This window comes from Asterias amurensis, chromosome 2, assembly GCF_032118995.1.
Source record: "Asterias amurensis chromosome 2, ASM3211899v1".
In the NCBI taxonomy this organism is placed as follows: Eukaryota; Metazoa; Echinodermata; class Asteroidea; order Forcipulatida; family Asteriidae; genus Asterias; species Asterias amurensis.
The window spans coordinates 27,336,181-28,489,613 of record NC_092649.1 but is presented as its reverse complement, the minus strand read 5'-3'; the positions used below and the strand labels follow the sequence as shown (position 1 = coordinate 28,489,613).

The 1,153,433-nt window shown below is 38.5% G+C and overlaps 34 protein-coding genes and 17 long non-coding RNA genes across 90 annotated transcripts; 20 read left to right on the top strand and 31 right to left on the bottom strand.

Moving 5' to 3' along the window:
• Positions 1-15,115: 15,115 nt before the first annotated feature.
• On the bottom strand, positions 15,116-17,567 carry LOC139954325 (uncharacterized). The gene is made up of 2 exons (XR_011788092.1): positions 17,419-17,567; positions 15,116-16,706 (listed from the first exon to the last, which is right to left on the bottom strand). It is a non-coding gene; the product is annotated as an uncharacterized lncRNA (long non-coding RNA).
• Positions 17,568-51,591: 34,024 nt separating this feature from the next.
• LOC139952753 (somatostatin receptor type 4-like) lies at positions 51,592-52,915 on the top strand. The gene is made up of 2 exons (XM_071951980.1): positions 51,592-52,318; positions 52,536-52,915. Exons 1-2 carry the CDS (start codon positions 51,592-51,594, stop codon positions 52,913-52,915), a joined length of 1,107 nt encoding a protein of 368 aa, XP_071808081.1.
• Positions 52,916-65,297: 12,382 nt separating this feature from the next.
• Positions 65,298-70,804, top strand: LOC139952744 (neuropeptide Y receptor type 1-like). The gene is made up of 2 exons (XM_071951969.1): positions 65,298-66,021; positions 69,879-70,804. Exons 1-2 carry the CDS (start codon positions 65,298-65,300, stop codon positions 70,229-70,231), a joined length of 1,077 nt encoding a protein of 358 aa, XP_071808070.1. The 3' UTR covers positions 70,232-70,804.
• Positions 70,805-71,448: 644 nt separating this feature from the next.
• Positions 71,449-86,864, top strand: LOC139954577 (uncharacterized). Its single transcript, XM_071954441.1, has 16 exons — positions 71,449-71,864; positions 72,509-73,103; positions 73,739-73,882; positions 75,336-75,398; positions 75,903-76,012; positions 77,104-77,211; positions 77,735-77,828; positions 78,710-78,840; positions 81,135-81,221; positions 81,568-81,683; positions 81,789-81,867; positions 82,642-82,731; positions 82,965-83,069; positions 83,727-83,885; positions 84,397-84,458; positions 84,995-86,864. The coding sequence occupies exons 1-16, from the start codon at positions 71,808-71,810 to the stop codon at positions 85,062-85,064; spliced, it is 2,070 nt and encodes a 689-aa protein (XP_071810542.1). The 5' UTR covers positions 71,449-71,807; the 3' UTR covers positions 85,065-86,864.
• Positions 86,865-87,745: 881 nt separating this feature from the next.
• On the bottom strand, positions 87,746-110,425 carry LOC139954576 (dynamin-1-like protein). The gene is made up of 17 exons (XM_071954440.1): positions 110,232-110,425; positions 108,693-108,750; positions 107,354-107,443; positions 104,971-105,092; positions 103,512-103,598; positions 101,775-101,937; positions 101,285-101,365; positions 100,501-100,568; positions 99,021-99,125; positions 97,974-98,179; positions 97,676-97,796; positions 97,127-97,363; positions 94,496-94,675; positions 93,970-94,209; positions 93,323-93,383; positions 92,740-92,951; positions 87,746-92,278 (listed from the first exon to the last, which is right to left on the bottom strand). The coding sequence occupies exons 1-17, from the start codon at positions 110,331-110,333 to the stop codon at positions 92,222-92,224; spliced, it is 2,190 nt and encodes a 729-aa protein (XP_071810541.1). The 5' UTR covers positions 110,334-110,425; the 3' UTR covers positions 87,746-92,221.
• Positions 110,426-111,019: 594 nt separating this feature from the next.
• LOC139954158 (uncharacterized) lies at positions 111,020-122,857 on the bottom strand. The gene is made up of 6 exons (XM_071953854.1): positions 122,757-122,857; positions 119,424-120,240; positions 117,830-117,975; positions 117,019-117,096; positions 115,551-115,780; positions 111,020-112,384 (listed from the first exon to the last, which is right to left on the bottom strand). The coding sequence occupies exons 2-6, from the start codon at positions 120,217-120,219 to the stop codon at positions 112,321-112,323; spliced, it is 1,314 nt and encodes a 437-aa protein (XP_071809955.1). The 5' UTR covers positions 120,220-120,240; positions 122,757-122,857; the 3' UTR covers positions 111,020-112,320.
• A 400-nt stretch (positions 122,858-123,257) lies between these two features.
• On the top strand, positions 123,258-126,970 carry LOC139933883 (transmembrane protein 115-like). Its single transcript, XM_071928120.1, has 4 exons — positions 123,258-123,896; positions 124,647-124,784; positions 125,116-125,239; positions 126,329-126,970. Exons 1-4 carry the CDS (start codon positions 123,278-123,280, stop codon positions 126,546-126,548), a joined length of 1,101 nt encoding a protein of 366 aa, XP_071784221.1. The 5' UTR covers positions 123,258-123,277; the 3' UTR covers positions 126,549-126,970.
• A 3,189-nt stretch (positions 126,971-130,159) lies between these two features.
• Positions 130,160-141,138, bottom strand: LOC139954573 (inactive selenide, water dikinase-like protein). Its single transcript, XM_071954438.1, has 7 exons — positions 140,736-141,138; positions 139,183-139,286; positions 138,491-138,640; positions 137,767-137,879; positions 136,631-136,821; positions 135,586-135,798; positions 130,160-133,337 (listed from the first exon to the last, which is right to left on the bottom strand). Exons 1-7 carry the CDS (start codon positions 141,010-141,012, stop codon positions 133,171-133,173), a joined length of 1,215 nt encoding a protein of 404 aa, XP_071810539.1. The 5' UTR covers positions 141,013-141,138; the 3' UTR covers positions 130,160-133,170.
• Positions 141,139-142,479: 1,341 nt separating this feature from the next.
• LOC139954572 (inactive selenide, water dikinase-like protein) lies at positions 142,480-151,823 on the bottom strand. The gene is made up of 7 exons (XM_071954437.1): positions 151,460-151,823; positions 149,521-149,624; positions 149,072-149,221; positions 148,390-148,502; positions 147,208-147,398; positions 146,222-146,431; positions 142,480-145,407 (listed from the first exon to the last, which is right to left on the bottom strand). The coding sequence occupies exons 1-7, from the start codon at positions 151,656-151,658 to the stop codon at positions 145,241-145,243; spliced, it is 1,134 nt and encodes a 377-aa protein (XP_071810538.1). The 5' UTR covers positions 151,659-151,823; the 3' UTR covers positions 142,480-145,240.
• Positions 151,824-153,653: 1,830 nt separating this feature from the next.
• Positions 153,654-193,459, bottom strand: LOC139954571 (general transcription factor 3C polypeptide 1-like). Of its 2 annotated transcripts, none has more exons than XM_071954436.1 (35): positions 193,229-193,459; positions 190,986-191,101; positions 189,449-189,666; positions 188,472-188,629; positions 187,826-188,066; positions 187,109-187,312; positions 186,158-186,268; positions 185,390-185,465; positions 184,776-184,882; positions 184,539-184,660; positions 183,680-183,765; positions 182,560-182,672; positions 181,435-181,499; positions 180,537-180,621; positions 179,743-179,889; positions 178,878-179,045; positions 178,429-178,564; positions 177,003-177,751; positions 175,675-175,866; positions 174,482-174,656; positions 173,064-173,223; positions 172,464-172,624; positions 170,885-171,159; positions 169,437-169,541; positions 168,153-168,275; positions 166,859-166,959; positions 166,064-166,226; positions 164,898-165,029; positions 164,026-164,176; positions 163,137-163,216; positions 160,451-161,457; positions 159,335-159,524; positions 158,072-158,643; positions 156,349-156,541; positions 153,654-155,834 (listed from the first exon to the last, which is right to left on the bottom strand). In XM_071954436.1, exons 2-35 carry the CDS (start codon positions 191,038-191,040, stop codon positions 155,652-155,654), a joined length of 6,804 nt encoding a protein of 2,267 aa, XP_071810537.1. In that variant the 5' UTR covers positions 191,041-191,101; positions 193,229-193,459; the 3' UTR covers positions 153,654-155,651. The 2 variants fall into 2 exon arrangements, with proteins under 2 accessions (XP_071810537.1, XP_071810536.1); XM_071954435.1 differs by having other exon boundaries at positions 193,309-193,459.
• A 13,885-nt stretch (positions 193,460-207,344) lies between these two features.
• LOC139954569 (uncharacterized) lies at positions 207,345-210,358 on the bottom strand. The gene is made up of 2 exons (XM_071954434.1): positions 210,344-210,358; positions 207,345-209,277 (listed from the first exon to the last, which is right to left on the bottom strand). The coding sequence occupies exon 2, from the start codon at positions 208,695-208,697 to the stop codon at positions 207,573-207,575; it is 1,125 nt and encodes a 374-aa protein (XP_071810535.1). The 5' UTR covers positions 208,698-209,277; positions 210,344-210,358; the 3' UTR covers positions 207,345-207,572.
• A 13,876-nt stretch (positions 210,359-224,234) lies between these two features.
• LOC139954155 (uncharacterized) lies at positions 224,235-226,755 on the bottom strand. The gene is made up of 3 exons (XR_011788057.1): positions 226,615-226,755; positions 225,757-225,841; positions 224,235-225,387 (listed from the first exon to the last, which is right to left on the bottom strand). It is a non-coding gene; the product is annotated as an uncharacterized lncRNA (long non-coding RNA).
• Positions 226,756-227,151: 396 nt separating this feature from the next.
• On the bottom strand, positions 227,152-229,430 carry LOC139954156 (uncharacterized). Its single transcript, XR_011788058.1, has 3 exons — positions 229,293-229,430; positions 228,401-228,485; positions 227,152-228,034 (listed from the first exon to the last, which is right to left on the bottom strand). It is a non-coding gene; the product is annotated as an uncharacterized lncRNA (long non-coding RNA).
• A 1,178-nt stretch (positions 229,431-230,608) lies between these two features.
• LOC139954154 (uncharacterized) lies at positions 230,609-232,555 on the bottom strand. The gene is made up of 3 exons (XR_011788056.1): positions 232,415-232,555; positions 231,541-231,638; positions 230,609-231,176 (listed from the first exon to the last, which is right to left on the bottom strand). It is a non-coding gene; the product is annotated as an uncharacterized lncRNA (long non-coding RNA).
• An 807-nt stretch (positions 232,556-233,362) lies between these two features.
• On the bottom strand, positions 233,363-235,186 carry LOC139954343 (uncharacterized). The gene is made up of 3 exons (XR_011788095.1): positions 235,046-235,186; positions 234,145-234,229; positions 233,363-233,777 (listed from the first exon to the last, which is right to left on the bottom strand). It is a non-coding gene; the product is annotated as an uncharacterized lncRNA (long non-coding RNA).
• A 196-nt stretch (positions 235,187-235,382) lies between these two features.
• On the bottom strand, positions 235,383-237,853 carry LOC139954342 (uncharacterized). Its single transcript, XR_011788094.1, has 3 exons — positions 237,716-237,853; positions 236,824-236,919; positions 235,383-236,457 (listed from the first exon to the last, which is right to left on the bottom strand). It is a non-coding gene; the product is annotated as an uncharacterized lncRNA (long non-coding RNA).
• A 1,174-nt stretch (positions 237,854-239,027) lies between these two features.
• On the bottom strand, positions 239,028-240,981 carry LOC139954296 (uncharacterized). The gene is made up of 3 exons (XR_011788087.1): positions 240,839-240,981; positions 239,962-240,059; positions 239,028-239,597 (listed from the first exon to the last, which is right to left on the bottom strand). It is a non-coding gene; the product is annotated as an uncharacterized lncRNA (long non-coding RNA).
• Positions 240,982-241,517: 536 nt separating this feature from the next.
• LOC139954295 (uncharacterized) lies at positions 241,518-243,636 on the bottom strand. The gene is made up of 3 exons (XR_011788086.1): positions 243,501-243,636; positions 242,609-242,704; positions 241,518-242,244 (listed from the first exon to the last, which is right to left on the bottom strand). It is a non-coding gene; the product is annotated as an uncharacterized lncRNA (long non-coding RNA).
• A 313-nt stretch (positions 243,637-243,949) lies between these two features.
• On the bottom strand, positions 243,950-246,371 carry LOC139954425 (uncharacterized). Its single transcript, XR_011788113.1, has 3 exons — positions 246,231-246,371; positions 245,357-245,454; positions 243,950-244,992 (listed from the first exon to the last, which is right to left on the bottom strand). It is a non-coding gene; the product is annotated as an uncharacterized lncRNA (long non-coding RNA).
• An 833-nt stretch (positions 246,372-247,204) lies between these two features.
• On the bottom strand, positions 247,205-249,004 carry LOC139933968 (uncharacterized). The gene is made up of 3 exons (XR_011785663.1): positions 248,868-249,004; positions 247,965-248,049; positions 247,205-247,598 (listed from the first exon to the last, which is right to left on the bottom strand). It is a non-coding gene; the product is annotated as an uncharacterized lncRNA (long non-coding RNA).
• A 227-nt stretch (positions 249,005-249,231) lies between these two features.
• Positions 249,232-251,498, bottom strand: LOC139933835 (uncharacterized). Its single transcript, XR_011785628.1, has 3 exons — positions 251,357-251,498; positions 250,455-250,539; positions 249,232-250,088 (listed from the first exon to the last, which is right to left on the bottom strand). It is a non-coding gene; the product is annotated as an uncharacterized lncRNA (long non-coding RNA).
• Positions 251,499-252,321: 823 nt separating this feature from the next.
• On the bottom strand, positions 252,322-257,034 carry LOC139954339 (uncharacterized). Its single transcript, XR_011788093.1, has 5 exons — positions 256,738-257,034; positions 255,917-256,001; positions 255,240-255,552; positions 253,334-253,418; positions 252,322-252,967 (listed from the first exon to the last, which is right to left on the bottom strand). It is a non-coding gene; the product is annotated as an uncharacterized lncRNA (long non-coding RNA).
• Positions 257,035-257,313: 279 nt separating this feature from the next.
• Positions 257,314-267,874, top strand: LOC139954558 (uncharacterized). Of its 4 annotated transcripts, none has more exons than XM_071954418.1 (8): positions 257,315-257,736; positions 258,394-258,653; positions 259,021-259,084; positions 260,345-260,475; positions 260,878-260,996; positions 261,364-261,496; positions 263,772-263,845; positions 265,563-265,654. In XM_071954418.1, exons 1-7 carry the CDS (start codon positions 257,400-257,402, stop codon positions 263,814-263,816), a joined length of 1,089 nt encoding a protein of 362 aa, XP_071810519.1. In that variant the 5' UTR covers positions 257,315-257,399; the 3' UTR covers positions 263,817-263,845; positions 265,563-265,654. The 4 variants fall into 4 exon arrangements, with proteins under 4 accessions (XP_071810521.1, XP_071810519.1, XP_071810518.1 ...); XM_071954417.1 differs by lacking the exon at positions 263,772-263,845 and adding an exon at positions 267,060-267,874 and having other exon boundaries at positions 257,317-257,736; positions 265,563-265,659; XM_071954419.1 differs by lacking the exons at positions 257,315-257,736; positions 263,772-263,845 and adding exons at positions 257,876-258,017; positions 267,060-267,874 and having other exon boundaries at positions 265,563-265,659.
• Positions 267,875-268,053: 179 nt separating this feature from the next.
• On the bottom strand, positions 268,054-277,887 carry LOC139954556 (kelch domain-containing protein 10-like). 7 transcript variants are annotated; one of them, XM_071954414.1, is made up of 9 exons: positions 277,797-277,887; positions 277,310-277,450; positions 276,768-276,928; positions 275,930-276,014; positions 275,434-275,591; positions 274,222-274,503; positions 273,741-273,864; positions 272,783-272,934; positions 268,059-270,815 (listed from the first exon to the last, which is right to left on the bottom strand). In XM_071954414.1, exons 2-9 carry the CDS (start codon positions 277,404-277,406, stop codon positions 270,573-270,575), a joined length of 1,302 nt encoding a protein of 433 aa, XP_071810515.1. In that variant the 5' UTR covers positions 277,407-277,450; positions 277,797-277,887; the 3' UTR covers positions 268,059-270,572. The 7 variants fall into 7 exon arrangements, with proteins under 7 accessions (XP_071810516.1, XP_071810515.1, XP_071810512.1 ...); XM_071954411.1 differs by having other exon boundaries at positions 277,310-277,490; positions 277,797-277,852; XM_071954408.1 differs by having other exon boundaries at positions 277,310-277,522; positions 277,797-277,841.
• An 8,412-nt stretch (positions 277,888-286,299) lies between these two features.
• On the top strand, positions 286,300-294,016 carry LOC139954471 (uncharacterized). Its single transcript, XR_011788117.1, has 6 exons — positions 286,300-286,433; positions 287,509-287,625; positions 288,786-288,924; positions 290,021-290,137; positions 291,278-291,416; positions 292,508-294,016. It is a non-coding gene; the product is annotated as an uncharacterized lncRNA (long non-coding RNA).
• A 10,003-nt stretch (positions 294,017-304,019) lies between these two features.
• On the top strand, positions 304,020-315,377 carry LOC139933873 (uncharacterized). Its single transcript, XM_071928118.1, has 10 exons — positions 304,020-304,164; positions 304,323-304,459; positions 308,272-308,458; positions 308,908-309,058; positions 310,270-310,353; positions 311,272-311,399; positions 312,328-312,470; positions 312,855-313,020; positions 313,793-314,023; positions 315,217-315,377. The coding sequence occupies exons 2-10, from the start codon at positions 304,350-304,352 to the stop codon at positions 315,316-315,318; spliced, it is 1,302 nt and encodes a 433-aa protein (XP_071784219.1). The 5' UTR covers positions 304,020-304,164; positions 304,323-304,349; the 3' UTR covers positions 315,319-315,377.
• A 3,912-nt stretch (positions 315,378-319,289) lies between these two features.
• On the top strand, positions 319,290-357,331 carry LOC139954549 (ubiquitin-conjugating enzyme E2 H). The gene is made up of 7 exons (XM_071954396.1): positions 319,290-319,426; positions 329,677-329,753; positions 341,214-341,288; positions 347,848-347,887; positions 348,399-348,451; positions 349,638-349,766; positions 351,386-357,331. The coding sequence occupies exons 1-7, from the start codon at positions 319,374-319,376 to the stop codon at positions 351,502-351,504; spliced, it is 546 nt and encodes a 181-aa protein (XP_071810497.1). The 5' UTR covers positions 319,290-319,373; the 3' UTR covers positions 351,505-357,331.
• Positions 357,332-365,605: 8,274 nt separating this feature from the next.
• LOC139954555 (A disintegrin and metalloproteinase with thrombospondin motifs 9-like) lies at positions 365,606-556,409 on the bottom strand. 4 transcript variants are annotated; one of them, XM_071954405.1, is made up of 55 exons: positions 556,087-556,409; positions 554,553-554,935; positions 548,382-548,532; positions 521,424-521,456; positions 488,191-488,332; positions 487,381-487,564; positions 485,474-485,557; positions 484,778-484,902; positions 463,745-463,785; positions 462,198-462,303; positions 454,857-455,009; positions 453,593-453,643; positions 450,791-450,929; positions 445,408-445,515; positions 443,445-443,654; positions 440,965-441,082; positions 438,748-438,884; positions 437,539-437,656; positions 435,303-435,398; positions 434,440-434,606; positions 432,529-432,655; positions 428,907-429,030; positions 427,871-428,078; positions 426,614-426,778; positions 425,159-425,323; positions 424,422-424,586; positions 424,092-424,256; positions 423,264-423,428; positions 422,702-422,866; positions 422,409-422,573; positions 421,764-421,928; positions 420,435-420,599; positions 419,243-419,407; positions 418,383-418,547; positions 417,126-417,290; positions 416,411-416,575; positions 415,781-415,945; positions 414,859-415,338; positions 413,714-413,881; positions 413,119-413,346; positions 412,523-412,684; positions 407,323-407,499; positions 384,684-384,863; positions 383,970-384,149; positions 383,337-383,516; positions 381,772-381,939; positions 380,840-381,019; positions 379,645-379,833; positions 379,030-379,168; positions 378,107-378,293; positions 377,539-377,675; positions 373,343-373,539; positions 372,500-372,602; positions 371,682-371,712; positions 365,606-369,892 (listed from the first exon to the last, which is right to left on the bottom strand). In XM_071954405.1, the coding sequence occupies exons 1-53, from the start codon at positions 556,202-556,204 to the stop codon at positions 372,507-372,509; spliced, it is 8,481 nt and encodes a 2,826-aa protein (XP_071810506.1). In that variant the 5' UTR covers positions 556,205-556,409; the 3' UTR covers positions 365,606-369,892; positions 371,682-371,712; positions 372,500-372,506. The 4 variants fall into 4 exon arrangements, with proteins under 4 accessions (XP_071810506.1, XP_071810505.1, XP_071810507.1 ...); XM_071954404.1 differs by having other exon boundaries at positions 365,606-371,712; XM_071954406.1 differs by lacking the exon at positions 453,593-453,643 and having other exon boundaries at positions 365,606-371,712.
• Positions 556,410-558,348: 1,939 nt separating this feature from the next.
• LOC139954536 (centrosomal protein of 83 kDa-like) lies at positions 558,349-570,677 on the top strand. Of its 2 annotated transcripts, none has more exons than XM_071954383.1 (13): positions 558,349-558,426; positions 559,989-560,207; positions 560,716-560,866; positions 561,303-561,527; positions 561,839-561,962; positions 562,475-562,599; positions 563,771-564,017; positions 564,836-564,980; positions 565,114-565,263; positions 566,491-566,854; positions 567,685-567,785; positions 568,509-568,686; positions 569,206-570,677. In XM_071954383.1, the coding sequence occupies exons 2-13, from the start codon at positions 560,023-560,025 to the stop codon at positions 569,362-569,364; spliced, it is 2,154 nt and encodes a 717-aa protein (XP_071810484.1). In that variant the 5' UTR covers positions 558,349-558,426; positions 559,989-560,022; the 3' UTR covers positions 569,365-570,677. The 2 variants fall into 2 exon arrangements, with proteins under 2 accessions (XP_071810484.1, XP_071810483.1); XM_071954382.1 differs by having other exon boundaries at positions 558,362-558,426; positions 559,986-560,207.
• Positions 570,678-575,364: 4,687 nt separating this feature from the next.
• Positions 575,365-661,806, bottom strand: LOC139954535 (plexin A3-like). 2 transcript variants are annotated; one of them, XM_071954379.1, is made up of 32 exons: positions 661,515-661,806; positions 636,802-638,025; positions 636,161-636,355; positions 630,325-630,456; positions 613,023-613,135; positions 609,713-609,848; positions 607,657-607,834; positions 606,288-606,496; positions 604,735-604,860; positions 601,731-601,826; positions 600,659-600,755; positions 598,003-598,184; positions 595,796-595,938; positions 594,769-594,886; positions 594,081-594,226; positions 593,012-593,173; positions 592,326-592,428; positions 591,937-592,200; positions 591,077-591,223; positions 588,550-588,778; positions 587,521-587,675; positions 585,972-586,237; positions 585,114-585,231; positions 584,071-584,166; positions 583,312-583,468; positions 582,808-582,917; positions 582,569-582,650; positions 582,018-582,193; positions 581,201-581,370; positions 580,442-580,654; positions 579,861-580,014; positions 575,365-579,224 (listed from the first exon to the last, which is right to left on the bottom strand). In XM_071954379.1, the coding sequence occupies exons 2-32, from the start codon at positions 637,960-637,962 to the stop codon at positions 579,129-579,131; spliced, it is 5,730 nt and encodes a 1,909-aa protein (XP_071810480.1). In that variant the 5' UTR covers positions 637,963-638,025; positions 661,515-661,806; the 3' UTR covers positions 575,365-579,128. The 2 variants fall into 2 exon arrangements, with proteins under 2 accessions (XP_071810480.1, XP_071810482.1); XM_071954381.1 differs by lacking the exon at positions 661,515-661,806 and adding an exon at positions 641,525-641,756.
• A 2,189-nt stretch (positions 661,807-663,995) lies between these two features.
• Positions 663,996-668,132, top strand: LOC139954401 (uncharacterized). Its single transcript, XR_011788108.1, has 3 exons — positions 663,996-664,301; positions 664,888-664,966; positions 666,778-668,132. It is a non-coding gene; the product is annotated as an uncharacterized lncRNA (long non-coding RNA).
• Positions 668,133-669,133: 1,001 nt separating this feature from the next.
• On the top strand, positions 669,134-671,327 carry LOC139954376 (uncharacterized). The gene is made up of 2 exons (XR_011788105.1): positions 669,134-669,332; positions 670,184-671,327. It is a non-coding gene; the product is annotated as an uncharacterized lncRNA (long non-coding RNA).
• A 5,372-nt stretch (positions 671,328-676,699) lies between these two features.
• Positions 676,700-678,697, top strand: LOC139954412 (uncharacterized). The gene is made up of 2 exons (XR_011788112.1): positions 676,700-676,850; positions 677,546-678,697. It is a non-coding gene; the product is annotated as an uncharacterized lncRNA (long non-coding RNA).
• A 3,034-nt stretch (positions 678,698-681,731) lies between these two features.
• Positions 681,732-722,323, top strand: LOC139954534 (glutamate receptor-interacting protein 1-like). 2 transcript variants are annotated; one of them, XM_071954378.1, is made up of 19 exons: positions 681,732-681,957; positions 693,374-693,436; positions 693,839-693,910; positions 697,251-697,460; positions 697,958-698,120; positions 698,799-698,944; positions 701,611-701,758; positions 702,389-702,576; positions 706,989-707,147; positions 709,467-709,656; positions 710,356-710,495; positions 710,987-711,064; positions 711,669-711,738; positions 712,695-712,840; positions 713,117-713,261; positions 713,779-713,956; positions 715,638-715,742; positions 715,916-716,698; positions 716,902-722,323. In XM_071954378.1, the coding sequence occupies exons 1-19, from the start codon at positions 681,912-681,914 to the stop codon at positions 717,115-717,117; spliced, it is 3,246 nt and encodes a 1,081-aa protein (XP_071810479.1). In that variant the 5' UTR covers positions 681,732-681,911; the 3' UTR covers positions 717,118-722,323. The 2 variants fall into 2 exon arrangements, with proteins under 2 accessions (XP_071810479.1, XP_071810478.1); XM_071954377.1 differs by lacking the exon at positions 681,732-681,957 and adding an exon at positions 685,182-685,803.
• A 245-nt stretch (positions 722,324-722,568) lies between these two features.
• On the bottom strand, positions 722,569-737,974 carry LOC139954525 (ninjurin-1-like). 2 transcript variants are annotated; one of them, XM_071954366.1, is made up of 2 exons: positions 737,747-737,974; positions 722,569-730,899 (listed from the first exon to the last, which is right to left on the bottom strand). In XM_071954366.1, the coding sequence occupies exons 1-2, from the start codon at positions 737,846-737,848 to the stop codon at positions 730,555-730,557; spliced, it is 447 nt and encodes a 148-aa protein (XP_071810467.1). In that variant the 5' UTR covers positions 737,849-737,974; the 3' UTR covers positions 722,569-730,554. The 2 variants fall into 2 exon arrangements, with proteins under 2 accessions (XP_071810467.1, XP_071810468.1); XM_071954367.1 differs by lacking the exon at positions 737,747-737,974 and adding an exon at positions 735,472-735,753.
• A 5,235-nt stretch (positions 737,975-743,209) lies between these two features.
• LOC139954521 (uncharacterized) lies at positions 743,210-809,678 on the top strand. The gene is given in 20 exon segments (XM_071954363.1): positions 743,210-744,815; positions 754,026-754,201; positions 754,589-754,809; positions 755,706-755,863; positions 756,580-756,668; positions 767,898-768,108; positions 770,168-770,294; positions 773,666-774,003; positions 778,539-778,715; positions 792,024-792,212; positions 798,305-798,355; positions 798,357-798,448; positions 799,335-799,477; positions 799,480-799,502; positions 799,505-799,550; positions 799,553-799,572; positions 801,411-801,725; positions 802,433-804,934; positions 806,763-806,839; positions 808,443-809,678. Coding segments are annotated over 20 exon segments (6,795 nt in total). The 5' UTR covers positions 743,210-744,014; the 3' UTR covers positions 809,482-809,678.
• A 189-nt stretch (positions 809,679-809,867) lies between these two features.
• LOC139954520 (sodium-dependent organic anion transporter-like) lies at positions 809,868-823,404 on the bottom strand. The gene is made up of 3 exons (XM_071954362.1): positions 822,759-823,404; positions 821,018-821,222; positions 809,868-820,502 (listed from the first exon to the last, which is right to left on the bottom strand). The coding sequence occupies exons 1-3, from the start codon at positions 823,145-823,147 to the stop codon at positions 819,969-819,971; spliced, it is 1,128 nt and encodes a 375-aa protein (XP_071810463.1). The 5' UTR covers positions 823,148-823,404; the 3' UTR covers positions 809,868-819,968.
• A 1,404-nt stretch (positions 823,405-824,808) lies between these two features.
• LOC139954519 (kelch domain-containing protein 10-like) lies at positions 824,809-835,755 on the bottom strand. The gene is made up of 7 exons (XM_071954361.1): positions 835,566-835,755; positions 832,964-833,127; positions 831,938-832,183; positions 831,220-831,492; positions 830,565-830,679; positions 829,497-829,636; positions 824,809-829,331 (listed from the first exon to the last, which is right to left on the bottom strand). Exons 1-7 carry the CDS (start codon positions 835,753-835,755, stop codon positions 829,122-829,124), a joined length of 1,338 nt encoding a protein of 445 aa, XP_071810462.1. The 3' UTR covers positions 824,809-829,121.
• A 337-nt stretch (positions 835,756-836,092) lies between these two features.
• LOC139954146 (kelch domain-containing protein 10-like) lies at positions 836,093-842,352 on the bottom strand. Of its 3 annotated transcripts, none has more exons than XM_071953829.1 (8): positions 842,274-842,352; positions 841,313-841,458; positions 840,408-840,492; positions 840,052-840,206; positions 839,345-839,608; positions 838,429-838,543; positions 837,795-837,934; positions 836,093-837,454 (listed from the first exon to the last, which is right to left on the bottom strand). In XM_071953829.1, the coding sequence occupies exons 1-8, from the start codon at positions 842,350-842,352 to the stop codon at positions 837,236-837,238; spliced, it is 1,203 nt and encodes a 400-aa protein (XP_071809930.1). In that variant the 3' UTR covers positions 836,093-837,235. The 3 variants fall into 3 exon arrangements, with proteins under 3 accessions (XP_071809930.1, XP_071809931.1, XP_071809932.1); XM_071953830.1 differs by lacking the exon at positions 842,274-842,352 and adding an exon at positions 841,852-841,979; XM_071953831.1 differs by lacking the exon at positions 842,274-842,352 and adding an exon at positions 841,859-841,975.
• A 328-nt stretch (positions 842,353-842,680) lies between these two features.
• On the bottom strand, positions 842,681-856,403 carry LOC139954518 (N-acetylglucosamine-6-sulfatase-like). 6 transcript variants are annotated; one of them, XM_071954354.1, is made up of 14 exons: positions 856,275-856,403; positions 855,160-855,335; positions 854,047-854,106; positions 852,717-852,920; positions 852,100-852,165; positions 851,667-851,765; positions 851,074-851,244; positions 850,230-850,312; positions 849,709-849,827; positions 849,354-849,556; positions 848,727-848,840; positions 848,055-848,180; positions 847,469-847,579; positions 842,681-846,492 (listed from the first exon to the last, which is right to left on the bottom strand). In XM_071954354.1, exons 2-14 carry the CDS (start codon positions 855,283-855,285, stop codon positions 846,313-846,315), a joined length of 1,662 nt encoding a protein of 553 aa, XP_071810455.1. In that variant the 5' UTR covers positions 855,286-855,335; positions 856,275-856,403; the 3' UTR covers positions 842,681-846,312. The 6 variants fall into 6 exon arrangements, with proteins under 6 accessions (XP_071810455.1, XP_071810456.1, XP_071810458.1 ...); XM_071954355.1 differs by lacking the exon at positions 847,469-847,579 and adding an exon at positions 846,682-846,792; XM_071954357.1 differs by having other exon boundaries at positions 848,067-848,180.
• Positions 856,404-874,469: 18,066 nt separating this feature from the next.
• Positions 874,470-904,029, top strand: LOC139954514 (alpha-N-acetylgalactosaminide alpha-2,6-sialyltransferase 2-like). Of its 3 annotated transcripts, none has more exons than XM_071954348.1 (9): positions 874,470-875,265; positions 877,268-877,526; positions 880,238-880,330; positions 886,066-886,198; positions 893,485-893,662; positions 895,961-896,123; positions 897,956-898,073; positions 898,685-898,830; positions 899,765-904,029. In XM_071954348.1, the coding sequence occupies exons 2-9, from the start codon at positions 877,333-877,335 to the stop codon at positions 900,033-900,035; spliced, it is 1,296 nt and encodes a 431-aa protein (XP_071810449.1). In that variant the 5' UTR covers positions 874,470-875,265; positions 877,268-877,332; the 3' UTR covers positions 900,036-904,029. The 3 variants fall into 3 exon arrangements, with proteins under 3 accessions (XP_071810449.1, XP_071810448.1, XP_071810450.1); XM_071954347.1 differs by having other exon boundaries at positions 877,265-877,526; XM_071954349.1 differs by lacking the exon at positions 880,238-880,330 and having other exon boundaries at positions 877,265-877,526.
• Positions 904,030-904,889: 860 nt separating this feature from the next.
• On the top strand, positions 904,890-913,416 carry LOC139934030 (alpha-N-acetylgalactosaminide alpha-2,6-sialyltransferase 2-like). Its single transcript, XM_071928306.1, has 9 exons — positions 904,890-905,137; positions 905,651-905,695; positions 905,930-906,089; positions 906,519-906,699; positions 907,085-907,250; positions 907,559-907,676; positions 909,846-909,991; positions 910,642-913,002; positions 913,178-913,416. Exons 1-8 carry the CDS (start codon positions 905,046-905,048, stop codon positions 910,901-910,903), a joined length of 1,170 nt encoding a protein of 389 aa, XP_071784407.1. The 5' UTR covers positions 904,890-905,045; the 3' UTR covers positions 910,904-913,002; positions 913,178-913,416.
• A 5,735-nt stretch (positions 913,417-919,151) lies between these two features.
• On the top strand, positions 919,152-937,561 carry LOC139954513 (ras-related protein Rab-7a). Of its 2 annotated transcripts, none has more exons than XM_071954345.1 (5): positions 919,152-919,792; positions 928,605-928,686; positions 931,860-931,986; positions 932,329-932,547; positions 933,487-937,561. In XM_071954345.1, exons 2-5 carry the CDS (start codon positions 928,634-928,636, stop codon positions 933,703-933,705), a joined length of 618 nt encoding a protein of 205 aa, XP_071810446.1. In that variant the 5' UTR covers positions 919,152-919,792; positions 928,605-928,633; the 3' UTR covers positions 933,706-937,561. The 2 variants fall into 2 exon arrangements, with proteins under 2 accessions (XP_071810446.1, XP_071810447.1); XM_071954346.1 differs by lacking the exon at positions 919,152-919,792 and adding an exon at positions 919,949-920,079.
• A 616-nt stretch (positions 937,562-938,177) lies between these two features.
• On the top strand, positions 938,178-959,513 carry LOC139933839 (integrator complex subunit 13-like). The gene is made up of 15 exons (XM_071928058.1): positions 938,178-938,497; positions 941,654-941,917; positions 943,730-943,804; positions 944,812-945,017; positions 945,974-946,060; positions 946,870-947,089; positions 947,822-948,050; positions 948,608-948,651; positions 949,564-949,873; positions 950,205-950,281; positions 951,948-952,105; positions 953,209-953,442; positions 955,237-955,355; positions 956,503-956,647; positions 957,809-959,513. The coding sequence occupies exons 2-15, from the start codon at positions 941,690-941,692 to the stop codon at positions 957,843-957,845; spliced, it is 2,169 nt and encodes a 722-aa protein (XP_071784159.1). The 5' UTR covers positions 938,178-938,497; positions 941,654-941,689; the 3' UTR covers positions 957,846-959,513.
• A 518-nt stretch (positions 959,514-960,031) lies between these two features.
• LOC139954504 (reelin-like) lies at positions 960,032-1,117,124 on the top strand. 6 transcript variants are annotated; one of them, XM_071954323.1, is made up of 12 exons: positions 960,063-960,230; positions 963,408-963,489; positions 994,890-995,088; positions 1,013,912-1,013,947; positions 1,023,520-1,023,686; positions 1,050,404-1,050,588; positions 1,060,247-1,060,433; positions 1,080,409-1,080,581; positions 1,113,120-1,113,249; positions 1,113,786-1,114,019; positions 1,115,039-1,115,311; positions 1,115,949-1,117,124. In XM_071954323.1, exons 10-12 carry the CDS (start codon positions 1,113,907-1,113,909, stop codon positions 1,115,953-1,115,955), a joined length of 393 nt encoding a protein of 130 aa, XP_071810424.1. In that variant the 5' UTR covers positions 960,063-960,230; positions 963,408-963,489; positions 994,890-995,088; positions 1,013,912-1,013,947; positions 1,023,520-1,023,686; positions 1,050,404-1,050,588; positions 1,060,247-1,060,433; positions 1,080,409-1,080,581; positions 1,113,120-1,113,249; positions 1,113,786-1,113,906; the 3' UTR covers positions 1,115,956-1,117,124. The 6 variants fall into 6 exon arrangements, 5 of the variants coding, with proteins under 5 accessions (XP_071810424.1, XP_071810425.1, XP_071810428.1 ...); XM_071954324.1 differs by lacking the exons at positions 1,060,247-1,060,433; positions 1,080,409-1,080,581; XR_011788121.1 differs by lacking the exons at positions 1,013,912-1,013,947; positions 1,115,039-1,115,311; positions 1,115,949-1,117,124 and having other exon boundaries at positions 960,032-960,230; positions 1,113,786-1,113,917.
• Positions 968,130-987,377, bottom strand: LOC139954500 (uncharacterized). The gene is made up of 4 exons (XM_071954315.1): positions 987,107-987,377; positions 981,617-981,715; positions 971,464-979,026; positions 968,130-969,637 (listed from the first exon to the last, which is right to left on the bottom strand). Exons 3-4 carry the CDS (start codon positions 978,692-978,694, stop codon positions 969,138-969,140), a joined length of 7,731 nt encoding a protein of 2,576 aa, XP_071810416.1. The 5' UTR covers positions 978,695-979,026; positions 981,617-981,715; positions 987,107-987,377; the 3' UTR covers positions 968,130-969,137.
• LOC139954505 (uncharacterized) lies at positions 996,271-1,020,549 on the bottom strand. 4 transcript variants are annotated; one of them, XR_011788122.1, is made up of 8 exons: positions 1,020,320-1,020,549; positions 1,013,219-1,013,254; positions 1,012,026-1,012,094; positions 1,011,215-1,011,283; positions 1,008,383-1,008,562; positions 1,000,203-1,000,379; positions 998,194-999,437; positions 996,271-997,661 (listed from the first exon to the last, which is right to left on the bottom strand). XR_011788122.1 is itself a non-coding variant. In XM_071954328.1 (7 exons), exons 3-7 carry the CDS (start codon positions 1,012,057-1,012,059, stop codon positions 999,418-999,420), a joined length of 480 nt encoding a protein of 159 aa, XP_071810429.1. In that variant the 5' UTR covers positions 1,012,060-1,012,094; positions 1,013,219-1,013,254; positions 1,020,320-1,020,549; the 3' UTR covers positions 996,271-999,417. The 4 variants fall into 4 exon arrangements, 3 of the variants coding, with proteins under 3 accessions (XP_071810429.1, XP_071810430.1, XP_071810432.1); XM_071954328.1 differs by having other exon boundaries at positions 996,271-999,437; XM_071954329.1 differs by lacking the exon at positions 1,020,320-1,020,549 and adding an exon at positions 1,017,824-1,017,936 and having other exon boundaries at positions 996,271-999,437.
• Positions 1,024,362-1,054,002, bottom strand: LOC139954503 (uncharacterized). Of its 4 annotated transcripts, XM_071954322.1 has the most exons (10): positions 1,053,743-1,054,002; positions 1,052,023-1,052,082; positions 1,050,127-1,050,284; positions 1,045,088-1,045,156; positions 1,044,285-1,044,353; positions 1,041,401-1,041,580; positions 1,030,984-1,031,163; positions 1,029,987-1,030,166; positions 1,028,987-1,029,166; positions 1,024,362-1,028,232 (listed from the first exon to the last, which is right to left on the bottom strand). In XM_071954322.1, exons 4-10 carry the CDS (start codon positions 1,045,119-1,045,121, stop codon positions 1,028,213-1,028,215), a joined length of 843 nt encoding a protein of 280 aa, XP_071810423.1. In that variant the 5' UTR covers positions 1,045,122-1,045,156; positions 1,050,127-1,050,284; positions 1,052,023-1,052,082; positions 1,053,743-1,054,002; the 3' UTR covers positions 1,024,362-1,028,212. The 4 variants fall into 4 exon arrangements, with proteins under 4 accessions (XP_071810423.1, XP_071810420.1, XP_071810421.1 ...); XM_071954319.1 differs by lacking the exon at positions 1,050,127-1,050,284; XM_071954320.1 differs by lacking the exons at positions 1,050,127-1,050,284; positions 1,053,743-1,054,002 and having other exon boundaries at positions 1,052,023-1,052,257.
• Positions 1,061,101-1,077,799, bottom strand: LOC139954506 (uncharacterized). The gene is made up of 7 exons (XM_071954332.1): positions 1,077,665-1,077,799; positions 1,074,418-1,074,551; positions 1,073,341-1,073,376; positions 1,070,673-1,070,708; positions 1,069,608-1,069,676; positions 1,067,227-1,067,406; positions 1,061,101-1,066,542 (listed from the first exon to the last, which is right to left on the bottom strand). Exons 2-7 carry the CDS (start codon positions 1,074,542-1,074,544, stop codon positions 1,066,523-1,066,525), a joined length of 468 nt encoding a protein of 155 aa, XP_071810433.1. The 5' UTR covers positions 1,074,545-1,074,551; positions 1,077,665-1,077,799; the 3' UTR covers positions 1,061,101-1,066,522.
• LOC139954502 (NLR family CARD domain-containing protein 4-like) lies at positions 1,081,704-1,109,689 on the bottom strand. 2 transcript variants are annotated; one of them, XM_071954316.1, is made up of 6 exons: positions 1,109,485-1,109,689; positions 1,104,171-1,104,247; positions 1,095,728-1,095,873; positions 1,091,721-1,091,756; positions 1,090,654-1,090,764; positions 1,081,704-1,089,261 (listed from the first exon to the last, which is right to left on the bottom strand). In XM_071954316.1, exons 3-6 carry the CDS (start codon positions 1,095,864-1,095,866, stop codon positions 1,086,488-1,086,490), a joined length of 3,060 nt encoding a protein of 1,019 aa, XP_071810417.1. In that variant the 5' UTR covers positions 1,095,867-1,095,873; positions 1,104,171-1,104,247; positions 1,109,485-1,109,689; the 3' UTR covers positions 1,081,704-1,086,487. The 2 variants fall into 2 exon arrangements, with proteins under 2 accessions (XP_071810417.1, XP_071810418.1); XM_071954317.1 differs by lacking the exon at positions 1,109,485-1,109,689 and adding an exon at positions 1,107,191-1,108,841.
• A 25,056-nt stretch (positions 1,117,125-1,142,180) lies between the features above and the next one.
• On the top strand, positions 1,142,181-1,145,150 carry LOC139954300 (uncharacterized). Its single transcript, XR_011788088.1, has 3 exons — positions 1,142,181-1,142,415; positions 1,142,954-1,143,651; positions 1,144,016-1,145,150. It is a non-coding gene; the product is annotated as an uncharacterized lncRNA (long non-coding RNA).
• The last annotated feature ends 8,283 nt before the right edge of the window (positions 1,145,151-1,153,433 follow it).

Sequence of the window (1,153,433 nt, the reverse complement as noted above, 5' to 3'; positions counted from 1 at the left end):
GAAACGAACTCAACAAGCCTCCCTACGGGATTTTTGTGCACAGAGAAAATCCAAAGTACATTGGGTCATTTTGACCCCAAATCATTGCTCAATCTAAACAAGTTTACCACCATTGGATGGGCAATTTCAAGGGCTTTCCTCTCGTACAAAATTTAGTGCTATGGGGATTTTCAAAGCGACGCTAGAGGCCAGGGTGTAGAACCGACACACCCCATAAATTTAGGACATTTAACGCATGAAACACACGGCATGTGGTGATTATTGGAGAAAACAAATAAATGTGTTGAAAAAAAAGCCCGGACTTATAAAAACTTTCAGCTATGCTTTTGAATTATTCTGGAACTAAAAACGATAGAGAGACGCAGTTTGTACCTGCGTCATTCTGGCATGTCCCTTAATTCAAATTTCAAAGTTTTAGAGCGGCTTCCAGACTTCTTGATACCGAAAATTAACAGTTGGCGGCTGTGCTCCGAAACGAACTCAACAAGCCTCCCTACGGGATTTTTGTGCACAGAGAAAATCAAAAGTACATTGGGTCAATTTGACCCCAAATCATTGCTCAATCTAAACAAGTTTAGCACCATTGGATGGGCAATTTCAAGGGCTTTCCTCTCGTACAAAATTTAGTGCTATGGGGATTTTCAAAGCGACGCTAGAGGCCAGGGTGTAGACCCGACACACCCCATAAATTTAGGACATTTAACGCATGAAACACACGGCATGTGGTGATTATTGGAGAAAACAAATATATGTGTTGAAAAAAAAGCCCGGACTTATAAAAACTTTCAGCTATGCTTTTGAATTATTCTGGAACTAAAAACGATAGAGATACGCAGTTTGTACCTGCGTCATTCTGGCATGTCCCTTAATTCAAATTTCAAAGTTTTAGAGCGGCTTCCAGACTTCTCGATACCGAAAATTAAAAGTTGGCGGCTGTGCTCCGAAACGAACTCAACAAGCCTCCCTACGGGATTTTTGTGCACAGAGAAAATCCAAAGTACATTGGGTCATTTTGACCCCAAATCATTGCTCAATCTAAACAAGTTTACCACCATTGGATGGGCAATTTCAAGGGCTTTCCTCTCGTACAAAATTTAGTGCTATGGGGATTTTCAAAGCGACGCTAGAGGCCAGGGTGTAGACCCGACACACCCCATAAATTTAGGACATTTAACGCATGAAACACACGGCATGTGGTAATTGTTGGAGAAAACAAATATATGTGTTGAAAAAAAGCCCGGACTTATAAAAACTTTCAGCTATGCTTTTGAATTATTCTGGAACTAAAAACGATAGAGATACGCAGTTTGTACCTGGGTCATTCTGGCATGTCCCTTAATTCAAATTTCAGAGTTTTAGAGCGGCTTCCAGACTTCTCGATACCGAAAATTAAAAGTTGGCGGCTGTGCTCCGAAACGAACTCAACAAGCCTCCCTACGGGATTTTTGTGCACAGAGAAAATCCAAAGTACATTGGGTCATTTTGACCCCAAATCATTGCTCAATCTAAACAAGTTTACCACCATTGGATGGGCAATTTCAAGGGCTTTCCTCTCGTACAAAATTTAGTGCTATGGGGATTTTCAAAGCGACGCTAGAGGCCAGGGTGTAGAACCGACACACCCCATAAATTTAGGACATTTAACGCATGAAACACACGGCATGTGGTGATTATTGGAGAAAACAAATAAATGTGTTGAAAAAAAAGCCCGGACTTATAAAAACTTTCAGCTATGCTTTTGAATTATTCTGGAACTAAAAACGATAGAGAGACGCAGTTTGTACCTGCGTCATTCTGGCATGTCCCTTAATTCAAATTTCAAAGTTTTAGAGCGGCTTCCAGACTTCTTGATACCGAAAATTAACAGTTGGCGGCTGTGCTCCGAAACGAACTCAACAAGCCTCCCTACGGGATTTTTGTGCACAGAGAAAATCAAAAGTACATTGGGTCAATTTGACCCCAAATCATTGCTCAATCTAAACAAGTTTAGCACCATTGGATGGGCAATTTCAAGGGCTTTCCTCTCGTACAAAATTTAGTGCTATGGGGATTTTCAAAGCGACGCTAGAGGCCAGGGTGTAGACCCGACACACCCCATAAATTTAGGACATTTAACGCATGAAACACACGGCATGTGGTGATTATTGGAGAAAACAAATATATGTGTTGAAAAAAAAGCCCGGACTTATAAAAACTTTCAGCTATGCTTTTGAATTATTCTGGAACTAAAAACGATAGAGATACGCAGTTTGTACCTGCGTCATTCTGGCATGTCCCTTAATTCAAATTTCAAAGTTTTAGAGCGGCTTCCAGACTTCTCGATACCGAAAATTAAAAGTTGGCGGCTGTGCTCCGAAACGAACTCAACAAGCCTCCCTACGGGATTTTTGTGCACAGAGAAAATCCAAAGTACATTGGGTCATTTTGACCCCAAATCATTGCTCAATCTAAACAAGTTTACCACCATTGGATGGGCAATTGCAAGGGCTTTCCTCTCGTACAAAATTTAGTGCTATAGGGATTTTCAAAGCGACGCTAGAGGCCAGGGTGTAGACCCGACACACCCCATAAATTTAGGACATTTAACGCATGAAACACACGGCATGTGGTGATTATTGGAGAAAACAAATAAATGTGTTGAAAAAAAAGCCCGGACTTATAAAAACTTTCAGCTATGCTTTTGAATTATTCTGGAACTAAAAACGATAGAGAGACGCAGTTTGTACCTGCGTCATTCTGGCATGTCCCTTAATTCAAATTTCAAAGTTTTAGAGCGGCTTCCAGACTTCTCGATACCGAAAATTAAAAGTTGGCGGCTGTGCTCCGAAACGAACTCAACAAGCCTCCCTACGGGATTTTTGTGCACAGAGAAAATCCAAAGTACATTGGGTCATTTTGACCCCAAATCATTGCTCAATCTAAACAAGTTTACCACCATTGGATGGGCAATTTCAAGGGCTTTCCTCTCGTACAAAATTTAGTGCTATGGGGATTTTCAAAGCGACGCTAGAGGCCAGGGTGTAGACCCGACACACCCCATAAATTTAGGACATTTAACGCATGAAAGACACGGCATGTGGTGATTATTGGAGAAAACAAATATATGTGTTGAAAAAAAAGCCCGGACTTATAAAAACTTTCAGCTATGCTTTTGAATTATTCTGGAACTAAAAACGATAGAGAGACGCAGTTTGTAACTGCGTCATTCTGGCATGTCCCTTAATTCAAATTTCAAAGTTTTAGAGCGGCTTCCAGACTTCTTGATACCGAAAATTAAAAGTTGGCGGCTGTGCTCCGAAACGAACTCAACAAGCCTCCCTACGGGATTTTTGTGCACAGAGAAAAACCAAAGTACATTGGGTCAATTTGACCCCAAATCATTGCTCAATCTAAACAAGTTTAGCACCATTGGATGGGCAATTTCAAGGGCTTTCCTCTCGTACAAAATTTAGTGCTATGGGGATTTTCAAAGCGACGCTAGAGGCCAGGGTGTAGACCCGACACACCCCATAAATTTAGGACATTTAACGCATGAAACACACGGCATGTGGTGATTATTGGAGAAAACAAATATATGTGTTGAAAAAAAAGCCCGGACTTATAAAAACTTTCAGCTATGCTTTTGAATTATTCTGGAACTAAAAACGATAGAGATACGCAGTTTGTACCTGCGTCATTCTGGCATGTCCCTTAATTCAAATTTCAAAGTTTTAGAGCGGCTTCCAGACTTCTCGATACCGAAAATTAAAAGTTGGCGGCTGTGCTCCGAAACGAACTCAACAAGCCTCCCTACGGGATTTTTGTGCACAGAGAAAATCCAAAGTACATTGGGTCATTTTGACCCCAAATCATTGCTCAATCTAAACAAGTTTACCACCATTGGATGGGCAATTTCAAGGGCTTTCCTCTCGTACAAAATTTAGTGCTATGGGGATTTTCAAAGCGACGCTAGAGGCCAGGGTGTAGACCCGACACACCCCATAAATTTAGGACATTTAACGCATGAAACACACGGCATGTGGTGATTATTGGAGAAAACAAATATATGTGTTGAAAAAAAAGCCCGGACTTATAAAAACTTTCAGCTATGCTTTTGAATTATTCTGGAACTAAAAACGATAGAGATACGCAGTTTGTACCTGCGTCATTCTGGCATGTCCCTTAATTCAAATTTCAAAGTTTTAGAGCGGCTTCCAGACTTCTCGATACCGAAAATTAAAAGTTGGCGGCTGTGCTCCGAAACGAACTCAACAAGCCTCCCTACGGGATTTTTGTGCACAGAGAAAATCCAAAGTACATTGGGTCATTTTGACCCCAAATCATTGCTCAATCTAAACAAGTTTACCACCATTGGATGGGCAATTTCAAGGGCTTTCCTCTCGTACAAAATTTAGTGCTATGGGGATTTTCAAAGCGACGCTAGAGGCCAGGGTGCAGACCCGACACACCCCATAAATTTAGGACATTTAACGCATGAAACACACGGCATGTGGTGATTATTGGAGAAAACAAATATATGTGTTGAAAAAAAAGCCCGGACTTATAAAAACTTTCATCTATGCTTTTGAATTATTCTGGAACTAAAAACGATAGAGAGACGCAGTTTGTAACTGCGTCATTCTGGCATGTCCCTTAATTCAAATTTCAAAGTTTTAGAGCGGCTTCCAGACTTCTTGATACCGAAAATTAAAAGTTGGCGGCTGTGCTCCGAAACGAACTCAACAAGCCTCCCTACGGGATTTTTGTGCACAGAGAAAAACCAAAGTACATTGGGTCAATTTGACCCCAAATCATTGCTCAATCTAAACAAGTTTAGCACCATTGGATGGGCAATTTCAAGGGCTTTCCTCTCGTACAAAATTTAGTGCTATGGGGATTTTCAAAGCGACGCTAGAGGCCAGGGTGTAGACCCGACACACCCCATAAATTTAGGACATTTAACGCATGAAACACACGGCATGTGGTGATTATTGGAGAAAACAAATATATGTGTTGAAAAAAAAGCCCGGACTTATAAAAACTTTCAGCTATGCTTTTGAATTATTCTGGAACTAAAAACGATAGAGATACGCAGTTTGTACCTGCGTCATTCTGGCATGTCCCTTAATTCAAATTTCAAAGTTTTAGAGCGGCTTCCAGACTTCTCGATACCGAAAATTAAAAGTTGGCGGCTGTGCTCCGAAACGAACTCAACAAGCCTCCCTACGGGATTTTTGTGCACAGAGAAAATCCAAAGTACATTGGGTCATTTTGACCCCAAATCATTGCTCAATCTAAACAAGTTTACCACCATTGGATGGGCAATTTCAAGGGCTTTCCTCTCGTACAAAATTTAGTGCTATGGGGATTTTCAAAGCGACGCTAGAGGCCAGGGTGTAGACCCGACACACCCCATAAATTTAGGACATTTAACGCATGAAACACACGGCATGTGGTGATTACTGGAGAAAACAAATATATGTGTTGAAAAAAAAGCCCGGACTTATAAAAACTTTCATCTATGCTTTTGAATTATTCTGGAACTAAAAACGATAGAGAGACGCAGTTTGTAACTGCGTCATTCTGGCATGTCCCTTAATTCAAATTTCAAAGTTTTAGAGCGGCTTCCAGACTTCTTGATACCGAAAATTAAAAGTTGGCGGCTGTGCTCCGAAACGAACTCAACAAGCCTCCCTACAGGATTTTTGTGCACAGAGAAAAACCAAAGTACATTGGGTCAATTTGACCCCAAATCATTGCTCAATCTAAACAAGTTTAGCACCATTGGATGGGCAATTTCAAGGGCTTTCCTCTCGTACAAAATTTAGTGCTATGGGGATTTTCAAAGCGACGCTAGAGGCCAGGGTGTAGACCCGACACACCCCATAAATTTAGGACATTTAACGCATGAAACACACGGCATGTGGTGATTATTGGAGAAAACAAATATATGTGTTGAAAAAAAAGCCCGGACTTATAAAAACTTTCAGCTATGCTTTTGAATTATTCTGGAACTAAAAACGATAGAGATACGCAGTTTGTACCTGCGTCATTATGGCATGTCCCTTAATTCAAATTTCAAAGTTTTAGAGCGGCTTCCAGACTTCTCGATACCGAAAATTAAAAGTTGGCGGCTGTGCTCCGAAACGAACTCAACAAGCCTCCCTACGGGATTTTTGTGCACAGAGAAAATCCAAAGTACATTGGGTCATTTTGACCCCAAATCATTGCTCAATCTAAACAAGTTTACCACCATTGGATGGGCAATTTCAAGGGCTTTCCTCTCGTACAAAATTTAGTGCTATGGGGATTTTCAAAGCGACGCTAGAGGCCAGGGTGTAGACCCGACACACCCCATAAATTTAGGACATTTAACGCATGAAACACACGGCATGTGGTGATTACTGGAGAAAACAAATATATGTGTTGAAAAAAAAGCCCGGACTTATAAAAACTTTCATCTATGCTTTTGAATTATTCTGGAACTAAAAACGATAGAGAGACGCAGTTTGTAACTGCGTCATTCTGGCATGTCCCTTAATTCAAATTTCAAAGTTTTAGAGCGGCTTCCAGACTTCTTGATACCGAAAATTAAAAGTTGGCGGCTGTGCTCCGAAACGAACTCAACAAGCCTCCCTACAGGATTTTTGTGCACAGAGAAAAACCAAAGTACATTGGGTCAATTTGACCCCAAATCATTGCTCAATCTAAACAAGTTTAGCACCATTGGATGGGCAATTTCAAGGGCTTTCCTCTCGTACAAAATTTAGTGCTATGGGGATTTTCAAAGCGACGCTAGAGGCCAGGGTGTAGACCCGACACACCCCATAAATTTAGGACATTTAACGCATGAAACACACGGCATGTGGTGATTATTGGAGAAAACAAATATATGTGTTGAAAAAAAAGCCCGGACTTATAAAAACTTTCAGCTATGCTTTTGAATTATTCTGGAACTAAAAACGATAGAGATACGCAGTTTGTACCTGCGTCATTCTGGCATGTCCCTTAATTCAAATTTCAAAGTTTTAGAGCGGCTTCCAGACTTCTCGATACCGAAAATTAAAAGTTGGCGGCTGTGCTCCGAAACGAACTCAACAAGCCTCCCTACGGGATTTTTGTGCACAGAGAAAATCCAAAGTACAACGGGTCAATTTGACCCCAAATCATTGCTCAATCTAAACAAGTTTAGCACCATTGGATGGACAATTTCAAGGGCTTTCCTCTCGTACAAAATTTAGTGCTATGGGGATTTTCAAAGCGACGCTAGAGGCCAGGGTGTAGACCCGACACACCCCATAAATTTAGGACATTTAACGCATGAAACACACGGCATGTGGTGATTATTGGAGAAAACAAATATATGTGTTGAAAAAAAGCCCGGACTTATAAAAACTTTCAGCTATGCTTTTGAATTATTCTGGAACTAAAAACGATAGAGATACGCAGTTTGTACCTGCGTCATTCTGGCATGTCCCTTAATTCAAATTTCAAAGTTTTAGAGCGGCTTCCAGACTTCTCGATACCGAAAATTAAAAGTTGGCGGCTGTGCTCCGAAACGAAATCAACAAGCCTCCCTACGGGATTTTTGTGCACAGAGACAATCCAAAGTACAACTGGTCAATTTGACCCCAAATCATTGCTCAATCTAAACAAGTTTAGCACCATTGGATGGGCAATTTCAAGGGCTTTCCTCTCGTACAAAATTTAGTGCTATGGGGATTTTCAAAGCGACGCTAGAGGCCAGGGTGTAGACCCGACACACCCCATAAATTTAGGACATTTAACGCATGAAAGACACGGCATGTGGTGATTATTGGAGAAAACAAATATATGTGTTGAAAAAAAAGCCCGGACTTATAAAAACTTTCAGCTATGCTTTTGAATTATTCTGGAACTAAAAACGATAGAGATACGCAGTTTGTACCTGCGTCATTCTGGCATGTCCCTTAATTCAAATTTCAAAGTTTTAGAGCGACTTCCAGACTTCTCGATACCGAAAATTAAAAGTTGGCGGCTGTGCTCCGAAACGAACTCAACAAGCCTCCCTACGGGATTTTTGTGCACAGAGAAAATCCAAAGTACATTGGGTCATTTTGACCCCAAATCATTGCTCAATCTAAACAAGTTTACCACCATTGGATGGGCAATTTCAAGGGCTTTCCTCTCGTACAAAATTTAGTGCTATGGGGATTTTCAAAGCGACGCTAGAGGCCAGGGTGTAGACCCGACACACCCCATAAATTTAGGACATTTAACGCATGAAACACACGGCATGTGGTGATTATTGGAGAAAACAAATAAATGTGTTGAAAAAAAAGCCCGGACTTATAAAAACTTTCAGCTATGCTTTTGAATTATTCTGGAACTAAAAACGATAGAGAGACGCAGTTTGTACCTGCGTCATTCTGGCATGTCCCTTAATTCAAATTTCAAAGTTTTAGAGCGGCTTCCAGACTTCTTGATACCGAAAATTTAAAGTTGGCGGCTGTGCTCCGAAACGAACTCAACAAGCCTCCCTACGGGATTTTTGTGCACAGAGAAAAACCAAAGTACATTGGGTCAATTTGACCCCAAATCATTGCTCAATCTAAACAAGTTTAGCACCATTGGATGGGCAATTTCAAGGGCTTTCCTCTCGTACAAAATTTAGTGCTATGGGGATTTTCAAAGCGACGCTAGAGGCCAGGGAGTAGACCCGACACACCCCATAAATTTAGGACATTTAACGCATGAAACACACGGCATGTGGTGATTATTGGAGAAAACAAATATATGTGTTGAAAAAAAAGCCCGGACTTATAAAAACTTTCAGCTATGCTTTTGAATTATTCTGGAACTAAAAACGATAGAGAGACGCAGTTTGTAACTGCGTCATTCTGGCATGTCCCTTAATTCAAATTTCAAAGTTTTAGAGCGGCTTCCAGACTTCTTGATACCGAAAATTAAAAGTTGGCGGCTGTGCTCCGAAACGAACTCAACAAGCCTCCCTACGGGATTTTTGTGCACAGAGAAAAACCAAAGTACATTGGGTCAATTTGACCCCAAATCATTGCTCAATCTAAACAAGTTTAGCACCATTGGATGGGCAATTTCAAGGGCTTTCCTCTCGTACAAAATTTAGTGCTATGGGGATTTTCAAAGCGACGCTAGAGGCCAGGGTGTAGACCCGACACACCCCATAAATTTAGGACATTTAACGCATGAAACACACGGCATGTGGTGATTATTGGAGAAAACAAATATATGTGTTGAAAAAAAAGCCCGGACTTATAAAAACTTTCAGCTATGCTTTTGAATTATTCTGGAACTAAAAACGATAGAGATACGCAGTTTGTACCTGCGTCATTCTGGCATGTCCCTTAATTCAAATTTCAAAGTTTTAGAGCGGCTTCCAGACTTCTCGATACCGAAAATTAAAAGTTGGCGGCTGTGCTCCGAAACGAACTCAACAAGCCTCCCTACGGGATTTTTGTGCACAGAGAAAATCCAAAGTACATTGGGTCATTTTGACCCCAAATCATTGCTCAATCTAAACAAGTTTACCACCATTGGATGGGCAATTGCAAGGGCTTTCCTCTCGTACAAAATTTAGTGCTATAGGGATTTTCAAAGCGACGCTAGAGGCCAGGGTGTAGACCCGACACACCCCATAAATTTAGGACATTTAACGCATGAAACACACGGCATGTGGTGATTATTGGAGAAAACAAATAAATGTGTTGAAAAAAAAGCCCGGACTTATAAAAACTTTCAGCTATGCTTTTGAATTATTCTGGAACTAAAAACGATAGAGAGACGCAGTTTGTACCTGCGTCATTCTGGCATGTCCCTTAATTCAAATTTCAAAGTTTTAGAGCGGCTTCCAGACTTCTCGATACCGAAAATTAAAAGTTGGCGGCTGTGCTCCGAAACGAACTCAACAAGCCTCCCTACGGGATTTTTGTGCACAGAGAAAAACCAAAGTACATTGGGTCAATTTGACCCCAAATCATTGCTCAATCTAAACAAGTTTAGCACCATTGGATGGGCAATTTCAAGGGCTTTCCTCTCGTACAAAATTTAGTGCTATGGGGATTTTCAAAGCGACGCTAGAGGCCAGGGTGTAGACCCGACACACCCCATAAATTTAGGACATTTAACGCATGAAAGACACGGCATGTGGTGATTATTGGAGAAAACAAATATATGTGTTGAAAAAAAAGCCCGGACTTATAAAAACTTTCAGCTATGCTTTTGAGTTATTCTGGAACTAAAAACGATAGAGAGACGCAGTTTGTAACTGCGTCATTCTGGCATGTCCCTTAATTCAAATTTCAAAGTTTTAGAGCGGCTTCCAGACTTCTTGATACCGAAAATTAAAAGTTGGCGGCTGTGCTCCGAAACGAACTCAACAAGCCTCCCTACGGGATTTTTGTGCACAGAGAAAAACCAAAGTACATTGGGTCAATTTGACCCCAAATCATTGCTCAATCTAAACAAGTTTAGCACCATTGGATGGGCAATTTCAAGGGCTTTCCTCTCGTACAAAATTTAGTGCTATGGGGATTTTCAAAGCGACGCTAGAGGCCAGGGTGTAGACCCGACACACCCCATAAATTTAGGACATTTAACGCATGAAACACACGGCATGTGGTGATTATTGGAGAAAACAAATATATGTGTTGAAAAAAAAGCCCGGACTTATAAAAACTTTCAGCTATGCTTTTGAATTATTCTGGAACTAAAAACGATAGAGAGACGCAGTTTGTACCTGCGTCATTCTGGCATGTCCCTTAATTCAAATTTCAAAGTTTTAGAGCGGCTTCCAGACTTCTTGATACCGAAAATTAACAGTTGGCGGCTGTGCTCCGAAACGAACTCAACAAGCCTCCCTACGGGATTTTTGTGCACAGAGAAAATCAAAAGTACATTGGGTCAATTTGACCCCAAATCATTGCTCAATCTAAACAAGTTTAGCACCATTGGATGGGCAATTTCAAGGGCTTTCCTCTCGTACAAAATTTAGTGCTATGGGGATTTTCAAAGCGACGCTAGAGGCCAGGGTGTAGACCCGACACACCCCATAAATTTAGGACATTTAACGCATGAAACACACGGCATGTGGTGATTATTGGAGAAAACAAATATATGTGTTGAAAAAAAAGCCCGGACTTATAAAAACTTTCAGCTATGCTTTTGAATTATTCTGGAACTAAAAACGATAGAGATACGCAGTTTGTACCTGCGTCATTCTGGCATGTCCCTTAATTCAAATTTCAAAGTTTTAGAGCGGCTTCCAGACTTCTTGATACCGAAAATTAAAAGTTGGCGGCTGTGCTCCGAAACGAACTCAACAAGCCTCCCTACGGGATTTTTGTGCACAGAGAAAAACCAAAGTACATTGGGTCAATTTGACCCCAAATCATTGCTCAATCTAAACAAGTTTAGCACCATTGGATGGGCAATTTCAAGGGCTTTCCTCTCGTACAAAATTTAGTGCTATGGGGATTTTCAAAGCGACGCTAGAGGCCAGGGTGTAGACCCGACACACCCCATAAATTTAGGACATTTAACGCATGAAACACACGGCATGTGGTGATTATTGGAGAAAACAAATATATGTGTTGAAAAAAAAGCCCGGACTTATAAAAACTTTCAGCTATGCTTTTGAATTATTCTGGAACTAAAAACGATAGAGATACGCAGTTTGTACCTGCGTCATTCTGGCATGTCCCTTAATTCAAATTTCAAAGTTTTAGAGCGGCTTCCAGACTTCTCGATACCGAAAATTAAAAGTTGGCGGCTGTGCTCCGAAACGAACTCAACAAGCCTCCCTACGGGATTTTTGTGCACAGAGAAAATCCAAAGTACAACGGGTCAATTTGACCCCAAATCATTGCTCAATCTAAACAAGTTTAGCACCATTGGATGGACAATTTCAAGGGCTTTCCTCTCGTACAAAATTTAGTGCTATGGGGATTTTCAAAGCGACGCTAGAGGCCAGGGTGTAGACCCGACACACCCCATAAATTTAGGACATTTAACGCATGAAACACACGGCATGTGGTGATTATTGGAGAAAACAAATATATGTGTTGAAAAAAAAGCCCGGACTTATAAAAACTTTCAGCTATGCTTTTGAATTATTCTGGAACTAAAAACGATAGAGATACGCAGTTTGTACCTGCGTCATTCTGGCATGTCCCTTAATTCAAATTTCAAAGTTTTAGAGCGGCTTCCAGACTTCTCGATACCGAAAATTAAAAGTTGGCGGCTGTGCTCCGAAACGAACTCAACAAGCCTCCCTACGGGATTTTTGTGCACAGAGAAAATCCAAAGTACATTGGGTCATTTTGACCCCAAATCATTGCTCAATCTAAACAAGTTTACCACCATTGGATGGGCAATTTCAAGGGCTTTCCTCTCGTACAAAATTTAGTGCTATGGGGATTTTCAAAGCGACGCTAGAGGCCAGGGTGTAGAACCGACACACCCCATAAATTTAGGACATTTAACGCATGAAACACACGGCATGTGGTGATTATTGGAGAAAACAAATAAATGTGTTGAAAAAAAAGCCCGGACTTATAAAAACTTTCAGCTATGCTTTTGAATTATTCTGGAACTAAAAACGATAGAGAGACGCAGTTTGTACCTGCGTCATTCTGGCATGTCCCTTAATTCAAATTTCAAAGTTTTAGAGCGGCTTCCAGACTTCTTGATACCGAAAATTAAAAGTTGGCGGCTGTGCTCCGAAACGAACTCAACAAGCCTCCCTACGGGATTTTTGTGCACAGAGAAAAACCAAAGTACATTGGGTCAATTTGACCCCAAATCATTGCTCAATCTAAACAAGTTTAGCACCATTGGATGGGCAATTTCAAGGGCTTTCCTCTCGTACAAAATTTAGTGCTATGGGGATTTTCAAAGCGACGCTAGAGGCCAGGGTGTAGACCCGACACACCCCATAAATTTAGGACATTTAACGCATGAAACACACGGCATGTGGTGATTATTGGAGAAAACAAATATATGTGTTGAAAAAAAAGCCCGGACTTATAAAAACTTTCAGCTATGCTTTTGAATTATTCTGGAACTAAAAACGATAGAGAGACGCAGTTTGTACCTGCGTCATTCTGGCATGTCCCTTAATTCAAATTTCAAAGTTTTAGAGCGGCTTCCAGACTTCTTGATACCGAAAATTAAAAGTTGGCGGCTGTGCTCCGAAACGAACTCAACAAGCCTCCCTACGGGATTTTTGTGCACAGAGAAAATCCAAAGTACAACTGGTCAATTTGACCCCAAATCATTGCTCAATCTAAACAAGTTTAGCACCATTGGATGGACAATTTCAAGGGCTTTCCTCTCGTACAAAATTTAGTGCTATGGGGATTTTCAAAGCGACGCTAGAGGCCAGGGAGTAGACCCGACACACCCCATAAATTTAGGACATTTAACGCATGAAACACACGGCATGTGGTGATTATTGGAGAAAACAAATATGTGTGTTGAAAAAAAAGCCCGGACTGATAAAAACTTTCAGCTATGCTTTTGAATTATTCTGGAACTAAAAACGATAGAGAGACGCAGTTTGTACCTGCGTCATTCTGGCATGTCCCTTAATTCAAATTTCAAAGTTTTAGAGCGGCTTCCAGACTTCTTGATACCGAAAATTAAAAGTTGGCGGCTGTGCTCCGAAACGAACTCAACAAGCCTCCCTACGGGATTTTTGTGCACAGAGAAAATCCAAAGTACAACTGGTCAATTTGACCCCAAATCATTGCTCAATCTAAACAAGTTTAGCACCATTGGATGGACAATTTCAAGGGCTTTCCTCTCGTACAAAATTTAGTGCTATGGGGATTTTCAAAGCGACGCTAGAGGCCAGGGAGTAGACCCGACACACCCCATAAATTTAGGACATTTAACGCATGAAACACACGGCATGTGGTGATTTTTGGAGAAAACAAATATGTGTGTTGAAAAAAAAGCCCGGACTGATAAAAACTTTCAGCTATGCTTTTGAATTATTCTGGAACTAAAAACGATAGAGAGACGCAGTTTGTACCTGCGTCATTCTGGCATGTCCCTTAATTCAAATTTCAAAGTTTTAGAGCGGCTTCCAGACTTCTTGATACCGAAAATTAAAAGTTGGCGGCTGTGCTCCGAAACGAACTCAACAAGCCTCCCTACGGGATTTTTGTGCACAGAGACAATCCAAAGTACAACGGGTCAATTTGACCCCAAATCATTGCTCAATCTAAACAAGTTTAGCACCATTGGATGGGCAATTTCAAGGGCTTTCCTCTCGTACAAAATTTAGTGCTATGGGGATTTTCAAAGCGACGCTAGAGGCCAGGGTGTAGAACCGACACACCCCATAAATTTAGGACATTTAACGCATGAAACACACGGCATGTGGTGATTATTGGAGAAAACAAATAAATGTGTTGAAAAAAAAGCCCGGACTTATAAAAACTTTCAGCTATGCTTTTGAATTATTCTGGAACTAAAAACGATAGAGAGACGCAGTTTGTACCTGCGTCATTCTGGCATGTCCCTTAATTCAAATTTCAAAGTTTTAGAGCGGCTTCCAGACTTCTTGATACCGAAAATTAAAAGTTGGCGGCTGTGCTCCGAAACGAACTCAACAAGCCTCCCTACGGGATTTTTGTGCACAGAGAAAAACCAAAGTACATTGGGTCAATTTGACCCCAAATCATTGCTCAATCTAAACAAGTTTAGCACCATTGGATGGGCAATTTCAAGGGCTTTCCTCTCGTACAAAATTTAGTGCTATGGGGATTTTCAAAGCGACGCTACACTGTAAACATAAGTTAGTCATTTTGACTAATAAAAATTAGTCCTGCCCTACGTCTGAAATGACTAATAAAAGTTAGTCATACAAGCAGATGACTAACATTAATTAGTCAAATGTGACTGATTTTACTTAGTCATCTGACTGATATTACTTAGTCATCTGACTAGTATTACTTGGTCATCTGACTAAATCAAGAAACGTCTGAAATGACTTAAAGTTAGTCATCTGACTTTTGCAATTAGTCATTCAAAATAATGACTAATCACATTAGTCACACGACTAAGGCTGTATTTCATCTAAAAACAAAAGGATTGAAGCAAATTAAATCATAAACACATTGTCAAAATGATTTATTTCATCTAAACAGGGTTTAACAAGAGTATTAGAAAGAAAGTTTGAATACATTGCATCATCACACATTTTAACATGTGTGAGAAATATAAATATAAAACTCGAAAGAAAAAAATACAATTGAAGTTGCATTAACTTTATCACCGTATTACTTGTACTTTGGTTTGACAATATAAAAACATTGTATTTCAAAACACAATGACTAAAGACAGTCAAATAAAATAAAAAATTTGCAGACCAGTTTTCCTGGGTTTGTGTTTCTTAGTGCCAAGAAAATGTAGCAATTACATGTATACAGTTTTGTTCAGGAAAATAGAACACAATGCTACGACATGTATAATGATAAAATGAAAAACGTAATACATGGGCCTATGTCTCACATTGATGTAAATATAATGAGTCAGTGTAGCATGTTGCAAATAAATAGTTATTTTGTCAAGTGTTTTCCATATAAAAGGATTCAGGTACTTTTTCAAATTGTCCACAGATTTACATTAAACTTATAGGATTTGAAGATAATGGTAGCAGACAGCTTCCCTTCAAATGTTACTGACTGAGGTTCTATAGTCTTTGAGAAATGAGTAAAACAAGTCACAAAATAATGTTCGTATCAGGATGACGAAAATTATTTTAGCATGTAAAAACCCCATAAACCAGTTATGATACTATACCATAACCATAGCATAACTGGTTCATAGTTTTTACATGCTAAAACTAAGAAGAAAATTATTTGTTTTACTCATTTCTCAAATACATACAGCACCTCAGTATAAGTAAAATTTCAAGGGAAGCTTTCTACTATCATCATCTTCAAACTGTGTAAATTTAATGTAAATCTGTGGTCATTGTGTTTTGTGTTAGGAAAAAGACCATAGACCCTTTAATGACAAGGCAATAATAAACCTCACGATTAGCACTATTTTAAATTATTACAAATATATGTTGTACCATGGAGGAAAAACTTATGTTCCCTCCATGGTTGTACAGTACTTGTAAACAGAAAACCAGTAAGCCTAAGAGATGTATTGCCCGATTTAAGGTTGATTTGACTGTCAAATTTTTTTTTTAAGATAAAATCATTGACTTTTGGCATTTACAATTTGAATGTTGTTGCTCTTTCATCTAAACACTGGCAATGCATCTTTAATTTCTTTAAAAATACACTCAGCTACATCCAATGTTGTTGGTCACACTACTTGTCAAGATACTGGGTTTAGTCTCTTTTCTTAAGTAAAGTGAGTACTGAACGCTCGATATTTGTAATGGCATATGGTGTTTAAAAGAATAACTTGCTGGAAGAATGGTTGTGTCATAAAAACATGCCATGTAGACAGCAAAATGTTTTGAAGAATAGTTTTCAGAAAAATGTCAGTGTCCTAAAAACAGGCCTTGTCGCCGTCCATACAAAATGCTTTGAAGAATACTTTTCTGGCAAAAAGTTAGTGTCCTAAAAACAGGCCTTGAAATACAGCTTCCTCAGTAAGAAGAGTGGTGCAGTGGTCCCGTCGATACGAACTCTTTGCATTCCGAGAGGTCCGATCTTGTCTTCTTTAATGTGCGGTGCCCCATCTTCCTGTATGTCATTGAGAAAACCAAACATACTTTGAAATTGAGCTTTGTCAAAATGTGTGATATGTGATATTAATTAAACAAAAATGTTTTATGAGCGCAACAGTTTCACTCTCAATAGAAGAAAACGAATTTTACAAGATGCCCATTGACATGAGCTTAAAAAGTATGAAGGAGTAAATTAAAATAATTGCTTGCAAAAAAAATACATTGTCAACTCATCAAAGGGGGTCGTTTCTAACAACTCAACAGCTCTCCGATGATGTACATCATTCATATAGGGCCTACCAATCATGGAGTAAATACACAATAATTAAACGAGCACACTTGTCTTGGTCCCAAGTCGAGTTGTCTGACGGCTGAAAAACCGTCCGTCGAAGGTCGAAGGGTAACGGTCGAGTTGTCTCAACCGTCGAGTTGTCCGAACGGTCCCCAACCAAGGTGATAACTATCCGTATGGGGCCATCACTTTTTATCTCATCTTTACAAAATGGGATATCTCATTGAGGTTTAATTATAAATTTATTATTTCATATCGAAAGAAAAAGTGGTGGCGCCATACGGAAACTTTTCCGGTCAAGTTTTTCACCCATTGGTCCGACGGACGAGTTGTCCAAACACGGTTTAACTGAATAGAGATATGCCCAAACTCAATACTTCGCGACTTTTAAATAAAGCCTCAAATAATAAATTATTACAACAAAAACGGAACTAACCTTGCAGTTGATGGCATTTCTGAGGTCGTTGACTTTGTTTAGATGTTAGATGGCTTGGATGAATGCAAGATAGCAGTGGATTGTGTTGACTTTCTTGCGAACAATTACTCCATACAAAGCATAGAACAATCCGTTGAGGATGCACCGCTGGCCCGGATGTACACACAAAAACAATACGTGGCACATTTTCAATGGTACACATTTAATGCACATGCATACAGTACGCCAACCGCAAAGTACCAGTTGCGGTTACACAACCGTCTTAATTAGTCGTATGACTAGACGCGTTAGTCATTAATGTTACCGTCCAGACAATGTTTTTTGATATTTTCACCGATTTTAATAAAAAAAATAAACAAAAAGTAAATGATTGTCATTTTATGAATCTAATGGTTCACAACACGTATCACAAAAAATGTTACAGCCATTTTCGTGTGAAATTAAAGTTGCAAAACGAACTAAAAAATTTGTTTTTGTAGATGAGATCGAAACTCTGAGTAAATCAAAATCAAAACACAGCAAAAAATAATTTTGAGAGCACGTGAACTTGAAATAATCATGTTTTGCTCAAAACCAATGACTTATTTTTATTAGTCACAGACATCAGCCGTGACTAACCTAAATTGGTCATTACTGACTAGGCATTAGTCCTACGTTGATTTAATTAGTCATTGGGGCTTGACTAATGTAAATTAGTCGTTTTGACTAATTTACGGGCACCAATGACTAACTTATGTTTACAGTGTAGAGGCCAGGGTGTAGACCCGACACACCCCATAAATTTAGGACATTTAACGCATGAAACACACGGCATGTGGTGATTATTGGAGAAAACAAATATATGTGTTGAAAAAAAAGCCCGGACTTATAAAAACTTTCAGCTATGCTTTTGAATTATTCTGGAACTAAAAACGATAGAGATACGCAGTTTGTACCTGCGTCATTCTGGCATGTCCCTTAATTCAAATTTCAAAGTTTTAGAGCGGCTTCCAGACTTCTTGATACCGAAAATTAAAAGTTGGCGGCTGTGCTCCGAAACGAACTCAACAAGCCTCCCTACGGGATTTTTGTGCACAGAGAAAATCCAAAGTACAACTGGTCAATTTGACCCCAAATCATTGCTCAATCTAAACAAGTTTAGCACCATTGGATGGACAATTTCAAGGGCTTTCCTCTCGTACAAAATTTAGTGCTATGGGGATTTTCAAAGCGACGCTAGAGGCCAGGGAGTAGACCCGACACACCCCATAAATTTAGGACATTTAACGCATGAAACACACGGCATGTGGTGATTTTTGGAGAAAACAAATATGTGTGTTGAAAAAAAAGCCCGGACTTATAAAAACTTTCAGCTATGCTTTTGAATTATTCTGGAACTAAAAACGATAGAGAGACGCAGTTTGTACCTGCGTCATTCTGGCATGTCCCTTAATTCAAATTTCAAAGTTTTAGAGCGGCTTCCAGACTTCTTGATACCGAAAATTAAAAGTTGGCGGCTGTGCTCCGAAACGAACTCAACAAGCCTCCCTACGGGATTTTTGTGCACAGAGACAATCCAAAGTACAACGGGTCAATTTGACCCCAAATCATTGCTCAATCTAAACAAGTTTAGCACCATTGGATGGGCAATTTCAAGGGCTTTCCTCTCGTACAAAATTTAGTGCTATGGGGATTTTCAAAGCGACGCTAGAGGCCAGGGAGTAGACCCGACACACCCCATAAATTTAGGACATTTAACGCATGAAACACACGGCATGTGGTGATTATTGGAGAAAACAAATATATGTGTTGAAAAAAAAGCCCGGACTTATAAAAACTTTCAGCTATGCTTTTGAATTATTCTGGAACTAAAAACGATAGAGAGACGCAGTTTGTAACTGCGTCATTCTGGCATGTCCCTTAATTCAAATTTCAAAGTTTTAGAGCGGCTTCCAGACTTCTTGATACCGAAAATTAAAAGTTGGCGGCTGTGCTCCGAAACGAACTCAACAAGCCTCCCTACGGGATTTTTGTGCACAGAGAAAAACCAAAGTACATTGGGTCAATTTGACCCCAAATCATTGCTCAATCTAAACAAGTTTAGCACCATTGGATGGGCAATTTCAAGGGCTTTCCTCTCGTACAAAATTTAGTGCTATGGGGATTTTCAAAGCGACGCTAGAGGCCAGGGTGTAGACCCGACACACCCCATAAATTTAGGACATTTAACGCATGAAACACACGGCATGTGGTGATTATTGGAGAAAACAAATATATGTGTTGAAAAAAAAGCCCGGACTTATAAAAACTTTCAGCTATGCTTTTGAATTGTTCTGGAACTAAAAACGATAGAGATACGCAGTTTGTACCTGCGTCATTCTGGCATGTCCCTTAATTCAAATTTCAAAGTTTTAGAGCGGCTTCCAGACTTCTCGATACCGAAAATTAAAAGTTGGCGGCTGTGCTCCGAAACGAACTCAACAAGCCTCCCTACGGGATTTTTGTGCACAGAGAAAATCCAAAGTACATTGGGTCATTTTGACCCCAAATCATTGCTCAATCTAAACAAGTTTACCACCATTGGATGGGCAATTTCAAGGGCTTTCCTCTCGTACAAAATTTAGTGCTATAGGGATTTTCAAAGCGACGCTAGAGGCCAGGGTGTAGACCCGACACACCCCATAAATTTAGGACATTTAACGCATGAAACACACGGCATGTGGTGATTATTGGAGAAAACAAATAAATGTGTTGAAAAAAAAGCCCGGACTTATAAAAACTTTCAGCTATGCTTTTGAATTATTCTGGAACTAAAAACGATAGAGAGACGCAGTTTGTAACTGCGTCATTCTGGCATGTCCCTTAATTCAAATTTCAAAGTTTTAGAGCGGCTTCCAGACTTCTTGATACCGAAAATTAAAAGTTGGCGGCTGTGCTCCGAAACGAACTCAACAAGCCTCCCTACGGGATTTTTGTGCACAGAGAAAAACCAAAGTACATTGGGTCAATTTGACCCCAAATCATTGCTCAATCTAAACAAGTTTAGCACCATTGGATGGGCAATTTCAAGGGCTTTCCTCTCGTACAAAATTTAGTGCTATGGGGATTTTCAAAGCGACGCTAGAGGCCAGGGTGTAGACCCGACACACCCCATAAATTTAGGACATTTAACGCATGAAACACACGGCATGTGGTGATTATTGGAGAAAACAAATATATGTGTTGAAAAAAAAGCCCGGACTTATAAAAACTTTCAGCTATGCTTTTGAATTATTCTGGAACTAAAAACGATAGAGATACGCAGTTTGTACCTGCGTCATTCTGGCATGTCCCTTAATTCAAATTTCAAAGTTTTAGAGCGGCTTCCAGACTTCTCGATACCGAAAATTAAAAGTTGGCGGCTGTGCTCCGAAACGAACTCAACAAGCCTCCCTACGGGATTTTTGTGCACAGAGAAAATCCAAAGTACATTGGGTCATTTTGACCCCAAATCATTGCTCAATCTAAACAAGTTTAGCACCATTGGATGGGCAATTTCAAGGGCTTTCCTCTCGTACAAAATTTAGTGCTATGGGGGATTTTCAAAGCGACGCTAGAGGCCAGGGTGTAGACCCGACACACCCCATAAATTTAGGACATTTAACGCATGAAACACACGGCATGTGGTGATTATTGGAGAAAACAAATATGTGTGTTGAAAAAAAAGCCCGGACTTATAAAAACTTTCAGCTATGCTTTTGAATTATTCTGGAACTAAAAACGATAGAGAGACGCAGTTTGTACCTGCGTCATTCTGGCATGTCCCTTAATTCAAATTTCAAAGTTTTAGAGCGGCTTCCAGACTTCTCGATACCGAAAATTAAAAGTTGGCGGCTGTGCTCCGAAACGAACTCAACAAGCCTCCCTACGGGATTTTTGTGCACAGAGAAAATCCAAAGTACATTGGGTCATTTTGACCCCAAATCATTGCTCAATCTAAACAAGTTTAGCACCATTGGATGGGCAATTTCAAGGGCTTTCCTCTCGTACAAAATTTAGTGCTATGGGGATTTTCAAAGCGACGCTAGAGGCCAGGGTGTAGACCCGACACACCCCATAAATTTAGGACATTTAACGCATGAAACACACGGCATGTGGTGATTATTGGAGAAAACAAATATATGTGTTGAAAAAAAAGCCCGGACTTATAAAAACTTTCATCTATGCTTTTGAATTATTCTGGAACTAAAAACGATAGAGAGACGCAGTTTGTAACTGCGTCATTCTGGCATGTCCCTTAATTCAAATTTCAAAGTTTTAGAGCGGCTTCCAGACTTCTTGATACCGAAAATTAAAAGTTGGCGGCTGTGCTCCGAAACGAACTCAACAAGCCTCCCTACGGGATTTTTGTGCACAGAGAAAAACCAAAGTACATTGGGTCAATTTGACCCCAAATCATTGCTCAATCTAAACAAGTTTAGCACCATTGGATGGGCAATTTCAAGGGCTTTCCTCTCGTACAAAATTTAGTGCTATGGGGATTTTCAAAGCGACGCTAGAGGCCAGGGTGTAGACCCGACACACCCCATAAATTTAGGACATTTAACGCATGAAACACACGGCATGTGGTGATTATTGGAGAAAACAAATATATGTGTTGAAAAAAAAGCCCGGACTTATAAAAACTTTCAGCTATGCTTTTGAATTATTCTGGAACTAAAAACAATAGAGATACGCAGTTTGTACCTGCATCATTCTGGCATGTCCCTTAATTCAAATTTCAAAGTTTTAGAGCGGCTTCCAGACTTCTCGATACCGAAAATTAAAAGTTGGCGGCTGTGCTCCGAAACGAACTCAACAAGCCTCCCTACGGGATTTTTGTGCACAGAGAAAATCCAAAGTACATTGGGTCATTTTGACCCCAAATCATTGCTCAATCTAAACAAGTTTACCACCATTGAATGGGCAATTTCAAGGGCTTTCCTCTCGTACAAAATTTAGTGCTATGGGGATTTTCAAAGCGACGCTAGAGGCCAGGGTGTAGACCCGACACACCCCATAAATTTAGGACATTTAACGCATGAAACACACGGCATGTGGTGATTATTGGAGAAAACAATTATATGTGTTGAAAAAAAAGCCCGGACTTACAAAAACTTTCAGCTATGCTTTTGAATTATTCTGGAACTAAAAACGATAGAGAGACGCAGTTTGTACCTGCGTCATTCTGGCATGTCCCTTAATTCAAATTTCAAAGTTTTAGAGCGGCTTCCAGACTTCTCGATACCGAAAATTAAAAGTTGGCGGCTGTGCTCCGAAACGAACTCAACAAGCCTCCCTACGGGATTTTTGTGCACAGAGAAAATCCAAAGTACATTGGGTCATTTTGACCCCAAATCATTGCTCAATCTAAACAAGTTTACCACCATTGGATGGGCAATTTCAAGGGCTTTCCTCTCGTACAAAATTTAGTGCTATGGGGATTTTCAAAGCGACGCTAGAGGCCAGGGTGTAGACCCGACACACCCCATAAATTTAGGACATTTAACGCATGAAACACACGGCATGTGGTGATTATTGGAGAAAACAAATATATGTGTTGAACAAAAAGCCCGGACTTATAAAAACTTTCAGCTATGCTTTTGAATTATTCTGGAACTAAAAACGATAGAGATACGCAGTTTGTACCTGCGTCATTCTGGCATGTCCCTTAATTCAAATTTCAAAGTTTTAGAGCGGCTTCCAGACTTCTCGATACCGAAAATTAAAAGTTGGCGGCTGTGCTCCGAAACGAACTCAACAAGCCTCCCTACGGGATTTTTGTGCACAGAGAAAATCCAAAGTACATTGGGTCATTTTGACCCCAAATCATTGCTCAATCTAAACAAGTTTACCACCATTGGATGGGCAATTTCAAGGGCTTTCCTCTCGTACAAAATTTAGTGCTATGGGGATTTTCAAAGCGACGCTAGAGGCCAGGGTGTAGACCCGACACACCCCATAAATTTAGGACATTTAACGCATGAAACACACGGCATGTGGTGATTATTGGAGAAAACAAATAAATGTGTTGAAAAAAAAGCCCGGACTTATAAAAACTTTCAGCTATGCTTTTGAATTATTCTGGAACTAAAAACGATAGAGAGACGCAGTTTGTACCTGCGTCATTCTGGCATGTCCCTTATTTCAAATTTCAAAGTTTTAGAGCGGCTTCCAGACTTCTTGATACCGAAAATTAAAAGTTGGCGGCTGTGCTCCGAAACGAACTCAACAAGCCTCCCTACGGGATTTTTGTGCACAGAGAAAATCCAAACTACAACGGGTCAATTTGACCCCAAATCATTGCTCAATCTAAACAAGTTTAGCACCATTGGATGGACAATTTCAAGGGCTTTGCTCTCGTACAAAATTTAGTGCTATGGGGATTTTCAAAGCGACGCTAGAGGCCAGGGAGTAGACCCGACACACCCCATAAATTTAGGACATTTAACGCATGAAACACACGGCATGTGGTGATTATTGGAGAAAACAAATATATGTGTTGAAAAAAAAGCCCGGACTTATAAAAACTTTCAGCTATGCTTTTGAATTATTCTGGAACTAAAAACGATAGAGAGACGCAGTTTGTACCTGCGTCATTCTGGCATGTCCCTTAATTCAAATTTCAAAGTTTTAGAGCGGCTTCCAGACTTCTCGATACCGAAAATTAAAAGTTGGCGGCTGTGCTCCGAAACGAACTCAACAAGCCTCCCTACGGGATTTTTGTGCACAGAGAAAATCCAAAGTACATTGGGTCATTTTGACCCCAAATCATTGCTCAATCTAAACAAGTTTACCACCATTGGATGGGCAATTTCAAGGGCTTTCCTCTCGTACAAAATTTAGTGCTATGGGGATTTTCAAAGCGACGCTAGAGGCCAGGGTGTAGACCCGACACACCCCATAAATTTAGGACATTTAACGCATGAAACACACGGCATGTGGTGATTATTGGAGAAAACAAATATATGTGTTGAACAAAAAGCCCGGACTTATAAAAACTTTCAGCTATGCTTTTGAATTATTCTGGAACTAAAAACGATAGAGATACGCAGTTTGTACCTGCGTCATTCTGGCATGTCCCTTAATTCAAATTTCAAAGTTTTAGAGCGGCTTCCAGACTTCTCGATACCGAAAATTAAAAGTTGGCGGCTGTGCTCCGAAACGAACTCAACAAGCCTCCCTACGGGATTTTTGTGCACAGAGAAAATCCAAAGTACATTGGGTCATTTTGACCCCAAATCATTGCTCAATCTAAACAAGTTTAGCACCATTGGATGGGCAATTTCAAGGGCTTTCCTCTCGTACAAAATTTAGTGCTATGGGGATTTTCAAAGCGACGCTAGAGGCCAGGGTGTAGACCCGACACACCCCATAAATTTAGGACATTTAACGCATGAAACACACGGCATGTGGTGATTATTGGAGAAAACAAATAAATGTGTTGAAAAAAAAGCCCGGACTTATAAAAACTTTCAGCTATGCTTTTGAATTATTCTGGAACTAAAAACGATAGAGAGACGCAGTTTGTACCTGCGTCATTCTGGCATGTCCCTTAATTCAAATTTCAAAGTTTTAGAGCGGCTTCCAGACTTCTTGATACCGAAAATTAAAAGTTGGCGGCTGTGCTCCGAAACGAACTCAACAAGCCTCCCTACGGGATTTTTGTGCACAGAGAAAATCCAAACTACAACGGGTCAATTTGACCCCAAATCATTGCTCAATCTAAACAAGTTTAGCACCATTGGATGGACAATTTCAAGGGCTTTGCTCTCGTACAAAATTTAGTGCTATGGGGATTTTCAAAGCGACGCTAGAGGCCAGGGAGTAGACCCGACACACCCCATAAATTTAGGACATTTAACGCATGAAACACACGGCATGTGGTGATTATTGGAGAAAACAAATATATGTGTTGAAAAAAAAGCCCGGACTTATAAAAACTTTCAGCTATGCTTTTGAATTATTCTGGAACTAAAAACGATAGAGAGACGCAGTTTGTACCTGCGTCATTCTGGCATGTCCCTTAATTCAAATTTCAAAGTTTTAGAGCGGCTTCCAGACTTCTTGATACCGAAAATTAAAAGTTGGCGGCTGTGCTCCGAAACGAACTCAACAAGCCTCCCTACGGGATTTTTGTGCACAGAGAAAATCCAAAGTACATTGGGTCAATTTGACCCCAAATCATTGCTCAATCTAAACAAGTTTAGCACCATTGGATGGGCAATTTCAAGGGCTTTCCTCTCGTACAACATTTAGTGCTATGGGGATTTTAAAAGCGACGCTAGAGGCCAGGGTGTAGACCCGACACACCCCATAAATTTAGGACATTTAACGCATGAAACACACGGCATGTGGTGATTATTGGAGAAAACAAATATATGTGTTGAAAAAAAAGCCCGGACTTATAAAAACTTTCAGCTATGCTTTTGAATTATTCTGGAACTAAAAACGATAGAGAGACGCAGTTTGTACCTGCGTCATTCTGGCATGTCCCTTAATTCAAATTTCAAAGTTTTAGAGCGGCTTCCAGACTTCTTGATACCGAAAATTAAAAGTTGGCGGCTGTGCTCCGAAACGAACTCAACAAGCCTCCCTACGGGATTTTTGTGCACAGAGAAAATCCAAACTACAACGGGTCAATTTGACCCCAAATCATTGCTCAATCTAAACAAGTTTAGCACCATTGGATGGACAATTTCAAGGGCTTTGCTCTCGTACAAAATTTAGTGCTATGGGGATTTTCAAAGCGACGCTAGAGGCCAGGGAGTAGACCCGACACACCCCATAAATTTAGGACATTTAACGCATGAAACACACGGCATGTGGTGATTATTGGAGAAAACAAATATATGTGTTGAAAAAAAAGCCCGGACTTATAAAAACTTTCAGCTATGCTTTTGAATTATTCTGGAACTAAAAACGATAGAGAGACGCAGTTTGTACCTGCGTCATTCTGGCATGTCCCTTAATTCAAATTTCAAAGTTTTAGAGCGGCTTCCAGACTTCTTGATACCGAAAATTAAAAGTTGGCGGCTGTGCTCCGAAACGAACTCAACAAGCCTCCCTAGGGGATTTTTGTGCACAGAGAAAATCCAAAGTACATTGGGTCAATTTGACCCCAAATCATTGCTCAATCTAAACAAGTTTAGCACCATTGGATGGGCAATTTCAAGGGCTTTCCTCTCGTACAACATTTAGTGCTATGGGGATTTTAAAAGCGACGCTAGAGGCCAGGGTGTAGACCCGACACACCCCATAAATTTAGGACATTTAACGCATGAAACACACGGCATGTGGTGATTATTGGAGAAAACAAATATATGTGTTGAAAAAAAAGCCCGGACTTATAAAAACTTTCAGCTATGCTTTTGAATTATTCTGGAACTAAAAACGATAGAGAGACGCAGTTTGTACCTGCGTCATTCTGGCATGTCCCTTAATTCAAATTTCAAAGTTTTAGAGCGGCTTCCAGACTTCTTGATACCGAAAATTAAAAGTTGGCGGCTGTGCTCCGAAACGAACTCAACAAGCCTCCCTACGGGATTTTTGTGCACAGAGAAAATCCAAACTACAACGGGTCAATTTGACCCCAAATCATTGCTCAATCTAAACAAGTTTAGCACCATTGGATGGACAATTTCAAGGGCTTTGCTCTCGTACAAAATTTAGTGCTATGGGGATTTTCAAAGCGACGCTAGAGGCCAGGGAGTAGACCCGACACACCCCATAAATTTAGGACATTTAACGCATGAAACACACGGCATGTGGTGATTATTGGAGAAAACAAATATATGTGTTGAAAAAAAAGCCCGGACTTATAAAAACTTTCAGCTATGCTTTTGAATTATTCTGGAACTAAAAACGATAGAGAGACGCAGTTTGTACCTGCGTCATTCTGGCATGTCCCTTATTTCAAATTTCAAAGTTTTAGAGCGGCTTCCAGACTTCTTGATACCGAAAATTAAAAGTTGGCGGCTGTGCTCCGAAACGAACTCAACAAGCCTCCCTACGGGATTTTTGTGCACAGAGAAAATCCAAACTACAACGGGTCAATTTGACCCCAAATCATTGCTCAATCTAAACAAGTTTAGCACCATTGGATGGACAATTTCAAGGGCTTTGCTCTCGTACAAAATTTAGTGCTATGGGGATTTTCAAAGCGACGCTAGAGGCCAGGGAGTAGACCCGACACACCCCATAAATTTAGGACATTTAACGCATGAAACACACGGCATGTGGTGATTATTGGAGAAAACAAATATATGTGTTGAAAAAAAAGCCCGGACTTATAAAAACTTTCAGCTATGCTTTTGAATTATTCTGGAACTAAAAACGATAGAGAGACGCAGTTTGTACCTGCGTCATTCTGGCATGTCCCTTAATTCAAATTTCAAAGTTTTAGAGCGGCTTCCAGACTTCTCGATACCGAAAATTAAAAGTTGGCGGCTGTGCTCCGAAACGAACTCAACAAGCCTCCCTACGGGATTTTTGTGCACAGAGAAAATCCAAAGTACATTGGGTCATTTTGACCCCAAATCATTGCTCAATCTAAACAAGTTTACCACCATTGGATGGGCAATTTCAAGGGCTTTCCTCTCGTACAAAATTTAGTGCTATGGGGATTTTCAAAGCGACGCTAGAGGCCAGGGTGTAGACCCGACACACCCCATAAATTTAGGACATTTAACGCATGAAACACACGGCATGTGGTGATTATTGGAGAAAACAAATATATGTGTTGAACAAAAAGCCCGGACTTATAAAAACTTTCAGCTATGCTTTTGAATTATTCTGGAACTAAAAACGATAGAGATACGCAGTTTGTACCTGCGTCATTCTGGCATGTCCCTTAATTCAAATTTCAAAGTTTTAGAGCGGCTTCCAGACTTCTCGATACCGAAAATTAAAAGTTGGCGGCTGTGCTCCGAAACGAACTCAACAAGCCTCCCTACGGGATTTTTGTGCACAGAGAAAATCCAAAGTACATTGGGTCATTTTGACCCCAAATCATTGCTCAATCTAAACAAGTTTAGCACCATTGGATGGGCAATTTCAAGGGCTTTCCTCTCGTACAAAATTTAGTGCTATGGGGATTTTCAAAGCGACGCTAGAGGCCAGGGTGTAGACCCGACACACCCCATAAATTTAGGACATTTAACGCATGAAACACACGGCATGTGGTGATTATTGGAGAAAACAAATAAATGTGTTGAAAAAAAAGCCCGGACTTATAAAAACTTTCAGCTATGCTTTTGAATTATTCTGGAACTAAAAACGATAGAGAGACGCAGTTTGTACCTGCGTCATTCTGGCATGTCCCTTAATTCAAATTTCAAAGTTTTAGAGCGGCTTCCAGACTTCTTGATACCGAAAATTAAAAGTTGGCGGCTGTGCTCCGAAACGAACTCAACAAGCCTCCCTACGGGATTTTTGTGCACAGAGAAAATCCAAACTACAACGGGTCAATTTGACCCCAAATCATTGCTCAATCTAAACAAGTTTAGCACCATTGGATGGACAATTTCAAGGGCTTTGCTCTCGTACAAAATTTAGTGCTATGGGGATTTTCAAAGCGACGCTAGAGGCCAGGGAGTAGACCCGACACACCCCATAAATTTAGGACATTTAACGCATGAAACACACGGCATGTGGTGATTATTGGAGAAAACAAATATATGTGTTGAAAAAAAAGCCCGGACTTATAAAAACTTTCAGCTATGCTTTTGAATTATTCTGGAACTAAAAACGATAGAGAGACGCAGTTTGTACCTGCGTCATTCTGGCATGTCCCTTAATTCAAATTTCAAAGTTTTAGAGCGGCTTCCAGACTTCTTGATACCGAAAATTAAAAGTTGGCGGCTGTGCTCCGAAACGAACTCAACAAGCCTCCCTACGGGATTTTTGTGCACAGAGAAAATCCAAAGTACATTGGGTCAATTTGACCCCAAATCATTGCTCAATCTAAACAAGTTTAGCACCATTGGATGGGCAATTTCAAGGGCTTTCCTCTCGTACAACATTTAGTGCTATGGGGATTTTAAAAGCGACGCTAGAGGCCAGGGTGTAGACCCGACACACCCCATAAATTTAGGACATTTAACGCATGAAACACACGGCATGTGGTGATTATTGGAGAAAACAAATATATGTGTTGAAAAAAAAGCCCGGACTTATAAAAACTTTCAGCTATGCTTTTGAATTATTCTGGAACTAAAAACGATAGAGAGACGCAGTTTGTACCTGCGTCATTCTGGCATGTCCCTTAATTCAAATTTCAAAGTTTTAGAGCGGCTTCCAGACTTCTTGATACCGAAAATTAAAAGTTGGCGGCTGTGCTCCGAAACGAACTCAACAAGCCTCCCTACGGGATTTTTGTGCACAGAGAAAATCCAAACTACAACGGGTCAATTTGACCCCAAATCATTGCTCAATCTAAACAAGTTTAGCACCATTGGATGGACAATTTCAAGGGCTTTGCTCTCGTACAAAATTTAGTGCTATGGGGATTTTCAAAGCGACGCTAGAGGCCAGGGAGTAGACCCGACACACCCCATAAATTTAGGACATTTAACGCATGAAACACACGGCATGTGGTGATTATTGGAGAAAACAAATATATGTGTTGAAAAAAAAGCCCGGACTTATAAAAACTTTCAGCTATGCTTTTGAATTATTCTGGAACTAAAAACGATAGAGAGACGCAGTTTGTACCTGCGTCATTCTGGCATGTCCCTTAATTCAAATTTCAAAGTTTTAGAGCGGCTTCCAGACTTCTTGATACCGAAAATTAAAAGTTGGCGGCTGTGCTCCGAAACGAACTCAACAAGCCTCCCTAGGGGATTTTTGTGCACAGAGAAAATCCAAAGTACATTGGGTCAATTTGACCCCAAATCATTGCTCAATCTAAACAAGTTTAGCACCATTGGATGGGCAATTTCAAGGGCTTTCCTCTCGTACAACATTTAGTGCTATGGGGATTTTAAAAGCGACGCTAGAGGCCAGGGTGTAGACCCGACACACCCCATAAATTTAGGACATTTAACGCATGAAACACACGGCATGTGGTGATTATTGGAGAAAACAAATATATGTGTTGAAAAAAAAGCCCGGACTTATAAAAACTTTCAGCTATGCTTTTGAATTATTCTGGAACTAAAAACGATAGAGAGACGCAGTTTGTACCTGCGTCATTCTGGCATGTCCCTTAATTCAAATTTCAAAGTTTTAGAGCGGCTTCCAGACTTCTTGATACCGAAAATTAAAAGTTGGCGGCTGTGCTCCGAAACGAACTCAACAAGCCTCCCTACGGGATTTTTGTGCACAGAGAAAATCCAAACTACAACGGGTCAATTTGACCCCAAATCATTGCTCAATCTAAACAAGTTTAGCACCATTGGATGGACAATTTCAAGGGCTTTGCTCTCGTACAAAATTTAGTGCTATGGGGATTTTCAAAGCGACGCTAGAGGCCAGGGAGTAGACCCGACACACCCCATAAATTTAGGACATTTAACGCATGAAACACACGGCATGTGGTGATTATTGGAGAAAACAAATATATGTGTTGAAAAAAAAGCCCGGACTTATAAAAACTTTCAGCTATGCTTTTGAATTATTCTGGAACTAAAAACGATAGAGAGACGCAGTTTGTAACTGCGTCATTCTGGCATGTCCCTTAATTCAAATTTCAAAGTTTTAGAGCGGCTTCCAGACTTCTTGATACCGAAAATTAAAAGTTGGCGGCTGTGCTCCGAAACGAACTCAACAAGCCTCCCTACGGGATTTTTGTGCACAGAGAAAAACCAAAGTACATTGGGTCAATTTGACCCCAAATCATTGCTCAATCTAAACAAGTTTAGCACCATTGGATGGGCAATTTCAAGGGCTTTCCTCTCGTACAAAATTTAGTGCTATGGGGATTTTCAAAGCGACGCTAGAGGCCAGGGTGTAGACCCGACACACCCCATAAATTTAGGACATTTAACGCATGAAACACACGGCATGTGGTGATTATTGGAGAAAACAAATAAATGTGTTGAAAAAAAAGCCCGGACTTATAAAAACTTTCAGCTATGCTTTTGAATTATTCTGGAACTAAAAACGATAGAGATACGCAGTTTGTACCTGCGTCATTCTGGCATGTCCCTTAATTCAAATTTCAAAGTTTTAGAGCGGCTTCCAGACTTCTCGATACCGAAAATTAAAAGTTGGCGGCTGTGCTCCGAAACGAACTCAACAAGCCTCCCTACGGGATTTTTGTGCACAGAGAAAATCCAAAGTACATTGGGTCATTTTGACCCCAAATCATTGCTCAATCTAAACAAGTTTACCACCATTGGATGGGCAATTTCAAGGGCTTTCCTCTCGTACAAAATTTAGTGCTATGGGGATTTTCAAAGCGACGCTAGAGGCCAGGGTGTAGACCCGACACACCCCATAAATTTAGGACATTTAACGCATGAAACACACGGCATGTGGTGATTATTGGAGAAAACAAATAAATGTGTTGAAAAAAAAGCCCGGACTTATAAAAACTTTCAGCTATGCTTTTGAATTATTCTGGAACTAAAAACGATAGAGAGACGCAGTTTGTACCTGCGTCATTCTGGCATGTCCCTTAATTCAAATTTCAAAGTTTTAGAGCGGCTTCCAGACTTCTTGATACCGAAAATTAAAAGTTGGCGGCTGTGCTCCGAAACGAACTCAACAAGCCTCCCTACGGGATTTTTGTGCACAGAGAAAATCCAAAGTACATTGGGTCATTTTGACCCCAAATCATTGCTCAATCTAAACAAGTTTACCACCATTGGATGGGCAATTTCAAGGGCTTTCCTCTCGTACAAAATTTAGTGCTATGGGGATTTTCAAAGCGACGCTAGAGGCCAGGGTGTAGACCCGACACACCCCATAAATTTAGGACATTTAACGCATGAAACACACGGCATGTGGTGATTATTGGAGAAAACAAATAAATGTGTTGAAAAAAAAGCCCGGACTTATAAAAACTTTCAGCTATGCTTTTGAATTATTCTGGAACTAAAAACGATAGAGATACGCAGTTTGTACCTGCGTCATTCTGGCATGTCCCTTAATTCAAATTTCAAAGTTTTAGAGCGGCTTCCAGACTTCTCGATACCGAAAATTAAAAGTTGGCGGCTGTGCTCCGAAACGAACTCAACAAGCCTCCCTACGGGATTTTTGTGCACAGAGAAAATCCAAAGTACATTGGGTCATTTTGACCCCAAATCATTGCTCAATCTAAACAAGTTTACCACCATTGGATGGGCAATTTCAAGGGCTTTCCTCTCGTACAAAATTTAGTGCTATGGGGATTTTCAAAGCGACGCTAGAGGCCAGGGTGTAGACCCGACACACCCCATAAATTTAGGACATTTAACGCATGAAACACACGGCATGTGGTGATTATTGGAGAAAACAAATAAATGTGTTGAAAAAAAAGCCCGGACTTATCACAACTTTCAGCTATGCTTTTGAATTATTCTGGAACTAAAAACGATAGAGAGACGCAGTTTGTACCTGCGTCATTCTGGCATGTCCCTTAATTCAAATTTCAAAGTTTTAGAGCGGCTTCCAGACTTCTTGATACCGAAAATTAAAAGTTGGCGGCTGTGCTCCGAAACGAACTCAACAAGCCTCCCTACGGGATTTTTGTGCACAGAGAAAATCCAAACTACAACGGGTCAATTTGACCCCAAATCATTGCTCAATCTAAACAAGTTTAGCACCATTGGATGGACAATTTCAAGGGCTTTGCTCTCGTACAAAATTTAGTGCTATGGGGATTTTCAAAGCGACGCTAGAGGCCAGGGAGTAGACCCGACACACCCCATAAATTTAGGACATTTAACGCATGAAACACACGGCATGTGGTGATTATTGGAGAAAACAAATATATGTGTTGAAAAAAAAGCCCGGACTTATAAAAACTTTCAGCTATGCTTTTGAATTATTCTGGAACTAAAAACGATAGAGAGACGCAGTTTGTACCTGCGTCATTCTGGCATGTCCCTTAATTCAAATTTCAAAGTTTTAGAGCGGCTTCCAGACTTCTTGATACCGAAAATTAAAAGTTGGCGGCTGTGCTCCGAAACGAACTCAACAAGCCTCCCTACGGGATTTTTGTGCACAGAGAAAATCCAAAGTACATTGGGTCAATTTGACCCCAAATCATTGCTCAATCTAAACAAGTTTAGCACCATTGGATGGGCAATTTCAAGGGCTTTCCTCTCGTACAACATTTAGTGCTATGGGGATTTTAAAAGCGACGCTAGAGGCCAGGGTGTAGACCCGACACACCCCATAAATTTAGGACATTTAACGCATGAAACACACGGCATGTGGTGATTATTGGAGAAAACAAATATATGTGTTGAAAAAAAAGCCCGGACTTATAAAAACTTTCAGCTATGCTTTTGAATTATTCTGGAACTAAAAACGATAGAGAGACGCAGTTTGTACCTGCGTCATTCTGGCATGTCCCTTAATTCAAATTTCAAAGTTTTAGAGCGGCTTCCAGACTTCTTGATACCGAAAATTAAAAGTTGGCGGCTGTGCTCCGAAACGAACTCAACAAGCCTCCCTACGGGATTTTTGTGCACAGAGAAAATCCAAAGTACAACGGGTCAATTTGACCCCAAATCATTGCTCAATCTAAACAAGTTTAGCACCATTGGATGGACAATTTCAAGGGCTTTGCTCTCGTACAAAATTTAGTGCTATGGGGATTTTCAAAGCGACGCTAGAGGCCAGGGAGTAGACCCGACACACCCCATAAATTTAGGACATTTAACGCATGAAACACACGGCATGTGGTGATTATTGGAGAAAACAAATATATGTGTTGAAAAAAAAGCCCGGACTTATAAAAACTTTCAGCTATGCTTTTGAATTATTCTGGAACTAAAAACGATAGAGAGACGCAGTTTGTACCTGCGTCATTCTGGCATGTCCCTTAATTCAAATTTCAAAGTTTTAGAGCGGCTTCCAGACTTCTTGATACCGAAAATTAAAAGTTGGCGGCTGTGCTCCGAAACGAACTCAACAAGCCTCCCTAGGGGATTTTTGTGCACAGAGAAAATCCAAAGTACATTGGGTCAATTTGACCCCAAATCATTGCTCAATCTAAACAAGTTTAGCACCATTGGATGGGCAATTTCAAGGGCTTTCCTCTCGTACAACATTTAGTGCTATGGGGATTTTAAAAGCGACGCTAGAGGCCAGGGTGTAGACCCGACACACCCCATAAATTTAGGACATTTAACGCATGAAACACACGGCATGTGGTGATTATTGGAGAAAACAAATATATGTGTTGAAAAAAAAGCCCGGACTTATAAAAACTTTCAGCTATGCTTTTGAATTATTCTGGAACTAAAAACGATAGAGAGACGCAGTTTGTACCTGCGTCATTCTGGCATGTCCCTTAATTCAAATTTCAAAGTTTTAGAGCGGCTTCCAGACTTCTTGATACCGAAAATTAAAAGTTGGCGGCTGTGCTCCGAAACGAACTCAACAAGCCTCCCTACGGGATTTTTGTGCACAGAGAAAATCCAAACTACAACGGGTCAATTTGACCCCAAATCATTGCTCAATCTAAACAAGTTTAGCACCATTGGATGGACAATTTCAAGGGCTTTGCTCTCGTACAAAATTTAGTGCTATGGGGATTTTCAAAGCGACGCTAGAGGCCAGGGAGTAGACCCGACACACCCCATAAATTTAGGACATTTAACGCATGAAACACACGGCATGTGGTGATTATTGGAGAAAACAAATATATGTGTTGAAAAAAAAGCCCGGACTTATAAAAACTTTCAGCTATGCTTTTGAATTATTCTGGAACTAAAAACGATAGAGAGACGCAGTTTGTACCTGCGTCATTCTGGCATGTCCCTTAATTCAAATTTCAAAGTTTTAGAGCGGCTTCCAGACTTCTTGATACCGAAAATTAAAAGTTGGCGGCTGTGCTCCGAAACGAACTCAACAAGCCTCCCTAGGGGATTTTTGTGCACAGAGACAATCCAAAGTACAACGGGTCAATTTGACCCCAAATCATTGCTCAATCTAAACAAGTTTAGCACCATTGGATGGGCAATTTCAAGGGCTTTCCTCTCGTACAAAATTTAGTGCTATGGGGATTTTCAAAGCGACGCTAGAGGCCAGGGTGTAGACCCGACACACCCCATAAATTTAGGACATTTAACGCATGAAAGACACGGCATGTGGTGATTATTGGAGAAAACAAATATATGTGTTGAAAAAAAAGCCCGGACTTATAAAAACTTTCAGCTATGCTTTTGAATTATTCTGGAACTAAAAACGATAGAGAGACGCAGTTTGTAACTGCGTCATTCTGGCATGTCCCTTAATTCAAATTTCAAAGTTTTAGAGCGGCTTCCAGACTTCTCGATACCGAAAATTAAAAGTTGGCGGCTGTGCTCCGAAACGAACTCAACAAGCCTCCCTACGGGATTTTTGTGCACAGAGAAAATCCAAAGTACATTGGGTCATTTTGACCCCAAATCATTGCTCAATCTAAACAAGTTTACCACCATTGGATGGGCAATTTCAAGGGCTTTCCTCTCGTACAAAATTTAGTGCTATAGGGATTTTCAAAGCGACGCTAGAGGCCAGGGTGTAGACCCGACACACCCCATAAATTTAGGACATTTAACGCATGAAACACACGGCATGTGGTGATTATTGGAGAAAACAAATAAATGTGTTGAAAAAAAAGCCCGGACTTATAAAAACTTTCAGCTATGCTTTTGAATTATTCTGGAACTAAAAACGATAGAGAGACGCAGTTTGTACCTGCGTCATTCTGGCATGTCCCTTAATTCAAATTTCAAAGTTTTAGAGCGGCTTCCAGACTTCTTGATACCGAAAATTAAAAGTTGGCGGCTGTGCTCCGAAACGAACTCAACAAGCCTCCCTACGGGATTTTTGTGCACAGAGAAAATCCAAAGTACATTGGGTCAATTTGACCCCAAATCATTGCTCAATCTAAACAAGTTTAGCACCATTGGATGGGCAATTTCAAGGGCTTTCCTCTCGTACAAAATTTAGTGCTATGGGGATTTTCCAAGCGACGCTAGAGGCCAGGGTGTAGACCCGACACACCCCATAAATTTAGGACATTTAACGCATGAAACACACGGCATGTGGTGATTATTGGAGAAAACAAATATATGTGTTGAAAAAAAAGCCCGGACTTATAAAAACTTTCAGCTATGCTTTTGAATTATTCTGGAACTAAAAACGATAGAGAGACGCAGTTTGTACCTGCGTCATTCTGGCATGTCCCTTAATTCAAATTTCAAAGTTTTAGAGCGGCTTCCAGACTTCTCGATACCGAAAATTAAAAGTTGCCGGCTGTGCTCCGAAACGAACTCAACAAGCCTCCCTACGGGATTTTTGTGCACAGAGAAAATCCAAAGTACATTGGGTCATTTTGACCCCAAATCATTGCTCAATCTAAACAAGTTTACCACCATTGGATGGGCAATTTCAAGGGCTTTCCTCTCGTACAAAATTTAGTGCTATGGGGATTTTCAAAGCGACGCTAGAGGCCAGGGTGTAGACCCGACACACCCCATAAATTTAGGACATTTAACGCATGAAACACACGGCATGTGGTGATTATTGGAGAAAACAAATATATGTGTTGAAAAAAAAGCCCGGACTTATAAAAACTTTCAGCTATGCTTTTGAATTATTCTGGAACTAAAAACGATAGAGAGACGCAGTTTGTAACTGCGTCATTCTGGCATGTCCCTTAATTCAAATTTCAAAGTTTTAGAGCGGCTTCCAGACTTCTTGATACCGAAAATTAAAAGTTGGCGGCTGTGCTCCGAAACGAACTCAACAAGACTCCCTACGGGATTTTTGTGCACAGAGAAAAACCAAAGTACATTGGGTCAATTTGACCCCAAATCATTGCTCAATCTAAACAAGTTTAGCACCATTGGATGGGCAATTTCAAGGGCTTTCCTCTCGTACAAAATTTAGTGCTATGGGGATTTTCAAAGCGACGCTAGAGGCCAGGGTGTAGACCCGACACACCCCATAAATTTAGGACATTTAACGCATGAAACACACGGCATGTGGTGATTATTGGAGAAAACAAATATATGTGTTGAAAAAAAAGCCCGGACTTATAAAAACTTTCAGCTATGCTTTTGAATTATTCTGGAACTAAAAACGATAGAGATACGCAGTTTGTACCTGCGTCATTCTGGCATGTCCCTTAATTCAAATTTCAAAGTTTTAGAGCGGCTTCCAGACTTCTCGATACCGAAAATTAAAAGTTGGCGGCTGTGCTCCGAAACGAACTCAACAAGCCTCCCTACGGGATTTTTGTGCACAGAGAAAATCCAAAGTACATTGGGTCATTTTGACCCCAAATCATTGCTCAATCTAAACAAGTTTACCACCATTGGATGGGCAATTTCAAGGGCTTTCCTCTCGTACAAAATTTAGTGCTATGGGGATTTTCAAAGCGACGCTAGAGGCCAGGGTGTAGACCCGACACACCCCATAAATTTAGGACATTTAACGCATGAAACACACGGCATGTGGTGATTATTGGAGAAAACAAATATATGTGTTGAAAAAAAAGCCCGGACTTATAAAAACTTTCAGCTATGCTTTTGAATTATTCTGGAACTAAAAACGATAGAGAGACGCAGTTTGTACCTGCGTCATTCTGGCATGTCCCTTAATTCAAATTTCAAAGTTTTAGAGCGGCTTCCAGACTTCTCGATACCGAAAATTAAAAGTTGGCGGCTGTGCTCCGAAACGAACTCAACAAGCCTCCCTACGGGATTTTTGTGCACAGAGAAAATCCAAAGTACATTGGGTCATTTTGACCCCAAATCATTGCTCAATCTAAACAAGTTTACCACCATTGGATGGGCAATTTCAAGGGCTTTCCTCTCGTACAAAATTTAGTGCTATGGGGATTTTCAAAGCGACGCTAGAGGCCAGGGTGTAGACCCGACACACCCCATAAATTTAGGACATTTAACGCATGAAACACACGGCATGTGGTGATTATTGGAGAAAACAAATATATGTGTTGAAAAAAAAGCCCGGACTTATAAAAACTTTCAGCTATGCTTTTGAATTATTCTGGAACTAAAAACGATAGAGATACGCAGTTTGTACCTGCGTCATTCTGGCATGTCCCTTAATTCAAATTTCAAAGTTTTAGAGCGGCTTCCAGACTTCTCGATACCGAAAATTAAAAGTTAACGGCTGTGCTCCGAAACGAACTCAACAAGCCTCCCTACGGGATTTTTGTGCACAGAGAAAATCCAAAGTACATTGGGTCATTTTGACCCCAAATCATTGCTCAATCTAAACAAGTTTAGCACCATTGGATGGGTAATTTCAAGGGCTTTCCTCTCGTACAAAATTTAGTGCTATGGGGATTTTCAAAGCGACGCTAGAGGCCAGGGTGTAGACCCGACACACCCCATAAATTTAGGACATTTAACGCATGAAACACACGGCATGTGGTGATTATTGGAGAAAACAAATATATGTGTTGAAAAAAAAGCCCGGACTTATAAAAACTTTCAGCTATGCTTTTGAATTATTCTGGAACTAAAAACGATAGAGAGACGCAGTTTGTACCTGCGTCATTCTGGCATGTCCCTTAATTCAAATTTCAAAGTTTTAGAGCGGCTTCCAGACTTCTTGATACCGAAAATTATAAGTTGGCGGCTGTGCTCCGAAACGAACTCAACAAGCCTCCCTACGGGATTTTTGTGCACAGAGAAAATCCAAAGTACATTGGGTCAATTTGACCCCAAATCATTGCTCAATCTAAACAAGTTTAGCACCATTGGATGGGCAATTTCAAGGGCTTTCCTCTCGTACAACATTTAGTGCTATGGGGATTTTAAAAGCGACGCTAGAGGCCAGGGTGTAGACCCGACACACCCCATAAATTTAGGACATTTAACGCATGAAACACACGGCATGTGGTTATTATTGGAGAAAACAAATATATATGTGTTGAAAAAAAAGCCCGGACTTATAAAAACTTTCATCTATGCTTTTGAATTATTCTGGAACTAAAAACGATAGAGAGACGCAGTTTGTACCTGCGTCATTCTGGCATGTCCCTTAATTCAAATTTCAAAGTTTTAGAGCGGCTTCCAGACTTCTTGATACCGAAAATTAAAAGTTGGCGGCTGTGCTCCGAAACGAACTCAACAAGCCTCCCTACGGGATTTTTGTGCACAGAGACAATCCAAAGTACAACGGGTCAATTTGACCCCAAATCATTGCTCAATCTAAACAAGTTTAGCACCATTGGATGGGCAATTTCAAGGGCTTTCCTCTCGTACAAAATTTAGTGCTATGGGGATTTTCAAAGCGACGCTAGAGGCCAGGGTGTAGACCCGACACACCCCATAAATTTAGGACATTTAACGCATGAAAGACACGGCATGTGGTGATTATTGGAGAAAACAAATATATGTGTTGAAAAAAAAGCCCGGACTTATAAAAACTTTCAGCTATGCTTTTGAATTTTTCTGGAACTAAAAACGATAGAGAGACGCAGTTTGTAACTGCGTCATTCTGGCATGTCCCTTAAATCAAATTTCAAAGTTTTAGAGCGGCTTCCAGACTTCTTGATACCGAAAATTAAAAGTTGGCGGCTGTGCTCCGAAACGAACTCAACAAGCCTCCCTACGGGATTTTTGTGCACAGAGAAAATCCAAAGTACAACGGGTCAATTTGACCCCAAATCATTGCTCAATCTAAACAAGTTTAGCACCATTGGATGGACAATTTCAAGGGCTTTGCTCTCGTACAAAATTTAGTGCTATGGGGATTTTCAAAGCGACGCTAGAGGCCAGGGAGTAGACCCGACACACCCCATAAATTTAGGACATTTAACGCATGAAACACACGGCATGTGGTGATTATTGGAGAAAACAAATATATGTGTTGAAAAAAAAGCCCGGACTTGTAAAAACTTTCAGCTATGCTTTCTAATTATTCTGGAACTAAAAACGATAGAGAGACGCAGTTTGTACCTGCGTCATTCTGGCATGTCCCTTAATTCAAATTTCAAAGTTTTTGGCATGTCCCTTAATTCAAATTTCAAAGTTTTAGAGCGGCTTCCATACTTCTTGATACCGAAAATTAAAAGTTGGCGGCTGTGCTCCGAAACGAACTCAACAAGCCTCCCTACGGGATTTTTGTGCACAGAGAAAATCCAAAGTACAACGGGTCAATTTGACCCCAAATCATTGCTCAATCTAAACAAGTTTAGCACCATTGGATGGACAATTTCAAGGGCTTTCCTCTCGTACAAAATTTAGTGCTATGGGGATTTTCAAAGCGACGCTAGAGGCCAGGGAGTAGACCCGACACACCCCATAAATTTAGGACATTTAACGCATGAAACACACGGCATGTGGTGATTATTGGAGAAAACAAATATATGTGTTGAAAAAAAAGCCCGGACTTATAAAAACTTTCAGCTATGCTTTTGAATTATTCTGGAACTAAAAACGATAGAGAGACGCAGTTTGTACCTGCGTCATTCTGGCATGTCCCTTAATTCAAATTTCAAAGTTTTAGAGCGGCTTCCAGACTTCTTGATACCGAAAATTAAAAGTTGGCGGCTGTGCTCCGAAACGAACTCAACAAGCCTCCCTACGGGATTTTTGTGCACAGAGAAAATCCAAAGTACATTGGGTCAATTTGACCCCAAATCATTGCTCAATCTGAACAAGTTTAGCACCATTGGATGGACAATTTCAAGGGCTTTTCTCTCGTACAAAATGTAGTGCTATGGGGATTTTCAAAGCGACGCTAGAGGCCAGGGAGTAGACCCGACACACCCCATAAATTTAGGACATTTAACGCATGAAACACACGGCATGTGGTGATTATTGGAGAAAACAAATATATGTGTTGAAAAAAAAGCCCGGACTTATAAAAACTTTCAGCTATGCTTTTGAATTATTCTGGAACTAAAAACGATAGAGAGACGCAGTTTGTACCTGCGTCATTCTGGCATGTCCCTTAATTCAAATTTCAAAGTTTTAGAGCGGCTTCCAGACTTCTTGATACCGAAAATTAAAAGTTGGCGGCTGTGCTCCGAAACGAACTCAACAAGCCTCCCTACGGGATTTTTGTGCACAGAGAAAATCCAAAGTACATTGGGTCAATTTGACCCCAAATCATTGCTCAATCTAAACAAGTTTAGCACCATTGGATGGACAATTTCAAGGGCTTTCCTCTCGTACAAAATTTAGTGCTATGGGGATTTTCAAAGCGACGCTAGAGGCCAGGGAGTAGACCCGACACACCCCATAAATTTAGGACATTTAACGCATGAAACACACGGCATGTGGTGATTATTGGAGAAAACAAATATATGTGTTGAACAAAAAGCCCGGACTTATAAAAACTTTCAGCTATGCTTTTGAATTATTCTGGAACTAAAAACGATAGAGAGACGCAGTTTGTACCTGCGTCATTCTGGCATGTCCCTTAATTCAAATTTCAAAGTTTTAGAGCGGCTTCCAGACTTCTTGATACCGAAAATTAAAAGTTGGCGGCTGTGCTCCGAAACGAACTCAACAAGCCTCCCTAGGGGATTTTTGTGCACAGAGAAAATCCAAAGTACATTGGGTCAATTTGACCCCAAATCATTGCTCAATCTAAACAAGTTTAGCACCATTGGATGGACAATTTCAAGGGCTTTGCTCTCGTACAAAATTTAGTGCTATGGGGATTTTCAAAGCGACGCTAGAGGCCAGGGAGTAGACCCGACACACCCCATAAATTTAGGACATTTAACGCATGAAACACACGGCATGTGGTGATTATTGGAGAAAACAAATATATGTGTTGAAAAAAAAGCCCGGACTTATAAAAACTTTCAGCAATGCTTTCGAATTATTCTGGAACTAAAAACGATAGAGAGACGCAGTTTGTACCTGCGTCATTCTGGCATGTCCCTTAATTCAAATTTCAAAGTTTTAGAGCGGCTTCCAGACTTCTCGATACCGAAAATTAAAAGTTGGCGGCTGTGCTCCGAAACGAACTCAACAAGCCTCCCTACGGGATTTTTGTGCACAGAGAAAATCCAAAGTACATTGGGTCAATTTGACCCCAAATCATTGCTCAATCTAAACAAGTTTACCACCATTGGATGGGCAATTTCAAGGGCTTTCCTCTCGTACAAAATTTAGTGCTATGGGGATTTTCAAAGCGACGCTAGAGGCCAGGGTGTAGACCCGACACACCCCATAAATTTAGGACATTTAACGCATGAAACACACGGCATGTGGTGATTATTGGAGAAAACAAATATATGTGTTGAAAAAAAAGCCCGGACTTATAAAAACTTTCAGCTATGCTTTCGAATTATTCTGGAACTAAAAACGATAGAGAGACGCAGTTTGTACCTGCGTCATTCTGGCATGTCCCTTAATTCAAATTTCAAAGTTTTAGAGCGGCTTCCAGACTTCTCGATACCGAAAATTAAAAGTTGGCGGCTGTGCTCCGAAACGAACTCAACAAGCCTCCCTACGGGATTTTTGTGCACAGAGAAAATCCAAAGTACATTGGGTCATTTTGACCCCAAATCATTGCTCAATCTAAACAAGTTTACCACGATTGGATGGGCAATTTCAAGGGCTTTCCTCTCGTACAAAATTTAGTGCTATGGGGATTTTCAAATCGACGCTAGAGGCCAGGGTGTAGACCCGACACACCCCATAAATTTAGGACATTTAACGCATGAAAGACACGGCATGTGGTGATTATTGGAGAAAACAAACATAGGTGTTGAAAAAAAAGCCCGGACTTTTAAAAACTTTTAGCTATGCTTTTAAATTATTCTGGAACTAAAAACGATAGAGAGACGCAGTTTGTACCTGCGTCATTCTGGCATGTCCCTTAATTCAAATTTCAAAGTTTTAGAGCGGCTTCCATACTTCTTGATACCGAAAATTAAAAGTTGGCGGCTGTGCTCCGAAACGAACTCAACAAGCCTCCCTACGGGATTTTTGTGCACAGAGAAAATCCAAAGTACAACGGGTCAATTTGACCCCAAATCACTGCTCAATCTAAACAAGTTTAGCACCATTGGATGGACAATTTCAAGGGCTTTCCTCTCGTACAAAATTTAGTGCTATGGGGATTTTCAAAGCGACGCTAGAGGCCAGGGAGTAGACCCGACACACCCCATAAATGTAGGACATTTACGCATGAAACACACGGCATGTGGTGATTATTGGAGAAAACAAATATATGTGTTGAAAAAAAAGCCCGGACTTATAAAAACTTTCAGCTATGCTTTTGAATTATTCTGGAACTAAAAACGATAGAGAGACGCAGTTTGTACCTGCGTCATTCTGGCATGTCCCTTAATTCAAATTTCAAAGTATTAGAGCGGCTTCCATACTTCTTGATACCGAAAATTAAAAGTTGGCGGCTGTGCTCCGAAACGAACTCAACAAGCCTCCCTACGGGATTTTTGTGCACAGAGAAAATCCAAAGTACAACGGGTCAATTTGACCCCAAATCATTGCTCAATCTAAACAAGTTTAGCACCATTGGATGGGCAATTTCAAGGGCTTTCCTCTCGTACAAAATTTAGTGCTATGGGGATTTTCAAAGCGACGCTAGAGGCCAGGGAGTAGACCCGACACACCCCATAAATGTAGGACATTTAACGCATGAAACACACGGCATGTGGTGATTATTGGAGAAAACAAATATATGTGTTGAAAAAAAAGCCCGGACTTATAAAAACTTTCAGCTATGCTTTTGAATTATTCTGGAACTAAAAACGATAGAGAGACGCAGTTTGTACCTGCGTCATTCTGGCATGTCCCTTAATTCAAATTTCAAAGTTTTAGAGCGGCTTCCAGACTTCTTGATACCGAAAATTAAAAGTTGGCGGCTGTGCTCCGAAACGAACTCAACAAGCCTCCCTACGGGATTTTTGTGCACAGAGAAAATCCAAAGTACATTGGGTCAATTTGACCCCAAATCATTGCTCCATCTAAACAAGTTTACCACCATTGGATGGGCAATTTCAAGGGCTTTCCTCTCGTACAAAATTTAGTGCTATGGGGATTTTCAAAGCGACGCTAGAGGCCAGGGAGTAGACCCGACACACCCCATAAATTTAGGACATTTAACGCATGAAACACACGGCATGTGGTGATTATTGGAGAAAACAAATATATGTGTTGAAAAAAAAGCCCGGACTTATAAAAACTTTCAGCTATGCTTTTGAATTATTCTGGAACTAAAAACGATAGAGAGACGCAGTTTGTACCTGCGTCATTCTGGCATGTCCCTTAATTCAAATTTCAAAGTTTTAGAGCGGCTTCCAGACTTCTTGATACCGAAAATTAAAAGTTGGCGGCTGTGCTCCGAAACGAACTCAACAAGCCTCCCTACGGGATTTTTGTGCACAGAGAAAATCCAAAGTACATTGGGTCAATTTGACCCCAAATCATTGCTCAATCTAAACAAGTTTAGCACCATTGGATGGGCAATTTCAAGGGCTTTCCTCTCGTACAAAATTTAGTGCTATGGGGATTTTCAAAGCGACGCTAGAGGCCAGGGAGTAGACCCGACACACCCCATAAATTTAGGACATTTAACGCATGAAACACACGGCATGTTGTGATTATTGGAGAAAACAAATATATGTGTTGAAAAAAAAGCCCGGACTTATAAAAACTTTCAGCTATGCTTTTGAATTATTCTGGAACTAAAAACGATAGAGAGACGCAGTTTGTACCTGCGTCATTCTGGCATGTCCCTTAATTCAAATTTCAAAGTTTTAGAGCGGCTTCCAGACTTCTTGATACCGAAAATTAAAAGTTGGCGGCTGTGCTCCGAAACGAACTCAACAAGCCTCCCTACGGGATTTTTGTGCACAGAGAAAATCCAAAGTACATTGGGTCAATTTGACCCCAAATCATTGCTCAATCTAAACAAGTTTACCACCATTGGATGGGCAATTTCAAGGGCTTTCCTCTCGTACAAAATTTAGTGCTATGGGGATTTTCAAAGCGACGCTAGAGGCCAGGGAGTAGACCCGACACACCCCATAAATTTAGGACATTTAACGCATGAAACACACGGCATGTGGTGATTATTGGAGAAAACAAATATATGTGTTGAAAAAAAAGCCCGGACTTATAAAAACTTTCAGCTATGCTTTTGAATTATTCTGGAACTAAAAACGATAGAGAGACGCAGTTTGTACCTGCGTCATTCTGGCATGTCCCTTAATTCAAATTTCAAAGTTTTAGAGCGGCTTCCAGACTTCTTGATACCGAAAATTAAAAGTTGGCGGCTGTGCTCCGAAACGAACTCAACAAGCCTCCCTACGGGATTTTTGTGCACAGAGAAAATCCAAAGTACATTGGGTCAATTTGACCCCAAATCATTGCTCAATCTAAACAAGTTTACCACCATTGGATGGGCAATTTCAAGGGCTTTCCTCTCGTACAAAATTTAGTGCTATGGGGATTTTCAAAGCGACGCTAGAGGCCAGGGAGTAGACCCGACACACCCCATAAATTTAGGACATTTAACGCATGAAACACACGGCATGTGGTGATTATTGGAGAAAACAAATATATGTGTTGAAAAAAAAGCCCGGACTTATAAAAACTTTCAGCTATGCTTTTGAATTATTCTGGAACTAAAAACGATAGAGATACGCAGTTTGTAACTGCTTCATTCTGGCATGTCCCTTAATTCAAATTTCAAAGTTTTAGAGCGGCTTCCAGACTTCTTGATACCGAAAATTAAAAGTTGGCGGCTGTGCTCCGAAACGAACTCAACAAGCCTCCCTACGGGATTTTTGTGCACAGAGAAAATCCAAAGTACAACGGGTCAATTTGACCCCAAATCATTGCTCAATCTAAACAAGTTTAGCACCATTGGATGGACAATTTCAAGGGCTTTCCTCTCGTACGAAATTTAGTGCTATGGGGATTTTCAAAGCGACGCTAGAGGCCAGGGAGTAGACCCGACACACCCCATAAATTTAGGACATTTAAACATGAAACACACGGCATGTGGTGATTATTGGAGAAAACAAATATATGTGTTGAAAAAAAAGCCCGGACTTATAAAAACTTTCAGCTATGCTTTTGAATTATTCTGGAACTAAAAACGATAGAGAGACGCAGTTTGTACCTGCGTCATTCTGGCATGTCCCTTAATTCAAATTTCAAAGTTTTAGAGCGGCTTCCAGACTTCTTGATACCGAAAATTAAAAGTTGGCGGCTGTGCTCCGAAACGAACTCAACAAGCCTCCCTACGGGATTTTTGTGCACAGAGAAAATCCAAAGTACAACGGGTCAATTTGACCCCAAATCATTGCTCAATCTAAACAAGTTTAGCACCATTGGATGGGCAACTTCAAGGGCTTTCCCTAGTACAAAATTTAGTGCTATGGGGATTTTCAAAGCGACGCTAGAGGCCAGGGAGTAGACCCGACACACCCCATAAATTTAGGACATTTAATGCATGAAACACACGGCATGTGGTGATTATTGGAGAAAACAAATACATGTGTTGAAAAAAAAGCCCGGACTTATAAAAACTTTCAGCTATGCTTTTGAATTATTCTGGAACTAAAAACGATAGGGAGTTTTGTGCACAGAGCTGTCGGAGAGAAAAACAAAATGTACAACGGGTAATTTCGGTCCCAGTATCATGCTCAATCTTCAAAATTTTACCACCACAGGATTGCCATGTTCAAGGGCTTTCCTCTCGTACAAAACTTAATGCTCTGACGGCGGGGCCAGATGCGACGGCGTGAGCAGGCACCCATTAAAAATTGACGTACACTGTGCGTGTATACAACGTATACAAACACACGGCGCAGTCAGGAAACAACCAAAAATAATAGTCATTCAAAAACGTTTATACACAAGGCAGAAACAGAGCCAAATCTGACTGCACACAAAAAATGCTCATCAGAATAAGATAACCAGCTAAACTACCATACTATTTGAGAATAAAACCTATTTCTGCTTAGCTCATCCCTAAATCTCATTAGCACTCCCTGCCTGTTTTTTCTCAATCCTACAATCTGTACTGTTTTTATTGGGGGAAATCTTGAGCTCTCTCTGGTCTATGTTCATCTGAAATGTTGTCATCGACGTGCCCTTAATACCAAGAGTGTCTTTTCAGCCTAGGGGCGAGCTTGCGCAACTCAAGAACATGGATTTTATTAGCCTTGCTCAAGGCAGTCGAATTATTCACTCCGAAAAAAGACCGCCGCTGTATAAAAAACCACCCGTATTCACTGTGCATAACATCGCACGACACGATGCCCCCGTACACTATCCGCATGCGGAGGCGTCTGCATGCGGTTAGTGGTACGAGTGCGGATGACTTATGTGCACAGTGGTCGTACGATGTGACAGTGTGTATACGGGTGGGTCATGCGGTGTGATCGCACGCACCACGCACAGGGTATTCGGGTGGGTTTACAGCGGCGTCTTTTCGGAGCGAATAATGCGACTGCCTTGAGCAAGGCTAGGATTTTATAGAGTAAGTTACAAGTAAAGTATTTGGCTTAGACATGTTAGATGGCCGTCCAAGATTTGTCCTTCGTGTGGGAAAATTAACAACCACTTGGAACATATTAATTTTGGTTTTATATGTACACCGATGTAATGCACTGAATACATACTTTCCCGAGCTCTGGGTAAACAAAATCGCCGGAATATGACATGAATATTTCAATAATATATTAAATCATTTGGAATATTTTGAAAACTGCTTCGTTATTCAGCCTGTATTTCCAAAAATCAAATCTGCACGCACTCCGACTCGTATCATCAAATAAAGATAATAAAGCTGTGCTTAAGCCGCGTCCGCATTAGCGGCTTTGGCTACGGTGTGATCGTCCCATTGAGAACATCCAAGCCAACACCCATAGCAACAGCCGTAGCCTTAGCTGCAGTCGTCAATTTACCAAGGCCTCAGTCCAATACATTCAAGGTTTTGATGTCAAGTCACGATTCACCCTTTGGATTAACTTGTTTTCGTGAAAGTCGCACAGAGAGTGTTTATTTGAACATTGTGCGCGAGCTATTTTATTAAGCACGACTTTTGTGTTTTTGCAAACGTTTCACCCAACTCAAACATTGTGTCTAAAATGCTATGTAAACAAACAAGTGCTTCAAAAATCAAAGGTAGAATACTATAAAACTCCATTAAGTTTTAGTTACTGTGTTTAAATATCTCCTATGGAAAAGCACCGGGATACTTCTCATCTTGCCATCGTTTTGCTCACTATTATAGCGCTTTGATCTTGTCAAAAAGGTGCTTTGTTGTATTAATCAACGTCATCATTCAAAATACGTCCGGAAAAATATTCCAAAAGATTTATCAGCCACAAAGTGGACGACTGGAAATTAAGGGTCTATTCACCAGCCGCAATTGGCCCGTTCCACATGGGGGGGGGGGGGATCGTCATGTAAGATACAACGTGATGTCGTTAGCGTAATGGGTCTCCCCCTCGTGCTTAATTATGTAGTCTCCGAACAGCCCTTTTGGTGATTAGGAAAGGCCTATATAATTTACGAGACAATAGTATTGCAGTAAGTTAAAAGTGCAGATATTGCTCAAGGTAGGCTATTTACAGGCTTTAATATGCTTTCAATTCTGCTATTATATGTTATTTTCCTGCAACATCAGTCTTTTTTTGTAAAACATCATTAAAATAGTTCCAATATTGATAAACAACGTTATTGTGTACCCGGAAGAAGGGAGTATGCCATTCTTCCATCCAGGCACAATTGTTCTTCTAGTAACAGTAAGTGATGTGAGCAATAAAATATCTCGTTTTTAAGTTATAAACCAAAAAAAAAACTTACTGGGTAAAATTGAGAAAAAGAACAAAAAACAACCAAAACAACAACACATGCATGGTGTTGTTGTTAAATCTTTATAAAGCAAAATAAATTGGCGCATAGAACAAAGTCTCATGGCCAAAATTTCAAATGATGGTATAAAAAGAATCCAATTAATTAAACAGGTCAACTGTGGAAGGCGGATGTCAACTGTGGAAGGCGGATGTTAAAGTCACCTGGAAATAGAATTTCTTTTCTTTCAAACATAAGAGTATATGCTTACGAACAATACAACAATTTTTTTAGTAATTGTTTGTCACGATTTATATGTTTAAAAAATATATAAAGTTGTTTGGGGGCTGACTCCGCCTACCCCTTTTGTGACGTCAATCGAGGCAGACTTTGCCTGCAATGCGTATAGTAAACACACGTGCAAAGTACATGTACGTCCAAGTCGTGAGTTGGTTTATTTCAAAAAGTGTTATTCTGCATTCAGCAGCAATACACCTGGTCGGCATTGCCGGAAAAAAACAAAAACAAAAATTTTGAAACTTACAAACTCACGACTTTGCAATTGTACATGTACTTTGCAATTGTGTTTACTCTACGCATTACAGGCAAAGTCTGCCTCGATTGACGTCACGAACAGCACCCTCTCGGGTCGGGGTCTAATTTGTAAATAACATAATAACTGATTTTTTAAAACCTTAGTTAACTGTTTATTCACATTCCACTCATCAAAACACATATATTAGTGACAAAAGCTTTATTTTGAAAAAATACCACTTCCAGGTGACTTTAAAAAGTAAGCCATTTAATACCCCCGGCTGCTCCTGCCATGTTCATAATTAATGGATTTATATGTCCCTTTTGTTTCAAACACATGCTCAAGTGTATTAGTTTAAAAGTCCATTAGGAATGCCCTCAAAACCTCAACACTGTCGCTGAAGTGATGAACAAGGCCGATTAATAGACCGATCCATAGACATTAAATGTTTACATGTGATCACGTGACATAAGACGGGTACAGAAAAACAAAGCTACACAGTAAAGGCATGAGAAGACTCGTACCGATGGACCATCTTGTCTGTATTTTCGATAAGTTAAACTTTCAACTCAAAACATAGCCCTTTTTAATCAAGTTGAATGTTGATTAAATCACATTTTCTGTTTGATAAGTCCAGTATTCCGAGAGTATGGTTAAGACTTCGTAAATTACCGAGGTTTGAGCGAGCTCACGCGCCTTGGTTGTTGAATTGTGCACGGCGCGGCATGAAGTCGGGCTGTACCCTAGGGAGACCGCTCTGCTTCTAATCAAATAATGAGGGTGAAATAAGGAATTTGCAGCTTCTTCGGGAGGTTTTTATTGAAAATATTGACAGCAAAATCATTACAATGGGGGCAATGTAAAACAAAATTGTCCGTGCAAAACACAAGACATCGTTTGAACATTCTCGTAGAATCTCCTAGCTTGTGGATTGTTCAGCCACCGTAAAGTCTCACGGTACAAACTCCAGAATATTCTTCAGTGAATTCGAGAAAGAAAAGCTTCGATTGAACAAACAAACTCAACAATACTCATGTCTTTGTAACGCATGCTGATGCAGTACGTCGTGTGTGTTGATGTGTAATAACCATATCAGGTCACGTGACGTCATATTGTCGTGCCCCCCCCCCCCCCGGCCGTCAGCACTCGAGTTGATTCTTCCCTTGCTTTTCAACTGCCAATTTGAAAAACGGTTTGTTCCACACCATTTGGTGCAGGCTTGCTAAATGTCAGTATCTGTCTTTCGATGCACACAAGAACTGCTGACCACGGTGATGCAATAAAACGTGATGCCCACTATGTGTGCACCCCCACCCCTCCCCCCCCGTCACCTTGGTATAAGCCTTTAATGGACACATAACCCCCTAACGATTGTATGATAGGAAAATACATTATGATTTGTTCGCAATGAACAGGGGGTAGGTGTATAGATGCCATGTTTTAACGACGCTTTCAAATCAACTCATTGAAGTTGGCTGCCCGAAGCCTGCGGATATCGAAATAAGCTTCAATTAAAACGTCACGAAGTTGTTTTCTTGGTAAATGTCTTATCTTGGATTATTTAATCTCCACTTTGAAAGTTTCACTGTTTGCTTATTATCTTCGATTTTTAGGTCACCGTGAAGGAGATTCTCTCGCCCTACCAAGTTACATTGCAACGGCACTCAGCGACCTCCAAAAGAGACTGTTGAAACTCCCATTAACTGCTTCTACTTTGACCTCATAATGGAGGCTCTGATATCTTCTAATACCAGTAACACCAGCTTTGGAAATAGATCTCTGGAAATGAGCGAAGTGAAAACAGAGACTGGTGGCTGGGGAAGTTTCGCCCGAAGTGACTTTGTCATTGTTCTCTACAGCATCATCTGCGTGGTTGGAATCACTGGTAACTTCCTCGTTACGTTCGTACTCCTCCGCGTACCAACTCTGCGCTCGAACACCAGCGATTTCTTAATCCATCTCTCCCTCGTCGACTTCATAGTGTGCGTTCTGGTCATCCCAAATTTCCTGGTCGTGGTGGAAACTGCCCCCTCCCCGAACCCGGGGGTCTTCAGCGAGCTGTGGTGCCGATTTTTCAACGGCAAATTCCTGTTCTGGGTATGCGCCCTGACGTCAGTGTTCAGTCTGGTCACCGTTAACTTGGAACGGTTCGTTGCCATCGTCTACCCACTCAAGTACAAAGTGGTGTTCACCAGAAGAAACAAAATCCTCATGATCACCACTTGCTGGATTCTGGCCACTCTTTCTAAAACGTTTATACTGTTCCTGTACGACGAAGGGGAGAACGTCGGGTGTCGATTTTTGGGCTGGCCGAACCCAGAAGTCCAGGCGGTTGTGGGGTTGTATACTTTCATCGTCCAACTACCTGGCCCCTTCTTAGTGATGGTTTGGGCACAATGGCGAGTCATTTCAACATTAAAGAGACAGATGAAGGTTCTTAAAGGTCGGATGGGTAAGTTAAAATTTTTAGGAAGATCATGGTTTTTATACAGGGATAGAATGGAAATGTTGTTGTATTTTTTTTAAACTTCGAAATTATCTCAGACAAACTAGTGGTGCTCTATATTATGCGAGTTCCCCTAAAGTTTGTATACGAGAAGTATAGCTCTGTCGTCATTTTTTCTTGGATCATTAAACAACAAGATTATTATGTCCGTTCTCCTCTTCAGCTTCATCAACCGTCAACCCGGCCGATCAGCGTAAGATGTGGCAACTCCGAGCGTCTCAAACTCTCATCAGGACACTCCTGACCTTCGTCATCACCTTCGCCGTCTGCTGGGCTCCAATCCAGGTCATGTTTCTCGTCTACAACTTTGGTGTCTACGTGGACTTCTCGTCACCATTTCGCCACATCTCAGTCATGCTCTCCGTGTGTAACTCATGCGTGAACCCCATACTCTACACGCTGATGAACAAGCCATTTCGGAAGGGTATTCGTGAAGCGTTGTGCAAGAGAAGGAATTCAGTCAATGATGGCGGTGGAACGTCATCAAATCGACATCCGGGAACTATGACAATGGAAACTGCCATGACAACTAAGGATACCTAAAAGACATCTTTAAACTCCGGCTTCATTGACTTTGTAGTCGTCGAGTGCATCGGTGTGGTCTGCAGACGTATGTAGCCATTTGAAGCATCATTGTTATTGCCTCAAGCATGACTGTGGAGTTCAGGAACTGAAATGTGTTCAAGACTTGACTTGCAGTGAGACTACACAAATTATGGGTCCAACTTCACAATAACATGAAGCCTCTGGAAATACTTCAAGTTAAACAATGACCAATCAATGGCTCAACTGAACCCTTGGGCCAACGAAGCAATGCATTTAAATTATACAATCCTGGTATTGGGCAAAGAGTATCCCCAAATGTCCCCATATTTTAACACACAATACCCCTCTTGTACAGACAAATTAGAATACCCCTCTAAAACCCTTTAAAGAATTCATGAGATTCCAACCAAAATATTAAAACACAAAAGAGGGTACACCAAGCGTCATATCGAGCAAATGGTATCCAATGGCAAATTATCCAGTCAATTCATCGCCATGTCCTTGCTTTCGCAGTTGACTTGCTTTGACAATCTACAACAATAAGGCATTATCACGTTGCCCCCCCCCCCCCCCCAAAGAAAAAAAAAAAACCATTAACACAAGAAGACAATTTCATGGCTCTGCTTCAGAAGATGATTTCCGATCTCGAATTAAATCGCAATACAAGAACAGTAATTATTCAATTAATTGCGTCTTTTGAATAAATGAATCTATTATTAATATAAAACATCCTCAGGCGATTTTTGCATTTTCAGTATATCCGCTCCCTAATAGTGGCTCTCTTTTACATTATAAATCCGGCCGAACCTTTAGAAAATATACTTGTTTTCTATTGTAATTCTCCTTTCTCAAAACCTTTCTTCTATTTGTGTAATGTATCTTAAAGATTCCAGTGAGCTTATTCCAGCACCTCTTAATTTATAGTAGATTGAAATTGATTAGTATATCACACAGACAAACTGATGTGGGGTTATCCCAAGTTATTTATGAATTTTACGGAATTGTATTCATTTAGATTTTTTTTCATCTAATGTATTTGTTATTTGTATATGTAATTTTAATATCACCGGGGAGTCACATATATTGGTATCTTGATTTGTAATTTTTACAATAATAATAAAATTACAAAAATCAAGTTTAAAACATTTTACAATTTAATTTAAAAAGATTTGTTGTGTCACAGTGCAGAGAGAGTGCTCCACTGACCAAACAACACTCTTGTCTCTCATGAATGATATACGGAAGGAAAGTTGAAGAAATAAAAGTGTTCAAATGTGAAATAGAATACTCACGGGTTTAGCAATCTTTCGGCGAAATAGTAATAGTCCAACTCTTGTGATGCTGAGAGATGACCTGCAAAGTAGACATAAAGTAACTCAGTAAATATATCAGGAAAGCTTAGAGGAGAAAAGTTTGTAAAATCAAAGCTTAAAACATCAGAACCAGTACTCAATTTCATAAAGCCCGTACAAAAAACTTGCTAAGCACGGAATAGTTTTGCTTAACAGGAAAGGTTTACCAGCCCAAATTGCATTAAGTTTAACATTGTTGTGACTGGTGCCTCACTAAATTTTTCCTGGTTGTCGATCAGTATTTTCTGCTAAACAGCTTTACGAAAATGGGCCCAGGTGATTTGCGACTCTTATTTTTTCTTAAGCGCTTACAAAAAGGTCAGTAAATTACAAAAAGGTGACTTATATTATTTTCTTTCCGTTTGGAAGCTTTAGCAAAGACAGAATTGAGTTCGATTTCCGACACTCTACAGTGAATTTGAAAAAGAAACCTTCTAGATTCACCGAATATCTTGCGAGCTGGTTGAAGGCAGGGTTCGCTTCACTGACAATACTCGTAAATATAATCATTGGTAACTATATCCTCTGCTTACCAGTTTTCACGCTATTATGCCTTTTTCTTTGAATTGGGAAAAAATAATGATGCCAAAATCAACCGATGCCCTAATTATCTTCATTTGTTAATATTAAGTATGCAAACATGTATTAAACTTGATGGACATTGAAATGTTCACACCACACAACGATCTTCGATGACTTCAACTGGCCCCATTTGTTTTGAGTTTTTCCTGTTTTCACGGCAAACGAGAAAGTATGGTATTCGGTGAAGCCATACATGGAAGAAACATCTGCAGTGACTACAAGTGTTCTTTGAGACTCTGTGTATGACTGTATAGCCAGCAGTTGCCATCATTTTATTCAAAATATTTTTTTATAATAAATTTTTAAAATTACCATGGTAACTTGCAAAAAATAAAAAAAATTAAAAAATATAAAAAGAGTGAATAATTACTGGCTTCCAAATATGATTTTGATTTAGTTTTTTATATATTTTTTTCTTAATATTTATAATAAAGCGTATAAATAAACAGTGATAATTGAATCAACAAGCTGATGTTTAAATTTTAATATTAATAATAGTATTGATACGAGGGTTACAAAATAAAAATCTCCAAAAATATTAGAAAATGATATAAGGCACATGGCTTCTTTAAGCCTCGGTATTTTTTTCAAGAATGCTCAGCAATACATTCAGTCACATGATTTTGATAATCATGAATTGTGAATTGAAATAGCGGTTGATGAAATTTTTTCGTTGGGCAAATATTTTTATATGGCCTCAACATTATGACATATTTTTGTACCTTGTAGAAATGCCTAAAGTACCAAACTTTTTGCATTTTCAAGTGCAAATGACCAATGGAGCCTTAAGTGTTTCTAAGTTTTGGTCAAGGGAGAGGAGACTCTTAGCTTGGCAAATAAAACCACACAATTTTTATCTAGGGACTGTTTACATCGCGCACAGAGAGGTAAAAGATTTGCCACGATTTTAGGGACACCTCGAAAACAGGACCTCCTACGATACTGTGTTTTCCAAGATTCTCGAAACAAATTTGAATGGATTTTCAACAAAATCAAGCCATCTTGATGAATGAATGTAGTGGCTTCTTGTAAGTATAGCCCGCATATCCGTCACTCAGTGACACTCAAGACGCTTTAACATACAGTGTTTTCCTGCAAGGTGGGCCTTTTACATCATCAGGTATTGGTTAACAGGTCATGTGGCGCAATATGCTGAAATAGACAAAGACCTGATATTAACATCCAGTTTAAATTTTACGGAGATCCACTAGTTCAACCTGCACAACAATATACAGCATCGCCCTAGATACAATTATCTGTGGTAAACAAAATCAGTATGTTTTTCCAATGTAATGTCGATCTTAGATTATTTATTCTTCCTATACAAGAATGAGTACAGTTCTTACCCGTAATACGCAACATTCCAAATAAAATAAAAAACTTAATTTATCATTAAAAGTACAAAAAACCATGATTTTATAAATATTTAAAAAAAATCTGTTGCTAAACCAGACTAAGACTTGTCTAGGTTTATCTACAAATTAGAGGCACTTCGTGGACACTATTGATTCCTCAAAATAATTGTTACATAAACACTTACTAAAGTAACGAGTAATGGAGAGCTGTTAGCAGTATTAAACATTGTGTGAAACGGATCCCTCTGAAATAACGTAATTTCTCACTCAAATAATAAAAGACTTCAGCTGAAGCCTTTTAACAAGCATCTGAAAGCACGGAAAGTTGTGCAACAAGGCCGTTTGTTCTTAATTCATTCATCATTCTTGCAATTTCGATGACCAACTGAGCCAAAATTTCCAAAGGTTTGTTATTTTTTGATACACCAAGTGGGATATACTGGCCTTTGACAATTAACAGAAATGTATCCATTGCCTTTAAAGATTGATCTGAGCCAAGATCTGTCAGTTATCTTCAGTACTGTCGATATGAGTTAAAGGAACACGTTGCCTTGGATCGGACGAGTTGGTCAAAACAAAAGCGTTTGTAACCGTTTTTTATAAAATGCATATGGTTGGAAAGATGTTTTAAAAGTAGAATACAATGATCCACACAAGTTTGCCTCGAAATTGCGTGGTTTTCCTTCTACTGTGCGAACTAACATGGTCGGCCATTTATGGGAGTCAAAATTTTGACCCCCATAAATGGCCGACGTGTTAGTCGACGAGGTAAAAGGAAAACCACGCAATTTCGAGGCATGTTTGTGTGGATCATTGTATTCTACTTTTACAACATCTTTCTACCCATATGCATTTTATAAAAAACGGTTACAAACGCTTTTCAAAGACCAACTCGACCGATCCAAGGCAACGTGTTCCTTTAAGCACAAAGGCGTGAAATACAAAAGGCATGAAGGACAAATTAGAATACGAAAATGTGTAATTCGAAAACGGAAATGTGTAATTCGAATACGGAATTGTGTAATTCGAATACGGAATTGTTGTAATTCGAACACGATTTCTTAAAAAGCGGCTCCTTTTGTGCTGACTTGTATTGAATTGAGTCTTCAAGAAATCTGTCAAGATTGAATTTTAACCACGTGGGGAAAACTTAATTTCTTCTGAAATTAAATAACGTCGTGTTCTTTATTATACATCTCCCGTCACTGAAGGCTATTTCTATCTTCAGGTAACTTTGCCGATGCAAGTGTATTCCCTTCCGACCAACAATGCACAAAGGGAACATCGTTGATGTGCCATGTGAACTTGGACGAAATTACCTCTGGGTAATTTAGTTAATACCTCTGTGGGTAATTAAATTTATTTCCAAAGACAGTTGTCCTTGAATATTTCATTCGGTGCGGTTTGTTTACAACTGAATTAATGAGACTCTAACAAGGTTGTTCTAGAAAGAGGTTGATTGTTCGTGAGTATATACAACCTTTATATCAAGACAGTTTCATTACGCCAGCCATGGTCAGGGCAGCAAAATTAATTCAAAACTGAATTTAAAATTTCAGAATTTATCGAATTATGTATTGTGATGGTTGCGGTTAATTTCCTCTAACCTTTAGGGATCTGAATCTGAACTTTATTGTCGGTAAGGCATCCTATTGGAAACATCAAAGTCCCCACATTTTGGACACTGAAGAATTGTTCGGTTTAACCGCTAAACAGGAAAACCCCACGCAGTCAAGGCTCTAGTCCTGGGAGCGAACCGGGGTCCAATCAGAGGTGAAAAAGCAGTGACACAAACCACTGCCTAGCATATTGACCAACATGAAAGAAAACAAGTTCCTATAAGCAACAGTTCTTTGTTTAATCAAACTGTTACAAAACTTAGTGATATGACGATTTTCACAGCGATGCCAGCGGTCAGGAAGTGGACCCGCTACCCCTCAAAAATTGGGGCACTGGGCCCTTGACACACGGCGCGTGAATGAATGGACAAACAAAATATATTCAGTCCAAAATGGCCTGGACTTTAAGAACTTTCAGCAAAATTCTTAAATAATTCCGGAACTAAAAATGCTAGAGAGACGCATTTTGTGGCTGAGTCATTCTGGCATGTCTCTGCATTCTTATTTTAAAGTTGCAGGGCGGCTTGCAAACTTCTTGGTACCGAAAATGACAAATAGGCGATCATAACAAGCATTCCTTTGGGAATTTTGTGCACAGAGCTTTCGGACGCAAACATCAAAAGCTAACATGGCTAAATTCGACCCCAAATTATTGCTTTATCTATACAAGTTTGGCATCATTGGATTGCTATTTTTAAGGGCTTTCCTCTCGTACAAAAACTAAGTGCGTTGACGATTTTCACAGCGAGGCCAGCGGCCAGGAAGTGGACCCGCTACCCCTACAAAATTGGGGCATTTCAATTCAATTCAATTCAATTTATTATTCACATCGCGTTAAAAACATGAAAATTGCCTTCCAGTGTGCATCAAAGAAAAATAATTTAAAAGAAAATAAAGTATAAACATATAAACGGGACAAAATACATAGAGACAAAGATATTTACAACCATCCCAAAAAAATTACAGAGGAGATGACAACAAAAAACATACAAATCACAAAAGAGGAAAAAATAAAAAACTCAGGTACAAATGTTCAGTGATGCCATCCAGTAACCAGGAAAAGCAGAAAAAGTACAAAAGCAAATTCTTTTGAATTTGGAGTTGAATAGGTGGCAAGCATTAGGGAAGAATGACAATCTGAAACGCTTAGTGCGGGTGGGGGGGGGGGAGACAAATTCTTTCTGATCTGTTGACAACCACTGAAGAATCAAGTGGATGGGTATGATCTTGCATAACACAATGAAAATCCTTAATGTCCAGGCCAATCGTTTTGGAAGCAGCTCTTATGACACGTTCCAGTCGGTGGCTGTCTTTGGCTCTAAGATTACCATACCAGACACACATGCAGAATGAGATAGTGGACTGTAGTTTTTCCATTCAGTTCTAAATAATTAAGGTTACACCAGATAACAAAAATATCAACATCATTCGTACAAATCAAACTGAACAGTGATGACATGAAATATCACTGTGTCTGTAGTCAATAGAATAAAGTGAAAATAACACATGGGGACAACACACAACCTTGAGGAGCACCCGGTATTTGATCAGAAAATGAGTTCATAAAAAAAACTTTGAATACGATCAGTTAAAAAGATGTTGATCCACAATGAGATATTGGGATTAATTTCACAGTCGATAATTGAGGCTGAATAAGTACTAAATGCCGATGCCGATCACATTAAAGCTTGTACATGGGCCCCAGACACACGGCGCGTGGCGATGAATGGACAAACAAAATATATTCAATCAAAGATGGCCTGGACTTATAGAACTTTCAGCCAAACTCTTAAATAATTCTGAACTAAAATTGCTTGAGAGACGCAGTTTTAAGCTGAGTCATCCTGTCATATCCCTGCATTCGAATTTCAAAGTTTGAGGGCGGCTTCAAGACTTCATGATACAGAAAATGACAAGTAGGCGGATGTGCTTCGAAACGATCTCAACAACAAGCTTCCTTATCGGGATTTTGTGCACAGAGCCGTCGGAGAGAAAATCAAAAGCTGACACGGGTCAATTCAACCCCAATTTAATCATTGCTCATTATCAAGCTTAGTGTGGCACCATTGGATGGACATTTTCATGGGCTTTCCTCTCGTACAAAACTTAGTGCTATGACGATTTTCAAGGCGAGGCCAGCGGCCACGAAGTGGACTCGGCCCCTTCAAAAATTGGGGCATTTAATGCTACATATAATTATGTACATGTACGTAGGCCCCCTGACACACAATAATTGGACAAAAGAAATATATTCAATCAAAAATGGCCCTGACTTATAGAACTTTCAGACAAACTCTTAAATAATTCTGGAACTAAAAATGTAAATGTGATGCATGATGGGACTGCGCATTTTGAAACCAATGACAGTGCATGATACGTTTGCCCAATGTCAGCGCCTTTGGTTAGACTGGCCGCTGGGGCCGAGCGAAAACGAACGCACCCATTGTCTTATAGCTCACAATAGAGGGCGCGCTAGCTAGCTGACAGTGAGGTGGTTTTCTAGCTGAGCTGTCTCCTTAGGGAAACCTCTCGTGTATGCTGCATTGCTTTTTTATTTCACCGTAGCTTACACACATCACGTTACATGGCCTTATAACTTGAGGGTAACAATGCAAGGGGAAATTGACAAGCTTATACTAAAGGTTTTTATTAATTGTGTATCTCATGTAGTCAAAGCTCCTTTTTTTTAGACGAAACAAAATCGCCGGTTTAATAATCAGAACAAAACAGAATTGAGACGCACTTTTAGCATCGAGTTGACTCTCTACAGACACATTTGGTGCTCGGTTTGGAGGAATGGTGTCTCTTATTTGAAATATCAGGAACTATGTAGTGTATTTCTGGGGTTAGTTATGTATTTATACACTTAAACACATATTTCCTCTTATGAAGAGTAAAATAATATGTGTTTAAGCGTGGAAACATTAATTTTGAGGTACCGTCTGCAGCAGCATATCAAAAGTATTTCAATATTCGCATCCATAAATATTTAAATTTATTTAAATTGGAAGGCTATGATTTCCCAAAAAAATTATGGCTAAGTGATAATGGGATCCAGGAGTAGTATTTTCTAAGCTGGCCGTTAAAAACGGATGTAAAATGCACTGTTATAGTTCTATGTCGATAAATAGGATGAATTATTACTTCTGGAAGATGTAAAAAAAAAAAATCAAAATCTTATAGCACTAAAAGGAGGGCGTACAACTGGTTTTGATTCAATGTAAACACTTAACAATACATGGCCTTACTATATTCTTTTCTGACAATAATGGCAATGCAAAACCCTCGTATAATGCCTAAAAGGTGGCATGGGAATTACTCCTTCCCAAAAGGAAGGAAAACACATGCATATTGGTCCCTCCCCATTATCAAAAAAACGGGTCGCAGCACAGTTTTATTATTGACAAATGGTTCAAGTATTCCATCGCATTCACTGTAGACTTGATTCAAGTCCCGTTCTCGTGAGAGAGGTCCCTATAAATAAGCATATCCGCCGTCCAAAATGTAGCTAATGTGGTCCCGAGAAGGGAACAGGTTGGGGAATACAAAGCATCACAAAACAACAGTTTTCTGGGACCCGAATCAAGTCTACATCTTTTGGATCTACTAAAAAGTATTGAAATGTTCTCAGGAATTGTGGCGATATTGACTGTGATTCGCGTAAAGCATATATTCAATATCTTCATGGCGCTGTCATCTATTCTGATGGGACCCCGAATAACCAGTAGTGGCGCTGGCTTGGCCTATTAACACTTAAAGGCAGTGGACACTATTGGTAATTACTCAAAATAATTATTAGCATAAAACCTTACTTGGTGACGAGTAATGGGGAGAGGTTGACAGCAGTATAAAACATCGTGAGAAGCGGCTCCCTTTGAAGTGACATATAGTTTTCGAGAAAGAAATAATTTTCCACGAATTTGATTTACCATCTAAAAGCACACAACTTCATGTGACAATGGTGTGTTTTTTTCTTTCATTATTATCTAGCAACTTCGACGATTGAGCTCAAATTTTCACAGGTTTGTTATTAATTTATGAATTATGTTGAGATACACCAAATGAGAAGATTGGTCTTTGACAATTACCAATAGTGTCCAGTGTCTTTAATGCATCGGGCTTGGTATAAAGTCATGATGTTTTTAATGACGAGTCATGTCTAATTCTACCTGAAAGTGGTCACATGTAAGCATTGGTCGTGCAATCGTTCTATTGTTATAAAGAAATTAGCTTTATTTTACACCCTACGGTGTTAAATTTGGCGTTAATTTAAAACCCCGGATTTCGCAGCGATCTTCTCTGTATTCGATTTTTCCTGCAGTTTACTTTGCATGACAAATAATTAACGTAAATTCTTATAAAAGTCAGACATGACATCAGCGAGTCCCTGTCATTTCACATATCTATTTTCTAGCGTCCTATTTACAATAGCTATTAGTCATGCCATTGACTATTATTTGGACTAAAAACAGAAAACAAACCCTTGAAATGATTAAAATATTATATGAATTGGGTCAACTAATGCAGATCAACCTTCATGATGGCCCTTCCCTAGCCATCTGCCCTTTATTATACTCCCAATACTTTTTCGTATTGTGCCTTCTAATTACTTCCATTATCAGGTACGAGTTCTGAAAACAGTGTGCGCATTTAATTTTAAAGCTGTTTACACGTTTGATAATTACTCAAAACAAATATTAACTGAAAAACTGACTTGGTAACGAGCATTGTAGAGCTGTAGATAGTATAAAACATTGTGAGAAACGGCTCCCTCTGAAGTAGCATAGATTTTGATAAAGAGGTAATTTCTCACTAAAATAATAAAATACTTCTAGCTAGAAGTCTTTTATTCCCATCTGAAAGCACACAAATTCGTCCAACAAGTGTGTTTTTTCTCTCATCATTTTCTCGCAACTTCGAAGACCAATTGAGCTCAAATTTTCACAGGTTTGTTATTTTATGCCTATGCTGGGATACACTAAGATAGAAGACTGGTCTTTGACGATTACCAAAAGTGAACCTTCCCTTAAAAACCTCATTTCAAATTCACTTCGTTTAATACACAATATTGTCAGGTCCTTATAGATCTCACTGAACATCCAACTGAGAAAGAAAACTTCCTATCCTCACGTTCAAGACTGAAACTAAAACATCTCTTTCAAAAGTTGTTTCAACTTCTTTTTAATGCATATAGGTTCACAGACGTCAGTTTTTATGGCAAAGAGTGTCAAAAATTATGTGACAAACATGGCGCATGACAAGTCTCCATAGGGGTTTCAGCCTGATCCAACTTTGACCTTTCCTTCCGGTCTAAGCAGGAAGTTCAAACGGCTTATAAGTACAACCAAACTTAAAATATTTATGTAAACATGACATGTGGTTTCGTGTCTAAAACATGAAACATGTTTGTTCCACAAACCCAAACCCGTTTGTTTTTACGAACACACATGTCTAGTTATTACAATATCATTATACTATTACATTATGTAGTTGTATCCTTTGCAACCATGTATTAAAGCACCTTACATACACTTTGAAGGCAATGATTACGCATATTTTTGGCCTTTTAGCAGTAGCTTATGCGAGTGCAATTACTGATTTAATATCAACTCCTGTGATTTGAAGTCTACAAATAACAAATTTTGGAAGTATTATCTAACTGAGCCTAAAGACTTGGTCCACATATTAAGATGTGCGTGAATGGGTACACTGCTTTTGTAAGAAGAAAATTGTCGACTTATGTACCGTTAAATCAAGATAGCTTAGTATTGAAGCACAGTCAAATTTGCATCCTGTTTTCGTCTCTTTTGCAGGTAAGATCGTGCACGTGTCTATGAATTGAAGTCCGCGAGATCGTGCTAACGAGCCGTTGCAGCAAACCTCGCCGTTAGATCAGCCTTGTTCACGGTCGGATGTCCTGCTCTACCGCGCTAAGATTAGTCGAAGAGAACTCAAGGCGAATGAAAATTGTAACCCGTTGAACACAAAGTGATTTCCACACGAGATATCCTTCATATTAAAGTTTAGTTGAATAGAATCTTTGGTCGGTCTTGAATCGCAGGGAATTGAAACTTATTTGTGTTTGTCTTCAAGACGCTGAGGGCCGGTTGTAGTGTTTTTTGTGGAACTGAGACCTGAATTTTCAAACAGTCTTGTTTTGCCCTTGTGGCCTGTATTTACGACGGCATGTAAATCCTTGCGAATAAAACTACTTTTAGTGACTTAAGTTTTTCAGTAATTAAATTCTGCTCTGAAACTGAATGTTATTTGCCTTCAAGACGATGAGTGACGTACTCAGGGTTTTCTGTGGAACTGAGACCCAATTTTTTCAGAAACTCTTGTTTATCCTGGGGACTATTCTTTTCTTACAAGATCACCCCTTTTAGTTTCTACACAGTCCAAATGTTTCAATTAAATTTTGAAGCAGAGCGGGGTCGGTCGAAAAAATAATGGGCGCCTTTTTCTAAAGCAGACTAATTATGTCTAACAAAGTTAAGTTGTGGATATTAAAGACATGAGATCAGTCTAAGACCTTGTGATCAAATTTACCCCCAAAACACTTGTGGGTACTTTGTGTACCAGCGTAGGCTTGTAAATTGAGTTAACATTGCAGGTTTGACCTCAGCTGATCAAGGTGAAACACTGCATCTTCAAAGCAATCCTTAAAATGCGTGACAGGGCGCATGTCACTTCATTAAAAAACTACAAATTCATGCGCCAACGATTTTTGTTAAAAACACGTATTTAAAGGTTTTTTAAAACAACATAACGCGTGTCAGCTGAAATCCTTTCGGCAATACCCATGAGAATAATTATTTATATTGGTCTTTATTTGATTTAAATGATATTTGTAACTTTATTTATACCTGGACATGTCTGTATGAAGATTGTTTATAGGGAAACATTGGGACAAGGTTGGAAAATCGACCACTATCAGACGTCCGTCCATAATAAAACGGGCAAAATAAAATATCCGGGCAATAACATCGTAGGCAGCAATTCATCTTCAGTAGTTTACTTTGATTCGGAAACAAAAAAACACGAACACTTTTACCCAAGGTTGACGATATTGGCTGAAGTTTTCCCTCTGGTCTCGGATTACTGTATTTATTTAAGAAGAAGACTATGGGCAAATGCATCCGTAGCTATACTTCGATTCGGAAAAAAATGCTCGGCCATGTATGACGACATTGAATAAAGTTGTCCACTGTGCTTGGGCGATTTTAGTGAAGCATTATTTAATTATCCGTGACTATTGTAGGCAACGACGTCAGATGCACGGTGGGGTGACGTGCTTGGCAGACCCCTCCGTGCTGATGAAAAACCAAGTACCACTATCGGGACAATATTTCAGACTAAGACTTCATCGGGACAACACCTTGAAGAGTCAGGGGAAGGTGTGGTTCTGAATTGCGGTGCAGTCAATGAGTCAAGTGAAGATCAGTTTTGAGGAAGACAAGTTTGTGTCGAAATGGACATCCTTATGAACCAAACTACAAGGAATGGCTTAAGTTTTTCAGGAGTTGAGGATTATTCTGCTGTTGAGGTGGAAGAAGACAGGAATGAATGGGGCGACATCGCAAACAGTAACTTAGTCTTGGGGCTCTATGGTGTCATATGCGTGCTTGGAATCACTGGTAACCTTCTTGTTGCCTTTGTACTCCTCCGTGTGCCGTCTTTGAGGTCGAACACCAGTGATTTCATGGTGCACTTATCATTGGCTGACTTCATCGTGTGTGTGATGGTCATCCCGTTCAAGCTGGTTCAGACCACGGGAAAATATCCACCAAACCCGGGGTTCTTTGGCGAGCTCAGATGCCGTCTGTACGCCGGTCAATTTCTGTTCTGGGTCGGCACAGTTGTCTCTGTTTACAGCCTGGTCACGGTTAACTTGGAGCGGTTTGTTGCCATCGTCTACCCACTGAAGTACAAAGTGGTGTTCACCAGACGTGTGAAGTACTACATGATTGCGTCTTGTTGGATCGTTGGCGCGCTTTCTAAGGTGTTTCTCTTCCTGCTCTACGGGGAGGATGAGGTAGTTGGCTGTCACTTCTTGGGGTGGCCGAGCTCTGCGGTCCAGGCGGTGGTGGGATTGGCTAACTTCATGGTCGCTTTGTTCGGTCCATTTGTGTTGATGGTGTTGGTGCAATGGAAGGTGATTTCGACGTTGAAGAGGCAGGTGAAGATGTTGAAAAGTCATGGTAAGGGTGGGCATACAATTATGTTAATTTTTATTGTTCAGTGTCTTTTCCAAAACAGTGGGTCGTATGAATAAAAAGTAGAACTTACTTTTACTTGAAAATTTCAAGTATTTACTACCATCCATATGAATAAAATGAAGTAAAAACTGTTACTTAAAAGTATTTAGTAAAATGCTAAAAGTATCTACTTTTACCAAAAAGTAAATTCTTTTATTTTAGCACTTACCTACTTCCATATGAATAAAACGGAGAATATACTACAAAATGCAAGTAAATACTAGTGATTTTTCAAGGTAGCTCCAGAGCTACCTTGGGCACAGAAGTAAAAGGCTCGTCCGAAGAAATGACAGTGTTTATGAATGTTCCTCACAGGATAAATGTTTTAGTCCAAAGGAAAGACATCACTGAAATACTAAATAGACACATACACAGTGTTTCACAACAGAAACAATACACACAAACTCAAACTGCTTTTAATCAAACTTGTTTATAAATGCTGAGGATAAAATAAAACCGTTTGTAAAAAAAAACCGTTTTGTATTATTACAGTAAGCTTTTTAACAAGATATAAAGAATTTGTTCAACTCATAAATGAATGCCTCGATCATTAAGGCTTATTGTTCATAAAATCAGAAGAAGTAATTTTTTAAACAATTAAATGCATTTCAATAGAATGTTGTTCGTGTTATTATTAAAACTTTTAAGTTTAAGTTAAATAGCTATATGCTCATATCCAGCTCTCATCTTCTCTATACAGCGCTGCCATGCTCCACTCCAAGTTTCAAAAGCTTAAAAAACGTTTTTATTCTGTGTGTCCAGATTAGTCGTCTTCATCAAAATGTTGTCAGAATAAAAACCTCATGGCTGACTTGAAGATTTCTATGTTTCTGTTAAATCAAATGCTGCTTTGGCTGTGTGTGTGAGTGCGTACGTAGACGTGAATGGGAGTTGTAATACAAAAGAAACCTTTTGTTAAGAGCCATTCAGCCATGGTATATCAGAAGTATTTACTTCAAAGCATTAAGTGAATACTTTGCAGTAAAAGAATAGGTTTATTCATACGGAATTTAGAAGATGCTTTTACTAAATGCTTCTTGGAAGTTTATGCTTTTACTTTTTGCTAGTACTTGTCAGTAAATACTACTTTTTATTCATACGACCCAGTATTCTGCTCTTGCAAAATCTGTCTGGTCTGTTACAAATGTTGGATTACCGAGTGCAAGCCCGGCGGTCTTGTGGATTTTCCCCAAAGCCTGTCGCTCGCCAACAAACAAATTAACAAAGAACAGTAAACCTATGGAAATAAACTAATGCCTCCAGTATTTCACTTACAGAAAACTGTATTATCAATCGTACATGTACAGTATACACACATAACAGTACTGGGGTGCATGAAACCCCCATTACGAAAAAATGATAGACGGGCTCTTTTGTTATTGACTAACGCTATACCTCTGTGGTCGGGGCACCATACCAACGAAAAACAGCATGCTGCCATATTAGTCGATGATGTCATCGTCAGCCAATCACCGTGCAGGAAAACCATGCTGTCTAATTGTTGATTTTTTTCGTAATGGAGTTTTGGATTAACGGTGGAAATCGCTGCATCCTGACTGGACTAGGTACGATCCGGTCTCGCTTTTAACATTTTTGGAAAGAATATGAAATAATCTATCCATATATAACTAATTGGGGACTGTTGCTGACATTCATAACGGGAAAATTTGCCATATTTTGTGACTTGTTTTCTTCCTTTTTGAAGCCATTTTTAACGTACACATTTCTCTTTTTAAAATTTGAGTTGCACCGATTTTTGTTCATACAAAACGACAGATATGCTGTTCATTTCAATGTACTTCTACATTATTTCTGTCATTACTTTTCAGATAAGGCCGAAAAAGAATGAATTTAATTTCAGAATCCCTTTACACTAATTACATATTTATATTCAAACCGAGGTCACGCAAGAAAAATCACATCAACTCGTGCAGATAAATCACAAAGGAAACTTATTATATCGAGTGACCTGCGGGTAGACTTTATAGAAGATCGGAATAATGCGTACTTAAATAGAATTTGCGTCAATTAATTGGAAAAGTTTCCGTATGGCGCCACCACTTTTTCATTCGAAATAAAATAATATAGTATCTAATTTACCTGATTGATATATCCCTTTTTGTAAAAATGAGTGAAAAAGTGGTGGCGCCATACGGAAAGTTATCCAATTAATTTACTCACAGGTTTTAAACTGGTTTTGTCGGAGGTGACGAGGCTGCAAGACCGAAAATCAGCATTTTCCCAAGTTCTGCCCACTGGATTCTGTGGCACACACAGTAGTACTGGATACCCGTACCCTCTGGTAAACACGGGGTTTTCTTGGGCAAAAGTTGCCCGGCGTGACTTCGTCTCTTGTCTCGCATCAAAGTGCCTATCCGCAACGCCCTTTCCTCGTCTAATACCGCGACGGTGGAATTCGAAGGAAACAAAACCTCTCCTTTGTTCCCTTAAAATAACACAATGGGTAGCCGAAGGGCTCTGAGGCTCACGGCCCAACCTTACCTAAAAATGTCATCACATCACATTCCAAAGTTCCATGCAACATTGTACCTAACATAAATCACCGATTAATTCACATTGTGACAAATACTTCCAACTGGAATTTACATTACTCCATTTACATTCCAAAGTGACGGGGAACAAAAAAAATCACCTGTAAAATAACATTGTGACATAGGAATACCTCCAAGTACATCAGTGTCGGACTGAAACGCCCAAGCTGGAATTCGAACCAGTGGGGCCGATTTCACTAACGCTTTGCGATCATCGCAAACGCCGAAATCGATCGCTAAATCCAAAATTGATCGCTACTTAGCGATGAATTTTTGATAGCGATTCCACTAAAACTTTGCAATGAGAACACTCACCGCAAAGGTTCAGTAAGCGATGACAATCTTGCTCACTCGTTAGTGGTCGCAAAGTAAAAGTTCATGCAAACTTATGATACATTGCGCCATTCTGTGCTTAGTTAAAGCGTGTACGTCTTGACGTTTAGTAATAAATTGTCCGTGATTTAGAGTAAAATGAGTGGCGCTACATTATTTTAGTCGTGCGGTCTTTTACCTGGGAGACTCAGATTTCCTTTGACAACTATCAGCGACGCAACCGCAGCCGAGAGCTTATATCAGTTAAAAGGAGATACTATCTGGGTTCGATTATTTTAACCATGATCATTTTACTAAAAATGTGTAATGTAATGGCCTAGGCAAATTGACAGTGTGAAGCTTAGTATTGTGAGACAGATATGTCAGAATTTTCATTAACCCCACCGTTACAACACATTTACGAAAATTGTTTATTAAAAGCTAAAATTGTAATAGAGGCCATAGGCCTACAAATGCCTAAACTCTTTGTAAATGAATGCCTAGAATTTAAACATCGTCCACAATAGTTCGTATGCACCAACATGACAACGATTTACATATAAACTACACTTATGCCATTTCATTTCAAGCGACGACCGACGATTTTGTTTGACTACTTTAAGCCTCGTACAAAAACTTTATTTCCCTTTTAACGTCATCGCAATCGCGATGACTTTAGTGTAACGCAGAATTAGCGACATCGCAATTGCGATGGATTTGAGGTTTGCGATCTCATCGCAAGTGTGTTAGCGATGATCGCAAACATGGCGTTAGGGCCACTGTGAAAGACAGGGCAAGCCAACAACCTATGGGGTGTGTTTCTGTGAAGAAAGAGGAACATTGACTAATATTGATCAAGAGAACAAGTTTTTACATAACAACCGTTCAATTAAAATCTCAATAAACCCACTTTCTATTTCTCTATCGTAGGTCAACTTTCTCACAACCCGGCCGATCAGCGTAAGATGTGGCAGCTCCGAGCGTCTCAAACGCTCATCAGGACCCTCTTAATTTTCGTCATCACCTTCGCCGTCTGCTGGGCTCCAGTCCAGAGCATGTTTCTCGGCTACAACTTCGGTGGTCATTTGGACTTCTCGTCTCCTGCCTATCACTTTGGTATTATCCTCGCTGTGTGTAACTCGTGCATCAATCCGATCTGCTACATCTTGACGAACCAACCATTTCGAAAGGGAATCAGAGAGGCCTTTCGTAGGGGGAGCAATATGGCGCGAGTCGAGGACAGTAACACGGTGTCAGTAAGTCTCAGAACTGAGCCAAAGTAATTTCACAAATTATTGGACAGTATTAAACACGGTGTCAGAAAGTCTCAGAACTGAGCCAAATCGCACGGTGTCATTAGACTCAGAACTGACCTAAAGTATAAAGATAAAATATTTTTGGACAGTTGCACAGTGTCAGTAAGTCTCAGAACTGAACTAAAGTAAGTTCAAATAATTATTATTAGACAGTTGCACAGTGTCATTGGTCTCAGAACTGAGCCAAAATAAGTTCAAATATTATTTTAATTCATTTTTCATAACTTTTCACTCTTGACAGACTTTATTTCGTACATTTAGTTTCTCAAGTTGTTATACAGATTTGTGAGTGGCATAAATTGCGTTTAGCTAGGGACTATACGTTCAGTTTCCACCCCAAAAATATTGTTAAAAAGTAATGCTGATTAATTTATGGCTTCGTGGTTTCATGGACGTTTTAAAGGCCGATAATAACTATAAAGTTATTATCAAATCTTCTTTGACGTATGTATAGACTACACTGTAGGCCTATTCATTGGTTATAAGGGCAGGTGTTGATGTGCTTTAAATTACAAAGATTAAAACTCAATTTTGAGGGCAGTTGCCACGTGCCCCTTGGATGGGATGTATAGGCCTACGACTTTTATCTGCCATGTTGCCAATGTTTTGTGGCAGATTTCACAAAGAGATTAGATTGATCTTAACTCTGTGTAATTGCAATTGCTAAGCAAAGTGTGACGTCACAATAAAAATCACTGTTGCAAAACTTTATAGATCAATATTTTAGTTCTTACAAACCTAGCCCTTGCACAACGGAACACTTGCCCAAACGGTGGCAGGTTTATACCACGAGGAAGTTAACATTACACATAAAAATCATATTGCATTGTAGATTGATTCAAGCCTAATACATGAAAAGTAAGGGCACAACTTATAGAGTAGCCTTTGTATTCAAACCAACCGGCAAACAAGATACGAAACAAATGGACTGCAAAATTCGTCACAAAAAAAACACCGTCAGGTGTAGCGTTAATTGGGAATTATGAATAAGTTGAGTATTACGCGTCTTGTAGATATTTATATATATATTTATATTATGTTGGATAAACAGTGGTAGATTGCGTAACTTCTTAGCTTTGACCTTTTTCAGTTTCTTCAAGTTTTCGGACCTACACACAGATCCTCCGCCAACTAATAGTTAACTTTCTTGAAAGAGTGAGACACTGGTCGCTGGAGGGCGCTACTTAAAAAGATAAAAAGTGACAGTTGTTTCTACGTTCAGCATGCAACAAGTTGATTCTAAATTGATTACTTGGCAACGGGACGTCAATGTTCATTAATCATTCATATTTCTAGAGAAATCACACAAAAGGAAGTTTGATAAGACGTGGACATTGATTATCGCCATTAAATCGCTTGATAGAAAGTTATTTGTTTCCGTTGAAGCGTTTCATTCGGTCTCGGGAAGAGACCTTCTCACCGGCAGGAATGGCCGCCGTCAAATAGTGTGAGTTCACCCATGACTCGCGTAGGTGTCGCATGGCCGGTCTTCGTGCAAAGTCCGGGAGCTATATTTTATTAATATTAAACTTATCGTAGAAGTATGGCATCGGCAGTTTCGGCTAAAATTCACAGATGTGGTGGTGGATATGGTGTTGAGGTAGGTAAAGGGGAAAGGGGATATTGGGTCTTTTTATTTTGCTATTTTTTTATAACTAAAATTAATTTTGTTAAATTTTGTTTTTAAATTGGATTTAGTTTAGTTCAATCAAGCTTACATTACAGTTACACAAGTGCTGTTTTTTGTTTTGTTTTTTTTGTGAGTGTGTGACCGGGTTGGTTTGAGAAGTTGGCTGGTGGTTTGGGGTAAAAATCGCCACCATAACATTGCTTATTTTAAGACTGTATAACTGAAGAACAACTTCAACTTCATTGAACTTGACGACAAGATTGATAAAAATGAACAATAGTCTATAGGAAAATTGTTATTTGAAATGCATTTCTCCACTTCAAGCTTTTCATTTTTGGTACTAGCCTGTTCAGATAGTACAGATCTGAAGTTCAGACTTTTTGTTATTATTGTATTTTAAACTTGAGTCCGATCAGATATGTTATGAAAAGACAAGAGAAAGGGAATACCAACATACCGTGTTTGCAAACTCAATCTCTTGTAATCAGAATAAGTTTAGGCCAGAATTATTTATAAAACAAGAAATTTTGCATTTTTAAATACACCCTAAAACATGTACTCCGTCACTATACATCTTGAGTTTGGCTAAATTTAAAATGCCTTACAATTCACAGCAAACAAATCAAGACGAACATCATCTACGCAATCATCCTGCTACATCACCCTCCCAAAGAAACTTTCGCAAATCAAGTTTAAAATCACAAAAGGCTTCAAGAAGAATCCTAGACGGCCCCTCCATGCCAAGTGGTAGGGATCCGCCTTCATCATTCTCCACTGGACACGTAAGATACAACACCCCCGAAGAGAACCTTCCCACCATCCTTATCACAGCTGAAGATCTACACTTGAACTTCCCAACGAACGACATGTCAGCATCTCCGTCACCACCAAAGTCTCCACGACAGGAGGGGGTCGTATCTCCTGCTGCTCGTCCTAAGACGGCCTCATCAGGTCGGGCCTCGTCGGGCCGCTCATCACGGCGCGCTCACAGTGCCAAACAATCCAAGCGGCCTGCTTCCTCCAGGAGCCCTGGACGCTCAAAGGAAAGAGGAGGCCAAGGGGACAGAAAAGGGTCCCGTGAGAGGAGAGGAAAACCAATTCCTGCCTGGTCTGTTACTGAGTTACTCGATGATGACTCTACGACCATGGGTGGTTCAGAGACTCACAGCGAGTATGAGATGTCTTTGTCCTCAGTGCAAACCCCTACAGGTAAACACCAAGCAAACCAATCCTAAGAGACCTACATTCAATTTTCATATAATATCAAAATTATTGATAATCACAATTCCTCAGCAAAGTTTTTGTGGCAGTCAGAACATTCATGAGTCGGTTCTGAACTAAACAATATAAAAGTTAAAACAATTTTGTTAGTCGGTTGTTATTATATTTGTTGGCAATAAAACCAAGCATGCCTCATAAGTGAGCTTAAAATCACTGTGGTTTGCAAGCCTGAGGAAGTTCAGGTAAACAAGAATGCTTGCTTAAATGTGAACCAGAAACACAGAGACCCAATCGGCTCTGATCGGCTCTTTTCAGAGCCAACACTCACCCTAAGAGATTTAAGCATTGTTGTCCAAAATAAGTGTTCTAAGTGCTTTTACTTGCACTACCAGTCCTAGATGTGGGACCTACGACTTATGTCACATACATGCCATACAAAGGACAAAGCAATTATTGTATCAGAGTTTCTTGCTCTTAAAAGCACACAAGTTCCATAGTAGGGACCTGAACCCTCACTCGAATCTTGTATCCAACGCAGTACTTGAAATGTTAACTTACTATTTTACAAAATGTTAATAATATCTTTGACCCGATGAAAACTTAATTTATTGTAATCTATTCAGATGAGCAGATTGTGGAGGACTTGGAAGACTCATTCTCAGAGTCGGACAGTCTCCGTTCTGACGATCCAATCAGACGTCTTATTGAGGGACCACCTGTTGATGAAGCTGAGTATGACACAGATCTCGAGGAAGAATTTGCTCCAGGTAAATAGTAATGATAATAATAGTGGCTTCTATTGTACAAATCCATCACTCAGTGATGCATAAGGCGCTATAACATACAGTATTTTCCGGATGTGGGACTACATTTGAATAATGTAATGGTTTACAAGGTTCTGTAGTCCAATATGCTGCCAATGAACAGCAGGGCAAACCCCTTCTCTCTTCTCTTAGATTGTGAGCATGGTTACACCACAGCTCTTTTTACAGCCAACACAACTTACAACACATGTAAGGGAGGGAAAACCCACACCGTCAGGTAGGGACTGAACAAAACACCAATCCACATGCAAAGCTGCGATCTGAGGTGGGATTCAAGCTGGGTGGGACAGAGGTGAAAGGCAGAGACAGACACCACTGAGCCAATCTGACTGCCAAAATAAACCATCTATGATACAAAATATTATTAAAGATGGAGGGGATAATTCAAGTATGCTAAAAAAATAGTATGAGGCTGTCATTTAACACAACCATAGACTCAAGGAAGTACAAAATGACCACCTCTTAGCTGACATGAATGTTCATCATTTCTGTATAACAGGGGATCAAGGGTCAAAATTTGCATAAGTTTCTCCTTTCAAAATCACTTTCTCTTTGTGGACTCAGGAAAATACAATAATCAGCTCTTAGCTGTCATGAATATTCATCATTTCTATATAATGATGAGTCAAAGGTCAACACCAAGTTATCACTGAACACTTTCTCTTTGTGGACATAATTTGCACCTGCACTTTGTAACTGATGTAAAAACTCAATATCCTGTGAACTTGGCCAGCCATTGTAAAATTAAATGATGTTTCATCAAATTATAAATGTTTTTTCCCCAATCTTTTGATTTGTGCATAATTGACTTAATAACTGGTATGGTGTTATTAGTATGATTGGTGTTCAAACAAAAAAATAATTCACTCTTTTGAATGGCAGATTCACCTGCTTGTACTTTACTGTCAGAATACCAACCGGGACTAGTTATTAAAATAAATACTTTTATTTTTAATTGATCACAATCAAAGAAAAGCTTTTGTTGATGCAAACATTTTTCCAAAAATTATCAGAAAGGAATATCTCTGCGTGGTGTGAGGACGTTTAGTTTAAACGGTCTCTCATTATGGCATCAGAGCAGGAAAACTTTGACTTGCCAAGTTTTTTGGAGAAATACTTCACAACTTTCAGCTACTATGGTAGGACATAACAATCTGCCTTTGATTATTTGACATCTAATGTTCCCTGAAAATCACCCATATTCTAATATTGTTATTGGCATTAGCACTTGTACTATACAATGGATTGCTCGGACATTTTGTCCTCAATTTTGTAGAGTGAAGATCAGAGAAGTTTGGATGAAATCATCAAACATATGGAGGACACATTTTTAAGTATTAAGTATGTATGAACCCAAAAAATGCTTGATTTATCGATTGATTTTTCTATTTATCAGACAAAGAAATGACCTATGATTCTGCTGGAAAGAATATTTACTTGATGGAGTGTAAACAAGAAGGTAAACATAATCAACTGTTTAATTTGTTTTGTATATAATTGCATGTGGGTAAAAGAAAACAAATTTGGTTTTAACCGTAACTGACAATTACAAGTACTGACAGAGAGCTTTTCAAGTCTTGTGGTAAAAACAACACACAGGCTGCTCAATTGGAGTTCAATTGACGTTCTAGAGCAGATTGGCCATTTTCATTGATGGTTTTTGGTTGCTGTTCGCTTTCTTTTGAGGTGATGGTTTATGTTCCTCTTTGTTTATCATTTAATTTAATATTATTTTCATTAGTTCTTCTAGGTAAGTTTATTAATCTGATTTTTAGTCATCAAATGTTGAATCAGAGAATTAAAAATAACTTACAATCGTTCCGGAACTAGTTGTTTTTTATAACAGAATAAGATATTTAATTCCCTCCTATTATACATGGTTTTCTTCTGTTGGTTGGTGAAATAAAATATATTATCGAATGAAAAACAACTGAACTAATTTTGTTATCTTTGATGTTTCTAGGCGTAGAGCCGGCTTGTTATGTAGTGAGAAACCTCCATGAGACGACGTTTAGAATGAGACATCGTTACCTGAGCATGCGGACACTCATTCCACTCGCAAAGGCCTTTAGGGTATGTATGTTAATTAAATTATAATTGGAGCGGAGAGTGTTGCGATGCTTGCTGCTAATCTTTAGGATTGGAAGCCTCTAGCTACCAGGCTAGCTCAGTGGTCTAGTGAGTAAGACATCTGCTGTTTAGAATGGCAAAAGCCATAGGTTCGAATCCCACCAAAATAATATGCCTACGTGGATTTTTTTCCACTGGACTCAACAAAGGTCTGTTTATAGACATCAGTTTAGGCTAAAACACAAATTAGGCAAAGTTTGTCAATTTCGAAATAGTTTTTATAAGAAAGGGAGAAGGGGTTGAGTTTGGTTGTTTGATTTTCAATTTCTTCTCAACCATTTTTATATGTTGATGGAATGATGTGAATGATTAGCAACCCTGGTGGTGGCTGGTGCTGCATACTTCTAAGGAGTTGATATTGTTTGAGGAGGGCTTTAGGCTCTGATATGAGATGGGGATACTTGGTTCAAAGGCACAATGCCAATTGTAAAGCTACACTCATATTTGTTGAGACAAAATCATTGAGCTTTTATTTAGAAATGTATGATATTAGGTGGGGAGTCCTTCTCCAACTGGTTATATGACTATACATAAGTTAATGTATGGGAGTGCAGCATTTATGTAGTTAAAGGAACATGTTGCCTTGGATCGGTCGAGTTAGTCTTTGAAAAGCGTTTGTAACCGTCTGTTATAAAAAGCATGAGTAGAAAGATGTTGCAAAAGTAGAGTACAATGATCCACACAAACATGCCTCGAAATTGTACGATTTTCCTTTTACCTTGTCGTCTAACACGGTCGGCCATTTATGTGGGTCAAATTGTTGACTCCCATAAATGGCCGACCGTGTTAGTTCGCACAGTAAAGGGAAAACCACGCAATTACGAGGCAAATTTGTGTTGATCATTGTATTCTACTTTTAAAACATCTTTCCAACCATATGCATTTTATAAAAACGGTTACAAACGCTTTTTATAGACCAATTCATCCGATCCGAGGCAACGTATTCCTTTAAGAATTTTCTATTGTTCATTTCTTATTTGTCTGTCAGTGTATTTGTTTATGTGTTTGTTTGTTTGTTTGCATGCTTGTAACAGAGCAACACATGCACAGAAACACTTGATCTCCGAGACAACCAAATGGAAGGGGAAGGAGGTGCAATAATCGCTTACATGATGAGAGACAATTGCTACATTACTAAGCTGGTATGTACACCCAGAATTACATTGACGTTTAGGCACACACACAAATTATTTTTATATACGACACGGCAGAGGAAATTCTTTTTGCATTTTATTAGCAGTGATTGTAGATGATCGCTGTAGAGCTTGCGTGATGATCAACCTTGTGTGATCAACGATACACATAAAATGACAGACCAGACAAAATTTGAGCTGAATCTGCTGTCAGGAAAATATAGTAAAGAAATTGCATAATATTCAGCCTGTAAACATATTGTCCTTAATTTTACTTGTAGCAACTGAAATCAGCTGTTGCATTTTAAAGATTTTCAGATGTAGTTTTCGCGAATATTACTTCTTTTCAGAGGGAAATATTTCACAATAAAAGAAATTCTAGTATGAACTTCATAATCAGTAAGTTTCAGACTAAAACTAAAAGTGATATTTTTGTTATCCTTACCAATTGGTAATACCTTTAAGATTGATTGATTGATCAATTAACAAATTCATTATGTTATTGACGTGTTATTATTTTCACCCCCACCAGGATGTTTCCGAGAACCAGATTCGTTCCAAAGGGGCGTCTGGTTTTGGTTCCATGCTTGGAACAAATTACTCTCTCAAGTCACTCTGCCTCAGTGGTAAGAAGCCATTATTTTGTTCATTTACTTAATTTATTTACTTGTTTACTTATCACAACCTTTTTTCCAGAAAAATCACAACAGCACGGAACGTAAAAAACAGAAAAATATGTTTTCCAAAATACTTTTATTTATAAGCAGAAATTGATGAATTAATAGCATCAGGTATAAAGAATATTACACAGTTTTTTAAATGAACTATATCACAAGACAAGATTTACTTTGTGAGCAGAGCTTGGTTTGAACTCTCAGACCCATTTAAAGCGCCTTGACAGGATTTACTTGATGGGCACAATCTGCAGCCAACGATGCAAGAAACAACTGGCAAACCCTTTCTCTTATTGATGTTTAAGTACACCATTGCCCAACACACAGCAGACTACAGGCTTTATGCCTCATCGAGGCAAAAGACAAACCAATTAAGGACACACAGTCAAGGGTGTTGCTCAAGGATACAAGTGCCATGACAGCGACCCAAAACAATACTCTGACAACAGTAGAACTTGAGTCCAGTTACAGAAAAAATCAAATCTTGACATACAAAGTCACAAAAAAAATGTAGAAAGTCATTAAGTGGGATTTATTGCTTTGCATGGAGTGTGGTGGTACAATCAGGTGATGTTTTGGGCGGTTGTAAATCTCTTTTGATCAGTGTTGGTTTTGCGACGCACCGTTGGTTGACAGCTCAACGTTTCAATCAGTATGCTCTGATTGCTTTCAGGTAGAAAATCATATTTCTAATCCGTGGGGAAAGTGTGCATACAGTGTGAGTAACAGTAAAACTACCAAATACCCATAATGTCAATGACGTTCGACTGTTATCATTCAGGTAACTATTTCCTTGTGTATTATTTATTTGTTTGTTTTTGTTTTAAATGCAGCAAATCATCTATCAGACAAAGCTGCATCACTTTTGGCCGAAGGGCTGAAGAACAATTGTACATTGACCCACATTGACCTTAGTCATAATGACATGGGGGAGTTAGCTGGTATTCATCTCGGCTCAGCACTGGTGAGTAACTGTGTACCAATAAATAGAGTCCTCATGTGAGTGGCGACCGTGCTCAAAAAACGAGTCTGTAACCTCCTGTTTTACCGTATAAAATTACTATTGAGTTTGATACCTTTCCAGTGCAAGTTTGGTAACAATTTAAAACAACCAATGACCAAATATTTCAAATATTATATATTTCGATATTATATTATTTCAAATAACGGTCCGGTCCCAGAACTTCACCAATGGAGGCCATGGTCTTCATTGCCCCTGGTCTTGGCATTGATGCTCTTCAAAAGTTTCCCATTGACTTTAATATTTTCTAATGCCCTTTGCAAAATAAAAACGGTCTTGCCCTTTTAGCTTGTTCAGAGATGAAATTCCAGGGGTCTGTACAATTTTGTACAGAGAATACTTAAGGTCATTTAATTTATTCTGGTTGTGAAGCCAAGAACTCTCAGAAAAGCAAACTTAATCACTGTACTAGCCAATAACCCTATGGACAAAGGACATAGAAGGAAGTTTCAGTTTTAGATGTGGGAGGAAAACCCCCAGACAATTATTCCAGGGAAAACCCCCAAAAGTAAGTTGGGGACTGAAAACCCAATCCACTGAGTGCCCCAGTATGATTAAAACTGACCACCCGGTCATTCCTGAATTCAATTTGACCTTTTGACTGACACAAACATTCCTCTCCCTAGACCAATTTGTTGTTGACGTCCAATGACAACATGTTTCAAATTTCGCTCTGAAAGAGTATCAAATAAATTAATAATTTACACCATGTTAGCATAATATCTAAGTGTAAGTATTTTTTACATTACTTTTCAGAGTCTTTACCAAATGTATACAAACCCTTTTACATATTTCACTAATTCAGAAAAAAAAAGAAATCAGGGAAATATGTTTGCCATAATGTTGGCGGTTTAGTGTGTTGCATCTACTCATAATGAACAGAAGGTAGACTAATGTCTGTGCTACACTTAAACACAGATCTGATGCAACTCTTTGCCGTTGTATTTGAAGAGCTTTTACTGCTGTTTTGATATCAATATTTACATTACACTTGAGTCTGTCAATGGGCCCCCATGTCTGCTAATAGCTACTATTGATAACAGCTGTGTTGTGGGTTTAGCAGTAAAGTCAATAGTGTCTGGAGTTCCATTATGTGATGTAAAAGTTGCCTGCGACTAGAAGCTACGCACTCAGTGAACTGTTCACCAAAAATGTCTTTATTATGAAATTTGTGATTAATTGGTTTTTTTTCAGGTCAACATGGTTTATTGGGTGGATTTATATTCTTAGCACTGCAATTAGGCATGTTGTGACAGTAGGGTGAAATCATGCTGGTATTTTAACCCATTTGCCCAACACTGGTGGCAACCTAATTTCAAAATCTAATTTTTTATTTTTATTTTTTATTGGTATCAGCATGAAGGACACATTCTTCCTCTGTGGAAGGAGGTCCAACTGGTCTGATACTCTACAGACTTTGAAGAGGGTTTCAGCCCCAGGAGTAGGTGGCAACATGCCCCTGGTGGCAGTTGATTTGGGTTGTAGCCCAAATCAGTTAAGTGTATAGCCCTCACCTTGAAGTGGTTGTCTAGCGTTGTGATGATTTCATCATGGAGGTAGAATTCTACCTCTATGGTTACGTACATGTACATGTAGGTCATCTCTCATTAAATAAAGGGGCATATTTCAAAGGGCACCCAGGCAAGACCAGGGGCAGGCAAGCAAATTTCCCTGGAACTTTTAGGCCAGTATCAATCACCCTAAAAGTTTTCAGCCATAACCTATTTTGCTCTAATCTTTGTGTTTGAAAAAAAAAATACGAGCTTAGAAAATAAAAAACAATGCCTGAAGGAAGCTTACTCCAAGCGGTTTTACATGAATATAAAAAAAGTTAATTGCTAATCCGATTAGAAGTACACAGCAAACAAACATTGCCCTGAAATAGAATAATCAATAAAAGTCATTGAAAAGGTTTTACATTTGTGAATACGAAATAGCTGTACCATCACTTACAGTGCTCGTGTCATGACAAAATACAAAGTCCATTTGATGCATTAGTTCAGTGTTTTGAAGCATTTATTTTCATTCCATTTAGTATTCACTTTGGGGGTTTTGGTTGAAATAAGCCTGAAATAAAACATTAAACTTATGGCAGACAAACTAATCTTTTCTCAAAACTTCTGATAAATATTTTAATTGATTTGTTTGAGTAGCGAGTAAACTTATATGAATTTTGTTATATATTTGTTTTCTGTCAGTCTGTATTTTTGCAAGTTGTTTTTGTTTACCGATCTCAGATTGAAAACACCGCATTATTGTACTTGGATCTGAAGTGGAATGGAGTCAGAGGAAAGGGTATTATAGCTCTTGCTAATTCTTTCAAGGTAACTAAAATAGGGAGACTGCTACCATAGAGGTCGTAATGCTCTAGTCAACTTTTCTTTGTTCAGCCCCAAATTATAATGGTTGGCAATGAAAGTATTGCAGGTATGGTGTGCACAAAATTGCTCAGATTGAAAATATAATGTTTCACAGATTTATACAAACAATACATGGTTTAAATATGGTCATGGTGGAAAAATTCCTTGAAATATTTTTGCTTGTAATGCTACAGTTGTTGAGAAATTAGTAAAACAACTAGTTTTGATCTTGCGCGTCCAAAACCTATAGTGACTCCAGTAAATGATTGAGCTTAAACTTTTGCTTTAAAATTGTTTGTTTTTTCTCAAGGTGAACACTTCACTTGAAGTGCTAGATCTGTCTCAGAATGGTGTCTGTCTAGCAGGGTGTACAGCATTACAAACAGCACTAAAGGTCAACACGGGACTCAGGATACTAGACTTGAGGTCAGTAAAAATAAAGTTCCCAACAAAACAAAACTTTAAACTTATGTATATACAATTAAATATTTATGCTTGACGTTCATTATTTATGTTTTTTTCACAACACAGCTATAATCACATCAACACACCTGGAGTTAAGAAACTCGCACTCGGACTCAAGAAGAACACAACCCTGGAAGCTTTACTAGTAAGTAATACCCTTGACCTTTGACCTTGGTAAATAATGTACAAAAACAGCTCCATGACTTGCAAACACTTGCTGTAGTTCTCTCGATTGCGGATTTCTCCAAAGCAGTGCATTATTACATTTTTTAGTTGTGCTTGTGGAACTTGTGCTTATAATTTGGGATTCAAACTGAACAGGCAAGTTTTTTGGATGGTGTTTGCTCTAAAATGTAGAAGTTGTGGGTTCACATCCCACCCGAAGTTGGTCAATATTTGGCATTTATTTTGCACTTTTAAACATACATCAAAGCGTCTAGAAATATTTTTACTATTCCTGTCTATTGTTGGGCCTTTAGCATTTCCAAAACGATCTTAACTCCTTAGGAGTGTGCAGCACCAACGCTAAGTGGTGCACAGGTTGCTAACCATTCACACCCACAATCTTTACCCTAAGCTATTTATTTCTGGGTGAAGAGACGCAATGAAAGCTACTCGTCTTTCCCAAGAACACAAGTGTCTTGCATGAGAACACAAAGTTACAACTGGGATTCGAACCCACTCTCCAATGATCGTACTCGACCATCAGAACTTGATTTCGACACTCTAGACCACTTGACTATTACATAAGGTTCTTGTGGATTCTTTCTACAGGAGATTGGAGTACAGCTTAAAAAAAATTATTGGGAGGTATAGCTTTAAAAAATGTTTTCCCCCAAACCAGTGCTGGGTAACGTCTTAATGAATTCTTGTTTTCCTAAATCGGTAACAATTATCCCGATTTCTCTTCCTCTACTAGCTTGGCGGCAACCCCATGGGGGATGAAGGAGTTCTAGCCCTGATGAAAGCTTGCCCTTTCAGCACCAACCTCAAACTTCTAAGTCTACAGGTAATACGAGCTAATCCATTTATATGACAGACAAGTTCAACTAATAAGACCAAATGAAGATGGTGAAACAGAATCCAAGATTCATTTTTACCCTTGAAAACACTTTGCTTCTATCAATCATAAACACTGTGCAACCGATCTAGGAATCTTATTTACTGTATCAGTTGATCTGAAAATTGAATCAATTGATGTTCCCATAATTTTTTTTTATCGTCTCTTATCCTTTTGTGTAGGAAATCACCCTGACACTCGTCGTCCATCGGAAGATACAAGAAATAATTGAAGCTTGTAATTTATACGTCCTCTCTAGAGATTACAGTGGTCACAGGAGAACAGTGGTAAGCAATCAAAATAAAAGAAACTTGAATGAAAAAAAATTAAGTTGAGGATCTTAACTTATTGTAAACCAGGGGCCGATTTCACTCAGAGCTAAGATTGATCTTTACTGCATCTGATCGTAGTTGCCAAGTAAAGTGTGATGTCACAATACAAATCACTATGGTATTACTGACAATTTGTTTTGCGATGAATTTTGTTGCTTTGTGCAATCGGCCCCAGTTCACTTTAAGTTTTAAAAACTCTTTTTACTTTTTTCAAATTATTTTGACAATAAAACTCAGTTAAGATATCCATAACATATATATATTTTCCAATTGGCATTTACATTTACAAAACTGCAGGCATGTGGCTGTAACTTTGTATAAATCAATAACGAACTATATATAATCATCAGGAAAATGCAAACGCTAAATACTGAAGAGTTCTGACTGACCATGAAAAGTAATCCTGGGTGGATAATTCAGATATCCAAATATCTGGGGATAGCCTTTGCTTTTAGACCAAGCCTCCTCGCTATTGCATTATACTGTAGGTATCATAGGTATCATCAAATTTTGTTTCAGTTTTAAAACTTGTGACGTACATTGTATGTTATTGCAAAGCCTAATTTTCTCTGGTATTTTCCCCACTTTATTTTTTTTAATTTTTTTTTGCAGGCACCAAGTCATCTGGTTGCCATGGTAGATCGGTTCATTCTTGATCATCAAACCAAGATCTTGTATAATTGTTTCAGCATCGATGAGCAGAGTACGTGTTGTTTGTCTTCCAGTGATCTCAGGAAAGTCTTGATCAGATCTGGTCTAGACTTGAGCCTTGTAAGTTGAAGAGTTTGAATAATACATTGTATTCTTTCAATTCTATCCCATTGGTAACTAAGTTGAACTGATGGTAGGGGAAGGAAAGGTGGCTGCGCTCACATTGCTAAATCTTTTTGTGGGAAGGAAAGGTGGCTGCGCTCACATTGCTAAATCTTTTTGTGGGAACTTTTTTCAAATTTTATACAAGAGGGTACAGAGATAACACACAGATCTAGAGACTCAAACTGAAATGTTTTTTTATTGAAAAACGAGCCTATACATCTACATGTAATTACAGCGCAACAAAGACTATAAACTGATAGACCAACATGCTGAAGATTCTACGGGGACATTGACGTGGTAACACAAAGTTAATTGAGAAAAGATCATTAGGCCCTATTTCCTTTGTTTGGATTTGTTCTATTTTTGTGAGTTCTTGTTTAACTAAAGTCTTTAAACAGAAGATGCATGAAAGTGTGCTGGCTGTGTGTAAACTTGTTGCACTTTTTTTATGTGCATTTTTTCGCAGGAACAAATTGATTCTGCTCTTCAACAAGTAGGAGTTTTACAATCAGATAAAATACTCTACAGGTAAGAAGTGTTGAGAGACGGGTAAGAACGCTATCTCCCTATATTGAATTACTAGAATCCTTCATCACTCTTACAAATTCTAACAACACTAGGGCAAGTCAACACCCAAATGAGACAGACATGAGGAACAATGACAATACAAAATGCTGCAGACGAAAGATTTAAATTATTATGGTGATGTGCCTGATCCCATGAGTGGTTTAATATGGTGGTACATGTATGCCTGATCTTATGAGTAGTTCACTTGGATCCTTCCTAACTCTAACAAAATCCAAAACATGGTAAGTCAACACCCAAACTATGGGACTCTGATTATGGTTAGTAACTGATTCCATGTAAGCATGTAAACACCCAAACTATGGAACTCTGATTATGGTTAGTATCGGATTCCAAAGCATCACAGTTACTACACTAGTGGAGTCTTTAGTGTAGCAGAATCAAACAAAGCATGCAAAAAGATTTTAAGGAATAGCAACAGTTAGAATATACAAATGAAGAGAGAGTTTTCATTTCTATTATTTGCTTTTCTTCTTCAGGCCTTTACTTGATGGTCTGTCAGCTCTGAAGAAAAGTCCAAGACCATCATCAGCTGAGGGTACAAGCTAGCAGGACCAGCCACCTTCATCATCTCTTTGGTGAGAGTAGTAAAGCCCATCAAATAAAGCCCAGTTAAAGCCCAGTTTTGGGGCATGTGCACCCGCCCCTTTAAGTACGCCACTGCCCATAGCCGAGTTTCTCTTTCACGACCACTGCTTTTACCCAGGGATGGGATGATGCGTGTGAACATTCCTGAAAATGGCTTAAGGTAATTGGTTCACTTTATTCTAAACCCAGTACCTCCTAAAGTTACAATTGAGGACGTTTACATATTCTGTGCATCACCAGAAATACACAACTACATGCTTTGACAAAAAGTGGACTAATAAATCTGTCCTCCTTCAGTGACTGCTTAACTTCCTTCAAGAAAATATGAAAGCTCAAGGAGATATTGGAAAATCTGATAACCAGAGAAAGAACCTGAGAAATCACATGCCTGTTTAACATCAGCAAAGCATAAGGCATGCTAACTTGCTGGTGGTTATTGTAAGCAAATGAGTGACGCCAACACTTTCTGTCAAATCTTCTATCGTTTATGAAATACACCTATCTTATGCACACTTTTTGTCTATATTACAAATACAAGTCTGCTTAGCCAACTTTTTGGAATTTGGTCCTGGTCATAAAGGATGTATATTTATCAAAGTTTTACAAACTCAAAGTTATAAAAGTTCTTTAAAAGTTTATAATACTATGCAAGCATTCCAGGTTGTCTTCTAGTCTTATTTTCATTGACGCAAGCTAAAAGATTAAAATAGTTACTCTGCAAACTCAAAACATTTATGATTATATGTTTGGTTTGTGGTAACACCATGTGTGTGTCTACTTGCCAGGTAGAGTTTGTTCTTTAGGATTGTGATTATTATGCAAAGAGTTACAGGGTACTATCGGATTTAAGTAATCATTTTTGAACTAATCAAAATACAGCTCTCAATCTTTCCGACGCAAGAATTATATGAAGTTTTAAGAAAACAGTTGTATTTTTATACTTCAGATGCAGTAATTTCTTTAGGAATTCTTCTTTAAATCCATATTGTCTATGCAGACCTCACCATTGAGCGACCCTCTGGTGTTGTGTTCATTGTTTCTCTTGATTAAAAATATCATAAAAACACATTGACCTATAGCCTACTTGGTCAAAAGTGAATTCCTCAGCCTAAAAACTAATTACATTGTTGGTCATAAATATTGTTTTGTTTTGCCATGAAACTTTATCCTTGCATTTCTGAAAGACTATATTTTATTTTTCTTCATTTGTGAAATGTGTTTATTTTGCGTGTGTGTTTTTATTGTATAAATTGATTGCCGTTGTTGTGCCAAGACTGAAACCTTTAAAACATCCATCCATTCTAGATTTTTTTTGTGCAGTTTTATGTTTATTTACACTCTCCAGAAGAAGTTTTATGATTTAATTTTTGTTTAAAGAATTTGTTTTATATTATGCGCTCCACATTCCTGTATCAAATTTGTGTCAAAACTTTCAAAAAAATGTCCATATCCTGCCACCACTTTGTCTTGTTATGAAATAAATTAGTATCTAATTTACTAAATATTTCTCTTGGTAAAAATGAGTGAAAAAAATGCGGCAGGATATGGAAATCATTCTAAGCGTCCCATCATGCCACCTAAAGTCTAAGACAATGTCCAGGTCGCAGCACACCCTTACGCCAAAAGTTATTTATATATTTCTTACTTTTTAAAAAAGTTTGCAGTGATATTGTTGTTTCTTTAATAAATAAAATCACTTCAAGAAGGTGTGTATTAATGTGAATCCTAAATTATGCAATAAATCTAACTTCAATTTTAAAATATTGTGTATAATGTATGTTTGTTTTCCTTAATTAATAGTGGGAAGTATGTTTGACATGGTTTTGGGAATGTTTTGCCTTAGAGAGAGTTATTTAAAAATCTTCTTAAAGTTCCACAACATTACTAGGAAGAAAGCAGCCATGGTGTGGCGAGATTTCATGTACATGCATTTGTTAGAGAGATAATAATGCTGGGCCAAGTGTTTAAAGTTAATTAAAGTCCAAACTTAATGGTGTGATACAACATGGTGAAGGATAAGGGCACCCAATAGGTTCCTGTTTTCTAACACACTCGTACTCTCTTGTACAGAAGTACAACCTCTTATAAAGACACTGGACACTTTTGGTAATTGTCAAAGACCAGTATTCTCACTTGGTGTATCTCAACATATATAATGCATAAAATAACAAATCTGTAAAACCTGTACTACTCGAAGTTGCAAGAGAATAATGAAAGAGAAAACCCACTTGTTGCACAAATTTATGTGCTTTCAGATGCATAATAAATCTACAAAAGGCTTCAGGCCTATTATTAGAGAGAGAAATTACCTCTTCCTCAAAAACTACATTACTTAAGAGGGAGCTGTTCCTCTCAATATTTTATATCAACAGCTCTCCATTGCTCCTGACCAAGTCAGTTGTTATGTTTACAATAATTTTTAGGGGGGTTGTGTCAGGGAACACAACACACTGGGAGTGGGGAGGATACAGCATGACACGTATCAAGTACAAATAACGCGATTGATACAGTAAAACATGGAGGAAGGAAATACATGAAACAACTGTACTAGGTGACCCTTCTGAGTTCTATGTACATTTTAAATCCTCACCTCAAAAACCACCAAAATTGAGACCTTAAATTATGACAAATGAAGGGTCATGTTAATTCCGTACTTCTTTAATTAATCCGATTCTCAAAGTGGAAATCTTAAACATTTTTAATAATAAATTGATTTAATATCTTTGATCTATAGATACACTACGGCCACAATTTTAACAAACCTCAGGTCACATGACATAATAGTTACATCTAAAATTGATTTCACATCGTTTTAAAAGACCTTGCTGAGTAAGTTTCCATATTCATAATGGTAGAAATCGCAGTGAAACATCTTTTGTACAGAGCAGCCATTGTGTCTTCCATTCACTTTTAAGCCCTTTTTGAAACCATGGCTTCAGCTATGGATTCAGCTTCAGGCTCTGCCTCTCGTATGGAGCCCTGAGCACGTACGCAAAAAAAGTCTCAGCGCCAAGCTAGGTAGCCCAAGGAGAATCTGGAGCCAAAACTATGGTTTAAAAAAGGGCCATACTGAGGCCGTGTCCGAATTAGCGGCTACAGCTACGGCTACGGCTAGATTTACGCGTCATCACGCGTTGAGGTAATGGACGTCCTTAGCAACACCCTTAGCAACAGCCGTAGCCATAGCCGCAAACTCGGATTCGGCCTAAATATCCAAACCGATGCTGTATGGGGAAATAGTCTGGTGCCTTTTTCCGTGGCAGTATTCATATTTCCACTGCACTATTGCTTCACACTACTATGACATACTATCCTACAATAACTTCCCATTGCTTACATTTCTTATAGGCTTATTTCACTTTCTTAACAGAATCCTTAACATGTTTAACCAAAAGCAGTCTTCCAAACTTCATGAAATATGCTTTTTAGCTACAAGTGTTGAAACTATAAATGAGATTACAATACTAAACACATTCAAGGTTTTGTGGAGAAAATTCAGGTTTAAATGACCACAAATATATTGCAGGGCTTAAATCAATTAATGGCAAAATTTGTTCAAATTTTCTTTTTGGGTTAATTTTAAGTAATAATTGCACAATTTCTAGTCTTTGCATCATGGTGTAATCTTTGAATTTGGGACAACAAAATTACAGATGTTATTAATACTTTGAATCGTTAATCAGTTATTGGAATTCAGATTCAAGGCGACTAATAAAACACCCAATTGCTTCTTATACCTTGTGTGCTTGGATCTAGTGCTTTTTTTTAAATGAATGTGCAATGTTTTTCTGTGTAAATTTGTATATTTTATCTTAAGTTCACTTCTGTAGTTTGTAGTTTGTTATTAGCTGGGATCCATGGGAGATCAGCGAGTTTTTCTCACTGAATGGATTTCCCAGGATAAACAAGAAATAAATAAATAAATAAATACCCATTCCACCCAAACGCCCCAAAACCAAACAACTGGTTCTATGTGAGTCTTGAACACTGTTAAACTGATCACATGGCGGTCAAGCATACCACCATACCCATGGTCTTACGTGGCTGAGCTTCCGTAGCTAATCATAACATTAAGCAGATCTTATATACTGCTTATTCACAACCAGATGCATCTCAAAGCACTCACTGTTTTTGTGTAAAAGGTATGTGAAGGTATGTTCAAATTAAAAAACCCATCTTTTTAAATAGCACCATGTAAAGGTTTACAAGAAGCTGTGGCCAATTTGTAGACAATCATACCAGAAAAAAACGGGACCTCTTCTCTGAAGCGATAACTTAAAAGTGGGTTTGTACTACACAAAGGACCAAGTCCCTTTCGAATGACGAAGCATTACTGGGTTAACAAAACAATGAACATTTGTTAGGTGCTATTCCATCATGATCGTAGCGTAGAAAGAAATGAGCATAAAAAAGGCTAGTCTTTAGGACTTTACGAAAGAGGATAGAGTAACAGATTCCCTAATGGCATTAGGGAGATTGTTGCAAATCATTTGTCCAGCCACACTGAAAGCTTTTTTGACGCAGAACTTGATTTGCTAGGGGAACATACAAGAGAGTGATGTCAAGTGTGGACCGAAGATATCATGGAGGAATGAAATGTGACAGTTAAGTGGAAATATAACGAGGTGAAGTTTTGTTCAAGCATTTAAAAAGGGCAATTTTGTCTGGAGTCTGGTGCTCTTAACCGCTCGGACTCGACATGTCACATGCTTAGGCCATACTGCTGAGAACTACTTATGTTTAATGGTGTCTCTGCTGCAAACAGCCGCAGGCCGAGTCAACATTGCTGGATTCCAAAACAGATTAACAATGAGGATGTTGAGTTATTATTCACAGTTGAAGTGATCAAAAAGCAGGATCCATAAAGGATCACTGGCAAAAAATATCAACAATTTCAGTATTTCAAGAATAAATGATGACAAACTACAACCTATCATGAGCCAACTTGAATAAACAAATATAATTACACTGATAGGGTTCAAATGAAATTCATTGGAACGAAGTGTTAATTTATTCAAAGTGTCTCCTGAGTTGAAAGGACAAAGTTCACAGTTCACCTATAGGTGCTCTTAAACTATGCAAAGATTACATTCGGTATGATCAAAGCCACTTTTAAATGCGGATTTACCACTGTATACTTGCACTCATTTTCTTGTCTTTTTTTTATTTGCCTTCAATCACAATTATTTCTTAATCAATTTTAAGTTTAAATATTCCCACACCAATACACAGGAAAAAAAAGAGATATTGCATACCCATAAATTCACAGGTACAAATGTTATATATATATTTTTCAGTTTATGTACAAAATAGTATTTTTACCGGGGGGGGGGGGGGGGTCTGCCTTTCAATGTATCTAATAGCGGAACTACATGTATGCCAACAATTTACAACATTTCTCCAGAATCTGTCCCAGAAATTGTACAGCGTCAACGGAATATTTTGCAAAAAAATTGTCAAAAAAATATATCTTAAAGCTGACTCAAGACTTTGTAAGTTTCAATCAAACTCAAAATAGTTTGATTGAAATGTGTCGTCTACAGATAATTGTGAATAGGTGTATGTTTGGAGTCTGCCAACTGAAGTAATTTGTACACAAAATGTAGATTCCAAGGAGCTTTTGGGAACAATATCCTCAGTGCTAGAGAAGTAGATCTAAGAGCAGGTTATTTTATCTGGAGAAAATACTGGCTACTTTTGTTTCACCAGGAACAAGTAACAAAAAGCCGAGTTTAGATAAAAGTCTGAAGTTTCTCATTTCTGGTCCTTTTAGAGAATGACCGGCGCTCTGACGAATTGTTTGAAAACAGTTGTTGTCAAATAAATTGAGATAATAATATTTTATGGTGCGTTTTGGTAATTCACACTATAATACCATTCAAATGCAATACAAAAAAAATTGCGCACAAACGTTTGTACCATACAAAAACAAATATACAATAGGAAAATTAAAAAGCACATTCCAGTCACGGAAGAAAATCCAAGATTTAAATTAAGAAAAATTTTGTCAGAATCAACTTTGCTTGTTAGTCCAGACCGATCCCTCTGTAAGACTTACGAATTAGCCTACCACTTCCATGTGTATACAGGGTTTCAGACAATAAACGCCAAAAAATGAAAAAATTTCTGATAAGAATCATTTTAGACTCAATAAAAGCAAACTGGCCTCAACCCTATGCATTTCATGCTCATGAATAATAATTGTGACCTCACAATTATTTTGCATAAATTTGCATGAGGTATGACTTGGCTGAACAAATGTACATATTACAGGCAAAAGCAAGATTGGAGACCCGCACCCCCATTAAAGCAAAAAACTGCATTCTTTATTTCCTATGTCAATCTTTGATTTGGCTTTTCGGCCGCCATGTTTGCAATTTAAATAAACAAATAAATATCATATAATGGTCCATCAAAGGAAAGGTACGTTTTTTTTAAGATGCATAATTGTCCCATTAGTTGAATTATAAAAAAAAACAGTATTTCATGACTCAAAATGCAAAATACAACAAAATTCTTCCAATGTTCTTTAACTTTACAAAAATTATAACTGATTTGTTTGCTTTATATAAAAAATTCCCAAATAACATTTTTTTGACATGACGATATATTTTGACCACTCTTAAGATGAAGACAATTCTGTCAATCATGCCTCAAACATGGCCCAATCTTATAAAGTCTGTAAGCATAAAGAACTTGCTAATCACAGACAAATCTTGCTTAAAAAAACTTGTTACCAACCAAAATTCCATCAAGTTTAAACTGCTGCAACTAGTGCCAAACTTAATTTTTGATTAGCAATGAAACGCGCTCAGCAGCAATTTCTGCTTAACAGCTTTATGGGAATAAGCCATTTTGAGATATGGCGGACACACTGCTACAACACTATAAGGTTTGGGCAAATTACCAGAACCAAACAGTACACTCCTATCACGTCCACCATACTTTAAAAAGGTCAATGGGCACAGATTTGTAGATGAACACAACTTGAAGTATTGATTTTCTGATTCTGAAGCCCTATCACTAACCCATGAAGTACCCTCCCGTTTAGAATCTCCAAAGCACATGGTTATAGTTGCCCCCTACTATTTCCCCCACCTGGTAGCACAACACACACCTCACCACACGTGTGTTTCTCGAATCTCACTGATGATATGACTAGCTTTCTGCAGAGCCTACAAGACAGTGATTGAATAGAATAGAACACAACATTATTTAAAACCTCAATCGAAAAAAAATTTATGAGGTTTTTATTTGCCAATAATTACAAATATTTCTTATTTCTTAATTTTAAGTTTAAATAATCCCGCACTAATACACCGGAAAAAAAGGATATTGCATACCCATAAATACAAATGTTTTATACATTTCTTTTTTTCAGTTTATGTACAAAATGGTATTTTTAATGGGAGGCCTTTTGGTGTTTTTAAGAACAATTGCCAACAGCCCCTTTGCATAACGCTAAGCGCTGTAGGGATACCAAGGTCACACCCAAGGAGGTAAATCCATGTGGCACAGGAGAGGAGCATTGACAACTCTACTCTCATTATGGCCCTAACAGGGAATCGAACCTGGGCCACAGTGATTAGAGGCAAACACTTTACCTGCCTATGCCATGCTTTTCTTTAGGACTTACCTGCAGCATTTCTTGGGCATCTTTCCGTCTCTGTGACATATGTTCCGACTCCTTGAGAAGTGTTTCGATGGCGTCTTGTTTGTACAGTTTTCCGACAAGCTCACTCTGGAGGTTGTCTTGTACGTGGTTCACCAGGAAATGCATGATCGCCTTAGGAACACTGTCTTGAATATTTTTACGTACAATTAGGAAGTAGCTTTGAATAAGTCTCTCTGTAAAACAAAAAACAATAATCAATGAATACTTGTGAGACTCCACAGAAACAAGAAAATCGGAATGAGAGTTTTATCACCAAAAAAGTTTTCGTAAGAACTCCATGCAAGAAATTAAAGGTTTTATTTTTGTTTTTAACAATTAACATGTGTGTAAAGCAATGTGAACACAAATCCAAAGTAATATAACTTGTATGGAATTCAAACTCAAAACCTTTGGCTAAATACAGTTGGAATCCTATGTGAAGTATAGAAATCTTTCAAACATCAGAAACAAATTCTACTGATGTTAGCTAAAATGAACAGTATATTATTTGCGTTAAACCATATATTCATAATATCTTTAGAGCAATCTTGTAAAAATTACTTACTAATCACATCAACATCTCGCTGTTCCCGTGACGACAGTTTTCTGTTTAATGGAACATCAGGCTGCCGATAAAAATCAGATAAAAACTTCATCAGAAAATGGGTTTACATGTTTCCCCTAAAGATAAAACCTACTAATTAAAGACACAACTTATCGCTGTTTCTGTACAAAAGTAGCACTTTCATCACATACACTTAGTCTGAAAATTTCAAAACATTGTATCTCGCTTATACATGTATAGCCAGGATATATACACAAAACAAGCACAGGCAGAGACACAATGTTTTTGCAATATCGAGTCACAATACAAAGTACAAAAATACCACACTTGGGATGAAGAAATAATATAAATATGTCTTTAATTTCAACTCCATGTTATTAAACTTTTTAAGTTATTTATATACTTTTTATTTATTATTTATGCAGCCCCCTTCCTAAATGGAAAAAATTGTAGAACACAATAAAAACGAACAAAGCAGTTAATCAGACTACAATGACTATTTATGTTCAAAAAGGCTGTGTCATAACAGGCAGAAACAGCTATGGCTACGGCTAGATTTCTGCACCGTCAAGCATTGAAGTATTGAAGTTTCATCAATTCTTGACCCCGAAAAAATCTGAGAAATCTGAACAATATTTTCCACTTACTACATCAGGAAGAAGGTTCAACCCATGTGTTTTATGATCCACTTTGGGGCTCTGCATCTGAGGAGGTGTAGCAGCCACGCTGGAGGCCCCAGATGTACTCTCCCCACCTCCACTCTTGTGGGCGCTGGTCCCACTCCCACGTACCCAGGTGGGTACCCATGAGCCCACTGTGGATGCATTGGTCTCTCTTAGCTCCTTAGGAAGAGAGACCCCATCACTGGTTGCCATCTGAGACACAGCCTGGGGGAAGAAATAATAATAAGATTAATAAAGACTTGTAACAACTTTGGTTGATTTTGGCGCTATATAAATTATCTCTGATTGATTGATTGATTGATAATGCACACACTGGGTCTTCAAGGCGTAGTAACCCCCAAAAACAAAATCAAAGAAAAAACAGACACTTCAAAGTTTGTCCTTGAATACCTGTGACATAAGATAAGCTTTGAGAAAGGATTTGAATTTCGTTGGAAGAGGGCTCAATTGTTATGAATCCCATCAAACTTGAGTACATCCTCCCACTCACCTTTGTGACTTTGTTGACATGCTGGTCAGGAATTGCTGAGGAGACTGGGACCAGCTCATTTTTCTTTTTACTTTGTTCTCTTTCTTGATGTTCAACTAGAGCATTAACCAGACTAGCATCTGCAAAGTCTGGGTGCTTTGTGTTTATATATGCCAGCTCAATACCCACTAGATTTTCAACCTGTCAAATAATAATTGTGAAATGTTAGTGACCACACTTTGTTGAAATAAAACATGCAATATATTGTTAATTAAACATGAATTAACAAGTTTCAGATGTTTGACAACAAAAACATGGGTTGTATCACACAGCTTGTTCGTATATGATGTTTTAAATGATGTAAAGAACTGTTATACACTAGGCCTTTTTATATGTAACTTCCACTTAATTGGAAAATGCTTTTATTTTTAAAGACAAAATTGGAACATGAGGTTTCATAAAAGAGAAGAAATTACATAATATACAAATTAAAGACAACTGGTGATAAAAAACAAATGATTAAAGACAACTAGGCCTAATATACGATTTTAATAAACTAAAATAAGTTGAAAACAATACAGTTCAACTATCAACATCAAATATTAAGCACATTTTTAATGGGAGAAAAACAAATTTGTTCGTTTAAAATGGAGCTGAAAAGAAGGAAGTCATTATAGAAATGAAAGAGCAAATTTTCTCAATTCTTAACAAGACCAGAAAAAGGAAATAGAAAATCTATAATGCGGTCAAGAATTGTCAGGGAAAAGCCATTTTCTTGACATGGAAAGGAAGGTGAGATTAGATAGAAAAGAAGAACATTGCAGAATGCATTAATGAAAGTATTCAGTCTAATTCAGATTAATTTCAATAGCATCAAAATCAATCACAGTTTTGATGGGTGAATAGCAAACTTTATAATTTAAAATGAAGTTGAGATAAAGCAACCTGTACAATTCCTGATAGAGATGAAATGCAAAACTTATCTATTCTACACAAGACCAGACAAAATGCATTACAAATTCAAGAAAAAAGAATTGTTCATAAAAATGTACCTTTCACTAGATAAGTATTTTAAAGATGAAATGGAGAGGAAAGTTACAAGGTCAAAGAAAATTGCAGAATGCATAGACTAAAGAAATAAATTTTGGGTTTAAACCAATTTAAATTGTCAAAAAAATGATTCAGTTTAATTCAGTTGATGCTCAATAACATCAAATATTGATCACAGTTTTAATGGGAGTTGAAAACTTTTGGATTGCAGCTGAAATAAAGAAAAGGTACATATGATTATAGAAATAAAAACAAAATATTTTAATTCTTTATAAGACAAGAAAAAAAGACGATACAAAATTTAAAAATGTGTGTATTTTGTAAAGAGAAAATGGAAAGAAAAGTGAGCTTTGATAAGAGAGAGAAAAAGTAGAGAATTACAGAAAGTAAATATCATCAATATCTAGGTTTAACAAATATGTATTATTGTAAAATGTCTGTTCAACAATTGATTAGTATAGATTCTGAAATAAAGAAAAGGTACAGCAATGAAATAGCAAAATATATCGTTTCTTTACAAGACTAATAGGACTACAAAGACAATACAAGATCCCAATTCAAAAATGTGTGTATTTTGAAAGAAAATGCAAAGAAAAGTGGGCTTTGATAAGAGAGAGAAAAAGTAGAGAATTACAGAAAGTAAATATCATCAATATCCAGGTTTAACAAATATGTATTTTTGTAAAATGTCTGTTCAACAATTACAAGACTAATACGACTACAAAGACAATACAAGATCCCAATTCAAAAATGTGTGTATTTTGAAAGAAAATGCAAAGAAAAGTGGGCTTTGATAAGAGAGAGAAAAAGTAGAGAATACAGAAATTAAATATCATCAATATCCAGGTTTAACAAATATATGTATTGTTGTACAATGTCTGTTCAACAAATGATTAACAAAGGTGCTGAAATAAAGAATGGTACAGAAATGAAAAAGCAAAATGTACAAGAGCAGAAAAATCACAGAGCTGCCAACATTTGCATCTAACAATCAGGGAGCTATTTAGAATTACATTCAACAAAATAGGGAACAAGTTTCCAGAATCAGGGAGATTGTCAAATTTGTTCCTCAGATTATGGAAAGGCAATGCAAAGACAAGATTCAAGAAGTACAATTTATTAACAAGGGAGAGCTGAAACAATGAAAACGTACAAAAAAAATATGTGATATCAACATTTATCAATTCTTTACAATACCAGGTAATGTTCAATACAAAAAAAGCATAAAGAGATATTAACAATTAAACATTCCACAGGAGAAATAGTTATACACAAAATTTGCAATCATAGTTCACATGACAGAAATCAGACAGTACAATATTATGAAAATATAAACCAAATAATTGCAGACAGTTGTAAAAAGTTGCAATTATCAAATATTTACAAGAGCAGATAAATAGCAATACACAGATAAGAGTTAAGAAAGCAACAATTAAAAATTCCACAACAGAAATATAAAAATTAAAAATCTGTATATTCATTGTTAATATGACAGAAATCGCACAATACCAAAAAAAAGTGAACCAATTTGAAAAAAACAAACAGATTAAAATATTTGAAAGTTTACAAAATAATTGCAGACAGTTTTGGTTAAAAACTTACCATAGAATTTGTTGTTGGGAGGCGTTTCCGTAGCAACGTTGTCACAACATCAACGACGTGATCGTGCAGCTTGGGGAAGCGCATCAGTTCTTGTGTGCCGCAGTGTTGGATGATGCGTTGCATCTCTTCATGTACGAGTTCCACACAGCGAAGGCTTGGTTCCTCAAGGCGACGGATCTGTCGCTTGACAAGAAGCTCGAAGGAGACTTCCGGTACGAAGAGTGCGGGGCGTGGACCCTAGAAATCAAAAGCAATACGGAATTAGGAATTTTTATTTGACATTGTAGACTATGATCCATTTTTGTATAAATCTTTTCTGTAAAAAAACAAATCCCCCAGGTACAGTTCCTCCCTAAAAATCACCCCGCAATGTCTAAATGCTAAGCACATGAGAACTTTAATTCGATGTTCTAGACCACTCGACCACGTTGCAATACGATAATTAGGGTCACGATTGCATGCCAGCATAATCAGGGTCCAACTGTATAGAATTTCCATAAAGTGTTGGAGTGAGGTAGGATACCAGACAGCTGAAGGAAATAATCTTACCGTGGCATTTCTGATAGCTGTTAGGATGTCTATAGTTCTTAGCCCACCCAGTGGGTCGATACCGTCTAACGTTCGGCCGAACGTCTCATGAAAGATATAACAAATACGGGCTCCTCCACACCTAAAATCAAAAAGAAAATTATCATTTAAAAAAAAGCAAAAGTCATGGACTAATTAATTACATTTAATGGTACAGAAAGACTGATAAGGACATAAATCAATACTTTTTGGGTTACAATTTGTAAATAGTTTATCTCAAAACTTTCCTACGGCGTATTGTTACTCAAGCACTACTTACAATTCTGAAGTTTCAATATTCTTAGCTGTCCCCTCAATGGTTGCGCAATACCCAGCAGCAAACTTGGTGATAATCTGAAGGAGGGTTTGACTTTTGTCGTCTACTGGTTCACCAAAGGATGCTAGGAGTTGTTGGAATTGGGAGCTCATGACGTTGACTCTGGTCTTCAAATCTGGTAAACAGTCACGGATGTGGTGCATCAATAACTGCAAATGATCAACCCACACAAACAAATTAAATTGAAGGGTCATTTTGGTTTTGATTTTTTTTCAATTCAATTCAGTGAAACATTTATTTTGGTACTAAAAAAACAAAATCATTAGGACCAATTTATAGTAGTACAATACAAGCAAAGAGTAAACATGACCAATGTGAAAATACTGAAAAAATGGAACAATAAAAGACACGAATAGGAAGTCTGTTCAGGCAGTTGGTTAGTGAATATTTTCATCTCAACCCTCGATCGTCCTGGGTCGGCCCTCTCCTTACCAATATCTTACGATTATATAACAAATGCTTACCAACGCTTGCCAATGCCTTTCATAAATTCCCAACGCTCACACTTTACCAACGTTACCAATGCTTACATAAATTGACAGCGAATGACCGTCTTCACAACAGTCGCTGAAATTTAGAAAGTGGAACTGCTCAAATATTTCCTTTCGTTGGCATCATTGCTAGCATATTCGCCTTGTAAGAGCAGCATTAATTGACCGATCTTCATAAGGAGGTAGAGAATGACTTGTGACCGTACCATTACGAAGACACAGCGACTGCTGCAAAGTTTGAGCGATTGTTAAATATTTCCGTTCGTAAAAAGCACATTCAATAGCATATTCTCCAGTGTGAGAGTAGCATTTGTGACCAATGGCCCAAGTCTAGGCTTTAGCACACAACTAAACAAGTCCTTCATTATAGCATCCAATGTGATACACAAATACAAAAGTCATGGCCACCGGCATGCATCCAGGGAAAAATTGGTGTGCTGACACTCCATCCAGCATTATTTGGTAAACAACAAATTCTATCTTACATAGGCTCACTTACCCTATTGAGTGTCTTGGCAAGGTACTGTGTTCCATTACGATTGGCTAGTGCAGGGTATTTGCGTTGTAGATATGCAGCCTCATCCCTTACTGCATCTGTTATTACCTATAAACAACAAAGTACAAACACATTGAGTGAAGATATGTCCATCTTATCAAGTGTCAATCAGGGCCTAATTTCACAGAGCTGCAAAGAACATAAATAGGCAATGTTATAAAAAATACACATTGACACTATACACAAGATCAGGAAAAGTTACAAACGAAGAAATTCAACAAATATGACTTAAAAATTCCACAGCAGATAGAATGCAATACACTACAATATTATTAGCCATACACTAGCCTTGCTCAAGGCAGTCGCATTATTCGCTGCGAAAAGACGCAGCTGTAAAACCACCCGCCGTATACCCTGTGCATGGTGTGTGCGATCACACCGAATGACCCACCCGTATACACACTGTCACATCGCACGAATACTGTTCACACAAGTCATCACACTCGTACACCACTAACCGCATGCGGAGGCCGTCAGGCCGACAGCCTTGTCGTGTCTGTATCTTCCCGTTTTAATGTGTTGTATTGAAAAAATTCCAATAGTGGACGAAATTGGGGGGCTCTAGGATATGCTAGTATGCAGCTCATGAATATGTATATCGTTCGTCAGACCCATCAGACAACACAGGATGTGAGGCAAATGAATTATTCATTTTGACGTCCAATCACACACGCCTATCATGCTCGCTGAGCGTCCATGGTGGTGATGTGTGATGATGTAGACATGTCTCATCTTTCGCGGGCATTATGGTAATGAGCTGACCGTGGGAACTCTTCGCTTATTATAGTAATGAGGTCAGTGGCTTCAACACAGACCCTACAAGGCTGTCGGCCTGACGGCCTCCCTATGCGGATAGTGTATGGGGGCATCGTGTCGTGCGATGTTACGCACAGTGAATACGGGTGGGTTTTACGCACAGTGAATACGGGTGGGTTTTTATACAGCGGCAGTCTTTTTTCGGAGTGAATAATTCGACTGCCTTGAGCAAGGCTAGCAATACACTAGAAACTAAGTAAAATAAGCACACCAGTAATGACTTAAAACACAAGACAAGCTGTATATAATGTTTTAAAATGCACAAAATAGTTAATGGCCTGACGTTAAGACCCTAGCAGAGTCTTTCTCGGAGGCTAAAATTTGGCAACACAACAAACATGAACAGGTAACTGATAGTGTCACATACATGTAAGCAATAAAGTGGAATACATCAATAGAGAGAGAAAAAACAAAGGAGTAAACATTGAGGAGGGAGACGGGGGGGGGGGGGGGGGTTAGAGGGAATGGGCTGGCTTGACCACAAGAGGATGGAAACACCAAGGACAAAATAAAGGGTGGAAAGAGGGGAAAAAATAATTTAATTACTGTTTAGAATATAACATTTTGACTGGAAGCCTCACTTTGAGATACAACTTTACACACAAACCTTTTTCTGGTTAATATCCATCTGGCTTCTGTTAACAACTCCTACAATTCCAAGCTTGACCGGGATAACTGAAAGTAGACAACGTTATTTTGTTTAAAAACTAGGTATGCAGTCAGGGTTAAAAAAATACATTTTTAATCAGTGTGAAAGCTTTGATTTCTTCTTGAATCCACAAAGGCTTAAAGGAACACATTGCCTTGGATCGGACGAGTTGGTCTATAAAAAGCGTTTTGTAACCATTTGTTATAAAATGCATATGGTTGGAAAGATGTTTTAAAGTAGAATACAATGATCCACACATATTTGCCTCGAAATTGCGTGGTTTTCCTTTAATTTTGCGAACTAACACGGTCGGCCATTTATGGGAGTCAAAAATTTGACTCCCATAAATGGCCGACCGTATTTGTCGACGAGGTAAGAGGAAAACCACGCAAATTAGAGTGATACTTGTGTGGATCATTATATTCTACTTTTAAAGTATCTTTCTAATCATATGCATTTTATAACAAACGGTTACAAACGCTTTTCAAAGACCAACTCGACCGATCCAAGGCAACGTGTTCCTTTAAGTCACAGGCAGAGCTGCCAACATTTGCATATTGTCATCAGGGAGATATTTAGAGTTTACATTTAACATTACAGGGACAAAAAATGTCCATAATCATGGCAAAAGTCAAATTTGTTCACTAGCAGATGAAAAGTCTGGTTTAATATCAAGGAACTTTCTACATAATAAGGGAGAGTTGGCAAAGCTCGAGTAATATTTGATCATATCTACACGTACCTCTTCCGCAGAGTATATCAACAGCATCGGTTCCAGCATCCATAAGATCCAGTTTGGTGATCACGGCTAGAGTCCTTCTACCTGTAAAATAACGTTTAAAAACCTCATGAAGTGTTGCACGAGACACCTATTTTTGCAATTTGTTAAAAATTCAAGATTCAGAAAAGATGAGTTGAAACACCCGTTTTATCATTTTTACCCCTGTTAAGACCCAGAACTGTCTAGCATACATTGTATAGTAAACACCACTTCTCAACTTGCCCTGTGGACGCTTTAAAACTGTGCAATGCACTTCTTTATAACACTCATATTTCTTCCTTTTCAGCTGTAATTCTAAAAAGGTTTAAATTATTTTTAAGTGTGTGAATGTAACATTTCTAAACCATCTCATCTGATTCTAACCCATATTCTGTAAATTACGAAGCTTGAGTCCACCTCCCTAGACCGCTCGGCCAATGACACCCCACTATTTTTAAGACTGTAATATTACCGTCAGGGTCGACTTCCTTAGCCAGTTTGAGAGACTCTGATGTAGCCATGTCAGTGTTAGCTGCAGTCACAGCCAGTATGATAGAGTTGGGGTTACTGATGTAGTGAAGAATCATATCTCGGATCTGTAGCTCTATATCCTCAGGCTGGTCCCCCACTGCAACCTGGCATGTCAAAGGTCATAGGTTAGAGGATGTGTGGATGCCTGATTAAAAACCACTAGGCCCCAATTTCATGGCTCTGCTTACTGTAAGCAAAGAATCGGATTAGCAGGGAACTTTGGCTTGTGCACTTGCGTAATCTATGTTACTTAGCACTCTACGCTTACACAGCTAGTGCAGAAATGTCATGTAAGGGGAGAATGGTGATCATAAGTGCAGAATTCAGTGGTCAGCAGAGCCATGAAATTGGGCCCAGGTAAAGGCCATTTTCAAAACCACGGCTTTAACTGTGACTTGATTGCACTAAGTTAGTCGCTGTTAGTCGAGTTTGAAAATGATCAATCCATGATAACTCTTTCTGCCAATCACAATTAGCGCCATTTTTGTAGGGCCCAATTTTACATAAAGCCGTTAAGCAGAAAGATTTGCCAAGATCAATATTTCTGCTAAACAAACAACATACTACATGACAGTACATCGGCTGGTAACCGGTTCCTAATCATCAATATTTGTCTCTGCTAAGTAATATTTTGTGCAAATAACTTTAAATGAAGTTGGAAACTGTCACAATGCAATAGCAAATATATTTTGGAAGAATGACTCAAAGTCATCATCCCCAAAATCTTGGTAGCACCATTTTGGAAGTCAATGGTCAAGTTCCTTAGTTCAGTGTAGCGCATTTTAGGCAAAGCATCACATTACGAGCTCACAATAACTTGTACTGCAATATGATTCCAAACTGGTGAGCATGTCAGACAGTTGTAGTGTGTGATTTTGGTGAAAGGGGGGACTCCAGGTTAATCAAGCCCATTATCTTGTTACGTACCTGTATACTAGTAGTAGTAGACAGGGTTGTAGCTATAGACCAATTTCAGTGGTGGGCAATAAATCTATTTTTCTTCAGAATCCACGGAGGGCGAGCGGATCAACAACATTGTTTATGTTTAATTATGAGGCCATTATGGCTGAAGTGGGGCAAGGTTTCCAAACTGTTTGTCATGTTTGTGTTATGGGGCCATAAGTTTAATGGTATTTTTACTGTGTTCTTTCACTGTGACATTTGAGACTTATCATTAGCTGTGTCTCAGATCAATGCGCAGTGGACGATGTTTTGATATCAGTGCTGGGCGGCACAATGGTTTTTGCTCAGAGTGCTGGGCAAACATTGTGAGTCCTGAGCAGGCCCGTCCAGCACTGCCCTCTGTGGCTACAACACTGGTAGTAGACTGACTCTCAAGATTATAAATTCAAACAACTTATGCTCTTTTCGTTCTACTCTGCCTTTTCACACTATGATCGTTCCCCCCCCCCCCCCCCCCCCCCCCCCGGTCTATATGGGGATACCCCTGGGAAAGCAACCACTGCCCCGGATTAAGGGTAAGGGGTAAAACCCTTGGGTATTCTTGAAACGTGCAACCAGAACCTGATGGAATAGGGACGCAGTTAGAAAGTGCCCCTCCTAACTGTGGGGTTTTAAAAAAGTCCTAGGGCCTCCCCAGGGTTGTGTTCCATGGGGATAAGAGACACAGTGTGAAAAGGGCTTTGGTCAGTTCTCTTCCTTTAAAGTGAATAATTACCTTGGTAAGCCCTGGAAGATCAACCAGAGACAAATTCAAGACCTTGGGTGAGAAGATCTTCAGATTAATAGCATCGGCGGAAATTCCCTAAACGCAAAAAAAAAGGTAAATAAACATGGTAAGAATCTGAAGCCTGGAAGAAGATTTGTATGAGACAAGAATAATCAGGAAACACAAAGGGGACATGTAAAAGAGAATAGTGTATAAATTGTTGGATTTAAGGCTCAGCATGATGGAACTACCTAGATACATACATACTGTATACCAGTTGAACATTGCTGTAACAGTTTCGTTTGGAAGATGTGGTAACCATACACATGCAAACATTTAATGTTCATGGTTTTAATGTTTTCCATGGGAATAGATAGAGAGTGCTGAGCCCAATTGTCATTAGTAAATGTACTTTTTCGGCCTACTTGGCCGCCAGTGCAGTTAATAAGTAAACCATAATAATAATAATAATAATTAGCTTGAAGATCTGACGTCACACTTTGAGGCTCGTGAATAACGCCACAGACCTGCCTCCAACTAGCGTGTATTTTCACCTTTGACCTCATTCACTTCACATAGAGATACGCAGTCAAATTCTATTGCGGATGTGACAATAATTAACTGTTTGGGCATCTATGGAAAGCTCATGTCACTGTGCACGTTTATCCAATATCATTGTATCCAATGGAATCACTGGATCTGAGAAGCAGGGACCTGTCTTAATGGTTGTGGATAAAGACAGGGACCCGGTCTAAATTGTCATCTGTGTCTGCTGTGTCGTCCTCTACACAAGTCAGCTGTGGACATAGAGGGCTCACCCTTAACACTGTCTAGTAACACTGTCTAGTGTACATTGTCTTGTAAAAAAATCTATGAGCTGCAAATGTAGTAAACACCACTTCTCAACTAGCCCAGTGGGCTATTAAAAACTGTACAGTGTACTTATTTAAAAAAATCATATTTCTTCCTTTTCAAAAAAGTGTTTCTTTATTTTTAAATGTGTGTGAATGTAACATTTCTAAAAACCATCTCAATCCCTTAGGAGTAGGCAGCACCAGCATCCACATAAACACATTGGTTTCTGATCATTTACACCAACAATCTAAACCCTCACAGATGCACTCTCAGTTACTCCTGGGTGATGAATAGCAAATATAATTAATGGTTCCCATCACACCATGATTTCACATGAGGACTTAGTCAAAACTTCCGCTAGCCAAAGATATTGTTGTAGGTCCGGACCTCTAACAAAATATAGCAATGTTTGACAAGATTTTAAAAGGGACCCTGGACAGCACAAAATTTGTTGTTCTTTCACAAGAGGTACATTTTGTTCAATTTTAAAACCATATTAGCCTTTGCTAAATTGCTGTCCTGTGAAAAGGGCTTAAGTGTATTGCACATTGATTGACACAGTCACCACAAGGGGGATTCCAACCCACATTCTGATCGTGATTCTTAGAAATACCTTATTGGATCCGGCCATCCTGTCCGTCTCCTGCGCGATCTCATCTCGGATATTGTCAAAGTCTGTGTACACTTTGTTCTTGGTGTGTAGAAACTTCCCCCATTCATCTGCCTGAATCTCATCTGAGTAAACAACACACAAGAAAACTTTGATTACTTTATACACTCAGTGATAATAATAATAACATTAATAATACAGCATTTATAAGGGGCACTTTACTGAAAACATTCAAAGGCGCTGGTCTGGAATTTGTTGGGAAAGCAAGCATGAACAAGTGTGTTTTAAGTTTCTGCTGGAAGAGAGTGAGGTTGTGCATTTGTCTGAGGTCTTCCGGAAGGGAGTTACAAAGTCTTTATGCTTTGTTTGAAAAGGCCCTGTCCCTGTAACTGGCCAGGCGAATTCGAGGAACATGAAGCGTATTTCTGATAGATCTCAGGCAAGGTCTAAATGTACGGGGTATCAACAGATTCTGTACGTAGAGTTGAGCTGAACCATGACAACACTGCTCACAAATCTGCTTATCACATAAAAAGAAACAGCAGAATTAGGTAACTAACATGTACATGTACATGGTGTAACATACATTGGGGTGGGGTTGGTTTCTTTGCTAATTTGATTCTTGGCTAATACACATGTGTAGACCCTTCCCGTGAAATATGTAATTTGCACACCTCGCGTGTGCACTGACGCAGGCATGTACGCTTGGTTTTTAAAAGGGCAAGTGCACCAAGGCTTTCTCCTTGGTAAACAGATAACGGGCACGCTATGAGCCTGAGGAAGGTATAACTTTCTACCGGAGCATATCAAGAGCTCCAAGGCTATGACCAGGGGCATTAAGGCAATCACCTGCGTTGCCTCCGTGAAGTATCAGGCATGCTGACTGGCATGATGCATAATAATTTGTGCGTCTTCGGAGTTACCAACCAACATGAGCAATAGTGTTTGAACGCATATACAAAAAAATAACAATAGTAATAATCGTAAAGACTGTCATGCGCACATATCCACTAGGCCTTGGCGAATTATTCGAAAATCCGGTTAATGGCGAATAGGTTTTCCTATCCGTAACCGCGAATGCCTTTTTTTCTTAACTGGATATTCGCAATGGGCGCGAAAACCCATTTATAAACCGGATAGTTCTGTAATTACAACCAAGTAACCGGATATTCTTTAATATCCGAATATCCGCGGACGTCTCCGTGTTTTGTCTGAATCCTTATGAAACTTCTATTAAGACAGCATAAAACAGCATAAATTAAGTATTTAACTATGCTCACCTCCATGAAGAGTTAAAACAATGACATTTCTGACGTAATTTGTTCAAAGATTACAAAAGTTTTCCTTCACGTAGAGTCAATCACGATGAAAAGAAAAAGCAAATCTCCATCTTTAAATTAGATCCGGTTATTTTTATGAATGAACTGAAAAGCGCCCTCTAGCGGCGAAAAAACTATTCGAATATCCGGTTAATTTCGGATAGTTGGCCAGCGGTATCCGAATACCAAAATTTCACTATTCGCCCAGCACTAGTATCCACTCTGCTAGGTGTTCAAGGCGCACTAATAACAAAAAATTTAAAAAAAAAAAACGAAAACAGACACAACAATATTAGTCTTTGAAAACCTGTGACATAAGATAACTTTTTACAAGGGTTTTGAATTTTGAGGTACAAAGACAAGATTTAAGATTAAGTGGTAAAGAGTTCCAGATCATGCAAAAATGTAATAAGCATATTTCATGGGATTGGGTAAATGCAGCTTACCAGTTCTGTCAATGAAGTAACATTTATTTTTATGTCGTAAGTTCAAATGCCAACAAAAGCATGCTTCTTGGTAATGACAACTAGGGGTAAACAATTTACCTTACACAATAGGCCTACAATTTGTAACCATCATCAACTCAAAAGACGACAAAGTTTTGAGAGCAGTCACTAAAAGTAAAAATGATTTTTTGAGCCATGCAAGTTCAAACTTACCATTATGAACCTTTCCGAAATGAATCCCTTCAAGTACAAAGCAAAATGTTTGGAAAGAAATTACTTTAGTACTTCTGAGTGAAACTTGAACTTAGTCGGGCTCAAATATTTGTATTTTATTTTACATTTGTATTTTATTATAGTATATTTGATATTCCGCAATGAAACAATGCTAAAAGAACTCTCACTGAAGTATAATTGATATAATTTCAATGTTTTGTTGTTATTTTAACACCAGCAAAAGCTGGTTACTGAGATAAATATTTGTCCCACTACCAAGACTAGATTTTTCAGTCGATAAGTGGCCGATCATTTGATTATGGACAAGTGAAGAAGTGATCTACAAGGAATACAAGATAATGGGAAGCACAAACACAAAAACATCATATTGCAGAGCAATAATTTTACCTTCTCCGTCTAATCCTGTAGTCTTTCTATCTTGTGGATCAATGTGGATCATCTGTAGCACCAAGGGTCTTCTAGTCACTACCCCACTTCCTACAAGATGATGAGAAACAGATCAGAGATTAGATTAAACTAGATTAGATTTGATTTACTGCTATTATTTATATACAAGTATACAATAGAAATTACCTTGGCTCTCAAGATTAAACATACACACTACAGTGTACATGTACATGTATAATAGTACATAAAGAAATACATTAAGATTGTAAAAGTACAACCACCTTGGGCTTGAATTTAACAATGGACCTCAGGCTCGAGGCCAGTAATTTTAGTGTTGGGCCGGTAAACTTTTGAAAGGCAAAGTATACCATTGTTTTTCAGAACCATTTGATTGTTTTATTTAAACCTACATGTATCAGATATTATGAATGTGATGCTACATAGTTGTCCCTAAATAATCCCTAATACATTACTGTAATTCTCAGATGAAAATTTTAGTTAGGAATTATTTGATGAACAAGTAACAATAGGCCTATTGAGTGGGTGTATTCTAAAGTAACCAAAACGCTATTCCAGTCGCACAAATTAGTGGTTAATTATATTGATTGGTTTGTAAAAGAAATGGTCAGAAATACTGATATGCGATTGCAGTGTGAGCATCACACTCTTCTACAGACAGCTTTGACATCACTGACCACTTTTCCCATGACCTACATGTATGACAAAACAAATGATGTGTAAGGGAAACATGTGGGTTTAACAGAAACCAGAACACTCTTTGCTATGGATACAAGGACAAACACATCAAAAATAACAGCAATGTGATGTCATCAGCCTGACCTGACCTTGACTCTAGAGGGAGTCAGATACATTGGATAGCTCAGAATAGGAAATTGTGATTTCACCGTGTGACATTGACTGTAAATACACAGGTCAGGTGCTGTGTGATGATGTTTATTGAATATCAATTTATTATCGATATTTGGTGACTAAATTCAGAACACATAAAGATTTGAGTAAATTACAGATAATTAAAAAAACAAATGTAAATTCAAATTGTGCAGAGCTGCCAAAATTTGCAATTTGCAACCAGGGAGATGTTGTACAACAACCAAAGAGATTGTTAGTATCACTTTCAACTTCATAAAAAAGTTTTAAATCTGTTCATCAAAACATTGACAACATTAGTATTTTTTATATATTTTTTTCTGCAGAATAAGGGAAAGTTGGCAGCCCTTGTGTATTTTTCTTTTAAATTCAAAAATTCAACTATAAAATTTACTTTTGAAGTTTAAAATATACATTTCTCCCCTTAAAAATTTAAGAAAAACAACCTTACCCCTTGGCAAGAAGTCTCGTCCCACTAAGTTCTCAAGTACTGAACTCTTTCCACTGCTCTGTAAAACAAAATTTAAAAAAAAATCTTTTAGGTTTAAGGATTTCAATGTAGGATTAAGTTGTATTTTAACAGGAAAATCGTTAAGTCCATTGCACTCCACTTTCATCTTGTGATTATTTCTGACTTTCTGTATTTATTTGTGCCTTGCACTCTTTTTGTACTGTTCTTTTTTTTTATGTGTGTGTTTTTTTTTCTTCAGCATTTTGACTGAGCAATTTACATGTAGCTTCCCTTTTTATCATCTTTTTAATGAATAAAACTATCTTGACTGAAAGAATAAATGAATATTTTGCAACAAAATACACTGACTGTAAATACATCCAATTTGTTCCAAATTATTACAATCTTTTTATCATAATGGCAACAACCGCATGTTGTAAAATATAATCTGTTAACGTTATTCAAATGTCCTTTTTTAAACACTTTCTGTTTCAAGAACCCTTTCAGTCAATGAGAAATAAAATAAAAAATAATCCAAATAATATTATAATAGTGTTATTGTTAAGTTCAGACATGATTCTTTGTACTTCATCTGTTCATGAGCTTAAATACTGCTAGAACATGATGGAATGAACAAAACATTTTTAAGGACCAAGTCGACTATAGTAGTATATAGTTAGTTTAAAACAAAAATTAAAATGTTGGTTTGTTATGTGAACAAAGGAAAATAACACAATAAAAATTACTGTTAAATCGTGTTATTTTAATGTTAGTTATGCTCCGACCGCCACTTTTTCACTGGTTATTTATACAACACTAGTTTTTAGACTTAAAAAATAAAAATTAGTAGGACCACCAATCTTGATAATGGGTTATAAATAAAAACCCATCTATGAGGCAAGTGGTAGTGTGACTTGACGTATTTGTTTTACTCTTTAAGTTTGTATTGTCTTAATTAATAAAACCCAAAGAATATTTCATTCATTTCAAATGTCCAATTATTAATTGGAATGTTGAAATGAATGACAAAAATTACTTCCCTTTTTTTTACAAAAAATTACACAATATAGGCCTATTAATTATATTTTACTTATTCATTACTGGTAGAAAAAGGCCATTCATTTCAAATGTCCAATTATTAATTGGAATGTTAAAATGAATGAAAAAAATTACTTCCCTTTTTTTTTCAAGTTTTTTTTCTATCAGTCAGAATTACAAACAAACAAAATTCTTTACAAAAAAATTACACAATATATAGGCCTATTAATTATACTTCACTTATTCGTTACTGGTAGAAAAAGGCCACATTATAATAATGTTCAGCTAAGACAACAAAGATAAACTGTTAATAAGTTTCAAATTTTTAGAAAATAATTCTCAAACTTGGCCTTTCACGGAATTTCAGAAATTAAACTGACACTGACATTCCCCGCACTGACTGAGCGGAGCGAGCGAGCAGACGTTTTTCGTTTTTCGATATTATAAAATTGTGCACAAACTAGATTGCAACATTTTCCACGAAATTTCCTTAATGTTTACCTGCGCCCCAATCACCACAATTTGGGGTAACTGTATAGCATCGGATCCCACGGTGTTAAATACATCCTGAAGTTTATTTATAACTGGTATAAGGGCCTCCATCGCTGGAATTTCGGCGTAAAAATGAAGTTCAAATGCAGAAAGTTGCTTGCCTTTCACACCCTTGGCGAATGGCAAAAGTGGAGAAATAATTTTTTTTTCTTCAGAAGAAAGTCTGCTTCATTCACAGCCGTCCGTCCTTCAGAAACATAATAATGGACGTCAGGATACCAGTTTTGTTCCGCCTGTCATTAACTCAACAAGTGGCGGCGCCCTTCACAATTAACGGTGTGCTAAAAAAGAAAAAAGTAAACAAGATGCCAAACTTCATAAGATGAGGTATGAAGTTATAATAGGTTGAATATTTGCATAAGCATGGGTTTTATGTATTCGAAATGCATTTTATTCAATTGATTTTGAGCATACGGACCAAGACTGGAGCGGTTGCACACAATTTCCAGCGTTGAGTGGTAATATAAAGTCTATTCTCACAATTTTCATTCTTTCTTGCATCACAAATGCAGGCTCCGAGTCTGACAGAGTGACAAGTTGACGGTAGCCCCATGCATAAATTGGTCCAAGTGGACCGATTTTATGGGGCTAGCTAAAACGTAGTCTTGTTATATTAAAAACAGAACAAGATTTGTTTTATAGGATAATACCAAAGCAACACAGAACACGGAAATAAAATAAACCAAACATGAGATGATTGAAGGAATGTTTAATGTTTTTATTTTCAAAATGTCCTTTTGGATGTTTGTTTTTTTAATCAAACGTTTGATTTGGTACTGGATGTAATTGCAATTGCAATATTTTAATCCCAAGGGCAAAGAGCATTTTGTGCAACCTACACTATTCAAAGTGCTTTTGTATGACCCAACAGCTAACCACATGTACCATCTTTTTTTTTAATTTATAAAATCTGTTTAAATATCAGAAACAAATTGTGGTCCTTCCTAACACAATCAAATCCGGGTTTTACTTACACAAAAAAAAGACTAAACCGAATAAAAAGTACCTTGTCAAAAATGTTTGTGCACCATCCAAGAATCTTCTTTTGTCTTCTCGAAATACAAATGAAAGTAACTTTTTTAGTTAATGCAAAATAATTGGGGGAATATGGAAATTAAACTATTTATCTGATGTCAACACAAAATATCAAAATATAATTTATCTTTGATCTAAAATCTTTGCACCATTTTGACAAGTTGAAGGCATTTAAAAGGCATCTAGGTGTAAACTATTACAACATATTTCAAGAACTATTTGTAACTATTCTGGCCTATTCAAGGTTTTCCAGGCCCCAAATAGCTTTTGTTGTCAATGTCATGAATTGTCAACACTTATTATTGGAAAAATTTCGCTGGTTTTTAGGTTGTTCAATTTGGTAGTTTATTTTTTTGTAACCCTGATTTTGTATCTAGAAAGTTTAACAAACAAAATAATGTAATTTATCCCCAAGACACTTTAATTTAGTTAGAAAACTATCAACAACTTTTTCGTAAACATGAATACACTGTTTTTTCTCAACTCTCTTTGTAAAAAAGTACCTTTACTGGCCTTTTAGAATGGATGGAATTGACGTTCTTGATAAAATAACAGGACTGATTTTGTTTCTGTTTTCTTAATAAGTAGCACTATAATCAACTGAATGTTTCACAGATGAATTTTAGTGTACTTGATAATGTTGCCTGTATAAACCAGCATTACGTTGACAACAACCTAACGACGAACCTACCATTAAAGGGTATGTGTCATCATGATCACAGCAGGCATATGGCTGTATTGTACATGGAATTATAAACCATCACCATGCTACTGCACGCGTATGCGCGCTCTCTTAGGATAAGGAGGGCGTGTGCATGCATGCTGTACTGGGGGTGACATTTCTAAATTGCTTTGATCATGTCGACACAATTCCTTAAAGTTCACCTTAATAACCCACGGTTTAAAAGATTCTTTTTCTTCTCTTCCATGAGAATTTCCTTTATTGTGGTTTTGGGATCACTCTTCAGAATGGGTCACCGTCCATGAACTCGCATCGTCTGAGTCAATGTTTTAGACTTTTTCTGCACAGAGCATCAAATCTAGACTTCCAGCTGGGATTCATAAAACTGAAACAAATAAATGCAAAAAAAAAAAACTTAAAAGTAAACCATTGTTTTCCTGTAAGAGTAAACTCATTCCTGTCCTTTAGGTATCAATTAACACACCATCTGATAAAATCTGTGAACACTTCATCAAATTCAATTTAAGTTTTGGTAAAGGACAAATAAGCGTTTTTAAGAGAGGTTTGTGGAAGCACCGTGTGTACAACTCTTTTGAGTAGTGCTGGCTCTCATGGTTGGTTAGAGTGGTTGACAGCTCCTGGTTGATAGCTGAATTCACTGAATTCCGCCAGCGCACCCCCATACATAACACAGTGCATATAATACGTGTACAGCGTATGTACATACACATTACCATCTATATGGTACACGTACGGTACATGAGTATTTCTAAAGTAGCGCCTTGATGGTTCTGTAACTGCCAAAATTTAGGGCGGAGCTCATTATGCTAATGTTTACTAACAACCCGGTCTCATTGGTTGTTGGTTGACCTATAAACTCTCGCTGCGATGTCAATCACAATGTTCTGCAAGCACACGCACGTGCTCTCCTCCGACGTAAACAACAAGCCTTGTGGCTGCTGTGCAAAAAATTGCAATGGCGGCGGGCGCGAGGGAGAAATCCCTACCCTAAAACAAAGTTGTGTACTGTATATCAATGGTACGGTGTATAATTTGCAACAGTACATCGTGGCACAGCTGCAGCTAAGCTTTCAACAAAACAAAACAACCAGGTTTAATGCACCAATCATGAATTTAGAAATAAGAAGGGAGAAAATTAGACCATACATTGTGTGAAATGTGTTTGAGAAAGGTTCAAAAAGTATCAAGGTGTCATGGGTTTCCGGCAATGGCTACTTGGTTAAAATTCTTAGATGTTGGGCATACCCATCCCCTTGAAGCACAAACACTTAATAACATTACTGTTTTCCCCATTTCAGACCAGATGAGATAAGAAACCCAGCTGTTTATTTTGTCTAGACATATTATTCGTTACGTTTCTCGCGGTAAATCAAAGTTGGGGATCGAAAATAAATTATGTGTTGGTCGAAAACATACCAGACGGTAGAAGATGGCGTGTGGCTTAACAACAGCTACAAGTAAAGATCAATTTCATAAACTAACTCTTGCCATACTACTACACTACAACGTTACACTTATAGTAAAGCAGCTTCCCATTCAGGGACAAATCTACCAGCTACATTGTACTTATGATGCTAGTACTTATAATGAAGCACAAGACAACAGGGCCAAGGAACCCCTCCTCTCTTCGAAGTTGTTCGACACTGTACCGACTGAACGAGGCTTGTCCGGCTCACACCGGTGGCCCGTATACCGTCCGGCAGCGCATTCAGACCCATTATACATCATAGCGATTCCCACTCATGTCCATACAGCTAGCGTACAGCGTACACACACACACACAAGTCAATGGGAAACTACACAACCATACACAAGTCAATGGGAAACTACACAACCATACACAAGTCAATGGGAAACAACACAACCATACACAAGTCAATGGGAAACTACACAACCATACACAAGTCAATGGGAAACTACACAACCATACACATGTCAATGGGAAACTACACAACCATACACAAGTCAATGGGAAACTACACAACCATACACAAGTCAATGGACACTTTACAACCATACACAAGTTCATGGGAATTGACACAACCATACACAAGTCAATGGGAAACTACACAACCATACACATGTCAGAGACCTCTATGATGTGACACTTCACAACCATACACAATGAACGGGTAACACAACCATACACAAGTCAATGGGAAACTACACAACCATACACAAGTCAATGGAAAACTACACAACCATACACAAGTCAGTAGGACACTTTACAACCATACACATGTCAATTGGAAACTGCACAACCATACACATGTCAATGAGAAACTACACAACAATACACCAGTCAATGGGAAACTACACAACCATACACAAGTCAATGGGAATTGACACAACCATACACCAGTCAATGGGAAACTATACAACCATACATGTACACAAGTCAATGGGAAACTACACAACCATACACAAGTCAATGGGAAACTACACAACCATACACAAGTCAATGGGAAACTACACAACCATACACAAGTCAATTGGAAACTACACAACCATACACATGTCAATGGGAAACTACACAACCATACACATGTCAATTGGAAACTACACAACCATACACAAGTCAATGTGACACTTCACAACCATACACAAGTCAGTAGGACACTTTACAACCATACACATGTCAATGGGAAACTACACAACCATACACAAGTCAATGGGAAACTACACAACCATACACAAGTCAGTAGAACACTTTACAACCATACACATGTCAATGGGAAACTACACAACCATACACAAGTCAATGGGAAACTACACAACCATACACAAGTCAATGGGAAACTACACAACCATACACCAGTCAATGGGAAACTATACAACCATACACAAGTCAATGGGAAACTACACAACCATACACAAGTCAATGGGAATTATACACAACCATAAACAACTCAAATGAGACACTACACAACCACGCACACGGACGTGGCATGATTGCTAGCAGTAATACGTCCTTCTCAATCGCGCCTGTGATAGGCCAATGTTTAGAATGACATGCCCAGATCATGCACGCCCTTTTAGTCTACAGCGTGCAGACTGCCGAATTGTGCGGTGCCGGGCCGGGGCACACTACGCCTTGAGTCAAGGCTACTGGTTGACAACTCATGAAGATGATCAAAGCATACTGATCAAAGTTTTCAGTTGTCAACCACCGGGTTCTTTTCAGAACCAATTCACTACTCAAAAGAGATTAACACATGTTGCTACTGCGCAAACCAAACTTAGTTACTCCCACAGTGCAAAGTTCCAAATCCAACTTTCAGAAAAGTTTATATCTGATTAATTTGCTTTGGGGATAGATAGCACTTTGACTTGGTGCTTTCCTTGAGTTCTGTGGAAAAAAAGCATACTCGAGTGCTATTGGAACCAGCAACATTGGCCATTCTGTAGCAGATGTCTTACTACTAGGTCACTGAGATTTTCTTAAAGCTAGAAATAATTTTAATCATATGTAGTATGATTTTTTTTTAAGTCTACAAAATGTGAAAACTTGTGCAAACTTCTGAACCTACCTTCTCATGTTTTCATAAACATATGTGGCCAACCCCAGCACATCACTGGCAGCGTGATCAATCATGTTCTTAGTGAATGGTCGATAGGCCCAGTAGTTCTGATTACCCTGATAAACATTCTTGGAGTTTCGCTGAGGGGTGAAGCGTCCAAATATCTGACAGAGTTTGGAGAAGTTTGGAGGGGGTGCGTAAACTGTGTTTGACTGCTCCATGATGGTTGTATAGGCAACCTGGAAAAGATAATAACAACCTGTTAATTTTAGAACTGCTTATGAGCGATGATGTTAAACCTCTTGGGTTGAACCATAGAGTTATATATAAGAACTAGAGGGCGCACTGGCCTATATACGCACCCCGGCATGCGCGCAGGCGGCCATTTTCTAAGTTGACAAAACAGCCATCTCACAGCGTGTGTTTGTGCGACCATTTTGTAAGTTGAACAGCATCGCGTGAGCATTCAATAAAAAAAATTCAAACGTGTATTTCATATTCTGCGTACAGAATGGCACGCTTGTCATCTTGCGGTCCCGTCGCGCTTGTGCAAGCAGCATCACCAGTGCGCCCTCTAGTTCTTATATATAACTCTATGGGTCGAACAAATAAAAGTTGGCTGGAACAGGATTTGAACCAGGGACCTCTGGATGAATGTGCTGGTGCTCTACCAAATCGAGCCCAAATATTGACAGTTGCCTTATTTGTTGATAACTTTGTTCGGGATGCCAGTAAGAAGCCATTCAACCTGTTACTGCCGTACAGCCACAGATACACAGAAGTTTACTATGCAACCTGGGAAGCTGGAAATCATACACAAGCCTGTGCAGTATACAGGGAACAGATTGTTCAGACTTTTGGCTGAATTCAGACTTTTTATGTTGGCCTGGTGAAGACAATCAGAAAATTTTTGTTTTCCACAAAAACAGAAAACCTGCTCATTGGTCTACTTCTCTAGTGCTTTGGATACTGTTTCCAAAAGCTCCTTGGAATCTATAACCCCAGGGGTTATCAAACGGTAGAATTTGGCATCATTTCAACATACCTTTGAATCTGTATCCAAGTTTCAGACTTTTTCGTTAGTAATGACTCTCGCCCCCGAGTATAAAAGTACTGAACATTTCCCAAAGGCTAAAATGCCATTTTGCCTTCAAGAAAGACTCTTTAAGGGTTGAAACGTGTGGTCATTAACACTTTGATTGCATACCGACACAATACCAGGGCAGGAAATTTACACTGAACCACAGGCCCAGACCAGTAATATAAGCCTTATTTTTGTGCACTTAGCTACGTTCTATTTAAGAGGCAGTGCAATGAAGTTTAGCCCAGGTAGGGGACTGAAACCCAGTTTCCATGCAAGGCTCCACACACCGCGGCAGGATTTGAACCGCAATCCACAAAGGTAAAGTCAGGAGAGAAACCACTTGGCCAAAACTCGGATTATTTTCAAAGGGAGCTGAGGTGCTGGATTACTTACTGCGGTGTCAAAGACGTTGGTGAGGCAAATGTCATAGGTCTCCAGAACAGCACTGTCTCCTCGGCAGTCATGCACAACCTTGATCATGGAAAAAAAAGATGCAAAGAACAGAGGATATTTTTATTCTACAACAAAGCACCCAGATAAATTTTGGCAGTCAGTCAGACGGATGACATATTCCAGAAAACTAGCAAACCTAGACCAGCTGATTTTGGTAACTACAACCAATGTTTGTCACTCTTACTTGCACAATGGATTAAGCCCAAACTTTGATATGTTTGTTATTTTATGCACATGGTTTATCACACAATACATGAACACTGACTGCCCAGTTTGTTCGCTCCACCAATCACCAATCCTACATGTCTATGTAACAGGTATAAAGTAATACCCCAACAAAAATTATTTCCTTGCTTTCAATTTCCTTTTTAATGAGTACTCGTATCCTCGGGTGCCACCAATGGCGACCCCTCCGTCATTATTTTCTGCGTCAACTACGAACCAACATCATTGTAAATTCTCTTCGTCTTCTTTATACAGAATAAGCGTATGAACAGCAGTCAGTCAGTGTCCTCGTATCCCTCATTTTGGCCTCAAACATGTCAAAGTCTTGAGTGTCACATTATGTAGAGAATCCGGGTACGAGGAGCCACCTATGGCTGCTAAGACAGAAGTGGACCTATACCGACACTTCTTCATCAACAACACTACCATGTGCGTCTGATGTCTTGAATCCAGAAATCTACCCTTAAGCTACCATGTGGGTCTTATGTCTTGAATCCAGAAATTTAAAACCTATAGTTAACCTCACCTTGATGACACTGTCGCTCTCCAGTAGTTTCTTCAGTTTGCTGGTATGGAAATTCTTATTAGACCAGTTCATGACATCAAATATGTATGCTTGGGAATCATTCCCCATGAGAGCAATTTGAATGGTAGACAGGTACTCTGAAGATCCTGGTTAATATAAGAATTTAACAAATCAATCAAAAGTTTGTCATTTTCAAGTACTCTTCAAATTAAAGGTAGGGTTTCCAGACAGGTACCCCAGCAGAGTTGGCCGAACCGAATTCTGAATTTAAAGTACTTTTCATGTACTTACTGTACATGACTTATATTATAGTCATGTACAGGGATTTTGCCCAGGTTGAGTAATTCTGAAATGGTTAGGAGCGACTGGATGGGCTAGCAGTCAAAAGATCTACTGTTGCAGTCATTCTGAACGACTCGGGTGAGCCTTGAAATGGTTTCAGACGTCGATCTTGTCATGAGCAGATCGAGCCAATGTGGAACCAAAATTGATTGCGGTTGAACTACAGTACAGTCTCTCCTAATGTATTTAGTTTGGGGCGACTTTGGTGCACCTGTCTGAAACGGGTTAGATTGTTTTTTTTGATAAAGCTATCAAGAACGATACAAAAAAAGTCACAGTTTCAGCTAAAAATAATGCAGTTTTTACTTCGCAAATAAAAATTTAGAGAATGTCAAGAGCATCAAATCCATCCACAAATAGTGAGGTGACAGCAGGTACCAACAGCATGGTACCAGATCTGAAAAGTTTTGTACAGAGATTTCCATTTAATTGATAGGGCATAAAGTCCAGCTTACAGTCACTGGCCTTGTGGGAGTGAAAGTACCAGGGTGCAGTGTTTATCTTGCAATTACTTTACTGATAACAGCTGATAAGAGTCAGGATGAACTGTTGTCAATGCAAATTTGGTTGACCTGAATTACTTAACCTAATCCCTGGGAAATAACAACTTCCATGGTAATAGGGGTTTGGCCCAGGGATATTAGCATGTCCAGTGTTTATTTCACAGGAAAATACAGGTGGTTCAGACCCTAGCTCTATGTTCGTGGGGGGGGGGGGGGGGGGGTTGGGTTAAAACTTCCCAGGATTTTATTTCCTGGAAATTGGCTCTGTATTGTATTGTGAAAAAAGGCTCAATACTCCTGGGGCCCCACAGAGTTTCAAAAAGGTGGGTCAAAATAGCCACTTCACTTGTTTCTGACAGACTTACAATGGATGTTTTTTAACACCCGTAACAACTGTGGATTTTCCCCAAAAAATTGCTGGCAGCCGGTCTGCGGACATTTATACCCACCCAGACTTTCTAGTGTCATGCACCCTCTCTGTGATGCCACTGTGCAATGTACATAAGGCCTACACAAAGCAACACCAGATTCTAGAAAAATTGCCTTGTAAAATCCCTTTCTGGGGTTTTTGTGTAAACCCAGATTCCACCAACTAGAAAAAGAACTAAAATTACATGTAGGAAAAACCCTGAGAAATTACAAGCCTGCCGCTTTGAAAATTGTGATCTATTTTGATTCTGGTTATAAACTAAACGCTCTAGTTTTCACAAGCGTCACAATGATCAGTTATTATGTCAGTCTTTCCTTACCCTTGGTAGCTCTCTCAGTATCAAATGCAACGACATTTAATTGCCTTTCCCTTATGATCATATTGACGACATTAGCGACTTCCCAAGGTTTGCTGATGATGATGGCTCTGTCACCGAAAATGCCGACGTCAAACGCCGGTAACCGTCGTTGGATCTCAGCCTCAATGCACGTCACTTCGGGATGGCTATTGGAGTAGAGAAATCCCAGGGAGGTCAGGGTGAAAAAGCGAGGAAGACTCTGTACGAATGTTGCGAGAGTTTCAACCGAGTCTAAACCATCTAAGACTTCTCGGCTCGCGCCTTGATACAGATTATCCATAATGGCTTCCAATGAGATGCCATTCCAACTCTTGAGGCAGTTTCTCAGGTAATACACCGCTTCTCCGGTGTATGATCCGAGGATGTCTACACTTAATCCCTTTCTCTTCTTATCACTTTGAAAGTCAAAAAAGTTGGACGGGTCACGATAGTACGGGGCCGGGGGCAAGATCAATCCATTCTGCCGGCTGATTTTTGTCACCACCCAGTTGCAGTAGTGTCTGTGTGCGTCGCTGTCCGCATACTTGGCTTTCCTGATGCTAGTGACCACAGTGAAACCTGGCCGTAGGAAGTCTCTCATGGTTTGGACTGGCTGCAGATTTCCTCGGCGGATCTGGCCTTTGGTCACGATGCCACGACTGCAGTCAGATAAACTTACTACTGCCCATTTGTCTTCAACTTCAATAACTGTGGTGTGTACGCCTACACTGCCTTTTCCACCTCCTTGGGTAGAATTTCCTCCGTTGTAGTGAGCCATCTCAACAGCTGGTTACTAAACCTGCAAGACAAAATTATAGACGAAAAACAAAATGAATAAATAAATAAACTCTCGTTTGTTTCTGTAATTGTTACTCTTTTGGGCCATTCAGAATGTAAAAAAAAAAACTAAAAACCTAAACTCTGCTGATCAGAAACACCAGAGCTTGAGTCCATGCACTAGACCGCTCAGCCACTGCATCCACTTATTTTAGTATTTCATTGGTTTTATTGATTGTTAAATTCGTAGTTATTTTTATCGTTAGCCTAATGTTATTAATTTTGGGGGGAGGGGGGGGGGAATAATTTCCAAACCTCTCCTTGCAAGGATACTTTTTCTGAAAGTTACATCTGTCCTCAAATAGACCAAATCAACGGGTGGCCCATACCATCCATGCTAAGTAGCTTAAACCTAAATATGGTGTTAGAATAACAGAGAGCGCAGATGTTCTTGAGCTTGCTATATAACAGGAGGTTAGTTATTATATCCTAGGCTGGTTAAATCATCCTTTCTCTATGGTTAGAGGAACTCAAAGAGAGAGAGAGTGTGAGGGAAGAAGGGTTATTATAATAGGGGATTTGGAAAGCATGGTCCCATGGAGGTAATTGGGTGTGCATACCACAGGGCTGATTTATGGACCTGGGTGTACTGGACAAGGATGTGAGACAGAAACTTGATAACTTGATAATTGGGTTAACATGGTTAAGGTCAGATGGAGGCTGTGTATGGAAACTATAAGTGAAAACATAAATACTGGTAACAACAGCTGGATTCACAGCTTACACTTACTTACTTACTATTGATGGGAGAAATTGTTTAGGCTTCCGCCTTTGAGACCCCAATCTTATATCATATTTTTCGGCCAGTAGGCATCAAGCTCTTTGACATTGTCTTAGCATTAACTCTTTGCTATGATTCTCAAGTTTCGTCTAGAGTGGCCCCTCCTAGTGAATAATTTCTTGCTATCCACTTTTTCTAATCCCTTGACCAGCTTAAAGGTTTTGATAAGGTCACCTCTTAGTAGTCTTTGTTATAGTGTGTAGGCTAAAACTTAGAATAAGTCCAGGGCTTGTAGTCTTATTTATTTTGCTAGCACATTAAACACACCACATTCTTCAACTATGACCTCAGGGTCACCCAGTACTGACCACGCATAAACTCCCTGGTCAACCACACTGTTACTTAACCTTGTAATTTTGGTTGCATTTCTGTATGACAACATTTTCCACTCCCATGCCCAGAATCTCCACCCTGACCACAAAAGCTCACTCCATCGACCCAGTTACTGGTGCGCTGTACTCCTTTTTTCAAAATTTTGTCATTATCGGCGTACTATACTAGTTCTGACCATCTGACAATGTCATTATCGGTCGTAACTAGTAATAGTAAGATTGATAATGACAAATTTAGACAAAAAAAGAGTACTACGGTGCCCCAAACTGTGTCTAGGTACTACTCCACTCTACATACATTAGCTCCCAATGATGTTATATACAATTTGATTAAATTACTGCAATCTTACATCTGCGTAACATACATAGCCAAGATTAAGAGTTAAGATCCTCCTACTTGTGTTTCGCTGCCTCAATGCCTGAGCCCCTTCTTATCTCATTGACTCATTGTCCATCGAAGAAACTGTCAGAAATCTGTGTTCCTGTTCCCACACTTCAATTTTTCACATTCAAAGAACTAAACACAATTGTGGGGAGCGTGCCTTTTCTATCGCAGCACCAAGGATGTGGAATCATCTTTCTCAGAACATCAGACCATCCATGCAAATTTCAAAACCTACTGTTCTACTGTACGGCACTATGAGCAATGACTGTTGTAGTTGCGATAATGTGACCCTGCTCCCGACGGCGGAGAGGAGAGTTCCTCCTCCCGACAGCGGAGAGGAGGGTTACAATATCGCAACTACGACTGATGGATTAGCGACTTATAAATGTGACGATTGATTGATTGATTGATTCAAAAAGGTGCAGCCCCCCCCCACCCCACACTCTTATGTGGCTCCCCCCTTACTGGTGTGCCCCACCCCCCCCCCCCCCCCTCCCTCCATTGTGTGTCTCCCCACTGCCTACTCCTAGAACTATTTCGGTTTCGTCCGGCTATCCTCTCCCGTACGGGGGAGACGATAGCCGGACGAAACCGAAATAGTTCTAGGAGTACCCACTGCCCACCCCTTCGACATTGTGGGAAAAGTTTCCGTATGGCGCCACCACTTTTTCATTCGATATGAAACAATAATATAGTACCTAATTTACCTCAATGAGATATCCCTTTTTGTAAAAAAGAGTGAAAAAGTGGTGGCGCCATGCGGAAAGTTATCCTTTATTAATATTAGAGTCTTATTAACTCTTCTTAGAACTTCTAATAGAAAATTTGAAGAATTAGGTTAGTTTAGAGTTTAGGTTAGAGACTTTTTAGAGTCTACATGAAAATACGGAATATTGACCGAAATCTTAACAGGAAAAATAAATACGAAAACGTGCAGTTGTAATTACATCATTAGAAAATACACGAGTATGGAAATTTACCTGTTTTTACTCTTGATTCTTGGTGACTTTTTACTTTCGGAATTTTCCGCAAACTTGTTTGACAAGTACAGGCAGTACTGCATAGCAATGTTGTCGTGCGTGTCGTCTGCACACACACACGACAACGCATGCTTGAAGTATTAGGCTGGACTGGACCACTTTTTGCAGGTGGTTGGGGGTGGGAGGGTGGGTTTCCGGTTGCGATTAATAACAGTGATTTGTTTTGTTTACATTGTTTGTTGAGTTCCATTAACTTTTGTGGTGTTACTTTTACAAATCTTCTACACCTTTTTAAAACATACATGTTTCACATGTGTATAATAATTATTTTTACAGGATAAACATAATTATTTTTCCCAGCTACTAGTGTATTTGCCCGCCGGCGGCACACACCACGTGGACATTTTTAAAGAGTAATTTGCATAAAATTACCAAGCAGAAAGCGGAAGTAAAAAAGTTTTCATACTATAGAGGGCGCTATAACACTTTAACGGTGGTGGGCCAACATAAAAATCTCCAACATGGCGACTTCCACCACTGGACCGCCGATGAGCGGCCTTCAACAATTACCATCAATTTTCACGAAAAGTAGCGTTGTAATCAAAGCCATTTCTGTTCTAGTTTGTCTTCTGTACATCATCTCTTTCCTCGTGGGCACAAATAAATTTCTGGAGGCGCTTGCTGTCACCCCGGCTCTGATCTTTCCACCAAGTTTCCAGATATGGACGCTTTTCACACACTCTTTTGTGGAGGTTCACATTTGGTTTGTGTTGATTGACATACTTTTCATACTGATTGCTGGTAAATTGATCGAACCACTTTTTGGAGCTCTTGAAATGCTCATATTCTTTTGTGTGGTGAATACTGGAGCAGCCCTGTTGTCGTCCTTCGTGTATCTATTCATGTATTTGACAGTGTTTAACACGGAACTCTTGTTTGCCTCGCACATGCATGGCTTGGGTGGTTATGTTTCTGGAGTGGCCGTTGTGTTGAAACAGACCATGGGAGATGAGGACCTCGTTGGGAGGGGGATCATCAAGATCAAAATGAAGGATCTGCCGCTCTTGATTTTGATGATCTCGATTCTGCTTAGGATCGTTGGACTAATCCCTGGGACGTCTCTTTGTATGAGTGCGTCAGGTAAAACGATTCTTCATTTCCTTTGGATTGGAATGGAAGATAGGATCTCTCATCTGAGATTCCGCCCGATGATATTATTTTGTGAAATGTATCATTATAATATATATAGACAATACTGTGTAATCAATGAATCTGTAAAAATGCTAAATGCTCAGTTACTAAGTTAGTCGAACAAACATCCAATTCCAAAAAGACAAGGTGTCATCCAAAAACAGATTTTTATAAACACTACACTTTGAGTTTGACAACTTTAGGTGTTTTGTTGATATTTCTACAGTTGAGATCAAAGGAGGGAACACAATTATTAATTGGAAACAAAAACTGCTGAAAAATCTAACATAGCGCTCAATGAAGTAGCTGTGGTAATCTTAGTTCTTGGTCATGAACCTAGTTGGCTTAAAGACATTGGAGCAGGAGGGGATGGGGGTTGGGGGACTGATTATTGCAACTAGCAATCTAGCGGATTTCCTGAGTATTATAGGCTGTTTGGTTTGTAGGGGTGGTGCATATGTAGCAGGGGGCAGAGGGATTTGCTCTGAAAAGTATAGGCCCTATTGCTGCACTATACTAAGACACGCACAATGTTATTTTATATTCTGCTTAGAAAGGGGTGGGGATCTGTGGCACTCTCTGTTTTAAGGTGAATGCCTGTGGGATGTTGCAGCTAAATGTTTTAAACAAGCTTACCAGTAAGAGGAAAATTCACAATCAGTATCAATTTTGTATATTAACAATATTTGTTATTCTCAGGATTGTTGGTGAGCTGGGTCTACCTAAGGTTTTTCCAGAGGCAAAGCAGCGGCAAAGGAGACATGTCTGATACATTCCGCTTTGCAACTTTCTTTCCCGAGGCCGTACAGCCACCAGTCAATGTTGTGTCCAACACAGGTATGTAGGTCAAAATTATGCTTACCAGATTAAGGTTACCAACCAAACTACTATGTCACATGTACAATTTGTGACTGGTGTCTTGCTCATTAAATTGCAATCAGGGATTTTTTAAGCAGTATTTTCCGCTCAAGCGAGAAGCAGCTCTATGAAATTGGTCCCTGGGCATCTGGTTCCAAAATACCATGGCAACCAAGCTAATCAATCAGCTAAATTGTCTGTTTGTAATCTGGTGTGATCCAAGCATACTTTTATGACTTTGGGTGAAAGACACAAAGGTATTTTAAAACATACTGATTTGATAAATCAAAAATGATCTTGTTTTCAACAGTTTATAGTGTTCTTGTACGGATCAAAGTCTGCAAGAAGCAGATCCGTAAGTACGACGTTGGAGCTCCGTCTCCCATCAACATCAACTTGCCAGGCAGTGATCCAGCAGATGCAGAAAGACGAAGGTTGGTAGAAATACTTATACAATAATCAATTCGGAGGAAAGTGTCTCCGTACTTTCTCTGTAAAGTGGGCTTGTTGGTTTAAAGCACCACATGAGTTGGTAGAAACCGGGGATATGTATTTTGTAACTAATATTATAAGTTATCACACATGCGCGAGTGGAATACGGAAAAATATAGCGCTTCTGCGTCCCATATCCAACTCGTGGATATGGGACGCAGACGCGCTATATTTTCTGTATTTCCACGAGCGCGCGTGTGATAACGTATTTATCTTCAAGCAAACTTGGGGCGTGACATAGAACACACAAGACGCATGGTAGTGATATTAGCCGTGCAATATAGGTTTTTATAAGCACTCCATTCTGCCAATCTGATTGGAGGATTAGCGCGTACTTGAAGATAAAGAACTGTATTAGCAAATGCAAAAAAAATCAATAATGGCCTGATGTTTTGACCCTAGCAGAGTATTTCTCGAAGGCTAAATGACAACACAACAAACATAAACAGGTATACTGGTGTAACAGAAGTAGTCAAGTTGAAATAAAAGAGGGAGAGGCAGAAAGCATGCTGAAACACAGTGAAGAAGACATGGGGTGGGTGGGCTGTGGGTATAGGGAAGGTGCTGGTTTGACCACAAGGGGTTGGAAACACAAAGGAAAAAAGCAAAGGTGGGAAGAGGAAAAGGAATAAGTAGTTAGCTCAGTTGGTAGAGCACCTGGCAAGTAAGCCCAGAGGTCATAGGTTCAAATCCCACTGTAGTCAGTTTGTCTTTCCTCAACTCAAAAGTGATGTATAATTTACTACCGGTACTTGACTTCCATTGTGGTCAACTTCTCTACAACTATCTGTAATGATAAAAAGAAATAGCCGTTGCAAACTGCTTACCAACCCAAATAAATCTAGCTTAAAACTTCTACAGCATTGCTAATGAATTGCCAAGCAAATTCAAAAGCCTGTTTTGGCCATCCTGAAAGACTGGCTTATAATATTATCATGTTGGAATTTAAACAGCAGTTGACTTTGAGAAATGCGTCGTTGGGCTCTCTACCATTGGGCTTTCAATCGTTTTAATTTTCTTCAACTCCACAGACAAATTGCTCTAAAGGCACTGAACGAACGCCTGAGTGCCGTTGAGGAACAGACAGCCTGGCCGAGTATGGACGAACAAGCATCGACACCAGACGACTCAACGTCTCACTTACTCCCCGGAGAAGAAGACAAGGATTCGGAGAAAGATGCCAGAGGGGTCAGCAACAGCGAGAGCACACTGCTGACTATAAACGGCAGTGGGGAGATGCCACTGCCTTAAAATCAAATTAGTGTGCAGATTCTCAAGTAAGATCATTATCACAATAAGAAGGGCTGTTGAAACTTGGTGTATACTCAGTGTTAAACGTCTGGTGTTAGCATTGTTAACCCTCCTACTGTCTGAACTTTAAAAAAAAATTCACTCAGGTTTTGAGGGATAGATAAACTAAGCGAGTCTGCAATATGGTATCATGTGGTATTCGCATCTGTGTAATACACAGTCAACCCTGCTACTGTCTGACCATTCTATAACATTCACTGTGGTTTTGAGGGATATATAAGCTGTACAGGCTTGCAGTATGGTACCATGTGGTAAGATGCATCTCCACTGTACACATTATTTACATAGGTAGTTGTGTGCACACTTGTGCCACCAAACACATACAGCTCTGTATTACAAACGCTCTGTGGACATTCATTTGTTCTTGTGTAAATAATAAGATTCTTAAACATTGGTGAAAACACTGTGTGGACGTATGTAAGTCCATATAGTGTTTCAAGTCTCTACATGGTGTGGACGTCTTTGGTTGCGGGTCCACACTTGGTATGTAAAGCTTGCCAAACCTGTGCCAAGACTAGGAGGGTTAAGAGTAGATTTCCAAACTCGGTTTAAAAAAACACCCAACGTTAAGTTGAAGCGAAATGTTCGGTGTGCTGTAAATTTCTATTCCAGTTACAGAGGGTTATGAGAAACACATGTAGAGTTTTAGGCTTTACTGTTTGTTGTTATGTCCCCTCGTGTTTTGGGTGATGATTTGGTTGTTTTTTTGGGGGCCCCACAATAAAAACTCTTTGAACATTATTTTGCACGGTTTTATTTTTGGATACTAACAGTATACCCGCAGTACTTCCCAGTTCATGTTGTGAATAAAATGATGAGGACTTTCTGCTGTTCTCACATTCAAATTATTTTAACAAAAGTAAGGCTGGAAGAAGAAAAAAGTTAGTATGGCGTCTATACAGTGTAGTTTTGAAGATGGCAGAAGCACTTGAAGGGTTCACAAGCGAGATCAAAGTACTGCTGTTGCGTTGTGCAAATTTAAGTAACACAAAAAAATACTCCATATCGTCAGAAACAAGCCCCCCCCCCCCTCCAATAGTTAAACCTAAACTTCTTGTCTCGGACATTTTTGTATTGTGTACATTGTAAACAGGCATGCAACTTTACATCTGATCGGGACCCAATTTCATGGCTCTGCTTATGTAAGCGTACTTCACTGGTTAGCAGAGAATTTTTGCTTGTGCAAGTGCATATTTCTCGTTACTAGGCATTATTCGCTTACACAGCTAGCACAAACAATTTGGGTCTTGCACAGGTTAGGCAAAGAATGGTGACCGTAAGCAATGATTTCAGTGGTAAGCAGAGCCATGAAAATGAGCCCAGCTGAGTTTCTTGGTTATATGGTTTTTATGCTGTTAAAAATTATGCTGAAAAAAACATTGTACAAAGTCCTTTGCCTGGAAATATAGCCTTTCTTTTTTTCTGTTGACAAAGCTTCAGTTGCATGCCTTTGTACAGCTATGGTGTAAGGTATTTTTATGCTAAAGAATTAAGAAGTAAATAAAGTGTATAGACAAATCGTTATAGATTGATTGTAGTTGGCTCAATAACGCATTGTAAGTAGTCATTTTATCAAAGTATTTGGTATGGGAGATCAAAAAGGCTACTTCTGAGTGATGGAATATGCAGGAATTGTATATATCACTTCAGAACAGCCAAGCTTCTTAACCCGTTGAGTATGCAGGCCTGTATGCTTTGTTTTTGAAAGGGCAAGGGCACCAAGGCATTTTCCCCTTTGGTCAAGGGCACCTTATTAAGGAATGTTTACATTTCTACTGGAGCATTTCAAGGGCACCAAGGCAATGACTAAGGGGCATGGAGGCAATCGCCATCGTTGCCTCCGTGACGTTTCAGGCCCGAGTATGGGAGATCAAAATAGCCACTTCTATAGAGCTTCTACAATGTAATAGTGATTATCTGTAGGAATTATATATCACTGGCTGAAAGTCGGTGAAGAAATGGAAAAAGAAAAAGCGTTTTTGCTAGTTTTTAAGCTTGGTTTTTCGTAAAAATTATGTCAACAGGGATCATTTATTGTGTATAGGGTTAATTATTAAATTAAAAGTCACCAACATGACCAGATACTCTTGTTTCAATTGTTTTGGGGCTCACTTTTGTTTTTGTTTTACTCAGTGAGAAAGACTTTGGACTTGGGTGACATACGAGCGAGACTTGCAGTCTATTAAATTGCTTAATTACGTGTTTTTGTTGAATATTTGAAATAATTATTCAGGATCTCATCCATTTAGTGTATTATTAATAAAAACCTTATTTTAGATAAAAACATGTGACGCCATTAAACAGAATTGGTAAGGATTATAAAAACATTTATGTTGAATTTTAGTTCAAAAGCTTACTGATTATGAAGTTCATACTGGAACCTACAAGTAATAATAAATATAGACCTTTATGGAACACTTATCCGAAACCAAAGGAGCTCTTTAAATCAATTTCAAATGTCCATTTTGTTGAGCCTCTTAAAGTTTTACTTTGTGTATGTTTTATAAATTCCATGTTGTTAATTACTTCCGATCCCAATTAATATCATTGTTTACCAATGAAATAAAGAGAAAAACAGCAAGTCAAGTGTATGTGAAAGTGTTTTTGTTATTCAGAAAGTGGACTATAACAGTGTGTAGCTTTGAAAATAACTGCTCGTGATTCTCGACATGTCTCAAAAACGCTACCAACTTTTGAAATGAAATTGTTACATGCCAGTTAAAGCCATTGGACCCTTTCGGTTCAGAAAAAAAAAAAAATTCACAGATTTACAAATATCTTACAGGGTTTACAGAAGGCAATGGTGAAAAACTTCTCTTGAAATATTATTCCATGAAATGCTTTACTTTTTGAGAAAACAGCAAAACAATATAAATTCTCGTTAACGAGAATTACGGATTTACTTTAAACACATGTCATGACACGGCGAAACGCGCGAAAACAAGGGTGGGTTTTTCCCTTGTTTTCTCCGGACTCCGATGACCGATTGAGCCTAAATTTTCACAGGTTTGTTATTTGATATAGAAGTTGTGGTACACAAAGTGTGGGCCTTGGGCAACACTGTTTACCGAAAGGGTCCAATGGCTGCAACTACTATATAGGATTGTATCAAATAGTAAATTTAAAAAACAAATTATCAACTTATCAACGTGAACCCAATGCAGTAAAGAGGGGCCCATAAGCTGTAGCTTCAAGCATCAACACCAAAGTAAACCAAAGTAAAGTAAACTCTCATCTATATATAGCGCTATTCACAAAAACCGTCTCAATGCGCTTTACATTAGTGCCCTGCAGCCGATTTCACAAAACTTTACGCAACTGCGTAAGTCCACTTGCGCAATGTTTATGGCGCAACTTACGCCATAAACGTTGCGCAAGTGGACTTACGCAGTTGCGTAAAGTTTTGTGAAATCGGCCCCTGGTCATCGGGTAACTAACATCCCTTTAATCTTTCTCAGCTTTCAAATGCCTGTAGAGAAAGTGCTATATAAAAATAAATTATTATTATGTGGGTTGAAGTAACAAAATGACAATCAAAACCTACAAACAGATTTGTATTTATTTGTGATTTATTATGCAGCTTTTTTTTAGACATAATTAATTGTAGCCATACAATACAAAAATTAGCAATAAATTAAGGCAGTCATGCTGTTTATATTAATCCCAATTGGAACCTCGGTATCCTAATCTAAGAGTGTTCGACTTGTACAAGTCTATCCACCCACTCAGACCGGAGCAATGGGCTCCGGGTTCCTGAATAGGTTTCATGGAGAACACCCAGAGAAGCAAGGATACACTGGGTTCCAATCAACACCCAACTGGGTTCGTTGGAGGGCTACTTCACCCAGAAGCTGCTCAATTCTTCTGGGGGAAAAATGCATAAGAAATCAGTTGGATTGGGAGAAATAATAACCAGGCTGCCTCAAACATAAAATCAGCAATTTAATTTATTTATTTGTATTAATTTTTTTTAAAGCTGTTTTGTCCACCAGAACTTACAAAGAACAAGCAGACGATTTTAAAATGCAGATTAATTTTAACAAAAATTAGAAGAACATCGTTCATTGGTGGGGTTGGTTGGGGCAAAGAGATAATTTGCTTAAAAAGTTGGTGTTCAAAGCAAAAGAATTTGAAATAATTTGAAAGTAGCATTATACCTTTTTTAATGTTGGTGAATACCATTTGATGATGGCAAGGCACCAGAAAGTTTTTGAGGCAAGATCCAGTTCTGAACTGAAATGTTTTCATTTTTTTTTCTAAAGGAGGGGTTCAGTTTTGCAAAGAAGGGAGGGGGGTGTCCAAATCTGATGCCTTTTTTTTTTTACTTCTTAAAAGTTTCAATAAAATAGTTTTTACTTTACTCTTTAAATTTGTTTACATCTTATTTATACACATTGTCATTCCTTTAATTATTAATGGTACAAACCATTGCTTTGATAAAAATTAAACCCTAAGAATGATTTAACAATTTGCTTGCATGTCGTGATTGGGAGAAAGTTGAGTATGCAAAGAAGAGCATACTATACATGTACCTTTCTGAATTGGGTGCTAATCACCTTTAAGGTGTAGGGTCATAGATTGGTAAATACTCTAATTGGCAAAATCTAATGAACATAAAACTTACTTGGGTCGGTGCCCATACACAAATGCTACAACCAGAGATGTGGTTGGTACCCGTTGTCACCTTGCTAAGTGGATGGATGCGAAGGTCTTGTGAAAATACAGTGACAGTTTCTTTGCCGTTTTCTCAGCAAGCAGAAACTGTGTTCACGTGGCTTTTATTGTATTTTCATGATAAATTTGCCCATATACCACCATTTGACAAAAACCACCCTATGACCCTACCTTGATTGTGCATACTGCACAGTATGGGGAACCTGACACCGAGAATAGCACAACCAAGACTTCTCTTCAAAAGTCTTTTCTTTAAGTCTAATCAGAAAGAAACTGATTTTTGCTCTTGCATACAATATGACAACATTATAACATTGCATAGCACGGCTGAAAACAAGGTGGTCAAATACTGAATAAGATTGAATGTCCTAACTGACTGTAGCATAATTAACTTGTGACTTTGTCATTCAAACTCACTTATTGGAATAATGGGGTGTTCTAACTGGGACATTTGCAAAATACATTTGCATGTGTCGTTGAATTTCCTTCATACTTGTGCGCAGGTCCGATAGTTTGTTGTTTTTGTTAAGAAGAAAGACAGCTTTTCTCAAAGGGCTCCACAATAAGGGGATTGTGAACTTGTACGAAAACAACTCAAAGGGCTGCGAGGCAATGACCAGGGGCATGAAGCAATTGGCTTTGTTGCCTCTCCGATCATTAGGCTTGGTAGATGTAGGTGTTGTGATGGCCACATCAACTGTCCATACAAGATTGTTATAGCTCGGTAACAATTGTGAAGTTTTATTGTTCAAGGACGAATCACTTGATGTAACACAAAGACGCATGTTCAATGGCTGCACAGCGCGGAGGGTAACATGGGTTTTGTTACCGGCGTACATTACCTTGATTGTTCCCCACTGTTGGTCAATTTCCAGCACTGTGTACGAAACACCTGCGCGTTCCAGGGAACAGTGAAGAATTGTTTTTTATTTGAACAACTGTTCGTCTGCTTATTAAACAATGCATACTCCATCGTAATAATGTTTGATGATAACAACAGAACTTCGACCAGGTCATACCTGACGTGTTATATTGGACACTCCGTGCCCTAATAGAGGACCTAGACCACTCAACTACATCAACATGATCAGTAGAGATACAGAGTCTGAAACTTGGGAGCTTCCAAACATGATGAGGGATAAACACCTCTCTGGCACGATGTTGTGAACGGAATCTCGGTTGCGACCGCTAAATGACGATGATGGAAGTCACTCGATGTTATAAACCTTCACAAAGCACAAGAACTATGAATTTTGTACGTACTGTCTTGTGTCTTAATGATCTTCCGGTCAAGGGAACTCGGCAAATTCCCACAAAGGGATATAAACACCAACTTGCAACAGCCAATCTCTCTCATACAAATATTGGTTTAACGTCTTTGATATGAATTGTTGCCAAACTAAGAAGTTGTGATTCAGTAACTAGACGACAGTACTCATGCTAGTCTCGGTGAACTCAGTGATTTGCTTGATAGGATTCAAATCCACAACCTTGTGAATGCAAGTCCTGCAGTCTAACGACTGGATCACGATGTCCACACACATTATCCAATGAATACATTTAAGGTCTGCAGTAAATACTGACTATGGCAATTTTCCCGTGGTACATCTTTAAGCTTGCTATTCAGCTTACAACCAAGGCGGTTGAAGTTTGAAGGACTTCAGCACTGAAGAAATTTGGGATTCCAGTCCCCTAGGAGTCTTCTCTTTTTCATTTATATTCCATTAAATTTTAAACAGCAGCAAGTATACCATTCGTTACAACATCAGTGAACAGTTTGGTTTTATTAGAATCACATGATGAGTTACAGATCCTGTGAGTTACACCAATAACGGTGGTTGATTTTATAAATAGAGTGGGACCTTATTGAGTGTGAGGCGAGGGCAGACTATGGTATATGAGTAGTCACCTCAATGACGCGTGGCTTCTCGATGACGCGTGCCGTACGGTTACCATTCTCCACGATGCCTATGATCCATGCCGTGTTGCCTTGTTTCTCCATCTCACGACAGTAACTCGCTGCCTGCTCTCTGGGGAATGCTATCAGAAGCCCACCTATCGACACAAATAAACAACAACATAATTAGGCAAATATTATTTGGTTTTACCCATACACAGTGTAAAGCACTGTTTACTCTGTATTTTATCCACAGGCATATTACTCGGGTGGGATTTGGATCCACAACCTTTGCCATTCCAGAGCAGATGTCTTACCACTAGACCACCAAGATTTGCCCGGTAGCTAGAGACAATTCAAATCCAATTTATTTTAACATCTATTAAATAATTAGGCCTACATGTATTTCTTTTTGATTAGCTTTGGATTTCACACTTTGACTACCTATTTCAGTAAACTCAAGAGTTTTACAGTAAAAATGTTTCCAACCCTCCAGGTTGTTGGTCTAAAAAAAAACACTTAAATGACATTAAATGCACAATTCAACCCTCCTACTGTCTTACCGTTAAATATAGTTTTTAAGTGTGGTTTTAATTGAAAGATACACTATGCCTACCTCCAATATAATATATTGTAAACATATCAATAATGTAAGAAGTAAACATTCCTAGTCTCTGTCCATTCAATAACATCCACAAAACGGTTGTGAATGATGGATAAACAATGCCAGCCTGCAATATGAAACATAATATGAATAATACATAATACACGGTCAACTCTCCTACTAGATGTAGGATGTATCTGACTATTCAATTTTATCGACAACAAAAAATGGTTGTAAATGATAGACAACAATGTAAGTCTGCAACAAGACATCACATGGTGAATGAATCTAGATAGTACACAGTCAACCGAGCCTACGGTCTGACCATTCAATATCATATCAAAAATGGTTTAAAATGACAAACAATGAGTCTGCAATATAATTATGTGCACAGCTGTTCCACCATACACAACCCTACAGTTGAATGGTTTTAGTGGAATATGTTAACGAATATACATTGTGGGCAGGGTTAAAGCCATTGGACCCTTTCGGTAAACAGTATTGTCCAAGGCCCACACTTCGTGTATCAAAACTTCTATATCAAATAACAAACCTGTGAAAATTTGGGCTTAATCGGTCATCGGAGTCGGGAGAAAATAACGGGAAAACCACCCTTGTATCCGCGCGTTTCGCCGTGTCATGACATGTGTTTAAACTAAATCCGTAATTCTCGTTAACGAGAATTGATATTGTTTTACTGTTTTCTCAAAAAGTAAAGCATTTCATGAAATAATATTTCAAGAGAAGTATTTCACCACTACCTTCTGTAAACCCTGTAAGTTATTTGTAAATCTGTGAACTTTTTGGTTTTTCTGTACCGGAAGGGTCCAATGGCTTTAAATGAACGTTTTTCTAATTGAAAATGGTAATGTTGTTCATAACAAAATTAGCAATACAGTCATCAAACAATGTTTGACTCATGCCATCGCATTCATGATTACAAAAGAGCCACGGGTACAAAATCTAAACATATCAAACAGAAGGAAACATAAAATCTTATATTTGGCAATACAGTATACAATTGTTATCACCCTTTCATATGAAATGAGAAACATCTTGTAGTTTGTTCAGCTACTTCATTTTAAAAGTACAAACCATAAAACTTCAATTATAAACACAGTACGATCTTGCCTGCCAGAAAACATTCTGGAATTTCAGTTGAATTCTTTCATTTCAAAGTTCTGGTTGTCAAGCAAAAGATTTTCAAAAAAGCAAATTTAATCAATACTAGCCAACGAACCCAATGGTGAGAAAACAAGGAAGGAATTTTTTTAAACCCTTGCGAGTTACTCCAGGGAAAATCTATGCAATCAGGCAAAGAATCTGCACTTATGGAAGCAGGGAATTTGAGCATGTTTAACAGTTCAGCAGGGAACTTGTGCTAGTGCACCTGCGCAGTCCCTGTTTAATACGAGGCATCCTTTTCTTACACAGCTAGCGCTGAAATTTGGCGCTTTCCCTGTAAGCAAAGAATGGTAATCGCAAACACAGAATTCAGCAGTAAGTAGAGCCACAAAATTGGGCCCAGGTAGAGACTAAAAACCCACATAGTGCTCCCAGCTGGATTCGAACCAGGGTCAGAGGTGGAAGGCGGGAAAGATACCACTACACCAAACCGACTGACTGCTCACAGCCCTCGAACTTTGCTCTTAAAGGGGCACTTCTATGGGGAAATTGTAAGTTTGTAATGGAACCTTGCAGGAGAACCACAGCAAAAGCAAAATGTACCATGGGTTATTTTGAGGCCTGGCTTAGAGTTTCTCTTTTTGTGGTCTATGAAACCCTTGAAATTGCCAACTCACCTGAGGTTTCAGCAGAGTAACCCTGGAGGAGTTTAAACATTCCACTGCATCCCTTGGAGATGTATTGCATCTTGGCGATAATTGGCAGGTTGTGGATGGCAAAGTTCACCTCGTTCTGTTGGATCTTGGCTAGGTTCTCGGCATGGCCGAGAATACCGAAACCCGTCACGTCGGTAGCACCATGAGCTCCATACTGAGACATTAAGCTAGCAGCTGGACAAACGAGAAAGGGTCTATCATTATTGGGTGAAGCAGCTCAATTATATTTATATATTTATTGATGATTATGGGGACTTCTTTCATTTAAACAATGATTTTCAAAGGTGGCCAGCAATTATAAATTCATTAATATAAAAATAGAAAAAATTATACGAGACAATACGTGTACATGTACAAATATATTACACAGGATGTAATTATACAAAGATATTACACAGAATTGTACACAGAATGAAAAACCTCTCTTAGTTATAAATGTAGAGACACTGGAGGGAAGCCGGTCCTCTAATTAAAAAGGTCGAGCATTAGCCAAAATAAAGTCAAAAGCCAATGATGTCTAAATTATAAAATAATCTCTCCTACAGGTTTTAATATTTGAAACCCATACCACACAATATACAAATAGTAACAATAATAATGCACAGTCAAAGGTCACAAAAGATCAGCATACACGAGGCTGTGTGACTACATGCACACACAAGACTGACTGGCAATATACTATGTTTACAAATTATACGATCCAAATAGAGCCCTACAAATCACAATAACTTGGGAACAATGAGCTTTAAAAATAAAACAAAATTCACAGATAGATCAATGAACTTACCTCTAGATAAAGTGATTTTTGTCCCTACAAAATACATAGAATTACCGACCAAAGATACGGTGCTCTATTTATGCATGAAGTTATAATAGAAAAAAAGAATGATTCTATAGGTGATGAACCCAAAGTTAACCTTTCACTATGAATTTACAAATTGAACACTGAGGGCGCACTTCGGCTCACAGTTACACAGAATGTAAAAAAAAAATGAATTGTTCTTACCCACTCTGTTGAGTTTGGACATGTAATATTTGGCCTCTTGGTAACCTCTCTCTACATCTTCCTTTGTAACCACCGCGCTGATTCTCTTCCATTGCTCAGGGCTTGACAGCCACTGGTAGGCATTGACTGCCACTTGAGTTCCAAGGGGCTTGGTGAGGACTAAGACATCACCGACCACAGCATTGTCCGGGCTGACAAGAGATGCAAAAAATTTATCAACGATTTGTAAGTAGATGTAGATAGTTCACTAGATTTTCTCTGTTTTAAACTCTTAGTGTCTTTACATTCCCGTTTTTAGTTTTCCCTTTATTTGCTTTTGACAATTACTCCTAGTTTGTTTGTTGACGGGAGAGGAGGAAGTAATAACTTGATTCATCACTATAAGTCATGACTCAGACTGATATACAATTTCAAATTGATTGTCTGGTACATGTAGATGGAAGTAATGCAAACCTTACATTGGGACTAAAACAGTTTATATAAACTTAGTTTACACTCCAAAAAGAAGAAAATACATTGCTCGCACAAGTTTAAACAGCACCACCAAATACAGGAAGTTACAAAAGTTACAAATATTGCACAACACACATTACACAAAGATTTAAGAATAAAATCCACACACAAACCCAGTCAGGCCTTGTATAAGATTAAAATATACAGTTTGGTTTTACCAGTGTACACAAAATAAAAACATACAACAAGTAGTTAGTTGCCTGAGGTTAAATAATCATAATAGTAGCATATTAAAATAACAAATCAAATCAGTAAATTGCAGATCACAAATCCTTCACAATAATTATAATTAGCACATTATTGTCAAAAACAACAATAAATGTGCCAACACCTCATTTTGCAGTAATACTTAACAAAGCACTTGTAACTCAAATTTTGAGATCCAAGTCGTTGGTACTCGGCTGGTGGACTCAGTTCTCAGATATCCTGATACTTGGTATACAAACACTTGTATTTAAAATACTGCCTTAAATATTTTCTGCTAAGCAAAAATGAGCAGTACGTATACCACCAACAGATGTGTACCTGACACACATGGCTGGAAACCCTCTTCTGGTAAGCATAATTTTGCTGTGTTTAAAGCAGCGCAACAGGCCCAGGTGTTTCAACTGAGTAGAACTTACCACGTGATGTCGCTGGCTAAGCACACACTTGAGGCAACTCCTCCAATTGTACACCAGGGATTGATGACCGTTTGACCTCCTCTGACCTTCGTTTTACCCAGTAAAGCATTATCCTGAAATTCAAAGGTACAATAAATAGCTTGTAAGTCTTTGTTTCATCATAAAAATTACTTAATTTTAAACAGAAAGTTTACTTAATTATTCAATTAAACCAGTACCAACTAAAATAGTTCCAAAGGATTGTCAGCCTTGAGTCTAAAATTATTTGAGAGCAAAGAAGAGATTTGAGCCAGTTCTGTGAGTACCTAAAAACGTCCACAGAACACAGCATTTAACGGTCAACAGGTTAACAAAAGTGTCACGACCAGGGCCCAATTTCATGTAAGTAGCCATTTTGTGCTTACGGAGCGCCCCTTAGAAGAATTTCTATTTCATAAAGCTGTTTAGTGTAAGCAAGGGTAAATGCTGGCTAACCCACAGTAAGCACACAAGTAATTTTAAAACATCATAATGCAAATCCATGGTGATCGTGCAATCACGCCTAGAAATCATGGTGAAATATGTTTAACGCACATTTTTCTGCTACAGTAAGCACAAAAATTTGCTTATGAAATTTGGCCTAGCTCGAACCCACACTCTGTTTAGCTGAAACACCAGAGCTTGAGTCTGGTCTTATCTGCTCAATCACATTCTACAAACATGTTCTCTTTCCGTCCCATCTTACCCGGAATCCGCGGATCATCAGAGGCACGACTGCATCCCTTTCTTTGTCGGTGAACTTTTGCGGTATTCCCAACAGCATCAGCATATTGTCACAGTCCACAACACCCATGGCGTACAAGTCACTCAACACATTGGCACAGGCTATCTGGCCCTGGAATTTAAACATTACACAAAAATAACATGTTATTATCAAGTAGCAGTGACCACAAAGCAACCATAAAGCAAAGCCAAGAAGGAAACAAAAAGACAGAAAAATAAACAATTTAAAAATCTAATTTATGCATCTGTATTTTCTCTATCAGCCTAGGAATACTAGTACTACTGAAGATAGTGAGCCTAAGTAAGAGCTTTCAGACTATGAGCAAGTTTGATTAAGGACCAACTAATAAGTGGTTGATTTGTGATGCACCTACATTTAGTGCATGCGCACTTAAGTTTAAGTGCAAACAAGAAGCCATGAAAATGGCAAGGCTTGAATGAGTTCATACATATTAACGAGCGCCGGCACGTTAATCCGGAGGTCGTTGGTTCGAATCCCACTCACTCTAGTCAATTCTTTGTTCAACCCCAAAAATCATGTTATAAAAGCTTGACAAGAGTTCGACCAACTATCGTTTACTTTGGTCCAAGATGACATTGAAGTGGAAATAAAAAAGATGAAAGGCCCATCTCCATGGAAAATTATAATCATACCATAACATATGGGTCATCAACGAGTGGATAGAAAAAGTCTGTGGTTTCAACAAGGCAGTATCCGCCATGACGAAGAGGTGTGACACAACAGTCATTTCCGATACCTGAATAAAGATAATGTACATTAGTTAATATGGATCTGTTAATACTGTCACTAAATCACAAATACACAAGGACAAAAAAAAACAAAATATAGTTTTAATCCTAAAGGCTATATAAGGTCTCAACAGATCAAGAAATACATTTCCTTAAATCAGGCAAGGTTTGATGTAAAAAAAAATTGACTGGCCAGTCAATTTGACAATCATGCAGAATTGACATTCATGGATCAATGCCAATTCTGCACGATTGGTTTGCACCGGACAACAAATAAACCTTGTGTTGTGGAGAGCCCTGTGTGAAATAAATTGCACAAATTACATAGTTACATGTGCAAATCAATACGGTGCAAACACAGTTTGGTGGTCAAAATTGGCATAAGGTTACAGTTGTAAATAAACAACAAATCTATAAAAACTATTAAATTACATCCCTTACTTGGGGTCGCACTAAATACCGACAACTCACGACCCCTCACGACAACTCATGACAACAATTTTTAAATGCACTTTAACAGAACATTTGAACATAAGTCGACCGTTAAATATATGCACAAGAGTCGTATGCACCCAAATCACCTTCAAACTGTTGAAAAAAATGTATTTTTTACTGTGAAAAAAAGTGTTTTTTACCCCGAATATAGTAACAAACGGAAATATCCGCCAAGTTGTCTTTCGACGTACTTGGACGATTCCATTAAACCGCAGGGGTGATGCAATATGCAAGATGATTATTTACCATTTTATGTGCCTCTCATGGAGTTTTAAAAATATTATATTTAAACCTCCCCTTTTAACTTCGAATTCCAGAGTGGTGGCTTAAGGCCTGGTCCCACTGCAGCGATAACGAGAACGATAACAATCACGACGCAAAGAGAATGCGTTCTATTGGTTGAATTGCTCCACGCAGAATATGCACACGCTCATTCAACCAATAGAATGCGTTCTCTTGGGGTCATTATCGTTATCGTTCTCGTTATCGCTGCAGTGGGACCGGGCCTTTAGTTACTAACAAGAAAGAAAAAACAGCAGCTAAAACCAAAAAGAAAAAAATACAACTCAGCCCTCAGAAATTTCCCCTGCCCCCTGCATCGTCCAAGTACGTCGAACGACAACATGGCGAAAATTTCCCTTCATTACTAAATTAAGGGTAAAAAACACATTTTGTACAGTTAAAAATACAATTTTTTCAACAGTTTGAAGATGATTTAGATGCATATGACTCTTGTGCACATATTTAACGGTCGACTTATGTTCAAATGTTCTGTTAAAGTGCATTTAAAAATTGTTGTCGTGAGTTGTCGTGAGGGGTTGTGAGTTGTCGATATTTAGTGCGACCGCTTACTTGTTATTTATTAATTTGAAACAGTTAATTTAAAGATTTGTGTGTGTGTGCTTAATTAAATCAGTCAAATCAAACTCAAATCAAAGCAGATTAGGCAGAAATTAACTTACCAAACTGGGGTTGTGTTGCAGACGATTGTTGTTGTTGTTGTTGTTGTTGTTGTTGTTGTTGCATTAAAAAGTCTTCAACTTGTGTCCCATCAGCACCACCGGTCCCGTCTCCGGGGTTCACGGTTTCATTCACATGTAGTTCCTCCAGAAGTTTGAGCAAATCCTTCTGAGGAACTTTACAACCTCACCCTTTCAACTCGGTGAATTTGGTCAGACGGAAATCTTTGTCCAACCCGTGAGCTTCGGGATCAAAAGGCTGTTGCAATGGAGTAGCCATCGCGGACAGTTTTATCTTACCTTTTTACTTACTCTGTACACTTTATTCTCGTTTTTTAATTGAACAATTAGTCTAAATTGTGAGGTGCTTTCTGAGTTGTGTTGTGTGTGTGGAGCTCGAGCACGACATATCGTGCACGAAGTGTGAACCGTCTGCTAACCTCCCCCACAATGCATCATCCTAAAGGCTCTTTCACTTAAGGAAATAAATTAATGGCTTATTTTGACTAATTTTAATACACTTTGCGGGCAAGTTACATTCACATTAGTCCAAATCAATATGATATATTAATTTAAAAAACGTTTTGATAATATTTGATGCAAAACATTACGTTTTAATTTGTCTAAAAGTTTGAGAAACATTTAAATGAATAAATTGTTACTGTTTTAGGGAGTCGACGTACTAATTACTGGCAGCTGAAGAGCTTTACCCTGGGTGTGAGGTAAATGATGCAGAACCCCCTCATGGAAAATAGTATAATAAAAGGGGGCGGGGTTACATTATTGAAGACATTTTTACCCAACATTGTCACGGATGTTTATTGAGTGAGCCCACACAATCTGTCGCAAATGATTGATAGCACTATTGGTAGAAAACAAGATGAATGAAACAAGTTAAAGGGGCGGTGCCATGCATTAACAAGGCCATTGGGGAATAAAGTTGCGCTACTGGGGGAAGTAATAGTCAGCCTTTTCTTGGGCGGGGGGGGGGGGGGGGGGGCGGGGGCTGAACTGAACCATTTTTTGTGTAATTTGCTTAACCATGAGGAAAGGGGGAAGGGAAATGGGGGAAGGGACAGGTGTGAGGGCAACGGTTCGGGGGGGGGGGCACCTGCAGGACAAACAAAAATTGTTTCGTACCAAACTGCCACAAAAAGCAATGAGGAAAGGGGGAAGGGACAGGCGTGAGGGCAACGGTTCGGGGGGGGGGGGGGCACCTGCGGGACAAACAAAAATTGTTCCGTACCAAACTGCCACAAAAAGCAATATCAAATTTGAGTAAACAAGACCATTTTTTCATAATCTCTAATGGACAAGAGATTTCAAGAAATGCACAATTTTTAATTTTTAAATTAGCTATTTAGTTTTATTTGAAATGCATGAACTTACCCTAAAAACATGGACAAGAAATATGAAAAGCCTAAACTCTTCGAATTTTTTTCAAAAGAACTAAACTGGATGTTGGGTGGCTGAAGAAAATTCATGGAGGTGCGGAGAACCATACCTCAGGACAAGAAAATCTACTCCAGGAAGAACGAACATCTTTTGAGGAAAGGAGAATGCTCGGGGAGAAAATGATCTTAGTATTCTGCTATCGCATGAGTATTCATCCTTTGAGTATTCTCCTATCCTTTGAGTATTCTCCTATCCTTTGAGTATTCTCCTATCCTTTGAGTATTCTCCTATCCTTTAAATATTCTCCTATCCTTTGAGTATTCTCCTATCCTTTGAGTATTCTCCTATCCTTTAAATATTCTCCTATCCTTTGAGTATTCTCCTATCCTTTGAGTATTCTCCTATCCTTTGAGTATTCTCCTATCCTTTGAGTATTCTCCTATCCTTTGAGTATTCTCCTATCCTTTGAGTATTCTCCTATCCTTTGAGTATTCTCATAAGACAATACTCAGAGGATAGGAGAATACTCAGAAGATAGAAGAATACTCACAGACATTATAGCAGATCAAAGAGGATACTCAAGAATACTCACAGAGGATACTCAAGATATGAAAATATTCAAGAGGATACTTGGAACTCAAGAGAAGAATACTAATAGAAAATTGGAGAATACACCATGAGGACAGGAGCTCAAATACTCATTCAAATGTCAATTACTTGACTCATCAGTAATCACAGAAACTGTGAGGAAATAAATTGGAAATAAATCAAGTAAAATTTGTTGACATTAAAAATCTTTATACAAATTCAGAGCAGCACTAGTTGGCAATACTGAAAGTTGAATGAAAGTTGTATTTTTACTTGAGTTTACAAAAAGTGACATTATAATACTTTGGTTGCAAAACCTGAACATTTTTTTCTACAGCTAAAATGAAAGCACTCTTTAACCCAAGTTTCAATTCATGAATAATTCTTTAAACAACTTTAATGTAGAATACACTTGACAACTAATGACTGATGGAATTGCATCTAAACATTTCTTAATTTAGCGCATGATGATTTGACACTTAAAATACCTGCAAAATACCTAAGGGAAAAAAAGTAAAAAAGTGGACACAAAACCTGTTTGCCAAGTAAAATATTAACTGTACAGAAATAGCAAAGTTGTGAATATAAAAGTTAAAATGACAAGCATTTCATGCAATAATAACAGCATCATGCAGATGGGAATTCTTGGCGAAATGGCACTGAATATTTGTTGTGTCTGTAAAAATAAGAAAATAAACTTGTTTTTGTAGATAACTCATCAGTGGGTGCCTACATTACTACTGTTAACCTGTGTCCAATTTCATAGCGCTGCTTAACGGTACGCCAATTTTCATGCTTATTGTAGCAGAAAAAATTGCTAAGGTGCAAGTGTATTTCACAGGTTAGAAGAAAAATCAGGGGGTCATATTGCGGGTTCACCATGGATTTGCATTGTGACGTAATTAATTTTTGTGCATGCCGTTTTGTGTGCCTACGAATAGAAAATCGGCCGCTAAGTAGCTCCATGAAATTGGGCCCTCAAAACACATTTTCTGATAAATTCACAAAACCTTATGCTGATTGTATCTGAATGCTGAAGTATCTACAGCCATCATCGGCACCTGTTTTGAGGCTTTATGTCTTTCATTTCTTCTTTGTAATCAAAGTTTTTGGACAAATTTGTGAGTTGGACGTAGTCTCCATGTCATTGAAAGTTGCGAACCAAGAAATTCCCAGCTCATCATCAAACTTGACTGCCGGTGCCCCCTTATCAGTTTCCCAAGAACTTTAAGATTTTCCAATGTAAATGCCCATTGGAAGATGTAAATGGCCTTGCCCGCTCAAAAATGAAATTCCTGGCCCCGAGGATCAAATTTTATACAGAGTTAAAATGATCATAATTTTAACATAGTTACACATAGTTCTTGATGAATATGAATACAAAGAAATAACTGATTGCGTATTAAAATGAACAGTGGGCTCGATTTCAAATTAATCTTAAGATCAGCATTGCCAGGGTAGTTAATTAAATTGTGACATGCTTTGTTTAGCACTTAAGCACTCAAAGGCAGGGTCATACTTTGGCGATGACCTTGAAAACAAAAAAATTCTCCAAACGATTACTTGTTACTGATTACAAAATTTCACATGTTTATTTGTCATCTCGTAAACCATTACTGGCTAATAAAAATAGGGCAAAGTCGTAATTCATGTTTCATCATGGATTGAACTTTGAATATCATAGGTCTATCATAGGTCTACCGATTTGCCTTGTGCGTTGCATATTTTGAGAGGCAAGACTTAAACAGAATCTGAATGGCCTGTGGCTTTTGCATATATCAAGTGCTTTGGACCAAGAACATTCTCCAGAAGAGGGAACAATAACTCCATGAAAAAAGGGTGGATTGGCGGGGGAGATCTGTAGGAATTTTTCAGAGGAAGGTATCATCGCTGCTGCAGTCCAGATCAGGACAACAGGGGCCTAATTTTGAGGCTCTCTTTGCTTACTACGGAATTCTGCACTTACGTCCCATGGAAGTGTGTGCTTAACAGGGCTGTAAGCGCAGAATTTCGCGGTAAGCAGAGCAATGAAACCATTCCCTGATACAATGCCCTCCTTCAAATTCAAAGCTTCATATGTATTTGCTTCAAACAGATTTGTTTCATAAAAACATAAAACAATGTTTCTTGGACTTTTCAGACCTATAGCTTTCAACAGACTTTTGAGAAAGTTCAACTCTACGTAGATGGGCAATACCACACAAAAAGTCTTAACTACTCTCCTCTAAACAGTTTCAAATCTATCAGCAACCTGGCCATGATACATGTCTTAAAAGTAAAAATCTTCCCTCAAAAAGTCTGAATTCTGACCCCGAATGTTTCATTTACTTGTAGTTGAGTAAAACCATCTCACAGAATTGTTACTTGGAATCTACACATAAGTATCAAGCAGCAATAAAGATAAACTTTGTGTAGTGGAATAGTTACAAAGAGTGAAAGCGAGATATAACTTAAAGCAATTTATAAGTCCGGTGTTTCTGAATGATGAGCACGTCCTATAGACAGGATAAAAAAAGTTGTGAGACTTATGTGATGTTCGTGTTGACCTCAATGACACGGGGTTTATCAATGACGCGAGCTGTGCGGTTCCCTTTTTCCACGATACCGATGATCCAAGCGCTGGCTCCGAGTCTGTCCATTTCCTTGCAGTAACTGGCTGCTTGTTCTCTTGGAAACGCGATGAGAAGTCCTCCTGTGGACAAAATTAGAAGAGGTGTGATTGTTTGGAAGTTAAAAAAAAAAAAAATTGGATATTATTGGTTCCTCTTGATTTTGTACAACAATAAAGGAGATACCAAGAATTACATTCAACATTAGGGAAAAGGTTTTCATAATCAAATATTGGTTTATTTTCAGGGAACTTTCTGCAGAGTCAGGTAGAGTTGGCAGCTCTGAGCTCAGGATGTAACACTTTACAGGTTGATAGACTCTCTACATTACTTCAAAGAGATATGAAGACTACGTCATCAGTATGGGTCTAGTCTTTTTTCACTGTGATGGCAATGTTGGCTTCTGTCAAAATAATCCGAGGGCGCAAACAAACCTGAATTCACAGAATCATCGGATTGAAACACACCTTAAGGCTATGGTCAAGTGAGGTTTGTGCAGACACGGTGACAAAACTCTCATGAACTGTGGTGGTTCTGAGGAGAACAAATGGTTTAACAACTCAACGTTTCAATCAGTATGCTCTGGTTGACTTCAGGAGATTGTTGATCAGAGCAAACTGATCAAAATGTTGAGTTGTTAAACCACTGATTTTCTTCTTGAAACCATACAAGCACATTTGCAGGTTTAAGCAAAGTATAGTGTAAAATGTAAATAGTGGCTCTTCATAAAATAGTGACAATATGTCATTACAAGAAGCTTTCAATTGGACGTGGTATTCATAAATCCGAGTCCGCATACTAAGCACAGTGTAAAATGCAAATCTAAACCACAACTTTTGACATGGTGTGGCTTTTTGTGAAAGTGGTGACGAATTAACTACGTTGAAAATCACGTACCTGAAGTTTCAGGGGAGTAACCCTGTAGCAATTTAAATTCACTGTACCCTTTGGCGATATGCTGCATTCTGGCAATGACGGGAAGGTTATGGATGGCAAAACTGACTTCTTCTTTCTGGCACTTGGCAAGGTTCTCGGCATGGCCGAGAATACCGAAACCTGTGATGTCCGTGGCACCATGGGCGTTGTATGTGGCCATTAGGCTAGCGGCTGCAAGGTAAGCAACAACGAAACAAAGAGTTTGTTCAAAACATATAAGTTCTCATTCCCGTGCTTAATAGTAAACAAATAAACATAAAAGTAACCAATTAATATTGAATGTGAAATTGAGCTTGAGAGTTGTTTACAAATGTCAAATTTTCATTGTAGAGCCAAAAGTTAATCAATCCGTGACAGGATTTCTTCATAAAATTATAATACTGTGCATCGTGCGATTAAGTCCAGCCGCCGATTTCACAAATAGTTAGGACTCGTCTTATCTCGAGTTAGGACGATTAACTTGTCCTAACTTAGGATTAATCTTAAGGTCTGCATGCTAGAGTGCAGGGTTGGGACTCGCCTAAGTCATTTATAAGATTAATCCTAAGTTAGGAAGAGTTTTGTGAAATCGACAGCAGGACATCCTTTTAGCAACAGTTGAAGCAATAGCTGTAACCGGCAATTCAGTATCGATTTTATATAGCGCTGGGAATTGGCGCATCTAACATGTTTAACAGCATTACTCTAGTCACTGAGCCATTTACTTCATTCCTCAGACCATCTCAACTTCCTACCAAAGTCTGTGCTGCCAAGTATGTAGTGCACCAAGCAAAATAAATCACAACTATGCAATCCCGAATACAAATTTAAGAGGTTGAAGAAAAGCTTTGAACCCCCACCCCGATGAATTAGCCGCCAAAACTCGAGTCCAGTGACCTAGACCGCTTGGCCATGACATGCCAAATATCAACAACGAGTAAAAGTATTTGATAACAAGGATCACTTACATATTTTGTTGAGTTTACACATGTTATATACAGCCTCCTGGTAGGCCCTCTCCACATCTTCAGCTGTTATGAGAGCATTCAATTTCTTCTTCTTCTCCGGGATTGACAGCCATTGCCGGGCAGTGATTGCGATCTGGGTACCCAGAGGTTTGGTCAGTACGAGCACATCCCCAACCAAAGCATTGTCAGGACTGTAGATGAGAAGAACTCCAAAGAGTAAGACTTGGGAATAAAATGAATCGCAGGTGAAGGCAACTTATGTAACAAGCAGCTTTGAAGTTTATAGGTAGGGTAATAGATTGTTAAATTCTCTGAAAAACTAATAGCCATAACAACTTAGTAGGTAAGAAGCACTGCAGCTGTTGGTATTATTAACTCTTTTGAGACAGGATTCCATTCAAACTTAAGTTGGGGTGTCATTACAGACAAAAAGGTCTGAAACTGGGGTTAAAATTTGATGTCTATTGAAATGACGGCATTTCCAACTTTTGGTAGATTTCAAGGAGCTTTTGGGAACATTATCCTCAGCACTGGAGAAAGTGATAAAAAAGCAGGATTCATGTATCACTGTAGAAAACAACTACTTTTTCTCAAGGTAGACATAAACAAACCTGAATTCAGATTAAAGTCTTAAAGTTTCTCGTCCCTACTTCAAAGTTTGGATAATTTTCCCGCAAAAACAATCGAGTCTGAGAAATGATTCATGCATGAATCATTTCTAAGATTTCTGAGGGTTGCTGTCCGTTGGCAAACGCTGTGGCCAGAGATGCAGTTGGTAGCCGCTGTCACCTCGCTAATCTTGGATGGGTTCAATGTTCTTATGAAAATACCATTTCAGCTTTTTGTTGTTTTCTAAACAAGTAGGCCTAGACACTGTCTTATAAAACTTAACAATAATTATTGTATGGATAACGCATATTTATAGTTCAGCTGAAACTTTCACAGGTGACTTTTAATGTATGTTTCTTGATAATTTGCATAATTAATATACCAGCATTATGTTGACACAACCAATCTACGACCCTACTCTACATTTCTGTCTGAATTCTTTGTCTAGCATTTCACTCTTCCATAGGGGTACAATGTGGATGGTTTATAATCTCAAACACTCACATATAATGGTCAGAATATAGAATAAGAAGATATCTAGAAATAAAATAGGCTGATAACTATTCAACTCACCACACAATACTAGTCCCAGGGCACACACTTGTAGCAGTTCCCCCGATGGTGCACCAGGGATTGAGAACTGTTTGACCTCCCCTGACCTTGGTACCTGCCATGTTTGCCATATCCTGCAATGAGTAAAGTCAAGCATAAAGTGAATCGGACCAAAAAAGTAAGATTTCAAAATATGATGTTGTTTCTCTTATCGTAGCGGAGTCAACAGAGGCAGTTGATTGCCTTGATTTCCCTGGTCATTGCCTCAATAAACCCTGGTCACTGCCTCCATGCCCCATGTCAATGCCTAAATGCCCTCTAAGGTCACCATGCCCATGGTCTTTGCCTTAATGCCCAAGGTTGCCTTCATGCCCTTGATCATTGCCTCCATGCCCACATTATTTTTTTCTTTGTCCTCGGTCATTGCCTCCATGCCCCAGGTCATTGGCCTTGTTATTGTTTATGCCCTTGGTTATCGATATCGTCTTATTGCCCCTGGTCACCGCCTGTCCGCCTCAACGCCAATGTCATTTCCTCAATGCCCCTCACCACTGGTTATTTGGCCTTGGTGACACATGAATTGTTGAAATTGGGAAAGTAACTTTCCCTCATCAAGGTGCCCTAGCTACCAAAGTCAAACTGTCCTGCATAATAATGAAGCATCAGGCCTGTACTTTTAAGACTTTATTTAAAAAGTACTTACCCTAAAGCCTCGCATCATGAGAGGAATTATGATCTCACGCTCTTTGTCACTGAATCGCTGTGGAACGCCAAGCAACATCAACATGTTGTCACACTCAAGGACGCCCATGGCGTATATGTCACTAAGCACATTAGCACATGCTATTTGCCCCTATTATGGAACAATAAGTTGGTACAGAAAGCAATTAAACTTAACCTTTCTTTGATTATCACCATAAAGATCTCTACCAACTGCATTCTCGAAGGGATACACACCAACCCTCAGAAATTTAAGAAAGAATAATTTCTCGGATAAAAATGTTTTTAATCAAAACCATATTACTTCAAAGGGAATTCTTGCTCGGATTATATTAATATTATCAATAGTTTATACTACTAGTTACTACCTGTTAAAGTTTTTGTGAATTTCTTCTATAAAAATATTGGCACAAATCTTGAACTAGATCTCACCATAACATAAGGATCATCCACCAAAGGGTAAAAAAAGTCGGTGGTTTCAACGAGGCAAAGTCCGCCATGTGGGAGAGGTTTAACGCTGCAGTCACTGCCGATTCCTACATAGTAAACAAAAACCAGAGGAAGGTTGTAGTATAAATGTAAACTATAAAAAATACTATGCGATGAGATTGAGAAGTACATGTATCGTAGGAGGTCCTGTTTTCGAGGTGTCCCTAAAATCGTGGCAAATCTTTTACCTCTCTGTGCGCGATGTAAACAGTCCCAAGATAAAAATTGTGTGGTTTTATTTGCCAAGCAAAGAGTCTCCTCTCCCTTGACCAAAACTTAGAAACATGTAAGGCTCCATTGGATATTTGCACTTGTAAATGCAAAAAGTTTGGTATTTTAGGCATTTCTACAAGGTACAAAAATATGTCATAATGTTGAGGCCATATAAAAATATTTGCCCACCGAAAAAGTTTCATCAAACACTATTTCAATTCACAATTCATGATGATCAAATCATGTGACTGAATATTTTGCTGAGCATTCTGGAAAAAAAATACAGAGGCTTAAAGAAGCCATGTGCCTTATATCATTTTCTAATATTTGTTGAGTTTTTTTTTTAACCCTCCGATCAATATTATTATTTATATTAAAATTTAAACGATCAGCTTGTTGATTCAATTATCAATGTTTATTTATACACTTTATTATAAATTTTAAGAGAAAAAAAAGAGGAAAAAATAAATAAAAATCAGATTTGAAAGCCAATGATTATTAACACTTTTTATTAAATTATTTATTTTTGTTATTTTTTACAAATTACCATGGTAATTTTAAAATTTCACTAAAAGATATTTTGAATAAAACGAAGACAACTGCTGGCTATAGAGTCATACACAGAGTCTCAAAGAACACTTGTAGTCACTGTAGATGTTTCTTCCATTTATGGCTTCACCGGGAAACCATGCTTTCTTGTTTGCTGTGAAAACAGGAAAAACTAAAAACAAATGGGGCCAGTTGAAGTCATCAAAGATCAGTGTGTAGTGTGAATATTTCAATGTCCATCAAGTTTTAATATATGTTTGCATACTTCATATTAACAAAAGAAGGTAATTAGGGCATCGGTTGATATAAGGCATCATTATTTTTTTCCCAATTCAAAGAAAAAGGCATAATAGCGTGAAAACTGGTAAGGGGAGGATATATTCTGAAGAAAACTTTGAGTTGTGGGTTGGGTTGAAATTTTGAAAAGTAAATTCTAGTGAAAAGTTTTTCCTGTAACAAAATTAAATCAATCAACTAAAATTTGGTTACTGAAAAACATTACTTAAGTTTAACACTTTTTAACAAACTTTGAAAATATTTACCTTTATTTAAAAGTATTTTTTTATTACATATAAATTACAAGTTTTCCCGTTTATAATAGTAAACCATAATTATTAAGTTTGGCCCACTTCCTTTAAGTATTCAAATTAATCATAAATATGCAAATTAGCCCAAACTTATTAGGCTTGGTCAGTCAAACTGCAGCAAAAACTTGCCTAGCTTGGGTAATTGTCTTCAATCCATGCACTGTCGTGTTTTTGTATGATTTAAAGCCTCAGTGTTTAGTAACTTTTCAACAAAATGCAATGGTCTAAAAATATCTGTTTACTGTTTGTGAAAATGAAGCTGATGCAAATTGTTTTTTTGCAGCCACAGTGCAGTAGTAATATTTAACGTAAGAGACAACAATATTATGACCTTATAACAATAAATAAAATCCAAACAAGCGTTGATCATGTTGATGAACGGGGAAGACATGCGACTTCCCTGGTACAGTATGGCTCCCTAGCTTCCAGCATTAAACCTATATTAACTTGTGTATAAATTTAGATTTAGATAATCCCAGTTTCGAGACATTATCAGTTAATAATTCACAACTCCATGAAACTTAATAACTCACCAAACTCTGTTCTTTGCAGCATCATCTCTTCCGCTGACTTGCCTCCATCATCCTTAAACTCATCGAGAAGTTTAAGGAGATCTTTTTGAGGGACCTTCCACCCAACTCCTCTCGGATCTGTGAAAGTGTAGTTGGTTAGCTGGAAATCTTTGTCCAGCCCATGAGCAACTGGATCGAAAGGAGAACGTCGAGACCCCATTACAGCTGACAAATTTCACCGATTTTTATCAAAAATGTTATTCTATGTGGTACAAACTTGTTACCATGCCAACAGTATTCAAGAAGAACGAAATTTTAAGGTGTTTTTGGTGGAATAAAACGGCCACAAATTGCCACGCTAAGGTGTGGGAAAAGTTACCCCGGTAGCCAATGTACGTGGTAAAATGTACCACAATTCATCATTCTCTAGGCACGTTCGCTTATTCCGAAAAAAGTAATCAAGATTATTTTGAACTTTAAAAAAATAGCATATTTACACTAAATAACTTATACCAATTAAAATATTAGGTGAAGATAGTACATTTCATCTTGTCAAAAAATAACAGAATTATAATTTAACTGCATTTCAAACGTACGAATGTAGCACAAATTGTTACTAATTCGGGGAGTCATCTTGCTAATTGAATGTACCTGGGGAGTCGCACCCCATTACCCGCATGCATGAAGCTGGGAGATTTTAAAGCAAGCGAGAAACGAGACAATTGGCATTTGTATTATTCATTCCTTTTATTGGTGCTCGTGAAGACAAACTAGAGACGATTAAGACTAAATTTTGAATGGTTTTCAGACCAAGAATGCAAATTTTGTCCATGGTGACCATAGGTGTGACAAACAGTAAAGTTTAAATTTACTTTCACTGAGGTGCCCATTTTCCCTTTAATTTGCGTAGCAACATCTGCACCACTGAGCTGCTATATATAAGCACAAAAAATAATATGCTGAGCATGAAATTTCCACTATGATAAAATCAGGAATACCAACCAAATTTCCATTTGTTGCATTGCTATTGTTTGCCTCCTCCATGCTCATGTATTGAACGGCATTATGTGGATTTTTGGTAATCCTGTTTTTAATCCAGGCAGAAATTTCATGCTAAGCAAATTTTGTGCTTGGCAGTTCTATGAAATTTGGCCCGGGCACAATTTCATAAATCCACCGTTTAGCAGAAAATACTGCTACGTGATTGTTTTCCTTGCTCTAGGGTTTTGCTAAGCAAATGTCTGCAAGTAGCTCCATTGGTTCATAGTACTTGTTCTGCTAAGAAGTATTTTACTGTGCTTCACCCAGCAAGTTCACTGGGGAAATGCCCACAGACCGCTCTCTGGCAGTGAGTCGCCGGTTGGGAAAAAACCTCCGAAATATTCTCTCAAGGCTATAAAGAGCAAAAATTCCCAACGGCCCTACCAAAAGAAAAGAAATCTGAAGTGTACGTATCCAGGCCTGTACGTATCTGAAATATATCTGATCGATTTCAAGAGGCCTCGAGACTGTTTTGACTGGCTTATTGAGCGTTTTTGGATATATAGCATTTTTGCCATGCTATTACACTTAGCCTATATCATTAGCATTGAACTCATGCACCTGTCGGCCTATGTGCGCCCAACAACAGTTTTAACGGTGGCATTGAATAGCGCCCGCTATGGTCCAATTGTGGGTTAGTTTACTTAACGGTGTGTGTAAATAGCGCCCTCTTTCAATTGCTAGACACCATTCGGGAATTAAATAAAAATGGTTCTGAAATAAATCTGAGCCGAACTCTTCAATAACTCTGGACCTAAACATGCTAGAGAAATACAGTTTGTACCTAAGTCATCCTGGCATATCCCTGCATCTGAATTCAAAAGTTTAAGGGCGGCTTCGACACTTCTTCATATCCGAAATGATTAGTAAGCGGGGACGCTCCTAACCGTGGTCAACAGCCTCCCCAATTGGATTTTTGTGCTAAGAGCTTGTCAGAGAGAAAATCACAAAACGGGTCAAATCGACCCCAGACTATGCTCATTTTGAACAAGTTTGGCACCATCAGATGCCAAATTTCAATGGCTTTCTTCTTGTACTAATTGTAATACTCTGACAATTGTCTAGGCGGCCGCCAGCGGCCATTAAGTGGACATACTATACCCTTTGAAAATAACTTAACTTTTGCGCCGATTTTAAAGAAAAGTGCAATAAAATCAATGACATTGCTACAGGCTTTTAAAGATCAAGAAAGGAGTGGTTTATTTTAATAAAAGAAAATTCTTTGTATCATTTCTTCTTTTCTATGCACCAATTAATTCTAACTGAAATCTGTTATTCTAGTTAATCAACTTTTTGATCAATTTAAATACAACAATTACTAAAGTAAATGCACACTAGGGCGAGTCAAAAAGAAGTGGACTGGGATTTGGTGATGTTCTTCAAAACAAACAAAAATGACAAACAAAAGTTCAGTAAAGCACATTAACAAGCACTCTTTCCTGCTTGAAAAAAAAATTGAATGAAAGAAATTGATCATTAAGAGGAGTTATGTACTCATTTTGCTCCTTACTCAGATGATTAGATTCAGTCAAGTATTCATTAAATGGGCAAAACGTAGAGGGTTATCTGTAAAACAGGCATAACTTTTCTTAGAAATGATAAACTTGTTAATGTTTCATTCTTTTTATCAGATGCAAGAAAAAGCTTGTTTAATATTATGCATCACTGGGGTTTTGAGTGTCAGTTGTTGTTTTGTTGTTAAATCATAAATCTTGGTCAACTTCTTTTTGACTCACCCTGTACTGAAAGTAAAATCTATGAGAAACTGTCAACCTATATTGATAACCTCCACTTTTTATCAGACCTGGAATCTCATCTTTGAAAGAACAAGGTCGCTTTGATTTTGCAAAAGGTACTTCCAATCCATTGGAAAGTCTTTAAGTAAATGGAAAACTTTAGAATGGGCACAAAGGCCAAGACCAGGGGCAACGGAGGCCATGGCCTCAGTGCCCTGTAGCCTGTTTGTAATTCCAGGCATGTTGAAAAGTTTTTGTGTAAACTTAAAGGAACATCACAGAGTTGGTAAAATACAATTTTTAAGATCACAGATTTACATAAACTTAGTCTAATGATGATGTAGAAAACACTCCTTGAAATATATTTGCCTGAAACGTCATAATTGATGAGAAATAAATAATAACTAATTTCCCATTTGGAGTGTATTGCTCAGTAAGCATTATATTCATTTTTTTTTTAAATCAATGTCATGCACAAATTTCTTTCCGTCTTTCACTATTCTCTCGTGACCTTGATGAATGATCAATCTCAAAACTTCTACAGGTTTGTCAGTTTGTGTTTACTGTGGATTACATAGAATGTTTACACTGCCATCGAGTGTTAGCAAAAAACAAATCTGTAACGTTCCTTTCAACATGTTTTTGTTTATTAGTTTACATGTTCTTTAAAAACAAATGTATACCTTTGTTTTTTTAACCATTTAATTTTTTTTATCCTAAATTAATGTATATAAAACTAAACTGTGCACTTTTCAATTCAAAAGGGGGTAAAAAAACCTCAACAAAAAACTGGTGCGGTTAGGACAAATATAATTGGAATACACAACCTGGGAGTCATTTTATGCATGAACATTTCTGAGAAATATTTTCGAAACCCGGTTTCTAAAACCGGAATCGTTTCTCAAAATGTTATTCTATGTCTCAAAAACATAATCTTCAGTTGCAGTACTTCTTAAAGGCACTGGACACTATTGGTAATTCCTCAAAATAATCGTTAGCATAACAACTTACAATGTACTTCGTAATGAGAAATGGAGAGCTGTTGATAGCATAAAACATTGTGAGAAACGGCTCCCTATAAAGTAATGTTGTTTTTGAGAATGAAGTAATTTCTCAAGACTTCAGACCTGAAGCCTTTTATTCATCTTTTATCCAGGCCTGAAACCAGCTCAACTCCTTAGGAGTATGCAGCACCGGCAGCCACATCTACATACATTTCACTTATCGTTCACAACAGCAATCTCTATCCTCGCTGGGTCCCATTTACTCCTGGGTGGTGAGAAGCAATTATTGTGTCTCACACAAAAACACATGTTTCACGACGGGGACTGGTACCTTCACTCAGATGACTCGGCCGTCAGAGCTTGAGCAGAGTGTGATGCACTTGACCACTTGGCCACGACATGTTAGAGATTGATAGCTCAAGTAGAAGAATGTTACTCCTGAAAACCGTCCAATTTCAATCCTGATCCATTAAGCAGTGTTCCAATATTTATCAAACAGTCTAGGCTGGTGTGGTAGTGGAAGAAGGAAGTCTGGCGCCTTGACTTATTGTTGAATATGCCAGGCTGAGGCAGGTGGACACAGTGTCTGGTGATGAGTTGAAGTTCTGACATCATCTACGGGGTGCAAAAACAAACCCAGCAACATCAATTAACTGTCCGTAGAATTTAGATCCAAATGTTGTACACCTCCAACAAAATACAAGTTCCCATTTCCAAGCCCTGATGGTAGGCTTTACCCTGGTCCAGAGTTGAGTACCAATGGACTCCAGGTGGTGCACGCTCCCCCCTCCAAAAAAAAATTAAAACAAATAAATAAACAATAATAATAAATAATAGTAAGCCCTAGTGATTCTATTTCAGCAGAGTGTGGGTTCGAATCCTGGTCGTGACAGTTGTGTCCCTGAGCAAGACACTTAACTATACTGTGATTGATTTAGCCGATTAGCGCATTTGTTGCACAAGGCTGTATACTCCCCAGGGAGCTGAAATGGTTTAAGGAATGATTTAATGGCCAGTGACCAGCGTTTATAATGTTGGAGCGCCATGAGCGTCACTGTGTGACGGACCTGAGCGCGATATAAGAAGCCATTATTATTATTATTATTATTATTATTATTATTATTATTACCTTAAGAATTCTCTGGCAGTCTACTCGTCTCAAGATATCCTTGAAATTGTCCAAGATGGCGGATTCTTTGATGCCAGGTTTTTCCGTGACGAGAAGACAGATTCCTTTCATCATTCTGTTGAGCTCCTTTTGGTTGATCGTGCCGTCTTCCTTCCGCCATGGATACGGCTGGAATACCACTGGCTCGTAGACACTAAAACAAATTAGGGATGAACAAAAATCATTAGGAGTTTACCTACATTCAAAGAGAATTTCAAGGTTGTTCTTTGTTCCGAGTACACCTAAACAATGAAACTTGCTTTGTCAAAACCCCAAGTTTGGCCTTCTAAACTGTAAAATGAGAAGGTTTTGAAACAGGCCCTTGACCTACATGTATCTCACAAATTTTCTGAACACTTAAATAACATTTTAAACAAATATTGTTCTTTATATCTCATTATTAATTGTAGATATTATCAGTACAATTCTGTTATCCAAGACCTTTGTGTTGGATTTTCATACTGTCTTTTCTATTGTAACGTTTTTAACTACAGTATTGTGAATTATGTCGCAATTCAGTGGTATGCTGCTATGACATACTAAATAAACCTAACCATACCCAAAGCCTGACATACATTGTATTCATGTGTTTGAGATAAAGTTGCACCCGAAAGGAATCATAATGGCAGTTGGTGGCAATATTCGGTTTAAATAGTCCACTTTTGGAAATCTGTGAATGGACTACATGTATTTAGCAAGTCTCCTGCAGGGTTTGTGGGTAGCTTTTGTAGAGTCAAGTGAGGGCCCGAGGACACCCATACATCTTTTTGAATCAATGTGTTTAGCACCATGGTACCAGGGTTCGCTGATCTGGAGGTTGCTATACCAAACCTTGACTGAACCTATTGACATAGAAACTGTCTCAATTGTCTAAGAAATTCAAATTAAGATGGTTACTTTTGTCAAAGCAAGCCATTTTGCCAGATTTTATTCTAACGCTAACAAATTCAACTTGCGAGTTGCTCATGGTGAACAGGGCCCAATTTCATAAAGCAATGCAGAGCAAAATATGAGTTGAGCAACAGTCACGCCAACAAAAACCTTTATGGAATGCTAAGCAAGATGTTCATGTGCTTAGCCATTTTTGTGCTTAGAGGCTTTATAAAAGTGGGCCAGGGGTGGATTTCACCAAGAGTTATAAGACTAGTCTTATCTCGAGTTACGACGAGTTACTCTCGAGTTCGGACGAGTTACACTCCTAACTTAAGACAAGCCTAGAGTTTTTAATATCTCCTAGGACTAGTCCCAAGTTAGGACTAGCCTTAACTCTTTGTGAAATCGACCCCTAGTTACTTAAAAGTCCAGTCAACAGTGACCGTATTCCTGTGAATTCCTGAGCACGTATATAATGCAGCCCTGGAAACAACCCAAGGCACCCACAGCAGTTACCGTGGTGCCCTGTGCAAAGTTACAATACAAATTTACATTTTCCTCAAAGAAGTGCCCCTTACATGTACCAGATAATTGCTGTGACCCTTCAAGAGCAAATTTCAAGGCTTGATAATACTAACAAACCGAGTAAGCAGTACGCAATGTGCGTGGAAAAGCAGCCTCCCACCTTCGGCAGTAACACTCACATTTTTTTCCCATGCACACTGCGTGCTGCTTGCTTGATCCTCTTACATTATATATATCAGTCACCGATTACATTAACATTAACAGTCACCGATTGTGTCGTTCTTACCGGCTCTGAGCCTCAAATTGTTTCCTCTTTAATGCAGCACCACGTCCACTCTCGCTAGTCTTCTGCTCTAGGATGCCCTCAACAGCATCACCTCGTTCTCTCAATGAAACTTCAGAGCTCTCCACATCTCTTGTCGACTGCTCATCTGCAGCCATGTCAATAATGTCTGGGTGAACTTTGCCCTCTGACCTTTTAAGGAGGTCACCCTGTTTGGGAGAGACCTCCAACATGAGTTTCTTGTTTTTGTCAGCTTCTAAACCCTCTCCCCCAGTGCTGATTTCGGGGATACCTGAAGCGCTCGGTTCCTTAGTCAAGTCAACACATTGAAACGATTGAGTGTCGGAGCAAGACTCTGGCAATGGCTCCTCAGAAGAAACTGATCTTTGTGGCACGTTTGATTCTTCTTGGGTCAAATCTACCGTCTCTTGATCGATGTCAGGGCACAGCCTCTTCTCACTCGGTTCTGAATCAGTTGGTTCAGCACAAGAGATCAATCTTTGTGATCTGATGCACCATAGAGAGACATGCTCCATTGTCACCAGGCAAAGCTCATTAGCACCGACTTCAAATACCTGGGAGAAAACCCCAAAAAGATATTAGAATAAATAAAGTACACTCCATTTTGTTTTGGAGACGGCACGCTGACAAACTGTGAACTGTGATGTTTTAAACTTGTTTATTTTATTCAATTGTCTTTAACAAAGATTATTTTTTCAAAATTAAAATCTGCTAACTAAGTTTGAAATCTTTCCAGATTTTGAATGCCTTTTTGCACAGGTGGCTGCCCATATTTTTCTACCTAAACGCAAAGGGAAGGTCTAATATTGATAAAAACATCACGAAACAAGCCGCAAGAAAACTTACTGAACAAATAATTTATCAATTTCAAGGTGAACAAAGATAAACTGACTAGAATATGGCTCGAAAATTCCTGTAGCTATTGCTTATGCACAGTATTCATGCCATGGTGGACCTGAGATATGGTAATCTGGTCATATCCCGAGGTTTATACACTGTGCAGAATATCTTAATGGGGAGGGGGGGGGGAAACATCCTTATACTGTTGATCAACCAGGGAAATATATGGCAGTATTTGGTTGTATGACTCCTGACTGGCATCCCTCAAAAGAAAGAAATGACGAATCATGAGCGAGCTACATAGCTCAGTTGGAGAGCGCCAGCGCACGAAGTGGCGATTGCAGGTTCAAACCCTGATCTAAAGTTTGTCTTTGATCTCTTTTTAAATTGTTAACGAGTACATACCATTTGCTGCTTCAGTAGCAAGTCCATGCACCTCAACAGCGGAACCTCTGTGGTAGCACCTGCATTTACTTGGGCTACGATCCTTTTCAGCTTCGGAATAGTTAGACCGAGAAATCCAGCCTCATTGATCTTGTTGTACACCTTGATGATTGTCGAAATGGCTGGAGAACTGAGGCCCAACTCTGAACACCTAGAAGATATGCGATGAAATTGTAAGTCTATCAACTATTAAACACATATTGACTGGCATAATTCGGTAACTAGTGTACATCTATTCCCCTGAGGGACTTTGAGTGACCAGAAGAGGACCTAGATTTCCCGATGCCGAAAACCAAGAAATAGGCCCCTCTTCTGGTCACTCACAGGCCCGAGGTGGAATAGACGTACACTAGTTACCGAATTATGCCAGTCAATGTGTTTTATAACACAGCTCGGTCTTAAATGTGAAATAAGAACAGAAATCTGGAAAAGAAAGGAAGTTTTGTAGTTGCTGTTCCTGATTAAAGTCAAGAGAGGGCGCTGTAACCGGGCACTATTTTCAAAGACTAGTGCCCACTCGGGAACTAGTTCCCACAAAACACGCGCGCACGATCACTAGACTATATTATTCACCCCACGTGACCGTGTTTCAGCCAACCAGAATATAGAAAAAGCAAGAGGTGTGTTATAATAAATATAAGGTAACAAACTACCGGGGAAAACTGACTGGATAATATTTTTACAACTTTGGGCTTGAAAAATGAAAAGTCGACTAAAGCGGGATTTGAACCAATGACCTGCGGATTAACGTAGTGCCTGCCAGCCTACTCCAGCTCTATGTTGGCGATCTCCCTATTAGTTGGTATCTTAGTTCAGATATTTAATAGTTCAGATATTGACTAAAAGGGAGTCCGTCAGCATAAAGCTGAATCTATCTTTCCAGAGGTTCAAGTCCAGTCCAATTCAAACCCAAACTATTTTATTGCGTATACCCTATACCCTTATCTTCTATTGAAAATTAATCACAGGGTGTAAACAAATGGGGCTCATAAATCACTTAAATTTCTGGAAATCAATATTATTAAGTGATGTGAGATGCCCGTAGATAAAATGCTATATAAAGTTAGGATTCCTTACCTCTCTGTCAGTTTCTCCAAGCTGGCTTCTTGTTGATCCAAGTACTTGGCTTTTAGAAGCTCCTGGAGATACAAGGCTTGTGAACTCTCTTGAGATCTACAAGAAGTCTCCATCCCTGTATATTTCTTACAGGGTCTAATAAGATAATCCAACAGGCTAGAAACGAGGTTGGGTTGAGAGGAATGATCGCGGCTGGCTGTGGAGTCCGGGAAACTGGGTCTGAGTTTCAAGGTAAAAGTGCTGAGGACGATATTATCCTGGAGGTTGTGGATTCTTCCTTTGCCGCAGATTCCCGGAGCGTAGTGACCTTGGGCTATGAGCCACTTGGTAAAGGAACTCTGGGAGGCAGCTAGGCATTTGGCGGTAGGGTTCCTGGTGGCTGGTTTCTGCTGAGAGACTGAGGGGATCTTGAACTCACCGCCGTCTTGTGCGACATCGGTAGAGTCTTTTGGAGTCTGCTTGGATTCTACAGCTTCAGTAATATCGCCAGGTCTTGATTGAGTAGTACTCTTCCCTACCCCATCACTAAACCCTGCACTGTTGGTTGATATTTCTTTGCTAACGAAGTAGTTATGATCACTGCAAATCGTAAATTTATCGTCTAGTCCCGTTTGTGCAATCTCATTCTGTGCACCGCTAGCGAGTTCTTCAAGCATACCCATAACATTGCCTTCTATGCTTAGACTCAGAGGTTTAGCTTCCTCCAGGTTTGAGAGGCTTTCAACAGAATCCGCATTATTAACCTTCCCGTCACCGTCCTCGAATACAACCCCCAAGTCTGTGTATGTTGTTGTCGTCTCTCCACCTTGTACAGCGCCCTCTATAGTGCCGTCCTCATTCCCAACATCATCCTCATCTTCTTCATCTTCTGATTCCTCATCTGTGTCACTCTCCGAGTCTGAATCCACACCCTTCTTAAGAAGTCCCATCTGCTTCAGAGTTTCTGGGTCCAACAAGTTGCTGTCCACTACAGCCAGCCGCTTTGGGACGACAATCGTACATTTGATCTGCACATAGAAAGTATATGCATTAAGTAATAAATTACGTGGGAAATTAACTGGGTGAGTTCCACAAAACTTGGGGTAAAAAAAATGGAAAAAATGTCTAGAGCCAAATTTGAAACTGCAACCTCCGGATTAACAAGTCAGCACTTTACCAACTGAGCTATCAAGCCCTGATAATGGCAATCTCCTTGGGTGATAGCTGCCACAGGTTGAATGGCTTCTGTCTGGTGCTCTCCGAACAAAGATATTATTGACAAAGTAGGGATACTGGGAGGAGAAGGGCCCTACTTTTTTTCAGTTGATAGAACACAGCATGTTAATCCGGGAGTCATAGGTTTAAGTCACCCTGGTTAGTTTCCCTGGTTTAGTTTTAGTTTCAACCTAAAATTATTCACAAAAAATATACATTTTTACATCATTTAGAATTCTTGAAAATTCAATTCAACATTTCACACTCACATTCTCAATGACCGTATATAAAACATATATAGTGCAATAGTGCACACATTTTCATGAGTTATAAAATGGAATGTTCTATTCAACGAGGGGTCAAGTGATGTCACTAGTCATTCTTCCTCAAGTCAAGTCACAAGTCATTCTTCCTCAAGTCAAGTCACAAGTCATTCTTCCTCAAGTCAAGTCACAAGTCATTCTTCCTCAAGTCAAGTCACAAGTCATTCTTCCTCAAGCCAAGTCACAAGTCATTCTTCCTCAAGCCAAGTCACAAGTCATTCTTCCTCAAGTCAAGTCACAAGTCATTCTTCCTCAAGTCAAGTCACAAGTCATTCTTCCTCAAGTCAAGTCACAAGTCATTCTTCCTCCAGTCAAGTCACAAGTCATTCGTCCTCAAGTCAAGTCACAAGTCATTCTTCCTCAAGTCAAGTCACAAGTCATTCTTCCTCAAGTCAAGTCACAAGTCGTTCTTCCTCAAGCCAAGTCACAAGTCATTCTTCCTCAAGTCAAGTCACAAGTCATTCTTCCTCAAGTCAAGTCACAAGTCATTCTTCCTCAAGTCAAGTCACAAGTCATTCTTCCTCAAGCCAAGTCACAAGTCATTCTTCCTCAAGTCAAGTCACAAGTCATTCTTCCTCAAGTCAAGTCACAAGTCATTCTTCCTCAAGTCAAGTCACAAGTCGTTCTTCCTCAAGCCAAGTCACAAGTCATTCTTCCTCAAGTCAAGTCACAAGTCATTCTTCCTCAAGTCAAGTCACAAGTCATTCTTCCTCAAGTCAAGTCACAAGTCATTCTTCCTCAAGCCAAGTCACGAGTCATTCTTCCTCAAGTCAAGTCACAAGTCATTCTTCCTCAAGCCAAGTCACAAGTCATTCTTCCTCAAGTCAAGTCACAAGTCATTCTTCCTCAAGCCAGGTCACACGTCATTCTTTCTCAAGTCAAGTCACAAGTCATTCTTCCTCAAGCCAAGTCACAAGTCATCTCAAGTCAGGTCCAGTCAAGTCACAAGTCATTCTTCCTCAAATCAAGGACGAGCTAAAACATTTTGGAATTTTTGAAATGTATGGAGGTTTTTTTAGAAGTGAGGAAGGTTTTTTAGAAGGTAGGGAAACAGTTTCATATATCACATTAGAAATGTATATGACAAAAAAATTGCATTTGAACTATAATATATACTGTAATTTGACAACATTTCAAATAAATTAAGAAAGACTTGTGGTATTGCTTACCTTATCCTCAGCAAGAAGAATAAGTTGACATGCGCATGCTCCAGGACTGACAACAGGAAATTGAACACCTTCAGCCTCCTCTGAAACATTAATCCAAGTAAATAAAAAGAATCGCATTTCAATGAATCCTATCGCTTAGTTATAAATTAATTATCATTTATTTTTGTCCATACAAGAGAATAAGAACAGTAGCAAGTATAAAGTGCTTTACACACATGGGTAATAATATTCTAATATTATAATATTCCTTTCCCCCGATGCAAGTTGGACATCTATTAAATTGTTGCAGTACCTGCTTTTGAAACACAGGATTTGAACTGTCTCATGCTACCGAGCATTCTCAGTGGTCTAGTGGTAAGACACCTGCTTTAGAATGGCAAAGGTCGTGGGTTTTGAAAACCACCCGAGTAATATGCTTGTGGATTTTATTCACAGGAATCAGGGAAGTACGGAGTATACAGTGCTTAACACACATCGATGTATGGGTGAAACCAAATAAAATCAATTGTAACATACACAACTTTTTGCCCCTCGACAAAGAGATGCATGAAACGAGTTTTTATATTTACAGTGTGGTGCATTTTATGATTACCGTATCAATGCACTTTACATTAAGTGCCTTAGTCACTGGGCAAATAACATTATTTTACTCTTTTATGCTCCCTGGCATTCCAAAGGCTTTTTATATACACAATATCAACTTCTACCCTTGCAGGTACCTGTTTATACCCCTGGATAAGTAAAGCATCTTGCTCAAGGACAAAAGTGTATGACCAGAATTTGAACCGATGTCTTAACCCCAGAACTTGAACTTGATGATCTAAAACACTTAGACATGACAACCTACTCAATCAAAAATTCAGTCGATACTGTCAATTCTAAAATTTACCGGCTTGTTTGATCGCCTTCAGGCAAGTAAGAGCTTCATCGGGTACCTCCAGAGAGATTTCTGATCGGAAGTGTTTGATGTAGGTGTTAGAAAGCTGGTAGGACATTGGAACACTGGGTGCAATCCTCTTTTGTTTAATGGCACCTTCTCGCTGTGAAAATAACACGGATATTATAAAAAACATGAAAATGTAAAAATTGTTTTGGGTTTGACAAAAGAAATTGATAAGAGCAGGACTTGAGCCTGGGACTTGGACCTCTGGATTAACGTGCCGGCACCCTACCAACTGAGCTATCCCGCCATATTTTGGCAGTCTCCATATTTTGTTAATATCTGTGTTCAGGGGAGACAGTTAGAAGCCACTAAAATGTCCTCCTGATTAATTACTTGATACTTGAAATAAAAGGACACATCCCTAAAGGTGATCCCTATGCTGCCACTTCCCAATTTGTTTCATAAGTATGGGTGGGATCCCTGGCTGTTACGACAGACACAGGATGAATGGCTTCCGACTGGCACCCACATCAGTTTCCCTTGTGGCTACAGGATTGCTTAAGGAAAGGAGTATTTAAATCTTTACCCAGCATTTTGTTGCGTCGGTGCAACAAGATCGCATTTCATGTCACCTTTTTCGATGAAATTGAGTTAGAATATACAAAGATGCTTCATTTTTATATGAATAACCCGTAAAAGTTCGTTTAAAAAATCAAATCAAATTACATCATAATTTGTTTACGTGTTCCGAGCGATAAAGCCATATCTCATATGACCTTGTGGCACAGAGAATTATGAGGTAAGTCCCCAACAAATAACAAGGTCGTATTAATTTTATGCACTTAACAAGAACAACATTAAATAAAAGGTTGACTTACAGATCGAGAGATAACACCCTTTAAGCGACAGAACAGAAAAACATCATGAAGAATACTGGCATCATATTGCTCATACAACTTGTATGAAAGCTTCGCATCATAGTCACTGGCACTCTGGGACATCAAGGAACTCTGAAATCAAAAAGGAGTTGTACCACATCTAACAAGGAATTCACTAAGATCAGGGCCCAGTTTCATAAAGCACAGAACAGTATTACTCAGCAGAAACAGGTTACCAGCCAAAATTACATGAAGCTTACAATGTGACTGGTGCCCTATTCAATTTTTGCTTAGTAAAGAAGTTTGTCAAGCTGTATTTTCTGAATATTCATTTTGGGTTTTACCCATATACATGTACACCGATGTGTGTTAGCACTGTATCTCAGTACTTACCAGAGTTCTGTAAAAAAAATCCGGTGGGATTTGGGCCCACGACTCTTGCAATTCTAGCGCAGTGTCATATAAACTAGACCACTGAGATTGCCCGGTAACTGCTTAACAGCTTTCTGAAATTGTGCCCTAGGCTTGATTTCATAAAGAGATAAGATCATAGAGTTATATATAAGAACTAGAGGGCGCACGAGTGATGCTTCGCGCACAAACGCCACGGGACCGCAAGATGACAAGCGCGTCATTCTGCACGCGCCTTGAATATGAAATACACGTTTGAGGTTTTTTTTATTGAACGCTCACGCGATGCTGTTTGTTCAACTTACAAAATGGCCGCACAAACACACGCTGTGAGATAGCTGTTTTGTCAACTTAGAAAATGGCCGCCTGGGCGCATGCCGGGGCGCGTATATAGGCAAGTGCGCTCTCTAGTTCTTATATATAACTCTATGGATAAGATTGATCTTAAGAGTCGAGCAAAGTGTGATTTCACAATACAAATCACTATGGTGATGCTGACGACTCATCTAAAAGGCACGCACACATTTGTAATTACTAAAAAAATTGTAAAAAACCTTACTTGGTGACATGTAACAGAGAGCTGTTGATAGCATAACAAATTTGAGAAACAACCCCCTCCGAATATTGTTTGTTAAAGCGACTTGAGCATCACTGAGTGACGGATATGCGAGCTATATAAGAAGCCACTATTATTATTATTATTATTATTATTATTATTATTATTATGACTTGCTTAAAGATCAATGAATGCTCACCAGAACAATGGTGTGTAAAGCAAGTCTCTTTAGGTCTGCTTCATTCTCAACATTGAAGAAAATCTTATACGCCTTTTCAGTCCTTGCGATCGGTTCCACATGGTAGTTACTACGGAGACTGGTGATGTCATCAGGTAGGGTGCCCACCTGACCATCTCGATGTCTGAGGATTACAAATAAATTATGGTGAAAGGTGTTAAAACATGAATACAAATATATGAATATTCAGTTTCTACCCGATCTGATTTGGTGTGTTTTATAGCTACTTGGCTGCGTGTGGTAGGCAATTGACAATTTCATAACTATTTTAAAAATCAATAATAAATTCCACAGAAACACACAAATCTTGTTCTCATGACTGTGGGGATTTCCTGAGCTAACCGGAACCAAATTCAGATGGCCAATAAGCCAAAAAGATTCCTGAAAACACAAAAAAATAAATTACCGAAGATTTACACACGAGTGTATCTGCAAATTTTACTTGTAATAAATGATGTAACCGTATAACATCACGAATTTACACAATTTTATACACAATAATGATAACGATAATTAAAGAGCTTTTTTAAAGCGCCCTTAATATCCAAGGGTCCCGATGCGCTTTACAGGGATTAACAATTTTTAGCAAGTTAAGAAAAATACAGAACAATTTAAGATAAACAGATTAAGAATGCTTACAAATGTCCAATGACATTGATTAACAATTTAAGCAAGTTGGACATGCTTGTGCCCACAAGTTTACTTGTAAGTTACTGATTCTGTTTCTTGTTATAAAGACAGAGCGATCACACATACCTAAATTTTTCTTGAAGTTTATCGATAAGGTCTTCGTAGATTTTGGTGTAGAATTCTGGAGGGTGGGTGCCCATCATGGATGGAATACTGCTCATTAGATCCTGTGAGATACACATATGTGATATTTAGCCCTTATGTACATGTAAGTCTTCTCAACTTAACCCAGGTCAATTCCAGTTAAACCTAGCTACTACGGTCAACGCTCCTTCAAATTTGCTTCTCCTAGACTATGGAACTCTCTTCCCAACAATATCAAAGACTGCGCCACGCTAGAAACATTTAAATCTCATCTTAAAACCCATCTTTTCAATCAGAGAAGCGCTTAAAGACTTTATTTTGTAATATGCGCTGTATAAGAACTGTTTATTATTACTATTATTATTAGTTGAAAACCAGTTGGTTTAATATGGAAATTGAATAGAAACCAACAGATTAATTTAAACCTGGTTGAATACAGTTAAACTTAGTCCAAACCAGTTGGTTAATATGGAAAATGGATGAGTTAGGTTACTATCCAGTTGAACCGGTTGACCCCCAGTTAAATGGGTTCAACTGGAATTTGACCTGGGAGCCCTACGTAGGACTTTCCATCTGTGCTGATTTACACAGATACAGAGTCCTAGATATAAGGGTCGATTTCAACGATGGTCCATTTCTAGAGGTTCATAAATAACTTCTTACCAGCATGAAGCTACAAATCTCACTGCATTAACATTCTATGGCCACATGAATTTCTTGGTGATGGTTTTGGTCATTTAATATTCCTTATAAATCCATCATTTTCATGCCACGTAACACCATCATTTTCATGCAATGATAAACATTTCTGCAAACTTTTTCATTACTCAAACCTGAACTGCAAATCACTGCAGTACACACTCAATTTAAATGAAGATTACGCAACCATCAGGTGCTAACAAGATACTTGTATGTACAAAAGACATGTATGAGAGACTCCAAATCAATAGAAAACTTTAATGTGGAGAGCTGAATTAGTTCACAAAAACGATGGATTTACCTAAACAAATGTATGCTGCCATGGAGTGTCAATCCGGTGAGATTAGTAGCTTCTTACAGGTATGATTTAAATTATGGTGATAAAAAACCTTTTCCACACCAGATACGGACTCTCATATTCATAGGGTCATGTAGTATGCACTGGCAACGATATAAAACTAAGGTACCAAAACTTGAACCATATTCTGTTTCAAATTCTTACAGTGGGTAGGCTGTAACCAAACCCACAGACAAGATGCGGTGATCATGTAAGTTTTTGCGCATGAGTAGTAATTACCGTGTCTTCTGCGCATTCACCGAGACAGACAGCGAAGTTGGTTTTGAACTTGCCGCCCTTGAGGAGTCTGATGGAGCGTTTAGCGATAGCCTTCGCATCCTTGTTCCTCAAATCAACAGAGCTCTGTAAAAGATAAACAAATATTGACTAAAAAAACAGCTATCACAAAATACAACCAAACTAAGGGCACTGGACACGTTTGGTAATTAAGAAAGACCAGTATATTCTCACCTGGTGTAGCCCAACATAATGTACAAAAAAACAAGTCGGTCATTTGGTCATCGAAGTTGCAAGACAATATTGAAAGAAAAAACAGTAAAACACCATTGTTGCACAAATGTGTGTGCTTTCAGATGCCTTATAAAACGGCTTCAGGCCTGAAGTCTTTTATTATTTGATTGAGAAACTACCTCTTTCTCCAAAAAACTATCCGAGGGAGCTGTTTCTCACAATTTTGTATATTAACAATTATTTTGAGGTTTTACAAATAACGTCCAGAGGGGCTCCAAGGTCAAATTCAGTTTTGTGATGCACCCATTTTCCAATTGATAGACTCCTCATGAAAGTGGGGAAAAGAACTACAAGTCTCCAGCATCTCTTATTTTGCATCAGAGAAAGAATTTGTCTTTTAATTACAATAATTAAGTAGTTGTCCTAGCCAACTTTCTATACCTTCCGCCCAGGTAGTAGTTAAACAAGCAGTACAGTTCTTTTCAGAACACAGAGCTCTCCCGAATTCCAAAAATCTACTCTGCGGTAGTACAATATAAAACAAGACAGTCCTCTAAAAGAACATAATCTACCTGGTAAGTAGACACACCCATATGTATTAAAGGAACATTACAGAATTGGTTGTTGCTAACAAAACAGTTGCTGGCAGTGTAAGCACTGTATGTAATATATATTAACTGACAAACCTGTAGAAGTTTGAGATCGATAGGCCATCTAAGTCAGGAGAAAATAGTGAAAACCTGAATACACATTTTGCATGCTAATGATTCCAAAAACACTTAACTCCAAACGGGAAACTACTTTTTATTTATTTCTCATCAAATATGACATTTCAGGCAGAAATATTTCAAGAGATGTTTTCTACTATCATCATCATTAGACCAGGTAAGTTGTAAATCTGTGATCTTCAGGATTTATGTTCTTACCAATTCTGTAATGTTCCTTTCAGTTTTTTATTTTATGGTCTTTAATTATTGATGTAATTACCGAAGGTATACCCTAAATTTATGGAAAAAATAAGAAAGAATTCGTAAGAGTGGTTTTTATACTCACAGGCACTTTCTTAGAGAAGACGTGATGCACGGTTTCCCAGGTGATGACCGTCAGGTAATCTAACTTCTTCATCAGGATGGTTGAAGCAACTCTGCAGAGCAGAAGCTGAAAACAAAATTTGTGAAAACGACGGATTCATTTCAATTTCTTTAAAAGTAATATATCACCTTGTTTCTTCGTTATTTGTGGCGTGTCGTTGGAATGGCAAGTCATGGCTGAGCAGTATACTGCATAGGAGTCAAGCTCATAGGCTAATCGACAGAGAGTGAGTTCGATTCTCCATCATGCCTCTTGTGTTATTTCAGCAAGGCATTAAATCATTATTGCTTCTCTTAACTAGACCAACTTTAACCCAGGTGTATAAATGGGACCCTCGGAGGGCTGGGACCGTGTTGTGTTGCAATATATCCTTCACGCCCTTAGCGTCAATTTAAACAACTTTGGGGGTGGTATGCTCCCGAGAGAGTTGAGAAAGCTTGAGGAATGGTCTATGTGTGCCTAATGAACAGGGATAATGTTGTAAAGCACCTTAGTCATGGCGTCGTCACAGATCTTAAAATAAGAACCAAGCATTATCATAATAACCAACATGAGTTCAGTGAGTTAAGGGCAGTCAGATTGGATCAGTGGTTTCTCTCTATGCCTTTCACCTTTCTGGACCTCGGTTTGAGTACAGACCAGAGAATTGCATGTTGATTGCTATTTTCAGTCCCTACCCGACTGCGAGGGTTTAAGCCTCAGGGGTTTTTCAGTCAAATTTCTTCAATCAATCAAAGGTCATTTATAGAGTGCCAAAATCACCAGTTTGCTCTAAGGCGCTGAGGCACAGTTGAACAGTAAGTAAGCCTGTTGGAACAGGTGAGCTTTAAGGAGTGTCTTGAAAGAGCTGGCATTTCTGATCTGTATTGGAAGCTTATTCCAAATTTTAAGGCCAAATCTAAAGAATGATCTCTCTGCAAAAATTAGATAGCAAGTTTTTTTCTTCTTCTCTACAAATACTTGGTGTGATGTTTCCGTTTTTTTTTTGTTTTTTTTATGGTTTTTTTTAATGCAAGTCGCCTGACACACAAGGCCTGAAGGCCACTTCAAGGTGTGGGCTACAATTGTTTTTTTCCAGAGGCCATTGCCAGTTACTCTTAGGACTGAAACAGGGTTACCCCTTTCACAGTCCATACGAATGTAGGCTTGGGTATCTTCAATTCGAAGCCTAGCCGGTAGAGCAGAAAGCACTACCTCCCCAATTTTATGTAGCAAGTGTCACGACCGGGATCCGAACCCACACCCTGCTGATCAAACACCAGTGCTTGAATCCGGTGCTCTTAACCGCTCGGCCATAACACTGCCACAAGGATGCTTAACCAACTTTATGATTCAGATTGAGATTCACAGTGTGCTTGACTGCTAAGCCACGACACACCAGAATCATTGCATCCAAACCCAAACCTTACCAAACTATCCTCTTCTGGAGCCCAGTTGAATGTCGCCCTCGTTGTCAAGCCCACTGCTTTCTTCTGCTCAGTCTGCAGTCTCCTCTCTTTCTTCTTCTGTTGCTTTTCTTCTCTGGCCTTCACGCGCTCCTCCTGCCGTTTCCGTTTTGCTTTTTTCTCCTCTGACTCTTCCACGGGGACCCTCTTGCGCTTGCGACCTTTTCCACCGGCTGTTTCTGCTTTGTGCTCGTTTACATCAACTAGTTTGGTGTTCACAACAACATTTTCTTTTGCCCCTGTGAGGGAGGAGGGGGCATTGAAAATTATAAGTTTTTGAAATATTAATTTTGATATCAATTATTTAACCAAACCCAACCTTAATTTACGGTTTTAAAAGCTTTCAAATATTTTCATTGCCGCAGACACCCTCATTTTTGGGGAATTTGTTTTTTAAACTTTGTTTATCATCCTGAATGGCTGTTAAAGGCAATGGACACTATTGGTAATTGTCAAAGACTAGCCTTCACAGTTGGTGTATCTCAACTATGCATAAAATAACAAAGCTGTGAAAATTTGAGCTCAATCGGTCATCGAAGTTGCGAAATAATGAAAGAAAAACAACCCTTGCAACACAAAGTTGTGTGCATTTAGATGATTGATTTCGAGACCTCAAGTTCTAAACTTGAGGTCTCGAAATCAAACTCGTGGAAAATTACTTCTTTCTCGAAAACTATGGCACTTCAGAGGGCGCCGTTTCTCACAATGTTTTATACCATCAACCTCTCCCCATTACTCGTCACCAAGAAAGGTTTTATGCCAATAATTATTTTGAGTAATTACGTGTGAATGTTTATGTTAATATTCACCTAAATAATCTTGATCCTAAATGAAAATCTTATGGAACATATCCTCCTATACACTTGGCATATGTTTTTTTTAAGTGGAACTCTTTTTCGCGAAGCAAGACATTCTCAAGTTTGAACAGCAATATTTTTTGTTTATTAGGGGTTCAGGGTTTATTCTGTTGATTTGTTGGGCGTCGTGGCTCTCAAGCTCTAGTGTTTCTGTTCAACAGAGTGTGGGTTCGAATCCCGGTCATGACACTTGTGTCCTTGAGCAAGACACATAACCATAAGCTTCTCTCTACCCAGGGGTAAATGGGTACATGCGAGAGAAGATAAGATTCTTGGCAGATTTTAACATATTTGGCAGCATGGGCTGTATACTCCCCAGGGAGCTGAGATGGTTTAAGGAATGAATTAAGGCCCAAAGACCAGGCAGTAATGTGGAAGCCCTTAGGGATGCCTTCGGGTGTATAAAGTGCTATAAAAAACGACTATTGTTAATATTATTATTAGCCATAATGAGGTCAGCTGATAGACCCCCTTGCATACCACGTCATAAGCTCAAACACCGCAATGGAGTTCAAAGGAAGATTCGTAACTGGCTAACAGTTGAACATGGTGGGTACACACTAGCATGTTTCCCTTGTTGGTTCTCAGCGATGGCAGCCTATATGCAAGAGGCCGATAGACTGTGCAAGTCTCACGCTGACCTCAAACTTCTGAGACTTTGTTGGTCCCAACCATATTGTAGTTACCTGGCTTGACACTGAGCAGAACTGTTTTGCTTTGCAGTGGATGAAGCCTCTGGAGTCTCTGCAGCCGTTTGTTCTGTGGTTCCTCAAAGCGATTCACTAGGCCCCCCTTGACCATACGGTTTAGATCTAATGTGGAATGCGTCCAGTTCCTCTTAAGGTGACTATCGGTGGGAAAAAAACGTCAAGATAAGAAAATTTGCAGTGTCGAAAATAAGTAAAAACTAGATATGTGATTCTAATGTAACAAACACTGGGGGTTTCGGCCGTTGGACCAAAACATAGAAAATGAAAGAGATGGGGAGAGGGCGCTATTCAAGTCTACTGTTGAAAATTATTGACAGTGGTCGGCTGGTCAAATATTATCACAAGAGGGCACTAAAAAAGTTAACCGTTGTAAATGGCAGTCGTCGATTGCCACAAAATTGAAACGTCTCTAGTACAGGGTAATCATGATAGCACTAAAAAAAACGCATAGATCTCTTCTCGACATATAAAAATGGATAAGCCGTCCTGCGTATTTGTGAATTACCAGCTAAATGAATTGATGAAATTTGACCAAATACTTTTTTTTCAACATCTTCAAGACCACATTCCTCTTACCTATAGAAACTTGAATCCAATCCAGCAGCTCCCCGGCCATCCCCAGGTATCCGACCGTCGTCAATGACCTCATCTTTGTGACTGTCCAGTTTCCTTGGCAACGCTAACAGCCGCACTTTAAGGCTCAACTCACTAAGTGGTAAGTTCAGTCGTGATGTTCCTAAAAGCCACGGAAAAACAAAAGGCTCAAAACTTTAGATGTTTTTTGCTGCAGATTGTTCACCATATTGCGATGATACATGTATGTAGACCAAAATAATTCCACTACAGACTTTTCATCTTAGTTGCACCCGTACACCGATGTGTTTTATTTCTGTATACTTTCTGTACACCAATGTGTGTTATTTATGCGGTGTTTTCCCGCTTTCTGTGAACTAATCACAGGCATAATCCTCAGGTGGGATTCGAGCCCCACAACGTTTGCACTTCCAGAGCAGTGTCTTACCAACTAGACCACTGAGATTGCCCAGTACCTTAAAGGCAGTGGACACTATTGGTAATAAGTAACAGTTGGTGTATCTCAACATATGCATAAAATAACAAAACTGTGAAAATTTGAGCTCAATCGGTCATCGAAGTGGCGAGATAATAATGAAAGAAGAAAACACCCTTGTCGCACGAAGTTGTGTGCGTTTAGATGGTTGATTTCGAGACCTCAAGTTCTAAACTTGAGGTCTCGAAATCAAATTCGTGGAAAATTACTTCTTTCTCCAAAACTATGGCACTTCAGAGGGAGCTGTTTCTCACAATGTTTTATACCACCAACCTCTCCCCATTACTTGTCACCAAGAAAGGTTTTATGCTAATAATTATTTTGAGTAATTACCAATAGTGTCCACTGCCTTTAAGATTAAACAGAAGTGACATTTGCGTCGGGCATGTCAAGGGATAAAGAATATTAATTTTGGTTTTACCCTTACACCAATGTGTGTTAGCACTGTATACTCAGTGCTTTCACGCTTTCTGTGAATAATAAATAACACTTATAGTAGGAATTTGTAATGCGCCAAATCAATCTTTACATATGTTCAAGGCGCAGCAGAGACAATGTAAACACAACAATACATGTACATATCCAGTGAATGCTAAACAAACAATAGCAATAACACCATTTAAAAACAACAACAATGGGAAGAAATCAGAACCAGTTAGGGAAACCACGACCAGACCTGCAGCATTGAGCCAAAGAAAGTCCTGCCAAAGCCATTCTCTCCAAGACAAGAACGTGCAGGCCAAGCCGAGCGATACCGGACACACACAAGCAAATCACAAGCAACTTACTCAGAGTGTTAATTTTGGTTTTACCCTTACAGCGATGCATGTTACCAATAATTTGATTTAACATATATTCACTTTCCAGTAAAGTTTACAATGTTTATTATCAGTGTTTAGCAGCATTTCTGTTCAATCTTACTTACCAAGCGGCGTGTCTGAACAAATCACCTTCAGTTCAAACCAAAACTTCTCCACATCATGGAGTGTTCTGAAGTGATGTTTGTGGACGGGATAGGGTTTGTCAGAAACAGCGTTTCCACCTGGTTCACTGGATGAAGTGTCCACGATGGTGGCATTGCGACAGATGTAGGAAAACAACTGGGTAGAAACAAAGATCATATTGAACTTTAATAATAATAATAATAATAATAATAATATCAAAGTCTTTAAAGGGCACATCTTCCAAAAAGGTACTCAAGGCACTTTTATTATATACATTTTTTCAGAAAGATTATTGAAGTAATGAATTCTGAGACCCAATGTGTATAACCTAATATTAGGGATAACAAGGTGCTACAGCGCATTAGCAGCCACCGCCAGGTTACCGAGCGAACGCCTTTCACTTACCTCTTCGCTTTAACCCCTCTATTGTTTGACCTTTCAATATCATCTATTGATGGGGGGGTTTGGGTCATTTTCAAGCAAGTTTGCCACAAACAAGTCTAAAAGCCACTCTTGGTATGAGGCTCAACAAAGAAGAATAAATTGAAAGATGACAATAATTCAGGGGAGTTGAAGATAAGAATTGGTATTCCTCTTTGAACAGTCTAGATTGTAAGATGGAGGAAAACATGCACCAGGCAAGCAGTTCCAAAGAGATGCAGTACATGAAATAAAGCTGTTGGAACGGCTCTTTGTTCTCCATCTCAGCAAGCAAGAGTTTTACATCTATTCTACATCTCAGCCAGTGTCAGCAAGGCAAAAGTCTGCTTTCACGCTCAAACATTGTTGTAGGAAAAACCAGGTCGGACACACTGGTGACACATTTACCATGAAAATATCTGGAGAAGAGACAGAGGCTTGCTACAGACCTACGGTGGAAAAGAGGAATGCTGCCAACTTTTGGGTAGATAGCTCAGTTGAAACAGCTCTGGCTTGACAAAATCAAGTGAGAAAATTTGTCATTTCTCGTTTTCAATACACACAAGACTTGTACAGTCTGTAGTAAGTAACAGATATAAATCAGGTCGGGAATTTCGTCTTTGAGAGGGCAAGGCACTCCACTTGAAAATCTTTAAGAAAAAGTAGAAACTTTTGAAAGGGCACCAAGGCCAAGACCAGGGCAACAGAGGTCATGGCCTCTGGAGGTCTGTGTAATTTTAGGCCTGCAACTTACCATTTCTTTGCCCTCGTTTGGATGTGGGGTATAGATGGCCAGTCCCATCGATGCTAGACGATCAACCTCCCTCGTCAGGAAGGTGAGGTACCTCCGGCCCTCAAGGAGGCGACTGCGTATCTTGAGGGGTAAATCTTTGACCAACCACAGGGATTTTACAGGGTCGTTGAGGTAATCCGAGAGTTTGTCAATCTGCGCTGGGACAAAAATGAAAAAAACTAAGAACTCAAACAAAGACAAACATCCACAGGCTAGACTATGGGCTGTATCTCCAAACCTGGAAAGAATATCAACATGGTAATAAAAGTGGCTGAAATATAGAGCGCATATCCGTCACTCAGTGACACTCAAGGCACTTTAACATACAATACTTTCCTGCAAGGCATGTGGGACTTGCTTTAAGGACACAGGTGTCACGACTGAAACTCAAACCCACACTTGGTTTGAATTTGCTTCTCTTAACCGCTAGGCCAGAACAAACACCACAAAGAAGGCTGGGACACAATATTATATGATTTGCTTTGGCTCAGCAGACATGTTCTTATACAATCTTGACCTGCTACTTACCTATAAATGTGGAGTAGATTGGGAATATAGAGACTAAAGTAGTTTAATTGCAAAAATTGTCCTGCTGTCTAATGCCCTAGAAGTCCAACCCTTCCAGTCGCCATAAGTTAAGTAAAATGCATTTGCAAAAGTAGTAGTCCCGACTGATTACCAACCTTTTGCTCTGGTACTGTATAGGCCATACGTGTGAATGAAAAGGAAAATGAGCTTCGTTCCGACCCCCGTGGTCTCAGAGAACTCTGGGGTTTTTAAGTAATTGCTGGAGATAACGATTCAAAAAGTTCTCCACAAAAACGCCAGTCAAATTTTAGTAATTAGCGACCATTGCAAGTATTGCACTGTTTGGCACATGGCCATTCTGTAAGTTCAGAACGGGATGAGAAGATACAGTCTAGCCCCTATGTAGTAGTAGTAAATAAGCAGGACAATACTTTTCAGAAACAACTAGTTTCCTGAATTACAAAATTTACCCAGCGGCAGTAGAACAAAAAGCATGACGAACATGTAGTTATCTTTGTTTTTCATGAATCAGCTAACTATTGAGAGCTCAAACTTGCTAAGCATATTGTTTTGGTTTGATCCTATCACAGTTTTGTAATAAGCACTATGCAATGCACTATGCAATGCACTATGCAATGCACTATGCAATGCACTATGCAATTAGTGCTTTCTGAGTCCTGTGAAAAAAAAATCCCCTGGTATACAATAGGCGATATTTCCTTTGCATGAATACACTCACACATCAGTCGTTTAAGTCTTACCATATATCTCAATGGAACACACTTGCAAAATATGCCCACAGGCATCGACAGAACCACATCCCCCAGAACGCACCAGCCATATTTGATGTCCTGGTATCGAGGTAATGGCTTGACGAAACGTCGCCAGTCCATGACGTCGAGATACACATGGTGCTTTTCGGTGCGCGCAGAGTGGTCGAGGCTCGGAACTGGGGTGACTGGGGGATTTTGTCTGGGCTTAGGGTTTGTGGTGGCCTCTACGTTTGCTGTTTCGATGCGATCTGGGAGCTCCACAGAAATGAGGTTGTGTTTGTGAGTCGTGTTCAAGGGGGCATTAGTGCTTGTTGATTGATCGGATTCCGTCTCTGTTGGTACATTCCCCAGTTGGATTAACTCAAAGAGACTGAGCGCTGTTTGTGATTCCTGTTGTGAAGATGACGTGATCTTTCCCTGGTGTTTGTCCCTGGTAGTAGAACCATCCTCAGAGCATCCTTGAGACTGACTTGCAGGTGATCCAGAACCTTCATCTTCCAGCTTTACCATCTTCGTTATCATTCCATCAACCACACCATCAGAGCCTCTCTCTGATTGGTTAGTGATTTGAACTGGCTCTACTGGTTGGTTTGTAGGCTGACTAGTCAGGTTGTCTGTACCTTGTCGACTGATACTCTCCAGATACACTTCATCAAGCTCTGTTTTTACTGGTGTTAGTTGGTCTTCATCAAATTCCTGTTTGATGGTCATGACTTCACTTTGTTTGAATGGGGATTCTGAAAATGTAAACAACATATGTAAACCAAAAAGTTGTAAATGCAAATGTCAAAAGTTTGACACCTTATAATACATATGTTATACCATGCCCAATTATCAGCAGAAGTCAAGTGAAGTCACAAGTCAAATGGTTGCAAGTCAAGTCAAGTCAAGTCACATAATGTCCCAAAACAAACCCACTCCCATGATGTTGTGACCATGTTGTGACAAACTTAAAAGCATTCAAAAACCTTTTAAAAGAATACTTAATTCTATCCATAAATTATGCAGCTACCTGTCTGCATATCGGTGCAGATTTAACATTTGTCCCTTTGGCAAAATCACACAAAAACATTGGGATCGTTGGCAGCAGCATCGCCGAAGAAGACTTGCTTTTGCAATTGCATTGTCGTAAAATCAATTTAAGTCAATTCTCTACTGTCAAGTCGTTTTTGCACAAGTCAAGTCAAGTCAAAGTCGATATAATTGGCGACTTGAGCCTGACTCAAGTCCAAGTTAAATGTGCCCATACTTTAACACACTGTGTCCACCCCCACCCCTCACATACACTTCTCTTACGAATTTCTGAGATTCAAAGCACACAATAAATGCAAAGTTTGGTAGAATGAAATTAATGGAGACTGACATAGTTTGATTAATGATCTGGATCTATTAAAAGCAGACACTTTTTGTTTACCTGGCTGAGGAGTCTCAACAGCAGGCTCTTGATTCGCCATGCCATAGACAATGTACCACATGAATGTATGAAACACCTTCAGCTTCTCCATCTTTTGCAAGTGGCCATAGAAGCTCTTTTTCAGAACTAAGCGTCTCTGTCAAAAACGGAGAAAAAGTGGAAAAGAAAATGTTAATGTTATCTGTTTTATTTAAAATTTTGAGACCAATTAAGAACTCACTCTGCAGCAAAGAAGTCCCCTCGATCCATTAAAGTAAAATGACAAATTTCATACCTTCTATTCAGGTGGTATTTAATAAGCGGGACAGTTCTTTTTAGACTTGAAAAGTCTCCCGAATTCCCCCAAATCTACTCCGCAGCAGTAGAGATGTTTCTAGAATTCCAAACAATCTACACCACAGCAGTAGAATTTATAACTCTTATACAAACAGCTCCCTCTAGTGTCCTACCTCTTCATCCATTCCTTCCAGGTCTTCCTTCTCTTCACCCTCCAGTAAAGCATTGTGGCTAGAAGGTTCTGTTTCATCATCGCTAGGCTGCGTAAGAGTCTCAAACTGACTGATCCTCTTCCACGGCTTCGTCTTCTTCTTGCATTTCTTTCTTACTGCCGGCAGTTTCTTCAAGGGGTTTTTTAAAAAAAAGGAAGGTTTTAAAAACTACAATTCTGTTCGCCTTCTTGTCTTGTTCTTTTCTTTTCTGACTTTCAGACTTGTATAAAACATAAATACAGGGTACAGTTTTACCTTTTGTTGCCTTTTGTTACATTATCTCAACGTTTACAAAAGCCAATCCCATGAAATATGTTAATTACATTCACACAAGCATGCAGACCCTTTGGTTGGCAAATGCCATAGAGTTGTGCAAAAGGAAAATGACAATTGTCAACGCAGGGCTTGAAATTTAACACTAAACCACAGGCCTGCTATAGTTTAGTATCCGGCCAGTAAACTTACTGTGGTACAGGCCTGGTGGTCCTGTGTCTTGCATTTCAAACCAATACCTCAATGTGTAATAACTTTTTTGACAAAATTTGTAACTGTTTAGGTGATTATTATCTTTCAATGCTCTTTCAAGAGCGTGCACTTACAAATAAACACAGATGAAATAAATCTTGTCCGAGAGCCTGTGAACTCAAAATGATTCTTGTCTTGTGAAATAAGTTCCTGTGAAGCTTTCGAGCTACAAGCCCTCTTGTCTTATGGAATGTCCCCCAAACTTGGCCCTGGTGCTGGTTGTTGTAAGCACAGAAGTCTGTGGTTAACATAGTAGATAATTATGGACCCATATCTAAGATTTCAAGTAGACTAGACTTACCGCTTGCAACTTGACTTGTTTGCTCCCGATATGGTTTGTCACGGGAAAGTGATTGACATAGTTGATTATCCGGAACTTGACTTGTTGTACAATATGCAATACTCGGGGGTCGTCCTGTTTCACGTCAGTGTCTGTTATAAAGCTCACCTTGAAGACAAACAAAGTTAATTCAGAAAAGAATCTATTTACGCACCTCATGCAAGAGTAAAAAGCAAGTAAAAATTAAGGACGACAATTGAGACAGTATAAAATAAAGATGAGCATAGAGGCTGATTAAGGAAGTCAGAACTTGAAGAAATCAGCCGTAGAGATAAAAGAATAGACAGACAAGCATCAAAACATGTACAAATCAGCCCTAGAACAAGACAGATGGCCAAAGAAAGACAATTATGAACACATGAGAAAACCTAATCAATACTTTATGTAAACAACAACATGATAGAGATGTCTAAACAATCACATTGCAGACAATGAGGAGCAGCTTCAGGCAAGGAATTGATGGAACATCATGGAGAAAGGAACATTTACCCTTTTCAAACTGTCATCATGGGATGGAATTTTGGAAGAGAACATTCGTTCAAATACTCTATTTGTTCTACAAACATAATCATAAAAAACAACTTGAGCATATATTATTCAGCTAGCTCCACATCATGTTAACTCTTTCAGTGCCAAGGTCGTACATGTTCGATCTTTTTTATAGTGTTTTATTTTTTACGTTTTAAAATGATTAAACAATGTTAACACACTTTTGTCACATGACTCTTACAAATGCCGAACCACATGAGACTTACCGTTCTAGAGCTTTTTCCGTCATCTGACATGACCACTGTCGAGAAAGATTTACAAAGCCCTTCCTTCACAAGACGATCAATTATTCTGATTGAAAATATATTTTAAAAAAAGAATATTTCTTATAACATGAAGGTATGACATGGATTTTGAGCACTAGATGCTTGACAAACTGTTGGTTGTTTTTAGAATTTTCTCCATAAAACCTTAGCTGGGTCCAATTTCATGAAGCTGTTTAATCCTTTAGAGACCATAAAGGCCAGAAGTGGCTTGTATCAAAACACACAGAGAGGCCACAAACGGCCGCAAAGTTTGGCCTACTTCTGGGTACCATTAAGAAGTCAAAGTAGGGGTCATTCCGGGTATGAGGTTTTCCCAATGTAGTATGTTAACATAGTATCCCACTTTCATGGGATTGGCTAATTGTAAATGCTGAGATAATGCAACAAAAGGCAACAACAGGTAAAACTGTACCCTGTTTTCAAGGTTTTTAACAAGTCCGAAAGTCAAAAGAAAAAAAACACAAGACTACTAATTTTGGTTTTGTTATTTGTGATTGTCATTTTCACTGACAAAATTTGATTATGCCTATGATGATTATACAGAAGTAAATGGTCTCTGAAGAAGCAGAAAATATTGCTTAACAAAAATAAAGCATGATACCAACCAACAATTGTATACGCAACATGGTATTTTAGCTGATAATCTTATTCTGGTAAGCTAAATTTTGTTGTGCTTAGCTATGAAATTGGGACCTGTTTGTCAGCATAAGGACATAATATTCCCTTTTGGAAATTTGGGCCCACATAAAACATATAATTATCCCCAATTGTTCTAGGTTTCCTGCTCTGACCTCATTTGACCCAGAGCAATGACCTTTGATCTGCCAGGTGACCCTACCTTAGAACAGATTTTCTGTCACATTTCTCAGTCCTCCCCTCATCTGCCTCATCTAATCGAATTGTCTGCAAATAAAAAATTTAAAAAAATTACTTTCACAACACAATTTGAGCTCAATTGGTCGTCAAAGTTGCGATCTAATAATGAAGGAAAAAACACCCTTGTCACATGCTTGATTTTGAGGTCTCGAAATCAAGTTCGTAGAAAAATACTTCTTTCTCAAAAGCTACGTTACTCCAGAGGGAGCGGTTTCTCACAATGTTTTATACTATCAACAGCTCTCAATTACAAGTTACCAAGCGAGTTTTTATGCTAAACATTATTTTGAGTAATTACCAATAGTGTCCACTGCCTTTAAGCTTTTGAAAATGAGTCCATAGACTACCAAAAACATCTTCCGAGAAAAGGAACAAAGCAACAACAAGAACCTTACATTTACAATGGCTCCAGTTTAATGGCACTGGACATTATTGGTAATTACTCAAAATAATTGTTAACATAAAAACTTACTTGGTAATGAGCAATTTAAAAAAAAAAAAAAATTATGCAAGTCGCCTGAAACAAGGCTAAAAGCCACTGTAGGTTAAGGGCTACAAGGTAGAAAACATACACATGCAGAAACTCAGTGGAGCTGAAGGTAGGAATTGACATTCCTTTAAAAGATGGAAGATCATAAGATGAAGGGAAACATGCACCAGGCAAGGAGTTCCAAAGAGATGCAGTACGAGGGGGAAAGCTAATGGAGAGCTGTTGAGAAACGGCTCCCTTTGAAGTAACATAGTTGTTGAGAAAGAGGTAATTTCTCACTCAAATAACACAAGACTTCAGTTGAAGACTTTTATCATGCATCTAAAAGCACACAAAGTTGTGCAACAAGGGTGTTTGGTCTTTCATTATTCTCTTGCAACTTCGATGGCCAATTGAGTCAAAATTTTCACAGATTTGTTATTTTTTTGCATAAATATGTTGGGATACACCAAGTGAGAATACTGGTCTTTGACATACCCAAAGTTTCCAGTGCCTTCAACTACTTGGCAATATAAGCAGCAACGTGAACTCAGTGTGGTACAATGTAGCCATTCCTAAACACAAATAAAAAGTCCATCCACTTTGAAACAAACTTACCCTCAACATAGCGAATGGTCCTTCATGTACTTTTTGCTTCTTTATCATGTCAAGAATTTTCTCTCTACGCATTGTGTACCTCTCAGTCTGCAATGTCTTAGTAGGCGTTGGGTCTATGGTAAAGTCAAGAAACAAGACCATTTATATAACCCTATGACACACATGTTTACAAAACAGATACAGAGCCTTGACTTCTTGCAGGCAAGAAAGCATAAAATGGTATAGTTCATGGACATTGCACTGTCTGATTTTAATTAACTTTTGAGATGAAAGAAGGGGTGTATCTCAACATTTGTTATTTTCATAACTCTTGAATTTGATATGGAAAAATTACATCAAAAAATTAAAAATTTTCTATATGATCAGTGAGGTATCTCGCCCCCTGAAAATACCCTGGAAAGGGCATGGTGCCTACTCAATTTGTTCATCCGACATTCCCTGAAGCCAAGTATGAAAACCTTTGTTGTTTTTCCCTTTGTCAAGTCAGAGTTTCATTGTGGAAACGATATTCTCAAAGGAAAACTATTACTCAAGGAGCTCAAATAAAATTACCAAAATAATGTAGTGGGCACAGGAATTTGTTCAAAATACATCTGTCAAGTGGTTTTACATTTAATACATTTAACTTTTACATTGGTTGACTTAGCAGGATCCTTAAGTTTGGATGTAATGGTAAGGGTGGTTGATCGGTGGTGCAAGCAGCAGTAGAAATACAAGTGCCTCCAGGCTAACAAAAAGGGCCTGAAGAAAAGAGTGCTATACATATCAAAACGATTGGTGGCAATACAGCTCTGAGGACTTTGGACAGTGTTGCAAGCAAAAACACCTTCCACTGCTCAAAGGTTAGCAGTTACTCCTTCCCGGAAAGCCATCACAGATGGAGCAGTGAGGACAATCCCAAGGAGGGTGTTCCACATTGAGACAGTTCAGGGGGAAGAAGGAGAGTCTGTAAAGCTGGGTACGACTTGTGTTGAGTTGGAACTTGTTTGGGTGATAGGATCTTGTGCTGCTGGGAGGAATTGGTGTAACTAAGGTAAACTGCTAAATCCATGTTCACCTTAAGTCATGCATAATTTCGTTTTGAATTCAAATTAAAAAAAGGAATCGTTTTAATGTCTACCTGTAGGGTTTTGTTTTGAAGAAGATGGCATCGTATCCAGAACTTTACTCTCTGACACCTTCTCATCAATCTCTGTAGTCTGAAACCTTAGAAGTAGAAAATATTTGTGAGATTAAACAAAATACTACAAAGACGGAAGCCATTTTTGTCTCCTAAAAAAAGCCAGTAAAAAGAATAAAAACAAACTGATATTCTACATGTAGGAATATTTAATGTTTAACATTAAATGAAGGTAACTTGACTAAAAATTGATTGAAGTGTATGAAGACGCTGCTGGTCTATTTATTATGTTGGAAGTTTAGTGACCTAGAACGCAGAGCATCATGGGGTTCGAATCTCATCCCCGGAGTGCCCTCTTTTTCTTACTGAAGGACTCTGTCCACCGTGATGAGATATATTTTCATTATGTAATGTATAAAGCAACACTAATATTAGTGTTTGAAAACATAAAGTAATTAATGCCTGAACATCAAATAATAAACAACAAGAGAAACAGACTGTGTAGTTATAAATAAATTTTGAGTAAACAGCGAAAAACTAGAATAAGATTTGAACCTGTGACCTTCGTACTTAATACTTATTCTTGGTGCTGTACCAACTGAGCTTTTTAGCCACATGTTCGTGGTCTCCCTGCATTACTTAGTAGTTTTTCTTTCAATGTCCAATGTTTTTCTGTTACAAACTTCTGGTGACCTTGTTCAGAACTGAAGGGAACAAGAATTTAATAAAAAACGTACAAATTCTCCCAATTCACCCGTAGTCATCAGAAGAACAAGCCTCATTTTGAGCAGACATGCATCTGCAAAAACAAAGTTTGAAGGACAGAAACAGCGCCCTCAGTGGCCATACATATACTTACTTATTGACTCTCTGCCTGCCTTCATCAGTAAGGAAAGACGTGATTAAGTTGTTACCTCTCAAGGCTTTGTCTGTGAGGGTCCTCAGGCTCGTCTTATCCAAATTTAACATTCTTTTAATGTCCTAAAAACAAAGGAATCAATCAATCAATCAGAAATTATTCATATAGAGCCAAAATTAACAACAAAAATTCAAAGGGGCTAAATAATAGTGGCTTTTTGTAGCGAGACTGACTTACTTGTGTATGAATTCCTTGTGGACGATGCTGTAGATTATCAATCAGGTTGTAGACTTGAAACTGCATTGGGAGTTCAGCTACACGGACAGATGTTACCCCTGGATCGTCTGCTCAACAAACAAACAAAACAACAAATCTACAAACACCAAGTAATTAAAGTGAGACAAAACTAATTTTCAATTGTGAATTTTTTTACTATTTTTTATTATTTTTATTTTTATTTTGAGAGAGAACGCCTTCAACACAAGGCCACTGATAGGCACTTCAAGGTGAGGGCTACACTTAACCAATTTGGGCTATCGACCCAACGACCCAAATCAACTGTCACCAGGGGCATGTAGCCACCTACTCCTGGGAGCTGAACAGTCGGGTAGGATCATGTAGGCATGGGTAACATCCACTAGGAGCCTGGCTGGTCAGAGCAGAATGCACTACCTTTTTATGAAGCAATTAAGGTTTTAAGTGCACAATTGTTATGACCGGGTATTGAACCCACACTCTGGGTCCGGTGGCCTACAGCGATCAGCCACAACACACCAAAAGTGTACACTAGTTATTTTGACTATTACTATACAAATTAAACCATACAATGTGATAAACACAGAAATACTCACATGTGTCGTTTAGTTCATCTTCTACTGGTTCCTCTTTCTCAAAGGGGATCTTCTTCAGCAGTTTTAATGAGTCGACCTTCAGGGGAGGGGAAACAAAATAAGACATTAATTCAATTTAATTCACTAACTAAGAGAGGTTGGTGGAGAGGGGTTTGCGGTAACACCATGTGAATATCTCTATTTAGCAGTGTTGGTTATACTTCCATTCAATTCAATTCAATATTTTGTTAGTCATGTTAAAAAGTACATGGAAAAAGAAATTCTGGTGCGAAAAATTTACCTCGAAATATATCAAAAATACAAATAAAAATGCATATAAAAAAATTAATGGAAATTTCTGAACAAAGGTTTTCGACTGAACGCTCTTTTTGAATCATTTGAAGTTGAGAATGAGGATTTGTACTTTGTGTTCATGAAGACTGGGCGACTAGTGCGACTAGTGTCAAAGTCGCAACCATTGATTGCTTAGTCAAGTCTCAACTACTGTTTTTCAACTACAAGGTTAATCGTGCCGCAATGACTACAACAAAAATAGTCGCAACTATTCCACAAATAGTTGCAACTACCTGTTTGGTGAACCAATTATGTCACTCACGACACAATCAGACTTCAGTGACACAATCCATTCAGACAAATATTTATGATATTGCGCCTGCTACAAACAATATGCCACAATGCATCTTAAGTCAAAGTCGCAACTATTTGAGGTGCGACTAGTCGAGAAGTAAATTCCACTAATCGGTCAGGACTAGTATTAACTGCACGTACCTTGTTGAAGAGGTCACATTTGCCTTGAGCGTACACAATCTGGATCACCTTCATCTTCTGTAACATAAGGTACACCTTCTTAAAGGTTGGAGAGATGTCCTTCTTCGAGGCCTGCAGTTGATGGAGACAACAGTTGCATCCAAGGTGATAAAATCGAGCACGGTAATACTGATTTGGATTATGATTAGTTTGAATGCACTTTACATAAATACCCTGGGGTCAATTTCACAAAGAACTTAGGACTAGTCCTAACTTAGGATGAGTCCTAACTTAGGATGAGTCCTAACTTAGGATGAGTCCTAACTTAGGACTAGTCCTAACTTAGGATGAGTTCTTACTTAGGACTAGTCCAAGAGATATTAAAAACTTATGGCTAGTCCCTAGATAACGAGTAAGTCTTCCTAAGTTGAGATAAGACTAGTCTTAACTCTTTGTGAAGTCCACCCCTAGTCATACGGCCAATAACATTCCTTTTTTGTTGTCAGCTTCCTCGTGTTTAAACGGATGATATAACCACAGTAAAAAGGGTTTAAACATAGGCGTGACGCAGGACCTTATCGCGCTGTGTTATTTTACGCATAAGCATTCAATATGCCAGGATGGCCGGTACTCTATGCAAAATAAAAAACTATTAGTATGCGCAACACAATATTGACCCTTCGCGAAAGGGAGCCAAGATAATTGAAAATTTACTTGATTTGTTTTACATATTTTCCAATTTTATTACGCTTTTTAACAATGGAAAATAAAAGAGTAGTGACTCGGTCTTAAACCTCCGTTTAATACCTTGCAGGTTCGTGGGCATTTGATAAAGGCCGTCGCACGACCACAGTCCTGCCGGTTCTAACAGACGTTTAAGACCGAGTCACTATTCTTTTATTCCCTTATTAGAATTGAATTCAAGAAGATTTTACTGCCACTAATGCAGTCTCTTCAAGATCCTAAACTCACCCAAGATGAGAACTTCTTTCTCACCAAATCCTTAATGACCTGAACTTTGGCTGTCTTCTTGGGCCTGGTTTCCAGGAAGTCAGTGATGTGGCTCGCTAACATCGGGTAACGGCCCTTGGTGATGTACTTGGCCAAGGATGAGAAGCGATGAAGCATAAGCATGGTGAAATTCATTGTCCGTTTACTGGTCTCACACCAACAACTCTGGATGGAAAATATCACACAATTCAGTCTGTTATATCCAACTTGAATAATGTTATCATTAACGTTTTTTAAGTTTAACTTAATCACTGTAGCCTGCAAGCCTGAGAAAACCTGTAAACAACGGTGCTTGCTCTGTGAGCCAGTAACACCAGGGTTAACCCCTACTCTACCACGACAATTGTTCTGGGTTCTTTTACATGCACTTCCCATCCTAGTACAGGGGACCTACATCTTCAGCTTAATGACCCATCCAAAGGACAAAGCAATTATGGTAAAGATTTCTGCGCAAACTGGGACTCAAACCCACACTCTGCTGATCAGAAACACTAGAGCTTGAGTCCGTTGTTCTTAACCGCTTGGCCACCTCAGACAAGTCACCAGTTGTAGTTTATCCATTTTTCAATAGTTCAAATAATTACAATAAGTGGACTGGGTTCTTTTACAAGCATTACACAACTGTATCCAAAGGGAACAGCCTTAATGGTTAAGTGTCTATTATATAATCTCTCTCACCTGTTTATCAATGAAGTTGTTGTATTTAAGATCCTTGCCGTAGTGAAAAATGGTTACTGCACTGATGTTAAAGGCTTTGCCAAGCTCCACCTGACTAATGCCATGATGTCGCTGGCGTCCGATAAACTCCAGGAGGCAGTAGTTCAGGTCAGGTAGCTCCACAGATGGATCCCCAGTTGATCCCATTAACGTGGAGTGGCGGAGCTCAGGACTGGCTACTATGACAAGAGAATCACCCCATCTGAAGAAAAAAATACACAAATATACATTGTTTAAATCGATTGATTCCTTCACATAACATGTTAGCCCTTTTCACACTTATCTATTACCCACGGTTGCCCCCGGGAAATGATTGCTGATCTTTTCACAATACGATTGATTTACCCCCAGTCTCGCCCCCCCCCCTCCCAGTGTTTGAAACACATTCCTTCTATCCTGACAGGTATGATATTTGGTTCCCAAAAAGAGTTAGGAACATTTTATCAAGTACAAGGGATGACCTACATGTACACATGGTGCATGCTCTAGTAGACTTTTCAGGCTATTTAAACATTTTCAGCATTTTTTTTTAAAGGCAAAAAATAAAAGAAATCGGACCAGGAAGGATATCATGCCTGATCTGAACTGAAAGGACAGTGAATCTTACTTTTCTTGAATTTCTTCTAAGGTCATGACCTTGCTTCCATCGTGACCTCTGACCTCTTGACTGACATTGACCCTCTCTTTGAAGGTAGGGCACGATCCCTGTACGCCATCATTCTCTGCACTATTGACAATACAGACAGTGTAGTCCTTCCGTATAATCTGAATAGGTTTAGGGCAACGGGGGAGAAAAAAAGTTTGTACAACCTTAAGGACATTTGAATTCAAGACTCTAAATGCAGGAATAAATATTAATAACAATATTAATCATAGCATGCATTTATATAGCACTTATAACAAGGTTTCTAAACTTTGAAAGTACAATAATATTACATAATTTTAATTGAGATGAAAAAGTTTTATACTGTAACAAGCTTAGTTTTGAGTTTTGAGTTCAGTCCTAAATAAAAGAGCAGTGGTGCGGTCTTAAACTGCCATTCAACCCTTTAGCAAACATACCGCCCGGTTGCGCCCTGCATACCACTCGCACGCACAGAAGAAAAGGTTCCCTGGAACTATACACTAAAAATTGAAGCGTTCTAAAAATGCTCACTTGTGAAAATTGCATGCATTGAAAATCAAAGGATTCAGTTTTTGTGCACACAGTTAGACTTTTTGTGTGCAAATAATGACTTATCTGCCATCCCACACTATTTGTCAACCTGTCAGTTTACCCACTCAAAAATCAAAACAGTTTTTTAACAGAGTGTTGTTTAAGGGTAGTTCAAAGAAAAAATCAGCCCCTAGGCTGCTCCGAAGGTGATACCCAACAGCACACTGTACTGGTTCTCACTACGCTCTGAAAAATGGAGTCTTGGTGCAACACATTGTTATGCACACTAGCACTCAATTATCGCGATCCCCCGCTGGCTCCCTCCTCACTGGCTCCAGGCACATTACTATCGTCTTCGTCTTGCACCAAGACTACAGTTTTCAGAACGAGTTCTGTGTGATGGGGGTAATAAAACAACACATGCTCACCTCCTGATTAATCATAACAATCCCAGATCCTTCATCGACGTTAACATACTGGTGGTGGAATGTGGGCAACTCTCTCGGCTCTGGTAGACGATAGAACTCCACATCGCTGTTTGGAAAGATCCCACTCCATAGAAACTGCTTGGATTTGGGGTCCAGTGCCAAGGAGAACTTTGGGATCCGTTGCTGAAGCCGACACCATAAACAAGCTGGAGTGATCCCTGATTATTTGGTGATCAGAGTAAAAAATATTGATAATTCAAATTGTAAATTGTACTACAAAACCACTTGCGACCTTGGGCAATAGACCTTGGGCAATCAGTCACTTCATTACTTGCCACTTCGTACCTTAGGCACTCCATACCTCCGGGTCACTTTGTACCTTCTTACCTTCGTACTGTCAGACGAGTCACTTCATACCGTCAGCTAAGTCACTCCGTACTGTCAGCTGAGTCACTTCGTACTGTCAGCCGCGTCACTTCGTACTATCAGCCGCGTCACTTCTTACTGTCAGCTAAGTCACTTCGTACTGTCATCTAAGTCACTCCGTACTGTCAGCTAAGTCACTTCGTACTCTCAGCTAAGTCACTTCGTACGCAGCCGAGTCAATTCGTACTGTCAGCTGAGTCACTTCGTACTGTCATCTAAGTCACTTCATACTGTCAGCTAAGTCACTTCGTACTCTCAGCTAAGTCACTTCGTACGCAGCCGAGTCAATTCGTACTGTCAGCTGAGTCACTTCGTACTGTCATCTAAGTCACTTCATACTGTCATCTAAGTCACTTCGGACTCTCAGCTAAGTCACTCTGTGCTGTCATCTAAGTCACTTCGTACTCTCAGCTAAGTCACTCTGTGCTGTCAGCTAAGTCACTTTTTACTGTCGGCTAAGTCACTCTGTGCTGTCAGCTAAGTCACCTTTTACTGTCAGCCAAGTCACTTCGTACTGTCAGCTAAGCCACTTTGTACTGTCAGCTAAGTCACTTCGTACTCTCAGCTAAGTCACTCTGTGCTGTCAGCTAAGTCACCTTTTACTGTCAGCTGAGTCACTTCGTACTGTCAGCTAAGCCACTTTGTACTGTCAGCTAAGTCACTTCGTACTGTCAGCTAAGTCACTCTGTGCTGTCAGCTAAGTCACCTTTTACTGTCAGCCAAGTCACTTTGTACTGTCAGCTAAGCCACTTTGTACTGTCAGTCGAGTCACTTCAGGCCTGGGCCTGCCACCTGTTTGAAACCCCATACTGAAAGAGCAAATTTGAAAAACTGTTGACAGAGCCAAAACTGAAGCCCTGGTTTTGATAAGGCATAATAAAATTAAAAACATGTTAAGCATCCCCGCCCTTTTCCTTTTTAGGGGCCCCCTCCTTCTTGTTTTCATTATTTTTTTAATGAATAAAGGGTTACTTTTTAACGATCTCAGACGAAAAAAAACACTATATTGGAAGTAGCCCATTTTTTAATTAGATTGTGTCGGCCGACCATTTTTGGGAAACAAAAAGGCAGTCACTAAACAAGTTCATATTTGCCTCAGAGCTTAGATTACCTTCTAGTCCTTCCAGTGCTATTTCCTCCACACAAATATCATGAAGATAAGCCATCTCAACTGATGAGTCCCCACCTCATAGTCAATCACAAAAATCTGAGCTTCAATCACACACACTAAAAGGAAACAAAAAGGTTAATCAGATAATCAGATGATTCTTCAGTTGGAGGTTTAAGGCGGGTTTTGGGGGACTAAGAGGTTGTGCGAATTTGATGGATTCTAAAAAACTAAGTGACAAAATTGTTCACTTACAAAACATTTACATGTGATGTAAATCAAAGATATGAAAAATACTCCAAGAACTATATGAGACTCATTCCGCTATATCAATTTACAAATAGGCTCAAACGCGACACACTGTAATGGTCAAGATAAAACTAACAAATTACTTGAGAATAATTATGTTACCCACTCAACCCTTCTCAGTTCTACTACAACCCGCCATGCTCCGGCCACAAAAGTGATGCTGGCTCACACCTATAGACTTGATGACAAGACTAGCTCACACCATGAGGAAGTCGACCTCCATGCTCACATCTGTGCACACACAACCAACACACAGCGGCTGCAACACGCTGGTATACTGCATTACTGTCCCAACTGTAGACGCCCCAACTTAAACAATAAAGTTGGGATCAGTCCTAACTACAGTTGGGACGATTATCAAGTTGGGGCGGAACATCCCCCGATCTGATTGTGTATGTTAACACTCCTCAGCACTTAAATTAGTGAGTCCGGCACTTATGAGTTTTTTTCCAGAGCATCTACAAAAAATGAGTTTCAATGGAAAGCTTGTGTAATTTTATAATAACAAATTATTGCCATAGGTTCATTATTCAAAGTTGCTCGTTTAAACGTTGTTTTTTAGTGGGGAGGGTGTCAGTCATGTATTTGAATCCACTTTTTCCGAAGCACCTACACAAAATTAGTATCAATGGAAAGCTTGTCCTATTTTTAATTTGATAGTAAAAAAAATATGCCCGAGGTTCATTATTCACAAAGTTATGCTCGTTTAAACTGGTGAAGTACTCAATCAAGCGCACAGGCAAAATTGTCCTGCTTACCTGAGAAAAAAAAAAATCTAACTGAAGCACATTATCCCTGTTTTCGAAGACAAAGCACAGATTATTTGACAACAATAAGTAGAGTCATGAAATTGGGGGATGTCAGACAACTCGTCCGTTGGACAACTTGATGATGCTATTCAATTATTTACTAATGTGCAGTTTGAAGGAAAATTCGATGAGTGAACTTCTATTTTTCTAATCATTTTAGCGAGAGGGACTTTTATCACGGAAGCGGCCGTTCAGGTTTTTAACGCATAATCTGTATTCTTATTCGTTATAATTTCATACTACACAGCCTGAGTGGAGGAGTTGTCGATCCAAAGGAAAATGCGATTTTGCGAGCTTAGCCTAGGCATTTTTAGGCCCTCGGGTCAGAACGGAAACCAATGACCATGCATGACAATGACATGCAGCATCATAAGGTTTATTGCGAAAAGCAAAATATCAAGAGAGGGCGTTGTTGAACCCACACAAATATTACTTCTAGACACTATAAGGCTCCCCCTATAGTTTCTAGAAGTACACAAAGATATAGCAACACAACATACATCGCAGTCGTCGAGATGGTCGAACATGTCATTTTAATAGACCCATGAAAACTTTATAATACTAGAGGGCGCACTGGTGATGCTGGTTGCACAAACACGACGGGACCACAAGGAGACACACGCGCCATTTTGTACGAGCGTTTGAATATTAAGTACACATTGGCGAGTGTCAGTGTGTGTTGATAACGCTATGCGATGCTGTTTTATCAACTTACAAAATGGCTGCATGGGCACATGCCAGGCCGCATATAATGCCTTAGGTGCGTTTGCTCCGTCACAGCGCTCAATCAAACACGCAAAAATGGTAAACCGATGACCAATGTTTCTGGTTGGGGTCGCCAAAATGTACTCCAGTGCGCCCTCTAGTTCTTTATATAACTCTATGTTTTGACCCCTCTAGGAAACTATAAAGGCTCCCCTGTGAGCCTAGTATACAAATATTGACTGCTTCGAGCGCTATGGTTAAAACTATGACTGCCGAGGTGACCCCTGGAGCGTTCTATTTTCCCGAGGCGAAGCCGAGGGAAAATAGAATGCTCCGGGGATCACCGAGGGGTGTTATAATCTCTAGAAGTACCCTCTGCCTACCAACAATCAATTGCGGTTCTGAATCGCGATAAATGATCACCTTGCTTGGAATTTGGTTGGATCTCTACTGTAGTGTTTGTTGTAGTGAGCACAGCCCTCAGTCAGTGACAGTTTGCTTACCTTCCTTGCGATCAACAATAGTTTGGGATTCCCTCGTGTAGAGTTGGTAGGTAGTTTGTACCCACAGAAATGGCACAAGTTCTGCCAAAAAGTGAAGAAAATATGAACAATTTCAAAGTTCCAGACCTGAAGTTGCGCTGAGTGTTGTCGTTGACATGTGGACTGTGTTTTTAATTAATAATGCACCAACACAAAAATGAGGGCGCTATGCTGGTTTAACGGTGGAATTAATTTTTGCAGGTGAAAAATTAACGGTGGTGTTAAATACCGCCCTCTTACGTGTGGACATAAAGATAGACGTCATTAGACAAACAACACATGATGGATCATGTCAAAGGTCAATCTGTTACTTTCGTGCGCTGTATTGACAACCCGAAGCCTGATAGCACGGGGGTCGAAGGTCAATTGACGCGGCATTAAGCAAATGTAAGAGGGCGCTATTTAAACACACCGTTAAGTAAACTAACCCACGATTGGACCCTAGCGGGCGCTGTTCAAGGACACCGTTAATAGTTCCCCAAGGACAACGCTGGTTCCCTGTCATTTCACGGGTGTTACAATGGTAGGTCCAAATGAAACCAGTTGATAAACTTGCAGTACAGTAAGCTTTCAACTTCAGCTTTATGATTGGTCTGCTCTTAAGTGACGTTATGGTCACGGTCACCTACGTACATACTCTTTCGACCGTATGCCATGCGCTGACTCCTCCCATATAACGTATGTTATAAAGTTTGTATGTAAATCAATTGATGTGCAAAAATAACATAAACATGACATTTCTACCTCCATGGGATGGTACCGGTTGCACCATGGAGCTATAAAAAGTTTAAGTTATGTATGTGAACAATGAGGAAAACAGTGTGCAAGTAGTAAAATTGAGTAAGAATAAGTTTATTTATACAAAGTCCCAAGGCCAAATCCATGTGTGATATTGGACCCCCCTTTAAAAGCATTACCGCAGAAATTCCTTCACAACAAATAAAACACACTGAAAACATGTTAATTTAATAAACCTTTTTTTATTTAGATTAAGATTGACAAATCTTTCCAGCATTGACCTTTACATTATTTGTTTTTAAAGTGTACGAAACAATCCTTTAAAGGTTATAAAAACATTTACTTGGCATTTTGCAAGGTATGAACTATTAATTGCAGACAAAAGAAATAATGAGTAATAAATTACTGTTATGTCATTTGAGACAAGATATTACAGTCACCTGGAAGTGGTATTTTTTCAAAATAAAGCTTTTGTCACTATATGTGTTTTGATGAGTGGAATGTGAATAAACAGTTAATTAAGGTTTTTTAAAATCAGTTCTTATGTTATTTACAAATTTAAGAGTAGACCCCGACCCGAGAGGGCGCTGTTCGTGACGTCAATCGAGGCAGACTTTGCCTGTAATGCGTAGAGTAAACACAATTGCAAAGTACATGTGCGGACCAAGTCGTGAGTTTTTTGGGGTTTTTTTCCGGCAATGCCGAGCAGGTGTATTGCTGCTGAATGCAGAAAAACACTTTTTGAAATGTACCAACTCACGACTTGGACGTACATGTACTTTGCACGTGTGTTTACTATACGCATTGCAGGCAAAGTCTGCCTCGATTGACGTCACAATAGGGGTAGGCGGAGTCAGCCCCCCAAACAACTTTATATATTTTTTAAACATATAAATCGTGACAAACAATTACTAAAAAAATTGTTTTATTGTTCGTTGGCATATACTCTTATGTTTGTTTGAAAGAAAAAAGTTCTATTTCCAGGTGACTTTAAACTATTGGTGCCATTCCTTTTACAGCGATCAATCAATCAATCATTGTGCAAGTAGAGTGGAACCACTAGTCTATTGAACGTGTTCCTTTAAAGGCCGTGGACACTATTGGTTACTGTCAAAGACTAGCCTTCACAGTTGGTGTATCTCAACATGTGCATAAAATAACAAACCTGTGAAAATTTGAGCTCAATCAGTCATCGAAGTTGCGAGATAATGAAAGAAAAATAACCCTTGTCGCAAGAAGTTGTGTGCGTTTACATGGTTGATTTCGAGACCTCAAGTTCTAAATCTGAGGTCTCGAAATCAAATTCGTGGAAAATTACTTCTTTCTCCAAAACTATGGCACTTCAGAGGGAGCCGTTTCTCACAATGTTTTATACCAATAACCTCTCCCCATTACTCGTCACCAAGAAAGGTTTTATGCCAAAAATTATTTTGAGTAATTACCAATAGTGTCCACTGCCTTTAATATAAATTTCTCCTTATAATTTTTATACAAAAATATTATTTTTGTATAAAAAGCACAAAGATTTGGGGTTGAACAAAGAATTTGTTTACTTAAGTGGGACACGAATCAATGACCTCCAGGTTATGTGTCGCACTCTACCAACAGAGCTATCTAGGCCTATGCTGGAGGTTTCCCTATATTGTCCATTACTTTTTTTTTTTTTTGGGGGGGGGTACAACTGTTTACTGCAGTGTTGCCAGGGATCACACTTAAATTAAGACAGGGGATCACCTTTGAAGGGGATTCAACTTTTTATTTCAGATGTTTACATTATACGACACAAAGGCAGCTGACTGGGTCATTTTTGTTAATGATGTGAACAAAGAAATATTTAATAGAGTTGGACTCGAACCAATGACCTCCGGATTAACATGGCGGCAATCTACCAACTGAGCTGTCTAGCCCTATGTTGATGATCCCTTGGCTGCCCCATCCCAGGTATCATAATTTCGGTGTGATCCCTGGCTACACGACGGCAGTTAATGATTGCATGGCTTCTGACCAGCAACCCCTGAACAAAGATATTGACAAAATGGAGAAACAGCCAACAAAGGGTTACATCGCTCAGTTGGTAGAGCGCCGGCATGTTGTTAATCCCGAGGTCATTGGTTTGAGTCCCATCCTATCCCAGTAAATATTTCTTTGTTCAACCCCAAATCATTTAAACAATTTACCAAATCAGTTTCCCTTGTGGAGTGTATAGAGTAAAACTCACAAAGAGTCACTCTTTGTAGCATTCATTACATGTTTGAGTTTAGCCAAGGCCACCAGCCTTCTATCTTGCCATTGTCGTCTCTCCTGTAGTTGATCAAGTGGAAATCTTGCAGCACTTTCTGGAAAAATTTCGTCGCTTTTTTCTACCTTGAAGGTTGTAGATGGTCCAAATGATAAAGTGACTCTGTTGATAGTGGCACCGTGACGTTCCATGTAGTTGGCTGTACCTGAACGAGTTAAACATTTATCAGTGTCAGATTGTTAAACAGAAAGCCTTGATTTATTTAAAGACTTTTGCATATCTTGTTCACGAGGAGGGCCAAAAAGTATCTCTTAGGTTTTTGTTGTTGATAATTCTTACCCTCTGTGTTGAGATGAATTACTTTAAATGGTTCAAAAACACATACACTGTACCCCACATATTATGAGGAAAACACGCTAAATGAATATCAATAAGTGATGCTATTTAATTATTTACTGATGTGCAATTTGAAGGAAAATTTGATCAGTGAACTTCTATTTTTCTAATCGTTTTAGCGAGAGGGACTTTTATCACGGAAGTGGCCATTCGGGTTTTTAATGCATAATCTGTATTCTTATTCATCATTCATACTACACAGCCTGAGTGGAGGAGTTGTCGATGAATTTGCAAGCTGTGATAATGTCACTAGTGTGAAACAGAAATCAAGCGTGGTTTTGGTAATCAAAAACACAGCTAACACTGGATTAGAACAAGAAAACTAGACAGGGTGGGTCAGCACGGCCAAACTTCATGGATCTGAGCTTTGTCGAGCCCCATCAATAGTGCCACTATTGTCACTATTGATGGGGCTAAGGGTTGCCAAACTATGTGCTTTATTACAGTAACCATTCTCCACTTACTGTGCAAGCGCCACATTTCTGCGCTAGCTGTGTGAGCGAAGAATGCCTAGTAAACTGGTGGAGTACTCAAGCGCACAGGTAAAATTTCCCTGTTTACCCCGCCAAAAATATCTAACTGCAAGCCAGGCACATACATCTCTGCTTCCGAAAATAAAGCGCAGATAATTTGATAACGGTAAGCAGACTTAAAACAGAGTCATGAAATTGGGCCCTGATCGTTAACAGAAAGAACAAAAATTTCAATGTAATTTCAGTTACAACAAATTAGTTTCTAAAGACGTAGTGTGTACATACTGTAGTGACCTGTCTGCGTCAGATCCTCAACGACGTTCCAATCAGTTTCAATCAACTAGTTTAATAGTTGCGGTAACATAACCCTCCTCCTCACGAGTACATTATTGCATGTGATTGTAGTAACGTTACTGTTTACATCCCCCAATTTTTTATTAGTGTTTCCTTTGTATTTTTGACAGCGCACTTATTAATATAATAATATTATACATTTAAAAAAAAAAAAAAGTAAATAACTTATGCTGTTAGGCCCTCGGGTCAGAATGGAAACCAGTGACCATGCATGACAATGACTAGCCTTTTTCGAGGCTCATCTCATGAATAACGCCAGAGTGGCATCAAAAGCTGGCGTGTGTTTTAACCTTTGACCTCATTAATTCTACATAGAAATACGCAGTCAAATTCTATCAAGACAATGACATGCAGCATCATAAGGTTTATCCGAAAAGGAAAATATCAAGAGAGGGCGCAACACAACCAATGTTTCTGGTTGGGGGTCGCCAAAATACACTCCACTGCGCCCTCTAGCTAGCTAGTTCTATATAATATTTAATAGGGTGCATTCGATAAGCCTCCTTGCGCGACCTTGGCCTGTGGGTCAACCCCACAGTGAGCCATTGACAAGAGCTAATCAATTGATCTCACTTACCCTCCCAAGCCATAGTGAAGTGACGGCACCCCATGCACCTCGGATCACCCCGAAGTGACCCACTCCACAAGCAGGGCACTGGGCCCTGGGGCCTGACCCGGTTGAGTTGAGCCCTAACTGTCAAATCAAAGCTATTCGAACGAAGCGGGGCAGAGTTGACCCAGGGAAGCTAAACGAACGCACCCATATAACTCTGAGTTTTGACCCCTCTGCCTACCCACAAAACATTGCGGTTCTAAACCTTGGAAAAAATCTCTGCAGCAGCAGTGCTGGCTCATTTTGTAAGCAAAGTTGATTTGAATGACTGACACTGCACTGCGGAGTGCGGTGTTTGCTTACCTTCCTTGCCTTGGCAAGCGATCAATTCTAGTTTGGGATTCCCTCGGCGTAGAGTTGTAGTTTGTACCCACAGAAATGGCACAAGTTCTGCCAAAAAGTGAAGAAAATATGAACAAAAAAATTAATTCAAAGTTCCAGACCTGAAGTTGCGCTGAGTGTTGTCGTTGACATGTGGACTTTCGCTAAATGTGGACTGTTTTTAATTAATAATGCACCAACACAAAAATGAGGGCGCTATGCTGGTTTAACGGTGGAATTAATTTTTGCAGGTGAAAAATTAACGGTGGTGTTAAATACCGCCCTCTTACGTGTGGACATAAAGATATGACGTCAGTAGACCAACAACACACGATGGATCATGTCAAAGGTCAATCTGTTACTTATTGACAACCCGAAGCCTGATAGCACGGGGGTCGAAGGTCAATTGACGCGGCATTAAGCAAATGTAAGAGGGCGCTATTTTAACACACCGTTAAGTAAACTAACCCACGATTGGACCCTAGCGGGCGCTGTTCAAGGACACCGTTAATTGTTCAAGGACAACGCTGGTTCCCTGTCTTTTCACGGCTGTTACAATGGTAGGTCCAAATGAAACCAGTTGATAAACTTGCAGTACAGTAAGCTTTCAACTTCAGCTTTATGATTGGTCTGCTCTTAAGTGACGTTATGGTCACGGTCACCTACGTACATACTCTTTCGACCGTCTGCCATGCGCTGACTCCTCCTCCCATATAACGTATGTTATAAAGTTTGTATGTAAATCAATTGATGTGCAAAAATAACATAAACATGACATTTCTACCTCCATGGGATGGTACCGGTTGCACCATGGAGCTATAAAAAGTTTAAGTTATGTATGTGAACAATGAGGAAAACAGTGTGCAAGTAGTAAAATTGAGTAAGAATAAGTTTATTTACACAAAGTCCCAAGGCCAAATCCATGTGTGATATTGGACCCTCCTTTAAAAGCATTACCGCAGAAATTCCTTCACAACAAATAAAACACACTGAAAACATGTTAATTTAATAAACCTTTTTTTATTTAGATTAAGATTGACAAATCTTTCCAGCATTGACCTTTACATTATTTGTTTTTAAAGTGTACGAAACAATCCTTTAAAGGTTACAAAAACATTTACTTGGCATTTTGCAAGGTATGAACTATTAATTGCAGACAAAAGAAATATTGAGTAATAAATTACTGTTATGTCATTTGAGACAAGATATTAAAGTCACCTGGAAGTGGTATTTTTTCAAAATAAAGCTTTTGTCACTATATGTGTTTTGATGAGTGGAATGTGAATAAACAGTTAACTAAGGTTTTAAAAATCAGTTCTTATGTTGTTTACAAATTTAAGAGTAGACCCCGACCCGAGAGGGCGCTGTTCGTGACGTCAATCGAGGCAGACTTTGCCTGTAATGCGTATAGAGTAAACACAATTGCAAAGTACATGTGCGGACCAAGTCGTGAGTTTTTTTGTTTTTTTTTCCGGCAATGCCGAGCAGGTGTATTGCTGCTGAATGAAGAAAAACACTTTTTGAAATGTACCAACTCACGACTTGGACGTACATGTACTTTGCACGTGTGTTTACTATACGCATTGCAGGCAAAGTCTGCCTCGATTGACGTCACAATAGGGGTAGGCGGAGTCAGCCCCCCCCCCAAACAACTTTATATATTTTTTAAACATATAAATCGTGACAAACAATTACTAAAAAAATTGTTTTATTGTTAGTATGCATATACTCTTATGTTTGAAAGAAAAAAAATTCTATTTCCAGGTGACTTTAAACTATTGGTGCCATTCCTTTTACAGCGGTCAATCAATCGATCATTGTGCAAGTAGAGTGGAACCACTAGTCTATCGAACGTGTTCCTTTAAAGGCCGTGGACACTATTGGTTACTGTCAAAGACTAGCCTTCACAGTTGGTGTATCTCAACATGTGCATAAAATAACAAACCTGTGAAAATTTGAGCTCAATCAGTCATCGAAGTTGCGAGATAATAATGAAAGAAAAATAACCCTTGTCACACGAAGTTGTGTGCGTTTACATGGTTGATTTCGAGACCTCAAGTTCTAAATCTGAGGTCTCGAAATCAAATTCGTGGAAAATTACTTCTTTCCCCAAAACTATAGCACTTCAGAGGGAGCCGTTTCTCACAATGTTTTATACCAATAACCTCTCCCCATTACACGTCACCAAGAAAGGTTTTATGCCAAAAATTATTTTGAGTAATTACCAATAACGTCCACTACCTTTAATATAAATTTCTCCTGATAATTTTTATACAAAAATACTATTTTTGTATAAAAAGCACAAAGATTTGGGGTTGAACAAAGAAATTATTTACTTAAGTGGGACACGAATCAATGACCTCCAGGTTATGTGTAGCACTCTACCAACAGAGCTATCTAGGCCTATGCTGGAGGTTTCCCTATATTGTCCATTACTTTGTTGGGGGGGGGGTACAACTGTTTACTGCAGTGTTGCCAGGGATCACACTTAAATTAAGACAGGGGATAACCTTTGAAGGGGAGTCAACTTTTTATTTCAGATGTTTATGTAACGGCGTAAAAAGGCCCACTAATAGAAAATTCCCTGGTTCTAACGAAAAGTCGCAAATCTACTTAAAAACTGGGACGGAAAACAAAATCTTGCTCTTAAACAGTGATTTATTTACTTAACTCCAATAATAGTAACAGCCAAAAAAACAGAACTCAAAATTAATTTGCCAAGAAATAAAACAACACGTGACTGTGACTTTCTCAAACAAGATTAATTGGTTCTCAAAAAAAAATGCTTTAAGATCAAAAAAAGAAAACAAAACAACTTGAAAAAACACTTATGCAATAAAAAACCCTTGAAAGACTGATTCGAATTGGAGTAAAAACAACCCCAAAACAACGATAAAAAACCAACGAGAAAAACCGAAAACCCACACAGCACTAAACAGTGAATTGCTCTAAAAATACAGAATTAACATAGACCTGTAAAATACAAAAGAAGAGATACAAACAAGTGATTAAATATAGTTTACTGGGAAACAACTTAATTAACAGTTATACATACAGATATAAAATGCATTCAACCAATTAAGCCTTGTCGGCAGACAACACTTAATCCAGCCACAAGGAAATCCCAACCAAACATGTGGTGTTTACCTAATTACAAGAAACAAGAAAACTCTGTCAACTTAAACTGAACAATCTGTTACCAGGCAGAACTTAATACACTCTAGAGCCTCTTTTATCTGCACCCAACTCACATAAAGAAAAACATTAAAAAAACTTCTTTCCTATAAAACATAAAAGACTTTACTCTTATACTAAATAGCCTGGCACTTGCCTCTGATAGCAAAACAAAAAGGGTTACTTTAGTTATTACACATAACCAAAGGCTAGCTTAATGTCCAGCCTCAACTGACCATATAGCTCACTAATCTGCAGGGCATGGAAGTAATTAGCCCACCAGATGGATGGAATGTAAACAAGCCCACACAGGGTCTACTGGGGCTACATAGGAGTTTTTTTCCCACAGTGATCAATGAGTGCACAGATTTTATAAAACACAACAGTAGCTTTTAAAAACAATAATGGAAGTTTGATCACAACACTGTTGGCCAGTATTTTCAAACGAAACATCTGACAAATACAAAAAAATAAAATATAAATGATAACTCAATACACCTACATCAAAGAAGAAACAAATTAATGTGTGAATTTCACATCCAAACAATGGGGAAAAATAAGCAAAGACCAAAATACTAAAACTCAAACATAAACCAAACTAGCCATGATAATTTCTCCTGAACCATTTCATAATGAAAATCTACTACAGCAAATCTTAAAATTAAATAAGCTCCTCTGCAAACACTTTAAAATCCCCAAAAAGTTAGTTTCACCCCAGAAAGGAAAACTTAAAAGGTTGTGAATTGTTCATAAAACAATAAAAAAACAACACCTGAATTTTTGTGAAGTAATATTAGACATCATTAAAGATCCATTTTATACAATGCAAAAATAAGTAAATTCAATATAAAGACAAGAAACTCACCAGATTATTGAGCAGATTACACGGATGGGCAGGAGTGTCCAGAAAAGTACATGCTTTGTCTTAGCTGCCTAACTGCTCACTGACCTCATGGCTTTGGTCTACACCGCCAAGACAATGCTTTAGCCACAATTAAGTCAGGGCACAAATGTAAATAATAGTCTGGTGCAATCTCTACCAAAAAATAGCTTTAGGGCAAGGAAGTTATTCTGGGAATGTACTCTCATCAACAGGTGGAATTAATCAAGTTATACATGTAATGGCTCTGAAGCAAAAACTTTCGAAGTAACAATCCACCACTCTACAATCTCCCCAACTTTAAAATGTTGGCTCCTGACAACAATAAAAAAACAATTAAATACAAAAAGTAATTGCAGCGTTAAGGTCTGTGCGCAGTAATCTAAAGCCTGTACGCAGCCAATTATCTGCAGCGCTCGTTGCATGATATCGAATTCAAAATATCGTTTAACACAAGCAAGTAAGAGATAGCAAAGAAAAAAAACTGCTAACTGGATTGCGGGCAACTACAGTAGAAGCTTGTACAAATTTAAATGACGCCTTATTACAAAATCCATGGTGCTCTCACATGAAACATTGGCAATAAGTTTGCCAGCCTGTGCAATACGCTAATTAAAAAACAAGAAACAACAACTTTGGTTTGCTACAGCTAGCGCAGAACCCCACTTCCCTTGCAGCAGCACCATGAAATTCGCCCCTAATCACGGAACCTTAATGGTGGTCTAATCACTCTTCGAGGTCGCTGTATTGGTATACTCAGGAACCCATCAGTACCGGAAGATTCATCCTGGGCTGCAGTAGAAATCACTGTCCTGGTCCTGGTTCGCAGTCTTTGTCTTACTGGTGTTCTCAGGGACTGGGAGGGATAGAATGATCCATCGTCATCTGAAGTACAACTAAGAGGCTCAGAAGAAGAGACATATCTCTCCTTAAGTGAAGTAAGACCACGGTGCTTAGAAGAATATGAAGATCTCTCCTCATCTGAAGAAGACTCCTCGGATGTGGACTCGTCCGTGGTAGGCGAAGAAGATTCAGGGTCATCGGTTGTCATTGGAATGTCGACAAACTCAGGTGGGGGCTGGACAACATGGGGTATATCTTCTTGTAAGAAAACTGGCTCATCAAATTCAGGTGGGGGCGGGACGATATCAGACAGATCAGGAGGGGGAACAACTGGCTCGGTCGCATCGAATGGACACCTTATGATGAGGTTTCGGTGTACAGATTTCAGCTTGGTAGATCCAAACTTCCTCAAAACATACACTGGTACATTCAATTGACGTCTCACAATGATATAGGGGGTCTCCTCCCACTTGTCTTTCAGCTTGGCCTTTCCTCGTAGAGATTTGTTAGCGAGCAAGACAATATCACCCGGCTTGAAAGAACTCTCTTTGACTGTCCCATCATAGTTTTTCTTCTGTTTTTGACGGGCGGCTTCTGCTCTGGTGTTTACCTTCTGATAGGCTTGTAGGAGCTGATGTTGTAGCTGTTCGACGTAGACTGGGAGTTCAACACCATTACCATCATCATCTGGCGGAAGGTTAGTTCTCAACTGCATATCAACAGGAAGTTTGGGTTCCCTGTGGAACATGAGGAAGAAAGGTGAATACCCTGTTGATTCATGGGTAGTACTGTTGTATACATGGGTCATCGCCTCAGCATGCATCGCCCAGTTCCTCTTTTGCGTGTGCTCTAGAGTACCTAACATCGAAAGAAGCGTCCGGTTGTAGCGTTCCGTCATGCCGTTGCCCTGGGGGTGGTATGGCGTTGTCTTTGACTTTTGCACTCCCAAGAGATTGCACAGTTCCTTCACTACTTCGGATTCAAAACACCTCCCCTGGTCGGAATGGATACGTTCTGGAATTCCATAATTAATTATGAACTTCTGCCAGAGAGTCTTGGCCACGGTCGTTGCTTTCTGATCCCTCGTTGGGTATGCCTGTGCGTAACGCGTGAAATGGTCCGTTACCACAAGAAGGTGCTCACATCCGCCAGATGACCGCTCCAGACTTAAGAAGTCAATGCATACTAGTTGTAATGGCCGTGACGTTCGGATGCTGTGTAATCCAGCATATCTCTTACCATCAGGAGACTTCCGCAGAGTACATCGCTTACACTTTTCTATGTATGTCTTGACTTCAGTGTACATTCCAGGCCAGTAGAATCGCCTCTGGACCGACTGAAGAGTCTTGTGGAAACCTAGGTGGCCCATTTCATCATGTAGTCGTAACATCACTTGGGTATTCAATGCTTGAGGAAGGACAGGAACCCTTCTCTCTTGGTCATCTTCAACTCTGGTGTATACGAGTAGTCCATCTTGGACGTCAAGGTGGTCCCAGGAGCGAAGTAGTCTCTGGACAGGTTTTGATTCACGTTCGGACTGACGCCGTCTGGGCCTACTCTGTCTTGTGGTTTTGAGATGCATGATTCTAGCCAAAGTCACATCCTCCAGTTGGGCATTCTGAAGATTGATAACGTCACCATTACATTCTGTATCACAAGGCTCTTCAGGTTCCGAAAGGTCTTCTGTAGTGTTGACATGAATCTTGGCGATGTTTGAAGTGTCTGGACGGAGAGGAACAGTTTCTTTAGACTGAACTTGAACCATGGCAACTACATCTTTCGGTTCTCCCTGGTGTACCACCTTTCTTTGTTCTGTAGCATCAAGGACACGTGTCACCTCCTCTCGTGGAATTCTTGATAAAGCATCTGCATTAGCGTTGTTTTTCCCTGGCCGGTACAGAATATCAAGGTCAAATAGAGATAAGTCATTTATCCAACGTTGGCCATGAGCATCCAGTTTGGCACTCTTGAGCACATACGTCAAGGGATTGTTGTCGGTGACAACGGTGACCTTATTCCCGTATAGATACTCCCGAAGCTTAACAGTCACCGCCCAGTGGAGTGCTCGAAATTCCAACTTATGAGCCGGGTACTTTGACTCTGCTGAAGTAAGAGTGCGACTAGCATAAGCAATCGGCCTCTCTTTGCCATCTTGCATTTGCACCAACACAGCACCAAGGCCTCCACCCGATGCATCTGTCTGTACCACGAAAGGTTGTTGATAATCGGCGAATGCGAGGATAGGGGCTGTCGTCAATCGGTCGATCAATGCCTCAAATGCAGCTTGGCAAGCATCACTCCATACAAACGGCTCGTCTTTCACACCACGTTGGCCACCAATCAGACCAAACAAGGGCTTGGCCACCTGTGCATAGCGCTGAATAAACCTTCGGTAGTATCCTGTGAAGCCAAGGAAAGCACGGACGTCCTTTTTTGACTTGGGGGTAGGCCACTTCTTCACCGCTTCAACTTTTGCTGGGTCAGTGGATATTCCCTTTTCTGATATAACATGCCCAAGGTAGGAGACTTCAGTTTTGAAGAGGTGACACTTAGACGGCTTCAACTTTAGGTCGTGTTCTCTCAACCTTGCAAACACCTTCTCCAAGCGTAGCAAATGCTCCTCAATGGTTGAGCTGAAGACCACAATGTCATCCAGGTAGATTAATACTTGGGAGTAATTCATGTCACCTAAGACAATGCTCATCAGTCTCTGGAAAGTTGCTGGTGCATTCATCAAGCCAAAGGGCATGCGGGTGTACTCAAACAGGCCCATCGGGGTGGTGAATGCCGTTTTCTTACGATCCTGTTCCGCCATCTTGACCTGCAGATAACCTGATGTGAGGTCCAAACACGAAAAATATTTGGCCTTGCCAAGTGCATCAAGGGACTCGTCAATTCTGGGAAGGGGAAACGCATCTCTGATGGTCTTTGAGTTGAGCTGCCGGTAATCGACGCAGAGGCGAATACTTCCATCTTTCTTTCGAACAATCACGATCGGGGAAGCGAAGGGACTCTTACTTGGCTCAATGATGCCATTTGACTTCAACTCCTCGATGTGGGACCTCACCTCCTGGAATTGTGATGGGGGAATGCGTCGATATGGCAAACGGACTGGACTGGGGTCAACCAGGGGGATCTCATGCAAAAGAGTGGAAGTAGAGCCAACATCCATGGAATTGGTAGAGAATACATCCTTGTTCTGGATAAGGAGCTTCTGCACTGCTTTCCTTTCGGACGGAGACAAAGCTGCGCCGCTGAGATCGACTTCTGGCATTCCCTGTGCTTCATCAACAACCTGGTCGGAACTCACCACTTCTCCCCCGGAGCTAGAGGGTACTGGGCAAACTATCTGCATACAGGACAGGGTTGCAACCTTCATGTTTCTCCGTACTGTCACTACATGGTCGGAGGTGTTGAGAAGTTTAACTGGGACTCTGCCATCTTTGACTTCTACTAGTAAACGGCCAACTGCGAGATGTTTGTTGTCTCCGCCTTCGACCAAGGTAGTGATGTTCCGTCCATGAGTGGACCGTGGGGTTCGAGCTAGGATGGAGACTTCAGTCCCAGGCGGAATGTCTAGCGGGCGTCTCCCCATAAACCGTAAGTGACCAATTTCTCCATTTGGTCGAGCGAGATCGATACCATCCTGATTTACACACTGGAAAGCAGATAACCAAGTGTTGGAACTCTTCTTGGTTCTTGACATCAGGCCCCTACCATACTGATTGTGCAGAGTAGTGCGTACGGCAAGAATAGCATTCGTCCCAAGAAGGAGAGGGATTGAATGCCGGAAAGAGGTTGCTGGTACTACAAAGGTCGGAACATTTTTCACCATCTTTCCGAGCGCCTCGATGTTTAGAAGGATGTATCCTTGATGGGGAACACTCTGGCCGCCAGCACCAGTTATAGAAACATCTGCTGTCTTGATGGCTCGATGCCGAAGCTCCGGGTGACTCGATACAAACTCATCGGTAATAGTAGTTACTTGAGACCCTGTGTCAAGCAAAGCTCGACAACACCTTCCGAAGACTTTAATGACAGCAGTGTTGACTGGTCCGACCAGATATTCCTCTTCTCCTTGAGACTCCAGACTAGTATTCATTGCAACTACCCCCAGTTTACTGTTACTCATGGATCCAGTAGGGCTGTCCAAACTAGATATACCTGCCAATTGCCCATCATCGGCAGGTCTATCTAGTTTAACGGGTTCTGGTTTCGCCTCTCGACTTGTGGTTGCCGTCTCGACCTTCCGCATTGCCTCGCGTAATGACCAGTCTCACCGCAGTTGTAACACCTCCCTGCTGGCGTCGGAGCTAGGCCTGAGTTGGTTGGGCCCATCCAGGGTGCTTTCATGGATACGCGGCTCATCGCATCCTCGAGGTGTTGGACCCGCTGTCCCAAGGAGTGTTGACCCTGGAGAACATGGTCAATGGCCGTCATGTGTTGGTGCATCATCGAGGACAGCTCTCCAATCTGTTTGCCGAGATCATGGGATTTGCTTGTCGCTTGTGTAACGTCAGCAGCACTTACTGGCGTCTTCTGTTCTGTTGACTGTTGATTAAGTTGAAAAGTATGTCGTCTCATTGTCCTGGCTTGTCTAACCTCCTCAGCAACAATTCGAAGCTCTGACCTGAGCGCTTTGAATGACATCTTTCTCGGCTGCATCGGGGCGAGACGTTGTTTAATTCTGTCGTCGTGCAGGCCTGACATAAATTGAACAGTCAGCAGGGCATCCCTGTCCTCCATGAAATAGCACGGCCGGCCTTGCCGTTTGTGTACATCTTCTACCTTTCGAAGAAGAGCTTCCAAGGCTATTGCATATTCCGTCGCTGTCTCATCGGGCCGCTGCCTCCTGGCAAAGAAGACCGATATAGGCGTCGTCACTGCACAGCCGTCTCCGAATTCTTCCAGTAGCTCGCAGATGGCATCCTCTGCTGTGCTTGGGCCTCGACTCTCGAGGTTCAAAACCACGTCACGGGCGTCACCCTTGGTGTGACGCACAACTTCAGCAAATTTTGCTTGTTCCGGTTGTGGGCCCTTTACTTGCAGAAGATAGCGAATGTCCCTCACCCAATCCTCAATCCTGGGTCCATGTTTTGTAGAGCCACTGAACGGTTGGACGTCCCTGATCTGGTGGGATGTGTAAGTTGACGGTTGTGAGGGTACAGATAGTTGTGGAGGTGGTGATGGCGAGTCGAAATTCACTAGGCTGAAAGGATTCAGCGGGATGGGCTGGGTTGCTGCCATCTGGTGCGGTGTACTTGCAAAAGGTGCCAGTGGTGTAAAGAGGCTTGATGGACACGTTGGTGTATTGGTCATCCTGTACTTCTCGAGTTTTCCAACCGAAGAGCACTGTGTGGGTCTCGTTTTATCTCCCCAAAAAGAGTTTTTGAAAAAAAAAATTGTCCCAGCAAAGTAAATGGCTAAATTTCTAAGAAAAATAAACGTTCCCGGGTTTCGGCACCAAAAATAATGTAACGGCGTAAAAAGGCCCACTAATAGAAAATTCCCTGGTTCTAACGAAAAGTCGCAAATCTACTTAAAAACTGGGACGGAAAACAAAATCTTGCTCTTAAACAGTGATTTATTTACTTAACTCCAATAATAGTAACAGCCAAAAAAACAGAACTCAAAATTAATTTGCCAAGAAATAAAACAACACGTGACTGTGACTTTCTCAAACAAGATTAATTGGTTCTCAAAAAAAAATGCTTTAAGATCAAAAAAAGAAAACAAAACAACTTGAAAAAACACTTATGCAATAAAAAACCCTTGAAAGACTGATTCGAATTGGAGTAAAAACAACCCCAAAACAACGATAAAAAACCAACGAGAAAAACCGAAAACCCACACAGCACTAAACAGTGAATTGCTCTAAAAATACAGAATTAACATAGACCTGTAAAATACAAAAGAAGAGATACAAACAAGTGATTAAATATAGTTTACTGGGAAACAACTTAATTAACAGTTATGCATACAGATATAAAATGCATTCAACCAATTAAGCCTTGTCGGCAGACAACACTTAATCCAGCCACAAGGAAATCCCAACCAAACATGTGGTGTTTACCTAATTACAAGAAACAAGAAAACTCTGTCAACTTAAACTGAACAATCTGTTACCAGGCAGAACTTAATACACTCTAGAGCCTCTTTTATCTGCACCCAACTCACATAAAGAAAAACATTAAAAAAACTTCTTTCCTATAAAACATAAAAGACTTTACTCTTATACTAAATAGCCTGGCACTTGCCTCTGATAGCAAAACAAAAAGGGTTACTTTAGTTATTACACATAACCAAAGGCTAGCTTAATGTCCAGCCTCAACTGACCATATAGCTCACTAATCTGCAGGGCATGGAAGTAATTAGCCCACCAGATGGATGGAATGTAAACAAGCCCACACAGGGTCTACTGGGGCTACATAGGAGTTTTTTTCCCACAGTGATCAATGAGTGCACAGATTTTATAAAACACAACAGTAGCTTTTAAAAACAATAATGGAAGTTTGATCACAACACTGTTGGCCAGTATTTTCAAACGAAACATCTGACAAATACAAAAAAATAAAATATAAATGATAACTCAATACACCTACATCAAAGAAGAAACAAATTAATGTGTGAATTTCACATCCAAACAATGGGGAAAAATAAGCAAAGACCAAAATACTAAAACTCAAACATAAACCAAACTAGCCATGATAATTTCTCCTGAACCATTTCATAATGAAAATCTACTACAGCAAATCTTAAAATTAAATAAGCTCCTCTGCAAACACTTTAAAATCCCCAAAAAGTTAGTTTCACCCCAGAAAGGAAAACTTAAAAGGTTGTGAATTGTTCATAAAACAATAAAAAAACAACACCTGAATTTTTGTGAAGTAATATTAGACATCATTAAAGATCCATTTTATACAATGCAAAAATAAGTAAATTCAATATAAAGACAAGAAACTCACCAGATTATTGAGCAGATTACACGGATGGGCAGGAGTGTCCAGAAAAGTACATGCTTTGTCTTAGCTGCCTAACTGCTCACTGACCTCATGGCTTTGGTCTACACCGCCAAGACAATGCTTTAGCCACAATTAAGTCAGGGCACAAATGTAAATAATAGTCTGGTGCAATCTCTACCAAAAAATAGCTTTAGGGCAAGGAAGTTATTCTGGGAATGTACTCTCATCAACAGGTGGAATTAATCAAGTTATACATGTAATGGCTCTGAAGCAAAAACTTTCGAAGTAACAATCCACCACTCTACATTTACATTATACCACACAAAGGCAGCTGACTGGGTCATTTTTGTTAATGATGTGAACAAAGAAATATTTAATAGAGTTGGACTCGAACCAATGACCTCCGGATTAACATGCCGGCACTCTACCAACTGAGCTGTCTAGCCCTATGTTGATGATCCCTTGGCTGCTCCATCCCAGGTATCGTAATTTCAGTGTGATCCCTGGCTACACGACGGCAATTAATGATTGCATGGCTTCTGACCAGCAACCCCTGAACAAAGATATTGACAAAATGGAGAAACAGCCAACAAAGGGTTACATCGCTCAGTTGGTAGAGCGCCGGCATGTTGTTAATCCCGAGGTCATTGGTTTGAGTCCCATCCTATCCCAGTAAATATTTCTTTGTTCAACCCCAAATCATTTAAACAATTTACCAAATCAGTTTCCCTTGTGGAGTGTATAGAGTAAAACTCACAAAGAGTCACTCTTTGTAGCATTCATTACATGTTTGAGTTTAGCCAAGGCCACCAGCCTTCTATCTTGCCATTGTCGTCTCTCCTGTAGTTGATCAAGTGGAAATCTTGCAGCACTTTCTGGAAAAATTTCGTCGCTTTTTTCTACCTTGAAGGTTGTAGATGGTCCAAATGATAAAGTGACTCTGTTGATAGTGGCACCGTGACATTCCATGTAGTTGGCTGTACCTGAAAGAGTTAAACATTTATCAGTGTCAGATTGTTAAACAGAAAGCCTTGATTTATTTAAAGACTTTTGCATATCTTGTTCACGAGGAGGGCCAAAAAGTATCTCTTAGGTTTTTGTTGTTGATAATTCTTACCCTCTGCGTTGAGATGAATTACTTTAAATGGTTCAAAAACACATACACTGTACCCCACATATTATGAGGAAAACACGCTAAATGAATATCAATAAGTGATGCTATTTAATTATTTACTGATGTGCGATTTGAAGGAAAATTTGATCAGTGAACTTCTATTTTTCTAATCGTTTTAGCGAGAGGGACTTTTATCACGGAAGTGGCCATTCGGGTTTTTAATGCATAATCTGTATTCTTATTCGTCATTCATACTACACAGCCTGAGTGGATGAGTTTGAGTTGTCGATGAATTTGCAAGCTGTGATAATGTCACTAGTGTGAAATAGTAATCAAGCGTGGTTTTGGTAATCAAAAACACAGCTAACACTGGACTAGAACAAGAAAACTAGACAGGGTGGGTCAGCAGGGCCAAACTTCATGGATCTGAGCTTTGTCGAGCCCCATCAATAGTGCCACTATTGTCACTATTGATGGGGCTAAGGGTTGCCAAACTATGTGCTTTATTACAGTAACCATTCTCCACTTACTGTGCAAGCGCCACATTTCTGCGCTAGCTGTGTGAGCGAAGAATGCCTAGTAAACTGGTGGAGTACTCAAGCGCACAGGTAAAATTTCCCTGTTTACCCCGCCAAAAATATCTAACTGCAAGCCAGGCACATACATCTCTGCTTCCGAAAATAAAGCGCAGATAATTTGATAACGGTAAGCAGACTTAAAACAGAGTCATGAAATTGGGCCCTGATTGTTAACAGAAAGAACAAAAAATTCAATGTAATTTCAGTAACAACAAATTAGTTTCTAAAGACGTAGTGTGTACATACTGTAGTGACCTGTCTGCGTCAGATCCTCAACGACGTTCCAATCAGTTTCAATCAACTAGTTTAATAGTTGCGGTAACATAACCCTCCTCCTCACGAGTACATTATTGCATGTGATTGTAGTAACGTTACTGTTTACATCCCCCAATTTTTTATTAGTGTTTCCTTTGTATTTTTACATCGCACTTATTAATAAAATAATATTATACATTTAAAAAAAAAAAAAAAGTAAATAACTTATGATGTTAGGCCCTCGGGTCAGAATGGAAACCAGTGACCATGCATGACAATGACTAGCCTGAACATCTGACGTCATTTTTTGAGGCTCATCTCATGAATAACGCCATCAAAAGCTGGCGTGTGTTTTAACCTTTGACCTCATTAATTCTACATAGAAATACGCAGTCAAATTCTATCAAGACAATGACGTGCAGCATCATAAGGTTTATAGCGAAAAGGAAAATATCAAGAGAGGGCGCAACACAATAACCAATGTTTCTGGTTGGGGGTCTCCAAAGTACACTCCACTGCGCCCTCTAGCTAGTTCTATATAATAGGGTACGTTCGATAAACCTCCTTGGCCTGTGGGTCAACCCAGCAGTGAGCCATTGACAAGAGCTAATCAATTGATCTCACTCGCCCTCCCGGCCGTAGTGGAGTGATCAGTGATGGCATGCACCTCAGATCACCCCGAAGTGACCCACTCCACAAGCAGGGCACTGGGCTCTGGGGGCTGACCCGGTTGAGTTGAGCCCTACTGTCAAATCAAAGCTATTCGAACAGAGTTCGGGCAGAGTTGATCCAGGGAAGCTAAACGAACGCACCCATATAACTCTGAGTTTTGACCCCTCTGCCTACCCACAAAACATTGCAGTTCTAAACCTTGGAATAAATCTCTGCAGCAGCAGTGCTGGCTCATTTTGTAAGCAAAGTTGATTTGAATGACTGACACTCACACTGCACTGCGGTGTTTGCTTACCTTCCTCGGCAAGCGATCAATTCTAGTTTGGGATTCCCTCGGCGTAGAGTTGTAGTTTGTACCCACAGAAATGGCACAAGTTCTGCCAAAAAGTGAAGAAAATATGAATAATTTCAAAGTTCCAGACCTGAAGTTGCGCTGAGTGTTGTCGTTGACATGTGGACTGTTTTTAATTAATAATGCACCAACACAAAAATGGGGGCGCTATGCTGGTTTAACGGTGGAATTAATCTTTGCAGGTGAAAAATTAACGGTGGTGTTAAATACCGCCCTCTTACGTGTGGACATAAAGATATTACGTCATTAGACAAACAACACATGCTGGATCATGTCAAAGGTCAATCTGTTACTTTCGTGTGCTGTATTGACAACCCGAAGCCTGATAGCACGGGGGTCGAAGGTCAATTGACGCGGCATTAAGCAAATGTAAGAGGGCGCTATTTAAACACACCGTTAAGTAAACTAACCCACGATTGGACCCTAGCGGGCGCTGTTCAAGGACACCGTTAATTGTTCAAAGACAACGCTGGTTCCCTGTCTTTTCACGGCTGTTACAATGGTAGGTCCAAATGAAACCAGTTGATAAACTTGCAGTACAGTAAGCTTTCAACTTCAGCTTTATGATTGGTCTGCTCTTTAGTGACGTTGTGGTCACGGTCACCTACGTACAAACTCTTTCGACCGTATGCCATGCGCTGACTCATCCTCCCATACAGATAACGTATGTTATAAAGTTTGTATGTAAATCAATTGATGTGCAAAAATAACATAAACATGACATTTCTACCTCCATGGTACCGGTTGCACCATAATGGTGCTATAAAAAGTTTTACTAATGTGTGTGAAAAATGAAGAAAACAGTGTGCAAGTAGTAAAATTGAGTAAGAATAAGTTTATTTAAATCCATGTGTGATATTGGACCCTCCTTTAAAAGCATTACCGCAGAAGTTCCTTCACAAAAATTAAAACACACTGAAAACAGGTTAATTTAATAAACTTTTTTTTATTTAGATTAAGATTGACAAATCTTTCCAGCATTGACCTTTACATTATTTGTTTTTAAAGTGTACGAAACATTCCTTTAGAGGTTATAAAAACATTTACTTCGCATTTTGCAAGGTATGAACTACTAATTGCAGACAAAAGAAATAATGAGTAATAAATTACTGTTATGTCATTTGAGACAAGATATTAAACTATTGGTGCCACTCCTTTTACAGCGATCCATCAATCAATCATTGTGCAAGTAGAGTGCAACCACTAGTCTATTGCAGTGAACACCAAAAATTAATATTAATTTTCCAGTTGTTGATATCGTGGATTCCTTTGAGTACTTCTGTTGGGTGCAAACTTTAAACCAGCTCAAGTTTAAAGCCGGTTATGGTGAATAAAGGAAGTTGTTGCCTTGGATCGGTCGAGTTGGCCTTTGAAAAGCGTTTGTAACCGTTTGTTAAAAATGCATATAAATGGTTAGAAAGATATTTTAAAAGTAGAATATGATGACCCACACAAATATCACTCAAAATTGCAAGGTTTTCCTTTTACCTTGCAAACTAACACGGTCGGCCATTTAAGGGAGTCAAATTTGACTCCCATAAATGGCCGACCGTGTTGGTCGTCGAGGTAAAAGGAAAACCAAAGCATTTTGAGTGATACTTGTATGGGCCATCATATCCTACTTTTAAACTATCTTTCTAAACATATGCATTTGATAACAAACGGTTTCACACGCTTTTCCAAGGCCAACTCGACCGATCCAAGGCAAAGTGTTCATTGTGCTCAATAAACCATATTATTGACTTTTCACTTTTAGTGTTACAAACTCATTGTTTTTTTGGTTGTTTCGCAGTAAAGACCCAACATGTCATACTTCTAGTCACAGCTGAATTTCTTTAAATTAGGAACACGTTGCCTTGGATCAGACGAGTTGGTATAAAATATGAAAAGCGTTTGTTATGAAATGCATATGGTTAGAAAGATGTTTTAAATGTAGAATATAATGATCCACACAATTATCGCTCAAAATTGCACGGTTTTCATTTTACGTCGCGAACTAACACGGTCAGCCATTTATGGGAGTCAAATTTCGAGACATATTTGTGTAGATCATTGTATTCTACTTTTATAACATCTTTCTAACCATATCGATTTTATAACAAGCGGTTACAGAACGCTTTTCAAAGAACAACTCGACCGATCCAAGGCAACGTGTTCCTTTAAAGGTCGTGGACACTATTGGTTACTGTCAAAGACTAGCCTTCACAGTTGGTGTATCTCAACATGTGCATAAAATAACAGTGGAAATTTGAGCTCAATTGGTCATCGAAGTTGCGAGATAATAATGAAAGAAAAATAACCCTTGTCACACGAAGTTGTGTGCGTTTACATGGTTGATTTCGAGACCTCAAGTTCTAAATCTGAGGTCTCGAAATCAAATTCGTGGAAAATTACTCTTTCTCCAAAGCTATGGCACTTCAGAGGGAGCCGTTTCTCACAATGTTTTATACCAATAACCTCTCCCCATTACTCATCACCAAGAAAGGTTTTATGCCAAAAATTATTTTGAGTAATTACCAATAGTGTCCACTGCCTTTAATATAAATTTCTCCTTATAATTTTTATACAAAAATATTATTTTGGATAAAAAGCACAAAGATTTGGGGTTGAACAAAGAATTTGTTTACTTAAGTGGGACACGAATCAATGACCTCCAGGTTATGTGTCGCACTCTACCAACAGAGCTATCTAGGCCTATGCTGGAGGTTTCCCTATATTGTCCATTACTTTTTTTTTTTTTTTTTTGGGGGGGGTACAACTGTTTACTGCAGTGTTGCCAGGGATCACACTTAAATTAAGACAGGGGATCACCTTTGAAGGGGATTCAACTTTTTATTTCAGATGTTTACATTATACGACACAAAGGCAGCTGACTGGGTCATTTTTGTTAATGATGTGAACAAAGAAATATTTAATAGAGTTGGACTCGAACCAATGACCTCCGGATTAACATGCCGGCACTCTACCAACTGAGCTGTCTAGCCCTATGTTGATGATCCCTTGGCTGCCCCATCCCAGGTATTGTAATTTCAGTGTGATCCCTGGCTACACGACGGCAGTTAATGATTGCATGGCTTCTGACCAGCAACCCCTGAACAAAGATATTGACAAAATGGAGAAACAGCCAACAAAGGGTTACATAGCTCAGTTGGTAGAGCGCCGGCATGGTAATCCCGAGGTCATTGGTTTGAGTCCCATCCTATCCCAGTAAATATTTCTTTGTTCAACCCCAAATCATTTAAACAATTTACCAAATCGGTTTCCCTTGTGGAGTGTATAGAGTAAAATTCACAAAGAGTCACTCTTTGTAGCATTCGTTACATGTTTGAGTGTAGCCAGAGCCACCAGCCTTCTATCTTGCCATTGTCGTCTCTCCTGTAGTTGATCAAGTGGAAATCTTGCAGCACTCACTGGAAAAATTTCGTCGCTTTTTTCTACCTTGTAGGTTGTAGATGGTCCAAATGATGAAGTGACTCTGTTGATAGTGGCACCATGATGTTCCATGTAGTTGGCTGTACCTGAACGAGTTAAACATTTATCAGTGTCAGATTGTTAAACAGAAAGCCTTGATTTAATTTAAAGACTTTTGCATATCTTGTTCACGAGCAGGGCCAAAAAGTATCTCTTAGGTTTTTGTTGTTGATAATTCTTACCCTCTGTGTTGAGATGAATTACTTTAAATGGTTCAAAAACACATACACTGTACCCCACATATTATGAGGAAAACACGCTAAATGAATATCAATAAGTGATGCTATTTAATTATTTACTGATGTGCAATTTGAAGGAAAATTTGATCAGTGAACTTCTATTTTTCTAATCGTTTTAGCGAGAGGGACTTTTATCACGGAAGTGGCCATTCGGGTTTTTAATGCATAATCTGTATTCTTATTCATCATTCATACTACACAGCCTCAGTGGAGGAGTTGTCGATGAATTTGCAAGCTGTGTTAATGTCACTAGTGTGAAACAGTAATCAAGCGTGGTTTTGGTAATTAAAAACACAGCTAACACTGGATTAGAACAAGAAAACTAGACAGGGTGGGTCAGCACGGCCAAACTTCATGGATCTGAGCTTTGCCTAGCCCCATCAATAGTGCCCGCACTATTGTCATTATTGATGGGGCTAAGGGTTGCCAAACTATGTGCTTTATTACAGTAACCATTCTCCACTTACTGTGCAAGCGCCAAATTTCTGCGCTAGCTGTGTGAGCGAAGAATGCCTAGTAAACTGGGGTGGAGTACTCAAGCGCACGGGTAAAATTTCCCTGTTTACCCCGCCAAAAATATCTAACTGCAAGCCAGGCACATACATCTCTGCTTCCGAAAATAAAGCGCAGATAATTTGATAACGGTAAGCAGACTTAAAACAGAGTCATGAAATTGGGCCCTGATCGTTAACAGAAAGAACAAAAATTTCAATGTAATTTCAGTAACAACAAATTAGTTTCTAAAGACGTAGTGTGTACATACTGTAGTGACCTGTCTGCATCAGATCCTCAACGACGTTCAATGTAATTTCAGTAACAACAAATTAGTTTCTAAAGACGTAGTGTGTACATACTGTAGTGACCTGTCTGCATCAGATCCTCAACGACGTTCCAATCAGTTTCAATCAACTAGTTTAATAGTTGCGGTAACATAACCCTCCTCCTTACGAGTACATTATTGCATGTGATTGTAGTAACGTTACTGTTTACATCCCCCAATTTTTTATTAGTGTTTCCTTTGTATTTTTAACATCGCACTTATTAATATAATAATATTATACATTTAAAAAAAAAAAAAAGTAAATAACTTATGATGTTAGACCCTCGGTTCAGAATGGAAACCAGTGACCATGCATGACAATGACTAGCCTGAACATCTGACGTCATTTTTTGAGGCTCATCTCATGAATAACGCCAGAGTGGCATCAAAAGCTGGCGTGTGTTTTAACCTTTGACCTCATTAATTCTACATAGAAATATGCAGTCAAATTCTATCAAGACAATGACGTGCAGCATCATAAGGTTTATCGCGAAAAGGAAAATATCAAGAGAGGGCGCAACACAATAACCAATGTTTCTGGTTGGGGTCGCCAAAGTACACTCCACTGCGCCCTCTAGCTAGTTCTATATAATAGGGTGCGTTCGATAAACCTCCTTGGCCTGTGGGTCAACCCAGCAGTGAGCCATTGACAAGAGCTAATCGATTGATCTCACTCGCCCTCCCGGCCGTAGTGGAGTGATCAGTGACAACATGCACCTCAAATCACCCCGAAGTGACCCACTCCACAAGCAGGGCACTGGGCCCTGAGGGCTGACCCGGTTGAGTTAAGCCCTACTGTCAAATCAAAGCTATTCGAACAGAGTTCGGGCAGAGTTGATCCAGGGAAGCTAAACGAACGCACCCATATAACTCTGAGTTTTGACCCCTCTGCCTACCCACAAAACATTGCGGTTCTAAACCTTGGAATAAATCTCTGCAGCAGCAGTGCTGGCTCATTTTGTAAGCAAAGTTGATTTGAATGACTGACACTGCACTGCACTGCGGTGTTTGCTTACCTTCCTTGGCAAGCGATCAATTCTAGTTTGGGATTCCCTCGGCGTAGAGTTGTAGTTTGTACCCACAGAAATGGCACAAGTTCTGCCAAAAGTGAAGAAAATATGAACAATTTCAAAGTTCCAGACCTGAAGTTGCGCTGAGTGTTGTCGTTGACATGTGGACTGTTTTTAATTAATAATGCACCAACACAAAAATGGGGGCGCTATGCTGGTTTAACGGTGGAATTAATCTTTGCAGGTGAAAAATTAACGGTGGTGTTAAATACCGCCCTCTTGCGTGTGGACATAAAGATATTACGTCATTAGACCAACAACACATGCTGGATCATGTCAAAGGTCAATCTGTTACTTTCGTGTGCTGTATTGACAACCCGAAGCCTGATAGCACGGGGGTCGAAGGTCAATTGACGCGGCATTAAGCAAATGTAAGAGGGCGCTATTTAAACACACCGTTAAGTAAACTAACCCACGATTGGACCCTAGCGGGCGCTGTTCAAGGACACCGTTAATTGTTAAAGGACAACGCTGGTTCCCTGTCTTTTCACGGCTGTTACAATGGTAGGTCCAAATGAAACCCGTTGATAAACTTGCAGTACAGTAAGCTTTCAACTTCAGCTTTATGATTGGTCTGCTCTTAAGTGACGTTGTGGTCACGGTCACCTACGTACATACTCTTTCGACCGTCTGCCATGCGCTGACTCATCCTCCCATACATATAACGTATGTTATAAAGTTTGTATGTAAATCAATTGATGTGCAAAAATAACATAAACATGACATTTCTACCTCCATGGTACCGGTTGCACCATAATGGTGCTACAAAAAGTTTAACTTATGCGTGTGAACAATGAGGAAAACAGTGTGCAAGTAGTAAAATTGAGTTAGAATAAGTTTATTTAAATCCATGTGTGATATTGGACCCTCCTTTAAAAGCATTACCGCAGAAGTTCCTTCACAAAAATTAAAACACACTGAAAACAGGTTAATTTAATAAACTTGTTTTTATTTAGTTTAAGATTGACAAATCTTTCCAGCATTGACCTTTACATTATTTGTTTTTAAAGTGTACGAAACATTCCTTTAGAGGTTATAAAAACATTTACTTGGCATTTTGCAAGGTATGAACTATTAATTGCAGACAAAAGAAATAATGAGTAATAAATTACTGTTATGTCATTTGAGACAAGATATTAAACTATTGGTGCCATTCCTTTTACAGCGATCAATCAATCAATCAATCAATCATTGTGCAAGTAGAGTGCAACCACTAGTCTATTGCAGTGAACACCAAAAATTAATATTAATTTTCCAGTTGTTGATATCGTGGATTCCTTTGAGTACTTCTGTTGGGTGCAAACTTGAAACCAGCTCAAGTTTAAAGCCGGTTATGGTGAATAAAGGAAGTTGTTGCCTTGGATCGGTCGAGTTGGCCTTTGAAAAGCGTTTGCAACCGTTTGTTAAAAATGCATATAAATGGTTAGAAAGATATTTTAAAAGTAGAATATGATGACCCACACAAATATCACTCAAAAGTGCATGGTTTTCCTTTTACCTTGCAAACTAACACGGTCGGCCATTTAAGGGAGTCAAATTTGACTCCCATAAATGGCCGACCGTGTTGGTCGTCGAGGTAAAAGGAAAACCAAAGCATTTTGAGTGATACTTGTATGGGCCATCATATCCTACTTTTAAACTATCTTTCTAAACATATGCATTTGATAACAAACGGTTTCACACGCTTTTCCAAGGCCAACTCGACCGATCCAAGGCAAAGTGTTCATTGTGCTCAATAAACCATATTATTGACTTTTCACTTTTAGTGTTACAAACTCATTGTTTTTTTGGTTGTTTCGCAGTAAAGACCCAACATGTCATACTTCTAGTCACAGCTGAATTTCTTTAAATTAGGAACACGTTGCCTTGGATCAGACGAGTTGGTATAAAATATGAAAAGGGTTTGAAACCGTTTGTTATGAAATGCATATTATGGTTAGAAAGATGTTTTAAAAGTAGAATATAATGATCCACACAATTATCGCTCAAAATTGCACGGTTTTCATTTTACGTCGCGAACTAACACGGTCGGCCATTTATGGGAGTCAAATTTCGAGGCATATTTGTGTAGATCATTGTATTCTACTTTTATAACATCTTTCTAACCATATCGATTTTATAACAAGCGGTTACAGAACGCTTTTCAAAGAACAACTCGACCGATCCAAGGCAACGTGTTCCTTTAAAGGCCGTGGACACTATTGGTTACTGTCAAAGACTAGCCTTCACAGTTGGTGTATCTCAACATGTGCATAAAATAACAAACCTGTGAAAATTTGAGCTCAATCGGTCATCGAAGTTGCGAGATAATAATGAAAGAAAAATAACCCTTGTCACACGAAGTTGTGTGCGTTTACATGGTTGATTTCGAGACCTCAAGTTCTAAATCTGAAGTCTCGAAATCAAATTTGTGGAAAATTACTTCTTTCTCCAAAACTATAGCACTTCAGAGGGAGCCGTTTCTCACAATGTTTTATACCAATAACCTCTCCCCATTACACGTCACCAAGAAAGGTTTTATTCCAAAAAATTTTTTTAAGTAATTACCAATAACGTCCACTGCCTTTAATATAAATTTCTCCTTATAATTTTTATACAAAAATACTATTTTTGTATAAAAAGCACAAAGATTTGGGGTTGAACAAAGAATTTTTTTACTTAAGTGGGACACGAATCAACGACCTCCAGGTTATGTGTCGCACTCTACCAACAGAGCTATCTAGGCCTATGCTGGAGGTTTCCCTATATTGTCCATTACTTTGTTGGGGGGGGGGGGGGTACAACTGTTTACTGCAGTGTTGCCAGGGATCACACTTAAATTAAGACAGGGGATCACCTTTGAAGGGGATTCAACTTTTTATTTCAGATGTTTACATTATACCACACAAAGGCAGCTGACTGGGTCATTTTTGTTAATGATGTGAACAAAGAAATAATTAATAGAGTTGGACTCGAACCAATGACCTCCGGATTAACATGGCGGCACTCTACCAACTGAGCTGTCTAGCCCTATGTTGATGATCCCTTGGCTGCTCCATCCCAGGTATCGTAATTTCAGTGTGATCCCTGGCTACACGACGGCAATTAATGATTGCATGGCTTCTGACCAGCAACCCCTGAACAAAGATATTGACAAAATGGAGAAACAGCCAACAAAGGGTTACATCGCTCAGTTGGTAGAGCGCCGGCATGTTGTTAATCCCGAGGTCATTGGTTTGAGTCCCATCCTATCCCAGTAAATATTTCTTTGTTCAACCCCAAATCATTTAAACAATTTACCAAATCAGTTCCCCTTGTGGAGTGTATAGAGTAAAACTCACAAAGAGTCACTCTTTGTAGCATTCTTTACATGTTTGAGTGTAGCCAAAGCCACCAGCCTTCTAGCCATTGTTGTGTCTCCTGTCGTTGATCAAGTGGAAATCTTGCAGCACTTTCTGGAAAAATTGCGTCGTTTTTTTCTACTTTGAAGGTTGTAGATGGTCCAAATGATGAAGTGACTCTGTTGATAGTGGCACCGTGACGTTCCATGTAGTTGGCTGTACCTGAACGAGTTAAACATTTATCAGTGTCAGATTGTTAAACAGAAAGCCTTGATTTATTTAAAGACTTTTGCATATCTTGTTCACGAGGAGGGCCAAAAAGTATCTCTTAGGTTTTTGTTGTTGATAATTCTTACCCTCTGCGTTGAGATGAATTACTTTAAATGGTTCAAAAACACATACACTGTACCCCACATATTATGAGGAAAACACGCTAAATGAATATCAATAGGTGATGCTATTTTTTTTAAACAAGTAAATAACATCTGATGTCATTTTTCGAGGCTCATCTCATGAATAACGCCAGAGTGGCATCAAAAGCTGGCGTGATTTAACCTTTGACCTCATTAATTCCACATAGAAATATGCAGTCAAATTCTATCAAGACAATGACATGCAGCATCATAAGGTTTATCGCGAAAAGGAAAATATCAAGAGAGGGCGCAACACAGTAACCAATGTTTCTGGTTGGGGTCGCCAAAGTACACTCCACTGCGCCCTCTAGCTAGCTAGTTCTATATAATACTTAATAGGGTGCATTCGATAAGCCTCCTTGCGCGACCTTGGCCTGTGGGTCAACCCCACACAGTGAGCCATTGACAAGAGCTAATCCATTGATCTCACTCACCCTCCCGGCCGTAGTGGAGTGACGGCACCCCATGCACCTCAGATCACCCCGAAGTGACCCACTCCACAAGCAGGGCACTACTGGGCCCTGGGGGCTGACCCGGTTGAGTTGAGCCCTAGTAACTGTCAAATCAAAGCTATCGAACGTAGAGCGCGGGGCAGAGTTGACCCAGGGAAGCTAAACAAACGCACCCATATATAACTCTGAGTTTTGACCCGGACCCCTCTGCCTACCCACAAAACATTGCGGTTCTAAACCTTGGTATTTAATCTCTGCAGCAGCAGTGCTGGCTCATTTTGTAAGCAAAGTTGATTTGAATGACTGACACTGCACTGCGGTGTTTGCTTACCTTCCTTGGCAAGCGATCAATTCTAGTTTGGGATTCCCTCGGCATAGAGTTGTAGTTTGTACCCACAGAAATGGCACAATTTCTGCCAAAAAGTGTAGAAAATATGAACAAATTCAAAGTTCCAGACCTGAAGTTGCGCTGAGTGTTGTCGTTGACATGTGGACTGTGTTTTTAATTAATAATGCACCAACACAAAAATGAGGGCGCTATGCTGGTTTAACGGTGGAATTAATTTGTGCAGGTGAAAAATTAACGGTGGTGTTAAATACCGCCCTCTTACGTGTGGACATAAAGATATGACGTCATTAGACCAACAACACATGATGGATCAGGTCAAAGGTCAATCTGTTACTTTCGTGTGCTGTATTGACAACCCGAAGTCTGATAGCACGGGGGTCGAAGGTCAATTGACGCGGCATTAAGCAAATGTAAGAGGGCGCTATTTAAACACACCGTTAAGTAAACTAACCCACGATTGGACCCTAGCGGGCGCTGTTCAAGGACACCGTTAATTGTTCAAGGACAACGCTGATTCCTTGTCTTTTCACGGGTGTTACAATGGTAGGTCCAAATGAAACCAGTTGATAAACTTGCAGTACAGTAAGCTTTCAACTTCAGCTTTATGATTGGTCTGCTCTTAAGTGACGTTATGGTCACGGTCACCTACGTACATACTCTTTCGACCGTCTGCCATGCGCTGACTCCTCCTTCAATACATATAACGTATGTTATAAAGTTTGTATGTAAATCAATTGATGTGCAAAAATAACATAAACATGACATTTCTACCTCCATGGTACCGGTTGCACCATAATGGTGCTATAAAAAGTTTAAGTTATGTATGTGAACAATGAGGAAAACAGTGTGCAAGTAGTAAAATTGAGTAAGAATAAGTTTATTTATACAAAGTCCCAAGGCCAAATCCATGTGTGATATTGGACCCTCCTTTAAAAATAAAAGCATTACCGCAGAAGTTCCTTCACAAAAATTAAAACACACTGAAAACAGGTTAATTTAATAAACTTTTTTTTATTTAGATTAAGATTGACAAATCTTTCCAGCATTGACCTTTACATTATTTGTTTTTAAAGTGTATGAAACATTCCTTTTAGAGGTTATAAAAACATTTACTTGGCATTTTGCAAGGTAAAAACTACTAATAGTAGACAAGAAATAATAAGTAACTCCTGTTATGTCATTTGAGACAAGATATTAAACTATTGGTGCCATTCCTTTTACAGCGATCAATCAATCAATCATTGTGCAAGTAGAGTGCAACCACTAGTCTATTGCAGTGAACACCAAAAATCAATATTAATTTTCCAATTGTTTATATCGTGGATTCCTTTGAGTATTTTCTGTTGGGTGCAAACTTGAAACCAGCTGAAAATTTCCAATGAATAAACAATGTTTTATTTACAAATTGCTTCAGTGATTAACATTTGTTCTTATAAGTAAACACAACAATGTTCAATACAAAATATTAAAGTAGAAAGTTACAACGATAAAACTCCTGACAAGTAGCCTTGTGTGATTTATGTGGTTTTGCTTTGATTTGTCAATGAGTGAGTCCCAATAAGTTTGGCAAAACTGTTGTTGTTGAACGTCATGAGTTTTCTCTAAATTAAAACTAATGAACATTTATCAAAAAACTGTCACTTGTGTTTTTCTAGCACTTTTTTTAAGCAGTACCAAGACTAAAAAGTTGTTTAGTGTTGATGTTTGCTGCGAGGATGGAAAATTTGTTTTTAAAGTTTATTATCGTGTAATACAATTAAATTCAAACATCATTAGCAGTGATGGCTGATGAAAATCTTTTGAAAGTAGTGTACTGATCAAAACGTGCGTTTTCAACCATTGGTTTAGAACCAACATTACTCAAGAGATTTACAAATGGTGCTTCCATGAAAAGGTTCAAATCCTCCTGATGAGTTCTTGTCCCTGGTTAAAGAGGCATTGCCTGCAGAGTAAACAAATAAACAACAAAATGATTTAGAGGTTAATTTCTGATCAAGGAATCAATGAATACCTCTCATACTCTTTATTAATACAAGTATTATGGGTTTTTTTTTTTTTTAGAATTGGTAATTGAGCTTGAAACCACAACCTTAATCGATAGCCATTTTCTGTGTCCCCTTTTCCCCATTTAATGCTCTCTAAAGTAACCAGGCTTTTGTGAACTGAATTTTGGCCCCTTTCTCCTCTAGTTTGACTCATTGACAAACGATCCTACTGATAAAAGTAATTGTGTATTAAAATGCACAACACTTTCACAACTTCCAAAGGTTTTAACAATAAAATTGTTATAATTTGAAAAATCAATAATTACCTTTGCTGGTCTTGAACTTTTAATGAATCTTGGCTTCTTTGTCAACAGTTTCCCATCATGCAGAGTCCAGAGGTACCCTCACTGTCTGTGTAAATTGAAAAAAGGATATATTTTTTTTAGTAACATAATTATAAATGCAAAACAAGGAAAGCATGTTGACATAAAAATGAAAGTGACAAAAAGAGACTGAGTAATATTATGGACAGACATCTGAAATTTTAATTTGTATGACTAAAGATTGATATATTATACAATTGTAATATTTAAATTATAATTACTTTATATAGACAAGTTATGTGATATAAATAAACATTTTCAAATGAAAAGTAAAACAAAAATCATTCAAACAAAGGCAGTGGACACTATGGTCAATTACTCCAATTCCAAGTAATTGTTAGCATAAAAACCTACTAAAATACACAAGCATTGCAATGGAGAGCTGTTGATAATAGTTTAAAAACATTGTGTGTGTGAGTCCAGCAACTCTGTCTCAATATCTCTCAGCTCAGCTTTTTTTTTTTTGCTTCAGTAGCTAGACGAAAAAAAACTAATTCCTTTTCTAATCCACTACTGTACTACTTTAGTGGATTAGAAAAGGAATTCGTTTTTGTCAAGGAGTATTTCTGCTTAATTAATTAGCTTTGTGAAACTTGGCCCGATTCAGTAGGGGCTATTAATTAATAACATGAGCATGGGCCTGAGCATGCACTCCAAATATCTACTTGCCCTTTTTTCACGAAAAAGATGCAGCACAAAATAAGCCTGCCACTTGTTTGCCGTTATGAATTGTGATGAATGGATGACCATCCTATTTTAATTTTTATAAATTTTGTATATTTTTTTCATATCATAACTTACCCTCACATATCAAAAGCACATTGTCCTGTTTCCATAAGTCAACTATGAGCAAACTGACAGTTCTGAAAGCTGTCAAAACGAGCTATGTTCAAGGTTTTAGTCGCCTTAACCGAGCTAGGAATTAAATGGCGACCGCTCGAAAGTTTTGTCATTATGAATGTGACGTCATCGCTCGCGGGGGGGGGGGGGGGGCGTGGGGGGGGGGGTGGCGCGGTGGGGATGAAACTAGTACAACCGTAGAGGGAGGTATACAAGGGGACCGTTAAAAACAACTCTCCCCAAACCTGCAGCGTACGAAGCATGATGGGAGACTCGGCTGTCCAATGATGAGAGCGCTACTTTGGTTCAAATAAGATCCTTTCTAATATAATATAATAAATTGCTTGGGAATGTTCATTTGAAAGCTTGTCTAAAGAAGACTATAGTAGTCAAGAACATTTTATTTTCCCTTCTCGCTTGATGATACCAAAGTAAGAACCCTTTCAGTTAAAATAATGATAGAATAACCATTATAATTGTTAATCTACCCAAAAACCAATACCATAGAACAGTTTAACATGCCAAAAGTTCCATGACCAGACCTGACTTGATGGGGGTGTTTTTCCAAGTATTTTATGAGAATTCTTTTATCGGAAACTTTTTGTTTTGGTGGCAAAACATGAAAAACAAGGGCACTCACTGTTATTGGAACTTTTGGCAGGGGAAAATTATGTTTTACTTTGCACATCCTGCCTCAAAATTAATGGAGTCTTTTCCCAGCGATCCAAAGACAAAAACAAACATACAAAAATTGATCAAACATTGTTGAAAATTTCCAATGAATAAACAACATTTATTTACAATTTGCTTCAGTGGTTAATGTTTTTTCTTATAAGCAAACACAATAATGTTCAATACAAAATATTAGAGTAGAAAGTTACAAAGATAAAACTCCTGACAAGTAGCCTTGTATGATTTATGTGGTTTTGCTTTGATTTGTCAATGAGTGAGTTCCAATAAGTTTGCAAAACTGTTGTTGTTGAACGTCATGAGTTTTCTCTAAATTAAAACTAATGAACATTTATAAAAAAACTGTCACTTGTGTTTTTCTAGCACTTTTTTTAAGCAGTACCAAGACTAAAAAGTTGTTTAGTGTCGATGTTTGCTGCAAGGATGGAAAATTTGTTTTTAAAGTTTACTACTGTGTCATACAATTGAATTCAAACATCATTAGTATTGATGGCTGATGTTCCTTCTGATAGGTTCTTCAGGTGATGTGTGTGCATAGTGAAAATCTTTTGTGAGTAGTGTACTGATCAAAACGTGCGTTTTCAAGCATTGGTTTTGAACCAACATTACTCAAGAGATTTACAAATGGTGCTTCCATGAAAAGGTTCAAATCCTCCTGATGAGTTCTTGTCCCTGGTTAAAGAAGCATTGCCTGCAGAGTAAACAAATAAACAACAAAATGATTTAGAGGTTCATTTCTGATCAAGGAATCAATGAATACCTCTCATACTCTTGATAAATACAAGTATTATGTGTTTATTTCTTATGAATTGGTAATTGAGCTTGAAACTGCAACCTTAATCGTTAGCCATTTTCTGTGTCCCCTTTTCCCCATTTAATGCTCTCTAAAGTAACCAAGTCTTTGTGAATTGTATTTTGGCCCCCTTCTCCTCTAGTTTGACTCGTTGACAAACGATCCTACTGATAAAAGTAATTGTGTATTAAAATGTACAACACTTTCACAACTTCCAAAGGTTTTAACAATAAAATTGTTATAATTTGAAAAATCAATAATTACCTTTGCTGGTCTTGAACTTTTAATGAATCTTGGCTTCTTTGTCAACAGTTTCCCATCATGCAGAGTCCAGAGGTGCCCTCACTGTCTGAACAGTATATGATAAGTGTAAATTGAAAAAAAAACTATTTTTTTTAGTAATATAATTATAAATGCAAAACAAGGAAAGCATGTTGACATAAAAATGAAAGTGACAAAAAGAGACTAAGTGATATTATGGACAGACATCTGACATTTTAATTCGCATGACTAAAGATTGATATATTCTACAATTGTAACATTTAAATTATAATTACTTTGTATAGACAAGTTATGTGATATAAACATTTTCAAATGAAAAGTAAAATAAAAATCATTCAAACAAAGGCAGTGGACACTATGGTCAATTACTCTAAGTAATTGTTAGCATAAAAACTTACTAAAATACACAAGCATTGCAATGGAGAGCTGTTGATGATAGTTTAAAAACATTGTGTGTGTGAGCCCAGCAACTCTGTCTCAATATCTCTCAGCTCAGCTTTTTTTATAGCTTCAGTAGCTAGACTAAAATTAAAAAAAACCTAAATCCTTTTCTAATCCACTACACTACTGTACTACTTTAGTGGATTAGAAAAGGAATTAGTTTTTTGTCAAGGAGTATTTCTGCTTAATTAATTAGATTTGTGAAACTTGGCCCGATTCAGTAGGGGCTATTAATTAATAACATGAGCATGGGCGTGAGCATGCAATCCAAATATCTACCTGCCCCTTTTTTCACGAAAAAGATGCAGCACAAAATAAGCCTGCCACTTGTTTGCGTTGCCGTTATGAATTATGTCATATGATGAACGGACTTCATGACCATCCTATTTTAATTTTTATAAATTTTGTAAAATTTTTTCATATCATTACTTACCCTCATATATCAAAAGCACATTGTCCTGTTTCCATAAGTCAACTATGAGCAAACTGTCAGTTCTGAAAGCTGTCAAAACGAGCTATGTTTAAGTTTTTAGTCGCCTTAACCGAGGGATTAAATGGTGACCGCTCGAAAGTTTTGTCATTATGAATGTGACGTCGTCGCTCGGGGAGGGGGGGGGGGGGGGCGCGGAGGGGGATGAAACTAGTACAACCGTAGAGGGAGGTATGCAAGGGGACCGTTAAAAAAAAACTCGTGAGCACGATCGAAGATGCGGGGTGACCGCCGCCAAAACGAGGTTGTGTGATGATGACGTCATGATGTCCCTGGTTTACCGAACTGTAAGAGGGCGCTATTTATTGGGACCGTTAAATAAACTGAACACTCGGCTGTCAAATTACGAGAGCGCTACTTTGGTTCAAATAAGATCTTTTCTAATATAATAATATAATAAATTGCTGTGGAATGCTCATTTGAAAGCTTGTCTAAAGAAGACTATAGTAGTCAAGACCATTTTATTTTCCCTTCTCGCTTGATGATACCAAAGTAAGAACCCTTTCAGTTAAATGATTGAATAACCATTATAATTGTTAAAGGAACACGTTGCCTTGGATTGGACGAGTTGGTCAAAACAAAAGCGTTTGTAACCGTTTTTTATATAATGCATATGGTTGGAAAGATATTTTAAAAGTAGAATACAATGATCCACACCAGTTTGCCTCGAAATTGCTTGGTTTTCCTTCTACTGTGCGAACTAACACCGTCAGCCATTTATGGGAGTCAAAATTTTGACCCCCATAAATGGCCGGCGTGTTAGTCGACGAGGTAAAAGGAAAACCACGCAATTTCAAAGCATGTTTGTGTGGATCATTGTATTCTACTTTAACAACATCTTTCTACCCATATGCATTTTTATAAAAACGGTTACAAACGCTTTTCAAAGGCCAACTCGACCGATCCAAGGCAACGTTTTCCTTTAACTACCCAAAAACCGATACCATAGAACAGTTTTACATGCTCACAATTTCATGACCAGACCGGACTTGATGGGGGTGTTTTTCAAGTATTTTATGAGAATTCTTTTATCAGAAACTTTTTGTTTTGGTGGCAAAACATTCATGAGAAACAGGGGCACTCACTGTTATTGGAACTTTTGTCTAGGGAAAAATATGTTTTACTTTGGACATCCTGCCTCAAAATTAATGGAGTCTTTTCCCAGCGGTCCAAAGACAAAAACAAACATACAAAAATGGATCAAACTTTGTTGAAAATTTCCAATGAATAAACAATGTTTTATTAACAAATTGCTTCAGTGGTTAACATTTTTTCTTTAAAGCAAACACAATAATGTTCAATACAAAATATTAAAGTAGAAAGTTACAAAGATAAAACTCCTGACAAGTAGCCTTGTGTGATTTATGTGGTTTTGCTTTGATTTGTCAATGAGCGAGTCCCAACAGGTTTGGCAAAACAGTTGTTGTTGAACGTCATGAGTTTTCTCGAAATAAAAACTAATGAACATTTATAAAAAAACTGTCACTTGTGTTTTTCTAGCACTTTGTTAAGCAGTACCAAGACTAAAAAGTTGTTTAGTGTTGATGTTTGCTGCGAGGATGGAAAATTTGTTTATAAAGTTTATTATCGAGTAATACAATTAAATTCAAACATCATTAGCAGTGATGGCTGATGTTCCTTCTGATAGGTTCTTCAGGTGAAGTGTGTGCAAGGTGAAAATCTTTTGTGAGTAGTGTACTGATAAAAACGTGCGTTTTTAATCATTGGTTTTGAACCAACATTACTCAAGAGATTAACAAATGGTGCTTCCATGCAATGATGTAAATCCTCCTGATGAGTTCTTGTCCCTGGTTAAAGAAGCATTGCCTGCAGAGTAAACAAATAAACAACAAAATGATTTAGAGGTTAATTTCTGATCAAGGAATCAATGAATACCTCTCATACTCTTGATTTATAGAAGTTTTATGGGTTATTTTCTTGAGAATTGGTAATTGAGCTTGAAACCGCAACCTTATTCGATAGCCATTTTCTGTGTCCCCTTTTCCCCATTTAATGCTCTCTAAAGTAACCAAGTCTTTGTGAATTGTATTTTGGCCCCTTTCTCCTGTAGTTTGACTCATTGACAATCTATCCTACTGATAAATGTAATTGTGTATTAAAATGCACACCACTTTCACAACTTTCAAAGGTTTTAACAATTATTTTTATAATTTGAAAAATCAATAATTACCTTTGCTGGTCTTGAACTTGTAATGAATCTTGGCTTCTTTGTCAACAGTTTCCCATCATGCAGAATCCAGAGGTGTGCCCTCACTGTCTGAACAGTATCTGATTAGTGTAAATTGAAAAAGAACTGTTTTTTTAGTAATATAATTATAAATGCAAAACAAGGAAAGCATGTTGACATAAAAATGAAAGTGACAAAAAGAGACTGAGTGATATTATGGACAGGCATCTGAAATTTTAATTTGTATGACTACAGATTGATATATTACACAATTTTAATATTTAAATTATAATTACTTTATAATTATATAGACAAGTTATGTGATATAAACACTTTCAAATGAAAAGTTGAAAAAGCCACTTAAACAAAGGCAATTGACACTATGGCCAATTACTCTAAGTAATTGTTAGCATGAAAACTTACTAAAATACTAGGTAACAAGTATTGCAATGGAGAGCTGTTGATAATAGTTTAAAAAACATTGTGTGTGTGAGCCCAGCAACCCTGTCTAAATATCTCTCAGCTCAGCTTTTTGTTTTGCTTCAGTAGCTAGACTAAACAAAACTAATTCCTTTTCTAATCCACTACTGTACTACTTTAGTGGATTAGAAAAGGAATTAGTTTTTTTGTCAAGGAGTATTTCTGCTTTATTAATTAGCTTTGTGATATTTGGCCCGATTCAGTAGGGGCTATTAGTTATTAACATAAGAGCATGCACTCCAAATATCTACCTGCCCTTTTTTCACGAAAAAGATGCAACACAAAATAAGCCTGCCACTTGTTTGCGTTGCCGTTATGAATTATGATGAATGCACTTCATGACCATCCTATTTTAATTTTTATAAATTTTGTAAAATTTTTTCATATCATAACTTACCCTCATATATCAAAAGCACATTGTCCTGTTTCCATAAGTCAACTATGAGCAAACTGTCAGTTCTGAAAGCTGTCAAAACGAGCTATGTTCAAGGTTTTAGTCGCCTTAACCGAGGAATTAAATGGCGACCGCTCGAAAGTTTTGTCATCATGAATGTGACGTCATCGCTCGGGGCGGGTGGGGGGGGGGCGCGGAGAGGGGATGAAACTAGTACAACCGTAGAGGGAGGTATACAAGGGGACCGTTAAAAAAACTCTCCCCAAACTTGCAACATACAAAGCATGACGGGAGACAGGGGGTCGAGCGGGAAGCGAAAATCGTTAGCGCGATCGAAGATGCGGGTGACCGCCGCCAAAACGAGGTTGTTTGATGATGACGTCATGATGTCCCTGGTTTACCGAACTGTAAGAGGGCGCTATTTATTGGGACCGTTAAATAAACTGAACACTCGGCTGTCCAATGATGAGAGCGCTACTTTGGTTCAAATAAGATCCTTTCTAATATAATATAATAAATTGCTGTGGAATGCTCATTTGAAAGCTTGTCTAAAGAAGACTACAGTAGTCAAGAACATTTTATTTTCCCTTCTCGCTTGATGATACCAAAGTAAGAACCCTTTCAGTTAAAATAATGATTGAATAACCATTCTATTGTTAACTACCCAAAAACCGATACCATAAAACAGTTTTACATGCTCACAATTTCATTACCGGACCCGACTTGATGGGGGTGTTTTTTCAAGTATTTTATGAGAATTCTTTTATCAGAAACTTGTTTTGGTGGCAAAACATGAAAAACAAGGGCACTCACTGTTATTGGAACTTTTGCCAAGGGAAAATTATGTTCCACTTTGGACATCCTACCTAAAAATTAATGGAGTCTTTTCCCAGCAGTCCAAAGACAAAAACAAACATACAAAAATGGATCAAACATTGTTGAAAATTTCCAATGAATAAACAATGTTTTATTTACAATTTGCTTCAGTGGTTAACATTTTTTCTCATAAGCAAACATTTATCAAAAAACTGTCACTTGTGTTTTTCTAGCACCTTTTTTAAGCAGTACCAAGACTAAAACGTTGTTTAGTGTTGATGTTTGCTGCGAGGATGGAAAACTTGTTTGTATCATGTAATACAATTGAATTCAAACATCATTAGCAGTTATGGCTGATGTTCCTTCTGATAGGTTCTTCAGGTGACGTGCGGCAAGGTGAAAATCTTTTGTGAGTAGTGTACTGATCAAAACGTGCGTTTTCAATCATTGGTTTTGAACCAACATTACTCAAGAGATTTACAAATGGTGCTTCCATGAAAAGGTTCAAATCCTCCTGATGAGTTCTTGTCCCTGGTTAAAGAAGCATTGCCTGCAGAGTAAACAAATAAACAATAAAATGATTTAGAGGTTAATTTCTGATCAAGGAATCAATGAATACCTCTCATACTCTTGATTAATACAAGTATTATGTGTTTATTTCTTGAGAATTGGTAATTGAGCTTGAAACTGCAACCTTAATCGATAGCCATTTTCTGTGTCCCCTTTTCCCCATTTAATGCTCTCTAAGGTAACCAAGGTCTTTGTGAATTGAATTTTGGCCCCTTTCTCCTCTAGTTTGACTCATTGACAATCTATCCTACTGGTAAAAGTAATTGTGTATGAAAATGTACAACACTTTCACAACTTCCAAAGGTTTTAACAATAAAATTGTTATAATTTGAAAAATCAATAATTACCTTTGCTGGTCTTGAACTTTTAATGAATCTTGGCTTCTTTGTCAACAGTTTCCCATCATGCAGAGTCCAGAGGTACCCTCACTGTCTGTGTAAATTGAAAAAAAGATATATATTTTTTAGTAATACAATTATAAATGCAAAACAAGGAAAGCATGTTGACATAAAAATGAAAGTGACAAAAAGAGACTGAGTGATATTATGGACAGACATCTGAAATTTTAATTTGTATGACTAAAAGATATTATGGACAGACATCTGAAATTTTAATTTGTATGACTAAAGATTGATATATTATACAATTGTAATATTTAAATTATAATTACTTTATATAGACAAGTTATGTGATATAAATAAACATTTTCAAATGAAAAGTAAAACAAAAATCATTCAAACAAAGGCAGTGGACACTATGGTCAATTACTCCAATTCCAAGTAATTGTTAGCATAAAAACTTACTAAAATACACAAGCATTGCAATGGAGAGCTGTTGATAATAGTTTAAAAACATTGTGTGTGTGAGCCCAGCAACTCTGTCTCAATATCTCTCAGCTCAGCTTTTTTTTTGCTTCAGTAGCTAGACTAAAAAAAAACTAACTCCTTTTCTAATCCACTACTGTACTACTTTAGTGGATTAGAAAAGGAATTCGTTTTTGTCAAGGAGTATTTCTGCTTAATTAATTAGCTTTGTGAAACTTGGCCCGATTCAGTAGGGGCTATTAATTAATAACATGAGCATGGGCCTGAGCATGCACTCCAAATATCTACCTGCCCTTTTTTCACGAAAAAGATGCAGCACAAAATAAGCCTGCCACTTGTTTGCCGTTATGAATTGTGATGAATGGATGACCATCCTATTTTAATTTTTATAAATTTTGTATATTTTTTTCATATCATAACTTACCCTCATATATCAAAAGCACATTGTCCTGTTTCCACAAGTCAACTATAAGCAAACTGTCTGTTCTGAAAGCTGTCAAAACGAGCTAAGTTCAAGTTTTTAGTCGCCTTAACCGAGCTAAGAATTAAATGGCGACTGCTCGAAAGTTTTGTCATTATGAATGTGACGTCATCGCTCGCGGGGGGGGGGGGGGGGCGTGGGGGGCGCGGTGGGGATGAAACTAGTACAACCGTAGAGGGAGGTATACAAGGGGACCGTTAAAAACAACTCGCCCCAAACCTGCAGCGTACGAAGCATGATGGGAGACTCGGCTGTCCAATGATGAGAGCGCTACTTTGGTTCAAATAAGATCCTTTCTAATATAATATAATAAATTGCTTGGGAATGTTCATTTGAAAGCTTGTCTAAAGAAGACTATAGTAGTCAAGAACATTTTATTTTCCCTTCTCGCTTGATGATACCAAAGTAAGAACCCTTTCAGTTAAAATAATGATTGAATAACCATTATAATTGTTAATCTACCCAAAAACCAATACCATAGAACAGTTTAACATGCCAAAAGTTCCATGACCAGACCTGACTTGATGGGGGTGTTTTTCCAAGTATTTTATGAGAATTCTTTTATCGGAAACTTTTTGTTTTGGTGGCAAAACATGAAAAACAAGGGCACTCACTGTTATTGGAACTTTTGGCAGGGGAAAATTTTGTTTTACTTTGCACATCCTGCCTCAAAATTAATGGAGTCTTTTCCCAGCGATCCAAAGACAAAAACAAACATACAAAAATTGATCAAACATTGTTGAAAATTTCCAATGAATAAACAACATTTATTTACAATTTGCTTCAGTGGTTAATGTTTTTTCTTATAAGCAAACACAATAATGTTCAATACAAAATATTAGAGTAGAAAGTTACAAAGATAAAACTCCTGACAAGTAGCCTTGTATGATTTATGTGGTTTTGCTTTGATTTGTCAATGAGTGAGTTCCAATAAGTTTGCAAAACTGTTGTTGTTGAACGTCATGAGTTTTCTCTAAATTAAAACTAATGAACATTTATAAAAAAACTGTCACTTGTGTTTTTCTAGCACTTTTTTTAAGCAGTACCAAGACTAAAAAGTTGTTTAGTGTCGATGTTTGCTGCAAGGATGGAAAATTTGTTTTTAAAGTTTACTAATGTGTCATACAATTGAATTCAAACATCATTAGTATTGATGGCTGATGTTCCTTCTGATAGGTTCTTCAGGTGATGTGTGTGCATAGTGAAAATCTTTTGTGAGTAGTGTACTGATCAAAACGTGCGTTTTCAAGCATTGGTTTTGAACCAACATTACTCAAGAGATTTACAAATGGTGCTTCCATGAAAAGGTTCAAATCCTCCTGATGAGTTCTTGTCCCTGGTTAAAGAAGCATTGCCTGCAGAGTAAACAAATAAACAACAAAATGATTTAGAGGTTCATTTCTGATCAAGGAATCAATGAATACCTCTCATACTCTTGATAAATACAAGTATTATGTGTTTATTTCTTATGAATTGGTAATTGAGCTTGAAACTGCAACCTTAATCGTTAGCCATTTTCTGTGTCCCCTTTTCCCCATTTAATGCTCTCTAAAGTAACCAAGTCTTTGTGAATTGTATTTTGGCCCCCTTCTCCTCTAGTTTGACTCGTTGACAAACGATCCTACTGATAAAAGTAATTGTGTATTAAAATGTACAACACTTTCACAACTTCCAAAGGTTTTAACAATAAAATTGTTATAATTTGAAAAATCAATAATTACCTTTGCTGGTCTTGAACTTTTAATGAATCTTGGCTTCTTTGTCAACAGTTTCCCATCATGCAGAGTCCAGAGGTGCCCTCACTGTCTGAACAGTATCTGATAAGTGTAAATTGAAAAAAAAACTATTTTTTTTAGTAATATAATTATAAATGCAAAACAAGGAAAGCATGTTGACATAAAAATGAAAGTGACAAAAAGAGACTAAGTGATATTATGGACAGACATCTGACATTTTAATTCGCATGACTAAAGATTGATATATTCTACAATTGTAACATTTAAATTATAATTACTTTGTATAGACAAGTTATGTGATATAAACATTTTCAAATGAAAAGTAAAATAAAAATCATTCAAACAAAGGCAGTGGACACTATGGTCAATTACTCTAAGTAATTGTTAGCATAAAAACTTACTAAAATACACAAGCATTGCAATGGAGAGCTGTTGATGATAGTTTAAAAACATTGTGTGTGTGAGCCCAGCAACTCTGTCTCAATATCTCTCAGCTCAGCTTTTTTTATAGCTTCAGTAGCTAGACTAAAATTAAAAAAAACCTAAATCCTTTTCTAATCCACTACACTACTGTACTACTTTAGTGGATTAGAAAAGGAATTAGTTTTTTGTCAAGGAGTATTTCTGCTTAATTAATTAGCTTTGTGAAACTTGGCCCGATTCAGTAGGGGCTATTAATTAATAACATGAGCATGGGCGTGAGCATGCAATCCAAATATCTACCTGCCCCTTTTTTCACGAAAAAGATGCAGCACAAAATAAGCCTGCCACTTGTTTGCGTTGCCGTTATGAATTATGTCATATGATGAACGGACTTCATGACCATCCTATTTTAATTTTTATAAATTTTGTAAAATTTTTTCATATCATTACTTACCCTCATATATCAAAAGCACATTGTCCTGTTTCCATAAGTCAACTATGAGCAAACTGTCAGTTCTGAAAGCTGTCAAAACGAGCTATGTTTAAGTTTTTAGTCGCCTTAACCGAGGGATTAAATGGTGACCGCTCGAAAGTTTTGTCATTATGAATGTGACGTCGTCGCTCGGGGAGGGGGGGGGGGGGCGCGGAGGGGGATGAAACTAGTACAACCGTAGAGGGAGGTATGCAAGGGGACCGTTAAAAAAAAACTCGTGAGCACGATCGAAGATGCGGGGTGACCGCCGCCAAAACGAGGTTGTGTGATGATGACGTCATGATGTCCCTGGTTTACCGAACTGTAAGAGGGCGCTATTTATTGGGACCGTTAAATAAACTGAACACTCGGCTGTCAAATTACGAGAGCGCTACTTTGGTTCAAATAAGATCTTTTCTAATATAATAATATAATAAATTGCTGTGGAATGCTCATTTGAAAGCTTGTCTAAAGAAGACTATAGTAGTCAAGACCATTTTATTTTCCCTTCTCGCTTGATGATACCAAAGTAAGAACCCTTTCAGTTAAATGATTGAATAACCATTATAATTGTTAAAGGAACACGTTGCCTTGGATTGGACGAGTTGGTCAAAACAAAAGCGTTTGTAACCGTTTTTTATATAATGCATATGGTTGGAAAGATATTTTAAAAGTAGAATACAATGATCCACACCAGTTTGCCTCGAAATTGCTTGGTTTTCCTTCTACTGTGCGAACTAACACCGTCAGCCATTTATGGGAGTCAAAATTTTGACCCCCATAAATGGCCGGCGTGTTAGTCGACGAGGTAAAAGGAAAACCACGCAATTTCAAAGCATGTTTGTGTGGATCATTGTATTCTACTTTAACAACATCTTTCTACCCATATGCATTTTTATAAAAACGGTTACAAACGCTTTTCAAAGGCCAACTCGACCGATCCAAGGCAACGTTTTCCTTTAACTACCCAAAAACCGATACCATAGAACAGTTTTACATGCTCACAATTTCATGACCAGACCCGACTTGATGGGGGTGTTTTTCAAGTATTTTATGAGAATTCTTTTATCAGAAACTTTTTGTTTTGGTGGCAAAACATTCATGAGAAACAGGGGCACTCACTGTTATTGGAACTTTTGCCTAGGGAAAATTATGTTTTACTTTGGACATCCTGCCTCAAAATTAATGGAGTCTTTTCCCAGCGGTCCAAAGACAAAAACAAACATACAAAAATGGATCAAACTTTGTTGAAAATTTCCAATGAATAAACAATGTTTTATTAACAAATTGCTTCAGTGGTTAACATTTTTTCTTTAAAGCAAACACAATAATGTTCAATACAAAATATTAAAGTAGAAAGTTACAAAGATAAAACTCCTGACAAGTAGCCTTGTGTGATTTATGTGGTTTTGCTTTGATTTGTCAATGAGCGAGTCCCAACAGGTTTGGCAAAACAGTTGTTGTTGAACGTCATGAGTTTTCTCGAAATAAAAACTAATGAACATTTATAAAAAAACTGTCACTTGTGTTTTTCTAGCACTTTGTTAAGCAGTACCAAGACTAAAAAGTTGTTTAGTGTTGATGTTTGCTGCGAGGATGGAAAATTTGTTTTTAAAGTTTATTATCGAGTAATACAATTAAATTCAAACATCATTAGCAGTGATGGCTGATGTTCCTTCTGATAGGTTCTTCAGGTGAAGTGTGTGCAAGGTGAAAATCTTTTGTGAGTAGTGTACTGATAAAAACGTGCGTTTTCAATCATTGGTTTTGAACCAACATTACTCAAGAGATTAACAAATGGTGCTTCCATGCAAAGATGTAAATCCTCCTGATGAGTTCTTGTCCCTGGTTAAAGAAGCATTGCCTGCAGAGTAAACAAATAAACAACAAAATGATTTAGAGGTTAATTTCTGATCAAGGAATCAATGAATACCTCTCATACTCTTGATTTATAGAAGTTTTATGGGTTTTTTTCTTGAGAATTGGTAATTGAGCTTGAAACCGCAACCTTATTCGATAGCCATTTTCTGTGTCCCCTTTTCCCCATTTAATGCTCTCTAAAGTAACCAAGTCTTTGTGAATTGTATTTTGGCCCCTTTCTCCTGTAGTTTGACTCATTGACAATCTATCCTACTGATAAATGTAATTGTGTATTAAAATGCACACCACTTTCACAACTTTCAAAGGTTTTAACAATTATTTTTATAATTTGAAAAATCAATAATTACCTTTGCTGGTCTTGAACTTGTAATGAATCTTGGCTTCTTTGTCAACAGTTTCCCATCATGCAGAATCCAGAGGTGTGCCCTCACTGTCTGAACAGTATCTGATTAGTGTAAATTGAAAAAGAACTGTTTTTTTAGTAATATAATTATAAATGCAAAACAAGGAAAACATGTTGACATAAAAATGAAAGTGACAAAAAGAGACTGAGTGATATTATGGACAGGCATCTGAAATTTTAATTTGTATGACTAAAGATTGATATATTACACAATTTTAATATTTAAATTATAATTACTTTATAATTATATAGACAAGTTATGTGATATAAACACTTTCAAATGAAAAGTTGAAAAAGCCACTTAAACAAAGGCAATTGACACTATGGCCAATTACTCTAAGTAATTGTTAGCATGAAAACTTACTAAAATACTAGGTAACAAGTATTGCAATGGAGAGCTGTTGATAATAGTTTAAAAAACATTGTGTGTGTGAGCCCAGCAACCCTGTCTAAATATCTCTCAGCTCAGCTTTTTGTTTTGCTTCAGTAGCTAGACTAAACAAAACTAATTCCTTTTCTAATCCACTACTGTACTACTTTAGTGGATTAGAAAAGGAATTAGTTTTTTTGTCAAGGAGTATTTCTGCTTTATTAATTAGCTTTGTGAAACTTGGCCCGATTCAGTAGGGGCTATTAATTAATAACATGAGCATGGGCCTGAGCATGCACTCCAAATATCTACCTGCCCCTTTTTCACGAAAAAGATGCAGCACAAAATAAGCCTGCCACTTGTTTGCCGTTATGAATTGTGATGAATGGACTATGACCATCCTATTTTAATTTTTATAAATTTTGTATATTTTTTTCATATCATAACTTACCCTCATATATCAAAAGCACATTGTCCTGTTTCCATAAGTCAACTATGAGCAAACTGTCTGTTCTGAAAGCTGTCAAAACGAGCTAAGTTCAAGTTGTTAGTCGCCTTAACCGAGCTAGGAATTAAATGGCGACCGCTCAAAAGTTTTGTCATTATGAATGTGACGTCATCGCTCGCGGGGGCGGGGGGGGGGGGGGGGGGCGCGGTGGGGATGAAATTGCAACCGTAGAGGGAGGTATACAAGGGGACCGTTCAAAACAACTCTCCCCAAACCTGCAGCGTACGAAGCATGATGGGAGACTCGGCTGTCCAATGATGAGAGCGCTACTTTGGTTTAAATAAGATTTTTTTTAATATAATATAATAAATTGCTTGGGAATGTTCATTTGAAAGCTTGTCTAAAGAAGACTATAGTAGTCAAGAACATTTTATTTTCCCTTCTCGCTTGATGATACCAAAGTAAGAACCCTTTCAGTTAAAATAATGATTGAATAACCATTCTATTGTTAACTACCCCAAAACAAATACCATAGAACAGTTTAACATGCCAAAAGTTCCATGACCAGACCTGACTTGATGGGGGTGTTTTTCCAAGTATTTTATGAGAATTCTTTTATCGGAAACTTTTTGTTTTGGTGGCAAAACATGAAAAACAAGGGCACTCACTGTTATTGGAACTTTTGGCAGGGGAAAATTATGTTTTACTTTGCACATCCTGCCTCAAAATTAATGGAGTCTTTTCCCAGCGGTCCAAAGACAAAAACAAACATACAAAAATTGATCAAACATTGTTGAAAATTTCCAATGAATAAACAATGTTTATTTACAATTTGCTTCAGTGGTTAATATTTTTTCTTATAAGCAAACACAAAAATGTTCAATACAAAATATTAAAGTAGAAAGTTACAAAGATAAAACTCCTGACAAGTAGCCTTGTATGATTTATGTGGTTTTGCTTTGATTTGTCAATGAGTGAGTTCCAATAAGTTTGCAAAACTGTTGTTGTTGAACGTCATGAGTTTTCTCTAAATTAAAACTAATGAACATTTATAAAAAAAACTGTCACTTGTGTTTTTCTAGCACTTTGTTAAGCAGTACCAAGACTAAAAAGTTGTTTAGTGTTGATGTTTGCTGCGAGGATGGAAAATTTGTTTTTAAAGTTTACTATTGTGACATACAATTGAATTCAAACATCATTAGTATTGATGGCTGATGTTCCTTCTGATAGGTTCTTCAGGTGATGTGTGTGCATAGTGAAAATCTTTTGTGAGTAGTGTACTGATCAAAACAGGTGTTTTCAACCATTGGTTTAGAACCAACATTACTCAAGAGATTTATAAATGGTGCTTCCATGAAAAGGTTCAAATCCTCCTGATGAGTTCTTGTCCCTGGTTAAAGAAGCATTGCCTGCAGAGTAAAAAAATAAACAATAAAAGGATTTAGAGGTTAATTTCTGATCAAGGAATCAATGAATACCTCTCATACTCTTGATTAATACAAGTATTATGTGTTTATTTCTTGAGAATTGGTAATTGAGCTTGAAACTGCAACCTTAATCGATAGCCATTTTCTGTGTCCCCTTTTCCCCATTTAATGCTCTCTAAAGTAACCAAGTCTTTGTGAATTGTATTTTGGCCCCCTTCTCCTCTAGTTTGACTCATTGACAATCTATCCTACTGATAAAAGTAATTGTGTATTAAAATGCACACCACTTTCACAACTTCGAAAGGTTTTAACAATTATTGTTATAATTTGAAAAATCAATAATTACCTTTGCTGGTCTTGAACTTGTAATGAATCTTGGCTTCTTTGTCAACAGTTTCCCATCATGCAGAGTCCAGAGGTGCCTTCACTGTCTGAACAGTATCTGATAAGTGTAAATTGAAAAAAAACCTATTTTTTTTAGTAATATAATTATAAATGCAAAACAAGGAAAGCATGTTGACATAAAAATGAAAGTGACAAAAAGAGACTAAGTGATATTATGGACAGACATCTGACATTTTAATTCGCATGACTAAAGATTGATATATTCTACAATTGTAACATTTAAATTATAATTACTTTGTATAGACAAGTTATGTGATATAAACATTTTCAAATGAAAAGTAAAATAAAAATCATTCAAACAAAGGCAGTGGACACTATGGTCAATTACTCTAAGTAATTGTTAGCATAAAAACTTACTAAAATACACAAGCATTGCAATGGAGAGCTGTTGATGATAGTTTAAAAACATTGTGTGTGTGAGCCCAGCAACTCTGTCTCAATATCTCTCAGCTCAGCTTTTTTTATAGCTTCAGTAGCTAGACTAAAATTAAAAAAAACCTAAATCCTTTTCTAATCCACTACACTACTGTACTACTTTAGTGGATTAGAAAAGGAATTAGTTTTTTGTCAAGGAGTATTTCTGCTTAATTAATTAGCTTTGTGAAACTTGGCCCGATTTAGTAGGGGCTATTAATTAATAACATGAGCATGGGCGTGAGCATGCAATCCAAATATCTACCTGCCCTTTTTTTCACGAAAAAGATGCAGCACAAAATAAACCTGCCACTTGTTTGCGTTGCCGTTATGAATTATGTCATATGATGAACGGACTTCATGACCATCCTATTTTAATTTTTATAAATTTTGTATAATTTTTTCATATCATTACTTACCCTCATATATCAAAAGCACATTGTCCTGTTTCCATAAGTCAACTATGAGCAAACTGTCAGTCCTGAAAGCTGTCAAAACGAGCTATGTTCAAGTTTTTAGTCGCCTTAACCGAGGGATTAAATGGTGACCGCTCGAAAGTTTCGTCATTATGAATGTGACGTCATCGCTCGGGGGGGGGGGGGGGGGGCGGAGGGGATGAAACTAGTACAACCGTAGAGGGAGGTATACAAGGGGACCGTTAAAAAAAACTCGTGAGCACGATCGAAGATGCGGGGTGACCGCCGCCAAAACGAGGTTGTGTGATGATGACGTCATGATGTCCCTGGTTTACCGAACTGTAAGAGGGCGCTATTTATTGGGACCGTTAAATAAACTGAACACTCGCTCGGCTGTCAAATTACGAGAGCGCTACTTTGGTTCAAATAAGATTTTTTCTAATATAATATAATAAATTGCTGTGGAATGCTTATTTGAAAGCTTGTCTAAAAAAGACTATAGTAGTCAAGACCATTTTATTTTCCCTTCTCGCTTGATGATACCAAAGTAAGAACCCTTTCAGTTAAATGATTGAATAACCATTCTAATGTTAACTACCCAAAAACCGATACCATAGAACAGTTTTACATGCTCACAATTTCATGACCAGACCCGACTTGATGGGGGTGTTTTTCAAGTATTTTATGAGAATTCTTTTATCAGAAACTTTTTGTTTTGGTGGCAAAACATTCATGAGAAACAAGGGCACTCACTGTTATTGGAACTTTTGCCAAGGGAAAATTATGTTTTACTTTGGACATCCTGCCTCAAAATTAATGGAGTCTTTTCCCAGCGGTCCAAAGACAAAAACAAACGTACAAAAATGGATCAAACATTGTTGAAAATTTCCAATGAATAAACAATGTTTTATTTACAAATTGCTTCAGTGGTTAACATTTTTTCTTTAAAGCAAACACAAAAATGTTCAATACAAAATATTAAAGTAGAAAGTTACAAAGATAAAACTCCTGACAAGTAGCCTTGTGTGATTTATGTGGTTTTTCTTTGATTTGTCAATGAGCGAGTCCCAACAGGTTTGGCAAAACAGTTGTTGTTGAACGTCATGAGTTTTCTCGAAATTAAAACTAATGAACATTTATCAAAAAACTGTCACTTGTGTTTTTCTAGCACTTTTTTTAAGCAGTACCAAGACTAAAAAGTTGTTTAGTGTTGATGTTTGCTGCGAGGATGGAAAATTTGTTTTTAAAGTTATTATCGTGTAATACAATTAAATTCAAACATCATTAGCAGTGATGGCTGATGTTCCTTCTGATAGGTTCTTCAGGTGAAGTGTGTGCAAGGTGAAAATCTTTTGTGAGTAGTGTACTGATAAAAACGTGCGTTTTCAATCATTGGTTTTGAACCAACATTACTCAAGAGATTAACAAATGGTGCTTCCATGCAAAGATGTAAATCCTCCTGATGAGTTCTTGTCCCTGGTTAAAGAAGCATTGCCTGCAGAGTAAACAAATAAACAACAAAATGATTTAGAGGTTAATTTCTGATCAAGGAATCAATGAATACCTCTCATACTCTTGATTTATAGAAGTTTTATGGGTTATTTTCTTGAGAATTGGTAATTGAGCTTGAAACCGCAACCTTAATCGATAGCCATTTTCTGTGTCCCCTTTTCCCCATTTAATGCTCTCTAAAGTAACCAAGTCTTTGTGAATTGTATTTTGGCCCCTTTCTCCTGTAGTTTGACTCATTGACAATCTATCCTACTGATAAATGTAATTGTGTATTAAAATGCACACCACTTTCACAACTTTCAAAGGTTTTAACAATTATTTTTATAATTTGAAAAATCAATAATTACCTTTGCTGGTCTTGAACTTGTAATGAATCTTGGCTTCTTTGTCAACAGTTTCCCATCATGCAGAATCCAGAGGTGTGCCCTCACTGTCTGAACAGTATCTGATTAGTGTAAATTGAAAAAGAACTGTTTTTTTAGTAATATAATTATAAATGCAAAACAAGGAAAGCATGTTGACATAAAAATGAAAGTGACAAAAAGAGACTGAGTGATATTATGGACAGGCATCTGAAATTTTAATTTGTATGACTAAAGATTGATATATTACACAATTTTAATATTTAAATTATAATTACTTTATAATTATATAGACAAGTTATGTGATATAAACACTTTCAAATGAAAAGTTGAAAAAGCCACTTAAACAAAGGCAATTGACACTATGGCCAATTACTCTAAGTAATTGTTAGCATGAAAACTTACTAAAATACTAGGTAACAAGTATTGCAATGGAGAGCTGTTGATAATAGTTTAAAAAACATTGTGTGTGTGAGCCCAGCAACCCTGTCTAAATATCTCTCAGCTCAGCTTTTTGTTTTGCTTCAGTAGCTAGACTAAACAAAACTAATTCCTTTTCTAATCCACTACTGTACTACTTTAGTGGATTAGAAAAGGAATTAGTTTTTTTGTCAAGGAGTATTTCTGCTTTATTAATTAGCTTTGTGATATTTGGCCCGATTCAGTAGGGGCTATTAGTTATTAACATGAGAGCATGCACTCCAAATATCTACCTGCCCTTTTTTCACGAAAAAGATGCAACACAAAATAAGCCTGCCACTTGTTTGCGTTGCCGTTATGAATTATGATGAATGCACTTCATGACCATCCTATTTTAATTTTTATAAATTTTGTATAATTTTTTCATATCATAACTTACCCTCATATATCAAAAGCACATTGTCCTGTTTCCATAAGTCAACTATGAGCAAACTGTCAGTTCTGAAAGCTGTCAAAACGAGCTATGTTCAAGGTTTTAGTCGCCTTAACCGAGGAATTAAATGGCGACCGCTCGAAAGTTTTGTCATCATGAATGTGACGTCATCGCTCGGGGCGGGTGGGGGGGGGGGGCGCGGAGAGGGGATGAAACTAGTACAACCGTAGAGGGAGGTATACAAGGGGACCGTTAAAAAAACTCTCCCCAAACTTGCAACATACAAAGCATGACGGGAGACAGGGGGTCGAGCGGGAAGCGAAAATCGTTAGCGCGATCGAAGATGCGGGTGACCGCCGCCAAAACGAGGTTGTGTGATGATGACGTCATGATGTCCCTGGTTTACCGAACTGTAAGAGGGCGCTATTTATTGGGACCGTTAAATAAACTGAACACTCGGCTGTCCAATGATGAGAGCGCTACTTTGGTTCAAATAAGATCCTCTCTAATATAATATAATAAATTGCTGTGGAATGCTCATTTGAAAGCTTGTCTAAAGAAGACTACAGTAGTCAAGAACATTTTATTTTCACTTCTCGCTTGATGATACCAAAGTAAGAACCCTTTCAGTTAAAATAATGATTGAATAACCATTCTATTGTTAACTACCCAAAAACCGATACCATAAAACAGTTTTACATGCTCACAATTTCATTACCGGACCCGACTTGATGGGGGTGTTTTTTCAAGTATTTTATGAGAATTCTTTTATCAGAAACTTGTTGTTTTGGTGGCAAAACATGAAAAACAAGGGCACTCACTGTTATTGGAACTTTTGCCAAGGGAAAATTATGTTCCACTTTGGACATCCTACCTAAAAAATAATGGAGTCTTTTCCCAGCAGTCCAAAGACAAAAACAAACATACAAAAATGGATCAAACATTGTTGAAAATTTCCAATGAATAAACAATGTTTTATTTACAATTTGCTTCAGTGGTTAACATTTTTTCTCATAAGCAAACATTTATCAAAAAACTGTCACTTGTGTTTTTCTAGCACCTTTTTTAAGCAGTACCAAGACTAAAACATTGTTTAGTGTTGATGTTTGCTGCGAGGATGGAAAACTTGTTTGTATCATGTAATACAATTGAATTCAAACATCATAAGCAGTTATGGCTGATGTTCCTTCTGATAGGTTCTTCAGGTGACGTGCGGCAAGGTGAAAATCTTTTGTGAGTAGTGTACTGATCAAAACGTGCGTTTTCAACCATTGGTTTTGAACCAACATTACTCAAGAGATTTACAAATGGTGCTTCCATGAAAAGGTTCAAATCCTCCTGATGAGTTCTTGTCCCTGGTTAAAGAAGCATTGCCTGCAGAGTAAACAAATAAACAATAAAATGATTTAGAGGTTAATTTCTGATCAAGGAATCAATGAATACCTCTCATACTCTTGATTAATACAAGTATTATGTGTTTATTTCTTGAGAATTGGTAATTGAGCTTGAAACTGCAACCTTAATCGATAGCCATTTTGTGTGTCCCCTTTTCCCCATTTAATGCTCTCTAAGGTAACCAAGTCTTTGTGAATTGAATTTTGGCCCCTTTCTCCTCTAGTTTGACTCATTGACAATCTATCCTACTGGTAAAAGTAATTGTGTATGAAAATGTACAACACTTTCACAACTTCCAAAGGTTTTAACAATAAAATTTTTATAATTTGAAAAATCAATAATTACCTTTGCTGGTCTTGAACTTTTAATGAATCTTGGCTTCTTTGTCAACAGTTTCCCATCATGCAGAGTCCAGAGGTACCATCACTGTCTGTGTAAATTGAAAAAAAGATATATATTTTTTAGTAATACAATTATAAATGCAAAACAAGGAAAGCATGTTGACATAAAAATGAAAGTGACAAAAAGAGACTGAGTGATATTATGGACAGACATCTGAAATTTTAATTTGTATGACTAAAAGATATTATGGACAGACATCTGAAATTTTAATTTGTATGACTAAAGATTGATATATTATACAATTGTAATATTTAAATTATAATTACTTTATATAGACAAGTTATGTGATATAAATAAACATTTTCAAATGAAAAGTAAAACAAAAATCATTCAAACAAAGGCAGTGGACACTATGGTCAATTACTCCAATTCCAAGTAATTGTTAGCATAAAAACTTACTAAAATACACAAGCATTGCAATGGAGAGCTGTTGATAATAGTTTAAAAACATTGTGTGTGTGAGCCCAGCAACTCTGTCTCAATATCTCTCAGCTCAGCTTTTTTTTTTGCTTCAGTAGCTAGACTAAAAAAAAACTAATTCCTTTTCTAATCCACTACTGTACTACTTTAGTGGATTAGAAAAGGAATTCGTTTTTGTCAAGGAGTATTTCTGCTTAATTAATTAGCTTTGTGAAACTTGGCCCGATTCAGTAGGGGCTATTAATTAATAACATGAGCATGGGCCTGAGCATGCACTCCAAATATCTACCTGCCCTTTTTTCACGAAAAAGATGCAGCACAAAATAAGCCTGCCACTTGTTTGCCGTTATGAATTGTGATGAATGGATGACCATCCTATTTTTAATTTTTATAAATTTTGTATATTTTTTTCATATCATAACTTACCCTCATATATCAAAAGCACATTGTCCTGTTTCCACAAGTCAACTATGAGCAAACTGTCTGTTCTGAAAGCTGTCAAAACGAGCTAAGTTCAAGTTTTTAGTCGCCTTAACCGAGCTAAGAATTAAAAGGCGACTGCTCGAAAGTTTTGTCATTATGAATGTGACGTCATCGCTCGCGGGGGGGGGGGGGGGCGTGGGGGGCGCGGAGGGGATGAAACTAGTACAACCGTAGAGGGAGGTATACAAGGGGACCGTTAAAAACAACTCTCCCCAAACCTGCAGCGTACGAAGCATGATGGGAGACTCGGCTGTCCAATGATGAGAGCGCTACTTTGGTTCAAATAAGATCCTTTCTAATATAATATAATAAATTGCTTGGGAATGTTCATTTGAAAGCTTGTCTAAAGAAGACTATAGTAGTCAAGAACATTTTATTTTCCCTTCTCGCTTGATGATACCAAAGTAAGAACCCTTTCAGTTAAAATAATGATTGAATAACCATTCTATTGTTAACTACCCCAAAACCAATACCATAGAACAGTTTAACATGCCAAAAGTTCCATGACCAGACCTGACTTGATGGGGGTGTTTTTTCAAGTATTTTATGAGAATTCTTTTATCAGAAACTTGTTGTTTTGGTGGCAAAACATGAAAAACAAGGGCACTCACTGTTATTGGAACTTTTGCCAAGGGAAAATTATGTTTTACTTTGGACATCCTGCCTCAAAATTAATGGAGTCTTTTCCCAGCGGTCCAAAGACAAAAACAAACATACAAAAATGGATCAAACATTGTTGAAAATTTCCAATGAATAAACAATGTTTTATTTACAATTTGCTTCAGTGGTTAACATTTTTTCTCATAAGCAAACATTTATCAAAAAACTGTCACTTGTGTTTTTCTAGCACCTTTTTTAAGCAGTACCAAGACTAAAACGTTGTTTAGTGTTGATGTTTGCTGCGAGGATGGAAAACTTGTTTGTATCATGTAATACAATTGAATTCAAACATCATAAGCAGTTATGGCTGATGTTCCTTCTGATAGGTTCTTCAGGTGACGTGCGGCAAGGTGAAAATCTTTTGTGAGTAGTGTACTGATCAAAACGTGCGTTTTCAACCATTGGTTTTGAACCAACATTACTCAAGAGATTTACAAATGGTGCTTCCATGAAAAGGTTCAAATCCTCCTGATGAGTTCTTGTCCCTGGTTAAAGAAGCATTGCCTGCAGAGTAAACAAATAAACAATAAAATGATTTAGAGGTTAATTTCTGATCAAGGAATCAATGAATACCTCTCATACTCTTGATTAATACAAGTATTATGTGTTTATTTCTTGAGAATTGGTAATTGAGCTTGAAACTGCAACCTTAATCGATAGCCATTTTGTGTGTCCCCTTTTCCCCATTTAATGCTCTCTAAGGTAACCAAGTCTTTGTGAATTGAATTTTGGCCCCTTTCTCCTCTAGTTTGACTCATTGACAATCTATCCTACTGGTAAAAGTAATTGTGTATGAAAATGTACAACACTTTCACAACTTCCAAAGGTTTTAACAATAAAATTTTTATAATTTGAAAAATCAATAATTACCTTTGCTGGTCTTGAACTTTTAATGAATCTTGGCTTCTTTGTCAACAGTTTCCCATCATGCAGAGTCCAGAGGTACCATCACTGTCTGTGTAAATTGAAAAAAAGATATATATTTTTTAGTAATACAATTATAAATGCAAAACAAGGAAAGCATGTTGACATAAAAATGAAAGTGACAAAAAGAGACTGAGTGATATTATGGACAGACATCTGAAATTTTAATTTGTATGACTAAAAGATATTATGGACAGACATCTGAAATTTTAATTTGTATGACTAAAGATTGATATATTATACAATTGTAATATTTAAATTATAATTACTTTATATAGACAAGTTATGTGATATAAATAAACATTTTCAAATGAAAAGTAAAACAAAAATCATTCAAACAAAGGCAGTGGACACTATGGTCAATTACTCCAATTCCAAGTAATTGTTAGCATAAAAACTTACTAAAATACACAAGCATTGCAATGGAGAGCTGTTGATAATAGTTTAAAAACATTGTGTGTGTGAGCCCAGCAACTCTGTCTCAATATCTCTCAGCTCAGCTTTTTTTTTTGCTTCAGTAGCTAGACTAAAAAAAAACTAATTCCTTTTCTAATCCACTACTGTACTACTTTAGTGGATTAGAAAAGGAATTCGTTTTTGTCAAGGAGTATTTCTGCTTAATTAATTAGCTTTGTGAAACTTGGCCCGATTCAGTAGGGGCTATTAATTAATAACATGAGCATGGGCCTGAGCATGCACTCCAAATATCTACCTGCCCTTTTTTCACGAAAAAGATGCAGCACAAAATAAGCCTGCCACTTGTTTGCCGTTATGAATTGTGATGAATGGATGACCATCCTATTTTAATTTTTATAAATTTTGTATATTTTTTTCATATCATAACTTACCCTCATATATCAAAAGCACATTGTCCTGTTTCCACAAGTCAACTATGAGCAAACTGTCTGTTCTGAAAGCTGTCAAAACGAGCTAAGTTCAAGTTTTTAGTCGCCTTAACCGAGCTAAGAATTAAATGGCGACTGCTCGAAAGTTTTGTCATTATGAATGTGACGTCATCGCTCGCGGGGGGGGGGGGGGGGGCGTGGGGGGCGCGGTGGGGATGAAACTAGTACAACCGTAGAGGGAGGTATACAAGGGGACCGTTAAAAACAACTCTCCCCAAACCTGCAGCGTACGAAGCATGATGGGAGACTCGGCTGTCCAATGATGAGAGCGCTACTTTGGTTCAAATAAGATCCTTTCTAATATAATATAATAAATTGCTTGGGAATGTTCATTTGAAAGCTTGTCTAAAGAAGACTATAGTAGTCAAGAACATTTTATTTTCCCTTCTCGCTTGATGATACCAAAGTAAGAACCCTTTCAGTTAAAATAATGATTGAATAACCATTCTATTGTTAAAGGAACACGTTGCCTTGGATCGGTCGAGTTGGTCTTTGAAAAGCGTTCTATAACCGTTTGTTATAAAATCGGTATGGTTAGAAAGATGTTGTAAAAGTAGAATACAATGATCTACACAAATATGCCTCGAAATTGCGTGGTTTTCGTGTTACCTCGTCGACAAACACGGTCGGCCATTTATGGGGGTCAAAAACTTGACTCCCATAAATGGCCGACCGTGTTAGTCCGCGATGTAAAATGAAAACCGTACAATGTTGAGTGCTACTTGTGTGGATCATTGTATTCTACTTTTAAAACATCTTTCTAACCATATGCATTTCATAACAAACGGTTTCAAACGCTTTTCATAGACCAACTCGTCCGATCCAAGGCAACGTGTTCCTTTAACTACCCCAAAACCAATACCATAGAACAGTTTAACATGCCAAAAGTTCCATGACCAGACCTGACTTGATGGGGGTGTTTTTTCAAGTATTTTATGAGAATTCTTTTATCAGAAACTTGTTGTTTTGGTGGCAAAACATGAAAAACAAGGGCACTCACTGTTATTGGAACTTTTGCCAAGGGAAAATTATGTTTTACTTTGGACATCCTGCCTCAAAATTAATGGAGTCTTTTCCCAGCGGTCCAAAGACAAAAACAAACATACAAAAATGGATCAAACATTGTTGAAAATTTCCAATGAATAAACAATGTTTTATTTACAATTTGCTTCAGTGGTTAACATTTTTTCTCATAAGCAAACATTTATCAAAAAACTGTCACTTGTGTTTTTCTAGCACCTTTTTTAAGCAGTACCAAGACTAAAACGTTGTTTAGTGTTGATGTTTGCTGCGAGGATGGAAAACTTGTTTGTATCGTGTAATACAATTAAATTCAAACATCATTAGCAGTGATGGCTGATGTTCCTTCTGATAGGTTCTTCAGGTGAAGTGTGTGCAAGGTGAAAATCTTTTGTGAGTAGTGTACTGATCAAAACGTGCGTTTTCAACCATTGGTTTAGAACCAACATTACTCAAGAGATTAACAAATGGTGCTTCCATGAAAAGGTTCAAATCCTCCTGATGAGTTCTTGTACCTGGTTAAAGAAGCATTGCCTGCAGAGTAAACAAATAAACAACAAAATGATTTAGAGGTTAATTTCTGATCAAGGAACCAATGAATACCTCTCATACTCTTGATTAATAGAAGTATTATGTGTTTTTTTCTTGAGAATTGGTAATTGAGCTTGAAACCGCAACCTTAATCGATAGCCATTTTCTGTGTCCCCTTTTCCCCATTTAATGCTCTCTAAAGTAACCAAGTCTTTGTGAATTGTATTTTGGCCCCTTTCTCCTGTAGTTTGACTCATTGACAAACGATCCTACTGATAAAAGTAATTGTGTATGAAAATGTACAACACTTTCACAACTTCCAAAGGTTTTAACAATAAAATTTTTATAATTTGAAAAATCAATAATTACCTTTGCTGCTCTTGAACTTTTAATGAATCTTGGCTTCTTAGTCAACAGTTTCCCATCATGCAGAGTCCAGAGGTACCCTCACTGTCTGTGTAAATTGAAAAAAATATATATAATTTTTTTAGTAATATAATTATAAATGCAAAACAAGGAAAGCATGTTGACATAAAAATGAAAGTGACAAAAAGAGACTGAGTGATATTATGGACAGACATCTGAAATTTTAATTTGTATGACTAAAAGATATTATGGACAGACATCTGAAATTTTAATTTGTATGACTAAAGATTGATATATTATACAATTGTAATATTTAAATTATAATTACTTTATATAGACAAGTTATGTGATATAAATAAACATTTTCAAATGAAAAGTAAAACAAAAATCATTCAAACAAAGGCAGTGGACACTATGGTCAATTACTCCAATTCCAAGTAATTGTTAGCATAAAAACTTACTAAAATACACAAGCATTGCAATGGAGAGCTGTTGATAATAGTTTAAAAACATTGTGTGTGTGAGCCCAGCAACTCTGTCTCAATATCTCTCAGCTCAGCTTTTTTTTTTTGCTTCAGTAGCTAGACTAAAAAAAAACCAACTCCTTTTCTAATCCACTGCTGTACTACTTTAGTGGATTAGAAAAGGAATTAGTTTTTTGTCAAGGAGTATTTCTGCTTAATTAATTAGCTTTGTGAAACTCGGCCCGATTCAGTAGGGGCTATTAATTAATAACATGAGCATGGGCGTGAGCATGCAATCCAAATATCTACCTGCCCTTTTTTTCACGAAAAAGATGCAGCACAAAATAAGCCTGCCACTTGTTTGCGTTGCCGTTATGAATTGTCATATGATGAACGGACTTCATGACCATCCTATTTTATTTTTTATAAATTTTGTATAATTTTTTCATATCATTATTTACCCTCATATATCAAAAGCACATTGTCCTGTTTCCATAAGTCAACTATGAGCAAACTGTCAGTTCTGAAAGCTGTCAAAACGAGCTATGTTCAAGTTTTTAGTCGCCTTTTTAAACCGAGGGATTAAATGGTGACCGCTCGAAAGTTTTGTCATTATGAATGTGACGTCATCGCTCGGGGGGGTGGGGGGGGGCGCGGAGGGGATGAAACTAGTACAACCGTAGAGGGAGGTATACAAGGGGACCGTTAAAAAAAACTCGTGAGCACGATCGAAGATGCGGGGTGACCGCCGCCAAAACGAGGTTGTGTGATGATGACGTCATGATGTCCCTGGTTTACCGAACTGTAAGAGGGCGCTATTTATTGGGACCGTTAAATAACTGAACACTCGGCTGTCAAATTACGAGAGCGCTACTTTGGTTCAAATAAGATCTTTTCTAATATAATATAATAAATTGCTGTGGAATGCTTATTTGAAAGCTTGTCTAAAGAAGACTATAGTAGTCAAGACCATTTTATTTTCCCTTCTCGCTTGATGATACCAAAGTAAGAACCCTTTCAATTAAATGATTGAATAACCATTTTAATGTTAACTACCCAAAACCGATACCATAGAACAGTTTTACATGCTCACAATTTCATGACCAGACCCGACTTGATGGGGGTGTTTTTCAAGTATTTTATGAGAATTCTTTTATCAGAAACTTGTTGTTTTGGTGGCAAAACATGAAAAACAAGGGCACTCACTGTTATTGGAACTTTTGCCAAGGGAAAATTATGTTTTACTTTGGACATCCTGCCTCAAAATTAATGGAGTCTTTTCCCAGCGGTCCAAAGACAAAAACAAACATACAAAAATGGATCAAACATTGTTGAAAATTTCCAATGAATAAACAATGTTTTATTTACAATTTGCTTCAGTGGTTAACATTTTTTCTCATAAGCAAACATTTATCAAAAAACTGTCACTTGTGTTTTTCTAGCACCTTTTTAAGCAGTACCAAGACTAAAACGTTGTTTAGTGTTGATGTTTGCTGCGAGGATGGAAAACTTGTTTGTATCGTGTAATACAATTGAATTCAAACATCATTAGCAGTTATGGCTGATGTTCCTTCTGATAGGTTCTTCAGGTGACGAGCGGCAAGGTGAAAATCTTTTGTGAGTAGTGTACTGATCAAAACGTGCGTTTTCAAGCATTGGTTTTGAACCAACATTACTCAAGAGATTTACAAATGGTGCTTCCATGAAAAGGTTCAAATCCTCCTGATGAGTTCTTGTCCCTGGTTAAAGAAGCATTGCCTGCAGAGTAAACAAATAAACAACAAAATGATTTAGAGGTTAATTTCTGATCAAGGAATCAATGAATACCTCTCATACTCTTGATTTATAGAAGTTTTATGGGGTTTTTTCTTGAGAATTGGTAATTGAGCTTGAAACCGCAACCTTAATCGATAGCCATTTTCTGTGTCCCCTTTTCCCCATTTAATGCTCTCTAAAGTAACCAAGTCTTTGTGAATTGTATTTTGGCCCCTTTCTCCTGTAGTTTGACTCATTGACAATCTATCCTACTGATAAAAGTAATTGTGTATTAAAATGCACACCACTTTCACAACTTCCAAAGGTTTTAACAATTATTGTTATAATTTGAAAAATCAATAATTACCTTTGCTGGTCTTGAACTTGTAATGAATCTTGGCTTCTTTGTCAACAGTTTCCCATCATGCAGAGTCCAGAGGTGCCTTCACTGTCTGAAATTTTTTTTTTCGTAATATAATTATAAATGCAAAACAAGGAAAGCATGTTTTCATTAAAATGAAAGTGACAAAAAGAGACTGAGTGATATTATGGACAGACATCTGAAATTTTAATTTGTATGACTAAAGATTGATATATTATACAATTTTAATATTTAACTCATAATTACTTTATATAGACAAGTTATGTGATATAAACATTTTCAAATGAAAAGTAAAATAAAAATCACTCAAACAAAGGCAGTGGCCACTATGGTCAACTACTCCAAGTAATTGTTAGCATAAAAACTAATTAAAATACTAGGTAACAATCATTGCAATGGAGAGCTGTTGATGATAGTTTAAAAACATTGTGTGTGTGAGCCCAGCAACTCTGTCTCAATATCTCTCAGCTCAGCTTTTTTTTTTTTTGCTTCAGTAGCTAGACTAAAAAAACTAATTCCTTTTCTAATCCACTACTGTACTACTTTAGTGGATTAGAAAAGGAACTAGTTTTTTTTGTCAAGGAGTATTTCTGCTTAATTAATTAGCATTTGTGAAACTTGGCCCGATTCAGTAGGGGCTATTAATTAATAACATGAGCATGCACTCCAAATATCTACCTGCCCTTTTTTCACGAAAAAGATGCAGCACAAAATAAGCCTGCCACTTGTTTGCGTTGCCGATATGAATTATCCATCCTATTTTAATTTTTATAAATTTTGTATAATTTTTTCATATCATAACTTACCCTCATATATCAAAAGCACATTGTCCTGTTTCCATAAGTCAACTATGAGCAAACTGTCAGTTCTGAAAGCTGGCAAAACGAGCTAAGTTCAAGTTTTTAGTCGCCTTAACCGAGGAATTAAATGGCGACCGCTCGAAAGTTTTGTCATTATGAATGTGACGTCATCGCTTGGGGGATGGGGGCGCGGAGGGGATGAAACTAGTACAACCGTAGAGGGAGGTATACAAGGGGACCGTTAAAAAAAACTCTCCCCAAACCTGCAGCAATTCTCGAGATAATCAGTATCAGCAGCCCAGCCAGCAGCACACGCACATTGTCAACCTTCGGCCTAGGCCGCCTATTGACAGATAAAATGAGGTGTCATAGCTCTGTTGTTGATATTACTGTAAGCTTTGCCATTGGCATTAGCAGATTAACTAGGATTATAAAAACATGTCGACCGCTCGAAAGTTTTGTCATTATGAATGTGACGTCATCGTTTGGGTGGGGGCGGGGGACGTCATCGTTTGGGTGGGGGCGGGGCGCGGAGGGGATGAAACTAGTACAACCGTAGAGGGAGGTATACAAGGGGACCGTAAAAAAAAACTCTCCCCAAATCAGCAGCCCAGCCAGCAGCACACACATGGTCAACCTTCGGCCTAGGCCGCCTTTGGACAGATAAAATGAGGTGTCATAGCTCTGTTGTTGATATTACTGTAAGCTTTGCCATTGGCATTAGCAGATTAACTAGGATTATAAAAACATGTGATTGTCAGCACCGAGGTCAATGCATTATCAATGGATTTGGTAGTCATTATCAATATTATCATCACTCCCATCAACAAGATCGAACTCCTCTTGGCTTCAACAAGTCATTTTTGAACTGTCGTCATCATCGCCATTTGAACTTGTTGAGGTCATGTAGTACAGAGATGGCCGCTTCTTCAGGAACTGTTGACCGTCAGTGGTCAGACCAAATGTTTGAGGTTGTGACATGGTGTAATTCGTTTTATTCCAGAGGTAGGTAAATTGACCATTAGGATTAGTTGCGATGTTACGTAACCCTCCTCCCGACGGCCGTCGCAGGATGAAAAAGGAATTGAATTGAATTGAAATTGAATTGATCACTCACTGTACTACTACAATACAAGAACCCTTTGGATAGAAGATAAGGAAGAAAGATTTTAGATGTGGGAGGAATACTTCTTTCTAGTAACTATAGTATAGCTTGATAGTTTCTAGAAGTATGGGAGGAAAACTCCCACCCAGAGAATTATTCCATGGAAAACCCATGCAGTCGGGTAGGGACTAAAGACCAAATTCACATAGTGCCTCTGGTGTGAATCGAATCTGGGTCCTAAAGGTGGAAGGCACTTGAAGATTGCAAAGCCAACTCAAATCAAATATATCATCTTTGGGTTTTTTCTAAATTTGTCAATTTAATTTTACAAATTTCTTTAGGAACTTCTAATTTAATCCTGTTTTTGACACTTTTGGATGAAATAAGTTTGTTGGTGAATATGAGAAATAGGAAAATAATCTACTTGATGTACTATTTCCATTGAGGATCATCCAAAGTCGAAATGATGTAGTCCTAAAATCTCAATTTATTCATAAAGTAGATCTGTCATTCTTTGAAAACTAAAAAAACACTCTTTAAACTTTTTTTAAAAACAGACTCAAGTCGGAGTAAATGTAAGCCATTCTTTATCGAGAATCATCAAGTCGGCCACATCACCCCAACTGTTCTCAAACACCTTCAAGGTTATCCAGATGTCTTTGTCATTACGAAAGATGCGGCCTCAGATGCTGTGGAGAGAGTTTCTTTGTCTCCTTCATTGAAGACGTTTGAGGAGCGGACATCCAAGATGGCTGTACTTCTTCAAAATGTGAAAAAGTTGGACGTGTTTAGAACGCTGAGAGGATGGCGGGATGAGGTGAGTAATTTTTGTATTATAAAGTGCTAAATCTTCCAGCTTAAGTGCAGAGGTTCCTATATAGATAGCTCAGTTGGTAGAGTGCTGGCACATTAATCTGGAGGAAGTTGGTTCAAGACCCACTCTGGTAATTGGCATACAAGTTCATAATAGAGATAGTTGGTTCAAGTCCCACTCTGGTAATTTTGTCTGTGTTCAATCCCAAATCATTTACAAAATTTTACCCAGTCAGTTTCACTAGTTGTTTATTAAATTATAGTTTTAAAAAAAATGGGCATGTACAGTTTGTGAGTTTTAAAATTGGAAGAAATGCCACACAAAAAATTGAGCTCATATGATTGGTTTGTTCTCTCTCTACCATTCTCAGATGTATGCAGTGTCATCCTCATACCATGATGTAGCACTCATGGACATGGAACGTGCAGCTACTTGTGAGTAGGTTTTATAAATGACTTGCCCTGTAGAATTTCAAGGATCTTTTTCTCTCTGTAATTGTCAGCATTGGCAAACAAAGCCTGCAAAGCGACCTGTCCTTTATCATTCAGTACAGGCCTATTTGAGAAAAGATGTGTTTGTTTGTAGTGTAGACCTCAAGTTGATCCTGTGTAGTTTCTATCTGAAAGCCTCCTTGTTTTAAAGGTGGTAAGCATCCTTCTTTAAAATGATTTTGTCTGAAAAGAGTAAAGCCCTTTTCACACGACAAAGTCAAACTCCGGTGCCAGTTGTCTTGACCAAGGACGTTGGTCAAACTCAAACAGGACCTTTCACACGGCGCAGAAACCAACGTCCCATGTCTCAAAACATTTGTCTTTTGTGGTGCTAAAGGTCAACATTGAAAACTTGCTCTCTTGAAGGAGTCGCGCACACGCTCAAAGGTCTAACGTTTTCATATAACGGGGTCGAACATCTTGATTTTCTTGCACCATGTGTTTCTTCTTGCGCGCATGCGTGGTAGCTCCAGCCACACCAGGGTCCTTCGTTACGCAAGCAATTTCCATTCACACGGCACACACGGACGATCGTGGTATAATTTTCACAACGTTGTGTTTTTAAGACGGAGGTCTGGACCTTGGTCTTAAAAAGACCAGGGACCCTCGCCTATTTAAGCAGAGTTACCTTTCACACGATGTGGATTAAACAACGTTGTGTTCTTAAGACCAAGGACCCCCTGCTTATTTTGCTCGTGTGAAAAGGCCTTAAGTTGAAAGCATTTAGGAATCTCCAAAACTCACCAAGTGTCTGCTTGTGAATTCTGTGGGTGCAGTTGGGAGTACTTGCCACCTCATTAAAGCTGGGTTGGTTTGACTTTTCTTTATGAAAATACTTTTTTTAATTGTTGGTGCTGTTTTCATCTGAAACTTTCAAAGCTGACTTACAATATTTTTATTGACAACTTGGTCAGTAAATCATCATTATGTTGACAAAAACCAATCCATGACCATACCTTTAATCAAATAAACTGTTAATGCTCTTGCGCTGTGTCTGTGTGATACGTAATATCCTGTCACTTTTTGCTAAATTATAATTTCTCTTTTGCACTGATATTATGGATTTGTCTTAAATGAAAGGATTTTGATTTTGTTTTTGTTGTTGTTAGGGGGAGTAAGTGAATCATAATGTTGTGTCTCATTGTTTCCGAGAGTGTTTAATAATTACTTAACTTTCTAACTTTCTTCTGAATTCGTTAACAGGTCTGTTTGGAATTAAGCAATATGGAGTTCATATGAATGGATACTGCCACCATCCAACTAAAGGATTGTGTATGTGGGTTGGGAGACGCGCATCGACAAAGTCAACATTTCCGAACAGACTGGATAATGTGGTGAGCCCAAATGTACAGATCTAAGGGGGGGGGGGGGGGTGGTCAGTAACAGACTCTTGTGGAGAGGGGTTAGGTCCCCCTATTACACTTAAACCCTCTCAGATCTTCCCTTTGGACTGGGGCTTACACATGGAAAACTGAAGAAAAGGGCCAATATACCTTTTGAAATATTTGTAATAAACCACCAGGGAAACTGACTAGGTAAAGGTTCAAGATATTGTCAAAAATAAAGAGAGACCGCCAACACAGGGCTGGGTAGCTCAGTTGGTAGAGTGCCTGTACGGTAATCTGAAGGTCGTAGGTTATAGTCCAGCTCCAGTCATTTTGTCTTTGCTCAACCCATCTTTCAAATACAATTTGTTTTGTTAAATGAATTTGTATTCTATTTTTGTTTTATCCAAGGCAGCTGGTGGTCTGCCATCAGGGATGTCAATCAAAGAATGTCTTGTCAAAGAGTGCGCAGAAGAAGCGTCTATCCCAGAATGCATTGCAGTAAAAGCTGTACCCGCTGGTGCCGTGAGGTATTCTTTATAAAATAGAATAGGTACAGATTGCTGATATAAATGATAAGCGACTTTTGTAGCCTTTTTGTTGCCGGTGGTGCATACTCAAGACAGTAAAGCTGGTAAAAATAGCACAAGGGATGCTATGCGGTTATTTTTTGTGCACAATACAGCAGTATAATTCCTTGTACCAGACACTCGATCCATTTTTTTGTCATAACATGCTCAGAATTACATGAACAATAGGACATTACCTTGTATGTTTGCTGCCACCAAGTGTCCCAAAGTCCTATTTGACACGTTGTTATCTTTTTATAAGCATCAGTAGTAAGTTTTAAATGCGTTTGTCTGCACAACTCAATTTTTGTGTTTCTTTTTTTTCCAGCTACTTTTATGAGGACGAACGAGGTCTTTTTGATGAAACACAATTTGTTTATGACCTTGAACTTCCCGTGGACTTTGTGCCCGAAGTCAATGACGATGAGGTCTTAGAATTTTACCTATGGACGATAGAAGAGGTGAGGTTAACATTTTGTTTCATGTTGACCCCATTATTCCATCCAAATTCACCAGGCGTGATGTTTTACAAAGGCAATCACCTCCCTGACCCTGGTCATTCTTGCTAGGTTGTATCCCTGGCTACATGGCTTTGCAACCCAGATGGGATTAATCAATCATTCTGGTAGTTAACTTGAGATAGTTGTATCGTGGAGTGTCGTGGCTGAATGGATAAGAGCACCGAACTTAAGCTCTGGTGTTTCTGTTCAGCAGAGTGTGGGTTCAAGTCCTGGTCGTGTCACTTGTGTACCTGAGCAAGACACTTTAAAACTATGATTGATTTTCTTCACTGGGTACCACTGAGTGCAGAGATGGTTCCTGCTATGGATGTAGTGCTTTGGTTGCACAGACTGTTTACTCCCCAGGGAGCTGAGATGGTTTAAGGAATGAGTGTCTAGGGGTAATGGTGATGGCAGCGCAGGTGTGAAAAGTGCGATATAATAACCGATTATTATTATTATTTCATCTTATCATAGCATGCAAAAAAAGGATAATATTTTTATTTGTGCCGGTAACTCCTTGCAACGGGCTACGTCCCGTAGCCTAAGATCTCAAGCTCTTTCTTAGGATCCTTGCTGTTTCCAACAGCGCTGCCTTCTGCAACAGATCATTCTCACTTTTGTTCCTATTTCATCCATACGTTTCCCCAGTGCTTTAATAATGGTGCCGAGCGCTCCAACCACCACAAGTACTACTTCCACTTTCACCTGCCGAATCTTACGAAGTTCCCTGGCTAGGTATTGGTCATTTTGGATTTCTTCTTGTCCTTCTCCTTCGAAGCTACTAAATCTCCCTGCACGGCTATGTCTATAAGATGACAAATCTTCTTTGCGTTATCTATGCTCTATAACATGATCAATGTGAATGTTAAAGTCCCAGAGGATCTTGACCTGGTCGGTCTCTGTAACTTTCTCCAGAACATGGTCGTACCATTTTGCAGTCACTTGGACACCCCGTTTTTTACACAGATCCCAATGAATTACGTTGGCCAACTGGTCATGTCTATCTTTGTACTCCGTCTGGGCCATCTTACTGCACTCGCTGACAATATAAAAGATAGTCTCCTCCGCCTTGTTACACATCCTGCACATAGGAGAAACAGTAATCAAGCCCTCGGTTTCCTTCTTCAACTCTCCGCTCTTTAGCAAATTCCAGGACTTGTTGCAGGCCACTTCTTTAGTACACATTAAGAACCTACCATGAAGTGGTTTGTTCTGCCAATCTTGGTGTTTTTCTTCTTTCTTTTCCCTCTTGTACTCCTTCGGCCCGACTTTGCCCGCTTTCAAGTATTTATGTGCTACTTTCAACAAGTTCTCCTCAGTCCTCCTAATATGACAATGCAAACTCCTGCGCTCAATGTTGACATTGTCTGCCACACTCAACAACCCCCTACCTCCCTCTGACCTCGGAAGATAAAGCCTGCTCACATTTGCCCTCGGATGAAACATACCACTCATGGTCATCAGTTTTCACATCTAGCACTCGACTATACCTGAACTGTACCTCATCAATCGCCTTAACCATGTTCCCCTCGGTCAGTTTAGACATCAAACATTTCTTGACTCTTCTGATGTATTCTGCCCTCATCCTTACCTTTGACTCCTCATGAAGAACATTGTGTGATTCTAGTACATAAAGATACCGGTAACTCTCCTCTTCACCCAAAGCCCTCATCTGTGCACTATCTGGCAGAGCGATGCCTTCGGAATGTACCCTCTTTCCTCTCTTCTTTGTCATTGAAGCACATTTCTCTAGGCCAAATTGCATCCCTATGTCATCGCTGAAAATCCTGATGGTCTGCACCAAAGAGTCGATCTCCTCATTATTTGCAAACATTTTCAAATCAGCCATAAACAGTAGATGGTTTATCTTACATTCGTCCTTCATTTCGTAACCGGCACTTACCTTCCACAGAATCAGTGACAGGGGCATCAGTGCAAGAACAAACAGCAGCAGAGACAGAGAATCACCTTGGAAAATACCTCTTCTTTGTTTGCAGGAATATTGGTTCCCCATGTCTTCATGCTCTCACTGAGAAGTTGTTTTACTTCATCAGCCACTCTGACTATATTCACATATTCCATTATCCATGTGTGCGATACCATGTCATACACCTTCTTGTAGTCGATCCACGCTATATCGCCAAATTAGTCTTTCTGCTCCTGCAGTCCTTCAGTACTGCCTTTCGTCCTTCGTACCTCTTGACCGCTTCTTGCAATCTTTCTGCTCCTCCAGAAACAACTGTTGGTTGTCTACATGACGATACAGGTCCTCTGCTAACATACTGGTCAAGAGTTTATACATTACAGGTAAGCACGTGATTGGTCTACAGTTACTGGCAATGTCACCCATCTAGATATCCTTCATAATCAGAACTGTTCTGGCCTCACTCATCCAGCATGGGACCTTACCCTTTACTAGACAATCCTGCAGTTATAGGGCCATACGCTCATGCAAGCTACGGAAGTTCTTCAACCAGTGCCCATTCACTGGGTCTGGACCCGGCGCTTTCCATTTTGCACTTTCTTTACCTGTCTCTTTACCTTATCCATGTCAATCTGGAAACATTCCTGCTGTTGCACCCCTCTGAATTCATCTTTCACATCCGCTAGCCATTCCACTTGTCGGTTGTGCTGTACTGGTTTGTCCCAAATACCACCCCAGAAAGCTTTTGCCTCTGTTGGCCTTGGGCCTGCTTGAGCGCCGTTAGCCTTTCTGTCTAATTCCTTGAACAATTGATGCTGATTGGTGTTGACTAACTTGTTCTGGTGAAATTGCCTAACCTTTTCATTTTTGCAGCCTTAGCCTTAACACTTTCTCCTCCATTACCACACTTATCCCTTAACTTTGACCTTGTACTTTGCCAAAATTGCGTTCCTTGAGTCTGAACCTTTTATTAAGCCTTTAATCATTAGTTCTATTCTACTGAGATCTTTTCGCAAGTCCTTAATTTGACCCTCCAGCTGACGTTTCCACCATGGCGTATTGTTTTTGTGTTTTGATTGTGACGCCTTCACACCTAACTTTTCCCTACTACAACTGCCCCTACAAAAATAAGACGGTTAGTATCCAATAGATTACTCGTACTTACTGACCCAAGGACTTTACTTACCATGGCTGACATTTCTGCAAGCCTTTTCCTTGGGACCCGGTGCAAAGTTTGATCCCTTGGCCGCTTCCATCATCTCTTGAAGCCTGTCTTTAATCTGGGCCTCTTCCTCCTCTTCCATCAACTCAACACCACTCACTTCGCCGCCGATACCGTCCTCTTCCTGACTCAACCCTGGCTGTTCAACCTCATCATCAATACGCGAGCTAGCAGCAGCTGTCTCCTCTGGTACTTGGTAGTCACCAACTTCTCCGTTCTTTTCTCTTTCAGCTTGTACTATCCTCTTCATTTCCTCAATCTACACAGTTGTTAACCACTGGTTTCGTTTGATAGTACCTATCTGGTCTTCAAGACACTGCTCACTAGTCTCAAACATTCTTTTATCTTGCCATAGGCTTATCATTCTCCTTCTATATCCTCTCTTGTCCGGTTCACTCTTAATATAACATTCCGTCGCTAGTTTGTTATCATTCTTACTCCATTTTCTTCTTGCAATGCGAATCCTGTTGTGAGCAGTTTGTATACGATCTGGTAGTACCTGCTCAGGCATACCAACCAGATCGGGTGAAGGACTTCCTCTCTGGGAGTTAGTCGCTGATTCACCGTTGAGTATAAACTCATTAGCACTCATCATGAGCATCACAAATTAATGTGAGACAGTTATTTCAGGGAGAATAATTACTAAATAGTAAATAATAATATTATTATTATCAAAATTTATTACTAAAAATGTTATATTAAAACGTATTTTGAAAGAGGTATCGTCCGAGTTAGCCATGGCTGTAATCTCCCCAAACAAAATAAAGGCAGAAGAACATCTTGAAAAAAATTCACACGAAATGTTTCTCTTGTGGAAAAAATTGCATTAATACTCATAATTACTTCCATTTCATTCTCAATTCATTTGACTAACTCAGGTAAAGGCAAAGATAGCGACCAAGGAATTCAAACCAAACTGTGCCCTGATCATTTTGGATTTCCTCATACGCAAGGGTCATATTTCTGCAGATAACGGTAAGCCTCAAAATCCGCAATATCCCTTGTCACTAACCCCTGATAGGGATGTGATTGTTAGTATTAGGTTGTACCCTGGCACCGGTGTGTGTAAACACTGTAGACTCGGTACTTTGGAGTTCTGTAAACAAAATCACAGGCATAATACTCGGGTGAGATTCGAACCCACAACCTTTGTAAAGCAGATGTCTTACTATTAGAACACTGAGATTGCCCAGTAGCAAGCAAGAAGCAGCTCATATCCTATATCCTATCCTCGGTGGTCTAGTTGGTGAGACATCTACTCTAGATTGGCAAAGGTACGGGGTTCAAATCCCACCCAAGTAATATGCATGTGGGGTTATTTCACAGAACTTGGGGAAAAGTACTACAGAGTATACAGTTTGTACACACATCGGTGAAAGGATAAAACCAAATAATATTATCCCGATGCAAGTTTAACATCTATTAAATAGATAATAGGCCTTTTGGGGGAATAAAAAAAAAAAAGTTAAAAAGTTAATTATGTAAATAATGTGCTTGTAAGCTTAGTAAAGTAATGAGGGTATAATTTTAATGATATATTTTTATGGTGATAACTCTCTAGGATGGTTTTTAACTATTCTTCATTTTGACGTAGTCAGACATTAACAGATGTCAGAAAGAAAACACCTCTTTCTCAAACTTAGTTTTGTCATTTTTCTCATCAATCTTCTTAAGATTTGTAACTAAATGTTATAAAACTAAGTATATACAAATGAAACAAATTTGAACTTGAATTCATGTTGACTTTTTTTTATAAGAATGCCTATGTTTTGTCAGTTTTAATTTATTTTAGTAACCTATTACATTTTGACTGCAATAATTAATGCAAATATTTTGTTATCGAACTGCAGCAACAAAATCTTGACATGTATGACATTTTTACTGGTGGGTTGTGTCAAAAGTCACAATTTCTTGCCTGAAATAAAACGTTTATTTTTCCTTTCATTGCAACTGCAATGACAGTATGAAATGCAAATCAGCTACACCGCAAAAGCGATGGATTTTCAGTTTGTGATCCTCTTGCAAGTGTGACAACGATGATCACAATCTGGGATATAAGTGAAATTGGGCCCAGATATTCACCAGGAATTGTAAAGAGTCTTTCAAACTAGTTAGTCAATTTTGTATAAACCAAGGCGAACTGCCTGGGGGAAAAAAAATACTCTTGCTTTTGAGTACGTAGGGTTAATCAAGATATCACTGTGGTTAGTGGACCGAGTGCTTGTTTTCCCCAAGAAAATTGTGGCGGGGTTAAAGTTGTCACAGACACTCCTGGGATTTTATTTCTTGGAATTTGCTCGGTAGTGAGAAAAGGGCTGAAGTTATATCTGCTCGACTTTTAAAGTAATTGTCTGCAATACCTCTTGTCATTTCAGAACCAAATTATCTTCGGTTTCTGCAAGGGATCCATTCGGACGACCCAACAAAGCTGTTCCAGTAAAACTTCTCCTTTATGTGACTGGTCCTGCAGATTTTCAGTTCATGTTTTTGTGTGTACAAGATAGTCTCCAAACACTATTTTTATATTCTTTGTTTTAGGGGGGGGGGGGGTTTGACTGAAAACATGTAATATTTATGTTTTTTACTTGATATTTATATATTTAAAAGTTGCATCCCCTCAAGGTGATCCCCTGGCTGCCGCTTAGCATGTTGTATCGTAACTTGGGTGTGATCCCTGGCTATACAGCAGCTAGTGGTTATGAATATATGGCTTCTGACTGGAACCCCAGGACAAAAATATTGACTAGTAGGGAGACCGCCGTCATAGGGCTGGATAGCTCAGTTGGTAGAACGCTGGTATGTTAACCTAGAGGTCGTTGGTTCAAGTCCTGCTCCAGTCAATTTGTCTTCGTTCAAACCCAAAACTATTTAAATTTACTCAGTCAATTTCCCTTGTGGTTTATTACTTGTAATTTGTAAAGAAATTGTATACTATAAATTATATGAACAAGAATGGGAAATGTTCAACTCTTGGTTTGAGTTGTAACTGTTTTTGGCAAGATTGGACTTGATAAAATAGTAAAAGCTGTGGAAATATTGCAGCCATCTGTGGGCATTTTGGTGCCAGTAAATTTTGGTTGCCATGGGGTGATGAAAACCTTTCATTCTCCAAAGGAGCCCTCTAATTTCCTAGTGTTGTCGAATGTTCATCATTCCTTTGTCACATGTTCCCTTCATATAACTAGGTATTGTTGCATGACCTTATGAGGGGATGGCTATGCCTGTACTACCCATGCTTTAACAAACCAAGGTTTACAGACCTGCAGCCGATTTCACAAAACTTTACGCAACTGCGTAAGTCCACTTGCGCAACGTTTATGGCGCAACTTACGCCATAAACGTTGCGCAAGTGGACTTACGCAGTTGCGTAAAGTTTCTTGAAATCGGCCCCTGGAAGTACATGGAGGCCATGGCTTCTGTAGCACTGGTCTTGGCCTTGATGACCCTGCAGAAGTTTCCAACATATTTTTCCAGGGAAATGCGTATTTCTATCCATTTCTCTCTACTTCCTGCCAGAACTAAACGTTTTTGTAACAGCCCCATCCTATTTTTTACTAGAATTTAAAATTATTGATTCTGGTACTTTTCATTGTTTTTATATCCTTTTGGGTTCTGAAATTCTGACAAAAACCTTGCTGCCATTACTCATTTTAATCCGACCACGATTGTCTGCGCAACTTTCAGGATTTAGTTGCAAATATTTAAGATCAAAGTTCTACATCATAGTTGGTTAGGACACAGGACAGAATGCAAACCATACTCTCAGGTTAGTTTTTATTTTATTTTTATATATAAAATATATAGAAAAAGCTTGTCAGCTGCAGATGCAATTAATCTGTTGATTGCACATGTTAAATAATTAAAAAAATAAACCTTACATTGTTAAATGTGATTTGTACAGAAAATAAATTATTGATTGTTCAGAGAAATTGTTCATTGGCCTTTAGCTGCATATTTAAAAGAGTTCCGAGTACACAATGCTTAACACACATCGCTGCATGATTAATAATTAATATTCTTTGTCCCCGATGCAAAGTTAACATCTAGTTAAAAGCTAAGCAGCAAAAATTCAATTTTGTCAACTAATGGTACAAATTCGTTGAAGGTCCAATGTATTTGTTTGGTAATTGGAACCTACTGCTTGTTTCAATCCTATATAGTTGTAGATATATGCCATAAAACTAAACTTTCATTTTAAAAGGTGGTAGAATAATCTGCAATTGGAATACACATCTGAGAAAGTTATCGTTTGTCAAGCTTCTCAGATTAAAATTGTGATAATTTTTCCCTAACCGCACGCAGTACTTCTAAATGAAAAGTTTCTCAAAATGCAATATATTATGGCAAAGCCGCTGCATTCATAACATTTTAGACATGGGGAAATATTAATTCAAAATAATTCTTGCTTTAGATTAAGTTTTGCTGGTGGACTTTTGAACAGCTGAGTTTTTAAACATACCATTATTTACTTATGTTTTAAAATGAGACTATTTTTGAATTGATAAATTAAATAACCTATAAAGAAGCACAAAGTCAATCTGAGTATCAGCAGTCATGTTAATAACATTGAAGAAAACATCAACTTCGACATGATGAATTATTTATAATAATTCACACTGTAGAAGCAGGTTTGCTTGTAAAACGTTTAAAGCATAAGTGTTTAAAACATACCATTTTCTTACTCTGTGTTACAATGAGATTATTTCAATAATATCTCGACAAGCACAAAGTCAGTTTAAAGAAGGTATAAAGTTGAATTGTTCTGAGTATCTAATGTCATGTGTGACTTTGAAACTGAAGGGCATACCAACTTGGACAAGATGAAATATTCACTCATAATCAGTCATATTAAAGAAATAACTTAGCTTGGAAAGGTGTTGAAAGCAAACCATCATTTGCTTTGAATGAACAGACATGATAGTCTTTCCAAGTTAAAGGTTGAATTAAATGGGTAACCTTTCAAACAAAACGAAAGTTCAAGTTAAATCATTTTTAATAATTCAATAATTATTTGTCTCTTATGATTTATATTTCATAGAGTGGTTTTCAAAAGTTCGCATGTTGTATTTTTAGACAGAATTTTAGCATTTTTACAATTGCAACAAGCAAAAAGAGAATTGAAAATGGACACTTTTACTTTGAACGAATTTTGTAGTTTTCTGCAAAGCAAAGTCTGTCCTGAGCAAATATGCCATTTCATTGGCATTAAACCACTGAGAATATTTCTACTCTTTCTGGACAGGATGCCAGTCTATTTCAGGTTGATACCCATTTGTACTCCTGTACATTACAGAGCTTGATTCCTCTGCTCTAAACCGCTAGGTCGTGACACCTAATTTCAGTTTTCTATGGCACTGTTATTGAAGGCGCTGGACAATATTAGTAATTACTCAAGATAATTGTTAGCATAAACACGTTCTTAGTAATGAGCAATGAGAGCTGGTGATAGTCTTTTTTAGGCATCTGAAAGCACAAATTTGGATACAAAGTCTTTGACAATTACCAAAGTCAATTCAATAGTGTAATGTCAGGTTTCTAAATATCTGTTATAAGCCTATAAGTCATGAAGGTATGTCAGAACTTCATCTACTGCTATTTTTACACTTTTGAGAATATACTTAAAAGTCTTGATGAGATTTAAAACTTTCATTTCAGTTGGGTATGAAATTGATTATTTGGTAGTCTCCATAACAGATCCTTCTTTAAAATCAAACAAATAATAATGGAACACCATCAAAGCAATCTATCCACAAAATATCTACACTGCTCTTTGGTCAAAATAGATTTCAGATCGGGCTTCTACACAATAAAATATTTCCCAAAAAAGGTTGACCTGCCAGTCACAATATTCATATCAGGTTAAAATTGATCTGTAGAGACAAAGTGATTTATCTACATTTATCATGCCTCAGTTTGTCCAGCTGGCCAGATTGAACTCCCAGTTTAGAAAGTGTAGCAATGGTCTCATCGGTGACATCGGGCAAACATGACACAATCTTCCTTAGGGAAATATCAGCAAGAGGTGGAATGTCCAGCCATATGCGGAACACATTGTTGGTGCGTTTACGCTGGCGATAGTCTGGGTCGGTAATATCTGATATCAAACCACCAAAGATATACATGCACTTGATCTGTGAACAAAATAATAATAATGGCATTAAGCAAGAGTCCTTCTCAGGGTTTGCATAACTTTAGGGTTGACAGAGTCACAAATTTGTTTATTGTTTCTAACTGGCTATTTTGCTTCATTTCTCCCTTGTTCTGTGTGTTGCTTTTTCTAGGGAGATCAGTGTTTTTTTACACAGATGGGGTTGCACATGCATAAGTAATACTTATAAACAATAATACAAATCTTATTAATAATCTTTAGTGACTAGCCAGCGGGACTGGAGTTGTTTCACTAGTTTGTGTGTCACTCGTCCAATAGTACATATTATTATTTCGTATTCAATAGGGATACAAGTCGACGCTGAACCAGCCAACCGCACCACTTGATTATGTTCTTGACTAGTCCTTTGGTTTAGGGTTTGACCCCTCCCTCTGCCCGCCTCCCTCATTCATGTATAGGTTACCAACCATCTGCCAACCTGTCGGTCTTCACCTGTTAACTATCTACATAATAATAACTGTCTGAATTTATATAGCGCTTTATACACCCGAAAGGCGTTTCAAAGCGCTTAAACATACAGTATTTTATGCGAGGTATGGGACTGAGTTTGAATTATGAGATAGACTACTCCTTTCACCATGTAATGGTTTACAAGGTGCTGTGGCACAATATGCTGCCGATCCAGCCAGGAACACGGGCGAACCCCTTCTCTTTTCGATAAGTACACTGGGTTCTTTTACGTGCATTACACAATACATGGAACCAACGGCTTAGGGACACAAGTGTCACGACTGGGACTCGCACCCACACTCAGTGCTCTTAACCGCTTGGCCACAACACTTCCACATGACCATTTAGTTTATCTGCTAAAAACCAGGTCTGGATTTATTTGCAGGACACAGAGGCTATGGCTTCTGTTGCCCCTGATCTTGACCTTGGTACCCCTTAAAAGTTTCCCATTGACTTTAAGATTTCCCAATGGAAATTACCCCTTGCAACATGAAAATGGCCTTGCCCTTTCAAAGATGAAATTCTAGGCTTTGAAAAACTTCAACATAACTTTCTGGGCTCCATTTTCTCTAACCCTAAAGCCTGGGCCTTGATACATAGGGCAATATGTCCATGTGACTTTAAGTCAAGTGTCTGCAGTGAAAGGAACTATTACATACCACCAGAACTTTCTAACAATACCCAATAATATGACCATTCAAATGCGAATGTCTTTTCGTCTTTGAGATTAAACCAGGAACTGATAGCTTGAGCTCAATCCAAATATGTGTTATATACTTTTATTAGTTAATTCTGATTGTGAAGCCAATGGTTCTCAAAATATCGAACCTAATAACTATACTAGCCAAGTTCCCATGGAAAGATAACTAAAGAAAAGTTAAGTTTTAGATGTAGGAGGAAAAAAACAGAGAATTGTATTCCAGAGAAAGAATACCAAAATCACCCGATCAGGTAGGGACTGAAAACCCAATCCTTATAGTGCCCCAGGCAGAATTCGAACCAGGGTCTGAGGTGGGAAGTGGGAAAAGATACCACTACGACAGCCCAGCTGCTATGATTTATGATGAGCAAATGTTTGGTCAAAAAAGCAATGGATAATGGAAATCACGCTGGCAACACAGTGAATCTTATGCAAATCTACCAAATAGATGTCATTGCTTTTTGTGATGAAACCAAACCAGGGTTCTTTTTTATCTCACAGTGGGTGCGTTCGTTTAGCTTCCCTGGGTCTGCCCCTGGTGTGTTCGAATAGCTTTGACGTCATTCCAGGGGCTCACCCTGATCAGCCCCCAGTGCCCTGCTTTTGGAGTGAGTCACTTGGGGGTGACCCCAGGTGCATGACGTTACCACGAGAGGGCGAGTGTGATTGTTCGATTAGCTCTTGTCGGGGGCTCACCCAAGTGACCACCGCCGGGTCGACCCAGGGAAGCTAATCGAACGCACCCACTAATTGAATTTGAGCTAAAACAGTGAGCAAACCTTGGATGTTTCTGGTGTAATTGCAGCTGTGTGGAAGCATGTTGGAACGGGTAGTGCAGTAGGCAGTTTAAACCACTGTAAGCTCGGTAGCTCTAGTCTCCAAACATCGTCAAATATCACCTCGTCATTATGACCGCCACATATGTAGACCTCTACAGATTTAAAGAGAGTTTAAATCAAAACAAAGTTAAATTTGTGACACCTGTATTAAAGGGGACCCCATGTTGTTATGATCAAAGCACACAGGTATGTGGCTGTACGTGAAATAACAAACTCTTACCCAGTTACAGCATGCATGCATGGGCTCTCCATAGATGTGATACAGAGGGAGGGCACACATAGATTACGCGCGCGCACCTAGAAATAGATTACGCGCTGTTAGTAATAGCTATCAATTGCGCGTTCCGCGTGATAATATTGGCATACGCGCGCGCCCGACACGTGGAAGCCAGCCGGTTATAAACAGCTCCAGCTGGTCATTATCAGCCGTTTAAACACCCCCACATGACGCGCTCTCCACCAATAGGAGTATCGAAACTGTCTAGGGTATTTATGAATATAGCATAAAACATTGTGAGAAACAGCTCCCTCTGAAGTAACGTAGTTTTTGAGAAAGAAGTAATTTTCCACTAATTGGATTTCGAGACCTCAAGATTTTGCATCTAATAAAATCCAAAAATCAATTACCCAAAATCAAGCATCTAATAAACACACAACTTAGTGTGACAAGGGTGGGTTTTTTTTTCTTCCATTATTATCTCACAACTTTGACGACCAATTGCGTTCAAATTTTCCGAGGTTGGTTATTTTGTGCATAAATGTTGAGGTACACCGAGTGAGAAGACTGGTCTTTGACAATTACCAAAGGAGTCCAGTGTCTTTAAGCTTTGTAGGCTCCCTCAAAATTCCATTGAAATCTACAAAACCTTCAAGTACAGTGGAAAAGAAATTAACACACCATTCTTCCACTGGACACAACTATGGTGTTTCCTCGGAGCAGGATAAGCTCCTTTTGGGCAGGGTTTTGTTTTCTCAACAGTCCAACGATTCTCTTTATCTTTGTGTGGCTGAAATACCTGCAGCTTGGAGGAGAAAAGATACAAATACAAACTTTTAATGTTAGAGTGGTGCCTATAATAAGCATTCTGAAAACCATCTCAACTCTTTGGAACCACTTAAGTGCTTAGGTTGCAAATCATTCACATCAACAATCTCTACCGTCACAGGTAACCATTTAATCTTTGATGTTGAGAAGCATTAACGGTTTAGTGTCTCTCTCAAGGCCGAATTGTCATGACCAGGATTCGAACCACCCACACAAGAGCCACCCAGATTTTGAGTTATGTACGCCAGCAGACAGTTTGGCCAGGGTGCATCAAGTGGAAAGTGACATACTTGTTGAACATCGAGTTACAATATTTATGAAATAAATTACCTACCTCATCCAGATATTTTTTGTCCTTCATCGGTGCTTCTTTATTGTCGCTACTTCCGATGAGATACAGATTGCCATCGTGCCAAGCTAAACCGTGTCTGTACATGCCCTTTTTTGTATCGGATTCAGTGTCACTGCTAGTGGCCAACTGTGACCATGTCTTACTACCTGCATCCAGGCAGTAAACAGTTGAGTCGAACAAGGCACATCGACGGTTGGTTAATGGATTGTCAATCATCCGACAGCCTCCGTGGAAATACAACTTGTTATCATGCAGAACCATTGCCTGATGTTAGAAAAGAACAGAGACCTTTGTCAACATGCAAAGTATTAAAACAAGATGCAAAATTACCACATCAAGGAACTCAAATTGAAATCTTTCCTTAATGTTTAGTTTCTTTCAGTACGTATTTCCACAACTGCTCTTGATGAACAAAGCAAGATGACAGTGTAAGCATCATCAGAGGTCATTCAGTTGAGCGAGAGGATGTCTGCAGCCGACGCCTTCTCGGGAAACTCTGATGGTCGTCTTCCACGCATCCCGGTCCAGCATCAGCGTCCTAAGCTCAGATGTTTCCTGTTGTGTTGCGTCCTTCTTCAGCTGATCAACGAATGTAATTCTCCTCCTGCCCTTGCTCCTGATTCCATCAATGGGTTCCCAGAGAACTAGTGGGCTCACAGCTAGCTCTGGATGGCGGACACAGTGTCCAGCAAGCGTCATCCTTCTTTCCCTGATCTTAACAGTTACCCTTGGTAGGGCAGCGTAGAGCTGGGAGTTTGGCATATGGTCTTCCCAGTGCACATCAGGGCCATCCGTAGCATTCTTATATAGAAGCCGTCTAGTGCTCTTTCTTGATTTGCGGTCAGAGTCCATGTCTCGGCTCCATGCCTCCACCCCTCTGGTCATTGCGTTGGTGCACCTTTAACTAAATAATCCATTACAAATTTGCATTTCCCACCTGATGCAGGGCAAGAGACGGGCGATATCCATACACAATTCTGAATGAACGTGTATGGCTCAGCGGTTCCAGGGTTTGCTCCTCTTGAGATACCAAAGTAAGCTACCAAAGCGTGCTCCATGTCTCTATAATATAAGGAATGCAAATTTAAGCAGCAACCTCACCTGTCATTTTAAAAGCAAGTCACTGTTCAAATGTAACATGCATATGGTTTGTTGGGATTTTTTGTCGACAATGACCCTCTGAATGTTACTAACCTGTCCATACTTTCCAGGGGGACGTTCATCACCTGTGCACTCCATGATAGACCATGATTTCTCACTCAAGTTGAAGATGAACACATCTGCATTGGGATTCTTACCCCAAGGGTAACCAGTTCCGCCAAACAAAAGCATATTCTGGCCACAAAGGAGCACTGGATAGCAAAAAAAGAAAGTCAAGCTTGAGCAAACTTGTCAAACCATAAAAAAATAAGCCATCTGACTATACTTAATAATGTAACCAATCCTCAATGGTTGCAATCTACATGTGGTTACAACAGACCAACTTTAATTGTTCCTAAAATTCTGACAACTTTGGTTTGTAATAATGTCAAAATATTGAAAAGGGGAAGAAGGGAGTCTAGTAGTTGCAAAGTGGTCAACCATCATCAGTTTGCTAGCTTCACCTAGCAGATTTAAGGAAAATAAGGCCCAGCAAGAAGAGCAGGGCAACCTTTTTTTATTTTGAAGACCAACATTATATGCCACTCACTTGACATAGAAGCTGTCTCTGTTGGTTGCCTCCCAACAGTCTCTACTTTTTGCCATGTCTCGGTTGCAATATTGAAGCTCCACATCTAACAACATGAACCAGAAGTTTTCTGTTGAATGAATTTGTTCATTATGCCTATAATCCAGACAGGACAGGAGTTTTATTTTACAAACAAAACTAAGAAAAGAAAATGGGTCATCGGGGCCTTCAGGAAACTTAAAAGCCCTTCTCCTTTGTCTACAGAGCCTCTTCCTCCTCTGGATCTGGATAAATATTCTCAACGCTCTAATCAGAGCGAAACGAGAAGAGAAGATGATGAAGAAATTTGAGTTTAAGATAGTCGGAGGAAATGGTAAATGTATTGTATTTTGGCTGTTAACCTTTTTTTGCTAAGCAATAGTTTTCTGTGCTATAGCAAGTTTGTGTGCATTAAAGCTTTGTAAAATTGGGCCCTGCTGAGCAACAACCACCAGTAGGGTGGCTCCCTCTTCATACCCTGCCAAATACATCAGAATGCAACATAGTTGAAACCAAATGCAACAAAATGCAACAAGGGAATTTCTTGCTTTGTGCAGACATGTTGTTTTTAAGGTTATGACTGTGACCAAGGCCTTGTTTTGGATTAGCATTGTGACGTACCTCGCTTGCATAAATATTAAGAAAGGCGTATTGTTGCAATTAGAATGGTTAGGGTTCCCAATTGATTCTCCCTAGCTACTTCTAGAAACTATAACAGGGGAGCCTTACTGTTTCTAGAACGTAGAAGTACTCCCTAGCATGGGGCTACCTGGGTGATTTTTTTTTTTATGGGGGGTGGGGGTGGTATCAGTCAGCTTACCTCTTGAAATATTTCATTTACAACAACTTCATCTTCATCATCTGAATCTTCAGGATCCTTGGGGATGTGATATTCCGGGTGGTAGCCGCCATAAATGTAAAAGTTTATGCCATCTGTCGCACAGCAATGTCCACTTCTTGGGTACGGCTGATCTACTGACCCTGCAAGCAACAAGAGCGAATACAACCTAGCAGTAGGGGTAGGTCTAGCCCTGGTGTAGGACGTCAGTCAGTGCCTCCGTTGCCTGCTCCAACGGAGGAGTCCAACCTGGGCTAGGGTAGGTCTAATATGTTGTAGAGCATGCACAAAAATGATTGTGTTTACATTTCCCGTGCCCTAAACTTTGGTTTATAACCGAGTTGAATTGATCAATATATTATTTGGGTACTTTGTAAAATCTCCTAAATGAACATCTTCATAATCATATCGAATAAAAAAGTGGTGGCGCGCCATACGGTAACTTTTCCGGTAGGTCTAAATACTAAGTAAACGGAAACTTAAAGGGAAACTTAAAAAATACGATTAAACTTTGAAAAACATACTTGTACTGAATCTGCTTTTTGAGATAACAGCCTCCCCCACTTTTATCTCGTTGATGAGTGGACAAGCCGCCGAAAGCTGCTCCCCGTGATTAGCCATCGTCTCCCGATCTCTTCGTCGTCGTCGTCAAAGCTAGATGGACACTATTGGTAAATGTCAAAGACCAGTCTTCTCACTCAGTTGCTGTATCTCAACATATGCATAAAATAACAAACCTGTGAAAATTTGAGCTTGATTGGTCGTCGGAGTTGCGAGATAACTATTGTCACACGAAGTTGTGTGCTTTCAGATGCTTGATTTCGAGACCTCAAACTAACTCTAAACTCGAGGTCTCGAAATCAAATTCGTGGAAAATTACTTCTTTCTCGAAAACTAATCCACTTCAGAGGGAGCCGTTTCTTACAATGTTTTATACTACCAACCTCTCCCCATTACTCGTTACCAAGTTACAAGTAAGGTTTTATGCTAATAATTATTTTGAGTAATTACCAATAGTGTCCACTGCCTTCGTTCGTGGTTTAGCTTCATACGACGTCTGTTTTGTTATTATATCTCCTATGTTGGAGTACACCATTTATCTTATATACCGCCCTCTCTCATGAACTATGGACCTTGGAATGAACACCAAAGAGTTCTAAACAAATACAGTAGTCATTGTTTCCTTCCTTTGAGTCTTAATCGTTTTGAACCCAAAACAATGAGGAAGATAAATTTATTCTAGGAATTATACATTTTGATAAATTTGTTTTGCATATAGCTTCGTTTGTGCTTGAGATCGCTTAGCCCCGTTTCAGAAATTATTTTGCTATTGCATGGTTAGGCCATGGTTAGGCGGAGCACCCCATCCCGTTACCCCCACCCACCGTGAGCTTTAAAATTGAACAAATGAATTGTCTGATACATAAGCCGGGCATGGAGGTAGAAATAGGGGTAGTTATTTCCCTTCACCCAGTCTTGGTTCCAAGCCCATTGGTGTTGCGCGGTTACACACAACCAACGTTTATGCTTATAGACCTTTCTTTTGCAACGTCACAGCCCGAATTTTTGCCAACCCAGATTGGAAAACTATGGAAAGCCGTAAGTGCAAATTAAGAAAAGATCGCTATTTTTGGTAACAATGTAACCAAATTTGTTGATTTTGTTAAAAACAAAACAAATAATTATGAGAGGTATTTTATTTAATTGAATGTTTGCAGAAAATGCTGAATTTGGTTAAAACATTTGTTTTTAAGATTTAGTGTTTTTACTAACATTCGGCCGACCATGCCAACCAAGGCGGTTTGTTTATCAACAAAAGAGAGGTCTATTGGGGGCAGCGTTGGGGGACACCACTTATCTTATATACTGCCCTCTAGTGACAACTTAACGCGACTCTTCGTGTATAAGCAAATGGACTATGGGGGTCTGTGAAAATGTCATGAGTCACAAGGGGGAAGATCAACTTATTAGGTTTTATACATGGCTGAAAAGAACATACAAAAAACTTGATTTTAACATGTCTTACACAGTGGTGTGATGTTTGGTTCCGAAGTTTTGACCTTTTGAAAAATGCTATTATCTGTGCTGCTTGCAAGGTATATTCATACTCCACCTCAAATCTAACTCCTGAAAAAACTTCAGGCTATTTCTACTCGAGCCAATACTATAGGTATAACCTCTGAGTTATTCTAGTTGATGGTCAAGCCTGAAACACACTAAACCCTTTCATATATCCAGACCCTTCCTCAACGATTTAGTCTGAGCCGTCTAAAAAAATTGTGGTAACGTCTGTTTGGGAAATTTTGAGAGGCTGACCATCAACTTGAAGACCAGAAACATCTTGGTTATTCCATGGAGGTAGGAATACCTCCATGGGTATGTTCAGACAGCGTACTAAGTTAGACCCGAACCGGTTTAACTTCTACGAGCAGCAGGGGTGGTCGCAAAAGTAAAACCCCCTTGCGTTCAGACAGCACTGAGTTTAACCCGATACGGTTTATCTTTGGTTTTAAGAGGTCAAAGCAAACGCAACCCCGTAACTCTAACATCCTGTTTATTTGCCTGTTCATTGGTCACCGTGTGTTTACATAATGATTACGGAGGTCAATGGGTCGTCTGTTGTGAGTTAAACCGGATGTGGTTTTTTTTTATTCTGTCCACACACAGTGTTAAAAGATATACCCGAAGCGGTCTAAAGACGGTTTATCTTTTGTGGGTTAAACTCGATTCGGCATAACTATAGGTAATGAGATAACGGACAACCTTGCCTCCCACCACATAATACAGGAAAGAATTCAGAAGAATAGCCATGGTTAATGATGGCTCTTTCAATGTTAGTATAAAAGACTTAACCCATTTACTCAAATCCTTGCCAAAGCACAACAACGCTTTATTCACACACTGCCATTCCAACTTAAAAAAGCTTTTCAAAATCACTACCACGGACATTCGATTCTTCTGTATAATGTAAAGCTTCACGAAAATGCTAAGCAAGATTTTCCTGTGCTTAGTAGTTTTTTGGGGCCCAGAACACCGGTCACAAATTGTACATGAGACATGTGTGTTGGGAGTATTTCCCCTCCTCTTTATTGATACAACGTGTGAGCAAAGGGGTAAGGGTTTTGAGAAAATTGATACATCTCCCTTTTTCAGATCTGACTTATGCAAAAACAGAAATCCGCGATTCTATCAAAGAAATTGTTGATGAATCATTCAGATAACCTAAACACACTGTGGACAATTATTAACAGTGAGATCCGTGGTGAAACTATCTAGTTTGGTTCTAGAAAACAACAATCTGAAACAAATTGCTTAATAGTATGAAATTGACTGCTGTAAAAAATATTACTTTTGTAACCCAACTGAAGAACTAATTGACTCTAAAGACAAACATCGTAAACTGAAAGCAATTTATGAATCAAAGGCTATAGGTGTTGTTATTCGGTCGAGAGAAAAATGGACTGAGTTTGGTGAAACCAAAGCATTTGAAAAAATTTGGAGTGAAAAAAGTTGTTGTTGAAAAGTCACTTGAGGTGAAGGCTACGAAGTAACATACTAACATTTAAAGGGAATGAAGAAATCCCTTCCCATTCCTGGGATATTATTATTATTATTATTTATTAGAGGATTTCATAGAATCAGGGCCAAATTTCACAGAGCTGCTTAAGTAGACAATGTTGATTAATATATCTTTGTTGAAACAAAAATGAGCTGGACACTGGTCACAAATTGTACATGAGCGATGCATGTTAGGAGTACATCTTATACACTATCTTCTAGTGGCAGTTTATAACGTATAATGTCACTCGTTGTATTTATAAAGCATTACTTGGACTGAACATGACACAAAGAACTCTTAAACAAGTTAAGTAGTCGCATGAACTATGTCTCCTTCCTTCGACTCTTAATCGTTATGAACCAATAACAAGTAAGCATAATTACCATGCTTTCTGCTAGAGCAGCTCTATGAAATTGGGGCCAGTGTGTGGACAACTTCTCTAAAGCTGCTTGTTCAGAAACTATTCTTGTGTGGTTGGAGTGAGCCCCATCCAGCCTACACCCATCCCATCCTACACCACATTGTTGTGTTTAAAAATGAGCAAATGAATGTTTCTTACACTAAATTGCCCCAAGTCTTCCACTCAGCCCACTCCCCTTTATTTAAAAACATTCTCGCACAATGGATTGCAAGATTTTGTCCCAATTGTCCATTTTCGTGTTGTGCTCAAGCCTAGCCCTTGTATACGATATACAGCAAATTCAATTGCTCGTTATATATTACGCTATTACTTATTCACGTATAAGCATCGAAATCCCTAGATAATCAAGGTAACATGCGCAGTTGAAATGGGCATAGTGACCACACGCGAGTTTGTTATTCTCAAGATGGATACTCCAATCAGATTCACCGTCTGTGATTTCGACAGGTGTTAATATCCAATCAGATCCAATGATTGTCTTTTCCACAGGCGTGACACAGTTATTATTTTGCACTTGCTTCTCCATGTGGGCTCGCGTGGGCGGTTGTTGTTCTCAAGAGTTGGCTCCTCCAATCAGGTGATTTCAACGGGTGTAATTATCCAATCAGAATCACCGATTGTCTTCTCCACAGGTGTAATTATGCAAATGACACAGTTATTGGCACATGCTTCTCCATGTGGGCTCGTGTGGGCGCGTGTGGGCAGACGACAATTTGACACGCCACTTTTCAGTACGCGTGGACTGCATGAAGGATGGGCCCTACCTCTGGGCTCCTGGGCTGGATTTGGACGTCGCGTTTGCTTTTGGGTGAACTGTACCGAACAAAAGAAGTATTTTTTGCTGATAATGTGTTCATGAAACATTGACAATAAATTGTTGCAGCATTTGATAACCTTGGTTGAGTTTTGAAGGACACAGTCGACTAAGACCATTGCTGAGCATAGAGAAAGGATGGACAGAGAGAGTGGTGAGCAATTCTTTCACTTGCAAGAAAGACTTTTCTTCTTACAAAAATTGCAGATTGAAGAAAAAATCACTGTTGAGCCCTTCAGTACATATCGTGAGTTCCATGGAGTTAACTTTAACTCAGACTGCGAACTTTATAGAAGTGAACTAAAGACAATATTTAACTTCAATGTTGAGCATGCGAGTGTGGATAAAGAGTGCTCCAGTGATTGAACGCAGACTGATTGCAGTGTAAAAGATGCACGACCGAAGCCAAAAGCTCCTCTAACAACATCTTTATTAAAGTTTTGTGAACATTCATGCACAAAACCTCAATGCCTACTTTTGAAACTTAATCTTATTAAACCCCTTCAGGATGAACTAGAATTGTAGCACTGAGGATAGGGGTTGTATTTCAACTGTACTTTTCGTCAAGAAGCTGTAACCGGGCCTTGCTGACCGATATGGACCGAGTGAGAGGCGCACCCGGACCGCGGAGCTGCCGTATTCAAGTCAAGATTCAATGCAGAACATTTCCTGTGCTAACTATTGATAGACTTGTCTGGTGAGAGTTATCTATGGATTGTGTGGTATGGGGATGTGGCATTGGATATCGTTCAATGGACAAAGACAACAGTGTGAAAACGGTAAGCGAAGATCTAACCCATTTCTTGCAGGTTCCCACCCTTGTTTTACAGCCCCTGTCCACACCAGATAATGTGCGATGAACTTGTTGATGTTGTCCCACATTTTGTTGAGCTTTCAATGTGACTTCACTCTGTCTTGGTATGTCTTGTTTTGCATATTGGTCGAAGCCAATGATGCTTTTAATTAGAAGACAAGTCTTTCTGGAAATTTCTTGGGGTTGAAACTTCAAAGTCGTCAGTTGTCATGTTTAGTATACAATTGTCATGATTAATTTGTTTGAAAATCAAAATAAATATCTCTGGGAGGGAGTAAAATCCAAATAAGTTTAGTAACAGAGATTGGGTGAATCTTCCCCTATTTTTGTGAAAAACTTGTTGATGATTAATTACAACCCCTGCGTACTATAGTACTATAGTAGTGAGCATAACCTGAAATAAGATTATAAGAAGTCCTTAAACATTCGTTGTAGTAAGAAAAAATACAACAAACACAAACTTAGCAAAGTTGCAAGAAAGAATAAAATAAAAACAGTTGTTACAAAAGCAGTTTAACTTCCACCTAAACAAATCTGTTCATAGCCCTCGGTGGTTATGTACCCAAACTACTGCAATGAATAAGTTTTTGAGCGCTGCGTCAAAAGAAAAAAGATGAAAAAAAGGTAAAACAACAGGAAAGGAAAAAGATGAAACAACAAGAGCGGTATATTTTCTTTTCCATGATGAAACAGAGAGAGCAACCACTGAGAACGTCATTGATTCCTGAAGGTATGTATTAGTGGTAAGTGTAGGCCTAGAGTTAATAATAGTGTTGGCCTAGAGATAAGATTAACTCAATTTTCTAGCAGGTTTACTGCATATTGGTAGCTCCGCTGACGATTCTCCCTTCGATGTCTCGCTAATGATCAGGGGTCTGTGAGGTCAAGTGTTTCAAGGAAAGGTCAAGTACTTCAGGACAGGTAAAGTATTGGTAAGTGAGAAAGAAACTAACACTTTTTCTCCACAGCTGAATTCTAACCATTTTGTGCAGCTCTTACTTCCACAGGTTTCTAACCTCTTCCTTTTCAGCCAATAACCTTTTTCTTGTTTTTCACAGTATAACCGATTCTTCCTAATGCCGATGCTGTGACATGTGTTTGCACATTGGTGGCTAACTCATGGACACCATAGTTTTCTTCCCAAGTATGCAGGTGATGTTTTCCCATCTTAAAGCGACTGAACTTGCTTGTGCAGCAAAAGTGATGTCTACCGACAGGGACTGTGGTCTCACACAAGGTTTGGTAATGGACCAGGTTATGTAAGAGTTTCTGAAACTACTTAGTTAATTGAAAAACTACTCAAGACAACTACACAACATTTGGAAGATCATGAACATTTCAATAAATTCTATTTTATTGCCAAGTTTTAAAAAGGAAATTGTGTATCAATACAGTTACAATATTGTAACCTCTCAAACAACTGAACATTTTAGTTGTATCTGGTAGTTAAAAGTATTATCTCAATTGTCATTCGACAAGGCAAACAGGATTGGCTTTAATATCAATTGTTACCGGCATTGATTTTCGCTCCTGAAGGAGCACTTCAATTTTCCTCTGTTAAGGGGCACTTCTATGAGGAAAATGTAAATTTGTATTTGAACTTTGCAAAGGGCACCACAGCAAAAGTAAAGGCACCCCGGCAATTGTTGTGGTGGGGGTCATTTCAAGGCCTGTTGTTAGATTTATGTAGTTGAAGATAATACCTTAATCACTCTAGCTCTTCATGCAAATAGCCACAACTTTCCAAAGTGTGGTGGCCAAGAAGAGCACCAGACTCAAGCTCTGGTGTTTCTGATCAGCTGAGTGCGTGTCCTTTTTTAATAAGCAAGACACTTTTAAGTTCAAACCATTATTGCTGTGTCCTTCGGATAAGACGTAAAGCTGTTGGTCCCATGTGTTCTGTAATGCATGTAAAAGAGCCCCATGCATTAAAAGAGAAGGGTTGTCCCCCCTGGTATACTGGTTTGATTGACAGCATGTTGCACCACAGCACCCTGTAAACCTATTGTAAGTCATCTCATTTCAGGGTATCCAGGGTTGTGTGAGCGCCTTGACTGAAGCCTACATTCTACTGTGCAGTGCGTGGTGGCAACAACTGGAGCTGTTTGGAGCTGCATCTGTAGATCTGAAGGATGCTGGTGTGGAAAGTCAACAACAGTCAGCTTGGTTTAAGGTGAATGTTCAACATTTTTAAAATTTGAGAAGAAGTTCTTCCCGCATAACTTTTGGCAAATTATAAGCAACCTGCACCTTTGGCGATATATCCAGCAGTCTCAAGTAGTTCTACCATTTCCGATACCACAACAACATTGCTATTTTACAAATCAGACCAATGCACATCTTTTCATATTTTGAAGAAAGGTTCTTGTTCTTTAGTTTTGAAGATGTAGATATCACCATCAGTCAAAGATAGTTGCACCGTTTGCATGAAGCATTCAAAACCTAGTACCCTAAATCTTGAAACAATGTATTCAGCTCTTGCAATTAAATACAAATTAACAGAGTGTTATGGGCTTACTGCATGTGTCATTCCCTTCATTTCAGTGAAAACTATCCAGGGTTCTGTGAGTGCCTTGACTGGAGGCTACATTCTTAATGTGTGCCGCAGTGGTGACACAACCAGCGCTGCATTGGTGGAGTGGAGAATACAGATGCAGAAAGTCATCAGCAGTCAGCATGGTTTGAAAGAATTCAAAAGTTTATAATGAATTTTAGTTGAGGAGAAGTTCTTCCCACATAATCTTCCGCAAATTAGTTAAAGGCATTGGACACTATTGGTAATTGACAAAGACTAGTCTTCTCACTTGGTGTATCTCAAAATATGCATAAAATAACAAACCTGTGAAAATTTAAGCTCAATTGGTTGTCGAAGTTGCGAGATAATAACACAGAAAAAAAGCCCTTGTCAAACGAAGTTATGTGCTTTCAGATGATTGATTTCGAAACCTCAAACTCTAAATCTGAGGTCTCAAAATCAAATTCGATGAAAATTACTTCTTTCTCGAAAACTACATTAATTCAGAGGGAGCTGTTTCTCAAACGTTTTATACATCAACAGCTCCCCATTACTCGTTACCAAAAAAGGCATATATGCCAATAATTATTTCAAGTAATTAATTACCAATAGTGTCCACTGCCTTTTAACAGCTTGTCACCTTTGAAAAACTACATGGCCAGGAACTAAAAATAGTTATGAAGTATTGGTCCCATCCCAATCAACTTCCAAACCAACAAACATCAACATCTTAAAGAACTTGCCTTCAGAGTATACTATTTTGTGTTCCTGCAATATGAAGTAAAACCCTTGTTCCTGATGAAACAATCTTTATTTTCTGATCTTGCAATTTGTTGTCAAGATATAGTATGTCAGTGCCTCACTTCATGTCAAAAAATAGTTAACTGACTGCTGTTTCGGCCCTAGCAGAGTGTTTCTGGAATTTGAGAAAGGCTCAGCTTAAGGGTTGAAACATTAGGCCATTAACTACGTTTTGCATTTGTACCATAGGTTTTTGGGTGGTAAGCAGTTTGCAACACTTACTTCTTGGAACTTCCAAGTTGAAACAGAATTGTAAAAAAAGAAATGAAACTTTTAAATATTGATTATTCTGAATGGCCCCTGAGTTTGCAGTTAAGCACTATTTTAACTTTTTACGAGAAGTTCTTCCTGTAGGATCAACATATAATAAAAGTAGTTTTACCATTTCTGAATTGACAAGAACATTTGTGAAAACATGATGTATTAGTTCCCATCTCAACCAACAAACATTCACATCTCAAGGAACTTGTCTTAGGAGAACTGTTTTCTGCAACCCAAAGCAATTCCCATATTCCTTGTAATTTGTTGCAAGGATGTCTAGTAACAAAGTCTGTTTTTAACTTTATGTAGTCTTTGTCCTTTCAGTGAGAACCATCCAGGGTGCAGCGAGTGCCTTGACTGAAGGCTACTTTCTAGTGTGCAGTGGTGACTACAACAGAGTTGTTTGGAGCTACTTTGGTAGATATTGAGGATGCAGGTGTAGAAGTCAACAACAGACCTCATGGTAAAAGGCAATTCAGAGTAAACATTGTTTAAAGGAAAGGTACATGTTTGGTAGTTACTCAAAACAAATATGAACTTAAAAACTGACTTGGTAATGAGCATTGTAGAGCTGTTGATAAAACAGGGTGAGAAACGACCCCCTTTGAAGTAGCAGAGATTTTGAGAAAAACAGTAGTTTCCCACTAAAATAATAAAAGATTTCTATAGCCAGAAAGCTTTTATTCATATATCTGAAAGCACACAAATTCGTCCAACAAGGGTGGGTTTTTTTTTCTCATCATTTTCTCGCAACTTCAAGACCAATACTGAGCTCAAATTTTCACAGGCCTGTTTTTTAATGCTTATGTTGAGATACACTAAGTGAGAAGACTGGTCTTTGACAAATACCAAACGTGTTCAGTGCCTTTAAGAATTTCAATTTGTTATTTTTTGTTTTGAAAACACCCACCCACTCAAGATTAAAAATAACTTAATCTCAACTGAGCAAACTGTCCCTTTGAAGATCTAGATGTAATCAGTTAGTTCCATCTTAACCAACTTACCAACCAAACTTGAGGAGTACTTGTCTATTGAAACAAGGTTGACTTACTTCAGTAAAGGCAAAGCATTCCTTTTGTTTTTGGAATCATACGATTGTTTTAAATCCTATAAAAATGAAGGTGTTTTCGATGAAACGAACATCTGAAAATTTCAATTAAAAATGTAGTTGCGTTTTTTTAGATAACGCTGAAATCCAAAGCAATTATTTTTTTGCAGTAATAATAATACCCAGTGGGAATACACAATCTGAGAAACATTATACATTAAGGAGCAACATCTACTCCATCAGATCTTTAAGTGCTACCCCTCAACATTGTAAAAAAGATAATTTTTTTTACAACCTTTTGATTCCATATTGCTCCCATCTAAACCCCACAATACCAACTTCCCAACCAACAAACTTGCACGTCTCAAGAAACTTGTCCGAGGAGTTCTGTTTTCTGCAATCAAAAAGAATTCCCCCACTCCTTGCAATTTGTTGCAATGATTCAGTTACAGAGTCTGTTCCTCACTTGATGCCATCTTTTCCCTTTCAGTGTAAACCATCTGGAATGCAGTGAGTGCCTTGACTGAAGGCTACATTCTAGTGTGCAGTGGTGACTACAACTGGAGCTGTTTGGAGCTGCAACAAATGGTAGATCTGGAGGGTGAAGGTATATTTGTTTTGAAAACACCAACCAACCCAAGGTTAAAAACAAATTCAGCAGACTGCTCAAATTTACCTGGTACATTAAAGGACAGAGTATTGCCTCAAAAAAATCAGATATTTTAGATCATTGTTCTCCAAGTTATGGAATTTTCAATGGGTTTTCTAGGCTTTCAAACATGAAACTTCCAAGTTGAAATAGAAGAGGAATTTGTTGTCATGTTCCTCTCGGTTGTCTATAGACCAATCCTGTCGGGCAAGTGCTGGGCGCCGCGCGCCACTGCTGCGGTGTCTTTGCGCCTAATGTTGTGCACAAAGACATGATAAAATCTTTTTCCTTTTCCTTTTTATGGGAATTGAATGTCTTCCTCGACAATCTATACAAATTTCCCTGACATGGCTATATGATATAATGTAGACTACAAATCTTGTAGCCAGGAACTTAAAATAGTTATGAAGTATTAGTTCCCATCCCAACCCACTTCCAAACCAACAAACATCAACATCTTAAAGCACTTGCCTTCAGAGTATACTATTTTGTGTTCCTGCAATATGAAATAAAACCCTTGTTCCTGATGAAACAATCGTTATTTTCTGACCTTGCAATTTGTTGCCAAGATATAGTATGTCAGTGCCTCACTTCATGTCAAAAAATAGTTAATTGACTGCTGTTTCGGCCCTAGCAGAGTGTTTCTGGAATTTGAGAAAGGCTCAGCTTAAGGGTTGAAACATTAGGCCATTAACTACGTTTTGCATTTGTACCATAGGTTTTTGGGTGGTAAGCAGTTTTGAAACACCTAATACTTGGAACTTCTAAGTTGAAACAGAGTTGTAAAAAAAGGAAAGAAACTTTTAAATATTGATTATTCTGAATGGCCCCTAAGTTTGCAGTTAAGCATTATTTAAACTTTTTACGAGAAGTTCTTCCTATCGGATACGACATATATAATAAAAGTAGTTCTACCATTTCTGAATTGACAAGAACATTTGTGAAAACATGACATATTAATTCCCATCTAAACCAACAAACATTCACATCTCAAGGAACTTGTCTTAGGAGAACTGTTTTCTGCAACCCAAAGCAATTCCCATATTCCTTGTAATTTGTTGCAAGGATGTTTAGTAACAAAGTCTGTTTTTAACTTTATGTAGTCTTTGTCCTTTCAGTGAGAACCATCCAGGGTGCAGCGAGTGCCTTGACTGAAGGCTACCTTTTAGTGTGCAGTGGTGACTACAACAGAGTTGTTTGGAGCTACTTTGGTTGATCTTGAGGATGCAGGTGTAGAAGTCAACAACATACCTCATGGTAAAAGGCAATTCAGAGTAAACATTGTTTAAAGGAAAGGTACACGTTACGTAGTTACTCAAAACAAATATGAACTTAAAAACTGACTTGGTAATGAGCATTGGACAGCTGTTGATAAAACAGGGTGAGAAACGGCCCCCTCTGAAGTAGCAGAGATTTTGAGAAAAACAGTAGTTTCCCACTAAAATAATAAAAGATTTCTATAGCCAGAAGTCTTTTATTCATAATCTGAAAGCACACAAATTCGTCCAACAAGGGTGGGTTTTTTTCCCCATCATTTTCTCGCAACTTGATGACCAATATTGAGCTCAAAGTTTCACAGGCCTGTTTTTTAATGCTTATGTTGGGATACACTAAGTGAGAAGACTGGTCTTTGACGAGTACCAAACGTGTTCAGTGCCTTTAAGAATTTCAATTTGTTATTTTTTGTTTTGAAAACACCCACCCACTCGAGGTTAAAAATAACTTAATCTCAACTGAGCAAACTGTCCCTTTGAAGATCTAGATGTAATCAGTTAGTTCCATCTTAACCAACTTCCCAACCAACAAACAAACTTGCACATCTCAAGAAACTTGAGGAGTACTTGTTTATTGAAACAAGGTTGACTTACTTCAGTAAAGGCAAAGCATTCCTTTTGTTTTTGGAATCATACGATTGTTTTAAATGCTATAAAAAATGAAGGTGTTTTCGATGAAACGAACATGTGAAAATTTCAATTAAAAATGAAGTTGCATATTTTAGATAACGCTGAAATCCAGAGCAATCATTTTTTTGCAGTAATAATAATACCCAGTGGGAATACACAATCTGAGAAACATTATACATTAAAGAGCAACATCTACTCCATCAGATCTTTAAGTGCTACCCCTCAACATTGTGAAAAAGAGAATTTTTTTACAACCTTTTGATTTCATATTGCTCCCATCTAAACCCCACAATACCAACTTCCCAACCAACAAACTTGCACATCTCAAGAAACTTGTCTGAGGAGTTCTGTTTTCTGCAATCAAAAAGAATTCCCTCATTCCTTGCAATTTGTTGCAATGATTCAGTTACAGAGTCTGTTCCTCACTTGATGCCATCTTTCCCTCTCAGTTTAAAACATCTGGAATGCAGTGAGTGCCTTGACTGAAGGCTACATTCTAGTGTGCAGTGGTGACTACAACTGGAGCTGTTTGGAGCTGCATTAAGTGGTAGATCTGGAGGGTGAAGGTATTTTTGTTTTGAAAACACCAACCAACCCAAGGTTAAAAACAAATTCAACAGACTGCTAAAATTTACCTGGTACATTAAAGGAGAGAGTATTGCCTCAAAAGAATCAGTTATTTTAGATCAATGTTCTCCAAGTTATGGAATTTTCAATGGGTTTTCTAGGCTTTCAAACATGAAACTTCCAAGTTGAAACAGAAGAGGAATGTGTCATGTTCCTCTCGGTTGTCTATAGACCAATTCTGTCGGGCAAGTGCTGGGCGCCCCGCGCCACTGCTGCGTTGTCTTTGCGCCAAATGTTGTGCACAAAGACATGATAAAATCTTTTTCCTTTTCACTTTTTACGGGAATTGAATGTCTTCCTCGACAATCTATACAAATTTCCCTGACATGGCTACATGCCAAATCTTGTAGCCAGGAACCAAAAATAGTTATGTAGTATTAGTTCCCATCCCAACCCACTTTCAAACCAACAAACATCAACATCTTAAAGAACTTGCCTTCAGAGTATACTATTTTGTGTTCCTGCAATATGAAGTAAAACCCTTGTTCCTGATGAAACAATCGTTATTTTCTGACCTTGCAATTTGTTGCCAAGATATAGTATGTCAGTGCCTCACTTCATGTCAAAAAATAGTTAATTGACTGCTGTTTCGGCCCTAGCAGAGTGTTTCTGGAATTTGAGAAAGGCTCAGCTTAAGGGTTGAAACATTAGGACATTAACTACGTTTTGCATTTGTACCATAGGTTTTTGGGTGGTAAGCAGTTTGAAACACCTAATACTTGGAACTTCTAAGTTGAAACAGAGTTGTAAAAAAAGAAAAGAAACTTTTAAATATTGATTATTCTGAATGGCCCCTAAGTTTGCCGTTAAGCATTATTTAAACTTTTTACGAGAAGTTCTTCCTATCGGATAAGACATATAATCAAAGTAGTTCTACCATTTCTGAATTGACAAGAACATTTTGAAAACATGATGTATTAGTTCCCATCTCAACCAACAAACATTCACATCTCAAGGAACTTGTCTTAGGAGAACTGTGTTCTGCAACTCAAAGCAATTTCCATATTCCTTGTAATTTATTGCAAGGATGTCTAGTAACAAAGTCTGTTTTTAACTTTAAATAGTCTTTGTCCTTTCAGTGAGAACCATCCAGGGTGCAGCGAGTGCCTTGCCTGAAGGCTACTTTCTAGTGTGCAGTGGTGACTACAACAGAGTTGTTTGGAGCTACTTTATTAGATATTGAGGATGCAGGTGTAGAAGTCAACAACATACCTCATGGTAAAAGGCAATTCAGAGTAAACATTGTTTAAAGGAAAGGTACCAGCTGGTAGTTACTCAAAAAAAATATGAACTTAAAAACTGACTTGGTAACGAGCATTGGAGAGCTGTTGATAAAACAGGGTGAGAAACAGCCCCCTCTGAAGTAGCAGATATTTTGAGAAAAACAGTAGTTTCCCACTAAAATAATAAAAGATTTCTATAGCCAGAAGTCTTTTATTCATATATCTGAAAGCACACAAATTCGTCCAACAAGGTTTTTTTTCCCCCCATCATTTTCTCGCGACTTCGATGACCAATATTGAGCTCAAATTTTCACAGGCCTGTTTTTGAATGCTTATGTTGGGATACACTAAGTGAGAAGACTGGTCTTTGACGAGTACCAAACGTGTTCAGTGCCTTTAAGAATTTCAATTTGTTATTTTTTGTTTTGAAAACACCCACCCACTCGAGATTAAAAATAACTTAATCTCAACTTAGCAAACTGTCCCTTTGAAGATCTAGATGTAATCAGTTAGTTCCATCTTAACCAACTTCCCAACCAACAAACTTGCACATCTCAAGAAACTTGAGGAGTACTTGTCTATTGAAACAAGGTTGACTTACTTCAGTAAAGGCAAAGCATTCCCTTTGTTTTTGGAATCATACGATTGTTTTAAATGCTATAAAAAATGAAGGTGTTTTCGATGAAACGAACATCTGAAAATTTCAATTAAAAATGAAGTTGCATATTTTAGATAACGCTGAAATCCAGAGCAATCATTTTTTGGCAGTAATAATAATACCCAGTGGGAATACACAATCTGAGAAACATTATACATTAAAGAGCAACATCTACTCCATCAGATCTTTAAGTGCTACCCCTCAACATTGTGAAAAAGAGAATTTCTTTTCAACCTTTTGATTCCATATTGCTCCCATTTAACCCCACAATACCAACTTTCCAACCAACAAACTTGCACGTCTCAAGAAACTTGTCTGAGGAGTTCTGTTTTCTGCAATCAAAAAGAATTCCCCCATTCCTTGCAATTTGTTGCAATGATTCAGTTACAGAGTCTGTTCCTCACTTGATGCCATCTTTTCCCTTTCAGTGTAAACCATCTGGAATGCAGTGAGTGCCTTGACTGAAGGCTACATTCTAGTGTGCAGTGGTTACTACAACTGGAGCTGTTTGGAGCTGCAATAAATGGTAGATCTGGAGGGTGAAGGTATTTTTGTTTTGAAAACACCAACCAACCCAAGGTTAAAAACAAATTCAGCAGACTGCCAAAATTACCTGGTACATTAAAGGACAGAATATTGCCTCAAAAGAATCAGATATTTTAGATCAATGTTCTCCAAGTTATGGAATTTTCAATGGGTTTTCTAGGCTTTCAAACATGAAACTTCCAAGTTGAAACAGAAGAGGAATTTGGTGTCATGTTCCTCTCGGTTGTCTATAGACCAATCCTGTAGGGCAAGTGCTGGGCGCCGCGCGCCACTGCTGCGGTGTCTTTGCGCCTAATGTTGTGCACAAAGACATGATAAAATCTTTTTCCTTTTCCTTTTTATGGGAATTGAATGTCTTCCTCGACAATCTATACAAATTTCCCTGACATGGCTACATGTCACCAAGAAAGGTTTTATGCCAATAATTATTTTGAGTAATTACCAATAGTGTCCACTGCCTTTATAAGCAGCTCTATGAAATTGGGCCCAGGTCTTGCAATAAATGAAAGAGAAACAGTAACAGAGTCCGAGTCCCAATCTATGTAAAATTTATCTTTGTTCCTGAAAAGTGTAGGTTTAATATATGTCTTTTTAATACTTTGGAATTTGTGTGACCAGTTCTCACCTGGTGTATCCATGCATAAAATAACAAACCTGTGCACATTGTGGCTGAATTGGTCATCAAAGTTGCATGAACATAATTACAGTTGCAGTCAGTTTTGATGCTAACAATTTCTTTGAAATAATTTACCAATAGTGTCCAGTGCTTTTAAACAAATTGATGATATATTTTTCCCCTTCGGGTTTGGTTTTAAACATATCCGTTGGTATGCTCAAAATGTGTATTAATTAATGTCTGAAGATTTCTTTTAAAAAAATCAAAAAAATCAATGTTTTGTTGGTTCCTTTATTTATGTATATATTTCTGTCTTTACTTATTGGTTAATGTTTGTTTGTTTGTTAGTTTGTTTGCTTGTGGATTGACCTTACTTGGGTAATCATACCTGTATAATTGCATGAGTAGTTCTTGTCATCGAATTGCAGACAGTCATTAAAATGTTACATGAACTAAGACCATGGTCCAACTTCAAAGAGCTGCTTAATAAATAATTTACCAATAGTGTCCAGTGCTTTTAAACAAATTGATGATATGTTTTTCCCTTTCAGGTTTGGTTTTAAACATATCCGTTGGTATGCTCAAAATGTGTATTAATTAATGTCTGAAGATTTCTTTAAAAAAAATTAAAACAATCAATGTTTTGTTGGTTCCTTTATTTATGTATATATTTCTGTCTTTACTTATTGGTTAATGTTTGTTTGTTTGTTTGCTTGTGGATTGACCTTACTTGGGTAATCATATACCTGTATAATTGAGTAGTTCTTGTCATCGAATTGCAGACAGTCATTAAAATGTTACATGAACTAGGTACTTTTTCAAAATGTCCACAGATTTACAATAAACTTACAGGGTTTGAAGATAATGATAGTGGAAAGCTTCCCTTCGAATATTACTAACTAAGGTTGTGTAGTTTTTGAGAAATGAGTAAACAAGTCACAAAATCATTTTGGTCTCATGAGACCAAAATGATTTTAGCATGTAAAATCCCCTTAACCAGTTATGACAATATACCAAAACCATCATAACTGGTTAGTACGTTTTTACATGCTAAAACCATGGAGGAAGATGCTAAAACTGAGACGAAAATTATTACTTTTACTCATTTCTCAAAAACTACAGCACCTCGGTGATCTACTAGCCCTTGAGTCTTGTGTCCCTAAACAGCTCACGTGGGAAGCTAAACTGGGATGGTGCGTTGGTGGCGTCATTGGTCGACGGTGCAAGTGGCGAAGAGAAAAAATATTGGTGATGGGGAACAGATGGGGCATCGTTGAAGAAATAGTGGGGCACATAGACATCAACTTAGGTGGAGGTTGGGGTGGGGGCACTTGAGGTGAAGGCTACAAAAGTAACAAAGAAGAAATCCCTTCCCAATTCTGGGATATTATTATTTTTATTATTTATTGGACGGGCGGAGGTCAAGAATCAGGGCCCAATTTCACAGAGATGCTTAAGCAGACAATATCTTTGCTTAGAAGAAGTGAGCAGAAAATACTACTTGACAACTTAATTTCTCTGCTAAGCCAAAATGAGTAGGGCACCACTGTCGCAACAGTGTAAATTTTATGGAATGTTGTATGGTAACCTGTATTTGCCAAGCAAGATTATGAGCTTGCGCAGACTTTATGAATATTTGGGCCGCGGTAAGAGACTTATGTGCGCGTGCTGTGAGAGTAGACCACTCATCTGATATACCGCCCTCTGGCGGCAAGTTATAATCAATGCCACTCGTGTACTGAACATGCCTAATTATAAGGAGTTCATAAACAAGTCAAGTAGTCAATGTTTGAGATATAGAGCGGCAGCCCAGAGCACTTTGGTTGAAAGAACGAGGTACCAATATTTGAGTACAGGAACATTTAGTGGATAACCTGACATAGTCAGATATGGATGTCTGCCGGGGACCCCCCGCTGTGTGTAGCACGTGGACCCCCAACAAAGAGGCAAAATAATGGGCTGAATCAAACATTCTAGGTACCACATGAAATCAAGTGGAAATGGTCATTAACATCATGCTTAGTAAAAATATCAACCGCCAGACAAATTTTCTGCTGCATTAGGCCTGACAGACACCCCCTCCCCCAAATATTTAGACGGTGTACAAACCTATGGGTTGAAATTAACCAGTTGTCAAATTACCTCAGACTTACATGAAACTTTGTCTAACTGTTCCACTATGGCTAAAATGAACACAAACCAAAAATTAAATCCATACTCTATATCGTTTCCGAGATACAGCCTCTTAAAATATGCTAAAATCTCCCCCTTTTGGCGCTCCGCCCCCGAACGACCGCGCGTCGTGGTGGTATTCTTTTCAAACGTTAAAGGAACACGTTGCCTTGGATCGGTCGAGTTGGTCTTTGAAAAGCGTTTGTAACCGTTTTTTATAAAATGCATATGGGTAGGAAGATGTTGCAAAAGTAGAATACAATGATCCACACAAACATGCCTCGAAATTGCGTGGTTTTCCTTTTACCTCGTCGACTAACACGTTGGCCATTTATGGGGGTCAACATTTTGACTCCCATAAATGGCCGACCGTGTTAGTTCGCACAGTAGAAGGAAAACCACGCAATTTCGAGGCAAACTTGTGTGGATCATTGTATTCTACTTTTAAAACATCTTCCCAACCATATGCATTATATAAAAAACGGTTACAAACGCTTTTGTTTTGACCAACTCGTCCGATCCAAGGCAACGTGTTCCTTTAAGAGCCCGTAATTTAATAACGACACCAGCTGTGTGGCTGAAAATTGTATGCTATTAAAGTTGTGGCCATTGATTCATAATTTGGCTGCACTGGGCCTGACAGACACACCCACCCCCGGGGTAAAACATCGGAGGAACAACCTAAAACCAAGTTGAAATTACCAATAGTCCTAATGCACAATTCTTTGCTGACAATGTTTTGCTGCATTGGGCGCGGCCCGACAGACACCTATACCCTCCCCGGGTTAAACATCAAAGGAACCACCTGAAACCAAGTTGAAATGACCAATAACAATATTCTTAATACAAGTATTAATCACCAGACGAAAGTTTTGCTGCATTGGGTCCGGCAGACACCTCCCCTCCCCCGGGTTAAACATCAAAGGAACCAAGTGAAATTAAGTTGAAATGACCAATAACAACATTCTTAATACCATTATCAACTGGTTTCAGGTGGTTCCTCTGACGTTTAACCCAGGGGAGGGGAGTTGTCTGCCGGGCCCAATGCAGCAAAACTGTTGTCTGGCAGTTGATACTAAGAATATTGTTATTGGTCATTTCAACTTGGTTTCAGGTGGTTCCTTTGGTGTTTAACCCAGGGGGAGGGGAGTTGTCTGCCGGGCCCAATGCAGCAAACTTCCGTCTGGCAGTTGATACTTGTATTAAGAATACTGTATTGGTCACATTTCAACTTGGTTTCAGGTGGTTCCTCTGATGTTTAATCCGGGGGAAGGGAGGTGTCTGCCGGGCCCAATGCAGCAAAACTTTCGTCTGGTGATTGATACTGGTCAAAGAATAGTGTTATTGGTCATTACTTGGTTTCAGGTGGTTCCTTTGATGTTTAACCCGGGGAAGGGAGGTGTCTGCCGCGCAAAACATTTGTCCGGCGCCTGATGTAGGCCTATTGGTAATTTCAACTTGGTTTTAGGTCATTCCTCCGATGTTTAACCCCGGGGTGGAGGTGTCTGGTAGGCCCAATGCAGCCAAATTATGAATCAAGGGCCACAACTTAAATAGTATACACCTTTCAGCCGCACAGCTGGTGTCGTTATTAAATTACGGGCTTAACGTTTGAAAGAATACCACCACGACGCGCGGTGTCGGCCGGGGGCGGAGCTCCAAAAGGGGGAGATTTTAGCATATTTTAAGAGGCTGTATCTCAGAAACGACATGGAGTATGGATTTAATTTTTGGTTTGAGTTCATTTTAGCCATAGTGGAACAATTAGACAAAGTTTCATGTAAATCTGAGGTAATTTGACAACTGGTTAATTTCAACCCATAGGTTTGTACACTAAATATTTGGGGGAGGGGGTGTCTGGCAGGCCTAATGCAGCAGAAAAATTGTCTGGCGGTTGATTTCGTTTACTTAGTATCATGGTAAAGCCCATTTCCACTTGGTTTCATGTGGTACCTAGAATGTTTGATTCAGCCCATTATTTTGCCTCTTTGTTAGGGGTCCATGCGCCACATGCAGCGGGGGTCCCCGGCAGACATCCATATCTGATTATGTCAGGTTATCCACTAAACGTTCCTGTAGTCAAATATTGGTACCTCGTTCTTTTAACCAAAGTGCTCTGGGCTGCCGGTCTAATATATAACAGAACAGACGTATGAAGCTAAACCACGAACTACAACCATGCACGTTCTATGGTAACTGCCGCTGGTTCCCTGTTTTTCATTTGGTTTATGAACAATGTATGTGCTGTTGGAACCAGTGCTTGCTTAGTCTCTTGTCCGTGTCGTTTCCTCTTCATCAGTCAAGATGAGAATCATGAATATTTGTTACCTATACTAATTTATTCCGACGACCCGTGGCGTTTTCTCTTCAAGGCGGCTGCGGACGTAAAGAGCAGGGGGGGGGGGGGGGGAGACAGAGAGACGATTGCTAAAAACATCACCAAGATAATGGATTGGCATCAGTTTAGTTTCACTCAGTCAGCAAATTATCGAGGTATGTTATTATTATAAAATTATGGTAAGTTTCCATCTCAAATTAACCGTACGCAACTCAATGGGAAACTACACAACCATACACAAGTTAATGGGAAACTACACAATCATACACAAGTCAATAGGAAACTACACAACCATACACAAGTCAATGGGAAACTACACAACCATACACAAGTCAATGGGAAACTATACAACCATACACAAGTCAATGGGAAAGTACACAACCATACACAAGTCAATGGGAAATCACACCAGCGTACACAACTCAATGGGAACTACACAACCATACACAAGTCAATGGGAAACTACACAACCGTACACAAGTCATTGGGAAACTACACAACCATACACAAGTCAATGGGAAACTACACAACCATACACAAGACAATGGGAAAAAACACAACCATACACAAGTCAATGGGAAACTACACAACCATACACAAGTCAATGGGAAACTACACAACCGTACACAAGTCATTGGGAAACTACACAACCATACACAAGTCAATGGGAAACTACACAACCATACACAAGTCAATGGGAAAAAACACAACCATACACAAGTCAATGGGAAACTACCCAACCATACACAAGTCAATGGAAAACTACACAACCATACACAAGTCAATGGGGAACTACACAACCATACACAAGTCAATGGGAAACTACAAAACCATACACAAGTCAATGGGAAACTACACAACCATACACAAGTCAATGGGAAACTACACAACCATACACAAGTCAATGGGACACTTCACAACCATACACAAGTCAATGGGAAACTACACAACCATACACAAGTCAATAGGAAACTACACAACCATACACAATGCAATGGGAAACTACACAACCATACACAAGTCAATGGGAAACTACACAACCATACACAATGCAATGGGAAACTACACAACCATACACAATGCAATGGGAAACTACACAACCATACACAAGTCAATGGGAAACTACACAACCATACACAAGTCAATGGGGAACTACACAACCATACACAAGTCAATGGGAAACTACCCAACCATACACAAGTCAATAGAAAACTACACAACCATACACAAGTCAATGGGAAACTACACAACCATACACAAGTCAATGGGAAACTACACAACCATACACAAGTCAACGGGAAACTACACAACCATACACAAGTCAATGGGAAACTACACAACCATACACAAGTCAATGGGACACTTCACAACCATACACAAGTCAATGGGAAACTACACAACCATACACAAGTCAGTGGGAAACTACACAACCATACACAATGCAATGGGAAACTACACAACAATACACAAGTCAATGGGAAACTACACAACCATACACAAGTCAATGGGAAACTACACAACCATACACAAGTCAACAGGAAACTACACAACCATACACAAGTCAATGGGAAACTACACAACTATACACAAGTCAATGGGACACTTCACAACCATACACAAGTCAATGGGAAACTACACAACCATACACAAGTCAATGGGAAACTACACAACCATACACAAGTCAATGGGAAACTACACAACCATACACAAGTCAATGGGACACTACACAACCATACACAAGTCAATGGGAAACTACACAACCATACACAAGTCAATGGGAAACTACACAACCATACACAAGTCAATGGGAAACTACACAACCATACACAAGTCAACGGGAAACTACACAACCATACACAAGTCAATGGGAAACTACACAACCATACACAAGTCAATGGGACACTTCACAACCATACACAAGTCAATGGGAAACTACACAACCATACACAAGTCAGTGGGAAACTACACAACCATACACAATGCAATGGGAAACTACACAACCATACACAAGTCAATGGGAAACTACACAACCATACACAAGTCAATAGGAAACTACACAACCATACACAAGTCAACGGGAAACTACACAACCATACACAAGTCAATGGGAAACTACACAACCATACACAAGTCAATGGGACACTTCACAACCATACACAAGTCAATGGGAAACTACACAACCATACACAAGTCAGTGGGAAACTACACAACCATACACAATGCAATGGGAAACTACACAACCATACACAAGTCAATGGGAAACTACACAACCATACACAAGTCAATAGGAAACTACACAACAATACACAAGTCAATGGGAAACTACACAACCATACACAAGTCGATGGGAAACTACACAACCATACACAAGTCAACGGGAAACTACACAACCATACACAAGTCAATGGGAAACTACACAACCATACACAAGTCAATGGGACACTTCACAACCATACACAAGTCAATGGGAAACTACACAACCATACACAAGTCAGTGGGAAACTACACAACCATACACAATGCAATGGGAAACTACACAACAATACACAAGTCAATGGGAAACTACACAACCATACACAAGTCAATGGGAAACTACACAACCATACACAAGTCAACAGGAAACTACACAACCATACACAAGTCAATGGGAAACTACACAACTATACACAAGTCAATGGGACACTTCACAACCATACACAAGTCAATGGGAAACTACACAACCATACACAAGTCAATGGGAAACTACACAACCATACACAAGTCAATGGGAAACTACACAACCATACACAAGTCAATGGGACACTACACAACCATACACAAGTCAATGGGAAACTACACAACCATACACAAGTCAATTGGAAACTACACAACCATACACAAGTCAAAGGGAAACTACACAACCATACACAAGTCAATTGGAAACTACACAACCATACACAAGTCAATGGGAAACTACACAACCATACACAAGTCAAAGGGGAAACTACACAACCATACACAATGCAATGGGAACTACACAATTCATTTAAAAACCTGAATACATACATTCATAAAAAAGTAGGTTTGTATCATAAAATAGCTTAAAAAGAGAATTACAACTATAAACTTTGAGGCAAGTTTACAGACAATGTAAGCCGAAGGAAAGCTTTGGCATACCAACAATAATTTTCTAACAGTTGTTTTTGTCTTTATTCAAAATAAACACATGAAAAATGAATGTGTAGTCTTCTGACATGTACTTGTGTGTTACCCTGCCTTGAAACAAAACAAATATTTGCCACAGCCACTCATCTCATAATTTCTACATGATTTTATTAAATTCAACTAAGTATGTATTTCCTTTTTGTATTCTTTCATTGGCCTGTTCCATTGGATACAAACAGATGGGTGTTCAAGATAGAAGGCCAAGTTGCAGAGCAGATGATTTCATCCTTCCAACGCATCAAAGTTCAGCTTTCAATAATGGCTCAAGACAATTTTGTGTGGTATTATCGTTTCTATTTGTGGAAAAAGGGAACAGTTAAAGAAGCTTGGTTGTTTTTAAAGCAGTTTCTGTAGTATCATTTACATGAACCTTCATATATTAAAATAAAGTGCAATTTCTTCTTGATTATACAAGTTGGATATGGACAATGTTGTACTGCTATGTATTGTTGTAAAAACGAATTGTACAAATGCATACATTTTCTTCTCATGTTTAGATTAAAGTTCCATACTTTGATGATGTATGTATGTACTTTGAATTGTTGAAATAACCTTTGGTGGAAAAAAATGCGTCTAGGGTGATTGGTACCACTTTCACTTTTTTAAAACTTCTTTTAACAAATAAAACAACTCGTCATCAAAGATATGTCAGCAATATAGTATGGTTTTATAATCCTCGTTATAATCAAATTTCAACATTACAGAAATAATAATTAAAATGGCTGCAACCACAACTTTGAAGAGGGATTGTTTCTTTGCATCATTTTAACCTTTTGTACAACGTATTTCCAACTGCAAATTAACAATGTTTTTTATAAACAACAATGGAATAATACGGTATTTGCCTATCATTAAATACACAATAATCAACAAACTTTAAAAATGCACCACGTTATCTCGACCAACTATTGTTACAAAGGTTAATATTGCGCTAGGTAGAAAACGAGTTCTTAAAACTGTTGGTCTTGAGACATAGTTGTCGGACCCTGCCTGAGTGGTTCTGAAAAAATTGATGGTTAAAACTTATTAAACTGAGTCATAATGTAATCTTCCATGATTTCTTGCATGCTCTTATAGTGTCTGCTCCAATAATCCTGCTGGCCTTTTTGGGGATGCGCTGGAGTTTCTTACAATTTGCCTGGGAGAGTGAATTATACCAACAAATACAACAGAAACTTAAAGATAGATTGAAGATATTCAACATACACGATACATTCCTTACTGTCGAGATTATTATGGATCGGTAAGAATGTCAATGTCACGGTAAATAGTTGCGTGGTTTCAATGAAATTGCTTCACTGACAACTTTTCAAAAGTTTCCACTAGTCACAAACTTTCAAACCAATATTGATATAAACTCAATTTATTTATGGATTTAAGTTAGCCAGTAAAGTAAAATTTAATTCATGCCGTGTCATTTTTAATTTGTATACATTTACCTAAGACGACTCTTCGTACTGAAAAGCGCATCGAGCTGAAAATGCTTTTAAAACATTATCCAGTGTGGTGATTTAAAAGTTGAGTTGATTTATATTATTAAAAACAGGTAAGCCCTATCTATTTCCTTTCATCTATTACACCGAAGCCCTGCTTAAAGTCGCAATTGAGTTATTGCTTGACATGACAACACTTTGCTAGAGGTTAAACACTGTACAAACGGTTTTTAATTATCAGGAAAGAAAGAAACTAATTCAACGTAACAATAATTATTAACCAAAGCCTACATCTTATAAATATTCAAGTAAAAGTCACAATAATGACTTACATTTCATTTGAACTATAGCCCCCCTAATACAACTATCATGACTTGTTATCTATCATAGCAGTTTTTCGTAAATGAGATATACCGGTTCGTAATAATTATTACGATTAATGCTTACTCGGTAGTGATATTCCTGGTAATTATTATAACTTTGTGTTCCCGTATTCTCCTGTCTTTTCAAAGCCCCTACGTAATTAATTGTCAGTGCTAAAAAGTATTGGTATATTTTGAAATTGCTCGCGCCCGAACACTAAAACAAATTATTAAGATCTAAAAAGAACACAATTAGAAGGGCGTGGCCGGAACGGACCAAATATTAATAAATGACTTTGTGTCTCGGTTTCTGTTCACAGTATTTGGGCTTATTATTGTTGCTTTCTTCTGAAAAGAAAAAGGTTTTTAAAAAGGGGGAATTTATATAATTGTTTATGCTTGTTCGTGTTCTGTTTTAGCTCAATTATCTTTGATGGAATATATTTTTACAATAGCCAAGAGGTGACGAGAGACGAATAAGCCCCATTAGTTGTCAGGGTGCCACTATAGGCCAAAAGTCATGCGCAGGACAGGGTTATCATTCCATGCCCTCAAATTCTGTTTAATAATATTGTTTTGGGGTCATGCAATTAATTGTGTCGCTAGGGGCCTATAACAATTTATCACAACCTGGGTGCTAAAATGTAGGCTTTGAGGTTGGTCCTATTTGGCTTGGGAAGTGAAAAAGTGATCATACTTGCAGCGGTTTAGGAAAAAACACATTATTTGTCTGTGTTTTTTTTCGGGGTATGGCCTAATTAGCAAAAATTCCGAAAAGCTGACCTGCCAAAAATTGAAAAGAAACCAGATGTTTTATTAGTTGTACGAAAATATATTTGATTGGTTTTCAAGAGGTTCAGATACTTAAAATAGTTTTTAAAATAACTTTTGAATATTAATTAGCACAAGCATTGGTTGCGGCTATGAATCTATGAGCACCTTTTAGAGCTTTTTGGCGCCCTCCCGTGTTAACAAACTGAGATGCAAAACACTGGGTTGAACTTCTGCCTAAATGCATATTCATGAATATGCAAATCACACTGTTTATTTGGGAAATAGTGCGAACACAGGGTAAGAAAACCTCCATTCATGATCCAACCAGTAGACAGTTTACCCAAAGCAGTTACGTTACAAAATATGACGGGGTTGAACTTTAGATGGTTTAATACAGAAAATAGTATTGGCTCAAAAATAAACACAACATTACGACTGCAAGAGACTAATCACAACTTGCGCATGCGTATTTTAATCATAACCATCCGTGGTTTAGCTTCATACGTCGTGTTGGTTAAATGCCTCCAATGTTTCCTTCCCTTGCATAGAGTATGCTTCGAGTCTTGATGGTTCCCAGAATCATAACAATGTGGACGACAACCAGTCCCAACCACTCATAAGATCAGCGGTCCCAATCAAGGTATTATAGTTGGGATGGTTTTCAGCCTGGGGCATCGTAGAATAAGATAAGAAATACAACCCTCGGAAACTATTCTTAAAAGTTACATTACGGTTACCGATTGGTCAAAGTTATTGACGATCTCGAGTCTAGACCAATCACAGTACTCTTTATTCCAGCGGTTTGGGTGAGTCAAAACATTTAAAATGGCGGAGAAGCGGAAGATTTCTGCTGCTGGAAGCGGTGCAAAACGGATTAAAGCTCTGTTCTCCTCGTTCATACGGAAAGACCCAGTCAGTCCAGACAAAGAAAATAGGTGAGAAGGTTTATTTCCAGGCTAAAATTCCGCATTCGGCCCTCACTTTATTTCCGTTTATAGCTTAAAATCAATATTATTATTCTAACTAGCGTCATAAAATTACTCATCATACAGTATACACATGTATCATTCATTATTTATACATTATAATATTACAATTACATGTCATGTTATCATGGAGGTAGTCTACCTCCATGATGTTATCAACCATACCATCATGTCCACCCTCATTCATAGTTGTATCCTCGTCGTGTACCCTATATTCGATTCACGCACTGAAGAATTGAGATAGAATTTTAGTTTAATTAACAGAACCAAGAACAACTTTGAGCTTTATTTTTATTTGTCCGATGTCATAGCCCACCTGAGAGGAGAATTTCAAGCCCGTAGTCGTAGAATGCCATCGAAGCACAACGGAGGTCGTCGTATGCAAATGACCCAAATTTGTCGGCATACGTTTTGCGTCACATAAATTCACGCACTTGTTTTGAAACAGCAATACGGGGACCCTTTCTATGCCGCCTTTTCTTCTAAGCACTCGAGTCCCTGCAGCGGGGAAACTAGAAGGCCATAACTGCCAGTTATAACTATTTACCCTATCAATTGTTGGGGGTTCTACCAGGCTAATTAGCTGAACCCCCATCTTACACCCGGCCAGTCTGTGGTGGAGCTATCAACTTACAAAACTAAGTTATAAAACACAACACTGAAATGCTGTTTTTTCATAGTTCATTGTATTATAACAAATTATGAATAATAAATGAGCGTATTTGTTGGTAAATAAGGCTTCTGATGTTTTTGGGGTGTTTTTTTTAAATTAAATGAATGAGTCTAATATTATAAGAAACGGCATCCGACCTCTAAATTTCAAAACGAAATTATAATCTGGTAGTGCTAGATTGAGTTTCATTCTCCTTTCCTTTAGTAGTCACTAGATAGATCACTTGATGTGGTTGCTAGGGATTCTATGGTGTGATGGTGTGCCAGTATGGGGAAAAATTTAATAATTTTAAGTTGGGTTGTTCTAAAACCCCCACGACCCCCTCAACCATGACTTGTGTGCAATTTTTTGGCCGATCCAAGATTATTATCCCAATTGGGAACCTGCGTTTACCGCCCGAGTACGATTACGGCCAACTCATTACGTGATGATCAGGCAGACCCATTTCCGGTCAATCGCTCCCGTCCTGTGTACTACACCACAGAGAAAGGACAACGTTGCTCTATGCGGAGCTAGCTCGAGGACCCGACCGATGGCCCACATATGTTTTTGGGGTTCCCAATCGGTGTGCACGTGACGTGCGGAAGCGGAGAGTAAATACTCCCAATTCTCTGTGGCTGATGCAGATATAACCGCAGTCTCAGACTTAATATCAAGTCTAGTCGTGGAAGGAAGTTGTGTCGCGGATCACACACTGTGAGCTCTAAATCGGGGACTTACTCGGTCGTAAAGCAACATTTTTGTGAATTCGGAATTGGGACATTCTTCGAACACGGGGCGGACGTCGAGTGGTCCTGGATCGACGGGGTTTTAGAACAACCCTTTTAAGTGAAAATGAAGAAAAAAAACCTTTTTGAACTAACTGCAGACAGTAATAAATTCTGACAAATGTAATAAATAATATGTCTACATTAGAGAGAAAATATAACAGATTGGTTGATTACCTCTGAAACCAAACATTGCTGTTCTGAAATAAGGGAAAACATATTGTTTTGAAGTGAGTACTGTTTTGAAACGACAGTGAGTACCGAGCAGTTCTGGAAGATATTTTTTAGTTTAACTCAACAAAAAGGCAATACAAGCATCATGAATGCATGCGAGTGTGTGGGATAAGTTTTGGTTGTGTAGTACAAAGGAAACTTCAGTTATTGATGGTTAACAGTCATAAAACTTTCATTTATCTACGCCGATTTTAAAAACGTATAGCGTTAAGGATGCCCAAAATATTAGACCCTTATAAGGCTCATGGGGAGCCTTATAGTTTCTAGAAGTACTTGTTGAGCTGTTAATGGCTCTCTTTTAACAATGGTCTCATCACTGTGGGATGTTAAAAGAGAGCCATTAACAGCTCAACAAGGTAGGCTACTTGATAACTTGGTCGTTTTCGAAGTGGCACGGCGTTCTCATAATAGTCGGATCCCTTCAAATTAATTGTAGCAATTGGTCGTACCATTATTTATAAGTGATTGTTGGAACCTGCAAAAAAAATGGCGAAATAATTTTATATCAAATGTGCTGGGGCCGGATACGGAGTGGATTGGGAGTAGGAAGGGAAGACAAGAGATTTGATTAAATTTCAAGCGTTGTGTCTGCTTTGTTTTTGTTGACAGTATCTGTTATCAGGATCTGTTATAGGTCCTCAGGCTTTCACTTTGTACCTGGCCCCAGTTGGTGATCTTCTTCGTCAGCATGAGGTCAAGTTTCACCTGTATGCAGATGACATCAAAATCTATGTATAATTTGACCCCAAAATCCCCAATGATGCAGAATGTGGGCTGTTCAAGCTCTCGAAGCAACAAGCTTCAGCTAAATGAAGAGAAAACTGATTTTTTTTTCTTTGCCTCTTCAAGGTATAACTACAAACATCTTGCCCATCTGACTCTCACTATAAACAACAGCACACTCCACCCATCAACTTCCATCCGGAATCTTGGTGTTGTCTTTGACAGCACTATGTCAATGAGTGGTCATGTCACATCAGTCTGCAAATCAGCTACATGTAACTACCACCTCCGAAATATCAATAGAATCCGAAAGTACATCAACGCTGAAGCCTGTCACGCCACTGTTAGGGCACTTGTACTGTCCAGATTGGACTACTGTACCTCTTTGTTAAAGTGGACTCAAGCAATCTGATTTAAGCAAGTTACAAAAGATCCAAAACAGAGCATCCCGTGTCAACTTCTCCTACCCAAACCATGTCCCCACTGATCAAACAGCTGCACTGGCTCCCAGTAGAAGTGTATGTCTGTTACTACATTTCCAACTCATTAGAAACCAGGGCTACGAAGAGCAACTTACGTTCACAGGGCAACTTGCATATTCCTCGTACCACCAGAAAATCAGGAGACAGAGCTTTTTCAGTCGCAGGCCTAAGGATGTGGAATTCCCTTCCAAACTCAACCAAAAGTTCTAGCTCTGACCATGTTTAAAAGGTCTCTGAAAACATTCTTTTTCAATCAGTAATTCTCGCCTTGCTTGGCCTGCAGTTCTATTCAAACAGAGATCGGCTTTTCGTGTGACTTTCTTTGCTAAATGCAGCAGGCTTTGTCTAGTCATGGTTTTCCTCTTGGTTTTTGATTGCATTCCCTTTGTTGTTGTTTCCTGTCGCTCTCTGAGCGCTTTGTACATTAGGAAAAGGCACTATATAAATAGTATTATTATAAATGTTATTATTATTATTACTATTATTAACAGCCGCGAGTATAGTATTGAGTGAGAAATGTCTTTTGTTGAAACTGTTGTTGCTTGTAATTTGGCAGAAAATGTGCACAGTAAAAGAGTTTGATTGAAAAAATGTATTATGTGAGTGAACAACTAAAAAAAGTTAACATCTGAAGGTATTGCATGCTGAGTATGTTAAATCTGATTCTGTTGTGTTACGTTTCAACTTCAATTTTAAAGAATCAACGATAACAACTGTCTGTGTGACTGTGAGTGCGATATTGTTTATTTATTGAATTTTAATGATATTGTGATTTCTTTCAGTAAATTATCTAGACTCTCAATTCTGAAATCCTTTTTTACTAGAATATAAAATCAAATAAGTTAATAATGAGGTCTGTTTCTTACTTGTGAACAATTTCAGCACAGTTTCACTTGACAGTGAAAGAATTGAGCCTGCTGAGGAGGCAACCGTTCCTGACATCAGCAGTCCTCAGAGTTCAAATGATACCACAGATGGAGTTGTTCCATGTAAGCAAGAGACGCCACAAAGATGTTCTGTCAGACCCCTCGATGCTGAAGCTTTCTTTGACAGAGTTGAAACCTTCACAATATCCTTTTTTGACTTTGATTTGAACTGCTTCTAGCTATCTGGCAATCTCGGTGGTCTAGTTGGTAAGAAGACACTGCTCTTGAATTGCAAAGGTCGTAGGTTCAAGTCCCACCAAGGTAATATGCCTGTGATTTTGTTTACAGAACTCGGGGAAAGTACTAAGTATATAGTGCTAACAAACCTCAGTGTAAGGGTAAAACTAGTAATATTATATCCTTTTTGGTAAAATCGCCAAATTACTCTTGTAACTTCACAAAGCCTGTAATCTTAAGTAAGCACAAAAACTTGCTTCGCACATAAATAGTATTGCTTAGCAGACACAGGGTAATACATTCAACAGTGAACTGTTTGAAATGTCGAGACCACACCAGCTCTTCTCAGAGCTAGCACTCACAAAAAAGAGAACAACACAATTGGATCTTTATGAGCTTTCCTTAACTATCATAAGTCTCTGGATGGTTTGCCAAACCCAAAGACCTGTCTCCCTTGTACTGTGCCAGATATGGCTGGGAAAACAGTGACAAAGACTTCCTTAAATGTGTGAGCTGTAAAGAGATACTGTATGGAGGCCTACCAGGTGTATGGGAAACAGAGTCATGTAAGATAACATTGCATAAAAGCACTGGACATATTTGGTAATTGTTAAAGCTGAAATAATTGTGCATGAAATAACAAACCTGTGAAAATTTGAGCTCGATTGGTCATCGGAGTTGCGAGATAACTATGAAAGAAGAATAAAAACCTTGTCACACGAAGTTGTGTGCTTTTAGATGCTTGATTTCGAGACCTCAAATTCTAAACTTGAGGTCTTGAAATCAAATTCGTGGAAAATTACTTCAGAGGAAGCCGTTTCTCACAATGTTTTATACTATCAACTTCTCCCCATTAATCGTTACCAAGTGAGGTTTTATGCCCATAATTATTTTTGAGTAATTACCAATAGTGTCCACTGCCTTTAAGACCGCAGTTAAGTTTTTTTTACTGCCAGTGTTTATTTTTTTTAAATATTGTTGAATAAATAAACTATTAATAATAATTTACTGGACCGGGATTTTGTTACGAAATCAGAATCAAAATGAGAAGAAACTAGAATCAATATGAGAAATTTATCATCTAAACTGTTTTATTTGAACAAACACTATGAGATGATTCCTTTCTGTTTTATGGGTGATACTCGGCAGAAATGAAAGATGTTTGTGAGACTCAACTCAATATTTGACCATCAAATTTTTGAGGCAAAGATGTTGAACTGAAAAAAAAAAAACAGACCATCGGACTTGGTCTGTTTTGTGTTTACTGACCCGACACCAAAATCACTGGTCCTTGGCATGTGGTCCAGTGAAAAACTCTAGCCCTGACTAAGGTTTGCAGTAAACCTCTTATTTAAATAAATTCTCTATAGCCGTTGTCACACTGTGGTATCTCTTTTTATCCCAGTGGTCCACAATCTCGGGGAGGCTCTGGCTTACACAAAATAAACACATAGTATTGTGATTGTTATAATTTCATAAAGCTTTGTTTCTAGATTGTTTTTTACATCATGTTCTACTGAGAACTAAGGATAAAAATTAAACACAAGTTTGTTTAAAGATAGTATTTCTCAATGCAAAATATTTCTTATTGACTTTAGCACCAGTGCAGAATGAAAGCTTTAAGGTTTGAATATTTGAACTATTTTTCAGATTCTCACCAAACTTTATTTTGTGACGAGTTTGAAAAAAGTAAATGTAAGCGCTCTATGGATCTGTGAGTGTGTTTTTTTCCATTTAAAAACCTATTTGTAATTATAGATTATGTTGATTATTTCAGATAGTCTATCCTACAGTAAATTGAAAGAATCATTGCGGAGTTCCCACAGCAAGATCTGTCCATGGCCTGACAGCCCCTCACCAGGTATAAGAATTATACATAAACATTTTTTTTAGAAACATGGGACTTGTTTACCTATCCCACCATACCTGCCACTTTGCCAGTGTGATGTAAACAATGAACAGTCGAAGACAAATATTGTGTAAATAGACCCAGTAGTTTATTTTATAACTCGGCGAGGAGCAGATGAAAAGTTGTTACCAGGGAAAATCACTTCAACACAGTGGGAAGTAACGATGATGCACAGATGTTTACGGGAGTTTACGGGAGTTTACAGTGGCATACAGATAGAACAAAAGAAATCGGCAATGAAAATTAGCTGGAGTTTACTACGGAAAATACTGCAAACTTAACCAAACGAAACCAGGTACAGAAATCTTGGAAATACCGGCACCCCAGTACATGCGTATAGAAAGATGGGCCTGCCACACCCTAAACAAAATTCCTAAGATGCCAGCAGGCGATTGGCCGAGGTCACTGAACTTTGATTTTATGCAAAAAAGGATAAACTGATGAATGTAAGAGTAACGTTCAAAAAAGTAGTAAAAGTAAACACACATCAACGTTGGGAGATGACAGCCAGTACACTTGTACTCATGCTTAGTGATTTCTTACAAACTTGAGATTAATATCCAAGTTTTTTTTCCAGGTGGGATCATTTTATCCCTCAACTGTTACTTTTACAAGTAATAACACATTTGAAGGGGCACTAAGGCCAAAACCAAGGGCAGCGCAGGCCATAGACTCTGTGGCCTTTATGTAATTCCAGGCCTGCTATGTATATTTTATCTGAGTAATATACATATGAGGGACCTGTGCACACTTTCTGCCTGTCAAGGTTTGACTTTTTGTGGTCTTGTTTAGAAGTGATGTAAGTATGACATCACTAAATTATTCATGACGATTTTTCTCCCCCCCCCCCTTTCCCCCTTATAATAATAGAGTCATTTCAGAGTATTCCACTTGATGATATCAAAAGTTCCATCAAAGAATTCTACAGCAGGGTAGACAGTTTGCATCCACTTGGAGACAGGATACCAGACATTGACTGCAGTCCACTCCAGGACGATGTAAGACATCCTTTTTTTCAATTTGGAGCACGTTCAGGTGGCGACTAGACTTGATAAGACCGCCTAGACTAACCAGAAACCATAGAGCACACGGGAATGACTATACACAGATATTGAAACATGCACTGGAGCATGGTCGATATGGTCAATTCAAGAGCTACGTCACAGTTTCTGGTCAAGTCTAGTCACTCACTTAAAGTTGCTCTTGGTTGAAACACCTTGATATTTTAGCTTAAAAGCTGTGTCTAAATTGCTAAGCCAAATGTGCTGTCATAAGATACAAATCAATCGCAGTTGACAGCTCTTCTTGAGATGGATCTTGGTGTGTTGTGAAATCGAGCTCTGTTGCTGAAACCAAGTTTATAGGGAAGGTATATGTTTCGGAATCACTCTTAAAATTAATGGTAATAAAAACCGTTGGTAAGAAGCTTTACATCAGCACTTGTCAGTATAAAGAATGTTAAGAATCATTTCACTTCTACCAATAAGATGTTCATGGTGCTTGAACAAACAGAAACAATTGGTGGTGTTTTGTGGCCGAGGGGTTTAGTTCTCCGGACCCAAGCTCCAGTGTTGTCAGCAGCAGAGTGTGGGTTCAAATACCGGTCATGACGCCCTTGAGCAAGGCACTTGACCATAAGTTGGGAAGGTAGTGCATTCTGCTCTACCAGGCAGGCTTCTTGATGATGGTTTACATGACTACATCGTTACAGAGTATTACAGCTCCAGGAGTGACTGGGAACATTGATTTGGTTGACAACCCAAATCAGTTCAGTGTAGCTCCCACCTTAAAGTGGCCGTCCAGCGTTTTATTGTTATTTGTAAGGTAATCTCTCATTTAAAAAAATAAAAAAATAAAGGTTTTTGAATCAATAGTTGTATTGCAATTATTTTTGTTTTATTAATTTTGAGACTGTCTCTTTTGAAGGAGGAGTTTGACGTGGATCATGTCAAGAAGGTACTCCTACAAACGATTTCTGAAAGGGGGGATACAGCAGTCATCATTAGTGAAGAGGAAAAACCGGTGTGGCAGGCTGTGTGCTTGCTGGCTCTATTTGGCTGGAGAAAATGGTAATAATAATAACAATAGGAGTTGTGGCTTCTTATGTATCGCTTATACCTATCACTGATTCAGTACTGCAAGGTATTGTGGAGCTACATTGTTGAAGTATGGGATCAATACTGTACATAACACCATGTAATGGTTTACAAGGTCCTGCAGTGCTGGGTACTTTTAGTGGCATTTGACCGCTTGTTGACTTCATTTGATGATTTAAGTGTAAAGATCCTTATGTAGAAAAGATCTTTATGCATAGAGCGGGTACTTGCCTGTAGATCTTTTTCACAGAACTTTTGGAAAGTACAGTGTTTAATACATATCGGTGTAAGGGCAAACAAATAATTATATTATAAGTTTTAAATTAATATTATATTTGACACTTCTGTTTTTTACAGTCTTTCAGAGCAAACAGGTTGTCCAGTTTTAGTCTGTGAGTATTGCAGACGTCACGCCGGGCTCTGGAACTTTGCATCCTTCAAAGATGCCACTCAGCAGTCCAGATCGGTCACAGAGTCAAGTAGTCAGGACTCAACAGGAGAATCACAAAACAAGAGAATCAAGGCAAGAGACTGCAGGACTTGTGGGTTTGAATACTACCGAGCTAATTGTTGATTTTAGAGCAACTAAATTAAGTACACTACCAGTGGATAGATGGCAGGACTTGTATTTACAAGGTTGTGGATTTGAATCCTACCAGGCTAATTGCTGATTTCACAATGACTAGAATAAGTACACTACCAGTGGTAAGACTGCAGGACTTGCAATTAAAAGGTTGTGGGTTTGAATTTTACCCAGCTAATTGCTGATTTCACAATGACTAGAGTAAGTACACTACCAGTGGTTAGACTGCAGGACTTACAATTACAAGGTTGTGGATTCGAATCCTACCAACCTAATCAATGATTTCACAATGACTAGAATAATTGCACTACCAATGGTTAGAATGCAGGATTTTGTGGAAAATTACTTCTTTCTCAAAATTATGACACTTCAACGTTTTTGAAACCGTTTGACTGTTTTAATCCTATATAAATGTAGATATACACAATATAACTAACCTTGTGCAATTCTGGAGCAATTATGTTCATGCAGGAAGAATAATCTGTAATTAGCACAAACAATCTGAGAATTGTATTACTGTCAGTATCTTCCGCCTTGTTATCAAAAATAATTATGATCTATGAATTTTACGGCAGAATTTTGTTACAAGTTGTATACTTCCCCGAAGTTTTGTCTCCTTTAAACTTGGTTTAACCTGGACTAAATAAAAGCATAATTTTATATTTAAAAAATCTGAATATTTATTTAACGATGGCATTTTTTACATCAACAGGAAATTCAGCAGTCCTCCTTCAATCTTGCCCTGGAACATCGGTCTTGGTGCCCCTGGATTCAACCCTCTCCATTCCAGCCAATGAAAATACAGAGAATTTCAAACGAGCCAATGAGGGAAGAGGAAAAGCCAAAAGCCGAGCTCATGTGGCAGCAGCTGCTGTTCATCATGCTGAAGAAGAATTCCCCAGATACGTACGGAGCTCTTAAACCGGCTATAAATAAAGAAACAGTAAGTACTGTTGCTAGTTTATAACATTAAAGTTAAGCTTGAGCTTTAAAGGGAGGGTATACTTTTTCTAATTGCACCTAAAATAAATTACCCATGAAAATTTACTTGGTAAAGGGCACTGGAGAGCTGTTGATATATGAAACATGGTTAGAAACGGCCCCTTTGAAGTAATGTAGTTTTAGAGAAAGATGCAATTTTTCACCCACAAACTTGAATCTGAGAAAGGCTCTGGTCTTAGGCATCTGAAAGCACACAATCCGTTGCAAAGACGGTGTTTTTTAATTTTTATTTATTTATTTATTTATTTTAGTTCAAATTCAATGATCAATATTGAGACCAAATTTGCACAGGTTTGTTATTTTATGCATTTAATTAAAGATTACAGAGTGCTTCATTTACACCGTCTACCCAGGACAAGACAAGTTCATCAGCGAAAAAAATTAAATTAACTCAATATGATTTATTTTCTATATTCTCAATCAAAGTTTACTATCAAATATAGTTTTGGCGTGTCGTGGCCGAGTGGTCTAGTTCACTGGACCCAAGCTAAGGTGTAGTCAGCAGTAGAGTTCGGGTTTTGATACCAAGTCATGTCACCTTTCCCTTGAGCAAGACAATTAACTGTAATTACTTCTAATCACCCAGGGTTAAACGGGTACATGTGAGGGTGGAGATTGTTCTTTGATATTGATTTAGATTAGTGCGCTACATGGCAATACTGGATATATACTCCCCAGGGAGCTGAGATGGTTAAAGGAATGAAAAAAAATACTCCCCAGGGAGCTGAGATGGTTAAAGGAATAAACAAATAAATTACCCAGTGACCAGCGGTTATGTTTGAAGCGCAATGGTCATTCTTTGGAATTGCGCTATATAAGCACCATGTTATTACTTTAAAGACATTTAAACCATACTTGCTTTGTCCTTCGAATGGGATGTTTAGCCATAGTTTTCAGTGTGTTGTGTAATGCACGTAAAAAGAACCCAGTGCACTTGCCATTAAGCGAGGTGTTGGCCCAGTTTTTATGGTTATATTGGCTGCAGATTGCACCACAGCTTATTGTGAACCTCTACAATGTGCTATAGTGATGTGTCCCACAAATCAAACTAACAAGAAATAAATTGATTCAATTTCTGTGTTATTTAAAGTTCACCTAAAATTTGTTTTGTTTTTTGTTTGCTGTTACCTTCAGACTCCACCAAGTCAAACGTGGAAAGCCGTTCGACGAATTCTGAATGTTTGGCAGAGCAAGGAGACGACAGATGCTTCAAAACAAGACACCAAGTCAAGCTGAGGGCTGCAGCTAGTACTTATTATTCAGTGTTTTGTTGGGGGTGGGGGAGGGGGGGGGTTGGGAAATCTCCAAGATATTCACTCAACTTCTTCACCCACTTTCACTATATTTCTTACTCTTGAACTATATGTACCGCAGGATCCAAAGAAATTTGAGTCTGGGGTTGGGGAGGGGCATATGGTTTTTTTTCTGTATACATCTTGCGCAAATGCTTTACAGACTGCCATTTGGGTGATTACGTCATCATAAGAAATTGCACAAGGTTGATGTTACGACTTTTGCTTAGGGTGTTGGTAAGGACGTACTATACTTAAACGTATGATGAGGCAGAAATCTAGCTGTAGCCATAGCTGTAGCAGCCACCTGCACATAGCCTAAGAAAGCTTAGGACACTGTTCCTGTGGCAGACCAAAACCACCTATGTGGGCACCTCGTGCCAGGACTCTGGCCTGCACTGGAAGGAGCTGCGCACAGCAATGGGAGACCAACAGGTTTGGAGGGCCATCATCCGATGCTCCGCATCGACTGAATGAATAAAGAAACCTTACAAACCTTTTTTCTATGATTATAAGTGCATAGATAAAGCCAGCCTCAGCAACTGTACAGACAAAAATTTCAACCTTTTTAAGCCTAGCTTATAAATGTAAAGGTTGTGTTTGATACTGCAGACAAGTTAAGTTCATTGTTTCAGCAGCTATGGGGGGCCGTCTGTCAATTAATTGTTTGGCACTTTTAAGGCATGTTTTTACCATGGTTTATAGCAATTAGATGTAAACCATAGAAAGTGTTGCCAAATCCTTTCTATGGTTTACATACAAGTAGTATTTGTTGTGTGTAAGTTTATGGTTTACAAACCATGAACATGCAATAAACATTAATAAATCATGGTTCATAAACCATGGAAATTTACGCATCTTTAAAACATAGTTTTATAAACCAGAAAAATTGAAGCATCAAATTCATGGTTTACAAATCATGGTTTATAAACCATGAAAATTGGGACATCTTAAAAACATGGTTTATAAAGCATGAAAATTGAAGCATGAAAATCATGGTGTATAAACCATAAAAATAGAAACACGAAAATCATGGTTTAAACATTGTGGTTTATAAACCATAAAAATTGAGGCATTTAAAAAACATGGTTTATAAACCATGAAAATTTAAACATGAAAATCATGGTTTACAAATCATGGTTTATAAACCATAAAAATTAAAGCAATGGTGGTTCTTCTAAGCGGTTTCCAAGTTCATGGCTCTTTTCACTGTAGGCAAAAAAAAAAGTAGAAATAATCTGCCTTGAAAGCGTGTTTCAGGGTTAAAGTCACTGGACACGTTAAAGCCATTGGACCCTTTCGGTACAGAAAAAAAAAAAAAAGTTCACAGATTTACAAATAATTTACAGGGTTTATAGAAGGTAATGGTGTAAGACTTCTCTTGAAATATTAGTCCATGAAATGCTTTACTTTTTGAGAAAACGGTAAAACAATATAAATTCTCGTTAACGAGAATTACGGATTTGTTATAAACACATGTCATGACACGGCGAAACGCGCGAAAACAGGAGTGGGTTTTCCCGTTATTTTCTCCCGACTCCGATGTCCGATTGAGCCTAAATTTCCACAGGATTGTTATTTTATATATAAGTTGTGATACACGAAGTGTGGGACTTGGACAATACTGTTTACCGAAAGTGTACAATGGCTTTAAGTAATTGTCCAAGACCAGTGTACTCACTTTGTGTATCTTAACATATGCATCAAAAACAAACCTGTGATATAATTTGGGCTTATTTAGTCATCAAATTTGCAAAAGAATAATGAAAGAAAAAACACCTTGTAGCATTACATTTTGTGCTTTCTCAGATGCATAATAACAGGCTTCAGCTGGAGTCTTTTATTATTTGAGTGAGAAATTACATCTTTCTCAAAAATTACATTACTTCAGAGGGAGCCGTTTCTCACAATGTATTTCTCGTTACCAAGTAAAGTTTTATGCTAACAATTATTTGGGTTATTACCAATAGTGTCCAGTGCCTTATTAACAAGGAATTTGTGCAGGTGCATACACTACTTAAACAGCTAATAAAGGATGATCTCAAATATATAGATATAACAGTTTTCTGATAGCTGGAGTCCATAGGAAACTTTAAAAAAATATAACGAGTCTCTTACCTCGCGTTTAAACATGGTAAAAATGTTTTTTCTCCAGAATGCCCCAAGCCAAATTTCTGAAAAAGACGGGGTCAAACAAACCCGCGCGACAAAGGAATCATGACGTCAGTGGAGGCTATTTGATGTGGAAAATAGCGCCCTCAGTTTGCCAAACCTGGAGAACTGTGTTCAAACCCAATTATGAGAAAATCGTCACTGTCGTCAAGGGGTCATTTATAATAGATAAGCCGTTTTTGACTCTCGGCTGAAAAAGCCGCATTTTTGACTCAAGTTATTTATTGCTAAATGCAAATTTTGAGAGTAATATGGTTATTAACCGGTATCTAAGATGTCTATTTGGCCATAAAAAGTAAATATTGAAATATTGAGATAATCCTTTATTGGCTCTTTAATGTTACCATGATGTTACTAAGCAGAAATTTGGTGCTTATCCTGTAAGCAGATGATAGTGACCATAAGCGATGAATTCTGTGATAAGCAAAGCAATGAAATTTGCAATTCTGTTGGGAAAGTGACACACATGCCTATCAATTCTTTAAGATGGATTGTGATACACTCTTGCTTATTTTTTTTTTGCTATGAATTAATACCAACATTTTGTTTACCTGTAACAACTGACTCGTGGTCTGTGTTCATGGGTCACTAGGAGCTGTGATCCCAAGGAACAAAACTTGTCTGTTGTTTTATTTTGTAATAAAATTCTTCTTGCAAACATAATAATGTCAAGAGTGTTTGTTTTTTCTTCTCTCTTTTAATTGTTAAATTGTGTTTTATTATGTTGTTATAATACACTGAAAATAGAATAGTTAATACTAATAACAGAATTGGACAAAGACTTGGACAGCCCTTTGTTTAAGAAGTGGATTTTTGGCTGAACAATATTTCCTTAGTCAAAATTGCTCTTAAAAAATAAGTGCAGTCCCCCTTTTATGAGAGTTGAACAGCTGGTTTGTTTGCTTGTTTCTAGTTATCTCTCTGGATACGATTTATTCGTGCAATATACTGGGTGTCAAGAATACCAAAATAAAATCTTTGATATTGTATGTGTATAAGTATTTGCATTTAGGAAATATTTTTCACCCCTGTCGAAGTTCCATAGATCAGTCGATATTTGATTCGATAATATCAACTCAATTATTAGTAAATTCTGATTAAAAGGTACCCCTTTGTTATGCATTAATATAATTAATCTTAACTTTATTTATTTTATGAGTATTTTTTTTCTTGGGGGTGGGGGGCAAAAACAAAATCAAATTGAATTGCGCAATGCCCATTTATCTGGACAAAACATTCAACTTATTCTGTAGGAAATACAAGACATGTTTGCAAGAATTCCAACACATGACAAATTTATTTTCGCGAGAAACTAATTTTTCACGGTAAAGCCTCATGATTACGTAATGGTGTTTACGTACTCCAGCTGATGACCGGTGACCCCTTGTACATTTTATTGATGAGGTCACATCGCTTCGGTGGCCTTGAGTTATTGCGTCACTGTCACGTGAACGACTTCTGAATGTGGCCACCGAGGGAGGACCAATTTCCAACTAAAAACAACGAACAATTGTTATCAATATAATTTATACTTTCGAGCATAAACATTATTTTTGCTTATGACCAAATACAATAAGAGCAACGTAAGTTGAATAAATTGATAAAATATTGCTGGAAATTTATACAAATCAAGGTGTAAAATAGTGCAATAAATACAACGTACCTACTCAAAATGGTATCGTCCTGCATAGTTATTGTTTTGGTTCGGTTCGGGTAACTTCGGTTTGTGTGTGATATATTTCGCGTAAGCTCGAAGGGTGTAATCGTTTTGTACATGAACAGCTGGGTTTTTCAACCAAAATTTTACCCGAATAGAAAACCTCCAAAATGTCGTCACCACCACCGAATAAACGACGGATGGACACCGATGTAGTAAAGCTGTATCCTTTGAGTTTCTGGTGCTTTAAAATGTGATGTTAGAAAGGAAAGTACGCCAGTTTATTTGGGATATATTTTACATTTTTTCTGCTTGATACTGCATACTGCCATTGGGATTGTACAGTGAGTGTAAACTGCTGACGTACTGCAAATGGAAACACTAACATTTTGTCTAGAGCTCTTTTAACCATATTGATTTATGTGGGGTTTATTAATCGGTTGCTTTATTATTGGTAATGCCACATGCATTTGTACATTTTTTAATAGTCCCATAAAAAGTCATAAATATTGCCAATTACACTCAGTCATGGCTCCCTCCACTTACTTTTATACTTCTTCACAACTTGCCCTATTTATTATTTACACGCTTTTTTGTGGCTACGCCTACTCTACTCCTCTAGAACTATATGAGGTTCGTTCGGCTATCGTCTCCCATAACCCCATAGGAGTGCATGTCTCACAACACAAACGAGGGGGGTTTGGCCTTTCGATATGAACACGTAGAGCCTAATTTTGGCAAATTTGATTTAAAAAAAGAGATTTTACCTCATATCGTAATGCCAAAACCCCCTCGTTTGTGTTGGACTGATGTGAGACATGTACTCAAATGGGGATACGGGAGGTCTGATAGCCGAATGAACCTCAAAGTTCTACGCCGACTCTTCCAATCTCAATGTTTTGTTCATTGTCTCATTGAGCTTTGCGCGGGTCCAGAAGATCCGCTCTGCAAAATGTTTATTGCAAAAATCTATAAAATTTTATAGTTTTTTGGAATCCTTGCCTTTCGGTAAAATGGCTGCTTCTATTGGTAACCAATGGTATAAAAGAGAGGTTTCGCAAGCGTGCGGATACAGATAAGGATATGATAACCGTATCCGTTCACATCAGACGCGTGTTTAATTTTGTTTTGCAATATACTGTATGTGTCACTTAACATGCTTGAGGGTGCTCACATTCATCATGAGTGTTTTTCCGACAAGCATGACCAATAGTGGTGTTTTAAACACTTCATTTTCTCATCGTTTTGCTTGCAAATGACTAACAATGTCTATCTATATCAAGCACGATACCAATGAAAGCAATTCCTTGGGAAATGTTTTTGATCTGGGACAAAAAGACAACTTAAAGTCTGCAAAACAGTATCCATTTTTCTACGATGTGTATGAGCTCCCGTATCCGTTGTTAGCGTGTGTGCAAAATACGATAGTCGCGGATACGCATCACGTGAACACACAAAGTGTTGACGTTTCGGTATCTGTATGTGTATCCACACGCTTGCGAAACCTTTCTAATACTTACTAGGTTACAGGTATATGTGCATGTGCAAGCCGATGCCCAAGATAGCTAGAAGTACATGTTTTCATATATTCTTCGCCGTTGCATTAGTTATCGCGTAGCATACCACCTGATGCTCTGTGGGCGTAAGGCCAACAAGCAGAGGGAGTCAAGCATATCGCGACTATTTATGGGGCTGTGTGATGTAGAGATTTCAATAGTGCGTCAACGAGGGAGAGTTTAAATCTTGACACTTATTTGCTGAAAATAATGTTAAAATAGAGCTACCACGGTTTATGTAATGTTGATCAATTATTTTCAAAATAACAGCTCTTTGTTACAGTGTGACAACCAAGAGAGATTGTGGAGAAAAACAAAAAATGACATTAGCCTTTACCTAGGCGTTGCTTTTTAAAAGGTAACTTAACACTACAACAGAAGTACGTACGTAAGGTAAAACTTGGAGTCTTTGTCAGTTCTGCAGTGAACGTTTTGGAGTATGCGGAAGGCGAAAAATGCACACCGGCAAATATGCATACCCGTACATCTTCATTGTGTAATCTATTTGTTCCCAAAGTGGATGACTGTTTCCTATCATTTCTTCAACAATAAAATGCCACATGTACAAGAGAGCTTAATAAACAGCCCAAACCCTTCAACATAGAATGCATGGTTAATGGGATCAAGCATACAATGTACATGTACATGTCCCACCATGCTCATCACAGCCAAGCAGTTTGGGCATTGAATTAACATAATTGTGGTGGATCCTCAACAATTTTTTGATGTTGTTTTCATTTGAAGTTCATTTGGAATACATGTACAGGTCTACATTTAATGCACATTGGAAGCATAGCGTACAGTTGTTGTTGTTTTGGTACTTTTTAGTCATCAATAATTGAAAAAGTTGCCCCAGAAATGTTTGTCCAACATATCTCCAAAATACACAGTGGCCTTGTTCGTAGCCCTCAAATAATCAAAGACCACTTTAGACCATGTTGACATTAGATAGTCAGTGTTTTTACACCCCAAGAGAGTGAAGTTTTGAACCCAAATTGGGATTATGCTTATTACATTATGCTAAGTATTTTCCATCAACAAATGAGTTGATTTCCTGTTGCACCTGCTTATCAAACTGTATTCATTATACTGACCCACTACAAAATAGTCACGAACCGAATTACATATTTAAAATGCGTGTTTACCAAAGTTTGAGATGTGTGTGCATGTAACAAACAATAAGAACATGAAAACACATCTGTAAAATGAGTGCTTGTGGAGTGTACTTCATGGACAGTCGTGAACATTAGACTCCATGTCATAATTCCATGGATTTCTAATTTATTGGGGATCTCGCCATTGTACCAATGTAAGTGCAAACATTATTTCTTGCAAATTCTAGCCTGTTTTAATTAGATGGCAATGGTGCACAATTGTATAAATTTTGCGAGCATATTCTTATCTTGGCACTGTTAGCTACAATTTACAATGTTATGTTATGCCAAAAAATTAAAATGGAGAACAGCATTCTCGCTGCCATTGCTGTTGTCTATGCAGCACAAAATAGTGTGCCCTCGGTATGCCTTGGCTGTGCGGAAACCTGTTCGGTTACCATTGCTGTAATATGTGTATTTATTACAACGGGCACGTGGAATAGCGAAACACATGGTTACCACCATGTTACATGCGTGGTTGATATTTTGATGTGCAGTCTATCATGAGATTTTGATGAAGTGTTTTCCAAGGGTGCACTAGACACCAAACTGAACGACACAGCTACTAAGGCTGTATGAGAACTTTCATTTTCTGTTTTATAATTTTATGCCTGGAGTGCCAGGCTTTGCCAGGCTTTGCCAGGCTTATAACGTAAGCCTAACACGGCAACCATTTTAAAGCTACACGTTGCCCTACATGTACAGGCCTTAACCATGCTTTCGGCAGAATTGGGGCTTAAGGTTGGCTCAGTAGTTTCTTTTTCTGCATTTTACCTCTGTGGACCCTGGTTTGCATCCCACCTTAGACCCCATTGGGGTTTCCCTCCAGATCTAAAATCTTACCATTTTGGGGGGGTTTCCTTTACACCATCCTGCTTATTGATGCTTGTGCTGTTTGATATTTAATGGTGTATAAAATAACGGATAAAAGATGCCTGATATTTAAGCGGGACCAGGCTAATTAACATACAGGCTGCCTTAGTATGCTGTTGACTTCATAATGGGAGTCAAGACTCAAGACTGCATGTACTCTTCTGAAAAAATAAAATCTACTGATCTCAAAAGTGATCTCATAATTGCACTATGTAAGGTAGTGCTTTAATGGCAACCAGAACTCAACTCTATGGTGACTCATAATGTTAGTATTTGAATCACCATTATATTTGTGATTGCTGTGTTTTGACTAAGGTTCTAGGGAAAACAGACCACACTCCCTTGCATAGTGGGTGTACTGAACACAGTTGAACACGTTCTTAAATTTAAATAGAGTAGTAGCTCATAATGCTTAGACTCATTATTTAAACAGTTGTTTAATAAGCTTGGGGTATGTTACACTTTGGGGTGGGGAAAGGATTGGGTGAAAGCTAATTGGTTCGTGCTATTTTCCATTGCGCATCAAAAACACCAACAACAGTAACCATGCAAATATTAGTTTATCCAATGCATTTAATAGATGTTAATTTTACTTTGGGGATAAAGATAATTCGTTTTTACTCTTACACAGATGTGTATTAAAGCACTGTATACTCGAGTTCTGTGGAAACAAATCCACAAGCAAATCACTTGAATGGGATTCGAACCCAAGACCTTTGCATTGCTAGAGCAGATGTCTTACCAATAGACCACTGAACTAGCCTGGTGGCTAGAGGTATTTCAGACCCTATGTTTTAGCAGAGGGTACCGCAAGTATTTATGTTATTTTTGCATTAGAGATGAAGAATGTAATTTGTTTTACTATTCACTGATGTGTATAAAGCACATTCCTGACTTCTGTGATCAAAACCACTGGCAAATTATGTAGGACCTTTGCATTGCTATAGAGCAGATGTCTTGCCACTAGACTACAGCAATAGCCCGTTGATTTTTTTACCAGTACTTGTACATGTAGTTTGAATCCATTGTGTTAGCAGCAGGTATCACAATGTTTTATTATGTTAATTTTGCATCATCCAAAGCAGGGTGGTTTTGGGCCTTTATTGTTTTATTTAAAGGCAGTGGACACTATTGGTAATTGCTCAAAAAAATTATTAGCATAAAACCTTTCTTGGTGACGAGTAATGGGGAGAGGTTGATGGTATAAAACATTGTGAGAAACGGCTCCCTTTGAAGTGCCATAGTTTTCGAGAAAGAAGAGATTTTTCACGAATTTGATTTCGAGACCTCAGATTTAGAACTTGAGGTCTCGAAATCAACCATCTGAACGTACACAACTTCGTGTGACAAGGGTGTTTTTTTCTTTCAATATTGTGACGCAAGTTCGATGACAGATTGAGCTCAAATCTTCACAGGTTTGTTATTTTATGCATATGTTGAGATACACCAACTGTGAAGGCTAGTCTTTGACAATTACCAATAGTGTCCACTGCCTTTAATTTATAACATTATATTTGATTAATTTATTTATGTATTTTTTTATTGTGTTGGTGTATAGAGAAATCATGTTGCAGTTTCCACCATTTTGATTTAGAATACTACTTTTATTATCAGATGGCTACAAATAGTCATTATGATTTTGCCTGAGTTATAGTATCATAATAAAAATCAGACAAGATAAGACGTGTTTTCTTTCACCAGAATGATACATTTGTAATAGGGATGTTTAGTTTTTTAATCCTACTTAATTTGAGAAGAAAAAAAGATAACACACACAAAGACACTACAAGGTAATTTCTGCCAGCTGTCCGTCATGGTTATCTGATGTTTATTATGTCGGAGTTCAGGATAACACGTTAACAAGGCCGTTAACAAGGCCGTTAACAAGGCCGTTAGCAAGGCCCGTGTAGTGAGGTGACACTTTCCATTCACCAAAGTAATCTGCTTGAAGACCATTAACTAATAACAATGTTGCAATTATATCTTCTATATGAGATAGTTGTCTAGAAACAACCCATAATTGTGTTAGCAAGCTAAGGGGTTACCAAAACGTGGACATGCCATCATTTCAACATACCTCATCAAATTTAGATCCTTGTTTCAGAGCTTATTTCATTAATTATTTTGTTCAATGGCATTTCATTGAGAGGTTGGGAATTGTTTAGTTTATTACATTAGGATATTGTATAAAGTTCTGTAAAACTAAGTGATTTACAGTTCATGTTTGTTTATTATTAAAGCCCAGCCCCAGTCATGCAATGTCAGAAGAGGTTACATACATTTTACCGGTTGGCTATCGTTGCTTTTTCCATAAAATTTTATGAACATACTTTTACTTATAACTGTAAGTAACGATTAATAGTTTTCCCAAAAAAAATAATAGGCTAAGCTTTCACTTTAACATCTCAAAGTTAATTATAGTTCTTTCAAGCTATAATGTACATCTTCTGTTGTTTTTTGTGAAGAACTTCCTTCTAAAAGTGGTTAGCAAGGAAGCAAATTTCCTGAATCATCAAAGATAGGGACCCTGGTTCAATATGGAGCACTCAGCTACACATACTTTTTTTCACAGTGGTGGGGGCAAGCGTTGGTTAATTTATTTCCCAGTAAATGATTGTAGTGATACAAATATTTCAGCTTTATTTGTAGTGGGTTCGAATCCCCCACCCGAGTAATATGCCTTTGATTTCTTTTTCACAGAACTCAGGAAAGTACTGAGTTTACAGTGCTAACACACATCAGTGTATACGGGTAAAACCAAAATTAATGTTCTTTATCCCCGCTACAAATTTAACATCTTTTAAATCATTGCAGTACCCGCTGCTAAAACGTACAATTCAAACTGCCTCTAGCTACCAGGCAATCTGTGTGGTCTAGTTGGTATAAAGCCCGGTTCATAGTTCCTGCGAATGTGAATGCGAAGTGAATTTGACGTAAAAATGTGACGTCACAACCCTCCTTTTGCAGCGATATTCGCAAGTGAGTTGAGCAGAGGGCAACTGCTGCGAATTGTTCGTTGCGAATTTGTGACGTCAACATTCGCTTCGCATTCGCATTCGCAGGAAGTATGAACCGGTGTGGCGGTTTCAGTCTTCCGCCGTGTTCAGTTTTCCGGGTGACGTAGTCAGTCATATCAGCACGTTGTTCAAACGGTTTTAGCTTTCCGGCGTGTTCAGTTTTCTGGGTGACTTGTCAGATACCTCCGTGAGTACCGTGGCGAGTACTGTAGTTCTCTCAGCAGTGACCCCACATTGTTTATATTACGATTCTTTTCTGTGTAGTCACATAATATCTTGCCCCATCTTTACATGTATTCATGGGTACAACTTCAGGCAGGTCACACTCTGCTTGCATAAAAAACAACTCATACGATCCATGCGTTTGCCGCTAGTTGTACTCGACTCGTGGACGCCGCCATGACAGCTACCGGAGGGTAACAGATGACTCAATACGGCACTAAAAATGGACTACTTTCGCTTGCTGTGCGCAGGCATCGCATGACGTAATGCTACCGTATTTGGTCATTCGGAAAACTGAACACAGCGGAAAGTTGAAACCACCACACCGGGCTTAACACTGCTCTAGAATTATACAGGTTGTGTGTTCGAATCCCTACCGAGTAATATATTCCTGTGATTTTTTTCACAGAAATTGGGAAAGTACTGAGTATATAATGCTAACACACATCGATGTGCGTGGGTAAAACCAAAATTAATGCTTGTTATCCCCGATGCAAATTTAACATATTGAATATATTTGTAGTGTATAAAACTCGGAGTAGAGTAAGCATTTACTCCACCTGCATTTGTGTTGACAATCTCAATGACCTTGCCCTAGAATAATATCAATAAAAAACTCCTCATTGTGGCACACATGAGTGTCACCCAATAAGACTGGGCTGGTGCAATACACACCTTGTTCAATCCTATCCATCTGGATCATGTTCAAGAGCATAGCCAGAGGATTCCAATAGACTGTTGAGTCTCTAGTATAGGTAGCTGTTGGTGCAAAATGCCCCACAATAATTATCATGAGTTTATAGGCAAAGTGTACCATTGGGTATTTGGGGCCGTTTGATTGATTTAATCCTATATAAATGTAGATGTACATGTATAGACTGTGTTCACATGTTTATTAAAGAGCCACAAAGCCAGGACTTCCTGCAGGCGTGATTTGTACACAGCCTAATGGAAGAAATATAAAAATCTTATACTTTATGGAGATTGCACTGTCTAATTCCTATCAACTTTTGATATGATGAATGGGGGAACATCTCAAAACTTGTCCAGCTTTTACTTTCATAACTCTTGGATTTATGTGGAAATTATGACACAAAATGTCAACTTTCCCATAAGACCAGTGCATTATCTTGCCTGCCAGAATACCCAAAGAATGCACAAGGTCAAACTTATTGTAAACAAAGTTCACAGGGTCTATACAATCAAACTATTATGCATTAGTGGTTGCGTTTTTTTTTTAGATATTGCCAAAAATCCGGAGTGGTTATGTCCTTAGGAAGAATGATCCCAAAAAGGAAAACACAATCTCAGACTCAATTTTTCTAGAGCTTCCCAGATTGTACATGTACTGTAAACACAGCCTAATTCATAGAGCTGTTCAATGGCTGATTTTAACGTGCTTATAGCACTGCTAACCGTAAACATCTATCAAGTATCAGAAAGACTCTTCTAGGGTCAAAACATATATAAAACCATTACTGCTTTTTGTACTTTTGGTTGGTAAAATAGTTTGCAATCACAGCTATGTCTTTTTTCACTAAAATGCAAAATAGATTAATTAATTTATATTCATTACATAGGCCCCTATACAATTGTTCTGTCTTAATTGCATTTTCATAGGCAATTGAATGCTTTCGTGCATGATTAGAGTTTTATGAGTTCCAGATGATTCATGGCAGTTACTGTTATTAGTATCATTCGGATTTCAATATGCTGGGAGCATAAAGATGACGAGGATACTACAGTAGTCTGTGCTGATCTGGAAGTTGCAGTGCGAAAGCTTGCCCGGAACCGCCTGACATTAAGCAATGGATATACATATAGAAGATGTGACCTATGTTTACATTCAAACCGCCCTCTGTTGACAAAACACTGTATACTTTATGTTTCGCAGGGCAAAAATACGTGCAGTCATGGTAAGATCGCATACACTTTCTAGCTGGCTGCTAAAACATAAAGGTTTTGCCCGGCGGTATGTGCGAATTATGTTATGGTTTTCAAGTGACGTCAGAGGTCACATCGTGTATAGTCTTAGGAATTCAAATTGAGCATTCACTTGTGAACGAACAAGGCGTTGTATCAGACTTCATTCAGATATACTCGCTATGTCATTGTAAGTCTGGTTGATACTGTACAAACATAACACATGTTTTCAGAACTGGGATCTGGCTGGAGGTCGTTAGCAACAGGGTCAATGAGTCCCTTTTTCATAGTCCAATATTGATGAACCGTCCATTTTGTATTGACAAAATAGGAAGTTTGCCAACATAGGGCTAGATAGCTCACGTTTATCCAGAGATTGTTGGTTCATCTCCACACTAGTACATTTTTCTTTGTTCAACCCTAAATAGTTTGTAGACCTGTTACTAAGCTTTTTCTTGATTGATCTCTTGCATGTTTTTGCCGTACCACATAGTACTTGTCTATGACAATTAACCATGGTTGAGCAAAGTCATCTGAGGTCTCAGTCTGGGTCATGTTTTGGGTCTTGTTCTCGATCAGGAGGTATCGTTCTTTGTATCAGTCTCTATTATTGAGGTCTCTGCCTCAATTTTTGCTTGGATGCGATTTACATAGCCACTTAAATTTTGAGAGGTCTTGCTAAGTTCTTATCTTTCGTTGGTTTTTCAATGCCGGAGTAACAATCACCATATCAACACTAGCGTTATAATTCACTGCACATAAAATTGCGACTAATCAGGATTTTCATTTCCTTGCAAGTGGGACCAGTTAGATTTTCCATTCGCTGGTTTTACAATTTTTTTTCCGTCCATATTTTATTAAGGTTACCTTCCAATACTGACATTGTCGCATGTGGCTCGTAATTTGTAGGTTGCAATTAACAATAATGTTTAGAAATGGGAAGCAATACTATTACTAGTCAGCTAGACTCTAGTTGGACTGACTTTTGACTGTTCCTCAGGTAACTGGCATTTGGCCAGCGGACAGCTGTTTAGATATTGAAAGCAGTCATTTAGAGATACTTGATCAAAAACATGTCAGTGTCACAAACACCATCAGACCTAAATCAAATACCTTATAATAACGAGCCTACTGCATTATGATTTGTAGCCGTGCATTATGATTTGTACACTCAGTGTAGCCTTTGATTAAAAAAGTCTATGTGCATGAAAACTGCATGATATCACATGAGAGTGTATTGTGTATGTACTGTAATTACAAATGTGAATCGAGCACCAGGTACCCTTAATTTATGGAGACAATACTGCAGGGAACTCACAAAACCGATGCATTTTTCATTTACAGCATAACAATAACGTAGTGGCTTATAATAATATAGCGGCTACTAGCGCACATATCCGTCACTCAGTGACGCTCAAGGCGCTGTATCAGGAACACCGGGGCGAACTCGTTTACTTTTCGATAAGTGCACTGGGTGCTTTTGCGTACCTTACACAACATTGGTCCTATATTTAACCAACGGCTTTACTTCCCATCTGAAGGACAAAGCATCATGGTTAAGTGTCTTGCTTAAAGACACTGGTGTCACGACTGGGACTCGAACCCATACTCTGCTTATTAGAAACACCAGGGTTTGGATTTTTTTTTCTGATGGGGAATTATCAAGGTGGTTATTATTATACAAACTGTCAGTTATTTGGTTTCCTTGACTAAGCTTTCCTCCTTCAGAATCGAAAGTAAACATGAAGTAACAATACTCAAGGGACTCAACGAGTTAATGGTGAAGTTTTACGGGCCTAAAGGAAGTAAGTATAAAAAACTCAATTTGTAATCCAATCATTGTAGAAAAATGACTTTCAATATGCCTGTAAATTATTCACCTATTATTAGACGTTGAATTCTCAGTAGCCGATTTTTTGTGGAGGTGTAATTACTGACATGTTATGAGTGCATTCTTATTATGTGCAAACAAATACAGCACGCTTTGGTGTTTAAATAATTGCCGTTCACACTCGGCAATAAGAGATGTACCTGAGGATGATGAGGTTTTCATTATAGCTCGCTGCTTCCCTTATGAGAGGGTTTACGTTCGTGTGAAGTCATAGAGGCATGTGGATTTGGGGGGTGGGGGTGGGGAGGGGGAGTACTACAGGTAGTCCAGGATAATTTTTCACATACTCTCTGAACAAAACGAATGGAAATTACTTCACAGACAAACCAAGCGTGCCTGTAGTTTTGTAGGCATCATAATTGACGTGTGTGATAACATATGGATATCAACACAGCTGGTGTGATTATAGGTTAACATTCTCCACAATGAATGGGGCAGTAGAGAGGATCAAATCAATTTCACTCTAAATATGTCGCTGAATTGAAGTTTACTCATAATGTAGTCATTAGTCATTCAGTTCTGGGGCAGCATACATGTATTTAACTCACATGTTTAATATTTCTGGTATTCATTGAGGTGTTCATTTACATGGATGATCCTCAGTTCACTCACTGGCTAGCTTCCTCGGTCAAATTCTCCTTTTTAAAGCCTCTTACGCACTTTCCGGTGACAATTTTGGTTGAACTCATCAAACTTGAATTGCTGACTCTGGTGAGCTCTTGGGAAATGGCTGTTTGCTAGGAAACCCATAAGTGTGTGATGGGTTAAAGGCACAGGGCATGTGTGGTAGTTGTCAAAGACCAGTAATCTCACTTGGTGTATCCAACCACTCCATGATCCAACATACATAAAACAAATCTGTGAAATTTTGGGCTACATTGGTCACCGACTTTGCATGAAAATAATGAAAGAAAAAACAGCCTTTTTGCACAAATTTGTGTGCTTTTAGATGCCTGAGAAAGGCTTCAAGCCTTAAGTCTTTCATGATCCAACATACATAAAACAAATCTGTGAAATTTTGGGCTACATTGGTCACCGACTTTGCATGAAAATAATGAAAGAAAAAACAGCCTTTTTGCACAAATTTGTGTGCTTTTAGATGCCTGAGAAAGGCTTCAAGCCTTAAGTCTTTCTGAGAATCAAATATTTTGGTGAGAAATTACCTCTTTCTCAAAAACTTGAGAGTCATTTCATACAATGTTTTATACTATCAACAGCTCTCCCTCTTCTGTTACTAAGTTTTTATACTAATAAATATTTTGATTGTTTACCAAATGTGTCCAGTAGGCCTACCTTCTCTTGAAATATTATTCCATGAAATGCTTTACTTTTTGAGAAAACATTAAAACAATTATCAATTCTCGATATCGAGAATTACGGATTTATTTTAAACACATGTCATGACACAGCGAAATGTGCGAAAACAAGGGTTTTTCCGTTATTTTCTCCTGACTCCAATGACCGATTGAGCCTAAATTTTCACAGGTTTGTTATTTTATATATAAGTTGTGATACAGGAAGTGTGGGCCTTTGGACAATACTGTTTACCGAAAGTGTCCAATGGCTTTAAGTGAGATAACCCAGGGTTAGCCTCAATGGCTTTAAGTGAGATATTAGCCAGGGTTAGCCTACGGAGTGAGTGTGTTTTCCTCAGGAAAGTAAGGTGTGCCTAGTTCTACAGACCCAAGCTTTGGTGTTGTCAACAGCAGAGTGTGCTCTCAGTTCGAATCCCGGTTATAACAATGTGTCCTTGAGAAAGGCACTTAAACATTTGAGAAGGTATATTCTGCTCAACTAGCCATGCTCCTATCCTAGTGGAGGATACCCATGCCTAAATTCTTATTACGTGCCAATGGCCCAGTGTAAAATTCAAGCCCTGTACATACAAAAAAATTGCATGCAATAGTTTAAAAGCTTATAATATGATGTCAGGCCTGTATGCTTCGGTTTGAAAGGGCAAAGGCATCGAGGCATTTCTCCTTGGTAAAGGGCACCCTGTGAGGAAAATGTAAATTTCTGCTGGAGCATTTCAATGGGCACCAAGGTATTGACCTGAGATGTGGGGGTACTGTGCTGATCTTAAAATGCTGTACTTTCTAAACAATTCTCTGAAGATATCTTGTGAGGGTCAGTGTACCTTACTGTGAATCCTCCAGTGTCACTCCTTATTAAGAACCTTCCCCCAATGACAAGATGAAGACAGCAAGGTTGACCTTTACATCTACAAGTGGTGCATGAGGAAAAGATGTCAAGCCACGGTCAGTACTTGACACTAAAGTGACAGTGCACAACTCGAATGGCCGGCTTCTCAGAATTTTTATCGTCAGTGCAAAATCAGTTTAAGGGCAAATGATGCCTTTTTTTTAACCGTTCGATTGTTTTTGTAGATCTTGCAGGCCTGTAGTCTCTGTTTTTGAAAAGCCAAGGAGACCAACAAGGCATGTTCTCCTTGGTAAAGGGTACATGAGGAAAATGTAAATTTATAATGAAGCGTTTCATTTCAAGGGCACCTAGGCAATGACCAGGGGGTATGGAGTGGAGGAAATTGCCTTTATTTCCTTTGTGAAGTATCAGGCCTGATGATCTTCTATACAATAAAACATGATAAAACTTACATGTGAAAACTTCATTTCAAAAAGTTGGTTGAGTTTTGAGATATAACCGAAAATCTGGAATGAATAATGTCCACGCAAGAAAACAATCCTTAAGGAATATACAATCTGAGAAACATTGGTGACAGTAACGCTTCACAGATTCAAATTTTGGGGCATAACTGTCGTCTTTTTAGATTAGATATTATGTTTCTTTACTACCTGTCCGCATGAAAAATACTTTTTTTTATTTTATTCCATTGGTAAATGAAATATAGCCATTTTACTTCGAAGCGAAATGTTATTCAACAGTTTTTTTTTTACAGCGCTGTAGGCTCCTAACTAGTTAGTTTTTATTGCCATTGGTATTAATTTTAAAGTGATTACCAAACGTATGTATACCTACCCTTTCAATAAAACCACAATTTTATCTTGTCCCTTCAAAAATGATTTTAAGTGGATGGTGATCACACCCACAGTTACTGTGTGATAAGATTACTTGTGACTCAAGAATGGCATACCTGACTATATGATTTAATATCACCATGTTATGCCCTTCAACATTGTCATTCTTTCATGGCCATGTACAGTTATCAATAGAACTGGCTGATGTCTAATGACTGGTACTCCTACACATTTTACTTTATATTAAAATAATTCACATCCTGTCAACTCTTGGTGTTCCAAATTGTGTCGAGTTGTTTATTTTTTCTTCAAGAAGACACACTTTATGGTTATTGCCAGCCTGGGGCAATTTATTCTTTAGAGACCATAGCGGCCACAAGCGGCTTGTACCAAAAATGCCCATAGCGGCCATTTCAGGAGTCAAATTGCAACTCATATCTATGCTACAAAGCGTGTCTAAAACACACTACACTGTACACTATTACACAACATTTACTCTGAAAATAAAAGAATATTATGATTATCAATAATAATAACAAAGTCTTATAAAGTGCACATATCTACCAAAGGTGCTCAAGGTGGTTTATCCAAAAAAATAAAGATAAAACAAAAGGGAATGGAACCAGCATCATTCTGAATGTATGAACTAAATGCTGTTTAAAGAGACTTTTTGAATGAGTGAATAGTAGTTGAGGTTTTAATGTGAAGAGGTTGCTAGATTCCAGAGATGTGGTGCTGCAACGGGAAATGATCTGTCTCCTTAGGGTAGGATTAGATTTTACTTCTTGTTGACGATGTCATGTAAATTGGATCAATAGACTGGGTAGAAGTAGCACAGCAAGGCCCAGTTCCAAGGCAATTGGACTTAATGATCAAAATGGTGGCTTCTTATTTAGCACTCATATTGTTACTCATGGACACTCATGGCGATTCAACTTTCAGTATTTTCCTGCAAGATATTGTATTCCTTTACATATCACCAAGAAATGGTTTACAAGGTGCTGTGGTGCAATGAGCAGCCAATCAAACCAGGAACAACCTGGGCAACCCCTTTTCTTTTCGATAAGAGCACTGGGTTCTTTTAGGTGCATTCTAAAATACACAATGACTTCAATGGTAGAAGTCTGCAGCAGAATTTTAGCATTACTGAGTGAGGTAAGAGCAGACAAATCTGTGGTAAATATGGCCAAAAGTTGGGCTCAGTAAGTGATGACGCAAGGAGTTGGCAGTTGACATAAATCTGCTGTAAATTTTATCGCATGAGGTCGCTCTAAAAAAATATCGTTATCACTTCAGAGGGTAGGCCTATACGTGATAATTGTCTGAACAGTCTATGACCAGTGTTTCATTTGTCACTTGTTTTTAATTGATTCAAAAAGGGTTATAAATGTATTATACATTACAAAAATTCAAAATCTGGACAATGGTTTTCCACTTTGTCTTTGTCTTTACCTGTTCAGGGTATAAATGATTTGAAGGTGTCTTTATTGCCAATGTTAAAGCTGCAGAAAAAATATACCCACATTTTACATAACAATATTTTTCAGAGTGCCCTTACTCGGTTAAAAATATGGTGGATTCCAAAAGTAATTTTAAGGACGAAATCAACTAAATAATTATAATCATCGTATTGTTGTCATGGACTGCACTACTGGTTGACCATTGAGACGTTGAGTCCAGAAATTGTTGACAATCGAGTTGTTAGTATTCTGTCCCAGGTGTTCACCTGCTCACCGTCATCATGGCTTAATAATGTTATTGGATTGCGATCATTGCGTATACGTCTTCATTATGCTGAGTGGACATCAAATGACGTATAGTCTTGTAATGCAATTATGCCCTTTGCTTAAGGCTAAATCAAACCAATCTTACATGTTGACATTTTTTATACCAAGGTATTAATTCAAGCGCGACATATACATTTTTTTTGTGAGGATGCCATTCTTGTGTGCGCTTCTCCTGAGGGGGGTATTGAGTATTCTATGCAAATTGAACATATGCAGATCTACCTTTAGGACTATGTAAGTTATAAAGATTAATGCACACGTTTGACCGATGAAGCAATAATGTGTGATCAGAGATTGAGTAGAAAGGGACTATTATCAGTAAACTTTCAAACCTTCCAAGTATTGTCGTCTGCTTACTGAAAAACACAATTTCGTAACCAATGTTTGTATGATAGAGATTGGCTGTTTATATCCCCGTGTGTGAGTTTGCCAAGTTCACTTGACAGAAAGATCACTGCACCAAGGCCAAACTGCAATTAGTAGATTTAAGTATTCGAGTTAACAGAAAGCTTGGACACATATGTGCGTACGTTAGTGAACTTTGACCAATGTCTGAGATTCAGTTTTTTAGCATTAGTTTGGGGCGTTACTGTGCCAGTTGCTACAAACAAGTGTCATCATTGTAAGTTTAAGGAACACGCTGCCTTGGATTGAAAACAGTATGTTAAATGCATATGGTTAGAAAGATGTTGTAAAAGTATAAGGCAACGTGTTCCTTTTATTGCACTTACATTTTGATAGGCTTGTTTGGATAAAGGCGTCAAATTTTCTATCTGGCTAACAGTAACATTTTACAATTTCCATCCAAATTATGGAACTTTGAACGATGTCTGAGATTGTACTGAGCTTCTAATTTTAGCATTAGTGTGGAGAGCTATTGTGCCTTGCCCATTGCTACAGAAAAGTAAAATTACACTTACATTTTGATAAGCTTGTTTGGTTCAAGGCTTCAAATTACACTAACCAGGCGCGGATCCAGGGGGGGGGGCAGGGGGCATGTGCCCCCCGGGTAAAATAAAAAAAGAAAAGAAAAAAAAGGGCGAGAGGAAAAATGCCTAGAGCTTCATTTTTTATTTTTTTTGTATCAGGAGTATCACAAGGCCCCATCAATATTTTGTGGACAAACTTTTACTGCATTATTTGTATTACTTTTAAGTGATCAGATGAAGTTAAAAGGTCCAGAAATGTCTCTGCGAAGGCCTTAGATTGCACCAGAGAGCATCTACAACATAAATTTTTCCAGGGGCCCTTAAGCGGGCCCCGGACCCCACAGCGTCGCGCTTCGCAACTTCAGATTTGTTAATGCCTCTACCCTATAATTTCTTCTGGCTAGAACCCTGCTTGCAACATACGATTATCGGTCGGATCTGGGTTAGCTGGGGTCGATTTCACAAAGAGTTAGGACTAGTCCTAACTTAGGACTAGTCCTAGGAGATATACAAATTGCATGGAGAGTCCTAAGTTAGGACGAGTAACTGGTCCTAACTCGAGATAAGACTAGTCCTAACTCTTTGTGAAATCCACCCCTGGCCACTTATATTCATGGAATTTGCCGCCCATCAGATAACATAATATAAAGTTCATGTAGGTATTTCATCGCCCAGAATTTAATGTCAGCAGTAGGCCTATTATTAATAATCTTATAAGAAAAACGCTTGCCAACGATGTACAGCGTAAATTCAGTTTATTGTCAAGAAGAGGGAGTAGCATTTCACTGAAAGACTCAAGAGGTGTGTGTGATAAACCTTTCTAGGAGTCCCACGTTACTGTACATAAATTTTCCAGTAAAATTAGACGACTGATATTGATCAAAAGTGCTTAGAAAGTGTTTTCTTGAACCTCTGTATTTAGGCACACGGAGGCTTGATTTTTCGACAAAAAAAAACCAAAAGCTCAGAGCATCACGGGGGCTTCGCCCCCTGGACCCCCACCGGGGCTTCGTCCCTGGACCCCACTAGGGGCAGTATGGCCGGCCCCAGGACCCCACCCCTGAAATTTCTTTTACCAAAAACTAAGTATTATGACTACAAAGTTTTGCCCCCCGGTTAAAAAAATCCTGGATCCGCGCCTGCTTACATTTTGATGAAGCTTGTTTGGTTCAAGGCTTCAAATTTTCCTTCTGGTAGAAAATTTTGTAATATCCACCCGAATAATGAACTATGGCCATCATGTGAGATTGACTACTGAGCTTCAATTTTTTGCATGAGTTTTTGCAATTGCTTTGAAGCCATTGGACACTTTCGGTAACAGTATTGTCCAAAGGCCATGACTTCGTGTATCATAACAAACCTGTGCAAATTTAGGCTCAATCGGTCATCAGAGTCGGGAGAAAATAACGGGAAAAGCCACCCTTGTTTCCACGCGTTTCGCTGTATCATGTGTTTAAAATAATTTGTATTTCTCGATAGTTTTAATGTTTTCTCAAAAAGTAAAGCATTTCATGGAATAATATTTCAAGAGAAGTCTTTCACCATTACCTTCTGTAAACCCTGTAAGTTATTTGTAAATCTGTGAACTTTTTGGTTTTCTGTTCCGAAAGTGTACAATGGCTTATAAAAGTATTATTGTAGTTTAATTCTGATGAGGCTGGTTAAAGGCTTCAAATTTTCCTTGCGATTAAAATTATTGTCATTTCCACCCATATGAAAAACCTAGTACATCTCCTCCTTGATGCTGTAAATAAAGAAATTGAACCTGGGAGAATTAGAACAGATCCCCTTGAGGATGTTATGTCCTGGGCAGGCTTAATGAAGCATGCTGCCCAGTGCTGTCTAAATAGGGCTTGAAGGGGGGGGGGGGGGTCTTGTTGAGGGGTGAATTTGATGGATGGGATCTGCTAATTGCTTCTTGATCTGCATCACCTGCTCTTATTCTACTGTCTTTTGCTCAATAGAGGGGAGTAAGATCGATGACAAGATGAGCAGGTTACAGATAGGTGGCAGTGTAATTTTATATGCAGTTTGGCATTTTTTAATCTTGACCATTAAAGTGTACACAATGTAAAACTCGATATTGTTAAGCAAGTACACGAAGGAGAACCATCAAGGTACAGGGATTTATCAGAATTTATTATTGTTTTTACTTATTAAATACTTATCACAGTAGGGTCTACAGTAATATATTATGGATCTAGGTCCCCCCCCCCCCCCCCACCCCCTCCACTGTTTACAGAGAATAAACCACTGACTGATACAAATAGGTGTTTGGCGATCACTCTTAAATGAATGGCAATAAAGACTTTGGGTTAGAAGCCTACAACAGCGTTTGATAGTTTTAATATTAATCAACGCTTAAATAATAATAATGGTAACGCTTTGCAGATGGTGCATAATCTCCAATTATTATTCCTGCATGGATGACTCTTTGTGGATTTTTTGCCATATTTCAAAAACACGGTCAATTATATAGGATTGAAACAATCAAACGATTAAAAAAACCAAAGTTATACTTTTCCTTTAGGTGATAAGCGCAGGGAGTCAGTATGAATTTCGACTAATAATTCCTCTTTATTGTGTTTATATTTCAAAACATTCTTACTGTAACTACACCGTCTGGTTGATAATTAGTTTTAACATTTGCTCTCATGTAACCTTGTGCTGTTGGCATTTTTCCATCAATTATGTATTTTTAACAAGAATTGAGGTTATGGTCCCATGTGTCCTGTAACTTGCAGTTTCTGATGTAATTGAGATATACGTGATGGGATAGTGAAAGGTGGAAATGGCTTGCTTTCTTTGCAATCCAATAAAATTAATATCATTCTTCTGGACAAAACAAATATACATGTCAACTTAAATGTAATGTATACGTTTGGTTATCACTCTTAAAATGAATGGCAACGAAACCTTACTTGGTTAGAAGCATCAGCAGCTTTGGATAGAAAGCATTTTGATAACCATTTCACTTCAAAGAAATGTGGTTACAAAAGAAGACAGCAGTTTTTATTCCCCCAAAATTTAACAATTGGGCTTGCTCTTCTACAGCTAGGACATTTGGTTGAAATATGAATTGTCTCTTCTCATTCCAAACAAGAAGTTAGTTTATTTCCCAAGCTCAATGTTGTTTTACGCCAAATGATCTCTGGCCTCGCAAACAAAAATATTGGTAGGCCTACTCTTTTTCTAAAAAGGCATACCTTTGTTTTTTTGAACCGCTTGATTGTTTTAATCCTTTATAAATGTAGTTGTATACAATAAAATTCACCTGTTAAAATTTCTTTACAAAAGGTGGTCGCGTTTTGGAGATATCATCAAAACTCTGGACGAATAATATGTCCATGCAGTAAGAATAATCCCTAGTAGGAATACACAATCTGAGAAGCATAATTACCGCAATAACGCTTGTCCGAGTCAAATTTTGGGGCAAAAAAAAAACCCTGGTATTTTTTTACATAACCATATTACTTCAAAGTGAATTTGTTTCTCAAAATGGTTTACCATCGAAACCAGCTGTAGGCTTCTAACCAATAGTTTTTATTGCCATTCATTTTAAGTGTGATTATCAAACGTTTATCTTCCCTTTAAGACTGAATCGCTCAACTCTTCAAGTCCTTTTGCATGATTCAAGATGCAGTCATGCTCTGCTCTTTACATAATGTATCTCGCTATTTACAACGTACGAAAGACATCATCTCATAAGATGAGGCTGTCTGACTGTTAAAAATCGTTGTACGTTGAAGAGAGAAAAATAAAAAAATCTCTTTGTTGTAAGCGTTGCCATTTCAAGTAGCTGTTTCGACCTTTAGTATTACGTCATAATAGTGACACATTTGCGTCATGATGGTTGGAACTGCACATATAAACAGTAAAATCTGTCCTCTTTGGAAATTTACATGGTTGATTTGTACCGATGTTCAATATAGTCAACATTTGATCTAGTCAAGGCTTGAGTACAGCCAGCACTATGTGACAGGTTTAATGCACACATCATGCAGAAAAACGCACGTATAGGCCTAGCCGTAAACAGTATGGCCCAATTGAGATGTGGGGGGGGGGGGGGTAAATAGTCATCGTTCCTGGTATTGCGTATACAATCAGAAAACCGTATATTGTGATGGCATGCAGGTGACATGACAGAGGTAGAGGTTTAAAGGGAAGGTACATTTATATGTATTCACTCTTTAAATTATTGCCAGTAGCCTGTTTAGAAACCTACAGTAGCTTTCAATAGTGTAAAGCATTTTCAGAAACATTTCACTTCGGAATAATGTAGTTAAATGTAAAATGATATCAGCTTTTATTCTGGAGGAGTAATGCTTTTCAGATTGTGTATTCCTATAGGGAATCAAACGATTTTAGGAATTCTATTAAATCATTGCGGTACCCGCTGCCAAAACATAGGATTCGAACTGCCTCTAGCTGCCGGGCAACCTCGGTAGTCTAGCTGGTAAGACACTGCTCTAGAGCAAGGGTCGTGGGTTCGAATCCCACCCGAATAACATGCCTGTGATATTTTTTCACAGGACTCGGGAAAGTACTGAGTATACAGTGCTAACACACATCGGTGTAATGGTAAAAACCAAAATTAATTTAAGTAGGAATTAAAGTAGGAAATAAGAAACAGAATTTTGCATGCAGAAGATCCGTTGACTTACAAAAATCATATTATCAGTATCAATTGGGGTTGTAAGGGGTCACTTTAAAACATCAAAATGGAGGTTAGTTGCACTGCACAATTTCTCTTGCACTGGTAAACATATCTAGCCTGCAGAGTTTGCTATCCGGCTGTCTGAGTCTTTCAGATTCATACTGGGGGTCATTGTACTTTAGGAAACAAACATTAAACATTCACGTTTAGTTGTGATTGATCTTCTACTGTGGAAATGTAGCCATGTGGATCATGTGTAAAGTGGAAGGTGTAAATGTACAGTGCATGCCACAGGTAAGACACTACAACGTGTACATGGACGTCATGTTCTCTGTGTACAAGAGCATTAATGAATACTAATTTTCATATACACAGAAAAGGGAACAGACTATTTTGTCCTTGTGATTTCAGATTAGAGAATATGACACAATGTTATTTTTTTTTTATTAATTGTTTTGCCAAAAATGTCAATACATGCACACAAGTAAGAGAGGAAATAACATACAATTAAAATTGTATATAAGCGTGTCGTAGCCAAGGGGTCTGGAGCACGCGCAGGTACTGATTGCTGAGACATGGTGTGGGTTGGCTTCTGGTTTTGGCACTTGGGTAAGATACTGAACCATAATTGCTCCACATCACCCAGGAGCAAATGGGTACATGCCAGGGTAGAAATTGTCATTGTGATTTACTAGCATACATGTAAATGTGCCCATTTTGCTGCCAGTGCTGCATACTCCAGGAATTAGGATGGCTTTAGGAATGCATACAAGTCTGATGAATAGGCATGATAGGGGTAGTAATAGTGTACATGTAGTGCTAGTGCGCTTTGTGAGACCCTGATGGGTGTGACACAGTGATTAATAATAAAAGGCACATAAATTATAAATCAAAAATATTTCCAAGGACTTGTCCTTGTTCACTTCTGCACCAAGATTGACATACTCTACATGTATTTACTAACTTTCTCAAGTTGAAATTAGACATTTCTTTCTTTTTCTGCAGCTCCTTATGACGGCGGTGTATGGAAAGTACGAGTTGATCTACCTGATAAATATCCATTTAAATCTCCTTCAATTGGTGAGTAAGAATTTACAGAGTGCTTGATGCGTGTTTTGGTGGCCCTGACTAGAAATGAATTTGAGCTTCGATCATTGGTTCAAGCTTTTGCATGTTTGGTGCAGCAACAAATGCAGCAGTCTACGTCACTCTACTTAACGGTAGAGACGAATGACTAATTTGAAGATTCCTTATGCCGCCAGGCAATATTGCTAAGACTTTACACACAATAGCGCCCTCCAACGCCTACCCACAATGCCCCATGACATGCTTGCCACGAAGTCGTCCACTTTTCTCTTAGCCACAGTTGGGTGAGGACGTAAGTGTCCAACAGTTTACCCCTTTTCGAAACACCTTACCTTTATTGCTGAGATCTGAAATAAAGACTGAGATTGAAGTAGAGTTGTTGTTTAGTTGAAAATAAAGATCGATTAAATGGGTAGATTCAAGGAAATTTGGGAGGGCGCCGACTGTTGGAACTGGGGGTATGTCCATTTCCCCGGGACAGTCGGAGCTCTCGGAGGGCTGCGCCGGTGACACGCCGTCGCCGGGCTCGCAGCCCTTCTATCGGCCCCCACAGCCTCAGTCGGCTGTGTTGGCTGGGTAACCCACTGACCAAGGAGGGAGCCTTTCCGCCCCCCCCTCTTCGGTCAGCGTATATTGGTCCACCCAATCTAAGGTCAAGTGCCCCGGCAGGTCCAAGAAAACTAGTGCTGGGGTGGCGACCAAGAGAGGTTGGCCTAAAGGTAACTCCATTTGGAGCAAACCGCGCCCTCTCTCGAGCCTCAGGATCACTGCATCCCGGTCACCCAGGTTTCTTCCGAGAGGGCCTCAGATTCGACCCGGGACCGATCTTCGCACAAGAGACAGAAGACCAAGAAAGACCGTCACGCCTGACATTCACTGTCAAGCTCTGACGTGTCTACCTCTGGCTCCCAGAGGGGCAAGCGTCGCTGGGGTATCAAGTCGTTCCCTCGCAGGGCTGCGCCGGTGACACTTCGTCGCCTGGCTCGCAGCCCTTCAACCGGCCCCCATAGCCTCAGTCGGCTGCGTCAGCTGCATCAGCTGGCAGACCTCCTCATTGGTCAGTGTGCGTGAGTCTACCCAATCGAAGATTAAACGCCCCAGCAAGACAAAGAAGGCTGGTGCTGGGGCCATAACTAGGAGAAGTAGGGCTAGAGGTGGCTTAAATCCGGAGTGCACTGTGCCCTCTTTCGACCTGGCCTCGGCGTCGCAGCAGTCGGAGGGCATCCCTCTCTCCACACAGCTCGGCTTACCTGGCCATGCGGCATATTCCAGTCACAGGGCCCGCCCTGTCCTCGGGTTACCCATAAAAAAACGGGGGAAAAATATGTCAAGCTTTGGCAAGTTTTTTGTCTGGCTCCCACAGGGGTAGGCATCTCCGGGGTAAAGAGTCGTTATCCCTGGACGTTTGCATGACAGCTTTTCAGACCCTTGAGGCCTCAATTTTTTACCAGTGTGAGGTTCAGAGTTTTGCCCCACCGGGCCCGTACATCCAGCACGACCATTCCGGTCACGACTGGGTGCACTCTGTTCAGGGAGGCCTCCAGTGCACGGTGAGCCGGGCACCGGCCTCCCCTCACCATCCCGCACCTACCGCACACGATCTTACATGGGGTGGCGCGGGGCAGGATGGACTGTCACGCAATTGGGTACAAGGGCACCATCCCCGCCAGGGATCAGCCTGCACCCTTCGAGGTCCCTCGTTTCCGATCGTGTCTTGTTCAGCCGGACATGACTCGGGTAAGCTTGGGCGATATCGATTTGTTTTATTCACGATATATCGCCGACAATATATCGCGATATTCGATATAATCGCGATTAATGAAATTTGACATCATCAGTCTTCAAACTCCAAGTGAAAGTTGTAGAAGAGACAGTCATAGCTTAAGAGAGGTGTTCTAATGACCTATTCTTCTGCTTTTACTCCAAACCTATGGGGTGCAAGATGTCTCAGCTAGCAAATACATTGGGATATTTAATCGATATTGCGATATATCGCGATTATCATGATTATTGCGATATATGGCGATATATCGATATTTCGATCTAAACCAAATCCATCCGATATCGAAATCGTTTCCAAGTTAATATCGCGATATTCGATAATATCGTGGTATCGCCTAAGCTTAGACTCGGGTGCCGGGCCTTTTCGCCGGGAAATCTGAGGATCCTCCTGCTGAAGGACAATCATTCAACCAAAGGACAGGCCTGACTGCAGTAACCGTATCGAGGGCGACCATTTGGAATACTTACTCCAAGTGGGCGGAGACTTATTATTGATATTTTCAAAACCCAGTTCTGCCGAACTATGTGTCACCAAAAGTTGCCGTCGATAGGGGGACAGCTTTTTCCAAACTTCCCTTTGCAGACGAAGCCCAAGGGAAGATGGAAGAGGTACATGTAGTCAGGAAGATGGACTCAGAGTTACGCTTTGGCATTCCCACATTGTCCTTCCGACTCCTTCTATCCGAGTACCTGATGCTAGTGGTGTTGAGGACTCGGCGGTTCCGGCAACCATGATGGTAGCTGCCATCCATTGTCTAGACAATGGGCTTCGGCCCGAAGGGTGAACGTCTAAGACGCGCTATTCCTCCCATTCGCCGAGGCACGACAAGCATCTCGACGTGCTCCCTCGGGAAAATTCCTATTGCGGTTAATTTTCAGGAGTCCATGGAGTCTGAGGCTAAACACCTTAAGACCACGGACGAGATGAACCTGAGAAAACCACAGGCCTCCACGCCACAGGTGAAGAAGGTGGGGGTGATTGGGTAATGATTTTCAAATACCTCGCGGTTGGCTAATCGTGGTTCGGTCCAGGGAGGCGACGGCAGTGGCGTTCAAGATTACTTGGCACCTCACATCCGACCTGGGATTCTTGGTGAACGCCAAGAATTCGCACTCTATCCCCTCTCAAGTGCCCACCTTCATCAGTGTGGCCCTCAATTTTCAGAAGGGGCCGGATTCCTGGGCCGTATGGCCAGCATGGTGGATTTAATCGATTTAATTGATTTTTGCAGACGGAGGATGAGGCTTATTTAGCTTATTCTCCTCTCTTACATCCGGCCCAGCCGTCATTCGATCCACCCCCAGGTGCCTACCATGCCTTGGCTGATCCCCCACCTTTGTTGGTGGATGGCCAACTTCAAGCAGGGTCAAGTGTTCTATCAACCGATGCGTCTCTGTACGGCGTCTCTGTTTTTTAAATAGAATTCTTTATTTTAAATGTTTGCGTTGCCTGTAGAGCCCCTACTTGTGCATATTTCCCTACTGAACGCTATAAGATTTACACACAATAGCGACCCCTACTGATCAACCCACAATGCCCCATGGCATGAACACAACGCTATGCTCCTCTTTTTCTTAGTACAGTAAATGGTACACATCTCTTTCCGACGGCTTCATGGCTTCTAAACTTACAACCTTTTTGTAGTAAAATTTATGGTTAAAAAATGTTGTAGAGTTTCAGCCAGTTTATTCTTATGGCTAACAATTGCAAAGAAATAAATCTCTCCGTAAAAGGAGTACAATAAGGGAAGTACTGTCAACTTGCAGTTCTGTGCATCAGGAAGGAGACACTTATCCAGTCTTCAGTCATGCCCAGTGTATTCAACAGAACAGGCCACCACCAACAGAGGAGTTGTTTTTGCAAGGGTAATTCAAAAGTCCTCAAGTGACAGATCTAGCTCCAAAAAGACGAGTTGGCATGGCAAACACAACCCATTTCTGGGCCTGATTACACCCGCCATAAACAACTCCTCAACAATCGTTCCCTCCCGGCTCCAATGCATTTAACAAGGGGCTCGGGATGGGCTCCTGTCCCTGCAGACAGCTTGTGACACACTCGTTCAAATTCTTCATCAAGACCGAGAAGTCCCACCCACTCCCCTCTCCAGTCCCCGGCACCTTTCTGTGTGTTACTCCACTCCCAGAGGGGGCTGGCCTGCCCATCAGAGGACTATGTGTCAAAACAATGCGTGGCCGTTTTCCTCCTGGAAGTACAGTTCTGGTGCTGGCCTGGCTCAGATTATTTAACTTTATGGCTGGCACAGTGGACCTGGGGCCGATTACACAAAGCAATAAAATTAATTGCAAGACAAATTGTCAGTATTACCATAGCGATTTGCATTGTAATATCACACTTTACTTAGAACTACGATTAATTTGCAGTTACGCTCTATCTTAGCTCTTTGTGAAATTGGCCCCATGTGGATTTTTTTTAGACTAAGCATGAGGCTAGTTCAGCTTCATGTGTTCCCTTTCTGCCAGCCATGTTGCCCTGGCTAGTCCCCCACATTCATTAGTAGCTAGTCGAACCAACCTCATACAAGGTCATGCTTTCCATTGGCCTCGACTGACAGCGACCATTACAACCAATGTATTTCTTTTCTAAAATGCTAAAATCGACGGCTATACTCTCCCACTAGATGCCAGGGTATACAGCAGCCTTGACAATGTATTGTCGGTAACCCAAGCCGGCTCAGGGGAGCAGGCCCTAGGGGCTTCCTGGAACATTTCACCTTGTAGGCCTGGCCTGAACTTGGGGCTTTACCTCCTGTTCAGGCAACCTGTTGTGACATCCGAGTCATCCTAGGAGAAAAATTCTTAGAAGTTGGGAGGACAGTTCATCCCCCTCTGGGACAACCCAAGTCCTTGGGGATTGCACCAGCAGCACTAAGTTGTCATGGACAACCTGAGTCCTCAAGGGTTGGGGGGGGGGGGATTGCACCGGCGATAATAGTCGCTCTGGTAGCAATCCCCCAGCCACTGTCGGCTGCCGGAGCTGATGGACCCATTATTACTGAGCGAGGGACCCAACAGTCCCTTCTTCTCTGGTTTGTGTACATGGGTCTGCCCAACCCAAATGGAAACACAGGCAAAGAAATTGCTATACCCAAGAGAAAACTGTCAACCATACATGGCTCCTTTACCGAGCTCACCGTGGCCTGTCAAGGCCCTCCTTGGGCGCGTATACAGCCAGAGGGGTCACCCTTCCTTGGCTTAATGCACCTGGGCCCAATAACAAAGAGCTGCTTAAGCATAAAAGTAGCTTTGTAAGTTGGGAGGACAGGACATGTTGGAACCAGAGGAAACCTACATCCCTCCGGGACGTTCCAAGTCTTTTGGGGGATTGCAATGGCGGCACTACATCGCTCTTTTAGCAATCCCCCAGTCAGCTCCCCCAGCAACGTATGACTGTCAGAGCTGATGGCACCATTAACTGAGCTAGGGACCCTACAATCCCTCAATCTCCGGTTAGTGTACATAGCTTCGCCCAACCCAAAACGAACTGCCCCGGTAAGGTAAAGAAAGTGCTTGGTACTGGGGCTACATCCAAGAGAGGGCAGTTGGCAGGCCAAAGGTGGCTCTGTAATAGGCCTACATGGCTCATTTTGGCCGAGTAAGACCCTCCTTTGCGGCACATGCAGCCAGAGGAATTAGCCCACCATAGCTCAATGCATCTGGGCCCAATTTCATATAGCTGCTTAAGCATCAAAAGTAGCTGAGCACAACAAAATTATGCTTACTAGAATGAGGTTACTAGCCAAAATAGCATGTATGCTACCTCCCAGTTGCCCCTATTACGGCCATGGATGGATAACACCTGGCAATTTGGGTCTACATATACAGCTAGCTGTTATCCAGAGTCCTCCTCCAGTCTTTATGTTCAGAGTTGTGTGACTATCAGCCAGGGGACACTGCCACACTGTCTAGCTGTGTGCAATAATAATTAGAATAGTGGCTTCTTCATAGCGCGCATACCCGTCACTCAGTGATGCTTAAGGCGCTATCTGCATGGTATGTGGGACTACGTTTGAATTAACACCTTTACTCCTTTAACATAGCACCATGTTTACAAGGTGCTGGCGCAATATGCTGCCAATCCAGCCAGGAACACCTAGGGGAACCCCTTCTTTTTTCGATAAGTGCTCTTGGTTCTTTTACGTTCTTTACACAACACACAGGACCAACAGCTTTACGTCCCATCAGAAGGACAAAGCAATGGTTAGGTGTCTTGCTTTAGGACACAAGTGTCATGACTGGTACTCGATTCCACACTCTGCTGATCAGAAACACCAGAGTTTGAAACCGCTTGGCCATGACACTTCCAATAGTTATTTGTTTACTCACAGCCTTTCTCATTGCGAGTCTATGCAAATGTAGTATCGATCTACATGGTGACAGGTAAGTAGAGTAATGTATACTCCAAGCCCACAGTAGATTGGGCTGGGTCTACGAATAGTGCTTACCTGTAAAGCACCCCTCCCTCCTTTCCCACTATACTTTATTCTATGAGTGCTTACACATGAGAAAAATAGGACACTGATGGATGTAGTGCGCATGTCACAGGGCGTCAGGGATCACTCTTCAAGTAATTATTTATTCGGAGACCCTACACCCACTACTGTTGGGTGGGCCTTTTAGCATTGCTCTTACATATTGTTTAGGTCCTTGATTTTCTATTGAAAAAACTGTCATTCAAATTTCAAATTGAAGCTACATGTGAATTGAAGAAAAGTTTTCAAATGTTTGATCCGAAATTATTCTCTTAATGCAGGTTTTCTCAACAAAATCTACCATCCAAACATAGATGAAGCGTAAGTACTCCTCCTGCAAGGGATTGGTCTGTTTTCCTTTCTTTTTTCTTTTCAAAGTCGTCCCTCCCAACTAAAACAGCCCCAAGTCCTCCTTCATAGCATTCACAAAAGTTCAAACAATTTCCCAAATTTTATGATATGGTTAAGTTAACATATTATATACAAAGCCTTCTGAACTATTTCTATTTGACTGCACTTAACAACAATCTAGACAGTATTTGACTGCATTTAACAACAATCTAGACAGTATTTGACTGTGTTGGTACTCAATTGTGCTGTAATAAATAAGTATTGAGGAAACCCTTTAACAGCTGATCGTACGTATGAATTCCCAGTGCAGTGTGCACTTATCCAGAAACAAAGAGCAGCCTTACATTCATTTCAATCTTCATTTTAAAAGAAGGTTGCTTTAAACAATCTAGACCAAATACTCCTTGCTCCAATTGAATAACTGCACGTTTTTGATTAAAACCACACATCTCAGGAAATGTTGTTCTTTTCCTTTACACAGCTCAGGGACTGTATGCCTCGATGTAATCAATCAAACATGGTCAGCGTTATATGGTGAGTCATTTTTCTTCTTCTAGCAGCTCTCCCAGTTTCCAAAACAGCCCTTGTTTGTTTTCAGTGCTAACATGTTGGATTGAAACCCAGGCTTCACAAACCTCAGCTAAGCATTGCTTATCCTGGCAGATATATCGCTGGACAGAACTAATGTAGGTCACCATCCAATACTCCATGAATTGCCATTGTATAATTAGATACTAACCTCAAGTCCCTTGTGTAATTTACTAGGATACTTTGTTGATCTTACTAAATCCAAATCCATACGAGTGTATACGATAATTCAACATCCAAACTCTGATTATGGTGGCACACCAAGGCTTGGAACTACACAACACTTCATCTTCAGACATACTCTCAAAATCACCAACGTTATTTGTAGTTTGACATCACACTTTGCTTAGCAATTAACAAACAACTTATATATATTATATAGATAAGTATTAGCTCTTTGCGAAATTGAGCCCATACCTGCCATGTAAAGCATGATCAGTTTCTAGTGCAGTCCTCAGTCCAACACCTTACTCAAAACTCAAACTGTTGGACTCTGGTTATGGTGATATGCCTGATCCCATGTAAAGCAAGATCTATTTACTAGTGCAGTGTAAACTCATGAAAGTGGATTGTCAAGAAGCTACAAAATATGCACACTCTTCCCTGGACACTCTTCCCTGGAGAAATTGTTTATTTTGATAGTTGATTTTATTATTTGGTTATACCCTTACATCGATGTGTGTAAGCACTTTCTGAGTTCAGTGAAAAATCACAAGCATATTACTCAGGTGGGGTTCAAACCCAAGACATTTGCCAATCCAGCGCATCTATGTCTTACCAACTAGACCACCAAGATTGATTGGTAGCTAGAGGCAGTTCAAATAAAATATTTTAGCGATTTAATAGATGTTAACTTGGCATCGGGGATAAAGAATATTATTTGGTTTTACCCCTACACTGATGTGTGTAAGCACTGATAGGCCTACTCAGTACTTTCCCGAGTTCTGTAAAAAAAAAAGAGTAAATCATAGGCATATTACTCAGCAGGGATGCAGAGCCTCGACCTTTGTCAATCTAGAGCAAAAGGTGGAACCAAGTATTTTCAATTTGTCATTCCAAGGCAGGTAACTCTTAAAATCGCCGTTCTGCACCACTTTACCAACTTCAGTTATAACTGTTTTTATCTCTTTAGATTTATCCAACATTTTTGAGTCATTCCTACCCCAATTATTGGCGTACCCCAACCCGGGGGATCCCCTGAATGGAGATGCTGCAGCTATGTATCTGCATAAACCAGAAGAATACAAGAAAAAAATCAGGGGTAGGTGTTTAATCTGTTGGTTTTTGTCTTTCCTTTTTTATTGTCAAGGTTTGCTGTTACACCTTGTACACAAATCTAAACTCTCTGAGTTTTCGTGGTTCTGAAAGAATGGTTTGTGTAACAACTCGATATAACAACTCGATGTTACAGCAATATGGTTTTCTTCCAGCTTTCTCCTGCAAACCATCAGAGCATACTGATCGAAACAATGGGTTGTTACACCACTAACTCTTAAATAATTTGGGGAGGAACAAAACAAAATTACCAGAGCTGGATTTGAATCAACGATCTCAGGTTTGACATGCCGGCACTCTATCATCTGAGCTACATGTATCTAACCCTATGTTGGCGGCCTCCCTATGTTATCAATATCTTTGTTCGGAGGTGCCAGTGAGAAGCCACGCAACTGCTAGCTGCCATATAGCCTGGTATCATCACACCAAAGTGTACAACCTGGGAAGTGGAAGTCGGGGAATACCTCAAGCAGATGCTTCTTTTTGATATCGTATATCGAACACTAATTCTTTTCAGAACCACCACAACTCAAGAAAGCTTCATGTACTTGGTGTTACTGCAAACCTTACTCCACCATGCAAAGTTTCAAATCATACTAATGTACATGGTGTTACTACAACCCTCACTCTAGATTGTATCTTCACCATGTAAAGTTTCAAATCCTACTCATGTATATGGTAACAGCAAACTTACTAGGCTGTATCTCCATTCTGCAAAGTTTCAAATCCTACTCATGTACATGGTGTTACCACAAGCCTTACTAGATTGTATCTCTATTGTGCAAAGTTTCAAATCCTACTCATGTACATGGTAACAGCAAACTCACTAGGCTGTATCTCCATTGTGCAAAGTTTCAAATCCTACTCATGTACATTGTACTACTGCAATCCTCACTCTAGATTGAATCTTCACCATGCAAAGTTTCAAATCCTACTCTATACATGGCGTTACCACAAGCCTTACTAGATTGTATCTTCACCATGCAAAGTTTCAAATCTCATCTCATGTACATAGATTGTATCTTCACCATGCAAAGTTTTAAATCATACTCATGTACAAGGTGTTACTGTATTTCCACTGACCAAGATTGGGCCAAACACAAAAAAAATATTAAGACTTGACAAACCATTTTACAAGCTTAAAAAAAGCTGGTTGGGAGTTTACCAACCCTCATGTACCCCTCATTTATTGTGAGAAGAAGCATTTTATTTACTTGCCCAGCGGCCTAGTAAAGGAAGGGCTTTTACTCATCGCCACTGTTGTCACTCGCATTTGGCGACTGGGTGACCACTAATTTCTAACCATGGCAATCCTTACGTATCTCCACCATGCACAGTTTCAAATCCTTCCCACGTACATGGTGTTACATGGTGTTACAGCAAACTGTGCAAGATTATGAGCAAAGTTTGCTAAAAGGAAGTAACATTTGGTCAGGTTCCCTGTCTGAACACTGAGGTTGATATTTCTGCTAACATTTCATGCAAAGGGACCTGTCTATTTTGTTCTTAGTGCCTCAGTTTTGTAACAATTTAAGAAACCCAAGATATAACCTTTATAAACATCCATTGAGACTTGTCTTTATCTTGTCTTGATCTTCCATACAGAATACGTGCAGAAATACGCAACCGAAGAAGCGTTACGAGAACAAGACGCCCAGTCGTCATCTAGTGAAAGCTCCATGAGTGATTTCTCCGAAGATGAAACACAAGGCATGGAGCTATAGCATGTACTGTAACTCCGCTATTTTTTTATATTTTTAAACATAGTGTATTTATGTGGGAGCATTTTTTATACTGTTTGGAGGAAGGGTAGGTCTTCAGTTGACATCAACGTGTAGTGTGAAGAAACTACCAGAGCCCAACATTTTAAATTATTTATTGAAGTTCCCTAATCTATACCCTTCTTTAGTTTTTTTCCCAACTGTTTTTTCCTTCTTTGTCTTGGAATGGTAATCTCAGTGTGCCAAGTTCGATTGTGTCCAAGTCTTTGCCATTTTTTTGCAACAAGGAGAGTCAGAGTCTGATCCCACCCTGCATTATGATTTTAACTGCAGCACAGTTGCCCGCAGAAAGATTTCTTGCAGAACAGTTTACTGTAGAATGATTTCCTGCAGAAGGATTTACTGCAGAATAATTTCTGCAGAACAATTTTACTGCAAAATGATTTACTGCAGGATGATTTCTGAAGAATGATTTCTGCAGAACGATTTACTGCAGAATGATTTACTGCAGGGTATAACCATCACAATGAGAACTGCAATGTATTTCAATGGTTGTTATGGAAGGAATTTTGTATTCAAAACGCAAAGTATATCTATGCAGCATGGATGACTGGCCATGAAAGTTTTTCTGGTTACTCTTATTGATCAAGAGGTTTCCTTCTGGACCAAATGCCCTCTATCATTCGCCATACCCACAGAACGGTAAATCCAAAACATCTCCCGTTATTGCTGGTTTAAATTCTGTAAAACATCATTTCATAGACTCATTACTGTTGGCCTAGATTACTCATTTGACATAGTTTGGTATTCGCATGATTAAGATTGTCAAGTGCTGCTCTTTAATTTTGAAAGTTTGAAGTCAAGATTTCTTGAGAGTTGAAATCAATCAAGGAGTCTTATTTGTTTGTTAGTTTTAGAAATAGGTCAGGCCAAAAATGTACCGCAGTTTGAATGAAATTTTAGAATTTCAAGCAGTTTTGAGATCCAAGACCCATAGTGCTAGTATCCCATCCAAGATTTCTTATGGGAAAGTGTAAAATTGGGAAAATCTGAAATGGGAAATGGCACATTCTGGAAGAGTGCCCTGGGAAAAGGTTTCACATTGAAAATTTGGGATGATCTTTCATACTGGCTGATTGGATATGATTAGAATGTTTACACACAGTGAAAGAAAGTAGCAAAGTAAACCAAAAGAACTCCGCTCCATTCTAGCTTACTAATGCAACCTCAACTAATACCTAAATTATTGCCTCCCGACTCGACTTTTTAAATGTTCTTAATTTATTTTTAGTGTCATTCATTTATAATTTATGTATTTATCCAAATCATGCAAATAACACACTGAAATTATACAATTTTGTAATTTCTACTAATATTTGGAAGAGATAGCAAGCCTCAGACACAGTCACAAATTAATTATTTTTAATTATTTGTCTTCATTTTGGTGAGAAGAACTTGAAGGTTGGTTTCTTGTGCCCCTCCATGACATACCCCAGAAACATTAGCGGCTTTTGTGTTACCCTCAGAGGTTCGACTTGTCAGCCAAACCAGATTGATGATTTACGATCCTGGATACAAGTAATTATCAAAAGGTAAAATGTTGAATTTAAATCTGCTTTCTTCAGATGAAGTTGGTGGAAACTTGAACCATTCATTCACTTGCTGCTTTCGAAAAAACAATTTTAACTTAGCATCTTGCTTAGCACTTTGCATAGCATGGCAATGTCTATTTATTAAAATGTGAGAACAATTTGAAGATTTGTCACTGTTAATTGCAGTGAAATCTTGTCTTGTTCTGGAGAACTGGAATGAACATGTACAACTTTTCTCCCCAAATCATACTTTCAGGCCTGATACTTCACAGAGGCAATAAAGGCGATTTCCCTCATGCCCCCTGGCCATTGCTTTGGTGCCCTTGAAATGCTACAATAGAAGTTTACAATTTCCTCATAGGATGCCTTTTACCAAGCATAAAATGCCTTGGTGCCCATGACTTTTCATAAAATAAAAATACAGGCCTGTACTTTTGGCCTGATGCTTTTGAAACGCAACATTTGAATCGATCCCAACCTAATGTTAAAGCATCACTCAAACTTCCTGATAACAAGTTTGTAAAATAAACTTTCTGTACTCTCCAAATATACAGGAATGTGTTCCCAAAGCACAAATATATAATTGTAAAACAGAAACAGTATTTAAATTAATGTCAATGGAATCCCTTCCTTCCACCATTTACTAGTGTTAATATTTTTGTGTAAAAAAATAATATTAATCCAGTTTAAACTATTGTAAAAAAAAAAGTATATATATATACACTATATCAAAAAAAAAAAAAAAAAATGAATACACGATGAGTTTAGATGGTAGGATGTTGTTGGTTTTTGTTATGCAAGCTTGATTTGCCCACAGTGCTGAAAAAGGAATTTGACTTTGGTTCAGTGGAGGTGTGGGGTGTAGTTGAAGGTGCAGAAGAAAATATTGTCAAGATGCTGGGAAGGTAGTCTTGATTGGCGACGTTCATTTTGTTAACGTACTCGCCGATATCGCAACATGAATAACTGTCCGCAGTGTGAGTAACTGTAGAAGAGATATCTGTATCACACAAACATCTGGATAAAAACGAACCAGATTTAAGACTTGCCCAGTCTTTCTGAGATAGGCCCTGTCGGAAATGGCGACTGCGGCTACAGCTACGGTTAGATCAGCGCGTCTGCCAGTGTTAAAGTATAGGAAGATGCGCGCAATCTTGCCGTGGCTGTAGCTGAAGTCACCTTTTTCGAATACAAAAAAAGTGTTGCCAATCAAGACTACTGTGAAGGATATTTATGCTCCAGTTTCATAAAGCTGGTAATAAGAAACAAATATGCTTAGCACGGATAAGCAGGGAACCAGTTATTATGAGACAGGTACGCTGAATATCATTTTTAGCTATATTGGGCCCTGACGAGGCTTAGTCTAAGTGGCAGCTGGGACTGTGGTTGTTACTATAGGTGTTGCTAAGGGGCAGCCTATGCTTCAGTGCGAAGCCACAGCTGCTAATATCTGAATCAAGCAGTTTCTGCTTTGGCTGTGGCTGCCGGTTACGGCTGTTGGCTGCAATAACAAAGTTGTGGTATAGGATAAAATTTGTTCTTAACCGTACACTGTTGTGTATTAAGCACTGTATTCTCTAACTGTTCCCAAGTTTGGTAAAAATCCACAGGCAAGTCACTCAGGTGGAATTTTAATTCAGCAACCCAGCCACTGCTAAGGAATCAAGCGATTTGTGACACTCAAACATGGCACCTGGTGTTTAGTGTGTAAGGCGTATTAGCATACAGAGTCCGTGCCCCAGTGTTCGAACATTCTCAGAAGGCAACATTGAAGAATAAATGCCCAAATTTTTGTCACAGTTTTTTGCTTCTGGAAAAAATTGAATTATGTATCCTTTTAAAAAATGGATTGCAACTCTCATATTTTGATTTGGTTATTTTATTATTCAATGTTAACAAATTGAGGTACATGGTTTCCCAGGAAGACACATTATTACTGACCAGTCAGAATGTTTCAAGCAATTTGTTATTCTATTTGTTTAAACAAACAACACTCACTGCACCTTGTGATGGACAGTTTCTCTGTGCAAAATATAGAAGCTATGTTACTTGACAGAATGTTAGAATTTGATTTTATATACTCTTTCGGGCTCTTTGTACATGATTCAGTTTTTATTTATTTGTGGGTTACTTTTTGAAGTTTTTCTAGCTTAGAGTGCGAGCAAATTTAGTTTTATTATAAGAGAAAATACTTCATCAAGTCTCGGAGATGGTTGGAACCGTGGAGGTATTTTTCTAGGGTTGGGGAGGGAGATCTTGTAAGAAAAGATAATTTTACACTAATTCTTGTGTTATTTTTACTGTTTGCAGTGTCCAACCCAGAAAATGCTTTCATTTTTTCTTCTTTTCTGGAACATGTGATGTATTCGTATCCTTGACATGAAGAAGAGCAAAAATGCAAAAACAAAAAAAAACAGAGTGTGGAGGAAAGTATTATAAATAGTTCCATCCAAGATTAAAAGTGTGAAGCTGTTTGAAAAGAACAACTTGGTTTTACTATGTACGCAATTGTTTTTAAAAGTGGAAAGGTTTTTTGAAGTTGTCTTGTTCAAATTGTTACCATGAACTGAAACAACACATATCAGAGTTGGTTTATATATCAAAAAGGAAGAGGACAAGCAAGATTTAGTTCATGTGGGAGATTTTGTTTTTACTTTTCAAATTGCACCTATTTTCAGAGCGCAGAAGGGTGATAAGGTCAAACTTTAAGGTTTTGCTCTGGAACTTCAAGGTTGTGTTGTGGGACTTAAGTTCCGGGCATTTTAAGGTGTTGTGGCACCTCTTGATCTTAACTGGGACTTTTAATGTCCTATTTTGACACTTTAAGTCCTCCTTTTCAAAGTTAGGATCTCGTCTGGGACTTATGGTATTAACATTATTTTGTGTATGGTTCTGGTACTTTCAGGTCGTGTTCTTGGACATTTAGTTCTTGTTCCCAGACATTAAGGTCTTGGTATCGAACTTGAAAGTCTTTTCAAGTCTTAGACCGTGATGTATAAATCTTCAGTGGTTTGACTACATGTAAATCCTGGAAACTGCTGACTCTGACAAAAATAAGGTTTCCTATTAATGCGTATTTGAATTTGGACAAGCCTGCAATAAAATAAACGGTTTTTAAAAACATCTATGTTTTTATATTAAAAAAAGAAGATCAAATTGTTTCCTCTCCATGCCAAGGAGGGTAGGCCTACAGAGAGAAGGATGTTGATATTGTAGATAGATTAAATATGAATTAATAAGCTTTGTATTAAAATACCAAAGACGGTTTGATTGTTTCGTTGTTGTGGAAGACTGGTGATAATGCACACAGAAATGGTGAATGCGTAAGACCACCTGAATTACCCTGGGCCCAATTCCAAAAAGCCTGTAAGCACACAAACTTGCTTAGCACAGAAATATAGTGCTTAGCAGAAACTGATAAACGGCCCATAGTCCATGAAGTTATTATTAATGCGACTGGTGCCCCACCAATTCTTGCTTAGCATAGAAATTTGCTAGGCAATATTTTGTACTTTAAAGCTTTACGCCATTTGGCCCTGTTCACAGAAATGTTGCTTAAGGTAATGGAGGCCTTGCTGAATTTCATTAATTGTTAATTGTTGTGGTAAATTAAAGGGGTATTCAAGGTTTTCTTCATAGACAAATAAAATGTCAATTCCACATAGTTGTCATGACACAGTAACATGTTTAAAGAACAATGTTGTACTCCCAAAACGATCATTTTGCTCAGTGCAGTTTGTTGCCTCAAAGTTGCTGGTAAACATTGGTCTGTTTGACAAGGCCAGTGACACAAGGTCTAGTGTCACATGGACATAATAATTATTTTTGAAACCTGTTTCCTGACAGTTTAGACTTTGAACATAATGGTTACTGGTAATGAAGAAGAAATATGTATATTCAGGTTAAATCAATGTATGCTATAGTGACTGCCCAATTTCATGCTCAAAACACCAAAGAAGCTTTTAAGTATCTGGAAACAAAAAGTAAACCACAGGAAACAGGTAGCAGCTAGAATACCATTGTGGATGTATCATCTCTGTCTGGTATCTGGTTCAGTTGTGTTTTTTTTAAACTGAACATTTTTAAGCATAGTTTTCTGCTAAAAGCAGCGCTGAAATTGGGCAAGGTTGTCAGCAGAATGTAACCTTTGTTATGCCATGGAAGTCAGTAACGAATATGCACTGCATCGTGTGACATGAGTTCAAACCCATGTGTAATAAAAACAAAGTTTTGCCGTCTTTAAATGGTTCTTACATTGTCTTTTATTTTGTCGTCTGTGGAAGTTTAGGAGAGGGAGGGGAGGGTGGGGGGGCATAGTAGTGGGACGTTTTTGTTTTGTATATGTTATTATTTTTGAGGTACAACTGCATGGCGTACCCTCTGGTTTTGAGTAAACACTGCAGGGTTTACCTTATTATCCTGTATCTTTTGCTCAAAATAAAAATGGTAGCCTAATCCTTGCAGTTTCTACTCGAAATGGTAAGCCTTGCCGTTTGCTATCATAGGGCATTTACTGGCTCGGAAAAATTACCAATTACCAGATTGTTTTCTTCGGTGTTTTTTTTTTTTTTTTGGGGGGGGGGGGGGGGTGAAGTGTATCAAAGACTTCAAAAGTTAGATTGTTTCGTGAAAACAAATGTTTGAGAAAACTTCAACAATCAACTGTAAATATTAAGTCAAGAAACGAACAAAAATATAGATCCATTTACCTTTCATCGTTGCGCTAAATTATTTCACACTAAACAAACGTTACATGGTTTATGACCACTTATTATACAACGTAAGCGTTTATTTATCACTTAAATGTCTTAAACATAATAATTCTCGCATTTCGGTTCATTATCGCGAGATCTTGCGGGAGCCAGTTGCTTACCCAAGTGGACAGGCGGGAACAGGTGACTGGAACCAGCCGAAGCAACTGACAGGTACCCGATTACCTCTTAACACCAGATAGAGGTCTGGGTTCTCGACGGCTTGATGCCGTGACGCCATATTCAAAATGGCCACCAGTCATGCTTGTTTTGTGTCAACACCGTGGATATATATTTACGACGATTTGATGTGATTTATTGCTCGAATTGGTAAGCTTTACCGTATAGTTTATTTAAGTACATAATGTAGAATAGGAATATGCCTCGTGGAAGACTTGTAAACACCTATAATCGTCACAAAACTGGTCATTTCGTCGCATTTCTGTACCACCTTCATGTCTTAACGTAAACAACGGCAACCTGGAAGTAGCTGGGCCCACCGCTCATGCCAAAATCGACCGAATATTCGTCTTTTCAAAATCGCCTGAAGTGTTATTCAGAGGTATAATGGATTGCGAGGAGCAGAACAATCTTAGTTTGAGTCGTCTAACTTGGCAACCTTTTGAGATTTTTCGATAAAACGATGCCTCAAAATCAAGATTAAATTGAAAAATTTAGACCCATCCCATTGACCCAGCAACCTGTAACTAAGAGGTCGCTTCTGCACATTAAGGACTTCCTTTGGTTAAATTTCGAGGCAAATCGGAGAGAAAAAGTTTTCGAGGCTGAAAAAACGTCAAGTTATAGGCCTACACCTTGTCGTTTTTTCCAAAATCGGCTGATAATTTTTGTTTTCCATATCGCCTGAAATTTCACACACAGGTGTAAAAGGGAACGAGGATCACACAAACCTTGGTTTTAGTCGTCTACGTTGGCAACTTTTTGAGATATTGCCTAAATTCGGATATAACGACCGTTCAAAATCAAGATTAAAATGAAAAATTAAGACCCATCCCATTGTTCCAGCAACCTGTAACTTGGAGAATGTCTTCGGCCCATCCCATTATTCCAGCAACCTGTATTTTGTAGAATGTCTTCAACACATAAAGGACTTCCTTTGGTTAAATTTTGAGGCAAATTGCAGAAGAAAAACATTTTGAGGGTGAAAAAAGGGTTATAGGCCTACCCCTTGTCGTTTTTCCCAAAATAGGCCGGCAAAATTTCTTTTCCATTCCAAATCGCCTGCAATTTCATATACAGGTGTAATGGAGTGCTTCTAAAAAAAAAGTTAATTTGTATTGTGCAGAGCAAAACAAACATTAAAACCATACACGGCGAGTACCACCAAAAAACACTAGTTGGAATCAACGATGTTATTCCCGGCGTCATGATGATCCCAGCTAGGCTACTAGAGACCTGCCACTTACCCCGGCCACCCTCCCCAAGCAACGACCCCCATCAAAAAATGTCAGACAATAATTCACCACACCGCTTCCCCTATGAACTAGTTTTTTGTTATACATACAGCGTGTGCCTTGAATTCAAATATTTGTTTAAGTTCAACCAAAGAGTCCCCTATATGCCTATGTTTCCTGGTAAACGAATGCGCCATATTTGCAGCATTAGCCTTCCACTCTCACAGCACGTTTTGTTTATGTCAGAACCACCGAGTCCCCTGTCTACTATATCCGTATTAAAAATCGTATGTCTTCCAATCGCAAATTATTTATATAATTAATATATAAAACAGGATTTCTCTATGCCATAGTATTACGCGTAGGCCTACCCTGTTTCCCAATACACTAATCTTCTATACCCAGGCGTACAGCATGTGCCTTCAACTCAAAATATTGTTTAAGTCAGAACCTTAGAACCTTAGAGTCCCCCAAATGCCTATGTTACATGTTTCGTAAGTTAACTAATTTAATGGTAAACTACAGCGTGTGCATTCCACTTGAATTATTTTAAGTCTAAACCAAAGAGTCCCCTATACGCCTATGTTTCCTAAGATAAATAATGCTCTATACATACAGCGTGTGCCTTCAACTCAATTTATTTTAAGTCCAAACCAAAGAGTCCTTTATGCCTATGTTTCATGTAAACTAATGGTCCATACCTACAGCATGTGCCTTTCAGAGTTCCTTGTAAACCGTGTAAGTATAAAGCACCGACTTTCCCATACCATAGCATCTCGTGTAAAGAATTCCACTCGCAAAATATTCATAAGCGTGAAGTATAAAGCACTGACTTTCCCATACCATAGCATCCCGTGTAAAGAATTCCACTCGCAAAATATATACTAAGTATAAGTGCAAAGTATAAAGCACTGACTTTCCCATACCATAGCATCCCGTGTAAAGAATTCCACTCGCAAAATATTCACAAGTGCGAAGTATAAAGCACTGACTTTCCCATACCATAGCATCCCGTGTAAAGAATTCCTCTCGCAAAATATATACTAATATACTATAAGTATAAAGCACTGTATTTCCATGCCATAGTATCCTGTGTAAAGTATGAACCGAAGGTTTATCAAGTCCAAAGTGCGAGTTTTAATGGGGGGGACCCACCCAGGTGTCGTGGGAAGGTGTTGGTCTCCGAAGCGAAAGGTCCCCGGTTCGAACCCCGGTGGTGGCAGCGCCTCTCGATACGAGCCACGGAGGTGGCAGCTTGGTGAGTGGCCGACCGCGAAGTCTCGACTCACCGCTCAGTGGCACCCACCGCTCCCACTCGCTTAGAAAAGAAACTTAAAACTTAAAACTTAAAACGAACCTATGAACTTTTTTAATATGAATTTTTAAATTTGAATAAAAACAGTTTTTTTTAAAACGGCTAGAATCTCTCTAGAGCGGGATTCGATCTCGGGACCTTTCGGTCTAGAGTCCGGAGCCCTTCCACTGGGCCACTGGTCCTTCTTACTCATATTGCGTTCGAGTTTAATTTTAAACCTTCGTATGAACATTTTTAAATTAAAACTTAGTAAAAGAACACCAATGATTCGAACCCAGTACCTTGGGGTATGGAGTCGGGAGCCCTTCCACTGGGCCATCACTCCTCTTACAGATATTGCGTTCGAGTTTAATTTTAAACCTTCGTATGAACAATTTTAAATAAAAACTTAGTAAAAGAACACCCATGATTCGAACCCAGTACCTTTGGGTATGGAGTCGGGAGCCCTTCCACTGGGCCACCGCTCCTCTTACAGATGTTGCGTTCGAGTTTAATTTTAAACCTTCGTATGAACAATTTCAAATTAAAACTTAGAAAAAGAACACCCATGATTCGAACCCAGTACCTTTAGGTATGGAGTCGGGAGCCCTTCCACTGGGCCACCGCACCTCTTACAGATATTGCGTTCGAGTTTAATTTTAAACCTTCGTAGGAACAATTTTAAATTAAAACTTAGTAAAAAATAACAGCCATGATTCGAACGCAGTACCTTTCGGTATGGAGTCCGGAGCCCTTCCACTCGGCCACCACTCATCTTACTCAGTAAGCGTTCGAGTTTAATTATAAAGCTTATAATGAGCAACTTTAAATCAAAACGTATTATAGGGTATACCTTCCACTCGCAAATTATTAAGTATAAAGCAAGGGTTTCCCCATGCCATGTGGTAAAGCGTTAACCAATTTGTTTAAGCGTAGAAAAAGAACACCCGGGCTCGAACCCAGCACCTTTTCGTGTGGAGTCCGGAATCTTTCCACTAGGCCACAACTCCTTTTACTTGATATGCGTTCGAGATTAATTGTATACCTAGAATGAACAACTTTACATCAAAATGAATTAAAAGAACAGACATGATTCGAACCCGGGTACCTTCCGATGTAGGGTCGGGAGCACTTCCACTGGGCCAAACTACTCTTACTTAATTTGCGTCTGGGATTAATTATAAACATGAGAATGAACCACTTTAAATCAAAACTTAGTAAAAAAACACACAGATGATTCGAACTCGGTACCTTTGGGTGAAGGGTCACGAGCCCTTCCACTGGGCCACAACTACTCCTACTTAAATTTGCGTTCGAGTTTATTTATAGACCTTAGAATGAGCAACTTTAAATCAAAACGTATTTAAGCGTATGCCTCCCACTCGCAAACTATTAAGTATAAAGCAAGGTTTTCCCTATGCCAGAGGGTACCGCGGAAACCAATGGTCTTATGCGTAGAAAAAGAAATTACCCATGATTCGAACCCCGTAGCTTTTGGTTTGCAGTCCGGAGCCCTTCCACTGGGCCACAACTCCTTTTACTTGAATTGCGTTCGAGATTAGTTTAATACCTTAGAATAAACAACTTTACATCAAAAGGTAGTAAAAGAACACCAATGATTCGAACCCCGTACCTTTCGGTGTAGGGGCGGGAGCCCTTCCATCCGGCCACTACTACTCTTACTCAGGTTCTGTTCGAGTTTAATATAAACCATAAAATTACCAACTTTAAATCAAAACGTATAGTGTCGTATGCCTGCCACTAGCGAAGTATAAAGTGTAACGGAAGTATTTTCCTATGCCACACCTGTTTACTAATGGTCTGATGTGTAGAATAAAAACACCCGGGTTCGAACCCAGAACCTTTTGGTTCAGAGTCTGTCGCCCTTCCACTAAGCCACTACTCTTCTCACTCAGATGTCGTTCGAGTTTAATTATAAACCTTAGAATGAACAACATGAAATAAAAACGTATATAAATAGCGTGTGCCTTCCCTTCGCATGTTTTTTTTTATTACAAAGCAAGTATTTCCCTATGCTTTGGGGGTACTGTGTAGACCAATAATCTGGAGGGTAGAAAAAGATCACACCCGGGCTCGAACCCAGTACTCTTGGGTTCAGAATCCGAAGTCCTTCCATTCGGCCACTACTCTTCTCGATTGAAACTGTGTTCGAGTTTAATTTTAAACCTTAGAATTAACAACTTATTTAAAAAAAACAACTTATTTTAGCGTATTATTTCTTTCCACTTGCAAATTACTTAAGTGTGAAGAAGAGGTTTCCCTCTGCGATAGGGTACTACTAAATATAATGGCCTTAAATATGAAGAACACCCGGGCTCGAACCCAGTACCTTTGGATTCAGAATCCGAAACCCTTCCACTGGGCTACCGTTCCTCTGCCTAATTTGCATATTTATTTAATGTTGTATCTTAGAATGGAAACACCGACCTGAACAGTTCCCTGAAGATTAAAACCTTGGTTTGGGTCGTCTACCTTGTAACTTTGAGAATGTCTTCTACCATAAAGAACTTCCTTTATCAAGCTTACCCCCTTGTCATTTTTTCAAAATCGGCCGAATATTTTTGTCTTCCAAATCGCCTGAAATTTCACACTCAGGTGTAAAAGGGTGCGAGGATCACAAAAATCTTGGTTTTAGTCGTCTACGGTATTAATTTTTAGAGATATTGCCTAAATTTGGATATAACGACGGTTCAAAATCAAGATTAAAATGAAAAATTAAGACCCATCCCATTGTTCCAGCAACCTGTAACTTGGAGAATGTCTTCTGCGCATAAAGGACTTCCTTTGGTTAAATTTTGAGGCAAATCGGAGAGAAAAAGTTTTCGAGGCTGAAAAAACGTCAAGCTTACCTAACCCCCTTGTCGTTTTTTTCAAAATCGGCCGAATATTTTTGTCTTCCAAATCGCCTGAAATTTCACACTCAGGTGTAAAAGGGTGCGAGGATCACAAAAATCTTGGTTTTAGTCGTCTACGGTATTAATTTTTAGAGATATTGCCTAAATTTGGATATAACGACGGTTCAAAATCAAGATTAAAATGAAAAATTAAGACCCATCCCATTGTTCCAGCAACCTGTAACTTGGAGAATGTCTTCTGCGCATAAAGGACTTCCTTTGGTTAAATTTTGAGGCAAATCGGAGAGAAAAAGTTTTCGAGGCTGAAAAAACGTCAAGCTTACCCCCTTGTCGTTTTTTCAAAATCGGCCGAATATTTTTGTCTTCCAAATCGCCTGAAATTTCACACTCAGGTGTAAAAGGGTGCGAGGATCACAAAAATCTTGGTTTTAGTCGTCTACGGTATCAAGTTTTTGAGATATTGCCTAAATTCGGATATAACGACGGTTCAAAATCAAGATAAAAATGAAAAATTAAGACCCATCCCATTGATCCAGCATCCTGTAACTTGGAGAATGTCTTCTGCGCATAAAGGACTTCCTTTGGTTAAATTTTGAGGCAAATCGGAGAGAAAAAGTTTTCGGGGCTGAAAAAACGTCAAGCTTACCCCCTTGTCGTTTTTTCAAAATCGGCCGAATATTTTTGTCTTCCAAATCGCCTGAAATTTCACACTCAGGTGTAAAAGGGTGCGAGGATCACAAAAATCTTGGTTTTAGTCGTCTACGGTATCAAGTTTTTGAGATATTGCCTAAATTCGGATATAACGACGGTTCAAAATCAAGATAAAAATGAAAAATTAAGACCCATCCCATTGATCCAGCATCCTGTAACTTGGAGAATGTCTTCTGCGCATAAAGGACTTCCTTTGGTTAAATTTTGAGGCAAATCGGAGAGAAAAAGTTTTCGAGGCTGAAAAAACGTCAAGCTTACCCCCTTGTCGTTTTTTCAAAATCGGCCGAATATTTTTGTCTTCCAAATCGCCTGAAATTTCACACTCAGGTGTAAAAGGGTGCGAGGATCACAAAAATCTTGGTTTTAGTCGTCTACGGTATCAAGTTTTTGAGATATTGCCTAAATTTGGATATAACGACGGTTCAAAATCAAGATTAAAATGAAAAATTAAGACCCATCCCATTGTTCCAGCAACCTGTAACTTGGAGAATGTCTTCTGCGCATAAAGGACTTCCTTTGGTTAAATTTTGAGGCAAATCGGAGAGAAAAAGTTTTCGAGGCTGAAAAAACGTCAAGCTTACTACCCCCTTGTCGTTTTTTCAAAATCGGCCGAATATTTTTGTCTTCCAAATCGCCTGAAATTTCACACTCAGGTGTAAAAGGGTGCGAGGATCACAAAAATCTTGGTTTTAGTCGTCTACGGTATCAAGTTTTTGAGATATTGCCTAAATTCGGATATAACGACGGTTCAAAATCAAGATAAAAATGAAAAATTAAGACCCATCCCATTGATCCAGCATCCTGTAACTTGGAGAATGTCTTCTGCGCATAAAGGACTTCCTTTGGTTAAATTTTGAGGCAAATCGGAGAGAAAAAGTTTTCGGGGCTGAAAAAACGTCGTTTTTTCAAAATCGGCCGAATATTTTTGTCTTCCAAATCGCCTGAAATTTCACACTCAGGTGTAAAAGGGTGCGAGGATCACAAAAATCTTGGTTTTAGTCGTCTACGGTATCAAGTTTTTGAGATATTGCCTAAATTCGGATATAACGACGGTTCAAAATCAAGATAAAAATGAAAAATTAAGACCCATCCCATTGATCCAGCATCCTGTAACTTGGAGAATGTCTTCTGCGCATAAAGGACTTCCTTTGGTTAAATTTTGAGGCAAATCGGAGAGAAAAAGTTTTCGGGGCTGAAAAAAACGTCACAAAAATCTTGGTTTTAGTCGTCTACGGTATCAAGTTTTTGAGATATTGTCAAAGTTAGGATATAACGATAGCTCAAAATAAAGATTAAAATGAAAAAATGAGACCTATCCCCCTTGTTCCAGCAATCTGTAGCAAGATCGCGCAGTATTAACGAACAGAAACGCGAGATATTGATAAATAAAGCATTTTAATAAAATGGTGATTAAAGTACACAAATAACGCAACGGTGATACTGATTCAGAACTGTTGGTGCAGGCTTTTGGTTTATTTGCTTCGTTCTCTCTATTTATGAATAAGCCTAAATCTTGTATGTTTAATTAGTGGTATTATTTTACATCCAAGCACAAATGTTTAAAGACCTTATAACATTCACTTGGCGGCCATGAAACGGCCCTGTTTTGATAGCAAACTGCAAGGCTTACAATTTTGGATTAGAAATTGCAAGCTTACCTCTTTTTGATTTTCGATAAAAAACGGCAAGGCTTTAATTTAAACACAAGATCCAAAGATGTAAACCTTGCTGTTTTTACTTAAAATCTAAACAGATAAGCCAGCAGTTTTACCACAAAATAAATAAATAAACAAACACAGAAATATAAACACAAAAACCGCCCGTTATCCTTGCCCCAAAAATTCATCAGATGACAAATATTAAGTCCATGCAAGAATCTTTTGACGGCAAATCTTAAGTTACAACATGACGTTGTGATATCGAAGATATTTTACGTAAAACACTTGCTCAACATTGAGAGGATCCAAAACAACCGAAAAATAATATATATAAATAAAAAACAATAAAGCAGACAGCTTCAAACTTCTGTCCAGTATAAAATACATAATTGAATCAGTGATCTTTTTACAGTGTGTAGCAAAAACAATTACGTCTCTTATATATAAATAAATAATGTTCAATATTAACATTTATTTACATCCTATTGTAACAATCGCTTAAAAAATTACACCACCTCTAGATCACTCTTCGGCAATCTTGTAAGGAACATCCTTTCCTAAAGTTTTTATACATGCTTACAAAATGTAAAAACCACATGCTGACGTCTTGTCAACAAGACGACGCTTATGTGTTTCAGGTCTTTTTAAAAGTAGTAGTTACCAGTTAACTGAGCTACCAGTGTTGTCCAATCTCTTGCCTGCATGATTAAAATTGAATTTTTTTAAATTATATTATCCGTACTAGTACATATTCTAACTAACGAAACTGCTGAGGCCTCTAAGGTTAAAGTTCGAAAAGATGTTTAGCAGATAATACTGCTAAGAAAATCTCTGCTAAGCAAAATATTAGTGGGGCACAAGTTGCAGCAGTGTAAACTTTATGGATTTTTGGCTAGTAACCAAATTACGTTGAGCAAGATTTTTCTGTGCTTAGCAAATTTAAATGCTTACAGGCTTTAGATTGGACCCAGGTAGCAGCATCAGACTCACCAGGTATCAATGAGGATAGAACAAATTTACCTGATATGTCTGCTGCCACCTAGCGTTCCAGAGAGTCTAACAGTGAACATAATCACCTGGAGTGCGGTTTGGCGACCCCAACCAACTCAACAAGTCCGTTACCGGTTGGTCTGAACAGCATCGTTACCGTGCTCAACCGAACACGCGAAAACGCTCAACTGATGACCAATGTTTCTGGTCGAGGTCGCCAAACCGCACTCCTGATTGGTCCCATAGATATATAATAGAATAACTAGATCGACCGCACGTACATACGCGGGTTCTGGCATTGGGGCCGCCATTGCCTATCTCCCGTGTACATTTTCTGTGTGTTGCCGTCAGCACGTGACTTTTTGCCGTCAACACGTGACTTTTAGCGCGTCAAAGGCCTATCTAACGTGTTCATTTTCCGCGCGTCGCCATTCGAATGTGAATTTTTACCGCGTCCATGGCGAACAAAAACTTTTTCTACACAGGCAATGGTGCGTATGTACGCGCGGCCAATCTAGTTATTTTAATTCTATATCTATGATTGGTCCATACCCCTCTCTTAATATTTATGCATGAGTTACGTCACAATGCTAATCAAAACGAGGCGATGGGCGCAGCCACTGGAAGTGGTAGGGAACATACGCCCATAGCCTCATTTCGGGTAAGAATTACGACGTCATGCATGAATATTAAGAGACGCGTATTGTGCAAACAGGCAAGACTTACAAATTAGCAAATGCAAAGCACCAATAAAAAGCAAACTAACGAGACCACTTGTTTTGTGTCAAGACAACCTACCCCCCCCCCCAAAAAAAATAAAAAAATCAACAAGGTTAAAATGCATATCTTTATGTATTAAGCATTTACATTTGAAAGACAGGAAAAAAGGCAAACAACTAAGAAAGACATAAACAAGAAAGCACTTGCAAGTTTGGCAGTGAATTAGCAATTAGTACCAACTGCAAATAAAATATAGAACAATAATATGTAAAGCATTGTTGTCACCTAGATTTATAATAACAACAAGTACTACTACTAATACTAGGCATTTATTAGCACTTTTATATAAACATTGTACCAAAGGGCCTTATACTGTGACTAACTACCACTGTACATTGGGCCAAAAGCAATCCTGAAACTGTCTCAACTCCTTTGGAGCATGCAGCACCAGCAGCCACTTGGGCGCACAGGTTTGCTAATCGTTTACATCAACAATCTCTACCCACAAAGGTACCTATTTACTCATGGCTGTTGAGAAGCAATTATAGTTATGAGAGTTTTGCCCAGATCTTAAGAGTGACTTCCGGGATTCAAACCCACTTTCTGTTGACTCAACCACGAGAACCGAGTTGGATGCCCTATTCTTAAAAGATTTTACAGAATACTATAAACACCCTGTGCATGAATGAATTATTTAATACACAATCGAAGAATCTTTTAATTAATTAATTTCTGACTAATTATTACGGAAGTTTACATGATCTGGCTGGATGACATAAATCCATAAGGTCTATGGAGACATTTGGTGGCAGCATACTCCGTAACATAGATTGCGCAAAGATTGCCTATAATGTAATTACCTATCAGATATTTGCACCTTATACAGATTCTTTGACATGATTGTATACAGTTCATATTACAATTGTAGTATTTAAGATAGTGTCACAACAGCACAGCCTTTTGCAGAACAAAATAAAACATTTACAGACATGCAACTTTGTAATTGTATCCCGTGCCTGAAAATTGCAGAACAAAATAAAACATTTACAGACATGCAACTTTGTAATTGTATCCCGTGCCTAAAAATAAAAATAAAAAAGGCCAATAAGAGTTTTCTATGGCACTACTTGTATAGAAAATAGAGGTAATCAGTTGAAATGTTTCATGCTTGCTATTAGAAAACAACATTCAGTTGCAAGAGCCTATGAATACCAATTGCAAAGCTCAGCTATTTGGTTTGCAAACATTAACATGCAAGCCACGGTTAATATGAAAATGCATATTTAATGTGTTCATAACTTAATGAACACATTTTCTTGTTGAGAAAATGTATTTTATTTACAGGATATTTCTTTGTAATAAAAAGTACTGGTTTGCAGCATTTCTGTATGATGCAAAATAAGTATTTAGAAGACAAAATTACATAGCACAACTTATCAAAAGCCATTGGAAATACTGAAGGGTGTTTTCAGTCATTGTAAAAGGCTTTATAACAAAATATTGGACCAGGTAGTCAAAAGTTACTGGACCTCTTAAAAAGTCACCAAATATTGAACCTAGTAAGTCACATCGATTTTGACTTTCGCTACGAACAAAAATATCTGGAGCATAGTTAAATTTTACAAATAAATAAATCTTCACTGTGGGTATTTCAACTAAGTGTGTTAATACTTTTTAAGCCAACAGGCAGGTTTAACAACTAAAACTTGTATGCTGATTGGTTAAATAATGTTACTATGGCAATTTCATTCCACAGAGATGCCATGTTTATAATGACTAAGAAAAAAATTGGAATATTAAAGCCACTTTTGAGCAATGTATATAAGGACTTACACCAGTAATACTCCAATCCATTAGGCTTTAAGCATTCCAGAAACCATCTAACCTCCTTAGGGGTATGCAGCCCCACAAACATATTGGTTGTTTTAATTGTTAGTCATTCACATCAACAATAACTACCCTTGCTGGGTCATACTTTACTCCAGGGTGATGAGAAGTAATTATGGCCGAGTGTCTTTGCCCAAGGACACAATTGTCACGACCAAGATTCAAACCCACACTTTAATGACTTGGCCATCAGAGCTTGAGTCTTTTTCTCTAGACAGCTTGGCCACAACATGCTATGAACTAGTTTCACACTCTTCTTAATTCAACAACCTTGAAAGCATTTACACAATAAAATTTCTATTTTGTTAAAACCAATCGATATTCCCTGGTATAATATTTCAAAAGTACGAAAAGTTACACATTTTGCATGGTTATTGCTTTAAAAAAAGTTTGTACATTACTTGGTCCCTAACCAAGTTAAAAAGAAATAATATATTTCTTAAAACCGGTACAACACCTTAGAAATTATGTAGCCATCTTTGATACGCTGAGAGACCCTTAAGGAAAAAAGAAGAGAAAAGTAAAGGATTGACCGATGTTGGTCTTGACATGTGAGCCCTGTTAGATGCATGCTATTCATTAAATCCATGTCTAAATTGTTGGCTTTGGCCAGTGGCTACACCTAGAACACCAGAAAGTCCTATTCTTCAACATTGTTAATGCAGCCATAGCCAAAGTCGGTCAATTCAGACTTGGCTTACGATATTCGTCTAGGTACCTGAGGACTATTTAAACACTAATACATTATTCTGCCTAAAAAATGGAAAGATGGCAACTGGACATATGGGATCGGGAGTAGACATTGGTTACCAGAAACCAGCGGTCCCATTGGATGGAGTGGTGGGTGGAGTGAAACACTGGATTCAGATTGACCCCAGAAGAAAGGTATCAATATGTGGTGGGTGGTCTCCATTAAACTTTATCGCAAATACTTGGGATGCGTGCATTAACTGTTGAATGAGGTGCATGATACTAGCTAGACCAGCATGCACCTCATTCCACACCACACGCGCGTGTGTCAAGTATTTGCGATAAGGTATATATACGCAGATGGTCACAATGAAAGGATGTCATCATATGTTTTGAAGGGGCCACTGTACAAAAGGAGGTAAAAGTATGCAGGCTGGCACAGCATTGAGCAAGTTCGGGTGGCGACCATTTGTCAACCTCTGGTCAATGTCTATGCATTTAATACATCTTGGGTACCAGTCAAAATCAACCAATGGTCGACTATAGTGCTTCACTCGAACTTGCTTAAAATAACAATGCCAAAACATCTATCACATCAGCAAAAGGGGCACAGGATTACAATAGGATCATGTAGCCACTACATCATATTAGTCACATAATAATAAAAGGTGGACACAATTCTCAGGTGGTTAAAATCAGTTATTTGTTATTGGTTTACATAAAATATTCTGCATAGCACCATTTCATTGGGCCCTGGCCCACTTTCAAAAAGCTTATTAGTTGTGTCGGGCACCGGTCACAACAATGTAAAATTTACAGAATTTTGGACAGTAACCGGTTTCTACTATGCAAGATGTTTATGTTCTGAACAATTTTGTTCAATTAATGTAAACAACAAAGGTTAGTTATTGTTGTATAGAAGCAGCTAAACAGTTTCTACGTGGGGTGTCATGGCCGAGTGGATAAGAGCACCGAACTCAATCTCTGATGCTTCTGTTCAGCAGAGTGTGGGTTCGAATCCCTGTCGTGACACTTGTGTCCCTGAGCAAGACACTCTAATTGCTTCTCTCCACCCAGGTGTAAATAGGTACCTCTGAGGGCAGAGATGGTTCTTGTGATTGGTTAAGCTTAGTAGCGCATATTTTGCGCACAGGCTGTATACTCCCCAGGGAGCTGAGATGGTTTAAGGAATGATATAAGGCCCAGCGACCAGGGGTAATAATGTTGGAAGCGCTTTGAGACACCCCTCGAGCGTGAAAAGCACTGTATAAAAATGGTCTATTATTATTATTATTATTATTATTATTATTATTATTATTATTATTATTATTATTATTATTATTATTATTATTATTATTATTATTATTATTATTATTATTATTATTATTATTATTATTATTATTATTATTATTATTATTACAATCCAAGAGATTTCATCATTATTTCTATGTTAAATTCATTGTTCCCTGTTTAGGAGTTTCTCATCCTGTTAAGTTAACGTCAGCACCATGGTATTTTTTCTTTAAAAAACAAATAACAAAATCTGCCATAATTATTTTACATCTCAGAACAAAAATAAAGTTATGGAATATTTACAGACTCTTGGCTCCAATGTTACTGAAATTCCCTGCAGAGTGAAAAAGGAAGAAGAAAAAGAAAGAAGGGAAAAATCAATTAGTTATTGCTTGGTGACTTTCAAGTACTAGGGCCAATTTCATGAAGCTGTTTCATTTCACCCGGCTGCTTTTGTTAAATTATTACACTTGGCGATCCCGAACAAAGATATTGACAAAATAGGGAGAGTGGCAACATTAGGGCTGCATAGCTCTTGTTAGAGGGCAGGTACGTAAATCCAGAGGTCGTTTGGTACTAATCCTGCTCAAGTAATATTTCTTTGTGCAACCTCAAAATCATTAAAACAAATTCCTGGTCAGTTTCCCTTGTGGTTTATTGTTGTATAATAGTATACTAGATAACATTAGTAATAATAATAATAGTAATGATAATAATAAAAAATAATAAAAAATAATAATAATAATAGTGGCTTCTTATATAGCACGCATGTCTGTCACTCAGTGACGCTCAAGGCGCTTTAATATACAGTATTTTCCTGCAAGGTATGTGGGACTACGTTTGAATTATGACATCTACTACATAAAACCATGTAGTGGTATACAAGATGCTGCCAATCAAACTAGGAACACTGGGGTGAACCCCCTTCTTTTTTCGATACGTGCACTGGGTTCTTTTACGTGTGTTACACAACACACAGGACCATTGGCTTTATGTCCCATCCGAAGGGCAAAGTGATGGTTAACTGTCTTGCTTAAAGACACAAGTGCTACAACTGGGACTCGAACCCACTCTCTGCTGCTCAGAAACACCAGAGTTTCAATCCGAAGATGACTGCGTACCTGAGTGTCATGATAAATACGTGACTCTTAAAATGTCTCTCCTTCCGTCAGGAAAACACTCCCCACAGAACCCACCACATCGGCCGGCTACTCTCTGGTCCAACTAAAACAAGAAAAAGAACAAACATAAACATACCACTGTAAAAACTTATCGACAGGAATGAAAACCTCTCCATCAAAATCTTAACCACATATTAGCCATTTTGAGATATGGTGGACACAGCATTATGACACCATTGGATTTGGGTAAATCTGTCTTTTTACACCCAAACCAAACCAATGTATTCCTATAATGTCAACCATATCTCAAAAAAGCTAATTGTAAATAGAGTTGGCAAGTTTTGACCTGCAAGTTGGGGGCCATCATTCATTTGGTCAGTAATAAACCCTAGCAGTCTCTCTCTTTCTAGTAGACATAGGCAATTGACAAAGTACATGTAGACATCTGTTCCTCAAATTGTACCCAGCTTGAATCACTGGTACCGCTCCCCCCCCCCCCCCCCCCCCAGCACGTTTACTAAATCAGGCAGTGAGTTAATCCAACGGTTCTTTTCAGAACCACCCCAACTCATTTAGAGACAGTTTTCTTATTTCCACCATGCAAAGTTTCAAATCCTACAAATCAGGCAAAGTTTCAGACCGAGCAGTGGCAGGGTCAGTAAAAATCATCCGCATAAGATGAAATGCATTAGATCGGTTACAAAACACAATGTGAACTTAAAATGACCTTTGGGAAAATCCCAGTTGTGAAGAGGATAAAGTTGTCTATACCCTGACTGCAAATAAAACACCCCTGGATTTCCCGATAAAAACAGAGAAATCACATCCCTGATAAATACTCACATTATCTCTGGTTAGTCTCTTAGTTACAGCGTACCCTGATGTGTCCCAGTCTACCCCTGGAGCTAAGGCTAATCTGGTTCCAATCAGATTGATACGAAAACGACCCTGTGGACAGGCAGCTGAACTGTAGCAATCACCAGCCGAAGCATACGGGACAAAGTCACCATATCGGACATCCGCAAAGGTTGGGTCAGTTGCTGTCAGATTGAGAAATAGGGAGAAAAATTACCTTGTTTTTAAATGAAAAAAAAACCCACCAGAATTAGCTGTTGCAAAGAGCTTATCAACAACACCTGTGGTATAAATGCAAAACAAATTGTAATGGCTTTACGTTTCAACCCCAGCAGAGACTTTCTTGAAGGCTGATAAGCGGGTCGAAATGTTAGGCAATTATCTATTTCTTGGTGGACGAGATAACATTGAAATATCATCCATTATAAGCTTTACTTTTTGAGAAAACACTTAAACAATAAACAATTTTCGATAAAGAGATTAACAAATTTATTTTAAACACATGTCATGATTGTGACTGATTGTGAACCAATTTATTTTTCGGCCAATTTTTAAACACAGGCCATTTTGAGCCAGGATTTTTCGGGAAAAAAACTGCAAGGGGTTAAACTTGTTCTTTTGACTGATTTTGAATCATTTTTATTTTCGGCCAACTTTTAAAAAAGGGCCATTTTCAGCCAGGATTTTTTGTAAAAAAAAACAGCAAGGGGTTAAACTTGTTATTTTGACTAATTTTGAACCATTTTATTTTCCGGCCAAATTTTGAAAACGGGCCGTTTTGAGCCAGGATTTTTTGTTAAAAAAACTGCAAGGGGTTAGACTTGTTATTTTGACTGATTTTGAACCATTTTATTTTCCGGCCAATTTTTAAAAACAAGCCTTTTTGAGCCAGGATTTTTTGTTTAAAAAGTTGCAAGGGGTTAAACTTGTTCTTTTGACTGATTATGAACCATTTTATTTTTCGGCCAATCTTAAAAAACGGGCCATTTTGAGCCAGGATTTTTTGTTAAAAAACTTGCAAGGGGTTTAACTTGTTCTTTTGACTGATTTGAACCATTTTATTATTCGGCCAACTTTTAAAAACGGGCCTTTTTGAGCCAGAATTTTTTGTTTAAAAAGTTGCAAGGGGTTAAACTTGTTCTTTTGACTGATTTTAGACCCTTTTATTTTCCGGCAAATTTTTAAAAACGGGCCTTTTAAAGCCAAGATTTTTTGTTAAAAAAACTGCAAGGGGTTAAACTTGTTCTTTTGACTGATTATGAACCATTTTATTTTCCGACCAATTTAAAAAACGGGCCTTTTTTGAGCCAGGATGGTTCCGTTAAAAAAGTTGCAAGGGGTTAAACTTGTTCTTTTGACTGATTATGAGCCATTTTATTTTCCGACCAAGTTTTAAAAACTGGCCTTTTTGAGCCAGGATTGTTCCATTAAAAAAATTGCAAGGGGTTAAACTTGTTCTTTTGACTGAATTTGAACCATTTTATTTCAGGCCAAATTTTAAAAACGGGCCATTTTAAGCCAGGATTTGTTGTTAAAAAAACTGCAAGGGGTTAAACTTGTTCTTTTGACTGATTTTGAACCATTTTATTTTTTGGCTAATTTTTAAAAACGGGCCTTTTTGAGCCAGGATTTTTAGTTTAAAAAGTTGCAAGGGGTTAAACTTGTTCTTTTGACTGATTTTTTTTTCCGGCAAATTTTTTAAAACGGGCCATTTTAAGCCAGGATTTGTTGTTAAAAAAACTGCAAGGGGTTAAACTTGTTATTTTGACTGATTTTGAACCATTTTATTTTCCGGCCAAATTTTGAAAACGGGCCGTTTTGAGCCAGGATTTTTTGTTAAAAAAACTGCAAGGGGTTAAACTTGTTATTTTGACTGATTTTGAACCATTTTATTTTTCGGCCAATTTTTAAAAACGGGCCTTTTTGAGCCAGGATTTTTAGTTTAAAAAGTTGCAAGGGGTTAAACTTGTTCTTTTGACTGATTTCATTTACCGGCAAATTTTTTAAAACGGGCCATTTTAAGCCAGGATTTTTTGTTAAAAAAATTGCAAGGGGTTAAACTGGTTCTTTTGACTGAATTTGAACCATTTTATTTCTGGCCAAATTTTAAAAACGGGCCATTTTAAGCCAGGATTTGTTGTTAAAAAAACTGCAAGGGGTTAAACTTGTTATTTTGACTGATTTTGAACCATTTTATTTTCCGGCCAAATTTTGAAAAACGGGCCGTTTTGAGCCAGGATTTTTTGTTATAAAAACTGCAAGGGGTTAAACGTGTTATTTTGACTGATTTTGAACCATTTTATTTTTCGGCCAATTTTTAAAAATGGGCCTTTTAAAGCCAAGATTTTTTGTTAAAAAAACTGCAAGGGGTTAAACTTGTTATTTTGACTGATTATGAACCATTTTATTTTTCGGCCAATCTTAAAAAACGGGCCATTTTGAGCCAGGATTTTTTTTAAAAAAACTTGCAAGGGGTTAAACTTGTTCTTTTGACTGATTTGAACCATTTTATTATTCGGCCAATTTTTAAAAACAGGCCTTTTTGAGCCAGGATTTTTTGTTTAAAAAGTTGCAAGGGGTTAAACTTGTTCTTTTGACTGATTTTAGACCCTTTTATTTTCCGGCCAATTTTTAAAAACGGGCCTTTTTAAGCCAAGATTTTTTGTCAGAACAGGTTTAACCCCTTGCAGTTTTTTTAACAACAAATCCTGGCTTAAAATGGCCCGTGTTTAAAATTTGGCCTGAAATAAAATGGTTCAAATTCAGTCAAAAGAACAAGTTTAACCCCTTGCAACTTTTTTGATGGAACAATCCTGGCTGATTATGAACCATTTTATTTTCTGACCAATTTTAAAAAACGGGCCTTTTTTGAGCCAGGATGGTTCCGTTAAAAAAGTTGCAAGGGGTTAAACTTGTTCTTTTGACTGATTATGAACCATTTTATTTTTCGGCCAATTTTTAAAAACGGGCCTTTTTGAGCCAGGATTGTTCCGTTAAAAAAGTTGCAAGGGGTTAAACTTGATCTTTTGACTGAATTTGTACCATTTTATTGTCCCGCCATATTTAAAAACGGGCCTTTTTGAGCCAGGATTTCTTGTTTAAAAGTTGCAAGGGGTTAAACTTGTTATTTTGACTGATTTTGGACCATTTTATTTCCGGCCAAATTTTTAAAATGGGCCTTTTTGAGCCAGGAGTTTTTGTTAAAAAAACTGCAAGGGGTTAAACTTGTTCTTTCGACTGATTTTGAACCATTTTATTTTTCGGCCGATTTTTTAAAACAGGCCTTTTTAAGCCAGGATTTTTTGTTTAAAAAGTTGCAAGGGGTTAAACTTGTTCTTTTGACTGATTTAAGACCATTTTATTTTCCGGCCAATTTTTAAAAATGGCCCATTTTAAGCCAGAATTTTTTGTTAAAAAAACTGCAAGGGGTTACACTTGTTCTTTTGACTGATTTTGACCATTTTATTTTTCGGCCAATTTTTAAAAACGGGCCGCTTTGAGCCAGGATTTTTTGTTAACAAAACTGCAACTGGGTTAAACTTGTTCTTTTGACTGATTTAAGACCATTTTATTTTCCGGCCAATTTTTAAAAATGGCCCATTTTAAGCCAGAATTTTTTGTTAAAAAAACTGCAAGGGGTTAAACTTGTTCTTTTGACTGATTTTGACCATTTTATTTTTCGGCCAATTTTTAAAAACGGGCCGTTTTGAGCCAGGACTTTTTGTTAAAAAAACTGCAACTGGGTTAAACTTGTTCTTTTGACTGATTATGAACCATTTTGTATTCAGACCAAGTTTTAAAAACGGGCCTTTTTGAGCCAGGATTTCTTGTTTAAAAAGTTGCAAGGGGTTAAACTTGTTCTTTTGACTGTTCTTTTAAAGCCTTAATCCAACTGTCACCATCTTGTTCCCTACACGCTACAGCAACAACGAAGCCATCTCTCAATTAATAAAAACAGGGACCAGGCTATTATTTACTTTCCAACTTCACTTTTGGTTTGACATTGATTTGAATGGGTGTACAAAAAAGATGGCCACAAACTGACGCGGGTCTTTGAAAGTTACTCTAAACTTTACAACGATGTGTGTTCAGCTCTGTGAAAAAAATTACAGGCATATTTCTTGGGTGTAGTGGGATTTGAACCCGCAACTTAAGCAATTCTAGAGCAGGGTCTTAAAACTTACTGACTATCTCCATGTTAGTGACGTTGAATCTAAGCTTCCTGAAAGTCGTCAGTCCAGCTTCCCGGTGACCTTCGTCGGTGCATTCACAATTGTCATTACGATTGCCATTGTGTGGGCACTGGGTGGGGCGTAATAATCTGTAAAGACAACCAGTTAATCAAAAAAGGACTTGTTAATATTATTTTTAATAATTTAGATATGAGAAATGATTTCTGAAGCCCTACACCAAAATATGGCAAGTAAGTGCTTAGCCTTGTAACGTATTTAGCTTAGTAGCGTATATTTGTCACTCGGGCTGTATAATCCCCAGGAAGCTGAGATGGTTTGGAATGAACTAAGTAGCCCAGTGATCAGGGGTATTTATCTTGGGAGAGCTGTGTGACGCCCTTTGGGTGTAAAAAGTGCTATATAAAAATGTGTATTATTGTTATCATAAAAATGCTCTCATCTCTCAATGTCTAATGTGTTTCTTAACTGGTTTTCAGCTTATATTTATTCTATTAAGTTTAAAAAAACTACAATCTAATTGAAATACTGACAACATTAATAAGGAAAACAAGCTGCCCACCTCTTTGGGTATATCTCTGCAAAGTTCTCTGCCTCTCCTGACGACAGACTAATGAACTCCGTGGGAGTGCTGCTTCGCATTCCATGGCAGTAGACAGTCAACGGCCTCCCCTGCACTAGAATGGAATATTCCTTATCCTCACGCATGTTGTGCTGCATTTGAATTTCGTGGCAGCTTGTGGGCTGACCTGCGGATCGTTAGAAGAGGGGGGAATAAGTTTTACTACTTTATACTTGCAGTATCTAAGCTGACCTTAACCATCAAACTTCCATCAAAAGTGCGCCAGATTGAAAATTCTTACACAAATATTGACAAAATAGGGAGACCGTCAAAAAGAGGCTATAATAGATAGGACAGTTGGAAGAGCGCCCACACGCTAATCTTTGGTTCTTTGGTTCAAATCACGCTCTAGTCAATTATTGTTTGATCAACCTCAAAACCAAACTGTTTAACTTACTCCACAAAACACTATGCTCATCATATTTCAACCATGTATTTTACTTCAAATTTCAGAACAAAATTGTAGCAATTATCTTCTTTTTATTCCTTAACTTTTGTTTTACATTTTCTATTCCATTCCCTTCCTCACTACCTCTTAAAAAAAATGCACTCCCCGAGTGCTTTGAACAGACTGTACAAATATTGCGCATATTCAAACACTTCAGCCACTAGGGGAATCCCTAGAAAATAATAGCTGTTTGGGGATGAACAAAGAAAAATTTATCAGAGTAGGAGTTGAACCTGCCACTTATGGGTAAAAACACAGGTGCTCTAGTATATAAACCAGCGCGTAAACCCAGAGGCTTAAGCCTCGCTCTCAACTTTCCTTCCTCAACTCAACACTGGTTGATAATTACCCCGTCAGTTGTTAATTGTGTTACTTGATAAAATTATAAAACTAAAGACATGACTTCTCTTCTTACATGGTTGGTAGTTACAGATCTCTCTAGTCTCTGGTCTGATGGTGGGAGGTCCGCACATACTCCCCGGGTGACGCTTCCCAAGAAGGTCTCGACACTGAACCTTGCGTTCCTTGAAGCCACCCCCACACTTTTTAGAACACTGTTGAAAGACAAACAATGACATTATAAAAAATACACAAAGAAGCACTGATATTTCAAAGTAGTAAACTGCCAACAAACAAACAAAGTGTTCATCAAATTCATGTGCCAACTTCTGTAAAAAACTTACTACTGTGGCACGTTGATATAATCGCATATCATGGGGGGAAAAGTTGAACTGCTTTTTTTATTGTGAAACTTTTAGGAGGCAATTCAACTGTTCCATGGTAGATGTTTCTACACCAGGTTGTAGCCAAAATTCAGAGCCACTTTAGCACACAAATTAGCTAAGCGAAACAGACGTTACCAAAATACCATGTCACATGGTGTGTGATCTGTGAGTGATATTATGCTTATTGTTTGTTAGCAGAAAGTAAGCTTTCTGCTTAAGCAGCTCTATAAAATTGGTCCCACGTGCTTTGCAAAAACTATCAAGAAATTCCTGACATTATTTTTATCACAAGAGGGCGCCCTGACCTGACTCCACGGTCCTTTAACCCAGTGAACGTCCGCTGAGCACACACCAAGGAAACACTGCCTGGAGCTAAGTGGCTTAGTGGACCTATCACAGGAATCATCATCAGTTGGGATGGCCCAGCTATCTGGGCTCTGGGCCTGGCATGTAATGGATCGTGTCTGCTCGCCTGGACCACATTGGGCAGAACACTGATGAGGGGAGAGGGGGAGGAAGGGTTAAGGTCAAAAGGTCAAAACTGTTACAATTTCAAAACAATTAAAATCCATGTACAGTCAAATCTAGTTATAACATGGTTTCTGGGACTGACAAAATTACCTCTTTATAATAGGAACATTGTTATAAGAGGACAGCAAAACAAAGTATTGCAAAGCGTAAATGGGTTTAAGAACTTCAGAATGCACTCTTTACAAGCAGAACCTCTTCTTAAAGGCACTGGACACTAAAGCTAATAGATTAAGACCAGTTTTCTCACTAAGTGTATCTCAACATATGCATAAAATAACAAACCTGTGAAATTTTGAGCTCAATTGGTCGTCAAAGTTGCGAGATAACTATGAAAGAAACAACACCCTTGTCACACAAAGTTTTGTGCTTTTAGATGCTTGATTTTGAGACCTAAAAAACTAATTCTGAGGTCTCTAAATCAAATTTGTGGGAAATTACTTCTTTATCGAAAACTATGCCACTTCAGAGGGAGCCGTATTATACTATCAACCTCTCCCCATACTCGTAAGCAAGTAAGGTTTTATGGTAATAATTATTTTGAGTAATTACCAATAGTGTCCACTGCCTTTATAGTAGTGCTCTTTTGAACGAGAGCTGACTGTAAATACATCTCAAACATAAAAAAAAAAAGGTAAATGATCATTATGCCTTCAAATCCAGAATAAGAAACAAAAATAATGTCTGTATAGTCTAAGAACTTCCAAAGAAATCTTGAGTAAAATTCTTTCACGATCAGACATTTTTTATTAAGTTTCTTTTTAGTTCAAACATAGATGTCGGAAATAGTCTTCTTGCAAATCACACTCATATAATTCAAACGATGTACGTATTCTGGAGGTTGTTGGTTCAAATCCCACTCTTGTTCAAACCCCAATCAAATAGAACTTCTGGCAAACTTAGTGATCATTTGTTAAAAAGCAATACCATGCTTTTAAAATGACCTCTAGCCTATGACCCTATGAAACTGACCTCTTCCCAGGGTCCAGCAAGCCATGTCATACGTGGTGAATCACAGTTGTGAGTATTGCACTTTGTATTTTCTCTGGGTTTGCGGCGTGAGGCACACATGGCGTCATCCACAAGGCTTCCCTTGCTATCTATGCAGTCAACCTTGCGTAGCTTTCGACCCCCATTGCACGTACTGGAACACTGCGTATAAACACATGAAGTACCCATAGTCATCAATACATTCTTGACGTTAGATGACATTGTCTCTGAAGCCAAATCTACTGGGAGTCTACAACTACTGAGGAAAACATTTCTGCTGGGAAAAATTAACTGCCAACAGACGGCCCTTAAAGACTCGTCCCCGAGGAAAATGAACCACTTGAATTGAGCCAGTCATAGTACACTTGAAATAACACTTCAATAAATTATCATCAACTTTATCATCTATGGCTGTGCAAGAAGTGACAGGAGTTATTTTGTACTGTGATTCATGGTTGGAATGTTCAACAAACCACAAGGTTACGCCAGGTCAACTATTCTGATTATTATTTGGAGACAGATTGTAAGCATACACACACTTTGCTGAATGTCCCTGTGCTCATGATATTTGCCTTCTCACTTGGTGCCCCCTTGATGTCTCTTCAAATAATGGCTTCTAAACTTCACTGTGGATACATCTCCCCAATTGCCCTTACACCCCTTGCCCTTACCAAGAAGTTCCCATTCGATGATCCATGAGGCAACAGTGGCATTTGCCTTCAATTCCCTGCTTAACACCCCTTGAAATTCTCAAATAATATTTCACATGTCCCCTCAGAAAGGTATCATGAACTGAAGAAAACACCCCATCCCCTAAATGATCACTCCCCAATGTTTATAGTCTCATCTCATCTAGGGACACTTCACAAAATCTACTTGAGGGGGAAACAAGAAGAAGGAACGTCTTCCAATACCTGATTCCATCTGCCTTTCTTCCAGCGATAAGTCAGACATTTTTCTCGACTGCATTTTTTGGCCGTCTTTGGTTTGGTTCGGAGGCAGAGAGACTCCTCCATGACTTGGTCTTTCATCTTGCAGGCAGTTTCTCGGTAGCGCATACCCTTGCCACACGTCACTGAACACTGGGATGAGATTAAGATTGAAAAAAAAAAAAAGATGATCAAATCAATTTGCTGTGAGGGGTCTGAGGTTATTTTAAAAAGTCGAGATAATAATAATAGGGCTTCCGCAAGCCCTTCAAAGCGCCCCACTAATTATGAACCTCGTTCATCGGGCCACAAGCGTTTATGAAACTACCTAAACAAATGGGCGCACAGGTTACTAATCATTCACATCAATCAACATTCTCAGATACCCTTTTTCTCCAGGGTGTTGTGAAAAAGCTTGACATAAGCGCAGAATTCCCTGCTTCTGCAAGCGCAGATTCTTTGTTTACGGTTAAAGCAGAGCATAAAATTGGACCGTTTATTTGAACCCAAACTCTGGTGACTTGGCCCAATATCTTGACTATGCTTACCTCGGAATTCTGCACATACAGCCTATAGAACTATGTGGTTTACAGGGCGCCATAAGCGCAATATTCCGCGGTAAGCAGAGTCAAGATATTGGGCCCAGAACTTGAGTTTGAAGTAAAAAACTGATGACCAATATTTTGAGGGTTCATTTTACAACCAGCAGTACAGAGTTATGATAAACATTTCATCAGCCCTCAACATACAGACTACAATTTTATAGCTCTCCACCCTTTTCACTCAAAGTGTAAATAAATCTTTCCAAGCCTAACTGTGTTTATCAACTTAGATGCCAGACATTTAACTTCAAATATTTATAGTCCGTCAGAAAGTTGAACAGCCTAGCACTTCAGTTCTTGTTACAAACCTTGCAAAAATATGCGCTGCCTGTCATTGACCAGCTGACTGTAATTTGTACTTCAGTAAATTTACCAAAACATTTCGTCTCAGGACAAGGAAGAATGTGACTAGCCTGAATATCTGATGTCACCCTTTGAGAATCGTGAATTACGCCAGAGATCTGGGCCCAATTTCATGGCTTTGCTTACCGCCGAATTCTGCGCTTACGATCACGATTCCCTTGTTACGTGCAAGCGTCGAATTTCTGCGCTAGCCTTTTAAGCGTAGAATGCCTAGTAACGTGAAGTACGCATGCGCAGAAGCCCAAATTCGCCGCTAACCCGTGAAATACGCTTGCCTGCTTCCGTAATCGCCGATTCTGTGCTTACGGTAAGCAGAGCCATGAAATTGGGCCCTGTTGTTGAGCCGACAAACACCCTTGACCTTGCATCATTTCACATGGCAGTCATAGTTCTGGAGATTTGCAGTTAAATCCAACATACATGTTAGACATATTAAGCCATCACCTGTCCTTATCATTGTGGATAATGACAGGGGTCCAGTATAGAACATGACTTGATGAATTTCGCAGTTTCACCATCCTAATGTAACATTATCGCCAAAAGAGGGCGTTTTAAAAGAAGAGCAACACTGGCGAATATCCTTACCTCGCTCCAGCGTCCCACATCCCACTTTGGTGTTGGGCAGGCCATCTTCCGACATTCTCTCTGCATGGCTGGTGTCCCGCCTCTGTCTGCATCACATTCCTTATCTGGCCTCTCGTCACCAGACTCACCTTGACAAATGACTATTCTTGACTGTGAGCCGATACCACACGTCACTGAACACTGTTACATAACAAAAGAACAAGAAAGTTGATCTCACTATTGATAAATACTCAAATGTCATTTGTAATAAAACAAATGCATTAAAAAAAACGACATCTTGCTTTTTTAAGAAGAGAGGAAAATGGCATCGTTGCCACAGTAAGACTGTTGCAAGTCTTCTTTTTTTTTTTTTACCATTTGGACCCGTTAAGTGTGCATGTTTGAGTCATTCACTCATTAATGTACATTCAGGCATGCATGCTTTCGTTTTTGAAAGGGCAAGGGCACCAAGGCATTTTCACCTCAGTAAAAGGCACCCTATGAGGACATTTTTACTGAAGTTTTAATTTCAGGGGCACCAAGGAGGCAAACGCCTTAATTGCCTCTGTGAAGTATCAGGCTTGTATGTTCCGCATGAGATCCGCACGACATTTGCACGATCCATTAGACATGATCACTTTCACATTCGCTCACCTCATTCCATCCTTCAACATTCCATTTTGGTGCTAGGCAAGCCATCTGTCTACATTCTCTCCGTGTGTCTGGTTTCCCGTCTCCCTCTGCCTCGCATTCCTCATCTGGCCTCTCGACACCCGACTCATCATGGCAAGTAACTGTTCTTGTGTCTGAACCAATCCCACAAGTCACCGAACACTGTAGGAACAAGAAAGCAAAGCATTTATTGAAAGAGAATTGCAAAGAAGAAAATGAACTTTTGAACAATGGTTAAATAGGTATAATCTTTCTAATACACTAAACTATGAGGTTCAAAGCAAAGCAAGGCAAGTGTCTTCTATTGAAAATTATGATTAAACTTGTAAAAATAGCTGTCTATGAGAAAGCCATTTTGGCCATTTTGTTAATTTAACTATGAAATTAAAAGTGAGGCAAGTGTCTCATCAAACAAGATTTAATCTTCATGTAAAGCTAGTCATGAAGAAGCCATTTTGCTTTTTGGTACACTAAACTATCAGATTCAAGGCCAGGCTAGCTTTTAAAATAGACAGGTTGCTCCTACATCGTCATTTTGCTATTGGATTTTTTATAAAGCAGTCAAGATGATGCACAAAATAAACTCATAAAAAAGACACTAGACACCAGGCAATATTGTTTAAATTTTTAAACACTTTTTAAAACATAGCACCGCCTTCCAGACACCCAAACAAAATTTGAAACACATTTTCTAACCTCGCTCCAGTTGCCAATGGTCCACTCTGGTTTTGGACAATCTGCCTCAATACATTCTCTCTGAGTGTCAGGCATCCTGTCTTCCCCTGCCTCACAGTCCTCATTTGGCCTCTCCTCCCCAGACTCATCCTGACAAATTACCGACCGCGTCTCTACACCAACACCACAATTTACCGAGCACTATGAAAACAATAAAAGAATTTACATTACATTTACATTTCTAAAAAAGATTTAAAAGCTTCTTTTTCATACTTTTGTTTTAAGAAAAAAAAAACTCAAAACAACTTTTCTAACTCTATTAATACAATCCAAGCCAAAATGGTTGAGAACAATTCATATAAATCATAGCCTAATCTTTTTCTGCTACCCCTCAGAATAATTATATCTCAGGCCTGAAATTACACAGAGGCAAGACTAGTTCTAGGAGCTACTAAAATCTAAAGGGTAGTCCTAAGTTAGAAAGAGTTACTCGACTATCACCACGACCATTAACGACTTGTCCACAAGGCTAGCATTCCACTCTTTCATGACGCAAAAAGAAAACCCCACATCTACACAAAGGTTGGTCTATACCTAGACAAAGTAACAGACATGTTTCATGGCCCAAAGCCAAGTTCAGTGAGTGACCCAGTAAAAATAAAAAAATTCCAACATTCAAGCCCCCTGTCGCAATCAGATCTGGTTACTAATAATCCACATGAATCAGCCCCATGTGACAATACAACTACTTGATACTGCTAACCAGAACAACCACAGACTTACTGGCAACTTAAGCACTTTACAGCTTCCTTTATTTAATTATAAGTTCTATGGGTTAACAGTGTGGTAGAAAGTGTTGGGAGTGGTAGAGTTATTATCAAGGGATGTGGTACACACTTCTTAGAAACAAAAACACCAAGTCATCCGCAGAGTGTGGATGGGCTCTTTGTTGTTAAACATTGTGAATGAGAAAGCCTGCATGTAGTTACCACAAAGGTTTGCAGACTTACTTGGAAACGATGATTGTACAACTTATTTTTGTTGTTTACAAGTATTAACAAAACAGTATCACGTCATGAAATAATTAATGACGATGAAGTTTTATTTTCCTATTAAATCAAATATGCATATTAACTGCAGCCCAGTGGTAGACTGCAGGGCTAGCAATTAAAAGGTGTTGGGTTCAAATCCTACCAAGCTAACCACTGATTTTTACAATGACTACAATAAGTATTGTCATCTAGTTACTGAATCACAATTTCTTGATTTGTGTAATTCATAAATATATATGTAAAACCAATGCTTGTATGAGAGAGATTGGCTGTTTTGAAATTGGCTTTTATATCCCCTTGTGGAAGTTTACAAAGTTCCCTTGACAGGAAATATCATCTGAACAAAGAAAACAATCAAACAAAGCATAACGACAATGGGGCTGGATCTGCAAATTAGTCTTGCTCAACTTTTATAAATGTCAATCAGTAATGACGATATGTTGCAGATATACAGGGACCCCAACGAGGCTGTCAAAACATGCTGATCCACACATCTGCTAGACTGACCCAGTATAAATCAGGTAACTCCAGTATAAATGTTATTGAAATGGACTTGAGACCACCATATATTTCTCTTTTATCACCACAACAGGTTTTACGAGGTTGGACTTTTCACTGGGACTGTGTCATTACTTGCTACCTCGTGTAAATCATAGAAACAATTTATGACATATGTTCATACCCAAGGATGAACAAGTCAGGCAATTATTCTCCAAGGATGATAATGCTAGGTAAGATTTCTGGAGAAAGTAATTTCCTTCAGGATACCTGGTGTAAAATAGTTTTACTGAAACAAGAAAAGCTTGAGCTTAAGGGAGGAAAGAAATAATGTTTTTATAGGGTACATGACAAAGACAATTTAAGGAGATCAGATAAGTTCAAACACAATCCAAAAGAACGGAAATAACAATTATGTCATAAAATGCTGAATGATTGAGAACAGTTTTAAAAGGGACAATAGAAAAAGTTCACAGGGTACCATGAGGGAAAGAAACAGCAATGGTGTGGAACAGTTGTAAGAGAAGTCAGTCGGCAGAGAAAGAGTGTTTTTATTTGGAGCTGGTTTGGTCTTTGGAAGCCAGTTAGTGGGATAGCATTTTGGGGGTGTATGGGAGCCAGTATGGGAGCCAGTTCCTGACTAACTGACAACCAATTTTCACTACAAAATCAAGAAAGACTTGCATGCCCAGTATTTCAAAATGCAAAGCAACAAAAAAAGTTTTTGGAACATTAGGACTACTAAATTTACTTTGAACCACGAGGAAAAGAAATATATGCCTAAACAAGAAGATACACTTCTTGTGACAGCAGAAATTTTCTCACAGTGGGGAGGAGGGTGATATCATGATTGTGTTACAGGAAAACTCAACCCATGTCAGATGTCTCCTTCACGCTCATTACTCAACAGGATCAGTGTGGCTACAACTGGAGTACAGCACCTGGTCTGCTCGGATATGACTAGGGCTTGGGAGCTTAGAGTTAGGGCAGGGATAAAAGCCCTTCGGGCAGTTGGGATTGGTGTAAGGAGAACTCAGAACTTTTCATTCAGTTGTTTCATTGGGGGATTTGATGATTAATGTATATTTCTAAACAGTCTCAACATCAGCTGAAACTGAAACTATGGAATTGTTTTGTTTTCTTTCTCTCAGATGAATGTTAGTCTAAAACCCAACTAATAGCGAATTATATGGGATTTGAGGCACTGTTGGTGATGTATCAATGTATATTTACTTGCTAGGTATATCATATTCTTTTGAGAACTTGTCTTGTTACTTATTCTATTACCGTGGACTCGTGGAGTAAATATTTAGGAATTTAAGAGACTTCTCTACAGCCGTGGAATAGATAATCAGAATTCGAGAGACTTCTCATGTATGTAAGGAGCTGTCCTGCGAATTCTGAAAATCTTCTTCTCGTAGTAGTACAGTATGAAGTCTCCTGCATTCCGAAAACTCTACTCCGCAGTAGTAAATATATAACAAGACAAGTTCAAAGAAGATGATTATACCCATGGTGTTTCCGCAAACCAAATTAACAACAAATTCCTGCTGGTGCCATATATCTGTTGGAAACAGTGCCTTGTATTTTCCGCTCTCTTCAAATCATATTCAACATGTTGATCATCAAATTAAGAAAAGTGAAAACATTTCCGCGACATGTTTTTCTTTCAAAGTAGGGGAAAGCGTAATTTCTGATAAGTGACAATCCATCAGTTTCAATTGATAACAAAATAAATGAGTAATCCAAACTTCGCTTGAGATTATCAAGAGATTTTGTTGGCATTAGTTGAAGTTGAACTCTTGGAAGGTGTACGCTTGATAATCAATCTTAAAATTAATGCCAATAACAACTTTTGGTTAGAAGACTACGGCATTAGCAGCCTTTGAAAGCATAAAGCATGTTGAGAAACATTTCACTTCAAAGTAATGTAATGTGGTTATGTAAAAAGATATCAGTTTATATGCCACCCAAATTGGAATGTGAAAAGTGTTAATGACAGTAACATTTCTAAGATTGTGTATTCCTATTGGGGATCATTCTTCCTGCCTTCCCATAATTAGGCCTAGACATATTCGCTCCAGATTTTTGATGGTATCTCAAAAAACGTGTCCACCTTTTAAAAATGAAAATTCCACATGTAAGTTTCATTGTTTACATCTACATTTATATAGGATTAAAACAGTTGTGTGATTCCAAAACCCTAAGGTACACTTTGCCTTAAAAAAAAAACACTTTTCCAAACGGTTCTTACTGGGGGTTGATCAAGCAAGATGAACTAACATATTTCCTTGTAGGTCAATGGGAAAAAATAGGAGGGGGGTGTGTGGATCTTTATGGGTCAGAAGACGATGATTGATGACCAAATGGAATCACGCTGACCATCATTTAAACTCACCATTCCTGTCACTTCTGGTATGTGGGTATCACATCTGCTGCGAGGAAATAGCACAGTGCCAGATAGTGGAGGAACTGAGATCTACCACGGTGGGAAATATTTTCAAGCAACTAAATAACATGACCTATAAAAGGGTTTTGATATCAAGTTTTGTGCACATGTTCGCGAATGATATGAATCCTATACTCAGTGGAATGAAGATGTATATGTTATGTGATTTACCTGTAGAAGTTTCAGCTTCATTAGTCCTCAAGTTTTTGAGAAAAAATAAGGAAAACCACAGAGTGATGTTTTTCAGGAGAGTCACGTAAAATACCAATTCTAGTAAATTCGTTGTAAGTGCTAAGTTAATTTTACTCTTTTCTCAAAAAACTACAGCGCCTCAAAAAGTAATATTTTAAGGTAAGCTTTCTACCAAGCTTGTTACTATATTGTATTAAAACTGTGTAAGTTTAATGTAAATTTGTGGACATTGTGTTTTGTGTCCTACAAAAATGTTAGCACTGGTCATGCTTTGGTAGAGGAAGAAGCCCAGGGGCTTTCAAATACTACACATGTGCAAATAATTGACTGTTAACACAACAGTTATGTAGGCTTGTATGTAGAATTTGTACACCATGTGCTTTCTCTTTTTTATATTTTTTAGAACAGACTTCCTCGAATGCCAGACTCAAAATGTCATCATGAGTGCTATTGCTAACAAAGACAGGGTGTGGGGAACTGTGTCGCCAGGAAGGGGGGGGTGTTCATGTATTCATGGGTGTGCAGGCCTGCGTGATACTTTACGGAGGTACTGGAGGCAATTACCCCCATGCCCCCTTTTCATTGCCTTGGTGCCCTTGAAATACTCCACTGGAAAGTTTAATTTCCTCATAAAATAGGATGCCCTTTACCATTACCAAGGAGAAGATGCCTTGGTGCCCCTGTCCTTTCTAAAACGTAGCATACAGGCCTTGATGCGATTGTACAAATAATTCAGAAATCTTTAGAAACAGCTGCTACGTACAATCATTAGGTATAGCAAAATTTCACCTACCAAATAAGGTTACAAGCCAAACTACCATGTCATAAATACAATTTAAGACTGATAATAGTGATATCCTGCTCATTTCTGCCTAGCAGAAAACCCTTGTTAAGCAATACTCTCTGCTTAGAGAACTCTCCCGAATTCCGAAAAATCTACTCCGCCATAGTAGAATATAAAACAAGACAAATTCTCAAAAGAACATAATCTAACTGACAAGTTATACACACATGGTGTTATCGCAAACCAAATATCAATTATTATTATTATTATTATTACATAAGATTAGTTTCTACATTGATCTGACCTAACCTCTTCAAAACTATCTTGCAAATATTGGAACGGGCATAGAGCTGATTAAATAAGAACAAAAAGTAGCTAAGCAAAACAAAACGGTGCTTACAAGAATAAGGTAACCAACCAAAAAAGCTAGTCACATGCACAACATGTGACTGGTAGCCTGCTTACTTTTGCTTAAACAGCAACATTTTTTAAAAGCACTTAATTTCTGCTTAAGCTGTCTCAATCACCGTACCTGATTACAAAATATATCTAACTCAATACGTTTTCATTCAACAAGTGAAGAAGAAAACAATTCTGAGCAAAGATAAAACCACGATTGCCCTAGATACAAGAAGGTAGGAGTGGCGCCAACAATAATTGCCAGCCTGTAGGGGGAAGTATTAGTCCATCAAAAGTACCCTAAACACTTTGTAAGACAAAATCCTTAGCCAAATAAACACCATCTTGAGAGGTGAAGAGGGCCATGGTAGTATAGAGAAGGTCAGAAGGACCTGATCAGTTGAAACAATAAACAAGATTGCAGAATCCTTGTCAAGGGACGATGATGCCACGGTTTGTCCTCAAAGGGCACAAGGAATATTGACAAAGAGTTTGGGTACATAAGGGAACAAAAAGGGGGGGACACTGACAACAAGGGGAGCAAAGAGAAGGTGGAAAGCCCTTTCCAATTCCACTCAGTATCTCTTATTTATCCCATTGGAGTACAGCCCTTGGGAGGCCCAGAAGTTTTGTTACCCCAAGGTTACCCAGCACACTTCCACACTGTCCACTTCCTTAGGTCCCTATTCCAGGGGGTTCTGGTTGCAGTTAAAAATACCACAGGGTTTGTACTGCTTATCCCTAGGACCAAAGCAAAGGGAGATATTCCCCAGGGTATGTCCGTTTGCCAGGGTAGACCAGGGGTAAAGAGATCCAACATAAAAGGGCCAAAAGTGTGAAAGGGCCTGCTGTTACTCCCCTGGGTCGCCCTCCAGAGATTAGAGTGGTGTGGAAAGGGCCGATTCAGAAGAGATTTTAACAAAAGGGGCAAGATGACCTCACCTCACCTCCTTTTAAGAGACCCTGGACACTACTGGTAATTGTCAAAGACCAATCTTCTCACTTGATGTATCCCAACATATGCATAAAATAACAAACCTGTGAAAATTTGAGCTCAATTGGTCGTCAAAGTTGTGAGATAATAATGAAAGAAAAAAACACCTTGTCACACGAAGTTGTGTGCTTTTATTAAATATGCTTGATTTCGATACCTCAAATTCTAAATCTGAGGTCTCGAAATCAAATTCGCAGAAAATAACTTCTTTCTTGAAAACTACGTCACCTCAGAGGGAGCCGTGTCTCACAATGTTTTATACTATTCAACCTTTCCCCATTACTCGTTACCAAGTAAGGTTTTATGCTAATAATTATTTTGAGAAATGCCCCTCCTTTAATGTAATCCACAAGGACGTTTCACTTTACCTATAAAATAAACTGTACCCTTAAAGGCAGTGGACACTATTGGTAATTACTCAAAATAATTATTAGCATAAAACATTACTTGGTAACGAGTAATGGGGAGCTGTTGATAGTATGAAACATTGTGACAAACGGCTCCCTCTGGAGTGACATAGTTTTTTTTTGAGAAAGAATCATTCACAGGTTTGTTATTTTGTGCATATGCATATGTTGAGATATACCAAGTGAGAAGACTGGTCTTTGACAATTACCAAAAGTGTCCAGTGTCTTTAACCTTTATACACAATTAATAATTTTGGAAAGTGGTACCTTAGCCCCTTCTTAGGGTATATGTAACTTCTGACCCCTCTTACTTGGATAGGGGTACAATTTTAATATCCATAGTGTAGGGATAACCAGTGTACCCTGTTGAGGGGTATAGTGAGGGATACACAATTATTAATTTTGGAAAGGGGTACGTTGCCCCTTCTTTGGGTAGAGGTACCTTCTGACCGCCTCTTAATTGGATAGGGGTACAACTCTATCTCTTTAGGCCAGGGATAAATATTATACCCTATTTAGGGTAACCTACTCTTATCTAAGTGACAGGTAAACCCTCTACCGGCCATGGCTGCCCCTAAATCGCATATTGTTAACCCTCTCACCAACACGCACAATAAAATTAAAAAACGCCATCGGGACATAGGGTGGAGTCTCCCCTGTTTCCTGCAAAAGGGCCACGGTGAAACAACACAAGAAACAAAGCCAAAGCAGTTAACTCCACGCTTAAAGTGCAGTGTTAAAAAGTAACTGGTTTCAAATTTCATTTTCACAAAGAGCCACATTTCTTTAATTTAAATATGGATTAAATACAGGGAAGGGCCTACAGCTCAATAATTGCATTTTGTATTTCATGAAGAGCCACACATTCCCAAACAGGCCTGATACTTCATGTAGCCTGTTGCCTGTAACCAAGAGAAAATGCCTTAATGCCCTTGCCCTTTCAAAAAATGAAGCATACAGGCCTTTATATAATTTTTTTTACCCTTACATGTGTGTTAACCACTGTAGGCCTATAGGCTATTCAGTACTTCCCCCCAAGTTGTAGTTTCATGTTGGTGGTCTTCACCATTATCCATAAGGGACTGTCAATGAATACACTTAATAGCACCATAAGGGCCTGGTATACTTTATTCTGATACTTATTCAGCAGTTTGTTTGATGGAATAGGCACCGGGGAACTGTCTCAAGTGTGCACTCAGATTGGATAAGAGTTCCTGGTGCCCTTCTTTACAGAGCAGGATCACTAGTGAAGTATAAAAAGTCCTTGTGGAAAAAACTCAAAATGAAGGAAGACCTGAACTGGAAGCACTGTTAATAGACTTCCAACACAGATTAAGGACCTGCTTTAAGGCATCAGTGCTGAACAGATTTGCATGATTGTGCTAGATTACAACTCACAAAAGGTTTGCTATGTTTTGTTGACTAATGTTGGCCCACAGCCTTATAATTGCAAGAATGAGAAAATAGCCAAATACACTTTCTTCCTTTTTTCACATTTTTTTATGGCACTACAAAGAAAACTGAGGCAATCAGCTGAATCATTGTATGCCTGTTTGAACCAAGTGAATGGTCATGGCACAAGATCTAAGACAGCTCCAGTTTTACTGAAAAGTTTGTGGTCTACCACTGGGGGTTGGGGTGTAAATTGCAAATGGATCCCCCCCCCCAAAAAAAAAAAAAAAAACACGAGTCATGCCTAAAAGAAACGAAACATACTAATCAGGCTGTTTGCTTGGAGGGAAAGGGTGAGGGGGGGGGGGTGGTTAACATTATTTCCCGTTCCAGTTTTTCAATTCCATTCTAAAAAAAAAACCATAGCCACTGGGTTAGGTACAATGGATCTACACAACTATCTTGAAAACATTGCTCTGTAATTCACATACTTTCTCAAAAACTTGACAATTAAAAATATTGAAGCTGAAACTTCCATGGGAAAATTATAATTACACACATCTTCGTTCACAGTGAGTGGGGATGCATGTCTTGGCCAAAAACTTTATCTACAACAGGTATCAAAACCCTTTACCCTAGTTAGTCATAGGCTTCCATATCAGATGTAGACAGAGACCCTATCACAACAAAAAGAAAGAAGACGGGAAAAGAAAAGAAAAAGGGAACAACATTGTTTGAGGGTGGGTAATGCAGTCTAGCAGCATGTTAGAATTACAGATAAGTTACGGTTGCGATCCCACCAGAAGAATTCGTAGACAAATAATCTATGCCAAATCTCAAAGTGTCTCATTACTCATTGTGAGGTCACTGCACCACAATAAATTGAGCGCACAGCTGCATTTTACTGACCCAGTTTCGATGAAAGTTTTAACATGACTACAGAAACACGAGAAATTTTTTTTAACTAAATTTCAAAGCACATCTTCTGTCATTGTTTCCCACGTCTAATTGCTTTCATTTAAATAGGGCATATTCAGGAAAATATATTTAAACAAAAAAAAAGACAGAAGAAACTTTGATATTCTTTGTGAATTAACATAAAAAAGGCCTGGAATTTCATCTTTAAGAGGGCAAGGCCATTTTCATTTGACAGTGGGCACTTCCATAGAAAAATCTATGTCACCTGGAAATAGATTTTTTTTTTCTTTCAAACATAAGAGTATATGCTTACGAACAATAAAACAATTTTTTTAGTAATTGTTTGTCACGATTTATATGTTTAAAAAATATATAAAGTTGTTTGGGGGCTGACTCCGCCTACCCCTTTTGTGACGTCAATCGAGGCAGACTTTGCCTGCAATGCGTATAGTAAACACACATGCAAAGTACATGTACGTCCAAGTCGTGAGTTGGTACATTTCAAAAAGTGTTTTTCTGCATTCAGCAGCAATACACCTGGTCGGCATTGCCGGAAAAAAAGATTTTTGTTGTTGAAATGTACAAACTCACGACTTGGTCCGTACATGTACTTTGCAATTGTGTTTACTCTACGCATTACAGGCAAAGTCTGCCTCGATTGACGTCACGAACAGCGCCCTCTCGGGTCGGGGTCTACTCTTAAATTTGTAAATAACATAAGAACCGATTTTTTAAAACCTTAGTTAACTGTTTATTCACATTCCACTCATCAAAACACATATATTAGTGACAAAAGCTTTATTTTGAAAAAATACCACTTCCAGGTGACTTTAAGTTTATGGGAAACTTTTGAAGGGGCACTTAGACCAATAGCAGGGGCAACAGTTGTTCCCTTCAGCCATAGGCTCCAGCCAACTCCCCCCACCAATCAAACAAAACCCATTTCATTTTTTAAAAACCACTTTCTGGTTTGTTTCCAGGTCAGAGGGATTTCAAAATATTTTGACATGACTTCCGCTCTTCTTTCAACAATGGTAACAAGTTGAGACTTCAGTCCCAGCTTAATCTGTCTTCCTCTCATGCCTAGATGACCGAATAGACCATAACAAGACAACAGTCTGACAACTGCCAAATCCCTTTAAAGGCACTAGACCATTTGGTAATTGTCAAAATCCAGCATTCTTACTTGGTGTATCTCAACATAAAATTACAACTCTGTGACTCAATTGGTCATCAAGTTTGCAAGAGAACAATGAAAGAGAAAACTACTTTGTTGCACAAATTTGTGTGCTTTCAGATGGATAATAAAAGACTCAGCTGACGTTTTTAATTTTTTGAGTGAAAAAACGATGCTACTTTAGAGGGAGCCATTTCTCACAATGTTTAATAACATCAACAGCTCTCCATTACTTATTATCAAGTAATCTTTAATGCTTACAATTATTTTGAGAAGTTACCATTAGTGTCCAGTGCCTTTAAAGTTGAACCTTTACACAAGTGAACCCCTCAATATGGGTTATGAGATATTTGAACTCTCTGTGGACCCTGTACTCTGCCCAAGGGCTAAAAAAACCATGACAGGTCCCATAAGAATCAGCTGGTTGACTGCTCACTTCTCATCAGGTGTTACAAGCTCAGAGCAAATGCTGTTGAAAACAAGAATCCTTGGCTCCATGGGACGAAGCCAAGACCTTTGATAACATCTTTGAGGGGAATATAATGGGACAAGGTTCTTTCAATATTGACCAGAAAATGGCTGAAGAGAGACACATCACATCCAGCTGGAAAAGTGTGATTTATTCATTAAAAAAATAACAATTTTTTTATTTATTCGTTAAACTTCAAATGTTGACCAGCAATTTACCTGGACTGTTTTAAGAGGAATATCACCTTCCTGAATTCCCACCTTCAGCTCCCCTTCCTCCCAGTTATTTTTCACATTTTAATGTGTTTCCTCTTATAATAGAACTTCCTACAAAGAATGGTTGTTAGCCTTGTTTGGGGCAGACTTGCATAACTTTTTTACAAATATATTTTAAATCCAGACTTTTTTTCTAACACCAAACTGAAGGAGTGTTTCCCACGTACACATGCACCCCACGTGTACATCTTGCCACACAGCAAGATGCTCACAGCTTCCCTCCTGAGAGTAAGCAATGTAATAATCAACCCAGCTTGATACAACCATTGGATCCACATGGACTTTATGGATGCCCCGTACGCTGTCTGAGAATGCGGCTTGGCTGGCGGCAAACCATCTTCCATTGACCTTTTCACACTGGTGTGATAAAAAGGCTAGGCCAGGGGAAACACCAGGCTCGTCAATGCATAAAATATCATATCATTCACTCAAAATTTTATGATTTATTCGTAGTATAATGAAGTGCTTCTGTTTGATGCTTTTTGTAATAATAAAGCAGCATAAAGGTTGAGCTGAGTTGAAGCATAGAGCAGAGATGCAACTTTGTAATTGCAAAAAAAGGGAGATGGCAGATCACATTTCACTTTTGTGCAGTGTTTTTCAGTGTCTATGATGGCACTGTTTGAAAAGAAAATGAGTATTAGCTGATAAGCTGAAAAGTTGCATGCCTGATAGAGAAAGTATCGTTTTTCTATATGGTTGAAGGTGGTTGAGGTAAACAAAAAAAAAACAAAAAAATTTGTAGCCTTCAAATGGGTGTAGCAATCCTGTTTTTGTCTCTCGCTCAAAATCAACGAAACCAAAGTGAAACAAAAAGTCTGGCTCCCCAATCCTATTCAATCAGTATCCATAATTGTATACACACACACAGGGACTTATGGTATTTGACTATTAAGAAGTAGGTCAAATCTTTGATGGGTTTTTGAACCTTTTCAATATTGACATTTCTGATTTATCTGACTGCAAACAAAACTGGAAATCAGATTAAAGATTAGGAAAATAAGTAGTCTTTCCATACACTTCTCTTATTGAAATACCTTCAGAAAAACAATGTCCAAAATTCAGAATAAAAAAATGGTCCAACCAAGAAGTATGGGTACAGAGTTGCCAAAGAATTTAATTCTCAACTTATACAAGACATTTTTCCAGGCCCATGAAAAAGAGAAGGGGGTAACAGACATGAAAGGCTTGTTTGCCCTACAGCTTCTATCTCCAAACACAAAACACTTTGACGTAACAAAATCTTCACAACCTTTCGCTCATTCGACTTTTTGAAATCTAACAGCCTACAAATTACTTGGGTGACTTCCATTCATAAAGCGATGAATTCCGCCAGCGGAAGTCAACAATGATTACAGCAATCGTATTCACTGTCCTTGATTTCTTTTGGATGGAGTTGTTGACTTTTTGTTGTCTTTTTTTTCTTTGATGAATGACTGGCCAATTATCTTTCTTGCCCACAAAGATCTGTTGAATCTTTCTCAATGCCTCGCAACAGTCAAGAAGTGTTAAAAGATAAATTCCACAGTCTTGTAAGAATGAAACAGGAGCCAAGCCACACCATGAAAGAAGACAATAATCTGAAAGTGAATGTACTACTGCCTCGGAAAAATCCAAAGCTCAAATACAAACAGAAATTGGTTCCTCAACCTTAACAGCAACTTGTGAAGAACCAGCAATAAATAACACAACAAATTTAAGCTTACCACCCACTTTCTGCTGAGCAAGAATTGTCCTGAGTTTAAATTTCCTGAGCAGCTTAAAGAAATCATTTCTGACTTTCCCAAATTAAAAGCATGTAAAGTATGTATAGCTGTTTCTTCTTGGAATGAAGTTTTTGGAGACATCTTTGAATCCTATTTTGAAAGTTTCTGAAATAGTTTTGATACATAACATTTTTGATTGAAATACAAACAAAAACAAAAACAACAACAACAACAACAGCCTTTTCTCCACTGAAATGCAAAGTCTTTACATGACTTCCAAAATGTTGTCTTGCATTGGTGCTGTCCATATCAGACTTGCAACCTAATGCTTGGAAACAACAAAAGTTTCTCAGCACACAACATTTTGTAAAGTGTTTCCAGAAAGTCAACAAGCTCGACACCGCATTAAACAAATATTATTTTTACCGAATAGCTGGCTCTAAACCTAATCTTTAACTGAGGCTCAACAAGACTATCTATAAATAGACCATATATAGAAACCAACAACTGAAGGATCCCATTCACAGTAATGATTTGCCTGAACGCATACTGTACACTCCTTAATAGGACTATGCCTTACTGTGTTTTTATGGTTTACATGCCCCACTTGCCTACAAACCAGCACAGAACGAGACACCCCTGCGCATACTGAACTTTCTGCACTATTACTAAATTGAATAAACTCAATTTAATGCAAAGGGAGCAAAAAACAAATTTGAATGAGTGAAATTCCAAAGCTTACCTTGCAAGTTTGAAAAAGGGACCTACAAACCAGCAGGGTTCCATTCACCATCGGAACAAAACAAATCTCAGATTAAGTAAAAATGCCAGGAAGTTCTGAAGATCCAAAACAACAAATCCAACAATTCCATAATCCCATCAGGTTTTTGAGAACAAAAAAACAAACAAACCGCTGACCTAAATCTTGTATAGAAACATTGAACATCCAGTTGCAAATGAGACTCCCATACCAAAGAAAGCTCTGAAACAATACTGGCAAGAGCACAAACCAAACAGCCCAATATCATTCATTTTTGATCGACTAGTTGTGAAGGTTCAACATGGTTCAACACAGCATAGAATACCACAGAGATGTTGGTTTAACTTTTACTCATAACCCCATACATAAAGTTGTGAGTACCAAAAACAGCCATGCCCTTGTAAAACATACATGCAAGTGTCTGAATGTATATAAACAAAGTGTAATTAATACATGGGTAAAATACTAGAGGTTCAGACTGTATCAGTTCATTGCAGGCATCAAGGAATAGGTTGCTAGATGACTTTTCATTGGTTACTGGCAGTCAAACAAGGGTGGAGTTAAAGTATGAGCCTGGCCAATGACTAATTACTTGGTAATCTGATCTAAATACAGATTTGCATAGTTCAAAGGTCACCCATTTTAAATTTTAAAAAATTATGCAGTGTGGCTCCCCCATGAAGGGAGAGCCACACGTGCGAGGGGGAGTGAGCAGCACTGGATGAAACAGCCTGCAGTTCGACTGGCCAATCAGCCTGGATCACCTACAAACTGTGGTGCATTACAGGCTGTTCCATCAGCTGGGTACAGAGGGTAGCCCCAGGGACCTTGAGATGAAGTATTGCAAGCAAGTGGAGCAGTCCTATTCGCTCCAATTATCACGAATAACTCAAGGCAAGCTGGGCTGAACTCTCAACAACCCTGTGCCACCCCCCCTTTCATAAGTGTACGTTCACATGAATGCATTGAAATTGATAAAACAACGAGATTGAGAGTACACTATATACTTCTATTTACATCAATAATTTATCAGGAGAAAGTTAGATCATCGCCCCCTAAAACATATCTCCCTTTGGTCCTATCTATAAATACATTAATATATTTAAATTTATTCAAAAAGGGAGGTACTATTCTCATGAATATGCAGCATTGCAGCATAGAGCACCAAGGATACCTCTGTTCATTTAACCACAATTTATTACTATTTCCTACACAAATTACATTTCTCTAATTGGATTAAACCTCATGCATGTCCTTCCCTCCATGAACATATTATTTCTTACACTAACAATAACATTACCAAAAAAATGTACACATCAATAATTTAATAGACATGAAAAATTATATGTCACACAGAAAACATAAAAAGTTGTGTTCACATCTGCAGCATATAAACATGAATGTCAAAGTTGAGCGATTTAGACATTCGTCTAGACATGAGCCAGGCCTATTATTCCTATTGATAAAGTAGACACAGTTTAATGTGTTAAAGAGTTAAGGCTAAACATGTACAAGTCAATTATGTAAAAAATAAACACAGCCAAGGTTATCTATTATTAACAGCTACCAATTTAACCACATGACTGCACAAGTCTACAATTTTCCTAGGAAGTGTATTGTGCACATACAAAAGTACCGAGGGAAAAATACACATGCCAAACTATGAAAACTCAAAGGACAAAATTCTACTGAAAACAAGCTCACAGAAGAAAAAGCGTGAGAAATCAGTAAAAAAAAAAAAGTCCAGCAGTAACCAAGAATGAATCATCTCACAATTGAATAAAACGAACAAAGTCCTTTTTGTAAAATGGCCTTCCACGTTTTAAAAACAACAACCGACTTATTCCGAATCCTGAACAATATTTTATTGTCGCTTTAAAGGGTTTTGATACCTCCTGCAGATCAAGTTTTGGGACATTTGTGTTTTGTGTTGTACAAAACAACCCAACCCCTTTAAAGTCAATCAACTTTAAATAGATAAGAGCAAGCTTAATCACATTTTTTTTTAATATTAAAAATAAAAAGGTAACAGGTGAAATCAATAGGCTGAAGAGTTGTGAAGGCTCGCCACAAACTTAATTTTCTCTGTGTGACTTGCACATTTTTGGACAGGTGCCACAACAAACTGACACAGCAGTGCACTGCGTGTGTTGAAGATCCCAATGTACTGTACATATAGGGCCATGGTTATAATACATTGAAATATTAAGTGGGCAAGACAAACTGATGATGACTCTAAACAAGTCCCTGCTAAATGCTCTAAGGTCTAATAAACATCGCAAAGGTTTCTGAGAAAGTCCAACAGATTTTTCCAATTAGAAAACACCTGATTAATGTGAACAAATCTTCCACATTTGCCCAGATAAGTCAAGAAAATGTTCAGGTAATGTTCTTGGATAGGTGAAAAAAGCCGCCCCAAGAATTACCTGTTGCAAACTGCTTACCAACCGAAAAAGGACTTATGGCATAGGCTTAAATGCAAAAATACGTTAATGGCCTGACGTTTCGACCCTAGCAGAGTCTTTCTCGAAGGCTAACAATATTTTCTGTTTTAGAGGATTTACAGACTCTCAAATAATAGAGGATAAGCCCCACTCCCCAACACCCTTTCAGAATCAAGACAACTCAGTATAAACAAAAGTGGAGCAGCAGGCTTTGATCCAGGTCTACAAATAATGGCTGCACTTTCAATTTCCTTGAATGCAACATTTTAACAATTTAGTACATTAACGGGAAAGAGAAACCTTTCACCATAAAAATACCATTGAGGAGTTTCCCAAACCCCAAATACCTTTTTGCTCCATGCTTTGAAGGAGGGGGGTAGATACTCAGCTGGAAAGAACTTCAGAATGAGTTCTGTGTCAACCATTAAACTCCCATTAAACCACAAAACCACAAAAGACAGCACTGGCTACTGTGCAACTGGGCCCCAGGGCAATCCCTAATAATACCTGGTCTCTCATTAGGGATTAGGGGGTTATAATAGGGCTGATCTCCCCTTATACAATGTGGTCAATTCCAGGAGAATTCAGAGGAAATAAACACCACTACATAAGAAAGATTTAACATGTTTATAAAAAAGCAAGGGAGGGCCTTTTTTCTTTTTTATTCTTTTTCAAAATGGCCGCCCAACAACACACAATTTTTAAGAGTACTGCTGGGCTGTTTTACACTTTTTTTTGTTAAAAGAAAAAAAGGAGGCACCCTTTAAAAATAAAGTGGGTTGCGATGCTAAATATTTTATTTGGCCTAAATAGTTATTTGGCCTAAACCAAAATGGATATTGCCAGGTTTTTTTCAAATGACTGAAAATAATTGATTTCGTAAGCATCGCTCTTGGGAGAGTCTGATGTTCTGACCAGAGTTTTAGAGTTAAATGTCCCGACTCATGTTTTGTTTAGGAATGCAAGCATCAAATCTCAAAAAAAGGAATCACAAAAAAAATGTTTAGGAGGAAGGGAATTCTAAGGAGAATCGGAAACCTTTGACTGCTGGTACCAAGGCCTAATTTTTATTCAAGCCCATGAGAAGACTGACAAAGGGAAAGGGGAACTATTGTCAACGATTAATTGTCACTGATCGTTTGTCGCCTGTCAACAAATCATTTGTCAAATCAAGTCTTAAATTGAGGTAACTCCAGGGTACTAGACAACTTCTCCCAAAAAAAGAGATAGTCACCAAATGAACATGCCCCCCCCCCAACAAATCTACCTCCATGCACCAACACAGCAAAAATACCAAACAAACTAAAAACTCGGATTCTGGAAAGCTACAAAGATCTGTTCTAAGTCAAAAGGGGCCGTCAAGCCTGATACTTCAACTGCTGAAAGGGCAAGGCAGTTTTTCTTTGGTAAATATTTCTACTGGCACATTTGAGAGGGCATCTATAGGTCTTTATGAAACATCATTCCTGGACATTGATGGTATTAGTAATTGCTTTCAAGCTCTGGTAATTCTGGTCAGCAGAGTGTGGGTTCGAGTCCCAGTCTGGACACTTGCGTCTTCATTATTGCTTTGACCTTAGGATGGTACGTAAAGCGCAAGTTCCATGTGCTGTGTAATGAACATACAATAATCCAGTTACACTTAAGGGGGTTTGTGTTTCTGACAGTGGCTGCTGACTGCGTGAAAGGCTTTAACAACCTGTCTTTCAAAAATAACAATTAGAGTCACCTGCAGCTAAAGCTCTTTATAAAAACTAGTTATTATGCCCCTACTTAATTTTTTTTCACAAATAACATTTTATAGCTCCATGGTTGAATTAACTTGATGTCAAATTAAGTGTTGACTTTCTGAGAGACCCTGCTAACAAAGTAAGACATATTTAAAAAACTGATCTGAAGGGGGACACCAAAACCTTATTTCTCTCTTTGCAGCAAGTCTTAGTACATTTTCTCAGAGCTTTTGTTCTATTAATTTGTGTTTTTCAGCAACAAAACAGTAGAAACCCCAGGAGGCCAGAGTGACCTCAAAACCTCAAGACCTTCAACCAACCAGGCACCTCATCCATCCAAGGTGTTTATTTGTGAAATCTCCTGGGGGCAGTCTTAATATTTGTTAGCATGAGTCAAGATGTTGGAGGGGGGGGGGGGGAAGAGTGTACTGAAGAGTAAATCACCTTTCAAAGAACAGGTCAATGAATTGCTCAAATTAACTTGGCTGGAAATAGGTTAGGAATCCAGATAACCTGCGACCATACAAAATAAACTAAACGTCAGGAGTGTTTACAATAACGAGAACCCAGTATATATAGGTCAATACATCTCCCATGTTAATTATAACCAAGTAACTTCAACCTTCGAGTTTGACCCCCAAAATAAGGGATAAAAATACAACGACAACATCAACAACAAACGGTGGAAATTAAGAGGATAAATGTAACACCTAGGGACACTTAAACATTGCCATTCTATAGTTATCCTTTACATGAAAACTGACTGACAACCTTTTCCAATCCTTTCAAAACAATATATACTTCAATTGCGTCAATCTCACCAAACTTAATTCTACAGACTTCCTCAAAAGGATTAACTCTGGCGTACCAAAACTCGATTTCAATATATTTTTGTGAAAGAAATCTTCACACGTCCGTGATTGATGGTTTCTCCTGGTTATTGGTTTCTGGTTGTCCTACTTAATTTCCAAGCCAAAACTTTATATTTCAACAGGAGAAGCAATCACAACATATCCGTTACAAACTACTGCTGTGCTCAGCCTACTGCTACTATTACATTCCAGCATAAATCTTACTTCAATTACAAGGTATAAGGCAGCAAAGAAACAGTAAATATGCTGACAGCTTGTCAGTGAGGTACAAAGGTCAACCAGGATATGGTGGAATAGAATGTTGGAGGTAAAAAAACACACCATGGTTTGCTTCCAACTTCCAAAAAAAACACTTGAATATGTGACGAATGTTTTCACTTTGATATGTAAAACGAATTCATGAGAAATTTCATCAAATTTTACTTGGAAAGAGATGAAGGCATGGCACTAAAACAAAATTCTTTTTGCCAGGTTAAGAGTCACCAAGGTGAAAATTATCTGAGAGATGAAATGCAAAACTGGTTCTCAAATGTCCCGAGAGGTTTGGTTTATCTCTGACGTGTCCTCAATTTAAGGACAATGTGAAGAATGTGAAATCTGATATGTAAGTACACCATCTGCCAATGGTGTATAATCCATTTGCACATTCTATGCACATAGCAATGAATAAAATATAAATAAAAAAATGGATACTCAAGCTCTGGACGGAGAAGGGATAAACAAAAAAGATGAACATTATAAGAATGGTGTCTGGAAAAAACAATTTAAGGGATGGGGAAGACTTGATCAACAAATTTAAAAAAATTATTTCGTCTCAGGTCACATTTTAAAAACATGACTTTTGTTCACTCAAAACTTTCTTGTGAATATGATTTCAGGATGCCTGATTTCTCCATGACTGATTGACCTTTAACTTTCACAGGTTGTAATTACCAATGTTGCCTGCATGCGATAAAGATATTTTGCACAGGCCCACTCAAGAAAGAAGTTGATTTATTCTCAAAACCTACAGGTGCAAACTTATGAAATTCCTCATGACTCAACCATTCAAGCCCTCAAAGTTGCTTTTGTTCCTAAACGATAACAAAACAAAAAGCTATGAAACCTACTGAACAAATATTTTCATTAAATTGCAGAATTTTTGGACGGATCTGCTGATATTTCCCACAAGTTGTAACTCATAACGGATATGGGGGATCCAAGTAGGCTAGCTAACAGGATATTCAATTGGTAACCCAGTGAAGACAAGTTATCCAATCCATTTCAAAGAGTTTGCAACAAATTTATGCTGACCAGGGCCAAGGGGAGAGCGGGAAACTTTGCTAAGCGAGAATGGTTTTGCTTTACAGAAACAGGCTTACCAGTGCTAATATGCCATGTATATTACATAACATCTGTAGCGGGTCCACATGCTTAGCGACTTGAGTGGGATCTATTTGATGTCGGGCAAAGCTGAGACAAGTTTACCATGCAATTTGGCAGCTGGTGCATCTGTAAACTGTTCTTAGGAAATTAAAGTTGGAAACATTTGAAGTAGAGACACCAGCTTGATATTTGCTTAGCGGAACAGGTAACACCATCTCCATATAGATGCTCAAATACTCTTCATGTCTAAGCTCAGCACAGTAACTACAGAACTATATATCTGCTAAGTGCTTCTTGCGTTTCTTTTAGTTTGCACAAAAAATAATTTAAAGATTTATGGAGGTGGTCTTAGTATTTGACAAAGTTGGACGGATATTTGGTGTTGGGTTCTGACACATTGAGAGGTTCCAGAGTTTGGAACGTTCCCCAAACGAGCAGATAAATGGATGTGATTTCCTTAGAGTAAGGTCTGGTGAGGATTGATTAAATGATACGATAGGGGAACATGTGTCAAATGGAATTACAGTGCCCAACGACAGATGAAAAAAGTGCACATGAATAGAAACTAAAATTGGAAATAAAATTTAACTGACACTAATCCCTGTTTTGGTGAACAAATTACTTGTTACCAGAACTTCTAATTTGAGTGAGAAAAGCCAAATGCAAAATTAAAGCAAAGATTGATTCTGTTTAGTTTTATTATAGAATTATATGGGTTTTTCTCCAAAGGAAGACCTGGAAAGCACAGAATATGAAGCGCTTATCACATATCAGGTACAGTGTATGGTAAAAACGAAATTTTCAAATCAAAATCGTCAAAACTGCAGGGTGGGTATTGAATATGGAAGCACGCATTCCGCAAAAATGACAGGGTGTACAATATGCATATATAAAAAAAAGATGCGGGCGGGTAGCAAATAAAATAAAAAGCGTTTATATTGGTTAATAGAGACGGCATCATCGACCAAGAAAGTTATGTACACATGACAACAAATCCAAAGTAGTAAATATAGGCAAATGAATAAATAAATATATTAATAAATACAAATTGCCCCAGTCCAAGGCCTGCTTGGAGTATACCATTGACTTTTTGGGTATGTTTTACCAGAGAGTGTCATTTACAAGAAAAAATTGTACATTGGTGAGCGATTAAATGCCTATGGGAATGGAATTCAGCCATCTTTATTGTGAGTCACTGTTAAACGCACAACTTTGCATAATGCGTAAATACCGCGTGTGGTACGCAGGAGTTTACTTACTCGCCCGATTGGCTTGTGAACTACTTGGCTACATTAAAAAAAAAACACTCGCAAAACTCAAAGACAAAACCTAAGTGGCCTGTAAAGATGACGTACAACAAGAACTATCTTTAACAGAGAGCAGGTTGATAAGCAGTCTGCTTGATTATGCAAATTAATTATCATTGTAATTATGTATATCACTGTTATTTAGATACATTAATTAGTTGTTAATTAGATGTTAAGCTAACAAAGAGCACATTGGCACAAAGTCTTGTATGAGGTAGGCTATACCATGTCATATCAATTTAAAATACAACAAAAGTGAAGGTCAAAGAAAAATTAATAATGTAATGATTTCAAAGTAACAGGCAGACAATTTTTGCACAGATAACTGTACAGACAAAGATGAACAAATACACACCCTTCTGTCCTGACACTAAAACAACTGGCCTTAAAGGCCTGGGGTCCAGTGTAAAATTCAAGCCCCGACATGATAGATCATTTACAAATCAGTCAAACCTCCGACTGTGAAAAACTTCATCAGTCCAGGGAGAATTTCAATTCTCAATTCTGTCAAAATATATTTTGCTGATAGAAACTCCAGGGGTGAGAGTTCACCAAACAGCTCAGAAACACAGGCACCAAATTTAAGAGGGTATGTTGAAATTATAGCATTTCCACCTCTTGGTGACCCCTTGAGTTATCCATTTCAGGGAGCTTTTTGTAAAATAGCAATCTCAATGCTCAATGCTCGTTAAAGCGCTGTTTCCACTACAACCAAGCAAATTCCTGTGGAATTTGAAACACACTGCAAAACCAATGATTGTTTCACAATTGAAACAAACTTCTGTTGAAGAATTAAAACTCAGAAAGCTGACCCCAGTTTCATCTTGCTGAACCCCAGTCCAAGCTGGGGAAGCTATTACCGGAAAGTGTCTATTTCCAAGGAGTTTGCACCAGGGTTAGAAAAACAAGTTGTTATAGGTCAATCAAATCAGTTTTTATAGGTCAAACAAATCATCCCGGGAATTTCTGAAAATTGTTTCTCAAGCATAAAAGGGGCTAAAATAGTATCAAAGAACATGGTTTCTTTGAGTAGGAAAAACCAGCTCCTTTTCTTTCCCCTAAATCTGTATTCAGATAAAAGTCACCTCCCTGAAGTTTCTGATAAAAAAACCACAATAAAATAGGCCTGGAAAACAGAAGACGCTGTGAATCAGCAGAAGGCCAATGCCTTCAAAGGACCACCATCTTCCAAAAGAAATGGCAGCGCTAGTTTTGACAATCAAAGTCTTCCAGCAACAACGTCAAATTCCATCCACATCCAAGCAATTCCTGTCAAATTGTTTCCCGTTACTACAACAAAATGTGAACTCTTTTTTTCCTTACAAAGATTCAAGCACATCAAATGGTCTTTCACTCCTGAAGAGTCGTTAAGGATTGGGATAAATACAGCTTTCACTTTGCCGATAACTCTATTCACTTTTTTTTATTTTTTTCAAAACTGAATAAAATAAAACATCAGAATCTCCCTACCCCATTCCACGCTCTTGAGTTCCACCTGGCTCTAGTTGCACAGGGCCTGGTGCCACACATGCTGGTATCCACTGGTCTTGATAGGATGTTGCAGGAGGCATCTGCGAGGGTGCGACCACTCCGAAGTCGGCACAAGACAAGCCGAGACTTGCTGCCTCCACCACATGATGCTGAGCACTGAGTAGATAAAAGGACAGTGGTGTCAATTTGGATGTTGATGTGAGTATAGATATTAAAAACTAGAAGATTCTCAGTTTTGGTTTAGAGACAGAATTTAGAAACTTGTTTGAGAACTTTATGATAGTAAATATTGAAGGAACAACATTTGAAATAAACATGCTGCAACACATATTGAAGAGTTCTTCGATACTTTCGGGGGAAACAAACCCCTTGATTTCAAAAGATCCTTTCAAACTATGAGCATATTTTATCTGCTCGTTGCAGACAGTTTGTTGCGGGCGCAAAAAAATCGCAGGTCTAACGGAACACTGGTACCTAGGGCCTATGGAGTGCGACTGGTGCCTAGGGCCAAAGGAACACTGGTGCTTAGGGCCTAAGAAACAGTGGTACCTAGGACCTGCAGACCACTGGTGCCTAGAACTTGTGGACCAGTGAGTTGTGCCTTGGACAAGCGGAGCACGGGTGCCAAGGGAGCACTGGTGCCCAGGGAGCACTGGTGCCCAGGGAGCACGGGTGCCCAGGGAGCACTGGTGCCTTAGCTTAGATTGGTCCTACCACTGACCTTAGACTCGAAACTTCAATTATTTATAAAATATACATTACTTCTGACTATAACAATTTTCAAAAAAAGTTCAAAAATACACAAAGACAAAAAGGAAATCAAATTTTTTTTGGACAAGCTATTATGCTTTATTCCTTATTCGTTTAAATAATGATTTGTCACTTTTTTGGCCCCCTCTTTGGGCTGGGGTGTACACTGACTCGACCCCTTACCTCCTAAACCCTACCCATTTTCAGTTTTCATTAACCCTAGATCTACCCATGAAGGTTCACAGGAATTGACATGAGTTTTTTTCCCCTGGAGGTCTTATACCCACCATCGCATGACAGAGGCTGGAAATCCTGACAGGGGTAATTCAATCAGAAAACCCATCAGTCTACAGCAGACCTCCTCCATTCAGAATTCCTAACCCCTTAAGGTATGAGATAACATGCCGACTCAAGACTTCATATGTAGGATAATTTAATTGTCCAGGCACCTTTAGGGTACTGGGTTTGGAGAATAACTTGTATTGAGGGGCTGGCATTGAGGTCTTATAGCATTGTTCCCTCTCTCTTCCTTCATGTTTTGTAAACTGTGTATAGTAGCAGAGAACTGTGTCTAGAAGCAGAGACTGTACTAAATATGGCATTCAACTCCTACCACTACTTAAAGGCACTGGACACATTTGGAAATTGTCAAAGTCCAGTTTTCTCACTTGGTGTATCAACAACATCAACATACATCAAATAACAAATCTGTGAAAGTTTTGGCAGAAGAAGTTGCAAGAAAATAATGAAAGAACAGATGCCTAAAGAAAGGCTGCAGGCCTGAAGAGAGAACTAAAACTCTTTCTCAAAAACTATTTTACTTCAGAGCATGGAGGTAGAAATAGAATTAGTCATTTCTCACCATAATTTAAACTGTCAACAGCTTTCCAGTGGTCGCTACAAAGTAAGTTTTTATACAAATGTATTGTGAGTAATTACCAAACGTGTCCGGTGCCTTTAAAGGTAGGGTCATCGTACCCCAAAAGTAACTTGGTTTAATGTCTATGATTATGACTTACACAAATCAAGAAATTGTGATTCAGTAACTAGATGGCAATACTTATTCCAAGTCATTGTGAAATCAGTGGTTAGCTTGAGGGAGTCAAACCCAAAACCTTGTAATTGCAAGTCCTGAAGTCTAACCACTTGACCACAGTGACGTTCTATTGTCATCTTGCTTAACAAGTATAGTGTCTAGCTGGTAAGACACTGCTCTAGCACTGCACAGGTCGTGGGTTTTAATCATACCTGAGTAATAAACATGTGACTTTTTTTCACAGAGCTCGGGAAAGTACTACATTGCTCAAACATACGGTGTATATGGGTAAAACCAAATTAATTCAGTATGAATTTGATGTTCTTGATTAAAGACAGTGGACACTATTGGTAATTGTCAAAGAACAGTCTTCTCATGCACTTGGTGTATCTCAACATATGCATAAAAAAACAAACCTGTGAAAGTTTGAGCTCAATCGGTCATCGAAGTTGCGAGATAATAATGAAAGAAAAAACACCCTTGTCACACGAAGTTGTGTGCGTTTAGAAAGCTAAACGCTAAAGTCTCAAAATCAAATTCGTGGAAAATAACTTCTTTCTCAAAAACTGTGTCACTTTAGAAGGAGCCGTTTCTCACAATGTTTTATCCCACCAACCTCTCCCCATTACTTGTCACCAAGTAAGGTTTTATGCTGATAATTATTTTGAGAAATTACCAATAGTGTCCACTGCCTTTAAAGAAAACATTGACATAGGCTACCTATGAAAATATTCCCCTTCATAATACAGATCTTGTACAGTTCCCTTATTCCATTCTGCCTGTAGTGTCAATACAATCTGTCCCAGGACCATCCCCTATGGTTGATGTTACTGGATCTGAGACTGACAAGAAGGTAGCGAGAGCATACAGCTCATTGTGATTCAACTGGACAGGTTATTGATGAGGGTCAGCTATTGGACCTCCACCTATAGAGTGAATGGTGGGATAGATGTGATGATATTTGTGCAACCCCCTCTGTGTTTAGTATGTGACTGAAGGGTAGGGTTACTGATCAACGTAGCCCCTTAGGGTGACAGTCAGATCTAGGAGAGACTGATCACTTATCTTCAAGACATTTAAAGGGAATATTGTGGTACTTTATCTCAGATATCAAACTACTCAATTTTGTTTTACACCAAACACAATAAACATTCAGCTCTGTGTTGAAGTGACTGACTGTGTTGAGGTTCCTTTGTTGTGTACACTTAATGAGAATCCTTTTTTTCAACTCTGAGTGGATGTGTCTAGGTCCACATTGTTTCAGGTCTTGACATTATGTGGACCTCTTTTGTTCATAGGTAGCGTCAGAAGACCCACACACTAATTCATGGCCAAGCGGTCTTGTGCACCTGACCCCAATTCCGAGTGTGGGTACGGTTTTGATCATTGCATTGTCCTTAAACAAAAACTATTGGTTCATCCTTCGGATGGGACATAGAGCCATAGCTCCTGTGAATTGTATACTTGCAGTTAAGGAGTCAAGTACACTTGTTGTTACGAGAAGGGGGATTAGTCTCCCTGTTTCTGGCATGGTTGGGTGCAGATTGCGCCGCATCACCTTGAAAACCGGCACAAGGTGCTACAGAAATGGGTCTCAAAACTTTGCCAGTAGACAAAGCGCTACATGAAAACTGAGTATTATAATTGTTTACTATTTTCTAATTCTAAAATTCATATTTGTTAGTTTGTTTGCTCATTCATCTAAAACTTGATAATAAAAAAATAAAAAGAGCTTCTGCGGACATAAACATTTAAACAGTGATTTCAAGAAAGAATGAGGAATAAGCTGAAAAAAATCACTGAGAAGTTTGATGCCTGCATTCTACTGACCGTCAAACATTAGATTTATTTTAAAAATAAAAAAACCTTTGCACATATTTTTTGCCGGTGCAGTTTAATCAGTGAATTTATTCACCTTCAACTGTGGACACTATTTTGAATCATTTAGTTTCTTTAACAATGGGAATGGCGCTAACCCATAATTGCTTCTCTTAAAACCAATGTGTATAAATTGGAACCTGAGAAAGAGTTGTGTTGATTAACCCCTGGGTGCTAATATCAGCAGCTTGAGGTTTTATGCTCTCGAGGGAGTTGAAAAATCGTGAGGAATGGTCTAAGTACGCCTGATTACAGGGATGGGAAATGTTGTAAAGTGCTTTGCTCTAGCTACTAGAATGTGCGCAATAGAAGAACCGAGTACTAGTGTATATTTAATACTTCTACATTTCCTGTTAGTAAAACTGTTTCTGTGCAGCCGCCGATAAAAAAATGTGAATACCAACATTTTCTTAAACTACTCGTTAAAATGTTAGATTGATTCTTACAAATAGTATAGTAACACTGCAAGTATAATCTCAAACGTCTACAGTTTTTATTCATTTGTGGATTCAGATTTACATTGTGCAAGAAACTACTCCTACCACTAAAAAATCATTGCAAGATTTAAACTTTTTTTCACTGCAATCACAAAAACTGCTAAGTTTCTATGCATTTATCAAATTTGTTTGTCATTTTGCTTAGCCGGCAGATAAAATATAGGGAGTACCTACTCAACTGGTACAAGGCAGTTATCAAGGGATGTCAGTTGTCAGTTTTAAAAAGAATCACCTATCTTCCTGTTTAAGTAGAAGATAAATCAGTGAAAATCAAGGAAAATCACAAAAATTCTGAAAAAATAATTGATTGAGACGACTATTTAACCTGACAGCAGAACGTGTCTTCCTCTAACAAGAACAGCAAAAGTATACACATTTTTAATTTTGCATGGAGGGCCTTGACCCAATTTTATACCGCTGTAAAGAAGAAACTACTGCTTAGCAAATTTCATAGCTTAGCAAAGAGTGAGCGGGGCACCACTCACAACAATGTAAACTTTGCATCAATTTTTGATCAGTAACCCGTTTTTGCCAATGCCTAGGCTTTATTGTGGGCACAAGTGTCACACCACTACATAATTCTTTTTTTTAAATGAAGAAATAAATTCATTAAAGGAACATTACAGAATTAGTTTTTGCAAACGAAACAGTTGCTAGCAGAGTAAGCACATGTAATCCACCATATACATAAACTGACAAACCTGTTGAAGTTTGAGATCGATCGGCCATGTGGGTCACGAAGAAATAATGAACAAAACTGATTAAACATTTTGCACGACACTGAGTGATAAACTCCAAACGGGAAATTAGTATTATTTATGAAGTTTCTATGACATTTTACATGACGTTTATATGAGTAATATGACGTTTCAGACAGAATATTTAAAGAGATATTTTCAACTATCATCATCATTATACTTTGTAAGTTTTATGCAAATCTTTGATCTCAGATGAGTTTTTCTTACCAATTCTGTAATGTTCCTTTAACAAGAGAGAGAGAGAGAGTAATATTTCTTACCGTTCCCCAGTCGCCGAAGCTCCACCGTGGGCAGTGTATACCAGTATTGCAAACTTCTATGTTTTGTGGTCTCAATGCTTCGCTACATGTATCTGAATCTCCATTTTCATCTTGACAGAAGATGACCCGCTGGTGCAGACCGCTCCCACAGGTGGATGAACACTGTATACAGAAATAAAAGGGGAAGGTATACGTTTGGGAATCGCTCTTAGAGAATTAATGGCAATAAAAAACTATTGGTTAGAAGCTTACAGCAGCTTTCGATAGTATAAAGCATTTTGAAAAACATTTTCACTTCGAAGTAGTGCAGTCATGTCAAAATATCTCCAGACTTTGTGCCAAAATATTTGCATGTGAGATGATGCTTGTCAGATTGTGAAATAGTATATAGGGATAATTCTTCTGCGTTGACATTATTTGCTCAGTATTTTCGGGATGTCTCAAAAACACGACCACCTCTTGACATGAATTTTCAAAGAATCTCTTTGATGTAAACATCTACATTTATATAAAATTATAACAACAGAATGATTCCAAAACCCAAACATAGTTTGCCTTTAAGTGATACAATTAATTTTCTCCGTAGAAACACTCACCTTACTCCATGGTCCAGTCTTCCACTTTCCTCTGACTGTCCCAATCCCTCTGTCTCCTGACATCCCTGATGCATCAAACTGCTCTGATAAGCACTCCTGGTTGCTACACACTTCAGAGTCCTTGGGTCTGATCTTCACATCGCACTCCTCATCCTTCGCAATGGAGTTATCGCTGTTGACACAGGCTACGTAGCGTGAGGACTTGCCAGTTCCGCATGTTACAGAACACTGGAAGATTAAAACATTGAATGGTAAAAAAAACAAAAACAAAAAACGCTGGTAAAAAACTGCTGGGTGTTCAAGGCGCAGTAAACCAAAAACAAAACAAAGAAAACAGACACAACAAACTTAATCCTTGAAAACCTGTGACATAAGATAAGTTTTGAGAAGAGATTTGTATTTTGTGGTACAAAGACAAAATCTAAGATTAAAGTGGTAGAGAGTTCTAGATGTGTGGCGCAGCTGAAGAAAAAGAAACTGCTATCAAATAAAATAAACAATTAATTTGACCCCATAATGGATTTAGGAAAACTGATCAAACTGTCCAGGGCCCTATTTCACATAGCTGCTTCAAAATAAACAAAAATTCTCATACCTGATTCCATTGGCCGGTTCTCCAGTGAGGGCAGGGTTTACTCTGACATTGCTGAATGGCTGGAGGGCGGTGCTCGATGTCGCAATCTGTCTCCTCCGAGATGTAACCATAGCGATCTCTGCAACTTACATATCGCTCACGAGTTCCATAGCCGCATGTGGATGTGCACTAAGTGAACAAGATTAGATTATATTAGATCAGCTTTGGTTTATTGCTAGTCATATACAAGTTTACAAATATTGACTGCTTTGAGTGCTATGGTTACACAGACGCACAAATGATTGGGTTCAAGGTCTGGTAAAAAGACGTTTGGGTACTGCCCGCGCCATGTAATTGTTTTTACTACTGCATGGCAAACGACTATCACACGACCGCCAAGTTTCTAGTAAATTTAAGACATATCATGTGATAAGCTCTTAACCAATGAAAAGGCAAAATTTTTGTAAGGGGTGTTTTAATATACAATACAAATTGCTTTGGCTATCTTGCTTAAAAATACATGTTGTTTTTCTTCCCCCAAAAAAATATATCCAAATTGAGGCTGGAAGCAATGGCCCCTGACAGTCTACATGTATCACTGCTGTATCTGACAAACTCCAACAAGGGGATTATATACACAATCTCTCTTATACAAACATTTGTCTAATGTCTATGGTAATGAATTGCGCAAATCCAGACTTTGTGGATCAGTAACTAGATGACAATACTTATTCTAGTCAACAGTTAGCTTGTAGGATTCGAACCCACAACCTTATAATTGCAAGTCCTTGAAGGGTGTTGTGGCCGAGCGGATAAGAACATGAACTTAAGCTCTGGTGTTTCTGTTCAGCAGGGTGTGGGTTTAGGTCCCGGTCGTGACACTTGGGTCCCTGAGCAAGTTACTTAACTATAACTGCTTCTCTCAACCATGGGGTAAATGGGTATATGTGGGGGCAGAGATGGTTCTTAAGATTTATTCAGCTTAGTGCGCTATATATTTAGCAGTACAGGCTTTACATTCCCCAGGAAGCTGAGAGGGTTAAAGCAATGAATTAAATGGCCCAGTGACCAGGAGTACTAATGAAAGTGCTTTGAAACGCCCTTCAGGTGTGAAAAGTCCTATATCAAAACCAATTATTACTATTTTTATAGAACATAATTCTCACCTCAGTCCACATCCCCGTTCTCCATTGACTGCTGAATCTCATCCATGGTGTCTCCCTAAGAACCTCCATAGCGGTTACTGGTGATGACTTGGGCACCGGCTTCCGCTCAGACGGCCCTCTGATCGTCACGCTTGGCACATCCAGTAAAGCCGACCCTCTTTGGTTATAGGTCGGCCCGGGTTGGGGATTCTGCGATGACGAGGGCGTTGGTCTACGAAGCACACTTCGTGCGGATGATACCGGTGTGTTAATACGAGGTACCGTTGATGAGGTGGATTTGATTGGTGGGTACGTTGGTGGGAGGGTTGTGGGTGGATTGGTTTCCGGTTTGGTGGGAAATGGGCAGGTTGGCATTTGGCAGTTCTGCTCTTTGGGCGGCCGATCTTCTAGACTACACTCTGAGTCTGGTAGTGGGGTATCGTTAGTGTGACGACATTGAATACCTCGAAGTTGGTAGCCCTGACCGCAGGATACCGAGCACTGCAAGACAAAAAGAAACAGACAGGGCTCAAAATTAACACTAGACCACAGGCCAGTGATCTTATTAGGCCAGTAACATTTTGGCTTGTTCCAATAACAACTCAAATGTGAAACTGTGTAGATAATGTTCTCCTCATTTTGATTACAGTCTTGTAACAAATTTTCTGGTCCAGTAAAATTTTTGAGCAACAAGCCCTGCAGTCTTGTGGATATGTCCCCCAAATTCGAACCCTGATATAGTTTAGACATAATTGGATCTTGTGTACAAATAAAGCTATAAAATAAAGAAGTAATCATCAGAATTATCTTCCAACTCTTTGCCTCACCTTACAAACCCCTGCATTTTGCATCAACAATTTCTACCTCTACAAGAGACAACTTTACACCAATAACTAAATAAGATAAAACTTGACAAGAATCTGCTGAACAATAAAAAACTCACAGGTCCCCAATCACCATGTCTCCATAGAGGACAATCAGCCGGCGAACAAGGCTTGGACTGGGCTGGCATCAATGTCAGGTCACACTGGGCCAAGCTGACGATGCGGTTGTCTTGGTAACAGCTCACTCTACGCTGCACCTCTCCCTCTCCACAAGTCACTGAGCACTGAGTACAGAGAGTAGGATGAAAGAGAAATACTCAAAGTATTTGAGAAACAAGAACAGAGACAGGTCACAATGCGTGTTGTGGTCGATTGGTCTAGTTCATCGAACCCATGCTCTAGGCTGGTCAGCAGCAGAGTGTATGGGTTTGAATCCCAGTAATTCCACTTGTGCCCTTGAGCAAGGCACTTAACCATAATTGCTTCATTAAAAAAGAAGGGAAGGTAGTGCATCCTGCTCCACCAGCCAGGCTCATAGCGGACGATACCCATGCCTATCCTTACCAACAGTGAAGGGAGTATCACTGTTTCAGCCCAGGAGTAAGTGGCAACATGCCTTTTATGGCAGTTGATTTTGGTTGATAGCCCAAATCAGTTAAGTGTATAGCCCTCACCTTGAAGTGGCTGTCTGTGGCCTTTTGATATTAAACAATTTCTCATAATGTTTTTTCTTAATCCTTCAATCTTACCTCATCCCATGGCCCTACTCCCCAGGTTGGACACCCTATCACCTCACATGCCCTGACAGTCTCTGGCATGAGGGACAGGTCACACTGGGTGATATCCACATTCTGACCGGCAGATGAGCAACTGACTCTCCGCTGCATTTCCCCCTGGCCACACGTCACTGAACACTGAAAGCAGAGAACGACAAATAGGATTTAATGGATAGGTTACATTTAGGCAGACCAGCAACAATAGGACTTGACGGCACATTATTTTGAAGGTAGCAGGTTCAAGTCTTGCTCTCAAAATGTTTTCCTTGCTTAACCCAAGTTCTTGATTTTGCTGATAAAGACGCAACAACTTATAAAGCTGATAATATTCTGGAGGAAGCTCATAAATCGATCACAGATTGTCATACAGATTGGGCGTCAAACCAACAAAATAATTAAACTGCGAGAGTGTTTAGACTAAGGCATGTCTAGCAAGGGGCAGGAGTAGAGCCATCAGTAGGCAAAGACTGGTAAGTATGGACAAACAGTCCAGGGTGAAAGGCAGCAAAGAAACCACTAAGCTATTACGAAGGACAGAACTAAAGCCAACAAACAACTCAACGGACCAGAAAAGATAACTAGAGTGACTCAAACCTGGGGGGGGGGGGGGAATATAAATGACCAATACAATGTTTTTACTTGTGCTCTTCAAGAACAACAACAACTTCTTCATAAATTATGACCTCACCTGAGCCCATTCACCATGGAACCAATGAGCACAGTCCGTCACTTCACATGACCTCGTTGTCTCCGGCATCACGGATGTGTCGCAGCGACTAGCTTCGATTTCAATGTTGCCTAGGTAACAGTTGACCCCTCTTTGCCTCTGTCCTAGACCACACGTTACTGAGCACTGTATCAAAATCAAAATTTGACAGAATGAGCCAATTAAATATAATCTGATAAACAAAACCTTAATAGTTAAATAGTTAAACAATTATATTTCTATAAACATATTTTTTTTCTAGTAGCTATATTAAAGCACTTTACAACATTATTATCCCTGTTCATCAGGCACACATAGACCATTTCTCAATCTTTATCAGCTACTTGGGGAGCAAACAACCCCAAGCTGCTTAGTTTAGCACCAAGGGGTTAATCCAAAACAATACTGGCTCAGCCCTATCAGATTCCAACTTTTAAACCTGGGTTGAGATAAGCAATTAATGGCCAAGTAAGTGTCATGACTGGAATTGGAACCCACTTTGCGATGACTGAGCCATGTTGTCTAATTCCCATGATGCAGTAATTTCTCAAGCAACGGCACGTGTGAAGAAACAAGACTATTTAAAGGCAGTGAACACTATTGGTAATTGTAAAAGACTAGCCTTCACAGTTGGTGTATCTCAACATATGCATAAAATAACAAACCTGTGAAAATTTGAGCTCAATCGGTCATCAAAGTTCCGAGATAATAATGAAAGAAGAAAACACCCTTGTCACATGAAGTTGCGTGCGTTTAGATGGTTGATTTCGAGACCTCAAGTTCTAAACTTGAGGTCTCGAAATCAAATTCGTGGAAAATTACTTCTTTCTCCCAAACTATGGCACTTCAGAGGGAGCCGTTTCTCACAATGTTTTATACCACCAACCTGTCCCCATTACTTGTCACCCAGAAAGGTTTTATGCTAATAATTATTTTGAGTAATTACCATTAGTGTACACTGCCTTTAAAAAATCTATTCTCAATACAGAATGAGGGAATTCGAATTTGTCTAAGAGTATTAAAAAAACAAAGAAATTAATTAAGGACTTGCAACAGAAACATCAATTCGTAGGATTTGAAACTTTGCATGGTGTGAGTAAAATCAGGTGAGGTTTGCGGAAGCACAATGTGTATATCTCTGAGAGTAGTGTTGGCTTCCAAACCAACTGGTGATTGACAACTCAACGTTTCGATCAGAATACTCTTTATTGTCTTCAGGAGAAACATCAGTGTCCTCACCTCTCCCCAGTTATTTTCACGCCATACTGGGCAAACAGTCTTCCTGCATGCACTGACGGCACTCGGCTTTGATGTGACATCACACTGCTCATTAGATACAACCTCATTCCCTTGGTGACAGTGGATTGACCTTCGACGCTCCCCTTCACCGCAGGTTACAGAACACTGGGGGGAAAACAAAAAGAGAGGGTTGTTAAACTTACACCCGTTTTAGGCAGGCACAGAGTAGATCAGGAGCAATTAACTCTAGGTCGAACAAAACAAATTTTGGTTTCAGACAGGCAAATATAATATAACATCTACAGTGGCTCAGCTCATGAAAAGGTCAACGTCTGAAAGCAAGGCGCTAAAGGGTCAATCCGAACAACAACAGTCGATCTTACGATTTCTAGTGCGTCCAGTCGCTCCTAACTGTTTCAGATGTTTTTATGTACTTCATTCAGAATTGGGTACGGCGCGACTCTAGAGCACCTGTCTGAAACGGATGTTAGTGACAGCCATCCCCCTGTTACTAGAAGTCAAAACCCACTTATCAATGAGCTGCTTTTTGGACACTAGGTGGCAGCAGACTAAAGCCCGGTTCATACTTCATGCGAATGCGAATGCAAAGCGAATTTGACGTCACAACTCTCCTCTCGCAGCGATACTCGCAAGTGGGTTGAGTGCAACTCAACTCAGTGCGAATTTTGTTGCGAATTTGTGACGTCAACATTCCTATTGCATTCGCATTCGCAGGAAGTATGAACCGGGCTTAACTTTACTTCTTTTTTCTCTCATTTGGTTCTGAAAAGAAATTACTCAGGACACATTTCTGCTGACTACACCTACTTCTTCAAAAAAGGTCTTCCATAGTTTCTTACCGGTCCCCATTCTCCGTGTCTCCACAAGGTGCATTCAGGGAGGTCACAGGGCATGATGGTCTCGGGCATCAGGCTCAAATCACAGTCGAGGTAGTCCATCTTGCGGTTGCCTTGGTAACAGCTGATTTCTCTTTCCTTTTTTCCTAGACCACAACTAGCAGAACACTGAAGTAAAGACGGCAATAAAATATTTCTTATTGACACCTAATTTGTTGTCACCCTCGGCCACTGTCTGCCCAAGGTCTGCTATTGGTGATAACATCAGGGCCCAATTTTATAGCAGGATACAAGTCACAAATTGTACTTGTGACATGGTTGTTTTTCTGGTAACCTGATTCTAGTAACTGTAATTTTGTAACACTTAGCTAATTTTTGTGCTTTAAAAGCTCTATGAAATTGGGCCTTGATGGTGAATTGGGTCGATAGGCGGAAAAAAACAACTTATAATCATCTAAGAGACCAGGCCAGAAAAAAGTTTAGTGCACAAGTTAGAATACTTCAAGATATATTTGAGTGTATTCTACCATTTCAATGCAGTCAAACCTTAGATATGGTGACTGTTGTGCCAGCTGCTTATTAAGAGGGTTTCTAGACTTTGGCTGCTCGATTAAATCCTTGAGATGGCACTACTATAGACCTTTTTATTCCAACGTCAAAGCCCAAGAGTTCACCAACCAAACTTGGAAATTCATGGAAAGCCATAAATGCAAAGCAACAACCAGGGAGCCACGGTTTGTAACAATGTTTCATAAAAATTCAAAATAAGTGTTTAATTTGTTAGAAACAAAGCATCTAGTCATGGGATGTATTTTTTTAAATGGAAGTTTGCAGAAATTTTGAACTGAAATTTAATGGTTTGCTGACGTTCGGCCGTCCATGCCAACCAGCATGGAAAAGGGCCTATAAAGTTTGACACCTCAATTCGAATTAGACATGTCAAGCCATGTTACAAACGCATTGCTTTTTTGGGGTCTGCCTCCACGCGCTTTCCTGCTAGTTTATTCTTATTCTGTCTTTTATGCATTACAATGTAGTTCTGTAATTTTTGGAAATGTGTTAGTGGAAATAAATGTGATTTGAATTGAAATGCTTGGTTCAGAAGTATATGGCACTAATAGAAATTTGTAACAAAAATCGCTAACGTTTCAATTCTCATCCTTAATGGCTTTACAAATGTTGAGGTTCCTCTTACCGGTTCCCACTCTCCATGGCGCCATACCGGACACTCAGCCATCTCACATGATATCACTGTATCAGGCTTCCTGGATTGATCACACTGGTTCCCTTCAACCTCTCGGTTGCCTTGGTAACATCCAATGAATCTCTGCATCTCGCCTTGGCCACAACTTCCAGAACACTATCCAAAAATAAAATCAAGAAATAGATACTTTAAAGAAAGAAAAAAAAGTATTTAACCACTCTTCATTGTCCTATTGCTAGAAACCCTTCGCAAATACTCTATTAGGTTCAGAAACATCAGGCCATTAACTGTTGTTTGCCTTTCTTAAAGGGTCTATGTAACTTTTGTAGGACAAAAAACACGATGTCCACAGATTTACACTAAACTTACACAGTTTGAAGATAATGATAGTAGGAAGCTTCCCTGAAAATATTAAGTGCTGAGGTGCTGTAGTTTTTGGGAAATTAGTAAAACAATGTCATGAAAATAATTTTCGTCTCATGAGATGAAAATTATTTTAATCATTTACAAACGTATTTTCATGACATTTTTTTACTCATTTCTCAAAAACTACAGCACCTCAGTAGGAAATATTTGAAGGGAAGCTTTCCACTATCACTATCTTCAAACCCTGCAAGTTTAATGTAAATCTATGGACATTTTGAAAAAGTACCCAAATCATTTAAAAGGTCACAAACTTTGGTCAAAGATGTTGGTTAACTCATCCCCCGAAAAATATGTATCTATCAGACGATCATTGTATTGAAAAATTAACAGAACAGAACATGTCAGCGCAATAAGGTTCTTAGAATGTATTTCCTACGTATCCCCTCCTCGTTTTTTCAATATTTCTGTCTAAGCACGCTGTTGAGACTTCATGCTTATTGATTTGCATTCTTGTATTTGAATTAGAACTTGTTGTTATAATAATCTGTTTTTCATTAAAATTTTAAGATTTTCAGCCTTTTTGGCTGTGTTGGAATGTTTCCTAAACCAATTCAAATCTAATCAAAATGAATGTTTACACATAAACATATGCCAGCTTTGAAGCCGATACAAGTGAAAGCCTTGTGTGTACACCATAAACGCCTGATGTGTGTAACAGAATGGCATTCCAACAGCAGTGGGAACATTTTCATAGAAATAAGAACATCCAAAGTTATGGAACACCCATTAAGTTTCCTTTTCAGTTGGCCGCCATCATTGACGAGTTGTGCGACCGTGAATGAGTATCATTGACTGAGAGTTGCCTTGAGAGCAGTATTCCATTGTTTATCATTAAAGATGGTGGTCAATGACGCGCAATCCATCTATACAGACTTTGCCCTTTTCATATCTTACCGGCCCCCATTCTCCATGCTTCCACCGGCTGCATTCTGGGAGATCACATGGTACAACTCTATCGGGCATGACACTCAAGTCACAGTGTGTGATGTCCATTTTACGGTTGCCTTGGTAACAGCTAACTTCTCGTTGCCTCTCCCCTTGACCACAGCTTGCAGAACACTAAAAAACAATCTCTTAAATTAAGGAAATTTTCTGCTGTCTGCTTTTTAAGTTATAAAATATTCCTCAAATAGCTCAGCAACCCTTTGTTAAGTAAAAGTAGTTAAGTTAAAATAAATTGATTATTGCATTCCCTGATTCTGATTTAAAATATAAAACAAAAAGCCATTTTATTCGGTTGCCAGAGGTTCTATATGGACAGAGGTTTTATTGGCCAAGGGCCTTGTCACATGAGGCAATTTTTTAAGGCAATTTGGAGGCATTCAACTGCATTGCATGCAACTGGACAACTTTGGTGGCACATGAGAAACTTTTCAAACAGTGTCTTTTGATCCAAAGCAAAAAAATATGAACTTTCACCATATGAATATATATTTTCTCTTTGGAGATGGCACAGAACTGTTTGCCAGTAAAATTCCCTCGAGTGACATGGCTTTAACACTCTCGCAGGCTTTAAATAAATTTTGAGGTTCGTCTTACCGGTTCCCACTCTCCCTGGTGCCATACCGGACACTCGGCCATCTCACATGATATCACTGTATCAGGCTTCCTGGATTGGTCACACTGGTTCCCTTCAACCTCTCGGTTGCCTTGGTAACAGCCGATGAATCTCTGCCTCTCGCCTTGGCCACAACTTCCCGAACACTAACAAAGAGAAGAAAAATAATAAAAGGTCTAACTATTGGTTTCACAAATGCAAATGTGTGACGTCAAATACCGTTTCGCATTTGCATTCACAGGGAGTACATGTATGAACAGGGCTTTAGTCTCACCGGTCCCCAGTCACTATGCTTCCAGACGGTGCATTCTGCCATCTGACATGGTCTCGTAGAAGCTGGCGTCACGGCCACATCACACTCCCTATCATGAACGTTCTCAGTACCACGATGGCAGCTCACTTGACGCTGTTGGTTCCCTTCCCCGCAGGTTACTGAACACTGCAGAAACAATATGGCACCAATGGTAAATTATACAATCAGCTTGAAAGATTTCTTGCTGAGCAATTTGAATTTGTTGCAGAGCTTTTTTTCCTTTTATCTGTAACGCAAGTGTCTTGCTCGAGGACACAAGTGCCAAGATCAGAACCAAAACTGACAGTCTGACAACACCGGTACAGCTAGACCTCTTGATCATGCCATTCTAAAAGAAAATCATCGTTATGGACTGTGAAGGTGACAACAGCCCCATGAGCATTTGGCAACATGCCCCTGGTAGTAATTTTTTTGGGTCGATCACCCAAATCAATCGAGTGTAGCCCTCACCTTGGAGTGGCTGTCTGTGGCCTTGTGAAGTAGGGCAATCTCATTCGTTTGTATTTTTTTAAAAGCTGATTACCTGACTCCACTCTCCATGCTGCCAGCGTGCACATTCATCCAAAACGCACGGCAAAACCACATCTGGCTTCTGGTCCGAATTACAATGCCTGACGTCTACTTGGTGACTGCCTTGGTAGCAGCTAATACGTCTTCGTCTTTGGCCCTGGCCACACGTCACCGAACACTGGAAAGATTTTGCAAAATGTCAATGTCAAAAATCATCCCCAGCAAACTTTCGCTATATTTGGCACCAAGCTAAGCTTCAAATCAGCTACTTCAAAAGTGAGATCAACAATTGCTTTTTTAAAGACCTGCTTGAACGAAAATGTCAAGTTGTGAACTTTGCTGAATTCCACTTAAAATGTTTTCGATGAATAAGGAAATCGAGTCATATGATTATAAATAGGTTTCAATTGTGTAAAAAAAAAACCATTTTGTATGCCCTTATCCACAGCTTTTCTGCGAGATTTGCGAAAAGCCCCGTTACGTAATCACTCTCAAAACGTCATAAGTAGATAAAGCCGCTTTGTTGCAGCGTGGATGTATAACAAAGCAAACTCCCACAAATGATGTCAGCGGCATTGTCCTTTGACGCCTGCTCTCAACGGCAGAAGTGTTTTTAGTTTTTCAAAAAACCTTTAGGTAGGGGCCTGATTTTTTGATCGATAATTACGAAAAGTTCAGAAGTGTACACATATCAAAATTACATTAAAATGGTGAACAAGTGCATTATAAACAAGTAAAAATACCATTTCTGTTGAAAACATTCCGCTCAGGTAGCTGTTTAAGGGTATGATAAAAATTTACAAAAGGAGGGGGGGGGGTCTATATTGGAATGCCTTCTTACTGGTCCAGAATCTTCTGCACGCCATGATGTACACTCTCCAGCATCACAAAGTTCTGTTGTCTCTGGCTCGGTGAATTGGTTGCATTGGTCTGAATCAACGATGTAGTTACCAAGGTAACAGCTGACTAACCGCTGTCTCTCACCTTGGCCGCAAGAAACTGAACACTGTTCAAGAGAGAGCAATGATTTAAGTTAACATATTGCTGTGGAATTCGTTACCAAATATCAAAGAGAGAAGACCTTCAAAGGAATAACCAAGATATCAAAGCAAATGTTACAAAATCTCTCAAAAGATTTGGGGCAAACACTCTCAAGCGAAAATCTTCTTACCGAGCCCCACTCCCCCTGCTGCCAAAACGGGCATTCGGTGACCTCACATGACCTTGTAGTCTCCGGCATGAAACTCAGTCCACACTGGATACTGTCCACCTTTTGGTTCCCATGGAGACAGCTTACCAATCGCTGTACAGTTCCTTGACCACACGTTGCTGAGCACTGTTGTTGAAAACCCAAACAGAATGAGAATGTTACCTCTCTATACACTCTTCAAGATTGTTAAATTAGGAATTGTTTCAAGTAAAACATGTATTTGTATTTGGCTCAGAACAAATCGGCTTGAAACACGGATTTCAATTTTTTTAAACTACCGCTTAATATATTTTGTGGTATTTTGGAAATATCACCAGCTCACCAACAGATAGCTGCAGAAATGCAAACTTACTTAAATCATTCATGAATCTGTTGAAGACCTACTTAATTAATTGGTAGTGATTTTATTTGTTTTGGAGACATCCAAGCGCTTTGCATCCTATGGCAAAAGAGGCTCTATAATTGCCAGCTTTATTTAATAGATATTAAATTTGCATCGGGGGGATAACAAATATTCATTTTGGTGTTACCCATACACACCGATGTGTCACAGGCATGTTACTTGGGTAGGATTTGGACCCATGACCTTTGCAATTCTAGAGTAATATCAACTAGCTTATTATGATTCTAAAACCTCATGGTTGTTTGGCGAACATAGATCGTGAGTAAGAAAACCTATCCGTCTAAGTGTATCTCACCGGTCCCCATTCTCCCTGGTGCCAGACAGCGCACTCCTGCATTTGACAAGGCATGGCTTCTTCCAGCTTGCTGGACTGGTCACACTGAGATGAGTCCACCATCTGGGCACCACGATAACATCGGACTGACCTTTGAACCTTGCCGTCCCCGCAGGTCACTGAACACTGCAAGAGGAACACAAAACAATTAGGCATTGGGCACAAAAAGTAGCTAAACACTTGGCTCATGCACGTTGTATAACTGATATCTGTCTAATTTTTGCTCATCAGAGGATTGTTATAAGCTCAGCTAATTTGTTCACTCTTTAAATTAGGGGCAACAAAAACTCTGTCGGTTAGAAGTCTAGCAACTATTAAAGTATAAGGCATTTTGAGAATCATTTCACTTCAAAGTAATGTGGTTATTGAAAAAATATATCAGTTTTTATGCCCCAATATTTGAATCTGAGAAACGTTTCTGTCAGATGTTTCTCAGTTTGTGTCATCCAATTACAGATTATTCTTTCTGCAAGGACATAACCGGCTAGGATTTTCGGCAATATCTCCAAAACACTACCACCTTTTGAAATCATTTTTGTTCACAGGATAGTTTTATTGTATACGTCTACATTTATAGAGGATGAAAACAATAAAACGGTTCCAAAAACTTTAGCAAATCTGGTCAGAAAATGGTCGATCTACTTTAGCAATGCAACCCTCTTCTGAAGATGGTTTCACTTAAAACATTTCCTCCAACTGATAGAAAGCAAAGCATCCACTTAATCATGCTCTTAGCACCCAACACATCTGTCAAATTTACAGCCTTTTTTTATTAACGGTATTTATGTCGAAACAATTTGAAAAGGAGTTCATCTTGTGAGTCTCGTTCAGTCTCCCAAAGGAATAAGTGGAACCACAATTAAACATTATTAAAATTGCATTAACCGAAAGAGACCACCGTATAACCATCAATCTGATCTAATTCAATTGCGCAAAGAATGGTTAATGGCCTGACGCTTCGATCCTTGAAGAGTCTTTCTCAAACGCTAAAATAACAACACAACAGACCCACACCAAGAAGAATTCAACTGTCAGTAAATGCCACAGCTGCCAAGCTGCATCTTGAAATCAGGAAGATTTATATTATACAATCAGGAAGATACAAGCTGCATTCAACAATCAGGAAGATATTTAGAATTACTCTAACATAATAGTGGGGGGGTCCATAATCAGGAACATTTTCAAATTTGTTCATCAAAACAAGGAAAGATTGGTTTAGAAAGAGTTAGGCAGCTTTGAAATACAGTATCAACGAAGATAAATCGGTGAATGAAATGAAGTCAGCTGAATTTCAGTACATTTAGCATGAGGACTAATCCACTTTACTGAAGTGCCTGGATATTTAGAATACTTTTGAAATGGGCAGGTGAATATACAGAAGAGCTATGTATGACTTTTATATTGATTATAACTCACGTCACTCCAGGATTCAGCCTTCCACTGTGGACACTCCTCTGTGTTACACCTTTCTACAGTCTGCCTTGATGATCGGTCACAGTTATTGTCTGGTGTGTAGTAACCATTAGAATCCCTGCAGGATGCGCTACGTCGACGAGTGCCACCATTGCAGGATCTTGAACACTAAAAAGAAATAATATCACATAAAATAGTTGCCTAAATATTCATCATTTAAAGGGTGTGCATATTAGGCCTGGGCGAATTATTCGAATATCCGGTTAATGGCGAATAGGTTTTCCTATCCGTAACCGCGAATGCCTTTTTTTTCTTAACCGGATATCCGCATAGGGCGCGAATAGCTATTTATAAACCGGATAGTTCTGTAATTACAACCAAGTAACCGGATATTCTTTAATATCCGAATATCCGCGGACGTCTATTAAGACAGCATAAAACAGCATAAATTAAGTATTTAACTATGCTCACCTCCGTGAAGAGTCAAAACAATGACATTTCTGACGTAATTTGTTCAAAGATTACAAAAGTTTTCCTTCACGTAGAGTCATCCACGATCAAAAGAAAAAGCAAATCGCCATCTTTAAATTAGATCCGGTCATTTTTATGAATGAACCGAGTGACACTGTCTAAAACTAATATCAATCCGCCCAGAAGATCTCATTCACAAAGCGCCCTCTAGCGGCGAAAAAAACTATTCGAATATCCGGTTAATTTCGGATAGTTGGTCAGCGGTATCCGAATAACAAAATTTCACTATTCGCCCAGCACTAGTGCATATCTTTGGTAGGATCGAAAATATAAATGTTCACAGATTTACACGCAACTTGCATGGAAAAAAGATCGTCAAAGTGAAAATCTTCACATGAAATATTTGCTGGCTGAAATATTTAAGTTTCTTTGAGGGTTTACATTATAAATTTGCAATGTTTGTTTGTTCGGGTGTTGTATTGTTTCTGCAAGTATCACACACCTAATCCAAGCAATATTTGTTTGTTCGTTGGTTTGTTTGTTTTGTTTTGTATTGTTTGTTTCCCAAGGCTGAAACAGGGTTACCCCCTTAAAGTTTGTAAGGATGTAGGCCTGGGTATCATCCACAAGGAGCCTGGCTGATAGAGCAGATAGCACTACCTTCCCTTCTGTTTACAAAGCAATTATGGTTATGTGCCTTCACCGGTGTTCAACTCGTGCGAAATATACACTGCATTGACAAAAATGCTTTGCATTCGCAGAAAATAAATCTTTTACAAAGACACACACCTGAGACCAAGATGAGTACTCCCAGTGAGCCATCTCACATTCAATATGACACTCTACAACCTCAGCAGGTCTGGACTGGTCGCTGCAGTGGGCATCAACCACTACGATGGTACGGCGCATGGCGACAGTCTTTATGCATTGGACACGGCGGGTACGTCTCCCTGTACCACAGCTTGATGAACAGTCACTCTCAGCCGTTACTTGCCACCTGTTGAAAAAACAGAACAGGAACCAAGAAGTGTAAGTTAAGTCTGTCCTGAGCATAAAATGGTTCATCAGGCCGGTGTTCATACCCGATTTCCTTGTCATTAAATGACTGAGAATATTTCTGTTCCCCTAGATAGGATGCCAGTGTATTACAGGTTACTCCCAAGCTCTCGCCAGTACCAATTGTACCCCCTGGGTAGAGAGAAGCAATTATGATAAAGTGCATTTCAAGCGTCACAACTGATTGTGCCAGGATTCTAACTCACATTCTGTAAATTACAGAACTTGAGTCCAACTCCCTGGAACACTTGGCCAAGACACCAAAAACACTAAGAAGTGAAAACTAACAAAAACTCATAGGTTTCAAAGTTTCAGATGAGGAACAATTTATTCATTATGCTCCATGCCAAAACCAGGGCCCAATTCTATAGAGATGCTTAAGCAGGAAAAGGAGCTAAGCCCAACAAAATTATGCTTGTCAGAATAAAGTTACCAGCTAAACTACCATGTAACGTGTAAAATATCTGCTTAGCAGGAAAATATTAAGAAATATATTCTACTTAAGCAGCTCTATGCTCTAATTCTAGAAAATAAATTTGACTAGATTTGGTTTATTAAAATCTTTCTAAAAGAAATTGAGAAGATATAAGACAAACAGTTTTTGTGTGCATCATGTACTCTCTGCCTACAGCAGCCGAGTCCAGCTTTCTCCTGAAGATGATCAGAGCATACTGATCGAAATATTGAGATGTTACACAACCTTTCAGAGCCACCACACCAGAGATTTTCAAGTACGATAGGGGCAGTGTAAACCTCACCAGTCGCTTACCTCACTTCACAACCAGTGTTGCATTTAGCTGCGAGCGGCTCGGGTCTGTCGCTATGACAATAGCCCCTCTCTACCTCCACGCGATCGTTCTGTCTCAGACAGCGAAGTGGTCGGATCTTCTCACCTACAACAAAAACCATATGCAAGTGGGTCTTTTTTAGAGATAGTTAATCATTAATAATATTAATAATAATAATAGTAAACATTTCTATGGCGCTCTACAATGAACAGAACGCCTCCCAAGAAAAACAAAATAACATAAGTAGAAATCATAGCAAATGAAAACTACTAGTTGCGCTAAGTGGGAAATAAAAGCGATTTGAGAGACCGCTTGAAGACCGAAGTAGACACTGCTTCTCTGACGTCACAGGGCAGTTGGTTCCAAAGCTTAGGAGCTGCATTGAAGAATAAATTGTCTCCAGCCTTTTTGTAGGAGCGAGGAACAACCAAGCGTGTGACGTCAGAAGCACAGCGGAGCCTTCTACAGTCTTCAAAATGACTAGTATTGTAGAGGATGAAGTTTTCTGTGAGATATTTTGGTGCTTGACTATAGTCATGAAGACATTAACGGTATCAATGAAAGTATAAACTTTTGCATTATTGCAAAAAACTTGTTTTCAAACCAGTGGCATACCAAACAAGTCTTGGTATTTTGAAGGTCAGGCGACTTTATTTTCTGCCCTCCCTAACCCCCTTTCTTGAAGAATGGTCGAGTAACTCATCCTAACTCGAGATAAGACTAGTCTTAACTTTTTGTAAAATCCACCCTGGACTCTCTGCAGGCACGATTTGTACACAGCCCAACAGAAGTAAAATTTAAATCTTCCTCTTGTTTTTGAGATTGTACTGAATGGTAACTTCAATATGAAGAAACCGGGTATATCTCAAAACGTGTCTAGCTGTAAAAAATGTAAAACTTTCCAAAATGACCTGTGCAGTATCTGCCTGCCAGAAAGTCCCAGGAATGTTCAAGATAACTCTTTTTGTAAACTAAGGTTATAATGGTCTATACTATGCATGTATTATGAAACAATTTGGGAACAATTTTGGAGTGAGGAGGGTGGGGGAATAGGGAGAACTATCTTCCCCTGCCATGGCTCTTAATCCAAGGCCCCATTTCTCAAAGCACTAGATTTAACCTTAAGTTGACTTGTCAGTATTAGTGATTTATATTGTGACATCACTATTTGCTTATCAATTAAGATTGATACACACCTTAACATCAATCTTAGCTCTTTGCACCCTAGGCTCGATTTAGATTCAGCTTTACTGGAAATCAATCTTAATCACTAAGCATATTGTGATGTCACAATACAAATCACTGTGGCCCAATGTGTGATGTCACAATACAAATCACTATGCTAATCTTGAACAACTCAAGATGAATCTTAGCTTAGTGTGCAAACAAGCCCTGTATATCAATAAGTTCAAGGAACTTTTCACAGAGGTGAACCTGTCACAACTTGCCGGCACCTGATACCAGCACAAATCCGTACTAGGTTCGACAGACATGAGGAAAAAACACAAGGTACAGAGGTTTATACTTACCGGAAAGGAGTTAATGTACCCTAATCCAACCATGTTGCAGGAATAGACAACATGAATATCCAGTAAATACAAAATTCCATTAAGAGACATAGTGCAACGTAAGCTTCTGGCATGCGCCAAACAAAGTTGACAAAAGTGTGGTGGGGTGGGGTGGGGGAATAAACCAGGTCAGATAAAAACAACAAAGTGCACCAATCCAGACAATAAATAAGTGAGAGGATATTTCAGTGAAAATTTGGTTGTAGTTGGTACTTCGGGGTAAAAATAAAAAAAAAATTGGCACAGGAAAAAACAGCAATCAACTAAACCAATCTCAGAAAAGACCACATAAATCGAATGGTGCGCTGTTATACAGAAAGATTGAAAGAATAAGACAGGTGATGCTTATGCAGACAGTGTGGTTAAAAAATCAATGAAAGAGGGTGTGCGATACATCATGCAATAACACTCAACCAGTGATAGCACTGCAGCTGTCTCAACAACCACAAATTGTGATTTGCAAAAGAACATAGGAGGGGTGAACATGACACTTAACAAACAAGTGTAAGATGGAAAGGATAGGTAGATATTTGTGTCACTAATCATTAAGAGAATGACAAGGTAGTACATTAATAATGACCTCAATTCGCACCATCAGATTCAGTCTACAGGTGCTCGTTGTGTGTGAAAATCTTGGCATGAATTTATCATTCTCAGAAAAATCATTGCCTAAGAATATGCAAAGGAAGTTCTTTAAACTTTCAAAACAAAACTTTCATTTGCTGTGTTACATATTTTTCATTTCATTTTACACCCTTCAGTGAAAAGAAGCAACTTATGGCAAAGTAAGCATGTTGCTCAAGGGCACAAAGTCTAATGACCGGGATTCAAACTCACACCGAACTTTGACTTCAGTGACCTAGACCGCTCAGCCATGACACGCAACACTTCTTGCCTAATTGTGTATGGTCATTTTCCTTTCTCCTTAAATTAAATCAAAAAACAATAACAACAAATGCTTTCATATAACATCGAAAAAGTTTTCTAATAATTGTCTGTAATCCATAGGTCAAACACCTCAAAACCTGCTATTTTTCATGAAAAAAAGACAGATGTATAATTGCCTGTAAACAGGATGTCAAACTAATGTCTTAATCCATCTTCAACCTTTGCCGTAGTCAAATTGAAACGTTTGAGGTGAACCGAGGGGGGAGACACAAACTTTGAGATGTTTTGACTAAATTTTTGGTTTGATCGGTAAGCTCCCTTTTCCGAATAAAATCCTTGCGACCGGTGGTCGCGCCTAGTATTTGGTTGGAAATAAGAAACCACACATAACCTGTTTTTGTGTGATCCAGATGACCACAGGTCATAACAAGAACATCGCAGTTTCCCCTCGTGCGACTGATTTTAATGAGTCAAGAGAATGAAGGAAAAAACCTACTTTTTCTCACGCAACGGCGATGGAATTTTTTTTAAAGCTTGGGGGAATTCCTCAGTTGGTCACCATAAAATTGAACGCAACTTTCAGCAATCTGTTCCTCTCTATAATTTTCTGTGACTTTCTTTCTTTTCTTGAAAGAAAACTCAGCTGGGACTACTACTTAAGCAGATCTTTATTATCTTCACCCCCGCGGAGTGAGTTCTTAATTGGTCTCAACGTTTCGACTAGCTTGCTCTAGTCATCACCAGGAGAATGTGCAATTATTGCTAGCTAATGGTTTCAGTCAGGTTTTAAGCTAGCTTATTTGAACTTAAACTGTGGTAGTAATTGATGTCACAAAGTAGAGTCTTCCAGGAAATGCTGTTGTAGCCTAAAATGTTACACAAACTCTGAAGATGTAAGAACTTGTTGTTTATCATCGAAAACGGTTTAAGCCTTGGAATACTTTATCTACCTCTCAAAATCACAGTGGATGATACTGAATGGGCACGCTTGTTTGGGTGTAATTTTACCATCATGTTCATAGTTTAATGCCTTTTCTGATGACAAAAACTTAGAAATTTGAGACCATAAGATTTTTGAAATGATCTGTTTATGACAAAACAAACCAATTTGGCATTTGCGTTTTCAAATTGTGCAAAGCACACTTACCATGGCATATTTTGTTGCAGGGGGCCCATTCTCCGTACATGTCCCATATATACACGACATTGCCAACGATGGGTACGTTATATTCATATCGGATGTCTGGGGGCGTAACATTTCCAACCGACAACACCTGTTGAAAATAAATTAATTATGCAAATATTATTAAGGAGATTTAAATATCTATTTACAAAGTATTTACATTACAATATAATCGTTACAACTCTGCAATAAGTAATGATGGCAAAAATTACACATTAAAGATTCAAGATCATTGATGATCTGTGAAGGGTGGAGGGAAACTTCATCTTGGGTGGCCATCTTTATTGAGTTTCCAGCTCACACAAGGATAATGACAGTTCTTATATACCATCTAAAGGAACTTCAGACTACATTTTTCCTACCAACCTTCATTTGGTTACATTTGGGATGAACAGCAGAAAAACAAAATGGCCACTACGTGATAACAGTCTACAGACCTTTATCGCTGTGCGGCCATATTTGATTGGCTCCCTGCTCACACATTGATAATCATGGCTCTTCCTTTATCATTTAAAGGGACCAGACTATTTTCCCCCTTTCAGCATCAGCTTAGTTACATTGGGATGAATGGCAGAAAAGCAAAATGGCCGCATTATGATCAAAGTCTACAGGGTACATAAAGACAGACAGAGTTGCAAAAAAAACCTACAAAGATGCCGATGGTCAAAATATTTATCTCTTTTGAAACAGGAAACAAATATAAAGTGCTCAGGATAGAAGGAAAATCCATCCCGGCAAGGAACATTCCCTTTAAAAAATAACGTCCGATGAGCAACATCCCAGGAGAGATAAATCTAATATGAAATAGTTCCATACATTACTGAAAAAAATCCCGTCTACCGAGATCACTTACTACCCCAGTCCTGTCTCGGCAACTCCCGGCCAAGAGGGGTATAAAAAAGTATATAAAAAAAATTAAAAACTGGGGTCAGGATTATAGGACAGTCACTCTTCTGAACTTCCTTCCCGTTTTCATTTTCAAAATCCCCACTGGACTATTTCCCCCTGAGCTCTGGGTAAACTAAACTGATGTTTCTGATCCATGGCTCGGCTCAGATACAGTCAGATTGTGAGGTCTTATTTGCATTTGTCGATTTTGTGGATTGCGTTGCAGTGACCACACGTTTCATATTTCTAAATGACTTTCGTGACGGGAAATGTTGGGTAATACTTCCATCAGTAATAACATTTAGTTTATACACTTGGAGAGAATTTTGTACGGTCCTCAGGTGTTTTAACAAGCTTTGGCTAGCGGACCACTGCTAAAGGGTTTTGATACCTTTTGTAGATCAATTTTTTGCAATGACATGAATCCCTACTCACTGTGAATGAAGATGTACAATGTACGTGATATAATTTACATGTAAAAAGTTTCAGCTTCATTAGTAGTCAAGTTTTAGAGAAAAAGTATAAATCACAGAACAATGTTATCAGGAGAGTCGCAAAAAAAAAATATTTTTCATGGTAACATTATTTTTGAGACAATGTTTTACGAATTTCTCAAAAAATACAGCAGCTCAGTGAGTAATATTCTAAGGGAATCTTTCTACCATCATCATCTTCAAACCGTGTAAGCTTAATGCAAGTCATTCCAAAAGTACCCAAGCCCTTTAAAGGCAGTGGACACTATTGGTAATTGTCAAAGACTAGCCTTCACAGTTGGTGTATCTCAACTTCAGAGGGAGCCGTTTCTCACAATGTTTTATACCATCAACCTCTCCCCATTACTCGTATTCAATAAAGGTTTTATGCTAATAATTATTTTGAGTAATTACCAATAGTGTCCACTGCCTTTAAGGGCCAACGCTGCATCGAGCCTACTCACTTAGTGACCTTGGGTTGCAAATCAATCCTTTTTTTTTTTAGTATACTCACATAGATTGTTATGTTAAAAGTGATTTTTTCATGGCATGTGATCTTCTCGATAGAGTTGTTAGACCCACTGTACTCCAACATGATGTTACCGATCTTGACTTCTCGTTGAAACATACTGACCACAAAGTGACCGTTGAGTAGGTAGTCTCCGTTGCTGCCCCTTATCGCTGTGAATGCAACAAGAACAAATACTCATACTGGCACAATACGCACATACATGATGCGCTCATGCAAAATGAGTCGTTGATCAACCTAGGGCCCAATTTTAAAGCAATAAATACTGCTTAAAAAACTCTCCTCTCCAATAATGAGCAGAATACGAGCCACAAAGTGTACATGTGACATGGTATTTTGGCCGATAACCTTATTCTGGTAAGCATAATTTTGTTTTACTAAGCTTATTTTTGTGCTAAAGCAGCTCTATGAAATTGGGCCCAGGTCATTTAAAAAACCAATTAGACATTTGGAAAGAGCATATTCTATGCTTTAATCATGTTAGTAGGCTACTGTTAAAACACCATGTTGATACCACCTTAGGTTCAAAACTTGTAAAAGTAGAAAAACCAAAACCTGCGAGAGAATAATGCTGAGAAAAAGGAGGTTTAAATTTGAGTTGTTTATTAAAAATGCCATCGGCACATTTTCTTTCAATGATATTCTTAACCCTTTTTTATGTTAGTTATCAGGAAGGAAGTTGCCAATATTAAATGAGATATAGTTTGGCATTTAAACTTCTTTCAACCCACAGGCCTGCTTAGGCTTGTATATTTTTGACAAACGACTCATTTAGCTTGATTGCATAATACATTTACACACAGCATAAGTTATGAATGGAGTTTGCACTAACTACGCATGGTACTCACCCAGATAGTTGTCGTCTTCTGGAATACCCCGGTAGCTGTGTTGTTTTACATCTATCCTAGTGGACCCAGCTGGGATCTCTACAACTTTGTTATAACCTACAAAATAAAGCAGAAGTAACCAAACTCAAAGCAACAAAATAAAATCACAGCTACAGAAATAACAGGAGCTATAGCAAACAGAAATAATTAAATCAAGAAATAAGAAATATCCAGAGCTATAGCAAACAGAAATAACTAAACCCGAGCAATACTAAATAACCTGGGCTTTAGCAGACAAAATAAAAACCAAAACTTAAGCCATAAGTAATAACAGCAGCTACAGCAAACAGAATAACGACAGCTTGACAGCTTTACAACAACAACGAAAACAGAGTTAAAGCAAAAAGTTATAACTAATTACAGCAACAACAAAAAACACTTTAAAAAAATGATATCGTTGGTCCAAAGGGGTAGTTCCTATACCAACAGCACACAGACTACTATTCGTACATTTTATTTTGTCTACTTTATGTCTTAATAACATTTTACTTATGCATTGTAGTAACAATGAAAACAGCAGGACTGGGATAGAGGTTGAAAGGGGAGTTTTTTGGGGGTTTTTTTTGCGTAAGTTTTCCAGGACCCTAACCCTCCTTCCCACTCCTGCGCTTATAGATGGACTCACCATCATCCATAGTTTACATTTATTTTTTATTTAAGACGATACATTTATGAGCAAACCCCCTCCGCCTTAAAACAATCAAAAACCAATCGATCAACCGACAAAAAAATTGAAAAATAAGGGCACCCTAAAAAATTACATTTTAAAAACAGGAAACTAGATTTCTGATGGCACTTCCACAGGCGAACCATAAAAAGGTCTTTGATTACTGGAGACAGAATTTGAGTCTTCAGTATACATCGGCGTGGAAATAAGTAACATTAATACCCCACCTGTCAATTGTTATAATGCCTGGATTAAATCCTCTACCCCAAACAGGACAATATCGTCCGACTCTCAAATGACTGGCCGTTTTTTCTCTTGTCCTTGAGGGTGACTAAGTAACCCCATAATCAAAATCTGTCTTCCGACAGATTCACCCTGCTCAAAGCCAGGTCTGATACTTCACGAAGGCAACAAAGGCGATTGACTCTATGCCCTCTAGTCAGTGCCTTGGTCACCTTGAAATGCTCCAGTAAAAATTTTCCATTTCCTCAACCATTTGATTGTTTTAATCCTATACAAATGTAGATATTGTAAAACTAACCAATGAAAATTCACTTCAAAAGGGGGGGTCACATTTTTCAGATAACACTGAAATACACAATCTGAGAAACGTACGTGGATTCAAATTCAAGGGAATAAAACTGACACTTTTTCCCAAAACCACATCATTTTGAAGTGAAATGGTTAAAAGTGTGATTACCAAATATATACATGTAGCTTCCCATTAAAGTCAAGCTGTGAAGGTGTCACAACCAGCGTAAATATCCCCTCTGCAACGAGTATGGAAATCATTGCTAGTTTCCGTTCCTCTAACAACGGTCCCCCTCCAGTTGACCCTAGCCTAACCCCAAGACCATTCTGCTGTTTACTGGCATGAAAGAAAGTCACCACTGACCCAGAACTTGTTGAGAGGGGTCCTGGAAGCAGAGGCTTTGGCCTCAGTTGGTTCTCTCTCTGGAAGCACCTGTTTGTCAGATGTCGAGTTTAATCCCAGGGTCTGATTGGATACACTTTTTTTTTCTGAGATGTTGTTGTGGCAAAAAAGAAATAAGTCCCTGGGCATCGATGAAGTTTTCAGGAAGGAGATACAAACTAGTCCATGAGGGAGTGAAAAGTTCAACCAAGAAAGTGGATTTTATTTCATACAGAAAGAGGACAGTTTAAAGTCTCAGAATTACATTAATCTACTTATTTGTTCAAGAAACTTATTTCACATATTTGTCGTTACAACAGAATAAAAAAGACTTTCATTTTTTGTATAATCATAACTGTATGCTAATCTTGTTGAATATTTTGCGCTGCTATTTTCAGGTAAATGATCAGGAAGAGTTGTAGATTCTTTGTGTACATAGGAAATGTTGAGAAATTGTCATTTCAGTCCCAAACCTTTTCTTTGACCCCATTTTTTAGCAAAGTTGGTCAAATACTGCGGCCATTACCCTGAAGATTTTGGAAAAGACGCTTGCAGCCGCTATGGTTTCGAAAGCGTTGAGATGCAAGTCAAACTATGGAAGAGACAAGAACACTAACCATATTTTGCCTTGTTATAGCTGCCACTAACTCTCCGACATGAGCGATTATCACCTCCACAAACACCACAGTTGTCCTTGGTTGTCTGGGAGCCAAGAATATGATCACATCCAGCACCCTTATAGAGAAAAAGAACAAAATAATTAATCAATTGAATTTCACAACACTGCAAAGTCAATTTAAAATTGTTTTAATTTCTTTTCTTTCTTCTGTATGTGTGAAAACACTGATAAGTCAGTGCTTACCTAATCCTACAAAAAAAAGTGGGGGAAAACAACGGCCGTTAAAATATTTTTTGGGTTGTAATTCTTGGATCAATTTTTTTTTTTTCTAAATGGGCATTATTTGGTTATTTTCTTTATTTGTGTTGAGAAAAAATCTTTCTCAATTTTTTAAATTAAAAAAGTCTGAAAGTGCCATTCAGGTGGATTTCCGCACTTTACAGACATGCAATAATGGTGAAAAATTAGGAAATGGCCAAGAACAGAAGACTTTGTGCCACATTTTTTATTAATTTATATAATTTTGTTTCCAGTTTTTAACAGAATTGTTTTCTATAAGAAAAAGAGGAAATAAAATTAGCTGTTGCAAACTGCTTACCAACCAAAAAGAATTATGATATAATTTGTTTTTTAAATAGTTAATGGCCTGAAGTTTTGACCCTAGCAGAGTTTTTCTCAAAGGAGGAAATCCCATAAAAAGTTGCATGCCTGATTTGATCTCCTTTACTATAAGGACTTGTTTCCAGCGTACAATAAAGCTACTTCACAGGAGAATGGCATTTTCAACTTACACATAATGCTTTTTTTCCCTTGAGCTTACGTCTCAACATTTGGAGTCCAAAGCTACATTCAACGTTCATTAACCTTAGCTTCTATGGACTGCGAGGCATGCTGGATGCTCTACCAGACAGACAAGCTGGTTCTGGTCCACTGCTATTTCGCCCCAGTGCAGCATGTTCATGGATGTATCTTAAAGGATCACACATCCTTTTCTGCTTATTTGAAAGAGTGTGGCTACACACTGTCACTGAGGAGTTCAACAAACTGGAATTTCTTATATCTTTTTATTTTAAAAGGAGGGTACACCTTGTGTAAACTCTTGACAAATTTCTCATGACATACTCTCAATTGTATGCCAAATTTCATACAACTCTACCCTTCGCACCCCTCATCTCACACCCAACTAGTTGACAAAGACTCCACCTACCCAGCACTGTCCCTGTACACATATATCATCTGTGTCTTCACCACAAGGTGTTCCGTCGATGACTTTCTTGGCAAGCTTGTAAAATGCGATGCTCCCATCAACACGACAGAAGAGACTGCATCGTTCTTTTATCTGCACTGAGAAGGAAAAAGAAAAGCAACATTTCAAGAAATTAAAAAACTGAGATATTCAAATACTCTCTGTCGTATTTATCATCAATAATATTTATTCATGTATTCTTTTATTTACTTACACATTTTCCGTGCCATTTGATTAATTATTTTTTTATTGTAATTTATGATTTTAGTTTTTAAAAATGCACTGGATCTCAACAATTTTGGTATTAGTCCTTCTACTACTTATTGGAAAGTGCATAAATAAATTTGTTGGAAAAAAAAGTATTGAACTTTTGGTTTTTAAAATTTTTTATTTTTTTTCTTTTTTTTTGGGGGGGGGGGGTTTGTTTGTTGAGATGACCTCGTCAAAGGAACTCGGCAAACTCCCACAAGGGGATATAAATGTCAAGCTAGCAACAGACAATTTCTCTCATACAAACATTTGTTTTTGCGTCCATAGTTATGAATTGCACAAATCAAGAAAATGTGATTCAAACCCAATCTTTTAAATAAATCAAATCACAATTCGGTTACAGACTAAAAAATGTGAACTTCCATCGACAGACCAATCAACAACCTTGACTAAGGCATCCCTTTAAACACAGTGGCTGCAATGTAGGTCAGTGAGTCTACATAGCCTAGACACTCTGATGATGACAAAACATTATGTGCATGCGTCTCTTAATGTTAGCAACAGACACACAGGTCATTAATGGGACTCGGTAACACCCGAGGTACATTATTAGGGAGTCGACACTCACCATGAAACAGCCTCTCACCATGGTACTGATTTTCTCCCCCACTGCACCAAGGCTTTAAAACATCTACCCCCCATTAACACAAACATCCCTGTTGCAAAAAATGGCTCCCAAAATCATTGAAACAGCTAGTCTCTCAGAAACTTTTTCTGCACCAAGGCTTTGAAACAATTACACCCCCCCCCCCTTACACCCCTAGGAAACATCAACACTAACAAAAAAATAACAAACCTGTTATAACAAATTATGGTTGCAAAGAAGTGTGAGAAAACAACACTAAACTATATATAGCTGGAAATGATAGAGCTCTGTTATAGTAATTTGGCGCTTGACGAATGCAACTGTTAAATTTATCTGTTCTAGCCAGATTAATCAATTAGTGCAATTCCCCCCTCAGGACCTGTTCAATTCGTCTAGCCAGTAAATTACACCCCGCTGGAAATGCACATCAATTCCACACTGGAGAAAGAGAGACTGATACTTTGCCTACGCTCATGGACGTGGATTTGTTTTTTCTATGTCACTAGACATTAACTGGTTTGGCTATCAGAACGGCTGGCTGCAGATTTTTATTTTAGTCAGCCAATGTTTTTTTGTGCACTTTCAACTGAGAAATCTTACAATGATTCAATTCAATGAGAAAGATGAGAATTATATTGTCCTGGCATTGGCCTTGGTGCCACTTCAAAAGTTTCCCTAAAGGGTTTCCGGGTGAATTTTTAGCAAAACGAAAATGCCCTTGCCCTCTAAAGGATGGAATTCCAGGTCTGGAGAGAGGGAATGGGATTGTCTGATGACACTATGATAGTCGTCAACATTTGGAATAGACTTGCGTCCATGGACGCCTTCTCAAATTGCACAATATTGGGATGCCTTAATAGAAAAACTTTGGGTCACAGGTCTAGAATTTCATCTTTGAGAGGGCAAGGTCACTTTCATTTTGAAAAAGACACTTTCTTTGGAAAATCATATGAGAAGTCTTTGAGAAACCTTTGATGGGGCATCAAGGCTGTGGCCTCCATGAAATTCCAGGCCTGGTGTACAAACTTGGTTTTGGACTAAATATTCTATGCTCCATAAATTCTCCTTCTTAGCCCTTGTTTCTAACATTGCAAAATAAACTTTGGACTAAATATTCTATGCTCCATAAATTCTCCTTCTTAGCCCTTGTTTCTAACATTGCAAAATAAACTTCTGAGTGTCCCAAACAGCACAAAAGTACCAGCAGTTATGGTACATGTGAACATATATGAGGCATTGCATGGTGAGGTATATTATTTGGTTTGCGGTAACGCCATGTGTGTGCTCTATGTGAAGATGATACACAAAGAGTTGAGACTCACCACCTGTGTACTTAGCGACCCACCGTACGTCCCTGGGTACACCTTGAATGTTGAAGTTGTTTCCATTGAAGTCTGCACACTGCTGTTCCCTGAATGGAATGGAATTGACAGGACACGTCTAGCAGGAGGAAAAGTTAAAATTATGCGATATTAGAAATCTGGCAAAATTGGTTTCAGTTAATGCATCAAGTGTGTGTGTGTTTGTTTGTTATTTTGTTTTGTACTGATCGGGGCCCAATGTCATGGGTCTGCTTACCGTAAGCAAAGAATAAGCGATTACCGAAGCAGGGAAATCCGCGATTATGTCAAATGTATTTCCTGGGTTAGCAGGGAATTTTTTCTTGTGTGCTTATTCAACGTTATCATGTAATCTTTTGTTACACAGCAAGCGCAGAAATTTGGCGCTTGCATAGTAAGCAGAAAATGGTGAAGAGAGTTGAGAGGGGAGGGGAGGGGAAATGTTGGAAGACTGCAGGCCTGATACTTCACAGAGGTGATTGCCTCCATGCCCTTCGGTCATTGCCTTTGGGCCCAAAATGCTCCAGTAGAAATTTACAATTTACTCATAGGATGCCCTTTACCAAGGAGAAAATTTTGGTGCCCTTGCCCTTTCAAATACAAAGCCATTCTGGCTCAACCTAGGAACTCAACAATGTGGAATTTGAGGCATTGCATGGTTAAATATTTGGTTTGCAGTTACAACATGTGTGTGTCTACTTGCCAGGTAGATTTTGTTCTTTAGAGAACTGTCTTGCTTAATATTCTACTTTCACGGAGTAGGTTTTCGGAATCCGGAAGACTTCTTAGTTCTGAAAAGAACTGCCCTGCTTTTTAACTACTACCTGGGCAAAGGTAGAAACTGGCCGAGACTACTATTTAAGCTTATAAAGTTATTGTTATTTACTTCACCATTGTGGAATGAGTTCTTAATAAGCCACTTCGGAATGTCAGTGGCGCATGTCTGTTACTGCTGACAACGGACTTTGTCTATCTCCCGTAACCCTTTGACAAGGTCACGGGAGATAGACAAAGTCCGTTGTCAGCAGTAACAGACATGCGCAGCTGGAACTCTGAAGTGGCTTATAGGTCTTAATGTTTCCACTAGCTTGCTTTAGTCGTCCTCAGGAGACTCTACAATGACAACCATTTCCATTCATGGTTGTTAATCTGACAGATGGCTTTATGATTGCGGGTAGGTGACCCATATCTTAAAATCAAAGCCATACAACAGTGTGATTATGATTTCCTATTCAAAACCAAGTCCACATTGCAATATGTCAAGTATTATCAGATCAAGATTGATATTCTGTTTCTTATCAGTGAGCAAAATCAATGACAGAAGTCTTGATGATCACAGGTGGGGTACATCTATTCCTTATTCCCCATTCCTTATTCTCTCATCATGCAACGTGGTCCAGTGGTTAAACTGCAGGACTTTCAATCACAACGTTGTGGGCTTTGAATCCTACCAAGCTAACCGCTGATTTTACAACGACTAACAATAACTATTGTCGCCTAGTTACTAAATAGCGATTTGTGCAATTCATAATCGTAGACGTTAAACCAATGTTTTGTATGAGAAAGATTAGCCATTGCAAACTTGGTGTTATATCCCCCTTGTGGGAGTTTGCCAGGTTCCCTTGATGGGAAGATCATCTAAACAAACAACCTGAACCTGTCTCCCCTCATTCATCCCACCTTGGATCCTACGCCCAAGACAAACCCCCCCTCTACGCACCTGCTGCCACCATCTCACAACCTGTCACAAACCAACATGAAAGTCAATTTAACATGAGCTCAGGCCAGTAGGCTAAACTCTTCCATGATGTTTCAATCAAGTTGTTTATTGCCGAAAAAGGAGGGCAATAAAAAAAAGAAGGAAAACTGTCAGTAAAAGGTGTGTCAACTCGTTGGGGATCACAAGGCGGTAATGAAGGATTTCCCGGTAGGACTGTGCTCCTGAGTTTCTGGAGTGGTTATAATGTGACTTGCATGTGAGCAAGCGTTTCATTTTGTGTGTGACTTTTTGTTTCCCTTTGGATAATTTGGTTTTCCTTTTTGTTGGTTTTTGTCGGGGGAAGTTGACGAACATGGTGTGTTGTTTTAAGTGGCCCCAAAATGCAAAGGCTGGGTCATGCCCTTAAATAGCAAATGGGCGCAGCTGGGTTTTTTGGAGGATGCTGGTCAACATGTGGAAGTGTCGTAGCCGAGCAAGGTTAAGAGCACCGAATTCAAACTCTGGTTGTTCTGAGTGTTGGTTCGAGCCCAAATTGTGACGCAATTAACCTGAATGCGCCGTAGCATCTTGTAAAACCTTGTAAGGTGGTACTTAATTGGGTCTCAGAATTCATACCTTCAATAACCTACATGTATCTTTCTGTAAAAATGTATATACTAAGCACCTTGAGTACCTTGTTGGTAGAAACGTGTGCCACATGTATATAAGACTTCGATATCATTATTAATGAAAACTTGCTTACCCTGCTGTTACACGAGCGGAATCGAACCCTCCTCCCGATGCAGTATTTCCCTCCATTTTGTGGGGACGGTTCGGTACACTGGCGTACAGCTTGTTTAACACCGCCTCCACACGTCCTGGAACAGTCCCCATACCCCTCCCACTTGCCCCATCCACCATCTACGGGTTCAGTGGAGTGTGCTTGGCCGACGCACTTGCCTCGATCACACCACTGTGGGGGAAAAGAGATGAAGATATAATGATGTTTCTGGAGAATCCTGGTTGAACCCCTCACTCTCTGACCATGCAATACTGTGTGTCTCAAAAAAACCGATACACTTTTGAAATGTCTGCCAAATAATAAGTATATGATTCTGGGGGAAAAGGTTTATATGTATGGATAGGTTATGGACTCAACTTTTATATGACACCAACAAGTCTGAAAATAGTTCATGATTGGGTGAGCACTGCTCAATTTTGTAAAGGGTATGAAATAAGGCTGTGCAGGAATTAGCCGTCCAATTTGTGAGAGGTATTGTCCTTTGGAGATTACCAAAATTGAGGGTGATATGATAAATTCATGATCGATTTCGACCAGGTTGGGTTTGCTGAGTGACTTGTCATGGTTTAGTAAACCAATTTTGTACTATCTTATAGTACAGAGTCAACCCTACTACTGTCTGACCATTAAAGGTCATCCATTTTGGTTTTTAATGATAGATAAACTATCATGGTGAATGCATCTACAAAATACGCACTTTCGCAATTGTCTTTCTTTGCATAGTTGTGCCATCACACAAAACCAAGGCAGTTGAATGGTTTGAAATGATTGGTCAACTTGCTGGAAATGTTACCTAGAGTAGGAAGGCTAAACAGAAACATTTGGCAACAAAATTGTCATAGTAATTCCAAGGGTTAATAAAACTGAAGCCAAAGTGTAGCCAAAAATCAAATTATTGTAGTGTGACACAATATAATTGCAATGTATAATGCACTACACTTCATAATCCAACAAGTCACTAGTACCCACAATCCCTGCAACTTTTTACTACCAATGGGATTATAACTAGCATTTGTGACTCAATTTCAAGTCTAAATCCCGGGCCATGATCCGATATCATTTAATCGCGCTTGCTTTTCATCAGTTGGGTTGAAACATTCATAGAGTGTAAAGGTCTGTAATCACGAGGTAACCTGACCAGGGTTGTCTAACAACATTGTCTCCACGGCCCAATAATTCTCTGCTGATTGGAAACATACACTGCCTCCTATAGCACTGACATTTGTTTTGGAGTAATGTGCACTAACAAGGAGGGTAACTTCTCTCTATTCTGGTTCAAGAGTTAAAGGTGAGCGTGTGATGGATAACACTGCCGATTGTAGCTTTCTTAAAGATAATGAGTGCATTGTTTTGACTTCAGACAGTGTAGGGGATTTGCAAGTTGCTTAGCCTAGGAAATCGGGCTTAGCAGGAATGGGTTACCAAGAAAACACAATGTTCCGTGCATTGTTTGTGACTGGATCCTTAAAATGCTAATTAAATATTTATTATTTTGGTTTTACCCATATACACTGATGTGTGTTAGCACTGTATACTCAGAATTTTTCTGACCTCTGTGGAAAAAAAAAATTACAGGCATATTATTCGGGTGGGATTTGAACCCACAAACTTTGCCAATCTAGAGCAGATTATTATTTTGTTTTTGGTATACAGTGCTTACACACATAAGTGTGAGGGTAAAACCAAATAATACTCTTTATCCCCGATGCAAATTTAACATCTATTAAATGAAGCTGTTGATGAAAGTTTTTATTTTTAAAGATGTAAGAAGGGGCTTGTTTCACACCCAAAAAAACATACATATATATTTTGTTGTGTGTTTAAAAAAAATGTGGGGAGAGGAACATCAAAGACTGGAGGGTGTGGAAGGCAAGAAGAGTTGCGTTCCAAGAAAACAATGGTGGAAGGCCAATAATAAGATTACCTTGTTATTGCCGCATGGCGTACCATCAGCCCATGGCATGTGTTGGGTGCGGCAGCCACGGCGAGACCCTTGGAAGGACCCTGTACACCACAGTCTACTGCAGGTCCTCTGAAAAGAAAAACAACAACCATCAATAACTAATCAGTTATCAGATACAGACAGACTGGTCTGAGTTAGTTCTTTGGGGAGGGTTGAGAATCAATCAAAGGAAGGAAGTATTTGCTTTATGGGGGAAACAAAATCATTGTTAAGGAAAAGGGTGGGGGGAGATGATGCTTTTGTGGGGAGACTCTGTTTGCCTTTGCTCCATCAGGCCCATCTGTCAGACCACATCCCATAGGGAAAAGGTAACACACCCCTTACTAAAAGTTAACAACAGTTATATAATATTTTTATGAGTGTGATGAGAACGTGGTTCCCTCAACCATCTGTCTTCCCCTGCTGCCTCTATGTCTTCCCTCATCAGCATCATTGAGTTTGGGAATAAGATGTGTGGCGCCATCTTTAGTTACACGCGCGCACGTTTCCATTGTTTGACCCCAGTTATGGTGGCCAATGCAATGGGTCTATAAAACAATTAAAAACACCTCAATAAACAAACTCCATGCTTCAAAGTTGGTTTTCCCTGATGCAGAGCACACATACCTAGTAGGACACAACTTTGTTTTAAAATTTTCATCCTTCCAGGTTCATCCTTATTTGGGTCATCCTGGATTAGCAATATATTTTGATCATCATTACACCAAGGTGGTTACAATGGTGTGTTCTACATGAAGGACAAAGTGAAATCCCAACAATGGGTACAATCTGGGCATGGTCTAGAGGGCTCTATGCATTAATGACACACACATGGCCAACAGGTGGTATATTCTTCAATGGGACTTACCCAAGATGGCTGGGTTAGTCTTCAAGCTTTGTGTAGGGGGTTATTATTAAATTGAAGAATAAATTGTTTGCAAAAAAAAAAACGCAATTGGCATAATGGATATTATATTGTCATAATCCAGTGAGAATTGGGAAGGGGGGGGGGGGTGATCGCTGTCTGTCCCTGTTTCCCGATCAGTTACAGATGTGTAGTGTAGATGAGAGATAACCAGAGTGTTGAAAGTTGGGTTTTGGCGTTGATGATTATTAAATTGAAGAATAAAGTGTTTGCAAATGTGAGATAACCAATGTTGAAAGTTGGTTTTGATGCTTGATGGTGTATGCAGAGCATGTTTGTGTCTACTTGGTTAAACCCCCATGGTGGTCTCAGGCATCAACAGCCTTCCATGGATGTGACATCTCCAGTCTGGGGTTTAGAGCTTTTTATCCTTAACTTTTTGACTGGTGAGCAATTTGCAGTTAAGTCTTTTCTCTCAACTTTGTATCCACACTAAAACCTTGCCAGGCTTCGTGGGATCCAAAACCAACACGAGGAAGTTCAGTTTTTAGAGAAACAGAAAAACAAAGAAAAAGGGAACAGGCCTGGAATTACACTGAGGCCACGAAGGCCATGACCTCTGATATCCCTGCTTGGCCTTGGTGTTCCTTCAAAAGATTCCAATAGACTTTGATATTCCAATGGAAGTGTCCTTTGCAAAATGAAAATGGCCTTTCCTTCTCAAAGATGATATTCCTGGCCTGAAGAAATCTAATTTTTTTTCATTACACATCAAACCGTGCAGGTGCAAAGAACAGTATGGTGATTTTGTTTTCCCATTGGGAATTTGTTTAGCAGTTTTATTGTATTCTACAAATTGTACCCCGATTTGAAATTAAAGGTCATTTCCGGGGGTATTTATTGCTTAAATTGTTTCAAAACGGGTAGCAATTTACAATAACTCCCAAAACCCTTCGGGAACTATTAAGAAAGGTCTCCTGATGATAGCTTTGATTGGCATCGAATAAGCTGGAATGTATACAATCACTTTGAAGAGATTTAATATTGCTGTTTGATTGCTCAAAATATGAGAACCATAAAACATTCCTCAGTCTTGTCAAAAAATTCAGACAAAATTATCTGCAATATATTTTTATCATAACAGGTTTTTGGCTCAGTAAAAATGGAAGGGAAAAATTAAGCAACATTGAAGTTATTCCTCGCTTTTAATATCATCTTCTAATTAGAGGATTCTAACTGACCTCCACTACCAGGTACATTACCAAGTAATCAGAACATCATCAAGCATACAGTGAACAATTTCATAGAGCTTCTTAAGCAGACAACTTTGCTTACAAATATTTTGCTTCACAAAAATGAGCAGGATACCAGTCAGAGATGGTGCTTAAGATATTGTATTTGAGCTGGTAACCTTAATGTGGTTAAGCATAGTTTTGTTGTTTTTAAGCTACTTTTTGTGCTTAAGCAGCTCTATGAAATTGGTCTCAGAGTTTATCACACATCAATGTAACCTAAACTTTTCCTTAATACTAAAAAAAAAAGCCCCAATACTTTGCTGCTACTTATCAGAAGGAACCTTTTGAATTTTACCCTATCCATAAAGGAAACGGTTACAAGATTGCCGCTAAAAGGCAGAAAATCAAACTACTTGGGATGGAACTCTCAACATCACCCCCTTCACAGTCAGGGGGGGGGGGACTCTCATTCTTCAAGTATAACTGCACAATCATATCAATATGAACAGGTGTTTCCAGGCAAAGTAGAGTGTTGATTTAGTGACAGCTTCGTCGGCCATCGTTTATTTGTTTATATTTTTCCATCAACCAAAAAGTGATCTATTAAAAAAAAATCATAATAGAGCTGGATGAACTCAATAAACCCAATTTGACATTCTTCTCATATTTGGTTCTAATTTTGGGAACATATCAATGATTTATTGGAATGAAATCAATATTTTAACTGTTGCCGTGAGGAATAACCTACATCTGGTAATGTGACGTCTCAACTAGTTCTCATCCAGAATAACTTTAATGTTTGATCTTTTTGACTATTTCTCCGCCATTCCTACACATTTTGTGGGTCAGGGCTTTGTATCGGTCATTGGCCATCAAGTTACTTTGTATATTGTCTTTCAGTTTCCCGCGGCACTATATTATAAAATGAAAATCTTTGAAAGTAGAAAGCACTACCGCCCTAACTTTACAAAGCAATCATGGTTAAGTGTCTTGCTTAAGGACACAAGTGTCACGATCGGGACTCGAACCCACACTCTGATCAAGCACCAGAGCTTGAATCAGGTGCTCTTAACTGCTAGGCCATGATACGCTATTGTAGCAGCCGATATCCAAAGACCATTTTCCATTATTTACAGTTCGGATCATACGCATATTTCCAAAAATGATGAATTTACCTGGTAAGTCTGCTGCCAATTAGTGTCCCCAAATACATCCTGTTAGTATTTATGTTACTACCAGAAACATGTACCTTATATTGAATGCTATCCTGCATTGTGTGATTAAAGGCAAAAGTACCTTTTCTTTATGGAACCTTTCGATTGTTTTAATCCTATATAAATGTAGTTGTATCGCTAAATATAACCTGTAAAGATTTCACCTTTTATTTTTTAGATATCCCCGAAAATCCGGAGTTAATAACGCCCACACAGGAAGAACAATCTCTATAGGATCTTAAACATTTTGGGGGATCAAAAGAAATATCTTGTTCCATACCCACAGCACTTCCATGTGAAAAGTTTCTCAAAATGCATTATACTATCCAAAGCTGCTGTACTTCTTACCACGTAAATTTTCATAACCATTAATTTTCATTACTAATAGATACAGACCCTTTAAAGGAATTGGGTACTTTTTGTAACACATTAGCACAATGTCCACAGATTTACATTAAACTTACACCGTTTGAAGATAATGATAATAGAAAGCCTACCTTAAAATATTAGTTGCTGAGGTGCAGTAGTTTTTGAGATATTAGTAAAACAATGTCATAGAAATACGTTTTACATGCTAAAATAATTTTCGTTTCATGATCACTGAGATGAAAATTATTTTCATTACATTGTTTTACTCATTTCTCAAAAACTACAGCACCCCAGCAAGTAATATTTTCATGGAATCTTGCTTCCATCATTATCTTTAAGCTGTCAAATCTGCAGACATTGTGTTTTGTGTCCTACAAAAAGTACCCAGACCCTTTAAGAGACACTACCCCCTCCCTATGCTGTAAGAGCTTGATAGATGATACCTCATAGAATGATGAAGCACATGTAGATTGAAGGACTTGAAACTAAAGAGGGGGGGGGGGGCAGTTTGAGAGATTTCCCTCCCAGACTCCCGCTGGACTTTGAGGAGAGATAATGAGTGTATTGCTAGGGGTCAGAGTGAGGCGAGTTGCACTATTTTTGCAATTGCGTACTCTGAACCTTTGATACCCTGATAAAGGAGGTAGGCTTACCTCCATGCCCTTATGCAATCTTTGTTGGGTTCCCTAAATACCAAATGGAAAAAATTGTGCCAAGTCTCATTCCAGCAAAGGGTGCGGATTATTTTTCCTGCCAGCCTTGGTTTGGTAACACTGATTTATAAAGGAAGAGAGTTAAGGCTATGCAATCAGGTAGGGACTGTAAACCAAATCCTCATACAAGGCTCCTGTCTGAGGTTGGACTCAAACAGTGGTCCACAGAGGTGAAAGGCAGGGAAATAAACCACTAAGCCATCCTTATATGAAGGGGACACCACTTTGCTGGCAACATACATGTCAGATGTCTGTCGCTTAGTTAAGTGCAAGCCCCAGGCCACTTAACTCTTACCCCTGACTGACTCAAGTAGAAGGATTACGGGAAAATGAGTAACAAACGGAAGAAATTACAGGTATAATACGATGACAAACAAGGTCAGGCTTAGCGATGATGCTCATCTGATGGTCACTGTGAATGACCCTCCCCAGCTTTCGTTCACTTTGAACATCCACCTTGTACCAGGCAAAGAATTCCATGGAGGCCATGGCCTCTGTTGCCCCTCGGTCTTGGCCTTGGTGCCCCTTCAGATATTTCTTTTAGACTTTAAGATTTTCTAATGAAAGTGCCCTTTGCAAAACGAAAATGGCCGTGCCCTCTCAAAAAATGAATTCTTGGCCTGTTGTACTTCTTTCCCTCATTGTTTCATATTTGTATATGGGGCAGGAGTAAAGAGTTGTTTGCCCAAAGGGCAAAGGGTCATTTGCCAGAGGTTGAGGTGTGTGGTGGTGATCTGTCTGGATTGGGGTGGGGTGGTTGCAATCATGATCTGTCCCAAAACAAATAGTATTAATAAGTAAGAAAATACGGTTAGAAGAGGGCTTGGGAAGGAAGATGATGGAAGCAAAAATTCTTCAGGAAGAATTTAAATCCCTTGTAAATTATCGCTCAGCAAACAAGTATGCTCAGCAGGATTGTGTACTTACGCTTTTATGAAATTAGGCCTACGCCTTTAGAAAAATACATACCAAAATGGGGCACACGGTGGCTCCTTCTCCAAAGACCAGCTCACATTGCTTACTGATGTTGTACACCTCCCCTGGCTGGTATTTTGGCAAGATTTGTGCATCCCGTGGGGTATCCAGTAAACACTGGCCGTAACCCATGCTAAGGTTTAGGAGAAAAGGGGGGTGGGGGAAAGGGTTAAAAATTGTTAACTTCAAATTTTCTTACTTTTCGAGGGGTACGCTGTGGTAGTAGTAAACACAAACACAAGCCGTACTCACAAAAAGTTGGATTGCAAAATTGGGATTCTACTGTGTGTGCAGAATGCTTGTTTACTTTTAGATGGATGTTGGAACTGCATTGATTTCTTTCAAACTAGACACAAAAACGAGTTGAGTAGTACCCAACTTTCTCTGATTTTGTGGCGACAATTAAAAAATCGCAATGTGCAATTTAGGTCTTTCCAAATAATTTACTACAATTACAGTTTTCGAAAAAGTGTTGGTTTGTTAATTTCCCCTCCTTTATATTTACCCAAAATTATTTCAACAAGATTTATTAGACCACCGACCAAATAGTTAGGGGGAGAAAATTAAGTGCTTCCGGGGAAATAGGTTTGTGTAAACATTTCGTTTAACATTAAAGATTATTAAAATTGTTGTAAACAGTTACATCAAGAAATAAATTGTTAAGTCAAATTTATAAGTTCTACAGAAAACCATTGAAACCAAACAAATAACATAATGTAGTTCTAATAAATCCTTCAAAGAAACAGTCAATCAACTTAAAGCCATTATACACTTTCGGAACAGAAAAAAACATAGAGCTGACTAAGCACAAAGATAAGCTAAGCACAACAAAATTATGCTAACCAGAACAAGGTTACCAGCCACAATACCTAGTCACATGTATAATTTGTGACTGGTCTCCTGGTTATTATTACTCAGCAGACTGCTTCAGCAACACAATTTTACAAAGGTTTGAACACAATGTGGATTTTTCCTTTCTACCTTTGGTTACAGCTTTACTTCTCTCAAGAAAAGTTAAAGGCTCAAGGAGATTAAGGCCATGACCAAATTGGCGGCTATAGCTTTGGCTATGGCTACATTTCTGCAATAATCATGCATTGTAGTATCGAGCATCCTTAGCAACACCCTAGCAACAGTTCTAGCCACAGCTGTAGCCGCCGATTCAGATACGAGAAAACCAGGAAAAAACTTAAGATTGTTTTTGAGATTCTTCAAACAGCGGAAATTTATTACAGTTGAAGTATGAAACTGGAGGCCTCTACTCTTGGTTGTTAAGAACCAAGAAGGACTGACCATCCATCTACTTCAGGTCAACTGCAGGGTCAGTCACGTCCGCCTTGTCCCTCAAGCCCTTCAAACTTCCCCCATCAGCTGTTCTACTTGTAAACAGTCAACAGTTTTTTATTGGCACTCTTGAAAAAGAAAAAAAAACACGATTGCCTTACACCCCCTTCAGGGTACAATCATCTGGGCTTGGGTAACCCAGTAGTAGACAGTTTATTGCCTGTTTGTTCACCAAATTAGTTATAATTTTCTATCCCTTCCAGCTATTTATTCTGAATAATTGGACAATAAATTTGAGTTGGGATTGATGTTTATTTGGGGGTCATTTATTTGTGGAGAGGCACTTCCAGTAAGACAGCATTTGGATTTCTGAAGTGGTTGCAAAGCTTTTCAGGGGTGCATCCAGATCAACCAAGTAAGATGTATGTTTTCAAATTTGTTTAATGTTTAGTCGAAGCACAATGAATAAAAAGGAGATCTTCTGAATGTTTTCTACATGGTGTTTATCTTGGTTTGAAAAGCCCCAATCTGGACCATTCTATTTTTTTTCTTCTTCTTGATGTTTTTGCGAAATTATAAAAATACATCTATGGAGAAAATAAGATTAAAACATCTATGTACTATATATTTTAAAATCGGCTGAAATTTGCGCTTATCTGCACGCAATTCACAGGTATCTGTCCGATAAGCTAGCTAGTGCATGGGGAGAAATTTTGTTACTGTTAAAAGTATGAAATTGGGATGAGTACACCTTTCATAAGCTTATTTAATTTTGATAATTAAATTTGGGACGGGCGCAGGGAAGGGTGCGGAGACAGAGAGGGATTGGGGTTTCAAGTGAAAATTTAGTGTAGTGATAACCACCAGATTAATTGGATCTTTAAACAATTAACACAACAAATATTTCTTTCCAAAGTTCTAGGGGGAAACCAAATGGAATGACTGCAAATCATGTTCAAAGAGGATATGAACAGTCTGGTTTTGTGATACATGTAAAGGTGTCATAATTTAAACAAAGATTTGTTTTTCAAAATTGATGAATTCTTTTGATTTCTGTGTCAACATTTTTTCTTTGTATTTTGCAGATTTGGTTTTCTTCACAGATCAGAATGCTTAGGCTAGTTACATTTTTCCAAACTCTTTGATTTCAACAAGAACCTCATGGTGACAACTTGCCCTCACAATTTTGATTTATTTTAAAATGTAAAAAAATTACTTAAGTGTGTGAATTTAAACTGGGATTCCAACCTCAGACCTTTCAGTGAATGATAGTATTGGTGTGTCGTGGTCGAGCGATAAGAGCATTATATAAGAACCTAGTATTATTATTATTATTATATTATTCAATCCAAAAACAGTTTTCCTAAGACACAGATATTTGAATATACTGATTAGTACACCTTCAACACAACATCATTTCAACAAATCTTACTGTAATGATTATTAAACTTTATAAGTGAGAGAGCAGTTACAATGTTATCTCTTTTAAATAAAAGTTGAAACTTAAAGGACCTCTTTTTTATTCCTTTGCTATTTGGATCATACACATCAATTCGAATTTCTCTGCGGGTAAAATTAGAAGGAATAAAATATGCATGAATATATTAACTCTCATTCAAATTTGCACATGGAACAGATCATTTTCAAAGCATTTAATGACCTGCCTGTGACACTTTGTTAAAAATATGCAAAGACAAACACAGTACTTAGACTTTCAATTTGTCACAAAAAAAACTTGCAAAATTCATATTTTTCTCAAGAGTAGCTGGAATATACTCATAAAGTTTCTTTGTTGGTACATCAATTTTCAAGGCAAACAAACAACACAATCAATATATTTATAGTTTCAAACATGTAAGACGAATATGGATACCTGCGTGAATACAGGCACACCAAATACAGTCTACAACCAAGTAAACAAGTAGGCAAAGTGATAGCCTTGCTCAAGGCAGTCGCATTGATCGCTCCGAAAAGACGCCGCTGTAAACCCACCCGTATACCCTGTGCGTGGTGCGTGCGATCACACCGCATGACCCACCCGTATACACACTGTCACATCGTACGACTACTGTGCACACAAGCCATCCGCACTCGTACCACTAACCGCATGCGGAGGCTGTCAGGCCGACAGCCTTGTCGGGTCTGTAACTTCCAGGTTTAATGTGTTGTATTGAAAAATTTCCACTTGTGGAAAAAATTGGGGGGGCTCTAGGATATGCATGTATGCAGCTCATGAATATTAACAATCTTCACAGGATGGGAAGCAAATGAATTATTCATTTTGACGTCCAATCACGCACTTCCCTTATCACGACCTTTGGACCCTACCATGCTCGTGTGTGATGATGTAAACATGTCTCGTCTTTCGCTGGCATTATGGTAATGAGCTGACTCTGGGAACTCTTCGCTTATAATAGTAATGAGGTCAGTGGCTTCAACACAGACCCTACAAGGCTGTCGGCCTGACGGCCTCCGCAAGCGGATAGTGTACGGGGGCATCGTGTCGTGCGATGTTACGCACAGTGAATACGGGTGGGTTTTCATATAGCGGCGGTCTTTTTTCGGAGTGAATAATTCGACTGCCCTTAGCAAGGCTAGCAAAGTGACCATAAGTGACTAAGTACCCACATACCAAAGTGACCAGCGACCAAGTAGGAATACATCATTTGGGTTTGCAAGGAAAATAAGACAGAGTTCATATTCAACTTGTAATCGTTGTGTATTATGTCTTAAGAAATAAAATAAAAAACTAAATATTTAAATAATGTGAACTTACTCAAGGTATTCAGTGATTTGTGATTTACTGCAGCGAGACCACGTCCATGGGTTGATCTGATAGTTGAGTGTTGGCGCCATTACGCCGTAGTTACCAGACTGGTCCTTAGAAAGCTCCCTGCATTTTGTGTTGTCATCGTGAGGTAGATTAAAACTGCAGAATAATAAATTAAAAAAGCGGTTGGGAACAAGACAATCATTATTAACTCATATTAAAGAACACCTTTTTGAACTAAAAGTAATAATAATAGACAAAAATAAATAAATAACAACACCAGAAGTGCCACAATTTAGTTAAATGTCTTTCAGATTGTGTGGGAAAAGAAATTCTCACAATGTTATTAAATTTGTCCACAGAAATGGGAAGACTCATTCAACGCATTTCTACCTTTGTTTACATTCCTTGCTCAACGAAAAACTATCTGAAACGTGGAGGATCAGAACCAGGTCGGTATCCAAGAAGAACCGTTCTGTTAAAAGCTTACCAATAGACTTGATCAAGTCATCCCATGAATGCTTCATAAGGTTTATGTATATCATAACAGAGGTGTGGGGAAGGTTTGAAGGAAAGGATTTGAGAGGAGTCTACTTTAGTGTCAACAACACAAAATGCACCTTTAGAATGTCCTGTAGAACTTGCAGTGATCCAAGTTGCACCAAAACAAATCCAGTGCCAATTTTATGATTTATTGGGTCCATTTAAATGGATGAAAAGTAAATATTCCTAAGGAGTATTGGTCAGGGAATGGCTCATTTAATTGTGTCCCAAGTGAAAAGAAAAATGTATAGCTAAACAAAACTACACAAAGTGCGCTACACATCTATTCTTCAAATAATAAAGTATCAACAAGAGCTAGTTTGAACCATGGGTGGGGGTGTCTTTAATTCCTCACTGATTTAAAAGTAGACAAATAAGCAGATTGTTCAACTGCCAAGCCACATTTGTGGAACTGTTCAATTTCTGAATCCTCAAAGGAGCTATCACCTCTAAATTGGCAAATTGGTCGGACAAGGTTCTGCAACCTGAAAACAAGCTCCATGGATTATCAAATTATAGGGTGGCAGTAAGATCACTATCACAGCTGATGAACGAGCCAGCGAGAGAGGCTTTTCCAAATTACCCTCTCACTATTGAAGGGGGGGGGGGATTTGGCTGACTTCAAGAGGCGGAATTTGGTCAAATGCTACAATAATCTGAACCTACTCTACCTTGCACAACTTACTAGTTCATTAGAGGCACTTGGTAATTGTCAAAGACCAGTATTCTCACTTGGTGTATCCCAACATGAGAATCAAATAACAATTTGTGAAAATTTGGGCTCAACTGGTAATAAAGTTGCAAGAAAATAATGAAGAAAAAAACACTCTTGTTAGCACTTAGTTTGTGTGCTTTGAGATGCATAATAAAAGGCTTCAGGATGAAGTCTTTTAATGTTTGAGTGAGAAAATACCTCTTTCTCAAAAACTGTGTAATGTAAGAGGGAGCCATTTCTCACAATGTTTATTACTATCAACAGCTCTCCATTGCTTGTTACCAAGTTAGTTTTTATGCTTAGAATTACTTTGACTAATTACCAATAATGTCCAGTGCTGTTAAACCGATCAAATTCCTAAACCCCCTTTTGTCTAAAGTGTGCCAAACAAAGCCCTTTCATTGAAATGATTTCTCTGACTTTTCCAGTCAGCCACAAACATTTTTAAATTAGTTGAGTGGTTAAGCCTTGAAGGGAGAAGAACTAATTTAATTGTTTTGCTCATTGTGATTGAATTGTTTTTATTAAGCTGGTCATTCATTGTTTGAGGAGAATGTTATAATGAAGGATGTAAATAATAACCGGTACATGGTGTCAATGGGTCATTAAAGTGTCCCCATGGTACAGCCTCCCACTAACCCCAAACACTTAAAAGTTTGTTGTGAACGGGAATCGAACATGACCATGACAAAATGCCACCTTGTTCGTAATCAACTGTCAACACTGACTATTGCGCCTATGTCAGAATGAGTAAATGTTTTATTTGTGATATCAACTCAGGATTTAAAAATAGAGTACATGTTGATAAAGACACAGTTGTTTAGTCAAATTTTGAAGGTTACAGGAGTTTCAGGAGTTGTTTTCTACAAGAAAAAGTATGACCACCCAATGTAAGAATCAACTATTTTTTTGCTCACCCACAAGTTATTATTCTAAAAGGTTAGAATTTATATATATCAGTTTCTGATTATCCAAGTTTGATTATCCCCTCATTGAAGTTAATTGTCGGATCTACACCACTCTTATGCAACCAAAGCTGTTTGAAATTTAAGTTCTCATTTGCTGGCCACGAGCACATGAAACAAAGTGACAAAGTCCCAATTTCATGAAGCCTGTAAGCACACAAACTTGCTAAGCAAAGAAAAGTATTACTTAACAAAAACAGGCTACCAGCCAAAATTACATTAATTTTACATTGTTGTGACTGAAGCCTCACTCATTATTTGCTTAGCAAAAAAATTTGTCAAGCTGTATTTTCTGCAACAGCTTCATGGATGTAATCAGGTATTTCCATGAACAGCGCTATTAGTGTGACTTCAATGCTTCCTGAGACAGTGATACATCCTATGAACCTGATACAACAACCTCTTGACATCCAGATCCATGGATCCAACTCTGCTTAGTAATTACCTCTGCTAAGCATGTTCAATTCGGTTACCAGCTCCAGTGGTGTTCAGTGTAAATTTTGCTCTTTAGAAAACTGTCTTGCTTTATATTCTTCTACCTTGGAATACATTTTTGGAATTAGGCAGACTTCTCAGTTCTGAAAAGAACTGTCCTGCTTTTTAACTACTACCTGAGCAGAAGGTAGAAAATCGGTCAGGACTACTTCTTCAGCTCAATGGATCATTTATTAACTTCACTACTGCAGGGTGAGTTCTTAATTGGACGCGATAGTAGAATATATAGCAAGACAGTTCTCTAAAGAACATAATCTACCTGGCAAGAGATATACACATGGATTGCTACCAAAAACAAAATATATATTGATACCACACCGATGCCCGAAATCCCATATATAGCTGGTTCCCATGAGTGTTTGCTAAGCTTCGCTTCGCGCTTAGCGATTACAGGACACTGTCCCTCCAGGGAAAAAACAGACCTGAGATGACATCACTTGCCACCCAGCAGGTGACTTGCGGTAGTGTGGATTAACAAGTTGGAAAACAGCTTCTTGGTTAATTAGCAACGGAGGTGGGAGGGAGTTGGTGGGAGATGAGGTGTACACTTCTCTCAGGGTAAAGATGATGGCATTGAGTGATGATAAGGGGGAGAGACTGGTTTCTAGAGTTGTTCAAATGCGCAGAGTCTGGGACTTGACCGATGGTTAGAGACAGGTAGACTGGTGTCGTGTTTCTCCGAGTGCCTTGATCTAGAGTCTGAGAGTCTGGACTTGGGACGAAGACTGAGACAAATAGTCTGGTGCCACAGTCTACAACCATTGATTGGAACCTTGGAATAAGACCGATAAATATAAAAAAATAGACAGGTTCCGTTCAAACTAAGCATCATTAGAATGAGTCGTCAACCAAACCATTTATTGCAAGACCTTAAAGGCACTGGAAACTATTGGCAATAATTGTTAGTATATAAAGTTTGGTAAAGAGCAATGGAGAGCTCTGAAGTAACATGGCTTTTGAGAGAGAGGTAATTTCTCACTCAAATACTGAAAGACTTTAGGCCAGTAGTCTTTTATAAGGCATCTGAAAGCACACAAATTGTGCAACAAGGGTGTTTGTTCTTTCAATATTTCCTTGCAACTTTGATGACCAATCGTGTCTAATAACACTGGGTTTGTTATTTTATGTATATGTTGAGATACAGCAAGTGATAATACTGGTCTTTGACAATTACCAAAGGTGTACAGTGCCTTTAACACTTTTTTAATAGTGCAGGGAGTCTTGACAACTTCATTGTAAATGATCACACATCGACAGTGAGCTCATTTTGTACATTTTGCGAGACGCATCTCTATATCATTCATGTCAAAAAAGAGTCCATGGTGCTGTCAATTCAAAGGTCAAGTACCCAACATCGTCAGCATGGCTTAATACTTGAATGGATGGCTTCTGGTCTGTGACCCGACCATAAATAGAAGTTTAAATGGGACAGGCAGATGAAGAGGAAATAGGATTAACAAACTTCAACTAGAGAAAATTTGGACAAACAATACATCTGCTCACATCTTCATCTGTAGTTGTTTTTAGCTGGTGTTATGGTATGTTTGTCGTCTGTTTATAACTTTCTCTGGATACATGTTTGTGTACAACAACTTGATGTACAGTCAGAGACTTCTACAAGACAGTCAAAGAAATCATTTCCTTCAAACTTACTCAATTAAAGATACTATGGAAGTAAGCATTTTTTGTGTTTTCAGCAACTAAGTGTCAGGTGTCTGTAAATTTGTTTACTGCCAAAGTTGGAAAGCTCTCACCATAAAGTTGAGTAAATAACTAAAATAGTGGAGGGCAAACCGGTGTTTAAAAATTTACATTACATGTATGTTTCTTCTGCAATTATATCAATAAATCTTTTTTCCAGGTTCTGTTTCCAAACGTCACAGAAGAGGGAAGGAAATAACACCACTGTGATAAGTGATTCATTTGAACAGCGTTTTTGTGGATGAATCACTCAGATTGGGATTAACAACCGGCGAAGGGATCAAGTTTGATTAGCAACCTGGCTTGTGGATTAAGGGATAAATATAGAAGAAAAAACATGGAGGACAGTACTGATGATGTCATAAGGCATGGTGGGTGATGTTTAACGACTAAATGCCAAGTTAAGAGTAGATAACAAAAAGTATTTTAAGCTTGTCAAGAGCAAATATCCTGACAGATTGTAAGGATTAATAAGGATTTAGCAAAACCAATTTGTTTCTTGTCAGACCATGAGATGTATCTCAAGGTATATCAAAAGACTTGCAGGTTCTTTGCTAATAATTCTGTTAATCTTAAAGTGTACTTTAGCTGTTCAAGCTTGAAGCAACTGCCTAAACTGCTAAGGCCATAGATTTTTTTCGCAAACACCCATTGCGCAAGTGTTAACTGTTGAAGCGCTAACTGCTAGCAATCAAACTTGATCGCTAGCTAGACGAGCATGCAGCCTTCCCCAAATGCCTCATTCCATACTAAAGCATGCGTACCGTGTGTTTACGGTGAGGCCTTTAATGAGAGCAATCCACTGCACGTCAGATTTAACAGGATTATAAACAATCGCATATAGGCAACTTGCATACTTGGACTCCATCACTGAGGTCAAACAATGGAAACATGTAAGTGTGTACACACCATACACAACTCTCAGCCAATGATAGGTCTTCTGTTTAATAATAATAATAATAATAATAATAATAATAATAATAATAATAATAATAATAATAATAATAATAATAATAATAATAATAATAATAATAATAATAATAATAATAATAATAATAATAATAATAATAATAATAATAATAATAATAATAATAATAATAATAATAATAATAATAATAATAATAATAATAATAATAATAATAATAATAATAATAATAATAATAATAATAATAATAATAATAATAATAATAATAATAATAATAATAATAATAATAATAATAATAATAATAATAATAATAATAATAATAATAATAATAATAATAATAATAATAATAATAATAATAATAATAATAATAATAATAATAATAATAATAATAATAATAATAATAATAATAATAATAATAATAATAATAATAATAATAATAATAATAATAATAATAATAATAATAATAATAATAATAATAATAATAATAATAATAATAATAATAATAATAATAATAATAATAATAATAATAATAATAATAATAATAATAATAATAATAATAATAATAATAATAATAATAATAATAATAATAATAATAATAATAATAATAATAATAATAATAATAATAATAATAATAATAATAATAATAATAATAATAATAATAATAATAATAATAATAATAATAATAATAATAATAATAATAATAATAATAATAATAATAATAATAATAATAATAATAATAATAATAATAATAATAATAATAATAATAATAATAATAATAATAATAATAATAATAATAATAATAATAATAATAATAATAATAATAATAATAATAATAATAATAATAATAATAATAATAATAATAATAATAATAATAATAATAATAATAATAATAATAATAATAATAATAATAATAATAATAATAATAATAATAATAATAATAATAATAATAATAATAATAATAATAATAATAATAATAATAATAATAATAATAATAATAATAATAATAATAATAATAATAATAATAATAATAATAATAATAATAATAATAATAATAATAATAATAATAATAATAATAATAATAATAATAATAATAATAATAATAATAATAATAATAATAATAATAATAATAATAATAATAATAATAATAATAATAATAATAATAATAATAATAATAATAATAATAATAATAATAATAATAATAATCATAATAATAATAATAATAATCATAATAATAATAATGTACATTTATAGGGCGAAAAGAAAGTCATTATTATTAATGAAAAAACAAAACCGAAGAAAATTAATTAGTTAAAAGCAACTCCCATCAGATGAGTTTTTAACTGTTTCTTAAATGTTGATATGCTGGTGCATGACCTAATGGGTGGTGGTAAAGAGTTCCAGAGACGAGGGGCTGCTGTTTACCAAAGTAAGGGCGCTGTTTGAGCTGATGACTTCGTATAAAAGCAAGGCACCCACAAAGTTCCGTGCACACTAGAGAAAGTCAGAACCACAACAGGGGTGGTAACTTTTAGTGCCTTACCATATTCAAGGTGGTCTATAAAATGGTAACAGCTCTCTAAAAAAATTCTGTGTACAAATCTAAAAGCAAGACAATTTACTTTGATTTGTTACGGCAATCACAAAACAATGAATAGTTTTGGAACCTACACTTCTGTAGGTTCTTAAGAGAGGGACGGGAACCAGGGAGATGCAGGGGGACCGATTCGAGGGGTAAAAGAGTACCAGGTAGATTGAGAGGGGACCAGCTAGAGGAAAGAAGGGGACCAGGTATCCTCTGGACAAAATGCGTTCTAAATAAATACGGTTATTATAGGTAGAGGCAGGGGAAGTGGGGGAGGTATGAGAAGGTGAAGGGGACCAACTAGAGGGAGGCAAAGCCGTAAGAGGGAGGCAAAGCCAGCTAGAGGGAGGGATGGAGGTGGAGAGGGATACTGATTCATCAAGGTCACAATGTGATAATATTTTTATAAGAAAATACTTACACGTGGCCAAGCTCATGGGCCATTGTAAATGCAGCACTTAGTCCATTGTCTTGCACTATAGAGCAGCTATGGGCCGGATCACACATTGTGCCGAGCTCAGCCAAACCTAAAATAATCAAACAAAACATTCAGTTAAAGGGCCTAAATATTTAAGAAAGAAACTCAAATATCTCATTTTCCAAACATTTTGCCATTTTGAAATAATTTGATTGTGTTTGAAAGCATGTATTGGTTTTAAATTTTGACTTTATGCATTTTAAACTCAAAATTAATATCAGCTTTAGCTGGACAATGCAGGTTCATTAAAATTACAAATAAATTTTTCAACTGACATGTTACAAAATGGACAACTTTTTTATCTTCTTTGTGTACCAGCTTGTGGTGGGAAAAACAAACTCAGGACACAGGAACATTCTACCAACGAGGAGAATTTAACTCACAGTCTACATTAAGTCTGCCCCACAAAACCAACCAATTAAAAAACATTCATGGTCACCATATATTTTCACCAAGGTACCTTGAAAAGTATTCAAGCAAAAAACCACATCTCCCAATCTAAGCCAACAATAAAGCAAACTCAGTATGTCTACTAAAAATATCCATGCTGAACTTGGGTGTTATTTTAGGTCTTCAATAGAGGTCAATATAAGACAGACTCAAGATGCTATCAGTTGGCTAAGTATATTTATAGTAGAAGACAAAAGGGTTACGCTGGGCTTTCAAACGGGAACAAACATGATTTAGCAGATGACCCCAGTAACTGATACACCGACCTTTGACCTAGTCATTTCCCAAGTTGGGGCAGATGAAAGCGAGCCGCTAGCTCAATGACCCTTCCCCTAAAAATAAACACTTACTCAACCGACAACGGTCTTTTTGAGCAAACCCGTGGGAAGATGTTTTTTTGAAATGTTTTTTTGATGGATCTTTTCTGTCTTGTAAATAAAAAAAACTGCACAGTGGGGAGATTTCAACGACTTGTAGGAGATTGACCTGCTCATTCCCAACAGGCGCAGAAGCTGGCTTCCACTGCTAGCTAACAAGCCTCAAACCCCTACAAAACCATACATCAAACCAGGTCCAAACCACAAAATGTAACCAATGTACCAAGACCGCTCATAATAGAAAACCAGCTTGGAGTGCAAAAGAAAAGAACACTGTTGATAAAAGACTAAACCAGTTTGTCAAAATCCAGTTGAGACAAGACAGAACCGGTTCAGGGTGGTTTTGACAGGTCTGGGATTTGATTGTGGCCATACACACAGTTATCCAGTGTTGACATCACTGCTTGAGTTTGTTGTAGGGTAATTAAAGAAAACATGGTGGTAAACTATTCTAGTCTGGCAGGGTTCCCCTAATTGGCACCCAGGGAAACAGGCATTTAGATTGTGAGGTTTTTAGAGGAAAGCTGGTTTCCTCGGAAAATGGGTCCAGTGGCACAATTGAATGAAAATGGCTTAGAACAAAATAATCTCGCTCACAAGTTTTTTCATTTAATGAAGGAGCTTAAACGCATAATTTTTTTATTAAATTATTCTCCAACTTACCCAGAGTGTCACAGTCAGAAACAGATCGACAGATGTCTTCCCTGAAAGAAAGAAAAATAGAAAGAAAAGCTTTATTTATGCTTAAAGCCATTGGACCCTTTCGGTAAACAGTGTTGTCCAAGGCCCACGCTTTGTGTACCACACCTTCTATATCAAATAACAAACCTGTGAAAATTTAGGCTCAATCGGTCATCGGAGTCGGGAGAAAACAACGAACAAACCCATCATTGTTTCTGCGCGTTTCGCCGTGTCATGACATGTGTTTAAAATAAATCCGTAATTCTCGTTGACGAGAATTTATATTGTTTTGCTGTTTTCTCAAAAAGTAAAGCATTTCATGGAATAATATTTCAAGAGAAGTCTTTCACCACTGCCTTCTGTAAACCCTGTAAGTTATTTGTAAATCTGTGAACTTTAATTTTTTTTTTCTGAACCGAAAGGGTCCAATGGCTTTAACAGCCAACCCCTACTCAACGCAAAAAGGGTCATTCTCAGGGTAGACCAAGGTCCAAATTCATAAAAAAATATTGCTTAAACAACTTTATGCTAAGCAGAAATGGCTAGGAGACCAGTCACAAACTGTATACATGACGTAGCAGTTTGGCTGGTAACCTTATTCCGGTAAGCACAGCAATTTTGATGTGCTTAAGCAGCTCTTTGAAATTGGGCCCAGACTGGTACAGAACAAGTTTATTATGAGTAGGATCAACTGGTCATATCACCAGGGGCTATTGTTTTGACATTGTGGTTTGTTATAATTGGAAGGTAATTGATGAACTTTGCATGTAGTGTCTCAACAACCTGGAGGCCACTCTGGAAGCTTTCAACAGTGATAGACAGAATGTAGACATGTCTAGAAGGGACTACCAGTGGACCTGCTGTACCTGGATACACTTCCCCGATTTTGTGATTGATCTTGGTTTTTAAGTTTCTAATAAGTCAATGATGTCAAACATTATAAATTTTATCCTCACATCGATGTTAAGCAGTGTACACTCGGTGTTAGGCCCGATACTTCACAAAGGCAACAAAGGGGATTGCCTCCATGCACCCTGGTCGTTGTCTTGGTGCTCTTGAATTGCTCAAGGAAACATTTACAATTTCTTCATAGGGTATCCTATGTAAATCCATCCCAGGCATATTACTCAGGTGGTATTCGAACCCTGACCTTAGCAATTCTTGAGCAGTGTCTTACCAACTAGACCACCGGGATATTTACTGTCAATATAAACCCTTCTCAACCATGTCACATTTCTATAGAACTGCAGAAGCTATACCCATCAACGATATGATACATACATGTTGTGCTAGCGTAAGCTGTAAGCTGTTTAGTTTGTTTGTTAAAATGATCTCCCTATCAATGGAACTCTGCAAACTCCCACAAGGGGATATAAACACCAAGCTGACACAAGCCAATTTCTAATAAAGAAATTGTGAGTCAGCAACAAGAAGACAATACTTATTCTATTCATTAAAAACTTAATTTTTAACGACTAATGGAGACTTGTTGATAGTTTAAAACATTGTGAGAAACAGCTCCCTCTATAGCAACGTAGTTTTCAGGCGGAAGTAATTTTCCACGAATTTGATTTCAAGACCTCAGAATTAGATTTTGAGGTCTCGAATTCAAGCATCTGAAAGCACACAACTTCGTCTGACAAGGGTGTTTTTTCTTTCATTATTATCTCGCAACTTCGACGACCAATTGAGCTAAAATTTTCACAGGTTTGTTATTTTAAGCATTGATGAGATACACCAAGTGAGAAGACTGGTCTTTGACAATTACCAATAGTGTCCAGTGTCTTTAAGTCTCTCAAATATATTTTTATTGGAAAGGAAAACATAAATTTGTGCTAATAACAGTAGTGAACCACCCCATGAGGTGAAGGTTTTTAGATAAACATAACTCAGTCGGTGGTAAGGAAGGAATGGATTCTTCACAATACTCAACTATGTCTAGTTATATTGAATTAACAAGCAAGGTTATTACAACAAAGTAAACACAGCAACAGGTATGTTCTTTCTATAATGGTTTATCAAAACTTCACCGGATATACTGTTGGCTGTTCTGTCACTGGAAATGTTGAACTATGTAATTAGGTGTTCGGGCCAACAGCCCGGAACACCTCTTATTTTTGTTTTGTTTTTTATATAATATTTATTTTGGTTTTACCCTTACACCGATGTATGCAAGCACTGTATAGGCCTACTTGATATTTTCCGGAGTCCTGTGCAAAAAATCACAGGCATATTACTCGGGTGGGATTCTCACCCACAACCTCTGTAATTCTAGAGCAGTGTCTTACCAATCAGACCGAGATTGCCCGGTAGCTAGAGGCAGTTTGAATGCTTTGTTTTTAGCAACAGGTACCACAGCGATAAAACAGATGTAATTTTTGATAACAAGAATCAACAGAATAGGCCCTCTGTCTAGAAAGCTATAGAACAGAATTATGATGGACGGTCAATGTTATTCATAAATCTGTGAAGAAGAACAGACTTCCTAGCAGATTTCCTGAGCAACATTGAGTGGTGTGCCAGTTGCAACGGCGTTAAATTTAAAGAAGTTTGACTGGTAACCTGTTCCTGCTAAGCAAGCTTGGTAACCTGTTCCTGCTAAGCAAGCTTTATCTGTCCTTACCTTAGCAAATGTGTGTGCTTCATAAGGGCTTATTAAATTGTGCCCTGCACTGGTACACCACATAATCAACAACAATTCATGCAAGAGAACTAGCATAGGACGCTTATTGTTGGGCTGTTAAACTGACCTTCAAACCCTGTCAACATTCCTCTCAACCCATAACCCAAAATTAATACCCATTTTAATTTCTTTACGGTTAACAATTTATTGTCCTTCTAGGGGGACCAACAAAAGTTACTGTATGCCCAAACACTTATCATTCAATGCTGAATGGAAATTTATAAGACATTTGGGAGCGCAAAATGCTAAGCCCAATTATAGCATTCTTCTTCAGATCGGTACAGCACACATAAAATTGAACAAAATTGACCGAATGAATGGTACCGTTTCCCATGGCAAACATTATGCCAATTACAAGTTGGAGCCCATAAGTAACGATAAGTAACTGTGAATGAGACCTTCCACTGTAAATAAACAAGCTGGACAATCAAGACCAGAATCCAGCCATAAATCACAGTATATTGATATCAAACATATTTTGGAGGCAATTCAATGGTTGAACTCTTTAATGGCAGGTTACAATGAGCTTGTTTTGGGGAATTGCTTGCAAAATATCTATATAGTGGTGAGCAGAAATGAAAACGCATTTCCTTTCCTTGAGAATAGGGGCCTTTCTCAAACCACAGCTTGGGCTCCATCTCCGGCTTGTGCTCCGCGCGCTGCGAACGCATTGAACACACAGCTTGGCCATCAGGTCTGTACTTTTTGGAGCAGTGTGTATTGTGCACGCAGTGGTAATTCGAACGTCAGACTACGCATGGAGCCGGAGCCCAAGCCGAGGTTTGAGAAATGCCCAAGGTTCTGTTGTGTGAAAAGTTGAAGCACAAAAAGTTTGGCAAACAAGCACACTGACACTTTGAAGTTAATGTCAAGGTACCCAGACAGTATTTACACTTCTCACAGACACTGTATCAACACCCGAAATAGACTTGAATATAAAAAATAGGGGGGAAAAGTTTGAACTCTGACTGTCATAAAAAGCGTTCCAAGAGAAATGCTTAATTTTGAAACTTGATCCAGTATAAGAGGGTCATGAGAGGGTCTATGGTGTGACCTCTAAGGGGTACCTCATAGGGGTTGGTGCCTAGAGGTGCCTTCCAAATATACCCACCACCTACTGTTGACTCCTTTAGGAGAAAGGGGAAAAAAGTGATATGCCCATGTGAGTGCCACAGCTTATGCAACATCTGATTGATGGACAAGGTACTTGTAGTTTCATGTCAATTCAGATATCTCAAAAGACACTCATGACTGCTCAATGAGTGCTCAGACTCAGTAGAGTAAGTATATGTATATATAAATATATAATAAAAAATATTAAAAAGTCAGTTTAAAAAGTCAGTGATAAACTTCTCACCACAATACTCGGTTCTTATATAGCACTTTGTCTATAGACAGGACAGATAACAAATGTTAAGTTTCATTTCTGTCTTGAACCCCATATTGGGGGTGATTTGTCACACAACTCCCCAGTGTTCTCACTTGGTGAAAAAATTCTTGTTGCACAAATTTGTGTGCTTTCAGATGTCTGATATAAGGTAATAAGCAGCGCTTACCAGGGATCTATTATCACCCATTTACTCACACCTCACACATAGTTCTACACCTTGAGCAGAGGACCAACCCACAACATAACATTTACCTCTCACCTTGTCAATGGACTCTAGGGAACTAAAGAGTCTGTACTTATTCATGAACCTAGTACATTGATGACCAACCATGTCAATGCGGGAAATTAGGGCAAAACTCCAAAACTTATCTTGAGTTTTTAAAAATCTTCGAGATTGTACAAATAGTATTTGCTCACTAAAAACTTAAAAAGTATCATTTGCTACTATTGTTTCTGGGTGAACTAGAGAGTTTGTACTTATACAGCTCTTAATGTTGTATTACATGAACCTAGTATGTACAACCACGTCAATGTACGAAATTAGAGCAAAACTTCACAACTAACCTTCAGTTTTTACTTGCTCACTAAAAATCTAAAGTTTTTAAAACTTTAAGTTTTGTTTGCCAAGTCATGTTTCTCCAGATGACAACGCAACTGTGAAGAACCGAACATGATATCTTTCACTGCGTGGGCCGGTACAAAACTAACATTTCTAAAGCTAGTTTACTTTGAAATTACATCACTGAAAACTAATCTGAAGATGAATCTTAGTGGTTTGTGGGTGAAATTGACACACTTTTGATGATTTCTCAGAAACCAAAGGTAGAATTTGCAAGTTTCCAAAAGAAGTGCCCTTTGCATTACGAAAATGGCCTTGCCCTCTCAAAGATGGAAATCCCAGGCCTGATCACTCTTGATTCCTTTTTTCCTACAGAAATCTTACAGAATTGGTGTAAATTCAGCAGTAGCTTTTTTGTATTGACACTACACAGTGGACTGTGTCACCAACATGGCATTTCTGAATTCCGCTTTGCCAACTTTGTTCAGCCTAACTTCCCTCCGATTGCACCACTTTTCCACTCCATAAAACCCGAAGTTCAGGGGAACAAACGGACAAGTCAAACACCCAACCCCAGCATTCTAAATCACCAGTTGACTCCCAAGTAGTCCCTGGAGGTACCAGGCTTGGATGTGAATGAACTCAAACAAGTAGGTTATCAAGACCTCCAGGGCAAAGTAAAAGAAATATATATAAAAAAAATCATTGTCAGACTGTACGTTGATAAAAAGAAATGGTAAATTTCATCATGAGTTAAGTTAAAGTTCCAGAACAAAAGATCTCTTTGAGTTGGACTGAATTCCTTTGGATGATCTGATTGTTTGCAAAAGACATAAATATTGGCACCTAGGCCTTCAGATACAGAACCCCGATACAAACTGCCTTGGCACCCTTTGTAGTTATAACCTTTTAGATCTATCCCATTTCTTCAAGGTTCAATTAGTCCATTTTTAAACCTTGCATCAAGGATGACTGGTCCTTAAAAATGTAGCAGACTTTCAGGTATCGGCTGGGCTGAGCTTCATAAAATAGAAACACCTCATAGGTGATTTGGATGTGGTAATTATGGACTGTTGGTGCCTCCAATGCTCCAAAACAGTTGGGGGATGGGTGTCAGGTCTAAGGGCCGAATTTCTTGGAGCTGCTAACTGCAATGGTCAAAGACAAACTTGCCAAAAAAAACTAGCTATAAAGCAAATCAAAGTAAGCACACTGGCTAAGCTAACTAGGTAAGAAAACCAGCTAAAAGCAAACTAACTGTTAGCTACCAAAGCAAACCAGCTTTTAAGCAAACTAGCTAATGTAAAACAAACTAGGTAAAGAAAATATACACTGGAAACAAGTCACATTCATTGACGCATATTTGGGACAGTAACCCATTTTTGGTAAACAAGACTACTTCAGTGCCTATAGCAAATCTTTTAACCTCAATAGATGCATGGAATCGTTGTTCTTCAGATTTGTGAATTTGGACGAAAGAACATGAATTCAGGTAGGTGGTATCTAGGGTTGGAGGAATATCTAACAAAACAAAACAAAATTAACATTTAAGGGATTAGCTTACAGCAGATACTATTTAATCCATTTAATCCACTCTTCCAATATCACAGAACTCAGTGAACTCATGAAGACTAAATAGGTCATTCTGTTTCCAGGGAGATGGTAACACGTTTAGGTCAGTTACTTACCCTTGGGCTCCCCCCCCCCCCCTCCTGTTGCGAGCCCAGCCAGCCAATATTGACCTTTTTCCAGGACATTAATTTCTATTTTTATGAAGACATGCTTCCCTGCAGTGCCTAATCTACCGCTATGTGATCAGAGTGGGTTAGAAATTAAAGGAATTATTTCATTGTCGGGAGTTATGTTCAGAGAGTTTTGGAACCCGCAACACTGAAGATCCTGAGCATCCAATTTATGGTGTTTCTCCTTATTTCATGGTGTCTCTCTTTTCTAGGGGAATCTTAATTTCAAGATTCCATCTGTCTTCTTGTGTGTAGTCCTGTACCTTGATTATGATTAAGCACACAGAACTTTAAACAGTTTCTAACTCACAAAAACAAAAGCAGAGGTAGTTCTCTAATCAGCTGACAAGTTGCAAGTTGGCAGATCTTATCATAATTTTTAAGGTACTGCAACCCCACCCCAAATCCCTTCCATCACCCCTAAACTACTATCCTTGTAAAATGCAAGAAAAGGTGCAACTAGGGGACATCTGTAAAATTGCTAATACTTCCAACCTGAAAGACTTGCTTTATTATGGATGATCTTGGCAGACTTGATAGACCCCCCCCCCCCTTTTCTGGTCCCTTCAACCATAGAGAAAGGGCTCCATCCTTCAACCAGCCGTAACATCTCCTTATCACCCATAACCAGTTTTCCCGATATGTCTCAAACTTCTAACACGCCGAACAATGTAAAACCTCTACAGAGGACTATAACACACATGCAATATGATTCAATGATTATCTTTAGTGTCAGTGAAGGTTAGGGTACCCCCTGGGGGTCGAAGGTTAACATCTTCGATAAATTGACGTAATTTGAGGCTCCTCATACCAGAGTGTTTGATCCATATACCACGGGGTGAAATTATGACTCACTCAAAATCAAACATGGACCACTGAAACATAAACATAGAACTTGTTACAGAAACACACCACTTGTTAAATCCTCACCAGCAATTATTGGAGACTTTCTCATGAGTGGTTATATGAGAATGGGGTAGATAGCCCTGGAATTCCAGGGTCTCTTCAGGCCTAAAGCCTCCTACAGGCGAATGCGTTCAAGGCTGGTGCTAGTCTATGTGCAAAACCTTGCTCGTAGAGCATTTTTGCTGCATGATCAGTTAATGTACACTGTTTAAACTGGTCCCCTGTCGTTATCCAAAAGGTATTGGTTTTACAGAACCAGTGATTTCATTGGATACAATGATTTCATTAGATAAACGTGCAGTGACGTAACCTTCTAAACAAGTGTTTTGATTGGTCCAGTGTGATTTATGGCACCTGTACTTTCAGGCATCTGCATGATGCAGCAGCAATCATGCTTTATCTAGTATAAAATGTACGTAGCATTTGACTGCAAATCTCCCTATGAAATGAATGTAGGTGAAAAGTGATTATGGACCGGATTTGACCAAGGCTCGAGGCCAATCTCTGGCCTAAATCACAAGCCTCAAAGTTTGACAGCATACACTGTAACGCAATTCAGGTCTTTCAAGATTTACAAATATGGGGCATTATGATTATAAGCAGCTCTCTCTCTAATCAATGAACCTTCCCAACTGTACTGCTGCGCCAAAGACCCAACAAGTGTGTGCATTAGGTAAATTGCTGTTCTGGGTGCATTGTGACCAATTTGTCCAAGTGCGCCAATACGGGGTTTAGGAATAAATTAATTTTACAGTTAAACAAAAAATATGCACAGGCCTATACTTCACGGAGGCAACGAAGGTGACTGCCTCCATGCCCCCACCATATTGCCTTGGTGCCATTGAATGCTCCAGTAGAAATTTACAACTTTTTTCATCATAGGGTGCCCTTTACCAAGGAGAAAATGCCTTGGTGCCTTAGCCCTTTCAAAATGCCTGGATGCATAGTGCAAGCGCGCGTTCGTGTTTCACATGCCAAAGTATGAACATACTGAGGTACAGGTATGCATTTCATTGATAGACTCCAGTGCATGAAGGAGGTTTTAGAAAGTTAATTTATCGACCGCGTAAATCAATATTGATCCCAGAATCATCATCTTGTACGTGACTGCAATTCAATCATCTGTGCAAAAGATGTGTCTTTCAACAGACCAGAGCCAGCTGTGTGTAGCACCACAGAGTGAGAGAGAGAGAAAGAGTGAGTATGTGCCACGCCTGGTCTACTGCTGTTGCAATACTAGAATGCAGTTGCAGTCAGCCATAGCCAAATGAAATATGGTTAACATCTGGTGAAGTGATGGGGTAACAGAGGAGGAAACATGGATGTGAGAGAGTCTACAGGATTTGTATCCAGCTGCAGGTTTTTGCATTTGATATTACAGGAAAAATTGAACAACAAAACCATTGTATGATAGGGACAACAAAGGGAAGTTTAAATGGGAAGCCTAAGTCCTCGAGAGGGTTGTATTGAATGAGTTGGAGGAAGTTGCTTCAATATTGCAACAAAAAGAATCAGCAAATAACCTTGCATAAATCTACGGAGGCAACAGGGGAAACATCATTTAGATTTGCCTCATAGAGACCCTCTACTAAGGGAAAAATGCTTTGCCCTATTAGTACCAAGCCTGCCTCAATTTGGAAACAATTGGAGGATGCAGTACACTTCAGACATGTAGCAATGTCATACAAGGTTTGAACGGAACAGGCCTGCAATTTCATCCTTGAGAGGCCATTTTCATTTAGCAAAGGGCACTTCCATTGGAAAATCGTAAAGGGACACCAAGCCCAAGGCCAAGACCAGGGCAACAGAGGCCATGACCTCCACATAATTCCAGGCTTGTTGTCAAAAATATAAAAAAGAGGAAATTTCCAAGCAGACTTTGGATTGCGTCTTACAATTTTCAGAAACGACCAAGCCTGGAATTACCTGCGGCAACAGAAGCCATGGCCTCCGTTGACCTAGTTGTGGCCTTGTTGCAAATTTCAAACTTCCCCATAGATGTTAAGATTCTCCAATGGAAGTGCCCTTTTCAAAACGAAAATGGCCTTACCCTCTCCAAGATGAAATTCCAGGCCTGAACCAAGAACGAGGAAATCATCCCATCAGCTGAAAAGATACATGCCTGACATAATGAAACCTCCCTGGATCACTGCTAATCAAAAAAGCTTAAGAAATCCACAAATAAGTACCCCAGTCTAGCTCTCCAAATGGCTGAAGTTCAAAAGCTCACATCAAACCCAGATGTAAAATTACTCAGGGACAAATTCCATGGGACAATTTTTTTTTTTTCTGGTCTGGATCTTGAGAGTAGGTCATTTGGCAGTCAAACGGAAGTAATTACATTTCAATTGCGACCCCTTATAGGATTCTACATCCTTACTGGGAGCAGGAAGTATTTAGAATGATCGCTTCCCATTAAAGATAAAGTATACCTTTGGTTTTTTTAACCGTTCCGTTGTTTTAATCGAATAACAATGGGTTTAATTTAGGTGTTATTTGAAAGCTCTTCTACTCATCTGATTGAAGTTTTGACGTTGGGAAGGAAGTGCCTTGTTTTGGTATGAAGCGCCACAAATATTTCAACCCACTACAAATTCTGCCTCTCATCTGACTGTATTTCAAGCTTCAAAAAGTCCTTCAGTTCAGCTAGCAATTTGAAATCATACTCTGCAACCATTAAAGTCACACAAGCCAGAGGGACAAAATAACAAAACGCCCCTACAAACAGTATGGAGCCTATAAAGCATTCAAAACTTTGTCTATAAATATTTTAGTTTTAAAAGAATCCCCTCTCCTGAAATAAAGTCCAACATTCCTTTAGCAGCAATAAACCTTTCAAAATATATCATGCAAGGTTAACAACTAGTTTTCTTTTCAGGGATTTGTACCTTGACAGTTCCTACTTCAATAGGTAGAGAAGGAAAAAACCCTGAAAACATGTCCACCTGGTGACAGACGACATTCTTTTTATTGCTTCAAGATTCGGCCTGCAATAGGCTTTCCCATACCTGGTAGTCACTTACTGTTGGTCTTAAACTTAATGGTAGGGTCCTACTTTGTAAATATGTTGATTCCATTTTCAGTAGAAATTTTGATTCCCCTATTCCCTTACATCTCTTGACAGAACTAGGTACCAGGGGTCGATTTACAAAAATAGTACTAACTCAAGAATAGTCCTAGGACTTACTACAAACTTAAAGGCAGTGGACACTGTTGGTAATTACTGAAAATAATTATTAGCATAAAACTGTGTTTGGTAACGAGTAATGGGGAGAGGTTGATAGTATAAAACAATGTGAGAAACGGCTCCCTCTGAACTGACGTAGTTTTCGAGAAAAAAAGTAATTTTCCACGAATTTGATTTCGAGACCTCAAGTTTAGAATTTGAGGTCTCGAAATCAAGCATCTGAAAGCACACAACTTCGTGTGACAAGGGTGTTTTTTTTTATTTCATAGTTATCTCGCAACTCCGACAAACCAATCAAGCTCAAATTTTCACAGGGTTGTTATTTTATGCATATGTAAAGATACACCAATTGAGAAGACTGGTCTTTAACAATTACCAATAGTGTCCACTGTCTTAAAGGCTAGTTTTTAAGTTAGGATGCGTCTCGATAAGAACATGGTAAGACTGGTCATAACTTTTTGTGAAATCCAACCCTGGCCTACTACAGTAGTACAAGTCAAAACAACCAGTCCTTACTTCATATCTTAGAGCTAAACAAATCTATGTTTATATCTGGGTGCTCCCACGGGATGAGAGGAGGGGAAAGGTCATAGAGGTCACCAGGGGTCAGGTCAAGTTCCCTGATTGTACACAATACAAGAATAAGAAGCTTGAGAAACACTCCAAAGGATGCCTCAAGATGCAAACAAACATTACACCAAACCACATCAGAGCAAGGGGTCAAGTTTCCAAAGACTTTTTTCAAGTTGACCTTATAATTATTTTTTTGTTCAACAAATATGGTGTGTTCCCTTTTTTAATTGTCAAAGACCCGTAGTCTCACTTGGTGTACCCCAACATATGCATAAAATAACAATCTGTGAAAATTTGGACTCAATTGGTCATCGAAGTTGCAAGAGAGTGAGGAAAGAAAACAAAACCCTTGTAAAAACAGTTGCATAGAGTTTTGTGTTTTCAGATGCATAATAAAAGGCTTCATGCCTGAAGTCTTCCATATTTTGAGTGAGAAATTTTGTCTTTCTCAAAAACTATGTTACTTCAGAGGAAGCCATTTCTCACAATGTTTCATACTACCAATAGTGTCCAGTGCCTTTAACTATACAAACTTGACTCCATGTCCATTTTCAAACAGCATACTACACTAATACTAATGCCAAGTCTTTCCGCAAGCAAAAAAAAACAACGCAAATTTAATGATTGGACAAAAAGTTTCACTGCTGGTCAGTGAATTCATGTGAATGTTCTTCAGTTAACACTTTAAATACTGTACCCAGTTCCTAATATTACCACAAAAGGAAATCAGGGAACGATAACACAGGAAATATACTCAGGCACCCTTCAGTTTCTAAATCAGTTTAAAAAAAAATATATATCACTTAGCAGAGGGCAAGTCTAGATAGAGTAGAGGCTGGGAAGAATCACACAGGGATTATACTTCAGCACCTTCAAGTTCTTAAGTATTTTCTCAAAAAATATAACTTCAGCAGAGGGCAAGTCTAGATGGAGGCGAGACTGAAGTTTTCAAGCATGAAAGGGGGTCAGAGAGGAGGGTCAGAAGGTAAGTCCTTAGGGGTACAATGGTAATTGCTATGAACCCGTGAGACTACAAGAGAAAGTTATATTCACATTCATGGGAAAAAGGGAAACCGCTGAAGATTTACAGAATCAAGAACGAAGGGTAAATGACCATCCCTCTTTAGGGAAGGAATCCCGGCCTGATTGTTTTTAGGTCAGGTATGCTTTGGGACTTCAGTATTACATGCCATTTTTTTTTTAACGGCTCCATTTTGCCATAAGGTTTGTCAGTAAAAGTTCAACAGCTGCTGAAGCACAAAACGTAGCTATAAGCATAACAAAACTACGCCTACCAGAATAAGGTAACCAGCCAAACTACCTAGTCACAAGTACAATTTTTGACTGGTATCCCGCTAATTTCTGCTTAGCACAAAAATGTTAAGCAACATTTCTGCATAAAGACAGTGGACACTATTGGTAAATGTCAAAGACAATTCTTCACAGTTGGTGTATCTCAATATATGCATAAAATAACAAAGCTGTTAAAATTTGAGCTCAATCGGTCGTCGAAGTTGCGAGATAATAATGAAAGAAAAAAACACCCTTGTCACACGAAGTTGTGTGCTTTCTGATGCTTGATTTCTAGACCTCAAATTCTAAATTATGAGGTTTCGAAATAAAATTTGTGGAAAATTACTTCTTTCTCGAAAACTTCATTACTTCAGAGGGAGCCGTTTTTCACAATGTTTTATACTATCAACCTCTCCCCATTACTCGTAATCAAGTAAGGTTTTCTGCTTAGCACAAAAATGTTAAGCAACATTTCTGCATAAAGACAGTGGACACTATTGGTAAATGTCAAAGACAATTCTTCACAGTTGGTGTATCTCAATATATGCATAAAATAACAAAGCTGTTAAAATTTGAGCTCAATCGGTCGTCGAAGTTGCGAGATAATAATGAAAGAAAAAAACACCCTTGTCACACGAAGTTGTGTGCTTTCTGATGCTTGATTTCTAGACCTCAAATTCTAAATTATGAGGTTTCGAAATAAAATTTGTGGAAAATTACTTCTTTCTCGAAAACTTCATTACTTCAGAGGGAGCCGTTTTTCACAATGTTTTATACTATCAACCTCTCCCCATTACTCGTAATCAAGTAAGGTTTTATGATAATAATTATTTTGAGTAATTACCAATAGTGTCCACTGCCTTTAAGGCAGCCTTACAAAATAGGGCCCAGATGACAAGTCAAACTCTTTCCAAAATGCCCATGGATTAATAAAAGTGAACCGAACCACAGTGACTCAAAAGCATTTATTATAATTCAATCTTAAAATGGGAAAAGAATCCTAAACACGATAAAAACGGGTAGTGGGTGATTGGGAGGGTATTTTTATTGTCAGCTTGTCCAAGCATTTCAGCCTGGGTTGTAGCTCTGAAAAAGCACGTCAGAGAGTGTCCCTCACTTTGTAATGTTGAAAAATTGTACACAAATTGTTCTCTGTGATTCACTGATTTGATAATGACAGATGTTCACTTTAATCCGGCAATAATACTCAAGGCTAGTATTTCACGGTTTGATGAGCACAGTTGGTGGATGAAACTTGACCCTAAAAGCACTCCATCTTCAATCTTGAAAACTTGATAAATTAACGATGCTCGGGCAAAGCCTTCAATAAGGACCTCTGCTCCAGAGAAGCATTCCTTACACTACTCTAAAAATTAAGCTCCTTTCATGCAATGCTTTCTAACAATGCCTGAATCAGACTTTGGTTTCAACCACAAAATGTTTTCATGTGTTCCAACAACTTCAACTTGACCTTAAAGAACGATTTAATTGGAGATGTACTGAGAGCACAATCGGACAGAGATTTGTTGAACTGGATTATAATTGAAGGGCTTATTCTTATTTCTCTGAAGGCCTTCATGAAAGACGAGGAAGGAAAAAAAAACACTTTTCAAACTGTGACCGCAACTTTAGAACTAACAAACACAGAAATTCCTTAGCTCCTATTTTGGCAGTGAAGCCTGGCAGTAAACTATTGAACTTGAAGACTGTGAAGGTTTTAAACCATGAAAAACATTGCAGTAAAAGAAGACATTCATGTTAAAAAAATATAAGAATGTTTATTTTATATGCATGATTTGTTCAGCAAATGAGCCAAAGTATTAAGTTTTTGCCCCTCCCCCAACCCCCACAACACCACATATATGTATTAAGCTTCCTGTGTTAGTTTTACATCAATTTCCAGCTAAACTCTTTCAGGAAAAGTTTTCTACCATGACTATCTTAATACCATGTAGGTTATATGTGTAGATCTGTGAACAATATGCTCAACCTTGCCAAATTTTATGCACACCCTTTAAAGGCAAAGTATAACCATTTTTGGTTACGCTTGCTTGTTTGTTTGTTTGTTTGTTTGTTTGTTTGTTTGTTTGTTTGTTTGTTTTAATCCTATGTAGAAGTATTATGTTTTGATTTTTAGTGATGTTAATCAGACATAAAAAACTGAAGAGCGACACCATAAATATATGGTCTAGAATACTTATTATAAAATAACAAAGGTACATTGCTACTGAAATAAATTAAACCGCGAGAGCCGATAGATGTTGACGGCACCACGCCCAAGACCCGACTGCCCCGAATAATGGCAAGCTGATCTCTTAAGTTGAGAACAGTCATTGCTTACGTAAAAGTCGTTCAAATTGTCAGCCTAGGAAATCTGATGAGGCACAGTAAAAGAATTTAAGGAGTTTAAAATGCTTCACACAATGCACCACAACAGAAGTATAAAAGTAAAACTTATATCTGAAAATTTCATTTCAGAAGGTGGTCATGGTTTCAAAAATAATCCTTAGTAGGAATACAAAATCTGAGAAGCCTTCAGTAACACTACTCAGATTCAGAATTTGAGGCATTATTTTTTTTAATATTTTACATAACCCCATAACTTTGAAGTGAACTTTTTCTCAAAATGCTTTATACTGATAAATGCTGCTGTAGGCTTCTAACCAAGGTTTTTTTTCTTTTCTAGTTATTACCAAACCCACACCTTCCCTTTAAAGGAATACCCAGCTCCCTGGGATGACAGATCCCCTGGAATTTGAAACCAATGGTGAGACAATTTATGACCAGGCAAGACTGGAATGACTTCAGTTCATATCACAGGTTTTGTGTCTGCGTCTGGTACAAGCAAAAGTGAACTTCATCATGTATAGACTGTATTCAATAACCCCTTTGCTGCTATGAAAGTTGCCATCTTGTAGGGCAAACCGTTTTTGCGTCTAAACGCGTATATCAAAGAAACACGCAGCACATACCACCCAGGTTTAATTTCTACGGCACAAGCACGTGCACACACACACCGAACACACGCTTGCAGACGCCATGTTGTAGGGCAGATATGTGAACGGTGACGTCATACTCAATACGTATAGTATGGGTTTATAAAAGCTATCAAGTTTCTCTTCCTAATGGTACTACTTGGGATGTCAGAATGAAATTGAAGGTATACAGCAGTTTGGATTTTAGAATAGCACAACTGAGGTATAGTTTTGGCGAATTTAGAAAAATGCATGAAAACTTGTGATGTTCACCTACATGGACCATAGAGTAAGGACATGGACTCTCAATGTTTAAAGCACCAGTGTGTAAATTTCTTAACGATGCGTGATTTTTCATGACAACTTAACTGTGAAAATTGTACTGGTTGCTTAGTAGGTTTTGTTTGTCTTTTTTATTAAGAACCCAAGTTTTAGACTAAAATGATGTCATTTACTTTTCAAAGACAAAGCAAACAAAGAATGTTTAGCTCGAGTGGTGTTTCCATGTGCTGTAGACATCCGGAATTTCAATACATTATAGGGTTTGTCAAGTTTATATAGAAGTTTTTAAGTTTTTGAGTTGAAATTTTTGGGACTCTCCAAACTTGAATAACTCAAATCATAAAAACTTCACCTCCAACTGCAAACACAAAAACCTCAGCTCAAAACTCAAAGCAAGGAAACCCTGGACATAATCCACTACTAGAGTCCTTTTCAACATTGCTGCTGCACCATCACAGCTTTAAACATGGCCTTACTGGGCTCTTCTTTCCCTTGTTCTTGGTGATTCACACTTACTCAGCACCAATGAAGGCCATACATGGCAAAGGAAATACCCAAATAGGTTGGCCCCTGCAAGGTGTAAGAGGGGTGTCAGGGGTGCATGAAAGGGGCTAGGTGGGCGTAAAAAAAAAGGTTTGGTAGTGGGCGGGAGATTTTACTGATAATGGTAATCTTTTGAAGCATGTTAGCCTTATGTTGTGGGTACAGTGTGTTATGCCCGGATGTAATTCAGCTAGGATCATGTTGGTTGTTTAGCGGGTGGGTGTACAGAGAGTGTCAAGGGTGTACGATGCTGGGCAATTGGGGCGTTAGATCCCAACATATTGAAGAGCTAATGACAACAGTGTTGCAGAGTCCATGTCATACACAAGATGCTCTTTCTAACCAGCTCTCCTGCAAGTTCTGCTCAAAACAAATTCAGAGTGTTGACCAAACCCTCAACCTGTTTCCGCATTTTAGTAACTTTCCAGTACCCACACAAATAATACTTACTGAGGTGCTGTAGTTTTTGAGAAACAAGTAAAACAATTTCCAAAAAAATTACTTTACGTCTCAGTGAGACAAAAACTATTTTTAGCATGAACAATGATTTAAGCGACTCTCCTAAAACCATTGCTCTGAATGTATTTTCCTTTCTTTTCTTTTTTTAAACACTTGACGACTAATGAAGCTGAAACTTCTACAGGTAAATTAAATTACATACATCTTCATTCACAGTGAGTAAAAGGTATCAAAACCCTTTAAACTTCTCTGAGTGCCTTCTTTTTCAATATTTCATTCCTCATCCTTGTAGCCTCACCTCCGATTCACATCAACCCTGGTTGGATATTCTATATGTCATGGTTTAATCAGCAATAACTTATGACTGTCGGTTGATACCCAAATCGGAATGCCATATGGTCAACTCAGACGCGGAATGCTAGCAACATCTGTAGTTATGACTACTGTCTAATTCATCATTCTATCTCACCTATGGGGCTTGTACCAAGGGACTTCTCACTGGGCTCATTCACTTTGGAGGTAAGAATGTGGTCAGGGCCCAATTTTCTTACGCTGTTTAGCGAAGGGAATTGAATTGCTAAGCAAAAATGAGCAGGGTACCACCAGTCACAAGCACCGTTTATTTCTCGTAAGTTGACAATTTATCCATTTCTGCTACGCAGGAAATGTCGGTGCCTAGAAAACTTTCCATGTAAACAACATTTTAAGATTAAGCCTTCGGGTGGAGTTATCAAAAATTTAAGGATAGTCTTAAGTAACTCGCCCTAACTCAAAATAAACGCTTTGTGAAATCCACCCGGTCATGAACGCTATAAAGGAAAACTGCTTGTCCAGATTTGTGGATAAGCACGCAAAAATATTCAGTCATCAATCACAACAGTCACATAAGCTGTTTGGATTGTTGGATGGACAAGGGCTTATGCTAAGCATGTTATTCGGTTCTTAGCAAAGTTTTGGGCAAGAGAGAGAGTTTGAGAATCTGCGCAATTATCCTTCACTTTAATCCAAGTCATGCGCAAGCCATGACATCATCAACTTAGTTTATCTTTATACAATCATCCCCTAGGACGGGTAAAATACTTTCAGAATATTTATGATAAATATTTTACATAATGAGGCGTCAAGCTTACAACCCACATCCATGAAGTTTTAAAAAGATGAAATCAGATGGAAACAGGGAAGTGAAACATTTGCGATGTCGTAAGAAAATAACAATACAATTGGCTTTTATACGGCTTGCATATCCGCTACTCGTTGACACTCCTAGCTGCAACATACAGTATTTTCCTGCAAAGCATGTTGGACTACATTTGAAAAAATGTCCTTACTTAGAATTAATCTTGGGGCGAGTTAAGTTCCATAACCATAGGGAGCATTGAACCCATCCTAAGTCTAAGACGAGTTACTTGTCCTAACTCCAGCTAGAATTTAACCTAGCGTTTTTTTGTGAAAGCGGCTGCAGGACCTTATGACTGGGACTCCAACCCACATTCTACTGATCAGAATGATTGATACTGGCCATAATGATTGAAGTCTCCACCCTTCTCCTTGTGACACCAGATGTTGCGGATCATGGAGGAAGTTTAATGACAGAGGCAGGAAGATGGTCACAGGTGAATCAAAGCCTAATTAAAGCCTTCCTCGAGTTGGGAATTGATGCTCTAGGAAGCAGCAAGAGGGAAGAGGAACTGGAGACAGGAAAGAGGGGCTTAAGACTCTGGAGTTTACCCAGGGTTGGACTCTGTCTTTACTTCACTCTGTCTTTACTTCAGTGAACAATTCCCCTAGTATAGCAGAGCAATTCCGTTGCTACTCGAAAAATCATAATTTGCTACTCAATATTAGCATTCTGAGTGCACAAAACTTTCCAGTGAAAAATAGCAAAATTGCTGGACGAAATCATTCTCAGTTTTCTATACTGAAAGGTTAACTGACCTCAAATAACAGTCGTTGAGCGAGAAGACATACATTTGTTCCAATGCACACAGAGTGGAAGACATACCTGATACTTCACTGGGGCAATTGCCTCTACTACCCTGGTCGTTGCCTTAGTGCCCTTAAAATGCTTCAGTAGACATTTACAATTTCCTTATCATAGGGTGCCCTTTGCCAAGGAGAAAATGCCTATGGTGCCCTTGTCCTTTCAAAAATGAAGCATACAGACCTGAAACAAAATTCAGCACCGCTGCAAAACATAACACTGTGTTCTTCACCAACTTTTCACTTCAACAGTAGCAGTGTATTCCTTGATTCATGACTTCACCGGGTCAAGTTCATCGAAACCAAAATGTTGGCTGCGGTGATTTTGAGGTTTAACAGCATTCTACTGCACCCCAAGGACTGGTTGATTCCAATAGGATATGACACCTTATAAACCACTACAACATTACATTGTCTCTAAAGATCAAGTTCATCAAAGGGTACAACTCACTTATCACCAGAACCACAAATTCACAGGGGTGTTTGTAAGCTTCAATAAGCTTTCCAAAGAACTTTGCTTAGCAGAGACTGTCTACCAGAAGAAAAACAAAATCTGTGTAATGCATATAGATGAAGAAGCTTTCTTCAAACTCCTTAGCAGAGACCGGCTACCAGAACAAAATGTTGTGTAGTGCATACTACATAAATTAAAAACTTGCTCACTGCAAGTATTTGGTCAGCAGACAAATTTACTACTTAGCAGTTCTACGAGACTGAGGGGATTCCTTAAGTTCACCTTATCTGAGTGAAAATATCAACAGCTATGTCTCAAAATTATCCTCCAAACTAGACCAAAATTTTGGGGGAAAATGCAGTGTTCCAAGAAGTAATTTCGTACTGCGGCATTTCAAATATGTGACAAAGTAGTCAATTATGAACGATTTACGACACTTTTAAGAATTGATACTTCAGGGAAATAATGACATTACTCCACTGCCCCCCTCCCCCCCATGGGGTATACAAAAAGGGGTGCCATTTAATAAGAATGTTTTTTTTATTATGTTGTCCTGGATTGGTTTAACAATGTCTCCAAATCCTTGGTTCGAACCTTCTTGAAAGATGTAATACAAACACTAAATGCATGTCACGCCGGATGAAAACCCCTATTTTTATGCTCTGAATTTTGAGGTATGTGAGTAGGGTTTGGTTTTCCTCTTGAGATTTTTAGAGAATGTCTGGAGGTGGACACGAAGGCGTGCCAGGTTACAGAACTCCCAGTGTGGTATGAATAAATATTTCAGGAAACAGGTTTCTTAGCAGAGGGTTAAGAATGTTTCCATTTCCCTCATTCCCAATTTCTTTGAAAGATACAATTGAAAAGTTTACTTTTATCGGGAGTATTTTGATATATGCAAGAGTTGTTTATTTCTCATGAGATTTTAGAAAATGTTACAGTATTTCTGAGGGAGACTCAGGGGGGAGGGGACGCGCCAGGTTACAGATCTCTTGGTGTGATGAATGAAGATTTAAGACGGTAAATTTTTGAAATGATGTCCGCCGTTTCATCTCAGCTGTCAAAGAGCCAAATTATTCGCTTAGAGGAAAATTGGGGAAAGCCGCTGACACATTTACAAACGATGGTGCTTTCAATCTTTGAGTGCTATTTCCATAGACTTTGGAAGTACTTCAATTTGATGTATTTCCCTGGAGGATGTTGTCAATTTCATAATCAGTGACCGCTCAGATTGAAACGTTGTTTTTAAAATGTAACAAATCCTGTGCTTGTAACTTTTTTTAAACCTTGGCGTAGACTTTGGGATCCATTTGATGTTGGGAAGACCATGCAAATGTACACTGCTCCAAAAAATTTACGAAGAATTATGGTCAAGTGTCTTGCTTAAGGACACAAGTGTCAAAACCGGGACTTGAACCCACACTCTGCTGATCAAAAACACCAGAGCTTAAGTTGGTGTGCAGTGATAACTGAAGGACAAAAGAGCAAAGACCCGAACTTGAGTAAAGCGCGCTCGGGTAAAATGTGATAGACTGCTCAGCTAACAAACACTTTGCCTATTGTTACCTTCATGGTCTATCAGTAATCAGTCTACAATACAATGTGGTCCAGTGGTTAGACTGCAGGACGGACTTGCAATTTCAAGGTTGTGGGTTCGAATCCCCCACGCTTACCACTGATTTCACAATGACTACAATAAGTATTGTCATCTAGTTACTGAATCACAATTTTCTACAGTTGTGCAATTCATAATCATGGACATAAAAACCAATGGTTGTATGAGAGAGATTAGCTGTTGCCAGCTAAGCTTTATACCCCCTCGTGGGAGTTTGCCGAATTCCCTTGACGGGAATATCATCTAACCAAACAACAAACAAATAAGACCATTTCAAATCATTAAAAGAATCTCATCCGCAAAAAAACCCCAGAACTTTCACATCGTATCATCCACTAGTTTCTTGAGAATAAGAGAAAAGAAAGTTGACTTACTTTGTGATGAGTACAGCAGTGTCATAGTGGTGGGGGTGATCATCGTTCTTGTTATTCCTATCTTGTTGCCAGATACAAAAATTACGAAGACTTTGCGGGGCGTCAGAGGTGATGGATAAATCCGCCTTCAAAAAAAGATAAAAACCAAGTCAATGTCAGGCCTGATACTTTACGGAGGCAACGTAGGTGACTGCCTTTATGCCCTCTGGTCTTCGTGCCCTTGAAATGCTCCAGCAGAAATTCAAGGAGAAAATGCCTTGGTGCCCTTGCCCTTAGAAAAAAAGCACACAGGCCTGCAATGTTTTTGTAGGCGTTATCTACCAGCAATTTCAAATGTAGGGTCATAGATTTTGTTTTTGTGATTGTAATGCTGATTTGTTGGCAAAAAATATCAAGAAAGATACAATCAAAGTCACCTTTAAAAAATTAAACTGAATACAGTGTCTGAAAAAAACAGCAAAACAAACTGTCACAGTATTTTCACAAGAACATTGAAACCATCCATGTTTAGCACAGCTATAGCGGGTAACAACTGCATCTCTGGCTGAAGCCTTCGCGAATGGACACCAATCTAAGAAAAGACTCATGCATGAAACAATTCTCAGATTCAAATGTGTTTTTTAATGGGGGGGGGGGGGCAAAATAACCCAAACCATCTTTATTCTATTTGAAACTTTTGAAGCTAAATGTTCTTACCTCCTCCCTGTGAAGAACCAATAGTTTAACTAAGACTATGTTGATATCGTTTCCTATACTTGGATCTTTAAATATTTTATTTACCTGTAAAGAAAGGACAACAAATGACCAGTGAGTTGGATTACTTTAATCAAGATTAGGAACAAGTTACAATAGCTCTTTCCACACTGTATATTTTATCCACATGGAATACAGCTCTGGGGAGGCCCCAAACTTGTTTATCCTGCGGTTACTTCCACACACTTATACACTGTCCCCTATTTTACTGCTTACCGCAGGTGTGGCCATTGCCCAGGGTTACAAATTTGTACGTGCAGACACCGGCTGGCCGTTATTCCCCAGGATTACATTTACTCAATCCTCTCGTACCCATTTATACACCTGGCTTTAGAGAAGCATTAATGGATATGTGCCAGCCATGCTTCAGGACAAGAGCTTCATGACTAGGAATCAAACCCACACTGTAATGATTCAGCCATCAGAAGATGAGTCTGATGCATAGACTGCTTGGCCACGATAAGCCACAAAGAAACATTTGGCGAGCAAGTTTTGTTCCCATGAAATTCCTAAAACTTTTAACGAAACCAAAGTTGTGCCTTTCAACTTTCAATTACATACACACTTGCAGAGCTAATTTGGAGATTTTGAAGGTTAATTTAGGGGACCAAGTTATCTATCAGGTAATTTTTAGAAGAAAAGGAGAAATGTCTACAACCATCTTTCTACAAACCACCCTTCTCCGTGGACACCAATCAAAACTAAAAAACTGCTTTCTTATTTAACAGCAAACATTCTTTTATGATGTTATAATTGTTTTTCTAGACTAGGGGGTATATATCAGTCAATCAATCAATCAATCAATCAAACCACTTGTCTGCTTTCAAGTGTCAAGTTGCTGACCAAGTGCCACCCAAGTGACAGAAACAATACATTAGTGTGTAATGGCTGTCAACAAGGGGATCCCAAGAGGTAGACAAGATGTCAATCAGTGGATAACTGTCAGTCAAAGTCGACAGGACAATACCTCCATCTCCTCCCCCCCCCCCCTCAATGTAAACTCAGGTGACAACAGTAGAAGAAAGTGGGCTGGTCAATAGAAGGGGGGTCATCAAGTTTGTCTTTTCTGTTGATAGGTCAGGAATGATACCATGGCCACCATGGGGGATCTGGCTCTATTGTGTTGGCATGTACCTTGGGTACTAGCCCACTTTGTTGGGCTGTTATGGCTCTCTTTCGAGTATGATAAGACCAATGTTAAACAAGAGCCATTTCAACCCAACAAGGTGGGCTACTTGGGTAGGATTTGAAAACACTGAATGGAGCTTAAAATCAAACTCTGCCATTTCTTAAAAATTCTCCTGAACTACAAATAGTTTCAATGAAGAGAGAAATATAATAATGCATTTTTGGATCGCATCAATGGCTCTGACTAGATCATGAATGGCTGTGGCTAGATCATGAATGGCTGTGGCTACATGATTGCATCTGAATGTAGCAGCTATTGCAGGCACAGCCAAAGACAGAGAGAAAAATAACATAGCTTGCAACTACTACAAGACAATAGCCCCTTTCACACTACACTTCAATCCTGAGAGTCTCCATGTAAGGACAAATTTAATACAGAGATCTCCAGACAAACCCAAAACTGGATTGTATCGGGTAAAATTTAACCCTGCCCAGGACTAGGGTTAACCCAGCAATCTTGGTGTTAATAATGGAACATGATTCCAATTTCTCTGGGATAGATATTGTAGTGTGAAAAGAATCTTCGGGTCAGTTTTAATCTGCGTAAAAGTATTATTACACGGGTCGCCAATTACAAATACAACAAGGTAGGTAGTGTGAAAAGGGGAAAGGGGTTATTTTAACACTGAATTCTTCAAACAATGAAGATAGTCTTTACTTACCAAGGCAACAAGCGTGAGTAGATAATGTTCCAAGTTGGGGCCATGATGGTTGAACATTTTGTGGTCAGCGACAACCATCAACTCCACATGGCGCGTGAAAGAGATGAAGCGTTTGCTCCTGTGATGGGAAGTGTCTGTTTTTGATGTGTCGCTGCTACTGTTGTTTTCTTGTTGTCTGTTTATACTGTAAACACATTATTTTTAAATCAGGTTAACGTAGTGGTGTCTTGCCACGCCTTCCACCTCTCATGACCCCGATCCAAATCCCATTATGTGGATTGTTCTAGTTGGTATGACCATGACACTGCTCTAGAATGGCAAAGGTCGTGGGTTCCAATCCCACCCAAGTAATATGCTTGTGATTTTTTTCACAGAACTCATGTAAGTACTGAGTATACAGTGCTAACACACATCGGTGTATGTGGGTAAAAACACAAATTAATAATCTTGTTTTAATTTAATTTTATGGTGAACAAAGAAAACCTCACTAGAATGGGATTTGAACACTCCAGATTAACATGCCAAAGCTCTAATACAACTGAGTCATCTAGCTAAATACCTTTTTGTCAATGTGTTCAGGGGGGTACCTGTCGAAAGCCATTCAACCTGTAACTGTTTAACCAGAGTTTACCATTCAACCTGGAAAGCGGTAGTACAGGGATCACCTGAAGGAGATGCTACCTTTTCTTTCAAAAATCAATTAACAAACCACAAATTCAGGAAACCAGCCTGGTTAATAACTTGCTTTTTTTTTAACGAAAACAAATTCAAGCAAACAGCCATCAAGTTTCTTTGAAAATGTTCATTAACCTTTTGCTAATTCTTTGGTGCATTTGGTAGAGCTGTGATGCTAGGTTATTTTGGTTCCTCTTCCTTGAATGTCGCCTGCCATTACCCTGGTGATGCTTGTGCTGATGGTGAGAATGTGGCCCTGGTACGTCGTTGGTTGCGTCTGTAACAATGATAAAAGAAGCAAAACTCCATTAAAATGTAATCAAAAACCACTTCAGAGTAGGCTAGTTTAGACTACCTCAAACTTAAGTTCATTCAAGCTTGATTAAAGTTTCATAATTGAAGTGAAATCTAGTAAAACGAAGAGCCCTCCAGAGATCTCCACATTTTCAAGGTTGTGCCTAAAGTGCTACTTTTAAAGACCAAGTCTGCTAGCTATTTCTGGCATAAAAGAATGGAAATTTTTCACAGACACACTTTGCAGTGTGTGAATTGGCAACCTTTTACCTCACCTCAACAACCAAACATAGGAAATTGGCAAAAATGAAGGTCCTCTTTCCTCCAAATTGGAAGCAAGCTAGCCTAAATGGCATTTACACGTGTAACCCCATATTACACGTGTAACCCCATATTACATGTGTAACCCACACGTGTAACCCCATATTACAAATGTAACCCCATTGAGGATGATCAAATGATCCCTAAATGCAACTTAACTATCCCAATTGGAAGATACTTGCAGCCTAATGGGGGACTTTTAAACGGTCCTTTTTTTCCAGCAGTGCGCTTGCTCAGATCTATGCGCGCAATACTGATTATGCACGCACAAAAAAAAGGAGCCTTATGTCTGCTGCCGCCAGCGTCTCAAGAAGTCTCCTAATAGAACACATTCCAATTGGGAATCATTTGGTACAGTGGCACAATTTGGATACACTTCCACCCAGCTGGAATCCTTCCATGAAGATATATAATAGTCTTTTTTGTATTGGGAAAAACACCACCTTGGCTCATTTAAATTTTAAAAAAGAATAATTTCTTAAAGGATCTTTAGGGTGATAAAATATAGACAGCTGAATTATGAAAACTGAAGTGTCCCATATCCATTTTGATGATGACAACTGCATTAACTATTTCTAAATTAAGGTACCAACTGGTGATCATTTAGATGTGTATGACGGATGTTGCATCAGTTTCCGATCAGTTTCCGATACCTCTGCTCACAGCTTAGTGTAATAAAGTTGTGCCGATTTAAGAGTAGATCGTAATTGTAACAAATGGCCATAATGGTCAGGCTGTGGAGTCCTATGGCTGTGCAGGCAAGTTCACCAGACAGAAGTTCTGGTATTTTTGGCAGTGGAGTATGGTTTGAATCCCAATCTTGGCCTGATGTGTTTCCGTCAGCAAGGCATTCAATCAACCAGTATTGGACCTTTGGATTGAAGATAAAGCCATTGGTCCTATGTGTTGTGCGCATGTAAAAGCACCCGGAACACTCATCATGAAAGCGCAGGGGCTTGCCCCAGTGTTTCGGGCAAGAGCTTCTGTAGTGCCACAGAGCTTCTATAGTGGGTGCTTTGAAAGCTCACACGCTGCTTGTTTGTCTTTTGTTCCAGGGAAAATGCAAGCAGAGAGAAACTTTGGAAAATCAAAAATCATTTTAGAAGCTAAACTTATTGTTGTTATCTACATCACTGTCAATATCACTAGTGGACAATACCAATCCCAGCTATAGTTGGGACAGGTACCAACTACAGTTGGGACGATTCTATAGTAGGGTCAGAACACCATCATCTATTTGGAATAAACCCCCCTCAAGGTTGGACTTAGTATGACCCATAAACCTCCACAATACATGAATTCCTCCAAAAAAAAGCTACAAGAAAGCACTTTACCAACCTCGGAAAAACCGTTTATTCAATGACCTATATTTATTAAATGACAGGCAAGCTTTCTGGGTTATTAGAATAAACCACAGAATGGCATCTCGTGCCAATCTTTTGTGTGCGGAGTTTTATAAGTACGCGAAATAAGTTTGTTTTGCACGCCTGAAAAAATATCAATGGTAGCAGTTACAACTGATATCACATTACATTGAGAGGTGAAATGGAACTTTTCATCACAAATATAAAAAAAAATCATTTTTTTCCCCAGTATTTCTTTATTAAGTTTGATTCTTACTTTTTCAAGATAAGAGTAGCCTACAATAAACTTCATAGATGATGGAAATTATCAACAGATGAAAAAGCCATAAAAAGGGGTTGATGAGATAATTCAGCCCTGGTACTTGGTTATTTTCTTACTTAGTAAATGGCACCTCTATGGTGAAAATGAGAGTTTGTACTGGATCATTTCAATTGGTAACAAGGCCACAATTGAGCAAGGAAGCCTTTTACTCATATGCCCACTGGGACAGTTTTTTTCTTGGGACGCTCAGGTACCTTCCCTGCTAAGTACTTCTATAAGAAAGATGCAAACATTAACAACATTTCAAGAGGTGCCGAGTTAAAGACACAGAATGGATGTGATCCTTGCCTCTGCAAAGTATCAAATGGAAATATCTGGCGGAGGCTATATAATCATCAATATGGAAAGCAAGGGATGCGGAAGGTTTTAAACTAGTGAAGGACACCTTGACCCGTATTACAACTGATCTTAGTTTAATCTCTTATTTAATATACAGAGGGTTAGAGCATCAAGACTGTCAACATGCCAAGGTTTTTACAACTCTCTAAGCAAGGACTCATATTAAGGGTGGAATCCTTGATCAGTTTGACATGAGAAGAAATGAAAACCTGCTACTGATGTCACCTGGGCCCAGTTTCATGAACCCTGTCAGCACAAAACTCGCTCAGCGCAGCTTAAGTCTTGCCTAGCATAAACAGGTTACCAGCCAAAATTACATTAAGTATTGTTGTGGTTGGTGACCCACTCCACTTTTGCTTAGCATTTGCTAAAGCAGTATATTCTGCTTAACAATAACAGCTTCATGAAATTGGGCCCAAACTTGAAGCAAAGCACAGGTCTTGCTTAGCAGAAACAGGTCACCAGACCAAAGTCAAGCAAGTAAAGATAATTGCGCCCAGTGCCCCACTCATTGTCTGCTTAAATTTGCTAAGCAGTAATTTCTGCTTTACACCACAATGCACATCTACCATTTTAGCAATTTTGAGGAGTCAATTCCATGTATTTTCACTCCCAAAATAGTGGACAGGATACATGTAGGCGCATGTTAAGCGGCTGCATGTTGTGAAATCGGTCAATAGGCCTATTGCTTCTTTTTTTAAATGAATCTTTCTCAATTTGTTGGCATATTCCTTATAAACAAATTGCTTGCTGTGTTCCAGATGCAGGTTACAACACCCAAGGACCAGTCAAACTTCACACTAAGTCGTCTGGCTGGCTAGTTCAGTGTTGAAAGCATGAACTAGTAAAAACATTAATGGACTGGTAAAATGAGAAGCTAACTGGTCCTGCGCAGCTGGGTAGTCACTGAAAAAGTCAAGTACATAACCTGACTTGTTCATGATCATGCTGAATACTGCTTTGTCTTCTTTCAAATGAAATATTTCTTTTAAATTGGAAATTTCTGTATACCGCAATACTTTATCAGTGAAGAGAAAACTCTGAAAAGCTACGCTCATTTCATTGTGACTAAGCAAAGCGATGTCGCCCTATGCACGTTTGCACATCCATAATTAACTCTGAACCATTTCAACACTCCATGTTCTCCCTAAATATGACTTCAAGTCATGCAGAACAGCCTCCCAAAGTTTGATAATGTCAAGTTCAACTCTTTGTGGCAATTCACAAACACACACACAAAATCCTAGGTCCATAGGGTCATTACCAAATTCTATACAATACTTTTCAAAATTGGAACACAACATAAAACAGAAAGAGGGAACACATACCAGAACAGACAGGTTGGCGTACCTTTTCTTTAAAACTAGGTCATTTCACACGGAAGATCAAATTTATAGGTCGACAAATGTTTTCCTAAATACTTCATACCTGTCTAATTATAAAGAGACGCCGTGCTTTCAAATAAATTATATGCATCAGCCATCACCTTTATAACAGCATGGATTTATGGGATTGGGCTTCAATGAACAGATCTTAATACATGCGAACCGGAAAAACCAATTAATCATACTCAAAGTTGTTAAAAATTTACTGCAAAACAGGAGTTTCCGCTTCTGTGAGATTCGACAACTGTTGGCAAAACTCAAGGTGCTTTTATGACATCAAATCAAACACAATGACAAGACTAACCTCACACTAGGACCAATAATGACCATGTATCATTGTGGACAAAGCTATTCATTAAGAGGGGGATGACCTTACAATTCCGAATTGTAGATTAATTTGTTCAAGGACCGCAGCAGGAATTGATTGATTTCATACTGAAAAACTGAAACAACTGTCTGTGAACTAGACCCTCACCTCAAAAACGCAATAAATCTCACGACGAGACAGACGAAAGGGTGTCATCTTCTTGTTTGCCGGCCATGACTGAAAGGTATGCAGGTCATTTCCAATTGTGAAACAATTTATAAACTGACAAAGTCACAAATTGTCACAAAAAATACCAGTTGAATGAAGGGTATAGTACAAAGGAGAAACCATCTTTTGAGTTTTAGAGGCTGAAACTTTAAAAACAGTTTTAAAAAGCAGACAGTATTTTCAAACTGCAGAGATATCAGAAATCTCCCCAAAATAATTTTGAGATTAAAACAAACTCCCTTTCACCACCCAACACTAACAGCAATTCCATCTCAGCTGACCCTGATACAATCCATGGAAAAGAAAATTATTATTATTTGTTTTTATTTATTTTTTCGGGGAAGGGGGGGGGGGAATAGTTCAAGAGGGCAGTCTAGAACCCAACTTCATCAGATGTGCAATTTGACAATCATGTCAAAAATCCTGAAAGTGGCTTGCCAAACTGGGTTCCCCCACATTTGAGACTCAAATTCAAAATCTCACAGATGGTACAATTCAGGAAGTTACAGACTCAATGCATCACCAGAAAAAAAAGTACAGGTTTGCACAAAATGTAGACTATTAATATAATGTTACCCTCTTGCTGACTGCTTTCTGTTGCCAACAAAATTTAAGGGCTAAACAAAAAATTGAGAAAATACTGAGAAATTACACACCAGTTTGATATACATGTAGAGTTGCTTATAGCTTATAAATTTGCATAACAACTTCCTGCTAAGCAAATAAAACTAAGCAACACCAGTCATGGATGTGGCATGGTGTTTTGGCCGGTAACCTTGATTGGACTGTGCTACTTTTTGTGCTTATTATAGTTCTATGAAATTGGGCCCTGGACTTGATCCAAAAGCTTATAGTTCTGCTTGAGGATTAACTTTACTTCATTTACCTAAAAATCTTAACATTTTCTCTTGGTCATGAGGACTTAAGGTTGACGGAACAATACCCGATCCTTCGGACTAGATTCCATTTTCAGGATGATTAAGGATTCCATTTTCAGGATGATTAAGGATTCGATCTTAGATTGTGACAACCACAAGGTTTATGACACTTATTATTGATAATCCTCAGCACCGACAAATCAAATTATAAACTCACAATCTTCCCACTGGGCACACATTATTAATCATTACTGACAGACTTGCCATTTATCATACCCAATCTCCCCCCCCCCCTTGATAGCTGGACTTTGACCTCATTGATAAACCTTTGATCCTGAAGACACCTGTTGTGTAACTTAAAATCTGCAACATTCATTCTTCAAACACCACAAGGCCCTTATGGAATATCCACATTTGAGCAAAAAAAACTTTCCCTTCAGAAGGGGGCGAACCAAACAACATTAGGTATCAACCAACAAATTCCAGCAGATCCACTCCTTTAATAAGATGCAAAGGACACGTTTGGTAACTTGTCAAAGACATCTATTTCCACTTGTTGTATCCCAACATATGCAAAAAAAACTACAAGCCGGTGAAAATTTTGGCTCAATTGTTCAAAGAATTGGCAAGAAAATAATGAAAGGAAAAATATTTGGGTGAGAAATTACCTCTTTCTCGAAAACTACGTTACTTCGGAGGGAGCCATTTCTCACAGTGTTTTATAACATCAACAGCTCTTCATTGCTTGTTACCAAATAATTTTATGCTATTGCTAACAATTATTTTGAGTAATTACCAATAGTGTCCTGTGCCTTTAATAATTGGGTTAGTGATCATGGAGAGATCATTGAACTACATCACTGGGTTTGTTTTATGGCTCCAGTAAATCTCAACACAAGATTACCATTCACACCTTTAGTCCTGTAAATAAATTAAAAGCTCATCATAAAACACCTGTGTAAATTTAGTGTGTTTGTATTACGCCACACATAGGGTGAGGAGTGAGCTCTCTATTCCACTAGCTGGTAGACAAGAGAGACACAAAACCTGTGGTTAACAATGTTAGAGCTCTCCACCACATCACCCCCATACTCTATAAACTACCTGATTATGTACACTGGCTACCCAACAAACAAGCAGTGATTTTCAAATAAAAATAATCCTGCTCACAATCAAGGTACAACATGGTTCAGCTTCACTCTACATTACAAAATCTGGTTCAGCTTCACCCTACATACAACATCTGTGAAGGCCCTGTACAAACCTAAAAAGTTGCATAAATGGATAATAGAAGATAATTTGCCAAAAGCAAGAGGCCTACAAATTGGTTAAGCGGCTCACTGGGAAACAAGCCTTTGGACAAAAAAAGCTCAGTTATCGTCTCACCTTTGAAAAGCTTAGAGTCTTTTAGAATCAACTTAGCTAGAAAAACCCCCTTCAGAAATCTTCTGTCAATTTGCAACAAGGACTTTATCCTAACCAAATGTAACTGAAATAAAAAAAATCCAAGGGAGTTTTCTTTTTGAACAAGTGGTCTTAATCATAGCCACTGGGAAGTCTGGGTTTTAAATCCTACAAAAATACTTGTTTAGATTTGGATAAAATGCAATACATCCGCACCATAGATTGTACACATAAGGTTACTATGAGGTATTGAGGGAGACTGCCAGAAAGCAAATCCTAAAAAAACTATTAACTGTTTTCTCTACTGGGTTCTGATGTGATACCAGCGCGGATCGGTTTCCAATTACAAAACAGCATTTCCGGAGGGTTTGGGGCGCCTTTGAAGTAGAAAATGAGAAGGCCACAGGTTGTATTTTTTTAACATTAATTATTTGCTTTTGCAAGCAAGAGAGGGAAACTGTATGAGTAGAGCAGGAATGATGTATGGAAAGCACTTTACTGCTAAGTAGGGGGAAATGTAACAAGATACCAACTTGATTTGGGGTTGAAGAAAGACAAATTGACTACAGTGGGATTCAAACCAACGACCTCCGGATTAACGTGCCGGGGGTCTACAAACTGAGCTATCTAGTATGTTAAAAGTCTCCTAATTATGTCAATATCTTTGTTCGGGGTGCCAACATATTGTCGATCGTACCACGAACTGACCTAACTCGTTCAGTGTTTTAAAAAAAAAACGTGTTCGGAGAAAATCACGATTGAAGTTGCACTACTTTTCAAACTGCTCTTTCGGAGTCTGCTTACCAACTTTGTTGTATTATTTTATGACGAAAACAAGGCTGAATACTTTATTCATACAGAACTATCAATGTGTTTTCATCCTTAAAACTATTTTAATTAGTAATTAATTCCTAAACAGATAGGTCACTTTGTGAAAATGAAAATTTCATTTTTGCCTGCAGCGCGCTGTGTACAAACCAATGCGTAATAGAGACCTATCGAGATCGGTCACTTTGTGAAAATACTACGCTCCCCAGATAGGTCACAGATTTACATTAAACTTACATGGTTTGAAGATAATGATGGTAGAAGCTACCCTTAAAATATTACTTGCTGAGCTGCTGTAATTTTTGAGAAATGTAGCGAGAGAGAAAAAATGGTCTCAGGAGAAAATAATTAATTTAGCATGTACAATGTATTTACGCGACTCTTCTGAAAACATTGCTCTGTGGTTTTCTGCGCCTTTGATCATTTTGTATGTAAGGGGCGCAATATGAATTTTAAATATTATTATTATTACTATTATTATTATTATCTTCACTTTTTTTTCTCAAAAATTTGACATCCAATGAAGCTGTAACTTCTACAGGCAAATTATATTACATACATCTTCATTCACGATTCACAGCGAGTAGGGTTTCATGCCCTGGCAAACATTTTGATCTACAAAGGGTATCAAACCTCTTTAAACATCCTCCCTCCTTGGAACCTTCCAATAATTTATCCTCTGTTGGGGAGGGGAATAATTGTCTGCAATTGTCTGTTCGATCGGCACATAATGAAGAACAAGAGAAAACTGAACAAAGGAGGGTCAGTAGTGAAGAGAAAGACTCTAGTCACAACAAACATTTCCTTGACATATGGTATCACAGGTTAATGCAGTGGCAAACCCCAATAGACCGTTTTTACCATTTGAACTTTTGAGATGTGTCCTTCTCTTAAAAAGTAATAACTGTTCCATTACTTGATCGTTTCCATTCAACAGACAACTTGCTAACTTCTTCACTTTAAATAATGCTGATGCCCACTTTATAGTGGGCTTTCCTTTAATCCTTTGATGAACAAACTACTGTCAACAAAACCTTCTCAAGCCTTGTCTGACAGAATTTAAAGTCTGAGATGTTGTGCGAAGGGTGAGAGAAGCCCCCTATTAACAAACAGCAACAAAACAAGAGTTTCCTAAAGAACCGACTCTCGGAGCTTGATTAATGAAGCAAGCTTTAGTTGTCTACTTCAAGTGTCTGTTCTTTGAAGGACAAGCATCGTTTTGTCTTTCTGTGTAACTTTCTCACTCCCTTCCCTGCTTTTTGACAATCCCCAGGTTCTCTGCACACTGCTGTAAACAACTTTCTTATGAGTAACCCTCTCTTTATAAGGATCCCTTTTTGGCCAAAACTTTTTGACATTTTCCTATAACATTCCAACCAACTTTTCAGCCTATTATCACACAATCTATTGACCCCGTTTTTACTATTAAAGTTACCCCACGGATGTAAAATCGTCTCTTGAACCTCTGTACCAGGATTCAATAGGAACCGAGATCAGCAGGGGGTACGTGGTGGGGGAACAAAACGTTGTCTTTTTATTTGGGGAAAAGCCATACAAGTTTTTAAAAGAGGACAGGGTTAAAACAGGTCATACCTGGGCAAGGTTTTCTGGTTGTTCTGTTGTGATGCTAGGAAAGCATACAGCGTCTTGGGACTTTGGGAAGATTCAAACATTGATGATGATAAATGTTTGAAGTTATGGCTGATTGACAATCAACCAAGATTTCTATTCAAATCAATGGTTGGAGAGAAAAAAAAACAGGGAGAGAGAGGGCCTTATACAGACTTTTTCATGTTAACTCCACTGAAAACAAATTCCCAGGAAAGTTCCTGCAGAGTTTTAACCCAAAACCACCCCATTCTTGTTTTTAACGCAACTTTCATGGAAAGAATGAACACTCAGTATTACTAAAACTCAAAGTATCACTCAGCCCAACTCCCAAGCAGGGTTAACTATTTCCCCCAAACTGGCTATTTCCCCAGAAGTTTGCATGGGTTAACAAGTGTAAAAAGGTTAGCAAATATTTTCCAGGAAATTTGTCTAATGTGAAAGGGGCATCAGAAAAGAGATTTTTCAAGCATCAGTGATTAGTAAAAATGAAGGAGGTGGATTGGGAGAGTTAATGTGAAGCCTCTTTAATGAAAGTTCTCTTTAATGATACTAGGATTTAGCATAAAATGATTTACTCTCATGCCATTGTTTGACACTTGACTATGTGCTGTCGGCTAGTGATTGATTTCTGCAAAAGGAACGCACCAATTTATAAAGGTAATTTTTCTTGTAATTTGTTTCCTCCTCAATGCAAAATGACAGGAATGAATTCGATTTTGTGGACTAATGATTGATTTCTGTAAAAGGAATGCAGCTATTTATGAAATGAATTTGGTTTTTCATACACCGATTCCAGGCCATCCCTGGTCAGAGAAAAAGTTTGGAATTGAAATGTCATTTAGGTAAGCCTGAAGCACTGCCTACTCCAGAAATATTTCATTGATGTGAAAAGGGTGACTAAACTTTCATATCATATCAGCAACTTTGAGTAAACAACATAAACCGCAAGTTGTTGATCAAAAAATATCTGTCCATCAAACAATTTTTTTCAAACTACACAAGTGTGCAATTCCATCAGCAAGTACTTAATGACTTTTTAAAAAACCACACAATGAATACCAGATTCAATGAAGTTGCTCTAACACCGCAGTATGTTTATTGCTATTTCAGAGAGTATTTGCATGGAATCAAGGAATTCCTTTTTGTCGTCTGGAAACACCGACTTGTTTGTTGTCATTCTTCACTCTGACTCATTCCAGACCAGTCTCTAAACCCATTTTTTTCCTGAAAGCTCTAAGCTCTTGAACAAAGATTACAGAAAAACACATATCCAACCAAAATATGAGTGGGCAATCATAAATACCTTTGCCACCCAACACAATATTTGCCAAAATAAATAAAAACTAGAATTTATAGTAAAATAAATTACACAACATAAAATAATAAAAATATCACAATAAATAAACAAGACCTCCAAGTTGATCCCCAAAGTAGCTGAGGTCACACAAATAAAACTCAACCTTGATGATCATTTCAAAGGAAGCAGCGGTCAAATATAAGTACCGGGGTAAGGGCTTGACCAAGGACATACATAGCATAACTTTTTTGTTAAAATCCCCCCCCCTCCCATACAGTGATTGGTATACAGCACATCACATGGTAAGAAAGGAGCACGCTCGCACCAAAATCTACCTAGAGCCACATAGCAACTGCGTACATCCCATGGCAACTGATGTTCTATGCCCATAGCAACCAATTTACTTTACCTATAGCAACCAATGTTCAAAGCCCATAGCATACCCATAGCATACAATGTTCTAAGCCCATAGCATACAATGTTCTAAGCCCATAGCAACCAATGTACAATACCCATAGCAGGTGCAGCTTCAGAGTTCTACTTCATGCATGGACTACCCAGCCCAACCAGTTGGAAATAATTTTGACTGGTCCTCAAGTGTTTTAACTGACATTTGATCAGTGGACCAATGAGACCAGTAGACCCTTTTTAAATGTTGATATAAGACAACATAAAGGTGGGAGCCCACAACTTCAGGCATCTTCACAGGTGCTCTCATGATAAAGTCGCCCATTCAAAGCCTATTATAAATCATCCACCTCCCTAACCACTATTGTACCAGACTGTTACAATCCATGTCAAAACATCTCCTGGACCACCAAGAACCTGTCTCCAATAATAACAACAAAGAACACAGAGTAAACTTGCCATAAAACCCACAAACCAAGTTCCTGGTAGGTGGTGCATGCTACCATAGAGAAAGCTACCATAGAGAAAGGACTACATTGTGGCTTTGCTTTCTTTTGTTATACAGGTGACATAAATTGCTGCTGATAATATGTGTCAATATCTTCAGTGGTCACTTTGGTATTGGGATTGATACTGCAATAGCCAGAAGAAAAAGAAAGGTTTTTGTGTCTTTCATACAGAGCTGTCAAAGTCACAAATAGTGTGGTTAAAGATCAGCAACAAGTCGTTGTGTTAACTGTTTGTAAAACCATGGTTAACAAATGAAGATGGGCCACACCAAGTTGGTAAAATGACATCATTATTAAGGTGAAAACGAAATCAATCTTGTCAGTTCAGTTGAACCTCAAACGGCCTGCAGTTCCATGGAGGCAATGAAGGCCGTTGGCCTTTGCCTTGGTATTGGCCTTGTGAACCATATACATTCTTACTATCTAATGGAAGTAACCTTTCAACAAGGAAGGAGGGCTCACAACAGGAGATTATATATAGAGAATCTGCTGCCACTTGCTTTTTATTGTTTTTTTTTGTATTAAAGAACAGAGCTTGTAAATCTGACATCACACTTCAACAGGGCTTGCGAATTACGTCAGAGGTCTGCCTTGAGCATACGTCAATCCCTGTCCATAACCACCTTTGACCTCTAATTCAATTCACATGGAGATTCGCAGTCAAATCCTAAATACATGTATACACCTAAACAATGCAGGCTGCTGCATGTGCCGAATGTGCAGCTGCAAAAGACCACCTCCGACCAATCAAAATAGAGATATAGAAAGCTTACGTCATTCAAACCTCACTTTTGTTACACTTAATATGGACTGCATGCAGTATGATCGATCCTCCATGCTTATATAATGGGTTGCTGTTCTAACACAACTCTGAAACTTTCTCAAGACATATGCCTTGCAGGAGATCCCTTCAAACTTGTGAATGATGGACATCCCTCCCACAAGAACCACCAAATCTCCCAACAAGAAAGCTGGAAGCTAATGTTTAGACTGCAAGATGACTCATTTGTAGTGCTGCAGGCTATAAAGTCAGGGGGACATGTGCAGTAATGACATGAAAACAAATCCACCTATTAGTGAACAGGTCATCATTGTTTGAACATGGTGCATAAAAGGTGCGTTTGTGTTTTTGCACTGAGAGCTTTGGTTTTGAGGTAACCAGCTTTTTCAGACAGAGGTGAGGGGGTAGAGCAAAGTACTGGAGGGCTTTGTATTACAAAGGAACAAAAACCCACAAGCACTCCTTAAAAGTCAAATAAATCTCATATAATCAAACAATTCTACTGTAATTAAGCTTTCCTGACTACTGCTGGTAGTGGTACACCAAAGAAAAATACTACCAAGAAACACCAACAAGACATTGTCAATATGCCTTCGGCGCGGTGCGCAGCCATCACGTTTTTCTGTCACTCAAGAAAATAAAAAACCAAAGGTCTTTTCCAAACCGAGCTTCTGGCTTCATAGCTTGTCTTCAAGTTTGGACAGTACGCATTTTGCATACCATCAAGCAGGGTCCGGAGCGTGAAGCCTCGAATACGCCACAAATATTGCTTGAATGGAAAATAGCCTGCTCCCTTTATATTTCATGGGAATAAATATCAAGGTTGGTATGGGTTTCCAAGCACCATTAACCTACTTGACACCCCATACTGTAAGTCTATTTTCAACTGTCAAGCTTGAGCCTTAAGCCAGAGCCTTAAGCCAGAGCCTTAAGCCAGAGCCAAAAGCCAGAGCCAAAAGCTAGAGCCAAAAGCCAGAGCCTTAGGTGGACCAGTAAACCTGGTGGTCCAGTGAAAACCTGTTGGACCACTGAAAAACCTGGTGGGGCAGTTAAAAAAAACAAGGGGAACCTTTTCAAAAAACCTGGTGAGCCAGTGAAAATCCTGGTGGGCCAGTGAAAACCCTGGTGGGCCAGTGAAACCCTGGTAGACCAGTGAAAACCCTGGTGGACCAGTGAACTGAAAAACATGGTGGGCCAGTGAAAAATGTGCTGGGCCAGTGAAAACGTGGTGGGCCAGTGAAAACCCTGGTGGACCAGTGGGCCTGTGAAAAACATGGTGGACCAGTGAATTGACAAGCTTACTGCAAGCTTACTGCAAGGACTAGTCCTAACTTAGGACTAGTCCTAGGAGATATACAAATTGCATGAATAGTCCTAAGTTAGGATGAGTAACTGGTCCTAACTCAAGATAAGACTAGTCCTAACTCTTTGTGAAATCCACCCCTGGTCCCACTTTAGGTCACCCAGAAAAACTTTCCTGTAGGTCAGATTGAATATCTTTAGATTCCCTTCAATGAGTCTATACAGATGGACTTTTAAACCTCAAGTATGCCACATTAAAAAACTTAACTTAACATAAAGCAACACTTGGTGTTAATTGATGGTGCATGTCTACCACTGTGAAACCACAAGACACTATAGAAACAGACTTGTGAGTCATGAAAAATAGTAAACATTTTCTGTCCACAGAGCAAAACCTGTATGCTGGAATTATCAAAGGGACCTTATTATGGGACTCATGGCATCATCTGTTTACGAAAGAACCCACTAGGTCACAGGTTGATGGTCACAAAGTGCAAAATTATTAGTCAAGCAAACCACAGCTTCTGATAATAATAAATAAATTAAACATGTTTTCAAATATGTTTTATCAACTTGGACGGTGTTTCAGACTTAACTATTTCTGTGGAGGACTGAGGAAATTGACAAAATGTCTTGCAGGCCAGACCAGGATATTTGAAAACTGTTTTCTTGTGCATCCAGAAGACAAATTGAGCTTAAACTTTTACAGGTTTGTTATTTCACGTAGGCCCTAAATTTCATGGATACTGTTCTTTATGTTATTAATTAAGGAATAACAGAGTGAGGACCCGGTCTTCACTATATGGTAATGACCGGGTTGGTGGCTGGCCGCTCTTCGCAGACCAAGCCGGAGGCAAACACTAGTTGAACACAATGTGTGCTGGTTTAGGGACAATTTATTTGCTAGTTTCCAGAAAAGGTCTTTCTTTATATCACTTGTTAAAACATCCCCATGATCGGGTGTTGAATCTGTAAACTGTCCAAGGTATTAAATCAAAGTTCACAAGACTGAGTTAGCAATGTCTTCTGTTTATCATGGTTCATCCAACAAGTAACTTTAAGGTTTAATAGATGTTAAATTTGCATCGGGATAAAGAATAATTAATTTGGTTTTTACGCATTCACCGATAATAATAACCGATGTGTGTTAGCACTGTATAATCAGTACTTTCCCGAGTCCTGTGAAAAAAAATATCACAGGCATATTACTCAGGTTGGGTTTGAACCCACGACCCTTGCAATTCTAGAGTATACGGTATAGAGTATACAGTGCTAACACACATCTGTGTATGGGTAAAAACCAAATTAATAAACTAGTCAATTAGGTAAACTAGTCCACCCATGGTGTATCAAGGCTTACAACATGACATGTTGAGTGGTCAGAAACCAACTCATCTGAACAAATAATAATGAGGTACTGGTTCTTTGTCATCATCCACCAACCCCAGCCTAGTAGAGAGAAACAAAGACAAGCTTCAGAGAGAAATAATCAGGACAGGGTTTTATTCTATTTATTGAAAAACACTGACTCATCTAGTAAAACATGTACAGGGGTAAAGTCTCCTGTACATGTATGTGCTAGGGTAAATAAACTTTAAGTGACAAAACATTGCTTTTTTATCTTATCAAACCACAGTTTGGCAAATTAACTCAGCTTAGTGAAGTTTCTCAAAGTCATTAATACCTCTGGAATGTTTCACAAGTAACCCCCCTCCCCCACTTAACCCAACCCCACCCAACCCCTTCCACTGGCTTCCTGATCAAGAAATAGTATTTGATGAAATGATGGCTCTGAGAAGAGCAGGTTGGTTTAGAATTAAACAAATTTATGAAGTATTTTTATGAAATCTTCATCCGAATTAACTTCGCTCACCTCTCAATTAGGTGCACCATGTAAAAATTTGATTCCAAATCAAATATCTCAAACCAAAACCCAGAGAGCTTCTGATGTCGGATCCGCCTAAGCAAGTTTAGATTGTTACTTTAAAAACAAATGTTAAGGTCAAACCACTGAGGCTCAAATTTTCCCTCATTCCTGAAAGAGAGATCACCACAAGGGGAGACTACTTTAATGGGATCTGTCATTGGAGTTCCTTGTACCTCAATATTTCCCACCAACAGGCAGAAAATAGACCCAGAGAGGCCTAACAACAGCCCCCCTACTTCTTTCCAAACCAAAACAGTCCCAAATTCCTCCATAAACCCAGAGGATGTACCCGATTAGACTCCATATCCTTATCATCTGCCGGATTTATTCATTCAAAGAAAATGTTTGGGGAATTGTTCGTACTTAATAACTGATTTGCTTGTTAAAGTCGGAGGGTTTGACATGTTTGTCATAAAGGAAGGGCATCAGACATTTGGGGTAGAGTCTTCAGGTTTAGTTCAGGATCGGACGTTAGTGCAAGTCACCAGCCATCGCAGGATTTGATCATTTTTGTATAAAGGAATACAGCTTGATATAATTTTAGAGTGCCTATAGGGAATTCACTAACAGCAAAATAAACCATATTGACCTATTTCATTGGTTATTAAGTAGGATTTGAAAATTTGTAAACTGTTCATTGAAAACAGCCCCTTTTTTTTAGTGGAGCGGTTTTTGGGTTGTACTATGATGTAATGTAGTACCTTCCGAGTTCTACTGAAAAAAAGTTCCCATAGGCACCCAAGGTGAGATTCGAACCCAGGATCTTCCAGATTCTACACACGGGTTAAATTTCACAGCGCGCCACTGCTAACGATGGAGAAGGCCATCTAGAGCCCACGGAATATTGTCTTTTCAGAACAAAACCTCAGAAAGATGCACACCGTGATACATTGTTAGACCAGAGTATGCCTGGTGCCTACAGACCAGCTTGATTACTGTAATTCTAACTAGCCACAAAATTGTTGTCACTCTCAGTAGATACATTGCATTAAGCCATTTGTGAGTAAAATTTGTATAAAGTTTGGTACAATGACTTGCTAAGCCCAAGTTACCGTTTAAACTTGAATTCCCCAGACTATAGAGACAGTTACTGTGTCAAATGGTTCGGGGCAAGCTTTTGTACAGCGACCTCCAGATGAGCAAACTCTGATACCATTGTGTCGTACACATTAAATCAAAACTGTGCATGATTTTTTGCTGTGAACCATGTGACATAGGAACTGTCTCTATAGTAAAAGAATTAAAATTTAAGAGGTAACTTATCAAGCAAGTCATTGTACCAGACATATTGAAATCTAACTCCCAAATGGCTTATTCACGATCATCGTCGTTTCCAATCTGTCTTCACTAAATGACCGCACTGACCTAATCACATCATGTGCCAAATCCTGGAAATCTCTTGATCCACCCTGGAACTGAAGAGGATATTATTCCACCATTCGACCCACCTACCCGCTGTCTTGCAGTGACAATGAGTTTGGACTCATATCATTCTGACCTATTGACATGTGAGTCAATCACTCTCGCTGTTTAAAGGACGACACAAAACCCAAACGTTCACAGATTTACATTTAAAAGATACTAATGGTAGAAAGCTTCCCATAAAATATTACTAGCTGAGGTGATGTAATGTTTGAGAAATGAGTAAAACAATTTCAATTTCCTACTCAGTGAGACAAATATTATTTTAGCATGTGCAACAGACTAACTCATTTCTCCCCCAAAGAATGCTCTGTGATTTTCACCTTTATTCTCAAAAGCTTGGCGACTATGAAGCATAAACTTGTACAGGTAAATTGTATTAAGTACATCTCCATTCACTGAGTAGGGATTCATGTCATAGCGAAAAACTTGATATTCAAGAGTACCAAATCCTTTAAGGAATTCCATCTGGTCATGAAGCCCGTTAATGAGGGCTGATTAAAAAAAACGAGAAATGCAACACTTTTCCTGAGAGATGTGGTTTTCATATCCTCCTCTACTTATCACTGTCAAGAAATGCTGCAACATCAATTTACACAGGATAGGTGTGGACGGAGAGTAGTCAATATTAAATTGATAGAATTGTGGTTTATTAAATTATTGCTTAATTTGTTAATTGCTTAACGGTAACCCTTTTTGTGTTGAGGTAAATAAAGGTATGGTCATCAATTGCTTGTTGTCAACATAATGCTAAATTACAAGCAAAATTATCAAGAAATAAAAAAAGTCACTTGTGAATGTTCCAGTTAAGTGTTTTACATTGTAATTGAAAAAAAGAAAGAAAAAAAACAGCAAGAAACTATCATGGTATTTTCTCCAAGAACATCAATCCATTCACGTTGAGAGGGTGCCAACCACATTTATTACCAGAAGTACAATAATACTCCATTAAAGTACTGTCATCGTTGAGGAAATAACATTCAAACTCAAATCACAGTTGCTTTGTCTTGATTGCCACAACCAAAATGACCCAACATTAATGTGCACAAAAATCCCTAACCAAATAAATTTCATGAATTTGTGATAAACTCTGCAAGGGTCCAACTTAGGTCCAAGCAAGGGGCCGTTAACCATTTTTGCAAAATCCATTGTACCTTTTTCAAAGTAAAACATGACTACAGAATAACATGTATGATAAAATATTAATAGGTACGCCCTTTGTTTCGGGGTGAATCTTTGTCCTTCCTTTCTTGGTAAGTAGAAAACCAAAGGCAGGAATTAATCTACTTGTCCAACACTTCTGCTTTAAGTAAGAAAGGAAGAGTATGGCCTATAAATAGAGCTAATCAAATTATGACAACTAGCAGCTGGCAATGGATCAAACATTGCTGCATCTTATAAAACCCATCAGGCTGTGGTCTACCAGAGGGTTGGCTCGTGGTACAAACTACTTAATCAATTAAGGAAGTATCCATTATTGGATCGATTGGTGCAGAATTCGGACCTCCTTCAAAATAAACTTGGGAGTTTCTTTCAGGTGAAGCGTTAAACTTGCGGTCTGGTCGAGAAACAAAGTGAATGGGTACACTAACAGCGTAGACTGAGTCTACACAGAGGCCAAATAAAAAACTCTCTCAATACTTGAGAATTGTCAGATGTCCCTGTTGTAACAACTAATGTTTTTGATCAATCACTTCAGACAAGAGCTCACTGTTAAAATACCCATAGAGTTCTCTATGGAATAAATATGTTGATTCCCCCCTGCCCTAAAAGCCATTACCCCCCCCCCCCCCCCAATTTCAAAAACAAACAAAAAGCCACATGGAAAGGTTTGTGGTGACACCATGTAATGACTTACTATCTCTAAATGAGTTGGGGTGGTTCCTTAAAGACGGTGGACACTAAAGCTCAATCGGTCATCGAAGTTGCGAGATAATAATGAAAGAAAAAAACCTTGTCACACGAAGTTGTGTGCATTTAGATGGTTAATTTCGAGTCTCGAAATCAAATTCGTGGAAAATTACTTCTTTCTCGAAAACTATGGCACTTCAGAGGGAGCCGTTTCTCACAATGTTTTACACCATCAACCTCTCCCCTTTACTCGTCACCAAGAAAGGTTTTATGTCAATAATCATTTTGAGTAACTACCAATAGTGTCCACTGCCTTTAAAGAACTGTTGGTTTTCAAAACAAAAAGCCAGTACAGTTTCAGAAAAAATGTCAGTGCTCCTCTAAACCTCCAAGTCTGTGCTTACACATACAAAAGAATTCTTTGAAACATTTTCTAAACAGCTTTGTACTCTGTAAAACCAAAGTAGAAACTAGAGTTTTGGAGTAAAACTTGTACAATTGTCTTGATATGTAATCTACAAATAGGCCTGATTTGTTTGTCTTTGGTGTGTGTTTTTGGGGGGCAGTTTCAAATTGTTAAAGATTAGCTGTTTATTTGCTGTTTTTAGGCCATCTATTTGCTGTAAAAGTGACTTTTGTTGGAAAGACAAATTGCACTGTTTATTTTGTACACTGAGATGACATGAATAATATTATCCTTTGACAACCCACTGTGATCCAAGAGGCACATTAGATCTCCCCTCTGTTCAATTATTCAGTTTTTATCAATATAAATCCCTAACAAGCAATATGCAATTAATAACCAAAAAACAGAATGTTGTCATAAGTTAACAAATTATTGTCGATTATTGTCGACAAATCTAGGATTTTCTTTACTGCTCCCTCAAATTGGTCTTCAGCTGCTTTGATGAATAATGTACAGCATTGACAAATCAAATTAAGATGACAAAGTAAACCCCCCTTTAAAAAATTATATCTAAATGTCATGGTTTATGAGCAGAATTATCTTAATCTTAAAAAGAGGGGTTATAACGGGTGGCCAGTGGGTCCTTAATGGCCTGGGGGTGTGGTTTGGTGTTCGGTGTTCAAAACAGTGGGGACAGGATCAGGGTACCCGTTCTCTATGATTTACCCAAAGTTCTCTATGATTTACCCAAAGTCCCATCGGTTCCTCTGAACGCCTGGAGGAATAAATCCAGCTGGCTACAAACCTTGATAAAGGATCCTGATTTTATTTGAAATGACACATAGAAAAGGGACCCCACAGCTATCAAATTCACTCCTCCCTCAGGTTATTGAGCTGTACAAGATAATCTCCAAACAGCAGCCTGCCACCAGCATCGTATCAAGGCATCTAAAACCTCCGAGCTGATTCAAGGCTATAAATAGCCCCAGCGCTGGCCTATTTTGTCTGGGGAGGAAGAACTGTTCCAGCCCTTACTTTTCTCGGATGCAGCTCGTTTAAAGATAAACTACTTCAGTAAGAAAACAAGCCTTGCCTTGTGATCAAACAAGGTGCCCCACTAGCAAGTTATCAACAGGTAACAGGCCCCACTGGGTTAAGTGAGAAGGGATGGAGGTGGATGGGTGGAGGTTGACAGAATTTCAGGAGACAACATGTTGCCAGATTGTGCCTTGTTTTATTTATAATCTAGTTCAATAATCATCTATTTCCAAACCCATCCTTCAATAAATCTTTCCAAACAATGAAACTGAAAACAGGAGGCATAACCCATCACCCTGAAGCGAGAAATGAATAGGCAAACCAACAAACCAACATCTTGGTTTCTTTTCAGAACCAACACAACTCAGTCATCGACAGATATTTCCCACATACTATATGTATCTCCATGATGCAAAGTTACAAATCCTACTCATGTATGCCCTACTTGGTGTTACCCAAACCCCACTTGATTATTTATTATCTCCACCATGCAAAGTTTTGAATCCTACAAACCAACTATGAGTTGACCAAAGGTGACAAGAAAAGGAAATGTTCCAATAGTCTGGTCCAAATTTGCATAGAGTAGAGCTGCTAAAGCAAAACAAATAGCTTAACACAACAGAATTATGCTCACCAAGGAGGATACCAGCCAAAATACCACATGTACTAATTCTGACTGGTATCCAGCTTATTTCTGCTAAGCAGAATTTGTTAAGCAAAATTGTCTGCTTTGCACTCGGGCCTTGTTCATAACAGGGTGTCTGACCCAAGTAAAGGTGGCAACTGTCCTTACTCTATGCTGTGTGAAAGATCTTCAGCCACAAAACAACCTCTGGACACAGTTAAAAAAAGACAAGACTTGTTTATCATCACACAGCACAATGATAACAGTTGTCATTACAGTGCATAGTCAGAAGCAGATTACACACCAGGTCTCACTTATCTTTTCAGTCTTTGGACGGCTGTATTCACAGAGTGAAACCATCCCCACTCCGACAAGATTCTTTGTTGAAGGGAAAAAACCCTTCAAGTTTTAGCGTTTTGTGGAGACTTAAAATGGCGGCAAATCCCACCGGGGTCCTTTGAGCGTCCCTCTATACCGTTGATAATCTCTTCACTGACACAAAGAAACGGTTATAGGTTCCTGAGGAACTTTGTTAAGACGTTTGCGATTTCTTAAAGACCGGATGCAAGAACTGGATAGATGAAGAAAAACACGGCAAGCTGATCTCTAATCTGTCCTTGGGCAGGGGGGAGGCAAGTCTGTTTGTTGTTGGTTCCTTTATTGTCAAGATGAGTAAAAATAATTTCCAGTTAATCAAAAACAACACTCGGCGTTAGGATGTCAGAAAAACATGGGAAAACAAACTTTAAGCTGATGGAGGATATTTGTATCAACACAAATAGACCGTGTGTAATTATGGTGCAGCCTCATCAATTTAGCCCCCATTCAAACCAAGGTAGTCAAACCCATACCAGGGCACAACTTTATAGAGCAGCTTAAGCACTAAAAGTAGCTTAGCACAACAAAGTAAAGCACAGAATAATATTTTCCAGCCACCATGCCAACGCTGGGGTGTGTTCCACTCAAAGTTTTTGATCGTTGGAATGATTGAATCTGCACTTCATGATGCCAATATGTCAGCTTTTTTTTTTTTTTTTTTTTAACGTTGGTTTTTTGCTGTATAACAGTTACATTTGAATCCTCTTCTGAACACTATGACATTAACTAAGTTGTTATTTCAACTCTACCTGACTGTATTACCAAACACCGGAAACGCACAATAATAATGACAAGAAAATAAAATTGTCTGCTAATCGTGTCTGCTAACCACCAACACCTTAGAAGAGCGCCATGTAATAGTATGGAAATATTGACTACCTATGAGGGGCACAGTTTAAAATTATAGGCCCAAGGTGATGTCAGAACCATGACTATGCCCGGAGCGAAGCTGAGGGCATAGCTATTGTTTTGGCATCACCGAGGGCCTATCATTTTAACTGTACCCCTATTATTAGGCAGTCAATATTACTTTCATATACCAAATAAAGATTCTTCTAATCAACAACAGTGACTAAGGTAAAAAGTCTTCTGCGAAAGAAAGGTTGCGCCGCGTGACAAAGAACATGTACATTTGTTGTCTCCATAAAAAATCTCACGCCTGATATATATGTTTCTTTTGGACAAGGGGCTAGGGAGAGAGATCGACCAAGCAGGAAACGAACAACCACAGCATTCTCCCTTTAACATGACTGCAGCCAGTAAAGTGCACTGCACTTCCATGGATTCCCCACCCTGCTCCCGTGAGCATAGCATAAAGCAAGAATTACAGTATCACTATCAGTGTTGGACTGTGTCAGTGGTATAAGGCACCATGTCAGCATGGTATCAGCGCACCAAGCTTGGGTATCCAACTGCACCCTCCTCCAGGGCTTGGCCATGGGGGCTTGGCCTTAACACCTGTGTAAGCTTAGAACATCTGGGTAAGGAGATCTGCGATCTGTCACTGGCAATGGGTCTTTCAAAAAATGAGAACAGGATTGGAAATAAAACTTTCTTGCTTCACTCCAACACTCCTGCTTTTTAGCAAGATATCAACCGAGGATGGTTCACACTTTCAAAGGGGAAATAATCAAAAACTTTTAATGAAGAAACAATTTTATTCATTGAGCAAATGTGTTTCAAATGCGTATCCCTTTCTTTAAAAATACACCAAAAGAAGCTTCTTCATTTTGTTGCAGAAAATCCCAAAGTGCTTCTCTTAACCTGTGAATAATGCATTAAGAATAATGAAACGCCTACACTATATTTTAAAAGTTTGGAATTCTACATCAAAATCAGTTGCTAAAAATGAGTTATGTTCCCACATGCTAACATAAATCTGAAAACAATGACTGCAAACCATGCAGAAGCGCGACTGCTGAACACAGACAAGATATTCTTCTTTTTGAAACAAGCTGGCCAAGATACAACGGTTTTGCCTGAAGCTGACTTCCCACTTTATCAAGGTAATCAAACAAGTTTCCAAAGGCACACTTTTTGCCAAGCTTGGTCCTGATTTTCAAAATGAAGACAGTTAATCCCGATAATCCCTCTATTTTACACCACTTTGCTACATCCAGCACTCCCAATAAACAGTGGTCTGCATGCTGACCAAACGCGGGTTAAAATCACCCAAGGACCAGTCAAAGTTCTCGGCAAACAATTGATCTTGCTTGTTCAATATTAAAAAAATCATTCCTGGAATAAGAAATATGGAATAGTGGAAAAGCTGATGGACTGGTTAATTGCAGCTGACTGGTCCCGCTGGCTAGTCACTGAGAAAGTTCAGGGCATACCCTGTTACATCAACAATACAAAATGGGTATAAAAAAAGTCGCCCTTCTGTACGTGACGTAAGTGACGAAATTTGATCGTGACCTCTAAACCCGACTGATTTCATCGGGTGTAGAGTGCGGCCCATGTGGCCCTCTGGAAAAGGTTCACCGCCAAGTCTAATTTTGACATTTGTGTATTTGTTTAAGAGGTTGTTGTACAACAAACGCAACAGAGTATATTATATTGTGCAAAGTGCACTTGGGGGGTGTTTCTCACCATACACGAGGGTAGCAGCTTGAATGCAAGACTATATGCATCTTTTCTTTTTTTCACAAGTTTGTAAAAACACAACACAATGGGTATGAATGAAACAACATTTTGGTTGGTAACCTGTTTTTTACTTAAAGACATTGGACACTATTGGTAATTGTCAAAGACCATTCTTCTCACTTGGTGTATCTCAATATAAACATGAAAAAACAACCTGTGAAAATTTGAGCTCAATTGGTCGTCGGAGTTGCGAGATAACTATGAAAGAGAAAAATACACCCTTGTCACATGTCACACGAAAGTTGTGTGCTTTCAGAAGCTTGATTTCGAGACCTAAAATTCTAAACTTGTGGTCTCGAAATCAAATTCGTGGAAAATTACTCCTTTCTTGAAAACTACGTCACTTCAGAGGGAGCCGTTTCTCACAATGTTTTATACTATAAACCTCTCCCCATTACTCGTTACCAAGAAAGGTTTTATGCTGATTTTGAGTAATTACCAATAGTGTCCACTGCCTTTAAGCAATAGTTGAATGTGCTAAGCAGATTTCATCTATAGCAGGCACACCTGTGCAATGTTAGCTGCATGAAGACTGCAATTCAAGAAAATCTAGCTTATGATGGATTGGTGTTCATCTATCAATATTTGGCACCTTCCACAGAAGCCACAACCTCAACCCCATAGAGAGATCTTGACCTTGATGTGCCCTTAATATTAAAGGGGATGTTGCCTAAATGGTGACAGTGCGACTCAAAAAAGGTTTTTAACTCAGTCCGAATTTGTTCTTTTTATAAACTTCAACGTCGCGGAATGTAAGTCCAGGCTGGAAGGCATGGTAGAATTACACCAAAGCCAGTCAAGGTAACTTTCCGCGTGTTAGCTGAAGAAAAAGTCCAATGGGTACACGGCTTAAGATGACAAGATAGATAATGTAAAACTTAAAGGTGAAATACATATTCCACTTCTATTTACGGGATCTTTACATTCAAGTTAATTAAAAAATAGACACACTACCAGCAGTGTCAACTGTCTGTTTGTCTGGGATAAGAAGTCCGGTGCTTAATGTAAGGCAAGTGGAAACATTTACACCTGAAGGACATTATAGGGAGTCCCCAGGGAGTGGACAGGTTAAATTGGAGGAAACAGTCAGACTGCAGACATACAGGAAATATGGCTTTACATGTTACAGGTGTGCAGGGCCTATTAATAAAAAGTGCTACTCAAAGGGCCTAGCCAGCCCCCCCCCCCCCCCCCCCCCAACAACATCGACCATCACAATCACAACAGGAGAACTGCAGTGCAGGTCAACCTTTGGTCAAAGAGAAACCGATTGAGGATTAACTCATGTTTATTTATTTTAATATAAAAAACTCAAAATTATTATTGATATCTAACAGCAGATTATTGCCTGTGATAGATCCCTTTTTACTTAGTTAGGCAAGAAGTTTCTTCACAGTTTTCATCTCTGAAAGATGCTGTAACTCGCTTGCTCTCATTATTCCTATTTGCAACTCTGTTCATCAAATCAAACTTAAACTCGAGCCATATACCTATTTTCATCTTGAGGTTTCTGATCAATTACTTTGTTTCTTCTCTGGAATTTACTGCCTCATCACATTGTAACCATTGAGAAAATGTGCTTTAATGCTAGTATTTGTAGTATTATTCGTTATTAGTCCTCCAGAAAAACTCCACAGTAAATGGCCTTACATTTGTACCCTAGCCGGTGTCCTTCTTAAACTTGGCTAAAATTAGAAGGTAGGTGGGTCCTAGCTCTATGGTAGGAACTACCTCCATGATGGTAGGAACATAGAGAAAGGACAACTCTCTATGGTAGAAACAAACTGTTCAGGAACTTTGTCCTTCCATGGATGTAAATGTACATGTATGGCCACAGGGCAGAACAGACACAACCCTTTAAGCTTTTCTACCTGCACAGCTGATGACAGCTTGAGTTTCCTCTTGCATAAGGTTGGGCTGGGCCTATTAGCAAGGGATGCTTCGCAATTACTGACTGCGCCTTCATTGATTTGTTTTATCATGGCTCCACATGATGGAAGAGCAAAGGATATTGAGCAACATGCCTCCCAGATATATTCAAGGTAGCATGTTCAATATTGATGTAAGAGTGGTTAATAGATAGCATCCTACGTGTGCTGTCAAAATGTGACAGGCACAGTCTGTGAGGTTGATATAGAACAAGGCTAGCTGACTGGTGGTCTGGAGGGTTGAAAACCCACCCTGATAATAAAACAACAATACAAGGTATTTATACTGCGCTTTTTCCAAACATGTTTAAGGTGCATAACAAAGAAAAGGATTAATTAAAACAAGCTAGAACCAATCATAAATTTACTATTTTTTTCAGGAAAAAGATACGTTTTAAGTTTTTTTCTTAAAAGTAACAACACAAGAAGAATTATAAATATGGACATTAATTGGGAGATTGTTCCAAAGTTCAGCAGCTGAGTGTGAGAAGGCGTGTTTGACATACTCATGAGTGTTAAAGCCATTGGACACTTTCGGTAAACAGTATTGTCCAAAGGCCCACACTTCGTGTATCACAACTTATATATAAAATAACAAACCTGTGAAAATTTAGGAGTCGGGAGAAAATAAAGGGAAAACCCTACCTTGTTTTCGCACGTTTCGCCGTGTCATGACAATGTTTACTATAAATCCGTAATTCTCGTAGTCGAGAATTGATAATTGTTTTAATGTTTTCTCAAAAAGTAAAGTATTTCATGAAATAATATTTCAAGAGAAGTCTTTTACCATTACCTTCTGTAAACCCTGTAAGTTATTTGTAAACCTGTGAACTTTTTTTTCTGTTCCGAAAGTGTATAATGGCTTTAAGCCGGGTTTTATCTGAGTCATTGACGGTGACTTTGGCGAAGATGAAACAAATCAGACAACTAAAGTGGAGCAATGCCATTCAAACATTTACAAACATGTAGAAGAGTTTTGAACTGGATGCGTTTCTCCATGGGAAGCCAGTGTAGTTTAGCGAGTAAGGGAGATCCATGAGCTCTCCAACAGTTAACAGAGAGAACAAGTTTTGCAAGTCTGTATTGAACTCCGGTGGGGCATTTTAGGTTTGTTGTGGTGATTTCAAAAAAGTGGGAGTTACATTGTACAATAGTCTAGACGAGAAGTGACAGCGAACCACATGGTGACAAGTATCTCAATCAGTGTATTTTTGATTCCTTGCCTTCCATCAGTGAAGGAGTACCACTGATATTGACAGGCCTTGAAATATCCCGAAACACCCACACCAACACCCACAGCGATTGTCCTGGTGGCTTGTGCTTTCCAACACGAACTAACATTTTCCTCATAGAAGTGGCCCTAACTTAAGAAAAATTGCTGTGCCCCTTCAAGAACGAAAATCAAGGCTTGCAATGAGGTAGAGTTGTGGACAAGTCGTTAATTTTTAATAGCGTAAAACACGCAGTAGCTAGCTCTCCGAGACAAAAGACTGCACTCACGAGATCACATGCTCTCGCGCAAGGCTCCTAGCTTACCGACTGCTCTCCATTAAATGAGAACATAGTCGCGGGAGCAGTAGTCTGGAGGGGCCCAGCAGTCTCACAAGAACACTGCCAGTGTTGCGAGAATCGCAGAGTCAATAGGCCAACATGGAACAAATTTAAACCATCAAATTTAAACCATTGTAATTATCTTTAGGCAAGAATGACATCATTCCAAAGTCAGCGGCCTACAAAGAGATTATTGTAGACCCCTCCCATCAGGGGTTGCCCTTAACTTTTTTTTCAACTGGCCAGCAGGACCAGTTGGCTTGATTTTTCACTGGTCCGCCAGGTTTTTGACTGGTCCGTCAATTTTTTATGCTATTTTTTTTAAAACTAATAGTATTCTGTTGTATACCAACTGCTCGATTTTCGATCGTCGCTATTTCAAAATTCAACATGATTTGCAACGTCAACTTAACTGCACTGGAAGCCATACTTTATTTATGTGTACCAAGTTATTGTGTTCGTAAAGGATAATTAATTTGAGAGTATTTTTTCTTTAAAAATGTAATAACAATAGCGTTATTAAAATTAATTTAAAAACAGGTCAAATTATTTGTCAGAGCAAAATGATCTTTATTTAGGTATTTTTTTTTTAGTCCACGGTTTATTGTAAGCACTCATCATAAAAGTATTCCTAAGTAAGAAGAACTTTTTTATGAAGAAAAAAAAATAGTGTTTTTACTATAAAAACACCCCAAAAAACACTTTAAAACCGACTGTTAAAATATCATTAACTTTTTATGTACTGCCTTCAAATCTACTGTGGGGGAGGGTTACGTGCGATCGCTCAAGTTATTTTATCATGTATAAACATTGCCTATTATTGTAGTTTTAATAAGTATTCATAAACATAATACATCGTACCGAAGTTCCCAAAATCTTCCCACTTTCGTCCAGAAAAACCCCCAACAAAAAGTAGACATCAAAAAAGTCCATGAAGAAGCATACGAGTTTGACGGTATTTTTTTCAATTATGTGTATGGAATGGTCGGTGCCGGCGTCTGTTTTGTGAACAAAATTTTCATTTAAAAAACGTTTTTAAAAGCAGCAAAAACAACTGCGCCTTTGTTTAACACATGATTGCATTCTAGAACCCAAGTCTTTCTTGAAATCAACCCGCAAAAAAACCCAAACAACCGTGCATTATATGTGACCAATAAAACCATGGATAAACTAGATCGCCCACCAATCGCCCGCAAAAAAAAACAAGCCCCAAATAACAACAAAATTACCCAAAATCAGGACGGAAGAACTTTACTAAACACAATTAAATACTCCTTTTTGCTCATCCAGAGTATCCTAACTTGGTAATTTTTGTTGAATGAAGCCTCACCGTCTCGCTCGTTTTTCGTAAACACGCTAGACTCTTATTCCCACACGGAAATCTGCTCCGTTGACCGACCATGCTGCTGACAGAATGTGTTTTGCTTTGTGGTCTTCTGTCAAGGCGATTGAAGCTAGTTTTGTAAGCTATTGCGTACTTTCACCAATAGAGGGCGTCTATTCCCACGCTATCGAATATTCTGAAACGCCCTCTAGCGTTCAGTATTTCTTACACTTTCTGCCACACGTGAACTAATACGAAGACTATAAGCCTTTGCGTTGCATGATGGGATTTTGCGCTGTGTATGCGCGATCGTCGGAAGTTTGCCAGCGTTCAGCGGCACTTCGAGTAATTTTTATTATATTTTATCCAAACCTTGAGTGAATGTTTTTACATTTTATTCGAGCCTGAAAATAGTTTAAAAATTGTCATAGTTCTGTAGTACCGCTGCCGATATTTTTGACTGGTCAGCCGGACCAGTTGGCAAGGTGTTTCAGCTGGTCCGCCGCGATTTCTACTGGCATTTGGCCAACGGACCTGCGTTAAGGTCGAACCCTGCCCATGCCATTAAACAATTAGAGCAAACGTCAGCATTGTATCACATCCTTTGAAGGGAAACAACAACTGACACGATTGATTGACTGATTTAATGGGAGTCATCTCTCAGTGTGGATTCAAGCCCTTTCAAAGCTTGCAAGAAAGTTTCCAAGGGATTTTTCTTTTTGAAGGGAGGTAACATAGGTAGGTTAATCCCTTCTGGACAGTGCGCATTTGTCACTGTCGTCACATAGAGCCCTAGGGGTGCTGGGGGAGGGAGGGTGGGTTAAGTCAAATGAACATGAAAAAGGGACAGTTAGTCACTATATGTGACTCACTCAGTACTGCTATGCTGATGGTAAATAGATAGGGCTTGGACATTGGGTGTTGTGGTGGCCCAACTCGTACTTAATCAACTTTTGTTGTCATTTAATATATATTTTATTTGGACAATGGGGGTGATGGGAGAATCTGATCCTCCTCTACAGTTCAACTCAAGAAGCCTTATCACCGTTCTCCCTTAACAGTGGTCCGCTGGCAAAATGCCTGTTGATACACTTGAGAACCAGTCAGAATTGACTCCAAATAGTTGGCTGGCTAGTTCAGTGTTGAAAAGCATCCCTATTTCATTTGAAAGACTGACAACTGAAAAAGCCATTGGACTTGTGGAATGACAAGCTTACTGGCCCTGCTGGCACTCACTAAAAAAGTTAAGGGCAAACCCTGCTTTTAAACAAAATAACATATAAAATAAATATTTTGTCCACTTCAAATATACCTGGATTTAATTATCATATTCAATTACCCAGTTTGTGAAATGTTGTTTGAAATGCCGTTCTTGCGATGGTAATTTATTGGCCAGGAAGCTTATCAATTATTTTGTTTTCACTTAGCCTTCACATTAGATTAACGAAGGTTGCAGCTCTACCTTTGGGAGGGAGGGTGAAGGGATGGGTCGGAAGGGGCAAGAGGAGGAAAGATGAGCAATGGGTGGGTACACAAGGGAAGGGAAAGACAAGGGAAGAGGAAGGGAGAGGAACAGGGAGTGGTTGGATGCATAGATTAAACTCAATGCTGTCTTGAGAACTTTCTAATTTCTTGTAAAAATCAACCAAATCCACTGATGTTAAATTGCTCCAGATCATAAACAGAGCAGGGTTTTATGTACAACCATAAGAGAATTTTTTTTAAACGATATTTCAAAGCAGGTCTTTAATTTATGTTCAAAGGGGTTGGTAAATGTTCTCCTGGTGAAGGTATTTTCTCTAGTTGCAAATATAATTTATAGAGTGTACTGAGGACATCACATCGGAAAAGGGGGGGGGGGGGTGTCCACAAGGTATTGTCCACTGCTTTAGTGGAAAAAATCCTTGCCTGTCGTAAACCTCTTTTCAAATTCTAAACTGACATTGCCAAATCACTCAACTTGGGATTTACAGTAGTTCAGTTGTAATCCAGGAGTCTTTAATTCATCTAGCTATATCTTCCCACAGTTTGGCACACACAAACAAAATAACAGCCCCCATCACAAGAAAGGCAATGCTCAGAGAAATGAGACTGCGCACAGATCTCCACATGCCAATAATCACATTCATGTTTCAACAGTCAGTCATTCTGATTAGACCCAGTGGCATGTTACAAACCACTAAGTCCAGGCGACACATTCGCTCAATCATCAGCCAGACCCACACTGTGTGGCAGGGCCTTGTGGTAACCAGGTTGGCACCCAAACAACAAAGGCGGCACAAAAGGCATATATGAAGCCTGCAGGTGATAATGTCTCCCCCCCCAAAATATTAATAAAATAACAAATGAGAAAATCCAAGCAACTGATGGATAGTGGACATCAAGAAAATGTATCACTACTAAAAACAACGATCTCAGTCTCTAGTTTTTACCCTTGTCAGTTGACATGTTTTGTATTTAAATAAAAAATGTGTCAACTGTCAATGCAAATGGCAACTGGCTACTGGCAAGGTAAAAACGATCAGTAAAATCAAGATTGCTTTCTTTATCTGTGATCCTATCAATAGTGCTTGAGTCTCCAGAGTTGTGTGGTCCTAGCCAGCTATAGCCAGCTAGGTCATTGGAGCAAGTATAAGATAATATAAGGGTGGGTTGGGAAGATGGTTTAATGGATCAATATTGAACTGTTGGTTTATGGTTTAAAGGTAGGGTGATGGATTAATTTTTGTCAACTTAATACTGAATTAAAGGCAGACTTGTCAAGAAAGATACAATTAAAGTCACCCTGTGAAAAACCCTCTTCACGCCCCTGTGAAAAACCTTTTTCACACTATGTCTCTTACAGCCATGGAATACAGCCCTGGGTTACCACGGCGCACTTTCACACTGTCCCTGTTCCACGAGGTTCTCGTTGCACGTTACAAGATTACCCCAGTGTTTCACTGCTTTCCTCAACTTTTCGGAGCAGCGACAGACAGTGGGCAGACCAAAGGTACAGGGACAACAGTGTGAAGGCTGGCTTTAACTTATTAATGGTAATATTGAGTGTTGTTTTTGTCATCATAAATGATGACTAATAAAATGCCAGAAAGAGAAGAACAATTGTTTTTTGCAAAAGTGCAGGGAAACAAATATCAAAGCTTTTTCTAACACAGTCAGAGCATACTGATTTATTGAGATTTGAAGTTCTTACACCAGCATTTTTTTTTTTTTTTTTTACCAACACAAAATGATTCTGGCAATGAACAGTGAACGCACCTTTCTGGATAATCCTAAACAAGACCATGAAAAGCAGCAGAGCATAAAAAACCTAAACAAACAGGTCACACTTCACTGATTAACATGTGGAGGAAGTTGACTTTAGCACTTTTCTTTGTTTACCCAATACAAAACAAGACTAAAAGATCAAAATGTGGTTAACAAAATTTCTGAAAACCTACAGACCACAACTCTGACACTCCTCTTATCTACCCACAAAAAAATCAAATATATTTTTAAGATAGAGGAAGCATGCTCTGAAAGCTCAGTCAGCGCACTGTGAGTGTTACTTGCTTCATTAAGCTTACCAAAAACATAATGTTTCTTGTAGCATGCTGGGAAGAGGGAGAGGTTCAGTAGGTTAGAGTAAATCATTTTATGAGGGGAAAAATGTAAGGGGTATGTGAAACAAAGTACACAAGACCGACTCAATCAAACCATCAAATTAGGCTCGAAACCGAGATAATATTCAAATGGAAGCCTTCAACGTGTCTCAGATTTGACAAGTTAGCAACACTTGCAACTATTAGTATTACACTGATAAATGGAACCGGAACGATACCAATATTAACCAATCACTCGCTGGATAAACCTTTCACCTCTTGAATCAACCTAATTTATCACAACGGAAGTATTATATCAGATACAAACCAGCTGAATAAAGACTAGGGTTTTGATGTCTCTCAAACAATTGTTACACAGTGTCCTCTAAGGAAGAAAATAAGCCTGTGAGGCTCCAATGAGATGTGAACCCTGGACCTCCAAGGCCTTTTAACTTGTGACGCATACTGACCTCTTCAAATTTCTTAGATTAGACAAACAGGAGTCACTTATAATCCATGTGGGGGTTGACAGAATGTTAAGTCACTAAAAATACACAGAATCCTCTATGAAGAAAACTAACCCCACAGTGCCTCCATGCTCCTATGGAATTTGAACTGAAGCCTGGACCTCCTCATAGCTTGTGAAGCCTACTGACCTCTTTTAAACTCTCAGGTACAACATTACTTTGTCATAATCAATAGAAATATCTCATTACCGCCTTCCCCAAATGCAAAGTTAAATTGGGTAAAAACAAATCTTAGCCAACCACAACTCTCATTATCTCACCTGGGCCTAATTTCATAAAGCTGTTAAGCAAAAAATACTGCTTAACAAACTTTTTTGCTAAGCAAAAGCTAAGCAAAAACTGAATAGGGCACCAGTCCCATCAATGTAAACTTAATGTAGTTTTGGCTGGTAACCTGTTTCTGCAATACTTTCCTGTGCTTAGCATGCTTTAGTGCTTACAGGCTTTATGAAACTGGTATTGATGCAGAAACCCAAACCTGTTGAGTTTAAAAAGGTACTGCAAATATCACACAGAAAACAAAATGCTCTTGCTAGCCAACATGAAAGTTTTTTTCTTTGCAAATCTAAAATATAATTCTACTTACTTGAAGACGGTTTCTTGTCAGCCAGATCCTCATCTGCAAAATAAACAACAACAAAAAAAGGGTTTGTTATCAATGTTTTCAAGACTTGCAGAGTTTGGCATAAACTCACTAAATTTTTGTTATACATTCCCCTAAATATTTTCTAAATTTTGGCTTCAAAAAGAACATTTTCAACTCAAGTCACTCTAACAAAACTATTTTCTAAACCTGTTACTAGGTACTGGCCCAAAGTTTTTACTCTAAGCCTCTGAAAAACACACCTACTAGGTTCAAAACATCAGGACATTGACTTTTTTTATAATAGAGGTCATTTTTATTGTTGGGCAGTTTGGAACAGCTAATTTTTATCTTGCATTTCCAAAATGAAATCAATTATTACTGTGACCATGAATAATCATCACAACATCTGTCAAGGAAAAACAATTGTAAATGAAATGTTCATGATAGACAAACCATGAACCACAAGCAATCACAAATCAACTGCTATAAATTTCTCATCAACAGCGGGAAAATGTAAAAGGTTGATCATGGAATGAGTCAAATTGAACAGGGCGTCCCTGGCTATTATGATTTAATTGGGTGTCTGTAACATCAGACACAGCACCTCAGGCTTTGAACACCCTTGAGATGAGGTTACCACATGAAGGACGGTCAAGCTGCTTTAGACAAGGATAGTCAAGAAGTGGTGTGTGCTGAAGCTGCTGCATGAAAAACAGTCGAGAAAGACAATCAAGAGGCGTGTATTGAAACTGCTTAACTGCTACATGAACAAAAGAGAGTCAAGAAAGACAGCCAAGAGACGCCCTATAATTAAAGTCACCTGGAAATAGAATTTTTATTTTTTCAAACAAAAGAGTAGAATGTTTAGTAACAATTAAACTTTTTCTTTAGTAATTGTTAGTCACGATTTATATGTTTAAAAAACAGATAAAGTTGTTTGGGGGTTGACTCCGCCTACCCCTTTTGTTATGCCAATCGAGGCAGACTTTGCCTTGATGCGTAGAGTAAACACACGTGCAAAGTACATGCAAGTCCAAGTCGTGAGCTTGTACATTTCGAAAAAAAGGTTTTTCTTGCATTTTTCCGGCAATGCCGACCAAGTGTATTGCAGCTGAATGCAGCAGAACAACTACAGATGGGGTCTGTCTGCATGGCTGGTCAGACTCACAAGAGCAATAGTGCCTAGTGGTCTGGTCCGACGTCTTTTTCAGCGCTGTGCAGCATATTCTCTTCAAATATCCCGCCTCGATTGACGTCACGAACAGCGCCCTCTCGCGTCGGGGGCCTACTCTTAAATTTGTAAATAAGATAAGAACTACTTTTTTAGAACCTTAGTTAACTGTTTATTCACATTCCACTCATCAAAACACATATATTAGTGACAAAAGCTTTATTTTGACAAAATACCACTTCCAGGTGACTTTAAGGCTAATACGGAGACAGTCAATAGATGAGAAGTTCAAGGGGGTTTGGGGGTTACCCCCCCCCCCCCCCCACATCTAAAAATGAAACTTCCTCCCTTGCCTTCTCTCCATTGGGTTCTTGGCTCATATAGTGATTATGTTTGTATTTTTGAGAGTCCTTGGCTTCACCACCAGAACAAATGAAATGAAATGAAATGAAACACCGTCAACCTGACCAATTACACAATCCAAAAATCCACCCAACTGTATTAGGACAGTTCTAACCATAGTTGGGATGACTCTGAAGTTGGGACTGAACAAAACCACTGAGGGATAGCAGGACTCCTTCCGTACTCATTGCTCTACATTCCTACAAACACTGTACTCCCCACATGGGTCCACATACAGGGTGGGATCTAGAATTGAAAGACCCCCTTGGAGGGGGACTTTCTAGCAATTACTGGCCTTCAGCTCAAATTCCACCATATTGCTGGAGGGCAAATGGTAGTTAGTTTTATAAGGTAACTGGTGTAAACGGTCAGATGTCATCTCTAGATCTCCCACTGTTATTTGAATAGTCACAATTCCTAGTAGTATTTTAAAAAATCAATTTTAGGTGTATTGATAATATTCGTACACCTAAAATTGATTTTTAAAAACACTAAGATATAATATACCTAAAATTGATTTTTTTTTTTATACTAGGAATTGTAATAATTATATTGTTTTGTTTTCCTTTGCTATAAAGCCAAAGGGTCGCTCAGGTTGGTATAATATAATCTTGCCTTGCAGTCCCTGCCTAACTTTGACTTTTTTCCCTGGAAAAATACTCTGTGGTTTCCCTCCCATATCTAAATCTGAAACTTCCTTTATTGTCTTCTCTCAATTGAGTTATTGGCTAACTACAGTGATTAACAGTGATTAAGTTCGCTTTTCTAAATAAGAGCCCTTGGCTTCACAACCAGCAATAATAAACAAAATGAGGGCTATGAAATAATCTTTGTCAACCTCTCAGGAACTCTCAGACTTGATGCAAGAAATTGAGCAGAAGGGCAAAATGGTTACCCTGGCAACATTATATTGTACAATGTTCCACGGCAAATTTGAAAGCCTTGATACAGCATAGGACCTGTTGCACCCAAGATGTGTTAATGAACTTTAAGAAGTGCAGGGTCACCAGCGAAGCTATTTTGAAGACTAAAAGTCAACCATTGCATCCAGACAGCTGTGGTTACGTTGAAAGGTAATGAAACCGCTGATTCTCTCTTTAGGCTTCCGAATTTTAGTTCACAGGAATGGGGACACGTGATTTTATCCGACAAGCGAGCTGTATAACTGCGCACAATGGACCTATCCCAGTTAAAGTCTCTTAGCTTTACTGGTGAGTGAGTGTCAATGCACTTTGGGCAGCGCAAAGCCTAAACTGTCACTAGGGTTGCAGCAACTGTTGTCATTCAATCTCAATGACAATTTGCTAGAAGGAGACACGCATCCCAGTCATGCATCATCCTTTACAGCCAGAATATAAAGGATTCCTTTGTACTTTTTGCCACTTCCGTAGGATTAGTCTTTGTCACATCGGTGTTTAATTTCTAGGGTTTTTACCCATTAAAGACCAGGCTTAAATGAAAACGTCAAGTCGTGAACTTTGCTGAATTTCATTCAAAATGTTTTCGACCAATAAGGAAATCGAGTCATATGGCTATAAAAAGATTTTAATTGTGTAAAAAACAATCATTTCGGATACCCGTATCCAGCGCTTTTCTAAAAGATTCATGAAAACATCTGTTACGTCATCACCCATGTTACGTCCTAGTTGGGAGCTCCAATTTGTATAGCCACTTTTTTGCAGCCTGGGGGTATAACAAAGAAAACTCCCAGAGATTATGACAGAGCATTGTCATTTTGACGTGCGCCTGAACGGCAGAAGTGTATTTAGTTTTTCAAAACCTTGAGGTTGGGGCCTGTATTTTTAATTGATCATTACGAAAAATTCAGAAGTTGAAACAAATCAAAATTACATTTAAATGGTGAACAAACGCATTACAAACAAGTTAAAATAGCATTTCCATTGAAGACATTCGGCTCAAGTAGCTGTTTAATATTCTTTAGGGAGTACATTGACATTATGCATGATGGGGAGACTGGGGCAGTTACATACCGCTGTCAAACAGAAAGGGGCACACCTCAAAACTTGTTCAGCTGGTTTTTTATAACTCTTTTTAAAGACTGTCTCTCGAATATTATGACCAAACATTATTTAAATTATTAGTATGACCAGTATGTATCTTGCCTGTCAAAAAGGCCATGGAATGTACAAAGTCACTGTTTTTGTAAACTACATGCATTAACTGGATACTCTAGCTGGTAACATGTTTCTGGTCAGTAACAGCCTGATACTTCACAGAGGAAAGGAAGGCGATTGCCTCAATGCCCCCTGGTCATTGCCTTGGTGCTCTTGAAAGATAGTAGAAAGTATTTTTGTGTGAAATTTTATGTTTCTGGCAAGAACACTGTAGCTTCTATAATCAGACCCTGGGCATACTACCCACTCTCTCCTCAACCAGGTCTCTTCCTATCAGAGCTTGTTAGTTTACACCATGCCTTAGAGAGATCCAGCGGTGCCAAAGAGTCAAATGACGTCAATGCTGGAACTTACAGAATTAACGGTTCCTTCCCGTTGTAGTATCAGATTGTTGATGTTATTCCTGATATAATTTATCAGCGTTGGGGGTCTCCGTTATTTCATACCGATGTAGAGACTGATGGTTTCTCAACATTTGTCGCCCGCATTTCATAGATGCTTTGAGATCAACGGAGCGGTGGGTAAACACACACAGGTGACTAAGGTGGGGGTTGAACTTCAGTTGAACCAAGGAATGAAGACGGTATAGGCCTGTGGTTAACAGACTTTTACAATCATGAATGATCTAGTGCTCCTTTTTTATTTTGTAAAAATTTGTTGTATATAAATAAGAGGAATACTCACTTGCACAGCAAAATTACTTTAAATTAATTTCCATTTTATGTCCATGAAAGACAAACAATCCCTAAATATAAATACAATATATCTCAGAACTACTTCAAGTTTACACTCCGTCACATTCCATGCGCCTCCTCATTCAACCCAACTCTCGACACTCTTGGGGTGCAAGTCTTTTTCTTCAGCTGCGCCACGCATCTGGAACTCTCTACCACTTAATCTTAGATCTTGTCTAAGAACCACAAAAATTCAAATCTCTTCTCGAAACTATCTTATGTCACAGGTGTTCAAGGACTCATTTTGTTGTGTCTGTTTTTCTTTCATTTTTTGTCTTTTGGTTTTCTGCACCTTGAGAACCCAGCAGGGTAGATGTGTGCGCATAACAAGTCCCAATCTGAGAAACAATAAACGATAACGCTTCACAAATTAAAAATTTAGGGTATAAAAACTGATTATTTTGTTTACATAACCACATTACTTTGAAATGAAATGTTTCTCAAAATGATTTATACTATTGAAAGCAGCGGTAGGCTTTTAACCAAAAGTTTGTAATGCAATTAATTAAGGAGCGATTACCAATTATATACATAGGCTTCTAACCAAAAGCTTGTAATGCAACTAATTTTAGGAGTGATTACCAGTTATATACATGTACCTTCTCTTTAAACTCCCTACTCTTTGGATAATATATTTTGTTTCTTTATCAAATGCCATGTGTTCTTTCTTGCATTTGACGTGTTGACGTGCTGTACCATATTTGTGCTGTTTGCTGGGCTTTCGTGAGACTAGTGGATTATACCAAATGAGCCAACCAGTCTCATCCATCCCAAAAGTTAACAACAGCAAATAAAGAGGGCAGCTTGCAATAAGGTTTGCACCTTTAAACTACCCCCCTCCCCTAGATGATATGATGACTGAGTGTGCATAGGAATGGATAGGATTAGTGCGCATGCTGGTTTTGTCTGCAGTCGGGGAATGTAGTCCTTGGTCAAAATATCTAACAAATCAATTCTTGTATTTGTCACAGTCTATTACCTGACTCTTGAATTAGTCAATTCAACAGATTTCATAAGTTAGTGGCCAGACTTATCACTTGTTCTTGTACCAATTTTGAATGGTAAAACTGAGATTTTAAAAAGAGGAAATCGGCTGATCCGATAAATAAATTCAGCAAGTTTTGATGAGGGTTAGTCCATAGAGCCTCTACCTATTTCAGAGCCTAAAATTGCTTGAAACCAAACCGAAAAATTCATGTGGTAATTATTGTTCTCTTACACCAGAACTTTAATATACTTCAGGACACTATTCCCCCAATATCCAGCTGAGACCACACAATGCAATATGTTTCTAAGTTTCTACTTCTGAAGGAACTTTTACCCCATGGTTAACACGTTTTCAATGTTGACAATTGGCTTACTGTTTTTGAGAAACCAGATAAAGCAGTCTGTCTGGCCATGGTCTGGCGTATCTACAGATAGATCTTTAATCACATTTCATGGTAGATGGAATCCCAGCAGGTACAGCAACTCAATACATCCAGTAGGCGACCTGTAAATCTATCCACTCTTTACCCCCCTCCCTCACAACTGACTATCAATACCATTACACCTTCCTGTGCTAGAGCGGAAATATTAATGCATAAGACAAGCTCTACATGCCCCAAGCCCAACAAGTATGAACTTCGCTGAGGCATCTCAGGCGATTGCCTGGATGCCCCCTGATATTGCCGTGGTGCCCTTGAAATGCTCCAGTCCAAGAGAAATTTCCAACATTCCTCATTGGGAGCCTTTTACCAAGGAGAAAATGTCTTGGTATCTTTACCCTTTCAAAAACAAAGCATACTGGCCTGCAGTGCATTTCAGTCTTAGAGTGTGAGATTAACACAAAAAAATGCAGTTCCACAGAGGGGTATGAAACTCTGGATAATCAAAAGAGCCTTGTTCAAGGCAACCTATGCGTGACCCGAGTAGTATATTGCACCATGTGCCAAAAGTATCTTAAAAACCCTTTCCAATTTGATGAATTTAATGCATCATCAATGAACCCGATTCCAATCCAACACCGGTCTTAAGCGTGTGATTTAACCAATCCTGTTAAAGTTTTATCCAAATATTAACAATCATCAAATATTGAACAAGACTTTTTTATAAGGCAACTTACGACTGACCAAAGAAAATGCAAAGTCGTAAATTGTCCTGTCTGACAAACAAATTGTGTGTCCCCCCTTCAGTTTGATGAACTAAAGCATATTGCTGGTGTTCTGGTTGCATGCTTGGCCCATAATTCAGTTGATTTACGTTGAGCTATTAATAAAGATTATGATCTGACAGATTGCATGAGTCTGGGTTTTCTCCTGGTCCATTGGTTTCATGTGTGTGACATCCTCCCGCAAGTCGTACAAGGAATCTCCTTGGGTTAAGATTGTGGAAGAGTCTGATTATTCAAGTCCTTAAATTAATATACATGTAGGCTGTCGTACAAGGAATCTCCTTGGGTTAAGATTGTGGAAGAGTCTGATTATTCAAGTCCTTAAATTAATATACATGTAGGCTACACTTTTTCAAAGTACATCTTCATAAGCCCATTTGCATATGAGATTTGAATATTGTCTGGTACAATGATGCCTGCTTGGTCACAAGGAATTTACCACTTAAATTTGACTTCCTCAGACTATAGATACAGTTGCCATTTCTCATTATCTGGGACAAGCTTTTGCATAGTTACGTAGGAGACAGTGAACACCAATACACAACTCTTAGTAAATGTTAATGACTGGCACAATAGTATGCCTGACATCACGCGAGCAGAGCCCAATTAAAAAAAATATTATCAAAAATGCAGATTGTGATTGGACATTGAAATTAAATTTAGTTTTTACCTCTTCACTGATAAATTGCAACTGATGAGGAAGAAAATTGTTAATAGGCTTTTGACATCTTATTTTCCATAAATGAAATAGTATGATCTACACTAATTCAACACCATAATAATACCTGGTTCTTATATATAGCGCTTAATCACACCCAATGGACATACCAAAGCACTCAGTATTTTGTTCCTGCAACCAGGTATGTGCGAATATGTTTGGAGATTGAGGGTGGTAAGGAGGGGGCTGCAATTTTCTGGCTCAATTGTATACTAGTTGCTATCTTCCCAATGGCCTCAATCCTAAGTACCTTCAGATTTCTATTCTTCACCCTCCCTCTTGTCTTCCCAGAAACAAACATTCAATGTCTCTGATCCTATTAAGGTTTGTGTGTTCTTGCTCTCTGACATTATTACTGTCTTGAAGAACTTCTTATCAGAGACGTTTCAAGCATGTTTCAAGTGGCTCCCCCCAGCATGTGAACCAAATTTTCTGGGAGAGTTCACAGCACCGAAACTAACTTCTCCACACACACAGGAAGCCTGCAGATCAACACTGAACAAATTGGAGCACTGAGAGCAGATGACCTCAAGCTGTTTCCCAGGGTAGCCTTAATAAATCTGCAGTGCTTAGTCCTCTTCCCAAGCCACTCTAAAGAAATTTGTTCACTTGCTGTCCATGCAGTGAAAGAGTGTATGATCCCAGCAACAATTTGAGGAGTACTAGGTGAGGTGGATTTCACAAAGAGTTGAGACTAGTCTTTTATCTCAAGTTAGGACTACTCGTCCTAACTTAGGACTAGCTTTAAGTTTGGATTAAAGGAACACGTTGCCTTGGATCGGTCGAGTTGGTCTTTGAAAAGCGCTATGTAACCGTTTGTTATAAAATCGGTATGGTTAGAAAGATGATGTAAAAGTAGAATACAATGATCTACACAAATATGCCTCGAAATTGCGTGGTTTTCGTTTTACCTCGTCGACAAACACGGTTGGCCATTTATGGGGGTCAAAAATTTGACTCCCATAAATGGCCGACCGTGTTAGTTCGCGACGTAAAATGAAAACCGTGCAATTTTGAGTGATACTTGTGTGGATCATTATATTCTACATTTAAAACATCTTTCTAACCATATACATTTCATGACAAATGGTTTGAAAAGGCTTTTCATAGACCAACTCGTCCGATCCAAGGCAACATGTTCCTTTAACCCTAAAGAGTACTAGGACTAGTCCTAAGTTAGAACTATCATTTGAAAAATCAACCCTTGGGTCATTTAGCCGAAAAAAGGGAGAAATACATCGAGAGGAAAGCCCAAAGGAACGGAACTAAAGGTGGAAGGTGAAATTCCTCTGAAAACTACAAAGATCATGAACGCGGGGAAGGACAGCCATGGGCTGAATCAGCTGGTTGTTTGAGAAGGAGTGGCTTGTGAGAAAGACTAAATTAACAACTGATATAGTTGTCTGGACATGCGGTTTATAGTTGATGTACAGATTGTTTAGTAAAACCATAGAGCTATAAACGAGCTATAACAGAGCTATGGTCAATGGTCTTCCACTGAAGTAACCAATAGGAAACATTCCTGCTTGGCATGAGGGATTGCCAAGTATTATCAAACCATGGTCATGGCACAATGCACGTGGTAATAAACACTGCAGTACATTGGTATCTTGTAAACCTCCACAGTGGTATTAAACTTGCAATACATTACAAGGATACAGTTGCATGTGAAGAAAATCGGCCACAAAAACTAAAATTTACGTTTAAAGATACAATAATCTTTTTTTTTATACCAGAATCCCACTAAACATATGAATGAGAAAAGACTTAATTTACAATAATTTCCAAAATCCAGAGAACGTTCTCTTGTAGATATGTCTGTTTACAAAGAACAAAACATTACACAATATCAGGCATTGAACCTCGCTCTTGAAGGGGCACCTTCATGAGGCAAATGTAAATTTGTACAGGAACTTGCACAGGGCACCATGACAAAAGCACAGAGCACCACAGCAATTGCTATGGATGCATTGGATTATTTCAAAGCCTGAAACATAATCTGAAATATACTGATGATATTGATATAAACAGTGCAGCATGTTTCTCGTTGAGTTACCACCAACGATCACAGGAAATCAATCCACAATGATTTCCATATTCCATCCGTTAAATACTAAGAAATAATTGATCATACCATTACACTGAACACCTTGCCTAGATGCACATCAGCCAGTTCATGGACAGAGTATGTTGCGGCATATGGACTTCATTACAAGAAGCTTTGTTACTGAAATCTGAAACAATATGGCAAGGTAAAACTTTCAGGGTCTTATCACTCAAAAACTACCCTGATTGGGATGTAATAATACTATCCTGAATGGAGGCATTTTCTCCTATTTGAGGTATCATCGATACCCACTTGAGGGAAACTTCATCTACAGCAGTAGTATACCTACGTGTACATGTAGGTTTATACCTATCCCCTGATTGGAAGTATTTTCTCCAAATGAGGTGTCAATGGTTAGGAATTGATTAGAAAAGTAGGGTTTCAATCAAGTAGTGAAAGGTTCAAATAAGCATTTCAAAGACTTCCAATGAAAATTCATCCAGTGTGTGAAAGGGAATAAACATACTCTTCCCCTGGAAATATTTTCCCCTGGAAAAGTATGATGAATGAACATGGAGTTGCAGTGTGGTTGAAGTACCCCAGGAGTTTCCTGGGAATTGTGCGATAGTGTGAGTATGAAAAGTATGAAAACTTAAGAATGTCCTCTTAACTGTGCACTTAACTTGGTATAAAAAATAAAAAATAAATTAACTTTACACATAAGACTAATGGAGAGACAGGTTGATGGTGTATGCCAACTCCACTAGATAATTCACAAATTTAAAAAGCTACTTTAAAAAACAAATAACTCTAGAAGTTTGCTGATAAATTCTGACTCAATACGTTTCCACGTTCACCCTTAGGTGCACCTACCAGCTGTTCAGACAGGTTCAACTTAAAAAGCAAGGCAATAGTCTCGTAATTTGTCCCTTGATGTTTCACATTTCAGCGGTTACAACATTGCCTGCAGGCCAGTAACTTGTTATATCCCACACACCGGCTGTCCAACAGCTGAAGTTACAACACGCTTTATATTAGAAAACTTTATATATAGGCTACACTGTTTGATTTGTGTTATAGACATCTTTTGTGAATCCATCACGAACATTGGAAGTGACTTTTATGGATTGCCATTTCCTAAGCAGATTCTTTGTTGCATTTGCTTGATTTGTTGTTGTTTTTGTGCGCACTTTCCTGATAATGTATACCCACTTTGTAACCATTACATCATGGCAGCCATCTTTGTCTAGCTGTTTATGTATGGACACTGACTTGTTCTTTTAATTTCAGAAAAAGGGGCCAGTCTTCAACCCTGGTCAAAGCTCATTGGGCACCCTTAAATCCCCACTTCCGTCCCTCCTTACCCCCTTCTACATGAGGGTAAGGAGGGGGTAGAGGAGGAGGTAGACTACACCCCTCCCTACCCCTTTTACCATTTTGGTTGGTAAGGAGCTTGTAACAGATATTTCTTCTAAGAAGTCGTTTAAACTTCATCAACAACATATTCTCCACCCCTCCTTTACCCAGCCTCTTCCACCACTAAGGAGGGGTGTATCTCTAACCCCCTTCCCCACCCAAACACCGTAACAACTTCTCCATTCCCAGAAAGCAGGGTAAATTATCCCTTTCTCTACAACTTCCTGTATAAAGACACACAAAAATGTATAATGTGCAATCTAACCGAATTAGACGGTCTGTCTGTGTTTTTGTTTTGGGAGTCTTCTAACATGAGTCAGAGTTATCAAATGCATCAGAAACCACACTAGAGGAAGCGTACCAAATTCATGACAACAAAAACACATTTTTACAATTGGTGAAAAAAACTGTATCATGGCATGTTTTCTTTAGAACATGTCAGTCTACTAGGGAAGGGCTGAAGTTAATACGGGGAAAATGGTTATAATACAATCCCAGTGTCATAACATAAACATCAAGGCTGCATCACATCCATGGTTAACCCACATCATGGTTTTCCAAAAAATGTAATCAGTATGTTTGTCATTATGTTATTCCATTACATTGAAATGCAGTGCTTTCACATCCACAGAACATGTGCAGTGTACCATAAGAACACTAGTTGTATAATTTGCTCACTGCTGCGGTAAAAAAATGTCAAGTTTCGCTACAAAAAGCCAGGAAAAATTAATCCTGTAAAACGAGCTTGAATGCAAAGTTATTATTTGTGAAGCAGTTTCTGACAACTTGCACAATCTACATTTTGTCCCATTAATCACAATGCCTGACTTGGCGTAACGCATGGTTAATTGTGCATAACATTGACAGAGATGTACTATGCACACACATACACACCCAGCTTTTTATATTTGGTAAATTTCTTTCTCTCTGTGTGCACAGTGAAAAAAAATGCTTGAAAGGCAGAGTAATTAAGTATAAATAATATTTCCCCACATCTGACTTCACACTATCTTGTCCCCTACAGAACATCAGTTGTCTGTATAATGTACCTACCCATTCCAGAGAATACAAGAGTTGTAAAAAGGGCAAAAAGGTCAACATTATATTCTGCCGGCAAGTGTCTTTAAGACTAAAAAAAGTCTCAGGAACAGAGAGAAACGTGAAGCTTTTGGGTTTCTTTACACTAAGAAACAGTAGGTAGTCCCAATGAAATGCCAGGCTTGATCTCGGTGACCTTCGACCTCCCTCAGAGTCACACCAATGCTGTAGATAAAATGTAGGTCAAAGGTCACCAGACAGATGACACAACATTCGGAAGCCAAAACTGGGAGACATTGGGAAGAACCCATTGGGGGACTGTCTCTTTTGTGTCTTGGGAATCTATCCTCTTTAACAGAAAAAAAAGCAAGCTCATTTTTTGTCAAACTTAGTATGTTAATTTAAAGGAAAAAAATTACAGTAAGCATGACAGCTTATCAAAAAAAGTCCCTCACCACCTTTCAAATTCAACCCACCGTAAATATCACAGACATGCAACTTTCTAATTGTGAACACAGAGGAATGGCTGATCACACTTAACTTTTGTACAGTGTTTTTCAGTTTTTCTATGGTACTCAAAAATAAAAGAAAAAAAGGAAATTAGCTGTTCAGCTGAAAAGTAGCATGCTTGGTATCAGCAACCACACATGAATGAAGCCATAAGTGCAATCAATTTCAGAGCTATCAAAATCCTTGATTTGCGGTCGCCACACAATCTCAATGGATAGCACCCTCCAGACGCCAGACTAACAATCCTTGTCAATAGGTAGCCACTCGCGCCACTGCTTTACAGGATTCTCCAGATTCAGTTGCCAGACTCTACTGTTGGGCAAGTATTTCCAAAAATTTAAAGCCACAGTTAACCATTGATAACATTCAACCCTCAGGACAGCTCAAACCCAGAGTGTCTTAGGGTATTGCTTTAGTTCAGGGACTGAGAACTTAGGTGGGAGAGCCTTTGTTGAGGTTGCAGTTTTATCTTTTATTTTATGTCAACAAATTTCCTATTTTTATTATTTATTATTATTTTGTTGTCATGCAAGTTCACCAAAAACAAGGCTACAAGCCACTCTTAGCAAGGGGCTACAAGAAGACAAATTGTTAATTGTGAAAAATAACCCTGGAAAACATGCACCATGCAAGGAGTTCCAAAGAGATTATTTGAATGGCACGAGGAAATAGCTGCCCTATGATTGAGAGGTCTTTAAGTCAACAGTCTGTTAACATTAACTTCTCCATACTCATCTCAAAATGGAAACTTGAGAATAAACCTCTATCAATCACACCTTTTTGTAACCCATTAATAATATCCCATAAAATTAAGTAATTTACTTTGAATATCCATCCCACACAAAAAGTGAAGTGATGTCCTTTCAAACCAAAGGCATTCCTTTCTATGCTTCACGGGTTCCGACTCCATACACAAACTGACATTCAATATTTTGACAGACGCCAGGGTTTTTAGCCCCTAAAATAAATCCAGGCATAATCATTCCATAGAGGAGCGCACTTAGGAGTGCATCAGCTCAAGCGTGTCCAATCCAATGCTAGACTACGATACCAGTCTGGTATCAGCGGGGATTAACCTATACAAAACACTCAGCTTTATCACATCCGATTCAGCAAGTTTCAAAGCTACATGTATGGCTTGTGACCTGGCAACTGATATCATGAGTGGGATGCGGAGGGGGACTGTAGGCTTTGAATGACCTGGTTTAACCCCTGATCACTCTACGCGGGTTATAGCCTTGTATGTATTCAAACATTGTGTGGCGCATTCTAGGAAATAAGTTACGATAGGCATTAAAATGAGCATCACACCATCTTCATGCCATCACTTGTGTGAAGTTCCATGCCCTTAATCACAATTACTGATTCTCAATGTACCAATACGGGAACAGCTTATTTTCTTACCAGCCTCAGTTTGGATACAAGAGTTTTAATGAGGGAGGGTCAAGATGTCATATGGAAGAAAATATCAGGCAGGGTCTTCCTCTTCAACTAAACGAGTGGCCTACTAAGTGTTAGTGAGTTTAAGTTATATCCTTAATTGTTATAGGGTTACAGGGCCACGCTGTGTTTGATATTCAGCTTTTAAATATGAAATAACATCAAATCTTAAAAGGGAAAAAAATTAATTTCTCAAACTAATGAAAAAATAAATAAAAACGAAACCCGGCCAAAAAATGAAAGGATTCTTCTCTCTGATGGTACATATAAAAATCTCAGTTGGGCATGTTTAAAAAGAAATACCACACATATCCAATCATCAGTGTACCATAGACAGCAAGCATTCTCCACTGTGGTGTGGTTCAGATCAGGGTAATGTCAAACGTCAAAAGTGGGACGTGTCACTACAGATCTAGTAATGTGTGGAAAAGAGCAATAATCAAAATGGAATTCCATTACTCACTAACTATACATCTGTTTGGACATCAAACGTGAAGTAAATTTGCAGGGACAGGCCTTGAATTTTGCTCTTGAAGGGGCACATCAATTTTCCTCTGGTTAGGGGCACTTCTATGAGGAAAATGTAAATTTCTACTGGAAATTTGCAAAGGGCACCACAGCAAAAGCACAAGGCACCACGACAATCGATGTAGGTTAATTTGAGGACTCCTGAAGCCCTTTTCACACCACAGAGAACACTCCCATTAAACAAAAGCCCATGAAATTCCTGGAGATTTTTAACACCATCGCCGCACCACACTAAATTTCCTAGGAGAAAACGCACTCTCAATGTGCTATTACCAGGCTCTACCATCTATCCCTATGTTGGGGGTCTCCCTATTTTGTCAACATCTTTGTTCAGTGCAGCCAGGGATCACACCCAAGATTCTAATACAGCAGCAGGAGAGGGACCTAATGTCCAAATGTCCTAATTTGTTATAATTGATTAGTTAATTAACATAATTTACTTTCTAGGTTCTGTTCTACTTTCTACAAATTCAACACAAATTTCATTTTGAACAAATATTCAAACTATACACCAATAAACAGAGTTGGCAAACCAGTGACATGACAAAGTAACTGGTCCCGACTGCTAGTCCATCTATACGCATCTTTGATTCACTAAAGAACCGACAAATATATCATCAATTTCAGTCGCCAATCCGATTGGGTTGAGCAATTCAGTCCAATGCCACATCAAACACCAAGACACACACAATGACTAATTCATACACCACTACCCCATTATAATTCATTGGATGATGTACTCAGTCTTTATAAATTCTAGTGTACACTTAATACTTATTGTGTTTTTCCTGTGCGTTGACAATGAACACAGTCACTGACAATTCTGAAATCTCCCCTTCATGATCACCATACCTTGAATTTATTTTCGCTTTTAGGTTCATGACTCTCTAAATCACCTTAACCATAACAGTACATAAAGCCACCAAAAGACACACAGTCACCCTCTGTAGCACAAAATATCAAAAGTATCTTTACTAGACCACAATCTCGTACTATAACATGTTTTTTTACATCCAGAGAAATCGTGAAATAGTTCAGGAAAAAAAAATTTGTGTACAAAGTATCATGCTGTCAGCCACCAAGCAATGGTGTTGATGACAGCGTCGGAGAGGGTGATGCTACAGTATTGTAACAACTGTCAGAATTGGTTTGTTTTTTTTCCTCAATCTTTAGATCCAATTATTCAACTATTCATAGTGTTTTACTTTTCTCTTTTCTTCCATTCAATCATGCCATCAAATTATCAGTAGCAATGGCACAGCACAGGTTCATTTGGTCACTGGTATTGCCACATTCAATCTGTCTGGTGAAATTTGGAGGGAGGTCAAATTCCTTTTCTTTCATTTTAGTGGAGTGTGAGACTTCATTAGTTTACAATAACCCAGCTTCACCTGGATTAGGCTGACAACATACCACAAAATGGGCCTCATCAACCAACAACTGTTTGAACACAGGCGTCTTGCGACCTTCTTTACACTCCAGAGAACAACAAGACTGAACCAAGCCAACTGAAAAACAATAACCCTTTTGATGTCTTGCCGACTCCCTCTTTGATCTTTTCCATGTACCTGTAGTGAAATGGATACAGGGCAGATCCCCCTAGACGATGGCAAACAGACTTGCCTTACACAATCCCAGGTGAGGAATGGAAGGCTGTGTACATAGCATCAGCACCATCCAGTTATAACAATACTACATGTGTGGTCAGGAAGAGAAGGCAAAGAGGTTTTGCAGACAGATTTTATTGCTCTACGGGTTTTTTTCTGTTTACCCATAGGATCCTCATTTGCTGCTGTAGCCAGAAAAAGGGAGAAGAACAAAAATGTCTTCTGTGGTTGTTTTGCTCATAAAAGCATGGAAGAAAGAGATGATGCTACCTCCATGCTCTTGTAATATTCTATATTATATAGTGGTATCTTTCTATTTGTAAACAATTGGTTTTTTTTTTAAAGTTCACTTTTCTGGTTTTTGTTTTTCATGGTGGACTCAATATGCTTGTAACCCTAAAGCTGTTCGACTCACATGGGTCCAGATATAAGCTGGACAGATTAATAGTGTACTTATTTATGCCTGTTTTGTATAATTTGATTTCCTTCCCATTACAGTGTGTAATTCTCCCTCAGTCTGATGCCAACTCCCGACAGACCCATGATCCATACTTTAGATATACACGCCACAAGACATCTTGGCTTAGGAGTCATCCCAGGATGGGAGTTCCCAAATGTAAAGGAACCAAATTCTTCTGTAGGATTTGAAACTTTGCATGGTGGAAGTATAACCATAACATAGAGAGGTTTGTGGTAACACTATATGAATACCTCTTTTGAGTAGAGTTGGTTATGAAAAGAACCCGTGGTTAACGACTCAACGTTTTCATCAGTATACTCAGTATACTCCGATCATCTTCAAAATTCTTTTGAGTTAGAACTACAGTTGTGTGCTACTGCTAGAGAAAAAGTACAATTCCCCATGCACAAGCCATATAAAATGCTCCAGATTACACAGCAAGACGTTAACAATAAAGACAAACACCCAGTAGAAAATATTCCGAAAACCTCATTTCAATTCAGTGTGCTACAGCCAAACATCCACACATTTGGTTATCGGTTTTTAAAAATCCTGCGGAGAACCCTCACAGCGCCCGCTATAGCGACCAGAAGGGGTAAAAAAGGCGTAGCATTGGACATGGTTGCCAGCTGTCTGACAAAGCTCCTGCCTACCTTAGCATAAGAGTTATACACATCTAACCTAATACATGTAGGCCTAAGCATGTAGAGCAAGAAATAGTATTAAAGGAGCACGTTGCTTTGGATCGGACGAGTTGGTCTATTAAAAGCGTTTGTAACCGTTTGTTATGAAATGCATATGGTTAGAAAGATGTTTTAAAAGTAGAATATAATGATCCACACAAGTATCACTCAAAACTGCACAATTTTCCTTTTACGTCGCGAACTATCACGGTCGGCCATTTATGGGATTCAAAATTTTGACTCCCATAAATGGCTGACCGTGTTAGTCGACGAGGTAAAAAGAAAACCACGCAATTTCGAGGCATAATTGTGTAGAACATTGTATTCTACTTTTACAATATCTTTCTAACTAACCATATGCATTTTATAACAAACGCTACAGAACGCTTTTCAAAGACCAACTCGACCGATCCAAAGCAACGTGTTACTTTAAATGGATATAAAAAAACAACCTCGGAGCTTAGAAAACAGCACACAGTAAAGCAGTGGCTCGTCTCCCGCAAAACACAATCCCTATTAATCTGACTGTAAGTCTACATCTTGTCGTGTTACCACAAACACGCTTTGTGGGATGGACTATTGAGACCAAGAGCTTTTATCTTGTCCATGTCATTCTCTGAATCAGATACACTGCTTGAATCCTAGTATTCTATGGTCAAATTCTGGCCATGTATTAACCTTTAAGCCCATGTTATAATGTAGGGAATAGACAGTGAAATGTTGCTATGTTGAAGTATAGGCTTACAGTTTTAAAAAGAGAAGGTTATTACATCTGGTAATCACTCTTAAGATTAATGGCAATACAAACTTTTGGTTAGAAGCCTACAGCAGATTTTGGTAGTTTAAAGCATTTGAGAAATATTTCACTTCAAAGTAAAAATGTGGTTATATGTTAAAATATGTCTGTTTGGGGTTAAAATTCCCAGGTATTTCCTAGGGTTTGATTTCCTGGGACTTGGCTCTGTATGTGAACAGTGCCAAAAGACCATGCAAGTGCTATGCCTTTTTAAAGTCAGCTGGAAGTGGTATTTTGTCTAAGTAAAACGTTTTGTCACTAAAAAATGTGTTTTGATAAGTGGAATATGAATAAATAGTTAACTAAACTAAGGTTCTAAAAAATTAGTTTCCATTTTATTTACAAATTTAAAAGTAGGCCCGACCCGAGAGGGCCCTGTTCATGACGTCAACAGAGGCGCGATATTTGAAGAGAAAATTAGTAGTCTGGCCCTGTACACTACGTCTGAATACCTGATCGGTATGATGCCATGGAGCAGACTGCACGCACTGTATGGCTGCTGTGCAGCGGGCCACTCGGATTACCCAGCATGGTTAATCGCATGCAGTGCCAACACAAGATAGAGACGCTTGGTGCAAGCTAAAAACATGCCCTCAAAGTTAAAAAATACCCAATTTTGTTCACGTTGGGCAAATTCTCCTTTAGATTCGTCACGCCTTTCAGGTACCTTCTTCGACTTCCCACTAGCTGAAAAAAAATTGTTGGGATGGCGTCATGTTTTAGAAAAGAACTTTTCTCTTCATGTCAAAATGTGTGATGTATTCCGGATTCTCGAAGCACGACGGCTCGAAGTGTTTGCTGCACAGCGCTGGAAAATACGTCGGACCTGACCACTTTGCAAACTGACCCATCTTTAGTTGTTTTGCTGCATCCAGCAGCAATACACCTGGTCAACATTGACGGAAAAATGCAGGAAACAAACCTTTTTCGAAACGTACAAACTCACGACTAGGACTTTTATGTACTTGCACATACTTGTCTTCGATGTTCGATCGAGGTAAAGTCTGCCTCGATTGATGTCACAAAAGGGGTAGGAAGAGTCACCCCCCAAACAACTTTATTTATTTTTTAAACATAATTATGAATCGTTACAAACAATTACTCAAAAAATAATTTTATTGTTCACAAACATACTCTAATGTTTGAAGAAAAACAATTCTATATCCAGGTGACTTAAAGTATATTTGGGAATTTTTTAGTTTTGATCCCATGTACATTGCTCTAGTGTGTGAAGGCAACAAACTTCTGCACTTTAACCGGTCACAATATTCCAAAGCATGGTGAGACTTGCATGGTCTACAGGATGACATTCTAACAAAAGCATCTAGTAATTCTCACACTTTATAGTGAGATATAACAGGATTACAAATCTGAAAAATAAACAAATCTTTACAAGTCAAAGTCCACCATGCCGATTACAGTATGGACAAGGGTCAAACACCTACATTGACAAATTTCAAGGGGAGCATACCAGTACATCATTCATTATACCCTTGCCTTTTGATTATGGTAAATTTTAAAAGCAGCTCCTTCGTATAGAAAGTTTAATTTATATTTTCCAATTAACAGCAAATATGGACACAACATTTGAACAAATGTGAACACCCTTCAAGTAGCTCACGTACAAGGTGAACTTGACCCAATTTTATGGCTCTGCTTGCCGCTAAATTCTTCTCTTGCGATCACCATTCTTTGCTTTACATGGCAAGCACCAATTTTCTGCCCTAGTTGTGTCCACAAGCAAAGATTGCCGAGTAACGTGGAGTATGCTAGCACAAGCAAAAATTCCCTGCTAAACCTTTATAACATGCTTGACGTACACACGGAATTCCCAGCTTCTGTTAGGCCAATTCTTTGCTAATTGGTAAGCAGAGCCATGAAATTTTGCCCTGTCCCTTTAATAATGGATGTATTCAATAGCAATATGACAAGCAAATAAAATGATCAGAACAGCCTTAAAGACAAGATAAACCGTCACTCTACATACAATGTTATTTTTTATCACAGTCTACACATGAGTATCTCATATTAATCCTCTTCAACAAATAAACTTGGACAACTTTATGACATTTTAACCCGGTTCTTGTTGACTTAGTGGAACAGAGCTTTTTTTAATTTGCAGATAGGACATAATTTATGGTGCTTGAGATCAGAAAGGTAAAGCTGTTTAAAAATTACCATATTATTTTATGTCATAATTTTTGTATGGCAGATTACATATTAAAACCAGGCTATGCCGACTGTGCTCAATCACATATCAATATTATTAGTATCTTTCCAATGATTAGCTGGAATAAAAATGTGCAAACACTCATAAAGCTAGCAACCAGCTGGACTCAGTGTGCCTTCATGTAGGCCTTCGTGTGTGGGAGGCTCTGTACAGTAATAATACTGACAGCAGCTTAGTGATTATATTCAAGACACCAAAGGATTACAGAAACTATACAACAAATAAAGAAACACGTTGACAAATCTTGCATTAAATGTGAAAACTTTCCTGGTGTATCCCCTGAACATGTACTTCAATAACTTTATGTCAATCTCCAGGTATACTCAGCGAAAAGTAGAAAAAGCCGAAGACAAAAGCAGTTTTGTTTAAATCCAGACTAGTGCGTAGGATTAAAAGCTGAACACAAGGGATTAAATGTGGGATTATCCCAAGAAGATGTGCTATCCTTTGAGGTAGGGGGATGAGCAAAGCTGTTAAGACCACCCATAAAAAGTCTTCCATTTGGGCTTAAAGGTGAGTGGGATTAGGATTTGAAATAAGTCTAGGGGATGGCAGTGCATAGTTGTCAGATATCAAAATGTGGTCTGCACAGGTCACTGCCGTTCAGAGCTCTACATGGAGTGCCAAATAGTTTTGCGCATGCGCGAGATTTTCAGAAAGTTCAACATTAGAAAGTCTAACATTAGATGAATTATTCATAGCAGTGACCCCGCGATGACCCCGAAGCATTATCAATGGTTGAAAGGCTATGTTGTGTTTACGATTTTGACACAAGAGGGCGCTCTTCAACAATTTCGCATATGCGCAAAACTAACTGTCAGCGAGAAAGCACCGGTAAGATGTGTATTGAATGCATTGGTGAGAGGTAGGCAAGGAAGGAGTGCAGATAGGGAGGAAGTGGATGGGGTAGGGTGTGGACGGATAGGTTATGGTGTTGATAGGGTAGGGGTGTGAATAGGGTAGGGGTGTGGATAGGGTAGGGGTGTGAATAGGGTAGGGGTGTGGATAGGGTAGGGGTGTGGGTAGGGTGTGGATAGGGGAGTGTGTGGATAGGTAAGAGGTGTGGATAGGGTAGGGGTGTGGGTAGGTTGTGAGTTGGGGTGTAGATAGAGTAGAGGTGTGGATAAGGTAGGGGTGTGGATAAGGTAGGGGTGTGCATAAGGTATGGGTGTGGATATGGGAGGGCGTGGATAGGGGAGGAGTGTGGATAGGGGAGGAGTGTAGATAGGGGAGGGGTAAGGATAGGGTAGAGGTGTGGATAGGGAGGAAGTTGATAGGGGAGGGGTGTGGATAGAGAAATAAGTGGCTACAACACAGGTGTCCATGGGGAAGGTGTAGGCCTATGGAGTTAAAGGTTGGGGTTCCCTCGCACCTTGGGCCAGCTCTCTGAATGCCTATGAATGCCTCTTTTGTTTTGTATGTATGTAAGGGTTGTTGTCTTTTTATGTCACAACACAAATATGTACCCAGAATTGTCAGCATTGTTTGCACTCAAACAAACTTTCAAGGATACTTATTGTGCTCGACAAGTACAAATTTGTTTTACGAGTGTACGCAAACTTGAATAACGATCCTCATTCCATAACATTGCCTCGTAAAGTACAAGTTATAAAAAAAAACTAACAATTGCATTTCCTTTTTTCCAATCATTTGATTGCAGTCCTTGATCACACTAGATTGGACCTCTAGGTTTTACGGTTCACCTACTCAGGCGCTGCTTTGTGGTGGTGTAATGCCATAGAAGTACATCAACTCAAGCATGCAGCTGAGCAGAACACAATGTTCATACAGTGGAAGGATGTAACAGCTTTGATCGTTTTTTGAATATTATATATAAACTTGCAAGTTTATATAAGATTCAAAATCCCACCCATTGGGCACTGGCAAACCCCATCTACTCCAAGAGAATTCCCCTTTTAAAAGAAGAGTATATTGACACTAACTGACCCCCTCATGAGTAAGGGGATCAAGTTGGCTCAGTGGTTTCTTTCTCTGCCTTTTTACCACTGTGGACCTCGGTTCGAATCCCACTTCAGACCTGATCCTAGCAAATTAGTATTGGAGGTGGCGTATTTTCTGTAATAGAAATATACATTTTTCCAAACTGTTTTTTTGTGTGCACTTGTTCAAGACCTTTCTTACATGATTATCAGCAACAAAATATGAATTAATATTTCCTCCCTTCTATTTATTTGAGTATCAATTTAACTGGTCATGTTTCTCTTAACAAAAAGTTACCATGACTGACTTTGGTGTAATTCTACCGTGCATTCCCACCTGGACTTATATTCAACGTTGTTTGCATAGCATTTTACAGCGTGGTCGCGGTAGGTTTGCAGCGCGGAACTGTTCCCATTGGACTTTTCAGAGGCCCTGGAAAGTTACCGTGGCTATGCAGAAGTCTTCTAAAACCTCTTTCAGCCAGTTAGTTTTACATCACGGTCTTGGAAAGTTGACAGGGAGGTTAGCTTACCAAGCATCCCCATTAGATTTTATTTTGTTATTCTACAAAAAAAAGTTGTGGTACTTCAACAGCACAAAAAAGTCCAATGGGAACATGGCTTTAGCCCAAGCTATTATGTCCAGTATTCTGATACAGAATATTTAGGACTTAAAATCATTTATTATTTGGATATGTGTTTGATTTTAAAAAGACTGGAGGATGTTCAGGCCAAATAAAAAAAATAACAGTTGACCATCTGGATTTTTCCAAAAAGAGAAGGATGAGGGCCTTTCCCCCCCCCTTTTTTTTTTTCAAGATGGCCCCTAAGTATTTCAAATCAAACAGGCCACCAATTCTTCAGTTTGAACCAACCGCAAACTTGTTTTGTATCTATTTGTAACATGAGGACGCTGGACCCGAGTTAACAGGGTGAAATTGTTACACTAAAAAAAAATTGCTGTTAGGCATTCACTTATTTTGTTAATGCACCAGACTGTTACACACCTGAAAAAATTGATTTTTTTAAAAAATAGTTTTAAAAACGGATCCGGCCCTCAAAAAGGGTGCGAGCGGGGATGATCAACTGAATTTTTTGTTATTTGGCCTTACGGTTGCTTGCTATAGATAGCACAGGAAAGTTTCTGACAATCTTTTAATAAGTTGATGCAACCAGACTCTGGGTGTTCAGACTAATTTTGGAATTGCTCTATAAAGGCTTGGTATTCCCAACAAAGCACAGTCAACAAGGAGGAGCAGTGAAGTGCAACGAACCATGTCAAACAATATGCCATTGTCTCCACTGTCCATATAGGGGGTCATTGTAATTTTTATTGGGGTATCAGTTGAGCTCTAAAAGGCAGAGGAAGCCGGGAGTCCTCCTCTAACCATGGAGGAAGACTCTAACAAAGTTTTCTTTCTAATCAAAAACCAGGGTGTGAAATGAACAAATTTAATGAGTAGCCCCAGGCAAAAAAAAAGCTGTGTGCAAGCATTCAAGAGTCTGTAGGGGGCATGAGTAGTATTTATTTATATATTTCTGTAAGGCCAATTAAAAGAAGAAAAAAGTCCCCAAATTGACACAATTTGTAATATGTTCGCTACATCTCGGCACAAACTAAGCAAATTAAGTTCACCTATATTACTTGAAAACAAAAGATAACAACAAAAAAAGGTCCCCATCCTCATCTTTAAAAAACAACAATGTAACCAAAGATAACCACCAGCCTTGGCAAGCCACAATGCCCAGCTGACCCACCCTCCTCATCGCCCCCCCCCCCCACCACCACCCATCCACCAGCAACAATAAACACATCCCCATTACAAGAGCACTACATACTACCTTGAGAAGACCTGCAAACCCTTCATCAGTGTCTGTATAAACATGATAACACTAAGGTATGCCGCCAGTGACAAGGGTTCACCATAACCTTTATATTATTATCCTACATAGGAGAGCTAAGGCCAGGCCAACTTATGAAAATATACAAACAGGGAGGAATGAAGTGATGTTATATAATCTTTTATACAGCCATACTTTGAAAGATGAGAGGAGGTACAGAAGAGGTGTGTCCTGGCACTGTGGTCAAACCATACCACCCTAAACCACTTTCTCTGTGTGAACAAGGGTCAGGGTTAGTACTAGAACTGGTCCATGACCTTGCCCTGTGGTTGGACACTGCTACCGCCTGATCCTCTCTGAGTTTGACAGGCCAGTTCAAAGATGGAACTATATCAAATTTTTCATGCTTTGATGTCAAATACACGTGAGCAAAGTTTCATAATTTTATCCCACAGTGCACTCTAATTACACTTATCCACTGGGCTGTCAGGTTGAAAAACTTTCTTTTGAGTTTTCAGTGGACATGATATTTTACAAGTAAAAAATGAATCTAAGGCAATTATGATAAGATCAAAAAACAGAAAATTTAAATTGATCTAAGGTCAGAAATGTTAATATCGATCTTGTGTTTTACATTTTCTTGAGGCATCAACTGGTCCTTCAAATTAAAAAAATTGTTTGGTTGCAAAACATCAGTTGATGTTTTTTGAAAAACCCTCAAGATGTACATGACTTTTATGGATACCACATGGACTGCAAAGAGTAAGGGGGCCCTGTAGGCTAAGAATAGGCGTGATGGCCTTGGAATGTCTGCATCAAAATGCAATCAAGAAGTCTGGGTGCTGGTTCATTGTGAATCCTGAGGGCTTGTTTCAGAGTCAGCAAAAATTTTAGATGATTTCAGTACATTCATGTACCGGGTATGTTTTTAGGTTCATTTGTTTTCCCCCTAAACATGTGTTCATGATTTAACTAATTGCCTTGTGTGATCCAGTTATTGGCTTGTAGTTCTAAATAGGGACAGGGATGAAGTGGATCATGTATCAATAATATCATATTTCTAGCTATTTAGTGCAATTACATGGTTGAACAACTTCCGACTTGCACCCTACCCCAACCCCCATCCTAAGCAATTGATAAAATAGGGAGACCACCAATGTCGAATAAGTTACTTAGCTTGTAAAGAGCAGTGATCACGGGTTCAAGTCCCACTCAGTCCATTTTTCAGGGCCAACCAACATTGGAAAAATGGCACAGACATTTCCCAACCGAAAGAAGAAAAAAATGTGTGCATTCCAGCGTTTTATTAATATGAAGTTGAGGTTAATTTATGTGCCCTGGCAACAAAGAAAAAACACAGGAGTGTAGACTGTGATACACATTGCATTACCAGTGTACAATCCACTCCGCAGATTCCTGATCAATTTGCCTCCTGTGGTGCAGGAAGTTAGCAACTGGGACTCGGCATGGGGATTCGTACCAGGGTTAGTCCTGACTCAGCATTTGCACTACCTCTAAACGAGTAAAACTCCAATGGTTTTGTTTGGGTCAAGAAAATAACATTAGCCTGACTGTGGTGAAGAACCAACTGTGAAGTACATGAACAAAACAAGTATCACTTTTTACAACGGTGAATTTAAAAGCATTACAATCCTAATTATATTCTTCACATTTCTCTCTCAAATCTCTTCTCAAAACTTATCTTATGTCACAGGTGTTCTAGGACTAATTTAGTTGTGCCTGTTTTCTTTAGTTTTGTTTTTGGTTTTACTGTGCCTTGAACACCCAGCAGAGTGGATGCAAATGTATGCACATTTTCAAGTCTTCATTATTATTATTGTTGTTTGGTATCCTCTTAAATAAAATAGTCAGTCAAAAACTCTTTATATAACTATAATTTCTCCCAGTCCAGAGCCTTCCAATCCCCACACCAGAAGACAAAAGTCTTTTCCAAGGAAGTCCAGACTTTAACACCAAAATTCCATCTGATTGTGAGAAGATGGGCTTAATAAGAAAGAAGCTTGTTCTCTCACACACAGCTCAATCAAGAATGCCCAGTCATAATCCGAGCGAGTCCAGCATAATAAAGCAAGACCATGTCAAAAGTTAACAGCTCCCGTTTGCTTCATCAGATCCTCCAGAGGTACATGTACAACAGGAACTAGGCTCAACCGCAAACCCCTTTTGTAAAAAGATCTGACTCAGCCATGACAATAGAGGCAAACTTTAATCACCACAGAGGATTAAAGGATCCCGATTCATATGATAACCACATTTTTTGTGATCCCATCATTTTAAAGAAGATCTTGGACAACTCAAAAACGCAAAACGCTGGATCTCCCATTTAGCAAATTGGGTGGCTGACAATCAGTCATTTTCTTTCACAGCGTGCATCTGTGGGATTTTCGTTTCTACTGTCCAGTCCATAGTGAAAAGGAGACACAGACATAAGCCTGTCTTTCAAGGATCTGATGTTCAGTCATCCGCAGTGAGCACTTAACTTAAATCAGGGGTTAAATCTCTGCAAAGTTGTCCTTGCCATCAAAATGCCTCAAAAAGCTTACCGAGGGAAGATTTGCAACAAACTTATCTAGCTCAGCTGGTACTCAGAAGGCAGTTTAAAACTTTACTGTACTTGTTCTTGCTAGATGGTTACACAACTACCTACGCTCAATTTCATAGAAATGCACAATGAGCAGCTAAAGACAACAGAACTGTGCTTACTAAACATGTGGTTACTACAATTTCACATGTACCATCTATGACTGGCTTCCTGCTACATGTTGCTTAGCAGAAATTGTGTCCTAGATGCTTTCAAATAAAGTGTCTGCACTTTATGTGAAAGTTTAACTTTAAGCTCAATCGGTCATTGAAGTCACAAGAAATTAGTGAAGGAAAATCTGCTCACTGTTTTCAAACACTTTTTCAAGGTTTTCAATTTGATCTAGCAAGATCAAAAGAGTTTTACTCTATTCTGAATAACATTTCAAACATAACTATTTCAAGGGAAGTTTTTCCATCATGACCATCTTGAAATCACTTGCACAACTTAGGATCATAAACACAAACTTAGTGGTTAATTTTATTTCTTTACAATTGCACAACTTACCGGTTAGTCCACAACCAGAGTTTTTGTTGAAGTCCTGAAGAGCTGTGGTTGGATATACAATGTGAGGTCTTGTGCTTCCTTCTGACGATGGGAAATCATCCAGAGGCTCCACAAAATATTGGGTTCCTTCGGGCGTTTGGAAAAGTCCATACTGCAAAGAGAGGAAGTCGTGGTGAACAATAAGTTAGTAACGAACTCTGGATCTGTCTTGGCTTAATCGTTTTAAACGAAGCTCCCATAGAGTGATATAATGTCGCGAGCTCAAACAGCGCCCTCACTAATAATAATAATAATAATAATAATAATAATAATACCCAATTCTTATATAGCGCATTTCACAATAACTGTATCAATACGCTTTACATTAGTGCCCTGGTCATAGGGCCAATAACACCCCTTTTAATGTTTCTCAGCTCCCTTGGGAGTATACAACCTGGGCAACAGTTTATAACGCTCCAAAGGCTTTTTCATTCACAATATCAACCTCTACCCACGCAGGCACCCATTTACACCCCAGGTGAAGAGCAGCAACTATAGTAAAGTATCTTGCTCAAGGACACAAGTGTCGTGAACGGGTTTCGAACCCACACTCCGGTGACTTAGCACCAGAACTTGAACTCGATGCTCTTAACCACTCAGCCATGACACTCTACTAAGATCTAAGGAAGACGTGTCATTGGCTGAGAGTTGTGCATGGCATGAACACGCTATCAAGTACATGTATCACAATTAATCTGTACAAATTTTGCCAAAGGGCTTTAGCACTGAATTAAATTGACAACCTTCGGGATTGACTCTAAATTAATCCACAACCTTCAAGACTGATTCTGAATTAGATCAAGTATCATCCATTCACTTTATCCAAAACAAACGTCAAGAACAGTCAGTAATCATAATAATAAACGATCTTGAGGTAGTGAAAGAGCTCAAGCTCTCAAATGTCACGAGAAATTCCAGCGTTCTCCCTTAATTAACAGTGGTCCCCTGGCCAAATGCCATCTAACGCCTGAGGACCGGTCAAAACTCACTCCAAGTGGTCCGGCCGGCCAGTTTAGTGTTGACTGGCGTCCCATTTTCAATTAAACATTGACTAATGAAAAAGGTGAAGGACTAGTAGGCCTGATACTTCACAAAATGCTCTGAGTAAAAATTTACAATTTCTTCTTAGGGAGCCCTTTATCAAAGAGAAAATGCCTTAGTGCCAGTCCTGCTGGCTTGTCATTAAAAAAAGTTAAGGGCAAACCCTGAGAACACTTGCTCCATGGTATAAGGAGTATAGCTAAGGAGAGTCTCACTCATGACTCATCAACTGAAAGTGATAACTGCACACCTGTTGGTGTCAGACTGGGTTTCACCCCAGAAGGAGATAAGAGCAACTCTGGTTTGCTCTGTGTGCCCCTAATGCTCTGTTCAAACACATCAAAATCTCAAGGTTTGCTCTGGCTCCTGTGATAATAGGAGCCTAACCCCCTGAGTCACACTGGTATATTTTAACCCTTGAGGCATGTTCAAGCAAGTTAGATCCAGACCATTGATTAGCTATCTCACTCCTGGTTTTAAGGTTTTACTGATGGTCAGAAAACGAGAAGACTTGGGGTGCTCTGCACAATCAAGGAATAAACCAGGCGACGTTAAAAATATCCGTAAAAATAGTCACCATCAACATGGAGTAAGTTTGCCGTGAGATTGGATGATGCAGAGAAATATTGTGTTGCTATTTTTAAAAAAACATTCACCAAGTTGAGCGGAAATCAGAAATTGGTCGGCGGGTTTTCACAAGTCAGGTGTGAAACTGGGCCTCAGGTTAACCAGCCTGGAGCCTCTCTGGAGCTTTCACATTTTGGTTTCACTACAGGTGTTACAAAGGGCTGCCGAAAATGTATCCTAACTAACTACACCACTCCGTTGCCAACCCATCCCCCCCCCAAAAAAAAAAAAAAAGAAAAAAAGAAAACCTGCTCAACGATGAGGTCTAAGTTAATATTTTATCCACTTTTATGATGAATGCAACACACCAACATTTAATTTTTAACTCAAGGGTTTGATTGTACTTTCTTTTGTTTTCAAAACAAACTTTTGTCCGGGCATCATCGGAAATTTGACATAACTTTGTGACATTGTTGCGCATTTTGGGCAGAAGATAAACCGCCAAACACCTGCAACGTTGACATTCCTAAACCCACCTCAGAATGAGATACTTAAAGACAATGAACACTATTTGGTAATTACCCAAAATAATTGTTGGCATAAAAACTTACTTGGTAACAAGCAATGGGGAGCTCATGATAGTAAAAAAAACACAGCTGAAACGGCTCCCTCTGAAGTAACATTGTTTTTGAGAAAAAAGCTATGTTATCACTCAAATATTAAAAGACTACAGGCCTGAAGCCTTTAGTTTAGGCATCTAAAAGCACACAAATTTGTGCAGCAATTGCGTTTTTTCATTCATTGTTCTGTTGCAACTTCAATGACCAATTGAGTAAAAATGTTCACAGATTTGTTATTTTATGCATTCGTTCGGAAAAACCTAGTAAAAATACTGATCTCATTTGACAATTACCAATAGTGTTCAGTGCCTTTAACTAAACTTTTCAGTAACCCATACCTGGGTGGGTAAGTGTTCCCTGCACATTGACCAGAATTAGTCAATATTGACCTTAGGGAATAGTTGGTTACAAGAATGCTCACCACTTCCGGGGAGTAAATATAGGTCAAGAAACATCACATATTGATGAATTACATACACTTGTAATCTGTGTGTGTCCAATGCATTAGCACACCAAGTCAAAGAGGGATTTTTTATTTGAGAGAGATACAATGCTTCCAAGATGTGATTTGTTGCCCCCACTTAAACAGCCTGGTGGCATTCTTTGACAAATACAGGTTACCTTAGTGTTTGGCATACAGTATTTCAGCCAGAATTTTGCAAAAACAATTTAGCACAAAAAAAAGGTGTTTCGAAACTGTAAAAAAGAAATTCTTATACCACGGCTCATTCCCATGGCTCTGCTTACCGCCTAATTCTGCGCTTAGGACCACCATTCTCCTATTCTAGCTTAATACACAGCCAGAATGATCACAAAATGGAGTACGCTTGCGCAAAGGCAAAAGTTCCCTGCTTAGCTGTGAAATACTATAGTTGTAAGTGCGAAATTCCCTGCTTCCGTAAGTGTTGATTCTTTGCTTAATACGGTAAGCAAAACCATGAAATTGGCAAACAAACAAAACATGTTGGTGCATTGGGTTATCAATAACCACTAGCGATGTGTAGTACATAACATCACACTCTGCTTAGCAATTAAAATTGACTTAACAAACATCCTAAGATGAACCAGAATCCTAAGATGAACCAGAAGCTCTTCAAATGGAAATCAAGCCCAGGACTTTAACAGGTAATTTTGAAAGTAAATTGAAAGTTTATTTTTTGTGCGCATCTGGCACAACTTCCACTCATCTTGAGAAATGTTTCCCTTGGAGTGACCTTTTGAAATTTGACAAATACAAAGACGTTTCCTATCAACAACCAAATTGGGTACCAATTTCGCATTGCACACAGCAAGAGTAAGCATTTATTATGAATCAACTGAGATAACATGTGGCCAGCACTTGTGTTTTGAGTTTCAGTAGTAATGAACAAACTTGTAGAAATTGAAAAGGGTGAGAACACATGTTTGATTTGTAGACACTATGGTGGCAATTACTCAAGGTCAATGCTTAGCAGGTGGCTGAAGTAACTTGTAACAATTCTGGACAGAGATGACCTCTACAATACAGTCAGTTCTGAAGGTACACAAGTGGTACGGTTCGGTTCGTAGCAATCCATTCAGAGAGGCAATGCCGAGGTTACTCAAGTTACTCCGACCAAAGAAATAAAAAATGTGATTTTTAAGATTAATTTTCTCGGCCTGAAAGATCCAAGTTTCACAGCAAGCTTTTCATTCAAGAACTCAAACATTTCAAGCCATGTGGTAGTTTCCCACTGAAAAGCTTTTTTTGTATATATATGTGATGCCCAGTAGGCGTTACAAATGTTCTGCCAAATGTATTTTTAAGACGTATGACAAATTGTTCACTTTGCATTGTGATGACTCTAAAAATTTAGGTTTCAAAATGTATTCCAATTCTTTTTAATCTTAAACTAATTTTTTAAGTTCAAGTTCAAGCCCAAGTTTAAAATCAACCTTAGTGTAAACTTTACCTAAAGAATTTTATTAGAAGGGCCTATAGTTGTATCTTGTAGTTGTACAACATTGTCACTTATAATAAGGAATTTAATCCACTTCTTCTTTTCTATTAGATCAAACTCAAACACAGCATTCGTATAGGATACTCTTTGTATATTACAAACCAATTTCAATAATAATGAGGTTTTCGTATTTTGGTATCAATGAAATTTGATCTGAAATAATGGCCAGGTTACACGTGTAACACTGGTTTCCTACATACCTCGCCCACCTAACCAAGCACGTTTTTTTTTTTACGTTGAGCCGGAATACAAACACGATGCCACAACAGCCCCAGGGCTTGAAATAAAACAAGGTCATAGCAAGTTCAATCACAAAGCCACTCACAAAAGTCCATTACTCTACCAATTCCATGGAGGTGTGAAACTCCTGAATTACACATGGCCTTATGGCTTTATGCTGCCGACAAGTATTACGACTGAAATCGGAGGAAAAGTTTTGTCTCCATGTGAAAGATCGACTAGCTTGAGAATTGAATTGAGACTGAATGAATACCATCTTCTAGAGAGGATTTGAACTCCTTGACATATTCTTTGTAACTAGGTGTCTAATGGAAAGACAATATTATTTTATAATCTGAACCGAGACAGGAATCTCAATGATAAGGATCAGGAGTCCGGGAATGTCTACCTGTTATGACTTCATTAGATTGATGTTTAACTGGAAAACTTATTAGGGACTGTGATACATTTCAATTACACCATTTTACACTGACAAGCATGGTCTTCTCTCTCTGAGTGAGTAAGATCCTTTCAACACACAGTGCAAGGTTTTGATAAGGGCCAGAGTGAAATTACATTTCCAACAAAAGCTGTGACATCACACCTTCTGGGTTCATCACTCCCCAGTCCGAGGCATTTCTAAGGTGAACTTATGATTCATTGAATAAGGGGGAAGTTACACAAGTCCAGTGGACGAACTGAAGTAAGGATGAGACACTGAAAGGAAGTTTCTGGCTTTGATGACTGAGGGTATTTGGTTGTTGTCTGCTACTGTGTAGCTCCGGGCAGCTTGGGGACTGGGGTGAGCGAAAGGTTACTTATTACTACTGTACTGTCACTCTAGAGTCATTATTAATAGCATGGATTTGAACTTTGAAGGTCGTTTGATATTTTGTACATGAATGTGTTCGGAATCTACCTGAGGAAATGAACCTGTTTAAAGAACCATGGCTGATGTATTATTAGCTTTAAATCCTAATTCAGATACAAAAGGCAAAACACATTGCAAGTTGTATGACAGCATTCTCCCCACTTGCCAAATGCCAGCTAACACAACATAGGACCAGTCTCAAAGTGGTCCGGCTGGCTAGTTCAGTGTTGAAAAGCATCCCTATGTATGAATTAAGGAGGAAAAGTGCAGAAACTGGGGGTTCAGTGGAATGAAAAGCTAACTGGTCCTTCTGGCTAGTCCTGGAAAAAGTTATGGGCAAACCCTGTAAAATAGGTAACTTATAGTAATCTTTCAACAAGATTGAAGGTTGAACTCTTTCATACATTATTTGACAATAATTTAAGCAGAATGTCATACTAAAAAAAATAATACACAAATCCCCACAAACACCTCAAATCACAAAAAAGTGTTGATCTATGCATTTTGCAAAAGTATCCACTAATTTTAGACAAATAATTTAAATTAGAATGCCAAAATGCAAATAATATTGTTACTTTTGTATAAAAATGTAGAACAGTGGACTGAGTAATTACAGTAAATTCAGCAATTTAACTATTATTTATTACAACAGAAATTATAAGAGGTCTTCCTGACTGCCACTTGGGGGCTGTATGGCCCTAAATATAGCCCTATTTTGGTAAAATTTCAGGAAGATTAATGATAGTCAAAGTATAGTGAAAGGTTGATGGTTGGATACAACAATTTTAACCTTACTTTGTGGTTTTAAATTTGTTTTGCAAAAAAATCAACTTACCATTCCATCACAGAGACTGAACACCGCCGATGAAGACACTTGACCATTCACGGAACCTCTGTAGAAACAGTGTAACGGCGCCACAGTACCCGATTCCTCTGCCTCATCTTCATTGTCATCTCCCAAGAATTCCATGACGAAAGAAGGGGATAGAAAAGAATTATCCCTGGATAGATTGAGCTGGAACTGCTGATGAAAAGCCCCGAGTAAGAAGGTCGCTTGGGGCTCATCTTCGCCCTCAAGTCCATCCGAGTTCGATGGGGCGACACTTCGCTTTTGAAAATGGTGAGATTTGACATCCGAGGCTAATGGGAGTCCAGTATGACCATCCAAACGAACAGGTGTGACGATTTCGTACTCCGATATTCCTTCCAAGCGGTCTCCTTGTGAAATGAAACATCAACAAATAAGTGGCAACATTTATCTTTTTGAAGTGTTTAAAGACACCTGGCCACATCACAAAGGTGCTATTTTCAACCAGAAGTAAACAGTGGGTGAGTGTGGAAAATACCCTACAATCATGATGTACAACAACTACATCAGAGTTGCACTGCCATTTTGAGTTCAAAAACATGTTTTTCAATGAAATGGCTACTGTTTAGTGTTGTAAAACTAAAGAACCAACTAAGCAGGTGGGGGCATTCCCTGCACACAACCATCTAAAGTGTTTAAATATGAATAAAGGTGGATTTTAATTTGGTCAAAATAGGCCTCAATTATGTAAGATTTGTACAGGTTTCGGCTGGGTCCTGGATGTTAATAGGGATGGGGCAAATGAGTATTAATTCCAGATGGCTTCAGCTTAACAATCATACAGCTATTTGGTTGCAGCTGAATGAACTATTCAAGTAAAAGCAGCAGCCCACACCCCTCCCACAACTGATACACACTATGCCTTTTTTGTTGACTTTATTCCAAGAAACTACATGTATAGGCATGATGATCCCAGCTGATCACCTTTCATGTTTCAATTCGTTGACTTCATTAAAAGTATAGAAGTTTGATTCCACCCCCCCCCCCCCACCCCAAACAAACCCCTCTTTTACAACACTTCAGACACAAAAGTCCAGGAATATCTTATGAAATACTCCCAAGTCTGTTCACAACCGGGCAATAATAATACACGCAATTCAACAGAAATCGGAACCTACCGCAGGGATTTGATATGTTATGTAACCTATGAAACACTCAATGTATAAAGGCGTTCCTATCGTGGGGGCCATGTAAGATAAATCACCAGCTACTGTTGTTTAGATCAAAGTTTGGCTTATAATCAACCCTATAATCAATGCATGCACGATCAATGTTTATTTCTGACAGCCAAAGTACAAAAGTCGTCATGCAAGGTTTAATGCTTATTTATTGAATGAGAATTATCAATGGCCAGTCGAACTTCGAGGTCAAAAAGTTGTCTTCCAAGAAGTTTTAAAAAAAAAGTACCACAGTGTGCCGATGCACGATGTGCACAATAAATAATAGAACATAGTATTTCCCCACAAACTGTAATTACGGAGACAAATTCCTTATTCCTTACCATGAGATGTCAAGTGGAGTGATCTTAAGTTAAATCCTTGAGCAAGACGAACCGCTAATGCCAAGTAAAGCAAAACAATTGCGGCAAAGAGAGTTGTGTTTATATTCAACGAACACATGGTGGTGGAATCAGGGGCCCGGGCAATAAAGTTACTTCATCCGTGGAACATCAGGTGAAGAGAGAGGTGTGCAGGTTTGGATTGAAGAAACAAATGCCGGCCAGTTCCCAAGAAACGGTGGTTCTTTATTTCTTCTGGGTTTCAGAGTATTTCCAAACACGATCAGCTGGTTGAATTGGGCTGCGAGCCAATCCAGCGATCTGGAGCGTGGGCACTGTTCCAAGTCAATTGACTGACTGCAAACCGAATACCAATGCAAACTACATACGATGTATTTTGCGTGCTTGACTGGCTCTACACCGGTGACACACACAGTCGGTTCGATGATCGAGGCCCTGGGCGAAACACACTGTGTGTGCGCGCCACTACACTCGCATGTAGTGACCAATGAGCGTGTATACCACATGCGGTTAAATGTATACAAACCAATGCGGTCCAATTTTACGACGTATACAACACCCCTCCCCCCTCCCCCACAACAAGCAATCTTCATCCGGTGAAAAAAAACGTCAACAATAAACTATGGAGGTTAGAAATCAACACAGTGTAATTTTTTTTTTTTTTTTTAAGTGTAAATTCGTCCTATCGAGAGTAAAGTTGTACTAAATAAGCTTAGTTTTATATTTTACCGTTCACCAAATGGTAGCACCTGCGAACTAAATTATTGTCCGGTAACTTTCAAAACCGTATCGTCTAAAAATGGACCAACAGTATTGAACCTTAACTTTAAATAGTTTTCAGGTGCTTAAAAATTCAGACACACTAATCTTAACAGATAAATAATTTCCCTTGAAGATACGTTCCTGTCAAACGGTTCTTTCACCTGCCAAGATGAAAGACCAATAAAACTGCTGTGTTGTTGTTATACACTGCCTGACAGGGTGTCGGTTATAATCAACATATCAGAATGAAACAGTTAGTTATAATCGTCTTAACCTTATTTTCTATTCGTTGTGACATTAATTTAAGTCTAACTGTTGGTTAGTTCTTTGTCTTAGAATAACTACATAAATTGTTCTGACACCTCCTACAGGTTTGTTTCTTGACAACTTTTAATTGTTTAGTAAAGATTGTATATTTTACTCTCATTAGCATAGAGCAAGAAAGTTTACAAGTTAATGCCTAAAGTAAGGGTCATGCCTGTATAAAGTTTTTGTCGGCATATCAGCCTGATTGCCATCTATTAATAGCGCAGTGGATCAAAAAAGTTTGATCATCAGTACACATTCCGAGCGAACAGTACACATCAGCGTTATTAGGTCAAGAGAGGGCGCCATGCAAATATTGTTTCACACTGGACCACATAACAAGGAAGGCACTAAAAACTAACCTCTACAGCGGTTCGGAATTTTTCGTGTGCTTTCGGAACATTCCGGCACGGTTCGCGACGATCCCCCACGCAGCAGGTTTGGGGAGTTGTTACATAAGAGTGGACTAACCACTAAGACCTGGTTGTTAATGATTTCATGTCTAAAAGATGCAAGTACTGCTTCAGACCTCTTTATTCAAGTACATTTGTAGCAGCAGGTTTGGGGAGTTGTTACATAAGAGTGGACTAACCACTGGGACCTGGTTGTTTATACTAGGACCTGGTTGTTACGCTCGGGTATTCTCCGATGGGCCAAACCGCTGTGGAGTTTAGTATTTAGTGCCTTCCACATAACAAGGCCTGAATTTACTTGCGGCATCTAAAACCTCAAAGAAAGGACAACATAGCTACAATATTATTTCCATTGCATGATTTTGTCATTCTGTCCAATTTTCGTTGTTGGTGTATATGGGCTCTGCTCTCATACCTTTCATAGTTTTTGCAGAAAGTACAATAATAATTATAGTTTTCAAGGAAGAACCTGACAAGTTCTTGCTTCATCGCAATCTTTACTAAATTGTTTAAGGAATTAAAAGAATTGTTATAATCTTCTGCGAAATAACCCAGCTATTTTACACCCATTCACAAGCTGCTAAGATGTAAATAAAGTAAACAAACCCCCATGACATGAAAAACTCCACCCGTTTTTTTTTAACTGACTAATTGTGAACACTAGAGGTCGCACTCGCACTTTTCCTGGTAGCCTGATTTTGAGCCTATATCAGCCACCTTCGCGGTAGGGTACCAGCGGTCGACACAGAAATTTGTTCGTAGTCGGCAGTCCGCATGCGCAATTTACTGTTGTCAATCGAACGTTGAGACAAGGACATGAAGGAGATGAAAGATTAACGAGGTAAACAATGTCTTTTTTTGTCAAGTTGATTGCAATAATATCAGTGGAATTTAATTATCATGCATTAAGGTATTTATAATTTCTATTATTTCAGTAATACTGAAAGTAAATGGAACAAAAACAGATGGTTTTTCCGAGACACTGCGTTAACTGCTTAGGTTCGTATTTGTAGTGCCTTTTAAAAAAACACTGCTTATTAATTTTGCTACCCTCTCGGCTCGGTCCCCGACGGGCGCCAGGCCGGAGGGTTACGCAGCTTCCGTAATGTGTGAGGGCGAAATTGTTAAACACGTACAATTTCGCTAGCTAGTCAGCAGATTTTCTCCGTTTTTATCACTTTTGAAAATCATGACACAAATTCTACTTTTTCTAGGAACACGAACTTGATCCTCAACTCAACTCAATGTCTAATGAATCCTACCAATAACATATCACTCAAACACCATTGAGGAAATAATTTGAAGAAAAAGCACAAAAACTTACCAGATTACCGAGCGAAAGAGTAAAAAATGTCCCAGGTTGAAAATTCAAATCTTATGCATACATGCATAATGCTTGCACTATTACCTTTTTGATTAGTGAAATTGAACAACATCTTTTAAAAAATGCAATTTTCTGCTCGGTACTTACTGTTGTTTTTCTGCCGCATGTCATGATGTAGGCCTACAGAAGAGTAATACATACAGCAAAAACAAAGTTTAAAAAAAAACTATGTACAGTGTTGCTATCTTCAATTCAGGGCGACGCCATGGCATCACATATAGTGCGCACAAATCGTTCCAAAGATAAACAACGTTTGCGTGGAGGGGTGGAGAGGGCCTCAGACACGGGCAGTAAGGGGGGGAGGCCTGATGTGGTTAGGAAGGCTGCTGTGAAGGTTTAGCTGGAAGGGGAAGATTTTTTTTTTGTGTGTTTACTGTTTGCTCAATTGATAAATCTAAGTTCATTATGTAGATCTATCGATATTATGATTCATAAATACGGTATACCTCGGACAGTTTTGCTATTCCTATTGGTGGAGAGCGCGTCACGTGGGTGTGTATAAACCTTTGTTTATGACCGGTAAAAAGTGTTAATTCATGGGCGTGACACGCGACCTTGCACCTGTTATTATAATACAGTTTCTTCATTCCTATTGGTCGAGAGCAACGGCTGAAACAGTTGTGCCACACCACGCGATACGTGAGTTGCGCACAGCATTCCCTTATAAGGAGTTGTTTACCCGAGGGCGGCAGAGTGCTTTACCATTTCATAGCTGGAGGGGTGTTGTGTTGAAAGAAATCATTTAACAATTATAATTTTTGCATTTATTTTACTTTTTGACCCAAAAGTGATGATGTTTTTGACCAAAAAGGTATTTATGAATGGGAATCAAATTGTGTTGAATCGGTTTACAACTAGTGGTTTAAACCCGCTGAGGCCTGGTCCTTTATAATTTACCTCAACTTCGTCTCGGTAAAATTATCAAGAACCAGGCCTCGTTGGGATTAAACCACTAGTTGGAAACCTCTTCACCACACATTGATTCCCTTATTATAACAACACATTTTATGTTACAGCAGAAGACAGGGGTGACACAGTTTATATGTCATCACCATGACAACCCCAGGGACCAGTCTATTCCCAACCATGACCTCATCCGGTTTGGACGAGGCAGGGTTATCGCAGTCTATGCCAAAACTAGCCAATGAGGGTGCTCTGCAGAAGATGCTCACAGACGAGAGAATGCGCTGTGAAACGCACAAGACAAATTACCAAACATTAAAGGCTGAACATACAAAGTGAGTCACCCTCCCAATCAATGACAATATTGCAGATTTATTATATTACTGTAATTTGTTATGAAGTAGATCTGCACAGTAATACTTGTGATTATTTAACAAGTAATGGCAAGAATTTTCAAAATGAATGTCATCAACCAACCTGTCAATTTGTCTTTAAAGACACTGGACACTATTGGTAATTGTCAAAAACCAGTCTTCTCACTTGCTGTATCTCAACATATGCATAAAATAACAAACAGAACCTGTGATAATTTGAGCTCAATCGGTTGTCGAAGTTGCAAAATAATAATGAAAGAAAAAATACCCTTGTCACACGAAGTTGTGTGCTTTCAGATGCTTGATTTCGAGACCTCAAATTCTAAATCTGAGGTCTCAAAATCAAATTCGTGGAAATTTACTTCTGTCTCGAAAACTACGTTACTTCAGAGTAATCAGATTTTGTACGCCACATATATTTATGTACAAAAAAATTGATTGATGTTGTTTTTCTGTGGTGTTTTCCTAGACTTCAGGATGACTATCGTCGTCAGCAGCGAGATATCGAACAAACAAAGGAAGAAAGTGGCGCCATGGAGACTCGATTTCAGTCCCTTATGGCGAGGGCAAGCCGAGAACTGGCAGAGAAGATCACAGAACTGGAGGAACTTAAAACTCAGGTTCGACTGACGTTGACATTTAACCTTTCTATTGAATGTCATTTCTTTTACAGTTTCATTTGAACAGAATGCAGCAAACAAAAGCAGATTTTGAAACCTAAATTAGTGTAATTTAACTTAATGCAAAGTTTATGCATGCTTTTTAATGAAAGATTGAGCACTTGAAACCATTCAAAAATTCCTGTATGACGGTTTTAGATGGTGAAACAATGGGCTCAACAATCTACCAGATAGCTCTTTATTTACTGCATGGTGTGTTTGTTTAGAGATTTTTGTTTTCAATTTCTTTCCACCGTCTTATTCTTTAGGCTGGTGTATTTGCTTTAAAAAAAACTTAGATTATGACTGCTTTATACATTTTAGTTCCTAGAATTAAAGTTACGTCACCAATGACCAGTCATGACTATGCATGTCAACTCTTGCTGTTTCCTCTCAGGCCATAACCCCAGAGAAACTGGAAGTTATGAAGGTACAGATCGCCGAGAATCTGGAGGAACCTTTTCGGGAACGGTTCGGCAAATTGGATGAGGAGCTAGAGCACTACCGTAGTGAGTACAACAAGCTACGTTATGAACACTCATTTCTCAAATCGGAGTACGAGCATGAGACAGCAGAGCATAAACGCATCATGGAAGAGATGAAATTACAGTATGAGACCGAGGTCAGTGTTTACCCAGCTTTCATTTCAAATTCTTCTTTTTTCCATTGTTTATAGGGACGGTTTCATTGTTTTGCAATTTCATACATGTAAGCACAAAAACCTGCTAAGTACATGAAAATTGTGCTTAGCAAAAACAAATTACCAGCCAACATGGTCGCGACTGGTGCCCCACTAATTTTTGCTTAGCAAAGAAATTTGTTAAGCAGTAAGCTCTGCTAAACAGCTTTATGAAAATGGGCCAAAAAGTTACCACCAGGTTGTTTTTTTACGTAAAAGGGAACGTTGGTTTAAATTTATTGATTTCATGACAGATTGAAAATCTACACAAAGACAAGGAGGCCATAATTGCAAAGTTCAGTCAGGACAACAGCCATGATGGACAACGCGTCCGCACCCTGCAACGTGATAATGCGCAGCTTCACCTCAAGGTCAAAGGTAAGGCCTGATCAATGAGAATACAAACTGCCGAGGTTCAAAACACCCTCTTGCCTCTTGACTGCTAGTTGAGTCCAGCAATAGCCATTGTTCCCGTAAACTCATAACTGGATAAGTCAATTGTTTTAAAATCTGCATACTCATTAATAAAGTTACTCTGTTAATAGTTTTATGCTTTTCAATTTTAAATTTTCCCCTAATTTGTTGTGCAGCAAATATGAAGTTAAAAAGCTTCTGGTTCAAATATTTGTTGGTGGGGTCAAAGTTCTGAGTTACAAAACATTTTGTCTAGTGGATATATTGCAATTTGAATTTTGGAAGGCTTGGCTCATTAGGACTTGCAGTTTAAACAATACTTTTAAATGCTTGTATTTGCAAGATAGTTGTATCATTCAACAGGCCATCCAAATCACACAAAAAACACTAAAAATAAATGTCATGGTTATCATTTTTATACCATAAGAATTTGTTGTCAAGTTGATAAATACTACTGTTATTTTTTTTTATTGTAGGGCTGTTGAGTGAATTAGAGGAGATCAGAGCCCAGAGGGAACAGACAGGGTTACAATCTGACCACGTATCAAGATTGCAGACACGACAACTAACAGAACATGTAGCTACAATTAAGGCACTAGAGGTTAGTCTTGATTCAAGGGTGTGAGTGGAGAAAATATGCAAATCTTGAAAAAGGGGTTGGTTCGGTTTTTTGTGCAGTAAACGCTGGTTTTAATAACAAGGAATTTATGTACTGAACTGTCTACACTGTCAAAAAAGGAAATCTATAAATTTTGGCAGTTTCTTTTTTCTCTTCTTGGTACTTCATATCTCTTTCAGCTTTAGAGACAGATCTTTCAAAAACCAGAAGAATAACAAATCCTCATCCAGTCTGATATAAATACATACATGTACAGTATTCATATTTGGGTCAATTCATTTAGAACTCAGCGCATAAGATGTAGGACTGCTGCATTGGGTATCAATAAGGGAATCAATGTGTTGTGAAGAGGTTTTCAACTAGTGGTTTAATCCCAACGAGACCTGGATCTTGATACCTTTACCGAAACGAAGTTAAGGTAAATTATCAAGAACCAGGCCTCGGCGGGTTTAAACCACTAGTTGAAAACCGATTCAACACAATTTGATTCCCATTCATAAATACCTTTTTGGTCAAAAACATCAACCGTTTTTGGTCAAAAAGTAAAATAAATGCAAAAATTATAATTGTTAAATGATTTCTTTCAACACAACACTCCTCCAGCTATGAAATGGTAAAGCCCTCCGCCGCCCTTGGGTAAACAACTCCTTATAAGGGAATGCTGTGCGCGTCGTGCGTATCGCGTGATGTGGCACAACTGTTCCGGCCGTTGCTCTCGACCAATAGGAATGAAGAAACTGTCTTATAATCACGGGTGCAAGCTCGCGTGTCACGCCAATGTTTTAACACTTTTTTTACTGGTCATAAACAAAGGTTTATACACACCCACGTGACGTGCTCTCCACCAATAGGAATAGCAAAACTGTCTGAGGTATTTATGAATAATTGTTGCTATACTTCTTGAATATGCATAAAGAGTCAGATTCTCTGATGGAGTGCATTCCAGGTCTGGGAGAAAAGTGTGACTTGATGCAGGCTTGAGAAGCTTGACATAGTTTGATTTCTTGTGGTTTTCATGAATCTATGACTTTCATGGTGTAAACATTAAATAGCTCATTGCCTAAAAATTACATCTTTTTTATGTACAAAATATTTATGTTATTTTATAAATAGTTTTGACAACTCTATCAAAACAAACTGTGTATTTTTTTAGACGGAGAAAGAATCATTGAAACTGCATATTGAGCAGCTGGAGAAGGATCTGGTATCTACCATCGACGGGCAGAGGGCGCTGTCAACCAAGGCCCATGATGCCGAGAAACGGACCATGGAACTGAGAGGTCAGCTGGAGGAGGCACTCCACCAGCGGAAGATGGAGGTAACCGAGTTGAGGATGGAGATGGTCAGGAGTAAAGGAGAACTTGAAAGGGAGAGGGATGTTTTGGCCAACGAGTTGGAAGGTTAGTAGTTACGTTTGGTTAGCACACCTGTCAACTGTTGAAATTTAAATAGAATCAGCCAGATTTTTGTGATAACAGGCTGCTAAAAATCAGAGCATTCCTATTTTTGACAAGAGACAGCAATGAACAAGATAAAAAACGTTTGTCAAAGGAAGGTGCCATTTGCTTGCGACAGTAGAGATTTTCTTGGAGTAACCAATGATTTTTGTACATTTGTACTACATTATTTGTATGTATACGTAATAAGTATTACTTGCACAACTATCTGTCAACTCGCAAAAATGGTGTTCCTATTTCTGAGGGTTTCAATGTTTTCAGGTATGCTATAGGACCTTTTTCTGTGGCAATAAAGAAAATCTGTAATGCTTGAGTACTACGCACACGAAAGACCGAAAGCCTAGTGTCATCCAGCATTGTGTTTCGTAGCACATGTTCATGCATTTTCTAATGTTTGTGCATGACATGCACGTGCAAGAACTCCACCATGGCAAGCAATAAAATATTGAAACCATCTGATGAGGGTCTATGAATGAGTACGTTTTGGCCCTGGGCTTAGAGTAAATGACAAGCCACAGGTGTCTGTATGGGAGGAGCAGGGACATACCAAGAAGCTGGAAGATCAAGATCATGTTCCTTGTTTGTAGCACTGTCTGGTAAAAAGTTTTTGTGTGTACTCCCAGCTCCCAGCCGAGTATGACAAGTGTCCCTTTAGTTCTTTATTGGGTTAAATTATCTTTGTTTGCATTCCTTGTATACATGGTTATTTTTTCTACAGGAAAATTAGCATGAACTAATAAGAGTGTACTTACCTTCAACAGGCTGTCAGTCCAATCTTGAGGTATACAAGAAGTCGGCCGAGATGCAGACGTCGGCCATTGCTGAGAGAGAGAAAGAGGCAACACGTCGCATCCAGTCAGCTAGAGAGGAGGAATGGGAAAAGATTACTAAACTAGAACAACAAAAGTAAGTAATACCAACTACGACATGCTGAAAACACTTTACATTTTTCCAAATTGTAGATGTGTGTGTCATAACCTTGATTGCAAGATGAAATAGTTCTGTTGGCTGAGATTATTTTGTGTTATTTTATCTTCAGTTTGGATCTTGAGGCGAGAATCCATGAGTTTGACAAGCTGAAGATAGAGGAAGATTCCCAGAAGCACGCCGAAAAGGAAAGATGGGAGGAGCTTCTCAAATCAGCCAATCAGAGAAGAGATCAGGCGGAAAAGGATTTGCTTACACTCAGGTACAAGACGGAAAATGGAGATACCTTTTTGATTTGAGTATTAAACTAAACCCTCCTGATGGTTCTCATTGAACCCATTGTGTGTGGTAGGAGAGAACAGCAGTAGGCACAAGGGTGTTGATTAACTGGGCTCAATTTCGTAAAGACTTTAAGCACAACTTGCCAAGCACAGATAGTATTGCTCAGCAGACACAGGTTCCCAGCATAAACTACTTTAAGTTTGCATTGTTGTGGCTGGGACTAAGCCTGGGGCAATATTGCTTTTTTTTAATCCTCAATATACCATCAAAAAAATATTGCGATATTCGATGATATCGTAAACTATTTTTGAAGTCTAAAATTCTGACATTCGTAGGAAGGTAGAGAGCACTTTAAACCTGTAAAGAATTCAATGGAGGTATACATTTTTCGGTAGTACTTCCATCCATGGTGTGAAAACCTGGGCCTTTTAGTTAGTTACACACACATTTAAGTGTCTTTTAAAGTGCCTACTGTGCATGACTGTGGGCATATTTAATTAGATCCCGCCCATTTCATTCTAGTTAACCAATAAGCATCCATAATGCACGAGAGGTGACTGCATCATTCCCAAACGGTTCTCAATGGGTTGTGTTTTGTATAATATGATCCCAATGTGGTCTGCAATTGGCGGCATAATCTCCACCACACAGGGGAGGTAAATGATACAATTGTGTTACTTCTGTAGTGTCTGTGTGAGACCGCCTGAGTGCTAAAGTCTTTGATGATGTTATTTTTTGTTATTTTTTAAGAAACCGGTCAGTTTGGATCAATTTGGGAATCTTGTGGTCTGGTCTGGGATTTTATATTGTTGTTGCAAGATCGTCTCAATTAGGGAGGGCATCTGATACTTCATCAAAACCGTGATTTACCAAAATTTGATTAACAAAAAACCAAGACGATATCATAATCATCTAAAAAGTGGTATCGCGGTTTTCGATAATATCGTGGTATCGTCCACGCTAACTGGTGGCCAACTAAATTTGCTTTGCAAAGATATTTGTCATTTACAGCTTTATGAAATTGGGCCTTGAGCTCAATTTCACAAAGAGCTACGATTGATCTTGGCTGCAAATCAATCAGAGTCGCCAAGTTAAGTGTGATGTCACAATACAAATCACTATGGTATTACCATCAATTTATCTTTTGATAAATTTTGTTGCTTTCTGAAATCGGCCCCTGATCAGTTTGTTGTGCAACATCATACAGGGCTAAAATAGATCACCGTAACACCCTCGCTGAAGACCTAGACAAGCAACAATCCCAATGCAATGACCTCCAGCAACAACTCCAACAGACCACTATGGAGCTTCACAGCATACAAGCCATGGAACAAGAGCTGACCTCTGAGAATGACCGCCTTAAGACCACCACCAACATGCTGAGGGATGAAGTCAGGACGGCACGGCTTGAGACGGAGAGGTCTACCGAGATGTCAGTGGCAAGGCTGGAGCAACAGAGGGCCTCCTGGGGTGATGAGAGGGGGCAGCTGGAGAGGAGGGTGGAAGAGCTGGATGCGGAGATTAGGGCGGGGCATCAGAAGACAGAAGAAGTGGCACAGATACACCGAAAGGTAGCTTGATAACCCTGCTGTTTCAACTGTGGTTGTATTTTGGTTTATTGACCTTCTCTAGACATCTAAAGCCCAGTTCATAGTTCAAGCACCTTTTAAAGACACTGGACACCTTTGGTAATGTCAAAGACCAGTCTTCTCACTTGGTGTATCTCAACATATGAACAAACCTGTGACAATTTGAAACTAATAGGTTGTCGAAGTTGCGAGATAATAAGCATAGAAAAAACACCCTTGTCCCTCGAAGTTGTGTGCTTTCAGATGCTTGATTTCGGGACCTCAAAATCTTATTCTCAGGTCTTGAATATTACATACATTCGGGGAAACTATTTTAGTAGAAAATTACTTCTTTCTTGAAAACTACATAACCTCAGAGGGAGCCATTTCTCACAATGTTTTATACTACCAACAGCTCTCAATTGCTTGTTACCAAGTAAGTTTTTATGCTAACATTTTGAGTAATTACCAATAGCGTACAGTGCCTTTAACTTGAGCAAATTGTTCTTTGCTAAATTGGGACTTCATAATTGGCTTCAAATTTGCATGACGTACGAACAAGGCTTTATGAAGATTAAATAAACTTTCAAATTTGAAGTAAAGTTAAAATAAAAGGCATTATAGTTACTTTCATATTAATTTGACCTGAGAATTTTCATCAAACACTAACTTGAAATTTATAGCTTAATTTCAAATATGTATAAAAGGCATTTTTGCATTATATTTCAAAACGATGTGATTGCTTTACAGGGGTTTCTTGGAGACCATGGGATGTTATGAAGGATTTTTTGTGGTAACCCCTTCCTCGTTTTTTGTTTGTGTTTCTCCTGCAGAAAAAAAGGAAGTACCAAAAGGTGGTCGACAGGCTGACTGAAAAAGTACAATTATTACAGGCTAAGAAGGAAGAGTTGAAACTAGAGAAACAGGCGCTTAAGTAAGATAACACTCATCCATACCATTTTTCTCTGTTAATTTATTTCAAACAGAGTTACAGTTTCAGAAGTTTTTATATGAAACAGAATCTCCAAGTAGAGTTGTTCACTATTTAGTTTACTGTTGCCTTTTCGTTTACGTCCTTAAACACACAGACAGCTTTTACGTCTGGTTAGTAACTTCCAGTGGAGCCAATAGCAAGAAACGCAACAGCAACAGCATTGGTTGTGGCTAAGGCTAGAATATGGCAAGTGGAACCATTTGGAGCAGCCATAGCCAGAGATACTCAAGTCATTGTCTCAGTTATTGACCCATTTTACCTGACGTCATCAGCAGAAAAATCTTGAATGCGCCATACTGGTGGGCAATTTCACTGTGCGTTTTTATATTAACTATGTTGCGCTTTATGCAGTGAAAGTGTGCATTTTAGGCGACGCGGCGTTAATACACGTAAACCTAACTGCCCACCAACATGGTGAGCATGGCGTTGGTCGCCGCGTGTGATATGCGTGCAAGGGGTCAATTCATGTTCTTCCTTACTGTGAAACGAACACTTTCACTGAACCTGTTTAAATAACCTCCTAAAATAAGCTTCGCAATAGACAGGTTACCAGCCAAATTAGTACAATATAATGTATACTGTTTCTGACTGGTTCCCTACTATATATTTTGCTAAATACAATATATTTTGCTAAACACTTGAATTGTTTTGCTTCCTGAACAGAAATCAGATTCCTAAGCAGACTTATGCCAGGGCGGTTCAGCGATTGCGAGACCTCCAGCGACGCCACACAGAGTTCAGGAGCCTCCTAGCTGGTGCCAATGCCACTCTGCCCCTTATTGATGCCTCGGGCCCCATAGAGACATCTACTCCATTTCCACCCAAGATGGCCACTGACCAGGTAAAGAATTAATTAAAATGAATTTGGTAATTAGTCAAATATATGGATGTTTGAGTTGAGTTTGTTGAGATGGGCCGCATTTGGTACTTTTTAACTTTTATTGTTCCTGCATTTTTGTAAACATTTTTTTGTGTGTAGCATAAGTTATTTTTTAGATATTCTATATTCTAGAATTTTAATGTTTGTAAATAGCGCATTGATGCGCTCAAATGCGTATCATGATCAAATACTAATAACTCGTTCATTTTTCTTTTCATGAAAGAGACAACAGTGCATGTTGTCTATAGGCAACAGATAAAAGCCATTGTATATATTATGGGGTCAAATTTAGCTTCTGGACAATAAAAGAAAATAGAGTTTTGTCAGAAGACATCTGTAAAATGTAGTCGACATTGATATTGTTCAGACTTCTACAAATCACCACATGTCCTCCATGTCTGATGTCTAGGAAAATGTCTCTCTCTCCCCTTTTCAAGATGAACCAAAAGTCATAAGATTCTCATTTTATCCCCCTCGCAGACAAGACTTCATAATGAGGACTTATCGTACCTCCGTCGCCGTTTGGACGAGCTTGGGGACAACCAGAAGCTTCAGATGGACGCCTTGCTTGGGGAAGCCCCACTCAGCGCTCGGACTGACATCCTGTCCCCGCGGAGTGATGACGATAAAGAGAATTAAGACTAGAGTTAAGACTGTTAGATATTTAAAGACATAAACTCCAACATTATCATGCATCGAGTTTGAACAATTCAACAATGGAGTGTTCTTAGGATATGCCCGCTGCGTGCCTTAGGTGTTCATTCAATCTATGGAAAAAGAACTTGGTTTAATGTTGTGTGTGTGTGTGTGTTATCTTTGTGTAACCACTTTGAGGCAATTCATGCCGGCTGCCATTTTTTGCTGGATAGCAAATTTATGCTGTCCCATTGGTCTAGCCTAAACCCAAATTTCATCCAGCTGCTTACCAAACAATTTTACTCTTACAACACCTGGTAATGTGCGTTCTTCTGTGGGATGAGGCATGGTGTAAGCACAGAATTCTTTGGTAAGCAGCCCCATGACATTGGGCTCTGGTTAATTTTGCCATCAAGCATGTCACATGGTACTATCCACTGGTGTGCTCAGCAGACACGGAATGAACTCGGCATTCTCCATTTTCTATTGTTTCAATCATGTCAGAATAAAGGATTTATTTCACCTGCCCCTTTTTTACTTTTATATTTTTCTGAATGAAAAATGAATTTTAATTCCTGCTTTCTCAAATACAATGCCTTTAAAATAGAGCCTCGTACAGTGTTCAATGGATCAATTGACACACAGGCATTAAAAATACTCCTAGAGTAATTTATACGTAGCTTTAATTCAAAGTAAGATGTTGCGGTAGTACTGATAATTTGATCAAACTGATTTGGTCATGTTTGTTACACCCTCTGTTTTATCAAAATGCTTTTTATTACAGTGGATTATGTTGAAGATAATTGTTTTTCATTCATAATTGAGAGCCAAGAAAGAACAAAACAATAATGAATTTTCTCGCGTAAAGAGAACTTGTTTTGTTTAAGCAAAATTTATTTGAGGTAAAATCTACGAGTATTTGTATTTATTTATTTATTTTACATGTACAAAAAGTCCCTATTTTGACCAAATGGTCACATTTTAAATTTCTTTCAATTTTGTCAAAAAACATCAGGAATAAAACACAGTATTCAAGTTTCAAGTTTATAATGTTATTTTTTTTTAAGCATACAAACTTTCCATCAGTCAATTCAATGAACTTTCCAATAATATTCACTGCCCACAAAATGCTGCAGTTTGAGACATGAAATAGTTGTTGAGTCATTATGTTTATGTTGTGATTGTGTGTTTTTTATTAATATCCTGCAATATTTTGGTGTAAATTTTGTGTCTGGGTCAAATTTCATAAAGCTGTTTACTACTTAGCAAATTTGTATTTTGTAATGCATGTATAGCAGACAGAAACATTTGCATAAGCATAAGTATATTTCATAAGCGATCAAGAAGAATTGAGTGTGTGTGAATGCGCCTTCATAAAGCGCCTTCAGGTTATTCTTTTGATTTGCTTACAGTAAGCTGTGGTTATGAGGCACCGGCGACGTTACCATTTCACATACACCATCTGTAACTGGTTTCGTGCTTATTTTGCCTACTAGAAAACAGTTTTAAAAGCAACATTTGCTTAAAGGCAGTGGACACTATATTGGTAATTACTCAAAATAATTATTAGCATAAAACCTTTCTTGGTAACGAGTAATGGGGAGAGATTGATAGTATAATCCATTGTGAGAAACGGCTCCCTCTGAAGTAATGTAGTTTTTGATAAAAAAGTTATTTTCCACAAATTTGACCGAAATCAAGCATCTGAAAGCACACAACTTTGTGTGACAAGGGCATTTTTTTCTTTCATTATTATCTTGCACATTCAACGACCGATTGAGCTCACAAGTACATAGTGTCCAATGTCTTTAATCAGCTCTATGAATAGCCCCTGTGTAATTTGTAGATTTTAATAATTTGTAGGCTCATATATTCTTGTATACTAAGGCCAAGTAAAATAAGAAACAAATTTCTCATCCCATACCCGCCTCCTTTTTAACCACTGCCTCCTTTTCTTTTTTACTATTTTAGAAAAAGAAAAAAAAGCTTTAGTTCCTTGTTTTTTTTGCCTAAAGAATTTGTCTCTTTTGACTCTTTTTCACCTTTGCAATACAACAGCCGTTCATAGTATTCTAAAATTCTATAAAAAGCATGCATGGCATGTGATGAGCCAAGCAGATCATGATGTGAGTGTGAGCCTGGGGCCGATTTCACAAAGCAACAAAATTCATCGCAACACAAATTTTCAGTATCACCATAGTGATTGGTATTGTGACATCACACTTTACTAAGCAACTACGATTGATTTGCAGTTACGATCAATTTTAGTTCTTTGTGAAATCGGCCCCAGGGGCATGCCATGCCATGCATAAAAAGCATGCATGGCATGTGATGAGCCAAGCAGATCATGATGTGAGTGTGAGCCTCGAGTCATTTATTCTACCTTGTATCAATCGTGATACAAAATAATGTTCATAATAGAATTAATATTGCACATGTGCTTTTTGTAGAAATAATCCAGTCGCTAAAAAATTTGTTCACTTAAGCTTTGTATTATGTAGCATAGCTGTTTGTTAAGAAAATATAAAATGACTGGAAAGTGTGCCTAGTTTTCTGTGCATTTTGGTTTCCAGCACTTCGTTGGCAAGGTAGGCGAAGTACATGGTTCCACTACGGTCTTCTAAACCACTACGCCTTTACCGCCCAGGGACGCGCAGATGTATAGATCTTTGGCTAAACCAAGCTGAACACATATATTTTTTCACTGTTTCTGAATTTGAAACTTGCTTATCAAGTGGACTAAAATTAAACAAATTATTTGTTTTGTCATACATTGCATCACAGTATACTCAAACAGCACAATATCTGTAGCAAATATACCCTGGCTACCGATATTAAGCATGGTGGGGGTCTTGGAAAAAACAGCTAAAATTTGGGAAATAGTAAAAAGTAGCGCCCTGCCTCCTTTTTTTTATTAGTCTGGACAAGAAACACGATTCTTATTTTACTTGGCCTAAAGGAATTATATCTGTCCCCTGTATTGTACCGAGTGTGAAAGTATTTGTTATTTCACACCTTTGAACAATCTCCATGTTTTCAACTGGCATCACAGGACCATGCAAAAAGCATTGGCCTACCACAAAATTGATGACGAAGCCCAATGTGTACGGCATGGTGAAGTTTGTCTCTTGCTCAATTGTAGTTCTTTTTCTTAGTAAATGAGCGCCAATATCATTCCAACACAAACCTAGATTGTCTTTTATTTAACAAAATGTTGTATCATATTTGTCTTAGAAAATAAAGTTCCAACGAAAAGTCGTGAGAGTATTGACTTGCATTTGCAATTGTGTCATGAAATAAAAATTGTGAACATAAACGAACTCACCTGGGTGAATTTCTAATTTGTTTAAGCATTGAACTGGGAACAAAATAATTTTGCATAGTAAGGAATGGTTGCGATAACGTAACCCTCCGGCCTGGCGGCCGTCAGGAGGAGGGTTACGATATCGCAACTAAGTAGAGTTGAAACACTATGTGGACACACACTGATTCTTAAATTGTTTAAGAAAATGTTGGGTTTTTTGCACAGAAGAAGGCTATGTCCACAGAGGGTTTATTGTCTTTGTGTAAGGTATAGAGTCTACCTGCCAATGACTTTAATAGAACATGTGTTTTGACAAAGCGAGGACGGCCTCACCATCATAGTAAATGCAGAATTGTGGTAAACACTGCCATAGAAAAAGGCCACAAACAAGCTTTTGATGGGTTGGGGTTAGGGTTAGGATAGCTGAATCCTTCTGCTATCCTTGGCCACACAAGTGTGGCTATGGGTCGTTTTGGTGGGCAAAAAAATCAGTCAAAATGATATTTGACAACGAATGAAATATTTCAACTGACAACAACTTGAGAATTACGAAGTTGTTTACCCAAAACTTAGGTTTATGAATTGGAGGTACCTTTAATATGAAGAGTTAAATCAATATGTGAACATAGAAAACCATAAAAGGATCTCAATACTTTACATGGATTCCCTTTACATGACCATCCGATTTATGGACAGGAAGTGAGGTCAAGTCTTGTCACTATTAAGTATTCAGAATTTTCATATATGAATGTGTGTGAACAATTTTGAAAATATGTGAAAGTTTTATGTGTCAAAGTTTGATATCACTGAATACAAATATGCAAATTAGCTTTGGTTCTCGTTATATTAGTTGACATTATCAAACTTTGATTTTAAAAAGCGTAATAAAACTAAACTGAAACTGAAACTAATTGAAAGCCTCACCATGCTCACGTGAAAAAAACAAAAACATTTTTAACAAAGTAAAAACAAATACAGGGCCTGCACGTTTGGTCATTTTTTAATTTTTATTTTATTTTGTTTATGTTTGTATTTAAAATCTTCGGCCAGTTAAAACTTCTTGACCAGGAGAATTCCATGAAAGGCCAACCAGTTTAAAAACTGTCATCGACAAAAAGTGTCTTCCACAAGGGAAGCCCTGGTAATAATGTTCAATTAAAATTTGGATAAATACCTTTGAGTTGAGCTCTCAAAAATTGCCGACCAAGGAAACAGCCTTGGGTTCAATTCATCTTAAAACTTCTTGAGGTTTGGAAAAAGTATTATTTCCGTTGCTCTTGAGTAATCTGTCAGTGTCAGTTCCTCCCTTCGCCATGGAATTTTACCACATGTTAACAGACAAGCAAACAACACGGACTTTCCTCTCTGGCTCTGCGAGAAAATGTAAACAAGTGTAAATTAAAATTCACGTGTGCCGCGTCAGACTGGTCCCCTGTCTTTCAGCAAGGATAAAGACAGGTGTTAAATTTTAGAACCAGTGATTTCTTTGGATACAATGATTTCATTGGATAAACGTGCAGTGACGTAAGCTATCCATGTCTGTGTTTTGAGTGGTCCCCTGTCTTTCCGCAAGGATAAAAACAGGTGCTAAATTTTAGAACCAGCGATTTCTTTGGATGCAATGATTTCATTGGATAAACGTGCAGTGACGTAAGCTTTCCACAGCTGTGTTTTGAGATGAGGATGGAAAGCTTACTTTTGGTCGTCTGCTAAAATGCAGTATGTGTGTACAGTATGTATACATGTATACCTTGCAAGTAATGTTGTTCGAACCGGAACTACTTTTTTGTGCATTACGTCCGAAACTATTCGAGGATAAAACTGCAACGTTGAATAATTTAACAAACCCACACCGATACAAAAGTACCCATCTTTGAAAAAAATACTAACTGCCAACTCAATGTTTATCTCATTGTAAATTAATTGTTTATGTATTGTATGTGAACCTAATTTGTTGGGTCAAAAATGTGCTTTCGAAAAAGCAAGACATTCTGACACTAAAAATTAAGACTTGTAAAGACCATGAGGGACCAATTTCATAAATCCTGTAAACACTAAACTGCTTATATAAGCAGAAACACAAAAAGTCCTGAAAGTTTACGTTGTTTTGACTGGTGCCACAACCATTTTTCGCTAAGCATAGAATTTTGCTGAGCTGATGCTTTATGAATTGGGCCCAGAGCCCAATTTCATAGAGCTACTTAAGCACAAAAGGTAGCTTAGCACAACCAAATTATGCTTACCAGAATAAGCCTTACGGGCAAAATAACATTAAATGCGAACGATTTTTGACTGGTGTCATGCTAATTTATGCTTAGCAGAAACTTAAGCAATATTTGCCGCTTTAGGCATCTCTATGAAACTGCCTGGGCCCAATTTAACACAGCCTGTAAGCACAAAAAAATTGTTATCCGCCAAAAGTCCTGAAAGTTTATGAAATTTGAAATTTCATAAGCTGTTAAGCAGAAAATACTGATAAGCTTAAGTTTCTTTGCTAAGCAAAAAAATAGTGGGGCACCAGTTGGGTGTGCACGTGTAGTAACTGAGAGTTCATGTATCCATGCCTAGCCACAAGCAGACTATGATGAGACGACACAGTCCCTTTAATAAAACCAGGATGGTTTTGAAGGGAGGGGGTCTTAAATTTGGATATAAGCATCCAGGGAGATAATGTTGCAACAAGAAACAAAATCACAAAATAAGTTTAAATCTGAACGCTTTAATTCCAACAAGCATTAAAAACCAAACAAGCACTGCTTCAGATGAAGAGCATAAAAAATATATTCTGTCCAAATTATATGCAAATTTACAGCTTCAAAATTAAAATAATTAACAGCTTAAGAACAATTGGCTTCTAAAAGAAGATCTAAGGTAAGAAAACCACAGCTGAAAAAAACAATAAAACAAAACAAATTGGAAAAACACAACAAACGCTTCCAAAACCCACATTAAACATTCAGTAACTTGTGGTACTTAAAACGGTTTTAAACACTTTTTCAGTATTGTTTTTACCAAGTTATTGACTACGTGTAAGTACATTTATAATACACTTTGGCTTTACAAAGCATTGTCAGAAATAAATAGAGAATATTAACAGTGTGACTAAAATACAAAAGTACAAGATCGGAAGTAGCTGATCACAGATGTACATTATTTCATTGAATTACGATTAACTAAATATAAAAAGTACACCAAGTACTTGCAACAAAACAATTCCATTCAGAACAAACATCTGAAATAGTTGGTACAATATTCGTTTGAGGGAATACAGAAATGTTTAAGTTATTCATCACAAATTGTTACAAAATGGGTGCTACATCAATTTTTTTTGTTTATATCTTGCCTTGCAGGCCATTACTGTATTCAGTCATATTCAATTATTATTATTCTCAAAAGTTGAAGTAGAAATAACAGTAAGGGCGACTGTTAGCTTATTTTTATTTATTTTAATCCACCAACAATTCTTGTCATAAATTCAGTTTTAGATAATTTACAATTTTCAGGGGTGGCAGTCATTGCTGACACAAATGCCTGAGACTAGCAACAAAATATGAGGAGGTTTGTTGAAATAAAGTCCTTTCCATCTTTTGGTAGCGCTTACAGTCATAAATTCCACGAGGTAGGGAACAGTATCCCTAACTCAAGAGAAGTAGATCAAAGAGCAGGATTTTGTCAGAACTGAAGAAAAAACAGCCATATCCCCCACTAGGCAGGATACTGAATTAAGATAAAAGTCTGAAATTTCTCATCGCCTGCATTTCACAGATACATTACTTTTCTTGTTTGTTACACTTCTTTGTTTAATTCATTAAATACAACATGAATTTGCTCTTTGTTTTTTAATACATTTTTGTTTTTGATAAAAAAAAAAAAACCACAAGAATCAAGACTATGAAAGCAAGATATTAAAAAACCCAGAATCAGTTCAAAGCAAGTTTGCTGCACTTATTAAGGTCCCAAGAACAAAACAATTAAATTGAAGCTCTAACAAAGTCTTAAGCAATAAATGTAAGTACATACTTCTTAATATTCTCCCTCTTTGTTGAAATTATTGTTAAAAATAATGTTTGTACAAAACATTTCAAAAACAGATTTGTAAAAAATTACATTTGCATGCCAAGTTTATAAAAAACTCAAATTTCAGTAAGTACTGGAATTTGCTATAAAAAATGCATAGTAAGTAGAATGAAGAAATGTTACAATCAATCCGTAATATGGAATTTGCATAATTTATAATTCGCATTATACACTTATAGTTTCATTAATTGTATTTACATCATTAATTAAGAAGCATTTGTTTTGTTCATCGGTGATTTCAAAATATCTTACAAAACCCTTACAGGTATCAGCTGTAAAAAAAATTCTACCAATCATCACTCACTTAAACAAATGAAATATCATAAACTATAATAAGTACATCTCTCTATGAACAAACACAAAAGCAAATTGTGTACAAAAACATTTTATTTTTGTTTTCATGATTCTTTCAAATGAATAAAATGTTGTTCAGCATCCAGCTGTTTCACCCGAAAAAAATTGTGAGCGTCAGAAAAAAACAACTCTTGGTCAGATTTTCAAGCGAGTTGACTAACCATTTTAAACCTTTCAATTCAGGCAATAATTCACAATACAGTTTCCCCAGGAGAGGTTTTTTTGCAATGAAGTTTTTAGTTGTCTCAACCCCCCCCCCCCCCCCCACCCAACAATTGTTGTTTGTTTGGTCATGCAACGCAGCAAGGTTTTATTGTTGCTATTGCTGTTGTTGTTTTTTTTCAGTTGTGAGGCTGGTGACTATTTTTCACATCATGTCAGCCATTCATGCATTGTAGTTGACCACTTGGGACAAACTTGTATCTCCATTGGTAAACTGTAGAGAGAGCACTGTATTGTGAATCAGCCATATTGCACAGGGTTTGTTGGATGGCACAACTGTGCCAAGAACTAAATGTACATGATATCTATTTACATAATGATACTTAACCATGTGTCACAATATCACTGATATTTGAAGCTGTAACCAGCTATTTAGTATTCTGTTATTTTGAAAATATCAACAAGGTAGTGATAAACTTCATTTGTGCTATAAACTAAACTAATATAATATCAACGACTACAAACTCGAAAGAGTCCGAGGTTTAACTGCAACTTCCTAGGAGTAATCTGATAAGACCGAACGGACAATTCTCACACAACCTTTAATTTAGTTCGATTTATTAAGTATTTTTTAGGAAGTACACAATCTCTTAAGTCAAAGTTATTCTCAACAATTTTACTGTAATCTTCAGTGTCATGACAGAGTGGTCAAGTGCACCAGACTCAAGCTCTGGTGTTTCTAATCAGCAGAGTGTGGGTTCGAGACCTTTTTTCAACTCGTGTTCTTAAGCAAAACACTTAACCATTATTGCTTTGTGATTCGAATGGGATATAAAGCAATATAATCTGTATGTTTAGTAATGCACTTAAGAGAACCCAGTACGAGTATGGTGTACTGGGTTTTTGGTAAACCCTTATAAGGTGTTACATATATGGTGGATACCTGCACTATATAAGACTTCGACATTATTATATTAAGCATATAAGTCGCAGTACTCAAATCTCGGCAAAACAAGATTCAGACATTAATGTAAACGCTACAGCTTATATGCCGAAGGCTATGGTAGTCAAAATGTTGAGAATAATACTTTCGAAATTTGTATATGGTGTACTCCAAAAAGTATAATCATTCTCTGCCTAAATACCTATATTTGGCTATATTGGCGAGGGTATGATTAAATATTCTGCACTAAAAATTCACCGCTTAAAAAATATCATAAGAATATTTAGGGTCTGGAATAGAGTGTGGTACAAACAAAATAAATAAAGTTAAAATAAGATTACATACTGGATGGGCTAATTGCTCACACAAGTCTGCTAAACAAAACATTAAACTTAATTTTTTTCATTTTAATTTTTAACCAACAGTTTTTTAAGTTTTGGGATACTGGTGTGTTCTGTGAAAACAAATTTCCCGCTTTTGTGTGAAATAAACAAAGGAAAACAACCCAAAAAACTAACAAATCAAACAAAACATGGGAACTCCAATGAAAAACAAAACGAAAAACAATTAATAAACAAAACCAAACTTGAACTTTAGGGTTAACTTCGAGAACGGAACACTTGTTTGTTTTTACCTATTTTATCCAAATCAAACAAAACATGGGGACTCTAAAGAAACCAACATTTGAACAACAATGGGAAAAAAAAATTAACTTTAGGGTTAACTTCAACAACGGAACACTTTTTTTTTTTTTTTTTTACCTATTCCGTTTAGGGGTTTCTTCTTTTACACAAGTGGACAACAACGATATCGTACAGTTATCGCTATCAGTGAGGTACATCACTCAGCCGTGGTCTGTCTGATAGATTTTGCTGATTATTGTGGAAGTTGAAGATGCAATTAAACCTGGGACTCTTTCAATAATTGTCATGCCGAGTCGGCCATCAGACGGAAGATGTCCTCAAGACGATCGCCGAGGTTTAACTTCAGGGCGTCCTTGTCCTCATCGAGAGCTTGGAGGATCTGAGATTAAGATGAGATGAGATGAAGATGAGATGAGAAAGGTAATCAATAATAAGATTAGATTTAAATTAGATTATATTTATTTATTCATCATGTAAACATGAATAGTGTTTTCCAAGTCATAAACATTAAAAATAGAGACAATAAAAAAACAATCATAACAATACAATCAAGATGAAATGTACTTTGTAAAAGCACAAAATGTTCTAATTCTGAAAACAGGAACAAAACAACAGTTCAAAGGGGCAGGTTTTCGTAAATAAAAAGGCAAGTCTACAGACAGAACTCAGTTTTAAAGTTGAATTGTTTCCCTCCATCCTACAATCTAGACTCTTTTAAAAGGAATATTGATTCCTACCTACAGTTCCCTCAATTATTGTCATCTTAAATGTTTTCTTCTTGAAGACCCTCATCAAGAGTGCCTTAAGCCCGGTACATACTTCCTCCGAATGCGAATTGTGACGTCTCAAATTTGCATCAGTTGACTTGTGCTCAACTCCTGCGAATTATTTGCGGCGAAAAACAGCCATGTGACATTCAAATTCATATCAAATTCGCATTCCCAGGAAGTATGAACTGAGAAGTTTGGGGTGAACATGAATTTAAAAAAACTGATTTTCTTTTTTAAAAGCTCACCTCGCTCTTGTAGATGCATGCATAGCAGAAGTACAACTCATTGAGCGCATTAAGCGGCTGAAACTCATTCTGATACTTATTGGTGTGAGCAGCCAGCATGGCGCCCATGTCCTGATCACTCACAGCGGCCATATTGTTGATCTCCTTGTAGTAGCTGTCAATGAAATGTAATCACAAAGATTGTTTAGTCAGTATTTTCTCTTTCACTCAATTCAAGTTAGTTAAAGGCACTGGACACGTTTGGTAATTACTCAAAGTTTTCACCGCTTTGTTAATTTATGTAGATGTTGGGAAACATCAAGTGATAATATTGCATGGTCTTCTTACAGTCAATGATTTTACAATGGGAGACTTTTGAGATGCTGGGTGGCAGCAGACTTACCAGGTAAATTCATTGTTCTCAGTAATATGCATATGCTCAGAACTTTGTAAACAGAAAAACTGCTTAGCAAATTTTGTATACTTCTAGGCTTTATGAAATTGGGCCCACTATAACAGCTTTATGAAATTTGAAAGTAAGGGGAGGGAGGGGGGGGGAAACAACTTTATGAAATTGGGAGTAAGGGGAGGGAGGCTCTCACTTTGCTACCCATTCCTTGTAGGTTGGAATATCCTTAGCATACAGTAGCTTGTTAGATGGTGAGTCCTTGGTGAGTGTTTGTTCAGACACAGAGCAAGCGTCTATCAACGTCTGGCCAATGGTTGACAGGCAGGCATCTACTGTCCCGGACTTGTTTATGTCGAACAAGATGTCTGGGTTCTTGATGAGATTTACCCAGAATCGCAACTGAAGACTGAGGATAGAAATGAAGGAGGAAGAAACAATAATAATAACAAGTTCTTGTATAGCGCATTTCACAATAACCGTCTAAATGCAATTTACATTAGTGCTTGGTCATTTGGCCAATAACATTTCTTTAATCTTTCTCAGCTCCCTGGGGAGTACACAACATTGGCAACCGTAGCGCACCAAAGGCTTTTTCAGTCAAACAATATCAACCTCTACCCATGCATGTACCCATTTATAACCCCTGTGTAAAAAGAAGCAATTACAGTAAAGTATCTCGTTAAAGGACACAAGTGTCATGACCGGGACCCGAACCCACACTCCGATGACTTAACCTCCAAAACTTGAATTCGATGCTCTTAAAAAGAAGCAATTACAGTAAAGTATCTTGTTAAAGGACACAAGTGTCATGACCGGGACCCGAACTCTCACTCCGATGACTTAACCTCCAAAACTTGAATTCGATGCTCTTAACCATTCCGCCAAGCCCTCACACGCTATGCTGTGATAAAAGAGACAGAGAAAGAGAGAGAGTTGAAGAGGAGTGGTTTACCTATTGCTCTTCCATCCATGAACCACATCCGGATCAGTGATGCCTTGCAATCGTGCCTGATCATCCAAGAAGTCAAAGTAGTACTTGATGACCAGAGGGACCTCCGAGTCATACTTGTCGCACTTGAAGATGGTCTCCAGAAGGTTATCCACAAACTGCTGCAAGATTCCCTGTAAAACAAGATCAACCAAACCCAATTTGGAAAAATGGAATCAAAAAGTCCCAAAAACAAGATATCTAAAATCATAATCAAGGTCAATTATGTTACAGTCAAACCATGTTGAAATCTACTCTAACTTCAATCATAATTCGTGCATACAACCTCAATCTGCTCGTATTAGCGTCTCAGCCCTAACAGAATCCATTTTTCTAAGTAATATGGTTAAGTGCCTTGGTCAAGGATACAAGTGTCATGACCAGGATTTGAACCCTGAATAAAGGTCAATTATGAAGCTAACTTCATTTACGATTATCAGGAATCTCAATATTTAGAAAAGTTCTTTTCAGGAGCTGTTATTGGATAGGATTATCATTACATCTGAATTGTTTTCTCGGCATATCAACTAGTCTGCTCTCTATCAAGTAAGATTTAAAGCTTTGCATGGTGTATTCTTTGCTAATTCTGCGCTTACAATCACCATCAAGCGTCGAATTTCTGCGCTAGCTGTGTAAGCATAGAAGGCCTAGTAAGGTGAAGTACGCTTGCGCACAAGCCAAAGTTCCTGGCTAACCCAGGTCCCTGCTTCCGCAAGCAGCAACTCTGTGCCTAAGCAGAACTTGAGTTCACTACTCTGGACTGCTTTGGCAGACTGCTCACCTTTGTAGTGAGTAACCTCGGCAAGTAGATCTCGGCCATCATCTTCTGGTCCCGCTCTCCTTTCCTTAGACTTCCAGAGTCAACGTGTTTGACAAGATGCCACTGGTTTGATCCCCTCTCAGGGTCAATGATGGGAGATGCTGAGGTGGCTGGACTTGTCTGTAAAGTGCCTAGACCTAGAAACAAATTATTAAGTGTCAGTATTAAACGCACTGGACATGGGTAATTGACTGTGTGCCATGTAGATGCATTCATCACATGATATCATATTGCAGGCTGGTATAGTTTATACATCATTCAAAACCACAGTTGGTGATATTGAATGGTCAAACAGTAGGAGGGTTGACTGTGTGCTTTATTCATTCACCACACGGTATTATATTGCAGGCTGGTTTATCTATTATCAAAAAACCACAGTGGATGATACTGACTGGTCAGACAATGGAAGGTTTAATGTGTTTCTGTTGGACTATTATAGAAATATTTGATTTCAAAATTTAAAATCTCTGGTAATCAGTCACTGAATGAAAGGCCTAAGGAGACTGGCTTACCATATTTTCTTGCTGGTGAGTTTGGAAGAGACCCTCCATTGACCTGGGCTCTAACTAGGCGTAGCGTTGCACCATCAGGAACCTAGAAACAAAAACCAAGAATAAAAATTTTAAATCCTCATCAAAATCACAGTCCTACATTCTACTGCAATACTTGTAACCTCAAACAGTGAAGGGCTCTGATCACAATTACCTTCATATTTTGTTCCCAAAAACTTTACAATGAATGAGTTTCCTACCTGGTAGTGTGCTAGTGTGTTGACTCGTTTCCATTCACCATCGAGTCTACCGCGGACATCTTCATCCAGTAAAACCATACTACCAGACCCCTGGGGCTTGTCACTCCACTCTGTAAAGACAGACAAAGATAAAGACGCTCTCACAACTATGCCTGCTACAGTAATGTGATTGTGCAACAATAAATGAGCTAGTTTAGCATGCAGGGTTCTGCCCACACTAGGCGGTGCTGGAAAACCCCAGACAAATTACAGGCCTGTTAAAAGCTTCATTATTGACCAGGCCTGTATGCTTCATTTTTGAAAGGGCAAGGCACCAAGGCATCTTCTCCTTGGTTAAGGGCACCCTATGGGGAAATATCTACTGGTGCATTTCAAGGGCACCAAGGCAATGACCAAGGGGCATGGGGGCAATTGCCTTCAATGCCTCCGTGAAGTATCATGCCTGATTGCCTTTCCTCTTGTTTTCTTAAATATTTCATTGAGAGATGGTAAATAATTTCTCACCAAGATCAAGTTCATCTCGTGAGGGTCGTTTGGAGTAGGGATACGCTTTGTAGATAGCATCAAGAATCTTCTCTTTCGTCTGAGAGATGGTGTCACAGTTCAACACCTTCAACTGGATGGGTTCTGCAGTCACATCTAGACCAGCTGTGAATATGTTCTGGATGGGAATGGGTACAATAATAGTAAAGTGAGTGTTAGACATGGTTCTTTAATCAGGGCCAAATTTCATGGCTCTGCTTAGGGACGAATTCTGTGTTTACGATTACCATTTTCTGCTTACTGTGCAAGCGCCTAATTTCTGCGCTAGCTGTGTAAGCAAAGAATGCGTAGTATTGTGGAGTAACCATGGGCACAAGCAAACACTCCCTGGTGACCTGAGTACGCTTGACGTAAGCATGAAATTCCAAACTTCCATAAAAGCTGATTCTTTGCATCTGGTAAGCAGAACCATGAAATTGGATCTAGTTGAATGAACAGTTCAAATAAACTTGCTAATAGAAAATATCTTTTTTCAGTTGCACTGACTTGATGGAAACATTGACAAATCTGATTTAACTAACCTGGTTTAATAACCTCGGATTAATACCCTTAAAACTTGTTCGCAATGTTTTTTAAATACTTCTTTTTGCTTTAAAGGTTTTTAAATAACTATTTTTATTTTAACAAGTAATATCAATGAAGTGGAGCCAGTTTTTATAAATAATCCAAGCTCTTTCAAACTCTGGCTTACAAATTTAAAAACACAGTCTTCCTTCTTACCAGTGTCTTGAAGTCAATTTGTTGTCTTATAACTTTCATCTCACTCAGGCCATAGCGTGCCTCGCCGGTAATGGAGTCCACTGGACCTTTATCAACCTGAACATTTCAAGACACCATAAAGTAATAACGGTAAGAGCACTATTCATCAATAATATTGTGCATTTATCACATGCTTTTATTTATTACTACAACCTGGGCCCAATTTCATAAAGCTGTTGAGCAGGAAAAAAACTGCTTGACAAATTGATTTGCTTATCAATAATTGAGTGGGGCACCAGTCACAACAATGTAAACATAATGTAGTTTTGGGTGGTTTGGCAAGTTTCTGTAAAGCAATACTTTTCTGTGCTTAGCAAGTTGTTGTGGGTACGGGCTTTATGAAATTGGGTCCTGACAGTAATACACATTTCCCGCGGTTCGTAGTATAGCGGGAAATAATTGTCTTATAGGAATTCGAGTAATGCATTGTGCATATCAGGTGGGCATTATGTAATAGGGGTGAAGAGGGAGGTTTAAAAGGAGATTACAAAGGGTATTGTAGTCAGTCTAGCAAGCACTTTCACAGCGTACTTCTCGTTAAGTTTAATTACTATGGAATAAGTAAGGTAATTTATTTAAATGAATTTTGGCAGCCAAGGTGAGGTCCAACACCTTCACGGAGGGGGACTCCGAATGTCTTTGGGCACAGGTTTCCAGAGTAACTTCTCTGGTTTTTCCTGGAAGTCGTGTTCCCCCAATGATGTGTTTTAGTGCTCAGTGCAAAGTGCAAGGTGCAGAGTGCAACATGTGCAGAGTGCAAAGTGCAAAATGTGCAAAGTGCAAAGTGCAAAGTGCAAAGTGCAAAGAAGGTACAATGTCAGCTTAATGGTATGACGTAAAGTTAATATAATATAATAATACTTATGTTTTCTTATGTTTTCTTATATAATAAAAGAGTAGGCGTCGCTCCTTGTGCTTCGCTACCGCCACAACTGTGAATGGGGAAGAGTTATTATTGTGTGTTATGCAGTGAAGTGTAGATAAGACTGGGGTTTTTCTCTTACCTGTTGCTTGATAGCATAGAAGAGGTGGAATAAAGGCTTGCCCATGCTCTCTCTGAGTGAGTCATACATCAATAATGACAGCCAGTGAGAAACAAGCTTCTCAACAACTGCTTCACTCCTGCATCAATGAAAATTATAAGAGTAATTATAATAATGGGCATTTATAACGCACCTGAATCCATCTAAGACACTCATGGCGCAGTGACACATTTAAAGAAGGGAAGTTATGCAGTCCCCATTAGGTGACTCTTGAGGGAAGTTTGGAACAAAGCTAGTGATGGAGAGTGTTTAACACGATAGGACAAGTCCTTCCATAAAGAAGGGGCAGCAGAAATAAATGATCTTTCACCCCATGATATTTTGGCCAGGGGTTTCCTTAAAAGATGTTTGTTATTAGAGAATAGAATGGTGGTTGGAAAGAAGAGGTTGGAGTCCTTTTGAAAGATACAATGGAATAAAATAAGAAAATATTCAACTGCGTTCTCGGGTCGAAGATACATTTTCTGTGATTATATTCAATCATTAGCTACCCTAGTTCCCTTGAGTGATTTACTAGGATCCTTCCTCTCTCCAACAAAATCCAACACCATAAGTAAACACTATTGGACTACTCTGTTTATAGTGGTATGCCTAATCCCATGAAAAGCTTAATCAATTTTTAGTGCAGTCCTCAGTCCAACAGAATCAAACAAAGCAAGCAGTCTGATTTTAAAAGGTTCAGGGAGGTTGGAGGATACATTCAGCTAATCAATTAAACTCATTATCAAATTGGTATTTGATACTTGTAAACTTGGTTCCAGTGACCTAGACCGCTTGGCCACGAAACGCCAATGGTAAAAAAAGACTTGCAAGACATACCTCCTGAGTAGAAGCTGAGGGCAGCCCTGGTCGACATACTTCTGGATGTTCTCCTGCAGCAGAGACTTGATGGCCTCCATGAGGAAGTCCATGCGGTTGTGGAGAGCGATGACCAGCAAGGAGGCGATGTTGCTAAGATCCTTCAGACTCAGGGTCTTCTGGGCTTCTAGGGTGTGTAAGAAGATGGTCAGGAAGGTCTGGTTCCCGATCAGGTTGCCAAACTGGACCAAACCCTTCTGGAGGACATCGCGTTTGATTCCAGTGATCTGAAACATTTTACGAAAATGAAACGGCTGTAATAACAAAAATCTCTTCTCCTGAAGATGGCAGAGTAAATGTTAACACTCCTCCCAAATAGGAAGAAACTATAAATAAATAGCAAACTTGCGAGTAAATCTCTTTTGTGGGAGTGTTAGCTCTGAAAAGAGTCTCAACAATTCAAACAGTATACTATGCTCATCATCAGGAGAAGACAACCTGCAGAGGTGTAGGTCTACTGTTCAAAACGCCGAGACCACACCAGCTCGTTTCAGAGTCAACACTCCTCCCAAAAGAGATTCACACATTGCTGTTCCTACAAGTTTACCAGTAATAGTTACTTTCTCTAATCAAATTTTCATAGTTTTAAAATCAACTTTGTTTGGGGAAAACATTCTGCTGATAGAAATGGATATTGAATATGGAGGTTGATCTGTGTGTACACAAGGCTGTCCAAAATGTGAAGTACAAATACATTAATTCTTAAAGGCAGTGGACACTATTGGTAATTACTCAAAATAATTATTAGCATAAAACCTTTCTTGGTGACAGGTAATGGGGAGAGGTTGATGGTATTAAACATTGTGAGAAACAGCTCCCTCTGAAGTGCCATAGTTTTTGAGAAAGAAGTAATTTTCCACGAATTTGATTCCGAGATCTCAAGTTTAGAACTTGAGGTCTCTAAATCAACCATCTAAACGCACACAACTTCGTGTGACAAAGGTGTTTTTTTCTTTCATTATTATCTCGCAACTTCGATGACCGATTGAGCTCAAATTTTCACAAGTTTGTTATTTTATGCATATGTTGAGATACACTAACTGTGAAGGCTAGTCTTTGACAATTACCAAGAGTGTCCACTGCCTTTAAGATAAGATTTACATGCAATACAATGAGTGTACTGCTTTAGGGTCAAAACAATTACAAAATGAATGACTAAATAAATTACAAAATGAATGACTAAAAAATTATTCTTTTTTTTTTTCCTTTTTTTTATATTCTCACACAGCGTTCGTGAAGACAGATCCTCTGGTTATGTTTAATCTTTTGTTGATTTATTTGCTGGCCTTTAATCATTTCTTGCATGCCCTGGCTGGTCCAGATTTTGGTAATTTTGATTTCGTTTGTGCAAATTTAATTATTTTCCCAGTGTTTTAATACTGTAACTTTACTTATCAAACTTAAAGGATGTTTTAATGCTGCGCACCTTTGAAAATCATTATCACTGAAGGTTTCCCATGGTAAATAAGAAAAGAAAAAAAAACAAAAGAAAAAAAAATCCAGCACTTACATTCTCTTTACTGACTGGTATCTCCCGGAAGACCGGATGGTTAGGGTTCCAAGGGAAGAGGATTCTCGCAGCGTAGTCTCTGTAATCATGGAATGGGATTCCAGATCCCTCTACATCATTCACTGTTAAAACAGTTATCTGCAACTCAGCAAAGGCTGCAAATATGAAGATTGAAATCAAACTCTTGATAAACGCATACAAGATGGATGAAAAATATTCTTGACATAGTATCAGTACTTTACTTATTTAACCTTAAAGAAACCCAGCCCAATTTCATAGAGTTGCTTAAGCAGAAAACAAATATCCCGCAAAGTGCTGTTTGAAGCTTTGGTGTGAATAATAAGACACTAAATAAATAGTAAATATGCAAGTACAACTATGTATAAAATCTGTTTTGTGGGAGTGATGGCTCTGAAACAGCTGATGTGGTTTTGATGTTTTAAAAAGTATACTCTGCTTGTTTTTTAGGAGATACACTGCTAAGAAAAAAATGAGCAGGGTACCTGTCACAAACGGTCAAGTGACATGGTATTTTGGCTGGTAACCTTGTTCTGGTTAGCATAATTCTGTTGAGTGCCTTTTGCACTTAAGCAGCGCAATGAAATTTGGCACTGAAATCTCAGGACATCACTAACCAAGGTATTTGTGGTAATGACATCTGGGCTCAATTTCATCGAGCTGCGTAAATATTGCTTAATGCTTTTACGCTAAGTAGAAATTAATTTGTACTTGTGACATGGCAGTTTGGCAAATTATTACGATAAGCATAGTTTTGTTGTGCTTATCATCTTTTAATGCTTAAGTAGCTCTATCAAATTTAGCCATGGTATTTAAGCTCAATGGACCTTTACGCAAATACCCATTGCGCAAGCAAACTGTTGAATTAGGTGCATGCTGGTCTAGCTAGCGGTCAAACTTGATCGCTAAGACCAGCATGCACCTCATTCCATGCCTAACGTGTGAATACAGAGTATTTTCGATAAGGTATAAGAAAAGAGTTAATAAGAAATTCTGTTGCCCTGTACTGACCATCTTTGCATTCCTGTGCGACTCTCATCTCCATCTCGTCCCTCTGCACCTCCATCTTCTTGAAGCGTCTCTCGTTGGCGCTGATGCGACGACAGATGCAGACAATAAAGAGGATGATGATGATGAAGAAAGCTCCTCCACACACCGCCCCGATGATGATGTAGAGAGAAAGCTGCTGCGGGAGGTACCTCAGACGACCCACAGTCACATTCAGGTTGCCTTGTTCCACCTTGAATTATTATAATAATTGTGTGTGAGTGTACTGTGTATATGCAGTTTACACATGATATAATATAAACTGCGCCAATAAAGTATCTAAACACTTACAAATAGTCAGATTTATCGGAACCTGAATTAGTATGCCAAAGAATAATTATTCATTTTTATTCACCGTTAATTTCTGCAGATTTTGACACATCTTGTGTTGCGCTACGATGTTGTTTGGTGGATTTATGGACACTTGAGTGGCTTAAGGTCGAATTTCAAAAGTTGCAAAAGTCCCTATTCACCCCAATTCCAGAAGGGAACTCACACAAGCATCACACACAGACAAAATCAAGACAAAAGACACAAACTCGTTTCGTTTACTTGACCATGAAATTTATGGCCGTATCTTTAACTCTAAAACTGCTGATATCCTGTCCTCAATACTTGGTGTGTCCTCCATCACTGTCCTGAACGGCAAGGAGTCGTCTTCTCATACTCCCAACGAGACATCTGATCTGTCCCTGGTCAATCCCCTGCCATTTCCTGATCAGGGTGCGTCGCAATCCCTCGAGAGTGGTGTCAGGCTTGATGGACTTGTTCACTTTCTTCTGCTGCAGAAGTCACACTCGGGCGGCCACTCCTTGGCAGGTCGTCCACATTTCCCTGAGCTTGGTAGCCATTCCACCATTTTACTGACCGTCGCTGGTGGCGTTCCAACTTGATGAGCTGCAGCTCGAATCGACATACCGGCTTCTATCAAACCAACGATCCGTCCTCTTTCCTGTTTGGTCAGTTGAGCCATCTTTCCTGTTATCTTGAAACACCTTTCCCTGTCTTACCATAATCAGGGATTCTGGCTCTTAACCCATTTTGTTGTATGCCTCCCATCTTTGACCCCTTTGCTTGGTTACTGAAAATTATTGCTGATGTTCATCGCAACCGATTTATCCAAAACGCGACAAACAAATCATTTATAAAGGGCGGGCAAAAGAAACGCTGATCTTACTCGTCACAATACAACCATTTAGCTTGAATAGGGGCTTTTGCAACTTTTGAAATTCGACCTTAAGCCACTCAAGTACCCATAAATCCACCAAACAACATCGTAGCGCAACATAAGATGTGTCAAAATGTGCAGAAATTAACGGTGAATAGAAATGAATAATTATTTTTTGGCATACTATTTCAGGTTCCGATATATCTGACCATTTGTAAGTGTTTAGATACTTTATTGGCGCAGTTTATATAATAATATAACAACAGCATTTATAAAGTGCCATTATCAAAAAAATTGCTCAAAGGCGCTGTACATTAAAAAGGCAAAAAACACTAAACATTATAAAAGCAAAACAAAGCTAAAACCAAAGAAATTTATAAAACAAGGCAAAAACTGTAAAAGTACAAAAGGTACAATCATACTGTACACATCACAGCAAGAAATGCATTGATTAATCTATACACAAATAGCAGAAAGTCTAGTTATATAATGGAAGGCAGATATAGTTTTTCTATCATTCAAAACCACAGTTTGTGATATTGAATGGTCAGACAGTAGGAGGGTTGACTGCGTGCTGTATAGATGCATTCACCACATGATATCATATGGATGACTAGAATCATCTAACATAGCGCGTGCTTTAACATACAGTTTTTTCCTGCAAGGTTTGTGGAAATACCTTTAAATTGTGATACCTAATCCTTTTATAGCAAAATTGTAATGGTTTTCAAGGTGCTGTTGCGCAATATTTTGCCAAGAATATGCTATTATAGTTAAGAAAAGTTTAAAATGGGAGACAGGCTTACTAAGTGAAATCCATTATATTCTCTTTAACAAATATTTGCAATACCCCAAATTTATTAAATAACAACAACTAGTTTTATAAGTGCTTTATCTACAGGCCTTAAAAAAGCACTTATAATTATTCTTAAGACATGTTTTGTTTTGTTTTAGCTACGAGACCCATTTATGTAGCACCTTAATATCGTTCCCACTACGACTTTGCCCTGCTTATTGTTGGCCGCGATACAGCTACGCTTATTCTGTGCACGTTCAAAGTAAATGTGGGGAGAGACAGCAGCCTCCTGACCTTGGAGATCCCACCCCAACCAAACCACGCTCATGGAGATCCTTCCACATTCGGCCCACGATTGGCCTCGATTTGCCATGCTCTCAGCCTTTTTTTTCCATCAAAGTTGAAGTGGCGCCTATGTGTGACTGGGGTATTTATCAGAGGCCAGAATCATTACTGCCTGTGCACTGAACGCTCAACCACTGTCTGATTTTGATGGATTTTGAATGGTAATAGGTTTGGCAACTCACCCTGACATCATAGATCTCATCTCCTTGATCGTTGTCTGGAACAGGACACGTCAGGTTGTCTCCCTTCTGCGTTAATGATATGCATTCCATACTCCCAACAAACACTTTGACGTCCTTCTCTTGGTATGTTTCCTTCACATAGCGACCCTTAAAATGCAAGATGTAAAGATCATAACTATGTCAGACAATTACTAAGATGCTTTTCCTATTTGTCTGTCTGTTTGTTTGTTTGTTTGTTTGTTTGTTTGTTTGTTTGTTTGTTTGTTTGTTTGTTTGTTTGTTTGTTTGTTTGTTTGTTAAAATAGTAATAGTAACTTCAAGTTCTGGTGGTTAAGATACGGAGTGTGGGTTCAGACCCCGATCGTGACACTTGTGTCCTTCAGTAAGATACTTCACTAAATGGTACCTGCGAGGGTAGAGGTTGATATTGTGTATGAAAAAGCCTTTGGAGCGCTATGGTTGCCCAGGGTGTATACTACCCAGGGAGCTGAGAAAGATCAAAGGGATGTTATTGGCCCAAGGGGTCGATTTCACAAAGAGTTAGGACTCATCTTATCTCGAGTTAGGACGAGTAACTCGTCTTAACTTAGGATTAATCTTAAGGTCCGCATGCTACAGTGCAGGGTTGGGACTCGTCCTAAGTCCTAAGATTAGTCTTAAGTTAAGAAGGGTTTTGTGAAATCGACAGCAGGGCACAATTTTAAAGCACATTGAGCCGGTTATTGTCAAAAGCGCTATACAACAACTAGATATTAACTGTGGATTTTAAATTGGATTTATCTCCCACCACTAAAATTGGTCTAGCCACAACCCTGTTTAAAATAACGGACAACTTAAAATTTACAGAGATCTTTGTGTACCTGAATAGTGATCATCGTCCGTTCTCCGAACTGCACCTCTTTGATGGATCCCTCCTCCTCAAACCGGAAATACTCTGGATCTAAATAAACAGTCATCCTGTAATCCTCATTCTTCTTGTACGTCTCTACTCCATCTAAGATGAAGCCAAAGGTAACCACACCCAACTCAGGTGAGGACAGTCGCGAGTTGTTGCTTGGGGCGAGGAAATCACTTAAATCTGGCGTCTTGCAAGTCATTGACGTGTCTTGGACATCAAAACAGTTCTGTTTCACACAAAAATGATGACTTGTTCAGTGTAAGAATAACACCTTATGGACTGCTTAAGTAGAATGGTTCACAAAGTTTTGTTTTTGTTTGCACATGAAATAGCAGTATATTCTGTACTTACCAATGGTTTAACTGGTGGAAGATCTGGCCGAACATAAAACACCATCTGAGGCTCTTGAATCACATTCAAATGATCACCATTCACTTCCACTAATAATCCACCACTAATAAGGAAAAGACAAATTCTCCATTAGTACTCCACACTAAAAGCAACCCATAAAAGCCAAGTACCAGGATCTTTGGATAAAACAACTCCCTGATAGGGGGTTTTGATAGTTCTTAAAATATTAGTTGAATATAACAAGAGAAGATTACAGAATATAACAAGATGTTGAAAGCTACATAATGGGCCATTCATACTCAAGCAATATTGAACATTTCAGAAATGTCTTCTTCTGTAAGATTCCACCTTAAGAAAATATTTTCTCTATTAATACTGTACCAATAATAAGTAGCTTGATACTTTGCATAGCGAAAACATAACTAACAGAGATTAGGTTTGTAGAAACAACATGTGAACATCTCTTTTTGAGTAGTGTTGATTCTAAAAAGAACCAGTGGTTAACGATTAAACAGTTCAATCACTATGTGTCTTCACAATTCGTCTTCAGGAGAATGCTGGACTGTGTTGCTGGACGCTGCTGTATCAATATAGAACATTTCAAACATCTCTTGTTCTGTAAGATTTAACCTTTAGAAAATACTTTCTATATTAATACTCTGTCAATATTTTGGGGCTAAACTCACCTGAGTATAGTGGTCATCCGATTTACACTGTTTATTACAGGGTCGGCTGCGTATGAGAAGTTACTCTGACTCCTGACCTCACCGAGGTCATCAAAGGTCATCACAACCAAACCCGTAGTGCCTTCCTCAGACTGTGATGTTATGCAGCTAATCTGGGACACACTGCGTACAAAAAGATAAAACATGAACAACAATCTTTTCAAATACACCTTTTAAAGGAACACGTTGCCTTGGATCGGACGAGTTGGTCTATAAAAAAGCGTTTGTAACCGTTTGTTAAAAATGCATATGGTTAGAAAGATAATTCAAAAGTAGAATACAATGATCCACACAAGTTTGCCTCGAAATTGCGTGGTTTTCTTTTTACTGTGCGAACTAACACGGTCGGCCATTTATGGGAGTCAAAAATTTGACTCCCATAAATGGCCGACCGTGTTAGTCGACGAGGTAAAAGGAAAACCGTGCAATTTCGAGGCATGTTTGTGTGGATCATTGTATTCTACTTTTACAGCATCTTTCTACCCATATGCATATTATAACAAACGCTTTTCAAAGACCAACTCGACCGATCCAAGGCAACGTGTTCCTTTAAGTAGGATTTGAAACTTTGCATAGTGGAAGTATAACTTGGAGAGGTTTGCGGTAACATTTTGTGAATATCCCTTTTGAGTAGTGTTAGTTCTGATAAGAACCGACGGTTAACAACTCAACGCTTCGATGAGTCTATGCCTCTCTTAATATTTATGCATGAGGTACGTCACAATGCGAACTCAAAACGAGGCGATGGGCGCAGCCACTGCAAGTGATAGGGGACGAGCGCCCATAGCCTCATTTTGGGAAAGAATTATGCTGTCATGCATAAATATGAAGAGAGGTGTATGCCCTGATCGTCTTCAGGAGAATGCTGGACTGTGTTGCTGGATGCTGCTTAAATACTAGGCTTGGTGGTGTGTGGATAAGCTGGGCTAGGTCAATACAAGTTAAAAGACATATTCACATGGTGTTATCGCAAACCTCTCTTAGAAATACACCCTTTGTAGATTAGGGTATTGATGATGGGATGACTTACTTTGTGGGTCCATCGAGACTGCACGGCATGCCTGCTGCTATGATACTTTGCTGGCTTCCTGCGTTCAGGTCGGTTCCATACAACGTGATCCTGGTTCCTCCTGACTTGGGTCCATCGGCCGGTCTGAAGGAGGTTATTACCGGAACCTTTCCACAAAAGAGAAAAAACAGGAATTTGAGGTCAATTTATGCGATAAGATTACATACTAGCTGCAGATCCAAAGGAGAGGTAAAATCATTAAGTTTTTGGGCTTTGGTGTCTGTAGCAGATCGATGTAGGGTCTGTTTTACATTACCCACATTGAATAGAGCAAACTGAAACCCATTTGTCCCCTTCAAATAAGAGCAGTCTCGCACATACTATTGGGAACCTCTGGTTCAAACTTAGATTGTGTAAGGAAAAACTTTGACAAAAACCCTTGACATCCCATATTCTTCGAAAACATCATTGCCAAAATAAAGGATTCAGAAGGAACAGGGTGGTCGTCCCAAACAACGTTTACTTCACCCTACGTCAAGCACTCTAATCTTATTTGTCCCAACAATTAAGTGTGGAGTGACAAAGCAGAAGAGGATCTGGAAAGATTGATGTCGCTTGGGCAAAAATGCCCAGGGAGTCATGGTTTATGGAGCCCATCGGTTGAAAATGCGCAGAACTTGCTAAAATGATTTAAATAACGAATACTCACCACATATGTAAAGTTGTCTTTGGATTCGGCCTCTTCCGTTGTGGTATTGTTTTTGCCTAACATGACTTTTACACGTCCAGCTGTAACATTTGTACTTGCTTGGGTCAGGCAGACGATTCTGTTGCAGAAAGAAACAAAGATTTGAAATCCTGGGTCTAGGCCTGGGCGACTAGTGAAATTTACTACTCGACTAGTCGCGTTTCAAATAGTAGCGACTATGAAACTTGTCGCGAATAATGTTTAATTCCCAAGATGCATTGCGGCATAATGTTTGCCGCGGGCGCTAAAGTAACAATCATGCTGAAAGAACTGAAGAATTGTGACACTGATTATGTTGTCATGAATAGTCGTGAGCGAAACAATTGGTTCACCAAACAGGTAGTCATGAAATTTTTGTAGTAGCTACGACTATTTTTGTAGTAGTCGTGGCGGCATGACTTATAAGCAGTTTAGTTGTGACTCGACTAAGCAATCAATGGTCATGACTACAACACTAGTCGCACTAGATGCTCAAGCACATGGTTCCACTTTCACAGCTCTATTTACCACAGAATTCTGTGCTTGTGTTGCCCTGTAAAGCACATAATTCTACAAGAACATCGGCCTAATTCTACAAGAGCTTCTTCCATTTGTTATGATCAAAGATCATTTTCTTACGCTGCTCCATTTCTTTGGAATAGTCTTCCTCGGCATATTTGCCTGGCTAGTTCTGTTCACTGTCTGTTTTAAGTCTCTGCTAAAAACACACACATTTGAAGCTGCTTATTTGTAATCTGCTTACTTGTAATCTATCTTTCACTAAATGTCTATTTTATTGTTCTCTTTATGCACTTAGAGGCTTTAGCATTAGACGCTTTCCAAATGTCTATGTTGTTATTACTACTATTAATAATTCTGCAGAAAGCAGAGACTTGAAATTTGGCCTAGGTCACCTACAAGTTGTGTACTGAAAAACAAACAACTGTGACCAGCTTAAAATGGCAAGTTAAAAATATAACTAAATTCCCTAAATTATGACTGGACATACCTCTCCGCCTCGCTGTACTCTTTAACATCACATTTGATTCCGGCTACACTGATCTCTATTACATCATCTCTGCTCTTGCCCAAGTTGTAACCCAAGATAGTCAGGTTGGTGTTCCCTCGAATGTGACCACTTTGAGGATGAAACTAAAATAAAAAAAAGTGAAAAGAAAAAGAAAAAAAAGTTGATCTATTTATTTAGAAACGGACAGAACAGAATCAGTAATGAAAATACATCCCAAAGATGAAACAAAAACTTACCAGAGCCCAAAGCTCTGGTATGGTCAGTCACAACCTCTCAGGAACTCTCAATTTCTCAGTTCAGAAAGAACTTAAAAACTCACCTCTTCAACAATAGGCACTTTAGCAAAATCCTTGTTATTATTATCAAAACATTCAGGCTTTATAATTCAGGAACTTTGAAGGCAATGAGTTGTTCCAATGAAATAACGAGCTAATTACAATTATGCACGCCTACGAACACTATTGGCTGGCAAACGCCATAAAGTTGTTCACTAGGCAGACACACAAACGCGTGTACCTCACGCCCCGGACAAAAAGGCACTATTATATTTTAAGCATTAGTGTGGATTGCTTTTATGAACCTGTTCACAGTTGCCTATTTCTTAAGGCGTGTTGAAATAATGTAATACCACTGGAAACCACACATTTCTATTAAAAAACAATTTTTTTTAAACAGTTGACTTTTAATCACGGTGTCTTGTTTTTTATTGTGCTATATGATAGGTCTCATAATTCAAATGTAGTCCCAAATACCTGGCAGGAAAGTACTGCAAGTTAAAGTGCCTTGAGCGTCACTGAGTGACTGATATGCGTGCTATTTAAGAAGCCACTATTATTGTTATAATTAATCTGTAATGCGTAGTCAAGGAACCTGAAACAGTTGGCCACATCAATCCATTAAGGACATGTCACAGGGTTGATAATTCAAAAACAATGACGCTAAATGGAAGGAAATAACCTTGCTAGTCAGCGTGATTAATTTGACGCCTGTACAACAAATCCCGAGCTGTATTAATCCATGACAACACTAGGTTAGGGTCATGTGGAAGTCCTTAATTCCTCGAGAGATTTAGGGCTTTGTAACAGGAGATGCACGCAAGCTTAATATCCATGGAAAATTAGGCACAACTAACAGTGGCTTCATCAAACTCATCTGAGGAAGCAGTGGCTTCATCAAACTCATCTGAGGAAGCAGTGGCTTCATCAAACTCATCTGAGGAAGCAGTGGCTTCATCAAACTCATCTGAGGAAGCAGTGGCTTCATCAAACTCATCTGAGGAAGCAGTGGCTTCATCAAACTCATCTGAGGAAGCAGTGGCTTCATCAAACTCATCTTAGGATCAGCAAAGTGCCAAGGCAAAACAACTTAATCCATAATGTTTATATAGTTCGCTAGATCTTGAAAGCATCTTTTGAATCCTAACAGATTATTTTTTTAAAGAACCAATCTTCTCCAATTTTCAAAACAGAGTGGAATAACTGGAATAATATTCAAGGATTTTAATCATAACCCTGTCCTACAAATCCATCAACTGACAAAGAGGTGGTTATTAAAGTGAATCCTTGACAACAGTGAATATTTGTTTGACTGTCAATGTTGTTGGCCGATAGTATTGAACCATAAGACAGAAAAACAGACAAACCATCAGGGCCCCATTTCGTAGAGCTGCCTAAGCATAACTTGCTTAGCATAATATTTCTTCCTTGATAAAAACAGGATTACCAACCAAACTTCCACTTGATTTTCAGGATAAGCAAACAACAGCAGAACACCAGCAACAAGCAATATGCAACAAATAGAAATTTGGTTGGTAATCCTGTTTTTATCAGGGAAGAAATTTCATGCCAAGCAAATTTTTGTGCTTAGCAGCTCTATGAAATTGAGCCCAGGACATAGGTGTGTGACTCCATGGAACGCACAAATCGCACTTAAACCAGAAGTCTATGAAAGACAGATAGGTAGACAGACAGACTACCCAAAAACCTCCTGATCGAACGGTAGAATCAGGACGTAATTTTGTCCCATGTTGGCAAGTCATACTTTGACATCAGGGAACACACTTTGGAATTCTCACACTAACCATGGAGGTAGCAGAGCAGAGGTCTATGGACAGACAAACAAACAAATAAACCAACAAACAAACAAACAAACAAACAGACACCCCAACAGACAAACAAACAACCTACCGAGCTGACAGTAGGATCAGGACATAAACCGTCTTCCCCATTCAGCCATGTCTCCTGCTGGCCACACCTTGACTCCATGGAACACTCTCTGGTACTCTCACACCAACCACAATCAAACTTTCTATCCAGCATAAGGCATTTGCCACAGTTAGTTCTTGGCATTGCACACTTGTAGAGGGTAACTACAAGAAAAAAGAAGAGAAAAACTTGTTTTTATTTGTTTTAGGGTGTCATGGCTGAGTGGTTAAGAGCAACGAATTCAAGTTCTGGTGGTTAAGTCATCGGAGTGTGGGTTCCGGTCCTGGTAAGTCCTGACACTTGTCCTTGAGCAAGATACTTTGCTTCTCTTCACCTAGGGATATAAATTAGTACCTGTGAGGGTGGAGGGTAGAGGTTGTTATTGTGTATCAAAAAGTTTTGGGACCCCTATGGTTGCCCAGGTTGTAAACTCCCCAGGGAGCTAATAATAAATAATAATAATAAGACTTGTAATGCGCACATATCCACCCTGCTGGGTGTTCAAGGCGCAGTAAACCAAAACAAAACAAAACAAAACAAAAACACAACACAAAGAAAAACAGACACAACAAAATTAGTCATTGAAAACCTGTGACATAAGATAAGTTTTGAGAAGAGACTTGAATTTTGCGGTACAAAGACAAGATCGAAGATTAAGTGGTAGAGAGTTCCAGATGCGTGGCGCGGCTACAGAAAAAGACCTGTCACCCCATGAGTGTCGAGACTTGGGTTCAATGAGGAGAAGCATGGAACTTGATCGAAGATTCCTTGATGGAGTGTAAACTTGAAGCAGTTCAGAAATATAGTGGGGAGCCTTGCCATTTAGAGCTTTGTGGACAATGAGCATCAGCTTGAAGATGATTCGTTGAGAGATAGGGAGCCAGTGTAGTTGTTTCAGAACGGGGGTGATAGAACAGGATTTTCTAGACAGTGTCACAATGCGGGCAGCAGTATTTTGGAGCCGTTGAAGTCGGGAAATCTGGTTGTTAGGAAGACTGTAGAGAAGAGCATTGCCGTTGTCAAGACGAGAAGTAACAAATGCGTGAATGACCTTTTCAGTGGCACTTTTGTCCAAGTACTTGCGAATCTTACCTATATTCCTGATGTGATATGATGATAAACGAACAATGTTGTTGATGTGTGGCTGAAGTGTCATCGAGAAAGATTAAAGGAATGTTATTGGCCAGAAGACCCGGGCACAAATGTAAAGCGCTATAGAAGAACTTGTTATTAATAACATTTATTTTTTTGAGAATATTTGATGTTTTAAAACTGTTGAAGTTTTTACGCCCAAAATGTGAATGGGTGAGCTGAAGAAAGTAGTTGAAAAGAGTAATTAGAACTCAAAGGTACATTACCAACTCAAAAGAAAACAATAACGGAAAGACGCACACGCTTAAAAATAATTCAAAATTCAGGGTCTTGATGACCCAGGATCTATAGATATCCAGGGCCCAATTTCATGGCTCTGCTTACTGCGGAATTCTGCGCTTTAGATTACCATTCTCTGCTTACATGTAAGTCCCAAATTTCTCAGTAGCTGTGTAAGCCTAGTAACATAAGTACGTCTGCCAACAAGCCGAAATTCCCCGCTAATCCATGAAACACACTTTATGTAAGCACAGAATTCTCTGCTTCCGCAAGCGCCGATTCTTTGCTTAATACAGTAAGCACTGCAGCAGAGTCATGAAATTGGGCCCTTATCTCTTTTGTAACCATAACTCCAGTGAATGTGCGTTTTATTATCATGCCCCTTCCAGGAAATAAACTTGAACTTGACATAACAACTCTCAACTACTAAAAAACAAAATAAGTCAAACAGATTAATATTGTTCACTTCGCAGACCTGCATGCTGCAATGATTTTATAAAAATGTCACGATCCGTGATCAACCCCCAACAGGCACTTTTGTGGTCAATTAAAAACACCATGAGTCTTAAATACCAGACAGCCTGGCATCAGACTTTAAGGACATTTCATATTTCACAGAATTTTGACTCCAACATTGCTACTAGACTATTCACCATTTCCTCTTATAGGAATGGTAAGTTCTTTCCGCATCTGAAAAAAACATTATGAATAGCTCTTCCCTAAAGGAGTTCAACGATAGCTGAATGGGTAGGCACATTGAGCCTAAGCTTGAATGCTATCAGAGAGTGAGGTTATGGTCCCAAAGGTGGCACTTGTATCTCGTTGGCTCCCAGCCCCCTTTCATTGTTACTTTTCATTGAGTGGTCTGCACTTAAGTTTGAGTTTACAACATTAAGCGGGGGAAGGAGGGAATGGAGGGTATTTATTGTCACGTGGCAAAACAATTTTGGCCTGGATTTTAGTACACTCATCATTAAGAGAAGGGGTTTGCCCCAGTCGTTCTAGCACGGTTCGCTGCAGATTTTCCTATCTTGTAAACCGATACAAGATGCTATAAAAATGGATCTTATATTTCAAAATGGTGCTGGTACACCTGTTGTAGAATAACAAAGCTGATAAAAGAATGTTTTAACAACAAATTACTTATAGAGAATCTTTTTTCGGTGGTTGATAACACACAGTCAGGTGGTGTTAAAATAACAACTTAATTAGTTGATGTCATGATGTACAAACAAATTATTAATAGAGAATCTTGAAGGAGTCTTACCGTGTATGTCAGAAGGGTTGTCCAAGAGAAACTTTCCGTCATTCCATCTCATGCTGAACTTAGCCTTGATGAAGCTTTCAGTTGAAGTGTAATTGTACTGTGTAAATAAATAAAAAATCCATCAAACTGAAGTTGAAAAAAGGAAAAGACATATTTAGATAACATTTTACAAATAGAGATGTTTCAAGATCTTTGAAATACAATTCTGTACTTCTAACATTTGATATTAAACAATGATAATCCAGAGGGGAAAAACAACAAATTGTTAAATCAACCGATATTTGTTGTTTTTCATTGAAATGAAAATAACAAACTGAAATTAACAAATACTTGATCAACTTTCTTAGCTAAAGGATGAGCCAAGTAAATACAAAACGGCATTTTCTAAAATGAGCAACTAAGTGATGTCGCCACTATAACACAGCGTTGAGGACTCTAGTCTGAGACTTTTACTCAAGTTGCACTTGAGTCCCATTATAACGAGTCTTGGGACTTGTCTTGAAAGACTTGAGACTTGGGCAATGTGTGAATTGCCGGCTACAGCTTTGGCTACCACTGTCATTAAGGGTCTTGCTAAGGACATCACATACTTCAATGCATGATGATGCGGAAATCTAGCAAAAGCCGTAGCCGACAATTCAGAAACAAACTTGATGACAATGAACAATCGGAAGTAAACACTGCCTCAGGTTTCTTCTTTTTAGATACTTCTTGATTTTTTTTTAAAAAGAAAATGGTGCAATTGAATAACAATTAGTATTTTCTCCACGATCTGTTTATTGTGAAATATTTCTGTGTCTTTTGTTGTTGTATTTGTTTTAGTTCTCCACACTGCACTACTGTCACACACACACAATTACAAACATCTAAACTTACAAACCATTTCACAACAGTTGGTAAAACATCTGCTTTAGATTGACAAAGGTCGTGGGTTCGAAGCCCACCTGAGTAATATGCCTGTGATTTGTTCTTCTTCACAGAACTCAGGAAAGTATAGTGCTTACACATATCGGTGTAAGGATAAAACCGAATAAGACATTTTAGACTTGATGAGAACCCTGCTTTAAAGTACCTTCCTTGGAGAGCATATGATGGCGTTATCTCCCATCTTTGTGGCTGGCGTTGTGATCACTCTGTCCTCATACCTCAGGACGCACTCGTATCCATCCTGTAATAAACAGAATATGGTATCATCATCAGGTTAAAAACCTAGGCATTAGAAGTTTAAGGCATGGCGGGTTCGTTTCTTGGGCACGGCGTCTGGACGAGGAGAGCAGATGTCTTTAATGAGACAGAGAAGTACAGGGAGGTAAACATAATCTTTTAAGGCATGTGTGCTTGTTTTTTGAAAGGGCAAGGGCACTGAGGCATTTTCTCATTGATACAGCCTACAGGGCATCCTATGAGGAAAGGGCAAATTTTGACTGTAATATTTCAAAGACACCAAGGCAATGACCAAGGGGCATGGAGGCAATCGCCTTTGTTGCCTCCATAAAGTAGCAGGCCAGTCTTTAGGGCTTAATCGATGCACTTACACTTATGTAAACTTTAAAAAGAAACTTTGTTTTACCCCAAAGAAAAGACATCTTGAACAGATATTTTACTCAACATTGAAAAATACTTTTTTTGCTTTTCATAAAACATGACTTCTGTTCTTGAAAGCCAATTCAGTGGAAACAATTAACAAAGAGACACCAACTTCCATGAAGGTCATAGATTAATCGTGTAAAATTAAGACAAAAAAAATCTCTTTCCCCTCTTGGGTAGTGCGTGCAGTGCATACTATTCCGCAACTATTGTACATTTTGTAAACTTACTGATTTAAAAAATAAATAATAATATTTTCCTGATGTTTCGACCCTCGAAGGCTAAATTACAACACAACAAACATGAATAGGTATCTAAGTGTAACATAAGCAGTGAAGTGGAAGTAGTGGAAGTACGTGAATATACAGAGAGAGTCAGAAAGCAAACTGATTTTCTTCAGGGTTACTTTTCCACCAAAATAATCAGTGTGATTCACATGTTATTTATTCGCATAGCAGACACAAGTTTCGATTTTGACAAATCAAAGTAATTCTTATCGACATATCGTTGATCCTACCACAAACAGAAATGTATGACTTTTGTCAGTTAGGTCAGTTCGTGGTATGAGCAAGGATATACATCAACTTTCCAACTCATGTTTGAACAAAAACCGATCACCCGAACATTTTCAAGGATTTTAAACGACAAAGTTTAAAACACTTTTTTTTGGAAGCGTCAAGGTCACTCATGCGTGTGAAAATTGACACCAGCTGGAACGTAAATTTTAATGACTTCCTATTCACATGAAATTCCTTGCCCAAACACCAACGCCAGGAAGAAGAAAAAAAACTAAGCCACATTTCCTGACCATTGTCTGAATTAGCCGGAGTCATATTCCACGTTAGGAGTCATATTCCACGGTAACGTCAAAACAAAAACCCGATTTGAGAATGTTGTTTTGGTTATTCACTTGTAATAACTCTTAAGATAGCTAGAAGGTATTTAATCTCAAAAAATCGCTAGTATTTTCTCAACAAGTACAGGAAATGAACCTGCCTGAAATAGCTTAAAAAAATAAACACCGGAAAATAATGGTTGAAACAATATCAACACAACATTCCCTATTATATTACAATTACTTGGTGACTAATAATTTATAACATGTTGAAATATACAATGTTAAAAGAGTTAGAGATTACTGGTGGTTTGGGGGACCTTAAAATGTTGACCTTAACTACTATACACTGTGAGTAAGTCAGTTATTTATACACTGAGATGTCATTTTCAAGGTGGAGGGAATGAACAGTGGAGCTTTTTTTGTTTAATTCAGAAAATGTTAACAAATTTGGATGACCCATGCCACTCACCCCAAAGCAGGCAGGGAGAAACAAATCTTGTTTATTCAAATTTTATTAGTGGAGAAAAGAGGCACTTCTCGGCTAAGAGGAAAGAGGATTGATCCTGTATATTTGGTTTGCGGTAACACCATGTGTGTATCTACTTGCCAGGTAGAGTTGTTCTTAGGGAACTGTCTTGCTATATTCTACTGCCTATTTATAGGGGTTCAGTGGATCCACTGCAGGTCCACTGAACCCCTATAAATAAGCCCACTCTTCTCTTACCTCTTCAGTCTCCTGACGATGACTAGAGCAAGCTAGTCGAAATGTGGAGACCAATTACGAACTGACTCCGCGGCAGTACAGTTAATTACGATCCTATAAGCTAAAGTAGCAGTCCAATCTATTTTCTATACCATCCGCCCTGGTAATAGTTAAAAAGCAGGACAGTTCTTTTCAGAACTGAGAAGTCTCCCGAACCTCCGCTTATCTACTCCGCGGCAGTAGAATATAGCAAGACAGTTCCCTAAGAACAACTCTACCTGGCAAGTAGATACACACATGGTGTTACCGCAAACCAAATATACATTGATACCTCACCATGCAATGCCTCAAATCCTATATAGGATTGATCCTACACTAAGTTTCCCCCTGCAACCATGTATAAACATATATAAGTATTATTCGATGAGTAGTTCTCAATCAGATTCTTCAAACTTCCTCCATACATCTCCACTCATCATCCACAACACAACTAGCTCCTTGTCCCCTTGCCCATACTCGCTATGGTGATAGAGCCTTTTTTTTGTGCCATCTAAAAATTAACTCCCCCGAACTTAAACGGTCTAATGATGATGATGGTGATAGAGCCTTCTTTTTTTTGTGCCATCCAAAAATTAACTCCCCCGAACTTAAACGATCTATGATAGTAGCAAACGTCTCTTAAAATATTTCTATCTAAAATATTTGATGAGAAATAGATAAAACTAATGTCCTGTTGAGCGTTTTATTCAATATATTTTTTAATCGATGTTTTAATCAAAATGTGTATTCGATTTTTCACTATTTTCTCGAGACCCAAATGGGCGCTTGATCACAAACTTCTACAGGTTTGTCAATTTGTGTGTACGGTGGATTACATGAAATGCTTACGATGCCAGCAACTGTTTTGTTAGAATACAAAACAATTCTGTAATGTTCCTTTAAGCTTACCTCTACAGGAAGTCGAGCAGCAATGAGTCTAAACTCGCTGGTTTCACCTGCAGGGAGAAGAATTTCCACACCACTGCCAAGTTCAATTCTTGGGCAAAACTCCTTACCCGTAGTAGTAGTGTTTCCCTATAATTTCAAAAAAAAAAACAAACGGCAGAGTTTAAAGATACAAGGTCAGATTTGATGGCTGATTCAACCCGAAAAACTACAGATTTGAGAAAGTTTCAAACTTTCATACAGACAGTTATAAACTTTCAGGAAAAAATATGCCGATGATCATGAAAAGTGGTAGTCAACTTGTTGGGATCCCAAAATTTGTTAGGATCCAAAAATGTTTTCATGGTGTTCTTGGCATATGCAAAAGTTTTGTTTCTTGTCATTTTGAAACAGCATCATCTGCTACACAAATTTGAGGGGGGGGAATAAACTTCTGCAAAAAATCATACAACTCAACAACAACAAAAACACTAACTTATTGAATGATTTGGCAAAACTTTGTCTCTAACTAAAAGATGTTTCTTTTGGTTAAATGTTTGCTATTTTTAGAGAAATTAAGTCATATCCTCTTTAAATTGTGGGAAGCACCATTTCCTGTGAAATTTAAAACATCTGAATTTAATTTCACCTCTTTCTCTCATTGCTTTCAACTACAAGAGCTTGTTCCATTTTTTAGGAACACAGATTTCTCACGCTGCACCATTTCTTTGGAATAGTCTTGCTGTGCATATTCACCAGACTAGTAGTGCTTTACACTGTTTTAATTCATTTGTTTGGAGCTGCGTGTTTTATTGTTCTCTTTGTGAGCTAAGAGCCTTTTGCATTAGGCGCTTTACAAATGTCTTTATAATTATTATTCATATTATCTGTCACAGTTTAGTTATTCTAAAAATAATATTTAAAGTTTTTTCCTGATGAGTTTCAAGGTTGACACTGAACCTTTCAGGGGTTGGTGCTTCAACTTTTACAAACTTAGTAGAAATGCTGGATGCTATAGTCTAAGGAACTCAAAACTGAGCATCCACTAGCAATTGAACAAGGCATGGTACCAGACATCATTCAAATCTTACACACAAATGGCAGTTAGTATAAATTAAAACCTGACACAAGGCAAACATCCTTGTTATTAAAGTGATACAATCTACTTTTGTCAAGACCAAGATAAACACAGATTGTAGCAATGATTAAGCTTTGTTTACATAACTGGTCATCAATAATGTCATTGTTATCTTTTTACTATCCAGAACCCTCCTTATCTAGCCTTATCAGAATTACTTACAACAAAAATCATAAAGGAAAAACAATAATTGTTTTAAGATTGTATTGTCACAAAACATATATGAAGTTACTAAAAATTTAATATATTGCCAGCTGATCATTTTTAGCTTCTGTGACATTTAATCTCAAAATTACAGTTTCCAATTAAAGGTAAATTTTCCTCAATGGTCAAATTTCGAATCAATCTCAAAATCAACAACAACAAAAAAACGTCGGGCCATCAATTTGTTCTTAATTTTTTATTTCTATTTTTGTTTACCAAGTTATCATAAGCTTACCTCCCGATATCCAACCACACCAGTTGCGATACAGCTGCTGGAATCACCCATACATCGATTCTCATGGACACACCAGTTACACATGAACGCATTGTCTACACATTTGGTACAGCTATCAAACGCGCTGCAGTTGTACAGGTCAAAGGTTGTGTTGACGATGAGCATATCAGTCTCCGTGGATCGGATGGACAGCGGTATGGACAAAGAGCCTGGCAAATTAAACACAAAATTTGATTATAAAGGTACAATTAAGTGGTTTAGCTGGTTGGGGTCGGACAAAGTGGAGCAGACCGCAGTATTTTCAAAAGATCGTCTGTTCGAACCAAGTTTCACAATTTTCCAACACAGTCTTTTGTTATGAATGTCAATAATTGAATAATTTAAGTCCTTTATCAATCTAAACACAGGCCTTTTACTTCACAGAGGCAACAAAAGTGATTGCCTCCATGCCCCCTGGTTATTGCCTTGGTGCCCTTGAAATGCTCCAGTAGAAATTTACAGTTTCCTCATATGGTGGCCCCTTACTGAAGAGAAAATGCATTGGTGCCTTTGCCCTCTCAAAACAAAGCATGCAGGCCGGTAAAAATGCATCCCCTTAAGGCTTGGCTGCTCCTACCCAGGTTGTATTGTAAACTTGAGTGTGACTCCTGACCACACTGTAGTTATTTAAAGGCAGTGGACACTATTGGTAATTACTCAAAATAATTATTGGCATAAAACCTTTCTTGGTGACGAGTAATAGTCTTTCGTTATTATCACAAACTTCGATGACCGATTGAGCTCAAATTTTCACAGGTTTGTTATTTTATGCATATGTTGAGATACAACAACTGTGAAGGCTAGTCTTTGACACTTACCAATAGTGTTCACTGCCTTTTACAGCTGTATGGCTTCTGAATGGCACCCCCTGAACCAAGATATTGATAAAAAAAAGGGAGGCCGCCGACATAGGGCTAGATAGATAGCTTAGTTGATAGAGCGCTGGCACGTTAATCCGGAAGTCGTTGGTTCAAGTCAATTTTTTGTTGTTTAACCCCAATCTATTTGAATTTACATTTAGTATACAGAATCCTTCGAAGGTAGCATTTGCTTTACCAATTAAGGCTACAATATCTAAATAAAAATGCACTTAATAAACAAACAGGGTGTGGAAAAAAATAAGAAATTCAATCTTGGGAGGTTTGCAGCATAAACCAAAGTGTTGTTGCTCTAAGATACAGCACCTTGTTGTAGCAGCTGCTTTAAAATTACATAACAGTGTTTTGTTGTATATTAGCTCCTATGAGCTGTTTATGAATTTATCAGAAATTGTTGTTTTTGCTGCTGTTATTGTTATTGATGTTGTTGCTTCTAGATTGCATATCTGTACCTTGTTCAAACAGCTGTACATTGTTTGTATCAGGGGAGTGGCAGTAGACTGAGGAGTTCCCAATGGGTTCAGTCATACTGGCATCCAGGGACGTTGAGCCAAGATCTCCAAACACACACTCGTAGGAATAGTCTAAGCTGCTGTTGAGTTTGGGAAGACTTGTCACCAGGATCTCAAGCTGTGACAAAGAAATAAGGAGGTTCTTAAATAGCGCATTTCACATTAACTGGTTCAATGCGCTTTACATTAATTATTGACTTAGGGCCAACAACATCCCTTTAATTTTTCTCAGCTCACTTGGGAGTATATACAACCTGGGCAACCGTAGCGCTCCAGAGGCTTTTTCATGCACAATATCAACCTCTACCAGCATCACAGGTACCCATTTATACTCTCGGGTGAAGAGAAGCAACTAAAGTAAAGTATCTTGCTCAAGGACACAAAAGCCATGACCAGGATTCGAACCCCAATCCGATGACTTAACCACCAGAACTTGAATTCAATGTTCTTAACTACACGACCATGACACTCTACTGCATGTATTAGGCCTTGAAATAACAACGTCACTAACAGCTCAATTGGTGCCTTGTGCTTTTGCTTTTGAAAAGGTTCCAATACAAACCTACATTTTCCCCATACCAGAGGAAAATTGCTGTGCCCCTTCAAGAGCGAAGTTCAAGGCCTGATATAATAATGAGCATGGATGAGCACAAAACATTGTCCAATACAGTATTATTATTATTGTTAAAGTTAGATAAAAAAACATGATGGAGATGATAAACTCTGTTTGAACTCTACCTTCTTAACATCTATTCGTTTCCTTGTATTGTCAAAACATTGCGCATCTAAATAATTCTGTAAAACTTCCACAAAATGTCCATGCAAAGTTTAAACTCCATTTAGAGTTCATTATGGAGTTGGGGCAACTATTATGCCTTCAGCAACATCAATAAAAAGGTGTTTTTTTTACCTCTGGCATAGCAAGTAACCAAATTATATTTTAAAGAGAATTGTTTTTCTTCGAATTCAGCTTAACTTCTACAGTAGCAATCCTCTGGTAATTGGCACATGTACCAGCCACTTTTTAAAACCAAATGAGGTTATAGATACCCCCCCCCTTCAAAAAAATCTCCCAAATTACAAAACCTCTTTAAAGTTTAATCAACGATGGAGTATTATAAAGAACCGTAAAGCTCATCAAGATGACAGCAAACTGTTCATATGTAAAGAGAAAGTCTGCCGTCAGGAAATATTGGCTTAGTTTTTCCCTGTTGCATTACGGTTGGCTTGGCATGTGAGTTATAACACTATATTACCATATCAAGAGCCTTGTGCGCAAATTCCTGAGGAAATGAAATTTCTGCTAAGGTCGAGTCAGAATTGGGGGGGGGTATTTCGGCTCAGCTATGGCAGAGGCTGTTGCTAAGGGTGTTGCTATGGGGATCCTATATGCTTCAAAGCATGGAAACAAGGTGACCAAGCCACAGCCATAGCCCCAGCTGATGTTCGGGCACGGGCCTTTAACAGCTTAAATGCTTACAACTGGGCCAAACTGAGCAAAGAATTGGCACTTGCAAAAGCAGTATACTTTCTGTGCTTACATCAAGCGTATTTCATGGGTTAGCAGGCAAATTTGGCTTGTTTGCATTTTCCTTTCAGTTTGGGAAGCGAATGAGCACAAAAAATAACATTCAGAGTATATCTTGCTTGTCACTGGCTCCCTTTTAAATTTTGTTTCCCTCATAACTTGATGGTTTTATAATTGTATTCTCTGTACTATGAGTTGCTTTTGACCTATTCTGTATCTCTTTTGTGTTAAGCCCTTTGAGGCCTAGCATAAGGTGCTGTTTTATTCAATAGATGGAAATTTGCATCGGGAATAAAGAACATCAATTTTGTTTTGTTTTCTTTACCCATATACACCGATGTGTGTTAGCATTGTATACTCAGGGCTGACCCGAGCTCTGTGAAAAAATCACAGGCATATTACTTTGGTGGGATTCAAACCCACGACCTTTGCAATTCTAGAGCAGTGTCTTTTTGTTTTGGTTATTACCTTTGTTGGTGCAGAGTCACTGGGAATGCTGGGCGGAGTCACTGATTGGATCATGATGCATTGGGATTTCTCTCCTATCCAGTGATTGGTCATTGAAGAGGCACCAGGGCACTCTCCATCAAGACGCCTTGTGCATCTGAAAGAGAAAGTAACAAGTCAAGTATCACTCAAGTGTTTGGACATGGTTGGTAATTGCCCAGTATTCTCACTTGGTGTATCCCAAAATATGCATAAAATAACAAATCTGTAAAAATGTTGACTCAATTGGTCACTAAAGTTGCAAGGGAATAATGAAAGAAAAACACCACTTTTTGCACAAATTTGTGTGCTTTTAGATGCATAATAAAAGTGTTTTATTATTTGAGTGTTTTATTATTAGAGTGAGATTAGAAATTACCTTATCCTCAAAAACTACTGAACTTCAAAGGGAGCCGTTTCTCACAATGTTTTATACCATCAACAGCTCTCCTTCCTTGGTTACCCACTAACTTATTATGCTAACAACTCAATTTGGTTAGTTACCAATATAGTGCCTTTAAGTTTCAACTCATAAGTTAAAGTAGCTCTTTGAGACCATGGTGACCACAAGCCGCTTATACCCAAATGACCAGAGTGGCCGAAAACAGCCCCAAGATTTAACCTACTTCCATTCAACCATTAAGGTCAATGCAAAGGCCGTGCCCTGCAATTACAATTTCCCCTATTTTCCGAATGACACACACAGTAATGTCTTAAGCCAAACTAAAGTTCTATTTTACATAATTTGTAACTGGAAAAGAGCAAGTTAAACAATCAGGGACAGGTGGCTCTCGATGACTATACAAAAATGCATGAACCCCAAAGGATTCAAATTCCCAGAGGTTATTAAACAAAGCTTCTTTTACCCCTAGTGGATCTCTACTGTGTTTTGTCTGAGAACATTTTAAGTAATTTTCAATGGCTATAAATTTTGAATGTTCATTTGCCCCAAGTGCCCTTCCAAATGCACTGCTCCTGGAAACACTGTGCAGTGGTGCAGTGGCCATTCAATAATGAGGCCTGTTTGAAAAACCCCATTATAAGTTGGGTAAAAGTTTTTACGGTGGTCCAGTTTTCTAGTTCTGTGTTGAAAATATAAAATGTGGACTCATGAAAAGTGGAGTTACTGACAAAATTTAATCCAAACTGGTTCCACTGCCTAGTAAATGAAAAATGAATAGCAAACCCTGGTTTTGGAAATTATTAAATAAGGGGGAAGTTCATCTGAGTAACACATTGAAAAATAAAAGTACACAAGAACAAAGGAGGAGAAAATGCAAGTAAAGTATGGACGAATCTTGGAAACGAAGTGTTTTTTTTAATGTATCAAGAGTCGAAACTTCCTTCAAGAAAGTCTCCAGGATGCGAGCCAAATCACTTAATCATTGTAGACAATTGTAGACCTGAAACCATAACTGAAAATACACTTAGCTACTTATTAATATGGTCATTGTATTAGAACGTCAACAAAATACCATATCAGGTAACTAAATATGTTTCTGAAACCTGTAAAAACTAAGTATCAGCACTATTACACAATGCTTTCCATACAAAGAAAACATGTGCTGTGCCCTTATGCTCTCTCTCTCTTTTTTTTTATATCAATTACAATACAAAAGTGAAGTTTAACGTTTCTGTAACCAAATACAAAGAAGAAACTTTCATTAGCGGGAAGCATTCTACCATCTGTGCATCAGCACAATGGCTCTCACAGATTTCTGTCTACTGCAGTGCAATGTCATGGTGCGGACATTTTGTTTATTTTCCCACACAAATCAATATCAGCAAACTGAGGCATACAGACAGAATAATAGGAAGAGACATAATAATAGTCTGGTCCAGCGCCCGATTTTCATCGAGCACGACAAATAGCTAAGCATAACAAAACTATGCTAATGCTAAGTACAATTTGTGACAGGTAAACTGCTCATTTGTGATTAGCAGAAAACAATTAAGCAATATGTTCTTCTTTAAAAACAGGCCCAAGGCTCACCCTTCAACACTAGCATGACATAAATGTGTGTTGTCTAGTACAAAATGCTACAGGCTAGCAAAAACTACTTCTGAACTTGCCCTGAGGGCTACTAAAAACTGCGTGACCAACTTATTTATAATGCTCAATATTTCTTCCTTTTAAGATGTGAATAATCGATTTTTAAAAAATTAAAAGTGTTAAATACATTTGGAGTTTGTGAATGTAACTTAATTTAAGGTATGTTTATACTTCCTGTGAATGCGAATGAAATACAAATTTTTTATGTCACAGCCCTGTTTTCACAGGAGTTGAGCACACTTCAACATTGCAAATTCTTCGTTGCAAATTTGTGCCGTAAAAATTTGTATTGCATTTGCATTTGCAGGAAGCATGGAACAAGCTCCACACAATAAACTGGTTGCAATAATCAGAAGGATTGTTGAAAATGCACGCTTTAAATGTGTGCTACTAAAACTTCCTAGGGGCAAGTAAAACACACAACTATATGTACATGACTAGCCTGGTGTGCTACTTTACAAAAAGCTGAAAGCTTGAGCTGTGATCCCTTAAGGTACGACAATCTATAATCTCAACTGTTTTTGTATGAACAGCTGTGCCCAATTTCATAGGGGCTGCTTAAGCACACAAATTTGCTAATCACAACAAAATTATGTTTGCCAGAAAAAAATAACAGCCAAAATATCATATCCCATTTATCATGTGTGATTCAAGACCTGCTCATTTTTGCTTAGCAGGACGTTGTTTAGCAGTACATATATGTGTGCTGCGTTAAGGAGCTCTAATGAAATTAGGCCCAAGGAAGAATTAAACCACAAAATGTCATTGACTATTAAACTCTTTGAACTTGAAAAGCATGACAAAGTAAAAGTTTAAAAGGCCGATGCGAAAAGGACAAAAATAAGGGAAGACAAAATCAGAAGAACAAAACAACAACTAAATAATTCTAGAACATGACCCATGCGTTAAGTCCAGCGACTTGGCACACATGTAGGTCAGGAAAGGGGATTAGGCTCCCAACAAAATTCTGACTCAAGGAAACAAAATTAAATAAATAAATAAAAAACAAGAAACATGAATATTGTTTCATGATCTTGACCTAGGCTGTTCTTCCGTGTTTGGTCTTTCACTTTGGTTTGACCTAAAGGCAAAGTATACCTTTGGGAAATACTGCAGTAACACTTCTCAGAATCAAATTAATTTTGAGAGTGACTACTCAATCTTTACGCATCACATTTATTTGGCATTTAGTCTGAGTAGAGAGTGCTTTGTGGTTACGGCTAAATGTCAATGGCGTACCTTGTTAGCAATGGGCACCATCCACAGTGTGGGTCTCCAACGATCCCTCCAGCTGACAGGCATTCTTCACAGGTTGTCATTGTCTCACAGGTCTGTATGGGGACCTTGCTGATCTGCACACATTAAAAGGGAACACTGTTACTTTCAATTCATGTTTGTTTTTTAACATGTAAAGGCACACAACACCGTCCTTTAGTATTTGTTAAAGACCAGTATTCTCACTTGGTGTATCTCAACATTCGCACAAAATAACAAACCTGTGAAAATTTGGGCTCAATTGGACACCGAAGTTGCAAGAGACTAATGAAAGAAAAAAAGACCCTTGTCAGATGCGTAATAAATGGCTTCAGTCTTTTATTATTTGAATGAGAAATTACCTCCTTCTCAAAAACAATGTTACTCCAGACTACAGGGAGCTGTTTCTCACAATGTTTTATACTATGAACACCTCCCAACTGCTCATTCCCAAGTAAGTTTGTTTGCTAACAATTATTTGTTAGTAATTACCAATAGTGTCCAGTGCCTTTATAGGGAACCTTGCATTAAAAAAAGACTGCCCAAATAGAAAACATTTTTAAGACATCGGTTATTATAGATTGATGATAGATGGATACAAAAACATTAAGTAACCCCAGCGCTTTGACTTTGATGAAAGCAAATTACGAATGTTACCCTTAGCATTAAGCTACATTAAGAACACTAATGCAAAGCACGTACAAGTTCTGATAGTAATTTTGAACATGTAGTTCATGTCTCTCATAGGAATGCTGCCCTAACAAAAAACATGATAAATTAATAGACCGATCTATTAAAGTCTAACCCACTGCACACTTGAGTAACAACATATGAACACGTTGACCTGTGTGTGGCTTTCCAAAGCTTTGCAGCATGCTTTTATAATATTTGTATTCCCAAAATTTGAAATGTTATCAATGTTATGCTTAACAGGCCTGATGCTTTTGTTTTGTTTTTAAAGGTTAAGGGCACCAAGGCCTTTTCTTCTTGGTAAAGGTAACCTATATGTGGAAATTGTAAATATCTTTTGGGACATTTCAAGGGAAACGATGCATTTTCTCATTGGTAAAGGGCAAGTGGAAATTGTAAATTTCTCTTTGGACATTTCAAGGGCACCAGGGCATTTTCTCCTCTGTAAAGGGCATGTGAAAATTATAAATTTCTATTTCAAGGGGCATTAAGGCAATGACCAGCTGGGCAACTGCTTCAACTGCTCCGTTATACATCAGGCCTGCTTTAATTCAGTAAGTAGAAGTGCCGCCTTAAATGTTAGTTTTTGTGTGAGCAGGTCATGCGTACCACCTCATAAAAAATAAAAAATCCAATTTCACAAATGCGTTCTTTTTTTTTTAATCAGGCATTGATCACAACATGTAGTCTGATCAATCACTTGGTTTCAATCGGCACCATCAACTCTTTCATCAATGAACATGCTGGATTAACCAGGTTTCCCCGGTCCCCTGCAGGTGAGATAATAATCTGGCCGCAATCTGTGCTGATACAGATCAAAGCTTTGCTCGTCGGGTTGATACTTTGTAATAAATTGGGCCGGTGGTACTGACTTGGCAACTGTTACTGATTTGTCTGTTTCATTTTTACCTAGGAGGGACATGTCGTACATCACACATGATCCATATACACTGTCTTATAACATACTGAAAGGCATAAGCCTAAGCCGTCTTTTAACATACAGAAAGGCATAACTCTTAAGCTTTATTCACTTGCCTTTAGACAAGTCATATTTGTATCAAGGGGTTTGGGTACTTGTAGGACACAGATTTATTATTAAACTTACAAGGTAAATTATGTTACATACATTACATCTCCATTACAGGCAGTGGACACAATTGGTAATTACTCAACATAATTATTAGTATAAACCTTATTTGGTAACGAGTAATGGGGAGCTGTTTATAGTATAAAACACGGTGAGAAATGGCTCCCTCTGAAGTAACAAAGTTTTCAAGAAAAAAGTAAATTTTCAACGAATTTGATTTCGAGACCTCATATTTAGAATTTGAGGTCTCGAAATCAAGCATCTGAAAGCACACAACTTCGTGTGACAAGGGTGTTTTTCTTTCATTATTATCACCCAACTTCGATGACCGATTGAGATACACCAAGTGAGAAGACTGGTCTTTGACAATTACCAATAGTGTCCACTGTCTTGAACAGTGAGTTGGGATTTTATTTCATGGCCACAACTTGATCTACAAAAGGTACCCCAGGGTAAAGTTTAGCCGTTCTTTTGATCATACCACTGATTAATAAGATAGGAAGTGAACTTTGCATTTATCCAAGATCAAAATGTTTAACAACTTAAACCTCTGCCAAGACCTGTATCATGTTAAAGATGATACAGGTATGAGGTTGAGAACATTTCAAGAAAATCTGAATGTCAGTCCAAAGGTCGTGGAGCCCAAAATTTCCACTTGACCAGAACACATCTTTAATATTACCTGTGTAATGTATAGAAGTAAAAACAATGTTATTTATGTCTAACTAAAGTAGAGTGTCTACACGCTAAAGGTATATTTAAAAGAACCTGCATTTAGACCTGATGAACTTTAAAAACCTCACAGCATGTGTAATTGAACAGCTTGACTGAACTATTTTTCAGTGACTATTATATGGATCGCTTCAATGGGTTGATGATGCTTCTTGGAAACTAGAGAACCGTAATGACTCATTCAACGACAACAAAAAGTGATGTACTATCCCCCTCTTACCATCATCATCGGTCAAGTCATGAATGCCTGAAGACACTTCACCTCTTCTGAATCCCATTAGTTTAAAGGCACTGGACACTTTTGGTAATTGTCAAAGACCAGTCTTCTCACTTGGTGTATCCCCACAATATGTATAAAATAACAAAACTGTGAAAATTTGGGCTCAACTGGTCATCATAGTTGCAAGAGAAAAAATGAAAGAAAAAACACCCTTGTTGCATTACTTTGTGTGCTTTCAGATGCATAATAAAAGGTTTCAAATGAAGTCTTTTATTATTTGAGTGAGAAGTTACCTCTTTCTCAAAAACTATCTTTTTTCAGAGAAGGCCGTTTCTCATAATGTTTTATACTATCAACAGCTTTCCCTTGCTTGTTACTAAGTAAGTTTTTATGCTTAAAATTGTTTTGAGTAATTCAGTGTCCAGGGCCTTTAAGTAATGTCACAAGAGAACGCAGTGCTTTCACTGCATTATTTAAGTTCATCGTGCATAAATCGTTGTTTTTGAGTACCCTTCTGAGAGATCCTACTACGTGCGAGGACTATACACACTACTTTATCCTCACACTGACTTACAATAACATTCAAACGTTCGGAAAATATGTATGAAAATGAAACAGCAATAACAATTTATTCTTAAAATACTTTCCAAAGTACAAGTGTACATAAAGTACAAAATTACTACATTTGGGTGTGATCCATGGCTCAATAGCTACACGGCAGTTAAAAGGTGAATGGCTTCTGACCGGCACCCTGGTACGAAGATATTGATAAAATAGGGAGACCGCCAACATAGGGAAAGATAGCTCAGTTGGTGGAGCACCGTCACGTTGATATGATGGTCATTGGTTCGAGTCCAACTCTTGTCTGTTTTTCTTCGTTCAACCCCAAATCAAGAAGAGTATTACCAATTTCCCTAAAGCCGGTTTATACATGTAGTCGATCGCGCGATGGAAAACTTGACGCGCGATCCTAAAAAAACACATTTTATAGTCATCGCTGACTGTGTTTTTTTATGATCACGCATCAAGATTTCCATCGCGCGACCGACTATAAACCGACCTTTAGAATGTACCCTTTAATGCACACTACAAAAGCTCATGCAGGTTTTTGTGTTTTATTAATTATATTAAGGCTCGTTTGTAGTAGGCTGGGCGCTGATAATCAAGGAATGCTTTAGTGTCTTCAGTGAATAGTTACTGAAGCCTCAGCAATTACTACTGAACTGTGCTTTCTGTGGCTGCCGACAATGTTTTTAGACGTGTGACACTATTTAAACCAACCTTAAAGGCACTGTACACCTTTGGTAAACTGTCAAAGATCAGTATTCTCACTTGGTGTATCCCAACATATGCATTAAAAAAAAATCGGTAAAAACCATCCTTGTTGCACTTAATTTGTGTGCTTTCAGATGCATAATAAAAGGCTTCAGCTGAAGACTTGTATAATTTTAGTGAGAAATTACCTCTTTCTCAAAAACTACATTACTTTACAATATTTTATACTATCAACATCTCTCCATTGCTCGTTACCAAGTAAATTTTTATGCCAACAATTATTTTGAGTTATTATCAATAGTGTCCAGTGCCTTTAAAGCACACACCTGTACCATTTCTGGGTATTGATCTGTATAATCATACATAATACCAACAACTCATAATCAAAGTCACAAAACGAATCAGTAATCAGACTATCATCATAACAGCCATAAATTAAACAAGGCAACCGAAAAGTTGATACGCTAAGTGTTAATCAAACAAGGTTTACGGCCCTTGAGCAAACTAAACAAATCTGACAGTTCCGCTGAAAAACTCTCCTGGGAGCTGAAAGTTAAAGGCCTTGTACTGTCGCACACATTTCTTTCAAGCTCAGGACTGATACTTAACGAAGGCAACGAAGGCAGGTGCCTACGTGCCCCCTGGTCATTGCCTTGGTGCCCTTGAAATGATCCAGTAGAAATTAACAATTTCCTCATTTCCAAGGAGAAAATTCCTTGGTGCCCTTGCCCTTTCAAAAACGACGCTTCAAACTTTAGTGATCGTAACAAGCTTTCAAGGCCATCGACCAAATAGGGAAAAAGACAGAGTCTCAGAAGCTCTTCATTTCTATTTGTGAAACTTTGTTTATTTTATCCCAGGGTGACCGCAAGACCTTTCACCAAAAATGTTCACGATATAAGAAAAAGAGCTGAAAAAGCTTTGGCTAGTTCAATGTTCATTAGTTCATTTCCATCAGCCACAGTGGGTTTAAATTAATTGTGAATTGATGGGATGGAAGAAATTTATGAAGTTTAGATGAAAAATTTTTTATTGGGAAATAATCAAATTAAAAAGGTCATTAGCCATCTGATACAAATTGTCGACGCCTACTTCAAAGAATATCAATCAATGGGACGATCTGAAATTACATCATGTATTAAAGGAAATAAATATATTTTTTTCAGGACACTGGATCACGGGGGGAAACGGTAATCATGAATTAGGGAATCTGGAAAAACACTAATTACCGAAATATAATGAACGAGATGAAATTTAATATGTTATTTTATCTGTTTCTTTAAAGAGATAAGCTCTGAATGTTGTCTCTTTAACATGGAGCAAATGTGGAACAGATGGCAAACACCTTTCATGCTTTACGAAGCAAAACTATCCACTACCGAGAGACATATGTTGAGAATTATTCAAACGCTAATCCAAGCGTGAACTCAAACAAGAAACAAAAGCAGATCAATTAAATTTCTTTCCCCTTTCAGCACAGAAAATATTTCATGCAGTGGCATGCATCACTGCCAAGTTGGATGTTTTCTACGAAACTAGTAAAAATGGACAAAGTGATAAGTAACGATGTTTATTATTTGTAGCCCCCCAAGGCGCTTGAAATGATCTTCCCCTGGACAGTAAGCTCATTTAAATCATTCTATAACTGTATTAACTCACCAGGGAGACAGAAACCCAGCTGTTTGTTAAGTCCATATCAACCATCTAGATATCTCAATAACAATCATTTGATCAATAACTATACTTCTTGAGTTAGTGTACTCCAAGAAAAGTGAAGCAATTAATGGATTTCAGCAAAAACAATCGCCAAAATTAGGCTCAGTTGTTTGTTTTAAAAGTCCATATCAACTATATAACTATATTATCTAAACAACAACCATTTGATCAAGAACTACGATTCTTGAATTTTGTACTTAAGAGTCAGTTCAGGTAAATAGTTGACATACTTGCTCACGGTCAAAAAATGAATTTTTGTTATACTTTGTTGATGGAAGGGCCTTGGGGTGCAAGTAAACAAAATTGCATTTTCAATTCTATATATAGCCCGTTGCCATGGTTACGGCTCATTTTGTTTTTTGGCCATTTTAGGCCGATTTTGGGGTCTGAAAAACTGGTTTTTAGCTCATATTTACAACTACACCCAACCAAAATGCAACATTATTTCAAATAACCTTTTATATCACTACAAAGTATCATCCTTGGCCTTCCTTGAGGAAAAAATTTATTGCTTTAAATAACACCCTTGTGCTATTTTTGCATTATGCATTACAGTATGTTTTTAGAACTTGCAAAATCGACATTTTTACCCTATTTTTGGACCCCAAAATGTCAACTTGCCAGGGGTCTCAGAAAATTTTCCTTTCGGCTGTGATTAGGGCCAACAGTGGTCTTTCAATATCTGGTGTCAAAAACTTGGGCAATTGTATCCTGTTGTGACAGTACTGCCTCAAAACTAGACTTTTTTCCTCAAAACATGAAAAATGCCTTCTTAAGGGTCTTTTCACATAATATCGAAAAACGTGTCCACGGTAAAAAAAAAAAAGCATATTTTTCATTTTTGTGTGGATGGTAGGATGGTAGGGACTTGGGGTCCAAATAAACAACATTTACATTTCAAATCATAATATAACACGTTGCCATGGTAACAGTTCATGTGTGTTTAGGCCACTTGAGGCTGATCTTGGGGTATGAAAAACTTTTTTTTAAGTTAATATTTACAACTCCACCCCACCAAAAAACAAAATTATTTCATAAAACCTTTTACATCACTACAAAGTATCATCCTTGGCTTTACTTGAGACAAAAAAATATTGCTATAAATTTCACCCTTGTGCTATTTTTAGAACGTGCATAAGAGTATGTTTTTAGAACTTGCAAAATCAACATTTTTACCATATTTTTTGCCCTCAAAATTTCATTTTTTTCAGGGGTCTCAGAATATTTTCCTTTCGGTTTTAATCAGGGCCAAAATTTGTCTTTTTTATTTCTGGTAAGAAAAACTTGGCAAGTGTATCCTGATGTTAACAGTACTGTCTCAAAAATAGACTTTTTTCCTCAAACAGAAAAATGCATTTTGAATTGTTTTTTCTTCATATTGAACTTCTAACATTAAAAAGTAATAATTCTATCAATCTTGCAGCTTTTCCTTAGCACTTAGTGGATTACCCAACATTAATCAGGAACTGTTGATGACCTTAATTTTACAATTTGCCCGGCCCAGCCCCAATCATATTTCTTGACATTGCATAAAACAATGTTTTGTGAATAGCGCCTCTTTTTGTGAAAGTGTTCCCTTTCGGTTGTTATTGGTGTTTTCATGTCTTCTGGGTAGAAACACTGTGTTTATTGTATCCTGTTGTGACTGATCATGCCTTAAGTAAAGTAATTTTTCCAAAAACAATGCATGCTTGTTAAAAATCTGGCACTGTTTCCATGCCCTTTGAGTAATGAATACAAAGTTTTTATTTAAACATAATGGTATCCAACTAAACCATAACCAATGCTTTGCCACTGAGAGTTCTTGATTTGGCTACTTTACCTATTGTACAGGTATGATTCCCATTGCAAGTAGAGTGCGATGAGCATTCTTTACAAGTTCTCTTTAATACAGGGCCTACTCTCCTTGGTCCCTGCCTGCTACCAAATGTAAAACTTTTCTTAGAGATAGAGATCATAAACAATGTAGTTTCTGTGCTTGCGGCAGATGGTTTGGAGCATCCAATCATGTCCAACACAAACGTGGGAAATTAAAAAGCCCGCTTAAAAGTGTTGGAAAAGTTTGCCAAGATCTTATTAAAAACAATGATACTAACGATTTGCAAGATGAGCGTAAGAGATTATTTAAAAGAAACACGTTGCCTGGGATCGGTTAAGTTGGTCTTTGAAATGCGTTTGTAACGGTTTGTTTTAAAATGCATGGTTAGAAAGATGTTTTGAGTGATACTTGTGTTGATCATTATATTCTACTTTTAAAATATCTTTCTAATCATATGCATTTTTTAATAAACGTTTACAAACGCTTTTCAAATACCAACTCGACCGATCCAAGGCAACATGTTCCTTTAATGAAACAACATTGAAAGAAGTTGTAAAAACTTGCACCTGCTGAACATAAATAAGTAAGATGCATTAATTCATAATTATTATATATGTCTCTGAGAACGATCAACAAAAAACATTGAATTGTTTATCACGTTAAATAAACCAACTCTTTTATTGTTTGCAACAGTACAATTGAAAGGAACCCCACCATAGATGGGGGAACTGCTTACAGAAGGCCAAAGCAGGTGAATGGCCATTTAGCCCTTTAGTCCCTGCACCGCCCGAGTTTGCTGAAATCCAATTTCTCAAGAGTCTTGCAGTAAATTACTGGAATCATATATCAAATTTTAAAAGATAGCCATGGCTTAATGTGTATGCACAATTTTTTACCCTTTCGGTAATATTTTTATAAAAGTTCTCATGGGAACAATAAATGCCTCTCATTAAACGGCTACGGTAATTTTTATGGCGAATATTTTTGTGCACGGATAAAATGAACACAATAGCTTTTCAAGGCTTTTTTCTGGCTCAATGCTCATACTGATTAAATGCGAAGGCATTAATTTTTGACATAATCATAAATGATGAACAGTTTCCTGTTTACTAATGAGCGTTTTATTTTTCGTAAGAGCTAAATTATTTCATCATCATTAGCTTCGACAACTGTGAAGGGAGAATTAATAACGATCTATAACAACTAGATATATTAACAAATGCGTAGACCTACTAATGACTATCGAGTTTTCTTTTGATGTTCCTTTTTTTCTACAAACACAAGCTAGCGAGGTTTCCTTGTACCGCATACAGTGTATCGCTATAATGCGGCTGGGCGGTACAGCGGCTAAATGGTTAGATACTTTGGATACAGTACTTGCTCACTTTTAGAGCCTCTTTGTTCTGATTGAGATGAAAATGTTTAGTTTGGTAGCGGGCAGGGGACCAAGAAGACTGTTATAAGGCCATGTAAAGACAAGAACAGTAAAGCTTGCTCATCGCACTACTTCTCTTCTTGAAATGTGAATCATACCTGTACAACTAGGTAAAGTAGTTATGACAAAACAAGAACTCAGTGGCTTAAAGAGCATGGAAACAGTGCCATATTCTTTTAACAAGCATGCTCATTTTTGTTTTTTATCAATTCAAACTAAGGGATAACTTCAAAATGCATTTTTATTGTTTTTGGAAAAATTACCATTTTTGAGGCAGAAGTGTCACAACAGGATACAATAAACCAAAGTGTTTCTCCCCAGTAGACATGCAAACCATAATGATTGATAGCCCAATCAAAACAAAAAGGGAAATATTCTGAGAACCAATAAAACATTAAAGACAGTACAAACTTTCTTAATGTGCAAGGGGAATTAAAAAATGTGACTTTCAAAAAAGAGGCGCTGTTCACAAAACTGTTATTTTATTTTATGCAATGTCAAGAAACATGATTGGGCCAGGGCCGGAGTGGGGCAAACTATAAGATTTAGGTCATCAACAAGTCCTGATCCATGTTTGGTAATGCACTAAACCTACAAAGTGCTTATAAAAAGCTGCCAGATTGATGGAATTATAGCTAACTTCTTCATGTTATAAATTCAAAATGAAGCAAATATTTCAAAATGCATTTCTCTATGTTTTCGGGGAAAAGGGTCTATTTTTGAGACAGTTCTGTTACATCAGGATACAATTGCCCGAGTTTTTCTTACCAGAAATAAAAAGACAAATTATGGCCCTGATCAAAACCGAAAGGAAAATATTCTGAGACCCCTGAAAAAATTTAATTTTGAGGGCAAAAAATATGGTAAAAATGTTGATTTTGCAAGCTCTAAAAACATACTGTAATGCACGTTCTTAAAATAGCACAAGGGTGAAATTTATAGCAATATTTGTTTGTCTCAAGTAAAGCCAAGGATGATACTTTGTAGTGATGTAAAAGGTTTTATGAAATATTTTTGTTTTTTGGTGGGGTGGAGTTGTAAATATTAACTTAAAAAAACAGTTTTTCATTCCCCAATATCGGCCCAAAGTTGCCTAAACACAAATGAACTGTTACCATGGCAACGTGTTATATTATGATTTGAAATGTTTATGTTGTTTATTTGCACCCCAAGTCCCTGCCATCCACAAAGTATAAAAAAATATTCCTTTTCTTTTACCATGGACACGTATGTCGATATTATGTGAAAAGACCCTTAAAAAGGCATTTTTCATGTTTTGGGGAAAAAAGTCTAGTTTTGAGGCAGTACTGGCCCAACAGGATACAATTGCCCAAGTTTTTGACACCAGATAGGGAAAGACCAATGTTGGTCCTAATCACAGACGAAAGGAAAATTTTCTGAGACCCCTGGCAAGTTGACATTTTGGGGTCCAAAAATAGGGTAAAAATGTCGATTTTGCAAGTTCTAAAAACATACTGTAATGCATGATGCAAAAATAGCACAAGGGTGATATTTAAAGCAATAATTTTTTTTCTCAAGGAAGGCCAAGGATGATACTTTGTAGTAATATAAAAGGTTTTTTGAATTAATATTGCATTTTGGTGGGGTGGAGTTGTAAATATGAGCTAAAAACCAGTTTTTCAGACCCCAAAATCGACCTAAAATGGCAAAAAATTAAAATGCGCCGTAACCATGGCAACGGGGTTTATATAGAATTGAAAATGCAATTTTGTTTACTTGCACCCCAAGGCCCTTCCACCCACAAAGTATAAAAAAAATTCATTTTTTGACCGTGAGCAAGTATGTCAACTATTTACCTGAACTGACTCTTAAAGGCAGTGGACACTATTGGTAATTACTAAAAATAATTATTGGCATAAAACCTTACTTGGTGACGAGTAATGGGGAGAGGTTGATAGTAAAAAGCATTGTGAGAAACGGCTCCCTCTGAAGTAACATAGTTTTAGAGAAATACGTAATTTTCCACGAATTTGATTTCGAGACCTCAGATGATTTAGAACTTGAGGTCTTGAAATCAACCATCTAAACGCACACAACTTCGCGTGGCAAGGGTGTTTTTTTCTTTCATTATTATCTCGCAAGTTCGATGACCGATTGAGCTCAAATTTTCACAGGTTTGTTATTTTATGCTTATGTTTATACACCAACTGTGAAGGCTAGTCTTTGACAATTACCAATAGTGTCCACTGCCTTTAAAGGAATAGCGAATCAATAAATGGATAATAGAAGTGACTCCATGATAATCAGCAGAAAATACTGAAACAATGAAACTACAGGCCAAAAATTAACAATTTCCAAGATACATTCAAGCAATGCTGTAAGCCACAGCATGCTGACATCTTTTCCCAGACTATCAGTCAAATACTTCATCAAATACTTCATCAAATACAAATTTATCTATTGGTTTTTAGATTTAAAGTGTGTTTGAACAAACCTAATCTGTTGTAACGTGAACATAATTATGATTGGCTTTTATTTGACTAGAAGATAAAAACATGTGTTCAAGTGACACCTCACCTTCATGTACATATTTACACATAAATAAATTCTAAAAACAACTGCACCTGGTGAGTTCCAGGTTCACACCGTATAGTTGCGATAACATAACCCTCCTGCTGACGGCAGGAGGGTTATTTTATCGCAACTACACACCATAAAGAAAGTGATTTTTTATTATTCACTCTTTTTTCTTATGTAAAAAGGAAAACAGTTACAAGTCTACGACCTCAATTCAAAGTGGAGTAAAATGCCAAGTTCAATTCAAGTACAATTTCTGTCAAAGTCCAAAAATGTTTGATGATGTCACATTTTAAACAAATATGGTCTGTACACTTTTGTACAATAATTTTTAGTTCATTCCTGAATTTTGATTTTATTTAATCAAAGCAATATTGAATTTTATCTTTTACCTAACACAAAAATTCTTCTTCAAGATGTATTGACCCATTTGTTTTTAATGTCCAATTACGTCATGTTTCAAATTTCACTCCGAAAGAGCATAAAATAAAATGACATTATAGGGGTTAGAAGTTTTAAACTTTGTCTACAACTTAATGAGGACAATTGGAATATTATTTCTCTATTTCTTGCCACCCGTCTATAAATGACAAAATGGAACAATGCACGTACCGAGGTAACTTTAAAACCAACTTCTTATCTCCATAATTTTCCTGTGTTGATCCAACTCTGACACTGTTACATAACCTCATGTCCTTGGTCAACAACCATTTTTTACATTCTTGCCCTAGGAAAATTTTATGTCATAGGTACCTCTTGTGATAGTCAATTATTATCGTAAAAGTTTCCTATTCTTGTTCTCTCAAGGTTATTCATGGTTTTTATTTGACAGGCATAGTGTAAGCCAGAGGGATGTCTGGGTGACTTTTTGGACACCCTTTTTTTTTTTTAAACTGACACGTCATTTACTTAGTTTGTTAAGTGAACAATTTGGATAGGCTACCCAGTTTTTAAGTTTCCAGAAAATTTGGCTAAAACATTGGGGTTGGAGAGGGAACACTTAAATCATACTGTGTAGGCCAATACTTAGTGATTTTGGAACCATGGAAAAAACTTGCTCAGTAGATTAGAAACCCGAAAAACATTTACGGTTGATGACTTTTAGAATCTTTACTTGTACAGCATCACTTGTACTTCAATCAAATTCAAGATGTACAACCAATAGACACTCTGCAGGTCTGCAAATTTCAACTTGGAAGGGGCAAGGCCAATTTCATTCTTGCAAAATACACAACAAATCTTAAAATCTGTTAGAATAATCTGAAATGGAACCTGTGAATCAGTGGTCGTGGCCTCCTGTGGCCAGATGTCATTCCACGCCTGATTTATTGCAACTTCCATAAACCCCAATCCAATTCACTCCAATCACCCCAACAAATTTCCAATAACAAGAACAAAGACTTAATAAAGGACTTTAATAAAAAAGAATCTTTAATGTCTTTCCCATATTGGCACATGCCAAATATCAATTATTATTTTTTTTCTGAATTTCAATCTTGGGTATCAGCAACACAGCACTGGACACTGTGTGGACAGGTCCTTCTTAGCCTCCAATGCTTCCAACAGGTGTCATGTATAATAGATGACTACCAGGGCTGGGTATTGGGTAATAAGTTTCATAAGAGTGGGAAATACATTCTATGGTTATGGGACCAGAATAATGGAGGTATTCCCATGGACTGGAATTTCAAGGGCATTGTCAGTCACTCTCAGTCAGGCGACATTGTTCGGGCGCTGGTCTGTTATTATTATTTTGTTGATCAGTTCAAGAAGTACCCAGATGACTAAGAGATGTTACCACATATGTATGATAGCTATGCCAATTCAATAAAATAAATTCTGATATTTGTCCAGTGATGTTTCCAAGCCTTTTGAAATTCACTTTCTGAAGGTACAATAGAGAGATAAGGGTTTTGAGGCGTTGCATGGTGGCATCAATTAGGAGTTTGCTGTAACACCATGTCAAATCTAGTCCGCCGCATTAAAACAACAAGACAAGTCTTCAAAGAGCAAATCTAGAGCTAGCTTCCTGCATTGAGGGATCGAGACGATTGGACCCACCGTAGGATATCCTACCTGCAGGCGACATAATAATAATAACAATACACAGCAAAGTAGATGTACACACATGGTGTTACCGCAAGCGGAATATAGCCCTACATACAATATTGAAAGAATTTTCCACTTGCGAAATAAATTCAATTAAAGTTATACATTCCTGATGTATGATTTTCCAAAAGAAATCTTTAAAAAGAATGCTATTGTTATTATTTCTATACATTTCTACACTCTGCTTGGCTCCCCCAACTAAACAGAAAGCAACAGCGCCAGCAAACCTACATGGAATCCTAGCACCACAGACAATCTCAAACAATAACCTGATTATTGATCATTCTACGACATGTCATGACTATTTGATCCCTCTGACCTCATCAAACCATGGCCATTTTCCCACCTTCCCTGACCTCATTATGGTAAAAGTTTCCCATCATTTGAACGCCTAGCACTCCAGACACAATACACACTTAACTGTGCACTGTACAACAAATACCCATAGCCATGTACCTGTCTATTCACCTCTGTTAAAGCCAAATAAAAAAAACATGTTTAGTGTGCTTGCCTGCTTCCTTTTCAGAGGCCACTCCTTTTTTTTCCTTTTTTTTTGTTGGTAATGGTAGACCACTGGCTTGTTAATCCTGAGGTCATTAGTTGGAGTCCCACTCAAAATCAGTTTTTCTTTGTTCAATTCCAAAAATCATTTAAAAATGTACCCAGTCTGTTTACCTCATGGTCTATATTGATCAATGGGAAAAAAATATGCATTTTTTAAGGATCTCAGACGAAAACGAAGTTACTTTGAAAACAAGTCTTTAACAATGCGACCGCCAGCCATTTTGTTAGAGAAAAAAAAGGGGGCCCTCCTCCTTCCTTTTTACAAAAAAGCAAGACCCTAAACATATTTGTTTTTTATTTGGCCTAACAGGCTTTAATCAACAGGTGTTCCGCACCACTGGGATTCCTCAATACTCCCCCTCCAAGGTTCTCCAAGATTCCATTATTGTCCCTCTATTGATCCTCTACCTGAGAGCACAGAAACGATTTCCTTTATCCCCCTTTTTTAATATTAACTATGTTGAAGAAAAGGATTTAGCAATGGTAGCACTTATAGCTATGAGTCATCGTGGGAATTGAAAGGGTCTTTTTTACCAAAGGTGGACAAGTGGGCACTGAAAGGCAGAAAGTTACTGAATTATTGTTGAGCAATAATCAAACTGACACAAGTGTGAAGTACAACCATTTGGGTTGTTATTCCAAAGGGTGTGCATTTTCATTTAGTTGCAACAAACTTCTTGTTAATTGGCCAATAACTAATGAGCAAGTCAGAGCAAAGTTCCTGCTGTGGCTCCATACCTAAATATTATGTTCATTTTTTATTTGGACTAATTTATAAGGACTAATCAATTCTTGTTGTGTAATTTCCTCACAGATGCCCAACATTAGGGACCATCCAGAGTCATCAATGTCTAAACAGTTTAACCTTGTTGTGAATTAACTCCTGTCATTGCTGTGGTTTTAGGAAACCTTTGAATTTTGTTTCCCATAACCGCAGTACTTCAAAGTGAAATGTTTCTTAAAATGCATCCCAAGCTGCTGTATTTCTTACCTTGAAGTTTTTATTGATATTAATTTTCAGGGTAATTACCTAACATAAACAGACCCTTTAATAACTTGTTACAGTAACAATTCTAATTCCGCCCATTGAGGTGCATCTTACTTAAGAAAAACTAATATGCCTTAATAAAGACACTGGACACTATTGGTAATTGTCAAAGACCAGTCTTCTCACTTGTTGTATCTCAACATATATGCACTATAAAATAACAAACCTGTGAACATTTTAGCTCAATTGGTCGTCAAAGTTGGGAGATAATAATGAAAGAAAAAACACCCTTGCACATGAAGTTGTGTGCTTTCAGATGCTTGATTTCGAGACCTCAAATTCTAAATCTGAGGTCTCAATATCAAATTCGTGAAAAATTACTTCTTTCTCGAAAACTATTTTACTTCAGAGGGAGTCGTTTCTCACAGTGTTTTATACTATCAACCTCTCCCCAATACTCGTTCCCAAGTAAGGTTTTATGCTAATTACCAATAGTGTCCACTGCCTTTAACAGGAATGAAGTTCCAGGCCTGATCATTTATCATACAGTACAAATATGAAGGACTTGAAGTTGTATCTGAGTGGTCAGTCCCATAAGCCCTTTTCACACTACTCTATTCTCCGGGGCCAACCCCAGGGAGTGAAGGCGGCCCTTTCACACTTGGATCAGTTTACCCCCTGATCTACCCAGCAAATGGGCATACACCGGGGACTAGCCAACCCTGCTCTGGAGTAGGGGAAAGCGGTAAACCCCAGAATATTCTTGAAACATGCAACCGAACCCCATCGAATAGGGCGGGCGGGGAGAGTGTGAAAGTGCACTTGGGTAACCTTGGGGTAAAACAACTCCTGGGGCCTGCCCAGGGCTGTACTCCCTGGGGATAAGAGATACAATGTAAAAATTGCTATGGAGTATGATCATAGCGCTATGAGTGTATGTAGCGAAACAAACTGAAAAACTACACAGGAAAGTTCTGACATATTCATGTTTTTTTCCTCTAAACATTACGAAACGATGTCTTTAAAAAAAAACTTGCTATGTCTGCAAGGCACAAATCAAGACAAGACAATGTAGTCCTTCTGCTTTCCATTCTACCCTGTAGGGTTGTACATAAGAACTACAATCCAAACTTCCCTGTGCATGTTGGTGTTCTGAATATATTTGAGGCATCCCGCACCCTTTTTCCACCACACATAACCACAACTGTACACTAGAGTTCAAATACATAAACACAGGTCCACAACTAATACACACTATGGATCACTCAACAGCTTTACTGCAATATTCCTTGTTAGCATGATCAAGGCCACTTCCCTCGAAACTACCGGGATTATAAATCTGGCAGGTTTTATCAATAATGCGGCACCTGATGCTGATCAAATTTGTTACCGAAGGGGAATGGGTAATGTAAACACCGCGCCTGTTGCAACAAAAACAAGTTCTTAAGGATGCTGCAATGTGGCAAAGAATCCTGTCTGCTCTGCTCTATTTCTCGCTGCTCAAATCAATGAGTGAGATGACAAAAACATCTCATGCTAACAAAATTTTACTGTTGAAATCTGCATTCAGGAATATGATTTTACAAAAATGGGCAGAGGTGAGACCTGTTGAACTTCCAGGGTGTTACATTGTACAGGATTATAGATTCGCTCAAATACCTTAACTCGATTTGACTAGGTGGCTACTGGCCACCGCCACTTACAGGTCTTACCCAATTACACTTAATCCAAAAAGATAGATTAAAAATTGCCCTTTTTATCACAACCACAGATCAGGATCTTGTGTCGCCTTTACACCAGTGCTTGCTCCAGCTCTGATCCAACTTTTGATCACAGCAGTCACACAACAACACAAGCAAAAACCATGCCATTCCTAGCTTAACTGGAATTGACCACACTGTATGGAACTGACTGGCTTTACCCCCCAGGTCTGCCCACTGTCTGCCTACGCAAACGGGCATACCCTGAGGAATTGCAACCTCTGAAAACCCTGGGGTATTCTTAAAACATGCACCCGGAACCCCATGGAACAGGGACACAGTGTGTATTCCACGAGGGTACGAGAAACACAGTGTGAAAAGGGCTTATGAGGATTTCTGTTTAAGGAAACTCACCTTTCTCTCGGTCATGAAGTAGACAAAATTCTTGTTCTTGTCAAACATCAATCCGTTCTGGACGACGGGGCTACCTTCTACAACGGGAAGCTCTTCATAAAGCTGGGCTTCAGTCAATGATTGAACACGTAGCTGGAGAATACAAAGGAAATTAATTACTTACTTTCTCGTTTAGAAATGTGGCTTTAATTAAAAAATGTAACTGCTGATGAGGTGAGCTTGAGAAGTGAAGACATCATAGTGTGTAAACAACAGAATGATCACCCAGAAGGGATCTGTGTGTAAACTGCTAGCTGTTGAAATAATTTTATAAAATTTTAGTGCTTTACCGCTCAAGTGGGAAAAAAGAAGACAATCACTTCTGGTAGAAATCCAACCCAAAAATTATCGATAAGTGTACATGGGTTCTTTAACACGCATTACATAACGCACAGGACCTACAGCTTTTGAAGAATGAAGCAATGATGGTCAAGTATCTTGCTGAAGAACACAAATTTCAAGAAACCCCTGAGCTTGAGTCCAGTGCACTTGACTGCTCGGCCAAAACATGCCACAGAATAGATTACCCAAGATGCTAGACCATAAAGCTGGCCAGGCAGTGAGAGGCCAGCTCAATTTTTTAAATAATTAATAAATGGTGCTGTTGTCTAGATCTAAACAGCCTAAATAGAGTCTATTTGTTCACGAGTACTTGAATATGGCCAGGTAAACTGGGGCTATGAACATTAATGTTGTTAAATTTGCAATTTGCACTTGTTTAACCCAAACACCCATGGGTGTTAAAGCACTGCACACACAGTTACCCCCCCCCCCAATAAAATAAAAAAAACTACACGTAGTCTTGTGAGAACATGTTTCAATTTCTTTATTTCTCCATGATAATTCCCTTAAGAGTCAGTTCAGGTAAATAGTTGACATACTTGCTCACGATCAAAAATGATTTTTTTTTATACTTTGTGGGTTGAAGGGCCTTGGGGTGCAAGTAAACAAAATTGCATTTTCAATTCTATATTTAGCCCGTTGCCATGGTTACGGCTCATTTTGTTTTTTGGCCATTTTAGGCCGATTTTGGGGTCTGAAAAACTGGTTTTTAGCTCATATTTACAACTCCACCCAACCAAAATGCAACATTATTTCAAAAAACCTTTTATATCACTACAAAGTATCATCCTTGGCCTTCCTTGAGAAATTTTTTTATTGCTTTAAATAACACCCTTGTGCTATTTTTGCATTATGCATTACAGTATGTTTTTAGAACTTGCAAAATCAACATTTTTACCCTATTTTTGGACCCCAAAATGTCAACTTGCCAGGGGTCTCAGAAAGTTTCCCTTTCGGCTGTGATTAGGGCCAACAGTGGTCTTTCAATATCTGGTGTCAAAAACTTGGGCAATTGTATCCTGTTGTGACAGTACTGCCTCAAAACTAGACTTTTTTCCCCAAAACATGAAAAATGCCTTCTAAAGGGTCTTTTCACATAATATCGAAATACGTGTCCACGGTAAAAAAAAGAAGAATATTTTTCATTTTTTTGTGGATGGTAGGATGGTAGGGACTTGGGGTCCAAATAAACAACATTTACATTTCAAATCATAATATAACACGTTGCCATGGTAAAAATTCATGTGTGTTTAGGCCACTTTGGGCCGATATTGGGGAATGAAAAACTGTTTTTTTTAGTTAATATTTACAACTCCACCCCACCAAAAAACAAAATTATTTCATAAAACCTTTTACATCACTACAAAGTATCATCCTTGGCTTTACTTGAGACAAAAAATATTGCTATAAATTTCACCCTTGTGCTATTTTTAGAACGTGCATTAGAGTATGTTTTTAGAACTTGCAAAATCAACATTTTTACCATATTTTTTGCCCTCAAAATTTCATTTTTTTCAGGGGTCTCAGAATATTTTCCTTTCGATTTTGATCAGGGCCAAACGTTGTCTTTTTTATTTTTGGTAAGAAAAACTTGGCAAGTGTATCCTGATGTTAACAGTACTGTCTCAAAAATAGACTTTTTTCCTCAAACAGAAAAATGCATTTTGAATTGTTTTTTCTTTATATTGAATTTCTAACATTAAAAAGTTATAATTCTATCAATCTTGCAGCTTTTCCTTAGCACTAGTGGATTACCCAACATTGATCAGGAACTGTTGATGACCTTAATTTTACAATTTGCCCGGCCCAGCCCCAATCATATTTCTTGACATTGCATAAAACAATGTTTTGTGAATAGCGCCTCTTTTTGTGAAAGTGTTCCCTTTCGGTTGTTATTGGTGTTTTCATGTCTCTGGGTAGAAACACTGTGTTTATTGTATCCTGTTGTGACTGATCATGCCTTAAGTATAGTAATTTTTCCAAAAACAATGCATGCTTGTTAAAAATCTGGCACTGTTTCCATGCCCTTTGAGTAATGAATACAAAGTTTTTATTTAAACATAATGGTATCCAACCAAACCGAAACCAATGCTTTGCCACTGAGAGTTCTTGATTTGGCTACTTTACCTATTGTACAGGTATGATTCCCATTGCAAGTAGAGTGCGATGAGCATTCTTTACAAGTTGTCTTTAATACAGGGCCTACTCTCCTTGGTCCCTGCCTGCTACCAAATGTAAAACTTTTCTTAGAGATAGAGATCATAAACAATGTAGTTTCTGTGTTTGCGGCAGATGGTTTGGAGCATCCAATCATGTCCAACACAAACGTGGGAAATTAAAAAGCCCGCTTAAAAGTGTTGGAAAAGTTTGCCAAGATCTTATTAAAAACAATGATACTAACGATTTGCAAGATGAGCGTAAGAGATTATTTAAAAGGAACACGTTGCCTGGGATCGGTTAAGTTGGTCTTTGAAATGCGTTTGTAACGGTTTGTTTTAAAATGCATGGTTAGAAAGATGTTTTTGAGTGATACTTGTATGGATCATTATATTCTACTTTTAAAATATCTTTCTAATCATATGCATTTTTTAATAAACGTTTACAAACGCTTTTGAAATACCAACTCGACCGATCCAAGGCATTGTGTTCCTTAATAATGAAACAACATTGAAAGAAGTTGTAAAAACTTGCACCTGCTGAACATAAATAAGTAAGATGCATTTGCAGTGACAAAAGTCTATTCAGGCTAGTTTGATATTTTTTCCATTCACTATCTTACTAATTCATAATTATTATATATGTCTCTGAGAACGTTGAGTTGTTTATCACATTGAGTTGTTTATCACGTTAAATAAACCAACTCTTTTATTGTTTGCAACAGTACAATTGAAAGGAACCCCACCATAGATGGGGGAACTGCTTACAGAAGGCCAAAGCAGGTGAATGGCCATTTAGCCCTTTAGTCCCTGCACCGCCCGAGTTTGCTGAAATCCAATTTCTCAAGAGTCTTGCAGTAAATTACTGGAATCATAGTTCAAATTTTAAAAGATAGCCAAGGCTTAATGTGTATGCACAATTTTTTACCCTTTCGGTAATATTTGTATAAAAGTTCTCATGGGAACAATAAATGCCTCTCGTTAAACGGCTACGGTAATTTTTATGGCGAATACTTTTGTGCACGGATAAAATGAACACAATAGCTTTTCAAGGCTTTTGTCTGGCTCAATGCTCATACTGATTAAATGCGAAGGCGTTATTTTCGACAATATCATCATAAATGATGAACAGTTTCCTGTTTACTGATGAGCGTTTTATTTTTCGTAAGAGCTAAATTATTTCATCATCATTAGCTTTGACAAGTCAACTGTGAAGGGAGAATTAATAACGATCTATAACAACTAGATATATTAACAAATGCGTAGACCTACTAATGACTATCGAGTTTTCTTTTGATGTTCCTTTTTTTCTACAAACACAAGCTAGCGAGGTTTCCTCATACCGCATACAGTGTATCGCTATAATGCGGCTGGGCGGTACAGCGGCTAAATGGTTAGATACTTTGGATACAGTACTTGCTCACTTTTAGAGCCTCTTTGTTCTGATTGGGATGAAAATGTTTAGTTCGGTAGCGGGCAGGGGACCAAGAAGACTGATATAAGGCCATGTAAAGACAAGGACAGTAAAGATTGCTCACCGCACTACTTCTCTTCTTGCAATGTGAATCATACCTGTACAACTAGGTAAAGTAGTTATGACAAAACAAGAACTCAGTGGCTTAAAGAGCATGGAAACAGTGCCATATTCTTTTAACAAGCATGCTCGTTTTTGTTTTTTATCAATTCAAACTAAGGGATAACTTCAAAATGCATTTTTATTGTTTTTGGAAAAATTACCATTTTTGAGGCAGAAGTGTCACAACAGGATACAATAAACCAAAGTGTTTCTCCCCAGTAGACATGCAAACCATAATGATAGCCCAATCAAAGGGAAATATTCCGAGAACCAACAAAACATTAAAGACAGTACAAACTTTCTTGATGTGCAAGGGGAATTAAAAAATGTGACTTTCAAAAAAAAAGGCGCTGTTCGCAAAACTGTTATTTTATTTTATGCAATGTCAAGAAATATGATTGGGCCAGGGCCGGGGTGGGGCAAATTATAAGATTTAGGTCATCAACAAGTCCTGATCAATAAAAAGCTGCCAGATTGATGGAATTATAGCTAACTTTTTCATGTTATAAATTCAAAATGAAGCAAATATTTCAAAATGCATTTCTCTATGTTTTCGGGGAAAAGGGTCTATTTTTGAGACAGTTCTGTTACATCAGGATACAATTGCCCGAGTCTTTCTTACCAAAAATAAAAAAGACAAATTTTGGCCCTGATCAAAACCGAAAGGAAAATATTCTGAGACCCCTGAAAAAATGGAATTTTGAGGGCAAAAAATATGGTAAAAATGTTGATTTTGCAAGCTCTAAAAACATACTGTAATGCACGTTCTTAAAATAGCACAAGGGTGAAATTTATAGCAATATTTTTTGTCTCAAGTAAAGCCAAGGATGATACTTTGTAGTGATGTAAAAGGTTTTATGAAATATTTTTGTTTTTTGGTGGGGTGGAGTTGTAAACATTAACTTAAAAAAACAGTTTTTCATTCCCCAATATCAGCCCAAAGTGGCCTAAACACAAATGAACTGTTACCATGGCAACGTGTTATATTATGATTTGAAATGTTAATGTTGTTTATTTGCACCCCAAGTCCCTACCATCCACAAAGTATAAAAAAAAAATATTCCTTTTCTTTTACCATGGACACGTATGTCGATATTATGTGGAAAGACCCTTAAAAAGGCATTTTTCATGTTTTGGGGAAAAAAGTCTAGTTTTGAGGCAGTACTGGCCCAACAGGATACAATTGCCCAAGTTTTTGACACCAGATATGGAAAGACCAATGTTGGCCCTAATCACAGACGAAAGGAAAATTTTCTGAGACCCCTGGCAAGTTGACATTTTGGGGTCAAAAAATAGGGTAAAAATGTCGATTTTGCAAGTTCTAAAAACATACTGTAATGCATGGTGCAAAAATAGCACAAGGGTGATATTTAAAGCAATAATTTTTTTTCTCAAGGAAGGCCAAGGATGATACTTTGTAGTGATATAAAAGGTTTTTTGAATTAATATTGCATTTTGGTGGGGTGGAGTTGTAAATATGAGCTAAAAACCAGTTTTTCAGACCCCAAAATCGACCTAAAATGGCAAAAAAATAAAATGAGCCGTAACCATGGCAACGGGCTGTATATAGAATTGAAAATGCAATTTTGTTTACTTGCACCCCAAGGCCCTTCCACCCACAAAGTATAAAAAAAAATCATTTTTTGACCGTGAGCAACTATGTCAACTATTTACCTGAACTGACTCTTAAGAACTCTTCTTCCCTCTGCCGCCATTGTCTTACCTTCTTCAAGTGACCTAACTCATCACCAAGTAGGACCACTGTTGCCTCAAAGTGTGGTGTGACTGCAATGGCTGTGATGGCACTGCTGTGGGAATAGATTGCCATTGCTTCAATTGGGATTTTCAGTCCACCCAAAGGTGTGTTTGTATCCGACTGATGGCAGTAGTTCAGACCATCTCTGTCTGCTAAGGCAATCTTTGAAACAAACATTCAGAAATAAGTGTGAAACATTTTACAGTAAGCATATGCAGAATTTAACTGAACCAGAGAGCAATGAACTACAAAGAATCAAAACGAAGTATGAGATATGATTTTGCATTATTAAGCTCAAGCAAAAAAAATAATAACGCTTGATTAAGCCTGATTCATAAGCGAATGCGAAAGCGAATGCGATATGAACTTTGACTTCACAAAATTGCAACAAATAATTCACAACTGTTGAATTGTATTCAACTCCTGCAAAACATTCGCTGCACATTCGCATTCACAGAGGGTATGAACAGGGCTTAAGTAAGAAAAACCTTTTTCAAAATAAATGCATACATTAGCAACATGCAACATTGATCAATAGAAAAATGCATGAAAGTGAGCACAGTTTTGGTTCCTTTTTTTAGCATATATCATTTGAAATATATTCTTACCAAGCCAGGTGATTGAACACATGTTGATGATCCTAACCAGTCAATCTCCGTTGTATCAGTCCCTTGGTTGGCACAATCTTTCACTCTCTCCAGAAAGCGCTCATTAATCGTCTTGACTGGATACATACATACAACTGATCCAGATTCAGTTGTGTCTTTGGAGAATGTCACAAATAGAATGTCTTCATCTTGCGTAATGTTGTTTGAATGCAATCCAGTTCCTACTTTAGAGACGTACGCCGACTTCGCAAGATTGTAATTAACACCACCTGAATCTTTGCAAACCAGCGGAAGCTCAATGTACGAATCAAATGACACTGAAGTATCATCTTGGCATAAGCGGACAATTTTTGTGTAAAGTGGGGACCCAACTTCACGAAAGTTTTCAAGTTGTGTTGCAATAAAGTAGCTAAAATTTCCACTGGAAAACCCAAACATGTAATTGATGTCAAAAGTATTGCTAGCTGCTGTTTCATCTATGGTGTTCTCAGGTATCTGTATACCAGCCACGGGGTCAAACGTTGAACCTCCAGGAGAACTACTACTAAGAAGTCTTTTTGCGACTGTTGGCACACCTCTTAACCACATTGCACGCGATGCAGCACTGTACAGATAATTACCTATCCCGCTTGGTCCAGGAGCGATAAAAACAACATTAGAACCCTGCTCAGTGTTGGTAACCACTTCACGAGATGGCTGCTCAATGATACTCATATCATTCAAACGAAGTACCTTGCAGACACCCTGATAAACACTGCCACACACAATCAGCTGATTCCCTTTCTCATTGACGACTAAAGCTTTGTTGATGTTATTTGTAGGTGTTATAGCCACACTACAACTTCTTGGGGGTGGTGGGCATGCTTGATTATCGTTCTTAGGTCCTGTGATATTTTCCCCCTCTAACTGTAAATCACTTGAAAGTTTATACAATCTGTTCACAGCTCCCACAAAAAGTGTTTCTGTGGACTTGTCCAGAGCCATTCGTTGAAGGGGCACCAGGCCACCACCTGGGTCGAGGGTCACTTCAAATTGTTCGTAAGAAACTGCAGTAATTTGAGCAACAGCGACAAGTTGCAAGAGTAGGATCAGGCTGATGGATTCCATGGTTAGTAGATTACCTAGGCGGTAGCCTCTTGATATACATGCACCAGCAGCCATTCTGTCAATGATGGGGACCGTCAGTAGTCATGCGGAAGTATGCTTGGGGTCCTGTTGATAATTCTGAAACAAATCAAAAATATGAGACCGTATGAGTTCCTGGATTTTCCAAGTCACATGAGGGTTCGTTTACATTTTTAAATTTAGCATGTTGTACATAGCTTTGTGCATGCTGTTACTACTACAACTTCCCTGGAAGGGGACAAGGCCATTTAAATGTTGCAAAGGGCACTTTCACTTGAAAGAGTCTATGGGAAACTTTGGCAAGGGCATCAAGGCCAAGACCAGGGCAACAGGCTATGACCTGTAAAATTCCAAGTCTGCTTCAGACCTGAGCAAAATTGTTGGCAATCTCTTTATGTGGAGTAACAGCACAGGAACCTCAGGTGTGTTCTATTTTCCCAGACTCTGAACAGAACTCAAAGGTAAAACACAAGGTTTGGACTAACAACCAGGTAGTTTCCTTAATGGTCAAATCAATTTTCTGAAACAGGAGAAATCCTTACAAAAACTTGTCTAACAATATTGATGGAATCAGGCATCAAACAGTTTGATAATATTTTTTCTGAAGTCAGAAAATTCCAATGAAACGACTATTGCAGAAAATTGTTATACATGTACCAGCTCTTTAAAGGAACACGTTGCCTTGGATTGGACGAGTTGGTCTATAAAAAGCGTCTGTAACCCTTTTTTATAAAATGCATATGGTTGGAAAGATGTTTTAAAAGTAGAATACAATGATCCACACAAGTTTGCCTCGAAATTGCGTGGTTTTCCTTTTACTGTGCGAACTAACACGGTCGGCCATTTATGGGAGTCAAAATTTTGACTCCCATAAATGGCCGACGTGTTAGTCGACAAGGTAAAAGGAAAACCGTGCAATTTCGAGGCATGTTTGTGCAGATCATTGTATTTTACTTTTACAACATCTTTCCACCCATGTGCATTTTATAAAAAAACGGTTACAAACGGTTTTCAAAGACCAACTCAACTGATCCAAGGCAACGTGTTCCTTTAACAATTAATATCAAAGTGTACTAAGATACTGTTTGTAGGTTGGTGTAATTAACTGGCTGTCTCTCAAGCAGCGCACAAAATAAAAAAATAATATATGCAACTGTCTGCAGCGACAGAAGTCCCATCGCGTAGCCAAGTCCTTATTTAGTGTTTTCCACCCACAAAGTCATCCAACCATGCCGGATGCCTGACTGCATACTCTTGAATTAACGTGTTTAGTTTGTGTTCATGTACACTTGGTAATATTGGCTATCGTGAACAGAAATCTTTTGTAAGTTCCAAACCTCAAACATCAAACTTTAAACCCAGTCAGTTGAATCAGTCATACATGATCACATATGTAAATGTGGCACACCCACACAATCAATGCAAACATGACTCAGGTTCTGTTGTAGCTTTTGGTACAGTGCAGTTCTATGTGTTCTCACAATTGCATGAGAAAAAAAAATACAAAATTGAATGTGGAATATTAGGCACCTATAGTGTTGGACATGTTGTGTATTGAAAGTTTGAAGGGAATGTTAAAAATGTAGAGCTGAATGTGTCAACATGTTTAAACCAAGAAGGCAAGAACTGTAACATCTTAAATTGGTAAAATTACTAACGGGGACAGTCCTCGTTTCTCTTTCAGATACAAACCAATGGGGAGGTAGCTTACAAAACTAAGTCCAAAAAATGACAGTTTATAAAAAGAGGTCCTAGATTTACGGCATTAAAAAACTTATGTGGGTGTGTGAAATGTTTACAGTGTAAAACCTACTAGTACACATGTGTTAATGTGCACATCTTAAAAGCAGTAACAGCCAGAATTTACTAATTAGTAATAGATAAAGCACCTACAATGATACAAGTTAACTTTAATCATTGTACAGGTGTTTCATCGAATCAATTTCTTCCTTTTAAGGGTACATTAAGTGTCACTCATACACTATAAACTCGATGAAAAACCATTGATCAAAAACGAACAGTGCAACTGTGCGATGTTATTCTTGGTTGTTGTAACCATGGTTATCGAAAACCTGTAACAGGTGGTTACACGTCCAATGGCTTCCTCCATCAAGGACTTGCTGGGTTTGTTCCAAAATATTGTCAGTAAGACCAGCTTATCATCATTATTTTCCACAATTCCATTATTTGATATTGAAGAGGGATGCTTTTCATACCTAGCCAGCCGGACCACTTGGAGAGTATTGTGACTGGTCTTCAGGTGCTTCAACAAGAAATTGACCAGCGGACCAATGTAAAGCCCGGTTCATACTTCCTGCGAATGCGAATGCGATAGGAATTTTGACGAATTTGTGATGTCAAAATCCATATTCGCATTCGCAGGAAGTATGAACCGGGCTTCAATGGGAGAACGCAGCTTTACTAAAAACCTAATCATAGTGAATGGTAGTAAAACCTTTAGATGGTACTTTGGTTTTGTAACCATTAGTTCTAGGAGACCTGTAATAAGGTGGTTACACACCAATCACTTCCTTCCTGAGGGAAGGAACTCTCACTTCCCATCCACAACAATTTGTCAAACTTTTCTGGTCACATTTAAATCAAGTAAAAGATGCAGGGTGTTTCTCACATGGTTTCAATTGTTACACCATCATGTCGGTTTTAAGGCCGGTGTCCAGTCTGTTCAGGGTTGGCTTGCTTTATCCCTATGGCTCTCCTACACAGTATGATTAGTAAAGCAGTGTACAAATTAAAAGGATTGCAAAGTTGACTCTGCAAGCCCATTAATTGATATTTTAACTGATTCAACTAGCCACTGTCACTGGGAAACATTTGCAACACATTCTACATACATGTACTCATTCTAAATATGCCTTGCTTCAATTATAAGTGGATTCTCTATGATGATGCTACGATAGTATCATAGGCGTTTTATAAGCAGGACATTAATGCTTGACAACTTCACTTAACAGTGGCTAGGCGAAATCTGCTGGCTGGATATTTTGTTTTTTTGGAGTGGGTGGAAGGGGGGTGAGAGTGGGTTTTGGGTGGGGTCAAGTAACTGTCTGGGTAATGAAATATGCAACCAAGGTTATAACTGATGTTGGCAGGTTCCATTGGTGGCAGTGGCCACCCTGAGAAAATGCGCCCATAAAGTATGTTCTTCAACTCTTTTCATACTAATAAAAAAATCCTATATTGGACTGAAAAGCAGAAGCAGTCAAGCAATAGTCAAAATGAAAGTTGTTTTTAATGAAACAGACTTACATTCCAAAGAAATACAGGAAATCCTTAATGGGTTTTAAAACAAACAGATTTGCTTTTTACGATGGCCCTTTCATTGATAATAAGAAATACGTCGCTCAAATCCAAAGTTTTTTTAACGCAACCTCAGAACTTATGAAAGTAAATTACTTTACAATTTACATGTTTGTGTCACTGGTTAAAAAAAATAAAGATAAATGTTTCAATGCTCACTTCATATCAAAGACTACAATACATAAATCAACCAGGCCTAGAATATCACTAAGCATTATACATGGGAGTGGTGAAAAAACAGCTTTTCATACTGACATACAATCACTGAATTTCCACTTACAAGTTCGATGCCACTGTTGAGCTGGCGGTTTGAAAATATAGACAAACTTCCTGGTCCCTACCCCAAAAAAGCATCACCACTAGAACGAGACACTGCTATCAAACATATATCCAGTAGGCCACAATAACTATGATGAACAGAACATGAAAGATGGAGAGTGGAGAGCAGGATCCAAACTAAAAAGCCACACACATAGACAGCAGCAAGCTCTGACAAACTCCTACTGGATCAGTGAAAATCATCATCCTGTGTGCCGGCCAACGCACTGGTTCAATTGATTAACCCTCAACCAACTCCCCTGTGCTAAAAGTGGTATGACCTGCCGTCAACTATATGTCACAAACGACCAATCAACTACTACGTGAACGAATGCTCACTGCTCTTTCATTTCTAGACAAAAAAAGCAAAGTTCATTGTGATTTTTTTTCAGTCGAGGGGACCCAATGGGATGCGAAGATCTATCAAAACTATTTCCAGCTGGATGGCAAACACAATTGCTCAATCAAACACATCCGGAAGCTAGTGCAGTGGTTCTGAAAAGGCCCTGTTAACTTTGACTATTCTAGAAGAATGGTGGTTCCTGTGTGGTTTATAATACCACTCTTGAGAGGGGGGAGGGTCAACTTTTGGTCACTGGCCGCTATCTAAACAGTTTAGCCAAACCAAGTTCACCACAAAATCATAAATCAAGTTTTGTCAAGTAAAAACTTGTTATAAAACTTTTTCATCAGAATATGTGATAAATATCTTAATGAACAATATGAAACATTTGAAGAAAAGTGGTTTTACTTGTTTGTGAATTGTACCTAGAAACTGGAGCTGGATCAGCAAGGGCAAAAACAAAAATAAAAGCGTCCTGCCTTTTTTGATAAAAGGAAGGAGGAGGGCCTTTTTTTTTCTTTCTTTTTCTCCCTTTCAAAATGGCCTGCTGACACATTTTTAAAGAAAACTGGTAGGCCTACATAACAGTGAAGCCACATCATGCACTACAAAACAAATTTGTCAATTAATCTCAAGTATTGTTTGAAGCTTTGCATGGTGTGGGTTAATAGGAAGAAACTATAAATAAACAGTAAACTTGCGTGTACAACTATGTGTAAATCTCTTTTGTGGGACTGTTGGCTCTGAAAAGAGCGGTGTGGTCTCGTCGTTTCAAAAAGTATACTGTGCTCGTCTTCAGGAGAACTTAAGTCTTGTTCATGCACATGATACAAAATAGTTAAGACAGAACATTGTACAACTTCATTACATCGTACAACAACTGTATTACATCACACAACAGCAATGAAATTCCATCTTCACACATCTGTTTTAATCACCAATTACCGTAGAATTTTCAACCGTCACTTGGTAATTTGAAAGGCAATTAGATATTCTTATTAGGTTTAAGATGTATAACAATGTACAAGTCTGATAAGGTTCCTGGTTAATTTGATGTAATTCCTAATGTCCTATTCTTGGCGCATAAAGTAGCACTGCAGGGTGCCGGATGTTTAGTATCAAAACAAATGAGCGCCAGGCAGGACGTTGAACTATACTGGGGTAAAATATTGCAATTTGAAGAATGAATTTGGAAGCGATTATAATTAAAGATGATGTAGTTTTGTTGTAGGCCTTTCAGAGTTATCAAAGTGTTATCAATTGTTTTTCAACAATCTTTTTTACCCATCCACCATAACCAATTTTCAGTTTCAATATCGTGTTGGGTTTCAACTTTTTTCTTTCCCTTGTTTTAAAAATTGAAATTAACTTTTTCCAGTTTTTGTTTATATTTTTTTAAATTTTATTTTACCACCAATAATCCTGAATGGACCGGAAATGCTTTGATTTTGATAAATACAAATTTTCATGAAAATCGTGACAGAATGGCCTGAAACCAAGTTGGATTATGGGGTTTAGAGTCGATATGGGCAAAAGAAATCATTAACATAAAGACATTACAATGTTGTTTAAGATTGTTTGTGGGTTTTGAGGTGGGTCCTTGCTCAAAAACATGATTACCAAGTATTATATTTTAGTGTATTTCTTATATGTTTGCAGTATTCAGTTTGAGCTAATAAAGTCTCAAGGATTTTCCCCCAAAATGAGCCTTGGTTAGAGTATATCAAACTGTAAATAAAGAGACAACCTGTTTAGAAACCAACACTGTGTTTCTTTAATCATTGATTTGTTGTACCTTGCCTGACTGAAGTCGGCGGATCATGTTACAATCATTTACGGAGAAAACATGGATGTGGTCAAAGGAAACGCAATATCATTGTACTTTGCATCATCACACTATGTAACTTCATTGCAAAACTCCCCAACAAAACTCCCCAACCGCTTCCGTCTTCTCATTGTTAAACAACATTTTTTGATTACAGTAATTTTTCCAGAGTGCAGCAATAAGAGTCATGGAGGTCGGGTTGGTGTAATGGTGTCTTGCCTTGATTTCCACCTCCATCTCATTCACAGTGAATAGGGATTTGAGGCTAAAAACTTGATCTACAAAAAGTATCAAAACCCTTTTAAGGTACAAAGGGGAAGACCCAGGCATCAGAGGACAAGATCTCATCAGTGACCTTCAACAAATCTCCAGCTCAGCCCAATCAAAAAGGCGCCATTTATAAGCCCCATTAGCTCCCAATAGACAAAGCAAAATGTCAGCCAACTAGGATTTGTAGCAACTTGAAAACCTTGTTCCAATGGATTGAAGGATTTTAAAGAGACTTAGAGAGTAATTCACAATAGTTGAGGCATCTTTTTTTGACTGTTGTACAACGGCCTTCGTAAGTTTGGCCTTTCAATAAAGTTGTACTGGGGTGTGATTTGAAAGTAACTTCAGGCCCGATACTTCACCGCGGCAACGAAGGTAATTGCCTCCATGCCTGGGTGCTCTTGAAATTCTTCTATAGAAATGTATAATATCCTCTTAGGTTGCCCTTTACCAAGGAGAATGCTTGGTGCCCTTGCACTTTTAAAAACGAAGCACACAGGTCTGTAATTTACCTCTCATGAGTTGATCATACCTGAGAACTTCCCGCTCAACTGAGACGCCTAGTCACAGCGTGAAGGAAGGAACATGGTACACAACAAAATGGATTCAGTATTGACCAAATTGATTTCCGCAAGCAATCTCTGTAAGTAAATATTCAATTACTAGGATGAGGCTGTCTAGGTTTGCCTTTTCAACTCAACATTGTTGAATCAGGAACAGTTGGTATTACTAATCCTATGTGTGCACAGAGTCCTTGAACACATTCCATGGGTGTACTTCAAACAAACCTGACTAATGCATGGTCTAAATGCTGACACTATTCTAAATTTTAGAGAGCAATTTTATGGTTTGGTTCCAACAAAATTCCAGTTGATTTCAAAATCTGGCTCTATTCAGTCTGCTGTGTAGAGTGTTAACCAAAAACTTTGTACATAAAATACTAAATGAGATTTTAGAGAGAACCCATTTTCAGGCCTTGAATTACACAGAGGCTACGGTATTATGGCCTCTGGTTGCCCTGGTCGTGGACTTGGTGCCCCTTCACACGTTTCACATTTTCTTCAACATTTTCCAATGGAAGGGCCCTTAGCAAAATTAAAATGGCCTTTGCCCTCTCAAAGATGAATTCCAGGCCTACTGTGTACATTCTGTTTACATGGACCTTCATTTGAATCATTCCATCGCCATCTTACTTTATTACGGTAATAAAACCAACGACGAAACAATAGAAATCATACATTCATTGTAAGGCAAACAGACTGGGCCAACAAGCAACCTTCTTATTGAGGGTGCGACTGCCACATGTACACAATTTATGCCATGTGCATAAAATCTTTTTTACAACATCTATGAATTTAAAACACATTTGATATGAAGAATCCAAAAAGAATAGGTTATTTGATACTAAGCTTGGGGGATATCGATTTATTTTATTCACGATATATCGCCGACAATATATCGCGATATTCGATATAATCGCAATTAATGAAATTTGACATCATCAGTCTTCAAACTTCAAGTGAAAGTTGTAGAAGAGACAGTCATAGCTTAAGAGAGGTGTTCTAATGACCTATTCTTCTGGTTTTACTCCAAACCTATGGGATGTCTCAGCTAGCAAATACATCGCGATATTTAATCGATATTGCGATATATCGCGATTATCGTGATATATCGCGATATATCGATATTTCGATATTTCGATTAAAACCAAATTCATCCGATATTGAAATCGTTTCCAAATTAATATCGCGATATTCGATAATATCGTGATATCGCCCAAGCTTATTCAATACAACCTTTTCATTTAAGGAACATTGATTGGGTGGTAAAAATTTCCATATTTTTACAATCCATTCCCTACGCACATTAAATACCATCTAGTCACGCCTCAGCTATTACAGCAGGCTAAAGTTAACCAGTCAATGCGTAACATACCTAGCTGTTACGTTTTTTAAATCGTTCAAACCTGGGAAATTACTTAACCTTTACAGTGGATTGAGTGGGCTTATTGAGCAAGTACAGATGGTAGTTATAGTACACTATTCAACTCTACCCATTCACCAACCCCTCGCATCCGGTGAAAACACTTCTTCAGATACAAAAACGGCATCATCATTTTCCATTTAACGTCATAATAAAACACACATTCTTGAGTGGCAATTAAATTTTTAGTTTCAATCTAAAGTGATACCACAAAAGGTTTTTATTAACTCTTATCTTTGTTAACACTTGTTTCTTTTTAAATAACATTTTTTTTTATGAAGGACATGAGGATTTGATGCTCTAAATTATCTAGTAATGGTTGGAGGCCCAAATTTAATTGGGCTTTTGTGTCTTCAGACTGCACAAACCTTGATCTGTAATGCTGGCCTGTTCCAAAAGGGCGTGTACTTTTGAGGATTGGTACCAAGCAATGAAGTGAATAAAATCAATCAGAACTGCTCACCTAGAAAAGTCTATTCCACTTTGTATGACAAGAGGAAAGGACAATGATTCTTCTATTCCAGACTGTATAAAAAGTTGGGAATCACATTTTATGCAAAACAAATGAAATGCAATATTGCAGACTTTATTCCTGTGCACAAACGCATTGTAATAAACTACAAGGGACACGATTTTGGGTTGAGTAAAGAAAAATGACGAAAAGCGTGATTTGAACCAACGACCTCCAGATTAAGGTACCAGTGCTCTACCAACTAAGCAATCTATCCATTTAGCGTTCTCCCTAATTTTGTCAATATTTTTGTGGGTGGTCAGTAGGGGGGATTAATTCCCAAGAAAATGCCTAAGTTACTTGATGTCCGTGGAATTGTCTTGGTAGTGTGAAGAGGGCTAAAGAGGGAAATGCTACTTATGTATACATTTCAAGGGGCAACCAGGACAGCATCATAGAAGTACATGTACCAGGCTTCCACCTTCCCTTGCTTTCTTGATCAACGAGTTCTGACTGAAACTTTAGAAAGTATCACGGAACACAAAATCTGTCATGTTGTTGTTAGTTTAGGATATGATTGACGTGGCACCACACCAGCAGGTGAACAAACCCCCTCCATGAGAGATCAAGAGTTCCTGCCGTTCTTAACCTAATTTTCCAGCTTCCTTCCAATCTTTATATCTGACACATTGAAGCACATTTTGAACACAAGGCGGAAACAATGACTTCAAAGGTTTTCGTTTCCAGCAACCCACTTTTTCTTAACCCCCATTTTTTAAACCTAATTTTCCAGCTTCCCTTCCTTAAGTTTTTTGACACATTGTCAGCGCACAGTTCGAGAGCATGAACAATGACTTCACAGTTACATGTTTTTCCCTACGCTGCTCATGTCAAAATAAATTTACGACAAGGGGGCTGCGAACTTTTCACCATCTGGTCTCTCAAAATTTTGAAAAATAATTTTGAAAACAAATATTTATTTGGGAACTCAAACTGTACTTTGGATCGGATTTTCATGGGAATGCAGTTTACAGTAATGGATACAACCAGATATTTGAGAGGTGTCAACGCACCCAGGGAAAAAATGTGTATCGGACTGGACGTAGGGCAGACAGGTTAAATTATATAAATAGGAGCCTCCGGTCCAATTTCATTATGACATGTTTACAACAAAACAGTGTGGGAAACTTGAGCTGTACTCGGTATGTTCTGGTGCATGACGTTATGTGCACACACCTGTAAGACACTCACATACCGCATGTAAACTTATGTGGGTGTAACGCAGTTCAAGTTTCAACATGCTTTCCAAGGTTTCTTGTCTACCGTGTTTTTTTCCCCCTCTGTTTTACAATTCATCATGGGAAAAGAAAAACACTTCAGTACAAGTTGACAAACGATGTCATAACAATAGTATTGTTTATCAAGAACCTGGTAAAGAAACCAGGTTGCTATGGTGCCAGTGCCTGCAAAGGTCTTCCTGGGGCAAGTGTATCAATAAAAAAAGTGCAAGAACTTCAAGGAAACCTTTTTTTTTTTTTTTCTGTACATGGTCAAACTATGGATATTAATATTGCATCAGGTAAAAAGAATGTTATTTTGGTTTATCCTTATAATGATGTTTAGGTATACTTTACTATCCACGTCCTGTGGACAAAGTTTTACTTTACTTTTTGTTAGTACAAACACAATCTAACAAAATACAAGTTTGTATGGGCCTAATATGTAGATGCTCACTCAAGATTATATGAACTTCAAGCAAACTCTGCTTCCCTCCAAAAAATAAAATAACTCTACGATACTTCAAGTACAAAGTTGATACTGAAACTCTATGGCCTGAACCTGACCTCAGAGAAACAAACTTAATTTGATCATTTTGGTCCAATTTAAACCTAAAATTCCTCCGCAACTTTTTTCCTATCCACTAACCTTTCAAATATTTATTGTACATCACTTAATATGATGACAGATGTGGGCACGGCCATGCCTTCGGGGTCAAGGGTCAGTACGACCTTTATGAAGACAACCTGTTTCAATTTATTTCCCAACTAATAAAAAATCTCCACCCAAACTCCACTGTTTATTTTCAATTTTATGGGTGTTGATGTTTAGCGATACAAAGGATGTTCAGCATTAGACATGTTGGGTTTATTCCATCCAAGGGAAAGCAGCTGTGAGAAATCTTGAAAACTTTTTTACGACAGGGGTGGGAAAAAAAGCTCTCTGAAAATAGCTTGTTTTTCTTGCAAGGAAGTCAGACGTCTATTTATTTATCTTGCTCTGTTGTTTAGGGAGAGTTGTCATGTAGTTCAATCATGTTGAAGTTGTTGTGTTGGGGTGTTTTTTTTTCTTTTTTATGTATGTTTGGGGGTGTTTTTGTTTTTCTTTTTTAGGTATGTTGGGGGGTTTTCAGGCAGCACCTGCCGAGTAAGATCACTTTGTTACAAGTGATCCGTGTGGAAACCATGTGGAAACACATTTGTGTTATGTCACTATTTTATGTTACTGTTTCAACTGGTGTGCGTTACCTTGAGTTTCGCAGCCAGCTTTGTTATTACTTGAATGGCCTTGTGTGTAGAGTTGTGTACAGCATGTGCTCTATTGAACAATCAGAGATTGTTATGAAAACATAAACAGAAAAACAAAATGAAAATACTAACATCAAGTAAACATTTGTCATGAGTAAATTTCTGTTTTGAAATTTGATGTTCAATTTTGTTTTCAATGTTTCTTAACATTTAACAATCATTTTTTAATATTAATAACTTGAATTACATTTCGAAGTTAAGATCAACACAAATCAAAGTTTCAAATGTATTGATAAATTCTGGTGTAGAATATTTATATCCAATAATTTGGGGTTTGTTAAGCTAACATTTTATCAAGTCAAAGTTTTAATACATTTTAAAGTAACTAGTTTAATAGCTTTGAAATTAAGTTATTATTTATTTTCAAAGAAATATACGCTTAGCAGGCCTTGAACTTTGCTCTTAAAGGGGCACGGACTGCAATTTCCCTCTGATAAGGGACACTTCTATGAGGAACATGCACATTTGTACAGGGAACGAAAGCAAAAGCACAGGGCACCAAGACAATTACTTTGAGTGCCGTAGGTTATTTTGAGGCCTGATATAGGTCTTCACTGTACATCCTAGGCCTACATCCCCTTTAAAAGGTAAAGTGTAAAAAAAGGAAATTCCATGGTGTTGAAAGAAATTCTGTCTTTGTATCTATACAATGAGAGAGTGGAGTCCGATTGTCCGAAGATGACCTACAAATCTTCCTCTCTAACACCACACATTCCATCTCTTTGTATGAGGAGATGGTAATTTACCTTATCACTGACAACCGCCACAAAAGACTGTCTCAGGACCAAAGGCCATGGAAATAAGTGAAACTTTTCTTGGAACAGTCTTAGAAGAAAGTAAAACACCAAAAGCTCCTGAAGAAACTAAAAAGATGACAGTGCATACATTGTACAAGTACAACTTTCTAGTGATTTATAAAATCAAATGGTTTTAACCAATTTGAAAAAGTACACATGATACATGATGTGTAGTGTAGTGCACTTTAACACAAAGTACAAAATGTATTTTATTACAGTGTTCAATGTTGCTATAACAAACTGTTATGATTGACATTGACAACTGCAGTGATGTGATGATCAATCCATGTGCTGGACATTCATCAGCCTGTATCCTACCTAAAATAGTTTGAAACACATGAAGCTCCACAGAGGGTAATTCTATCCATGACTCAGTTACAATGCGTCTTGTCATTCAGTCATTTGCTGAATCACACCATGGAGGTACCTCCATGATCACACTGATTAAGATGTCAACGCAGGCCTGTATTGCTTTGCTTTTGAAAGGATAAGGGAAGGCACCAAGGCGTAAAGGGCATCCTATGAGAAAATTTTAAATTTCTACTGAGAGCATTTCAAGGGCACCAAGGCAATAACCAGGGGGCATGGAGGCAATGCGTGAAGTATCAAGCCTGTCAACGTATATGAAGGATGAATTTCCAACATATTTTAACTTAAATTTAATATGAACATAACACAAGTACGCATCCTGTATCAAAAATGTGACTATATGTAACCTAGCACTAATTAGGCTACATGTAGCTGAACTCGAGTGTCCCTGTCTAGTGTCTGTGGTGTGTGTATGATCCATCAATGTTTCAATCACTCTATCACATGTACACATGTTTATTTTAAAAGAGATTATGTAACAGTATAATTGAAGTACATTTTTTGCACAGTACATCGAGGCTCTTAATGTAATACACCTTTTCGTTTGTATGCACTTGAGCACAACACACGGCAAATTACGCTAACGAGTGACAGACAAAATTGTGTCTTTGGGCGCATGTCTACCAGGCCTAGAATTTCATCTTTAAAAGGGCAAGGCCATTTCACTTTGCACACGCCACTTCCTTTGGAAAATCTATAAAGTCAAAAGAAAACTTTTGAAAGGACACCAAGGCCAAGACCAAGACCTGCTATTCCAGGCCTATCCTACAATTTGTTGCTTAGACTAAAGGTTACCAGCCAAAATGTCCATGCTACTCCTACCAGTCCAACACTTCTTTTCCTTCAGGATTCTGCCTGACTGCCACCTGACAATGCACTATTCTTCAAGCTTTCAACGGTGACTTTATTTTTGCAACCACACACATTCCCCTGGTTTCCAACATCACTGCAGGAATGAACCATAGAAAAGGAATGGTGTCACTTCAATCTCCAAACCTCAATTGGTAAATTAAATGATGAAACACAAGAGGTGAGGCGAAGGGCCAAACTAATTCTACAACTGGAATCTATGGTCTTTTTTCTGCATACTTGGTCAATTTTTCTACTTTCTCTTTTATTTTATTACATTTACAATGTGTAACCACATAGAGGTGGTCTAACACTGAACTATAGAACATGCCAGGCCTGTATGTTTCATTTTTGAAAGGGCAGGGGCACCAAGGCATTTCTCCTTAGTAAAAAAGGGCACCCAATGAGGAAATTGCTAATTTCTACTGTAGAGCATTTCAAGAGCACGAAGGCATTGACCAGGGGGCATCCAGGCAAACGCCTGAGTTGCCTCTGTAAAGTACCAGGCCTGCCATGCTTTTGGCCAGCGGGAAATCCAATTCTCCTTTTGTCATCCTATTCAGATCTTGGACAACCTACTTGATATTCTGTCTACTACATACATGACTTAAAATGGTATTCTGATGCTCCTAATACGCATTTCCTTTTAATATCAACATTTTGCAGACAAACCCAATCATCGACTCAGTATTTCATACAGTGATGCACAGTATTTCACCTTCTTCACATTATACAAACATATAAAAATTAGCAGTGCATTGATACAATCTATGCACAATAACAGTGCATCACATAATGACTCAAAACCCCAACATATCAAATTATACTTATAAAATCAAACCACATTCCACCTGTCATACCAGCCTGTCAACCTGACTCTACAAATACACACCCAAAATGATAGAAACATCTAACGGCAACCAATTGACACTCATCAGATGTATCGTTAATGTGCACTACAAGTTTTAAGTTTTTGTGATGACAAAATAACTGCAAAATATTCAACCCAACTATCAAAAGTACCCACTGTTACAGAAAGCACACAACACATAGGCCTAGACTATTGAGATGGGTGCAGTGTGCAAAGCTTCCATACAGTTCGCAGTTTTTCTTCTCGTCTATACAAGTGGGTCTAAGGTCTCCTTAATCCTACTTGAGGCTGTAACAAGTGGAGACTCTTTAGAATGTTGCCGGTCTTTGTTTGCAAAATATCTGAATTGGGTGGTTACCTTGCGACATACCATTCCTCTGCGGTCAAAGAACCCATGATTTGAAGGAATTCAAAAGTATACCAAGTTTTTTTCCAAAGCTCTGCCATTAAGCTTCTGGATCCATTTGGAAACTCAGTGTAAAATGTAGGTTAATGTAGGCTTGCACTGCTTCCAAAATTTATTACAGAGCCTGAGCCGAGGTCCAGTTCTCAGATTACTTTAAGCTTTCCACTTTTCTTGATTGGTTGGGGCATGGTAGGGGGGGTACATAATCTGTAAAAAGTAAAAGCTTCCTTGTGAGGACATGGTAACATGATAATTAAAAACCAACGTGGAATGAGATACATTCTAAGCATAGAAAATACAGGGTTTCGACAATAGAAGTGTCACCTCCTTTCACAGACATTTTCAAAGACATATGAGATATTAATAAAAAGTGACAGGGCATTTAGCATCAGACCATTTACACAACCACCACCTCCCTGGGTATAGTTTGCAAACACAAGAATCCAACTTTTATTCCAAGCCCCTGTTTTTGTAAATTTCCCTTAATCAATACACATTAATCATGTGCACTTCTAGCCTATCTGCAGTGACAGTGCCACCCTGGCAAGGTCTAGACTCTATTCTAGCAAGACAGACAGGCGACCTCCCAGAAACTTCTAGGGTCATAGAGTGTGTATGATACCCCTCCCTGGGTTCGATGGGACCACTTGAGTGTGAATGGCTGTAATTTCTATGATTGATCAGGCACCAGAACTTGCTCTTTTTTCTCCCGGCAGAGTCAAAGGTCAGCCAAACCATGATATGCAGACTACAGAAGTCACGGTTTACAATATAATTAGGTTTCTCTGGGGAGACTGTCCTTATAATTATGTCACAACATTTTAAAGAAGTGACCCCTTAAAAGAACTAACACAAGTCACAAGTAGTACATGTACGTAGACAGACATAATACGCAAGTTTGCTATTTGGAAAAGGGAGATTTATACACCCTGCACTTCATGTAGTATAGAAGTTTAAATAATCATATTTTTACAGCATTACTCTGATATTTCTAGAGGAAACACAAAACATTTATTAATTTTGATTGTGTACTCTTTGAGCTCTGTAACACCTTGGGCGCGAGTGTTTGACATTAATTTACAAATAAAAATCTTTTCTGCACCAGGTATGTTCTTTTGGTAGCTCAGACCGACTACCCGTAAAATCAATGCTCTCATTCACAGAGTTCCATGAATTGAAATTGGGTTTAGCAGTGAAATTTTGCTTATACCTGTGCGTACTCCACGTTTCTAGGCATTCTTTGCTTACACAGTTAGCCAATAAGTTCGTCCCTTGCACAGTAAGTGGAGAACAGTGATCATAAGCGCAGACTTTTGGGGGTAAGCAGAGCCATGAAATGGGGCCCTGATCAGCTGAAATACTAGCTGCATGCCTGAACAAGGAAATCAGCCGATCAGCTGGGAAGTTGGATGCCTGATGAAAGAGGTAGCATGAATCAATATTGATCTCATCAAAATCAATCAAAATCAATTTCTCATTGACTTTAATTGCATGTTCAGGTGGGAACCGGATAGTGAAGGTCTATCCCAACATTGCTTGAAAAGGTTTTTATCCAAATTGGAAACGAAAAGACGAAGAACCTCAAGAACATCTGCAAAATAACAACATGGAATCACCCGCAAAGCAAAAGTGTATTGGTTGCTTTTAATTGGGGCAAAAAACCCTCTCCAATCTACTCTCTCAGAATATACTTTACAAGTCTCTACAAAATACAAAAGCTGTCCTGTGTCCATATAGTAATTTGAAAACTCGGGTAAGACCCTCCTACTACTGTCTGACCATTCAATATCATTAACTCTGGTTTTGAATGAGAGATAAACTATGCAAGTCTGCAATACGATATCTATCACAGCACACAGTCAACCCTCCTACTGTCTGACCATTCAATAAACTATGCCAGCCTATCATATACCATGGTAATTGCATTTAATACACAGACAGTACACAGTTACTTCTGCACACAGGGGTGCGTTTTCGCAGTCGTAGACAATTTTAACTGTTTACTTCAATGTCCAGTGATCAACCAAAACATTGAAATACAGCCACGAAAACGCACCCCAAATGTGCCACCATATGAAACCTGTGCAGTTGAATGGTTTCAAATGGTTTCTGTTGCAAGCAAATTACCGTAAAATATCACCAGAATATAGAAAGTGAAGGTTAACAGTCAGAAATCTTAACATTTTACGCATGGATAGCAGTGAAAAGGAAAGTTCTTATGTCAAGTTAGATGTAATAGATGCATGTTTATCTAGACACTTTTATCAATTCAATCTGGTAACTTAATCATGTTTTGCTTTCCCAATTATTTCATACTAGTTACAAGGGTCAATGACCAAGCTTAGCTGGTCCCTGGTAATTGATTGGGAACTTGTCAGTGTTTAAGAACCTACCCCCTCTGGTTCCAACCAAGGACATCCTAGAGTAGTACATCAAGCCAGATGACTGCCAACTAGTCCGACTAAACACTGTTTTAATAATTTGTACACGCCAATCAGAATAACTTTAACATGATAGATAAAATTTTGCCAGCCTGCAAAATCATTAGCATAAATGCATTGAATACACAGTTAGTCCTGTGACGCAGTTTTTGTAATTTGGTCGTGATCCATGGCTACACAGCAACAGGTTGTTGTAGCTTCTGACTGGCTCCACACACAAAAATATTAAGGAAACAGGGAGAGAAGACGCTAACATTAGGGCTAAATAGCTCAGTTGGTAGAGCGCCAACAGGTTTCTGGGAGTCGCAGATTCAAGTCATGCTGTAATCAATTTGTCTGTGTTCATCCCAAAATTTGAATCAATTTCATTCACTGAATGCTCTCATGAAAAAAAAAATATGTGAAAAGTTTGCCTCACTTGGTCATCGAAGTTGCAAGAAAATACTGATAGAAAAAATACCCTCGTTGCATAGAACTAGATGTGTTTTCTGATGACTGAGAGGCTTCATGCCGAAGCCTTTCTCAGGTTCAAATTTTTAGGATGAAAAACTACCCTTTTCTCAAAAAGGGTGTCATTCCTAACAATGTTTTGTAATATCAACAACTCTTCAAGTTCAAGGTGTTCTTTACCAAGTAAGTTTGTATGATCATTAATTTTAGGGGTAATTCACCACTGTATCCATTACAAAATCTGACCGCTAAAAAAATTGACAATTTACGACTTCAGGACTGAACTTGACCCAGACAGGAGACAAGGCGTTTCTGTCAATTATGCTGACCTGACATCTGGATTTTCGCTTCAAAACCCAGAGAGGGTTTTACTAACATCTGATTGAGAAATAAATCATCCACAGGGGGGGGGGGGTGGGGTGGTTGAGGAAAAGACAACCACTGTGATGCATTATAAATGAAAATGGTTAATTCTGTCAATTATGTTGGTTGAGGAAAAGACAATGTAGTGATACATGGTAAACGAAAATGGTAAATAATGTCAATTATCAAAATGAATATGTCAATTGTCAATTACGCTGACCCAACATCTGGATTTTAGCTTTAAAAAAGCTGATTTTGAAATAAATCATACACAAGGGGCAGACTTCCCCTTCCGAGGGGAGGGGGGTGTGGAAAAGACAACCATTGTGGTCCTTTATAAATGAAAATTGCAAATTTGACCAACAAGTTCGGTTTTTGAAAACTGTGCATGTGTTTAAATTAAAGCCATGATATAGGCTTACAAAACAAGACCTAAAACCCTCTGCCAGAAGATTTCTGAGAATTCTACAGCCCCCCTAAAAAGGTGATCCAGAGATTAAGCCTCATGATTGTTTGTATTCCTTGAGCAGGATGAAGGTCATAAGGTGGTCAACACCCACTTTGTAGTACCAGGGAGAGGTTCTCATTAGCAAAAAAAATCACCCAAGAGAAGGTCTCTTTGGTGCTTGGCACAACTTTCTCTCCAAATTATATCAGTTTCCGGAAGACATAAAGAGGTGCACACATGTAATTTACGACACCTGCCGCAGCAGGGGATAATGCATTAGTTGCTGTTAACCTTGGAACCTTTCCCTCCTTCAAGAAGCTAAAATTAACTTCACCTTGCCCCCTTCTGATCAACACATCTTCCTACAACCTGTTCGAAATCAGAAAGGTCCACATACGAAAACATAGTGCCTTCTTGTGTACCATCTGCCATGGCTTCTTGTAATAATGCTCACTAAATGGCTTTATTATGGTAGTTTTATAGTGTCTTGTATTTAAAAAAAAAAAAAAATTACGCTTTACAATTCCAAGTGTGTATTTGAATAGCCAAGTTTAACCCCCTATAGTAATTAGATTTTAGTACCCACAATTTTTGTCACATGGTTTTATGTATCAAGTTTTCCAATTCAATTAAATATTATTTATTCCAAACATTTTTTATTTCCTACCTGATTGCGTGGGTTTCCCAATTGTGGCATTTTCTTCCAGTATTTTGTTACCCTGAACAGTTCTTCTCTTTCATCTTTAATTTTTTAACATCGAATTTCCTGGCATTATACAAGCCCAATTAGATGTGATTTACCATCAGTACTTATTAATTGAAGGAAAAAAAGTAGAATTAAATTTGTATTCATCCTGTTATTGGTGCTTCTACTGGATGTGAAATCAAATCATAAGTTTATGGTTTTAAAACAAACAGTTGAGTAAAAAGTTTACATTTCATCAACTATTTAAAGTGGCCAACAGAATTCACCAAGAGCAACTGCATAGTATTTTTCAGCAAAATCAAGTTGAAACTTGTTCCAACAATGCACACAATCCTATAGACCCTTTTTCTAGACCCAAAAGTGACAGTCAATTTGTTGCGAGGACTCAGGGGAAATGACCGATTAGCCAATCAAAAAACCACAACCGCTGCCGATTTCTATTAGATTTTCAACTCAGAGGGAGCCCGGGCTGCATCAGAGCAAGCTTTGCTAAGGGGAGACTAAGAGCCACAATGCGTGGGTGACCCATTGGTATAACCTTCCCTTGCATTGGTTCCCACGGTCTAGCAGGTTACACTTCATTAAAGATGTGGTTACAGTTTTGGTTACTTTTTTTTTTTTTGACGATAGATAAATTTCATTGTGTTCAAATTCATGTAAAATGCCATTGCTGTTGGTGTAATAAATAAAGTCAGACCGAATCCTTGCTCGGTCAATAAAAAAAGAAATTTTCTTAATCACACTGGTCAAATAAAAACTATTTTGCTAATAAAATTAGTATTTACCAGTTGTGTCAGTACCTTTAATAACATCACAATACATCTATCACATTACATTCCTCAATTGTCAAACCTAACCTCGCTTAACCATTAGGGTTTCTATGAAAGGTACAAGGTACAAACTTCATAATTTACAGTTGGTGATAACATTTGGCTGTGAATTTGAGGGTGTTTGCAAACAATTCAACTCAAGAACACTATCAAGTGGTAACCTTCTGTTATCTTTTTTTTTTTTAACAGGTTCAGTTTTGAATTTTAACTGTCATACAGACTGGAGAAACAAAGTGCTTTCACAGCCACCAACTGACTGGTGGTGCCTCGTTCTGAGGATGATTAGTGTAGTGAAACTAGTCAACAAATTGGATATTATTGGCTGTGTTTCATAGAAAATTCATTTGCTGAGTTGATATTTTACCAGCCTGCTGATCTTCTTTCATAAAATAAATTTGGGGTTTTTTAAAGAGGAAGGGGAAATTGTTGTCTGTGTATTCACAGTTTTTGGTCCGCCAACATTTCTGTAATTTAAGCGTGATTAACCATGTCTTGATTTACATGGTTTTGCATGGAGGACATCGCCTCTGTTGTTCTTTGTTCTGGCCCTGGTGCCCTTTCAAAAATTTCCCATAGACTTTTAGATTTTCCAATGGAAGTGTAAAACTGAAAATGGCCTTGCCTTTTTCAAAAAAGGGCCTGATGCATCAGTTGCTACTCAAATGTTATCATTTGCTGCTCAATTGTAGTATTCAGTGTGCACAAAACATTGGGAACTCTATTCATTTTAATACAGTCTCTTCACTCGGTAAAAATTAACTGCCGATCGAAATTATCAAGTTTGTGGCGCCACTTCTACATTGTTTAATTGGTATTTTTTACATAATGCATGACGTTCTCAATGGAATGGACCATGATCGCACAAAGAACACCAACTATGGGCCACCTGTGACCTTGTACGCTTGGCAGCAATGATGAACAATGAAAGTACGCGCTTTTATTGAAAAACAAAATACTGTTATATGATCTTGTCTGGAATATTTTAGTGAGCACTGTATTTGAACAGAGGCCCATTGCAACACAATCTTTCAAAATTGGATTTTGAATTTCATTCATGACCAGGCACATAATGAAATGTAACACATTGTTAAAAAAAAAATACATTATGATGACATTTGAAGTCTTTACCAAAGAGCTAGGTTATAAAAAAAAATATAAAAAAACAAACTATTGACCACTAGTTGCTCAAGATGCGCTGCGCAATACAAAATGTACACAAAGAAAATTACTCCCAAAATGGTGGGCGCACATTGTGTGGAGGTGCATTTCATGTCATGCAAGGGGTCAAATGAAACTAAATTTGGTGTCATATGGTGCTCTGGCTTCGGCCCAATTTTTTTTGTTTTTTCAAGTGTTTATCTGAACTTAACATACAATGCAATAAAGGCTGGCTGTAATTGGAGAGAAATTTTTATTTTATTGTACATGCAGATTTCAAGCAACCAACCAGTCTGTATCTAGGCTTACACCACATGTAAAATCTGTTTGAAATGCATGCATAGGATATTACATAATCGTGTGTCTGTGACTATTATAAAATGTAATTGATTATCATTTACATACATTATACAATGTATACATTCAATAATTTAAAAAAGTAGGCTTGTTTACAAATAAGTTATTTTTTTGTGAACTTTGCAGAAACTGATATAAAAAGATAATGACATTAGGCCTAATTGATAAACTAGGTCTGTCATCCACTACATATTAAAAAATATCCAGCATTCAACCAGATAAACAACTGTACAAGATAAAATTATCTGTCTCACAAGGAAGTTGGCATGGGAGAAAATCATGAATGCAGATCAATTCCAATAACAAACCTAATGTCCATGCATACATTCTGCCAAACTAGCAACATGGCCTTTAATTTACAGTGCAGTCACCTTGATTACCATTGCTGTATATAGACTGTGTATAAGTCGGCACATTAAACATTGCCACATTGATTAAAGTGCACTATTTTGATCATTCACACAAAATGCAATGTACGCAGGAACCCTTGGAATGTTCCTTTTAAAATGATTGAATATGCACAAGATTAGCACGGTCTACTAGGCAGACAACTTAAATGACTTTGTAATGTGTTGGGAATTTATTTCAGAATACAAATTGCTAACGTACATTCATATCAAAAGTCTTTCCCATGCAGCTATAACTTAGGCTACTATCTTTGTGATGTACCAAGTGTGCCAACCTTACAAATGGTGGAAGGTGATTGTCATTACACCGATAAGGGACCCAACTATTTTGCCCTTCCATCCTCAGTTTGGTATTGATTTGAAAGAGAGAATTTGTGTCCATAAAGAGAAACATGGTACAACAAAGTCTACTACAATCCTATGGTAATTTCTCATAAAAATTGTTGTATCTTTAGGCTGTTTTGAGGGTAAAAATGTCCTGGTTTCAGTGAAAAATATACTTTGGCACAACAAAGTCTATAAATCCAATTGATGGTAACTTCTGCTAGAAACTGTCTTCAGGCTGTTTAAAGGGAGAAAAATTCCTGGGTTCCGTTAAAAGGGCCATTATTTCAGAACGCAGTTCATCATTTATCCACAGAACTTTACAAGTTTGTCAACTTGACTGTCATTACTAAGGCTAGTCAACTAACTACAACATTACAAAACACATGAATAAATTAGTATGAATGCCAAGCCCAGATGTATGTGTTTTAAATACTGATTCAAATAGGGTCAGCACTAACCATCCGGCTACACTATTTGAAAGTCAAAGAGCTAACATTACAAACGTTGAACAATCCACCTTGTACATCTGGAATGTAGTCAAACACTTTAGGACACTTTTGGTTCCCTAATATTGCACGACCTTTTAAGGCCCGGTCCCACTGCTGCGATAGCGAGATCGATAACGATAACGACACAAAGAGAACGCATTCCATTGGTTGAATGAGCATGTGCGTATTCTGTGTGGAGCAATTCAACCAATACAATGCGTTCTCTGTGTGTCGTGATCGTTATCGTTCTCGTTATCGCTGCAGTGTGACCCGGCCTTTAGTCTTTTTAGGCCACAATAATCGTGTTCCGAAAAAGTCCCAATTTTTGAACACAAACTACGTAACAGGAAAGACTTACACGGTCTAGTCTACAACAACGCTTCTAGCCTTAATACCACAGTACCTTATCTTTAATTGAGATGAGATGTTCAAGTTGTCGACAGATTTTATGATTAAAATGGCATATTCGCGGCCAGGCTGCTACGTTTTGTAATTGATTTCACAGCAAGCAAGAATTGTAGAATAATGGATAATTGAAGAATGCGGTTATTGAGTACACTGCATCTTTTTTCCAGTTCGAGATTTCTTTATAAGGAAAAGTGTTGTTCAAAATCCAAGATCAATGTTTTTCTTGAATTTTGTTAACTTTGTATTTACCGCCATGTACAAATCAATCTCTGGACAGTTTCACCAACTACATGTAGGTAAGGTGCACCATGGACAGGGGTAGTTGCGATAACATAACCCTCCTGCCGACGGCGTAGCAGGAGGGTTACGTTATCGCAACTAGGACAGGGAGGGGGAGGGGGTACTTTTCTGACTGCTATATTTTAGTCACTACCAAAACCTCATAACTTAAAACTGTTACCTATGGTTGAACCTAGTACAAACACTTTTTCAAAATGCTACTTTATAACAAGTTTTAAAATGTTAAGAATTGTCCAATCCATCCATGCTGTTGGTCAACTGTTCGAATTTTTGTCGGTCTCGAACTTGACTTGTCAAACTCAACTTCAAAAACGTCCGAACGGTCAAAACGTAATCACACATTCAACACAAACACACACCGTCAATCCAAATCCAAAGTTATTACGAAACGACAGCAATGAAGTAGAAATTATCAATAACAATAACATCAGTCATGCAGCCGTGCCCAAACACCGTGGTATGGTAAGGCGTAGTTGCGTATGGCCGGCCCAAACGGTTAAAACCCCCATAAGTTACTCACCTTACGTTGTGGAATGTCCCAACTCTGAAAACTATACTATGTCACGGCTATTTTCGAGTATTTCCGATTTCGTTTCACCATAATCACCCACAAACACTGGCCCGCTGTTTGTACGTTTTCACTCTCAGAAGATTCTCGCCTTCAACTCCACACTAATACTCGTCAACTTTTATGAAAATTACGGAATTCAACAAGAAACTGTGTTTATGTTTTGAACACTGGCGACGAGTCCTTCAGGTTTGTGTGTGTGTCCGCCGTGTGTGTACTCTGTGTATGATTCATGCATACATGCTGTGTGTGAGCGCGGCTGGCCGGCCCTGCAAAAAAAAAGTGGTCAAACGTGTGTGTTGTTGCAAAATAACGTCTGCTAACTCGCTTCGTGGAAAAGTTTCAGTCGAAAAAATTAGTGGTGTCATAACAAGCGCCCTCTATGTCACAAGTGCACCAGAACCACCTGTTGTGTTGTGTTGTGTACGGTGTTGTGATTAATTACTCAATGGGTGTGGCGATTATGCCAAATAATTAATACAAACGATTTGACTGGTGACCAAAAGGCCACGGTATGTAAATAATCCATACATCAATAGGGGTTAATTTTAATGCAAGTAGAAGTGAAAATATAAGTAAATAAGTGGTGTGTGACATGTTTTTTTCTGTTGGTGCCGTGCATAAGTGGGCGTTTTTTAAAAGAAGTTCTGTAATCTACCAGGGAGACTATCAAGTTTTGAATTTATTTTGCCTCAAAATTTTGTTCAAGAGAATAGTTTTCTGAAATTATCAACAGTTTCTTTTGGTAATCACTCTAAATTATTTCAATAAAAACCTAACTGTTAGAAGCATTTAGCAGCTTCCAAAAGTATAAAACATTTTTCGAAGTAATGGGGTTACGTAAAAATTAATTAGTTGTTATGCCCCTGAAATCTGATATTGATAACCAATTGTTTTTCTTCTTCAGATATTACAATATTGTTCGGATTATTCTTCCTGCGTGGACCGGACATGACCGCTCCGGAAATTTCGGGGATATCTAAAAAATGAGTTAATTTTATTGTATCCTATATCTACATTCATAGGATTAAATCAATCGAACGGTTCACACTAACGCTAAAGTTTGTGCTTTGTCGGCCACTGGGGCTGGATGTATCTTCTTTAGTATTACTGTTGTTATAATACATTTGACCCGTACATAAATTTGGCAAGGAGGTATTATGGGTATGATGGTTTGCAAGTAGGAAATCGGACGTGAAGCAAACTTTGTTAAATAATTATTTACTTTATGCAGATCTTTGCTCCCAAATTTGTCAATTCTCGCGCCTAATGATTTGCATAAAGCGGATAAAAATTATTCTATACAGTTTTACTTCACGCCCGATTTCGGCAAACTACTCTGTTAATGTAAAAGAGTGAAGAACCACTCTTTAAAGAGCCATGTGAGGGACAATTCTTTTTCGAGTGATCTTCCACTCCTTTAGATTGAAGTTTGTATCTTTTTGAGTGATTTTTCACTCTGTCCTGGAGAAACCGTCTTAAAGAGCTTTTTTAGAGGGACAACTCGAAATGTAAAGAGTGGTGTTTTTCACCCTTTTACATTTAGAGAGTACTTGCACGTACCGAAAATACACCTTGGGCCAATGTCGGTACAAGTTAAATTACGTTCAAACAGTCATGTATGGAAACATATGCATCCAGCCCCGGCGGCACAAGTACAAATAGGCTTACTAAAGAAGCTATAAAGACAGGTGGAAAAACTCAAAAGACAATTGAGTGATGATAATAATAGGGAGCCGTTTAGCTGCACATTCCGCGAGAACGTGATCGTGAACGTCAGAACATTGTGTCGTTAAAACGTGATGTTACTATTTTCACGTCAGGAACGTACGTGCGAATGAAGCAAATTGTTTTTTGTTAATAAGTCAGAGTTTATTGAGCGCATAACCCTCTTTAAAGTTGAGCTGTTTTCAAGTTTGCACCCAACAGAAAAACTCAAAGGAATCCACGGCATCAACAATTGGAAAGTAACATGATTGTTTGTGTTGCTGCAATAGACTAAGTGGTTGCAGTCAACAAGTGCACAAAGATTGATTGATTGTTAGATTACCGTAAATGAAGGAATGGTTATGTTAATATTATTGTCTCAAATGACATAACAGTAATTCATTACTTGTTATTACTTTCTTGTATCTACAATAAATAGTTCATACCTTGCCAAATGCCAAGTGAATGTTTTTATAACCTCTAAAGGAATGTTTCATACTTTAAAAAACAAATTACATATTTCATGGGAAGGGTCTATTAACGGTGTCCTTAAACAGCGCCCGCTAGGGTCTAATTGTGGGTTAGTTTACTTAACGGTGTGTTTAAATAGCGCCCTCTTACATTTGCTTAATGCCGCGTCAATTGACCTTCGACCCCGTGCTATCAGGCTTCGGGTTGTCAATACAGCACACGAAAGTAACAGATTGACCTTTGACATGATCCCTCATGCGTGTTGTTGGTCTAATGACGTCATATCTTTATGTCCACACGTAAGAGGGCGGTATTTAACACCACCGTTAATTTTTCACCGGCAAAAATTAATTCCACCGTTAAACCAGCATAGCGCCCTCATTTTTGTGTTGGTGCATTATTAATTAAAAACACAGTCCAGATGTCAACGACAACACTCAGCGCAACTTCAGGTCTGTAACTTTGAATTTGTTCATATTTTCTACACTTTTTGGCAGAAATTGTGCCATTTCTGTGGGTACAAACTACAACTCTACGCCGAGGGAATCCCAAACTAGGAAGGTAAGCAAACACCGCAGTGCAGTGTCACTGTCAGTCATTCAAATCAACTTTGCTTACAAAATGATAATGAGCCAGCACTGCTGCTGCAGAGATTTATTCCAAGGTTTAGAGCAAGTTAGCGTAGATGTATCCGCCAGGATATTTTGCTGACTGAACCAATGGAGATGGAGAACCGCAATGTTTTGTGGGTAGGCAGAGGGGTCAAAACTCAGAGTTATATGGGTGCGTTCGTTTAGCTTCCCTGGGTCAACTCTGCCCCGCTACGTTCGAATAGCTTTGATTTGACAGTAGGGCTCAACTCAACCGGGTCAGCCCCCAGGGCCCAGTGCCCTGCTTGTGGAGTGGGTCACTTCGGGGTGATCTGAGGTGCATGGTGTGCCGTCACTTCACTATGGCTTGGGAGGGTGAGTGAGATCAATCGATTACACGAAAGTAGCAGATTAACCTTTGACATGGGGGGGGGGGAGAGGGTGTAATACTAGTTTACTAAAAACATCATCCACATGTCAACGGCGACTCAGCTCAACTTCAGTTCTGATTCTGGAACTTGGAATTTGATGATCATTATTTTCTTCACTGTTTGCAGAACTTGTGCCATTTTTCAGTGGGTACAAACTATCATCTATCTAGGGAATCTCAAAGAAAGTGGAATCAGAAAAAGGAAGGTAAGCAAATAGCAAACACACCATACAATACCCTGGTGTCATGTGTTTTCAGTAGGATAACAGGAAAAATTTTCACAATCAAAAACTAATTTTTTTTCTCTTTTTATAACAATAACCATTTCACTTCATAGTGTGTTGAAATTTTTAAAGTTTTGTTTTTACGTTGTGAGAAACAGTCCGCCATTAACAGTGCTTATGCATGCACGACATTGGAGCAACGACTCATATGTTTTCACACCTTTCATTGGTTGGTATTTTATTGAATATTCAGAAGCTAGTATGGCGTGCAAAATAAATCAAAAATATTATTCAATTACTACTTAACAAATTTAATTACATTTTTGTCCTAAGGCATTATGGCTACTATATTAGAATCCAGAGATATCATAAGGCATGAAAGTAAAACACCGCACCCCCCCTTGCACTCACACTTCATAACAATCCTTTTTCCCCCATTTCAGACCAGTAATGTTTGGTTTCAGGAGATAAGAAACCAATCTATGATATTTTCTCTTTAATGTAGACTTAATATTTATTACGCTTATCAGAATTTATTACAGTATGCAGTAAATCAACAACAAAAAATTGTTGTCATTTTCACTTTGTTTTGAACTTTCGAGGTTGGATGATGTTTCTTTGACTCATTTGAATGTTGGCATAATAGTGCATTAGTGATTAGTACCAAAAATCAATCATTTTATAAATGTTTGAGCATAACAAACGACAGTAAACTTTATTCTCAGCATGATTAAGCCTGATGAAAATACAGACCGTGAGTAAACTGCATAGCTTCTGTCACCCGTGTAGCTTGCACAATTTCGCGGTAAACGGGAATCAAAGTTGGGGACCGAAAACGTATGAGGGTCGATAACGTATGACGCTACGATACATTAACCATAGAGTAAGGACACTTACTCTTATGGCATCTATGCATTAACATACATGTATATAGACTCTGCTGCACACCTTGTGACCTTCTCACTACCCGTAGCGTCATACGTTATCGACCCTCATATGTTTTCGAACCCCAACTTTGATTCCCGTTTACCGTGACATTGTGCAAGCTGCATCGGTGGCAGAAGCTATGCAGTTTACTCACGGCCTGTATTTTATTTTCGTCAGGCTTAATCATGCTATTGCTGAGAATAAAGTTTCCTGTCGTTGGTTATGTTCAAACATTTATAAAATGATTGATTTTTGGTACAAATCACTAATGCATTATTATGCCAACATTCAAATGAGTCAAAGAAATATCATGATCATCCAACCTCGAAAGTTCAACACAAAATTGCTATCTGCTAGATTGAGTTTCATTCTGCTTTAAGTCACTAGATGGATCACGTGAGGTGGTTACTATTTGGGATTCTATGGTGTGCCGATATGGGGAAAAAATTAAAATATTTTAAGTGAAAATGACAACAACAAAAATTGTTGATTAACTGCATACTGTATAATGCGCTTTCCAGGTAGATATTTCACGGGTAAGCAGGTTAATTTTGCCTGTGCGCTTGTCCACCAGTTTACTAGGCATTCTTCGGTCACACAGCTAGTGAAGAAATTTTTCTTCTAATTGCACATTAGTAAAAAATTAAATAGCATCACAGTTATTGGTACTAATTTAGCATATTTTCCTCATAATATGTGTGGTAAGTGTTTTTGGACCATTTAAAGTAATTCATCTCAACGTCGAGGGTAAGAATTATGAAAAAACACAAGACATACTTTTTTGTCCTCCTTGTGAAAAAGATATGCAAAAGTCTTTAAAAAATCAAGGCTTTCTGTTTTACAATCTAAATGTTTAACTCGTTCAGGTACAGCCAACAACATGAAACGTCACGGTGCCACTGTCAACAGAGTCACTTGAACCATCTCCAACCTTCAAGGTAGAAAAAGCGATGCAATTTTTGCAGAAAGTGCTGCAAGATTTCCACTTGATCAACTACACAGGAGAGACGACAATGGCAAGATAGAAGGCTGGTGGCCTTGGCTAAACTCAAACACGTAATGAATGCTATAAAGAGTGACTTTTTGTGAGTTCTACTCTATACACTCCACAAGGGAAACTGATTTGATAAATTGTTTAAATGATTTGGGGTTGAACAAAGAAATATTTACTGGGATAGGATGACCTTCGGATTAATGTGCCGGCGCTCTACCAACCCTATGTTGGCTGTTTCTCTATTAATATGTCAATATCTTTGTTCGAGGGTTGCCGGTCAGAAGCCATGCAACCATTAACTGCCGTTTTGTAGCCAGGGATCACACCAAATTTACGTATCTGGGAAGGGGCAGCCAGAGGATCGTCAACATAGGGCTAAAAAGGTCAGTTTGTAGAGCGCCGGGACGTTTATCTGGAGGTCGTTGGTTTGAGTCTAAGTCTAGTCAACTTTTCTCAAATCATTTACAAAATTTGAAAGTTGAATCCCCTTCAAAGGTGATCTCCTGGCTGCCACTTCCCAGGTTGTATCTTAGTTTGGGTGTGATCCTTGGCTACACTGCAGTAAACGGTTGTACCCCTCCCCCCCCCCCACCCAACAAAGATATGGATAAAATAGAGAAACTGTCAGCATAGGCCTAGATAGCTCTGTTGGTAGAGTGCCGACACGTTAACCTGGAGGTCGTTGGTGCGCTTCCCAGTTTAGTAAATTTGTCTTTGTTCAACCCCAAATCTTTGTGATTTGTATACAAAAGTATAAACAAATTTAGCTGTGACTCGAAGTATGACATGTTGGTTCTTTACTGCAAAACAACCAAAGAAACAATGAGTTTGTAAAACTAAAAATGAAAAGTCAATAAGGTTTATTGAGCACAATGAAGTTAACTGTTTTAAACCATAACCCGCTTTAACTTTGGGTTTCACGTTTGCACCCAACAGAAGTACTCAAAGGAATCCACGGTATCAACAATTGGAAAAGTATTATTGATTGTTGGTGTTACTGCAAGAGACAAGTGGTTGCACTCTACAAATGCACAATGATTGATTGACTGAACACTGTATCGTTATTTCTTTTATCTGCAATTAATAGTGCATACCTTGCCAAATGCCAAGTAAATGTTTTTATAACCTCTAAAAAAACTAATGTAAAGGTAATTACCGTAAATGCTGAAAAGATTTGTCAATCTTAGTCTAAATAAAAAACAACTTTATTAAATTTACCGATTTACAGTGTCTTTTAATTTTTTGAAGGAAGTTCATTCTGCGTTAATGCTTTTAATGAGGGTCCAATATCACGTGGATTTAGGACTTTGTTTGAATAAACTTATTATTTCTCAATTTTACTACTTGCAGTGTTTTCCTCTTTGTTCACAAGCACAACTTAAATTCATGGGCACACGCTCGTCTGAAAAGACCAGCCATGGTGGAGGCCTTGTATGACATGTATCATGTATGAGGACCTCCATGCAATGCAATGCACAAGATTATTAGTATTGGCTGGAAAAACTGATAAGTCTAGACTGATTTTAGTCCAGCAGCTCTATGAGATTGACATGGCCCTCTGTGTATGTGTGGTTGATTGTCATTAGCCTTCGAGAAGACTGCTAAGTGCTAGTGCAACCGGTACCATATGGTCGGAGGAAGAAATGTCATGTTAATTTTATTTTTCAATTTTGCCTATCAATTGCATTGATTTACATACAAACTTTATAACATGCGTTATTTTTTATGGGAGGGGGAGTCAGATGCGCATGGCAGACGGTCGAAAGCGTTTACGTAGAGGTGACCGTGACAGGAGAAGCAGACATATCATAAAGCAGAAGTTGAAAGCTTACAAAACGACGCGCGCGGTACTGAAAGTTTATCCACTGGTTTCATATGGATCTACCATTGTAACACCCGTAAACAGACCAGGGAACCAGCGTTGTGCTTGAACAAATTAACGGTGTCCTTGAACAGCGCCCGCTAGGGTCCAATCGTGGGTTAGTTTACTTAACGGTGTGTTTAAATAGCGCCCTCTTACATTTGCTTAATGCCGCGTCAATTGACCTTCGACCCGCGCTATCATGCTTCGGGTTGTCGATACAGCGCATGAAAGTAACAGATTGACCTTTGACATGAGCAGTCACGTGTTGTTGGTCTAATGACGTCATACCTTTATGTCCACACGTAAGAGGGCGGTATTTAACACCGCCGTTAATTTTTCACCTGCAAATTTGTTTACCACCGTTAAACCAGCATAGCGCCCTCATTTTTGTATTGGTGCATTATTAATTAAAAACACAGTCCACATATCAGCATTTTAAAGACCATTTGAATTTGTTCATATTTTCTTCACTTTTTGGCAGAACTTGTGCAATTTCTGTGGGTACAAACTACAACTCTACGCCGAGGGAATCCCAAACTAGAATTGATCGCTTGCCAAGGAAGGTAAGCAAACACTGTCACCGTCGACTCGGTCAGTGCAGCAGTGTCAGTCAATGATCATTCAAATCAACTTTGCTCTGAAAATGAGTCAACACTGCCATGCTGCTGCAGAGATTTATTCTCAAGGTTACGAACCGCAATGCATTGTGGGTAGGCAGAGGGGTCAAAACACAGAGTTATATAGGGTGCGTTCGTTTAGCTCCCCTGGGTCTACCCCGGTGCGTGGTGGGTTTTTTTCCAAGACGAACGTGGTTAATTATCTGCACACCTTCGTCCTGGATTTTAAAAAAACGCCACACGTCGGGGTCGACCCTGGGAAGCTAAACGAACGCACCCATTGGTTTAGCTTCCCTGGGTTAACTCTGCCCCGGTACATTCGAATAGCTTTGACCATGTTGACAGGACTCAACGGGGTCAGCCCCCAGTGCGCTGCTTGTGGAGTGCGAGTGGGTCACTTCGGGGTGTACTGAGCCAGGTGCATGCCGTCACTACGGCCAGGAGGGCGAGTGTGATTGTTCGATTAGCTCTATTGATGGGGAAGTCCCTCTTATTAAAACGATTAGAAAAATAGAAGTTCACTGAACAAATATTCCTTCAAATTGCACATTTAGTAAATAATTAAATAGCATCAGTTATTGATATTAATTTAGCATGTTTTCCACAAAATATGTGGGGTAGAGTGTTCGTGTTTTGGGCCCATTTGAAGTAATTCATCTCAATGTCGAGGGTAAGAATTCTCAACAACAAAAACACAAGACATACTTTTTGGCCCTCCTCGTGAACAAGATATGCAAAAGTCTTAAACAAAATCAAGGCTTTCTTTCTGACACTTATAAAATGTTTAACTCGTTCAGGTACAGCCAACTACATGGAACGTCACGGTGCCACTATCAACAGAGTCACTTCATCATTTGGAACTTCTCCAACTTTCAAGGTAGAAAAAAGCGATGCAACGTTTGCAGAAAGTGCTGCAAGATTTCCACTTGATCAACGACAATGGCAAGATAGAAGGCTGGTGGCCTTGGCTAAACTCAAACGTGACTCTTTGAGACTTGTACCCTATATTCCAGAAGGGAAACCGACTGGGTAAATTGTTTAAAGCTATTGGACACTCTCGGAACAGAAAAAAAAAATTAAAGTTCACAGATTTACAAATAACTTACAGGGTTTCGGAAGGTAAAAGTGAAAGACTTCTCTTGAAATGTTATTCCATGAAATGATTTACTTTTTGAGAAAACATTAAAACAATATCAATTCTCGATACCGAGACTTAAGGATTTATTTTAAACACATGTCATGACACCGCCAACGTGTGTAAACAAGGGTGGGTTTTCCCGCTATTTTCTCCTGACTCTGATGACTGATTGAGCCTAAATTTTCACAGGTTTGTTATTTTATGTATAAGTTGTGATACACGAAGTGTGGGCCTTGGACAATACTGTTTACTGAAAGTGTCAAATGGCTTTAAATGTTTTGGGGTTAAACAAAGAAATATTTACTGGGATGGGATGGGACTCAAACCAACGACCTCCGGATTAACGTGCCATCGTTTTAACAACTGAGCTATCTAACCCTATGTTGGCTGTTTCTTTATTTTGTCAATATCTTTGTTTGGTGGTTGCTGGTCAGAAGCCATGCAACCATTAACTGCCGTTGTGTTGCCAGGGATCACACTGAAATTACGATACTTGGGAAGGGGCAGCCAGGGGATCGTCAACTTAGGCTAGATAGCTCAGTTGGTAGAGCGCCGGCATGTTAATCCAGAGGTCGTTGGTTCGATTCCCACTCTAGTAAATATTTCTTTGTTCACCCCAAATCATTTACAAAATTGACCCAGTCAGCTTCCTTTGTGGTGTATAATGTAAACGCCTGAAATAAAAAGTTAGTTGAATCCCCTTCAAAGGTGATCCCTTGGCTGCCGTTTCCCAAGTTGTACGGTGTCTTAATTTAAGTGTGATCCCTGACTACACTGCAGTAAACAGTTGTAACCCCCCCCCCCAACAAAGTAATGGACAAAATAGGCAGCATAGGCCTAGATAGCTCTGTTGGTATAGTGCGACAAGTTAACCTGGAGGTCGTTGGTTCATGCCCCACTTAAGTAAATTTTATTTTTTCAACCCCAATTCTTTGTGGTTTTATACAAAAATATAAAGAAATTTTGCTGTGACTCAAAGTATAACATGTTGGTTCTTTACTGCGATCAACCAAAAAAACAATGATAAGGTTTATTAAATGAAGTTAACTGTTTAAAACCATAACCCGCTTTAACTTGAGCTGGTTTCAAGTTTGCACCCAACAGAAGTACTCGAAGGAATCCACGGTATCAACAATTGGAAAAGTAATGTTGATTGTTGGTGTTACTGCAAGAGAATAGTGGTTGCACTTGCACTCTACAAATGCACAATGATTGATTGACTGATCGCTATATCGTTATTTCTTTTATCTGCAACTAATAGTTCACACCTTGCCAAATGCCAAGTAAATGTTTTTATAACCTCTAATGTTTTGTACACTTTAAAAAAAACTAATGTAAAGGTAACAGCTGAAAAGATTTGTCAATCTTATTCTAAATAAAAAACAAGTTTATTAAATTTACCTGTTTTCAGTGTGTTTTAATTTTTTGAAGGAAGTTCATTCTGCGTTAATGCTTTTAATGAGGGTCCAATATCACATGCTTTTAATGAGGGTCCAATATCACATGCTTTTAATGAGGGTCCAATATCACATGGATTTAGGACTTTGTTTGAATAAACTTTCGTATTTTTACTACTTGCAGTGTTTTCCTCTTTGTTCACAAGCACAACTTAAATTCATGGGCACACGCTCGTATGAAAAGACCAGCCATGGTGGAGGCCTTGTATGACATGTATCATGTTTGAGGACCTCCATGCAAATGCAATGCACAAGCTAGTATTGGCAGGAAAAACTGATAAGTGTAGACTGATTTTAGTCCAGCAGCTCTATGAGATTGACATGGCCCTCTGTGTATGTGTGGTTGATTGTCATTAGCCTTCGAGAAGACTGCTAAGTGCTAGTGCAACCGGTACCATATGGTCGGAGGAAGAAATGTCATGTTAATTTTATTTTTCAATTTTGTTTATCAATTGCATTGATTTACGTACAAACTTTATAACATGCGTTATTTTTTATGGGAGGGGGAGTCATATGCGCATGGCAGACGGTCGAAAGCGTTTACGTAGAGGTGACCGTGACAAGAGAAGCAGACAAATCATAAAGCAGAAGTTGAAAGCTTACAAAACGACGCGCGCGGTACTGAAAGTTTATCCACTGGTTTCATTTGGACCTACCATTGTAACACCCGTGAAAAGACAGGGAACCAGCGTTGTGCTTGAACAAATTAACGGTGTCCTTGAACAGCGCCCGCTAGGGTCCAATCGTGGGTTAGTTTACTTAACGGTGTGTTTAAATAGCGCCCTCTTACATTTGCTTAATGCTGCGTCAATTGACCTTCGACCCGCGCTATCATGCTTCGGGTTGTCGATACAGCGCAAGAAAGTAACAGATTGACCTTTGAAATGAGCAGTCACGTGTTGTTGGTCTAATGACGTCATACCTTTATGTCCACACGTAAGAGGGCGGTATTTAACACCACCGTTAATTTTTCACCTGCAAATTTGTTTACCACCGTTAAACCAGCATAGCGCCCTCATTTTTGTGTTGGTGCATTATTAATTAAAAACACAGTCCACATGTCAGCATTTTAAAGACCATTTGAATTTGTTCATATTTTCTTCACTTTTTGGCAGAACTTGTGCAATTTCTGTGGGTACAAACTATAACTCTACGCCGAGGGAATCCCAAACTAGAATTGATCGCTTGCCAAGGAAGGTAAGCAAACACTGTCACCGTCGACTCGGTCAGTGCAGCAGTGTCAGTCAATGATCATTCAAATCAACTTTGCTCTGAAAATGAGTCAACATTGCCATGCTGCTGCAGATTTATTCTCAAGGTTACGAATCGCAATGCATTGTGGGTAGGCAGAGGGGTCAAAACACAGAGTTATATAGGGTGCGTTCGTTTAGCTCCCCTGAGTCTACCCTGGTGCGTGGTGGTTTTTTTTCCAAGACGAACGTGGTTAATTATCTGCACACCTTCGTCCTGGATTTTAAAAAACGCCACACGTCGGGGTCGACCCTGGGAAGCTAAACGAACGCACCCATTGGTTTAGCTTTCCTGGGTTAACTCTGCCCCGGTACATTCGAATAGCTTTGACCATGTTGACAGGACTCAACGGGGTCAGCCCCCAGTGCCCTGCTTGTGGAGTGCGAGTGGGTAACTTCGGGGTGTACTGAGCCAGGTGCATGCCGTCACTACGGCCAGGAGGGCGAGTGTGATTGTTCGATTAGCTCTATTGATGGGGAAGTCCCTCTTATTAAAACGATTAGAAAAATAGAAGTTCACTGAACAAATATTCCTTCAAATTGCACATTTAGTAAAAAATTAAATAGCATATTAATTTAGCATGTTTTCCACAAAATATGTGGGGTAGAGTGTTCGTGTTTTTGGCCCATTTGAAGTAATTCATCTCAATGTCGAGGGTAAGAATTCTCAACAACAAAAACACAAGACATCCTTTTTGGCCCTCCTCGTGAACAAGATATGCAAAAGTCTTTTAAAAAATCAAGGCTTTCGTTTGAACAATCTGACACTGATAAAATGTTTAACTCGTTCAGGTACAGCCAACTGCACATGCTACATGGAACATCATGGTGCCACTATCAACAAAGTCACTTCATCATTTGGAACTTCTCCAACTTTCAAGGTAGAAAAAAGCGATGCAACTTTTGCAGAAAGTGCTGCAAGATTTCCACTTGATCAACGACAATGGCAAGATAGAAGGCTGGTGGCCTTGGCTAAACTCAAACGTGACTCTTTGAGACTTGTACCCTATACTCCAGAAGGGAAACCGACTGGGTAAATTGTTTAAAGCTATTGGACACTCTCGGAACAGAAAAAAATTTAAGTTCACAGATACAAATAACTTACAGTGTTTCGGAAGGTAAAAGTGAAAGACTTCTCTTGAAATATTATTCCATGAAATTATTTACTTTTTGAGAAAACATTAAAACAATTCTCGATACCGATTTATTTTAAACACATGTCATGACACCGAAAACGTGTGTAAAGGGTGGGTTTTCCCGTTATTTTCTCCCGACTCTGATGACCGATTGAGCCTAAATTTTCACAGGTTTGCTATTTTATGTATCAGTTGTGATACACGAAGTGTGGGCCTTGGACAATACTGTTAACCGAAAGTGTCCAATGGCTTTAAATGTTTTGGGGTTAAACAAAGAAATATTTACTGGGATAGGATGGGACTCAAACCAATGACCACTGGATTAACGTGCCGACAGTCTAACAACTGAGCTATCTAACCCTATGTTGGCTGTTTCTTCATTTTGTCAATATCTTTGTTTGGTGGTTGCTGGTCAGAAGCCATGCAACCATTAACTGCTGTTGTGTTGCCAGGGATCACACTGAAATTACGATACTTGGGAAGGGGCAGCCAGGGGATCGTCAACTTAGGCTAGATAGCTCAGTTGGTAGAGCGCCGGCATGTTAATCCAGAGGTCGTTGGTTCGATTCCCACTCTAGTAAATATTTCTTTGTTCACCCCAAATCATTTACAAAATTGACCCAGTCAGCTTCCTTTGTGGTGTATAATGTAAACGCCTGAAATAAAAAGTTAGTTGAATCCCCTTCAAAGGTGATCCCTTGGCTGCTGTTTCCCAAGTTGTACGGTGTCTTAATTTAAGTGTGATCCCTGACTACACTGCAGTAAACAGCTGTAACCCCCCCCCCCCCCCCCAACAAAGTAATGGACAAAATAGGCAGCATAGGCCTAGATAGCTCTGTTGGTATAGTGCGACAAGTTAACCTGGAGGTCGTTGGTTCATGCCCCACTTAAGTAAATTTTATTTTTTCAACCCCAATTCTTTGTGGTTTTATACAAAAATATAAAGAAATTTTGCTGTGACTCAAAGTATAACATGTTGGTTCTTTACTGCGATCAACCAAAAAAACAATGATAAGGTTTATTAAATGAAGTTAACTGTTTAAAACCATAACCCGCTTTAACTTGAGCTGGTTTCAAGTTTGCACCCAACGGAAGTACTCAAAGGAATCCACGGTATCAACAATTGGAAAAGTAATGTTGATTGTTGGTGTTACTGCAAGAGAATAGTGGTTGCACTTGCACTCTACAAATGCACAATGATTGATTGACTGATCGCTATATCGTTATTTTTTTTATCTGCAACTAATAGTTCACACCTTGCCAAATGCCAAGTAAATGTTTTTATAACCTCTAAAGGAATGTTTTGTACACTTTAAAAAAAAACTAATGTAAAGGTAATAGCTGAAAAGATTTGTCAATCTTATTCTAAATAAAAAACAAGTTTATTAAATTTACCTGTTTTCAGTGTGTTTTAATTTTTTGAAGGAAGTTCATTCTGCGTTAATGCTTTTAATGAGGGTCCAATATCACATGCTTTTAATGAGGGTCCAATATCACATGGATTTAGGACTTTGTTTGAATAAACTTTCTCATTTTTACTACTTGCAGTGTTTTCCTCTTTGTTCACAAACATGGGCACACGCTCGTCTGAAAAGACCAGCCATGGTGGAGGTCTTGTATGACATGTATCATGTATGAGGACCTCCATGCAATGCAATGCACAAGATTATTAGTATTGGCTGGAAAAACTGATATTATCAGCAGCTCTATGAGATTGACATGGCCCTCTGTATCAATTGCATTGATTTACAAACAAACTTTATAACATGCGTTATTTTTTATGGGAGGGGGAGTCATATGCGCATGGCAGACGGTCGAAAGCGTTTACGTAGAGGTGACCGTGACAGGAGAAGCAGACAAATCATAAAACAGAAGTTGAAAGCTTACAAAACGACGCGCGCGGTACTGAAAGTCTATCCACTGGTTTCATTTGGACCTACCATTGTAACACCCGTGAAAAGACAGGGAACCAGCGTTGTGCTTGAACAAATTAACGGTGTCCTTGAACAGCGCCCGCTAGGGTCCAATCGTGGGTTAGTTTACTTAACGGTGTGTTTAAATAGCGCCCTCTTACATTTGCTTAATGCCGCGTACATTGACCTTCGACCCCGCGCTATCATGCTTCGGGTTGTCGATACAGCGCACGAAAGTAACATATTGACCTTTGACATGAGCAGTCACGTGTTGTTGGTCTAATGACGTCATACCTTTATGTCCACACGTAAGAGGGCGGTATTTAACACCGCCGTTAATTTTTCACCTGCAATTTTTTTTACCACCGTTAAACCAGCATAGCGCCCTCATTTTTGTGTTGGTGCATTATTAATTAAAAACACAGTCCACATGTCAGCATGTTAAAGACCATTTGAATTGTTCATATTTTCTTCACTTTTTGGCAGAACTTGTGCCATTTCTGTGGGTACAAATTACAACTCTACGCCGAGGAAATCCCAATCTAGAATTGATCGCTTGCCACAAGGAAGGTAAGCAAACACCGTCACCGTCGACTCGGTCAGTGCAGTGTGTCAGTCAACTCAATGAGTCATTCAAATCAACTTTGCTCACTAAAAAATGAGTCGGCGCTGCTGCAGAGATTTCATCTCAAGATTTAGAACCGCAATGCATTGTGGGTAGGCAGAGGGGTCAAAACACAGAGTTATATGGGTGTGTTCTAGCTTCCCTGGGTCAACTCTGCCCTGGTACGTTCGAATAGCTTTGACCATGTTGACAGGACTCAACCGGGTCAGCCCCCAGTGCCCTGCTTGTGGAGTGGGTCACTTCGGGGTGTACTGAGCCAGGTGCATGCCGTCACTACGGCCAGGAGGGCGAGTGTGATTGTTCGATTAGCTCTATTGATGGGGAAGTCCCTCTTATTAAAACGATTAGAAAAATAGAAGTTCACTGAACAAATATTCTTTCAAATTGCATATATTAGTAAATAATTAAATAGCATCAGTTATTGATATTAATTTAGCATGTTTTCCTCAAAATATGTGGGGTACATTGTTCGTGTATTGGGCCCATTTAAAGTAATTCATCTCAACGTCGAGGGTAAGAATTATCAACAACAAAAACACAAGACATACTTTTTGGCCCTCCTCGTGAACAAGATATGCAAAAGTCTTAAACAAAATCAAGGCTTTCTTTCTGACACTGATAAAATGTTTAACTCGTTCAGGTACAGCCAACTACATGGACCGTCACGGTGCCACTATCAACAGAGTCACTTCATCATTTGGAACTTCTCCAACTTTCAAGGTAGAAAAAAGCGATGCAACGTTTGCAGAAAGTGCTGCAAGATTTCCACTTGATCAACGACAATGGCAAGATAGAAGGCTGGTGGCCTTGGCTAAACTCAAACGTGACTCTTTGAGACTTGTACCCTATACTCCAGAAGGGAAACCGACTGGGTAAATTGTTTAAAGCTATTGGACACTTTCGGAACACAAAAAAGAAATTAAAGTTCACAGATTTACAAATAACTTACAGGGTTTCGGAAGGTAAAAGTGAAAGACTTCTCTTGAAATGTTATTCCATGAAATGATTTACTTTTTGAGAAAACATTAAAACAATATCAATTCTCGATACCGAGATTTAAGGATTTATTTTAAACACATGTCATGACACCGCCAACGTGTGTAAACAAGGGTGGGTTTTCCCGCTATTTTCTCCCGACTCTGATGACTGATTGAGCCTAAATTTTCACAGGTTTGTTATTTTATGTATAAGTTGTGATACACGAAGTGTGGGCCCTGGACAATACTGTTTACTGAAAGTGTCCAATGGCTTTAAATGTTTTGGGGTTAAACAAAGAAATATTTACTGGGATAGGATGGGACTCAAACCAATGACCTCCGGATTAACGTGCCGACGTTTTAACAACTGAGCTATCTAACCCTATGTTGGCTGTTTCTTTATTTTGTCAATATCTTTGTTTGGTGGTTGCTGGTCAGAAGCCATGCAATCATTGACTGCCGTTGTGTTGCCAGGGATAACATCGAAATTACGATACCTGGGAAGGGGCAGCCAGGGGATCGTCAACATGGGGCTAGATAGCTCAGTTGGTAGAGTGCCGGCATGTTAATCCAGATATCGTTGGTTCGATTCCCACTCTAGTAAACATTTCTTTGTTCATTTGTTCACCCCAAATCATTTACAAAATTGACCCAGTCAGCTTCCTTTGTGGTGTATAATGTAAACGCCTGAAATAAAAAGTTAGTTGAATCCCCTTCAAAGGTGATTCTTTGGCTGCCGTTTCCCAGGTTGTACGGTGTCTTAATTTGGGTGTGATCCCTGACTACACTATAGTAAACAGTTGTAACCCCCCCCCCCAACAAAGTAATGGACAAAATAGGCAGTATAGGCCTAGATAGCTCTGTTGGTATAGTGCGACAAGTTAACCTGGAGGTCGTTGGTTCATGCCCCACTTAAGTAAATTTTATTTTTTCAACCCCAATTCTTTGTGGTTTTATACAAAAATATAAAGAAATTTTGCTGTGACTTAAAGTATGACATGTTGGTTCTTTACTGCGAAACAACCCAAAAAACAATGATAAGGTTTATTAAATGAAGTTAACTGTTTAAAACCATAACCCGCTTTAACTTGAGCTGGTTTCAAGTTTGCACCCAAAAGAAGTACTCGAAGGAATCCACGGTATCAACAATTGGAAAAGTAATATTTATTGTTGATGTTACTGCAAGAGACAAGTGGTTGCACTCTACAAATGCACAATGATTGATTGATTGATTGATCGCTGTAAAAGGAATGGCACCAATAGTTTAATATCTTGTCTCAAATGACATAACATTAATTTATTATTTGATATTTATTTTATCTGAAATAAATAGTTCATACCTTGCCATGTAATTGTTTTTTATCCTCTAAAGGAATGTTTTATACACTTTAAAAAACTTATGTAAATGTCAATGTTTGAAAGATTTGTAATTCTTGTTCTAAATAAAAAAAATTAAAAAAATTAAAAAATGTCCAATGTGTTAATTTGTTTGAAGGAAATTAATTTAATTCTGCTTAATGCTTTTAATGAGGGTCCGATATCACATGGATTAATGACTTTCTTTTAATAATTGTTTTTCTCATTTTTACTGCTTGCACACTATTTGTCTTCTTTGTTCCCAAACATAGCTTAATTTCATGAGTACACTCTAGTCTAAAAAAGGGACACAAAGAAAAACTTGAATCAATTACACCAGCCATGAGGTAGGACCTCCATGCAAAAGATAAAGGCAGGACAAACTGACATTATTCTGAGACTGATTTTAGTGCAGCTCTAGAGATTGGCATGGTCCTCTGTTCATGTGTGGTTTGCTGTCATTAGCCTTCGAGAAAGACTGCTAGTGCAACCGGTACCATGGATGTAGAAATGTCACGTTATTGTGTTATTTTTGCACATCACTATTTGATTGACGCACAAACTTTATGAACACGCGTTGGGCATGCATGCAGCCCGCGGCCAATCATAAAGCATAACATTGGAAGCTCGGACAGAGGCCAGGGTTAAAGACCTGGACACGATTGGTAATTGTCAAAGACCAGTCTCCTCACTTGGTGTATCTCAACACATGCATAAAATAACAAACCTGTGAAAGTTTGAGCTCAATCGGTCGTCGAAGTTGCGAGATAATACTAGTGAAAGAAAAAAACAACATCCTTGTCACGTAAAGTTGTGTGCTTTCAGATGCTTGTTTTCTAGACCTCAGATTCTAATCTGAGGTCTCGAAATTACTTCCTTTACGAAAACTTCATTACTTCAGAGGGCGCCGATCTCACAATGTTTGATACTACCAACCTCTCCCCATTACTCATTACCAAGTAAGGTTTTATGCTAACAATTATTTTAAGTAATTACCCGTAGTGCCCAGTGCCTTTAAGCCAAGGCGCTGGGGACTTTGGCCGTTGACCAATGTAAATAATTCATATACCATACATGGGGTGAGTTTTAGTGAAAGTGAAAATATAAGTGTAAGTTTGTTTTTATTGATATCTCAGAAATTTGTTAACTTTATTGTATCCTATAACCTACATTCATGTAGGATTAAAGCAATCGAACGGTTCACAAAACCAACGGTAAACTTGCCTTTAAATTTGAAATAATTTAATTTGGAAAAATTACATGCATAGATGCCCTGCTGAGTGGAATGGAAGCCCTTTACAGTAGTTTAGTAAAGTTGTCAACAATGCGCTCGCAGTGTGTCAACAAGTGTTATTCTTCATTATTTCCCCCCCCCCCCCCTTAATCAACCCTTTTTGTCAGGCGGTATCAACAATGAAGCACAGAAGGCGTAAAGGAGAGATATTTATTCCATCGCTTTTCATTAGTACCAATTTATCTTAGACGTTTTGTGTATATGTCTTGAGCGGAGCCACTCTGTTCTTTGTGGCCCCCGGAGCTGGATGTTCGTCAAGTTCAATCTGTAGTATTACTTTTGCTGTAAAACATTTGACCGGTAACATAAATTTAGCAAGGAGGTTTTTTGGGTACGTAAAGTTGAAGAGTCATGGGTGGAAATCGGACGTGAAGATGAAGCAAACCTTTTAAAATAATGATTAACTTCATACAGATCTTTGCTCCAAAATTTGCTAATTCTCGAATGATTTGCATAAAGCGATTGACTATTGTGTAAGTTTTCCTTCACGCCCGATTTCGGCAAACTACTTGCACGTACCCAAAATATCCCCTTGCTCCAATGTCGGTACGAGTTAAATACGTTAAAACATGTATTATGGAAACTTAAGATACATCCAGCCCGGGGGGGGGGGGGGGGGCACAAAGTAAATAAAGCGCAAAAAAATGACAATATTGAGTAACATTGTGTCTTGTTTAAAGGCTGTCAATATTGAGGGCCGGGGGCCCGAATGACCCCGGGCCTGGGAGGCGTGAGCCTGTCCAATAAAACCGAAGTCACAGTTAAGTTCAAGGAAAAGATTCTTAGGAAGTAACTTTTTACCAGGTTTATGAAAGGTTCACCGACCCCCCCCCCCCCCCCATACAAAGAAAAAAACAACAACATCAAATACCCCAATAAAATAATTGTAATTTTTGTTTATATACAAAATATATATATAAATACATGCCTAAATAAATAAACAAAAGGCATTTGAAAGTTAAAATCTTATTGAAAAAAACGGTAAACAAACAGTTTAGGGTCATTTACAAGCGGTTGGCGCTCGATAAGGGGACATGGTGTGGTGTGCACCCCTCCCTACCACCCACAACACCCCTGTCGGCGGCGGAGCCATGACAATATAATTTTGCCTTGGTTGTTCACCACTAAACTTACATAGCGCCCTCTTTTGACAAAGCACCACCAGGCGCAGCAGACGACTTCCGGTGTAGGCGCTCAAAACTGGCATGTCAAAAGTGTTTAGCTACGAACTCCACACACAAGAAGTGAGTGTTGACACATTCTGGAACTAGTAGAAGTTCTTTAAAAAAAATACTTGAAAAGAGATTCTAAAGCTTGATAGATAGTGAGCGGTCTACGAAGCTAACATTAGCTGGCAACAACGAGCTGGGAAGAAAGCCATGCCGGGGTGGAGACCGTCTTGTCTTCGTTCGTCGTCAACCGACGGTAAGAACTTTTTGGTTATTTTTAGAATTGAACTTGCCCCTTAAAAAACCCTTTACTATTCTATTTTCCTACAATACAGTGCACACTCGTCAAAACATATAATCATACAAAACAGTTCTCCACTTTTTCTTAATGGTGGCGTAGACCTGATAGTGTTGATGCTATGTATATAGCTACTGAGAAGAAATCTCAGTCATTTGTGATGGGGTTAGAATTATTTTGATACTTAGGGGAATTATTAATTATTCAATTGAAAAACAAAAGACCACCTAACTTGTCAGGTCATTAGTTTACTGATATTGGCCTGGGGCTAGAATCACTGGCCTCGGGAGGTTCAATGTCAAATTCGAGCCCTGTTTATGGATGATGTAATTCAAAGCATTGCTGGTTCAAGTATTCAGTTACTTGGACTAAATCAAATCCGATGGAGGTAGAACAAGACAAGATGAGGAAAAGTTTCCGTATGGCGCCACCACTTTTTCACTAATTTTTACAAAAAGGGATATCTTTCTTTTTGAGGTAAATAAGATAATATATTATTTCATATCCAATGAAAAAGTGGTGGCGTCATACGAAAACTTTTCCCAAGATGACAGGGACAAGTTAAGGACCCCGAACGAAATTGCTATTTAAGTATGAATATTTAGGTGTTTATAGTTTTCAGTACACAACAATGACCAAATATAAAATCCAATACCCCAAAATATTGAAGGTCCCAACAGTCACCCTATTAACATTATAGTTTGCTATAGGTTACAACAGTCGTGTACTTTTCGACAAAACAAAAATGTTCAAGAGTCAAGAATGAAAAGGGATTTTAGGAAACTAAATGCACTTGAAGTGAAACAATTCTTTATAACTATAAAAAAAAAAGGTATTTGATAGAACCTTCTACCTCTACCTCCATTCCCTTCCACCACAGGGCTCACCCTTAACACTAACAGTGCAACACACTAGCCCAGGCCTGATACTTCACGGAGGCAGCGGAGGCAATTGCCTCCATGCCCCCCGGTCATTGCCTTAGTCCCCTAACTAATTTAAATGTGTATTTATAAGCCACTGCTCATTTTGCCCTGTGGTCTACTAAAAACCTTGCAACCTACTTATTTAAATTGCTCAATTTGTCTTTCTACTTCAATGGTAAATTTTAAAAAGTGTGGCAATGAATTTTGAGTTCATGAATGTAATTTTATGACTATGTCTTTTTTTGCCAAATACATTGAAAATCAGAGCTATTATAGATAACTTTATTAATTATTAGGGCAAATAAAATGCACAGTCTACTAGCCCGGTGTGCTACAAATACCAACAACTTAAGAGCAAGGATTGCTGCCCCAACCTTAAAAAAATATCAAACCGACATATTTTGTATGAAACACAAGTAAACTGATTGTGCATGTGTCATTGGATGAGCAGTGAGACTTTCTCTATGGGATAAGGCATACCACCATTTCTATCAGAGTCTGACACTGACAGTTTTTGTGTTGAGTTTCCATTGAGGGTGAGGAAGGAAGGATTCTAGTAAACAAATCAAAGGAGTGAAGCAGTTCTATGTCTTTTCTTTCAAAATGTTGGCAAATCTACTGTGTAAAAACCTTGCATATGTGTATTTTTGAATTTCCGTGATCCTTTGATCTGTAATGTCCATGTAATCTAGCTCTCTGACAAGACATGATGGATAATCCAGATTATCAAAATGTAGCCTGCATCTTGTACGTACATCCTGTTTACCCGTTCAATACATGTAACAATTGCATTCTAGTTGTTACACTCCACACATGTTTATAAGAAGTGTATTTTGACCCAATATTCTAAACAGCTGCTGCTATAAATACAACGTAGCCTGATACTTTGTTCTTGTAAAAAAGCGCGTCAGTTTTCTTTTGTAGAGTGCTGCAGTTCACAGTGTAGACCCTCTATTTATGAATAGATTTGTTCTTCAAAAAAACATCATAAACGGCATTAAGGCAATGACCAGGGGTATGGAGGTGACTGCCTCTGTTGCCTCCATGAAGTTAAAGTACAATAAATGGCAGGCCTGTATGCTTCATTTTTAAAAGGATAAAGGGCACCAAGACATGTTCTCCTTAGTAAAGGGCACCATATTGACCCATTTCACCTGACGTCATCATCAGAAAAATCTTGAATGCGCCATACTGGTGGGCAATTTCACTGTGCGCTTTTATATAACTCTATTCTGTGCGTTATGCAGTGAAGTGCACATTTTAGGCGATGCGGCGTTAATACACGTAAACCTAACTGCCCACCAACATGGTGAGCGTGGCATCAGTCGTCGCGTGTGACGCGCGTGCAAGGGGTCAACATGCGGAAATTGTAAATTTATACTTTTAAAAGAGCATATTCAAGGGCACCAAGGCAATGACCAGGGGGCATGGAGGCAATCACCTTCGTTGCCTCTTTGAAGTATCCGGCCTGAAGTACAAGAAGTATCGAACAACTTAAAAATGAATTTGTGTTAGCACTGCGAAGTTGCAAGTCATTGTTGAGCAGTCTAGTGTACACCAATTTTAAGTTCTTTTGGCTGAGTCATTTTAATGTGGGTTTGAATTTCTTGTCCTGGGAATTTTGTCCTTGAGCAAGACACTTATCTTTGCTCCTTGGCATTTATCCCAATTTATGGGCTCTGCTGAGTTAGAAAGTCTAGTTGAACTTTAATTATATTGAAAAGACCTCATCCTCCTCTTTTTGATAATAAACAAGATGTAGGTTTGTTTATTTTGATTGACAAGACCTGTTTTTCAAAGAGATCCTAAGTTTTATTTTAATGTAATCTCTTGAAAATGAGAACTAACAAAATGCACGTATGATTTGAGGCATTGCACGGTGAGGTATCAATATATATTTTTTTTAACAAAATGCAAGATACAATTTAAAAAAAAATATGAATTTTGGCAACCCTTGGATTGCATCCCAGATAATCACAAAGTCAATGGGTGTAATCCAGATTAGTAATTGAGGATTTAAAGTGTGGTGGGGGGGGGGGGGCTGTCAGTTGTCCCATGTAGAGATTAGGGATTAGGTGATGATGGAAGAATTTCTAGATTTTCTTGGGGGAGTCTTTAAGGAGGATTTAAGCCAATCCATTCATATGTAGATTTTGTGTAGAGAGTCAATAGGGTTTTGGGGTCTAGGGGTGTGTGTATTCAATTCAATGGTGTAATGTAAAGAAGTCAAGGAATTCATTCTACCAGCATGGGCTGAGATTTCTTGCAACTGCTGATTGTAGTTCTTGGCTTTTGGAAACTTGTGCACTTTGTAAGGTGTTTTTGCTCAAAGGAAATTTAAATAGCTGCATGGTAAATCTGATGTTAAGTTTCACACACTGTAAGGAGCTGTGATGGCAACAGTGAAGTGAAGCAAGTCTTTTATTTCTGAAGCAATTCTGTGAAGTGAAGTACTGCTAGTTTGGAGATTTTTGGCATGTATTGCTACAACTTGCATATTCCTGAAAGACAATGTGTCAACACTCAAACAGAGTTTTAGTTTTCATGGCAGGAATTTTTCTCATCATTGTGAACAAAACATGATCGCTTTTGTTTTGTGCTGGATAAAATCATAAATTATCGGCCATTGTTGTTCAGTGTTACTGTCAACTGGAGGCACCTTTGCAATGGATTTTTCAGCTAATTGATTTGTCATCAAGGATCCTGGATTTTACACTCTGGAATTTTGTCGTATCTGTATACGTTGTTGGATGTTGGTGTATATGAATGGGTCATAAACAAAGCAAGACCACTAAGAAACAAGAGGCGCGTGAGCTGGACAGTCTCCACTATGCTGCCTCGTTGGATTTCGTGGAACAATTTTGGGAACATCAACTTCGAGGTAGGATGTGAAAAGTTGGAGCTGTGTATTTATACTGAAGTGATTCACCTAAGATGCTAATTTTGACCATTGTTTACAAACTGTTACGTAATTTTTAAAAAAAATTTCTTCTGGATGTATATATGCGGTAACCCTTCTTCACAGAAGAAAGAAATTCAGTGGTTTTGGAGTTAATTAAGGGCGGAGAAATTGGTGGCGACGTGCGGAAAATTATCCCAGGCATGATTTTTTCCATAGTCTATTTTTTTTCGATTTGTTTTGCCCCGAGAAAAATCAGGAAAATTGTAATTAAAATGGCCTGAAAAGTTTGTTCATGCCTACACCATGTGTACATGTAGGTCAGCCCCTATACTTGATAACATTTTCCTACTTTTTTCCAAGGACCAAATATCTTGCCTTTAATTAACACGATCTCCATTTTTTTCTCTTGTTATTACCAAAACATTTAGGTGAACAAGATATTACTTTTGGAAAAATTTAAATATCCCACTGCCACGTATTTAAATATTTTTGAAATGGATGTTGGACTTTTCTTCCCTCTTTTTAATGTTCCTCTTGAGGTAGTGGTAGCTAAAATGCAATTAATAATATACTGTATATTGAGATTCGGACAACAGCACAAGACAGGAGAGAATTGGGAAAAGCTTGTGTCTGCCTGCTGTGCAGCCGACTGATGATAATAATTTTAAAAAGAAAATTCAAGTAAGCATTTCATTGCGTGACCAGAACTCTTGCATTTAGGAACTGAAATGGTGTTTAGCGAGTAATATTGAATTGTAGACCACCATAGACAAAAAAATGTTTTTTCCCCCATCATTTCCAACACTTATGATTAAGTTAAAACTACATCATTTCTCTCAGTATACATTATTTCAACCTGGCTGGACACACAATTCTATGGGAAAACAAACCATTCGTTAGTCCTCATTTCGAGTTGAACCTTTTATTTTTGTTTGATATAAAATACACTTTTCATTCAACACCCTAGAAGAATCGATTCCACAAAACATGTTAGTAGATGATTCAAAAAAGAAACCAACCACAAATGATGTTTTCCTAACCTTTCTTTTTCCGGTAGACAAAAGGAAGTGTTTTGGTTAGATTCTGGAGACTCCCACTTCTGTTTTGTGATCTAACAATGACTCTACCTTACACACTTTCTGAACAGAACCAACTGCAGTTTGGCCTTGAATTCTGTGATTCTGTTATGATTTTGGAAAGCCATCAAGAGATAGTGTGTCCTATTTTCCTGAAACACAAAGATGGTTTCGCAAACAGTTTATTGTTTTAACACCGTTGTTTTGGTTCGAATCCAAACAGAGGAGAAACCTGATTTCTAATGACGCTTTTGAAAGTGGAAGCTCATTTTGAATTTTGATCTCTTTCAATCTTTGTAATGAATGTGAACAGGCACTTGAAGCTCTGTTACTTTTGAAAGAACAAATTTGTTGAATTTGAGATTGAAAGATTAACCACATGATGTCATATAAAGCACAGAGGAAAAGTTTCCGTTTCATTCGATATGAAATAATATAGTATCTAATTTACCTCAATGAGATATCCCTTTTTGTAAAAATGAGTAAAACTGAAAAAGTGGTGGCGCCATACGGAAAGTTATCCAGCACAGAAGCTTGTTGTGTAGGCAATGGACTGGCAAGTTCTATCCGTAATGCAAGAAAGCTGAGTATTTTTCACCAAAGGCTGTTGACAAAATTGTTTAGATCTACATAAATCTTATCACTTGTCAAAATGAAAGATGATGCAATAAATTCTTCTGGAAATTCCTTATCTGGAGGTATACTGTGCTTAGTACATTGGCGTACTTAGCTGCACATTGTTAACAAAATACACAAAGCTCTCTAAATATTTGGCTACACCGTACACTGTACACAATATTGTACAACAATGTACAATTTGTATACCAGGCCTGCCGTCGATTTCACCAAACTCTTCCTCACTTAGGATTAATCTTAGGACTTAGGACGAGTAAAGTTCCGTATCCTAATACGTAGGACGCATAGAACCCATCCTAAGTTAGGACGGGTTACTCATCCTAACTCGAGATAGGATTAATCCTAGCGTTTCGTGAAATCGGCTGCAGTACTACAATTTGTGTACCAGGCCTGGAGTGGAATTAGTAAACATCACAGATAGCCTCTGTTGCTCTTGTCTTGGCCTTGGTGCCCCTTCAGAAGTCTCACATACTTTTAGATCTTCAAATGGAAGTGCCCTTTGCAAAAAGAAAACGGCCTTGCCCTCTCGAAGATGAAATTCCAGGCTAAAACTTTCACACACTTCCACAAAATGCCACAGCCCTTCCTGGTATACATTAGATGTGATACATACTGATTTGAAATTGTCCGTACTGCATTACCCTCTCAATAAATCATCTGAAATGCTTTCATTTTCACCTTCCAATTGTAATGGCACCTTGATGTAAAACCTCCCTGGTTTAGGCCAAACACTAGGGCCATTTAATGTTATTATCCCCATCCATAGGGGGGGGGGTGCGTGACCCTAAGATTTGACCTAATGAGGTCAAATGCTTGCCCTCTGTCCTGGTGATTGATGTGGATCCATTTAACAAGGGTCCATTCTCCATTTAAAAGTACAAGCAGGTCCTCTAGCTATGGTACAATCATGGAGGTCTACCTCCATGGACAATCTATGAACACACACTGTGACACTTACGATTTTTCCCATGGGATGGTGGGGGTTGGGATGGGGTGGGTACTCCATGGTATAATCATGGAGGAAGAAAACTTCCGCCAACCTCTATGGTGTAATGGTGTGTTTCTGTGAAATACTGTACATAACTTATTTAGGAAATACATTAGGCCTGATTCTTCATGGAGGCAACGAAGGGGATTGCTTCCATGCTCCCTGGTTAATGCCTTTGTACCCTTGAAATGCTCCAGTAGAAGTTTACAATTTCCTTATAGGGGGCCCTCTACCAAGGAGAAAATGCCTTGGTGCCCTCGCTAAGCTTGGGCGATATCACGATATTATCGAATATTGCGATATTAATTGAGAAACGATTTCGATATCGAATGGATTTGGTTTTAATCGAAATATCGATATATCGCGATATATCGCGATATCGATTAAATATCGCAATATCGCGATGTATTTGCTAGCTGAGACATCTTGCACCCCATAGGTTTGGAGTAAAACCAGAAGAATAGAACACCTCTCTTATGCTATGACTGTCTCTTCTACAACTTTCACTTGGAGTTTGAAGACTGATGATGTCAAATTTAATTAATCGCGATTATATCGAATATCGTGATATATTGTCGGCGATATATCGTGAATAAAATAAATCGATATCGCCCAAGCTTAGCCCTCGCCCTTTCAAAAACAAAGCATACAGGCCTGGGATGGGTATTTGGTTGTGTTTCTGTGGGGGTTCCAGGGGCAAAGTTAGTATACAAAATTCCACTATGTGTGAAAAGAAACAACCTCTAGACTGTCCAAGGTCCCTCGTGAAATCTTCTCAAATTTGTTGTTCTTTATTAGACTGTTTAAAAATTGCTATCCTTTCACACGAGATGCATTTTTGAATTAAGCAAAGGACCCCTGCTAAATTGCTGTGGTGTGAAAGGGTCTAAATTGCTAAACCAGTGTATGGTAAGCAATGCATATTCCCAGGGCTTTGTAGATTCCTGTGGAAAATAATCCACAGGCAGTTAGTGTGGTACTAGTCACTATTATAACACCCCTTGCAAGTATTTTGCCTGCTCATTGGTTTAGAGGGCGTCACATGACATGTCTTAGTTTTGCTAGCCGACGGTCGTGTGATAGTGCGTCGGTTTGCCATGCGCTAGTCCGAAGACTAGCACACGGCGCCGTGCGCTAGTCCGACAGACTAGCACACGGCGTGCAGTACCCAGACGTCCGTTGCGTGTACGAGGATGATAAATTAATAGTCTGTAACCATTTCGGATTGCACGACACTACATGCAACACAGTAAGTAAAAGTGTTTGCAATCTGTATTCGCGTCGTCCCTGGATTGTAGCATTCAGGTCTGTAACTTAATAATAATAGTACAGTATTTAGAAATGTTTGGGGTGTTATAAAACAAATATTGACTGCTTTTACTCGTGCAATGGTTAAAAACTATGACTCCCTCGGTGATCCCCGGAGCGTTCTATTTTCCCGAGGCTTCGCCTCGGGAAACGTCTCGGGAAAATAGAACGCTCCGGGGATCACCTCGGGAGTCACAGTTTTAACCATAGCACTCGAAGCAGTCAATATTTGTATACTAGCCTTGAAATGTACTTTATTTTGTATCCTGTGAAATAGTGTTCTTATGTAGGCCTACAGTTTCCAGTGAACAGTTTCACTTTTGTAGCATATCAATGCTATACAAATATCAGTTTCTACTCAAAATCGATTCACGATTTGGTTCTCACTATTGCATTCTGTTCAGTGTGCACAAAATAAGTCTAAATGTTGTGCGATGCAAAATTGCTGGACGAAATAGTTCCCTGTGTACCATTAACACTTTTAACTGTTACCTTGAAAAAAATACTTCTTTAAGAAAAGAGTGTGAATGGGGTACACTGGTTGACCCTAAAGGCTTTTCAGAGTGGTGTTTGAAGCTTGAATGAGAGGTCACAGTGGAAGGAAAGAAATTGTAAAGATTGGAATAAGTGCCCGGGTTCCCTTCTTAACACAAATCCTTTTATTCTCTGTTCGGGCATTGGGGAAACCATTTGTGGTGAATCTAGAGTGGGTATTGTGAACGATCCCAGAAATGGGTTCAGTGGGAAATTGTGCTCTCTTTAGCTCATCACAAGTGACTGTATTAGACTCGCTTTTTCATACGGTTAATTTGGTGGAAATTTTCCAGAATTTACTTCCAGAACCATTTACGACGATTAAGATTATTTAGTGGCATATCAACTTTTATCACATCAAGGCCTAATTTTATGGCTCTGCTTAGCATCGATTTTTGTGCTTACGATCACCATTCTTTGCTTACAGGGCAAGCGCAAATTTTGTGCGCTGGCTGTGTAAGCGAAGAATGCCTAGTTATAAGGAGTACGTATGCGCACAAGCCAAAATTGTGACATACATGACATAAGCGCAGAACTCCCTGCTTTCATAGGTGGTGATTCAGAGCCATGAAATTGGCCCTTCACATAATAATGATTATTATTCACTACACTGAGGCCCTTGTTTTATAGAACTGCTTAGCTCAAAAATGCTGCTTACCAATGTTTGATGGGTCACCAGTAATATGACCTGAAGTAACGCAAAAGGCTGCATGGTCATTTTCCCTTAATTAATGATGTACAGCATCCATCCAGGTGAAGTAATAGAAAGTTTCCTGTACAGTCCCTGTCATAACTTATTATGGTAGCGATCCTGTCAACTTTTTAGCCCCTTGAGAGGCTTGAGAATGTTCCAAAAAAATCCAAGGGGGTGCTGACGAATTGGGGGGGGGGGGATGATTCAATGAGAAAAATAACTGCAATAAGTTTCAGAAATGAATGCATAAATTATACACTGTAACCAATGTGAAATGATGTGGTTGAAGATGAGGGGGAGGGGGTACTTAGTGGATAGGAAAAACATTTTGAAGAAATCCCCAAAATGTGTCATTGATGTTCACCTTTTACTTTTGGTTCTACGCACCCACTTAAAATTTCATTGAAATCTCCTGAAGTTGGTCTTGAGACTGTCTGATATTTCTTGTCTGGTAGGCGGCCATTTTGGAAAGTGCAGTCATTGCAAGTGAGTCCTGTTATTGGAGAGAAAGTGTTTCTTTAGGGTTGAAAAATGAATTATTTAAGAAGTTTTAGAATGGGAGTTGGTGTCTTGGAGTCCAATAAGATGACTCTATGTTTTTCTCGTTCGAGGAGTGATAGCAAATCTGGTAAGTCAGAATGAAGTGTAATTGGGATTGTAAATCAGGATACAGAGATCTGGAAAAGGTGTCACTTCTTGTACATGTACACTAGGATAATTTTGCTATACATAGGCCTACTAGAGGCTTAGTAAATCTTGTACATCAGATACAGATGTAACCGGCAACATATCACTTACCATACACACTGTGGCTGTTTTTTCTTATAATTCTTCAGTTTGTACAGATTATTTTAGATACATGTGGTTTTTCTAACTTTGTCCATCTGGATTTAATGCTAGTGGCATGATTTCAGACATCTTGAGACGTCGTCTCGCTTTTGTCATTTTTTTTCACCAAAATGAAGCGATTGTTGTCCATATGATTCACTCAATAAGCAGCAGACTGAAGACCATTTGATATCAATATTTAAATTTTACACACTTTTATTTCATTTCCATAGTGTGGATAGTGAAAATGGAAAAAAGTGAACATTTCCTGTTTACATACATGTGCATCATTGTTCATTGTTGTTTAGAAAAAATGTTCTAGCATACTTCTCATTGATTTTTAGGATGGTACATTTGTACATTTTATGTCATAAATATTTTGTCTAATTTATTCCAATGAAAGGAGTAGCCTGTTGGTTAATGTACATCTAGGCCTGGAATTACAAGTACATGTAGCTAACCGAGGCCATGCCCTCTGTCGCCCTGGACTGTTGCCCTGGTCTTGGCCTTGGTGCCCACTTAACAAAAGTTACTCATAGACTTTAATCAAGATTTTCCAAAGCAAATGCCCTTTTCAAAATGAAAATGGCGTCTCCCTCTTCAAGATGAAGTTCCAGGCCGATACATTTACATTAATCAACAAACTGAGACGGGAAAGACTGACTCCCCGGCCTCCATTGTACTCCAATTGAGGGAATTACTTGATGTAATTGCTAATAATGGAGATACAATGGATGATCTTCCATGTAGTGTAGATTACTATGATTACATGTAGAGGCTTATCACTCTACTCAATACACAACTTGCTGAGTGACTCAGTCCGTAGTCCGTTCTGATCTCTCTGCTAATCCCACTTGTGACTCGCCTCCCACATGGCTCCTAGCCAATTTGTATTGTTTAGACATTTCACAGACTTGTGTACCATGATCTTCAACTTTGGCCAAGTTTGCCCAAGTACCATTTGTAAAATGGTGGCCGATGTTGCCTGGTACCTAACACATGCTTTTAATAATGATAGTAAATAATATTGTATTCTTATAGTGCACTTTATCACATCCCTATAGGGTATATCAAAGCGCTCAGAATTGTTTTTTTTTTCTGCAAGGTATGTGGAGCTCTGTTTTGTATGAGACCTATCTATATATCTGTGTAACACCATAAATACCATGTATGGTTCAAAAGGTGCTGGGCCATTGGAAGATTGGGTGCACTTGGTTCTTTTATGTGTGTTACCCAATCCAACATGTCCAACGGGGTACATCACTGTCTTGCTTTTTTTTAAATGTGATAACTTGCTTTTGATTAGGCTTTAGTCGACAATTGGCCATTGTTAAAATTTGGCATGTTCCTGGGCGATTAATCCTGAACTACAATCCCAAAACCATGATAATAAAAACATGCAAAGCTGTTTACCAGGGAAATATGAGTGTGCACAGAATGAGTATCTAAAAAGATTTGTTTTTTCTCTCTTTTTATTACATGTAGATGACGATGACAGGACCAGCAAAAGTGGCAGCCAGAGTGGCCAGCCACAATCAGGCATTCCAGGTACGTTCAAGGTTAAACCGGTTTTAAAACAAGACATTTTAGACATGGTAGAGCCAGAGGAACAACATTTTATGGAGATTTTTGTGTTCATGGTTGGCACCCGAACAAAGATATTGACAAAATCGGGAGACCTCTAACATGCTGTTGGCATGGTTGGGCCAGATAGCTCAGTTGGTAGAGCACCGGGACGTTAACCTGGAGGTCATTGGTTCAAATCCCGGTCCAAATCCATCAACTTTTCCACTAATCTATAAGGTTTAAATATTAATACAGAAGCAACCACAGTAAGAACCACTTCGGAAGAATCAACTGTTCCTAGGGTGTTTTCAGTGGGTCCACTTTGCCAGGAGACCACTGTTAATGGTCAGTGCTGATTACCAAGTTTGGTTTGATCTTTTTCAGATGAGCTGAGAGCCTACACAATTGTGGAGCTGGAGAAAAGACCAGGAGTTGGGTTTGGGCTGACGGTGTCAGGTAAACAAATGGTTTAAAACCCAAGAAAACTAACATTGCATGTGTTTCTTTGAGTGAGTTTCAGCAAACTACAGGTTCAGTGGCTCGGGTGACATAGGTTAAGTGGTCTTGAGATGAAATTCGCTTGTAGGTGTACATTCACCCAGGATTTGTTGGTTATTTCCCTGTGCAGTGCGCATCTAGGCGATCAGGTCTGGAATTTCTTTCTTTAAGAGGGCAAGGCATTTTCCTTTTGCAGTGGCCACATTGCCAAATTGTTAAAGCCTAGGAATCTTTTGAAGGGGCACCAAGGCCAAGTCCAGGGCGACAGAGGCTATGATCTCTATGGCCTCTGTTTCATTCCAGACCTGGACGATATCTTTGTTGGTTTGGTAGGCATCGTCTTTAAATTGACCCCCAAAAATGGCAGGCTAATGGGCAGATTCTAACCACATGTAACATCAGTTCAAGCCGTCTCTCTATAAACAAAATTATGTAAAGTCACATTGCACAATGTGGTTTGACTTTCTCTATTACCATATCACTGTTTCTTGATCTATCCCTGCCAACAGAAATCAGTCTCAAGAAGCGTCCCTTCTGGACATTTGCCTCAAAATCTCCCTTATTCTAAGTTCAGGGCCTGAATGCTTACTGTTCAGGAAACCAACTTCCTGTCACTCTCTGATAAATCTGATATATCTTTTGTTAGTTTGAATCCAGAGAGTGAGCTCATTAGTTCCGGTTGGGTTACAATATTTCCTGTTTGAAATATCGTGAATTGTGGAGAAAGTAATAGCCAAATCACCCTGAACTCAATTCTCACTACGTTCTGAAAAATGTAGCCAAACGGGCTTAAACAGTGTGCAAATGGAGTGGACACAGTAGCAACTTTTTACTGTCTGTTTACGAACCTCAGGGACGGGCTCGGACGGGTTTGATCGGGATGGTGCTTCAGAACTTTGAGCCTGATCAACACTTTTGGGCGACCATCCCGTCCTGTATTTAATAGACAAGGTTAGAGTTACCTAAAATGAGAAGGACATACTGCAACAGAATTTTCGTACTTGAATCATACTTTGGACATGCTAGACGTGGTGTGGTCGGACATCATGTGCGCACAGACCAAGTCTGTTTGTAGCACGGCGTTCATCCTGTTTACAGGCAAACCAAACTCATCATACAGATATAAAAGCAACTGTGGTCACATAGACATTTCTGCCCACTGTTCCAGGCAGACCAAGCCTTTACAATTTGCCTAGGCTGGGTATTGACGTGTTGAAATCAAGTTTGGCGTGACCCAGCCTTTGCAAAGGGAGGTCATGTCAGAAAAGTTTAGTTGGGGATGCATAACCCAAAATGGTTTCATTATTGGTCATTTCTTTGAGTGTTGCAGTTATGCTGGGATGGCAAACATGGTCCAATTTCATGAAGCCTGTAGACACAAACATTTGCTAAGCACAGAATAGTATCGCTTAGCAGAAACAGTTTGCATTGTTGTGGCTGGTGCTCCACTCAATTTATAGTATAACATTTCCAGTTTAGGTTTCATAAGAGAAAAAACACACTACAAAAACAGAAGTGAACCACAGACTGATGTGAATTTTTGACATAATATTGATTTTCAATAGAAAAATGGTTTATATGAAAAAACACCATCGAAATAGATACTAATTCCACTTATGGTTTCAACAGAAAAAAACAACCAACCACGTTATGAAAAACAAATAAACTACAGAATGATATACATTAAAAATAATTTAGATAGATGGAATTTAACCGTCGTCTACCTTTTATGTACGCACACACGCCCACTCACACCTACCCTAATTGCTTTAGGAAAAGGAAAAGTCACATTTCCTTTGCGATTGATACAAATGTTGGATATTTATAGTGACTACATGTAGTATTTATAGGAAGTTGCATGTGAACCACGTTGACTGACGTGACTAACGTGGGTATGTATCCATATGTAAAGAATGAGCTCAGAAGGCAAACAGGTTATAATGTACATGGAAAGGTCACGTGGGGTCACGTGGTAACCATTACGGGTACTTTTTCAAATCTTTGGCTGTATCAGAATTAGTGGCTACGACTGTTGCTAAGGATGTCCTAATACTGTAATGCATGATGAAACCAGCCGTAGCCGCAGCTGTAGCCACCAATTATGACATAGCCTTAAGCCGGTGCATTCTTCCTGCGAATACGCATGTGAATGTGAAGCAAATTTCGACGTTACATGTTTGGTTTTGCAGCAAATATTTCGCAGGAGTTTAGCACAACTTCCCTAATTTTTGTTTTGCAAATTTGTGATGTCAAATTTGTATCGCATTCGCATCTGCAGTAAGTTTATGACGGCTTAAGCCAAGTTTGGGAAAAAGCCCCTGGTCCTTGCTCTATGTGCAGAACTATCTGGTTAGTAGTAGTCAGGCCTCATTCATTACATCATTGTCTTGTTTTAATGTCTCTTGGGGATCCTCCAAGAGTTATTTCTTGTTGATAACCTTTGAGTGTGTTGATTGATTGTTTATGTTTTCATGTGTTCTGTTATCACCACAAGAAGGCCACTGCATGGACTACAGAGATTAAAATTATGATGTAAATGTCAGTTTATACTTAGGTGTGTCTCATGAAACTGTTACAGTGGGTAAGGATTAGGGCCAGCGTCCTGCTTGTGTAAAGGGCAATCAATTAGGGAATGTCGGAGGGAATATTCGTCATATGGCAATGAGGCAATGACCAAGGCCCAGTTTCATAGAACTGCCCAGGCAAATCAAACGGCCTGAAGCAGAAACAAAAATTGCTTATCAGAATAAGGTTACCGGCCAAAATACCATGTCACATGTATGATCTGTGATCGGTATCCTGTTGATTTATTTGATGTAGCACAGAAGGTTGTCAAGCAATATCTTCTGTTTGAGCAAGCTCTATGAAATGGTGCGTAGCCATTTGTTTTCTACTTGGCGAAATTTAGCAGGGAATTAGCACTATATGGCATTTTGGCTGGTGATCGGTTTCTTCCAAGCAGAATTGTACCCTTTCAGGAATTAATTATTAAGAGTTGGGGTTCAGGAGCCTGATAGCTCATGTGATTTAAACATTAAAATCTAGACTTTACATTTTACACAATTATGTTCCCAACCAAGCCAAGAAAGAAAAAATTACGCTAAAAAGAAAAATCCAATCGAAAATATTTTCAGCAAATTACTTACCGACTAAAATGACCTGTGCTGTGGTAGTAAAAGTGGTAGACCTACATGTACATGTAATAGCTAACATGACAAACAAAAATATTTAAGAGAGGTCCCCAAATATATGAAGAAGCACCTTCAGTTTCTCTCTCTGTTTTTTATCCTATGAACAGGTGGTGTTGACAAAGATGGCCGCCCGCGGGCAACAAATATGCGCACTGGGGGTGTGGCCCAACGTAGTGACCTCTTACAGATGGGTGACCTCATCACGGCGGTCAGCGGTATCAAGACGGCAAAGCTCAAACACGAAGACGTTATCAATCTCTTAAAGAATGCCGGGGACCGAGTGTCATTGGAGATAGAATATGAAATCCCCCCAACAGGTGTGTTGTAAGAAAGGACAAATTCTACAGAAATATCCCAAAAAGTTTACCCCAAAGTGGAAACCAATGGGGGTTTAAATAACATATTTTTAAATAAGATATTGCCCAATTCACGAAGCCGGACAGCCACTTTACGGTAAGGGCTACACTTAACTGATTTGGGCTATCAACTGCCACCAGGGGCATGTTGCTACCTACTCCTGGGGCTGAAACAGGGTTACCCCCTTCTTTGTCCATGGAGATGTAGGTTGTAGGAGTCAGGTTGGTAGAGCAGAATACACTTCCTATTTATTGCTAATGTGAATGATTAGTTACCTGTGATCCAATTTGGCTGCGGGTGCTGCAAACTTCCAAGGAGTTGAGATTGTTTAAGAATGCTGAAGGCCCAATGAACAGGAGAAATCACAGAACTCTGCAGCATGCAGCACCACAAACTACAATGTCATTGGGCACACTTTTTCCTGTATGACAAAACTTTTTTAATTTTTTTTTTATAGTCCAAGACAATGGTGTCACAGTCACTTCCAAGAATGTGGAGATACGATTGGCTAAGGAGGACGGTAGCTATGGTTTCACGATAAGAGGTGGAGTCAATCCCAATCCTAGTAAGACACGCCCTTTGACGATCACTCACATCAGGTCTGGAGGGCCGGCCGACAGGTAAGGGAATTTGTGGAAAATGGTTATGTCAGGAAAATAATAAGATGTTTCGTCGATGTCAAGTGTATGATGTCACAAGAGAAGTGTCCCCGGATCTCTTTTTGTGTACATAATATTTCATCTTTTGTCACATAGCCAGTGTCCCTGCATAGTATGTCCACACAGGTTGGGTAACCTCATCCTCTTTGGGCTTCACCTTACTTGGGTTCCCAAAGCACAAAGCTTGCTAGCTTGAAGCTCAGTGTGACGATAGCAGTGCAATGCAAACTTGACTCTTCTTACAGATATTTGCACTAAGCTTAAGAGCACTGTGGTCAAGTGGTTAGACTGCAGGACTTGCAGTCACAAGGTTGTGGGTTCGAACCCCCCAGCTAACTGCTAATTTCACAATGACTTGAATAAATATTGTCGTACCGACATCTAGTTACTGAATCACAATTTCATGATTTGTGCAATTCATAATCATAGACATTAAACCAATGTTTGTTTGAGAGAGATTGGCTGTTGCCAGCTTGGCTTTTATCCCCCTGTGGGAGTTTGCTGAGTTCCCTTGATGGGAAGATCGTTTTAAAAAACAAACAAACAAACAAAACCTGAGAACTACTTTTACAAGAGCTACTGACAGTTTTGAGATATTTATTGATGCATTTCGGACTTAACTTGTCTTTCTTTCCCAAGGGACGGCACATTGAAGGTAGGAGACAGGATCCTGTCAGTAGATGGAATCAACCTCTCCAACTTGACTCACATGGAGGCCTTGAATACCATCAAACAGAGCAGCACTGATGCCACGTTCCGTGTGGACTACGATGTCTCCATTATGGGTGAGTTTTCATGTCAAGAGAGGGCACTGTTCATCATGGACCGTTAGAGCCGTCAATACACAGCTGTATGGACCAAAAACCTTATCGCAATTACTTCTAATTATCAATATGATTTGGTTTCTCACGAATTCTACAATGTTGGTAAATATTTACTAATTGATTGTTATTTGAAAGATCTTCTCATTTATTTGACGAGCAATCAAACTCAGTTTCGAGAAGTGCCTGGTTTTTGGTATAGAGTGTCACATCCTCATTCCTCATTGACGTTTTACCACATTTCAAATAAAACAGTTCACTCTCATTATTTATGACTTTTTAATGGATGAATTATTTATTCTTTGTTACTAATCAAACTATCCTTCTATATAACAAAGCACCCTGGACTCCTGCTTAAAAAGGTACTTCACCTCAACTTATTGCCACATTAATTGATGTTATTGTTTCTGTTGAGTATTGTTTAAAGGAACACGTTGCCTTGGATCGGTCGAGTTGGTCTTTGATAAGCGTTTGTAACCGTTTGTTATAAAATGCATATGGTTAGAAAAATGTTTTAAAAGTAGAATGCAATGATCCACACACATTTGCCTCGAAATTGCGTGGTCGGCCATTTATGGGAGTAAAAAATTTGACTCCCATAAATGGCCGACCATGTTTGTCAACGAGGTAAAAGGAAAACCACGCAATTTCGAGTGATACTTGTGTGGATCATTATATTCTATTTTAAATATCTTTCTTATCATATGCATTTTATAAAAAACGGTTACAAACGCTTTTCAAAGACCAACTCGACCAATCCAAGGCAACGTGTTCGTTTAATTGTTCTCATTTTTGTGATGGTACACATTAAAATAATTACCGCAAAAACTTACCTGGGGAGATACACTGCAGCTGTTGATAATAAAAACTATTTTGAGAAAGGATTCCCTTCGAAGATATATGGTTTGGATAACTTTTTACCATTTGAATCTGGGAATCTTTTCTCAGATTTCTGAGGGTTGGTGTCCATTCACAAATGTTGGGGCCAGAGATGCGGTTTGTACCCACTAATCGTGGATGGATTCAACGTTCTTGAGAAAATACCACGATAGTGTTTTGTTTTCTCAGCAAATGGACACTACATGCATCTCAAAACTGTCACATGCGACTGTTATTGTATCTTGCTCTAGATAATTGCCTATCATTTCAATCAAGATGACAAAAACAAATCTATGACCATACCTTTTAATGAAAAAACAACAACAAAAACAACGAGTCAAAGGGGATCTTTCCTTATCCCATGCATTCCCCCAGAAGTTCACACTTTTTCTTCCTCACTGCATGTTCTTGTTGTTAGCTCTTGAGAAATAAAATGACCCGTGATGTACATGTATAGACCTTGGGCCCATTTTCATAAAGCCTGTCAGCACAAAAACTTGCTTAGCACATAAAATGTTCCTACGTTTTTTCAAGAACTAAGTAGCAAGTAGAATTTTACGAATGACAAATTCACAGGAACCCCACTCATTCTTGGATTATCCCCCGAGTTTCACATCTCCAAAGATGTGTCAGTAATTCGGATTTCCGCAAGTGCGCCATTTGCCAAGTCGGCGTTTCATCAATGACATTCTGACTTATCCCACCAGTGTGTCATAAATGGAGGTCAAAGGTCTTTCTGGTCTTTAAGTCATCACTTCTAATTAGCATCTCTTTCATTTGAAGTGTGAATAACTTCCAATCAAAAACTTCATTCGTTCACTGGATCCATTCCGAAAGAACTGTGAGGTATCATGATGGCCTTTTCCCTTGTGCAAGGGCCAAGTTTCATAGGCCCTCTAAGCACAAAAACTTGCTAAGCACAGAAAAGTGTTGCTTAACAGAAACTGGTTACCAGCCAAAATTACATCTGGTTTACAATGTTGTGATTGGTGCCCCACTCAATTTTCACTAAGCAATAACATTTGTCAAGCAGTTTTTTCTGCTTAACAGCTTTATGAAACTGGACCCAGTCCACTTTGGTTCAGTTCCAAAGGTTGCTGCTGGCGATCATGCTTTTACGTAAACACCCCAAGCCTTTAAAACTGTCTCCCTCATAAAATTCGTTCTGCAGAGTCACTGACACTTTTCAAGATACATCTAAGAACTGACTGATGAGGACCATGTGCCTCTCCCATTATTTGTGCATTTATTTATTTGCTTCGCTTAATGTACTGTTTTTTTGTAAAGCGCTGTAGTACCCAGTGTAAGAGTGCTCTGTAATTGCCCATTATTATTATTATTAACTATCTGTTAGAATGTTGTGGGCCAATGACAACTTACAAATGTATGTCATGCATGTTAATCTTCATTTTGTTCTTTATTACACATCTATATTATAAACAAATTATGTATTACTACTTGCACGACACTTGCATATATACCTTTTTAACTGAAAGTTGTGTGGTGCTATCAAAAGTTTCACACTTGACTTTAGCCCATATCATACTTCACACGAAACCAATGCGAAGCGAGTTATGTTATTGGAAACAATACCTAATGCACTGTTTTCCAATTGTGGCATCAAGATTTGCTTCGCTTTCACAATTCGCATGAATTAGAACTGGTCTTTACTCCCAATGTGTATTACATCATTGCTATCCAACATCTCGTTCTGATGAAGTTTCTTGCCTTTTCTTTAATCCAACCCACAGAAGCCGTAAGAAATGCCACCGGTCCATTACTGATTGAAGTTGCCAAGACCCCTGGTGCCAGTCTAGGAGTGACTCTAAGCGCTGTGAGCAAAGGGTCTAAATCAGTTGTTGTCATCGACGCAGTCAAGCCAGCTAGTATTGCAGACAGGTTGGAACATTATTTTTCATCAAAATAGCCTTGCTGGGGTCGCTTTCACAAAGAGTTAGGCTAACTGAGGACTAGTCGTGAGGGTGTTGTGTCCGAGCGGATAAGAGCACCGAACTCGAGCTCTGGTGCTTCTCTTCAGCAGAGTGTGAGTTCGAATCCCGGTCGTGACACTTGTGTCCTTGAGCAAGATACTTAACTATAATTGCTTCTCTCCACCCAGGGGTAAATGGGTACCTGTGAGGGCAGAGATGGTTCTTGTGATTGATTTAGCCGAGTAGCGCATATTAATGTTGCACAGGCTGCATACTCCCCACCAGGGAGCTGAGATGGTTTAAGGAGTTATTATAGTTTTATTATTATTATTATTATTATTATTATTATTATTATTAGTCCTAGGAGATATTAAAAACCTAAGGCTAGTTTTAAGTTAGGATGAGTTACTCGAGATAAGACAAGTCTTAACTCTTTGTGAAATCCACTCAGGCCTGATACTTCACGGAGGCAACAAAGGCGATTGCTTCCATGCCCAGTGGTCATTACCTTGGTGTCCTTGAAATGCTACAGAGTCAACTATTCAAGCCTGCTTGAAGATAATACTAATTATTTGGCTTCCGTTTATTGCTCTGACAGATGTGGCGCCCTCAATGTCGGCGATGAGATCTTGTCTATCGACAGCGCCAAGACTAGCCACATGTCGGTACCCGAAGCCATGCAGCTCCTTGCCACAGCCTCAGATCAAATCAAACTGGAGATACTACCAGTCAGTCACATGACCCCCATGCTGACGTACCCAACAGCCCAGAACAGGAATCAGCAAGGTAAGCATCGGAAGGACTTGCGGAACTCTATGCTTTTTTGGTTACTTACCTCAGGGGAAGTTGGGTTCACTAAACACAAGATGCTTTTGTAGAGAGAAGCAGGTGGAGTAGTCTTGATCCAAGACGTTGTATCGCTTGCACTGCGATCAAACACTAGAGGGTGCTGTTATAAAAGCCTGATTTAACGATTACCGTATTTTCCTGCGGATAAGACGCGTCTTATCTGACTTTTTAGACCCCAAAAACATCGATGCGTCTTATCTTTCGGTGCGCCTTGTCTGCTGACGATTGATTTTTTTTTATGATCACTGCGTGAAATAAAAAATACCTTCATGTCCAGTTCAAATCAACGATCTTTGTGTGAAGAATCCTTACTCAATAATGCGGTCGAACAAGGCAATTCAGACACTGTGACCGTATTTTCGTTCGAACAATGCCGCAATCCCCCAGACGGTCCAACTATTCCAACAATGCTGCAACGTGTTTATACCCCATGACCGTGCTTTCATTCCATTAATGCCGCAATTTCGGTCCAACACACGTCGGCAGTGTACAAACGTTTTTCTGTGTGGCCGGGTATTCGTTCCGAAAACGATTGACAGTCAATAACTTCATACAAACGTCATTCACCCAACCGCTATTGTGTGGTAAACTTTGAGGGTTTATTTTATTCTATTGCTTCAAAACTTCGGGTAGGAACGGTTGTTAAAATCATGGTTGCCCTTGCATGAAACTTGCCTGTAAAATCAACGATGTCCAAGTTCAGACTCGAAAATCTCTCAAAACGACACAGAAAATTAGCCCCAAAACGCAACCGTTCCGAGGTCTGTAAATTTAATCACGCAACACAAAAGCAGATATCACGCCTATAGTCGTTGTTACTGTGAGTGTGACAATAAATACAAGAAACATTGAACGCTAGAGGGCGTTTTGGAACATTGTATAATAGCGTGAGGTTAAACGCTCTCTATTGGTAAAAAATACGTGAACCAGCAATAAACGCATTGAGACAAGACTCGACGTGTGGGCTAGACTGCGCCCCTGTCTTTATCCGGAAGGTCCCTGCCGCTAGATCCAGTGATTCCCTTTGGATACAATGAACGTGCAGTGATATAGATGCCCAATAGTCACTGCTCTCAAGTCCGCAATGGAATTTGACTGCATACGTTCAGGCTATGTCTGGGCATGCTTGGGATCCGCACAGTCACGTGGGAATTTTGGCGCATTTCCAGGCAGCGCAAATGCGACGGCTTAGCGCAACCCGTCGGCGAACATCGTTCAATACGGTGCCCACATGGTCTCCAACATCTGTTGTGCAATCTCGAGATTGAGCAGCGCAATCCACTGTGTACATGTGCATATTAATGTGCATGCAGCGACATCCCGGCCGGAGGATACATTACTACACCCACACGCTACGTCCGTCTGTCGTTGCAATGTATCTGTATCAGCAAGGATCCTCGTAGTTTGTGGGGACGTCGGATGGATGTGTCCAGGGAGGCATTGTGTTCATGTTGCAAATAAAATTAACTTAGACAGTGCGTGGACCATGGTTTCTGCCCGCTGATTGGGCCGAACTTTATGTTATTTACAATATACAGCGTTGGCTGATTGGATAAAGGTCGGTATACGTAGGTTCTCAAAGGCAACAAATTACGTCTTTGTGTCAATGTACCGACAACGGGTGGCGCCAGGTGTTCTTTTGTTTGCGGTTAAACGTGCGCCTTGTGCGGCGGTGCGCCTTGTCTGCTGACGTTTGAATTTTTTTTGGTCATTTTAGCGTCCTGCGCCTTGTCCGCCGAGCGTCTTATCCGCAGGAAAATACGGTATCACCATTTAAGAGCGTCTTGAATCAAGATTAGATGAGAGAATGGAATTCCTAAGAGAGGTTTGCAGTAACACCATGTGAATATCTCTTTTTGAGTAGTGTTGGTTCTTAAAAGATCCGGAGGTTAACAACTCAATCTTTGAATCAGTATGCTCGTCTTCAGGAAAGTTTGGGAGAACTCAAAAAAGATATTCACATGGTGTTACAACAAACCTCTCTTATAGACCCATTGCACAACCCGCAGTGCACTTGCACGAGCGTCTCTTTGGGGTCAAAACATGCACAAAAGGATGGTACGCTTGGCTGTGCGTAAAGCAAGTGCGCTGCACATTGTGCAATGGGTTTAAACTTCCACCATGCAAAGTTTTCAAATCCTACTGCGGATAGAATAGTAACCTACATGTATAATAACTCTGTAGTCATTATGGTATGGTTCCTTGACACAGTAATAATCATAACTCTAATTTTCATTTGATAAAGGTGAACAGACTATTCCTTCAAGCTTTACAGTCCTTTTGAAAATGCAACTTTTGTGTTGGCTTTAGCACAGTTTGCAAATTGCGTGCCTTTGGGCTTCAAAGAGGTGGGCTCAATTTTCATAGAGATGCTTAGTGACAGATTTGTGCTTACTGAATGAAATTGAATGACATAACAATATGAATCAATGGTGAACGCTGAAGATGGTTGCCTATTTTTCCTGCTAACCTGTAAAATACGCTATGCTTAAAGACGCTGGACACTATTGGTAATTGTCAAAGACCAGTCTCCTCACTTGATGTATCTCAACATATGCATAAAATAATAAACCTGTGAAAATTTGAGTACAATTGGTCGTCGAAGTTGTGAGATAATGATGAAAGAAAAAACACCCTTGTCACACGAAGTTGTGTGCTTTCAGATGCTTGATTTCGAGACCTCAAACTCTAAATCTGAGGTCTCGAAATCAAATTTGTTGAAAAATTACTTCTTTCTTGAAAACTACATTACTTCAGAGGGAGCCGTTTCTCACAATGTTTTATACTACCAATAGCTCCCCATTAATCGTTTCAAAGTAAAGTTTTCTGCTAATAATTATTTTGAGTAAGTACCAATAGTGTCCACTGCCTTTAACATGTGTTTAAGCCAATCTTGTCGCTACATTTAGCCAGAAAGTTTGCTTACTGTTAAGCAGCTCTATGAAATTGGGCCCAGGGCAGAGTCTTTGGTATTGGGAGACGAAGCTGGAGCCAATGTTTTAAAAAAGGGGCTCTATGTTTGGTTACACTTTGTTGCTTTGGGGAATTGTTACAGGATCACGCTGTGATGAAGGTCTGTTCATCCTTGTTAAGCTAATGCTGGAGTAAAATTGTTTGTTAGGCCGTGTCCGAATTGGCGACTTCGGCTACAGCTACGGCTAGGGCGCGCGCGTCTGCCATTCTTCAACACTGACAGACGTGCTGATCTAGCCGTAGCTGTAGCCAAAGTCGCCAATTCGGACACGGCCTTAGTTTGCTCTGTCTATCCGCTTGTGTTTCACTCGTTCACTGTGTTTGTCCCATTATCTATCAATGTGTTTGTCACACTGTACTGTTATGTGTCTGTCACACTACCTACTCTTGTATTTGTCACACTATCTGCTACTGTATTTGTTACACTTCACTGTGTTTTTCACAATATCAACCACTGTGTGTGTTACACTTTCACTGCATGATCACACTGTACTGTTGTGTTTGTCACACCAACTACATGTCCCACTGTATTTGTTACACTATCTACTGCTGTGTTTGTTACACTTTCCACCACTGTGTTTGTCACACCGTCTACATGTACCACTGTATGTGTTACACTATCTACACTGTGTTTGTTACCTTTTTACTGTGTTTGTCAAAATATCCACCACTGTGTTTGTCACAAACTGCATGTCCAACTGTATTTGTTACACTAAATACTGCTGTGTTTGTTACACTTTCACTGTGGTTGTCACACTATCCACCACTGTGTTTGTCACACCATCTACATTGTACATGTACCACTGTATTTTGTTACACTATCTACTACTGTGTTTGTCACACTTTCACTGTGTTGTCACATTATCTATCACTGTATTTGTCTCACTGTACTGTTGTGTCTGTCACACCACCTACTACTGTATTTGTTACACTATCTACCACTGTGTCTGTCACACTGTGTCTGTCACATTATCTATCACTGTGTCTGTCACATTATCTATCACTGTGTCTGTCACATTATCTATCAGTGTCTGTCGCATTATCTTTCACTGTTTTTGTCACTCTGTACAGATGTGTCTGTCACATTACTACGGTGTTTGTTACACCATGTACCCAGCAGGGTGGATATGTGCGCATTACAAGTCTTATTATTATTGTTATTATTACTGTTTGTCGCTGTTTGTCACAAGTATCTACCACTGTGTGTTTCAAACTATCTACTTCTGTGTCAATCACACTTAATTCCTCCAATCCTGTTCATACCAACAATCATATGAGCCATTTTACATCCATCCACCAACTACCAAAGATGAATAATACTTCTGAGCTAATGTGAAACCCAAACTGCACCCACTCCCCCTTCTCCTCCCAATCAGTGGCCAATACGTCTCGCTCCGTCACCCCAGTCAGCCAGTTGAATAACTCCAGCTACAACAGTCTGAGTAGATCCCAAGGGATGCTGCACAACTCCAGACAGCAGACGACGGCGCTTAACAGGAAGCTGAAAGGAAAGAATCTCAAGAGCTCTTCTACACGTAAGGGATCTAATCCAAAATGGCCGCCCATCATAACCTTTTTTCCTCACTGAGAATGCCTAAATTTGCAGTCACTTAACAAGGTTTAGAGAAACTAAAATGAAATGAAAGAAACTCAAGACATCCTGTGGCCTTTTTTGAATTCATGGCTTTGGCTTTGGATTCGACTTCCATCTTCTCGTCTGAAGCCCTGAGCATGTACGCAAAGCACGCCCTATTGTCAAAACATCCCCATGGCTAAGCTAGTCTGAGGGGAATCTGGAGCTGAAGCCGTGTTTTTAAAAAAGGGCCTGTGTGAGGGATCAATCTAAATTGACTGCCCATCAGAATTTATACTAGGCTGAAAAATCCTAAATTTGCAGTCACTTAGCAAGGTTTTTTAAAAGAGTTTTGCCCTCGTCTGAAATGAAGTGAATGAAATTCAAGACCTGCTCTGGACCTTTTTAACACAACAGCTTAGACTTTGCAATGGCTTAGGCACAGTCCGGCTGTTTGAAGTCAAAGGCCTAAGCCAAAGGCCTGAGCTGAAAGCCCAAGCCGTTGTTTGAAAAAGGGCCTACATTTATAAGAGATTTTTGCTGTTTGAAACCACACTTCATCTTTTTTTCCTGTGTCTAGTTAGCCTTGCTCAAGACAGTCGAATTATTCACTCCGAAAAAAATAGCGCCGCTGTATAAAAAACCCACCCGTATTCACTGTGCGTAACATCGCACGACACGATGCCCCCGTACACTGTCCGCATGCGTCGGCCGTCAGGCCGACAGCCTTGTCGGGTCTGTGTTGAAGCCACTGACCTCATTACTATAATAAGCGAAGAGTTCCCACGGTCAGCTCATTACCATATTGCCCGCGAAAGACGAGACATGTTTACATCACACACCACCACCACGGACGCTCAGCGAGCATGATAGGGTCCAAAGGTCGTGAAGGGAAGTGCGTGATTGGACGTCAAAATGAATAATTCATTTGCCTCGCATCCTGTGTTGTCTGATAGGTCTGACGAAAGATATACATATTCATGGGCTGCATACTAGCATATCCGAGAGCCCCCCATTTTTTTCCACTAGTGGAATTTTTTTTAATGAAACACATTAAACCCGACAAGGCTGTCGGCCAGACGGCCTCCGCATGTGGTTAGTGGAACGAGTGCGGATGACTTGTGTGCACAGTAGTCGTACGATGTGACAGTGTGTATACGGGTGGGTCATGCGGTGTGATCGCACACATCACGCACAGGGTATACGGGTGGGTTTACAGCGGCGTCTTTTCGGAGCGAATAATGCGACTGCCTTGAGCAAGGCTAGTGTCTAGTTGACATTTTTAAATTTTGATCTAGAAAAATAGAAAGAAAATTTCTTTTGCTCTTTATAATCTACTGAAACTTATTCCTGTAATGTCTAATACATAGCTGCTGTGCTGTGATGTGTAACCTATGACCTTTCATTCATTTGACTTGCCTTAATAAACTACTTAATATCCACATAATATGCTGGAAAATATAATTTTGCTAACGCTTTGCAACTCAAATATCAAAATGGCATACTTATGGTTTCATTTAGTTGTGAAATATTTATAATTCATTTTTATTTAAATCAAAACTTGCCAAACATTGGAAAGTATATCAAAGGACAATGTTGATATAAATTCTTAAGATATGGACCGGTGCAAAAGCTTGGGGACCATTGATAAGGCACGGAAAATCCTGGTTCATACTTCCTGCGATTGTAATTCACATTAGGTGACTTGTGCTCAACTCCTGTGAACAGTCGCTGTGAACACAGCCATGTGACGTCAAAATCTTAGGAACTATGAACCGGCTCAACGGTTCCAGCTGGCTAGTCTTTGAGGTTTTGTTATTTTCACAGGTTTTTTTTTTTATGTGGTTGTTCACACAAAACATGAATACTCTCTGCTACGCATTTGTCAGCTCTACCAATCCTGTTTAATACTATTCATTAGTTTGAGAAACCCATGAGCAAGAATACCAGGGCTCAATTTCATACAGCAGATTTTGCGCTTTCTTTTTGATTTCCATTTCATAGCGCTGCCAAACATAACCACACAAAAAGGTATCCTGACTTTCTGGTGATTATTATATGAAAATGAATGATGTAACAACACAAATCAATGGTGGATGCGCAATCTGGCTGCCCATTTTTCTTGATTCTATGAAATAAACTTATGCTTAAGCAAATTTTTCTGCTACAGTTAGCACAATTTTTTTTTTTTTTTTTACTGTTAAGCAGCACTATGGAATTGGTCCCTGGGATGTCGGGAACACTAAAAAGTATTTATATATGTTCTGTCGTGAATGTTTAGTTTCCTTAGCCTCAACGATTAATGGTATGGGCACGACGGCTCAGGTCTGCCGCTCCGACACGGTGGAGGTGACGCTATACTCGCGAAGCTGTGACTTTGGTTTTAATCTTCAAGGAGGCGTCTTCACCACGGAAATCTTGGGATCACCGGCTGTTATTGGATTCATCGAGCCGGGTGGAAAAGCAGACAAGTAAGAATCATTAAAGGCAGTGGGGTCGATTTCACAAAGCAATAAAATCCATCTTAAGACAAATTGTCAGTATTGCCATAGTGATTTGTATTGTGACATCACACTTTATTGAGCAATTACGATTGATTTGCAGTTAAGATCAATGTTTGGTTATTGTCAAAGACCAGTATTTTCACTTGGTGCATCCCAAAAAATACATACAATAATAAACTTGGGGAAATAAAATTATATGAAAAGTCACATGCCTTTTCTTCTTGGGAGATTGCCCTGTACTGGTTACCTGCAACTTGCCTCATGATGTGGCCTAGTCTTGGTGTTGAGTTGGTAGAACATCTATGGTAATACCATTGGACCTACATGTACATGATGTACATGCACATACACTCAATGCTACACATATCGCAACTTTTCAACCGATAGAGGGTTTGAGTCTGGTTTGGTGATCTTTAAGTTTTTAAACAGCGCCTGTTATCATTCGATAGTAATGTACGACAGTTGAGTTATTTGCATAACAACCTTTTGCACCAAGACTACATTAGATGTGGCCCTAATTCTTGATACCAAAGTTTGTTTCTCTTATTTGTCAAATGTCTTTGTAAATTTTTCCAGATGAAATATGAGGTTTGTGAAGTGCAGACTTAACTGGGTGCAATTTATATAAATTGAAGTTGCTAAATGTCAATTTTCTCTGTATCCCAGGTGTGGCATTATGCAAGCAGGAGATCGAATCTTGACCATCAATAATCGATATACGGATGAAGTGACGTTAGAAGAAGCCAACCAGCTATTGAGGGAAAGTGGGCAACAGTGTACGCTCCTCCTAGAGTTCGATGTTGCAGGTGAGGTATTATTCATTACCAAAAAATTATCGATATAAAAAAAAATGACTTAAAGGCAAAGTTTACCCTAGTGTTTGGGACTGTTCAATGGTGTTAATCCTATATAAATGTAGATGTATACAATAAAATTAACATGTGAAAAGTTAATTTCAAAAGGTGGATGTTTTTTTGAGATAGCGTCAAAAAAAATGGAGGGACTATTATGTCCATGTAGGAAGAATAATCCCTACCTTTTTTTGCCCTTATTTTTCAATGCCATAGAAAACAAAATGATTACAAATATTTGTTTTCTAGGTAGTAACTTCTTTTTCTTTGTGGGGGGGGGGGTGCAATATTCAAGTTGTATGCCTTATATTATAGTCTGGCACCCTGTGTTGTATGACGATAATCAGTATGAATGCTTGGTATTTGCATTAGGGAACTAGACAAAATGCGGTGCCATAGTTAAGGTAAAATATATTGATGTTTGATTCTTGATTATTTTATTGCAGAGTCTGTGGTTCCCAGCAGTGGTGTGTTTAGCGTCAAACTTCCAATAGCGGACCAAGGGTTGGGAATTACCCTCAGTGGTTAGTACATCTAAGCAAAAACTTGTCTCTGTGGCTTGGTAGCTTGGGCTCCAGCTTTTATGCCGCGTCTGCATGTTTGAAGCCCTAGGCTCAAATTCATTGAGCTGCTGAAAGCACGAAAAGTAGCTAAGCACAACAAAATTATGCTTACCAGAGTAAGGTTACCTGCCAAAATACCATGTCACATGTACAATCTGTGGCTGGTTTCCTGCTTATTTTCCCTTAGTAACAAATTTGTAAGCACTATTTCCTGCTTAAACAGTTCTATAAGGGTGCTGTACTGAAGGTAAAAAATTTCAAAATAACAAAGAGCCTAAACTAGGATCCAATTTCATAGAGCTGCTTAGGTATAAAAAGCAGCTAAGCACAGCAACATTATGCTTACTGGATTAAGGTGACCAGCCAAAATACCATGTAACATGTACCGTTTGTGACTGGTATTCTGCACAATTTTGCTAAGCAGAAAACTGTTACCCAATACTTCTTGCTTGAGCTACTCAATGAAGTTGGGCACAGAGTCGAAGCTGTGATTGCAGTCTGCCTTCATGATGTTTTCATAATATAAAATATATGAAATTAGATTGTTTAATTAAATATTTTTCAGCCCCTAAGAATCGTAAGCCAGGAGATGCTCTTCTTATTTCGGACGTCAAGAAAGGGAGCGTTGCTCACAGGTAAACCAAAAAGTTCCTCAGTCATCCTTTCTTCTCCGCTACACATCTTTCCTCTTTGTCTTCCTAGTTATATATTATTAGCTGCATATTCATGTGTGCCTGATGAATATTCATTTTGTATAGACCTGGTACCCTGGAGCCTGGCGACCATCTTCTTGCCATTGTTTTAAAGCCTCATTAAAAAAAGTGTTTAAATCTCAGTATTGACTGAAGCTATCTTTCTATTGACTGCTTTGCCATGTATATCATCATTTGCTCTCTTTTTTTTATATCTGTCATCATATTTTCATTTCAGTTACTTAAGTGTTGTTGTTGTTTGTAAGTTGTTTTGTTTTTATTTGTACGTCCTCTGTTTGTCCGTTATCTTGTCTCTGTCTGTCCACAGGCGGATTACTACAAGCCTCTGCTTACCAAATCGGCCTCCATACTGTTCCTTTTCTTTGACGATATAAACCATAAACTACTCTGTTCACTATTACACTGTACATACATTCTGTAATGCTGTGTTTTTGACAGTACAGAAGTAAATGTGAATTGAATTGAATTGAATTGATGATATAGATATATGCTCCTTTTGCACTCCTTGTCTTCCCAGCTAATTACCTATTCAGTTATCCCTTTTCAATATTCATAATTGCCAGCTCAAGTTTAGTCATCTTTTTCTTTAACCCAATTACAAAAAAACAATTACAAAAAACCTTTTTTTCGTATTTCTTCTGAATAACTCAGGCTTGTTTTTCCATTTTGATTATTGTACATGTGTGGGTTATTGTTTGTATTTAGGGCCTTGAGCACTTTCATGTACGGTATTTATAGGTTTTCATTACTAATATTATTATTATTATTATTATTTTGTTTACTATTTGTATTTATCTTTAGAAATTATTCCTGTGCTCTCCTTGTTTACTCAGCCGAATTAATGATTCATGTATGATGAATATTTATTTGTTGTACAGAACCGGTACCCTGGAGCCTGGTGACCATCTTCTTGCCATTGATGATATCCATCTTGAGACGTTCTCAGTGGAAGAGGCGGCGCATATCTTAAGACAGGCCGATGACATCATCAAGCTCAGGGTTAAAAAGGATGAGACTTATTCAGGTAGAAGGCTCTTGCAGGAACTAGCTGTTTTTTGCTGTTTCCACAATAAGGAGAAAAAATAAGTGATGCGATCGAGCAAAATGAGTTGTTTGTCGACACATTTGAAAAGAGCACAATCTATGCTTTAATATTGTTAAAACTCTATGTTGATTCAAAAGTTGTGCCAGTAGATGTACTAAGAAATGCGACAGGATAAAACCAGGGAAAAGGGGTTTAGTTGACCACAGATATGAGAAATCTCATACATTTTTTCCGTGTCCGTTTTTATTTTCACAGAAGATCCAGAAATCAGCGGAGCAATCTCGTTCACCGTGGAGCTAATCCGCCATGGCGGACCCCTCGGTATAACCATCTCTGGGACCGAGGAATCGTTTGATCCGATCGTCATCTCTGGTCTGACAAACGGGGGACTGGCTGAAAGGTAGGTTATTGGCTTGGATGACTAGTGCATAAAGCGCTCACCTCTCACAACGCTGTGGCCCTGGTTCGATTCCCGGCTAGGGCCACATGTTAGTAGAGTTGTGTGTTGGTTTCTCTCCTATGCCACAGGTTTTTTTCTCAATGCTCTACTCTAAAGTCTTTCTAACAACTAGATTTCCCGTCTTCAAAGCCTCAAAAACACTGCATTGTGTTACTGTCTAGAAAATCCTGAAACATCTTTACTGGCTCCCTATCTCTCAACTGATCATCTTCAAGCTGATGCCCATTGTCCACAAAGTACTTAATGGCAAGGCTCCCCACTATATCTCTGAACTACATCAAGTTTACACTCCGTCAAGGAAACTTTGATCTAATACCATGCTTGTCCTCAATGAACCCAAGTCTTGACACTTGTGGGGTGACAGGTCTTGAACACCCAGCAGGGTGGATATGTGCCGTTAAAAGTGTTGATTATTGTTATTACTATTGTTATGTGTTATTTTTGTTATGTGTAACAGGACAGGAGCGTTGCATATGGGAGACCGAATCCTTGCCATCAGCGGAACCAGTCTGAGAGGGAAGACTCTCTCCCAAGCAATCCGACTCTTACAGAACGCTGGTAATATTGTCACCTTGAAGATCAGCAAACAAGAAAAACTACCCGCAATCAAATCTTCTGAAGCAGCTGTTACTGAGGTAGGTAGCTTCTGATAGGTTTAGGGTATTTTCTTGTAAGAATCGAGTGATGCTTGAGGCATGCCAGTTTTGCGCAGAAGCTGCATGTACTGAGGGTAATATGTGACTTAAACTCCACCTATATGTCGTTGCCTTTGGAATAACTTCTCTCAATTTGTGCATATAGGCCCTACCAACTGCTTTGCAATGGCGCTCACATTGGCTGAACCTGTGCCTCTCTGCCCTCTGAGCGTTGAGCACGGTGCACCATGCCACAAAATGCATGTTTCAGCTATCCAGTAGCAGAATTTTGGTGTTTACCGCGACGGACTTGTCTGACTTGTACTTGTGAACTATTGCCTAAAAGGTTGTGTCAACCATCTCTACCCCTAAATCTTGTTTACCGAAAATGCAGCTAACAAACATCACCTCAGACCAATCAAAACTCAGATATAGAAAGCTTACGTCACTGAATGTTTATCCAATAAAATCAATGTATTCAATTGCTGGTTCTGTAACTAAAACCAATACCTGTCTTTATCTTTGCTTTATCCTTACCTATATTGTGTGGCTTGTTGGTAAACTTTTTTGAAGTCTAAAAACTTTATCCCTTGTGCATATGGGTTGGGGATCTTAAATATTATTGATACCAACATTATTGATGTTTGTGTGATTGATATTTATACTTTTCTTGTCTTTCTTAATCACATTGACTGTTATGAATTAATTTATTACTGATCACATATCGATTTACTGTTTGTATCTGTATTGAAATATTTGGGTCTATGATCTTAAATATTTTTGATAACCCTTGTTGATATTTGTGTGATTGATATTTGTGCCTTGCTTGTCTTTCTTTATCACATTGACTGGTATGAATGAATTTTTTATTGATTACATCTTGATTAACTAATTGTATCTGATTGAAATATTTTAACTAGGATCTTAAATGTTTGTGATACCAACATTATTGATATTTGTGTGATTTAACAATGCTTTGTCTTTCTTTGTCCCAGTGGCTGTTATGAATGCAATTTATTACTGATCACATATCGATTAACTGTAGGCCTATGTATCTGTTTTCAAATATTTTGGTCGTATTTACTACCACAGTTGTCATTATGATTGTGGTTTTAAAACCATTCATCAATGGTCATTCTTTGACTGTTGCTTGTACAATGTTTTTTTTTATAAATATTTGACTAATATTTGATACCATTATTATTGTTGTGCTTTTAAAAATGTTCTTTCATTGTTGTGGTGGTTGTCAGGGTTACAAATTTAAATCAATGATCACATATCAATGATTGCTTTCATATCCATGTTTGAATTGTTTTCACTCGTATTCCATACCACAATTATCATTATTTTTTTATTATTATTTTTTTTTTCTTGATTGGGTAGTCTACTGGTAAGCCATCTGCTCTAGTTATGCAAAGGTTGTGGGTTCGAATCCAACCAAAGTGATTTCCCTAGGGAAAGTATTGAGTATAACAGTGCTTAATAAACATTGGTTTAAAAACCAAATTATAATCTTCTTGCTTTGTTTCTTTGGTTGCAGTAAATACCAACAACCACTGATCGCATATCAATTTTCTATGTAATAGATTCTTTGTCAAGGCGCCTTTGAACATACTTATAAATACCGGCGCTATAAAAGAAATTTTGATTGATTGATTTTGATTGATTATTGCTTGAACAGGTCAATGATGCCGTTGTCATGACAGCAAATGGTATACATCATTTCCATCCTGTCAATAGTAAGAACCCAACTGCTCATAGTACGCCCATCAGTGCCGTCGGGCAGGTAGGTTCACGCATCTAACTTCACTACTCATGTTTAACTTGTTCAAGACCATATTTATATATTGTATATATTTGTATAATCTTTTTGAACTGTGCATCAAAATATTTGTGTTATTTAGTTTCAACAACATGCTTTTCCATTTTAAAATGCGTGTTTAACTTCCTGTACTGCAGGGTTCTGCAGACTCATGGGAAGGTTCTGGTATGGATACCGGTTATCACAGCACCCAGACACGCAACTCACGCTCCAACTCCCCCGCCATGCATCCACACCACAACCGACGGGCGAACCCTTCCCCGGGACGGAGGCCGCCCCGTCAGCGCCGCGTCCGCTCCTCCTCCCAGTCAACATCGCCGAACGATAACAGTGAAGACGAAGTGGATGACAGGTACAACTCAACAACTCAACGTTACGGCGGTTACAGCGACCCGTTAAGCTCCGACCAAGAGGATGGATACCGGTACAACCACCTCACCAAACCCCCATCGCGCCGATCCTCCCTGACACGCAACCAAGACTACCTCAGGAACATAGACTCCGGTATTGCCAACCTCAGCCCTGAGTCGAACTTGATCAGTCCAACAACAAGCTACCCACAGAGTACCGTGTCTGGTTACCAACACAGCATGGGTACCAGCTACCCACGGAGTCCTGAAACGTCGTCGCGCAGCGGGAACAATCAGTACAAATCTTACAGCATGCCGGCGGGATCACATATGAACACATCGGAGGCGTACCATCTGTCCTCCATGGAAGCGGAGATTAATGAGTTACTGGCACCGCCGGTGTCTGCGGAGCTCCACCGTGTGACCCTGTACAAGGACAGTGATGTGGAAGACTTTGGGTTTAGCGTCTCGGATGGCGTTTACGAGCGGGGCGTGTTTGTTAATACTATTAGGCCAGGAGGACCCGCAGCACGAAGTACCAATGTCAAACCATTTGATAGAATTTTACAGGTTAGTACCTGTGTCTTTGATTGTCACAAATTGTAAATCAGGTTTTTGTTTTTGTTCTGCGCTACCTTGTAGTTTTTATATTGTGCTAGAGTCTGAGTCAAAGATGCTGTGATAGTAAAGGTTTAACAATGATCAAATGTAGCATTTGAACTGGCCTCTCTCTCTTTCTATACTTTTTAAATTTTTGGTGTTTTTATTTATAGATAAACCAAACAAGAACACGAGATTTTGACTGCTGCATGGTGGTACCCTTGATAGCGGAATCTGGTAACCAGCTTGAGCTTGGACTCAGTCGAACTCCTCTCACCAACGGAAATCACCTACGACCCCCAGCCGGTATGGAAAACCAATGGATGGGGCAAGATAATGGGGCAATGCAGCAGGGTCCTCAGGAAAACAGCAAGCAACACAGCATGTAAAACATGTCCTAAACTAAGCCTGGGCAACTAGTAAAATTTACTACTCCACTAGTCGCGCCTAAAATAGTTGTGACTTCCGACACTAGTCGGGACTTCCTTTTAACTCCTAAGATGCAATGTGGCATATTGTTTGCTGCAGGCATAATATAGCAACATTCGTGCTGAAAAGATTGAAGCACTGATGTCTGGTTGTGTTTCATAAGTGAATTATGTTGTCGTCGATATCAATGTTGGTTCATCAAGCAGTTAGTCCCGACTATTTTTGTAGTAGTCGTGGCAGCACGATTTATCAAGTAGTTGAATAACGGTAGTCGTGACTCGACTAAGCAATCAACAGTCGCGACTTCGACATGAGTCACATTAGTGGCCCAGGCTTAGCCCTAACTCCTTGAAGTGGAATGGACAGTAGAGGGCGCAATTCAGTATCCACCATAGTTTTTGCTGTATTATGTTTAATAATGATGGACTTGTTTAAGAAAATGTCTTTTCATGTATAAAAGTTAATGGTTTAATGATGCTGTAGGATTGAATACAAAACCATCATGTGAGGATTGGAATTTTGGTTTCTCTGGTCTGGCCAAAAGCTGTGGAGAGCTTTCAGATAATTTTTGGTTGAATAAAGACAAATTTACTGGGGCAGGATTTGAACCTGCGACCTCCGTACTAACATGCTGGCGCTTTTGAGCCATTTTGTTAGCCGTTCAGAAGTTCAGGACCAGAGAAATGTGACTAAATCCTCCTTGGCTTGTATTTAAGTCCTGCCATAAAAAAATAAAATAAATCATGATTAAATGTAATCGTCATGTCTTTTTTTTCGAAACCTTTTGTAATTATGTAAAACAATTTTTTTGTACAGTAAACATAAAGAAATTGTAATAAGTTTCATTGTATTTTGTAAAGACTTCATAACTTAATTTTTGTTATTTAATAACAGTCTCAGTATTTTGTTTAGTCTTTCACTGGTTTTATGTGAAGTGTTGTTTATTGAATGTCATGATGTAGTAGACTTGTCCTTTATGCATCGATCAATTACAACTGCAAATGTGCAGCCGAATGTCGGACACATTTTGGCAGTTGGTAGCTGGCTGCATTTGCGTATTTTGGAAGTTGCGGCACGAGTGCTCTCTCCTTTAGGGGGCATAGGCGTAGACATAGACGCACGTCTGCCACAAAATAAGGCTGGGTTTAAATCAAGCGACTACAGCTATGGCTAGTGCTGTTTTCTACTTGTTCTTGGATTGTCTATGTTCTATTTGTAGTGGAAAACATTTAGTAAGGCTTCGTTCGAATCAAGCAGCTTCAGTTATTTCTGTTGGCAGTAGCACCAACAGTGAGCAGGTTCGAATGTGCCCATGGTAAACTAAAGGATGACAGTTTTGACTCTAATCTAGGCTGGTCGACCCTTGGTTGGCTACTGTGGTCCACCAATTGGTACCAGCCTCAGGACCATGGTTTCTCCTGTGGTCTCGCTAGCCTGCTCCATTCTAACATGTGTAAGGCGCAAAAGGGAAACAGTGACACTATAGCGAAAAGGCGGAATGGAATCCTCAGACTTTCAAATGAGTCCTATGAGTGAATGCGTCACTGCGCATGTACGATGCTGGTGAGTGGTAAATCACGGATCGACTAAATATTCCCACTCGAGTTTGCTCCTGGCTGAAGAATAGGCCATGTCAGTGATGAAGCCGTAGCCACTGCTGAATCCACAATGTTCATGGCCTAAAACTCACATCAAGCATGCACCATAAAATGTGAAGAGCGCCATCTTGTGACCTATTCCTTCATAATTAATTTTTGTGGAATTGAAAGACTTGTCTTTCCTGAAATTTCAAAGATGGCAACTTTATTTTTTGATCGACATTTAAGACTGATTTTACATAACATTTCAGTGCAATATTATGTTGTTGGTAAACTTTATATTTATCAGGTTGCATATCAATTAATCAGGGTGTAATTAAGAGTCTTGTTTTATTGCTTGAGAAAGTTTCCCTACACAGTCAAGGAAATGTGTGACAAAATCAGCATTGTTGAGCTTTGTGTTAGTCTTTGAGTCAAGGAGCAATGTTAGTCTAAGCTAGTGTACTCTAGGCCCTATAGGTTTTTTACCAAGTACCGTCACGTAGCAGTTATTTACAAGAGTCTCAGTAAATATTAAGGACTTGATTTCAAGTCTAGCTTTGTGTTTGGGTGCAACATAAAACATCTAATGGTTGGCAATTCTCTGGTCAATGGTTATTTTCATTTTAATGGGCACCAAGGCAATGACTTTTGTAAATCTTGACAACAGGAGACTTTTGGAGATATGCTAGGTGTGGGCAGTCTCCATTGTTATGGAAATGTGCGCTTGCTCAGAATGATTGAAAGTTACCTTGTCTGTCTGCTGCCACCTACGTTTGGGATGTTTCTATTTATTGGCTTCTTGTTATAGAATGTTGTGGCCGAACGCATTGAACCCTAGTTCTGGCGGCCAAGTCAAAGGTATGGGTTCAAATCCCTGTCACAGGAATTGTGTCCTTGGGCAAGCCATTTAACTGCAATTGCTTTGTTCTCATCTTCTGGCAGTAAATGTGTGAGAAGTTATTGATGTAAAATGACTATCAACACACATGCCCATTTGGTTTCCGGTGCTGCATACTCCTAAGGAGTCAAGATAGTTTTTAGGAAAGCTTAGGGCCTCTGAACAGAGGGAGTAATATTGTAAGGCACTTGGAGGGTCTTGAAAAAGTACATATGTAATAAATACAAAATACTTTTATAAAGTTTTCCACGAAACTGATCACTTTTCTGTCCAAACTGAACAAAAGAGAAAGCTTTTGGATATTTTTACCATGGAGTTTAATTAAGTTACAAAACAAACAGAAAGCAGTGGATATCTAATCTAAAAACTTTGCTAGTCATCCCCAATTGTTTTGTTTCTGGTTAACCAGTGATGAGCAACTTTATTTCCTCATGAATCCTGAATCTGTGACGCTTATTCTTGATATTTTCATTACACTACATGTTTTTTATATTGAGTTGTTCAACAAATATTGTGCTTAACTGTATCCTACTGAAAGCACGGTTTCATTTTCTCTTTTCTGTGAACATGATATATGCATATACACTGCACTTAGGGAAGTTAATTGTCAGCTGTTTTTCGCAAATAATCATGCGAGTTTATTCGCAACCATCATATCAACTATACATCATCCTATATTTAAGGTTACCCCCGGCCCCCCCCCCAAAAAAAACCCCCAAAAAAACAACCAAAAAACAACCCAAGACAAGAAGATAAAGTATCAAATAGTTTCTGCATTATACTTTAAGTTGTCCAAACAAAGGTTGCATTTAAGTCAAAATATCTTTGACAATTCAAAATCGTTCATTATTTATATATTTATTTATTTATTTATTTGTGCACCTCCAAGCACAAATTTGAAGCAGTTCAGTTAGCTGAACTGTTACCATGCTTGGAATTAAACCACCCACGAAGATGAGACTAATGTGTTTGCCTGACAGTGAAACTGTTGAGCCTTACTTTTTCCCATCATGGCATTGTCATTGCCTTGAATCAGATATTAAGCCACAAGATGTTGTTTTAATGCAGCTCGCTGGTGCATGTAATGACTGTGCATTGGATTGTGAAACTTTACAAATTAAAAACCTCTTGAACCAAGACTAAGGATTTACATAGTAGTAGGCTAGTAGTGGCTGGTATTCATGTAGGTGGAGGCCACTATGTGGTGTGGATTGAGTGGTTACCAGCTAAATGTCAGTCACCATTGGCAAATTAAGAATTTGCATATTAGTAGACTGACCACCAAGTTCAAGGTCATGTTGTATATTGAAGGAATCGGATCAGGGTTATGCCAAAAGCACTAAAGGCACTGGACACCTTTGGTAATTGTCAAAGACCAGTCTTCTCACTTGGTGTATCTCAACTTATGCATAAAATTAACAAACCTGTGGAAATTTGAGCTCAATTGGTTTTCAAAATTGCGAAAGAATAATGTTGAAAAAACACCCTTGTCGCACAAGTTTTGTGCTTTCAGATGCCTAGAATTCGAGATCTCAGCAGAGGTCTCGAATTTACTTACTTCGAATTACTTCCTTCTCAAAAACTATGTTACTTCAGAGGGAGCCGTTTCTCACAATGTTTTTAACCAAGTTAGTGTTATGCTAACAATTATTTTGAGTAATTACCAATAGTGTCCAGTGCCTTTAACCGATGGTATCTGAACTCTGTTTTTCCTAATGATTGGTTGCTCGATATGTAAACAATAAAGGAGGATATGAAACTGTGCATGGTGGAAAACGAACTAGAACTAAAGGTTTTGTGGTCACTCTGTGTACAAAATCTCATGGGTTATGGTTTTAAACGGAAAACATTGGTAGATAACCGGTAGAGTAACATTTCATTACTTTCATCAATTTGCATCAAGTAGCTTTTAGATTTCAGTGATAAATGTAATGCAAAGTTCATGTGGCATGGCCCTGCTGTAATAGGTTTGACCCCCCCCCCACAAGGGAAAACAAAACAATCCCCCAAACAAGAACCCACACATTGTGAATTAGAAATTCTATGAAAATATTTTCTCAATAAGCAGGCCATTAAGTACTCAAACTTCCTGAGGTTTTGCCAGATTACTACTCCATATGCTATCCAACAATAGTGTATAACTTGTGAGCATTTCCCCTGTTGTGCATAGTTAATGTCCAGTAAGAGCCATTGTTGATATGCTGTACCAATAAAAAATAGTATTTTTTTTTGTAAAACTGATAAATTGTAAATGAAATGATGTAACATATGATAATATCCAACAAGTAATTTATATTTCTCTGGTGCTATTAATTTTGTTCACTTAATACAGACAAGAAGTTAAACATGGGGTTTCAGTTGATATGTAGCAAATAGATTTTTGGAAAATGAGTGCAAGTTGAACCTGTGCAAATTTGTTTATAATTTGATGGGTTATGAATTGCACAATATTGTTACTATTTGAGGTTTTGTTTTGTCTCAAAATCAGCGTGTTTTTGTCTCAACATTAGCACGGGGTTATACAAATAGTGTTACAGCACCTGTGTCATGTTGTAAATACTTGTAAAATTTATTTGTGATTATTATTTTGATCTAATTTATTTTGTTATACCAAATCAGATGCATGGATATGTAAAACAAACAAAAAATACCATAGAGGGAATAAATGTACCATCAATATACTTCAAATTTCATGTGTATTCTTTTGATTTTTGAAACATTAAAAATTATAGACACATATTCTTATCGACCCCCCGGAACTCCCCCGGGAGACTGCTACATTAGGGCTACATAGCTCAGTTAGTATAGCCCTGGCACATTATAATCCGGAGGTCACAGTTTAAGTCCCGCTGTAGTAAACTTTTCTTTGTTCAACACCAAAATATCAGGAAATTAGACAGAACAAACTATTCTTTTGTTTCAAATTGTTATTTTATAATTTATTCAAGCAATTTCTATTTAATCTGACAACCATAAATACCTTTAAAAACATCTCAATTGAAATAACAATGATAACTTTTCTATCAAATTGATATTAAAATAAATAAAATATACAATTAATCTTTGAAAAGTAAACGGGCAAGCCTTCAAGTTATCTGTACTGTGAGAATGCTCGGACGTGACTAAAATGACAGTTTAATAATTTAGCATCGAACAGCTATCCAAATGATTCAACACTACTTTCAACACACTGTGTCAAATCATATATAAAAACAAATAAACAAACAAACGGTACATAAAAAGCAGATGGCACAAGGGTGTGAGTCATCTACAATTGTTGAAAAACAATTAAACTCCAAATCAATAAAATATTACACATTTTTTATGACCTTTAGCATGGAAACAAACAAACAGCCTGCTTGCTCCTCGTGTGAACGCTTATCTCTTTATCTATATTCAAGTATTAAATCAATGCAAAAAGTGTGTACTCTTTCATAAATAAGTTAATAAAAGTAACTAAAAGAGTGTTAGAGGAACAATTCAATGGCAGTTCTAAGATTGTTTTTAAAGTGCATGTCCATAGACAATCTATGGAGTTTTGTTCTCCCAAATTCATACAACGCTGGGGGAAGAAATGTCGCCACGATATTGTACACCACTGAAAATGAGGTTGTCATTTTCGGTTCTTATTGATTTGTGTGTTAAGTGAAACCAAGATGATTGTTATCTAATAAATATTCTACAACTTAGCAAGCCACAAATAATCCATATTATGTACATTTAATTACATGCACTACTGATATTGTAGACTAGGGGCGTAGCAAAGGCATTTTTTTGGCGGAGGATGCATGGTATAAAGTTTGCCACCTCACCAATATTCTCCATTATTTGAAGACCGACTATTGTGCCGATAAAGCAGAACCCCACTGTATTCAATACTGTTGAAAGCAACAAACCCTTTTTCTTTTATACAAATAAGCGCGCATGAAGGAAAAACAATGATTTGGTCAACAAACAAAGACATACGGTTTCATCTGCATGATTTAACATTAATCATTTGGCAACCAAGGCTTGAAAGTCTGACAACTTCTGGAGAGTGGTTGCCCCTGGTTGTTCGCCCCCCCCCCCCCCCATTGTAAATCAGTAATAACTAGTCTTAAAAACTCTCATGTCACAAATACCACATCATACATGAACTTCACTTAAAATCAATTTTTCCATGCACATAAAAATACAAGTATTACAGAAATTTAGAGACCAAAATAATGACATGTACGAATCACATCATATGATTTACTGAGTAGTTAATGCTAACAACGTCAATCAATGGCACAACATTCAAAAATTTATTTTACAACGGCAAGTTTTAATATTTAAAAAATACATTTTTTTTTCATTAGCTGGAAGGATTGCAAAGCGTGGCTGGCTGGCTGGCTGTGTGGGTTGGTGGTCTAAGATTAATACTGTGTAAATTGTTACTAAAAAGGAACTAAATTCTAAAAAAATAAAACCTGAAGAACGCAGTGTGAACAATTTCTCTTCTGCGGGACTTTTTTGTTGGATCATCATTCTCTTGGTTCTATTTGTACATTCTTTAGTACAACCGTATTACTTTCCTCTCGTTTGATAAGCCATTTGCATGTTAGATTTGAATATTGTCTGGTACAATGACATGCTTGATCATAAGTCACCACTTAAATTTGACTATCAATACAGTTGCTATGTCACCTGATTAGGAGCAAGCTTTTCGGGAACGTAAAAGACCGTGATTAACCTTACGTTACAGTTCTGAATGGATGTGTCTATATGGCATAAATGGTACCAGTGGAGATTGTTAATGTATGCAAGGGCTTGCCCCAAACCACAGGCCGAACCATTTGACACAACAACTGTCTCAATAGTCCAATAGCCGGAGAATTCAAATGTAAGCAATACATAGTGACCAAGCAAGTCATTGTACCATTCTACCAGACATTATTCGAATCTAACAAGCAAACGGATTATAAGCCAATGTTGTCCAAACCGAGGCTGGGAGGGAGAACCAGTCTGGCCCCTAATGAATATGAGATGGATGAACATTGCTTGACAAAGGGGATAGACCATGGTGGTAGCACACTAATGATCTAAATTAAAATTGTACAGCTCTGGATTGAAGACAGATTTGATACAAATTTCAATAAATAAACAGACACCAGTTTTGTTGTAAGCATTGTACATGTATACTAACCCCATGTTTGAGTTACTGTCTTCGGCTATGGCTGAAATATCTATGGCTGTAATGGCAAAAGCCGTAGCTGTTTGTTTTGAGCTTAGCTTTGTGTACCAATGATGTAACTTTTAGTAAAAAGAGAAAAAAGATAAAACCTCGTTTCCGCAAGATAACGTCACTTTAAGATGTAAAATAAATACTCTAAATTCCACATCGTTGGCTTTGTTTACATTATCTCTAAATTCTTCCTAATTTTGGACGCAAAAAAAAGAACTTCTTTCAAAAAGAAGCACATTCATTTCAGTTTTCAATCTTTGGTCTCTAATTATAAAAATCCTTCGTTTGGGTGAAAAAAGGGGAAATTTCCACTAGTACTATATAAAATATACTGATTTTACAAAATCTGCTTTAGCTGCTGAATACACATTAAGATACTTTATTCTAGCAAGTAAAGGCCTCAATTTCAGACTGCATAAATAATTTTATAAGTTTCCTGTCCGTGCAAGAAAACTGTGAATGATTCAGAATTCTCCTCTAAATTTGTCTTTGTTCACACAGTCAGTTTCCCAGTATACTTAACTTACAGTTCACACCAACAATGGTAATTTTGGTCAATTTCTAAATTTGAAAATATGGAATTACACTATTATTTACCATCTCTAGCTTGGGTCAACTCATAAAGTATCTTGTCCTTTATTTACACCTATTTCCTTATCGTTATACAAAAAATAGTGGAATGCCTGACGTTTCGACCCTAGTAGAGTCTTTCTCGAAGGTTCAAGAAAGACTCTGCTAGGGTGGAAACATCAGGCCTCCACAAATTGCATTTAAACCATAGGTCCTTTTGGTTAGTTTGTGTTTGCAACAGCTTATTCTATTTTCTCATGTACAATACAACTTAACATTTCACAATACCCATGACCGTTTATAATCACATCTGTTGCATGCACTTCTCATTTAGGTTTCTATTTCTAAAAATATGACTACATGTATATCCGTGATCATGCCTCCACTAGATAACACCCTCCATGCTTCAAAACTTCATTCTTATCTAAAAATGACTATAAATATTGCACAAAATCATATTTGAACTTCACTATCATTTTCGTCTTGGCAGTCCATACACGCATGCAACTTACAATTTCATGAACTTTCTACGTACAGTGTAGTGCATGCATCGCATCTTTACAAATAATGTTCACAGTACTGGTGTTGTTAGCTTTTTGATGACGTTAATAGCAATGCAAATATTTAACTTTCTTTGGTACTCTTGTTCAGTATACTAAATAAATAAAACTCTCAACAACTATCGTGGTTGAAACATTGGGCGATTAATTTTTACTGCGCCACTCTGTTTCTTGTGTCAGGTCACACCAGTTATGGTAGCAGTTTTTTTGAGGCCAGCCATAAAAACAAATTAGTGACAGATTTTTTACAGTCAGTAGGTCAGGTTATCCGGTGCCTATTGCAATATGGTTTTTGACTTATGATGGCTGTATAACTAGGTCGTTAAGTTGGTGAGGAGAATTTAGTTAAAACTATTATCAAGGAAATTGTGTAGCGTGTGTGACAACCTAAACACTCAGTCAGTAAACAAGACTTGTAAACTCATGACAGCACAAATCTTGTTTTCAGTTCTTCCCACTTCCTTATTTAGTATTCCATGATGCTACCCAGCCCTTGTTGAATCTGTACTATTCAATACACCATTGCGTACGAATGAAGCCACTTGGCTACGGCTATGCCTGTTAACTACAGCAACAGGGCTTTTCAGCAATCTGCATATAGCCACAGCCGAAGCAGTTACATGTACAGTCTACTCGCGTTATAACAAGATCCCTGGGACTGGTCAAACCACCTCTTATAGAGAGGAACATTGTTATAAGAGGACAGCAAAACAAAGAAACCTACAGCAGAAATGAGATTCTGTACTTTAGAGTGTACTCTTTATAAGCAGAACCTCTTGTTAACAGTGCTTTTTATTACAAGAGCCAACTGTAGTTCAGACCTAAGCCTTAATTCTCCACTCTAATAATTTGGTCAAACCGAACCCACCCCCGTATTTCCTGTGCTGATAGTGGGTGTCAGGCAAATTTCATTGAGTAATTTTCTTTGTCCCGTGACATAACCCAGCAAGTGCCATCCTTATACCCCCATTGATTGGTGCAGGTGGCAAGGGTAGTAGTTGGTAGCACGAGTGTGTGAGGATATGACACATTGAATAACATGTCCCTTAACATTGGTTGCCTAGTGGGTCACACGGTGTCATCACGCCCCCCTGAGACTAACAGCACCGCGTGACCTTTATGAACTTCTGATACCAGCGTGTTGCGATCAAAAGTAGTTCAGAAAGTAACGGTTCAACTTCAAAACAAGCCGATCCCCCCAAAAGTGGATAATTGCTGTTTGTGATTAGAAGAAAAGAATGGTTCGGATAAGTGTGCTTGTCTATATGGGAAATGGCAGTGTGTTATTCAACTGAGGTTTTCCTCATGTTTAATTTGAGCCACGTTTTAAAAAAACCTTCTCTTTTTTTGGTTTCTTTGCATTCACTTCCACTTTGTGAGTTCTCAACTTCCAATTAGGTTTAGGACTTTGGATACGTTACTTCTCCAAGTAATATTTTTACCTTCAATGAAATCTAAACCTTGCCTGTAAACATTCTATTAATATCAAGGGCATTGCTAGATCCAGTGAAGCAGTACCTTCATTAAAGGCAGTGGACACTATAGGTAATTGTCAAAGACCAGTCTTCTCACTTGTTGTATCTCAACATATGCATAAAATAACAAACCTGTGAAAATTTGAGCTCAATCGGTCATCGAACTTCCAAGATAATAATGAAAGATCTAAACTTGAGGTCTCGAAATCAAATTCGTGGAAAATTTCTTCTCTCTCGAAAACTATGGCACTTCAGAGGGAGCCATTTCTCACAACGTTTTATACCATCAACCTCTCCCCATTACTGGTCACCAAGAAAGGTTTTATGCTTAAAATTATTTTGAGAATAGTGTCCACTGCCTTTAAATGAACAAAATGTTGATAAACATAAATCAGACTGAAAATATTATTTAAAAAAGTGTTTTAGTTTCAAACGTTATCATGTACAAATACATAGTGTTTGTTGAGTTGTTTGTATTTGGATCCATCCTAATACTGTCAGATTGGCATAATTAGGCTACAGAACTGTTGTTAGAAAACCATTGCTTGTAACTCCAAAACTCTAGTCACACATATCTCAGTACATATTACAAATACAAGAAAAATCATGTAAAAAATATAATATAGGTGTATTAAATACTACATAATAATTACATAGACTCAATAAATAACTTTCTAAAATTATTTAACAAATTGAATAAAATTTATCGATTACACACTAAAACAGACAGATTTTTTTGAAAACAACTTCAATGTATAAGTACTACGTAATTCTGATATGGTCCGAGGATAACTTTCTCTCAAGGCCCAAACTATAAAAATCAAATCCAAAAATCAACCAAGCTAGATCAACAATATGGAAAAGTATTTAAAGCTACAGTCAGAGTACCCAAGTAGGACTGGAGACAGATTAATTAAGGTCACAGATGAACAGGGTCCACTATTAGTTAATCTTGGGTACCAGACCATCCAGGGGCCTTTAACGTTGGGCTGGACGGAAGGATATACATGTAAGCAAGGGATGGAATGGACAAAACAAGCTTTCCTTTGTGTCTGTGTGGTATTTTTTTTCATCTGCAAGGATTTTACACAAGTACTTAGTAGTACAAAGCACTTCCAAAATAGTAAACATTTGAGCTAGCTTAAAGGATTTAGGCTTACTAATACACTGCCTACATATGTGAAAATCAGATTTTGTTCCATCAGATTTTGTTCCATGTTGCATCAGTGTTTCTTTCAATACACAAGTATGCAACTGTTCAGCGGATTTCCTCTTTTTCTTTTCAAAACAGTGCCATAGAAATCTTTAAAACACTGTACACAAGTAAAGTGTGATCGGTCATTTCCTTTTGGTTTTTTTGTCTAAGGCATGAAGAGTTCTCATCGGACAGACCAAGCTATTTTCTGGCCCTTAGAAAAAACAATAAAACACTCTCTGAGATCTGCCCCTTTTAGATAGATATGTGGATTTGTCCAATTTAGGATATCAATGAATATGAGTCCCCAAGCTCTACAGAGATTTACCATGGAGTTTTCTGTGGATGGACCAGTGTGCACTATGCCCAATTTCATAGAGGTGCTTAAGCAACAAATATTGCATGGCAATTATCTGTTTCAGCAGAAACGATAAGGATACCAGTCACAATGTACATTTGAAATGGTTGTTTGGCTGGTAAACCTCATCCTGGTAAGCAACATTTGATTGTGCTTAGCTACTTTTTTCCGAAGGCCTTTGCTCTATGGCTTTCCTTTAGTGTCCTTACTCTATGCTCTATGCTCTGCAGAGATTCACCAACAAAGCAAGGCAGTATCCAAGGCAGGGTGTATATAAACCTTGGTTGGAGCTTTAAACTGATGAATGAACAACACAAGTCACACCCCACTGAATTCAATTAAGAGTGCTGGACAATAACTGCACTACTTAACTGTTATTTTTAAAAACCCTGATACTCTTTCCATAAAAAAAAATAATTCTATCCCATCATCAAAGGACTTGTTGATTCCCAGAATTATGTATTCAATCACCCATGACCGATTCAGTGCAATGCCCTGGTTGGAGGACCCTGGTTCTTCATGGGTCAGTGAGTCTCCCTTTCTGGTCAGTTTACCCATCTGGACAACACCCTTAACAGACAACAGTATGTCTAGGTATGCAAAGCTTTCCCCCACAGCCTCTCAAGGAGAACAGTGTGACTTGATGTCAACCATCCACATATGCCACACCTTATTGTTGAAGGTGCTTTACAAAGATGAATAGATTCTATCAAATTAAACTACAGAGCAGGGATTATGCACATGCCATTTACTAACCAAGGAACCAAACTGGCTGTGAAATAACACGCTTTTCAATCAATTACGACATGCATTTCTGATCATTGTCATAGAGTTTAAGTGATGTCCGCGCATTAAGGAATTGCCTACTGAAAAAAACACCCTCAAGCACAGTGGCAACATGAACATGGTGCTGGGAGGTGTAATGCACTTTTAGCCTTGCTGCATCTAGATGGTAAAATACCATACCAGCCTAATTATGTACAGAGGACATAGGTCTGAACCTCTGACAAAAATAGCATGTTGAAGAAAATTTCACTAGGGACTTGGACAGTCCTTTCACACAAAGTGCAATTTATAAAAAGTTACGACAATGCTAAAATAAAGCAAGAGACCCCAGTTAAATTGCTCTCATGTGAAAAGGGCCTATGAAAAGGGTGAATGAGTAAACATATCATCGTGCATATTCATACCAGGTTGTAGAATAACAAGCAAAGAAATCAAACCATTCACTGGTTTTGTTTATATTGATTTTGATGGATTCAACAGTACACAGTTGGTTGAGGAAGGCAAATTCTTGGCTTGGGGTTAAAGTGTAAAGGTTTGAGTATTAAGTTGTCATGTCGAGTTGAGCTGGATATAAAAGAGATTCTCTGACCAACTGCCAAGGGAGATAGGGTTACATAGGTGCCCTAATTTCATAATGACTACACAGAAGTCACTGTGTCATTAACTGAAGCCAAATCTAATAATTGATAACCCTGTAAAACAAAAATACCCGTGCCTTATAACCTGCCACTCTGATGGACTTCCTGCCACGATTGCCTTCCTCTACAGATCAGCTCTGAAGGCCGAACGCCGCGATGAAAATATTGATGACCACGATGGTGAACACCAACCCCGTGGTCCAGTTGTTGATGCGGTCCAGACGCCGTTGACGGTAGACATCGCTGAGATTGTCGCGCCCGAGGAAGAGAAGGAAGACACCGGTGATGAGCTGCAGCGTGATGGAGATAACGATGAGGGCGGTGACGAAGCGGAAGAATCGAAACTCTTCGCCCACGCTGACAAGGCTCTTGAGTTGGGAGGCATTGGCCATAAGCAAGGCGACAGCAAGAAATCCCTCACATACAGTCTTCTTTGTTGCATATATGTTGTAGTCTATAGCACGTGGAGCAGGATTCTAGGAAAAATATAAAGAAATAAATCTGATGTTATACCTCCCAGGGAATGATTTGGCATCGCAAAATAAATACACTGAACTTTTACTTTGTTGTGCACACTGAATGCTAATAATACCGAGTAGCAAATGGTGATTTTGAGTACCAGCTTTATATACATTTTGTAGAGCATTTTGCTCTGCTGTAAAGGGAAATCTTCGCTGCCTCATGTAAAAGGTGTTTAAACAGAGGCTTTCCAAAAAGCCTGGGCTTAGGACAGTTTGATCAATACATGTTAATGCTAAAAATTAAAGTTTTAGTAATTAAAAATGGTGTCCAGTGCCTTTTCAGGACAAATATTATCAGTTAAGTTTGTTTTCTTATGCCTTTTCGACCGGATCGATCTGTTTATCCAAGTGTTTTATTTCAAGTAACATTTGTGGTTTTTCCAGGCTAAGGTTTCAACCATACTCCTCTCATCACCTTCTGCACAAATTTTCTTTTGAATTTTAACTTCATTGAGGCAGGAACTTGTGGTTTCTTTTCAAGCCTGTCTTTCCAAACCAGCATGCTCTGAGAATCTTCAGGAATTTGTTTTCTTTCTTAGTCTTTGTTATGGCAGGAACTTGTGGTTCAATTGGCAGGGCCTATAAGTCAGCTCCGACCAGAATACTCCCACAATGATCAGAATTTTGTCCGCCACTAAGTCAGTGGGGGAAGTGATTCTACAAAATGACAGTCCTGACAAAAGGCAATGCCTTGGATTGAATGTTCAACAGGATTTGGTTTATCACAGGGTCTGATTACAATTACGCTACCTTCCTGCTTCCGTAACCAGCTATCTTGGCTTAAAGACTGTTAACTTTTTTTAAAGGGCAGGTAAAAAAACTTTATTGTTTCCTCTGTTGTCATTCCTGCGTGAAGAACTAAGCATTGACAAGTTAAATCTAAATGATTCATTTTTAAATCTAGAAATGGATTGGTCCAAGCTGCAGTCCGTTTGATCCCTCCAAGTTGGAGTGTACCAGATTTATGTTTTACTTTAGAGTCCATTCAGGTTGGGCTTTGGGGATCATTTGGGACCTTGTCTTGTTTAGGTTTTTAAATTCTTGTCCTTGCCTCCTGTTTTTATGATGTTTTATGGGTGTTGTTTTTGCAACATTTTTGGATTTGCTTATATTAACTGTTGTGTGATTTTAGTAGCGTTTCAGCGCAATCTCCTTCCCAAGGGTCTGTTTGTACGCATCTTAAGAGGAAAGTTTGTCTACTTTTGTATAACCATGACAGCCCCTATCCAACTTGCAAAACAACCGTTCAGTACCAACTTTGATGCACAAAGAGAACATGTGATTAAGTTAACCAAAGCAAACGTAGAGGTCAACCCATAATTATTGTACCAGTAACTTGGCAGATATGTCATAAAGAACTAGCGTCAAAGTTAACAATTCAAAGACCTTCCTATTGGCTGGTATACAGGTTGGGGATCAATTATTTATATTAACTTTTTCAAATCAAGTCATGCAGCAAGTGTCAAGCTCTGGTGTTTCTGATCAGCAGAGTGTGGGTTCAAGAGTCGAGACACTTAGCCAATAGTGCTTCGTCCTTTGGCTGGGACGTAAAGCCATTGTGTAATGCACGTAAAGATCCCAGTGACACTTATCACTAAGAGACTAAGAGAAGGGGTTCGCCTGGTGTTCCTGGCAGAGGCTGCTGAATGCGCCGTAACACTACATAAATGGGTCTCAGAATTCATAATTTCAATATCCTATCTTTCTGAAAAAAGTGTATACTAAGCGCCTTGAGTACCTTATTGGTAGATACCTGCGCTTTATAAGACTTAAATATCTTAATATTATTAACTGTCAACACTACAAGCTATTAACAAGTCTCTATGGCTGTACTTGAGACGGTTCATGCCAACTTTACTTTTAGTTTCGGCAACTTGCCAGGTGGTATTTAGTGCCTTTTTACTTATTCCCAAGTAGGCAAAGTTCACTATAATAAAAAAAATGATTCATTCATCTATGGTGTTCGGAGAAGGCCATTTTGGTGATTATTTTTAGAGAGAGGCGGGTCCTTGGTGAAGCCCCTGGAGGTTCCTGACTGAATAATGTGTTTGTACCTCATCAAGAAACTTTACCCTCAAACTTTCTACTTTCATGCCCCCTCGACATTGCCTTGGTGCCTTTGAAATGATCCAGTGAAAATTTATGATTTCATCATAGGGTGCCCTCCACAAGGAGAAAATACATTGGTGCCTTTGCCCAGATGCATTATTTGAAATTGCAAAAACCAATCTGCTCATTTTGAAGGATTAACCTTTTTGAAACATTTGATAAAATGTTCACTAAGTCAAAACTATTGCCCTTACAACTAAGCATCTAGCCATTGCTTCGACATTCCACTCGAAGGAAAAATAACATTAACATAAAATCTGGGCGGAATTATTCCGAGAGCCAACTGTCGTATCCACTGCACGTCAGACTAAAAAACATGATTAGTAGAGATATATGAATAAATGCATCAATATATTTTTCTGAAGAACGCAGTCTGGCATTTGCAGTGACATCTCTACATCCAGATTATGTGGCCAATAAAAGCAGGATATTAGCAATTCATACAGCAGCAACTGCACATGTGTCAAGGAGTTAGAATAAATGAGATGTATTTGGTATTCGACTGATTATTTTTCTTGGCGTTGGTGATATTAACTCTAGGTTGCTTTCAAGGAGAATATTCTAAGTGGAAATTTCAGACAGAAATCAAGATGTTTGTCAATGTTTTGAAATCAATGAGTATCGAGGGATAGCATTGATAATTGCCACCAGTATCCACACTTTGTGTGACTCAACATAAACATGACATAAACCTGAACAAATTTAATCTCCTTAACTTGTGAATTTAAAACGGACAATTTCCAATTTGACCATTTTAATATCATGTACCTAAGTTATGTGCAAATCTATGAATCTTCTTTAAATTTTCAATTTGACCAATGTTGCATACACCCTTTTAAAACTCTCTTTGAATCTGAAAACATCAAATCTACACCTTATGGTAATTGTTTACTTGTTTACTGTTAAACTTTGAAAGAGCACTGTAAACAATTACTACTTAATTCTTGATGAACCAGACATTCTGAGAAAAGCCAAGATCCAACTCTCCATGCATTTTGTCGATTGTGAAACTGGTAATGATAGTTTATGCAAATTGTTTTTGTTATACTCTGAAATTCTAGGCTGGACTTTAATTTTCTTCTCATAAAAATGACCAACAAATAAATGTGCATTATTGCTGCACAAGCTTGTTAAAGTTATCTGACAAAGACAAACAGTCATAGACTAGAACAACTCTACTACAAAAAGCTTTTAGGAGAGACAGTGTTATTAATGGATAGAAAATCATTTTAAAGCAAGTGTTGAATTTTTGTCGCACCATTTGGAAATAATTCTCAACATGGAGAGGTCAAATCTGGCACTTGCCAATACCACAGTGATTTGCTTAGCATACTGTGGGAAGAACAAATAGCGCTGAAGTCCGTGATTATGATGAAACAAAATTCTTGCTGGAAATAAATATTGCATAGGGGAGTAGTAACAAACTTTGAAACGCAGTGAAATTACTTTAATTCCCTCCATATGGCAAATGTTTGAGCTTTGCTCTGGCGCATTTATTTTGAAGAATTTGAAGATATAAAATAACACAAAATGGGTTTATATATAATTTCAGTCATTGTGCGGATTGTTTTAAATAAATGAAATAAAATAAAACAACAGAGCTCTGCACTCTGTTCAACAAGTATGGCAATTCACACAATTCACTTTGTTAATAGAAAAACAAACATCAGATTTTAAAAATTAGCTTGCTTCAATCCAGGGAAAACATTATGAAGGTACTTTCTATTAGAATCCTTTCTTGTTTAGTGAAATAAAAACCCAAAAGAGTAAAAATTGGGCTCAACATCTTAATTAATACCAAACAATATTCCAATACCTTTCTTTTTAATCTCATCAGAATTCCCTTAAAAGCTAGTTGCTTTATTTGAAGCCTTCCAACAAAATGCATGTTTTTATTTATTTATTTGGCCTACTTGCTTTTCAATAACACTGTTTTACTCATTTCAGGTGAAGCCCATGTTTATTTTTTAAAGTAAATTAAGACTGACGGCATCTTGATTAAAAATGTGTTCATGTTTATTAATTTTGTGCATTATATAAAATAAACAATTATTGTTAATAGAACTCTGAATCCTTTTCAACCAATATTGCTTATAAATCTCACCTGAATATTATTATTATAAACGTGAATTATCAATTATGACATTGATGAATAACACAACTACCATATAACACCTGCTGAATTTTAACTATAACAAACTCATAATTCTAATAATTCATGCACCATCAATGTAATATCAAGATCAAGCACAGTCTGATTTATGAATATTAATACAATTTCTAGCCATTGTGCTGGATATTATTTAAATAAGCGCTGTGCAAAAATAAAATATGCTGTCATTTAGCTACACGCAGGCAAGAATGCAAAGCAAAAAAAAAAAAAGGATCAATGTAAGATGAGTTAAGTCCTTTTACTACCTCCATCAGCATCACTTGTGTAGCCATCTGAAGATACCAGCCTTGAAATCACAGTGTAATCATCAGCTAGCTTAGACTGTTTCAGCTCACTGTGAATCCATCGTTCTCATAATAATCATAGTCCTTAAGGAACCCCCAAAATACTGGGAGCTAGTAGAAGCTCGGGATGATCCTTATATGCATATCATTTATGCATCAAGAAGTAAAGTCTTAATTGCAAACCAAAATGTGCTTCCAGTGTGCGCTGTCGAGTGTCAAGCACACGCAGTAGAATTTCCACTGGTGTCGGGACAAAGGTTGAAGGCATATGAATGAGGGTTGGTCCAATATGCTTTGTGTCTTCATTTACTGCTATTTACTATAGTCCCAGCCCCCCCGGCTGCAGCTACCATTTACCGCGTGTGGACCCTATGGGTGGGTGTGTCTTAGTGCAGCCCGCTGGTTCGCAAGTGAATAATTTGGATGGCTAATCAGATTATCTGGCATGAAATTGTACATTTTGTATTTGATTTAATGGAGGAAAGTATGTCATGCGTATGAATTGGCCTCACGTAAACAATAATAAATTATGTTTATTTTACACACAACAAATATTTGTTTTCTTTATTTACACAGTACATTTTGTTTTCTGTGTACTGTAAATGAAATTAATTTACATGTATGATGAAAACAATAATTGCAATTAGTATTAAAAATGATACATAAATATATAAATAGTATTTGATTACAAAAACACAGATTGTTTTTGTATTGAGGTATGTGACATACAACCCTGCACAGTGAATGGAACGATCCAAATTAAACTCATTACCCATTGGTACTGAGTCCGATGTGAATAATTATGGATTGGTAGATCGGGACCTTTTTACAAAAGACAAAAAAAACCTTGGTATTGATTTTGTTGGTATAAATTTAGACTGGGACAGAGAGAATGGCTGGCAACACAAATAATGAATCTGAATCAATATACTGTGTAAAAAAAAAAAAAAAGAGAACACAAAATGTAGAAACTTTACAGCGACAGCGGGTGACTTGACCCTGAAGAAGTTTGTGGTCAATTCGTTAAGTACACAGTTATTAGCAAATTGATCCGATCATTCAGTTCTGTTAGGTTTGATTGATTGACTGTTCAACTAGACGGGACCTGGTCATGAGAGCTGGGCCCAATTTGTTAGTACCAAAAACTTGCTAAGCACATATAAAAGTATTGCTTAGCTGAACCAGTTACCAGCCACAATTACATTAAGTTGACACTTTTATGACTGGTGCCCCACTCAATTTTTGCAAAGCAAGGAAATTTGGCCAGCAGTATTTTCTGCTTAACAACTTTATGAAATTGGACTCGGGTCTCCGCTGTGTTTTCCCCCAATGATGCATTGGATACATTATGCATTCTTACTAATTGCTCTGACTAGAGTGATGTAGCGACATCAATGTTTAATGCTGATGTGATAAATGTTATGCATGCATTTAATGCGCATTATGATGGTGCGGCAATCTTGGTTTTTTTTCCCTGTTCAAATCAATGAAACCAAACTGAGGCAAGTGGGGCAATTAGTCTGGCCCCGTTGGACTAATTGGAACCAGTATTCAGTATGCTTATTGCACTCCAGGGAAAATTACAAATGTCCACTTTGCTTTTAAGGGAAGTTTCATCGTTGCATTTTTAAGAATGAACAATTATTTCTGTATTAAACCATGTTATTAAAATTACAATCCAATAGGCCAACATGTAAATAGACATTTGTAACCAGGGTTCTCTCCAGCATTTTTCAAAGCTGTGGGTCATTGTGGACCATAAATTTTTCCCATGCCAGGCTGGCAGTGACAATGTACATAACTTTTTGAAAGGCACAGTCGTTTGGTTACTGTCAAAGACCAGTTTTCTCAACTGGTAAATCCCAACATATGCATAAAATAACAAACCTGTGAACATTTGGACTCAATAGGTCATTGAAATTCCAAGAGAAAAGAAAAATACCCTTGTTGCCTTACTTTATGTGCTTTCAGATTCCTAAAAAAAGGCTCCAGGTGAAGTCTCTTATTATTTGAGTTAGAAATTACCTCTTTCTCAAAAACTATGTTACCTATGTAGGAGCCATTTCTCACAAACAATGTTTTCTACTATCAATAGCTCTCCATTGCTCGTTACCAAGTAAGTTTTTATGCTAATAATTATTTCGAGTAATTATCAAAAGTGTCCAGTGCCTTTACAAATAAATTCTAAAATGAAATTATTCTCGGGCAGCTACAAAGTGATGTTTGCGATGCTTACCGATGGGACGGGAGTAGTTGGTACACTTGTGCAGTTTTCCATCTCCTGTTGTACAGGTTCATAGTTTCTGCGCACACTGCCTGGATGAACGATCATCGACATAGATCTTCCGCTGTTGATGAATGATCTTGACTGAGGACAAGGACGACTGGTCGAAGGTAGAGAATCAGTGAACGTTATGTTCGGAGTACCAGATGGATGGTTGGCGCTGATGATGAAAGGATTTTGTTCAGCATCGTTGAGTAGGTTGGCAGTGCTGCTGTTGTTGCCGCTGTCCCTAGCACTTCTCAGATCATCGCTGCTTGACAACGTCTGAATCAATTTTGCACTGTCTGATTCAACACTTGTCTGTGGAACCTGTGTAAAAAAAAAATATGTAAATAAGATATACTAACAAAAAAATTGTATGCAAAAAAATATGCCATCACAACAAACATGCAATCACAAAAACATTCTCAGCAACGTAACGTGTGCATAAATAAAGAAAAGAGAGAACACAGAAGAATGCAACTTTGATTTGCAACGAAGGTGTTTAAAGTGAAACTCAATACAACTAGATATGTAGACAACTTTCCAAAAGTACAAACAACCCCAAAAACTTCAAAACACTTCTGATAATATTTGAAATGTCAAGTTTATATTTGACACTTCTTTCAATAATGTTTATTATCACACTGAATTTCATTGAAGAAATCTGAAACCACTTAACTCCATTTTAGTAATGAGTGCCCTAATAAAGAATGGTGAGGAAAACGACCAAGCAGGTAGTAATATCACAATGACTGTAGAGGAGATGTTTTAAACTGTGGCTCTGCTGTGATCAACTTGAATTGTATCGCCTTGCACAGGCCAGTTTCCAGTTTCCAATAATCCCACTTTAGACATTCAGTAGGTAAATGCAGTCTTGTCAAACGCATCCCACGCACGCTGTTTGTCCTGATGAGCACAGTCTTGTCTCAAGGCTCTGGTTGTTATTCGTCTTGTGGTAACTTATCCTCGAGCCAAAGGTATTGGCGAACAAATGGCATCAATACTAAGCATATCATGTCGATGGTTTGATCCCAACCAAAACACACTCCTATCAGAGTTAAATCCGATTGTAAGGTGGTCGGAAATTTCGTTTAGAATAATTTCTACGACAACAGAGAGTGCAATTAAAGTATCTTTATAACCATTGAATGATAATAGGAGAATAACTCAATAAATTTGTTACTATTAATAACGGAGTGGATTATGGATATTACTGATGATGCTCAGCATGCTATAGCCGTCTGGTTTTCATAACAGATACATGGCATGGCAATCTCTCTGTAATTTAAGAAACCAACTGTCATTAGGTGTTGAGTTGATATATCTTGTTACTGGAGAGCCAGCAAGGGGATGAAGTATTATTATCCGCATCTCATCAAGATGGAGGCAGTTTTGTTTTCTTCGACAAACAAGCTGCTCTTTCATTTGGATGTAAATTAGGCAAACAGACATTGATGTGGTTTGAAGGATTCTCTTGCTGGCTGATCGCATATTAGGATCAAGTGTAAGGATGTGGGACAAGTGCAGGATGCATGCAGATTGCTGGACGAAAATTAAAACAAGATTGAAAGCACATTGCCCTCACTTGGATATTCATTAGGGAGTGAAATAAGGAGAGTAGCTGAATCACAAACCATGTAGCTTGTAATTAAAGAAGAGTTTTTAAATCTAAAACTCCAATGGGTTCACATCATTATTAATAAAATCATAATTTAAAATTAGGTTGCTGGTAACAATGCACACGCACCATTAGACTGTGTCATCTCTATGTTTCACACAGTTTTTAATGCAATTTGTTTGAAATATTTGAGAGTACATTTTAGTATGTTTTGTGTATACAAAAATACTGTAAGTGTTTACTTATCTAATGTTCTTTATACTCAATATCAAATTTCAATTCATTGCATTTACTCAGTATCCAGCTGCTCTATTAATTATCAGCAGCCATCAAACAATTTTTTTTATTCATAAGTGAGGGTTATCACCCCAACCCCCCCCTTCAAAAAAAGAATTTGCGGTACAAATTATGAATACGCACTCTCACGATATCATTAGCATCCATTGAGTCAATTTCAGCACTAAGACAAGAGTACAAACAATAAGTTGAGAGTGCTCTTAGCTAGTCAAACTTGCTTCTCATGTGTTTGTCTGACCGGCTAGTATCAATTCTGTGGAAATTTTGACTCAATTAGTCATCAAAGTTGCAAGAGAATAATGAAAGAAAAAACACCCATAAATGCTTTTAGATGCGTCAGCTGAAGTCTTTAATATTTGAGTGAGAAACTACCTCTTTCTCAAAGCTGCACACTCAGAGAGAGCCGTTTCTCACAATATTTTATACTATCAACAGCTCTCCTTTGCACATTACTAAGTTTTATGCTAAAAATTGTTATGAGTAATTACCAATAGTGTCCAGTGCCTTAAAGTCACACAGGCTTGTCAAAATTTATATGTGGGGAAGTCAAATGTATGGCTGACTATTCCTACATTATTTGAAAGCTTATGTTAATTTTTATCACAGGCCATACAATGTTTGTCCCCTGGCTCGCTGATGAACTGAGCGAGGTCACTGAAGGTGATCAAAATACAAATTGATGATTGAAGCAAACTGCAACCTGATAAGAATGCATTGTTCAAACAACTGCATGAATGATGATTCCAGCTGCCAATCCAAATTGAGGAGTTTTGATGTACATATTACATAGAGGTCAAGGAAACAGCTCAGACTTGACACAGCATTTTTTTCAGTATTAGTCTGCTATGGCAAAATGTTTACAGTAAGGAAGGGATATTGGTCAAAAATGGACGAGGCGATCATTTATATTAAAAGCAGGTAAACCTCCATGCTCAATGCTAGCAAAACTGTATTGGCAAGGGCAGGAAACCCAGCCACTGCATGGTTCTCTGCCTGGTTAGTCTGTTCTACCTCCATCCTTAGATTGAAAGGGGAGGGGGTTGCGATACTGCTCTAACTCAATGGCTGTTAGACTACTATCATTTTCAGGGTTAAAGACTCTTGAGTAAAAGTAAACAACAACGCCAAAACAACCATAGAGTCTGCAGTTAACTACATGGCATGCATGGTGAGCAATGACAAGAACCCTGTGTGGTACAGCCAAAAACTCCATCTATTTTGACAAAAAAAATCCATAGATTGTTCTTTCAAATAGATGAACCATTTTTTTTTTACATTCTCATCAATTGATAATGTACTGAAAAGAATGTAAACATGCAAATAGAATGGGATCCCTAAACTATTCTGGTTTGTATTTTATGTTGCACAAGTGTTCCAGCCGGTGCTCTCGACCAATAGGAATGAAGAAGCTCGCGACGCGTGTCACGCCCATTTATTTTTGCAATAGCCTTCAGCACTTCTTTCTCTATCAACTAAATTTTGCTTTTGTATTTACTTCACATCTCTATTAACTTTTGCTTCTCTTGTGTTTTCATCTCTAAGCGCTAGGGACTTCTCTGTGATTGTGATATATGCGCTCTACAAAAATGGTTCATTATTATTATTATTATGTATGAAGACTTTTAACGGGTGTTATATCATCAGTTCAAACACCCCCAAAGGATGCCCTCTCGACCAATCAGAATGGATAAACTGTCTTAGGTATTTATGAATGGCCATCCAAACTTACTGTATCCAAGTTCTAGTCAGGAGAGTAAATGTTAAAAACTTTTAAAGACCAATGATGTGATTAAATTTAGTATCTAATGTTTGCAGCCAAAGTCTTATTTCTCGCTCAATAATAAGAGTAGAGCAGAGTTGGTTGACCTTTACAACAATGAATGTAACCCACGCAAGTAATATCATTGTGCATGTTTCTTTTAATGATTCAGCTCATTTTGGTTGGCAATTGACATTTATTAAAAAGATAAACAAAGTTTTAGTGGACAGTTTTCTCTTTTCATGTATATTTCAGACAGAAATATTTTAAACATTCACACAGTTCTTACAAACTGTGCTGGCATCATGTTTACAAAATGTAAACGTTTTTAAAAATCATTAAAAGATGACCCACGGTTTAATTTTGGATAGAATAAACTCCATTGATTCTCTTGACTGAAAGACACGATGACCAAGAACTGCCCGATTATTGAAGTTGCAATAATTGTAACCCTTCAGTCTGCATCCGTCAAGATACGATTATAGAGTAGAGGGTTACGGTTACCTAGTTGCGATAACAAAACCCTCCTCCCGGCATCGCAACTAACATGACTAACGGTTACCGTAGACAAAATAAGACTGCATTCTTGAGTTTCAACAAAACATGCTAAAAAAAATTAATGTTAATAAACCAGGCTATTTATGCTTCTATAAATTAATTCCTGTTGCTTGGTTTGAAATCTAATAGTTATTATAATATTTTATTTATATTTTATTGTGCAGTTCAGCAACCAGGCAAAGGCAAAAGGCATGGTCGTGCCAGTCAGACTATTTCTACCTCCATCATCCATCGTCAGACCTTCCATGGTCAGGACAGGGGGGGTCATTTTTTATACTCTCAATGCCCAATGCCTTTTTGGCAATAATGCTAAATAAATATGGGGACAATGTCTAGTTTATTAGTATATTTGGTAGTCAAATTGTGGCATGACACATTTAGAAACGACATGCAAAAGAGCCAAGTGCAACCATGGAGCATGGACTCTGATTTAAATACCACTGTTTACTAATTCACCTTTTTGTCAATAAAATTAACCAATCAATTAACACAAGCGCCCTCAAGTTTCGGCGGAAAAACAACATTGTAAAGAGCTCAATTGACTTTGACAAGTTTATTTACAAAGCAGATTCGGACGCGAGATGCACGACATCGTAAAAAATGTCAGTTCTGACATCGACACATCTGTAAATGCAAAGGGAAAAATAAAACTTCCATTCGAAGTGATCCATAAAATTTACATTGAAGTACATTTAAACCACATATAATTACCCAATATTATTCGCAGTGATTCCTTCTTTTTCGTAGCTCTGAACGACGTGTGCAGAGAATTGCAGTAAATTTTGTATATAACTTGCCATACAAAATACATTAGTCTCACAGGGACCAGTCAAATGTATATTTTTTATAATGCACCTGCTGGGTACCAGTTGGATAGATGAGCACATCACACGCGCGCAGACGATAAAAACGCAGTAAATTATATTTTGCGGTGACCTGAGTGAAAAATAGATCCAAAAGCGTTTTGTGTAAATAATAAAAGGTATTTATTCTGCATTTCAAGATACATTTGTTGAACAAATATTAATTTTCTAAAAGAATATGCAAACATTAGCAAACATTTCACTCTCTGAACTGATATTTACACACACAAAGTGTCTGTTCTAAAAAACAATATCCCTCCGCTAATATGAAAAGCAGTCAGAAAAAACGCGAGCGAGATTGTGTGTATTTTTTACAACACCGATATCGGTTGGAAACATGGAGTAACAACGACGTGCTGGCAGCTGAGGAGGAAAATAATTTGTTCTCAGCGCTTAAACTACGTCTTTTAGGCGTGTTTTGAGGACAGAAGGCTTGTATATATTTTAGTTAGTACTTCAGCAGTCGTTTCTGTGGGTTGGTGAGTCAAAGTTTTTGTAAAACCCGGAAGTTTAATGGAATAATTTTAGTCGACTAAATACGTAGCCCACTACAACAACAGTCATCTGCTCACCACACTGGATGCGTACAAAAAATAATGGAGTGCATTATGTGACGTGCACAAGAATCGTGGAGTTAGCCATGGCAGGAATGGAAGGAGTACGGTGATTTGGAGTACAGAATAATTGATAAGTATCCTTATCGTTTGAAACGATAGTTCACAGAATTGTTCTCTGTGCCGGTGTAAACATTTGAGTTTTTTGAAATGAACATTTGTTCCATTCGTTTCTCAATATGGATACCGTTAACGAATGCACGGGTGTGCTGACATGCTGGACGTGTCGACCTCAAAAGCCGAGTTGCTCTTGCGCAAACGGCTTGTGCTGTTGCTATATGTATGAACTACATGGACAAGTTCTGTTGAACAAGGTTGTAAACTTGCATCCAGGGAGCAAATTATTGCTGTAGTCTGTTTGACTTTGTGTGGTCATCAGACAAGGGGTTCTGTCCATTACCAGCAGAGATTTTATGCTCTTTCAGAAACTAGACTTGATTCTGGTTTTCTACTCTGCAACTGCATCCATAACTTAACTGTTAATACATTTTGTATGTCCTGAAATAAGTGTGATAAGTCGCCCTTCATTATGAGTGACAGAGAGAAAAGAGGAGAAACCGCTTTACAGGGTGGTGTAGTGAAGAGACAGGTTATTTCCAATGGTATAGCCTCACCCGGTGAGCGAGCAAAACATAGCTCAAGGGGTCCATCACCAGTTGAACCTGTCGAAGCTGAAGGTTTTGTTCATCGCACTGTACTACACATAAATGGTGAGACTCACCCTGCTAGTGCTTCAGTACACAAGTCCCGCGCTAGTGTTAATCTGTCCACCATCAATGGCCAGTGTAAAGTTGTTGATGGTGACCAAAACGAAGAATCCAAGAATCCGCGCCCTCAGTCAAGTCACAGTAGCTCAGTCCTCCCGAAAGAAGAATTTAGGATAAATGCCACCCCCAAAGATGCCCCACCTACAGACTCGCAAGCCCCACCAAGAACAAACGACAAAGACACAACTGAAGAAATGGATGCACATGATTTAAGCCACATGAAACGACAAAAATCAGTTACTATCTGTGAACCGGATGAAGTTGTAAAAAATGAGACCCTTTTTCGGATTGAGAAAGTCGAAAATGATTTGAATAAGGAAAATTTTCAAACTGTCCCCATTGGAATTACAAGTGAAACTGCAGACGTCACTGCTATTGCTAAGCAGGGAGAGGAGGAGGCATTAGATGTGACAGAAGTGGAGAAGGATGATAAGGCTATAGATAAATCACCTGATGGACGCTTCATGAAATATGACATCGAAGTTGGTAGAGGTTCATTCAAGACAGTCTACAAGGGGCTTGACACAGAAACCGGTGTAGCAGTTGCATGGTGTGAATTACAGGTGAGAATATTAACTAGTGTTGTCAGTAGTTTTGTCCCTCAGACCCAGTGAACAACCCTTATTACTAAAGAGAATTGAGGATTAGTATTTATACTTGATGATAAAGGAAAGGGAGAACTATTTTTAAAACTAAAAACAGTCTTCACTTACTCAACTTTATTTATATTTTGTTTGTTAGAATTATTAAAATCATTCCAATTGGTCAAAGGTTTTACCTCATGGATCGATGCAATTTCTCTTCTACATAAATTGTATAAAGGCAGTAAAATCATGATTATCATAAAACCTTTCTTGATTACGAGTAATGGGTAGAGGTTGACAGTAGAAAACAGTGTGAGAAACGGCTCACTCTGAAGTGACGTAGTTTTTGAGAAAGAAGTAATTTTCCATGAACTTGATTTCGAGACCACAGATTTAGAATTTGAGGTCTTGAAATCAAGCATCTGAAAGCACACAACTTCGTGTGACCATGGTGCGGCAAGGGTGTTTTTTCTTTCATTATGTTCTCGCAACTTCGACAACCGATTGAGCTCAAATTTTCACAGGTTTGTTATTTTATGCATATGTTGAGATGCACCAACTGTGAAGACTAGTCTTTGACACTAACCAATAGTGTCCACTGCTTTTAAGAGTAAGACATCAAATCAAATGTTTCACCAGACACTGCACATATTGCATGACACACAAACATGTCTACGCCTACGTTTACAGAGTCAAGGCTTATTATTTTAATGTTATTGTCAACTACTGTATTGTTTATTTATTAAATGTAAAACAACATCAACACTGGTCAGCATATCACACACATGGGCACAGTTACATTAGAAATATTATTTTTTTCAACAAAAACAAACTTTACATGCAATGTGATTTGAGTCAGATTTTGACTTTGATATGGAAAGTTGTTTGTATTATTGAATACTGTTGGGCATTCTCTTTGCAAATGATTTAAACTAGGGCCAGGTTCATACCTTACGCAAGTCATGAAAGCGGTGTGAATTTATTTGCATCACATTTAGAAAACAGCTGGTACTTGATTGTTTCCGTCACATAACTAGCTTTTCATTTACTTTTGTGTGAAGTGTGAATTAGGCAAGTAATTCAAATGAGCAATTTTACATCACATAGGCCTGTCCCAGTCTCTCTACATACCTTCCACCAGTACAAATCTTCAATTGTATAAAATGTAGAGTTGGACTGCAAAGCTTTTTAAAGTCTAAATGTTTACCTTATTTCAAAGGAATTCCCTTCAGTGTAGCCCATTTTGCATTTGCGGAGGCCAGCCCAATAACAGCCCAAACTAAATGGAACAATCAAGGTGACATTCCTGTGCGCTACATTGGTAGTGAGCAAATCATCTTGAAAAACACACCCTTTGGTGGAGGGTTTGTACAAGGATAGTTGTCTTAACCCATGCAGAGAAAATTTAAGCCAGGTCACAAGTTTTCCAATTGGATTGTGTCCCATATTAAGCAGACTAATATGCATTGAAAGGTTCTAGCCAAGCAAAGAATTCCAAAATAGTTTTGCCTGATTTTAATTTTTTTGGGGGACTGTCACCCACAAACTCACCCACATACCATAGCAACATCAACCATTGGACAACCAAATTGTTAGATGTGTAGTTAGGTGACCCAAACTGTTACTTTTTTTAAAGACAAAGCATGAGACGATTGCATGTCTGTTTGTTGTTATCAAGTGTGTGTCCAAACTCCAAAATTATCAACAGTAAACATGATTCAAGAACAAAGATTTACCAAATAAACAAATGTATTTTGAGAAACACTATTTTTTTCAAACAGATATCATTTGGTATTTTGTCAAGACAGCTGAAATAGTCACAGTTTTTTAATCAAGAGTGATGAATCCACCCATATTATTCTTATTCACATCGGGTACCAACCGCATTGTTGACCGCATTAAAATGGACACCAAAAATATTTGTAAAAATCGCTTCCACGTGATCTATTCAAATTTGTCTACATACTTTATTGGTTTCTAATCAATGGGCTATTCAGGCACAATAATTTTGCATATACATGCATTTCCATCTTTGAAAGAAGTACTGAAGTAGGCTTCCTGATAAAAAATCACTGAAAATAATAATTTAGTTTTATGATGAGGCTTCAACAATATATTTCAGTATAATTCATGAATGATTATGAGTGATAACCCCATACTTTCAATGTTAATAAAAAAATCACTTAGCATTTTTCAACTACAATTTTATATTAATTGTATCAATGGTCTTACATTCATTTTCAAAGACTATTAATAAGAGGCTTTCACACTAGCTTATTGTGAAAAAAAAATCAATCCAAGGTGATGTTGATTAAAAAGTCTGATTTTCAAACAATTTCAGTTTCAGAAAATTGGTAATCTGCAGATCCACATACCTGTGAATTTCTAAACCTCATTCCCAGCCTAGTTTTTAAACATATGTGCCATGTACATGTAGTTGTCTGATTGGTCATGCAATCAACCAACAGTGTCCGTTCAGGTGAAGCAGACATAAAGTCTTTTTTATCCTGTGGAGCTGGTCTGGATGACTGACCTATGAAATAACAGTGAAGCACCATGCCTAATAACATGTTGTTTTTCCTAGGTTGTCAGTTTTTTTCAAAACAAACAATAAATATGAGGGTACATTAATGATGTAACATTTATATGAAGTCAAACAAAGTACTTATTGTTATGTAGTTGGTGGGAATGGACATAAACAACTTTAATTTTGTAAAATGGATTCAAACAAATTGTTACTGTAACAGATTTGAACAGATTCGCTTTCACTTAAAATTGCCAATTTGGTATTGTGCAATCAAAACTCACCACCAACAAACAGTTTCTCTAAGTTAAATCATTTGAACAAAATTAGGCCTAAGTAAATCAAAATTCACCCCAAATATATCACCATTTCAGGCAAATTTCAAATGGTTTAAATGCCCCCCCCCAAAAAAAAAAAAACATTCCCACCTTGTTTTCTTTCAGTAATACCCAAGGATGATGCTAATGCAGCTTGTTGTGTTGAGAGATTACACAGTGTTATATAATATCCACTGTTTGGGAGTGGCTTTGGTCAGGATCTACAAAGGTTAATACATTAGAAAAAAGACCTTCACATTCTTTGTAAAACTGCTTGGTGTAAAAACACCACTCTGTGCATTGCTAAAGATTGGACCATGGTTAGAATTTTTGTGGGAAAATCCACAAGACTCAACTGCAGGGCTGTATCAAAATCTTTTACTGCACCAGAATAATTTTGTTTATGAATCAAAATGAGAAGGATGGTTCTACACATTTTAATAAAGCTTTATGTAGTTGAACAATCACTGAGAGAAGATTAATCAGACTTAAAGTCAACATTTGAACATAAATTCTTTCTCAAGATAAAAGACAATACAGAGCAAGGAATTAATCAATCATTTCAAAAACAGAATTCAGTCTGACTTATTAAATGGCGAGTTCATTGGCTCAATGCTACACTGGTCTGTGCTCCAGTGTAGCATACTCTTGTCTTTTCATTTTCTGATTTGCATTTTTTAATGATTTTTTTTCATTATATTCCAAGAAAACACCTTGTTTATCTCAGTTTAGAATCTGCTTGTTTAAGTTTACAAGTGCCACTATATAGTAAATTTACTAATTAGTTACAGCAGACCTTCGTTTTTGAGGAGTGGGATCGCGCTCGCGCTCCTGGGGCTGTTTTCAGGTGCGCGACCGACAGCGCTCCTCGATCATTACGGTGTATTTTATTTATAACACAAAAGCAGATTTCACGCCAGCCGTTGTTACTTTGCGTGCGACAATAAATAAAAGAAACATTGAACGCTAGAGGTCGCTTTGGAACGATGCACTAGCGTGGTATTAAACGCCCTCTGTTGGTAAAATCTACGCGAACCAGCAATAAACGCATTGAGACAAGACTCGACGTGTCACGTGGGAGTTTTAGCGCATTTCCAGGCGGCGCAAATGCGAGGGCGAAGCACATACCGTCGGTGTACGTAGCTCAATCAACATCTGTTGGCAATCTCAAGATTGTGTATTTTCTAATGCTTTATATCAAATGTGAAAACATTTTAGAAAAAAGGAAACATTAAACATAAAACCTTAAAATCGTGTGGTATTTTTTCACACGGGAGTGGGATCGGGGTTGTTTTATTTTATTTTGTCTGTAAATTTTATTTGTGTACGTCCGGTCCGAGTCCGATCCGACCTGACCATTTTAGTAATCATAAACTGAGTATGCTAGTCAAACAAATTGAGCTCCTGGACAATCTAAGAAGAGTGATTTTTTAGGAGCTCAAATTGAGCTCCTGAGTATTCTCAGGAGAGCGATTAAAAGAGCTCCTTCTATTTCTATAAACGAAGGTCTGTTACAGTAGTTACATTTTCACGCAACCCAACATCTTTTATGGGGGTGAGTTCAAACAAATTTCTATGTTTTCAATTGTCAAGCTTTCAGTTTGAAAGGTTAGTTTATTACTGACCCTGAAGTTGGATTGGGGATTAATCCTTCTACTTTGTGCATGTTTTTTACAAAATTTCACAATACCCCTTACATTTATTTGTGCAACAATTACAAAGATGTACACGCTTTCCACAAACTTGTTGTAAAACATTTGCAAGTGAAACCCTTAGTTTTCATTCACATTTACATTGAGGAGCGTGTACCATGCAAATAATATGGAAGAGGACAATAACAAATGAAGATTTCCGTGCACTCTTCAAATCAGGTACATACATGTAGCCCTATGGTCTGTCTTTGATGATGTCTGAACCAGGTATATTTAGAAAGTAACTGGCATATGATTCATAATGAATGTTAATTGTTTACCTGTGATGTTACACATGTACATTATTTTTCTAAAATTAGATAATTGATAGGAGATACAACTCGGATGTAGTCTGTCGATTTTCATGCCACACTGTAGTCACAATCGGAATGTGGATCGATTGGATAGCGTTAGAAATCCACAGATGTCCTGTGCGTAGTTTTTTTGTTTTGTTGTGGTTACCTGCAATATTACATTAGTCCCAATGAACACCTTGACTGAGGTCACATGGTTCCCAGATGACTCACAGGCAGGCAGCCCCTTCTCATTTGCATAAGGTCATAGATTGACCTGTCTGGCAGCTGACAATTACGATTGGACTGTAAAATTACAATGCTGATGTACATATGTCTTCAGAAATAGTGGCCAGTTGTCCCATGATGCTAGCTATCTTGGTGGCGTCTGACGACCTAATCAGCCATAGTATTTGACAGGATGCTGACATCAATCATAAACAGTTCATTTGTTTGTAAAGTACAAGGAACAATTACTACAAATGCTTAGACGCTTAAACTACTCATTTGACATTGCATTTTGAAAGTTTGTCATTGATAATGAGTATTCACAACTATGTATTTTGTATGAGTTTTGTTATAAAGAAAAATTACAACTCATGGGACTTGCATGTAGGTTGTTGTGATAGCCAATGATCATTGTGAAATAATACCCGTGGGTTAAAATATCTTTTATAGGTTGTTAATTTGGTGATGCATTCATGCGATAATTTCCCATTCAATACAACCTGAAAGGGCCAACCCTCCATTGACTTACATGTACCACAATTCTGAACCAGAAGCCATCGTTTCTTGCAACACTGTGACTATAGTGGCTTCATGCATTAATCTATCCCTGTGGTGCACTTCCTGTGAAAAATATGGAGAAAACCACAAAAAACATTCCTTTGAACTTTGACTGTTGAAAGAAATTTGAACGTTTTGTAGTTGTCAGGCCATACAGTCACATTATTTGGCATTGATCTAATTTTCTGATGTGAAAAGGGTGATAAAAAAAAAGTTAGTCAAATTTATAGTGTAGTCAGGCCTTGATTTTTGTTTTGGTTCTAACCATGGAGGAATAACAGTATCCAACATATCTGACAACTTGTTCCAGATTTTAATTATTGCTGTTTTAGTTTTTAAATAAAGGAACATAACAGAATTGGTAAGAAACAAAAATCGTGAAGATCACAGATTTACATAAAACTTAAATGGTCTAATGATGATGATAGTAGAAAACATCCCTTGAAATATTTCTGTCTGAAATGTCTCATTTGATGAGAAATAAATAATGTAACTTTGGTTTGGAGTTAATCGCTCAGTGAGCGTTTTATTCATTTTCATTTTTGGCACCGATGCAATGCAAAATTATGTTTTTCACTATTCTCTCGTGAACCAGATGGCCGATCGATCTCAAACTTCTACAGGTTTGTCAGTTTATGTATATGTTGGATTACATAAAGTGCTTACACTGCCAGCAACTGTTTTGTTAGCAAAAACCAATTATGTAATGTTCCTTTAAGTGAATAATTCACTGTGAATTATACTTTCAATATAAAGTGCAAAATAATGCATCATATAATAATGAAACATTTTTCATTATTTCTACAGTCCAAATTTATCTAATTATTGACAGCTTCCTATGACTGATACAATAATATTCACAGAGGAATATCTTTTTTGAGCTGTGGTCTGGGGCCGGGAAATGTGAACTCCCACATGATCCCAAAATGAGTCCCCATGATGCTATCTTAGGATATAGTTCCAGCCTGGTGCACTCCCAAAAATAGTTGAAGGCTATTAAAATAACTGAGGTAATAAAGTTTACGTGCAGGTATCATGATGATTATTAATCCGTGTAATAAAACATAATAAATAAATACACTACAAAATAAACACGTTTCGTTTTAAAATGAGCACAGTTTTCCTTTGCTTGTGAGAATTTGTAAAGATGAAATAAACTTTAAAGTGAAGACGGATGCTTAAGAGGAGCAATATGGAGGCAAGTTCCTTGGTTCCCCTTGAAAGGTTCAAATAGATTTTTAAAGTAACCTTATAAAGGTGCCCTTTACAACGGAGGAAATGCTTTGTGCCCTTTCAAGAAAGGAGTATCGGGCATGTGATGTGAGTGGCAGGCCTGTATACTTTGTTTTGAAATGGTAAGGGCACCAAGGCATTTTCTCCCTGGTGGTAAAGGGCACCTTATGAGGAAATTGTAAATTATTACTGTAAAATTTCATGGGCACCAAGCCAATGGAGGCAATCGCCGTTGTTGCCTCTGTGAAGTATCAGGCCTGGAGTGGCCCTTTAATATAAAACATTGGGTTTGTTTGCTGGATTTATTATGTGCACTTAACATGCCTATCATCTCCTCAATTTACTTGACTACATTTGAAAGCAGATGTAGGATCTGTCACCATCCTGAGTGGGACTGACATGTATGTAGTAATAGTATGTACAATGCATACGTTTGTGTGCATGTAGGAGAGAAAATACCACTGGCAATTAATCAGACAGAAGATCAGCATTTAGATAAACACGAAAAGGAGGAGAATCTAGCGAAATATCTTTTTTTGTACGCCTCTTTTGGATTTAAAGAGAGTGGGCAAAACATGTTTCAGTGATGAAAAACTATGTTACTAGAGTGTAAGAAGAGGGGCATATTTTGTATCATTCTGTATCCACTTTGATATTTAAGCGTTAAGTCTGTCTTCCTTAAATGGCAGATTTTTTGGGGGGTATGTTCCAGTTACCATGCACTGCGTTGCAATTCTGTTGTACACGGTTAGATGTTTGACATGGATCACTAAAATGGTGCCATGTTACGTCAAATTCCTCTTTTGGAGTCTTGATGGTGTTTAACATCTCACCCAAAATGCGCACACAAGCAATTAAGAAGGAATGAAGTATGCCATGAGATTCATTGCGGTGGTATTTAAAATTGTCACTCATCTGGTCAGAACCCCTGGCTGTCCAGTCAGTGTGTGTGTTACGCTAGAGTAAGCGTCCTAGGTATGAATCACAGCGGGGCGGAATTATTGAAACACCATGCAGCTCATCTTTAGAAAATGCAGTAGAATTTAGCCGAATGACAATGCCGCTGACTAACAGCATTGGAAGCGAGGCGACCATTTATGTGTTGTTTTAATATCTGACAAGAGACTTCTGTGTTGTTTTGCCATTTGGCAATGTTTCTTTATGTATAGGCCTACCTACTGCCATCTATTTACATGCTTGGATTAAGTTATGTATATAAAAATGTTGCATTCTTTTCTGTGTGCTGTTCCTGATGCAGCTGGTAACATTGCCTTTGTTTTAGAGTTAAATGGTCCAATCGAAAAACAATTTGCTTCAAAATAATAAATCTTCAAAGTTGTTTGTATCTAGAGCAAGATTGTTTAAGGCTTTACGCATTCTCTAATGATCCTTGAAAGATCAATAATGTCGATTAAAGTCAGTATGATAAAGAAGAGTTGAAAGAATGATAAACATCCATAAAAAAGTCTCCAATGTTATCACTGAGTTTCATGCGCACAAAGTACTGATAATTTGTGGTCTTAAGTAGTATTTTACTGATTAGATTAGTGGAATGGAAGTAGGAGATGGAATTTAATAATGTTCATGTCTGTAGACTGTGGAGGTTATGCGTATGAATCCATTTACGCAGTGTGTTTGGTTTCAGTCATGTGTGATCCCCCTGACTTGCCGGTGTATAGTTTGCTGGAAGCAATGCATTATGTTTGTAGGCCAAAGGAAGACAATTTTGATATTAATAAAAAGCTGCTGAGCAAATTTTGTTTATTCAACCCTAATGTAGAATTTATTAAAGTTGTGAATATATGCGAGAAGGAAATTATTACGTTTTTATTTCTATTGTTCATTAAGAGACCAAGTAAATGTCTCACAAACATAAGTGTATATTTAAAATATTTTTAAGTGAATAAAAAGTTGATCGTGCCTCTATGTTTTCCACACCTCAGCTGCATTTTGTGTTGCAAAAATGAATCGGCATGCAAACAAAGAAACAAACAAACACACAATTGAGACCTTACCAGTAAATGTGGGTGTTGGCAGAAGACGTCAATAAAACCAAAGAATAAGTTGCAATGCATTTCAATACTTTAATAATTTTAAGGTTTTAAGTTTCTCAAAAAGAAAGAAGATAATGAATGCAATTGCCTTCATGCACCCTGGTCATTAACTCTGTGCCCTTGTAATGCTCCAGTAGAAATTTTCAGTTTCCTCATAGGGTGCCCTTTACAAATGATAAATTGCCTTGGTGCCTTTGCCCTTTCAAAAATGAACGAACAGGCTTGGACTGGCACGACAACTGAGTATTTTAGCTAAACTTTTATTTTTTATTTTTTTTATTTTATTCTCAGGATCGCAAGTTGAATAAAATGGAGAGGATGCGTTTCAAGGAAGAAGCAGAGATGCTGAAAGGTCTTAGCCATCCCAACATTGTCAGCTTCTTTGATTACTGGGAGGTACTGGGACCACGCGGCCGGAAGCACATCGTTCTGGTCACTGAGCTCATGACATCTGGAACTCTCAAAACGTGAGTATAAATAGTATAGTTCTTATCACACCCCTACTAGGGACGTGTCAAAACGCTCAGTATCGGGTATGTGGAGCTACGTTTTTAAAGTATGAGACCTTCAACACCGGCTCTATGCTGCCGATCAGACCAGAAACGCTAGGGCGAGCGAGCCCCTTCTCTTTTCGATAAGTGCACTGGGTTCTTTTACGTGTACTACACAACACACAGGACCAGCGGCTCTATGTCCCATCCAAAGGATGCCGCAACTATGGTTTTGTCTTTGTTAAGGACACAAGTGACTGGAACTCGAACCCGCACTCAGACACACAAGAGTTTGGGTACGGTGTTCTTGTCCCACTGTGAGTAGTTCTTCAAGTTAAACAGGATTTCTCTTTTCTTTCTCAGGTATTTGAAGCGATTTAGCGGCGTCCGAATCAAAGTCCTTCGCAGTTGGTGCAAGCAGATTCTGAAAGGTCTCCATTTCTTACACACCCGCTCCCCGCCCGTCATCCACAGAGATCTCAAGTGCGACAATATTTTTATCACAGGAACATCGGGCTCCGTCAAGATTGGAGACCTGGGCCTTGCGACCCTAAAGAAGAGCTCATTTGCCAAGAGTGTGATAGGTACGTGGCTAATTCGTAAAAGTTCTCACGTTAAATTGCTGCATTTATCTTGACTTGTTAGGGGAATAATTGTCTAAAAGAACATAATTATCCAAATTTGTTGATCTGTCCTCGCTGTTATTCTCGCTTACAAAGGAAAATTTAGCTTCATGGATTCCCAAAGCATCGCCACATTCGTCAAGAGAGTTTCTCTAGTACATATCATGGTGGAAATGACCCATACATTTGTTTCATGATAATGCAATTTCTGTTAATAAAGAGTATCTCCGTTAAATTTAGTGGTTTCTTTATCGATAAATGTTTGAATTCTTTTGTAACGAAAAACAATCTTTTCTTTGACCCAGAAATCTGTTTTCAGATCAAAATCAAAAACACCTTGTTTACCTTTTCAGACTTTTTGAATATTTTTCCCACCACAGCAAGATTTTATTTTGATTACAAAAAAAAACAAAAACATATTTTAAAAGACGTGCTTTTTTCATAATACTGTAGTGTTTTTTTGTTTGGTTGTCAGATAGTTTCCCGCCTATGTGGTGAGTATGTGTTTGGATCCCAATCTGTTGTTACATTTCAATCATCACTTCAGTATATTTGTTCTTTTGCTATTATTTGTGGCCTTTTTCCCCAGGTATTTTTGCAAGGTTTTCCTCTAGTCTCAAGGTAGGCTTTCTGCTGGTGATTCTGTCTTTAAAAACAAATCAGGCGATATTTACTGGATGGTACTAACCAAAAAACAACAAAACTATGTTTGACTTTCAGCGCTCCTTCCCCCATCACCCAAGAGACAACCCAACTAAATCTGAGTTCCCCTCTGCCGATGGCTCTTTTTCTCCTTGCAGGCTTTCAGCAGGTTCTACTCCCCATCTCAAAGCATTCGACCCTGTTTGTATTTTAAGGTACCCCAGAGTTCATGGCGCCCGAAATGTACGAGGAGCACTACGACGAATCCGTGGACGTGTACGCGTTTGGCATGTGCATGCTGGAGATGGCGACCTCGGAGTATCCCTACATGGAGTGTACAAATGCTGCGCAGATCTATCGGAGAGTGACCACAGTAAGTTTACTGCCTTTTTATTCTGAAGAACTTGTTAACTATTTCTTGTACTAATTGGAAGAGTTGATTGTTCTGTGTGAAAGATTGATCTGTTCTGATTTTGTTTCAAGCAAAGTTATAATTGTGTGTTTTGAATATTTCTTTTGGGGAAATTTTTACATGAAATGTTAACATTCTTGCATTGCAGTGTCTAAAATAAAGAGACACTTGTATGAATGTATAGATTTTCTTTCTTTAAGTGCGTAATGGAAAGTGCTCCATTGCAACGAATTGACCAGAAGCAATCTCACCTTTAAATACATCTTCCTTGAAAGGATTAAAATGTTCTACATATTTAAAACGATGTTTGCCTATTTGAGAACATTTCTGAATGTGAGGAAACTGTGAAACATACATTGTAAATATTCCAAAATTTTTAGTTGAAGGATTTTAAATATGCCGTTTATCAATTTTGGTTGTAAACATTGTACCATATACAGTGTACATTAGTCTCCTGTGTTTAACCACTAACCACATGTTCCCCGCTGAACAAAATATCAACATAATATGTTTCTTGATTCCTGCTTCTGAGAAGTGTTTACTCGAAGGCTGAGTATTTTATTGACTTACACTTCTTTTTTTCCTCCCGGAGAATCCTGTCTGTAGACAGTAGCAAACAATTGCATCTTATGTTTCATTCAGTACACATTTTAATTAGCTTGTTATGTTGGAAACAGGGCGTGCGACCAGCGAGCTTTGAGAAAGTGACTGACCCCAAAATTAAGGAGATAATTGACCGGAGTACAAGAAGAAACAAAGAGGAAAGGTAGGATGTGATTCCTGTTTTTAAAAGTCAGCTTTATATTTCTGTGATGATTTATATTTTTATGACAATTTAAATTTTGAAGAAAGTTTGTCTTATTTATTGTTTGTATTGAATCAAATTTGTCTTCCCAGAATAATATGGTATTGTATGAATATCATTTTGGTTGATTTTTCTTTCTGTTGCAAAATTTGTCCATTACTTTTTCTACTAATTCATGATCAGCTTTATATTTCTATCATGATCTTAACACAATTTTATATAATAAAAAAAAAGGTTTCACTTATATTTTTTTGTTTTAAAACAAATTTGTATTAGATGGGATTGTCTGAATTTCAGTTTTTGTTTATTTTTCTTTCTATGGTAGTTTTTAGGTTTAGTATATTCAATATCTGTTCCTCTTGGTAAGCGGATTTTGTATTATTATTATGAATACAACTTAATCGGAATAATAGGCGGATTATTGCTGCTTATATCCCTTAGGACATCAGGCCTTCAAAAGCTGTCTGATTAAACACTGTTGACACATACTCATGACTCATGTACAAGGAATGTGTCAATGGAGTTGTCTTAATATTCCCAGTAATCAATACAATAAATATCTCTTGATTATCCGGTGTTAAAATACCCTGGTTGAAACCCCCCCCCAAAAAAAACCCAACAACATACTGTTTAATGCTATTGATTAATGTTACCAGTCTAGGCATTGCACCATTACTTTGCATAAACCATCTGGCTCTCGAGGCGTTATATATTATTTCTAGTAGTTGTTATTTTAACACTCATCCACTATTGCGAAAAGTAACCCGAGGTTGCATTAAGATTCAGGGCAACGCATCGACAAGAAACTTAGAGAACGATCCCAGAATGTTTTCTCTGTGTGACGCCGTATATAAGAATATCATCAAGTCATTTAATGTAAAGCTTTTTCGCCACCCCCTCTTGGAAACTCCATCTGACTTATGCATGTGACATCAGCTGTTTCATGTTTCGTTCTCTCGTGATTCAAAGCAAGACGGTCATAACTAGACTATTTTTTATCTGTTTGCTGATCAGTGTGTATGTAACCCTTTACCACGTCTCAAAGCCTTGCTCTCCCCAAAGTGAACTCTCCATGCCGGAATCCAACCTGCACATGAATGACTAATAATATTCAGTGACATTTTCCCGTTGTCTCTTGAGACTCTCCGCATATCTTGAGATGACATGGGGCAGTATGTTCTTCACTTTTTCTCGCCTGCGCATGTGTTAATGAGACACTCACAGGTGATTAGCATGTGATGGGCTACTCAGGTGGTTTTCCCTGACTAGTTAACCAACACTGTTGTGAGATTTCTTAATAAGCATTGATTATGAAGTGTTATTTCTTTGGTGCTTTTTTCAATGTATCAACATTAGACCTGATACTCGCGGAGGCAATGAAGGCGATTGCCTCCTTGTCAGTACTGCTCTATGTGGATGGTCATTGCCTTGGTGCCCTTGAAATTCTTCTGTAGAAATTTAAAACTTCCTCATTTAGGGGTACCAAGGAGAAAATGCCTTGGTGCCCTTGCCCTTTCTAAATGAAGCATACAGGCCGGCAGTCCATGTCTGATTCCCGTCTTAGATAACGATGATGAATACTATTCTATATTGGCATCGGACTGTTTTCTCTTCTCACCTATTTGCATAGAAAAAATCTCTTCCTGTCGCAGCTTGGTGACAATTATTCGCCTTGAGGAAGTGCGAGATGTTTTCCCCATGATTGAGAAATTAATTTTGTTATTTCTCTATAAAATGTACAGTTATGATTTGTAGAATGTACATTGAAGTAAGTGTAGTTGTAGTAAGGCAGGCCTTAAAATAACCCACATCAATTGCTGTTGTGCCCTGTGCTTAAGCTGTGGTGCCCCCTGCAAGGTTCCAGTACATATTACACTTTCCCCATAGAACTTCCCCCTACCAGAGGAAAATAGCTGTGCCCCTTTAAGAGAGAACTTTAAGGCCTGGTAATGAGGAACTTTCCCTAAAACGGCTCGTCAACAAAAACTTAAACATCAATCAACCATTGTGTAGCCAAAGAATTAATAAGGGCAGGGAAGGGTTGTGATAAAGAACATACCCAGATTAGATAAACAATTCCTTACTTACCCTTTAAAAATGTGGCGATCGTTAAATTTAAAATTATGCAGGGACTTGCAGACGCAGATGTTTGAAGTGCAAGTCTGGCACCGCATTCTGAGCAAGGGTGTTAGTATCACTTAACATGTTTATATTCACAGACAGCGATATCGTGCAGTTAAGTTACTTAACGGTTTCTTAACGAGTATTTGGAGCACACACACATAACGCACACACACCCACAATACGTCATATTATCAGACCCGATTTCCTCTCAATAATTTATTTAGGAATCATATTGCTATTTTTTTTATATATAAATACCCTCCCTGGTTGGAAGTTGCATCAATAATTTATTCCAATCTCACTTTGATGGGGAATTATTACACATTTCATTTTGACCTTTACTGAAAGTACAAGGGCGTGGGTAAAATGCATTAATGCAATGCCACAACCACTTCTTAATGCAACATTAAATTTTACAAGTTTTACTTAATTTTCAACAGTGAAAGATAAAGGTGTAGGATATCACTGGCATTTACTGGAGAAAACTTTGGAAAATTATAAGTTTAATCTATCTGATGAGAGATACTGAGCTGTACATAATATCCAATGATTTGATCACTGCCCAGCGAACAAAATCAACATGAAAACAAAATTTGAGCCAATTGTGCCCAAATTTTCACAGGTCGGTTATTCTATGCATGATGGTACTTTTACCAAGTGAGGATACTGTTCTTTGACAATTACCAAACGTTTCAGTGGCTTTAAGCTACTCTTTGACATTACACTAAACGTGCATTCACAAACATACATGTACTAAATATTTGGTTGCATATATGTACACACACAGTGCATTAAATAAAATTTATCATGAAACCCTAGCTAATCACAAGCAATGCAGTACATTCTCAATATCATAAGAATTAATTGTTTACATACAAAATATAGCTTGATACTTCAGGTACACGACCCTGATCGGAATAACAAAACTTAACAAACTTTTTGAAGAATTTTTTACCATTTTTGTTAATTTTATAAAATTGTTTTGACTCACTGATTCCCTGTGCTACTGAGGAACACAATATTTCCTGTTTTTACTCGACGATAATTAAATCATCCAAAGGGTAGAGACTCTCTCCATTCCTTTCTGAGGGGGGGGGGGTGTCCAAATGTTTACATTTTCAGTTGTTGTGTCTAGACGCTTCGTTTGTATCTTATTGCATTAATCATAAGTGAAGTTTATTTATTTTCCAGAAGGCAATATTTTTTGTTTTTATATTAATACTGATTCAGCAGTTAAAGTGAATGATTTGTGTATGGTGCCAAATTTGTGCATGACCATTTATCCCCAAATGTCACCGTTAGAATTTAAGCTTCATAATGACATTACAGCCATTTTTGTGTGTGTACCATGATTGGATAGATTTAACGGTGGTTGTGTATAGACTCTAATGTAACAGAAACAAGAAAGTCTCATAGTCGCAGCAAGCCCGGAGGAGGGACTGTTGCATTCAGATGCACGTCTATCCAGGGTCTGTGGGGGTATGCTGCAAATGTCAAGATGACACAGTGGGTACTTGTTGCTCGGGATGAGCAGCTCTGAGACAAACATGGGTAGTTTTTTCGTTAAAGGCACTGGACATGTACGGTAATTGTCAAAGACCAGTTTTCTCACATGTTGTATCCCAACATATGCATTAAATAACAAACCTGTGAAAATTTGGATTCAATTGGTCGACAAAGTTTCAAGAAAATAATGAACAATTAAACACCCTTGTTGCATCAATGTGTGTGCTTTTAGATGCGTAATAAAAGGCTTCAGGTTAAGTCTTTTATTAAAAAAAATAAAAAAACTTCAGAGTGAGTCATTTCTCACAATATTTTATAGTATCAGCAGCTCTTCATTGTTATTATCAAAGAAAGTTTTAAGCCAACAATTATTTTGTGAAATTATTTGTACAAATACATGTAGTGTCCAGTGCCTTTAACACTAAAATTGGATCTAGAATAGACGAGAAAAAAAAGAGAATTTTGTGTGTGCGTACTGAGAAGAAATAAAAAAAGCACAACCAGTGTGATGTTAGTTTTGCTTCAATATTTACTGAGATGTTTCTGAAATCTCAGGATCAGCAGCCCTGAGATGAACATGGGTTGTTTTAGTTGAAGCTAAAATTGGATCTAGATAGACGAGAAGAAGAAAAGAAAAAAAGAACATATTGAAAAGAAATCAAATTCACTCAGTAGACAAAATCACATCCAAACAGCTGCATCTAAAAAAAAATTAAAATATTTGTGTAACGCAAACCCTTGGAACACTTACGTGAACAAATAATTTTGTTACAAATTCTTTAAACAAAGCCTGTCGGGTTGTTGGAGAAACTCCTGTGATGTCGGTATTACTTCAATATTTATTGAGATGATTCTGAACCCTCCTGGGTATAATACATGGAAGTGTAAATGTACCAAACCACTTGAAGATTTGTGGAAAGCTCTGCCCCTAAACTTAGCATAACTGCAGACATAATTGCTTTTCATTCTTGAATACTCGGCTATTTAGAAAACAGTTCCCTTAATATAATCTCATGTATGGGATTTGAGACATTGCATGGTGAGGTATCAAACATTAGTTTGTGGTAATACCATTTGTGTGTCTACTTGCAAGGTAGATTTGTTCTTCAGAGAACTGTCTAGCTATTACATTCTACTAGTAATCCAAAAATCTACTCCACAGTAGTAGAATATATAGCAAGACAGATCTCTAAAGAACAAAAACTACCTGGCAAATAGAAACACACATGGTGTGATTGCAAACCAAATAAATATATTCTTATTACTGTTTATTAGAACAGTGGCAAACTTTCTTCACATACGATACGCTTGTAAAGTTGTATGTATAAATTATTCTTATGAAAAGGTTACATTCATGACATAAATCTGTCTGAATTTGTAACTGACGTGGACATGGGTCCGTTGCCATTCCGCACACATCAAGTTGTATGGATTTTGGCCCATCGTCCCAAGTATTGACCCACGTCATGAATAGCTTGGCACAGACTGTCTGCAGACCATTCAATTTGGCTCTCACGCCGTGGGCTGGCTACCGATCCACCGACTTAGAAAGATACATATCACATTAGGATTGCTGGGTATCGAGTTAGGTCATCCTGAAGTTGCATTTCTTTATAATAATATTACATGTTTGTTTGGAGAGAACCACGACGTTGCACTTTTAAAAATAACCAGCAAAACATCCAAATGTCATGTTTGAAAAAAAAATTAGCTGTTGTTTTCATGTAACTTAAAGCAGCTACCCACAAGGTGTCAAATTGCTGTCAAATACTGTGGTGGGTGGCTAAGTACATAAACAAGGTTGATTTAATATTTTTAATCAGTCAACATGATATCGAAGAGGATGACCTTTTTAAATAATGCCTTTCTTTTGATGTGGACTTGAGTATTCCCTTCCAGGCATGAATGGAACGTTTCAAGTTAAAGGAACGTTACAGAATTGGTTAGAAACAATAATCTTGATCTACATAAAACTTACATGGTTTAATGATAATGATTTGAAAGCATCCCTTAAAATATTTGATGAGAAATAAATAATCGCTTTATTCATTTTTGTTCTTGCATGGATGTCATGCAAAATGTGTAATCGGTTTTTCACTATTTTCTTGTGACTCAGATGGGCGATCGATCTCAAACTTCTACAGATTTGTTTAGAAAATTAGGTATACATGTACATGTATACTGTTTTGTGGATTTAATAACATAAAGTGCTTACACTGCCAACAACTGTTATAATAGCGTAAACTAATTCTGTAGTTCTGCCAAGCTCAGTGGATCCAACCGCAATAATACAATGTGGTTCTCACAGAGGCTGTACTGTTTACTCTCACCACCCTCGAATGCCACTGCATCCATGGGTATTCTTCTCTTTAACCAGACCCTACACTGGGAGGCTGCTCCTTGATGACGCACGCTTCACATTTTACTCGGACATCGGCTGAAACAAGTTTTGTTCCAACCAACATTCGTGAGAGACTATAGGGGTGAGATTCGGTCGTTGCTCCGAGGGTGGTGTTTGGTTAAGACACACATAGAGATGATAAGAAGTCGTAACATGCTCGCTAAGGCCCCTCGTGAGAAAGCGCAGAGTTAGCCGCCCTTATCGTACCAGGGATTAATGTTGCTGACGGTAGTTACATATTTGTCACAGCTTGGGGCTTTTTGGCTCGGCGTTAATGCTTCTCAGATAATGTGATAAATAATCCCAGCGATGATCCCTAAATACCATTAAAACACAGAGGGGAGTGGGGGGGGGGCACTGAGATTCGTATGTAGCGGAGATGCAGTATGCCATCAAATTAACTTATTGATGATCCTATATGCGTAGAGTCCTGGACACATTTTACTTTGACTTTCCCCTGTCATCGTTGATGATATTGTTTTTGAGTTGCCAGGGTAATCATTTTCAATTGGCTTGTCTGACTGGCAGTTTAACCTTGACCATGTAATGCAGTATTGTCACCTTACCAACTAGAAGTCTTCCACTGGTCTGCACACAGTGAGTGGCCATTTGAAAAATGTTGTGGCCCAAAATTGAATAATGAATCTGAATGTGTTCGAGTTTTCTGAGAAAAATTGTATTCTGATTAATGATCCCTCTTTGTGCCTGTATTATTTGAAATCATATGCAGTAGGGTTTTGTTTTAAAAAATAAAATAAATAAATCCTTTTACTGTTTGCCATATCTTTTTGCCATATCTTTTTGCCATATCTTTTTGTTTAAATTGAATAACGATCAGATTGCATTTGAGTTCCGAGTAAAATTGTGTTAAGATTAAATCCCACTTTGTATTGGTGTTATTTGAAATCATATAGACATGGGGTTTTGTTTAAAAAATATTTTTAAAAAATCCCTAGTAGATTTGTCATACCTTTTTGAGGAAGATGTTTAAATGTTACCCCACATGAAATGTTTCAACTTATTATTCTTTCATCAACAAGTTGGGATTCCCCAAAAAGAACCATGTAGTTCCTCTGAGGGTTCCCAAATATTGATTGTGAAGGCAAATATTTTTGGTTTCACTCTCTGTTTAAAGGCAAAATCAAATTCAAAATTTTAGTGGAAAACTACTTTTTTTTTCTTGAAAACTACTTTACTTCAGAGGGAGCCGTTTCTCACAATGTTTTATACTATCAACAGCTCTGCCTCTCCATTGCTTGTTACCAAGTAAGCTTTTCTGCTAACAATTATTTTGAGTAATTACCAATGGTGTTCAGTGCCTTTAAAGGCATTAGACATGTTTGGTAATTTCAGTACTCTCACTGGGTGTATCAGTACATGTGCATAGAATAACAAACCTGTGAAAATTTGGACTCGATTGGTCACTGAAGTTGGAAGAGAATAATGAAAAGAAGAAAAAAAAACCACCCTTGTTCCACATTTTTGTGTGTTTTCAGATGCATAATAAAAGGCTTCAGCTGAAGTCTTTTATTATTTGAGTGAGAAATTCCCTCTTTCCTTTCTCTTAGTTAAGAGGGAGCCGTTTCTCACAATGTAATATACTATAAACAGCTCCCCATTCCTTCTTTACCAAGTCAGTTTTGAAGCTAGCAGTTGTTTTAATAATTACCAAACATGTCCAGTTCCTTTAATTTATAAGGGTACAGGTCGTTAAGAAACAGAAGCCTAAAGGTTATCACTAAGGTGAGGTTATAGTTAAATAAGGGCTGTTCCTAGACAGTTTCCTATGGTTAATATAACTCCCCTTTCTCTCAAAATAGACCTTGCTGTATGGTGTGCCCCATTTTGTTTTTGGTCACATTCAATCTATTGTAACCAAACCGAGACTGAAAGGTACTATAGTAGTCTGGTACCATGGAAACTAGATCTGTCATTGTGTTCAGATAGGGTACGTGACAAACATCCTCACTGTCTGGAGTCCAAGGCAATGGATTTGTTGTATTCACCTGTGAAGTAATTCTGCTCAAGACGTTCAGCCTTGGATCTGTCAAATTATATTTTTTGTCCAATTCTATTGCTCGTGGTGCTTTTAATACAGACCCTAATGAGTTCAATCTGCTTTATTATGCACGTGAAGCAGGCGCAGATGATGCTTTTAAAATTGAACATTATTTCTAAACAATACTGACGGCCTATGACAAAAACCAATGATTAAACTTCATCTCTATGTAATTTCTCAATACGAAATGACAATGCCGGAGTTGCTATTCATTAAGGACTGTATGCCATGCTTTTAGATTTTCCAAATTGGGGAAAACGTGATAAATGGCACAGTGCACACACAAGAAGCTGTAAACATGTACGTAGTAAATCATAATCCAACACTGGTCATGAGAGGAAATTATAAATAAATAGTAAGCTTTTGGGTACAACCATATATGTGTATTTCTCTTGTGTGCAAGTGTTGGCTCTGAAGAGAGCTGGGCCCAATTTCATAGAGCTGCTTAGCACAAAAATTTGCTTAGCATGAATTTTCTTCTTTGATAAAAACAGGATTACCAAACAAATTCCCATTTGTTGCATATTGCTTGTTACAGGTATTCAACTGATGTTTGCTTATCCTGAAAATCACGTGGAAATTTGGTTGGTAATCTTGTTTTTATCAAGGAAGAAATTTCATGCTAAGCAAATTGTTGTGCTTAGCAGCTCTATGAAATTGGGCCCTGGTGTGGTTTCGATGTTTCCAACAGTATACATGTTGTACTCTGCTCATCTTCTTTATAGTTAGTTTTTCTCCTAATCGTGAATACTGTACGATCCAAGGATTTGCGATGCTGATTTAATCAAAAACATTGTAAAAAGGGTTAGGCGGAAAGTTGGAATTCAGATGAAATATGATTGTTGGTCATGTTTGAATTTGGATTAAAATTCAACAACGCCCCTTTAAGCTAAGCTCATAATAAAACTACTCGCTGTAAATATTTATAGACTTCGTTGGGATTACTGTGCTCTTGGAATGTTGAGCTTTATAGTACTCTACTATTTGGTTTTATTTGTGTTAGTCTTAGGAATCTGAATGGATATAAATGTACACCATTGGTGTTGAAAGTCTCTCTTTTTTCTAATATTGAAAATGTCAAAGTCTGTTTTTGAAACAACCCAAACGTGTTCATGCCAAGCATAATTCGCAATATATATTTCATTATATTATGATCATGTGTGTATTGGTAAAAAAAAAAATTATTTTGCTTTTTAAATTCATTTCCTCAGATTTAAAGCAAAGTATGTTTTCCTTGAAGAGTGTTATGCATCACATTACAATGCTGAAACTTATTGTTTAATAACATTTTCCTTTGAAAATCTGATTAGTCTGTGGTTTTCCAAGTTACCTTCCCCCACCAAAAAACCCCAAACTTAACTGGTGACCAAAATGTGATGGACTCTCAATATGGCTCTGTGCTTAAACATACAATCCTTCTACTTAAACATACAATCCTTCTTAACTTCTATTTTTTTTCTTTTTCTTTTGAGTGGAGCTCTAAGACTACGTTTATTCATCACCAGTGAAAACAAAGTACAAACATCTTCAATTGAACATTAACACATACTGTTAGATCAATACATTAAGGATACAAGAGGCTAGTTAAAAGACAATGAACAAAGGTGATATTACTTATCAAACAACAAGGACATCAAAACATGATAAAAACCAAAATTTTGCAAGGAAAATGTTAAACTTTAAACGAACGTAAAGGACAGTAACTGGAAGATGAAATTTGATTTACTGGACAAGTTTTTACCTTCTTATCTGTTTCACTAACTTTGCCGTTCTTAATAAAATATGCAACAGAGGTATTAATTCAAATATTGACATTGCAAAATTTGTTCAAATATTTTCTTTAAGTCTTTCATTGAAGTCATTGAAATGAGATTATTTCACTGAGATACAATATTCATTGTTGAATAAAATATTATAGCAATTAATTATCTGTATACCGTAATTATGTTAATTGACAAAAGTACAGCGTGCCCTTTGTGAATACGAAGTAGTATCCATGAAAATGAAAATACTGTAAAATGAAATATGGTATTAAGGTATTCAAGGTACATGCACTATTACCTTCTAGTTATTTCAACCTTCAGTTTTCAATACAAAGCACACAATCCCACCGCCCAGGGGAAATTTCATCAAATCCAGTAATTTGCATATTGATGGCTATAATTATTGAAAATAGTTGTTGTGTCATGGATTTGGTGTGTTTTTATCGACCTTGTTTCAATTTGGGCAATTGAAATAAGAGATGTTGATTTGGGTGTCTTCCAAATACTTGGGCAGTATTGAAGACTGTTTTCTGTAGGATCTGTTATAGGAAAAAGTCTTTTAGATTGAAGCAAATGATTGTTCTTCTAGTACGTTGTCTTTAATTTGAGGAAATTATACGGGAACCACACTAGATAGATGCATTTCAGTTTATAGGCAGGTAGAATATTCATTAGGAATGGACACCAATCAACAAAATGTCACGCATTTCATTAAATTATGCATTTTCAGGTAATGGATGTGTTTAGCACGATATTCGGTGAAACCGACCCCTAAGGTTAGGGGATTGTGAGTTATTAGGGACTGAGTTGGGGGGGGGGGGGGGGGGGTTCGGTGGGGTTTATGTAAATTGGATTGTTGTTTAAAATCTGTCAGTGTGTCGTCGAGTGGTCAAGCATACTAGCTCAAGTTGTGGTGTTTCTGAATCAGCAGGGTGTTGGTTCGAGTCCCAGTCTTGACACTTGTGTCCTTATATGCAGGACATATAATTTATACTGATTTGTTCTACACATGGGATGTAAAGCTTTAGGCCCAGTGCATTGCTGCTAGGGGAATGGGCTTGCCCACTGTGTTTCTCAGTGTGCTTCAGCACCTTGTAAATCCTTCAAAGGTGGTACATACATTGGTTTTATAATTCAAAAACTTCAAATGCCTTTCCTGTTTCTCTTCGCTCAAATACCTTGAGTCCGTTATTGGCTGATACTACGCTATATAAGGCTCCGGTGAACACTCTTCAGGCAACAGTTTTAACTTTAAAAAACTTTACAATTGCATTTCTAACTTCTTGTTCTTCTTCATATGACTTCCCTAATGTTGTTGTTATTTTTGTTGACAATAGGTACAGCATCCAGAACCTTCTGAAGCACGAGTTCTTTGAGGATACAGGATTCCGAGTGGAGCTGGTGGAGGATACAAACACAGACAACATCCAGCTGCAGCTGAGGGTAGAAGACCCCAAGAAGCGACGAGACAAGCACAAAGACAACGAGGCACTTCAGTTTGCCTTCTACCTGCAGAAAGATGAACCCGAGAAAGTGGCTGCAGAAATGGTGAGAAAGAAACTGGTTTGAATAGACCCTTCACACACAAAATACGTGAATTGCACATTGCGTCCGCGCATTTACACTAGGTCTGGAAGTACTCTGGAAATACGCTGGAAGGTGCGGAATTTCAATTTATCAACTTCATTTTAAAGTGCAATTATTACTTAATTCCGGGGCCAATTTCACGAAGAGCAAAGATTGATCGTAACTGCAAATCAATCATAGTTTCTAAGTAAATTGTGATGTCACAATACAAGTCACTATACATGCTGACAATTTGCTTTGCGATGAATTAAATTACTTTTTGAAATCAGCCCTTGGTTGATATTGTTACATGTATGCAAGTTTACTAAACGCTGGGCTTTGGACTTTTGGCTCGTGTTTTATTTCCTTAACTGCAGCTATCAAAGCCAACTGAGTTATAAAAGAGAAAGACAAAAAGTCAAAGATATGTCGTTGCTTTTTGGAAATTTGCCATTAGGAAAGGATCAACATTTGCAAGAGTTTTATGTTTGAATGGTTTTATAGGGTACTTTTGAATAAAGAGTCTTAAATTTCTAGCGAGTTGTCTTGCCATGTTTTTAACAATCCTATGCCCTAAAGGGACTCCATTCTACCCGCAGAATAATATGAGACAGCCGTCCATGACAAATATTGGAATAAAAGGTTTGCCACACATGGTTTCATTCTGTTGCTTTCATTGGCCACATTTCTATGGATGGCAGTGATAGTTCAAGCGAGAAGTTACAACACTTTCCTATTTAGTTAAGACTTATTGATGAAGTAGTACAGTACATGTTGGTGATTTGCGTTACAATAGAAAGTTAAGACTCATTACACAGGCCTGTATACTTCGGTTTTGAAAGAGCAAGGGCACCAAGGCATTTTCTCCTAAGTAAAGCCACCCTATGAAGAAATTGGAAATTTCCTCTGAAGCATTCAAGGGCACGAATGCATTGACCAGGGGCCATGGAGGTTCGTTGCCTCGGTGAAGTATCAGGCCTGATGCCATGACTTTAGTTTTTTTGTGAAACTGATAATAACTGTTGAATTAATTTTCCCGAGCATGTGGAACAAAATTGAACAATTGTATTTATACTTCTGTTTGGGTCAGTTGCACATCATTGGAGAAATTCCATCAATTGTTAACAACAGAAAATGGAATCACTTGATGAAGTTACTGCCATAGAAATTCAACCATTCAGATATATGGTGACTTGAACACAGTGGGCTAAAAAAAAAAGTTTTACCTTACCGATTTGGTTCAGGAGTTTCCTTCTGTACATAATCCAAAAAAACTTCAACATTTTTTGTTTGTACAAGAAAATTGTACTCGGTCAACTCTGAAAAAAAAAAAAAAAAAATTGCTAGTAGGCCATCTGACAAAGGTGTTTGACTAAGGTCAGCATTTTGTAAGCAGTGCAACAATATTAAGAAAATAAACCCACCGGCATGAACGATTTTGTTGTTGTGTGATCAAGTTTGTCTTTGGTTTGGGAGTGACCCAGGTCATGTTTTTATTAGTATGTGATTCTAAGTTGGCCTGCGAACATGTTTTCCCTGTTATTAGCATTGTTGTATGGTAAATGGAATTACCTACATGTAGCACTTTTGTTGTCACATCCAGTGATTTAGTTCTACTGTTAAAAAAAGCTACATTCAACAGGCATGATATTCTTCCTACCAGCTTTACTTAAGTCTGTTTCTAATTGTTTGCACTTCAGAAAAATCTGAATTATTTTTATTAAGAAGTCTATTACAGCCTAAACCATGTTTATAATCAATATAATTGTCCTACCTTTTCTCCAAGGACCATTTTTCATGCCTGATCCAAATAAAAGTATGGTTTACTGTACTTTGCAATTGGATTTGCCCTTAAACATAAGTAACAATGCAGGAATATCTGTCTGTTTTACAGTTGGTGAGAAGGGAAATACTGTTGTCATAGGCTTTATGATGGCCATCAAAATGTAAATTACAGTGATCCATCATGAGGGTTTTACCATACCAGTTGCATGTTGACAATAACAGCCCCATCTGCCCTTCCTTTCTTGTTTAAATACAGGTTCGCTCTGGCTTCCTGAATGAAGAGGACCTTAGAGTGGTCACCAAGATCATAAGAGACCGCATTGCCGCCGTGAAGAAGAACAGAGATCAGCGCGAAAAACAGGAGAAACAGAAAGAGAGTGAAGGTCAGCTTATAATTCATTCCATCCCAATTTAGCCGCCAATTTCTGTTAGGCTTTTTTAATGAGGTCGTTAAAAAATCAGAATCAATGTGTTGTCTTTTTCATTTTTTCTTCTGTTTTGTTCCTCCAATCTTATGAAATGAAATAGTCAAACAGTTTGTTTGTTTGTTTGTTTGTTTGTTTGTTTGTTTTCCATCATGTGAGGTCATAATTCATTCCATTCGAATTAAGCCGCTGATTTCTGTTTGGCTCTTTAAGGAGGTCGTTAAAAAAAAAACAGAATTAATGTGTTGTCACTTTTGATTTCTCTTCTGTTTTGGTCCTCCATTCATATAAACCCAAAATAATTAAGCAGCTTTTTTTGTTAGTTTGTCTGTTTTCCCCTCATGTGACCCGTTTGTTTGAAATTTGAATGACCACCGTCTGGTCATATTGCATACATGTGTGTGTGAACTGGATCTGTAGACAGTATTTCAGGGTTAACACACAGTCAGCACTAAGCCTCTGTGAGAAAAACTAATTAAGCATAATATAGTATCGGTAGACTCTTTTCATGCGTTTGTGTGCGGCTTTGTGGTAATAATCTCACTCCTTGTTTGCGTTTCTCATATTTAGCTACAAAACATTGTAAGCGGAAACACCAATGGTGTTACAATGAAATATTGGTGATGAAGTAGGTACACCCCCCCCCCTCTTTACATAACAGAGGGACAAGATTCACACTGGGATACACATAGCTCTGTATGGTCATGTCTAAACATTGTGGTTGTGAATGACCTTGTACACATATGCTTAAAATGTGACAAGTCTCTAAACACCCCCTTTGAATGTAATGTTGGTAGGTTTAATGCAGATGTATTATGTTCATGAGGCACTCACAGGTGTGCACATAGCACCTCGCCATTTCAGAAATGTTTGATTTCGTCTGGCATTCAGTGAGAGTGATGCAGGACTTGTGTGGTGCTTGCTTATATTGGCACAAAAATTCCACGCTTATAACCATTGAACTATATAGACTGTAATGTATGGAATTCGGTTTCCATGTAACTTTGTTTTATTGAACCCAGGCGATTTTGTACACAAATAAAAGTTGTGAGGCCCCTGTGACCTTTCAACTTTGGGGTCAAGTTGAAGAATGCATAAGTCCCTGAATACGAAATGAGCACAAGGTTGTGAACAATCCCGTCACAAGGTAACTTTTTTTTCTGATGACTTGCGCAGAAACACAGTGTAAATCATATTTTATCTGGCATGGGTGACCCCCAGATCAAATATTGATTTGATAACACTTAGCAGAGTGCACAGTTTTTTTTAGTGTATGTTAAAGATCTAGGAATATAACGTGTAAAAGCCCTTAAGAAATCTACTTTGCAGACATATTGAGATGTATCTAGACACAAAGGAGCACATTATAATGAGAAAAGCAGGAGGCAGGGGAATTAAAGATGCATGGGATTCAACCTTACCCTTTCCCCCCTACCTCCTTCCTCAAAACTTATCAGCGTTCAAACAAATTTCTCTTTTGGTTGTTACTAAATTATGAGATTAATTATTCGTTTAGTGTTGGAGCAGACAGGGGAGTTTCATGTTTGAGCCGGCAAGGCCATTTTCATTTTGAAAATCTTAAAGTCTATCTGAAACATTTGAAAGGGGCACCAAGGCAAAGACCAGGGCAACGGAGGCCGTGGCCTCTGTGAAATTTGAGGCCTGTTGGTACTCGATTGTTTCCTAAAAGAGATATATTTATTTGGTTTCGTTGCTCAGTACAGTTTACCAATGGGAGTGCAGTACTGAAAAATCAGTGTTTTACCAGATATCCTTCTTGTTGTTCTGTCTCGTTTCCTTGATAAAACAAAACACATTCTTGCAGCTTATACTAATAGAGATCTGTAATTAAAAAGTCATGTCGTGGAATTCCACAGTTTATGCTTGGGATTGAATGTTTCATCTTGTCTAAATATTTGACAGGTGATGTCTCAAGGTTTGCTTACGACTGTGCTATCTTTCTTATATGCGGTAGACTTCAGTGAAAAAAAAAGCTGGCCATGGAATCAGTTCAGGCATGATGGTTTACAATCTGTAGGATCCAATAATGATTGCCTGGTTCTTGTACTGCCGTTGCGTATGATACATGATGATGTGTATGTTGGCGGGTGAAGCGTAAGAGAGATAAGGGGGGCCAGTCTCGGGGTCAAGGCAGGCCTGATACTTCACACTGAGGAAACGGAGGCCATTGCGCACATGCTCCCTGGTTATTGCCTTGGTGCCCTTGAAATGCTCCAGTAGAAATTTACAATATCCTCATAGGGTGCCCATGACCAAGGTTAAAACAAACCTTGGTGCCCTTGCCCTTTCAAAAACAAAGCAAAAACGAGGCATGATAACCATGCCACCAGACAGATTCAATTATAAATCATCAATACCAGCCTTCATCATACGAGTGCATTGTCACAGAATATGATCACAAGGTAGAATTTTGACTATTCCATTATACAAGGCAAAGCCATGTGAAATGGAAAATCCAGCAAAATATGTATTTAAAATAACCCTGAAACCTTTTCTTTTTCATTGTTAATGTTTTCTGTTTTCTGTTAATGTTGCGCATAGAGGCTCCTGCATTATGCGCCATAAAAATGTATCGTAATATTATTATAAAAAAAGTATCCAAACCCTTTAAAACCCATTATTAATCATTAAGGCATCATTTAGTGTGTTTATCACATTTTTCATGATGAGCACCCATTGTGTGTTCATTTCATGAGGAGTGTTTTAAAGCATTGACCTTGGTGGAGAGCAGGCTGCAGACAGAGAAAAACATGAGATGACTCTGGAGGCGTCTGTTCTCTCTGTATCCATCCACACAATGTACATGCATGTTAATCAACACTGGCGTTATTGCCATATTAACCATTAAAAGCATCGTGTAGGGACCAAAGCTGTGTATTAGGTCTGGTAAAGGGGCATTCATTCTGAAATTGTTGTTTCTCCAGCTGGAAGTAGTTGCTGAATAAAAGTTAATGAGTGAAATCTTCATTGATAAAGCAGGCTTTGAATTAACCCACGGTGCCCACAGCAATTGCTGTGGTGCCCTGTGTATATGCTGTGGTGCTCTTTGCAAATATTCCTCGTGGAAGTGTTCCTTACCAGAGGAAAATTGCTTTTTGAGCGAAGTTCAAGGCCTGGATGAAAGTGTTTAAATACAACTGATTGCAGTGCTGTTTTAAAAGGAGTTGTTTTTCATTGAGATGTCATTGTTTTGCATTGAGATGTCATTGTTTTTCATTGAGACGTCATTGTTTTTCATTGAGATGTCATTGTTTTTCATTGAGATGTCATTGTTTTTCATTGAGATGTTTGAATGTTTTGCTTTGTAGCTGAAGGTTCCTCCAACATTACCACACAAGACAGTGGTCTTGGTTCATCGGCACCATCGGATACTTCAAGCAAGCCACAGAGTGTTCGTTCTATCCCTGTATCATCAAACTCACAGCAGCAACAGCAGCAGCAGTCCACACAGCAGCAGCAGGCTCAGGCACCTCAGCCGTCCTCGCAACAGCAGGTAGCATCAGGTGTTTCGTCAACCACTTCTGGGCAGCAGGGTCAATTCCAACAGCAGCCTCCTGCACAACAGCAGCAGCAGCAACAGCAAATAACTCAAAATCAACAGCAACAACTCCTACAGCAACAGGGACAGTATCCCGTTGCAACCCAGGTAAAAAAACAACAACTCTAAATCAATTAATAATAATAACTAGTTCTTATGTAGCGCGTTTCACAATAACGTCTCAATGCACTTTACATTAGTGCCCTGGTCATTAGGACTGGTCTGTAGGCCAATAACATTCCTTTAATCTGTCTCAGCTCCTTGTGGAGTATACAGCCCAGAGCTGCTGTATGGCGCTAATGGCTTTTCATACACAATATCAAGCTCTACTCACACAGGTACCCATTTATACTACCGGGTGCAGAGAAGCAATTATAGTAAAGCATTTTGCTCAAGGACCTGCGTGCCATGACAAGGGTTCGAACCCACACTGATGACTTAACCACCAGATCTTGAATTCAATGCTAATGCTCTTAACCACTAGGCCATGACACCCTACAATTCACACTTATCCCCAGCCGGAAATCACTTCTTCTGGGGAGATGTCTTGTCATGTAGAGAAGGACATTACTTTTGCCTATTTTTATAAATTGTTGTCAGACATGTGTAAATTGAGCTTGTTCTACAACTTGACTGCCATCCTGTTCTAGGCAAGTGCTATGGTCAAATCATGGCATGAGGAAATGCCACAGTTTATAGCAAGTCGGTGGATAATTCTAAATATCTGTTATCTAGTAATTTAAGGTGATCCCTCTGCTGCCACTTCCCATGTCGTGTTGTAAACCTGTGTGTGATACGGCAGTTACAGGTTGTATGGTTTCTGGCTGTCACCCATGAACAAAGATATTGACAAAATGGGGAGACTGCCAACATAGGGCTAGCTAGCTCAGTTGGTAGAGCCGGCACGTCAAGGCAGAACTCAAAATAAACTAGGGAAGCTTTTTACTTCCTAATACATATGCATAAATGGACAGTACCAAAGTTTTACTTGTTAGTACAGGAATGATTTTAAAAAAATGCTTTTTGATGTAACAAAGCCCAATTCATAATTGCTACGAATGCTTCGTGCAAAGTGAATGTGTGTGTGTCACAAGTGAAAAACAGTGAAAAACAAATGATGCCCAGTAGATTGAGGCAGCTCAAATCCTATATTTTAGCAGCGGGGACTGCAATGATTTAATGGATGGACTTTATACTTTATGATGCCAGGAACCTCTATTGAGACCTTGACCTCATCAGACCACAAGCCCCCATAGTGTCTATGGTCTTCACTAATGTGTCTTCATGTCACCCGCCACTGTTGCTCACTAAATTGACATGTGTTTAGTCATCGGTTTCTTCGGCCAATTGAGATACTCTAAATCCTCAGCAATGAAAAAAAAAAGTCTGAAATCTTAATTCCCTCCAAAAGGACCATCCCGTATACTTGGGCCCTACAAATTGGACCATCCCGTATACTTGGACCCTAAAAATTGGCTGTGACACAAACACTTGTTTGACTATTTTATTAAAGGGACAGGAGTGAACTTGATCCAAGCTAGGCTGCTTACTGGTCATCTCTTGTCATCTGTTTCATTAAGAATAGATACAAGATTTCCTGCTGTCCTTGATCGTTTTTAACAGTTCATGAAGAGGTAGTTCGTGGATAAATCATCCATCATAGATGAGGTCCCTAAATAGATGCTTTTAGCATGGCTGTTGATTGATGTATGGGTATTTCAGGATTTTTTCCTCTTTTGGGCATGGGTCCAGACCTTGGGACACATTTAGCAGTTGCAAGGTTAAGTCTCTGTCTAGTGAGCCAAGTGATATATTGAAACAAACTCAAGTTTGGGTTTATTAATTGATGTTACATTCTGAAGATTTGTTGGACCGGAGGTGCAAATCTTCCTCCTTTTTTTGTTGGACCACAAAAGGATCTCTTAAGCCTGGGATTGAGACTCTGGGCCTATATTGAGTATGGGTTTATTTCCTTTACTTCCTGATGGCAATGCTGAACGGATTTAGCCAATTTAGCAGTGTGTTTACTCGTTGGCGCTCACCCTTGAACCCGTGGTGACATGGTTCCCTTTCAACATTTGCCTTTTAAACGTCTGAATTAAATGATGGGCATGTCACAGAGATTAGTCTCAATTTCCAATCTTGGCAAGAGGGGTTTTGGGGGACTCGGAGGCTGGTCGTGTGTAAGGCTACTCAGGAAATGGAGTTGAATGGGAGTGCTGCTCTCTACTTAGTCTACATTGAATGCCCCCTGGTGGTTAGCCAAGTGCCCATTGTTCATGGGAAGGGGGTGGGGGAGCTGAGACTTGTCATTTAGTGGCAGGAAGTAAGCAGAATCTGTCTAGGTCCTGCGCATATTATTGTGTGATGAGTGAGGACCGAGAGCATCTGTGTGTGACTTATTATTCAGCAGCCAATCATACGTGCGGCAATTGCATCATTGAGTATTTCGCGGCAGACTTTGTTGTCTCAATGAATCATGGACAAAGGTGTAATTGTTCCTTTGTCAGGGGGTAAATTTCATGAAGTTGCTAAGCGCAATCACTTATACTAAGCAGGATCAGATTCTACTCAGCAGATTCTGACCCTGCTCATTAGAATCTGAGTGGTGGTTGTACTCGCAAGTTTACTATTTATAATTGCTTGTTATTATCCACACCATGCAAAGCTTCACACGCCACTCATCAATCCTGACTGTCAATGATTTGGTGGAAATGTTTGTCCCCTGATTAACAACATTTTGTTGGTCTTCTGCTGATAATAGTTTGCTTCAATAAATAGTCAGTTGCGGAGTTACAATTTTGCCCCCAAATATGGTCAAACAAGTCTCAAATGAATGGCATGATGCAGGAAGTTAATCATACTATATAAAAAGATTTTTGCAATTTGTGTCATTCCTTCCAAGCCTCCTCCAAGTCTACACAAACCCACCCGAGAATTCTCCTTGTGAGAAGCTCAGGCCTGTATGCGTCCTTTTTGAGAAGGCAAGGGCACCAAGGCATTTTGGAAATTGTAAATTTACACTGAGAGCAATTCAAGGGCACCAAGGCAATGAGCAAAGGGCATGGAGGCAACCGCCTTCAGTGCCTCTATGAAGTATCAGGCCTGAATGCCAGCATTCACTGACAGTACTGCAAGTGTAACTGATATACAACGAGGAGAACTTTCAGATATTTATCGGAATTCAGACTTTTTCCATACATGTCTACCCAGTGAACAAAACCTAAACCCAGCTATTTTGTTTTACTCAGATCAAAAACAAATCAAACCCTCCCTTCTCTACTGCTCTGGCTATGTGTTCCTTGAAGCACCTTGTAATTTATCATTCCAGGGGTCGATTTCACAGAACTCAGGAACTTCTTACTCCTAACTTAGGACTAGTCCTAGGCAATGCTTAGAGATAGGACTAGTCGTAACTAAGACCGGTAACTGGTTAGTAACTGGTCATAACTTAAATTAGTCTTGTCTCTTTGTGGAAATCGGCCCCAGGGGCATCCAAAGGTGCAGTTACCATCATTTCACCTATGCCTAAAATTTTTATCGTAAAGCCTGGTTCATGCTTCCAGTTAACTTGAATGCAAAGCAAAATTTGGTGATGCATTAATTGGTATGCGCTGGTTTTCCAATTGTGGCATCAGAAAAATTTGTTTGCACTAAGCATTCGCAGGAAGTACACGTAAGAACCGAGCTGAACTTTTTGTCGGCAATGACTTTTGCTCCTTGATTCAGCAATGTCTGTTGCATGTTTTTAAAGTCCAAGAGAAAATCCAGGATAGTTGTACTAATTTACAATGTAGGCTACCCAACAAATACCTAATACAGCTGTGCCTTTTAACTTGACATAACATGGTATACATTTGTTGATATGCATATATGAAAAACGTTGAAGAGATTAAGTATTTGGTTCTATTTTTGGTTCCAACTAATCAGTGGATCCAACAGATTAGTAAAAAGTTCCATGGACTTTCGCATATATTTTTGCAAGCGCTTGTCCATCTGTTGAATGTTTGACAGGCATAACTTGCTGTCACAAATAAGGGACGTGACCCAATTAGATCTGTTTGTGTGTTATTTATAATAGATGAAATCACAGCACGGCACATAAAGTTTCTGGTTAACAGTTGTGTTTGGGTAACTTTAAAGGCACTGGACACCTCAAAAGACCAGTCTTCTCTCTTGGTGTATCCCAACATATATGCATAAAATAACAAACCTTTTCAAATTTAGGCTCAATTGGTCAATCTTGCAAGACAATAGTGAAAGAAAAAACACCATTGTTGCACACATTTGTGTTCTTTCAGATGCGTAATGAAAAGCGTCAGGCCTCTTTCTCAAAATATTCTTACTTCAGAGGGGCTATTTCTCACAGTGTTATACTATCAACAGCTCTCCCATTGCTCGATACCAAATAAGTTTTATATGCTAAAAATTGTTTGAGTAATTACCAAAAGTGTCCAGATGTAGATTAGTAGATTACACAAAACTCTACCTTACTTAGGATCAATCTTAGGACTTAAGGCGTATTAAGTTCCATAACCGTAGACATTAGGACTCTTGAACCCATCCTAACTCGAGATAGGATTTCTCCTAACATTAAGTGAAAGTCGGCTGCAATGCCTTTTAAAATGTTTTGTTTTCCTCAGTATGCACAGGTGCCTGCCCAACAGAGTTTCAATCAGCAGCAGTTTCAGCAGCCCCAGCAGTTCCCTTCCGGACAGACCCCTCAATATCAACAGCAGCAGCCGTCACAGCAACAACAGCAAGCACCAACACCGCAGCAACAGCAACAGCAGCAGTTTCAGATACAGCCCCAGGGCCAGGTAAGCATGCTTTCTTTCTGTTGTTAGTGTTGTGGTTTGTAATAAGACGAAGTATTCTTCATTTCATAGACTGATACGATTATCTGTAGTGGTGAGTCTTTCTTTTCTTTCCTAAGTTTTTCTCTCTTGTGTTGATTTTACTTTTAGATTCTTGTACACTAAATACGCAGTGTTTTGTTTTTAGTTCTGTGGTACATGAAGAGCACAATGAATAAATGATGAATTTTAGTTTGTAGGTGCTTTGACACCAGTCGGATCAAAGAGTTTGCTGAATGTAAGGAATTTTTAACTTAGACCTTCACGCAATTTAAAAAATGAAAAAATAGAGTTATATAGAGCAAAAGTATAATGTTGTTTTTTTTTCACGAGAATTTCTCTTGAAGTTCTTGGCTCGGTGTACTGGATGATACATGCATATAAACATGTGTGCATGAATGAAGGGATATCTTTTAAGCCTTCCATCACCCATTATCACGCAATGCTTTAATTAGGATCAGTAAACGCCCAAAAGTATGACCAATAAGTGTAGCTTAGGACTCGCAATCAAAAAGGCCTTTGGGTGAAGTAACTGCACATTGCGAAGCGGCGGGTCAGTGGGAAGAAACAGTACTGGTTCCCCCTCCACCATGTTCCTCATGGAACCATCACGCTCGACTTTGTGCCCTGCTCAGGTGAGTATATGAATCAACTGTTTTCACTGCATTCGTACACGTAAGACGATCTGCTCAGTACCCCCTTTCTGTCTAAAGTTATTAGAAGGGGGTGTTCCAGCACGCCTCCAAAGCATTCATGAACAAGTTTTTCTTGCGGAAAAATTTACGCATCGGGGACATGGTAGGTGACTCATGCAGTGTTCGCAGATTTCAGGGTTCACTTTTTTACCTACATGTAAGTGACAGGATTGCTTGTCTGGGAAGGAATTGTACATTGTCACCCTGGAGGTCATGTGCATCGTAGGGTTTTGGAGCTTCAGTGGTCTAGGTTACATGCATGTCCCAAATATGTACTGTATTTATATATTGTGAGTTGTCTAAATAGCTTAACAGGCAGTGATTTTGTTCAGCACACTATTGAGTTGCAAATCCTAATTTTTGAGGAGCAATTTAAACATTTTGTGTAACATTTTGCTCTGCTATACGAAGGAAATTTTCACTGCTTAATATTCAACGCATGAATGCCTATTAGTATGGTATGCAAGTGACAATGGTTATTTGAATACAAAGGTATGTAGGATGGGCTCTTTAAAAAAACTTCCATGGTATGGATACAGTGTTATACTCAACCATGAAATAGGTCACCATAATGCCTTATGTTTGTTGTCTTTTCTTGACGCCATATACATAAAATTCCTTACTCTTTACGGTCAACACACTCAATGTTATCCTTTTAAAGCAAAAAGGGTGTGAAGTTTTCAGCCGCCCGCCCTGACATCCACTTTACAAAAAGTGTGATGCTGTTTACATTGCACAAATGACATTCACTGCTTTGATATTTCAGCATACAATTAGAAAGTTGCATGTCTGGATTGTGTTCTCTCTTAACAATGTAGGCTGTCAAATATCGTACCAACAGCTCACATGTTGTGGATTGATGACTTCAAATTTGTTATTATCACCAGCAATTGAATTCAAATTCAAATCAAACATTTATTTCATACTCCTCTTCTCAAGATATAACGTCACTAAAATATAACATAGAGGATTGAGGGAAAATAGTTAATATATATAAACCAAAATATTTTAATTGAAATATTTGTGGCTATTCTCTCTCCTGGATTTTCTCATCAGATTCTGGTTGCATTTTTCACATGTGTGTAATTTCCCCCAAAAATATATATATCCTCAGACTTTGTGTCCTTCGCAGGTTGTCCGTAGAATTAATAGCTATCCACCTCCGCAGAGCCTGCCGCTGCCCTCCAGTGGACTGTACAGCCCGCCGCTCAAGTCGTACCAACAACTTTGGCAGGCATGTCTCTGTCCTTACCCGTGACTCTCTTTAGGGGGCCAGCCTTGCCCCGTTTTACACCCCCCGTTTAGGCTCAGCACCATTGACTAGGTACCGCCCCGTGTGTCGTCTGTGGAGGCAGCTTATCGTGACATGCGTGTATGGTGAAATTATCGTTACGTGACATGTGTGTATGCCAAAATGGCAACGCAACATTTCTAGGTGTTATTATTTGTCAATGTAAATGACATCTACTGTATGGCAAAATATTATAACTGACAGATGTGTTTTGAAAAAAAGTCACGTATAATGCTAATTTTACAAATGGCGTATGCACGTCTATTAAAATGATCTCACAACAAAATCGCACGCAATTTGTCGCACTACGCGCTCTCCGTTTTTTCCTTCTATGGCTTTATTGCATACACGGTTGGATGCTGTCTCTGAAATCTTTGAATATTAAACGCTTACTATCGGAAACCAACAATCTGAACAGATTTAGTCATTGTTTTTGTGAAAGTATAAGTCAAATTAAATCTTTAAACTGAATTTTGTGAGCGTTACGATGTGACATTAAAAATACAAACTAATTTTCATCTAAGGATGTTTTGAGGATGCCTGTCCTTGAGATTCTTCAATATTTATGAGAGTTTACAAATAAAAAACACTCAGACAAGAACAAAAAAGCAGCTGGTCCTTCAACGAACATTTCCTCATTCAAGTGCTTGCAAAAAACAGATGCTTTAGCTTCCGATCTTGTACAGTGTTCTGAACGTTAATTTGCATTTGATTGAAAATATCCTACTTCATATAACCTTGAACTGCCGCACTAGATGCAGCCATGGTACTGTCTATTTTTATCTCTATCAAGTACTTTGACCCCAATTCGCCATGGTCAGCATAAAATTCTGTTTGGCCACATAAAGTTTCCCTTTTTTATTTTTATAAAAATACCATTAAGGCTTAAAATGTGGACAAAGAAAAGCATTTTTTCTGGCTTGGAAATTTCTACGCACAGCTGAGTTGTACCACAGCTAATCAACCGTAAAAAAAAAAAAAAAAAAACATAAAAAAAATTGAAGAAGACAGAAGTTGCTCATGAAAACCATTGTGTGTATTGCACAAAAGAATCTGCGCTCAGTTATCGCAAACAAACATAATTACTCTAAAGCATGCTCCGGTGCGGCCTAGGAAATGGTGCTGGTCCAGTGGTAGTGTTTACAATTAACCCAAATTACTCACCTCTGAATTAACCCACTCTCTAGGATGTTTTAATATCTGGGTAGACCTAGACAGTCATTACCAGGACTAACCTTGGGAGCCGTAAACAGACAGTGAGTCATGTTCAAACAAAAGGCAAAATGTTCCGTTCTCAATCTCCATGGCAACGCCCAGCAGCGATGTTACTGCATTGTTTAATAATGTTGGGTACGTTGTGCACATTGGTGCTTCACACGGAGGGAACGAGGGCGATTGCCTCTATGCCCCAAGATCATTGCCTTGGTGCCCTTGAAATGCTCCACTAAAAATTTACAATTTCCTCACATTTGTTTGGTGCCCTTTACCAAGGAGAAAACGCCTTGGTGCCCTTGCCCTTTCAAACACAAAGCATACAGGCCTGACATTGTACCATGTTGTTTTTGTAAGCTTTGTGTTTACCTTTGCCAAATGAGTATACTATACTTTTTTTTTATTACAACTCAATTATTTAGGGGGTTTAAAGTTGATCGTTCTGAGCTGTTTTTAGTCAGTTGTTTTGACTAGTTTATTTGGGGTAATTGTGGACAGTGACACAATTTTTTGTTTATAAGATCCGTTTAAAGGCAAAAGCAAGCCATCATTGTACAAACAGTGGATTCCAAGATTTTTAAAGCATTTTTACGTAAAGGTGTCTCAAGGTGTTGTTCATGATTCATTAGGGGGAAAAACCTCTCCCATTCCTGTCGTCAATTTGTCTTTAATTATTCATGTAGAAACTGAATCTTTATACAAAGACTAACCAGAGTTCAATCCATACCAATGTGTCAAAAGTCCTTTTCATGTTCAGATCGATCACGGACATCAGACAACTTTCACTTAAATGTCCCAAAACCCATGTCATTCAATAAGTCCTCTGCATGCCACAATCGATCTCGGACATCAAATAATGTTACTTTAATGTCCCCAAACCCATGTCATTCATGTCAGACGACCATCTACATTAGCGTGACTCATCTTCTGTCAGGACAATGAGTCTGCTGTTTTCTTCTCTCTCATTCTTTCCTCACCCGTACACCAGTGTCTTGTCAGTATAATTCCTTGTCATTATTGTATACTTTGAGAGCCATTGTTTCGTTTGCTCACATTTTTAGGCAGCAATGATGTGTAGGGCTTTCATCAGATGACTCACTAGGACACCTGTCTTAGATCACAATTATTGACATCTTCAATCATTGTTTTAGAGAGATGTCGTTAGTGGTAACTAGGGCTCTGTTTAGTGAGGAGGTGGTGGGGGTGTGTGGGAGTGGAAGGCAAGTGTCGTACTGATGTAGAAGGCAAACTTTTATTACATTTTTCAGAATACAAATTATTAACATAACTTAGTAGTAACTGGGGCTCTGCTTCATGTGTTGTGTAATGCATTTCAAAGAACCCAATGCACTTATCTTAAAGAGAAGGGGTTAACCTAAGTGTTCCAGGGGTCGATTTCACAAAGAGTTAGGACTAGTCCTAACTTAGGACTAGTCCTAGGAGATATACAAATTGCATGGATAGTCCTAAGTTAGGACGAGTAACTGGTCCTAACTCGAGATAAGACTAGTCCTAACTCTTTTTGAAATCCACTCCTGGCCTGGCCTGGCCTGATTGGTAGCATATTGCATCACAGCACCTTGTAAACCATTACATGGTGCTATTAAAGACACTGGACACCTTTGGTAATTGTCAAAGACCAGTCTTCTCACTTGGTGTATCTCAACAAAATTTGAGCTCATTTGGTCGTCGAAGTTGCGAGATATAATAACAGAAAAACACCCTTGTCACCCTAATGATCAATAGTGTCAACTACCTTTAAGGAATAGGTTTCATACTTCAAAATCATAGCTCCACATACATTACTTTAAAAAAAATACTAAGCACTCTGATATGCCCCTAGGTGTGTGATAAAGCGCTGTATAAGAACCAAGTAGTATTATGATTATTAGTGGAGTAGGGGATCCTCTGGGGAGTGGGAGGCATTTGTAGGGGGTTTGCTAATGTAGTACTCAAACTTGTTTATATTTATTAATATGAGTTATTAATCAAATAGGCAGGCATGTGATTCTTCCTTCGTGTGCAAAAATTTGATTCTTAAAAAATAATAAAATAGTCTTGCCCTTGGAAAATTTAGGCTTAAATCGCTTAGAAAAATTTGAATGGAACCTACATCGTGTGTACTGGATAAAGTGTTCTTATTTTATTGTCCAAAGACCAAATCCTGCCTGACTACATGTAAGTACACTTTAATAAAGCAGCCTTTTAGTGTTTGTACACATTGAGACTAATGACATTTGAAAAGTAGGTCTCAAAAATGCACAAAGTCAGAACAAGAAGTGCGGTCTGACGGGTGGCTTTCAGTCCAAATCAACGGGAACTATGTTATTGGGTCAATAGGTATGTTGTCAACAAGTGATTCTGCAAGTGAACTAAATAATTTGGGATTTAGACCTATATGAATAATATATTGCACAGTCATGCTGGCTTATTATTCTAAGTTATGCTGACGGCACAAGCGGCAATGAGTGTTGCAGACACTCCAAGTCTGGGCTGTCACAAGATGAAATTAAAAAGAAAAAGGAAAGAATTTCACAAAGTGATTGAGAAATGTCTCTCCCCCCCCCCCCCCAATGATGATAAAGAATATTTTAGGGGCTCTCACGCCCCCATCGCTGATTGTAGGGGTACTCAAATTTGCAATTCATGGTGCCTATTCGCCAGGGCAGGACAATGTGTAATAATTATTTTTTTAAATGCCTTACCTTGGGCTCCTTGTTACATGGGTTGACACATAGATTAGGCTTGGACCTTCCCCAACTCCACCTTTTTTGTCTGATGTCTTTCGCAGGTAACTCAAGGGAGTAGACATTTTGTTGTTGATGTTCTTTTAGTATCCATGAAAGACAGAATCTAGTGCATCAATTATGAAAATGCAAATCAAGAGATAATTGAAATGAAGCATGTGGGCTGGTTGGAAATCTTAATAGACTTGGCACGTCTTGTGCAAAGACGAGCATTGGAACTCATTAGAGTAGTGAATTTATTTCCTTCACGCTTTAAAGCAATGTATGTGGGACTTAAGGGGTCCTTAAATGTTTAATACGTGCAAGACTTACACATTTTTGCAAGACTTGCACGGTTCATAGAACACTGAAATTGTTAGGAAAAAAGAAAACGAGTCACAGAACAACAAAAAACAATGATTGTTTGAAATTGTTTGACTGGCTCATAAGTGTAAACTGTTTTGAAACACTCCTGAGAGGTTTACATCAGAGTTTCAAAATCACTCCTGAGTTTCACTGGTTATTTTTGGGGCTGTGTTAGCATTGTCTCTTACTTACGCAAAAGCTTGCCCCTAATCATTTGACAAAGCAACTGTCTGGATAGTCTGAGGAATTAAAATTTAAGTGGTTACTTGTACTTGGGGGCTGTATATAGAAGGGGCCTTTATTATAATATTTTTTACCTTAAATTATGTCATTTAAAAAGTCTTGGGGGTTTTCCAACTCTGTTGTGCTTAGAAATGAATTGAAAATCAAGCGCCATAAGCGCCTGCATTGGCGGATACCGGCACTATACAAGACTTTGATTATTATTATTATTACTATTAACCCAATGTCTGCACAGCCTTTGACGATGCATTCCATTCCCACACCTTGTTTATTGTTTTTGAAATCCAGGCCTGAAGACAAGTATGAATCTAATTGGTGGGGTGCGTTGATTGATTAAACAGTAATGACCTCCCCCGTTTTTTGGGGGCAGAATTTTTTTAGATATTATAACAGTGGCTTATTATATAATGTGCATATCTGTCATTCAGTGACGCTCAAGGCACTTTAACATTCAGTATTTCCTGCAAGGTATGTGGGACTATGTTTGAGTTATGAATCCTAATCCTAAGCACCATGTAATGGTTTACAAGGTGTTGTGGCGCAATATGCTGTCAATCCAGCTAGGAACACCGAGGCGAACCCCTCTTCTTTTTCGATAAGTGTATAAGTTCTTTTACGTTTGTTACAAAACACACGAGACCAACAGCTTTATGCCCCATCAGAAGGACGAAGCAATGGTTAAGTTACTTACTTAAGGAAACAAGTGTCACGACTTGGACTTGAACCCACACTCTGCTGATCAGAAACACCAGAGTTTGAATTTGGTGCTCTTAACTGCTCGGCCACTACACTTCTAAAATATTTTTTTTTTTTCGGAATGGAAGGATGACCTGGTTTTAAGGGGTCTAGGTGTAAGGGGAAGGAGTTGGAGCAGGTTGATACCCTCTCCTGTGACTCAGCTCCCTAGGCTAATTGCATCAAATTGACAATAATTCACAGTTGGCTCATCTGTCAAATCTCTTAACATCTCTCTCCAGTCCTTTTACCTGGTTGTGACCACCCCTACCCCCCTCTCTCCAGTAAACCATATGTGAGATTTTGGATAATGTCTGGTACAATGACTTGCTTAGTCACAATGTAACACTTACATTTGAATTCCTCAGACTATACAGACAGTTGCTACGTCAAAGGGTTCGGGGCAAGCTTTTGTGTAGCAACCTCCAGATGAGCAAAACTTGGTTCCATGCCAAACACATTCATTCAGAATGTGCATGGGTATTCACCATCTCTCATGTAACTACGCAAAAGCTTGCCCCTAATCATGTGACATAGCAACTGTCTGAGATAGTCTGTCTCATGTAACTACGCAAAAGCTTGCCCCTAATCATGTGACATAGCAACTGTCTGAGATAGTCTGTCTCATGTAACTACGCAAAAGCTTGCCCCTAATCATGTGACATAGCAACTGTCTGAGATAGTCTCATGAATTCAAATTTAAGTGGTTACTTGTGATCAAGCACGTCATTGTACCGGACAATGTTAAAATCTAACTTGCAGATGGCTCATTCGATGTCGAATTTAATGTCGAGTTATACTCTTTCCTGTCTATGGTAAAATTAATGTTCACTCATTCCCCATACATGTAGCTACATTTTTTCAGTTACCTCTTGCACATATTCAGGCGTGTATACTTCATTTTTGAAAGGGCAAGGACATGAGGAAATTGTAAATTTCTACTGGAGAGTTTTAAGGGCACCAAGGCAGCAATGGCCGAGGTCAGCCTATGAAGCAATTGAAAATTTCTACAGAAGCATTTCAAGGGCACCAAGGAAATGGCTTAAGGGCATGGAGGCAATTGACTTACAGCTCACCTTTCAGTTGGTGTTTTGAGTGTTGCAGGACAAAAAACCGACCTCATAACACTACTGCGATGCACCCTCCTTCCCCCCAATCCCTCGTGGATTACAATAAATTTCTGACTCATTGTGTAGTAGTTGAACGTTCCCCCCTGGTTCCGCTGCGCCCAAAGCCCAAACCTCAATGCGGTGGAAAATCAGCAAGTTCACACAAACATTCCTGTCCGGATTTGTGTGAGTTGCAAATTGACCGTTGCTCATTAAGATGTCAGACAGGAATGTTTCATCATTCCATCCTGGCTGGCCAGTGGCATAATGAAAAGTCTGGATGTGGGAGATTAAAGGGTTTAGATATTTTTTGTAGCACAAAACACAATGTCCACAGACTTACATAAAACTTATACTGCTTAGAGATAAAGATGGTGCAAAGCTTCCCTTATAATATTACTTGCTAAAGCGCCGTAGTTTTTGAGAAAATAGTTAAACAATGTCACAGAATACTTTTCGTAGCAGTGAGACAAAAATTCCTTTAGCATTTACAAACGTATTTACCAGTATTGGTATTTAATACCAGTACTGTTAAATACGTTTGCTCTTGATTTAAAGCAGAAATATCCCAAATACCTCTCTCTCTCTCTTTTGAAAAAACCTATTACAGTTTTATGCATTGTTGAGTTTATCAGCATTGCATTTTTACAATTTTGGTTTGGGGGAGGGATAACTTTGACAATTTATGGTGACAATTGGTGTAGAAATTTTCTGAATTGCATTGCCATGTTTATCAAATGTACACCACATACTTCAGTACAAATACTTTGAGGATTCTTTAAAAAATATTAAAATATTTCAGAAAATTTTCCAAATTTAGATAACACAAACAGTTTTATTTAGTTCAATGCTTTTTTATGTGGAGGAAAGAAATTTTGCGGAAAGAAAGAAAATATTTATAAGATCAAGTACCAATCCAGCACTGTTTTTACAACATACTAGTGTTAGTGCTCAATTCGTTTGAAGATTTATCCAATTGTAAGATGATAACAAATATGGCAGTAGATCATAGAGTAGTTAGTTTAGCTGGGTGAAGCAGTGATCGTCGTCTTGATTTGAAATTTTTTCATCAACGAGTCTTGTCTAGACCGAAAGCGACTCTTTAACCATGGAGTTGTCAAGTCATTGAGAGATAGATTACCGACACACATTCTGTGACTGTTGTACGTAGTTTTTTCCTCCTTCTCTTCCGCTCTGTGGCATCTGCTGTACCACTCATCTTCTGGATTCTCACATTCCCAAAATCATCTGCTGTCCCCTCTGAGACATTCACCACACATATATGTCACTGCATAACGTGCAAGAATCGTGACAAAAACGAAAAAGAAAAAGAAAAAACGCACTACGCTGCGAAGGTCTGATCACCTTAAAAGGCAGTCATAAGAGTGGGACTTTGTCACTGAAACAGTGACCTATGACCTACTCGCCAAGGACCAATCATGGCCGAGAATGTAGTTTTTGTTTGTTCACCTTGCTGTTTCCTGCTGACGAATCAACTTAGTTGACTGCAATCACAGGGCCATGGTACATTCCCTTGCTGGAAAGAGTGAAACGTGTTCCTGAGGGATTGATTTGACGACCTACATTCAAATGTGTTATAGTTTCGAAGGGGGCCTTCACTCAATGTACATTGCCAATGTGAGATTATTTGTCCTTATCTTTGCATTAGTATTGTTTTTCTGTGCAACATCACCTCAGTTGATTTAGGGGTCCCTTCCTACAATCACAGAGCTGTGGTACATTCCCTTGGCGGAAAAAAAAGTAACACCCCCATGTACCTTTGGACAACCAATATTCAAACATTAAGAATGAGTTATAGTTTCGGGGGCCTTAACTTAATTTTCATTGCCAATAAGGGTTTATTTGTCCTACTCTTTTCATTAGTGCTGTTTTTCTATGCAATATCACTCCAGGAAGAATGGGCGGAAAGGTGGGGAGGATGAAGGCAGGGGAGGAGTTCAAGAAGGGGGGGGGCATAATTGTAGGACATCCTCAGTCATAAATCAATCAATCATGTCATGGCTGAGGGAGGTCCTCCATTAACACAGACCCACTGCCATAGTAGTTTCCAGACCCCTGTAAGCTTGTTAGCACAAAAACTTGCTAAACACAGAAAAGCATTGCTCAAGAGACACTGGTTACCAGCCAAAATTACATTGTTGTGACTGGTGCCCCACTCAATTTTTTCCTAAGCAAATTTTGTCTGCTTATCAGCTTTATGAAATTAGAGCACCGTCATGTTAATAAGGAGGTCACATGTTCAAGTCCTGCTTCACTCAATTGTTCTTTGTTTGACCCCCAATATCTAGTTCAAATAGACAATATACACTGTAAGTCAATGGAAATGTAGCAACAACTGTCACCTAACATATATTTTAATAAAAAACTTTACAAGCCAACTCAAAATTTGTTGGGGTAATAATTGAAAAGTAAAGTTGAAGAAGCACACAGTATAGTGCAAGTGGCTTTTTATCCACGAACTTTGAACTATACCCTTCTTAGTAAAGCGTGGTAGGAAATCAATGAGAGATCTTAAAGTTGATGTCATACTTTCAGGGTTTTGTTGCAAGCTTATTTGATTCTTTAGACACTTCTTAAATAATAGTTTCTTAAATAATAGTTTGTAGCCTTAGCCCTGGCCATGTGTTATTTCAAAATACATATTTCCCACATGATGTAAATTGGCCATCTTTACAGGCAATTTGGAACACACAGCCATGCGTTTGCGCGAGAACGGCGTGCAGCACGTGCACATTTCACAAAACTCGTTGCCTGATTGGCTAGTAAACAGCGAGGATTGGTTAACAAACTAAACGTTTTATGGGCCTGTGAGCCAAAATGCAAGATGGCGTCTATTGGAACTCATCCATTGTGTATAATTTTGAAACTGTCTGGTGCACTTATGTGGTATTTAAAGGTCTGGACTTCTTCCCTGGTGCCCTACACAGGCAAGTCGGGGGGGGGGGGGGAGTAAGTTAAAGAGAACAGCTTGATAACCTCTGCACAACAAAACCAACCTGGGAAAATTTAATTTTGTGGTTTTGCATTCTTGTGGACTGAGAGCATGTCTGTGCCTTATTGATCATGTCTGGTAGTGCTTTAGGCTTTCCTTCTGAATTATTTGAGTAGTTTGGAGCTTGGTCACATGAAGGTCTTTACTCTCTTGCTCTGGAATGCCTTTGTGCACTGGTGGGTACTGTAAATGTTGGTATAGATCGTCTTTGTCTTACTTGTTCTGTCAAAGCATCAAACTGTGAAAGGTGTCCAAGGTGGGGAAGCAAAAACAATGGACACTATTGGCAATTAGTCGAAAGTGATTGTTAGCATAAAAACTTACTTGAAAATGAGCAATGGAGAGTTGTTGTGAGAAATAGCTCCCACTGTAGTAACATAGTTTTGGGCAGAGAGGTAATTTCTCACTAAAATCATAAAAAACTTCAGGACTAAAGCCTTTTATAAGGCATCTGAAAGCACACAAATTTGTGCAAAATTTGTGTTTTTCCTTTCAACTCCTGCAACTTCAATGACCAATTGAGTCAAAATTGTCCCAGACTTAATATTTTATGCATCTGTTGGGATACGACAACTTGGAATACTGATCTTTGACAATTACCAAAGGTGTCCATTGCCTTTAAACAGAGGGTTTCTTTTTATGCACTGATTTTATTTATTAACTCCAAACTTTAATCCATTAATTATACCATTCTTTGTTTTGTTCGTGTGGTTACAAAATGTACAAAATGTGCTTATGTTTCGGCAACTACTGTTGTGTAACGTGAAACGCTACAGGGGCGCTGAGGTCACTACTCACACAGAACAGCTATCCACCAATGATTTACCTTTTTTGACCCAGTGAGGGCGCTTTTTGACCCCAGTGAGGGCGCTCTTTGAGCATGTGTCAACACATGCAAGGGGTCTATAGAAATGTTAATCTGCAGACAGTCAAATATGACTTGCGTATTGGACCTTAACAATAGCATTACTCTGATGTTTTGTTTTTATTTCTATGAATAGTACTTTAATCATTTCATATTTGTAGTAAAAATTATTTGTAGGTGTATTTTAAATTACGATCTGTTTCACATCCCTTCTCAGTAACTTTTCACATTTAACTTACATGCGTTTCATCTCGTTTCAAATAATTGTACTGATTTAACTTCTATTCACAATCATCCAGGTTTTTAATCATGTGTCTCAAAGTTCCTTTGAAATTCTCTTTGCATGACATCTCTTCTAAAAAATAAACTTGGTTAATGGTTATTAAACAGTTTGTCAAAGATGTTTATCGTAAAATACACATTAGAAAGTGCGCAAGCGTTTCTTTTATGAACCGAGCACTTCGCAATACAGTGAGACCTCTATGTTTTGTGCAGGAGAGGCCATTTTCACAGTGAAACATGGGGGAAAGTTTGCAGCGCCCACAAACATTTAAGTTTTTTTGTTTTTTTAACAAGCATTAAGAGAAGATTTGTCAAGTGGGTAATACTCGACGGAAGTGAAAGATTCATGTATTTATCAGTTTTAATTAAAGAGCGATGTTTTAATATTCAAAGTCAGAAGACCCCTCATTGGGCCTGCTGTCTAGTGTAAAATTCGAGTCCTGTTTAAGTACATTTGTAGTTTGCAAAGCAGCAAACCCGCATTTGTCTATATGTTTATGGCAAAAGTTTTTTTCTGAGACTGGTGAATGTTTTTCACACTCATTTCAGCCATTTAAAAGTCCCCAAACTGCCCATGTGGTGTTGCGGTGCGAGTTTTATTAGTTATCGTCAAGCGATATAGTGAAAATGGCCTTTCCGAGGTATGCCACTCTATTGGGAATCTCCTGTGTTTCATTATGTTCATTTTTTTAGTTAAACAAATTTATATTGACAGTTGTTTGTTATTGTTTACAGCAGCAGGCAAATGGACAGTACCAACAGTTTCAGATCCCTGCAGGTTATCAACAACAGCCGCAGCAACAACAACCCCCTTCCCAACAACAACAGCAACAACAACAACAACAGACAGCTCAACTGCAGCAGCAGCAGCAAACATCTCAAGTCCAAGATGGCCAGCCACAGTCCGCAGCTGAAGTGCCCAAGGTAAGAAGAGAGTTGATTGCTAATATTGCAGAATGTATGATTTGAGGCATTGCATGGGGAGGTAAATATTTGGTTTGCGGTAACACCATGTCTGTATGTCTACTTGCTAGGCTATATTCTACTTCCGCGAAGTAGATTGTTCCAGATTTTTCGGGAGAGTTCTCAGTTTTGAAAAGAACTGTCCTGCTTTTTAACTACTACCTGGGCGGAAGGTAGAAAATCAGAGGGGACTGCTTTAGCTATTGGATCGTTATTAACTGCACTGCCGCAGAGTGAGTTCTTAATTGGTCTCAACGTTTTGACTAGCTTGCTCAAGTCATCGTCAGAATGTTTCCGTACCCGTTGCCAAAATATAGGATGCCAAGTGCCTCTATAGCTACCGGGCAATCTCGGAGGTCAAGTTGCTAAATGTGCAAAGGTCATCAGGGCCGGAATATCACGGCAGCCACGACGGCCATTGCCGTCGTTGTCCTTCAAGTGGCCGTGATGCCCCTTAAAAATAACCATGTCATTACGGCCTAGTTTGCCGTGCCCTTTTCCCCCATGGCCGTAGTGCCCCTTTCACCTTTTAAATCCAAGATCCGTTTTCTTGTTTTGTAAATATAGCTAGTTTGAAAGTTCTTTGGCCTCCGTGCCCTTGACAAATTTTCTGTTTGGCCTTGATGCCCTTAAAATTTGCACCTATCGAAGGCCAAAGTGGCCTTGCCCTAAAAACTACGAAGTTCCAGGCCTGGGTCATGGGCTCAAACCCCACCCGAGTAATATGCCTGTGATTTTGTTCACGGATCTTGGGAAAGTACTGAGTATACAGTGCTAACCAGGGGTGAAATTTTTTCGCCTTTTGGCAGAATTCCGTCTTTCTGACTTTGAAAATCAATCATTTGTTTTCAGTTCGTACTTTTTAAGATTTCCGCCTTTGGCAAATCGACTTTTGAAGAGGTGGGCGAGTCATATCTTTTTTTTTACTAGTCCGTTGTGCCAGTTAAAAAATTGTTCTTTGTAACAATAAATGAGTGGTACGGTGATAAATTCCCCAAAAGAGAACGTTTCAAAGTTCGTAAAATGGTTTGACAAGTCTTGATTTGCACGGAAACAGAATGATTATCATGAAATCCATTTGATATGATAAGGAACAGTGAAATTAACCTCGTTCAGAAGATTGCAAGTCCCTGAGGAATTAAAAATGTCAGCTGTCAATGCTGTACTGGCAAAGAAATAGATTGACTCTGTGAGAATCCGTCTCACTATGTTATCGGCATGCCGCCAGTTTAGTGAAATATTTTTTTTTTTTTTTTACTGAGAAGTAGTTCACAAAAGTAGGTTAGATGCTTGAGGGATGTTAGCTTGATATTAAAAAAAAAGGGCATTCATAGTATTGCCACAGTCAGTCCTGGTATTCAGATATAAATTCGTATAAAGCAGAATGCTCAACCAAGACTTAATTTGAGAGATTCTAATCATACAAATCCACGGAGCAAACAAAAGAGTTTGTTTAGCTGCAAAAACAGGAATGAGAAAGTTATTGCCTAACATTTTTCTGTTAAGCAGAAAGGAACAGGATACCGGTCAAACTGTCATACGGTAGTTTTGAAGGGGTAAAGTTTTACATGTATGTGATCCGATCCCTCTCCCCATGTTACATACTTTGGATGACCGTAAAAAAAGGGGCAATTGCCTCCATGCCCCCTGGTCATTGACATTGCCTTTGTGCTCCTGAAATGCTCCAGTAGAAACTTACAATTTCCTCATGGGGTGCCCTTTACCAAGGAGAAAATGCCTTGGTGCCCTTGCCCTTTTAAAAACGAAGCATACACGCCTTTGTATTGTTGTATACCCATTTGCATGTGCGATGGAAAAGTGAAGAAACAGAAGAAGAATTTATTTATGACTAGACATACAATATATTAAAAGTTAAATTTGCAAAGAAACGAAACAGACAGCCTGAACGTAACATCATGTGTCTTCCGGAGGCTTCATCTCAAGACCAATTTCCCCCCCAAAACTTTCAGAACTTTTTTTTATTTTATTTTAAATCACGCCCTGTTGCGTTGTCAAGCATGTCCTTCTCAGCAGTTAATTTTTGGATAAGGCCATGGTTAAAATCATAAATCAAACCAGAAATACAGTTCTCTGAGATTGGTGATAACAGGTCGATTTATGGCCTCTGACAGCTAAGTTGGTCTTCCCAGGAAATGTTGTTACTTTATGGCTATAAAAATAAGTTGTCTACAATAATTATGACCAGTTTTTTCAAAGTGCTTTTCACACCCAAATGGCATTTCACAGCGTTTCAAACATTATTACCCCTGGTCACGAGACCTTAAATCATTCCTTAGACCGTCTCAGCTCCTTAAAGAGAATGGGTATGAAGTTTAGGACACACTTAGGGTTTTTGGATTATTTTGTTTTCATTTAAACAAATAATGCGGATTGAAAGAGTGAACAAAATTCTTTTTATCAAACATTGTTTATTGGATTGGGTGTTTAAAGGGAGTTAATACTTATGATAATTACTCCAAAAAATGAATGACCCTTAAAACCTATTAACATTTTAGGAAACAACTCCCTTCAAAGGATTAAAACAAAAAATTCAATCTGAGAAACGTTTCCCAAATTGCCTATTCCAATTTCGAATTAATATTCCTGCCAGGACATAACCACTCCAGATTCACTTTTTTTAAATGAAATGTTAGTGTTGTATATCTACATTTATATAGGATTAAAACAATTGAGCAGCTCAAAAAACCCAAAGTATGCTTATGCCTTTAAAGGATTTGGGTACTTATTTTAGCACAAAACACGATGTCCACAGATTACATTAAACTTACAGTTTTACAGCATTTTAAGAAAATGATAGTAGAAAGCTTACCTTAAAATGTTACTAGCTGACGGGCTGTAGTTTTTGAGAAATGAGTACACAATGTCACAAAAATACCTTTTACATGCTGAAATATTTTTCATCTTCAGAGACAAAAAATTATTTTTGTGACTTGTTTACTCATTTCTCAAAAACTACAACACCTCAGCTAGTAGTATTTTAAGGGAAACTTTCTACCATCGTTATTTCCAAACTGTGGACATTGTGTTTTGTGACCCTTTAAATACGCTGCAATAGAACTGTGTTACTACTACAACGATGTTCACAGCACACCGTTCCCCCCTCCCTCAAACAATAATATTATTTTTTTGTTTGCAGCGACTGTGAAAAAAGAAAAAAAAGGAAGCCCATGACTAATTCCATTAGTTTGCGATGGGAAAAAAGCAAAAAATCAAAATGTGTTTTCTTGTCTGACTGTGTTAAAATAACCAGGTTACCTGCCGCCGGGCCGTTCGTGCCCCAGTTGTTGAGGAGGGAAGGAACTTAATTGAAGCCAGGGATCCACACCTAATTTGAACCAAATTGAAAAATAGGATGCACTGGCTCTTCGTGGGGTCCGCCGGGCACGTGTGTTTCCCCCCCCCTGTCTGGAAGGTGTTTTTTTCCCCTCAACTTCCATGTCAAACAAAGTCAAATCTATTATCTGTTTACAATAACAGTGTTCACCGAATGGCTCACAAACAACTTAATTAAACCAACTTTACTCTGAATCAATGATGTATGTTTTGACAGTTATAAAGGGTTCTGGGTACATTTTGTATGACACAAAACACCATATCCACAGATTTACATTAAAATTACATGGTTCGAAGATAATGGGGGTAGAAAGCTTTCCTTAAAGTGTTACTTGCTGAGGTGCTGTGGGAAATGAGTCAAACAATTTCACAAAGTACTCAGGAGATGAAAATTATTCTAGCAAGTATTTACGCGACTCTTTCGAAAACATTGCTCTGAAACTTCTTAGGTAAATTACATTACATTCATCTTCATTCTACAAATGGTATAAAAACCTTTTAAAGTGAAAGTGCATTAAAGGGAAATTGATACAAAGTTCATTGTTGTTGATATGCGACCTGTAAATGTGGTAATTCCAGGAAAAATTACAGTCAACCCCCGACTTCCTTCCCTTGCAACAAAGGTCAACTTCATTGATGTCAATCAATATCCATTTAGTACCCACTCAACATGAAAGTCAGATAAACTAGAGCTGTGTCTGGCTATGGCTGTTGCTAAGGTTGTTGCTAGGCAAACAAATGAGGGGGCACCAGTCGCAACAATGTAAAGTTTATGGAATGCTGGCTGGTTACCTGTTTCTTCTAAGGAAGTTTTGTTTGTGCTTAGCAAACTTTTGTGCCCAGGGGTCGATTTCACAAAGAGTTAGGACTAGCCCTAACTTAGGACTAGTCCTAGGAGATATACAAATTGCATGGATAGTCCTAAGTTAGGATGAGTAACTGGTCCTAACTCAAGATAAGACTAGTCCTAACACTTTGTGAAATCCACCCCTGGCCCTACACAAAACACACCTGGTTTGGCTATGATTTGCTTAACTCATAAGACAGGAACCAATCAAAGACTGACTTAGGAAGACAGTTGATCCTCTCTTGTCATTGGGTTTATATAGATTTGGTGTCAAGTGTAAAGTTGCCTTATTATGTGATAAAAAGATCTAATTTAAATCCAAATGAGGCGTTCTATGCCAGTGTGCGCCTTCCTCCTTTACATTCATTAACTAATCAACAGTTTAGGTCAAGACTCGGTGACAATCGTCAGCTGCAGGCGATCGTGTTATAGAATGACAAACATTCACCGTGGTGGCACTCTAGTTATCACCTGCAAGCGTTCACATCAATGTGCTATTGCTCATATCCGTCAGTCCGATCTGGCAAGATGTGGCTGCCTGCCTGCCGGAAGAAAAAAGTTATCTGATAATGGTGCATAAAATCTAGAAAACAGCACATTAAAGTGTATTATGAATAGTTAGTGCCTTCTCTTTTTCATATTTTGCTGTTTTCGTTTGGTTTGTAAAATGTTTTGAAGTGAGAAAAACAAACCATCAAAACTACTGGGGTTTTTGTTTCAAGTAAATGAATGCTAAAGAAGGAAAAGGTTTACAAAAGGCACAGCTGAAATCTAATGACCAGCTAAAAAAAAAAAAATGATTTTTAACAATTTTGCAAGGAGTTATTAAGGCACGCAGTAATTTACCAATAAATCCAAAGTTGTTCAAACACAAATGATGTATCATTGCTTGTAAAGATAACCAACTTCACAGTGCAATGTCAAGTGAGAGCTGTGTATCCATTGTCCTTGTGAACAATGGCCCGTGTTGTTTTTTTTCCTTTCCAAAAATGCATGTTTGTGGCAGGACATGTCATACCTTAAATCAACTATAGTACATTTTAGGTTATTGACCGGGGCACTGACTGCAGGTTTTTTTTCATATCACATTCCATGTTATTTTGTCTTTCCGTTTGAGTCACTGCTCTCTATAATCCTGTTACTGCCTTCTGCTTGTTCTGCGTTTTAGTTTAAATCATGAAAAGTAAAGAACCCTATACAATACCCCCCCCCCCCCAGAAAAAAAGAAGACAAAAAAAGAAGACAGGCCTGCAATTTATGAGGGCAAGGCCATTTTCATTTTTTAAAGGGTACTTCCAATTGGAAAAATCTTTAAGTCTATGGAAACTGTTGAAGGTTCCCAAGGTCAAGACCAGGGCTCAAGAGCTGCTTTAGCAGGAAATATTGCTTAACAATTTTCTGCCAAGCAAAAATGAGCTGCATACCAGTAACAAATTGTACACAAGACCTGGTAGTTTGGCTGGGATTGTGCTTGGCTGCTTTTTGTGCTTAAGAAGCTCCATGAAATTGGGCCCTGAGAGTAACAGAGGCTATGGCGTTCTGTGTAACTCCTTGCCAGAACTTGGTTAAGGGCCATGTCACTTGAGGCAGTTTACTGCCAACCAGTTTCAGGCAATCTCCAAGCAGTTTCAGGCAATCTCCAAGAAGAACAAACATCCACATGTTTATTTGAATTGTATTTACTTGGGACAGAAACATGGTGCTAGAAAATTGTACAACCGAAGTGTTCCTTTTTGCATGCAATGCAGTTAGTTGCCTCCAAGTTGCCTTAACAAATTTCCCTGTGTGACAGGGCCTTTGTATTCCTCATCAAATCTTACTTAATGTTAACATTTGCCTTTGTTTCCAACAGACTGACAACCAGTACATTGGCAAAGATTCCCCGTCTACCGAAAGACGAGATTACAGGGAGCTCGACGACATCAATGTCAGCTTCAACTATCACAGTCCCCGGTGGATCAACCTCTAACTTAGCTCTGACAGACACAGAGGACAAGTACGTACATGGGGTTGAACAAAGAAAAAGTTAATCAAGGACCTGAACATACGACCTCTGGATTAATGTACAGGTGTCTTAGGGAAATCAATCTGTCTCCCGGAGATTCTGTCCCCCATGCGGGAAGTTCCTATGGGCTGAAGGAGGATGATTCAAAAGAGGGCCGCTATCAGTAGAAGTTTTACACTGTATAACCGTTATGGGCAGACAGAATCTGGGGGGGGGGGGGGGGGGGGGTTACATAACATTAATCCAAATTCCATACAGTTTTTATCAGAAGAACTAAAGGTTTTTGTTGAAATTGTTTTCATTTGATTTTCAACATGAACGTCAATGTAGTTTTGGATAAAAGGAGGGCCTTTCCTGATAACCAGGGAAGGGACCAACGTGTCTGGCCCTTAGAATTTTTTTTCTGACCATCACACAATTCCAACTTCTTGAAGTAATCTTTTACCGCCCCAATGGAGCAAGTTCGAGTGTGCACCATGGTTAACTAAAGGGTTACCATTTTGACTCGTACCCAGGCTGGTCGTCCGGTGGTTGACTACTGTGGTCGACCATTTGGAACCAGCCTCGGGACGGAGGTTTCTTATGTGGTCCTGATAACCTGTTCCATGCTAGACAAGTGTAAAACGCAGAAGGGAAGCAGTGACACTACAGCGAAAATGCAGAAGGCAATGTGGGCTGTTCCCAATGGCTGACTAGACTTTCAAACAAGTCGTTTGAGTGAGTGTGTCTCACTATGCATGTATGATGCTGCTTGGTGGTCAATCACAGGTCGACTAAATGTTCATACTCGAGCTTGCTCTTAGGTTTGGCCTTTTCAAACAAAATATTGTAGAATACATCTTTGATGATTCTGTTTTTTGGTTTTTCTAATCAACAGCACGAAACGGGCTGGCAGCGGCTACGAGAAAGCGGAGCGGAAAGAGAAGAGTGAGAAAGATAGGAAGGCCAGGCTGAAAAGTATCAAGAAGAAGCATGAACGACCTCCAAAGCTCAACTTCATCTCGGTGGATGAGGACTACATCGTGAGTGCTCCTTTGAGACGTATAGAAGGGCGAGAGGGTACAGTTCCAGTTCAGTGTGGACAACGACAATCCGATGACATTGTGGAAGGACTGGTATGTGAACAACACTAAATAATAACGTTACTAAACAATAATAGTGGCTTCTTATATGTCGCGCATATCCGCCACTCTGTGACTCTCAAGGCGCTTTAATATACAGTCGACTCCGTTATTACGAGCTCGCATGTTACGAGGTTTCCGGTTGATACGAGGTTTTTTGCCGGTCCCGACTGGCCCCATGCGTGTTTCAATGCATTAAAATACTGATTATACGAGGCACGGTAGTAGCGAGAACACGGTTATAACGAGGTAATTTGGAGACCCATTACGAGCAAAACATTGTTTAAAACCCTTCTATAACGAGAACAATTCAAAAACCAACAAAGGAAATACCTGTACAGCTGGTAAAGTCGATATTTGTGGCTTTTAAGACATACAATAGAGGTGTTAAGTGGACGCTACCGCTAGCAACACTAATCCGAAATCGGGAGTCACGAGTCAGCAAGCAAGGTTGTTAATTCCAAACTCCGGACAATGGTGGGATTAGGAGGTTTGCATGGTTCAAACATTGGAGAAATCTTAAGAAAAGATACTGATCCACTGAGTTTATAAGCGCATTATAAATTTTCAGAAGAAAAAAAAACACCCGCAACTTACAATCAAAACTAGTTGCGTGATCAATATTATTGAATGCAAAAGCAAGATTTTACCTGGTATCCCACATTGGCAATGAACCATCTAACATGACACAGTGTTTACCAATGAAAATCAAGACTCTATTTTGTGTTGCTGCGACGAGTGTATTGCACATGCACACACATGCACAGAACAGCACGATCTTCCCTGGTATCTCGCGTTAGCAATGAACCTTCTATTAGTACACTAGTGGTTTTATTTTATTGACTGAAAATTTTCACAGCGTGTGCAATATGCATTGCAGCAGTAAGATTTCCCCAGGTATCTCGCAGCAGCAATGAACCATCCAGCGTTAAACAGGTGGTTACCAATGAAAACCAAGACTCTATTTATTGCATTGGCAATAAACTGCCGGCGACCAAAGTTTTGTAAGAGAAACTTCCCAAAACATGAACGCAAGTTAGAATCTTACCCTTTTTATCAATCTTGTAAAATGTAAATTGATTTTAAAATTGAATTTAAAACTAAACCAACTTAGTTAAAACAGTTTTATAATCCCCGCGTTGTGCTTGTTTGTGCAGTACATCGCACATACTACTCTATGCACACAGTAGTATAGTCAATTGCAGCTCTGCCATGCATCTGTGTACACACGTGCGGCCATTATGTCATGTACATGTATATGCAAGTACACGTGTTGTGTGCATGCACAATGATGACGTATGTATCTATATTTAGCGCGCTGCGTTTAAGACGAGATTCGGATAATACGAGGAAAATGGGCCAGTCCGGCGGACCTCGTTATAACGGGAGTCGACTGTACAGTATTTTCCTGCAATAAATGTGTGTGGGACTTCTGTTTTTGTTTTACTCATTTCTAAACTAGAGTGTTTGCTTGTTATGATAAAGTTCTTTTAAACACAAATACACCATAAACAACTTAATTTTGACTTTTCTCAGAGCTTTATTCCTCCATTCCTCATGTATAAGAAAGCTGAAAGGAAAGTGTGTGTTTTGACCAATAGTTATAAAAACCGAACTCAGAGTACAATTTCAGTTCAGTATCGAAAGACTTCTTGTACAGATTGTTTTTTAATCAAGTGTCGAGTATGGACTTACATGTCATCACAATGGTGTTCGAGTATGCTTGAGTAGTACACTGGTAAAATTACTTCTTTAAGTTGAGGCTCAAGTGAAAGATGAAAAGGTTATTTCGATTGTAGATAATTCAATTTTGAATACTGTTTTGTTTTCAGCTTACGAAGGACCTGATGCCAGCACAATACACCGGGATCTTCATCGAGCAGCTTGAGAAGATATGCACTGAGGCCAAGAAGAGCGGTCCAATGACAGCCACACCCGTCACAACATCCTCAGAAATGGCACCTGTTGATAGACCGCCAGCATCCTCTAGCCCCAAAGTAGCTGATACCACCACTGCGGTGAGCAGTGCAGCACCAGAGATGGCTCCTTCTGCAGCTGAGGTGGTTAGTCTTGTGGCTACACCGGCATCTGAATCGACCGTGTCAGAGTCCACTGTAATGAGTGACGACAGTATTAGCCCGCCCCAGGTATTTCAAAGCGACAATTGTTTTTAATTTATAATAAATATTAATAATATAATAATTAACACTTAATTCTCTAAGCGCTTTACAATAAAGGAGTACGCTAATTAATCTACATCAATATAAAGCATTGGAGGACAAATAAGGTATAAGGAAAGAAATAAAGGTGTGTCTTTAAGTCTCTCTTTAAAAAAACACCATTGAACCACGAAGGGAGATTTGCAGTAACATTATGTGAATATATCTTTTGAATGACTCAATGTTTTAATCAGTATGCTATGATAGTCTTCAGGAGAATGCTGGACTCTGCTGGTTGCTGCTTAATAAAAAATAATAAAACATTCTTGTAAAGTGCATTCTGCTATGGCCAGACCCCAATGCTTAAGTACTAGGCTTGGTGGTGCACGAAGGCGGAAGCTAGATAAGCTGGGCTTAAGTCGGTGAAGCATGCAGGCTTAAGTTGGACTAAGACCTACACTGAAACCCACATGGAGTGGGCAGTGAGTGTGTGCTCACTCAATGATAACTGAATCGTTAACCACCAGTTCTTTTTAGAACCAACCCTACTCAAAAGAGATATTCACATGGTGTTACCCAAACCTCTCTTAGTTATGCCTCCACCATGCAAAGTTTCAAATCCAATTTAACCCACTAGTTGCTCTGCTTTAATCGATTGTTCATCAATTTGGTTTCTACTTCTTTTCTTTGTTCAGGTCACGGGGAGTAAAGTACCGGAAAGTTTCAGCAACAGCACCCTTGTCGACAGTCAAGGACGTCCGGTGTCTCCAAAGAAAGAGCAACCAGAAGCACCCAAAGTATCTGACGCAAACGCAAACCTGGTCCATGCACTACAAAGCCCTCCAGAAAACAGCAATCAGATCCCTGCCGTACAACAGCAAGTCCCAGGGGTGGATAAACTTGAAGCTGGTACAAGTGAGGTATCTACTAAAGCAACAAGCAATGGGAGCGTACATGCACCCCGGACCTATGCTGAGGCGGCAGCAGTGAGGATGGTAGAGCAGCAGAAGGTCTTACAACAGGCAAATAGAAGCCAAGTTTCCCCAGGAACAGCAGGGGAGATGAATCCAGTGTCACTGAGCAATCCCATTACTGCAGTGCCCCAGGGGAACATCCTGGCCCCACAGCCCATCTACCCTATGCACATGATGCACCAACAAGGAGCACCCATCCAGCAGGTGATGGGACCTGGAGGTGGTATCCAAGTTTATCCCCTTCAAGCACCATCAGAAGGCCAACAGCAGATGCCTGTTATGAACCAACCCTATCAAGTACAGATGGAAGGAGGACAAACTGTCTGGGTTCAGGGGTTGATGCCAATGGCAATGCCTCAGGGGCAAGCAGTGCAGGCCCAGATCCAAGCAAGCCTCATGCAGCACCACCAGAACCAACAGATGCAGCAGCTTCAAGGTCAACTACACCATCAGAATGCCTATGGTACAGCCCCTAACAGTGTTGGGCAGCTAGTTGGTCAGGGAGGACCAGTGCCTCAGATGATGCGGCAGACATCTCAGACTCAACAACATCTGCAACAGCAAGGTCAACAACAATATCAACAACAGCAGTTTCAACAACAACAACAACAACAACAACAACAGCAGCCTCTTCCTCAACAGTTTCAACAACAACAGTTTCAACAAAAACCACAGCCGCAGCCACCCCAGCAGCAGTCTGGAACTGTGCCACAAACTACTGCAGCTCCAAACACACCGGTTGTTAAACAGCAAGGCCTTGGGAGTTCAGCTTCACTTGCAGATCTCCAAGCCAAGTTGAAGCAACTTACCAATAAACCACAGCCAAAGTCTGCTTTCACACCAACCCCGAGTCAACAGGCTTCGCAGGCAGTGACACCAGTCCATTCACAGCCGTCAACACCAGCCATGCAGCCTTATCCTGCAGGGCAGCAGGTGATAAACCAACAGCAAGGAGTCTCACAGTCCCAGCTGCAGGCAACCTACCAGCAGTCCCCACCACCACAAGCGCCTGCATCTCATGTGCCTACACAGTTTGTGTCACAGCAAGAGCAGCACACTCTAGTCACTCACTCCTTCTCAGCCCCAATACTTACCCCTAGTGTGAACAATTCCACCAATATACCACATCAAGTCCCTCATTCTGCTCATTCAAGTGTTTCTCAAGGGCTTCTCCCAAGCAGTATCGCAGATGCACCCATGGTTACAGAGGGCTCTCGGCATGGTACAACATCACAAGCTGCATCTAGAAAGTCTTCGGCCTCCTCAAATCCCGAAATGATATCTTCTCCTTACCCTGTAGGAACTGCTGATCAGTCTGGAGAAAGTGTCAAAGCAGCTGAGAAAATCAACACCGAGCCAGTTAAGACCATTTCCAGATTCCAGGTGCAGAACGTCGCCGAAGATCCGCTAAAGGAAATTCTGTCAAGGACGGACAATGAAACAGTCACGCAACCTGCGTCAACGGCAAATGTCAATGCAAGTAGAAATGGAGAAAGCAGAGAAAGTAGGGCACACTCAGTGCCAGATGTTAGTGCAGGTGTAGGTGCACTCAATGATGTGAGTGCGTCAAGTCGAAAGTCTTCCATAGATGTTGATGCAACTGTTCCCATGACGAGAGAGCCTGTGGTTATTAAAGGACGCTTTACTGTGACACCGTCAGTGGGTGTTGACGTTGGCAGTGATAAAGCCAAACCTAAAGCTGACAGTAGTACCTCCAGTGCAACGCCAGCTCTCAAGGATCCAGTTAAAACGGACACACATGCTCCAGTCGATGGAGCAAGCAAAGTAGAGTCAGTGACAGGTCGATTCCAAGTGACCACTATTAAAGACAATGTCGCTGCTAAGGCCGAGCAAGCGGGCCCACCTGAGAAGGAAAGCGTTGCACCCACCACAAATGAGTCACAATCCAAACCAGTCCAAGCTGCTATATCCAGCCCCCAAACAGTAACCGACCAAACGTCTAGACAGCCAGAAGTAAGTGCGTCAGCAACCTACCCTCAAACCCACCCAGCTCTGGAGCGCAAGGCGTCCGGCGACAGAGGTACACCAGATAGCATAGCGTCTGACATTGGCCCTTCACAGCGGATGGCACCAGAGAACCCATCAGGCTATCCGATGTACCCTTCACCAGCGAATGCCATGCAGAATGAAGGTTATTACAATCCAGTTGCTACGCAATTCTACACCCACTACCCGCCCGAGAGGTTATCGCCCGGGATGCAGGTAAGAGGTTTAAAAAAAAAATAATAATAATAATTATATTATGCAATGCTGGCAGAAATAATTGTTTCTTGTTTCAATTCCAATTTTTCTAAAGAGGTTCCATTTGAAAGTGTGAATTAAAGGAATATTACATACTTTATTTTTGCTATAAAACAGTTGCTGGCTGTGTAAGCACTTTATGTCATCCACCTTATACATATAGAGACAAATCTGTAGAAGTTTGAGATCGATCGGTCATGAACAAATATATAGAGAAAAACAGATTACACATTTTGCATGATATTAGTTTTTTCCTGTTTTTAACTGAACAAATTGCTCACTGAGTGATAAACTCCAAGAGGGAAATTAGTTATTATTTATTTCTCAGCAAATACTTCAAGTGATTTTTCTACTATCGTCACTAATAGATCGCTTCAGTCTTGAATCTGTGATCTTTGACAAGATTTGTTTCTTACCAATTCTGTAATGTTCCTTTAAACTCTACGTACTATTGAAAATCTCTTGACTGTTCATGGTTTGTTTACTTAAAAATGTCACAGCAGCATACTGCTGAATTGCGACATCATTTACAATTGTTAAAAACATAATAAAAAATACATTATGAATGGCTAAAACAAAGGGATAAAAGAAATGGTCTACGACATCCGGCAAGTTTATTCTTCACTGTGCTTGTTAACTTTGCATTGAAATCTGTGTATAAAAAGTTTTCTGATTCAGATTATGGACATAAGCCATTTTGAGATGGTGGACAGTGCACAATACTATAAATGTAACACTGTAAGGTTTGAGTAAATCTGTCTTTATACACCCAAACCACACAGTGCACTCCTACAGTGGCCACCATATCTCAAAAGGGTATTATTGCTGTATGATGATAAAATCACACATGTTGACCCAGTTCATTTGACCTCATAACCTCAATCAATCATGGTTGTGCCGGTTTGGGAGCCAGTTCCCCTGTGTGTTGTACTGTGTAGTCCACATTTCAGGTTAAGCATGCAGCTTTACGTCTTGGAATGTATTTAACAAGTCTGTAAAATGAGGACTTCTCTTTTTAATCCCATTGTTTGGACTTAATTTTTATTTTGATTGGCCACATTTTGTGCACATGAAAGCGAGCACGCCCTCTGTCAAACTCACCTACTTGTAGACCCTTTTGAATTAAGCTGGTTTGCAATGGGTAGACGTACTATTTGACTCTCATAATAAGGCTGAACCATGGGTAAGCCTGGATGACTAGTGGAACGAGTGTCAAAGCTGCGGCAGTTGATTGCTTAGTCGTGTCGCAACTACTTTTTTCAACTACTTGGTTAGTCATGCCACCACGACTACTACAAAAATAGTCACGACTGACTTGTGTGGTCGACCAATTGTGTCACTCATGACTATTCACGACAACATAATTTATTTACAAAATGCGATCAGACATCAGTGACACAGTCCTTCAATCCTTTCAGCGTGAATTTTACTTTATTGCACCTGCAGCAATAAATATGCCACAATGCATCTTGAGTATTCAAAATAGTTGCGACTAGTGTCAAAGTTGCGACTATTTGAGGCGTAACTAGTTGTGTATTATATTCCACTAGTCACCAAGGCTTAGTAGACAGTAGCCACATTTGACATGGAAAGGGTCTGTTTAATTGTCTATCAACTGTGCTCGTTGTTTTAATTTTTGATTTCTTGGCATTGTCAATCAACTGCAGGATGAAGGCCTCGGCATGACATTCCCTAATGCTTGTCGGTACCATATGGCTATCCGTAATAATCATATTTAAAATTAAGTAACTAAAAAACAAAACCTTTTCTTTTATTTCATACTTCATAGAACCAACTGTTTGGACCAATGAGCTTCAACTTTGGGGATTCAGACGATAGGCCAGAACTGAAGGAAATGCTCCAAAGGTAGAAGACAAACTATTTCTTTGTTGCTTCTTTTTTTTTCCAGTGAAGTAACAACCGCATGAAAGATAATAAATTTCAGTCATGACATTTATATTTTTGACTGATTTTGTGTTTCTGGCTATGGTTTTGACTGTTGGCTACAAGTAAAACGTTGGAGAAAATTACTCTTCAATGTTCCCTTAAGAGGGGGTTCAAGTGACTTCATGCTGTTTATGAAGTCGAACACATTTTGCCCCCTCTGTGGTAGTTTTAACAAATGCATTTATATGGACTCTAAACTGTTGCATTTTTTTCAATTTCTTGTGGTAACCCATTTCTATATTTGTGTATTTCATATTGATAATGTTGTGCAAATTGTGTTGTTATCTGATGATTTAAACATGACAATTTCAGTGCATTGTATTTTGAATGTATTGTATTTTGAATGTATTGTGTTTTGAATGTATTGTGTTTTGAATGTATTGTATTTTGAATCTATTGCATTTTGATTGTATTTCTTGATGTATTTATTGCTGTAATTTGATGCTATATTTTGATGCTGTATTTTGATGTTGTTTTATCATAATATATGCCTGCATATTTCATTTTTAGAAAACAAGGAGGCACTTTGTATACATATTGAAATTTTCATTATATCATTGCATTGATCATTTGAAATGTATCACCTGAAAAGTACAAACCAAGGGGGAGACCAAGGTCCTCTACACTTGGTTCTTATTTTGTGTTGATGTAGAGGGTCTGTAAATCCTCATCTATGGGTTTGGGCTTCATCCTCTAGACCAAGGGGATGCCTAGCAGCCCAGTTGTTGATTTGTTATATTTGTGTCAATTTAGAGAGTATGTATATTCTCTGAAATGTAACGCCCTGAAGTGCGAGGGGCTTTATCCTCTAGACAAAGGGGAGACTTAGTCCCACCACCCGTGTCCATTACTCCACTACCCTATTCATGTACTCCACTTCCCTAGTTCTTTACTCCACTACCCAATCTTTACTCCACTACCCAAGTCCTTTACTCCACTACACTGGTCCTTTACTCCACTACCCTATCCTTTACTCCACTACCCTAATCCTTTACTCCACTACCCTGGTCCTTTTCTCCACCACAACAGCCCTTTAGTCATTGTGGTGTAGAGAGGGGGAGACTTTGGCCCACCACCCTAGTCCTTTACTCAATGGTATGTAGAGGGACTGAGGTTCAGGGGGTTTTGTCCTCTAGACCAAGGGAACACCCATTTAGTCAAATTGTGTATTTGTCATAATGTGCAGTTAATTTATAGAGTCTGTTAGACCACGGAAACTTAACATTTATGTGGTCTCCATCCTCTAGGCCTGTTATGGGAGACCCATGCACCCAATGTATTTGTTTTATGTATGGTTATGTAAATGTAGATAGTCTTTGCAGGATTAATTGGCAGTATCATGTAGTCTAGGCCTAACTTATTAATTGGGTTGTGGGTTCTGTTAATTATCCAATAAAGTACAAAAAGGCGTAATTCTCCATGAATATTACTAAGTGCTACTAGATAAAACACCATGTGACTTCATTTCGTTTGTCTCTAATGCCCAACCTTTCTTTTTGTTTCCTTCCATTTTCTTGAAAAGACATAAGGATGAACAGTCCCAGCTTTTACAGAAACAACAGGAGGAGTTGAAGCAGTTCCAGAGACCAGCTCAGTTTGTCCTGCCACAGCCGTTCATGTACCCACAGTTCTACCCATTCCAAGGTGGGCTCGCCCTACCCCAAGGCTACTCCATGCAGGCAGCGTTTGCAATGCAGCAGGACCCAGGTTTGTACAACACACCAGGACCCTGGAATCAAAGCATGGTTCCCCTGCATCAAATACCAGGAGGCGGTCCCAGCATTGTGACGACCACAAGTACGCCCGTCTTCACCAGTGGCTCAACAGTCGGGCACGTCATGAATGCACCCAAAATGTACTTACGAAAAAGTTCTATCCCCACATTCGCCATACCGGCAGGATTTGGAAGGCTAGGAGGAAGTTCCGCCATTGCTCCTCAGAGTAGCTCTACCACGGCTGCAGCGCCCATGCCACCACCGCCAGTTCGCCTGAACAAGAGCGAGAGCTTCACGGAGTCTCACAGTAACGGGCTTCCAGATACTGCGCTTGCAGCTTCTTCTATCAGGCAGCGAGCAACGACTCTTCCCATAACAAACCTTGAGGTCAACCATGCAGCCGATCAGCAAGTAGAGTCCACTGCTGAAGTGACTCCACTCGCCACTCCAGCAAACATCGAGCAGGAGGCAGGGAACAAAGGCGTCTTTTCACCAACACCCTCTGAGGGTAGTGTGTCTGATAACAACGAACAGGTGCTTACCCCAGATGGAGAGGAACCCAAATGGGTGGAAAGTGGCCCTATAGCTAGGCGACCCCAAGACCCCAAAGAGGCTTCACCGACAACAGGCGAATCATCCTCTAAGAAGGTTGTGTTTACAGAAGATCAATTCAAACTGGCTGAGATAGGAAAAGCCCCAGTCAGAACCACCACCACTGAGGCTGAGAAGAAGGTCAGCCTTAACGAGTTGCGCAAGAATCAAGTGCGGCAGGATCTTCAGAGTAACACTGCTTCAGGGGCGGGAGTGAAGGTCGCCGGTCAGCAAGAGACGCCAAAAGGTCAATAGGTCACCTGTTTATTATTGCTATTACCAGTAATTTGTAGAAATGAAATAATATCCGTAGTCTAACCATTCTGGTTTTGTGGGATAGTTGTAACTCTGGTCCCGATTACATAGAGGTGTTTAAAGGAACACGTTGCCTTGGATCGGACGAGTTGGTCAAAACAAAAGCGTTTGTAACCGTTTTTTATAAAATGCATATGGTTGGAAAGATGTTTTAAAAGTAGAATACAATGATCCACACAAGTTTGCCTCGAAATTGCGTGGTTTTCCTTCTACTGTGCGAACTAACATGGTCGGCCATTTATGGGAGTCAAAATTTTGACCCCCATAAATGGCCGACGTGTTAGTCGACGAGGTAAAAGGAAAACCACGCAATTTTGAGGCATGTTTGTGTGGATCATTGTATTCTACTTTTACAACATCTTTCTACCCATGTGCATTTTATAACAAACGGTTACAAACGCTTTTCAAAGACCAACTCGACCGATCCAAGGCAACGTGTTCCTTTAAGCACAAAAAGTAACAGAGCACAAAATAATGCCTACTGGAGTAATGTTAACAGCCAGTCCCATCTCACATTGGCAATTTGTGATTGGTATCCTGCTTATTTGTGCTAAGTAGAAAATATTCAAGCAATATGTTCTGCTTTAAACAGCTCTATGGAATTGGGCCATGGTGTGTTCACATTCGTTGATCGTTCAACTATGAAAACAAAAAAGCTGAAGTAAAACCCAATAATTACCTATGCCTCATCTGAATTTTAAGAACAGCCAATGTTCTGTTTCCAACCCATTCGCATAGCCGTCATTAGAGAATGGATCACTGCTAAGCATGGATCACTGTATCAGTGTATCTGGCATATCAATTAAACAGTAGATGTCTTTGTGATTTCCCAATCAAAGTAAAATACCAAAATTCCTACAGATTTTGGAAAACAGTAGATGGGATCCTACTCTTGCAAGATTGCTGAAAATCTTTGCAAATTGGTGTTAAAGTCGGAGGCATTTTGAGAAAACTGATTGTGAAATGAATTTCAACCGAAGATTCACATTTGTTCCCAATGTCATGGAGCTGCTTAACCAGAAACTAGCGCTTGACAATTTTCTTCTGAGCAATATTAAGCAGACTACCAGTCAACATGCTGGGAGCATGTTCTGGTAGGCATAAGTTTGTTGTGCTTAGCTGGGTTTTTTCTGCTTAAGCAGCTCTCTGAAATTGAGCCACGAAGGGATGATCATTAGAGATTTGAATGTGCATTCAGTGGCAGAGGAAACATCAAAATGTCATAGCACCTCATTACCTATGTGTACTAAACAAGAAATTGATTTACCAGAAGAAAAAAGGGCAAGGGTACAGTTCCAAATATTTGGATGCTGTCAATCCTGTGACACTCATACAATTTCTGCACATGTGAAACACACTAAACCTTAACTACTATCCCCATCACTTCAACCGTGTATCAAGTACTTACAGTCACTTTCTCCCACCACTCACTGGCCGTGTACTAGCGTAAATTAAAAAACAAAAAAAAAAGCACCAGGACCCGGTTTGTATAGAGCTCAGCTGTGAAACTCAATTTTTTGCTTAGCTCTTTCAAATCCTACTAAGCGAAAATGTGATGGAACAATGATGCTTATTGCTTCGGACTGGTTCCTCACCAATAGTTGCTTGATGATTTGAGAGGAGATGATTTGACGACTAAGCATTGTTTCTTGGCTCTGTAAGATATGGGCCCACTAATGTAAGTAACTTAACACCATTCCAGTTGTGTGCACTTTGTAAAGGGACCCTATTATTGTACAATATAGGCACCACCCGAGTAAACTGTATTATACATAATCTTGTGTAAAGGTGGTCGCGACTCTTAATAAATAAATCTGAGTGTATAAAATATTGGTAAACGATTTTTCGCCTATTTTTAAGAAAAACAAACAAAAAAGAAGTCGTTTTAATACTGAGGAGTGACATTGTTGAAAATAGTGTCGCTGCAGTTTGGTTCTATTATGTGTGTGATTGGGCTTGACTTTATTAACACATGTAGGTTAGTTGCTTGCCAACATATTTATCTGCCAATGTTGACCTAAAAAGTTAAATAAGATACATATATGAGAATGTCTGGTTCAACACAATGTAATACACTTATTCCACTTTCAGCTGTATTACAGTTGAAAATCAGTTCCGACTGTCAATGTGATCTTTCTTCTGTGTGAAGATCATTCACCATAATTCAAAGTAGAATCATTTCAACTCGGGTGTCTATGTGGCATTGGCTCGATTTGTGGGTTTAGTCTGAAATACGTTCAAAGCTAAATATCTTTTGTAGAAAAATTTGTCACTTTTAGTTCACTTGCTGCTCACCCTGGTTGTTGTTAAACTGAAATTGTGAGGGGGGAGGGGTATGTAACTCAAGGGAGTGATTACATAATGTACCCTGCCTACTCTAGCCACTCCATGAGGGTTATTTCGTCAGCAGCAGAGTCAGTTGTTTATTTTCATCTTTCAAAGAGTGTTTACTCCATTGGATAATTAGTAATCTGGTAAACTATCTTCTGAGAATTGCGAATTTGGTATGAGAGAGTCAGGGAACAAAACTGGTTCACACTTGGCGCATACACCATGCCCGATATGACGCAGAAAGTATCCTCCATAATGTTCCTATACTTTAACGCACAGATTCTCTTCCAAGCCTGTGTGCTTTGATTTTGAAAGGGCTAGCACCATGGCATTTTCTCCTTGGTAAAGGGCACCCTGCGAGGACATTACAAATTTCTACTGGAGCATTTCAAGGGCACCAAGGCAATGACCGGGGGTCATGGAGGCAATTGCCTTCAGTGCCTTTGTGAAGTAGAATTCTTAAGATTCCAAACACACAATGGATACACAAAGGAAGGGGGGTCCACCATAACCTTATACTGTTATATCAAGCAACAAATGATGATGCAGAATGTACAAGCGAAACAATTTTTGTGTGCGTCACAATTAGGACACAGACCACAGACTATCCACTGTGTTTGCACAACAAAACTTTGCGTCACTTTCGCGTGAAGTGTGAATTTGTATTAGCTCTGTACTGGATCTCGGTTTCTTTGAAGAGTAATATCTGAAATGTCTGCAGCAGCTGACATGGCTCACTGGGGCTCAATTCCACAGAGCTGCTTAAGCACGAAAAGTAGCGGACCAGACCAGACCAGTAACTTACCAGAATAAGGTTACCAACCAAACTACCATGTCACATGTAAAGTTTGTGACTGGTAACCTGCTTTTTTCTGCTTAGCAGGAGGATGCTTAGCATAATTATGTGCTTTAGCAGCTTTTTTTAATTGGGCCCTGATGATTAAAACAAAAAAATTCAAACAACATTCACTTTCTCATGGTTCAAGTTCAGCTCAAATCATCAAGGATTTGGGTGTAAAATCGCACAAGTTTACCCAGAGTTGTTACACTTAAATTACATCAAGGAGTGGTGAAAGCTTCATGAAGTAAAAACTTTACATTTCAGTTAGCCCCTAACGCTAGCATTAATATAGGGTAGTTCTTATATAAAACTTGGCTAGAAGATTTGCTTCCTTGTTGTGTCAGGTACATGTATTGTGTAAAACCGTTTGTATACAAAGGTAATAAGCATTTTTTGAAGTCTGTAAACTGAAGTAGTGCGAAGTAAAATGGGTTTTAACTATTGTACTTATCTCGCCCCTCCCCTGTATGTAAATATGATCAGCCTAATATGGTGTGAATGGCTACCTAATATGCAAATTTTTGTAGCACTTTTGCCCGATACAGTCTAGCCATTGCCTTTCCATGTGCTGCTATTGAGCATTTTTGCTAGAATGCATCCAGTAAGAGGTGAAGCTTTTTGCTGTTGTAAATATTAACTGTATTATTTAACATGGAAATATTAAAAATGTGCCTGCTTTAATTGTAAGGGTTACGTTTGAGTCAAAGTGAAAATTTAAAAGGAAAAAACCTCTCCTCGGCACTCCAAAAAGAAATTAATAATAATAACCACAGTAACAACTGTACAAGTCCAGTTAAGTGTTCATTTGTTTGTGATTGAATATGTCTACTGTACATTCATTTATATTTTGTTTAATAATCTTCATGAAACCCAGTGATAAACTCGAAGTGTCAGATTACGATAGGGGTACAGCAAACACTGAAACATGGACAGTCCTCTCTGTCATTTGATAGGGTTAATATTTCGTACAATATATCATAGCATGTCGTGGGCGAGCGATCTATCGCATCAATATCAAGTTCTGATGAGTGTGGGTTCGAATCCCAATTTTGGCTGATACTTTTTTGGGGCATGATACATAAGACTACTTCTCATCACCAAGGAGTAAATGGGTACCTGCTAGGTTGATCGTGAATGATAAGTAGGTGGTTTCAGGAGTGAAATATATTAAGCGGGGTAAGGTTAGTGTAAAGGCACTTTGACACATTGTTTACCTGCACCTGATAAATGCCTATAATTATAAAGACACCACAGTTTCAGCAGAGTGCTTTGCCTTAAGATCGCACTGGAGACCCCTAAAATAAAAGCACAGCAGACCAGTGGTATGATGTCACGCACACTAGTCTGTTAGGTGATTAAGAATGTATAATTACCTAACCAAGCTACCACATCTGCTGTCTGAAGGTCAGCATAATTTGTAATGATTACTCAGAGACAGTTAACTATTTCACTCAGAAGGTATCATAGAAACAAAAATCAACATGCATCATACATAATCCAAAAGAATCACAATAGACCGTATCGAACATGACGTCATCATCCAAATACCTGCCCTACAACATGGCGTCTGTAAGCGTGAGTGCGTGTGCCTGAAGTAGAAATCAAACCGGGAGCACCGCATGCTGCTTTGATGTACGTGTTTAGACGTACATAGGGCCTGCCCTACAACGTGGCCACTTTCATAGTAACAAAGTGGTTATTCAATACATTATATAGCAACACGTTATTCCTTTCACTTAATCCTGTTTGTGTTCAGTCATTTTTTTGAAAACTAATCACAGATCCATCTGCTTTCCATGCAAAATGAAAAGTGTTTTTTGGGGGGATGTTAAATTGTTTGTCAACATTTGTTTTTGAATATTGACTTGTGTATCCATCCAGAAATTGAACAATCGCTTACTGTGTATCCTCGTCTGCCTTAGTGATTATTCCAACAAGGGACGGGTTTTATTTTATCATTATAAATCCGCTTAGCAACTTAATGTTAACAGAAAACTGTAAGAAACAAAAAGAATTGTACTAATTTACGAATCAAGTTTAAGCCAAACCAAAAGTAATCACTAACTGTACTTATTTTAATTATACCTGAACAGTTATTTTTGATTTTATCCCAACATTAAAAAGCTTGTAACTTGAAAGGGGAAAACAAATTGATAATGATTTTGGTCGAAGAGGGTTAAAACCAAAGTTATGTGTCTTTGGTGAGCAAGGATTTGTTGGATGATCAGAATTACTTGATCGAAGGGGGTGCTTGATCGAAGAGGCTTCATTTGCAATCCTTGGGTTTTATGTCAACACAAACAGCTGTATGGCTATTATGTTAACAACTGTATTACTATTCTTCCATAAAAATATTTTTATGACTTTATTACACAATGTTATGTAATTACTTGTTCATATAAAACCCATATCACCATTTTCGTTTTGCGAAACTACCCTTATTTCTGATTGTTGAAGAAGAAAAATTGAGTTAGTAATAAAATATTTGTGGTTTATGGCAGCTGGTTTTAACTCTTCAGTATAAAAAGCTTAGCATAGTTGAACAATCCCCTGTGTTTGTCCAGATACTGTGTACTTATATAGTTGAGTAGCGAATCCCGCTAAGTGTTTAAAGCCATGCTAAGCATGAATCTGCCTTTGAGCTGCTGTAGAATCCAACCATTGACTGTGTTGGAATTCAGAAAGTTGTAAAGCAGTTTAATATTGCTTAAATTTCCCCTTGGTGGGAGAATTCATCTGCTGATGTTTATTACTCCAATAAAAAACACCCCCCTCCCCATGACATAACATGTTTGTAGTCTCTTACCTACCTTCAGATTTCTCGAGAACTTGTGTAATTAAAGTGTCAATATTAATCCAGCTCAACTCCTTTTGGCCTTATACATTGTATCACACATAGCATAAGTACTAATGTTAAAAGACATCTAATGAGATGGGATTATTAATAATGGTTCTGTTATATGGGCCGCATATTGTCACTTTACTGGACTATTTTATACATTGTTCTTGCACTAAAAACCTTGTTTAAAGGTAGTCTGATACTAGTAAAGCACACTCCTGTTTATTGTGTAAGTTTTACTCATTTTTGTTGTTGAAACTTTTACCATGGTGTGGTCAAGTTTGGGCTATCTCCTGCGGCACAAACCTGTATGAAGCCAGATTGAAATATACCTGGCTATGACTATGCTAATAGCAATCTCTGCTTCACTGCATATTCGTGTGGTCATCCAGCTGCAGTCGAAGCTGCTAATTCCGAAATAGCCAGAGTCTGTACCATATTTAGCTATTGGCTTCATCGGAATATCGTTGTGTATGCAAGCTGCTAATTCCGAAATAGCCAGAGTCTGTACCATATTTAGCTATTGGCTTCATCGGAATATCGTTGTGTATGCAGTGGTCTAGCCATTAGCTGTAGCCATTGTAAATACTGACATTATTGACATGTCCTTATTGGCTACGGCTTTTGCTAATGGTGTTACTATGGGCACTTGTGATGATCCATCCATAGCTGCTATGGTCTATCCTTACTAAGAACCTTTTTTAATCCACGGCTTTGGATTTGGCTGCAGGCTCCGTTCTCTCGTCTGAAGCTCTGAGCACGTACACAAAGCACATGAATTGTCGAAACGACCGTGGGGCCAAGCTAGCCTGAGCCGAATTTGGAGCCAAAGCCATGGTTTTGAAAAGGGCCAAGTGTCGATTTCACAAAGAGTTAGGACTCGTCTCGAGTTAATCTTAAGGTCTGCATGCTACAGTGCAGGGTTGGGACTCGTCCCAAGTCCTAAGATTAGTCTTAAGTTAGGAAGAGTTCTGTGAAATCAACAGCTGAGGCTTGAAATAATACAGCAAATAGTCTGGTGCTTGGTGTTCATTATGAAGTAGCATTGATGCTGACAGGGAACTTGACCAAGATGGCAATTGTATGATAAGAGTTCATTATTGACCAGCAGAGATTGGGGGATGCCATTATTACTAACCCTCCAAGGTTATGGCTGGATTTACAATAAGCATATACAGTTTGGCTGTGGCTATTGGCTTCAATGTCAATATGTAAATACAGGCAGGCATCTAGCCACATCCACAACAGAGTGTCTTTTGGCTGTTGACTCATGTAAATGCTTAAAAGGGCAAAGTATACCTTTGGTTTTTGGAACCGTTCAATTGTTTAAATCCTACATAAATGTAACTTTATATAATAAAATCTAGCATGTGAAAATTGCATTTCAAAAGGTTGCTTTTTTGAGATATTGCCGAAAATCCGGAGCGAATTTGTCCACCCTGAAGAAAAACTACCCCACACAGGCTGACAGGAATACATAATCTGAGAAGTGTTACTGCAGTAATGCTTCTCAGGTTCAAATTTTGGGGCATAAAAACTGATATCATTTCACATAACCACGTTACTTTGAAGTTTTTCAAAATGTTTTACACTATACACTGCAGGCTTCCAACCAAATGTTGTTATTGACATTAATTTTAAAAGTGATTACCAAACAAACCTACGAGAAAAACATAATTTCTCTATCAAATGTTAAAAGACTTCAGGCTTGAAGTGGTTTATTAGGTATTTGTGCACCAAGGGTGTTTTTTTTTCTTTCTTCACTATTCTCCTGCAACTTCGATGACCAATTGAGTCCAAATGTTCACAGATTGATGAATATGTTGGGATTACACCAAATGAGAATACTGGTCTTTGACAATTACCAAAGGTGTCCAGTGCCTTTAAATGGCAATCTAGTTGTAGCCACAGCCTTGACCCTAGAGTGAAGTTGTGTATACATGCAACAGGCTGAATTGTATATGTTAGTGGTGTTCCTTATAATTAATTCTCACCATGAGATCTGCTTGATCTTTTAATTTCATTCATTTTAAATTTGGTCGTTAATACTTGGTGTGATTATAAATGAGAAGTTTCATAACGCAGGAGGGTTACAGTGAAGGGTTGATGTAGGTTTCAAATTGGTTGGAAGTTGTTATTTAGAAGAGAAAAAAGAAAACTTTTCAGCATTGATTTGGTGAATAATTGCTGGCAATCTGCTTCATAAGAAAACAAATTAGTTTTGGTTCAAATTCAATAATGCTTTGCTTAATGGATATGTTTGATTTGAATAATGAAAGGTTTGGTTGAGAGAAAAAAGTTTAATTCCTCTTGAAGAGAAAAAATCATCAATTCTTCTGTTTGCGAGAAACACTCCACTGTACACAAAGTCACTCCATTCCATAATCAAGGATAAGAGTTTATTATTTTTTTAGTGTTTAAGTTTGCGTTTTTTGCACGTTTTACGTATTAACAAAACAAATTTCATACTGGCTGCACATCAGAACGAGAACACAGTTGAGATGATCTTTCGTTTTTTCCATTCTGTTTTTACAGTTTTAAAATTTTATTTTGACTTTCTGACAAAGGTACACGTTTGCTTACATTTCTGCACTGTTCCGCAGAGTGAGGGGCAAGCTCTACCAACCTCATATTAGGTTGTATCCAATTTGTCGGTAACACCTACTGCTACGGCTGTTGCTTAGGGTGTTGTTAAGTAAATACTGTACTTCAAATGCATGATGATCAGAAATTAAGTCATAGCCATGGCCGTCAATTTGGACCAAAACTTGCTGCTAAGCACAGATTGTATTGCTTAGCAGAAACAAGTTACCAGCCATAATTTACTTTATGTTTGCATTATTGTTGCTGGTGCCCCACTCAATTTTTTACTTAGCAAAGAAAATTGTCAAGCAGTATTTTCTGCTTTAACAGCTTTATGAAATTTTCAAGCATGAGGTTCAAGGACAGATAGTCTGGTACCTTTGTACAAAATGATCCTTACACCAATCATTGTCAAAGTGTAATTGGGCAACCTGACCAAGAGGAAAACATCTTGGTTATGGCTGGTCTAAATTTAGAGCTGTGTGCGAAATGAATAAATGTTCCATTAATAATTAGTAATGGTCCATCTGATTGGCTACTTTTTGTATGTAAGCAGTTCTATGAAATTGAGCCCAGAACGACTGTTGGTTTTGTCAGTAGTAGAGTTTCATAAAGTTGCTAAGAAAATTTGATGTGAACATTTTGTCGCTTAAGTAGAAATATTCAGGGAACACAGTCACAACCCTGGTCACAGTCAACAGAAATTGTTTGGTGGAATTGTGGCTGGCAGGTTCCGTCAGCCTAAACTGGGAAGTATCAAATCTCATAATCGCCCACTGGAATGAATTTGGTTGTATTTCTCATTTTGTATCTGACACTATGAAAGTTGCACAACATTTGGTTTTTATTTTAAAGCTGTAACAATCGACCTCATTTCTTGTATTATTTTAAAGTTGTTACAAACATCGAATTGCACTTTTCTCTTTTCTTTTTGGTTAAATATCCTATGATATATAGCAGCCTTACTCCACGTTAACCCTTTTTTTTGTTACTAATAAGTTATTATGTACTTGTATATTGCAATATATTGATAAATTTGTTAATGGTTATATGATAATTGTAAAAAAAGTAATAATATTAATTGGTATTGGTGCCCAGAAAGAGCAAACAAAACATGTCAATCTGATACTACGTATTAATAATTAATAAGTTTTTAAAAATCATTAAAAAAAAAACTCATTCGTGTGTTATGCTCTGTGCATAACAAACCATCTACTTGAAATAAGTTGTCTACAATGCGACCGAGAGAAGAGTTGATTGTAAATCGCTGTTCTTTCCCGACACATCTTGGTCAATTTGCATACTGGTAAAAACAAAATGCATGTGTTGGGTTCTATGTTATAATAAGCCAAAACCGACAGGTTAAAACAGTGCACAAGTCAAATATAAAACAGCTGTCTCAGCTATACAACACGTGGTGTGTGCTGTTTGTCTTATTTGTATGGTGTTAATACAGAATTGGCCCTCATTACACGATTAATAAACGTGGCGTCATATATAGCGCGCATATCCGTCACTCAGTGACGCTCAAGGCGCTTTAACATGCAGTATTTTCCTGCAAGGTATGTGGGACTATGTTTGAATTATGAGACCTTAACCTTTTTACAATAGCACTATGTAATGGTTTACACAGTGCTGTGGCGCAATATGCTGACAATCGAACCAGGGTGAACCCCCTTCTCTTTTCAAAAGCCGTGGTGCCCTGTGCAGGCATTTGCTGTGGTGGCCTCCGCAAGGCATAAGTGCCCCTTATCAGAGTAAAATTGCTGTGCCCCTTTGAGAGCTAAGCTCAAGGCCTGACACCCCCTTTACCCCAGCAATGTTCACTGGGTTCTATTTGTGAAATGTTTCTTTCCCTCTACTGCTCATTGTCTGCAGATTCAAATTAGCCATTACCACAGCTGCCCAATCGGGTGCCCCTTGCTCAGATACCACAGCACCATTTCCAGTTAACTCGGGTAAGTCGAGCTCGGCTCTGGGCATCCTCCCGACTGCCTCGGAGTTCGTCTTATGTAGTAAATAATAAAAAAGCACTACCAGCACTCCGTAGAGTTCGATGACCGGAGTATTTAAGGCGAGGCCGGCCGAGACTTCCTCCTTTTTGTCGAAATTATGAAACGCCGTTCCGATGATGACCAGAGCAAGCGGGACGTTATGCAGTAATACCTCCACACCGATTGTACGGCGTTTTCGTATGCTCTGACGGAACAGCCAGGCGAGCAAGTTGGCCAAGCCCCACCCCATAAGGGGCAGTAGGAGTGTTAACAGGACCATGTTGAAGGTTATCTCAGACATGTGGCTGGCGTTGGCTATAATTTGCATAATGCAGTTGAGGTTGAAACTCAGCAAACCAATCACCATACAGATCTGTAATGACATCATGAAGTTCATTTGAATATTGTTTCATTAAATGCTTATAGGCCATTCGTTCTAAACTGTATCTTCTAAACCCGTTCCAACCCCAATTTGTCTAAGAGAACTCTGCGGTTTTTAACAAAAGTAATTCACACCGTATGGCCTCTTATATTGCTGCATGACTTCATATTTGAAGGTAGAGGAGTAAGGACTCTCCCATATCCCCCACCAGTCCATGGTAACTCAACACCAAAGTATTTGGACTTGTAATAGATGTTAAATTTGCGTCGGGGGGGATAAAGAATATTCATTTTGTTTTTATACCCTTACACCCCCTAATTTCCTTATAGGGTGCCTTCACAAGGAGAAAATGCCTTGGTGCCCTTGTCTTTTCAAAAAACAAAGCATACAGGCCTGAGCTTTGCTAAATGACATAAATGTCACTTACAATTCAAACATGTTTCTTTTCAACTTGGTCACAATAAAATATAAAAAAACATTACAGCATTGCTGCTTTTTGTACATACCATTTTAAGAACTTTTGCGATCTTCTTCATTTTGAGGTTGATGAAGTATCCGATGATAGGTGGCACCACATGGAGAAATAATGAAGACGCCATGGGCCACAGAGCAACGTGTAATGTTTTATGTGTCCAGCTCCTTGAGTAGATATGAACCATAGCTGGTGTGAATCCGACTGACACTGCACTGCAGACTACTGTCAAGCAAAGACTGTGAAGAAATAAACATGAAATAGAAATTTCAAACAAAAGAATTTTTTTTGAAGAAGAATTACATTTCTGTGTGGATATTACCTCCACATAAAAATGTACAATTGAATTTGTTTACCTTCCACATGGTCCCACATCAAATATAGACTGACCATCGATTTGACAAAAATTTCCCCAACTTTAATTAAAAGATTCAACATAGGACGAGTTAAGTTCCGTATCTATATACAATAGGACAAATTGAACCCATCCTAAGTTAGGACTCAAAAGTCACTTGTCTTAACGAATCCTGGGGCCTTTCTCAAACCACGGCTTGGGCTCCGGCTCAGGCTTAGGCTCCGCGTGCTGTGCACGCAGCTTGCATTTAACCTGCATTGTGGAGCAGCGCGTATTGCACGGATATCAGCACGCGGAGCCTGAGCCGGAGCCCAAGCCGTGGTTTGAGAAAGGCCCCTAGCCTGGAATCAGACACAGTCCACATAGGCCGTGGCCTTCGTTGCCCCTGGTCTTGGCCCTTCAGAAAGTTTCCCTTTGACTGTAAGATCTTGCAATGGAAGTGCTCTTTGCAAAATGAAAATGGCCTTGCCCTTCTTTCAACATGTTCAGAGATAAAATTCCAGGGGTCCTAACTTAAGGCTAATACTAAAGTTAGGATGAGTAATTCGTCTTAACTCAAGATAAGAAATCCACCCCAGGCCTGATAGACGGGTCTACTTTGCCGTTATTTGAATAAATAAGGTTTGAACTAGGACAAGAAAGTTTGTTAATTTCACCTGGAATTGTTTGATATATGCGCAAATACCGCATGCATTGAGTTTTTTTGTTGGTGTGTTGGTTGTCTGTGGACAAGTAATGATGTAGTGTGACGCGATCATGTAGGTACTCTTTGAGTTGCTCTGCCCTTGGTATATCAGACATGGGGAACAGTATGGAAACATAATTGGTGTATAGTTGCCCTATATGTGTGGAGGTTCTTCCACACACATTAGTGCATTCTTAAAAATTGTTTAATGTAATTTTGTATATGGTATTTTTTGTGTTAATGCGCCCACGACGGGCTAGTGTTGGAGAGAGTGCAATATAAATTCAACAAATTATTATTGTTATTGGCCACGTGCATGTACAGCCTTAACTTCATGCTTCATTGGATTTATAAGTCTATGCATCTGATTGGATGAAAGCGTTATGCTTCTATTCACTGCTGTCCCCAGTTCAAGGCTCTACATACAAATGGCTGACCGTGTTAGGGGCGAATAATTGAAAGTACTAGTGCTCGGGTTCCAACAGATGTTTTAATAGGGCAGGACATAAACGCCAAAATGACCTAATGAAACCTACTGGAAAATGTTTGGTATACCGGTCCCAAGTACCATTAAATGGCCACTGCCGGACATTTTCAGTGGTGGGGTGTGCCTGCCAGACACGCCCAAATGGCCCCGCCCCTGTATTGAGCTAGATCAGCCTTTGACTAAACCTGATGCTCTATTTAAAAAAACAAGAAGAAACAAAATTGATCCTCTTTATATTTTTGACCTACCTTAAGCAGACGTCACCGTCTATGTAGTACGTCACCATACTAGTCAAAGCACTCCCTGGACACGAGGCAATAAGAGCCAGTCCAATACTGGATGAAGCTGGAAGGGCCACTACATGGCTGACTAGATAAGTCAATGCTGGGTAGATCAGGAACTGGGATAAACACCCGGCTAGCGTCCCGCCGAGGGTGTTCCATTGTCGTTTGAGATCAATGGGATCCAGAGTGCACCCCATAGCTAGGTTGATGGTGAGAGTTGTCAGGAACATAAGAATAGTGTCGGAGATGTACACATTAAAACCTATGTTGCCGCTTTCATATTGGTTTGTCGTATTTGGCAAACCTGTTGTTGTCACATCATCCATTGTAAGATATTGGGTGACCATGTCCATTTGTAGTACAAGTTGTAATTCACCCAAAGTAGTGCGCAGTGTTTGCTTTGTACAAGCTGTTATAGTAACGCAAACATTTCATTCTACAGTTAAATATGATTCCTGCATGTTTACACACGTAGTATTGATTTTGTATGGATATTTCTGTCTACTGCGATGGGCATGAGAGCAAAATTGTCATAAGCTGTCAAACTAGCAAAAGCTACTTAACAAATAATAACAATAATAATAAACAAATGGGCCTGCCCATCTGTTAACTTCACACGTAGCCTAAAAAACACTGACTAGTGGTAAAGTCACCATATAGTACCCAGAATGTATCAAACAACTGTGCCAGAGATAATTGTTATTGGCAACTACCAGGTACCAGTATTTATCGGTTAAATTTCTACCCCGCAGCACACAGTGGAAGCCTAAATTGTATTTCATGTTGGATTTCTTTCTAATTAAGCTAACTACCAGCAACATGAACAATAAAATAATAAAAATGAGTGGCATGAATAATAAAAGTTTATGTCTCAGTAGTTCTATGATGTACTAATAATATCCAGCCATTGTTTGAAACCTACCGAAGTGAACCTTTCCTCTTTTGCATCACTTCTTTCCAAATTCTACCCTTGCATAACGCAAAACACTACACGGACGCTGAGCTCACGTGCACATTTTTAACGCACATACATTGTAGTCCAATCCTCAACTAATACCCAATACCACAATAACAGACTTACACCAGTGTAATTCCTGAGCTGGTGTAGAGCGAACCTCATTGCATTAAAGGTACTGGACACCTTTGGTAATTGTCAAAGGCCAGTATTCTCACGTGGACTCAATTGGTCATCGAAGTTGCAAGAGAATGATGAAAGAAGAAAAAACACCCTTGTTGCAGAAATTAAATTTTGGCCAACCATGAAATATTTTTGTTGGTGTGTTGGTTGTCTTTTGACAAATAATAGTATAGTCTGATGCGATCATGTAGGTACTCTTTGAGTTGCTCTGCCCTTGGTATATCAGACATGGGGAACAGTATGGAAACATAATTGGGGTATAGTTGCCCTATATGTGTGGAGGTTCTTCCACACACATTAGTGCATTCTTAAAAATTGTTTTATGTAATTTTTTATATGACATTTTTACTGTTCTAATAATATCCAGCCATTGTTTGAAACCTATCGAAGTGAACCTTTCCTCTTTTGCATCACTTCTTTCCAAATTCTACCCTTGCATAACGCAAAACTCTACACGGACGCTGAGCTCACGTGCACGTTTTTAACGCACATACATTGTAGAACAGCTATCGCTATCGTCCAATCATTTGCCTTCTGTGACCCCAGTTACATTCCTCAACTAATACCCAATACCACAATAACGGACTTACACCAGTGTAATTCCTGAGCTGGTGTAGAGCAAACATAATTGCAAAGGTACTGGATACCTTTGGTAATTGTCAAAGGCCAGTATTCTTACTTGGACTCAATTGGTCATCGAAGTTGCAAGAGAATGATGAAAGAAAAAAAACACCCTTGTTGCAAAAATAAAATTTTGGCCAACCATGAAATTAGGAGGGGATCAGGCAAAGAAAGTGCCACCAAAGTGCCACCGCTGCAAATATATTCAGGACACCCATGAAGTTAACAACAGAACACTAAAACCAACTTCACAAATAAAGTATTCTTTGTGTTTTATTTCCAGAACAAAAAACAAAAATGCCAAAGTGGCAAGAAATAATACCAGTGCTAATCTTTTTAGCAAGTCTGTATACAGTCAAGAGACACAAACAATGACTAAAATATGCGCAACTAATTTGCTACTTTAATAGATTTTAAATTTGCATCAGGGATAAAGAATATTAATTTTTGGTTTTTTACCCATATACACCAATGTATGTAGCACTGTATACTCAGTACTTTCCCGAGTCCTGTGAAAAAAATCACAGACATTTTTTCTCGGGTGGGATTGGAACCAACGACCTTTGCAATTCTAGAGCAGTGTCAGACCAATTTGCTACTGTTACACATGTACGCACAGATTCAAACTCGGTTCTAAAAGAGTCAGTCCTGCAGAAAATAAAAATAAAAATCGCTGCATGGGTGGAAATTCAACCAACTTGGTCCAGGACGTCACTAACTGATACTCACTGAAAAAGTATCGTAATGAGATAACTTGACACAGGGCACGCTTTTCTTCTTGATTTCATTTTGGTTGTCGACTGTCTGTAGTAAGCTGGAAATCGAACCAAGAATAGACATACACAAAGCTAGCGGGCAATATAGCGTGCTGCCCATGGTAGCTAGGCTGAGAAATAAAATGCGAAGGTCTTGGAACTACCAACTTGAGCATTCTTGAGCAAAGTGTCTTGATTTAACGCAAGACCACACAGCGTGGCCTGGTGACAAGAGGCTAATTTGACTCCTGTATTGAGCAGCAAACAACTTATTTTATTTAATAGTTGCATCTGAGAAAAAACCCATACATTGTTACATACAAGTGTTAACATACAAGTGTTATTATTTTCCAAAAGCAATTAAAAAAAAAAATAGTTTTCTTAGGGGAGGGGGGGGGGGGGTCAGAAGGAATGAGTCCCATTATGATTCATGTCATATCAAGCTAATCCAGCGTAAGTTGTGAACAGCTACCAGGCAGATAATAGCTTCATGTAAAGTGAATTTGCTTTTATAAAACAACACATTTGTTTGCACTCGTGCTTTCTTGCTAGCCTGTAAAATAGGCTTATAGAAGCGCAGAATTATTCAATACCGTAAGTATGCATTGATTTTTGGCTTACAGTAAGCAGTTCCTTGAAAAAGGGCTCTGCAATAACTTTAACCTAAGATAGGATGGATGGTATACCCACAAAATATTGTAGGCTGATACAATTCACAATACAAATACCCCCCCCCCCCCCCTCAAATGCGCTGTTTCGATACAGGGCTTCAAAGATGGCCGACAACAGCCTAAGCCAGCACTGTGTGTTTTGAAAAACCTAAAGTAACCATCTATTTCTAAAGCTGTGTCTGAGTTAGTGGCTGTGGCTGCAGCTGAGGCATAACATGAACAAGTGTTGAAGCATAGGATGCCCATAGCAACACCCCCTTAGCAACAGCTGTAGCCATAGCCACTGATCTAGCTATGCCTAAAATGTGAACTGGATATCAGACTATAGACTGTCTATTCAAAATTGCTGAGAGAATCCGGTGCCAGACATGACATTGGGTGCGTTCGTTTAGCTTCCCTGGGTCTACCCCGGTGTGTGGCGGGTTTTTTTCCAGGACGAACGTGGGTAATTGTATGCACACGTTCGTCCTGGAAAAAAATAACGCCACACACAGGGGTTGACCCGGGGGAGCTAAACGAACGCACCCACTGTGTAAAGACAATAGACACACTGTGACTATACACAGTAGCACCAGGCCAGATACTTCACGGAGGCAATGAAGGCGATTGCCTCAATGCCCCCTGGTCTGACGCTGCCTTGGTGCCCTTGAAATGCTCCAATAGAAATTGACAATTTCCTCAAAGGGTGCCCTCTACCAAGGAGAAAATGCCTTGGTGCCCTTGCCCATTCAAAAACGAAGCATACAGGCCTGCATTACTATTGACACAAATTAAGTAAAAACACACTATCCGACTAAATATTTTGAATCTTACCACCTCGTACATATTAATCATACTTGCGATTGATAATGTATATAATTTGTACAGCATTTCTATAAAAACCTGATATTGTTTGATTTATGGAGCAACTTGCAGAGAGACAATGTTAATATGGACATTAAATTTGAGATTGTAAAACGAAGGATCGAAAATATTTGCTTGCCATTTTAGTCTGGCACTTTCGATACAGATAAACAAAATATCACTGACTCTCAACTATTGAGGAGACATTGTACTAAGAAACACTATGCTAGCTTCAAATAAGGCTCAAACTTAAATTTGAGTGACTTTGTTCTCCTGACGATGACTAGAGCAAGCTAAAAATGTGCTTTAAAAGTGATCCTATAAGATAAAGTAGTAGTCCCAGCCACCCAGGGAGTAGTTAAAAGCGAGAACTGAGAAGTCTCCTGATAAATCGGAAAAATCCACTCCTGGGTAGAATATATAGCAAGACAGTTCTTTAAAGTACAAACTCAAGTACATGTAGATACACATATGGTGTTACCGCAAACCAAATATATATTGATACCTCACCATGCAATGCCTAAAATCATATATTTGTTCTTGTTTTTCACAATAAACTGCAAGTTTCATGTTCCACTGAATGTGAAAAGATTAAACTTTTCTATGAAATCAAATCCTCCTTTAAATTATTAATATACAAAACTCTTAAAGACAAAAATACCCATAGCAATTTGTTTTAGATACAATTTAAATGGTTATATAATACAAATTAATTGTTTCAATTAATATTGAAGAAGAAAAAGAAGAGAAGCTTGTTTTTTAGAATCCATTTTTGCCAACCAAGCCAAGGACAAACAGAAACATAACATGCTGCTGGATTGTAATGGGTCCGGAATTTTGTGTTTCACAAATGTCCAAACCATTTCTTGATAACACAATTTGACCATGCAATGGTTTCAAAGGTCACCAACATGCCATCAAGTTCAGATGCTGAACTTCTTTCTTCAATTAAAATCACAAACGCATCCACTCAAATGCGTCTAGTTGAATTAAAGTTATTTATATGCACTGGACACCTTTGGTAGTTGTTGAAGAGTGCAGTATTCTCACTTGGTGTATCCCTTTGGGTGTGAAAAGCGCTACATAAAAACGGGTTATTATTATTATTAAATTTGTGAAAGTGTTCATCGAAGTTACAAGTGAATAATGAGAAAACAAACCACACTGGTTGCACAAATTTGTGTGCTTTCTTCAGATGCATAGTAAATGATTTCAGGCCTGAGCAGACAGATGATAAGATTAATGTTTCATGTTAACAAAACAAAATGTTGGCGCGTCATTTTCATTTATTTCCTCTCCTTAGTACATTGAATAATTACTTATCTCACTGCAAAGATGAATTATAATCATATTGAACGTACTGTAATTGGAATTACTTATTATTTGTGACCTTGTGGATAAAGAAAGGGGACCAGAGTGTATAATAATCATAAAGTTATATAAGAACTAGAGGGTGCACTGGTGATGCCGCATGCCAGATGGCACCAACATGACAGGACCGCAAGGAGATATGTGCGCCACTTTGTAAGATGAATGTTGTACGCCGTTGAAAATGAAGTAGGCCTACACATCGGTGTGTGTGTGTGTATGATAACGCTGTGCGATGTTTTTGGGGTGTTTCCAACTTACAAAATGGTCGAATGCTGGGCCGCCTAACTAGGCCTGTGCGCCCTGTAGTTCTTATATAGCTCTATGGTCATAATCAAGAGAGGGCGCTGTACTGAAAAGTTGCAGATCTGTTGTGATTTCTATACTCACTAAACCCTTCTTTTTAATCTGCAACTTGAGTTCATAACCCCTGTCCCTTCTTCTACTCTCATTACCGATGTATTTTGACCATGTCATTTGATCACTCAAGCCTGAAGCACACATTCTCACAATACAGAAAGCTATTGTTAAGTCGCCATTGGGGCTCAAGCAGGGCCAGGCGTAGTGCACTGTTGACTAAAGTTGCCATTGGAAGTCTCGCAGAGCAAAGTGCACAGTTGACTTAAGTCGCCATTTGTGCTGAAACAGTTTTGAACTATTTCTGTGTTTTTTATTAATATTCCCTTCTTTGAAACCTAGTGATGATTTCTTCATCCCGAATTTTTCCCGCAATTGCCTACTGTTGGACTCGCATGTCTTGCTTCATGTAAAACATGTATGACTCAGTTACTGTGCAAATTGCAATTTTCTTAATTTTGCCTATAAATCCTTCCAGTGATCGAAATCTATACTTTGAAAATCTGCTGAAAATCTGTTTTCCTGCTGTGGCTTTGGCTTGGTTGTGTGATTTCTAAATCCAAGATTGTTGTTGCTAAGCCGCTCTTGCGAGAAGGTGTCCTGGTATACCCAACTCAAGGAGTTCTCGTTGCGGCATAGAATGAAGGTCTGGGATGAGAGACAGAGTTTTCTCCCAACACATCTTGAGGAGACTTGGTATCTTGAGCCATATTCTGATCAGGGAGTCGGATCTCTCGTCCCCTGTGGGGCTGACGACACCACCGTGGTAGTAAAGGCATCCGGACTGGATAGGAGGGAGGGGAAAATTAAATGAATATTCACAGAACTCTACAACAAATTAAATTAAAAACAGCACAAACAGCTGAAGTTACGGCTATGGCTGCCTCACTGTATCTACTGCAACATATAGCAGTGCAGCCATAAGCCATAACCTCCATTATCGGCTTACCGGTGTGATGGCAGACGAATGGAAGTACACAGGTTTGGGTAATCTGATGTCAAGTTGTGTCCACTGTAACGTGTCTAGATTAATCCTCCAGATGTCATCAAAGATTTTCTTGCCTCCGTAACCACCGGTTATGTAGCCCTCTGTTGAAAGTCAAGACATAAACATATGATAATAACACTAATATTATTTGATCTTATATAGCTTTTTATCACACCCCTAGGGGCATATCAAAGCCCTCAGTATTTTTTCCTGCAAGGTATATGGAGCCCTGTTTTGAAGTACGAGACCTATTCCTTTGAAGCACCATGAATGGTTAACAAGGTGCTGTGGGGCAATATGCTGCCAATCAAATCGGGAACACCGGGGCGAACACCTTCTCTTTACGATAAGTGCACTGGGTTCTTTTACATGCATTACACGACACAGGACCTATGGCTCTATGTCCCATCCTAGGTCCCAGCAACAATGGTTATGCGTTTTGTTAAGGACACAAGTGTCACGACTGGAACTCGAACCCACACTATGCTGATCAGAAACACCAGAGCTTGTGTCAGGTATTCTTACACGCTCGACCTAGACATGCCAGAAAACAGAAATACCACACCGACTGTAAACACTCTAACTAAGTCTGAGACAAGAATCCAAATTTCAGGAGGAATGTTGAAATGATTGCCTTTCTACCTTTTGGTAAACCCTTGGGGTTTAGGTTTCACAGAGCTTTTTGTAATAGTGTCCTAAGCACTAGAGAAGTAGACTGGGCACCAGTCTAAACAATGTAAACTTTATGTTGTTTGGTTGTGACCTATTTCTGCTTAGCAAATACATACTGTGCTAAGCATTTAAAAAAATGTTTAACAGGCTTTATGAAACTGTGCCCTGGGGTTGATTTCACAAAGAACTTAGGACTAATCTTAACTTAGGACTAGTCCTTGGAGATATTAAAAACTTAAGGGTAGTCCTATACTAGGACGAGTAACTCGCTACTCGTCCTAACTCAAGACTAGTCAGAACTCTTTGGACATCCACCCCTGGGTATTCAAATGGACTCCTTCCACTGTATCGTCTTACCATTATTTAACTGAGCACAGCCGTGACAGCGTCTGCTTTCTGGGTAGCCATGTTGGGGGTCTTCAATCGAAACCATAAGTTGCCATTCTCTTGTCTCCAAGTCAAACACATGAATCTGTTTGGAGAGTCAGGAGTTAGTGCATATTTCTACTCGGGGTGTATTTGAAAATATTGCTGTACACTTTTCTGCAGCCGACTTTATTAACCTGGGACTGACAAGTTAATTTAAAGTTTCAGCTTTACATGACAGTAGTTATGTTACAACCTTTTTGTTAATTCGTGAGGAGTTTCAGATTTTAGCACACAATAAAAGTAGTTCCGGCCGGCTGTCCCCAAAACTACTGATAATAATAGTAACAATAATAATAGTGGCTTTTAATATATCATGCATTCTGTCACTTAGTGACGCTCAAGGCACTTCGCTTGAATAATGAGACCTACTCCTTGTTACTCAGCACCATGTAATGGTTTGCAAAGGTGCTGTGGCGCAATATGCTGCCAATCAAACCAGGAACACAGGGGTGAACCCTTTCACTTTTCGATAAGTGCACTGAGTTCTTTAATGTGTGTTACACAACACACGGGACCAGTGGCTTTACGTCCCATTCAAAGTACTGTGATAATACTATAGTTAGGTTATGGTCACTTGACTTACTTTATCCAATGGGTACGCTTGTACTGAAGTGCCCCCACCTATGATATATAACCTCTTCCCATTGGTCAGGATTTCATGTCGGTATCTAGGCATCGGGACTTGACCTATTGACCCCATGTTGTTACTTGTGACCTTCTCCGTCAGGCATTCCTCCCAGCTGAAGAGTCTGTCCCAGTCGCCCGTTTTTAGATGACAGCGGTGGACATCGGAATTGTAGTCCCATCCCGTCGTGCCGCCGTAGACGTATAAGTGTTCATCTATCACAACCATGGCCTATTGAAAATAAATAATATATTATGTACATATTGAGTATAAATTAATGTGTAAATATCATTCAAAAGGCTAAATCGTCTTTACCTGCAACTGAGAAGCCGTATTACAAACATATCCTACTCTTGGTAACTTTTTCCAAGAGTAGTGCAGTAGTTCCAAGGGTAAGGGGCACGCTATGAGGAATATAGGAATATAGGAACTTTGCAAAGGACACCGCAACAAAAGCACAGGGCACCATAGCAATTGCTGTATGTATATGTACTGTGTAGAAACAATTTACAGGCTTGCCATACTTGCATAGTTTATTCACCACTCAAAACCACAGCGTATGATATCAAATGAATGGTCAGACAGTAGAAAGGTTTTAAGCAAGGTTTACCTTTCCTTTGGATGTTAAAAACAAGTAGGACAATAATTTTGTGACAAGCTTAAAATAGTCTGGCACCTGTCCGTATCCTGGAACTGGTTCCATGACGCTTTCTTGTGACATGATCGACCTCCATTTTTTAGTCTTTAAGTTCAGGAACCAGACATCATTGCTGGTGGTCGGGCCAAATGGGAAACCGGTGCCGCCGAATATCATGATGTGGTTACTGCAGAGTACCATTGACATGGACGCCAGCTGCATCGGCATGCGTCCCCTTGTCTGTAACCTGGACCACATGTTGGTATCAAAGTTATATCTCCATATCTGAAAGAAGAAAAAAATTGGAATGGTGGAAATGTTGTGGACACTTTGTTTGTAAAAATAGAATGTGTAAGACTTATACAAGTATTTAACTGTTTGAAGCAGTTAATTAAAAATTAACCACTTTTGTTTATTTAAAATTATAAAAACTTGATTGAACTGCTACTGGATCTATGTTAGGGCACAAGCTTTTGTTTTTTAACACTGCAGTTCCTCAGATCATGCTCACAAGTTTCGTGTGTTTAAACAGCGTAAAATGAACCACGTCTTCCCAAATTATCCAAGTATGAGACTTGTACAGGTTAGTCTATTATGCAATGTTTAGTATTTGGCAGTGTTGTAGTCAAATCGATTTGGTCAAGCCCGAGTCCATGTCTCGAAACACTTGGGTCAAGACCAAGTCCCAGTTTTTAGTCATTTGAGTTGAGTCCGAGTCACCTAGTCTAGATCACTTTGGTCAAGTCCGAGTCACTGAGTCCGAGTCTCCCCCTAGGGTCAACAAGTCAGAGTCCAAGTCTTGAGTCACTAGGGTTGAGTCAGAGTCTCGAATCACTAAGGTCGAATCTGAGTCAGAGTCTTAAGTCACATGGGTCCAAGTCATTTGTATTTAGCAGATCGACTGGCATTGTTACCATCTCAGGTATCCATTTTTATCCCTGGGTGAAGAGAAGCAATTGTTGCTCTTGAATGGACCACAAGTGTCATTTACATGTCAACTTCTATATAATTATGCCTTTTTCATGCCCCATTAAAGAGAGAATGTTCTTAACAAAAGTTTCTTACTTCCTGAAAAAGAGGAAAAAGCATTTCTTCATTTCGACCAAAGTAGTCCTGCAGCGTTTCCAGATCAGGGTTGTAGCCTCCAAAAATATAGAGATTATTTTCATCTGCTACTGCTGCATGGCCACTACGTGCGCAGGGTTTATATGGTTTTCTCCAATCTAAAACTGAATGGCAAAACAAATTGTACAACACCAAAACCAAAATGCATATTTTCATCAATCTTTTACTCGGCAGAACAATCAGATTTAACTTACTCAACAAGATTTATTTTTTTAGTTTACAGGGAAAAGAACAAACATGTTCTTTATGAAAGTTTCTTGCTTCCTGAAAGAGAGGAAAAAAGCATTTTAGTTCACCAGGAGCCATTAAGCAAACATGATAATGACACAGTTAGCTCTTAAGGAGAAATTACATCATTTATAACTGCTGGGGCCGGTTTCACAAAGATCTAAGATTGATCGTAACTGCAAATCAATCGTAGTTGCTAAGTAAAGTGTGATGTCACAATACAAATCACTGTAGTAATACTGAAAATTTGCCTTGCGATGAACTTTATTGCTTTGTGAAATTGGCCTCAGTATTTTTTTTCGAGAAACAGTTGAATGGTTGGGTAGGATTTAAATTGAAATTGACCTGGGCCCAATTTAATGGCTCTGCTTACCGCCAAATTCTGCGCTTACGATCACGTTTCCCGCTTACTTGCAAGCACCACATTTCTGGCTAGCCTTGTAAGCTTAACTGCCTAGTAACAGGGAGTACCCATGCGCAGAAGCCAAAATTCGCTGCTAACCCGTGAAATACGCTTCCCAGAAGCAGAACTTCAGAAGCTGCTTATGATAAGCAGAGCCATGAAATTGGGCCCTTCTCACATTTGTCAGTCAGGGCTTGGAATTTATACTAGATTATTTCAGTATTAGGCAGTAAACTCATGATGATTGGACAAGTCTGACAGTCTTGGGTTTTCAACTTATTATACCTCACTAAGTATCTTGAACAAAACAAAAAAATAAGTTCAAATGTTGATTTTCCGTCTGATAAAAATCTTTTAATAAGAAAAATTGTAAAAAAATCATCTTTCCAGTTTTCCCCCCATTTTGATTTGTTGTCTTGTAAAACAAGTTTTGGTCTAGTAAAACTTTTGACCTTCAAGTCCTGCAGTCATTTGTACTTTCAGAATCAATATATTAAGTAGTTTTATTCTTATAAGTTGCACATTAATTTCTATTAAGACTGAGGACTGCTTTATTATTTAAATAGGATCAGACATCCTACTAAGTGCACAACAATCATCCAATTCAATTCAATTCAATTACAAAATCTTTATCCTTTTTACAGGCAATCACATTAGTTGGCCAGCTCCATATGAAAACAATAACCCTAATATTCTCCTGAAAGGTTGCAGACCATCCGAGGATTACCACAACTATGTGGCATACCATTAAAAATGAGCAACCAACAGTTTTTGTGATGAGTCATCATGTGATGGATTTCAGTAGAAAAAGAAACTACTGGAACAATGAATGAGTAAAGTAGCATACACCTTACAGAACATTCCCATGCCATAGTGATTGAGTGCGACAACAATTACAATACATCACGGGTAAAATTGCACAACACAATTCTTGGGAAATGATGAAAAGGACATTGCACAATGACAAGAAATTTACTTTGGTTCATTTTCACTATAGTGGTGCTTTGCGACTCCTAGAACTATGAGGTTCGTTCCTCTATCGTCTCCGTAATAATACTAAAGGAGATGATAGCGGAACGAACCTTACAGTTCTAGAAGAGTGCTTTGCTTGCTACCCCAAAAAAGACACTAACGCCTCCCCCTAAGTAAAAATTTTATTGACAATATTAATTATCTACCTCCATCCATGATTGATATAAATAACATCATTTGATTTAGATAGGTTACCTTTATTTATCATGTTAAATGTAATAAAATAGGTCTACAAAATTGGAATTGTTATCAACGCTGTACTACTGTAGCAATAACGTGTTTCAGTTGGTGTTGCATCTATCTATTTCTACCTCCACAATCCATGGTTATGATTGCACGTGATGGGGGAAATCCCAACTCCCGTCCCCTCGACTCCCCGATTCCGAAAAACCCCCCAATTTGAATAATTTTAAAAGGATAACTTTCCGTATGGCGCCACCACTTTTTCACTCATTTTTACAAAAAGTGATATCTCATTGAGGTAAATTAGATACTAAATTATTTCATATCGAGTGAAAAAGTGGTGGCGCCATACGGAAACTTTTCCTTTTAAAAAGTTGGGATTTCCGTTCAACCGTGCATGCTATAGCGTATAGCGCTAGCTTCCTTGAGAGTTTCTGTTATTTGTGGCTCGTGCGCGGGGGCGGATGTGTACACGTATTCACGGGAATTCGTGTACAAATCCTCCCATAAAAACGTTTCGATCAAATCAAAGGTTATGAATGAACCCCGCACTCTGTGTCAGCATCGCGCCCGTGCGGAATATAGGGCGCCGACCGCATTTCTCCGTATGTAACGTACGTTAACAACTAACTAAAGACCAAACATACCTATCAACTGAAGCTCATCATACAATTACAAACTCACTTAAAACATTACCTATTTTGTGATGTTTTCTTGGTGAGATACCAACAAATTTTCCTATATTAATATCTTCACGTTTTGGTTGAGGAGTTTCATCACGTTCAACTTGAAAAGGGTACATCTTTCCCGACAAAAACGTCGTTGGAGTAGCCATTCTTCTCAATTTCCACCATAAAACTTGATTAGTCGTCGTCTTGTTAATCATCCACCATAGAGGGCGCTGTTTAAATGGTCCACTAATTTTTGAAAACACACCTTGCTTTTATTCTCTCATAAAATAGGATAGGTACAGTGCAAAGTGCACATTGAGTAATATCATGGAGGTGGTAATACTTAAAAGTCCACAGCTTTTTTTATTAAAAGGAAAATTAACCATTCACTCTTGAATTTTGATTTTTTTGTGTTCAATTTTGGGTTCAATATTAGGGGTTTCCTTAGTCTCGATGGAAAGAGTTAATAATAACCAAGATTTCATTCAGATATAAATAAGTTTACTTCAACATAATTATTCTCATTCATTTCAAAAAGTTTATTTTCTCCACTTGAAGGCAAAGTTCACAAAATGTTTTAATCCTTAATAATGTTGACGTTTTAAATTATCAGGTGAACACTTCATTTCCAAAGGTGGATGCATTGGGATGTTGCGGGAAATCCGGAGCAAATAATGTCCACGCAGGAAGATTAACTGCTATTAGGAATCATACACAATCTAAGAAACAATACTGACCTCTGATTAAAATGCTCGGGCAGAAAACTGCTATCTAGCTATGTATTAAACCACAATACTTCTCAAAAAGGATTGTATTGTCATAAGCTACTGTTTTCTTTTTACATGTAACAGTTCTTATTGGTTAACAATGATGACCTAAACGTATACCTTCTCTTCAAAAGCCAATGTATTATGTTAACATTAAAGGAACACGTTGCCTTAGATCGGTCAAGTTGGTCTTTGAAAAGCGTTTGTAACCGTTTGTTATAAAATGCATATGGTTTGAAAGATATATTAAAAGTAGAATATATGATCCACACAAGTATCTTTCGAAATTGCATGGTTTTCCTTTTATCTCGTCGACAAACACGGTCGGCCATTTATGGGAGTCAATAAATGGCCTACCGTGTTAGTTCGCAAAGTAAAAGGAAACCACGCAATTTCGAGGCAAATGTGTGTGGATCATTGTATTCTACTTTTAAAACATCTTTCTAACCATATGCATTTTGTAACAAACGGTTGTGAACGCGTTTTAAAGACCAACTCGTCCGATCCAAGGCAAAGTGTTCCTTTAAGGCCATGTGTCCAAATGAGCAGCTATGCTATGCGTTACTATAGTAAACCAAACATATCTCTTCCCTTTAACAATACATATTTAATATATACATTTGAATGTACATTATTACAAAAGTATGGCAGTACACAGAACAGAGCTGTTTGTATGTGTGTGATTGGGGGGGGGGTGCAAAGCTGTTGCTTCACTTGATTTCTTTTATGATAATGCATCATCTAACCCATGGCTTAGAAATCACTAGGCGGCCATCTTATCTGTCTCCAGATGAAATGAGTGGAACCACACTGAGGCTTACAGGGTGAATAGTCTGGCACCTCTTTAGTTTAATGGCAACGTTTGAACCCTAGAGTCACGACACCAACAACAACAACACTCCGCTAAAGATAGTCACATTCGATTCCATCACTCAATGTGCTTCAATCTGTCCAAGACGCTCCTAGGTATCCCAAGCTCTTGCAATTTGGCAATATTCTCAGAGTTCAGTTTGGGTAACAATGACACAACTTTCCTTAGTGCCATGTCGAGGAGTGGCGGGATAGTCAACCAGATTCTGTAGAGTCCATTAGTTCTGTTTCTATCCTCCAAACAGGTTACACCACCGAAGATGTACATGCACTTTGACTGGTTTGAAATCAAAATGAAAAATAAAAAATAGCAGTTTATAAGGAGCATTGTGGGTTTGATTCCTGGTCATGACACTTGTGCCCTTGAGCAAACCACTTGACCATAATTACGTTGTAAAAAGTTGAGAACACTTGACCATAATTACTTTGTAAAAAGTTGAGAAGGTAGCGTATTCTGCTCTACCAACCAGGCTCCTATTGTGGATGATACCCAAAGGTAACCCTTTTCAACCACAGGAGTAGGTGGCAAGGTGTCCCTAGTGATAGTTGATTTGGGTTGTGGCCCAAACCAGTTTAGTGTAGCCCTCACCTTAACAACTATTAGATATTATACTTACTGGGGTTATTGCGGCTGTATGAAAGTAAGCAGGAACCGGCATTAATGCTGGTATCTTGCTCCATTGCAAAGAGGGTAGTTCTAACTTCCAAACATCTCCAAACACCTTTCTGTGGTTGTGACCTCCACAAATGTAAACCTCTGTAAATGTTAAGAAGTCAAAATTAGTCAGTATTAGTTCACAAGATCATGTAAACTTTGATACGTGTAAATGAGCAGTAAGCAGACAAGCTTATAACATCAAGCTTAAATACAGACGTTTTCTGCTTACTGTTTAGCAGTTTCTATGTGTGCCAACTGATCAGATTACCACAGTCACTATTTCTGGTTACAGTAGAGCAACTCATAGCACAGTTTCTATTTCTGCTTAAAGATCAACCATTAGCAGAGATTTTATTTCTGCTTACAGAGCAGTCCTTGTCAGACTTTTAATTTCTGCTTTTTCTGCAAAATTGCCGTTTTTTAATAAATGTTGCCCAACAAATTTTCAAAAATAAAATTTAGATAGTCTTATTTTCATTTCATCAGTGCTCATGGTAATTTACCAGCTTTTTGTACAATGGAAAATATTTGTAATTTAAATACAACTTTTGCACCATAAAATAAAGTAAACAAGAGTTTTTCTTGGCGCTCACCATTCTTCCACTGTACACAACTGTGGTACTTTCTCCTTAATGGAAAGCGATCAACCAAGAACGGTTTTGTCATCTCCGTACTCCACAAATTGGTCTCCAAACTGTAAACATGAATCTAGGATAAAGTGAATAGAAGGTCATGGTATTTCATAAAAGAAATTCCTTCCACGTGGTCAAACTTGCAAGTAAGTCATTGCTTTGCGCCGCTACAAAGTAATTTGTTTTTTACAATGAGGCAACTTATGTTCAACACATTTGGAGCTTTTTAAGTGGCCAAACTTGCAATTACTTTCTGGCTTTGAATGACAGACAAACAAGCAAAATAAACAAAGAAGGAAAAGTTAAAAAAGAAAAGAAAATAGCAATCGCTTTGTTTTTAAAATTTACTTGGGTCAATTCACAGACATCACAACACTGGCTTCACAGAACAATTTATCAATTAATTAAAAACTCTTCAGGTTTGGCAATGTAATTGGTGGTTTTGACATGGCTTGACCTTGTTGTCTAATACATTTGATTAACAAATACATTTCATTAACATGAGCTCGTGGAAACTAGTTCAGATGCATAGTACTTTTGTTGGAGTAATAGATACATACCAAGAGCAGAGTCTTAGGCTGTGTCATAATTGATAGTATTAGTTGGCTGGCATGTTGACAAGTCAAATATGTCAACACTGCTGATGCTGCAAATGGTCATAGGCATAGCTGAAATTGTTTGATTTCAGCCTTTCACTCTAGCTAGTCTCAATAGTGTGCAAGACTTAAGATTTATAAATGACTAACCGTTGAAGGCCTAGAACTGAGCCTTGGGGTGCCTTATCACACCTAATAAGCCCCCAACTTGTTAGGTGGATACGCTGCTGTAAAAGTAATATTTTATTTTAGAAAGAGAAAAATGTCAATATGAACGTTACCTTGTCTTGATATTTTAATGAATGCAATTCTGTCCAGCTGCTTCCAATAACGTATAATTTGTTGTTGTGCCATGCCAAGCCATGTCTATACATGCCCCTAGAGGGCGCTTCAGGGTCATCCTGAGTGGTCTGGTCTGACAGGAGAGACCAAGTCTGGCTCCTGGCATCCAGACAGTGAACATCAGAATCAAACAAGTAGTCATCACTGGAGATCTGCCGGCAACCTCCATAGAGGTACAAACAACCATGTCTTAAAACCATTGCCTGCCGAGAGAACGAAAGTCACTCTAACATCAGGATTTTAAAAACCCTTACCCACTGTCCACAAACATTTGTCAGTAAGATTACTGACTTTTATGAAATGTGCACAGTAGAACAAATTTGTCTGTGCAATTGCCCACATCATGTCATATTCAAAAACACAAGACGTGTACGGCCATCAGTTTTTTGGCTCGATGCTTAAATCACTGGCTTCTGGTCCAGTGCTAATTTCGAGCCCTTCACATGTAATCATATTGCAGGCTGGCAGAGTTTATCTATCTTATCATAGCAGATAATACTGAACAGTCAACCAGTAAATCTTGAACTTGTGGATCTTGAAACTATGAGAAACATAACTGCCTAGAGTAATAATTTCCTTGAAAAAGACTGCACTCTGGTTCTGAAGAACAGTCAGTGGATAGACTAAAAAGTGACCCCAAACAGACCTGCCCATATTTTCCTGGAGGGCGTTGACCCTTGCACGCCAAGGTGGACCATGTTTTGTCTTTCAACTTGAAGGCTATAACATCGGAGTTACTCGTCTCACCCCACGGGTAGCTGGTTCCACCGAACATAAAAAGTGTTTGGCCATGTAGTAGCACTGCAGTGTACAGATGGGTAGAAGAGACATTGCAAACATTATTACCAGTAGATCAAATTTGAACTCTTTGGAACAGCGTCCTACAACTTCGACAAGCAGATTCCTGTTGTCAATCTATAACACATCTCAAAACCTATCTATTTCGGAAATCATAGCTTTGGGCTTTTGGTTGTCTTTGAGTATTATGCTTTGACGTCTTACTTGACATGGAAGCTGCTTCCCAGGGTGCTTCTCCGAATGTCCTCACTTCATGCCACGTTTCCGTGTAAAGATTAAAACACAACATCTGAAAAGAAAATATTGGGCAAAACATTTTCAAGTGTATGAATGACTTTTAACTAATTGCCTATTTTGACCTGTGAGGGCAGAGATGGTGCTTGTGATTGATTTAGCCGACTAGCGCATGTTTGTTGCACAGGCTGTATGCTCCACAGGGAGCTAAGATGGTTTAAGGTTTGATTTAAGACCCAGTGACCATGGGCAATATTTTTGGAAGCATGAGACACCCTTTGGGCTGTGTTAAAGCGCTGTATAAAAATTGATTATTATTATTACTATTATTAATGATTTATTAGTGAACTTTAACAAGTTCAATTCATTGTTTAAATCACACATGTACACAACAAGATGTCTTTCAACTAGGACAATGAAAAGCCCTATCAAGTACATTTAATATTAAGTAATGTTTATTCTGTTTCTATGCCTGTGTACTTTAAACTTCAACCAGAGTAGATCTGAAGGGCCAGTTTTTCAATCACTTAAAAATATCTGAGCAGTCAAGCACAAGTAAAGTATACCTAGAAATATCAAGAAACCATAGTACCGTTTCTTCTTTTTTAAAGGAAAAGAAATTTCCGATAAACTTAAAACATGAACTTTTCTTTGCTAAATTTCAAAAGATAATTAGGCCTAACATAGATGGAAATTTGCATCTGGGATATGATGGGTAAAGAATATTAGCTTGGGTTTTACCCATGACCGATGGGTGTTACTGTTAGCATAGTAGCTCTGCATACTCAGTAGAGGCCTACTTTCCCCGAGCTCTGTGAAAAAAAAACTACCATTGGCGTTGTTGTTCAAAAATTTAAAAACTTTTATAGGCCTACCTCCCTGAATACTTCATTACAAAGAGTAATTTCCTTGTAGACTGGTTGAGTTAGAGTTGTTACAAACTCGGGATGGTAGCCACCGAAAACAAACATGTTGGTTCCATCTGTTGCACAACAATGTCCACTCCTGGCAAAAGGCTCAGCTACACAATTCAAAGAAAGAAAAAGTCACATTGCAAATGAAATTGTTGACAATTTGTACAAAATAATTGTACATTACAAGCAACACCAGCAACATTGATTGGCTTGATCAATTATTAATCATTTGTTTGTTTATTTTTCTAAAGTGTTGTTGATGTTCCTCCAATTCATAGTTGCAAATTAATCATTTTTAATGAATTAATTTTGTCCCAATAAATATTAAATAAATAATAGCAATCTTGTAAGTTGTATTTATAATTCGCCTTTGGAATTTTAAACGAATACGCCCTGACTAACTACTCCAGACCAGAGAGAAGCAAAACAAGAACCAACACTGACACTGTACAACTAGAACAATAACAACACAACACCAACAGATTAAACAGTACACTCACTGCTTACTCAGATTTCAGATCAGAACAACAACAACAACAAACAACCATTCAATCTTCAAAGTTCAACTTCAACATCATCGTCTGATCTAGCCCCACATAATATATCGGTCCAATCCACTCCGTATCCTTGATACTCCACTCTCCGTATCAAGGATACGGAGTGGATTGGACCGATTTTTATGGGGCTACATCTGATCTAGCCCCATAAATCGGTCCAATCCACTCCGTATCCTTGATACTCCACTCCGTATCAAGGATAGTGGATACGGACGGAGTGGATTGGACCGATTTATGGGGCTACATCTGTCTGATCGTGAGCAGGGAAAAACAAAACGGCCAAACTAAGGAACAAATCGAGCTCACACTTTCACACTTTCGTTGTTCAATTCCGTTCAATTTGTAAATCAGATATATTTCCTTACCATTGGAATCAGATCTTGATTTGTTGGGCTTGATACAAACAAACTGCCCGACATCCATCCTATCTGTGGGGGCTGCCATCTTGGAAAGTTTATCATTAACACATTTTGCAGCTTCCCCATCACTGCTCGTCATTGGTCAATGAAAATAACTTTGATAGAATCGAACCAATCACAGTATGTTTCACTGAAGTAGTTAGGCAAGCAGTATTTACGGCACGTTCGCCACATTTTAGTGTCGTCTGCTAACTTTCTTCACAACTCTTAGCAAACGAGCTCATGTTGTACCAGAAAGGAGTTTGGAAAATAAAAGTAATATCTTTTTTTTTCTTCATAAAAACACATCACAAAATACAAGTATGTATGGAAATGAAGAAGCACACACATTTATTATTTTTTTACATTTACTCTTTTAACAAATGGCACTTGCCTTTATTTGTTTCTGCCCATTATTACTCTTTGAGAGATCCATAAGCTTTACTGACTTGACTTCACAAACTTATCATTTTAAAAACAAATATATAATTCCTTTTCCCCATTTTCTGTATATCAAAAACCTTTTATACATAACCAGCATATAAAAAAAAACCACAGGCACAAAAGCTGCCCCAAACAAAATAATTACAATAATACTTTTCTATTATTATCTTTATAATTTGTTTATGATCAATAACAGCGTTAACGGTTGCTTTTCTTAATTTGCTACCAATAACTGTCCATCTCAGAATTGCACTTCTCTCAAACTACTGAAAATTGAAATAAAACATAGGCTGTTGCTATGGTTACCAGCAAAAATGTAATTTCACACGTAGGCGCCTATCATTTGTGACATCCTACTTCCTTTTGCTAAGCAGAACATTGTCAGTTTAAGCAACTCTATGAAAATGGGTCCTGGGCCCAATTTCATAATGCTGTTAACATTTCTTTGCTGAGCCAAAATTGAGTGGGGTACTTGTTGCAATAATTTAAACTTGGTGGAATTTTGGCTGATGGTACCTAAGTTTCTGCTAAGCAAGATTTCTGTGCTTAACTGGGCCCTGAGTCCGATTTCATAAAGCCTAAAAGCACAAAAAAACGTTTGCTTAGGAAAAAGGGTTACCAGCCTGAAAACCATACGGCTTCCATTGCTGCGACTGGTACCCCAGTCATTTCTTGCCTCGCTAATAAATTTGCTAAGCAGAATTTCTGCTTAATAGCTTTATGAAAATGGGCAGCATGTTGAGTCACGCGAATACGGATTTGTTAGAATTTCCTAAGGCTAATACAGCCGTAGCCACTTGTTCTGATATATTTGTTTGAATATGCTATCGTAAATATCTTCTACTGACCTAGGTACAATGGTGATAAGCCATTGAATAATGCTAAATTAAATTTAAAACAAAATATAAAAACAAAAGCTTGTGTACTAGAAATCGTTAATAATTGTAGGCTCCAAAAGCTGAAATTTTTATATACATGTAGTCAGAACAAGGCCTGAAATACGTCTAAAAGTATCATAGTTTTCTTAATACAACTTGCTAAGAATCAATATTAGTAACTGAATATAAAGTAAAATATAAATGTAAAACTCATTAAATATTTCTTACATTTTTTTAAATTCCCCAAATCAATTATTAAAAAGACACAGAGGGGACTGTGGTTTGATTGATTATGCATGCCAAGTCTCACATAAAGCATAGTTTGTTTTTATTTTTAGTTTATTCGTTAAATGAATGTTCTTTTATTAACAAAACAACCAAAACAGGCATACCTTGTAGAAAAGAAGAAAAAAATAGGTGCTTTGAGATACCTTCAAAATTTATTAAAGGGAAGGTACAAGTTTGGTAATTACTCAAAACAAATAAAGAACTTAAAATCTAACTTGGTAACAAGCATTGGAGAGCTGTTGGTAGTACAAAACATTGTGGGAAACGGCTCCCTCTGAAGTAGTATAGATTTTGAGAAAGAGGTAATTTCTCACTAAAATAATAAAAGACTTCTAGCCAGAAGTCTTTTATTCCTATCTGAAAGCACACAAACTTGCCCAACAAGGGTGTTTTTTTCTCTCATCATTTTCTCGCAACTTTGATGACCAATTTAACTCAAATTTTCACAGGCTTGTTATTTTATGCTTATGTTGGGATACACCAAGTGAGAAGACTGGTCTTTGACAATTACCAAACAGGTACCTTCCCTTTAAGCACAACATAAGAACTGCCTATTTTCATTTATTAAGCAGAGCCATGAAGTTGCAGCCTGAACTTCTGTAAGCATTTTCACTTAGGTTTTTGTAGAACTAGAATGCTCTTCGTTTAAACAAAGTCAGACAAACTTCAGTAAAGGAAAATAGCAGCATATTTAATACACCCTTGTATAACTCATTGCATAGACAATAGTAATGGCTCTGATTTAAAACTTTTACCCAAGATACAATGCTTTTTATATTTTTTTCATATAAATATCTTAGATGAATATATTAGAAGAAATAAAATAGTACAGGTGATCCCCCCCCCAAAAAAAAATGTCAAATCCCCCATTTGTTTTCAGTTCAAAGAATCAAAAAACCATTTGGACACATTAGGCAAACAAAAGTTTTGATTACAATCTTCAAATATTTGACACAAAGAGCCAAAAAGTAAACTCAAAATTCGTTTTAAGTGCCTGCCAATAAAAACAAAAATACAAACAGAAACATGAAATTTTTCGAGCTCTGAACACCTAAAAAATGTTGAATTTTGTTTTGACCCATCCTTTTCTTTGAAGACAATTTAAATTAACCAATAAAATGATGACATGTCTTTGTCAAAAAGTATTAAATTATTTGATATTTTCCTGGAAGAAATTTTTTTGGGTCTGCTTCAACTTTCACAAATAACCTGACCTACGTCTTGGTTAGGGTTATCAATAACACAAATACTTTTTGTTCATTTTAGAGTGACCAACAGACTTAGCTCAATTATATAACCTAATTTCATAAAGCCTGTAGAAAGAAAAAAAAATTAGCAAGAAAACAAATTGGTTGGCAGTTGAACTATAACAAGATTAAGATTGTAGTGATTGGTATTCAAATAATTTTTTTACTGCAGGAAACACTGTTTAAAAGCCTCAGGAGGATAACATTAATTTTGGCATTTTGGAAAATCTAGACTCGGTGGGTTAAAAAAGCTCAACAAACAAAAAATACGAAGCAAATATAAGTTACCAGTTACAACAACACAAGGTTTAGGTTGTTGTGATTGGTATTCAAACCAGGAAATAGTTTTTAACAGCTTCAGGAAGATAAGATAAATTTTGACATTTTGCGAAATCTAGACTCAGTGGAAACAAATCTCAGTTAAACAAAGTACGAAGCAAATAAGTTACCTTTGAAATAACACAATATTTAGGTTATTGTGATTGGTATTCAAATATTTTTATTTACTGTAGCAAATAAATTTTCTGTTAAACAGCTTCAAGAGAGCATTTTTGAAACCTAGACTCAGTGGGTTTAAAAAGCTCAGCATTGAAACAATCTGTGCAAAGCAAACATGTCATAACTCTGGTACCTGACAAATTTTTGCTTAGGGAATATATTTTTGGGTAAAACAGCTTTTTGAGTCTTAGATGAGTTTTGAGGTTTAGTGAGGTTTAGCCTCAGTGATATTTTTCAATCGTAGGATTATTAATTTCTCAAGTAAACAAAACAGCTTTCTGATGGCGTCCAAAACATACAAACCTATTACACTAACAATGTACCGATTTACTTCATAAGCAAATGTCAGACTGTACTTTTTTGGTGATGTAACCCACAACTTGTGGGCGGGGGAGTACAGCAGCCGATTCCAAGAAATGCTAGGATTAATCCTATATATCACGTTAGGACGAGTAACTCATCCTAACTTAGGATAGGTTCAATGTGGCCGTAGTATTTATGAATGGAACTTAACTCGTCCTAAAATTAATCCTAAGTTAGGTGAAATAGACGGCTAGTAATTAAGTTAATATGAGCCAATTATATAAAGTACATTTTTTTCTTGACCTCTGACCTTCCAAGGTGCCTGCTGTACGCTCGCCGACCTCTAAACTACCCCTTCTGGGGCGGGGCATCATCAGGGGGGAGTAGTTTACGACAGTTGCTGCCCTTGCACAGTTGCAAGAGGATAAGGCGTTTGTGCATATCTGCTAGCTTAGTTGGTGGTATAGATTTGATTGTGTTTGTTAACTGATGTGGATCCTTAACTAGATCGTAGTACTCCTGGAACGACTGTTGGGGAAGAATATCATTATTATTATTATTATTATTATTAAGCAGGATTTGAAACTTTGCATGGTGGAAACACGATATAGAAAGGTTTGCGATAACACCATGTAATGATAATCTCTTAATGAGTTGGGTTGGTCTGAAAACCGTAACATTTTTTAAAATAACAATATTACTAAGATAGTGTTATACCTCATGGTCGCTGAATTCACAGTACACATAGTCGGTCTTAATGTTCATGCTTCGTAAACAGCCATATGTGTTGTTCCGACAATCCTCACAAACGCAGTTTGGTGAGCATTGCTGTATTGTTCCATCATAAATACACAATGAAATAAACAAAGTTGTCAACAAAGTACAAATAAGGAAAGACTGCTCGCACTTTCTCATGATGGGAGACATTTTTTTCTACACCTTGAGTAGGAATTTGAACAGGTTCATGATGAAAGTTTCCGTTTAACAAATGAAGCTCTTTCTGGAATCCTTCAATATGTGTCAATCTGTTGGTCTCTGGTAAGATTGGTAGCAAAACTTGCAAAGGCTAGATTTAATCTTTTGAGAAGTAGCGGCAGGGGTAATGCCCCACACTTTTTTCTTCGCCCCTCTCTCAACACACTGAAAACGAGTATTCAACAGAATACTTGGTTTGAATGCTGTTTGCCCAATTGTTTCAATATCTTCTTTTGTTTTAAAACAAACTACACTACCTTTGATCTGTATTTTCATCTCTCTTACCACTAACAGTTTTGATACATCAGACTTTTTTATCGGACTAATATTTGATTACCCCCCTAAAAAACATGTCTTTACCCCTCTATAATTGCTCCTTATTCCACCAGATTGTAAAGTTTTTTTTTTTTTGTTTTTTTTTGTTTTTTTGGGGGGGGGGGCCTGTTATTTAGTTCCCAAATCAAGATGGTTCAATGTCCACCACATGAAAAAATGTAAGCAGAACAGAAATGCCAAACAATATAAATACCTCGCTGTCACTAATTTCACAGTACATGGTGCTGATGCCTGGGCTAATGGAGCGTACACATGAATATGTGTTATTCTTACTGTCCTCACAGACGCAGTCTGGCACGCAGTTCTGATGGATTGAAGCAAAGCGCAACAAGCAGCAGCACAGCCATGGATACATGAATTGAAAACAGAAATATGAATCAAATGAGAGCAAGAAAATCAAATCAGTAAAGAAAGTTAAAGGGACACATTGCCTTGCATCGGGCGAGTTGATCTATGAAAAGCATTTGAAACCCTTTTGTTATGAAATGTACATTTGTTAGAAAGATTAAAAAAAAAAAAAATAGAATATAATGCCTCGAAATTGCATGGTTTTCCTCATTCGCTTCAACTAACACTGCACGCCAATTTGTTGAGTCAATATTTTAATGCATTTTTTTAAAAGCATGTAAAGTTTGAAAATTGTTTGTAGAAGTGTGGATAATGGGTGTGAAGTTCAACTGAAATCATGGCTTTTTAGTATACAGTGAATATTAAGGTATAAAAAGCGATGTTAATGGCAATAGACAAAGCAGCTTAGCCTGTTTATGAGATATACATACAGAGACACTTACTGCACAGAAGTTTGTATTTTTACAACCGAAATCACCGTTTGGTAACCACTCCCCTTCGTGTTCAACCAGAAAATCCCTAGCGGGCAGTACCGGTATTTTACTCCGACATTCCCCCTGTCAGAGTGTTGGAGAAACGTAAGATTTTTCTTGCATAGTTTTGTTTTTGCTAAGTAGCCATCCAGGCTATTAATAAACTACTAGATTTACTTTGCTCCTAGTAAGTTTAAGCAGCCCTGATTTTAAACATGTATAGTCATATATGTATCACTCTGATGCATTACTGGTAGCAACCACAACCAGTATAATAGGCAATTAAAATTACACTCAAACACTCACAAAAAAATTAACACATTTAAAAATATACTTTTCACACAGCATTTTATACAACTAGGTTGCACAGATTTAAGTAGCCCACAGAGCAAGTTGAGAGGTGGTGTTTACTGGCCCCTATCAGTTTTTACTAGACAACTGGGTTTTTCTCCCTTGGGAAAAATCAAACACTTTTGATGTCTGGCTTTGCTCTGTGGCCATAATAGGTTAATGTGGCTGGCTGCCAAAGGCGCCCTTCGCAATTCAGCTCTTGCAAGTTTAAAGGATGAGTAGCCTCTCAAATTATTATTACTAATCAAACACTCAACAACAACAACAAATATCAAATACCGTGAGAAATTCCGTTTTAGGACAACCAGGATAACCATTTGGATAATATTCTCCGCTGTGTTCGATGAGAGTATCACGATTTGTCAGCTCGACTACATTAGTCGTGTTCGGGATCTGTAAAGGAGAACAGTTTATCAAACTTTTTATCATTTCTTCTTCTTCTAAAGTGGCTGATATGACGGTTGAGATAATGGCGTGTCGCAGCCTAGCGGTTGAAAGCAATCAAGCTCTGGTGTCTCTGATCAGCAGAGTGTGGGTTCAAGTCACAGTGCTGAAACCTGTGTTCTTAAGCATCACACTTAACCATGATGCTTCGTCCTTCGGACATTACATAGGGCGTTGGTCACGTGTGTTGTGTAACGCATGTGTAACCCAGTGCACTTATTGAAGAAGAGAAGGGGTTTGTCACGATGTTCCTTGTTTGATTGGCAGCTTAATGCGGCACAGCACCCTATGTAAAACGAGTCTATAGATCTTATAACTCAAACGTAGGCCCACATACCTTGCAGGAAATACTGTTTGTTAAAGTGTTAGCGTCACTAAGTGACAGATATGCGCACTATATAAGAAGCCGCTATTATTAACACTCTAATTATTATCTACAGACAAGACTTTATCAATACTCACCAAAATAGGTACCAGTGAAAGCCCATCAACATCTTCAGGGGCTGGGTCACCAGCTAACTGTATGATCGTTGGCATGATATCAATGTTAAGCGCAGGGCTGTCGGTAACAGAGCCTGGTTTGATATTAGGACCACGAATGAGAAGAGGTACTCTGATGTCAAACTCATACAGTTGGCGTTTGTCCATTGGAAGCGAGAACTGACCTGAAACGTATGGAGAACAAGGTTATAAAACAGCAGGAAAATAATTGCAGGCTCCATAAAGAGCAGTGTGATCCAACCTTGCAAATCCGTTGTGAAAACACACACATCAGCAACTCTTTCAAGTTGGGCGACTCTTTTGTATTAATTCTCACCTAGGTGATATCCATTATCCGATGAGAAGATGATGTAGGTTGAATCTATGATCTTCTGAGTCGTCAGTGTTGCTACAATACTCTTCACCATGTCATCCACAGAGAGAAGTGTCCTCCATCTTACAATTACAAAAAGAATATACTCTTAAAAAACACATTTGAGTCTATGAATAAAAACCGAAATAAAGAGTTGCGTCCCCCTTAAGTTGATCCCTCAATTTCAATTCAATCCAACAGCATTTATTTCCATTTCACATTTCCGTTTTAAAACAGAATTCACTATTATATAATAGTAGGAATAGGGCAGAGTTAGTGAAATGGAGGCAATTTCGGTAAGCGTTTGCCCGATTTTGGGAATGCAAAACAGGACAAGACAGACAAACCTTCAAAGGACTAAGCCACTCTCTAGAAAATATGGATGGCCACTTTTTCAAGGATTTGCACAGCAAGGTATTTTCTTTTAGCGACACCAGACATTATCTTTGTTACATGTCAATTTTAAAGGTAAATATTCAACTAACCTTTTTCTGAAGGCATCATCAAGTGTACTGATAGAGATTTTAGACATTGGGTTGGGTGCATGTCTAATCAGCCAATGTTTGTCCTGGGGGATAATCAAACTTATATTTAAAATTAGTTAATGCAGTTTGACTATCAGGGCCTAATTTCATAAAGCTGTTAACCGGCAAATTTGTGTGCTTACTGTAGCAGAAAAATTTGCATAACCATTAACATATTTCACCACGATTTCTCAAGTAATCAGAAAAATTCTTGACGCGCATGCATGTTCACCATGGAATAGCAGTGTGCTAACCATGGGTTAGCGAGCTTTTACCCTTGCTTATATGGTAAACAGCTTTGTGAAATAGAAATCCTACTAAGGGACGCTCGGTAAGCACAAAATGGCTGCTTAATTATGTTTTATGAAATTGGGCCCTAGTGTGATATTTGACAATAGGAAAATCTTACGTAGTCCCATGGATGGCTAACTTCTGGTTTGGGTCTATAAATAACCTCACTGATTTTATGCGAATCAAATCAGAAATCAGACAGCCATAGCAAGGTCATTTACAAACAACTGAAACAATCTTGCTTAGCAGAATAGGGTTACCAGCTAAAATTAGCATAAACTATTGTAGTATTGTTGGTACTCAGTACTTGAGTTCCATATTTGTTTCTCTTCTATGACAAGTTCAAGCTGAGAACCACAACTGCATAACGCTTCTCCGATTCAAATTTTCTACACCTTTTCTTTGGCAGTGAAGTAATAGTTTGCATAATAGTTGTCAGTTTTATTTTGATTATTACTTGATATCATTAATAACTACATAGTTTAGTTTAACTATTTTCTTTGTCTATTCTGACCTTTCCAGCAACATTAAAAGTTGGTCCTCTCGGGGCGGAATTTTTTGTGAAGTTCTGTTCATATTGAGGAGCGGAGTCGAAAGGGGCGTGGGCGGCCGGTGTGGACACCATAGCAAAGAAGGGCGGGGTCGTCTCACTCTGCTTCTTCAAAAACTCATTTGAACGCCTGTTCTGTTGAAACAATCAAGGAAGCATTTACACAAAATGTTTTTGATGATTTGAGGTTGAACAAAGACAAAGTTACTAGAGCAGGGGTGAATTTCACAAAGAGTTGAGACTAGTCTTGTCTTTAGGACAAGTTACACATCCTAACTTAGGACTAGCCTTAAGTTTTTAATAACTCTTAAAGAGTCCTAGGACTAGTCCTAGGTTAGGACTATCTTTGTGAAATCGACCCCTTGATTTGAACCAACGACCTCCAGATTAACGTGCCGGCACTCTACCAACTGAGCTATCTAGCCCCCATGTTGGTGTTCTCCCTATTTTGTCAAGATATGTTTCAGTTCAACTTGAAAATTATAATTTCCTCTGGGAATCTGAAGAAAAATGTGAAAAATATTTTTATCTGAGACTGCGATGAGATAGAAACTTACAATGAGATCTGTCAAGTAGTCCTTGGTGTAATCGTCACCGTGTTCTTCAGCTTTACCGTTCACTGACAGAGTGTAGTTGTAATACACAGAGTTCTTCACCTAGTCGGCAAAAAAGAGAAACAAATGTACTTGAAAAAGAAAAACTATTATCACCTAACCTTTAATAATAATAATAATAATACAAAATAATCGCTTATTTACACCCGAGAGTTGTCTCTAAGCGCGTCCAACATTAATACCCCTGGTCACAGGGCCATTTAATTCATTCATTAAACCATCCCGGCATCCTGGGGAGTATACAGCCTGTGCTGCCAAATATGTAGAGCACTGAGCTAAATCAATCAGCTAATAATAAGACTAAAAATTAGGTCAACTAATAACAAGACTAAAAATGTGGAAATAAGAATACAAATTAAATTTAATGCCTACTCACCAGGCCATTCCACTCATCCCAGCCGGGCGGTACATGTGCAACTCCCCCAACTTTAGTGACTCCGTACTACAAATCAATAAAAACATGAAAAACAGGAATCAGAAAGTAACAGCTTCTTAGATTTGTGAGGGTCTCCAGTCACAAATGCTTTGGCAAGATCCAGTTGGTACCTGCTGTCACCTCACTAAAAGTGGATGGACTTGACATTCTTGTAAAAATACCGTGACAGTTTGTTGATTATTATTATTTTTTGTATATAGGGCATTTCACAATAAATTGTATCAATGCGCTTTACATTAGTCCCCTGGTCATTGGGCCAATAACATCTCTCTTAATTTTTCTCACCTCCCAATAGGGAGTATACAGCCCCAAGCTGCCGATGGCTTTCTCATTCACAATATCAACCCCTACCCTCGCAGGTACTCATTTATACCCCTGGGTGAAGAGAAGCAATTATAGTAAAGTATCTTGCTCAAGGACACAAGTGTCACGACTTGAACCCACACTCCGGTAACTTAGCATCAGAACTTGAATTCGGAATTTGAATTGTTAACCACTCAACCGCGACACTCTAACTCTAAAGTTCCTTGAGGTATGATGTTACCTTATCAACTTACCTGATTGAGATATTTCCCTGCGAAGAATGTTGAATATCCCATAGCTTTAAGGTACGTTGCAATGGTCTTCTTTTCTGGACCATCCTGCCACGCCTTGCTGTTACAGTTGCCAGATATGGAGTTATTCACTGCGTTGTGGTTGTGAACGTAGTTCCCTGTTAGAATACTGGATCGACTCGGACAACACAAAGGGCTGGTTGTAAACTGTAGAGAAAGGATTAGCATGGAAATGAGTGTTTAAAGCCTTGCTCTGTACAACGTTAAACGGTGCAGAATAGAATGTAATGAAAGGATACATCTCTTTAGCCAAGGTCACAACTGCAAGTTTTGCCACAGCAAAAAATACCAATAATATATGATTTATAAAATTCGATCAAATTTGTAAAAATCACTGAAAAATTGTTAAGTTGCCACTCCCCCCCCCCCCCAAAGGTGTTAAGGTCTTTTTTTTAAGACAAAATCTGTGCCTATCCGGTTATCACACTTTTGTGCAACTCAAGGCCGCCTATAGACCATGTTTGGAAACAATAAGAAGGCCTACACAGCTCAGAGGACATTAGGTCTGGCACCTTTTAATGAAGTGCAAAATTATACTACGATTGTACACAAGAAAACAACCGAAGATGTCTCCAGAATGATACAAGACAGATATGTTGGTCATTAACGATTATGCATGCCTGTTAGTATTACAGACACTGGACACTAATGGTAATTGTCAAAGACCAGTCTTCTCACTTGGTGTATCTCAACATATGCATAACATAACAAACCTGTGAAAATTTGAGCTCAATTGGTCGTCGAAGTTGCGAGATAATAATGAAAGAAAAAACACCCTTGTCACACGATGTTGTGTGCGTTTAGATGGTTGATTTCAGACCCCAAATTCTAAATCTAAGGTCTCGAAATCAAATTCGTTGAAATTTACTTCTTTCTAAAAAACTATGTCACTTCAGAGGGAGCTGTTTCTCACATTGTTTTATACAAATCAACCTCTCCCAATTACTTGTCACCAAGTAAGGTTTTATGCTAATAATTATTTTGAGTAACTACCAACTTATGACCTAACTGCCTTTAAGTCATAAGTTATCCGATGAGTTGAAGAAAAAAACATTGTAAAAACTTACAAAGGTTGAAAACACTGGAACAACATATAGGGCATGGAGGCCATGGCCTATGATGCCCCAGTCTTTGACTTGGTGCCCCTTCAAAACTTTCCCATAGCCTATAAAACTACATGTATATAGTGGAAATGCCCCCAGCAAAATGAAAACGGCCTTGCCCTTTCAAAGACAAAAATCCAGGCCTGAGCTGATTAGGCCTATAGACTCACCATGTTGTTAAATGTCATTCCTTGCTTGCCAATGAGACTGACTGTATTCACCAGCGGGGTCTGAAAAAAAAAATTAAGAATGAAACTTTGAAATCTTTCTCAAACTGCACTAGTAATAATTAAAATCAATCACTTAGTAACCAAGCAAGTCCCTTTTGAACGAGGTCGTCACAAATCTTGATCTGTCACTGTCTAAGATTGTTCAATGATGTTATCAAAGGACCCTCAAAAGCAGAGTGTGGGTTCGAATCCCCAGCCGTGACACTTTTGTCCTTAAGCAAGACCCTTAACCATTGCTTCGTCCTTCGGATGGGATGTTAAGCCGTTGGTCCCATGTGTTATGTAACGCATGTAAAAGAACCCAGTGCACTTATCGAAAAGAGAAGGGGTTCGCCCCGGTGTTCCTGGTTCGATCGGCAGTAAATTGCGCCACAGCACCTTGTAAAACATTACATGGTGCTATCAGAATTAGGTCTCATAATTCAAACGTAGTCAGTCCCACAATCTGGCAGGAAATACTGTATGTTACAGCGCCAGGAGCATCACTGGGTGACGGATATGTGCACTTTATAAGAAGCCACAATTATTATTATTATAAAAGGGGCTCTTACTGTGACCAGTTAAGGCCTGAAGACACCTGTGTGGATTAGATGACGAAGAAACCTCAGTTTAAAGATGTGTTAGAAAAAAAACAAATTAGGGAAAACTACTGCAATTTGGTAGGAGCTGAAAAGCTTTATGTATGACTCTATTCCAGGATCCAAACTAGGGTTTGTAGATGTAAAAGGCAGAAGAAATCTATCGGCAGAGTTGCCAACATTTGCATCTTACAATTGGGAAGATTTTGCTCAACAATCAGCTGCGAAGATGTTTAGAATTACATTCAACATTATATAAGGAAAAAGTTTCCATAGTCAGGGAAATTTTCAAATTTGTTCATCAAAACATTGGACATATTATTGTTTACAGGAAACTCTCTGCAGAATCAGGGAGAGTTGGCTCTGCATAGCCAACCTGAATTTAATGTTTCATGACAGTAAATGTTTCAAAAAAATCTTCTCAGAGTTTTGGTGGGTGTGGAGGGGGGGGGTAGGGAGTTGAAGGTTAACATACCATTCCACCCATTGTTACGTCTTGATCGTCCGTCAGGATAAATACGATATTAGGTTTCTTTCCAGTCAATCCACAAACTAACGTCAGAAGAGAAACCCAGATGAGTGCACGCTGAATGAAACCCATGATGTAGCAATTAGGTTCGTTGAAAGCTCTCAGTTGAAAACCAACAATACCTGAGGATGATGAATCACAAGTTTTTACTTTATAAATAATAATAATAATAATAATAGTCGATTGAGGAAGGAAGAGGTACAACCAGTGTTCCCATTTATAAGTTAATAAGAATAACCTTTTCACTCATTTTTACAAAATGGGATGTCTAATTGAAGGTAAACTAGATACTATATTATTTCATATCAAATGAAAAAGTAGTGGCGCCCTACGGAAACTGTTAATATTAGTGAAATGAAAATGAGGAAAATTGACCAACCAAACTCTTTCCCATTGTTTTTTTTTTAAGTCAAATCATAGAAGTTGTGCCATTGGATTAGAGGACGGAAACAAATCCAGCTGCACACATCTATTGTTTCTTACCCAATCTTAGCCCCATAAATTGGTCAAATCCACACAGATAGGAGTAAATCGAACCATGGAGGTATGGATCCTGAGTAACCAATATATGGGGCTACAAACATCTGTAATTTATTCTGTGCTTGTCTGCGTGTGTGTGTGCATGGCTTGCTACCTCCCTAGATCCGTGTGACCATGGAGGCTCCATGGTGTGACTGTGTGGCGAGTTTAACAAAGCTGTTATTACGTAACAAGATGACCTTGCTTTTAAAATAAAACATGGACGACGAGTTCCTTCCTCATGATTAAAACAGTAGGGATGAACAACAACAAGACCAAACGTACCTGGGAAAACTGCTCACTTAAATGACACAAATGTACAATTATTAATTATGTTGACATGATGGTTGAGAGTTAAATTAAATGTTCGTCGTGTCGATTTGTTACAAAACTTGTTTCGAACTTCCACAACCGACAACAAAATGAACAAGGGATGCAAAAAATCGCCATTTTCTAATCCATCGCAAGAGCAAAAGCTTGCATGTTTGAATGGATCTCTGAAGAATTTCAAGTCATTTAATTCACTAATTGATTCCACATACCTGTGTACTGTGATTTGAGCTGAGCCTACCTCCACTTTCTTATAATAGCCTACTAGTTTTACTAGTTTTACTCTTGTGTGTAAACATGGAGGAAGAAAACAACTGCAATGGTGCCGCCGTCGCGTGCTGTGTAGATCAGACTATAAAATCGATCGAGCGCGAGTCTACGCCTCCCCTGCTTGTGCTAGACGGACTGCACAAGTCTACGTCTGCGGTGCTAGACTGGTCAGGTGACTTTGTCATGTGACAAAGCGCGTGAGCTATTATAGCAGGGCATGAAAAGTTTTTCAGAATTCAGATGTCAAATTTAAACTTGCTTGTATCATGGAGGAATAAATTATCCTCCATGCTTGTATGTTATGAATGTTCTCATTTTGCTTCCGCATGAAGAACATGACCCACGAATCATGGCGAATGGGTGGTTTAATTTCCCCCAAAGTTTAAATCTGAGAATCGTTTCTGTTCACACGTTTCTCATGTGTTTTCCAACGCAATATTCTGCTTATCATGCATGCGGCTCCGGATTGCATGCTCCCACCATATTTTGAATGAAGTTCATCAATCGAACGGATAAATAAAATACTTTAATTATGCCATCATGCCGTGAAAAAAATATATAATTAAACACTTTAATTATGCCATCATGCCGTGAAAAAATATATATAATCAGCCTTTTGAAAACTGACTCTTGAGATTTACCATGGCGGAAGGAAAAGCTAGATGTTTACCTTTTTTCTTTTTTTTTTCAGTGTCCTTTTCGAAACCACGGCTTCGGCTTTGGATTCGGCTCAGGCTAGCTTGGCCCCGCGGTTGTTGCTTTGCATACGCGATCAGGGCTTCAGGCTAGAGGACGGAGCCTGAAGCCGAATCCAAAGCCGAAGCCGTAAATTCGAAAAGGGCCTATATGAAACAGTATTAGGCCGTGTCCGAAACGACGACTGCGGCTACAGCTACGGCTAGATCGCGCGCGTCTGCCTATTCTTTAACACTGGTAGACGCGCTGATCTAGACGTAGCTGTAGCCGAAGTCGTCGTTTCGGACACGGCCATAATTTCAAGCAAATGTTAGAGGGCGCTATTTAAACACACCGTTAAGTAAACTAACCCACAGTCAGACCATAGCGGGCGCTGTTCAAGGGCACCGTTAAATAATATACACGCCACACACAGCAGGCGCTTGTGTGACACTGTTGGGCCCTATAATGGCATGAATGGAACCAGTGAATAACCCGAAAGTAATATTTCATTAGTTTTTAATGTACAATTTTATTATGGTGGATTTAAAGCTGTTAAAGTTTCAAGTCTATTACAAAAGCAATTTAAAATTTGAATGGGAAAATATCTTGTTAAATCCTTTATCTACGGTTAAATCCCCACCCCCCTAAAAAAAACCAAGAAAAAATCGGACTGAAAGCATAGCATTTTGTTCCTGTCGTCAACCTGTTCGCTGCAGTGATGAGATTATCGTCTGCTAATGGCCCCTTTAAATTAGGTTAATTAACCCGTTACAAGTTTCGACCAATCAAATTCAACAGATATACTCATAACTTCTTTCAGAAAACCGCATTAAAATAGGGCAACGGGACTCATTAATGTCACATTATACGTTGAAAATGGTTTATCAAGTATTTTGTATTAATGTTTTAAGTAACTACTAATAAATAAGTGCACAAATTTTACTTTAAGTTTCAGGAAGATGTTTTTTTGGAACGCGGATGAATATCACTACAGTACTTTTTATCTTTTCTTTTAAACTTTTCCCTACGCCACCAGCGCAGACAACATCGAGGATGCCACATTTGACCAAACTTTCTTGGCGCCTACGTCATAAACTAGCCGGATTTCAAAGAGGAAAGACTCGTACGAGTTTTGGTCCAACCAATACTTAATTAACAGTTTAGAAACGCATTGTGTACTTTGAAATGTCTTCTGGAATTCTGTTATTCAACTCGGCACAATGGGAAACTTTCATTTTTGTGACTCGAGAATGATAAAGCTACCGAAAATGATAAAGTTTCGATGGAGCATCTCTTACACGCTGAAAGGCACCGGCATCACCACGGACAAGACTGCCGTGACTGTGTGTGGAGGAGACCCGCAGCGCACCGACGTCCGCGGTTCATCCCCCGTATCTCGCATGGCATGTCACAAACTCATTTAACTTGTGTGCCGATAAAACTCTTTTGTACTGATAACACTCTTGACTTTGTGTGAACTGAACATGGCATCTTTGTCCTATGACTGAGACGGTTGGAGGCCGCAAAGAGCCCGCCCTGAAGAGGTCGTCAATCATGCCAATTAATTCGTGAGTAAAATATCTAAAATATATTTTTGTAGAATTAAAAAGTTTTGTCTTTGCTAAACCGCGCAGTGCAAACATTGTTGCCGGGCGCTGCTTTTACTTTCCACAGTTCATTCAGCCCTTGAGCACTGTTGAGCTCACCCGACCCAGCAACAACATTCCTAATAGTCCTAGAAAACAATTTTAAAACATGGACGACATATTAAAATTATACACTACACATAACAAATAAAATAACGAACATTCGTTGGTCAATTAAATGGGCCTATAAATGTAATTGAGTTATAAATAGTCAACACATTCACTGTCCCCCTTCAACAATGAACTCGAAAAATATGTAATTTGCTTTTCCTTGCGTGTTTAACTTGTGAAAAGAAAACATACCTTTCAAGACTGAAAGTTTAGTTCACAAAATGTGCCAGTTACAAATACAAAACTACAAGTCATGCAAGTCCTAATAACTTGCTTGAGCAATGCAAGTCCTAATAACTTGCTTGAGCAATATTTCGGACACATGCAGTTTTCTGCCTGCTTAAATGCACTTACCGGCCACCTGTTCGCATTTTCTTACCTTTGGTAGTTATGTAATGTATGTAGTGAATTTCCCAAACATATCAAAGAGCTTGGAATGTGCTTTGCCTTTGCAAAACTCAACTTAAGGTAAATAGGTTGACCTATTGCCTGCTATTGTGATCTTCTTGGCTTTGTGTTGGGCCCAGATCTAATCTTCTGACAATAGGTATTGGATTAAAATCTTGGTATGAAAGGCTGTCAATTGGCAATGTGAAGTGTCACTGTGGAGCAAAATTTCCTATTGAATAGAAAAGTATCATTTCATGGCCTGTTATTGTCAATACCCCTGAGATTAGGTGGGGGGGGGGGTGGATGTTTTAAGATAACTGGAACACTAAACATACTATAGGATCAAGACATTGGAGCAAGGCTTACAGCTAGCTTCATGGCAATATTATTATAATGCATCAGCGTATTTTCATGTTTTACAATTACTTTTACTTTATGAGTATATTACTGTTTTGTTCAAGGGGTTTATTGAGTAGGATTGAATATCAAATGACATTTAAAAATAATGTATAAAAATGAGAGCAATTTGTGATGATTTGACTGCCAGAAAGACCACAATTGAAAATTCAACAATAAAAACTTTAATGGAGTTCAGCAGGACCGTTACTTTACATAGGCCAACATAGAAACAATCTCACTGAATACTTGGGGATATTATCTTTTGGTCTGATAAGTTATTTAAAGTTGTGGCTTTTTTCTTCATAATAATGAACTCATTGGATGTCCACAGCTCAAATCTTAAGTGTTTGTCCACTACTGTGATTAAGGCATTCATTTTAGAGAAAATTACTTCTGTTGTGTATTATTCAAAGCACAGATATGGGTTGATGTCTGTTGTATAGATTTTTAACTCTTTGTTTCATTGAGTAGCACTGTTGCTTAAAAGTGGAAAACTAACACGGATGGAATAATATACACAACAAATCTTTTTATTGTGAGGCTTGCTCCAAGATCTTCTTCTATTCATCCTGCTCAACAGAAGCTTCTATCTCCTTTGTTTATGTGCTTCAAACGTGGACTCTTCTTCAGACAAGTTTAGCTTTATGTGTCAACTTCTTCGTCAGCATCTGAGATCTATTTCATCTATAGGCTGTTCTTCTTCAAATCATTGTCTCACTTGTTCCTCCTCGTCTTCATAATTAGGTATGTCATTTATACGGTGGATTGATTCTACTTGAGAAAACAAATCTGGCGGGTTAGCATCTTCTTTCAGCATCTGAGATCACCATGACACCATATCATCTCCAAACAATGTTTAGCAGATATATCAAACTCACCAATTGAATGGCAGATTCTTCTTCAGACCACAAGTTCTATGTGGCATTCTCATTAAATTCTCTGCATCAACTGATGTCTCTTTCATTCCTTCTCCTTTTAGTGTCCGTTGCATATAGAATAAACTCCTGGGTGCCTATAAGTAGCACTGATTTATTACAAAGAGTTCCTCTGTTGCTTAAAAATGGACAACTAAATAGGATGGAATATACACAACAAATCTTCACTGTGAGGTTTTCTCCATGATCTCCATCATCCATGATCTTAGTCTATTCATCCTGCTCAACAGTAGCTTGTACCTCATTCGATGGCGTGCTTCAAGTGTCAACACACCATTCACTTGGTGGCCTCTTTCTTCAGACAAGTTTAAGATTTAGTGTTAACTTCTTCTTCAGCGTCTGAGATCAAAATCATCTGTAGGCTAATCTTCTTCAAAACAATTGTGGGGACCACCCCCTTAGATAAAATTGACTAAAGATGATGCTAAACTGACCTATGTGATATGAACTTTTGGTTAAAGTGTTACAAAAATCCACATACCTGAAAAAGGATGAAACAGCCACTTTATAATAGTCTCACTTGTTCCTCCTCATCTTCAAAATTAGAATATGTCATTTATTTGGTGGATTGATACTATTTGAGAAAACAAGACCGATGAGTATTATCTTCTTTCATCATCTGAGATCTCCAGTAAAACGTATTTTCAGTACCTTGCATCTCCAAGCATTGCTTATTGCAAAACTCCAGTGCACTAATTGAATGGCAGATTCTTCTATATTGCGCTCTCATGAAATATCTCATCACTTATTTTAAGATATGCTCTTCAGCAACTGATGTTTCCCGTTCAATTCTTCTCTTTAAGTAAGTAGCACTGATTTGTTAGAAAGAGTTCTGTTGCTTAAACATGTCTCCTAAAAAAGATGGAATATTCACAACAAATCTTCTTCATTGTGAGGCTTTCTCCAAGATCTTCTTCTATTCATCCTGCTCAACAGAAGCTCCCATCTCCTGCGATTGTGTTCCTCAAGCGTCAACAAACCATTACTTGGCAGACTCTTCTTCAGTCAACTTGAAGTTTCATGTGTTAACTTCTTCTTCAGCATCTGAGATCTATTTCATCTATAGGCAATCTTCTTCAAATCAATGTCTCACTTATTCCTCTTCATCTTTAAAAATAGGTATATGTCATTTATATACGGTGGATTGATTCTACTTGAGAAAACAAGACTGATTAGTTTATTCGTCTTTCAGCATCTGAGATCTCCATCAAAAATTGATCTTCAGTAACCTGGTTTCTCCAAGCATTGTTAAGCGTATAACTCAAACACACCAATTGCATGGCAGATTCTACTACAGACAACATGTTCTCTTTGTGGCATTCTCCTGAAAAATCTCTGCATCAGCAAATCACGCCTCCTTCAGTTGCATAGAGATTAAACTCCTTGGTGCATATTGGTTCCTCTGTTGCTAAAAAATGGGAAATTAAAAAGGATGGAATATTCACAACAAACTTTCTTCATTGTGAGGCTCTGTCCAACATTTTCTATTCCTCCTGCTCAACAGTAGCTCCCATCCCCTTTGCTTACATGCTTCAAACTTCAAAAAGCTATTCACTTGGCAGACTCTTCTTCAGACAAGTTGAACCTTCATGTGTCAAACTTCTTCATCAGCAGCTGAGATTTGTTTCTTCTGCAACTCGAGTTTCTTTGGTCCCTTCTCATCTCACATTCTTCTGCTTTGTTTGTGAAGAGACTTGTCTTCAAATCAATTTAGCTTCCTTTTTAGCATATTATTTCTGCAATGTGACAATCTGTGCCAAAAGAGCCAAATCAGGATGTCTTAAAAATTATGTGATCTTGAAAAGGTCTTTACTGAAAAGGTCTTTACTTTTACATGGGAACAAAGGGATGTTGTGTATGAAGAACAAAAAACATTGGCAATTAAAAAGTTAACCAATAAGTTATACAAATTAATGATGTTTGTCGCACAAACATTTCATGACATTTATCAAAAACACATTTTTTCAACAATACTAATTAAAAACAGAAGCTATCTCTACATTTGTGTTGGACAGTTGCATGTCATTTAAGGAGTAAAACACATTAATTTCATTTTTATGGTCCTTTTGTGACAGAAATTTTGGAGCAAATAAGTTTCAAAGCTCATATTGGGTTTGAAGGTAAAACAATGACTCGTTTTTTGATGCTGGCCATGAAATGATCTTCTCAAAAATGTTTGAAGACACTGTTAAGAATTTTGTGCTTTGTTTCTCTCTGAACGCGTTAGCTTCAAAGTTGAAATTTCTAATTGATAATGGAATTAAGCTTCATGCAGTGGATGAAGAACTTTCAATTGTTTTATGCACTTTGGGCGATTTCTTACTGCCCCCCCCCCTCCTCACACCCAAGAAATAAAGTTTATTAAAATATGATTTTTGTGTTTGTCTTATTTATTACTTTAACACAAAATTGTGAATTTAAACTTGTTTTCTATTCAGGGCACCTTTTATCACTGTCTAAATCAGTCATGTGGTAATTAATTTCAATATTAAAAATTAATAAACACAAATTGTTTTGAAAAAAATTGTAAACCAGGTGAAGTCTTGCCTGTGCTGACAGTGAAATGTCGGTGATCAAAGTTGTGTACAACAAGGGGACTTTTATTTTATATAAATGTACAGGACAATTAGTTTGAATTTTCAGACTAATTGTCAAATATATTGTTATTCTTTTTTTTCTGTAATTTATAAGTCCTTCGTAATAGGAACAATGGTAATACAGTTTTTGATTAAAATATGAATGGTGTAAATCTGTTTGACAGTTGAATCCTGGTTTGAGGGATGTGTCTCACTTAAAAGAATGTTAACAAAACTTAATATACAAATTTTAAATCAGATAAATTGCCACATGTTTTGAGAGTTAAAGGTTTATAGGGCTTCTGTGGTGTATGTAGAGTGTGCTTGAATCAGAACAAAATAACATTTGTAAATCAGGTAAAGTTCTGCCTGTGTTGACAGTTAAATGTTGGCTTAAGGTCTGCTTGTAACTATTAACAAGGAAATGAAATCCAATGTCAAGGGAATAGTCAAATGGATAATATTTGAGCAGCAAAGTAAAACATTTGTAAACCCGGTATATAAAGTCACATTTTGCCTGACAATGAAAGGTCAAAAGATGAAAAGGCTTCTCTGCAAGAAGATTTAGGAATTGATATAGGAATTGAATTAAAGAATGTTTTAACCAGGAGAGTCCATGTTGATTGTAATTATGGAGCAAGTGATGCCTGTTTATGGATCGATGAAACATTGGAACAGTGCAGGGAAAAGTAGGGTAAAATTGGAATACTGGTACCGTTTTACATTTTTAAATTACGGGGTTGACATTCAAGTGTTGATTACTGTCTTATGTGTAATTGCACAGCATAAAATGATATTCAGTATCCATACAATGTGAATCAGGTAAAGTCCCACCTGTGTCAGCAATGAAATGTTGAATTAAAGGGCCTCCGCTGAGGTGTGCAGGTTATTGTAAGAATAAAACAAATGAACAGATTATATATAAACACAAGTCCCATACAAGAGTATTTTCCTCTTGTGTGGAAGTGAACCCTCACACTATATAAGAAAGTCCTCTAAGTTTGTGAGATCCCGAACACAATGAAGATTAAATGGGAGGTGCATGGTACACCATGCCACGTACCGAGCACCAAATGAGAAAATAGTATCTAGTCTCAGGGAGAAGTAAAATAAAACAAAACACTGTAAATCAGGTAAATTCCAACCTGTGCTAATAAGAGCTAAATGTTGGCTGAAAAACTTTGGTGATTTTAAGGAGTAGAAAATGGTAAAACTAGGTAAAGTCACACCCCTATCAGGAATGGAATGTTGATTTCAAGAGCTTGTGTGGGCAGGTTATTGTAGAAGTAAAATATCAAATTCCCATGCAATGGTTTTCTGAAATCCAAACAAGTTAAAAATGTTGTAAATCGGGTGAGGTTTGACCTGTGTTGACAGTAAAATGTTGATGAACTGCATAATCATGCATTATAAAGATGATAGGAACAGCATTTTAAAGACATAATTAGTGGTGTTAAATTATTAGTAATATATTGGCAATTGAAAATGGATTACAAAAGGACAAACTTAAATACTTTATATAATAGACCTAATCATATTATGAAGGGTATTGTACATCTGGTGTTAAGTTGGGCCATGCTGATGCAGACAACAATAAACAGTTAGACCATGGGGGAAGTAAAGCATTCTGATGACTAACTTAACATGTATGTTTTGAGAATGTTAATTCGTTCCAATCCTTATGCTTCTATCTTGGGTCCAATTATATGGCTCTGCTTACCACAGAATTCTGTGGTAAGTTTGTCATGCACACGCCTGGTCTCACAGGAATCACGGCACTGCGGCGCACAATCTCTATTGCGTGATTTAATACACACGCACACATTTGCGCAGCAGTCAAATGACGGGAAAGTGATGGCGCCCTCTGTTGCCCAGTGTTGTTAAGTAAATGAAACGTTCAACTCCATATGCACGCTGATGAGACTTGGTCAGGATTTTCCGGTCAACACAGATTTATCTCTTGAATGCAAGAAACTTCATGATCATCTGGACTTGAATTTCAGGTAAGACTAGTATAGGCCTAAGTGTAAGTTAATTGTTAAGTTCTAACAACTGACCTGGTCGGACTGGGTCAACTCTTTTCTCTCAACAGGTTCTTTTATTGGATGCAAGACGTTCTTGTTGTCATCTGGACATAACTGGTAAGATATAAGGTGAGGGTACTAACATCTGACCTGGTGGGACTTGGTCAACTCTTCTTTTTTTCTCAATACAGATTCATTTCTCGGATGAAAGACATTCTTGTTGTCATCTGGACTGAACTGGTAAGATATAAGGTGAGGGTACTAACATCTGACCTGGTGGGACTTGGTCAACTCTTTTCTCTCAATACAGATCCATTTCTTAGTTGCGGAAGACATTCTTGTTGTCATCTGGACTTAACTGGTAAGATATAAGGAGAGGATTCTTACACCTGACTTGGCGGGACTTTGGTCAACCCTTTTTTTTTCTTTTCTCAATACAGATTCATTTCTCGCATGCAAGACATTCTTGTTGTCATCTGGACTTAACTAGTAAGATATAAGGTGAGGGTACTAACATCTGACCTGGTGGGACTTGGTCAACCCTTTTTTTTTTCTCAATACAGATTCTTAGTTGTGGAAGACATTCTTGTTGTCATCTGGACTGAACTGGTAAGATATAAGGTGAGGCTACTAACATCTGACCCGGTGCGACTTGGTCAACTCTTCTTTTTTTCTCAATACAGATTCTTAGTTGTGGAAGACATTCTTGTTGTCATCTGGACTTAACTGGTAAGATATAAGGTGAGGGTACTAACATCTGACCTGGTGGGACTTGGTCAACTCTTTTCTCTCAATACAGATCCATTTCTTAGTTGCGGAAGACATTCTTGTTGTCATCTGGACTTAACTGGTAAGATATAAGGAGAGGGTTCTTACACCTGACTTGGCGGGACTTTGGTCAACCCTTTTTTTTCTTTTCTCAATACAGATTCATTTCTCGCATGCAAGACATTCTTGTTGTCATCTGGACTTAACTAGTAAGATATAAGGTGAGGGTACTAACATCTGACCTGGTGGGACTTGGTCAACTCTTCTTTTTTTCTCAATACAGATTCTTAGTTGTGGAAGACATTCTTGTTGTCATCTGGACTGAACTGGTAAGATATAAGAAAAGCTTAGGTACTAACATCTGACCTGGTGGGACTTGGTCAACTCTTTCTCTCAATACAGATTCATTTCTTGGATGCAAGACATTCTTGTTGTCACCTGGTCTTAATTTGAGGTAAGATGTAAGTTAAAAGCTACTAACATCTGATCTGGTGGGACAGATTTGTTTTCGCTGATGCAAGATGCTTCTAGACTTTTTTGAGGCAAAACTAAAGTGGAGACTGGTGCCAACATTGGGCTAGAACTCAGCTGGTAGAGGGCCGGCACGTTAATCCACTGTCCAAATCCCACTTTGGAAGTTTTGTCTTTGTTCAACCCCAAATCATTAAAAGATGAAGTGCTAATATTTTCAGTCTTTTTCTCTCACTGCAGCTTCATCTCTAGGATCTCGGGGGCCGGACAGTCCTCCCCTATTTGTTTTTTCTATAGGTGAGAAGAAGGATAGGGTACTAACACATGGCCTTGCGAGGGTTCCCCCACCCTCTTCTTTTCCAGCAGATCAATGTCTTTGTGACCAAGACACTTCTTCATCTTTTTGACTTCATTTGATGTAATTTGAAGTAGCAGATGGTATAACGTCTGACCTGGAAAGGTTCAGGTATTTTCTTTTTTCCACAGTAGATTCAATGAGCACAACTTCAAAGAGAAGAGCACCCTCAGAAGAGGATGATGCAAGGCCTGGCTTGGTCAAGTCTCTTTGGAGGCTGAACTGAAGTGGCCCCAAAACAGAGGAGTCAGGAGATGGCAACTTCTTTGCTGCAAGATGGTAGTTAAAGGTCGGTTTATCAAACTTGAACAAAATTTTGGCACAAACTACTACTTCCACAGTAGTTTTTTTTTATATAAATGTTTTTGAAATCAAACTGACAAATTGTAGGAAACTTCCAATACATTTTTGCATAATTCACATATTGTTGTTACACTTTCATGAGATGACATGTGCGTCAAAATTCCTCAACATTTTGCAAATCGTAAAAGTTATACAAATTCTGAATAGTTTTGTAAAATCAATAGATTGTCATGTTGCTTTAACAGGTGACAAATCATGATTCCCCACTTTAGTACATCCTTTGAAATAAATAGTGCTGGCATAAATGAGAGTCTTTGAAAATGTTCTGGGGAAGTATTGATGTCAAAGATGCCTAAAAAATCATATGGTTTCGTCAAATCTGCACACAGACTTTAAACAGCAGTATAGACTAATCTTAACTCACAGGGAGTGCCCCCAGGAAGAGCCCCAAGGAAGAGCCCAAAGACGAGCCCCAAGGAAGAGCCACCAAGTGCCCCTAGGAAGAGCTCCCAGAAAGTGCTCTCTGGTTGTGCTCCCAAGAAGAGTCCCCAGGAAGTGCCCCAAAGAAGTGCCCCCAGGAACCACCTCAAGTAGTTCCCTCAAGAAGTGAACTCGGGCCTGAACTGGTAAGAGGTATCGCACTGTCTACACAGCTTGAGTTTGGGTGGAAAGTCCAGGTGACTGCCAGACTTGTAGACCAGAATTCTTTGCACAATTATCAAATTGGTTATAAACATTATTCCATTTTATAAATGTACATGCTAATGTTTTCTATGCTTACAGATTTTCTCATAACGCTTGGGCAAGTATTACTTCGATACACAACAGAATTGAAAGTTAGCACACCACACTAAAAAAAAACCTTGATGGTTCTGTTTCAGTTTGTTTAAACAAATAAATCAAATTGTATGAAACGGGGGAAAAAAGATTTATGTTCCTAAAAAGGTTATAAGGATAGATAATTATGTTTGGAAAACATTTTTGCATAATTCACATACTGTTACCAATTTTATAAAGTGACAGGTGTGTCAACCAGGTGTTACAAAATCAGGTTTTTAACTCTTAACATTTTCAACAGGTTTTAGGACCTGTACGCAAACATTGTTATGCTAATGATGCAAAAAGGATGTACCAGTATGTAAAATAATACATCTGCAAAGACGTTTTAAACAGTAGTAGACAGATGCCCTTTCTCTCTTCACTAACCCGCAGGAACTCCCACAGGAAGTGCCCCAAGAAAGAGCAAGCAGGAATCGCACCGAGGAACTGCCGCCAGGAAAAGCCAGTGGAAGAGCCCACAGGAAGAGCCCACAGGAAGTATCCCCAGGTGAGAATATTATGTAAAACTATGAAAACCCCCCAAAAGGAACTTCCCCCATATTGCAAAGAGCCAAGCAGGAAGAGCCGAAATGAAGGACTTCCAAACATCATTTCTCGAAGAATATTCACATCTGAATCTCAGAAAGTAAGGATGAGTTTATTTCATCCATGCAAATAAAGCTGTTCAAATAAAGTTGTGTTATGTTGGTGCCAAATTTATTGCAACTTAGGGAAAGAAAACATAATAAAAAAAGGCCTTTTTGCTTTATATATCTCAGATACTTTGTGTTGATCAATGTTTTCTTGTCTGTTACAACACTGGCTTTATAAGTCACCTTTATAATAATAGAGGAGTGTGTTGTTGAAGGCAGTGGACACTATGGTAATTTTCAAAGACTAGCCTTCACAGTTGGTGTATCTCAACATATGCATAAAATAACAAACCTATGAAAATTTGAGCTCAATCTGTCATCAAAATTGCGAGATGATAATGAAAGAAAAATCCACCCTTGTCACACGAATTTGTGTGCATTCAGATTGTTGATTTCGAGACCTCAAGTTCTAAATCTGAGGTTTTGAAATTTCGTGGAAAAATACGTCTTTCTCAAAAACTATGGCACTTCAGAGGGAGCCGTTTCTCACAATGTTTATACCATCAACCTCTCCCCATTACTCGTAACCAAGGAAGGTTTTAAGCTAATAATTATTTTGAGTAATTACCAATAGTGTCTACTGCCTTTAAGGGTGTGGAAAATAAAACCTCTTGTGTTTTGGTGGTGAGTGAGGGGTAGGCATTGCTGCCACTGGCAATTACAGCCCATCATCCATTTAATTGAAGTGTAGTTTGTTGAAAATTTTATTAGTTTCTCTGTTGTTGTTTGTAATTAGGAAATCGGAGGATATGTGACAAGGTTTTGCATATTCAGGGCTGAATGTGACTTTAGATGCTGTTATGATGCTTAGTCAACTGAAGAAGAGGTAAGACGGCACAAATTCTCAACAACTAATTCGCAGCAGTTCAACTTTGCTCAACTCACTTGCGAATATCACTCCGAAAGGAGGGTTGTGACGTCAAATTTACGTCAAATTCGCTTCACATTTGCATGAAGTATGAACCAGGCTTATAAGTTTAGGGGGGGGGGGCAAGTGTGCCTCATGTCACCTTTGATTATTTATATAGCTGCAATCAAAATAAGCTTGATATAAATGAGCATAAAGTCTATCACACTGACGTCAGTTTTGTTGTATTCACCAGAAGAAAAGAAAAACAAAATTATTTGATAACATTTTCACAGGTTATAAAATCTTGCTAAGAGTACACTTCCACAAAAGATTTATGTTTTCGCCCTTCAATTATATGTAATGTCATTTCCAAAAACTCTGAGCATACCCCCCCCCCCCCATTATGTGTCTTCTTTTCACCCATTGAATTGATTCATATAAAGTTGAAATTTGTTGTCAACATAATGCTGATTTATAGCCACAATTAAAAAGAAAGATACATTTAAAGTCACATTATGTAAGTTTCAGCTGAATAAAGAGCTACATGCAGAGACACCAGCAAAAAATGTGCAGGTACTTTCCAGAGAAGGTCATATAATCCAAGTTTTGCAAGATGACAATGATACAAAATAATGAACTGTAGTTAAAAAAAAAGCATCTGCAAAGAAACTTTATACAGCAACAGACAAATGCCTTTTCTTTGTATCCCTCAGGAATGCCTACAGGAAGAGCTCCACGAGGAACCCTCAGAAATGCCCCAAGGAAGAGCCCCCCGCGCCCCCCCCCCCAGCAGAAACTCAAGGTGAGCTTCATGTGTTTTCCCTTTAAAAATAGGGTCCCACTTTGATGTCTATACTCTCTCTCCCATTACTTGTTTTCATATGAAACATCTGAAAAAAGTGTGAAAAAGTACATTCGTCTCTGTATTAAGTGGAGAAAAACTTTCAAGAACATTGAAACTTTGGGAACAAAATGGTGTAGCGATGAGTTCTTAAACAGCCATTAAAACCGGCAGGGTCATGGACGTGCGATCAATCACATGGCCACGACACTGCAAGGTTTTAAACATCAGTTTAAGAACAAGTCACTTTTCTTTTATTCCCATTCATAACTGTCCTTGAGCTACGTCATGTGTGCACTTTTCAACAGTTTTCGTGTGTGCAGCTAGGCTTGGTGCAAGACATTTCCGGTCAAACTCCATCTGGTTATTATCAATCGTTTAAACACCCCCACTTGACACATTCTCCACCAATAGGAATAGCGAAACTGTCTGAGGTATTAATGAATAAAACATTAAAGCTTAACCAAATGTAGCGTGTAAATTATTTTAAATATTGAAAGACAAGATTTAAATTGAGATGGGGGGGGGGGGGGCAAACATCAATTAGGGATGGGACTTAGTTATGCTTTTGTTGTTACTTATCGTGGCAAAGGCTCACTAGTGAAAACTTGTGGCTTTACCAGGTGAGTTTAAACTTTCAAATAAAAAACTATGTCAGAGAAAATATAAACTAATTTATACTATTTCCACAGATTAGTTTTAATATAGGTTTTCTCGATCAAATTCGGCAAATGAGCAGTCAATTTTATATTCATGCGTTTGAATTAAAACTGTTTTGCCTCTCCAGTTGTTACTGCATTTCAAATTCAGAATTCGGAAGTTCAATTTCGTTTTGAGTCGAGTCAAACTCGGCACCCACAACCTCGGCACCTTGAGTTTGTATGGTGCTGACAATCTTGGTGCCGTGTGGGTGCCGAGTGTGCAAGGTGCCGAGTTTGCAAGGTGCCGACTTTGCAGGTGCTGACTTTGCGAGGTGCCGAAGTGTCCGGTATTCTTTAAACCTTTGATAATGACCTGTAAAAAGTGTTGAAACATGGGCGTGACACGCGAGCTTGCACATGTGCTTATAAGACAGTCTCTTCATTCTTATTGGTCGAGAGCAATGCAGCCATGACAATTGTGCCACATCACGCGATACGCGCGACGCGCACAGCAATCTCCTTATAAGGAGTTGTTTACCCGAGGGCCTTACCATTTCATAGCTGGATGGGTGTTGTGTTGAAAGAAATCATTGAATAACGGTAATATTTGCACTTGTTTTACTTTTTGATAAAAAGTGTTGATGCTTTTTGACCAATAAGGTATTCATGAATGGAAATCAAAGTGTGTTGAACCGGTTTTCAACTAGTGGTTTAAACCCACTGAGGCCTGGTTCTTGATAGTTTACCTCAACAAAATTATCAAGAACCAGACTCGGCGGGTTTAAACCACTAGTTGAAAACCTCTTCACCACACTTTGATTCCTTTATTATAGACCCCTTTAATAACAGCAAAAACAGTGCCTCACTGAGATAAAAGTAAGACTTCATTGGCCTAACTAAACAATTTTGGAACAAGTCAAAAAAGCTGTTTTTCTGTTACAATTATTAATAATTTTTGGCAAATGTTACAAGAAAACAACATAAACAGGCATAATGGATTTGAGGCATTGCATGGTAAGGTATCAATATTTACTTGGTTTGCGGTAACACCATGTGTGTATCTACTTTTCCTCGGTAGTAGAATATAAAACTGGACAAGTTCTAAAAAGAACAAGAATCTTCCTTGAAAGTTGATACAGGATTTTCATGTGGCTGAAAAAAGAAAAAGTATGTCTTCATACTGTCAGCAAGCTTGTGAACATTTTTTTCATAGCTATTTATACACGTACAAACATCTTTCCAGCCTTGTAGACTATTAAAGAAAACGGTGGGAAATAAACCACAATGGTGCAACGCTAGGATTAATCCCATCTCGAGTTAGGACGGGTCACAGGAGACCCGTCCTAACTAGGATGGGTTCAATGTGTCCTAACGTAAGGATACAAATTTTAACTTGTTTTAAGTCCTAGGATTAATCCTAGGTTAGGGTGAGTTTGGTGAAATTGACGGCTGAACTTGTCTGGGCATGTGTTTATAGAGGTCTAATGCTAAAATTACTTGCCTTTTTGGCATGCAGTTCTGGTATAGATAACACCGTTATACACAAATAATATTTACTATGATGGAAGTTAAATTTTATTAAAAGTTTTTTTAGAACTGAAGGTTGACAATTGACCAATATTAAGGATTGGTCTCCCAAATGAGTGGCTAAAAGCTTGGCGGAAGCAGTCATCACTTTGCCACAATTTATCTTTGCAAAACTTATCAACCCACTTCCGCCTACAGTCCACCTTTGGGAGATTAAGTTGAATGCTCTTGGTTGTGGAATAAATATATTTTTTATTAATTTTCGCCATGATAGGCCTACTTCAAAAACAAAATTAGATATATGTATTGGGGTTGCAAGACCAATCATCAGGTTTGCAGCAGATAGAAAAGCATTTGGCCAACACAAGTTCTCATTTTTCCTACAGGGTGTTTAGTTTTCGTATTCAGGTAGATCCCATTTAGTTCTTTACATGTAGCTAGATTGTCATATACACTGTAATGAAATATAAAATAAAAGTAAGTGAAGTAAGCGACAGAAAATGCCAATTAATGATCCCAGAACAAATGAATTTATTTCTCCAAAGTGCAATGTTCCGGGGGTCAAATTTCTCCATGTTCCTTTTCACAGGAGTTAAATATTGGATGATGTAGTAAATAACTAAAAACTTAGATAATAAACTTAGATAAATATGTCAATTACTGGGTAATTAACCGATTCAAATAATCTTAGACAAAAGCTGCATGGGCATGTAAAGAACTATCTTAGATGTAATAGCTATTGGGAAATTTCGATCATTATTTATTTACAAAACTATAATTGGATAGTGTGGTACTAATATTGGTCCTTTGCTACTTTTGGGACAAAGTCAGGATGGGGTTTCCAGTGTTCCACATCCATAAAAGGTAAACTAATCATACATAAGGAAATGAATAATTAACTGCATAACTTTTACTAATGAACCAAATAATTCTAAATAGTGGTCATGTTAAGAAGTCACTTGGAAAAAAAAAAAAAAAAGTTTTTGTGTATACTTTTAAATAAATAAACTACCAAAATAGCATTTACTGTGAAGAAAGTAGCCACCAGGGGCCCGATTTAGTTCAAAAAGCTGTTAAAGAACTGCTTGAACGAAAATGTCACTTAAAATGTTTTCAAAGAATTAGGAAATTGAGTCATATGATTATAAATAGATTTCAATTGTGTAATTTTTATTTTATTTCGAATACCCTTTTTAAATATCCAGAGCTTTTTTGAGAGATTTGCGAAAAGCTCCGTTACTATCACTCTCAAAACGTCATATAGTTGGAGCTCCAATTTGTAAAACCACTTTTTTGCAGCGTGGAGGTGTAACAAAGAAAACTCCCACAAATGAAGTCAGCGGCATTGTCCTTTGACGCGCGCCGTCAACGTCAAAAGTGTTTTTAGTTTTTCAAAACCTTTAGGTTGGGGTCTGAAATTTTAATTGATAATTACGAAAAATTCAGAAGTTTACACATATCAAAATTACATTAAAATGGTGAACAAGTGCATTATAATCAAGTTAAAATACCGTTTCCGTTAAAAACATTCCGTTCAGGTAGCTGTTTAAGCAGAAATACTGCTTAGAAAATTTCTTCGCAAAATCAGGGATGGGGAAAAAGTCACACCTGGTTCTGGTAAGCAATACTTGTCGCTCGCTCAGTTTTTGTGCCTCACAGTCTTTATGAAATTGGGCCCAGGGCATAATAATTGCTGGACAAATTTTTTTACTAAGCAAAATTTGAAGGGGCACCAGTCATAAAATGTTAACTTAATGTAATTTTGGCTGGTAAATTGTTTCTTTTAAGCAACACTTTTCTGTGCGTATCAAGTTTTTGTGCTTACAGGCTTCAAGTGCCCAATTTCATGAAGCTGTTAACTTTTTTTTATAGCACCAGAAAACAGTGATGAGCAAATTTCCATGTTGAGCAAAAATTGAGTGTGCCACCAGTCACAATAATGTAGGCTTCATCTAGTTTTCGCTGATATCTAGTTCTGCTAAGCAATATTTTTCTATTCTTATCAAGTTTTTGTGTTTGCATGATGTGGGAGCTGAGTGGATTATTATGATTCTTTCATTAGGACAAAATCACACTGCCAGTAGAGGGCGGGCTTCATAATGACCGTTATTGAACCACTAGATTGTGTGTACACTTTACTGTGTCTAGCTGGGCTGCTCTGTATATCATGATCAGTGTATGGTGTTACAACATCACATTAACATCACATCTGTGTTTTGGTCTGCAAAAGGAAGCAAAATCGACAAAACGCATCCAAAGAGATTAGCAGTTAAACAACATTGTGATATATCTTCATCGCTGATAAAAGTGTACACTAAGTCAACACACAGTAATCAATTATTTATGTTCATGTTATTGAAAACAACCGATCGATGGATTCATTTGCCTGGACCATCAAGGATCAAGCATCTAATCCGTAGATTATAGATAGAGCAAGCAGCAGATGGTTGAAGGGTCAATGGGCGGCCGCCTAAACCCTAACGTAAACCTTTCGTCCACGATCCATAAATTTGGATGTAAAGACTTTTGAGAAGAAGAACTAGTGCTTGTACATGTTAGCAAAACTTGCAGAAAAGGGAGGCCATGATTGATTTAACAGTCAGCTGTGTGTGAATTCTACTTCCAAGACCATGGTGTGACTTCAGAATTTCTTCAGAATCAGACAATGTCGTATGGCAAGGACAAGATCAAGAAAGTAAAATAGCAAACGTTGCTCATTCCTCGAGTCTGCAGCAGGTACACAAGTTCTGCCTAGGCTCGTCAAAATGTCTAGTTGGTGGTAACTTGTATTTGGCCAACATCTATGATGATCAATGGTCTAACTTGCATTTTTTTATATTTTTAAACTTCCCTTCAAAATCTCCTCATCAAGGGGATGGCCTATCCCATGGTTGCAAGGAATATTGCCGTTTCTGTTTTTCACCAACAAAAGGAAGTGAATTGGTGGTAAGTAAAGTAGCACTAGTAAGCATGGACCTACAAAATGTTATTCCACATTAAATAAAGTTACGTTTACAAATAGGCTACGAACACTTTCAATTTTAGTTGAACTGTATTTTTTTTTAACTCGCATTTGGATTGGTCTTGTAAAGATTATAATTTAAATTGCCGACTTCTTCATCTTTAAAAAGGTCAGTCTCTGACTGAGTCTGACTTACTCCTAGAACTATACGGTTTCATTCTGCTATCGTCTCTCGCTTCAGTTCAAAATTGTGATCTAAAACACAATAAACTGGTTTTCAGTCACTACTGATGACAAGGCCTGGGCGACTTATATAGTGAAATTTGCTAGTCGCGCCTCAAATAGTCCCGACTACGACACTAGTCGCAACTAATTTTTAATTATCAGGATGCATTGAGGCAATGTTTGCTGCAGTCGCAATATAACAGTAAAAAATTCAAGCTGAAAGGATTGTGTTACTGATATATATGATTAAATGTGTTTAGGGGTTAGAGTGGATAGTCGTACTAAAGTTGGTCTAAGTCCACTTAGACCGGTTCGGGTTCAACTTTTGTGCGTGTGAACGCAAATAAAGTTAGACCGGATCGGGTTTAAACCCCAAAATTTAAACCGTCCAGCGAGGCGGTCTAAGTCTAAACCGGTTCGGGTTTATCTTTTAACACTGCGTGTGGACAGAATGACATCCGGTTTTAACTCACACAACAGACGACCCATTGTTGTGTGGTTCAATGCACACGCCCGGGACCCAGAGTGCTTGTATACGGTTTCTGTTGCCTCTGATGCTGAAAAGCACCAAGTATTTATATTACTTTCTTGCCGCTTACCGAGTTGGCAAAATTATATTTTCCAAGCTTTTTTTGTTGAGTGTCCTACAATAAATTGAAACTGTTTTCCATGCGTATACTACGAGCGCAGCAAAGAAGCATATTTTGTAATGCTTCTCACATGTAGAGCGCTGCCATCCCATAGTGATCACTCTCTGATATCCCATAGTTACCATCATCGATCCCGTGGATGTGCCTTTCTATTGCCGTCACCGTTACTAGCGTGCTGTACTTTCAATCTAGGAGAATGAACTGCAGTGGGCGCGAGGCTGTGTGTAGGGGACATTCCCCTACGCCAGCAATATTACCACGTTGTTGGGCATTTGGGAAAATACTGCAAAGTACATGTATTCACGTAACTTGCACGTGTGTAGTTGTGTTTATGAACGAATCGGAATAAAAATCGCGACACCAGCTTTTGAGAGATCGCAACTTCCAATCGATTGAAATACAAACTAAAAGTATTTATTAAATTGGAAACAGTGGTATAAAACAAAACACAAAAATGAAACGTGTTCTGTTTCATGGAATATGGACAATATTTTGGTGAGTTTTCTCGGCGGTTTGTATCAATATTTTGTTTGTTTAAAAAAATAATTTCGAGTCGTGTTCATGTTTGTTTTAAGTGCCCATATCCTCCCAACGGTAAAACTGTTACCGTGTTCGATTGAGCCATTTGTATCCAATAATTATGCCCTGTCTGATCATCCAGGGCATGGGGCACTCAGTATCTCGGCATACTCGGTGCGTGAATCTGATGAATAAAACTGGATGTTAGAGCAACGGGGTCGCGTCTACTTTGACCTCTTAAAACCGAAGATAAACCGGATCGGGTTTAACTCTGTGCTGTCTGAACGCAATGGGTTTTTATTTTTTTGACCACCCCCCGCTGCTCGTAAAGTTAGACCGGTTCGGGTCTAAGTTAGTACGCTGTCTGAACATACCCTATGTCTAGTATGCAAATCCAATACATGCCCAGCTGGCAGGGTTGAGCACAATGTTTGCAGTCTCTAGGGAAACCACCAAACACCGGAAGGCGTATTGGAGCTTTGATCATTGAAGTTGTCATTCATATATGGCTGGTCTATGTAAAAAACACACTACAATGGTGTAGGTGAGCTATGAACATTCAAATTGCCCTTTATGTTTCCTTTGCCAGTAGGTTACTCCACTGACTCTATAAAAACACATCAACTCAAAGTGTTCCTGTTCCAGAATGATGTTACTATGAAACGCACCATCCATGTGGCTCCTAGGAGGACTAGGACCCTTCTGGCAAGTTTCCAAATGCAACATCTACTACGTTCCCGGAAGCTTCGGATACTTCTGATTTGCCTGGTAGTCGGAACCAGTCTCATGTATTTCAGAGGCATGTCTACCACTGGTGCCACAGTGAAACCAGGGTCAAGTAAAGCCGCATGGTAAGCACTAACAGCCCAGCAGCACCATTTTTTTCCCCTTCTAAGTTTTGCCTAAGTTTGTGATGTTTGCTAAGGTCTATTTGTACAGTGTTACTGTTGTCTCATTTCGGGAGTAAATTAAACCTATCTCCATGTGTTTTAAGACTCTCTCTCTAACAAAATATCACAGTAAACCAACACCCAAACTGTTGTTGGATGTTGATTATAGTGGTACGCCTGATCCCAGGAGTTATATGCTAAGATCATTCCTCACACTAGCAAACACCCACACTGTTGGACTCCGATGACTGTGATATGGTATTCCTGATCCCATGGAAAGCATATTTTTATCAGTTTAGGCCACAGTCCTCGGTCCATAATCAAACAAAACATGGACGTTTTTTTTTTAAGGTCTGGCGATGGGAAAGAGTATCATTGCTTACATTTCGATATGCAAAATCGTTTTTTTAACTGCAATCATGTTTTAGTAACCATTTTTTAAAGAATTGAATTAAACTGGATAACAACATTCCAGATGCCTGCGCACATATTTGCGAATGATTTCACAATATTGCATACGTATAGTGTGCCCAATGCAATGTGGTCAGGACCACCTAAATGTCTTTGATGTTTTTTAATTGAATTGTAATTTCACTGTTTAGACCAATGTGTGAAGTTTGGCTCTGAGGAGTGGTAAGAGCTCTCTTCAATGAATACAGTGTGCAATGATTGATATAGTGCATGACATAATGGTACCAGCAGGCATTGCCCATTTTAGGGTTCCTTGTTTTACAAGACCATTCAAATGAGAAAAAAACTGTTACAAAGTTTGACTATGATAAACTGTTTTATGTTTGAACAAAGGCTGAGAGAAGATATTACCTCATCGTAGTATAAGTACTTTGCTGGTTAACAGAATTGAAAGAATTTATCAGACTTAAAGTCAGATTAATTTATGTGGGATTTTAAACTTTGCATGGTGGAAGTATAAGCGAGAGAGGTTTGCGGTAACACCATGTTGAAATCTCTTTTTGAGTAGTGTTGGTTCTGAAAAGAACCGGTAATTAATTACTCATCGTTTCGGTCAGTATGCTCTTATTATCTTCAGGAGAACAAACTTTTAGAACCAACACTACTCAACACTGTTTCTTTTCAGAACCAACACTACTTTAAACAAGGATTTCCACATGGTGATACTGCAAACCTCTCTCAACAACATTAGTTTGTTGAACAGTGAGATATTATTATTTTAAAACACACATTACTGCTAGTCTTGTCAGATCTTCAGTTAAATACTGGCCAGATGCTAAAATCACTGGCTGCTTTGAAAGACACTGGATACCTTTGGCAATTTCAAAGATCAGTCTTCTCACTTGGTGTATCTCAACATATATGCACAAAATAACAAACCTGTGAAAATTTGAACTCAGTTGGTCAAAGAAGCTGCGAGATAATGGAAGAAATAATAATAATAATAACACAGCATTTGTAAAGGCGCGCTAAATCTGGTGAAAAACCATTCAAAGGCACCGGTCACGATGGAAAGAGGGAAAATTCTCAAGTGTTGGGGAAAGCAAGTGTGAACAGGTGTGTCAAGTTGATGCTGAAAGATGGAGATGTCATGGATTTCCCTGAGGTTTTCAGGGAGTGAACACCCTTGTCACACGAAGTTGTGTGCTTTCAGATACTTGATTTCGGAAGATCAAAATCTAATTTTGAGGTCTCAAAATCAAATTTGTGAAAAAATAACTTCATTCTCGCAAAACTAGGTTACGTCAGAGGGAGCCGTTTCTCACAATGTTTTGTACTATCAACTTCTCCCTATCAACTTCTCCCTATCTACTATCAACATTGGTTGTTACCAATAAGTTTTTATGCTAACAATTATTTTGAGTGATTACCAATAGTGTCCACTGCCTTTAAGCACAAAAAGTAGCTAAGAATAAGGCTAGTAGCGAAAATGTTCATCACATGAACAAATGGTGACTGGTATCATGCTTATTTTTGCTTAGCAGAAAGTTGGAGGTAAAGCAACATTTTTTTTTACTAAATGAAAAGCAGTTCTATAAAATTGCTCCCTGATTGATAGATTTTCATTGCACATAAAAAAATGTTCAGTTCTGTTGAAATTTACTCTGAACGGTAGCCCTAAGGCCAGTGATTTTAGCCTCGGGCCAGTAAAACTGAGGACTGGACAAGTCTGGTCATCTTGTGTTCTTTAACTGACTAAAAAAATACCTCACTGCAATCAACAAAAAATTTGGTTCAAATTGGTTGAGTCTCGTAAATATCTTTTAATTGTGTTGAGTATCGAAGCATACTTAAATATTTTAAAAGACAAATGAGATATGTCTTAGTGATTGTGCAGATATGCAGTACATTTTTAGCTATGTGGAAACTACTTCCTCAATAAATTCTTGTAAAGTAGAACTGTTATTCCTCTCGCTGGTAAATACCTCTCGATGGTAAATGACACCCTCGGCTTCGCCTCGGGTGCCTTTTCCCCTCGTGTGTACAAAACGCCATGGATCCCGTCACAGCGTGTAACAATTGTTAAATGTCAACCTACAATTGTTCAAGCCATACAGCTGAGTTTTCCCCCCTAAATTGGAACCCTGCTTTGTGGAAAAGGTTTTGATAATGGATGTACACATTTGTGGTGCATGAAATACAATGCTTAACTGTCTAATGTACGTTTCTCATCATTGTGTGCTGGTGTGTTATATTTTAAGTTCTCCACAGGACCCATCTAGCGAGATGCCTCCCTCTTGCTCAAAAATAACATTCCTTCATTCTCCTGAGAACGTCACCAAAGCAGTTACTGAGTATGCAAGTTAGATTAAAACATTTTGTTGTGTGCCATTCATGTACAAAACATGTCCATGTACATATGATTTGTTAGACATTTATTTCAAAGAAAAATTGGTTCATCGTTTGTTCTTTTTAAAACACATGATAAGCACCCATTCATTTGGATCATGACTTCATTAGCTAAGGATACTAGGTCAAACTTTTGGCTAATTTGACACAAAGCCAAAATTCAGATAGAATTAGCTATTTTTATAGATTTGAAACAGTTTTATGCTGTCATTTACAAAATCCAGCAATGATAAGTGGTAGCTTATTAAAAACTAGAATTGAATTATTGTCAGGATCCTGACGGTACAGCTTGTTTGTGCATGATTGTATCAATGTCTGTGGTGTTAGCATGATTGTTTTTTTATGGTCTGGCAAAATTCCGAATAAAAAATTGTTTCCGCAAAAAATGGGGCATGTAACCTTAAGTAGGATTTGAAACTTGCACTTCTATGCTTGCAACATAAATGACATGTACATTGATATCACAGTTCTTAATAACCAACACCCAAAAGTTCATCAAGGGTCACATTTGACTTCCAGATGGTTCTTGGGTGATAAATGGTTAACCTTTTTTGCTTCGCTTAGTTTAGAGACCCTTGCATTTATAACCATTTAGTTTCATCTAGTTTTGTTTTGTTACATTAAACTTACACGATTTGAAGATCATGGTAGTGGAAAGCTTCCCTTAAAATATAACTCTCCTGAAAACATTGCTCTGTGATTTTCACCTTTTTTTCTTCTCAAAAACATGAAGATTAATGAAGCTGAAACTTCTTGAATATTACACACATGTACATGACATGTACATCTTCATTCATAGTTAGTAGGGATTCATGTCATGACCAAAAACAAGTACCAAAGGTATCAAAACCCTTTAAAGGTCGGCTCTAAAACACTCTGAAATGTTTAGCTTTTACATTCTTTCAGTCAGCGTTCAGGTGATAATAACTGTTTTTGACTTTGTGCTGAAAAAGTTGCTAAGCAGTGTATTTTGGAAACAATTTTAAAATGTAAACTTTTTATAACCAAATCTATGATGTTTACTCAGCCATTGAAAGGTTATCAGTAAAATATTAAGAGCACCTTAGAGCCGCCCTGCACTTGAACTATAGGACCCTTTCACTACATGTATTGTATGCCTGTGAAGTTAGTCTCGAGTTCAAGGTGTTGTTTGCCCTTTAGTGGTCATAGTACAAACCTGATACTTCAACTCTAACCAAACGATGGGACTCTAAATCTACCAAAACATTTGAATGGGCAAGAAGGTAATGTGCAGGGATGGAAACCATTTCCTCAAATGCCTCTGTGTAGTATCAGGCTCCAATTTCATGAAGCCTATTTCAAAAGCACAAAAACTTGATAAGTAAAGAGAAGAATGTTGCTTAGCCGAAGCAGGTTACCAGCCAAGTATATATAAATGAATATTTTCTATTAATTTTTGTTCTTCTAAAACTAAGACTGGCTTGATAAGACTGGACAAGCCTGATAGTGTACATGTAGGCATTTACACAGAGATGCTGCACACACAGTCCGATATACCTACTAATATAAATTCTTTATAAATACTCTCTAAACTCTTCGCTCATTTTAAATCATGTGAATTGAAAGAGCTTGGTGGTGGTGTCACATTAATGTAGTTCAGGTCATTGCTTCATTTATCACCACCCATTTAATTGGTATAGGATTTGAGGCATTGCATGGTGAGGTATACATTTAATATACATTTAATTAGCTTGTGCATATTTTGACTTTGAAGTTCACTCGGGTGTTATGTGCTTTTAAAACCCTTCTACTGTCTGACCATTTAATATCATCCACTGTGGGTTTTGAGGATAAAAACTATGCCAGCCTGCCAGTTTTATGATATCATGTGGTAAATGCATCTGGTACACTGTCAACCCATGTACTGTCTGGCCATTCAGTACCACCATGCTGTTTTGAATGGTAGATAAACTGCCAATGTCAAATCCAATTATGTAGATTAAATTGTAAAGTCCTTGACAAACGGGACAACATACAAGTCTCTAACCTCGTGTAAACCTTAAAGTTCAATTTTTGTCAAAATCCAAAAATGTTCGATGACGTGACATTTTAAATGGTCAGTATGTTTTTGTGTAGAGAATTTCAGTATTACAGTTCATATTCCTGAATTCTTATGATATTAAACAAAACAGCATTGAATTTGAGCAAATTACTGGGTATGGTCAGATGTGGGGTTAAACTAGCCCTTAATCCGAGCTCCGTGGGTGTCCAAAAGATAAACATGACTTAGTCCAAAATTGGCTTGTGTTCACACAGTGAGTTTATTCCTGTCAAGCGGACTAAACTAGCCCACGAGGTTGATTATTTGGTCATGCATCGGCGGCCCTTACCATTGCTGGTTCCGGTTCGTTACATTGCGCATGCATTTTCCACAGGGTTTCGATCCGTTATCCCCTCTACAAACCTCTGGGTCATCATGTATTCCATCAATAAAATACGGCAAATCACTTCAGATATCCTTTGGCCCAGCACAAACGCAATTCTATTTGTGCTCGCTGTTTCCGATTCACACTGCCCTCGATCATGAAAAAAACATAATTACATGCCACTTTCTTCAAAGCAAAACCCGTTCATATCATAAGATAGCGTTTGCGCACAGCAAGGCTACCTGTGGAAGAACGTGAAGAAGAAAAAAGTGCTACTAAAAATGAGAACTTGTTTTCTTGCGGCGTTCGTTCGGTGTAGGGGAACACAGAGGCCCCAGCACTTATGGGGACTTAAAGGGAAGGCAGCGGAGAGACGTAAGAGACAGATTATTTGTTGTACACGCTGTACCTGTTGTCGATTCGTACACGTGGATGACTTCACCTTTTTTCACCAGGGGCAACAGAGGCAACGGCTAATATGGCATCCATTTAATTCCAGGCCTGCATTAGTGTTTTTAAACTAATTAATTGCTTAGTTTGTAATCCACTAATTTGTTAGTTGTTTCGCCTTTGTTAATTGCTCACGCATTCATTAATTGCTCACGCTTTCGTTAAATGTATAAACTGTTTAATGCTTATTCTACACATTTTCATTTTTTGTATCAACACAACTACATGTACATTTCAAGTTCATGAGAACACATGTACCGGGTGTCTCAAAAAAAACTATACACTTTTGAAATGGCTGCGGAATAAAAAATAAACGATTCTGGGGAAAAAGGTTTTTGTTTATGGATAGCTTATGGTCTCAACTTTCACATGACACCATAAAGTCTGAAAATAATTCATGATTGTGTGAGCAATGCTCACTTTTGTGAAGGGTTGAAAATAAGGCTGCGCAGGAATTAGCCTTCCCTTTGTGAGAGGTAAGTCCTTTGTAGCTTACACAATTCAATCCAAGATTTCTGCTACTTCAGGTCAATGGGTAACCTGAAGAATAAGTAGCCAACATCTTTGACATTCCTGTTTTCAAAAACCGTATTATTGAACAATCTTTGTACATAATCCCCATCTGATTATTGAGAAAAACCAATGAAATGTTCAACTCATCTTACAATAACTGAAATGCAGGATGAAGGTTTTTATTCAAAGTCACAGATGTTAAAAAACAAACACAGTTTGTAACATGGAAATTGCTACTTGTACCATCACACCATCGCGACTCACATGAAGACACCACTGAGTCTACCAGGGAAAGTTACAATGCTACAAGAACAAAAATGCATTTCCTATTCACTTATGAATATAAAACAAAAATGGTTTAATAAACCATAAACTTCACTCAGCAAACCAAAACTGATCGATTTGAGCATGGTTTGAGCACGCTCAATTTTGTAAGCTCTCAAGTTGGAAGGCTAATTCCTGCGCAGCTTTATTTTAAACACTTCACAAAAGTGAGCAGTGCTCACCCAGCCATGAATTATTTTCAGAATTTTTGGTGTCATATGAAAGTTGAGACCATAAGCTGTCCATAAACAAAAAACTTTTTCCCCCAGAATCGTTTATTTTTTATTCGGCAGCCATTTCAAAAGTGTATTAGGTTTTTTTGAGGCACCCGGTATTAGTGCATCATTTGCCCCTTTTTTGTTGTTCAAATCAATCTTCTCATGACGTGACCAATAAATATTATCCACTGTGGCTTTGATTGGTAAATAAACTACTCCAGCGTGCAATATGACAGTACACAGTCAACCCTTCTACTGTCTGACCATTCACTATCATCCAACTGTGGGTTGAATGATAGATAATGTGGTGAATGCATTTATACACGGTGCATGTACATGTGGTCAACCCTCCTACTGACTGACCATTTAACATCATCCTGCAATATGATTGTGCTGTGCATAACACAGTGCCGGTCAACCCTTCTACTGTCTGACCATTCACTACAATCCACTGTGCTTTTGAATGAAAGTAAACCAGCCTGCAATATGATAATGTGGCAACTGCATCTTACACAGTTAACCTTATCCACTCCATCTATCTACTGCAATGTGCACAGTTAACTTATGGATAATGTCAACAACAGTAGGAGGGTTGAAACGTATAATTTGACTATGGATAAGAAATGGCAAACCACGGACAGACAGTAACATTGTGTCACATAAATGTGTTCCTTCTGAGTGGCCAATCCCTACTGACGCAAACTACTTTTTTTCACAAAATTCTATGCTCAAAGAGCTTTCAACCTCAATATGGAACGCCTAACCAGTTCATGTTCACCAGTTCACTAAGCTGACACTGTTTCATTTTTGAACCTGTAATTTTGTAACAAGTTGTTTGATGTGGTTAATTTCATGGCTTAATTTTTGTATTGAGTGTAGAGGCTCCTCCTCAATTATGCGCTAAAATGTTTTGTACTATTGTTAAGGCCGGTTCATATTTCCTGCAAATAGGAAACGAATTTTGGCATCACAGGGCCGTTTTCACAATGGACCCTTCCCATGAAATATGCTAATTACATTCACGCATGCGTACAGACCCTGTTGGTTGGCAAACGCCATAGAGTTGTGCACTGAGCAGACGGGCGATCGCGTCTGCGTCACGCAGCCATTAGTCGTGTACAAAACAGCGCCATGTTCCCTCATTTTGCCAACCAAAACGTAGGTGCGCACGCGCTATGTGCAATTTACATATTTCATGGGAAGGGTCTATTGAGCACAAGTCAACTGATGCGAACTTTTTGTTGTGAAATAGTGACGTCAACATTCAAATCACATTCACGGGAAGTATTCACCAGGCTTTAGTTTTATTGCATGCGATGTTTTACTGCAGTCTTTTTTCTTGTTTATTGTAAGGACTCAAAAGCACAAGAAGAACTCATCTAGGCACAAGAGTAAATTGTGATCCCAACACAGCTCCATAGACTCCACCTGGAAGTGAAGCAAACATCCTAGATACAGGATGGATGCTTGATCTTCTTATGGGAAGGGGGTAAAGAAGGCAGCTTACATCAGAGCCTTCAAACCCCCTCTGAACTGGGAGAGGGGGAGGGGGGTATATATCCCAGGAGTCTATGACGCAGTGTTGGGTCTCGTGTCCGCAAGGTCACGGATTCTCCCTCTACATGTAGTAGCTCTTCCTGTTGATTAAGACTGGAGTTTCAGTCGAAAATTACAGCTATTGAAAAAAATCCTGCAGTTTTGATCAAAATATGTTTAATATATTGAATGAATATTTAGTGAAAAGAATAATTTTCATATTTGTTGTTGCTTGTGAATCTGATCATACAGGTCTTGGGGAATAAAAGACTTGCTGCAAATTATCCATGGTGAGGATCTCTCCAATACTGCCAACTTCCTAACCTTCAAAGGGGCCAGAAAGGGAGAGATGACCTTTAGGAAAAATCCTAATTTTTTGCCATCAGTAAGATTTTGGTGTCTTTGTTTCTTTACTTTTCTTGAACGATTAATGTTGTTTTGGGGATCAAAATGGCTCAGTGGTCTCTTTCTCTGCCGTTCACCGTATGTATACCCTGCCGTCGATTTCACAAAACTCTTCCTAACTTAAGATTAATCTTAGGACTTAGGACGAGTCCCAACCCTGCACTGTAGCATGCAGACCTTAAGATTAATCCTAAGTTAGGACGAGTTACTCGTCCTAACTCGAGATAAGATGAGTCATAACTCTTTGTGAAATCGACGGCAGGTTCAAATCCTACCTTGGATCAGAGCCTTGCATGTGGACTGGGTTTTCAATCCCTACCTGATCGTATAGGTTTTCCCCCATTTGGGGGTTTCCTCCTACATCTAAAAAAATTAGCATTTCTTCTCATTTCTTATCACCATCCTGCTATTGGCATTTGCGCTTTTTGATGTTTCATGAAATAAATATATAAATAAATAAATAAATAAATAAATAAATAAATAAATAAATAAATAAATAAATAAATAAATAAATAAATAAATAAATAAATAAATAAATAAATAAATAAATAAATAAATAAATAAATAAATAAATAAATAAATAAATAAATAAATAAATAAATAAATAAATAAATAAATAAATAAATAAATAAATAAATAAATAAATAAATAATTAAATAAATAAATAAATAAATAAATAAATAAATAAATAAATAAATAAATAAATAAATAAATAAATAAATAAATAAATAAATAAATAAATAAATAAATAAATAAATAAATAAATAAATAAATAAATAAATAAATAAATAAATAAATAAATAAATAAATAAATTTTATTGAGGACGTGTGACATAGCTACATCGAGCTCCGGGAAATTGACAGAAATTTCACCTTCTGCGTTTTTGTGGAAGCCTTTTCTACTAGCAAGTGTCTCTCAAGTTGTACATAGAACACTTTCATTGAGGTAAGAGAGATTAAAACCAACCTTTTAGGGCCTTTTGGCCCTAAAAACTCTCTCAAATCAACGGCGGTGCCGCTTGGCCGCCATGTTTTCTGCCATGGGTCTTAACAGACCAAACACCGTGAGGTTCAACACCCACCATCTTTCGAAAGGTGTCACACCCCGAGACGTCTACAAAGCTGTCAATCACGAGTTGGATTCAACATCAACAATAGTATGCATTGCTGAACTGGAACGTAACTGGTACAACGTCACCTTTGACAATGAGCAGGATTGTGAGACTATAGCATCGCAAGGCCTGCTATTACATAATGCCCTCGTCCAGTGTGAAAGAGCTAACATTCGCAACTCTGTGATCGCGTACATCAAGGCACCATACGAAATTCCGGACAATGCCATTACATCGCTCCTGTCTCGGTATGGAACTGTCGCCAACATCCGACGTCAATATCACGGTTTTGACGACAACATTGAAACCGGTGTGAGAAGCTGCCTCGTCAAGAGCCTCAAGAAACCAATACCGAGTTTTCTCAAATTCAGCGGCTTTACTTTGCCAGTTCGATACAGGGGGCAACAGAAAACCTGCAAAATCTGTGAAGAAACAGGCCATCTAGCGAGAGACTGTCCGGCAAGAAACCGATGTTTTGTATGTGGAAGCTACGACCATAGGGCGGCTTGGCACGACAAATACGACAACAGCGAACAAGATGAAATCCGTGACGACAATCCGGCAAATGAACATAAAGAAAATGAAGAGGATACTACTGGAGAGAAAGAAGATAATGAGCCCCAAAACACAGAACCGCCAGCTGAAGATGAAACACACAGCTCCAAAGCAAAGAAAGGAGAAGAAAAGAAAGGTATGGATCAAACAGAGAACACAGAACAGCACCCACCAAAAGAAGCCGCCTCTAAACCTAAGCTATCATTCAAAGAAGTAGTTGCAGGAACAACCAGCAAGAAAACTCCTACAAAACCACAAGGATTTTGGGACGAAGCTATGAACAGCCAAGCAGTTAGAAAGTTGTCGCGGAAAAGGAAATCCACTGAAGCTTCAACAGCATCATCTAAAGTAGCTCGTGATGAGTCAACACCAACAGATATGGAAACTTTGGCAGCCGAAAACCCAGTTGATGAGACACCAGAGAACATGCACGACCAGGAACATACGGATGAAAGACCCGACGATACATATTCGGAAGGATCGATCGACGAGGATAGTGGAAGACTCGTTGATCCAGATTATCACAGTGAAGACCCAGAAGATCTAGGCGGAGAATTCACTCTCTACACACGCGGGGGAGTCCGTCGACGAAGGAAAAAGCGAACATCATGGGAAAGGAAATCAACAACGAATAACTCTCAACAAACAACAAGTAAAACCAGTGACACTGATCAACCGGGTCCATCAAGCTACCCAACTACCAACAAGCCTAGTAAGAACAACGAAAGCCAACCCAAACAACGAGTTCAACAAAGCCAGAAAGGGAGAGGAAGAGGGAAGCCAAAGTAACTTTTACCTTCATTGTGGCTGGTGAGATGAAGACATTAATGTACAACATCATCATTGGTATGTTCATATTGTCTATTGCCTCCATAAATGTTAATGGCTTGAGGAATAACCTAAAACGTAATGTGATCTTTGAATTTTTATGTCGTAACAAGTTTAGCCTAATTTTTCTTCAAGAAACTCACAGTGAAGAAAATGACGAACCCGTTTGGAGTAAAGAGTGGCAAGGAAATATGCATTTTAGTCATGGCAATCGCCAATCCAGGGGGGTTGCTATTCTCACTTCAGAAAAATCTGGTCTCTGCATTGATAATATTTCTAGGGATAAGGAAGGGAGATGGATAAAGGGTCAAACTAAATGGAACAATCTTGACATTCCAGTTGCCTCTGTTTATGCTCCAAACAATTCGTACGATAGGGCTTATTTTTTTGATGACATGTCTGATTGGATAATTAGCGATTCTTCTATTATTGGTGGAGATTTCAATTGTAATATTGATAATGTAAAAATCAAAGATGGCAGTAAAACTATTCTTAAAAATGTCATTAACGAGAAAGATTTATGTGACGTCTGGCGCACTATTCATCCTGATAAAGCAGGATACACACATTACCACAAAGCTAGTAAGCAGTCGACTAGAATTGACTATTTGTTTTTATCGTCCAATCTTCTGAGTAATGTTTTAGACGTGCGTGTTAATCCACATGGTAATTCTGATCACTCTATAGTTTGTATGAAATTACATGATCCCGGTAATGTGCATGGCCAAGGAAGGTGGATATGTAATAATAGTCTTTTAAATGACAATGATTGTAAATATCGTATAGAAACCTTTTTACAATTCTGGACTTCTCAAAAATACAACTACAAGTCTCTGTTGGATTGGTGGGAAAGTGGTAAATTCAGAATAAAAGAAATTCTCCAAGATTACGGCAAAGAAAAAGCGCACCTTCAAAAACAAAAAATTAATGATCTTAAGAAAAAATACAACAGGCTCTTGGAGAATCCAGACTCCAGTGCTGATGCCATTAAAGACATTGAAGCTCAAATAAAAACCTACGAAATTGAAGAATGGTCCAAGGCTAAAATTAGAGTTCGGAATACCATTAAAGAGGAAGGTGAAAAAGCCTCTAAATTCTTTCTGAATCTTGAAAAACAGCAAGTCCAGAATAGTAAAATTGATAGGTTGGTTAATGCCGAAGGGAAATTTATCGATCAACCTCACTCTATGCTTGATCATGCTAATGATTTTTACTCTGACTTGTATAAAGAGGAAGACATCTCTGATGATCATTTAAATGATATTATCTCTAAAATAAGTAGAAAACAAATTCCTCATGATATTCATTGTAATCTTGAAAAAGCAATTACGGCTGATGAAGTCAAGTTAGCGCTATTTCAAATGAACAAAAATAAGTCTCCTGGCTTAGACGGGCTTACGGTTGAGTTTTATCAGACATTTTGGAACACAATCGCTTCTGATGTCTTAAAAGTCTATAATTGCTGTTTCAAGAATGGTATTTTATGTAGATCAATGAACTCTGCGTTAATTAGACTTATTTATAAAAACAGAGGTGAAAGAACTGATTTAAAAAATTGGCGTCCTATCAGCTTGCTCACTGTCGATTATAAGATCCTATCCAAGGTCATCACTAATAGAATGAAGCTTATTATGCCCCTTCTTGTAGGTGAAGAACAAACTTGTGGAGTTGTAGGAAGAAATATTCATGATAATCTTATGGTTCTGCGTGATACCATTGACTATGTAGAATTAGATAATTCGGAGGCTGCTCTCATAAGTATAGATCAAGAGAAGGCGTTTGACAGAATTAGCTGGAAATATTTGTTCACTGTTTTGACAAAAATGGGAATTCCTTCGAATTTAATTAAATGGATTAAATTATTGTACAGCAATCCCAATTGTAACATTATTGTAAATAATTTTATTGGTTCACCAGTTAAGGTTTCTCGAGGGATTAGGCAAGGATGTCCTTTATCCCCTCTCCTTTATTCTATCTGTGCGGAAGGGTTAGCGAGTTTGGCTAGAACTGATTGTGATTTAAAAGGCATTGTTACGCCGGGAGGTGAAAGTAGTATTAGATTAATTCAACACGCTGATGACATCACTTTCTTTGTTGGTGACAACAAGGAGTTCGTTACTATTGATAACATACTTAGTACCTATTGTAAGGGAAGCGGGTCTAAACTCAACGTAGACAAGTCCAAAGGCATGTGGCTTGGGAAATGGACGGGTAGAGTCGACAAACCTTGTAACTTCCAATGGTGTGATAAACTTAAAATCCTTGGGATCATATTTGGGAATGATGTCGTACCAAATGACAACTGGGGTCCGAGAATTACAAAAATCCGTAGTACTTTAGATAAATGGTCTAAACGTAATCTCACCTATCATGGCAAGTCTGTTATTGTAAATATTTTGATTGGGCCATGTATTAATTACCTTGGCAGCGTGTTAACCTGTCCCGAGGAAACCGTGAAAAAGATGAATAGTATGATCTGGAATTTCTTCTGGGATGGTAAAATCGAAAAAATTAAGAGGGCCACCATCATTGGTCCAAAAGACTCGGGTGGAATGGGTCTTGTTGACATTAAATGCAAATTAATGAGCCTCAAATTAAACTGGCTAGCTCGCTACCCCTTATCTCAAGGGAAATGGAAATATTTTTTTGACTATTGGATTAATAAAGCTAGCGCCAATGATCACTTGGGATGGTATATATTTGCCAATCAGAAAAAAGCTTTGAAAACCACGTCCTTTTATATTGATGTGATCAATGCCTTTGATAAAGCAGGAGGTATTATGGATTGTAAACATTCTAGTGTCTTAGAAACAAGAGAAATGCCTTTGTGGAATAATGTTAGCGTCACCAAGGACAACGTCACTTTTGGTAGTACCTTGCTTAAATCTTTTGGTATTAACAGGATAAAACATATTGTGAAACAGGGTAAACTGATCTCTTTTAAAGAAATTGCTGAAATGTGTGCATTACGTAATATTAATGCCGGTAGAATGCTAGGTCGCCTTAAGCATCATGTGGATTACAACCTAGTTGAAGAAAAAAGAGAAGGTCCAGCTACTCCTTTATGTAATTGGTTAGTCATCAAAGATTATAACGGAGAGGAGTCTGCTCCGATGTATTTAACTAAAGCCAAGACCAACTACGGCAACCTGATTAGGAAAAAAAGTGTCGTTCCTAGAGTTCAACCAATTTGGCAAAATATATTCAGTATTAGTCAAGATCTTGATTGGTCTGCGATATGGATCAGCGATTTTAAGAACTACTTAATGGATCCTGATGATAAACAATTCATGTACAAACTTAGACACAGAATTTTACCTACTAAAGATGTTTTGCTAAAAATTGGTATTGTTAGAGAAGAATATTGCCCGCTCTGTAATGTAGAAAGAGAAACTCATGAGCATATTTTCATTTACTGTTCTCACACATTGGATGCTTGGATTTTTGTAGAAAGATTGCTTAGCAAATATTCAGGTAACAAACATTTTTATTTAAACGACTCTAACAGAATTCTTGGATGTGCTCTAAAACCGGTTCAGGCCGTCGTTGTTGCTAAATTGCTTAGGCTGATCTGGAATATTCGATGCAAAAAGGTGTTTAATAGTTATTCAAGACCAGCAGAAATCGACATCATCTCACAGTTAAAGTTATCTTTGAAATATTTTCTTCGAATGGAAAAGAACAGGTTAAAACCAGAATCATTCGAAAATTGCTATACTAGGAACAATGCTTTGTGTTTCACCACTAAGGACGAAGTCAGTTTTAATTACTAATTGCCTGTTTTACCAAGGGCCAAGTTATTTCCTTTGTCCCATATGTATCATGTTTTTCTAATTTTTGTTTTTTGTTGTTGTCAGTATTGTTTTTTCCCGAACCACGTGATTCCCGAGTCACGCTAAATTGTAGATATTTGTATATATAATAGAGGTATTCATTTAACTATTTAATTATTTTGTTTTATTGTTAATATTATGATTATTTTCTGAGCTTCTGTTACTTACTGTGCCTGTTATATATTAGGAGTATTTACTGGAGTGTCTTTTGATAGTGTGTTTATTTGATGTATGCCTTTGCTGATGAATGTTGAATAAACGGAGTAATATAACTCCACATCAAGAGAAAAAAAAAAAAAATAAATAAATAAATAAATAAATAAATAAATAAATAAATAAATAAATAAATAAATAAATAAATAAATAAATAAATAAATAAATAAATAAAATAAATTAATATGTGTTTCTTGTAATGAAACCAAGAAACAATTGAAAGTACTGTACACTGTAACACCCCAAGGCCAGATACTTGTGTAGAGTCGGAGAAGATGTTGCAGAAATCTCAGTTTAAGATGTGGGAGGGAAAACACTGCATTCAAGCAGGGACTGAAAACCCAATGGCTCCAGTCTGAGGTGGGATTCGAACTGGAGTCCACAGAGGTGAAAGGCAAAGAAGGAACTCCTATAGGCTGAAGTCTTGTGTGAATTCTAACTTCCAGGATCAAGTTGGTCTCAACCATATTGAAAATGGCCCATTGTTTTGACCCTAGCAGAGTCTTTCTCAAAGTACTTGATGGCTATAAAAATGATATCATATTGTTGGATATGTAACATTTAGCCCAGAATTATATGTAAGTAAAACAAGAAATTACTTTACAATAAGTATCCACAACCCAAGTTTGAATTTTCTTTCAATGTTAAATTTGACAAATTATTTGTATTTATTTAGGACTTGTTTTTACCTTCACTTAAATCTTGTTAATTTTAATTCCTTGCAGAAATGTCCGACGTCCCTTCAGTTAAAAATGGCCAATGACAGCTGGACGGCACTCATGTATCATCCGGAAATCCATATGCTAATGAACAGCCAACTTCTCAACCAATCAGAACACAGTAGACTATTGCCATACTACATGCCGTTTGGGTACAAAACAAAATCCAGGTTCCGCTATAAAGGTAAATAATTTAGCACTTCTGCTGAAGACAATCATAGCATACCGATCGAAACGTTGCGTGGTCAACGGCTGGTTCTTTTCAGAACCAACACCACTCAAAAGATTCAATCAGACATTTGTTTCTTATTGACATCCTCAATGACAGTAAATACAATTTGTATTTATAAGGACAATTTGAAACAGTAGTTTTTAACAGAACCAATATAACATGTTTACAGTAAGTAAGCTTAAAATTTACTTTACTTGAAGGTGACTGTAAAGAAAAACACTTTATATTCAGTCAATATGTAGGAAAAAACGGTGAAGCATAGCTTTTGTACCTTAAAACTAGACATTACTTCAAAACAACATCTGAAGGACTAAGACAGAACAAGAAAATAAGGAGTGGGACTCTGTGCAATGTAATGATTGGCTTAACAAATTATATAATAAAGTAAAATAAAATAAAAAACTCTCACATAGAGCTACCGCAAACCTCAACTAATTTACTCCCACCATTTCAAATCCTACTTTAATGTAGGACTCTGAACAATTAAATAGTTGTTAAGTGTATTGCACAAAAGTTTTTTTAAATTGGGTGATGGGTGGGTAGAGTCTTTTTCTAAATATTTGTTTGGCAAAGATTAAATCTACTGAACTTACCTGATGTCATCATCACAATAATCTTGGTTGCACCATTTTGGGAGTTAATGTCTTTGTGCGATATACAGTGTAGTGTGCATTTAAAGGCAGAAAGTGCAAAAGTTGCATGTGAAGGGTATCAAACACATTGGTGTAAAACACAAGTGTCAAAGGTGTCAATCAAATTTAATTTCATTTGTTTGATTAAGCTACGTGCATAGAATGCACAGATAAGAAATGCAAATTGACCGCTCTTTTAAATTATGTCTGACGCCTTGGACCGGGCACCACTGGGTCACTAGGTGTTAGGGAGGTTCAAAATTTTGCAAAATTATCATTTTTAGCCTGGTCATGGGGGTTCTAGTATTGTTTAATTAAATGTATCTAATTAGTTTGTACACCCGCGTAATCACAAACCATTGCGCTCAAAGGTTTTTGGAAAATAAAAATTACAAACACCTTGTGTGTCTTTCAGCTCATAGAGCCTACTTTGTGAATGTGATATGCGCCATAAAAGAATGTTTCATTATGACAGCATATGCTGCAATATGGATTTATATCCCATAGAAACCGTCTTAAAATGTTTCTGTATGTTCTGGCGCCTTGAGTACCTTATTGGTACGTATGTGCACTGTATGTTATTATTACAAAACAAAGGATGCTTCAAAACTGAACTTAAGTGTAGGTCGCAAGCCCAAGGAAACCTGCAAACAAGGATGCTAAATAACTGCTTGCTTCGTGACCCTGAAACAACGGAGTTAACCCTAACCCTACACAATGTATATAGGACTCTTCCCCTGTATGTACACAGATAAAATAGAGTCCTAAATATAATATAGGGCCGTTTCTGGGGCGGAAAATTGTCAAAGCTTCATAACTTACATCTTACCTGCAAGAGGCCAATAATCTCAACAAATTCATTTTCTATGGCAGAATACATTTTTCTGCGGTGGAATTTAGTCGTCATATATTCCTCACAAATCTGTAATGTACGCGTACGCATGGCAGCAGACAACACTGTAAGGATACGATCAAATTGGGAATTTTGTTAACGTTGGGAGCTGCATTATTTCACGAAAACGACGGATTTGTGAGGAATTTATAACGACCCAAACCCACCACAGAAAAATGTGTGCTGCCATTGAATGTGAATCTGTTGAAATTATTGGCTTCTTGCATGTAAGATTTGAGTTATGAAGCTCTGAAAATATTCCGCCCCAGAAATGGACCCTGATATCCAGGAGGTCACTGTAGTATAATATGAAAAAGTATGGCCACCATGGCTAGGGTTAACCCCTACTCTTCCATGATAAGTGTTATGGGTACTTTTATGTGCACCAATTCTAGAACACAGGACGTATGGCTTAATGCCCCATCCGAAGGACAAAGCAATTGAGCTAAAGTATCTTGCTCAAGGGTATTAGTGTCATGGCTAAGACTCAAACCCACCATGGAAGTAGAACCCACATTCTGCTGATCTGAAACATCAGAGCTTGAGTCCAGTGCTCTAAACCACTTGGCAGGACACGCCCCAAATTAAGTTGGTTTATTATCGTTGTGATAACTGGACAGTGCTCTATCACTCAGAAACTTAAGCTTTTTTATTTGTGAATTATCAACCCCCCCCCCTCCATTTTAATAAATCTTCATTTGAAACATTTTTCTACTCTCGTTACAGATGTTTTCGCTGTCCTAAAACTTTTTCCTGCGAGGGACTCAATATTTAATTTTACAGGCAAGCAACGTCCGCAGTGCATTTCCTGTGCTGTTGTCGGCAATGGGGGAATTCTAAACGGCTCTCGAAAAGGCTCAGAAATTGATATGCATCATATGGTATTCAGGTAAAGTAGGAAGTTTATTGCATCATTCTTTGAACTTGGCAAAATGCTTTAGATTGGAAACAGTACGTGCAATTAACAATAGACTGTGCAAGTCTCGCGCAGATTTGAACTTCCGGGACCATTGTGGTCCCAACCTTATGGAGTTTTACAATGGGGAGATTTTGTTTCGTCCATTACTTTAGTTAATATAGTTTATGACCATAAAAATAACATATGTTGTTAAAAATGTAATACTAATTAACAACATATGTAAAAGTGAAAATAAAGTCAACATAATAACAAAGAAAAACCGATATTTAAACTTGACCTTAGGTCAGGTTACTTGTAAAAAATTAAGAATTTGTGCCCATCTCCGATCACGAAACTTACGCAGACGCTTGTTTTGGCCGCGCGGGGTGGAAAGCCTTTTCATTGGTCACTTAGGCGTCGGCTTCCTCTTTAAAATGCGTCACGCGTTTGTCTAACGCTCTTGCGACCATCGTGCGTCCGCATATAAACCAGCTTTCAGTAGTTTCACATTCGGGCGTAGATTTACAAAAGGGGTTTCAAAACATTTAAGATCAAACAAACATCCTTGTCCCAGAGTTTTACTTTTGTCTATACATAGACTTTAACCGATAATTGTATATTTGTTTAAAAAGCTAAAACTAATTTAAACAAGCTCTAATGGGTATTTTTGTTGTTCAGATTCGGCATTAAGAAAAAGTTAAAGCAAAGATTTGATTCATAAAAAAATTAAGTTATTCAGTTGTCGTGTTTTCTCGCTCCGGTGCGCGCGAGACTTGCACAGTCTATACAGTCTGTCATCTGCAGTTTATTCAGTAGAGACCTGCTGTGTCTTGGGGGGGGGGGGAGGGGGGCAAGTTTTAGTCCTCGTCAGAATGTTATCTTTGAGGAGGACAACGGCATTTTCACTTTGCAAAGGGCACTCAACAAAAAACCTTTTACAATTAAAAGACTGGGAATTTTTTTAAGGGACACCAAGGCGAAGACCAGGGGCAATCAAGGCCATGTCCTTTGTGTAACTCTAGGCCTGCCTCACACAGTCTGCACCATATGATCCAGATGTATAAGTTTGTTCATGGTTTACGAAGGAGTAGTGTACTTTTACTGTACAGGGATGCATTAATAACTCTCAAATACAAGTAACTTTTGGTCACCCTAAACTGCATTCTGTTCATAGAGTTATATATAAGAACTAGAGCGCGCATCGGCCTATATACGCATTTTCTAAGTTGACAAAACAGCTATCTCACAGCGTGTGTTTGTGTGGCCATTTTGTAAGTTGAACAAACAGCATTGCGTGAGCGTTCAATAAAAAAAACCTCAAACGTGTATTTCATATTCAACGCGCGTGCAGAATGACGCACTTGTCATCTTGCGGTCCCGTGGCATTTGTGCACGAAGCATCACTCGTGCGCCCTCTTGTTCTTGTATAACTCTATGATTCTGTTGGACATGTCACATGATCAAAGAGATTGAAAGGGTTGTCAATTTCCAGCTCAGGTCTTTTGTGAGCTGTCTTATTAGAGTGCATGTGTAGAGTGGATCAGCTGGAGGCCTTATTTAAGAGATGGTTCCTGTGATTGACTTAGTCAAGTAGTGCTTGTTTGTTGCACAAGGCTGTATATTGCCCAGGGAGCTGAGATGGTTTAAGAAATGACTTAAGGCCCAGTGACAAGGGGTAAAAGTGTGAAGCGCTTTGGGATCATCCCTGGGAATGAGGTTGTTTCGGTTTCTTCTCCTAGACTACATTGCGATTGTATTTGTAATTGTATCCCAACACTGCCAGACGTTCTTCAGCTCATATGTAGTGTACAATTTTGTTTCAGGGTAAACAAAGCAATACGAAAAGGTCATGAACTTGATGTGGGCAATAGGACGACACATTATTTCTTCTTTGATCGTTCGTTACGGGAAACATCGGAGAGTGATGTTCCAAATGACCAGGTGAGTGAATAAGTCAGTTCAGTAGATAGACAAAACCTGGGCCCAATATCAGGGTTTCAGCTCTGCTTAACGCTGAATTCTGCATTTATGATTACCATTTTCAAATTACTGTAGAATGCCTAATCAAAAGTTCCGTGCTAACCTGTGAAATTACTTGAAAAAAATTTGTTGTTTTATGAACCAATTGGTAATTTTAGTGTTTTTCTTGCCTGCACACAATGTACTTAATTTTGCTTTCATGGCAGATTACCAGCGTCTATAAAAGTTAAAATTAGGACTTGTGCGTAAGCGCTTGCCTCCCGCCAAGGTGACCCTGGTTCGATTCCCGGCCAAGGCCAAATCGAGTTGAGTTGTGTGATGGTTCTCAGCTGTGCCACGAGGGTTTTTCAGACTATCCGGTTTTTCTCCCTCAGAAAATATCAAACGCTTCTGATCTTGGCTGTGCTCCGTATTAATAATGGGTTGAGGTGGCTGGCAGTCAAAGGTGCCCTTGCATGCCTATACTTCTTGAAAACGTTTTAATTAACTTAGTTAATATTATTAAAAAATTTAATATTATTAAAAAATAATAGTTGTAGAGTCTAATTAAATTTTATGTTTTTTTACTCCAGGGTATGATAAAAGTCTTTGTACCGTGTAGGGATAATGATTACAAGTACATTCGCAATGTAGTCCAGAAGAAAGAACCAAAGATAAAAGCCGACCCTGAAGATGTGAGAATCCTACACCCAGACTTCATCAGATATACACATAAAGTGTGAGTCGCCTCTCGGTACAATTGGGAACTTTGCATTGTGACAGTACACTCTTCAAGCCTTGTGTATTTATGTTGAATATACTCCTTGATGTAAATCAAATCAAACAAGCAAATGGCCTAGGTCAACAGCTTGTCCCAACACCATCCAAAAAATTACAAAGAATTATGGATATTTTGTATGGAATGTAAGCACTATGAGGAAATTTACGCATTCACACAGTGTTTTTTGCAGTGTTGAAAAATGTGTTTGTTCTTTGAAGAGCACAGAACAAAGGAATGTCCACTCACTGCATGGAGCAGAGCTGGTTGTGTGTACATGTATGTGTACGTGTGTACATTTGTGTACATGTTGGCCATTAGGAGTATGAGTTGACCTATTTCCTCCTATAGTTATATTGTACACAAAGCTGTTGGAGAGTAAAAACACAATTCCTTGAGTGGGCATAGCTCCCTCGATATTGGGCTCGATTTCACTTATGAGACATCACACTTCACTTGGCAATTAAGAATGATTCTCGCAAAGATCAATCTTAGCTCTCTGTGTTGTCAACTCCCTGACAAGCTTAATACTGTTGGACGCTCCCCTCAGTGCCTTTCCATAAAAAAAATTCATTGTGATAAATAAAGCAAGGATGCAGGGGAAGCAGGCTGCACATAGCGAGTCAAGCACCTCTTCATTGCATGCTAGGCTTTGTGAGTGATTTTGTTATCATCACGCGCCACCAGGTTGCATGCTGTTACAAAGTACAGTGGCAAAATAATCATTGTTTTTGTAATAGTTCTTATATTAGGACAAACGGTGTTCCTGAATTTGAATATTTACTTCTCCATGCAAACTCCCACTGTTTTCCTCTACCTAAGTGCCAAGTTGGGAACCCTTCACTCACTATAGATGGCGCTATAACATTATGATGTTTTTGTTAACTTTTGACAGCTGGGTGAACAGTCCAATGGGATCCTTCCGTCCCACCACAGGAACCATCATGCTTTCCACAGCTCTCCATTCCGGCTGTGATAAGGTCAGCATCTACGGGATGGGCTACAATGACAACTTTACCTTGTACTATTACGACCAAAAATTCCGCCACTTCAAAATGGACAAGGTTAGCCACGACACGAAAAGTGAGTTGAAGATATTGAAAGGCCTAGATAGAATTGGCGCCATAGACTGGTACAAGCGTGGAATCTACAGCTACTTCCATTAAAAGTGTGTATGTTAATTTATTGTTTTAAATTAAATTGTTTATTTGAAAACAGTCCTATACAGAATTGGTGCTGTGGGTACGTTTTTGCAGCCAAAAGCAATAACTGTTTGGGTTGAACTTGCTATTGGTTGATCATTGGCCTTTGATCAAAACTATAGACCTTATGCACATGACGTCATTTCAATACGGCGCCCCCGCATTGAGGTCAAAAGAAGGTTGCTCATTGGCCAATCTATGTGCGTTTCGATTGTTTCGTCACCGTTTGACCTCAAAGATGGCGGCTGGATGACGTCAATGCATAAGGTCTATTTTTGGTAACGATTGCAAAACCACACCCCTGAAATACTCGAGGGGTAAACCCATAGCTGCCTAACTGTGGGACTTCCTGTAGTAAGCAGTTACATCTACCTCGGGGGGAAATTTGTTGATGAACAATAAGTTGGCCTCTTTCTATACACTGTCTTTACTAGTCAGGCATGCAACTTTTTAGCTGGTCAGCCAATTTCCTCATTTTTATTTCTTAGCTATGCCTTTAGCGCACATACCTTCCACAGATAATGCCAATTACTCTGCATACTGATTGCCCTCCGTGGCCTCCATGTAATTCCATGCCTCAACGATATTTTGTCCTGTGACCAGTCAGGCAGAAATGGGTTTACTGGACTGGTTGTATTTTAAGTAGTTCAAGAAGTTGTTTTTTATGCACAGAATATAAACCATCAGATCATTAATTAATACAGTTTAAGAATATAAACCACCAAATCATTAATTAATACAGTTTTTTTAATAAGCAGTCCTATTTGTCGGAAGGTGGTCACGTGACCATGTCTACCTGGTATTACACGTCTGATAAAGACATATAAGACCAGTTGGTTATAGTGGAATTGGCCCTCGTAGCCATATAAACCACCAGACCATTAATTAGTACAGTTTAAGCCGTCCTGTTTGTTGGAAGGTGGTCACGTGACCATGTCTACCTGGTATTAAACGGCTGTTAAAGATATAATAGCTGGAGCTGTTAAGACCAGTTGGTTTTAGTGGAACTGGCCCTCGTAGCCATATAAACCACCAGATCATTAATTAGCACAGTTTAAGCCGCCCTGTTTGTTGGAAGGTGGTCACGTGACCATGTCTACCTGGTATTAAACGGCTGTTAAAGATATAATAGCTGGAGCTGTTAAGACCAGTTGGTTATAGCGCAATTGGCCCTCGTAGCCATACTGTCTTTGAATGCAAGCTTACACGGGTATTAAAGCGAAACGCAATCACAACATAGTTCTTAATGGAGAGACTTATACTGCACGTGCATTTGCACAATCATTGAGTGTCACATTCAGTTTGACCTTAGGACAGAAATTGAAAGCTATATAAAAAAAATTGAAGTGTAATTACAGTTGTTCCTTCATTTGTACACAGTTAAACAGAAAAGAGCATTCATGACTGGGAATGAAAGATTAGTGACTTGGTCCTAATTTTTTTATAATTAGCCATGGTTTTGGCATCACCGAGGGCCTATAATTTTAACTGTGCCCCAATTATTAAGCAGTCAATATTTCTTTTATAAAGTGATTAAAGATTTTTCTAATCAACAACACTGACTACAACGGTGAAAGGTCGTCTGCGAACTATGGGCACTATGCCCCGGGCATAGTCATCTATGACTTCATCTTGATAGAAAAAGGGGTCATAGCTATTTCCATGACTCCATTTTTAACCAATCAGATTAGAGGATTCTTTATATGATGGGGCTTATAATAAAGACTATTACATGGTGCGCGCGGTACCAAGATGTCTTTTACCCACCTCGAACCCAATCAGTTGTGCATCTGTGTTGTGATGCTCTAACAAACGTTATGTGTACGAGGATGATAAATAGTCTGTTACATAACAAATATTGACTGCTTTTACTTGTGCTATGGTTAAAACTCTTGCACCGGAGATCACCTCGGGAGTAGTAGTTTTAACCACAACACTCAAAGCAGTAAATATTTGTATAAAAGAGGCTGAAGACTTTGCTTGCTGCTATATTTGTGGAGTAACTTATGCGTCATGCAGAAGAACTTTATGTCATCAGTAAAAAAAATTATAATCTGTAAATATTTAATAACAATTATACAATGTTATTTCTGTGTCATGTTCAACTGAATGCCAAATATCACATTATTTATTTGTTTCTTGAAGTCTTGCATTTACAAATCAACTCATAATTTATTGTGAATCATTGTCTGTATGTGGTAAATTGTTGTTGTTTTTTGAAAAGTTGTAAATTTCATAGTATATAAATAATTCTTGTTCTAGTATTGATGTTAATTTCAATGTTTGAAACTTGTATAGTGTGATTGGTTATGTGTACTTGAAATATTTTGAAACAGTTATAGTCTATTAGGATATGAATTGTGATATTTTTGTTGTACAACAAGTTCCATTGTGGTCACATCATAACACACAGCTTTTCTATCAAGTCCCATATTCATCAAATAGACTTAAAAGGAACATTACAGAATTGGTTTTGGTACCTGTGGAAGTTTGGGATCGATCAGCCTTCTGGGCCACTAGAAATAAGTGAAAAACAGATTACACATTTTGTTTTACATCAACACACAGACACTCACTGAGCGTTAAACTCTAAATGGTAAATTAGTTTGATTTATTTCTTACAAATATGACATTTCAAGGGATGTTGAGTACTTTCATCATCATTAGACCGTGTAAGTTTTATGTAAAGCTGTGATCTTAGACAAATTTTGTTATTACCAATTCTGTAATGTTCCTTTAAAGGATGGGTCAACAATTTGGTTCATACTGATAATCTTATGACCTTAAAATCTTATTTAGTGGGTAGCACTTGCAGCTGTTGATAATTATGCAAATACTTTGATATAATGCATTAGCGATTTCCTTTGTTTCCTTTTTCCCCCTTTTGTTATCCCTTAGTGTCTTCATTGTTACATCCAAATTCCAAACAACAAAAGTTCACCGGATTGTTTTATCATGTTACAATGACAAGTTGCTGTTGTTGTTGTCGTCGTTGTTGATTCGTTAACTTCCAACTGTGGCTATTTTGTCAATAAGTATCAAAACAGTTATTTGGTAGTGTGCTGGCGATTCCATTTTAAGGGTGCTGTAATTGTTTCAACTTGAAACAAAAACATGTAATTCAAATTTTATGATGGTGTGTTGGTGAGTCCATTTTTTAAAATATTGTTTTACAGGGGCTTTTTTTTTGGGGGGGGGGGGTGTTGATTGTGATGTTATGCAGGTTGGTTATTATTGCACAAATTGACAGCAGATATTCATAATTGTAATTATTTGATTGAAGCAAAACATAATGTTTTTCTCCATTGACGAAAATGATTGTAATGAATGGTGCATTGTGGACGAGTTGTCTAGAGCAAAACAAACTCAAATTTTGATGGTTGAGTTGACTTATCAGAGTGTGTGTTCGAATCCAGGTCCTGACACTTTTTTTTTCATTAGAGCGGAATAAGCAGCGGCATTTTTCAAGATTGACGTTAGATTACTCATTTGATTGTGTGCTATATTATATAAGATTTCACTAACATCACAATGTTGGAAGGCCACTTCAAGGTGAGGGCTACACTTCACTGATTTGGGCTGTAGACCCAAATCAACTCTCACTCCGAGCCCCTGCCACCTACTCCAGGGGCAGAAACAGGGTTTACCACCTCCACAGTTCAAGGATGAAGGCATGTGCATCAGCCACTACGTCCAAGCTGGTAGAGCAGAATGCACCACCTCCCTTGTGCTATTTACGAAGTAATTAGCACAAGTGTCATGAATGGGATTTGAACCCACACTACTTCTAAGGACACCAGAGCTTTGTTCTGGTGAACTGGACCACTCTGCCACAACATACCACCTTTAAAAGGACTTTAAAAAAAAAATCTAACATTGAGCATATTGTTGCTCAATAGAATTGATCATGTTTTTTTTATCAGGGGCTGAATAAATCGATCTATTGTTGGTACAGTGATGAACTGTTTCCCCGATTACTTGTATTTGTTGGAAATGCAACACTGTGATAAGATTTTTTGTGAGTGAAAATAATCTACACTCTGTCTGGTTGTGGTAGTTCTACACAAAACTGGTTGTGTTATTTTACAACTCGAGGTTTCGATCAGTATGCTCTGATCATCTTTAGGAGATGGTAAAACTGTAACTATTCAGGCTGTATGTCTGAAACAGTCTCCTCTGTTGAAGACTACTCATGTCTTGGCCCAGGGGTTGTGAGAAGAGAAGAAGTTTGTACACAGTTCGCCATACGGGGGGCAGAATCTCCTGCCACTTGCACCTGCAGTCAAACTCGCGGTCTTTCTTTTGAATGCGTTTTAATGCTTCTTAATGCGTTTCTGCCTGCCAAGTCTAATTGCAAGGAAAGTAGAAAATATCTGTGTCTGCTACTGCATTGATATCCGCTGATCCGATGGACTTAAATCCAACTACATTCCCTTCTTTTTCGATTATGGTCGGCTCTGGGTCATCAAGACAGTTTGAAAGTGATGCCTTCATAGTACGAAAGCTATTACAGTGTGCTCAAAATGCCCTCAAACTGGTCCTGTGTCAGACAATCATGCCTCGCCTAGTTTGATTTGGACATTTTAAAACACCCTGATGAACAAATCAAACAAGCTTGGTAAACCTTGGTAAATAGGACAACACCAGTGACAAGATTGATCCTTCGCAATTCCTTCGTTTATTCGAAGTATAAAAAAACCGCCACGGGCTCTTTAGTTTCCATTCCCGCCCTACATTGTTATAATATTGTGGTGCATATAATTTTTATTTAGATTATATGCAAACATTACCTGATGGACTTTATACCCACCAAAACATGGCTGCGAGTGTACAGGTTGGCGACATGCACTTTCAAGCATGATTCATAGAATGCACGCAGTAGGCTACAATATTTTATATATTTCATAATGGTTATATTGACGAACTAATCTTGAAATTTGGGTCTTTGGAAACGGTTTTCTTGACAAGTTCCCCATGACGACTTCAAAGTGTGTTGAAGGAGTCTTCGTCATTGTATTGTGCGTTACACTTGCAGTTGTTTATTATGGCCCACGGTTGAATGCATGGTAAGTTCAATCATAGTATAGGCCTATGTTGAGCATCCCCAGTTCGAAACTGGCAGTGTTGGTCGTCAGTCATATTTTGCTTAAAATTGGCCGGGAAAACTCGGAGCATTTTAGAGTTGTATCTCATCTCCGGGCGAATGAGTACTTCAATGGTTCAAATTGGGGGAGTCTTGCTCGGATACAACTACAAAACTTTTACCTTCTAGACTTGTATATACATGTTCCAACATACCCGAATGATTGAATCCTACAAACTGAAAAAATATATATTTGGCGCTATCTTTCCTGGGATTGTTCTGCTCGTTAAGTCCCGCGCGTCACCGTCCCTCGCCCCGCCCCCCACGCCACCGCCAACCCACCGTTTCTTTATTGCGTGAATTCTTTAGAGGATTACTTCTGTAGGCCTACATGATGAAGTACTACTGGTAACATTAGGGATCGATACTCTCTGTCACTTACGGTACAACAGTGATCATTTAGAACATTCTCCTAAAATGTTTTGTTTTTACGCAGGAGATTGAGCAGATTGAATGACCACAATATCCAGCTGTTAAAAAGGTAAACTAAAATAGTTTCGGTTAAAGCAAGACTTCTTGAATAATAGTCCAGTATACGGAAGCTTGAAGTGAACAACCCCACCCCCCGCCGTTCATGATTCTCGATCCACCACATACAGGTTATATAGTCCGATTTGCTGTATCTGGTTCTCGAAAATAAGGCTGTGGTCTCTATAGGAATCCGTATAGTACACTGCAAAATTTCAATAACCTTTGTTTCTACTGTTTATTTCAGCACACCTTCCACACCACCTCAGTTGTTCTCCAAATCCAGTGGAGTCACTAGAACGACAAGGGGGGACTATTTAACTATACTTATACCGAATGAAGACCCGGGAAATCTCAAGCTACTTCGTGACCACACCTTCAGAACAAATCCAGCTTTCAGAACATCGGTTTGTGTAGTTAACTCGCGTTGTTCTGTTGTTAGGCACTGGACACGATGATTTCAAGATCAGTTTTGTATCCCAATATGGATTATATACGACAATAACAACTCTGTGAAAAATGTGCTCAATTTTGGTCATCGGAGTTGCAAGAAAGGAAAAATACCCGATGCACAAATTGGTGTGCTTTCAGATGCTTAAGAAAGGCTTCAGGCCTAAAGCCCTTTAAAGATTAACATATTTTAGTGATTCTCATGATGTTTTGTATTATCAACAGCTTTCCGTTGCTCGTTTACCATGTAAGTGTTTATGCTATTTGAGTAACTATTACGAAACGTGTCCAGTGTCTACAAATTCAAATGAATGTTAATTGGCTCCAAGTATCATTAGTCTAATACTTTGACAAAGAAATAAGTGAAGTTATTACCCCTTTTTCAGACATGCCCGTTATCCCTTCAGCTGAAGATGAAAGATGCCGATTGGACATTAGCGGGAAAATATCACCCGGAGATTCAGATGCTAATGAGTGAAGAACTTGTGGACCAGTCAGAGTACAGAAGACTCCAAAGGTTTTCGATCCCGTATGGCCTCAAGATGAGACCATCCCTTTCCTATGACGGTAAAGGGTGCTTCACGTTTGTTGTTTCTATAAGGCCGCTCAATTGGGAACTGTGGCAGTTCAATTGGAGGCTGTTAACTGTGGGGGTCCATCATAAAGGGCGGTGGCCCAATATTCACTGTACCAACAACTATATAGTGAACACAAATATTTTTGAGAAAATAGAATTAGCTGTTGCAAACAACTTACCAACCAAATGGACCGAGAGTATAAATGCAAAAAATAGTTAATGGCCTGACGTTTCGACCCTGGCAGAGTCTTTCTCGAAGGCTAAAAGAGAAAGACTCTGCTAGGGTCGAAACGTCAGGCCATTAACTATTTTTTGCAAATATTTATAATGAAATACCATTTTGATCCCTTCCATTTTTCCGCGTGGGTGTTGCAGATTTGGCTCGAATCTTAAGTTTGTTTCCCGCCCCCGAATCCATTTTTGAGTTTCCGGACGGTGAGTTCCGCCCGTCGTGCATTCGCTGCGCAGTAGTCGGAAATGGAGGGATCTTAAACGGCTCGGCAAGAGGCAGGGAAATCGATGACCATCATATGGTTTTCAGGTAAGCAGAGACATCAAATCCTCTCTGTATGAAGAAACTATACAGAAATATAGTAAACTTGCGGGTGTGTAAATCATCTCTTTTGCGGGAGTGTTTGCTTTGAGCCGGTTTGATCTCGACATTTGGAAGCGTATACTCTGCACGTCTTCATGAGCAAATTATTTGATGTTGAATAATGCCTCTCTGATGGACAGTAATTCTGACAAACTGCCGAACAGCATTTAGCTGGCTTTTTTATGTTGAAAATCAATACAAATTGTTCACGTTGATTGAATGATTATAATAACGAGTGCACATTATTTTGATAGGTTGAACAATGCCATTCGTAGAGGCCACGAAGTTGATGTTGGGAATCGAACCACCCACTACTTCTTCTACGACAGGTCTTTACAAAACATGGACAAGAGAGATGTTCCAACAGATAAAGTAGGTTTTGTAGGAAAGACTTTTTAATTTTCTACAAAATGAGTGAAAATATCTAGTAAATTTACGGATTCTTCACAAAATGGTCGCGGGAGGTGGCAGCCGTAATCCTTCAAAAACGTCAAAAGAGTAGTTTCAAAATTAAGGTCATTTTGAGTATGATTATTAACAACAATGTATTGTTGATGTTGTGTAGTTGTTCGTTCTCGCCCTCGTTGTTGATGTTATGTACTACTGTTGCTGCTACTGCTGAATTGTTGTGTATTCTCGTTCTCGTGCTGCTCCTACTGCTAAGCTGTTTGTGCTGTTGTTGTTGTGGTGCGGGTGTTTGGGTTTGTTTTTGTCAGTATTTTTTAGAGTAGGATAGTGACCATTGGCACAATTTCGTCTACATCTCCAAAATTTGCACTGGCCTCGGAGATGACGGGCGGGAGCTGAGGATAGCCTTTAGTCAAGGCGCATGCGGCACCCCCAGATATCAAGCACGACCCCAGACATCATGCACGAATAAAGACTATATGCAGCGTGACATCTGGGGGTGCCGCCGCCGCGTGAAGCTAAAGCCAAAGATACACAAATTGACCCTCCATAAAAAAGTCACGGTGCTTGACTAAAGCATGGAGGAAGAATTCCTCCATGACTTTAGTATAAAGCATGGTGTATACCTATTGTGTCTTCATTGTGTTCTTGGATGGGAGTCTCAGGAAATCTTTATAGGGGATTTCAGGCGGGTAGGCCTGTCTTCTGTACGATAAGAAAACAAGTGTGTTACAAGTAGTGTTTGATCATTTGGGGAAACCCTCCGCCACTGTCGGCTATTAGCTGCCTCCATGGTATAGCTATTTGGCGTGTCGTGGCCTAGCGGTTAAGAGCACTGGATTCGAACTCTGGTGTTTCTGATCATCAGCAGAGTGTGGGTTCGAGAGTCTTGACACCCGTGTATTTAAAGCAACACACTTTAAGGATGATTCGTCCTTGGATGGATGGGACGTAAAGCTGTTGGTCCCGTGTGTTGTGTATAACGCACGTGTAATAACCAGTGCACTGGCAAAGGAAAGTGTTTGCCCAGTGTCAGATGCAATTGTGTCCGCCATGCAATACTGTCCGCTCCGGACACTTTTGCATATGCAATCATTTCCGGGGCTATGCAAAAAGGCGTCTGGCGGACATGTACATGTATGTGCGCGCGACTGGCTACCTCCAGGCGCGAGCGTGCATGCACTGAAGTGACGACGTATAAATATAATATGGAGCATGAATATTCACGTATTTTATGATTGCAGCTAATACCCAACGGCCGAACATTTCCCATGTCATTAATGACATGTACTTTAGCTTGTAAAAAATTGCGTACGTTTAATTTACTGCAAGGACGGTTTTGCACGGGGCGGACACAATTGCATATGCAAATGTGCCTTGGCGGACACAATTGCATTATGCAGCAGCGTCCGGGCGGACACGATTGCATATGCAAAACGTTCCGGCGGACATTATTGCATATGCAATAATGTCCTCCGCATGGTATGTAATGCATATAGAGGACATAATTGCCGGCGACACCGGTGCCCCTGGTTTGATTGGCGGCATATTGCGCCACAGCACACACTATAAACCATTTAAAGCCATTGGACCCTTTCGGTAAACAGTGTTGTCCAAGGCCCACACTTTGTGTACCACAACTTTTATATCAAATTAATAACAAACCTGTGAAAATTTAGGCTCAATCGGTCATCGGAGTCGGGAGAAAACAACGGAAAACTCCACCCTTGTTTCCACGCGTTTAGCCGTTTCATGACATGTGTTAAAAATAAATCCGTAATTCTCGTTAACGAGAATTTATATTGTTTTGCTGTTTTCTCAAAAAGTAAAGCATTTCATTGACAAATATTTCAAGAGAAGTCTTTCACCATTGCCTTCTGTAAACCCTGTAAGTTATTTGTAAATCTGTGAACTTTTTTTTTTCTGAACCGAAAGGGTCCAATGGCTTTAAATTGTGCTTTGTAAAAGAAAATACATGAATAGGACTCATAGTTCAAACGTAGTTCCACATATCTTGCAGGAAAATAGTAGTTAAAGCACCTTGTGAGCGTCAATGAGTGACGGATTGTGTTTTATAGTAAGAAGCCCCTTCACTATCCATGACTTTTCCCCTTTTCTTATTTTGATACAAAGGGGATTAAGTACGTATTCATACCGTGTCGTCATAACGACTACGTGTACATCAAAAGAGTTGTGAATGGCTGGGAACCCAAGATACATGCCAGTGCAACAGACGTGCGGATCTTACATCCAGATTTCATCAGATACGTCCAAAGAATGTAAGAACCATGCTCTTTGCTCTAGGACTCTGGACACAATGCGGATGGATACAATGGTTGAAAAAATAGCGTGTAGTCCACGTCGGACACAATGCGTTATTAACACAATAGCTGGAGGATCGCCTCTAAATTACGTTCATTGTGTGCATGAATTCCAGTAACTCTAGAAGAATGTGTCTGCACAAAATAATACGGAATTAAATGTTCTTCTTCTTTTTAAAATCATTAACAGTGTGGGAACTTTTGGAAGTATAAAATTCAGAGGATGTCGATCTTTACTTTGACCTGGGTGGGAACGCTCGCCATTGGTTCTGTTAGTCAGGGCATGGGGAAAGCGGCCATCTTGGATTTTATAGTGACTTTGGAAAACAAGATTTGACTGTGCAGATCGATCGGGAAACTACCATGAAAGTACCGAGTATACAGTGCTAACATACATCTTAGTTTAGAGGTATAAAACCCAAATGAATATTCTATCCCCGATGCAACTTATCAGAGACTCGATGAGCATTAAATTCCCGTTTGAAGACATGCCCAATTCGCAAAACTTTGGAAATTACACTTATATACAAGCCGCTTACGGTCACACTCTCTAAGTTTGACTCGTGTCGGTGAAACAACACTTTACTCTGCTTTTCACATTATATTAGTTGGATGGGGAATTCTGAGTTATCGAGCTTCTACCGTCCGAGCACCGGCGCCCTGATGCTGTTCACTGCATTGCACGCAGGCTGTGACAGAGTACAAGTCTTCGGTATGGGTTATCAGCTGATGTACTCGGTTTACTACTACGATGCGGACTACCAACGGCCTCACGTAGCTACGTCTGTGCACGATCTAGCGAAGGAGATCGAGTTGATGGACGCCTTAAATGATGCTGGGATTATCGACTGGTATCAGAGACGTACATGAGGCAATACATCATTGATGTCCAGACTTTTAAGTAAATCAAATAATACAAGTAAATAATTATCTGCGTCACTTCTCCACTCCACGGCCCCCACACAAAACTGAAAAACTAACAAAAGAAAACCCCACACATCGTTGGTGTTTGCATGGAGGAAGGAAGGGTGCCCCACAAAGTATATTACGTGCCTGTGTATTTTTTTTGTCAAAAAAGCAAGTATTTTGATACCACAATATTGTGCAAAACATTGATCACCACCGACCTGCAGGGTCAGCAGACAGGGGGACACTAGCCTCAAAATACTGGTCCAATCCACCCATCCTTGGCCCTCGCACCTTTGATACAAAATTATTTCATTTTTTGTTTTTGTTTGGTTTTTTTTTTAAGGAGAAAAAACGATCCGCAACGATCTGCATCATGAAACCTACTGATCTAATGCTTCTGAAGTTGTAGATAGCCCTACGCCTTGATTTAGAAAAGGGGGGAAATCACACGTTTTGGGTAAAAATCAAATGATTTTTGAGAGGGAACTTTCTCAAAAGCGGAAGAATGCTATATCAAAGGTGATGGGGCCAAAGGACCAGTTTAGGGGGCTAGGGAAAAACAAGACATTCACGGCAGGTATCTCCAATAAAATTTGTGTTTTCCCTCCTGACTCGGCATTCATCCATAATCAAGACAGCGTAACTCTGCTTTATTCAAATACACACAAGAATGTTCACTCATTCAGGCTTATTCGATTGAAAACTATTTTTTTTGTCACCAAAGCGAAATCAAAATGGCCGGTGTCAAATGCAATTGTGTCCGCCATGCAATACTGTCCGCTCCGGACACTTTTGCATATGCAATCGTGACCGGGGCTATGCAAAAATCATCCGGCGGACATGTACATGGATGACTGCACATTGAATCAATGTATATGCAGTATGCATATTCATGTATTGCAGCGAATACCCAACGGCCGAATATTTCCCATGTCATTCGCAACATGCACTTAGATTGTAGAAAAAATGGCGAACGTGTTTCGTCGACCAAGGGCGTTTAATGTACTGCATGCAAGGACGGTTTTGCACGGGCGGAAACAACTGCATATGCAAATGTATCCGGCCGGACACAATTGCATTTTGCAACAGCGTCCGGGCGGACACGATTGCATATGCAAAACCGTCCGGCGAACGTTATTGCATATGCAATAATGTCCCCCGGATAGTATTGCATAGGGGACATAATTGCATGCGACACCGGCGGTCTGTTGTATTGATCACTGCACTTAAGAATAACTGTAACAAAATTACGGTCAAAAAAAAAAAAATCCCATTGACGGCAGTGGCAATTTCATAGTGCAGACAAATAAAATACTGCCTGGCGTGCCTAGTTTTATCCGCAAACCTCGAAGTGTGACGTCAGATGTTCAGGCTTTGCGTGCTCTTTCATTCTGGGGGGGGGGGAATAAAAAAAATCCTGGATCGATCCGCCCCTGATGTTGAATATTCAACAAAACCATTACAAACGGGCCCTGCATGCCTAGTGGCTTGCAAGCCAATACAATTGGTCAACGGGGGTAATACTATAATAATTCAGTGTAGCCTATAATGCGAGCATAAAGTGTGCGCAATAAGTAAATTTTACGCTTTGATCATCACCGTGTAAACTTTTTGTGTCATCAATCGAATCAATATTTACTTCTTCCTACTAAAACTAGAAAGACAAATAGATCAGCTCTTAACTACGATAACAACAACAACAGATTTTCAGAAAATGTTTAATGATTGCAAATGGACGGTCTTTTTCTATTGCGACACTACTTTTGTAGTGGCGTCGTCAGAGAAAAGTTTGTCAATAACGTAATCACGCAAAATCTCACGTGAAAGTAGCTTACGATGACGTCGGGTTCGCTCGCTGGTGCACGCTAGCCCCGTCGATGTTTAACAGTGCGCTAGTGTAGTACCAGCTGAATGAAATGGTCCCGTGACCTGTATTCCTTTTTAACGTATGCAGTATTTATTCCGACTAAACATCAGCAGAGGAGGCGTGGAAAGAAGAGAAAAGTGTGCAATTATCAAAGAAAAGTGGTTGATATTAAACAATTCTTGGTAATTATAAGGTAGGCATGGTTTTCATTGGCTTTATTCATGACTGTGACAATCAGACAACCTTATTTAGATTGTTTGTAAGTCATTTTAGCGTAGTCGGAAGTGGGTATGTTACGTATGGATCATTCAGTGTTGTGTTGTAGGTGGTGTCACGGGTATTCGGTGTCACACTCATTCCTCATACAGACAAAGTGTGACGGACAATGCAGTGTCACGGTGCCGTCTGGTCCGAGGGGGAGAATGGGCTTGGTGCTGGCATGGAGGTAGAATTGGTGCTGGGTACAAACTCTTCCCTCACGTGAGTCACATGCCCACTTCATCTATCTATTCTATTTCTAATCTAACTGACTAAGTCTAAACACTGTTTCTGTCGAATATCGAATGTCGGACAACTCGTCCATCGGACAACTCGTCACTTCGGACAACTCGACGGTTCAGACAACTCGACGGTTCGGACAACTCAACTTTTTGAGACAGCTTGACGGTTAGTTGCAATAACGTAACCCTCCTCCCGACGGCCGCCCAGGCCGGAGGGTTACGAGTCTGTTTCGAGCGGAAACGGTTGATCTGGTCCAACACGTACAATTTTGACAGCTAGTCACCAGATTTGCCCCATTTTTACCACTTTCAAAAATCATGACACAAATTCTGAGGGTACGAACTTAATCCGCAATGTCTAATGCAGCCTGCCATAATCCTCAAAACAAAACACCATTGAGGAAATATTTCGAAGAAAAATGGACAAAAACTTACCAGAACCGGAGCGAAATTCACAGGTTCAAATGTCGAACCTGCGTGGGGCGGAGCTTCGGCTCTACGTGTGTGACGTGTAGTTCAACAGTACATGTACCTGTACATGTTCACATACATACTTGGTGTACAGTACTGTACGTACAATCATGTACAGTGCATTATTACCGCATGTACATGTGTGCACAGTTGCCGGGCTACACAATGCACCCTACGCATTGCCACAAACTACACGTTTTGTTTTGAGTATTATGGCAGGTTGCATTAGACATTGCGGATTAAGTTCGTACCCTCAGAATTTGTGTCATGATTTTTGAAAGTGGTAAAAATGGGGCAAATCTGGTGACTAGCTGTCAAAATTGTACGTGTTGGACCAGATCAACCGTTTCCGCTCAAAACAGACTCGTAACCCTCCGGCCTGGCGGGCGTCGGGAGGAGGGTTACGTTATCGCAACTACTTGACGGTTGGCCAAGACAAGTCGACGGTTGAGCGGTTGACCTCCGTAACTGTGTCATGTTTACACAAATTTTCCTGTATTATTAATCCTGCGATTCTATAGTTTATCACTGTATTTATAAAATTTATCTTTTATTAATCACAAGAAAATGTGGTGGTGTCCCAGTGAAGCCATACGTTGAAGAAACATCTGTTCAACTATGTCCCCAGGACACTTTGTGTATAATAATGACTAAAAATGACTCCCCCTCCTGCCCCGTGCTGAGCCACCAACAGTCACGGCCAACCCTCCTCCCGACTAGGTCATCCGTCACCTTGTCTTGGTCCCAAATCGAGTTGTCTGATGGTTGAATAAATCATCCGTGGAGTTGTCCGAACCGTCGAGTTGTCTGAACCGTTGAGTTGTTCGCACGGACGAGTTGTCCGACGGACGAGTTGTCTGGTCTCCTTTCTGTCGGTCCTACAGACCAGAGTACAGTGAGTAGCCCACCTTGTCCTTGTTGAGCTGTAATTTACTAAGTAGGCCTAAGTGTAAATCATCAATGGCTCTTTTTTTTAACATCTTTAAAAAAATTAACATCGCAACGGTCTCATCACAGTCGCAATCTGCATACATTAAATTACAGCCCACCTTCAATACATGCATAATAAAAGTAAAAACGCCAAGTTAATGGTCGCTATGCGTGGTACAAGTTTGATTGCAAATTTCTTACAATTAGAAAAGTCCTATACTCCCAACATACTTCATTTTATTCCTTACATTTATGGAATTTGAAACATGACAGGGCTTACCAAATGATGATGGATGACTTTTGTGCAGAATTGCCTGTCCAAAAAAGGCGTGTACAAAAATTACATTAACGTGCCTGGAGTCAGGACATTTCATACCTTTGCCACTTTTGTACCCTGGACACTTCATACTTCATACTTTTTCAAGGTACGAAGTGACGAAGTGACTTTGGACACTTCGTACCTTGGACACTCATACCTTCTTTACAAGACACTTTGTACCTTCTCACGAGACACTTCCTACCTTGGTACTTCATTTGGATTTCTGCATCGCTTATGACTATTTTGTGCTTTGTGACAGGATGATTATGAAGTAAAAGCAAATCAAACCAATTATTACTATTTTGTTGGGACCAAGGAGCCATTTTGACGATTGCATGATTGTTTGCATTTAAAATATCTGTAAAAGATATGGGTGGAAGATGATGTCTGTGGCGGTAATTGACCTCCATTCTTATTCAATATATTAAATTCACATTAAAAAGGACAGAAAGGACATTCACATAAGAATTCAAACACAAATTTTAATTGTTAAATATTATTAATAAATACCTTGGACGGTTTCAAGTCTCTGATTGGTCAAAACCCGGTCACGTGTGAGAGTGTTAACGGTGGTATAAAGACCGGCTTTGGAAAATAGCGAAAAAGTGGCCACTAAATCAGCATACATTGTGTAAACCTTGCGCGTTGCACTGTTATCGCACGCTTATTTATATCCTGGTTAGTTTCATTGCAACTTCGCGCACTTACGCGTACACGCGCTGAAAATGTATCAATTTTGAGTGCGCGCCTGTAACATGTGCGCGCGTATAAACTGACGCCGAGCTCATGCGCGCGTTTTAATGCACAAGGAACAGCTATCGTCCAATCATTTGCCTCCTTTGACCCCAGTGAAGGCGCTGAACAGATCATTATTTAAAAGAGTCACTGGTCTCAAAGATCAGTAATGTGGTTAACGCACTAAAGAGATGGGAACGATCAAAAGTTCAAATATGGCCCCTGAACATGTCTGGAAGTACCGCCGAGAGAAAAGTCACAAAATTTTGACAATTTTAGCCATTTAATTCGCTAAAAAAGGTATTTATTAATGGGAATAACAGTGTTCGTACCCGGTCTTCACTGCGTGGTAATGACCTTGGTTCAAGGTTTTAGCCAGGATTTGGTAAAAGGGTGTCCAAATTTGCTGGAAATTTTAAAACTGGGTGTCCAAATTGTTCACCTACAATAAATTTACATGTAAATGACAGATGAAACAGGGTGTCCAAATTAAAAACAGGGTGTCCAAAAGACACCCAGACACCCCTCTGGCTAACACTATGCCTTGGTTGGTGGCTGGCTCGGTCCGTTAACAGCGCCAGCCACCAAACCCGGTCATTACCACGCAGTGAAGACCGGGTACTCGCACTGTTATTCCCTAATTAATTTGTATCTCAACGAACATTACCTTATTGAGGAGCCCACATTTTTATAAATGTACAAAGTGACTCAGCTGATGGTCACTTCATACCCAACCAAGAGTACGAAGTGACCAATTTGGTTACGGTACGAAGTGTCCCGAAGTTACGGAGTGTCCAGGGTACGAAGTGGCTAAGGTACGAAGTGTCTGACATCCACGATTCTTTGCCTGTTGATCATGAGAAGTCGGGGCCCGTGCCTGGGGTTTCCGTTTAAAAAAAAATTCACGATAATTCGTCATGTATCGGACAATATATCGCCAGTAAAAATTTTCGCTATCGTCCAGGGTTAGTATGAATCTGAAACTGTAAAACCAAGTTTACCAGTAGCTAAAACAAGGATAAGATTATGAAACAGGTTTTAACAATTTTGTATGGCCTCTTTTGTGGATTTTAAATGTATTAATGGAGGTGATGATTGTAAGTGGTGGTACCAACTACCAACCCAAGTGAGTTGAAAGCCAGATGAGGGCAAGTAGTTTGACCTGTATTTTCTGTGTGTCCGACCATAATCCGACATTTCCCGACAAAGTGGTGATTTCTGGCCAAGGGAATGTCCCCTAAAGCTTCGCACTCACGAGTGGCCACGGCAACACTCAGTTCGTAAATAATAAAGTTAGCATAATAACCATGGGATCGAGGTGATGGATTTATTAACATCTTTCTAATGGCAGCGCTTTAAGAAACATTAGGCTGACGTCATATATATTCACACAGCACATAAACATTTCAAGAACGGCACTGCCTAAAGAGAGACCATCATGTCTAGATGTGAAGACGTAGATACAAAGTGTATGGGTTAAGGCCTAAGTGGGTTGCGCTCAAACAAATCTTGAATTACCTGTCAGATTATTAGAAATTCTTTGGAAAAGACGCAAAGGTGGTTTTAAAATAACGTATCCTGGAATATTGTACAGTCTTTGAAAAAAAGAATATTTTGATGATTTCAAAACCAACATCCATATCGGCATTGTTGTTTTCAACATCCTAATCAATCAATCAATCAATCAATCAAACGTAATTTGTATAGCGCCTAAATCAAAAGTTTGCTCAAAGGCGCTGAGGCACAGAAGAAATAAAAAGTCATTGATGGTAGGCCTCCTGAAACAAGTGGGCTTTCAGAAGTGCCTTGAATGTGTTGAGTGATGTTGTGTGTTGAGCTACGTCTGTGCACGATCTAGCGAAGGAGATCGAGTTGATGGACGCCTTAAATGATGCTGGGATTATCGACTGGTATCAGAGACGTACATGAGGCAATACATCATTGATGTCCAGACTTTTAAGTAAATCAAATAATACAAGTAAATAATTATCTGCGTCACTTCTCCACTCCACGGCCCCCACACAAAACTGAAAAACTAACAAAAGAAAACCCCACACATCGTTGGTGTTTGCATGGAGGAAGGAAGGGTGCCCCACAAAGTATATTACGTGCCTGTGTATTTTTTTTGTCAAAAAAGCAAGTATTTTGATACCACAATATTGTGCAAAACATTGATCACCACCGACCTGCAGGGTCAGCAGACAGGGGGACACTAGCCTCAAAATACTGGTCCAATCCACCCATCCTTGGCCCTCGCACCTTTGATACAAAATTATTTCATTTTTTGTTTTTGTTTGGTTTTTTTTTTAAGGAGAAAAAACGATCCGCAACGATCTGCATCATGAAACCTACTGATCTAATGCTTCTGAAGTTGTAGATAGCCCTACGCCTTGATTTAGAAAAGGGGGGAAATCACACGTTTTGGGTAAAAATCAAATGATTTTTGAGAGGGAACTTTCTCAAAAGCGGAAGAATGCTATATCAAAGGTGATGGGGCCAAAGGACCAGTTTAGGGGGCTAGGGAAAAACAAGACATTCACGGCAGGTATCTCCAATAAAATTTGTGTTTTCCCTCCTGACTCGGCATTCATCCATAATCAAGACAGCGTAACTCTGCTTTATTCAAATACACACAAGAATGTTCACTCATTCAGGCTTATTCGATTGAAAACTATTTTTTTTGTCACCAAAGCGAAATCAAAATGGCCGGTGTCAAATGCAATTGTGTCCGCCATGCAATACTGTCCGCTCCGGACACTTTTGCATATGCAATCGTGACCGGGGCTATGCAAAAATCATCCGGCGGACATGTACATGGATGACTGCACATTGAATCAATGTATATGCAGTATGCATATTCATGTATTGCAGCGAATACCCAACGGCCGAATATTTCCCATGTCATTCGCAACATGCACTTAGATTGTAGAAAAAATGGCGAACGTGTTTCGTCGACCAAGGGCGTTTAATGTACTGCATGCAAGGACGGTTTTGCACGGGCGGAAACAACTGCATATGCAAATGTATCCGGCCGGACACAATTGCATTTTGCAACAGCGTCCGGGCGGACACGATTGCATATGCAAAACCGTCCGGCGAACGTTATTGCATATGCAATAATGTCCCCCGGATAGTATTGCATAGGGGACATAATTGCATGCGACACCGGCGGTCTGTTGTATTGATCACTGCACTTAAGAATAACTGTAACAAAATTACGGTCAAAAAAAAAAAAATCCCATTGACGGCAGTGGCAATTTCATAGTGCAGACAAATAAAATACTGCCTGGCGTGCCTAGTTTTATCCGCAAACCTCGAAGTGTGACGTCAGATGTTCAGGCTTTGCGTGCTCTTTCATTCTGGGGGGGGGGGAATAAAAAAAATCCTGGATCGATCCGCCCCTGATGTTGAATATTCAACAAAACCATTACAAACGGGCCCTGCATGCCTAGTGGCTTGCAAGCCAATACAATTGGTCAACGGGGGTAATACTATAATAATTCAGTGTAGCCTATAATGCGAGCATAAAGTGTGCGCAATAAGTAAATTTTACGCTTTGATCATCACCGTGTAAACTTTTTGTGTCATCAATCGAATCAATATTTACTTCTTCCTACTAAAACTAGAAAGACAAATAGATCAGCTCTTAACTACGATAACAACAACAACAGATTTTCAGAAAATGTTTAATGATTGCAAATGGACGGTCTTTTTCTATTGCGACACTACTTTTGTAGTGGCGTCGTCAGAGAAAAGTTTGTCAATAACGTAATCACGCAAAATCTCACGTGAAAGTAGCTTACGATGACGTCGGGTTCGCTCGCTGGTGCACGCTAGCCCCGTCGATGTTTAACAGTGCGCTAGTGTAGTACCAGCTGAATGAAATGGTCCCGTGACCTGTATTCCTTTTTAACGTATGCAGTATTTATTCCGACTAAACATCAGCAGAGGAGGCGTGGAAAGAAGAGAAAAGTGTGCAATTATCAAAGAAAAGTGGTTGATATTAAACAATTCTTGGTAATTATAAGGTAGGCATGGTTTTCATTGGCTTTATTCATGACTGTGACAATCAGACAACCTTATTTAGATTGTTTGTAAGTCATTTTAGCGTAGTCGGAAGTGGGTATGTTACGTATGGATCATTCAGTGTTGTGTTGTAGGTGGTGTCACGGGTATTCGGTGTCACACTCATTCCTCATACAGACAAAGTGTGACGGACAATGCAGTGTCACGGTGCCGTCTGGTCCGAGGGGGAGAATGGGCTTGGTGCTGGCATGGAGGTAGAATTGGTGCTGGGTACAAACTCTTCCCTCACGTGAGTCACATGCCCACTTCATCTATCTATTCTATTTCTAATCTAACTGACTAAGTCTAAACACTGTTTCTGTCGAATATCGAATGTCGGACAACTCGTCCATCGGACAACTCGTCACTTCGGACAACTCGACGGTTCAGACAACTCGACGGTTCGGACAACTCAACTTTTTGAGACAGCTTGACGGTTAGTTGCAATAACGTAACCCTCCTCCCGACGGCCGCCCAGGCCGGAGGGTTACGAGTCTGTTTCGAGCGGAAACGGTTGATCTGGTCCAACACGTACAATTTTGACAGCTAGTCACCAGATTTGCCCCATTTTTACCACTTTCAAAAATCATGACACAAATTCTGAGGGTACGAACTTAATCCGCAATGTCTAATGCAGCCTGCCATAATCCTCAAAACAAAACACCATTGAGGAAATATTTCGAAGAAAAATGGACAAAAACTTACCAGAACCGGAGCGAAATTCACAGGTTCAAATGTCGAACCTGCGTGGGGCGGAGCTTCGGCTCTACGTGTGTGACGTGTAGTTCAACAGTACATGTACCTGTACATGTTCACATACATACTTGGTGTACAGTACTGTACGTACAATCATGTACAGTGCATTATTACCGCATGTACATGTGTGCACAGTTGCCGGGCTACACAATGCACCCTACGCATTGCCACAAACTACACGTTTTGTTTTGAGTATTATGGCAGGTTGCATTAGACATTGCGGATTAAGTTCGTACCCTCAGAATTTGTGTCATGATTTTTGAAAGTGGTAAAAATGGGGCAAATCTGGTGACTAGCTGTCAAAATTGTACGTGTTGGACCAGATCAACCGTTTCCGCTCAAAACAGACTCGTAACCCTCCGGCCTGGCGGGCGTCGGGAGGAGGGTTACGTTATCGCAACTACTTGACGGTTGGCCAAGACAAGTCGACGGTTGAGCGGTTGACCTCCGTAACTGTGTCATGTTTACACAAATTTTCCTGTATTATTAATCCTGCGATTCTATAGTTTATCACTGTATTTATAAAATTTATCTTTTATTAATCACAAGAAAATGTGGTGGTGTCCCAGTGAAGCCATACGTTGAAGAAACATCTGTTCAACTATGTCCCCAGGACACTTTGTGTATAATAATGACTAAAAATGACTCCCCCTCCTGCCCCGTGCTGAGCCACCAACAGTCACGGCCAACCCTCCTCCCGACTAGGTCATCCGTCACCTTGTCTTGGTCCCAAATCGAGTTGTCTGATGGTTGAATAAATCATCCGTGGAGTTGTCCGAACCGTCGAGTTGTCTGAACCGTTGAGTTGTTCGCACGGACGAGTTGTCCGACGGACGAGTTGTCTGGTCTCCTTTCTGTCGGTCCTACAGACCAGAGTACAGTGAGTAGCCCACCTTGTCCTTGTTGAGCTGTAATTTACTAAGTAGGCCTAAGTGTAAATCATCAATGGCTCTTTTTTTTAACATCTTTAAAAAAATTAACATCGCAACGGTCTCATCACAGTCGCAATCTGCATACATTAAATTACAGCCCACCTTCAATACATGCATAATAAAAGTAAAAACGCCAAGTTAATGGTCGCTATGCGTGGTACAAGTTTGATTGCAAATTTCTTACAATTAGAAAAGTCCTATACTCCCAACATACTTCATTTTATTCCTTACATTTATGGAATTTGAAACATGACAGGGCTTACCAAATGATGATGGATGACTTTTGTGCAGAATTGCCTGTCCAAAAAAGGCGTGTACAAAAATTACATTAACGTGCCTGGAGTCAGGACATTTCATACCTTTGCCACTTTTGTACCCTGGACACTTCATACTTCATACTTTTTCAAGGTACGAAGTGACGAAGTGACTTTGGACACTTCGTACCTTGGACACTCATACCTTCTTTACAAGACACTTTGTACCTTCTCACGAGACACTTCCTACCTTGGTACTTCATTTGGATTTCTGCATCGCTTATGACTATTTTGTGCTTTGTGACAGGATGATTATGAAGTAAAAGCAAATCAAACCAATTATTACTATTTTGTTGGGACCAAGGAGCCATTTTGACGATTGCATGATTGTTTGCATTTAAAATATCTGTAAAAGATATGGGTGGAAGATGATGTCTGTGGCGGTAATTGACCTCCATTCTTATTCAATATATTAAATTCACATTAAAAAGGACAGAAAGGACATTCACATAAGAATTCAAACACAAATTTTAATTGTTAAATATTATTAATAAATACCTTGGACGGTTTCAAGTCTCTGATTGGTCAAAACCCGGTCACGTGTGAGAGTGTTAACGGTGGTATAAAGACCGGCTTTGGAAAATAGCGAAAAAGTGGCCACTAAATCAGCATACATTGTGTAAACCTTGCGCGTTGCACTGTTATCGCACGCTTATTTATATCCTGGTTAGTTTCATTGCAACTTCGCGCACTTACGCGTACACGCGCTGAAAATGTATCAATTTTGAGTGCGCGCCTGTAACATGTGCGCGCGTATAAACTGACGCCGAGCTCATGCGCGCGTTTTAATGCACAAGGAACAGCTATCGTCCAATCATTTGCCTCCTTTGACCCCAGTGAAGGCGCTGAACAGATCATTATTTAAAAGAGTCACTGGTCTCAAAGATCAGTAATGTGGTTAACGCACTAAAGAGATGGGAACGATCAAAAGTTCAAATATGGCCCCTGAACATGTCTGGAAGTACCGCCGAGAGAAAAGTCACAAAATTTTGACAATTTTAGCCATTTAATTCGCTAAAAAAGGTATTTATTAATGGGAATAACAGTGTTCGTACCCGGTCTTCACTGCGTGGTAATGACCTTGGTTCAAGGTTTTAGCCAGGATTTGGTAAAAGGGTGTCCAAATTTGCTGGAAATTTTAAAACTGGGTGTCCAAATTGTTCACCTACAATAAATTTACATGTAAATGACAGATGAAACAGGGTGTCCAAATTAAAAACAGGGTGTCCAAAAGACACCCAGACACCCCTCTGGCTAACACTATGCCTTGGTTGGTGGCTGGCTCGGTCCGTTAACAGCGCCAGCCACCAAACCCGGTCATTACCACGCAGTGAAGACCGGGTACTCGCACTGTTATTCCCTAATTAATTTGTATCTCAACGAACATTACCTTATTGAGGAGCCCACATTTTTATAAATGTACAAAGTGACTCAGCTGATGGTCACTTCATACCCAACCAAGAGTACGAAGTGACCAATTTGGTTACGGTACGAAGTGTCCCGAAGTTACGGAGTGTCCAGGGTACGAAGTGGCTAAGGTACGAAGTGTCTGACATCCACGATTCTTTGCCTGTTGATCATGAGAAGTCGGGGCCCGTGCCTGGGGTTTCCGTTTAAAAAAAAATTCACGATAATTCGTCATGTATCGGACAATATATCGCCAGTAAAAATTTTCGCTATCGTCCAGGGTTAGTATGAATCTGAAACTGTAAAACCAAGTTTACCAGTAGCTAAAACAAGGATAAGATTATGAAACAGGTTTTAACAATTTTGTATGGCCTCTTTTGTGGATTTTAAATGTATTAATGGAGGTGATGATTGTAAGTGGTGGTACCAACTACCAACCCAAGTGAGTTGAAAGCCAGATGAGGGCAAGTAGTTTGACCTGTATTTTCTGTGTGTCCGACCATAATCCGACATTTCCCGACAAAGTGGTGATTTCTGGCCAAGGGAATGTCCCCTAAAGCTTCGCACTCACGAGTGGCCACGGCAACACTCAGTTCGTAAATAATAAAGTTAGCATAATAACCATGGGATCGAGGTGATGGATTTATTAACATCTTTCTAATGGCAGCGCTTTAAGAAACATTAGGCTGACGTCATATATATTCACACAGCACATAAACATTTCAAGAACGGCACTGCCTAAAGAGAGACCATCATGTCTAGATGTGAAGACGTAGATACAAAGTGTATGGGTTAAGGCCTAAGTGGGTTGCGCTCAAACAAATCTTGAATTACCTGTCAGATTATTAGAAATTCTTTGGAAAAGACGCAAAGGTGGTTTTAAAATAACGTATCCTGGAATATTGTACAGTCTTTGAAAAAAAGAATATTTTGATGATTTCAAAACCAACATCCATATCGGCATTGTTGTTTTCAACATCCTAATCAATCAATCAATCAATCAATCAAACGTAATTTGTATAGCGCCTAAATCAAAAGTTTGCTCAAAGGCGCTGAGGCACAGAAGAAATAAAAAGTCATTGATGGTAGGCCTCCTGAAACAAGTGGGCTTTCAGAAGTGCCTTGAATGTGTTGAGTGATGTTGTGTCCCTGATGTGATTGGGAAGTTTATTCCAGAGTTTGGGTCCATATACCGAGAAGGCTCTATCGACAAAAGTGATGTGACTTGTTCTTGGAACTACATAGTATGGTGAACAGGAGCTGTTTGACCGAAGGAGTCTCCGTTCAGCACCAACTTGCAGAATGTCTATGATGTAATGAGGGACTTGTTGATGTAAGGCCTTGAACATGAGAACGATGACCTTGAAGTCGATCCTTTGTTGGATTGGGAGCCAGTGAAGTGTGATGAGTTCCGGGGTGATAGAGTCGAACTTGCGTTTCTTTGTGATGAGTCTGGCAGCTGTTCGTTGCACGTTATTTAGCCTCCTTTTGAGTTTTTGGTTGATTCCAATTAGAAGACTGTTGCAATAATCGTCCAGGCTTAATAACGCGTGATGTTTTTTTGAACAAATCCAGGCGTAGGGCTATCTACAACTGCAGAAGCATTTGATCGGTAGTTTCATGATGCAGATCGTTGCAGATCAATCTTTTTTATTTAAAGGCAAAAGAATTTGATATCAAATGTACTGGGGCCAAGGATATGGAGTGGATTGGAAGAATTTATGGGGCTATCCTTTTAAAATATGTAAACTTGTCAAGTAAATCAATTTGAAATAAATCAATTCTTAGTGTTGGTGTTTCTGATCAGCAGAATGTACATGAAGTTAGCATTCATGTACACTTCAAAACTGAAACTTTCCATAGTAGGCCTAATGTGTACATTGTTGTAGCAGACATGTTTGATTTTTATAACTCAACTTGCCTCATCACATGTATACATACATGTATGTTGTAAGTGGCATTTTGAGTTTGCTGCTGCACCAAGAATTGTAACACATTGACTGTCACCATTCCAGTACATTGGTGTAGATTTGAGTACATTAGCAAACAGTACATGCACCATTTTGCTGACACAGCTAGTGCTTAAAGCATGTAAAGGAGGCACGTGGTGACTGGAGCAGTTAAAGTCTGAAACTTTCCTAATACTAAATGTCCATAACAAAAGTTGTCAGAAATGTGTGCATGAAAATTGTCCCCATTGTAATACATTGAACTTGTTTTTTTTTCATAGCTACTTTTAGATCAAGCTTTGTCCAGATACATGCAAATGAGGACACAAACAACCTTCTACCCCCTTCCCTACCACCAAAAAACCCTCACTGAACACACAAACAAACAAACAAACAGACTAAAGTTTGTTTATTCAATTCAATTCAATTCAAAAATGGTTTATTAAAACATGTATCGCAGTTAAAAACTGAATTGCACATGTAGAAGTTAACAAAGAAAAGGACATCAAATAAGAAATTATTATTATACACATTGAACTCTACAGGATGGGAAAAATAGAACCCCAAAACCAGTGATGCATAGTGATACACAAAAACACATGTACAGTATACTGTAGTGTACTGTACCATAAGTGATGCCAAGGTCGAATCATCCCATTGTCATGATTGTGGGGACCTGTACATGATTGTACATCAACTGTATATCAATGTTACGTTTAGCCCTATATAGGACTCTTTCTCTGTACACAGGAACAGAGTCCTAACTATTGAGGCCCTTTTCTGGGGCGGAAAAATTTCACAGCTTCATAACTTAAATCTTACCTGCAACAAGCCACTAATTTCAACAGATTCACATTCCATGGCGGCATACATTTTTCTGCGGTGGGTTTTGGTCCTCATATTTTCCTCACAAATCCATCATTTTCGGGAAATAATGCAGCTTCCAACGCTAAAAAATTCCTGTTTCAATCGTTTTCTCACAGTGTTGTCTGTTGTCGTGCGTACGCGTAGACATTCGCGTGCAAGGCGCATGATGCAAGCTCAGACGCATGAAAAATTCTTGGTCACTGTATCTTGACTGCACAGCGTTAACAACACAATTCAAAATTTGCGCGTCGTGCGTCTTGCGCACACACAGCAGACTGTGAGAGTACGAACAAAAATGGGAATTCCTTAACATTGGGAGCTGCATTAATTCATGAAAATGACGGATTTGTGAAGAATATATGACGATCAAAACCCACCGCAGAAAAATATATGCTACCATTGAATGTGAATCTGTTGAAATTAGTGCTTTCTTGCAGGTAAGATTTGAGTTATGAAGCTGTAAAAATTTTCCGCCCCAGAAATGTACCCTGATGTCCAGGACGTCACTGTAGTACAAAACGAAAGTGTAAGGCCGCCAGGGCTATGTTACGTTGTACATTTACGTTCTTGACACACATGTACACTGATGTGCAGATTATGTTAGCTTTACCATTGATCTGACTCCAAACACTGCAACAACAGTAATTAATAGTTGTGATCTTTTTCCCACTTGGTTGTTTGTGTAACCGTACATTACTGCAGTTCAAAGTACTCAATTTAATTCTTACCAATATGTATGGCAGGAAGCAGTTATGAGGACAGTACCCTTTGCAGTTGCTATTGCTATTTATCAAAGTGATGAAACTCACGTTTTATTTACAGTAAAACTGTAAATAAAATTTAAAAAACCAGTTGATCGTCTCCGCCCGCATCCTGTTTGGGGGCCACATCTTTTTTTACTAATTTGTATTTTGTGATTTTTGTAAAAAAATATTAAAAAAAATCCATCTCTTCAAAAGAACTGGCCCAGGTGCTTTTCCCAAATCTAACGTGATGCTTTCGAACACGTGTAACAGTCTGTTTCATAAAACAATAAAAGTGGTAGGCAACCAGCAAACCTTTTTAGTGTAATCCGACCCTGTTAATGTGTTAACACAGGTCCTCATGCAACAAATTATAAAATAAGTTTGCGACGGGTTCAAACTGAAGAATAGGTGGCCTGTTTGATTTTAAATACTAAGGGGCCATTTAGAAAAATCTGGATGATCAACTGGTATTTTTTTTTACTTTGGCCTTACATGTTGAACACAACTTTTTGTCTATTTGACTGGTTTAAAGTGTTTGAGAAATTTCGATATTTATTCACAGTACAAAATTGATTGATATTGAAGTGTATAATCACAGGGCGACTATGATACATGTATTGTATAATGTACATTTACATGCCTGATACTTCACAGAGGCAATGAAGGCACTTGCCCTGATGCCCCTGGTTCATTCACATGGTGTCCTTTGAGATAGTCTAGTCAAAATGTAAAATTCCATCTTAGCCGTGGTGTCCTTAACCTTTTCCCAAAGGGCCTTGCCCTTACAGAAATGAAGTATCAGGCCTGCATTATACAGGGTTTGTCCTGAACTTTTTGAGTTACTGGCTAGGACGACCAGGTTAGCTTGGCATTTTACTAGTCCATCACATTCTTCAATGTTCCACATTTCAATAGGGTAACCCTTTTCAAACTGATTTAGCCAGTTCGATCTCTCAGAGTGAATCTTGACTGGTCATCAGGTGCTTTATCTGGCATTACACAAGCAGACCACAGTAATGGGAGAACGCTGATCTCTTACATTGTAGTATGTCCTCCTTTTTAACCAATTTATGTTTGTCTTAAAATTGTTGTTTGTTTTATTCTGGAAGAGCCCTGACTATTATTCTTTAAATCTGTCATTCTTGTTCAACGAAAGAATCTTTTAACAATATGCTTTCTAAAGCATCAAGGTTAACATGTGACTGCCTGGCTTGTATGTATTGTCATGTGGAGGTACTTCATGTTGAATGCATTCAGAAGTCATTGTGTATCTGATGTCAAGGTTTAGGGAAACGCTTCATCAAACATGTTGACACATGCACCCTGTTGACTCTGGGTATGTTCAGACAGCGTACTAAGTTAGACTCGAACCGGTTTAACTTTCGAGGTGGTTGTATTGTAGAAAGTTGTTCCTCTTGCGTTCAGACAGCACTAGTTAAACCCATTGCGGTTCATCTTTGGTTTTAAGAGGTTAAAGCAAACGCGACCCTGTTACTCTAACATCCCGTTTATTGTCCTATTCATTGGTCACTGTGTGTTTACGTAATGATACGGAGGTCAATGGGTTGTCTGTTGTGAGTTAAACCGGATGTTTTTATTTTAGGTCGGATTCAACATTCGAGAAAGCTGTATCTGAAAACCTAGTTTCCATTGATTATAGTTTTAAGAACATGCGTTTATGGAGAAAAATGGTTTTGTATGGCGAATCTGCAGCAGTGCAGTGTGCAAAGGTCTTTTGTTCAACAACTCAGCATTCAGAAACTCACATATTTTAACTGTACCCTCTTCTTTTTTGTCCGTTCAGGTTGAAGGAATTCTTCTAAAAAGAACAAAATGACTTCAAGGAAGAAGGTTCTATTGAAGGTCATTATCCTAGGAGACAGCGGGTAAGAAGACGACACGATCAATTTATTATACTAATATCGGTTGGATATATAAGTGCATTGTTGCAGAATATAATTACAAGGTATTAATCTGGACTGGCAGTGAAGTGGAATTCAGAGTAATTCATATAATATTTTGTGGCAATGCGTGAGCATTTGTTCATTCAATTTTTGTTTTATATGACTCACATAATGTTTTTGCCATTTTAAATTTTTTCTAATGAATACAAGTTGGACACGTACACTTTTCCACCCCACACTGTGACAATAAGTCATTTGCAAGTTAGATTTGAATAATGTACAATGACTTGCTTCTAAGTCACAATGTACCACTTACATTTGAATTATTCATGACCCATTGACCTCTGTCACCCTTACGAAAACACATGGTGACCAATACATAGGACAAGTATCTCTGAATTAACCGAATGTTAGAGTAAGAGGGTCGCGTCTGATTTGACCTCTTAAAACAAGATAACTGTATCTGGTTTAAAGCCATTGGACCCTTTTGGTAAACAGTATTGTTCAAGGCTCACACTCCATGTATCACAACTTCTATATAAAATAACAAACCTGTGAAAATTTAGGCTCAATCGGTCATCGGAGTCTGGAGAAAATAACAAGCAAACCCACCCTTGTATCCACGCGTTTCGCCGTGTCATGACATGTGTTTAAAATAAATCCGTAATTCTCGCTAACGAGAATTGATATTGTTTTACTGTTTTCTCAAAAAGTAAAGCATTTCATGGAATAATATTTCAAGAGAAGTCTTTCACCACTACCTTCTGTAAACCCTGTTAGTTATTTGTAAATCTGTGAACTTTTATTTTTTTGTCTGTACCGAAAGGGTCCAATGGCTTTAACTCGTAGCTGTCTGAACGCAAGGGGAACAAATTTTTCCCACCACCCCGTAAAATCAGTTTAGGTCTACCTCCATGGTCTTAGTATGCTGTCTGAATATACATGTTCCCATAGAGGAGCGGCCTCCTTCTCGTGTCTCTACAGTATCAAAATACACTGTATTCTGAGTTTCAAATGTAAAAATATTGTTTATCCATGTATTGCAAGTATATCAGTATTCAAAGTCACTAACTGCACTTACTCCAAGGTAGTTTGATCCCTGTCTCTATGGTTTTGGAAAATTTTTTGGATTTTGCACTCAGTTGCACAAACATGTAGTATGGTGTGTAAAGCAGCATGTTTTTTTTTTTAAAGATAGTATCAGTTGATCAGAAGGCAGTGTGAAAACACCAACACCTGAAACGACACGTACGTCTGACAATCTTGCTTTATGCGCATCTAGAAACTGAATCTGAGTGTATCAAGCCTGGTGTTGATTCTTTTATTGGACTAACATTTGTTCAGTATGAGATTTCCCTAATGTAGGGGGAAAACGCATCAATTGTTACAATGATGGAATGAATTGAGGTTATGTATTTGTGAAAATTACCGATATACATTATGTCACAAAAGAACACTTGGGGTGTTTGTGTGAGGGAAATAGAAGTACAAATCAGCCAACCAATTTTATGCTAACTGACTGATTTTTCCTTTAGCAGCTGATTATGAAAATTTAAACTGATTTAAACATTTGGTCTCCTGTCGTTGATGAAGTGATGCTTATTCCACGACAATCTCATTCACATTTACAGTGATCTGAGCATTAAATATCTGCTTGATTGCGATGGTTCTGTCGCGGCGCAAACAAAACTTGGGTCGATCTGAGGGCGGCTGTAGGCAATATCAGCAAAGAAATCATTTGAAGTAGGGTACTCAGTTTGAACCACCAGCAACTGTTTAAAAGGAAGGCATTCAACTGAAGATAAGAATTGTTTCTATTATAAACAGTGTTGACACATCTTGACTTTTTGTGATTGTGGTCATGTAACACACAATTCTGCGGCAATAGTATTCAAATTATAATTCCATTCAATTTTTTCAATTCAAAGTACATTTATTTTCATACTCTCATAAAAGAATAACAACAGTTACATGTATTACGGAGTAAAGCAAAACATATCTTTAAGTAACGAGCGGAACAATTAAACATTTTCAAACAAGGCAAAGCCGTGTGAATTGAACAGTTCATCTTTCAACCAACTTAAAATTGTATGGTTTTTGAATTATGTTGTTATAAGCACACAGTACCAGATTGCACATCATGTACCCCTGGCACTCATGAGGGTGCTTTGTACTGCTTTGTTTAACGGCAGTGGACACTATTGGTAATTACTCAAAATAATTATCATCTTTAAACCTTTCTTGATTACGAGTAATGGGGAGAGGTTGATAGTATAAAACATTGTGAGAAACAGCTCCCTCTACAGTGACATAGTTTTCGAGAATGAAGTAATTTTCCACGAATTTGATTTCGAGACCTCAAGTTTAGAATTTGAGGTCTCGAAATCAAGCATCAGAAAGCAACCAACTTCGTGTGACAAGGGTTTTTCTTCTTTCATTTTTATCTCGCAACTTCGACGACCGATTGAGCTGAAAATTTCACAGGTTTGTTATTTTATGCATACATGTGTATGTTGAGATACACCAACTGTGAAGACTAGTCTTTGACAATTACCAATAGTGTCCACTGTCTTTAACGCACAGTGACAGAACTGCATGGTGAATACAGAGTTTGCCTGTAACTTTTTTAGTAACTAGCCAGCCAGGACCAGTTATAGCTTTCATTTGTAACTACTTAAAATGAAATCCAGTGATTTTTAGTCAGCCGGATCACTTTGATTGAATTTTGATTGGTTCTCATGTTTTTTTTCAAGGATTTATGTACTTTTTGTATTACAAAACACAATGTCCCCGGATTTACATTAAACTTACACCGTTTGAAGATAATAATTAAAAAAAGCTCACCTTAAAATATTACTCGCTGAGGGACTGTAGTTTTTGAGAAATGAGAAAAACAACAATTATTATTATTATTTAAAACAATGTCACAAAAATAATTTTTGTCCTAGTTTTAGCTTGTAATACTGGGTATATGATATTTAATTAAATAAATAATTTTCATCTCACTGTTTTTGTGTGACTTTCAAGAACTTCTCTTTAAAAGTATCTTCAGGCCTACAGAACATTCCAATGTACTTTTGAGGATTCCTTAGTTTTATTAATAGAAAGACATTATACTATTTACAATAACAACTGTATGCTGTGATTGTTTTTAGTGTTGGCAAAACTTCGCTTATGAACCAGTATGTCAACAAGAAGTTTAGCAACCAGTACAAGGCCACTATTGGTGCAGACTTCCTCACAAAAGAAGTCATGGTAGAGGATAGACTCGTCACAATGCAGGTAAGTTGAATCGGGTCAAAGGTCATATATGCTAATCCTAAAGGCCGGTTTATAGTTGGTTGCGCGATGGTCGGGCGATGGAAATCTTGACGTGCGATCACAGAAGACACAGTTTTTGTGCCTCAGCGAGGTAAACTGTGTCGCGCGTCAAGATTTCCATCACACGACCATCGTGGGACCGACTATAAACTGGCCTTAACGCTCCCCAATCTATCAAAATCCTATTCAAGAAAATAGTGTGGCTGTAGGATATGCAAGGAATGAGAAATTGAAGACATTTAGATGGATCTCCGCACATCTTTACTCAAATCTTGCACTCTATTTTTTTGGTGCCCCTTCCAGATATGGGACACAGCCGGCCAGGAAAGATTCCAGAGCCTTGGTGTCGCGTTTTACCGTGGCGCTGACTGCTGCGTACTGGTCTTTGATGTAACCAATCAGAACTCCTTCAAGTCGCTGGACAGCTGGCGTGACGAGTTCTTGATCCAGGCCAGTCCAAGGGATCCTGAGAATTTCCCTTTTGTTGTACTAGGCAACAAGATTGACATGGAGAGTAGACAAGTAAGTGTTCTTATAAGAATATTAAAATGATAGTAACACTCGGTGCACGAGTGTTGCATTTCTGGGGGCACAACTGTGAACAGGACTGTGTACATATGTGCACCACGCAGATGCATACCATATGGTATCATTTTGCAGGCTGGCATAGTTGATCTATCATTCCAAAACCACAGTGGATGATACTTATAATATAATGGTCGGGCAGTAGAAGGGTTAACCCTGTAGTGCAAAAGCGGTAGCTAGCGACCACCCCAAGCATGTCAAATTTGACTTATATAAGCTGTCATAACTTAAAAACTACAACCTCCAAATATACTGTTGAGCTTTTGATTGGTGTGATGTCCACAGGGGTGGGGGGGGTTATAGAATTTTTTTTGAGAAAAATATGGTTGGAAATGTTCTTTTCTTGATTTTTAAATAATTTATCTGTACACCAAAGGGTTAACGCTCTCAATATTAAATTCTGTTGACATGAACAACAGCTGGTGCCCAGCCGTCGATTTCACAAAACTCTTCCTAACTTAAGACTAATCTTAGGACTTAGGACGAGTCCCAACCCTGCACTGTAGCATGCAGACCTTAAGATTAATCCTAAGTTAAGACGAGTTACTCGTCCTAACTCGAGATAAGACGAGTCCTAACTCTTTGTGCAATTGACGGTAGGACGGTTGACCACTCATGTGTGAAGCACACATTCTCACACTACAGAAAAGCTTGCTTTCAAAGGTTGAAACTCAATCTTTCTGGTGTGTTGTGGCCAAGAGGTCTAGTTCACCAGACCAAAGCTCTGGTGTTGTCAGCAGCAGAGTGTGGGTTTGAATCCCGGTCATGACACTTGTGCCTTGAGCAAGGCACTTCACCATAATTGCTTCCTTAATACCTGGGGAGGTAGCTGGGCCCCAAAGGGTTATAATTAAATCGTCACTTCTTTCCTCTCAGGTTTCAACCAAACGGGCACAGAACTGGTGCAGCAGCAAGAACAGCATCCCTTACTTCGAGACGAGCGCCAAGGAATCCATTAACGTCGAGCAGGCCTTCCAGACAATAGCCAAGAACGCCCTCGCACAAGAACCCGAGACAGACATGTACAATGATTTCCCCAGTCAGATAAAACTCACCGACGACAACAAACAGGATAAGTCGGGCTGCTCGTGTTGAGGCTCTTAGAAAGTACCCCCCCCCCCCTTTCTAGATTCCGCAGAGCACCCTTTGCACCTAGGCTCTTGCACAGGTGTTAGGGTGGTGTATAATTGACTCATCCGGGGACTTGGAGAGGCTTTGGCTTTTTTTTTAATGGAAAGACCTAACATCTGGTGTGGAATTCCAAATTTCGAAGTCTGCCACATTGGTCCAGGTACTTAAGTTGATATCATGATTTTAGAATCTTTAACCCAAACTCTGTAATCAGTTTTCCCAAATATACAAAATGCTCCCCTCAAAAGTGACTTGACACCAAAATGTCTGTACTTGAATGGTATTGGTGCCTGGCCTCATGCTTAGATGGAGAGGGGGGGGGGGCGTTCGGGTGTTTAGAACCACTCAATCCATCAAATGAAGGGTTTTTCGGTTGTTTGGGTTAAATGAAAAACAAAACAAAAAACGAGACAATAAGAATGCATGTGCCATTTGAATTGTTGTGATAAAGCTCTTGCCATGATATAAACTTTTGCCTGGACGACATTCTTCTGTCAAAAAAAAAATGAAAAAAATGAAAGAAGGACAGGACTAAATTGCAAAGCCTTTGACTTTCCCTGTTTGTGACTCTGTGATTTTTCTTTTTTGTACTCTGCATTGAACCAGACTCAAAATCTGTAAATTTTAACCCTTTAAAGGGTGAATGATTTTAAATTCTTTGCGCTTGCTGCACCATTGAGCGAGACCTAGGACTCCAAACCAACCCCAATAGAAACAATCTTACCCCAACTAGCGGTTATCAATGCAACGAGCCATCACACCTGTGGAGTAAGGTAACGAGGTAGTGCAAAATCAAGCAACCTGTTACTAGGGGTAAATGGGATAACCGCATTCTTCCCTGGAAAACTCCAGGATTACACAAGATAGAACCCAACTCAACAGCTATCGCATATCTTGTACAATTAATTACATGCGATAGCTCAGTGCATGGCCACAAATTTATCAGAGGGTGACTTTTTCAAATGTGGACTCCAATCTGGTTCTGGCTCACACAATCTCTCCCTGGAGATTTCCCATTTGTGACTGAAGGAAATTCTCTTTGCTTATAAGCGAATTCTCAAGACTAAGCTCACAGATTTAGGCCATTTTGAGGGGGCCTCAGTGCCCCTGCTAGGTGCCTCTATGCCCCTGCAAGGTGCCTCTTTGCTCTGCAAGTTGCTTCCATTGCCCTGCAAGGTGCCTCTATGCCCTTGCAAGGTGCCTTCAGCATGCCCCTTGGTCATTACCTTGGGGCCCGTCCAAATGTACCAAGGACTGCCGAGCCCTTCACAACAACTGCATATCAGTCATGTAGTCTGCCCACAAAAAAAGAGCCCAGAACGGGCGATTGGAAGAGGCTCAAGGTTTTACAATCCAAGGTATCGGTCATTGGTGCATCAAACATATCGCCTCAATCTTCAAATGAATGTTTTTCCATTTTAAAACCATGCTGACTATGGTTTGTGTTCACCAATTGTAAATCAGTCACAGCAGTGTACAAATATTGACGGCTAAAAAGAAAATGTAGCATTTTGAACGTTGTATTTGATTTGTGTTTATTCCCTCCCCCATTGACTGTTTAGTTTTGTCCTGGACAGCATACGTTGGCATAGATCAGTGTTGTAGGTTTTCAGGAATGAGTTTAGTGTCGGTCCTGCTATCAAACTTCCGGGTCGTGATTGAAAACTGAAGGTAAATATTTGCACATTTATCAAAATCATTGTTAAAAGATTATTGCTATGTGTGTGTGTGTTTTTATTATCAAAAAGACACCTCCGTTCCTGTGGCAGTAGCAGATGTTTTTTTTTTTTCATTTAAATTTTTTATTTAAGAGATAAGAACCATTCAATTAGAAGTTGTAATTTACCTTTTACATAAAGTAGACATGATTTACAATATGGGAATTACCAATTTGTACATAACATGTTAAATCCATGTAAAACGATAAGAACGGCCCTGTATTAACTTTGCGCGTGCCAACAACTAAAAGTGAAACTGTCTGCGCTGGTTGAGTTTTTAAAATTTCTAATGCCATATGCATTCATGATGTTTATGTCAGGTAGGTATTGAAATCTCTATTATTTGTGTAGCTACTCGTAACTTATAATTCAGTTTATGTTCCACTAGTGTAAAAGATATGTTAAAATAATTAGGCAATGCACTTAAAAGTGAACTACTAAAAACAAACTGTTTACATTGTAGAAATGCTTCAGCAACTATGTGTGTGGTCTAATTGGCAAAATATTACCTGGGACCCAACAAAACCAAGCTGATGGCCAAACAAATATTTGAGTTTTATTTCTTGAAACTGCATGTAAACTCCCTTTTAATTTTGTCCCATGCTGTATCGGTCTTCAATTAGTCACCATAATCCTAATGTAATTAAGTAACTGACTTTCTGTGTACTATTATTGCTTATCATATATTTGCTTAATGTTAAATAGTTTTGATTTATTTGGCAACAAGGCAGCGAGGGAATTACACATTTTTAAGTTTTAAATATGGGACCTCAAGAAATGTTATAAATAAATATGTCGGAATCTTGTATAGCGCACATATCCACCCATAAATCTATAGCAAAAATACACCCTTTTAAGACAGGATTTTGAAGTTTATGAGTTATGCGACCCATGCATAACTATGTAGCACCTTGAAGTGTCTACAAGGTGCTGCGGATCGTTCAGCAGCCATTGCCAAAAGCACCTCGGCAAACCCCCATCTCTCAGGGGTAAGTGCAACCGGGTTCTTTTACTTGCATTACACCGAGCAGGGGAACTTCAGCTTCATGTCCCATCAAATTTAGAAGGGCGAAGAAGGACGAGCTTTGAGTACAGTGTCCTTACCTGCTATGTACTTGACTTGAACATCTATCAATTTTGGATTAAAAAAACAACAGAAAAACAAAAAGTCTAACAAAACTTGTCTAAAGACCATTTTGCTAGTTAATGCAACAAACATGATGTTTATGATGTCTGATGGTTCCATTGTTTTGATGATTTCCGTGTACAGGGAAGAAAAGGAAGAGAAAAAACAGAAAAAGATCCGAGCATGTGAATAAAAAGTTGTTACCAAACTTTGGGCTTTTTCCAAACTCGGCTCCTGGGGTCGATTTAAAATGAGCTAGGATTAGTCCTAACTTAGGACTAAAGACTATTCTTATCTCTTTGTGAAACCTAAAGGCTCAAACCGTCGATTTCACCAAACTCTTCCTGACTTAGGCTTAACCTGTGGACGTGAGGCTAGTTACATTGAACCCATCCTTTAGAACAAACTACTTGTCCTGACTCGAGATAGGATTAATCCCAGGGTTTCATGAAGTTGGCTGCTGGCTTCATTGAAGCACACTGGAAAATACCAACTTCTACACAATTGGTGAAAGAGCCCAAGCAGAAGCTCAAGCCCAAGATTAGGTTTTGAGAAGGCACCATGACTGTTTTAGAAACGACTCGTCAAAAGTGTCAAGTTTTAAATCCTTCAGGATGATCTCAATAAACCCAGGAGGACTTGATAAAATACTATACGTGTGGCTGCCTTGATCTATTAACATTTCCACTCTGGATCTACCCCTGTAATTAACATTATGGTTTTTAATCATTTTGCTTCTGTTTTAAAGAAAAGATTTTCATCAGTATTTCCAGCCGTCTCAGAATAATAAGATCTTGTAAATTATGCTGTCTGATAAAATTGAAGGAAATTACAATGTTATCAGAAGTCTCTGTGTTGAGTTTCATTACAGAATGATACTTTTGGTTACTTGTGAGAGTATTTGTGTATGTTATGAGATAAATATCAATTAATTGTAAGAAACCATGGGGAGTAAATAAACTTGGTGATTCTTAAATTTGAAGATTGTGCCTGGTTTATTTCGTAGAGGGTCTCTTTTATTTTTCTGGTGCCAGACTACTTTTTCCTTCCAGCCACCAGTAAGTTTAGGTCGTATGTGGCCACCGGCACGGTGCCACTATGACTGTTAAATCAGGGTTTCTTTACAAAGGAGCTAGGTCCAAACTGAACACATGACGGCTCAGAATACTAGTTATGGCTGCAGCCACTAGTTCGGAGATGGCCACACATTGGGATGAATTACCGTTAAGCATTACAGAATGCAGTTAGAAACGGTAACAGATAAGCATTACTGTATGTATAATTTGTATTTTGGGCCGCAAATCAAAGGGGGGCATTTTTTACCCTAAGATGGAGCTGCTGTTTTTGTTTAACAACTTGATAAAATTGAGGTGTATGGGTTAAATACTTCAAATTAAACCAATCAAAGTGAGCATGGTACTTTAATAGGTGTAAAACGTACTATCAGCCCAAAACATTTCATTTTGTAATAAAGTCTCAAGAAGGGCAATAATGTCTGGGTTTTAGAAGACACAAGAGGGCGGCATTTTAATTCGACTCTAGCTACACACTTGGTGGCGCCCTTGTAACTTGCGTTCAGTGCTCCCGTTTTCGTTTGTGTACATTTTCTGTGAGTAATGTGGCAACTTTCACGGGATTATATTCTGGTTTTTCCTTGTGAATTTTAAGAACAGATCTCGGAGGTTCCTTCGGGTGCGTCATTGTATGTGAAGACACCAACAACTAGAGTTTCTGGTTGTGAAACGACTGAAGGAAGGAGGTTCTTAACTAATCTACTAGTACTACCGTCATTTGTTGAGGAGAGAGTTGATGAGGAGAGAGTACTACAGTCAGCATGGTCAGTGTGGTGTGGGAGTGAATTGTGTATCCCATTCTCAGTCTATGCAGTCAGTCAGCCGACAGTTTACGAACCGTAAGTATCCTTCTGTTTTGCATGTCCTGTGGTTTATGACAGATGAGGAGAGTACACAGTTACAGTATGCTGTCAGTGTCAGGATTATAAATAAATATTCGGATAACCATCCGTATGGATGGCACTATATGGGTATGGCGCCACCACCTTTTAAAAATTTCACCCATTTTTACAAAAAGGGATAAATTCGCCCCTCAGATTTCATAAATCACACGTTTTCGAAATCCAAAACAGCTTCGATTCCCATTTACCGAAAGACTGTGCAAGTTCCACCTGTGACAGATGCTCTGCAGTTTACTCACGTCATGCACAGTCTGTATTTTGCAGACTTCATCATATGCTGAGAATAAAGTTTCTTGTTGTTGTGTCCTCCCCTAACCAGTTTTCACGCTATTATGCCTTTTTCTTTGAATTGGGGAAAAAATAATGATGCCTTATATCAACTGATGCCCTTCGTTAATATGAAGTATGCAAACATATATTAAAACTTGATGGACATTGAAATGTTCACACTACACACCGATCTTCGATGACTTCAAATGGCCCCATTTGTTTTGAATTTTTCCTGTTTTCACGGCAAACAAGAAAGCATGGTTTCCCGGTGAAGCCATACATGGAAGAAACATCTACAGTGACTACAAGTGTTCTTTGAGACTCTGTGTATGACTCTATAGCCAGCAGTTGTCTTCGTTTTATTAAAAATATTTTTTAATGAAATTTTAAAATTACCATGGTAATTTGCAAAAAATAACAAAAATAAATAATTTAATAAAAAGTGTGAATAATCATTGGCTTTCAAATCTGATTTTTACTTATTTTTTTCTGTTTGTTCTCTCTTAAAATTTATAATAAAGCAGATATAAGCAATTATAATTGAATCAACAAGCTGATCGTTTAAATTTTAATATTAATAATAATATTGATATGAGGGTTAAAAAAAAAATCTCCAAAAATATTAGAAAATGATATAAGGCACATGGCGTCTTTAAGCCTCTGTATTTTTTTCCCAGAATGCTCAGCAAAATATTCAGTCACATGATTTGATCATCATGAATTTTGAATTGAAATAGTGTTTGATGAAACTTTTGGTGTGCAAATATTTTTGATATGGCCTCAACATTATGACATATTTTTGTACCTTGTAGAAATGCCTAAAATATCAAACTTTTTGCATTTACTAGTGCAAATATCCAGTGGAGCCTTTTCTGTTTCTAAGTTTTGGTCACGGGAGAGGAGACTCTTTGCTTGGCAAATAAAACCACATAATTTGTATCTAGGGACTGTTTACATCGCGCACAGAGAGGTAAAAGATTTGCCACGATTTAAGGGACACCTCGAAAACAGGACCTCCTACGATACTAGTAGTAGGTCACTTATGCTCAAACAATGGAAAAGTTTCCGTATGGCGCCACCACTTTCTCATTCGATATGAAATAATATAGTAATAGTATCTAATTTACCTCAATGAGATATCCCTTTTTGTAAAAATGAGTGAAAAAGTGGTGGCACCATACGGAAAGTTATCCAAAAACATATATAGCAGAACGTTATTTTGTGACAAACAGCATGCATGCACAAAGTTATCCTGTAATTTTTGCACTGTCAGTATGCGGAGCCTGATGCAATTTATATGCAGAGTGCAATTTAAAAACTGGGAGTAGGTTTAAGCTTTTTAAAACCACCCTCCAGTTCGAGCATCTAAATGGTGGATTAGCGCGTACTGGAAGATAAAGCTTCATACAAAGTGAAGTGTCACATTCACTCACAAAGGATTTTTTCAAAAAGGGAAAGAAAGCTCGAACTCCATATAATTGTTATAACGCCCCCTCCCAGGATTATTTCAAAAAGGGAAAGAAAGCACGATATCTATAGAGCGGCTAAAAATAGTATGCACATGCACATTTCGGGCACAACCATCCCCAGTTTAGCTTAATTTGTCTTGATGCATACATGGCTCCAAATTCCAATGAAGTTTCGTACGATCATGCCTGGTAAATTTCTCAAGAAGAGTGAAATTTTCACCTGAAAAAATCAGAACCAATGTCCAAATTGAGTGTGTTTGTTGTGCATTAAAACCTCCCTACAATTGGTGCCTTTTTGAAATAAGTTGATACACCATTTGAAACCATTCAAGTGAATGGTTTTGAATGGTACAGCACACAGTTGATTCCCAAAATGGTTTGAATGGTGGTGCAGCTGGTACAGAATCCTATGAGGATTTGTGTAAGTGGTGCATCAAGGATCCCACTCTATGACTTTGAATTGAGTGATACCAGGCGGTGTGTGGTTGATCGATCTGCCCCTGGCTACGAGGTTACCATACACTACAAAATGTATGTCATAGACACTACCTGAATGGTTTGAGTGGTAGTACAGCTTATCATCAACACTGCTAAAATGGTACTGCATGTGTGTCAAACAGGATGTAAACGTTAGGTTTTGAATGTCGTATCTGAGTAGGAGGGTGTTAATGCTTGTATTAAAGCGTACTGTTGGGATTTGCACAGACATCTGCAGATAAAGTGCACGATTTGAGATTGAGCTCCTCTACCTTGGGAACTAGTTTGTCAACTTCCAATACCTTGGGGTTTTTATATATCTGTCTACCCGTCAAACTCTGCTTTATTTTTCATGATAACACAAAATAGGAAGAGTTACACTTTACATTTAAGTTTAAGTGGGAACAGAGCTGCCAACTCCCCTAATTCCATAGAAAGTTCCATGAAAATGAACCAATCTTTCCATGTTATTATGAGCAAATTTGACAATCTCCATGATTATGGAAAGCAGATTCAAGTCCCCATCCCCTCCGATAAATATTTCCTTTAAACCCATTAATATTTTTCAAATAATCAGTTTCTCTTGTGGTTTATTATTTGAATCTTCTCACAAGCCTTATACTTTATAGAGGCAACACCGTGATTGCCTCTGTGCCCCTTGGTCATTGCCTTGGTGCCCTTGAAATCCCCAGTTGAAATTTGCAATTTCCTCATAACAATTTCCTCATAGAGTACCCTTTACCAAGGAGAAAATGCCTTAATTCCCTTGCCCTTTCAAAAATGAAACATACATGTACAGGCCTGTTCTTACTTTTACCCTTGAAACGGCCTTGCATTCTATAATCGTACTAATAATTCCATTTTGTTTTTTCAACAGTTGTTTCAACCTCTGAAGATTTCGACACCATCAACTATGTCCTTCCCTGCTTCTCACAAAACCGTCTACGTCCTGGACCATGGGCCATTTTTTGCAGAGTCATGTGAACACCCAGTTGAATTTGATGTAGTTGCTCTGAGCAAGACTCGGTCTACAGGTTTCATACCCTTGGCGCCGTTCTGTAAGTCGTTGTGGACGTGTAGCATCGAGTCCGTTCTGGAGTACTGCAGGGTTGTATTTGACATCTTCCCGAAGGGAAAGTTGGTAAGAGCATAAGGGTTTCTAACAGATTTTTATGTGCCAAAATAAAGGGTTTCTAACAAATGTTAATTTTCAAAAGGGTTTCTAATAGATGTTTTCTACCAGAGGAAACAATATGAACTTCTTTTGTTAAATTTGCATCTGGGATACACTGATGTTTGTTAGCACTGTATACTCGGTACTTATATGAACCTCCTTGTTCCATCAACCCGCACAACCCGCACAAACTTTCTGAAAGGCTACTTCTTCCCAGACACCATCCGCCTTAACGGGACCACCGAGATTGCCCGGTAGCTAGCTGCAGTTCAAATCCTAAGTTATAGCAGCGGGTACTGCAATGATATACTTGTTGAATTTGCATTGGGGATGAAGAATATTAATTTTGGGTTTTACCCGTACACCAATAGCTACCGGACAATCTCAGTGGTCTAGTTGGTAAGACACTGACTCTAGAAGTGTGAAGGTCATGGGTAGTGCTGGGCGAATAGTGAAATTTTGTTATTCGGATACCGCTGGCCAACTATCCAAAATTAACCGGATATTCGTGGTTACGGATAGGAAAACCTATTCGCCATTAACCGGATATTTGAATGGGGTTTAAATCCCACTCGAGTTATTTGCCTGCGATTTTATTCACAGAAAGTATTTAGTATGCAGTGTTAATGCTTCCTTTTAAAAGGCTTTATCTTCAAGTACGCGCTAATCCTCCAATCAGATTTTCAGAATGGAGTGGCGATACTTTACACATATTGACTGGCAAGGAGGTAACAAATAAGAACAGAAAAAGGAGTTTTGTAGTTGTTGTTCACGGTTAGGGTTCAAGTCAAGAGAGGGCGCTGTTACCATGGGCACTATTTGCAAAGACTAGTTCCCGCTCTGGTACTATTCCCGCAAAACAGGCGTGCGCGTTCACGAGCCTATATTAGTTCATCCCACGTGACCGTGTTTTAGCCAACCAGAATACAGAACGAGCAAGAGGTGTGTTTTAAAAACCTATATTGCATGGCTAATATCACTACCTGCATCTTGTGTGTTTTATGTCACTTGCCAAGTTTGCTTGAAGATAAATACGTTATCCCACGCGCTCGTGGAAATACGGAAAAATATAGCGCGTCTGCGCGTCTGCGTCCCATATCCAACTCGGCCTTCGGCCTCGTTGGTAATGGGACGCAGAAGCGCTATATTTTTCCATATTCCACTCGCGCTTGTGTGATAACTTATATTATACTTAAAGCATAACATTACATTGTACATTACATATTCGGAGATTCCCGCAGGGCATCTACTCTGCCTTCTTTTGCAAGCAATTAATTTGTTGTTTTCCCTGTGCATCCACTACCCGGTTTAGGGGTCAGGTGTACCCGGCTTGTACTTCTTGTGACTGATTTGCCCAAGCATTCAGTACCTGGCACAAACTAAAGAAAGTTGGTTTTCAGACTGTGGTAGTAACTAAAAAATGGTGTCTTGCTTGGTAATGTTTTTATTGGAGACTGAGTATAAACATCGGTGTAAGGATAAAACCAAAATTAATAATGTTAACCCTTAAAATTACATTTGACACTGTTCAGTTTCTTAGCATCATTTTGTCACTGTACACAATTCATGTTACTTTGTGGTGGTCGGTCAACTCGCTGGAAAATGTTACAAGTAGGAGGGGTTTAAAGACATTTTGTTGTATTTTGATGTTTCAGACAACGGCGCCTTTGAATGGTACTATTTCAGATGCTGTGCGCCTTATAAATTTTATGTTATTACTGGAGGGCGTTACAAGAGTAGGAGGGTTCAAAGAAGTTTTGTTGTAATTTAATGTTTCAGATCAGTGTTTTGGCGAGTGACACACAGGCAAGGCCTCTCAATACATGGAACCAAGAGGACCAGAATATTTCTCAGGTAAGTCTGTTTGGGACATAGAGTTATGTATAAGAACTAGAGCGAGCACTGGCCTATATACGCGCCCCGGTAAACGAGCAGGCGGCCATTTTCTAAGTTGACAAAACAGCTATCTCACAGCGTGTGTTTGTGCGGCCATTTTGTAAGTTGAACAAACAGCATCGCGTGAGCGTTCAATAAAAAAAACCTCAAACATGTATTTCATATTCAACGCGCGTGCAGAATGACGCGCTTGTCATCTTGCGGTCCCGTGGCGTTTGTGCACGAAGCATCACTCGTGCGCCCTCTAGTTCTTATATATAACTCTATGGTTTGGGATGTGATTATAAGAGCACCAAACTCAAACTCTAGGGCCCATTGTTATGGCTCTGCTTTTACAGTTTAAAAGCAAGATGCGACGAAAACTATTTTGTGACTTGCTTCACTTATTTCTCTAAAACTACAGCACCTCAGTAAGTAATATTTGAAGGGAAGCTTTCAACTATCATTATCTTCGAACTGTGTAAGTTTAAAGACACTGGACACTATTGGTAATTGTTACAGGCCAGTCTTCTCACTTGGTGTATATCAACATATGCATAAAATAACAAACCAGTGAAAATTTGAGCGTGATTGGTGGTCAGAGTTGCGAGATAACTATGAAAGAAAAAAACACCCTTGTCACAGGAATTGTGTGCTTTCAGCTGCTTGATTTCGAGACCTTCAAATTCTAAACTTGAGGTCTCAAAATCAAATTTGTGGAAAATTACTTCTTTCTCGAAAACTAAGTCACTTCAGAGGGAGCTGTTTCTCACAATGTTTTATACTATCAACCTCTCCCCATTACTCGTAATCAAGAAAGGTTTTATGATAATAATTATTTTGAGGAATTACCAATAGTGTCCACTGCCTTCAATTGATGTCTGACAAGTGTAAGAGCACAGATTTGCCAAAAAGTATGGTTTTTGTAATGAGTTTGCTGTTTGTGAAATTGCTGACGTTGTCTTATGATGATGATCTTCCCGTAGCTGATGGTGTCCCTAGCAGGTTTACCTCCCCTCCGTGGCCCTAAGAGCAACGATGCCAGCATCCTCAACGGTCTATCGTCTGCTGTGGAGGTGATGACTGCAGGAACTGATCTGCAGCTGCAGACTCAAGCGGCGCTGAACGAAGAGGAAGGAGGCGAGAAGGTACTCAACAGAGGTCACATCATCTGTATCACCTCGGTTAAAAGGTAATTGTCCCGGTCGTGTCCTTAAAGGGTCTGGGTACTTTTTGTAGGCCACAAAACACAATGTCCACATTCTAAATTAAACTTACACAGTTTTAAATAAGGGGATAAAAGGGTAGTAACAAGTTCTTAAATGGCCGTTTAAAACCGGCAGGGTCGTGGCCCTGCGCTAAAAGCCTGAGTCTTAAATGCTAAAATTATTTAAACCTAAAAAAGCGATTTGACCTACATTTTACGCTCTTCTGTTGCATCGTATTACAATGCCCTTTTTGGGCCTGTGGCACGTAGTGAAAATGCAAACTGCAGTTGTTGAGATACAGGCCCCGTCCTGTAGTAATGAATAATTTGTAATTTTAAAGGCATGGACACTATGATAACTACTCAAAATAATTGTTTACACAAAAACTTACTTGGTAACGAGCAATGGAGAGCTGTTGATAGTATACATCGTGAGAAAGGGCCCCCTCTGAAGTAACAGTTTTTGAGAAAAAAGGAGTAATTTTTCACGTAAATATTTGAATTGAATGTGAGACCTCAGCTGAGGTCCCGAAATCAAGCATCTGAAAGCACACAACTTTATAAAACAAGGGTGTTTTTTCTTCCATTATTCTCTCGCAATTTCGACGTCCAATTGAGTTTAAATTTTCTCAGGTTTGTTATTTTATGCGCATGTTGAGATACACCAACATGACCAAGTGAGAAGAGTGGTCTTTGACAATAACCAAAGGTGTCCAGTGCCTTTGAGATGTGTTGTTTTCATGAAAATGGTGACAATATGAGCACGGAGCACAGCTAGAGATAAAAAAAAATTGATTTTTCGGGAAGTGTTCATTAATTGGTGCCATGACCAGGCGGAAAAGGGGGGCAAGGGAACCAATCACTTGTAAGCTACTCCACATTCTGCTTTGGTTGGTAACCTACTGCTGTATCCATGTATGTTTTGCATTTGTTCTTTACAGTGAATCTCACGGTGATATGTTGATAGAGTGTGTTCGGGATACTATTGCACAACAGAATAAATTGCTGCTGTCAGGAGATAATGAAAAGTAAGTTTATAGACCTTATGAACATGACATAAGTTCAGTAGGGCGCCCTCAAGGAGGTTGTTCATTTGCCAATCCTGTGTGCGCTGCGCATACAAATCTGTGCGTTTCGATTGTTTCATCACCGTTTTACCTCAAGGTGCTGTAGTGCAATATACATGTACAGATAGTCAAACCAGGTACACAAGGGGACAAATTCGCTTTGTTTACGATTAGTGCACTGGGTTCTTTTACATGTATTACACAACACACTGGACCTATGGCTTTACGTCCCACCCAAAGGACGATGCAAAAATTGTCAAGAACTCGATAAGGCCAAATAAATTTAAAAAAACAGTTGATCGTCCCCGCCCCCATCCTTTTTTGGGGCCGCATCCTTTTTTTTTACTTTTTACTATTTTTTGATTTTTGTATAAAAAAAAAAATCCATCTTTTCAAAAGGACTGGCCTAGGAGCTTTTCCCGAATCTAACTTGTTGCTCTCGAACACTTGTAACCGTCTGTTTCATAAAACAATATTAGTGAATGCCTACCAGCAAATCTTTTTAGTGTTATCCGACCCTGTTAGTGTTAGTGTTAACACAGGTCCTCATGCAGCTAATAGGTATAAATAAGTTTGCGGTTGATTCAAACTGAAGAATTGGTGGCCTGTTTGATTTGAAATACTTAGCAGCCATCTTGAAAAAAAAAAATGTAAACAGTAAATAGAACGGCCCTCATCCTCCTCTTTTTTGAAAAATCCAACTGGTATTTTTTGTTATTTGGCCTAAGTACTATTTGTTAACTCTATGAACTGTTTTCATCCTCCCGCAGCCTCATACCTATCACCAACTGTCAACTGACTCTCATAAACGTCCTCCCCACGAATAAAGAAGGAGCAGTCAAGGACAGACCCCCCACAGTGCTATCATCGCACCTCACTGCTGAGATACACTCTGCCAAAGCTGGACGGCACCTCGCTAATAAACTCTCTCAGCTGGTACAGAAACACTACGACTTGGCTATTACCACAGTAACCGGCATTCCAATGAAGGTAAAGATGTCACATACAATGCTGGGGGCCATTGCCGCCTACTCTTGGGTTTGAAACACAGTTAGCCCTTTTACAGTCCATACAGATGTAGGCTTGGGTATCATCCATCTTTACCTGGTTGGTAAAGCAGAAAGCACTACACCTCCCCAACTTTTATAAAGTAATCATGGTTTATTGTCTTGCTTAAGGATAACAGTGTCACAACAGGGAGTCGATTGCACCCAAACTCTGCTAATTAAACGCCAGGGCTTGAGTTTGGTGCTTTTAACCGCTAGGCCATGACACTCCACATGTCCTTGCCTATCTCAATTGGGTGCTCTTTGTAGGACACAAAACACAATGTCCAACGATTTGCACGGTCTAATGATGATAGTAGAAAACATCCCTTGAAATATTTCTGTCTGAAATGTCATATTTGATGGGAAGCAAATAAAACCAATTTCCCGTTTTTTGAGTTTATCACTCAGAGAGCATTTTATTTTTAACTGATGCCTTTTTTTCTACTTGTGACCAATCGTTCTCAAACTTCTACGGGTGTCGGTTCATGGATATGGTGGATTACATAAAGTGCTTACAATGCCAGCAACTGTTTTGTTAGCAAAAACCAATCCTGTAATGTTCCTTTAACTTTGCTTTTCTGCGAGTCCTTGGCTTCACAACCACATAAAACAGATGAGATAAAATAAAATGATAGCTGTGTGTTATTATTATTTCTAAAAATTCTTATTCCAGGAGGAGCAAAATGCTATGAGTTCGGCAAATTATGACGTGGAGCTACTCCACCTTAAGGAAGCGCATTTTGACTTACGCAAACTGGAATCCGTCATGACCAATCAGCCGGAGCCAGAGCCTTCAAACACCATGGTGATCTCAACCAAAGGGCCTGTTGCCACAGTAACAAAGTCGCCAGAGAGTAACAATATCTTGTTGAAGTGGTGTCAACCACGCTCCAGCTCAGTAGGTGAGGCTTTTTTTCCTGGGTTTTATTTTTATTTGTTTTATTTCATGTGTTGTGGCTGAGCAATTAGCCGTTCTAGACAGGCGCTCCAGAGGCGTCTTGGACAAATTTCTGAATTAAGTACATGAAAAGTTTGACGTCTATAAAAGTAAGGAGTGACTGGACGTGCTAAAAGTGGAAGGATCAATTGTTGCAGTCGTTCAGATCGACTAGAGTCGCTCCTCATTGTTTCTGGTGCACCTGTCTGAAACGAGTGTAAGTGTACTGCACTCTCAAGCTGGGGCATTTCCAATAAATAACACCCTGTTCCGTTGGCTGTCCCCCACAGCCATGATTACTGACACCCGGATGTGAACTTCGAAATGCATGTACTGGTAATGTTCATGCTTTGGTATACAGAACTCAGAAGTTGCACACCTTTGCTTGCGTTGATCTTTCGTACTATCCTTTGGTTCCTTGATTTTTAAATTCTACACTAAACGAGGGCGACCTTCTTAGCACCCTTTCTTCTTGAATACGCAAATCACATTGATTCTTTGTTTGATTTTTCTCTTTTCCAGAATTGCTTCATTGCGGAGGAGCTTACAGAGTTTCACCTGTTGGGGTATGTTCAATTTGGTTTTGTTTTGAACAGAAGAACAAAGAGGTTTTCTTTTCATGTGAAAGAGAGAAGAAAAGCCTGTTCTTAGTAAACAGATTTTGTTACAGTTTACTGGAAATTTTCTGTGGTTAAGATTTTGAGTTAAATTATTTGAGCAATGTGCTGTAGATAAACTCCTTTTGGTATTTTCCTTGTGTTAAACTTCACTGATATTTCCTTCTGAATCTCTATGGATAAACTTGGATATAATTTTTTTTGGAATAACTTCCTGTGGTTTTCCGAGGTTTTCCAACTTCCTTGGGTAATGTCCCTTTGATATTTCACTTGTTAAATTCCTTTTTCTCCAGAAGACGATTAGAGCATACTGATTAAAATTCGAGTTGAAACCATTGGTTCTTTTCGGAACCACCCGAACTCATTAAGAGATAGTCATTACATGGTGTTACCGCAAACCTTTCCATATCGTATTTCCACCATGCAAAGTTTCAAATCCTACCTTAAATGTTTCGGTGGTAAATCCCTAGATAACTTAATTTGATACTTTAATACTTTCCATGGTAGCTTCCTTTTGGTTACTTCCCTGTGTATATTTGTTTGAGAACTTCCCTTTGTAACTTCTTTGCAAATTTCCCTGCGTAACTTCCCTGCTTAACTTCCCCTCATAACTTCAACAGTGTGTGCTTGGGCAATGAGTATTTGTGAAAAATCTATAATGCCTGTACATAATGGCTATAATGCCTTTTACAATAGGTCAACAGCCGGCAGTCTATGTGCTTGACAAACTTCCTGGTCTAGCTAGCGATCAAGTTTGATCGCTAGCTAGACTAGCATGCACCTCATTCAACAGTTAGTGCTTGTGTCATGGGTTTTTGCAAAAAAGGTCTACATCTAAAATGCCTGTACATAATGCTTTAGGTTAACAGCCGACACTCTGTCTGCCTGACCAACTTCCTCCTGAACGGACGTCAGGTGATGTTAGAGCAACCCCGTAAGGTTGGCAGCAAGGTCATCTCCCACATGTTGGCCAGCCACGGAGGGGAGATCTTCCTCCACTGCTTAGCAACCTCTAGGTCCAGCCTTGAGGACCCACCGTCCATCAGCGAGGGGTGCGGCGGCCGGGTGACCGATTATCGGATTACAGATTTCGGGGAGTTTATGAGGGAGAATCGGTTGGCGCCGTGCCAACCAACACCAGAAACGGAAGAAGAAGCTCCGATTGAAAGAGGTCAGTATGAAAACTTCTTAATAATAATAATAATAATAATAATAATAATAACAATTCTTGAGTCATAAGTGCTTTTACACTCCTGCTATGGTTAAAACTCTGACTCCCTCAGTGATCCCCGCACGATTCTATTTTCCCTGCTCTGGGGATATTGCTTTATTCATTTCTCAAAAACTACAGCACCTCAGCAAGTAATATTTTAAGGGAAACCATGTACTATCATTATCTTCAAACTGTGTAAGCTTTATGTAAATCTGTGGACAAAGTGTTTTGTCACAAAAATACCCAAATCCTTTAATCAATGCTTTTGGGGATTGACTTTTGCCCATAGCCAAGTCCCAGCTGGAGCGGATGACGAGACTTTGGCCAATGGTGATCAGTAACACTATCATCTTTAACATGCCATCGGTAAGTCACACATTGAAGGAAACTCTCTATATTTTTACCAAAATTAAAATGTAAATAGTAATAGATGTTAAATTTGCATTGGGGATAAAGAATATTTATTTTGGTTTTACCTATCTACACATTGTTGTATATGGGTAAAACCAAAAAAAGGTATTCTTCATCCCCCAATGTAAATTTAACATTTTTTTAATTGTGGCAGTACTCGCTGCTTAAACATTGGGTTCGAACTGCCTCTAGCTAACGGGCAATCTAGTTGGTAAGACACTGGTCTAGAATGGCAAAGGGTGGGTTTGAATCCCACCTGAGTAATTTGTCTGTGAATTTAATTACAGAACTCGGGAGAAAGTACTGAGTATACTGTGCTGACACACATCAGTGTGTATGGGTAAAATGAAACTGAATTTTAAAATTAGTAGATAAAGGGAATATAAACCTTTGATATTTGGAACCCACTTTTTGGTGCAATCCTATATAGTAGTTGATACGTATACCATAAATAGCCTATGAAAATTCCATTTTGTTTGTTTGAAATTGCGGATCAATGAACCGATCCGGCCTATCAATCAAACTGTGCGCGTTCACCCACTTGACCAATCACAGCAATGATTGTGGTCGGACAAACTCGGTCATGCGTGCGCGTATATTTGGCACGCGCGGCAGAATCGTGCAGAATGTCATTGGGAGTGTTCATACACGTGTCTTGCTCACGTGCGCGGTGGGTGGAGCTTAGTGGAAAGCCGGAACGGTGCATAACTAGACGACAGTACTTATTCTAGTCATTGTGAAGTTAGTGATTAGCTTGGTAGGATTCTAACCTAACCCTATGATTGCAAGTCCAGCAGTCGAACCACTTGACCACAAGTAAAGGTGATAGCATTTGTGAGATATTGCTGAAAATCTTGAGCAGTTATGTCCACACAGGAAGAATAATCTGCAATGGGAATACACAATCTGAGAACTGTTACTCCAGTGACGCCTCTCAGATTAAATTTTGGGTGCATACAAATTAAAATCTTTTACCTAACCACATAATACTTCAAAGTAAAAAATGAATGTTTCTTACATTGTTGTCACATCATGTAACACCAATAGCTCCCTCTTGTACATAGTTACTTCCTGGTTATTTATTTATTATTTACTTTAAAGTCGTTGGACCCTTTCGGTAAAAAAAAGAAAAAAAAAGTTAACAGATTTACAAATAACTTATAGGGTTTATAGAAGGTAGTGGTGAAAGACTTCTCTTAAAATATTATTCCATGAAATGCTTTAATTTTTGAGAAAACAGTAAAACAATATCAATTCTCGACAGCGAGAATTACGGATTTATTTTAAACACATGTTATGGCACGGCAAAACGCGCGGATACAAGGGTGGGTTTCCCGTTATTTACTCCCGACTCCGATGACCGATTGAACCTAAATTTTCACAGGTTTGTTATTTGAAATATAAGTTGTGATACACAAAGTGTGGGCCTTGGACAATACTGTTTACCGAAAGGGTTCGATGGCTTTAACAACATATAAATTTTGTATGCTCATATTTTATGTGCTTTTGATTTTGTTACCTTTCTATGTACTGTTAAAATCTCAACTATTTTCCAAAATGAGTATGGAATAAACGTCACATTGAATTGAAGTAATGGTTGCATCTTTCCTATATTTACTAGCATTTAGACCCCTTGCCTACCCTCATCACTAAATCGGTCTTGACAGACGATGAGGTATTAGAGTGTAAGAAAGCTGTCTATCACGTGGTTGGCATGGAAACCAGGAATGAACCACTTCCAGTGCCTACTATGGGGTCAAGGGGCAAAGGTCCGAAGAGGTGAGTCAGTTTTGGCTTCTTCAAGAATATTAGTATCAATGATAACAACCAGTTCTAATATAGCGCTTTTTACACCCGAAAGGTGTCTCAAAGCACTCCCCACAGTGTTACTCCTGGTCACTGTGCCATTAATTCATTCCTTTAAAACCATCTCAGCTCCCTGGGGACCGCTACTAGGCTCAATCAATCACAAGAACCATCTCTGCCCTCACAGGTACCAATTTACCCTTTGGTGGAGAGAAGTAATTGTAATAAAGTGCCTTGCTCAGGGACACAAGTGTCACTAAGGGCTTTAGTTTTACACTTAACCGCAGGCTTGAGGCCAGGTAGTTTTAGTGTCGGGCCAGTAATGGTGGCATGGTTGGCGTGTGCGTTAAGCGCTCGCCTCTCACCAAGGTGACCCCGGTTTGATTCGCGGACGGGGCCATATGTGAGTTGAGTTGTGCGTTGGTTCTCTGCTGTGCCACGAGGGTTTTCCAGAACATCCGGTTTTCCTCCCTCGGGAAAAATCAAACACTTTCGGTCTTGGCTGTGCTCCGTGGTCATAATGGGTTGATGTGGCTGGCAGCCAAAGGTGCCTTGCATGCCTGCTTCTCGAACACGTTGTAGCCACGTCCTTCGCAATTCAGCTCTTAGCTGCGAGTAAGGATGATTAGCGCCCCCAAATTATTATAATTAATTATTATAAACTAATGAATGAACAAGTAAGACGGTCTTGTTGTATAATTTCAGTTAAATAAGAATACCATCTGTGCAATATCATGTTGAAGATGCCTTGAACATCTGTTTAGATTGATTTGGCGCATGCAAAACAAATACCTAGTGTTATTTATTATTCATAAATACCCCAAACAGTTTCGCTATTCCTATTGGTGGAGAGCTCGTCACGTCGGGTGTGTTTAAACGGTTGATAAAAACCAGCTGGAGCTGTTTAAGACTGGCTGGTTTCCGCGTGTACGACGCGCCAGTCTCATGTACGCCAATTTTATTACGCGGAACACAATTCATAGCTAATAGTAACAGCGCCTAATCTATTTCTAAACACACGTACACACATTATTAAAAGAAAGGTTGATGTTTAAAAAAAATATATTTGTCTACAGAGAGGAGCAGTACAGACAGATGTGGTCTGAGCTAGAGACGCTTGTCCGAGCGCACAGTGCCACGTCACCAGCCCACGAGAAAGTCTTACAGTGCATTCTGGACTGCCGTAAACCACCCGGTGACGAAGCTGGAAAGACCTCAACAAAGAGGGCAGCAGAGCGGGTTACTGTCAAGGTGGAAAAGACCGACCCTGACGCTATGGAAACGCAACCTTTGTGGCCGGAAAACGATAGGTAGTTGGAGAAACGTTTTTTTTATTTATTTCAACGGTTGTAGACAGTTGTAGTTCTTAGCATTTTTGCAGGCATGATATTCTTCCTACTCAAGTCTGATTTCATATTTCTTTTTTCCGTTAGAAAAACCAACAAAATTGGCTCGTTCAAAACCAGAAAAATTGTTATTAAATTCAGATCTATTGACCTTTATCATGCTGTCTCCATCTTGGTCATGTTCCTTGTATCAAATTTCAATTCAATTCAATTCAATTCAAGGTATTTTATTCAAATATTTGTAGCCAAAGGCTAAATTACAATTGAATTTACAAGGTAAAAATCAACAAGATTACATACATTAAAGGGAAATATACAAAACATTAAACCCACATAAAAATTAAATAAGAAAAAAGGAGATTGGCAATAGCAAAAGTGGCATGGAATAAATAACGCCTATCAAAAAAAACCAAATTGTGCAGAAAAGAAACACAAAGTAACACTAATGAATGCTAATATAATCATTTTGAAAACAGGAACCAGACTATTTTGTTCTTCCTGCCTCGGTTTGATTACATTGATATCAATGGGAAAAATTCAAGATTGCTGCACCATGATAAAGGTCTATTGAAGCCTATTCCATATGTACATGTGGGTCAACTCTCGTACTCTTAAGGAACAAATATCCTGCCTGCAGGAAGGCTGTGCTTCATGTTTCACATGTTACTCTATGTAAGAATGACTGTTGGGGATCAGAATGGCTTTACCTGCCCTGCATTTTACCACCTTAAGCCAAATGCAAATTCTATGCCAGTTTAAACATCACAAATTCGCAGTGAACAATTCAGACAACTTCGTCAAGTTCGTTTTACACAAAGCATTCGTAGTAAGTATGAACCAGGCTTTTGACCCCAGTTATGATCTCACTCCTTGAAAGTTGTGCAAGCATACAGGTCTTCCGGTTAAAGGAAAGGCAGTGGACACTCTTGGTAATTACTCAAAATAATTGGTAGCATAACAACTGACTTGTTTACGAGCAATGGAGAGCTGTTGATAGTATAAAAACATCGTGAGAAACATCGTGCTCCCTCTGAAGTAACATAGTTTTTGAAAAAAGAAGTAATTTCTCACTAAAATATTTGAATTGAATTCGAGACCTCAGCTGTGGTCTCGAATCCAAGGCATCTGAAAGCACAAATCTTGTGGCACAAGTGTGTTTTTTCTTGCATTATTCTCACACAACTTTGACAACCAATTGAGTTGAAATTTTCTCAGGTTTGTTATTTTATGCGTATGTTGAGATACACCAAGTGAGAAGACTGGTCTTTGACAATTACCAAATGTGTCGAGTACCTTTAAAGTAGTTACTGAAGGGTTCTTCGCACAGTGGTCGGTGCCGGAAAACCCGCCCGGCACTACTACCACTGGAATAATTTCCTCTGTTTCCAACCACCGCGCAATTTCCAAATTACACTTGCAATCTCCTTTTGAAACAAAATGTAAAATTGGGTATTTACCAGCAAAAATGGTATCCGAAGCCATTCATTTTGAGCACTTCTTTGATTTGAGTCTATTTATATGATCTACGATGTAATTGATTCGTCTCGCAATGGTTTCCGGGGAAACATTTTTCCAACAACAAAGAAATCCTGGGCAGTCCTAAGATGTAACATCTTGTGGAATCACCTTGCTTCATCTCTACACAAAGAGTTCGACATTTGAGTCTTGAATTTTTAAGGAATATCCTTTTTAATACAACCTCGCCCCTGAAAGCTAGTTCACGACATGTTCTCTGACGCAAATCGTCTGATTTTACAGGAGTGGCGGTCCAGACATCAAAACAGAGATGCACAAAGAGAACATCCGAGGCGTCTTAGATCAACCTCCGATCAAGAAACAGAAGATGTATATTGGAGATCTTATCGGGAAACCAAAAGGTCAGTGAACTCAAGAATTATATTTGCATGTGTTTAAAGGAACACTACAGAAATGTTTTTGCTAACAAAACAGTTACTGGTAGTGTAAGTACTTCATGTAGTCCATCATATACATAAACTGACAAACCTGTAGAAGTTCTGAGATCGAATGGCCATCTGGGTCACGAGAACATAGTAAAAAAAACGATTACTCATTTTGCATAACATCGATTCAAAATAAAAATGAATTAACTGCTCACTGAAACTCTGGTTCATACTTGCTGCAAATGCGAATGCACAGGCGTTACGAATTTTGACGTCACAAATTCGCAATGAATAATTCTCAACAGTTGACTTGTGCTCAACTCTTGCGAAACATTCGCTGCGGCAGCAGCACTGTGATGTCAAAATTCGCTTTGCATTCGCAGAAGTATGATCCGGGCTTTAGACGTGGACACCTGAGGACATGGACCTGTGTTTTGTTTCTATTTTAAGCAAAGACACTTTGTTTTTGCTGTTGTTCAATCAATTTTTATTCAGCAATTAAAACACACAATACACAAAAACCCAGGTCATGTATGCAGTGTGGGGCGGACAAAACATAAATACACTCAAGACATAACACCGAAGGATAAAGCAAATGAGCAACAAATACATCTTTCAGTTTAAGAATTTTTGTCCATGAACATGGTGAATGTTTGGTTATGAATATGAATATTTATATATATTTTGCTTGCGGTAACACCATGTTTGTGTCTACTTGCCAGGTAGATTTGTTCTTTAGAGAACTGTCATGCTATATATTGTAATACTGCGTAGAGTAGATTTTTCAGATTTTTTGTGAGACTTCTCAGTTCTAGAAAGAACTGTCCTGCTTTTTAACTACTACTTGGGCGGAAGGTATAGATAAGCGCCTGGGACTACTACTTAACTGCACTACCACGGAGTCAGTTCTTGGATTGGTCTCAATGTTTGGACAAGCTTGCTCTGGTCATCATCAGCAGACTGAAGAGATATTAGAGAAATGAGCCTATTTAGAGGGGTTCAGAGGTTTTTTTTAACGCTAGACCTTTGGTTTGTTGGCACAGGGCTATTGCTATTATTATTATTAATATTTTTACTGAGCATGGATTTAATTGTTCTTTTTAATTTTTTTTTATTGATCCAGCCGGGCCACAGTCGTTGCTATCGCTATGGAGCGGTCGAATCAACACCATTCATTCTAAGCGGCACTCGGAGTTCGCTGGGAGGTCAGAATCATCAGGCAAGGTCGCTGCTCTTTACCCTAACCTCATGAAAGAAGAAAAAGAGAGGTGAGTTCTTGAAGCTTTTATTTTTATTGGTTGATTAAAAAACATTCAAACTTGGCAGCCAGAGGCTGAATTGCGTTTAAAATTACAGAGCATAAGAAAATATATATACTATTACAGAAAAAGAGAAAAAATTACAGAAAAAACATAAAGGGCAGACACTATTGGTAATTACTCAAAATAATTATCAGCATAAAACCTCACTTGGTAGGGAGTAATGGGCAGAGGTTGATGGTATAAAACATTGTGAGAAACGGCTCCCTCTGAAGTGACGTAGTTTTCGAGAAAGAAGTAAGTTTCAACGAAATTGATTTCGAGACCTCAGATTTAGAATTTGAGGTCTCAAAATCAAGCATCTGAAAGCACACAATTTCGTGTGACAAGGGTGTTTTTTCTTTAATTATTATCTCCAAAAAATAGTTAATGGCCTGACGTTTCGACCCTAGCAGAGTCTTTCTTGAAGGCTCTAATTATTATCTCGCAACACCGACAACCAATTGAGCTCAAATTTCACAGGTTTGTTATTTTATGCATATGTTGAGATACACTAAGTGAGAAGACTGGTCTTTGACAATTACCAATAGTGTCCTGTGTCTGTAAGAAAGACTAAAATACAAAAATACTGTCCACTGGGAAGGGATAACATACCTCTTGCTGCATAAACTCTGATAAGTGCTTCCTAAAATTTAGTATTTTTAGAACTGTTCACACCAGGACAGTAAGGCCGTGTCCGAAACAGCGGCTTTGGCTACAGCTGCGGCTAGATCACTGGCAGATACGCGCGATCTAGCCGTATCTGTAGCCGTAGTCGCTGTTCCAGACGAGGCCTAAACCATTTGTGAGTTTGAATAATGTCTGGTACAATGACTTTCACTTACTAAGTCATAAGTTACCGGTTGAATTTGAATTCCTCAGACTTTACAGACAGTTGTTCTGTGAAATGGTTCGGGGCTTGGCGTAATCAAGGAATTACCTGCTTCAGTAAGCGTCGATTCTTTGCTTACGGTGAGCAGAGCCATGAAATTGGGCCCTGTCTGGTTGTAATTGAATCAGTGAAATGTGCACAGGCCTTGGGTGTTTTGAAGAAAAAAAATGTATCGACCGAGATCGTGTAGCTTCCAAGCTCGTCTTACAGACAGTCGACTTTGTCGTTAATGATTTCAGCACAAATGGAGAAGTTAAGAAGGAGAGGACATCATGACACGGAACATCCTCGAAGACTGAACCCTGAAGACTGGTTTTTATTTAACGTGAAGGGAGAGACTTAACTCAACATGTCCAACTTGACAGATTTAGGGTATTGTTTTATTTTATACTTCTGGTTATGAAACGAAGGATGCCTCATAAGTAAACTTAAAACTCTCTAGCCTGCAAGCCTGAGGAAACAAGGGTGCTTACTTTGTGTACCAGAAGCACCAGGGGCCAATTTCCTTGAGCTGCTTAAGCACAAATTGTGCTTAAGCTCGAAAATAGCATGCTTATTTCACACTACCCTGAACATCTGAGGTCAAACTTCGAGGCTCATGAATAACGCCAGAGACTGGCCTCCAGCTGTCGTGTATCTTCAACTTTCACCTACATTGACTTCACATACATTGACTTCGCAGTCAAATTTTACACCAACATTACATGCAAGTACATGCACGCAAGTATTTGCACGTGCATGTACGTTATTGTGTTTTGTATCAATAATACACACGTGGACACAGCATGCAGATGACCAAAAGTAAGCTTTCCATATCTGTGTTTTGATTGGTCCGAGGTGATTGCACCAACATCACCCTAACCAATCAAAACACAGCTATGAAAAGCTCATGTCACTGCCTGTTAACTGGCCAAAATTTCATGCCATTTTCATTGCTTGTGACTGGCATTTAGCTGTTGTTTATGTCACGGTCAGGTGTTCATAAAATAATAGTTTGGTAAGTTCAACCATGTAGGTAGTGTAAGCTTGGAGCAAGTTCGAGGGTGCACATTTTAGTCGACTACTGACCAGCATTGAAACTCAAACGACTGGTTTGGAAGCCCAGTCACTTTCGCTATAGTGTCACTGGTTCCCCTTTGCACTTGACACATGTAAGCATGGAACAAGCCATTGGGACCACGGAAGAAACCATGCTCATGGGGCTGGTTCAAAATGTAGTCAACCAATGATTGACCAGCCTGGGGTTCGAGTGCAAATGGTCAACCTTTAGTTAACCGTGGTGCACACTCGAAGTTGCTCTAGGATTTGATGGACGCCATTTTTCAGTCCAAAGGTAGCACAAAGCTATGTACAGTCCAGTCTGGCACCCTGTATGCGTACATTGGACCAAAGAATGTCTTCTGTAAGGTCTCACAACTCTCCCAATACACAGCCTCCCTCTTTGTTCAAACATTGAACCATATGGGTAGTTAAACCATGTGGTTAGTCAACCTGTCTGGTTTAGGTCAATGGTATGGTACTGCATCCAACAAACTTGTAGTCTGGATTATTTGTGTTGTTAAAGGTTAAGCAATGAACCCTCACATAGTTTAAAAATAATAATAATAATAAGCGCCTTTTAATTTTCGAATTGATACAAAGCGCTAAATACGGTTATTAATTCTCATAACAAATATGTTTATGTAAAGTCTTAAAATACTAGTGAAGGGTGTCAGATTTATAACATTTTTGATAAACTGTGAATATGTAAATAAACTTCTTGTATTCCTTGCAATTTTAGTACATAGTTTTTGTTAGAATTTGGACCTGTCTGAATACATATTCAATGGCACCAATGCCGGAGCCCAAAAACAGACCTTAAGCTGAAGCCATGGCTTAAAAAAGGACCTAATCAGGTTAAAGGAACATTTTGCAGTTCATGGAACCCAAAACCAGTTGCCACCTGACCCCGAGCGTCCCCAAAACCCCTCCCATTCCCCCCCCCCAAAAAAAAAAAAGAATAATTAAAAAATAAATAAATAACTAACAAATAAATAAAATAAAATAAAAAATATGTACAAAATGTAAAAAAAGAAAAGGAAAAAGAGACATCGTAACTCTGCAACTTGGCCTTATTATTACACACTATTGTTATCGCTAAATTACAACAAAAAATGCACAAAGTGTTCCGTCTGAGCATTAAAATTTAGAAATAATTGAATTGTTTTTTCTGATCCTGGACCCAATAACCAGTTTGGATGCACAGACATTGTTTATCAAATGGCTTTAATTGAGCCTTCCTTTTTCTTCACCCACTGCTTGCCCCCCCCCCCCCCCCACAGGTTGAAAAACTATGGAAAGCCATAAATGCAGACCAAAACCAGATTGGTTGTAGCAAAGAGCATGGAGGTAGCTCAAACGTTAATTTTGTTTACTCAAGTTGAAAGTTTGCAGATAATCAGATAATATTGGATTTGGTTAAAAACCAGTGCGGTTTGTTTATTAAAAGAGACGTTGGGGGGGGGGGGGGCGGGGCGACACGATGAAATAAATAACTGGAGGTTTAGCGCCCTCTGTTGTCGAGAATAAACATAAACCGCGTGTTTGGAATTTTGCAAAAGTGACGACTGCGGACGGTCAGAGGGGAGGAGATGGAACTCAAAAATGTCGGGAAAAACAAAGGTAAGCGAACATTAAACTTTAGAAAGTACAGTATATTAATAGGAAATGTACGTGCATGCTGTTGATAATATATAAACTGGTGAATTTGTGCTGTTTTTGACTGAAGACTGGCCGTGAACTTGGTTGTTGTGTGAGCATGGAGTTAGCTGTGTGTGAGTGTCACTCGGTTCGGTACAGACCACGCCTCCATTCGTTGCGACTTGCGTACGCGACCGGGTCCAGACCTCCAGGCGTGTAAGGTTGAAACAATTTTTAACCACATATTTTCATATCATTACCTGGTGGAGGAAGCTGAAACTTCTTTCGTATTTATTTCTTGTACATGTATGTCGCAATGTTTAAGTCAACTCAGCTCTGCTGTTTTTTCCCTGCACAAAGTAGCTGTGGCTGTGACCATGCTGTGACTGTGTGTTTGGCTATCAATCATGTAGGTATGTGACAAAAAAATGAAAAGTTAATGGATTTCAATGAAACTGAAACTGCTGGAAAGCTCTTGAAGAGACCTTTCAAATGACACCAAGATCATCTTTCTCAGACCAGTAATAAGAAAGTTATTTATTTTTTTTGTGTCGCCTAATTAGCCTAATTAGCGTCCAATGGACTTCCATTGAAAACAACACAAAAGTGAATCGGACTTTGTGACCGAAATGATGTGAATAAAAGATCTACCAGAAATGTTGTTGTTTTCTTATTTCTTGTTCAGTTTTCATGAATTTGGTATCAATGGAAAGCTTAGAATAGGCTTAATAACATTAAACAGTAATAATTAAATCATCAGTTGAAAACCCACCCACCCAACTGCCTGTCAGCCTACAAACTTATCCACCCACCAACTGCCAGAAAGACCCACCCGGCGTTCCCACCGCCCACCTCACTACCCACCATTGCATCAGGATCAAACTTAACTTACAAGTTGTTTTATACTTAGTTATGAAAGCCTTACTCTGCTATTTGGTATTTTTGTTCCATGTAATTTTTCTTCATTTTCTTTTAAATATAATCTATTCTGACTGAGTATTAAAAAAAAAAAAAAAAATTGTTTTTAATTTAAATTATTTAAATTTATTCGTTTATTAATTTCTTTAAATTTATTAATTATTATTAATATTACTGTTATTATTGACAGGGGTGGGGGGGACCTCCTAGTTACAATTAAATACGATTAAAAACACTTAAAAAAAACAGCTGACTTTGTTAACAGTCAGATATTGACTTTCATCCAATCAGGAAGAGGCATTACTGTCATGTGACCACAAAATGGCCGCCCACTACATTTTCCATGTGTATTGTTAGTTTTAAAGTCAATTTAATATCTACAAACATCGTACTTTTGAACAAGGATTCTGACAAAATATTAACAGTTTTCAAATAAAGACATATTCAAGAAACCATGGATCAAGTAAGATGGTGTAAAAACATCAATATAATTGTTAAAAATAGTACCATTCTCGGCCGATTTTTTACCTTTGTGACATGAATTTAATGTTGCGATTGATTTTTTTTTTTTTTTTTTTACGGCTCAAAAAAAAATATGAATGCAACCACAAATTGCTTTTAAACTTCACATTTCAACTCAAAATTACTCACTAAACATCAATTTCAAGGTGGCAAGAGTTAGTTTTTGCTCCTTCAATGAAAAAAAATACGACTTTGTTGACTACTTGACTGCCGTTTTGTACAAAATATTTCAGTCCCACTGAAAGTGCAACGACCCAAGATTCACATACTTTCTGAGCAAATCGATTTGTTTTCCATAATCATTGAGATGTGCTCTACGTCATAATAACTTGTGTACTTTTCTAAAAATAACTTATACGTCATTAAAAGGGTGATTGTTAGGGCACCTTTTTGCCAATGTGATCCGCGCAAGCCCGAATTTGTGCACGGACGTAAACATTGAAAACGAGGCTCTGTACACTTTCATGATTGCTGTGCGTGTGTTTTGTCACATACCTACATCATGTTTTTTGTCAAGCTAATTTTTCTGCCTAGGCACAGGCAATACACATCAGGACCTCACAAACTTAGCACCCTAAAAACATTTCACTTTGCAAACTCGACACCACTCAAACTCGGCACCCTGCATACATGGCACTTCGCAAATTTAGCACCCTGCAAACTTGGCACTTTGCAAATATGCAGCACCCTGCAAACTTGGCACTTTGCAAACGCAGCACCCTGCAAACTTGGCACTTTGCAAATATGCAGCACCCTGCAAACTTGGCACTTTGCAAATATGCAGCACCCTGCAAACTTGGCACTTTGCAAATATGCAGCACCCTGCAAACTTGGCACTTTGCAAACGCAGCACCCTGGAAAAGCACTTTGCAAACTCGACACCTTGCAAACTTACCCCTTTGAAAACTCGGCACCCTGCGAAAGCACTTTGCAAACTCGGCACCTTGCAAAACTTGCCCCTTGGGCCTTTGAAAACTCGGCACCCTGCAAAAGCACTTTGCAAACTTGTCACCCTGCAAACTACGCACTCTGCAAACATGGGCCTGGCACACGCTCGACACCCGAAATGTGGACCCTATACAAACTCGGTACCGGCCTATTTTTGACTAACAAACTCTGCACCAAGCAATCAGTACTGTTCGCTGGAAGTGCTGAGTGTTGTTTAATTAGAGATACAAACTGGTTTAAACCTTGTTAGTAGCTCTGTAAACGCTTTTAATGGCAATAACCCACTAGTTAGAGTAGCCAATAAGTCTTTGTAACCGCTTCTTCCTTTTCAGAAAATTCTTTGGGAGATTTTGTTTCCCTTTCCATCAAGGTGAAATGCAGTGACATTTTTTGATGAATCTTCAGTTTTTGAAGATAATTGTTTGGTTGAAGCATGGAGGAAGGAAGAGAATGAGTTTGAACGACTGCCAAACCGCATAGTAACAAAAGAAAACCCTGACAAAGCTCTTGTCTGACCAGTGGGAAAAGATATGAGATCTCCTGCAGGACGGCCGATTAACGAGTGCGATTAGGTCTATTTGTTAATATTTTTAGTAATTCCCTTTAAACTTGATTTTGCTGCTAAATTTTAAGCATTTTTCATTAATTGTATTTCTGCTGTATTTCATAACAACTTTGGTATTAAACGGAAATATTAAGCTCTCCATCCTTTTTTTAATTTTCATAATAGGCCTTTATTTTCATAGTATTTTGACTGTCTAATAATAACAGATGCTGAAGACTCTACCAAGGAAGCTTTGAAACCACTTACAGGGTACAGGGAGAGTTGGACATGTTCAAGAAACAGGAAGAGGTAAGCACTCTAGTCTTATCATGATTATTTATTTCATGAACACAGGCCTGTTTGCTTTGTTTTTAGGAAAAGATTATACTTGTGTAAAGGAGGCAAAGTCTTCGGCTTATTTTGATCAAGAAGAGGGTGTGGTCATCATGGGTGGGGTGTGATCTAAGATGGATTCAACTAAAGAATCACTGACTGTCTGTCACATTTTGCTGGAAGACCAGAAAATGTTGTAAAGGCACATTTAGATACTTGAGTAATTGGTCTTAATATTGTATAAGATTGTAAAGTTTGAGTATGATTATTTGTGGATCATTGTATTCTACTTTTAAAACATCTTTCCAACCATATGCATTTTATAAAAAACGGTTACAAACGCTTTTGTTTTGACCAACTCGTTCGATCCAAGGCAACGTGTTCCTTTAAAGTTGTTGTTGATGGAAAAGGGATAATTTAAGGTAAAAATTAAGATATAAAATCCTCAAACTTTAAGGGCTTCACTTTTTTTTTTTTCTTTTTTTTTTTTTTTAATTTTGTTTTGTGTATAAATACATGCGGGCTAGTGAAAAATCTGCGGGCGATCGAGAATTTTGGTTGACTCGCCCGCAGGGCAATTGAAAAAAAAAGTTAAGGGAAACCCCTGGCAACCAAAATGGTTTTAACAGGAATTAAATAAATTACGCAGTGGTCATTTTTATAATGTTCATGCATCATGAGCATCCAAATTTGCAGCAGCGCCATATGTTCATCATTATATATAAATTGATGTTGAGTAAAAGCCTGACTTCCAATAAGGTTTATAGCGAATAGCAAAATATCAAGAGAGGGCGCTGTTGAACCTACACCATTGTACAAAGATATAGGCAATGCGTGCGCACGTCGTGCATGACAACATACACCGCGGTAGAAAATGCCCTATCTGTCTACCCATAGTTAAATTAGAGCATGTAACACCACAATCGCATTCCAAACTGCATCATGGCAATGCAGTAGTAGGTCTAGCTTATGAGTACCAGGAATGCTTTATTTACTTGTCATTGTCCCATCATACTCTGGGTTACTTTCTTTGTGTTCTTCATGACGATCTTTGGATGGAGGTCTACCTCCATTGTCGAAAGGATTTGCCTGATCCGCATGTTTTGCTGGTTGTTTATAACACATGGATATACAGACTGGATCCTTATGCTGCGTCATAGTAAACAATGCTATAAACAAAGCAGCAGTCTACTTGCAACGTTGCGCGGCAATGTCACAAAGATTTGACAGGACTTTGCAACGGCTGGAAACACGTTTATGCTGGTCTTTTACGGCTTTTGGTTTTTATAATAATTTTTCACTGATTAAGTGATATTTTGATGATTTTTTTTACAGCAACCATCTAAAAAAACATTATTTATGATTCTACACCACTTAATTGCGTAAACGGTGAGCCGCTGTGCTCCTTTAATGTGCCATATAAACTGCCGCGCTGTTCAGAATCTTATATTGTAGCCCAATATGGGTATATATTGGACCTCAACCAACTCATATTTCCCAAATGACCACAGCTAGGTCTTTTCACGGCCGACCAGGTTGGTGTCTTTATTGAGTCATCCACAGTGTTTAGAAATTTTAATTTTTAAACGTTCATAGTGGGGGGGGGGGGCAGTAACATGAGTCTGCCTCAGTGCCCCCCCCCCCCTCACCATACACTGGTTTCGCATCTAAAGGGTATTTTGAATAAATACAAACCATGATCAAATTTTATTTGTGGGGTCTTTGAATGCTTTTCCCTGGACCTTTATTTGTAGTTCTCTATTTTTGTCTTAAGTGTACCATCAAAGAAAAAATAATTTGACTATGTCTTTGCTTAGTACTCAAAATATAATTTTCGGTTTACCAAGCGAGGGCTTCTTTTCTTTTGCAAAGTCTTGAATGTTTGGCCAACCAGTGGTTGGCTAAAGTGTAGCTGCTGCTTTCATTGCAAAGTACAAAAATAAATCTTTAACTGTGCTATATGAGCAACAAGGACTCCCTTTTTGATGATACTAAACCCACCAGTATTTGTGCAAAGTTCAATAATTAATACAAGAAATGCTATCACAATTAATTACCCTTATCACTAACAAATCTGTAACTGTGCTATCTGAGCAAAAAGGACACCATTTTTAGTGGTACTAAACCCACCAGTATTTGTGCCTTTAGTTTTAACTGCAGTTGCTAATAATTTGGTACAATCAGTAATTGACATCACTGATGCTTAAGTAGTCTGATTTGCATGAAAACCAACGTCTTGAATTAAGACTACTTTTTTAGAGGAGGCAAAGTCGAGGCTTATTATGGTCAAGAAGAGGGCGTGGTCCACATGTGTGGGGTGATGGATTCATCTAACTAAAGAATCACTGACTGCCTGTCACATTCATGCTGGAAGACCAGAAAATGTTGGAAAATGCTGGTTAGGCACATTTAGATACTTGAGTAATTTGTTATGATATCGTAAGCAAGGTTGTAGGCATTTTGCACTCCCTAGATGTTGTTGATATGATAAAACATTTATGATTATATCGTTGAAATCTCAATGATTTAATATAACAGAAAACTACAAAGTATACAATGCTATTAAAATAATCTTTAAAATACCAATAGTTACAAATTATTAAAATTTCTGAAAATATTAAGTTGGGGTGCTTGAGTCTTAAAACCTATAACATCATATCTCATGCTTTTAAAAAATAAACAAATATCATGTATTTATGGCATGAATAAACAGAAAACAAACAATTTAAAGATATATTGTTATGAATAAACATTTTATTACGAATAAACATTTTATTACGAATAAACATTTTATTACAAATGAACAGTTGATTCTGATACCATGTACATTTGATTCTGAATAAACATTTGATTCCGAATAAACATTTTATTACAAATAAACATTTGATTACGAATAAACATTTTATTACAACTAAACTTTTGATTACGAATAAACATCTTAGGCTATTAAGAATAAACGATTTATTCTACCCCAAATGATTTATGTTATATGCAAACTGTTTAATCATGGTGCGTCAATTCAAGTTGATCTGATTTTTAGATACTTTGATTTCAAGGTAAAGTTCAAATGCAAGGAGTTTGGGTTTATATTACTTAGTTTGATTTCAGGTGACAAGTTCAAATGACTTGATCAAGGTGACTCTAAGTAAATCAAGTATATTAATTTTGGTTTTTACCCATACACCGATGTCAAGTATACAATTTCAAGAATAAAAATATAAAAAAGTAACTTGAAACTTATTCAGTCTCTCGCCCGTAGCAGCTCTATTCTAAAGTCAATGAAATTGTTAAAAGATTTTGATAAATTGTTAAAGTATTTACAATAAATTCTAATAACTAATGCTGAAATGTCTATACAACAAAACAACGCTAAATACAACAAGGAATGCTAACACAAAAATGGCCAAAGTTGATCTATTTACAATTGAAATAATGATTGTTTTGGTAATGCAAAAAGATTATTAAGCACATGATTATGTAAAAAGGTAAGATCAAGCATATAGCATAACCCTAACTATAGAATCAACATGGGTGTATGCAAGGGGGGGGGGAGTGGGGTCGTACAACCCCCCCTAAATTGGAAGTTGTCGTTTTCCCCTCTATTTGCACTAGTGTATGTGTGCACACGCCCTGATAGTTGTAGAATTGATATCATTGTCACATCAAATTTTAATGCAAATGTCTCTTGAAACCAGGTAACCCTCCCAAATAAAGTGTCAACAACATCCAAAGTATCAAAGCTGCCGATAAATCATAATTACATTTGTTTAATTAAGTATAATGTACGTATTATGCACTAGCAGGAAATACAATATTGACTGCTCCTTTAAATCTTGTTTGATGCCTCGGACCAGGCACCACTGGGAGGTTTAAAACTTTATAAAATTATTATCTTTAGCCCGGTCGTGGGGATTCCAGTATTGTTTAATTAAATTTGATTAATAAAGACTATGTGTGTATTATAATGCACTAGAAATGAAGGAAATATTTGACTGCCCCTTTAAATGATGTTTGACACCTTGGACTGGGCACAACTAGGTATAGTGTATAGTTGCTCAATTTATAAAGTGATGCAACTGCTTTTTATTTCTGTGGAATACAGATTTGACTGCATTATATGTTGGATTGGACTTTAATATCTAGTACGATAGAATGACGAAACAAACAATACTTGATCAAATCAATTCTATTGAAGACAAAGTTGTACTGCTACTTTCGTGTTGGCAACTTTCTTTAGCATTTTGTTTGTCATCCATGTTTTTCCCTGTGTTTGTAGCAGTTTTTGCTGGGCACCCTTTGCTTTTATGTTAGTTGAGATTTGTCTTATAGCACAGGATGTTTTGGGATGAATTTGACCAAAGCTGCACTCTCTTGTTGCTTCTATTGAGTTCCACATTCAGGCCTGATACTTCACGGAGGCAACGCAGGCGATTGCCTCCCTTGCCCCTTGCCATTGCCTTGGTGCCCTTGAAATGCTCGAGTAGAAATGTACAATTTCCTCATAGGGTGCCCTTTGCCAAAGAGAAAATGCCTTGGTGCCCTTGCCCTTTCAAAAACGAAGCTTACAGCCCTGCACATTTATGCATGCTTCATCGCACATGAATAGTGCTTTATTAAGAACCTACAACCAATTGCTGGGCTAGTTGGAAGCAATTGCTTTTGGACAATTCCAAGCAAACATGGACATGACACCAACAAATTTAATTTTTATCACAACCTTCTTTCCACCTAGAAGTTATAGCTTACTTATGAAATCAATTTATTTTTAGTTGTTGACAGTAATGCGACTGAACGTAATGCGACTGGCCATGTATATCTAAAAGTTCAAGTTGCTGACCATTTATGAGTATCCTGTTGTATGTATAAGAGTTGTGTGTTGCATGTGGTCAAACTTTCCTAAGTTTTTAGTTAGAAGAAACTTTTGATTTGTGACTAGTGAATATTTTCCATGTCTTTTTTGTGTAATGCGACTGACCGCTTTTTTTTCAACGTTATAACATCCAAATCACAAAGCACACAACATTCCTAATATCAATTCACAGCCTTGGGTGTCAAGTACAAATCAGTCTATAAACTTAGTGAAAAAAATATCTCACACAGATCTATTAGCACCAAGATCAAGACATGACACAGAAAAATGTAATGAGACTGACCATGGAATTGCCCTTTTGCCAACAGCTTCTGTTGATGAACTTTTGCTTTTGCTTGGTGCCTGTGCTTACAGTAAGCAATTGCTAGTTTTTATGAATCGGTCCCATTGGCCTTGTCTGTCCCAGTAGTCTTCAAGCATCAACTCTTAATGGCTGCGGGTAGACCACTTGCAGCGGAACAAAGAGACCAACAATAGGAACTGTATTAATATCTGACTTTTTTTTTTTGCAATTTGTGAAAAGCTTGCATAATGTAATTCGCATACCAATTTGCATGTAAAGCAATTGGACTATTCCAAATCATTTCTGTATTATTCCAATTCTCTGACACAAAGTGGGCTTTTTCCAGTTTGTAGTGTTCATAATAATTGTAAATAGTATCAGTTAATAAATCTTTATAATTATAACTTGTACCAATTAATAAGTATTTATAATTATAACTGGTATGTAAAGCTTGACATCGCATATACGTCATTATATCAGCAATACCACACCATCGGTGGTATACACTCGATTTTCGTCATAACACGAAGCCCATGCACCGCTATATGTGCTCCTGTAAATAAGAAGCATGATTGGTCTCACTCCGAGATTGACAAGCTTGTCCCACGTTGCACTATTTGTACGCTGAGCATTTAAAACTGAACCACCCCATCCAAACAATCCTTTTTTATCATACTGGGGAGAATATGCTCGCCTAAACAAATCACTCAAGTCATTGTGAGATGATCCAATGTTGGGTAGGCTTTTTCCTACCACAATGTTATGTCCGTAATGACGGAAAAGGTAATAATATCCATATCCTGAGACAGTGTGTGTATCAAAACCTGAAACAGGATGGTAGACTGAAACCATCCAATAGACTCCTGGATAGTTGTCACATAGATAATTTTTCAGATGAATGGACAGGCCATGATGGGTAAGATCGGACTTTACACGACTTTCTCTTTCAATGTCAGTCTTCCATAACTCTCCTGAGAAAAAATTAATTAAAAACAGGACGTTCATTTATTTATTACATAAAAGCAACATTAAGTTGGGACATAATTTTTTGGGTGGAGGTTTTGTGGTAAAAAATTCATAAAAACAAGTTAGGCCTACTCATGTAGGAATGCATGGCTGCTGTAAAAAAGTAATGAAAAAAAAAAGGAAAGAATGGCCAAATGACAATGTCTGAATTCCTGCACATAACTACTTTATTTTATTTTCAACTGAACTCTTGGAATATATCTCGGATAGTACTATTACTTCAGACACTGGACAGTACACATCACAGGATGCATGCATTCATGTATAGTAAAAAAATAAATAAACGAAGTAGTCATATACCTGTGTTATCGGAATTCAGAAATTGCCATTGCGGCCATTCGTACCTTGTATCATTACTTTTTGCAGCATCCATTCCTACACTAGCCATTTTTTAATGACAGTTTACCACTAATCTTGTCAACCCAGTTTCCCTTCCACGGACGCAAAATTTGCATTTTAAAAATCAGGTTTTTCAAAACCTTGATAGAAAAGAGAAAGGGTTTTTAAGCATATATTCATCTTTGGAGGGGGTCACTGGGGAGGAACATGGCTTGATCTTGCAATTTGGGGTCAAATGAGGTCATCAGCCCCAAAATGAAGCTGCTCCATTTTGTATTTGTTTGCTCCCTAAATTGTTTTACTATTACTATTATAAAAAAAAACATTCTGAGCCCAATAAGCCGTCTATGGGCCTATTGACCTAAAACCGAACCTTTTGACCCCTAAACTCTTGTAACTTACACCCTGCCATACTAAAATATTGTAGCTATTGAAAAGTTTTATAACTTTCATTTCCGCTTGCTAGCTTGAATTCAAAATTTGGTTTAGTGGGTGTCAAGGTTTTTCTGCGCCCTTCCACACACTAAGTCAATGGGATTTTGCTTGGCGAGCCATTGGGGAATTATACCTTGAACCATGTCAGCCAAAATTGGTTCGTATTTCATTTTTTGAGACATCACCCTCCCCCCCCCCCCAGTTGTAGGGTTATATTTTTAAGGCTGTTTTGGCATAAATTAGGCTGGATAATATTTCACTACATGTTTGTTTATTCGTTAAATACGTAATATCGCGGAACTAGGCCACACGCAAGTGTAATGGATTTTATTTTCTCCTTCAACAGTTAACAAGATAAAAACACCAAAAGTTATTTGCAGTGTCTAAAACACCTGGGTTATGGTTAGGGGAAGTGTTTTACCTTAATTTATCGAGGTTTGAGAATAACGTGAACAAATGTGAGGTTTTGGCGTAATATATATTTTAAATAATTTGGCTATTCAAATTTCCAAACAGCAATTTTTTTATTGCTTCCAGATTATTTGGTGATTATTTTAAAATAAAAAGAACTACTTAAAGGCAGTGGACACTATTGGTAATTACTCAAAGTAATTATCATCATAAAACCTTTCTTGTTTACGAGTAATGGGTAGAGGTTGATAGTATAAAACATTGTGAGAAACGACTCCCTCTGAAGCAACATAGTTTTCAAGAAAGAGGTAATTTTCCACGAATTTGATTTCGAGACCTCAAGTTTAGAACTTCAGGTTTCGAAATCAAGCATCTGAAAGCACACAACTTCGTGTGACAAGGGTGGTTTTTTCTTTCATAGTTATCTCGCAACTCCGACGACCAATCAAACTCAAATTTTCACAGGTTTGTTATTTTATGCATAAGTTGAGATACATCAAGTGAGAAGACTGGTCTTTGACAATTACCAACAGTATCCACTGTCTTTAAATACTGAAATAGGGCTAGCAGGTAAAGGGTCACTTACCATCACAAAATGGGTGACTCCCTGTCCATCCATTGCTTGTACAGGTTCGAGATGATGATCCTATCATTCCATAACCAGCATCACAAGAAAAGTCACAAGTTTGTCCTTCCAGTGTTTGTGGGCAGCTGGATCGCCAATTACCGTTATTAAGGAAGAGTTGATCACATGTTTTTCTACAGCTGATTCTGTGGTTGCACAGTTGTTCATGTTGGGATATTTCCGTTGGGGATGAAGTTTGTGATATGTAAGTTGTCTGGATTGCTGATGCACTGTGGTAAATGGAACTGGTGTATTGCTCGTACCCAAGTTGTCTACAAACTTCAGTAGCAGTGTGTAAGTGACTGCTCATTACACACACAAATGCAAAGTCATTCTCTGAACTAATTTTGAGAATTCCTTCATAGCGAGTTGGTCCGTTAGCAAGATAAATTGCTCTATGACACTCAAGACGTGGATGTATGCTCGGTAAAGTCTCAGGATTTAAAACCCATTTTGTAAAGAGTGGCACTATTTGACGGCAGGCTTGAGGATACAGTGATTGTGGAACAACAGTGCCTTGCTGTGAAGATATTGTATATTGCACACTCACATCGACGTGTGAAATGTAATGCCTTGCGTCAAACACTTCAATGATAGACTGACAGTGCCTCTGTGGTGGGTTCCAGTCATAACCATTGCAAATAAACATTATTTGTTCTGGGTAGTCTCGATCATCTCTTGCGTAGTACCCTCCATTACAAACCAGTTCCACCATATCTCCTGTCACATACTGAGATCTTATGTTATAGTAAAAGCCATGTGTCTGTGGTAATAAAGCTGGACACACTCGTGGTACACATTGGGTCACATCTGATGGAGACAAAAACACCTCAAATCCTGCAACTCTAACGCATTGTTTATGTGCAGGGCCTCGAAGATTGTACCCAGAAGAGCAGGAATAGGTAACATTCTCTTCCACATAAATTGCAGTAGCATTCACGCTACCAAACTGTGGAGCCTTCAGGCCTGTACACTTTGATTTTTCATAGCAGGTTGGAATTTCGGGAGTCCACTGAGACTGGTGACCGCAAACACTACTGAATGTGTTTATTCCATCACGACTTATTTCATAACCGTGTACACATCTCCATGTAAACGTGTCTTCATAAACAGGGTTGTCACTACCCAAAACAAGTTCAGCATTGGTGACTACTGGCAGTGTGCATTCTGTTATACTACATCTAGGGATGATTGACGTCACGTCATTACAGATGATATTGTTGCCACCTTCCAATTCGTAACCAGTCTCACACGAGACTATTGCAACAATATATTCTTGTTCATTGCGTGTTAAATCCTCTATCCGTAGATGTGATGGCAAATTAACTAAGTTTGTGCAAGTATTTTTACCAGTCCTTAGTGTTATCTGTACAGGAGTATTAGTTGTATTGTACACCAGACTACTAACAGAAATATGATATTCAGTCTCAGGAATCAAACTGAATACAGAGATGTTGGAACTGTTGGTGGTCTGCTCAAAATTTTCTCCGGCTTGTTCAACACTCCAAATTCTAACAATGTACTCATAATCTTGGACTGAAGGATCGGTCAGAGAAGTGGGTGGATTCCAGCGTATAACAAAACCGTCCAAGAGTGGATCAGCAATTAGACCAGTCGGTTGGTTTGGGGGAATAGTACCATACAATAAAGGTGAAATGGCAACATTTAGCTCACAAGAACTCAGGATCAAAGTAAAGCTATGTGTTGACCCGGCTGCCAGGTTATTGACTGTGACTGACTCAGGAGGTGGTAGATTCAGAGGATAATATGTGGTAGAATTGTACTCAAAGTGTACGTATTGAAGACTCGCTGTCTCTTGAGAATCGTACACATCGTTCCAAGAGCTTACATTAAAGATTAGTCGAATGGAAGTCACTGAAACAATTGTGCTGTAAAGGAGTTGTCCACTACTCACCAAATTAATCATAGGCTCCAGTTGTCTATAGCTTTCATCAAAATCTTCCGGGGTTAAGTAGCCATCAGAGAAAGAGAATGCTATATGCTGATATGTGCTGTTTCGCAACCAGAACGGAAGGGTTATCATCAGAAAGTCCTGACCAAGAAAGTCTCTTGATACTGCTTCTGTAGAATTATCAAAGCCCACTGTCAACTGCAAATCTTCACCGTAAAAATAGTAGCAAATTCCATGTAATGAAGTTTGATTCAAAACAATCAAATCAAGTTCTTCGTCAGTTGCAAAGTTATTGATCACTTTGTGCCCGAACGCATTGTCAAGTTGATAGATATCAGAGCCTCTTCCTCCTTGAAGAAGATCATCTCCTCCAGCTGGAAAAATGAAATCCTCTCCACCATATGCTCGAATGACATTGTTGTCATCATTTCCAATCAGAAAATCATCATATTCTGAAGATAGAATGTTGTTAATCATTTCATAAGAATCACCTTCAGCATCTGCATCCCATCCAAGACCAATTTGAAGGTTTATGCTCACACCTGTAAGGCTATGCCCACTAAAAACCACTGTGTTTGAACCGGGACCTCCTATGATTGTGTCAGCTCCCATGCCACCATAAAACACATCGTCATCTAGACCGCCATCGAGAAAGTCGTCGCCATCTCCACCATAAAGTGCATCATTTCCTGGACCACCATATATGGAATCATGCCCATCTAAACCAATCAAATCTTCTCCACCAGGTCCACCAATTATGGTATCATTCTTCTGTCCCCCAATAATCTTTGTTGTGTGTTTTCCACCTTCAATGTGGTTTTCAGCAAATTTAGATCCAAGTAGAACACGGGCAGTAGAAAAGGTTGTGTTTACTTGTGCAGACAACACTTGACTGAACATAGAGGTAGAGAAGTCTACAATAATAACCTTGATGTATGGAAATTCATCACTTAATTTGAACAAGACTCCATCAATGCTGTGAACTAGCAAGTGTTGGTATGTCACTCCAGTATAGTAGTTGACGACGGTCACCCTGATTGAGTCATTTCTGGAACGAGATGTCAAAGTAGCATCACTGGCATCACGCGAGACCTCAATATCGTGGAAAATAACATCAAGTTTCAGATGATCTAGTTCTTTGTCTTCGGCAAAGTTATCAATGGTGTTGAATGTTCCGTATCTGTGCCCCATAACGTAGGCGTCTGTACCGTTATTCCCTGTCAAGTTCTGTGAACCAAACGGATTGCCTGGTCCAGGATCGATGTAGTTATTTAGTTCATTTCCAATGATAGAATAACTGCACAAGTCGGTTTTTGCAACAAATCGTTCACATTTTGAATATGGTGGGACGTTTAGATTAATAACACGATGTTCTCCATCACAGTCTTCATCTGCCTCAATTTGATATGGAAAAAGACGGCCTTGGTTCAAATTATGTTCTGCTGTTGTTTCTGGGAGCAAGGCGGTAATTTTGTCTGATGTTTTGACAATGAGATGGCGTTGCTCTGGAGACTGAAACCAGTTGTTAAGATGCACTTCGAAATAGCCATTGTTCAGGTTACAACGCAGGATCAAGTGTGAACTAAACAAAATTAAACGAATGTTTCGACTAGAACAATTTAGTAGCATCATGTCAAAATCGCCTTTACTGTCTATATTCTCAATTATAACTTGACTGCACCTCTCTTTAATCACGTATGTATCCTTTCCTTCATTTCCTTGAAGGAAATCAAAACCGCCGGAACAGGTGAGAAAGTTACCGAGTGCATTACCGATGAGTGTGTCATTATATGGAGAGTCCATAATGACTTTTACTTTGTCTGCAAGTTGTGCCTCAATGTAGATACTTTGATTGTCGCTCGAATTCCTCAGATTCAATCGTGCGCCGTGTTGGAACTCACTGAAATCAATACTGTAGGGATGTTTTCTTGGGATTCCATTACTGTCTTCCTTTACCTCAAACGTAATATAGTCACTTGAAACAAAGACAGCGTGTTTCCACTCTGAGCCTCTAAACCATGACTGGAGTGTTACTTGAGTAGTAGATCGATCACCTGAAGCGTGCATAACCAAATCAGACTGGTGGCTTTTTTCCACCAATATCTCAGCAAAAGGGACTCCAAAGATAATTGTGTCCACCTGTTTGTCAGTGGCATAGTTGTTTATTGTATCTCTTCCGCCACCCCTGTTTACGAAGTATATATCTGATCCATTAGCACCAGTAATTTCATCATCTCCAAGTCCGCCAGATAGGATGTTAGGTTTTTCATTCCCAATTATGACATCTGAATAGTTTGATCCTGTGGCTTGTTTTACTTGTGATAGTGATCCAGTTAGCATTAGAGTTTGTGCTGAGGTGCTGCTAGATTTGTCTACTGAAACTGCACTGCAACTGATTTGATACTGAGCGTTATTCACTTCACTCTCTGGAACGGCAATAACTACCCCATCCTGGGTAGCTAGATAAATGTGTCGATAAAATTGTTCTTTGCCATGAGAAAACCAGTTCTTTATCTTAATGACATGACTGGTGTCCTGACAGTAGCTCACCAAGAGGTCCCATTCATCCCGTGCGCATCTTATTCTCTCATGGCTGACATTAAGAAAAAGGGTATCCATTTCTTCATCATGAGCAAAGTTATCAATTATGGCTCTTCCGTTTGCATAGATGAAGTACAGATCGTTATCGTCACCCCCAGCAACCCGAGAGGTCTGTGGTCCCAGAAAGAATCGATCATCTCCTCCTCTTCCGTACAGGTCGTAGTGATAGCTATTTAGATGAACTTTAATTTCACTGGAACTTACACAGTCTTGTTCTGTGCGTGTTGTACGCCTATGACGAAGCTTTTCGTACAATGGCGATCTCTTCTTTCGCTCTTTACTACCTTGTACAGCATAAAAGTTGTTGTCATGGGAGTTGCCAGTGTACACACCATACTGAGAAGATTGGTGAGTGTCAAAACCATCAATAATGTCAAAATGTTCCACAGGAATGAATAGCCATAGTTTTGCTTCTTCGCGAATGTATCGTGGACTCGCTACTTCACCAACTCCCAGCACCACGTCATTCACCGGGTGACCAAAAGAGAATGTTCTAACTACTCGTGTCAGAATTCCACTCTCGGTTGGAACCTCAGGTAACTCTACAGTGAATGTTCCATTTTTATTTAACTTCACAGTCAAGAATCCTCCAAACTGGGACAGTATTCCAGCTGTAAAGTCTACAGTTCCGACAGGTTCTCCATTTCCATCCAGGCCATGAAATGTTACATTAAAATAACTAGCAGGGTTTGAAAGATTTGTTAGTAGCTGTCGATTATATTCTTGCTGTCTTTTCAGTCCTTTGATTTGTTGAACAAGTCCAAGTGTAAAGAAATCAGCCGAACCTTCTACAAATCCTTTCATAAATGCTCCAACTTGTTCTCCAAAGCCTTTTCCTTTCACTTTTGCAAGCTCATCTTGGATTTCTAGATAAAAGTTGTCAATAGATATTCGTACTATGGTTAAACCAATGATGAATGGCTCCAAAACGGCTAACTCAGGTATAGCAGTTTCAACAAGTGTCAATACCGTTGTATCCAGATCAAGAATAAGATGTGTCATTTTTAGAAATACAGGCGTAGAAGAATTTTCATCTGTGAGATCCTTGATATCTTCTGCAATAAAATATGCGTCGAATGCTAGACCGACAAATGGTAAGTCTCCAGCGATTCGGCCAAGTACTTTACTTGCTGATTCACCTAAAGCTTTAGCACCTAGTTCAGACATTTTTTCGAGAGTCTTCTCTAACCCAATTCGTTCAGCAGTGTGTGTGACAGTTTTGCGAACTGCTTGTTTAAGAACATTGTTAAGTCCTGTCAATCCTCCGATTGCATGCGTTGCTTGGCTTAAGGAAAATAATGCCCTTCCACTCTCTCCTTGAGAGAAGTACTGAATACTAGCAAGAATGCCAACAGCAGCACCATATACTCCAAGAGCCTTTCCTGTAGTTTCTGTTCCCTTAAGTAAGCCAGATTCTTTGAGGTTTGAAAGCCGTTCTTTGGTGAATTCTGGTGTTGCCGTCTTTTTTAAGTCAACTTCTACTTCATGTGTGATTTTCTTTCCGTCTTCATCAACAGTCTGGAAATAAAGAGACTCTCCTTCCCATCTGAGAGAGTCATCCACAACCTTCAAGCGTTTCACGGTGCAAGATCCGTCCCTCTTTCTTCGCTTTTTGCAACTTGTTTTTTCTAATTCTTCTTTTAGCTTGTCTTGCAAGTTAGACTTGTCTCCGTCGCTTACTGCTACTGCTTTTGAATCCAGTCTTTTCTGTGGAGGTTTCACTTCTGAATCCACTTCTGAATCCACTTCTGAATCCACTCTTTTTCTTTTCGGTGGTTTGTCTTGATGTTCTTCTGAATCTGTGTCTGAATCGCTACTTGAGACCGTTTCAAATTTATCGCCAATTTCAAAGAGTCTTTCCCGACCCTTTTGAGTTGTTATACTTATTGGAAATAGTTCGTGGAATGCTTGTCGAAATGATTTGAACTCTCCTTTTGTTAGTCGTTGTAAGATTTTTCTCACGGTTTTATCTGATCCTGGAATTCGTCCAGTTTTGGGTGTTAATTTTTTAACTTTTTCTTTCCATGTTGCTTCTTCAGTGACTGTATCCATGATGCTTAGTAACGCTTTGTAGCTCTCCTCCGTCGGTCTGGCAGCTTCCGCAACTTGAGTGATAACCATCATTTCTCGCATTACTTCTCGAGTCTCTTCGTCACCAACTGACCATTTTGTTTGAGCATTCATTGGTTCGTTTGAAGACTTTAGCATGGCTTCAGCAATTTCCTTAATATTCCCCTCAAACTTGTCAAATTGTTTGAAAATCGTTTCATATTTAGTTGGAGATTGTCCCTCTTCGTTTCTAATTACAATATTCGTCTTTCCCCAAAGAGATAGACTTATTCGAAATCGATAGGATTCACCTCCAATATTCATTTCAACGATGCTGTGCGTGTTATCAGTTTGAAGGTGAAGCCAATTTTGTAGCATGCAGAATATGTCCTTCACTTTCATCTTTTGTACAGTTTCCCCTTCAAACTTGTAAATGGGAAATGTTTCGTGAAGACCTTGAGTTATTTCTCCACGTGTTACCAAGTCATTCCACTGCTCCAAAAACTTCTGCTGTTTTTCCTTGGCTTCCTTGGTAACCTTAAAAAAGTCCACACCCACTGTAACATTGTCGCACAAAATGAGAGTGATTACCAACAAGTTTAGCAGGCGAAGGGAATTTACAAAAGCCATGATTGATGGTCCCACTCAATATTGTTGATTCCGGACAGTTTTTTTTTTTAAACTACGTAAACAGTATTACGTTGTTATATTAAAATTTTATGTTGATTTCTGAACAGAACTGTCTTTGTTTGACAAACACTGGTTTAGCACAACCCGAGATATAAGCTAAACTAGTCAGAAGAAATAGTTAAAAATTGTACTTCGCGTCGTATAAACCGCACAATCCTGTACAAACTGAACACGAGTAACTTCGGAACCACTTGACGTATGAAGTAGGTGCAATTACCGCTGTTTTTCTATTTCCATGGAGAAGGCGAATTCCTGTGAACAGGACAAAATATCTGAGGGAAATAGCAAATAAAATATTACTTTTTGAGTAAGGCAATTAATTCTAGATGTACAAATGATTCTCCTCAAAATTATCTATAAAATGTAACACATTTAGGGGGTAGTGATTCATGGCTTCTCAGAAAATGTTATTAACAAGAACCGAAAGCTACGATACATTAAGTGAGAAGACTGGTCTTTGACAATTACCAATAGTATCCAGTGTTATTAGGGAGCGTCTCAAAAGTCGGAACGGTTGGAACGTTCCACAGGGAATACGACAGCGATCCAGTGGGCATACGGCTCAGCGGAACGTTCCGCTGGGAATACGCGGTCATACTCTGCTAGTAGGAACGTTCCTGTGGATCGCTTTGTCAAGCACGCAGCAGGTAAACCCAATCGCGAATCGGCACGACTGAGAGGAAGAGCAGTTAAAGGAACACATTGCCTTGGATCGGACGAGTTGGTCTATAAAAAGCATTTGTAACCGTTTGTTATGAAATGCATATGGGTAGAAAGATGTTTTAAAAGTAGAATACAATGATCCACACAAATTTGCCTCGAAATTGCATGGTTTTCCTTTTACTTTGTGAACTAACACGGTCGGCCATTTATGGGGGTCAAAAATTTGACTCCCATAAATGGTGGACCGTGTTATCCGACGATGTAAAAGGAAAACCGTGCAATTTTGAGGCATGTTTGTGTGGATCATTGTATTCTACTTTAACAACATCTTTCTAACCATATGCATTTGATAACAAACGGTTACAAACGCTTTTTCAAAGACCAAGTCGACCGATCCAAGGCAACGTGTTCCTTTAATTAAAGCCTATTAATTTATCAATAACACAGAATGAGATTGAAAATAACATTCTATTAGTTTGTACTTTACATTCCTTCTTTTTTCAAAACTGTTAAACTGTTTGGCTATGTATTAATTTACAAATTTGGTCCTTCCGATTCTCTGATTCAGTATATCCCCATTGTGTGTAATGTTGATTTGTATTTGAACAATAATATTTTGCATGCGTTGAAGGTCCTAGATTGTCCACGAATGATATTGCAAAAAGTATTTAGGTTTATTTACTCCTAGTTCAGCTTTACTTGTGTTGCCATGGAACATCGATGTTAAATTAAACTTAGTTTTAAAATAAAACAAAAACTTATCTCTACAGTGTTGTTGATGATAGATCTCTACAAGCACTGACGGGAGTTCGCTGTACACTGACGTGCAAACCAATTGAAACAACACAACCCAGTTGTGAATGTTCCCGTAAGAACGTTCTTCTGGGAATACAGTATGCTTTCGTTGTTCCCACAGGATCGCTGACAGGGAACACGCTGCCGATCCGCGTAGCAAACGCGCTGTTCCCACTGAGAACATTGTATAGTTCCCGCGGATCGCTCGAGTATTCCCGGCAGAACGTTCCCGCGGGTATATAGCTGTTCCGACTTTTGAGACGCTCCCTTAAACCACAATCATAAACAACAGGGTTCAATTCATGTACTAATGAACACACAAATTAAGTATGAGCTCAATTGAAGTTTGCTCTGTCAAGTGTAAGACTGATCCCAGTTACCTCTCGTTGAGTTTGCCTGATTACAAGCTAATTTCGGTAAAATTAGGTTTGGTCCCGCCCCTCATAAATATTAATGTAATGATATGTGATATCACCCATACATATACATGTACCACACCTCCAACCAATACCACCAAACCAAGTTTCATAAAAGTCGGACATACCGTTGCGGAGATATCAACATTTAAAGAAATTCACTCTAAGCCCCGCCCACTCATTTATATTCATGAGATCAATATCGAATTAAATAGGGTTCATCTTCTGACTATGGGTAACCTATCCACCAAGAATAGGACTGATCCAAGTTACCCCCTTTGAGTTTGTCTGATTACGAGCTAATTTTGGAAAAATTAGGTTTGGCCCCGCCCATCAAGAATAATATAGAGATGAGACGTCGTATCACCCACACATATACTATACCAACTACCAAACCAAGTTTCATCAAAATCAAACGTTTGTTTGCAGGGATATTAACTTAAAGATTCACTTACCCCTGAGTTTGCCTGATTATAAGAACTAATTTTGGTAAAAAAAGGTTTGGCTTCGCCCCTCGTGAATATTATACCTCCTACCCTGCAATACCACCAAACCAAGTTTCACAAAATTGGAGCATACGTTTGCAGAGATATCAACTTTTAAAGAAATTCACTTACATGTACCCCCTTTGAGTTTGCATGATTACGAGCTAATTTTGGTAAAATTAGGTTTGGCCCCGCCCATCATGAACATTAATGAAGTGAGACGTCATATCACCCACAGATATACTATACCTCCTACCAATACTACCAAACCAAGTTACATCAAAATCGAACATAAGGTTGAGGTGATATCAACTTTTTAAAAATTCACTTACAATGTTTTTCCATTTTACTTGCAATAATTTCCACTCCTAAGAGTTTCATATGTGGTTTAGCAGGGCTTTTGGCAATACCAGTTGACATCACCATGGTGGCATTACATGAGGAGGTTTTAAAGGACAAGAGGGAGTTTGGGGCATGGATAACAACAATAAAGTGTTACTTACCACTCATAAATATGGTGATGTTAGCGTTGTGCCCACTTCAGAAATAACCAGATCAAACTTCAGATGTAGCTGACAAGTGTTTTCAAATATCAGTCGAGCCTTGAATGAGAACATATAGGAAGCTACAGTGAAATTAACCTAATAATTGGTAAGAACCGGTGTTAGATAGGAAACAAAACAACTGAAGTTTTCCCTCCTACTTTGGATTTAACATTGTGGTCCGCATAATAGGGCCTGTGTGTTTGTTTTGTGTTTAAAGTCACCTGGAAGTGGTATTTTTTTTAAATAAAGCTTTTGTCACTAAAATATGTGTTTTTACGAGAGGAATGTGAATAAAAAGTTAACTAAGGTTTAAAAATATTAGTTTTGATTGTATTTACAAGTAGGCCCCGACGGAGTAGGCCCCGACCCGAGAGGGCGCTGTTCGTGACGTAATTCAAGGTGCGATATTTGAAGAGAAAATGTGTAGTCAGGCCCCCGTACATTACGTCTTTCAGATACGTTCTTCGATTTCCCGCTAGCTGGAAAAAATGTTGGGACGGCGTCGTGTTTAAGAATGGCTCTTCTCGTCATGTCAAATGAGTGGTGTATCCCGGATTTGAAGCACGATGGCTCGAAGTGTTCGCTGCATAGCGCTGAAAAAGACGTCGGACCGGAACACTTTGCTCTAGTTAATCTGACTTTCGCAGCACACAACCGCCTACATTTGGGATCTGCAGGAAATAGATGAAGACTGACCCCATCTTTAGTTGTTTTGTTGCATCCAGCAGCAATACACCTGGTCGGCATTGCCGGAAAAATGCCAGAAAAAAAAAAACTTTTTCGCAGCTTACAAACTCACGTCTTAGAATTACATGTACTTTTGCACGTGTGTTTATCTACGCATCGAGGCAAAGTCTTCCTTTTCCTACGTCACAAAAGGGGTAGGCGGAGTCAACCCCCCCAAGCACTTAATTAATTTTTTAACATATAAATCGTGACAAACAATTACTCAAAAAATTGTTTTATTGTTAATAAACATATACTCTTATGTTTAAAAGAAAAAAATCCTATTTCCAGGTGCCTTTAATGTTCCAGGGTTCTCGAGTTTCCCCAGGGAAGCTGTGTCGATCATGTGATTCAAATAAACCAATCAGATTGAATAGCTTGGGGCAGAATTTTCCTTTAGTTGAGTTTGTTTTGTTGTTCACACCTTAGTACTTTGCATAGATATTTGAATGACTATGAAAAAGTTTGTATTTGAACTTTGATTATTGGACATAGATGTATGCCAAGGTGCTGTCATGCAAGGAATACACTAATGCTTGTACAAGACTCCTACTGGTATTTTGTACAACCTCTTATCCTGAAGTAATTTTTTAAACAAACCGGCAAATTTGGGATATCCAACATACACAAAAATTAAGCTTGGGATATATATGGCCTTTCCATCTTCTTTCTAAGTAGCTTAAAAATGCATTTTGGAAACATAAAAGTGCACTGTTTGCAAATTGGTCAGCATAACAAAGTTTTTCTTTAAATCTCTTTTCTTAAATGCACCCAAGTGACACTTTCCTTTTGTGTTTAAGTTGAAATTTCTGTATTTTCTATGCTTTGAGCACCTAATAAAGATGGGGTTGCCCATTAGAAATTGTTATTATTGTTGAAATTATTATCAAACAAAGTAAACAATACTACTCCCCTTTATAAGAGACAGTTTATAGATGAAAATACAGATTCAAGATCACCCAAACGAAAAATACTAATTATTTCATGTAAATATTCATTTTATTTACATGACATGTAACAGACCTTGACGAATGAAGAAACTTTGACTATTAAAACATCCAATGTTGTATTGTTTACAAAAAGAGTGTCGTTTTGCAATCCACAGGGCTACGCTTATTTTTCAATGTAAATAAGGTCCATGGGGACTCGGCACACCACATCCATTTTCCCAGGGATCTTCATTATCTTTTGAAGAACTGCCTTTCTGGTTACGCAAGTGGTTGTATCTCTTGCTTTCATATAACATCTGATTATGCGGCATCCTTGCCACTAATATTGTGTTTGTTTGTAAATATAAATGCCAAGATATAAATCTTCTTTCCTATTTGCAACTCCTTTTTTTTATTCCTGTTTTCTAAGGAAAACATTAACAAACTACTTTTCAATTTGTGCCGCTGATACCATTTTGATGGATCTGGAATAAACAAACTACTTTTCTCCACTGGGGTGATGACGTGTACTGCTTAAGACTGGGTTGCTGTAAAAATCATAAGATATTTTTAAAATGTTGGCAGACTTCAAAAAATGGATTTTGGCAAAACTCCATGTATGAGTAGGTATGGGTACACAAAACACAAAAGTTAAAAAAAAAGTTATATCAGACATTGGTTGCCATGGTTATAGCAAAAATAAGATTTTACGCAAATTTTCCCAGTTTTACCTTTTTGAAGTGTTGAAATATAGGTAAATTGAAAGCACTGGTACGTCTACAGGGGAAAACGTTGAAGTTTTTATTTCACACATATTGCACAACCATGTTAACTCTTTCAGAAAATGTTTTTAAAAATTAAGTGTGCGATCAACTTTGGATCAAACCACTATTTCAAATAGGGGTGTTTTTGTCATATTTTCTAATAGCGAAAAAAAAAGGGGTATTGAATTGGGCCATAAGTCCGAAAGTGGCACTTTGTGGATTATGACACTTTTATAGTTGGAAGATAAGGTACCGACCTACATAAAAAGCAATAACATGTTTTGGTATTTTAAGTGCGCAAACACAGTTTTGTCGGAAAGTTAGCACTTTTGGCAGGGGAAAAACGCAATAAATGGACAAAAATTATACATTATTATTTTACTTTTTTGTTTTTGTTTAATACCTTATGGGTAGAAGGGCTTTGAGGTGCATTCAAACAAAATTAACCCTTGAAATCACTACATAGCCCGTTGCCATGGTAACAGCTCATTTTGTGTTTTGGAAATTTTTGGCCGATTTTGGGGTCTGAAAAACTGTATTTTAGCATATATTTGCAACTCCACCCAGCCAATGCGCTTTTTTTTCATAAAACCTTTAACATCAATACAACGAGTTGTCGTTTGCTTTACTTGAGACAAAAATTATTGCTTTAACATTTACCCTAATGCTTTTTTTAGAACATCATTAGCGCATGTTTTTAGAAAATTGCAAAATCAACATTTTTGCCCTATTTTTGGCCCTCAAAATGACAATTTGCCAGGGGTCTCAAAATGTTGTCCTTTCGGTTGTATTTTGGGCCAACATTGGTCCCTTCATTTTGAGAAAAACTTTTGAGAAAAACTTGGGCAAATGTTACCTGTTGTAACAGTACTGCCTAAAAAAAAAATGCATTTTGAAGTTGTTTTCTTCAGATTGAATTAATAACAAAAATAAGATAATACTTTTATTTTTTAAGTTTTCCATCAATCCGGCACCTTTCATAAGCACCCTGTAGCCTTGTGGACTTCCCAACATTGATCAAGAATATTTTTAATGACCTAAGTTTTTGATTTTATACCCCCCCCCCTCCCCTGCCCAGCCCCCAAGCATATCAAATTTTGTTGACAATGCATTACATAGCGCTGTGAACAGCGTCCTTTGTTGAAAGTCCCTTTTTAAAAAAAATTCAGTCTTCAGTGTCTTCAGTCTCCTTAAGGGAATATTTCCCTTTCGGTTGTGATTGGGCGATTATTTGTGTTTTCATGTCTGGGGAGCACAAATGGGCAACTATCATGTTGTGACACTGTCTCAAACATGATATTTGTTAAAACAAGCACAAAATAATTCTCTAAAATGGCATTTCTTACATTCTGACCAATGATGTTGATTGAAAAAAACAACAACAAAAAACAGGATAAAATAAAGCAAAGCAGCTTACAAGTATAAAACTATAACTCTCAATTGTATACAGTGTATAGTTTGAAGACTCACCCCAAGCTAATTCGGCTGGTATAGTGTTATCCGGCTATGTTCCATTAAGGAACTTGGAATATAATTGATTTTCGTAACCATTAAAATTAATTGTACAGTCACTGATTATGTGATGCGTCTGCGCAGCGTTAAGGACGTGTTAGACATTTTTGATGTTCAAACGAAGAGCTGTGAACGTCCATTTGTCAAGAAAATTTAACATTTTGTTGAAGATTGTAGCTGCTATAGCCAAACGTAAATGACCACAGAATGTCTTTGTGATGCATGTTTATTCAATTGAGAGATATATTGTTATACTTGTAAGTTGCTTTGCTATTTTTGTGTGCCTATTTTTTTCAATCAACATCATTGTTCAGCATGTAAAAAGTAATTAAAGAGCATTATTTTTCCATATGATTATGAAATTTGCAAAATAAAAGCGTGAAGTTTCTGGCAACACTGCTCAGAGTTCAAAAAATACAAAAACTTTCTTTTTTAATACTATGATGCATGTTTAAACAACTGGGAGTTATGTTGTCATAAGATGCTTTATTATATTTTGTCCTGATATTTTGTCAGTCTTCATCATTGTTAAGCATGTAGAAAGCCATAAAAAGAGCATTATTTTAAATCTATACAATTGCCAAAAAGCACGAAGCTTCTGGCAACACTGCTCCCCAGTTCAACAAATACCAAACATTTTTTTGAAACTCCTACAGACTAGTATCTTATCTTTCAAGCCTGGTAGCAAAACTTTCCTAAATATGCTACTTTCGGACTTCTGACAAACTTAGCAATCCCCTCTATTTTCCAAATTGACCTTTGTTCAAAACACCCCTTTTTGAAACTTATGGATTGTTCCATTCACAATTAACTGTACCTGTGTCAGGTGCATTTTTGGAAAGACCAAAGGTGTATATTTACCATATTCAGGTGAGACGCAGGTCATATAATTTGGTTTTCACACAGTGAAGCTCTCAACTTTGGGTAGTTTATACTTATAAAAAGAGCTAAATTAGGTGAAATATGGCAATTTTCTTATTTTTCGGACTTTTTCGAGCAATGGCTCAAATGAAAGCTTGTAACTTTCTTGACCCCCATCAAAATACCTATTGATATTACAATTTATTAACGGTAAAATGTAAATGAGTGTGATGTGACGCCACTTTTGAATTATCGGCTTGATTGATATTTCACACTCTCAAAACGCCAAAAGCTCAGTGTGCATTGCCGTAAGCCCAGTCCTTGGATCTAAATACTATTATTTTTATTCAATTTTGTTATTTTTAATTTTTTATTATAAGTAATCCTGGTCTTGCCATCGGAACTGACTGCATTTCCATTCCACAGTGACATTAAATGTAGCCTGTCACAAGCCATGTTTGCTTTGTTGGTGGTCTGTGACGGCGTTAATTAAAATGAAATATTTGGGAAAATATGTTGAGGGAAAAACAACAGCTTTATTTTCAGCTGACTTATTTAATATTAGTGTACATACAGACGAATGATAAACAAAGTCTGTGTATTTACGGGCAAAGTGTCCCTGGTCCTGTGTATCAAAAATGTATGAAAGCACTTACCTTTAGACTCAGTATGAGAACTGGAGATCAAACAACTTCAGGAAAGAGCAGTTCAGTTTGATGAAGAACGCAGCATTTCCATCTGGTTTTATACCACTCAAAAAATATAGGGGCGGGACAAATGGTCCATGGTTATGAAGCAGTCAGCGCTTGTCATTGATGATTGGTGGATTAAAAGTCACCAGTTTCTGCCAGAGACATTGGATACTTGTTTATGTTTATTGGTACTGAAAAGAAAACAGTGTTTGATTACAGTGCTCACCATGGTGTTTCCTTAGGGAAATAGTAGCATACATTCACCAGAAAAACAAATCTAAAATCTATTAAAGTAGGTTGGATTGGTTGATAAACTTCTGAGAAATTCTGAGACAGGGTTTTTCAAAGGTACAATACCATAGCCCAAAGAAAGTCTCACTTCAAATCCATCATAAACTTTTGGGAACAAATGAGGGTTGACTGGGTGCTCCCCCCCCCCATTGTGGTTTCAGTTAATTTCTTCTCCCCTAAATGTTCCCCAATCATCTGATTTATTTAATTATCAGCTGATTTGCTTTCCTTTCCGTAGAGAATTGTCACAGACCATAATTTTAACATCATTCAGGGAGCTCGTCCAAAACCACTTGTGGTGAACCCTGCATCAGGAGGATGGAGGGTAATGATTATTGCACTACAATACTTAAGTACTAGCAGCTCTTGATCACTGTAAGCGACTAATGTGTTATGACTGATTGGATGATCAAGCACACATAGGCTTCATCTACAGTTACTACATGTACATGTACTTGTACCTAGTTAATTTTTTTAGGGCACGTCCACTTTAGCCTTGGAGCAGTCCCAAATTTTTCTGACCAGAATTATTGAATCCAATTCACAAAAACAAAGTTTGATTATATGTTTCATAGTACTTGTGAAATGTTTAAATATTGATGTACGGGCCCAAATATACTACCTGATATTATGGAACAGAGAGAGGTGTAATGTAGTAGAAGTGTTTGATTGACAGTTGAATGGCACTCATATCCAGGTTAGAGCAGTGGGGGAGAGCAACAAGCAAGCAGAATAAATTGAACTTTGCCTGTTATTTCTGCAAAGAGGAAATGTGGATTTAAAATTGTGTTCCGCATAAAAGGGCCGTGTGTTTGTATGTGTTTAATGTTCCAGGGTTCTTGAATTTTCCCAGGGAAGCTGTATCGATCAGGTGATTCAAAACAACCAATCAGATTAAATAGCTTGGGGCAGAATTTTCCTTTAATTGTTTTTTTTGTCCTTCACACCTAGGTACCTTGCAAAGATATTTGAATGACTGTGAAAAAGTTTGTATTTGAACTTTGATTATTGGACATAGATGTATGCCAAGGTGCTGTCATGCAAGGAATACACTAGTGCTTGTATAAGACTCCTACTAGTTAGAAGTCTTTTATTTCTATCTGAAAGCACACAAATTCGTACAACAATGTTCACAGACTTGTTATTTTATGCTTATGATGGGATACACCAAGTGAGAACACTGGTCTTTGACAATTACCAAACGGTACAGTGCTTTTAAACAGCTTCCTTATAACAGACCCATTCACAAAACACAGGATTTTGTATTTCATCTCAGTCATTTTATTTGTTTATGTGAAAATTAATATAAGAACTCGAAACTAAATGTTCAACTTGAGAAATATTTGTTGTTTCAAATTGGACAATAACGATATTGTATTAAGACAATTCAAATTCAAGTCTACCCTAGATACAGTATGAAATAAACCAAAGTCAGTCTTTAATTGGTGTAATTGGTCTCATTTCAACCTAGTCCTAGATATTCACTTTCTCTTTCTCTCTCTAGAAGGAAATGATGACCCATGTGAGTCTCTTGGTACCAGTTACCACTGAAAATCTACACCGTTTCCCTTTTCAAATGACCCAGTTTTGTTGTAATTTACACCAACATACAAGAACTTGACTTTTAAAGGGGGTGGTGGGCTTGTACTGGTATGTTGGGGGTGGAGCGCAGTAAATCATATACACTAACTTATCTTTCCTGTCAATATTCGCACGCAATCACCAAATAAATCAGATGTGTTTTAAATTATGGCAACATTACATGAACTTGCATGTGGTAATAAGAGTGGTGTATCTTTCAGGTGGAGGGTGTGTTTGGTCCTGTTATTGTCTGCACCCAAAAGGTCAGCCACTTTGAACGTGACTTTCACTACACTCAGAAAAATATTTACACAAGTTGTGTAAAAAAAACCATGTTTTAGAGGCAGGGGGTGAACCTGCTAACAGTTAGGTAAACTTTTACCAGTTCGTTGCAGGGTAAAACTTACACAACAAATACTTACAAACTTACTTCGTTTAGGAGTAAACATATTTACCTAAATTTTAAGTAAACGCTAGATATGTAAAATATTACACATTGATTGTGTAAACCTTACACTTTTATGACATGTAAAACTATTCCGTGTTACCCTTTGTATGGGTTAAAACTTTAATTTACCTTATAGCTGTGTAATTATTATTATTTTACTGTTTGTTTAGGTAAAATGTTTACTTCAATTGTGTGTAGTCGTACACAATTACATATTTTTACCGTTGTACCCTTTTCCCGTCTGAACGTTTGAGTAAGGCCTTACTGCCTGTTCGTGCTCGTCGAGCAAAAGTTACAAGCATGGGGATTTTGCTCCTTGATGGACGTAATGAAAGGTGAGTTTCTCAAAAACAATTGCGATCTGCAGTCATATACACAGACTGATGTGTGTTGTATTATTATTTGTTAGGTTTTACAACCATTTCGGCCTACATTTTTGTCATAAACTTGAAGATGTCTGCAGCGCTATAAAGTGGGCATGTGTTGTAACGTGTTGCAACATGTACTATAGCGCTGTAGACATCTTCAAGTTCATGGCAAACATGTAGGTCAGAATGGTTGTAAAAACTAACAAATAATAATACGACACACATCAGTAGATATGACTGTAGATCGTAACAACTTTTGAGAAACTCACCTTTTAATACGTCCACCTAGGAGCAAAAATCTCCATTCTTGTTACTTTTGCTCGACGAGCACGAACGACATGACTGCATGGACTGAGACGTTAGCAACTTGTCACGCAGACGCGCGTGCGCACACGAGGGGAAAAACATCACTTGCATGTAAACACCGGATTCTTTCACAGTTCCTTGTAAGACCTACCAATGCCATGTAAAGTTTCTCTTTACTTCGGTAAATCTTACATAACTTAAGTTATTTTGGTTAACTGCAATACTTACTCTCAAAACATGTAAACATTTTTTTACACTACAAATCAGTACATATTTTTGGCCGTGTTTTACTTAATTTAGGTAGTTTCTTACACAACTTTTTTTACATAACATCTTTTTACCATTTGTTTTCTGAGTGTATTGGCTTTCCCTGCCAGGGTTCTTGTCTTTTATTTTGCTTCTAGCATTTTGTGTACCACCCTGGAGGTTGTTTCCTACAGTACATGTATCTGCCCGCGGCCAGGCCAGGCCAGGTTTCTCAGTACTTTGCTTAGTGTTTCTACGTATTTGAATTGCTTGTTTTTGTAAATCTTTGATGTGCAATCTTTTGAAAGTGATTTTTCATGTTTGCTGGCAAATTAACTCTTGGGAACAAATGAGGGTTAACTGGTTGCCCCCCCCCCCCCCCCCCTTGTGATTTCAGTTGATTTCCTCTCCCTTAAAGCCATTATACACTTTCGGTACAGAAAAAAAAAAAAAAAAAAAAGTTCACAGATTTACAAATAATTTACAGGGTTTACAGAAGGTAATGGTGAAAGACTTCTCTTGAAATATTGTTCCATGAAATGCTTTACTTTTTGAGAAAACATTAAAACAATATCAATTCTTGAGAGAATTACAGATTTTTTTTAAACACATGTCATGACACGGCGAAATGCGCGGAAACAAGAGTGGGTTTTCCCGTTATTTTCTCCCGACTCCGATGACCGATTGAGCCTAAATTTTCACAGGTTTGTTATTTAATATATAAGTTGTGATACACGAAGTGTGGGGCTTGAACAATACTGTTTACCGAAAGTGTATAATGGCTTTAAAGACACTGGACACTTGTTATTCCCAGTATGGAGAAGTCTCCTCACTTGCCCTCTATAAAAATGCAACTGATTTGTTTCCCATTTTCAAAAATAAAACCAAATTAAAGACAGTGGACACTAATGGTAATTGTCAAAGACCATTCTTCTCGCTTGGTGTATCTAAACATATGCATAAAATAACAAACCTGTAAAAATTTGAGCTCGATTGGTCGTGGGAGTTGCGAGATAACTATGAAAGAAAAAAAACCTCTTGTCACCCTGAAATGGTGTGCTTTCAGATGCTTGATTTCGAGACTTCAAATTCTAAACTTGAGGTCTTGAAATCAAATTCGTGGACAATTACTTCTTTTTCGAAAACTAGGTCACTACAGAGGGAGGTGTAATGTAGAAGTGTTTGATTGACAGTTGAATGGCACTCATATCCAGGTTAGCGCAGTGGGGGAGAGCAACAAGCAAGCAGAATAATATGAACTTTGCCTGTTATTTCTGCAAAGAGGAAACTGTTATTTCTGTTTCTCTGTAAATTTGATCCTTGTTGAAGAAAACAACTCGCTTTCGATTCGTAATAATATTAAAGGGATTACTGATGGTCCCATTATTGACTCATTTTTCTACTATGCCTAGTGCCCTTTTAAAGTCTTAATCGGAAATTTGGCAGTTCCATGGTTAAAAAAGTAGCATATATTCATAAGAAAATACTCAAAACCATACATGGTTGGATCGGTTGATAAACTTTTGAGAAATTTCAACAGGGTTTTTCAAAGGTACAATACATGTAGGGTGATATAGGAAGTGTCGTGGCCAAGCGGTTAAGAGCACCAAATTCAAACTCTAGTGTTTCTGATCAGCAGAGTGTGGGTTTGAATCCCCAGCCGTGACACTTGTGTCCTTAAGCAAGACACTTAAACATTGCTTCGTCCTTCGTATGGGTTGTAAAGCCGGTGCACAGTGGGCCAGAATTGAATCAAAGTGCGCCAAAATTATATCTCAACATATTTTTGATGAAAATTATATTTAAACATATTTATGATGGAAAGTTGGTTGTAAGGGGTTTTCTGATACGTAGAATTTGATGGTAATGGTTTTAAAGGTCTATGACGTCATCATAGTCCTGAAACGTGATTGGTCGGCAATAATAACTACTATAATATGCGTTTTGTTCATTTTTTTTCTTCAATTAAACCTAGGCATATCAAAGAAACAGGCTGTGAACAAATTTTTGCGTCGCAAAGTGTGTTTTCATAAGGGTTTTCATAATGGTGGTCTTTCTTTGATGCTGAACAGAGTAATATGACCGCTGACACACGCATGAGTCGTTACAGGTGGTTGAGTCAAAACAGGCATTTCTCATAGGGGTATACAACTTCAAAATTGAGTAATGTCCAAAGTCGCAAAAAGTCGCAACCAAATTTGATTTTAGACTGTTCCTGAAGGTTCAGGCTACTGAAAAAAGTTAGAATTAAAGGGATAATCGGCGGCATTTTATATTTCCTATGTCTCTGATTGAAATGAATGAAAATTAGAGACATTAACTGGGATTTATTAGACCTTTTCAAACAGAAAACAGAAATTAAACTGATTATAATTTTCATGAAATATAGACTATAAACAACCATCGACACGGTTTTCATGGCATTATTTAAGAGCCGTTCAGGGCAGCAAGTTAAAATACCCATTAAGTTCAACGGTTTTGCTGCACTTTTTTACCCTTTTGTGTCTAAATAAAGTCATAAGCCGAATTTTGAAGAGATTTTTTTCATTAATTCTTTCTTTTAACATACCCCTGGACTATTAAGAACAATAACAAAATGGAAGTACTGATTTTTGAAACAATGACCAGTTGCCTATTTTGGCGCAGTTTGACCTTGACCTGGCCCACTGTGCGTTGGTCCCATGTGTTGTGTAAATCAAAAAGCTTGCTGCAACTGCTGCTTGTTCAAAAAGAGTTAAGGGGTTTGCCCCGGTGTTCCTGGCTGGTTTGGCAGCATATTGCGCAACAGCAACTTGTAAACCATTACATGGTGCTAAGGATTGGGTCTTACAATGTGTATCTCAAACTTCGTACCACTCCTTGCAGTAATAATACCTGGGGCTTTGTATCCCTTGGCAAAAGGTTCGTTATAAGTACAGTTGTTATTATTATTATGTTCCAGCCCTTCAGTGGTGTAAATTATAGACATCTTCATTTTAAAGAGGGCGGGCAGAGACTTAACCTAAGGGAGGTGGGTTTGTACTGTACCATGACAAATTTAAATACTTACTGTAACTTTTCTGATCTTTTTTTTAGCCCAAAACCAAACAAACATTTTGGTACAGGGAACATCTGTAGGTTTCACTAAAAATCAACCATGAACTTTTGGAAACAATGGGGTTGACTGTGAGTAAATGATGGCCGCCATAGTCAGTATTCTTCCTTGGTAAATCTACAAATAACAGAGCGTTGCGTACCTGTGCTTTTTGGTCCAAAGTTAACCTTAGAAATTGGTTCTAGGACCATCATATCAGGAGGGCCGAGTGTTACAGTTATTGCTCCCACAGGGTAGCTTGTCTTGGTCACCTTTAGGGTCTAACGAAGAGCTACAAAGATCTTTCAATCTTCTGCAGGAGAGAGTGCTTGCTAAATGCTTTACTAAACTTTTGAGTGTCATTTGTTTGTTTAGAAAAAAAATCACCAATGCCGGTCAACTTCTTTTTTAGACCATGGGATGGGTATTGAAAAGAGGCCTACTTTTGGGGTTTCGTGGTCCCCATCTCCGGACCGCATGAAATTTGACAAACAAGGGTTTTCAATGGTACTGAATCCGAATTTGGTTGTTGCTAAGCTCTAAAACTGCACAGTTCGTGAACAGACCAATTTTTGGGTCATTTTAGGTCAAAAACAGTATTTTTTGATAATGTCTGTATACACTGGGACTATTTACCAATCGTTCACGGCAGTGCAAGAACCTTTTCCAAGTGTTTAATAGGAACAATGTGAATTTTCCCCTTTTCTGTCCGATTAACATGCAAAGGCCTACAACAAAAACCCATGATTTTATTGACTGAACATCAAGTACAATGCCATTTGTTTTTTGTTGCTACGACGTGCGTGTGTTAAATTTGTATTATCACACACGCGGTCGAGTAATGTGGGACCCAGACGCACTATGTTGTTCGTATTCCACTCGCGCTTGTGTGATAACTTATAATTTTGTCGAACGAGCCTACGAATCGGCATTCTTTTATTCAGGGGTTTGAAGAAATACTCTGTATGTTATAATGGTACAGTGTGAGAACGAAACACGATAATGCTTCGAATGACGTCACCCACATCGCAGGCTTCCGAGGATTTTTAGATCACTATTTGTCGCTGTAATTGTTTCTTTTCGGGATTCGGTGCAGGATTTTTGCCAAGCAACAACAAGTAAAGGATTTTCTGTATTTTATTTCATACCTACATACAAAAATTGCGTGGTCCAAAAGTGGGGGCTACGGTTTTGAACAATTCTAGCGATCATCCCACGGTCTATTTGATTCACCCTGCTAGATAGATTAGTTTAATTTAATGATAAACAATGCATTTTAATTAATTGAAACATTATTTGTGTATGTTCACAGTAAGGCATCAAGAACATGTTTGAATGTACTGTTGATCAATACACTTCTTCTAAAAGAAGTTTAGGGAACACATTTTGGTCTGAAATCAATGTTTTACTTTCTTAATTAACTTTATCCTCAAGGTTACCTAGAAATACTGGAAAGACAATTTTGAGGAGGAACTTGGCAAACCCCAGGGCCATGTTGCTTGCTGGATGCTGCTTGCTGGATGCTGCTTGCTGGATGCTGCTTGCTGGTTGCTTACTGCTGAGACATCTGGGTCTGAATCAACATGCTGACTTTATTCATTCTGCCGTCATCAAGACAGTCATACAAAACAAAGTGAGTTCCCTTCTGTTTTTTAAGTGTTTTCGCTTCCTTTGGCCTTAGAATTGTTTTGAATTTTGTATGGAAACTATGCCTTCACACAGATCCTTGTAGTTTGCCTGATGAAACACACGTCACATCTCATCCTTAAATGTGCCATATAAACTGCCGCGCTGTTCCAATATATTTACGATATTGTAGTCCAATGTGGATAATTATTGGATGCCTCTCAATGACATTTTTAAAGTAATCTTTTCCCACTGCTCATAGTTCCCAAATGATTGAAGCGAGGTCTTTTCACGGCTGACAAGGTTGACCGTGCCTACGTCCACATTGTTTAGAAGTTTTAGTTTATAAATGTTCATAGTGGGGGTCAGTAACATATGTCTACCTCAGTGCCCCCCCCCACACACACCAAACACTGGTTGCTTATCTCAGGGGTATTTTGAATATAGAAAAACTGATCAAAAATTTATTGGAGTTTTTAATTAGCAGTTTTAATTGCGGACATTGTTTTGGTGGGGTCTTCAAAAGTTTGTTCCTGTCCTTTTATTGCTAGCTCTGTAGGACTTTGTTTCTTTTTTTGTATCACTGGAAAAAACATAATTTGACAGTGATATCACTTTATACATGAAATATAATTTGATGTCTACTAAGCGGGGGTGTCCTTTCTTTCTCAAAGGTCATGGCCGTGAGTTTGGCCAACCAGTGGTTGGTAAAAAGCACAGTAATTAATTCCCCTTATCACGTGTGATATCTAAGCAAAAAGGACACCCTCTTTTCAGTGGTTCTAGCCTTCCAGTAGGCATGCCTTTAGTTTTAACCGCAGTTGGTAATAATTGGGTACAATCATTAATAACGCATTGGGGCTTCAGTTGACATCACTGATGCTGGGGTAGTCTGTCTTGCATGAAAACCAACGTCTTAAATTAAGACTACTTGTGTAGAGGAGGCAAAGTCTCCGGCTTATTATGGTCAATAAGAGGGCGTGGTCCACATGGATGGGTGTGACTTGCCTTTTCTGACAAAAAAACCCGAAAGTATACATTTTGTGGAAATTATTAGACAGCGTCCACGATAAATGTAAATGTTTGGTTATATTTATCTCCTAGTTCCAAATACCCTAAGAAATATAAACTGTTACACTGATTGAAAAGAAATCTTCAAATGCACAAGCCAAATATATTTTATTTCGTACTTATTTATTTGTTTCTCTCCAAAACTTGATTGACCAAAGGGGTTGCTTAAATTAGATTACTGTTTAACTAGTTTACTGATGAAGTTATACATTTCAACTTAAGATACTGGACACTATTGGTAATTGTCAAAGACCAGTCTTCTCACTTGGTGTATCTCAATATATGCATAAAACTACAAACCTGTGAAAATTTGAGCTTAATTGGTCGTCGGAGTTGCGAGAAAACTGTGAAAGAAAAAACACCCTTGTCACACGAAGTTGGTACTTTCAGATGCTTGATTTCAAGACTTCAAATTCTAAACTTTAGGTCTAAAAATAAAATTGGAGGAAAATTACCTCTTTCTAAAAAATACGTCACTTCAGAGGGAGCCATTTCTCACAATGTTTTATACTATCAACCTCTCCCACTTGTTACTAAGTGAGGTTTTATGCTAATAACCGTTTTGAGTAATTACCAATAGTGTCCACTGCCTTTAATGTTTGTTCTTACTCAATGAAACCTATATGATACACAAACAGAAGATAACTTTGGAGATTTACATTGGTTAATAAAAATAATAATATCGAAGTCTTATATAGTGCACGTATCTACCAAACAAGGTACTCAAGGCGCTGAGTATATACTTTCAGAAGATAGGTTATTGCAGTGATGGATTCTGAGACACAATTAGTTAGCACCTTGTAAGGGTTTACAAGGTGCTACGGCACATCAAGCAGCCACAGCTAGGAACACCAGGGCGAACCCCTTCTTTTTTCGATAAGTGCACTGGGTTCTTTTACATGTGTTACACAACATATGGGACCAACGGCTTTACGCCCCATCCGAAGGATGAAGCAATGGTCAAGTGTCACGGCTGGGGAATCGAACCCACACTCTGCTGATCAGAAACACCAGAGTTTGAATTCGGTGCTCTTAACCGCTCGGCCACGACACTGTTCATTATTATAAGACCCCTTACCAATATTCTGCCTTTTCATTGGTTTAGAGCGCGTCACATGATATGTCTTAGTTTTACTAGTCGACAGCCGTGTGATAGTGCATCGGTTTGCCATGCGGTCCGAAGACTATCACACGGCGTGCAGTACCCAGACGTCCGTTGCGTGTACGAGGATGATAAATTAATAGTCTGTATAACCATTTCGGATAACATGACACTACATGCAGCACAGTAAAAGTTTTCGCAATCTGTATTCGCGTCGTCCGTGGATTGTAGCATTCAGGTCTGTAACTTAATAGTACAGTGTTTAGAAATGTTTGGGGTATTGTAAAATAAATATTGACTGCTTTTACTCGTGCAATGGTTAAAATCGATCCGGTGATCCCCATAGCGTTCTATTTTTCCGAGGCTTCGCCTTGAGAAAATAGAATGTAGAATGCTCTGGGGATCACCTCGGGAGTCATAGTTTTAACCATAGCACTCGAAGCAGTCAATATTTGTATATTATAACACCCCTTGCAAGTATTCTGCCTGCTCATTGGTTTAGAGCGCGTCACATGACATGTCTTAGTTTTGCTAGACGACGGCCGTCGGTTTACCATGCGCTAGTCCGAAGACTAGCACATGGCGCCGTGCGCTAGTCCGACAGACTAGCACACGGCGTGCAGTACCCAGACGTCCGTTGCGTGTACGAGTATGACAAATTAATAGTCTGTAACCATTTCGGATTACATGACACTACATGCAACACATTCAGTAAAAGTGTTTGCAATCTGTATTCGCGTCGTCCGTGGATTGTAGCATTTAGGTCTGTAACTTAATAATAATAGTACAGTATTTAGAAATATTTGGGGTGTTATAAAACAAATATTGACTGCTTTTACTCGTGCAATGGTTAAAAACTATGACTCCCTCGGTGATCCCCGGAGCGTTCTATTTTCCCTCGGCTTCGCCTCGGTAAAAATAGAACGCTACAGGGATCACCTCGGGAGTCATAGTTTTAACCATAGCACTCGAAGCAGTCAATATTTGTATAATATACACACACTGGACATGAACATGCATGAAATAACAAACCTGTGAATGATCACAGAGTCATGGGAAAACCCCATTAAATGTTTTCACTGTTTTTAAACATCAGATTTTGGGCTGGAGACCTAAACTATTTGTTTCATTCAGTTCTCAAAAACTATAGGCCTACGTGTAGCATTTCAGGCAAAAATTATTCAGGGGAAGGTTTCTATCATAACATCTCTATATCATGCACGTTATACGTAAATCTTTGAATATTAATATTTCCAATCTTACCCAATGTTATGCACACCATTTGAACTAGTTTGGTTAAATGGGAAATATTAACAAGAAGGATTTAATACATTATGAAGTTTTACAAGCGGCACTTGGTGAAAGGGTTAGATTGATAGTCCAGCAGGAAGATATTCCTGCAAACGTAGTAAATCATTTTCAATATCTTGGTAAATATCTTGGTTTGTTCTCCTATTTAAAACAAAATGGCAAATTTATATGCAAAGTTTGGTAAATCTCCAAATTGCAAAGAGTTCCAACATCCACCAAAGCTTGGTCTTTCCATCTTGGTATGAAACTCAAACATACATTGTTGTGACATATAAGGGCCATTTATGCAGACCCAGACCCACTAACAAAGTATATTCAATACTTATTTTCATAAATACACCCAAGTGACACTTTCCTTTTGTGTTAAGATTGAAATTTCCATATTTTCTATGCCAGGAACATCTTATTAAGATGAAATGGCGCATCAGAAATACTCATTATTATTAATGTTATTATTATCAAATAATAAACCACAAGGGAAACTGACTGGGTACATTTTTAAATGATTTTGGGATGAACAAATGGGAAAACAATGTTATTATTATCAAACAAAGTGAACGACAATATTTCCCATTTTAAGAGCTGATTTATGGCTAACAAATACATACAGATTCAAAATCACATAAATTATAGTACTTATTAATACTAATTAGTAATTAATTCATTCATTCATATAAATATTCATCCCATTTGCATACGGTGTAAAATGTATTGAAGAGAATGTAGAAATGTTGTCCATGAAAGAAAAAAAGCCACATTGCTTACAAAAAGAGTGCCCCTCTGTACATAGCTACCTGTATTTGTATACACTTTCTTTACCGCCTCTCCAGCCTTTGATGCAACAGCTTGATCTTACTCTTGGTCTGGTGTTCCTGTTGGGAAATAGAAACAAAATCAAATTTAATCAAAAACATTCATGCACTCACACAACACTGAAGAGTGCTCTGAATATTTGCTAATCACAAACTTTTCAAAGTTTCATTCATGAGCATTGGTCGTTAATTCTGTAAAATCAACAACCCAATTTGAACACATCTACAATCAGCTTGTGGTTTTCATGGTTTTCGACATAATTATTCAACAACAAACGTAGCGTTTGTTTGAAGAAATGCCCATTTGATCTTTTTACTGGGCTGAATTTGGTTTTAAAACATGCACTGTGGGATGTGTGAGCAACATTGTCCAATATTATTGTTTTTAAATCTGATTTGGCATTAATGGTTATTATCACAGTAAGACACCACATTTAAACACTGTAGTTTTCATACTTGAAAACCTTATTCCCAATGGACCAACAAGTAGTACCTAATATTTTAAAAGCAAAAAAATTGTAACCAAGATAGAGCATTGGATTAAGGGTTTCATTTTTATACTCAATTCAATTCAATTCAATTCAATTCAATTCAATTCACATTTATTTATACAAAACATTTCCACAATATTATAGAGCTACATAGGGCCTACTGTTAAATAACTTCCATGATTGGAATATGTATCCCTGTTATACATTCTGATTGCCTTCTTTGAATCACGGCGATTCCAAATTATTGTTCTTAAATTTACAAATTTTGAAAACCAGTCTGTGAATGTTTTGGTTGCAAAGTCGCATGAACACAAGGAAGAATGGTATAAAATACCTGTAACATTCGGAATGGTATTTTGGTTCACAGTAACTCCAGAAGTATGGCCCAAGAAGCCAACACTATGATGCCCAAAAGCCACATTTTGTCCTATAGGTGGTTGGTTAGGACGGACTGTATGAACACTAGATGGTTGCTGGCTGACTCGGTCTTGCCGATGATCATGTCCAATATCTGATGGAAAACAACATTGATTGGTTCACATTCCAGAAGATAACACTTCACAACTTGCCTAATTCAAGACAGCAGCTTCCCATAATTCACTGAGTACAATCCAAATGGTTGTCCTCTGCAGCATTCTTAACTTCAATATTGACGTCAAATTTCAAACCCAACTTTGCCCGAATGTTGGTTGATGTAGTTTGACGGCAATAATCTCTTCCGATTTGAGAGTTTTGTGTAATGTGTAAAAAGACAGTCAAGTGTGGAAAAGACAGTCAAGATTAGTGGTTGACTTCTCAATGTGTTAAGTTTTTAGGCCTACCTCTTTCCCTCTTAGTTTGTCTAATTTGAAAATCAAAATCTTAGACATTGCATTGTCTTTGATGTCTCTTCTTGTTTTTCTTTTGACTATGTATTTCAGTGCTTTGTTATACAGTCGGGTCATTGTGTCTGGGAGGGTGTTTTCTGCGTCATATAGCAAACACATATGCAGCAACAGCGTGGGATTCTTTGCCAAATCAGACAAGGTATTTGAGAGTTGTGGACAGAATAAAAAAGACCACATCTGTTTGAACTCACAACAGACGACCCATTTTGTTGTTCAATGCACACGCCTGGAACTCAGAGTGCTTGAGTGGTATACATACGGTCAAATGCAATGCAAATGTTCTTGCCGCATTTACCGAGTTGGCGAAGCACCTCTCGATCGGCGTATGCAGTTTAACAGCGCCCCACGCCCAAGATTTATTATTAAATTCTGAAACAAAATCTCAAAATTAAACGAAACTAGAATTTGTAATGTGTAAAGGACAGTCAAGATAAGTGGTTGACTTCTCAATGCGTTAAGTTTTTAGGCCTACCTCTTTCCCTCTTGTGACCAACTTGGTGACTTAGTTTGTCTAATTCGAAAATCAAAATTTTAGACATTGCAACGGGCTAGTTGTTCAACTAGTTGCGTAATAGCTGTGGACCCTTTCACGAGGGATGCCTGGATTGCTTGGATTTTAACATCCAAAGACCGTGACTCTGGTCGAATAATGTCCCAAACCAGCTGGTTCACACGTACACTGGAGAGCCCAACACAATTTTCAGGTTTATTGTACTTCTTGACGAGCTCATTGTATTTATCATCGGGGATGAACAAACCATTCACCATGTCAGCCAAATCTTTGTCAACGGCTTTGTCACAACGTTCCTTATTGGTGAATTTCTCGGTCATATTTTGAAAATGTTCACTGTCTCAGTTTTTGCAGACTCACTCTCAATTTCAAGAGGTTTATCAGATTTCTCTGCACTAGTTGACGGTTTATCATCATGATTCACATGCATGTGAGTGTGAGGTTGTGTTTGATTACTCAAATCTAGTTCTTAAACCTCCACGGGTTCTTCAGAATACTCAAAACTCTCTTCTATTTGTCCTACGCGAGCACCGAGTTTATCCTGATTTTCTTTAAATTTGAACCAACATGTTCAAAATGGTTGACATTTTGAGACGGTTGCTTCCCTTCTGGAGCGGTAACACTGCTAGCGGGATTCATATCAGATGTTTTTTGTCGTTTTGATGGTGTAACTTCACCACCAAGGCTGCCAGTTTTGGGTTCTCTCTGGTACGTGGTGCAATCTCATGTGGTCACTGAAGTGTGGAATGATGACCTAATAGAATTATATTTTCCAAGCGTTTTTTGTTGTGTATTCTACAATTAATTGAAACTGTTTTCCATGCGTATGAGCGCAGAGCAGGAGCATGAATTTGTTTTAATGACGTCGGCCCAATGCATCTCACAGCCCTGCCATCCCATAGTTACCCATCACCGATCCCGAGGATGTGCTTATTGCTGTTACCGTTACTAGCGTGCTTTACTTTTTTATCAGGAGAATGAACTGCGTGTTACCTGAGATATCAACTGAGATACAAATTATGAATTAATTAAATCAGAACCGGTGGTTTAAAACACAAAAATGTTTTGATGGAATAATATGGATGCTAGTTCAGAGATTTTATTCGGCGGTTTGTATTCATTTTATTTACACTTTACAGTCATGTTTTGTTAGTTTAAATCGTTTTTTTACAGTCATGTTCTTGTCTGTTTTAAGTGCTCATATCCTTGCTATAGTAAAACTGTTTTCCGCGTTTGATTGAGAGCCGTTGTATCCAATATACAACATGTTCTATTATGATCGTCCAGCAGGGCTCTCGGCAGTAACTCGGCACGTATCGGAACTCAGTACAGTGCTGTCTGATCGCACGGGGAAATTTGTTTACGATCAACCCCCGCTGCTCGAAAAAGTTAAACCTGTTAAACCGGTTCGCTGTCTGAACATACTCATTTTGATTATGGTTGGTTATAGTGTTTACTGACTCCAGACAAATTTTTACAAACTGTTTCTCTTCACAAAATTGCAACGTAACCAGGGAAAATAATCATCAGTGATTTGCTATGCCCCATTCACACAGCTCTACAACCTTATGACATGTATGAAGACCATGCTGATCACCGTGATCTTAAGCTTTATCCAGTCGAGACGCAATCGCTGTCAAAATTAAGCAACTTTGCAAATTAAAGACTCCAAACAATTGATCTGCCTCCAAGTCAAAAGGGTTGCTGACTCACTGCCACTACCATGACTCCCAGACCAGCCAACCAAGCGGTTGTTTCTACTTCGAAATGGTTGCGGACAGTGCTGCGTTTTTTAATACGACCACAGAGATCTCACCACGATGCTACCATGCTGCTTGTTTGATAATGACGTTCCGCTACGACTTTGCCCCGATTATTGTTGGCTATGACCAGGCTACGTTTTTTATTTTGAACATGTTCAAAATAAGCCTGTGGCGAGAACACATCTTCCCGACCTCGGAGATCCCAGCCCGAACAAACTATGCCCATCGGGACCCTCCCACATTTGGCCCGCGATTTGCCACGCTCTCGGCCATTTTTCCAGTGATGCAGAAGCCGCGTCTGTGTGAACAGGATTTCTGCGTAAATTAAAACAGAAGCATATGAAATAAGGGCCTGGTTTCTTTGATCATATAGTCTAGAATCGTATAATGTAATCTGTTATTAAACTTCGTCGCATTTTCCCCTAACCGACAGGTTTGATTTGCTAAGAGTTTTACATACACACATAATAGCGCCCTCTCTCGTCCCATACTTTTCTCTTAGCACCGACGCGAGTGGGCATGTTCTTTTTCTGCTCTGATAAGTGTGTTAAGTGTTTTTAGTTTTACGTATTATTTCTGAGTGTTTTTTTACCAGAGTTTGTTTCTTTTTTTTCTGGAGTCTCCTAGAGTTCGTTTTTTGGTTTTTTGGAAGTGTTTTTTGGTTGAGATATGGAAAAACGTGTTGCCCTCTCTAACGGGGGCCGAGTTGGTGATACTGCCAACACTGACTCGAACCCACGGTAGTGTCCTCTCCATGGCATGTTACCCGCCCGGCACTGGGTAGCATCTGGAACCCCACTGAGGCAGATTCTGACCCAGCCCCTGCCCGCCAGTCTTTCAAAAGACGCACGGCTCCAGTCGAGCCGAAGCCAGTAACATTCCCAGCCATGCCCCTCGACTCAGTTTGCGCTGATGACATGACGGCTATTGCCGAGGCCACCAAGTGGAAACCAGTAAAATCACACGAGACGGCTTACTACCACTTCCCACAGGCAGACTTCGAAAGATTTTTCTCAGTCCCATCGATCTCTGATTCCGTCAAGGACAAACTGGTGGCCGATGGGGCAGCCTCGGCCCCCAAGGGAGTTTTCATGGACAAGGTCCGAGCCAAATTGGAGGACTCCATGCGCAAGATCGACCTCGCAGCCCGCCCCGGGATGCGGGCATCCTCGTTCCTGCTCCTATTGATTGAATACTTAGTCAGTGGGTGCGAGGAGGATTCAACAATTCCACCGGACGTGCTCACGGCAGGTTTTAATTGCATGGACGCTGGCGTTCGCTTCCTCCTAGGTCAGTTCACTCATGTCTCAATGATGTCAGTCCTGACCCGACGAAACAATATTTTGGACGCCCTCTTCCTCCCGACGGAGGGAGCGCGTAAACGCCTCCTTGCCCTTTCACTCCTTGGCAAGGATTTGTTCAGCGACAAGTCCCAGGACGCTATGGAGGCGGAAGCCAAACGACTTGAGGCCACGGAGAAAATCAACCTCCGTAAACCCAAGGCCCCACTTGCAGGTGATAAGGCCAGAAAGACCAAACAGGGATTCCAAATCCCTCAGCGTCGCCCTTTCAAAACATTTCGGGGAGACCGACGTGGTCGTGGCTTTGCGACGCCAGCTGTCCGAGGGTCCCGACCGGCCTTTCAGGACCGACAACAGGGACAACAACAGCAGGCCTTTCAAGCCAACAAGGCACAATTTTCCCGGTTTTCGGGAGGATGGCGTAAGTGACTTGTCCGCCTCAAGGCGGCCTCCCGTAGACGGGTCCACGGGGGGCCGCCTCCAACGGATTTGATCCCCGACGAGTGGGTGCTTCAAACAATAAGCGTAGGGTACGCTTTAGAATTTACAAGCAGCCCCCCGTCGGGGACCATTGCCCGCCAGACACCAGTGCCCTCTCTTCTCGAGAAACGCGAGGGGCTCGAAAGAGAGATTCGTTCCCTTCTCACAAAGAACGCTATTCGCATGGTACCCAGAAAACAAGAACTCACAGGGTTCATTTCCAGTTTCTTTCTGACACCGAAGAAGGGCACCTGTGTCTGGCGGCCGATTCTGAATCTAAAACCGCTCAACAGATTCATCAAACCAAAACGCTTCAGGATGGACACACTGTGGGTGGTTCTAGACTCGCTACCGATTCCATCATGGGCTGCATCACTGGTCCTACAGGACGCTTACCTCCATGTACCGGTCCTCCCAGACCATTACAAGTTCCTGCGATTCCGTTACAAGGACATCACTTACAAGTTCACTGTCCTTTCCTTCGGTCTTTCAACTGCCCCCAGAGTGTTCATGAGAATTGTGAAAGCACTCAAGGCAGAGGCTCGATCAGCCATGTCCATGACGCTAGATCTAATGACCTCCCGAGGGTTTATCGTCAACGAGGAAAAATCTCGTCCGACGCCAACTCAGCTTCCAATCTTTCTTGGGGCGGAAATCGACCGCCAGAAGGGGATCTCCCGACCATCTCACGAGCGAGTGGCGAACTTACTGCAATGTGTTCAACTTTTTCTACAGAGAACATCGGCCTTGCTTGGCTCCGCCTCCTAGGGCTTAAGGCCAGCATGGTAGACCTGGTAGGGTTTTGCAGGCTCCGCATGCGGCCCCTGCAACTACACTTGTTAGCTTTCTACTGACCGAAGCAGGACAAGTTGGGTCACATGATCCCGATACCTTGCCACATTCATCCCCATCTCCAATGGTGGCTCCAGGAGGCAAACATAGCGACAGGTTTGTCCTTTCGACAAAGCCGACCGTCCGTCATCGTCACGACAGACGCTTCATTGACGGGTTGGGGGGGGGGGCGACACTGCCCCCACGACAGGTGTGCGGTGTATGGGAAAGAAGTTTCCAATTTCTTCACATCCACTTACTGGAGATGTGGGCAGTGGTGAATGCCCTCGAGCGGTTCAAACGCCAAATATCGGAGCACCACGTGCAGATAAGGTGCGACAACACCACTGTGGTCGCCTACATCAACCACCAGGGGGGCACCCGGTCGCCATCTCTTTGTCTACTTGCATGGAACCTCCTCCATTGGGCCACCGGATTCAATATTCATCTCTCGGCGGTTCATATCTCGGGCACTCCAACGATCTGGACGATGCGCTGTCCCGGGGAAGGATCGTCCCGACAGAATGGTCACTGCTCCCAGCGAGTGCCCAACTACTCTTCAGTCGGATGGACCGGCCACATGTAGACCTATTCGCAACGGCAGCAAACACTCAGTTGCCTACTACGACCCCCGGGCCCTACACATGGATGCCCTGTCGATGGCATGGGACGGGATACTGGGGTACGCTTTTCCCCCAATCTCCCTAGTGTCGAGAGTACTGGCAAAGATAGAGCGCGAAAGTTGCAAGATTCTGCTCATCGCACCCTTCTGGCCCCGCCAACCCTGGTTCACCAGGCTTGTCAGACTTCTTTTCGACCACCCCGTGATTCTTCCGCAGAGGCCAGACATCCTATTCCAACCGTCGTCGGGGTTTCTGCATCCGGCTCCGAGGGACCTACACCTGACTTGCTGGGCTGTGAGATCCCTCACAGCGGCAGGCCTTTCGGAGAGCGCTGCAGCAATTGCAGTACACAGCCGTCGATCATCCACCAGGGAGGTGTACATTAGCCGACTACACCGTTTTTACAAATGGTGCGGAAGGAAGACTGCGGATCCCGCCAGTGCTCCTGTAGGGGTGATCGGCGATTTCTTCGTCCACCTCTTCCAAGAAAATCTTGTTGTCTCCACTATTCGTAACTACCGGTCAGCCATTGCGGCAATACACAATGGGTTTGCTGATGGGTCATCGGTGTCGGACAATAAAGCCCTCTCCCAACTTATCAAAGGCATGTTTGTGGAACGCCCCCCAGGCCGGAAGCTAGTTCCCTCCTGGGACCTAACTCAGGTTCTAGAGTCCCTACCAAGGACCCCCTTCGAACCCCTTGGCCAGGTATCCCTGACGAAAGCGTCTATCAAGATGGCCTTTCTCCTAGCAGCAGCAACTACGAGACGGAGGAGCGAACTTCATGTATTGACGATTGACCCAGGCCACATACGCTGGGACCAAGGTGGAGTTCGCCTCATCCCGAGGCTGGGGTTTCTTACCAAAAACCAATCCCCGTCCTTTCAACCACCAGATATCTTTGTGCCTGAACTGAAATCTCTGTCCTCGGTTCCGGAAGACAGACTATGGTGCCCTGTACGGGGGCTGAAATGGTATCTCAGCCGCACCAAGGACCTCAGAGGGGAGTGCAAACAGCTGTTCATTACCTCTGTTTTCCCTATCGGGCTGCATCCAAGGATACGATTGCCCGCTGGCTTGTTCTGGCAATCAAATCTGGCTCAGCAGCAGACTGGCCTACGCATTCGCTGAACCCGGCCCATGCTCACGAGGTCCGGGCAATGGTTTCATCATGGGCTTTCTTCAAGGGAGTTCCCATGGAGGATATCATCAAAGCAGCATGCTTGAGGTCCCCAAGTACTTTCATGTCTTGCTACCTGAAGGATGCTCCACAACAGGAGGGGCGAGCAGGCCGTGCAGCTCTGATGGCAGCGAAGGCCCCCTCCAGCCGAGGTGACGTCTCCTCTCAGAAGAAGTAGCGGTACCGGACACCCCCCTTTTTGGTGAGTGCACCCTCTGTTCTTCCAATATTTTATTATGTTGAATTTAATTCAGTTGTAATTATTTGTTGTTGGCCACGTGCCTCTCTAGCTCGTTCCTGGGCTCCGGATCCTACCCCAGGCGGACTCACTTCAGTGAGTCAGCATGGTTCTGGACTGAGAGGGGCATCTTGGTGGCCCGCACATGATAGCTCTTGCACCCACCGCCTGTAGCGGTGCCAATCGATGCGATATAGTGGCTCTACGGGTAAGTGAGTGAAATAGACTTCCCCCCCACAATAGTGAGGTTGGAGTCTATGAACGATACTTACCCGTAGAGCATCCCACCCTCCTCCCCACTGCTCGAGCCTCTGGAGTAACTTAGTTGCGAGAAAAGAGGAAGATAACATGGCGGCCAGACCACGGGGCAGTATGGGACGAGAGAGGGCGCTATTATGTGTGTATGTAAAACTCTTAGCAAATCAAACCTGTCGGTTGGTGGAAAATGCGACATAGTGGCTCTACGGGTAAGTATCGTTCTAAGACTCCAACCACACTATTGTGGGGGGAACTACATAGGGCCTACTGTTAAATAACTTCCATGATTGGAATTTGTATCCCTGTTATACATTCTGATTGCCTTCTTTGAATCACGGCGATTCCAAAATTTTTGTTCTTAAATTTACAAATTTTGAAAACCAATCTGTGAATGGTTTGGTTGCAAAGTCGCATGAACACAAGGAAGAATGGTATAAAATACCTGTAACATTTGGAATGGTATTTTGGTTCACAGTAACTCCAGAAGTATGGCCCAAGAAGCCAACACTATGATGCCCAAAAGTCGCATTTTGTCCTTCAGCAGGTGGTTGTTTAGGACGGACTGCATGAACACTAGATGGTTGCTGGCTGACTCGGTCTTGCGGATGATCATGTCCAATATCTGATGGAAAACAACATTGATTGAGGTTCACATTCCAGAAGATAACACTTCATCTTGCTTAATTCAAGACAGCAACTTCCCATAATTCATTGAGTACAATCCAAATGGTTGTCCTCTGCAGCATTCTTAACTTCAATATTGACGTCAAATTTCAAACCCAACTTTGCCCGGAATGTTGGTTGATGTAGTTTGACGGCAATAATCTCTCCCGATTTGAGAGTTTTGTGTAATGTGTAAAAAGACAGTCAAATGTGTAAAAGACAGTCAAGATTAGTGGTTGACTTCTCAATGTGTTAAGTTTTTAGGCCTACCTCTTTCCCTCTTAGTTTGTCTAATTCGAAAATCAAAATCTTAGACATTGCATTGTCTTTGATGTCTCGTCTTGTTTTTCTTTTGACTATGTATTTCAGTGCTTTGTTATACAGTCAGGTCATTGTGTCTGGGAGGGTGTTTTCTGCATCATATAGCAATTACATATGCAGCAACAGCGTGGGATTCTTTGCCAAATCAGACAAGGTATTTGAGAGTTGTGGACAGAATAAAAAAGACCACATCTGTTTGAACTCACAACAGACGACCTATTTTGTTGTTCAATGCACACGCCTGGAACTCAGAGTGCTTGAGTGGTGTACATACGGTCAGCGTTCGGCGTATGCAGTTTAACAACGGCCCACGCCCACGCCCAAGATTTATTATTAAATTCTGAAACAAAATCTCAAAATTAAACGAAACTAGAATTTGTAATGTGTAAAGGACAGTCAAGATAAGTGGTTGACTTCTCAATGCGTTAAGTTTTTAGGCCTACCTCTTTCCCTCTTGTGACCCACTTGGCAACTTAGTTTGTCTAATTCGAAAATCAAAATTTTAGACATTGCAACGGGCTAGTTGTTCAACTAGTTGCGTAATAGCTGTGGACCCTTTCACGAGGGATGCCTGGATTGCTTGGATTTTAACATCCAAAGACCGTGACTCTGGTCGAATAATGTCCCAAACCAGCTGGTTCACACGTACACTGGAGAGCCCAACACAATTTTCAGGTTTATTGTACTTCTTGACGAGCTCATTGTATTTATCATCGGGGATGAACAAACCATTCACCATGTCAGCCAAATCTTTGTCAACGGCTTTGTCACAACGTTCCTTATTGGTGAATTTCTCGGTCATATTTTGAAAATGTTCACTGTCTCAGTTTTTGCAGACTCACTCTCAATTTCAAGAGGTTTATCAGATTTCTCTGCACTAGTTGACGGTTTATCATCATGATTCACATGCATGTGAGTGTGAGGTTGTGTCTGATTACTCAAATCTAGTTCTTAAACCTCCACGGGTTCTTCAGAATACTCAAAACTCTCTTCTATTTGTCCTACGCGAGCACCGAGTTTATCCTGATTTTCTTTAAACTTGAACCAACATGTTCAAAATGGTTGACATTTTGAGACGGTTGCTTCCCTTCTGGAGCGGTAACACTGCTAGCGGGATTCATATCAGATGTTTTTTGTCGTTTTGATGGTGTAACTTCACCACCAAGGCTGCCAGTTTTGGGTTCTCTCTGGCGCTTTTTGTCTTTTTCCATACCTCGTATGATGGGTGTAACCTTGTCCGAGGACGAGGAAGTACCCTGTGGACAGTCCACTTTACAGTCATGTTTTGTTTGTTTAATTCGTTTTTTTTACAGTCGTGTTCTTGTCTGTTTTAAGTGCTCATATCCTTGCTATGGTAAAACTGTTTTCCGCGTTCGATTGAGAGCCATTGTATCCAATATACCGGTACAACATGTTCTATATGATCGTCCAGCAGGACTCTCGGCAGCAGTAACTCGGCACGTATCGGAACTCAGTACAGTGCTGTCTGAACGCAAGGGGAAATTTGTTTACGATCAACTCCCGCCGCTCGAAAAAGTTCGCTGTCTGAACATACTCATTTTGATTATGGTTGTTTATAGTGTTAACTGACTCCAGACAAATTTTTACAAACTGTTTCTCTTCACAAAATTGCAACGTAACCAGGGAAAATAATCATCAGTGATTTGCTATGCCCCATTCACACAGCTCTACAACCTTATGACATGTATGAAGACCATGCTGATCATCATGATCTTAAGCTTTACCCAGTCGAGACGCAATCGCTGTCAAAATTAAGCAATTTTACAAATTAAAGACTCCAAACAATTGTTCTGCCTCCAAGTCAAAAGGGTTGCTGACTCGCTGCCACTACCATTACTCCTAGACCAGCCAACCAAGCGGTTGTTTCTACTTCGAAATGGTTGCGGACAGTGCTGCGTTTTTTAATACGACCACAGAGATTTCACCATGATGCTACCATGCTGCTTGTTTGATAATGGCATTCCCGCTACATTTATTTTGAACATTTTAAAAATAAGCGTGTGGAGAGAACACAGCTTCCCGACCTAGGAGATCCCAGCCCGACCAAACTATGCCCATCAAGATCCTCCCATGTTTGGCCCGCGATTTGCCACGCTCTCGGCCCTTTTTTACAGTGACGCAGATTCAGAAGCGGCGTCTATGTGTGAACAGGATTTCTGCGTTAATTCAAACACACACATATGAAATAAGGGCCTGGTTTCTTTGATCATTTAGTCTAGAATTGTATAATGTAATCTGTTATTATTAAACTTCATCATATCTTAATTACCTTCTGTTGGTTGTTGTATGGTGGTTGGCATCATCGGTTGACCATCTTCCTGAGGTTGTGTTGATTCCCCTTTAAATATTAAAAGGACAAATATAAGTTTGTGTTACTTTGTTAATTACTTGATATGTTTAGACTTATAGTAAAGCAGCTTCCCATTCAGGGACAAATCTACCAGCTACATTGTACTTATGATGCTAGTCCTCGTGTAATAATGAAATGCAAGAGAATGGGGCCAAGGAACCCCTCCTCTCTTCGAAGTTGTTTGACACCGTACCGACCGAGCGAGGCTTGTCCGGCTCACACCGGTAGCCCGTATACCGTCCGGCAGCGCATTCAGACCCCTTACATAATAGCGACACCTACTCATGTCCATACAGCTAGCGTACAGCGTACACACACATACATACACACACAGACGTGGCATGATTGCTAGCAGTAATACGTCATTGTCAATCGCGCTTGTGATTGGCCAATGTTTAGAATGACACGCCCAGATCATGCATATGCATGCCCTTTTATCGGAATTCCGATAAAGCTGTTACAGACCCATCAAGGCTAATGTTTGAGCCACGTGTGCGAGGTTGAAAGTAGAAAGACACGACCGTACTCACGACTTTGCTATACTGTTCTCGCTGTGCAATGTACTGTACATACAATGTACTGTATACATGTACGTTGTTCGTGTATGCACAGCGTGCAGACTGCCGAATTGTGCCGCGCCGGGCCAGGGCACACTACGCCAACAGCCTTGAGTCAAGGCTAAGAATTGTACAATGTAATCTGTTATTAAACTTCGTCATATCTTAATTACCGTTTGTTGGTTGTGGTATGACGGTTGGCATCATCGGTTGACCCTCTTCCTGAGGTTGTGTTGATTCCTCTTTGAAAATTAAAAGGAAAAACATAAGGTTGTGTTACTTTGTTAACTACTTGATATGTTTAAACCCCTAGACTTTCATGGATGAAGACTGTTGTATGTCAATGGCTCGGGTTCTAACTTTGTCAAAATCAGACCGTAGTAGATGGAAGTTGTTTTAAAGAAAATCAAAAATGTAAGTTAAATGGGGGATTTGTTTTCTTTAATCGGTTCTATCAAAGAATACTTAACAGGATGAGCTTCAAAGAACTTGTGAATGGAATCAAGATTATTGATGGGGGTGAAGACACAAGGTTGAAGATAAATTGAATTTTCTAGTACCATGGGTAAAATTTAATGCGGTATCCATAGAACACGTGGTGGTCGGCGAGGGCCTGGTACGCTGAGCCGTGTGGAGGGGGGGAGGGGGGGGGGGGTATCCCTCCGGCTGCAGTGACCCCGAGGCTCGAGAGAGGGCGTGGTGTGCTCTGGAATGGAGTTACCTCTACCTCTATCCCTATTCCTCTTGGTTGCCGCCCAGCACTAGTTTTCTTGGACTTGCCTTAGATTGGTGGACCCACATACGGTGACCGAAGAGGGGGAGCAGGACGGCTCCCTCCTTGGTCAGTGGGTCCTCCAGCCGACGCAGCCGACTGAGGCTGCGGGGGCCGGTTGAAGGGTGAGCCCGGTGATGGAGTGTCACTGGCGCAGCCCTCCGCGGGTTCCCACTGTCCCGGGGAATGGACGTACCCCCAGTTCCGACAGTCGGAGCCCTTCCCAACTACTCATTTAATCAACGATCTTTATCTAAAACACTGTAACTAAACAACAACTCTACTATCTTCAATCTCAGTCTTTATTTCAATTTTTAGCAATAAAGGTAAGTTGTTTTTAAAAACGATAAACCTTTGGATACAGAATTATTTACGTCCTCACCCAACTGTGGCTAAGAGAAAAGAGGGCGACTTCGTGGCAAGCATGTCATGGGTTATTGTGGGTAGGATGGTGGAGGGCGCTATTGTGTGTAAAGTCTTAGCAATATTGCCTGGCGGCATAGGGAATATGCAAATTTGTAATTCGACTCTACCGGTAAGCATTCCTTTATTAGTAGACCCCATCACACTTCTGTGGGGGGGGGGGGGTATTACCTGTGTTTGTTTTCTTCCTACAGCACAGGAAAGTCCCTGTAGAGAGACAGATAATAATTAGTTCAATTTGTTGACAGAACACAGAACAGTAGTCTGAAGGACCAATTTTTTTGTGTTTACATAAAACGACAATAAAGAATACATGTATAATTTGATTTTTTAAAGCAATTTTTGTAGATCACAATTTTGTTTTTTACAAACCACACATTTTTAAGCATATTTTGTCACCGTTTTCACAAAAAGCCACATATGTTAAATTGACAACTAATTAAACACTACGGGAAGGGGCCTTTGTCTGAATATTTGCTCTTTTTGTATTTACAAAGAGCCACAGGAGCCCAAAATGCGTTGTCAAACATTGCAATAAAAGAGTGTAATGTAGGTCAAATTAGACATTGAGAGTTTGTGAACAAACTCTAGGTGTTCGGTTTCCGGGAGTAAAAGCCTGGATTTAAAAACTGTGAAATTTAAAAGAAAATTCTGTACTGAAAGTGTATAATGGCTTTAACAGCTGGTTTGCTGCTGACATTAAAAAATATATAAAAATTAGATAACTGTTGTTTTCATGTTAACACGAAATTAGTCTGTTCGACTACCATATTGTGTTTGTGTGTCAACAATCTTAAATATTGAATTGAACTGGAATGCGGTTTGTTATTAACGATTTGTACCTCTTATCTGTGTTACTTACAGTGACTTGCCTTGGGTACCACAGGAAACCAGGAACAGGTAATTATTAAAGTAATGTCATTTGAGAACAGTGGATGGAGGTTCTTATGAGATGCTCCATTCTAGAAGATATATTATTAATCTGAGTTTAGAAGTCAGGCAGACACATGATTAAATTTTTTCGATAGGATTCGAACTGCCTCTAGCTACCGGGCAACCTCGGTAGTCTAGTTGGTTAGACACTGCTCTAGAATTGCAAGGGTCGTGGGTTCGAATCCCACCCTAGCAAAATAACTTGTTTTTTTTGGGGGATTTCAACTTTGTTTTGTAAAATGCCTGGTTCACTATCAACTTATGCACTGAACTTTAGGCCTCTGTAACAATATGTAAAGTTATGTCTTGCACAAGATGTTTCTTGAAATATATTCTGTTTTGTTTATACAAAAGGAAGACTTTTTAATAGTTTGTATTATCTTTACAAGTTTGTAGTACACATGCAGGTGTGACTGTGTGTACTAGTGTGCTGATCATGAGTAGGACAATGTAATCAGTCAGATTGTGTCAGTGGGTGTACCACACTAAATAGAGAGAAACGTAATGCACAGAGCCTAGTTAACAAAATGTAAACCCACAACTTTTTCTGTATATCAAAGACAGGGGTTGCCCTTAACTTTTTTTTCAACTGGCCAGCAGGACCAGTTGGCTTGATTTTTCACTGGTCCGCCACAGTTTGACTGGTCCGTCAATTTTTGTATTTTTTTTAAAACTAAAAGTATACTGTTGTATACCAACTACTCGATTTCCGATCGTCGCTATTTCAAAATTCAACATGAATTGCAACGTCAACTTAACTGCACTGGAAGCCATACTTAATTTATGTGTACCAAGCTTAGAAGCTTGGGCGGTCCCTTCGGTTACCCGGTTCTACCCGGTTCCAAATTGAAAACCGGACTTGCGGTTCCACTCTTCTGTGGAACCGGGTACCCGCTTTTGTCGGTTCCGATTTTAAAAGACCGAGTCCCAATTATAAAAGGCTCTGTGGAGCCGATCCTGCGACGAACCGGCTCTAGAAATTCAGGCTTGATGTTGAAAGCGGTGACCGCAGATACAGTGTGCAAAGGCTTCAAGCCGACATGAGTATCAACTATCACATGTGGCTGCATACACAGTGCACACACATAGGCATCTTCTACAACCACCACATGTATGCATGTACATGTCATGCATATACATGTTCATGTATAGACAGCACGTTGTGATTGGCTGCCGATATATCCATATTCATAAAAGCTTGCCCCATGCACAAAACACATAGTGCTGTATGTATGTATGTATGTATGTATGTATGTATGTACAGGCATGTACAGGCATAGTACACTTGTATGTACAGAGACGACACACTGCATGCACTACGGATGTACTGCACTACGGATGTACTACACTACGGACATACTGCTACACAACGATCGTACTGCCGGCTAAATCAAAGACTTGTTTAAATGCAGGGAAAATAGGTGCTCGGTGGCACGATGTCTGATCATTGGGGTGGGTATTCTGGTATTTTCTTTAAAAATAGATCGGCTCCAATTGTGTGTGTGTGAGCTCGGAACCGATGTCTGATTAACTTGGTTATTTTCAGGTAAAATAGATCGGCTCAATTGTGTGTGTGTGAGCTCGGGACGGGCGGCTTATGTTTTATATTGAATTGGAACCGGGTATGTCTCAGAACCGAGCTTTTTTTCGGAACCGGAACCGAGCCCCAAATTTGTTATTTTCAGGTAAAATAGATCGGCTCAATTGTGTGTGTGTGAGCTCGGGACGGGCGGCTTATGTTTTATATTGAATTGGAACCGGGTATGTCTCAGAACCGAGCTTTTTTTCGGAACCGGAACCGAGCCCCAAATTTCTGGAACCGCCCAAGCTTATTGTGTTCGTAAGGGGGCTCACTAATTTGAGAGTATTTTTTTCTTTTAAAATATGTAAACAATAATATTATTAAAGTTAATTTAAAAACGGGTCAAATTATTTGTCAGAGCAAATGAAAAAATTTAATATGATCTTTATTTAGGTAGTTTTTTTAGTCCACGGTTTATTGTAAGCACTCGACATCCAAGTATTCCCAAGTAAGAAGAACTTTTTTTATGATTTTGTTTTTTAGTGTTTTACTTAACAAAAAAAACCACTTCAAAACCGACTGTTAAAAATATCAAATTAACTTTTTATGTATTGCCTTCAAATCTACGGTGGGGAGGGTTACGTGCAATCGCATGTATAAACATTGCCTATTTGTACTTTTAATAAGTATTCATAAACATAATACATCGTACCGATAACGGAAGTTCCCAAAATCTTCCCACTTTCGTCCAGAAAATTAAACCCCCCAAAAGGTAGACATGAAAATAGTTGCAACATCCATGAAGAAGCATATAAGTTTTACGGTATTTTTTTTCAATTATACCGGCGTCTGTTTTGTGAACAAAACTTTCATTTAAAAGTAGCAAAAACAACTGTGCCTTTGTTTAACCATGGAGGTATTGCATTCTAGAACCCAAGTCTTTCTTGAAATCAACCCGCAAAAAAACCCAAACAACCGCGCATTATATTTGACCATAAAACCATGGAGCAAAACTAGATCACCCACCAATCGCCCGCAAAAAACAAGCCCCAAATAACAAAAAAAAATTAAGCAAAATCAGGACGGAAGAACCTTACTAAACACAATTAAATACTCCTTTTTGCTCATCCAGAGTATTGTAACTTGGTAATTTTTGTTGAATGAGGCCTCACCGTCTCGCTGGTTTTTCGTAAACACGCTAGACTCTAATTCCCACACCGAAATCTGCTCCGTTGTCGACGACCATGCTGCTGACAGAATGTGTTTTGCTTTGTGGTCTTTTGTCGAGGCGATTGAAGCTAGTTTTGTAAGCTATCGCGTACTTTGACCAATAGAGGGCGTCTATTCCCACGCTATCGAATATTCTGAAACGCCCTCTAGCGTTCAATGTTTCTTACACTTTTTGCCACACGTGAACTAATACGAAGACTACGAGCCTTTGCGTTGCATGATGGGATTTTGCGCTGTGTGTACATGTGTATGCGTGATCGTCGGAAGTTTGCCAGCGTTCAGCGGCACTTCGAGTGAATTTTTTTACGATTTATCCAAACCTTAAGTGAATGTTTTTACGTTTTATTCGAGCCTAAAAATATTTTAAAAATAGTCATAGTTCTGTAGTACCGCTGCCGATATTTTTGACTGGTCAGCCGGACCAGTTGGCAAAGGGTTTCAGCTGGTCCGACGCGATTTCTACTGGCATTTGGCCAGCGGACCAGCGTTAATGGCGAACCCTGAAAGAGACTTCATTGATTGTTGAAAAATTGTCAACGCTTGTGGCCCTGGTTGGTGGTTGTTGACTGTGTTTAGCATCTTAGGGTACATCTAGCATTTCTTAATATTTCTTCTTCTCATCATCCAGTAAAGGAACATTACATCTTGAGGCATGGCTCATCATTAATGGGGGCGCTCTCAGAAAGCATTGTTTAAATGAAGGGATAAAACACAGAAAAGGTGCTGCAACAGACCTCTATAGTTTCAGTTGATTGAATGTTGTTAATAACTGTTTGATATGGCGCAGTAGTCATAGAATGGCAGTTATGACACGGATCTTTGTATTTGTTTTTTGTTGGCCTATTTAAATACTCTAGTTTCAGCATTGGTTGGAGTTTGGCTGGTAATTATCACAGTAGATCTTATTTTTGTGTTTTACTTTGAATCAAGATTTGTTTGTATGAAGTTTTAATTACATTCAACTTGGATAAAAAGTACTAGAGATTAAATTTTTCCCCCTTGGTGTATCTATGAATAAAACCATTATTCCAAAAAGAAATCTCAACAAATTCCACACCGAGTGCCTTTGACTGATCTCAAACAATTCTTACTTGAGTTATGACAGATGAAGATGGCTTGAAACACGGAGCATGCAATCTGTTAGATGAGTAGGATATTCAAGCAATGTCTGGACTGTTACACAGTGCCACTCCCTACCTGGTACTCTGACTATGTATTTCGCTATTGTTGAAATTATAGGAATTTGTGTTTTGTGAATGTAGTATAATACCAAGTTCTATTTTTAAGCTTTTGTGTTGTGTGAATGTAGTGTAGTATGCATGGATACTTGCTCCATGCTTTGACTAAGCTTTTCAGATTCAAACTAGACGGGTTTTTCTGATATTTGTATAGCAATACTGTACTGTTGTGTTCAGGTCTTACTTGTATGCATTGGCTGGTTCTAGGCTTCTGAATGAGTGAAAGGGGCTTGGGGTGTAATTGTACAAAAAGGCTGCACCTCACTAAATTGAGAGAAAAGTCTATACATCGGTAGAGTCTATGTGTCTATCTTTTATTGCATGTGTGTAGTTAAAGTCACCTGGAAACATATATATATTTTTTCAAAACATAAGAGTATATGTTTATGAACAATAAGACAATTTTTTCGTGATTTTTATGGTAAAAAATAAGAGATAAAGTTGTGTAGGGGGTGACTCCGCCTATCCCCTTTTGTTACGTCAATCAAGGCAGACTTTGCCTCGATCGAACATCGACACCCCTCGAACCTGCATGCAATGCGTAGAGTAAACATACGTGCAAGTACATGCAAGTCCAATTCTTGAGTTTTTCACATTTCGAAAAAGTTTTTTTCTTGCATTTTTCTGGCAATGCCGACCAGGAATATTGCTGCTGCATTCAGCAAACCATAGATGGTGATTTTGCAAAGTCGTCCGGTCCGACGTCTTTTTCATTCAGCGCTGTGTAGCGATCACTTCTAGCAGTCGTGCTAGAAAGACATGACAAACCTAGAGGAGCATTTGCCAAACACGAAATTTGTTGGGTATGCTCAACTTTGAGGGCATGTTTTTAGCTTGCGCCAAGCGGCACAATTTTTTATTGGCACTGCATGCGATTCCACGTGCAGGGTAGTACGAGTGGACCTTCCGCACAGCAGCCATACAGTGCGTGCAGTCTGCTCCCTGACCATAGTTCTTAGTAAAGGCATCATAACCAATCAGATTACATTTTCTCTTCAAATATTGCGCCTCGAATGGCGCCACGAACTGCGCCCTCTTGGGTCGGGGCCTACTCGAAAACTCGGGCCTACTACTTAAAATGAAATTTAATTTTTAGAACCTTATGTATGGATCCGTCAAGTGCGCCTTCTTTGTTGAACTTGTAAAAAGTTTACTTTTAAGATTGTCACGTGACGATCTTTCTCTTTTTCAATAGCTTCGTTCTTGGAAGAGCACATTTTGATTGGTCTGGATTTCTCTCTATTTTTATAGGGAGCATGGCTCTGGCCATGCTCCAAAAACCCATTTATCTGGGAGGGATAGGTTTATAGAGGTATCTGTGGGTATTGTTTTACGTTTTAATCCTCTTTGTATACCTGAATTACTGTGATTTTAGGGTCATGTTTGGATCGCATTATTTATAGATCGTGTTTGACCTTTTTGTGAACTTTTACTGTGCACTGTGTAATGACGTGTTGTAACTTTTTGTGTTGTTTGCTATGGGTTACCATTAAACCTATAGGCCTACATGAGAAGTTTATTTGATATATTTTAGCTGTCATTGACTGGTGTATATTTATCATTGACTGTATTTTGGCGAATGTTCGCCCTTTATTCATTAGAGGACCGGCTCCTTCCCGTGTCTCTACACTAAGTTAACTGTTAATTCATATTCCACTCATCAAAACAGGGGGACGTTATTTTGTTTGCTGGGTAATGATCAATGAGGTTGTTCAGACACAGTACTAAAGTTGGTTTAACTCATGGTTCAACCCGATCGGGTTCAACTCTGTGTGTCTGAACGGTTCTAAATGTAGTCCGAATCGAGTTCAACCCACAAAAGATAAACCGTCCAGGGAGGGGGTTTATCTTTAGACCGCTTCGGGTTTATCTTTTAACACTGTGTGTGGACAGAATAAAAAAGACCACATCCGGTTTAACTCACAACAGACGACCCATTGACCTCCGTAATCATGTAAACACACGGTGACCAATGAACAGGCCAATAAACAGGATGTTAGAGTAACGGGTTCGCGTTTGCTTTGACCTCTTAAAACCAAAGATAAACCATATTTTTACGACCACCCCCTGCTGCTCGTAGAAGTTAAACCGGTTCGGGTCTAACTTAGTACGCTGTCTGAACATACCCAATGTTTCCTTTAGGGTAGTTTGACAAGGCACTTCCAATCTTTACCGCATAAATTCAAATCAAAACTATATACAAGCTTTCTTTCCACGACTTTCTCACACAACTCAATCAAAGTAAATCACAGTTCTATTTAGAAGTGGTTCCACAATTAATTATAGCAGAACTGAATGTTATTCATACAATCTTCTTGAAATAAACAACATTATTTAATAGCTACTTACAGGTCGATTTGTCTATCCTGGTTTCTACAGTGGCGGGTCTCTTCGATTAATTTTGGTGTGTCTCATACGCCAGACAAAACTGTTTTTGCAAAACTCAGCAACTAGGGCTGAATGACTGTATACTTAGGGCTCTCAATAACCCTTAAGAAAATTCAACAGTTCTCAATAACTCGATCGTCGAGGCTGACAGAGTTCTTTCCTCCGAAATCTCAAAATGCAATGTGACTCACCTAAATTTCTTCTCCCCTTTTAACACAAATTAACCCACACCTGTGACGTCATGCTCTTGTGACTTGCACGCATTCCAAATCTCAAACACAAAAGAACTATTGGTCCGATGCCTTTGTGGAAACTTTTATCACTCCGTGACACCCCCATCTCATTCTAGTTAACCAATAAGCATCTATAACGCACGTGCACATGTGGTTTGTTTAATATGATCCCATTGTGGTCTGCAGTTTGGCAAGGCGGTTTTAGTTTATAACAATAACAATGTTGATTGATGTAAATGAAAGTACAGTGAAAGAATGCACTCTCTAAATGTAAAACAGTGAAAAACACCACTCTTTACATTTCGAGTTGTCCCTCATATGGCTCTTTAAAAAGAGTGGTGGTTATTTCACTCTTTTAGCGGGGTTTTACCCCATGACAGAGTGAAAAGTCACTCAAAAAGATGCAAAGTTCAATCTAAAAGAGTGGAAGACCACTCGAAAAGGAGTTGTCCCTTTTGTGGCTCTTTAAAGAGTGCCGTGCCACTCTTTTGCATTTAGAGAGCATACAGCAAAAATAGCACAAAACAATGTTGGTTTGTAATTAAACTGTTTTAAACAATTTGTTTGCTATGATGCCATAAATACATATTGAGAGTTGATAACAAAAAGGAAAATTAACAGAACATATTTAGGAAATTACAAGACTAAATAAATTGGAACGGATAATCATGGTACGCGTGTAGTTACTAGTGTGCTGATCATCGAGGGCCTTGTAATCAGTCAGATTGTGTCAGTGGGTGTACCACACTAAATAGAGAGAAACTTATGCACAGAGCCTCATTAACAAAATGTAAACCCACAACTTTTTCTGTATATGAAAGAGACTTCATTGATTGTTGAAAAATTGTCAAATTTTGTGGCCCTGGTTGGTGGTTGTTGACTTTGTTTAGCTTCTTAGGGTATATCTAGCATTTCTTAACACTTCTGTTTCTCATCATCCAGTGAATGAACATTACATCTTGAGGCGTGGCTCGTTGTTGGGGGCGATCTCATCCAGAGAGCATTATTTAAATGAAGGGATAAAACTGTTAATAACTGTTTGATATGGCATAGTGGTCATAGAATGGCAGTTATGACACGGATCTTTTTTTTTCTTTTTTGTTGGCCTATTTGAATACTCTAGTTTCAGCATTGGTTGGAATTTGGCTGGTTATTATAACAGTAGATCTTACTTTTGTGTTTTGATCACTTCCAATCAAGATTTGTTTGTATGAAGTTCTAATTAAATTCAACTGGGATAAAAAGTACTAGAGATTAAATCCTCCCACCCCTGGTGTATCTATGGAAAAAAATATTACTCCAATAGGAAATCTCAACAAATTCCACATTGATTGCCTTTGACTGATCTCAAACAACTTACTTGAGTTATGACAGATGAAGATGGCTTGAAACACGGAGCATGCAATCTGTTAGATGAGTAGGATATTCAAGCAATGTCTGGACTGTTACACAGTGCCACTCCCTACCTGGTACTCTGACTATGTATTTCGCTATTGTTGAAATTATAGGAATTTGTGTTTTGTGAATGTAGTATAATACCAAGTTCTATTTTTAAGCTTTTGTGTTGTGTGAATGTAGTGTAGTATGCATGGATACTTGCTCCATGCTTTGACTAAGCTTTTCAGATTCAAACTAGACGGGTTTTTCTGATATTTTTATAGCAATACTGTACTGTTGTGTTCAGGTCTTACTTGTATGCATTGGCTGGTTCTAGGCTTCTGAATGAGTGAAAGGGGCTTGGGGTGTAATTGTACAAAAAGGCTGCACCTCACTAAATTGAGAGAAAAGTCTATACATCGGTAGAGTCATGTGTAAAAATAGATAAAGTTGTGTTGTCCCATTTTGTGACGCCAATCGAGGCAGACTTTGCCTCGATCGAACATTGACCCCCCTCGAACTTGCATGCAATGTGTAGAGTAGTAGACACACTAGCCCATGTTGGACTCCTCCGTTGCAGGCAACGCGACGGAGTCCAGGGTATAAAGGTTCCATACCATTGCGAAAAAATTTACAGCATTTAAAAAAAAATATTTCTACCTAACTCAGGAAGCTGAACTTTTACTCACATGTTCCTTGTAGTTGGAACACCAAGACCGCATTATTTAAAATTGTAAATTTTCTCCTTTAGTGTTAATATTTTGTGAAAAGAAATTTGAAATTTATGTTTCCCATTCCCACTTCGGTGTAAACACTTTCCTGTGTTGATATCACTGGTGGTCTACTATTTGCAGCCAAATCGCCGTCAACTCGCGTCAACCAACCACTAAGCAGATGGATTAGGCAATTTACATGACGCGCAGAACTAAGCGGTACTGAGCATTGACGTCTTAGTGCCCAGACTATATACGTTTTCCGTATGCTAGAAAGCGCCCTCTGTTGTCCATTTGTACAAGCCATGTGAAAAGAGCAAGATGGCGGCAGACGGCTTTGCTGGTAATTTTTTCACAAGAAAAAAACTCAATTTTTGTAACTGAAATTTAACCAGAAACTAATACAGTTTCTGGGGTCAGTTTGCAAAGTCGTCCGGTCCGATGTCCGACTTCTCCACTTGCCCAGTTATCTTGTCCAGTATTATTTGAGCACATTATTTGCCCAGCTGACAAAGAACAGACTGCTCCAATTATCAGAGAGTTAGATCTGGGTAAGGCCTCTATTTAACATGGGATATGTGCTAATATTATTTGTTTAATCTCTGAAATAATGGCCTAGATTGCAACAGAGGACATCTTTGACCTAACATTACCCCAGGGCCCTTGAGCAGGCCTCGAACTCCACATTGCAATGTTCACAATACAGCATCAAAGTATTGTTTTAATTGTACTGTATGTGCATGAAAAAAAAATGAAAAAAAGAATGTGCTCAAACAATGAGGATTGGTGTTTGGTCTGAAATTAATGTTGTACTTTCACATTTTCCTTTATCCTCAAGGTTACCTGGAAACACTGGAAAGACAATTGAGGGGAGGAACATGGCAAACCCGAGGGCCATGTTGCTTGCTGGATGCTGCTTGCTGGATGCTTGTACTGCTGAGACATCTGGGTCTGAATCAACATGCTGGCTTTATTCATTCTGCCGTCATCAAGATACAAAACAAAGTGAGTTCCATTCTGTTTTTGAAGTGTTTCTGCTACCTGTGGCCTTAAATAAATTGTTTTTAATGTTGTTTGGAAACTTTGCCTTGCACACAGATCCTGCAATTTTCCTGATTACATACACAACACACGTCATCCTTAAATGTGCCATATAAACTGTCGCACTGTTCCATATCTTTTAGATATTGTTGTCCAATATGGAAAATTATTGGACGCCTCTCAATGCCATTTTCAAAGTAATCTTTGGACCCACTCATATTTCCCAAATGATTGAAGCTAGGTGCTTTCACGGCTGACAAGGCTGGTGTCTTTATGGGGTCATCGATCTCTGTATGGAAATTTTAATTTGTAAATTTTCATAGTGGGGGTCCGTACATTTTGCATGCCTCAATGTGTGTCGTCGTCCAACCCCCCCCCCCCCCCAAACCCGGCGTGGTCCATATAAATGGGTGTGAGCTTCCAGTTCTGACATAGGAGTTTCAAAAAAGAACTGAAAATATGCATTTTGTGAAAATGATTAGACAACATCCACGATAAATGTAAATGTTTGGTAATATTTTTCTCTTGAGGCTAGTTACAAAAACCCTAAGAAATATAAACTGTACACCAATTTAAAAGAAATCTTCCAAAACACAAACCAAATATATGTTTATTTGTATTTATTTATTTTTTCTCTTGAAAAGTTGATTGAACCCAAAATATTTAAATTGGGTTACTAGTTTACTAATGAAGTTATACTTGCAATTAATGTTTGTCCATACTCAATGAAACATATAGTGGGTTAAAATCAATAAATATAAGCACGCTGAACATGCACATTAGGTATGCATGAAATAACAAACCTGTGAATGATCACAGAGTCATGAGAAAACAGTGATAAATCCCATGAAATGTTTTCACTGTTTTCAAATATCAGATTTTGGGCTTGAGATCTAAACTAATCGTTTTATTCAGTTCCCAAAAACTGTTTCATTTTATGCAAAAATTATTCAGGGGGAGTTTTCTACCGTAACCATCATTATACCACGCACGTTATATGTAAATCTTTGAACATTAATATTTCCAATCTTACCAATGTTATGCACACCATTTGAACTGTTTTGTTAATGGGAAATATTTCAAGACAAATTGTTTACATTGAAAATAAATTGCATAATGTTTGAAGACAACACTTGATGAAAGATATTCAGACAAGCTTTGACGTTAATCATCTTCAATATCTCGGTAAACTGCACATGGTTTGTTCTCCTATTTAAAACAAAATGGCAAATTTGTTCGCAAAGTTGGGTATATCTCCAAAATGCAAAGAGTTCCAACATCCAACAAATTAAAGCTTAGAATATGGCCTTTCTATCTTCTTAGAGGCTCAAACATACATTGTTGTGACATACAAGGGCCATTTTTGCAGACCACGGGGTCGATTTCACAAATAGTTAGGACCAGTTCTAACTTAGGACTAGTCCTAGGAGATATACAGATTGCATTGATAGTCCTAAGTTAGGACGAGTAACAGGTCCTAACTCAAGATAAGACTAGTCCTAACTCTTTGTGAAATCCACCCCTGGCCCATTAACAAAGTTGGTTCAATATTTATTTTCATAAATACATCCAAGTGACACTTTCCTTTTGTGTTAAAATTGAAATTTCCATATTTTCTATGACTGGAGCATCTTGTTAAGATGGAATGGCGCATCAGAAATACTCATTTTGTTTAATGTTTTTATTATCAAACAATGTGAACGATATTTTTTCCCCTTTTAAGCGATGATTTATGGATAAAAATTCCATAAATACAGATTCAAATTCACACAAAAGAAAATACTAATTAATTCATGTAAATATTCATCCCATTTACATACATGTAATGTGTAATATATCTTGATGAATGAAGCATTTGTACAAAACCCACAATCTAATGTATAGCAACCTATTTACAATGATAAAAGTACAAGTTATAAAAGACACATCGCACATAAAAAATATATAAAAAAAGAAGAGGGTGACCATCCATGTAAAAACAAAAATGTTGGTAAAAAGTTGCCAAGGAAATATTTACAGAATATCATTGTTAAAAAGATATGGGTCTTCTTGAACACATTGATAGTGGAGACAGTCCTGATAACCAAAGGCAGTTTGATTCAAATGAACGGTGCAATGAGGAAGTATTACACTGATTGTAGTATGAATTAACATAACTGGGAAGAGCATATTTTGAGAAGTACAGCCTTTTCTCAATAGCAAAGTCAATAACAATTGTAATCTTACAGTCTTAGACTTGAAATTTTCTGCCATGGTGAGCTTTGTACAAGTTGTGCCTGTTTCTTATTTGTTTTATGAAGCATCATTGACCATAGATAATGATCCATATCCCATTGTGTCATGATGCTTGTCCATACTTTGCTGCTATTTGGGAGTTGGATCAGCTCTTAATGAATACAAAAATATACTCCAATATTTCAGTGGTGTATTATACAAAACTATATAAAAATGAAGCATTAATGTGCCCCTCATTCATGGTTTGACAAACAAACTAAAGGAACTGTAAATTGCCTGACGTGAAGGTAGAACAGTGGACAGATTAGAATTACGTGAGGGCATTGTCAAAAATAGGCGATATGAACACTTTGGTAGCTCAATTAGACACATTTCTATGACAGTGTCTTAAATTACTCATAGAAAACTAGACTTTGTTGTGTTCTTTGGAGATTGCATGGAGTTGGTTGACTGTAAGTTTATCTCATGTGACTTGGCCCTTAAAGACCCCCCTTGCAATGATGTCATATGTGACTTCTCTATACCCAACGTCTTCATCGATTGGGTCAATTAAGGTACAACCACTGATACATACTGATTGAGGTGTATATAAGGAAAGTGTTTAGTTTGTTTTAAACATGAAAGCCCACTGTAAACTATAAAGTCACCAAGGCTTTGAATCAATTTAAAGATTAAGATCAACCAGAGGGAGCATACACTCGGTGACAGGGTTTATACTTGAGCAGATTTCTCAAGTCCACATTCTGGAAGAGAAAACCAAACACTTCAAGATATAACACATCGTTGGTTTGGGGATTAATTTAATGTCCATATAAAACATAATGAGCTTCATTTGCCTCAAATAAAGGAAGTACACAGTATTGTAGGGAAATCACAGACCCATGACATGACAGATTCACTGAGAGTAATTCAGAATGAGTCACATTTGCAACAAATGATGAGTCTACAATGACATTCCATGGGATAAGGTTTTTGTCTAGAATGTTTGAAATTGTTGTTGTAAAGTAGTCTTATGTGGGTGTCAACTCCAACTCTATTTATGACTAATGAGAAGTCTACAGTGACATTCAAGGCTTTGTTGGCAATGATCTTGTGTTGTTAAGTAGTCTTACATGAATGGGGATGTCAACTCCAATAATATGGGCGAGTTCAAACTGATTGATGCATCGATGTGCTGCTTATCTTCATATGTCAAGTCACTCATTGTGAGCTTCTTGAGGTGTTTGGTCATTTTCTTCAAATGAGGCCCCCAGGATGATGCCCAGTAAACCAATGGAAAATTTCTTGAGAGATCTAGATAAATTAGGTTGGGCGTGTCACTCACTGACTCAGCAATGGGCTCCATATCAACACCTGTTGGAGTGCACCTTAATGTTGTTCATTTTCTTCAAATGCTGAGCCCACAATGATGCAAAGTCACCCAATGCTTGATTATACATGAAGTTCAGATGAACCAGAGTAGACAAACCACTCAGTGCCACAGCAATGGGTTCAACATCTTTATCTCTCAATGACCAATTACCCAAGTTCACTGCCTCAAGGTGTCCCATTCCCTTCAAATGAAGAGCCCACATCTCTGCACAACCTCCCAAGTATGGATTACTTTCCAGATCAAGTTTAACCAGAGTAGACACACCACTCAGTACCACAGCAATGGGCTCAATATATGTACCTTGCAGTGAACAGCCTCTCATAAATATCTTGAAGGCATACCACTTCCCCCAGTTCAGGACCCTCACTTGATGCACAGCCACCCAATGCTTCATTCCATTCTACATGTAGTTCAGACAAGGTATCTGAGAGTTCTATCTGCTCTATAAGTCTCCTAGCCTTGTCATGACCATCAGGGAAGAATTTGTTCACATATTCCTTTCTATCTGTATCTGAAAACCCCTCAAGTCTGACACAAGTTTGAACTTATTGAGTGTCTCACTGTTACCCATTGCCCAATCATAAGCAATTTTGTCAATTAGGGTTGTCTTGCCAATTCCTGCTGATCCGCTGATAACGGTACGTTTGATTGGATTTTTCTCTCTTGTTTCAAAGTGGAACATTTCTTCATATGGTTGCAGGGTATTTTCCTTTGTTTGAATCATCCCCCTCATGTCAACTTGTTTAACTAAACATAGCTTAGTGAAGATGTCCCATTATGTGTTTCTTATCATCATCAACCCATGGGAGCATCTGTACATAGCTACCTGTATTTGTATACACTATCTTCACCGCCTTTCCAGCTTTTATGCAACAGCTTGAACTTACTCTTGGTCTGGTGTTCCTGTTGGGAAATAGAAACAAAATCAAATTTAATCAAAAACATTCATGCACTCACACAACACTGAAGAGTGCTCTGAATATTTGCTAATCACAAACTTTTCAAAGTTTCATTCATGAGCATTGGTCGTTAATTCTGTAAAATCAACAACCCAATTTGAACACATCTACAATCAGCTTGTGGTTTTCATGGTTTTTCGACATAATTATTCAACAACAAACGTAGCATTTGTTTGTTTGAAGAAATGACCATTTGATCTTTTTACTGGGCTGAACTTTGTTAAAACATGCACTGTGGGATGTGTGAGCAACATTGTCCAATATTATTGTTTTTAAATCTGATTTGACATTAATGGTTATTATCACAGTAAGACACCACATTTAAACACTGTAGTTTTCATACTTGAAAACCTTATTTCCAATGGACCAACAAGTAGTACCTAATATTTTAAAAGCAAAAAAATTGTAACCAAGATAGAGCATTGGATTAAGGGTTTCATTTTTATACTCAATTCAACTCAATTCAATTTACATTTATTTATACAAAACATTTCCACAATATTATAGAGCTACATAGGGCCTACTGTTAAATAACTTCCATGATTGGAATTTGTATCCCTGTTATACATTCTGATTGCCTTCTTTGAATCACAGTGATTCCAAAATTATTGTTCTTAAATTTACAAATTTTGAAAACCAATCTGTGAATGTTTTGGTTGCAAAGTCGCATGAACACAAGGAAGAATGGTATAAAATACCTGTAACATTCGGAATGGTATTTTGGTTCACAGTAACTCCAGAAGTAGGGCCCAAGAAGCCAACACTATGATGCTCAAAAGCCACACTTTGTCCTTCAGCAGGTGGTTGGTTAGGACGGACTGTATGAACATTAGATGGTTGCTGGCTGACTCGGTCTTGCCGATGATCATGTCCAATATCTGATGGAAAACAACATTGATTGAGGTTCACATTCCAGAAGATAACACTTCATCTTGCTTAATTCAAGACAGCAACTTCCCATAATTCATTGATGAGTACAATCCAAATGGTTGTCCTCTGCAGCATTCTTAACTTCAATATTGACGTCAAATTTCAAACCCAACTTTGCCCCGAATGTCGTTCATTCTGTAAAATCAACAACCCATTTTGAACACATCTACAATCAGCTTGTGGTTTTCATGGTTTTTCGACATAATTATTCAACAACAAACGTAGTGTTTGTTTGTTTGAAGAAATGACCATTTGATCTTTTTACTGGGCTGAACTTTGTTAAAAACATGCACTGTGGGATGTGTGAGCAACAGTGTCCAATATTATTGTTTTTAAATCTGATTTGGCATTAATGGTTATTATCACAGACAGACACCACATTTAAACACTGTAGTTTTCATAATTGAAAACCTTATTCCCAATGGACCAACAAGCAGTACCTAATATTTTAAAAGCAAAAAAATTGTAACCAAGATAGAGCATTGGATTAAGGGTTTCATTTTTATACTCATATCAATTCAATTCAATTCAATTCAATTTACATTTATTTATACAAAACATTTCCACAATATTATAGAGCTACATAGGGCCTACTGTTAAATAACATCCATGATTGGAATTTGTATCCCTGTTATACATTCTGATTGCCTTCTTTGAATCACAGTGATTCCAAAATTATTGTTCTTAAATTTACAAATTTTGAAAACCAATCTGTGAATGTTTTGGTTGCAAAGTCGCATGAACACAAGGAATAATGGTATAAAATACCTGTAACATTCGGAATGGTATTTTGCTTCACAGTAACTCCAGAAGTAGGGCCCAAGAAGCCAACACTATGATGCTCAAAAAACACATTTCGTCCTTCAGCAGGTGGTTGGTTAGGACGGACTGTATGAACATTAGATGGTTGCTGGCTGGCTCGGTCTTGCCGATGATCATGTCCAATATCTGATGGAAAACAACATTGATTGAGGTTCACATTCCAGAAGATAACACTTCAACTTGCCTAATTCAAGACAGCAACTTCCCATAATTCACTGAGTACAATTCAAATGGTTGTCCTCTGCAGCATTCTTAACTTCAATATTGACGTCAAATTTCAAACCCAACTTTGCCCCGAATGTCGTTCATTCTGTAAAATCAACAACCCATTTTGAACACATCTACAATCAGCTTGTGGTTTTCATGGTTTTTCGACATAATTATTCAACAACAAACGTAGTGTTTGTTTGTTTGAAGAAATGACCATTTGATCTTTTTACTGGGCTGAACTTTGTTAAAAACATGCACTGTGGGATGTGTGAGCAACAGTGTCCAATATTATTGTTTTTAAATCTGATTTGGCATTAATGGTTATTATCACAGACAGACACCACATTTAAACACTGTAGTTTTCATACTTGAAAACCTTATTCCCAATGGACCAACAAGCAGTACCTAATATTTTAAAAGCAAAATAATTGTAACCAAGATAGAGCATTGGATTAAGGGTTTCATTTTTATACTCAATTCAATTCAATTCAATTCAATTCAATTTACATTTATTTATACAAAACATTTCCACAATATTATAGAGCTACATAGGGCCTACTGTTAAATAACTTCCATGATTGGAATTTGTATCCCTGTTATACATTCTGATTGCCTTCTTTGAATCACAGTGATTCCAAAATTATTGTTCTTAAATTTACAAATTTTGAAAACCAATCTGTGAATGGTTTGGTTGCAAAGTCGCATGAACACAAGGAAGAATGGTATAAAATACCTGTAACATTCGGAATGGTATTTTGCTTCACAGTAACTCCAGAAGTAGTGCCAAAGAAGCCAACACTATGATGGCCAAAAGCCACTTTTTGTCCTTCAGCAGGTGGTCGGTTAGGACGGACTGTATGAACATTAGATGGTTGCTGGCTGACTCGGTCTTGCTGATGATCATGTCCAATATCTGATGGAAAACAACATTGATTGAGGTTCACATTCCAGAAGATAACACTTCAACTTGCCTAATTCAAGACAGCAACTTCCCATAATTCACTGAGTACAATCCAAATGGTTGTCCTCTGCAGCATTCTTAACTTCAATATTGACGTCAAATTTCAAACCCAACTTTGCCCCGAATGTTGGTTGATGTAGTTTGACGGCAATAATCTCTTCCCATTTGAGAGTTTTGTGTAATGTGTAAAAAGACAGTCAAGTGTGTAAAAGACAGTCAAGATTAGTGGTTGACTTCTCAATGTGTTAAGTTTTTAGGCCTACCTCTTTCCCTCTTAGTTTGTCTAATTCGGAAATCAAAATCTTAGACATTGCATTGTCTTTGATGTCTCTTCTTGTTTTTCTTTTGACTATGTATTTCAGTGCTTTGTTATACAGTCGGGTCATTGTGTCTGGGAGGGTGTTTTCTGTGTCATATAGCAAACACATATGCAGCAACAGCGTGGGATTCTTTGCCAAATCAGACAAGGTATTTGAGAGTTGTGGACAGAATAAAAAAGACCACATCTGTTTGAACTCACAACAGACGACCCATTTTGTTGTTCAATGCACACGCCTGGAACTCAGAGTGCTTGAGTGGTATACATACGGTCACTGTGGTCTCTAGGTATTGTCGAAGCAGTGCAAATGTTCTTGCCGCATTTACCGAGTTGGCGAAGCACCTCTCGATCGGCGTATGCAGTTTAACAACGGCCCACGCCCAAGATTTATTATTAAATTCTGAAACAAAATCTCAAAATTAAACGAAACTAGAATTTGTAATGTGTAAAGGACAGTCAAGATAAGTGGTTGACTTCTCAATGCGTTAAGTTTTAAGGCCTACCTCTTTCCCTCTTGTGACCAACTTGGTGACTTAGTTTGTCTAATTCGAAAATCAAAATTTTAGACATTGCAACGGGCTAGTTGTTCAACTAGTTGCGTAATAGCTGTGGACCCTTTCACGAGGGATGCCTGGATTGCTTGGATTTTAACATCCAAAGACCGTGACTCTGGTCGAATAATGTCCCAAACCAGCTGATTCACACGTACACTGGAGAGCCCAACACAATTTTCAGGTTTATTGTACTTCTTGACGAGCTCATTGTATTTATCATCGGGGATGAACAAACCATTCACCATGTCAGCCAAATCTTTGTCAACGGCTTTGTCACAACGTTCCTTATTGGTGAATTTCTCAGTCATATTTTTGAAAATGTTCACTGTCTCAGTTTTTGCACACTCACTCTCAATTTCAACCGGTTTATCAGATTTCTCTGCACTAGTTGACGGTTTATCATCATTATCCACATGCTTGTGAGTGTGAGGTTGTGTCTGATTACTCAAATCTAGTTCTTAAACCTCCACGGGTTCTTCAGAATACTCAAAACTCTCTTCTATTTGTCCTACGCGAGCACCGAGTTTATCCTGATTTTCTTTAAATTTGAACCAACATGTTCAAAATGGTTGACATTTTGAGATGGTTGCTTCCCTTTTGGAGCGGTAACACCGCTACCGGGATTCATATCAGATGTTTTTTGTCGTTTTGATGGTGTAACTTCACCACCAAGGCTGCCGGTTTTGGGTTCTCTCTGGTACGTGGTGCAATCTCATGTGGTCACTGAAGTGTGGAATGATGACGTAATAGAATTATATTTTCCAAGCGTTTTTTGTTGTGTATTCTACAATAAATTGAAACTGTTTTCCATGCGTATGAGCGCAGCGCAGGAGCATGAATTTGTTTTAATGATGTAGGCCCAATGCATCTCACAGCCCTGCCATCCCATAGTTACCCATCACCGATCCCGAGGATGTGCTTATTGCTGTTACCGTTACTAGCGTGCTTTACTTTTTTATCAGGAGAATGAACTGCGTGTTGCCGTGGGTGCGGGGCTGTATGTATATAGGGGGAAATTTCCTTGGCCAGCAATCACCATGTTGTTGGGAAATGTCGGACGCACTGAAAAGTACATCAGAATAAAAAATACCAGCACCAGCTTTTGAGAGACCGCAACGTCCAATCAACTGAGATACAAATTATGAATTAATTAAATCAGAACCGGTGGTTTAAACACAATTTTGTTTTGATGGAATAATATTGATGCTAGTTCAGAGATTTTATTCCGCGGTTTGTATTCATTTTGTTTACACTTTACAGTCATGTTTTGTTTGTTTAATTCGGTTTTTTTTTACAGTCGTGTTCTTGTCTGTTTTAAGTGCTCATATCCTTGCTGTGGTAAAACTGTTTTCCGCGTTTGATTGAGAGCCATTGTATCCAATATACAACATGTTCTATAATGATCGTCCAGCAGGGCTCTCGGCAGCAGTAACTTGGCACGTATCGGAACTCAGTACAGTGCTGTCTGATCGCAAGGGGAAATTTGTTTACGATCAACCCCCGATGCTCGAAAAAGTTAAACCTGTTAAACCGGTTCGCTGTCTGAACATACTCATTTTGATTATATGGTTGTTTATAGTGTTTACTGACTCCAGACAAACTTTTACAAACTGTTTCTCTTCACAAAATTGCAGCGTAACCAGGGAAAATAATCATCAGTGATTTGCTATGCCCCATTCACACAGCTCTACAACCTTATGACATGTATGAAGACCATGCTGATGATCGTGATCTTAAGCTTTACCCAGTCGAGACGCGATCGCTGTCAAAATTAAGCAATTTTGCAAATTAAAGACTCCAAACAATTGTTCTGCCTCCAAGTCAAAAGGGTTGCTGACTCGCTGCCACTACCATTACTCCTAGACCAGCCAACCAAGCGGTTGTTTCTACTTCGAAAAGGTTGCGGACAGTGCTGCGTTTTTTAATACGACCACAGAGATCTCACCACGATGCTACCATACTGCTTGTTTGATAATGGCATTCCGCTACGACTTTGCCCCGATTATTGTTGGCTATGACCCGGGTACGTTTATTTTGAACTTGTTCAAAATAAGCCTGTGGAGAGAACACAGCTTCCCGACCTAGGAGATCCCAGCTCGACCAAACTATACCCATCAAGATCCTCCCACGTTTGGCCCGCGATTTGCCACGCTCTGGGCCATTTTTCCAGTGACGCAGAAGCCGCGTCTATGTGTGAACAGGATTTCTGCGTAAATTAAAACAGACGCATAAGAAATAAGGGCCTGGTTTCTTTGATCATATAGTCTAGAATTGTATAATGTAATCTGTTATTAAACTTCGTCGCATTTTCCCCTAACCAACAGGTTTGATTTGCTAAGAGTTTTACATACACACATAATAGCGCCCTCTCTCGTCCCATACTGCCCCGCGGTCTGGCCGCCATGTTATCTTCCTCTTTTCTCCTAGCACCGACGCGAGTGGGCATGTTCTTTTTCTGCTCTGATAAGTGTTAAGTGTTTTTAGTTTTACATATTATTTCTGAGTTTTTTTTTAACAGAGTTTGTTTCCTTTTTTTCTGGAGTCTCCTAGAGTTTGTTTTTTGGTTTTTTGGAAGTATTTTTGGTTGAGATATGGAAAAACGTGTTGCCCTCTCTAACACGGGCCGAGTTGGTGGTACTGCCAACACTGACTCGGACCCATGGGCCATGTCGGTGGGCACGGTAGTGTCCTCTCCATGGCATGTTACCCGCCCGGCACTGGGTAGTGTCTGGAACCCCACTGGCCAAGGGGGGGGGGGGGGGGGGTGGGGCTCAAGCGAGTCCTCCGTTCCAGCGTCGACCAGTGGGGCGAGAGCTAAGCAAAATCGACCAGGGGTAAGAAATCCAAAGCTGGTTCGATAAAAGGAAGTTGCGGCAAGCGGGCTCGGGCGAGCCCGCAACCCGTAATTTCAGGCGGGCTTTTGGGCACTAGGGCAGAGGAATTATCCCTTTCCAGACCCGCCGCGGTGACTTCCGGAAAATCCAACTCGGCCCGAGGCTACCGTCAGCCCGGCAGTTTTCATGGAAGCATTCCGGTCGATCACAGCATCGCTAGCGGCAATGTCTGGGTCCGGATCAATTGCTCCAACAGGATTAAGCCACCAGGGCCCGCCTTTCGAGGCACCAGGGGCTCAGGCCTATCCCGGCGCAGTCCAGGGATGGCTACCGGGAAACCAACTCGGCCTCCCGCAGACGGTTTCCCAGATCCCTGCTCCGACACCGAGTATTATCGTCCACCCGTCGGGAGGACTCGCTGAATCAAACTCGGGGGGATGCCCAACGTGGAAATCCGCTACGCGTAACGGAGCATATTCCACTCGGCTCGCGGGCCATGTCACGTGACTTGTCAGGTGGCGTCGCGGACGTACAAATACAGTTCAGACATGCAGCATCGCGTCGGGTTCCGTGATTCTGTGATAGACCGCCCGCGCGTGGGTGCACGCGAATCTGCAAGTGGCAGCTCGCATGGGGAGTCAGGCGTGACTGCACATGATATTTCTCGGGCGGCGAGCGTAGCCACTCACGCCGACCCACTGGATAAGGGGGGGTCCTCGGATGACTCTTTGGGGTCTGAGGATACTGTTGACATGAATAGGCTGTCCAATTTTGAGACCCAATTGAGGCTGGTCCAGCAGGATATGATACGGGTGTTGAACCTTAGACTCTGACCCAGCCCCTGCTTGCCAGTCTTTCAAAAGACGCACGGCTCCAGTCGAGCCGAAGCCAGTAACCTTCCCAGCCATGCCCCTCGACTCAGTTTGCGCCGATGACATGACGGCTATTGCCGAGGCCACCAAGTGGAAACCAGTAAAATCACGCGAGACGGCTTACTACCACTTCCCACAGGCAGACTTCGAAAGATTTTTCTCAGTCCCATCGATCTCTGATTCCGTCAAGGACAAACTGGTGGCCGATGGGGCAGCCTCGGCCCCCAAGGGAGTTTTCATGGACAAGGTCCGAGCCAAATTGGAGGACTCCATGCGCAAGACCGCCCCGGGATGCAGGCATCCTCGTTCCTGCTCCTGTTGATTGAATACTTAGTCAGTGGGTGCGAGGAGGATTCAACAATTCCACCGGACGTGCTCACGGCAAGTTTTAATTGCATGGATGCTGGCGTTCGCTTCCTCCTAGGTCAGTTCACTCATGTCTCAATGATGTCAGTCCTGACCCGACGAAACAATATTTTGGACGCTCTCTTCCTCCCGACGGAGGGAGCGCGTAAACGCCTCCTTGCCCTTTCACTCCTTGGCAAGGATTTGTTCAGCGACAAGTTCCAGTACGCTGTGGAGGCGGAAGCCAAACGACTTGACGCCACGGAGAAAATCAACCTTCGTAAACCCAAGGCCCCACTGGCAGGTAATAAGGCCAGAAAGACCAAACAGGGATTCCAAATCCCTCAGCATCGCCCTTTCAAAACATTTCGGGGAGACCGACGTGGTCGTGGCTTTGTGACGCCAGCTGTCCCAGGGTCCCGACTGGCCTTTCAGGACCGACAACAGGGACAACAACAGCAGGCCTTTCAAGCCAACAAGGCACCATTTTCCCGGTTTTCGGGAGGATGGCGTAAGTGACTTGTCCGCCTCAAGGCGGCCTCCCGTAGACGGGCCCACGGGGGGCCGCCTCCAACTCTTCCAAGGGCCCTGGGCGGATTTGATCCACGACGAGTGGGTGCTTCAAACAATAAGCGTAGGCTACGCTTTAGAATTTACAAGCAGCCCCCCGTCGGGGACCCTTGCGCGCCAGACACCAGTGCCCTCTCTTCTCGAGAAACGCGAGGGGCTCGAAAGAGAGATTCGTTCCCTTCTCACAAAGAACGCTATTCGCATGGTACCCAGAAAACAAGAACTCACAGGGTTCATGTCCAGTTTCTTTCTGACACCGAAGAAGGGCACCGGTGTCTGGCAACCGATTCTGAATCTAAAACCGCTCACTGCATCACTGGACCTACAGGACGCTTACCTCCATGTACCGGTCCTCCCAGACCATTACAAGTTCCTGCGATTCCGTTACAAGGACATCACTTACGAGTTCACTGTCCTTCCCTTCGGTCTTTCAACTGCCCCCAGAGTGTTCACGAGAATTATGAAAGCACTCGGGGCACATCTTCACCGGCAAGAAATTACCACATTCATGTATCTAGACGACTGGCTCGTTGTGGGCCAGTCCGAGGCAGAGGCTCGATCAGCCATGTCCATGACGCTAGATCTAACGACCTCCCTCGGGTTTATCGTCAACGAGGAAAAATCTCGTCCGACGCCAACTCAGCTTCCAATTTTTCTTGGGGCGGAAATCGACCTCCAGAAGGGGATCTCCCGACCATCTCACGAGCGAGTGGCGAACTTGCGGCAATGTGTTCAACTTTTTCTACAGAAAACATCGGCCTCCGCCCTTGCTTGGCTCCGCCTCCTAGGGCTTAAGGCCAGCATGGTAGACCTGGTAGGGTTTTGCAGGCTCCGCATGCGGCCCCTGCAACTACACCGAAGCGGGACAAGTTGGGTCACATGATCCCGATACTTGCCACATTCATCCCCATCTCCAATGGTGGCTCCAGGAGGCAAACATAGCGACAGGTTTGTCCTTTCGACAAAGCCGACCGTCCGTCATCATCACGACAGACGCTTCATTGACGGGTTGGGGGGCGACACTGTCCCCACGACAGGTGTGCGGTGTATGGGAAAGAAGTTTCCAATCCCTTCACATCCACTTACTGGAGATGTGGTCAGTGGTGAATGCCCTCGAGCGGTTCAAACCCCAAATATCGGAGCACCACGTGCAGATAAGGTGCGACAACACCACAGTGGTCGCCTACATCAACCACCAGGGGGGCACCCGGTCGCCATCTCTTTGTCTACTTGCATGGAACCTCCTCCATTGGGCCACCGGATTCAATATTCATCTCTCGGCGGTTTATCCCGGGCACTTCCAACGATCTGGACGATGCGCTGTCCCGGGGAAGGATCGTCCCGACAGAATGGTCACTGCTCCCAGCGATTGCCCAACTACTCTTCAGTCGGATGGACCGGCCACATGTAGACCTATTCGCAAAGGCAGCAAACACTCAGTTGCCTGTGTATTGCACCCGGAACTACGACCCCCGGGCCCTACACATGGATGCCCTGTCGATGGCATGGGACGGGATACTGGGGTACGCTTTTCCCCCAATCTCCCTAGTGTCGAGAGTACTGGCAAAGATAGAGCGCGAAAGTTGCAAGATTCTGCTCATCGCACCCTTCTGGCCCCGCCAACCCTGGTTCACCAGGCTTGTCAGACTTCTTGTCGACCACCCCGTGATCCTTCCGCAGAGGCCAGACATCTTATTCCAACCGTCGTCGGGGTTTCTGCATCCGGTTCCGAGGGACCTACACCTGACTTGCTGGGCTGTGAGATCCCTCACAGCGGCAGACCTTTCGGAGAGCGCTGCAGCAATTGCAGTACACAGCCGTCGATCATCCACCAGGGAGGTGTACATTAGCCGACTACACCGTTTTTACAAATGGTGCGGAAGGAAGACTGCGGATCCCGCCAGTGATCGGCGATTTCTTCGTCCACCTCTTCCAAGAAAATCTTGTTGTCTCCACTATTCGTAACTACCGGTCAGCCATTGCGGCAATACACAACGGGTTTGCTGATGGGTCATCGGTGTCGGACAATAAAGCCCTCTCCCAACTTATCAAAGGCATGTTTGTGGAACGCCCCCCAGGCCGGAAGCTAGTTCCCTCCTGGGACCTAACTCAGGTTCTAGAGTCCCTAACAAGGACCCCCTTCGAACCCCTTGGCCAGGTATCCCTGACGAAAGCGTCCATCAAGGTGGCCTTTCTCCTAACAGCAGCAACTACGAGACGGAGGAGCGAACTTCATGCATTGACGATTGACCCAGGCCACATACGCTGGGACCAAGGTGGAGTTCGCCTCGTCCCGAGGCTGGGATTTCTTACCAAAAACCAATCCCCGTCCTTTCAACCACCAGATATCTTTGTGCCTGAACTGAAATCTCTGTCCTCGGTTCTGGAAGACAGACTATGGTGCCCTGTATGGGGGCTGAAATTGTATCTCAGCCGCATTAAGGTCCTCTGAGGGGAGTGCAAACAGCTGTTCATTACCTCTGTTTTCCCTATCGGGCTGCATCCAATGATACGATTGCCCGCTGGATTGTTCTGGCTATCAAATCTGGCTCAGCAGCAGACTGCATGGCCTACGCATTCGGTGAACCCGGCCCATGCTCACGAGGTCCGGGCAATGGTTTCATCATGGGCTTTCTTCAAGGGAGTTCCCATGGAGGATATCATCAAAGCAGCATGCTGGAAGTCCCCAAGTACTTTCACGTCTTGCTACCTGAAGGATGTTCCACAACAGGAGGGGCGAGCAGGCCGTGCAGCTCTGATGGCAGCGAAGGCCCCCTCCAGCCGAGGTGACGTCTCCTCTCAGAAGAAGTAGCGGTACCGGACACCCCCCTTTTTGGTGAGTGCACCCTCTGTTCTTCCAATATTTTATTATGTTGAATTTAATTCAGTTGTAATTATTTGTTGTTGGCCACGTGCCTCTCTAGCTCGTTCCTGGGCTCCGATCCAACCCCAGGCGGACTCACTTCAGTGAGTCAGCATGGTTCTGGACTGAGAGGGGCATCTTGGTGGCCCGCACATGATAGCTCTTGCACCCACCGCCTGTAGCGGTGCCAATCAATGCGATATAGTGGCTCTACGGGTAAGTGAGTGAAATAGACTTCCCCCCCACAATAGTGTAGTTGGAGTCTACATACCTGCCAACTGTCCCGATTTTCCCGGGACAGTCCCGGTTTCTGAGTTTCAAAGACGCCTAAAATCGGGACTGTCCCGGTTTCTCAGATTTCACGATTTTATTATTAAAAAGTAAGAAAATTGATGATGAACGGCTGAGAACAAGACTAGATGTATTTTAGACTTGCTGAGCGAACGTGCATTTCATCCCAAAGTAGCCGTGTGAGTGAACAAGTACGCACGTGTAGAGGGAGATTCGTGTGGAGGACTTGTATCAAGTTTATTAAATCATTTGTCAAGCATGTGGTGTGTGCGTGTGTGTGTGTATATCAATAAAAACAAATGTTGTAAACGACTGATGAAGAGTTTAGTTGTATCATAGACTTGTTGAAACGTGCGCTCCCTCAAAAAGTGTCCGTTTAGTCCGTGCAACAACATTGTACGCGTAGAGAGATTCGTGGAGAGGACTTGTACCAAGTTTATTGTGTCAAGCCAATTCATGCGGTGCGTGAGTGTGTGCGTGTGTACATACATGTACATAATACGTTATGTACATGTATTTGCTTCATCGACGACGTCGTGATACAAAGGGTGTTGCGGTCGCCATTTTGTTAAAACCGTAAGTTGATTTTCAAAATGAGTGGCAGTAAATCGAAGAGGTCCTGCGTTTTTAACGATAATTACGCCACAGATTTCTTGTGCATTAAAAGCTCAACAAAAAGTAGGCATCACGCTTTCTGTGGCATATGTAGAACCGATGTGAGTATTGCTCACGGTGGACGGGGCGATATAGTCGCCCACCTAACACTGCCTAACTAAAACAAGCAAAACAATCCACATACAAAGGTCTACACCAATAGAAAGGTGGTGAAAAGCTGTGTTATCAAATAATAATGAACTAATGTATTGTTTTTATGGAGTAGTTCCACATTCAAAGTTAATTTACTTTATGTTAATGTTTAGCCCCCAAATGACTCTGGAAGCTGTGTAGTTCTGTTAGCTTCCAGGGGGCACTGTCCCCTGCAATGCAGAGCCCCCTGGAAGAAAACACTCATTCACAGTACCCCGCCTTGGTGACCCCTGGACCCCGGCCAGGCTTGTCCCTATTTCTGGGTTTCGAATGTTGGCAGGTATGAGTCTATGAACGATACTTACCCGTAGAGCATCCCACCCTCCTCCCCACTGCTCGAGCCTCTGGAGTAACTTAGTTGCGAGAAAAGAGGAAGATAACATGGCGGCCAGACCACGGGGCAGTATGGGACGAGAGAGGGCGCTATTATGTGTGTATGTAAAACTCTTAGCAAATCAAACCTGTCGGTTGGTGGAAAATGCGACATAGTGGCTCTACGGGTAAGTATCGTTCATAGACTCCAACCACACTATTGTGGGGGGGAACTACATAGGGCCTACTGTTAAATAACTTCCATGATTGGAATTTGTATCCCTGTTATACATTCTGATTGCCTTCTTTGAATCACGGCGACTCCAAAATTATTGTTCTTAAATTTACAAATTTTGAAAACCAATCTGTGAATGGTTTGGTTGCAAAGTCGCATGAACACAAGGAAGAATGGTATAAAATACCTGTAACATTCGGAATGGTATTTTGGTTCACAGTAACTCCAGAAGTAGGGCCCAAGAAGCCAACACTATGATGCTCAAAAGCCACACTTTGTCCTTCAGTAGGTGGTTGGTTAGAACGGACTGTATGAACACTAGATGGTTGCTGGCTGACTCGGTCTTGCCGATGATCATGTCCAATATCTGATGGAAAACAACATTGATTGAGGTTCACATTCCAGAAGATAACACTTCATCTTGCTTAATTCAAGACAGCAACTTCCCATAATTCATTGATGAGTACAATCCAAATGGTTGTCCTCTGCAGCATTCTTAACTTCAATATTGACGTCAAATTTCAAACCCAACTTTGCCCCGAATGTTGGTTGATGTAGTTTGACGGCAATAATCTCTCCCGATTCGAGAGTTTTGTGTAATGTGTAAAAAGACAGTCAAATGTGTAAAAGACAGTCAAGATTAGTGGTTGACTTCTCAATGTGTTAAGTTTTTAGGCCTACCTCTTTCCCTCTTAATTTGTCTAATTCGAAAATCAAAATCTTAGACATTGCATTGTCTTTGATGTCTCGTCTTGTTTTTCTTTTGACTATGTATTTCAGTGCTTTGTTATGCAGTCAGGTCATTGTGTCTGGGAGGGTGTTTTCTGCGTCATATAGCAAACACATATGCAGCAACAGCGTGGGATTCTTTGCCAAATCAGACGAGGTATTTGAGAGTTGTGGACAGAATAAAAAAGACCACATCTGTTTGAACTCACAACAGACGACCCATTTTGTTGTTCAATGCACACGCCTGGAACTCGGAGTGCTTGAGTGGTATACATACGGTCACTGTGGTCTCTAGGTATTGTCGAAGCAGTGCAAATGTTCTTGCCGCATTTACCGAGTTGGCGAAGCACCTCTCGATTGGCGTATGCAGTTTAACAACGGCCCACGCCCAAGATTTATTATTAAATTCTGAAACAAAATCTCAAAATTATTGAAACTAGAATGTGTAATGTGTAAAGGACAGTCAAGATTAGTGGTTGACTTCTCAATGTGTTAAGTTTTTAGGCCTACCTCTTGTGACCAACTTGGTGACTTAGTTTGTCTAATTCGAAAATCAAAATTTTAGACATTGCAACGGGCTAGTTGTTCAACTAGTTGCGTGATAGCTGTGGACCCTTTCACGAGGGATGCCTGGATTGCTTGGATTTTAACATCCAAAGACCGTAACTCTGGTCGAATAATGTCCCAAACCAGCCGGTTTACACGTACACTGGAGAGCCCAACACAATTTTCAGGTTTATTGTACATTATAGTTCATTGTATTTATCATCGGGGATGAACAAACCATTTACCATGTCAGCCAAATCTTTGTCAACGGCTTTGTCACAACGTTCCTTATTGGTGAATTTCTCAGTCATATTTTTGAAAATGTTCACTGTCTCAGTTTTTGCACACTCACTCTCAACTTCAACCGGTTTATCAGATTTCTCTGCACTAGTTGACGGTTTATCATCATTATTCACATGCTTGTGAGTGTGAGGTTGTGTCTGATTACTCAAATCTAGTTCTTAAACCTCCACGGGTTCTTCAGAATACTCAAAACTCTCTTCTATTTGTCCTACGCGAGCACCGCGAGTTTATCCTGATTTTCTTTAAATTTGAACCAACATGTTCAAAATGGTTGACATTTTGAGATGGTTGCTTCCCTTTTGGAGCGGTAACACCGCTACCGGGATTCATATCAGATGTTTTTTGTCGTTTTGATGGTGTAACTTCACCACCAAGGCTGCCGGTTTTGGGTTCTCTCTGGCGCTTTTTGTCCTTTTCCATACCTCGTATGATGGGTGTAACCTTGTCCGAGGATGAGGAAGTGCCCTGTGGACAGTCCACTTTACAGTCATGTTTTGTTTGTTTAATTCGTTTTATTTACAGTCGTGTTCGATTGAGAGCCATTGTATCCAATATACAACATGTTCTATATGATCGTCCAGCAGGACTCTCGGCAGCAGTAACTCGGCACGTATCGGAACTCAGTACAGTGCTGTCTGAACGCAAGGGGAAATTTGTTTACGATCAACACCCACTGCTCGAAAAAGTTAAACCTGTTAAACCGGTTCGCTGTCTGAACATACTCATTTTGATTATGGTTGTTTATAGTGTTTACTGGCTCCAGACAAATTTTTACGAACTGTTTCTCTTCACAAAATTGCAACGTAACCAGGGAAAATAATCATCAGTGATTTGCTATGCCCCATTCACACAGCTCTACAACCTTATGACATGTATGAAGACCCTGCTGATCATCGTGATCTTAAGCTTTACCCAGTCGAGACGCAATCGCTGTCAAAATTAAGCAATTTTGCAAATTAAAGACTCCAAAACAATTGTTCTGCCTCCAAGTCAAAAGGGTTGCTGACTCGCTGCCACTACCATTACTCCTAGACCAGCCAACCAAGCGGTTGTTTCTACTTCCAAATGGTTGCGGACAGTGCTGCGTTTTTTAATATGACCACAGAGATTTCACCATGATGCTACCATGCTGCTTGTTCGATAATGGCATTCCCGCTACGACTTTGCCCCGATTATTGTTGGCTATGACCCCGCTACGTTTATTTTGAACATGTTAAAAATAAGCGTGTGGAGAGAACACAGCTTCCCGACCTCTGAGATCCCAGCCCGACCAAACTATGCCCATCAAGATCCTCCCACGTTTGGCCCGCGATTTGCCACGCTCTCGGCTTTTTTTTACAGTGACGCAGATTCAGAAGCCGCGTCTATGTGTGAACAGGATTTCTGCGTTAATTCAAACAGACACATGAAATAAGGGCCTGGTTTCTTTGATCATTTAGTCTAGAATTGTATATGTAATCTGTTATTATTAAACTTCATCATATCTTAATTACCTTCTGTTGGTTGTTGTATGGTGGTTGGCATCATCGGTTGACCATCTTCCTGAGGTTTTGTTGATTCCCCTTTAAATATTAACAGGACAAATATAAGTTTGTGTTACTTTTTTAATTACTTGATATGTTTAGACTTATAGTAAAGTAGCTTCCCATTCAGGGACAAATCTACCAGCTACATTGTACTTATGATGCTAGTCCTCGTGTAATAATGAAACGCAAGACAACGGGGCCAAGGAACTCCTCCTCTCTTCGAAGTTGTTCAACACCGTACCGACCGAGCGAGGCTTGTCCGGCTCACACCGGTAGCCCGTATACCGTCCGGCAGCGCATTAAGACCCCTTACATCATAGCGACACCTACTCATGTCCATACAGCTAGCGTACAGCGTACACAAACATACATACACACACAGACGTGCCATGCAGTAATACGTCATTCTCAATCGCGCCTGTGATTGGCCAATGTTTAGAACGACACGCCCAGATCATGCATATGCATGCCCTTTTATCGGAATTCCGATAAAGCTGTTACAGACCCATCAAGGCTGTTGTTTGAGCCACATGTGCGAGGTTGAAAGTAGAAAGACACGACCGTACTTACGACTTCGCTATACTGTTCTCGCTGTACAATTTACTGTACATACAATGTACTGTATATATGTACGTTGTTCGTGTATGCACAGCGTGCGGACTGCCGAATTGTGCCGCGCCGGGCCGGGGCACACTACGCCAACAGCCTTGAGTCAAGGCTAAGAATTGTACAATGTAATCTGTTATTAAACTTCGTCATATCTTAATTACCGTTTGTTGGATGTGGTGTGACGGTTGGCATCATCGGTTGACACTCTTCCTGAGGTTGTGTTGATTCCTCTTTGAAAATTAAAAGGAAAAATATAAGGTTGTGTTACTTTGTTAACTACTTGATATGTTTAAACCCCGGTGGATGAAGACTCTAGTATGTATGTCAATGGCTCGGGTTCTAACTTTGTCAAAATCAGACCATAGATGGAAGTTGTTTTAAAGAAAATCAAAAATGTAAGTTAAATTGGGGATTTGTTTTCCTTAATCGGTTCTATCAAAGAATACTTAACAGGATGAGCTTCAAAGAACTTGTGAATGGAATCAAGATTATTGATGGGGGTGAAGACACAAGGTTGAAGATAAATTGAATTTTCTAGTACCATGGGTAAAATTTAATGCGGTATCCATAGAACACGTGGTGGTCGGCGAGGGCCTGGTACGCTGAGCCGTGTGGAGGGGGGGGGGATCCCTCCGGCTGCAGGCTCGAGTGAGAGGGCGTGGTGTGCTCAGCTGGAATGAAGTTACCTCTACCTCTAGCCCTACCCCTCTTGGTTGCCGCCCCGCACTAGTTTTCTTGGACTTGCCGGGGCGCTTGACCTTAGATTGGGTGGACCCACGTACGGTGACTGAGGAGGGGGAGCGGAAGGCTCCCTCCTTGGTCAGTGGGTCCTCCAGCCGACGCAGCCGACTGAGGCTGCGGGGGCCGGTTGAAGGGTGAGCCCGGTGATGGAGTGTCACCGGCGCAGCCCTCCGCGGGCTCCGACTGTCCCGGGGAATGGATGTACCCCCCAGTTCCGACAGTCGGAGCCCTCCCCAACTACTCATTTAATCAACGATCTTTATCTAAAACACTGTAACTAAACAACAACTCTACTATCTTCAATCTCAGTCTTTATTTCAATTTTTAGCAATAAAGGTAAGTTGTTTTTAAAAACGGTAAACCTTTGGACACAGAATTATTTACGTCCTCATCCAACTGTGGCTAAGAGAAAAGAGGGCGACTTCGTGGCAAGCATGTCATGGGGCATTGTGGGTAGGATGGTGGAGGGCTCTATTGTGTGTAAAGTCTTAGCAATATTGCCTGGCGGCATAGGGAGTATGCAAATTGGTAATTCGACTCTACCGGTAAGTATTCCTTTAGTAGACCCCGGAACAGGTAATTATTAAAGTAATGTCATTTGAGAACAGTAGATGGAGGTTCTTATGAGATGCTCCATTCTAGAAGATGTATTATTAATCCGAGTTTAGAAGTCAGGCAGACACATGATTAAATTTTTCTGAAATGACATAGGATTCGACTGCCTCTAGCTACCGGGCAACCTCGGTAGTCTAGTTGGTTAGACACTGCTCTAGAATTGCAAGGGTCGTGGGTTCGAATCCCACCCTACCAAAATAACTTGGTTTTGAGCCAATTCACCTGGCGTCATTGCTCTTGACAAATAGTGGTTGTGCCATTTTGGATTTCAACTTTATTTTGTAAAATGCCTGGTTCACTATCAACTTATGCACTGAACTTTAGGCCTCTTTAACAATATGTAAAGTTATGTCTTGCACAAGATTTTTCTTGAAATATATTCTGCTTTGTTTATACAAAAGGAAGACTTTTTAATAGTTTGTATTATCTTTACAAGTTTGTAGTACACATGCAGGTGTGACAGTGTGTACTAGTGTGCTGATCATGAGTAGGACCTTGTAATCAGTCAGATTGTGTCAGTGGGTGTACCACACTAAATAGAGAGAAACGTAATCCACAGAGCCTCATTAACAAAATGTAAACCCACAACTTTTTCTGTATATCAAAGAGACTTCATTGATTGTTCAGAAATTGTCAAATTTTGTGGCCCTGGTTGGTGGTGGTTGTCTGTGTTTAGCATCTTAGGGTACATCTAGCATTTCTTAATATTTCTTCTTCTCATCATCCAGTAAAGGAACATCTTGAGGCATGGCTCATCATTAATGGGGGCGCTCTCAGAAAGCATTGTTTAAATGAAGGGATAAAACACAGAAAAGGTGCTGCAACGTACAGACCTCTATAGTTTCAGTTGATTGAATTTTGTTAATAACTGTTTGATATGGCGCAGTAGTCATAGAATGGCAGTTATGACACGGATCTTTGTATTTGTTTTTTGTTGGCCTATTTAAATACTCTAGTTTCAGCATTGGTTAGAATTTGGCTGGTAATTATCACAGTAGAACTTATTTTTGAGTTTTACTTTGAATCAAGATTTGTTTGTATGAAGTTCTAATTAAATTCAACTTGGATAAAAAGTACTAGAGATTAAATCCTCCCACCCCTGGTGTATCTATGAAAAAAAATATTACTCCAATAGGAAATCTCAACAAATTCCACATTGATTGCCTTTGACTGATCTCAAACAACTTACTTGAGTTATGACAGATGAAGATGGCTTGAAACACGGAGCATGCAATCATAGATCAGTAGGATATTCAAGCAATGATCCTTTGGACTGTTACACAGTGCCACTCTCTACCTGGTACTCTGACTATGTATTTCGCTATTGTTGAAATTATAGGAATTTGTGTTTTGTGAATGTAGTGTAATACCAAGTTCTATTTTTAAGCTTTTGTGTTGTGTGAATGTAGTGTAGTATGCATGGATAACTTTTGACTAAGCTTTTCAGATTCAAACTAGACAGTTTTTTGTGATATTTTTATAGCAATACTGTACTTTTGTGTTCAGGTCTTACTTGTATGCATTGGCTGGTTCTAGGCTTCTGAATGAGTGAAAGGGGCTTGGGGTGTAACTGTACAAAAAGGCTTCACCTCACTAAATGGAGAGAAAAGTCTATACATCGGTAGAGTCATGTGTAAAAGTAGATAAAGTTGTGTGGGGGTTGACTCCGCCTATCCCATTTTGTGACGCCAATCGAGGCAGACTTTGCCTCAATCGAACATTGACCCCCCTCGAACTTGCATGCAATGCGTAGAGTAGTAGACACACTAGCCCAGGTTGGACTCCTCCGTTGCAGGGCAACGCGACGGAGTCCAGGGTATAAAGGTCCCGTACCATTGCGAAAAAATTTACAACATTTTTTACAAATATTTCTACCTAACTCAGTAAGCTGAGCTTTTACTCACGTAGTTGGAACTCCAAAACCGCATTATTTAAAATTGTTGAATTTTCTCCTTTAGTGTTAATATTTTGTGAGAAGAAATTTGAAATTGACATTTCCCATTCCCACTTCTGTGTAAACACTTTCCGTTGTTGATATCACTGATGGTCTACTATTTGCAGCCAAATCGCCGTCAACTCCCGTCAACCAACCACTAAGCAGATGGATTAGTCAGCGAACAATTTACATGACATGCAGAACTATGCGGTACCGAGCATTGATGTCTTATGCCCAGACTGTTTTCCGTATGCTGGAAAGCGCCCTCTGTTGTCCATTTGTACAAGCCATGTGAAAAACGCAAGATGGCGGCAGACGGCTTTGCTGTTTATTTTTTCACAAGAAAAAAACTCAATTTTTGTAACCGAAATTTAACCAGAAACTAATACAGTTTCTGGGGTCAGTTTGCAAAGTCGTCCGGTCCGATGTCTGACTTCTCCACTTGCCCAGTTATTTTGTCTAGGATTATTTGAGCACATTACTTGCCCAGCTGACAATAGCCTTAAACAAGGGGCTCCAGCCAGTTGCGACCTGCATAATCCGAGTACCCACTGAATTCCGCTAGCGCACATGCCCCTGGCCCCACACAAAGCGTGCATATAATACGTGTACAGCGTATGTACACATACTGTACATACTGTACATGTACATGTACATCACATGTACCTTATGTATGGTACACTTACTGTACATGAGTACTTTCTAAGTAGCGCCTTGATGGTTTTGTATCTGCCAAAACTAAGGGCGGAGCTCAATGGGTCGTATGAATAAAAAGTAGTACTTACTTTTACTTGAAAATTTCAAGTATTTACTACCATCCATATGAATAAAAGGAAGTAAAAACTGTTACTTAAAAGTATTTACTAAAATGCTAAAAGTATCTACTTTTACCAAAAAGTAAATTCTTTTAATTTTAGCACTTACTTACTTCCATATGAATAAAACGGAGAATATACTACAAAATGCAAGTAAATACTAGTGATTTTTCAAGGTAGCTCCAGAGCTACCTTGGGCACAGAAGTAAAAGGCTGGTCCGAAGAAATGAGTGTTTATGAATGTTCCTCACAGGATAAATGTTTTAGTCCAAATGAAAGACATCACTGAAATATTAAATAGACACATACACAGTGTTTCACAACAGAAACAATACACAGAAACTCAAACTGCTTTTAATCAAACTTGTTTATATATGCTGAGGATAAAATAACACCGTTTGTAAAAAAAACGTTTTGTATCATTACAGTAAGCTTATTAAAAAAGATATAAAGAATTTTTTCAACTCGGAAATGAATGCTTCGATCATTAAGGCTTATTGTTCATAAAATCAGAAGAAGTAATTTTTTAAACAATTAAATGCATTTCAATGGAATGTTGTTCGTGTTATTATTAAAACTTTAAGTTTAAATTAAATAGCTATGCTCATATCCAGCTCTCATCTTCTCTATACAGCGCTGTCATGCTCCACTCCAAGTTTCAAAAGCTTAACAAAAACGTTTTTATTCTGTGTGTCCAGATGAGTCGTCTTCATCAAAATGTTGTCAGAATAAAAACCTCATGGCTGACTTGAAGATTTCTATGTTTCTGTTAAATCAAATGCTGCTTTGGCTGTGTGTGTGAGTGCGTACGTAGACGTGAATGGGAGTTGTAATACAAAGGAAACCTTTTGTTAAGAGCCATTCAGCCATGGTATATCAGAAGTATTTACTCCAAAGCATTAAGTGAATACTTTGCAGTAAAAGAATAGGTTTATTCATACGGAATTTAGAAGATGCTTTTACTGAATGCTTCTACTTGGAAGTTTATGCTTTTACTTTTTGCTAGTACTTGTCAGTAAATACTACTTTTTATTCATACGACCCATTATGCTAATGTTTACTTAAAACCCGTTCTGATTAGTTACTGGTTTACCTATTAACTCTCGCTGCGATGTCAATCACAACGTTCTGCAAGCACTCGCCAGTGCTCGTCCGTCGTCGAAACAAGCCTTGGCTGTTGTTAAATATGGCAATGGCGCCGGGCGAGAGAGAAATCCCTCCTCGGTCCAGTAGGTTGTTTACTGTAAGTGGCTGGAAACCAATGATGTATAATTTACAACAGTACATTGTTTTGTACAACTCAGAAGCTTGACTTCCGCGTTTAATGCATCAAGCATGTTGTAGAAAGTACATTTTATTTTATCCCCAAGGTTCCCTGGAAACACTGGAAAGACAATTGCAGGGAGGAACTTGGCAAACCCCAGGGCCATGCTGCTTGCTGGATGCTGCTTGCTGGATGCTGCTTGCTGGATGCTAGCTTCTGAGACATCTGGGTCTGAATCAACATGCTGACTTTATTCATTCTGCCGTCATCAAGACAGTCATACAAAACAAAGTGAGTTCCATTCTGTTTTTGAAGTGTTTTTGCTACCTGTGGCCTAAATTTTTTTTTGTTTAATGTTTTGTGGAAACTTTGCCTTGCACACAAATCCTGCAATTTTCCTGATTACATACACAACACATGTCATCCTTAAATGTGCCATATAAACTGTCGCTCTGTTCCAATATCATTTAGATATTGTAGTCCAATATTGACACCTCTCAATGCCATTTTCAAAGTAATCTTTGGACCCATTCATATTTACCAAATGATCGAAGCTAGGTGTTTTCACAGCTGACAAGGCTGGTGTCTTTATGGGGTCATCGATCTTTGTATGGAAATTTTAATTTGTAAATTTTCATAGTGGGGGCCGTACATTTTGCATGCCTCAATGTGTGTCGTCCCCCCCCCCCCTTCTCTTGAGGCTAGTTTCAAAAACTCTAAGAAAAATAATCTGTTACACCAATTTAAAAGAAATTTTCAAAAGCACAAACCAAATATGTTTATTTGTATTTATTTATTTTTTCTCTCGAAAAGCCAAAAATATTTAAATTGGATTACTAATTTACTGATGAAGTTATACGTTTCAATTAAAGTTTGTCCATACTCAATGAAACATATACGATACAAAAAAGGAGATAACTTTGGCGTTTTGAAGGTGATAAATTTTAAAACAAAATGGCAAATTTGTTCGCAAAGTTGGGTATACATATCTCCAAAATGCAAAGAGTTCCAACATCCACCAAATTAAAGCTTAGAACATGGCCTGTCCATCTTCGTATGAAGCTCAAACATACATTGTTGTGACATATAAGGGCCATTTATGCAGACCCAGACCCATTAACAAAGTTGGTTCAATATTTATTGTCATAAATACACCCAAAAGTGACTGTTTTAGCACTGTTTACTCAGTAGTTTCCGAGTTCTGTTAAAGAAATTTTTTAGGCATATTACTTGGAAGGGATTCGAACGCACAATCTTTACAATTCTAGAGCAGTGTCTTAGCAACTAGACCAACAAGATTAATGGGTAGCTAGAGGCAGTTTGAATCCTATGTTTTAAAAGCAGCAAGCACCGCTTCATTTTAATGAATTTAAAATTTGCATCCTGGATAAAGAACATAGCAGACAGTCATGGTGGCTAAGACACAGTATTGGTTGGCTATTTAATATATCAAACCATCCATTTGTGCATTTCATGAGTGTTGTAGTAGAGGGGGTCACCTCTTCTGTCTCCTCCCCCTCCCATTCTCTGGTCTCAGATATACTGACAGCGGGTTCTGACATTATTATTGATTTAATAAAGTACCACTATTAGATGTAGATTATGCTTCTTGCTTCTTCTTGTTTTATTCTAGACAAACATTTTTTTAAGGAGTCTAGAAAAGCACAAATTAGAAGGGACAAAGGATGGGGAGAGTAAGGGCCAATGATATCAAGTGTAACTTACCAAAGACCTGGTGGTGCCTGGTGTAGTACAAACTGCAGAGATTACTTCAATCAGATCAAACTTCAATAGTGACAATGTGAAAGAGGGTAAATAAATCAAGTTTTTTTGAATGTGAGATTTCAAATATGCAGACAAGAAGTGAAGTTTACCAACACATTTTGAACGACCCTCATTAGGCAGGAAAGAAGCAACCACTGTATCAATGAATCCCTCTAGCTTCGGTAGGCCTACTATAATGCCTGTGTAATAGCCTGTATGTTAAAACTGATGGAAGGGCGTTGTCTCAGTCTGGATTTCCAAATTCATGTCACCTGAGCAGCTGCATCGATCATGTGATACCAGTCAACCAATCAGTTTCCATAGTTTTATGTGACGTAATCTTTTTTGTTAATGATTTGCAATTTGTACATTGTTTGTTCCCAAAAATTTTAGTTTGGCTCTGAAAGTATGTGTGTACTTGAACTTTGATTGTTCAAACAGAACAATGGGTCGTATGAATAAAAAGTAGTACTTACTTTTACTTGAAAATTTCAAGTATTTACTACCATCCATATGAATAAAAGGAAGTAAAAACTGTTACTTAAAAGTATTTACTAAAATGCTAAAAGTATCTACTTTTACCAAAAAGTAAATTCTTTTAATTTTAGCACTTACTTACTTCCATATGAATAAAACGGAGAATATACTACAAAATGCAAGTAAATACTAGTGATTTTTCAAGGTAGCTCCAGAGCTACCTTGGGCACAGAAGTAAAAGGCTCGTCCGAAGATATGACAGTGTTTATGAATGTTCCTCACAGGATAAATGTTTTAGTCCAAATGAAAGACATCACTGAAATATTAAATAGACACATACACAGTGTTTCACAACAGAAACAATACACAGAAACTCAAACTGCTTTTAATCAAACTTGTTTATATATGCTGAGGATAAAATAAAACCGTTTGTAAAAAAACCTGTTTTGTATCATTACACTAAGCTTTTTACAAAGATATAAAGAATTTTTTCAACTCAGAAATGAATGCTTCGATCATTAAGGCTTATTGTTCATAAAATCAGAAGAAGTAATTTTTTAAACAATTAAATGCATTTCAATGGAATGTTGTTCGTGTTATTATTAACACTTGAAGATTTCTATGTTTCTGTTAAATCAAATGCTGCTTTGGCTGTGTGTGTGTGAGTGCGTACGTAGACGTGAATGGGAGTTGTAATACAAAGGAAACCTTTTGTTAAGAGCCATTCAGCCATGGTATATCAGAAGTATTTACTCCAAAGCATTAAGTGAATACTTTGCAGTAAAAGAATAGGTTTATTCATACGGAATTTAGAAGATGCTTTTACTGAATGCTTCTACTTGGAAGTTTATGCTTTTACTTTTTGCTAGTACTTGTCAGTAAATACTACTTTTTATTCATACGACCCATTATGCCTAAGTACAATGGGAGTAATCTGGCCGCTGCATTGGTATGAGTTGGTATAATATCTTGTACATTCATCCAACTAACTGTGTAGGTAGGGAGCATAAAATCTCAGATATACTGGCAGCGGGTTCTGACATTATTATTGACTTAATAAAGTACCACTACTAGTCGTAGATTATGCTTCTTGCTTCTTGCTTTATTCTAGTCAAACATTTTTTTTAAGGAACCTAGAAAAGTACAAATTAGAAGGGACAAAGGATGGGGAGAGTAAGGGCCAATGATATCAAGTGTAACTTACCAAAGACCTGGTGGTGCCTGGTGTAGTACAAACTGCAGAGATTACTTCAACCAGATCAAACTTCAATAGTGACAATGTGAAAGAGGGTAAATAAATCAAGTTTTTTTTTAATGTGAGATTTCAAATATGCAGACAAGAAGTGATAGCATTGAATACAATGCACTGAAGTTTACCAACACATTTTGAACGACCCTCATTAGGCAGGAAAGAAGCAACCACTGTATCAATGAATCCCTCTAGCTTCGGTAGGCCTACTATAATGCCTGTGTAATAGCCTGTATGTTAAAACTGATGGAAGGGCGTTGTCTCAGTCTGAATTTCCAAATTCATGTCACCTGAGCAGCTGCATCGATCATGTGATACCAGTCAACCAATCAGTTTCCATAGTTTTATGTGACATAATCTTTTTTGTTAATGATTTGCAATGCGTACATTGTTTGTTCCCAAAAATTTTAGTTTGGCTCTGAAAGTTTGTGTGTACTTGAACTTTGATTGTTCAAACAGAACATTATGTCGAGGTACAATGGGAGTAATCTGGCCGCTGCATTGGTATGAGTTGGTATAATATCTTGTACATGTCAACTAAGTGCGTAGGTAGGGAGCATAAAATGATACTACAAACAGGGACCCTAGCTGGTGATAATGAGCAAGCTCTGTGAACATTTTGTTTTGTACAATCCCAGTCGATCTTCCTCTGTAAAAGAATGAAGTAAAAAACACCAGTTTATTTGTATATAAACAGCTAAAATAATTTTCGTCTCATGATCAGTGAGACGAAAATTATTTTCATGACATTGTTTTTTACTCATTTCTCAAAAACTACAGCAGCTCAGCATGCATTTTCAGGGAAGCTTTCTACTATTACTATCTTCAAACTGTGTAAGTTTAGTGTAAATCTGTAGACATTGTGTTTTTTGTCCTACAAAAAGTACATAGACCCTTTACCCAAAGCCCTTCATCATTTGGGTGCCATAGGATAGTTTGCAAGTGTGTAAAGTGCTCGCCTTTACCACTGTGGCCCTGGTTCGATTCCTTGCTAAGGCCATGTGTGAGTAGGGTTGTGGGTTGGTTTCTCTCCTCTGACATTAAGTTGCTAAGGATATTGACTTGTCAGGCAGTAGGAGGGTTGACTGTGTACTATTTAGATCTTATGTTCAACAAGCCCATTTAGGTTGTCTATCATTCAAAACCACACTGATGGTATGACTGGTCAGACAGTAGGAGGGTTGACTGTGTACTATGAAGATGCATTCAACAACCAAGTTTAGATTGTCTATAATTTAAAACCACACTGTTGATATGATCTGGTCAGACAGTAGGAGGGTTGACTGTGTACTGTGTGCATGCCATCACCATATCATATTGCAGGTTGGCATAGTTTAACATATCAATAAGAGGATGCTATTAATTGGTTAGACAGTAGGATTGTTGACTGTGTACTGTGTTCATGCAATGACCATATCATATTTCAGGCTGACATAGTTTATACATATATCATTCAGGAGGATGCTATTAATTGGTCAGACAGTAGGAGGGTTGACTGTACTATGCTCATGCCATCACCATATCATATTGCAGTACCTTTGTTTGAATAAAAAAGGCTTTCAATAAATACAAAATATAAAATAATGAGTGAGAGAGCAGTGTAAATAAAATACATGCTGCACCTTTTGTCGAATACCACAGAACAGGATTAATCTCTTTTTTGAATATTTATCTTGGCCACAAAATGTAGCCACAACAGGAACACAATGCTGGTCATGTGAAAAACGGCACTAAGCTTCGTTGCTTGTCTTCTGTTGATGGTGATGATGATTTAGTTGTCTTTACCAGAGAAGCACAGAGATCTGTAAAAAGAAGAAGTTGGAAAAATATGTGTAAGAAATAATCAAACATTTGCCAAAACTATATGGTTTGCATCCAGTAAGCGATGTCAGATGAGGATTGGATGTTTCGAGGCATATTAATTATCAAAGTGTCGCTTTGTACTGAAGGCTTTTGTCTTCTAGCCATAAAGTAGAGCCAACAAAATTAACTTAGGATAAAATAATCACATAATAATTGTAAAATAAATAAATAAAATTTAACAAAAATTAAAGGAACATTACAGAATTGGTGAGAAACAAAAATCGTGAAGATCACAGATTTATGACATAAAACTTACATGGTCTAATGATGATGATTGTTGAAAAGCTATTTATTTTTCAAATTATTTTGTCGTGATGGAAAGCTTTGGATTTATTAATAACGGATAGAAAGCAGAACTAAAACTTACACCAACCTGACATACACAAGCAGACAAACATACCAAGAGATACAAATGCATTGTAACAAGAATATTGTTTAAAAAAAACCACTCGTAAATTTTTAATTATTACAAATAATACAATGTTGACCATAGAAAACACACTTACATATACCAAAACAGGTCACCGATGTTCATTAGGGGCGCCTAGGTATGATGGCTTGGGATCTAAGGAAGACATCTGTGAAGAAAAATCTTAAGATTTAATGATTTTACTTTGAAAACATTTCAAATGAAAATTAGTACTATTCGATACTTGCGCTTTTTTCGTATGTTAGAAAATACGTACGGCCTATTTTATGCAAATGTTTAATTAGTTGGGCTGAGCTAATTAGCCAATCTATTCATTAGGGGCGCCTAGGTATGATGATTTGGGATCTAAGAAAGACATCTGTGAAAAAAATCTTAAGGTTTATCGATTTTACTTTGAAAACATTTCAAATTAAAATTGGTACTATTCAGTACTTGCGCTTTTTTTGTATGTTAAAAATGCGTACGGCCTATATTATGCAAATGTTTAATTAGTTGGGCTGAGCTAATTAGCCAATGTATTCATTAGGGGCGCCTAGGTATGATGGTTTGGGATCTAAGGAAGACATCTGTAAAGAAAAATCTTAAGATCTAATGATTTTACTTTGAAAACATTTCAAATTATAATTGGTACTATTCGATACTTGCGCTTTTTTTTGTAGAAAATGTGTAAGGGCTATATTATGCAAACATGTAATTAGTTGGGCTGAGTTAATTAGCCAATTAATTTCTTTGGTTGGGATCTAAGGAAGACATCTTCGAAGAAAAATCTGAGGGTTTATTGATTTACTTTGAAAACATTTAACATACCGTAGTACCTCTTACTGCCAGTAACGGCAGATGTCGCGCCGCCGGTATGCTGACAGGTTTTTTTGAAATTTGGTGCCAGCACCAAATTTGGTGCTAGCACTAAATTTAGTGCTGAGTTCAGCCTGGGGTGCGTTCCACTCGCGCAAACGATTCGCAACTGTTCGCGCAAACGTTTTTTATCGTTTGAACGATTGGTGCGTATACGCGATGTCAATATGGCAGCGCCCTGAAATGAAGATGGCGCGCACCATACGTAGGTTTTTTTTAACTTCGTTTTTGCTGCAATAGTCCTCTTTTTGACATCATTACATCAACTAATTAACTTTGTTATTCCAAATCTGCATTATCATCCACCGAAAATACAATGTAATTATGTTTGTGACAAAGAAATAATACCGTATGCTTGTCCGCCATTTTAAAAACCACTCGCCAACACCTCAGAAGTATGTTCGCCTAAAGTTGCCAACGTTCGCCAACGGTGGCGGCGAACAACTCGTTCCACTTGAAATTGTTGGCGAACGTGCACAACTGTTGGCAACGTTTGCGCGAGTGGAACGCACCCCTGGTCAGCAGGAATGAGAAGTCTTGTCTACACTTCACTGCATAATACACAATAATAACTCTTCCCCATACACAGTTGTGGCCGTTAGCGAAGCACAAGGAGCGACGCCTGAATGTCACGCTGCTCATGCTAATTTGTTGAGTGTTTGCTCCTGACCTCCCAGCAGGCTGAGAAGCCGGCCATGATGAAAATCTTGTGGATTTCTTTATTCTTTTGGCCTGCTCAATCTTCAGCTTCTTACTGGCTCTGGATTCAGCCCGCTTGATTTTCTTTTCGTCGTCAGAATCAGAGGCCAGTGGGTTGGTTTCATATTCATGAACAACCTTCCATCCGGACTCCGATGCGTCGGCCATTCTGATCAGCTTTTGGCGATGATTTATCAAGTTTATACCTTTAGATATGCTGTTGATAGCCTGTGGAACATCTTTGAGGTTTGTCACGCTCGTTTCTGCTTCTCTCAGCTTAGTAGCGATTTTTGCATTGAATTTAAATTGATCCTCACAGCTCTTATGTTTGAACGTATATAGCTGTCATTTGCTAAAATGTTCTGCTGAATTTTCGCAAGTTGACTCTCCGAAAGATCTTTCTGTACATCGCTTATCTTTGTTTCAAAGCAAGTAAATTTTGACGAAATTAGGCTATCTAACTTGCTTAAAGTGCTGTTTGTGAACTGGCAACAGCTTGCTTGACTCTTTCGTCGATGTAGTTGGCTTGTATTTGGCTTTCCATGTCGATCGGAGTAGACGCCCTACAGCAACTTAACGAGAAGTACGCTGTGAAAGTGCTTGCTAGACTGACTACAATACCCTATACTACGAACCGCGGGAAATGTGTATGTCTGTCCGTTGGATGGAGGACTGATTTGAAGATTTGAAATACTGCCGTTTGACCTTTGACTGATAGAATAGATAGGCTCTTACCATATAGCTGTTTAGTTTACATGCGCGAAGTCTAGGTGTAGTGTGGATCTGCAAACCCAAGGATAGGATAGCGCCCTCTATTGGCGACCAATGTTCTCCTAAACAGTCATTATTTATTTCGAAGCTGCCGCTGCAGGGGAATTTTACAAAATCTATGAAAATAATAATTGAATCAGGGAACTTGAGTAAAAAGTCGATAGATAGGAAAATCTTGGGAACTTCAAATCATGTGTCACAATAATTGCTTTTTAAGTATTTTTTTATTTCTTTGGATGATTTTTGAACCCTTCACAACTATGTTTTTTTTCGTGATTTTTTCTAATAAAAATGTTTTCATATCTTGACAAAAGAAAAATTTATGGCTGATGAACAAAGTTTAATCTGACTTCCCCTAATTCCCCCCCCCCCCCAAAAGCAACACCTCTTCGTTTTTTTAATGCTTAAACTGTAACTCTTCAAATCAATATTGAACTTATTGCAGCTTTCATAGTATAAATCTATATTTTATAATAGGAATCAAACACAACAGAAAACGGATTTTTGTTTTTTAACACTAGAACTTTAGGCCATTTAATTATATCATATGTTTTCATGTTATATGTTTTAACATAGAGTAAGGTTTTAAGGAGAGTTATGCCATAACCATGGCATAACCATGAAAATATATTATTTTCATAGGTGTACCATCACAACCATGAAAAACCCATAGTACAACCATGGTATAACCATAGAAGTACCACCAATGAGAACATTACTATGGTTTTACCATGGATTAACCATGGTTACCATCATAAAACCATAAGAGTACTACAGATACCATCGATTTACCATCACAACCATGATAAAACCATGGTATAACCATAGAGGTACCATAGAGGTACCACCAATGAGAACACTACCATGGTTTTACCATGGATTTACCATGGTAACCATCATAAAACCATGGTTATCATGGTAAAACCATGGTACTTTTTTTACAAGGGCAGAGACAAATCTACCTCTTGTACTTCTGATGCTAGTCCTGGTGTTATAATGAACCCCTCCTCAGTTGTTCAACCATTACATGGTCAACCAACATCGTACCGAGCTAGGCTTGTCCGGCACCGGTAGCCCAGGGTAGCCGTACCGTCCGGCAACGCAACAAAGCTGGCCCTTATATACTAAGCTACTAACATATACACCACCACACACTGCTCAGCATACAGCATAGGCCTATAACACATGGACGTGGCATAATTGCTACGTCATTCTCAATCGCGCCCGTGATTGGCCAATGTTTAGAAAGAAACGCCCACTCTGCATAAGCACTTTTATCAAAATTCCGATAAAACTGTACAAACCCATCAAGGCTGTTGTTTGAGCCACGTGTACGAGGTTGAAAGTATAAAGACACGACCGTACTCAAGACTTCGCTATACTGCTCTCGCTGTACAATGTACTGTACATACAATGTACTGTATACGTTGTTCGTGTATGCACAGCGTGCAGACTGCCGAATCGCGCCGGGCCGAGGCACACTACGCCAACAGCCTTGAGTCAAGGCTAAGCTGTCAAAGAACAGACTGATTCACTTACCAGAGAGTTAGATCTGGGTAAGGCCTGTTTTTAACATGGGATATGTGTTAAAATTATTAGCTTAGTCTCTGAAATCATGGCCTAGATTGCAACAGAGGACATCTTTGACCTAACATTACCCCAGGGCCATTGAGCAGGCCTCGAACTCCACACTGCAATGTTCACAATACAGCATCAAAATACTGTTTTAATTGTACTGTACATGCATTTAAAAAAAGGAAAACAGAATGTGCTCAAACAATAAGGAGCAGTGTTTGGTCTGAAATCAATGTTGTATATTCACATTTTATTTTATCCCCAAGGTTACCTGGAAACACTGGAAAGACAATTGTGGGGAGGAACTTGGCAAACCCCAGGGCCATGTTGCTTGCTGGATGCTGGTTGCTGGATGCTTACTGCTGGATGCTTGTACTGCTGAGACATCTGGGTCTGAATCAACATGCTGACTTTATTCATTCTGCCGTCATCAAGACAGTCAAACAAAACAAAGTGAGTTCCATTCTGTTTTTGAAGTGTTTCTGCTACCTGTGGCCTTAAATAAATTGTTTTTAATGTTGTGTGGAAACTTTGCCGTGCACACAAATCCTGCAATTTTCCTGATTACATACACAACACATGTCATCCTTAAATGTGCCATATAAACTGTCGCTCTGTTCCAATATCATTTAGATATTGTAGTCCAATATTGATAATTATTGGACGCCTCTCAATGCCATTTTCAAAGTAATCTTTGGACCCATTCATATTTCCCAAACGATCGAAGCTAGGTGTTTTCACGGCTGACAAGGCTGGTGTCTTTATGGGGTCATCGATCTTTGTATGGAAATTTTAATTTGTAAATTTCCATAGTGGGGGTCCGTACATTTTGCATGCCTCAATGTGTGTCGTCGTCCACCCCCCCCCCCCCAACCCGGCGTGGTCCATATAAATGGGTGTGACCTTCTAGTTCTGACATAGGAGTTTCAAAAAAGAACTGAAAATATGCATTTTGTGAAAATGATTAGACAACATCCACGATAAATGTAAATGTTTGGTAATATTTTTCTCTTGAGGCTAGTTTCAAAAACCCTAAGAAATATAAACTGTTACACCAATTTAAAAGAAACCTTCCAAAGCACAAACCAAATATATGTTTATTTGTATTTATTTATTTTTTCTCTCGAAAAGTTGATTGAACCAAAAATATTTAAATTGGGTTACTAGTTTACTGATGAAGTTATACTTGCAATTAATGTTTGTCCATACTCAATGAAACATATAGTAGGTTAATTAATAAATAAATATAAACACGCTGAACATGCACATTAGGTATGCATGAAATAACAAACCTGTGAATGGTCACAGAGTCATGAGAAAACAGTGATAAATCCAATGAAATGTTTTCACTGTTTTCAAATATCAGATTTTGGGCTTGAGATCTAAACCAAGCGTTTTATTCAGTTCTCAAAAACTGTTTTATTTTATGCAAAAATTATTCAGGGGGAGTTTTCTACCGTAACCATCATTATACCACGCACGTTATATGTAAATCTTTGAACATTAATATTTCCAATCTTACCAATGTTATGCACACCATTTGAACTGTTTTGTTAATGGGAAATATTTCAAGACAAATTGTTTACATTGAAAATAAATTGCATAATGTTTGAAGACAACACTTGATGAAAGATATTCAGACAAGCTTTGACGTTAATCATCTTCAATATCTCCGTAAACTGCACATGGTTTGTTCTCCTATTTAAAACAAAATGGCAAATTTGTTCGCAAAGTTGGGTATATCTCCAAAATGCAAAGAGTTCCAACATCCAACAAATTAAAGCTTAGAATATGGCCTTTCTATCTTCTTAGAGGCTCAAACATACATTGTTGTGACATACAAGGGCCATTTTTGCAGACCCAGGGGTCGATTTCACAAATAGTCAGGACCAGTCCTAACTTAGGACTAGTCCTAGGAGATATACAGATTGCATGGATAGTCCTAAGTTTAAGGACGAGTAACTGGTCCTAACTCGAGATAAGACTAGTCCTAACTCTTTGTGAAATCCACCCCTGGCCCATTAACAAAGTTGGTTCAATATTTATTTTCATAAATACATCCAAGTGACACTTTCCTTTTGTGTTAAAATTGAAATTTCCATCTTTTTTTTGACTGGAGCATCCATATGAAGAACTTTGGCCCCGTTTTGAGCAGATAATCCCTCACGCTGTGTGTGAGCTGACTGTGTAACGCTTGAGTGCACAGCCAGGAATGGGACAATTCATTTAGATTTTAGGGGATCAAACTTCTAGACTTTGTAAGAAGTGGCAGGAAAGCACAAGGTTTATTTAAAACAAAACATTGCAGTTAGGAGTAATAGATCATTTCATTGAAAGTCGCATATGTAGAGTAGATTACAGTTATTATACAGAAATATTGAACATACATTACATAAACAGTGACAAAAATTGTTTAATGTTACACAACAAACTTGATTCGTCAAGATATTTCTGTACACCATTTAACAAAAAAAGGACATGGGACCCTTCTACTAATGTGTTGAATGATAATTTTATGTAGTCCCATATTTTTTGGATTTTTTTTAACGAAGTATTAGCATTTTTTGCATGCCCACCACATATTCTGCAAAAAACACCCCTATTAACTAAATGTAGTAATCCAGCCACGTCGAGTGATTTTCGAGTCGAAGAAATGCACAAAATTCCACGATTCAAATATACCTTTGGACATTAAAAACGCTACATTGTTGAACCAAAATGCTTCTTAGATATAAATTTATTGTTGAGGTATAAAGATCGATGGATTAAAACAGCAAAAAGCTTTGCCAAACGACGTATTCCGCTTCTGATTAAACGATGTTTGTGCTTCGCGCGGTTTGAAAAGGTCTAGCTTTCCGCCACATAACGCACTACCTATATGGCTCGTAGTCCAGACTCTGGTGGTGCAAGCTCTCTAACGGACTTCATGATTTGACACAAAAAGTGCCCCTTTTTGCAGTCCACCAATCACAAAACATGTTACATGGATGGAAAGCTTATTTTATCTAGTTTCATAAACCTTGCGACTTCTGGTGGTGCGAGATTGCTAGCGAGTTTGCCGTTGAATTTAGTGGGACAACCCCCGCAAAAAATGACAAAATGTGGTGTGACCGCCATAGGAAACTGATTATTTTAGTCCAAAAAGCATCTTTTTCAACCAAAAAGTGCCCCTCTTTACTGGCTCTTATTTATATAAAAAGTGTACTGCTTCGAAAGAGGAATATATATACTATTCGATGCCGAGCGACTTTGTAAGTTTAACAAAATCACTTTTCTTAAACTGATGAAAATGTCTCCCGAGTGTGTGAATTTGAGGGGAATTTCCCGTGTTGAACGGGTCGCCGTGAAATGCGTTGAGCAGATGCACACTAGTGTTTCATATGTTGTTAAGATGGAATGGCGCATCAGAAATACTCATTTTGTTTAATGTTTTATTATCAAACAATGTGAACGATATTTTTTCCCCTTTTAAGAGATGATTTATGGATAATAATTCCATAAATACAGATTCAAATTCACACAAATGAAAATACTAATTAATTCATGTAAATATTCATCCCATTTACATACATGTGTAATATATCTTGATGAATGAAGCATTTGTACAAAACCCACAATCTAATGTATAGCAACCTATTTACAATGATAAAAGTACAAGTTATAAAAGACACATCGCACATAAAAATTATATTAAAAAAGAAGAGGGTGACCATCCATGTAAAAACAAAAATGTTGGTAAAAAGAGCAGAATAATAAAAAGTCACAGAAACGTTGAAAAGTTGCCAAGGAAATATTTACAGAATATCATTGTTAAAAAGATATGGGTCTTCTTGAACACATTGATAGTGGAGACAGTCCTGATAACCAAAGGCAGTTTGATTCAAATGAACAGTGCAATGAGGAAGTATTACACTGATTGTAGTATGAATTAACATAACTGGCAAGAGCATATTTTGAGAAGTACAGCCTTTTCTCAATAGCAAAGTCAATAACAATTGTAATCTTACAGTCTTAGACTTGAAATTTTCTGCCATGGTGAGCTTTGTACAAGTTGTGCCTGTTTCTTATTTGTTTTATGAAGCATCATTGACCATAGATAATGATCCATATCCCATTGTGTCATGATGCTTGTCCATACTTTGCTGCTATTTGGGAGTTGGATCAGCTCTTAATGAATACAAAAATATACTCCAATATTTCAGTGGTGTATTATACAAAACTATATAAAAATGAAGCATTAATGTGCCCCTCATTCATGGTTTGACAAACAAACTAAAGGAACTGTAAATTGCCTGACGTGAAGGTAGAACAGTGGACAGATTAGAATTACGTGAGGGCATTGTCAAAAATAGGCGATATGAACACTTTGGTAGCTCAATTAGACACATTTCTATGACAGTGTCTTAAATTACTCATAGAAAACTAGACTTTGTTGTGTTCTTTAGAGATTGCATGGAGTTGGTTGACTGTAAGTTTATCTCATGTGACTTGGCCCTTGTAGACCCCTCTTGCAATGATGTCATATGTGACTTCTCTATACCCAACGTCTTCATCGATTGGGTCAATTAAGGTACAATCACTGATACATACTGATTGAGGTGTATATAAGGAAAGTGTTTAGTTTGTTTTAAACATGAAAGCCCACAGTAAACTATAAAGTCACCAAGGCTTTGAATCAATTTAAAGATTAAGATCAACCAGAGGGAGCATACACTCGGTGACAGGGTTTATACTTGAGCAGATTTCTCAAGTCCACATTCTGGAAGAGAAAACCAAACACTTCAAGACATAACACATCGTTGGTTTGGGGATTAATTTAATGTCCATATAAAACATAATGAGCTTCATTTGCCTCAAATAAAGGAAGTACACAGTATTGTAGGGAAATCACAGACCCATGACATGACAGATTCACTGTGAGTAATTCAGAATGAGTCACATTTGCAACAAATGATGAGTCTACAATGACATTCCATGGGATAAGGTTTTTGTCTAGAATGTTTGAAATTGTTGTTGTAAAGTAGTCTTATGTGGGTGTCAACTCCAACTCTATTTATGACTAATGAGGAGTCTACAGTGACATTCAAGGCTTTGTTGGCAATGATCTTGTGTTGTTAAGTAGTCTTACATGAATGGGGATGTCAACTCCAATATGGGCGAGTTCAAACTGATTGATGCATCGATGTGCTGCTTATCTTCATATGTCAAGTCACTCATTGTTAGCTTCTTGAGGTGTTTGGTCATTTGCTTCAAATGAGGCCCCCAGGATGATGCCCAGTAAACCAATGGAAAATTTCTTGAGAGATCTAGATAAATCAGGTTGGGCGTGTCACTCACTGACTCAGCAATGGGCTCCGTATCAACACCTGTTGGAGTGCACCTTAATGTTGTTCATTTTCTTCAAATGCTGAGCCCACAATGATGCAAAGTCACCCAATGCTTGATTATACATGAAGTTCAGATGAACCAGAGTAGACAAACCACTCAGTGCCACAGCAATGGGTTCAACATCTTTATCTCTCAATGACCAATTACCCAAGTTCACTGCCTCAAGGTGTCCCATTCCCTTCAAATGAAGAGCCCACATCTCTGCACAACCTCCCAAGTATGGATTACTTTCCAGATCAAGTTTAACCAGAGTAGACACACCACTCAGTACCACAGCAATGGGCTCAATATATGTACCTTGCAGTGAACAGCCTCTCATAAATATCTTGAAGGCATACCACTTCCCCCAGTTCAGGACCCTCACTTGATGCACAGCCACCCAATGCTTCATTCCATTCTACATGTAGTTCAGACAAGGTATCTGAGAGTTCTATCTGCTCTATAAGTCTCCTAGCCTTGTCATGACCATCAGGGAACAATTTGTCCACATATTCCTTTCTATCTGTATCTGAAAACCCCTCAACTCTGACATGAGTATAGGGCTTTTCAACCAATGAGGAGTTGACTAATTTGTCAATGGGAGGACGGGATGTAATAACTACCAAACATTCTGGGCATTGTGTTCAATTCAGAAGTTGGAGAATCAAACTAAATGAGGATGTGTCAGTTGTAGTGATTTTACACCCATCAAATCCATCCAAGAGAATCAATACTTTGTCTTGGTCCTTTGCAAGAAGCTTTTCAAAGATGGCATCTTCTAAGTTGCTACTATGTTGCAATGAGCCCATTTTTAATGCGAAAACAAGTTTGAACTTATTGAGTGTCTGTCTCACTGTTACCCATTGCCCAATCATGTGCGATTTTGTCAATTAGGGTTGTCTTGCCAATTCCTGCTGATCCGCTGATAACGGTACGTTTGATTGGATTTTTCTCTCTTGTTTCAAAGTGGAACATTTCTTCATATGGTTGCAGGGTATTTTCCTTTGTTTGAGTCATCCCCCTCATGTCAACTTGTTTAACTAAACATAGCTTAGTGAAGATGTCCGTTATGTGTCTCTGATGATCATCAACCCATGGGAGAATCTGTACATAGCTACCTGTATTTGTATACACTATCTTCACCGCCTTTCCAGCTTTTATGCAACAGCTTGAACTTACTCTTGGTCTGGTGTTCCTGTTGGGAAATAGAAACAAAATCAAATTTAATCAAAACCATTCATGCACTCACACAACACTGAAGAGTGCTCTTAATATTTGCTAATCACAAAGTTTTCAAAGTTTCATTCATGAGCATTGGTCGTTAATTCTGTAAAATCAACAACCCATTTTGAACACATCTACATCTGTTATTCAACAACAAACGTAGCGTTTGTTTGAAGAAATGCCCATTTGATCTTTTTACTGGGCTGAACTTTGTTAAAAACATGCACTGTGGGGTGTGTGAGCAACATTGTCCAATATTATTGTTTTTAAATCTGATTTGGCATCAATGGTTATTATCACAGACAGACACCACATTTAAACACTGTAGTTTTCATACTTGAAAACCTTATTCCCAATGGACCAACAAGTAGTACCTAATATTTTAAAAGCAAAAAAATTGTAACCAAGATAGAGCCTTGGATTAAGGGTTTCATTTTTATACCCAATTCAATTTACATTTATTTATACACTATTATTTATATGTTAAATAACTTCCATGATTGGAATTTGTATCCCTGTTATACATTCTGATTGCCTTCTTTGAATCACGACGATTCCAAAATTATTGTTTTTAAATTTACAAACTTTGAAAACCAATCTGTGAATGGTTTGGTTGCAAAGTCGCATGAATACAAGGAAGAATGGTATAAAATACCTGTAACATTCTGAATGGTATTTTGGTTCACAGTAACTCCAGAAGTATGGCCCAAGAAGCCAACACTACGATCCCCAAAAGACACATTTTGTACTTCAGCAGGTGGTTGGTTAGGACGGACTGTATGAACATTAGATGGTTGCTGGCTGACTCGGTCTTGCCGATGATCATGTCCAATATCTGATGGAAAACAACATTGATTGAGGTTCACATTCCAGAAGATAACACTTCAACTAGCTTAATTCAAGACAGCAACTTCCCATAATTCACTGAGTACAATCCAAATTTTTTGTCCTCTGCAGCATTCTTAACTTCAATATTGACGTCAAAATTCAAACCCCACTTTGCCCCGAATGTTGGTTGATGTAGTTTGACGGCAATAATCTCTCCCGATTTGAGAGTTTTGTGTAATGTGTAAAGGACAGTCAGGATTAGTGGTTGACTTCTTAATGTGTTAAGTTTTTAGGCCTACTTTCCCTCTTGTGACCAACTTGGCGACTTAGTTTGTCTAATTCGAAAATCAAAATCTTGGACATTGCATTGTCTTTGATGTCTCTTCTTGTTTTTCTTTTGACTATGTATTTCAGTGCTTTATTATACAGTCGGGTCATTGTGTCTGGGAGGGTGTTTTCTGTGTCATATAGCAAACACATATGCAGCAACAGCGTGGGATTCTTTGCCAAATCAGACAAGGTATTTGAGAGTTGTGGACAGAATAAAAAAGACCACATCTGTTTGAACTCACAACAGACGACCCATTTTGTTGTTCAATGCACACGCCTGGAACTCAGAGTGCTTGAGTGGTATACATACGGTCACTGTGGTCTCTAGGTATTGTCGAAGCAGTACGAATGTTCTTGCCGCTTAACGAGTTGGCGAAGCACCTCTTTATCGGTGTATGCAGTTTAACAACGGCCCACGCCCAAGATTTATTATTCAATTCTGAAACAAAATTATATTTTCCAAGCATTTTTTTTGTGTATTCTACAATAAATTGAAACTGTTTTCCATGCGTATGAGCGCAGCGCAGGAGCATGAATTTGTTTTAATGACGTAGGCCCAATGCATCTCACAGCCCTGCCATCCCATAGTTATCCATCACCGATCCCGAGGATGTGCTTATTGCTGTCACCGTTACTAGCGTGCTTTACTTTTTTATCAGGAGAATGAACTGCGTGTTACCTGAGATATCAACTGAGATACAAATTATGAATTAATTAAATCAGAACCGGTGGTTTAAAACACAAAAATGTTTTGATGGAATAATATGGATGCTAGTTCAGAGATTTTATTCGGCGGTTTGTATTAATTTTATTTACACTTTACAGTCATGTTTTGTTAGTTTAAATCGTTTTTTAACAGTCATGTTCTTGTCTGTTTTAAGTGCTCATATCCTTGCTATGGTAAAACTGTTTTCCGCGTTTGATTGAGAGCCGTTGTATCCAATATACAACATGTTCTATATGATCGTCCAGTAGGGCTCTCGGCAGCAGTAACTCGGCACGTATCGGAACTCAGTACAGTGCTGTCTGAACGCAAGGGGAAATTTGTTTACGATCAACCCCCGCTGCTCGAAAAAGTTAAACCTGTTAAACCGGTTCGCTGTCTGAACATACTCATTTTGATTATGGTTGTTTATAGTGTTTACTGACTCCAGACAAATTTTTACAAACTGTTTCTCTTCACAAAATTGCACTGTAACTAGGGAAAATAATCATCAGTGATTTGCTATGCCCCATTCACACAGCTCTACAACCTTATGACATGTATGAAGACCATGCTGATCATCGTGATCTTAAGCTTTACCCAGTGGAGACGCAATCGCTGTCAAAATTAAGCAAACTTGCAAATTAAAGACTCCAAACAATTGTTCTGCCTCCAAGACAAACGTGTTGCTGACTCGCTGCCACTACCATTACTCCTAGACCAGCCAACCAAGCGGTTGTTTCTACTTCGAAATGGTTGCGGACAGTGCTGTGTTTTTTAATACGACCACAGAGATCTCACCACGATGCTACCATACTGCTTGTTTGATAATGGCTTTCCGCTACGACTTTGCCCCGATTATTGTTGGCTATGACCCGGCTACGTTTTTTATTTTGAACATGTTCAAAATAAGCGTGTGGAGAGAACATAGCTTCCTGACCTAGGAGATCCCAGCTCGACCAAACTATGCCCATCAAGATCCTCCCACATTTGGCCCGCGATTTGCCACGCTCTCGACCATTTTTCCAGTGATGCAGAAGCCGCGTCTATGTGTGAACAGGATTTCTGCGTTAATTCAAACAGACACATATGAAATAAGGGCCTGGTTTCTTTGATCATTTAGTCTAGAATTGTATAATGTAATCTGTTATTAAACTTCGTCATATCTTAATTACCTTCTGTTGGTTGTGGTATGGTGGTTGGCATCATCTGTTGACCCTCTTCCTGAGGTTGTGTTGATTCCTCTTTGAAAATTAAAAGGAAAAAAATATGGTTGTGTTACTTTGTCAACTACTTGATTGTTTAAACCCCTAGACTTGCATGGATGAAGACTCTAGTATGTATGTCAATGGCTCGGGTTCTAACTTTGTCAAAATCAGACCATAGATGGAAGTTGTTTTAAAGAAAATAAAAAATGTAAGTTAAATGGGGGATTTGTTTTCGTTAATCGGTTCTATCAAAGAATACTTAACAGGATGAGCTTCAAAGAACTTGTGAATGGAATCAAGATTATTGATGGGGGTGAAGACACAAGGTTGAAGATAAATTGAATTTATTTTCTAGTACCATGGGTAAAATTTATTATGGTTCAGTATCCATAGAACATGTGATGGTCAGCGAGGGTCGGGTACGCTGAGCCTTGTGGAGGGGGGGGTGGGGGGTGGATCCCTCCGGCTGCAGTGACCCTGAGGCTCGAGAGAGGGCGTGGTGTGCTCTGGAATGGAGTTACCTCAACCTCTAGCCCTACCTCTCTTGGTCGCCGCCCCAGCACTAGTTTTCTTGGACTTGTCGGGGTGCTTGACCTTAGATTGGGCGGACCCAGGTACGGTGACCGAAGAGGGGGAGCAGGAAGGCTCCCTCCGTGGTCAGTGGGTCCTCCAGCCGACGCAGCTGACTGAGGCTGCGGGGGCCGGTTGAAGGGTGAGCCCGGTGATGGAGTGTCTTTATTTCAATTTTTAGCAATAAAGGTAAGTTGTTTTTAAAAACGGTAAACCTTTGGACACAGAATTATTTACGTCCTCACCCAACTGTGGCTAAGAGAAAAGAGGGCGACTTCGTGGCAAGCATGTCATGGGCCGGGCATTGTGGGTAGGATGGTGGAGGGCGCTATTGTGTGTAAAGTCTTAGCAATATTGCCTGGCGGCATAGGGAATATGCAAATTTGTAATTCGACTCTACCGGTAAGCATTCCTTTATTAGTAGACCCCATCACACTTCTGTGGGGGGGGGGGGGGTATTACCTGTGTTTGTTTTCTTCCTACAGCACAGGAAAGTCCCTGTAGAGAGACAGATAATGGTTAGTTCAATTTGTTGACAACACAGAACAGTAGTTTGAAGGACCAAAATTTTTGTGTTTACATAAAACGGCAATAATGTATAATTTGATTTTTTAAAGCAATTTTGTGGAGTCACAATTTTGTTTTTCACAAAGTGGCAGGTGGTGAATTAGTTCACAAAGTAAAATGAAAACCACACATTTTTAAGCATATTTTGTCACCGTTTTCACAAAAAGCCACATATGTTAAAATGACAACTAATTAATAACTACGGGAAGGGGCCTTTGTCTGAATATTTGCTCTTTATGTATTTACAAAGAGCCACAGGAGCCCAAAATGCGTTGTCAAACATTGCAATAAAAGAGTGTAATGTAGGTCAAATTAGACATTGAGAGTTTGTGAACAAACTCTAGGTGTTCGGTTTCCGGGAGTTAAAGCCTGGATTTAAAAAAAAAATATTACACCTTGCTTTGTTCTCAAGATTTTTAATAAATGATCAAAATTGCAAAAATTGTCAAAACAACATGATGACGTCATCTATTAAAAATGAATTTTTAGATGTTTTAATCTGCCGCTAGAGGGCGCACTTATTTTTGGTGATGTCATCGGTATTATTTTTTTAAACCAGACATTTGCCAAATGTTTGCCAGACTTGTATGCTTTGATGGTAAAGCCACAAAGGATGTATATTCCAACCTAAAAGCCCTTAATAATGCCTTTTCAAATCATTGTACAGTCACTTCTGGTTTAAACAGGTCAAAAGGTCAAGAAAAGTTCACCAACATATCCAGTACGTAAAGCCCATTCATATGATGTATAGATTCCCAGACGAGATGAAGTTCATGACTTTATGAACTTTCAAGAACGTTCATGATCAGTTCAGGAACATTCATCAACAATTCATAAAATTTTCATCACAGCAGTTCATGAACCAAGTTCATGAACGGTTCACCATTCAATTAATGAACATTATTGGTGGACTTTTATGAACTTGATCAGTCCATGATTATTCATCAGCAGTTCATAAAATGTTCTTCACAGGAATTTTAAAACCAAGTTCATGAACTGTTTACCCATTCAATCAATAAGAGAATAAAAGGGTAGCGACGAGTTCTTCAACGGCCGTTTAAAACCGGCAGGGTCGGCGGCCGTGTGATATCGCACAGCAACGACCCTGCAAGAAAATGAAAATGAAATGTTCATGAACAATTCATGAAAAGTTAACCAAAAATTCATGAAAAGTTCATGAACGAAATGTTCATGAAAAATTCATCAACCAATTGTCTCATTTGTTGTTCAAGAACATTCATGGACTGTTCATGAACATTATGAAGAACTTTGATGGCCAGTTCATGAACTAACTATTCATGAATATTCATGAACAGTTCTTGATCATCTCGCCTGGGTTGTCAAAATAGCTGATGTGGTTGAGGAAATTGACGACTGTGGAAGAAACTAACTAACCGAAAGGAAATAGTACTGTTTGTGTGGAAAACGCCTCGAACACAGACTAAAACGAAGAACATGTGGCGCAATCACTGGAGCGTGATTATGCACCGCATACGCTCTGGTGTATAATGTACGTGTAAAATCGTTACGGGCAACCAATGGGGGCTTTTCAAAGTTGTTTATACATGAATCTTTTAATTTTCAACCTCAACTTTGAACCGGAAGACAAGGTCAAAATTGGGTCATGTTTTAAACGACCTTTCCGATGATGTAGGCCTATCGATTGTACAAATCCACAATTCAAACTTTGAGTTTTCATAACTCCAATGGCTCCAAAACCGATGCGCCAGACTTATCTTTAAGCTGCCCAAATACACTCACACATCTCCACTTCTCAAGCAATTACACTGGCTTCCAGTTGCCCAACGCATTCAATTCCGTACAATGGTCCACACATGAAAATCCTTCAATCACTGTGCCCTGGATTATCTCTCCTCTCTCCTTTCACTCCAGACATCTTCTTACTCTCTTCGCTCTTCTACTGATAAATCCCTTTCAGTTCACAAAACCCTTAAACTTGCTGGTGACAGAGCATTTTCTATTGCTGCTCCCCGACTTTGGAATTCTTTACCTACCCTAACCAGAAGCTCTAACAGTGTCACAGCCTTCAAACGTGCTCTCAAAACCCACCTTTTTGCCTCTTCGTAGCTGGTTGTCTTTATCTTTTGCTATTGCTATTGCTATTGCTATTGCTATTACTCAAGAACGGATGACGTCATCATGACAAAACTTAATTGCAAGTCATGGTATTGCAGGACTCGAGAGGGCCAGCCAGTAAGGAGACTTCTCCACAGTGGGAGTAACAATAGAAAAAAATGGTAAAGAACTAAAATCTTGTGCCTTTAAGAACAATCTAGCTTTGACAGGGCATGTTTGGCAATGTTCAAAATTTATTCATACATCATTTATAAAATAGAGTCCGTTTTGCACTGAGCCATATATGAACTGGATTTTGTTGAGAGGTCTGTTCCACTTGTAGAGAATGTCTGCTATACATTTCAGCAAAATTTAATCATGTGTCTGCCTGACTTCTAAACTCGAATTAATAATACATCTTCTAGAATGGAGCATCTCATAAGAACCTCCATCCACTGTTCTCAAATGACATTACTTTAATAATTACCTGTTCCTGGTTTCCTGTGGTACCCAAGGCAAGTCACTGTAAGTAACACAGATAAGAGGTACAAATCATTAATAACAAACCACATTCCAGTTTAATTCAATATTTAAGATTGTTGACACACAAACACAATATGGTAGTCGAACAGACTAATTTCGTGTTAACATCTAATTTTTTTTATTTTTTTTAATGTCAGCAGCAAACCTGTTAATAAATAACAACATAAAGGTAAATTTAATACAAAGGAAAAAAGGTTACTTAATGGGAAAACATGAGAAACTAGTTTGTGTAAGCACAATGGGCCGAATTCATAAAAAGTAGCAAGATGTCCCAAGATAAATTCCCAAGATAATAATAAGGTAAATTTCTTTCCAAGTAGTCATCGTTTCAATATGTTGTTATGGATATATTTGCCAGTGTATGATATTGTTATATCAAGATAAATTATGTTATTTCATAATAAAGTAATGTGCCACTTGTTGAGCTTTGTAGATATTTTAAAGGTCGACTTGCCCAGATAAGTTATCATGGTAGATCTACATGTCATCTTAGCTTTAGTTTGTCAACCTAGTTGTGTTTGGGCAACCTCGGTAGTCTAGTTGGTAAGACACTGTTCAAGAATTGCATGGGTCGTGGGTTCGAATCCCACCCGAGTAACATGCTTGTGATAGTTTTTCACAGGACTCGGGGGAAAGTACTGAGTATACAGTGCTAACACACAGCAGTGTATGGGTAAAAACCAAAATTAATGTACTTTATCCCAGATGCAAATTAAATCTCTTATACGTAGTTGTATTTTGTTTGCGGTAACACCACGTGTATAGCAACTTGCTGGGTAGATTGTGCTCTTTTGAGAATTTGTCTTTCTTTTGGAATTCGCGAGACTTCTCCAGTACCATGGAGTAGATTTTGGGAAATTCAGAGACTTTCAGTTCTAAAAAGAACTGAACTGCTGTTTAACTACTACCGTGGCGGAAGGTAAGAAAGTAAATTGACTACCATTAATTGCACTTGGAAGAACTTTGGCAGAAAATTCCAGGTTTTGTTAAAAAAAAATAAAAAAAATAATAATTGTCTTACATATTGCAACAAATACGCCAATCGCGACAACACTAACGGCACTAATGGCTATCTTGTTCTCAGTTGTTAATTCAGATCCTCCTCCAATAGTTGTAGTCATCAAATCTGTTGAGTTAGCTGGTGCCATGATGGATCTAAAATTGAACAGAAAAATAAATAAATTGAAGAATTCTTTTGATACTACTCGGACCAAATGGCCACAGCGACGAATGAAGTTATAGTACTGAAAGACACTAGACACTATTGGTAATTGTCAAAGACCTGTGAGTCTTCTCACTTAAGTCTAGTCAATCTATGGTTTGACCTAGACAAAATTGCAACAGAAATGAATTTTTTTGCAAGTGTCTCCTGAGACCCTCTAAACAACAAATCCAAAAAGTAGAAAAAAGTAAGCAGGGGAAATATGCATAATTTGCATAAACTAAAAATTACCGTTTCCCCCCTAAAATACTTATACATGCCCTATACAAAATAAATATTTTATTTTTTTCACATGATTTTTTGTCATGGAAATGTTCATTGCATTGTTTCTAAACATTGTACAAAGTACAAAGAAATTCAAGATGGCAGCCATTTTCCCCGCCAAAATCGATTTAAGGCTCTAAAATAGGATACAAATCTGAGTTAAATAACCCGCTTACACGGATGTTCATGCCTTAGACTATGCGGTAGGTGTTTATAAGTAACATTTCATTACATTATTTATCACTATATTAATCCCATTTTACAAACTATACTTGTGACAATGGTATATTCAAATAAACAATTATCAACTTTAATACACTTATATGAGACATTCAAAGCAACTCTAACTTGCATGCAGTGTTTAACTGGAAAAGTTGCATGACCCCCAAACATAATAATACCACTTTGTTTATCCCAGATTCAGAAAAGACACAGTGCGATGTTTGCATACATTTGAATTGGTATGCAACGGATTTTGATGTAACACTACCTTCAATACATGGTTTTAAGAGTTTTGAGAACTGAAATGGGGCAAAGAACATTAGAGCTCCTCGGTCAAGCTGTCAGTGGCTACCTGGAGCGAATTCCTACAGTTTATTCCCTTGCTTTCGCCACACACTACTGAGCAAGCCCAGCTTCTTGCAGGTACATCTCCGGGTATCACAGTCTGATTTGCATCAGATCACCTTCAAATAGATACATTTATGTCAACTGGCGATAAGACAGTTTTGGTGGGAAAATGGCGGCCATTCTGACAAAAGGCCGTCATCTTGGATTTTTTCTAGCTCATATGTTGTTTGGAAAATATTTAGCGACCATTCTCATGAAAAAAAATCATGTGAAAAAAATAAAATATTTACTCTGTAAAGGGCATGCATAAGTATTTTAGGGGGGAAACGGTCTTGAAATCAAGTTCGTGGAAAAATACTTCTTTCTCGAGAACTATGTCACTTCAGAGGGAGCCGTTTCTCACAATTTTTTTTACCATCAACCTGTCCCCATTACTGATTAACCAAGTAAGGTTTTATGCTGATAATTATTTTGAGTAGTTACCAATAGTGTCCACTGCCTTCAAAGGATTTGGGTGTTTTTTATGACATAAATTACAAACGTCCACAGATTTACATGAACCTGGTTTTACAAGAATGACAGTAGAAAGCTTCCCTTGAAATATTTGTTTTGCTGAGGTGCTGTAGTTTTTGAGAAATGAGTAAAACATTTTAAGAAAAATCATTTTCATCTCAGTGACTGTGTGTAATAGTGTGCTGATCATGAGTAGGACCTTGTAATCAGTCAGATTGTGTCAGTGGGTGTACCACACTAAATAGAGAGAAACGTAATGCACAGAGCCTCATTAACAAAATGTAAACCCACTTTTTCTGTATATCAAAGAGACTTCATTGGTTGTTGAAAAATTGTCAAATTTTGTGGCCCTTTTGTGGCCTTCTTAGGGTACATCTAGCATTAGTTAACATTTCTGTTTCACATCATCCAGTGAAGGAACATTACATCTTGAGGCGTGGCTTGTGTTGGGGGCTATCTCAGAGAGCATTATTTAAATGAAGGGATAAAACACAGAAAAGGTGCTGCAACAGACCTCTATAGTTTCAGTTGATTGTATTTTCTCCAGAACGCTCCAAGCCAAAGTTCTGAAAAACGCAGGGTCAAACAAACCTGCATGACAAAGGAATCGTGACATCACGGCTATTTGATGTGCAAAATAGGGCCCTCAGTTTGCCAAAGCTGGAGAACTGTGTTCAAACCCAATTAGGGGAAAATCGCACTGGCGTCAAGAGTCATTATAATAGATAAGCTGTTTTTGACTCTCGGCTGAAAAAGTCGCGCGGCCGGGTGCCTTTTTGACTAGTTATTTATTACTAAATGCAAATTTTGAGAGTAAAAGGGTTATCAACCGGTATCTACGATGTCTATTTGGCCATAAAAATGTAATAGTTGAAATATTGAGATCATTTTTTATTGGCTGTTTAAAGTGATGTCAAGTATAGACATCTTCGATCTGAGGAGGGCAAGTTATAGAATAAATGTACTACATGAATAATTCAAGCAGTGCAAAACGTAACCCTACAAAGTGTTAATTACTTTAGTTTAGTCAGTTATTTCAATTCCCAATTGCTTACTTGATGAGTGCACATAAAGATGAGTTAGCTGCAAACACCTAACGGAAACTAGCTTTCTTTTCTTCAGGAAACTAGCTTTCCTTTTCTTCAGTCTCATTTGGGGCCAGAAGGGTGTAAGAGGGTGTGGGTGCAAGGGTCTGTGCTTCCCAACCTTTTGAAGTTTTCTTATTGTCCCTTGCGATCTGCATTGATCATTGATGATATGCCTACAAAAGAGCAAATCAGTTTGAATAGCTTGGGACACTATTTGAGTTTTCTTTTATTACGTTTATCAACTTTTTTGTCGTTTACAGCTCCGTACTTTCATTTTGTGAGGGGTTGTGAGTTCAGAATTAAGGGGCTGGCTTTTAAACTTGACCAAGAGAAGTGCAAGACATATTTATGAATCTTACTGTAGTTGATGTGTCTATTAAAACAAATTCATTATTCTTTAAAAGCAATTCAACCTAGTTCTTCCCCGATTGCCTTTGAAGAGTGGGACTTGAACCTGTGAACCTGTTATTAATGTTCCAGCTCTCTACCAACTGGGCTTCCTTTAGCCCTACATGTAGCCCTACATGTATGTTGGGGTCTCCTTATTCAAACCCAACATTTTACCAAATCAATTGCTCTGATGGTTCATAACTTGATTTCAAATTACTTACCTGAATTATGACAGAAGAAGATAGCTTGAAACTCAGCAGCCGATCTGTTAGATGAGTAGGATATTCAAGCAATGATCCGTTGGACTGTTACACAGTGACACTCCCTACCTGGTACGGGTATAGGTCTGACTATGTACACGTCGTTGTGTTTTGTGAATGTAGTGTAATACATACCTGGCCCTCGTTACACACACAACACAACATAAGCCACGCGAGGCACCCAGGCTGTTTCTGTAAGGGATGGTCTCAGAATGGCACATCAAAAACCGTCATTGTGGACAGCGTGTTAAAAAATGCAACCAGAAATTCGTTAGCGGCCCGCTTCAGTGAGTGTCCATCACGAATTGCCATGCCTTAAAAAGGCAATCATCAATTCATTCATAATCATATCTGAGGAGTTTAACTCTTTTGGGGAATGATATTGCAAAGTTTTCTACCTCCACTGGTTGGGGAAGCCAGGGAAGAAATCGAAATTAGAAGATGTATTTTTTTTACCTTTAAAATGCTCTGTCTAGAAACTTTTTCAAGTCGGTCTTCTCTGACAATATTATTAAATAAGCATTGCGGTTGTTTCGTGTGTTTAATACCAGTATCACCATTCCTTCCTCCACTGGTATGATACGTATGAAGAACTCAGCCCTATTTTCGCACAGAATAAGCTCTCGCACTTTGTGTGAGCCGACGGCCGGCTGTGTGTGTGTGTCGTGGTGTCAGCTTATCAAACACAGTTGTACATGTTCAAGAACATTCTTGAACCGTTCATGAACACCATGTAGAACTTTGATGGCCAGTTCATGAACTGATGTCAATGAACAAACATGAATTGTGCATGGATTTTCATGAACAATTTATGAATATTCATAAATCATGGATTTTGATGAACAAGTCATGGGGGGATAGGCCTACCATTTAAGTTCTAGTGCCTTTTAGTTAGTTTTTATTAGTTACATGTATGGCATGTATTGAACGTTAACTTTATTGCTGTTATGTTTTGATTTGAAAAACGCATTGATATTTCTCTCAGTTCTGAAATGGGTTATATAAGAATAACATATTATTATTGTTTAGTTAAATGATTTTGAAATCAGAAAAGAGCAAGTAGATGGATGTGGAATGCTTTGGAATCTTGGATGTGTGCATGTATATGATTTAATTTGCAGTTATTACTTTCTAAAGTGAAAAAGACCTGATTTAAAGACACTGTACAGGCTTGGTAATTTTCAAAGACCAGTGTTCTCACTTGGTGTATCCCATCATAAGCATAAAATAACAAGCCTGTGAAAATTTAGCAAGTTCTATTTTTAAGCTTTAGTGTTTTGTAAATGTAGTGTAGTATGCATGGATAACTTTAACTACTAAAGCTGTTCAGAATCAAGCGGGGTTATTTTTCTGATATACCAATACTGTACTGTTGTGTTTAGGTCACTAAGGTCTCACTTGTATTTGCATTGGCTGGTTCTAGGCTTCTGAATGAGTGAAAGGGGCTTGGGTGTGACTGTACTAAAAGGCTTCACCTCACTAAATGGAGAGAAAAGTCTATACATCGATAGAGTCATGTGTCTATCTTTTATTGCATGTGTGTAGTTAAAGTCACCTGGAAATATATATATATTTTTTTAAACATAAGAGTATATGTTTATGAACAATAAAAAACAAAAAAATTCATGATTTTTATGTTTAAAAAACAGATAAAGTTGTGTGGGGGGTGACTCCGCCTATCCCCTTTTGTGACGCCAATCGAGGCAGACTTTGCCTCGATCGAACATCGACCCCCTCGAACTTGCATGCAATGCGTAGAGTAGTAGACACACTAGCCCATGTTGGACTCCTCCGTTGTATAAAGGTTCCGTACCATTGCAAAAAAATTTACAGCATGTAAAAAAAATATTTCTACCTAACTCAGGAAGCTGAACTTTTACGCACATTTTAAAATTTTCTCCTTTAGTGTTAATATTTTGTGAAAAGAAATTTGAAATTTACGTTTCCCATTCCCACTTCGGTGTAAACACTTTCCTGTGTTGATATCACTGGTGGTCTACTATTTGCAGCCAAATCGCCGTCAACTCGCGTCAACCAACCACTAAGCAGATGGATTAGGCAATTTACACGACGCGCAGAACTATGCGGTACCGAGCATTGACGTCTTAGTGCCCAGACTATATACGTTTTCCGTATGCTGGAAAGCGCCCTCTGTTGTCCATTTGTACAAGCCATGTGAAAAAAGCAAGATGGCGGCAGACGGCTTTGCTGGTTATTTTTTCACAAGAAAAAAAATCTCAATTTTTGTAACCAAAATTTAACCAGAAACGAATACAGTTTCTGGGGTCAGTTTGCAAAGTCGTCCGGTCCGATGTCCGACTTCTCCACTTGCCCAGTTATTTTGTCCAGTATTATTTGAGCACATTACTTGCCCAGCTGACAAAGAACAGACTGCTCCAATTATCAGAGAGTTAGATCTGGGTAAGGCTTGTTTTTAACATGGGTGTGCTAATATTATTAGTTTAGTCTCTGAAATCATGGCCTAGATTGCAACAGAGGACATCTTTGACCTAACATTACCCCAGGGCCCTTGAGCAGGCCTCGAACTCCACATTGCAATGTTCACAACACAGCATCAAAGTATTGTTTTAATTGTACTGTATATGCATGAAAAAAAAATGAAAAAAAGAATGTGCTCAAACAATAAGGATTGGTGTTTGGTTTGAAATTAATGTTGTACTTTCACATTTTCCTTTATCCTAAAGGTTACCTGGAAACACTGGAAAGACAATTGTGGGGAGGAACATGGCAAACCCCAGGGCCATGTTGCTTGCTGGATGCTGCTTGCTGGATGCTTGTACTGCCGAGACATCTGGGTCTGAATCAACATGCTGACTTTATTCATTCTGCCGTCATCAAGATAGTCAAACAAAACAAAGTGAGTTCCATTCTGTTTTTGAAGTGTTTTTGCTACCTGTGGCCTTAAATAAATTGTTTTTAATGTTGTTTGGAAACTTTGCCTTGCACACAGATCCTGCAATTTTCCTGATTACATACACAACACATGTCATCCTTAAATGTGCCATATAAACTGTCGCGCTGTTCCATATCTTTTAGACATTGTTGTCCAATATGAAAAGATATTGGACGCCTCTCAATGCCTTTTTCAAAGTAATCTTTGGACCCACTCATATTTCCCAAATGATCGAAGCTAGGTGCTTTTACGGCTGACAAGGCTGCTGTCTTTATGGTGTCATCCATCTTGTATAGAAATTTTAATTTGTAAATTTCCATAGTGGGGGTCCCTAACTTTTGCCTGCCTCAATAACCCCCCCCCCCCCCCCCCACCCCACTGCTGCAATGGTTGCTTATCAATCGGTTATTTTGAAGAAGTAAAATCAAGATCAATAATTGATTTGAGTTTTTAATATATAAGTGGGGGAATCCTTTCTTTTGCAACAACCAGCGGTTGGCAAAAGTGAAGCTTTCATTCAAAATATACAGCAATCATTACAACAAATGCTATCAAAGTTTATAACCCTTACACTGATAAATCTTTAACTGTGCTATCTAAGCATTAAGGACACTTTTTAAAGTGGTTCTAATGCACCAGCAGTAGGCATGCCTTTAGTTTTAACCGCAGTTGCTAATAATTGGGTACAATCAGTAATAATGCATTGGAGCATCAGTTGACATCAATGATGCTGGTGTAGTCTGATTTGCATAAAAACAAACGTCTTGAAGTAAGACTACTTGTGTAGAGGAGGCCAAGTCTTGGGCTTATTATGGTCAATAAGAGGGCGTGGTCCACATGGATGGATGTGACCTTCCAGTTCTGACATAGGAGTTTCAAAAAAGCACTGAAAATATGCATTTTGTGAAAATGATTAGACAACGTCCATGATAAATGTAAATGTTTGGTTATATTTTTCTCTTGAGGCTAGTTTCAAAAACCCTAAGAAATATAAACTGTTACACCAGTTTAAAAGAAACCTTCCAAAGCACAAACCAAATATGTTTATTTGTATTTATTTATTTTTTCTCTCGAAAAGTTGATTGAACCAAAAACATTTAAATTGGATTACTAGTTTACTGATGAAGTTATACTTGCAATTAATGTTTGTCCATACTCAATGAAACATATAGTAGGTTAATTAATAAATAAATATAAACACGCTGAACATGCACATATAGGTATATGCATGAAATAACAAACCTGTGAATGGTCACAGAGTCATGAGAAAACAGTGATAAATCCAATGAAATGTTTTCACTGTTTTCAATTATCAGATTTTGGGCTTGAGATCTAAACTAATCGTTTTATTCAGTTCTCAAAAACTGTTTCATTTTATGCCAAAATTATTCAGGGGGAGTTTTCTACCGTAACCATCATTATACCACACACGCTATGTGTAAATCTGTGAACATTAATATTTCCAAAATTACCAATGTTATGCACACCATTTGAAATGGTTTGTTAATAGGAAATATTTTAAGACAAATTGTTTACATTAAAAATAAATTACACAAAGTTTGAAGACAACACTTGATGAAAGGCTTAGATTGATAGTCCAGCAGCAAGATATTCAGACAAACTTTGATGTTAATCATCTTCAATATCTCTGTAAACTGCACATGGTTTGTTCCCCTATTTTAAACAAAATGACAAATTTGTTTCGATATATCTCCAAATTGCAAAGAGTTCAACACCCAACAAATTAAAGCTTAGAAGATGGCCTTTCCATCAGCTCAAACACACATTGGGCCGAATAAATAAAAACTAGCATTTACTTTTACTAGCCTTTTACTTAAATCCTTATAAATAAAAGTAAGCCTTAATATTGCTTGTAATTGGTCGAACTAGTAGGTAAAAGCAATGTTTTAGGGACTCTTTTTATTGAGATGTAAATAAAACTGACCTTTTACTATTACTTGTATAGTTTTACAAGGTACTGGGCCGTATAAAGGCCAGCATTAACAAAATGTCGATAAGTTTAAGATCGGGCATGAGCATTTGCTCAAATCTCTATAAATAACCTTTTACTGGAAAAACACCATTTACTTGAACGGATTAGTAAATGGTCAGAGAAAAGCACAATAGCGGGGTATTCAGGAGTATAACAACAGAGGCATGGACTCGCAGATCAATAGCGATTAACTGAAAAGCAGGCGGCAGTTTACGCTTAGTCAAGTTTTTGATGGCGGCAGTGGCTATGATGAGGAAAGAGCCAGCCTCTCCACGCCAGAGCTCCAGAGTTGGTACTTTTAGAGCAATTAAACTACACAACAAATTTATAAGTTAACATTATAGTTGGATCATTAGGCCAAGGGAAAAATAACCCTGTAATACTGACCCGATACCGAGCCATATATGCAACACTGTTGTTTAAGTAAAATCTCAAGCTCCTCATGTAGTAGCTTGTAGAAATACAAGTAATTGCTACAGTACAATAGTAAAAGGTCGTTTTTATTTATATGTCTATAAGTGAAAGGTAAACCCGCGAGTATTTACTTAAAACTCATAGAGATTTATAGGGATTTGAGCAAATGTTCATGCCTGATCTTTTACTTATCGGTCTTCTTGCTAACGCTGGACCTGTAACTTGATAAGTAATTGCTAGTTTTTATTTATACGGCCCATTGTTGTGACATATAAGGGCCATTTTGCAGACACAGACCCATTAACAAAGTTGGTTTAATATTTATTTTCATAAGCACACCCAAGTGACACTATCCTGATATTTCCATATTTTTTATGCTTTGAGCATCTTATTAAGATGGAATGGCGCATCAGAAATACTCATTATTATTAATGTTATTATGATCAAACAAAGTGACTGATGTTTTTTCCCCTTTTAAGAGATGATTTATGGATAATGAATACATAATACAGATTCAAAATCACACAAACGAAAATATTACTTAATTATTGTAAATATTCATCCCATTTACATAATGTGTAATATACCTTGACGAATGAAGCATTCATACAAAACCAACAATATACGTGTAGCAAACAATTTACAATGATAAAAGTACAAGTTATAAAAAACAAATAGCACATCAAAAATATATTAAAAAGAGAAGAGGGTGACCATCCATGTAAAAACAAAAAAGTTGGTAAAAAGAGCAGATTAATAAAAAGTCACAGAAACGTTGAAAAGTTGCCAATGAAATATTTACAGAATATCATTGTTAAAAAGATATGGGTCTTCTTGAACACATTGATAGTGGAGACAGTCCTGATAACCAAAGGCAGTTTGTTCCAAATGAACAGTGGAATGAGGAAATATTACACTGATTGTAGTATGAATTAACAAAACTGGCAAGAGCATAGTCTGAGAAGTACAGCCTTTTCTCAATAGCAAAATCAATAACAATTGTCACCTTCTAGTCTTAGACTTGAAATTTTCTTCCATGGTGAGCTATGTATTTGTTTTACCAAGTATCATTGACCATAGATAATGATCCATATCCCATTGTGTCATGATGCTTGTCCATACTTTGCTGCTATTTGGGAGTTGGATCGTAATAACTACCAAAATATACTATTCCAATATTTCAGTGGTGTATGTACAAAACTATATAAAAATAAAGCATTAATGTGCCCCTCATTCATGGTTTGACAAACAAACTAAAGGAACTGTAAGTTGCCTGACGTGAAGTAAGAAACATCGGACAGGTTTGTATGTACATTACATGATGGCATTGTCAAAAATAGGCGATATTAACACTAGGCAATATAAACACTATAGTAGAAAACTAGATTTTGTTGTGTTTTTTTGGAGATTGCATGGAGTTGGTTACTGTAAGTTTATCTCATGTGACTTGGCCCTCAAATACCCCCCTTGCAATGATGTCATACTTCTCTCTTCCCATTGTCTTCATCAATTGGGTCAATTAATAAGATACTACCACTAATACATACTGAAAGACGCTGCGCTGCGATGTACTGGCATTAACATTGATTTGGCTAAGTCAACTTCTCATAATGATTACAGACAATGAATACAAAACCAAAGCAGACATTGTATTCTGTTTGAACTAATGAGATGACCTTTAGTGAGCTTTGAAGAATATACTTCCTGTGCATAAAACCTGAAGTAATAAATTTGATGTCAGCTGAAATGGGTAAGGTACAATCACTGATACCTTGAATTACCCAAATACATTATGCTATGATGTACTGACGTTAGCGTTGATTTGAATAAGTCAACATCTTGGAATGATTAACATTTAGACACAACTTGAAAACCCAAAGCAAACAGTGACTGCAACTCTGTAAAGACTTATTGCAGTCACCGAACTGTTCCTTTAGAACTAGAGGATGGGATAAAGTCTACTCTTCCATAATCCAATGATGTCATTTCCTTTTAAGCTTCAATAGCATTTAAGATGCTAGGGTCTGAATTGTGGCTGATTTGACCTGAATTAAAATGTAAACGGTGCACTGTAACTAAGCGAGTCATTATACCAGACATTATTGAAATCTAACTCGCAAATGGCTTATTTCGTTTTTTGGGCTTTAATTGATAGTTGATACATCAATCATGTCAATTACTTAGTTTTATTGGACATAGATGATGCTGAAAGAGGGAAATTCCACTTAAATCTGAAACTCAATTATGAAGACAGTCTATAATTGATGATTAAGTAAAGAAAGTAAGAAATTGCATCATTTGAACACTTTTTCAGCAACTGAAACAAAAAAGGGGGCAAAAGTGTTCTGTCCAAAACGCTCCAAATGTAATGTCCGTAACGCCATGTTTTGTGCTCTAGAGATCAAATGTAATGTCCGTAACGCCATGTTTTGTTCTCTAGAGACCAAATGTAATGTCCGTAACGCCATGTTTTGTGCTCTAGAGATCAAATGTAATGTCCGTAACGCCATGTTTTGTTCTCTAGAGACCAAATGTAATGTCCGTAATGCCATGTTTTGTGCTCTAGAGACCAAAATTGCGACAAATTCTGTCAAATGTACCTGTGCATCTTTTACACCATATCTAATTGATTGGTATCAAAAATACATTGATGGGAACCCAAAACCCGCAGACTTTTGACAAATATAAAGTGTAGTCAAATGTCATGTCCAAAAAATGTGATGTCAGTAACACAGCAGCATTAATGAGTGATATTTAATGAATGAATAAGACAGACTGAATCTCACAGTGTATGCTCTCCATAGGGACTACTATGTTGTGGTAAGGGAAGATTTTAGATAAACATTTGGCAGATGTATTTGCTGAGCTCTTGAACTTCTGAAAACTGTCTGAAATGTAACGGCCGTAACAATGGAATTGCCCAAGAGAACCAAAGACTTCAAGGAATAATACATCATTGGTTTGGGGGTTTTCATTTCCATCCAACAGTCTCCAATAAACATGATCAGCTTCATTTGCCTCAAATAAAGGAAAAGAACACAGTTGAGCAGGGAAATCACAGACTCAATGACATGACAGATTCACATCTGTGAGTAATTTGGAATGAGTTACATTTGCAACAAATGAGGAGTCTACATTTCAAGGCTTTGTCTAAAATGTTTGAAACGATGAATGTTTGTGAGATTGGTTGGGGTGTGAACTCCAATATGGGCAAATTCAAATTACTTGATGCATTAGTGTACTCCTCATCTTCATCTTTCAACCCATATCGTGTGAGCTTCTTGAGGTGTTTGGTCATCAGCTTCAAATGGATGTAGAACAGTCTCCAATAAACATGATGAGCTTCATTTGCCTCAAACAAAGAAAGTACACAGTTGTGCAAAGAAACCACAGACTCAATGACATGACAGATTCACCGTGAGTAACTTGGAATGAGTTGCATTTACGACAAATGGGGCTTTGTCTAAAATGTTGGAAATGATCCTAATCTTCCTATTCTTTTCAACCATGGTGGGGATTTGAAATCCAATATGGTCGGATTCAAATCACATGATGTATTAATGTACTCCTTTTCCTCATCTGTCAACCCATATAGTATGAGCTTCTTGAGGTGTTTGGTCATTAGCTTCAAATGCTGAGCACTGGATGATGCACAGTCAATCAATGAATAATTAAGTGAGAGATCAAGATGAATCAGGTTGGGCATGTCACTCACTGACTCAGCAATAGGCTCCATATCAACATCTTCCAAATTGCACCCTGCCAATGACAGTTCCCTCAGGTGGTTCATTTTCTTCAAATGCTGAGCCCACAATGTTGCACAGCCACCCAATGCTCCATTAGCACGAAGGTTCAGATGATTCAGGTTGGGCATGTCACTCACTGACTCAGCAATGGGCCCCATATCATCACCTGTCAGATAGCACCCTACCAATGACAGTTCCTTCAGGTGTTTCATTTTCTTCAAATGCAGATCCCAGGATGATTCATGGCGACCCAATGCTTCATTATTTGAGAGAACTAGATGAGTCAGGTTGGGCAGTTCACTCACTGACTCAGCAATGGGCTCTATATCATCACCTGTCAGATTGCACCCTGCTAATGTCAGTTCCTTTAGGTGGTTCATTTTCTTCAAAGCCCCCAATGGTGCACTGCCACCCAATGCATGATTATTTGAGAGATCTAGACTAACCAGAGTAGACACACCACTCAGTGCCACAGCAATGTGCTCTATATCTGTACCTTGCAGTGAACAGTCTCTCAAGTGAATATCTTGAAGGCATTCCATTTTCCCCAGTTCAGGACCCCAATTGGATGCACAGCCACCCAGTGCTCTATTCAGTGATACATCTAGATCAACCGGAGTGTCACCCATTGACTTTGCAATGGGTGACACATCTTTAGCTACCAGTAAGCAACCCAGCAAGTGCAGCCTCTTGAGGCGCTTCAGTTTCATCAATTGAGGAGCCAACAATGACACAGAGCCACCCAAGGCTTCATTCCCTGAGAGGTCTAGCTCAGTCAATGTTGATGGGGTTGCCATTGATGATAGGATTTGATTAGTATTGGCAGCAGTTAATGAGCTGCTTTGCAGAGAAAGAGATTGTAAATTAGTCATTGGCTTTATCGACTCTACCAAATCTGTACCAAACCTCTGGAAGTTAAAACTTGTCGCAAACAGTTTCTTAACCTTTGAGAAGTGATCATTTCCTGCCACTTGGTTCAGAAAATGAAAGAATGCGTTTGTACTATCATTATTCCAATCTGAAATGTCAATATCATCAGTCAGAATTGAACTGATAACTGATTTTGGTGGAAGTTCCTTTGACTGACTCTCGAAATAGCAAATAATGACAAGTCGCGAATCTCTGCCTTGTTGAATATTCTGTAAAATACAATTTGTACAAGCCTTATTGTCTCCACAACAAAATCGGAACAGATACTCATAACGAGACAGGAGGTGAGAAGGAAAAGTCAATGGTGTACTCCCAGTTAAGCTCAAAACAATCTTCAGGATTTTGTCAAACTTTGTCTTTCTCCATTTATGTTTCAAGCTTTGCCAGTACATTGCTGCGCAATACTCCAGAAATGTTTGGTGTATAAAAGACACTCTTTGATAGGTTTCAAGCCCATCGATGACCCTCTCACTAGTGAGGATACCTGCATTCAGTGCTGCATCTAATGCAGTCTTTTCAAAGTCCCCTTCTCTAAAGGCAAATGACTGATCTTTAGAAAGGAGACTACCTAGAGCAACCTCTCCAATAGAAATCAAAATCTTTGATATTGCATCATCTTTGATGTCTGTTGTTTGTCTTTTGAATACGAAATTCAGTGTTTTGTTATACAGTCGGGTCATTGTGACTGGGAGGGTGTTCTCTGTGCTCCCCATCAGCAAACACATCAGCAGCAGTAGCATGGGACTCTTTGCCAAATCAGTCAAGGTATCTGAGAGTTGTATCTGCTCTATAAGTCTCCTAGCCTTGTCATGATCCCCAAGGAAGAATTGTTTCACATATTCCTTTATATCCGTATCTGAAAACCCCTTAATTCTCAAATGAGTATAGGGCTTCTCAACCAATGATGAGTTGACTAATTTGTCAATGGGAGGACGGGATGTAATAACTACCCAACATTCTGGAACCAGCTTTCGATTAAGAACTTTGAGAATCGAACCAAATGAGGATGTGTCAGTTGTAGTGATTTTACATTCATCAAATCCATCCAAGAGAATCAATACTTTGTCTTGGTTCTTGTCAATAAACTCTTTCAAAGCAGATTTATCTACAGAGTCTTTTGAAATAAGCTTTTCAAAAATGGCATCTTCTAAGTTGCTACTTTGTAGCAATGAACCCATTTTCAATGCAAAAACAAGTTTGAACTTATTGAGTGTCTCACTGTTACCCATTGCCCAATCATAAGCAATTTTGTCAATTAGGGTTGTCTTGCCCATTCCTGCTGATCCGCTTACAACAATACGTTTGATTGGATTTTTGTTTCTTGTTTCAAAGTGGAACATTTCTTCATATGATTGCATGGTTCTTTCCTTTGTTTGAATCATCCCACTCATTTCAACTTGTTGAACTAAACATAGCTTAGTGTAGATGTCCGTTATGTGTCTCTGATGATCATCAACCCATGGGAGAATCTGTACATAGCTACCTGTATTGGTATATACTTTCTTCACCGCCTCTTCAGCCTTTGATGCAACAGCTTGAATTTGCTCTTGGTCTGGTGTTCCTGTTGGGAAATAGAAACAAAATCAAATTTAATCAAAAACACTCATGCACTCACACAACACTGAAGAGTGCTCTGAATATTTGCTAATCACAAACTTTTCAAAGTTTTATTCAAGAGCCTTGCATTGGTTGTTAATTCTGTAAAATTAACAACCCATTTCGAACGCATCTACAGCCAACTTGTGGTTTTCATGGTTTTTCAAGCAAAATGTTAGATTTCAACAACAAACCTAGCATTTATTTGTGTGGAGAAATGCCCAATTGATCTTTTTACTGTGCTGAATTTTGTTTAAAAACATACACTGTGGGATGTGTGAGCAACATTGTCCAATATTATTGTTTTTAAATCTGATTTGGCATTAGTGGTTATTATCACAATAAGACACCACATTTAAACACTGTAGTTTTCATACTTGAAAACCTTATTCCCAATGGACCAACAAGTAGTACCTAATTTTTTAATTGACATTAAAAGCACAAAAAAATGGTAACCAAGATATAGAGCCTTGGATTAAGGGTTTAATTTTTGTACTCAATTCAATTCAATTCAATTTACATTTATTTATACAACATTGATTGAGGTTCACATTCCAGAAGATAACACTTACACTTGCTATAGGACAGCAACTTCCCATAATTCACCGAGTACAAATCCAAATGTTTGTCCTCTGCAGCATTTACATAACTTGCATTTTTTTTCTGGGGGGGGGGGGGGGGAGGTCCACGTTATATTTGTTTTCTTTTTTTTTTAGTAAAAATGCTTTGTGCCAATTATATGAAGATTGCCAGCCAATTGACAGTCAAATGCAATGGATGTCGGAGCTACAGTGTCCCAAAGGTTGGAGTAAGTTTCTTTGACTGACATGAGTGGTTTGCATCGGGGTATTTCAGCACATATCACTAAATGAGTTGACTTGGTGAGACGATTTTTAAGTATTCTTGCACTCTCTGAGCACCATAGTTTCCATACTTATCAAAAATTTAAACTGTTCGACAAAGCAGAAAATGGTATCCAGATGCATTGGAATGAGAGGGTTTCTTTTTGCACTGATAAACTCTCTGCTAAGAAGAATGTGTTACACTCTGGTTGCCTTATTGTTAGAGTTAGGGTGTTTCCAGATTTTCTACAACACTTTAATATAATAATTTCCTATGAAGACGAATTAAATATGGTCAGTATTCGGAAGCATTCTTGACTTCTAAACTTACTGCTTTCAGTACAAATCATGAATATTGAAACTTAGTTTCATTTTAGAGTTTGCTTCAAGTCTAAAATATCAACGTCAATTACTTTGCAGTAATACTTGACCCATACAAGTTGTAAATATATTGTCAATTTTTATTAGTGATTTTATAGAACATAAAAATAAACGCAAAAATGTTCTGTAATTACCCTCTGTTAACAATGGTACATCTTCTGGCTGAGGAGGTCTTTGATCCTCTTCGAGACGTCTTCGATCCTCTTCAAGACGTCTTCGATCCTCATCAAGACCTCTTTGATTGTCTTTGAACATTAAAGGACATATAAATTTTGTGTTACTCGTTAACCAGTTTAAAGGTATGGACTCTGCATAGATGGAGGTCACTGGCTGTATTGCAATGGTTTGGGTCACAGGGTTAAACAGGGGTTAAACTTTATGGGAGTCGGTACCCTTTGTACCTAATTTGTATAAAGCACGACTGATTCTTTTGGGGTGGTGAGCTTTGAAAAATCCCACGCATAGCTGGCCTCTGGACTTGGCATCTGTGGAAGTCAGGTGTATTTCTATAGAGGGTGTGTGAGGAGACTTCTCCGTACTGGGAATGTACAATAGAAACATGTGAAAGAATAACAATTGTGCTCCTTTATCTTTAAGAGTGTGGCAGCCTCCCACTTTATCCCAGTGCTGGACAGCACCAATGTTTATATCCATTCCATCAAAGATATATATATATATTTTTTAATAATGACTTCTTTACATATGCCTAGCTTTTGTCTATGATTATTTGTGCCGTTTTTCTTTAGATATTCTACTTATCAGGGGGTTAAATCTGGGCAGTTTTGTCTGTATATGCTGGGTATAAACACGAGTGGCAATCATTTTCTGTCCTTTTGAAAAAGAAAAAAAATCCCTGAGTTCTCGATCAACCTCTGATATCAAGGAATATGGCTGCCCCAGGTCATTACACTTTGAAGAAACTGATTTTTAATTGAGGTGTCATTCCACGGCAATATTTAGAAAAGTTGGAGTGCCTTTTGTTTTTGCTAACAGTAAGCAGTAATATGAAATGGATAGTGCTGTAAGAGGCTGCTGTCACCACCAGCAGATAATTTGTCTGCTTACACATTTCAGAAGAATTGAATCATGAGTCATGTCTGCATGACTTCTGAACTGGAATTAGTAATAAATCTTGTTAAATGAAACGTCTCACAAAGAACTTCCATCCATTGTTCTCAAGTAGAAGTACTTTAATAATTACCTCTTTTGTTTCTCCTCCGAATCTCTCTATATGTCACTGTAAGTAATACAGATAATAGTTACAAGCATTTAATAACAAACCAAGTTCCAGTTAAATTCAATACTTAAGTTTAATTGACACTGAACCACAAACACAAGACAGTAGTCCAAAGGACTAACAATATGTATGTTTACCCCCTTTTTTTTTTTTAAATGTCATTAAAAAAAAACATTAGTTAGCAAAACAAGTAATTACATCAAAATAATTTTTTTTATTATTTATATTTTGTGTCAAATTGATTTTGCTGATCCACAGGCTCAAAATACAGTAATGCTACAGGAAACTTGCCCAGTTGACTTGCCCAGATAAGTTATCATGGTAATTCTACATGTACATCGTAGCTTTAGTTTGTCAACTTAGTTGTATTTGGGCAACCTCGGTAGTCTAGTTGGTAACACATTGCTTTCTTGGGTTCAAATCCCACCCAAGTAACATGCCTGTGATTTTTTTTTACAGGACTCGAGAAAAGTACTGAGTATACAGTGCTATTACATGGGTAAAAAACCAATATTAATATTCTTTATCCCCGTTTCAAATTTAATCTCTTATCAGTCTACACGCAGAACACTTGATTTAATAAGTCTCTTTTGTGATTTATCTGCGCGAGTAGGGGTGATTTTTCATGCGTGACCTCGGTTTGAATACTAATTAGTAAAAGGGCTTCTGAAATTCAGTCTTTTTCAGCCTTTTCTGAAAAGTCTCAACCAAAATAATGTACCAGTAAATTGAAACAAAGAGCATATCTGTTGTTATGTATTAAACAAATCGGTGCAACTCAATTTTTAAAAAGAGAAATTTGTACGTGAAAAATGGCTTCCAAAACGGAGAAAACAAGTCACAAAAACTCGGCAAATTTTCCCGTTATGAATGTCGGTAACAGTCCCACATTAGTATGTTTGGATAGATTATTTCATATTCTACCTGGAAATGTTTAAAACCGAGACCGGATCGTTCCTAGTCCATTCAGGATACAGCAACTTCCACCGGTGGTCCCCCCAAAAAAAAACATTACAAAAAAAAAGCAACCATTAGACAAGATGGTTTTCCTGAACGGTGATTGGCTGACAATCCGTGGGAAACCACCTACCATGTACCGTGTAGATGGTGGCCAAGATGGCGTGGTGAGTGTTTACAATGTGCTTTCCTCTTTCTGTTGATGTATTTTGGTTAACGTTGAAGCTCCGTTTTTAGCCTTTTAATTGTGGAAAATTGAATGATTTTAGAGGAAGCGATTTTGTTTCATATACTCTATATATGTGTTAGCTCAGTTCTATTTACATTTGAAACTTTTATAAAAAGTTTTATTATAACAATTTTAAATTATTAGAAAAGTGTTTCATATATTTACTTGATAAATGAATTCAGAGTAAGCGATTTCATTTCATATACTTATATATATGTGTGTATAATATATATATGGACTGCAGGTTTTTAAATTGTTATTTAAGGCTATGCCTATGTTTGTTTTTATCACTGTGCTTTTACAATGCACATTTTATGGGAATGTTCTTTGTTATGATATGTGCTATCAATTGGCCACTATACCATTATTATTTATTTTTAATAACAAAAACGGGTCAGGACAAGTAACAAGTTTGTTGTTTTATTCCTGTTATTAAAATAAACAAGCAATAAATAATATTACACAGAATAACCTGAAATCACAGTTTGTTTTGATAAAATATCAGATAAACCAATGACTTAAAATTCTTGCTTTGTCTGTGTTTTGTAAAGTTTCCCTGATTTACTGTTACACACTTTTCTTTGTTTGCAACCCCTGTTTCAGTTCCGCTAAGCATGTTCTTTTTTTTTGTCAAATACTAATTTGACTAATCTAGACTTCAAAATATATAAAAACCAACTACAGTGTCCTTCACTTCATGGGCAAATTTAATTCAACCAAAGTTGCAATCTTTTCGAAACACTGAAATTGCCATTTCCAAATAAATTACACACTTCTTGCCCCTTTTCTGTTTAAAGTTAAGTAAAAACAAGTTCACAGCAAAAAACACAATATGCACTGCCCATGTTCATCAGCTCATGCTAGACAGGCCCTTTGGTTGTTATGGCGAACGCTTTCTCGCTGGTCAGGGTACCATACACGCGAAATTACAATGCCGATATCAATCGATGTCATCGTTATCCAATCAGCGTGCAGGATAACCATGTTGTCTAGTGGTGAGTTTTGGTGGTTTTTTTCGTAATGTGAAATTTGGATTAACGATGGAAATCGCTGTATCCTGACTGGACTGGGAACTATCCGGTCTCGGTTTTAAACATTTCCAGGTAGAATATGAAATAATCTATACATACATACTAATTGGGGACTGTTGCCGACGTTCATAACGGGGAAGACTTGCCGTTTTTTTGTGACTTGTTTTCTCCGTTTTGCAGTGGCATAACCAGAGGGGGGGAGGGGCCCCCCCCCCCCCCGCTCAGAACCCTTTCCCCCCTCTTGCCCCCCCCCCATATGAAATCACAGAAAAGTATACTCTTATAGGCCCTAATATATAAATCGTTTAAGGCTGCATAAAATGCTGTCATAAAAAGGGAAACTTTTATTCATATCAGTATGTGGACTATAACATGAAAAATGCATGGAAACGCGCGCGCAATCATATTTGCGGGTAAATGTATGTTTTGGTTTTGTGGTTACAGAGAGTACGGGAAGTCACAAAGTTCTGTTTTAATAATAATGTACATGGTGGTCTGAACGCAGACCAATAGCTCCATCAACACAACTTAGTCAGATCTAGGTCAGATGCACTACAGAGAAATTTACTACAGCAAAATGGCCAGCGAAAAGGTTGCTTAGACCATTTCAAGATGGCCGCCATTGTTAATATAATATAATATCCATTGTTTTTTCTACTGCTGAAATACACAAAACATTAATGAAAAAGTTTGGTCAAGGCATAGACAAGACATTCAGATTGTTTTTTTTTTTTGCTGAGATCATTTAAAATAACCCTTTTTCAAAACAAAAACAAGAAAAATGTGCATACAAAAAAAAGAAAAAAAAGGAGACATCCTGTAAAAAGGAAGTGGGCAGGGACGCTAAACATGTTTCTATTTTTACTTGGCCTAATATTATTATGTTTTGGGTATTAATACACTGAAATAAAGCATACAAACCATATTTTAATTCATACCCACAGAGCCTATTTGAAAATGCCGTGTACTTGGTAATCACTGTTGGTAATTTAATCCTTTTATACAGTCGAAAAGTTTTATCTTATACAAATGACAAGTTCTCTAAGATTTGGTTGTTTTCGCAATCTTTTGTTACCAGCTGACTATGTAGATTGTTTTAGAACTGCATTGGTGTGTATCAACTATCAGTTGACATTTTTTTAATAATAATCTGGCACTTCTTTGGCCCCCCCCCCCCCCAAATTTAATCTTTGGCCCCACCAAATGAAAATGTCTAGTTACGCCGCTGCCGTCTTGGAAGCCATTTTTCACGTAAAAATTTCTCTTTAAAAATTGAGTTGCACCGATTGTTTATATACATAACGACAGATATGCTCTTCGTTTCAATTTACTGGTACATTATTTTGGTTGAGACTTTTCAGAAAAGGCTGGAAATTACCGAATTCTAGAAGCCCTTTTGACCTTTTGTATTCAAAGTGAGGTCACGCATGAAAAAGCGCTGCAAATCCCTGCAGATAAATAACAATGGGGATTAGTGTTCTGCGGGTAGACTGTTATACATGTAGTGCTACTTGCTATGTAGATTGTGCTCTTTTGAGAACTTGTCTTTCTTTTGGAATTCGCGAGACTACTCCAGTACCATGGAGTAGATTTTTGGAAATTCAGAGACTTTTCAGTTCTGAAAAGAACTGCACTGCTATTTAGCTACTACATGTACCTGGGCGGAAGGTAGGAAAGTAAATTGACTACCATAAATTTACTACCATTTTCTTTGGCTGAAAATTCAAGGGTTTGTTTAAAAAAAAATGACTTACATGTTGCAATTATTGCACCAATAACTCCTATAAGCACCGTGCCACAAACGGCACTAATGGCTATCTTGTCCCCATTTGTTAATCCAGATCCTCCTGCAATAGTTGTAGTCATCAAATCTGTTGAGTTAGCTGGTGCCATGATGGATCTAAAATTGAACAGAAAAATAAATAATCTGAAGAAATCTTTTGATACTACTCAGACCAAATGGCCACAGCGACAATTGAAGTTATAGTACTTGAAGGGTTTGGGTGTTTTTTATGACACAAATTACAAACGTCCATAGATTTACATGAACCTGGTTTTACGATAATGACAGTAGAAAGCTTCCCTGGAAATATTTGTTTTGCTGAGGTGCTGTAGTTTTTGAGAAATGAGTAAAACATTTTAACAAAAATCAGACACATCAATTATTTTAGCATGTGCAACAAATTTATGCGACTCAACTGAAAACAATGCTCTATGATTTCCACTTTTTTTCAACCCCCACCCCCAAAACGAAAGACTAATGAAGCTGAAACTTCTACAGGAGAATCATACTTTCTCTTTATTGTCCCCTTGGGGAGCTGCATTGATCATTATGGTAAACAAAATGAACAATCAGTTAAAGGTTGGGGCAGAATTTGCCATTATTTGGGGTGGGGGGGGGGGTTCGCTAACTTTTGTCATTAATTTACACCTTACTACTTTCCATAAATATTTTTAATGACTGTGCAAGCGTATGACTGGCATTTTAAGTTGAGCTGTTGAACACAGTTTTAAGGGCAATTCCACCAAAAAGTGTCCTCGGCCCAAAAAATTGAAGTCAAATTTGTGGAACTAAATTTAAAGTAGCAAGAAAGAGTGATACCTAGTGATTTCAAATCTATGTTTGTTTCATTTTTTTTTCTTGGTTTTCCATGTTTTTCATCGTTTATTAAAAAAGCTTTTTTTTTGCCAAATTCATGGTTTTTGGGAAATGTTTGGCACAATTGTCTATTATGCCCTCCTGGTTACATTTTAGATGTTTTTAAAAATTATTCTTGGCTTAAAACATATAACTGGTGGCAAGTATTCACAATTTTAAAGAAACATCATTGTAAATTTATTCACAGGGTGCTGCCACTCGTTTTAATTAGCCCTTAATTACCAATTATGAAATGTAATGTCCATGACATTGCATGGTGTTTAGTTTTATATTCTAAAGCCAGTAAGAGATATTTTCATGAGACTTCATACGCAAAGCTATTTTTTAGGGGCTAATCCTATAATGCAAGAAAATTAATAAAAAATTAATTACAATTGTGCTAACGAGCGTCATGGACATTACATTTAGCGTCATGGACATTACGTCATGGACATTACATGTCACATGACACTTACCTTTTTGAAGGTAAATGCTACAATTTATCAATGGGACCTATTGTAGGTAAACCTGGACTAGTCAAAGATAACATTTGTCATAGACCTCATCAGAAATTTGTTTCAAGCTCATGTTTAGCAGCGCGTTTAGTGGCAACATCGTGCACAGATTCTACAGCCCAAATCCGAGATTTTCAGGTGAGTTTTCTCATGGAACTGTTCTTTCCTAAAAACATTCAAGTGACATTTTACATACTGAAATATATGTGTACTGTTGGTGAGACAAGTTTAAATGAATGTAGGACATTATAAACACACTTTATCATCAAAGAAGACTTCTCAAGGCCTAGGCGTAATGCAGATTTGTACTCGTCTACGGATAGCTTGGATACAAAGACGTCATACATAAAGTATTTTTTTATTGTTACATAATTTCAGAATGGCCAAGACTTGAGTAGAGAGGCAGAAAAAGTATAGAGAGAAAACAAGACGAAATCTGGAAACATGATTGTGATAAACAAAGCCCCATGCAGCCAATCTTTCCCTCGTTTGTTGTTCTCCGTTCTTGTTTTGCATGTCAATCTAGGTGGAACGTGTAGAGAGTGACCTCAATGACTGTCTCGTATTTGGAAAACTAAGGAAGCAGCTACGTTTGGCCTGTTCCTCCCAAGAAGTCATCCCAACTCATTTTAACTGATCTTCTGGGAATTGTTCACCCAGTCTTGAACATAGCAGTATCCAGATCAACTTTGAAAATTACAGAAACCTTTAATGTTTAATTTCCATTTACTGTCGTCACAAAATGTTGACGCAAGATGTTCAGTATATTACTCAAGATGAACAATCACCTTGTGAGAAACACATAAAAGGGAATTATGTGAAAGATAATTAGAAAAAAGGTTACTTCATGTATACCTACATCTCTGGTCTATCATAACTACTCCAAGGCAAAAGCCAGCCTGGTAAGATGTGGACGGAAAGTGCAAAAAGGGGACTTACCGAGGGGCGGGGTTTAAGTGAGATTCTGGGGGAGTTTTGGTTCTTAAAAATGTTTGGAAGAGGTTAAACATTGAGATAGGGACATTCATTATAGTTTAAAACACATATTAACAGCAAGGCAGCACATGTGTTTACAAATTAAGGGTAAAAGCATGATGCATCATTTTACAAGTTTGACGTAATGTCCATGACGCTAGAAATAACCCAAAATGTAATGTCCATGACGCTCTATTAAGACGTGTAACAAGAAAGTTGACAGGTTTTCTTAAAAATATTATCACAGTTCATGTTAAAGCCATTGGACCCTTTCGGTACAGAAAAAAAAAAAAGTTCACAGATTTACAAATAACTTGCAGGGTTTACAGAAGGTAGTGGTGAAAGACTTCCCTTGAAATATTATTCCATGAAATGCTTTACTTTTTGAGAAAACAGTAAAACAATATCAACTCTCGTTAGCGAGAATTACGGATTTATTTTTAACACATGTCATGACACGGCAAAACGCGCGGATACACGGGTGGGTTTTCCCGTTATTTTCTCCAGACTCCGATGACCGATTGAGCCTAAATTTTCACAGGTTTGTTATTTGATCTAGAAGTTGTGATACACAAAGTGTGGGCCTTGGACAATAGTGTTTACCGAAGGGGTCCAATGGCTTTAACTACTTCCCTGTTTAGAAAATAAAAAGGTATTCTAAAAATTTTGAACTCTAACTTCACAGAGTTTTGGAATTTAGTGTGTTGTACCCAAAACCCACTTCCGTTTTTCGTAATGTCCATGACGCTCGTTAGCAATGCTCTGACTCCTTAATTAATTTCGAACTTTTCCAAATACATAGTATCATTTGAGTTACAAGGACACAAGATACTAGTATCAAACACAAAACTATAAATCAAAGCTACTTGGTGTGTTTAACTGACCAACAAAGTTCTAAAAATGTCTCCAAACGTAATGTCCAAGACGTGGAATTGCCCTTAAGTCAAGATGCACTCATGCAAATAAGATGTTACAGCGTACCAGAAAACTCTGTACAACCAAAATAACTTGTATATTTCTATGTCAAATTTGCATCGAGGATAAAGCATATTAATTTTGGTTTTACCCATACACCGATGCGTATTAGCACTTGCCTGAGTCTTGTGAAAAAAATATTTCAATATATATATACAGTGTATTAATATAAAATTAATATTCTTTATCCCCGAATGCAAATTTGACATCTATTATATACCGTTGCGGTGCGGTGAACATAGGATTCGAGCTGCCTCTAGCTACCGGACAACCCCGCAGTCTAGTTGGTAATAAGGCACATCCCCTGTCTAGTTACGCCACTGGGAATATTGATTCTTTATTGTTTACATCTTTTTAATAACTCTGGTAAATGTTGGGTTTTTGCTTTAAACTGAATGGTATCAAGCACTGTATTTACTAAGTAATTCCACATGTTCTAGTAAAAAAAAAATCCAAATGCTTATCACTTAGCTGGGATTCGAACCCACAACTGTTGCTTGATAGAGCATTATTTTATGTCTTACCTCTAGATCATCGAACTGGTTCCAAATTCATACAGCCTTTAAGCCAAAAAAGATGCTTAGCAAAAAACAAGATTTACCTGCCAGGACACCATTACTGCGACTGGTACCGACGTACTACCCCACTCAGTTCTTGTTTTGCAAAGAATCTTGCTCAGCAGAGTTTTCTGCTGAGCATTTTAATGAAATTAGGCTCTTGTCCCTTGGCGAGAGGCAGTTTGAATCCCCCCACCTATATAAATCATGTACTGAGTATACAATATATAGCTATGATGGCTTATACTCTGCTTTGTTTATAAAAAAGGAAGACTTCCTAATAGTTTGTATTATCTTTACAAGTATGTTGTACACATGTAGGTGTGGTGATCATCAGTAGGGCCTTATAATCAGTCAGATTGTGTCAGTGGGTGTACCACACTAAATAGAGAGAAACTTAATGCACAGAGCATCATTAACAACATGTAAACCCACAACTTTTTCTGTATATCAAAGAGACTTCATTGATCGTTGAAAAATTGTCAAATTTTGTGGCCCTGGTTGGTGGTTGTTGACTTTGGCATCTTAGCGTACATCTATCATTTCTTAACATTTCTTGTTCTCATCATCCAGTGAATGAACATTACATCTTGAGGCGTGGCTCGTTGTTGGGGGCGATCTCAGAGAGCATTATTTAAATGAAGGGATAAAACACAGAAAAGGTGCTGCAACAGACCTCTATAGTTTAATAACAGTTTGATATGGCATAAGGCCAAGTAAAAAAAGAAACATGTTTAGTGTCCCCGCCCGCTTCCTTTTTACAGGCCGTCTCCTTTTTTATTTTTTATTTTTAAAATTTTAAAATTTTGTATGCACATTTTTAATAGAATTCCTCAGCAACTTGTAAAATGATCAAATATATCTTTTTAAAGTAAAAATAAACAATTTATAACACAAAAACAGTGTATTTGTGAATATCGGTAACTCGTGCTACGAGCAGAGGACATGCTAAAAAATTACCCATTTTTATTTTGATTGTGTCGTGGAAGTGTCGTGGTCGAGCGGTTAAGAGCACCGAATTCAAACTCTGGTGTTTCTGATCAGCAGAGTGTGGGTTCGAATCCCCAGCCGTGACACTGTGTCCTTGAACAAGACACTTAACCATTGCTTCGTCCTTCGGAGGGGACGTAAAGCCGTTGGTTCCATGTGTTGTGTAACGCATGTAAAAGAACCCAGTGCACTTATCGAAAAGAGAAGGGGTTTGCCCCGGTGTTCCTGGTTGTGGCTGCTTAATGCACCGTAGCACCTTGTAAACCCTTATAAGGTGCTAAATAATTGGGTCTCAGAATTCATCACTGCAATAACCTATCTTTCTGAAAGTTTGTAAATACTCAGCGCCTTGAGTACCTTGTTTGGTAGATAGGTGCGCTATATAAGACTTCGATATTATTATTATTATTATTATCGTGTCCTAAAACAAAAACCAATCAAGTCTAATTGATTATATGATGAGTAACAACTATGCCTTTGAAGTTTATTATGGTGTACCTTAGAAAGATGTGCTCTTCTTAATTTCACATTGACATGCAAAAAAAATGGTAACTCGTGCTACAGTAACTCGTGCTACAGTTTGTCCGGCCATTAACGAAGTACTATTATTTCACAAAATGTCAAAGTTTCTTAAATAGAATTCCTCAGCAACTTGTAAAATGATCAAATATATCTTTTTTAAGTAAAAATAAACAATTTATAACACAAAAACAGTGTATTTGTGAATATTGGTAACTCGTGCTACGAGCAGAGGACATGCTAAAAAATTACCCATTTTTATTTTGATCGTGTCCTAAAACAAAAACCAATCAAGTCTAATTGATTATATGATGAGTAACTACTGTGTTGTTGAAGTTTATTATGGTGTACCTTAGAAAGATGTGCTCTTCTTAATTTCACATTGACATGCAAAAAACATGGTAACTCATGCTACGGTAACTCGTGCTACAGTTTGTCCGGCCATTAACGAAGTACTATTATTTCACAAAATGTCAAGTTTTTTAAATAGAATTCCTCAGCAACTTGTAAAATGATCAAATATATCTTTTTTAAGTAAAAATAAACAATTAATAACACAAAAACAGTGTATTTGTACAAAACGTACAAAATGTACATAAATTATGTGACAGTGACATCACAAAGAAGTGTGAAATACATGTATCCATAGTTTGCATTTTTGATCAGTTGAATCATGGAGCAATTGCTCCATGATTGAATTTTAACTTATAACAACTTATTGTGGCATAGATGAAAGAAAAGTTCTTACAATATCAAGTAGCCTATCTGTTCAAGAATCTTGTGAAGTTCGGACCACGGTTTAAACGTTCTTTCACATTTTTATTCATTTGGTTTTTCAGAATGTTTTAAATCGTCCTTCCTTAGGCCACTTTCAGTAAAATGAGTATCCAGCTCTGTGAACAACAGCAACTCTGTACAGTAATTTTGCCAAATTTGCACAACATACCTGGGAAAGTGGTCTCCTTCATAAGGCTTCATATTCAACCACAATAATATTTACAAACCATCGACCATCACAAATGTCAGTGTTTAGGTCTTTAGTAGTTTGCCTGCCACTGCCTACCACAGACCCCAGGCTTTAATATTGCATGTATGCATATCATTATATGCAGAAGAGAGCTCTCAAATGTTGCCAAGTAATATTTGGTAAAACTAACTGAATCCTCCTGCTGGTTTAGGGGAGAGTGAATTGCGGTAACTCGTGCTACATCGGTAACCCGTGCTACCGGTAACTCGTGCTACAGTTTTTAACGGATCATTATAATGTAGTAGATAATGCTTGATAGTTCAATTTCTTATAAATAATTGAGGCACCAAGTAGAAGATAGATATTAATTGGCATCAATTAAAGTGTCACCATTTTGTAGTAAAATTAAAAAATGTATGTTTTGGTAACTCGTGCTACACTATATCTAAAGTATCTGAAAGTAAGCGATACAAGGAAAAGTGGAGGGTGATGGTTAAAATTGGATGAATATTTCTTGTACACCATATTTCATGGATATTAAATGTAATGACTTTTATTGAAAACTGCTTATAAATGATGAAAACATTGGACTCATTTGAAAAAATTCTAAGTTTTTTAAGTTTTCCCACTGAAAAATACACTTTCCGAACAAATGATTTTTTTATAATCAAACTGTGAAGCAAATCCTAAAAAAAGTTTTGAAGTTGATCCTGGCATGTGTTTGGGATAATAAGAAAGTGTAAAGAAACATGTAGGCACAATTTAATTGTTTTGAGTCATGTCCACAATGCCCATTTCTAAGTGCCGATTTGAATGTTCCTAAAGAGCAATTGCAATGAAACTTTCAGTGATGAAAGGTATTGGTGCAAAAAACAATGATGTCATGATGACGTCATCTTAAAGGTGTTTTATTTAATGACTATGAACATTGGTAATGTGGGAATACCAAGTTCTATATTTAACAGCCAATAAAGGATGATCTCAAATATATAGATATTACAGTTTTTTTAATAGCTGGAGTCCATAGGAAAAAGAAAAAAAAAGGAGTCTCTTACATCACGTTAAAACATGGTAAAAATGTTTTTTCTCTAGAACGCTCCAAGCCAAATTTCTGAAAAAAGCGAGGTCAAACAAACCCGCGTGACAAAGGAATCGTGACATCAGTGGCGGCTATTTGATGTGCAAAATAGGGCCCTCAGTTTGCCAAAGCTGGAGAACTGTGTTCAAACCCAATTAGGGGAAAATCGTCAAGGGGTCATTAAGCCATTTTTGACTTTTGGCTGAAAAAGCCGCGCGGCCGGGTGCATTTTTGACTCAAGTTATTTATTACTAAATGTAAATTTTGAGAGTAAAAGGGTTATTAACCGGTATCTACGATGTCTATTTGGCCATAAAAAGGTAATAGTTGAACTATTGAGATCATCCTTTATTGGCTGTTTAAAGTGATGTCAAGTATAGACATCTTCGATCTGAGGTGCAAGACAACGTTTTAGACAGTTGTCATCAATAGTGATCTTTGTCAGATGATGTTGTTTGAATCATGGCCAGTTTTAATTTCCCCTGCCCCAGTGTGGGATAATAAAGTTCTTATCTTATCTTATCTTATCTTATCTTGTCTTCAATCTTATTTGGGGGCATCAGGGAAAGAGATGATGCAAGAGAGTTGGTACTAGGTTCTGGGCTCGGCTCTTTTTCTTATACCAACATAATTGTGTTAACACGATGACAAAGGACTTGTACTGTTCTCCCATTTTTTGACTCACTATTGCTTTCCCCACAGAAGCAAAACGAGGATATCCTTGCTGTGTCAAATCTGTGTCAACACCCGGATCTTCTGATACTTTCGGCTATACTTGTTGGGTTAAATTCTTACGTTCAAATGGAGTAACCCCTTCCCCACAAAAAATAATATTAATTATTAAATGAATGAATGAACGAACGAACGAACGAACGAACGAACGAACGAACGAACGAACGAACAAACAAACAAATAATGAGATAAATAAAAAAAAATTAAAAAAAAGTAAATAAATTAAAAAGTAAGGATAAAACGTTGCTTACCAGTGGAAGACCAAAGGATGCTAGTGTTACCAGGCTGCAGAGCTAACTTAATCGACGTAAAACTTCACGCATGAAAGCTGAATTTGGTAGAAAATTAGAAATCTGCTCTGAGTTCGTAACATTTTAAAAATCAGACAAAAAGTAAGACCTTATTCTGTGGCAATTTACTGCCCTGGTGGTAATAATCATTGTAGATAAGAAACAAATCAACCAAGGTTTATCCCACTGACCAGGAACTGACATGGCCCAGATAGCGCTTGTGAGCTTAGTTTTAGGGAGTGGTAGCCTCTGCATAGTGGTTTTCCCCATCCAGGGGCTGCTTGAACCACATGATTCAAAACCACCAATCATTTGCAATAGCGTGGGCAGAATTTTCCAGCAGTTGAGTTTCTTTTGTAGTTCACACCCTGATACTTTGCATAGATATTTGAATGACTATGAAAATGTTTGAACCTTATAAACTTTAGGGAGTGTTGTGTCTCATACAGTCTAGATTTCTACCATGAGATGTTTTTACCAAAATGTCCCCTGGAAAGGTGAAACTATAACCTGATCCAAAACAACCAATCAGATTGAATAGCTTGGGGCAGAATTTTCCAGCAGTTGAGTTTCTTTTGTGGTTCACACCCTGATACTTTGCATAGATATTTGAATGTCTATGAAAATGTTTGAACCTTAAACTTTAGGGAGTGTTGTGTCTCATACAGTCTAGGTTTCTACCATGAGATGTTTTCACCAAAATGTCCCCTGGAAAGGTGAAACTATCACCTGATCCAAAACAACCAATCGGATTGAATAGCTTGGGCAAGAAAATTCCAATAGTTGAGTTTCTTTTGTAGTTCACAGCTTTGTACTTTGCACAGATATTTGAATGACTATGAACAAGATTGTGTTTAAACTTTGACTATTGGACAGAGCTGTTGCCAAGGTGCAGCCATGCAAGGAAGTTGTAACATTATATGCTTGTATGAGAATTCTGTGCTTTTTACAAACCTATTATTGGTGGATATAGGTTTACATTTTCAAGAAAACCAAAACATACTTCTACCCAAATGCAAAGATAACATAAATTATATCAGTGCGGTACCCGCTGCTAAAACATGACTGTTTCAAACTGCCTCTAGCTACTAAGCAATCTCGATGATCTAGTCGTTAAGACACTGCTCTAGAATGGCAAGGGTCATAGGTTCGAATCCCCCTGGAGTAATATGCCTGTGATTTCTCTTTCAGAGGACTCAGGAAAGCACCGGGTATACAGTGTTTATATATACGCATTGGTGTAAGGGTAAAACAATAAATGTTATATACAATATAGTTCAACAGAGTATATTCGTTGGGTAAAACTGAAAAAGGTTTGACGTTGGATTGTTGGGTAAACTTTTGATAAAAGTTGCACTTGATCAATGTTGGTTGCTTCTTTTGGGGTTCAGACTAACACTGTTATGTAAAATGCCTGGTTCACTACTCTCTTAATGTAAAAGAGTGAAAAACACCACTCTTTACATTTGGAGTTGTACCTCATATTACTCTTTTAAAAAGAGTGATGGCTATTTCACTCTTTTAGAGGGGTTTCACTCCAGGACAGAGTGAAAAATCACTCAAAAAGACTCGCTCAAATTGTCCCTCATATGGCTCTTCAAAGAGTGATTTTTCACTCTTGTGGATTAAGAGAGTATAAACAGATGCAGTCGGAGAACTGATGTACTTAACAATAGGCCTATGTAACAACATGTAAAGTTAGGTCTTGCACAAGAATTGTCTATGTCAGGTATAAAGTCGCCAATCGCCATCCCTGTCTAGTTAAGCCACTAGAAATATTAATTCTTGTTGTTTACACCTTTTAATGACTCTGGTAAATGTTGGGTTTTGGCTCTAAACTGAATGGTATTGAGCACTCTTTTTACTTAAGTAATTCTACAAGTTCAGTAAAAAAATCCACATGCATATCACTTGGCTGGGATTCGAACCCACAATAGATCATTGAAATGGTTTCAAATTTATAGGGCTTACAGCCTCTAAGCCCAAAAAAAGAGAGGTAGTACAAGCTAGAATACCATACAGCAAATGGTACCTCACTCACTTCTGGCTTTGTAAAGAAATTTGCTCAGCAGAATTTTCTGCTTAACAACTTTATGAAGTTGGGTCCTTGTCTCTTGACGAGAGGCAGTTTAACTCCACCGACAGAAATCAGGAAAGTACTGAGTTGACAATATGTAGCTATGATGGTGTTTATTCTTCTTTGTTTAAGAAAGGGAGACTTCCCAGCGAGCGATTTTGCCTGTATCGCATCGCTATTTGCGACGCTATTTACAACGCAATTTGGATGATTTGCTATGCGGAAGCTATATGGCAGCTTCAAAATTGCAACAACTTTGATCTTATTTTTTTTATTCAAGCAATTGTTAAACAATTCTCGTTATCTAACAATAAGCTCTTGTATAGCAATATAGTTTGCTAATTCTATAATTATGCAGGCTGCGCAATATGTCAAAGTTTGTGGTCCATGGTTGGGGTTGTTGACTTTGTTTAGCATCTTAGGGTACATCTAGCATTTCTTAACATTTCTTCTTCTCATCATCCAGTAAAGGAACATTACATCTTGAGGCATGGCTCATCATTAATGGGGGCGCTCTCAGAGTCTAGAGAGCATTGGATAAATGAAGGGAGAAAATACAGAAATTGTGCTGCAACAGATCTCTATAGATTTAGTTGATTGATTTTTTATTAATAACAAAGTTTGATACTGCATAGTGGTCATAGAATGGCAGTTATGGCGCAGATCTTTTAATTTGTTTTTGTTGGCCTGGTTAAATACTCTAGTTTCATGTTGGAATTTGGCTGGTTATTATCACACTAGATCTTGTTTTGATCACTTTCAAATTATGTCAATTTGTATAAAGTTGTAATAAAACTCAACTTGGTTAGAAAGTACCTAGAAATAAAAAATCATGAACAAAAATCATATAACAAAAATCTCAAATTCCACCCTGATTGCCTTTGTCTAATCTCAAACAACTTACTTGAGTTATGACAGATGAAGATGGCTTGAAACACGGAGCATGCAATCTGTTAGACTGAGTAGGATATTCAAGCATTGATCCGTTGGACTGTTACACACTACCACTCCCTACCTGGTACGGGTATAGATCTCACTAACATTATTGGTAATGTGGGAATACCAAGTTCTATATTTAAGTCTTTGTGTTGTGTGAATGTAGTGTAGTATGCATGGATAACTTTTGACTATAGCTGTTCAGATTCAAACTAGGTTGTTTTTCTGATAAATATAATACTGTTGTGTTTAGGTCCCTAAGGCCTTACTTGTATTTACATCCGCTGGTTCTATGCTTACAAATGAGTGAAAGGGGCTTGAGGTGTAATTGTACAATATAAAATCTGGCTTATTATATATGAGCTTATTATTAGATAGCGAGAATTATTTAACAATAAACTCATAATAAAGGAACATGTTGCTTTGGATCGGACCTCAAGTTCTAAACTTGAGGTCTCGAAATCAAATTCGTGGAAAATTACTTCTTTATCAAAAACTACATCACTTCAGAGGGAGCCGTTTCTCACAAGGTTTTATACTATCAACCTCTCCCTATTACTACTTACCAATTAAGGTTTTATGCTAATAATTATGTTGAGTAATTACCAGTAGTGTCCACTGCCTTTAAAGGCAGATACTTTCAGGGAAACTTATTTGGCATTATCTCCAAGTGAAGGCCAAATCATATTTGGCTAAAAAGATGGCTGCCCGAGGTCGGTACAGAGCATGCAGTGAATAATGTAGATATATAAAGGCAAAACTTGTTGAAACATTCAAGAATAACATTAATTTCATTTTGAATTGTATCACTTTAATTCCTTTGAAAAATTTGTTAAATTCTAATTTGAAATGGTCATGATAAAGTCACAGAAAAAACCAAGACAACATAACCAGGGCAAAAAACACATCAAAGCTAAATCAAAATAAATAGTTTTGCATTTCAAAGTAATCGGGTGCAGACTTAAACTCAAGGAAGGGTAACAACGCAAAATTACCAACTATTTCAATTACGAGTAAACACATGATGTTAATAATGATGTAGAACACTTGGAACACCTCTTATAAAAGGCAAAGTATGTGGTAAAGGAGCTACAGTTCATTTTTTTCTCATAAAGCCGTAAGTTATCTTTAATGTGAATGCAAAGAAGTTCAATGAAATTCGTTGCACACAAATAAAAAAGAAAACGCAAACTAGCAGCAAAATTATGTTCGCTTCGGTGAGTCGTGTGTCAACTATAAATGGGTTGTAGAAATTCAACTTAAGAATGGTCAAAGTGTTGTCTTGGAAGCCCTTAATTGAAGTTGAATGCAGGAAGAGCTAAAAATAAACCTTAGTTTGAGAGGATTAGGGGAAAATGCACGAATTTGAATATGTTAATGAAACTGAATGATTTTTTGCTGAAATTGGCCCGGAAAACCTATTATTTAAAAAAAAAGATGTTGAGATGGACTCTTTTGACATGCGCGCAAGCTGCCATTTTTTTTCATAGCACAAACTTTGTATCAAATTCCAAAATGCTCGGGCCATCTTCGAAAGAAAAAAGGCCACCTTAAAAGATTGTGCAAAAATGCCCTTTAGCGTTCACTGTCTCTTGTAGCTTACAGTCCGTTTACTGGGGGAAAGATGGGAAAATGCACGTGTCTATGTGGACGTTTTGTGAAGAAGAAAAACAAACTATAAAACTATGTTGTAAGAAAAAATCTTTAAAATGGAAAAAAAAAATAATAATAATAAAAAAATACAAGCAATGTTTTATTTATTATTGTGATAACAAAATTACAGTCCCTTTACATTATTGTAAGTGTTCTCTTAACTGCTTGCAGCATCACAGTGACCCCTTGTATGTGTTGACTACATCAGTTGACATGTTGCGTCTTGTCCGTTGGCACGCCTTGTAGTACGTTGGACTTTTGTCTGATCAATCTTATGTGCTCCACAAAACACTGAATAAGACTCGGAGATAACTTCTTAAATTACACTTTTGATTTATTAAATTAAACATTCCGCTATTTACATACAAAACTTCCAATATAAACTTAGTATTAAACTTGACGACAGTACGACTGGTACTATTTGCAAATCAAATTAAAACTTTCAATTAATGGTCGGGAAAAAATCCCTGAGATTTATTTTGTATGCAGAAATAGTGTCCATAACTTCACAAGGAAGATTACTTTCCAAGAGTTGTAGTTTAAGCTGCATGGGTTTTTATAGTGAAAAACTTTTTGAATAAATGAAATAATTTTAAAGAATCTACTTACAATTGTAGATGTATCCCCCCAACCTGTCTTTCTTTCCAAGCTGGCAGAATGAGGCTAAAAGCCTACATTAGCAGATATAATGATTAAGCTTGCAAAGCTAGCATAGCAAAATTTCAGGTTGGTTTTCCAAATACATGTATTTCTTTGAAAACTGTGGTCTCCCCAAAAAATACATACAACTGCACAGCAAAAACAGGGTGTGTGCATCCAGCACAAGCTCTCAGAAGGATTGTGTTCACATCCCATCAAACTCAATTGCTCTACCCCCTATTGCTATGTCATTAGCATACACTGTATTCCCCTACCACACATCACACCAGCACAAATCTCTTTCTTATTCAAACTCACCCTTTGAATATGCAATGAAGTTACTGGACCCTAAACCTGAGACCATACAAATCTGGGTGAATGCTATGGGGGGTAGAGTAATTGAGTTTGGTGGGATGTGAACACAGTGCTTCATGATTGTATATAACCCATGTCTATTGTCTAGTACCGCGCCCAGATTTGTATGGTCTCAGGTTTAGGGTCCAGTGTGATGTGTGGTAAGGGAATACAGTGTATGCTAATGAGATGGCAATAGGGGGTAGAGCAATTGAGTTTGGTGGGATGTGAACACAGTCCTTTTGGGGGTATGCTAATGGTAGCAATAGGGGGTAGAGCAATTGGGTTTGGGGATATGCTAATGGAGCAATAGGGGGTAGAGCAATTGAGTTTGATGGGATGTGAACACAGTCCTTTTGGGGGTATGCTAATGGAGCAATAGGGGGTAGAGCAATTGGGTTTGGGGATATGCTAATGGAGCAATAGGGGGTAGAGCAATTGGGTTTGGGGATATGCTAATGGAGCAATAGGGGGTAGAGCAATTGGGTTTGGGGATATGCTAATGGAGCAATAGGGGGTAGAGCAATTGAGTTTGATGGGATGTGAACACAGTCCTTTTGGGGATATGCTAATGGAGCAATAGGGGGTAGAGCAATTGAGTTTGATGGGACGTGAACACAGTCCTTTTGGGGGTATGCTAATGGTAGCAATAGGGGGTAGAGCAATTGGGTTTGGGGATATGCTAATGGTAGCAATAGGGGGTAGAGCAATTGAGTTTGGTGGGATGTGAACACAGTCCTTTTGGGGATATGCTAATGGTAGCAATAGGGGGTAGAGCAATTGAGTTTGATGGGATGTGAACACAGTCCTTTTGGGGGTATGCTAATGGTAGCAATAGGGGGTAGAGCAATTGGGTTTGGTGGGATGTGAACACTGAGAGCTTGTGCTGGGGTGCGTTCCACTCGCGCAAACGTTGCCAACAGTTGCGCACGTTCGCCAACAATTTCAAGTGGAACGAGTTGTTCGCCGCCACCGTTGGCGAACGTTGGCAACTTGAGGCGAACATACTTCTGAGGTGTTGGCAAGTGGTTTCTAAAATGGCGGACAAGCATAACGGTATTATTTCTTTGTCACAAACATAATTACATTGTATTTTCGGTGGATGATAATGCAGATTTGGAATTACAAAGTTAATTAGTTGATGCAATGATGTCAAAAAGAGGACTATTGCAGCAAAAACGAAGTTTAAAAAAACCTACGTATGGTGCGCGCCATCTTCATTTCAGGGCGCCGCCATATTGACATCGCGTATACGCACCAATCGTTCAAAAGATAAAGACACGTTTGCGCGAACAGTTGCGAGTCGTTTGCGCGAGTGGAACGCACCCCTGGATGCACACACCCTGTTTTTTGATGTGCAGACCACAGTTTTTCAAAGAAATATATTGGAAAACCAACCTGAATTTTTGCTGTGCTAGCTTTGAAAGCTTAGTCATTTTATTAGATTTTGTAGGCTTTTAGCCCTTTTTGCCAGCTTGGAAAGGAAGACAGATTGGAGGATACATCTACAATCGTGAGTAATTTCTCTAAAATCAATTTGTTCAAGAAGACTTTCATTATAAAGCACATGTAGTTAAAATCAAAAATCTTAGAAAACTTGTACAAATTTAGAAAGTCATTTTGCAATTTATTACTTGGAAGTTTGGTGGATTTCTTTGTGGTAAATTATCTCCCTTGTTATTGTTAAGTTATTAATTGTAATTTCCAAGATATGCGAAGATTGTGTATTGAAGTGTATTAAGTGTTTTGAAGCCTAAATTATGGCATAAAAACACAAGTTTGGCTAATGAATGTTTCTGATGGCCCGTATTTGGAGTGTGTGTGTTTTTTCTTTCGTTATTATCTCGCAATCCGGACGACCAATTGAGCTCAAATTTTCACAATGTTGTTATTTTATGCATGTTGAGATACACCAAGTGAGGAAACTGGTCTTTGACAATTACCAATAGTGTCCAGTGCCTTCAATTGGGAAAAGTTTCCGAATGGTGCCACCACTTTTTCATTCGATATGATATAATGTAGTATCTAATTTACCCCGATGAAATATCCCTTTTTGTAAAAATGAGTGAAAAAGTGGTGGCGCCTTACGGAAAGTTATCCTTCAATTATAATAGTACTTTAAATGGATCTCAGGCAACTTTTACATTTAAATTTGTTAAAGTGAATGTCTATATATTTTCTTTTAGTTTTAGATAACAAACATGAAGGAAAAAAATAAAGTTTTAAAGGGAAGGTTTATGTTTGTTAATCACTCTTAAAAAAAATGGCAATAAAAACTTTTTGTTAGAAGCTTCCCACAGCTTTTGATAGTACAAAGCATTTGAGAAACATTTCACTTTGAAGTAATATGGTTATTTCAAAATGTATTTTAGTTTGGATAACTTTCCGTATGGCGCCACCACCTTTTCACTAATTTTTACAAAAAGGGATATCTCATTGAGGTAAATTAGATACTATATTATTTCATATCGAATGAAAAAGTGGTGGCGCCATACGGAAACTTCCTTTAGTTTTTATGCCCTAATATTTTAATCTTAGCAGTAACGCTTCTCGATCAGATAGTGCATTCCTATTAGGGATCAATATCTTCCTGCTTGGAAGTTTTCATTTGTTAATTGTGCACATCTCTACTTTTCAAAATGTCCACAGATTTACATTAAACTTACATGGTTTGAAGACAATGAAGGAAAGCTTCTCTTCAAATGTTACTAACTGGAATTCTGTAGTTTTTGTGAAATGAGTAAATAATTATTGTCTCAGTGAGACAAAATTATTTTAGCTTGTAAAAACTTATTCCAGTTACGATATTCAACGAAAACATACCTTAACTGGTTAATACGTTTTTACATGTTAAAACTGTGACAAAAATTATTTTTGTGACATTGTTTGGATAACTTTCCGTATGGCGCCACCACCTTTTCACTCATTTTTACAAAAAGGGATGTATCAATCAGGTAAATTAGATACTATATTATTTTATTTCGAATGAAAAAGTGGTGGCGCCATACGGAAACTTTTCCCATTGTTTTACTCATTTCTCAAAAACTACAGCACCTCGGGAAGTAAAATTTTAAGGGAGGCTTTCTACTATCATTATCTTCAAACTGTAAGTTTAATGTAAATCTGTGGAAACAAGTACCTTTAGACCCTTTAAAACAGTTAAATGGTTCCAAAAACCAAATGTATTCTTTGCCTTTAACTGCTCCTTCTAAAGATAGCATATATTACATCGCCCATTTGTGATTTTGCAGATCTTTATTGGCAGTCATGGTCAAGCTGTACTACAAGATGACTTTGATTCCTCCATGCAAGGAGACAGTAATGAGATTACATCAGTACATGATCAGAACTGGCTCCTCTCCTGGGGGAGTTATGGAACAGGTAAGTTGCAATGTTATTCTAAAGCCTTGTTCTATGAGCAAGTCCGAGTGTGCTCCACGGATAACTAGAGGTTGACTATTTTTGCTTACCCCTGAAACACACTAACACAGCAGCAAATCTTTCTGCTACAGTAAAGGCACAAAAATGTGCTTGCCCTTAAGCAGCGCTATGAAATTGGGCCCTGGTGTTTCTGACCAGCAGATCCAAGGGCCCAATTTCATGGCTCTGAGCTGCTTACCGCCAAATTCTGCGCTTACGATCACTATTCTCCGCTTAATGTCTGCACTAGCTGTGTAAAGCATAGAATGCCTAGTAATGTGGAATACGCACGCGCACAAGCCAAAATTCCTGCTAACCTGTAAAATATGCTTGGCATATCACAGAATTCCCTGCTTCCGTAAAGGCCGATATTTGCTTACGGTAAGCAAAGCCATAAAATTTGGCCCATCCGAGCTTGAGAAGCCCCTGCTCTTGACCACAACGTGCCACAGTGCATAATACTGATGCTTTAACGAGTTTCTTTCTCTCAATATCAGGTTGTAGTTGGATGTCAAGATACGTCGCTTTCCTCTATCACAGACCACCCAATTCATTTAGAATACAACATGAATCCTGCCGTGCCTCACTGGACTCTCCTAAAGCCCAGCTGTCTGCCTGATGATGGGGACCAGACTAGATGTAATCCCAGAGTGTACGACGGAGGAAGCATCTTCTCTTCTAATCAGCATGGTGTGTGGAAGAGATGCTCTACCACTGCACACAGTTTCAAGGTATGTTGATTGTTGGTTCTCTATCCCTCATCTCTATCTCGGGTTCCAAAGCTTAGTGCCAGAATCTGCGCAAGAGGAGTGAAGTTTGCAGGGCACTGCTATTGCCACCCTGAGCTTCCAGCCAGCAAGCTTGTCCTCTAGGAGCCTAAGCAAGGTAACACAAACAGTTTGGACGAGTCCAAAACGTATGTGTGTTTTGGATGAGTCCAAAGCGTATGTTTAAAAACTGAAAACATATGAGAGGATTTTCACCATTTTCTTGTGACTCTTATGATTGATTTTCTTTGCAGGTTTCTTATTTTATATATTCGATGTTTGGTCACATCAATTTTGTTTCCATTCTTTATAATATTTAGAATACTGGATGCAAGACTTGCAAAGATTTGTTTTGTTCGGTTGTAAAACTGAAAGAATGAAAAATATTTTGTTACCTTACCTTGTTTGTAATTTTAGCAATACTTGATATATGCTTTTTTTTGTAATCTCTTTTTCTCAATCTCTTTTTTCTATACTTTCTGTACAGAAGCTTGTTTTAAACTCCTAACTGTTTTTATTCCATTATACTTTCGTGAATGTTGTGTACTTTCATTGAAATTTACTTTCAAATCGGTTAATGCTGTGATTTGGAACTTTTTAATTAATGATTTATTAAACAATTGGTAACTTGAACAATTCCACACCAATGTTTGTTTTTCCACCCCCCCCCCCCTTCATTTCCCGTTAATTGCCTCTTCTCTAAATCGTCACTCTGATCCCCCTGTTTCCCCAGTCTATCTTTTATCCCTTCCTTTTTGTGTTTTATTCTTGTATTGGCCATTTAGTGTAATTAAAGTAATCTAATGATTGCGACTCGTTCTTATTTTTGAGGTTTATCTTTATTTCTTGTACAAATTTTAATATAGGCCTAAGTGTAGTGTTTTCTTATATTAATTTTTTTTTTTAAATGTGTGAAACACGGTAATGATTTGCAAGCTGGCATGATGAATACATAATAAAATTGATTTGAATTGATATTTCAGTGACCTGATGTTCGTCCTGCAAATCGGCAGCACCACCATTGATAACCCAAGCTGTTCTGTCAAGGCCATCCTCCTACAATACACAGTCAATAACGCCATCAACTGGCACCTGATTGAGTCACATGACCTAGTGGACTACCAGCGGGCACAGGGATTGTCCTACAGCCTGCCTACAAGGGCCAAGGGTAGAGCTGTCAGGTTCCGTTGGTGGCAGCCTCAGCACAATGGACCAGGAAACGACCAATGGGCAATCGATAACATACAACTCATTATGTAAGTTTTCCCCCACATATTGGTCAAAACTTTTTTTGTTGTCAACTGAATCAGATTGTGATAATTTATATGTTTTACAAATCACTAACTTGTAGATGACACAAGAGTCTATCGCATAATGATGATCGTCCAATAAGCCCTAAAATAAACCTTGTATATGACTTGATAACCAAACTCAATGATTAGTGCATGCTCTGTGTAAAAGAAAAGCTGTGAAAGTTTAAGATTATTTGTATTGGTGTGTACCCTAAACCGGTTTACACCATGGGTTGTTGCTGGTTGGTGCTCTAATGCCTCAGACAGCACCAGTAACTTCAGCTCGTTACTTTAAAAGTACACTACATGTGGGTTTTGTTTTGATTGAATGTAGGATACCTTACGCTAATCGAAAGGACTATTTTTCTGTGTTCATGTAAGATTGTCTTTTTTTTTCGTTTTCTTTGTTTCTGCTGGCTGATTGCTAAACACAAAATGTCGTTATGTAACTCAGAATGTTACTGGTTGGTGCATGTTGACATTCAATTTGTGGCCTTGTTGGTGTTTTACAAATTCGTCCCTGATTATTTTACCCAATAATTTGAGAGTAGACGTCTATAATATAAAATTGTCTTTTTTTTCTTTTTCTTTTTGTGTTCAGGTTTTGAAGCCATATGTTAAACCGCTACCACCAGTGAATAACGAGAGTTTGATATTAATCAACACATTACCAACTGGTTTGCAATCTCAGGCCTTATGACTTGCCGGTGTCTCCAAGACTTAACATTATACCGTTTTAAGAAACACCTTTTTTGGTTAATGAAAAGATTAAACAACAATGCATTATTACTCATGATATTAAAATTGCAAGAGGCTTTAAAGGCAGTGGACACTATTGGTAAATACTCAAAATATTTATTAGCATCAAACCTTACTTGGTAATGAGTAATGGGGAGCTATATAGGATTTGAGGCATTGCATGGCGAGGTATCAATATATATTTGGTTTGCGGTAACACCATGTGTGTATCTACTTGCCAGGTAGAGTTTGTTCTTTAGAGAACCGTCTTTCTTTATCTCCTACCGCAGAGTAGATTTTATGGATGTTCGAGAGACTTCTCAGTTCTAAAAAGAACTGTCCTGCTTTTTAACTATTTACTTAGGTGGATGGTATAGAACATAGGCTGGGACTACTACTTTAGCTTATAGGATCGTAATTACTTGTACTACTGCAGAGTCAGTTTGTAAATTGGTCCCAACGTCCCAGTGATGCTCCTGGCGCTGTAACATACAGTATTTCCTGCCAGATGTGGGACTACGTTTGGATTATGAGACCTAATTCTGATAGCACCATGTAATGCTTTACAAGGTGCTGTGGCGCAATTTGCGGTCTATTTGACCAGGAACACCAGGGCGAACCCCTTCTCTTTTCGATAAGTGCACTGGGTTCTTTTACATGCATTACATAACACATGGGACCAAATGCTTAACATCCCATCCGAAGGACAAGCAATGGTTATAAGTGTCTTGCTTAAGGACACAAGTGTCATGGCCGGGGATTCCAACCCACACTCTGCTGTCTATGGAACAAATTACATGCACTAGTCAAATCATCTGTTTCCTTGACCCAGTTTAAAAAACAACTAAAAACACATCTTTTCAAATAGGCATTTGATTCAATGGTTTAATTAAATGTTTTCTTAAATATTTCATTTGTATTACTATTGTATTCTATACCACATTTTCCAGATTTCTCTCAACTGAGGTTTACGTTTTAATATTTTTTAGTGTAAATTATTTTAATGCTATTGTTTATATTTAAGCCCCTTTTTAGCGCCATGAGCACTTTTGTGGATTTGTGCTCTATATTATTATTATTATTATTATTATTATTATTATTATTATTGTTATTGTTATTGTTATTGTTATTGTTATTGTTATTGTTATTGTTATTGTTATTGTTATTGTTATTGTTATTGTTATTGTTATTGTTATTGTTATTGTTATTGTTATTGTTATTGTTATTGTTATTGTTATTGTTATTGTTATTGTTATTGTTATTGTTATTGTTATTGTTATTGTTATTGTTATTGTTATTGTTATTGTTATTGTTATTGTTATTGTTGCTGTTGCTGTTATTGTTGCTGTTATTGTTGCTGTTATTGTTGCTGTTATTGTTGCTGTTATTGTTATTGTTATTGTTATTGTTATTGTTATTGTTGCTGTTATTGTTATTGTTATTGTTATTGTTATTGTTATTGTTATTGTTATTGTTATTGTTATTGTTATTGTTATTGTTATTGTTATTGTTATTGTTATTGTTATTGTTATTGTTGCTGTTATTGTTGCTGTTGTCGTTGTCGTTGTCGTTGTCGTTGTCGTTGTTGTTGTTATCAGAGTTCAGTGCTCTTAACCACAGTGGTAGAATAATGAAAAGACAGTTATGTTAGAACAAACTTCACCTCGCAAGTAGATACACACATGGTGTCACCACAGCTGTTGATAGTATAAAACATTGTGAGAAACGACTTCCTCTGAAGTTACGTAGTTTTCGAGAAAGAAGTAACATTTCACGAATTTGATTTTGAGACCTCAGATTTAGAATTTGAGCTCTTGAAATCAACCATCTAAAAGCACACAACTTCGTGTGACAAGGGTGTTTTTTCTTTCATTATTATTTTGCAACTTCGATGACTAGTTGAACTCAAATTTTCACAGGTTTGTTGTTTTATGCATACCATGTTGAGACATACCAATAGTGTTCAGTCTTTTATACCTTCTGCTGATTTTGTGTATTTAAACAAAATGTAATTGACGATTTCCCCCTCTTGATTGTGTACAATATTTCAAGGGTTAATCCTTTACAGTTTTGAGTAAAAATTCAAAGCTTGCATGGTACGACTCTGAGAAATACCTGCAAAAGGTTTAACCCATGTGATTCTGTGGAGAAATTGAGACGCTTTCCCCTTTTTGGGTTCAGTAAAAACTGCATGTTAACCCTTTTGTTATTTTTAGAAAAAATACAAGATCAATAAACACAGCTAGGTTGAAAACATGACCTATTTTTGCTGGATGCTTTTGTCTAATTTTCAAAGTAGAAAGTTGTTAGATAACTTTATTCCATTGAATTTTATCAATTTCTCTCTTATTTTTTAAAGCCATTGGACCCTTTCGGAACAGAATTTGTTTTTTTAAAGTTCACAGATTTACAAATAACTCGCAGGGTTTACAGAAGGTAACGGTGAAAGACTTCTCTTGCAATATTATTCCATGAAATGCTTTTACTTTTGAAAAAACATTAAAACAGTCATCAATTCTCGATATCGAGAATTACGGAATTTATTTTAAACACATGTTTATGACAGGACGAAACGTGAGAAAACAAGGGTGTGTTTTCCAGTTATTTTCTCCCGACTCCAATGAGCGATTGAGCCTAAATTTTCACAGGTTTGTTATTTTATATATAAGTTGTGATACACGAAGTGTGGGCCTTTGGACAAACTGTTTACCGAAAGTGTCCAATGACTTTAAACTAATTTTTAAACAGTAGTATTTCACATTAATCAAACTGATCTATTTTCTTAAAACATTTTACAAGTTTATACTCTTAGGCCATATAAAAAAAGTACCAGTTGATTGTCCCTGCCTGCATCCTTTTTGGGGCCCTATCCCCTTTTATATATTTTTTTTATTCATCCTTTTTAACATGCAATGCTCTCGGACATGTGTAACTGACTGTTTCATAAAACACAATAGTGAATGCCTACCAGATACCAGCAAATCTTTTGAGTGTAATAATCTGACCCTGTTAACACGGGTCCTCGTGCAAATAGATATAAAACAAGATTGCGATGTCTCAAACTGAACAATTTTTGGCCTGTTGAATTTGAAATACTAAGCAGCCATCTTATAAAAAAATAGTAATAGTAAACAACAAAGCCCTCATCCTCCTCTTTTTTGAAAGATCCGGACGGTCAACTGTGTTTTTATTATTTATTTGGCCTTATACACATAGAAAAAATCCAATAAAACTTAACCGTACTATATAATTAGTTACTAAGTGTTGTCTTGTTATTTAGCAATGGTGACCTATTAATACTAATAACAGTAATCGTTTTTTTATATAGCACTTAACTTTTTGTCTCAAAGCGTGTCTTATTACCCCTAACAACCATCTCAGGTCCCTCAGGTTACAGCCTGTGCTGCCAAAGATGTAGCCCACTATTAAGCTAAATCAATCACAAGAAACATCTCTGCCCTCACACAGGTACCCATTTATCCAGGGTCGAGAGGATTTAAAACTGCATCATTTTACAAAATATTAAGTTATGTCTCAAATTTGACCAGAGCTTGTTGCAACAACCAGCACGGAATGTAACTACTCTCTATCTAGCGCGCTGGTTCGTCAAAACCAAGGGGTGTGTCGTGGGCGTGCCCGTCCGTCGTGCTCAGCCGTTTCATGATAGCGCCCTCTTGTGAGGAAAGTTTGACAACTGACTTCGATCCTGCACGCACGGTGGGCGATTGCTTCATTCTGGATTTATGTGTGTAATTGTTTCAAATTTGAATTGGAAAATGCTGTTGTTTGCACGCAGAGTTAGGGTTCAAGAATATTGTGCGTATTGTGCGAAATGTTGTAGATGCCTCCAAGATACGAAGTACGTTAGTTATTCAACGGTAAGTGTTATGAAATGTTGGTTTTTACAGCGGTATTAATTAACAAATTAACCAATGTACAACAAAATCACACGTTGTAAAAAAACCATGAATGAATCAGCGCACGCGCACTGCGCTTGCGCAGAGAGGCAATGATACATCCCGCTCAACTTTGAACCTGAAATCTTGGCTGTCAAATATCACCGTTTGCTCCACATAGATTAGAAATAGACCCAGTATACCTTTTACATATTTTGATTTATTGCCCACCTTTAAATATGGTCTAGCTACAATACAACCCTGCGTCTGACAATGATTTTTATGCGTTTTGTTAACATTTTTTATATCCTCCGCTTACAGTTTTCACGCTATATGCCTTTTTCTTTGAATTGGGAAACAAATAATGATGCCATTATATCAATCGATGCCCTAATTATCTTCATTTGTTAATATGAAGTATGCAAACATACATTACAACTTAATGGACATTGAAATGTTCACACCACACACCGATCTTCCATGACTTCAACTGGCCCCAATTGTTTTGAGTTTTCCTGTTTTCACCGCAAATGAGAAAATATGGTTTCCCGGTGAAGCCATACATGGAAGAAACATCTGCAGTGACTACAAGTGTTCTTTGAGACTCTGTGTATGACTATAGCCAGCAGTTGCCTTCATTTTATTCAAGACAATCAAATTTTAAAAACTACCATGGTAACTTGCAAAAATAAAAATGATTAAAACAATTATAAAATGTGTGAATAATTACTGGCTTCCAAATCTGATTTTTTGAATTTTTTTTATATTTTTTCATCTTTTTTTCTTCTTAATATTTACAATAAAGCGTATGAATAAACAGTGATAATTGAATTAACAAGCTGATGTTTAAATTTTAATAGGGGGGTTACAAAATAAAAATCTCAAAAAATATTAGAAAATGATATAAGGCACATGGCTTCTTTAAGCCTCGGTATTTTTTTCCCAGAGTGCTCAGCAAAACATTCAGTCACAGAATTTTGATCATCATGAATTGTGCATTGAAATAGTGTTTGATGAAACTTTTTTGGTGGGCAAATATTTTTATATGGCCTCAACATTATGACATATTTTTGTACCTTGTAGAAATGCCTAAAATACCAAACTTTTTGCATCAAGTGCAAATGACCAGTGGAGCCTTACGTGTTTCTAAGTTTTGATCAAAGGAGAAGACTCTTTGCTTGGAAAATAAAACCACACAATTTTTATCTAGGGACTGTTTACATCGCACACAGCGAGGTAAAAGATTTGCCACGATTTTAGGGACACCTCCAAAACACAGGGCCTCCTACGATAGTTTCATACACAAACTATGGGTTTCATTTCAGGATGTGTCAACTCAAACAAACGGTCCTTTGTTGTTTTAAATTAATAGAATGTAAATTAGTTAATGAAAAGACACTGGACACTAATGGTAATCTCAGGTGTGTCTCAACATATATGCATAAAATATATAAAAAAATTAAAATTTTAGCTCAATTGGTCGTATTATGACTATATAAAAGAAAAGAAAAAAAACACCCTGTTTTGTAGGCGAAATTGTGTGCTTTTTAATTTCGAGACCTCAAAATCTAATTCTAAAGGTTTAAAAATTAACTTCGTGGAAAATCACTTCTTTCTCAAAAACTACATTACTTCAGAGGGAGCCGTTTCTCACAACATTTTACACTATCCACAGCTCCCCATTACTCGTTACCAAGTGGCTTGCCTTTTGTCCCCAACCCGTCGCCTTGTTCCTTTAAGGTGACTTGCTGTGCAATTTTTTGTTTTATCTAACTTGTTACTGGCACTAGCCAGTATAAAAACAGATTGTAATTCTTAATGTTTTTTTTGTAATTTTTTGACATTTCGATTTTTTATGAATCTTTGTATTTTAAACTCAATTCAGCTTGTAGCTGCAATGTTTGAATGTGTTTTAATAAACCAATAATAACAATAAGTAAAGTTTTATGCTAAGAATTATTTTGAGCAATTAAATTGCCAATAGTGTCCACTGCATTTAACATATTTTTTTGATATATCTATGTTATTTTTTGTTATTTTTTAATTTGTTTAATTCTGTAGTTAATCATGGGAATACATTTTGATTTTAGTTGAAATTTTTGTCGACATGTAATTTCCATGCATTAACTGCGTGTTCTGGCCTGCGCCGAGGGAGGGCAACCTAAGCCCAATGTTTTTGTAGTTCTAAGTTATGAGAATGCCACTGGATACCTACAGTGTACAGACAGTTTCATGAATCATGTAAGCAATACAAAAGATTAAACAGAGTTGTTACCATTATTTAACCAAATGTTTCACTTGTTTGTATTTTAAAAGGAATTCCTTCTGTAGATGATATAAACCTGCTAGAGAAGTAGACTTGAGACCGCAAGTTCCTATCATCAGCCCAATGATCATCAATGTTTGAAGGTTACAACAACAGAGGTATGTAAAAACCCTGTGGGTTCATTGCCTGTTTTAAAGGGAGTAGACACTATTGGTAATTGGGTCTGTCCACACTAATGGGACCATTTGATGTGACTTTTTTTTATAAATGGGTGACAAAAATAAACAAGAAGAGTTTTGTCAAGCTTGTTTCCCATGCACATTCCAAATCACTTCAAGGTTTTTGTTTGCAAAGAGCAAGACACATTTATCTGTATTTTAGCAATAACTGGGGATCATCTTCAAGATGATTATGTTTGTAACGGGAATGTTGGACAGACATTTCGTACATAAATGGTGAGAAAGGCATAATAATATAAACAAATTGCCAAAAATGTTGTCCCCTACAATCTGTCCCTGCAAAGAATGTTTCTAGGCAAAACCAAGACATCTGCGTGGGTACTCAAGAAACTACAGAGAGTTATCTTGAAGATATTAGGTTTGTAACATGGACAGATATTTGTCACAATATGTCTGTCCATGTTAAAAACACATTCATACCAGCTGAAAAACCTCAAGGTACTCTTGGTTTTTACAGATAACCATAAAAATAGGGGCAATGGGTCTAACTTAATTAACCTTTGAGTAAATTAATTAATTAATTATTTGTGTCATCCATTTCTAGTCAATTCCAATACAAAATGTCTGTCCTCGTTACAAACAATGTGTCTTAAAGAAAACTGCGTAACTTCTTAAATAATAAGACATTTGTTATACTGTTTGGTAAGCACACTCACTATCAGCAGAGAATTGTACAAAACAAAATACAGGGAAAAATTTTGTATTTTGTGTACCCTCCCAGTCACAGTCCAAAAAGGTATCTTTTGGAACCAAAAAGACCCATTAGTGTGGACAGACCCAATTACTCAAAATAATAGTAAATTGTTTTCAAGAAAGAAGTAATTTTCCACGAATTTGATTTTGAGGCCTCGGAATTAGTTTTTGAGGTCTCAAAATCAAGCATCTGAAAGTACACAACTTCATGTGACAAGGGTGTTTATTCTTTTATTATTATCTCACAACTTCGGCCAATTGAGTTCAAATTTTCACAGGCTGTTATTTTGTGCATGTTGTGATACATGTACACCAAGTGAGAAGAATGGTCTTTGACAATTACCAAATGTGTCCAGTGTCTTTAAGAGTTTTAGTATCTGCTCACAGCGTATTGATGCCGATGCTTTATGCGCTTCATAAATGGTTAAATGGTGGTTATTATTATTATTATTATTTATTCATAAAAACCCCAGACAGTTTTGCTATTCCTATTGGTGGAGAGCGCCTCACGTGGGGGTTTGTTTAAAGGGTTGGTAAAATAAACCACTGAAGGTGTTTAAGACTGGCTGGCTTTGCGTGTTGGGCGCACAAACTAGTAATAAAGGCCTGAGCCTCACACGGCCACAACCCTGCCGGTTTTCAACGGCCATTTAAGAACTTGTCGCCTACTTTTTTATTCCCTTATTTTATGCACATGAGCTCACACCAGCAGCGTAACTATAAGGTAAATTGTTGGGGGGGAGGGCACATTTTTTTTCTAGGCAATACTGCTGGCAAACTCGCTACAGATTTTTTGGTCCTTTTTCTAATCTCATCTCCTGGGTCTATTTGTACAGGGCTACATGTATGATTTTGCTTTGCCCCTTATATACACACAATGGTGGGTTTCAAACAGCTACTGATAAACCCAAGGAAATAATATGTTTTTTTTCTCCAAAATACTCTTCCTTGCTCTTTTTTAGCACTTCGTTTAGTGCTACCAAAGGGACATACCAGCTAAACCATTAACCTTATTGGGTGGCAAAGAATCATAGTTACATTTTGTTAGATGGTGGTCGGTGTCACAGCTTACCCCGCAATGCACCCATGACCGATAGACAATCTAGGCAAACTCAAATAATTATAGACAAGTGACACAAGAGTTACATATTTCCAATAAATAATTACAAGTTTAATGTATACACTTCTCTCCAACCTTCACTTAGTTCGGTCTATCTCACAAATTGATATTAAATGAAATCCAACTCAATGAATGATTTAAATACTTTGGTCACAACCTCTTCCAAAAGGCCTTCTCAAATTCAGAAAGGTTTTTTAAATAAAACAGATTGTGTCCAATTTCTGCCGACACAAACCTTAGTCAAATTAAAGGAAACTATTTGACCGGATACATTAATCCCAGTTTAACAGTCACCTTGATTATGGCACCTTTTCTAATATACACAAACTATTCCCTCGATCAAAATTTGGAGGCACATGTACTTAATATTTACAATCACAGAAATCCCCCAAACCCACAGCTCTAGAGTGTTCACTGCTCTAAGCCTGGTTAACGTTTTTGTTACACACAAAGGAAAAGCAAAATTCAGCTATGAACTTGGGGCAGATTTTACTCCCCAAAATTATTTACCAATATCAAATTCCTTCAAAAGAGCTACAGTAACAGTGGCGTCAAATACACACCTTTTAGATAAGTTATTGATCACACTCAATCAATCAAAGTCAACGATAATTAGTAATAACAGTTACGTCTTTTGGACTATTCTCTCCGCATAAATATCTTTCACATTAGCGGTAGACAGTTATATAATAATAAGTAAAGAAACGTTCCCACCGGATTATAGGTGACTGGCGTCCACTTTCCACTTTACAAAGATTGAAAGCTAGACAATCCCAGCTTCCACACAGTAAACACAAATCGGTCACTAAGTTCAAAGTTCACAAAGTTCTCACAAAGTTGTTGCGCCCTCTATTGCTCACGTAGCAACTACGACTCGGGACGTCTTACATCGGCCGACACTCAGTCTGGTGGTTCTTCTGGCGGTTTCAAAGTACTCGCACCCAGGGGTGAAAACCATCTATTTGTTAGAAAAAGTAAACCAAAATCTTCTAATAAATTTGTCCAACAAATGAATAATAAACTGCTCGAAGTTTTCCAGAAATCTTTCATAAACTTTCTTACCCAAAAATTGATGGACATTTCCAAGTTCTTAAACAATAGAGAATTAAATGAACACGCCTTTTGAATAAATGTCATAAGCATTGAAAATGGCCCTGAACTGCATTTTCCAAACCACATCAATTTAAAACTAAACTTCTTCTTGGAACAAAAATAGCATCATGCACTTGATTTTATAGTAAAGTTTGAAATGCAGTAAACATGCAACAAAAATAAGAAATTAATAAATAATAAATAATAATAGTATAGCTCTTGAATTGTTGTCTCACTTCAACCAATTTGCCTTAAGATTAACAGCAGCCTATAAATCTGCTCTGAATTTAGCAATTAATGGCGCACAATCACAAAGATTTGCTGAGACCAACACCCAGTGCAATTTTCTGTCACTGGATCAAGGATCCTCTCTCTATCTAAGACGCTGCTAGAATGACCTCCCTCTATCCAACACACAGCTAGCATACACTCACTCTCCCTGACCGCACCCATATACTCAACATACCCCCAAATTTCACCCATTCAAAACTTCATACTTGAACGGAACATTATTCACATTCCACTCATCAAAACACATATACTAGCGGCAAAAGCTTTATTTTGAAAAAATACAACTTCCAGGTGACTTTAAGAACACTAAAGTACATGTAGTACTAGGCCTATTACTTTTGCATTGCAAGGGGTCCTTACATTACAATAAGTGCAATGGCACCCAGCACAGTGTGTAGCTTCTAGTACTGTACTGTATTCAATGTGGCAGAATAAGCAGAATGGGGCATGCGTGAGCGATAAGTCATCATAAAGATTGCGGATGTACTCGGAAGGGTTACACACCTGTATTCCGACACCCCTATGTTCCGACACCCCTATGTTCCGACACCCCTATGTTCCGACACCCCTATGTTCCGACAACTCAGCCTATATTCCGACACCCCTATGTTCCGACACCCCTATATTCAGACACCCCTATATTCAGACACCCCTTTGTTCCGACAAGTTGTTCCCGCACATTATTACTCAGTTGATCAATAACAAAAACCCAACTTGTATTATGTAAGGTTTCCCAGTAATTTTCGACCGGGATTAGGTTTGAACATTCATAAAATGAATTTGTACTATTTGAAAAAGGGATGGAATCACGCATGCATTTCATTTTCATTTTTATTTAGTGGTTATACACATGAGTATGGCTCCCCGAGGTAGCTGGCAATAAAATACTCGGTACTTTGCTATTGTTAGGTGCGTGTCCGTTTTGATAACATTTCATGAGCCTTCAATTAATATAAATTCCAACCCTCTCCTGCGTTTATTTCGCCGATGTGTAATTTCTTTCCTTTGCCCCCCACAATTTTTTTTTAAAATAATAATAATTATAACAGTGTGTTAGCAATTAATAACAATAAATAATCCAGTCCTACCACCCCCTCCATTACTCAGTCCTCTTCTAAAGAAACCGAATATTTGTAATAGCAGAATCTTGTTATACAAATTAAACTCCTTTGTGGGACTACATAAAGATAGGTTACCGTTATGTTCCCGTTCATGACCTAAATTGCAAACATGTGTAGTTTCTTCAAGTCACACCGTTTTTCTTTTAAAAAAAAATGGCTAATACAAAATATTGGTACAGGTTGTCGAAACATAGGGGTGTCGGAACATAGGGGTGTTTGGGTCGTTGGAATATAAGGGTGTCGGAACATGGGGTGTCGGAATATAGAGGTGTCGGAACATAGGGGTGTCGGAATATAGGTTGAGTTGTCGGAACATAGGGGTGTCGGAACATAGGGGTGTCGGAACATAGGGGTGTCGGAACATAGTGGTGTCGGAATATAGAGCAGTCGCCCTCGGAAGATGTTGATGAAAAAAATGGTCCATTGCAAAGGTATAAATTACAAAAATTGTTCTCCATAGAAATTGATCAAGCTTAACATTTTATAATGGTATGCCTTTTTGTGTTCATTTTACTGTGAAGTTATGTGATGCATTGTTGTATTCATTTTACTCTCCATGGGACATGAGTATGACACATCGTCAAGTTTGCCAATTGGCAGCCCTCATAGCCAAAATGACCTTTTTGTATTGTACACATTTTACTCTCTGTACTATGTAAGGACTGCTCATGTTGTCTTTAGACGGATTGTGTGACCACATGTTGACCTGGGATGGGTCAGACAACATCAACAAACAATCAATGTGCCATAAAAAGACATGATTTTGTTTGTTCAATCAAGGGTTTTTTTCCCTTCAAATCATGCAAGAATATTCTGGAGTTTGTACCAGAGACCTTACGGTGGCTGAACAATTGAACAATGCCGGTAATGGGAAAACACAGTTCCACCAAATAGGAAATTATTCAAGAATGTTCACATGATATCATGTGTTCAGTGCATGGAGAGTGTGGTTTTACATTGCCCTCATGGTAATGATTTTGCTGTCGGTCTCCCTTGGCACAGCCCGACTTAAACGCCATGCACAACGCAAAAACCATGGCGCGTAAACCGCTCAAACCTACCTTGGTAATGTACGTAGTCTAACCATACTCTAAAAAAAATGATGCAGAAATTCTGAGTATGAAGTGTCTTGTAAGAAAAGATGATATGTCTTGTAAGAAGGTACGCAGTGTCTTGTATATGTAAGAAGGTACAAAGTGTCCAATGTACAAAGTGTCCAAAGTCACTTCGTACCTTGCAAATGTACGAAGTGTCTAGGGTACGAAGTGTCCTGACACCATCGGTATGAGTCTTCCTACATGTATGTCTTTCTGTGTAGCTGTGTTGTTTATATCTATCCCATGATCACATGTAAACATTGGTCGCATAATCGGTTTAATGGTACCCCTCAAAACCACAGTGACTTTATGATAGGCCTTGTTGTATTCATTAAACTCTCTGTACATGAGTATAGACTCTTTTGCCAGCCCCTCATAACCACAGTGACTTTATGATAGGCCTTGTTGTATTCATTAAACTCTCTGTACATGAGTATAGACTCTTTTGCCAGCCCCTCATAACCACAGTGACTTTATGATAGGCCTTGTTGTATTCATTAAACTCTCTGTACATGAGTATAGACTCTTTTGCCAGCCACTCATAACACAGTGAGTTTATGATAGGCCTTGTTGTATTCATTTAACTCTCTGTACATGAGTATAGACTCTTTTGCCAGCCCCTCATAACCACAGTGACTTTATGATAGGCCTTGTTGTATTCATTAAACTCTCTGTACATGAGTATAGACTCTTTTGCCAGCCCCTCATAACCACAGTGAGTTTATGGGTTTCTCCAAAATTAAGTCTGCCCTGTGGTATATATAGTCTATACAGTGTGTGGAATAAAATTTTATCTTTGATGCATCATGAAGGGTTTATTTACTTTACAACGAGTGCAGTCTTATAAGATTAAAGATTGCTGAGACTTTACAACGAGTGCAGTCTTATAAGATTAAAGATTGCTGAGACTGAATAAGTCTACATAGTCTTTTCTTAAGGTTTGTTCGTTTGTTTAACATTGCTGGCTAATGTGGGAGCTTATTGGTCGAGTGAACAGCATTTCAGAATTGTGTGTTTCGAATCATTGAGCATAATATCGTTTATCTTCAAGTACTCGCTAATCCTCCAATCAGATTGGCAGAATGGAGTGGTGATAAAACCTATATTGCACGGCTAATATCACCACCATGCGTCATGTGTGTTCTATGTCACGTGCCAAGTTTGCTTGAAGATAAATACGTTATCACACGCGCGCTCGTGAAAATACGGAATATAAAGCGCGTCTGCGTCCCATATCCATGTTTAGAAGACATTCTCCAAGTAATAGGTTGCTGGAACAATGGGATGGGTCTTAATTTTTCATTTTAATCTTGATTTTGAACTGTCGTTATATCCGAATTTAGGCAATATCTCAAAAAGTTGATACCGTAGACGACTAAAACCAAGATTGTTGTGATCCTTGAACCCTTTCACACCTGTGTGTGAAATTTCAGGCGATTTGGAAGACAAAAATATTCGGCCGATTTTGAAAAAACGACAAGGGTGGTAGGTAGCTGGACATTTTTTCAGCCTCGAAAACTTTTTCTCTCCGATTTGCCTCAAAATTTAACCAAAGGAAGTCCTTTATGTGCAGAAGACATTCTCCAAGTTACAGGTTGCTGGAATAATGGGAAGGGTCTTAATTTTTCATTTTAATCTTGATTTTGAACCGTCGTTATATCCGAATTTAGGCAATATCTCAAAAAGTTGATACCGTAGACGACTAAAACCAAGATTTTCGTGATCCTCGCACCCTGTTACACCCGTGTATGAAATTTCAGGCAATTTGGAAAACAAAATTTTTCTCCCGATTTGCCTCAAAATTTAACCAAAGGAAGTCCTTTATGTGCAGAAGACCTTTATGTGCAGAAGACATTCTCCAAGTCACAGGTTGCTGGAATAATGGGATGGGTCTTAATTTTTCATTTTAATCTAAATTTTGAACCGTCGTTATATCCAAACTTTATGGGCAATATCTCAAAAAGTTGACACCGTATTCCGTAGATGACTAAAACCAAGATTTTCAGGATCCTCGCTGGCTTTTGTTGTTGGGTTCGATGCTATCATAGCAAAAATTTCATGCTAAGCAAATTCTTGTGCTTTGCAGCTCTATAAAATTGGGCACCAGCCACTACTAGTACTTATCCCATGGAGGAATAAATTTATAAGTTATTCCTCCATGCTTACCCGAGTCAACTAAAATGTTAATCAAAATTGCTCGTGCCTGATTTTTTACTTATCAAACTTTTGCCGATGCTGGGCCTTTTACTTGTTAAGCCGTAATGCTAGTTTTTATTTACACCACCCAGTGTGTAGGCCCATGGCACTGTAGGCCTATCCACCCATTCACCACACGGCAGCATACCCACAGTGCTGTAGGCCCATGGCACACGCGACTACACGTTCGCATTACAGCCAGCCCTACACACATGTACCGTGCTGTGCTGTACACCACTGTCAGCACCACAGAGGGACGGGTCCTATGCTGCATAGGCCTACCCTACTGCTACTGCCTGGCCATTCGACCGGCACCTCGATGTACAGCTATTTTCTACAGGCTGTACTTCCAATGTGACGTGTGTCAGCACGGCGTGTATTCTAGCGGCTGATTAAGTGTTAATAATTGACATATTGAGCTTCCGCCAAAACGCAGTCTGCTTAGAGGTATATGGTCGATCAGAATATGACATAAATTTTCATCTTTTATGCAACATAAAAGGTACATTTACTATAATTTATTTCGGGGTGAGTGCAAGAAGTTTGCAGATTATTTATCACTGTTTATGGTCTGGATGATGATGTCTCATTCTCGGCGGCTAATTACTGGTTAATTATGCAACCAACTAATCCAATTTAACCTCTATGTTTGCTAACTGATATGTTCTTTCCCATTGTGATCAATAACTGTTCTTAGTTACATACTAATAAAAAAATCGTTAAAATTAAAACGGATTTGAGGTCAAAAATCCATCGCCTTTAACTGCATGGGTTCCAATTATCCTAGGTCCGGATCGTCGGTTATTGACGGTAAAAAGAAATTGGACCAGAAACGCGGCTACCTTGGGCCAGAAACGCGGCTAGCTTCAGTTCGGCGAGGGAACGAACGGCGATAGCGCTTAGTTTAATTAAGTGCGTGTGTGAGACTACATTTTCAGGGGAGTGTTTGGTTTTTTTTACCAAGTATTTCTTGTCAAGCATCGTGCCTCTGTAACTTCATTATCAAACAATGTATTGTGGCAGTGATTTCTTGAGGCAATGTTGTTTTTCGGACACCTATTTTTCTGGTGTTGTTTGATAGCAGTGTGATCTTCAGTGCTAGTGTTGCTGCATACAACCGTAAGTTACGTTGGTTAGTTGATCAAGTTCATATCCCAAAAGAAATCGTGAAGAGCTTTTTGAACAGAGCAATGTTTGATTGAAATCTATGTTGGTTCTGGATAACTCTTCGTATGGCGCTACCACTTTTCCACTCATTTTTACAAAAAGGGATATCTCTTTAGAGGTAAATTAGATACTATATTAGGAAAAGTTTCCGTATGGCGCCACCACTTTTTCATTCGAAATAAAATAATATAGTATCTAATTTACCTGTTTGATATATCCCTTTTTGTAAAAATGAGTGAAAAAGTGGTGGCGCCATACGGAAAGTTATCCCTATATTATTTCATATCGAATGAAAAAGTGGTGGCACCATACGGAAACTTTTCCTTGGTTCTCTATGTTTCTTAGATGCATTTCAAGACGTGAAGGCCACCTTCCAAAACCAGGTTCTCCAGGCTAGGCCAAATGTTCGCAACAACCATGCACCCTCACAATATACACCAGGGCCAACTCGTCCAGAAGCACCATACCGGATGAAATGAAAGACTGCTGTATCCACCACTGTCCTGTTTTCAAGGTATTGTAACTTTTTTTTTAGTTTGAAAAAAATAACGATGCCATCAACTGATGCCTTAACTACCTTCATTTGTTTATAAAATATAAGAAGGATGCAAACATAATAATTAATATTCTCCTCTTTCCTGTTTTTATGCTATTGTGCTTTTTTCTTTGAATTGGACAAAAAAATGATGTAGTATATCAACCGATGCCCTAAAGATCTCCATTTGGTACGAAGTATACAAACAAAATTCTATTAAAACTTGTTGGACATTAAAATTTTCACACCAAACACTGATCTTCAATTACTAATTCAACTGGTCCCATCCAAATCGGGAAGAAACACATCTGCAGTGACTTCATTTTATTCAAAATATTTGTTTATTACCTTAAAAATAAATATAAAAAAAAAATAAAAAAATATTATAAAGTGTGAATAATTATTGGCTTTTAAATCTGATTTTTATTTATTTATTATTTTTTTTTAAACAGTGATAATTGAATCACCAAGCCGATGTTTAAATTTTAATATTAATAATATTGATATGAGGGTTAAAAAAAATTCTCAAAAAATATTAGAAAATGATATAAGGCACATGGCTTCATTAAAGTCACCTGGAAACATATTTTTTTATCTTTCAAACATAAGAGTTTAAGCTTATGAACAATAGAACAATTTTTTTTTAGTAATTGGCATTGCCAGTAAACTTAAAAAAACAAAGCGATTGCAATAATTTTAATTTTAAATTTTTCCTTGGTTGTTTACTTTGCGGATTTGTATGGTGTCACTCACCAACCTGCCAAACTAAAACTTTTGAATGTTCAATATATTGCTGATGTTGTGCCATCTTTGTTTGTTGTTTTTTTTTATAAGGCATAAACAAAAAAATGGTATGTTGTCGTAACAGGCCCCCAAAAATTGGGTAGGTAGGTAGGGATTTTTTATTTTTTAAAATTTGTTTTCCCCCTTTCTCTCCCAGCAACAAAAATTAAATGTTTTCGAAGTATTTACGCCAGTAGTGTATACGGTAATAAAAGAAAACAAGGCTACACACAACAAATAGTTTATTTTAAAACTCTTGATGACATTAATACTATTTTTATGTCTTTAATAGAATTTAATCATAAAATTTCTTCCCTTGAACAAATAAAAATATCCAGGGTCGGTTGTAAGTCAGGTTAGGTCGGTCGGGGAGGTCGGGTTACGCCAACATAACAAATAAAAAAATGATGCCTTAGCACTCACGATGTCTACTTCTCAAAATGTTGCCAATGTACTGATATTTAGCTCCCTATCCTCTCCAGAAGTGTATAATGTAATCTTTATTTTTCCCATTGCATGATTTCCTGTTTGGAATTACTTTTGGAATTGATTTTGTTAGCATCTGAATCTTTATCCGAGGCCAATGTTATTGTTCTAACATCTGTTACTTTTTCCAAAACTACATTGCCGGTCCTTTAAAAAGAAATTGTAACACAAAAACAATGTCTACATGTTAACATTAAATTTACACCGTTTGAAAATAATGAAACTTGAAAGTGATACCTTAAAATAGTTCTAGCTGAGGTGCAGTAGTTTTAGAGAAATGAAAAACTACAGCGCCTCAGCGAGTAATATTTTAAGGGAAACTTTCTGCCATCATTCAAACTGTGTGAGTTTGATGTAAATTTGTGAAAATTGTGTTGTTTGTACATCAAAACGTACCCAGGCTTTAAAGACACTGGACACTATTGGAAATCGTCAAAGACCAGTCTTCTCACTTGGTGTATCTCAACATATGCACAAAATAACAAACCTGTGAAAATTTGAGCTCAATTGGTCGCCGAAGTTGCGAAATAATAAAGTCACCTGGAAATAGATTTTGTTTTCAAACATTAGAGTATATGTGAATGAACAATAAAAAAAAAATTGAGTAATTGTTTGTAACGATTTATAAGTTTAAAAAACAGATAAAGTTGTTTGGGGGTGACTCCATCTACCCCTTTTGTGACGTCAATCGAGGCAGACTTTGCCTCGATCGAACATCGAACACATGTACGTGCAAGTACATGCAAGTCCTATTTGTGAGTTTGTACAATTCGAAAAAAGGTTTATTTCTTGCATTTTTCCGGTAATGTCGACCAGGTGTATTGCTGCTAGTGGAGGCAGCAAAACAACTAAAAATGGGGTCAGTTTGCAAAGTGGTCCGGTCCGATGTCTTTTCCAGCGCTGTGCAGCAAACACTTTGAATCGTCGTGCTTCTGATATTGCGCCTCAATTGACGTCACTAACACCGCCCTCTCGGGTTAGGCCTACTTATAAATTTGTTAATAAAACGGAAACTAAATTTTTAGAACCTTGGTTAACTGTTTATTTATATTCTACTCATCAAATTACATATTTTAGTGACAAAAGTTTTATTTTGACAAAATACCACTTCCAGATGACTTTAATGTAAGTAAAAACACCCTTATCACATGAAGTTGTGTGCTTTCAGATGCCGGATTTCAAGACCTCAAAGTCTAATTATGAGGTATCAAAATCAAATTCTTGGAAAATAACTTCTCTTTCTCACAACGGTTTATTCTATCAACCTCGCCCCATTACATGTTTCAAAGTAAGGTTTTATGCTCATAATTATTTTGAGTAATTACCAGTAATGTCCATTGCCTTTTTAACCAAATGTTTGTTTGTTAATCATTGTTTGAAGATTCATAAGTCCAAAGGTTTGATAGTCCGAAGATTCAATAGTCCGAATTTACAATAAGGTTTGATTGTCGATTCGGACTATCGGACACTATCGTCGCTTTAGACTACCAAACCTTTGGACCAGTGAACCTTTAGATCAATGAACCTTCGTACTATCGTATCAAATATTCAGATTAACGAACCCTATTTCATTTTCAGACTAATGATTAACCCTCCTGTTATGTGAAATTTGTGCGTTTGGACTATCGAACCTTCGGACTATCGAACCTTTGGACTATCGAACCTTCGAACTATCGGACTATCGGGCGAACACTAACTATTGTTCCCAAGCAAATGTTGTATTTTCTGAAATTTCATAGTGCAAGTTGTTCAGAGTGCCCGTTGTGCTAGCCAGGGCCCAATTTGATTGAGCTGCTTAGCACAAGTATTTGCTTAGCATGAAATTTCCTCCCTGACCAAAACAGGATTACCACCCAAATGTCCATTTGTTGCATATTGCTCGTTTGAAAGTATTTAGCTTTTGTTTGCTTATCCTGAAAATCAATTGGAAATTTGGTTAATAATCCTGTTTTTATCAAGGTAAAAATGTCATGCTAAGCGAATTTTGTGTGCTTAGCAGCTCTATGAAATGGGGCCCAGGTATTAAATGCGATGGGTCGACCCGTTGTCAAAAAATTCCAGCACTTTTGTATTCTGCTGATATGCTATCGATACACTATAAAACATAATCATGATTGCTTCTTCTTAGTTAAAGTTGGAAGAAGAACTTACTGGGGTTTTTTCTTCGTTATTTTTAAAATTTTGTCAATCAAGAACATTTTCGCGCAAACAGCGTCATGATGTAGTCAAAAAACGACCGTCATGCATGCAGCGAACTCAGTGCCAGTGGAATGACGGCAGTTCACGCGCGTTTTTGTTAGGTACCAACCTCATCTCTACGGCCAGGATTTGCCTATTGTGACGTCACGTGTAGCGAGGCACCTCATACCGCATACATTCTACAGTTGCTTTGTAGAAACTGGTTGCATCACGTGTGAGGTCAAACATTCTGAGAGATGTTTAGTTTTCTGCCTGCAATGCAAGTGCACCTCGTTCTGTCGTCGGTCGATAGAGTTAGTTTAAAATATCGTTGTCTAATTATACAAATTATTATGTGTTCTAAGGAAGTCAGTGTTATGACATCTGTGAAAAGAGCAAGCTTATTTTAAAATCAATTTATTTTTAAGTTATTTATTTATTTATTTATTTATTTATTTATTTACTTATTTACTTATTTTTTATTTATTTGTTTATTTATTTATTTATTTATTTATTTATTTATTTATTTATTTATTTATTTATTTATTTATTTGTTTATTTATTGTTTATTTGTTTTAATTTTTTTTTTTTTTTATAGTTGATTTTGTGCTAATTTACTCGCAAACTTACTAGTCTAAAAGAAACATTGAAGTGTTTTTAGTTGTTCTTGTGCTGTATTTAGTTGTTATTTCTTGAAACTTATGATGTCTATTCCTCTCAACTTGCCAATGTATTGATGGGTTAGTTTAAAAATGTTTACAAGCTGATGTTGTGAACTTTAATGTTCACCATCAGCCTGTTGGCCCATTCCTTAAAGGCAACCTAATGATTTTTCTAACTCGCAAACTGTATATCCCAGTGCCAGCCAAACTCACAATAACAGTGTTACACCATCTACCGACTTTTCCCAAAACTTGCTAAGTTTTTTTATCTTCAAAATCGTGTACTAAACTAAACAGTTCTGTTGACTGTCTTTCAAAAACTTATCAATCTAATAATGTGATTTTTAACGTTATGTATGTGTTAATTGATTCTTTGTTGTTTCTTTGACAGAGTTGGCTACTGCCTGCACAGATGATGAAAGCCTAACCACTTGGAACATGTCTAGAAATTCATTGCAGACTAACCATGTGACTGTAAATGCTGTGCTATCTAGAAACTGAATGCTTCTCTCCAACCACTGTAGTTCATCCTGTGATGACAAACGACTATTATATATTCAATGGGTAAGTCCTTAAGTTTGATTCCATATCTTCTCAATTTGAACTTAACTCTCATCAAACAAAACTTGTCCCATGCACTGAGGTTATATCTCTCTAATGTTTTTTAACCCAATCCAACCTAATCCAATCCTCTGACACTTTCCACTACAAACATTATATTATTCACTTACAAATTGTTCCCAAGCTGATTGTGTGTCATTATGAAATTTTACAAAAAATTGTGCAATTGTTTAACAAAATTAGTTCAAGTCTCATTTGTTTCAAATTTAATAAATTGTTCTCTCTTGGAATCCTTGTTTTAATTGAGTTTTGTTCAGGAGGGTCAGAACACTCAAGCGGACCATCTAGCTTTCAGGACGGTAGAGATTGAACAGAAACTGTCTAATAAACACAGCAGTGATGAACACGGCATCCCCATCAAGTCCCCATCAAGTCCCCATTAAGACAATTACCTCTAACCATCATGAGAACACAGGTTGGGTGCTTCGTACTTACTGTTAAGTATACTTTTGTTATCAAATAATTCAGTTTTCCAAAAGCACAAAACGTTTGGTCTTTCAAAAAAATTGTATCCTAATTTTCAAATATCTAACTGTTCATGAGCTGAATAAATTTTCTCAAACTAAACTTATCTGGACCCTTTCACTTTTGGCTTGTTTTGTTCTTCAAAAACTAAGATGTTTGGCTGTCTTTTGTCAAAATCATTTGTCATGTATTTTTCTAAATGTGGTATTCTTGTGATTTTTATCATGGGATTTATATTGCCATGTTTGATTTGATTTGATTTCATCTAGATTGCCGTGCTGATATTCCTTAGACAGGGTTGGCTGCTGCTAGAACAGATGATGAAAGCATGTCAATCTGGAACAAAAGAACATCTGTTAAGGTTCTACAAGACAGATTGTCGTGACATCATTAAAGGTATATTCACATTTTTTTAACCTTGTGATGTTATTACACTTTTGTTAAACTTGTATTATTCCTAAGCTACAACTGTGTCATCTCTGATAAGCGTAATGTTGAGTCCCTCAACACTTGTTGAGCTGAAAAGATTTCCAACTCGCTACAAGTTTACGAGCTTCACGAGCTTATGATTGTGCGATATTTTTAAATTATCTGTGTGTTGTCCAGCCCTTCAAAAACTTATTGACCAAATGACTTTTATAAGAGATGGTAAATTTGCATCACGGATAAAGAATGACTTTTGTTACTCTGAAATTTGTTTTTATCTCTTGATGTTGCGGTCCCTTTGATATTTTGTAAAAACTTCTGTTGTTCAGTTTTGTGACATCTCTATAAACAGTACATAGTTCATGTTGAACTGCTCAAGTCATTTTCAAAGCAAGCGTGTACAATCTCTCAATACCATTTCATGTTAATATTGTATGGCTGTAGTTATTTTTTAATTACAGCCATGCAATGCCCTTGCTAGATGACTTTTTATGAAATGCTTGATAAATGTTATGTCAATTCATTTAGGATCATAGGCTCTTCACCCTGCCGTCCTGCTCCAACACGCATCTTTAGCTACCACTCTCCTGTATGAGCAAGAGTTGGATTCCAGCAGTCACCGGACGAACAGAGTATTCTGTCTGAACCATTGAGCCTCACTCAATAGAGATCTACCTACAGGGTTTGTAAATCATTATGTTGCCAAGCTTCATAGGGTAGACATTTTGTTAAGCCGTTCCAAAGTTCTTTTTCTACTGATACTACACATTTTTTTTTTCTTCTCAAAGTCAATCAACTTTACATGGTTCTGTGCCAATAATTTCTGAGGCCTCAACCTGATAAAGTGAAGAACCCAGGCTGATTCTTTATAAAGAGTTTACTATGTAGTCAGTAAAGTTTTGAAGCTTCAAGGGGAAACTTTTGGTTGTAAAAATCCTTGAAAATATACAGTTTCATCTACCTGTCACAATTTCATTTCAAAAGGTGGTCACAGTTATGAGATATTTTGCTGAAACTCCGGAGCAAATCTATACAGGAATGCACAATCTAAGAAGCGTTACTAGCAGTATTCTCACATAGTCAAATTTCATAAGAAAGAACAGTATATCTTTTTCCATTATTGTGCTGCTTCAAATTGCAATGTTTCTCAAACACTCATTGTACCAACAAAGGCTGCTGTACTTCTCAGGATTTTGTTTACCTTGTAAAGAAGGATTTGCCCGGTTGTTTCTTGCATGTGAGGCAAGTGATGTTGTAAATATGTGTCTTGTATTCCAAAAACATTATGGCTCTCGGTAACTTAATGGATGACGTTTTATAATGCTTGATTTTGTTTTTGTCTAACTACTTCAGATCAAGGAGGCTCTTGAAGAGGGTCAGAACACTAGAGCACACCAGGTTGCTTTCGAGACAGTAAGGATTGCACATAAACAGCCTAATGAGAACAACAGTGATGAACACGACGTCCCCATCAAGACACGGCCTTAAACCATCATGAGAACACTGGTTGGATGCTTGGTACTGCCCTCAAAGAAATCGTTAAGTATACTTTTTGAATCAACCCTTCAATCTTCCATAACCACACTCTGTCCGGTCCCTCAAAATTATTCATTCTGCTTATTTGCAAACATCAAACTGTTCATGAGTTGTTTACATTTGCACAAACCAAAAAGTATAATAATAATTGTGGCTTCTTATATAGCGCACATGTCCGTCACTCAGTGACGTTCCTGGCGCTGTAACATTCAGTTTTTCCTGCAAGATGTGGGACTACGTTTGTATTATTAGACCTAATTCTGAACGCTCCATATTTGCTGCAGATCGGACCAGGAACACCGGGCGAACCACTTTTTTTTTTCGATATAAGTGCACTGGGTTCTGATACATGTGTTACGTAACACATGGGCCCAACAGTTGAAGTCCCATCCGAAGGACAAGGCAATAGTGAAGAATCTTGCTTGAGGACACAAGTGTCACAGCTGGGAATTCCAACCTGCACTCTGCTGATCAGAAACACCAGAGTATGAATTCAGTGCTCTTAACCGTTTGGCCACGAAACTTCCATGCTTCCACACTTTTACAGACGCTTTAACTTTTGGCTTGGCTTTGTTTGGATTGGTCACACAGTTGATTGTAACATAGAAAGCTCCAAGCTCATGTTGTGTTGTTCCTCAAAAACTAAGATGTTTGCATGTCTTTAAATTTACTGAAAATCATTTGTCAAGTAGTTTTCAAAATGTGGCATTCTTGTGATTTGTATTGTCATGTATGCTTTGATTCCATCTAGGTTGCCATGCTGGCTGTCCTTAGACAGGGTTTGCTGCTGCGCTGCAAGCACAGATGATGAAAGCATGCCAACCTTGAACAAAAGAACATCGGTGAAGGTTCTACAACATAGATTGTCATGACACTGTTGAAGGTATATGCACATTATATCAACCTTGTGTTTTAATATTACTTATTAAATTTGTAATATTCCTAAGCCACAGCTGTGCCATCTCTGAGAAACAGAATGTCCAGTCCCACAAAACTTAGTAAGCTGAATAGTTTTTCAACCTACTACAAGTTCACCACCCAAAGATTGTGCAATCTCTTGAAATTAATCATGTGTTGTCCGGCCTTTAACGACTTACCAACCAACGTTACTGCAGTAATGCTTCTCACATTCAAATTTCATAAGAATGCAAATTGCAATGCTTCTCGAACATAGATTATACTATCAAAAGCTACTGTTCATCTTGGTTCTATTTACCTTGAGGAGAAGGGTTTGCCCCGGTGTTTCTTGCATGTGAGGCAAATGATGTATTATGGGTCTTGTATTTCAACAACTTGGCATAACTGTCTTTAAACATTATGGCTCTCATTAACTAAATGGATGATGCTTTATAAATGCTTGATTTTGTTATTGTCCAACTACTTCAGATCAAGGAGGCTCTTGAAGAGGGTCAGAACACCAGAGCGGACCACCTCGTCTTCAAGACAGTAGGGATCGAACAGAAACAGTCTAATGAGAACAGCAGTGATGAACATGACGTCCAGAGTCCCCATCGAGATAAATGCCTTAAACCATCATGAGAACACTGGTTGGATGCTTAGTACTGCCCTCAAAGAACTTGATAAGTATACTTTTTGAATCAACCCTTCAATTTTCCATAACCACATTCTGTCTGGGCCCTCAAAATTCTTCATTCTGCTTATTTTCAAACATCAAACTGTTCATGAGCTGCTTATATTTTCTCAAACCAAATGTATACAGACCCTTCAACTTTTGGCTTCGCTTTGTTGGGATTGGTCACCCAGACAGCTAAGCGAATGGATGTGGACGTTCTGGACAAAAGCACCAAACTTTTCCCACGTGTTCCTTAATACCTAAGATTTGCATTCTTAATAGGAACCACTTCACTAAGACGTAATCTGGCGGCCGTCTTGGATTTCCATGGCACGACTGTTGAGAGATGGTCTCAACGATGACATTAACAGAGGTATGTTTGTTGCCACAGTTGAGTCTGCATGTAGCCGAATTGTGTTGCAAGACCTTGCCAAAACATCGTCTAACCTGGCCAAGTTCGAACATCATCCAATGTTTTGTTGCCAGACCTTGCCAAAATCAGACATCTTACCTTTTGTGGTCAGACCAGGCCAAGAACCAACATCATCCAACCTTGTGTTGCCAGACCTTGTAGAAACATCGTCTAACCTGGTGTGGTCAGACCAGGCCCAGATCAAACATCCAAACTTGTGTTGCAAGACTTTGCCAAAACATCGTCTAACCTGGCCAAGTTCTAACACCATCCAACCTTTTGTTGCCAGACCTTGCCAAAATCAGACATCATCTTACCTTGTGTGGTCAGACCAGGCCAAGAACCAACATCATCCAACCTTGTGTTGCCAGACCTTGCCAAAACATCGTCTAACCTGGTATGGCCAGACCTGACCAAGTTTTAACATCCAACCTTTTGTTGCTAGACCTTGCCAAAGTCAGACATCATCTTACCAAAACACCGTCTAACCTGGCCAAGTTTGAACATCATCCAACCTTTTGTTGCCAGACCTTGCCAAACATCGTCTAACCTGGCCAAGTTCTAACATCCAAAATTGTGTTGCAAGACCTTGCCAAAACATTGTCTAACCTGGCCAAGTTCTAACATCATCCAACCTTGTGTTGCCAGACCTGGCCAAGTTCTAACATCATCCAACTTTGTGTTGCCAGACCTTGCCAAAACATCATCTAACCTGGCCAAGTTCTAAAACAATCCAACCTTGTGTTGCCAGGCCTTGCCAAAACATCGTCAAGTATGGTGTGGCCAGACCTGGCCAAGTTCTAAAGTCATCCACCCTTGTGTAGCAAGACCTTGCCAAAACATCGTCTAACCTATCAGACATCATCTTACCTATTGTGGTCAGACCAGGCCTAGATCAAACATCATCCAACCTTGTCTTGCAAGACCTTGCCTAAATCGGACATCATCCAACCTATTGTGGCTAGGCCAGGCCCAGAACAAACATCATCCAACCTTGTTTTGCCAGACCTTGCCAAAATCAGACATCATCTAAACTAGTGTGGCCAGACCTGGCCTAGATCAAACATCGTCTAACTTTGTGTGGCCAGACCTGGCCTAGATCAGACATCATCTTACCTCAGACATCATCTTGGAAATTCAAGATGGCTGCCATAATATGTCTTGGTGAAGTGGTTCTTATCAAAAATGTAAAGTTAGGTGTTAAGGAACACGTGGGAAAAGTTTGGTGCTTTGTCTGGAACGTCCACATCCATCTCAAATATGGTCAAAGCTGCCTTACTAAAAAGCTCATGTTGTGTTGTTCCTCAAAAACTAAGATGTTTGGCTGTCTTTAAATTTAACGAAAATCATTTGTCAAGTATTTTTCAAAGTATGGCGTATTGTGATTTGTGTTTTGTATGCTTTGATTCCATCTAGGTTGCTTTGAGAACATCGGTGAAGGTTCTACAACATAGATTGCCATGACTCTGTTGAAGGTATATGCACATTTTGTTAACCTTGTGTTTTAGTTACACTGTAGAGTGTGCCATGTATGATAAGCAGGATGCGGAGTCTCACAAAACTTGCTAAGCTGAACAGTTTTTCAACTGCCATCTCTGATAAGCAGGATGTCTGGTCCCACAAATCTTACTAAGCTGATAGTTTTTCAAAATACTACAAAATCACGACCCAAAGAATGTGTTGTCCGGCCATTTAAAAACTTACCAACCATCGTTACTGCAGTAATGCTTCTAATATTCAAATTTCATAAGAAAATTATCTTTTTCCCTTATCGTATTTCTTAAAATTGCAATCCTTCTCAAACACAGATTATACTAACACAGGCTGCAGTACATCTTAGGATTTTGTTTACCTCGGAGAGAAGGATTTGCCCGAGTGTTTCTTGCATGTGAGGCAAATGATGTTGTATAAGGGTCTTGTATTTAAAAAACTTAGCATACCTGTCTTAAAACCTTTAACTAAATGGATGACGATTATAAAATACTTGATTTTTTTATTGTCCAACTTCTTCAGATCAAGGAGGCTCTTGAAGAGGGTCAGAACACTAGAGCAGACCAGGTTGTTTTCAAGACAGTACGGATTGAACAGAAATAGCCTAATGAAAACAGCAGTGATGAACCTGACGTCTAGAGTCGACCCCATCAAGACACGGCCTTAAACCATCATGAGAACACTGGTTGGATGCTTTGTACTGCCATGACGAACACAGTATACTGTCTGAAATATTGAGCCTACCGGTTCTTCTCAGAGTCAGATATCACTAAATAGAGCTTCGCAAGATAAGTTTTCTTTTGAGCCATACCATATTTTTGTTGTTACTTTTACAATCCAGTGTCTGTTCTATATTAAAGCCAAGCCAATGTTTATTTTACTTTGCCAATAAGAGGTAGTCACTCTTCATCTATCATAACAATTCCAAGGTTATGTTCTACTTCTCAAATCATTTCAAAACCAATTTTGTGCAGTACCCAACACTTTATCATCAGTCCTTTGAGTGGGGCGTAATCCAACTTTCCGAAAGCACATTCTGTCTAGTCCCTCAACTTCTTTCATTCTACTGATTTTCAGATATCAAACTGTTCATAAGCTGCTTTTGTGATCAAGTTCATTAGACAGGGTTTGCTGGCGCTATAACAGATGGTGAAAGCTTGTCAACCTGAAAGAACATCGGTGAAGGTTGTACAAGATAGATTGTCATGACAGCATTAAAGGTATATATGCACATTTTTGTTGTAACTTTGTGATTTTATTACACTTTTATTTAACTTGTATTATTCCTGAGCCACAACTGTGTCATCTCTGATTTTTGTACACTGAAATTTGCTTTTCATCACTTGATGGTGTGGTGCCTTTGATATTTTGTAGAAACTCCTGTTGTCCAGTTTTGTGACATCTCTATAAACCACACGTAGTTCATGTTGAACTGCTCAGGGCATTTTCAAAGCAACCGTGTACAATTTCTCAATACCATTTCATGTTGACGTTGTATGGCTGTGATTAAAGTTTAATTACAGCCATGCAATGCCTTGCAGATGACTTTTGATGAAATGCTTAATGTTGTGCTTTTTTTTCCAGATTATTCACTGATTGAAGAACAAACTCATTTTCTGATGCAATACACAAGTCTCCCCTCGGACCTAGGGTCATTTATACCCAAAGTCCATTTGATTAGGAACCTAGTCTCTTCATCACCAGTCTCCCCCATACTTAGGGTCTTCTATACCGAAGTCAATTTTTGGGGAACCATAGACTCCTCACCATGCCCTTCCTGCTCCAATATGCATCTTCAGCTACCACTTGCCTGTATAAGCATGAGTTGGAGTCCAGCAGTCTCCTGATGGACAAAGTATACTGTCTGAAATATTGAGCCCACCGGTTCTTCTTAGAACCAGATATCACTCAATATAGATCTACCTACCGAGTTTGTAAATCATTATGTTGCCAAGCTTTGCAAGATAAGTTTTCTTTTGAGCCATTGCATATTTCTGTTACTTTTACAACCCAATGTGTGTTCTCTATTCAAGCCAAGCCAACTTTATATTCGACTGTGGCAATAATTTTTGAGGTAATCATTCTCCATCTATCACAACAATTCCAAGGTTATGTTCTACTTCTCAAATCATTTCAAGTGCATTTTTGTGCAGTTTCTCAACACTTAACCATTATTGCTCCGGCCTGTGAGTGGGGGGAACCAAATTGTCCCATCTTGGGAATAAAGGGTTTGCCCTGGTGTTTCTGGCATGTTGGGCAAATGGCATTGTTTTTATGGGTTTTGTATTTCAACATGTTAGCAGAACTGTCTTAAACATTATGGCTCTCGGTAACTAAATAAATGACTCTTTATATTTGCTTGAATTTATTGGTTCTCCCAATTCAGATGAATGAAGTAAAAGAACACTCAAGCGGACCACCTCGTTTGATAGACCGTAGAGATTGAGCAGAAACTGTCCAGGGAGAACAACAGCGATGAACATGACCTCTGGAGTTCCCGCCAAGACAACTGCTTCAAACCATCACGAGACAATGGTTGGATGCTTCCTACTGCCCTCAAAGAAATCGTTAAGTATACTTTTGTATCAACCCTTCAATTTTCCGAAAGCACATTCTGTCTGGTCCATCATCATTTTTGATCCTGCTGATTTTCAAATATCAAACTGGCCAGAAGCTGCTTTTGTGCTCAAATTCCTCGTAAATTTTCTCAAACCAAATGTATGCAGACTTTTAACGTTTGGCTTGACTTTGTTTGGATTGGTCACCATGTTGATTGTAACATAGAAAGCTTCAAGCACATGTTGTGTTGTTCCTCAAAAACTAAGATGATGGGCTGTCTTTAAATTTACCGAAAATCGTTGTCAAGTGTTTTTCAAATTGTGGCATCTTGTGATTTATATTATGGGATTTATATTGTCATGTATACTTTGGTTTCATCTAGATTGTCATGCTGGCTGTTCTTAGACAGGGTTGGCTGCTGCTAGCACAGATGATGAAAGCATGTCAATCTGGACCAGCGGTGAAGGTTCTACAAGATAGATTGTCATGACAGCATTGAAGGTATTTGCACATTTTTTAAACCTTGTGATTTTATTACAGGTTTATTAAACTTCTATTATTCCTAAGCCACAATTGTGCCATCTCTGATCAGCAGAATAACGATTCCCTAAAAACTCGCTGAGCTGAATAAATTTTCAACCCGCTACAAGTTCACAACCTTATGATTGTGCGATATTTTGTCAAATTTGTTGTTGTCCATTTTTGTGGCATCTTTAACACTATACCTAGTGCATGTTGAACTGCTCAAGTAATTTTCCTAGCAATCTTGTACAATGTCTCAATACCATTTCATGTTGACATTGTATGGATGTAATTAAAGTTTAATTACAGCCATGCAATGCCTTGCAGATGACTTTTGATGAAATGCTTAATGTTGTGCCTTTTTTCTAGATTATTTACTGATTGAAGAACCAACTCATTTTCCGATGCAATACACAAGTCTCCCCTCGGACCTAGGGTCATTTATACCCGAAGTCCATTTGATTAGGAACCTAGTCTCTTCATCACCAGTCTCCCCCAGACTTAGGGTCTTCTATACCCGAAGTGAACTGTTGGGGAACCATAGACTCCTCACCATGCCCTTCCTGCTCCAATATGCATCTTCAGCTACCACTTGCCTGTATAAGCATGAGTTTGAGTCCAGTGGTCCCCTGACGGACAAAATATGCTGTCTGAAGTATTGAGCCCACCGGTTCTTCTCAGAACCAGATATCACTTAATAGAGATCTACCTACCGAATTTGTGAATCATTATGTTGCCAAGCTTCGCAAGATAAGTTTTCTTTTGAGCCATTGCATATTTCTGTTGTTACTTTTACAACCCAATGTGTGTTCTCTATTCAAGCCAAGCCAACTTTATATTCTACTGTGGCAATAATTTTTGAGGTAATCATTCTCCATCTATCACAACAATTCCAAGGTTATGTTCTACTTCTCAAATCATTTCAAGTGCATTTTTGTGCAGTTTCTCAACACTTGACCGCTATTGCTCTGTCTTTTGAGAGGGATATAGCCCAATTATATCCACTTGGAAAGAAGGTTTGCCCTGGTGTTTCTGGCATGTTTGGCACATGAGGTTGTTTTTAATGGTCTTGTATTTCAACATGTTGGGATAACTGTCTTAAACATTATGGATCTCAGTAACTAACTTGATTTTGTTATTGTCCAACTACTTCAGATCAAGGATGCTAATGAAGAGGGTCAGAACACTCAAGCAGACCACCTTGCCTCCAAGACAATTGAGATCGAACAGAAACTGTCCAGTGAGAACAACAGCGATGAACATGACGTCCAGAGTGCCCATCAAGACAGACAACTGCCTCAAACCATCATGAGGAACCCTGGTTGGATGCTTCGTACTGCCCTCAAGGAATTCATTAAGTATACATTTTGTATCAACCTTTCAAGTTTCCAAAAGCATTTCTGTTCAGTCCCCCAAAACTTGTTAATATCCTACTGATTTTCAAACATCAATCTGTTCATGAGCTGCTTAAATTTTCTCAAACCAAATGTATACAGACCCTTTAACTTTTTGCTCTAAAACTATGTTTGGATTGGTCACCAAGTCCATTTAAGACAATAAGTTAAGCTGGTGTTGGGTTTACTAATTGGAACTTAAATAGGCTGAACTTCATTCATTGGACCTGTGAGTATGAACAAATTACTTTACTAACTTTGCCACAAAGTTGAACGACACTAGACTGAACTTCAGCTGCATTTGGACATGTGAGTATGAAAACAATTTCTTGAAAAATCACGCCACACGCACAACATGGAACGGAAATTATGCGGCCCCAGGCCGACGGTCCTGAGTGCAAACCTTTATCAGAGCTATCCTTTAAATATTCTATTTCTCGCTCAAAAAACTCCTTACAAAGTTTCCCTAAACTGTGTCCTCGAAAGTATCTACCAAGTGTTCTCCAAACTTATTTAAACTTTTAAGCGTTATCACACTCTTCCAAGTTTGTTTTTCTTCACTCTACACTTTGTTTATCAACTTTTCTTCCTCAATTCATCCTCAACATTTATTTACACCAAGGATAATCACTTAGGGAAAATACAAAACAAATGATACAATAAAACTCATGTGGAGGCATAACACAGGAAGCCAAAGCTTATAGACGAAAAATACACTTAAAGAAACAATATTGAACAAGGAAGACAAAACACAAAACAAAACAAAGCAATGAAAGTTGTTTTCTTAACTCTTACAAAATCTTTCTCAACTCTTACAATTTATTTTCTCAACTCTTCCAAATTCTAAATAAATTCTTGCAACTTTTTATCTTAACTCTCCAAATCTTCAACGGTTTGTTTATCAACTCTTGATGAACTCATCTTACAAGTTAATTTCTCAACTCTTGAAAGTTCTCTCACAAACCCTTTCCAAGTTATTTTCTCAACTCTTCCAAATTCTAAATAAATTCTTGCAACTTTTTATCTTAACTCTTCTTAGTTGATTTCTTGAACTCCTTTCTCAATTCTTACAAGTTATTTTCTTAACTATTGAAAGTTCTTTCTTAACTCTCTTATAAGTGTTTTTTTTTTCAACTCAATCAAGTTATTTTCTCAACTCTTTCAAGATTTTTTCCCTATTCTTCCAAGTCCTTTCTCTTTCAAGTTATTTTCTCAACTCTCATACAAGTGTTTTTTTTTCAACTCAATCAAGTTATTTTCTCAACTCTTTCAAGTTATTTTCTTCCCTACTCTTTCAAGTTGTTTTCCCTACTCTTTCAAGTTCTTTCTTAATCAAGTTATTTTCTCAACTCTTTCAAGTTATTTTCTCAACTCTTCCAAGTTCTTTCTCAATCAAGTTATTTTCTCAACTCTTTCAAGTTCTTTCTCAATCAAGTTATTTTCCCTACTCTTCCAAGTTATTTTCCCTACTCTTTCAAGTTATTTTCTCAACCCTTCCAAGTTCTTTCTTAATCAAGTTATTTTCCCTATTCTTCCAAGTCCTTTCTCTTTCAAGTTATTTTCTGAACTCTTTCATGTTATTTTCTCAACTCTTCCAAGTTCTTTCTTAATCAAGTTATTTTCCCTATTCTTCCAAGTCCTTTCTCTTTCAAGTTATTTTCTCAATCAATTAATTTTCTCAACTCTTTCAAGTTATTTTCTCAACCTTTCCAAGTTCTTTCTTAATCAAGTTATTTTCCCCATTCTTTTCTCAACTCTTCCAAGTTATTTTCTCAACAATTCCAAGTTATTTCTTAACTCTCTTATAAGTGTTTTTTTTTCAACTCAATCAAGTTATTTTCTCAACTCTTTCAAGTTCTTTCTCAATCAAGTTATTTTCTCAACTCTTTCAAGTTATTTTCCCTACTCTTTCAAGTTATTTTCTCAACTCTTCCAGGTTCTTTCTTAATCAAGTTATTTTCTCAACTCTTTCAAGTTATTTTCTCAACTCTTTCAAGTTATTTTCCCTATTCTTCCAAGTCCTTTCTCTTTCAAGTTATTTTCTCAACTCTTCCAAGTTATTTTCTCAACTCTTTCAAGTTATTTTCCCTATTCTTCCAAGTCCTTTCTCTTTCAAGTTATTTTCTCAACTCTTCCAAGTTATTTCTTAATCAAGTTTTTTTCTTCCCTACTCTTTCAAGTTGTTTTCTTCCCTACTCTTTCAAGTTCTTTCTTAATCAAGTTATTGTCTCAACTCTTTCAAGCTATTTTCCCTACTCTTTTCTCAACTCTTCCAAGTTCTTTCTTAATCAAGTTATTTTCTCAACTCTTTCAAGTTATTTTCTTCCCTACTCTTTCAAGTTGTTTTCCCTACTCTTTCAAGTTCTTTCTTAATCAAGTTATTTTCTCAACTCTTTCAAGTTCTTTCTCAATCAAGTTATTTTCTCAACTCTTTCAAGTTATTCTCAACATCCAAGTTATTTTCCCTACTCTTCCAAGTTATTTTCCCTACTCTTTCAAGTTATTTTCTCAACCCTTCCAAGTTCTTTCTTAATCAAGTTATTTTCCCTATTCTTCCAAGTCCTTTCTCTTTCAAGTTATTTTCTGAACTCTTTCATGTTATTTTCTCAACTCTTCCAAATTCTTTCTTAATCAAGTTATTTTCCCTATTCTTCCAAGTCCTTTCTCTTTCAAGTTATTTTCTGAACTCTTTCATGTTATTTTCTCAACTCTTCCAAGTTCTTTCTTAATCAAGTTATTTTCCCTATTCTTCCAAGTCCTTTCTCTTTCAAGTTATTTTCTGAACTCTTTCATGTTATTTTCTCAACTCTTCCAAGTTCTTTCTTAATCAAGTTATTTTTCCTATTCTTCCAAGTCCTTTCTCTTTCAAGTTATTTTCTCAATCAATTAATTTTTTCAACTCAATCAAGTTATTTTCTCAACTCTTTCAAGTTATTTTCCCTACTCTTCCAAGTTATTTTCTCAACTCTTCCAGGTTCTTTCTAAATCAAGTTATTTTCTCAACTCTTTCAAGTTATTTTCTCAACTCTTTCAAGTTATTTTCCCTATTCTTCCAAGTCCTTTCTCTTTCAAGTTATTTTCTCAACTCTTCCAAGTTATTTTCTAAATTCTTTCAAATTATTTTCTCAACTCTTCCAAGTTATTTTCTCAACTCTTTCAAGTTGTTTTCCCTATTCTTCCAAGTCCTTTCTCTTTCAAGTTATTTTCTCAACTCTTCCAAGTTATTTCTTAATCAAGTTTTTTTCTTCCCTACTCTTTCAAGTTCTTTCTTAATCAAGTTATTTTCTCAACTCTTTCAAGTTATTTTCTTCCCTACTCTTTCAAGTTGTTTTCTCAACTCTTTCAAGTTCTCTCCAATCAAGTTATTTTCTCAACTCTTTCAAGTTATTCTCAACATCCAAGTTATTTTCCCTACTCTTTCAAGTTATTTTCTCAACCCTTCCAAGTTATTTTCTCAACCCTTCCAAGTTCTTTCTTAATCAAGTTATTTTCCCTATTCTTCCAAGTCCTTTCTCTTTCAAGTTATTTTCTGAACTCTTTCATGTTATTTTCTCTATTCTTCCAAGTCCTTTCTCTTTCAAGTTATTTTCTCAATCAATTAATTTTCTCAACTCTTTCCCAAGTTCTTTCTTAATCAAGTTATTTTCTCAACTCTTTCAAGTTATTTTCTCGACTCTTCCAAGTTATTTCTTAACTCTCTTATAAGTGGTTTTTTTTCAACTCAATCAAGTTATTTTCTCAACTCTTTCAAGTTCTTTCTCAATCAAGTTATTTTCTCAACTCTTTCAAGTTATTTTCCCTACTCTTCCAAGCTATTTTCCCTACTCTTTCAAGTTCTTTCTCAATCAAGTTATTGCAACTTTTTATCTTAACTCTTCTTAGTTGATTTCTTGAACTCCTTTCTCAATTCTTACAAGTTATTTTCTTAACTATTGAAAGTTCTTTCTTAACTCTCTTATAAGTGTTTTTTTCAACTCAATCAAGTTATTTTCTCAACTCTTTCAAGATTTTTCCCGTTTCTTCCAATTCCTTTCTCTTTCAAGCTATTTTCTCAACTCTCTTACAAGTGTTTTTTTTTCATTTCAATTAAGTTAATCAACTCTTTTCCCTACTCTTTTCTCAACTCTTCCAAGTTAGTTTCATCAAGTTGTTTTCTTCCCTACTCTTTCAAGAATAGAATCCAATTTGCATAATAATAATAAAAGAAAGCTAATTTGCATATAAAAAAGACAAAAGAATCAAATTTGCATAACAATGAAAGAAAGCTAATTTGCATAACAAAGAAAGAAGCTAATTTGCATATTAAAAAGACAATAGGATCAAATTTGCATGACAAAGAAAGAAGCTAATTTGCATATTAAAAAGACAATAGGCTCCAATTTGCATGACAAAGAAAGAAGCTAATTTGCATATTAAAAAGACAATTGGCTCCAATTTGCATGACAAAGGAAGAAGCTAATTTGCATATTAAAAAGACAATAGGCTCCAATTTGCATGACAAAGGAAGAAGCTAATTTGCATATTAAAAAGACAATAGGATCCAATTTGCATGACAAAGAAAGAAGCTAATTTGCATATTAAAAAGACAATAGGCTCCAATTTGCATGACAAAGAAAGAAGCTAATTTGCATATTAAAAAGACAATAGGATCAATTTGCATGACAATGAAAGAAGCTAATTTGCATATTAAAAAGACAATAGGATCCAATTTGCATGACAATGAAAGAAGCTAATTTGCATATTAAAAAGACAATAGGATCCAATTTGCATGACAATGAAAGAAGCTAATTTGCATAACAATGAAAGAAGCTAATTTGCATATTAAAAAGACAATAGGATCCAATTTGCATAACAATAGGATCCAATTTGCATAACAATGAAAGAAGCTAATTTGCATATTAAAAAGACAATAGGATCAATTTGCATGACAATGAAAGAAGCTAATTTGCATATTAAAAAGACAATAGGATCCAATTTGCATGACAATGAAAGAAGCTAATTTGCATATTAAAAAGACAATAGGATCCAATTTGCATGACAATGAAAGAAGCTAATTTGCATAACAATGAAAGAAGCTAATTTGCATATTAAAAAGACAATAGGATCCAATTTGCATAACAATAGGATCCAATTTGCATAACAATGAAAGAAGCTAATTTGCATATTAAAAAGACAATAGGATCAATTTGCATGACAATGAAAGAAGCTAATTTGCATATTAAAAAGACAATAAGATCCAATTTGCATGACAATGAAAGAAGCTTATTTGCATATTAAAAAGACAATAGGATCCAATTTGCATGACAATGAAAGAAGCTAATTTGCATATTAAAAAGACAATAGGATCCAATTTGCATAACAATAGGATCCAATTTGCATGACAATGAAAGAAGCTAATTTGCATATTAAAAAGACAATAGGATCCAATTTGCATAACAATAGGATCCAATTTGCATAACAATGAAAGAAGCTAATTTGCATATTAAAAAGACAATAGGATCCAATTTGCATAACAATGGGATCCAATTTGCATAACAATGAAAGAAGCTAATTTGCATATTAAAAAGACAATATGATCCAATTTGCATAACAATGGGATCCAATTTGCATAACAATGAAAGAAGCTAATTTGCATATTAAAAAGACAATAGGATCCAATTTGCATGACAATGAAAGAAGCTAATTTGCATAACAATGAAAGAAGCTAATTTGCATATTAAAAAGACAATAGGATCCAATTTGCATAACAATAGGATCCAATTTGCATAACAATGAAAGAAGCTAATTTGCATATTAAAAAGACAATAGGATCAATTTGCATGACAATGAAAGAAGCTAATTTGCATATTAAAAAGACAATAAGATCCAATTTGCATGACAATGAAAGAAGCTTATTTGCATATTAAAAAGACAATAGGATCCAATTTGCATGACAATGAAAGAAGCTAATTTGCATATTAAAAAGACAATAGGATCCAATTTGCATAACAATAGGATCCAATTTGCATGACAATGAAAGAAGCTAATTTGCATATTAAAAAGACAATAGGATCCAATTTGCATAACAATAGGATCCAATTTGCATAACAATGAAAGAAGCTAATTTGCATATTAAAAAGACAATAGGATCCAATTTGCATAACAATGGGATCCAATTTGCATAACAATGAAAGAAGCTAATTTGCATATTAAAAAGACAATATGATCCAATTTGCATAACAATGGGATCCAATTTGCATGACAATTTGCATATTAAAAAGACAATAGGATCCAATTTGCATAACAATAGGATCCAATTTGCATAACAATGAAAGAAGCTAATTTGCATATTAAAAAGACAATAGGATCCAATTTGCATAACAAAAGGATCCAATTTGCATAACAATGAAAGAAGCTAATTTGCATATTAAAAAGACAATAGGATCCAATTTGCATAACAATAGGATCCAATTTGCATAACAATGAAAGAAGCTAATTTGCATATTAAAAAGACAATAGGATCCAATTTGCATAACAATGAAAGAAGC

Excerpts from the sequence above, each read along its gene's own strand:
- LOC139954519 (XM_071954361.1), bottom strand. The coding sequence starts at position 835,755 with ATGATTAACAAGACGACGACTAATCAAGTTTTATGGTGGAAATTGAGA. Across the intron at positions 833,128-835,565 it reads AAGAAAACATCACAAAATAG|TTTTAGATTGGAGAAAACCA; the intron begins GTAATGTTTTAA and ends TTTGCCATTCAG. Across the intron at positions 832,184-832,963 it reads TTTTTCCTCTTTTTCAGGAA|ATATGGAGATATAACTTTGA; the intron begins GTAAGAAACTTT and ends TTCTTCTTTCAG.
- LOC139954569 (XM_071954434.1), bottom strand. The coding sequence starts at position 208,697 with ATGACCAATACACCAACGTGTCCATCAAGCCTCTTTACACCACTGGCA.
- LOC139954525 (XM_071954366.1), bottom strand. The coding sequence starts at position 737,848 with ATGTCGATGATCGTTCATCCAGGCAGTGTGCGCAGAAACTATGAACCT. Across the intron at positions 730,900-737,746 it reads CAACTACTCCCGTCCCATCG|AATCCTGCTCCACGTGCTAT; the intron begins GTAAGCATCGCA and ends TATTTTTCCTAG.
- LOC139954502 (XM_071954316.1), bottom strand. The coding sequence starts at position 1,095,866 with ATGGCACCAGCTAACTCAACAGATTTGATGACTACAACTATTGCAGGA. Across the intron at positions 1,091,757-1,095,727 it reads TGGTGCAATAATTGCAACAT|TGACATATAGAGAGATTCGG; the intron begins GTAAGTCATTTT and ends TATTACTTACAG. Across the intron at positions 1,090,765-1,091,720 it reads TCGGAGGAGAAACAAAAGAG|ACAATCAAAGAGGTCTTGAT; the intron begins GTAATTATTAAA and ends TAATGTTCAAAG.
- LOC139954514 (XM_071954348.1), top strand. The coding sequence starts at position 877,333 with ATGAAACGCACCATCCATGTGGCTCCTAGGAGGACTAGGACCCTTCTG. Across the intron at positions 880,331-886,065 it reads GTCACCAAAGCAGTTACTGA|GTCTTGGGGAATAAAAGACT; the intron begins GTATGCAAGTTA and ends CTGATCATACAG. Across the intron at positions 896,124-897,955 it reads ATGCATCATATGGTATTCAG|GGTAAACAAAGCAATACGAA; the intron begins GTAAAGTAGGAA and ends ATTTTGTTTCAG.
- LOC139933883 (XM_071928120.1), top strand. The coding sequence starts at position 123,278 with ATGGCGACTTCCACCACTGGACCGCCGATGAGCGGCCTTCAACAATTA. Across the intron at positions 123,897-124,646 it reads TCTTTGTATGAGTGCGTCAG|GATTGTTGGTGAGCTGGGTC; the intron begins GTAAAACGATTC and ends TGTTATTCTCAG. Across the intron at positions 125,240-126,328 it reads GCAGATGCAGAAAGACGAAG|ACAAATTGCTCTAAAGGCAC; the intron begins GTTGGTAGAAAT and ends TCAACTCCACAG.
- LOC139954506 (XM_071954332.1), bottom strand. The coding sequence starts at position 1,074,544 with ATGGCACCAGCTAACTCAACAGATTTGATGACTACAACTATTGGAGGA. Across the intron at positions 1,069,677-1,070,672 it reads TAGGAAGAAAACAAACACAG|AGGAATCAACACAACCTCAG; the intron begins GTAATACCCCCC and ends TAATTTTCAAAG. Across the intron at positions 1,066,543-1,067,226 it reads TACCATTCAGAATGTTACAG|GAACACCAGACCAAGAGTAA; the intron begins GTATTTTATACC and ends ATTTCCCAACAG.
- LOC139954558 (XM_071954417.1), top strand. The coding sequence starts at position 257,400 with ATGAGGTGTCATAGCTCTGTTGTTGATATTACTGTAAGCTTTGCCATT. Across the intron at positions 260,997-261,363 it reads GTACCCGCTGGTGCCGTGAG|CTACTTTTATGAGGACGAAC; the intron begins GTATTCTTTATA and ends TTTTTTTTCCAG. Across the intron at positions 265,660-267,059 it reads TCATATTTCTGCAGATAACG|AACCAAATTATCTTCGGTTT; the intron begins GTAAGCCTCAAA and ends TTGTCATTTCAG.
- LOC139954576 (XM_071954440.1), bottom strand. The coding sequence starts at position 110,333 with ATGGAGGCCCTTATACCAGTTATAAATAAACTTCAGGATGTATTTAAC. Across the intron at positions 101,938-103,511 it reads ATCTTCCAGGGCTTACCAAG|GTTGCAGTGGGGGACCAGCC; the intron begins GTAATTATTCAC and ends TTGACATGCCAG. Across the intron at positions 92,279-92,739 it reads ATGCCCAAGAAATGCTGCAG|GCTCTGCAGAAAGCTAGTCA; the intron begins GTAAGTCCTAAA and ends ACTGTCTTGTAG.
- LOC139954158 (XM_071953854.1), bottom strand. The coding sequence starts at position 120,219 with ATGGCTCACTACAACGGAGGAAATTCTACCCAAGGAGGTGGAAAAGGC. Across the intron at positions 117,976-119,423 it reads TACTGAGAGAGCTACCAAGG|GATCTTCAGAGTACCTGTCT; the intron begins GTAAGGAAAGAC and ends TATATTAACCAG. Across the intron at positions 112,385-115,550 it reads GTTTATGAAAACATGAGAAG|TTTTATGAATCCCAGCTGGA; the intron begins GTAGGTTCAGAA and ends TATTTGTTTCAG.
- LOC139954571 (XM_071954436.1), bottom strand. The coding sequence starts at position 191,040 with ATGGCTTATCTTCATGATATTTGTGTGGAGGAAATAGCACTGGAAGGA. Across the intron at positions 189,667-190,985 it reads AGCACTGGAAGGACTAGAAG|GGATCACTCCAGCTTGTTTA; the intron begins GTAATCTAAGCT and ends CCAAATAATCAG. Across the intron at positions 183,766-184,538 it reads GGCAGGCAGAGAGTCAATAA|GTTTCAGACTACAGAGATTG; the intron begins GTAAGTATATGT and ends TCTACTTCTAAG.
- LOC139954572 (XM_071954437.1), bottom strand. The coding sequence starts at position 151,658 with ATGGGGTCTCGACGTTCTCCTTTCGATCCAGTTGCTCATGGGCTGGAC. Across the intron at positions 149,625-151,459 it reads GCTGCAAAGAACAGAGTTTG|GAATCGGCAGTGACTGCAGC; the intron begins GTGAGTTATTAA and ends TTTACTATGTAG. Across the intron at positions 146,432-147,207 it reads GTGTAAACTCAACAAAATAT|CCGCTAGCCTAATGGCCACA; the intron begins GTAAGTGATCCT and ends CTTACCTTGCAG.
- LOC139934030 (XM_071928306.1), top strand. The coding sequence starts at position 905,046 with ATGACGACTTCAAAGTGTGTTGAAGGAGTCTTCGTCATTGTATTGTGC. Across the intron at positions 905,696-905,929 it reads AATATCCAGCTGTTAAAAAG|CACACCTTCCACACCACCTC; the intron begins GTAAACTAAAAT and ends TGTTTATTTCAG. Across the intron at positions 907,251-907,558 it reads GACCATCATATGGTTTTCAG|GTTGAACAATGCCATTCGTA; the intron begins GTAAGCAGAGAC and ends TTATTTTGATAG.
- LOC139954500 (XM_071954315.1), bottom strand. The coding sequence starts at position 978,694 with ATGGCTTTTGTAAATTCCCTTCGCCTGCTAAACTTGTTGGTAATCACT. Across the intron at positions 969,638-971,463 it reads GAGTCACCCATTTTGTGATG|GAGAGTTATGGAAGACTGAC; the intron begins GTAAGTGACCCT and ends ATTTTTTCTCAG.
- LOC139954577 (XM_071954441.1), top strand. The coding sequence starts at position 71,808 with ATGGCATCGGCAGTTTCGGCTAAAATTCACAGATGTGGTGGTGGATAT. Across the intron at positions 77,212-77,734 it reads ATTGCTACATTACTAAGCTG|GATGTTTCCGAGAACCAGAT; the intron begins GTATGTACACCC and ends CACCCCCACCAG. Across the intron at positions 77,829-78,709 it reads CAAGTCACTCTGCCTCAGTG|CAAATCATCTATCAGACAAA; the intron begins GTAAGAAGCCAT and ends TTTTAAATGCAG.
- LOC139954504 (XM_071954324.1), top strand. The coding sequence starts at position 1,113,907 with ATGATGGGGACCAGACTAGATGTAATCCCAGAGTGTACGACGGAGGAA. Across the intron at positions 1,114,020-1,115,038 it reads CCACTGCACACAGTTTCAAG|TGACCTGATGTTCGTCCTGC; the intron begins GTATGTTGATTG and ends TTGATATTTCAG.
- LOC139954556 (XM_071954414.1), bottom strand. The coding sequence starts at position 277,406 with ATGGCTAATCACGGGGAGCAGCTTTCGGCGGCTTGTCCACTCATCAAC. Across the intron at positions 274,504-275,433 it reads CCCCTGGAAAGTATGGACAG|GCAATGGTTCTGCATGATAA; the intron begins GTTAGTAACATT and ends TTCTAACATCAG. Across the intron at positions 273,865-274,221 it reads ACAAAAAATATCTGGATGAG|CTGCAGGTATTTCAGCCACA; the intron begins GTAGGTAATTTA and ends TTCTCCTCCAAG.
- LOC139933873 (XM_071928118.1), top strand. The coding sequence starts at position 304,350 with ATGGCGGAGAAGCGGAAGATTTCTGCTGCTGGAAGCGGTGCAAAACGG. Across the intron at positions 311,400-312,327 it reads GCAGTCCACTCCAGGACGAT|GAGGAGTTTGACGTGGATCA; the intron begins GTAAGACATCCT and ends TCTCTTTTGAAG. Across the intron at positions 314,024-315,216 it reads CGGCTATAAATAAAGAAACA|ACTCCACCAAGTCAAACGTG; the intron begins GTAAGTACTGTT and ends TGTTACCTTCAG.
- LOC139954518 (XM_071954354.1), bottom strand. The coding sequence starts at position 855,285 with ATGGGTTTCATTCAGCGTGCACTCATCTGGGTTTCTCTTCTGACGTTA. Across the intron at positions 848,841-849,353 it reads TTTCACTGGTACCTATTTTG|ATCCCGAACACGACTAATGT; the intron begins GTGAGTATTGAT and ends TCTCCTTTACAG. Across the intron at positions 848,181-848,726 it reads CTAAAACGGAATTTCTCACG|GGGGAATGTCGGAGTAAAAT; the intron begins GTATTTGATATT and ends ACACTCTGACAG.
- LOC139954146 (XM_071953829.1), bottom strand. The coding sequence starts at position 842,352 with ATGGCAGCCCCCACAGATAGGATGGATGTCGGGCAGTTTGTTTGTATC. Across the intron at positions 840,207-840,407 it reads GGAAGCAGCTTCCATGTCAA|TGCTACTACATGGCCAAACA; the intron begins GTAAGACGTCAA and ends TGTACACTGCAG. Across the intron at positions 838,544-839,344 it reads CATTAAAATATCAAGACAAG|ATTCATGTTTACAGTTTGGA; the intron begins GTAACGTTCATA and ends ACTTTATCCTAG.
- LOC139954536 (XM_071954383.1), top strand. The coding sequence starts at position 560,023 with ATGACAACCCCAGGGACCAGTCTATTCCCAACCATGACCTCATCCGGT. Across the intron at positions 560,867-561,302 it reads TGGAGGAACTTAAAACTCAG|GCCATAACCCCAGAGAAACT; the intron begins GTTCGACTGACG and ends GTTTCCTCTCAG. Across the intron at positions 566,855-567,684 it reads TGGCACAGATACACCGAAAG|AAAAAAAGGAAGTACCAAAA; the intron begins GTAGCTTGATAA and ends TTTCTCCTGCAG.
- LOC139952753 (XM_071951980.1), top strand. The coding sequence starts at position 51,592 with ATGGAGGCTCTGATATCTTCTAATACCAGTAACACCAGCTTTGGAAAT. Across the intron at positions 52,319-52,535 it reads GGTTCTTAAAGGTCGGATGG|CTTCATCAACCGTCAACCCG; the intron begins GTAAGTTAAAAT and ends TCTCCTCTTCAG.
- LOC139952744 (XM_071951969.1), top strand. The coding sequence starts at position 65,298 with ATGGACATCCTTATGAACCAAACTACAAGGAATGGCTTAAGTTTTTCA. Across the intron at positions 66,022-69,878 it reads GCAGGTGAAGATGTTGAAAA|GTCAACTTTCTCACAACCCG; the intron begins GTCATGGTAAGG and ends TCTCTATCGTAG.
- LOC139954503 (XM_071954318.1), bottom strand. The coding sequence starts at position 1,047,520 with ATGATTGCATGCTCCGTGTTTCAAGCCATCTTCATCTGTCATAACTCA. Across the intron at positions 1,041,581-1,044,284 it reads CATACAACAACCAACAGAAG|ATATTGGACATGATCATCGG; the intron begins GTAATTAAGATA and ends GTTTTCCATCAG. Across the intron at positions 1,028,233-1,028,986 it reads TACCATTCCGAATGTTACAG|GAACACCAGACCAAGAGTAA; the intron begins GTATTTTATACC and ends ATTTCCCAACAG.
- LOC139954555 (XM_071954404.1), bottom strand. The coding sequence starts at position 556,204 with ATGTGTTCGTTGAATATAAACACAACTCTCTTTGCCGCAATTGTTTTG. Across the intron at positions 443,655-445,407 it reads CGCCATGCGGCAATAACAAG|TGGTGTGATCGAGGCAAGTG; the intron begins GTAATCTTATTA and ends TTTCCCCCACAG. Across the intron at positions 424,587-425,158 it reads ACCAGGGAGAATGGGGACCG|TGCTCAGCAACGTGTGGTCA; the intron begins GTGAGATACACT and ends TTTCAACAACAG.
- LOC139954549 (XM_071954396.1), top strand. The coding sequence starts at position 319,374 with ATGTCGTCACCACCACCGAATAAACGACGGATGGACACCGATGTAGTA. Across the intron at positions 319,427-329,676 it reads GACACCGATGTAGTAAAGCT|AATCGAAAGTAAACATGAAG; the intron begins GTATCCTTTGAG and ends TTCCTCCTTCAG. Across the intron at positions 348,452-349,637 it reads AACATGGTCAGCGTTATATG|ATTTATCCAACATTTTTGAG; the intron begins GTGAGTCATTTT and ends TTATCTCTTTAG.
- LOC139954534 (XM_071954377.1), top strand. The coding sequence starts at position 685,689 with ATGGGTCATAAACAAAGCAAGACCACTAAGAAACAAGAGGCGCGTGAG. Across the intron at positions 693,911-697,250 it reads GTTTGGGCTGACGGTGTCAG|GTGGTGTTGACAAAGATGGC; the intron begins GTAAACAAATGG and ends TCCTATGAACAG. Across the intron at positions 709,657-710,355 it reads CCGGGTGGAAAAGCAGACAA|GTGTGGCATTATGCAAGCAG; the intron begins GTAAGAATCATT and ends TCTGTATCCCAG.
- LOC139933839 (XM_071928058.1), top strand. The coding sequence starts at position 941,690 with ATGTCCTTCCCTGCTTCTCACAAAACCGTCTACGTCCTGGACCATGGG. Across the intron at positions 948,051-948,607 it reads ACCACGCTCCAGCTCAGTAG|AATTGCTTCATTGCGGAGGA; the intron begins GTGAGGCTTTTT and ends TCTCTTTTCCAG. Across the intron at positions 949,874-950,204 it reads AGAAGCTCCGATTGAAAGAG|CCAAGTCCCAGCTGGAGCGG; the intron begins GTCAGTATGAAA and ends TTTTGCCCATAG.
- LOC139954520 (XM_071954362.1), bottom strand. The coding sequence starts at position 823,147 with ATGGACATGGTCACCCAATATCTTACAATGGATGATGTGACAACAACA. Across the intron at positions 821,223-822,758 it reads GACGGTGACGTCTGCTTAAG|TCTTTGCTTGACAGTAGTCT; the intron begins GTAGGTCAAAAA and ends ATTTCTTCACAG. Across the intron at positions 820,503-821,017 it reads TCGCAAAAGTTCTTAAAATG|ATCTGTATGGTGATTGGTTT; the intron begins GTATGTACAAAA and ends ATGTCATTACAG.
- LOC139954505 (XM_071954328.1), bottom strand. The coding sequence starts at position 1,012,059 with ATGATGCCAACCGTCATACCACAACCAACAAACG. Across the intron at positions 1,011,284-1,012,025 it reads CATACCACAACCAACAAACG|GGGAATCAACACAACCTCAG; the intron begins GTAATTAAGATA and ends TAATATTTAAAG. Across the intron at positions 1,000,380-1,008,382 it reads TACCATTCCAAATGTTACAG|ATATTGGACATGATCATCGG; the intron begins GTATTTTATACC and ends GTTTTCCATCAG.
- LOC139954513 (XM_071954345.1), top strand. The coding sequence starts at position 928,634 with ATGACTTCAAGGAAGAAGGTTCTATTGAAGGTCATTATCCTAGGAGAC. Across the intron at positions 928,687-931,859 it reads ATTATCCTAGGAGACAGCGG|TGTTGGCAAAACTTCGCTTA; the intron begins GTAAGAAGACGA and ends GATTGTTTTTAG. Across the intron at positions 932,548-933,486 it reads TTGACATGGAGAGTAGACAA|GTTTCAACCAAACGGGCACA; the intron begins GTAAGTGTTCTT and ends CTTTCCTCTCAG.
- LOC139954535 (XM_071954379.1), bottom strand. The coding sequence starts at position 637,962 with ATGGCTGCTGGTGCATGTATATCAAGAGGCTACCGCCTAGGTAATCTA. Across the intron at positions 592,429-593,011 it reads CGGATGACCACTATACTCAG|TGGTGGATTATTAGTGGAAG; the intron begins GTGAGTTTAGCC and ends TTTCCTTATTAG. Across the intron at positions 582,651-582,807 it reads ACACACTAGCACACTACCAG|GTTCCTGATGGTGCAACGCT; the intron begins GTAGGAAACTCA and ends TTTTGTTTCTAG.